The sequence below is a fragment of the Bos javanicus genome, chromosome 2 (genome assembly GCF_032452875.1).
Source record: "Bos javanicus breed banteng chromosome 2, ARS-OSU_banteng_1.0, whole genome shotgun sequence".
In the NCBI taxonomy this organism is placed as follows: Eukaryota; Metazoa; Chordata; class Mammalia; order Artiodactyla; family Bovidae; genus Bos; species Bos javanicus.
In genome coordinates, this window is record NC_083869.1 from 131,009,421 (window position 1) to 132,156,487 (window position 1,147,067).

Sequence of the window (1,147,067 nt, forward strand, 5' to 3'; positions counted from 1 at the left end):
CTGACGTGCCCCGGAGCTGACTCCCAGCCCTCATCCGGTTTTGCTCTCACTGGAGCAGGACTGTTCCAGCCACCCCTGCAGCCCATCCTCTTCACCAGCCCCTCCTCAACCTGACTTGCTGCTCTTGGGACAGCACACTTCAGGGAGCCAACCCTCGAATTTTCTCCCTCTGTCCCCGTCCTCCTCTTTCTGGTCTGGCCAGGGAGGGGCGGGGGGCAGAGAGGACAGTTGTTTCCATTCCCTTTTTTGACTCCCTTGTGCATTATTCCAAGTGTACTGTCGTACCAACCCACATTTTCACTCTCCAGCCTTCTTAGACATCAGATTGTTTTTTCTTGAAGCCAGCTCTCATTTTTCAGCAGTTGGGAGGGAGGGCAGGCTTGGTGGCTGGGTCGCAGTGTATTAAGTGTTTGGAAAAGAGAAGGCTTGTGCCCAGAGGCAGCCATGCGTGAGTGGTCAGTCTTGAGTGGTTTGGATTGAAATAGGGCAGAGAAAGCAGAGCTCTGGGGCCTTCATCCAGTCTTCAGTACCCAGGCTCCGTGCCCAGCCCCCTACCGCACGTGCCTGCTGCCTGCTCCCCAGGGCCCCCAACAGTCTCTGCACACGGCCCCCAGGACACAGGAGAGATCACAGGCCTCTTGCACTGAGGTTTTTCTGTAAAGAGGAAAGTGCTGTAATTGAAGAGCTCCTTGGTTATAAAGAAGAAAGGGAGGCCTGGCACAAAAGTGCCTTCGTTTTAGGAGCTACTCAGCCAGGGTCGGGTACTGTTCAATCCCTCAGGGACCATGGGACCACGGGCCCTTTGAGAGCTTGGAGTTTGCTGGTCCAGATCACAGCTGCGGCTCCTCACTCAGTTTGTTTCCACACCTCCTGTCCTTCCGTGGGGCCCCTGGCTGCAGCTCACACGAGGCACTGTGGCTCCATCCTGGAGCCTGGTCTGAAGCGGTTCCCTCAGCAGCCCTTTCCAGCTGGGAGCCCGTGGTCTGTGTCTCACCGCACGAGGGGAAGAGGGCTCTTTTGGAGAGCAGCTGGAGAAGTGAACAGGCACCAGAATCTTGATGGGAATGGAATTCAAGGGTGCAATTCCAGCACCGTGTACAAAAAAAGAGGACGGGAAGAGGTGTGCTGCTTCGGAGAAGCCTGGAGCCTGTGTGCCCTCCCCGAGAAGCCCGGCTTTGCTCTAGGCAGGTCAGCCCAGTGCGTGCTGCCCGGGAAGGCCTTTAGGCTCTCAACCATCATTTCCCAAATATGACTCAGTTTGATTTCACCCAGCATCTCCCAGGACCAGTGTCCAACACGCCCATCTGAGGCAATCGCTGCACTACAAAATCCCTCCTGCACTATCCCCAGAAGTGCCTAGACCAGTCTCACTTGACTCCTTCCCCCTTATTAGAGCTTTGAACCAAACTATAAAGCCCTGGAGCATCCTGAGAAGGATCCAGGCTCAGGCCTGCAGCTTCGACAGGAAGTCAGATGCCCCCCAGGGGTTGGGGTGGGCACAGAGTGCGGAGGCGCTGCTCTCAGAGCCCCTGCAGTTCTCTTCCTTCCCCCACAGCCTTCTGCCAGCACTATTCAAAAATGACGTCTCTGGGGACCTCCCTGGTGGTCCGGTAGTTAGGAATCCGCCTGCCGGTGCAGGTGGCGCAGGTTGGATCCCTGGTCCAGGAAGACCCCTCAGGCCACAGGGCAACTAAATCTGGTACCACAGCTACGGAGTCCACGTGTGCTAGAGCCCCCGCTCCCCATCTAGAGAAGCCACCACAATGAGAAGCCCACGCGCAGCGACGAAGACCCAGCACAGCCCAAACTAAATACTGAAAAAAAGAAAACGTCTGTGGCCCTGTAGCACCAGCAGTGCTGCGACGCTTTATTAAAAATGCAGACCCAGTGAATCTGGACCAGGCCACGCCTGTGCTCTTAGAAGTTCAAGGCATCCTGATCTGGGAACTCTTTCCCACCCATGGCTGGGGTGAGCCTGCGGATGAGGCCCCAAAGGACTGGAAAGAACATGGACCTTATCCCTACTTCCCCTCTGCCTTTTCAGTTTTCTTGGGGGGCGGGGAGGTGGGGATGAGGGTGAGGCATGGCCTGCAGTTCCCCCTTCATTCTGATCTCTCTTGGCGGGGAGACGGGTCCCAGCACAGTTGGTACTCAACACAGGCCTGCACATCTCAGATGGTCCAGCAGCGGATGTAAGCGTGGCTGAAGGCCCTGTGTCTTGTCTTTAATGAATCCCCATACCTGGGAACACGGAGGTGGAAGTCATTTGTTAAGCACACAGCAGGTGCTCAATAAATACACTGAGTAAGTGAATACAAGACCCGGAGGCTTCCCTTAGGGTTCAGTGGTACCGAATCCATCTGCCAATCCAGGAGACACGGGTTCCATCCTTGACCCGGGAAGATCCCACATGCCTCAGAGCAGCTAAGCCCCTGTGCTACAGTAACTGAGCCTGTGCTCCACGGCCTGGGAGCCAGCCACGCAGCTCCTGAAGCCCACCGCCCCAGAGCCTGTTTCCACAAGAGAAGCCCGCGCACCGCAACTAGAGAGAAGCCAGGGCAGCAGGACCCAGCAGAGCCAAAAATAAATAAAAATGTTAACAACAACAACAAAATGAATGCAAGACTTGAATCCTCCCTAAATCTTCTCTGTGAGATGGGCCTCGAGCACCCGCTGATCTTGGGAGGGCAGAGGCCTTGGAGGTTTGTTTCTACCCCTTCGGCAACCTCGGTTTCTCCACTTACTAGAGCAGCATGTGAGGTCCAGAGGTCTCAACGACCCCCTCTGAAGTTAACGTTCTGGGTGACCCGGGCCTGCCAAGCACGCCCCAGCCCATGGTCCCCCCACGGCTCCAGCCTGTAGACACAGGGCCCGAGTCCTCAGTCGGCCTAGAAGGGCTGTCCCTTGGAAGCGAGTCCAGCGCGTTGTGGGCCCCGGCGCTGCTCAGGTGTCCTCGGCGTTGCTGCTGCTGCTGCTCCCGTGTTTGTGACCTTGGGCCCGTCTCTTCCCCTCTCTGCGCCCCGAGGGTCAGGTTGAGGTCATCTCGGGGGCCCCTTCCTGCCCGGGTTTGCACTCCAGCCCTGAGGCCACCTGTCTCCTGCTGCTTTCCGTCTATTTCTCCTTTAGAGCATGCCCTGAGGGTCGCCATCCCCCCGTTTCCCGGTGAGGTTGAGAGTGGGAAGCAAGTTGCCGGGGCCAGGGAGGCTGGCGGGGCGCGGGGCGCGGGGCGGGGGGCGGGTTGCCGGCTAGAGGATGCGGGGACCAGTGCACGGCCGCGGGCAGGACTCAGGCCAGGCGCCTGGGGGCGGAGGATGCGCGCGCGGGCACGGCTTCTTCACCCCGCTAAACCCGGGGCGCCTTCTCCTCGCTCCCCGCCCCTGCAGACGCGGGCCTAAGGCGTGGGCTCCGCGTCCGCGTCGATCCCACTTGCCCCAGAAGTTGCCCCCTCTTCCCTGGCGGGGGCGGGCGGGAACAGGGACTATCGTCTGGACCGCGGGGCCCCCGCCCGGCCCTGCCAGTCGAGCCGTGGAACCTCGAGCCGGTTCCACGGCGAGTCCTACCCCTCTCGGGTTCTCAGTTTCCCGACCTGTAAAGTGGGGCGCAGAGCGCCCGCCTCCGGGACCTGTTGGAGTGGGTGGGAGGGAGGCCGGGTGGGGACCTCCGCCGCGCCCGCGGCCCCGGCTCCGCAGTGAGGGGGGAGCGCGCCGGGAAGGAGGCTCCGCGGTCACGTGACGCCCCCCCACCCCCGCCCGCCCGAACTGCGGCGGCGGCGGCGGCGATCGCGGAGCCGCGTCCAAGCAGAGCTGCAGCTGCAGCCGCGGGCACCGGAGCGCCGAGCCCAGGACGCCCCCGGCCCAGGCCCGCGGGTGAGTGCGCCGCGCCCGGCGGACGCGGCCCTGGAAAGGGGAAGGGATGGACGTGGTCCGGGCTCCCGGCGCGGGCGGGCTGGGCAGGGGGATGGGGGCCACCGGCGAGAACCCGGGGGGCGGGGGAAGCGGCCAGCGGGGAGGGGGCGCAGGCAGGGGACGGAGAGGCAGGCCTGGGGTGAGCCGGCTCTGCCCCCTGCCTCCCGGGATGCGTCCAGGCCGCGGCTGGTGGGGGGACTCGGGTCCCACCCCCCTGCGTAGGTGGGGGGTTCGTGTTCCGCTCACCCTGGGGAGGGGGCGCGGAGAAGTGGGTGCGTTCTCTCGATCCTAAGGAGGGGCCCGCCCAGCCCCGACACCCCCAGGAGGAAGCGCTCCGGTCCTCAGAGGAGGGAAGTGGGGGTCCGACGACCCCAAACTGAGGGGGCAGTGATATCCTTGTTTCCCACCCCCGAACCCAACCCCGTCCCCAAGCCGCCGCGGAGTAGGGCATCCGCGTCACGCAGTCGGGCGCCCCCTCGTCGCCTCCCCTGGCTCCGCAGGATCTGAGGACTCGGTGGGAATCCACAGGGTGGGAATCCACAGGGCGGTCCCCGCGCCCCGCAGACGCTTTGGTGCCAGCCGTGGGGCGCCAGGGCTTGGGGAAGATCTGTGTTCACACAGGCACGCGCCCATCCAGACACCAGCTCAGGGGGTGCGCGCCCGCCCTCTGGGCTAGTGAGACCCCGACCTGTGCGTGACCCCGAGTTTTTGTCAGGGGTCCTTCCGCGAGCCAGGGGGTGGGTGGGACCGAGAAGGACACTCCACCCTTCATACGTTGGCGTCTGACCCGTCCTGTATCCCCCTCCTTCTCCAAAGTCAAAGGCCAGAAGGACGGAGCCCTGGGAGAAGCGGGGTCTGAATGGAGCAGGGAAGTGAAGGAAGGGATAGCATTTCCTCCCCAGGTTCCTAGTCCACCCTGCGGAGGGGCTGTGGTCCCTCCTTGCCCAGGGGGCGGGGAAGAAGAAATCAGAGAAGGTGGGTGGCCCTGAGTTTCCCAAGCTACTGAGACAGAAACCTGCCACAGGGTCCCCTGAACAGGGGGAGAGCAGCACCTGAGGGGGAAGTCGGTGGTCATGCCCGGCAGGCCCGGAGATGCCCCCGATTCCTCCATCTGGGACCTCAGTCCGAGGCCCCCCTTCCCTGGCAGTTGGAGGGTCTGGGGGAAGCAGAGGGGGAATCTTAACAGCCTCGGAAAGGATTTCAGGGTCATGATTAATTCTCAAGTGGCAGAGTGTCTTCCCCACCCACAGCAATATTGTTAAGGTGGGGAACTGGGGTCTCCATTGCACAGATGAGGAAACAGGCTCAGAGAGGCTAACTGAACCACCCAAGGTCACAGAGCTGTCTCTGGCTGGCCTAGCATCAGCTGTCTGACTCCAGTCCAGACAGAGCACCACAGTGGCAGGGTCGAGGCAGGGTGGCGGGGTGGGGTGGTGATCCCCTCTCCCGTGCTGCCTGGGGGAGGGGGAAGGTGCATCTGGATGGAGGAGGCGAAGCTGGGTCAGATCCAGGAGGACCTCACCTTTCTTCAGGGTCCAGTACTTCCCCACTTCCCAGAGCTCTCCGCCACCCCTGGCTGCAGCCATGATGGTGAGAGTCCCCTTCCTGGGACCTTCCCAGCTCCCAGCCTTCTCCTGTGCTGGGTGCCTGCCTGGCAGGGGTCTCTAGAGACCTCCCTCTATCCACCCTCTACCCGCTGTGAGACACAATCCTTTCTTTGGCCTCTGGTCTTGGCTGGGCTGTCTCTGCTGTTCGGATCTCGCCACCGCCCCCCAGCAAGGTCAGTACAAGCCTGGGGTACGGGAACCCTGAGATCCTGCTCCACCTCACTCTCCCCCAGCCCCATCCCTGCCCCCTGTCCTGTTGCAGATCTGGAGGCCCTGTGCGGATCCCCTGGGGCAGGTCTGCATCCCACACCACCTGTCTGTCTGCGGAGGCCTTTGTCCTGGCCGTCAGACACCGCTGGGCAGCCACTCGGCTTCACACACAGCCAGACACGGGTGCCAACACGCTCTGACCCACGAATACCCGAGAGCCAGACGCAGGCAGGCGGGCGGGCCCCGCACACGCGGGCCGAGACCCCCGCCTCTCAGTCCGACCCACACAGCAGACAGAGAGCCAGGCCGTCCAGATGTGCAGAGGAGGGTGTTGTCGGCCAGGAGAGCCTCCTCCGGAGGCCTCGTCGTCGGGCAGATAACGACCCCGTTATCTCCTCCAGGGCACACGCACGGTGCACACGCAGGAACGAGCACACCCTTAGGAGGGAACCTGGCAGATAGGCACAGGAACACACCCACACCCCGGCCCCCGTGGGGGTTCACACGCGTGCACACCATCAGCTTTCGGTGCGGGGGACTTGAACTGGGTACCACCCCAGCGGGCTCAGTCTGGCCTCAGCCCGTCTTCTTCCCTCTTTTCTGGGTCACGTGAAGCCGGTCAGCTGACCCTGAGAATCAAGAAAACAGCTGGCGTGCCCCCTCAGTGGGCCTTCCTCTCCTGCCCCCCTTCCCCTCAAACCCACGTCCTGTGGGGCCAGAGGAGCCTCTCCCTGGGCTTCCCCTGGATGTGCTATTCCCCAGGGCCTCTCCCAAGGCAGGACACCCCGCAGCCCAGGCTCTAGGCAGCCCTGGGATCCCCTTTCCTTTGCCAGTTTTCCAGGAGACCTGGCCAAGTCCTGCTTTCTGCTTTGCCCTCCCCGCAAGGCTGGGGGCCAGCTGGGGTGAAGGGAGGGGAGTCCTCCAGCTTGCCCTCTACTCATCTCTGCTTGCCTGGGTCCTGGCACCCTGGCTGGGCCTCTGGGAGCCTGGCATCCCTGGATGGCAGCTGCTGAGAGGTGCTTCTAGGGCTCAGATGTCTGTAGGGCAGGCTGATATAGGCAGAGGGCAGCAGGGAACTCTGGGCTTTGCTCTGCTCACTCGGGTACTCACCCTGGGGCGAGCCAGGAGCTGGCTCCGAGTCCAGGCCTGGTCCTGCCTCTGGCTGGCCGTATGGCTCTGGGAAGTCACTTCCCCTCTCTGGGCCCATCTCCAGCTCCAAGAGGCAGCTCTGCCTGGCGAGGGAGTGTGAGGTGTGAGATGGCAGCCCTGTGCCAGGGAGGAAAGAAAGTTTGACTTTGCTGGGTAGAGTAGGGGGCAGACGGGGACCCCGGCTAAGGACTTCCAGCAGATGGAAACTCTGGGACCACTCTACGTCAGGCGGGATGGCAGCCCTGTGCCAATCAGGAAAGAAAGTTTGACTCTATTGGGTAGAGTGGGTGGCAGGCGGGGACCCCTGGCTAAGGACCTCCGGCAGGTGGAAAACTCTGGGTCCCTCTGTGTCAGGCAGGGGGTGGCAGTCCAAGGAGTTCCGGGGTGGCCACCCTGGGGTCAGCAAGGGGGACCTGAGGGCAGGGGGCTGCTGTGGTCTCCACTGTGCATGTTTTTCTGTGTGCTCTATTTTTAGGGCTGCAGGCTCGTACAGGCAGTGACTCAGAGAGGAAGGGAGAGGAGGCGGAGGGGTGTCGGTGAGACACCCCAAAACAGAAGGGGTCTGCCGGGGCACCAGCCTTCCCCACGGGCAGAGAGGAGTCCAACCTGTGATGCCCTCACTGTATGCTGGCTGGCACAAGGGCTGGGCCCTCCTTTGCACACTCGCGAAGCGTATATTGAGTGTGCCGAGTGTGTAGTGTGTCCCGGGGTCGGTAACAGATGTGAGCTGGGTGTGGCATCCTTCGGTCCCTGACACAGCTCAGGGTGGAGCTTCTGCAGCCACAGCTCAGATGAGGAGGTGAGGCTCGAGGAGGTGAAATGACCCACCCGCTCCTCTAGTAAATACCCTGCCAGCCTGGGGCCACCCGCCCTGGGGTCCCCTTGGGAAGAAGACCTGAGTTAAAAATCTGACTTTGCCACTAGTTAACCACCCAACTGGGGGCCCTTTACTCCATCTCTTTGAGCCTGTTTCCTTTTTTTTTTTTTTTTTAAATATTTATTTATTTTTGGCTGGGCTGGGTCTCCATTGCTGCTCCAGCTTTTCTCGAGTTGCAGCGAGCAGGGGCTACTCTCTCTAGTTGCGGTGGGTGGGCTCCTCACTGTGGGGGCTTCTCTTGCCACGGATCACAGGCTCTAGGCGCGTGGGCTTCGGTTATGTGGTTCTCAGGCTCTAGAGTGCAGGCTCAGTAGCTGTGGCTCACGGCTTAGTGGCTCCGCAGCACGTGGAGTCTTCCCGGACCAGGGGTTGAACCCGTGTCTCCTACATTCACAGGCAGGTAGTTCTTTACCACTGAGCCACCAGGGAAGCCCTCTTCTTTTTTATTAATTTAACTTTTGATGTTATATTAGAGTATAGCCGATTAACAATGTTGTGATAGTTTCAGGTAAACAGCGAAGGGACTCAGTCATACATACACTGCAGAAGGCAATGACAACCCACTCCAATATCCTTGCCTGAAGAATCCCATGGACAGGGGAGCCTGGTGGGCTACGGTCCACAGGGCTGCAGAGAGTCGGACACAACAGAAGCGACTTAGCATGCAAGCATACATACACATGTAAACATTCTCCCCCAAACTCCCTCCCATACGTTCTATATACCGTGGGCTATACAGGAGGTCCCTGCTGATTATCCACTTAAATATCATCCATACAGCAGTGTGTACATGAGACTCTGTTTCTTTATAGAGTGGGGGTCACCCATTTCATGTATCTGATGGGGTTGTTTCGAGGGTTAAGATTAACATAGGCCGACACCCAGGGCAGTGCCCAGCTCGTGGTGGGCATTTGTTGGGGACTCAGAGGAAATGCGCTGGGAGTTGCCAGGAGTTCAAGTCCAGTCTCTGCTGTGTGACTCTGCACCAGTCACTGACTCTCTTGGTGCCTCATTTCCGTCTTCACAGGACAGGAGTGATAAGGCCTGGTCTGCCTGCCTACCTGGGGGTGTTGTTTATGCAGATCAGATATGATGGCTGGCAGCTGCTCTGAAAAGCGCAGAGCTGCACTCAGGAGATATGAATGCACAGAAGGAAAAGCAAACCCTAGAAACATACGGAGAAAAAGATTTCAAAGAAGAAACTTCAGATATTTTATTGCAGCAAGAAAAAATAAGCCTTTTATTTAACATTTAGGGGAGAGGGGGGTGGGCAGTGGGAATTGTTTCCGTAATCTCACATTTCCGAGGCAGTTGGCCTTAGCCTCGTCATGTGAGATGAGTGGGTCTCCCGCTTAGGGAGTCAGTGCCTGGCACCTAGTAGGTGGTCAATAAATGGTCACGGTGGCTGTGAGTGGAGTTACTAACCGCCAGTCAGGACACCGGTTTGGCTTCACTGCGAGGTGTGAGTGGGAGTCAGGTTCTCAAGGGCCTTGATACCAAGCTGAGGAATTTTCTCTGCAAGCCAATGGGAAAACCACTGGGGGACTGACTGAGCCTTCTGTGGGCAGGCCTTGGGTAGGAGCTAGTCCAGCCTGGTTCTCTGCCCTGCCCCTGCTGGGTGAGTATGGCTCCATTGCCTATTTCTCTGGGTCCCCTTTCCCTCCTATATGCAAAGGAGAGAGCTCCAGCCTCTCCCATCCCAGCAACACGACAGGACCAAGGCACCCACCAGTCAGTCAACGAGGGGCCGTCATCTGTGCCAGAAATCAGGCCCGTGTCCCCCTCTGACCTCATCCCACTAGCGGTGTGACCCCGGGCAGTGCCGGCCTCTGTGAGCCTTCCTTTCCATCGCTGCAATGGGTGGGTGAAGTTTCTGCCTTTGAACCGTGGTCGAGTGAGGCGGAGAAGGAAATAGCAACCCAGTATTCTTGCTTGGAGAATCCCGTGGAGAGAGGAGCCTGGTGGGCTGCTGTCCATGGGGTCACACAGAGTCAGACACGACCGAAGCGACTTAGCAGCAGCAGCAGCTAGTGAGGCGGAGCTGGTGACCGTGCTGTATGAACCTCAGGTGTGCCGCGTCACTAGGGGAATTGCACTCTTTCTTGCCACTGGGCTCCCCTGAGAATCTGGGGGTGCTGAGATCTGCGGGGGACAGTGGTGAGAACAGATTCCTGCATGGCCAGGGAGGCCGTGACCTTCCTGTGGCCACATGTCTGCCGCAGCCAGGCTGTTGGGGGAGTGGGCAGGTGAGGCAGGTGGTCTGCAAGGGAGAGATGCCCCATCCCCGCTCAGAGGTGAGCCCTTCCCAAGACCCCACTCCTCTGAGCTGGGACTTTGGGGAGTGGGTGGAGGGTGACCTTGGGGACTTCTCTCTGCTTGCACCAGAACTGTTGGGGCAGCCGCAGCTCCTCCTTTTGGGAAGGGCTGCAGGTCGGGGCCCAGGCTAATGGCAGGCCTGCCTCCCATGCTGCTGTCTCGTCCCCACCTTGGGGTCCAGAGAGAGGCCACCCACCCCAGCAGCCTCGTGATAGCCCAGGCAGCGGGCTACAGATGCGGGGGCACCGAAGCTCTGGGTCAGTGGCTCCAGCCGGGCCCAGTTTACCACCTGCCTCCACCTAAGATGTGGGAGCTTTTCCAGGCGCATGGGGGTGCCCTTACGGCCCCTTTCCCAGGGCTTCAAACACCCCCGAAACAGGACTGCAGAGCCCCGGGGGACAAAGCACTCCCCTGTCTCAGTTGCGTCCAGGGCCCCAGACCTCCCTGGCTGGAGACGTGTGGCCCTCCGTGGTTCTCGAGGGGCAGAGAAACCTGGCACCCTTGTCCCCGACCCCTGTCCCCAGCTGCACCGTTGGGGTCTGCCCTGTGTTAGCCACGGGGGGAGCTGGCTGGCTGAGGGATTCCGGGAGCATTTCTGGCAGGGGAGGAGCAGAATGGGGGGTGAGTGATGACGGACAGTTGGGGGGGCCCTTCACTGGGTGCTTACGGTCTGCTGGGCCCTGTGCCGAGCACTTTGCATGGATCTGTCTCATTCATTCCTCAGAGCCATCCTCATTAGGCCCACTGAAGCTCAGAGAGGTTAAACAGCCTGTCCAAGGTCACCCAGCTGGCGTGTGGCTGGAGCTGAGACTTGAATTAACGGCTGTTGGATTCCGTTTTTAGCCACTTTGGTGTACTGCATGCAGAATTCAATGGGGAGGGGGCTTGAGGCCTAGTTCTAGGCAGGGGGTGGGGTAGGGCTCAAACCCTGGGGCTGCCCCACCTTCGGGACCTAGCCCGGAACCTCCTGGCTCCCTCCCACGCCCTGCCCTTTCCCTTCTGTCTGTGGGGCTCAGCATCCCAGGCTAGGTTGGGAGAAGAGGACGACTGGGGAGATTTGTTTGCAGAGGTTCCCAGGGACCTCCAATCCCACAGACCCTGGATTCTCCTGCACACCGTGCCTCCCCCCACCCCCCACCCTGCACTAGTCTGCATCAACTCCCAGCTCAGAAACTGAGAAATCCTCAGCATCAGAGCTGGAGAGGAGCCCGTGGAGATCTGCTGGTCCAACCCCCTCATTCTACAGATAATAATTATGATGATTGCAGCCGACGGTGGCAATTCACAAAGGGCTTCCACATCTGGGCTGCCTCCCATGTGGGTGCGCCGGAGCCCTCGGGGCTGGCGGGGCGCGTGTGCCCTTTGTTAGCTTTTCACCGTGTGGCCAAAGAAACTGGGGTTCAGGGAGAGGAAGAGATGGACTCCACCCCCAGATCTAGCTTCCCCTGAGCCCACTGCACTGTCGCATGTCCCCTGAGACCCACAGCCCCCGTGGTGTGGTTCCACAACTGCATCCTGCATTGGGGACAGTGTGTAGGGGGTGGATTTGCTGCGGGGGGGTCTGCTTCTGGGAGGTCAGCATGGGCACGAGGCAGGTATCAGGTGTGGCTTGGGGACTCTCAGAGCTGCCCGCCCTCCTCCCTGTTCAGGGGAACACGCACCCTCTGTCCGGGCAGAGAGTATACGTTGAGGGCAGAGCTGTTTTCTAGGGGCCTCTCCAGGCTGCCCCCCCTTAATCAGATGGAGCAGGCAGCTTGGAGAGCCCTCCTTTCACGGAGAAGGGAGCTGGGGGCTGGAGGGGTGGGGAACTGCCACGGTCCCGCTGGGGCAGTGGCAGAGCTGGACCCGGGTCCTCCTGATGGTCCCCCGTGTGGCTGTGCTGACGCGAGTCCCAAGAACAGGGCAGCCTACTGCGTGCCAGGTCGAGCGCTTTACACTGAACTCTCAGAACAACCCTCTAGGGTAAGTATTGACACTATTATCCTTTTTTTTTTTTTAATTTAAAGAGTATGGTCTCCCAAGCGTTCATTCAATAGACTGTACTTTTCATATTTTAAAAAAATTTTTTAATTAATTAATTTATTTTAATTGGAGGCTAATTACTTTACAATATTGTAGTGGTTTTTGCTGTAAATTGACATGAATGACACTATCATTCTCATTGTTGTTGATCGGTCACTGAGTCGTGTCTGACTCTTTGCAAATCCCCCATTCTTCTCATCACCGTCCCCTTTTATAGATGAAGAAGCAGAGGCTTGAGAGGTTATGAAAATGGCCCAAAGTCACAAACTAGGAAGTGTCAGAGGAAAGAATTCAAAGTCAAGTCCACCTGACTCCCAGCCCACACTGATGTCAATCCCTGTATGTATTCCGATAGGAATAAAATTAATTTTGTCCTTCCTTTTGTTCATCGCCAACCTAGGACCCCATTCATTCCCTGAACATTGATGGAGCGCCTTCTGTGCCGAGGAGACCAGAGAGCTGATCTGGGCTCAGAGGCTGGGGGTTGAGGGTCAGAGGTTAGGCAGTCAAGTAGGAGGGTCTCCAGACCCTTCTAAACCAAGGATGGCCACCCTCCCTCTCCATCTGTCCCCATGCCAGCCACAGACTACATGTTGGTAACCGCTTTCTCTGCCCATCATTTTGCCCATGGTGTATGCTGTAGCCTGGAGTGTGACTCAGCAGGGGCTTCTGTATTTCGTACTCCTCCAGGAAGACTCTGGGCAACAGCAAGGGCAGCCACCACCAGGCTAACTCTTTGTGGGCACGAGGCATCATGGCAACTCCTCTGCCTCTGTAGGTACCACCTTGTTTGATGCCCACCATCACCTGTGAGCCAGGAGCTGGTACTCGCCCACTGTCCAGGTGTGGGAACTGAGACTTACTCAGGCCTGGTCTGGGCCCCACTCTGCCTGGCTCTCTGTGTCCTTATCCCTGGCTCACATTGCCCTGCTCTGGCGGCTCTCAGGCCTGTGCCCTTATCCCTGGCTCACGTTGCCCTGCTCTGGGTCCAGGCTCTGTGCCCAGGCTGTGTGGTTGTGCGTTTAGAAGCCTGGTTCCTAGAAGGCAAGCTTCAGCCAAATACCTGTTGAGTGTGCCTTGGGAAGCGCTTTGTGGGGCTAACGCTTGTGAGGATGGAGAGACTGGGTTTTTTTTCCTTTGAGGGATGTGGGACCCCATGCAACCGCCCCCACCTGCCCCCCTGAGGCAGAAGAGGCTTTCAGGCGTCCAGGGTGTCAGGGCCTGGCAGCATGTGCTGTCTGAAGGGCTTTCTTCTTGGTTGAAATGTCCCTGAGACTGACTCAGAGCTGAGTCACCTTGGGAATGGGGGGAGTCAGTGGGGGGGAGGTCTTTTGTTTTCTATTTGACTTGGGTCTTAATTGGGGCTTCCCTGGTAGCTCAGCTGGTAAAGTGTCTGCCTGCAATGCAGAAGACCCGGGTTCGATCCCTGGGTCGGGACAATCTCCTGGAGAAGGAAATAGCAACCCACTCCAGTACTCTTGCCTGGAGAATCCCATGGACAGAGGAGCCTGGTGGGCTACAGTCCTTGGGGTCCCAAAGAAAGGCATGTGGGTGTGGGATCTAGCTCCCTGACCAGAGATCAAACCTGGGCCCCCTGCACTGGGAGCTTGCAGTCTTAGCCTCTGGGCCACCAGCGAAGTCCCAACCTTAGGGGATCTTCACAGCTACTTTTACTTCCCTGGCCCTTGGGCAGGCAAGCCTCTTAGCCTCTCAAAAGGTCTGTTTCCTGGTCTGTGAACTGGGGATAATTTACAGGGTGGTCATGTGGACTGAACTAATCAGAGTGCCCAGCACACAGCCTCAGGGACTAGCAGCAGCTGAGCGGCTGAGCTGAGCTGGGATGCTGTGTGTGATGGGGGCTCTGTGTGATGGCGGCTGAGCTGGGATGCTCTGTGTGATGGGGGTGAAGTCTCCAGAGGGTGGCAGGAGAGAGCTGGATCTGCTCTTTGGGCCGGCCTCAGTTTCCCCATCAGCCATGGCTGACATAAAACTCTTGCATAACCAGCCTCGGGGAGGCTCTTGTGATCACAGAGGTCCCGGGGAGCGTAGGTGCGTCTCCATGATCTGCACGCGCAGGGGTCGGCTCCGGGGGGCGAGGGGGCGGCGGGAACACGGTGGGCGGCGGCACAGGTGTCACCATTGTGGCTCGCAGGTGTGTTATTGTGGGCCGGGAAAAGGCTCTGGCAGTCGAGCCGGAGATTAGCGGGGAAAGCGGGTTCGGGGGTCGCCTCCGCTCACGGGGAGCAGAGGAGGGCGCGGGTAAGCGGCGCGCGGAGCGGGGTGAAGGGCGCATCCTCCAGGCCCCCTGGGGTCCCCGCCCTCCCCGAAAGAGATGCCCGGGGCGCTGTCCCTGGTCCTGGAGCCTGCCCGTTTCCGTGCTGGCCAGTGGAGGGCGCCCGGGACCGCGGCGGACGCGTGCTTTATTTTCCTGGAATGGTATTCCCAGATAATAAGCCTACCCACACACACAGTTTTAAAAAACCAAAGAACAAACTGCCCTCAGAGAAGTAAAAGCCCTCACTTTCATAGATAAAGACTCTGGCGTGATCACACCAGGGGACCTAATGAATTAACCAAAAAAACAAAAAACAAAAACAAAAAACCTTTAGATTTAAGGGTAGAAAATCTTATCGTGGTGCCTGACTTTTAGTTCAGAATGGCTCCAGTTGTTACATCTCTGGGAGACTCAGTATGTATTAAAGCCACACTAAACTATTCATATGTAAACCAAAGTTGTAGGATGGGATAAATGGGTCTTTCCCCCAAGTGAATGTCTGGGGGAATCTTTGATGCACGGCAGGTCTCTTTGGGTGGGACTCTCCCTGACATAACTTTGCTAACCCTCACACACTGAGTGACAGAGATGATCCTAGTAATTGCTGAGGGCCATGGTGGTTCAGGGATAAAAAATCTACTTGCCAATACAGGAGAACCCAATTGAGTGGGTTCAGTACCTGGGGTGGGAACATCCCCTGGGGAAGGAAATGGCAACCCAATCCAATAATTTTACCTGGGAAATCCCATGGACAGAGGAGCCTGGCAGGCTACAGCCCATGGGGTCACAGAGGAGTTGGACACAACTTAGCAGTTAAACGACGACAACAAAAACCACCCTCACGTATTTCCCTAATGCTCTCTGGGGCAGAGCTACCCCCACTGAGAACCACTGCCAAGGTGGGGGCCTTGGCAGGATGAAGAGGGGTTCACAGAGTCCCTGACTAGCAGAGTGGGAGCATGGAACCTTAAGGAATTTCAGGGCGTCCCATCCCCCATCATACAGATGGACCAGTGCAGGCCCAACCTGGGAAGAGACTGTGCTAGAAAACACGAGTGACCAGCAGAGTCAGGGGCCCCAACCTAGGCCTCCTGCCCCTTGGTACAGGGCTCAGTCCGCCCAGCTGCCCTGGGGGGAGCTCTGAACATAAGCTGTCTCCCTTCCAGTTCAATTTACCTGCTTCTGAACATGGGCGGGGAGGGCCATGCTCTTAGCAGGGGGCGGGACAGACAGGCTGGCTGGATCCCAGCCTGTAATGTGTGAGAGGGGTCTCGGCTTCCCCTCTCTTAGGGAGGCAGTAGTTCACACCACGCGATCTCTACCTTTAGTTCTTCCCAGTAGTTGGCTGAGCACTGGGTGTGTGTGTGTGTGTGTTTTGTGTGATCTGAGTGTGTGGGCCTTAGTGATTTCTGTGCATGAATCTGTTGTCATTGGTGTGTACTCATGCGTGTGTGAAGGCAATGACACCCCACTCCAGTACTCTTGCCTGGAAAATTCCATGGGCGGTGGAGCCTGGTAGGCTGCAGTCCATGGGGTCGCTGGGAGTCGGACACAACTGAACGACTTCACTTTCACTTTTCACTTTCATGCATTGGAGAAGGAAATGGCAACCCACTCCAGTGTTCTTGCCTGGAGAATCCCAGGGACGGCGGAGCCTGGTGGACTGCTGTCTCTGGGGTAGCACAGAGTCGGACACGACTGAAGCGACTTAGCAGCAGCAGCAGCAGCATGTGTGTGTACAAACCCAGCCCTAGTCAGCAGGTGAGCACTCACTGATTTGGGACCTCTGGGTGTGAACTTGACTTGACCTTTGCACATGTGTGTGCGTGTGGGTTTGGACTGTGGGGGCTGATGTTCTGCATGCCTTAGGCCTTGATATGATCTCTACAGGCACAAGTGAGATGCCTCTGTGGCCGGTACAAGGACAGGTGGCACGTGTGACCTGGTGAGGTTTCTGTGCAGGTGTACACAGCAGTCCATGCAGACTATGTCTTGTTCATCCTCTGCCCCTAGTTCCTGAACAGCATCAGATGCACAGTGTGTATTTGAGTAGCCAGAAGTCTCAGGAACTCACTCAATGGGACGGGAGGCTCAGAGTCAGGACGGTTGGTTCAGTAACCTCACCAGACAGCCACCTGGGGACAGGGTGTGAGCCAAGGCACACCCACTCCTCCGACTGTCCATCTGTTCCCAGGGCCTAGAGACCCTCCAGGAGACTCCCTTTCCAGGAGCTCAGGGTTTGCAGCGTCTTAGAATTGGGTGGGTGCTGCTTGGCTAGAAGGGCCATGAGCGAAGGATGCTTCGAACCTATGAAATTCTCTCAAGGCAAATGTATTTTTCCGTGATTATGTCTCTAGTCCAGCAAAGTGAGAGTGATGAGTCAACGGAGACACAGAGAGGAAAACTGGTGAACATGGGAGGCTGCCTGGCCAGGCAGGAAGCCCAGCACTGCCCTGCCCCCTGCTCAGGATACCCCCCCCACCCCGCCCCCGGCAGATAACCTGAATGGGAATGACAGGGGGCAGGGAAAGCATGGAAGGTCACTGGGGATCCACTGGGTTTCCCCAGGGGCTTAGCTGGTAAGGAATCTTCCTGCAATGCAGAAGACTCCAGTTCGATCCCTGGGATAGGAAGATGCCCTGGAGGAGGGCATGGCAGCCCACTCCAGTATTCTTGCCTGGAGAATCCCAGGGACAGAGGAGCCCGGCGGGCTATAGCCCACAGGGTCGCATAGGATCAGATGTGCAACTAACGCTAAGCCTAGCTGGCGAGAATCGGCCCCACCAGCCCGATCTGGAGCCCAGGCCCTTCTCTTCCCAGGAGGCTGCCCCTCCCAGGGCCCTCACGTGTCCCCGTGGAGTGTTGGGAAGGCAGCGATGGAGGCAGGGGGTGGGACTTTCAGGGTTCAGCCCGGGGTGAACTTGGAGAGGGAGCTCTGCGTCCGGCCACCCCTGTCTGCTTTCCTCCTCCTTCACACTGTCTGGCACCTGTTTGAACAACTCGGGTGCAAAATCAGGATGGCCCAGAAGAGGAGGCTTCTTCTGAGAAGGAGGCCTGGTCCCTGGAGGGCAGCCTGGCTCTGGTTTCTAGGAGAGAGGCAGGAGGAAAAGGAGGAAGGCGCTCTGTCCACCCCCCCAAAGATGACAGTGGCTTCCCCGAGCCAGTCTGCGAGCCCCGGCTCTGTGCTGCCTCCAGAGAGCTGAGCGCCCTGTCACAGGCGAGTGTTAGACACGATACAGGGAGGCAGTGCCAGAGCCTGGCCGGACACCCCCTGCCCTTACTGCCCTGTGCCTGTGTGTCTGTCTTAGATGTTGTTCCACATGTCCACACATAGATCCGCCCACCCACCTTCTTTCCAACAGCTGCGTATACTGCATGGTGCCAGTGGACCTTAATTTACTTATCTGGTTCTCTCTGGATGGCCATTAGTTTGTTTTGGAACTCTTACTAATACATCTTTCAGTTCAGTTCAGTCACTCAGTCGTGTCTGACTCTTTGCAACCCCATGGACTGCAGCACGACAGGCCTCCCTGTCCATCACCAACTCCCAGAGTTTACTCAAACTCATGTCCATCAAGTCGGTGATGCCATCCAACCATCTCATCCTCTGTCCTCCCCTTCTCCTGCCTTCAATCTTTCCCAGCATCAGGGTCTTTTCCACTGAGTCAGTTCTTTGCATCAGGTGCCAAGTTTTGGAGTTTCAGCTTCAGCATCCATTCTTCCAATGAATATTCAGGACTGATTTCCTTTAGGATGGACTGGTTGGATCTCCTTGTAGTCCAAGGGATTCTCGAGAGTCTTCTCCAACATCACAGTTCAAAAGCAACAAGTCTTCGGCACTCAGCTTTCTTTATAGTCCAACTCTCACATCCATACACGAGTACTGGAAAAACCATATTTTGACTAGATGGACCTTTGTTGGCAAAGTAATGTCTCTGCTTTTTAATATGCATCTTTGCTAACTCAGAAAAAAGTGATTTCATGTAGTCCAGCCTAATACAAATGATGCTGGAGAGTTTTATTTAACAAATGCATTTGACTCAAATACTATTCTCAATGCTTTTAAAGTATTAACTTAGTTAATCCTTGGCAAAACCCTTTGAAGTAGGTACTCTTATGTTCATCAGCCGTATTTTGCAGATGAAGAAATTGAGGCACAGAAAGATCAAGTGACTTGCCGAAGATCACACAGCTGACAAGGGGGACAGCTGGGATTTGAACCCTGAGGAGGTTCATAAGAATGAGGATATAAGCCCTTGCTTTCTTGTCCCTTGTTCTTGGCCGTCCGTCTTGAGAGTCACCTGTTCTGATGTAGTGGGTCAATTCTAGGAGGTGCTTCTGCAGGTTCAGAAGAGGCGTTAGGTCTTGCTGTGGCCAGGGGGACCGGGGCTGGCCTGGCGGTGGCCTGTGCATTGTCGGCCGAGGGACCGTGACACCTACCCCACCCCACCCCAGCTCTTGCCAGTGAGCCAGCTGCAGCTGGTCAGCCCACACTGGGCTCTTTGTCTTCAGTGGGAACCCTGCAGCCCCCACGGCCCCTCTCAAGGGCCCACTGTCCCAGCACCAGCAGGGCCTCCCGGGGGCTTGGCCCGGCTGGGAAGCTTGGCACATCCAGGCCTCCTGGCTACCCTGCCAAGTGGACGTGCAGGGCCCGCTGAGGACGCCTTCCCACTGAAAAGAGACTGGCGAGCATGAGGGCTGCGTCCAGGCGGGCGCCGCACCCGGGATGGGGCTGGGGTCCCGGGTCCCAGCCCTGAGGTTGTGTGTGCTCCTGTGACCCAGGCCCAGCGCCCAGTGCTTCCTCCTCCACCCACCGCAGCTCTGGGGGTGCCCCGCCGCTCCCACCACTGAGGAAGGAGAGACTTCCTCCCTCTTCAGGGCAATCTCAGTGCGCCTAGGGTTGCCCCTCTGGAGCCCGACCAGGCTGCCCCATGAGGAGTGGGCTTTCGTTTTGCCCAGGAACCTGCAGCCCTGCCCAGAGCAGGAGGGGCCTGGCCTGGGCTCCAGAGCACCCCGCCAAGGGGACCCTCCTCTGAGAACCCAACCAAGGGGGTGGTTCCCGAATCGGGAAAATCACACGGGCCCTGCCCAGTCTCCGAACTCTCAGGGGGGCTCTGGAGGGTTCTCCCGCCCACTGGTGTGGAGAGGAGAGGGGGTCCAGGGGGCGCAGAGAGGAGGGCTAGGGCAGGGGGAGTTCTCCAAGAGAGGGGCATTTGCTCTGAGCCAAGGTCTCTGTTTCTTCGTGTCTGAAAGGAGATGGCTACACTCCCAGCCCTGCCGGGGTGAGGCAAGCCATGGAGTCTTCTCCCCAGAGCCACTGTTTCCCAGTGGAAAATGGAGCTCACCAAGCTGGGGCTCAGGGTCCAGGAGGAACGGTTCGTGAAAGGCCTCTAAAGAATCCCGCCACCCTATGGTTGTGCCCTTGGGTGTCCTTTCTCTCGTCTCCCCCCGCTGCAGGCCCTTTGAACAGAAAGCCCCAGGGAAAGTCAAGGTTCTGGGGGCCTCCCTGGGTGCGGGGTGGGGGGTGGGAGGCAGACTGGGTGTTCTGGGAGGGGTGGGCGAGTCCTGGGGCAGGGGCAGGCCCCCTGCCTCCTGATGCATCTTTTCTTAGGGCGGGAGAGACAGCTTCCTGTGGGGTGCAGCCGGGATCGTGGGCTCTGGGGGAGCTGCATGGCGTGTCTGTTGACTGAATGCACGGCCAGATCGAGGTCTCGGGGCCCAGTTTGTCTCCGAAGGCTGCTAAGGGAGGGAACCCAGGCTGGATGCATTTTCAAGAAGAGGGTGGGTCCTCGCCCTTCCTCCTCTGCTCCTCTTCACCTGGGCACAGGGGCAATCCCGGGAGCAGGGGATGAGAGTGGGTAATAGCAGGGCCACTGGGGCTCTGTTCCCCCCTCCACTTATTTGAGAGCAGACTGGCCCACCAGGCAGGACTCTCCCAGCTGGCATTTACTGAGCGTTTACTGTTGCAGGCCTGGCCCTACCGCTCCACATCCGTGGACTCGGTCCGTCATCACAAGGGCCCTAGGGGATTAGTCCTGTTTTGTTGTTACTGTGGTTCAGTCACCCCGTCGTGTTCGACTCTTTGCGACTCCATGGACTGCAGCACACCAGGCCTCCCTGTCCCTTACCACCTCCCGGAGTTTGCCCAAGTTCGTGTTCGTTGCATTGGTGATGACATCCAGCCATCTCATCCTCTCAGTTCAGTTCAGTCGCTGAGTCGTATCCGACTCTTTTCCACCCCATGGACTGCAGCATGCCAGGCCTCCCTGTCCATCACCAACTCCTGGAGCTTGCTCAAACTCATGTCCATTGAGTAAGTGATGCCATCCAACCATCTCATCCTCTGTCACCCCCTTCTACTCCCACCGTCAATCTTTCCCAGCATCAGGGACTTTTCCAATGAGTCTTATTTTAAACAGGTGAGAAATTTGAGGTAGAGTGCAAACCATTTTGACTCTGGATTCCAAATTCTGGACCCAGCTCGCTCTGGGCTCCACCCCGCCCCACCCACCGCCCCACCCACCTCGTGATGACCGGAGAGGGTTCAGCTTCGCTCCTTATGGGACAGCTCCGCTCCTGGTGGGAGGGGTGGTGGACGAGGGTGTTGCCTGCAGAAGAGGGTGTTCAACCCGGGTCGCCCCGGGTCTGGGGATGGGGGCGGGGACGGGCCTTGTCCTCCCCGCTCCCCGCCCCTCCGCCAGCGCCGAGGCCCCGCCCGGCCCTCCCGCCTCCCCGCCCCGAGGTCCCCGCTCGGAAAGTCCAGCGAATCCCCCGCGCCGTCCCCCAACCCGGCCCGAGGGCGGCGCGAACAAGCGGCCCTTTCTGCGCGCGGCTGCCCCGGACAGCTGGCCCGCAGCCCGCGGGGGCGCGGACAATCCCGGGGCTTGTGGCCGGGGGTGGGGCGCCGGGGGTTGCCAAGGTGACCCGGGCGCGGGCAGCGGCTCGGCTCGGCGCGGGCGGCACCATGAGCGGCCGGAAGCGCAGCTTCACCTTCGGGGCCTACGGAGGGTAGGTGTGCGGCGCCGGGGAGCTGGGGGAGCGCGCGCGCGCCCGCCGGCGTCCGCCTCGGGTCTGGGGGCGCCTGGAGCTGTGAACCCGTGTGGATGTGTGAGGTGAGCGGTCTGATGTCAGGGCCGTAATTGCGGGGTTGGTAAGTCTGAGAGAGAGAGAGTGTGTGTGTGTGTATGTGTGTGCTCCAATTGGATACCCCTATGCACGTGCGCGGACGCAAGTGGCTGTGGGCATTTCTGTGTTTGTGTCTAACGCGTGGCAATGGTAGGTGTCTGACTGTGTGTGTGGACCGGCAGGCTGGGCCTGTGTGTGTGCACGCCAGGCGTGCGCATATAGGAAGTGGGGGGTGGGAAAAGGCGGGTCCAGGGGAGGCCCTGCAGGGCCCCCACTTGGCTCCTGAGGCTGCTCAGCCCCCGCAGTGAGGCTTTGGGAGTGAGGCTTTGGGAGGGAACCTAGAAGCCATTAGCCACCCCCCGCCCCGGGGCACCCTGGCTGGCTGCCCCATCTCAGCCTGCCTGGCTTTCATGAACCCCCTCCTCTGGGACTGCTGGCTGGAGACCTGTGGGTGAGGGGTGGGGGGCTGGAGAGTTGGAGTGGTGCCTGGTCCATCTTGGGGTCACGGTCCCTCCCGGCCCCAGATGCCCACCCCAGAGGAGTGCCCAGGTGGGCCAGGAGGATCTGTGTCTTAGGCGGAGCTTTGGGACCTTGGAAGGGAGACTGGGGAGACAGACTGGCCCCTCTCCTGGCTGGCCAGGAAGTTGCATAACTTTCAGCAGGGCCTCCCTCCCTATGGTCAGAGGGACACGGGGGACCCACCTTCCGGGTGCCGAGCCCTCGGGGCTGCTCACACATGTCACGCTGCAGACCGTGGGCTCTTTGAGCTGTAGGGATGGTGTCCCCTCTCTAGGCGCCCATCCCCCCCCGGGGACCCCGCAGAGGGGCCGGGTGTGGTGGGAGACCCGAGAGCTGCCTTCCGGGCTGGGGGGCTCTGTGGGCCATCAGGCCAGCCCCCCGTGATTGGCCTGAAGCCTCCTGGTCCAGGAGGCTCTCCGCTGACGCCTGGAGGCAGCGGGGCGCGGGGCTGTGCTCTGTTGTGTGACATTGGGCAAGTCCTGGCTTCCCTGGCCTCCCGGGCCCCACCCGCACGAGGTGGTCCCCGGGAGACCCCAGCCCTGCATCCCCAGTTCATGTCTCCTGAGATGGCAGGTCCTATCTGGGGCCCCTTTCCCCTTCTCCGTTGGCCTCTGGCCAGGAAGCAGGGCTCGTTTGTTGTCCCAGCAGCTGCTGAGCCCCTCGGCCCCAGCGGGGCGGGAAGGTTGAGCCGTCCTCTACCCCAGGGTGCCCTTGGAGGGTGGTGGACGGCCCCAGGGAGGGGCGCTGCCTCTGTACTCTCCCTGATGTGGGATCTGGAGGGACTGAGGGGAGACAAAGGCTGAGGGTGGCCCCTGAACCCTGGGGGCTTGTCTCCCCCTGGCTCTGCCTCCCTTCCTCCTCACCCCACACCCCATGTCCCTAATGTGACATTAGGGCCCCTGCAACCTACGGCGGGCAGTCTCAGAGCATCAGTGCCTCCGCCAGGCACCTCACCCTGTGAGGTCCTGGGACCACGTGGGTAGGGGTTGGCCTGATATGCTGGGCAAGGCCTGGTAAGACAGCAAGGCCCCCTTACCTGCCGCCGCTCTTGTGTTTCAGGGTGGACAAGTCCTTCGCCCCTCGCCGGAGTGCGTGGTGAGTACCGAGGGCCCTCAGCACTGGGCTGCTTGGCTGAGCTTTAGGGACACTCCAGGCCATTTGTTGTTGTTCAGTGACTCAGTCGTGTCTGACTCTTTGCGACCCCAGGGACTGGAGCCCGCCAGGCTTCTCTGTCCATGGATTTCCCAGGCAATGATACTGGAGCGGGTTGCCATTTCCTTCTCCAAGGGGTCTTCCCGACCCAGGGATTGAACCTCCATCTCCTGCATTGGCAACTGGATTTCCTTGAGCCACTTAACCTGGATTTACCCCTGAGATACCTGGGAAGCCCTCCCAAGCCATCACCACCCCCTCTGATACCAGACTAGTCCCCACCAACCTTCCCCTCATCCTCTGCCGGCCTTGGATGGGCAGACCGTCTCACCAGCTCTGCCCCATGTATTTTCCCCCACAGTTCTTTCTAGAGCTCAGCCTTGAAGTAAGACAAATCAGGTTAAATCTCAGCCTGCCGCTGCCTGTGCAGCTGTCAACAAGTCACTCATCTCTCTGAACCTCAGTGTTCTCATCTGTGAAATAGGGATTAACATGCCTATTTAATAGAGTGTAAAGTTGTACCAAAAAAAAAAAAAAAGGTCAAAGCAGGGCCTGGTATAGTGTAGGCCTTCAGTGAAAGGGTTTCCTTCCTTTTCTCTATGCCTCCCATCTCATGGTGGCTCCTGGCTGGGCTGGGGGTGCCTTTAACCTTCCCACTGACCCTCAAACCCTCTCCCCTTTCCCACTCCATACAGAGCCTTCGGGACCCCCTCCTCCAACCCATTTCCTGTGTCTGAGGCTGCCTCTCTCTGGAGGAGGGCACGTCTGCAGCTTCCCCTACACTGTGAACAGCAGGTGGGGATGCAGCTGCACCTCAGGATTCACAGCCCCCCGCCCAGCGCCCCCACAGGTGGGTGCCTCCTGGCTCCCCAGGACGCCGCTTCAGCTCCAGCAGGAGAGCCCCCAGCTGCTCTGGCTCCTGCTTTCCGCCCCTGCTGAGGGCTTCCAGGCGTCCCCCAGCCCTGCAGTGCCCCCCAGCTGCTGGATCTCTCCCATCAGGCACCATCGCCTTACCTGCTGCCAGAGCCCCCCTAGGGAGCCACAGCTGAGTGGGAGGCACAGGGGGCACCCAGGCTGAGCTTCAGGGCCTACCCTTTCGTTTTCTTTTGACATTCTCTGTGCCACCTGGAGTCAGTTGCTTTCCCTCTCTGGGTTTTCTCTCCTGCTGCTGGGCATCTCCTATGTGCAAAGTCAGTTGGGGCCTTCACCATGTGCAAGGCCGTATGCCAAGCCCAGAGCAGGGACCGGGTGGGGAGAGAGACGGGTGGAGATGAGGAAAATGCCTGTTCCTTCAAGGAGTTCAGTAACAGTGTCCCAACACCTGCCGTTTGTCAAGCACCTGCTGTACACCAGGTACTGTTCGGTGCTGGACCTGCATCCTCTCACACGATCTTCACCGTATCTCTGAGTCAGGGACTGTTGGCCTTAACTACAGATGAGAGCAATGCTGCACAGAGGGGACAAGGAACTTCCCTGAGTTCACGCAGCTAGTCGGTGGCAGAACTGGGATTTGAATCTCCATCTTCCAGGCTCTGTGCAGAACCCAGAGTTTCACTTGCTCTGCCCCTAGGACCTCCAGGCCAAAGGGCAGATCTGATAGATGCGCTTGAGGGAAGAGTTGGAGACGGAGGAGTGACTCAGAAGGCTCATTCCAGGGAGGCCTGAATGAAGAGTCAGAGATAGAGGTGTAGGAGTGAGAGCAACCAACCACTGTGTGACCCTGGGCAAGTGCCTTCCCCTCTCTGGGCCTCAGTTGACACATTTACAAAGTAGGATTCTGGGAGGACCAGGACTTACCCAGCATCCACGAGGCCTTGCCCCACCCCTGCCTTGCTGGGGCCACTGTCCATGGTGCTAGCCCCTGGGCCCTCCCTTCCCCCATCACCAAGCCAGTTGCTTCACCTCCAGCCTGTGCCTGGGCATAGAGTTTGTGCTCTGTAAACGGGCAGTCATTTTGACTATTAATTGTGATTTCCTGGTATTCAAGGCCTGTCTCCACTTCACCTTCCAGCCTGGGGTTCATTTCTCTTCTGCCTTGTGTTTCTTATTGATGAGAATATGGCCCCCATGAGCACCACCTCCAGACTTTTGGCCACTTTGTACCCTCTTCTTGACCTGCCTTCCTCTTGCATTTCCACAAGGCCTCCTTTAAAAAAAAAAATTTATTTGGCTGCCTCCCTGGTGGCTCAGATGGTAAAGCATCTGCCTGCAATGCAGGAGACCCGAGTTCGATCCCTGGGTCGGGAAAATCCCCTGGAGGAGGAAACGGCCACCCACTCCAGTACTCTTGCCTGGAAAATTCCATGGACGGAGGAGCCTGGTGGGCTACAGCCTATGGGGTCGCAAAGAATCGGACGCGACTGAGCGACCTCACTTTTAGTTGCAGCGTGCGAACTCCTAGTTGTGGCATGTGGGATCCAGTGATCGAACCCTCAGCCCCTGCATTGGGGGTGCAGAGTTTTAGCCACTGGATCACCAGAGAAGTCCCCCAGCTCGCCTTTATCACTGTTTGTTGAGTGTTTCCTTCCTGATCTGCACACACCTTTTCTCTCTCCTTGAACACCTTTCTGCTGCTTATTGTGCTTGTAGAGCCGATGCTAGTGCTCCCTCCTGGGGCAGTGGGGAATGCACAGCCTTCGGAGTCTGACAGACACGGGTTTGAATCTGCCTCCGCCACACACTAGTGGTGAGGCCTTGAGCAGCTCGCTTCCCCTCTCTGAGCCCCACTTGCTGCTCAACAGTATTCGCTCACTTGGATCTTTCAGTGAGGTGACCTCAGTTGTATTGAAAGTACGCATGTAACACTGTGCCACAAGGCAGGCTCCGAGGTCCTTGAAAACAGATGTTGCTTGAGTTACTTTTGACTTAGGCCCAGTTTTCAGCATGAATCCCATAGAAGCTGGACTGTATTATTTTCATCTCTCTGTCCTCCACAGTCCTGCCCAGCTACCTAAACGCAGTAAACACTTAATAATGTTTGTGGGATTGAACTGAATGTGTCCAGAGAGTGGAACAGGTGAAAACTTGTCAAGTAGGCTAGGAGGGCTTCCTGGAGGAGGCAAGGTTTTCACCACCCTTTTTAAAAAAAAAAAAAAAAGGTTAAGATTAGGAGCTTGAATCAAGTGAGCAGTGAAGCCTGGTAGAGGCCAGGTGTGATCATGGCTGGATTCCCCTACCCTCTGCCCCTCATTAGCAATCTGCAGTGGAGGAACACACAAGTGTGCAAATGTTGGAGGAATGAGGCCCAGTGGGAGGATTAGGAGCCAGTGTAGTGGCTCTGACATCCAGCCGGAGTAGTGGATTAATCTGGCTCTGCAGCTGTAAGGGACATTAAATATGGAGGCTTCTCTGATAGCTCAGTTGGTAAAGAATATCCCTGCAATGCAGGAGACTCTGGTTCAATTCCTGGGTTGGGAAGATCCACTGGAGAAGGGACAGGCTTCCCACTGCAGTATTCTTGGGCTTCCCTGGTGGCTCAGCTGGTAAAGAATCCACCTGCAATGCAGGAGACCTGGGTTCTATCCCTGGCTTGGAAAGATTCCCCTGGAGAAGGGAAAGGCTACCTACTCCAGTATACTGGCCTGGAGAATTCCATGGACTGTATAGTCCATGGGGTTGCAAAGAGTCAGACACAACTGAGCGACCTGCACTTTTTCACTTTGCACTTTCAGGTGGTGGGGGAGGGGATATGGCTAAGCAGGGCTGAACAGGGAAGGTTGGTTCTGGAAATACCCTGGGAAGAGGGGAGTCAGCTTTAAGCTTCAAGCTGGACCCTGGGAGGGGGAGGCAGGACCCGGCGAGGACTAAGTGCCTGTGTCTGCTGGGCCTTTTGCTCTGGGGTCGTTAAGTCATGATGACAGTCCTGAAAGTTGGCTTTAGTGTCCCCATTTTGAAGGTCAAAGCCAAGACAGGATGTTGAAGACTGGCCCAAAGTCACACAGCTGGCAAAGGCTGGATTGACCTCCTGCCAAGGAAGCACATTGGCCAGAAACATGGAAGCCACAGAAATGAGAGAAATCCTGGTTATGGGGTGAGGAGGGGAGATGGAGAGTGAGATGATCCTGAGGACTTCCAAAACAGGGGTCACTGCCTGGCCTCGTGTGTCCCCCCCAGGAAGGCCCATCTGGTTCCTGAGATCCCATGGCAGTCACGGTACCATCTGCTCCCATATATGAAGCATTTTCTGGGTCCCAGGCCCTGGGCTGAGGACTTCGTTTGAATTATTTCATTCTGTCCTCACACTGGCTTTACACTGTAGAGACTGTTACTGTCCATGTCCCATTTTACAGATGAGGAAACTGAGGCTCCAAGAGGGGACCTGGCTGGCCCCGGGGCACAGTCAGTGAGTGGTGAACCCAGACTGGCAGCCCAGTCAGTCTGAACCCATACATTTAGCCCCAGCTGTCCTGGCGGCTGTGGAGTGGGCGGCTTGAATGGGCGGCCCCCATCCTCAGGGGGCTCCTTTCTATAATCTCTGGGCCAGAGGCTCCCGGGGGCCAGTGTGCTGCTGCAGGAAGCACAAGGCTGGCCTCATTAGTGGCTCTGAAATGCCAGGTGGGCCCAGCCTGCTGGGCCGCCTCATCTATTATGTACCTGGTGGGCTGGCCCCTGGTGGGCAGCTCGCAGAGCACAGAACGGGGGCTAGTCGCTGCTTCCTGTGCCCACAGCTGCCAACACGGCTCTGGGCAGGGATTCCCCCAACCAAGGTTCCCAGTCTGGCTGGCCCTGCTTGCCGCTATATCCCAGCGATGCTCAGGCTCAGACCTTTTGTTCGGGAGGTGCATGGAAAGATAGGGCTTCTGTTTTCAGGCAGATCTGAGTTGAAATACCAACTTCATCTTTTCTTCCTCGCTGTGTGGGCTTGCCCAAACTACTTTGCTTCTCTGAACCTCGGATTGTCCATGATAGTAAGAACCAGGCTGCTTACCCCAAAGGAGGACTTAGAATGAAATCAGTTCATTGTGTGGACTCAGTGGATGTTTTTCCTTTCTGTGAGCATTTGCATTTTGAGAGAAAAGACTCATTAAACCAAAGAGAGACTCATTAAAATTTTTAATGCTTGAATTTTCTGCACTGTGGAGGTGGCTCGTTTGAGAAGTGATTAAGGAGGAGACCTTTTTGATATTCCCAAATCTCACAAAGGCTTTCCTCTGCTCAGGGTCTCTCCCAAGACAGTCACTCATTCATTTAGCAAATTAATTCAACAAATATTTAATGTGGGGATACCCTCTAAGGGCCACCCCAGCCCTGTGCTGGGCCTTGAGGTGATGGAAGTGGCAGACAAGGCCACGGGCCTCGTGGAATTCAAGGGCAGGCCAGAGAATAAGGAAAGGGACAGTTCTGAAGGTGGGGAGAAGTGATACGTGTTGAGAGGGCAGATGTGGGGACTTTCCATAGCTCAGGGACGTGCTCCTCCCCCACACCTAGGAATCAGGGAAGGCTTCCTGGAGGAGGTGACCAGAAGTGGGTTGCGTGGCAGTGTGTTGTGTGCGTGGGAGGGGAGGAGGGCCACTGCCAAGAGGATGTTCCAATAAGAGGCAGGTCAACAACATGAAGGAGAAAAGTGTTTGGTGGCATGTGCTGGGTACAGGACTGAACTGGAGCTGAGGGGCAGAAGGTGGGAGAGGCCGCCACGGGGTCGTGCCCCTGCCAGCCCTGTTGGGACTTCCTCTGGGTGCCCCAGAGGGTCTGAGGCCCCAAGCCAGCGTGGGGCCGCCCATCACCCACTGCCCTCCCCATGGCAGAAACCTCTGTGCTCTCTGCTGTGCGTTCCTGGCTGTGGACAGCAGAGGAGAACTTCTCCAGGTCTCGTAAAATAACGACAATAAAAGCACCTGCCCTGAGGATCATCTTGGGGGTTGAGTGAGATACAGCGTGCCAAGGTCAAAAACCAGAGTGATGCCAGCAATCACGGTCACTGCCGTGTTGTCCCCACAATCTAGCTGTCCCTGGCAGTGGGGTCAGAATCACTCAGAGTGTGGACTCTGCTCTTTGGAAGTTCACTGCCTGCCGGGAAGCGAGACCTGCCCACACGTGAGCACCCTCTCAGCCCTGGGCTCTGACCTTGACACTGACCCTGAGAACGCTGGCTTTGCAGCCAGCCAGGTCTGCACCAAGTCCTGGCTGGGGTGACCTTGGGCAGTGCCTCCCTGGCTGAGCCGCGGTTTCTTCCTGTGTGCAGAGGGGTTGTTTGTGTCCCCGTCTTTGGGTGAGGGAGAGGAAAGAGGGGGTGCTTTAAAGCCCAGCCCAGCCTAAGAGTGCAGCTCTGTCAGACCACGGGAAGCCCTGGTGACCTGGAGAATCAGTTCTCTCGCTCTCTGAGGCTCACTTTCCTGTCTGTGCAATGGGAAGTTTAGCTACAAAACCCTCTGATGTGCTGGGGTTCTAGTGGAATCAGATAGTTCCTAATCTGGACCCAGTCTGCTGTGTGACCTTGGGCTAGAGGCTTAACCTCTCTGAACCTCAATTTCCACACCTGTAAACAGGAACAGTATTCGCCTCACCTTTCAGGTGTCCACTAGCCACTTGTTCATTGAACAGATACTTATCAAGTCCCAAGCACGTGTCACGTAACATCTCAGAATCGGGGCTACAGCAGCGAACCTGATAGACCCAGTGTCTGGCCTCACGCAGGTCGCCTTCCAGGGCGGGAGACGCGCTAATAGCAAATGATTTCAGATGGGCAGTGGGTAGTGAGGGGCAGGGCAGGGAGGCGCCCACCTCTGCTCAGGATATCAGGGAGGGCCTCGCAAGGCCTGAATGGGAAGGAGCTGACTGTGGGAAGGGCGGTCCAGGCAGAGGGCAGAGTATGTGTCCAGGCCCTGAGGCAGGAACAAGATTCCTTCCTCTCCCCAAATCTGGAATATTCCAGATCACTTCCTGGCAGCTGGGGGTTAGGTGGCTGAGCCGGCAGCGGGGGTGGGAGGCCCATCTCCTCTCAGATCAAGAACTGCTGCTCACGAGGCAGGCGGGGAGGGGGGCACCGTGGGCACTGTGGGCAGCCATGCAAGGCGAGGCTGGGATCGGGCCTCGGGGGAGGTGAGGGGTGTGGGCAGAAGGGCACAGGCAGGGGGCCAGCCTGACCACCACCCAGAAGTGTTGAGGGTCGGGTCCAGAGACCCTGGGCCAGACTGTTTCAGGAGGGGTTTGCAGAGGAACATGGGCAGGCTTTCTCTCTCACTGCAGCCCGCGTGGGCCTGAGCACCAGTCGGAGTGCCCCGGCCAGAAGTCCCAGATCTGGCCTCCTGTGGGCCAGAGGTTCTTTGAGACGCCACCCCCCCACCACACACACACAGGCATATTCCCTGTGCACATGCCTAGACTCGACTTCAGTCCCGGCAGCTTCACTGCGAGCCCACAGTTATGTACACATTTGTTCACGTGGCAGACCGGCGTCCGGCATCGACGGCGCACCCGGCCCCCAGACAGATCCGGTCCCAGCTCGGTTTCTGGTGGGAGAGGCTGGGAATATCTGATAATCACACTGTGACAAGTGCAAACCAGACTGACAGATCTGGACAGCCGGGGACAGGCTTCTGAGAAAGCTGGTCAGGGTAGGAGGGGCAGGCCTGGGAAGGGGACTCCAGAAAGACTGGATAAGACTGTAGCATGTAGGTGTGGGGTGGGGAGGAGCCAGGCAGGGTGGAACAGGTGGAGGGTATATGGTGTGTGCAAGGGGGCTTCCCAGGTGGCCCTAGTGGTAAAGAGCCCGCCTGCCAGTGCAGGAGACGTAAGAGACGTGGGCTCCATCGCTGGGTCAGGAAGATCCCCTGCAGGAGGGCACGGCAACCCACTCCAATATTCTTGCCTGGAGAATCCCATGGACAGGGGAGGCTGGTGGGCTACAGTTCATGGGGTTGCGAAGAGTTGGACACGACTGAAACGACTTAGCACGCACGCAGAGTGTGTGCGGAGGCCGGGACAGGGGACAGATGCTCAGGGCCTCGTGGGCCACGTGAGGCAATCGAATCTCCACCCTGCACGTGGCGGGAACCCACGAGGGGCCTTTCGGCAGGTGGATGGCATGATCGGTACAAGTGCGTGCCTGCAGCCCACACACGCCCCAGACACGAGCGCTTTCTCTCCTGCCCACGTTTCACGTTCCTGCCAGGCCTCCCACCCCCGTCCTCACTGCACACGCCCTGCCACCAGGCAGCGCTGCAGGGAGGCCTGTGCCAGCTCCCAGCAAAGGTGGCAGCCGTGCGGCCCCCCTGCTCGCTGATGGTGTGGTGCGGGGCCCTTTGCGCGCTCCGCATGTTCACAGATGTGCACATGGCCCCCTCCCCCGCCACACGCAGGGTCGTAACCCATCATCCTGGCACGTGAAGGTGGCTTCTAGTTTAGGGAGTACTTTCACAGGCACTTGCAAGAGCCCCAGTGCGTGCCCACTGGCCTGGTGATGCTGAGGCCTTGGGGAGTGGTTCCAGGGGTGGGGTGGGGCGCCTGCCAGCCTGCTAGCTTGGGGCAGCTCAGGGCAGGGACCTGACTCCTGCAGCAGAGCCTGCATTTATTTGCATTTGCAAATGAGGCAGACAGCCTGGTCCCCACACAGGCTGGCCCCAGCTGGCCACGCTCCCCTGACCTGACAGCTCAGTCCCAGGGAACATCCTGGGCAGCTTCTCTCCTGTCTTCCCTCCTCCCTGCCTGGTGTGGGGGGAAGAGCGTGAGCTTCAGAGTCAGCCAGAACGAGGGCTACAGCCCAGCTCTGTCACTCCTGCCAGGGGTGACCTTGGCCATCGTGGTATTCGATGTCCCCTGGGCTAGCCTCTCCTTGGAGTGAGGAATATCTCCTTCTCAGGGTGACTGCAGAAAAAGAGTCAGATTCTCAGTGAGCTGACACGTGAGGCTCAGTGTTTTTAATCTTTTTTTTTTTTCTGATGGCAAAAATAATACGTGCTCACTATAAAAATTCAAACAGTGCAGAGAAATGTATCCTGTAGAAGACAGAAAGCCCCGGTCATCCTGTTTCCTAGAGCTAACTCATGTGAGCTTTTACCTGTAACTGAACATTTTTAACAAGGGAGATTTCTGTTGTGCTACTTGCTTTTTTCACTTGACAACAGGCCTCAAATCCCCTTTTCCGTCAGGACTCGAGACCTCCTTTGTCATCACCGCATGGTCTTCCGTGGCTTGCACGTGCCGTGTGTATGTAACCAGCTTCCAGATTTCAGCCACGGCAAACCCTGCGGCAGTGAATGGTCTCTGTCCGTGTCATTTTGTGTCTTTTTTTGGTAAGCGTTTCTGGAGGATAAATGCCTAGAAGTGGAGTGACTGGGGCAGAGTGTGCACATTTTCATCTTTAATGGGAGAGGCAGGCCATCCATGTGCCCCAGGAGACCCAGGGAAGTCCATTCCCTTGAAAGAACGTATCCACCGCCTCTGCCCTTGACCACAGGCCGGAGAGTCAAGAGGACTCGATTCCGCACGGGGCAGGCGCCTGGCAGGTCCTCTAGTGAAGCCCTGTGCCCCCTTACTCCTCTGGCTCCCGTACTTTGGAATCTCCCCCTCCCCCTGCCTGCCTGTGCTCGACAGGTGCTCCCTACCTTACGTGGCTCTGTTCGCTGCACTGCCTCTCGTGTTGGAGCCTAGTCTCCCATCTCCCGACTTTCGCCCGGGAGCCCTGCCTCAGTCCGCAGCAGCCCACAGAGGAAGGGAGAAAAGGAAGAGAGAAGGGAAGGTCAGGAGGTGCTTGTGGCGAATGTTTATGCACTTTACATGTATGAACTCAACATGGCCCTCATGTCAACGTTTGGAGGCAGACACCACTGTTATCCCCATATTATAGACGAGGAAACTGAGGCTCAGAGAGGTTCACTAACTTGCCCAAGTCCCATAGCTGCTGGTGTTTTATTTATGTATTTGGCTGCACCGGGTCTTCGTTGCGGCACGTGGGATCCAGTTCCCCGACCAGGGATCAAACCTGGGCCCCCCTGCCTTGGGAGCATGGAGTCCTGGCTCCTGGACCACCAGGGAAGCCCCCCTACACAAGCTGTTAAGTGCCAGAGCTAGGATACAAACCCAGGCAGTCTGACTCCAGAGCCCACACCTCTGAAGTGATGCTCTCTCTCTGCCAGGACCTTATTTATAATGTATTGACACCTACTGTATACTCAGCTTCCACCCACCAGCGGGCTGGAGCCCATGAGGCGGCAAAACCCATTGGCTAGGAGGGAGAGGGTCAGATTTAACAGGGCCTCTCCTCTGCAGGGTGCAGTGTCTGAGCAGGGAGGCCACAGGGCAGAGAAGAGCTCTGGGCGGTGTCACCGGGCTTTGCTTTGAGGTAGGGGAGGCCCGGCCCACCCTTGCTCTGATACCCACGCCTGGCACTATTCTCTGGCCCCGGAGAGGGTGTCAGGACGGGAGTCCCAAGGGAGTGACTAAGCACTGAAATGCAGAGCACACGAGGGGGTGGGGGGTGATGGAGCGAGCGGGCGAAGGGATGCCTGGAGATGTGGGCAACCTGGGCAGCAGAGGCTGGGCAAGGGCATGGGGGGGAGGCGGGCACGGGCACTGGGAAGGGCCCTGCACGCCCTTCCCCTGGGAGCTAAGGGGGGCCCACTGCTCAGCTGTCCCATGCCAACGTGGGCAAGGAGGCGAGCAGCTGGATTGGGGCTTCAGGGGTGACACCTCAGGCAAGTCATCACCTCTGCTCCACTTCCGTGTAGAATTGAGGTAGCGTTCCCTGCCTCCGGGTCCTTGTGAGGCTGTCAAGAGGGTCGGGAGCAAAGGAAGTCTGTAAACTGTAAAGTGCTGGGCAGGTCGAGCAGATATTGTTATTCTGGAGCAGGAGGAGGCCCCGTGGTTCAAGGGAGGAGCCAGTCCTGGGCAAGCAGAGGGTCAGGCTTTGGGCCACTTCGGGCCTCGGGCCACCTGGGCTGGGGAGGCGCTGGCGGGCAGCTGGCGGATGGGAGGCCTGGCTCCCAGGTGCTGTGCCCCCGCATGGGGGCCCATCCCGTGACCTCCTCTCGGGGCTGCCAACCTGTTGTTTGCTCGGGAGGCCGCCGCCTGGCGCAGCTCCGGGATCCGGGTGTCTTGGCGGTCAGCCAGCTTGGAGCTGGGGTGGGGGCCCCCTGTGCCACCTTCCTGCTCCCCCAGGGCCCTGCCTGGAACCTCAGGTCCTCTCCTCCCACCCTTGGGTGGCTGTGAGACCCCAGCCCATCTGTCAACCTCCCGAGCCTGTACTTCCTTGTCTCTGACACGGTGTGACGATACCAGCCTCGATCCGGGTTTGTTGTCAGGATTACTGGGCATCAAAGCGCTTGGCTCCCCACCCCGCACCATCCCCTTGCCCTCGACGCGCCCTCCTGAGTCCCGGCTGAGGTCAGAGGTGCCTGGGGAAAGGTGATCTAGGAGCAGCCACATCTGTGTCCCCTCTCTGTCCCCCCAGGGGCTTCCGGAGGAGTGGGCCAGCCTCTCAGAAACTCGCCCACGGCTGCCCCTGGCTACCTTCCCTGGCATCTTTGGCAGGGCCAGGGGCAAGCAGTGCCGGATGGTTGAGCTCTGCAGACAATGGGCCTCTGTGGCCCCTGGGGGCGGGAGCAGTTCCAGGGTGGCCTCTAATCTCTGGTTTCGGGAGATTAGAGTCCCTCAGACCTGATTCTGTGACTGGGGGACAGGCCACCTGCTGAGGGGCAGGCCCCCTCCCAAGGGCCCTGTCTCAGAGGTCTGAGGGTCTTCAGGAGGAGCCCTCTGCACCTCTCCTCATGGTGAGGTCTGCACCTTTCCCCACATGTGTCACCAGGCTGGTAGAACCAGCTGGTCTCATGGGCACCAGGGGGACCCAGGGAACCCTGACCTCTGGTCACCAGCAATGGGCTGTCCTGGGCTCCTTAGGCCCTAGGCCTTAGCCCCCCCAACAAATCCATCTTGGCTGGCTGAGCCCCTCTTCCGCCCCCGCCAAGCCCTCCCAAGTCCAGTTTCCCAGCTTCTGTGCATGCTGTCCAGCCCCTGCTTGGCTCCTCGTCACAGGCCTCCTGTCTGGGTGGTCATGTGTCACCTGTTCTGATCACCCAATTTCCCCTTGAATTATTTTTTTTCCATTTATTATTATTATTTTGTATTGGAGTATAATTGCTGATGTTGTGTTAGTTTCTGCTGTACAACAGCCTCAATCAGGCATATTTATCCCTCTTGAACCTCCCTCCCACCCTTCACAAACCACACCCGCCCCCCACCCCAGGTCATCGCAGCATCGGTTGAGCTCCCTGTTTCCTTCCACAGCTTTCCACTAGCCATGCATGTTACACGTGGTGGTATGTACATGTCCCCCCCATGTGGGACACGTGTGTCCACCCATGTCCATTCTCTGCATCTGTGTTTCTACTCTTGCCCTGAACCTACAAACAGGTTCACCTGTATCATCAACTGAATTTTAAAGCATGGATAGTTTATTGGGAGGAAAAGAAGGAAAAAGGAGCTCCCGGCAAAGGGCGAAGCCTGTGCAGAGGCTCCGCGGTGGGAAGCAGCGTGGCTGGTCTTTAAAAGCTGCCTGCAGCCCAGCCAGGTGAGGGCAGGAAGTGGGCGTGTGTGGGGATGAGGCTGGGAGTCCTCAGCGGCCAGGCCCACCGTGGGGGGTGCAGGGAGCTCCATTTGGGGCAGTTCTTGCTGGATGGCCGAAGGGCCAAGTCCTCTTCACTGGATGCCCCAGCCCCTTCTCTGATGCCCTGAAGGGCCGGGCTGTCTGGGACAGTGTCTAATAATAATAATAATAATAATACCACCACTTCTGCTGGGCTTACTCTAATCCGTGGCTTAGGAGGTGGCTACGTCCTCTCTCATTTTATAGGTCAAAGAAAAAGACAGGACCCCCTGCCCCCACCCCCCAGCTCTCCAGCTGCTTAACAGGTAGGAAGCGACCAGGGCAGCGTCTAGTCCCCTGTCCTCTGCCTTCCCCGTCTCCCCGGTCACTCTGGGTGACTCAGGGCACTCTGGGTCTGACCTGAGTTTTTGCAGTGTGTGGATTCACCCCTAAAATGCACGCCCACCCCCACCCCCTAGTGCAGCATCTGGGGCCCTGGACTGGGGCGCGGCCTGGTTCTAGCTCCCCAGCTGCTCCCGCCTCACTGGGTGACTTCCAGACAGTTGTTTAACCTCTCTGAGCCTCAGTTTACCCTTCTGGGAGTGGAGGATCCTAGTGACTGCCTTATCTTCCGCTCCAGTTCCGCTGAGACTCCCAGGCGTGAGCAGATAAAGAGGGCTTTTGAAAAGTACAGAGAGCTGCCTCACGACACGGCAATTATTATTGTTACCTCGACGTGGAGATAAGGGAGGGGGAGGCGGTGCAGTGACAGTTGCCAAGAAACCCGGGAGCTGTCGGCAGGCTTCCGGCCTGGCCCATCCCGCCTGGGAGTCTGCCCCACCCTTTCATAGGGGGAGACGGACACTCCAGCGGGGAGGGGAGCCAGAGCCAGCTGGCTGCAGGCCACACACCTGTAGGGCCTGAAGGTGACCCTGGAGTGTACCTGGCCCGGACTCCAGGCTGGCTCCGGCTCTCTGTGTGACCTTGGGGAAGTCACTTCCCTTCTGGCTGCCGCCTATTACTGTGTCCAGGAATGTCCAGGCCAGACAGGGCAGGACTGGAGCGGGACCTCGGGAAGATGCTTGGTGGCGGCCAGAACCAGGGGCTGCTATGGGGAGGCCGCTGGGGGCTGGGCGACAGTGGGGTCAGCCTGCCTTGAGAGCAGCGGTGGTGGGTGTGGTAGTAGAGCCCTGAACTAGAGGGAAACCTTGGCACCACCCTTTGCCTGGAATGACCTTGGGCTTGTCCCTTAACCTCTCCGAGCCTCAGTTTTCTTATCTGGAAGAAGGCTGATGATAACCCAACCTCACACAGCTGCCATGGTGATTGAGATGGTGCCTGTGCAAACTGTAGTGCGCTGTGCAGATATGACTGCGGTCCTGGCCACGGGAAAGAAGTGGCGAGAGTTCCCCATGTCCCCCGTCAGCCCCGGGCACCTCCCAGCTGCTGTGTGTGTGGGAAGAAGGTAAAGCGTTTTTAAGCTGAGCCAGGGGGACTTCCCTGGTGATTCAGTGGTCAAGATGCTGTGCTCCCACTGCAGGGGGGCACAGGTTCAGTCCCTGGCTGGGGAACTAAGGTCCCACATGCCAGGTGGCATGGTCAAAAAATTAAAGAATAAATAAAAAATAAACTGAGCCAGGCCATAGGGTCAGGAAGGTTTCCAGAGAAGTAGGGGGGGGCAGAGACTGGGGGCTGCATGTGAACAAAATGAAGGAGACCAGGAGGAGACAAGGGTGAGGTAGGCGGGAAAGGGGAGGGACAGAGAGATTCGGGTTCATGAGAGGGAGGAGAATGACCAAATAGGAGGAGGAATGCAGAGATCACAGGCAGAGGAGAAGGAAGGGTGGGCTGGGAAGGTGGGAGTGTGTGAGAGGTGAGGAAGGACAAGAGGAGGAGGAGGAGGAGGAGGAAGCCGGCAGAGGGGAGGCAAGCGGCTGGGTTTACTCATTTCTCCAAAGGTATTTACTCAGCAACGGCTGTTTACTGTGAGCCAGTGTGCTAGTCGCTCAGTCGTGTCTGACTCTTTGCAACCCCATGGACTGCAGCCCACCGGGCTCCTCTGTCCCTGGAATTCTCCAGGCAAGAGCACTGGAGTAGATAGTATAGTGGAGCATGAGGGCAGCGTCTCGATCCAAGTTCAGGGGTTTGGATCCCCTGTGTTTCGCTTACCGTCAGCCTGACCTTGGACCTGCTGCTTAACTTCTGTGTCTTAGTTGCCTCCTCTGAAAGATGAGGATTAAATGAGGGGATACGAGTGAAGCCGGTCCAGCAGGGTCTGCACACGGTTGGTCCTGTATCAGCACTGGCTGCCGTTGGCGTTGTTACTGCTACTATTCCCTTCACCGATCTGACCTGCTGGGTCCACAGGGCTGGCCGCCCATGCTCCGAAGTCCAGATCCTTGGCTCTGGAGTGACAAGCCTGGGTTCAGATGCCTGTTCTACATCATTAACTGTGTGACCTTGGGCGAATTTGTATCCCTTTCTGAACCTCAGTTTCCTTGTGGTGCAAAGACCAGGTGGTTTGGGGGACTTTCCTGGTGATCCAGTGGTTATGTCCACACTCCCAGTGCAGGGGGCCAGGGTTCCATCTCTGGGTCAGGGGACTAGATCCCACGGGCCGAAACTAAAGGTCCCGTGTGCTACAACTGAGACCTGGAGTTATTTTAAATATTTATTATTTAAATATTTATTTAAAATAAATATTAAAAAATTATAAAGCAGGTGGTTTTTGAGCACCTGCCTCTTTGGGGAGCTGTGAGGATTAATAAAAATCACGGAAGGCACAGGGAGGCTGTGGCTTTTGTTTTTGTGGTTTTTGAATCCCTGCAGGGCTGGGATGGGTGGGGGCAGGCAGGGCCGAGAGCCTCAGACCTCCTGGTCCATCCTCATCCCGGAGGCCTTCCTGGGCCCAGCATCTTAGGACCCCGAAGTGACCTTGTAGGTGGAGGAGTTGCCCATGAGGGGGAGACTCAGGCCCACCAGGAAGTGGAGAGCTGAGGGGCTCTGGCAGAAGCCAGAGCCCACCTGCCTTGAGAGACCTACCAAGGACTGCACCCGAGTGAGCAGTCCTGAGTGAGAGAGGCAGCAGGACACGGGGAAACTGAGGCCAGTGCTGGAAGAGGAGCGTGTGGGGGAGCTGCTGCCGGGCTGACCTGCAGTGGCCACAGCCGGAGCCTTGGGGTGTGGGAAGCATCGGACAGAAGCAGAGCATCGGAATAGCTCGGTCATGGGCACACACCTCCCAGCACAGTGGTCCTCACGGTCAAGGGGAGCCGGCATCCCCTGGCTTCAACTCTCAGACTTCCAGGTTCTGCTGTCCATCCTGCTGGCACTGGCCCTGATCGGTCTAGGGCACGGATTTTAAATTCTGGCTCTGTCACCCACTTGCTCGGCGATGTGGCTTCATCTCTCTAAGCTTTAGTTTTTCCATCTGTAAAAAAGGTTGTTTTTTTTTTTTTTTTAACAAACCCCTTTTGGTTTACAAACCCCTGGTGGTTTAGTGGCTAAGGCTTCACGCTCCCAATGCAGAGGGGGGTTCCATCCCTGGTCAGGGAGCTAGATCCCACACGCCGCAACTAAGAGTTGGCCTGACACACCGAAGATCCTGCATGCTGTGAGGAAGATCGAAGATCCTGTGTGCTTCCACTCAGACCCAACGCAGCCAAAAAAATATATATATATACATATATGTATACATATATATATATATAAAAGGGAGGGGTAAATAATGCCGACCTCCCTGGAGAGTAGTGAGGATGTAACATGCCTGACACAGTTCCAGGCACTCGGTCCGTCTGCAGGGTCCCCGTGGCAGCCTCAGTGGAATGTGTCTGGACCATTTCTGTGGGCCTCTCTCCACCCACCCTCACTTCCCAGTCTCTCCCCACGTCACCGGGCCTTGTGATCTGCAGAAACCCGTGTGGAGGCCATTCTTTCTCACAAACCTTTAATGCCTGCCTACTGCCAACATTCACTCATTCACCCACTCATCCGTTTAACAAATACTTAATGAGACCCTGATGTGGGAAGGCAGAGTTTACCACAAGCAAATGAATCAAAGAAAGAATTCATTGAGTGAACACCTTCTAGCTGCCCAGGCTCTAGGATGCAATTTTTTAATTTTTTTCTGGAAACCTAGGCTGAGAGGAGTACGTCATTGTTTTAAGGTCACGCAGCCAGTAAGTGCCTGGGCGTACCTCTCCTACAACGATGTCACAGGCCTCAAACGTCATTGCCACCATGTCTGTCCTGTGCATCGAGACCGCCCAGTGCAGGGTCCCCTGGGAAGACGCTAGCCCACCAGGGCCATGGACAGTCCCTCTGAGCCTTGCTCCCTGAGTAGCTGGGCCCAGGTGAGCAGGAGGGGACACAGAGCTCTCTCAGGGTCTCCTTCCTGGGCCAGGTTTCCACAGTCCCTTCCCCTCTTGGGGTGTGGCGGTCTCAGCCCTGACTCAAACGGGCCGTGGGCTGAATGACTCACCCTCCCAGGAACCAGCCTTGGTTGAGGGACTGGGGTGGGGCAGCAGCCACGTCAGGGTGGCCCTCGGCAGTGGGTGGAAGCCGGGCCTGCTTGCCCGGCCTGGGCCACCTGGGTCCCGGGAGCCACTGGGCACTTCCTCCCCTTGACCCCAGAAGCGGCCTCCTCGGCAGTCTTTCTAGGATAACAGGAGCTGACTTCACCCTCGCCAGACCTGCTTCCTGTCCTCGGGAGGGTGTGGGTGTGGGCCCAGAGTCTGGGCTTGGAGTCAGTCAAGCATCACACAGATGCTGGTTCGGCCACTGACCAGCTATGGGACCTCTGCATACCTCTGGGGCCTCACCTGTACACTGGGAATACCAGTGTGATGACTTCTTGTGCCCTCAGGCCTGAAAGAGGGGCTTGGCAGGGGCCTGGCATGTCGTTGGCCCAGTGAGTGTCTGCTGTTGTTATTGTCATTAATAGTAGCAATGGCCCAGGTGGCTTTTCAGCCTGAAGGCTGCTGTCTCCCTCAAGGCTCAGGGACGGGTGTGCCTTGCTTAGTCCAGAGGTCAGGGCTCAGCCCTATACAGCAACCCCCAACCCCTGCCTCAGTCTGCCCATCTTTAGAATGGGCTGTGGACATCCTCTTGGCTGGAGTATGGGTTCAGTTCAGGTCAGTCACTCAGTCGTGTCCGACTCTTTGCGACCCCATGAATCGCAGCACGCCAGGTCTCCCTGTCCATCACCAACTCCCAGAGTCTACCCAAACTCATGTCCATCGAATCAGTGATGCCATCCAGCCATCTCATCCTCTGTCGTCCCCTTCCCCTGCCCCCAATCCCTCCCAGCATCAGGGTCTTTTCCAATGAGTCAACTCTTCACATGAAGTGGCCAAAGTATTGGAGTTTCAGCTTTAGCATCAGTCCTTCCAATGAACACCCAGGACTGATCTCCTTTAGGATGGACTGGTAGGATCTCCTTGCAGTCCAAGGGACTGTCAAGAGTCTTTTCCAACACCACAGTTCAAAAGCATCAATTCTTTGGTGCTCAGCTTTCTTCACAGTCCAACTCTCATATCCATACATGACCACAGGAAAAACCATAGCCTTGACTAGACGGACCTTTTTTGGCAAAGTAATGTCTTTGTTTTTTTAATATGCTATCTAGGTTGGTCATAACTTTCCTTCCAAGGAGTAAGCGTCTTTTAATTTCATGGCTGCAGTCACCATCTGCAGTGATTTGGGAGTGTGGGTTCGGGAGGCCTAATGGAGAGTTTACAGGGACACTTTGTCCATATCTGTGACCTCTGGGAAAGGTTGGAAGCCCTGCTCGCCTCCTGCTTCCTGGGGAATCCAGGTTCCCCTCCTTTCTGAAATCTGTTCCCCTAACATCCCCCAATTCTGAGAATGACTCTTCCTCCCAAAGTTCACAGATCTCCCGACTTGGGGCCCTCCCTGACCTCAGACTCTTTTTCTCTTCCAGGAGGAGTGATGGGCAGAACCAGCGCTTCCCTCAGGCACTAGACCTGCCAAGAGTGGATTTAGTTCCCTCTCAGACCGCTTCATTCCAACCTAAGGTAAGTGCTCGCCTGCCCGTGGCCCCCGGTCTGGAGGACCCCCCACCCCCACCCCAGGGCCAGGAGATATCTAAGAGTGACTGCTGGGCAGAGGCCAAATGTTTGGGTAGATGGGGCTTGAGGTTTAGCCCCCCAAGGGGATACCGCTGCTTGCCCGTGATGGACCTGACACAGTCTCAGAGGTTGAACCAGGGTCTGTAGTAAGGTTGGGGGGAGAAACAGCTGGGAATAAACTGGCCAAACAGCTTTTCTTCCTTATCTTCATTATCAACAATACCATCCATTTCCTCAGCTGTAAATCGGGTGTAATGAGAATATCCCACTTCACAGGGCTGCTTCTCAGAGGAGCCCTGTGAGGTGGGGTAAAGTGTGAAAAAGTGATGATAAAACACTGTGCATAATATCTGGCACAGAGTAAAAGCCCTGTAAATGAGGCTGTTCTTGTTATCGTCGAAATCAAATGTTTGCCTGGCCCATGACCTGTGTCAACTTTCTGCTGGGTGAGGTGCCAGAAATCGATCTGACACGGACCCTGCTCTCAAGGAGCCATGGTCTGGTTAGGAGATAGATAACTAAACAACCTCTTCAGGGGATCAGTAGTAATAACCACAAGCATTTATTGAGATTTACTACAGGCTTAATCGGAGAAGGCAATGGCACCCCACTCCAGTACTCTTGCCTGGAAAATCCCATGGATGGAGGAGCCTGGTAGGCTGCAGTCCATGGGGTTGCTAAGAGTTGGACACGACTGAGCGACTTCCCTTTCACTTTTCGCTTTCATGCATTAGAGAAGGAAATGGCAACCCACTCCAGTGTTCTTGCCTGGAGAATCCCAGGGACAGGGGAGCCTGGTGGGCTGCTGTCTCTGGGGTCGCACAGAGTCAGACATGACTGACGCAACTTAGCAGCAGCAGCAGCATGGGCTTAATAGTTAATGGGTGGGTTCTTAATGTTTTGCATGCAGGATCTCATTTCGTCCCCAAACTATAACTACTGTGGACTTATATTAATACTCCTCTTAGTCCCATTTTGCAGATGAGAAAATCGAAGCTAAGAGAGGTTAAGTTACTTGCGCAAAGACACACAGGTAGGATGTGATGGGTCCAGGACCGGAACTCATGTAGTCTGAGCAGGGTGCCTAGTCTGGTGGAATTTCTAATGCCGAGGGCAGTAAGCTCTCACTCGTGTAGTACACTCTTCGGATCCTAAAGCGTGTGCACAGGTATCGTGCTTCTCAGTCCTTTTATCAAACCTTGGGTGGTAGGCATTCTCGAGATAAGGATCCAGATGCCCAGAGAGGTAAAGTGGTTTTCCCAAGGTCACACAGCCAATAAATAGCAGACACAGGATATGCCAAGCTTCTCGCCCAGAATTCTGACCTGGAACAAGAGTTATGTACCCCTCCTAGGTCAGGAATGGTACATGGCCAAGGAATACTGTACTTTTCGGGGATCACCACCTCCAAGGGGGTCCAAGTGTGGGTCCTAGGGACTATATCAGGGGGTCCTTGAGATCCTCTCCTGCTGTCTGTGCCTGGGCAACAGCCCAAGACTGGGCCATGTGGATCCTGGGACCTGGAAGGGAGCGACTCCATGGCAGCTGGGTTCAGAAGTGAGGTTCCCAGTCCTTGTCCCCCTAAGCATCCGGCAGGAGGCCTGGGTTCACTTCCCCTCCCTGCACCTCAGTGTTCCCATCAGAAACATGAGGGTTAGCAGAGCCCATCTCCCTGAGTCCTGCCTGCTCAGGTTAGCGCTGGGCTGTCTCCCCCAGGCTTCCTGGCCTCTTGCCCAGCTCGGCCGGAAGCCTCCATTTGTGCCAACACAGGCTCAGACGGCTGCGGGCTCCAGACTGCCCCGTCCCACAGCCCACGCCCATCCCAGGATCAAGACACAGTCGATGGATTGTTCTCCTTTGACAGGAAAGGAAACCGAGGCCCAGAGAGACTGAGTGATCCATCTGGGTCCCCAGCAAACCAGGGAGGGGTGAGGGGTCCCAGGTCTGTGACATGTTCTCCGTCCCCCTCTCCCGGCTCTGCTCACATTAATGTTGATGGCGGAGCCAGTCTGAGGAGCAGGTGACCTCCGTGCATCAGTGGGCAAAGCCCTGCCCCTCCCTGGGCCTCAGGTCCTTGTCTGTAAAATAGAGGGGACAGTTGCTTCTCTACCCACTAGGCCCATTTGCAAAAGGGTGATGACTGTGAAAGTAATCTTGGAAAGTTACAATCAGGAAGTTGAGGGATGATTGGCCTCATTATGTTCCCAGGGCAGGAGAGAACACCCAGAAGGGACATCTCTCTCTCTGGGAAGCCACATTGTAGAGACACAGAGCTACCCAAGGCCCTCCTACCCTGTTCCCTTGTAGGGGTTTTTCTACTCAAGGATTTAGAAATCTGCACCTGTTTACATATACAGCCTACCCACACCTACACACACAGGCACATCCACATGTCTGCAGATGTAATCAGATTTGCACGTGTACACACGCAGGTATATACAGATACATGTGTACAGACACACAGTCACATCTGCTCTCAGAGTCACACACACACAGTTGCAGGCACACGTGTGCGCACTCTCCACTCCTGGCACACACACGTCTCCACTGATGCAAGCAGCTCTTGCCTCCTCCCCGTGTGGGAATGAATGTTTCTCTGGCTGCATTTTGATGGGTGCCCGGAAGCGCTCAGGCCTGAAAGTGCCTGCATAAATCAATATTTGCTGCTGTTAATTATTAAAAACAAAGCTACGCTGTGTCTGGAACACACATCTCCAGGGTTCCCGCTGGCTTCCTGGGCTCCAGCCTGACCCATGGCCAGGTCTAGGGGAAAGGAAGGTGCAGTGCCTTCCTTCCAGGAGCCCTTGGCCCTGAGATGGAGAGTGGTGGTGTGTAGCTGCCAACAACTCCTTCAGGGAGCTGAAGAGAGGTTGGGTACTGAGCTGGTGGGCAGCCCTGCCCTGTAGGGTCCGAAGCAGCTGGTGTTGACTTGGCCAGAACTCAGGAAGCAATTACTGCTTTCCCAGCATCTGTCTGGGGAGGGGGTGCTGCGGCCCTGCCCCCACTCACAGTGGCAGACACAGTGCAGGGTCAGCTGGAGGGCCTGCGGAGGCATTGTATTTTGCAGATGGGGAAGCTGAGGCCTACAGAGGTGGCAAGGGCTTACTCAAGTCTACTCAGCAAGTTTAGCAAGGTCAGAGCTAGAACCCACATATCCTGAAGTCCTCTCCACGCATGGGGCCTTGGCCACCCCTGTTCCTGCCCTCTCCCCAGGGTCAGGGGCAGTAAGGGACAGGTATGGGCCTGGGGCCTGGGGAAACCAGGGTACCAGTTTGCCTGTCAGGCATTGGTGGGGATGGAGGTGGATTGCTAGTTCTGCCTTTTCTTAGCCGTGTGATCTTGAGCATACATTATCTCTTGGAATCAGTTTTCTCTTCTGTAAAATGGGGATAACATTCCTACCTCTTGAGTTGTGGGGAGAGGATCAGACTTGCAAAGGGTCCAACATTAAGCAGATGCTCAAGAAAACCCCTGTCTCCAACCTAAGCCTCCCATCCCCGCCGCTTCCTTCCCGACTTCAAAGCCCAGCCCAAGAAGCCCATCTCTGAGGCCCTAAGGCACAGTACCCAAGAGGAGGTTCAGTTCAGTTCAGTTCAGTAACTCAGTTGTGTCTGACTCTTTGAGACCCCATGGACTGCAGCATGCCAGGCCTCCCTGTCCATCATCAACTCCCAGAGTTTACTCAAACTCGTGTCCATGGAGTCGGTGATGCCATCCAACCATCTCATCCTCTGTCGTCCCCTTCTCCTCGCGCCTTCAATCTTTCCCAACATCAGGGTCTTTTCCACTGAGTCAGTTCTTTGCATCAGGTGGCCAAAGTATTGGAGTTTCAGCTCCAGCATCAGTCCTTCCAGTGAATATTCAGGACTGATTTCCTTTAGGATGGACCGGGTTAAGAGAGGTTAGAAGAAGGACGTTATAGGAAGCCAGGTAGGGACGCACCGGACAGACCGGGTGCTCTGGTGTCCGCTCGGGCGCCGGCAAGAGCGCGCAGGCGCAGTGTCCCGGGCCCGTGCGGGGCGGGGCCTCCCGTCTCCCCGCCCCGGATGCCCGAAGCCCCGCCCCGTCCCCGCGCCGCCCGTACCTGGCGCCCCGCCCCCTCAGGGCCCGGCCGCCCGGCGAGCCCAGCGCAGGCAGCGCGCCGCCGGAGCCCGGAGCCGCGAGCGCGGAGCTCGGCGCTGCGGGGACCCAGGCGCGTCTCGCGCGGGCCGGAGCCGGCCGGGCCAGTGGGAGCGACGCCGGGGTCGGGGGGCCGGGGCCGGGCCGGGCTCGGGATGGCGCAGCCGCGGCCCCTGGCGCCCCCCGGCCGTCCCCGGAGAGGATCGTTGCCTGCAGGGGCCGGCTGGCAGGTGAGGACCGGGGCGAAGGCCGAGGGGTGCCCGCCAGAGACGGTTCGGCCCAACTTCTTCGGAGCCCGGCGGGCTCTGTCCCGGGCAGGGCGGGTGTGCGAGGCTCCGTCATGGAGGGTGTGTTCGCTTCTGGTCTGACACCCGGCCACCGCGGCCACAGGGCACACCCCTGTCCTGGGGTCCCAGGCCCTGGGCTCTTTCTGCAGCTGCCTGAGCAACAGAGTGCCCATGGTGGTGCTGTGGCTCTGGGCTAGAGGGGCACTCCGTGTGTGTGTTTGTGTGTGCACGCGCGCACGCGATAGCCTTGGGACCACTTCATCATCCCCTACCCCCCTTAACGAGGGGTCTGGATGTCACCATGTAACTCTGCTTGGAGCCCTGGGCCACTTGGCTCCCAGCCTTTCCTGTGTCAGGGCGTCTGGTGCACGAGTGAGGCTGGATCTGCGGTGTCACTTGTTGCTGTGCGTGCCCTGGGTGACAGTGAGCCCTGTGTCAGTGTTAGGTGGCTGCGACTCCTGGTGCCTGCTCCTGGCCGTGTGAGGTCACCCCAAGTGGGGTGTCCTGGAGGACACGGGTGCCCCGGGATGGCCGGCGCTGGGCCTGTGCTGGGTCGAGGCTGTGTGGCTCATTCGGGCACACGACCGCTGTTGCTGAACAAGGTACAACAGACGCTGCTCGCTGTACAGCGTGTTAGTTGACAGGCGTGTTTGCCTGCCTGGACTGTGAGTCTGTGGTCTCCGCCGGCACTGCTGTGGAATTGTCTCTTCCAAGCTCTCAAGTGTCGGGTGTGGCCACGAGGGCCGCAGGTCACCCATCTCCTGGGACACCTGTCGTGCGTTTTCCAGGGTGGGCGTTTCTGTGGGCAGGCCTCACAGCGGGGTGCACGAGGGGTGTCCGTGTCTGGTGATCTCTCACAGAGCTCTGTCTGCGTGGTTGGGGGGAGGGTTCAGACCCAAGCCCCTCATCCTTGGCAATTAAGCACTCCCCTAGCTATTGCATGCTTTTTTTCTTTTTCTCCGAGTGCTGTGGGATCAAGTCTGGCGTGTCTGTTACACAGGGTGTGTGACTCTGACGGGGACGGTGAGCTTGTGGGTGGGGGTGGGGCTCTGTGGCTCCGCTTCCATGAACATACCTGCCTGTGTCTGCAAGCGCGTGTTATTGTATCGCTCAAAACACGGTCTTGAGAGCAGTCGTGTGGTGTCTGTGTAGCTTTGTGTGCAATTACTGGTGCAGTTGCACAGATTTTCATATGGGTGGGGCTTCCCAGGGGGCCCAGTGGTGAAGAACCCACCTGCCACTGCAGGAGGCACTGGAGTTCGATCCCTGGGTTGGGAAGATCCCCTGGAGAAGGAAATGGCAACCCAACCTGCTCCAGTATTTTTGCCTGAGAAATCCCATGGACAGAGGAGCCTGGTAGGCTATAGTCCGTGGGGTCTGCAAAGAGTTGGACAGGACTGAGCGACTAAAAGCAAGCAGAGCAAAACACAGGGATGGGTTTGCCTCTGTGTGTGTGGCTCCTGGGGGACTTGGACCTGTGTGTGTGTGAGGGAGTGTGCTGTTGTGTGACATAGAACACTGATATGTGTTTGTGTGTGTTCGTGTGTAGCTCTGAGTCTAAGAAGTGGTGCACACAGACCTGGTGGGTTTGTGCGGTGGGTTTCTGTGTGTTTGCTTTCTTTGGTACAGTGAGACCGTGTTTAAATATTGGCGTGCAGGCCTGTGTGTGTTTGATCCAGAGAGAGAGAGAGAGAGAGAGAAGGCATATGTGCTTCCTGGTGTACAACCCCACGGCACGTGTGTGTGAGCTCCAGAGGTGCCCCCGCTGGACAGCAGGAGCCGACTGAATTGAGGCCTTGAAGGTGCTGGGGGAGGGGCGTGCTCCTAGAGACTCCAGGGGCTTCCCAGGCCCAGCCCCCAGCCCTGCCAGCCAGCAAGGATGCCGCCTTCCAGGAAGGCTCGTAGGGAGTTGGCGCTGGAGAGGCCGAAGCTGCCAAGCACAGCTGGCAGATGGCTGGATTAACCCCGTGTGTGCCCAGGCTGGCCTCGGGAGAGCCCGGTGGCCATGTGAGGGGGAGGAGGGGCTGTGTGTGCACGCAAATGCAGGTAGGGGAGGGTGTGTGTGCACTCACACGCTGGTAGGGGAGGGTGTGTGTGCACTCACACGCTGGTAGGGGAGGGTGTGTGTGCACTCACACACAGGTAGGTGAGGGTGTGTACACTCACACTCAGGTATCAGGCCAGTGGGACATCTCAGCATCCTCTCTCGGCCCCCCAACAGCCCCAAAGCCCACACTGCTTGGTGGGGAGGGTGGGGTCCTCCTTCCAGAGGTGGGTGGCACCACCGACCCTCCCCAGGATCCCAGCTGGGTTCATCTCTGGAGCTGCGACCTGGGGCTCCTCTGAGGGGCTCGTGGGCCGATCGTGGCACTGCCACTCCTGCGGTGACAGGGAGGTGTGTCTCTCCCTGAAGGTCATGGCCTTCTCATCTGAGGCCCTCCTTTGGGGCAGAGCATCACTTGGGGTGGGCTGCCTGGAAAGGGTCCTGGACTCTGGGTGGACAGCCTGAGGCAGCTGGTCAGACTCTCCCAGTCCGTGGCACAGAGCCCCAGCCTAAACGGCGTCCCTTGTGGTCCCTCTGCTGCTCGGACAGATCCCCAGGGATGGGTCGAGGGCTGGAGAACCGGGAGGGCTGGGGTGGGTGGAGATACCCTGGGGACTTGCGGTGTCTGCGGGGCCACCCCAGCGCTGACCTGCTCTCCCCATCTCTGTTGCAGAACACAGATCTGTTTGAGATGATTGAAAAGATGCAGGTGAGGCGGGCTCTGAAGCCTGTTCTAGGGAGCCACCGAGGGAGCGGGGCTGGGGCTTGGGGGGCGGCCCTTGCTGTATCTTCAGCCCGACATCTCTCTGAGGACCGGCCCGGGAGCTCTTGCAGACCGTGCCAGGAGGAGATGGTGACGGTGCGGCGTCCAGAGCTCCCCGTCGGGGTCAGAAGAGAGGACAGGCACTGATAATGCCCAGCTCCCTGGCTGACCCCCGGGGCCTAGGGCCCACCTGGGTCTCCCCAGCTCCCATTCCTGTGGAGGCAGCCGGGTTCAGCACCTCAACCCACCCTCGCCTACACAGACCATCCCCCGTCTCCCAAGAGCGTCGCAGGCTCTGTAGGACCCCCATGTGGAGTGGGAAGAGGGCACGGGGCAACCAGAGGCTGGGCTGCAGCGGGGAGGGCAGCCCCCATCCCCCTGCCTGACCCCTCCGCTCCTCCACTCTGGTCTTCCAGGCCCCTTGCCTGCTGTTTGGCTCGGGTAGGTGTTGGGAGGTGTGGGCATGGCACTTGAACAAAGCTCGGGAGCTTGCCTGAGCTTTGGTTCACCCTTCAGACCCTGTCCCCCGCCATCTTTCTGTTTCTCTGCCTCTCTGAGTTTTCTGTCTTTCCGTTCCCACCCAGCGGCGCATCTGTGTAGACGCCTCCCTCCCTCCCCAGCTCCTGCATCAGCCCTGCCCCCACTCCCAGCAGCGGCCAGCGCCCCCAGCTGCTGCCCGCCTCCCTCAGCCCCAGGGCCTTCTAGGAGGGCCCGCCCTTCCGAGGCCGGAGGCCTGGGTACCCAGCACCCTGCCCTGGGAGCCCCCACTCCCACCCCGCCCCCAAACATCACCATCTACCTGGAGGGGGTGCTGCCTGCAGCGGGGAGCGGCCCTGCACTGGGCACGGCAGGGCCATGATGGGCTGTGCTGCCTTCTCTTTGCAGGGAAGCAGGATGGATGAACAGCGATGCTCCTTCCCACCACCCCTCAAAGTAGGTCTGGACACTGGTCCCACTCCACCCTTCTGGGGGCAGTCGGCTTCCCGAGCAGTGCACTCCCAAGGGCTTGGGGATGGAAGGGGATGGGGACGGGGGAGGCAGGCCCCCTTTCTAGAGGTGGGAGATGTGATGGCCGAGTGGAGCAGCCAGCCCAGGAGGACCCAGCATCCTTTCCTGGAGCGGTCTCACTGCCGGCCAGGTGCTAAGGCCAAGGGGGAAGCCGGGCACACCTAGTCCCTGTGCTCTGGGAGGCCTAGATGCGGAGAACCCCTCGCTTGCTATAGGCCTGGGGCCCTTATTCCACTCCTCCTCACCAGCTCCACTCCGCTGTAAACTCTCCGTGCCTCTCCAGGCTTCCCCCTTCCCAGAACTGAAGCCGCATCCCTCACAGCCTGCTGTAAGAGGTTTTCCTTGAAGCCAGCTATACCCAGGACCCGGAGGCGTGTGCTCCTCGCACCTTGTAGCCCCTGCCTGGGAAGACTGAGGGGGGTGGGGGCAGGAGATGGGGAGGGGGTGGCCCGGTGGCCCCCCCAGCCTCCAGAGGAGACTGCCAGGAAACTCAGGACTGAAAGACACGTGTGGAGTTTCTTGAGACTCAGAATTTTCTTGGCGTGGGGGCTGTAGGGCCCCTCCTGATAGGTATCGAGCTCTGTGGTGGGTGACTGGGGACCCCTGCCCTCCAAGAAGACCGGTTGGTCCTGTAGGAGTGGGCCCAGGGCTGTAGGGATGAGGGCTTTCATGGCTACAAGGCTCATGCTTTGTCCAGAGCCAGGCTGCTCAAAGTGTGGTCGTCAGACCAGACGCATCAGCGTCACCTGGAGGGCAGGTTGGCATGTAACTTCTTGGGCTCCACCCAGACCCACAGCCTGGGAAGCTCTGGGGGTGGGGCACAGCAGTCCATGTAACCAGCCCCCCAAGCCATTCCCATGCACTGAGGGCCACCCGTCCAGAGGTGTGTCTCCTGGGGAGGCTATGTGCCTCCTTTTCACCGGGCAGAGGGAGGCTCGGAAGAGGCTGCCAGCACCTAGCGAGCTCAGCCTGCCCCAGCCCCTGCCTCGTGGGGTCACCCCCCAGCCCCCCACCGTGGGATGGGGAGGTGAGGATACGGCCCCATCCACTCCTCCAGCCTGGGGGCGGGGGTGGGTGATGCTGGCGGAACCACAGGTGTCCTGGGGAGGCTGGAGGAAAGGGGTGACCTCTGCCCTGCCCTGTTTTGCAGACAGAGGAGGACTACATTCCGTACCCGAGTGTCCACGAGGTAAGCAGCCGGAGACCCCACGGGGCTGGTCTCCACCCTGAGCCTGGGAGGCGCTCCAGCAGGGAGTCCAGACACCCAGGTCCTCCTTCCTGTCACGAGCCTGACCGCAGGCCTTGCTGTGGGTGCTGGAGCCTCCGTTTCCAGGCCCAGGACTTCAGAGCCCACTCAAACCCTTAGGCGTCTGAGCCCACATGCCAGCCTCTCGGCCAGCGTCACGCCCCACCCCCTCCCCCAGTTCTACCTGTCCCCACACCCCCATCCTCCGAGGCTGTGTGTGTCTGGGTCTGGGCCTGCAGGGGGAGGAGAAGGGTTCGAGCTAGTATTGGTTTGGCAAAAAAGTTCCTTTGGGTTTTTTCCGTCCCATCGTCTGTAAAAACCCGAACAAACTTTCTGGCCAACCAAATAGGTGGGAGGGGGCCCTGGGTGTGAGCCGGGGGACCCTCGGAGGCTCCAGGCTATGCCCTGGTACCCCTCAGCCATGACAGAAGTGGCTCCGGGTCCAAGTTGGGGGGGGTGTCCCAAGGCCCCCACCGAGGTGCAGGGTGGGTGACCCTCAGCTGAGTGCTCCTTCAGGTCCTGGGCCGAGAAGGGCCCTTCCCCCTGATCCTGCTGCCCCAGTTTGGGGGCTACTGGATTGAAGGCACCAATCACGAAATCACCAGCATCCCAGAGACAGAGCCGCTGCAGTCGCCCACGACCAAGGTGAAGCTGGAGTGCAACCACACCGCCCGCCTCTACCGAAAGCACTTTCTCGGCAAGGTGGGGTGGCCCGCTGGGCTGGGAGTGCCGGGCTGGGTGCGGAGGGGGTCACTGCGCAACCCTGGGGGTGGAGGCTGGGCTGGCCGGCCATCCCAGGAGTCCAGGGAGCATGTGTTGTGGATCCGCTCATTCAATCAGCAAATATGGATGGCACCAAGGCGGCATGATGGCGTAGTGGTTAGCAGAGTCTGCCTCTGACTGCGTGGGACCCCGGGCAAGTGGCTTTCCCACTCTGTGCCTTGGTTTCTTTACCTGTACAAACGGAGAGGGTGGTGATTCCCACCTCATGCCTTCAACGCGATGCTATTTGTGAGGCGTATAGAAAGGCCTCTGGCGCCAGGCAAGTGCTCAATCAGGGTGAGCGAGTGATGAGCGCCAGCTGGGTGCCTGGTCCGGTTCTGGGCGCCAGTGATACAGCAGCGAACAAAACAGACCCAGGCTGTGTGCTCAGGCAGCTTGAGGTGGGCGATGGGGTGACCTGGACGGGGGCAGCCCCTATGCCACCACCTGCCCCAGATCCAGGCCCCTGCCCCATACAGCGTGTGCTGGCATCGCCCAGCTCCTGGGCAGAAGCTGCTGGACGAGGCAGCGGGAGCTGGGGAGGAGGTCACACGCCGGGACCACACTCCAGGTGCCATCAATTACGAGTGCAGTGGTGGAATGTTTGCGCCGGCTCTGGGGTCTCGTGACCTGAGGGCGCTTCTTGACTCCTCTGTTGCTTCGTGGAGTGACCTTGGGCAGGTGTCTAACCTTCCTGAGCCTGTTTTCTCATCTATAAAAATGAGGATGATAGAAGTACATGTGAAGCACTGAGAACCACGCTTGGCCCCTAGTAGGTGCTCAGTGAAATGTTAGCTGTTATTACCCCTTCATAATTAACTCTGGGACAGCAGGACTGTCCTGATTTTTCCAGAAGAGGAAACAAGAGGCTCAGAGGCACAGTGGATCGGTTCAGGTCACACAGTTACCGAGCTCGGAGCTGGACCTGGCTCTGGCTGACCTTCCATTGAGACCTGCCGGCTTCCCAGGTGAAGAACCCGCCTGCCGATGCAGGAGAATGAGAGACGCAGGTTCAGTCTCTGGGTTGGGAAGGTCCCCTGAGGAGGGTGTGGCAACCCACTCCAGTGTTCTTGCCTGGAGAATCCCAGGGACAGAGGAGCCTGGCAGGCTACAGTCTATAGCATCACAAAGAATCAGACACGATTGAAGCGACTCAGCATGCACGCACACACGTGGTCACGTTCCTGGCATTCGCTCCCAGGCCTATATGTGTGCGCGTTTGTGTGCGGCATGTGTGTTTGCACACATGCGGGAAGGATGCACGACTCTCTGAGGTGTTGAGGAGCTGCGTGTGCTGAGTCTGGGTCCACGGCGTTGGCCTGGTCCTGGTGGGTGTGGGTGCTAAAGGGTGACGGGAACCAAACCAGCAGGCTCGGCCTCAGGAGCTACGCCTGGGGACAGACCCAGAGCCGGGCAGGGGGTTGCACCCGTGAGTGGAGGGGGACCTGCATCCCAGGAGCCCACAGTCCGGAGGCTCTTAGTTGGTGAGACCCGGGGGACTGTGTGACCGCACATACAGTTGGCACTCAGAGGGGTTTGCTAACAGAGTGATGAGTGACAGCGGTGAGTGACGGGACGAAGGCAGAGCCATGAGCACCAGAGGATCGGAAGGGGTACAGGTCAGGAGTTCCTGGGGGAAGCATAATGACCAGGGTCCGGTTAGCAGCACAGAGAGGAGGGGCCGGGGGCCCGCGGAGAGGGGCAGGGCCGTTCGCCCCTCCAGGCAGGGTGACTGGGGAAGCGGTGGGCCCTGGTCTGGCAGAGGTTAGGGTGACTTTGGCCTTGGTGCAGCCCTCCTTGCCAAGTGCCTGCCTCTCCTCTTCTGCACATGGTGCCAAGCACTGGGGGTTTCCACTACCCTGTGCCCAAGCAGGGCTGGGAGGCCTCTGCCCCAGGTCCCTGCAGACGCCCCTGAGCTGTGGATGTGCAGGGCCCATCCCCTGGCCCCTGCATTTTTTTCCTCCTGCCCTTTGAGTGCAGCTGTTTATATTTAAATCCCATGGGCGGAGGAGCCTGGTGGGCTGCAGCCCATGGGGTGGCGAAGAGTCGGGCACGACTGAGTGAATTCCCTTTCACTTTTCACTTTCATACATTGGAGAAGGAAATGGCAACCCACTCTAATGTTCTTGCTAAATAGGACTTCCTTCCTCGATGATGACTCCTGGCGTGGGCGTGGCTGGGGAGCCAAGCTGGCAGGAGAGCCCAGGGTCACGTGGGGTAAAATCTGGCACTCCCGTCCTTGGCCTTGGGGCCTCCCCACCTGGAGGTGCCAGCCCTGCCCTGCTCTCAGGGGTGCCAGCCCTGCCGCAGTCTCCCCTGGGCCCTGGGGAGTATTTCTTCCCAACCCCGCGGCTTCCCAGGTACGGCGGGACGATGGGAGCCAGCCAGGCCAACCGCCCAGTGTGTTCATGATGTTTCGTTTCCTGATTTCCTGATTCTCACGGGTGCTGGCTTCGGGGGCCACAGAGCTACGAGTTGAACAGTCAGTCAGTCGACATATTTTTATTGAGCACCTACTGTGTGGGCTTCCCAGATGGTGCAGAACCCGCCTGCCAGTGCAGGAGACAAAAGGTTCGATCCCTGGGTCGGGAAGATCCCATGGGGTAAGAAATGGCAACCCACTCTAGTGTTCTTGCCTGGAAAATCCCATGGACAGAGGAGACTGGTGGCCTACAGTCCAGGGGGTCGCAAAAGAGTCGGACATGACTGAATGCATACGTGCGCGCACACACACACACACACACACGCACACACACACACACAGATACTGTGTGGCCAGCTCGGAGAAGGGTAGGGGCTGGGAGATGCCATGTACATACAGATGTGGTCCTGACCTTGCTGAGGACTCAGAGAGCCGAGGTTACTATAGACATTCAGGAACCCCTTCTCTGCTTCAGGCACTGCCTCTCCCAGTCCCCGCCGCCTTCCCACAAGGTAGTTGGCCTCACTCCCACTTTATAGACTAGGAAACAGAGGCACAGAAAGGTAAGGTGGCCTTCTCAGGTTGCCCAGCTGGCCAGCAACAAAGCTGGGATTTAAATGCATGTCTCTGAGAGCTTCCCTGGTGGCGCAGACAGTAAAGAATCTGCCTGCAATGCAGGAGACCCAGGTTTGATCCCTGGGTTGGGAAGATCCCCTGGAGAAGGGAATGACAACCCGCTCCAGTACTCTTGCCTGGGAATCCCATGGACAGAGGAACCTGGCAGGCTACAGTCCACGGGATTTGCAAAGAGTCAGACACGACTGAGCGACTAACACACACACACGCACTCTCTGAGGCAGAGTGTGCTGTCAGCCCGGACATCCGCTGCTTGGGGAGGGACCCCCGCCCCGCGGGGAGCTGGCCTTCTGGGTGGGTTTCTGGAAGCCTCAGGCTCAGCCTGGCTCGCTCCCTTGGCCCCCCTCCCCCCAGGAGCACTTTAACTACTACTCGCTGGACACCGCCCTGGGCCACCTTGTCTTCTCACTCAAGTATGATGTCATCGGGGACCAGGAACACCTGCGGCTGCTGCTCAGGTGAGGGCGGGGTGAGGGGGCCTGCGAGCAGGGAGGGCCGCGGACTCAGGGTCTGCAAGCCCATCCCAGTTTACCCGCTCTTCTAATGGAGGCCCAGAGAGGGCAGGCGGTTTTCCTGAGGCTGCACAGCAGGTCAGCACCTAGGCCAGCCCTGGCCCCTCCTCCCCTCTGGACCTCCCGGAGGTCTGCCCCTCCTGGTCTTACTGGCTGGGGCGGGGCTCCCGTCTCCCTTTCCCCCTTCCTCACCTCTCAGCGTGGGTTTTCTTCTCCCAGGACCAAGTGCCGGACATACCACGACGTCATCCCCATCTCCTGCCTCACTGAGTTCCCCAACGTGGTCCAGATGGCAAAGGTGAGGCGTCTGCTCCATTGGGCGGAGCCCTGCAGGCAGCCCCCATGGGCCCAGAGCTGGGCTGCGGCCTGGCCCCTGCAGACCCTCGGCTTTAGCCCCAGATCCTGGTCTGGGTGCTGCGGCCTGTCTCTGGGGTCCTGCCCCTTCCGCGTTCCCCTGACACGTGGGCTGTGTGTTTGGGGCACTCTTTGGGCACCGTTTGGAGACAGGGGCCCCAGTTCTGCCTGCCTTATTCTGAGTGACAGCACGCCCAGGCTGCTTCAGCCCTGACTGCACATCTCTGCTGTCTTGCTGTCCCTGCCACCCGACTTTGGCCCGGGAGGCCCAGAGGGCCCACCCTCAGGCCTTCACTTATCTCTTGCTGCAGTTGGTGTGTGAGGACGTGAATGTGGATCGATTCTATCCTGTGCTGTACCCCAAGGTATGGCTGGACCTGGGGAGGGTGGGTAACTAGGAGATCAAGCATGTATTGGGCACCTGCGCTGTGCAGGGTACTTTCCCTAAGTTCTCTCATTTAATCCTCACAATAATCCTGCAAAGTCCGCGGTTTGTAGAAGAGGAACTAGAGGCCCAGAAAGGTTTGCCTTAGGGACGCCCAGCAGATAAGGAAGTCCACATTTGAACCCAGTGCTGTCTGCCTTGGAGGCAAGTCTTTCTTGCCTCTGGAAATTCTCAAGTGCCATTTGGGGACCCATCTAAGGGTCATCTGTGCTCCCGAGCCAAGGCTCCACTGGCCTTGCTTTCTGACTCCGGAGGGGACCTGGGGAGAGAGTAACACAGGCGCCTCCTTAGGTACCACCCAGCAGATGGCAGCTGCACTTGCAGCTCTGGTGCTGGGTGCTGAAGTCACTGTGATAGTGTGGGATGAAGGAGAGGGGCTTTAGTCTTCAGTAAGCCAGCTGCTGCTGCTGCTGCTGCTGCTGCTGCTGCTGCTAAATCGCTTCAGTCATGTTCAACTCTGTGCAACCCTATAGACAGCAGCCCACCAGGCTCCCCCGTCCCTGGGATTCTCCAGGCAAGAACACTGGAGTGGGGTGCCATTTCCTTCTCCAATGCATGAAAGTGAAAAGTGAAAGTGAAATTGCTCAGTCGTGTCCGACTCTTAGCGACCCCATGGACTGCAGCCTACCAGGCTCTTCTGTCCATGGGATTTTCCAGGCAGGAGTACTGGAGTGGGGTGCCATTGCGTTCTCCACAGTGAGCCAGAGGGCTTCTCAAAAGAGCTGGACCCTGAAAGACAGGTGTAGCCTGTGGCTCTGACTGAATTCCCCAGCAAGGTGAGGTCCCTGAGAAGTGAGTGGTCCAGGAAAGGTCCCCTGAAGGAGGGTCTCAGTGATCAGGTCCCACCTCCCAGGTACAGAAGAGGACAAGATGAGGAGGGGAACTTGCTCAAGGCTCCACAGCACAGTGGCGGGACTTGGCCTGTCCTAGAATGATGAGATGACTTCATAGAAGAGCTGGACATCAGGCCGGTGTTAGAGCAGAGTTGGGGTGGGAGCTCGTGGGCAAAACTCAGGAGCAGTGAGCTTAGGCTTTGGAATCCAACAGACCTGAGTTCAAGCCCCAGCTCTGCCATTTGGCAGTTGTTGACCTAAGCAAGTCAGTTCCTTCAGCTCTCAGAACCTGGGCATCTTCATCTGTGAAATGAGGGCAGTGAGAGTCCCTCACGGACCCTTTCCAAGAAGAAGATGAGATGATGCATGTGGAGTGCCTGGCACAGTGCTTGGCACGTAGAGCCATAAACAGGAACTTGAAAAAGCGGTGTGTCAGACTTTAAGAGAGTGAACTTATGGTTCCCAGTGGGGAAGGATGGAGGGAAGGGATAGTTAGGGAGTCTGGGAAGGACATGCACACACTGCGATATCTAAAATGGATAACTGACAAGGACCTACTGTATGGCATAGGGAGCTCTGCTCAGTTATGTGGCAGCCTGGATGGGAGGGGAGTTTGGGGGAGCATGGATACATGGGTATGTTTGGCTGAGGTGCTTTGCTGTGTGCCTGAAACCATCACAACATTGTTAATTGGCTATACACCCATATAAAATACAAATTAAAAAAGGAAAATAAAGGCAGTGTGTTTCACCCGTCACCCTCTCCCTGCAGGCCTCTCGCCTCATTGTCACCTTCGACGAGCACGTTATCAGCAATAACTTCAAGTTCGGAGTCATTTATCAGAAGCTCGGGCAGGTATGCGGTCCCCTTCTCCCATCTGCCCATGTACCTGGGGCCTCAGAGCTTTGCCACGGAGAGCCCTTACCTGGGGACTCGAGCTCAGGAACCCCAGGCCTGCCAGAGGTCCCCCTTCCAGCCTTCCTGGGTGTGAGTGGGGGATGGCACCCCAGCTTGATGACCTCTGCCCTCTGTGTGCCTGCCCCCCTGCCAGACCTCCGAGGAAGAACTCTTCAGCACCAACGAGGAGAGCCCTGCCTTCGTGGAGTTCCTCGAGTTTCTGGGCCAGAAGGTCAAATTGCAGGACTTTAAGGGGTGAGCCCTGGGTTGGGATAGGCAGATGAGAATCCGACCCATGCCTTTGGGCAGGGACGGAGCCCCCGTCCTGGTCCCACCGAGGCCTGGCTGGGGCTGGAGACTGAGCTGTGGCCTGGGGGGGCCTGGGGCAGGTTCCGAGGAGGCCTGGACGTGACCCACGGGCAGACGGGGACCGAGTCTGTGTACTGCAACTTCCGCAACAAGGAGATCATGTTTCACGTGTCCACCAAGCTGCCCTACACAGAAGGAGACGCCCAGCAGGTAGCCCTCTGCCTGTCCTCCTGTTCATCCATCTACCTGCTCCTTCAGCGTCCACCACACCAGACTCAGTGGGCCCTGGGATAGAGAGAGGGAAATGATCCAGTCCCCCGACTTGTGGCCTTCTCTGGTTGGGGCAGGGTGAAAAGTGGCTGTGATGCTGTGGGAGCCTCAGTTTCCACATCTGTGAAATGGGGACAATAATGGCACCTACCTCACAGGTGAGCCCAAGTGAGAGGATGCACACAGAGTGGCTAGAACAGGATCTGGTGGCGATGGAGCAGGAGCTCAGTAAGTGAGGATTTTTAGCGGGAGTGAAGGGCTTTGTCAGGTCACTCGGGGGCACTTAGACTTGGCAGAGGTGGGAGTCAGGCAAAGCGCTCAAGATCAAGTGACTTCTGGCTGCAGAGGAGGTGGGAGAGGGAGGCGGAGTGTTCCTGGGGAGAATGGCTCCCGCCTTCTGCAGAGGCCTGGTGATGAGCAAGCACAAGGCACGCTCCCCGAGCTGAACTCGGAGATCTGCCACTGTGCCCTAAGCTTCCTGGGGGCTGCCTGCCTTCTCCCTGAGACCCCCACGCCTCCACCCCAGGCGGATGAAGGCATCATGGGAGAAAAATGGAAACGTTTCTTCCTTACCCTTAATGTCTTTTCATTTTCTTTGAATAAGGTTCTCTGTTCAATTTAGCAACTCATATATACCGAGCGGAACTTAACTTGTGCAGGAGGGGCCATGTGTGGGGTGTTTAGACAGGAGGAGGGCAGAGAGGTAGGGCCTGGGGACCAGGGGCCTGGATCCAAGTCCCCGAGGTCACTGGAAGACCTTACAGGCCCCTGCTCTCTCAGCCTCAGTGTTCTCCTCTGCCACAGAATTCCAAGAAAACAAAAACAATTTTAAGACCAGTTTCTCGCCACCTTTTTCTGGAGGGGAAGCCACTCCCTAGATATGCCCCTCTGCCTACCCCCCAGCCCCCCTCCACCCCGGTGGGCACCCTCCCCGCACCCCCTGCCAGGTGCTGAAAGGCTGTGGCCCTGTGTTCAGTTGCAGCGGAAGCGACACATTGGCAACGACATCGTGGCTGTGGTCTTCCAGGACGAGAACACGCCGTTTGTGCCGGACATGATTGCGTCCAACTTCCTGCACGCCTACGTGGTGGTGCAGGCCGAGGGCGGGGGCCCTGACGGCCCCCTCTACAAGGTGGGTGATCTCGGAGCCTCCCGAGGGCACCCTCCTAGCCCCGTCCTCACTCGCTGCAAGGCCTCTCCGAACCTCGGTTTTCCCAGGTTTGAATAGGCGTGCTGTCCGGAGGGCTCTGAGCCCAGCTGTTGCCCGGATGATGGCGGAGGATTCCCATCCCATCCTCTCTGCTGCTTGAAGTCCCTCCCCTAAAAAAGGCTGCTTACCCTCTTCCGCTCTTTATTCTCCTCCTCCTCTTGGCCCTCATGAGCCCAGAGACCCTCCACCCCTCCTCACCACTCAAATTCAAGACCAAGGATGGAGCCGCTGAAAACTTGGGGTCTGCTTACCCCATCTGTAGTCACCGAATGTCCCCAGCCAAGGGGCAGCCCTGTGCCAAGCATCGGGCTAGAGAGGCGAATCAGGGGTCTCTGGCTGGTGTGGGGACCCCCCAGGGACACCCACCCTCCCTTCCAGGTGTCCGTCACTGCGAGAGATGACGTCCCCTTCTTCGGGCCACCCCTCCCGGACCCCGCTGTGTTTCGGAAGGTGAGGGGCAGCTCCCAGCCCCGCCGTGGGCAGAGCAGGACTAAATGGGTGGGGGCCTTGGGGTGCACAGTGCACTGTACTAGGTCGTGGAGCCCCCCTGGGTGCCAGGGCAGCCAGGCTCCCCTAACGGATTGGCTGGGGCCCAGCTTTTCTGTCCATCTTGATAAGAACTGTGACTGTTTCACAAAGTCACAGAGTAGACTGTATCATTGCTTTACATTCTGCATAGCAGACTCTGTGACCTTCCCTCCCCTCTGTTGTCTTTTTGACAATTTCAGTCTTCTACAATGTTTGGGGGTGGGGGCACACGTCTCTCATCTCTCAGAAGGAGCCTTAGCTCCAATCCCCCAACAGATCTCCCAGACCGAGGCGGTGGGAGACCCCCGACCCAGCTCTCCTGAGGGGTGGGCAGCCATGAAGGGCATGGGGGCCTCTCACAGGCGCCTGGGCTGGGGCACTGAGCTCAGGGAGGTGCCCTTCCAGGAGTGAAGAGGACAGAACCCAGCAGAGCCCCAGCCCCTGACTCATTGCGTCTCAGCCCCCGGTTTCTTGTGTTCCCCTGACCTCCCCCCTTTCTCTTCTCCACGTTGGGGGCTCTCAGGGGCCTGAGTTCCAGGAATTTTTGCTGACAAAGCTGATCAATGCCGAATATGCTTGCTACAAGGCAGAGAAGTTTGCCAAGCTGGAGGTGAGCATGGGCTCTTGGAACTGGGACCCACCACCCCCTAGAATTTCAGCCGAGCCTCCTGGGAAGGGAAAAGCCATGTTCAGACCTTGGCCTTAGGGAGGGCCGCCTAGGGGAAGGATGGATCCGACAGGGCCAGAATCCAGTGAGCAGGGCCAGAATCCAGGGAGAGGAAGCAGGGGTTCCTATGGAATGCCCAGGAGGGGCTCGGAGGTAGGCTGACGGCACAGATGACACAGTGGAGGTGGGGCGTGGGGAAGCAAGATCTCAGAGGAGCTGTGGTGAGACCCCCGGGCGCTGCTGGAGCTGCGCAGGGGCCCGAGGGAAACCGGTAGAGGCGTCTGGGGCCCAGGCCCACTTCCCACTCAGAGAAGGCGGCCGGGATTCCAAGTGCAGGAAGAAGGACTGATCCCTGGGGTCTCTCCTGATGGTTGGGCCCACAGGAGCGGACACGGGCCGCCCTCCTGGAGACGCTCTATGAGGAGCTGCACATCCACAGTCAGTCCATGATGGGCCTGGGCGGCGACGAGGACAAGATGGAAAACGGCGGCGGGGGTGGCGGCTTCTTTGAGTCCTTCAAGGTGAAGGGCGGGGGTCCACCTGCGCGCGGAGGGACGCGGCGGGGATGGGGCGGGGACGCGGTGGGGATGAGGTGCAGGGGTGCGGGGCAGGACCAGGTAGGGGGTGTGGCTACAGGCGGACTCGCCCGGGAGGTGGGGTTGCGTGGGGGCGTGGCTCGGGGTGGAGCTAATAGGCGCGAGCTCGGGCCAGGTGGGCGCACACCTGGGGTAGAGGCCCACCTGGGGTAGAGTCCGGAGGACGGTGAGCCTCAGGGTGACCCAGGTTTTAGCGTGGGCCTAAAGACTCGTGGCCGTGCGCGCGCGCTCTGCCGGGGCAGAGCCACGGTTGGGAGCTGTAAGGTGCGCTCTGGCTGGAGGAGGAGCTGATGGTTGGAGGCGGGGCTTAAGCTTGGGGGCGGAGTCTGCCTGGACGGTAGAAGGAAGGAGCGCTCTGTTGCCAATGGTGGTGGCTGCCAGGTCAGGGCAGAGAAGAGAGGACCCCCGTGTCCTGACCGAGGGAAAGAAACCAGAGGTCCAGGAAGGAACGTGAACAAGGAGCTGATCTGCATGGCGTTAGGCCCGTGTGACCCGCTTTGGCTGTCTCTGGTTCAGTTCAGTTCAGTTCGTGTCCAGCTCTTTGCGACCCCATGGACCGCAGTATGCCAGGCCTCCCTGTCCATCACCAAAACCCAGAGTTTACTCAAACTCATGTCCATCGAGTCGGTGATGCCGTCGTCCCCTTCTCCTCGCGCCTTCAATCTTCCCCAGCATCAGGGTCTTTACCAGTGAGTCAGTTCTTCGTATCAGGTGATCAAAGTATTGGAGTTTCAGCTTCAGCATCAGTCCTTCCAGTGAATATTCAGCTTAGTGGTAAAAGCATAGACACCCTGGGTTCAGGTTCCAGCCCTTCCACTTACCCGCTTGAGCATTCTCTGAGCCTCAGTTTTGTTTTGTTTTTTTTTTTTCAAATCTGTTGTTTAGGCTTCTTACCTCGTACAGCTGTTGAGAATTATTTGTAAAGCAATTTGATCAGTGTAATGTAAGTTAAGAAACAAAATGCAAAGCTGTGCCCATTTACCTTGGCGACTACCGTCCAAAGTTGAGAGGCAGAGGAGAGAGCAAGTTCCCTTCCCCCACCGCCCCACTGCGGGGCCTGGACCACCGCACCCAACCCCCCCCCCCCACAGGTCCCCAGGCAATGACCCCTCTGCCTCCACCCACAGGAGGAGGACTGCCTATCCTCCAGGTGCCCAGCCAGGCTGGCAGGGCCTCACCTTTACCCCAGGGCAGGCTACAGAGCTGGAGATGTGGGTTTGCATAAGAGGATTAGCCCAAGCCGCCCAAGTTCTGCCCTGGGCTGAGGCGAACAGACCGCCTTTGAGAAAGAGGCTTGAGGAGAACCCTACCTTTGCGAGGAGCAGACAGCAAGTGGGTGGGGTGGACGTGGGCCTGGGCTGTCTTCTCTGAGGGAGGGATCCAGGCACCCAGCATCTGGTGGGCACTGGATTAAGTCACAGCCTTTCTCAGACAGCAGAGCCCACGGCCTAGGCTTTGGGTTTGGCATCTGGGTCCCAGACCCACCTCTGCTTTGTTTTCATCACGTGGAGAATGGGCCTGGTAGCAGTGCCTGCCTCCAGGGGCGGATTGAGTGAGAGGATAGGTAGAGAACCCCGGCCCGACTTGAGCTTTCTGGGCAGGTTGTCTGAAAAAGGCAAGGAGGGGAGGGAGGGCGGAAAGAAAAGCAAGCAGGAAGCAGGCTCCAGGAGACCCTTAAAAGGAGGAAACTGGCGTTTCTGGGGCGTTCTCTGCACATGCTTTAGGTCAAAACTCTGCATCTCCTGTGGTCCTTACAACCGCACGACAGGTCGTGAGGCTCCAAGGCTCAGCGGTGGAGTGGTTTGCCTGAGGTCACCCAGCTAGTGGCAGAGCCGGGACCTACACAGCCCTCTGCACGGGTGGAGCTGACTCCCGTGTGGACTTGCGGGAAGGGACTCACCGGGGTCACCTAGGGTGGCATCGGTGGGTGGCTCCCGGGTTTCCCCGAGGGAGGGGGCCTTAAGAACTCCCTGCCCCACCTTCGCAGCGGGTCATCCGGAGCCGCAGCCAGTCCATGGATGCCATGGGGCTGAGCAACAAGAAGCCCCACACCGTGTCCACCAGCCACAGCGGGAGCTTCACGCCCAACAACCCCGACCTGGCCAAGGCAGCTGGAATAGTGAGTGCCCGCCCCCGCCCGCCCCCGCCCCCCAACCCTGCTGTCCCAGGGCCCACCCCAGACTCTAGGCTAGGTCTCGCCACTGCTGTCCAGGGGGTCAGGCTCCCGGGCTGTGACCCTGAGACCCTGCAGCCCCCTCTCCAGCCCCTTGACGCTCCCCGCCCTCCTCCGGGCCCTTTATTCAGCCCGGACTTCCTGCAGCGTGTCAGCCCTCTATCACGCTCTTTAGGGAACACCTCCTGTCTTGTCGTACGCTGGGAGTGGGGCTGCTGTGTGGACACCTCTGACCAAGCCTTGAGTTTCTGGGAACACCTACTGTGTGTCGGGCTGTGGGTGCACACTGTGTCAGGACCTGGGTCTCTACGTGAGCATCTGCTGTGTGTCTGGCTCTGAGATGCTGCTGGGCACCACTGTGTGTCCGGACCTGGGCTGCCGTGCGCTGTGGATGGGGGCCCGGTTGCTGTGTGGACGTGCACCTTGTGGGCGTCTCCTGGGGGCCCGGCCCTGCGTGTCCGCGAGCCCCTGTTGTGTGTCAGACCCTGGGCTCCTGTGTGGACCTGCCTCTGTGAATGTCTGCCGTGTGCCCAGGCCCTGAGCTGCTGTATGAGAACCTACTGTGTATCGGGAAATGGCCTGCTCTGATAAGCCCTGGATATCGGTGAATGCCCATTACGCATTGGGGAAGCGAGCTGTGTGAGCGCCCACTGTGTGCTCACAGAGCCCTTGTGGTTGTGGCTGCCTACTGTGTGTCAGGAACTGGGCTTCTGTGTGAACCTCTCCTGAGTGATCACCTCCTGTCTGCCGAGCTCTGTGGGACTCTGCCACTAACACACAGAGAGTGTGCTGGGCACAGGATGAAAAAGGCCTTCGGCGGCAGGCCTGTCCGCTTTCCACTGCCCAGCGGCCAACCCCGAGCTCTGCACCTGCTGCTTTGCTGTCCCTTCCCCATCCGTCTTTCCTTCTATCACCCATCCATCCATCCTTCCATCCATCCATCCATCCATCCATCCTCCCATCCATTATTTATTGACTGTCAGCTGCATGCCAAGCAAGCCCTGTGCTCAGTGCTGTGAGGCTGTGTCCTGTGACAGGAGGGACCCCCCCGCCCCCACCCCGGCCCTGGGGTCTGGCCTGGCCAGGGGAGCAAGGCGAGTCGTCTGTTTCCCAGCCGTCACCAAGCCCACCGGCACAGGAGCCGCAGCCCGCCCTCCTCCAAGCCCGATGCCCCAGCCACTCTCTTCCTCCCCCCAGTGGGGCCCCGCCTCCCGCGGGTGGCTGCAGAGGGGGCCCCGGGGACAGGGCCAGGCCAGCAGCGCCCGCCACGGCAGTAACCAGACCCATTTCTGTTTTGTTTTTGCACACTTCCCCCTCTCTCCTCGTGGCCTCCTTTTCCTTCCCTTTCTCTCCTCTCCCCTTCTCCCGCCACCCCCAACTGGCTTGTACTTGTGCATTCTCTCCTCTTGCACCTTCTTTACACCCTCTCCTCTGCTTCGCACCGTCTCCTCCCTCGCTTTTCCCTTTGTGCCTCCCCTCTCGGTCTCTTCTTGTCCGTCTCACCGCTGGGGCCGTCTCTGTCTGTCTGTCTGTCTGTTTCACCCTGTGCCCCTTCTCGTGTGACTGTCAATCTCTCGCCTCTCTTCTCTGTGTCTCCTTCCACCTCTTCTCTGCTTCTTTCCCCGGCCTTGTCTGTCTTAACCCCCTGCCCAATTCTCCTCTGTCCTCGTCTGTCTGTCCCTCCTCTCCCTGTCTCACTTCTCTGTCTCCCTGTCCTGCCATCCCTGTCTCTCTGACTCTCTGTCTCTCTCTGCCCCCGCCCTCTGCCGCTTGCCAGTCATTGCTTATTCCCGGGAAAAGTGCCAGTAGATTCGGACGCCGAGGCAGTGCCATAGGCATAGGAACCGTGGAAGAGGTTGTCGTCCGCGGGGCCACCGGCTCTGGAGGCTGTCTGCACGCGCTGTTCTCTGCTCGCTCTCAGGACGGAGGCCATATTGGGGACGTTGCCCCCCGACCCCCAACCCCCCAACCCCGGGGACAGGCCCGAGGGCCAGGCGGGATGGAGTGCCAGCAGCTCTGACGGCACTCAGCAACCAGCTTTGGGGCCTGGTACCTCTGCCAGAGCCAGGCCCCCTCCACCCCCACCAGGGGCTCTGGCCCTGCCCTGGCCCCTGGGACTCAGGCCCAGACCCCGCCGGGATCTGGTACCTGAAGACCCCACACCCAGCTGCACGTCCCCCAATATCGCCAGGCCTGCATGGAGCACCTTGCCCTCCTCTGCCCCCCTTCCTGGTCCCGACTGTGAACTGACCTGGGGGCTCCTGCCCCTCCGTCCCTCCCTGGGGACCCCCATCCTGCCTGCCTGCCCCAGAGAAGCCGGCGGGGATGGGGGGCCTGCTTCTGGTGCCTGGGATGACCCACAGTAGTGTTTGTGGAAACTTAAGTAGGGATCTTTCACCTGCTGAGCTAGAGCCTTCCCCAGCAGGGCTGGAGTGGGGCAGTGCCTGGGTGGCTGCGCCTGCTTTCTCCCCGCTGCCCTCCATTGTAGGTCCTGTAACGCCCGGGGGGCTGCTGCTCTGAGGACCTGGCCTCCCTCCCCACCCCAGCCCAGAGCGGCTGTCCAGCCCCCCACTCAGGCCTCTGTCCCCTTTTCCTAAGATCCCGGGTCCAGACCTGCTGTGTGACCTCAGGGGGCCCCTTTGCCGTCTCTGGGCCTGTTTTCCTTTATCTGTAAACTAGGTTGGCTCTCTTGGGCAATGGACAGTCCTCTGCTTCAGGGCCTGGGCAGCAGGGCCCCAGGGTGGCCTTTGGGGTGGGGTGGGGGTGGTCCCTGGAGCTCCAGGAGCAGGTGAGCACTGAGTTGGGGCCTCTCCCCACAGTCGCTGATTGTCCCTGGCAAGAGCCCCACGAGGAAGAAGTCGGGTCCGTTTGGCTCTCGCCGCAGCAGCGCTATCGGCATCGAGAACATCCAGGAGGTGCAGGAGAAGAGGTGGGCGGGGCAGCGGGGCGGGATGGCTCCTGCGTCCCCTCTGGCTCCTCCTCCCACCCCGCACCCCTGCGCCGACCCCCATTCAGCGGCCAAGGAAAGCAGACAACAGGGAGCCCCAGCCTTCTCCCCTCCTGTCCGCGCCCTCGAGGATCTGCTGTGCGCCAGCTCGTCATCTCACGCAAGCCGCCGCCACCCAGTCCCAGCTCTGCTGGTCCCGGGAGCCATAGGTCAGGGGAGGGCCTGGCCCGGGTCGCGCAGCTGGGGAGGGGCAGAGCTGGGGTCTGCGGAGCTCTGTAAGTACATCAGTGTAGGCGGGGTGTGGGCCGCGCCCGCCGCATGAGAAGCACGGAGCCCTCGGGGAAGCAGAGGGTTGTGAATCCGGTCTTCATCAGGCTGCGGCTGTGTGATCTCGGGAAAGTCACTGAACCTCTCTGAGCCTCATTGTCCTAATCTGAAAAAGAAAAAGAAAAAAACAGGGATAAGGACACAACCAGCGGCACGGGGCTGGCTGTGGGGGTGCGCGCCGTGCGTGCGAAGCCGGGCGCCAGGTGCGCTGAGGTCTCAGGAGTGAGCTGGCCCTCCCTTCACAGGCAGGAGAGCCCAGAATCCCATGAATCCAGGGTTCGCGTCTTGGCTTTGCCACGTCCTGGCTGCGCGTACCTGGGCAGGTCTCTTCTCATCTCTGGACTCCAGTCTCCTTACCCGTTATGGGGGACACTTACACCCCCATCCGTGGGGGATGTCCTATCTCTTTCTTTCTTTTCTTTTTGGCCTCTCTGTGCGGCTTGTGGGATCTTAGTTCTGAGGTCAGGGATTGAACCTGAGTCCGTGGCACTGAAAGTGCCAAGGCCTAAACTCTGGCCCGCCGGGGAATTCCCAAGGACGTTCTACGTAGGTGCTCCCACAGTTCCTGCTCCCCCCTGGTCAGCCCAGGGGCTGCAGGGACCGTTCTGGGGCTGGCCCCTGAGGATACAGGGTGTGGGTACGAGGCAGGAGCGCCCGGGACCTCCTCTCCCCACCAGGGGCTCCTTCTACCCTTCAGGCCAGGCCTGGTGCTGAATCCCCTCGCCGCCCCCATGTGCCCCACAGGGAGAGCCCCCCGGCCGGCCAGAAGACCCCAGACAGCGGGCACGTCTCCCAGGAGCCCAAGTCGGAGAACTCATCCACTCAGAGCTCCCCAGAGATGCCCACGACCAAAAACAGGTTGGGGCTCGGGGCATGCTGAGCGGGGGGGGGGGGGGGCTTGGGTGTGGCGGGCCCATTCTTTCTCCCCCTCGTCTGGGCCCAGGGCTGCCCGGGAACGTGGACATGGCCACCCCCAGGGCAGCAGGGGGGCCCGGGCACTCTCCTGGGTCCTCCTCTGACACACACCCGCTGAGTGCCTTGTGCATGCCACACTCTGCTAGACTGCAGTCAGCTGGACATACGGCCCCTGCCTCGCAGAGCTGACAGTCCAGAGTAACACAATATAGTAAGCTACTTCCAGGTAGCTACGACAGAAGGAAAATAAAGCAGAGGTTGCAATGAAGAATGGCTGGGGTTAGCTGGGGGCTCAGGGAAGACGTCTCCCGAGGGGTGAGGTTGGAATTGAGAGCTGAGTGAGGAGTTGGCCCTGTTAGGATGGACTGATGATGGCAGGGTAGAGGGAGGAGGGTTCCAGGTAGGAAGCACAGCACGTGCAAAGGCCCTGAGGCGTGCTTGAAGGCTTGGCAGAAGGGTGGTGTCGTTGGAGCTGAGTGAGTGAGGCTGGGCCTGCCTGGTCGTTGACGGTGGGAGGAAGCTGAAGAGTTGGGCCGGGTCTGGGTCATGGCTTTGAAGGCTATGTGAGAACTTTGAATATTTTTTAAATTTTTATTTATTTTTGGCCGTGCTGGGTCTTCACTGCTGCGCGGGCTTTTCTCTAGTTGTGGAGAGCGGGGTCTACTCTCCAGCTGTGAGGCGCAGGCTTCTCGTTGTCGTGGAGCCTGGGCCATCGGGGTTTCCGTACTTACGGCGCGCAGGCTCAGTGTTCCATCGGGGCTTCAGTACTTCCGGCACGCAGGCTCAGTGTTTAGGGTGCTCGGGCTCAGTGGTTGCGGCTCGTGGTGCTCGGGCTTAGTTTCCCGACAGCACGTGGGATCTTCCCGGATCAGGGATCAAACCTGTATCTTCTCTGCATCGGCAGGCAGATTCTTTCCCACGGAGCCCCCAGGGAAGCCTGAGAACTTTGGATTTTATCCTAAGTGTAGCAAGGAGGCTTTGGAGGATTTTATTTAAGAGGAGTGATGCTTTCACAAGCTGACCCTGGTCACCTTGTGAGAGTAGGTCCAGGGTGGGAGCAGAGAGGCCAGCCCGGAGGCCGCCCTCCCTTCGCTGCTTGTCAGCTGAGCCCCGGAGGTGAGAGGGCCGGGGGGAGGACCCGTCCTGGGCTGAAGAGTCAGGCAGGTGAACAGGGAACCAGGAAAAGGCGACAGGGGCAGGAAGACTGAGCCGAGCAGATAGGGTCGTTCCCCGCCCACCCCCACAAGGAGGAATCAGGGAGGGCCTCCTTGAGGAGGTGTCTCCCCCCGACTGGTGTTTGAAAAGTGAATCTACTTTTTAGGACTTGAGGGAAGGCGTGAGACTGCAGGCAGCAGACACAGATTGGCCCGCAGTGGATTTTCCTCCAGAAAGAGGGGAGGAAGGAACAAGTGGGTAGATATTTCTTTCTGAGCAGAGGCTAGAAGGCAGGAAATCCTGTGCAGTGTTACATGAGCTCCTCCGGCTACATTGGTGACATTGGAATAATCAATGTGATATGGTGGTGATTGTGGTGAGAAAAGCCCTTGGACGTGGAATGAAACTGGGAGAGAGTTAAGGAGGAGACTGTGGAGGTGGAAGGCCTGGGTCCCACCTGCTCTCCCACCTCAGGCTGGGTGCCCACCCTCTCTGTGTCTGGGTGTCTGCTCATTGGTGACATGGGTCTGACAATGATAGCGATGAGATAACTGGGGTCAACACACTTAGATCAGTGCCTGGCACAGAGTCAGTCTGCACTCGCTGACGGTGCCGATGGTGTAACTATTAACCAATGGTGTATAGATAAATAGTTCCGTTTGATCATACAGCCAAGAGAGTTGGGCTTCATCAGGGGCAGTAGGGAGGAGCAGGACTGGGGCCCGACAGGATCTCTGTGTTAGGAAGGACGGTGGTTTCAGGGAGGCTCAGGGGCCCCAGGAGCTATAAGGTGCCACGGAGGAGCTTGGCTGGCTGCAGGCTGGGCCTGCCTGGGCGGGGAGGGCAGGGACTGGGGGTCTCAGCTCAGGAGGTGCCCAGCGCAGATGCTGGCTGACGGGACGTGTCCATGGCAGAGCGGAGACAGTGGCCCAGAGAGCAGAAGTGCTGAAGGACTTCTCCCGCTCCTCGTCCAGCGCCAGCAGCTTCGCCAGCGTCGTGGAGGAAGCAGAGGGCGTGGATGCGGACGACACAGGCCTGGTGAGAGGCCCAGGAAGGAGAGGTGCCCCACGGCAGTGTGAAAGGGGTGCTCTTTGATCCCTGGAGATGATGCTCCGGGGTAAAGCGTGAGCCCGGCTGTGGCTGAGTTGTGATCAGGAGACCCAGCCCAGAGGAGTAGTGTAGACTGACCTTCCCTTACTCTGAAGCTTCCCGTGGCTCCCCAGTTCCCCACACAGCCCAGTCTGTGAGGTCTAGCCCCTCCCTCCCAAGCCCCTTCTCTTACCCTTTGGCCAGTCTGCCCTCCTCCTTCAGCCAGTCCCCAACCCAGTCAGGCTTACTGGTCTACCCCGGGCCTTTGCACACGCCGTCTCCGCTGTCTGGAACACTGCCTGCTCCCTCCTTCCAGTCCCCCAACCAGTCAGGCTTACTGCTCTACCCCGGGCCTTTGCACACGCCGTCTCCGCTGTCTGGAACACTGCCTGCTCCCTCCTCCCCCTTTGTCTGACTGGCTCTGTTCCTCCTCCTCAGCTCAGCCTCACAGCACCTCCTCCAGAAAGCCTGACTTTCCAGTCCCAGGGTAGGTTAGGAGGCCCTTGTACACTCTCACTGGAGAAGGCAATGGCACCCCACTCCAGTACTCTTGCCTGGAAAATCCCATGGACAGAGGAGCCTGGTGGGCTGCAGTCCATGGGGTCGCTAAGAGTCGGACACGACTGAGCGACTTCCCTTTCACTTTCATGCACTGGAGAAGGAAATGGCAACCTACTCCAGTGTTTCTTGCCTGGAGAATCTCAGAGACGGGGAAGCTGGTGGGCTGCTGTCTACGGGGTCGCACAGAGTCAGACACGACTGAAGCGACTTAGCAGCAGCAGCAGCACACTCTCACGGACCCTGGGCTCTGTCCTTGGCACGCTCCATCACGCTTCGTTCGACAACCCTTCAGTTCCCTGCCAGGCTCCGTGTCAGATGCTGAGCGTGCAGACCGCCAAGCCCCCACCCCGTGGAGCCTGGGATCTGGAACTGTGCTGGTCTCTTCCCAGCCTGTCTCTCCTCTTAACTTGGAGCTCTTGGAGGGCCAGGACCCTACTCGAATTCTCTCGGTGGCGTGGCTTACGAGAATCTCAGTGTTTGAATGCACGGATGAGTGGAAGTGTGTGTGTGTGTCTGTGTCCGCTTCTGTTCCCACTCTGCTCTCCTGGGGTCCCCTGGGGCAGACATGGCTGGGCCCTCACCCTCTTTGCAGAGGGGCCACGGTCGGGCGGGGGGTTGTGGATCAGAGGAGGGGGTGAGGAGGGGAGGGGGGAGCCAGCCAGTGCCGTGGGCAAGGACTTAACCTCCCTCCTTCTCTCTCTCCCGTCCTCAGGAGAGTGTTTCCTCCTCGGGCACGCCCCACAAGCGGGACTCCTTCATCTACAGCACGTGGCTGGAAGACAGCATCAGTACCACGAGCGGAGGCAGCTCCCCAGGTACCAGCAGGGCCAGCCCCACCACGGGCACGCCCACCCCTGTGATGGGCGGCCGGCCAGGGCTGGGCACGGAGGGCCAAGACCCGTTTTCAGGCCCCAGGTGGTGGGTGTGTAATGGGCCTGCCACTGACGTTGGCTCTGTGGGCTGGTCCTTATCCCGCCTATTATGGTAGTTGGTGGCTTGGAGGACTGATGGCTTCTAGAAGGGCCTTGAAAGTTGATGGGGCTTTAAAGGGGGTAAAGATGGGAGTTGAGGGTGGGAGTCCTCGAGGGAGGGGCTTGCTGGGGTTGGGGGACGCTGGTGCCGACCGCCCATCCATGCCCCCGTCTCCCTGGTGCCTCCCCGCGGCCAGTGAGGTGGCTCCCTCCTGCCTCCCTCCCCAGGCCCCTCTCGGTCACCCCATCCCGACGCCGGCAAGTTGGGGGACCCTGCGTGTCCCGAGATCAAGATCCAGCTGGAAGCATCTGAACAGCACACGCCCCAGCTGGTATGCACAGCTGCCAGGGGCCTGGGTAGGACTGGGACGGATGGCCTGGACGCTGGCCCTGTGGGGGGCACCGTTGCCCCGGGAAGGGGGATTGGCTGTTGGGGAGAGGCCTCAGGCAGCCAGGGGTCCCCAGGGATGGCGCTGGACCAAGACATGGGGCCCCCCCCCCCGCAGCCTGGAGGGGTTGGGCCTGTCCAGCCTGGGCGCACCCGCTGACTTCTGCTCGCCCGTGTCTCCCACCCCCTGTCCTGGCGCCTGTATTGCCGCTGTTCTGACCGCAGGGCTGTTAGCCACGCTGTCACTCTGAAGGTGACCCCGAGCAGGTCAGTCCCAGCCCTTAGCTCCTGTTTGGTCGGGAGGAGGGAAAGGGCAGGGGAAGGCAGGGCTGGGCCGGCTTCTCTCCTTCTCCGTCACCTCTGCGGGGTGAGAGTTATGTGTCTAGGTTTGAATCTTCTGCCACTCAGTTTGCTAGGTGACCCTGGGCCTCAGTTTCGTTATCTGTACAGTGGGGCCAATAAATTCTGCCTCACCTCTGCCCATGAGTTACTGGGAGAATTTGATGAGAGCCTGAAAGGGATTTGGGAATTGTTGGGAGGGAGGGGTCTTGGGGGTTCCCCGTGGGGTAGAAAGACCCAGAGCCTGCCGTCCCAAGGGCGTGACCTGTCCACATCCGGCTCATGGCGCATCTGTCTCCTTTACCCTGCAGACGAGGGTGCGGAAGCACGAGGCGAGGCTGCTCCGGCAGATCCGGGCGGACGGGCCTTCTGCCCAGAGGCCAGCACCAGCCTGGGGGCCGCCCCTCGCCTGCCCAGCCCTCCTCCTGGCCCACGTCTGGGCTGTCTCTGCAGGGCAGAGCCAGCCAGCCCTGGGAGCGGGGAAGCTGCTGGCACCGTCCCCACCCCCTGGGCTGGGGGGCTGGCTGGGGCAGGGAGAGGTCAGTTGGAACGGGACTCCAGGCCTGGCTCATCCATCACCCCTGGGTGCCCCTCTGGATTCGAGAGAATGAGCTGGAAAGGAGAACTGAGGCATCTCAGTGCACACAGAGCCTGCCATGGAGGCACTGGGTAGGAGGAGCCCTGGGCTGGGGTCCTGAGTCCTAGCTTGTGGTTCGGGATCCGCTCTGCGACTCTAGGCCCATCATGCTCCCTCTCTGAGTGCCTCTGCCCTAAATGGATGAGGTCATTTCAGAGGTCGCTGAAGAGTGGGATTCCGCGCACCTGCCCCAGAGTGGAGGATCCTGGGGGCCTCCTGTCACCCTCTCCCGCTTCTTGGGGTTCCTGGGGCCCCAGGTCGGCTGAGGGGCAGGGGGCTGGCTGTGGGCCACGGCACCTCCTAGACCTGCCAAGGCCCTGCACACCGCCCCTACGTGACAGATGAGTGACCCCCTTGTGGGCGTCGGGGGACCTACCTGCCTCTTCCGCCATCCCCCGGCTCGACCCCCAGCATCTCCTGCTCCTGGCACTCCAGGCCGAGGGGTCTCAGCTGGCTCACCTTTGCACCACCCCCACCCCGCACGGAGCGGGCAGGCAGGCACAGCTGCTGTGAGTCCACATCCTCGTGTGTGTCCACACTTTTTAGGCACCACGCCAAGGGGCAGCTTTCCGGCCCCAACACCCATTTCGGAAGCCCCCGTGGCCACGTGTGTGTGTCGGTAACAGTTGTACAAAATAAATTCTATTTATCGCTATTGTACCCCGAGCTGGACCTGGCTTCATGTGACCCTCTCCCCCCCCACTCAGATCAAGCCCAGACAGATCTTAGTGGTGCTGTGGCAAGACCAAGAGCCTGTTCACACCCCCACCCCACCCCAACCTCCCCACCCCGCCATCCCCACCCAATCAGAGCTCCTGGGCCTGCAGACACCTCCAGGCCAAGTGATGAGCTCTTTGACCACCAGCTTTCCTCCCACCGCTCTGCCCTTTTCCCACCTTGTTCCCTCTCCCCAGCAGGGAGAACATGGCTTTGAAGTCAGTTCAGTTCAGCTCAGTCGCTCAGTCGTGTCCGCCTCTTTGCGACCCCGTGGACGGCAGCACGCCAGGCCTCCCTGTCCATCACCAGCTCCCGGAGCTTGCTCAAACTCATGCCCGCCAATTGGAGTCCTGCCTCTAGCTGGTGGTGCTGAGAAACTTAGAAGCTTCTCTGAGCCTGTTTCCACTTCTGTAATATGGGAGTGGTAGTCCTTCTCCCAGGGGTCCGTCCTGAGGATGCCTTGATGGGTGCACGTTGAACACCCAGGACAGCGTCGGGCAGCCTGTGGGTGAAGTTCTCGTGTGTTCCCTGTGTGGCCACCAGGGGGCGCCAAGGGATCGCTTACCTGCACTGATGGGGGCGGGCAGCCGGCGCTGAACCTGTCCGGCTGCGGGAAGGAGCTCACCCGGTGATAAGCGGGGATGAGGGCCTGGGGGAGGGTGGGGGTGCGGGAGATGTGGGAGGAGCCCCGGGGTGCAGCCTGGCTGAAGGGGGAATGGGGAAGACACCGTGGTTCCTGAGCACCCCTGGAAAGGCTTAGCATAGTGTCCTTGGGGAGGAAGCCACAGGTGCAACGGGAGGAGGCCAGAGAGAGCTGCTTGCAGCTGAGAAGGGGAGGGGATGGTGATGGTGGAGGGGCAGGGAGAGGGCAGGGGTCAGGCCAGAGGCCGCATGGCCTTGGATGCCGGACCCAGGGACTAAGGCCTTATGCCAGGGTCAGTGGGGAAGCCATGCAGGATGGGACACCGGGAGCAGGGCCTGGCTGGCGGGGGCCAGCGGGCAGCGTCGGTCCAGGAGCCCTTTGCCAAGGTGCTGAGGACACGGAGTGTGCCCAGGACAGTGGGCAGGTCTGGAAGGTGCTGGGAGACTTGAGCGTCTGGAGGAAGGGGCTGAGGGAGGAGCTGGGAGGTGCTCAGGGGTCCGGCCCGAGTGTTGGTGAAGGGGGTATGGGGAGGTTCTCTGAGATAGGCGCGTCGGAAGAAGGGCAGGTTGGGGGATTTGGGGCTTGGAGGTGGGTCCCTGGAGGGCTTACGATGCCTTGGCCTCACGCCCTCCCCACCACCAGCCCCCGTGTCCTCCCCGGGATGATGCTGGAGGCACCCTAGGGCCTTCCTGACGGGGCCCTGCTGTGACCCTCGGATGTCTGGGGTCCCCCCAGGGCTGGTGACTCACTCCCCAGCCCCGTCCACCCGGGTTTGGCCCTGGCCGCCCTAGACTCAACGGGTCCCGGCTAACCACCCCCAACTCCCCTCCTCTGCCTAACCCCTTTTCTCTAACCTGCGCCCCCCACCCTGGCCCCCAGGCCCTGCCTCCTTCCATTCCAACAAGGGCCAGTAGCCACAGTCCAGCCCCAATATCAAGAGCATAGCTCTGAGTTTATTTACCTCCTATAAGCTCGGTAAGTTTGGGCACATGGACCTCAGGGTCCTCATCTGTTCACTGGGAGTGCTAATAGCCCCGCCTTTAGTACCCGGGTGGGAGGATTCAATGAGGTGATGCCTCACAAAGTTCTTGGTGCAGCCCTAGCAGGAGGTGGGCTCAAAAAAATAGTGTGTGCGTTGTGTGGGGGTTGCACTTAGCCACGAATGAGGACATCTCCACAACCCACGTCGCAGGCCATGGGGCCAGCTCTCTGCATGGGCGATGAGGTGGCTGGCCCAGGACCGGTGTCAGGAATGTACGATGATCAATTGCATCCCTGAGCCCCAGCCTCCAGGACTTCCCTGGGCTTGATGATCCTTTCAGAAAAGAACTGGGTGTGTCCGTTGGGTCCCTTTACTGGGTGCCCACCCCCGCTCTGGCCCGCTGCCGACCTGGCCCAGAAGCTGGGGCCCAGCTGGGCGAGCAGCACCCACTTTGGCCCCCTCGGCCTGCCCGGTTGTGCCCGCGCCCCCGTCAGTGGAAAGGACCGGCTTCTGGGCTGGGTTTCAGCTGGGGCCCCCACCCCACCCCACCCTTCCAGACTCCAGGGTGGGGCTGGGGGAGGCCAAGGACCAAACCAGCCTCTGTGATCAAAGCATCCAGTCCTGTTTCTCTTGTGCTTGCGCCAGCTCTGTGCTCGCCCTGGGTTCAGAGGTGGGCAGGGCGAGCTGGGACACGGACCCGAGACTGGAATTAGGGCCTGGGTAGGGGGTGCCAGGCCCCGGGAAGCCCTGGACTCGGCTTAGAAATGACTCTGGTGCTGCAAACGCCTGGCAGAGGTTGCTCCAGACACAGGAGGTGAGAGGCCCCTGCAGAGGGACTTGGGTGCCCGGCTGAACCGGCAGCCTCATCTCCCCTGCCTCAGAATGGGGACCTGTCTCCCCAGGCATCAGTCTCCCCACCTGTAAAATGGGGGCAGAGCCCTACCTGTCGCTGTCAAGAGGCTCTCGCAGCCTCTAAGGGACCTGGCCTGGACCCCGTGCCCAATAGGAGGGGTCCTCCCCCCATCTCCCAGCCGCTGGGGTGTCCTTGGACGCCCATGGCTTACCCTGGGGCAGCTTTGCCAAAGAGCCAGCCACAGGCCCAGGCCCGCCCAGCGCCAGGGGACTGCGACCTGGCCTTTCTCTGCTGTTCAGGCCACAGGGGGTACTTAACCAGGGACCCTGGAATGTGGAGGTCCCGCCCTGCCGAGGGGACAGCCAGGGACGGAGCCTCCTGAAATAACCAGATCTGGTTAGTGAGGCTAATTTTAAACGCCACTCTGGCTGCCCAATAGGCCCTTCTGGGAAGCCGTGAATGTCCCTGTGTTTGGCCCCTGGGAGGCAGGGCGAGGGGAGAGAGGGCAGAGGGGCCTGGAGGACCCCCACCCCTGACAGCCGGCGCCGGAGACCCCAGGCTGCGTCCCAAAGCCGGCCCATCCAGGGCCCAGAGCTCTGGCCCCAAAATGGGGCTCGGGGGCCCAGCCTCTGCCCTGAGCCACTCTGAGGGAACCCAGGTGGGCTCTCCAGACCTCCACCCTCTGCACTGGGCTGCCTGGACCGGAAGCTCGCTGTCGGTCTCTGTCTTAGCCGTCTTCACGGTCTCCTTCCGCTCCCTCACCCTGCCCCTGCCTCTCTGGGTCTCTGCCTCTCTGTCTCTGATGCTGGAGTCTCTGCAGCAATGACTCTGTTCCCCTCTGCCTGGGTCCCTCATGCAAGAGGCGCTGGCGCCTTCCTGACAGCCTGTCGGCTGGACTGTGCGTGCCAGGTAGGGGGCAGGTGTCCCCTCGGGAGCTGGGGCTTCAGGTGGGGCCCGCCGAGGGAAGGACAGCTGTCCCGGGAGCCAACAGGAGCTGTCACCGGGCAGGCAGGGGCTGTGTCCAGGCATAACCTGGGCCATCCGGCCCAGCCCGGCCGGGCACGAGCAGAAGGAATGAACTCTGGGGGTAAGGTTGCCAGATTTAGCAAGTAGAAACCCACGGAGCCCAGGTAAAGTTGCATTTCAGATAAACAAGGGAGGATTTTTTAGTTTAAGTATACCTCATGAAATGTTTGGGACACAGACTAAAAATCCTCCCTTGTTTATCTGAAATTCGAGTTTGACTGGGCATCCTATATTTTATCTGGCAGCCCTCTCCTGGGAGGCTTTAAGAGTGAGAGGGAAATTTTTTTAGCAACGGCAGGTTTTAGAGACTGAGGGAGCCCCCGCCTGGCGAGGATGAGGTAGCTATACCCTGGGGAAATCCCGGTCTGATGCGGGAGGCACGACTCCTGGCCGCAGGCAGCTTTCAGTCTTCTGGTGAAGGGGCGGGGGCAGTCCTTGGGAGCTTGGTGGGTGGAGCTCACCGGCGGCACAGACGCCAGCTACCTCTTCAGGACGGACATCAGAAGGAGGGTCTCTCCTGAGCCCCTGAGCCTCACCCAGGGCCTGGCACATAGTAGGGGCTTCATCAATATTTGTCAAATGAGAGAAGAATTCTCCCAGCCCATGCCCACGGGAGTGGGAGGGTGCCTGGCCAGCAGAGGCTCCAACACTGACCTCCCAAGCTGCTTGGATCCCACGGGAGGGTGTACTGCCCCCCACCAGGGGACCCCCAAAGTGAGCTGCAGAGGAGGAGGAGGAAGTGGGGAGAAGGCATGGAGAGGTGATGCCAGCTTTTTGCCTAGCCCGCTCTCACCGCAGACCCCAACCCCAACTCAGAGTCCAGCCTGGGCAAGGGTACAGGTCAGGCGTGGGGACTGGGGGAGGGTGACCTCTGGCCCTGGGGGCTGGTTGGGACCAAGGCAGAGGGCAGGCCAAAGAGGTGGCTGGCTGCTCAGGGCTCCTTAGAGGGGCATTTGAACAAGTCTGGGGATTCCTGGGACCAAGAAACTCGAGGACACTTGTTTCTGGGGAGGTAAGATTCGGGCCTTTTCCTTTAGCCCACTAAGCGCAGGGGTCTTCCTGGAGGGGGCAACTAAGAAGAGGCCTGTGGCTCTCCTACACCTCCCCCACGGCAGAGTCCCTTCAACAGCCTTTTGGCTCATTCATTCATTGATTTTCTCACTTGCTAATTGCCCCCTCACTGTTACCATTCACTAGGACGGCATGGCTCTGTGCCCGGGGAGAAAGGACTGTGGCATCTCTCCCAGCCTGGCGGAGCATACTTGTCCCAGCGGCCCTGCCGCTGGCTCCCCGTGTGAGCTTGGGCCAGTCACTGACCAGCTGGGACCTCAGTTTCCCCATCTCTACAATGGATAAGGCTAGCAGCTCCCTGCTAGGCCACGGTGAAGGTGTGAGATGAGGCCAGCCCTCGGTGAGAGCTTTAGAGGGGGGAGCTCCCGTGATTACTGTTGTGATTATCAGTAGCATTTTGAGGCCCCTGTGGGCTGGGCTGGGAGCGGGTGGCCCCAAAGTCCAGGGCCCAGGACTCGAGCCTCACTGAGCCATCACGACAGGCCCCTCCTCTTGGGGCTTCAGCCTTCTTGGCCCCCATCCCTCCTTTTCAAGGAAGGTCTGCTCCCACAAGGTGCCTATGGCTTCTAGATCGGCAAGACATCCATCCTTCGGAGAGAAGTGAGAGTTGGGGATGGAGCTTGAATCAGCCATTGGCCAACAGGGAGGCCTGGCCCCCCACACCCCAGCCTGCAGTGTGACCTGGAGCTGGTCCCACCTGCTCGGGCCTCGGTTTCCCCAGTCACACAGCGAGGGGGAGGGGCTGGACACCCCACCTTGGCCCGGACTGGCCCCTGTGCGTGTCACCCCGTCAGTAACGGGTTAGCTCGGAGCCTGTAATCACTTCGGGCCTGGGAAGAACTAACAGCGTCCCTGTAAATTGAGCTCTAATTGCGGCTTTCAGTGGAGTCAGCTGCTCCCCCGGTCCCCCTGCTCCCCCCGCTCCCCGCAGCTCTGAATCAGTGAGGTTGTCCCGGCCTGCCCTGCCAGGCCCAGGAATCCCCCAGAATTGTTCTGGCTCCCGGTGAACCAGATGGTTCAGGGACTGAAGTCCTTCCAGGCCTACCGTGCCTGAGGCGCTGAGCCTGGGCGCTTTGCATGGAGCCAACTCCAGGTCATGTCACCACGGCTCTGGGAGGCCAGGGCGACCGCGGCCGTTGTTGCAGAAGGGGAAACTGAGGCTCAGAGCAGCGAATTCACCGGCCGAGTCCAGATAGGAACCTGGGTCGGTCTGATTCCAAGGCTTGGTTCCCTGCCTGAGGCCCAGGAGACACCTCACCCCAGCTCAGCCAAGCAACCCCCCACAACGCGCCCCACTCCCAGGGGCTTCGAGCCCCACCCCCCAGCCTTCCCTGTCCACATGCTCCTTCCCACTGGCGTTTGCAGATGAGGCCAGAGGCAGCTCCCCTCCTCGGGCGGGGCGCGGCCTGCGGTTTCCCTGTTTGTTCTGGAAATCCCAGCTGCTTCCCCAAGGAGACAGCTAGTGGTTCCCAGGCCGCAGCCCCTCTCGGGCGGAGCCAGACCGCGACGGGCCGGCCTGGGAAGACTGCCCACGGGCCCTGCTGGGCTCCGCCAGGCCCTGGCGCTGGGTGGTCTGGGCGGGGGCCAGGGGGGCCCTTGATCCTAGCCATGGGGCAGGAGCCATGCCCCACGAGACTTGAGGCTGCCCTGCCAGGGACTGGAGGGATCCTGAAGGCCGGAGGATCAGTGGCTGGACTGCGTAGATGCAGACCTGGGTAGGTCAGGGTAGAGATACAGCCTTGGGGGGAGCCCAGGACGGAAGGCCCTAGGCACCGGGTCCCCCTGAGGGCTCAAGAGAAACATCCACCCAATTCAGGATTGTCATTTTTGGGTGGTTCCAACTCAACCATTGAGTTGATTCAGACAGGAACCCTCCTTAACGGTGGGTGGAGACGCCAGGGTTGGCAAGCAGAAGACCTAACATTCAGTCCTGTTTTCCTCTGGACCTCAGTTTCTCCATCTGTACAATGGGCAGAGGTCAGGACTCCATGCTCAGCAAGAGCTCCACCAGGCTGTGGTGGTGGGGTGGGCAGCCCAGGCTGGAAGGATCTCAGTTGTTCTCAAATTCATTTCCAGGGGCTTCTTCTTGCCCCCACTGAATCTTGTAGCCCCCCGTCCTATACCCCTAGGCCTCTGTTCCCAGTGGTGACTGCCTGATGGAGTGGAAAGAGCTCCCACGGGTTGTGGAGTCTGACAGATTGCAGCTCCAGTCCCAGCCACCGGCTCCCCGTGACCCTGGGCATGTTCCCCCGTCTTCCTGCCACATCGCTTCAAGCACCATAGTGGTCCTTGTCCTGTCTCCAGCTCCTGGGCTCCTTGCCTGAACTCCAGGATTTTCCCGACTTCCTACCAGCGTGTCTAAAGTCCAATGGGCATCTCCAAGCTGCTGCTGCTGCTGCTGCTGCTGCTGCTAAGTCGCTTCAGTGTGTCCGACTCTGTGCGACCCCATAGATGGAAGCCCACCAGGCTCCCCCGTCCCTGGGATTCTCCAGGCAAGAACACTGGAGTGGGTTGCCATTTCCTTCTCCAATGCATGAAAGTGAAAAGTGAAAGGGAAGTCACTCAGTCGTGTCCGACTCTTAGCGACCCCATGGACTACAGCCTACCAGGCTCCTCCATCCATGGGATTTTCCAAGCAAGAGTACTGGAGTGGGGTGCCATTGCCTTCTCCGATCTCCAAGCTAACATGATCCAAACAAACTATTTCCTCCCCAAATCTGCTCCACCATATCCACAGATGACATTTTACCTAGGTGCTCAGACGCCAAACTCCAGGCGCATCCCTGATTCCGCTGTTTCCCCTGCCCCCCTCCCAGGGTTCGGTCCATAAGCAAGCCCAGCTGGCTTCAGTTCCCAAACGTGTCTGGGATCCAGCTCCTTCCCGCCACCACCGTCCTCAGCTGGTCCAAGCCACCACCACCTCCACCCGCAGCAACAGAAAGGCCTCCGGACTGCCCTCCGGCGTCAGCTCCTGGCATTCCCGGTCGCCGCCTGGCAGCCGGAGCGATCTTTCCAAAGCATAAGCTGGATCGGGTCACTCGCTTCGTCTGACCTTCCCCTGAGACAGAAGATGCAGGCACTTCCTGTTGTTCCCCATGGGACACAGTTCCATCCGCCCCTCCCACCTTAACCCACCTACTGTCTCCCCCTTCTCTGGGCTCCAGCCACTTTGGTTATGTCTGTCACTCAAGCACATTAAGCTTATTCCTGTCCCTGGGTCTTTGCACTTGCTTTGCCTGACTTGGAATAATCGTTCCTCCAGCTCCTTGCAAAGTTATCACCTTACCAACTCGGTCACAGCCAAGCCTCCTCTGGTCTTCACTGACCACCAGCCATAGCAGGGCCCCCAGTCACTCTCTGGACCTTCGTTTAAGACCTGACTCATCAGAAAAGACCCTGATGCTGGGAAAGATTGAGGGCAGGAGGAGAAGGAAACGACAGAGGATGAGATGGTTGGATGGCATCACCGACTCAGTGGACGTGAGTCTGAGTAAGCTCCTGGATTTGGTGATGGACAGGGAGGCCTGGCGTGCTGCCGTCCATGGAGTCGCAAGGAGTCAGACATGACTGAGCAACTGAGCTGAACTGAACTGAAAAGGAGAGTAAATGCCAGTGCCCTACCTAAGAGAGTGGGAAGAGATGGTCAGGGAGGAGGGGGTACTGAAATGCCAGGCTGAGGCAGGCACCGGGCCCCTGTGAGTCCTCCTCTCTCCCTGGCATCCGCAGTGCCCAGGGGTCAGGGGACGGTGAGGACCCTTTGCCGGGGGTTTGCCCCTTGGCTGGGGTCCTCTGCCCATTTCACTCTGTGACTTCAACCTGGTGCCTGACCCTCTCTTGCTTACCTCCCCTCTGGTGCAGAAGCCGACTCCAGCCCTGAGTTTGTCTGGGGATGGTCCCTCAGGAGTGGAGGGCTCAGGGCCAAAGACCCCTCCAGCGCTGACTCTTGCCCCGAGTGTGGGCACAGTACCCTCACGCCTTGAGAACAGGCAGCAGCTACTCAGGCCTTGACCCTGCAAGGACCCTGGGAGAAGAGGGAACGATCATACTTCCAACCTTTCCAGGGACTTCTCTGGTGGTCCAGCGGCTAAGACTCCACGCTACGAAGTGCGAGGGGCCTGCGCTCAATTCCTGGCTGGGGAGCTGGATTCCACGTGCCGCAGCTGAAGATTCCGCATGCTGCAGCTAAGGCCCAGGGCAGCCAAATAAATAAACAGGAAAAAACGAAACCAAAAACCTGTCCACACCCTGCCCCAGAGCCCTCTTTCTCATCCCAGCCCAGTCCTGTGTCATCAGGACACGGCCTCTTAGCTGCCACTGTTCCCCAACCAGGTCACCTGAGTGGCAGGAGGTCTGAGGACTTCGGAGAGCTTGGGGCCACCTGCCCTGGCACGGGCCGGGGGAGGCCGGGGTTCTGCCCAAGGCTACCGGGCGCTTCCCACTAGGACAAGGGCACAGGCTCAGGGGGTCAGGATCTCCTGACTGACGCCGGCAGCCCACTCCCTTGAATCTTTACAGGGTTACAATCCTGATCCTCGTTTTTGCCCCTCACCCTGCCCGGTGCGTGGTTAAATCTCACACCCTGCAGCCGCACTGTCTGCCTTTATAGTGAAGTCACTCGGTCGTGTCCAGCTCTTTGCGACCCCATGGACTGTAGCCTACCAGGCTCCTCTGCCCATGGGGTTTTCCAGGCAAGAGTACTGGAGTGGGTGGCCGTTTCCTTCTCCAGGGGATCTTCTCAACCCAGGGATCGAACTCAGGTCTCCTGCATTGCAGGCAGACGCTTTACCGTCTGAGCCAGTTGCTGCTGCTGCTAAGTCGCTTCAGTGGTGTCCAACTCTGTGTGACCCCATAGATGGCAGCCCACCACGCTCCACCATCCCTGGGATTCTCCAGGCAAGAACACTGGAGTGGGTTGCCATTTCCTTCTCCAATGCATGAAAGTGAAAAGTGAAAGTGAAGTTGCTCAGTTGTGTCTGACTCTTTGCGACCCCATGGACTGTAACCCACCAGGCTCCTCCATCCATGGGATTTTACAGGCAAGAATACTGGAGTGGGTGGCCGTTTCCTCCTCCAGGGGATCTTCTCATCCCCCTGGAGAACCCAGGTCTCCTGCATTGCAGGCAGATGCTTTACCGTCTGAGCCAGCAGGGAAGCCCAATTTTGCCTTTATATCCTCCTCCATATCCTGTTAAAAACAGTTGTGGGACTTCACATAGGTTATCAGATTTCTCTCTGCATCCGTCTCCTCATCCGTAAACCAGAGACAGCAGCGGTCCCTGCCCTCTGAGAGTGGTTGGGAGGGTGAATGGGTTAGGCTCCCTGTGAGGCACTCGGAAGGGTCCCGGGCATGCAGGGAGCCCCGTGGAAAGGTCTGGGCTTCGCTGGCAATGGTGTATCCACCGCCTCAGCGACTCTAAGCCTGGGTTCTCATGGGCAGGGAGGGAGACGCGGTACTGGCCGGTTGGCCCGGCCTGCCCTTGCCGGGCTGGTGGGTCACATGTGTGCCTCCCATCCTGAGGTTGGGGGCAGATGACCGAGGAGTCAGAAAGGAGCCTGGCACCATGATCAAGGCAGCATCACAAGGAGGCCCTGGGAAGCCACACAGGAGCCCAAATCCTCTTCTGAGAACTTAATCCCTTCACCCCACCCCCAGATCAGCTGGAGCTAGATCTTGGTGGGAGGTCTTGGGGGTAAGCCACCAGGGCTAATTATAAACGCTGCTGGTTTGGGGCTCTCACCACCCCATTGAAGGGCTTCTGCGGCAATGGGGTCTGGGTTGTTTTCCTTGGAGAGATGAGGGCCTCGGAGGGGGTGGGGGAAGGTGGACTCAGGGGTCAAGGGTTCAACTTGCAGCTGTCACTTAAGAAACACGGAACAGGTCACTGTGCCCTGCCAAGCCTCAACTTTCTCATCTGTAAAATGGGGATGACAGTGCCCGGGTCACGGGATGGCGGTGGGCTATGTGGATGTGTCCCATATACGCCCCCCCACCGCCTCCCCAAGGGCAGCAACTTCACTGCACGTCTCGGGTGCTTAGTAGGGTGTGTGGTGCATTGTGGGCCTCCTGCTCCCTCCTGCCTTCCCTCTCAGCGCAGTCAGTCTGCTGACCACCCACCCACTCACACGCAGGTCCGGTTTCCCTCTTCATAAGCAGGACTGAGACCCACAGGCGCAGATCTGGGGCCTGTTTCTTCCTGCTTGTCTCCATGGCCCCAGCGTCCCCTGCCTGGCCTCCTGTAGCAGACTTCTTGCTGGCCTCTCAGCCTCTAGCTCTTCTCAAAGCTGCTCTCAAAGCTGGCAGCCAAGATGGTCTTTTGAAAGCGATGCGCACGTCTGGTTCCAGAACCTTCCGTGGCTCCCCAGGGTCTCCAAGGTCGCCTCCCAGCTTCTTGGGATGGTATCGTAGGCTCCCCCACTCATGTCTCCCTGCAGGGTCCCCTCTAACTCTGCTCTGTGGCCTCAAGCCCCGCCTCAGTCCTCTCCTAGTCAAGCCCCAGCTCATTCATTGCCCTGTCTCTGTGCCCATCCCACCCGTGCCCCAGCTGGTGAGGTGCCCTCTCTATGCCCTCAATGGAGAAGTCTTGGAGAAGACTCTCAAGGGTCCCTTGGACAGCAAGGAGATCCAACCAGTCAGTCCTAAAGGAAATCAACCCTGGATACTCACTGGAAGGACTGATATTGAAGCGCCAATACTTTGGCCACCTGATGCAAACAGCAGCTTTGGGGCTGTTGGGGCTGTTTCTATCTCAAACATCACCAGATGTTTGAGATAGAAATGAACTCATTGTGTTAAATTCTGGATTTCTTTTTAACAGAAGACAATGTTAAAGACTCATTGGAAAAGACCCTGATGTTGGGAAAGACTGAAGGCAAAGGAGAAGAGTGCTGTAGAGGGTGGGATGGCTGGATGGCATCACCAACTCGATGCACATGAGTTTGGGTGCACTCCGGGCGTTGGTGATGGACTGGGAGGCCTGGCTTGCTGCAGTCCATGGGGTCGCAAAGACTCGGACACGACTGAGCGACCGAACAACAACTCTTCCCCCATGGTTCCTTGCGTCCCCATCGCGCTGGGATTCCCTCTGGCATTCTCTTCCATGAGACACGAGCTTCCTGAGGACAGGAAGCCCGTTCACTGTCGTCTCCCAGGTGTGGCCCAGAATAAGGCAGAGGCCACACGCCCAGTTTCCACCATGGCCAGACAAGGAACACCAGTCCACAGGGGCTTCCTGTAGGAGGACAGACGGGAATGCTGGGGAGTGTGGCAGGCAGGAGAGCTACACCCATGACGGGCGGCCATCTCTCAGCTCTGACTGACCACTGCCCTGCATAAATGTGGGGCAAGGCAAGCAGACCTTCCAATTTTTCAACCAAGCCAGAACTCCAAATCTTTTGTGCAAGTTCCCAGTGTTTTAAAACACTATGAGGATAATCAGTGACATCTGGGGAGCACGAGTGGGAGGTGCCCTGAGCACACGTGAAGCTGAGACAAAACAACCCAGACCTCCCACACCCCTTCCTTACTGTGGAGGAAAGGGCTCAGCGGTGGGGGGAGGGGCAGCGATAGACATCTCGGGAGGAGGGGCTGGGGGTGCTGCTAACCCTCCTACGAGAGAGAGACATCCGGCCCCAAGTGCCAAGAGTGCCCAGGTTGAGAACCAGAAAACTAAGACCGTGGCATCTCGCCCATCACTTCATGGCAAATAGATGGGGAAACAATGCAAACAGTGACAGATTTTTATTTTGGGGGGCTCCAAAATCACTGCAGATGGTGACTGCAGCCATGAAATTAAAAGATGCTTGCTCCTTGGAAGAAAAGTTATGACCAATCTAGATAGCAGATTAAAAAGCAGAGACATTACTTTGCCAACAAAGGTCTGTCTAGTCAAAGCTATGGTTTTTCCAGTGGTCATGTATGGATATGAGAGTTGGACTATAAAGAAAGCTGAGCACCGAAGAATTGATGCTTTTGAACTGTGGTGTTGGAGAAGACTCTTGAGAGTCCCTTGGACTGCAAGGAGATCCAACCAGTCCATCCTAAAGGAGATCAGTCCTGAATATTCTTTGGAAGGACTGATGCTGAAGCTGAAGCTCCAATACTTAGGCCACCTGATGGGAAGAACTGACGCATTTGAAAAGACCCTGATACTGGAAAAGATTGAAGGCGGGAGAAGGGGACGACAGAGGATGAGATGGTTGGATGGCACCATCACTGACTCGATGGATGTGAGTTTGAGTAAATTCCAGGAGTTCGTGATGGACACAGAGGCCTGGTATGCTGCAGTCCATGGGGTTGCAAAGAGTCGGACATGACTGAGGGACTGAACTGAACTGAAGAGTTGGTGGTGGGAAGTGTCTGCTCAACCAAAGACTACATTTCCCAGCCTCCTTTGCATCCAGGTAGAATCATGTGACTAGTTCTCACCAATGGACTGTGAGTAGGAGTCATGAGTGTCGCTTCCAGGAAGAAGTGATTAAAACGTGAGCGTGAGCCCCCCTCCCCTTCCACCCCTTCCCTCATCAGTGTGCTGGCCAGATGGAATTTAGATAGGCATTCTGGTTAAGATGGAACCTCTGGAATTTAGAGGAGGGCAGAGCCACATGGTGGAACAAGCCTGGGTCCCAGGCACCTGACCAGAGGCACCCCGAGATGTTTGAGATAGAAATGAACTCGTTGTGTTAAATTCCAGATTTCTCTTTAACAGAAAACAGGGTTATCTGGATGACTAGAAGAGGATTTGTCAGCTTAAGACTTGTTCTTCCTCACTGAGAAAATGTCTTACTGTTACCCTTAGCCTCTAGTTATGGGGGGATGGGTGGAGCTGGGACTTCGGCCTGGACCCCTGGCCTGGATTAGGACTCAGAGCCACCAACAGTTAGAATAAAGGGGTGATGAGTGAGCTGACGGTGCGTGCGGGGCCCAGCCTGGGTAAGGGAGGCCCTGGAGCAGTCAGAGCACCCTTGATTCTTCTTGAAGCATGCACACATGAGCCACAGCCTGGACTCGTGCTAGGAGGAGCTAGGAACTCCCTCGTGGGATCCTGAGAGCTCAGTGTGTTCAGCTCAGTGTCGGGATAGTACATTCAGATGTTAGGAACGGAACATCAGCGAAGTTAAACAACTCTCCTGAGTTCATGGAAGCGAGAAAGTGATGGGAACCCCTACCTCTCTGACCGGCGGCAGCCCAGGCTTTTGAACCCCATCCCAAAGTTTAATAAATGATGTTGGTGCTATGCTTGTATCCTTTGAGCATTTACTGTCCTGGCTCAGGCTTTGGGGCTTGCTCTCAGCCCTTCCAGGGGTGGGTTGGAAGGGCCAGGGTGTTCATTTTTTCAGAACAGCTCTAAGCCAGTGAGAAAGGAGAGCTGAAGAATAAATACCCCAGCTCCCTCACTCCGCAGTGAGATAACCCTGAGATGCATCTCCCTTGTATCCTGGAGGCCCACAGTGGGACAGCCCGGGTTGCCCATGATGGTGACCTGCTTAACACACACCCTTTCCTTTCCCGGCTCACTTCCCCACTCTGCCTGGTGCTTCCCGGGTTCCTTTTCCTAACCCAGGGATTGGAACCGCATCCCCTGCAATGGCAGGAGGTTTCTTTACCACTGAGCCACTTGGGAAGCCCCTTTACAAACTGTATTCAAATCCTTGTCACAGGCTCCGCCTCAGAAGAACCCAACCTAAGACACAAGTGTGGTTTGCACACCCGTGGGGTTTGTACACTGACTTTGCATGGTACCGGTGAACTTTTAAAGACAGACTGCTTAAATGTGAATTTAAAGAAGTGTTTAGGACGTGACAATAGAGACATGGCAAAAATTGTGAAGATGGTATGAGAACAACAAATGAAAATGCGGCACTGTACAGTTACAGGCAAGGCGTCTGCCTGGCAAGAATGTGGGCACGTAGTTTACTAGCCCAGCATCAGCTTGGCTGTGCCCTTTTTGCCAGGACTGCTGGGAAACTTAAATCTTCTCAGCTGCATTTTTTCTTTTTTTTTTCGTATTTTCATTCTTGAAGGATGCCTTGCTTCTAACATACAATTTCTTGCCGAGTTCATTTTTAACTAGTGTGTGTTATGAGTCATTAGTACCGGCTGCCTCAGAGCCTAGTTGGCAGGAGGCTGGAAATGCATTATAAATACAGGATGTCATTAAGTGTGGGAACCTTGGACTCAAACCCCAGCTCCACGGCTTGGGGGACCTTGGGCCCTCATGTCACTTGCTGCACCCTGGTTTCATCGTCTATAAATGTGGATGGACCAAGGGGGCCTGCTTCTTAAGATGAAATGAATCCACATAAGCATCACGCTCAGAGACCGGCAGACAGTAAATAATCATCATTATCATCATGACTGAGTCTTTCGTTCCAGGAAGGCAAGAGGAGCAAACTTGGGGTCCTCTCCCCCAATATCAGGTGTAACCCTGAGTGTGTACCCAGCCTTGACAATCAGGAGTGGACAGATCACCATCCCTGTCTAGGCTGAGGCTCTGTGAGGTCAACCCCTAACCTCTCAGGCTGGTATGGTGCCTGGCGCATGCTCAATACTCGCTGAATGAACGGATGAGGGAGCGGGTACGATGGGCCACGGCGGGCAGCTGTTTGAGGGCACCACGCAGCAAGGGCGTCCCGGGGCACTTGAAAGCCTTCCTGCTGTGGGCTGTGGGCTCAGAGGCACCGTTCTTTAATCCTCATGGTAGTCCTGCAGTGGGCTGCCTCCCACGTTACAGATAAGAAAACAGAGAGGCAGAGACGCAAAGGACTCTGTCCACAGTCACCCGGGTAATGCGTGGCGAAGCCCTCAGGTCAGCGGGAGACCCCTTCTCCTCCCCATCCAACCCCACCTGCGTGCGCTCCTGGGCCCCGAGTCCTGCTCTCCCCAGAGAAATGAGCTTATTTCAGTCTCTTCCTCACTGACCACAAAGACTCAGTCCTGTCCTCAGAAATATTTGGAAAGTTTTATTTAAATGTTTTGTGTTCCCTTTTAACCAACACCAAAAAGAGAAAATTTTTTGGCTGTTTCGAACAGGAGCGTCCCTTCAGAGAGGCTGGCATGTATGTTTAGAGCCGGGAAGCGTCCACTTTGCCAGGCTCCTCTTCCCAGCCTGGGTCACCCGGGGCTGGATGGCCAGTCCTCGGAACCGACTTCCTGGGAGCCCCGGGGCGACCTTGGAATGAGGGAGTGAGCAAACCTCCCTCCCGAGGAGGACCTGGTCTCCCCTGCAGTTATGGACAGACTTGGGGAACGGGCCATGAGCCTGGTGGGTTCCAGAGGGACGGGGAAGGGGGTGGGGGAGGGTCAGATCCGGAATGTTCCATAGAAGCTCCAGGGCCTCTGGGTCTGGAGAAATAGAGTTGCTAGAAAAATAAGAGGCTTTGAGAAGTTTTGCAGTCTATGCTCTCTGCCTGCCCAAGAGAAACCTACCCTGTCGGCCAGAAGGGGGCAGCGGGTGGCGGGGGAGGCTGGAGGCCAGCAACTGATCTGGCCGCAATGGAGGATTCCAGAGGGGAGCCAGGTGGGCGGCAGGCAGACTTTGGTTTCCTGGGTCCCCTTGCCGGCAGCGGCAGAGGCGGTGGGGGTCTCTGCCTCCTGCCTCTTTGAGGTGTGGGCTGCCAGGCTGTGGGCAGCACCGGCCATCGGTCATGGGCTGGTGGGTGCCCGGGCCCCGGACCCTCAGAACAGGCTGCCCAGGGGCAGCAGGGCCAGGAGGAGCAGCAGGGGGCCGGGGGAGGGGCTGCCGGACGAGCTGGCTGAGGCACAGTGGTCGCGGTTGGCACCAATGCAGGCTGCGTAGGCCATCACGTGGGGGATGTAGTTCTGCTCGTGGACGCCGTGCAGCAGGTGCGCCATGGGGCCCTTGGCAAAGACGGCCACGTCCTCGCCGCCGTGGGTCTCGTGGCGCAGGGGCACCGCGGACTGCGCCTGGTAGTTATTGTGAGCTGTGGGCCAGAGAAACGCTTGCTGAGCGCCTGCCAGGGGGCCTGGCACGATGCAGCAGCTTTCCGTGCCCACTTCTGGGCTGGCTCAAATGCCCTCCTCCCCCATATTTTTTTCCGAGGGGGGGCCACTCTGTGCAGCACATGGGATCCCAGTTCCCCAACCAGGGATTGATCAAACCCACGCCACCTGCATCGGGAGCGTGGAGTCTTCAACCACTGGGCCACTCGGCAAGTCCCAAATGCCCCCATTTTATAGACGAGGAAGCTGAGGTTCAGTGCAGGGAAGTCAGTTCCTACACCAGGCCACAGGACTCAAGCCTGAGTCTGTTGACACAGAAGTCTGCCCTCTCAACCCACAGATCTCATCTGGGCTGTCTGGATTAGAAGGGAAGAGCCAACCCAGGAAAAGCTTCTGATCCTGGGCTGTGCCCTTAGACCCCCAGGGGGGTGCTGGGGACATCATGAACAAATATTCAACAATATGCAATCAGATAAGCAAACTAGGAAGGCGCGCACACACTGGAACACTATACAGCCAGTAAAAACGACGGTGCAGCACAGCACGTGCCAGGCCCCACACTGAGCTCATCAGGTCTAGCTAGCCCTTCAGACAACCCCGGGAGGCAGACCATTCTTCAGAGGGAAACTGAAAATGAGGAAGGTGAGGTTAAGTGCCCAAGGTCACAGAGTTGCTGGATTTTCGGAGGGGATTCAAGTTGACATTGTTCTGACTCAATGACTCAACTACTGTCTATCCTGGGACACCTCGCTCCCAGCCTTAACCAGAGGACTGTACTGTTTCTGAGCTCATCCCTGAGGGGGTTCCCTGTCCCCTCCCAGCCCTGGGCCTTGGTTCTCACCGTAGTCCACCATGGAGACATTCTCTCGCTCACCACCCACCACCTTGTAGCCAGGCCCGTTGCCGTACAGGATGGCGGTGAACGGCTTCTTGTCTGTGTCACTCACCATAGGGGCCAGACCTGCACAAGAAGGCATTGGTCCAGGGGTCCTGTTGGAGCACCAGGGGTACAGGCCCTAACCCCCAGCTAGGACCCCTGGGTCCCCTCCCAAGGAAGCCACCTTCCAAGCCCAATTTATTTCCAACCAAACATCCCTCAGTTTTTATTGTGCCCATGTCCTCCCATCTGTCGGTCCATCCACCCCTCATCCGTCCATCCATCCCTCCATCCTCTCCTTTCCCCTGTCCATTAATCCATCCTGCCTCTCATTCTTCTACCTATCCATCATCCCGGTGGCCACCCATGCACCCAGGCATCACTTCCCTCCATGCTCCCCACCCTCTATTCCTCCACCTGCCAGTAACGTCTCTTCCCTCCCCAGTTCATGTCCCACATGTGCCAGGCCCTGGGCTTGCCAGCTCTCCTCCCCTACCCCCACTCCCGGATGGCAGACCCTGGGAATGCCCAGTGCCTACCCCAGTGGAGGCCTACCTACCAAAGATCGAGTTGCCACGGGGGGTGTACCCGCCAAAGGTAAAGACGTGGGAGTGGTCAGCGGTGACAACGGTCAGCGTGTCTTCTACGGAGGTCATAGCACCCGCCTGCCCGATGGCCTGGTCCATCTCCACCGCCTCGTGCAGTGCCTGCTTGGCTTTGCCCTCGTGGTGCCCGTGGTCAATCCTGCCCCCTTGGGATGCCAAGGCAAAGGCCTCTGGTCAGGGGGCGGGGAAGGAGGTGTTATCCCCGATTCCCATCCCCCTGGGTTAACCGCCAGGTTAACCTCTTTGATGGGAGCTCCCCCGGGCCAGGCACCATGCTGGGCATTTAATACAGCTGTTCAACCTTCCCAGCAGCTCAGACGGTGAGTCGCTGGACCACAGGCCCACGTGTGGACACTGCAAAGTCAGGCTTAAAGCAGATCCACCATCCGACACTGCTTCCTGAGCTGTTTCCTTAGCTGCTCAGAGTCCCTGAAGATCTCAGAGAGTTAGGGAAAGGACCCAACATGCCTGAATACCTACTAGGTGCCAGACAGAACAAGCTGACGTCTTGTTCCCCATTCCTGACAACTGGGGTAGAGATGGGCACAATCAGCCCAGTTTACAGATGGAACAGCTGAGGCCGAGAGTGAGGAAGTGACGTGTCCAAGGTGAGATCTGCTGGGCTTTGAATTCAGATGACCCACTCTAAAGCCCTGTTTTTCCATCTTTGAATACATCCACTCTGAGTGTAAAGTGAAAGTGAAAGTCGCTCAGTCCTATCCAACTCTTTGCGACCCCATGGAGTATACAGTCCATGGAATTCTCCAGGCCAGAATACTGGCATGGGTAGCCTTTCCTTTCTCCAGGGGATCTTCTGAACCCAGCAAATTCTTTACAAGCTGGGCCACAAGGGAAGCCCAAGAATACTGGAGTGAGTAGCCTATTCCTTCTCCAGGGGATCTTCCTGACCCAGGAGTCGAACTGGGGTCTCCTGCATTGCAGGCATATTCTCTACCAACTGAGCTCTCAGGGAATCACTCCAAATTACTGCGTGCGAAGCACACTCTTAGAGGGGAAAAGCCCTCGGTGCCTGGGCAGCGCCCACAGCAGGCTTCCATACAGGCCTGGAGAAGCCTGCACCCCATGCTGCCTCCCCCAGGTGAGCAGAGGAAGCCTGGCTGGAAGATTACAGCTGAGACTGCAACTGCAGGGAGCACCTCCCATCTCTAAGAGGACACTCCCAACTCTGAGGGTCCGGAGCCTGGGCGCCTAGCCGCCCTGCCTTCCTGCTGGCCTGGGCCTCACCACACAGGCCTGGCCGGCTGGCAGGGTGGGTCCCTCCTTTGTTGTGGCTCTGGGAGCAGCTGGCCTTGCCGGCCCGGTCCTGGCCCTGCTCACAAAGAGGACCGCTCCCGAGGGAGCTCGTGCTCGTCACCACTGGTTCCTGGCTGCTTCCTCAGCATCAGAGGCCCGTTCAGGGCCAGGCCGAGACCGCCGTGCTTGAGTGGGAACCCCAGCGTTTGGCAGGAAGGCAGCCAAGCTGGGTTGGCGGCCGCGGGCCTCTGGAGAGGGGAAGGGCCCGAGCGTGTGTGTATGTACGGTGGGAGGATGTGTGCAAGTGTGTCCGTGTGTGTGTGTGTCCAGGCAGAACGTGAATAGTTGTTAGAACTTTGGAAGATTCCAGAGACTTTATCATTTCCTCTTACTTTCTATTGTGATCGCCTTAGCTATTGGGCAATCATAATAATGATACTAATAGAAGCATTGAGGGTTTATTCTCTGCTGGGCCCCCTTCCAAGTACATTATGTCTCTGGACGCAATGGATGCTAATAGTCCTTCTTGGAGAAGGGGACTATTTTGGGCCTCATTTTTACAGCAATGCACAGGTAACAGTCACAGAAGCCAGTGGGTGGCAGCACTCAGACAACGAGTCCAGGGCCTTAAGACAGCGCCGGGAAACCCCAGGAGTACTGGCAGACAGCACTGCTGCCTCCTGAGGGCCTGGCTCTCCCAGCCCTGGGGCCCCCAGGATACACCCAGGGGCTGCCCTGGGCCGTCTCCTCTCTAACCTTGGCCCCACATGGGCCTAGTCACAGCAGAGGTCCGCTGTCCAGCTGTGAGGGCAGCCACAGACCAATGGGCATCTGGTCGACCCTGGGCTGGTGTCCTTGGGCCCAGCCAGGCAGCTGCTCAGGGCACCTCTGACTACAGGGGCTTGCAGACTTGTCTTTGGGAAGGAGTGAAGCTGAGGGGGCTGCACACCCCTCCGGAGACAGGCTTTGGGGAGGAATTTCCAAAAGGAAGAAACCTGCCTCCTCTCTCAGGAAGCCTTCCTGGACTGGTAAGCCGGATGTGCCATCTCCATGCCCAAAGAAGAAGAGCTTGTTGGGCTGGAAGCTTCAGCACAGCCCCTTCTCTCCACCTCTCTCGTTCATGACCCATCCTCCCCAACGGAATCTCCCTGCTCATCCCCAAATGGGACAGTGCTCTCTGAGAGCTGACCACCCGACCCTGAACCCGCCTAGATGCTCCCAGGGAAGCAGCCCTGCAGCCAGGCCTGGGCCCCCTACCTTCCACCAGCAGGAAGAAGCCTTTGGGGTTCTTGTTCAGGATCCTGATGGCCATCTCTACCATCTCAGAGAGTGAAGGGTCAGTCGCATTGTTCCTGTTGAGTTCGTACTGCATGTCCCCCGGCTCAAAGAGACCTGAGGAGGAGCCAGGAGGGTATGGGTGTCTCGGGGAGCAGAGGCTTCTCACACCTCACTGGGGGGTAAAGGGAGGTGGGGGTTGGAAGCAGCTCTGGGTGGCTTTGGGAGGGCTGCCTTCATTCGTCTTCTCAGCCTCGCCATGGTGAGGGGGGCACTGTGTCCATTTCACAGAGGAGGAGACTGAGGCTCAGGTGTTCCGTAACTCGCTATGTTCAGCTGCTAATGGGAGACCTGGGATTCTACTCCGTCAGCCCATCCGAGCCTTGGAGGGCCCTGGACATGGCAGAGGACTGTGTCCCGGCCTCAATGAGACAGCCTGGGTGTGTGTTTCCATGCCAGGTTTGAAGGGCTCAGTGCTTATACAGTGAAACAGAAGGTTTGGGGTCACTGTCTCTGCTGTTCCCTGAGTGTGGTTTTTTCCCCTCGTGAAACAAGGAGAGACATCCATTCCTTGCTCATATCACAAGATTCCACATGTACTGGTTGCTGTTTTCTAGTTCTGGGTGTGCTTCCAGAACACCTTGCCCTCCATGCATGGGCGCGTGGAGGGGGCTCCAGTGAACAGAGCACTTACTCTGGGACATGTCGTCCTGCGTGCTTTGGAAGCACCTGGGCCCCAGCCTCCGAGAGGTCGCCCAATAACCCTTCCTCCTGGAATTCACGCTCACGTGCCCTCCCTCACTGACTCGGGCTGGCCTGTGTATCCAACAGAATGCTGTCCAGACGACGGCGTGTGACTTCCAGACCCGAGCGTAAGACACTGTGGCTTCTGCCTTGCAAACTCCTACTTTCTGGGGAAAGCCAGTTGCCATGACGTGAGGACACTCAAGCAGCTCAGTGGAGAGATTCACGCGGTGAGAATCTGGGGCCTCCTGCCAATAGCCCACACTGACTTACTAGCCATGAGTGAGCCCCCCTGGAAGCCCCAGCCCCAGTCAAGCCTCAGAGGACTGCAACCTCCTGAGAGACCTAGCTGAACCACTCCCAAATTCCTGACCCAAAGAAACCGTGAAGGAGCAAGTGTTTGCTCTCGTTTTAAACTGTAAAGCGTTGGGATAATCTGCTATGCAGCCACAGAGATAACTTATACATTAGCTCATTTAATCCTCATGACAGCGCTGAGGCAGACCCGATCACTGTACCCACTGTACAGAGGATTCATAATCCTCATTTTATAGAAGACGGAGGCACAGAGGATTGCACAGCTCATGAGTGGTAGGAGCTAGATTTGAACCCATACACGGAATTTTCATGCTCTGCAGGTACAGGCGTAATTCTCTACAGGCAGCGTGGGCTGTGGGGCCTGGGCGAGCAGAGAGCTGCGTGTGTCGGAGCGACCCTCCGGGTGCCCTGCTCTAAGCCCAGAATCTCCGTGGACACGCCCAGGACCCAGGGGCCGTGTTCCTTGAGAAAGCCTTGCAGGGGGCTTTGCCACCACCTGCCTGGCCCAACAGCCAGGAGGGAATGGGGACCCAGATGTCTGCATGGTGGTACTCAGGGTCTCGTCCCACCTCACCTGGAGCCGCCCCGGGTCCCACAGCTGTTACCCAGTCCCTGGGGAGGTGGGGGCAACCCCCCCACCCCCCAGTCAAGACCGGCAGAGACAATCTAGCTGGCTTCTGCCCTGGCAGCTCCGCAGGGCTGGCTCTGGGTCCCCTGGCTCCACAGCCAAGGATTTGTTTAAGTCCCAGAACCAGCTAGGGTTCAGACTCACCTGGGCCATGCGGGCCAGAGGTCATCTCCTTCTCTGACCTTTGTTTCCCTTTGTGCTCAGTGGAGCTGTTCGCCCTGCACAGCCAGCAAATTTCAGGTCTAATTCTATGAACCAGAACTCCTCCCTCACCCCTCCCAGGTCCTGGAGCCTGGGACAAAGGTCCCTAAGTTGTGGAGGGAGGTGGCTGGGGCCTCATCCCCCAGTGCTGGCTCACACAGCCCTGGCCCCAGGGCGCCCAGCTGGATGTCCACTCCACCCTCTCCACTTACCCAAGAGGTAGTCCACGCTGTGGGGGTCAAGGGCCAGGAGATCAGTGCGGTTCCAGACATAGTGAGAGTGCTGGAAGGAAGGGCCAGCGTCAGTCATGCTGGGACTGGGGGAGCCAGCTGGCCTCAGAGTCTGGGGCACGCATGTGCGTCCTTCAGTCATTTAACAGCCCCTCTCTGAGGACCTACCATCCCTGCCTTCAAGAAATGGCAAATAAACAGGTAATTTTAACGCAAGGTGATGAGAATTCTGAGACCAGGGGCACTGTGAACCTAGAGACGAGATCAGGGAGGGCTCCCTGGTGGAGGTGAGGTCCTAATGGGGACCTGGAGGACAAGTAAGAACTGAACAGGCTGGAGTCAGGGAATAGACTTCCAAGCAGGGGAAGGACTGTGGAACAAAGAGGAGGAAGGCACAGGTCACCAGCGGCCTTGAACACTCACTGAGGTGTGGGCTGTGGGTGTTCTCAGAGCCGGGAAGGGAGCAAGGCCCTAGCTCTGCCTGGAGACCCCAGCCAAGAGGGGAGTAAAGGAAGTACAGCTTCTGCAGAGGCCATGGGAAGGGACTGGCCAGCTTGCCTGGAGAGGGTGCCATTCAGGCCTGGACGGGGGGGTGGGGCCCTCAACTACCAGGAATCAGCTGTGTGTCCTTAGGCAAGCTCCTCGCCTTCTCTGGGTGATGGCATTGGGATCAGGGGTTTTTCAAACCTCCGGGGCTGCTCTGGGAAGGAAGGTGGGAAGGCTAAGAAAGTGGGGCTCCCCTGCTGTCCCTCACTTCGTGCCCGGGGGGCCAGGTAGAGAAACCGAGGCTTCGAGTGGTGGTGTCTCTCAAGCTTGGGCTGGGAAGGGGCTCTGGTTTAGCCAGCGCTGACTCAGAAGGCACGGAGAGAGTTCAAAGCAGCTGGGTCCTGCCCCCCACCCACCCCAGGGGGCCATTCCCCTGTCCCTACCCCCACCTCAGTCTTGGCCCAGCCCCATCCCACAAGGCCTCCCCAGGGGCCAGGCCTGGAAGCCTCGGAAACCCAACCCCAGAGTGACATCAAAGAGGCCGCCAGGCTGCTCCCCACTGTCTTCAGCTCCGACCACAGTCATTTCCAGACCCCAGCTGCCCCAGGCCCCGCGGCCGGCAGATGGATTTCACGGGCCGGAGCTGCTCCCGGGAGCCAGTGCCCAGGTCTTCCCACGCTTCGGCCCCCCTTCCCCGGCCAGCACGTGCCCTGACTCTGGCCCCTGCCTGCCACGGTGGCCTGGGAGATTCCCCGCACCGTGGCCTCCTCCCCTCCCCCGTTTCGGGGCTTCTCAGCCCCTCCCTTGTGGTCTGTCCCCTCTGAGTTCCCGTAGGTCCTGGGCATCTCGCCATCCAAGTACAGTGTTCCACGTTTGCTTGACCATCTGATTCATCCTTTGGACCTCAGGCCTAGCCAGGGGCCCCCACTCAGTAGGGGTGCCGGTGGGCTGCATGTCCGTGCAGGTCATTCCTTGACCCACCCTCTTCCTCACTGCCTGAAGGAAGGAATCAAGGGGCACCCACTATGTGCCATTCAGACACCCATAAGGTCCTTTGGGCCTAAGCTAAGAATTACAAACCCATTCTACAGAAATGAACAGATGCAGAGAAGGACGCCCCCAGCACCTCCCCACCCAGGCCCCTGGACAGGCTACCTTGTGTTTCGGTTTGAAGCTCTTCCAGATGTCAATGAGGTTCAGGCCGTCCAGCCTCGTGCCTCTGGCCTTCTCATCCAGCTCATACTCCACATCGGTTCTGTTCTTGGGGAACATGTACTTCCGGCCGCCCCCCATGATCACCTAAAGGGGACACAGCCATCAGTACCCCGGGGGTGCCATGCCGTCTGGAGGTTCCCAGAGGTCCGCCTGGAGAGCTGGGCTCCCCGGGGAATGGGCAGAGTGGACGTTTCTCCGGCGTGGTGAATCCTGGCTCCGTGTGCGCCACTCTCCCTGAGCCTCTGCTCCTCCGGCTGGGCCGGAAATGAAATCACTAGTCTACCGGGATTGTGGTTTGGGCTTCGGAGCGCAATACTGGTGCTAACCTCCCTTACCTGGCTTTCCAGAAGCCCAGTACCAGCTTCGGCTGGTGTGAGAGCGATAGCATCTTACAGCGTGCGTGTCGGGCACTAAGGACTTGAGACTGCGGCTGTTGCTCAGTCGCTCAGTCGTGTCCCACACGTGTGACCCCATGGACTGTAGCCCGCCAGGCTCCTCTGTCCACAGGATTCTCCAGGCAAGAATACTGGAGTGGGTTGCCCATTTCCTTCTCCAGGGGATCTTCCTGACCCGGGGATGGAACCCGAGTCTGCTGCATCAGCAGGCGGATTCTTCACCCCGAGCCACCTGAGAAGCCCTTAAGGGCCCGAGATACCTGATCTTGTTCAGCGTCATATGAGGCTGCAAGGCTGCCCACGTGACCTCTCCCAAATAAATGGGTGCAGAAATATGATTTCTTTCCCCTAAGGCCACACAGCCAGCAAGGGGACAGAGCCAGGATGTGAACCCAAGGCCCCTCCAGCTCCTGCTGTGTCCATGGAGCGGAGGATGGGGACTCCGACCGAGAGCTGCCTCCTTGCCCCCACCCGGGAGGCGAGAGGCCTCTGCCAGGGAGGCCTTGGGGCAGCCCAGCTGGGAGCCTGGCAAACAGCGGGCCAGCGCCCACGTCTGTGTAGTCACCGCCAGGCTAATTTTACCCACTGCGCTGACCCATGCGGGCAGACGGACGCGGGGCTGTTTGTTTTCCTTGGGAGTCCATGTTTGAAGTCCTGACTATTTTTAAAATGGGGGCCAAGGGCATAACAGCCGCCGCCCGCGGTGACCACCACACCGGTGTCCTCCTGTTACCGCGGGCGTCAGCCCAGGCCGCTGCCCCTGGCTGACACCTCGGGAGCGCAGAGTCCAGTGACGCCTGGCCTTAGACCTGCCGTCCCCGGGGCTGGCATCTCACAGGCGCTCTCCTCAGAACCCAGGTTCTGCCGGGTGGACAGGGAGCCAGGAGTCCAGGCTGGTGGTACAGGTGGTGGATACAGGGCCATCCTGGATCCCGGGGAACCAGAAAGGCCTTTGAAGTCAGCCTGGAGTTGGAATCCTGGCTCTGCTGTATCTTGACCAAGGTCTGGGTGCTTAAGCTCTCTGGCTCCATGTGTCCATCTATTAAACAGAATGGACAGCCCACGCACAGGACTGTCCCAGGAGGAAACGCAGTGACGGGCAGTCCAGTCCCGGCCGCCCCCACCCCGGGGGGCTGGCTTCCCCCGCAAGGCATTCTCATGGCCAGAAGTAGTGGAGCTCAGGGTGGCTCCGTGAAGGCAAGCTTCTCACGGCCAGCTCCAGCTGGGTGCTCTGCAGGGCGGGGCAGGCTTCTGAGAGAAAGGAGAAGGGGACCCCGGGTCACTGGCTCCCTGCCCCCCCAGACTGTTCCCACAGAACCTGACCCCTTGGCATTTTCAGAATGGAAAATGAAGCCCCCAATCTTCTTGCCGGGAGCCTCGTCATCTCCAGCCCCAGCAGGGACTTCACACACTCATTAAACTCCCAAATAACAGACTTGCTGTTTGGCTTTGGGCTTTGGGTTTGTGTCTTTCATTTTTCTTTTTCTTTCTTTCTTTTTTTTTTTTTAGTAAAAGATATTTATTTTCAGGGCGGACACCAGCATTTCTGTTTCATGTGCAGCCTGGGGGGCTCTGTGGTGGGGTGGCAATGGAGGGGCAGAGAAGGACAGGGGGCTGAGGGAGGAGGTGGGGGCGGGGTGGGCCTCCCAGCGGCCGCACCCCTCACTCAGGCTGGGGTGCAACCCCCACGCCCGCCTCCTCCGCCAGCAAAGCCTTCCTTTAAGCTCCTGTCCCCTTCTCAGGCGGCTGCCGCCAAATCTCTCTCAAGAGCAGTCCCGTAATTGCAGCCTGCACTTGTACAACAAATGTTCTCACATCCATGACCTCACCTCGGCCTCCAGCAGCCCCGGGAGGAGGGGAGGGGACGGGGGGAGGGGGGCGCTTTGCTCTTACTACACACGTGGGGACCCTGAGGCTCGGGGGAGGGAAGCGACCCGTCGGGTACCCACAAAGTCAGAAGGGCGCTTTGCCTGAGATACTCGCTCGCTAGGAGCTGGTCACCAGGACTGCACGTCCCGAGAAGGGCAGCTCAATCCACAGCTCGGAAGAGAAACGAGAGGTTGGAAGAGGGGCAGGTGGCACTTAGAAACTGGGGGGATGGCATGGGGGGTCTGGGAGCCAGGGAGTTAGTCTGGTGGGGGTAGAAGCAGATGGAGTGGGAGGGGCCTGGGGGCTCTCTCTCTGAGCCTCCCTGAACCCCCATTCTAAGCTCAGGGGCTGAGGTCCTCTCTCCCCCTCACCAGCCCGCCCCCCAACCCCCAAACTCCCGGCAAGGTAAGTAACAAGACCTTGAAAAGGGAACCAACTAGAGGGTCTCATTTAAGAAACAGAGGCTGGGGCCCATCTGAGCTTCAGGTGGATGATACTGGGGTATGTGCTAAGCCTGCTCCGTGCGTCACAGCTCGTGTTTCAGGGCAGGGACACATGGCGGCTCCTGAGTAAATGCTATCACCTTCTGAACACTCACGAGGCATCAGGCCTGGCGCTAAACTCTTACAGGGATTATTTTATCTAGATCTTGCAATGGGCTTATAAGGTAGGTACATTTCACAAAAGGGCTTTAGAAGGGAAGGCTCAGAGAGGTTAAGTAACTGACCCAAGGTCACATAGCTAGCAAACAGCAGGCCAAGGACATGACCCCAAGTTTTAAAGTAAGAGCCTGCACCAACCACAGCTTGCACATCACCTTTTCTCTGGGCATGCTGCCTGAGTGCACGGGACTCACGCCTGTCCGTGCATGTGGGAACATATGGGGCGGGTACTCCCCTCAGATGGCACCGTGTCACCCCCATGCTCCAGGGCAGCACCAATTCCCAATGGATAGAATAATCCCTGGGCGCCTGACTCTCGGGGCGCGGTGGCGGCCACCTCAGGGTTCATCCCTCAGTCCCACTGCGGTGAAATCCCACAGTGCCTCCCTGCCCCAACCGCAAATCCCCTAATGGGCCAGGAGCCCTCCCAGGTGAGGGCAGACCCAGGCCAAGCCACTTATCCTGGGCCAGTCTGGGCCTGAGGCCTCAGGCCCACCAGGGGCCCCGCCTCACGCCCTGCCCCAGCTATACCTGCCCCGCACTTGCCTCGATGTCCTTAATGTTGTGCATGAGCTGGTAGGCGATGTCCTTGCAGCCCTGGCTCAGGGCCTCCGGGGGCATCTCGTTGTCCGAGTACCAGTCCCGGTCAGCAGAGTGGGCGTAGGAGGCGCTGGGGGTGGCGTGGTTCACGCGCGTGGTGGTCACGATGCCCACGGATTTCCCTGAGGAGTGGGGGAGGAGGGGTTGGGTTCATCTGGACATAGGGCTGTCCAAACCAGCTCTTCTCTTTCTCTCTCTTAGCTAAAGACGGGCCAGTTCCGCTGCCGGCCTGGCCCCAGGCTCTGCATCGGTACTAAGGCAGGCTTACGTGTGTGCTCAGTCACTCGACTCTTTGGCCGCATGGACTGTAGCCCACCAGGCCCCTCTGTCCATGGGAATTTCCAGGGAAGAATGCTGGAGCGGGTTGCAATGTCCTCCTCCAGGGGATCTTCCCGACCCAGGAATTGAACCCAGGTCTCCTGCATGTTCTGCGCTGAGCTACCTGGGACGGCAGGGTGGGTGGCTTCCAAATAGCCAGACAGCTCAGACCCTCTGCCTCTCTGACCCTCCCTGCTCCCGAGGGCCCTTGAAGCGTGAGCACCTAGGCGGGAGCCCTCCTCTCCACCGAGGACCCCCCGAGTCCCACCCCTGCAGGAAGCCCCACGGCTGCCCTGCAAGAACTCAGGGGGCCCTCCGAAGAGCTCTCAGATGGAGTGTGGCTCTGTCACCTACATCAGCCAGACTCACACCGTGACTCCAGAGGTGCCAGGGGGACATCATGGTGCCTCCCAGTTCCAAGGAGGAAAGGAACGGGGAAAGACAGCTACTGGACTCCCATGAGACCAGAGCTGGGCTAGATCCCTCACCTTCCTCAAGCTGAACCTACGAGGGGCTACGTTTTCAAGCACAAACAAATAGACTCAGGGAAATGAGTTGGGAGCAAACCCACACTGAGCAATCCCCTAAACCGCGAGACTTTGCTGTCATGCAAGAGAGTCCCGGAAGAGTTTGCGGAGTCCCAGAACATCGGAGCTGGAAGGGCCCTGGCGAGCCTCTTTTTCTGCTCTCTCCCCATTGTACAGTTGGGAAGACTGAGGCCCAGACAGGTCACAGAGCCGGGCCCCGTTCCGCACGGCTCGCCCCACTCACCTGCGTCCTTGGCCCAGCGCAGGATGGAGGTGACCTCGTTGCCCTGAGTGGTGTTACACTGGGAGCGCTGGGTTGCTGCGCTCACCCCCACGGTGCCCTCATTGGCCTTCACCCCACACAAGTAGGCGGTGGCGGTGCCTGCGCTATCAGGGACCTGGGCGTTGGTGTTGTACGTCTGCAGGTGGAAAAGGATGGTCAGGAGATGGCCTGGCCTCGGTCCACCCTGCTGCCTCCCACCCCACTCACAGCATGGGGCCTGGACACAAGGGAGACAGAGGCCTCCTGCGGTCATAGCTGAGCCCTGCTGCCCACCAAGGTCCTCCCACACCTAGAGCCACCAGATCCCCTAGCTGCCTGCCTCCTGCCCACCCCCACGCCCTGGCAGCCAGGGTAACAGGAAGGGGCAGGAACGCAGTGTTCTAGCACGTGGAGACTCGTTGGACAGAGGGTGAGACCTGGGTCAGCTCTCCCTGGGTCTGGGGCTCCGGGAGCCAGCAAGGGGTGGAAAAGGCAGGTGAGTGTGGAGAAGGGAGAGGGTTCTTGAAGGAGGGAGGGAGGCTGGGGAAGGAGAGGGAAAGTGAGGGGGAAGCAGGATCTGGGAAAAGGAAATGCGGACCCCCTTATTCAGACTTCCCTGGTGGCTCAGACGGTAAAGCGTCTGCCTACAATGCGGGAGACCCAGGTTCAATCCCAGGGTTAGGAAGATCTCCTGGAGAAGGAAATGGCAACCCATTCCAGTACTCTTGCCTGGAAAAGCCCATGGACAGAGGAACCTGGTAGGCTACAGTCCATGGGGCTGCAAAGAGCTGGACATGACTGAGCGACGTCACTTTCCTTTTATTCAGACCACCGGTGGGGACCCTGAAACTATCTGCCCACAGCGTCTAGAGGATCCCCAGCACTAGCAATGACAACCCCCGTGACAGAGCTGCCAGCTTCCATCTGAGCCGCCTTGGGAGAAATGAGCGTCACAGAGCCCCGTGCAAAGAGTACACGCTGCGCAATTCCATTCTCATCAAGCGCAAAAGCAGGAACAGCTAATCCATGGCACCAAAAGTCAGGGAGCAGAACCGCAGGGGGCTGCGGGGCAGGAGCCCCAGCTGCCACCACATTCAGCTTCTCAGCCCCAACGCTAGTCACACGGACACGTGGAAAGTTGGCCAAAAATTCACCCCGCACACGTGTGCCCTTCTCTCTACGCTTGTTGTGTGTCAACAGATCTTAAAACCAGGGAGCTGAAATCCTCAAAGTCTTAGGAAGCAGCTGTCCTTTCTTCACGGCGGGGCCACGGAGTCCCCAGGAGGGCTGACTGCCTTGTCAGTGGGCTTGAGGGGTCTAGCGGCAGCCATGCCCCTGCCCTTTCCTCCCTGGTGGCTCAGAGGATAAAGTGTCTGCCTGCAATGCAGGAGACCTCGGTTCAATCCCTGGGTCGGGAAGATCCCCCTGGAGAAGGAAATGGCAACCCACTCCACTACTCTTGCCTGAAGCATCCCATGGATGGAGGAGCCTGGTGGGCTACAGTCCACGGGGTCGCAAAGAGTCGGACATGACTGAGCGACTTCCCTTCACTTCCTCCTGGAAGGTGGGAGGCTCAGGGCTGGAGCTCACCTTGGAGAGGGCCACGTAGGGAAACTTGTCCATCTCCAGCTTGGTCTCCTCCCCAGGGCTGTGGTGGAGCTGCCCCTTGAGGATGCGGGCAGCTGTCACGGTGGAGACGCCCATGCCTGTCGTAGAGGTTGGGGGGTGGGGGAGCTCAGGTTTTTGGGCTCCCAGCCTCTTCAATCAGGCCTCTCAGGGCCCCGCAGCCCCCCAGCCTGGGGCAGAGGCAGGTCAGGCAGGGGGCACCAGAACCTGACCTTCTTCCTTCCTTCCCTAGACCTTCAGGGCCCACAGCCTGCGCCCCCACCCCCACCCCCATCCTCTGCAACATGCCCCCAGAGCCCGAGCCTCTACAACACAGCCCCCTCACCTCTGCCTGCCACCCCGGGTCCCTCACCCCAGGCCTCACCGTCTCCCAGGAACATGATGACATTCTTAGCCACGTTGGTGTTGAGAGTCTGAAGCCTCAGGGCATTTTTCAGGGTCTGCTGAGCTTGGTCTCGCCAGTACTTGGGATCTTTCTCTTTCTCTGCAGAGACAGAGAGGCAGAGTTATTCAGCAGGAGCGGGGCAGCTCCCCCAGCCATTACAGACCCCAACTTCTCATGGCGATGGTGTGCCTGCCTGCAGTCAGCAGAGCAAGCAGTCATTGCCCCATCCCAGACAGCCATCCTGAGGTCTGCCAGCCTCTGCCAGGCCAAACAAGCCTGAGGACTCTGGGTCTTCTCCCCACACCCGAGAGCGAAGGAACCAAGGCTCAGAGATGCCAAGTGACTCGCCCAAGGCCACACAGCTCTGACAGACACTGGCAGACCTGGGCTTCACTCCAAAGCCCACGCTCTTTCCTTCCACCCAGTGGAGAGGCATTGTGCTCAGGCAGCAAATGAACAGTGCGAGCACAATCAGGAGGGTAATGTTTAACCTATTCAAGAGAACAAGCTACTTCCAATGGCAGGAACTCCCAGATGTATCCCAGCTATCAATTATAAACTCTACTTGGCTTATTCATTAAAGTAGGCTTGGCAGGAACCTGACTCAGCAACAGCTATTTAGCAGGGCTGGAAAGCAAGGCTTGCCTTTCTGTTTACCGTAACAAACTTAAAGGAGCCAGGTACAGCCTCACTCTTGTTAGTGTAAATTGGCCAAGAAGATGCTCTGTGTCCCTAATTCCTTGGAAAACCAGGAATGCCTTCTTTTCTCTCTCTGTCTCTCCCCACCCAACCCCCCGACCATGTCCATGGGTTGAGTCATCAATTTTCCAGCAGAAAGAGCACTCTAGTGCCTGAGAGCCCTCGCAGAACAGTTGCTGTGCGGAGAAGCCGAGCTCCCTGGTCCTCAGTCTCCTCCCTGTCAGATGCGGGTGTTTGCACCCTCAGGGTCTCATGAGGACAGGATTAGATAAGGCAACACACGGACCTACAGGAGAAGATCAACACCTCACTCCCAACAATTCCACACCAGACCCGAACTCCCCTTTCCTTCCAAGCAGAGGCCCCAGAGACCCCCCCAGGGCATCAGGGCCCTCCCACCTCCTGTTGGTTTCTCCTCTGTGCTCGGGCCTCACCAAGCCTGCCTATCCAGGCACAGAAGCCTCGAGAAGGGCGCTCCTCGGGGATTCTCTCTTTCAGTGGCCTCCATTGCCCGGAAGGAAGGCGGAGGCCATGAGAGGTGGGAGGGTCGTGTCCAAGGTCATGTTACACATTCACAGCTGAAGACACAGGCCTCAGCTCTTGGCCCAGCTCAGGCCCAGGCTCGTAGTGCGGGTGAAGAGCACAGCTTTCCTTTTTTTATGGCTGTGCTGGGTCTTTGTTGCTGCACGTGGGCTTTCTCTAGTTGCAGAGCGCTTCTCGTTGGAAGACACCCGCATGTGCAATCCTCCTGCACGGGCCTGAACCCACGACCCCCAGGACTGAACCCATGACCCCCCCCCCGCGCTGGCAGGGTTCTCAACCACTGCACCACCAGGGACCCCCTCACAGCGCTCCCTTCTTATGCACGGCGCCCAGGCTTGTGCCAAGTGCCTCCCCCTCCCCAGCAGCCTGATGGAATGGCTACCATTACTTCCTCCACATTACGGAATGGGGAAACTGAACATCCTGAGATTTGAGCCACAGAGGAGCCGGAAACCCACACTGCGTGGCGGTGCTTTTGCATGGGGCAGGCAATGAGGGCAGGAAGGAAGCCGTTCTCACCTCAAGCCTGGGAGCCGTCCATGCCCCACTCCCACGCAGCGGTCCCATCCTCACCCTGATCCCTTAGCCCACCACCTTCACACCGGCAGCCCCCAGCACCAACCCTCTCTTCCGAAGCTCCCTAAGTTCAGACCTCCTGGCTGGAGGCTCCTGCTGGAGCCCAGAGACCGTGGTCCTTCCATCCAGCTGAGTGCCTTTATGCAAGTTCCTGCCACTTGAATTTCTGTTCTAGGAAAACAAGAGGACAGAGCTACTCACAGGCAGTTCTAGGACCGAAAGACGTAAAGCCTGGACAAGTCCCCTTGGCCAGTGGTTTTGTTTTTCTTAAACTTGGATTTTCAAATAGAAGTTGTTGTTTTTTCTCAATTTCATTCAGTTCAGGCGCTCAGTCGTGTCTGACTCTTTGCGATGCCATGGACCGCAGCACGCCAGGCCCCCCTGTCCATCACCAGCTTCCGGAGTTTACTCAAACTCATGTCCATCGAGTCGGTGATGCCATCCAGCCATCTCATCCTCTGTCGTCCCCTTCTCCTCCAGCCTTCAATCTTTCCCAGCATCAGGGTCTTTTCAAATGAGTCAGCTCTTCACATCAGGTGCCCAAACTATTGGAGCTTCAGCTTCAGCATCAGTCCTTCCAATGAATATTCAGGACTGATTTCCTTTAGGATGGACTGGTTGGATGTCCTTGCAGTCCAAGGGACTCTCAAGAGTCTTCTTCAACACCACAGTTCAAAAGTATCAGTTCTTCGGTGTTCAGCTTTCTTTATACTCCAACTCTTACATCCATACATGACTACTGGAACGAACCTCAGTTATTGACATATCTTTTTTTTTTCCATATTCTTCTCCATCACGGTTTATTCCAGGATATTGAATATAGTTCTTTGTGCCATACAGTAGGACCTTGCTGTTTATCCATTTTACATGTAAGAGTCTGCATCTACTAACTCCCAACTCCGCGGGCTAATGGTTTTGATCAGGGATCTACTAGCCGTGGGCGGGTTTCAATCTCCCTCCTGCCTTCCTCCCACATATGACCACAGTGCTGAGGCTTTGGTCAAGGAGCTTCATTGGCCATTTGGGTGCCATCTGGGTGGTGATGAGCCTCTGCCCCTCCTGCCCTCCGCCTGGCACCAGGTGCACACCCTGGAGCCAGGCTGCCCTCAGCCTCCCTGTTGCCGTTGCTTCTTCTCCAGGTGAGCCCTGTACCTGTTTGCCAGTTCCCTGCTCTGCCTGCTCCCCGGGGCACTGGGAGTCTGGTGAAGGCACAGCCCGTGTCTTTCTTACCAGCACTATACCAGGGTCCAAGAAGGGTTTGGTGGATGTCAAACTGACTCCACGGTCTGAGGACTGGTTTAAGCGGTGGCTTTGGACAACTGAGCATCAGAAGGCTATTGTTTTCGGAGACCATTAAAGGACACTCGGAAATCTCCGTGCTGTAACGAATGCTACATGAAGAGTACTTATCAGTACGTACTGTAGGAGTCCGTTTATACGAAGCCCCCAAACAGGTAAAACTCATCTAAGGTAGCAAGAGGAAGCCTAGTCACTTCCTCTTCCCTGCTTGGGGTGGGGCGGGGGGTGGCACAGGAAAGCCCTTGGCATCCCATGACTGGAAATGTCCTTTCTTGATCTGGGTGATGGCTACATGGGTACCAAAATATGTCAAAACTCATCAAGCTGTATATTTAAGATGTGTGCACTTTGCTGTAAGTTACACCTAATTACTTTTTTAAAGATTTTTTTTGATGTGGACCATTTTTAAAGTCCTTATTGAATTTGTTACAATGTATCACTTGTTTTACAGCCTTGGCCTTTTTGGCCCTCTAAGCTGGTCAAGCTTAGCTAAACTAAGCTTAGCTTGCTCCCTGACCAGGAGTCAAACTCACGCCCCTTGCCTTGGAAGGTAAAGTTTTAACCACTGGCCCGCCAGGGAAGTCCCCTAATTTTTTTAAAAAAGGAAAAGGCCACGATGTAACACTACTACACACCCATCAGAATGGCTAAAATGAAGCAGATAAGAAAAATTAAAGAGCTGAATATTTGAAGATTTTTCATTTTGTCACTTTTTCATTTTCTCACGTTTCATCCACCTGCTCATCTTTCATCACTCATCTTTCAAGAGGGCTGTGAGTGCTGAGAAAGCAAGAACTCAGTCCCAGAGTGACCTTGGGCCCCCAGGAGTCACACTGAAAGGCATCATGCGATCACAGCAGGAGCAATGGCCTGGGAGCCTGGCAGCTCAGGTTCAGTCTCCAGGTCTGCTGCGGACGTGCTGTGTGACTGGGAGGCCCAGTCCCTTCTCTGCACCCCAACTTCCTCATCCGTTGAAATATATTCTGCCCATGAGCCCCTGCTCCCTGCCTGACACTGTGACTGCCCCTATAATTCCCACAGCAGCCCTAAGGAGGAGAGATCAGTATCTCCACCAAGCAGATGGAGAAATCAAGGCTCAGGGAAGGCAAGCTGGGGGACTCCCAGTCACATGATGGAGTGAGCTAAGGAAGACTCCCCTTCTACCACAGACACTGAAATGCTGCAGGAAAAAACAATTGAGAACAGTGTACAGCTTGAAAAAGGAAGGCAGAAGGGGGAAAAAGCAGAAAAGGCAGAAGGCAGAAAAAGGAGGCAGAAGGGTAATTCCCAGGAGGCAGAAATTAAGATGGAATTCAAAACCATGCAGGTACACAGGAGCTGATATTGAGGGGCCCTTGGAGGCCCCGAGCAGATATAAAACAGCTGAGACTGCTTTCAGGTACGTGTTTTGCCTGGGAGATATGGAAGGGTTGGAGAGAGAAAGCCAGCGATGAAATGTGAACTCAATTCCAAATCTGAAGGACTCTCCTGGTGCCACAGTGGATAAGAATCCGTCTGCCAGTGCAGAGGACACGGGTTCGATCCCTGGTCCGGGAAGACTCCACATGCTGTGAGGCAACTAAGCCCGTGTGTCACGACTCCGAGCCCACACTCTATAACTAGAGAATTCCCATGCAAAGCAACGAAGACCCAGCAGTCAAAAATAAATAAAATTATAAAACACTCCATATCTGAGCCTGAATTTAAAGTGCAAGAGCCCCAAACTGAGAAATTAACATAAACACTCTTACAGAATTGATCGAAGAATCAAACAGAATACCACACTATAGAAACACTTTCATGTGAGTTTCCAATAGGAAACATAAACTACAAAAACAAAAAAATAAATACAACTCCTTGAAGGTGAGTTTTAAAGCAAGAATTACAAAATATAAAGAAATGTTCTATCAGGAGTTTATAGAAGAGTTTAGGGTAAGTTCTATTTCAGATTCCTAGAGCTAAGCGAGACTAGAAACTGCAATTAAAGAATAATATAAAAGGAAAAAGACTGACTTTTCCAACACAAGCACATGTAGTAGCTGGGATGTCCTGCTCTGAACATTTGTTTCCAGCTCTTAAATACTGTGGGTGACTCTACCACCCTGACCACGGACACTGCCCTCATCCTATCCCAGCTGTACCAGCTCTCCCCCTCCCTCCACCCTTGCCCCCAATCCTACCTGGCACTAAGGAGCTGGCAAGACAGGTACCGATAGCCAGCAGTAAGAATGGTGAAATCATGGCGCCCTCCAAGACCTGCTTTCTCTCTGGAGCCCAGAGGTGCGATGGATGTGCGTGGGAAAGGTGGGCTGCCAGTGGTCAGAAGTTAATTGACGTTCCAATCCTATAAATTAAAAAAAAAAAAAAAGACATGAAAGTCACAGCTCCAGAGGTCATTTGTTCATTCACTTGTTTGTTGACTCATTCATTTCCCACTTATTACAGGAGGCTAGGCATTAGGATGCCAAATCGAAGTGGTCCCTCCATCAGGAAGCTTAACCACACAAAGAGCTGTAGAGGCATAAGTGAGTTCTGTGCTGCCAGCGGGTTCCTTCTCGTTCCTCAAGTGAAGGCCCACTTTGAACCCAGCTGAAGCCCAGAACCCATCAGAGTTTAGCTTTTCTGTGAAGTGCTTCTCAAACTGCAGGATGCATCAGAATTTTCCAGAGGGCTTGTGGAAACAGATTCCAGTACCCCCAGCCCTGGCCCAGAGACCCCGACTGCATTTCTAACAAGCTCCCAGATGCTGGTGCGGCTGCTGGCTCACAGACCCTACTGTGAGAAGCTCTGTTCTGGAACATCTGTCTTCAGCCTTGAATTATCCGTGTCCCAGTACATCAGAGACAAAACAAAGAGTCCACCTTTTCTCATAGGGACACCTACATTTGCTCTTACAGGACAACGATATTTGCTACGATCTCTTCTGCAGCTTGTCATTTATGGCAAGAGATATAAAAACTATACAAGCGACATACAGGACAAGATTGTCTTACAAGCGTGATCATTTCCGGGTCGTGACATGTTAGATGACTGATTGTTTTTTTTCATTGTTGTTTTCCCAAATTTTCCTTCTGTGTTGAGATGTTACCTTTATAATTTTTTTCAAATGTTATTTTTTAAAAAGACTGAAAGGAGACACACGGGAATGTTCACTGTGGTTTTCTATGGGTAGTAGGATTGTGAATGACTATTTCTGAGCAGTGTGCTAACTCTGTTGAGAAATGTACTAACCCTGTTGTGTATAAATGTTACTGGAAGATGAGGAATTTTGAACGGCAAGAGTTTCACTGGAAATTAATGTTAGTATTTTCACCAAAACCAAGATAAAAATGATTATTTCATTTGTTATGGGAAATGGTACAACATTCTACCACGACAGTGGCGTGTGAGATAAGAAACCACTCTAGTGCTTGCTTTGGCAGCACATATACTAAAATAGGAATGATACAGAGAAGATTAGCACGGCCCCTTGTGCAAGAATGACACGCAAATTCATGAAACGTTCCATATTTTTTGCTTTTGTTTTCAAATATCAGTCCCATGGAAATTACTTAAGACATATGTCATAGTTCATTCTATGTGTTAACTTGGCTGTGTCATGGGATCAAAACTAGATATTTGTTCAAACGTTATTCTGGATGTTTCTGTGAGGGTTTTTGTGTGTATGGAGGGATGAAATTAACATTTAAATCAAAGGGTAAATAAATTTGAATTAAAATTAAAAAAAAAAAAAGAAACCACTCTACTCCTGGAAAAGGGATGTTGATTCTTGATTCAACCCTCTGTCCATCCTTGGTGAGATGGATAAATGCATTGTATGGGTTCACGAGAAGGAAATTTACACAACAATGAGGATAATTGAGAAGAATACACAACAACAGGGATGCCTCCCATGAAGGTGAGGCTGAGCGAGGGGAGCCGACCTGGGAGCCGACCTGGGAGCATAGATCGTGACTCTAATGATGGTTGTTGCTGTTTAGTCGATAAGTCACGTCCAGCTCTAAAGTTTAAAGCATGCTGGCATGAAGACATTTGGAGAACGGCTGGGACTGGGACTGGGGAGCAGGGATGAAGGGGAAAATGAACAAATAAAACAAAAACTGAGCTCACGATAGAAGCCCATACGTTGAGGAATAGGACTTACTCAGCTGTCTGCACCACAGATCCAAAGCAGACACATCAGTAAGGAAAAGAGAAAGTGAAGGTGGCCCCAGGAGCTCTCCAAGGCTCAGCCGGCCCTGCCTGGGATTCTTGTCCTTTTCCTCTGCTAGCCTGATGCTCCGAGAGAGTGAAGACCCACCTCTTCCCCATCGCTGACTCCCAACCCCGTGCACACAGAATCGGCTCTGTAAACGCTAACAATGAAAAGTTGCCCGATTCAGGATGGAATGCTCTGAATTTTGACCCCAGGGCTGTGGCTTTGAGAAAGGTCTGTTCTGAAGACAAACCGGTGCCTTTTCCCCATTGCCTCAGCCTGGGAAGGAGAGGAGGCAAGAATCTAGGAAACCAGGGTCTCCTAGGAAACTCCAGGGCCAGTCGCCCTCGTTGGCTCCTCCTCTCGGCCCCCACCCGGACTCAGAGGCTCCAAGTCCGCTTCCGGGTGGGTGGCCCTGGGCGATGGGCTGCGTGGGGCTCCGTCTGGGGCTTCAGGGACCCCGACTGCCCAGCACCCTCTGCCAGCGCTCTACCAGTTCAGAATGGAGCCTCGGGGTGTGTGTCTGCCCTCCTCACCGCCACCCCCGCCCCCCACCTCCCAGCCTGACCGTCTCTGCCAGGCTCCCAGCTACGTGCCCTGATTATGCACAGCAAGGGTGCAGAAGCCCTGGCTTCGGGAGGAGCAGCTACTTGGTAGGTTAGGGGAGGAAGCGGAGGCTGGGCTTTGGCCCTGAGGACTGACTCAGCATCCTGGGACAGAGGGCCCTGGAGCCCTTTGAAGCTGGGCAGAAAGCCAGGCCTGGATTGGGCCTCAGAAGGTCCAGGACACATGGCAGAGTAACAGGACTGATACAAATCACTGCCACTTCTTGGGCACTCGGATCCAGCCCTGCGCTAACAACAGTGTATATCTGTGATCCCACTTAACAAGTGCCGTTAGATCCCGTTTACAGTTCAGGAACCTGAGCAAAGGCTCTCAGCTTGTCCGTGGCCAAGCGCGATTCAATCTCCAGCTGGCTCAACCTCCTGGGGCCTCGGTTTCCCCACCACGGAGAGGGAGAGCGACCAGTGCCCACCCTTCCCCCTCCCACAAGAGCAAACAGAAGCCACACGAATCCAGGGCAGGATCTCTGGCAGGGCGGGAGTCAGGCTGGGGCGAGCCCTACCTGAGGGGCCGGGCCAGACGGGTCAAGAAGCAGACCAAGGCCAAGGTCAGCATCAGGAAGAGGAGGCTGAGGACTGCTGTGAGGACCAGGTCCAGGGTAGGGGACAGCAGGGCCATCTTGAGCCAAGAGGGCCCCACGGAGCAGCCACCACAACCCGGAACACTCAGTCACATGAGCCCTGGACACCTGCTCCAAAGCCCTGGGTCAGTGGCCCTGACCTGGCTTTGCTCCTTGGGCTTAATCTTTGGGGATTAGCCCAGGAGGGGCGAAACGAGAGGAGGGACAATCCCCGAGGCTCTCGTCCCCCCGGCTAGTCCACCCCCACTTGAGGCCTGCCCATTCCTCCTTCATGCCCAAACATTATTGAGCACCTGCTGGGTACCGGGCTCTATTCAAGGTGCTAAGGACTCAGTGGGGAACAGGACAGACACTGCCTGTTTTCCTGGAGATTCTTGACCAGCCAGGATAGGAAAAGCACCTACTATGTGTCGGTCATTGTGCTGGGCACCTTGTGGAATAAAAGCACAGAAGGAAAGGAGTCCCTACCTGGGGTCATGATCTTTTTTCTTTTTTTTTAAACACTAATATATTGGATGATTCTGCTTTGCCAAAAGAGAATTCCTAAAAACGTAAAAAAATTGTATAGCCAAGACATGGTGGCAACCCAAATGTCCGTCAACAGAAGAATGGATAAAGAAAACGTGGCACACACACAGGAATATTACTCAGCCATAAAAAAAATGAAACCATGCCATTCACAGCAACACAGATTGTCCCAGAGACCATCATATCAAGTAAAGCAAGTCAGATAAAGACAAACACCATTCAACACTGCCTACGTGGGGAATTCAAAACAACAGTACAAACGAACCCGCCCACAAAACAGAAACAGACTCATAGACCCAGAAAGCAAACCCACTGATGCCAAAGGGGAAAAGGCCAGGGGGGAGGGACAAATTGCACAATCGTATTTTCCCAGCACTAGCTGCCACTGCAACCCATTTCCACGCCCAGGAACCTGTGTCTGCATTGAATCAGCCAGAGAGGTGAACCCACATCCAGAATAAGAGCAACTGTCCTTACTGAGCACTTCCAGATGAAGGAAAAACAGATGCTCAGAGGTGTGATGATGGACCTGGAATTTGAACCCGGCCATCACAGCTGTAACCCCAACCCCAGCACTGCTTCAGGTCTGGGATTGTACCAGCCCTGCAAGGCGGCAAGGAGGCTTTGGTCAAGCCTCAGCCAGGTGTGCAAACCCAGCCATCACCAGAGAGGCAGCACACACAGGCTGGAGGGCGCTGAACCGCCACCTGCCTAGAGGGGCCTTTCCTGCTTCCCAAGTGTCCCCAACCCCCTTTTCATTTTTCTTTGGTGGTGGTGGTTTGGTTGCTAAGTCGGGTCCGACCCTTGCGATCCCACGGACAGAGAAGGCTGGCAGGCTACAGTTCATGGGATTCTCCAGGCAAGAATAGGAGTGGGTTGCCATTTCCTTCTCCAGGGGATCTTCTCAACCCAGGAATCAAACCCGGGTCTCCTGCATTGTAGGCAGATTCTTTACCAACTGAGCTACAAGGGAAGCCCTTCATTTTTCTTTGGCTTCCGACAACCTCTCAAGTCAGGATGGTGATTATAGTTCCCGGCTTATAGATTCAGAAGCTGAGGTTCAGAGAGGTGAAGCCACTGGACACGCACGGGGCCTGGGTGCCTAAGAGACCAGGCCTTTTCCGATTATACATCCAGCCTCCTGGGACACCTCAGATCCCGTGGAACAAAGCACCCAAAGTTGGTGGGAGGAGATGCTTTTATCCTCTTGGTGCCAAGGGAGGGGCCCTTCTCCTGGCGACAGAAAGCCCACTGAGCTCACTATGAAAACAGGAAACCCATCGCGCTACTCCCTTACATCTTTTTCTTTCTCACTTTGCATCAGACCCTCACCACACCCTAATGATATAGGCAGGGTAGATGGGGGAAAATGGGGCTTATCAGGAAAGCCATTCTGAGCTGTCACACGGCCAGCAAGTCTGGTTCAAGTCCCAGCTCCATCACTCCCCAGCTGTGTGATGCTGGTCAGTTCCTGCATCAGAGAACCCGCTGCCTTCTCCTCCTAACATCTCTCTCCCATTTAGGAGGCCCCAGAGGCAGGCTGGGCACTGAAATGTGAAGTACCTCATCTTGCCGGTGTGCACTCAGTCATGCCCGGCTCTTTGTGACCCCATGAACTATGGCCTGCCAGGCTCCCCTGTCCATGGGATTCTCCAGGCAAGAATACTGGAGTGGGTTGCCATTCCCTTCTCCAGGGGATCTTCCCAGCCCAGGAATCGAACCTGGGCCTCTCACATGGCAGGCAGATTCTTCACCATCTGAGCCGCCAGGGAAGCCAACAATACTGGAGTAGGCTGTCATTTCCTAGTCCAGGTTAGCCTCCCAGCCCAGGGAACGAACCCACATCTCTTGCGTCTCCTGCACTGGCAGGAGGATTCTCTACCCCTGCACCACCTGGGGAGCCCCTACCTGATCTTACTTTAATCCTTATTAACTGAGAGCTGGATACAATTGTCCCCCTTTCCAGCTGAGGGAAGAAAGGCCCAGGGGGCGTGGTGAAGATGATCCAGGGGTACACCGATGGGGGGGACAGAGCCAGGTCTTCACAGGGCTCCACGTGGGCCCCACCCAGGGGTCACCCCTGTTCCAGACTTCCCACCGCAACTCACCCAGGAGCCCTCCCCACCCCCACTGAGCTCCCAAGCCCGAGATACCCTTTGTAGCTCCCCTACGCACCAGCCTAATAAATCGATACGAGACCACAGGAGTGTCACCATGTGCTCCCTAGCAGTGCTTGGTGGGGGGTATTAGTTATTTGTCCTTGGGAGCCCCCAGTCTAGAGGTCACAGTTCAACAATGTCTGGGCTGGGAAGCGTTCTTTGACCAGATCTTCCCAAATGTCCCAGACCACAAAAATCACTCTGGGTAATTGCAGGAAAAGTCCTGTTTCCAAATGGTACCCAGGGAGGTGCATAGCCTGGCAAGTACATGAGGGAACTTTATGGCGTGATGGAAGCATTCTTTACAGTGATCTGGGAGGTAAAGTGTATTAACACGTAAAAATTCATCCAGGGGCCAGTAACCCCCACCTTGCCCGAATTGTTAGGTGAGGAAGGTCTGTCGATATTTGAGTTAAGGAAACATTGGGAAAGAAGAGGTGTCCTGGGGGTGGCTGCACTCAAATTTTAAAAAAAAATTAAAGAGACATGACAACCTCCCCACCTAATTAATTCTTAGCCTCCACCCCCACCTCAAACCTACTCAGAATCTCCCAGGGCAGGGCCTGGGAAGTCATCCCACGAGCAGATTAGTTTGAGAAACATTGCCTTAGAGATGATCCCATTGCCCAGATGGGAACACTAAGGCCTAAAGAAGATAAAAGACTTACCCCGGGTCTCCCAGTTCCTACTCCCCATAGACATGCACCGAGATCAGTCAGAACCAGTCCGGAGCCAGTGCCTCTGGGCTGTCGGCTGGGCCTTCTTGGCTTTTTCAAGGAACTGTGACTGAAGAGAAGGGCTAAATGTTCCCAGTGCTTCCGGGGGGGGTGGGGCGGTGTGGGGAATGGGATGGGAGATGGAGGGGGTCCGGCACCACCAGCCGGGGCTGCAGCAGCTGCCTGGGGAGAGGGAGCCACTGAAGATGAGCCCAGGAACATTTCAGCTGCAGGGTCAGAGAGAGGGGACACGGAATCGCTCTCGCAGCCAAGCCCAGCGTCCCTGGCAAGCCTTGCTGGCTGCGAGTTTATTCATTCAGGACGGAAGTTATTTATGGTTTCTGCCATAAAGCAGCCTCGGGGTGAAGGGCTCTGGAAGGAATATGTGGTGGTCAGAGTGGGCTTCAGGTCAGACCCAAGGACAGACTTCCTTGGGAGGGTGGCAGGTCAGGTGCTGGGATGGAGTGAGACCTCTAGTCACTGCTGACAGCACCCCATCTTGGCAGAAAACAGGCGCGGGAGTGCCTGGGGAGGCTTGGTGTCAGCCCTGCCTGCTGCCAAGCCGTGGCACCTTCAGAGCTGTAATAAGATGCCAGCTTTCTCTCCACCACCACCTCCGCTCCCTCAACCCAGGCACCTCCAGCTTCAGCCCCTCTGCACATTGCGTTCCCTGGTCTGGAACAGGTCTCAAATGTTCCCTGCTGTCCACCCGATGAAGTCCTCCCATCACCCTTTCCCCCTCGACCTCAGCTCTGCTGGGCTGCCCAGCACCCCCGCCCAGGACCTGGCGGGAGTTACAGCTCCTCCCCTAGAAGCCGGGTGCTCAAGACCTGGAGCACCCTGAAGGCCCATGGGTGGTCGCTCCTCACGATGGTGTGAGCTCCTAGCGAGCAGGGATCTTGCTCTGTGGATGGCGGCCGCCCTGCGGCTGGCAGAGCCCAGCGCACAGCTGGCCGGCCGGGCAGGAATGTGGGTAGGTGGGTGGAAGGGTGGCAGGTCAATGCTGAGTGACGGAGGAGGCGGCTCGGCAGCAGGAAGCGAGCCAGTTCCAGGGCTCCAGGTTCAGATCCCTCCTCTCAAGCCAGGGCAGGGGGCGCTCAGGGCCAGTGAGCCCACCCCTGGAGCCTCAGGCGTCTCATTGGCAAAGTGGGAGACAACAGAAGCCATGGGTCGTTGTCAGGATTGTATGAGTTAATACACAGGAAGGCTTAAAACAGAGCCCGAGACGTGGCAAGCAGGCAGTGAGTATCACCCGGCAGCCACGGCCACTGGGCAGTGTGGGGACAGACTCGGAGACGAGTGGGCCGGCAAGAAGCTAGCGCTGAGAACGGACAGACCCTTCCCTGCCCACTCAGCCGGCGGTCATTCTCCCCGGGTGCACCACAGACCTGCCCACCCGGGAGGTCCGGGAGGGCTTTCTCGCTCCAAGACTCCAGAAACCGAAAAGCCTGCCTGGCTACTGGGCACCTCCAGCCGGGGGAGGAGTTAGTTAAGAGATGGAGGTTCCAGTTCCTAGAGTCAAGGGGTGCCGCGTGTCCTGAGGACCAGATCCGTCTGTCTGTCTCTCACAGACAAACCACCCAGCTGGCGGCCTGCCACTTCCTTTTTCTCTTGAAGAAGGAAGAAACAGGGGAAGCTTCCGTGGAGTGGGGAGGAGAGCCGGGCTGGCTGGACGGTGGGGTTAAAATGAATAGAGAGAGGGAGCACTCCGTACAGGGGAACCCGAAAATTCAAAGGCAAGGAGGTAGCAATGTGGCATATAGAGATCAGGGGGCAAAAGGCAGGGGTCCGTTGGTGATAGACGACAAAGTCAGCCAGGACAGACCACAGAGGGCTTTGCTCCCTGAGGTCAGCAGGACCAAGGGCAGGCGCTCGCAGGCCCCGCCTGACTCACATGCCTCTCGTTGACCCATTCACAGATGAGGACTCTGAAGCTCAGATGGTCTGCCGCTCGCCCGAGGCCACACAGCAGAGCTGGAACCGAAAGCCTCAAGTGTCTGAGTTCTAGAGCTGGAGGTTTTTCTGAGGCTCTCTGGGGCGCCTGGCCCAGTCTGGGTGCCACACACTGGCTCCGCGGGCAAAGGACTGAAGCCAGTCAAGGTTCAACTGGAGAGAGGCGAGCTGGCAGCAGGGAGGTGGGGGAGGGAGAGGGCAGGGCCCAGAGACGCCGTGCCCAGGCAGAGGGGGGTCCGGGATGCTCCCACACGGGCTCCCCTCCTCCCACGGGAAGGACATGTTCCCAGGCCACCTTGCTCACGGCCAAGCCTGGGAGCTGAGTGGCGTGGGGGTGGGGAATGTGTTTTGCATCTGGGGTGTTTGCTGTCTCTTGCCCTTGGGCCCCTCACTCAGCACTCTTGCAGCGGAAGCCCCTCTGGTGCCAGGAGACAAGCTGTCCAATGCTTACTCTCACAGCGGACACGAAACGAAAGGCACAGAGAGGGTGTGCAACCTCCCCAGGGTCACGCAGCAGTCAACCCCACCAACCAGCTAAGATTTCCGGCACTATTATGGGAAGCACAGGGCCGTCTGTGAGGCACAGCTTGGATGCCAGTGTCTTGGAATTCCAAACATTAGTGGTTCCTGTCAACTGAAAAGAACATTTCAAATTGATCCTATTCTAGAAAAATCCTTATTTTACATACTTGATCATTACATTTGTGACAAAAATAGCATATCTTTTCATAGCTCTTACTGGGTGCCAGACATTGTTCTAAGCACTTCACCTATATTAATTCATTCAGTCTCCACAATGATTACACCCAACTTTGGTTCAGTTCAGTCGCTCAGTCGTGTCTGCCTCTTTGCGACCCCGTGGACTGCAGCACGCCAGGCCTCCCTGTCCATCACCAACTCCCGGAGCTTGCTCAACTTCATGTGCATTGAGTCGGTGATGCCATCCACCCAACTTCCAGGTAACGAAACATAAGCACAGAGAGGTTAAGCACCTTATCCAAGGTCACACAGCCAGAAAGCGACCGAGTCAAGAATTCAACATCGCTTATGGATGTTCCTGTCTCCCGGGGCCAAGGGTAAACTCCTGAAGCAATCAGTCAGGTTAGAAACAAACCACATCTTTTCTACCTGCAATGTGTATGTGATAAGTGTGTGGACTAATGGAATAGACACAGCTACCATTTGACTCACACTCACGATTCGCTCTTTCTGAATGTGCACCTCAGCCCCTGCGGGAGGCCTTCTTACCCCGACATCACCAAAGACAGGTGAGATGACTTGCCCCAGGTCACACAGAGAGTGGCTGAGTCCAAGTCTTTGATCACAGGAGGCCTGTCCGGCAGAGGGGACCACCCAAGGTGTGCGGGGTGGGGGGAGGGGCGGACCTCGGCTGGAGGCCTGTCTCAACCCCTGGACACACCCCTCCTCCCCCACCATCCCCCACTTCAGCTGGCCCTCCTGCAGGACCCTGGACCACCGTGGCTGCTCTCCCCGCCTGCCCCCACTGCGCCACGTGCCCTGGCAGCCTTCCCCGAGGAGAAGAAACCTCCATTCCACAGACGGCCCACACAGGCCCTGCAAGTGGGGGGCTGAGGCGGCTCTGGACTTCAGAGAAATGGGCCATGGACTAGTAACCTTCTGGGCGGCAGCCAACTCAAGCAGTATCCCTGGGTGGCATGTGTCTGGTTTCTCGAATGCCCGGCTCCCGTCGGAACAGGAAGGGCACGGATGTTCCCAGAGACGGGTCTCACTGCCCTGGGCCCACAGTAACAGCGCTCCTCACATTCCCAGGGAACCTTCCGGTGGATGGAGCCTCCTGGCACTCCTGCATTTGATATCCCTGCTGACTCCGGGAGGGCATGCACCCTGCACCTCAGGCAGGAAATACGGGCCTGCAGAGGTGAGGGTCCCAACCCAGGGGTGCGCGGCTGAGCAGAGCCCCCACCGCTTGCTGGCTTTGTGACCTCGGGCACGTCACTTGCCGTTTCCGGGCCTCAGTTTTCTCGCGGGCTGTACCTGTATCACTGGGCGATCACCAGACCGAATTTCACAACAAACAGTAAGACAAAGACCCAGGGCTTGGCCCATATTAAACACCCAAATAAATGCTAGCTAGTGGGAGAAGTGATAACAAGGTTGCCAGGCACTAAGCGCTTTCCAGGCCTTCCCTCATCTAATCCTCACAACACACAGTACAGGAGGTCGTTGCTCCCCCTGCACAAAGAAGTTAAGTAACTTGGCTGGGGTCACACAACTGTCAACAGGAGGACCACTGTGAAGAGGGAAAGGGAAAAGCTTAATGAATGAAGCACCTACTACGCACCGGGAGCTTTTTGTTCAACCTTCCAAGAACCTGGCCGGGTGGGAATTACCAGCTCGGGTCAGAAGAGAAAGCTGAGGCTCGGAGAGGGGGCGGGGGGATGCAGGGTCACACCGCAACCATGTGGGAGAGCTGGGATGCAGGCCAGGCATGTCTGGCTCCGTATCCAGGGCACTGGCTCCCCCAGCCCAGTCACATGCCGGACAACCTCCATCAGAGTCACCATCACGGACAGCAGATCCCGATGGCTCAGCCACCCCCAGTACAGGGAGCCCTGCGTCAGTGTGCCACGTGACGTGTGTGTGTGTGTGTGTGTGCACATGCGCATGCTGCAGAGTCCTGGCAGTGAGCAAAGCAGGGCTCCCATTGTGCATGCGTCCAGCCCCGTGACCGGTCCTCACATCAGGGTGTGGCCTCTGTCCCCAGACCGGCTCCTCCTGGGCCTCCACGTGACTGCAGTCTCCTCGGGACCTCTCCTATCTGGAACAGGCACTTAAGGAGGGGTTTCAGTCACACTGGCCCCTCCCTCCCGGGTCAGTCCCTTTGGGTTTATAAATTTATAAAAGGGGCTGAGGTGCGTGGTGACAGCTCAGAGTTACAAGTCAGAGTCGTGGCTGCTCAGCAAGGGCTGTTCTCTCATCTGTAAAGCAGGGACAAGAAACGCCACTCCACTTCCAGAAATAGCTTCTTGAGAGGGAAGGAACTTTGCAAACTGTCAAGTGCTATCAGATGTTTCTATTGCTTTCTGCTGCTTCCCCTTGAGGACTGTGGTGTACATCTGCTGTCATTTTTGGCCACCCAGACAGAATCCATTCTCCTTTCCTAACAATATTGCGGAGTTCCTTTGGGAAGCAACTCTCCCTTTTTCAGCCAAGTGGTCTGAGTCAATCCTACCTCCAGCAGCTGCAGGTGGGTCCTGATGGCTTCAGATGGAAGACTCTCCCACCTGGATGGTGTGATGTGAGAGTGTGGGGCGATGGGGAGGTGCACTGTGCAGAGCCTGAAGATAAAGCAAGCTCTCAGAAGGTGGAATAGAGAGATGCAGAGAATCTGAATCTTTGATGACATTGCTTGAGCCCCTGGATACAGCCATGCCTGAAGCCTACCTCTGAATATCCAAGTTATATGAGCTAATTACCTCCCCATATTGCTTATCTTGGATTTTATGTTATGTGGAACATAGAGCCTGAGCTCAGAACTCCAGTTTAGCCCATTTTTCTCAGCTACTTACATTGTAAACAACCACATCATGTCACTCAGCTAGTTGTCTCTATCAAAGGAAAGAATCTTGCAAACGAGTTAAAGATGGATCAGTAAGCTTCAAGTGGATGATAAAATGAGGCCGACCAATACAAGTTAGGTCTTCGTGGAATCTATTAACTAGTAGAAAGTCCATGGAGAGGATTTGCCTAAAAGCTCTTCTACATGCAAGACTCAGACCCTCCGCTTCCAACAGGTTGTCGTCAGTTGAGTTTAACAACTCTTTGACCACCTGGTTCCAAGTGTCTACTATGTGCCTGGTTCTGTGCTGGGGGCCACAGGTACAATCAGCCTTCTAGGCCCTTTGGTCTAATGATGCTAGGTCACCAAACACACTTTCACTATATTTTACGCAAAGCCCTAGGAGGCTGGCCTACAAGGGGGAAATTGATGCACCCATTTCACAGAGAAGGAAATAGACTCAGAGGGGTGTAGTGACTCTCCCAATGCCCCTGGATCTATCTGACTCCAAACCCAGTGCCTTTTCTCCTGGCCTTCTGGACGGTAAGGACGGTGCTAGGACTGGCCTTTCTTTGAGGTAGTTTGCTCCACTTAGGGGCAATCAGAGGGCTTTGCAGATGGCCCAGTGGTAAAGATGCAGGAGATGCAGGCTTGATCCCTGAGTTGGGAGGATCCCCTGGAGGAGGTAATGGCAACCCACTCCAGTATTGTTGCCTAGAAAATTCTATGGACAGAGTGACTGGCATGCTGTGGTCCATGGGGCCACAAAGAGGAGGCCACAACTGAGCTACTGAGCACGCCTGCACACGGAAATCAGAGCGGTTTAAAAAGCCAAAGAAAGCAGGGAAGCCTAGTATCATGGGCTTTCTGTTTGCCCTGAGGGTCTTGGCTCCATGAGAGGCCCCAGTACTCAGGCCCATCCGGCTTTACAGGGCTCTCCTACAGGGCTCACTTCCTGCAGGCTGTGGCCGGAGAGGGTCCAGCCACCACCCTAAAATCCAGGCTCCAAATGCTTTCACGGGCAGCCCATGGTATCCCAAGCGAGCTGTCCTGCTACCTCTGTCCAGCATCTTTATGATCCAACTGACACAGCCTCAACATCCCCGATATACCCTAGGGCCTTCCCTATACGTTATCAACCAACCGTCATTTGACCACTGCTTACTGAGCACCTACTACATACCAGGGGAAAATCCCTGCTGGTGGGGTGAGCAGACAACAAGAAAACAAGTAAAATCAGTAGGATAATGCAGGAAAATAAGTAAAATCAGTAGGTAAGTGAGATGGAGAAATAGAAGGCAGGGAGGAGAGGTGGTATTTGCAGGGGAGTTTTTGTTGTTGTTTTGGGGTGGGTTTTTTTTTTTTTGCAGTTTTAAATAGAGAGATCAGAGAAGGTCTCACCAGGAAATCATCTCACCGGAGCCTTCCAATAGTCCCACACAGCTGAGAACTGCAAATAAGGAAACCAAGACTTCAGGACTAAATAAAGTCCATGCACACCAACCTAACGAGCCGTGGAGCTGAGATTCTGGTGCACTGATACTTCTCCCTTACCAAAGGTTACTAGCAGCCCTTTTGCAGCCTCTGAGAGGTAAAGCCACATGTTCAAACCTGCAAGAATAAACGACAGGGCTGGGGTCAGCCCTGGTGCCACAGTCTGGAACTGCCTCTTAGCAAGACCTACAACTGTTTCCGAAGGCCTTGCTCTCCAGCGTCAGCTCCGGGCTGGTTGAATCTCAGTTCTCTTCTTTGCCAACTCCGTGTCCTCCAAGATTACTGCTCTCCTTCCCAGAGCCCCTCTGGCTCCCTATCTCAGGTTCCTTGAGCCGCTGATTGTCCAACCCACCGTCATTCTGTCTCCTCAATTAACTTCTGGCCCATTACAAAACCTGTATTTGCATGAAACATACAAAAGACATCTTGGGGAAGGCCTAGGGCAGGCAGACAGCGGGCCTAAGTATGGAAGGGGGAGGGGGCGTTCTCACCAAGCTTTCCCATCTGGATTTGTTCAATAAGCTCCCAAACCCCAGACTGATCTTTCTGATTATGAGGCAGAGTGGAAAGGCCTTGGCCTTGGAGAAGCTGGATACAAGGTTAGGTCCTGGCGGTACGGCTTTGAAAGTGATTTTATGTTTGAGGCTGCAATTTCCTTATCTGTAAGACAGGGTTACAGGTTGCAAGGTTGTTTTAAAACATCCTGATTTTGCAAGGCTGTTTTAAAGATGCAGTGTAAGACAGGGTTACAGGTTGCAAGGTTGTTTTAAAACATCCTGATTTTGCAAGGCTGTTTTAAAGATGCAATGCAATAGAGAGTATCGGTTAGACAATAATATTGGGTAGAATTTTTAAAAATTTAGATAGAACCTGGCAGGCAAACATCAAGATTCTGTGGACTGGAATGAAGAAAAGGTCTGTGTCATGGTGAACCACCACCATCAGCACAGCGCCAGCTGCATTCATTCGGCTCCTATACCCTGAGGTAGGGACCCTTCGGATCAACCTTATTAGACAGAAGCTGGGGGGAAAAGCATAGAGACTAAGCAACTTGCCTATGGTCACACAGCAGACAAGTGGCAGAGTTGGGATTATGAACCCAAATTGTCCAAGCCCGAAGGGTAAGCTCTTAACCACTATGCTAGGTCAGTAAATGAGCTTTCACGAACTGAACTAGCTACTCATTGAAACACAGAGATTAAGTAAGTCCAGAACCTTCATTCTTAAGAAGGAAGGCTCTTAACCACTGACTGAAACCGCTCACCCCGGCCAGGCACCGCAGTAACCACTTTTTATTTTACGACACATCCTGGTAAGGAACACGGAACTAACAAGTCACCACCAACCAGAAGAATTCGGGAAAGGGCAGAGGGAGATGCCACGTGTCCTACCAACCTCTCAGAATCCTCCTCGTTGGAACCCGTTTTGGCTGAGCAACGTGTGCCCCACCAGTCCTGTTCAGGTTTTCCCAGGTAGAATACCCTCACCTTGTCAGTTCATAATGTCTACTCTGACTCTGGCCATAAATATGAGTTTTCTTCTGTGAATCAAGCTCAGTCAGACCAACAAGCAAAGTTTCAGCCAAGCAATAAAATCTCCCACAATTATGGGATGGATTTATGTAGAAAACACCAGGCTATGGTAATTTAAATTTAAGGTTTCCTCTATGTTGGGAACAATTAAATCATACTAAGGATAATCGGAGAAGGCAATGGCACCCCACTCCAATACTCTTGCCTGGAAAATCCCACGGGCGGAGGAGCCTGGTAGGCTGCAGTCCATGGGGTTGCAAAGAGTCAGACAGGACTGTGCGACTTCACTTTCACTTTTCACTTTCATGCATTGGAGAAGGAAATGGCAACCTACTCCAGTGTTCTTGCCTGGAGAATTCCAGGGACGGGGGAGCCTGGTGGGCTGCCGTCTGTGGGGTCGCACAGAGTCGGACACGACTGAAGTGACTTAGCAGCAGCAGCAAGGATGATCAGTCTAGTAACACTAGGACTTTGTGCCTTGTGGACAATGCGTGCTCAGTTGCTTCAGGCGTGTCCAATTCTTTGCGTCCCTATGGGCTGTAGCCCACCAGGCTCCTCTGTCCATGGGGCTTCTCCAGGCAAGAACACTAGAGTGGGTTGCTATGCCCTCCTCCAGGGGATCTTCTTTATGGACAATGCCAATACATAATTTCCTTGAAAGATAAGGACTGGTACAGAATAAACTAAATTAGATGACCTGGGATATACTGGGCTACACCTAAGGGAAGTTTTGGCTTAATTCTTATGACTTTACTAATACTGCTATCTATGTTATTTGTATTTTATCTATTTTATAAAATTGCTATTTCCTACATAACCAAATGTTTGAATGAGCCTCTGATAAAATGATGCCATGTAGATCCATATGAGATCAATAATTACAACAGTGTCTACTTTGAGATATGGGAAGAAGCAACAAGAGGGAATCTTTTCCTGTATCTTAAGAGGCTAGTAAAGAATCTGCTGACTGGAAACTGGCACTTTCATCTACCTCTACAAGGATCAAATTACTGCAGCTGCTGACCTTCAACACCCTCCTGAAGGCAGCTCAGGGTGGAGACTGGGAAGGGGGCACTTGTGCTCAGGGAAAAGCTGGAAGACGAGGTCTTCAAACAGGTATTTCCAGGAGAAGATTTTATGAGTCTCAATTCTAGCATCTTCTCATACCTAGAGAAATACTAACATCATTAATGGTGACATCTGCTTTGGCTATTAAGGAGAATATTACAATTAAAAGTAAAAATGGAGTAACTATGATTCAGACACCCAAAGAAATAACTAGATGACACTATGGTAATTTAAGGCTAGTCCTTGTATTGCCAAGAAATTGTTTTCTGAGCTGTGTCAGACTTGGATGCCACCAGATGTTCTCAAAACAATGTCTGCCGGCAGCCAGTAACTGCAACCTTACTTTTTAAAGGTCTCCTCTTGTAACTGTTACATTTTTAGACAAGGAAATTGTTTTAGATCATACACTAACAAAAAGAGGAGACATATATGATGACCAATAGCACCTTGTATCTATATGTTAATATTACATTTAAAGTTAAAACCTACTTAGATGAGTTTCCCCAAAATACCTGGTCCAGACTGGGTTTCAGGCTTACTCTCCTGAAAAGAAATGAGATTTACTCTATTAAAATTCCAGTTGTCACTCCCCCAACTACCTTTAATTGGGTCGGTTACACCAACATGGCAGACCAAGGGATTGAGGTTTTAATCAAAGAAGACTCAGATCTAGGACTTGCAACACAGAAAAACTTACAGTTCAGAGTTTATTCTTCAAATTGAGGCAGCATCATGCCACATTTTGACAGGAAGTTGCCAGAGCCATAGTGGCCCAGTTCCCTGAATTAAAACTGAGCAGGACTCGGTGGGCCTTTGGAATTCAGATCCTTCTCTATATCCTTGTAGGGTATAGGCGTCATTCGGCCTCCTTGACCTTTTCTGAGTTCTCTGGAACTCAGATTCAAACCACTGCTGATAAGGGAAGGGAGGCAGTACAGAAACAGGGGAAGAGCAGTCAAGTGGCGCTCGAGTCTTGGGGCAGGATCCTGGCGCCCACTCACCAAACATGCGTAACAATACCTTTGAGAACTGGGGCCCCCACCCAGGTGGAGGATGGTAACTTCAGGCTGAATGTTAGACACCTGGCTGCTGCTGCTGCTGCTAAATCGCTTCAGTCATGTTCGACTCTGTGCGACCCCATAGACGGCAGCCCACCAGGCTCCCCCATCCCTGGGATTCTCCAGGCAAGACAGCATTGGACCTATTACCTCACCATCAACGAATCAGAGGAGAATCACACCCTGAAGCCCCCAACCCAGTTTCGCCTTCCTTTTCTGGGGCCTGGTGATGACCATCCTGCTAGGTCTCCTGTTTTGGTCTCTGTTTCATCTCCGACAGGGTCAAATAGTTTCAGGCTAAATTGTTACCACGAGGGTGAGTATCGGTTTGGGGCACAGAATACCTATATGCAGATCTTGTGGAGGCAGGACTACAGTCATCTCAGCTGGAAGCAGTTACAGAAGAAAGAGATCGCTGCCCCAGTTCCCAAGCAGTATCTTGAGTAGGAACTGAAGTCTCTCAGCAGGGAGTTGTTAGGGGAAACTGCCCTTGCCAGGCACCACAATAACCATTTGCATAAGTTACTCTATGACAGGAGGTCCTGGTAAGGAACTAACAAGCCACTACCAACCGGAAGAATTTGGGAAAGGTCAAAAGGAGACGCCATGTGTCCTACGAACCCTCCAGAGTCCTCCTTGTTGGAATCCATCGTGGCTTGAGCAACGCGAGTACCATCAGGAAGGACTCTGAGTCAAAATGGTTGGCCAGAGACAACCTGGAAACGCATCCCATCACCATAAACCCCGAGACTGCAAGCCACGTAGCGGAGCAGCACTCCTGGATTCCCAAAACAGTCTCTTGCCTCGTCAGTATGTGTGCCTCCCCAGACAATTCATTCTGAGTGTTAGACAAGAGCCCACTTCCAGACCCTGAATGGGGCCCCCCACTTCCTGAAACAACTGTACCAGCCTGTCAGAGCTAAAAGGGGCTCTAAAATAATCAAACTCAATACTCTCATTTTTTTCCCAGCAGGGGCCTAAAGGTCCAGAGAGATAGTGAGACTTTCCCAAAGTCACACAGTCAGTTAGTTGAAGAACAGGACAGGCACCTGGTTTCCTAACTCTAGAACCCCATGCTATCAATGAGTATCACATTGCCCATGAGAGGCCTTCAGGGAAAGAATCTTGAGGATGTACCAGAATTTTTCCAGCAGAAGTGCATGGAAAACAGACTAATTAAAGTGAACAGCAGCACAGGTGAAGGTCTGGAGGAGAAAGTCCTTTTTTTAGAGAACAGTGAGCAGCTGCTACTGCTAAGTCACTTCAGTCATGTCCGACTCTGTGTGACCCCATAGATGGCAGCCCACCAGGCTCCCCCGTCCCTGGGATCCTCCAGGCAAGAACACTGGAGTAGGTTGCCATTTCCTTCTCCAATGCATGAAAGTGAAAAGCAAAAGTGAAGTCGCTCAGTCGAGTCCGACTTTTAGCGACCCCATGGACTGCAGCCCACCAGGCTCCTCCGCCCGTGGGATTTTTCAGGCAAGAGTACTGGAGTGGGGTGTCATTGCCTTCTCCCATTGCATGCAAAGGTTGGGGCAGGAACAGATGATAAAGCTATGTTTTAATGCTAATTACAAGTTCTGGGTCTTTCTGTCCCAACGTCGCTGACTCCAGTGCTATCCTGAGTCAGTTTGCTGTTTTCCTTTTGAAGTTTTGTGCTCTGGCTGGCGATGCGGTGCGGGTGCTGCATGTACTTTCCCTTCAAACAGGAGGGAAGGCATGTGGCTCTGGGCCCCTTTCCCGAAAATCAACACCAGAGTAACAATAGAGCAAAACGTCACTAAGCCTAGGAACTTGTGGAGGGAAGCGGAATCTCCTGGGGAGATGGAAGGGGGTGGTTAAATCGGTGTGTGCAGGGGTAGGGGGTGGGGACCTAGCAGCCGGGAGAAGGGGTAGGGCCTGGAGTGGGCGTGGAGAACACCATGGAACAGATAACAGAGTGTGAGCTCTGCTCTTGCCTTTTTGCATCAAGACTTCCCCAGCACAACCCCTCCATCCCCCCTCCCGGCCCCCGCCCCCCAAATATGCCCACTTGCCCTTCAGAAATGAAGGCCAGCATTCTCACTGGAACAGGCAGGGACCAGGCAGACGGCCCAAGTGCCCGAGGGAGTAAAACCAGGGCCACGGAGCAGGCACTGAGGAACTGCAGAAATCAGGAGCGAACTAACAGGCTGACACAGCCACTGCACTAGCCCTTCTCTTCCAGACCTGGAGGTTGGAGGATTCTGACCTAGGCAGACAGCCCCCTCCCCTGGCTGCTTCTTCCTAGCACTCAGAAAGTGAGGCTCCGGACTTCCCTGGGAATCCAGTGGGTAAAAATCCGCCTGCCAATGCAAGGGACGTGGGTTCGGTCCCTGGTGTGGGAAGATTCCACATGCCACAGGGCAACTAAACCCACGTGCCCCAACTGCTGAGCCCCCACGTGCCACAACTGGCCCCCGCCTGCCACAACTAGAAGACACCTGTGCACAGCAATGAAGTCTCAGCACAGCCCGAATTCAACAGTTAAAGAAAAGAAAGTGAGGCTCAGTCCTGTAGAGTTAGGTACTTGGTGGGGGTGGGGGGTGTTGTGACGCTAAACCCGGGGAGGAGCTATCCAACTCTGGCACCTGAGGGTCTCCACTCTGGGGCTGGCCTCTCCTTGGGCTCAACGATGCTGACAGAGACCAGGGTCAGGCTTGGATTTTTACCCCAATGTGCAGCACCAGACAGGCTAGCTGAACGTTCCCTTCCCCTGAGGAATGAGATCACAGGTTAAAGAACAGGGAATCTGGGGAGCAGACGGGTTTCCAAAGAAAAACAAACTGATTATAGATAACTGATTAGAGATACCACTGGAACTGGCCAGGTTCAACAGATGGATTTTAAAACAAGAATTCTAAAACAAGCATTAGAAACACGTGAAAGAAATATGATATTAGTGAAATAAAAGAGAATAAGAAATTGTTAAAGGACCCAGGTGGAAATATTCTATATGAAAAACCAGTTGAAACAACAAATATAATAGGTAGAATGAATTATAGAACAGATACAGCATCTGAGCAATGAAATGGGGAACTGGGATATCAGATGGAGGAATATCTCTAGGAAGAAGCCAGGAGGGATGAAGAAATAGAAAATATGAAAGAAACGGTAAAAGATTGGCTAAAAGTTGAACACCAACCCCAATCTTACTCTGTCAATTTGAAATGGATCATAAACCTAATTATAAAAGTCAGAACTATAAAGCATTATCCTTCAATTGAAAATAAATAAAAAGCCAGAACCGTAAAGCTTCTAGAAGATAACATAAGCAGATATCTTTGTGACTCTGGGTAAGACAAGGAGTCTTGACTTCATTTAAAAAATTGATGAAGATCCAACATTTAAAATTTCTGCTCATCAAGAGATAGCACTGGGCTTCCCTGGTGGTCCAGTGGTTAAGAATCCACCTTGCAATGCAAGGAACACCAGTTTCATCCCTGGTTCAGGAAGATCCCACATGCCACAGAGCACTAAGCCCACAAGCCGTAACTATTGAAGCCTCCATGCCTAGAGCCTGCGCTCCATAAGAAAGAATGCCCCAGGGTGCAGCAACAAGACCCACCATGGCCAATAAATAAATAAATCTTAAAAAAAAAAAAAAGACAGCATTAAGAAACTGAATAGATAAGACATATTCTGGAAAAGAATATGCACAATACACATGGCTTACAAAAGACTGTATCCAGGAAATAAAGAACTCCTGAAGTTGACAATGCTTCCCAGGCGGCTCAGTGGTAAAGAATCCACTTCCCAATGCAGGAGACGCAGGTTCAATCCCTGAGTTGGGAAGATGCTCTGGAGGAGGAAATGGCAGCCCACTCCAGTATTCTTGCCTGGAGAATCCCATGGACAGAGGAACCTAGTGGGCTACAGTCCATGGAGTGGCAAAGAGTCAGACATGAATGAGCATGCGCACACGAAGTTCACAATAAAATGATTAACTCTTCTTCCCCACCCCACACAAACAGAAAGAGACTTAACCATTTCAAAAAAAAAAAAAGAAAACATACAAATGACCAATAGCTCTAGGTACGCCACATCATTATCAGGTAAATGAAAATTAAAACACCTTTCACATCCACCAGAATGACTAAAACCAAGTCACCATGACAAAAATGTAGAAAAACTCATGATTGTGTAATAATCTTTTGAAAGAGAGTTTGTCAAGCAAACATATACTTATGACACGATCCAGCAATTTCACTCCTAAGTATTTACACTCAAAGATTACAAAGTATTCAAAGGAACTTTATTCATAATATCCCCAAACTGGAAATAGTTCAAATATTCAGTAACTGAAGAATGAATAAACAGTGGTGGTTTGGTATATCAATACAATGGAAAACCCCTTGGCGGGAAAAAAAGAGAGCTACCGAGGCAACAAGCACAGATAAATATCAAAAGCATTGTGCTAAGTGAAAGAAGCTAGACAAAGAAGAGTACCTGCTGTATGATTTCATTTCTGTGAGACTCTAGAAGAGGACCAATCTAATCTATGGTAAAAGGAATGGGAATAATGAATGCTATTTGGGAGGAAAAATAGACTGGAAAGGGGTATGAGGGAACTCGATAGAGAGAAAATTTTTTAAAATCTTATTTTGGGGTTCTGTTTATAAGGTAATGTGATTGGTCAAACTGCTACATTGACTGCGGTTGGAGGGGGAAGGTCGGTTTTCATTCCAATCCCAAAGAAGGGCAACGCCAAAGCATGTTCAAACAGCCACACTATTGCACTTATTTCACATGCTAGCAAAGTAACGCTCAAAATCCTTCAAGCTAGGCTTCGACAGTGTTTGAACCAAGAACTTCCAGATGTACAAGCTGGATTGAGAAAAAGGCAGAGGAACCAGAGATCAAATCGCCAACATCCATTGATCATAGAAAAAGCTAGAGAATTCTGGAAAAACATCTACTGCTTCATTGACTACACTACAGCCTTTGACTGTGTAGACCACAACAAACTGTGGAAAATTCTTAAAGAGATGGGAATACCAGACCACCTTACCGGCCTTCTGTGAAATCTGCATGCAGGTCAAGAAGCAACAGTTAGAACTGGACATGGAACAATGGACTGGTTCTAAATTGGGAAAGGAGTTCGTCAAGGCTACATATTGTCACCCTGCTTATTTAACTTATATGCAGAGTACACCATGCAAAATGCCAGGCTGGATAAAGCACAAACTGGAATCAAAATTTTGGGGAGAATTATCAGTAACCTCAGATATGCAGATGACACCACCCTTATAGCAGAAAGCCAAGAGGAACTAAAGAGCCTCTTGATGAAGGTGAAAGAGAGTGAAAAACCTGGCTTAAAACTCAACATTCAGAAAATGAAGATCATGGCATCCTGTGCCATCACTTCATGGCAAATAGATGGGGAAACAATGGAAACAGTGACAGACTTTATTTTCTTGGGCTCCAAAAATCACTGCAGATGGTGACTGCAGCCATGAAATTAAAAGATGCTTGCTCCTTGGAAGAAAAGCAATGACAAACATAGCTGCATATTAAAAAGCAGAGACATTACTTTCCCAACAAAGGTCCGTATAGTCAAAGCTACGGTTTTTCCAGTAGTCACGTATGGATGTGAGAGTTGGACCATAAAGAAAGCCGAGCACCAAAGAATTGATCTTTCAAACTGTGGTGCTGGAGAAGACTCTTGAGAGTCCCTTGGTTTGTAAGATCAGATCAGTCCATCCTAAAGGAAATCAACCCTGAATATTCATTAGAAGGATTGATGTACGTGCTCACTTTGGCAGCACATATACTAAAATTAGAAGGACTGACGCTGAAGCTGAAGCTCCAATACTTTGGCCACCAGAGGAGAAGAGCCAACTCATTGGAAAAGACCCTGATGCTGGGAAAGATTGAAGACAGGAGGAGAAGGGGACAACAGAGGATGAGATGGTTGAATGGCATCACTGACTCAGTGGACATGAGTTTGAGCAAACTCTGGGAGATGGTGAAGGACAGGAAATGTTGGCATGGTGCTGTCCATGGGGTTGCAAAGAATTGGACATACTGAGCGACTCACAACAGCGGATACATGCATACATATGGCTGAGTCCTTTTACTGCTCACCTGAAATGATCACAACATTGTTACTTGGCTATAAATTCAGTTCAGTCACTCAGTCGTGTCCGATTCTGTGAGTTTTATAGTTATTATGCTGTACTGCAATACAAAAATAAAGTTAAAAAAAAAACCCACTACACTGAACACTTGAGATCTGTACATTTTATTGAATGAAATTATATATCAACTACAAAAAAGAGAGATGAAATATAATTGCTAACATCTAGATATTAAGCTGGAGAAGGCAATGGCACCCCACTCCAGTGCTCTTGCCTGGGAAATCCCATGGAAGGAGGAGCCTGGTAGGCTGCAGTCCATGGGGTCGCTAAGAGTCAGACACGACTGAGCGACTTCACTTTCACTTTTCACTTTCCTGCATTGGAGAAGGAAATGGCAACCCACTCCAGTGTTCTTGCCTGAAGAATCCCAGGGACGGCGGAGCCTGGTGGGCTGCCGTCTATGGGGTCGCACAGAGTCGGACACGACTGAAGTGACTTAGCAGCAGTAGCAGCAGATATTAAGCGTTCCAGGAGAGGAAAATAAATCAAAGGAGGAGATATTGGAAGAAATAATGCAGATATCCTTGGAACTGAAGAAAGATGATAGATCTCATTTTGAAAGAGCCCCAAATACACCAAACAGGATAAATAATGAAAAATGCACACTGAGAAATATTAGAGTGAACATCAGAATAAAAAAACATTCTCAAAGTCCAGGGAAAAACAGATCACTTACAAAGCTGCAAGTGTCAAATCGAATAGACCAAAGCACCCAAGGAAAAGAATCTGAACTGAGCATTTTATATCCAGCTAAAGTGCCATTCAAATGTTAAAGGTTTGTACAACCCCCACCCCCAAATTCTTTGAAGTAATTATTAACACTTCAGTAATAGAAACAAATTCCTCAGATGATACTAAAGATATATGAAAGCTGAGCAAATAACTTAGTAAAGTTTGGTGTTTTAAAAAAAAATTCCCAGATCAAAGAAAAGAGTAAGATAAATATATATATATATATAGCTACAGTCCGTAGGATCACAGAGTCAGACATGACTGAAGTGACTTAGAGCGTGCACACACACACACACACACACACACCCCCTAGACAACTTTAAAGTGCTATCATGGGGGGCTCAAAGGCCAGTTGTTGAAGAGCTTAAGGGCTGAAAGGGAGGAGAGAGACCAAGGGATATGAGAAAATGCTCATCTTGTCTTTGTAGGCAAAGCTACAGCTGATAATTTTTTAAAGTAATAAACTATTAAAGGAAAAACAAGATAAGTTGTAATGAAAAAGTGGGGTAGGAGAAACAAAGTTTACCCACACATTCTTTTCAGGAACACTCATCACATACCAGGCCACAAAACAAGTCTCACATTTTAAATAGCAGGTCTTCACACATTCTGTGACCATTAACTTAGAAGTCATTTTTTAAAAGAACAAACAATTCCCCCATATACTTGGATATTAAAAAAAAAAATTCCTAAGTAACTCATACATCAGAGAAACGCCGCAGTAGAAATTAAACACTGCTGCTGCTAAGTCGATTCAGTTGTGTCCGACTCTGTGCAACCCCATAGATGGCAGCCCACCAGGCTCCCCTGTCCCTGGGATTCTCCAGGCAAGAACACTGGAGTGGGTTGCCATTTCCTTCTCCAATGCAGGAAAGTAAAAATTGAAAGTGAAGTCGCTCAGTCGTGTCTGACTCTTAGCGACCCCATGGACTGCAGCCTACCAGGCTCCTCCTTCCATGGGATTTCCCAGGCAAGAGCACTGGAGTGGGGTGCCATTGCCTTCTCTGGAAATTAAACACTACTTAGCACCAATTGATGATAAAACACGATAAACCAAAAATTGTGCAATGCAGCAAAGAAAGGCTAAAAATTAATAAACTAAGTTTCCAATTAAGGAAATTAGAACAGAAACTCAAACAAAATGAAAGATTATAAAGAGCAAAATCAACAAAACAGGGGAAAAAAAGATTAAGTTGAAAAGATCAAAGCCACAAATTGGTCCTTTAAAAAAGATGATAAATGAGGCAAGATTAATTTTAAAAAATAGAGGGAGAAAGAGATAATATACAGTTATTACGGAAAAGAGAAATACAGTAAGAAAATGCTATAAGCAACCTTTGCCAATAAGTATAAAAATGTAGATTAAATGCATACATTTCTAAAAAGATATAAATACATGCAATCCCATGGACTGCAGCCTGCCAGCCTCCTCTGTCCATGGGATTCTCCAGGCAAGAATACTGGAGTAGGTTCCCATGCCCTCCTCCAGGGGATCTTCCCAAGCCAGGGATCAACCCAGGTCTCCCACATTCTTTGGTGGCAGATTCTTTACCGTCTAAGCCACCAAAGAAGTCCATATATTCATAACATACCAAAACTGACTCAGGAAGAAATAAGAAGACTACATTTAAAAATGGAAACAGCAGGGCTTCCCTGGTGGTCCAGTGGTTAAGAACATGCCTTGCTGCAAAGTGACACACATCACCACATAACGGGGCAGGAAGATAAAAGCCAAGGCTTCAAAGAGAGACGTGAGTAACTATAGCAGCTACAAGCTCTTACACACCCTTTCCTGTTTGCCCAATGACTCCCGATCTTTTTGACCAAGCATCTGTATGAGAAACATACAGCTCCGTGGAGAACAGAACCCAGCTCAGCAGAGTGAAGGCCCTCAGGGGCCAGAACTTTCATTATGGAGTTCTCTCAACTGCTGTGTATGTTTGAAAATTTTTAGGATAAAGTGTTGGAAAAATAAGTAAATATGCATTAGTTTGATTTACAAAAAAAAAAAAAAAAGGGAATCTGCACTGAAGCGCAAAGGACACTGGTTCGCCCAATTATTGAGCCCGTACACCCTACAGCCCATGCTTTGCAACAAGAGAAGCCACCGAAATGAGAAGCCCGCGTACTTCAACAAAGAGCAGCCCCCGATTGCTGCAACCAAATAAAGACCATGAGCAGCAACAAAGACCCAGCGTGGCCAAAAATAAATTAATTTTAAAAAACAGACAAGAGAGCCATTATGAACCAGTGACATATGCTTGAACAAGAGTCATGAGGACTCCACTGAAAGATCCCAGAGTCTGTAAAATAAATTAAAATAAAAATGCTAGGTAAATATTCACATTTTGACAAGCACTACAGAAAGAACTAAGAGCCTCTTGATGAAAGTGAAAGAGGAGAGTGAAAACGTTGGCTTAAAGCTCAACATTCAGAAAACAAAGATCATGGCATCCGGTCCCATCACTTCATGGCAAATAGATGGGGAAACAGTGGACACAGTGACTGACTTAATTTTTCTGGACTCCAAAATCACTGCAGATGGTGATTGCAGCCATGAAATTAAAAGACGCTTACTCCTTGGAAGGAAAGTTATGACTAACCTAGATAGCATATTAAAAAGCAAAGACATTACTTTGCCAAAAGTCCATCTAATCAAGGCTATGGTTTTTCCAGTGGTCATGTATGGATGTGAGAGTTGGACTGTGAAGAAAGCTGAGTGCCGAAGAATTGATGCTTTTGAACTGTGGTGTTGGAGAAGACTCTTGAGAATCCCTTGGACTGCAAGGAGAACCAACCAATCCATCCTAAAGGAGATCAGTCCTGGGTGTTCATTGGAAGGACTGATGTTGAAGCTGAAGCTCTAATACTTTGGCCACCTGATGCAAAGAACTGACTCATTTGAAAAGACCCTGATGCTGGGAAAGATTGAGGGCAGGAGGAGAAGGGGATGACAGAGGATGAGATGGTTGGATGGCATCACTGACTCAATGGACATGGGTTTGGGTGAACTCCAGGAGCTGGTGATGGACAGGGAGGCCTGGCATGCTGTGGTTCATGGGGTCGCAGAGTCAGACACAACTGAGCGGCTGAATTGAACAGTAAGAGCTCAACGCCTGTTGCATCTTACTGACTGCTCAACAGTTTTGTGAGTGAGAGATCATTATTGTCCTCATTTTAGAGTAAACTGAGGTTCAGTCACTTGCCCAGGGTCAATCCCATGGAACCCTGGTCACCTCCCTGAGCCTCACTTTCCTCCTGACAAAGGAGGCAAGATAGATAACTTCCTTGGCAAAGAGGAAGTGTTTAATTTAGAGGGGCGGCATGGGCATGTTGGAGAGAAACGGTGGGAGGCTAGGGGACCCAGATTAGAGTCCATCACCTCCCTCTGAGATCTGGAAGGGTCCCCTTCCCTCTCCCTCTGGGCCTCAGCTGCCCTCTCTGTGCCTGGAGAGGACTGGTACGGTGAACACTGAAGGTTCCTGCTTTAAAAGTTTTCAAAGGGCCATCCCACAAACAGGTCACCCACCACCTATGCGCCCTGGCAGGTGCTGCTGGTTCTCCCAGAGTAGGGTCAGAGGTCTGCAAGCTCTGTCTAAGCCCAGCTTCTGAGGTCATCTCCTGGCCCCCTCCCCTGACCACTGCGACCTTCTGTGCTCTGCTGTCTTCCCCCAGGGATTTTGCACCTCCTGTTCCCCCTGTCTGGAACACTCATCCCCCGCTATCCAGGTCTTCGCCTGGCTCACGCCTCCTTCAGGTCAAAGGTCACCACCTCTGAACCCAGTCTCTCACTATTTCACAATCCCGTTTCTTCTCTTCACAGTGCTTGTCGTTGGCTGAAATTAACCTAATTTTTATTTATTATTTATTTTTGAATTTTTATTTCATTTACTTTTTTATTGGAGTACAGAGTCCCAGGTGGCTAAGTGCTAAAGAATCTGCCTACCAATGCAGGAGACGTGGGTTTAATCCCTGGCTCGGGAAGATCCCCTGGAGGAGGAAATGGCAATCCATTCCAGTATTCTTACCTAGAAAATCCCCTGGACAGAGGACCCAGGCGGGCTACAGTCCGTGGCGCACAGTCACAGAGTTGGACGTGACTTAGCGATTGAGCACGCATGCATGGTTGATTTACAATGCTGTGTTAGTGTGAGGTGTACAGCAACACACCCCTGTAAATCAACCATGCGTGTGTGCTCGATCACTAAGTCACGTCCAACTCTGGTTAGTTACACAAACACATGCCAGTTATACAGACACATCTACTCTTTTTTAGATTCTCTTCCCACATATGCATATACACATATCAGTTATACAGACACATGTTATCTATTCTTTTTTAGATTCTTTTCCCACATAGGTCATTACAGAATATTGAATAGTTTCCTGTACTATATAGTAGGTTTTTATTAGTCATCTATTTTATATATAGCAGTGTGTACATGGATGGACCTAGAGAGTGTCATACTGAGTGAAGTCAAAGAAAGATAAATTTCATATATCATTCATTTATATGTGAAGTCTAAAAAAAGGGCGCAGATGAACTTCTTTAGAAAACAGAAATGAACTCACAGATGTAGAACAAATTTATGATTACCAGAGGGTAAGCGGGGTGAGGGGTAAGTTGGAAGGCTGGGATTGATGTATACACACTGCTGTATATAAAACCTAGTTTCACTCTGTGGTCTGTCCTTTGCATTAGAGGAACTCCAGGAGGGAGGAGAGTGTGGTTCACTCCTGTATCTCCACCTAGAACTCTGCATGCCTACAGAAGATGCTTAAAAAAAAAAGAGAGAATGATGCTGTCTCCTGCGGAATGGTTAGGTGGACTCCCCTGGTCCCACAGCTCTTAAACTTTCCTTCATCCTGTGCCACTGGGACTCTGTTTACATGACCATCTCCTCACACACTGGATGATCTTTGAAGGAAATACTAGACCAGGCTCATCTGTGAATTCCAGCACCCAGTCTTGGGCCGAGCAGGCAGCTGGGCTGAGGAAATGTTCACTGAATGAATGAACGAATGTTCTGCACCCATCTTCCCGCTTCCTGACTCTGCTTCCTCCTTTCTACAGACCAACAGGCGCCAAGAGGTCACACCCAGCTGACAAGAAAGGCCACTCCAGCATGAATTTCCTGAAGGAGGACAGTCCCCCCTTCCTCCAAAAGGAGCCACTCCAGACAGCGAGGTGACAAAGCGCGAGACCAGCCTTGCCTCTGTCACAGGAACCGTCTGGGGCCTGCCCAGCAAAGCCAGCAGGATGGGGGTCTCCTGTCCATCTCAGCCGCGCAAAGGAGAGCAAGCTGTGGGTCCAGGAGGCTGGCAGGCCTGCTCCGGAGCCCGAACGGGAGGCCTTGCACACTGAGCTCTGTCTGGCCGTGGGCCAGTGGGGAAATACTTGATTATTCAAATCATGTAGCCACTCAAGAGGAAATGATCTGCTTCCTCCAAAAGCACAAAGTGGGGCAGGCAGACCAGCCCAGGGACTTGGGTGCCGAAGGAGGAAACTGCAAAGTTCTTGCACAAACCAGCGCGCTGAGATTTCCCACCCCAGGCAGACTCCTGAAACCTGAGATGGAAACTCAGGAGGGTCAGGCCTGAGCCCTGGACAGAGGCTGGGGCCAGTCCCCCACTGAGGATTCGCAGTTAGCAGTAGCTTCAGCCAGGCTGATTGCCTGCCCTCCTCCTGACCCTGGTTCTGGAGACAGCAGGACCGCCCCGCCGTGTCCCCCCACCCGTTGTTCCTGCCTTCACCCAGGAATCACACCGGGGTAGATAAACTCCACATGCTCAGCTCAGGTGGCCGGGGAGTATCCCGCGGTCTTTTCCTGCTTTTTGCTCGTTTCTTGCCTTGCACCCGCTTCCCTGAGTTGGACTCCGGAAGAACCATCAGGTTCAAGAAGAGTCTATGCATCTGGCCTGCAGAGTTTTATCTAATATTTATTAAGTGATTAGGCGCCCACACTCCAGAGCCAAGCTGCCCAGGTTCGAATTCCGGCTTAACCACGTCTGAGCTGCATGACCGTGGGTAAGTCCCTTTCCTTTTCCATGCTTTTTTTCACCTGTAAAAACTGGGATCGGAGTACCTACTCTGTGGGAAGTTTAAGAGGATCAAGCAAGAGACTTCTCTGGCAGTCCAGAGGCTAGGACTCCGCGCTCCCAATGCAGGGGTCCATGTTCGATCCCTGGTCAGGGAACTAGATCCCACATGCCACAACTAAGAGTTCACATGTCACATAACAAAGATCCCATGAGCCACAGCCAAAGAAATAAATAGTTTGTTTTTTTTTAAAGAGGACCAAATGAAAAAGGGGATGTAAAATACTTACTTAGCTGGCTGTACGTGGGGGATTCGGCAAATGACAGCTCTTAGTATTACTAAACAAATTAAGATTGTTCGGAGGCTGGCCTGAATCTCTGCAGCAGACATCCTCAAGACAGACCTTTTTTCCGTCACCAGAGCCAAAACCAGTCAACTCAGAGCAGACTGAGAGGCAGAGCAGAAAGGCCCCAGGCTCCGGCTTAAAACGCCAGCCCCACCACTCATCAGCTCTGCAACCCTGGGCAGGTTACTTAACCACAATGAACCTGGTTTCTGCCTCTATATACTACAAACCAGAGCAGCACCTCCCTCAGAACCATCACGAATCTTCCCCATCAGGAAGGATGCTAAGCCCTGCTGCTGTCCACTGTGAGCAGTGCCCGGGGAATTACGGAGCTGACACGTGCCGGGACTGCCCCAGGCAGGGGTGAGGTGATAGCCTGGCTTCCTTTTCTGGAACTTCCATCCGGGCTCAGCCTTCGGATGTGATGTGGGGAAGCCTCCCCAGGAAATAGTCCACTCCGGGGACCATGTAATAGCAGTGCAGACCCTGACAAAGGCCTGCCAGCCAACAGCCAGGCCTGAACACAGGCGAAAGTGAACTGACCAGCAGGAAACTTCGATGAGCCTTTCCTTACAAAAGGAGGCAGCCAGACGCCGTAGCTGGAAGGCCAGGATGCACACACCAGGCTGCCATCACCCGGACAAACGAGTTCATTTCTCTGTTTCCTCTTCCGTGGGGTGGGGGTCATCACAATACTCACCCGCTAGGAGGATTAAAGGAGTTCCTACATCTAACGCACTTGGAGCAGAGTCTGCCCCCCAAGAGGCATGAGCTGACGCTGTTACAGTCATTCATGACCGCTTTCCCTTCTTCCACGAAGGCTTTCTCAGCTTTCCCAGCAGGCTCAGATTCCTCCTGCGGGCTTCAGCACAGGGCAGGATCCACGCCTGTTACACGGATGATGATCACAAGACCTACCATGTGCTCGGCACCCTGTTAAGCATTTTTTTTTTAATTTTTTTATTTCGACTGCACTGGGTCTCCGTTGCTGTGCACAGGCTTTCTCAACTGCGGTGAGCGAGGGCTACTGTTCATTGCAGCACGTGGGTTTCTCATCACCGAGGCTTCTTTTGTTGTAGAACACAGGCCTCTAGGAACACGGGCTTCAGCAGCTGTGGTGTCTAGGCTTCGCTGTTCCGCCACAAGGGGAATCTTCCCAGACCAGGGATCGAACCTGCGTCCCTGCATTGGCAGGTGGATTCTTATCCACTGCACCACCAGGGAAGTCCTGTGTTAAGCATTTTATATTCATGGAGATGTTTCTCAATCAAGGGGCAGAACGACCCCTGGACTCTCCTACTACTTATGACCATAGGCTTCAGGGTAGGGCATTCTGTGCTATGGAAAGAGCTTTGGGGAAAGTGGTCACCATGTTCCATAGACTGGAATACATGTATCCTGGAAGGTATGAAAATATTTACACTTGGTACTGACTATGTGACCTAGGAGACATTACTTACATTTTTTGGAGCTCAGCTGTGAGGATAAGCGAATATATATAAGTAATGCACTTAATACAGGGCCTGATTCATGACTTATTTAAAGCAAACACCTATTGATGTATGTGTCAATCACTCCTCCGAGTACCTCTCATAGACATGTGGGGAAACTGAGGCACAGAGGCATTATAAGGTCTTTGTTCCTAAGGGATGTTATTCTCTGCAAGAATTCACTCACTCATTCACCATATATGTATTAAGTGCACACAGGATGCTTGGTACAGACATTATAGTACATACGGTACATATAATAGATTCAGCAAATGATGGCTGTTCCTGGCTGAGGTTATTTGGCACTGAGGGTACATCTGTGAACAAGTTGGACAAGCGGATTGGTCAGAGGTGTGACGCTGGGGAAACTCACACCTGACTAAGGTCTGAGCCACCAATAGGGAAACTGGCTCGTCCTGCTGCCAATCATTGACAAATCACTGATGACTATGAGCTGATGTCAGTCGTAAAAAAAGAAGATGCAGACATGGGAAGGGCAGCCAGGCTTAGCCTGGAGTAGCTCAGGTGTCAAACCCAGCAGGACAGCATTTCCAGCTTTCCCCATGCGAACCAAGCCTGCCTGGGTTGTGGAAGTCCCTGCCAGGTGGGGCAGCCTTTCAATACATGAACGTCACTGGACACTTGCTGGAGGCAGGTACACTGTTAGACACTGGGATTCACGAATGACTCAGATGGGGTTCCTGCCCTCCAGAAACTCACACAGGGCCAGACACTACGAGGATGATCAGTTTACAAAGGGCTGAAGATTTCCAAGAAAGATCTAGAAAAGCTGTGATGGTGCCAACCGGTGACACAGGCAGGGAGGACACGGCAGAGGCGGGCACACAGGTGCAAAGGCAAAGATGTGACAGGGCGGGCCACACCTGGGGAAAGAGCATCAGCCTGGGATCCCGGCCTGAGGCGAGGGCTGGTTCTGCCGTCTGTTCGACCTGAGCCTGCTTCCCTTCTGCAGATGAAGATAATACTTTATCCAGCTGTTTCCAGGATTCACTGGGTTCATGAATAAGAAAGAGCTTTAAAAGAGGAAAACGTCTGAGAGCCTGGATACTGAGGTGGGGGAGAATCAAAGTGACTCATCCATGGTCCAAAGGCTGATTAAAACAGGAACTCATTTTGGTTCATGCAGGATACAGAGTGGGTAACTCAGCCCGACCTCAGCTGCAACACGCCCATGTTCCCACCCCTCACCCCAGGCTCCCCTGGGCCGTCCCGGGACCCAGGGGTGACCCCAGACCCAATTTTCTAACCAAACGTGGAGATGCCACTTGCCGCGCTCCTCCCGTATGTACACGATGGCTCTGCAGGTAGTAGAGCACTTTCCACAGGTGAAGGAACGTCATAGGCATGAAGGACAGATGGCGATGGTGAGTAAGGAGGAGTCAGTACGGAGACTGAGCAGGGAGGGGAGACAGCTAAGGGTTGCGTGGACGGGCAAACCCCAATCTCAGCAACTCCACTGGTTCACCAGCCGAGGAAACGCAGGCATGGTGTTTCACTTTTGAGTCATTTCCCTCCCTTGAAAAGTGGGCTGTTAGAAGGATTAAAAGCACGAATGTATAGAAGCATTTAGCTGAGTGGCTTGGTGCCTAACAGATACTCAGTAAATGTTAATAACTCATCATTACTATTCTACTACTACAGATATTATTATGGAGGGTGGGGGAAGCGGTGAGTGGAACTCTTTCCAAGAGGGATCTGAAACCAGCCTCTTTCTTCTCAGTCTTAACAAGCCTGGGTTGTGACCAGCCTCAGAAGCCCACCGCCACCCCTCACCTTCTCTGAGGAATGGACAGGGACACAGCCGGGTGCTCCTCGGCAGGTCTCCACCCCACACCCAAGGCGAGTTCTGGGGCGGTCTAGCTCAGGGTTCCTCCAGCTTTCCCAGACCAGGAAAGAAAGATTCAAGAGCATAGCGACCAGGGCACCACCCTGGGCCTGTCCCTTCTCGTCGCTGTTCACACAATGCCTAAGTCGAATTTGGTTCAGGATGTCTTTCCATTTGGTGTGTGCCAACTCTATTGAGTGAATAATGGCTGCCTGGATGACTGCGTTTAGAAGGGACCTGAGGTTTAGAAGGAAAGAGAACAGTGGTTGATTAGTAACGTCTGACATGTATAACACAGGAGAAGGTGCGGTATGCATGCCAACTATTTGGCCACACATGAACTAGAAAAGGGAGAAGGCAATGGCACCCCACTCCAGTACTGTTGCCCGGAAAGTCCCATGGATGGAGGAGCCTGGTAGGCTGCAATCCATGGGGTCGCTAAGAGTCAGACATGACCAAGCGACTTCACTTTCACTTTCCACTTTCATGCATTGGAGAAAGCAATGGCAACCCACTCCAGTACTCTTGCCTGGAAAATCCCATGGATGGAGGAGCCTGGTTGGCTGCAGTCCATGGGGTCGCTAAGAGTCAGACATGACCAAGCGACTTCACTTTCACTTTCCACTTTCATGCATTGGAGAAGGCAATGGCAACCCACTCCAGTACTCTTGCCTGGAAAATCCCATGGATGGAGGAGCCTGGTTGGCTGCAGTCCATGGGGTCGCTAAAAGTCAGACTCGACTGAGCGACTTCACTCTCACTTTTCACTTTCCTGCATTGGAGAAGGAAATGGCAACCCACTCCAGTGTTCTTGCCTGGAGAATCCCATGGATGGAGAAGCCTGGTAGGCTGCAGTCCATGGGGTCGCATGGAGTCAGACACGACTAAAGTGACTTAGCAGCAGCAGAACTAGAAAAGTCTTAACACTGACTCCCTGGAACAAGCCACAGTTGTCAGGCAGGGTAACCAAAAGCCAAGGAGGGGAAGGGACTTGCCCAAGGTCACATAGCTTGCAATGGCAGGGCTGGGATTTGAACACAGGCCCCTCTGGTTTTTTGAGGATGCTGCCTGCTAGGGTCATCGTGTCCTTCCTCTTGACTACAAGAGGGGATGTCCAGGCCAAAGCCCATTGTTTGGGAGAACAGAAGCCACTGCCCAACCAGGATTGTGCCTATGCTGGGTCCCCTCCCTCTGACACGGCCCACCCCAAATGACTCTGCAAACCCCAGAGACAGATGGTTCTACTGAAAACAGATATATACAGCAAGGGCTTGTATCCAGACAAAAATCTGAATCCAGACACTAATCTGACAGAAGGCATGAGACCTAAATTTGAATCTCATCGCCACTTTCTAGCTATATGACCTTGAGAAAGTTACTCAGCTTCTCTGAGCTCAAATTTTCGCCTCTATAAAACAGAGAGGATAACAAGTTAAATAAGTTCATTAAAAGTGATTTGCTCAGTTCCTGACAGAGTTAAGACCTTAAACTGGGGGTCCTCAACCTCCAGGATCTAATGCCTGATGATCTGAGAGGCAGCTGATATAACAATAATACAAATAAAGTGCACAATACATGTAATGCACATGAGTCATCTGGAAACCATCACCACCACCCCTCCCATCCTGCCATCCGCGGAAAAATTGTCTTCCACGAAACCAGTCCCTGGTGCCAAAAATGTTGGGAACCACTGCCTTAAATGTTAGTTGGAAGGATGAGGTCAAGGGGAAAAATTAAAACACACAGCATTTTCACAAAAGTGAACTCAAGTGATGAAGGCGAGAGCTCAGATAAGCTGTTCAGAGGAATCTATTGATCTCTGATTATCTTGCTAGGCTAGCTAAAGCTGAAATATGAATTACCAGATTTGATGATTTCAAAACAAGGAACCAAACTCTTCTAGGAAGATAGATTGTGTCATTCATACCACAAAGAAGGAAGCAGCCTTGAGTGGGTGGATTGGCAATGGTAGGAGATGAATGTGTGTATTTCCCACTTCCCAGCGGGGTGATTCCGTGCCTCAGCTTCCTCATCAGTAAAGTGGGAATAATTGCACCTGCCACACAGGGCTGCTGTTTAGATAAATGAGCGGTTCCAGGAGACGCGCTGAGTGCCACTGGGCATGGCAGTGTTAGCGGGTGTGTTTGTGGGTGGCAGAGGGGAGCGAGCTGAATTAGGCAGGAAAGACAGGGCAGCTATCAAGGTGCTAAGAAGGAGTGAAGGGAGGGGGGTCTCAGAGTCAGCTGACACACTTTCTAGCCAAAACGGTGGCAGGTGAGAAAGTTATTAACTCCTGTATTTAAGAGGCCGGTGGAGGAAGAAAGAGATGAATGATGCTCGGAGAGGCCGCGCCTGACGCAGCTGAGTGACAGTCAGCCTAGAGGACCAACCCAACAGTGACCTGACCGCCTCAACCTGAGAGCCGCCGGTGTCCACGCTGCTGTTCTGTGGACAAAGTGAAAGGTCCCTCAGAGCAGGCAAGAACTTGACTTAACAGAAAGTCACACGGCAGACCCTTCTGAAGGTGGGACTTACTTGTTTTCAGATAAAAGCCACCTAAACAGTTTTTCTTAAAGAACATCAAATGTTTCCTGGGCTTTGCCTGGCAGCTTGCAGACCCGGCTGGGTGAAATTCATCCACTTGAATCACAGACTGAGATCTGGGAGGATGAGAATGCTTCTCTCGAATGAGCCTGGGGGTCAGCACCTCATCACAGGGTCGCTAAGGAAACAGCCTTTGTTGCCCCTCCCCTCTCTCCCTTGCCAGGTCAGGGCAGGGTGACCGAGCCACCAAGGGGAGGGATTTGGACCTAAGATATCCTTTTGGAGCCTCAACTGCAAAACAGCAGGGTGTGAGGGCCAGGGGAGGTTCAAGGATGATGGGGAAATTGCATGGTACCCAGCGGGTACTCACAAAAATGCTACTTCCCACTCAAGGTCATTCCTGAACTCCTCTGCGGGTGCAAGGACCAGGGGCCCTGTGCTGCTATCAGGAATCAGGGCTCTCCCCGTTCACCTCGTAACCCCCAGAGCAGTTTGCTTGTGGAGACCTTCTAGAATCTCAGCTGCCTCCAGAGTCTTTCATGCTGAGTCGCTAAGTTGTGTCCAACTCCTTGCAACCCCAGGCTCCTCTGTCCATGGGATTTTCCCGGGCAAGAATACTGGCATGGATTGCCATTTCCTTCTCCAGGGGATCTTCCTGACCCAGGGATCGAACCCACATCTCCTGCATTGGCAGGCGGGTTCTTTATCACTGAGCCACCAGGGAAGCCCTCCAGAGGGTTTACCAGGAGCTTTAACCATGAGACTTCACGGCTTTCCTCACAGTCGAGCTCAGACATGGCGATCTGGAGATCTGTGCTGCAGCTGTTATGCTGCCTGTTACTCATGGGCCTCAGCTCCTGGAGAAGGGAATGGCAACCCACTGCAGTATTCTTGCCTAGAAAATCCCATGGACAGAGGAGCCTGGTAGGCTACAGTCCATGGGGAGGAGACTGTAGCCTACCAGGCTCCACTGTCCATGGGATCGCAAGGAGTCAGACACAACTGAGCAACTTCACTTCACTTTAGGCCCCCAGAAAAGGGGAAAAAGCAGACCACTGTGGCTTCAGAGTGCAGGATGGTGCTTCCTGTCTGTGAAGCATCACCAGTGCACAGGGCTGTTGGGAGCACTAGATGTCAAGGGAGTCCCTTCCCTAAGGGGGCTGCGGAATCTCTAGTCTGAAGCACCCAGGGCTGCCTATCCCCAAGAGGGTGGACCCCAGGCCCAGCTCCCTAGCTCCCTAAAGACCGACAGGCTGATGCTTGGTCAGCCCCCGAACTCTCGAGCCCTTAGCCCCGTCCCGGGACGAGCAAAGCAGGAAGAGAGCACCCTCGTCCTGGCTGACATGTTCCAGAGATGCTGCCAGGCCCCAGAAGAGGGGCTGGGGTCTGTTATGCCCCACATTACGGCCAGCTCGAGCCACACGCACCTAGCTCAGAAACTGCAGACTCAGAAGGCAGGCCGGGAATGGCAACGAGACGAAGGGGCTGGGTGTGAGAGCAGGGTGCAGAGGGGACTGTGGTCAAGAGGACAGACCGGCTGTTGATCGGCTCCAGCCACCGCGGCCGGGCGGGATGCAGCCCAGCGTGGCCACATCTTTTGATCTTCCCAGAGAAACCAGAACCCTTAGTTTTATGTAAAACGAAATCACTTGTTTTCACAACACCAACAACTAAATCCAAGTTTTAAATCACTGCAGGAGTCAACAATTCCCCTACCCCCACCCCCTGCTGCCCCAGGAGGGCAGTTTGCGACTGACCTACCATAACTTCAGCCACAGATGTTTGAGGACCAACTCAAATTAAATCAGACCCACGCCAAGTCTTAGGGATGTCCCAAATCCCCAGCTCATGCCCTTCGGGCATCCTGGGATACAGACACGGACCCTGAGGCTCAGAGAGGGCAAGTGACTTGCCCAAGGTCACACAAGCAGGGTAGCACCAGTTCAACGGCTTAACCTCTGTCCTGAGTTGCAGATTTTTCCCACCAACTCACACCATCTGTATCCTTAACAATTCTTTTTTTTTTTTTTAACATTTCAATAATTTTATATTCCAAATATGTCATTATTTTTTGAAGAGTCTTTATGTTGAAATTCCTCATATTTAATCCATTATTAAAATGTAAAACTACATTAACAAAATTTGTTTAAAATTTTATATATTTGAAGACTCTAAGATCTCCTTATTTTTGTCCCTCAGACCAGAGACATTTTTAGTGGTAATATTTTTTAGTATCTTTTCTGTATCACCTACTATCTACCCATCAAACATGTTCGTTGCTTCCTCTAAACTGTCTCCCTGCCCCTCATTTTACCAGCAATTCTTTCTTTTAAAAAATAGATATATATTGAAGATATGCCATGGAAATGATACACACCAAAATCAAGACAGTGGATACTTTTCAGAAAGGTCATGGGAGACCCTGGGCAAACCCTTATTCTCTCTGGACGTCAGTCTCCCTGGTCTGCAAAGTAGCCAGTTGACAGAAGCAGCCTTTAAATGCCTTCCAACTCTGAAATTCTAGGCATCTATGAGGTCTCTTCTGCAGCCAGTACTTTGTGGCCTCAGATGAACATAAAATAGTAATAATAATAATAATGGGGAGGACAAGTCCACGGTAGCCGGGAAGGAACACTACAATTTTTAGTGAAACTTGACTCTTAGTTACTGGAATTCAGAAAGAACGATGTAAATACCCAGGCAGTTTAACCACCATCCAACAGTTAAACAAAAACACATCTGGTTTGACTTCATTTTCCTCAACTCCTCCCCAGCTCCTGCACCCCCACCCTTGTCTCAATTTTACCCCTTAATTTGAGAAGTCAAATTAAATGCAAACAATTGATTTCATGCCACAGCGAGGCTGAGAATTCCAGCATGGAAAACTTTAAGCATGATGTTTTTCTGGGAGCAATTAGGAAATGTTGGGGGATGGCATGAGGGGGTGGAAAAATAGGAAGACTATTCTTGAATGTTCTTTGGACACCGAGCATCAGAGAAGAGTTGCTGGATGCCCACTAGGAACCCAGCACTTAGAGAGGTCAAGTGAGTTGCTTCAGGTCACACAGCTAGGATTGGAACCCAAGGTGCTGATCCTAAAGCCATTCTTGTGCCTCCTGTCGAGGCCTTTGTAACCTACACAGGGCCTTCCCTCTGGCCCTCATGAATCACCTGGTAGCGGCCAGAAATGTCTCACAGAGAATATTAACTCCTCAACAACAACCCCGAACAGTGGTCATTTCCAACTGAGCCATTCAATGGTGAAAAACCATTATAATCTTGCCAACCCTTCACAACTCTGCAAACTATATATTATTAACCCATATGACAGATGATTTCCTCACCTAAGGCTCAAAGAGGGAAAGAAACTTGTCTAGAGTCATACAGCAGTGCTGGGAATGAACCTCCAATCTACTGCCCACAGCTGCCCTCTAAAAGCAATCCTGTGGACTGTAGCCTGCCAGGCTTCTCTATCCATGGGATTCTCCAGGCAAGAATACTGGAGTGGGTTGCCATGCCCTCCTCCAGGGGATCTTCCTGGCCCAGGGATGGAGCCCACGTCTCTGATGTCTCCTGCATTGGCAGGCGGGTTCTTTACCACTAGCGCCACCTGGGAAGCCCTCAAAAAACTAAGGACATCTCTAAAAAAAAAAAACCAAAAATACACACTGTTCAGCCTAGCTCCAGCCTGCGGAGGACGAGGACCACGACGTAGCACTGGAAAGCTGAGTTTGCATTCCTGTGGCCACACGGAGATTTTGAGAGCTGGTCCTCAGCCCAGCTTGCTCACTCTCCCCGTAATGTTCTCTTCAAGCTCTGAGTTTTGTATTAATAACTCCAGCTGGACCTATTCAAAGTGAGCACTCTGAGCTGTGCCACTGGATCCTACCCCTGGATTAGGAGGCCTCATCCCCAAAGACGTATACAATATCAAGATCACTGGAGCTGGTCCCCAGGGCTCCAGCCCCAGCTCCCCAGGTAGCATCTCTTGTTCTTGAACAAGTCACCTCCCTTCTGCAGGACGGGTTTCTTCATCTGTAGGACTGCATCCAGTTTGCAGGGTTGGTCGGGTATGTAACAACAGGTAGGGCTTGAGTATGGTTTCACCTCATTTCAAAGCTGGGACACATCCAGGCGGAAGGGACTGTGGCGGTTAACAGTCCCAGGCCTGTTCCAAGCACGGAGCTCCAGGCTCCTGGCCAAGGCTGAGTCTAGGATGACAGGAGGTGGCATCTGACTGTGAGCAAGGCAGACACCGTGCCACTCGACAACACAACCCATCGGGGAATGGGCAAGGGCTAGGTGGTGGGCGACAGGTTTCCAGGGTTCGGGGCAAGACAAAACCCTACACCCCACCTCAAGTTTGCATTTTCCATTGAGATTAGAGCTGATGAGAGCCAAAATTTTCTTAAGCACACAGGCATCAGCTCAACACTTTGCATACGTTAATCATACTATTTACTAATCCCAGCTAAAAGGAGGAGACTGGGGCAGGACAGGCAACAGAATTTGTCCCAGGTCACACAGCTAGGTTGCCTTTTTCTATTAGTGAAAATGAAAGGTTGGCTGATCCCTTTTACCCATGTTACTGCCTCTTAATCTCCTTGCTTGTGAATTGCTTGATTCCTTTTCTAAAGTGTCAGTTGCAGAGCCTGAAAAAGTTCTGTTATACAAGTGTGCAGATGTCTGTGTAATTTATCGCTGCATTCCCAGCACCTAGAACAGGGTTTGGGGCATTAATAAATGTTTGTTGAATGGAGACGGCGTTCTGTTTCTGCCCTCAGTTCATTTTTATTGCTCACAAAAGTCTTATGAGAGAGGTACACTCCCTTATCTTACAGGTGGGGTCACAGATACAGACAGGGGCCATCACTGAAGCCTCTATCTCACTCCAGGGGCTGGGAAGTTGGGAAGCCTCGTCCAAGAACCTTTTCTGCTTATGGAGTTCAGATGTATGAAGTTCAGGAAGAGAAAAGGAGACACAGAGACAAGAGTGGAGGGCAGAGGACAGACAAGAGTGGGAGATGAGGGGAGACAAGAGTGGGCAGGGAGTAGAGAGTAGGGTGGGGAAGACACCCTGGGGAGGTCTAAATATTGGAAGACAGGTCTAGGGCGTGGGGGGAGGCAAGACTGAACATCAGAAGAGTCAGTAGGAGGAACCAAGATCAGCCCCTCATCTCTTGGGTTTGTGTAGAAGTAGCAGAGGGATAAGGTTGTAGGTTTAGAGTCTGGCTTCAAATCCTGGCCTCAGACTTGCTTAACTTCTTCAGGCCTCAGTTTCCCTGTTTGTAAAGGAGATGATGCATGTCAAGTGTTGGAGCCTGGCACGCAGTAGGTGTTCAACAAACGGTTGCTGTCAACTTTGCAGGTGTGGGAGCCCACCCCCTGCCTCCCAGGGAAGCCGCGCCCACCTGGAAGTCTTTTCCTTTCCGACAGCCCAGAGGTCCTTTCTGGCCTGAGAACGGCCCGGTCTTGAGATCTCCTCCTCCACCCACAAGCCGCTGTAAAGACCCCTCCCCCAGCCCCATTTTGCATTGAAAAAGGGTCTGAAGAGACAATGCGGGGGAAGGCTGGAGCTCCGCTCAGCTACCCGCCCCACCATTGTGACCAGGCTTTTAACCTTTTCTTAATCAAGAATTGCAGGAACCCACCCCGGGCCAGCCGCTCACCTGCCTACGCCCAGAGATGGATCGCAGCAAACTCCCTCAGCTTCGGGGGCTTCCAGAGCTCGGCCCCAAGACCGCTGCGCCCCCCGCCCCACGGCTACAACTTCGAAACAGACTCCAACACGCCGGATGCCCGTCCCCCCGCCCCCCACCCCGCCCCCTCCCCGCCCCCCTGCGACTCCCGGACCCAAGTGCCTTCCTCTCTGTACTGTTCCCAGCTCCGGCCCAAACTACTTTTGGAGCCCACCCAGGCAGACCAGCCCCCTCCCCTGGCGGCTGTGCCAAGATCTCGAGACGGCTAGATGGCTGGCACTTCTGCGGTGGGCAACCCGAGTCTCTTGATCGCGGACCAAGGGGGCGCCGCAGAAGCCGCTCAGCCACTGGGCACCGGGAGGCGGTGCCGAGACCGAAGATGGGGGTCTCAGGCAGCGGCAGGGAGACCGCAGGGCTGCAGCGGCCGACTCGAGCGCAGTCAGCCCGCCTCGCCGGCTCCGCTGGGGCCACGTCCACTTTCTGGGCCCGCCCAGTGCGCCCGCCGGGAGCAGCGGATGCGCGCGAGCGCGGGAGCGGGACAGGTGGCTGGAGGTTCCGAATGGGCTGCCTTGGGCGGTGTTGAGGGGCGCGCGGAGGTCCCGGCCCGGCCCCTGATGTCCAGCCTCGCCGCCCTCTCCCGGCGAGGGGAGGATGAGGAAAGGGGGCCTGGGACGCTCCACATCCCGGGGGTCCTGGAGAGCCAGGAACCAGCGTCGAGTCTTTACCTGCGCAGAGTTCGTGGGCGAAGGTCTGTCCCGGCGCAAGGGACGCGGGGTCGGTGCTCTGGGAGCGCGGACGCGGAGGGGCGGGAGCGCGACGCTGCCCCGGCCAAGTCCCCCGCGGGCTTATAAAGGCGATCGCGGGGCTCGCGCGCGGCCGGGGCAGCCCTCCCCGGCCCCCGCCCCCGCCTCCGCCCCCGCCCCCGGCCCGCCCCCGGCCCGGGCCCTGCCGGCCGGTCGCGCCGCGCGGCCAGCGCGCCGCCTGCCGGGCAGCGGGGCGCCCTCCGTCTTCCTGAGCCCCGGCTCGGCTCCCGCCCTTGCGCCGGGTTGGGGCGGGCGCTTCCCAGCGAGGCCACGCTCTGTCCTTTCTCTCCGCGAGCTCCGGCTCTGATTCCGTCTCTTTGGGTTTGTCCTTATCCTTGGCTCCAACTTCCTGCTGTGTCTCTTCGTGGCTGTGTCTTTCGCGCCCTCGGACTTGTCTGCCTCTCTGTCTGACAACCCACCTGGCTCTGTTTGGGACCTCTGTCTCTCCCCATCTCTGTGCACGTGTCTTTCGGCCGCTGTCCACCCGTGTGTGTGACTCTCCTCCCTGTCCCATCCCGCCTTCCCACTCCAACCAGACCACTGGCCTGGCCCTTTCTCCGCTGGCCTTGGACTCTCTCCTCTGTTCAGCAGAGGAAGCGGAGGGATACCTCGGAGGGGGTGGCTTGGGGCGGGGAGCCCCCTCTCCTAGACGACGACTATTCCCTCTTTGTCCTTAGAGCCAGCCAGGGTTCCTGCTGACTGCATCCCCTCCAGAGGTGAGGACCTGCCTCCCCGGTGACTAGAGGAGGAAGCCCACACTTTCCACCAGGTGGAATCAGACAGCCCAGGTTCAAAACTCCACCCTGGTGACCTTGGGCAAATCACTTGAGCCCTGTGGCCTGGCCGGCCCCTTAACCCGCAGAGGTCAGCTCCCCCAGCTGCCCGTATCACTTGCTGTTGTTGTTGCTGTTCGGGTGCTAAGGTGCTAAGTTGTGTCCGACTCTTTGGGATTCCATGGACTGCAGGACACCAGGCTCCTCTGTCCTCCACTATCTCCACTGTCATATTCTGAGAGGCAAACTAATATGAGACAGTGGTTGAAAAGTGCACAGGAAACTAAAAGCTCTCAAAGATAAAGGGAGGCGGGGCAGGACTGGAGGAGACTGAGGCCTGAGCAGAGAAGCTGTCAGTACCGGCAGAACCAGTTGTTGAGTCACTAAGTTGGGTCGGAGTCACTGAGACCCCATGGTCTGCAGCACACCAGGCTCCTCTGTCCATGGGATTTTCCAGGCAGGAATATTGGAGTGAATTGCCATTTCTTCTCCAGCAGATCTTCTTGACCCAGGGATCGAACCCATTGGCAGGCGGATTCTTTACCATCTGAGGCACCAGAAAAGTCCTGGCCCAGAATTCTCTATCTTACCTAGGACATGCCGACCTTGGGCCAGTCATCTTGCATGCATTTTCTCCCAACAACCCCATTTTAGAGAGGAGAAAACAGAGGCCCAGACAGAGCATGAAGACAGCTTGTCAGTGTACTGGAACCAGAACTGGGGACTAGCACCAAAGACCAAGAGGGTCTTTGTATTTTTCTTTTTTCTTGTATTTTTAGCAACTGATATTGCTTCTTTATTTATAGGAGTGATATGAAGCGTCCTTCCTGACATAAGTTTGTTTTTAGAAAGTGAATCAAAACATTGATTAAATATTATTTATGTATTCAATGAGTTAGATTATTATGGCAAAAATCATGGAGGTGGTCAATGAATCAAGTTTGGGAAACAACACTTTTGCATGAGAAATGGTGAGTGAAGGCATCCAGAACAGAGTCTCCAACCTTGGAGGGGTTCTGTAATTGCTCACAAACTCCAAGGAAGGGGTTAGAGATACAAAGACACTTGAGATGATGTCACTGTCAGTGAGCCAGGGGCATATTCCCACCCGTCCTAGCCTGAACAGAGGCTGGGAGGCTGAGGCAACAGCAACTTGGATGGACCCTGTTTCACCGATTATGGGCTCCCACGCCTGTCCTTGACTTCTGACCTCCCCAAAACTGTTGGGGGATGGACACTTCTAGTTGCACCACATGGCCAGCATTGGGCCCCCTGTGTCTGAGTGATTTTTCCCCAGGTACCACTGGCTGAATGGCTAAGAATTGATGCTTTTGAATTGTCATGCTGGAGAAGACTCTGGAGAGTCCCTAGGACAGTGAGATCAAACCAGTCCATCCTAAAGGAAATCAACCCTGAATATTCATTGGAAGGGCTAATGCTGAAACTGAAGCTCCAATACTTTGGCCACCTAATGGAAATAGTTGACTCATTGGAAAAGACCCCGATGCTGGAAAGATTGAAGGCAAAAGGAGAAGGGGATGGTAGAGAATGAGATGGTTAGATAGCATCACTGACTCAATGGACATGAATTTGAGCAAACTCTGGGAGACAGGAGAGGACAGAGGAGCCTGGCGTGCTGAGAGGAAAGGAACTAAGAAAACTGAAGCAGGAGCTTGCCTGGTGGTTCAGTGGTTAAGAATCCACCTGCCAGTGCAGGGGACACAGGTTCAGTCCCTGAGCCAGGAAGATCCCACGTGCCTCAGAGCAGCTAAACCTGTGCACCAACTCCTGAGCCTGTGCTCGAGAGCCCGCGGGCTGCAGCTACCGAAGCCTGCACACCCTGGAGCCTGTGCCCCACGACAAGAGGAGTCACGGAGATGAGAAGTCCTTGCATCGCAATAGAGAGGAACCCCCGCTCATCACAACTAGAGAAAGCCCACTCACAGCAACGAAGACCCAGCACAGTCAAAAACAAATAGAAAACTGAGGCAGTATCATTAAACCAAGGCTGGTACCCCCCAGCATCACCGAGTGCTGACTTCGTGTGAGGCTCTGGTCCAATATGAGTCTTTGTACATATTAACCCAGCTAATACTCACAACAGTCCTACCGAGTAGGGACTTTTTTCCCACCTTACAGATGAGAAAACAGGCACATACAAGCTGTCATTTGCAGAAGTGTCCAGCAGCCTGGTGTAAAGCTCTTTACAGGTGAAATTTTGTTGACTTCTCTCTGTAAGACTGAGGCAGGGTCATTAATGTCACCCTCGCTTTTCAAATGAGGAAGCTCTTGGCTTAGAGAGGCTTAACAACTTATTCTTTAAAGAATATTCACTGGGCGCCTGCTCAGTGCAGGCACTATGCTAGGATCTGGCGACACAAGTGAGCAAGACAGAGACTTCTGGCCTCATGGAACTGACATTCCAATTAAGGAAGACAGATAATAATCAACATTATAGTTAAGTAAGTTATATGTAAATTAGAAGATGATAAGGGAATGAATAAAGAACTAGAGCAGATATTAGGGAGAGGAGGTGTGCTGGGAAGGGGACAGATTGTGGCATAAGAGTGTTCAGGGGAGAGAAGATGAGGGAATTCCCAAGCATTCTTTAACAAGGAGACCTGACTCCTCTCTGGGATGCGTCTGCTGGGAATCGGACTGTGGACAAGAGGCCAACTAGCAATATCTCTCTCTGTCTGCTGGGCTTCCCAGGTGGTGCTAGTGGTTAAAAAAAAAAAAAACCCCGCCTGCTGATGCAGGAGACATAAGAGACGAAGGTTCCATTCCTGGGTCGGGAAGATCCCCTGAAGAAGAGCATGGCGACCCACTGCACTATTCTTGCCCAGAGAATCCCCATGCACAGAGGAGCCTGGCAGGCTACAGTCCACACGGTCACAAAGACTCAGAGACAACTGAAGCGACTTAGCACGCACACATGCTCTGTCCCTGCTGAGACACGTCAAGGAAGAAGCCAACCCTTAAACCGAGGGCAGGGGCATGCTCTGAGCCCAAGGCCACTTGATAGAGAAGATGGAAGCCAAGAGAAAGCATTCCTGAGGCCACCCAGCCCACCAGGGGGATCAGGCTACCTGTGGGGAGTAGCAGTGTTAGTCGCTCAGTCATGCCTGACTCTTTGCGACCCCGTGGATGGTAGCCCGCCAAGGCTCCTCTGTCCGTAGAATTCTCCAGGCAAGAACACTGGAGTGGATTGCCATGCCCTTCTCCAGAGGACCTTCCCTACCCAGGGATCGAACCCGGGTCTCCTGCATGGCAGGCAGATTCTTTACCATTTCAGATATAGGCAAGGCCTGAGCTTTTTTGTTTTGGGTTTTTTTTTTTTTAATCATTTGCTGCTGCAATTGCTGATTTTTTAAAACAATAATTTTATGTAAGTGTTTATTCTTGGCTTGCTGGGGCTCTTGTTGCTGAGCAAACTTTTCTCTAGTTGCGGCAAGTGGGGCCTTGTCTTAGTTGCCGTGTGTGGTCTTCTCTCTGCGCTGGCTTATCCCGTTGCAGTTCCTGAGTTCCAGAGCCCCGGCTCGATAGCTGTGGCTCGTGGGCTTAGTTGCTCTGCAGCGTGTGGGATCTTGCCCATTCAGGATCGATCCCGAATCTCCAGTATTGGCAGGCAGGCAGATTCTTTACCACTGAGCCACCAAGGAAGCCCCTACCTGAGCTTTTGAGCAGTGCTCGACAGTCCTTCCCAGGACCAGCTCTAGCTTCAGCCCTAGTCCCAGACCTCCCCCCTCCCCAGTTCCGCCCGCCGCCTGCTCCATGCCACCTTGAGCCTCATCCTGGCTCAGCCCTCCTCTTCTCCGTCTCAGGCCGGGTCTCCCAGGCAGTGCTAATCCAAGCTTCCAGCTCATCTGCCGTCCCAGCCCCCTCGCGTACCCCCCGGCAGTCAGCCCTGTGCCTAGTACCCTAAGAAATGACCAGAGAGTGTCCCCCAGCCCCCGCTGTACTTAAAGGAAGCCTTCCTCACAAAACCCTGGGGCGCCCGCCCTGTGAGAAAACCCCATTGTCTGAGGAACAATGTCTCTATTTTCTCCTATATTTCTAAAGGGACTTGTGAGCAGGCTCCAAGTTCCAAGACAGTGAGTGTTGCTTCCTATTCTCAGCCCTGGAAAAGGCTGCAGGCCAAAAGGAAGGGTCAAGGCTGTCTGCTGGGGGCTGGATTCCAGAGATCAGAGCGGATTCAGGCAGGCCCAGCCATAGCAGTCCCATGGCATTTCCAGAATGGAGACAGGAAGGAAGGCATCCCAAATAAGTAGGAAGAGAGCTTGTACCCAGGGTGGCGGAGAGATCTCCTCCCCCGCTCCCCCCACCAGGACTTGGATCCCCTCTGATAAAGTCTTCCTGAAGATTCATCCATGCTCCTGGCTGTCCATCCCTCTCCCTGTCTTCAATGGACACATCTGAGATGCCCCTTGGAGACGCTCCCCCGGGGGCTGTATCATTTTTGCCTCCCACTTCCTGTTAGATGCAAACTTGAGGGCCCAAGAATACTTTAGGGCTTGGACGATGGCAAGCTGATATTTGGCAGCTTGGGGATTTCTTTAGCAATGTTCTGAAAGGCTTATGGCTCTTATAGCAAATAGATCAGACACCTACTAAGCCTACAAAATCATCCCCAAGAAAAAGAAATGCAAAAAGGCAAAATGACTGTCTGAGGAGGCCTTACAAATAGCTGAAAAAAGAAGAGAAGCTAAAGGCAAAGGAGAAAAGGAAAGATATACCCATCTGAATGCAGCGTTCCAAAGAATAGCAAGGAGAGGTAACAAAGCCTTCCTAAGTGAACAATGCAAACAAATAGAGTAAAACAATAGAATGGAAAAGACTAGGGATCTCTTCAAGAAAATTGAAAATACCAAGGGAACATTTCACATAAAGATGGGCACAATAAAGTACAGAAATGGTATGGACCTAACAGAAGCAGAAGATATTAAGAAGAGGTGGCTAGAATACACAGAACTATCCAAAAAAATCTTAATGACCCAGATAACCACGATGGTGTGATCACTCACCTAGAGCCAGACATCCTGGAGTGCAAAGTCAAGTGGGCCTTAGGAAACATCACTATAAACAAAATTAGTGGAGATGATGGAATTCCAGCTGAGCTATTTCAAATCCTAAAAGATGATGCTGTTAAAGTACTACACTCAATATGCCAGGATATTTGGAAAACTCAGCAGTGGCCACAGGACTGGAAAAGATCAGTTTTCATTCCAATCCTAAAGAAGGGCAATGCCAAAGAATGTTCAGACTACCACACAATCGCACTCATCTCATATGCTAGCAAAGTCATGCTCAAAATCCTTCAAGCTAGGCTTCAGCAGTATGTGAACCGAGAACTTCCAGATGTACAAGATGGATTTAGAAAAGGCAGAGGAACCGGAAACCAAATTGCCAACATCCGTTGAACCATAGAAAAAGCTAGAGAATTCCAGAAAAACATCTACTTCTGCTTCATTGACTATGCTAAAGCCTTTGACTATGTAGACCACAACAAACTGTGGAAAATTCTTCAAGAGTTAGGAATACAAGATCATCTCACCCGCCTCCTCTGATACCTGTATGCTGGTCAAGAAGCAACAGTTAGAACTGGACATGGAACAATGGACTGGTTCCAAACTAGGAAAGGAGTACTCAAGGCTGTATATTGTCACTCTGCTTGTTTAACTTATATGCAGAGTACATCATGTGAAATGCCAAGCTGAATGAAGCTCAGCTGGAATCAAGATTGCCGGGAGAAATATCAATCACCTCAGATATGCAGATGACACCACCTTATGGCAGAAAGTGAAGAGGAACTAAAGAGCCTCTTGATGAAAGAGAAGAGTGAAAAAGCTGACTTAAAACTCAACATTCAAAAAATGAAGAGCATGGCATCTGGTCCCATCACTTCATGGCAAATAGATGGGTAACAATGGAAACAGTGACAGACTTTATTTTCTTGGGCTCCAAACTCACTGCAGATGGTGACTGCAGCCATGAAATTAAAAGACACTTGCTCCTTGGAAGAAAAACTATGACAAACCTCTCTCTCTGTCTTTAGTCGCTAAGTCGTGTCCGACTCTTTGCAACCCCATGGACTGTAGCCTGCCAAGCTCCTCTGTCCATGGGATTCTCCAGGCAAGAATATTGGAGTGGGTTGACATTTCCTTCTCCAGGGGATTGTCCCGACCTGGGAATCGAACCCGGGTCTCCTGGATTGCAGGCATATTCAACTGAGTTATGGGGGAAGCCCATGACAAACCTAGACAGTGTATTAAAAAAGCAAAGACAATACTTTTCCAACAAAGGTCCATCTAGCTATGATTTTTTCCAGTAGTCAGGTGGAGGTGGTGGTTTAGTCACTCAGTCGTGTTCGACTCTTGCAACTCTGTGGACTGTAGTCTGCCAGGCTTCTCCATCTATGGAATTCTCCAGGTAAGAATACTGGAGTGGGTTGCCATTTCCTTCTCCAGGGGATCTTCCCAACCCAAGAATCGAACCCAGGTTTCCTGCATTGCAGGCAGATTCTTTACCAACTGTGCTATCAGGGAAGCCCCTGCAAACTGTGGACATGAGGCAAACTAGAAATATCTCTCTAAACTGGCTATGACATGAAAAGGAAGAAGCCATCCATTAAAGGGAGGACAGGAGGCTGCACTGAGCCCAAGGCCAGTTGTCAGGAGACGAACAGCCACAGGACACTTGTAAACACAAAAATGTGGCAAAGTCTCCATGCATTTGTTGTTGTTCAGCTGCTCAGTCATGTCTGACTCTTTGGCACTCCATGGACTGCAGCACACCAGGCTTTCCTGTCCTTCACCATCTCCCGGAGCTTGCTCAAACTCATGTCCATTGAGTCGGTGATGCCATCCAACCATCTCATCCTCTGTCGTCCCCGTCTGCTCCTGCCTTCAATCTTTCCCCGCATCAGGGTCTTTTCTAATGAGTTGGCTCCTCGCATCAGGTAGCCAAAGTGTTGGAGCTTCAGCTTCAGCATCAGTCCTTGTAATGAATATTCAGGACTGATTTCCTTTAGGATGGACTGGTTGGATCTCCTTGCAGTCCAAAGGACTCGCAAGAGTCTTATCTAACACCACAATTCAAAAGCATTAATTCTTCGGCGCTCAGCTTTCATTATAGTCCAACTCTCACATCCATACATTCCCTGGTGGGCCAGTGGTTAGGACTTGGTGCTTTCAATCAGGGCCTGGGTTCAATGTCAGGTCGGGGAACTAAGACTCTGCAAGTCATGTGGCATAGTCCCCCCCAAAATCATCTCAGACAAAGATTGCTTCATGGAATGTGCTTAGGAGGGACCTGAGGAGTCTTCAGTTTTATCTCCTGCTAAGTCCCCCGCCTGCTGGCCTGTGCTTACACTAAATATAGCTGAGCGTGGAGAATTCCACTTTTTGGCTGGAATCCTGGGCTTACTGTCAACTTGGACCACAGGCCTCAGGTCTAAATTGCCTAGTTTTTCTTTCTCTCCTTTCAACCTGTCCAATTTCAAAGGAGTCACGCACGTCTCTTTCTTGTAGGAATTTATTAATGACTACAAGAAATGAGCAGCCTCCAAAATCCTGAGATTTTCCCACGAGTTTCATAAAAGAGCAGCCTTGGAGGCCCCTGGTTTGAATTCCAAGATTCAGCAGACTCCGACCACACTGACTCCTTCACCACCAGCTATTTTAGAATAACCAACTTCCCAGCCAAAAATCCCTGTTCCACCTGTGCTGTATTGCCCTCCTCTGCCCCGAAAGTTCTGCACTGGAGTATCTGTGATTTGCAGCATCCTACCTCAGGTCCCCGTTTGCTCATCAGTTAAGTTGTAAATAAAAATATCTGGGCTTCCCAAGTGGTGCTAGTGGTAAAGAACCTGCCTGTCAGTGCAGGAGACATAAGAGACATGGGTTCAATCCCTGGGTCAGGAAGGTTCCCCTGGAGGAGGGCAGGGCAACCCACTCTAGTATTCTTGCCTGGAGAATCCCATGGACAGAGAAGCCTGTCGGGCTACAGTTCATAGGGTTGCACAGAGTCAGACACGACTGTAGCAACTTAGCACACACACACACACAAATAACAAAATCTAATTTGTCGAACTTTAAAAAAATTTTTTTAATTTATTTATTACTTATTTTTGACTGCTCCCAGGCTTCTCTTCTAGTTGTGTCTAGCAGGGGCTACTCTCGAGTTGCGATGCATGGTTGCAATACTCTATAGTTGCGATGTATCTAGTTGAGATACAACTTCTCCTTGTAGTGGCTCCTTTTGTTGAAGAGCACAGACTCGAGGGCATGTGGGCTTCAGTAGTTGTGGCACACTGGCTTAGTTGCCCCGTGGCACGTGGAATCTTTCTGGACCAGGGATCAAACCCCTGTCCTCTGCACTGGCAGGCGGATTCTTAACCACTGGACTGCCAGGGAAGTCCTCAAACCAGTTTTGAAACTAAAGGAAATTTATTGGCTCATGAAACAGGCAAGTCTACACGTGGGAGAGGCTTTTATCCTTGGTGGCTCAGTGATGTCCTAGGACCTGATTTCTCTCTCTTTTCATTTCTCAGCTCCTTTTGGCCCCGTTTGCATCCAGGGGAAGGTTCCCAGATGATCACCTGCAATGTATCATCAAAAACATGGAAATCTGTTTCCCCAAACACACACAAGTCTTGGAATTGTCTCATGGACCAAACCTCCACTGTTGTTCAGTCCCTAAATCGTGTCTGACTCTTTTGCAACCCCATGGACAGAGCTCACCAGGCTCCTCTGTCCTCCACTATCTCCCAGGGTTTGCCCGATTTCATGTCCCTTGAGCTTGTGATGAATCTAACCATCTCATCCTCTGCCACCCGCTTCTCCTTGTCGTGGCAAAGGGACTTTCGTAACTCAGTGCAGTGATGAGCCACACGGTGCTGGGCCACCCAAGATGGACAGGTCACGGGGAAGAGTTCTGACAAGATGAGGTCTACTGGAGAAGGAAATGGCAACACACTGCAGCATTTTTGCATGGAGAGCCCCTTGTATAGTATGAAAAGGCAAGCCTCCTTCATGAGCTCCCTAAACCAACCACCCCAGATCAGATCAGATCAGTCGCTCAGTCATGTCCGACTCTTTGTGACCCCATGAATCGCAGCACACCAGGCCTCCCTGTCCATCACCAACTCCCGGAATTCACTCAGACTCACGTCCATCGAGTCAGTGATGCCATCCAGCCATCTCATCCTCTGTCGTCCCCTTCTCCTCCTGCCCCCAATCCTTCCCAGCATCAGAGTCTTTTCCAATGAGTCAACTCTTCGCATGAGGTGGCCAAAGTACTGGAGTTTCAGCTTCAGCATCATTCCTTCCAAAGAAATCCCAGGGCTGATCTCCTTCAGAACGGACTGGTTGGATCTCCTTGCAGTCCAAGGGACTCTCAAGAGTCTTCTCCAACACCACAGTTCAAAAGCATCAATTCTTTGGCACTCAGCCTTCTTCACAGTCCAACTCTCACATCCACACATGATCACTGGAAAAACCATAGCCTTGACTAGATGACCCTTTGTTGGCAAAGTAATGTCTCTGCTTTTGAATATGCTATCTAGGTTGGTCATAACTTTTCTTCCAAGGAGTAAGCGTCTTTTAATTTCATGGCTGCAGTCACCATCTGTAGTGATTTTGGAGCCCAGAAAAATACAGTCTGACAGTGTTTCCACTGGTTCCCCATCTATTTCCCATGAAGTGGTGGGACCGGATACCATGATTTTAGTTTTCTGAATGTTGAGCTTTAAGCCAACTTTTTCACTCTCCTCTTTCACTTTCATCAAGAGGCTTTTTAGTTCCTCTTCACTTTCTGCCATAAGGATGGTGTCATCTGCATATCTAAGATGATTGATATTTCTCCCGGCAATCTTGATTCCAGCTTGTGTTTCTTCCAGCCCAGTGTTTCTCATGATGTACTCTGCATAGAAGTTAAATAAGCAGGGTGACAATATAGAGCCTTGACATACTCCTTTTCCTATTTGGAACCAGTCTGTTGTTCCATGTCCAGTTCTAACTGTTGCTTCCTGACCTGCATACAAATTTCTCAAGAGGCAGATCAGGTGGTCTGGTATTCCCATCTCTTTCAGAATTTTCCACAGTTTTAAGCTAATCCAGGCCCACCCGTAGAGACAGGATAAGGTCCCAGCCTACCCACCCTGCTCGGAAAGGCCAGGAGGGGGTGGGTGACGGGGAGGTAAGTCACAAATGTCTCCCCAACGTGGCTCTAGGACTTAGGCGAGTACTCACACACTTGCATTTATGGGCTCTATACTTGGCACTTTGGAATAAATAATAATAAAAATATTTTATATGGATACAGTAAGGTATGTTTTTAAAGATATAAATCATCTCGGTTCACAGTAGAAACTCTGAATCCAAAAAAGAAAAAGTAAATTAAAATACCCTGTAGTTTTATCACACAGAGCAAATCCATTTAACACTTTGGTATTTCTCTTTCACAATTTACTTATTTTTTTAAAAATTATTTGTTTTGGTTGACTTCTCCAGGTGTTAGTGTTGGCACACAGGATCTTTAGTTGAGGCATGTGGGGGTCTCAGCTCCCTGACCAGGGGTCGAACCTGGGCCAAATTTGTACCACATAAGAAATATACTGGGCCCTGGCAGTGAAAGCCCAGAATCCTAACCACTCGGCCACCAGGAAACTATTTTCCCCAACTTAAAAGCAAAACAGGGCTTCCTTGGTGGTCCAGTGGTTAAGAATCCACCTGCCAAGGCAGGAGTCATGGTTCGATCCCTGGTCTGGGAAGATCCCACATGCCGCAGAGCAGCCAAACCCGTACTCCACAGTAAGAGAAGCCGCTGCAGTGAGCAAGCCGTGAGCCACAGGAAGAGCAGCCTCCACTCTCTACGCTGGAGAAAGCCCGTGGGCAGCAACAAAGACCCCGTGCAGCCAAAAATAAATAGAGTCAATAAACCATTTTTTTTTTAAAGCAAGACAAAATAAAACAAAAACTCAAAGAAGGGGATCACAGGACATGTATGAAATGGCCTACCTTCAGGTAAGATTTTCCCCAGTGTCTCAAAGCATCCGCCTCCAATGCGGGAGACCTGGGTTCGATCCCTGGGTCGGGAAGATCCCCTGGGGAAGGAAATGGCAACCACTCCAGTATTCTTGCCTGGAGAATCCCATGGACGGAGGAGCCTGGTGGGCTACAGTCCATGGGGTCGCACAGGGTTGGACACGACTGAGCGACTTCAATTTCAGTGATGTATTCAGGACGTGGCTTCTCTCCCTTATGGAGAAAAACCCAAAGACTCTGTTTCTCTGGCTCAATACATACACATTTTTACAATCCCATCCAGGGTTTGCAGCCCTCTGAATGTATTATCCTATTTTCTCCTCTGGGTGGGGTTATTATGAGCCCCATTTTACAGACAGAAAATCAGCGGCTTGGGGGTCAAGTCAGGAGCAGGTGGCCAGTGTGCAGTTCCCAGCCCAGGCCCCTAGCCCTGATGGCTCACAGTCTCCGAGTGGAGACACGATGCGCGGCTGGTCATGAAGGAAGTGTCCCAAAAGTGATTCTGGAAGGGGAGTGACCACATGCTGCACCTTCCCAACAGTCTCGTCCCCTTTCCAGCCTCTTCCGAGGTTGCAGAGGTCTCTGAGCACTCGGAGGAAGGAAGACCAGTGGGTTTAATGTTTACCCGCCCCGAAGTGCAGTGTCATGGAAACCCGGGGAGTCCGGACTTTCCCTCTACTTCTGGGAGTGGGGGTGGACAGGGCAAGGGGTCAGAGTGCAATCCCTCCACCTCAGATGCCAGCTCCTCCTGCTTGAGTTTTCTGTGTGGATGCAGGGCTGGAGTGAGCATACGATTGGGAGGGGTGTGCTCAGAAGGCCCCCAGATAAGCCCCCAGCTCCCAGCGGTCTCAACTGAAAACTGTCATAATGGACAGCGGCCCAGACTCTGAAGCCTGCTCCATGGGCTTCCCTGGTGGCTCCGTGGTAAAGACCATCTGCCAAGGCAGGAGACATGGGCTTGATCCCTGATCTGGGAGCAACGAAAACCCTGCCTCACAACTGTTGAGCCTGTGCTCTAAAGCCTGGGAGCCACAACTACTGAAGCCCCTGTCCCAGAGCCCCTGCTGCACACCCAGAGGAGCCACCGTGGTGAGAGGCCTGCACACCGCAAGAGAGCAGCCCACACTCACTGCAGCTAGAGAAAACCCACGAAGCGATGGAGACCAACAGCCGCCAAAACGAAATCTTGCTCCAGGCCGATTCATGTCAATGTATGGCAAAACCCACTACAATATTAAAGTAATTAACCTCCAATTAAAATAAATTAGTTAATTAAAAAAAATAAAATAGACTTATGATTACCAGGAGGTAAGGTGGAGGAAGGGATAAATTGGGAGATTGGGATTGACATATACACAGTACTTTATATCGGCTTGGCCAAAACGTGCATTTGGGTTTTCCATTAGATGTTATGGAGAAATCCAAACGAACCTTCTGGCTAACCCAATATATAAAATAGATAGCTAATAATGACCTACTGTGTAGAATAGGGAGCTCTACTTAATACATTATAATGGCCTATGTGGGGAAATAATCTAAAGGAAAAAGAGTGGATATGTGTACGCCTGACTCACCTTGCTGTACTGAAACTAACACAGCATTGTAAATCAACTGTATGCCAATAAAAATTTTTTTAAGTGTTCCCAGGTATAGATTCTCAAAATAATGTAAAAATAAATATCAACTGATTAAAAAAAAAATCTTGCTCCACTAGCTGTGTTCAACCTTGAGCAAGTGAACCTATCTGTGCCTCAGTTTCTTTGACTGTGAAATGGGAATAATAATGCACACCCCCCACAGAGCTGTTGAGGGGTTTAAAATCCATATAAACCCCTGGGGAGAGTGGCACACAATAAACATTCAATAAGTATAATTATTATTTTATTGTACATGTATTAATGAGTGTTCTACTTGCCAGTAATAGAAAACCACTCCTGCTGGATGAACAGAAAAGAGGCATTTATTAAAGGGAAGATTGTCCATGACAGCCAAGGGCAGGAAGGCAGTCGGTGTTCCAGAAGCGACTGGAAGCAGAGATTTTTTTTCCCCCCCTCAGGAAAGATGTTCAAAAGCCTTTGTATTCCTACTGAAATAGAGCTGCTGCACAAAAAAAGTCTCAGATGTATAATAAAGCGAGTCACAATTGTTAAGGGTTTTACTACATTTATAGTTAGTGTCAAATATTGGTTGTAGTCCTTGTGCTGCACAGTATATCTTTGTGCTTTATATATAGTTGTTCGCACCTTTTAATTCACTCCCCCTTTCTTGCTCCTTCCTGCTTCCCTCTCCCCTCTGGGAACCACTAGTTTCTTCTCTATATCGGTGAGTCAGTTTCTCTTTTGTTATATTCACTAATTTGTTTTATTTTTTAGATTCTACATATAAGGGATATTAAACAGTATTTTTCTTTCTCTGTCTGACTTCTGTCTGTTTCACTAAGCTCAAGACCCTCCAAGTCCGTCCATGTTGTTGCAATGGTAAAATATCATTATTTTTTTATGGTCGAGTGGTATTTCATTGTATATACACACCACATCTTTATCCAGTCATCTGCTGATGGACACTTAGGTTGCTCTGTTGTAAACAATGCTGCTATAAACATTAGGTGCTGGTATCTGTTTTGCTGAAAGTTTCACTTTCATTTCGGGTTCGAAGGATTTGTATACAAAAGAAACCACTTGTTAGACACAGATAGACAACTTTAATATTTAATAAAGGATTGTTTAACTTAATTTCAATATGCAGTCATTAAAAGAAAATGGAAATAGAAACAATAGAGAAGAGGAACAGCACATACATCACCAAATTGGGTCGACCAACATCCAGAACTAAACAGAATGATGGGAAGTACCGAGTCGCAGCCATGTGGAGTCCCCGTCGGGAAGGTCCCAGGCAGTCCATTCACTCCACAGGTGAGACTTCAAATTGCAGTTTTGGGGGTTCCCACTTAAGACCCCAGACTGCAAACTGATATCATCATCAGTTTGTGCAAAAATGCAGCTCTGGTTTTTCTTCAACACTTTTACAAGGCTGTTTGTTTCATCTTGTGAGATTTGTTGTTGTTTAGTCGCTAAGTTGTGTCGGATTCTTTGAGGCTCTTTGAACTGCAGCACACCAGGCTTCCCTGGCCTTCACTATCTCCATGTCCACTGAGTCAGTGATGCCATCCAACCACGTCATCTTCAGTCGCCCCCTTCTCCTCCTGCCCTCAATCTTTCCCAGCATCAGGGTCTTTTTCAATTAGTCAACTCTTCCCTTCAGGTGGCCAAAGTATTGGAGCTTCAGCACCAGTCATTCCAGTGAATATTCAGGACTGATTTCCTTTAGGATGGACTGGTCGGATCTCCTTGCAGTCCAAGGGACTCTCAAGAGTCTTCTCCAGTGGCGCAGTTCGAAAGCATCAATTCTTTGGCGCTCAGCTTTCTTTACGGTCCAACTCTCACATCCATACATGACTACTGGAAAAATCATAACTTTGACCATATGGACCTTTATCAGCAAAATAATGTCTCTGCTTTTTAATACACTGTCTAGGTTTGTCATAGCTTTTCTTTCAAGGAGCAAGCAACTTTTAATTTTATGGCTGCAGTCACCGTTTGCAGTGATTTTGGAGCCCAAGAAAATGAAATCCAACCCTGTTTCTGCTTTTTTCCCATTTATTTGCCACGAAGTGGTGGGACTGGATGTCATGATCTTTGTTTTTTGAATGTTGATTTTTAAGCCAGCTTTCCCTTATTTAAAATTAATTAATTTATTTTAATTGGAAGATAATTACTTCACAATATTGTGGTGGTTTTTGCCACCACATAGATGCAAATCAGCCACAGGTGCACATGTGTCCCCCATCCTGAACCCCCTCCCACCTCTCTCCCCACCCCATCCCTCTGGGTTGTCCCAGAGCACCGACTTCGAGCGCCCTGCTTCACGCATCGAACTTGCACTGATCATCTATTTTACATACGGCAACTTGTACATGTCATGTACACTGAAAAAATACATGTCTCAATGCTCTTCTCTCGTATCATCCCACCCTCACCTTCTCCCACATAGTCCACAAGTCTGTTCTTCGGCTCTGTCTCTTTTGCTGTCTTGCATATAGGATTGTTGTTACCGTCTTTCTAGATTCTATATACATGCATTAACATACTGTATTGGTGTTTCTCTTTCTGACTTGCTTCACTCTGGAGGCTTCCTTCACAAGAGGCTCCAGTTTCATCACCTCATTTGAACTGACTCAAATGCGCTCTTTTTCAGCTGAGTGCTGTTCCATTGTGTATATGTACCACCACTTCCTTATCCATCGATGCACACCTGGTTTGCTTCCACGTCCTGGCTGTTGTAAACAGTGCTGCAGTCAACACTGGGGTACACGTGTCTCTTTCAGCTCTGGTTTCCTTGGTGTGTATGCCCAGCAGTGATTGCTGAGTCGTATGGCAGTTCTATTTCTAGTTTTTTAAGGAATCTCCACACTGTTCTCCATAGTGGCTGTACCAGTTTGCATTCCCACCAACAGCATAAGAAGGTTCCCTTTTTTCCACACCCTCTCTAGCATTTTTTGTTTGTAGACTTTTTGATGGCAGCCATTCTGACTGGTGTGAGATGATACCGTATTGTGGTTTTGATTTACATTTCTCTAATAATGAGTGATGTTGAGCATCTTTTCATGTGTTTGTTAGCCATCTGTATGTCTCCTTTAGAGAAATGTCTGTTTAGTTCTTTGGCCCACTTTTTGATTGGGTTGTTCGTTTTTCTGGTATTGAGCTGCGTGAGTTGCTTGTATGTTTTAGAGATTAGTTCTTTGTCAGTTGCTTTGTTTGCTATTGTTTCCCCCCATTCTGAAGGCTGCCTTTTCACCTTGTTAAGCCAGCTTTTTCACTCTCCTCTTTCACCTTCATCAAGAGGCTGTTTAGTTCTTCTTCAATTTCTGCCATTAAAGTGGTATCATCTGTGAGTCATAGGATTTCCTTAAACCCTGGGGTGATTGGCCAGGCCTCCAGGGGCTCAAGAATTCGGAGACCCACTCCCTTTCTTATCTAAAGTGCTGCATGACTAGCTGTGTTTGCAGGCAGGGATGGAGTCTGGGCAGTGTCCAGACAGTTCAGAAGCAAGGTCAAAGGTCTACTCTCCTGTTTCTGAAGTCTGAACTGGACTATCTCCATTTTAATTTCCCTTCTTCTGTGTACATGCGTGCTAAGTTGCTTCAGTCGTATCCTACTCTTTGTGACCCCATGGAGTATAGCCCACCAGGCTCTTCTATCTGTGCAATTCACCATGCAAGAATACTGGGGTGGGTTTCCACTCCCTTCTTCAGGGGACCTTCCTGACAAGGGGATCAAACCTTCATCTCTTGTGTCTCCTGCACTGCAAGCAGATTCTTTACTTCTGAGCCACTGGAACACTATCTTTTTGAATTAGTGTTTTCTTTTCTTTCTTTCTTTTTATTTTTTCCGGATATACATTGAGGAGTGGAATTTCTGAGTCATGTTGTAGTTGCTGTTTGGTCGCTAAGTTGTGTTTGACTCTTAACGACCTCATAGACTATAGAACACCAAGCTCCTCTGTCCTCCACTATCTTCCAGAGCTTGCTCAGGTTCGTGTCCATTGAGTCAGTGATGCTATCTAACCATCCATCCTCTGCCACTCCCTTCTGCTGTGGCCTTTAATCTTTCCTGGCATCCTGGTCTTTCCTAATAAGTTGGCTCTTCCTATCAGGTGGCCAAAGTACTGGAGCTTCAGCTTCAGCATCAGTCCTTCCAATGATTATTTAGGGTTGATTTCCTTTAGGATTGGCTGGTTTGATTTCCTTGGAGTCCAAAGGATTCTCAAGAATCTCCAGCACCACAATTTGAAAGCATCAATTCTTTGGTGCTCAGTCTTTTGATGGTCCACCTCCCACACCCGTACATGACTACTGGAAAAACCAGAGCATTGACTATATGGACCTTTGCCTGCAAAGTGATGTCTCTCCTTTTTAATATCCTGTCTAGGTTTGTCACAGCTTTCCTTCCAAGGAGCAAGCGTCTTTTATCTCATGGGTGTAGTCACCATCTGTAGTGATTTTGGAGCCCAAGAAAATAAAATCTACCATTACTTCTACTTCTGAGCCATAAGGCATTAGGTTGGTGCAAAAATAATTGTGGTTTTGCATTGTTGAAATTTGCTATTTTATATAGGAATATGTTCTGAAATAAATGTGGTTATGTTCTACATCATTTTAATGTGTGTTTCTTACTTTATGTCTTTTGCTAAGGACTTAATACTTGCTGTGCATTTTATGTTTATTTTAGGCTAGGGAAATGATGTTAGACAAAAAGCAAATTTGAGCAATTTTCTTATTCGAATTCAAAATGGGCTGTAAAGCAGCAGAGATAAATTGTAACATCAACAACACATATGGCCCAGGAACTGCTAAGGAACATACGATGCAGTGGTGGCTCAAGAAGTTGTCCGAAGGAGATGAGAGCCTTGAAGATGAGAAGCGAAATGACCAGCCATCAGAAGTTGACAACGACCAGTTGAGAAGATCATCAAAGCTGATGCTCTTACAACTACACGAGAAGTTGCCAAAGAACTCAACATCGACCATTCTATAGTCAGTCAGCATTTGAAGCAAACTGGAAAAGTGAAATAGCTTGATAAGTGGGTATCTCATGAGCTGACTGCAAGTCAAAAAAATCATCATTTTGAAGTGTTGTCTTCTTTTATTCTATGCAGCAAAAACAAACCATTTCTGGATCGGATTGTGACACGCAATGAACAGTGCATTTTATATGACAACCGGCAATGACCAGCTCAGTGGTTGGACTGAGAAGAAGCTCCAAAGCACTTCCCAAAGCCAAAGAAAGGTCATGGTCACTGTTTGATGGGCTGCTGCCCGTCTGATCCACTACAGCTTTCTGAATCCTGGCACAACCATTACATTTGAGAAGTATGTCCAGCAAATGAATGAGATGCCCCGAAAATGGCAACTCTTGCAGCCAGCACTGGCCAACAGAACGGGCCCAATTCTTCTCCAAGACAGTGCCTGACTGTACATAGCACAACCAGAGCTTCCACAGTTGAACAAATTGGGCTACGAAGTTATGCTTCATCCACCATATTCACCCGACTTCTTGCCACCCAACTACCACTGCTTCATGCATCTTGACAACTTTTTGCAGGGAAAATGCTTCCACCACCAGCAGGAGGCAGAAAAGGGTGTGCAAGAGCCCCTCAAGTCCCGAACCACAGATTTTTATGCTATAGGAATAAGCAAACTTACTTCTCATTGACAAAAATGTGTTAATTGTAAAGGTTCCTACTTTGATTAACGAAGATGTGTTCGAGCCTAGTTACAATGATTTAACATTCACAGTCCGAAACCGCAATTACTTTTTCACCAACCTAATCGTTCTATTTTGAGTTTTTTGAGACACCTCCATACTGTTTTCCAAAGTGGCTGGCTGAAAGCAGGGATTTGATCAGTCACCGGTTTTAGGCTTTCAGACCATTTTTAGACTTTGTTTCTTCTCCCTGTACTCACTTCACTCTCCTCTCCCTGTAAGCCCACTCTCTATTCTTGCCAGTCTTTGCAGCAGGACCTGACCCCATCCCCTAGGGCTTCTAGCAACCCCATTGGGGTGTGGCAGTGCCAGTGCCCAGGAGAGAACGGGATCGGTCCCCTGGGCACATGTCCACTCCTGGTCTGATCAGCTGTGGATGCTTGGTCACGCGGGGCCAGCACGGCAGCGCATAAGGAACTGAGGACTGGCTTGTGAGGGCGTCTGGACATGCAGCCGATGAAAGGCTGCCATTCCACTTTCTTCTGTTGCAAACCACCTTCACCCCTTGGTTCTCAGACTGAGAGGACAGCCTCTCATCACTGCTCTCCCGGAGAGAAGACGCGCTTACTGAGAAGGCCTGCCTGCAGCGCCGCCATCCCAGGCGAAGCCCCGCCCTGGCACCTGTCACCCCAGAGAGCTGTGACGGCACGGCCCTTCACACACAATCACATCCCTTCACACACACACACACACACACACAATCACACACAGCCCTTCACACACACACACACACCCCTTCACACACACACACATGCACAATCACACATATCCCTTCACACACACACACACACACTATCACAACACAGCCCTTCACACACACACAATCACACACATCCCTTCACTCACACACACACACATAATCACAACACAGCCCTTCACACACACACAGTCACACACAGTCACAACACAGCCCTTCAAACACACACACGCACAATCACACATATCCCTTCACACACACACACATGCACAATCACACACATCCCTTCACAATCACACACAGCCCTTCACGCACACACACACACACAATCACAACACAGCCCTTCACGCACACACACACACAATCACACACAGCCCTTCACACATACACACACACACACTATCATAACACAGCCCTTCACTCACACACAGAATCACACACTATCACAACACAGCCCTTCACACACAAACAATCACACACAGCCCTTCATACACACACACACACTCACAGCACAGCCCTTCACACACACACACACACAATCACAACACAGCCTTTCACAATCACACACATCCCTTCATACATACACACACACAGTCACAACACAGCCCTTCACAAACAATCACACACAGCCCTTCACACACACACACACAATGACACACATCCCTTCACACACACACAATCACACACATCCCTTCACTCACACACACACAATCACAACACAGCCCTTCACACACACACACACACACACACACAACACAGCCCTTCACTCACACACAGAATCACACACATACCTTCACACACACATACACACAATCACAACACAGCCCTTCACACAGAATCACACACATCCCTTCACACACACACACACACACAACACAGCCCTTCACTCACACACAGAATCACACACATACCTTCACACACACACACAATCACAACACAGCCCTTCACACACAATCACACACATCCCTTCACACACACACACAATCACAACACAGCCCTTCACAATCACACACACACACAATCACAACACAGCCTTTCACAATCACACACATCCCTTCATACATACACACACACAGTCACAACACAGCCCTTCACAAACAATCACACACAGCCCTTCACACACACACACACACACACACTATCATAACACAGCCCTTCACTCACACAATCACACACTATCACAACACAGCCCTTCACACACACACAATCACACACATCCCTTTACACACACACATAATCACAACACAGCCCTTCACACACACACACACACAATCACAACACAGCCCTTCACACACACACACAATCACACATATCCCTTCACACACACACACAATCACAACACAGCCCTTCACACACACACACACACAATCACAACACAGCCCTTCACAAACAATCACACACATCCCTTCACACACACACATACAATCACAACACAGCCCTTCACACACACACACATACACACACACACTATCACAACACATCCCTTCACACACACACAGAATCACACACATCCCTTCACACACACATAAACACACACTATCACAATACAGCCCTTTACAAACAATCACACACATTCCTTCACACACACAATCACAACACAGCCCTTCACACACACACGTACTACCCCAATACACTCCTTCACATACACACTAACACAACACATCCCTTCACACACACACATGCACTATCTCAACATACCCCTTCACACACACACACACAATCACAACACAGCCCTTCACACACACACACACCCATATCCCTTCACACAGATACACACGCACTATCACAAAACATCCCTTCACACACACACTAACACAATCACATCCCTTCACACACACACACACTAGCCCAACACATCCCTTCACACACACACACGCACACCCACATACACTATCCCAACACATGCTTTCACACACACACACACGCACACACTCACACTCACATATCCCTCTGGACACAGCTGATCAGCTCAGATTTGGCCAATACCTAGACTTGTCCCGTGACTCCATGATCAATCAGAACCGCTAATGGGAGGGCAACTGTTGACCATGAGAGAGGAAAGCTCGGGTTCTCCTGGGACTTCCATGGGATCTGAGGAGGTGAGCGTGCCCACTGAATGAGGGGAGAAAGGAGCAGTTGATGAGAGATCAGAGAGGAACTGAGATAAGAGAGACGTGGACCCTAAGGCACTGGGCAGGTAACTTCAGTCTCCAACTTCCCAGTTCCCATGTCTCTCACCAGAGGGGCCTGGCTGTGGTAAGGTTGCCTTGTTTCCTGAGCCCATGGAGATCCCTGAAAATTCCAATTACAGCCTCACAATTCCCTCCATCCAAATTTTTGTTTCAGGTCACCAAAAATGCCTTACTCAGAAAGATTAACTTCCTTATTTCTCCCTAAAATGAACCACAAATTATCCAACTTCCTTATTTCTCCAAGGAGAGAAGATGCAACCAGCCCACACCCTTGTTCCTCCTGCTTAAAGCGTCATGGACCTCTGCGCCCGGAGAGTGTACCAGAAACATCCATTTAAGAACATTTAGAACAATGGCTGGCACCACAGTGCTCTGCTTGTCCCAATGCCACCTGACCTCCCCCAGGAGGGAGGTGGCAGAAAGCAGCTTTCCTAAAAAGGCCTGTAGGAACCATCATTACAACCGCAGCCCCAGAGGGTGGGCATGGCATCCCTGGGGACAGTATGTGAAGGTCCCCAGAGTACATGGCCCTTCTCCAGTCCCCACAGCTGGGCTGGTCATGGCATGTCAAGACGAGCCAGAGTAGGACTTTGAGAAAAATGATTCCTGCAAAGCACCGGTGTTGGTGCTCCTGCACTTAACTAGCTTCAGAAGCTGTTCATAGACCAGGCAACCATTCACTGGGAGGAAGGTGGGTCAGAGTCGGTCACAGAGCTCCCTCTCTTCCCACCACGTCCTTACCTTGTGAAGTAGCTCACCCCAGTGTGTGCTCAGTCGCTCAGTTTTGTCTGACTGTTTGCGGCCTCATGGACTGTAACGCACAAGGCTCATCTGTCCATAGAATTTTCCAGGCAAGAACACTGGGGGTGAGTTGTCATTTCCTCCTCCAGAGGCTCTTCCAGACCTGGAGACTGAACCTGCAGCTCTTGGTCGGCAGGCAGATTCTTTACCACTGTGCCACCTGGGAAGCCCTGCTCAACCGAGAGCTGATTCCAGCTTCCTTTCTCCTCCAGCAAATCTGAAGATTTATTCAAATTCAGGAAAGCGTCTTTCTTTGTTGGTAAAATTTATTTTGTTATTTATTTCCAGCTGTCCTGGGTCTTTGTTGCTGCGCAGGCTCTCCTCTAGTTATGCAAGCAGGGGCCGCTCTAGTTGCAGCGGGCAGGTTCTAGTTGCCCTGCGTAGTTTCTCACGTTGCAGAGCACGGGCCCTCGGGCTCACAGGCTTCATCAGTTGCTGTTCCCAGGCTCTAGAGCACAGCCAATTGTTGTGCCATGCGGGTTTAGTGCCCCCGTGGCACGCGGGATCTTCCCAGAGCGGGGATCCAACCTGACTCCTGCGCTGGTGGGAGGATTCTTTACCACTGAGCCCCTGGGGAAGCTCTCAGTGAACACTTGTTTTGAACCCACTGTGTGCTATGACCCGCCTATAATTAAAGTACACACACACTAATCCCTTCTTGGCAGGATCCACTGTTAACACCAACATCTTATTTCCTTATTCGTGAAATGACAAGTTTGGGCAAGACATGGTCTCTGGCCCCGCCTTGCTCTGATAGTCTAGAAATGGAATGTCTCATGGATACCGTGTATCATGATAATGGATGGTGCATGAGTTTCTTCCTTATTCTTGGGCCATTTTCTACATCTGTGTCCTGATCTCTCCATGTCCCCAGCACAAGAGGGTCTTTGTGGAGTAAAGTGATAATTGCTTACTGAGAACCCGGTTAATGCCAGGGAGATAAGACAGGTCCCTGTCCGGTTGGCGGAAAGGCGGGTGTCATCCCGACAACACGGAGTGAGCCTGACAGGCGGCGTGTCCACACTCAGGGCCGAGGGGCAGCGGCAGCCCCTGGGCCGGCCGGGCCGCGCTCCCGCCACCCCCCCCTCCACCCCACCCTCTCTTAGCAGCTAGTGATTAGGCTAAAAAGATGTGCCCAGGGTGCCAGAAGAGTAGAAATCCCCCCCAATCCAAACAAAACTCAAGAGCAAAAGTTCATTTCAGGGACTTCCCACGTGGTCCAGTGGTTAAGATTCTGCATTTCCAAGGCAGGGGGCACTGGTTTGATTCCCTGATCAGGGAACTAAGATCCCCTATGCTGCTTGGTCTGGCCTAAATAGATAAATGATTTTTAAAAGTTTATTTGGACGATCTCATTCAAAATTCTACAATCAGTAAATTTCAAATATGGAAGCATAAACTAGTTTTAACTTTGGCATACGTGTTAGGTGTTTGCGGTTTAATGTTATTTATATTTCAAATTGTGCTGCTGGAGAAAACTCTTGAGAGTCCTTTGGACAGCAAGGAGATCAAACCAGTCAATCTCAAAGGAAATCAACCCTGAATATTCATTGCAGGAACTGTTGTTGAAGCTGAAGTTCCGGTACTTTGGCCACCTGATGTAAAGAGCTGACTCATTGGAAAAGACCTTGATGCTGGGAAAGATTGAGGGCAAGAGGAGAAGGGGACGAAAGAGGATGAGATGGTTAGACAGCATCACTGACTCAATGGACATGAATTGGAGCAAACTCTGGGAGATAGTGGAGGACAGAAGAGGCTGGCGTGCTGCTGTCTATGGGTTTGCAAGGAGTCAGACAAATCTTAGTGACGGAACAACAGCGACAAATATTTCTAATTCCATGGGAAGAGAATAGTAAGGGCTACCACAGTGCTCAGGCAGCTAAGGTCTGAAATGGGCCCTGGTGCTGGGGGTTGGGACTGCAACCTTGGAACTGGTGGCTCTGGGGCAACACTTTCTCTCTCCGTGGGTAGCCGGCTCTTTTTTCTTATCCCTAGTTGTTGGTGTTCAGTAGCTCAGTCGTGTCTAGCTCTTTGCAACCCCATGGATTGCAGCACCCTGGCTCCCCTGTCCTTCACTATCTCCGAGAGTTTGCTCAAACTCATGCCCATAGAGTCAGTGACGCCATCCAACTATCTCATCCTTCCCTTCTCCTCCTGCCCTCAATCTTTCCCGCATCAGGGGCTTCCAATGAGTCAGCTCTTCACATCAGGTGGCCAAAATATCAGAGCTTCAGCTTTAGCATCAGTCCTTCCAGTGAATATTCGGGGTTGATTTCCTTTGGGATTGACTTCTTTGATCTCCTTGCTGTGCAAGGGACTCAAGAGTCTTCTCCAGCACAATTTGAAAGCATCAGTTCTTCAGTACTCAGCCTTCTTTATGATCCAACTATCACATCCATACATCACTACTGGAAAAACCATAGCTTTGACTAGATGAACCTCTGTGGCAAAGTGATGTCTCTGCTTTTTTAATACACTCACTAGATTTTTCATAGGTTTTCTTCCAAGGAGCAAGCATCTTTTAATTTCATGGCTGCAGTCACCATCCACAGTGATTTTGGAGCCCAAGAAAATAAAATGTTTCACTGTTTCCATTGTTTCCCCATTGCTTTGCCATGAAGTAATGGGACTGGATGCCATGATCTTAGTTTTTTGAATGTTGAGCTTTAAGCCAACTTTTTCACTCTCCTCTTTCACTTTCATCCAGAGGCTCTTTAGTTCCTCTTCACCTTCTGCCATTAGGGTGGTGTCATCTGCATATCTGAGGTTATTGATATTTCTCCCGGCAATCTTAATTCCAGGTGTGCTTCATCCAGCCTGGCATCTCACATGATGTACTCTGCATAGAAGTTAAATAAGCAGGGTGACAATATATAGCCCTGACATACTCCTTATCCCTTAAAATATCTTGAGATCTTAGTTGCAAAACAAGGCTCAACTCACCCAAACAACACTTAACTGAGTCCAAATGGTTTTGTTTGTATTAATGTTTTTTCCCAAGAGGAGGGGTTGGAGGGAGGAAAACAGCCGCAGAAAACAATACTAAGGTTGTTAATCGTTTTTTATCCGCAGCAGGTTGAGTTGATCCCAGGCCAAAAGGAAAATGCTCTGTCCTCTGGGGTATTTTGGAAATAGGTGGGACAAGGGTTCGGTAGGACAGTTGTGAGTCCAAGGCCCTGGGTGGGACCCTTTGCTTCCTCTTGTTTCCAGGTGGCTGTTGGCCTGTCTGTGGGTCCAGGTGGCTGTTGGCATGTCTGTGGGTCACCACTTGGCCAGTGACTGGCTGATACACTTCTTCAAGTGGATTGACTCTTCCCTTTTTTTATTCCAACAGATTCATTTTAGAATTAATTCACTATTGAAAATGGGAAGCCACTTTCTTTTGCCATGAATAGAAGGTAACACAACCATAGATTCAGAGAGTTCTAGCTTGAATCCATTGCCTGCCAAGGGCTTTTAACAAGTGTCAGGGAGGTGTTGATGATATATTTAGCCCAGAGAGAGTGAAATAAAATTGAAAAAGGAAAGCCTTCACAATATGTGAGGTTATGTAAGATCACATCTGGGTAAATCGTTTCCTGCTTGGGTCGTTTCTATGAGGCAATGAGCTCCCTGGTAGAAAGAGATGGGTCAGTGTCCTTTGCTACCAGCAGAGCGCATAGCAGAAGGTCTCACACATACCGAGTGAGCACTAAACACTTGTATGTGCTGGGTGCCCTGAGTACAAGGCAGCCCGCCGGGGCTGTGCCAACCAGTGGTCAGCTCCTCCCTCAGACTTCTAACGTGATTAGGGATGGGACAGCCTGTGAATAAAGTGGTGGGAGGAGTTGGAGCCTCCCTGTCTTGAACTGCTACTGAGTCCTGGGGTCTTACAAGCAGGGTGGGGCTGGGGGAAGGTGCCCCAAGTGCCTCACTCTGGTCTGACCCAGAAGGTTCTGGAGAGCCCAATGAGGCCACCCTGTTTTCTAGGAGAGCAACACCCCAGCACATTCCATAAACTGGTCTGTTAATACTCGCAGTTCTTGAAAGAACAATAATTTGTTGCCACTTCTCCCGTGGCCCCCAGCCAGTGTTTGCTTCCTCCCTATTTTCAGCATTCAGTGCTAACTGGGGGCAAATTGCCAAGTGCCTGAATGGGATGCAATTGTATTTCCAGTTTGGGAATTTTATCTCTTTTCCCGCCACCCAGGAGGGGAGGGGAAAGAGTTTTGGAAATTAAAATTCAACTTCACAATTCTATTAGCATCAATTTCATCATCTTCAAATTCCCGAGCCCGGGGAGGCTTCAGAACCAAACGTAACCTCTTTGTTCTGACACCTAGTTCCTGCCTTGAGTAGAGTCTTACCTCTGAGGCCCCCATCCTGGAGGTGCTGGGCCCCCCACAGCAGAGGGTCACCGGTTACGGAGCACCGGCCGTGTACCGGGGACTGTGCGCTGTCAGCCGGGACGCCAGCTGCCACCAGGATACGTTTGCACGCTCAGGAAACAGTTTCTTGGCCTTGTTCTCACTGGCTCCGTCTTCCAGAAGAGGTGCAAAGTTGCTTCCAGAATACTCAGACAGGAATGCTTCCAGATCTTAAGCATTGGAGCACTGCTAACCACCACCTCCCCATCCCACACACCAGCTGGAAGCTTCCTCAGGATTAGCAGGTGTTCATAAGAGCGTTACCTCTCATCCCCACCGCACCCCACCATCTGGCCACAGCCAGTCCCTTTCCCTCACAGAACCCTGGCTTCTTCAGCTCAGCATGGTCCCCCGATCAACCCCTCAGCCCTGGTCCCCTCTGGGAGCTCCCATCTCACTGGCACCGCCCTTTTACGCATGGCTCGCAACACGCTCTCCTTGTCTCTCCCTCATGTCCAGGCCATCTCCAAGTCCTGTGGGGTTTACCGGATAGTTCAGTTCAGTCACTGTCGTGTCTTTGTGATCCCATGGACTGCAGCACGCCAGGCCCCCCTGTCCATCACCAACTCCCGGAGTTTACTCAAACTCATGTCCATTGAGTCGGTGATGCCATCCAACCATCTTATCCTCTGTCGTCCCCTTCTCCTCCTGCCTTCAATCTTTCCCAGCATCAGGTCTTGTCTTTTCAAATGAGTCAGTTCTTAAGGTGGCCAAAGTATTGGAGTTTCAGCTTCAGCAGCAGTCCTTCCAATGAATATCCGATGAACCGGATAAATGCCTAAATATCTCTCAGTTCTGACCACACCCCTCCACATCCACCACCGCCACCCTGGCCTGGTTCCTCACCAAGATGCGTGCAGGCCCTGCCCTGGTGACTCTGCTGTCTCTTCTTGGGGCAGATCTGACCATATCAAGCACCTGCCTCTCCTCTGCTGAAAAGTCACCCATGCCTGTCCTTGCTCCTGTGCTGAAGACCTGATTTCTAACTATGGCTTCCGGGGGAGGCCTGGTCCTCACCGCCTCCAGCCGCATCTGGCCTCTGCAGCTGCCTGGGCCTTTCTGTGGTTCCTCGAGTGCACCGTGCTCTTGCCTGCCACAGCGCATTTGCACACCCTGTTTCGTCTTCCTGGAAAGGCGTCCTCTACTTCCCCCAAAGCCTTGCCTCATTCTGTCCTATTTGCTCAGTTCTTAGCTGAAGGTTCACCTCTTCCTAGATGCCTTCTCTGAGCAGCAGCACTGAGAGAGTCCAGGCCCTCGTCATACCCTCTCAGAGCACTGGGTACTTCTTCACCTTGCTCTAAGGTGGTTATTCCATTAACCACCTTCTTGACTATAACCCTCATGAAGACAGGGACAGTGGCTATTTTTTAATATTTCTGTATTTGGCTGTGTCGGGTCTCAGCTGCGGCACGCTAGGCCTCTCTGTGCAGCACGCAGACTCTCCAGTTGCAGCACGTGGGCCCAGCGGCCCTGCAGCATGCGGGATCTTAGTTCCCCGACCAGGGATCAAGCCTGCATCCTCTGCATTGGGAGGCAGGTTCTTAGCTACTGGACCCCCAGAGAAGTCCCAGCAGTGGCTGTTTTAATTCACATTGTTGCCCCAGAGATGAGCGCCTGACACGCAGCGTAGTTGAGTGAATAAACGACTGAGTGAAGTTGTTGTGAGAATCAAATAAGGAAGAGGGAATGAGAAACGGAGAGGAAACTGATGTTTGGAAGGTGTCCACGGGGTGGCCAGTGTTTCAGATACATGGTTTTGACTAATTTTCACACATCACTCATTTTCACATTGGAGAAAACTGAGACTCGGAGATATCGGGTAACCTGCCCATGGTATACAGCCAGTAAATGGCAGAGTTAAGAGTAAGAGTGTGGTCTGTTTAACTCCAGCGCTCATGACCTGCCCTGTTCCCCAGTCTGCCTCCGAGTTCAAAAGAGGAAGGAATGTGTCTTGCAAATTCTTGAGATAAATATCAGTCTTTATTTGCAGGACAGCAGTGGACAAACAGACATAGAGAATAGATTTATGGACATGGGGAGAGGGGAGGAGAGGGTGGGCTGTATGGAAAGAGTAACAGGGAAACTTACATTACCGTATATAAAATAGACAGCCAACGGGAATTTGCTGTGTGGCTCAGGAAACTCAAACAGGGGCTCTGTATCAACCTAGAGGGGTGGGGTGGTGAGGGAGATGGGAGGGAGCGTCAAAAGGGAGGGGATGTTTGTGTACCTATGGCTGATTCATGTTGAGGTTTGACACAAAGAAAACAACAAAACTCTGTAGAGCAATTATCCTTCAATTAAAAAAGTAAATTAAAATAAATAAATAAATAAACATCCTTAAAAAATATATTAGTCTTTTATGAGCACCCCCAGAACTACTATTACCATAATAATAACAGATGTGTGTCGGGGGGAGCTACTGGAAATAAGAAGTTTCAGGGGCAACGGGAAGGATCTGTATTTTGCTCGGGGTGGTGCTAGCAAGATACACATATATATACGTATGGGCTTCCCTGGTGGCTCAGCTGGTAAGGAATCTGCCTGCAATGCGGGAGACCTGGGTTCGATCCCTGAGTTGGGAAGATCCCCTGGAGAAGGGAAAGGCTACCCACTCCAGGATTCTGGCCTGGAGAATTCCATGGATTGTATAGTCCATGGGGTTACAAAGTTGGACACACGACTAGGCGACTTTCACTTTCACATTTATATGTATATGTATATGCTCATTGAAATTTGCACCTAAGACTTGTACAATTCATCAGGTATAAATTTTACCTCCATGCCAGAGCTATGAATTCTTGGTACTATTGAGGAAATTTGAGCATGTCTTCATTAGCTAATATTATTGTATCCACGCTAAATGCTGCCAAAATTTAACCACAGAGTTATCACGTAACACAGGAATTCACTCCTGGTACCTGAAAGAATTGAAAACATGTATACACAGAAAAGACTTTGTATGTAAATGTTAATAGCAACATATCCAGAATAGCCCAAGGTGGAGAACACAAATATCCATCAACTGATGAACAGATGAATTAAATGTTTTTTTCTTTTTCTTTTAAATATATTTTTTTAAGTACAAAAGACATGAACCAATAATTTCCAAAGACAAAATCTCAACCTAAAAAAATAAAAATCAAATAAGGTGTGGTATATCTGTCTAGTGGAATATTATTTAACAATACAAAGAAACAAAGAGATGCAATGAAAACAGTGCTCAGAGGGGAATTTGTACCTGTAAACCCCGGCACTATCAAAGAAGAAACATCTCAGATCAACGACCTAACCTTCTACCAAAAACTAGAAGCAAAGGAGCAAACTAACTCCAAAGCAAGCGTAAAGAAGGGATAAGAAAGATTACAGTGGAGACAAATGAAATTAAAACAGAATAACAATAGAGAGGATCAGTGGAACCAAAAATTGCTTCTTTGAAAAGATCAACCTCTTGGGGACGTCCCTGGCGGTCTGGTGGCTAAGACTTCATGCTCCCACAGCAGGGGGCCCAGGTTCAAATCCTGGTCAGGGAACTGGATCCCAAATGTCCCAGCTAAGAGTTCCAGTACCACAACTAGAGATTCCAGAGGCCACAACAAAAGACTCCACATGACAGAACGAAGATGCCCGTGCCGCAACTAAGACCTGGAGCAGCCAGATAAATAGATTTTTTTTTTTAATCAACTTTTTTGTCAAGATGTTGGCAAAACTTTAACTAGACTGATGAAGAGAAAAAAAGAGAGCAGACTCAAATTTCTAAAAATCAGAAATGAGAGTGGGAACATTACTACCAAACTTATAGAAATAAAAAGAATTATAGGAGAATCCTATCAACAGTTGTAGAACAACAAATTAGGTAACGTAAATGAAATGGACAAATCCTGAAAAGACACAAACTGCCAAAAAAAACCAAACAAACCCTAAACTAAAAATAGAACTGCCATATTATCCAGCAATTCCACTGCTGGGTATATATCCAAAGAAAATGAAACCACTCAGAAAGATAGATGCACCCCAATGTTCATAGCAACAGAAACTTACAATAGCCAAGATATGAAATAAACCTAAGTATCCATCAGCAGATGACTGGATAAAGAAGATGTGGTGATACATACAATGGAATATTACCCATAAAAGAGAATGAAATTCTGCTATTCGCAACATGGATGGACCTTGAGAGTATTACACTTAGTGAAATAAGTCAGAAAAAGACAAAGACTACATTATCACTGATATGTAGAGTCTACAAAATAAATAAACAAACGAAGATAACAAAACAGAAATAGATTCATAGATACAGAGAAAAGCTTGTGGTTACCAGTGGGGAGAAAGAAGAGGGAGGGACAATTATAGGAAAGGTAGATTAACAGGTGCAAACTACTGTATATAAAGTAAGTTACAAGAATATGTTGTACAGCACAGGGAAATATAACCATTACTTTATAATACCTTTAAATGGAGTACAACCTATAAAAATGTTGAATTATATGTTGTATGCCTGAAACTAATATAGTATTGTAGACAGTAAAAAAGTGAAAGCCACTCAGTCTGACTCTTTGCGATCCCGTGGACTGTACAGTCAATGGAATTCTCTAGGCCAGAATACTGGAGTGGGTAGCCTTTCCCTTCTCCAGGGCATCTTCCCAACCCAGGGATCGAACCTAGGTCTCCCACTTTGTGGGCGGATTCTTTACCAGCTGAGCTACAAGGGAAGCCCAAAGTAAACTCTGAATAGACATTTAAGTAAAGAGATTGAGTCAGGAGACAAAAAATTTCTAGCAAAGAAAAGTTTAGGACTAGATGGTATATTGAATTCTATCAACTTTTTAAGGAAGAATTAACACTCTCCTTCTAAAATTCTTCCAGAAAAATAGAGGAGGAGGAAACAGTTTCCAGCTCATTCTACAAGGTCAATATTACTCTGATATTGAAGTCAGACAAAGACATTACAAGAGGGACTTCCCTGGTGGTCCGGGGGCTAAGATTCCGAGCTCCCAACCCCACACGCCCCAACTAAGAATACTCATGCCTCAACTAAAGATCCTGTACACTGCAGCAAAAGTCAAGACCCCGTGTGATGCAACTGGACCAGAGCAGCCAAATAAGGAAAGAAATAAAATATTAAAATTTTTTCTTTTAAAAGAAGACATTACGAGAAAAGATAACTACAGACCTTTATCCCTTATGACATATATGCAAAAAATCTCAACAAGGGACTTTCCTGGTGGCTCAGTGATAAAGAATCTGCCTGCCAATGAGTTTCCATCCCCGGTCCAGGAAGAACCCACTTGCCGTGGAGCAACTAAACCCACCAGAGCAACCATTGAGCCTGTGCTCTAGAGCCCGAGCTCCGCAATGAGAAGCCACTGCAATGAGAAGCCCCCACTGTCTGTAAGTACAGAAAACCCCCACAGCAATGCATAGCCAGCACAGCCAAAAATAAATAAGGAAAATGATTTTTTTAAAGAAATTCTTAACAAAATGTTAGTAAACCAAATACAAACCAAATATACGATGACAAAGTGGGTTTTTTTTTTCCCTAGGAATGCCAGATAGGTTTAATACACAAAAATCAATCATATATACCATATTAATGCAATAAAGGAAGAAACCACATGATCATCCCAATTGTTGCAAAAAAATTGCATTTGAAAAGCTCCAACATCCTTTCATGATAAAAACATTCCACCAACTAGGAAGGAAAAGAAATTTTCCTCAACCTAATCAAGGGCATCTGTGAAAAGCCCACACCCAACATCATACTGGTGATACTTTCCCTGTAAGATCAAGAAAAAAATCAAAGATGTCAGCTCTCACCACTTCTCAACATGGTGCTGGGGGTTCTAGCCAAGGCAATTAGGCAAGAAAAAGGAAAAGAGCATACAGACTGGAAAGAAAGAAGTAAAATTATCTCTGTTCTCAAATGACATGATCGTATATAGAGAAAAGCTTAAGGAATCCACTAAAAAAAACTTGTCTAGAACCAATAAACAAGTTCAGCACGGTTGCAGGATACAAAATCAAGACGTGAAACTAAATTGTATTTCTATGTCTTAAGCAATAAAAAATACAAAAATGAATAAAATCTTTCATTTATATTATCATCAAAAAATAAAATATTTAGGAATAAATTTAACAAGAGAGGAATAATATATGTATACTAAAAGCTACACAACATTATTAATAGAAATTAAGCAACAGTTCACCCTGTTTATTTAACTTATATGCAGAGTACATCATGAGAAACGCTGGGCTGGAAGAAACACAACCTGGAATCAAGATTGCCGGGAGAAATATCAATAACCTCAGATATGCAGATGACACCACCCTTATGGCAGAAAGTGAAGAGGAACTCAAAAGCCTCTTGATGAAAGTGAAAGTGGAGAGTGAAAAAGTTGGCTTAAAGCTCAACATTCAGAAAACGAAGATCATGGCATCCGGTCCCACCACTTCATGGGAAATAGATGGGGAACCAGTGGAAACACTGTCAGACTTTATTTTTCTGGGCTCCAAAATCACTACAGATGGTGATTGCAGCCATGAAATTAAAAGACGCTTACTCCTTGGAAGGAAGGTTATGACCAACCTAGATAGCATATTCAAAAGCAGAGACATTACTTTGCCAACAAAGGTTCGTCTAGTCAAGGCTATGGTTTTTCCTGTGGTCATGTATGGATGTGAGAGTTGGACTGTGAAGAAGGCTGAGTGCCGAAGAATTGATGCTTTTGAACTGTGGTGTTGGAGAAGACTCTTGAGAGTCCCTTGGACTGCAAGGAGATCCAACCAGTCCATTCTGAAGGAGATCAGCCCTGGGATTTCTTTGGAAGGAATGATGCTAAAGCTGAAACTCCAGTACTTTGGCCACCTCATGCGAAGAGTTGACTCATTGGAAAAGACTCTGATGCTGGGAGGGATTGGGGGCAGGAGGAGAAGGGGACGACAGAGGATGAGATGGCTGGATGGCATCACTGACTCGATGGACGTGAGTCTGAGTGAACTGGTGTTGGGAGTTGGTGATGGACAGGGAGGCCTGGCGTGCTGCGATTCATGGGGTCGCAAAGAGTCGGACACAACTGAGTGACTGATCTGATCTGATCTGATCTGATAACAGAGAAGGCAATGGCACCCCACTCCAGTACTCTTGCCTGGAAAATCCCATGGATGGAGGAGCCTGGTAGGCTGTAGTCCATGGGGTTGCTAAGAGTCGGACGAGACTGAGCGACTTCCCTTTCACTTTTCACTTTCATGCATTGGAGAAGGAAATGGCACCCCACTCCAGTGTTCTTGCCTGGAGAATCCCAGGGACGGGGGAACCTAGTGGGCTTCCGTCTATGGGGGTCACACAGAGTCGGACACAACTGAAGCAACTTAGCAGCAGCAGCAGCAGCCTGTATATCAGAGAAGGCAATGGCACCCTGCTCCAGTACTCTTGCCTGGAAAATCCCATTGATGGAGGAGCCTGGTGGGCTACAGTCCATGGGGTCGCTAAGAGTTGGACGCGACTGAGCGACTTCACTTTCACTTTTCACTTTCATGCATTGGAGAAGGAAATGGCAACCCACTCCAGTGTTCTTGCCTTGAGAATCCCAGGGACGGTGGAGCCTGGTGGGCTGCCATCTATGAGGTCGCACAGAGTTGGACACGACTGAAGCGACTTAGCAGCAGCAGCCTGTATATGGGGAAAATTGAGGGCAGGAGGAGAAGGGGATGATAGAGGATGAGATGGTTGGATGGCATCTCCGACTCAGTGGACATGAGTTTGAGCAAACTCTGGGAGATAGTGAAGGACAGGGAAGCCTGGTGGGCTGCAGTCCATGGGGTCGCAAAGAGTCAGACATGACTTAGCAACTGAACAGCAACGACAAGTTTTGTGAAACCGCAAGTCTAGGAACCACTGAGTCAAAGGACACTTGAAGAGGACACAGTAAACAGAACCAACCTTCAGATTCACCCAGGTATCTGCATGTTTATTACCAGTCATCGAGGTAGTAGACGTTGGCCTATGGGAACAAGTTCCTAGGAAGGCATTTTGCATTCTCTTTTGCTTAAGCAATTGCTTCTGTGAGGCTGGCATTTCCTTCCTGAGGCTGCCTGCTCCCTGTGACCCAGATTTGGGACAGAGAAGGGCAAGGGTAAGATGAGGCTCTGCAGGGCGAGTCCGCAGCGAGTGGGCTGAGCTGGACCCCTCGGGTCAGAGCCAAATCCTGCCAGTCTCGCGCTCTGTGATCCAGGGAAGTCACTTCACCTCTCTGAGCCTCCGTTCTCTCACCCGTTAAATGTCTCTTCCCAGCGTCGGATACTTCCTGCTTTTATGCTCAATTTTAAGGCTCAGTTTCTTTAGTTGTAAAATGTGCATAAAAATCACACCCGCCACATCGCATGGAGGTGAGGGTAACACTCAGCACAGTTTCTGGCACCTAGTAAGCGCTCAGGAAATGCTGGCCTATATGGGCCATTAGCGTTCACTACGATCTGTAATCCCTCTCAAGTGTTTTTGCAACTTTGCCACCAAAGCTCGTTTGACCGCAGAGTCTGATCTGACCAAGCTATTCATAGTCTTAATGAAATAACCCATTGATCATATGTTAATGTAGTTGATTAACAGGTGTGGTTCCAGAATACGCACAAAATCATCTTTCTAAAATCTGAAAAGCTTCTGAATTCTGAATCACCTCTGGCCCCTAGAGTTTGGATAGAGGACCCTGAGCTTACGAGCTAAGTCACTTCAGTAGTGGCTGACTCTTTGCGACCCTGTGGACTGTAGCCTGTCAGGTTCCCCTGTCCGTGGGATTCTCCAGACAAGAATACTGGAGTAGGTTGCCATGCTCTCCTCCAGGGGATCTTCCCGACCCAGGGATCAAACTCATGTCTCTTACATCTCCTGCATTGGCAGGCGGATCCTTTACTACTAGTGCCCCGTGGGAAACCCAACATAAGAAGAGCTGTGATCAGTCAGTGATATATTTTTTTTTAACAAATTTGACTTGAGAACTCAAAATTTACATGTTTTCAAGTGAACATGCAATATTATCAAAATAAACCATATACCGGCCCATAAAAAAAGACTCAACACATTTCAAAAGATTGAGATTATTCAGACTATATCTTCTAACCACAAGGAGCTATAAATCCATAACAAAAAAAATAAAAATATAAAATACCCAACTGCCTGGATATTAAACTGGTCAAAGAAGAAATCAAAATGGAAATCAGAAAACTTTCTGAATTGAATGATAATAAAGGTATCTCATATTAAAGCTTGTAGGACGCAGCTAATGCAGTTCTTAGAGAAAATTTGCAGCCTCAAAATGGGTATGTTAGGAAAGGAGAAAGATTTGGAAATTAATGATTTGAGTGTCCATCTCAAGAAGTTGAAAAAGAATAGCAAAGGGGAAAAGAAAGAGGAAAACAACAAAGATAAGAGCATAAATGAACAATCCTAAAAGCTGGTCCTTTGAAAGGATTAACAAAATTAAGTAAATCATATGTGACCCAGGTAAGCATTGAGGTAATGACGGAATATGTGCCGGAAAGTGCCTATTCTTGGAACCCTCCACCTTCTATAAGGTATATTTCATCAAGATATTAGTTACATTGAATTGGAGCAAGGGCACGATGCTTAAGGGATGATGAGTAAATTCAGTTCACTTCAGTCGCTCAGTCGTATCCGACTCTTTTCGACCCCATGGACCGCAGCACGCCAGGCCTCACTGTCCATCACCAACTCCCAGAGTTTACTCAAACTTACGTCCACGGAGACGGTGATGCCATCCAACCATCTCATCCTCTGTCGTCCCCTTCTCCTCTTGCCTTCAATCTTTGCCAGCATCAGGGTCTTTTCAAATGAGTCAGTTCTTTGCATCAGGTGGCCGAAGTATTGGAGTTTCAGCTTCAGCATCAGTCCTTCCAATGATTATTGAGGCCTGATTTTCTTTAGGATGGACTGGTTGGATCTCCTTACAGTCCAAGGGACTCTCAAGAGTCTTCTCCAACACCACAGTTCAAAACCATCAATTCTTTAGCGCTCAGCTTTCTTTATAGTCCAACTCTCGCATCCATACACGACTACTGGAAAAACCATAGCCTTGACTAGATGGATCTTTGTTGGCAAGTAATGTCTCTGCTTTTTAATATGCTATCTAGGTTGGTCATAACTTTCCTTCCAAGAGGTAAGCATCTTTTAATTTCATGACTGCAGTCATCATCTGCAGTGATTTTGGAGCCCCCAAAATTAATGTCAGCCACTCTTTCCACTGTTTCCCCATCTATTTGCCATGAAGTGATGGGACCAGATGCCATGATTTTAGTTTTCTGAATGTTGAGTTTTAAGCCAACTTTTTCTCTCTCCTCTTTCACTTTCATCAAGAGGCTTTTGAGTTGTTCACTTTCTGCCATGAGGGTGGTGTCATCTGCATATCTGAGGTTATTGATATTTCTCCAGGCAATCTTGATTCCAGCTTGTGCTTCCTCCTGCCCAGCGTTTCTCATGATGTACTCTGCATAGAGGTTAAATAAGCAGGGTGACAATACACAGCCTTGACGTACTCCTTTTCCTATTTTCTGTTGTTCCATGTCCAGTTCTAACTGTTGCTTCCTGACCTGCATACAAATTTCTCAAGAGGCAGGTCAAGTGGTCTGGAGTTAAAATACTATGAGGGAGATGATTTAGACTGGACTCCGTAGTAGGTGGGGTCTAATTACATGGACTGCAGCCATGAAATTAAAAGATGCTTGCTCTTTGGAAGGAAAGTTATGACAAATCTAGACAGTATATTAAAAAGCAGAGACATCACTTTGCCGACGAAGGTCCATATGTCAGAGCTGTGGGCTTTCCAGTAGTCGTGTGTGAATGTGAGAGTGGGACCGTAAAGAAGATTGAGCAACGAAGAACTGATGCTTTTGAACTGTGATGCTGGAGAAGACTCTTGAGAGTCCCTTGGACAGCTAGGAGATCCAACCAGTCCATCCTAAAGGAGACCAGTTCTGAAGATTCATTGGAAGCGCTGATGCTGAAGCTGCAGCTCTGATACTTCGGCCACCTGGTGCAAAAAGCCAACTCATCCGGAAAAGATCCTGATGCTGGGAAAGACAGGATGCAAAAGGAGAGCAGGGTGGCAGAAGATAAGGTGGTTAGATAGCATCACTGACTCAGTGGACATGAATTTGAGCAAACTCCAGGAGATAGTGGAGGACACAGGAGTCTGGCGTGCTGCAGTCCATGGGGTCGCAGAGTCGGACACAACCTGGCATCTAAACAACAGCAAGAAATGCAGGTGACAGAAGCCCAAGTCAACTGACTTAAGCAAATGAGAGACTATTTGTGTGCATAATTGAAAAGTGCAGGCGGATTTCTGGCTTTATGCACAGTTGGCTGTAGGTGTTTACACGGTGCTGTCCGAGTGGCTCTGTGTGCCATCTTTCCTGCTGCTGCTGCTGCTGCTAGTGCGCTTCAGTCGTGTCCGACTCTGTGCGACCCCATAGACGGCAGCCCACCAGGCCCCGCCGTCCCTGGGATTCTCCAGGCAAGAATACTGGAGTGGGTTGCCATTTCCTTCTCCAATGCGTGAAAGTGAAAAATGAAAGTGAAGTCGCTCGGTCGTGTCCGATATTAAAAAGTCTTTGATTTATGGTGCCATGTTTGTTATATATCAGATTTATCATTTGTTTTTATCTATCATCCCATCATCGTCATCATCTGTATCTATATCTGTATCTATGGCTATCTATCTGTATATGTGATAGGATAACGTTTCCCATTTGGTTTTTCTTTCATAAAGTTTCCTTAGCTCTTTGCGGACCTTATTCTTCAGTATGTAATTTAGAACAAGCTTGTTGAATTTCTCCAAAATGAAATCCATCTCCAGAAGTTTGGGACTGTAGTGACTTTGTAGATCCAATTTGAGCCGCAGTTTTGTGGTGTAAAGTTACCCTAACCATGAGGGTTGAGTAGGTACTCATTTATGTCTTCTTTTGTATTCCTCAACAGAATTTTTAAAAGTTCACCTTAGGCATCTTTTGCATTCCTTAAGCTAATTTTTAGAGATTTTAATGTAAATTTAAAGGTTTCTTTTTAAATTTGAAACAATCTTAAACATACCATGGAGTTGCAAGAATAATACAGAGATTTTTTTTTTTCCTGAACCATTGGAGTTTTTGCTGCCAACATGAAGCCCCACCACCCTCACATACTCCTTTGGGTTTTCCATACAAATAAGGACATTCTCATCCATAGCCACAAAGTAACCATAAGAGTTGGGAAATTAACCCTGATACATTACTATCATCTCATCCCCAAACCTCATTCAAGTTTCAACAATTGTGCCAATAACGTGGTTTTTAAATAAATATCTATGTATTTTTATTTTTGGCTATGGTGGGTTTTGTTTGCTGTGCCCAGGCTTTCTCTGAAGGTGAGCAGTGGCTACTCTTGAGTTGCAGCGTGCAGGCTTCTCGTCTCGGGGGTTTCTCTTGTGCAGACTCCTGGCCCTAGGGCTCGTGGGCTCAGTTGTTTTGGCACATGGGCTTAGTTCCTCCAAGGCATGTCCCCTGACCAGGGATGGAACCCGTGTCCCCTGCATTGGCGGTGGATTCTTAACTGCTGGACCACCAGGAACATCCTCAGCAACGTTCTTAATGGCAAAAGGAATCACACATTCCGACCACACCTTGCATTTATTTGTTTTTTTGTGTCTCTTTAATCTCCTTTGATTTGGAATAGTTCCTCCGTCTTTCTTTGACTCACATGACCTTAATACGTTGGAAGATCAAGGCAAGTTATTTTACAGAACGTCCCTCAGTTTAGATTTGTCTGGTATTTCCTCACAATTAGATCCAGGTTCTGCGTCTTTGGGAGGAACGCCAAACAAGTGGTGCTGTGCTCCTCCCTTGCTGGCGCGCAGTTTCAGTCTGTCCCCTTGCTCGTACGGGTGACTTTGATCGCTGGATGACAGGTTTGCCATTGTAAAGCCATCCTTTGTCTGTTTGTAATTAAAAATATTTTGTGGAGTGGTTCTTTTACATTATATAAGTCATCTATTTTCATGGAGCTTTCAATTTATTCACCCGTTTATTTATAGCAACACAAACTCATGGTTTTCTCTTTCATTCATTACTATTGTTATTTATTTTGCTTTCAAATTGTCCTGTTTTGGTCCAGTGGAAGCCCTTCCAAATTGGACGCGTCCTTTTGGTATGTCCTCTTCATTCTTTGAGAACTTCCTTGCTTTCTCTGGTAACAACATGACCTCAGCTCATTTTCTACTTTCTCTGCCCTGGAATCAACCATTCATTCAATGAGACCTGGTTCCTTTTTAAAAAAAAATTGTTTATGTATCTATGTGGCTGCTCTGGGTCTTGGTGCAGCACACGGGATCTCGGATCTTCACTGCGGCATGTGGCATTTGAGTTGTGGCACGCTAACTCTGACTTGTGGAATGTGGGATCTAGTTCCCTGACCCAGGATCGAACCCAGGCCCCTTCCTTTGGGAGCATGGCGTTTTAGCCACTGGGCCACCAAGGAAGTCCCAAGAGCTGGTTCCTTTTAGTGGCGAAGAGTATTTAGGAGGGCTTCCCAGGTGGCTCAGATGGTGAAGAATCTGCCTGCAATGCAGGAGACCCGGGTTCAATCCCTGGGTGAGGAAGATCCCCTGGAGTATTTAGAAGCCAAGAGCTGAATATAAGAGCGCTTATTGCTGTTGGAATGTCACTGGCCCCATTCTCAAAGCTAGAGAATGCTGTCCACCAGTCTGGGGACCCAGCATTTCATGCCAGGCTTCCTCCATGCTGAGTACCTTCCTCACCGCACGGGGGCCCCAACACCCCACACAGGCTGCCCCTCTGCACAGATGGCACCTTGTTGGGCCCTACCTGGGACTGAATTCGGGGGGATGGGCAGGAGAAAGAATAAAAAGGAAGAGGAAGCTAATCTACTTGTTATTTTAGTATTTTATTTTCCTTTATATTTTTCAGTTGCCTATGGCTGATATCCAAAAAATGCTCTTAATTTTTATAAATAGATCTTTTATCTGGTTATTATTGCATTGTTTTTTCTGTGTAGGTGACTAGCGTAGGGTCTGCAAGTAATGACAGATGTACTTTGTTAGCTTCTAATCCTTACATTTCTTTTGTTTTGTTTATAATGTGGGCTAGAACCTTGAGGCTAATTGTATAGTATCTGTGATATCAGGCATCTCTGAGTTGTTCCTGATCTTAGAGGCATCTAATGTTTATCCATTAAGAAAATATTTGTTCTAAATATGGAGGTTCTTTAAGAAACTGAAAATAGAGCTACCACATGACCCTGCAATCCCACGCTTGGGCATGCATCCAGAGAAAAACATGATCTGAAAGGAGACATGCATCACAGTGTCCATTGCAGCACTGTTTACAATAGCCATGCCACGGAATCGACCTAAGTGTCCGCTGACAGAGGGATGCGTAGCGATGTGGTGCATATATACAACGGAATGTTACTCAGCCATAAGAAAGAACGAAATGATGCCGTTTGCAGCGACACAGATGGACCTGGAGGTAGTCACACTGAGTGAAGTGAGTCAGACTGAAGAGGACAGTGTTGTGTGACATCCCTTATACGCGGAATCGAAAAAGAAATGATACAAATGAATTGACTTACAAAACAGAAAGAGACTCACAGAGTTAGAGAACAAACTAAGGTTTCTGGGGGGAAGGATGGGGGCCAGGGATGGTTAGGAGGTTTGGGGTGGACATGTTCACACCGCTATATTTCAAATGGACAATGGCACAGGGAACTCTACTTCATGTTACCTGGCAGCCTGGATGGGAGGGGAGTTTGGGGGAGAAAGGATACATGTGTATGTATGGCCGAGTCCCTTCACTGTCCACCTGAAGCTACCACATTATTGTTTGTTAATCAACTATATCTCAATACAAAATAAAACGTTATTTAAAAAAATAATATATTTGTTCCAAGACTTTGTCTGCCCCAGGTCTCAGCTGCGGCACGTGAGATCTGTGACCCTCACCGCAGTGCGCAGGATCTTCAGCTGTGGCGTGTGAGCATTTGGTCGCAGCTGTGGGATCTAGTTCTCTGACCAGGGATTGAACCCCAGCCCCCTGCACTGGGAGTGTAGAAGTTTATCACCGAATCCCCAGGGACGTCCCAGTTCTAATTTTTTTTGCATATAATTTTTATCAAAATTTGCAAGTTTTTTTTTCTATTTCTAGTACATAAAGAATTTTTTAATCATAAATCATCGCTGAATTTATCAAAAGCCTTTTCTGTGTATACGTGCCTCTAATGAAATAATTGTGTGATTTTTCTCCTTCAGTCTATTAATTAACATGGAAAATTTTTGAAGATTAATTTCCTGATGGCTAATTCTCCTTTCTTCTATATGATAAAGCCCATCTGACTGTGACTTTAAAACAACAGCAACATAGGATTCAGTTAGCCAATATTTTATTTAGGATTTCCATCTTCACGTTCATTAGGTGAAAGGCAATGCACCCCGCCACCTGAATCTTTGTCCCAGATCCTGGCTGCCAGCTCTGCCTAAATTTGCCCTCCCTCCCCAGACTTACCTAAGCAAGGCTCATTCTTAGCCTGGACCGAATTTGACATCTCGTCCTCCCCAGCAGGTCGCTGATCACCCACACAGTTCTACTTCAAGCCCAGGGAAACAGCTAGTATTGATCTATTTCTCTCCTGACTCACCCAGGCTTCTGCTCCCCTCTGCCTGTGAAGCTGTCCTGGCTATTCCCAGGGACACTCCAGGAGCCTTTCCCAGCTTTCTCACACCCTAGCTGAGCTGGAACCGCTCCCCAGCCCCACTCCCAACCTTATTCCCTGCCAACCGGGGCTCCACTGTGTCCTGGGGCACCCCCAGCCTGCATCATTGGTCCCTTGGTTACCACCACCTGAAGGTTTGCACCAAGTCCTTCCCTGCATAGACATGCTGCCCCCTGCTGGTCGATTGGTTATAAAGCATGAACGTTTTCCTGGCCCTTGGATGCTTACTGTTACATGTTAAAAGCTGTGACCAACCTAGAGAATATACTAAAAAGCAGACATTACTTTGCCAACAAAGGTCCGTCTAGTTAAAGCTATGGTTTTTCCAGTAGTCATGTATGGATGTGAGAGTTGGACCATAAAGAAGGCTGAGCACTGAAGAATTAATACTTTTGAACTGCAGTGTTGGAGAAGACTCTTGAAAGTCCCTTGGACTGCAAGGAGATCCAACCAGTCCATCCTAAAGGAGATCAGGCCTGACTATTCATTGGAAGAACTGATGCTGAAGCTGAAACTCCAATACTTTGGCCACCTGATTCGAGGAGCTGACTCATTTGAAAAGACCCCGATGCTAGGAAAGATTGAAGGCAGGAGGAGAAGGGGACGACAGAGGATGAGATGGTTGGTTGGCATCATTGACACAATGGGCATGAGTTTGAGTAAACTCTGGGAGTTGGTGATGGACTGGGAGGCCTGGCATGCTGCAGTCCGTGGGGTCGCAAAGAGTCAGACACGACTGAGCAACTGAACTGAACTGACCTGGATGCTTACCGAGCTGCCCTGTCGTGCTCTTAAACCACAATTTGTAAGCAATTAACACACTTTATCTAATTGACTCTTCACAACAGCTTCATGAAGAAGGTTCTATTGCTACTCTTATTTTACAGGTGGGGATGAATGGAGCCAGTTCTGAATCCAGTAAATTAAGAATAAGGATGAGAGCAGCTCATCAACCCAGCTCTTCCTTGGGATCCAGAACTTCGTGTGTGTGTTTTTTTTTTTTTTTAATTTATGTATTTATTGGCTGTGCAGGGTCTTCATTGCTGCACTTGGGCTTTCTCTAGCTGTGGTGTGCGGGCTTCTCATTGCCACAGCTTCTCTCGTTGCCGAGCGTAGGCTCTAGGGCATGTGGGCTTTGGTTGCTGTGGCCCATGGGCTCAGGAGTTGCAGCTCAAGGGCTCCAGAGCATGGGTTCACTAGTTTTGGTGCCCAGGGCTTAGTTACTCCGAGGCATGTGGGATCTTCCCTGACCAGGGATCGAATCCGTATCCTTTGCATTGCAAGGCAGAGTCTTAACCACTGGGCCACCAGGGAAGGCCCTCAGAACTGCATTGCGGTTTAGTCACAAAGTCACGCCCATCTCTTTTGCGATCCCATTGACTGTAGCCCGCCAGGCTCCTCTGTCCATGGGATTTCTCCAGGCAAGGATACTGGAGTGGGTCACCATTCCCCCCCCCCCCCCCACAGGGGATCTTTCCAGCCCGAGGGTCGAATCTGTGTCTCCAGCTTGGCAGGCGGATTCTTTATCACCAAGCCACCTAGGTAGCCCTTCAGAACTTCAGGCCTTTCAAAAGCCTAGTCTCCTTAAGCCTTCTCTCCCACTTTCCACAGCCTGGTATCAAAGGTGCTCTGCGGGCCCCATGCCTCCAACACCCTGTCCACACACAGCCTGCCCAGCCTCCCCAACTCTCAACTGCTGCTAAGTTGCTTCAGTTGTGTCCGACTCTGTGCGACCCCATAGATGGCAGCCCACAGGCTCAGCTGTCCCTGGGATTCTCCAGGCAAGAACACTGGAGTGGGTTGCCATTTCCTTTTCCAGTGCATGGAAGTGAAAAGTGAAAGTGAAGTCGCTCAGTTGTGTCCGACTCTTAGCGACCCCACGGACTGCAGCCCACCAGGCTCCTCCGTCCACGGGATTTTCCAGGCAAGAGTACTGGAGTGGGGGTGCCATTGCCTTCAACTCTCAACTGGGGACCCTCAAACTGCCCACGACATGTGCCCAACTCCCACACCCTCCTCCTCAGCGTCCCCCAACCCCAACTCCCAGGCCAGTCTGCCCAGTCCTCTGGGTCCTCTTCCTTCTCGTCGCCAACTAATTCTCTCTCTTTCTCCAGCACCTTCCACCACCCCACCGTCTCAACCAGAAGGTTTCCAGAGACACAAAATGCTAAAGCCTCTCTCATCTCAAAAACATAACCAAACAACCCCTCCGTTCCTGCCCTTCAATTCTAGCTACCATCCTGTTTCTCCTCTCAGAGAAACTTCTGGAAGGGCTGGCTGTCCACTCTCACGGCCCTCATTTACCCACCTCCTCCTCATTCTTCAGCCCAGGCCATTGTGGCTCTTGGCCCTGGGGGCTCCAGCCAAGCCTTCTAAGGTCACCACTCAGTGCCGGGAGCCAGCGTGAGGAACTCCGCCCGTGGCAAAGGTCATGAGGAAGGAGGCTCGGCATATGCAAAGGCAGATCGAGCCTCAGGAGTCCCCCTGGAAATTCTTGAGCATCTACCCCCAAAACCAGAGTCTGCCTCCTTTACTGCTTTGTGCTCTCACCTACATCTCTGACTTTATGGGGGGCTGTCCCCCACCACCTCTCTTTCCTGAATAGGTTCTTCCGGCCACATGTGATTGTTCAGAGCCTCCCAACTGTGAGAGGCATGAGATGTTCTAAACTGTCTAAATACAGATTCCTTTGAGCAGTTAGAAGATTGATTAGAAATTGTATTGGTGAAGGGTTTTTCACTTGTTGGGCCAATGTTTGCTGCTAAGTTTCCATATCCCTTACCTGCTGTGTCCCTGGCAGTGTATTTATTAATATAATTGGTGTAAGTAGTAGCTTTAATGTTTGTAACCTTGGACCCTTGAGTTAATTCTTTTTCTTGTTATAGCCCACCACACCTTTGCCCTATAGGAATGAAACTTTATCTAATGCTTTTGGAGGGTGGCGCCTGACTAATCACCTTTAGAGAAAAATAAGTTTTCTGAAGAAAGGGTCTTAAAATGTTAACAAGCCTCCGGGCCAGAAGATGATGTAAATCACCTAAACTTTTGCATATGATAAGTTTGCAGGAAGAAAGCCTGGCTTGCTGCATGACTCTACCCCTTCCCCCATTATCCTCTATGCACAACTTAAGGTATAAATACTTTGGAAAATAAAGTGCGGGCCTTGTTCACCGAAACTTGGTCTCCCCATGTCGTTCTTTCTCTCACCTTCTGGCTGAATTCCCATCTGGGGCGGGGAGGCTCGTCAAGCCTACTAATTTTGCCTGGGCTTCTAAGATCTGACCGGGGAGGCCTTAGTGTCTCCTCTCCTTTGGGAGAACGGGAGGACGCCTGCGGCCTACGTAGGTGACGCAAATTCCTTATTCTGGAATTTTATTAGCTTTCCACGTAAACCAAGTTATTCAGCCTCTTTTCTCCACTGAATTTTCTCACTGAGCTATCCTTATTTAACCACTCTTGATATCCTTAATTAACGTTTAATTAAGCAATTGTTTCCTGATCCTCGAGGATGCTGTCCCTTCTTCGAATTCCCTGGATCCCTGGCGCTGGACCCCGGCAGCTCAGGGGACGCAGTTCAGGCTCAGGGTCTTGGTTTCTCTCTCAGCTGCACTGACGCGGTCGGCCACACCCTCCTTCTGGCAAGACTCTCCTACCTTCTGGCTTCTGGTTCCCCTCCAACCTCTCAAGTGTCTCCTCCCCAGCCTGCTTTGACGGCCTGTTGTCATTTAGCTGGCTGTTGGACGCTGGCACTGACCACCACTCCATCCTGTACCCTCTCTTCCCTTCATCCCATCCTCTCGGCTCGGGTCATCTCATCCACACATGCAGAAGCTGATGGCTCCCAAGAGTATATCTCTAGCCCAGGGTCCCAACAAGGGGGCAGCTTGGCCCTCCAAGGGACATTCGGCATCGTCTGGAGACATTTGTGGTTGTCAGATCTAGGGAAGGATGCTCCTGACATTTAGTGGGCAGAGGCTCTGGGAGCTGCTGAAAAGCCTACAATGCCCAGGAGAGAGAAGTACCCAGCCTGCAAGGTCAGCCATGCCCAGGCTGAGGACCCCATTCTAGCCTAGCTCTTCTTTGGAGCCCCAGGCTGGTACACCCAACCACTCACACCACAGCTCCACCTGGTCTCAAATACACCTCAGACTCAACCTGCCCACTTTGAACTCAAGATCTACCCCAGATTCTCCCACGCTCTTCCCCACCTCACCTGTGCCCCTGTTGCGTCAGCTACAAAGCTGGGAGTCATCCTGGAGATGTCCCCTCCCTCACCTGAGTATCCGGCCTGTCACCAGGCACTGCCTGTGTTATCTCCTGAGCATCTCTCAACACCCCACTCCAGCACCTGCGTCTCCTGCCTAGGCTTTTATAAGAGCATCCTGTCTGGCCTCCTGGTACTGTCTCAGGGGCCGCCTCCAGTGTTTTCACCACACAGCAGTCAGAGTGGTCCGCATCAAAATGCAGATCTGATTATGACGTCTTGTTTGAAACACGAATGGCTTCCCACTGCTCTTTGGATCAAGACCTAAAGCCTTAACACAGCTTGCGAGGCCCATACGTTCTAGCTCTTGGCAATTCCCCAGCCTCTCTTAGAGCCCCTGCTCACCCCTCTCTCTGCACTGTAGCCCCCCCTGCCCAGATTTTCAGTTCCCCAAATCCACCAAGCTCCCTTCCGCCCCAGGGCCTTTACAGGTGCTGTGCCCCTGCCTGGACTGGTCAACCTAGTTGACTCCTGCTCATCCACTGGAAGTAACTTCAGAGGTCACCACTTCAGGGCAACCACACATGACCTCAAGGTCTGGGTTAAGTTTTATGATAGACTCTCTCAGAGGCCATGTTTCTTTCCTTGGGAAGCTTAGTTCACCATGCAATTCCCCTATTTATCCTTGCAATGACTTGATTAGTGTCTTTCTCCCTGGCTTGACTCTGTGCCCACCAGGCGGGACCACATCTCCGCCTGCTCACCAGCTGCGAGCACAGGCCGGGCACATAGAGGGAGGGGATCAACACAACCTCTGAAGAACAGAGGGAGTGAAATCTGACGTTTCCTCAGGGTCACATTGTGAATCACACCAAGAAAAAGCTTCTGAGTCATCACCTTTTCTTTCCCCCTGAAAGGCATTGCATTCATTCTTTTCCTTATCACAAAAGCAGTCCGGGCTTGTCGTCATAAAATCAGAAACACAAATAAATAGGACGAAGAAAATATAACCCTACTGTACACGGTGTTTCGCAAACTGCTTTTTAAGCTGGGCAAAAAATAAAACCTGACAATAGGCGTAGATGCTTGTCAGGGGTCACATTTTTTTATTATTGTTTTTTCTGCATAATATCCCATTGTATGTACAGAGTATAGATTCTTTCTCAAGGGACCTGCTGCATGAGAATACCAGGAACTTTTCTTTTCTTTTTTTTTTTTTTTAACCAGGAAGCTTTTCAAAATACAAATTTCAAGTTCCATGCCCAGATTTGGGAAGACTTGGGTGGTTCCCAGGTATTGCTACTTTAAAATTTTACCCTGGAGACTCTAATGGGCCAGGCAAGTTTGGGAACTGCTGAGGGAATGAATGCTCTGTTTTGGCCACAAAGGGAGGGCCCAGCAAGTTGTAATTCTTCGTTGTGTGCCACCAGTGATGATCCTTACGCTCCCACTGGCAAATAACCTCAGTCCTTTCAGAAGGTTGATTCCCAGGGTGGCCTTGCGCAGTGGTAGGGCCATGCTGCCAAACTGCTTTGAGTTTTCAAACCCCTCTGCCTCTTCTCCCAAGTTAAGACAAGACGGACTTGGTCTGGGAAGGGTGAACCAGGGCTAGGAAGAGCATGATTTTCACTCTTTTACTTTATACCCCTCTGAATAGTTTGATTTTATGATGACTGGCACATATTCTTTTTCCCAATTAAAAGAGAAGCTAATAGGATATTCTGAAATGTCAAATGAGCTTCCAGCCCAGATGGATCTCTTCTGCTGAGCTCGGATCCTGATCTCCAGCTACTTCCTTGATATTGACCCTCAGCTGTTGAACAGACATCTTAGAGTTGACACATATGTGAAAATTAACAGAAGCAAACTCATTTTCCCCTCTCAAACCTGCTTTGCCAGAGTAAATAGCACTTCCGCTCACCCAGCTGCTTCAGACAGAAACGGGGAACCCTCAGCACCCTCTCGCTCACCCCCATATCCATCCATTCAAGTCCTGTGGATCCTGCCTACAGATCCCATCTCGCACTGGTCCAGTTCTCTCCATCCCCATCGCCATCTTCCTGGTCTAAGCTGTCTCCATCACTCACTGGACTTCTGCATCTCCCATCCAGACAAGCCACTTTACCTGCAGCAATCAGAGTGGTCTTTCAAAACCTAAATGACACCAAGACAATCCTATTGGAGATTCTCTGATAATTTCCTGTTTTACTTAGGATGCAATCGCATCTTTAAGGTGGCCCTCCAGCCCCATGGGGTCTGGCCCCTGCCCACCACTTGTCTAACCTCTTTTTGGGCTGTGACAGCTCTGGCCTTCAGGTGACTCCTCATGACAACACGTGGAGCTCCTTACTTGAATGCCTTCACTCATCTCTGGAATGTTCTCATCAAGCCTCACCTTCCCTCAGCTCTTAACTTGAATGCTTCTGCAGGGGTTTCTCTACCTCATCTAGGGTAGGTTCCCCTCAACTCTCTCTCTCTGGCTGCCTATGCTTCTTCATAACCCTCAGTCTTGGTTACAAGAATATGTTTAAGTGTTGTTGTTATTCAGCCGCTAAGTTGTGTCCAACTCTTTGTGACCTCATGGCCTGCAGCACACCAGGCTTCCCTGTCCTTCACTACCTTCTGGAGTTTGTTCAAATTCATGTCCATTCAGTTGGTGATGCCATCCAACCATCTCATCCTCTGTCATCCCATTCTCCTCCTGCCTTCAATCTTTTCCAGCATCAGGGTCTTTTCCAATGAGTCAGTTCTTTGCATCAGGTGGCCAAAGTATTGGAGCTTCAGCCTCAGAATCAGTCCTTCCAATGAACACCCAGGACTGATCTCCTTTAGGATGGACTGGTTGGATCTCCTTGCAGTCCAAGGGACTCTCAAGAGTCTTTTCCAACACCACAGTTCAAAAGCATCAATTCTTCGGAGCTCAGTTTTCTGTATGGTCCAGTTCAGGTGTTACACCAATATAATCGGCTGTTGTTGGCTTCACTCACTGAATGGAAGCTCCTGGAGAGGGGAGATGTAGCTGTTTGTTCACTGTGAACTCAGCACTAGCCCAGAGCCTGAAACGTGTGAGGTTCTCGGTACATATTCATCAAAGTGTTTGAAGGAGAAAGGGCAAAGGTCTTAGTCTTCCTGTTTTAAAGAGGAGACAACAAAGCCCTGAAACATAAAATGACCTACCTGATGTCACCCAGCAAGTCAGCGGCGCTCAGGGACCTCACCCTGCAGATCCCAGATGGAGTGCTCCCCCAGCATCCTGGGCCGCCCGTCCTTTAAACTCATCAGAGCCTGAGAGGAAAGCGGTATTCTCCTCCTGTCACAGGCAGGCATGTGGATTCCGGCCCACTGAGAGCCTGTGGCTCACCCAAAGAGACTTCTCTCTCTCTCCTCTTTCTGTCACAACAAACTGCAGCCCACACATTTTTGCTGGGTGCCTACTAGGTGCCAGGGACCGTGCTGGGAGCTGGAGAAGTGGAGTGAACCAGAAGACCCGTCCCTGTTCTCCTGGTGTTCACATCACTGTGGGAGGAGACAGGAAACCAAGGCAGAGAAAAGTCCAGCAATAATTATCCATTGTGATATCAGGTTTAGAAACCTAGCAACGTGTTTTAGGCTTCCCTGCCATCTCTAGGCATCTGGAAGTTCTGCCGTCCCACCCCTCCCCCAGGGCCTCCCTTGCTTGCTAAAGCTGGTGCTTTACCAGAAACAATAAAAACCAGAGTGGAGACAAATGAGTAGCAACTACAAGAAATCAGAAAAGTTCAATGAACCGAGCTGGTTCTTTGAAAAGATAAACAAAGTCAACAAACCTTTACCTCGATTTACCAAAAGAAGAGAGGACTCAAATAAGAAATGAAAGAAGAAAAGTTACAACTGATAACTTGGAAATACATACAAAGACTCATAAGAGACTCCTATGGACAATTATACACAAGTTGGACAAATAGAAGAAATGGGTATTTTCCTAGAAACATAAAATCTTTCAAGACTGAATCATGAAGAAATAGAAAAATCTGAATAGACCGATTACTAGTAAGGAGATTGAAACAGTAATCAAAAATCCCCCAACAAACAAAAGCCAAGGACCATATGGCTTTACTGGTGATTTCTACCAAACATTCAGTGAAAAATTAACACCAGTCCTTTGCAAACTCCTCCCAAAAAATAAAAGAGAGGACCTCTTCCAAACACATTTTATGAGGTCAACATTATCCTGATACTCAAACCAAACAAAGATACTACAAAAAAAGGAAATTACAAGCCAATATCCTTGTTGAACATACATGCAGAAATCCCCAACAAAATATTAGCAAACTTAATTCAACAATCCATTAAAAGGCTCACACACCATGATCAAGTGGGATTTTTTTTCCAGGGATGAAAAGATGGTTTGACATCCACAAATTAATCAATCTGATACATCATAGTCACAAAGTGATTAAATTATTCACAAAATATTCACAAAATTAAGGATAAACATCATATGATCATCTAGATGCAGAAGAAGCATTTGACAAAATTCAACATCCATTTATGATAAAATTCTCAACAAAGTGAGAATAGAGAAATATAATAAAAGGCACATACAACAAACCAATGATTAACATCACACTCAGTGGTGAAAAGCTGAGAATTTTCCTCTAAAATCAAAAATAAGACAAGGATATCCACACTCGCCACTTGTATACAACATAGTACTAGAAGTCCTAACCACAACAGTTAAGCAATAAAAAGAAATGAAATGCACCCAATTAGGAAAGAAAGAAGTAAAATTGTCATGATTTGCAGATGACAGGATTCTGTGTGTGGAAAACCCTAATGACCGTTGAGAATGATTAGAATAAATGAATTAACTAAAGTTGAAGAATACAAAATCAATATATAATTGTCTGTGACATTTCTATGTACTAATAACTAAATATAAGAAAGAAAAATTAAGAAAACAATCTCATTTACAGTTTCATCAGAAAGAATAAAATACCTTGGAATAAATTTAACTGAGAAGATGAAAGACCTATACACTGAAAACTGCATGATGATGGTGAAATAAATCAAAGAAGATACAAATTAATCTTAAAAATGTCCACCCTACCCAAAGCAAATTCTTCAAGAGATGGGAATACCAGACCACCTTAACTGCTTCCTGAGAAATCTGTATGCAGGTTAAGAAGTAACAGTTAGAACCAGACATGAAACAATGAACTGGTTCCAAATTGGGAAAGGAATAGGTCAAGGCTGTATATTGTCACCTTGCTTATTTAACTTATATGCAGAGTACCTCATGTGAAATTTTGGACTGGATGAAGCACAAGCTGGAATCAAGATTGCCAGGAGAAGTATCAATAACCTCAGATATTCAGATGACATCGCTCTCATGGCAGAAAGCAAAGAGGAACCAAAGAGCCTCTGGATGAAGGTGAAAGAGGAGAGTGAAAAAGCTGGCTTAAAAGTCAATATTCAAAAAGCTAAGATCATGGCATCTGGTCCCATCACTTCATGACAAATAGATGGGGAAACAATGGAAACAATGACAGACTTTATTTTCTTGGGCTCCAAAATCACTGCAGATGGTGACTACAGCCATGAAATTAAAAGACGCTTGCTTCTTGGAAGAAAAACTACAACAAACCTAGACAACGAATTAAAAAGCAGAGACATTATTTTGCCAACAAAGGTCCATCTAGTCCAGGCTATGGTTTTTCCAGTGGTCATGTATGGATGTGAGAGTTGGACCATAAAGAAGGCTGGGCACCAAAGAATTGATGCTTTTGAACTGTGGTGTTGGAGAAGACTCCTGAGAGTTTCTTGGACTGCAAAGAGAGCAAACCAGTCCATCCTAAAGGAAATCAGTCCTGAACATTCATTGGAAGGACTGATGCTGAAGCTGAAGCTCCAATACTTTGACCACCTGATGTGAAGAGCTGACTCATTTGAAAAGACCCTGATGCTGGGAAAGATTGAAGGCAGGAGGAAAAGGGGACGACAGAGGATGAGATGGTTGTATGGCATCACCGACTCAATGGACATGAGTTTGAGCAGGCTCCAGGAGATGGTGAAGTGCCGTGGTCCAGTCCCGGCTGATCCAGGGTATTCGAAGGAGAGACGGCCTAGGTGACTATTTATATGCTAATTAGAGATATAAAGAGTAATAGAATGAGGATAGCTCAGTAGGAAAATTCAGTGGAGAAAAGAGGCTGAGTAGCTTGGTTTACGCGGAAAATCAATATAACCCATGACACCAGGTGAGCTCTGACCACGGAGGCCGCAGGCGCCCTCTCGAATAGCAGAAGGTACCCCACCTTAGACACCTTCTCGAGTGGGTCTTAGAAGCCCAGGCAAATAAATGGTCGCAGAGGACCTCCACGCTCCAGATGGAGACTTCAGCCAGAAGTTAAAGGGAAGAATGACATGGGGAGACCAAGCGTTGGTGAGCAAGGCCCGTAGCTTTATTTTCAACAGGGGCTTTTATACCCTAAGTTACACATAGAGGATAATAGGGGATGCAAAGTCAGCAGTTTTTGATCCTTATCAAAAACCAGAGTTTCTTTCCTGCAAATTTATCGTATACAAATGGTTTAGGTGATTTACCTCATCTTCTGGCCAGAAGGCCTAATAACATTTTATGACTCTTGACAAGGACTTATCAACAAAGACTTATTTTCTCTAAGAGTAATTATTTTAAGGTTTGGTGCCATATTCCAAAGATAAAATTGCATTCCTATAGGGTGGATGTGTAATGGGTTTACAAAAAAGGAAAGAATTTATTACCTTAAGGGTCTAAAGTTACTAACACCAAGGCCACTACTTATTTTTTCTACATACCAACTATTAATTAATACATATTCAAGGATACAATTCAGGGGATGTGAAAACTTGGCAGCAAGCATTGGCTCATCAATGAAATCTTTTACTAGTTTATTCCGACAGTTTCTAACTCTCTGAGAGGCTCTAAGCTATTTGAATATCTTAAGCTTCCCGTGCCTCTTAAGGCTGGGAGACTGTAAACAATCGTGTGCATAGCTGTAGGAGTCTGGGTAAACTTGTCAGGCGAGTTAGAGAGCCATCTGAGGGGTTTGGATTTAAACACTCCTAATTGCCCAGGAACTTTATTAATTGGAGCTGTAAGTTAACTCTTTGACAGAGAGAGCGAGATGGTGGCAGGGGACAGCCCCCAGTAAAGTCAGAGGTGAGAGCACAAAGCAATAAAGTAGGCAGACTCTGGTTTTTTGGGGGGTAGATGCTCGAGAATATCTGGGGGGACTCCTGAGGCTCGATCCCACCTTTGCGTATGCCAAGCCTCCTTCCTCATGACCTTTGTCACGAGTGGAATGCCTCACTGGCTCCCGGCAGTGAAGAATAAGGAAGCCTGCCATGCTGCAGTCCATGGGTCACAAAGAGTTGAACTTTACCGAGTGACTGAACAACAACAACCCAAAGCAATGTACAGATACAATGTAATCCATATCAAAATTCCAATGGCACAGTTCACTGAACTAGAACTAATAATTTTAAAAGTTGTGAGGACCCTGAATAGCCAAAACAATCTTGGGAAATATGAGCAAAGCTGGAAGTATCATAATCCCTGTTTTCAAACTATACTACAAAGCTGCAATCATCAAAACAGTATGGTACTAGCACAGACATAGACACACAGATGAAGGGAACTGAAATGAGAGCCCAGAAATAAACTCACACATATATGGACGACTAATTGACAACAAAAGAGCAAAGAATATACAATAAAGGATAGTCTCTTCAATAAATGCTATTGGGAAAACTGGACAGCCACATGCGAAAGGATGAAATGGGACCATTATTTTATACCATACATGAGAATTAGATCAAAATGGATTAAAGACTTGAATGTAGGACCTGAGAGCATAAAGTTCCTAGAAAAAAACATAGGCAGTAACCTCACTGACCTTGGTCTTATCTTGATGTTTTTGTGGCTCTGACTCTGTGGGCAAGGGAAACAATGGAGAAAAAATGGGGCTACATCAAACTAAAAACTTCTGCACAACAAAGGAAAAGACCATCAAATCAAAAAGGTGACCTACTGCGTGGGAGAAGATACCTGCCAGTTGTGTATCCAGTAAGGGAGTGGCATCCAAAATACATAAAGAAGTCATACAACTCAACAATAGAAGAAGAAACAGCCCAAGAGAAATGAGGACTGAAACAGATTTTTTTTTTTCCAAAAAAGATATAGAGATGACCAATAGGCACGTGGAAAGTTGTTCAGAACCACTAACAAGTAGGGAAAAGCAAAGCAAAACCACAGTGAGATATCACCTCAAACCTCACAGAATAGCTATTATCGAAACGACAAGAAATCACAAATGTTGGAGAGGCTAGACATCCTCGCACACGGTCGGCAGGACTGTAAAATGATGTAGCCACTCTGGGAAAGGGCATGGAGATTCCTCAAAGAAAGACTAGACCAAGGGCACAGCCCAGCGTTTCCACTTCCAGGTGTTCATCCAAAGAACAGGAGAACACGAATTCAAAACACACATGCACCCGTATGCTCATTGCAACATTATTTACAGTAGCCGAGATAGGAAGCAACTTAAGTTGGATGGATGGATGAATGGCTAAAAGAGATGTGGTATATATAAAATGAGATACTCAGTTCAGTTCAGTTGCTCAGTCGTGTCCGACTCTTTGCGACCCCATGAATCGCAGCATGCCAGGCCTCCCTGTCCATCACCAACTCCCGGAGTTCACTCAGACTCACGTCCATCGAGTCGGTGATGCCATCCAGCCATCTCATCCTCTGTCATCCCCTTCTCCTCCTGCCCCCAATCCCTCCCAGCATCAGTCTTTTCCAATGAGTCAACTCTTCACACGAGGCCATAAAAAGCAGTGAAATCCTGCCGTCCGCAGTGACATGAATGGAACCTGAAGTTATTAGGCCAAATGAAATGTCAGATGGGGAAGGACAAATGCAGTATGATCTCACTCATGTATGGAATCCAAACAACCCCAACGAACAAACAAATAAACAAAAACTCATAGATGCAGAGATCCAGTCAGTGGTTGGCAGAGGAGAAGGAGGTTGGAGGGAGGATGAAATAGAGTGAAGGGTGTCAGCTGTCTGGTGATAGATGGTGACTAGCCTTGTGCTGGTGAGCACTTTGTAGTGTACACAACGCTGAATTATAATATTATATAGCCGACTCTTACATTAAAAAAAAAAAGAAGAAGCTGGGCACTTACCCTGTCTGTCCTGCTGACCATATTCCCAAGTGGTCACTTCTGACCACCACCAGGGGGCAGTCGTGCCCTGTCTCAGATGGGTCCTCCACGGGCCCAGCTTGGATCCGGAGAGAAGGGGAGAGACGCAGATGGGAACAAAAGACTAAGGGGAACAAAAAAAAAATGCTCTCAGACTCACCAGCTCGGGTGTCTTGGGGAATCAGCTACGTCAGACCTGGAGAAAAGTTTCTCAGTTGTTGTTCCTCCCTTGTCTCCCTCCTGCTTTAATGTCTCCCCATTCACTCATTTAATAAACTTTTAAAATAGCTTTATTGAGCTATAATTTCTATCCCATAAAAGTGCACCCACTTAATGTGGACAAGACAATGCTTTCTAGTATATTCAGAGTCATTCAACTGTTCATATAATCCAATTTCAGAACATTTCAATCCCCCAAGAAGCCTTGTATTCATCAGCAATCACTTCTCAGCCCTTCACTGCGTTTTCCTCTCCCCACCCTGCCCTAGGCAAACCACTAATCTATTTTCTGTCTCTATAAGTTAGTCACTCAGTCTTGCCCAACTCTTTGTGGCCGCATGGACTGTGGCCCGCCAGGCTTCTCTGTCCATGGGATTCTCCAGACAAAAATACTGGAGTGGGGAAGCATTCCCTTCTCCAGGGGATCTTCTCGACCCAGGGATCGATCCTGGGTCTCCTGCCTGGCAGGTGAATTCTTTACCATCTGAGCCACCAGGGAAGCCCTAGGATTTCTCTCTTCTGGACATCTCCTATGAATAGAATCATATGATAGCATAGCCAGTCTTTTCTGACTGGCTTCTTTTGCTCGTAATGTCATCGAGGTTCAACCACGTTGTAACCTGTATCATTACTTACTTCCTTTTCATTGTTGAATAATATTCTGTCATATGGATAGACCACACTTTGTCTATCCATTAATCAGTTAATGGACTTTCGGATTTTTTTCTACTTTTTGGCTATCATGAATAACATTGTTATGAACATTAGCATTCCACTGTTTTAAACAGAGATATAAGTCATATACCATAGACTTCATCCTTTTAAAGAATAGAATTCAACAGTTCTTAATACATTCACAAAGTTGTGCAACCGTTACCACTATCTAATTCCAGAGTATTTCATCATCCTGTAAAGACCCCATGCTTATGAGCAGTCACTCCCTATTTCCCCCTCCCTCTAGCCCCTGGAAACCAGAAATCTACTTTCTGTCTCTATATATTTGTCTGCTCTGGACGTTTAATGTAAATAAAATCATATAATATGTGGCTTTTTGTGCCTGGCTGTTTTACTTGGTGTATGTGTTTGAGGTTTTTCCATGTTGCAACATGTATCATTACTTCATTCTTTCTGTTGCTAAATAATACTGCATTGTAATGATATAGCACATTTTATTTGTATATTTCTTGCTGGTAGACATTTGGGTTGTTTCCAGTTTGGGGCAGTTATGAATGGTGCTGCTGTGAACACTCACAAACAAGTTTTTGTATAGACATGTGTTTTCATTCTCTTGCATACATACCTAGGAGTGAAATTGCAGGATCATATGGCAACTTTGTCTGTAATGTTTTTGAGAAATGACTGACTCAAAACGGGCTGCACCATGTTCCGTTCCCACTAGCAACTGTATAAACATTCTCATTTCTCCTCATCCTCACCCTTTTGATTCTAGCCGTTCTCCCGGGTGTGAAATGTTTACTCAATCTGCTTTTACTGAGCAACTTACGATGTGCCAAGGCCATTCAAGGTGCTGGAGATGAACAGTGAACAGGACACAGATGGCGCTGCCCTCATGGGGGATCAGCAGCGACTATAGATCCAGGCATTCGGGGAGTAACGAACCCACGGACCGGACAAGTACAGGGAGCGCTGTGATGGCTTGAAACAGGGTCTGAGCGCCCGGGCAGGGGTGATGGTGCCTGAGCTGCTTCACCTGGAGGATCAGGTGTAAGGTCCCCTCTGGGAAAGTGAGGCTTGTGTTGAGACTTAACAGGTAGGAGGGAGCCACCCTGCTCAGCCCTGAAGGACACCATCCCAAGTCCAGGGAACAGCAGGGCCCAAGCCCCTGACCCCTGGTGACCGTGGTATCTCCTGGTGACAGCAAGGAGCACGTGTGGTGGGCACTGAGTGGGCCGAGGGCAGGGAAGGGGGTATGACAGCAAGGAGCACGCTGTGGTGGGCACTGAGTGGGCCGAGGGCAGGGAAGGGGGTATGACAGCAAGGAGCACGCTGTGGTGGGCACTGAGTGGGCCGACGGGAGGGAAGGGGGTGGCCAGGTGGGCAGAGGAAGGTCCACGTGGAGAGTCTGAATTTAACTCTGAGCTTGGGGAGAGGAGCGTTTTTACATTCTGAGAATCCCCATCTTTTTTAAATTAAAAAAAGATGGGGCAGGAGATGGGAGGGAGGTTCAAAAGGGAGGGGATATATGTATACCTATGGCTGATTCCTGTTGAGGTTTGACAGAAAGCAACAAAATTCTGTAAAGCAATTACCTTTCAACTAAAAAATAAACTTAAAAAATACATATATTTTATTTATCTGACAGCTCCGGGTCTTCGCTGCGGCGCCCGGGACCTTGAATTGCACTACGTGAATGCCCTGTTGTGGCATGTGGGATCTAGTTCCCTGACCAGGGATTGAACCTGGGCCCCCTGTACTGGGAGCTCAGAGTCTTAACCACGGAACCATCAGGGAAGTCCCAAGAGTCTCCTTCTTTCCGTGTGTGAAAAAAAGGGTCTCTCAGGAGACAGGAGCTGAGCAGGGAGCCTGGGAAGGGCACCGTTCACACCGTCCAGGGGAGGGATGGCAGAGGCTGGATGTGGAGGGGCTGGGGCTGGATATGCTTTGGATGTGTATGTGTGCTGAGTCCGCATCCGACTGTGCGACTCCATGGACTGTAGCCTGCCAGGCTCCTCTGTCCATGGGATTCTCCAGGTGGGAAGACTGGAGTGGGTTGCCATTTCCTTTTTCAGAGAATCTTCCCAACCCAGGGCTCGAACTGGTGTCTCCGGTGTCTCCTGCGTTGCAGGCAGATTCTTTACCTGTTGAGTTGTCGGGGAAGCCCAACTGGAGGGGCTGGGTCTGGATGTGCTTTGGAGGTAGAACTAAGTGATTTACTGGAGGACTGCACGTGAGGAATGAAGAAAGGAGAGGCAGAGTCTTCCTGGCCCCTTGTGTTCAGCCAACATGCCGTGAGGCTTTGGTGAGCCAGTCTGACCCAGTGGACCCCCTGGGACCAGGGGGGTACATCTTCTGCCTTCAGCCTGGAGACCCAGGACTCTCCCACCAGGAGACTGCAGGGTGGTGGGGAGTCTTCACGAGGCTCCTGTGGCATTCTGAGTCCGACCCTTGGCACTATGGGGGCTCAAAGGAAGACCTCCATTCTTGCCCTTAGGAGTTCAAGCCTCATGCCAGCCCTTGTCTAATGGCTTCTGGTCATCGGGAACACGCTGCCCAATTCATCTCCCTGGCATGGGGCTCCCACAAGCTCACCCCCGACCTGGAGCCCTTCTGTAGGTTGCTGTGCCCCTCCCCATGTTTCCCAGCTTGAATAATATATAGACACGCTCTCTGAAAGGAAGAAGATCCTCCCAGCCAGACATTATCGATTTGAAATGTTTTTATCATACTGTTTTATAAGACATAAAACTAGGTACAAACTCCATGGGCTCTCATAAAACCAAGTTACAAATTAAACACAAGCACAGCTACAAATCTGATCTCATTCCGATGAACGGTAGTCATTTAATGTGCCGGATGTTGTTTTGCAGGATCAAGATCAGCCCTTGCAATACTGAGCACTCTGCGGGCTGTGCCAGTGTGTTCATCTTGCTTGTTTGCATGTTTCCTTTTGTTTCTAGTTTGAAGCTCCCACCGGGGTTGTGCGGGCTGAATAGATTCACTCACTTCTCTTTTCCATGTGGGTGACAGGAACCCTCTCACAGGTGAGTGCATGGAATCATCATTTGGGCCCCTGGCTGTGGGCATGGCAATTCCTCTGTGTTTTAAGCCCAGGACTGTTATAAGAACCGTCATAGGCCCTCAGATAAGAAAATGTCTTAATGACTCAGATAACCATGATGATGTGGTCACTTACCAAAAGCCAGACATCTTGGAGTGTGATGTCAATCCAGAAGAAGACCATCCCAGTCAGACATTGTTGATTTGAAACGTTTTTATTATATTGCTCCTTAAGACATAAAGCTAGGTAAAAACTCCACTCAGCAATGGCCCCAGGACTGGAAAAGCTCAGTTTTCATTCCAATCCCGGAGAAGGGCAATGCCAAAGAATGTTCATACTACTGTACAATTGCGCTCCTTTCACAAGCTAGCAAGATAATGCTCAAAATCCTCCAAGCTAGGCTTCAGCAGTATGTGAACTGAGAACTTCCAGATGTAAAAGCTAGATTTAGAAAAGGCAGAGGAACTAGAGATCAAATTCTCAACATTTGTTGGATCATAGAGAAAGCAAGGGAATTCCAGAAAAACATCTACGTCTGCTTCGTTGACTACACTGAAGCCTTTGACTGTGTGGATCACAACAACCTGTGGAAAATTCTTAGAGATGCGAATACCAGACCACCTTACCTGCCTCATGAGAAATCTGTATGCAGGTCAAGAAGCAACAGTTAGAACCAGACATGGAACAATGAACTGGTTCAAAACTGGGAAAGGAGTATGTCAAGGCTGTATATTGTCACCCTGCTTATTTAACTTATATGCAGAGTACATCATGAGAAACGCTGGGCTGGATGAATCACAAGCTGGAATCAAGATTGCTGGGAGAAATATCAACAACTTCAGATATGCATATGATACCACTCTAATGGCAGAAAGCTAAGAGGAACTAAAGAGCCTCTTGATGAGAGTGAAAGAGGAGAGTGAAAAAGCTGGTTTAAAACTCAACATGAAAAAAAACGAAGATCATGGCGTCTGGTCCCATTACTTCATGGCAAATAGAAGAGGAAAATGTGAAAACAGTGACAGATTTTATTTTCTTGGGTTCCAAAATCACTGCGGATGTTGACTGCAGCCACAAAATTAAAAGATACTTGCTCCTTGGAAGAAAAGCTATGACAAACCTAGACAGCATATTAAAAAGCAGAGATATCATTTTGCCAATTAAGATCCATTTAGTCAAAGCTATGGTTTTCCAGTAGTCATGTACAGATGTGAGAATTGGACCATAAAGAAGGCTGAGCACCAAAGAAATGAGTCTTTCAAATTGTGCTGGAGAAGACTCTCAAAAGTCACTTGTACATCAAACAGATCAAACCAGTCAATCCTAAAGGAAATCAACCCTGAGTATTCATTGGAAAGACTGATGCTGAAGCTGAAGCTCCAATACTTTGGCCACCTGATGCGAAGAGCTGACTCATTGGAAAGGACTCTGATGCTGGGAAAGATTGAGGGCAGAAGGAGAAGGGGGCGACAGAGGATGAGATGGTAGGATGGCATCACTAACTCAATGGACATGAGTTTGAGCAAATTCCAGGAGATAGTGAAGGATAGAGAAGCCTGGCGTGCTACAGTCCACGGGGTTGCAAAGAGTCAGACAGGACTGAGTGACTGAACAACAAACAGGCCTCCAGAATTCTTAACTGTGGAGGCTCCACTTAGCTCTTGTTAGACACATTAAAAACATACCCACACTGCACATCAGTTACATCTTTGCTTCTTGCTGTAAGAGGGGATATAATTCTGCAGTTGAAAGTATTTCCATGAACAGTGTTTGTGGGTGTGCCTGTTATTTTAGTTGTTTTGTTTGTCCCTTCAGAGCTGTTAACATTCTTTTTTAGATCTGGAATGTTGTCTGGGCCCTTGGAAATCTCCCAGGCCCAAGGGCTGAGTTCATGGTCCTGGAAAATAAACCAGCCAAGCTGAGACCTGCTTCTTTCTTTCCTCATCAGCCCAAGACAATTAAAGGGGGCCAGTTGGCGCCAAGCTGACCCCAAGCACAGACCCACGTGGGCTCAAAATTAGGGTTGGCTGCTCTGGGTTTTGACGCCTGGGTCACTCAGCGGAGTCAGAATACGCTTATACTCACTGTTTTTAGATTATCACTGAAATGAAAGCCCCACATTATGAAAACTCTGGTGAAGCCAGATTACTGGGAACATGCCTGAGGCTTCTCAGAGGTCAGAGACCCCAGTTTGAGGCCCCCTGGGCTTCAGGGTCAGGTCACAGCACCTTGACCTGGGACCAAGTCCTCCGCGATGTGCAACTAGCTCTCCTTTCCAGAGGTTTTTCTCCCCATCCCTCAGCCAGCCTCTGATCCTACTGCTGTCTCTGCTCCGAACGGCCTCCTCACAGTTTTTAGACTCTTTTATGTGTTTATTCCTAAAATAATTATTTACTCACTTGGCTGCATTAGGTCTCAGTTGCAGCACGTGGGGTCTTCACGGGGTCCTGGAGGATCTCCCTGTGGTGCATGGACTCTCTAGCTGTGGCGCACAGGCCTAGTTGCTCCACAACACGTGGGATCTTAGCTTCCCCACCAGGGATCAAATCCGTGGCAGGCTTTTAATCACTGAACCACCCCTAGACTCTTTTATTTTTTTAAGTTTTAAAACACTGTGCAGGTTATACATGCTAACTATAGGAAAATCAGAAAATATAGGTATATCAAAATAAAAATAGGAATGTAAAAAAAAAAATCAGTGATCTCATCATAGAGAAATAGTCATGATTAACTGATTACTGGGTTTCCCAGGTGGCACGAGTGGTTTGATTCCTGGGGTGGGAAGATTCCCTGGAGGAGGGCATGGCAACACACTCCAATATACTTGCCTGGAGAATCCCATGGACAGAGGAGCCTGGCGGGCTACAGTCCACGGGGTCACAAAGAGTAGACATGGCTAAAGTGACTTAGCACGCACATACACGAGACTGATTATTGCTCCATCATTTCAGTTCAGTTGCTCAGTCATGTCTGACTCTGCGATCCCATGGACTGCAGCATGCCAGGCCTCCCTGTCCATCACCAACTCCCGAGGCTTGCTCAAACTCATGTCCATCTCGTTGGTTATGCCATCCAACCATCTCATCCTCTGTCATCCCATTCTCCTCCCGCCTTCAATCTTTCCCAGCATTTCCCAGTCTTTTCAAATGAGTCAGTTCTTCGAATCAGGTGGCCAAAGAATTGCAGTTTCAGCTTCAGTGTCAGTCCTTCCAATGACTATTCAGGACTGATCTCCTTTAGGATGGACTGGTTGGATCTCCTTGCACTCCAAGGGACTCTCAAGAGTCTTTTCCAACACCACAGTTCAAAAGCATCAATTCTTCAGTGCTCAGTTTTCTTTACAGTCCAACTCTCATATCCATGCATGACCACTGGAAAAACCAGTGGTCTTTGACTAGACGGACCTTTGTTGGCAAAGTAATGTCTCTGCTTTTTAATATGCTATCTAGGTTGGTCATAACTTTCCTTCCAAGGAGTAAGCATCTTTTAATTTCATGGCTGCAGTCACCATCTGCTGTGATTTTGGAGCCCAGAAAAATAAAGTCTGACACTGTTTCCCCTGTTTCCCCATCTATTTGCCATGAAGTGGTGGGACCAGATGCCATGATGTTGAGCCTTAAGCCAACTTTTCAGCCCTGGGATTTCTTTGGAAGGAATGATGCTAAAGCTGAAACCCCAGTACTTTGGCCACCTCATGCGAAGAGTTGACTCATTGGAAAAGACTCTGATGCTGGGAGGGATTGGGGGCAGGAGGAGAAAGGGACGACAGAGGATGAGATGGCTGGATGGCATCACTGACTCGATGGACATGAGTCTGAGTGAACTGGTGTTGGGAGTTGGTGATGGACAGGGAGGTCTGGCATGCTGCGATTCATGGGGTCGCAAAGAGTCGGACACGACTGAGCGACTGATCTTATCTGTTCTTTCACTTTCATCAAGAGGCTCTTTAGTTCTTCACTTTCTGCCATAAGGGTGGTGTTATCTGCATATCTGAGGTTATTGATACTTCTCCTGGCAATCTTGATTCCAGCTTGTGCTTCATCCAGCCCAGTGTTTTTCATGATGTACTCTGCATATAAGTTAGATAAGCAGGGTGACAATATACAACCTTGATGTACTCCTTTCCCTACTTGGAACCAGTCTGTTGTTCCATGTCTGGTTCTAACTATCGCTTCTTGACTTGTGTACAGATTTCTCAGGAGGCAGGTAAGGTGGTCTGGTATTCCCATCCCCATCTCTTTAAGAATTTTCCACAGTTTGTTGTGATCTCCACAGTCAAAGGCTTTGGTATAATCAATAAAGCAGAAGTAGATGTTTTTTTGGAACTCTCTTGCTTTTTTGGTGATCCAACAGATGTTGGCAATTTGGTCTCTGGTTCCTCTGCTATTGCTACATATACTCTTTAAATTTCAGTTTTCCACATATTAACAAAATGCAATGAGTGCAATTTTTCAAATGAAGTAATATAAGTAAAAAAACTAGGGAATACTGTAACATACACTTGTAATAATCAAGGTTTGACAAAACAACACTTTTAGTATGTTTGCTTCAGCTCTTTTATTTATTTATTGAAATAAAAATCCTAACTGATTAGGGTTTGTTTTAATTTACTTATTTGGCTGCACTGGGTCTTAGCTGCGGCACATGGGATCATGAATCCTCGTTGCAGCACGCAGGAGATTTTAGCTGTGCCACGTGGGATCGAACCTGGGCCCCCTGCATTTTGAGCAGGAGTCTGAGCCACTGGGCCACCAGGGAAGTCTATTGAGGTTTAAAAAAATAAATAAATAAATAAAACTTAGCAGATATAGCTGAAGCACTCGCCACCTACATACACACACCCGGTAACTCCTTGGAAGTCCCTCCACAGTGTTCCCCTACCAGGGTCAAACTCTCTCACAAATCTGGGGTTTATCTTCCAAATCAATGCTCTGGATATTGTTAAACTTCAGATGAATCGAGTCATTCACACATGCCTTTGGTCTGTCATAATGTCTCACAGATGTGTTCACGTGGATCCCGCATCACCCAGTTCATTCCGTTTACACTGCCAATCATGATTCTGTGGACTGAATGAACTACAGTTTCTTTACCAGTTCCCCTGATGATTGATTGTGCAAACCATGCTACATGCCACCACTCTTGTGTTGGGAACATGAATTTCTTTGGGATCAATACCAAGGACAGAATTGCTGAGTTGTAGGACACTCACAGTATTATAACCTTCCATTTGTTTCATTCAATCACAAGTCATGAACAATTTTCCATTTCAATACTTATCCCACATCAGTAGTTTTCCATGGCTACAGAAATTCTGCCACAAATTCCTCAGCATAATTACAATGGGTGCTATTAGTTTCTATTAAAGTCTACTTGGTGAGGGAGTATCTTTGCAGCAATATAGCTGTGCATATCTTTAATTATTTCTGCAGGAGAAATGTGTGAAAGTAGAACTTCTGGGTCCAAAGGGATATGAACTTTCTTTCTTTTTTTAAATGTTTATTTGGCTGCACTGGGTCATGCGGGATCTTTAGTTACAGGATGCGGCATCTGGTTCCCTGACCAGGGATTGAACCCAGGCCTCCTGCCCTGGGAGCATGGACTCTTAGCCACTGGACCACCAGGGGAGTCCCCAGCATATGCATTTTCAAGACCAGCTTCACTGAGAATTCTTGGACCAGCTGCTCCTTCCACCAGCTCCCACCTCCTTCAAGGGGAGGAGAGCCTGTTTCCCCAAGTCTGACCCACTGACCCCTTTAGGTAAAGCATTTGCCTCTGGAAATCTTGTCCTTTACTTTCACCTCACCCATTCCTTCTCCCCTTCAGCCAAACTCTGGCCTGTGGACTTTCATAGCCCTTAATCACTCTTGTACAACATTCATCACTTTCTCATTTCCTCCGCAGCTATTTTGGTGTGTGATTTATCTTCCCATCCAGATGTAAATATTTTAATGTCAGGAACTCAATTTTCTTCAGTGTTATTCTTTCATAATTTATACACCTCCAAGGAACATACACACCATCTACAATAAACTCCACATACAGACTGTTAAAAAAAATACCTGGAAGGCTAGAAAATACTTGATTAAGATGTTCTAATTCAATGAAGTCACTGCATTTCCATTCCATTCCACCAAACTGACATTTGTTGATAAATCTCTCTGGGACAGGAGCTGTGCTAGGTCCTGTGGAACCAGAGGCAAAGAGGCCCTGGCCCCTGCCTACCAGGCATTCCCAGTCAACTCAATGTTGCCCTAAGCATCCTCTCATGCAGGGCAAAAAGGGAAACACGATGTATTATCTCCAACCCCAAATTTAAGAACAAAGGCTATTTCAGCTGGGAAAGACCCTTTACCCTGGCGCTAAAGTACAAGAAGGGTTCGTCACATGTGGACCTATGTTTTGGACAATCTGTTTAGCAGCCTCTTAAAGACAATGCAGAGATGCTCTTTTCCATGTGGATTCAATTCCTCCATCACATTTCAGAGAGGTAAGGACATACATCTTTTAGGGACTTCCCTGATGGCGATGGCACCCCACTCCAGTACTCTCGCCTGGAAAATCCCATGGATGGGGGAGCCTGGTGGGCTGCAGTCCATGGGGTCGCTAAGAGTCGGATACGACTGAGTGACTTCACTTTCACTTTTCACTTTCATGCATTGGAGAAGGAAATGGCAACCCGCTCCAGTCTTCTTGCCTGGAGAATCCCAGGGACAGGGGAGCCTGGTGGGCTGCCATCTATGGGGTCACACAGAGTCGGACACAACTGAAGTGACTTAGCAGCAGCTGATGGCCCCAGTGGTGAAGACTCCATGCTTCCCCTACAGAGGGGTGTGGTTCCATCCCTGGCCAGGGAACTAAGATCTGACCATGCCACACAGCATGGTCAATAATTAAAAAAAAAAATCATTCATAAGGGTCATTTGGTAGATGGTAGACATGGCGCCGCCTCATACACTGCTGGTGGGGATGTGAGATGGTACGGCCACTTTGGAAATGAACTTGACAGTCTCTGAAAAAAGCTGAATATATACTGCTGACCACACAACCCAGGAATTCCGCTCATAGACACCCAGGTATTCACTCCAGGGAAACGAAAATGTGTGTCCACACAAAGTCTTTTAGGCAAATGTCCATAGCAGTGTTATTCTACAGAAAAAAACCTGGAGGCAATCCAAAATTGACAAGGTGAATGGATAAAGAAAATGTAGCACAGCCGTGTTAGGGGTTACTGTTTAGCAATAAAAAGAAACAAATGACCAAGACTTGCAGCACAGAAGAGGCTCAGACTTCATGCTTAGTGCAAGAAGGCTTCACATTACATGGTTCCATGTACGCAACTTTCCCAGAAGAGGCAAAACTGGGGGGACACAAAGCAGATTGGTGACTGCCTGGGATGAGGGTAAAAGCAGGAGCCCTTACAGTCAAAGCTATGGTTTTTCCAGTAATCATGTACAGATGTGAGAACTGAACCATCAAGAAGGCTGAGCACTGAAGAACTGATGCTTTTGAATTGTGGTGTTGGAGAAGACTCTTGAGAGTCCCTTGGACAGCAAGGAGATCCAACCAGTCAATCCTAAAGGAGATCAGCCCTGAATATTCATTGGAAGGTCTGGTGCTGAAGCTGAAGCTCCAACACTTTGGCCACCTGATGTGAAGAGCCAACTCATTGGAAAAGACCCCGATGCTGGGGAAGATTGAGGGCAGGAGGAGAAGGGGACGACAGAGGATGAGATGGTTGGATGGCATCCCTGACTCAATGGACTTGAGTTTGAGCAAACTTCAGGAGGTAGTGAAGGAAGCCTGGTGTGTTGCAGTCCACGGGGTTGCAAAGAGTCAGACACGACAAAGTGACTGAACAGCAAAAAGTGACTGAACTTGCAAAGAGGTTTGAGGGATCTTTTGAAAATGATTAAAGTTCTACATCTGGACTGTGGTGATGGTTGTGCAACTCTATGAATTTACTAAAATTCACTGAATTATACACTTAAAATGGTGAGTTTTGTGGCATGTTAGTTACACCTTGTAAAGAGCTATGACAAAACACGAAAGACACAGGCCTTGCATTTGTGGGTTTTATCATTTAATTAGGCAGAGAGTCAGTGGATCAGTCATTAAACCCCTAAGTATAGAATTATAAAATCTGCTAAAGAGAAGGAAAAAAGACCGAGGGTGCAGTAACAGAAAATAGAAAGAGAAACTTCCTTGGAGAGGGTGGCCAGGGAAGGCCTATCTCAAGAGGTGTCCTTTGGACAGAGACTGGGAAGGGCACTCCAGGTGAGGGGATGGCACGGTTAGAGTCGGGGTGGGAAGTCTAGGAGCCTTACTGTTGCACACTCGTGGTAGAGTTTAAAAGAGTTGCCTCGACCTGCTAACCACATGGCCCATGAGCGGTGGGGCAGGGGTTTAAAACAACTTCTTGTGCCTTCGGTTGGCATCAATCTTCCTGCCAGTCTGTTCTTGCAGCTAATGCGATTGCCCCAGTCATACACCAGCTGCCCAGCCTGTCCACACTGGTCTACTGCTGCCCAGGGCTTGGAGCATGGTGGGGCATGGAGGTGCCTGAGCACGTGCTAGGTGAGGAGACGGCTGAGGTGTGTGTGAGCTCACGCTGCCGCGACACCTGCTGCCCATACTGTGAGTCATGGGCGGGGATGACTGCGGGATCCCGCCTCACAGACTCAGCCAGGCTCAGGCGGTCCAGCACCCAGGTGGGCTGCAGGCTACAAGAAGACCCACCTGCCCACACCTCCTCTCACCTGTAGGACATAACTCTCTTTTTCTTTTAATTCTAATTTTTACCTTCCACCCTTTTCCTGTCTTTTTTTTTTAATTGAACATTTTATATAATTGCATTTTCTCTTTCTTGGTACTTCAGTCATACTTAAAAAATTTTTTTATTTAATTGGTTTATTTGGCTGCACCCAGTCTTATCTGCGGCAGGCAGGATCTTCCATCTTAATTGGGGCATGAGGAATCTTTAGTTGCCACATGCAAGATTTTCAGCTGCCGCATGTGGTATTGTTCAGGGATCGAACCCAGGTCCCCTACATTGGGAACTCAGAGTCTTAGCCACTGAGCCACCAGGAAGTTCCCCAGGATATAATGCTCTTGAGGGCAGACCTGGATTCAGATCTCCACAATGGCACTGCTGAGCTATGTGACCTTGGACTTCACTGAGCCTTGCTCTCCTCCTTTGCTGAATGAGGATGTTGGGGTATGGGAAAGTGTAGATCTGGGATTAGAACCCACATCCACTCAGCTGTGAAGCCCTGGTTTCTCCACCACACCATATGGGCTGGCTTCTTGCAATGGCCCTCACTGAGGGTCTAGTTCAGTGTTCTCAGCCCTGACTATGCAATCAGATCAAACCTGGGAGTTTGGTGAACTTTGGGATCCACCCTTAGAGATTGGTTTAATTGCCCTCAGGTGGGGCCCAGGGACCAGTATATTTTAAAAGCTCCCCAGACAATTCAAACAGGTTGCCAGGGTTGAGAATCACAGATCCAACCCCTTCATGTTCTTTATTTTACTTTTTTAAAAATCCTTTCATTTTAGAGAAGGAAGCACAGAGACTCTGAATGACTGTCCCCATCCCCAGAGATCCCCCAGCCATTTTCAGCTAAGCTGAAACTTTTGAATTCTGCCCTCTGCATGAAAAAGCTATAGTGCAGTTATATAAAGCCCCAGTGAAGAACCAGAGCTTTGTAATCAGATAGCTGTTGTTTAGTTGCTCAGTCATGCCAGTCTCTCTGCAACTCCATGGACTGCAGCACACCAGCCTTCCCTGTCTATCACTATCTCCTGGAGTTTGCTCAAACTCATGTCCATTGAATCGGTGATGCCATCCAACCATCTCATCCTCTGTCGTTCCCTTCTCCTCCCGCCTTCAATCTTTCCCAGCATCAGGAATCTGATGAGTCAGTTCTTCACATCAGATGGCCAAAGTACTGGAGCTTCAGCTTCAGCATCAGTCCTTCCAATGAATATTCAGGGTTGATGGAGGTGGATTCAATCCCAGGTTGTCACTTTGGCCTGGGGAAAGTCACTTCATCTCTCTGACCCTCAAGATCTTCATCTGTGAAAATAGGGGTTATGGGAAGGCTAAACCAGATATGCGTGTGCAGAGAGGAGATGCTTGTTGATCGGACTGCATCCTCCAGAAGAGGCCTTCCGTACAGCTTGATGGACGTTTATTGAGCACCAGCTACAGGTTGGCCCCTGTTTCTGGGGCTACAGCGCTGGCAGCAGACAGAGGAGACAGGAAACACAGGAAACAGGCTGGGCTGGACAAAGTGGAGGGGCTCCGTTAGCCATTTAACATAGGCTGTGGGAGCCCCAGTCAGACCTGAGATGGGGCACGGTGTGTAGGGTACAGGCTGACTCCATCAAAGGCCTCTTTCCTAGGACCCTGGGTTTGGGGAAGTGAACATTGATCAAACAACTACTTTACATTAAGTCTTTTGCTTTTGTTGGCTCACTTGAGCTTCAAAACAGCCCTTCAGGACAGGCAACATCTCTGGTGTTTTCAGTTCAGTTCGGTCGCTCACTCGTGTCTGACTCTGTGACCCCATGAACTGCAGCACGCCAGGCCTCCCTGTCCATGACCAACTCCCGGAACTAACTCAAACTCATGTCCATCGAGTCGGGGATGACATCCAACCATCTCATCCTCTGTCGTCCCCTTCTCCTCCTGCCTTCAATCTTTTCCAGCATCAGGGTCTTTTCCAATGAGTCAGTTCTTTGCATCAGGTGGCCAAAGTATTGGAGTTTCAGCTTCAGCATCAGTCCTTCCAATGAATATTCAGAACTGATCTCCTTTAGGATGGACTGGTTGGATCTCCTTGCAGTCCAAGGGACTCTCAAGAGTCTTCTCCAACACCATAGTTCAAAAGCATCAATTCTGGTGTTTTAGAGATGAGGTTCAGAGAGGTGTGGAACCTTGGCTAGGCTCTCAGCTAAGGACAGAATCCACTTAGAGTCTGACTCCAGAGTGGGATCTCATCCCACGGTCCCCAGCCCTAATCAGATGGGGTCTTTGGGGGCTCCCAGCCCACCATCCTTGCTCTGACTGGCTGGGCAGTCTCTAGGGAGCTCTCCCCTTGACTCAGTGGGGCTGGGCAGCTGGTCTGCTTTGAGGGCACCTGGCTCGATGCCTTTCTCCTGTCCCCACCTGCTCCCCCAGCTGAAAGCCAAGGACACCCAGGAGTGGGAAATAGTGCCTGGCCTGGGATTGCTCCTGAGAACGTAAGCCTTCAGGTTTCAGGATAAAAGATACCTTCCTGAGTGGCAAGACACACTCCTAGCCCCAGCTCACCCACGGTCCTCACTGCTCTAAATACACCAGACACTGGAGCCTTCTTCCTGTCCTCCTGTGTTCTGACCACATCCGGGTCTGTGCACAGGTGGCTCCCACTGCCTGAGCCCTCTGCCCTCCTCTGGGTGTGTGACTCCATCCGTCACACTCAGCTCCTCCCTCTCCAGTGCCCCTGCCCTCCCTGCCATGTGCAGCATCTCCAGAACCCAGCACCTCTTCCCTGTGTGATCAGTTACATTTGCTGAGTTGGTCTTGACATCCTCTCCCTCCTGCCTGATCTAGCTTGCCCACCTTGGCCCACTCTACTTCTGTGCCCTTTCCCATTTCTCTATGACTTGACTCTCTTTGGCTGTCAACCAACACATTCATGTGACCAAATGTTTTTGTTTATGATCAACATCTTCTCCATTTACCAAAATGCAGTGAAGTGGCTGCTTGGTGTTAAAGCAAACATTATAAAACATGAATTTAAAAGAGCTCTTTTCTCTTCTCCGCCATCCTATGTGCGGTTGAGTTCTCTCCTCACCATGTCTTCTCACAAGACTTTCAGGATCAAGCGATTCCTGGCCAAGAAACAAAAGCAGAATCGTCCCATTCCTCAATGGATTTGAATGAAAACTGGCAATAAAATCAGGTACAACTCCTAGAGAAGACATTGGAGAAGAACCAAGCTGGGTCTATAAGAAGCAAGCTGGGTCTTATTATAAGAACCAAGCTGGGTCTTATTATAAGAAGCAAGCTGGGTCTATAAGAAGTGGTCTTAACATGTGTGGCACACATGTTAAGACCACTTTTTTAAGCAGCCAAATCACAATGAAAACATCACTACTGTAATGCTTGGCCCATGATGTTATTTCCTCACTATGAGTCTGAGACCCAGTAATAAATATAAAACGTTGGAATTGTTATTGTATTATATGGTTTGTGATGACGTACTGAATAAATACTGTCAGTTAGGACATGGGCCTGTCCAATGATAGAAATGTTCTCTAGCTACCAAGTACTTAGAAGTACAGCTTGTAAAATAGGAACTGGCTTTTAAAAATGTTGTTGTCTTATTGTTCCCTATAACTAGCAGCTCTTACACCTACTGTTATAGGAAGTACACGTATGTGTCATCCTTGAACCTGAAGGCAGCACCTTTTTAAAATAAACCGTGGGGGGAGGGGTGCTTGCCACAAGACATGCAGGATCTTAGTTCCCCAACCAGGGATTGAACCCACTTGGCTGCCAGGAAAGTCCCATAAAAAGCATGTTTATGTGCTATTCTATGATGTGGACCAGGGTTTGGCAAACTGATCTGCCTGTTTTTGTATGGTCTGTGAACTAAAGTTATGCATTTTTAAATGGTTGAAAAAATCAAATGTTTTTGACATTTAATAAATTCAAGTTTACCTACCAAAAAAAAATAAATAAATAAAACATGAATTTAAAAGAGAGGTTGAAAGCCATTAGAAGGAGATAGGGAGAGATCTTTTTGGGCTTCTGGACTGAATTAGTAACTGAAGTGGAATATATAACTTACCCAAGAGTGTTCTAGCAGCCAAAGCAAAAGGGGAAATGGCAGTGTGGTTCTGGGGTGACTTGGTTCCTTGAAAAACCACACCCTTACCCCCTCAACTGATAAGGGCTGTAGATAAAAAAACTACCGGCAGGGAAGACCTTTGAGGAAGTGGGTTTCCAGGCTCCGCATGCCTGTCCCTCCTGGCAGTCTCTGTGCTCATCCCAGCTAATGCTCAGGAATTTCTTCTGCTTCACTGCTCCAACCTGGCCTACTTTCCCCAGCTCTGGGCTCCGCAAAAGTAGTGGGTCTCCCATCTGAGAAACGTCAAACTTGGGCCAGGTGACCACTGTGGGGGAAGCAGCAAAGACTTAAAAACTGAAACAGGGACTAGAATAGATGACCGATTCAGGTCCAGCCCTCAGAGTCTGTGAGTTTATGCCTGGGTAACCGAGGTGCAGCCCAGATTCCCAGCCAGCTCCGGTTCCTGTATGCTCCTTCAGAGAAAACAAATTCACACATCACAACTTGAAAGCTGCCTTACTCTGGGTTAGTGACCATGTTCCACGCAGCTTCAGGCTCTTCATGTAGAAAACAGGGACGATACTGATCACAAGGAATCGTGGAGTCAATGACAGTGCATGTCTAACTTTTATTTATGTATTTTCCTACATGATCAGAAGCAGAAAGGGTTTTGAAGCTCCTTAAAAAATCAACAACAACAAATAGAACTAAGAAAGCTACATTAACCAGAAGATTAAAATCAGAAAAGTTATTTCAGGGACTTCCCTGGTGGTCTAGTGGTTAAGACTCTGTGCTTCCCCTCCCCCGCCCCTCCCCTAAAGAAAAGAAAAAGAAAAGCTATATCATCCCTGCTCCCTACTTTCTGGCTCTGTGACCTTGGGCAAGTTGCTTTGCTTCTCTGAGCCTCGGTTTCCTCATTTGTAAAGTGAGATAGCAGTATCCTCCCCCGTGGGTATTACAGAGTTGAACAATACGGAAGAGTGATTAGCACACTGTCTGGCATACAGTAAGCAGGCAATGCATTGTAGCAATCTTATTATCGTGTAATCTCATTTTTTGTTTATAAGAAGAGTAACCTGGGTAAAAGCTGAGCCACTTTGAGGCCAGTCTCAAATCCTTATTGAATTAGAAATATCATTTCCTTTCCCCACCACACAAAAAAAAAAAGCAATTCAAATGTTTATTCAGTACTTCCAAAAATGTTAAAGATTTCATTCATTTAAAGATTTCATGCATAATTTCAACATAACTTCTTAACATTCCTTTTCCTCTCTTTGTTCCTTCTTCTCTTCTTCCCTCCCACCCTCTGCACACAGCACACACATCTGTCTTCCGAGTCCCTCAAATATTTTCTCAAAGCTCAGGCTTCACGGCTCTGGCTCCCTGGCTCCTGCTCCAGCCTCTCCCGTCTCCTCCCTTCCAGCATCCTCTGCCCTGTCTCTCCTGGCTTGTGTCTTTCTCCTCCCTCACCCTGTTACTCAGATCCACAGGACAAAGCCAGGCTGAAGATACCTGAACTACAGTTTTCTTCCTGAAAGGTAGGAGGGGGACTTCCCTGGTGGTCCAGTGGTTAAGAAATCTGCCTGCCAATGCAGGGGACACAGGTTCCATCCCTGGTCCAGGAAGATTCCACATGCCAAGGGGTAACTAAGCCTCCTCCGAGGGGTAACTACTGAAGCCCGCACATCTAGGTCCTGTGCTCTGCAAGGGGAGAAGCCACTGCAGTGAGAAAACCCCTGCTTGCCACAGCTAGAGAAAGCCCGCATGCAGCAAGGAAGACCCAGTACAGCCATAAATAAATAATTTTTTTTAGTAAAGGAAAAGCAGATATAATGTGAGCATCCAAAATATGTTCCAATGGTCCTGTATTTAAATCATGTAAAGTGACAAGTATGGGGCCCAGGGCACATTTGATAAACAGCATCTACTGTTGGTCAGGACTTAATGGACCTCCAATCCCTCACAGAAACTCAAACTGCCCAACTGAATCAGAGTAGCTAGTGGCCCAAGGAGAAAAGGATCAGGCTGGAACATCCTGGTCCCCAGCCCCATCCCAGGCAACCTCTCTACAGCATTGGGTGAGTCAAGAAATAGTCTAATTGGATCTGACAAGCTCTGCCTGCCCTCCTGGACCAACCTCCTAACGGGCTCCTCCTTACTACATCCTCTTAGACAGGCTGGTGGGTGGGTGTGTGTGATAGGGGAGTCTGTTCCTAGAGAGTCTGGTGATACTCTCCAGGATCTCTAGACTATAGCTTCAGTTCTGTTATGGAAGACAAGACAAAATAAAAAATCGAATAGCTCTTTTAACGAGTCTCATTTTGTCTGCAGACCTATAGCTGTCCAACCTATCCAGACTCTGACTTGGTACGTGGTATCAGCAACCCCCTATCCAAATCAGTTAACCGCTAAGGATTCCTGGGGTACCCACTGTATGCTAGACATTACCATCAAGATGATAACAGAGGAAAAGTGGAGGAAGAATACCAATAAAAACTGTTGCCATTTATTGAAGGCCTATGAAATATAAGCCTCTCTACAAATTCTGGAGGATTCTTCTTGGACCTGCATTGGGAAGATCCCCTGGTGAAGGAAATGGCTATCCACTCCAGTATTCTGGCCTGGAGAATTCCATGCATAGTCCATGGGGTTGTAAAGAGTCGGACACGACTGATCAACTTTCACTTTCACTTTTCACACTTGGATCTTGCTGAGTCCTGAGGCTGGGATAGCTAGACCCACATGGACTTCAAACACCAGGTACCTCTGAGACCCTCAGGCTCGGTGGCCTGGCCAATCAGAACCCTTGGTCACACTGATTGGCCAAGGAATGGATACATATTTCAGTAACAGCCAATGAGACTTGGTTTGGCGAATGCTGTTAGAACTGTTGGGAAAAGAGTCTCTGTTTCTGCTGGAGCTGTGGGAGATTAGGATGCATGGCTAGAGCTGCTGGCAGCCGCTTTGTGATTAGGAGGAGAGCCTGCCAGAGAATGAGATCAGTAGGGAGGGAAAGAATCTTGAGGGACCAAGAGACTGACCCTGAATCCTGACGACATCATCTGAGCTCCTCAGTGCAGCCATGCCTAGAGCTTGCTCGACCCTGTCCTTACCATTTTAAGGTAGGTTTTCTGCCAGTTCGAGCCCTGATGCTCTGACTACTGTACCCAGAAACCTGAGTGTTTGGCAGAAGCATCCTCAACATCCAGTCTATAGGAGCCTGACAAGGGAATCGGGTTCTCCTGCCACACAACTGCCCACGTTTCTGTCAGCACAGTGAGCCCACAAAGGCCAACAGAAGCAGTATGGCGCCAGAACGAAGGAGCAAGTCCTCCTAGGCTCGCTGTGTCACCTTGGGGGAGTCACTTTCCCTCTCTGAACGTTCACTTTCCTCACCTGTAACATGGGGCCGGGGTGGGAATCATGGTATCTGTAGAACAGTTTTGTTCCCATGAGGCTGTTTGGGGAGGGGAATACTGGGGACCCCCGAGGAGCTGGAGGTGAGGGTCAGAATGGGCAGCACATCTTCTCCCTGCTGTGCCCCGAGCAGCATGAAGACCAGGGCCTGTCTTTCCCAGGCAGCCTGTGGGATGGAACAGAGAAGACAGCTCGAGTGCTGGAAGTCCTCAGTTCTAGTCCTGGTTCTGCCGCCAGAACAGGGTCTGCCTCTGGGTATGCGCCTCCCCTGCCGGTGTGTCCCCTTCAGAAGTGGAAAAGCCACGCCCTTTCTCCTCGGTTTTCTGGAAGGGTCAGGATCCTGTCGTGTTCACTGTTGTGCATCTCCAGTACTCAGCCCAGCTCCTGCCTCACTGATCCAGCAATCCAGGATGCCCATCATGCGAGCAAAAGAACTGCGGTCAGGATACCTGACCTTTCTTCTCTTCTTTTCGGAACATGCTGTTGGAGTATGACACATACAGAAAAAAGGCACAGATCCTAAGGAGGCTTCACAGACAGCACATCCCTGTACCCAGCCCTCCCACCCGCAAACCACCCTCTACCAGCGCCTGGAAGTCCCCTGGTGCCCCCATTCCAGTCATTCCTTCCACAAAGGCAAGGCTGGCTTCTGACAGCATCAAAGTGCTTTGGACTTTATAGAAATGGAGTAACGCTCAACATTTTCCAGTGATTCATAGCTTACAAAGAGCCCATGTGTACACAAACTCATTAAATCTTCACATCAGTACTGAGGGGTAGGCAGGAATTACAAATTCTACTTTACAGAGGAGAAAACCAAGGCTCAGAGAGAAGGGAATCCCCTGAATTACATCACTGGTAAGTGGACTGCCAGGATAACTGGTTCCATTTTCCGGTCTCCCTGGATCTCAGAATGTCCCTCCAGGCATTAGGATGCAGTTCCCAGGAATGGTCTGGGCAGCTGATAGTATAAGTTACCAGTCCTCCAGGATGGAGAGAAGGCACAGACCTTCAGTCCAGAGAAGATCTGGGCACCTTCAGGGCAGGGCCCACCTCTCCCTTCTTTCAATCCGTGGCACTCAACAAACTTTGTGAATTCTGGCAAGTGGCCCCCCTCCCTGTCTGCTTCCCTCCAAGCTGGAGAATTCAGAAGGCTGTTGAACGGAAACAGGGAGAGTTATTTCCCCAGCCCCCTCCCTGCCCACCAGGTGGCCACATACACTGCCCAGGTTCCATGGTCTCATTTGGCTCCTGGCGCACTGTGCCCAGGATGAACTCTTACACATCCTTCAGTGTCCCAACTCCCATGTTCTCTGGAATGTCTGTTTCTCCTAACCATCCACTTATCCCAGAAATTAACCCGCATTAATTTCTCTTTCTCAACACAACACAAAGTCACACGGACAAAACACACTCTGGCTGTATCTTTCTCTCTCTCTCTTTTTCACAAACTGGGCTGCATATACAGTTGTTCCAAATAATAGCCACGGCCCTCGCAGGTCTGCACATGCGAACAAACACAGGCTACACCACAAAACCACAGGATTTGGTTTCTACTTGTTTACAGCTGAGGCACAGAATATCTTTCTACCATACCAGCGTGTGTGCACAACAGGCCCAAGAGTACAGATCACACACCATACAAACACACAGACACACACTTCCTTCACTCAGGCAACCACACAACCACATGTAGAGACAGTCCTTCCCTGACATACAGACCGGTGTAGGCGCGGGGAAGCATCAGTCCTTCACTCTGGTTCCATCCCTCCTCTTTTCAAGCCTCTCTCACTCTTACACACACACACACACACACACACACACACACACACACACACACACACACACACACACACACACACACACACACACACACACACACACACACACACACACACACACACACACACACACACACACACACACACACGGGCGCGCGCGCGCGCGCAGCTGCAATGCCCTGGCTCACACTCCGTGCAGGCACCAAGCAGGAAGACAAAGGTCGCCGAGGCTCCCGGCGCCGCGCACCGAACGCAGCTGAGCGGCTCCCTGGCCTTGGCCGGTCCCGAGCCGGGTCTCGGCGAGGTCTGGAGCCCGCGCCCGGCGCCGGAGCCCCAGCCCGGGTCGGCCCTCGGGGGTGCGCACGCGGCCCCCCGGCCCCGGCCCCGGCGCGCCGAGAGTTAAGGCGCGGGCGCGGGCGGGGAAGGCGGCCCCGGGCGTGATTGGCCGCGCCGCCCGGGCCCCGCGCCCCCGCGCCTCGCCATTGGTCCGTCGGCGGGCCCGCCTCCCGGGGCTCAGTAGCGCGAGCCGCGCTCACTCGCGGGGTCCGAATCTCGCCGTCCGGGCAGCGCGGCCAAGACCCGGGAGTGGGGCCGGGAGCGCGGCGCGGGGCCGGAGCGGAGCGCGCGAGCGATGGTGAGTGCCGCGCCCGGCCCGCCTCGACCGTGGGACTCGGGGCCGGCCCGGTGCGCGGGGGGCCTGGGAGCCGGCTGCGGCTGTGGGGAGGTGTGCAAGTCGGAGGGCGCGCGGGCCGCGCTCTGCTCGCCTGGCGGCGCCGCGCTCTGTTCCGTCGGGGGCGGCTGGAGGGGGTCGGGGTGGCCGCTTCGGTTCGTGCTCCCTTGGTGTGGTTTTGCGCTAGGGTGTCCGGAAGTCCCTGAACGTGGCTGGGCTTGGAGACCCTCGGCGGGTTCCGTAAGGGGGTCGGGGACCATCCGAAGCGCTGGATTCGGTAGGACCTGAGTGTCCCGGGACTCTGAGGCGGGTCTAGGACTGAGGCTCGGCTTGGAGCGTCGTGGATGGTTGCGCCGAGAGCTTCGGAGGCGTAGTTCGGGCGCCCCGGGACTACGGATCCACTATGCCCTGAGGGTTGAGAGTGGATGCTGTCAGAGACCAGGGGCCCCTGGGGGGACCCTAAGCCCAGCGATCTGGTCTCCCCAGCATGTCCCAGTAATGGGTCTTTATCGGAGGGGGTTGCTGAGGCCACTGACTCGGATGGGCAGTGGCACCCGGGAGAAGGGACATGGGGACTTCGGGGGGGCGGGGGAGGGGGGGTGGTGTTTCTGAAGTCCCCGGAGAGAAATCCGTTTGATCAGGCTGAATTCGTTGAGGCTGTTTTAGAGAGGAGGGTTGTTCTGGAAGGAAAGCCAAGATCTTTCAGTACCTCTCTGGGGCCTGGTGACCACCTTGCCATTATGGAGGCCAAGGCCACCTACTTCTCTGTGGCTTGTTTTCTCCAAGGGCAGGCCCCTCCGATTCTCTCTCTAGTCCTGCTCTGTGCCCTGTGGAGTGGATACAAGGCACCATGTAGGGCCTGAGGAGGGCATGAGTCAGTGATGGTGGCTGCCAGTCCCACGGAATATCCCGTTCTTCTTCCCTTCAAGCCAGTCCCCTCTTTTCTCACCCACGAGTGTCTGCCTCCCCTGCACCACCACGAGCCACTCCAGAGTCAGTAATAATGAAGTTATGGCTTGACTCCGCACCTAGAGGCACTTAGAGACCATCTTGGATCCAACCTACCTCTTTGATCTGGAGCCTCCCCCCTGGATCGCTCCTCGTGAACAGTTGCAGTGGCAGGGTGCTCACTCCCAAGTGGATCGGCACTTGATTTAAGGTCTCAGTATATGGGAAATAAAAAAAGGGTGACTTTGAGGTCATATCATCCACTCTGCCTCCAAGCCCACCCTGACCTTAGTTACTCAGAAAGAGAAATTTATCCTTCTCAAAAATCAGTTAAAGAAGGCGAGGTCACTGTGCCTTGGTGATACTTTTCAGAGCCTTACAACCTTCCAGCCTGTCAGAAAGACCCCTGGTTTTGTCCTTAAACAGACTTGGGTTTGAATTCTGGCTCCTCTACTTCCCCAGAGGGACAGGTGACATCATCACCTCTGAGTTTCCGTTTCCTCTTCACCTGTGAAATGAGACGATATGTCTTATCTCCCACGGATGGGGTGCAGATTTGCTGAGCTAACCCAGCAAGAGGGCTTTACTTGAGTACAGCTTAGTTTCCTTTCTGATACAACCTTAAGCTCCAGGTAGGAAGTTCTACCTGACATCTAACCTATTTGCTGAGTTACAGAAGAATGATTAAAGTTTATCATGTGGGGAGAAAAAGGGGAAGGTGATACTTAGAAAATCGGGCATTAGCTCATCATTCAACAAAGATTTATTGAACTCTTCTATATGCCAAGTCCTATCTAGGGAGGAAAAATATGGTCATAAACACCATGGTAAGAGCATTTCTGTGGGACTTCCCCTGGCCACCCAGTGGTTAGGGGCTGCGCTTCCACTGCAGGGCGCCCGGGTTCAATCCCTGGTCAGGGAATTAAGATCCCACATGGCACATAGCATGGCCAAACAAAAAAAAAAAAAGAGGGCTTTCATTAGTCCATAAATGTCCACACCATCCTCAGGCCAGGTGGCATGTCTTTAAGAGAGGTGGCGCAATGCTGCCAGGGGAGGGCTCCCTTCTGGATGGAGAGGTGGGAGAAAGCTTCACCAAGCAGGTGGCATCTGAATTGGAGAGAACATCCCAGGTCAGGGCACCTGTGCGAGCAGAGGTGTGGGAGTGTGGGAAGTATTCTTGGAAAGGGCCCAATGGGGCTTGGTCGGCATGTGGGCACCGGAGCGGCAGGAGAGAGGAGAAGGTGGCAGGGGACGCTGCTGGGGCTGGATGGTGGGAGGCTGGGGCAGGCCGAGGGGCCGGAGCTCCACGGTGGGTAGTTGGTCCACTGCAAGCGGGTGGGAAGAAGCAGACGTCAGGCTCCTCGGCCCCTGTCATTTTGGTTTCTCCTAAACACCAGGCCCTGCGCTCATTCCTGAGGTGGGGGTGATTCAGGGCTGCTAGAGTGTTTATTCCTTGGCTCTCCTGCTCCACGGGTTTTAAACAATTCAGCGTTCTTGCCAGCATTGCCAAGTTTCCCCTGGCCCCTGGGTTCCTAACGGGGCTCTGCTCAGAGAGCGTGTGGGCTGTTTCCTGTGTCCTGTCTCCATCTCCTTGATGGTCCCCAGCTTCCCACCTTGGTCTCTAACCCCTTGACAGGGAGTCAGCGCTGCTCTCAGAGGTTTCAAGTAGACGCCCTGCCGCCCCCCCCCCCCCGCCCCGCCCCTGCCCTGCAGGCTTGGGAGATGAGGGTTCTCAGGAGGCTTTTTGTGCCTCTGTCTCTGGTTGTCCTTATACTGCCCAGCAGCAGGCACAGAGAGGCAAAGGACATTGTCCAGGGTCACACAGCAAGATGGGACCAGAGCAGGCACAAACCTCCTGGATGTCTGGGGGGTTCCCAGACAGACAGTGTGGGGGAAGGAGGCCCAGCCTGCTCTTGTGGAGCCCTGAGAATGTTTCTTTACCTTCCCAACTAGGGGTTGAGCTGGAGGGTTGGCAGTCATCTTTACTGTAGGTGGCTGAGCTGAGAACCGGGTCCAGCTTCCAAGGGTCAAGACTGGGTGTACCACCCACTTGCTGCGTGACTTTGGATCACCTGTTCCTTCTCTCTGCACCCCCTTTCCTGCCAAGTGTGGCAGATTTGCTCCTTGTCAGGATCACAGGCCAGTACCACCTGGTACGCGACACAGAAATGCTTCACAAACTGTTGAGAACTTGCAGGAGGAGAAGGGGACGACAGAGGATGAGATGGTTGGATGGCATCACCGACTCAATGAGTTTGAGCAAGCTCTGGGAGATGGTGAAGGACAGGGAAGCCTGGCGTGCTGCAGTCCATGGGGTCACAGAAAGTCGGATGCAACTGAGCGACTGAACAACAACAACAAAATGACTGATTGAAGCTGGGAGGCCAGCTACATGCCCCCGAACCAGTCTGCAGGGAGTTCCCAGAGTACAAAGTATCTTTCCCCAGTGTGGCCAGGCCACTGTGCTATTGGGTCATTGCTTATAGGCACCTTATTAACTTTTGTTAAAGAATAGATACATTGTTTCCCAGATGGAATTGGAGAGACCAAGCCCTATCCTGGGGGAGAAGTAGGATTTAAGTAGTAGGCGGGCTACGGGGTGGGTTCAGCAGAAAATTTCAGGTGTTGGCCTAGACACAAACAGCTTGGCCAAAGTCCACGCTTTGATGTCTGCGGTGACAGCAACAAGGGAGGAGCCATCAGCAAATGTTTACGACTTTTTGTTCCCCTCAGTTTTTTCTTTTCAGTTAACTAGGTAAGCGCCTCGCCCTGGTCAAAGTGCTGCATCCATTCATTCATCCACCCATTCATTCATCCACCAAAAAAGTATGCCTGGCATAATGCCAGGAGCTGGGGCTGTGGGCATCAGTGTGGATGAGACTGGGAGGTCTGTTTTTCAGGCCGGCAATCAGGAGATATGGAGTAGGAAATTACAAGTGTGATTTCTGTTACCAAGGAGACACACAGGGTGCTGTGGCACAGATAGGGCAACCTGGGGCTGGAGAAAGGCTGCCCTAGAGGACATGCCATGAAGGTTGTGGCCTTAAAGAATGGGCGAGACCGGGAAGAGCATTCCAGGTGGGGGAAGCGGTAAGTGGGAGATGGGACAAAACTTGATGCTCTGGGAGTTAATTTGCCTGCAGGCTCAGAAGATGACGCTTGGTAGGTGGCCGGGGTGGGCGGGTACAGGGAGGGCCCGGTTCAAGATTTGGGGCTGGATCCTAAGGGCAGTGAGGGGAGTGACGTGGTCAGGTCTGCATTTTTGAGATCATCGCAGAGGCTGCTTTGCGGAGAATGGAGGGAAAGGGCAAGGCTGGAGGCCGGGAAACCCATTAGGAGACCGCTAGAGCGGCCCCAGGAGAGATCACAGTGGTCTCAATACCCACTGCTGCCCCCCAACCCTACCTCACACTCCCATCATGCTGCCCAGGGTGGGCGGTGCGGCGAGGAGGGGGTCTGGCCCTAGAGGTCTCCCAGAGCCCCCTGCCCTGTTGGCGTGGACCTTCCTCTTCTCCTGATTTCATGCAAATAACTAGCGAGTCTCTGGGAACTTTGATCTAACAAACGAGAAAGGTGAAGTTTCCAAAAAGTTCTGAAACAAGGTAGAAAATGGGGATGCAGCTTCAGGGTCCCCCTGGCCATGGGGGTGTATCAGGGAAGGCTTTCCAGAGGAGGCGGCATTTGAACTACTTCCTTGGGCCACAGTGAATGGAATGGAAGGCTACCAAGGAGCTAAGCTTTGGAGAGAGGACAGTAAGGAGATACTGACTCACTGGGAAGGACCCTGATGCTGTAAAGATTGAGGGCGGGAGGAGAAGGGGTGACAGAGGATGAGACGGCTGGACGGCATCACAGACTCGATGGACATGAGTCTGGGTGAACTCCGGGAGCTGGTGATGGACAGGGGAGCCTGGCGTGCTGCAGTTCATGGGGTTGCAAAGAGTCGGACACGACTGAGGGACTGAACTGAACTGAAAGAGGTATAGTCTGGCAGGGGGCAAAATTTAATGAGTAACCAGTGCTGACTGAACCCCACTGCCAGAGGAGGGTGCTGGGAGTCTAGGACCCGGGGGTCCTGCCCTTTCCCCAGTGGTCCTGAGGATGGGGTGCCCAGGCCTGTCTCGGCTCACTGACAAGCCTCAGAAAGGCTCCCTCTCCCCACAGGCCTCCTGGTGGGGGAGTTAGTGAGGGGCAGATGTAAACAGAGGAACAAGTTTCTGGAAAACATTCAGGAAATAAGCTGAAGGAGGATCCAACTTCAGGGAGGTGGGCCTGGCTGCTCGATCTCCTTAAAATCTTGGAGTGCTTGTGTTAAAGGGGGATTTGTAACCGCCTAATTCAACAGCGCTATCTTACAGGAGGAAAGACTGAGGGGTAAGGTGAGCGTCCACCATGTGCCTGGCACTTACGTGTCACCCTTGTGACCGTCACACCAACTGCAGGGAGCAGCTTCATCCCCATTATGGACCTGGGAAGGCTGAGGCTCAGTGACCAGCGGGGAGTTAGGACCTGTAAGCGGGCAGCAGCCTCCCGATCACTCAGGATCCTGGCCTCAATCCCACACTGCCACTCGGTTTGGCGGAAACAGCCTTCCTGGGAAACCCCCTGGGGACGGGGATGGGACTGTTGGGCTATGGCCAGAGACCCTGGGAGCTGGTTGGGGCTGGACGCTGGCCAGGCCGACGTATTCATTTCACCTTTGCCCGGCACTTGACAGTTGGTGAGGTCCTTCCGCCCACCCCCTTCTCCACCTGTCCGTGATCCCACGGCCAACAGGTGGCCAAGCCAGGGCTGAAACCCAGGCCCTTGTCCCCCAGCCCAGACCCCTGTCTCCCAGCTCCCGGCATTGCCCCGGGGGCCCCAGACCAGGTCCCCAGTGGCCCCTGGCTGGAGACATCCCCAGCCTCCTGACCTCATGCTCCCCGATTGTGAGGAGCGGCCCCTGACCCAGAAGACAAACCCTCCTCTTCCCCAGGCTCCTCCCCACCAGCTCCTCCCCTCCTCGGCTGGAAGGCCGGAGAGGGCTGTGGGCAGCAGGCAGGAGTCAGGTTACAGGGTAAACACCGCAGAGTCAATATTTAGCTCTCCTGGAACCGAGCCTGCCTCCCACGCGCCGCCCCCAGTGTGCGGGCCTTCCCGGAGCTGGTCACCAAAGGCAAGGCCAGGGGCAGAGATGTAGCTTCAGCCTACGGCCCTCCGCAAGACGCACTTAGTTTTACCATCTGTAAAATGGCGTGGCTAGAACAGACCGATTCAAGGGGTCCTTTTCAGCTGTGATATGCAGGATTCCAAGCATGATGCTCTGGTTCAGAGCACGGGTGTGGAGTTGGCCAGTCTGGGGTTTCCATCTCAGCTCTGCATTTCCTCCCTGCGAGGCTGTGGGAGGTCAGCCCCTTCGAGCTTCAGTTTCCCCAGTCTGTAAAATCAGCTGCTAACGGACCTGTCTTGGAGGATCACTGGTGAGGATTAACAAGATGACACATTGATGCGCAGAGTTTGGGGCACAAGATAAGAAGTGAGTGGGGCGTCCCTGGTGGCTCAGACAGTAAAGAATCTGCCTGCTGTGCTGGAGACCCGGGTTCAATCCCTGGGACAGGAAGATCCCCTGGAGGAGGGCATGGCAACCCACTACAGTATTCTTGCCTGGAGAATCCCTGTGGACAGAGGAGCCTGGCAAGCCACAGTCCATGGGGTTGCAAAGAGTCGTACACACCTGAGCAACTAACACACATAAACACAAGAAGTGAGTAAGTGGTGGTGGTGGCTGTTATTCCAGATAAACATTTGATAATCCTCTGGATCCAGGCACTGGGTTGCGTCACTTGGGGACAAGAACCAAGGGTGGGAACTGTAACCTCAAACCCTCCTAGTACTTGGGCTAGGGGAACCCAGGAGTTGAAAAAGCCCTTGGATTAACACCACACACACACACACACACACACACGAATTGAAAAAGCCCCTGGGTTAACACCACACACACACACGCACACACCCAGGTCCAGGACTGACCTCAGCAATCTGTGGCGTGAGAGGGGTGAGGGAGGAGGCAGAGGGGAGGACGGATGCATTTCCGAAGCGGTTAGTTCACAGGAGCTTCGCGTCCAGTACAGAGAGGGGCCGTTGCCTCCAGCCCTGGAGAGGAGGGGGCGTGGGGCAGGGCAGACAGGGAGGGGGCAGCTGCCGGCCGGCAGGTGTGGGCCAGGGTCCAGCCTGGCTCCCTCACTTTTTGCGCTGTCACCTGGGACAGCATGCCACCTCTCTGAGCTTCGTTTTCCCCGTCTCTAGTATGGAGATGGTGGCTCCTGTTTTGTATTCCAGTTGAAACACTTGTATCAGATGCTGTTTCGGAAGAACCTAGTTCCCTCCTGGCACATCCAGGGGGCTCAGCCTGTTTTATCAGCCTCTTTTATGGTCACGAGAACCACTCGCTGGTCCTGCTTATCAGCGTGCTTCTTGAGGGCATGAGTGTGAATTTTTAAAAATTGTGGCAGAGGGACTTTTCCTGGCGGTCCTGTGGTTAAGAATCCGCCTGCCGGTGCAGGGGCCATGGACTCGATCCCCGGTTGGGGGGCTGAGATCCCACCTGGCCACAGAGCAGCTAAGCCCGTGGGCCACAACCACTGAGTCCGTGCTCTGGAGCCCCTGAGTCGCAACAAGAGAAGCCCCTGCCCACCGCAGCTAGAGAAAGCCCACGTACCGCACCAAAGACCCAGTACAGCCATGAATGTAAAATTAAAAAGTTGCGGCATAATTTACACAAGATGCACACATCTTGTACAGCTCAGTTTTCACAGATGTACACACTTACATAACCACCACCTAGAGCAAAATATAGAACCTTCCTGCCGCCGCCAGAGAGTTCCCATGTGCCCCGCCCCCACTTCCCGTGGGAAGTTCCCATGTCAATCCCCCTGCTTCAGGGGGCCACTGACCTATCTTCTGTTCCTCTGTTTGGCCTGATTCTGAACTCTGTCTGCGTGAATTCACATGTATGTATGCCTGGGTCTGGTTTCCTTCAGCTTCCGTCAGCACTGAGTGTAGCTCCTCCAAGCTGTTGCCAGGACTCATGCCTTTGTGGGCTCTGTTACATGCAGCTGGTTGGATGTACACGTGCACGTCCGTGGATGGTGTTTGAGTGGATTCCAGGTAGGGGCGGCAGTGACATTCCCGTGCCTGTCTCCTGGGCGGGTCGGAGGGTCGGTGTGTGTTTCCTAGAAACTGCCACACATTCTCCAAGGAGGGCTCTGTTCACCGCTTTGCCCTGGACCCACAGCCTAACCTAGACTACCTGCCTGATGAATGTCCTTCTAAAGAAAGATGGAATTTGAGTCCTTGCTTTGTCTTAAGGCTTCAGACCTATGCCGATGGCCTCAGGACCTGACCGCTCTGGGCAGGGGCTCTGCCCAGATCCTGAGCTTTGTCTAGAAGCCCCTCAGTCCTCGGGGCAGGGCGGGAGTCTGGCCCGGGGGACCCCAGGCCGTGAAGCTCTACCACTGATTGGCTGTGGGACCTTAGGAAGTCCCTTCCCTCCCTGGTCCTCAGTTTCTGCTTCTCCCAAACATGGTGTGGATTGAAGGTTTCTGCGGCTCCCTGGTTTGGTGGGCTCCCCTCATCTGGGAGCATCTGCTCCCAATTGCTCTATGCTTCTCCACCTCAGGGCTTGCTCCGGTGCCCCTGTGTCCCGAATCTCCAAGGAAGGACCCTTTAGGAAAGTGGGTCGTCTCTTCATTCTTGGCACCCTCTATAAATACCTCCTCGTGACTCAGTCCTCTCTGGATGAGATTTCCCCCTGGCCAGAGGGGGCCCCTGGTGGTGGGATCCCCACCCATGGAGGCTCTGCAAAGGTAACAGGGCCACCCTGGGTCTGAATCCTGCCGCTGCTGGTTCTGTGACCTTGGGCAAGTGACTGCATCCTCTTCTGCAGGGTGATAAGGCTGAAGTGAGGTCCTGCCTCATGGTGGGGGCCGCAGAACCCCTGCCTGTAAGGAGCTGCCTTCTAGGAGAAGGAGCCACAGATTTTAAACAGGCAAACCAGTCAGCCAGAAAGAGCCCATCAGAGAGAGGAGAGAAAAGGAACACGGGGATGAGGCTGTGGGAACGGGAAACTCTAGATGGCTGGGGAAGGATGAGGACGGGGCGGCCAGGCAGAGATGCGGGGAGAGGAGAGAATTCCAAACAGGATAGCCAGTGCAAAGGGCCTGAGACAGAGATGAGGGATCAGGCACATTATGAGTGGCTGGAAGGCTGATGGGACTGGCTGATGGATGGAGGGAGCAAGGGGGAAGTGGGTAGGAAGAGGTGGGTGTGGAGAGGCCAGGTCCTACAGGGCCTTGTCAGGCTTGGTTCATGGGGAGTTGGCATTTCCTCTTTTAATTAATTTATTTTTGGTTGCACTGGGTCTTCCTTGCTGTGCGTGGGCTTTCTCTAGCTGTGGCCGGCGGGGCCTAGCTGCTCTTTGGTGTGGTCCACGGGCTTCTCATTGCCGTGGCTTCTTCTGTCGCCGAGCACAGTCTCCAGAGCATTTGGGCTTCCGTAGTTGCAGCCTGCGGGCTCAGTAGTTACGGCACACAGGGTTTAGTTGACGCGGCATATGGCATCTTCCTGGACCAGGGATCAAACGTGTGTCCCCTGCGTCAGCAGGCGGACTCCCGTCCAGTGTGCCACCAGGGAAGTCTGGCATTTCATTTTTCAGAGTGATGGGAAACCGCTGCAGGGCTCCAGACGGGGAGGGGACGCATTTGGCTTTAGGAAGGCTCCGGCTGCTGTGTGGGGAGATGGCCTGTAGGGGGCAGGAGTGAGGCAGGGAGGCAGCGCCCAGTGGGAGCCACCTTCACCTGTCCTGTGGGCAAAGGAGGCTTCTGTTAGGCCAGGACCGGGGCTTTGAGCAACTGCTTCAGAGGAGGAGAGAGAGGTGATAGGGCCATCCCAGGTGCTAAAGATGTTCCTGGAAGCTGAGCCTGGTGGGCAGAGAACTGACGCTTGGAGTCAGAGAGACCGGTCTTAAGACCTGCTTTTGAACTCAGCCTTCCAGAGCGAGTTTCGGGTCCTCCCAGAGGGACCCCTTTCCCAGCACCCCAGGCCCTGGGGACCCAGGGACATGGAGCAAGAAGGGCCCCTCCGCACCCTCTGCCGAGAAGTGAGGCGGAGGAAGTGATAGCCTCCAGGGCTCCCAGTCCTCCCCCCACCCCTCCTCCACAGGCTGCAGCTCCCATGGCCCGGCTCCAGGACGTCCTGGGGCTTTGTGGTTCCCGGGTGTTCCGGCCTGGTCTGAGGCAGGAGGTGGCCGCGAGAAAGCGGTCCTTCACCTTCCTCTGCCCCTGAATGGGTGGTTACTGGGTATCCTGCTGGGCTTCCCCAGTGGGTGGGGAGGGAAGCCACAGGGAGGGCAGGGCCTGGGAATTCACAGTCTCTTGAGAGCCACATGCAAATGGGGACTTAGATGTCATCTAGAGCGGTCTCTTCATGGGGAGACAAAGATTCAGGAAGGGAAAGAACAGTCTTGTGGACCTGCCTGCTTCCCCTTCCGTGCAAGTCCTCTGCAGCCAGCAAAAGTTAAGAAGTTAATACGAGGTCTTTCTGTATATCCTCCCTTAAGCATCAGCTCTGGCTTGAGCTGGTATCTTTGAGGAAAAAGGGATCTGGAAGTTGAAACCCTGGAAAACAAAGGGCCTGTATCTGGGAGAGAAACAGGATTAGAATAGAGCCGTTTAGCAGGGAGAGGAAGGGAATTCGGAAGGCTGAAAAAAGTTGGAATTCAAGCTGAATCAGCATTTGCTGAATGCATCTTCTGTGCCAGGTATGGGGGTATCTCTGCCCACCCCCCAACAAGGAACTCCCAGGCCTGTGGGAGAGACAGACAAGTCAACTGGCAACAAGTGAGAAGCCACAGCCTTTAAAGGCTGGATGACTGATTTGGCCCAGGGTGGTGATTATTTTGAGCTGGGTCTTGAAGGATGAGTAGGAGTTCGCCAGCCAGGCAGAGCCAGAATTTAAATCTAAAGAGTCTGTCTTGGCTTGGCCTCACTACCCTGTGAGCCTTAGGAGATGTGAATCCTCTGGTCCTGGGCCACTGAGTGTGAACCCTGGGCAACTGTCCAGCCATTTCTCATCCAACCCCTGATCCTGTCCTCTCAAACCCTGTTGCCTCCCGCTTCCACCAGGGTGGTGGGTGGTTGACCAGCCTTGCGTGGAGAGTCTCTGCCCTCTCTTGATGGCCAGGACTTCAGTCCTGAGAAGTGCACCTGTGGCTGCAGAGCAGGCACGAAGAGACGGTGAAGGATATCCTCTTTCATTTTGCAGCTCTTCTCACTTCCCTGCACCAACCCCCACCCCCAGCAACCTGAGATGTACTTTGCATAACGCACTTCTCAGATCTTTCCAACAATCCCGGCAATTAGATGGGCTTCCCTGGTGGCTCAGAGGTTAAAGCATCTGCCTACAACACGGGAGACCTGGGTTCAATCCCTGGGTTGGGAAGATCCCCTGGAGAAGGAAATGGCAACCCACTCTAGTAGTCTTGCCTGGAGAATCCCATGGACAGAGGAGCCTGGTGGGCTACGGTCCACGGGGTCCCGAACAGTCGGACGTGACTGAGCGACTTCACTTTCACTTGTCACCATTTTAAGCCTGCAAAACGCCTGACCTGCCTCTTGAGAAATCTGTATGCAGGTCAGGAAGCAACAGTTAGAACTCAACATGGAACAATAGACTGGTTCCAAATAGGAAAGGAATACGTCAAGGCTGTATATTGTCACCCTCCTTATTTAATTTATATGCAGAGTACATCATGAAAAACTCTGGGCTGGATGAAGCACAAGCTGGAATCAAGATTGCCAGGAGAAATATCAATAACCTCAGATATGCAGAAGACACCACACTTATGGCAGAAAGCAAAGAAGAACTAAAGAGCCTCTTGATGAAAGTGAAAGAGGAGAGTAAAAAAGTTGGCTTAAAGTTCAACATTCAGAAAACAAAGATCATGGCATCCGGTCCCATCACTTCATGGCAAATAGATGGGAAAACAGTGGAAACAGTGGCAGACTTTATTTTGTTGGGCTCCAAAAATCACTGGAGATGGTGACTGCAGCCATGAAATTAAAAGACGCTTACTCTTTGGAAGGAAAGCTATGACCAACCTAGACAGCGTATTAAAAAGCAGAGATATTACTTTGCCAACAAAGGTCCATCTAGTCCAGGCTCTGGTTTTTCCTGTGGTCATGTATGGATGTGAGAGTTGGACTGTGAAGAAAACTGAGCACCGAAGAATTGATGCTTTTGAACTATGGTGTTGGAGAAGACTCTTGGGAGTCCCTTGGACTGAAAGGAGATCGAACCAGTCAATCCTGATATTGAAGCTGAAACTCCAATCCTTTGGCCACCTGTTGCGAAAAGCTGACACATTGAAAAAGATTCTGATGCTGGGAAAGATTAAAGGTGGGAGGAGAAGGAGATGACAGAGGATGAGATGGTTGGAAGGCATCACTGACTTAGTGGACATGAGTTTGAGTAACCTCCGGGACTTGGTGATGGACAGGGAGGCCTGGCTTGCTGCATGGGGTCCATAGGGTCAGACACGACTGAGCGACTGAACTGAACTGACTGAACTGTCACCATTTTAAGCCTGCAGAAGGCAACAAAGAGAGTTTGAGCTGCACGTCCACGGGCACACGGCTAAGCACATACTCTAGAATTTGCTCCTCAGCTGGTCTAACTCCAAGGCCTGTGCTCACGTTTCTAAGCCGTGAGGAAGCAGACCAGTCATGATAGGCTGGGCCTTTCTGGTGACTGGTGCTCCGACCCCCATCCACGCAGCCTCTGGGCTTCTCATCAGGGCCCCAGGACTTCTGCAGGTGGGTGGTAACAGTAGACTCCATTGTATTAGTGGCAGCCCTTCTCAAGCCCAAGTGTGCGTGAGAGTCCTCAGGGGCTCTGGCGACAAATGGCGCGTTTCATCACCGTTGTCACATGCACTCTGACTCCGTCTGTATGGAGTAGGGTACAGACAGGAAGTTACGTTTCCAGTGAGCTTCCAGCTTCCTATTCTGATGCTGGTGGGTGATTGATCACACTTGGGCAACCCTGACTTACTGCACGTCCGCTCTGGAGGCAGCACTGTTGTAGGCTTTTTGTTTTGTCATTTCAGCCATCAGAACGTTGCTCGGTGGGGGAAGTTGGTACAAAAGAAAGTGAGGAGTCTTGAGACTTCGACCAGTCATAATGAGAACATTTGTAACCAACGTGTCAGACGTATTTCATCTTCAGATTAATTGGCTGAGGAAACTGAGGCTCAGAAAGGTTCAGGGACTTAGAACACACATCCCTCAGCTCCTTATGCCTGTGTTCTCAGCCCTGCATGCGGCCTCTTTTGCACGTTCCCAAACACAGGCTCTTAGAGGCCTGGGATCTAAGGAAATATGGGAAGATTGGTGGTGGTGGTAACTACCATTTTTTGAGCAACTCCTGTGTGCCAGGCAGACTATAGAATGGTAAGCACACAGAAATGGTCTTGGGTAATTGCACAGATTTCTGATTTTGAGCAGAATACTATGTGATCTTATGTCTGAAGAGCTCATCCCAGGCAGGGGTTGGGGGGACAGCAGTGGCGGGGAAGACATCTCTCAGGAAAAAACAATTGAGAAATCTGAAAGGTGAGTTACGTATTAACCAGGTGAAAAGATAGAAAAGTACTCTAGGCTAAGAGAATGGCATGTGCAAAGGTCCTGAGGTGGGTGGCCTATACAGCATGTTCAGCGTAGCTGGAGTAGAAAGTGAAAGTGACCCAAGGTGAGGCAGAGGGGTTTGCCAGGGCCTTGGCCCCATGGGGCTGTGTGGACCAGGTGAGCAACTTGGACTTCATCCCAACAGCAGTGGAACATGGTAAGCCACGAGAGTGTGTGTGTTTTCAAATCAATAAACTTTATAGGCTTTATTTTCTTCTACAATGAAAGATCCCACTTAAGCCTGTGAAGGAAGAAAAGACAAATGTCTCTAACTCGCAGGGTGGAGGGTCCACCTGGCCCTGGATGGGACACCAGCAGGGAGATGGCTGGACCCGAATCGCCTTTTATTAGACTCACTCTGGCTGCTGAGTGGAGATGGGCTGGGGGGAGGGGGCAGGAGTGGAGGTGGGAGATGGTGGCCCTGCCCGAGGGAGTGGAAGGGAGAGGCAGACAGAGACGCTGGGGGGTAGAGCCGATCACTTTGATGAGCGAGTGGAGCCCAGGAGGTGTGTGAGCTGCTCTGGGTCAGGGTCACACAGCTTGTTGGTGGGCCTTCCCGCGGAGCTCTGACTCAGGGCCGAGCTTCTGGGCAGCTCTTTTCCAGAGTCCTCCTTTCAGGCCTTCTCATGCCTGCGCCCGCTCCCAACTCCCCAAGGGTGGGGCCTGCTGACTTCAGGGGAGGGGGGGGCTTCATGGCACATATCTGTCTTTGAAGCATCTACCGGGGGAGGGTGGTGCTGACCCCCAGATTCTTTCCCTCTGACCTCTGCCCGGCCATCCCCCAGCTTTGAAGGAGTCTGCGGAAGTGGGGCTGGGATGGGGATTGGAGCTGTCGTGCTTACATGGCCCCTGCTTGGGCAGGAGTGGGGGCCCTTGCAAGGATCTGAGGAGACGCCCTGCTGTGGAAAGAAAGAAAGGACAGAGCCTGGGCCTCTGCAAGTGGGCCCCCCGAGATGTAGGAGATGCCCCGCACCCACACCTCTTGAGCTGGAAACAGCTGGCTGCCATTTAGGGTTTTTCTCCTCCCCCTCCCAGCCCCGCATTAACTCCCTGGCACATGCCACCTCTGAGATGTTCAATGAAATGAATTTCTCGCCCTGCAGGCCTCCACCCCTCCAGCTCTAAACCATCCCCTCTGCGGGTCTAAGAGCCATGGCGCTCCTGCATGAACCACATCCCCCTTGTGTGGGAGCCCCCATTTTCCTCTCTGCGGCTCAGGCTCCCCTCTCTTCTCTCCAGGTTCCAGAGCCCACTCTCCTCTCGGTGAGAGGAATCGCCCCGGAGCTTGGTTCTGGGCGTGATCTCTGTCTGGGGCCCGGGTCCCCTGCTCTCCCGGATGGTACACACGCACACACGCACGCACGCACACGCGCATACGCACACACGCGCGTGCACGTAAGGACTGGGTCCTTCTCACCCTGACACAGTCTGTGCGTGCTTAGTTGCCTCCATCGTCTCCGACTCTTTGTGGCCCCACAGACTATAGCCTGCCAGGCTCCTCTGTCCACAAGATTCTCCAGGCAAGAGTACTGATGTGGGTTGCTATACCCTCTTCCAGGGTATATTCCTGACCCAGGGATCAAACCCACATCTCGTGCGTCTCCTGCATTGCAGGCAGATTCCTGACTGCTGAACCACAGTAGGGACACAAGTAGGTACTGACACATAGTAGGTACTCAAGAAATGTATTCTCTTTCTCCTGCCATCCCCTCTCCCACCCCCCCCAAACCTTGTGATCTCTTCAGAGTCCCCCTCCCCAACATGGGTATTTTTACTTAGGGGACCACATGCTGTGTGACATCCGGGCCTGGAAAGCAGCTATTATTAACTCAGGACATTGGGACAGGGAGAAGGCTCAGTGCTACCAGCTCAGCCCCCTGTCCTGATGTCCTGTTGAGTTGGCATGAGGCAAGTTTGGGACAGGACAGAGGAAGTCCCCTTCCCACCACCGGGAGCTCAGCTGTGGACATCGTTGCATGGACAGGACACAGGCAGCAGCTTTGGAAGCGAGCTGGGGAGGTGGCGTAAGAGCCACTGGTGGCTTCTTGGGGAAAGAAGCCAAGATCTCCCTGGGTCTGGAGGACAGGGTCTGGACGCTCGGTGCGGGTGCCACGCTTGGTGCCGCCTGATCTCCCCATCCCCGCACCTGTCTGCTCCGCAGAGCAGGAGGCAGGAGCCACCACTGAATGAACGCTAACTCTGAACCAGGTCCTGTGGCAAACGGCGGTTGCATGTCATCAGAGTCAGTCTAAAGAGATGAGTCCTGAGACCTGCCTCGTGGTCCAGCGGTCAAGACTCTGCACTTCCGCTGCAGGGGACATGGGTTCCATCCCTGGTTGGGGAACTAAAATCCCACATGTTGCACAGCCACCCTCCCTCCCCGCCATAAAAAAGAGAGAGAGAGGGGTCCTAGGGTGTCCCCATTTAACAGATGAGGAAACTGAGGCTTGGTGAGGCAAGGTGACTCGGCCAAAGCCACGCAGCTTAGAGCCGTGACTCCAGAGCCAGGAGTGTTTGCAGGCTCCTCTGGAGCACCTTAACTTCTGGGCTGGGACGGGGTGGGCTTGTGGCTCAGAAAAGCCATCAAATGGTGGAGAGAGAGCCAAGGAGCATGAGAGGAAGACGGCTCTGGAACCCTGACCCGGGATCTCTGGAGGGAAGCGGGTGGTCCCCTCAGGGAGGGACCAGGCAGCTGGAAGCAAGTTTCGAGCTGGATGAGGAGCTGGCACTGTTCTGTCCTCTGGGCACTTAACGCACTTTAGTTATGCCTGTGGCTCCTCTGCCCTGGAGGGGAAGCCCTGGAGGGCAGAGACCCTGCCTCTCAGTGCACCTGCTCTGGGCAGACGAAAGATGAGTTGGGGGGTGGGGTGCAACCCCACAGTGCTGGAAGAGGGGAGCAATCAGGATGGGGAACAGCCCTCCTGGGCCAGAGGGACAGTCCTGGAGCCAGTGCGTGGCTCACAGGGTCACTAGGGACAGGTCTATGAGTGTTAACGCCAGCTGATGGCCACATAGAGTCCGATACATAGAAACTGCACTTTGCGGGCGATTGCGAGCCCCATCTGTTGCGTCATGTGTTTCAAGAACAGAACCTGGAACAAAATGTCAGGGAGCATCTCTGCCAGTGATCTAGGATCCCTCCAGACTGAAGAGGGATTTTTTTTTTCCTTCTTTGGTGATCTGAGAGTTTTCTTAGTGTCCCCAAGTGCCAGTGAGTCAGCCATAACGCTCATTCAGGAAAGTCCAGAGGAATCTTTCTCCTCCGTCAGGTTCCATCTGGGCAGGGCCAAGTGACACCCGGTGACACACCCGAGGTTGGGTGAGGAAAACCAGGCACACTCCACCAGCCGCTTGGCCCTGCCACCCCCGCCTGCGTTTGTCACCCGTTCCCAGGGCACAGAGCCGGATCAGCCCGCACCGGCAGGCAGATCTGTGACCCCAGGGCTCTTCCAGCGTGACTCAGTGCAGCCCTGGCCCTCTCTGGGGGAACGTGAGTCACTTCTTCAACCCTGGAATGTTTCTCTTTGTGTGGAAAGAAGGGGAAAGGAAGGGGGTGGGGATAGCCCCACTTGGGGCTCCTTTCTCAGGCCCTGGTGGGAGGGGTTCCAGGCGACTGTTGGAGGAGGCAATCCGACCCAGTTAAGTCAGTAAACTGTGCTGAGCTGAGCAAGTAGAAGGTCCCTCCCCTTTCCTCTGCGCCCCCATCCCAGCACCCTCAGTTCAGTTCAGTTGCTCAGTCTTGTCCGACTCTTTGTGACCCCATGGACTGCAGCCCACCAGGCCTCCCTGTCCATCACCAACTCCCGGAGTTTACTCAAACTCATGTCCATCGAGTCGGTGATGCCATCCAGCCATCTCATCCTCTGTCATCCCCTTCTCCTCCCACCTTCAATCTTTCCCAGCATCAGGGTCTTTTCCACTGAGTCAGTTCTTTGCATCAGGTGGCCAAAGTATTGGAGTTTCAGCTTCAGCATCAGTCCTTCCAATAAATATTCAGGACTGATTTCCTTTGGGACATGCTAATCCTTTCTATCCCTTGTGAAGTGAGTGAAGTGAAAGTTGCTCAGTCATGTCCGACTCTTTGCGACCCCGTGAACTATACAGCCCGTGGAATTCTCCAGGCCAGAATACTGGAGTGGGTAGCCTTTCCCTTCTCCAGGAGATCTTCCCAACCCAGGGATGGAACTCAGGTCTTAACCGCTCTTTAACCTGACCAGGTTAAGAAGGTATCTGGGGATGGGAGATGTTGATTAGGAGTGACTGTTCTGCGGATTTGAAAACCTGACTTCAGCAAGGGCGAGACGTGGATGGATCCATCCATTAGTGATGGCTGCCAGGGCGTGGGGACAGGCGTGCAGCTTCGCTGGAGAGGAACTGGGGGGCCTGGGTTCGCCCTTCCCCTCTTGCCCAGTTTCCCCGTAATTTGCTAGGTGACCTTACAAAAATCCTTTTCCTTCTTTGAGACACTTTTCTCATCTGTAACACAGGGCAAACAATTACCGCCCACAGGTGTTGAAAGATAAATGAGGAAGCATCTGCAAAGCAGCCTCATTTCCTTTGCATCCTAACTCAGATGTCACTTTCTCAGAGACCCCTTCCTGGCCACGCTCCTGAAAATTGCCCCTCCCTTCCCTTTCTGGCCCTTTCCTTGCTTGATTTTTTGCATTAGCTCTCACTACTATCCGACACACTGCTGTTTTACTTACTCATCTTCTCTCCTCCTCTCACTAACCCATAAGGATTTCTGGGGGTCTTGTTCTCTAGTTTAGCCACTTACAATGGTGCTGCCACATGGCAGGCGCATAAATATTTGTAAAAGAACGAGTAAGTGGAAAAGCAAGTGAAAAAATGAACAAAGTCACGTGACCCCAGGCACAGTGCATAGCCGTTCATAAGGCCTGGGTTCCTCATCCATCTCCAGCTATGTTATTCTGGATGGACCCCTCTCTCCAGGTCAGCTCACGCACTTTAAAAAAAATTGTTTGTTTGGCTTCTCCGGGTCTTAGTTGCAGCATGCAGAATCTTTCGTTGCCACGTGCAAACCCTTAGTTGAGGCATGTGGGATCCGGTTCCCTGACCAGGGACGGAACCTGGGCCCCCTGCATGGGGAGCTTGGAGTCTTAGCCACTGGACCGCCGGGGAAGTCGCCTGCTCATCCACTTTTGAGGGTTCCTGCTTTATATGTGAGCATTTCATACTAGTGCAGGAGATTGCCCTGGGGAATATAGTGGGGGGCAGTTATAATAAAAGTTACTGGGGGAGGTGGGAAGGAGGTTCAGGAGGGAAGGGTATATATATGTATACTTACGGCTGATTCACTTTGTATAGCAGAAACCAACACAACATTGTAAAGCAGTTGTCCTCCAGTTAAAAATAATAAATGAATAAAAGGCACTGTTTTGGAGTCAGATGCAGAAGGTACATGAATTTTTAGGATTTTTTTTTTTTTTTAAAGAAGCTTCAGCGAAGACTCCTCTGTGTCCTCAGACCTCCCTGGCTCCAGGCTCACTCTCTGGGCACCTTCAGGAAGGTGTGAGGAGGCTTGGTTTGGGAAGTGACCCCAGTCTGGAAGCCCCACGGCCTGCCCTCCCTCCTGAGCCCCTGCCCGGGATTCCAGCAAACGTGCACAGTTGCTACAGGGCACACACGCCAGCGTGTCTCCTCCAAGGCCTTGGCTGATCCCCTTCTTAAGCTGTTTCTTTTTCTCAGGAGAGTCAGTCCCTGGGACCTGGAGCCCTGAAACTCCCTTTCTTTAAATAAGCATTTTGTTTTGAAATAATTTGGGGCTTCCCTGGTGGCTTAGACGGTAAAGAATCCACCTGCCACATAGAAGACTTGGCTTCGATCCTGGGATTGGGAAGATCCCTCAGAGAAGGGAACGGCTACCCACTCCAGTATTCCTGCCTGGAGAATTCCATGGTCAGAGGAGCCTGGTGGGCTACAGTCCATGGGGTCGCAAAGCGTTGGACATGACTGAGTGACTTTCACTTTGGAATAATTTTAGGTTAACAGGTTGCAAAGATGATAAGGCGTTTCGGTATCCTCCTCACCCAGCTCCCCATCGTGGTGTTAATAACATCTCTCATGACCACAGGACGTTTGTCAAAACCGAGACACCATCGGTGGTTCATTGCGGCTCATTAAATCCACACTCTGGATTTCACTGGTGTTTCCTCGCGTGTGCTTTTCTGTTCCAGAATCCCATCTGAGACATGCATGACAGCTAATCGTCCTGTCTCCTTAGCCTCCTCTGGCTTGTGACCCTTTCTCAGACTTGCCGTGTTTTTTATGACCTCGGTGATGTTGAGGGTACAGGGCAGGTGCTTGTGGAACGTCCTTCTGTTTGGATTTGTCTGGGACTTCTTTGTGATGCCTTCCTCTCTGTCTGCTGCACAGAGTGGTCCCCCAGGCCACAGCCTTTTCCTCCGCCCTGGACTCTACCCGCCCTCTTCCGCTGATGCTGCGGTAAAGACCACCTCTGCTCTCCTATGTCCCAAACCCAGCTTTTCCTGCCCTCAGCCAGTGGCTTATCCGTTCAGTTGCCTGCTTGGAGTTGAAAGTGCCACCCAGGTGCCTCCTTGCTCGAGTTCTATCAGTATCCTGCCTCCCCGCTGCTGCTTTCCACCCACACCCTCTGTCGGCCACCCTTGTCCCTGGATTAATGCAAAGTCTCCTGACCCACCTGCCTCCGGCCTTACCCCTCCAACTTGCCTCCTCACTGCAGCTTTGGCCAACTTTTTGAAACATGTCTGGCCATTCTGCCTAAATGCACTGCATTGTCCTGGGAGAAGTCAGACTCCTCCATAGGAATTCTCAGGTTCTCGTGACCTAGTCTTTGCCCCTTTCTCCAGCATCATCTCTGGCCTTTCTCCACCCTGTCGTCCCTGCTTCAGCCAAATAGAGATACAGCACCCCCGCCGCCCCCAGGGCAGCTTACTCTGCCCTTCGACCTCCATCAATTTGCATAGACTGTGCTGTCCTTGTCTGTTTCCTGCCATTAGAATGTGAATTTCATGAGGTTAGAGATTGGGCTTGTTCTCCACTTCCCTGCAGTACCTTGGACAGTGCCTGGCACATAGTAGGTACTTGATGGTGGTGGCAAGAGTACTGGGGTGGGTTGCCATTTCTTCTCCAGGAGAACTTCCCAACCCAGGGATCGAACCTGTGTCTCTTACATCTCCTGCATTGTAGGCAGATTATTTACCACTGAGCCGCCAGGGAAGCCCAGGTGCTTGATAAATACTTATTAATGAATGTGAGAAGAGCATGGGGTCAGAAAGTTCTTTATCAAATAACCTCAGATAAGCATGAAAGGGCAGCAGTGACAAGTGCTGTGAAGCAGGGTTCATGGTGCTGCATGCGCCTGTATTGGGGGACTGGACTAGTGGAGGTCAGAGAGGGCTTCTCTGCAGATCATGACGCTCTCAGTGCAATCTGAAGGAGAGGTGCTGTAACTAGGGGGGAAGGGAAGAGCGTTCTAGGTACAGGGCGTGTGCAAAGGCCCGGTGGTTGAAGGGAATCTGAAGGACTGAAAAGGAAAGCAGAGTTACTGGGGCCCAGCCAGGGTAGGGAGGGCGAGGACACATTGTGAAGTGAGGCCAAACAGGGTGGCAGGGCCAGAGCTGGGGTGCATGTCATTTTATCTTCATCCTCAGAGCCCTATGAGGCCATTGAATGGGGGTATAAAAGAGAGAGAAGTAGGGGGAGAAGACAGGGAGAAGGAACCATGATCGCGTCTAGGCTCTGTGACTTTGGACAAGTCATTTAGTCTGCCTGAGTGTCAGTCTCCTTGTCTGTAACACTGGGGACAGAAGCACCTACTTTATAGGGTCACTGGGGGCATCAGATGAAATAAGCGTAAAGCACTTTGTCCCATTTTGGTGCGTGGTTGTGGGGCTGGTAGATGTCCCATTTCTTACCTCCCTTTGTCACCCCACCAGCAGCAGCTCCAGACTGTGAGAGAGACATTAACAAGCCCTGTTCACAGCTCAGCTGAGCTCTCTGCTCACGGTCCCTTCTCCTTTTCCTCCCATCTCAGCCTCTGCCCTGCAGGGAGGAAGGCAATGCCCATCTGCCCCTCTCAGCCCAGGCCCACCTCCTGCTCTGACCAGCTAGGTGCTAGGATCCCCATCGCCTGCCTCTCCCTGAGCTCTGCAGGGACCAGCGAGGTACAGGAAAGCCAGCTGATCTGTTCAGCTCGCTCTGGGGCTCATGAGTTTGAGTGTAGAAGGGCTGTGCCTGTTCTGATACCCCAGGAAGCCACCCAGCCCCTCCCGCTTGCTCGCAGAGCACCAGCTGCCCTGCTTTGGGGCCACCGTTTCTCAAGCTCCCTCTGTTCACGCTTTGGAGTCATTACTCTGTTTAAGCCACATTCGTGCAGGACATGAATCAGTGTCCCCTTTTCACAGATGAGGAGACTGAGGCCCAGGGAGGTGACGTGATATTCCCAGGCACTCGTCGCTGCTTGGTGGCAGGTTCACCTGACCTGGAGACCCAGCATCCTGCTTTGCCTCCTGTTGGACTTGGAGGCTAAGAACCCTGGGAAGAGCCTTTGAGGTTACAGCCAGTGCCTCTGAATGCAGGCAATCTTGGCATATGGAGAGAGAGGCAGTTTTTATTATTTTGCAGGATTGTCCCACATATAGCAGAATGTTAACAACTCTGGCCCCCAGGCTTAAATGTGAGTCCTCCCCAGTCATTTGACAACCAAAAATGCTCCCACATATATCCAAAAACTCCTCAGAGGGGTAGAACTGCCCCCAAATTGAGACCTGCTGATAACTGAGTAAAAAGGACAGAAATACTGACGTTATCAAGGGCCCGCTGCTGCCGTTGTGTGGTCGCTTCAGTCGTGTCTGACTCTGTGTGACCCTGTGGACTGCAGCCTGCCAGTGCCACACAGTAGGTGAGCACTGGGGTGAGTTTGAACTCAGGACTGGCAGAGCAGCGCTCTTTTCACTGCATCTGATGCTTAGAAGGACAAGAGGAGCCCCACTTACTGCAGCTAGCCCGAGAACCCACTGGCCCATGGGCAGAGGAGGACCTCCACCTCTGTAGCCTGATGCCTCAGAGAAGGCAGTGGCGCCCACTCCAGTGCTCTTGCCTGGAGAATCCCGTGGATGGAGGAGCCTGGTGGGCTGCAGTCCATGGGGTCGCTGAGAGTCGGACACGACTGAGTGACTTCACTTTCACTTTTCACTTTCATGCATTGGAGAAGGCAATGGCACCCCACTCCAGTGTTCTTGCCTGGAGAATCCCAGGGACGGGGGAGCCTGGTGGGCTGCCGTCCATGGGGTTGCACAGAGTCGGACACGACTGATGTGACTTAGCGGCAGCAGCAGCAGCAGCCTGATGCCTGGGGCCCACTGCCGTTGCCTTCACCCAGGCACCTTTGCTGTGTTTATCCGCATCCCGTGTCTCTCTCTCCATCACCCCGAACCTTGGGCCCTTGGACCGGGCCCATCAAGCCCCTCCTCTAGCCTCAGCCTTTCTCCTAACCCTTGGAATTATCCTTGTCTCTCACGGAGTGGGACATTTTAGAGATCAGGTGCCAAAACTCGTATGAAGAGCGTGCTGGTTTGGTGCCAGGCGGGTCCTGCGGGTTCAGGAAGTGTTTGCTAACTCTGACCTCCATTGTCCTGCCCGCCTCCATCCTCTGTCCCTCTGTCGCTCCCTCTTCCTCTCCTCTTCATCTCTGACTTTTTCGGTCCTCACCTGGCTAGGTATTTAGGCCAGCTTCTGAATCTCAGTGCCAAACCGGCCCCACCTCCCTGTCTCCTATGCCAGTGGTTGGCACTGTCTTCTCTGCCACAGGGCCGGGGGCCTTGGGCTGGAGTGCATGGGAGGAGGGTCCCTGGCATAGTCCCAGCTTGTGCCCTCGGCCTGCCCTTTGCACCGACCAGGTGAGAAGGGCTGACTGGTCTCCTGCCCCCAGTGTACCGCTGGCATTTCCATGGCAGCCGTACAGCCAGGAGCCCTTGGCCCCTGCTGGGCAGAGGGTCACCAGGTGCCCCCCAGGTGCCCACAGCTCCTGGAAGGGAAGCCTCTGTTGGGAGGCCAGAGGTGGGCAACACTCATCTACCCCGAATTCTTAGAGAGGGGAGCAGCCCGTGGCTCAGGTGGGGTGTGGGGTCTTTTGGTTTCATCCAGCATACCCCTGTCCCCAGTCCATCTGACTGGGAAGCTGCCCGTGACTTCTCTCTGAGCTTTGGTTTCCTCATCTATAAAATGGGGATATAATGCTGATCACAAAAGTCGTCCCAGCTGCCTGCATGAGCCTGGGGGTGGGGGGAGACACCTTGGTCAACGAGCCTGAAGGAGCTGGCCTGGAACAGAGCTGAAGGGAGGCAGGACCAGACCAACAGGACATAGCTCTGTTTCATTAGGACTTGGGAGTCAGACAGATCGGCCGTCCAAGCAGAGTGGTCTGTGCCTTCTCCAAGCCTCCGTTTATCCTTCTCTAAAGTGAAGATAGTTCTTCCTGTATGACAGGATTGCTGGGAGCATGGAATAAGATATATGTGGCATGCCAAATGTGGCGCCTGACCCAGAATACAAGAGGTACTCATTAGGCGTCGATTACGTTTAAGGGCACTGGCCGGTCGCAGCCCCAAGGAAGGGTGTTTCCTGTGGTCAGCCCTGCCTGCACAGACCTAGGTCCTCCACAGACCCCATTCCTGGGCAGGGCTGCTGGGCGCCCCCAGGACGTGCCCCACCATGGGGAATTCCTCCTGTGTTATTCACACAGACTTCCCCAGGAAGGCCGAGCCCCTCTCTGTAAACGTACCGGCCGCCCCGTTATCTGGCTTTCCCTGAAGGCCTTTGTCAATTTCTGGTTTATGTTAGGTTGTCTGTGCCCCGTCTTATCTTCCCCAGGAGACGGGGGCAGCCAGCTGAGTCACGGGGACCTGCGTCTGAGTCCCCCGCTCTGCCACCAATCGGCTGTGGGGCGCTGGACAAGCACCTTCATTTCTTGGAACTTTGGTTTTCTCTTCCATACAAATGGGGATGATAAAACCCCTGGCACAGAGTGGTCGTGAAGATTACATGAGAAAAGGCCGCATGGTGCCTGGCGTGGGGCAGAAGAGGAGTCAGAGATAGCCTGTCCCGACCCCGTTTTCCAAACCAGCAGCAGCGGGATTCTACACGCTCTGACCCAGGGCCAGGGAAGAACCATACAGATAAGCAAGTCACCCACCACCCAGGCAATGGGCAGAGGCGGCTGCACAGCTGAGCCTCCGTCTGCTGGAAGTTCCCAGGACCTCATGGCCGAGAGGAAGCTGGGACCTCAGGAAGCCTCCCAGGAAGGAAGAGTGGGAGGGAAGATACAGATGAGAGCCCCGCAGGGATGTAGGCAAGCATGGAGGTTAAGAGCACAGACTCTGGATCAAGCACTCACTTCTTCCACTTAATGAGGGCTGTGTGACCCCAGATAAGTGAACTGACCTCTCTGGGCCTCAGTGCCCCGCCTGGGAAACGGTACAACGATGCACCCCATCTCCTGGGCTTGCTGTGCGAAGGTGATGAGATGAAGCCTGGAAAGTGCTTGGCACCGTCTGGTCAAGATTTCCTGTTATTTATTTTTAAAAAGTGCTCTCTAGGGCCCACCAAGTGCTTCACCAAACTCTTCAATTACCTCTAAAACAATTACTTGTGAAGTTTTGTTGTTGTCGTTTTTAATCTTAAGAGCTTATTTTTCCAGTACCTTCCAGGACCTAGGCACTGGGCTTCATGCCTTCATCATTTTAACTCACGTAATCCTTTTTTTTTTTTTTAAGTTGTGTGTGTGTGTGTGTGATGTGGACTATTTTTAAAGTTTTTATTGAATTTGTTACCATATTGCTTCTGTTTTATGTTTTGATTTTTTGGCCTCAAGGCCTGTAGGATCTTAGCTCCCCCACCAGGGATCTAACCCACACCTCCTGCATTGGAAGGCAAAGTCTTAGCCACTGGACCACCAGGGAAGTCTCTGCCCCGTGTAATCTTCATTGTCATCTCTTGTCCCCATTTTGTAGATGAGGAAACTGAGCCTCTGAGAAACTGGGCCACCTGTCCTGGCCCACATGGTCCTTAACTCCCCAGAGCCCAGCCCTCTCTCACTTTGCCCCTGTTCTGGGGATCTTACCGACTGGCTTGGGAATGTCTTGCCAGGTATCAGCTGGATGCAGCAAACCCCAAACACAATCTGTGAGGAGAATCTGTAAACAGAGGATCTGGAGTTGGGTGGAGGCGCCTGGGAGAGTGAAAGTCAGGCGGGAAGGGAGCTGGAGGCAGGAGCCTGTGACCCCGTGTGTTTATTCAGCCTGTTCCAGGCAGGCAGGGGGCCCCGGCTGGCCAGTGTAAACATCCGGCCTGCTTGTCGGCCTGCTGGGGGTGGTGGCGGGGGGGGGGGGGGGGCAGGCTGAGGCAGCCAGGGAACCAGCAACCAGGGCCTCCTGGTGGCAGCTCGGTGCTGCGGCTCCTTGTGGACGATGGGACGGCACGAAGGTGTTGAGTGCCTAGTACATGTCACGTCACTTACAGCATCTTATCACATCTTTTACAGTAGCCCTTTTTGGTCTCTTTTATTATTTTTACCTTGCTGATGAGGAAACAGAGCCCTGGGAATGGTATAACCCCCAGCTGTCAAAAGCCCACAGAATTTGGTTTGCTGAGAGGGTGAGTTTGTCAAAGTGTAGCTTGCACAATATTCCTTTGCATCCACTTCTGCTGATGCCACCCTTCCTGGGTGAACTCTGCTGGGACCCTAATTCCCTTTCTCTCCTGCTGGGGTGTGCCATCTGGGAGCTGTAGTCCTTGCTATAAATTGCCTCCCCTGGTTTCTTAGCCCATCACTGTGTGTGAGACTGGCCAGGCTGAGTAAGGCCAGCTCAGGGTTTCTGCCCCTTTCTTAACCAGGGAAGGGAATTTGCTGGTGCTGGTTTTGCAGCCTTGTGGAATGAGTCTGATAGATCGATAAGACCTTAGGGATCATCCCACCCATTTAACAGATGGAGAAACAGAAGCCCAGAGAGGAGAAATGTTTGTCCCAAAGACTTGCCGTGAATGGCCAAGACAGAACCGGTGTTCAGGTCTCCAGGGAGGATGCCCCTAGTCCTTTGTTACTGGGGGTGGGGGTGGGACAAGGTTAGGAAAGGACAGGGATGGGGTAAGTATGTTCCCCAGATGCGTCATGATCTGAAATCTGATTTCACAGCCACCCCCACTGCCTTCTGCCCTCTCCAAGCTGTGCCCCAGAGATGCCCTTGGGCTCTGGGAAACACGGATAAATTCCTGTGTTTGTGCCAGCAGGGTGGTTTCACTTGGTTCCAGTGGCTGAAAGCCCATGCAGGGGCCCCTGTGCCCCCACCTGCTGCCCCTTTCTGCCCCAGGTCTTCTCCTGCTCCATCCCCACACACTCCCACCCCCCTCAACACCACCCTACACCCCGCCCCAGCTTCACCTTGGAGTCCAGCAGAACGGCCACTTGGGTTGTGCCAAAGCTGGGAGGAATCATTTAAATATTGACTTGGCCAAACGGATCGTTTAGATCTTTCTGTAAATCTTACAGAAAATCCTGAACGACCCGTTTGGCCAACCGAACATAACAGCGTCCAGCGCCTGGGCACTGGATGCCCGAGGGGCTCAGGCCTAACCAGAGGTGTTCCCGTCTCCACTCAGAGAGGGGGCTGGCAGTGGCCCCAGTTGGAGGTTGAGGTCACACCTCATGCCTGGATTTGAAGCAGGAGGCACACACGCAAGGGTCCACACCCTCGGCCACACCTCTTAGAGCCTGGGACCTGTGACAGCCGCTCCAGAGGGTTTGTTTGGGTACAAGGAGGTTCAGACTCCACCTGGAGCGTGAGGCGTGCAGTCTCAGGTGAGTCCGAGGAGAGTTGGGTGGCGAGGGAGCCCAACTTTGCTGCCCACCTCGCAGCCAGAAGGGGCGCTGAGAAACCCAGAGCCGGAGAGTCTGAAAAGGGCTGGGGCCGTGGCGGGAGTCCGGCCAGCCAGGCCCATGACTCTCCTTTTGTGTCCTGGCCAAGGGACCACGATTGCCCAATCCCCACATGCGTCACCAGTTAGGAATCACTGAAGGCTGGCCGGGCCTCGGGACAAGTAAACCCTTTTCTCCCCTTGATCTGAGGCCTGTGGACTGGCCCTGCACCTCCATCCATTTGTTTTGGGAGACTCTCCCGACAGCTGTAAGGACAAGAGCAGCTGCCGGGCACCTGGCCCCGCAACAGCACCCCGCACCCTACAGGGTCAGCCACTCCCCCCGCAACTCTGCACCAGGCTCTTTACAAACCCAGCCTTGTTTGGTTCCCAGACGAGTCATGGGAACTAACAGAGGGTCTTATGATCCCACTTCACATTGGAGAAGACTGAGATCACGCAGCCGCAAAGCCCGATTCTGGCTCTCCATTCAAGTGTGTCTGCTTCCAAAGCCCATGCCTTTTTTGATATGGGACAGAATAGTTCAGACAAATAAAAGGCATAGAGTTCAGCAAAAAAGAAACACTGGTGAACCTACCATCCAGCTTAAGAATAGAACATTCCAAATGCAGCGGAAGGCTCCACACGGGTCCCTCCCTGATCCCATTGCCTACTGCCCCCGCTCTTCCAGAAGAACTGGCTTTCTTAAAGGACCTCCTCAGTTCTTTTACTAGGTCTTTCTGCCTCCCCAAATGATACATTGTGTGTTAGTGTTAGTCACTCAGTCCTGTCCGACGCTGTGCAACCCCACGGCCTGTAGCCCATCAGGCTTCTCTGTCCGTGGGATTTTCCAGGCAAGAATAGTGGAGCGGGTTGCCATTCCCTTCTCCAGGGGATTTTCCCTGACCCAGGGATCAAACCTGGGTCTCCTGCATTGCAGGCAAATTCTTTACCATATGAACCACCAGGGAAGCCCAGATGATACATAGCACTGCTCCTGTGTTCGAAAACTTGAATGCTAGTAATTGGTGCAGGGCTGTGTATTGCCCGCTGCAGCTTTTCTCTCTGCGTGTTGTGCTTGGGGTGGGTCCAGGTCACTGCAGTGGTAGCGTGTCCTGTGTCTCATGCATCAACACGGTTATGCTGGCTGGGAGAGGCAGCCATTTAAGTTGCTTCTCATTCACTATTTTTTTTTTTAGTCAGTCTTTATTTTACTTTATTTATGTTTGGCTGTGCTGGGTCTTCGTGGCTGCATGGGCTTTCTCTCTTTTTGGCAGTGCTTGGGGGCTACTCTTACATTGCGGTGTGCAGGTATCTCATTGTGGTCTTGTCTTATTGTGGCGCATGGGCATAATGGTCCCACGGCAAATGGGATCTTCCCAGACGGGGGATGGAACCCATGTCTCCTGCGTTGGCAGGTGAATTCTTTACCACGGAGCCACCAGTGTAGCCCCCTCATTCACTGTTCAGATGATGCCATGGAGCTTCCTTGCCCACATCTCCCAGTGGACACGGGAGTGTCCAAGTGGCGTATATGTTTGGCCACCTGAGGCAAAGAGCCGACTCACTGGAAAAGACCCTGATGCTGGGAAAGATGGAGGGCAAGAGCAGAAGAGGGCGACAGAGGATGAGATGGTTGGATGGCATCGTTGACTCGATGGACATGAGTTTGAGCAAACTCTGGAAGACAGTGAAGGACAGGGAGGCCTGGTGTGCTGCAGTGCATGGGGTCACAAAAGGTCGGACACGACTGAGCGACTGAACAGCAGCGGTGTTAAGGAGGGGGATTCAGTAAGCCCACTGTGTCACAGGACTCTTTGCCGAGAGAACTGATCAATAATTTGGGGGGAGGTTCCTGCTCGAAGAGTTAAAAACCCCTGATGACAAGAGTCTGCTGCTAGGAACTGCACCCAGAACAGTGTCCGGCAGTTAGTAGGTATACAGTAGATACCTGTTGACTAGGTATGCATGTTCCAAGCTCTGTGTGAAGACTTGACATTCACAACCTTAACCAATCTGCTGTGCAGATGGGTTCTTCCCACCTCACAGATGGGCTAAGGCCTCAGAGCGGTTAAGTCACGGCCCCAGCATCCCAGAGCCAGCAGCCCAGTCAGTCAGCTCCAGAGCCTACTCTCTTTCCTAACTCCAGAGCCTCCTCCGAAATTGTCTGTGTAGTCAGCGGAGGCTTCAGAGGCCAGGAGCTGCTTCTAAAGCCTAGTTACCTGGGGACTTCCTGCTGGTCCAGTGGCTAAACTCCACGCTCCCAATGAAGGGGCCTGGGTTCGATCCCCGGTCTGGGAACTAGACCCCACATGCCTCAACTGAGACATGGTGCAGCCAAATAAAAATAAATAGGCGTTTTTGAAAAATAAAGTCTCGTTGGCTAGATAGAGGTGCTTAGGGCTTTTAAGGTGGTAGGGTGTGGTGGGGCCCACTGGTTGTAGCTTCAAATGCCACCATGGGGTCCGGGGGTGAGTGACATCTCACTTCTGAGGCTGATCCATGGGAGACCTACAAAGGCTGGGGCCATGCCAGGCTCTGGATCCTGATGCAGTCGGTGGGAAAGACCTGTCATACTGCAGGCAGCCTGACCCCTCAAAAGAATCATTTGGGTGGGGTGTGAGCAAACCCAGGTTCAAATCCCAGACCGGCCACTTAGTGAACGTGTGACTTTAGGTGAAGTCACTCAGCCTCTCTGAGCCTTGTCCTTTCCATTTGTTCAGTGGGGATATGGACTTTCTCTTGCAGAGTTACTGATGTGTTTAGAATTGAGCGTAACAGTCTTGGCACAGCGCCTGTGTAGTAACTACGGTGCTGGGGGGAAGGATATTCCGTTAGGGATACATACAGATCACTACAGGTGCTCCCAGATGGGGCAGCTTAGGACGCTTAGTGGAGGACATTTGATTTGGGTTCTGAAGGGTGAATAGAAGTTCTTCAAGCCGAAGAGTCGACTGTGGGTCCAGCGACTTCTGCGTGTCCCAACTGGACTTGGTATCAAGAGAAACATCATAGTGTTGCTTTGAAAAAGCAGAAGGAAATGTGAGTTGCTTACAATCTGATAGAGGTGCGTGACCTCTGACGATGATGCTGACTGCGTAGATAAAGGATCAGGAGTTAATGGTACTGGGAGAGGTGCGTGACCTCTGACGATGACGCTGACTGCATAGATAAAGGATCAGGAGTTAATGGTACTGGGAGAGGTGCGTGACCTCTGACGATGATGCTGACTGCATAGATAAAGGATCCGAGGAGCATGTGAAAACTGTGGGCTAGGGCAGTCAGGAAGTTCTGGGGGTGAGTGGTGGGGCTTGAATGAGAAAGGAAGATGAGAGGGAGAGAGACTGGGTGATTCTTGGTTTCCTGGCTGGGCTGGGTCAGGGAAGGGGCCTCCCCAGCCTGGCAGGTGACTAGGGACAAATGCGTCCGTGTCCACCAAGCCTTGTGCTGTTTTTTCCTTGCGAAGAGAAGTTGTTTCTAATTGTGCAATTGCAAATTGGCTCCTGAGCCGGCCTGAGGAGAAGCCAAGCCCCAGAGGGAGGGAGGAAGAGCCCGAGCTGGATGGCTACGCAGCCAGGAGTTTGGGGGCCCAGGAGGGGGTTTGGGAATGCCGCTGAGTGAGTTTCCCAGGCAGGGACGCCTGCCCGGCCTCGGCAGACCTCCCTGCCCAGAATTCCCCCTCCATTCCGCAGGATCCTGTGGTGCCCAAGAGGTGGGCTGACTGGGTCTGGATTGTAGCCTCTCCCCGGCTGTGTGACCTTGAACCAGTTACCTCACCTCTCTGGGCCTCTCATTTCAAATCTCTCACATGGGATCGCTGCGGTGGTTAAACCAGAAAACACATGTAAAGTGCACAGGGCCTGATGACATCGCTGCTCAGGGAATAGGTTTTGTCGTTGCTGCTCTTGTGATTTCGCAGCGGCAACAGCTACACCATCGCGGCCGCTATCTGCCGTCACTGCCCCCATGACCCCAGGCCACGGTCTTGCTCCGGGGTGAACCCCAGGGTCATCCCAGCTGCCTCACTATCTCTCCATGAGCCAGGATGTTCCTGTGCCATGGTATTAGCGTCCAGCATCACAGCCTGTCCCCCTGGCAGGGGCCCCTCTTAGGAGGGGGTGGAATTTGAGCTCTGATGCGCCCTTTCGTGGATTATTTTCTTAATTCTCACCCTGTGAAGTAGGTTCCGGTGTCTCCACTTTATAGGTGAGAAAATGTGCTCGGAGAGGTAAGGTGACTTGCCCAGGGTCGCATGGCAGTAAATTACAGGGATGCAAGCCCAGGTCTCTCTGATCCCAAACCATCACACTTCCCACTCCAGGGTGGGGCGGTGGCTTGTTCCCATGGCCGTGAGCCTGGCACCATCTCTCCCTGCAGCCACCCTCTGCCCGCTTTGGCCATGTCCCCCGGCCCCTTGCTCTCCAGCCCCCTCGACTCTGCTCCGCACCTGGGGACCACTCTGGGCCAAGACTGCAGACGGGGAGGCCTGTGTCATTCCCCCACCGTCAGCAGAAGCCGGGCCTGCTCGCCCAGCAGGCATTTCCTCCTGAGCTCCCCAGGCAGCCTGACACATGTGTGATGAGGGGAGTAATGGGGACCAGATGGGAGGCTGAGCCCAGGGTGGGCTCTGTTAGGCAGACATTCCTGGTCACTGAGGCAACGCCAGCCCAGTAGCATCTGGTTTGGCCAAGGGTCCAGCCTGATTGGCTGGGGCTAGACTTGGGGAGTTGCTGCCCCCCCCGCCCCCGGAGGCCCTGGTGTGGCGGCAGGTGGCGACGAGCAGTTCCTGCTGAGACAGCATTTCGGAGCCCAGGAGGCAATAACAGGGGCCGGAGGGGCAGAGGGAAAACAGCAGGGCGTTCAGAGCCAGACCTGGCGCCCGGTCCTGGCTCTGTCACTTTCGGTCACTGTCACCCCAGCAAGTCTTTGCACTTCCCCGGGCTGCAGTTTCATCGCCTGCATTGTAGGGAAACGATGATAGTACTTACCCCACGGGTGCATGAGCGAATCAAATGCAGAGCAGTGCCAGGGCCAGGATGCTTTCTGTGTTTTAATTCCTGTCATGCTCATAGCCTCCCATGAGACTAGTCTCTGGCTCTGTGATGGCCTGTTTCACGGGTAAACTGAGGCTCAGGGGTCATGGCACTTGCAAAAGTCAGACAGGTCATAGGAGGCAGAGCTGGGACCTGAACCCGGGCTTCCAGGGGCCCTTTAAGATTTCATGGCTCGGTGAGTGGGACAGCCGCATACCCAGTCCCCACGGCAGGCATCTCCCCAGTAGCTTGGTGGGGTCTGGTGGCCAGGTGTCCGGGCTGTATGTCAGCTGCCCTCACCCTCCGCCTGCTGACAGCAGCCCCTTCCTTTGGAAACTGCCCCTCCCCTGCTCCTCAAGCTGTCCGCTGGGTGCCAGTCACAGGATCCTGCCCCGCTCCTTCCCAGGGAGGACACATGCCCCGGGCCTGGCCAGAGTCCTTCCCTGAGACTCTATAATTCAACCCAGAGAAAGAGAAGGGTGCTTTTCTCTAGGGCTCTCAGCTGCCCGGACGCAAGCCTGGCCCTCTTCTGTGGGTTCCAAGGACGTCAGGAGGTAAGGACAAGGGCACACGCAGAGGGAAGCTGAGGGATGGGAGCAGACGCAGGGAGCGGCGCTCCGGCAGGCCCGCGCCAGAACTGTCCGAAGTCAGATCCTCCCTCCCTTCCAGGCAGTTGCAAGCCCGGGCGTTTGCTTTGTTCCAAAACTCTGTACGAGCTGCGTTTCTGTCACTTACAATCCGGGGGGCTTCCCTGGTGGCTCAGACAGTAAAGATTCTGCCTCCTAACACGGAAGGCTCGAGTTCCATCCCTGGGTCAGGAAGATCCCCTGGAGAAGGGGATGGTTACCCACTTCCAGTATTCTTGCCTGGGAAATCCCACGGATAGAGACGCCTGGTGGACTATAGTCCATGGGGTCATAAAGAGGCGGACACAACTGAGTGACTAACACACACACAGCCTTGAGGGTCCTGACTGAGGGGGCTTTGCAGAGGAGGTGGCGTCTGAGCCGCGTGTTAGAGGAGTTTTTGGATCATCAGCGATGTGAGGTGGCGCCAGGCAGGAGAAGCTGGTGAGAAGAGCCCGCTCGTGACCTGCCTGGGCGACGCTGTGATTCTCACTTTACAGATGGGGAGACAAAGGCACAGAGCGGTTCAGCAGCTTGCTTACGATCACATCGCCGGCAAACGCCAGAGCTGGGGGTTTGAACCTCAGCCGTCTGGCTCCAGAGTTTGTGCTCTTAACCACAGAGTAGAAGTGACCACCCTCTGACTGCAGCCTAGAGTTCTTTCTGTGGAACGCCACGCCTCGTGGCCCGGCGGGGATGCAGCTGCAGCATCTGCAACTGGGATGTGGCCCCGGGACTCCGGAGTCCCAGTGCGGGCTGGGCAGCGGAGAGGAGAGGGAGGGAGGCCCCTGTGGAACCTTCCAGAGGAAGTAAGGTGCTCTCCTGGCCGACTGCCACCCCAGGCTAGCAGGGAGCTGTAGGCAGGTTTCCTGCCAGGTGCCCTGCCGTTTCTGTAAGCTGTGATAATCTCCAGACACGGTGAATGATGGGCTCTGGCTGTGTCTGGCTAAGCCCTTGGCAGGAGGTCAGCGACTTTAAGAAGCTCTGGCTTCCAGCCGAGGTGCTGGAGAGTTATAAAACCACTTCCAGCCCGGGAGGCCCTGGGCAGGCAGGAAGCGGGGAAGGACTCCGGGCTGCACTGACGACGGACCCCCAGGGATGGTCAGCCTCAGGCCACAGCTCCAGCCTGCCCCGGCCTCAGGCACCTCCCTGTGTCAACAGCTTTTTACCATATACTTACAGAGTTAGGGAGCATCAGCCCCATATTATAAGCGAAGAGGTTGAGGCTCAGTGAGGCTTAGTAACCTGCCCAGGGACACACAGCCAGATCTCCCAGGTCTGTGTCCAGGGCTCTGAACAGCCTCACTTCTGCTTCTTCGGCCTCATCCCTGATCGGAAGGATGTCTGGAACACATGCCAGAGCCCCCTCAGTTCTGCTGGTCTTTTCCCCAAAACACTTCTTCCCTCCGATTCCAGAGAAAGGATCCTTCCCCTGTGAGAGAGTACTTTTCCATTGCTTCACCAGAGGAGCCCCCAGCCCCTGGGAGTCCTGCACAGGTGGTTCTGGGCCAGGGTTGGGGACTAAGGCTTCCACCTGTGCCCCTGTGTCTGGGCCCTGGCAGGCCCAGGGGAGCCAGTCTTGCTTGTTAGGCTCAAGCTCCACGGGAGGAAGACTTTCAGTTTAGTCGCTCGGTCGTGTCTGACTTTGCAACCCCATGAACCACACCATGCCAGGCCTCCCTGTCCATCACCAACTCCTGGAGTTTACCCAAACTCATGTCCATTGAGTCGGTGATGCCATCCAACCATCTCATCTTCTGTCATCCCCTTTTCCTCCTGCCTTCAGTCTTTCACAGCATCAGGGTCTTTTCCAGTGAGTCAACTCTTCGCATGAGGTGGCCAAAGTATTGGAGTTTCAGCTTCAACATCAGTCCTTCCAATGAACACCCAGGACTGATCTCCTTTAGCATGACTTTAGTTGGGGGCAAAGGAAAGGCTGGGTAGGCTGAGCCTCAGAAGATTAGCCCTGCCAGAGTAGGGCAGGGAGCAAGGCTCTCTAGGTGGAGAAACAGCGAAAGTGAAGGTGCAGAGGTGGAGCAGTGGGCATGCTCCAGGGCACCGCCTGGCCGTCACCGCGGGTCTCATCTTGGCCAGCGAGGCAGAGCATCCACCTCCAGCCCTCCCTTGTTTGCCTCAGCAGTGCAAAGAACCCCAAACTCTTTGGTCTAGACCCAGAGCCCCAGTCTGGCAGGGACACGTGACCAGGACGGCCCTGGGTGTGCAGGAAAGGCCCTCCAGGTGCCCTGTGGCCCCGACATCCTCCCATCCGTGACTGTGATGTTGACATTGAGACCTGCCCTTTGTGAAGCGCCCGCCCTGTGCCTGCCCCTGTGTTTCGCACTTTCCACCCGGGCTCCCATTTGACACTCGGGACCACCTTGCGGGGAGGCCACTGCTGTTCTTCTAGCAGGGGAGCTGCGGCTCCAGAGGTGGCACGACTCGCTGAACATCACCGTCACTCAACAGCTGAGCTGAGCCTGTCTGACGTCAGAGCCCGTGTCCCCAGCCACGAGTGGTGATGCACACTCAGCCCTCGGGGCTGCTGTGAGGCGTGAAAGCAGATTCAGAGGAGCGATAAAGCAGGGCATCCAGGGCTACGCAGCCTGGGCCGGACAGATTTGGACAGGGCACCAGAGCAGCGAGTCCAGGAGCTGGCACCCTGGACCCAGGAGGGAGGCGGGGGTCTGGGTGCAGGGAGACGAGGGCCCCCCCACCATGGCCCTCAGCCATCCCAAGCCCATGTCGACTCCTTCACCAGCACCAAGTCCTTAGCAGCCACGGCTCAGGCACGTGGGGCTTTGAAAGGAGGGTCCAGAGACCTGGCTTCTGGTCCTGGCCGTCCCTGCTTGCTCAGGGGACTTCCTCCCTCCGGACCTCAGCTAGTTCATCTGTAGAATGGGCTGGGGCAAACGTGTGGGATCAGACAAGCTTCCCCGCACCCACGACTCCAGCCACACTGCCCTTCTTCCTGCTCCTTTTTCGTTTAATACGGTGTACACATTTTTAAAATGTTACGTATTTATTTTGTTTCTGGTTGTGAGTCTTCGTTGCTGCTCGCAGGCTTTCTCTAGCTGCACCAGGTGGGGCTGCTCTCTAGTTGCGATCCGCGCTTCTCGGGGTGGTGGCCTCTCTCCCTGCAGGCTCCGGGTACGTGGGCTCTGTGGTTGCAGCGTGCAGGCTTAGTTGCTCAGAGGCAAGTGGGATCTTCCCAGCCCGGCACTGAACCTGAGTCCCGTGCACTGGCAGCCGGATTCTCAACCACTGAAACACCGGGGAAGTCCCTTCCTGCCCCTTGAGCTCTGCTTGGTCCTGCCTCTGCTCTGGCTGTTCCCTCTGCCTGAAGCGCCCCCCTCACGGCCGACCCCCCGGCGTTCTGGTTTCACTTGGCGTGACACCTGCTCACAGACGGCCCCTCCAGTCTTCTCCGGTATCCCCTGCCCCGCCGCCCTGCCATCCTTTGTCCGTAACATGAGTCACTCTTGGCACTGAGACAGTCAGGGTACGGATTAGGGTTTAGGGACGCCAGAGTCAAACTCAGTTCAGTTCAGTTCAGTCCCTCAGTCGTGTCTGACTCTTGGCACATGGACTGCAGCACACCAGACCTCCCTGTCCATCACCAACTCCCGGAGTTCACCCAAACTCATGTCCATTGAGTCGGTGATGCCATCCAACCATGTCATTCTCTGTCATCCCCTTCTTCTTTCACCTTCAATCTTTCCCAGCATCAGGGTCTTTTCCAATGAGTTAGTTCTTTGCATCAGGAGGCCAAAGTATTGGGAGTTTCAGCTTCAGTACCAGTCCTTCCAATGAACACTAACGACTGATCTCCTTTAGGATGAACTGGTGCCTGGGTTCAAGTCCCAAAGTCCACGCCTTAGAACTGATGATCTTGGCTGCAGTCTCTCTGTGCCTCAATTTCCTCACCTGTTAAATGGGGTCAATAATAAAGCATACTGTCATTTTTGTAAGGATTAAGTAATGCATTACAAAACACAGTTGTTAGCACACAGTAAGCGCTAAAAACATGTTAGGAGCTGTTAGGATAGAGAGTAACTTTTAGCAATGTTGTTTAGTGTCCGACTCCCCACACGCCGCCCCCCCGTGACCCAGCGTTAAACCTCCAGCTCCTCAAAGCCAGGACTTTGTCTTGTTCACTGACGTATATCAAACATGGAGCCATTTCCTGGCACACAATAAGTGCCTAATAAATAGTTGTTGAGTGAATGAATGGGTGGACGGGTGAATGCTGACATTCCCAGCTTCTCAGCGCTCCGTATGGCTGGATATGGGGGAGGATGGATTTACAGAAGACGACCCTGGGCCAGCCCCAGCTCAGTGCACAGCAGCCGCTATGGCGGGCACACCCCAGCCTGCCCTGATGGTGTCTGTGGGTGTTTGATGCTGTTTTCCAGCTCGGAGTTTTGGATTTTTGCAATCGAGCATGGAGACTAACGTAGATTTTCCCCTGTGCTCAGCAGCCTTCCCTCTCAGACCTGCATAGTTGGGCCCAGCCTACTTATCTTTACCTGGAGAAGGAGATGGCAACCCACTCCGGTGTTCTTGCCTGGAAAATCCCATGGACGGACGAGCCTGGTAGGCTACAGTCCATGGGGTCTCAGAGTCGGACACGACTGAGTGACTTCACTTCAGTCACTTCATGCTTTATCACTGGAGAAGGAAATGGCAACCCACTCCAGTATTCTTGCCTGGAGAATCCCATGGACACAGGAGCCTGGCAGGCCATGGTCCATGGAGTCGCAGAGAGTCGGACACGACTGTAGTGAGGAAGCACACACGCACTTATCTTTACCAGTGCCCATCACCCTTCCCCCAGCCCAGAGCATCTTTTTTCTTTCTTTTGGCCATGCCATGTAGAATCTTAGATTCCCACCCAGGGATTGAAGTTGTGCCCCTGCACTGGAAGCTCAGAGTCTTAACCGCTGGACCGCCAGAGAAGGCCCCCATAAACAAGTCTAACAGGCAGAAATGTCCTCACCCGCGCCTCCCACCACGCCCATGCCTCCCTCTTGTTCTAGAATTCAGGGTGGGATTGCTGACTGATCCGTCCTCCTGCAGGTCTCTTCTTGGCTCCCGGGCCTCTGAGCACCCCAAGCGGCGCCCAGTCCCAGGAGGGAGGGAGAGATCGGTACGTCGCCATCTGCACAGATAACACCGAGGCTCCGAGGGGAGGTTTGCTGGAGGCCCTGCGCTGGCAGTGGCCAGAGGCAGAGTTCAAACCCAGGTCTTGCCATTTGCTGCTTCTGTTTCATTCATTCATTCACTCGGCTCAGTTACTGAACAGCTACTCTGTGTCAGACACTGCCCGGTGATCACAGTGCCTGCCCTGGCCGGGGGACCAGAGCTTAGCCCAGCGACATAGCCAGCTACCCCACGCTGTCCCCTGGAGCTCTGTGACATGGAATTGTGCTACATCTGTGGCTGCTAACCATGTCTGACTACTGGGCACTTGAAATGTGACTAGTGCAAATGTGGAACTGAATTCTTTTTTTAAAAAATTAATTTATTTTAATTGGAGGCTAATTACTTTACAATATTGTAGTGGTTTTTGCCATACGTTGACATGAATCAGCCATGGGTGTACGTGTGTCCCCCATCCTGAACACTCCTCCCACCTCCCTCCCCATCCCATCCCTCAGGGTCATCCCAGTGCACCAGCCCTGAGCGCCCTGTCTCATGTATCGAACCTGGACTGGCGATCTAGTTCACATATGGTAACATACATGTTTCAGTGCTGTTCTGTCAGATCATCCCACCCTCGCCTTCTCCCACAGAGTCCAAAAGTCTGTTCTTTACATCTGTGTCCCTTTTGCTGTCTCACACATAGGGTCATCGTTACCATCTTTCTAAATGGAATTGAATTCTTAATTTTAACTTCAGTGGCCACATGCGGCTCATGGCTACTGGGTTGGACGTTATGGGTGTGACAGTCCTCTGAGGAGCAGTCATTCATGGCATCGGATGGTAGGTCTCAGACTCAAACGTGAGCATGAGGACCGTGTTGATTTCCCAGGGGGCAGCTTAGGGTCTGTCTCCTTTCCCAGTTGTCAGTATATTAAACTCACAGGTGTTTGCTTCACACCCACAAAGGAGTCAGTCACTCTTTTCTCTGAAATGCAAGACCTTCCTAACCCATCGTGCAGTCTTCCCGTTTTTTTTTCCTTGTTGAGGCGTAACGTATATAGAGTAAAATTGCACAGTCCAGAAGCAAACGGTTTGACGAGTTTTGACAACTGTCGACACCCGTGTAACCCCGGTGGCATCAAGATAGAGGACACTTCCAGAATATTTCCGCTTTCCCAGACGGCCCCCTCATGCTCCTTTCCAGTAAGTCCTGTCCTCAGAGCAACTGCTGTGCTGATGTCTGTCACCATAGATTAGTTTTGCCTGTTTTTAAGCCTGACAGCAATCATTTTTGCACTTTTGACTGAGACGGGTTTTAAGAAATAGTTCCCTTTGTTGGAGACACAGAACTCCAGGATGATGAAAAGAGGCAGTTGAGCCTGGGTCGCAGCGAGGAGGAGACCAGAAAGCGGGGAGGGATGGGGTCCACAGGGGCCTGGGGCTTTGTGGCCGGCCCAGAGGGGGCAGCCGCTCTTCAGCTCGAGCTGGCTGTGGCTACTTGAGAATGTGGGCCCAGCACTTCCAAGTCTTTTTTTTTTAATCCTTTTTTTTTTTTTCCCCCTTCTGCCAAGTCTTTTTTAAAGGAAAGCTGAAAATACTGGTTTTCATGTAAAATCTCCTTAATGTTGGCATTTCAAAACGTGTTACAACACTGTGGGCCAGGTAATTCACATCTGTGTGAGACCTGCCGTGTGGACTGCCGGGATGTGAGTTCTGCCTTGGGCTCATCAGGATGTTAAGTTACCATTCTGTCTGATACTTGTGGAGTGGGCCCTTGGCTCCAGGTCCTGTTCTAAGTACTCAATGTTATTAAGTCCTCTAATCCTCTTAATAATCTATTAATACATCCATTTCACAGATGAGTAAACTGAGCCACGAGAGGGATTACGGGGCTCGCCCAAGGTTACAGGGTACTTGGCTGGCACTCAAACCCTGACTGTCTGCTTTCTGAGTCCCACCTCTTAAGCACTACATGCCCTGCCCCTTGAGGAGTGGGGGCAGAAGGCAAAGCCTCCCCAGGGATGGTTATGCCATTCGGGGTGCAGCTTGGCCAGCCAAGAGCACTCCCGCCCTGAATGAGGGAGCCAGAGGCTGGGGCCCCACCTGCTGGGCCCACCTGCCCTGGCACAGTCCGTTTTCATGTCCGGGCACCTTGGCTGTCAGCTGGTGGAGCCCTAGTTTTTAAAACTGCTGGGAAAGCAGCCAGGGGTGGGGCTGGCAGGCTGGAAGCCTGGCTGAGGGTATCTGGGAGCGCTGGGCAAGTGGGGACAGAAGCTGCAGTAAGCTGGCAGGGGGAGGGCCCAGGCCCAGAGGGTGACAGGGCCTTGGAGGAGGTGCCAGCCGCAGAGTGAGCCCGCCAGCCCGGGGTGAGGCCAGGCCGCTGCTGCGGGGAGCCGATGGCTGCGGTATCCCCACCTGCTGATGCTGCGCTCACACAGGCCTGTCTCCTGGGGAAGGTCAGGAAGGGAAAGGTGGGGATCACAAGGACAGACAATGCTGCCTTTCCATTCTCCCCTAGTGCTTCTGCAGGTGGGGACACTGAGGCCCAGAGCCTAACCCAGACCTGGACTTCCGGCTCCCCATCCTGCCCTCTCTCTGCTCCATTTGGGTCCACATTCCTCAGGACCCAGAGCTGTGGGACAAGGGGGTCTGTGGTCGCTAGCAGGCAGGCGTTCCAGAAGCCTGAGGCACGTGCCAGAGGGAGGCCAGACCCTCCCCTCTGGCCCCTGTCTATGTCACTGAGCCAGGGCCGGCCCTGTTTGAAAGAAGCTTTTGCCATCATTTCTTTTTTCTCCAGTTTGATCATCACACCTGCTTTTGGAAGATGTACTCTTATTATCCCCGGTATTACCAGTGAGAAAGCCAGTGCTCGGAGAGGTAGACACCCCTGCCAGAAAGTTGGTGGGTTGAACGAGTGATGTATGTCGAGTGCTCACCGCCGTTCTGGTACATAGCAAAGGGCCATGGGCTTGTGGGCCGGAACAGGGGTGAGGTGAGGGGGCAGGATTGGGGAAGGAGGACATCCTGCATAAGGTAACACAGACTGGGCTTTGGGGAGCTCAGCTTCTCAAGCAGCTGGGGCCCCTAAGGTCAAGGATGTTTCCTGAGTAAGACCAAAACACCACGTAACGTGGGTGGTACCCCAGAGCCCTCACAAACCTTCCAGCAGCCCACCCCCCCCCACACACACAGGGGAGCCCTCCGGGTCTGGCTCCAGGTCTTGTGCATTTTGAAGGAGCAGCCTGACCTTGAGGTCCTCTCGTCACCTCTCTGAGCCTCAGTTTCCTCATCTGTCAAATGGGTACCATGCTACCTACCATGCAGGGTTGTGATGAGGGCATATGATAGGTGCTCAGTAAACAGGCGTCACAGAAGCTCTAGGAAACACCTATTGAATTGAATTGAACTTTTAAGGACAGAGGACAGACATGTTCCAAGTGTAGCCCAGGAAAGCTTGATCCACACTTTACTGCAGAACCAAAAAAATCTCAACTCCAGCTTGTGAGGGTCATGTTTTAGAGGGTTAAGAGGAGCCGCTCGGCCCTCTTCAGCTATGTCTACACTGGAAGAAGGCACTAGGGGGCAAGTTTGTCATTAGTTCCCACCCTCTGCCAAGAGCAGCAAACACTGAGCGCTTACAGTGTGCCAGACGCGTGCTAAGCCCTTCCTTCGTGCCATCACTTTATACAGGAGGCAGTGGGCTCGGCAGCCGGACCCTGGACCCTCCACCAGCGTGTGGTGGCACTGAGATCTGAACCGACGTAATCTGACTCCAGACTCCGTTCTTAGGAATGGAAAATAATCTGCCAGAAATATGTGCAAATATTAAGTGGGGGCAGTCTTTCACATTTCCAAAGCCTTTGCGTGCACGTGACTCCGTTTGCTCCTGGCGTCACTAGAGGAGGATGGTGTGCTTATGCCCATCTTACACTTGAGGATGCTGAGGCCCAGAGAGGTGGTGCGGGTTGACCGAGGCTGGAATGTGGGTCCACCCACCTGATTCCAAGACCCGTGCTCTTTCTCCTGCTTCTCAGTCACCTCTTGGGGAAAGAGTTATCTAACCTGAGTGGTGACAGCCAGCAGGTCCCAGTGAACTCTGCCATCACCGTGGCCCAGCCTGTCCCACTGCCACCATGGACCCAACCTCACTGGGCAAGCACCGTTCCAGCCCCAGACCCCGTTTCCTGCATCCGTATCACTTCGATATCAGAGCTTTAGAGCCACTAGCTCTCAGAGAGAAACAGAGATGCTGCTGCTGCTGCTAAGTCACTTCAGTCGTGTCCGACTCTGTGCGACCCCATAGATGGCAGCTCACCAGGCTCCCCCGTCCCTGGGATTCTCCAGGCAAGAACACTGGAGTGGGTTGCCATTTCCTTCTCCAATGCATGAAAGTGAAAAGTGAAAGTGAAGTCGCTCAGTAGTGTTTGACTTTTAGCGAACCCATGGACTGCAGCCTACCAGGCTCCTCCGTCCATGGGATTTTACAGGCAAGAGTACTGGAGTGGGGTGCCACTGCCTTCTCCGAAACAGAGATGAGGGATTTTCAAATTCCATTCCTCAGAACCTGTGAGGAAAGCAGACCCGGGGTCAGGAGGCAGGGTTACTGAGTGCGTGAGTGGCAGCTCCACTTCTCTGTTTTGTATTTTGGGTTGCAGTGTTAAGTTTTCAAAAACAAATGGCTCGACAGGACCCAGGCCCACGCACCAGCAGGCCAGGAGCCCTTGCACAAGGCGGGGCCTGGCAGCCAAATGGGCCCTCACCTACCAGTGTGCCCATAGTAACTGGCTCTACCACACCAAAGGGCTCACACAGCCCATGCAGGGGGTCACCATATGGCTCTGGGGGCTAGTGGGGAGTGTTCTGTTGACGTATAGGACGTCTCCCGTAACAGGCCACCTTTTCAAAGACTGGGAAATGTAATCAACCTACCTAATACATGGAAATAAAAACAGAAATTAGGCAAAACAAGGCAACAGAGGAATATGTTCCAAGGTAAAACCCCAGAAAGAGAAAGAAAGAAAGGGAGCGCTTAGGCGTGTCCTACTCTTGCGATCCCACAAACTGCAGCCCACCGGGCTCCTCTGTCCATGGGATTCTCCAGGCAATATTACTGGAGTGGTTTGCCATTCCCTTCTCCAGGGGATCTTCTCGACCCAAGAATTGAACCCAGGTCTCCCTCATTGCAAGCAGATGCTTTACCGACAAACCTCGGAGGAAGACCTAAATGAAACAGAGATAGACAATCTATCCAATAAAAAATTTAAGGAAATGGTCATAAAGATGTTCAATAAATATGGGAGAAGAATGGATGAACACAGAAGTTTAAGAAAGAATTAGAAAATAGAAAGAGAAACCAACTGAACAATACGATTGCTGTTCAGTCACTAAGTTGTGTCCGACTCTTTGTGACCCCGTGGATGGCAGCACACCATGCTCCCCTCTCCTTCACTGTCTCTTGGAGATTGCTCAGATTCATGTCCATTAAGTCGGTGGTGTACCTAACCATCTCATCATCTGCCACCCTATCTATTCTTTTTTTTGCCTTCCATCTTTTCCAGCATCAGGGTTTTTTCCAATGAGTCAGCTCTTTGCATCAGGTGGCCAAAGTAGTGGAGCTTCAGCTCCAGCATCAGTCCTTCCAATTAGTATTCAGGGTTGATTTCCTTTAGGATTGACTGGTTTGATCTCCTTGCAGCCCAAGGGACTCTCGAGAGTCCTCCAGCACCACATTTCAAAAGCATTAATTCTTTGGCACTCAGCCTTCTTTATGGTCCAACTCTCACATCCATACCTGACCACTGGAAAACCCATAACTTTGACTATATGGACTTTTGTTGGCAAAATGGTATCTTTGCTTTTTAATATGCTGTCTAGGTTTGTCATAGCTTTCCTTCCAAGGACCAAGCGTCTTTTAACTTCATGGCTGCAGTAACCGTCCACAGTGATTTTGGAGCCCAAGAAAATTTGTCACTGCTTCCACTTCTTCTCCTCTATTTGCTATGAAATGATGGGACTGGATGCCATGGTCTTAGTTTTTTGAATGTTGAGTTTTAAGCCAGCTTTTCACTCTCATGAAACCTCATCAAGAGACTCTTTAGTTCCTCTTTACTTTCCGCCATTAGACTGATATCTGCATATCTGAGGTTATTGATATTTCTGCCAGCAACCTTGACTCCAGCTTGTGCCTTATCCCGTCCGGCATTTCACATGATGTACTCTGCATATAAGTGACAGGGTGACGGTATACAGCCTTGATGTACTCCTTTCCCAGTTTTCAACTAGTCAACTGTTCCATGTAAGGTTCTAACTGTTACTTCATAACCTGCTTACAGATTTCTCAGAGACAGGTAAGGTGGCCTGGTATTCCCATCTCTTTAAGAATTTTCCAGTTTGTTGTGACCCAAACAATCAAAGGCTTTAGTGTAGTCAATGAAGCAGAAGTAGGTGTTTTTCCGTAATTCCCTTGCTTTCTCTATGATCCAGTGAATGTTGGCAATTTGATCTCTGGTTTGTCTGCCTTTTCTAAACCTAGCTTGTACATCTGGAAGTTTTCAGTTCACGTACTGCTGTCTTCACCTTGGAGGATTTTGAGCATAATCTTACTAGTATGTGAAATGAGTGTAGTTGTATGGTAGTTTGAGCATTCTTTGGCATTACCTTTCTTTGGGATTGGAATGAAAACTGACTTTTTCCGGTCCTCTGGCCACTGCAGAGTTTTGCAGATTTGCTGACATATTGAGTGCAGCACAAAACCAGCAGCATCTTTTAGGATTTTAAGTAGCTCAGCTGGAATTTCATCACCTCCATTAGTTGTAGTGATGCTTTCTAAGGCCCATTTGACTTCATACTCTGGATGTCTGGCTCTAGGTGAGCGACCACACCATCGTGGTTATCTGGGACATTAAGACTTTTTTTGTGTAGTTCATCTGTATATTTATGTCACCTCTTCTTAATCTCTTCTGCTACTTTTAGGTCCTTGCCATTTCTGTCTTTTATCATGCCCATCCTTTCATTAAATATTCCCTTGATATCTCCAATTTTCTTGAAGAGAGCTCTAGTATTTTCCATTCTATTGTTTTCCTCTATTTCTTTGCACTGTTCATTTAATAAGTCCTTCTTATCTCTTCTTGCTATTCTCTGGAACTCTGCATTCAGTCAGGTATATATTTCCCTTTCTCCTTTGCTTTTAAAGTGGAACAATACAATAACCAGAATTAAAAATGAGGTAGAAGGAATCAACAGTAGATTAGACGCAACTAGAGAGTGGCTCCTGCTCACCATCACTAGACAAGAGCCCACACAGCAAGAAAGACCCAGAACAGCTCCCTTCCCCAGGAAATCCTGAGCAAAATATTAGCAAATTGAATCCAACAATACATTAGAAGGATCATACACCATGATTGAGTGGGATTTATCCCAGGAATACAAGGATGGTTCAATATTTTCAAATCATTCAATGTTATACATCAAATTAACCAACTGAAGAATAAAAACCACATGATAATCTCAATCAGTCAGTCAGTCAGTTCAGTCGCTCAGTCGTGTCCGACTCTGCAACCCCATGAACTGCAGCACGACAGGCCTCCCTGTCCATCACCAACTCCCGGAGTTCACTCAAACTCACGTCCATCAGGTCTGTGATGCCATCCAGCCATCTCATCCTCTGTCGTCCCCTTTTCCCCAAAAACTTTTGACAGAATTCAACATCCATTTTTGATTAAAAAAAAAAAATCTCAACAAAGTGAGTATAGAGAGACCATATCTCAGTATAAAAAAAGACACATATGACGAGCCCACTGCTAACAGCATACTCAATGGTAAAAATCTGAAAGCATTTCCTCTAAGATCAGAAACAGTACCGAATACCCACTCTCACCACTTTTATTCAACATAGTATTGGGAGTCCTAGCCACAGCAGTCAGACAAGAAAAAGAAAAGGAATCCAAACTGGAAATCCAAAGAAATAAGGCTATCACTGTTTGCAGATGACATAACACCATATATAGAAGATCTCATTTAAAAAAAGCTATTAAAACCAATAAATGAATTTAGTAAAGCTGCATGATACAAAATTAATATTAAGTAATCTATTGTGTTTCTGTGCAGTAACAATGAATTATCAGAAAAAGAAATTAAGACAACAATCCTGTTTACAATTGCATCCCAAAGTGAAATACCTAGGAATAAATTTAACCAAGGTAGTGGAAGACCTGTTCACTAAAAGCTGTGAGACACTGAAGAAATAAACTGAAGAAGACATCAAAAATGGAAAGATACACTATGCGTATGCACTGGAAGAATTACTCTTGGTAAAATGATCATACCACTCAAAGCAATATACGGGTTCAGTGAAATGCCTGTCCAAATACCAGTGGCATTTTCACAGAACTAGGACAGATAATTCTGAAATTTGTCTTGAAATACAAAAGACCCCCCCAAATAGTCAAAGTAATCTTGGGGAAAAAAAGCACAAAACTAAAGATGTCATCCTCTCTGACTTCAAGCTATACCAAAGCTATAATAATCAGAACAATGTGATACTGACACAAATAGAGACACACTGATCAATGGAACAGAGTTGAGAGTCCAGAAAGAAGCCCACACTTAATGGTCGATTAATCTATGACAAAGGAGGCAAGAATATACAATGGAGGAGAAGACAGGCTCTTCAATAAACAGTGTTGGAAAACTGGACATGCAAAAGAATCAAACTGGACTACTTTCTCACACACTGTGTACAAAAAATAAACTCAAAATGTATTAAAGATTTAAATGTAAGACCTGAAACTATAGAACTCCTAGAAGAAAACATAGGCAGTATGCCCTTTGACATTTTTTTAGGAGTAATCTTTAGATCTGTCTCCTCAGGCATGGGAAACAAAAGTCAATAAACAGTTGGGAACACATCAAGTGAAAAGCTTTTGCACAGTCAGTGAAACCACCAGTAAAATGAAAAGGCAGCAGACTGAATGGGAGAAAATATTTGCATGTGATGTATCTGATAAGTTAATACCAAAATATATAAAGAACTCATACAACTCAACATTAAAAAAGCAAACAACTGGCTTAAAAAACGGGCAGAGGACCTGAATGGTCATTTTTCCAAAGACATACAGCTGGTCAACTGACTTACGAAAAGAACACCCAACAGCACTAATCATCAAAGAGACGCAAATCAAAACCACAGTGAGATATCACTTCATACTTGTCAGAATGACTTTTATAGAAAAGGGAACAAATAAACGTTGGCAAGGATGTGGAGAAAAGGGAACCTTTGTGCGCGGTTAGTGGCAATATAATTTGGTGTAGCCTCTATGAAAAATAGCACGAAGCTTCCTCAAAAAATTAAAAATAGACCTACCATGTTATCCATTCCTGGATAGTTTTCTGAAGAAAACAAAAACACTAATTTGGAAAAGATATATGCACTTCAGTGTTCATTGCAGCATTATTTAAAATAAGGTATGGAAGCAACCTAAGTAGCCATTGATAGTTGGATGGATAAAGAAGATGTGGCACATATATATGCATATGTGTATATATATTTATGTATATATATATAATGGGCTATTACTCATACCTTAAAAATGAAATCTTGCCATTTGTGACAACATGGATGGATCAAGAGGGTATTATGCTCAGTAAAATGAGTCAGATAGAGAAAGACAAACACAGTGTGATTTTATTTACATACAGGATCTTTTAAAAAATGAATAAATGTATCCAAAAGAGACTGAGTCATAGATACAGAGAGCAAACAGGTGGTTTGCTCATACAGAGGGGAGGCAATAGGGGGAAATGAGTGAAACAGGAGAGGGCGATTAATAGTACAAACTTGCAGTGACGGATGAGTCTGGGGGATGAAGTGTGTAAGGTGAGGAAGAGTCAGTAACACTGTGATAATTTTGCATGGTGACTGATGTTACCTAGGCTTATTATGGTGATCATTTTGCAGCGTATCGAAATATCAAATCATTATATTGTAGGAACTAGTAATAACAGTGTTTAGGTCAATTGTACTTTGAAAATATTGAAATAAAATTGGATGTGTTAACTGAAAATACCAGTAGTAAATAAAGGACTCTACAGGGCTAAAAATACATATGCTCTCAAAGCGCTGTTTAAATCAGCAACTACTGCCCCATTTTACAGAAAAACTGACTCCAAAGCATGTGCTTTTCCCATAAATGATGATAATGTTCAGGCATGTTCCAAGTTTCCTAACTTACTTAATGCTCTCAACCCTGAGGGCAATAGCTGTCTCCATCTTACTGATGGGAACACTGAGGCTCAGGTGGTCAAGGGCCCTGCCTCCCAAGGTCACACTTCCAGCCACTCCCAGCCTGACAGGCGTAGCTCTTTTTGTCTTGGAGAAGGAAAACCACTTGCCGAGGCCCAGGGTGAGGCAGTGGCAGAAATGGGTCCAGAATATAGATCTTCTGACTCCTGGCGGCAAGCCCTGGTTACCTCCCATGGTCCAGGACATCTCTGGACTGCAGATGGAGACGAGCCAGGCCTGTATGGAGCCTGGCTCTGTTCTTCACTGGCTGTGTGACTTTGCCCACGTGAACGGACCTCTCTGAGCCTGTTCCCTCTCCCTCGAAAAGCAGTGATAGGGCCACATCATGGAGTTTATCGTGAAATCTAAACAGGATCATCCACATGAGTAAGTCTGCCCAGGGCCTGGCGCAAACCGAGAGCCCTGGCCACCCTCAGTTCAGGGATCCGAGGGATCCCCAAAGCTTCCTGCCCCACCCGCATCCTCCTCCTCCTCCTCCTCTCCCCACCCCTCTCCCGCCCACCTGTGTAACACAGATAGTAATTACAGCTGTTTCCATGAACCGCTTCCTGCTTGAGCCTAATGACTAGGCGGCTCAATCATCACCATTATAAATGTCACCAAGTGAGGCGGATTAACTTTGTCCTAGGTTTTATGTGATTAGATCAGCAATTGCTCAGGCGCGTTTGGTCTTCCCAGCCTGAGACTTACCCAGCCTGGTCATCCTGCACAGCTTAGGGCCTGCTCCTGGTTTCTGGTCAGCCTCAATACCTGATGGCTTGGTGATAACAGTGGGCAACTCGGCCCCTGCAACTTCCCTGGTGGTCCTGTGGTTAAGACTCCGTGCTTCAGATGCAGGGCATGCGGGTTTGATCCCTAATCAGGGAACTAAGATCCCACATGCCACACTGTACAGCCAAAAAAAAAAGAAGTGGACAACTCAGCCCCTTTGACCTGACCTAGAGGTGGTGCCTGAAGCGGTAAGGATGGAGCAGGTTGGTGCTGCCATCATATTTGTCATATGGGCTTTGCACATAGATACATCTGGGCTGCAGCCCAGGCTTTGTTAGTTACCAGCTGTGTGACTCTGGGGCAAGTTACTGACCCTTCTTGTACTACAGTTGTCTTACACTGTGTAATTGGGAGTTGAAGTTAAATTACACTGTGTAATGTCAAGTTAAAGCACGGTGCCTGGCATGTCATGGGTCCTCGTAGTTCCTCCCCTTCCCATCTTCCATCATCTTCAGTGTGAAGAGCCAGCCCTTTCTGAACCCCGCCCACACAGTAACATCTCCTGAACTCTACTTCTCTGCGAGGCACTGGACTGAAGACTTTAGGCATCTTATTTAAGGCATATAAAGACCCTGGGGCTTCCCAGGAGGCGCTAGTGGTAAAGAACCTGCCTGCCAATGCAGGAGCTGAAAGAGACACGGGTTTGATCCCTGGGCCAGGAAGATCCCTTGGAGGAGGAAATGGCAACCCACTCCAGTCTTCTTTCCTGGAGAATCACATGGACAGAGGAGCCTGGAGGGCTACAGTCCGCAAAGAGCTGGTCACAACTGAGTGACTTAGGACACAGATAGCACACAAAGACCTTGGGCTTCCCTGGTAGCTCAGATGTAAAGAATCTGCAGTGCGGGAGACCTGGGTTTGATCCCTAGTTCTGGAAGATCCCCTGGAGAAGGGAATAGCTACCCACTCTGGTATTCTTGCTTGAGAAATCCCATGGACAGAGAGGCCTGGTGGGCTACAGTCCAAAGGGTCGCGAAGGGTTGGACACGACTGAAGTGACTTAGCAGGCACACATAAAGACCCTATGAAGCAGATATCACAATCATTTGAAAGCAGATATCAAAATCATTCATTTTCAAGAGAAAACGAAAGTATAGAAAGCTCTGTCAAGGTCACACAGCTGCAGTTGGCTGCTGGTCACTCTATTGGGTTGAGATGCTAGAAGCCTGTGTAGCTGCCTTCAGGGATCACAGTAAAGTCCGAGAAGGCTGCCTGTAGGAAGATGCATCTGAGCTGAGGGGTTAGACAGGGGAAGGAGGAGAGGAAAAACCTCCCAGACAGGAGACAATGGATAAGCCAAAGCCTGGAAGAGAAAGTACAGTGTGTTTAAGGGCCTGACTGTTCCTATTTTACTGAGGTTCAGGCGTCGGTGGGAGGCTGGAGAGGATCCAGGAGCAGCCTGAGAGGTGGGCGGAGGTTGGGAACCCCACCAGGACTCACGCTTTCACCTGCCAGTTCCAGGGAACCTTCGTGAGGAGGAGAGTGACTGGATCATATCAGTTAGTTTAAACAGTTCTGCTGGAGCCAGCTGTGGGGGTGGCGGACTCGGGGGAGTGAGGGGTTCTAAATCAGGGATGGCTTCCAGGCAGAGGAAGAGCAGAACCAAGTGGGCCTGGACAGAGGGGCAGAGATGAAGGCAGACAGGCATGGTGGAGAGAGGTGAGGAAGGAGCCTTGCATGGGGGCTGGACAGTCAGCAGGATGGTAGCGGCCTGTGTTGAGGAGTAAAGAGGCTGCCGGCCAAGCTGGACTTGGGTGTGGGCTGGCCACCTCGGCAGGCGCTGGAGCGCAGTCCACTGGCAACCCGTGAAGGCTCTCAATGCCTCCCGGGGCCCCCGGGCAGGTGAGTCAACACCAGGCCAAGTGGGTGAGTGTTTTCCAGCTCCCTGCATGTGTGGGCTGGTCTCCGGCTGCCAGCATGTTAGGGGGAGCCCAGCCTGGGACTCTGGTCCCAGACTAGGGTGACTGACTCATTGACTGGCAGAGCTGTAGCCTTCTCCCTGGAGGTGCTGAGCAGCCGTGTAAGCTCTGTGCCCTTGACCTTCCGGTCTAACTCACCTTTAGGCCTCCCTGAACTCCTAACTGTCCCCTTGTTCCCGCTGACCTTCCCCCTCCATGCTCAGGCCTCCAGGCCCGCCCAGCCTAAAGTGCAATCTTTCTCCCCACCCCCACCCCCAATTGTATTCCTCTATTTCCCACGTCTCAGACAGGCAGCCTGTTGTCTCCAATAGAAGTCGACCTAGAGAGCCAGGCCTCATGGTAGCATGAGGAAAGAGGAAGAGGATCTCAGAGGGTCAGGAGGATCCGGGTTGGAGTCCCAGCTCTGCCCGAAGGGCACGCTGCTTCCTTCCTCTGTCCTCAGTCTCCATCTGTGAAACGGGTCCCTGCGTTTGTTCCACAGGGTGATGCAGCGTGAGACACAAATGAGACCAAGGTATAAAAGAGCCTTGAGAATTGGGAGTTGCTGGGCTTCTGGTGGTGTCAACAACTTTTTATTCTGTTTTCAGTTCAGTCACTCAGTCGTGTCCGACTCTTTGCGACCCCATGAATCGCAGTACGCCAGGCCTCCCTGTCCATCACCAACTCCTGGAGTTCACTCAGACTCACGTCCATCGAGTCAGTGATGCCATCCAGCCATCTCATCCTCTGTCATCCCCTTCTCCTCCTGCCTTCAATCCCTCCCAGCATCAGAGTCTTTTCCAATGAGTCAACTCTTCGCATGAGGTGGCCAAAGTACTGGAGTTTCAGCTTTAACATCATTCCTTCCAAAGAAATCCCAGGACTGATCTCCTTCAGAATGGACTGGTTGGATCTCCTTGCAGTCCAAGGGACTCTCAAGAGTCTTCTCCAACACCACACTTCAAAAGCATCAATTCTTCGGCGCTCAGCCTTCTTCACAGTCCAACTCTCACATCCATACATGACCACTGGGAAAACCATCACCTTGACTAGATGGACCTTTGTTGACAAAGTAATGTCTCTGCTTTTGAATATGCTATCTAGGTTGGTCATAACTTTCCTTCTAAGGAGTAAGTATCTTTTAATTTCATGGCTGCAATCACCATCTGCAGTGATTTTGGAGCCCAAAAAAATAAAGTCTGACACTGTTTCCACTGTTTCCCCATCTATTTCCCATGAAGTGATGGGACCGTATGCCATGATCTTCGTTTTCTGAATGCTGAGCTTTAAGCCAACTTTTTCACTCTCCTCTTTCACTTTCATCAAGAGGCTTTTTAGTTCCTCTTCACTTTCTGCCATAAGGGTGGTGTCATCTGCATATCTGAGGTTATTGATATTCCTCCTGGCAATCTTGATTCCAGCTTGTGCTTCTTCCAGTCCAGCATTTCTCATGATGTACTCTGCATATAAGTTAAATAAGCAGGGTGACAATATACAGCCTTGACGTACTCCTTTTCCTATTTGGAACCAGTCTGTTGTTCTATGTCCAGTTCTAACTGTTGCTTCCTGACCTGCATACAGATTTCTCAAGAGGCAGCTAATTATTTTTTTTTAATAAACATTTTATTTTAGAACCGTTTTAGATGTATAGCATCATTGGGAAGATTGAAAAGAGTTCCTTTATACCCCATACCTGGTTCCCCTATTATTTACATATGACATGGAACATTTGTCACAGTTAATGAACTAACACTGATACATTGTTACTAACTAAAGTCTTTATGCCTTTTTTTTTTGGCCTTGCTTTGCGGGACCCTAGTTTCTGGACCAGAGACGGAATGAACCCAAGCCCCCTGCACTGGGTACATGGAGTCCCAACTGCTGGCCCACCAAGGAAGCCCCTTAATTTGCCTTTTTTTTTTTTTTTTTTTAATTTCAATTTTTTTTGGCCATGTCACATGGCTTGTGGGCTCTTAGTGCCCCAACTAGGGATTGAACCCTGAGTCACAGCATTGGAAGCACCGAGTCTTAACCACCTGACTGCCGGGGAATTCCCTCAGTTTTCTTGAAGTTTCTGCCTAAGGTCCTTTTTCTGTTCTAGGATCCCACCGAGTGTGTACTGTGCTTAGTCGCTCAGTTGTGTCCAACTATTTGGGACTGTAGCCCACCAGGCACCTCTGTCCATGGGGATTCTCCAGGCAAGAATACTGGAGTGGGTAGCCTATCCCTTCTCCAGGGGATCTTCCCAAGCCAGGAGTCAAGCCGGGGTCTCCTGCATCGCAGGCAGATTCTTTACCAGCTGAGCTACCGGGGTAGCCCCCCCTGCACCACGCACACCCCATCACGTTTACTTGCTGTGTCTCCTTAAGTTCGTCTTGACCGTGGCCATTGCTCTGGGGAGGAAAGCATAGAGGTGAAGTACCATGTGCATCCCATCGTGTCAGGAGTACATCCTATCCTTCCGTAATTGGACTTATCATTGTGGACATTAGCCTCGATCACCCAGGAAGACGGCTGCTTTTGCCTTGAGTACGGCAGCAGAGCGAGATTCACACCAGTGTTAACTGAGCTAAGGCCAAGATCAGGAAATCTGGATGGGTACAGAAGCAAATGGGAAAGCTGAGGAAGGAGAATAAACAGAAGCAGCTTATTAGGCTGCCGTGTTTCCCCCCAAGTGCCAGGTCACTTGGGGATGGGATGCTTGGTGCCAGGCAGTTCGTTTCAGCTCATTAAAGCTTTTCAGGGACTCCCCTGGTGGTCCAGTGGCTAAGACTCCACACTCCCAATGCAGGGAGCCTGGGTTCAATCCCTGGTCAGAGAACTAGATCCCACATGCCACACCTAAGAGTTCATATGCTGCACCTAAGACCAGCTCAGCCAAATAAATAGATTAAAAAAAAATCTTTATACTGAACCATTTTATAGATGAGGAAGCCGAGGCCTTAGGAGGGAAATGACATGCTCACATGATCCAGGGGCCCAGGTCTGTCTTTCCTGCTTCATTCCTGCTGTTGAATAAATACATCGAAGCTGCAGTCCCAGGAGAATCGAGTTAGGGCAGGGATGTTTCGTGATGCAGGTTGTTTCAAATTCACTTTATTCCAAAAAGGATTCATGATGGGTTGCAACTGAAACACATCAATCAAATGATACACAGTAGAAATGAAAAATCAGGAGCAGAGAAAATAGAGCAGAAAACGTGGACAAGGACAAAGCTGAAAATAAAGGCCAGAAAAGTGCTTGATTTGGCTGTGAGCTTCCTCAGCTAATTCCTGTGATTCTTCTTATCAAAGAACTAAGAAGCAGTTCACTCCTCCAGGAACTTAGTGGTAAATGTAAAAAGGACTTAATCACATGGAGGGACTTCCCAACGGGTCCAGTGCCTAAGACTCTGCACTCCCAGTGAGGGGAGCCTGGGTTTGATCCCTGGTCAAGGAACTAGATCCCACGTGCCACAACTAACATTTCTCATTTGCTGCCACTAAAGATCCTGCAAGCTGCCGTTAAGACAAGATCTCAAGTGTGGCAACGAAGGCCCGGCACAGCCAAATGAATAAATATTTAAAACAAGAAAGAGATTAATCACATGGAAATTTCTCATGTAAAAGACACTGAGCAATGTTATAGATCATGTAACAGTAGCAGTAGGTGTTACCTGGTGTCATCTTCTGGAGCGATGGCTATGTATTTTTACTATATGCTTTATAGTATATATTTACTATATGCTCCTTGCCCAAATTTGTCCTATTTGAATTTTACTTGTCATCAAGCAACTCTACCCTGTTTCTTCTTCACTGAAGTCACAGATGCCTTTGCCCGAGTGAAAATCTTGGATACAAATTAACCAGTTATCTATATACCAGGTTCTGTGCTGGATACGGGGGATGGAGGGAAATAACATAATTGTCGCCCATCCCCCAGGTCCATCCCTGCGCTGAAGACACCTGGACAAAGGCCTGAATGAAATGCAGATGCTATGCTTGGGGTACACCAGAGGGATGGGCATGATTCCCTCTGAGTTGGGAGAAGGGGGGACTTCCTGGAGGAAGAGGTAGGCTAGACATGGAGACCAGTAGCTGTGGTGGAGACAGCATAGTCTTTTGTATTTTTTTGGCAGCATCGAGCCTTAGTTGTGGCACGTGGGATCTAGTTCCCTGACCAAGGATCAAACCCAGGCCCCCTGCATTGGGAATGCAGACTCTTAGCCACTGGACCACCATGCAAGTCCCAAAAGGGGGACTTGGGAAAGAGGGTATCAGTCATAGATCCCTTGAGGGTGGGGAGCAAGTGCTACTCCCTCAGCTTACAGCCTGGGGCCTGACAGATGTCTTGGACTCAGCAGACTCCTTTTGGGAGGTCAGCACCCACAGGGATAGCTCAGGGGTCAGGGTGACGGCCATATACCCAAGAGGTGTGTGGAGGGTGAGTCTGGGGAGTCAGGTTTGGGCCAGTTCAGGGGAGCCCTTGCATGTCAAGCTAAGGAGTTTGGATTTTGTCTTTTAGGCGGTGGGGATCAATTGGAGGCTTCTGAGCCCTGTGTCTTGTAAGTAGTGATGGTACAAATAGTAACAGGGAACACTTGGTGGGGATATGCTGTGTGCCCAGCACTGCTCTGAGCACTTTATTTATTTTTAAGTTTTAGATTTTTAAAACTTTTATTTCTGACCGCACTGGGTCTTCGTTGCTAGGCACGGGCTTTCTTTAGCTGCAGCGAGCAGGGACTATACTCTTCTTTGCGGTACGCGGGCCTTACTGCAGCGGCGTCTCTCCCTGGGGCAGGTGGGCTCTGGGGAGTGCAGGCTTCAGTAGCTGTAGTGCACAGACTTAGTTGCTCCGCAGCATGTGGAATCTTCCCAGACCAGGGATCGGACCCGTGTCCCCTGCATTGGCAGGCGAATTCTTAACCATTGGACAGCCAGAGAAGTCCCTAAGCACTTCATATTAACTAAGTGTCGCGACAGTCCTATGAGGGACGTGCTATTATTATCATCCCCATTTTACAGATGAGACTGCCGAGGCAGAGAGGCTGAGTCACGTGTCCAGGCTTACACAGCTGGGACATGGCATTAGTGAGGATCTGAACTGAAGCTTGGAACTAGAGCTTTTCCTCACTCTATTATTGTCCTTGTTAAACATAAGTTTTTAACTAACATAAAACACAGAGAAGGAAATGGCAGCCCGCTCCAGTGTTCTTGCCTGGAGAATCCTGTGGACAGAGGAGCCTGGTGCGCCGCTGTCCATGGGGTCTCACAGAGTCAGACACGACTGAGGTGACTTAGCAGCAGCAGCAGCAGCAGGAGCAGCATAAAACATGAGCGTGTATTAGGTGGGCTTCCCAGCTGGTGCTAGTGGTAAAGAATCCACCTACCAACGCAGGAAGAGAAGTGAGTCGCTCAGTCATGTCCAACTCTTTGTGACCCCACGGACTGTATAGCCTGCCAGGCTCCTCTGTCCGTGGAATTCTCCAGGCCAGAATACTGGAGTGGGTAGCCTTTCCCTTCTCCAGAGGATCTTCCCGACCCAGGGATCAAGCCCAGATCTCCTGCATTGCAGGCAGATTCTTTACCCTCTGAGCCACCAGGGAAGCCAATTGCAGGGGACACAGGAAACACGGGTTCAATCCCTGGGTCAGGAAGATCCCCTGGAGAAGGGAATGGCTACCCACTCCAGCATTCTTGCCTGGAAAATTCCACGGGCAGAGGAACCTGGAGGGCTACAGTCCATGGGCTTGCATAGAGTCAGACAGGACTGAGTGCACGTACATATAAGGATTTAACAGCTCTCAACTAATTACTGGCACACAAGGCAAGAACTGATGGGGCTCTGGCCATAGGGCAGCATCTCTAAGAAGCTGAGACTTAGAATGTGAAAACGACTTGTGGGCTGTGGTCAGGGAGTCCCAAGCCTCTGAATTTCACTGAATTTTACCCACAGTTGCTCTTTTTTTTTTGCCTCTGATGAGCTCTCAGTTTCTTGGAAGATCCCCCTCCTTTGGGCATACCGACACAAAAGCCATTGGAGTGACTGACGTGGTTAGGAAAGATGACCTGGTGGGGTCACACCCGGTGCCACTGAGCCCGGAGGCCTTTGTCATCAGAAACACATGAGCGTTTATAACACTTCTCGTTTCTGTTTCAGCCTAGGCCTTTGATTTCCACAGGGTGGGGTTTCCAGAGCCGGGCACCATCACACCCTCCATCTGTCTGTCTTTCATCACCGTCTCTGTGATGCATCTGGGGACCGTGGTTCCCACTGCTCCGCTCCTGGTCTCCGCCTAGCCCTTCTCACGAACTCCAGGCCCTCACTTCTCATCCACCGCTCAGCGGGGCCGGGAGAGGAGCATGCAGTTCGGGGCAGCATCTCCCCACAAAGCTGCAGTTGTTTGTCCCTTTCCCTAAAGCTCCCTGGCTGTGGGTGTCCCCACGACTACAAACAAGGCCGTTAGGGAGAACAGCCCTGGCTGGCCTGCCACTCAGCACCCCTGAAGTCCATGCCATCCCCGCCTGGAGCAGCAGCTCCCCTTCTACAAAGAGCAGGAGGCCCCACAATCCAGGCCCTGCTCTGCTGCCCACGAGCTGAGCGCCCGAGGTTCTCTGGAGGCGGTGCGGTGGGCTGGGGCAGCCAGGACTCCCATCCTGGCTCTCTGACTCTCTAGCCAGGGAGGGGACCTGCAGGAGGGCTGAGGGGGACTGGGAGGGGGGTGCCGCCTCCCCCATCCTCAGTCTCCTCTGCCAAGTGGAAGTGGGAGGTGGAGATCCCACCGCACCAGGCTTCCCGGGGTCAGGAGGAATACGGATCGCTGGGGCCCAGTGGCTCAGCATAGACTTTTGTTCTGCCCAGCCCCTCTCCGTGCCTGGCCCCCTCCCACATCTCCCATGAAAGGGAAGTGATACCTGCCAAGGCTGGGGCTTTGGTGGGTGTGGGGACCCAACAAGACAGTGATTGGAAGGCCCCACCCAGAACTGGGCGGGTAAGAGACAGGGCTCCCCCTACCCAGCGCCTCTCCCGCCCAGTCTTTGGAATGCTACCTGCTGACTGGGGCCCATGATGCTCCCCAAGGAGCAGAGACGCCTAAGCCATTCCCACATACGAGGTGGGTTCAGTTTCACTCCCCGGCCCCGGGGCAGGCGGCATCTCAAGAAGGGCCCCTCATCTTTTGTGTGCTGAAAAATAAACAGCTCTTGGTCTCCTTGGATTTCTACTCCAGAGGTAGGTGAGCTTCCCTGGTCATCCCTGCATGGACAGGCCGGCCTTGGCCCCTGGGATGAGCTGCCAGTCTCCTCCCTCACCTCTCACCTTCGTGCAGATGCCCATGGAAGCTCCAGTCCCACTCTAGGCCTTTGGGGACGTAGGGCCTCACAGGACCCAGCCCTCCCTTCTAGGTTCTCCTAATTAAGGTGCTGTGTGCATCAGTAGAAGGAAACGTGGGATGTGGGGACGGGTCAGGGAAGGCAGAGGGCACAGCACAGGAGGCCTGAGGCTGCCTGGGGTCAGACAAGAGTGGTCTGGAGAGCTTTCCAGAAGGGCTGATCTCTGAGTTGAGACGGAAGGAGAAGCCATTGCTTCTCTACACCTGGGCCAGTTACTTCCCCAAGCCTCGGTTTCAGATTCTGTAAAAGAGACCGATGATACTTGCTTCAGAGCGAACAGCGAGAGGCTTCAATGAGACATGAGTGTAGAAGAACCGACAAATACCTTGTCCCTCTAAGCACCCAGGAAACAGTAGCTGCCTGCCGTGCCAGGCATGGAAGGTGTTTGGTGACTTGAATTTCTTTTTCAAGGGTCTTTTTCCTGGGGCAGTTAACACCTGTTACTTAGTGTAACTGGTTTCCGAAAAAAAAACAACCCAGGGTGAAATTAAAACAGCCCGATGGCCCTTTCTCTTTCTCCAGTGGGTAATGGGAAGTCCTGCACCCAGGGGGAGTGGAGCAGAAGAACCCAGAATTAAAGTTCTTCCCACGGACCCTGCCTCCCCGAAGGTCCTCAGACATGTTCTCCTTGTCCTTGGGTATTGCAAAATTAGATGCACTTTCAAGGCCCTTCCCCAGAGTAATTTTCACTTCTCCTTTACTTGTTCTCGCATTCATTTTAACAGTGTTTGGAGTGCCTGTGCTATGGCAGCCGATGGGGATTCTCTGTGTCAGACAAGGTCCCAGCCCTGATAAAACTCACAATTTGGGGGAGGGGGAAGGAGACAGATGTTAAAAACCAGCATAAATAAGTAACAAACTGCAGTAAAACAGGTTGCCATGATCGATAATTTGGGTTCTGCTCGGGGTGGCTGGGACATTTGAGGGTGTGACGTTTACGCTGACCTCTATCTGCAACAGGAGCCTGCACGGGAGGAGCAGAGACATGTCCAGACAGAGGGAACAGTGCTATAAAGGTCTCGAGGGCAGGAGACACTCGGAGAATCTGGGGAACAGAGGGAGGGCGGGAGAAGCTGGGGCCTGCGGCAGCGAGGTGGGAAAAGGGGCAGGGTGGGCAGGGGCCACGGGGGACCGGTAATGGGACTGTCCCCACAGAATTGGGAGCAAGGGTGACAGGTTCAGAGTTTCCTGCTGAAGGCTGGCTCTGGCTGCAGAGCAGGCTGTGAGAAGGCGGGAGGTGAAGCTAGGAGACCTGGGGAGCTCACCGAGACTGTCACTCCAGGTGTCCCTCAGCCTCCTGTGCCTGTTCCTTCACGCGTCTGTGAAGTCAACTATGAGAGGGAACAGGAGTGCTCTGGAAAGCTGAGGAAAAGTGTATAAATGCGGGGGGTTCCAGGTCTTACCAGACATGGAGGGTCCTTTGGGCAACTGTTGGGTAGGCTTTTCTGGGACCTTGAGGGACAGGGAGAGGGCCGGGTGTCCAGAGCGCCCCACCTCTGAGGGAAGGTGGAGGGAACGGTCCTGTTCCTGGCTGTCAGCTCGCCCCAAAGCCGTTCCTGTTTTGAGGGTAAGATCACACCTTGGAGCCTGGAGCCAAGCATGGGCTTCCCTCCAGCGCGCACAGAACATTTTTCATTCTAAGTCTCTGAGATCATCCTGAACTCTGGCTTAAAAGACCCCTGAACTAGAGGAAGGGGGAAATGAGAGGGGAGGCACATGCCTTTTTTATTCCCCGTGTGTGTGTGTGTGTGTGTGTGTGTGTGTGTCTGTGTCTGTGTCTGTGTTTTCCCCCCCAATCTTTCTAGCTCCCATGGGGGAGGCCGCTCTTGGCGCAGCTAAGGGTCAATGGCGAGAGAAACTTCTCTCTTGACCTTTGCGGCCAAACTAGGGGCCCTTTCCTAGTACCTGCCTTTTGGCATCTGCCACCACGGTTTATAGGAGGACTTCATGTTTCTTAGAAGGAAGGGTGGCCGCGAGCCCCTTCCTGCCTGCAAGCGGGAGGCGCCTCTCCCCGACCCCCACCCCACCCCCCGACCTCTGGGAAGGGGGAGAAGGCTCCGTGTCCCCGGGGACTCTGGGGGGCGGTCTCCCGGCGCGGCGGGGGAGGGAGCCGGAGCCGCGCGGGCCGGGCTCCGCCCTCGAAGGTGGTGCGAGGCTGGGCCCAGCCCCACGGCCGGCCCTCCCCGGCCAGAGCCGCGGGCGCGCGGCGGCGGGGACCCGGCGGGGAGCGGGCGTCGCGGGCGCACCATGCGGAGCCTGTGGCCGCCGCGTCCGGTGGCCGCGGCGCTGTCGGCGCTGGGGGTGAGGCTCGGGGTTGCATAAGCGGGGAAGGGGCGGGGGTGGCGGAGGGAGGCGGGACCCCCCTCGCCTCCCCCGGCGCGGGCCTGGCCGTGGGCCGGTCCCGGTGTCCCGGCCGGGGCGGGGCGCGGCGGCGGCGGCGCAGGCGGCGGGTGGCCGCTTCCCCGTTCTCCCCATTCGGGCGTGGGAGCCATGGAGGCGCTAAGAGAGTCCGTGCTGCACTTGACTTTGCAGATGTCTACCTACAAGCGGGCCACGCTGGACGAGGAGGACCTGGTGGACTCGCTGTCCGAGAGCGACGTGTACCCCAACCACCTGCAGGTAGGCGCCCCGGCGCTCTGCGCGCCCCACCCCCCGCCCTCAGCCCTGGCCGACCCGGCCATCCTGTCCAACACCGGGGGGTGAGGGGGCCCGTGCCAGCCTGCCAGCCCTTGGGCTCCGTGGGTTAAGAAAAGCCTGTTCTGGGTTAGCAGTACCCCTGAGGCGCTGGGCTCCCCAAAGGGCCTCCCCGCTCCACTTCCACGCGTCCCCAAACCCTCTGGACCACCTGCTACTGGGTTACAACCCAGGTGGGCAAGTGGAAGAAGCATCCTGGAGGGGTGAGCTGGTCCAGTTCTCTTTTCACAGGGAGGGGGCCAGTCCCTGAGTGCTGAGACCTGCCCAGAGTTTTAAGCAGAGCCTAAAATCCTCCGAGTTGTAGCATGGAAAGTCCCAGAACCCTGTCAGTCCTGGGCAGACAGAGGGTGCTTGGTCACCCTGTCTGTTGGACGTTACCCCACATTCCTCCTCTTCTTCCCCCAAACTCCGTGTGTCCTGGGGGCTAGAGCCCAGCCTCTGCTCGTCTCTCCCTGCCCCTTCCAGCCTCTACTTGGGAAGCCCAGTTCCTCCCCCACCAGTCTCTGCCCCCTGGGGCTCAAATGTGCCCACCACCTCTGCCTCCCAGAGGGACTGAGCTGGGGCAGTCCAGACCAGGACCTCAACCCTGGCTGGGTGTGAACTGAAACAGGTGGACCTGAGGAATTTGGGAATTCCAAAGGATGTCCAGGGGGGCCCTGTGACCTGACACCTGGAAAACCGGCTCGCAGAGGCCCGGTGAGCAGCTCAGTCGAGGAGGCTTCTGCCAGGCCGACCCAGGGAGGCCGGCTGCAGGGACTGCTATCAGTTCACAAGCCGCCCCCAGAGGGGAAGCGTAGGTTGTGTGGAAACCTAGGCTGCCAGCCCCAGTCCTGCTCGGACACACCTCTCAGAAGCTGGGATCGTGATACTGGTAAAGGGAAACAGCATTGATTGACACTCATTCAGCAGGCCCCGGGGAGGTCCAAACCCGACCCTGAGTGGTCTGCACACACTGGAGCGGGACTCTCTTACCTACACCGTCCCACTGAGCCTTTAGGAGCAGCCCCGTGAGTTATTGTCCCCACTGCTCCCTCTTACAGATGAGGAAACTGAGGCTCTGAAAGGGGAGACAACTTGCCTTAGGTGCCCTGGAGCTAGAAATCTAGGAGTAAGAAACCAAACCTGGTCTATGTAGAGCCGCTTCCCCGTGGACTCTTCTGAAGAGGCTAAATCCAGCAGGAAATTAGATTCCCGTGGCAGGCACTTTTGCCTTCCCGAATCAAAACAGAATCTAATCAGCCGTCTTTTTCAGTCTCATCTTTCACAGAGGGTTCTAAATATATCAGCACAAAAGCATTTCGGAATTCACAACGAAGTACTGTGCTGAGCTGTTATCACCATGCCGCAGCCCGCATGGGTATAGACTTTCTCAGGCCACAAAGTACGTTCGTCAGCCTGAGGCTGCCTGGCAGAGGGGAGGCGCCCGGGGCTCTGGGGGCGGGGCGGCCAGGTGTGAATCTGACACCACCTGTGATCCTGGGCGATCTAAGCCTCTCTTCCTGCATCTGCACCATGGGAGTTAAGAGAACATGACTGTGGTGCATGTTTCGGGGCCGGCCAGGATTGTTATGTTTGTGATCGTGAGGTAAGGGCTCTTGCGGCTGTGTTACACATGACAAGCTGAGTCTCAGAGAGGTTAGGGACATTCCTGTGGTCACAGAGCTGTCATGCGGTTGGAATGTTAGTGTTGGTGCCCCGACACCAAACCACCCAGCTGGGTGTATCGTCCACTTTTACTACAGGATAAGCCCAAATGCTTGCCCCAAGGATTTGGAGGTATTTCTGTAGGTACCCAGCCCGGCTTTCCTTGAACCTCCACGACTTCCCCAAAGCAGACTAGCTAATGATTGTTCTTGTAAGAGTCGAGAACCTTTTCGTCTCATCTTACAGAGTTTTCTATGAATTTTATGTCTTTAATCACAGGGAATTTTTTCCAGTATAACAATTTTGCATACTAATTTGTGAAAAAAAGAGTCAAGTATAAAAAATATTTACAAAGAGACAGTAACCCCACCACTCAGAAATAACTACTTCTAGTTTTTCACATTTGCTTATATATATTGTTTATTATAATTGAGCTCACTCCACATCCATAACATTTTGTCCTACTTTTTTCATTTAATGCCAATTCATAAGTATTTTTTTGTGTTGTTAGAAACTTCTGAAACATCAGCTGTACCTCAGTTTTAAAAATACTTCCAAGGAGTTCCTTGATGGCTTAGTGGTTAGGACTTGATACCTTCACTGCTGAGGGCTGGGGTTCGATCCCTGGCCCCGGAACTAACGTCCTGCAAGCCTTGTAGTACAGCCAAAAAAACGAAACAACGCTTCCAAAACATACTGCCATTAAATATCATAATACTTTATAGTACCAATATATAAAAATACATTTACTCAATCTGCTACCATTGGACAATAGGCCCAGTATCCATAACACTGTGGGTGACCAGCTTCCAGCCTTTTGAATAATTTCCTGTGAGCAATTGTTAGAAACACAACTGTTCCCTCAATTTTAGGCTTTTTAAAATGGATCTAGTCCTCTTCCCCGCACACCAAATCTCCATCTCTTGACGGGCAGCTATAAAAATCAGCTACTTGATTTTTCAAGATTTTGAAGCCTGTTGTTCCTGAAACTCCAGAGTTGCCAATACCAACACTAGTAAATGACAATTTGCATCTTTCAGCCAAACTTGCCACCTTTTGCCTGAACATGCTGACAAAGTGTTGTATTTAGCTGGAGCAAATTTCTACCTGTACCTCACCTGAAAGGATTTTTCTTTTCCTTGATCTCATATGTGAGGTACAACTTCACTGCAATCAACTAAAATTCATCAGGGTGGACTGAGTGCAGAGTTTAAAGCCCCAGCTCTGACACGGAGCCCCAGCTTTGCCTCTCGCAGACTCTGAGACCTGGAAGCTACTCAGTTAACCAGCTTTTTTTTTTTTTTTTTTACAAGATGGGGTTGATAATAATCCACTTGTCAGAGCTGTTGCAGAGATTGAAATGAGACAATACAAGTGGAAGCACCTAGTGTAATGCACAGAAAATGTGTTTGGTTGGGATCATGATAAAAGCTCACCGGGCGTGATATCTCGGTGATGCCCTAAACGCAAGAGCTTTGTCTCTGTTCGGCTCAGACTGGCCGCCTTGTCTCTGTACCTCCCGGTATACACCATACCATTTCAGTGGCTCAAAGGGAAATAACTAAAGTTATACCTGCAGCTGGGGCTTCCCAGGTGGTAAAGAATTCTCCTTCCATTAAGGAAACAGAGGAAACAGGTTCAGTCCCTGGGTGGGGAAGATCCCCTGGAGTAGGAAATGGCTACCCACTCCAGTATTCTTGCCCGGAAAATTCCATGGACAGAGGAGTCTGGAGGGCTGCAGTCCACGGGGTCGCAGAGTCAGACACAGCTGAGCGTGCACACACCCCTGCAGCCTAACACGGGGTCGCAGAGTCAGACACAGCTGAGCGTGCACACACCCCTGCAGCCTAACACGGGGTCGCAGAGTCAGACACAGCTGAGCATGCACACGCTCCTGCAGCCTAAACTGGGGAGCAGAGGCCACTGCTGCTGCTGCTTAGTCACACCGGTCGTGTCCAGCTCTGTGCAACCCCATGGACTGTGGCTCACCAGGCTCCTCTGCAGGGAATCCTCAAGGCAGGAGTACTGAGTGGGTTGCCGTGCCCTCCTCCAGGGGATCTTCTCAACCCTCGAACCCAGGTCTGCTACCCTGCAGGCAGATTCTTTACCACTGAGCCACCAGGGAAGCTTACCACAGAAGGCCACAACTATTTACCAAAACCTTTGAAGCTCATCCAGTTACCTCTAAAAAACCAAAAATTTTTTTTTTTTTCAAGAAAAAGGAAAGCCAAGATATTTAATTCTTAGTGGTAGTTTTCTCTAATCCCTCCCCCACACCGCTTCCCTTCATGCACAGAGCTGTCTTTTGTCGGCAATTGCAGAGACAGTCCCATTAAGTACTTTAAAAAGATCTCTCTGCTTTCCAGCACACTCTTTCAACTCCATCTGCCTGTTCGATCTTTTTACTCTTGACCTTAGAGTTGTTCTAGGATCTGAACTGGTCAGACCTGGCACCTCATTTGCTTCCTCATTTTAAAAATAGGTGACTGGGACTTCACTGGCGGCCCAGCAGTTAAGACTCCACAGTTCCAATGCAGGGATGCAGGGGGCACAGGTTCGACCCCTGCATGGGGAACTAAGATCCCCTAGTCTGCATAAAATAAAAAAATGTAAAAATAGGTGACTGAGGTCCAGAGGCTGCCCAGGGACACACTTGCGATCTTGATAAAGCCAGGGTTGACCTTTGACTTCTCACAGTCATGCCCTTTCTCCTGTGTCATTGACAGCTGGAAGGTGCATCTTCTAAATACTAGACTTGGATTCCTGTTGAGATGCAAGGAGTCCCCTGCCCCCCATCAGGTACTGATTCAAGCTGCTTTCAGCCATTGGAAGAGTCAGGCAGTGGGGCTGAGGGGCTGGTAGGGCTCCCGGAGGAAATGGAGAGGCCGGGAGGGCTTCATAGTTTCACTCTGGCCTGGTCCCAGTGGCCTTAGCCAGAAGCCCGCCATGTAGAAACTGTCCTGGAAGAAACTTCCCCAGCCTAACACAGGATATCACGCAGGGCCAGGCTGTCACGGTCTGTCTGTTCCGAGGGGCTGACTCGGAGGCAGGCGGCCCCGTCTCCCTGCCAGCCCTCCCCGGGGTGGTCTGGCCTCTGGGCTGCAGGGGGTGGGCTCCCTGCCAACCCTTTGGCCAGACTGACTCCTGTTGGCCGCTCCGCTCAGCTCAGGTCACTGGCGGACCAGACAGTGTCTCAGGAAACAACTGCCTTACGTGCGGACCCCCTGCTTCCTCCAAAAGCCAGGCTCCCCACCCCTTCTGCTGCTGGCTTGCCTCCTGGGCCCCAGGCGTGGTGTCCTGTCCTCTCCCGTAGAACCCGTTCTTGCTGGGAGCCTTGCGGAGCCAGGTGCTCACTTCTGTAACCAAATATTTATCCCTCAGCAGGGCTTTGTTCCCTTGGTTGTGGCAACCCTGGGAACTCCTGGGCTGGATGGCTCAACCGTTCCTCTCTCTCTCCACCTCTGTTTCCTGTTGGTCTTCCTCTCTACCTTTCTTTCCAGGCATCTTTCTGTCTCACGCTCTCTCTGCCTCCCAGGACCAGTCGCTAGGATGCTAAGCCGGCCAGCGAGTGGAGCATTCTCGGAGATTATCACCCCATCTTCCAGGATAAGCTCTGCTCCTTGGCTGATGCTGTGCCCAGAGCACCTCTCCCGAGACCAAGTGAGCTGCCTGTCACTCACCCTCTGACCCTCCACGTTGCTGGAGACCCCTCTCTCATGATCCACATGCCCCCATTTCCCAAAGGCGGGCTCTGAAGGAGGCAGGGCGGGGAAGGGACTCACTGAGCCAAAGAGCAGCTTGGAGGCCCAGCCCCGGCCACGGCACCCGGGAACTGGACAGCCTCTCCTGGAGTGGCCTCTTGACCCCGGTACAGTCTCCTGGTGACTTCTCCTGCCGTGGGAGACTGCATCTGGACTTCGGCCCTCAGAGGCAAGTCTTGTCCAGAAACCAAGAGGCCTCTCTGCCTGGTCATTCAAATCAAGCAAAGAACCATACAAAGGCTAAAAAACCCTGTCTTCAAATTTCACTTGCCCTTTCTCCCTGGAATTATGAATGTTTAATTTAATTTTGACTTAATTCTGTTTGCGTTTTGCAGTGAACACCATCTGTCTGTTTGATATTAAATAGTGAGTCTCGGCTCCACTCGCTGCTCCTGGTGGGCAGCGCGGCCACGGGGCTGATGCTGTGGGCTCGGGGGAGATGTGAGTTTTCTTATCACCCTCTCTGGCCCCCGCTTCCTGTGTTCCTTCTGGAGCTAATACCCACGCCTACTCTTGGGGGTGCTGGTAAGATGGAATAGCATCATCCGGCAACAGAATAGAGTTAACACGGGCAACCAGGAAGCCCTCAAACATTAGCTGCCGTGATCGCTGCTTTTGCCCTCCTTCCCTTTGTCCTCCTCCTTCTGTCTGTTTCTTCTTTCTCTTCCCTTTCACTTCCTCGGATCGCACCTTGCTCTGTCCACATAAGAGCGAGTTTCCTGCCAAATGTCAACATGAATCAGCCATAGGTATACATATACACCATTCTATAAAGCAGTTATCCTTCAATTAAAAAAATAGTTTTTTAAAAAAGAGTTTCCTGGACTCCTCTGGTGGCCCAGTGATTAAGACTCCACCTTCCCCAAACTGGGGGCGCAGGACCAATCTCTGGTCAGGGAGCTATTCCACATACTGTGCTTGCTGTGCAGCCGAAAAAAAAAAGACAGGGTTTCCAGCCCCAACAGCTGTGCTCCCTGGCTTCCCAGGGGTCTGGTGCCTCTTCAACCAAGGTTAGCCATGGCTTAGCTTTCCGCCCGTCTCCCCCTGAGCTGAGCTTTGGGGTCACTGAGAGGCCCCGCGGGGGAGACAGAAGGGGATATCAGTTCCATGGTACAGAAAGAGTGAGAACAAATGTCAGCGTCCCCAGACAAGGCAGCGCCTGCTTCAAACCCCTGGGGACCCCTCTGGATCTCAGTGCCCCTGATGAACTGGGCGAGGGAATTGCTACCTCTGAGAAAGCGCTTCATAGACATTGAGGCTGTGAGCGCGTCAGCATTGTCCCAGGCTATGTCTGCACCAGGAGGGTGGTCAGAATCTTCACGTCTCACCGTTTTAAAAAGGTTTTTCAGGGGAGCTCCCTGGTGGCTCAGGTGGTAAAGAATCTTCCTGAAGTTCAAGAGACCCGGGTTCGATCCCTGGGTCAGGAAGATCCCCTGGAGAAGGAAATGGTAACCCACTCCAGTATCTTGCCTGGAGAATCCCATGGACAGAGGAGCCTAGGGGCCTATAGTCCATGGGGTCGTAAAGAGTCGGACACGACTGAGTGACTCACACTTCAGGGCTTTCAGGAGACCGCGCCCCTCCCTGTACCTGCTTTCGTGTCCCAGCCTCCTGGACCTCCACAGAATTCTCACCAAGCCTCAAGTTCCCTTTCTCGGTTTTAGAATCCATCATCTTTTTTTTTCCCCCACAAAAGTTTTGTCTTCCTCTTTCACTAGTGCAGCAATCCCCAGTCATTTCCTGTTTAGAAAATAGCCAGTGATGACCATGAGGCCGCTTGATGCCCTTCGCTAAGGTGACTGGCCTCGGGGTCCCAGGCGTCGGTGTCAGGCTCCCTGAAGACTATGCCGTGGCCCCCAGGGGCAGCCGTCCTCTCAGCAGTTGGGGCCACTCTCAGGTCGGAGGCTGGGTCTCCCCATCGTCCCTGGCAGGCTGTGGGCCTCCCTGCCTCCATGCTCATTCCCCTCCAGCCTTGCTTCTCCTTCCACCTTGGCTTTTCCAAAGGGTGAATCTAATCCCATCGCTCCAGCCCTGGGAAGAAGTCCCCCACCCGTAACCCGGCTTATAGCACCCCTTAGCATCCAGGCCTTGCCCCCCTCCTTCTCCCTTTCCTTCCCCTTTCACCTGGCCAGCTGCTACTTATTCTTTTAAGACCCAGCCCAGGGGCCCCCACCTCCAGGAAGCCTTCCCTGACTGGACCCCTGCCTATCCCAGTCTGTTTCTGCATCTCTCTGCTGGGCAGTGAGAGCTGAAAGTGAGGTCTGGTCCTCTCTGTACTTCCAATGTGGCCCTGAGCGGGTGCTCGACTGTTAACACGTGGCCACAATGTCACTGAACTGAACCCCACCGGCAGGGTTCCCTTCCTGTCCCGCGGCCCTGGCCTCGGCAGGAAGCACCTCGTGGAACAGAGGGGAGCCCCCAGCGGGCTTCGGGTGTGAAGGCTGGGCCCTGGGCTCTGAGCGCTGCAGGCTGGTGGGCCCCTCCTCAGCTTGGAAGGCCCTGTCACACCCTCCACTTCCTCTCATTGTACCTCTTTTCCTGTTTAGCTGACTGTGAGTGAGGCCGAGAACGTTTTCTCCTCCCTTCGAGGACCTGCTCGGATGGAGCTGTTTCCCCTTTGCATTCCCCACTGACATCTCCCGGGACTCAATGCTCTGACCCGTGGGTGGGCTCTGGGGTCCATACCTTTGGACCCAGATCCAAGCTCGACCCATCTAGCCGTGTGAGCAGAGGCAAGGGGCTCACCCCTCCGGGTTGCGGGTTCCTCATTTGTAAAAAGAAGCTGAGAGCAGAGTCCTCGTGGGGCCGTGGCGGCCCCGGTGGCCCCGGCTGCCCGCGCCCCTGTCGGCGTGCTGCAGTGCAGGGGTGGTTGTGTCAGCCTCAGAGCCCAGCCGGATGCTCCTTGGATGCCTGCGAGTGCAAACATCCTGTTCTTTTTTGAAGTCCTTACTGGAGGAACAGGGGAAAATCCGATCTCTCTTCTTTCCCCTTCTACCCAGATCGGGTGACACAGAAAACACGAGCGCGGCTGGGCTGGGCTGCTTGACTCCGAGCTGCTGAGCAGGGTGGCCGTTCCTCTCCTGGATTAGGACGGTTCCGTGGGAACCAGACCACCCCTGAGACGGGAGGGCGGCCCTGATGTCTCCCCGGGGCCAGGACCTGCTGCGGAGCCCCCTCCTCCTGGGCAGCGAGGCCCCTGGGCTCACGTCCTCCCCGTTCCGCCTGCCTCCTTCCCTGCAGGTGAACTTCCGAGGTCCCCGGAACGGCCAGAGATGCTGGGCCGCCAGGACCCCGGTGGAGAAGCGGCTGGTGGTGCTGGTGGCGCTCCTGGCGGCGGCATTGGTGGCCTGTTTGGCAGTACTGGGCATCCAATACCAGACAAGTAGGTGCCTCTGTCTGTGATGGGTCATGGGCTCCACTCACTGCTGCCCCGGGCTTTTGTCTGCTTGTCAGCGACTGGCCTCCGAGGCTCAGGAGAGAGCTGGGTCTGGGGGGGCTGGGGTGGCTGCCCCAGACTGAGGCCTGGGAGGTGGGGGGATGGGTGATGATAAAGTTTGGGGGTCAGGAGGAGGTGAGTTTGAATCCTGGCCTGGCAACTTGTTATCCGTGTGACTTTGGACAAGTCATTCAGTCTCTCAGAGCTTGTGTGTTTTCTGCTTTACATGGAGAGACCGGTAGTCAGTTTGAATCTCTCCCACAACTAGCCCACGTTTCTCTGTCCAAACTTGTGTAGCAATATGATCAGACCCCACTTCGATCTCTGAGGATTCGAGATAACATCTGTCACATACCTGGTGCCTGGTAGAACTTCTCTGGCCTCTGTTCCGGGTTCTCTTACTGTTAGGATGCAGGCTGGTTAGACACACGGGCTGGCCCTGTCGCCCATCGACAGTTCCAACAGAACGGCAGTAATGGCTTCCGTTTGCTGAATACTTTCCATGTACCGAATACCTTGCCTCTCCTTGGCAGATGCAATCTCGTTTCCTCCTCGCTGCCACTCTGTGAGGTGTGGTTGCTTCTGGCCCCGTTTTCTGCAAAGGAAACTGAGGCAGTGAGACTTAGCAGCTTGCCCAAGGTCACGTGTCTGGTGCGGGAGGGATTCAGCCATGGGCTGGCGGGCGCCTGAGCTCAGGCCCTGTCTTCTGTGTAATTGATGGTACACTCCAGTGTGTGTTACCACCCCCAGGAAAGCTGTTCTTCTCTGAGCCAGGGGACCTTTGCGTACCTCTGTCATCTCATTTCTCTGTCCTACCTTGTATAGTAATATGATCAGACCCCAGTTGGATCCCGCTGTTAGGGGTCTGAGGCTGGTTCTCTGTGTCTGGTTGAGTGTATGTAGCAACTGCCTCTCAAAGAATCAATGCTCTGTAAGCTCTTACGGACCTGGAAGGGGCAGATCCAAGCTAATAGGGATGAGAGTCCAGTTAATTCTGGGATCTCTCTCTGCTCTGTGCCCTTGTATCCAGCTCTCTGATGGCAAGAAGCACCTGGATGAGCAGTCTCTGGGGCTTCGCCAGGAGTTTAACCCCGTTGACTTGGTCACCTGGTGCTCAAACCATCAGAGAGATTGTGAACCTCCATAGGACCTGGGAACATCAACTCCAGCTTTCTCCGCTGTGAACTTGCTGGCCTGCATGACTGGCCACACTGCATTGGGGTGGGGAAGGGGTTTGGGGGCCTGAAAAGAGTGCAGGGCTTCATCTGAGTCATCCTCCCATCCCTCCTGGATCAAGCACTCATTCATTCACTCACTCATTCATTCACTCATTCATTCACTCACTCATTCATTCACTTATTCATTCATTCATTCACTCATTATTCATTCCACAAACATGGAACGAGTGCTTACTCTATGTCAGGCGCCTAGGTGGTACCTAAGAAATAATTGCTTAGTTATTTAACTGACTTTTTAATGGTTTGTAGACGTTTTACCAAATGTGCCTAGCCCAACAGGCGATTATTGCATATCTGATTGATTAATTAGTGATTTCTTTACCATGCATGCTCAGCATAATGCTTCCATGCCGTAGGATACTTTGCAAAGTGAATAAATAAATGATTGAAGGAACAAAGAGCAAGAAGGAAGACAAAGTGGGAAGAGCCTTTCTCTGCTGATCACCCTTGTCCTGCGGCTGCCATCTTGCTTCATCCTGAAGCAGGTTTAGCTCCGGGCAGTGCAGGCCCTCTCCAGCCTTGTCTGCCCAGCTCTTGGCCCTGTGCATGGAGCCGATGAGATTCCAACATGCACTGTTGCCCTGGGGTTGCCCCTAGAAGTCCCCAGGACGTTTCTCCATCAGAAACCAGAAGGGAGCTCCCAAGGCCTGGCTTCTACACACACACGTCTGTAGTTGCCAGGTGGGGCCCACAGGGAGGAATCCTGCTTCAGTCTATCCCGTCTGTCTCAGGGCTCCAGACGGGTTTTCCCCAGCCTAGTTCTGGGTAAGGGGAACTCTTCCCCCTAGGGTGGAGCTGGGCTGGGGATACGGTGACCCTTGAGCCCATTCATGTGTCTTTATCAGCTGCCTGAGCCTGGGAAAGCAGTGGCTGCCCCAGATGCTGGTGATTGGCATCATCCACATCTGGGCAGACATTGGGCAGGTCAACGCCAATTTTGGTGATTCTGTAAAGACGCACCTGTAAGTTATGTCTGAGCACTTAAATACATATTTATCCACCTTCCTGTTGCACCCTGCTTTCCAGAAACTTACAGTTGTTTTGCAAACAATGGCAGCAAAACAAACAACACATTTTCCAGAAAATATTCTGAAGTGTCTCCCTTAGTGTTGAGGCCAGGCACCATCCAGAGCCGCTAGCCTTTAGCTAGATCTGGGACCTGCTCCCGCCTTCTCGATGGATCATGCACGACCTAAAGGGAAGAAATATTTCTGCATCTACAGCTGGTGACCAAAGGCTGGACAAAGCTCTCATATTCATTCAGCTATTCGTTAATTCAACAAACACTCCATGGATAGGTGCCAGGTGCCGAGTTTGCTGAGCAAAGGAAGTATAAATGCAAGTAAGATGCTGGCCCTGGGCTTTGCAGCTGGCACTGTTGGTCGAGAACCCACCTGCCCATGCAGGAGATACGAGACTAGGGTTTGATCCCTGGGTCAGGAAGATCCCCTGGAGGAGGGCATGGCAACCCACCCCAGTGTTCTTGCCTGGAGCATCCCATGGACAGAGGAGCCTGGCAGGCTTCGGTCCATAGGGTCGGAAAGAGTGGACACAGCTGAAGTGACTTAGCATGCACACACGCATGCAAGATACTGGCCCTACCCTCAGGCTCACTGCCTAGTGGGGAAGGTAGACAGGGAGACGGCCATGACACAAAATAGAGTGTGCTCAGGCAGCAGGCCTCCAGACAGCCAAGGCGACCAGGGAAGGATGAGGTCTCCCCAAGGAGAGAGAGCCTGGGCTGAGTTTTGAAGGTGTTGACGTGGGATGAGAGGAACTAGAAATTATGAATTAATTAGTCAAATGTACATGAAGCACCTGCTAGGCCAAGGATCGTTGCTAAGGGATCTACAAGCCAATAATAGTTAAATAGCCAAGCAATTATTGCCCAAGTATCACCTGGGCGCTTAAGTATTGCTGTGTGCATAGCAGAGTAGGTGCTTCAGTGAAGAACTGTCAGGTCTGACTGATTCCTGGCGACGGGTTTCTTATTTAGAACCAAGGCCCCATGTAATAACTACAGATAGCTCTCTGTCTCTCTCATGCACACACACACGCACAGATTCTGCGTCTTGCTCCCTCAGAATCGATCTCTTTACAGCTGGCCTCTGGGTTTTCCCACCAGCCAAGTATTTGTCAAGCTTGACTTCCTGCAGTTAGTTGTATAAAAACAATAGGTATTCTTTTCCTTTTCCAAATATGAAGTTATATCATAATAGTGAATAGGCTTTTTCAGATGACACAGAAATTCTTTTCCCCCACCCCCTCATAAAGATTCTGGTAAATTTCCTTGATTGAAAAGCAAGGCATGCAACCAAAAGCTCTCGTCTAGAGGTATTTAAAATTGTGCCATGTCCCCTACCAGTTCCTATCTCTATTTTCACTCAGTCGTGTCCGACTCTTTGCGACCCCGTGGACTACACTGTCCCGTGGAATTCTCCAGGCTAGAATACTGGAGTGGGTAGCCTTTCCCTTCTCCAGGGGATCTTCCCAACCCAGGGATCAAACCCAGGTCTCCCGCATCGCAGGCGGATTCTTTACCAACTGAGCCACAAGGGAAGCCCATTTTCATGCCTAACGGTTCAATAATCTTTAATTGTTGTACAGTCATCTCAAAATAGGAAATTATTGGTTGGCCAAAAAGATCATTCCAGTTTTCTGTAACGTCCTCCAGAAAAACCTGAGCAACCTTTTTGACCAGCCCAATACCTGGAAATAGAATCGCCCTGATTTTTGTTCTGTTGTGTGACCCTTCTGAGCCCTTCGTCCACTCTCAGACCTTGGGTTTGTCATCAGATGTTAATTAGCACACAGGTTGCTAGCCCAGCCCCGGCCAGTTTTGTGTGTCCAGGTGAGATGATGAGCAGCCCTGCCAGCCCATGCACTCTCTTCTGCTCTCTGAGGGTTGATCTGGGAACCTCAGACCCTAGGACTCCAGGGAGCTGAGTCCCCTGCCCCCACTACAGCCATAAGGTTATTTCCTCATCATCAGGCAGCTGGTCCTCCTCGTCCTCATCTCCAGATGGAGAAACCCAGCTTCAGAGGGATGAGGTTGCCAGCACGAGGCCAGAGGCAGAGAGCTGGGCTTTGCACCCAGGTCTAGGAAGGAGCCCCCGGCACCTGCCCTGCCAGCCTCCTCCCTGCGCAGTGGGAACAGAAGGGCCGCAGCAGCCCCGGCTGGGGCTGGCTAAGCGACGGTGCCGGGATGTAGGAAGAACCCAGCTTCCGTGTTGCGGAAGCAGCACAGAGCGGGTTCAGTCCGGGCGCTCCCACGCCGCCGGGGGACACTCAGAGCCTCGCTGTCCTCATCTGCCCATGGGGGTCTCGCCCCCGTTATCGGGAGACCGTCCCCTCTGGTTGCCTGTGTGCTCAGGTCAACAGGCGGTGCGGATCCCCCGTCTCCTGCGGTCAGGTTGGTCTCACCACCTGGGGCCGGACCCTGCTCAGGCGGCTCCCGGCTTGCTTCCTCCGCTTGAGCCCGCTGACCGACCTCAGGGCCGGAGTCGGGCCCTGTCTGCCGGCCTCTGCCCCAGGCCCTACAGAATCAGCTCAAAGTGAAAAGCAAAGTCGCTCAGTCGTGTCCGACTCTGCGACCCCGTGGACTGTAGCCCACCAGGCTCCTCTGTCCATGGGATTTTCCCAGACAAGAGTACTAGAGTGGGTTGCCATTCCCTTCTCCAGGGGATCTTCCCGACCCAGGGATTGAACCCGTGTCAGGGAAGCCCATAGAATCAGCTCAGAGGAAGCGGATTTCTTTGTTCGCTGTGCTTTGTGGGCACTTGCAGGATTTGGCAGCCCTCCGCCGGGGGGCCAGTCATCACGGAAAGAGCTCCCTTCCAGGCCCAAAGCAGAGAGAGGGTGGGACTCAAACCCCACGGGCCACTGAGCAGGGTGCTTAGTCTCCCTGTGCCTCTGTTTCCCAATATATAAAAGTGGCTTTAAGCAAAGTGATCTCTTAGGGTTGTTTCCTTTTTGCTTTTTTGAAAATTCAGTGAGATGATTCTCCTGCCTTATACCCAGTGGGAGTGATTTTTCATGGTGTCATCTACTCCTCAGTCTTTCCTTCTCGCTGAGTCCTGGCACCATGCTGTCCGGGTCATGCGTTTGGTGTGGACTACGTATCCTCAGTAAGCGCGTGGACAATAAATAACAGACATTTCTACGTATCCTCAGTGAGCGCGTGGATAATAAATAACGGACATTTCTCCTTCTGTAGTCTTGACTTTTCTTAGATAAATTTGCATCCCCCACGAAATTATTTAAAAAGACTATGCTTTTAAATCTCCCACCACACACACACACACACACACACCCCACACATACACACACACACACACACACACACACACCACACACACACACACCTACCTGCCCTCAGCAAAGAACCTGAACGATGCTCAGTAATTATTTTGTTGAATAAATGAATGCATGAATGAGTAAATGAATTTGTTGAGCATCAGGAAATAATTTTTTAAAATCAATGAATATTTATGGAAGGACTGATTAAAAGGAGTAGCTTGGTTCTGGTTTTAAAGTCACAGGAAGGATTTTAGGCAACTCAACGGAAGTCTTATTTTATGAGCCAGGAGATCATAAATCCCCTGAAATCTTTGTCTCTGTCGTGTTCTAGTGATTGTCTCTGTTTGGTCAGGGCTGGGGTGGGGCCTGGCACCCCAGGGCCCTAGACCACCTGCACTGTATTTCCATAGCCTCCTCTCTGCCTGCCCTTCATTGACCTCTTACCCTTGACCCCTGCCAGGAACGCCCTCGGTGTGCCTAAGTGAGGCCTGCATCTCGGTGACCAGCTCCATCTTGAGTTCCATGGACCCCACGGTGGACCCCTGCCAGGACTTCTTCACCTATGCCTGTGGCGGCTGGATCAAAGCCAACCCCGTGCCGGATGGCCACTCGCGCTGGGGGACCTTCAGCAACCTCTGGGAACACAACCAAGCCATCATCAAGCACCTCCTCGGTAGGCACCCGCCGGGGCACTGGGGAATGGGCTGCAGAGGGGGGCTGCCCTCTGCACCCGCCAGGGTCGGCTGAAGGGCGAGGTTGGTGGGATGGGGAGGCGAAACGGTTGGGAGCAGATGAGGCTGGGTTAGAATGTCTGCCCCATCTCTGGGTGTGTGATCCTAAGTTGCTTATCAGTGAGCCTCACCTTCTCCATCTGTAAAGATGGGACTAGTAAGGCCCAAACTGCGGAGTTTCAAGAACTAGAGAGCAGCGGTGTGAAGCATTAGCGTGGCATGTACGGCACGTCATGGGTGCGTAAGAACCGTAGCTGTGGTCGTAGTTTATGGCTTCAAGCTGTGGCTTAGTTTTGGACTGGTTTTGACTGGGAGATTTGCAAGTTGTGAGCAGAAGGAATGAAGGCTGAGCATGCTGGGTCCAGATTTTAAGGTTGTGAGCCGATCCAGGTTCTGACCACGGTTTATCTGAGAGTCGTCCAAAGGCCGGAGTCTTCCTTGGCCTCGTGGTTATCCGGCTTGCGTGTTAAGCCGTCTCACCAAAGTTCCTCGCGTTATACCTTGTTGGGCCGTTAGCACTTCCAGTTGACCTTGGTGTTGGTGGTTTTATCCTCAGGTTAGGATCCCACGTCTGTCTGGTTTGAGGCTGTGTCCTTGGTCAGCGTCTGTTGAATTAGCATCTGCCCCTGAGGGTGCTCCTCTATATGTGGAACCAAAACACGCCGTGCTGTAACCTATAAAGGTCCCAACTTGAAGCCCTTTGGGACCAAGACCTTCACCATGACTGTCTCCTGCTGACCCCTGCCCCATCCTGGGACCCTCGATGCTGATAGGAGCTAGATCGTGAAAAGTCAGTCCATTAATTCATCAACGATAGAACTTAGATTCAAGAAATACTTATTAAATTAAAAAAAATACTTTCTTAAAAAATAAAACCTTCTTAATACTCAAAAGTAGGTAAACTGAAGAAGACATCTAAAAGAGGGCTCAGTCATGTCTGATTCTTTGTGACCCAATGAACTATAGCCCACCAGGCTCTTCTGCCCATGGGATTCTCCCGGCAAGAATACTGGAGTGGGCTACCATTGCCTCCACCAAGGGGATCTTCCTGACCCAGGGATTGAACCCTCATCTCCTGCATTGGCAGGCAGATTCTTTACCACTGGTGACACCTGGGAAGCCTCTAAAAAGGGGTAGATCTTCTCAACAGGACAGAAACCTTCCTATGAGACAGGAAAAGATTGTAACTTGATGATTATGAATTTCAGGAGACTGTGTCTTTAAGATGAAAGTGGAAATTAGCAAACCAGATTAAGGAGACCTTTCCTTTCTTTCTCACCTCAGCCCCAGGGGGCGTGGCTACTACAGGGTGAAACTCACCCACCACTTCTCCTTGGTACCCAGAAGCTCCTGGGCACAAGGAGACCTCCTTGTCTCCCTGAGGATCAGAAAAGGTGGTGGGTGGAGGTGGGGCTGAGGGAACCCCATGTCAGGAATAACACAGCCCCCTGCATGCTTTATGCCACCCGATTGCCTTTGCAAGGGGACCCAGCCTTTTATTTCAGAACTGAAGGCAAATATGTTTGTGGTGGCCAGACTGGAACTCAGGGACATCCTTTCCCCAGCATCTAAAGACAGCTGGAGACTGGGCAGGGATCACCAACCAAAGCAGGAGAACAGAGGACTTCCCTGATGGTCCAGTGGTTTAGATCCCACACTTGCACTGCAGGAGTCACAGGTTCCCAGGTTGGAAAATGAAGATCCCATATGCTGCACGGTGCAGCCCCAAAATAAATAAGTTGTATTTGGGGACTTCCGCGGCAGTTCAGTGGTTAAGAGTATGTGCTTCCAATGCAAGGGGCACAGGTTTGATCCCTGGTCTGGGGACTAGACTAAGATCCCACAATGCTGTATAGTGTGGTCAAAAAAATGAAAAACACGGCAGGAGAATAGTCTCGGTGGGATAACGACATGGGCTAGTGCCTCTGCGTCCTTCACCAGGACCTGGATTCAAGTCCTGGTTCTGCCACTTACTGTGTGATCTTGGGTCAGTGACATAACCTCTCTGGGCTTCTTGTCATCAGTACAGTGGGAACCACACCTCCTCCAGGTTGTGAAAATTAGATGGAAAAACATCTATAAGCACTTTCCTGGAGCCAGGCGTATTGTGGTGGCCGCTGGCTGTGCTGGTGGTACTCTCGTTATTCACACTTCACCTTTGCCCAACACTTGCCAGTTCACAGAGCTCTTTTGTAGATAACCATTCCTTGTGACCCTGCTCCCGTAGGAGCTAGGGAGCTGTTGCTCACCCCACTTGATAGATGAGGAACCGGAAGTCCAGAGAGCTCCCCAAAATGGGCTAGGAGGTGGCAGAAGTGCCACTGCCTGAATCCTGGCCACATGTCCCTTTCCTGTCCCGTGCTGCCCGCTCTGGGCACCAGTGATGGTACAGCTCCCTGTGCGTCTTTCTGGGGAGAACTTGCAGGAAGCACAAAGTGTTGAGAGTCTGAAGGAGAGGAGGAAACGGACCGGCGCTTGCTGAGTGTCTGCTCCGTGCCGGGCTGTGAACCAGGCTCTTCATATCCACTGCCTCCTTAATCCTCACGGTTACCCTGGGACCTAGAAACTGCGGTCCCGTTTCCTGGACGACGAAACTGAGGGAAGCTAAGCTTGCCAGAGACACCCTGCCGGTCCAGGGGCTTCAGCCAAGGGGACCAGTTCACACCGAGAAGGGACTGTGGAGAAAGGCAGACGGGCCCTCTGCCTCCCCAGGCGGGCCCGGGGCTGGCTCTTGGGGAGGGCACCCCTGGATCCTGATCTGCTGCTTCTGGGAGGATCGTGGGTCTTATCGGGAAGACCTTGGGTCTCGGCCGAGACTCAGCCCACCCCCACACCCTGTCCCGCCCCCACAGCGGTGGCCTCCATTCTTGACTCTGGCCTTCCATCTCTGCTGTCCCTGAGAGCGGGGAGCTGCACTGAGCTGGCGTGCAACAGCCAGGACCTTGTGTACAAGCCCCTGACCCCAGGTCAGGGCCCGGTGGGATCGGGAGCCCCAACAGGCTAGCCAATCACGTGTGGCCTTGGACGAGTGACCCGCCTTTTCTACCCGCCTTCTCTCCTCTCTTCTATATCTGTAGAATATAGATATATTCTATATCTATATCTGTAGATATAGATATCTGTATCTATACAGATTTCACTATCTGTAAAGGGTGGATGATGATGTTGCCTGACACTCAAGGTTACTGTGGGTATCATCTCGCATGTGATGGGTTAGCGTGCTTGGCCCAGAGCCTGGCACCCAGTAGGCGCTCAGCAGAACTGCCCTCCTCCTGGTGGGGATGGGTGAGTTCCAGGTCAGCCCCTCCCTACAGGCTGTGTGACTACAGAGGGCTGCCCCGCCTGCTCCAGCCCTTCACCTATGAAGTGGGAACCAACTCAGAGTACTGGCCGGGGTGTCCTAAGGATTCATGGGCTGGTCACAGAGAGAGTAATTATTGCTTGTTTTATTTCTTTTATTTCTTGGACTTGCCTGGTGGCTCAGACGGTGAAGCGTCTGCCTACAATGCGGGAGACCTGGGTTCGATCCCTGGGTCAGGAAGATCCCCTGGAGAAGGAAATGGCAACCCACTCCAGTACTCTTGCCTGGAAAATCCTGTGGACAGAGGAGCCTGGCGGGCTACAGTCCATGGGGTCGCAAAGAGTCAGACACGACTGAGTGACTTCACTTTTCACTTATTTCTTAAGAAAAAAAAAGTAATCGGAGTACAGTTGCTTTACAGTGTTGTGGTAGTTTCTGCTGCACAGTGAGGTGAGTCACTGCACGTGCTCATGTATCCCCCTCCCACTCAGGTCACCGCCGAGCGCTACGGCAGCGTTGCCTGTGCAATACAGTAGGCTCTCCTTAGTTATCTACTTTATATGTAGTATCAGTAATGTCTCTGTGTCAGTTCCAATCTCCCAGTTCATCCCATGCCTCCGCTTTCCCCACTGGCATCCGTCAGTTTGTTCTCTACATCTGTGACTCTCTATCTACTTTGTAAATGAGATTGTTTATACCAGCTTTTTCAGATTCTACACAGTTTTTCAGATTAATACACAGTGTTTGTTTTTCTCTTATAGAAGCCCTGATAGAGCCTCTTATCAGAAGGAGGTCTGAAAGTGTTAGTCATTTAGGCTTGTCCGACTCTTTGCAATCCCATAGCCAGACTCCTCTGTCCGTGGAATTCTCCAGGCAAGAATACTGGAGTGGGTAACCATTCCCTTCTCCAGGGGATCTTCCTGACTCAGGGATCGAACCCGGGCCTCCTGCATTGCAGGCAGATTCTTCATCATCTGAGCTGCCAGGGAAGCCCCAAGGAGGTGTGGGTGTGTCCATGACTATGCTGGTTCTTTACTTGTATTATTTTCTTTAAGCTATGGCGTATATGCCCATGTCACAGATGTGATTCACAAATACAAAGGAAACAGGTCTCCTAGGAAACGGTGGAGCTGGGGCCTCAGACCCATCTTTCTCTACTGATTCTGCTGTGCACAGAGGTCATGGAGCAGCCCAGAAGTATGGTCTGCCCTGCCATCTCTTTTCCCTGACAGCTGCTTGATTTTGTTCTCCGGGCCAGGGGAGACCTGGCTGGGGCCCAATGAACAAGTAGCCGGGATCCCCTCACGTCATTATGACCGAGAACTTCCCCACGAGGTATATCCTGGCATCCCCTCCCCCTAGGCTCACTGTTGAAAAATCAGTCTAGAAACGGCCCCTCCCCTGTGGACCTTGATACCTGGGACTCTTGATACCGGGAAATTCCCGAAGGGGCAGGAAGCAGGTGAGCAGGTGAGCGAAATATGCAGGCGCGTGGTCCAGTGCATTCTTGGGCTCCAGGTCAGGCTGGTTTCAGCTCCCCCAAGACAATGGGGTCAGCCAGCAGGTCTCGGGAGGGGTTGGATACACAGGGGGCCTGGCTGGGCAGGCTGGCCTGGGTCGGGGCGGCTTCTCTGGGAGAGAATTCAGAGGCCAGTGAGGATTGTTATCAGCTGGTCGGGCAGGACAGCCGTTACCATCAGCTTGCCCCGTGACCTTGGGCGAGCCACTTCTTTCTGTGAACAGTGGGTTTGCTCTGGCCCCCTCTGAGGAAATCCAAGGACATCTTTAGCAGGTGGGTTGAGCTGGACCAAGTGCCACGTGGCATATCTTGGCAGCCTGCTGGCTAGAGGGGTGCGACCTCAGCCGCATGAGACCCAGGTGCCTCAGCCGGAAGACCCTCTGCCATCCATACACGCTGCCGGAGGGGGCTGCCCTCGTAGGCTTTGGGGAGACCGGAGGGTGTCCTCACTTCATCAGGGGAAAGATACGTTTGGACGCGTCACCCCTGAGGCCGGGCCCTCGCCTTAGGCATTCTACCTTGTGCTTTTAGCACAGGCTATTCTGCCATCTGGATACCTTCCCCACCCCCTCCCAGTCCCGCAAGACTCTGTCAAACCTGCTTCTCCCGTTATGCCTTCTGTGGTTACCGAAGGGCCTCTCCAGACTTGAGCTACAATTAAATTTTATGTACTTGTCAAGTTTACTGTATTTTATATTCTAAGATGAGTCATGCAAAAAAAATAATTGATGCCTACTTGTAACAATAAACTGTGGAAAATTCTGAAATAGATGGGAATACCAGACCACCTGACCTGCCTCTTGAGAAACCTATATGCAGGTCAGGAAGTAACAGTTAGAACTGGACATGGAACAACAGACTGGTTCTAAATAGGAAAAGGAGTACGTCAAGGCTGTATATTGTCACCCTGCTTATTTAACTTCTATGCAGAGTACATCATGAGAAACGCTGGGCTGGAAGAAGCACAAGCTGGAATCAAGATTGCCGGGAGAAATATCAATAACCTCAGATATGCAGATGACACCACCCTTATGGCAGAAAGTGAAGAGGAACTAAAAAGCCTCTTGAAGAAAGTGAAAGAGGAGAGTGAAAAAGTTGGCTTAAAGCTCAACATTCAGAAAACGAAGATCATGGCATCTGGTCCCACCACTTCATGGGAAATAGATGGGGAAACAGTGGAAACAGTGTCAGACTTTATTTTTTGGGCTCCAAAATCCCTGCAGATGGTGATTGCAGCCATGAAATTAAAAGACACTTACTCCTTAGAAGGAAAGTTATGACCAACCTAGATAGCGTATTCAAAAGCAGAGACATTACTTTGCCAACAAAGGTCTGTCTAGTCAAGGGTGTGGTTTTTCCAGTGGTCATGTATGGATGTGAGAGTTGGACTGTGAAGAATTCTGAGTGCTGAAGAATTGATGCTTTTGAACTGTGGTGTTGGAGAAGACTCTTGAGAGTCCCTTGGACTGCAAGGAGATCCAACCAGTCCATTTGAAGGAGATCAGCCCTGGGTGATTGTTGGAAGGACTGATGCTGAAGCTGAAACTCCAATACTTTGGCCACCTCATGCGAAGAGTTGACTCATTGGAAAAGACTCTGATGCTGGGAGGGATTGGGGGCAGGAGGAGAAGGGGACGACAGAGGATGAGATGGCTGGATGGCATCACTGACTCGATGGACGTGAGTCTGAGTGAACTCCGGGAGTTGGTGATGGACAGGGAGGCCTGGCGTGCTGCGATTCATGGGGTCGCAAAGAGTCGGACACGACTGAGCGACTGAACTGAACTGAACTGTAACAATTCAAGTAACGCAGATTCCCTAAAGCCCAAGTTAATGGTTTATCTTTCTTCTACTCCTGACCAAATACAGATGGAATCATCCCAATGGCATCAGATCTGTCTGTCAGGGACTTGGCGGTTAATCGTGTTACCCTGTGACGTCTCTTCTATCGTCATTTTGTTTTATCTTTCCAGTATTTACTGTCGAGCGTAGCTTCATCTTCTGTGCACACTGAAAACTCTGTGGACAAGATCTGCATGTGGAATGCCTTCTATCCAGTGTCATTCCCGCAGCAGCGGGCCCTTCTTTTTCTTTCATGCTTGGTGCGGGGCGGGGGTGGTTAGATGGATTTGCTTTTTTCGTCAATCATTTCTTTATTTTTGGCGGCGTTGGGTCTGGTTGCCGTGCTGCGCTGTCTCTGGTTGTGGTGAGCAGGGGCTCCGCTCCCTGCCGTGTGTGGGCTTCTCCTTGCGGCGGCTTCTCTTGTTGCAGAGCTTGGGCTCTATCCGCTCAAACTCAGTAGTTGTGGTGCGTGGGCTTAGTTGCTCTGTGCGTGCATGCGTGCTAAGTCACTTCCGTTGTATCTGACTCATTGCAACCCTGTAGACTGTAGCCCGCCAGGCTCCTCTGTCCGTGGGGTTTCTCCAGGCAAGAATACTGGAATGGGTGGCCATACCCTCCTCCAGGGGATCTTCCTGACCCAGGGATCGAACCCACGTCTCTTATGTCTCCCGCATTGGCAGGCAGGTTCTTTACCAGTAGCGACACCAGGGAAGCCCTGTTTGCTCTGTGGCATGTGGGATCTTCCCACCCAAGGCTGACCCTGTGTCCCCTGCGTTGGCAGGCAGATTCTTCACCGCTGGATCACCGGTGAAGTCCCTAGATGGATTGAGTGATGAGTTGATCCAAGGATGGGAGTGGGTGTCCAGGGCTTCTTAGGGGCAGCTGGATTGCTTCAGATCTCCCTCTGGTGTTCCAGGCCAACCTGTAGGAGGGGAAAGAGATGGCGAGAGAGCATAGGCCTCTGCTCTGGCCTCAGCCACTCGCTGGTGTGAGCTTGGACCGGTGACCCAGCCTGTTGCCTATAAGTTGGCACCCATGTCTGCAGCCGCCCAGTGTCTGTTTCCTCCCCCGGAGCTGTGGGAAAGGGTGTTCCAATAAAAACTTCCAGGGGAAGAAGTAGGCCGATTAAATGGGCTGCTCTCTTTCCTCTCCCGGACTTTGGGGAAGTGACGGAGGAAGTTTCTGGAATTCGGGGTCCCTGGAAGGAAGTACCCAGGCAGTTGGGAGTCCTGTTGTCTGGCCCTGGGCTGCCAAATTGTCTCCAGACCACTAGGGTCCTGGAAGTGCCACCGTTTTCAAAATATGGCCCCCTTCTGGGTCCTGGGGCCTTCCCTGGTGGCTCAGTGGTTTAAAAAAAAAAAAAAAAATCCGCCTGCCAGTGCAGGAGACTCAAGAGACGTGAGTTCAATCCCTGGGTTGGGAAGATCCCTGAAGGAGGAGATGGCAACCCACTTCAGTGTTCTTGCTTGGGAAATCCCAGGGACAGAGGAGCCTGGCGGGCTACAGTCTATGGGGTGGCAAGAGTCGGATATGACTCAGTGACTGAGCGCGCATGCACACTGGGTCCTAGACACTGCCCAGCCCCTTCCTCCTAGGCCGCTCTCCACTTCTGGTATGTAAACATGGTCTGGGGTGTCTTACAGGAAACCAAGCTTTTCCTCAGGAGAAAATCAACTGTGCCTGATTTCATTCGGAAACCGAGACTGCTCCCTCGGGCCTGAGTGATGGACGCCTTTGTCTGCGCAGCCCCAGACACACGTTCCCTCGCTCTCTCAGCAGTTCCGTGCTGTCCACAGCAGCTTCTCTAGGTGCCCTGGGTGGTAGAGGGAATTTAGCAGTCTTTCTTTGTGGAACTTACATTCCCTCAGGGGAGACAGACAGTCAGCAAATTAATGCATTAATAAATGACGTGGTTGTAAAGACTTCAGCTCAGTTCAGTTCAGTCGCTCGCTCAGTCGTGTCTGACTCTTTGCGACCTCATGGACTGCAGCACGCCAGGCCTCCCTGTCTATCACCAGCTCCTGGAGTTTACTTAAACTCATGTCCATCAGGTAGGTGATGCCATCCAACTGTCTCATCCTCCGTCGTCCCGTTTTCCTCCCACCTTCAATCTTTCCCAGCATCAGGGACTTTTCCAATGAGTCAGATCTTCCCATCAGGTGGCCAAAGTATTGGAGTTTCAGCTTCAGCATCATTCCTTCCAATGAATATTCAGGACTGATCTCCTTTAGGATGGACTGGTTGGATCTTCTTGCAGTCCAAGGGACTCTCAAGAGTCTTCTCCAACAACACAGTTCAAAAGCATCAATTCTTTGGTGCTCAGCTTTCTTAACAGTCCAACTCTCACATCCATATATGACCACTGGAAAAACCATAGCCTTGACTAGACGGACCTTTGTTGGCAAAGTAATGTCTCTGCTTTTGAATATGTTATCTAGGTTGGTCATAACTTTCCTTCCAAGGAGAAAGCGTCTTTTAATTTCATGGCTGCAGTCACCATCTGCAGTGATTTTGGAGCCCCCAAAAATAAAGTCTCTCACTGTTTCCATTGTTTCCCCATCTATTTGCCATGAAGTGATGAGACCAGATGCCATGATCTTAGTTTTCTGAATGTTGAGTTTCAAGCCAACTTTTTCACTCTCCCCTTTCACTTTCATCAAGAGGGTCTTTAGTTCTTCACTTTCTGCCATAAGTGTTGTATCATCTGCATATCTGAGATTATTGATATTTCTCCTGGCAATCTTGACTCCAGCTTGTACTTCATCCAGCCTAGCGTTTCTCACAATGTACTCTGCATATAAGTTAAATAAGCAGGGTGACAAAATACAGCCTTGACGTACGTACTCCTTTCCGATTTGGCCTTGAAAAAGAATCAAGTAGGAGGCAAGACCAGGGAAGGGAGAGGTCACTGTAGCCATGGTGATCAGGAAGGATGGGCCTGTGGAGGAGGGGCCCCTTGAGCAGAAGCTTGAATTAAGAGAGAGAACAGCCCACAAGGATGTGAGGGGAAGAGCGCAGCCGGCAGGAGGCACAGTGAGCACGGTGGCCCTGGGGTAGGGGTGTGGGATCCAGAGGGAGGGGACAGAAGACAGGCTTGAGCTGGAGGCGGCGAGGCAGCGAGGCCCAGGTCATTCAGGGCAGTGTTTCCCAACCTTTTTTAATGACCGCCCCCTCCTGAAAATTTTAACCCCACAGATATGCTGTGTGCTTGTTTCTGTACTGTTACTGTGGTTTACTCACTCACTAAGTTGTGTCTGACTCTTGTGACCCCGTGCTCTATAACCTGCCAGGCTTCTCTGTCCATGGAATTTCCAGGCAAGAGTACTGGAGAGGATTGCCATTTCCTTCTCCTGGAGGTCTTCCCAGCCCAGGGATCGAACCCGCATCTCCTGCACTGGCAAGTGGATTCTTTACCACTGAGCCACAGGGGAAGCCCTGTGTGTATTCGTAAAATAAGCTGTTTCTAGGGACTTTACTGGTGGTCCAGTGGTTAAGACTTTGCCTTCTAGTGCCGGTGGGGTGGGGGGCGGGAGGTGGTGTGTGGCTTCAATCCCTGATTGGGGAGCGAAGATCCCACAGGCCTCACGGCCAGAAAAATCACAAACATAAAACAGAAGGAATATTGTAAAAATTCAACCAAGGGAAAAAAAATAGTCCACGTTTTTTAAAAACTTTAAAAAAAAGGCTGTGCTTCCACTGCAGAGGGCACAGGTTTGATCCCTGGTCAGGGAACGAAGATTCCTCATGCTGCTTGGCACAGCAAAGGGAAAAAAAAAAAAAAGATGTTTCTGCTATTCAAGAATTAATGTTCTCCCCCCTTTAGGAGCAGTATTACCCCCACGGAGAAGGCATGCTGTAGAACCCTCTAGGCAATGTTAAGGAATGTGTATACTTCTATGCCTCTTTGCGCTAAAAGTATTCAAGACAGCAGCTCTGTCAACTGCCCCCAAGGTTCCACATGGATGTCTGATAGATCTCAAATGTAAAATATCTGAAATCCGAAGTGCTTGTTCCATTCCCCGCACCTGCCTTCCACCACCCACTTCTGTAGCTCAGCGCCCCTGGCTCCGCCAGGGGGACCTGGCAGCATCTCGACTCCTGCTTCCTCCCGTGCTCCCGCCACGGGCTTCTCGGTCCTTCTCTCTGCCACCCTGACCCCCCACATCGCTCCATCGCTCTGCTGGTCTGTTGCAGCGAGCTCCCAGCTGGCCGTTTCACCCTGGCTCCTGTCCCGCAAGGAGTCTGCGGGGTCGCAGGTACCCTTGAGTGAGGAGGAAGGAGAGGAGGTGAATGGTCCCAAGGGACACAGGAGCCAGGCGGGGTGGGGTGGGGGGCGGTGGAGGAGCTTGGCCTGCTCCCGGGGCTCCGGCCCCAGCCCGCGTGCGCAGGTGCTGGGGACGGAGCATGCTCAGTCCCCCGGGGCCTCATCCTCTGTCCCTCCCTGCCCTCCCCCCGCCTCCTTTCCTCCCCTTGCCCGTCTCCCCTGGGCCCTGGCCTCAGCACCCTCTTGGCCCCCAGATACAGCATCTTCCTCATCAGACATAGACTCTGGGCTCCGTTCTTTCTGTGCCCATTGCTGCGGGCTGCTGTGTGCCCGCCCAGTGCTGGGGGAGCAGGGGGAACTCGGCCGTGGACTGGTGGGCAAGGCCGCCAAGCACCACGCCCGCAGTCGCTCCACATCTTCATGCTTCCTTCTCAGAGCTCCAGCGCGGCGCTCCCGGGCCTCCCCCGCCATCCTGTGTAAAGCCCCTGGACTTGCTCCTTGTAGCGTCACTCCACGCGTAATCAGAGGTCTTGTGTGGACCACGCTGTTGTCCATCTGGCCCGTCAAGCTGCGGGCCTCACGCCAGCAGACGTGTGTGTCCCGAGTTGCCCAGCGCCTCCTCCTCACCCAGCCCGGCAGCCCCCAAACCATTGGAACTTAGTAAATGTTTGCGGGGACTTGAGCCGAGGTTGACCAGCGGGGTGTGGAGCCAGGAGGAAGGAAGTTTGAAGCTGAGAGGGAAGTCGAGGCATTCCACCTCCTCCCAGCCATCATTCGGGGTTGTATCTGACAGGTCTGCCTGGAACTCGCTGTAACGAGCACAGCCAGGCTGTTCCTTGGGACTCTTTATTTGGGCCTCTTATCTCGGTGGCCTTGAGGCCGTGAAGGAGAGAGATACTCGGCCCTTCTGTGGGCCAGAGCACGCAGAACATGCCTCCCCTGACACTGGTCTGGCATTTCAAGGTCATGGCCAGAGCCAGCTGAGCACAGTGGGATGCTGGCTGCTTCTGGGGTCTGGTGAGCAGCGATGGTTCTTCAACAGCCTAGCTGCTAGGGGGTGTTGCCACAGAAATGAGGCCCCTGGGAGGCGGTGGGAGCCCCCACTTTGCATTCCCCGATGTTTTGCTTGGAGAGTCTGGGGAGCTGGGCAGCTCTCGCCCTATTTGGCCCCCCCTCCCCGCCCCCAGAAGGCTCTTCTCATGCTCCAGGAGGGCCCGGGGGCGCTCAGGTGTCTCCAGGGCTCAGCAGTGTCCCCTGTGAGCTCCGGGGCTGTGTGTACCCTCCGCAGCCCCACAGCACACCCCAGGACCTCCGTCTCCATACCACCCTTGAAACTCCCGTCCCGTTCAGGGCCGTCTCCTTGACTGCAGCCAGACGGGGCTGACGTTCTCTGCCAGTGGTCCCCGTGACACTGTTTATGGTAAGAATTGGAGGGCAGGGGCGTGCTCGGGAGAAGGGCTGGGAAAGCTGATTAGACTGGTCAGGAAATGACTCCCGCCCTTGTGAAACAGGCTCCGCCAAACATTTCTTTTCTCCCAGGCCCTTTTACGCTTCCTTGCTTTGCCTCATCCTGTCCAACTGCCCTCCCACCCAACCAGACCCAATACCCTTTCCCTTTATTTCTGCCTGGTGAGTAACTTTTTGTCTTTCAGAACTGGCTCAAATAGTAGAACATCCTCTGGAGACCCTCCCCCGTAGGCCCCCCCCACTCCACCAAAGGGTGTGACCTTTCTGTAAGTGGCAGAACCATTTGCGTTAGTGAACGCACACTCTATCTTGAGGTCGCATCTTTGCATGCCTGAGTCACCATTAGACCGTGAGCTCCCCAGAGGCAAGAGCGGGTCTCACTCATGTCCGTAAAACCTTATGCCCGATCTGGTACCTGTAGGTGCTCAGCGTTGAGGCCCTTCGTGAACGAGTCTCTGAGGAGAAGCCTTACAGTCAAGGTGGCCTCTGAGAGGCCTTGGAAGCTGAGTGCGGTGTGAGAGTGTCTGATGCAGAAGGCTAGAGGGAGCTTTTTCTTTATGCGTTTCCTTGTTTAGTATTTGTGTTTATTTGTATTTGTATTCATTCCTTCAAAAGGAAGCTCCATGGGGACGAGGACATTGTCTTTTGTGTCCCCAAAGCTGGCACAGAGCCTGGCATAGAGTTAGCAACTAGTACCTGCTTTGTGAACGAATGGATAAAGTTCTGCCAGAAGAGTCTTCATGGAGGAAGTCGGGTGTAGGGAGTCTCTCCAGGAAGCAGAGGGAGGGGTTTCAGGATCCAGGAGGAGCAGTGAGGAGGAGTGCTCTGGGGGAGCCAGATGAACAGACGCAGACCGCCCCGTCACCTCCAGTGGGTGCGGACGGGCTTGGGCACATGCAGGAGCCTGGTCCTCAGCAGGTGGCATCGGGACCAGGGCCCCAGGGGCAAGGAGAGGGGCCAGGGGCTCCCAGGGGTCCCCAGGTGAGGCACTGAGGTGCTGCTCGTGGGGGAGGGAAGGGGCATGGCAAAGGGCCTCTGTGTCAACTCAAGGTCAGACGAAGCTGCCCGGCCCCTCTGAGGAAGGGCGCCGAAAGCCAATCTGTAATGAGTGAGGCCTTTCAAGCTCTGCCAAGTCCAGTCTTGATCACAAGAGAGGTTCTCAGGAATCTGGGAAGAAAACCCCAAGACAGGCGTCTGTCTCGCACATCAGGCGGGGGTGTGCGGGCCGCTTGCTGGCCGGCAGAGAAGCCGACTGTCGTCTGCCGTCCTGGGACAGCTCTGAGAAGGTGTCTAGCGGAGATGGAGAAGCACAGGCTCCTCTCTGCGTGCGGCTTGCGGAACTGAGCAACCCTCCAGCGTGCCCGCGCGGAGGTTGCGTCTCTGATCTGGCCTAGCTCCTCGCCTGCACTGACGGGCCCTGCGCCAGCCCTTTGCACAACTGAGGCCGCCCGACCTCCCCGGGGCCACCCAGCGTGGGGACGGGCGTGTGCCGTCAACCGCTGTCCTTTGTCATTCCAGAAAACTCCACGGCCAGCGTGAGCGAGGCAGAGAGGAAGGCCCAGGTGTACTACCGAGCCTGCATGAACGAAACCAGGATTGAGGAGCTCAAGGCCAAACCCCTGATGGAGCTCATCGAGAAGGTGGACCCCTGCCCCCGTCTCCCCCTGCCATGCCCCCTGCCCGAACCGCTGGCTTCCACCGCCAGGGTCCAGCCACCTTATACCTCACCCAGCTGGATCGTGGAGTCTGCTGACGTGTGTCAGGCTGCCTGAGTGTGTGTGCACGTGTGTGCGTGCATCTGTACATCAGTGGGGATGTCTGTCGTGTGTGTGTGTGTGTGTGTGTGTGTGTGTGTGTGTGTCTGGGCATCTGCGAGTGGGACAAGGGCTGCGTTTACAGGGAAAATGTTTCTCTTTCTGGCTGCTTCCATTCCCTCAGAGGGGATGTTTGTGTGTGTGGAGGGGTGTGTCCCGCAAGGACCAGCAGAAACTCTGGGGTCAGAAGCAGAGCCCTCCCGGTGAGGAGGGCCACACTGACCCGGGCCCCCCGTCCCCCTGAGCTGAATGCCCTCCCGGGCACCGTCCAGTCAGCCTTGGAGGGACCCTGAAGGGAGCCACCCAAGCCTGGCCATGCTGCCCAGAGCACACAGAAGGGTGGGCATGGGTGTTCCCGGGGGCCTGCTGTTCCCCTGAGGCCCTGCTCCCAGGTGGGCTGCTGGGGGGCCCTGAGGCAGGGTGGGGCACCGTGGGCACCACGGACTGGACCGTCCTCCCCTATGGCACAGGCGGAGAGCATTAGAAAGTCCCAACTCGGAGAGAGACTCTGTTAGACCTTAGCTCATCAACCTGGTAAAGAATATGGACCCATTTTTTTATGGGTGCAATTGAATTTCTGCATTAATAGGAATTACATTCACACGATTGATTATTCAAAAAATGAACAGATTCAGGAAAAGTCAGCCACCTTGGAAGCAGGAGCCATATTCTCATGGCTCACTGATCAGAAACCCCCAGTAAAGACAGACCAGACCTCTCATTTGCTCCTGAGGCCCAGAGAGGTCAGAGGACGGCAGAGGGTCACGCAGCATGTCCACCGCGGAAGCAGAACCCGCGTCTGGCCTTCACCCAGCTCATCCCCTCCCTGTCCCCTCTCCCTCCCCACAGCTCGGCGGCTGGAACATCACGGGGCCCTGGGACAAGGACAACTTCCAGGACACCCTGCAGGTGGTCACATCCCACTACCACACCTCCCCCTTCTTCTCCGTCTACGTCAGTGCCGACTCCAAGAATTCCAACAGCAACGTGATCCAAGTGAGTGGCCTGGAGGTCTAGGGCAAGGACGGGCATGACCTCCAGGCCTGTTTTGCATTTAGCAAGTGGCTGGGTGAGGTGGGATGCAGACCTGCCCGGGGCACAGGCTTCTGGTTTCTGAGCTTGGTGTCTCTGGAGGCTCCCCACTGTGAGATTTAGGGCAGGAAAGTTGTTAAAGGGCAGGCTTGCCCTCCTTAGGTAGGTGGGGTACCTGCAGTGCAGGTGAATTTGGGGGTTTCTGATTGGTCCCTGTGAGCCCCAGGGGTGATGTCAAGTCTTGGACACAGCTGGAGCCACCTCCTGGTCACCCCACCTCTATCTCCAGCCTTCGTGGCTCTGCTTAGAATAGCTTTGAGTCCACCTGTTCCCACCAGAGCCTGCCCCAGACCGTCAGCACACCCAGGGGAGCAGCAGCCCTGGTCTGCCCACTCTCAGATGCAAAAGTGAGAAACCCAAGGTTCTCCTGGCTTTCTCCCCACCCCTACCACTCACTCACTGTGTGACCATGGGGGAGTGCCTCAGCCTGTCTGAGCTGCAGTTTCCTTATCAGTCAGATGAACTATAATAACACCTACTCCAGGGATGTCAGAGCGTGGCCAGAGGCCTTGTTAGGAGCCATCAGGGATTGACCCTGCCTCCCTGCCCAGCACCCAGCAAGCCCTTCACGGGTACTGTCTCCTGGTATTCTCATCCCAGCTCTGAGGACTCGATGGTTCCCCATCTTCCAGCTGGAGAAGCTGAGGATCAGAAAGGTTGGATAGCTTGTCTAAGGTGACATAGCTCTGAGTGATTCTGGACCGCTCACTGTCTTGGGAAGTGGTTAATTAAACAGAGAGAGTCTGCAGATTCTTGGAGTTTAAAGAGGAGGATGGCTTCGTCTGGCCCATGAGAAGGACCCTGAACCCCTGCAGCTGACCACATGCATCTGTCCCCTCGCTGGAGGGCCCATCCCAGGGGTGGCCCTCGCTCCCAGCTTGTGCTTCTGTGTGCTCCCGTCCCGTTGTTGCTATGTGCCTGCTGTCCCTGGGGCTGATGGAGGCTGCATGGGTATGCGTGCACGGGTGTGTGTGTACAGGTGTGCATACATGGGTATGCGTGCACAGGTGTGTGTGTACAGGTGTGTGTGCATGGGTATGAGTGCACAGGTGTGTGTGTGTAGGTGTGTGCGCATGGGTATATGTGCACTGGTGTGCGTGTGCAGGTGTGTGTGCATGGGTATGTGTGCACTGGTGTGCGTGTGCAGGTGTGTGTGCATGGGTATGTGCACATGTGTGTGTGCACAGGTGTGCGTGCACTGGTGTGCGTGTACAGGTGTGTGTGCATGGGTATGTGTGCACAGGTGTGTGTGTGCAGGTGTGTGTGCATGGGTATGCGTGCACAGATGTACATGTGTAGATGTGTGCACGTGGGTATGCACGCACGGGTATGCGTGTGCAGGTGTGCGTGCATGGGCATGTGTGCACACATGTGTGTGCGCAGGTGTGCGTGCACTGGTGTGCATGTACAGGTGTGTGTGCATGGGTATGTGTGCACAGGTGTGTGTGTGAAGGTGTGCGTGCATGGGTATGTGTGCACAGGTGTGTGTGTGCAGCTGTGTGTGCATGGGTGTGCGTGTGCAGGTGTGTGTGCATGGGTGTGCGTGCATGATAGCAGACTTCCTTCTCACCCCTACTTTTCTCTCCAGGTGGACCAGTCTGGCCTGGGCTTACCCTCAAGAGATTATTACCTGAACAAAACCGAGAATGAGAAGGTGAGTGTGCCTCTTCCAAGAGAGTGGCTCCTACCCTTCCCACCTCTCTCTGTGGTTCATCCCCCCTCGGTGACCCCTCAGTATCCACACCTCTGCAGGTCTTTGAAGCTAGAGAAGCATACAGGGGTCCCTTACCTAGCAGTCCCTGGCAGGGGGAGGGGCATCATTTGTCCCCATTTTAGAGTGAAGCTCTTCCACGTATCACCCTGTGGGCACAGTGGACGGGGACAGGGGTCATCTGTCCCCGTTGCAGAGAGAGGCAGATCTAACGGCCACTGCCTCTGGCCTTCCTGGTAACCCTGCAGGTCCTGAACGTCTCTAAACATCATTCCTCTCAGCTGTCATATGCGTATTATTTTTCCCTGGCCTGTTTTGGAGGAGGAAATAAGGCTTAGAGATGCTGAGTGACCTGCTCAAGGTCACACAGCTGGCCGTCAGTGGTGAGGCTGAGATTCTCATCTAGATCCGCTGACTCCAAACCGCCTACTTTACCCTCCCTCCCCCGAGCTGCCTCCCGTGATGTCCCAGGGAGACGTGGCCTGAGGTTCGTCGTCTGTCCATTCACAAGCCCACCCACTTGTGTTGAGCGAGTGCTTACTAAGTGCCCAATGCTGGGGAGACAGTGGCCCACGAGGCCTGCCTGCTTCTCGCCTCGTGGGGCTTCGAGTCTAGGAGAGGAGGCAGATGTTAAATAACTCGCCACCAGATTCGAGGCATAGTGAGCAACTGTGCTAAGGGAAGGGCAAGCTGAGAAGGTAACCTGAGGCTCTAATTCAAATCTGGGGACCTGGCTGAACGGGGTGTTCGGAAGTAGTGTGTTCCAAGATGAGAACTGAGCGGTGGCCCTTCTGGTGGCTTTCGTGTGACGGGCGTCCCAGAGGGAGTGTGGGCCGGGACAGCAGAGACCAACCCACGTGGGGCCCTGGGTGGGCCTTATCCTGGGGGCCATGGGGAGCCAGTGATGGGGTATGCTGCCAAAACCATTCATGAAGCTGGTTTCCTGGGTAGAACCCCCAGCTCCCTGGCTGCCTGCCCAGGGCTGCCCTGACTGCCCACCCCTGGCCCGGCTTGTCCCGTGGGCAGCGGGTAGCAGCTGCTGATGGAAGTGGGGGGCTGGGTCCCGCAGGTGCTGACGGGATACCTGAACTACATGGTCCAGCTGGGGAAGCTGCTGGGAGGAGGGGCCGAGGACACCATCCGGCCCCAGATGCAGCAGATCCTGGACTTTGAGACGGCGCTGGCCAACATCACCATCCCCCAGGAGAAGCGCCGAGACGAGGAACTCATCTACCACAAAGTGACGGCGGCTGAGTTGCAGGTAGCCGAGCTGGCTGACGTGGAGGCTGGGGCGGCCACGGAATTCAGGATGCAGGGCGCTGGGCTGGGGGCGTGGAACCTCCTTCACCAGAACAGCCCCACGAAGCACAGGGGTGGTTGTTATCACCAATTCACAGATGGCACTGAGGCTCAGACAGGTCGAGTTGCCAGCGGCAGGTCACGTAGCTGGTGACGCCAAAGCCGGTCTCTTGCTGTACACCAGGCTGCTTCTCTGAAGCTGTAGTTAGCTGGGGAGACTCAGTGCTTATGACAACATCGAATCGTACTGATTGGGCGTGTCCGTTCTCTCAAGCTACTCGAGCCTGGCGCGTAGCAGATAAACACAGCAAATAAATCTGATGTCACCTCCCTGTTACCAAGCTGGGAGGTTAGGTGATGTGCTCAAGGCCTCCAGGCTTCTAAGTGGCAGGGGAGCTGGGACCTGGACTCAGGCTTGGCTCACTGGACCTCTGCTCTTGAGCATGACCGCTGCGGCCTCCTGGAGCTGTAGCAGGGTTGAGGTCAGCACTGTACGGCTCTCTACTGGGTGTAACCCATCTGAGAAGCCACTGTCTCCTCTGTAGATCAGTTCAGTTCAGTTCAGTCGCTCAGTCGTGTCCGACTCTTTGCGACGCCATGCACTGCAGCACGCCAGGCCTCCCTGTCCATCACCAACTCCTAGAGTTTACTCAGACTCATGTCTATTGAGTCGGTGATGCCATCCAACCATCTAATCCTCTGTCATCCCCTTCTCCTCCTGCGTTCAATCTTTCCCAGCATCAGGGTCTTTTCCAATGAGTCAGTTTTTTGCATCGGGTGGCCAAAGTATTGGAGTTTCAGCTTCAGCATCAGTCCTTCCAATGAATATTCAGGACTGATTTCCTTTAGGAAGGACTAGTTGGATTTCCTTGCAGTCCAAGGGACTCTCAAGAGTCTTCTCCAATACCACAGTTCAAAAACATCAATTCTTTGGCACTCAGCTTTCTTTTTAGTCCAACTCTCACATCCATACATGACTACTGGAAAAACCATAGCCTTGACTAGACGGACCTTTGTTGGCAAAGTAATGTCTCTGCTTTTGAATATGCTGTCTAGGTTGGTTATAACTTTTCTTCCAAGGAGCAAGCGTCTTTTAATTTCATGACTGTAGTCACCATCTGCAGTGATTTTGGAGCCCAAAAAAATAAAGTCTGTCACTGTTTCCACTGTTTCCTAATCTATTTGCCATGAAGTGATGGGACCAGATGCCATGATCTTAGTTTTCTGAATGTTGAGCTTTAAGCCAACTTTTTCACTGTCCTCTTTCACTTTCATCAAGAGGCTCTTTAGTTCTTCGCTTTCTGCCATAAGGGTGGTGTCATCTGCATATCTGAGGTTATTGATACTTCTCCTGGCAATCTTGATTCCTCTGTAGATCAGCCTCTACCAAAGTCTGCCCCCCTGGTGGCAGCTTGGGACTTGCAGGTGATGAACTGGCCTCGGTTCCTTCTCTTTTCTTTTTATATTTATTTGTTTTCATTTACTTATTTGGCTGCAAGGAGTCTTAGTTGCGGCATGTGGTCACTTTGGTTGTGGCTTGCAAACTCTTCGTGGCAGCAAATGGGATCTAGTTTCCTGACCAGGGATGGAACGTAGGTCTCCTGCCTTGAGAACATGGAGTCTTCACCACTGGACCACCAGGGAAGTCCCCAGTTCCTTCTTTCTGGCTCATAGCGTGTAGGCCTTCCCCCAGGCGCCGGGCTCACAGAGGAGTCAGCAGAAAGGCCTCGATCAATCTTCCTGTTTCCTGCCATCACTTAGCTCCCCCCCTGGGAAGGGTGTCCAGGCCACCTCTGCCCACCAAGTCCTGCCCATCCATTCAAGTTCAGCTCATTTTCTCTCCTTTTCGGAAGAACACCTGGACCCCTGCCCCATTTTCTGTCTCCATCTCTGCCTCCAACAAGTGTCCATAGGCCGATGCTGGGGCCATGCTTCTGGGTGAGCTGGGGACACCAGCGAGGAAACAAGCTCAATCTCATTGCCTCGAGCTTTGTGCAGAAGAGGCAGAGCCCTGGAGCCAGGGCAGGGCAGAGTCAGGGAGGGTGAATCTGACACTGGGTGGGGGCTGAGCGGGAGCCAGGCTGACGGGGTGTCCCAGGTGGGGACACAGCCCACACAAGCCTGGCGATGAGGGCTAGAGAGCCCAGCCTCCTTCTGGGTGCCAGCTGCCCTTTAGGTCCCCAGAGAAGCTGGCATTGTGGGGAGTGGCGCTGAGTGGGTTGTTATGGAGATCAGAGGCCTGTGCTGGGCACCATCTGGCACTGTGTTTTCCTCTCCGGGGCCAGGAAGTCAAGGGAGATGCTGTTTGCTGATACAATTTGATTTGGTTTGCTCCAGCTGCCCGGTTCTCAGCCCAGAGGGGCTCCGGTGGTCCCTGTCCCCCCTACAGTGGCCACGAAGCCCAAGAGTGGCTGAGAAAGCAGTCGCCCTGGGTGCATCTGCCCCAGAGTGGCTTGCAGGCTCCATCCCCAGATGCCCTTTCACCATTTCAACACGCTTTTGAAGGAAAAGCTTTTCCTCCCTCCCAGCTGCAGAACTCCCTGATGGGGAGGATTTTAGCAGAGGCAGCAGCCTGGAGTGGTGTGAGCAGAAGACTGCTCGAGCCCAGCCCCACCAGCAGCCTTGGGCAAGTCACATAACCCCCTCCTCCTTGAGCCTTGGTTTCCTTCTCATAAAGTGGGCTTTGCTCGCTCATTCACACCTGCTGTGTTCCAGAACTCAGAGACAGATGAGGGGCAGATGCTACCCTCATAAGTGGCAGTGGTTCTTACTCACCCTATTTTTTAAGATTCACTATTTATATTTTTGACCGCACTGGATCTCCATCGTGGAGCCCTTTCCTAGCTGCAGCTCGCGGGACTGCTCTGCTGTGGTGCATGGGCTTCTCACTGTGGTGCTTCTCTTGTTACAGCTCGCAGGCTCTAGAGCACAGGCTTAATGGTTGTGGCACACGGGCTTAGCTGCCCCGTGGCATGTGAGATCTTCCCAGATCAGGCAGGGAACCCGTGTCCCCTGCACTGGCAGGCAGATTCTCAACTGCTTGACCACCAGGAAAGCCCGGTTCTTACCTTTAAGTCACAGAATTTTTTGAGGCCAGGTTGAAAGGTATGGAGTGTCTCCAAGGGGATGCGTGCATATCACAAAATGACGTCTAGTGTTTAAAGAAGTGCTGGACGCCTGAAGCCTGGTATCCTGGCTGAGAATCCGCCTGCCCTGCCCATGGGGTTGCATGATGATGAGATGAGGCAAAGGCTGAGATCTCAAACTTTGCAAACGGGCCTGCAATTTGAACATGCGACAGCCATCGTTCTTAGTACTGTTCCTGTGTCATCAGTGATGATAGCCCATGTCTCCAGCCCTAAACCAATTTGGCTCATTTCACCCTTGGACAGGAGAGAATGTCTTTTTTTTCCTTGGTATCTGGAAATGTAGTCTTCTTCCTACACTTCAGGTGACTCAGGAAGAGGTACCCCAGCCTTTCACAGTGTGGTTCTAAGAAGACATGTCCATGCCCAGCAGCGGTCTGAATTGAGGACCATGAATCAAACCTCCTTCCGCTGCTTCTCTAAGGGGCCTGAAGACCTTCCTATTCCTTCCTAGGACCTTCCACATCAATGACTGGGAATGAGCCCCATCCTCTGCTCTAAATTCTCTAGCTGAGGTGGAATCTGGGAGCATACATTCTCTCCCGTTGCAAGCCTCCTTGAGCTGGGGGCTTGGTGACGAGCAGGACTTTTCTTCAGCAGCAAGTGTGGAAAATAGAGCTCATCTGTGTACCTCAAAGGCTTAGAGTCACAAGTGGAAGGTCCTGATTGGTTAAAACAGCTGGTCCATGGACACGGACCCAGCCACACGAGTTTTAAGTTAGGTGTTCGCTAAAGCAATAAAGAGTGAAAATTTTGGTAAACAGCACACACCTGATTTCAGAGTTGTGGGAATTTACCTGCACAGAACACCTGCTGTCCCTAAAGGAACAGGCTTGTGTTAAGCACATAGGGATTTATCATCACCTGTATCTCTACCCTGATCAGAGTCCCAGTCACCAGCAGTTGTATGAAGCTCTCATTAATTGTATAAACAGCAACGTTTTGTCAACTTGGCTATTCTCCCAGGGGTCTTTGCCAGCAAGTCACGCAGTCTCCTGGCACTGTTGAGCTCTGTTTGACCAGCTCACCTGGACACCATCACGTTTTGCAGCCACAGAAATTTGATGGGGAAGCCCAGAAGTTACTTGTTTAAGGGGCTCCTGCCAGGGAAAGAGGGTGGAATGGACAAGCTGGGAGGAAAAGAAGCTTGGTTTATTGAATAAGCCATCCCATGAGGCACTTGGCAGGGATTGTTGTCTTCATTGAAAGAAAGGCTGCAGAGTGACTTGAGGTCCCAGAGCTGGTTCATGGTGGAGACTGCAATCCAGGTCTCGCTCAGGACACAGCTGTGCCCAGCTCATCTTGCTCCCAGGCAGGCAGGGATGTGCTGGGTACACACAGCTCTCCCCAGCTCCGTGGGCGGTTTGCGATAGGTTATGTGGGAATACAGATCACCCCCCATCACTGAGAGCCAGTTATTATATATATATTTTAATATTTATTTATTTATTTGGCTATGCTGGGTCTTAGTTGTGGCATGTGGGACCTACTTCCCTGACCAGGGATTGAACCCAGGCCCCCTGCCTTGGGAGCATGGAGTCTTTGCCACTAGCCCACCAGAAAAGAATCCCCGAGAGCCATTTGTTAAATATTTCCCAGCTCACCACCGCCCACAGGACGGGCCCCCTTCTGTCCTTTGAGGTCTTTGCTCCCCAGCAGCTGAGCTGCCCTTTAAAACCAGAGAGACTGTCAAGTGGGAGGTTTCCATGGCTGCCTGTGTCCCTGGAGGCATTATAAGTGTTTACCAGCTGGTTATGGGTTCATCAGTGTAACAGGTTGAGTTCACTTTCTTAATTGATCTTCCGGTATGAAGGCCATTTACAACGCAACTTTCACTTCCTTAATTTGTCTTTGCACTTTGCCCATTTTCAAGGCAACAAAGAACAGAATTTGGAATCAGTCCCAGGACCACTCCTGGGAGACTTTGAGCAATGAGTGCAATAGCTAATCAATGATTATAATAACTAACATTGATTGAGTGCTTGCTCAGTGCCAGATACCATTGATATTAGAGGCATTTGTACTGTGACACAGGATATGTAGTCCTGAAAAACCTTTCTGTAAAATTACAGGACTAAAAATAGCAGAACATATGGGGAAAATAGGACCAGAGCAGACCATTCGAAAGTTGTGTAACTAGAGGACATTATGCCAAGTGAAATAAGCCAGTCACACCAGGACAAATGCTGCATGGTTCCACATATGAGCTACAGAGTAGTCAGATTCACAGACAGAAGGTAGACTGTGGTTGTCTAGGGCTGAGGGTGGGGGAGGCATTGTTTAATAGAGTCCGTTTCAGTTTTGCAAGATGGAATCTGAGGATGGCTGGCGAATGTACTTAATGCCATAGATAAGATGGTAAATTTCACGTTATGTGCGTTTTACCATAATTATTTAAAATGTAGCATGACTTTGTAATCAAAACACTCCCAAGAGGGTAATTGGAACTTCGAGAGAGAGCTCGGCATGGCCGGAGGCTGCCTAGGGGGTGGAATGGCGCTCCCGGCTGTGGACACTGAGACCCTGCAGACAGACAGACGGGAGCTGTGTGCAAGTGGGCTGCCGTTCCGCGGGCCCAGGGCGAGTGCAGCCCTCTGGGAGCTGAGTCATGCAAAGCAGGCGTGTGCCTCTGTGGGGACAGAGCCCTCCAGGTGCTGCTTTTAAATTTTCTTAAATTAGAGCCTACCAGCTTCCCGTGTGTGCCGCAGCTGAGCTGAGGGCTCTCCCTTTCTTGCTGAGGTTAACATCCTGCACTTGCTTTTCCAGCTTCCATGCCTGAGAAGAACTGCCCTGTGGACCAAAGCACTCTACACGCTCTACAGCCATCATTCTTGTAATGCCAATCATGTAGAGGACCGATCATATAGAAGCTGATGAATGTTACAGAAGCATTTGTTGAGTAAAACAGATGAGTTTAAGTTGTTTAATCCCCATAGTAACCCTATGGGATGGTTTCTATGAAGATAAGCCTCACTTTTCAGAGATCCTGAGGCACAGAAAGTGAGGTGTTAGTTGCTCAGTCGTGTCTGACTCTGCAACCCCATAGACTATAGGCCACCACAGGCTCCTCTATCCATGGGATTCTCCAGGCAAGAATACTGGAGTGAGTTGCCATGCTCTCCTCCAGGGGATCTTCCCGACTCCAGGATCAAACCTGGGTCTCCTGCTTTGCAGGCAGATTCTTTACCATCTGAGCCACCAGGGAAGCCCAAGAATACTGGAGTAGGTTGCCATGCACTTCTCCAGGAGATCTTCCCAACCCCGGGATCAATCCTGGGTCTCCCGCTTTGTGGGCGGATTCTTTACCATCTAAGCCACCAAGGAAGCCCTTGAAGCACCGAGGGCTTCATCAGCTTACTTGAGATCACACAGCTAGTAAGAGTGTGAACCCAGGCAGTCTGGCTCCAGATTCTGCACACCCCCATGACACACCCCTCTGAGGCTCAGTTTCTTCATCAATAAAGTGGGGATAAAGGTACCTACCACCTAGGCCTGTCGGGCAGTCTGGCTGAGAGAAGACGTGTGCCACCTGCGGTGGCTCCTGGCGTTAGAGGGGCCTGACCGACAGCTGCTGCTTCTGTCCCCGTGTCTGTTGTTCTTCCATTTCAAGTTACAGTTTGGTGTTTGGCACCTCGTATGTGTCCTTCTGTGTACAGGGACTCTGACAGCAGTCAGCCAGCCTGACTTCTTCAGAAGAGCGACCTGGAGACCTGGGCTCTGAAGAGAGGCAGCCCAGCCAGAGTCACCCTGTCTGCTTCCCTTCCAGACCTTGGCGCCCGCCATCAACTGGCTGCCCTTCCTCAACACCATCTTCTACCCCGTGGAGATCAATGAATCAGAGCCTATTGTCATCTACGACAAAGAATACCTGAGCAAGGTCTCCACCCTCATCAACAGCACAGACAAATGGTAAGGGCCCCCAGCGGCCGGGTCCGGGCCCCGCGAAGGCAGCCTTGAGGTCGCACACGGCCCCTCTGCTCAGCCAGGATGGGGACACGCTGACCCGGGAAACCGGCCCACGGGCTGGCTTTTTAAAAATCTTTATTTGGCTGTGCTGGGTCTTAGTTGCAGCACTCGGGAGCTTTTATTTGCAATATGTGGCATCGAGTTCCCCAACCAGAGTTCGAACCGGGGCCCCTGCTTTGGGAGTACAGAGTCTTAGCCACTGGACCACTGGGAAGTCCCTGGGCTGGCTTTTCTGAGAGGCTGCAGGGCACCCTGACTCCTCCACCGGCCCCCTTGGTAGCCTGGGGCACGTTTCTTTCCCTTTATTGGGTTCATCTTCCTCATCCATGAAATGAAGATACAAGCAGCACTTACCGCACAGGGTTGTTGTGAGAACTGAGTGAAGCAGTTGGTGTGAAGTATGTTAGCACAGTGCTGGCCCCGAATGGGACTCAGGAAGTGTTTGCTGACACTTGTAGTTAATACTTAGGATTGTTTTTAATTTTAAAGATTTGTTATAGGGAATTCCCTGATGATCCAAGGGTTAAGACTCTGGGCTTCCACGGCAGGGTCCCAGGTTCAATCCCTGGTCAGGGAGCGAAGATCCCACAATCCTTGTGGTATGGAAAAATAAAAAGGATGTGTTGTAGAAAATTTTTTAAACTACAGAAAAAAGCAACAAAAATTAAAATTACCCAGAGCGCTCATGTTGACCTTATGGGATGTGTGTGTGTGTGCGCGCATTTATAGAGAGAAGCATGGATATGTAAGTGAGAGAAAGAGAGAGATGGATGTTCTGATACATCGTTCCTCTTTTTCCCCATCATTGTGACCACATGGATAGTTTGCCTTTCCTTAACATTTATCATAAAATTTCCCCATGTCATCCCAGGCCTCTGCACGTCTCATTTTTCATAACTCCATGATAGTCCCTCGAGTATAAATATGATTCTTTATTCACCATTCCCTGCTGTCAGACATTTAGATCGGCTCCGGTTTGAGGCCGGATGTTCATTATAGTGAACACCCCGTGTGTGTGGAGGTGCCTTGCCTACAAAGGTGATATCCGCCCCTGATGACCCTCTGTGCTCTGGTGGCGGGGGCAGTGAGAGCTCCCATTCATGGAGACTTGGGCGCGGCTGGTCAGAGTGGCCTTTCCTGCCCGTCCGATTCTTAGGCCCCTTTTCCCATGTCTGGCCTTCTGGCCGGGACACCCTCAAGCTTTGGAAGTGGCCACCCCTTCCCTGCTTTGGCCGAGTGGCACCCACCATCCAGCGTGCGTGTCTGTGACCCCTCGAGGTCAGCGGGGGGCTTGCTGCATCTGGCCCCGGGCCCTTCTGAGCCTGTCTGTGCTGCTGCTGCAGCCTGCTGAACAACTACATGATCTGGAACCTGGTACGGAAGACGAGCTCCTTCCTCGATCAGCGCTTCCAGGACGCCGACGAGAAGTTCATGGAAGTCATGTATGGGACCAAGAAGGTGAGCCTGTCGGCGTGCGTTTCCCCCACACACGCTGAGCGCCTGCTGGGCACCAGGCCCTGCAACTCACAGGGAGGTAGGTGCCAGGCAGAGGAGGAAGAGGGCCGCCCAAGGGACCCGCCCTGGTGTGCATCAGTGCGCAGGAGGGGACCTAAGACAGCGGGGTGGACAGGGGCCTCCAGGGAGGGGCGGTTACACCGAGTCTTCAAGTATATGGGCTTCCTTCCCAGGTGGCTCAGAGGCAAAGAATCCGCCTGCCAAGGAGGAGACTTGAGTTCGGTCCCTGGGCCGGGAAGATCCCCAGCAGGAGAAAATGACAACCTATTCCAGTATTCTGGCCTGGGAAATCCCATGGGCAGAGGAGCCTGGCGGGGTACGGTCCATGGGGTCGCAAAAGGTCAGACATGACTGAACTATGAGTATAAAATAGACCCAGAGATTTGGCTAATTTACTGCGAAAGGTGGCTTCTGTTCTCTCCCTCTGACTTCTCAGGTGCGATGGTTCTGAGGCTTCCTTGTGTAATAGAACTCACGTGACCGTCACATCCCTGCAGAGTGGGTGCCACCCTCAGCCCCCTTTTACACAGGGGCCCTCCAGTAATCCTACTTCTTCCCCATAAATATAAAAGCCTTGGAACAGCCCCCTGACTCCCAGAAAGTACGCCAGTGTCCGCCGATGTTGTTAGCCTCCCAGGCCCTGGTCCAAGGGGGTCTCTGCTACTTTAAATGCCCCACTGTGACCCCTGCCCACTGGCTACTTCCACCTTCTCCTCAAGGAAGCAGAGGTCATCTCTGTCGTGGGCACCGTGTGCCAGGCTCTGAGCACAGTGTGCAGACACTGAGGTGGGATCTGTGCCCTAGGCCCCCGTGCCTGCCGAGGGAGCTGGTAGAAACGACCAGTCCTCGCGGGTGCTGAGGGGACCCCCAACCTAGGGCCCCGGTGAGAAGCCGAGAGGTCCCCCAGCCGCAGAGCAGAAGCTGGAGAGCCAAGCCTTTGGCCAGCGCCCTGTCCCCACCAGGACCACTGCTTGCAAGACCCTAGAGGGTGGGCACAGCTGGCTCCCTGGACTCTGCCCCGCCACCCCTCCCAGAGTCCAGGGGGAGTGGGCGGGGCCAGATAAGGACTCAGGGGATGGCAGGATGTGGGTCTCACAGTTCATCCTGGGGCAGGGTTCTCCGTGTCCCTCTCTCTGGCGGGAAGGGGGCTGAGGAACAAGCCCTGAACCGAAGCAGAGGGGCTTCCTCAGCCCAGTGGCCTCCCTGGCCCTGCAGGGAAGGAGGGGAAGAGCTGGCTGCCCTGCCCGCCTCCCTGCTCCAGCTGCTCCTCCTACCCTGGTCCAGCCCTGGAGGAGCGCCTAGGTGCAGACCTGAGCAGGCAGGGACTCTGCCCTGGAGCCCTGGGCCTCCCGGGGCCTTTATACAGGAGGGGCCTGACCAGGACCCGGCAAGGCAGTTACTGAGACGGCCCTGTGTGTGGAGCACACACCTCCATCATTGCTTTCCCCAGACCCCGCGGGTTACAGATGGGAAAACTGAGGCTCAGGGAGGAAAGGGCTTTCCCTAGTCACCCCGCAAGGAGAGGGTCAAGCTCAAATTCAAACCCAGATCTGGATAACTAGAACTTTTAGTACTTTTGGCTACCCACTATTGGTAATAATAAATAAAATATATAAAAAATATCCCTGCTGGATGTTTACCTTTATAGACATTATCTCCCCCAAGTTCCTACAATAGTGCTCAGTGTTGGAAACTATTACCATCATCCCATTTTACAAATGAGGAGACTGAGGTTCAGTGAGCAAAGGGACTTATTCAGAGTCACACAGCTCCTAGGTGGAGAAAGTGAAAGTGTTACTCGCTCAGTTGTGTCAACTCTTTGTGACCCCATGGACTATAGTCCTCCAGGATCCTCTGTCCAAGGGATTCTCTAGGCAAGAATACTGGACTGGGCTGTCATTCCCTTCTCCAGGGGTTCTTCCCAACCCCTGGAGAACTGGATCGAACCCAGCTCTCCTGCATCGCAAGCAGATTCTTTATTGTCTGAGCCGCCTTGGAGTTCCGTAAGTGGAAAGTGGCTTTCAAACCCAGCATGTCCGATTCCACAGCCTGTCCTTCTAAGCTCTGCACCACTCAGCTTCAGCTCTGCAGGAACCAAAAGTTACAACTGAGCGTCCTAATAGTTGCCAGAGGCAGCAGAGGGGAGGGCAGAGTGAGGAGTTGTCAAATAGGTACAGAGTTTCAGATCTGCAAGGTGAAAAGTTCTGGAGATTGGTTGGTAGATATAAAACTACTGGACTTTATACTTAGAGTTCCCTGGGCCAGGCTCATGGTGCAGCTGCCGCTCTGACTAGTGAGATGCTGAGAGCTGCTGGGACACACAGAGGCCTGGGCAGAAGCAGGGGTAGCTGGGAGACCCTGCAGGTGCGAGGCTCTGGGCCGGGGGTCGCTGGATGCCCCCGGATGGAGGGATACTGCCTATCTATTTCTCCTTCTCCAACCCTCCTCACCCCCTGTCATGACTGCTCCTGGGTCCTGGCCGGGTCCACCCAGCTTGTATCCAGCACAACTCACAGGACAGCCCTGTGTGACCTTGGGTAGTCCTGGCGCCTCTCTCAGCCTCCGTTTTCCCATCTTTTGTTTGGGGTCATTCCTGATCTCATCTCACAGGACCCTGGGGAATGGCTTCCATGTGGGAAAACACTTTTAATTTCCTAAAGCTTTATGGAGCGTCCAGTTGTCCACTGATATAGGGAGATAATAATGCAGCACTTTGCGTCAGAAGATCTGAATTTCCACTGCCTCCTCTGACCAGACAACCTTTTTTTAATATAATTTTATTTAGTTATTGATGTATTTTTGGCTGCTCCGGGTCTCCCGCTGCTGTGCGCAGGGGCTTTCTCTAGTTGCAGTGCTCTGATTTCTGGCTGTGGTGACTTCTCTTAGAGTGGAGCACGGACTCCAGGTGCACGGGTTTCAGTGGTGGTGGCACACGGGCGTAGTTGCCCTGTGGCATGTGGGACCTTCCCGGACCAGGGATTCAACCCGCGCCCCCTGCATTGGCAGGCAGATTCTTTACCGCTGGACCAGCAGGGAAGTTCCTAACCTAACATAGTTAGGTTAGGAATAAATTCCTAACATAGTTCAGTTCAGTTCAGTTGCCCAGTCGTGTCCGACTCTTTGCGACCCCATGGACTGCAGCGCACCAGGCTTCCCTGTCCATCACCAACTCCCGGAGTTTACTCAAACTCATGTCCATTGAGTCGGTGATGCCATCCAACCATCTCATCCTCTGTTGTCCCCTTCTCCTCCTGCCCTCAATCTTTCCCAGCATCAGGGTCCAAGGGACTCTCAAGAGTCTCCTAACCACACAGCCTTGGGCAAATCACTTCATTAGATCAGGGAGCTTAGTCTTTCTATCTGCAAAATGAAATAACTCATCACTGCCCTGTTTACCAGAGGGCTGACTGGGATTACACAGGGGGATCCCCACAAAGTCTGCTCTAAAGGGTACCACACTCCACAAAGGAGCACAGAGAGAACCTGCTTCGTAAGGTTGTAGGAGGGTTCTAGGGAATAGGGCCCAGAACCAGTTCAATTCAGTCGCTCAGTCGTGTTGGACTCTTTGTGACCCCATGGACTGCAGCAAGCCAGGCCTCCCTGTCCATCACCAACGCCTAGAGCTTGCTCAAACTCATGTCTATCGAGTCAGTGATGCCATCCAACCATCTCATCCTCTGTCGTCCCCTTCTCCTCCTGCCTTCAGTCTTTCCCAGCATCAGGGTCTTTTCCAATGAGTCAGCTCTTTGCATCAGGTGGTCAAAGTATTGGAGTTTCAGCTTCAACATCAGTCCTTCCAATGAACATTCAGGACTGATTTCCTTTAGGATGGACTGGTTGGATCTGCTTACAGTCCAAGGGACTCTCAAGAGTCTTCTCCAACAGCACAGTTCAGAAGCATCAATTCTTTGGCACTCAGCTTTCTTTATGGTCCAACTCTCACATCCATACATGACCACTGGAAAAGGTCCGTATAGCTTTGACTGGACGGACCTTTGTCAGTAAAGTAATGCACCCAGTAGATGTTTAATAAGCATTAACTACTGGTGCTGATGCTGTTAGGCTTGTTGTGCATCTGCTTCTCCCCCCGGATGTTCTGGGTGCTTCGACTGAGACGCTTGAGGGCAGGACCTAGCCCTAGCTGTCAGGGTACAGCTGAACTGCTCAGAGCACACTGGCTATGTGAATTAATGAACACACACGTGAATGGATGGGTTTATGCAGAGAATCTCTTGAGAAGACAATGAATAAGAATCGGTCCATGATTCAGCCACCCCAGCCTGGAGCCTTCACGGAACCCAGGAGCTACAGTCCTCTGGTCCTGACCTCCTGCGTGGTCGGCCTCTGTACCCAGGGCAGGGTGGGGGGAGAGTTTAAATGGATTTAACAACCAGGAAGTAAAAGAACTTAGAAAAGGCTGGAGGGCCTTTTTCTTTCTTCCCTCTGGTATTTAAGGATCTTTTAAACTAATGTATAATTTGTTATTGTTTTTGTCTAGTGGCTGAGCCATGTCTGACTCTTCTGCGACCCCATGGACTGTAGCCCACTAGGCCCCTCTGTCCATGGGATTTCCCAGGCAGGAATACTAGAGTGGGTTGCCATTTCCTTCTCCAGGGGATCTTCCCAACCCAGGGATGCAACCCGAGTCTCCTGCTGAGCAGGTGGATTTTTTACCACTGAGCCACGTGGGAAGCCCAACTACATACCAGTAGATGGGGAAACAGTGGAAACAGGGAGAGACTTTATTTTTGGGGGGCTCCAAAATCACTGCAAATGGTGACTGCAACCGTGAAATTAAAGACACTTGCTGCTTGGAAGAAAGTTATGACCAACCTAAATAGCATATTCAAAAGTAGAGACATGACTTTGCCAACAAAAGTCTGTCTAGTCAAGGCTATGGTTTTTCCAGTAGTCATGTGTGGATGTGAGAGTTGGACCATAAAGAAAGCTGAATGCCTAAGAATTGATGCTTTTGAACTGTGATGTTGGAGAAGACTCTTGAGAGTCCCTTGGGCAGCAAGGAGACCCAACCAGTCCATCCTAAAGGAAATCAGTCCTGAATATTCATTGGAAGGACTGATGCTGAAGCTGAAACTCCAAACTGTGGCCACCTGATGGGAAGAGCTGACTCATTGGAAAAGACCCTGATGCTGGGAAAGATTGAAGGAAGGAGGAGAAGGGGATGACAGAGGATGAGATGGTTGTATGGCATCACCGACTCAATGGGCATGAGTTTGAGTAAACTCCGGGAGTTGGTGATGGACAGGGAGGCCTGGCGTGCTATGGTCCATGGGGTTGCAAAGAGCTGGACATGACTGAGCGACTGAACTGAACTGAATGGACTAAAAATGTGTACGTTAAGTATGCAGTTCAGTGAGTGTTGACAAATGAAATCGCTCCGTTACCACCAGCCCAATCAGGGTGGCGAGCGTGTCCATCACCCATTTGTCCAGAGTGCTCTGTGTAGGAGGCTCCCTTGCGCCCCCATCGGTCCCCCCATCAGCCCTGTCCCCCCAGAGGTGGGTGTAGATGGAACCACACGCCATGTGGGCTTCTTTTGCTCGGCCTAACGGCAGTGAAATTCACCCATGTCGTGTGCGTCCGTCGCTCCTTCCCCTTTTGTTGCCGAGTCGCGTGCTGTTGTATGAAAATACCACATTTTGTTCATCCATCTGCCTGTCGACGGGCATCTGGGTTGTTTTCAGTTGATGGCTATTGTGAAGCAGGCTGCCCTGAGCCTGGGTGATTTTCACCACCTGTGCTTCAGGGTTAAGAGGACCAGCTTCCCTGCAGCGTGGGGGTTTGTGTGATCAGGGCCACCGCTTGTGGTCATGTGGACTGTCCACAAAGGCGGTCTGGGCAGAGGAGCAGGCAGGCTGAGCCCAGCCCAGGTGCCTGGCCCCAGGCCCAGCTCCAGAAGGCTGCAGCCCAGCCTCCAGCACATCTTGTGGGCTGGTGGGCTTGTGAGTGAGACCGAGGTTGGATGAACTTCGGTCATCCCACAGGGTCCCGGTGGTGGCTCTTTCTCCAAGAGGCTTTAAATGGGGCTGCAGCCCTTCTGGGGTTTTCTGTTACTTGGGGGTAGAAAGGGAACTTCCCAAGGTTCTTTGCGACCAGGATCCTTAGCATCCTCCAGGAGAGAGGAGGGGTGTGGGGTGTGCAGTCCGGCATGTCATGGTTCCGGCGGCAGGGCGACTGGAGCAGCGGCTTCCCCTTGTGGACTGTGTCCTCATCTGCCTCCCAGGTCTGTTTTGGTGGCTCTGCAGGATACCTTAGCATCTGTAGAGTGCTCTGCAGGAAGCGATTGATGGCAGGGATTAGGGTGATCCCCGGGCCTTTTGGTCCAGTGCCTAAAATAACTTCCGCTGGGTCAGGAAAGGTCTCCCTCAAGTTCTGGACAGAAGCACAGACCCCGCTCTGCCACCTCCTGGACAGACAGTGTCAACTAACCCCTCTGACTTGTGTTTTCCAGACGTGTCTTCCCCGCTGGAAGTTTTGTGTGAGTGATACAGAGAACACCTTGGGCTTCGCCCTGGGCCCCATGTTCGTCAAAGCGACCTTCGCTGAGGACAGCAAGAACATAGTAAGTGCCCCCCCACACACGGAGGCCGTGACATCACACCCGCCTCCCCCGTGAGCCTGCCAGGCCGCGCTCTCATCCGCTCTGGACTGGCTCTACCCCGGGCCAGGGCTCCGGCCCTAACTCCAAGGTTCCATTTTCTAAAGCCTTGCGTAATCTGAGTTATCTACAACAGAGAATATGATCATAGAGGCAGGCACTTTGTCTGTAGGATTTCACGTAGCCCCTCCCGCTTCCCAGGGAGGTTAGTCTGGCCGTCTCCACCTCCAAGGGTAGGCAGGGCCCAGAGAGGTCATGTTGACAGAACAGCTTGACATGAAGTGGTGGTGGCCACAGGACGCCTGTGGCTGAGCGCCTGGAGACAGCTGGGCCCCAGCCTGGATGCCGGCTTTGTCTCTTCCTGGTGGGGGGTCTTGGGACAATACTCTGAGCCCAAGGACATGGAGGTGGGCGCGTCCATCCCTCAGGCGGAGACTGAACGGCATTGTGCACACGACAGCAACCGGAGCAGAATGCGGGCTCAGGGAGGGGTAGCCGCTGTGGCATTACTGTTGGGGTTCAGTCGCTGACTTGTGTCCAACTCTTTGAGACCCCACGGACTGCAGCACCCCAGGCCTCCCTGTCCTTCACCACCTCCCAGAGTTTACTCAAACTCGTGTCCATCGCGTCAGTGATGCCATCCAGCCATCTCATCCTCTGTCACCCCCTTCTCCTCCTGCCCTCAGTCTTTCCCAGCATCAGGGTCTTTTCCAACGAGTTGGCTCTTTGCATGAGGTGGCCAAAGTATTGGAGCCTCAGCTTCAGCATTTGTCCTTCCAATAAATATTCAGTCTTGATTTCCTTTAGTACCATTTTTATTACTAACTTTAACTGCACAGATTTTTTATTTGCAGTCAGAGGTTAGCAAACTGACTCAAACCTCGTACGTGACCTGCCTGTTAGTGGCTGATGCAGATTCTGAGTCACGTTCTGTCCGTCGTCAGTCTGTCTGCTCCTCCTGCTGCCCGACTCCCCCTTCCCCTGCTCCAGAGTCTTTTTCAGCCTCTGGATCTGCTTTTGACATTCATCTCCAGCCTGAACAGTCTTTCTGGAACCACCCCTCAGAACTCGGCTTCTCTAGATGTTAAAGCCCAGTCCATCCAGAAGGAATTCCGTGAGCCACTACCTCTGAGAACAGATACACATCCTAGGATTTCTGAAAAGAATCACAGCGCACGGCACAGGCACCCCTAAGTCCCGCCGTAAGAGTCTTTTCCAGTGTTCCCAGAGCTTGCCCTGAGTGTATTTGACCAGGGAGCCCTGTTTATAGAAATCCGTCTCTTCTCACAGGATGCTAGCGTTTAGAGGAAGGAGGTTGGGGAACCAGGACTGTGGACCCCCTTCCTCAGCCCAGCACCTCGGAGCACAAGGCCTGGAGCCAGGATCTGAGTTTAGTCTCTGGCCCCACAGCATCCTTCTCCATGGGATGCCCGCTGCCCATGGACAAGTTCAGTGCCCACACGTGACTGTCTCCTCAGGCCAGCGAGATCATCCTGGAGATCAAGAAGGCGTTTGAAGAGAGCCTGAGCACTCTGAAGTGGATGGATGAAGATACTCGGAAATCGGCCAAGGAAAAGGTGAGGCTGGCCAGGAGCTGGGAGGGGCCCTGCACAGAGGGCCGCGACCTCCAAGGAGGAGGTGGGCGAAGGAGGGACTGGCTCTAGCCGGTGAGCCCAACACGGATGCTGTGGGTAGTCCAGCACGATGGCGGGAGAGCCGTGAACACGTAGCTCGGATTAATGACCGGGTGAAAACAGAATGCTAAGTGTGCAAGGGAGGGACTTCCCTGGTGGCCCAGCGGCTAAGACTGCGATCCCAACGCTGGAGGCCCGGGTTCGACCCCTGGTTGGGAAACTGGATGCCACGTGCTGCAACTGAGACCCAGCACAGCCAGATAAATATAATTTTAAAAAACATATGTGCAAGGGAGAGGTACAGAGTGATGTGACGAAGGATTGGATATGGTCCAGCGGAGGCGGGGAGGCCACGGAAAGCTTCCCTGGAGAGGGGACACTGAGGCAGAGATCCCAAGGATAGGCAGAGTTAGACAAGAGAAAGGAACAGGAAGGCCCTGAGCGGGAGGGGCCTGGCTGCTTTCCCTGGGCCCCGACCTTGAGCCCGGCACCCACAGAGCCCTGCCGAGCGCTCACTGTCCTCTGTGTCTCTCCTGCCCAGGCGGACGCGATCTACAACATGATAGGCTACCCCAACTTTATCATGGACCCCAAGGAGCTGGACAAAGTGTTCAATGACGTGAGTGGCTCCCTTGCATTCTGCCCCCCTTGCATTCCTGAAATGCCCCTGGGGGGCCTCCACTCGGGAAAGGGCAGAGGCTGCTCTGGGTGGGCTGCTGGAGGCACCATGACTGTCAAGACGTCTTGAGATGAAGTGGTGTGGGGTCTGGGGATGGACTGGGCACCAGGGGGCCAATCTCTCCTCCTTCCTCCCCTGGGGCCAGCCAGTGGCCCCTGCCTCCCAGGACCTACCAGCAGTCCTTGGCCAGCACAGCATAGTCCGCTCCATTCAATGAGTGGGAGATAATGGGGGAGGGGGGCGACCAGATCCTAGAAGGCATAACTGCATCCCTAAAAGCATCAGAGTGGAGCCCCCTATAGCTCCCAGCCCCCAGAGAAACCTGGACCTGCCTCCTGTCCCCCGGCTTCTCCCCACCTCCCCGGAGAAACCTGGGCCTCTTGTTCAGACCTTGAAATGCTAACGGGAAGGAGGAAGCCTAAACCCCAGGTGCACGTTTAAGCTGAATTTAGGCAGCGGGGTGGTTGATGCGTCCCTGGTGGTTAGAGCTTTGGGCAAATCACTCCGTTAAATGGATTGTGCTTCTGCCCCGAACGCTTTATACCTTGTAATTGAAATTTGTGAATTCAGGCATTTGTGAAATTATAATAACCTCTCGTTGTGGTTATATTTAAAACCTAAGAATATGAAAATTACAGCTGAGAATATGGGACTCATCCGCAGCCTTTTTCCTTGAGAATAATTTTAGATGCTCCAGGGTATCATGATACAAGATGAGGGGCTCCTGGAGACAGCCCAGGCAGACCCCATCTGGATTAGAGTCCGGACCCCAAGGGCCTGGCCTTTCACTGGAGCCCTGATGTAAAGAGCAGGTCTGAGAGAGAACCTCACACCTGTGGCAAGAGCCAAAAGGCCAGGCTGAGTGGGGAGGAAGGTGTGCAGTCATGCCTGCCCCCTGGTAGTTCACAGATCCCAGCTGCATTTATGAGATCTGTGCTGGCCAGTGTGGCAGCTACTGGCCACAGGTCCCTACTTTAGAGAATTAAAATCAATTAATTCATTAAATTAAAAGGTTGCACTCGCCACATTTCAAATGACCTAGAGCCACATGTGGCTGATGTTGACAGTACCTGACAACGTGTGCATAGAACCTGGCCATCATTGCAGAAAGTTCTGGACCCCGCTGGACGTATTGCCCACCCAAGGCCCTGGCACGATGGCACGGGCTTCCTGTTGCCCCGAGACCCTGCTGGGCCGCCCTAGGTGAAGCTCTTAGTGTGCCCCTGAAGGGAGAGGGCGCCAGCCCCGGCCAGAATGCAGGCCAAGAAAAGTGCCCCAGCCTGCAGCCCCTTGCCCCTCGCTTTTGTCTGCCCTGCGGACCAGTGCCCAGGCCACGCGGGGTTTCAGCTTCCTCAGTTTTAGAAGACAGGGTTTGCATTCAAGGACCTGAGCGTGCTCTGACCCTGTGACTTGTTCCCTCCTGCCCAGTACACCGCTGTGCCAGACCTCTACTTCGAGAACGCCATGCGGTTTTTCAACTTCTCCTGGAGGGTCACTGCCGACCAGCTCCGGAAAGCGCCCAACAGAGATCAGTAAGTCCCTGGGCCTCACTGGGAGGACGCTGGCTCCCGCAGGCGGGTGTGGGGGCCCAGCGCTCCTTCAGCCTGAATCGTGTGCGGGGATGTAACTGTCCTGACGGCCCTCTGAGCCGCGGGGACTGGTGTTATCCCACTCAGATGCCGGGAGCCGGGATCAGCCTGAGCCCGCGTGTCCTCAGTGTCCAGCCTGTTGGCAGAGGGGGTCCACCTGACATCACTGCCCAGCTCTGCCGCTGCAGCCTTCAAGGCTTTGCTTCATTGTCTGCAGATAAGATGTGTGTGTGCGTGTGTGCGTGTGTGTGTGTGCGCGCGTGCGCGCACGTGTATTCAGTTGTCTGACTCTTTGCAACCCCATGGACTGTAGCCCACCCGGCTTCTCTGCCCATGGGATTTCCCAGGCAGGAAGACTGGGGTGGGTTGTCAGTTGCTACTCCAGGGGATCTTCTGGACCCTGGAATCAACCCCACTTCTCCTGCGTCTCCTGCGTTGCAGGCTGATTCTTCACTTGTTGAGCCATCAGGGAAGCCAAAGGGCGAAAGCCACTTCTTTCTCTTTGCCGCTGGCTCCCCCTTGTGGACAACAGGGGTTTGAACAGCTCTGTTTCCTCTTTTTTTCTGTCTTCAACCACGGTACACCCTAAACGTACAAGAAAGTGGTCTTTTATCTCCAGAATACGGTGCAAGCACTACCCCAGTGTTGTGAATTTACTAGAAGTCTTTTAGCTTAAACTTTTCCATTTAAATTAAGTCTCCTACTCATTAATGTATCCACACTTAATGCATATCTGTGGGACTCATCTGGAGGAGACATAGTGACTAGCTAGGCTCTCGGAGAAAACACCCTTTCTGTCTCACTCCACTCCCCACTGGTCCTTCATATCAGAATGATCATTGGGAGGCCAAATTTTTCATTAATATCTACCATCTGAGCCTCTTCTATGCTCAAAAAAAAATCATTGAACCCCCAAAAACTTGTTTACAGGGATTGCACTGACTTTTCTGAAAATTTTGTGAAAAAGAACTGTTCTTCTAAAGTTTACTAAAAAGAGAGGTATAGTTTTACTTTTTACAAGTTTCTTTAATGTCTGGCTTAATGGAAGACAGCAGGGTTCTCACATCTGCTCCTGCCTTCAGTCTGTTGCAATGTATCGTTTTGAAATATGTAAAGATACTCTGGCCTTACACAGACATGTAGTTAGAAAAGGAAAGAATATTTTAGCAGTCCTTTTGATACATGTGTACATGCCTCGTTGGTACTACTAAACGTGGCAGGCAGTAATTGTTTTAAATTAATTTGTATTGGGGTAGAGTTGCTTTACAATATTGTGCTAGTTTCTACCGTAAGGAAAATGAATCAGCCACACGCATACGTATGTCCCTGCTTTTTCAGATTTCCCATTGAGGTTGCCACAGAGCCCTGAGCAGAATTCCCTGAGCTATACAGTAGGTTCTTATTAGTTATCTATCTGATTCATAGTATCAGTAAGGCGATGGCAGCCCACTCCAGTACTCTTGCCTGGAGAATCCCAGGGACGGAGGAGCCTGGTGGGCTGCAGTCCATGGGGTCGCGAAGAGTCGGACACGACTGAGCGACTTCACTTTCACTTTTTACTTTCATGCATTGGAGAAGGAAATGGCAACCCACTCCAGTGTTCTTGCCTGGAGAATCCCAGGGACGGGGGAGCCTGGTGGGCTGCCGTCTATGGGGCCGCACAGAGTCGGACACAACTGAAGCGACTTAGCAGCAGCAGCAGCAGCATGGTATCAGTAGTGTATATATGTTAATTCCCCTCTCAATCCTCCCACCCTCTTTTCCCCCCCTGGTGTCCATAGGTTGTTTTTTACTCTGTGTCTCTGTTTCTATTTTGAAAATAAGGTTGTCTGGTTAATTGCACTGCAGAGTCTGAAACCAGTTCGTAAGCTTTTCACATTGTTGCACTACTGTTCCATCAGTGTGCCTTGCACTTTGAATGGATCCTTCCTTTGCCCACGTGTGACTTTGCAACACCATGCAGTGGCCATTTGGAAAACAGTGCTTCACTGAGTCTCACGTATCTTCCTAACAGTGCCATCTTCATTATACATTATATATCCGAAAAAAGTCTACATCGGGTAATGTTGCTGTTGACCTCCAGAGAAAAAAGTCTTTAAGTATTGGACAGCTATCAAGTTTGCCGTGGCCGACACCAGTTTTTCAAGTTTTTGCTTGAAATTTCAGTTGTTTTGAAACCTTGAGTTTTTCTCATTGGCAACAAACCGCGTCAGTTGTTTTGCTTGAGGTGATGCGCTCACTGTTTTTCAAGAAAACGCCTGTCAAACACCCATCATCCTCTCAAGTACAAATGGCATTCCGTGAAAAAAACAGAAATGCTGGGACTTCTTGGTGGTCCACTGGTTAAGACTCCATGTTTCCAATGCAGGGACGTGGGTTCAATCCCTGGTCAGGGAACTAAGGTTCCACACGCCACAGTGTGGCCAAAAGTTTAAAAAAAGAAATAAAAACAGAAATGCTTACAAGTGCTTCCCATCTGGTCACAGACTGTTAAGAGACTTGCACTCAAGGGTCTAGATTTAATGAAGGTAATTATTATGCTGCATCATCAAGGATATTCTTAAGTGAACAGATTTTATTTTTTTTTATTGGTGAAGAACATGGTGACCCACTGAACTGGTACCACTGCCTTGACTCAGCGGAGGCTCCGGCAGTTTTACCCAGCGTTGCCTTTCCCCCATCCGTATAATGTCAACACGGTGGGAAAGGTAAATAGCATCTTACTATTTTAATGAAAATAGTTTCGGCCTCACAGAGCCCCTGAAAGGGAGTTGGGGGCTTCCCATCTCAGCAGCAGCAGCAGCAGCATCTCACCAGGTATCCGTGCAGCACACTTTGAAAACTGCTGACACGCTCATTTTTGAGCCTAGAGAGTCATGACTTTTTAGTGTAGAATGGTCCATTTTGTTCCTTGTTTTTTTTTTTTGAGATGTTCAACATTTTTAATAGTGAAATGAAATATAAAATGAGATTTCATTGTACACTTGCTAACACAGCTAAAGTTGATAGTTTCTAGTGCGGAAGAAGATGCTGGGCACCTGGAAATATCCAGCCTGGCAGGTGGAGGTGTAAAATGGTACAACCATGGTGGAGAACGGGGAGCTTTTTTCTCGTTTTTGGTTTTTAACTTTTATTGCAGTGCAGCTGATTTACAAGGTTGCATTAGTTTCAGGGGTACAACGAGATGAACCAGTTAGTTCTCCACGTACACAATCCACTCTTTTTAGATTCTTTCCCCGTATAGGCCTTACACAGCCTTGAGAAGTCTCACCCCCCGTGCTGTACAGTAGGTCCTTACTAGTTAACGCATTTCGCTCTTTGCCGGGGTCTCACTGTTCCACTGTGCGATGTGACATCGAATTCAACCAATTCCTTCCTAACAGACATTTGGGTGTTTCTAGTTTCCTCTCTCAAAAGCAGTGCTACCTCATGCTTGCATGCCTTGGGCCGGGGCCCAGGGGAATCCACACTTTCAGGGCTCCCGACACGCCCCAGATGGGCTGTCCCCGCCTACCGCCCTCCATGAGGTCGGATCTTCCACGTGTGTCTCGCTTGCAGGTGGAGCATGACCCCGCCCATGGTGAACGCCTACTACTCGCCCACCAAGAACGAGATCGTGTTTCCGGCCGGAATCCTGCAGGCGCCATTCTACACCCGCTCTTCACCCAAGTAGGACGCTCCTGAGGCTCCATCCCATCTCCTCCCTGCCCCCACCCCCCCCTCCCCGCAACCCCTCAGCAGACCCCCCCGGGCCAGCCTGACAGCTGGGTCAGCCCGCCTCCAAACCTGTCTCACCGAGGGCTCCTTGTTCCACTGGCCAGGAGACGTTGCCATGGAAACAACACTCTCACTCCCTGTGCTTCCCTCCGGGGTCTCCTAGACCTCAGAGTCCCTACACAGTGAGAACTCAGGGCTCATCATGGAGGCAGTTCAGTTCAGTCGCTCAGTAGTGTCCGACTCTTGGCAGCATGCCAGGCCTCCCCTGTCCATCACCAATTCCCGAAGCCTGTTCAAACTCATGTCCATCAAGTCAGTGATACCATCATGGAGGCAGGAGCCCCAAACAGGGGAGTGCCCCTCTAGTGATATTCTAGAACAGTCTCAGCTGGGAAGTTGGGAAGGGTGAGAAGTCTCAGAAGTGAATTCCCCACAGGCCTGGATCTGAACAGGCTTGCTCTCTGCTGGCTGAGTGGCCCTTGGGCAACGTAGCTGAACCATCCCACACCTCCATTTGCTCCCTTATAGTCAGTTACTGAGGCCTAGCTCTTCGCACTGACCCAAGAGGGCAGTGCCTGGCACGGTGCTTGGAGTGTAGCTGGCTCTCCAGGTTCTGACTGGCTCTGGGCCCGGCTGGAGCCCTGCAGGACTCTGCTGTGTCTCCAGACTGAGGAAGTGGTGGGCCCGTCCCACACGGCATCACTCTCACCCCCGTGTCTCCCCTTCCAGTGCCTTAAACTTCGGCGGCATCGGCGTCGTCGTGGGCCACGAGCTGACTCATGCTTTTGATGATCAAGGTACGGGTTCCTCGGGGTCCTCTTCAGATGAATCCCCACCTTCCTGGCACCGCTGCTGCTGCTTTTGCTCCTATGCATCTTAGCCTTGGAGACAGGAGGAGATGGAAAGTTAAAATCCTGGCCCAGACACCTGCCAATTTGTGTGCCCTCTCACAAGCCCCATCATTTCCTCAGGCCTCTATTTTCTTATCTATAAAATGGGTGTGCTGATCATGTGGTGATTATGAGGACTGGGCAGGCTCACAGTGGGACACCCCGCTCCCCGAAGGTGTGAGGTGCTGGGGGGTAGAACAGTGCTCCCCCTGTAGTCAGTGGGGAGCGAACATTCCTCCACTACCCCAGAGACTTCTCTGGTCCAACGACAAGTAGAAGAGTTAGTGCCTCACCAGCTAACGTCCAGAATCCCCCTCATTGCCTCCTGCCTTGGGGACCCTGAGACAAAATGAGGAGGCAGGACCTTCCTGTGACCTTTGCGCTGCCCGCTGCCTTCCCCCCGCCACTGGGCGCAGGGTCAGAGGCCCTTCACCAGCCTCGACCATGAATACAGCTCCACCGGAACTTTGAACGTGCGGGTCCTTAGGCGGGTCACGTTCCTCCCTCCCCCACCCACCCCAGATGGCTGATGCATCCGGGCCCTTCAGTGCCCAGCTGTGTCTCTCCCCCGCCCAGCCTGACGCTGCCCTCTGACCCCGCAGGCCGAGAGTACGACAAGGATGGGAACCTCCGGCCCTGGTGGAAGAACTCGTCCGTGGAGGCGTTCAAGCAGCAGACCGCATGCATGGTGGAGCAGTACGGCAACTACAGCGTGAACGGGGAGCCGGTGAACGGCCGGCACACCCTCGGCGAAAACATCGCCGACAATGGGGGCCTCAAGGCGGCCTATCGGGTAGGAGGCCCCTCCCTGCACACCCCAGACCCAGCTCTGGGTCTGTCCAGATGCTTCTCGGTTAAGAGTGGTGGGCATGCACAACGGCGTCTTTGGGCCTCAGTGGCCGCATCTGTGGAATGGGTGGCAGTGCGGACCGAGTGAAAGGGTGTCTGTGAAGCGCCCGGCTTGGACCTGGCACACACAGGCTGTGTACCCCAAGTCCACCCCCCACTGAGGGTCACCAGAATGGGCTTGGGCTGGACCCACCTGAAGACCTGCCTGTCCCTCCCTTTGCAGGGGAAGCTGCCCCTGACCCAGGCAGCAGTGGGCCAGGGCGGGGAGGGAGGGGGACACTGCTCACGGAGCCAGTTCTGGCTCCAGTCCTGGTTCTGGAGTGAGTCACTCAGCCTCCCTGAGCCTCTGTGCATGTGGCTGTGTTCGTCCCTGCATTGCTGGGTGTGAGAGAGATGGCACGTGACGGCTTGGGCGCCGGGTCTAGTCTGGGGTGGCCCTCGGCGATGTTGGCTGAGTTGGAAGAGAGAGATGCCAGAGGCTAAGGCAGAGCCTCCTCCTCCTCCCCGTGGCAGCAAGAGCAGGAAGCCCAAGAGATGCTGTGTGCTGAGGCCTGTGGGCCGGGGCCGCTGGGAACTCTACGATTAGGTATTTCACGCCAACTGTGCAGGAGATGGAGAAGGCGATGGCACCCCACTCCAGTACTCTTGCCTGGAAAATCCCATGGACGGAGGAGCCTGGTGGGCTGCAGTCCATGGGGTCACGAAGAGTTGGACATGACTGAGCGACTTCACTTTCACTTTTCACTTTCATGCATTGGAGAAGGAAATGGCAACCCACTCCAGTGTTCTTGCCTGGAGAACCCCAGGGACAGGGGAGCCTAGTGGGCTGCCGTCTGTGGGGTCGCACAGAGTCGGACATGACTGAAGCGACTTAGCAGCAGCAGCAGCAGCAGTACAGGAGACAGAACCAACCAGAAACAACCCAGAAACATCCAGTGACTTGCCCGATGTCTGTTACTCGGGGAAAGTGTGTTGCAAACTTTTGACCCGCTGTTTTGGTGCTGGTGGTTCTGGGACGAAACAGCGATGGGTCCTGCTCTCATGAAGCCCCCAACTGTAGCGTGTCAGGGATGGGGAGGAAGGCAGTTCACACCTCCATGGATAAATGTGATGATGTCAGGTGCTGATAAGATGAAGAAGACAAGACAGGCCAAAGGAATAAAGAGAAATAGGGGAGAGGGTGGTCAGGGGAGGCCTTCTAGAGGGGATGACCTTTGAACGGAGTCTAGTAGGGTGAGAAAGAGGCAGGGAAAGAAGAGTAAATGCCGAGGCCGCGAGGTGGACCCAAGCCTCGCACAGCCCAGGACAGGAAGAAGGATGTGGCAGGGATGGAGGGTATGGCCCGGTGCAGGAGGGGCGGCCGGAGGAGTGGCTGTCCCGGCTACGGCCTCTGTTGACTGAGCAAGGACCTTGGGGTTTATTCTGGCTGCAGCGGGAGCCACTGCGGGGGTTTGCACAGGGGAAGGATCTGCGTCACCCTCTACAACCAGGTCAGCAGACCTACAGCCTGGGGGCCACATCCAGCCCTTAGCTGGCTAAATCAATAAAAATAAATCAAAGTTGTGGGAGAGAGGGGACAGCTACACCCACTCATCTCCATGGTGCCTGTGATTGTTTTCATCTATCAGGGTGTTCCTTGAGCCGTTGCAGCAGAGAAACTGTTTGGCCTCCAAAGCTGAAAAGACTTACTCTCTGACCCTTTACAGAAAATGTCGCCAGCCCCTGCTTTATGAGGATGACCTGAGTTGCTGTGTTGGGATGGGGTTGGAATTGGACCAGTTTGAGGTCAAGGAGACTAGTTAGAAAGCTGCTGTGAGGTTGTCCAGGCAAGAGATGGGCTAGAGCAACGTGAAGGGTGAGATGTGGTTAGAGTAGGGCTGTTTGGTTGATTGAAAGATGAATCAAAGGAGGGTCCTGGGGTTTGGGCCTGAGTAACTAGGTGGTTCAGTTCTGTTCAGTTGCTCAGTCGTGTCCGACTCTTTGCGACCCCATGGCATTGCAGCGTGCCAGGCCTCCCTGTCCATCACCAACTCCTGGAGTTTACTCAAACTCATGTCCATCAAGTCGGTGATGCCATCCAACCATCTCATCCTCTGTCATCCCTTTCTCCTCCCGCCTTCAGTCTTTCCCAGCTTCAGGGTCTTTTCCAGTGAGTCAGTTCTTCATATCAGGTGGCCAAAGTATTGGAGTTTCAGCTTCAGCATCAGTCCTTCCAATGAATATTCAGGACTGATTTTCTTTAGGATGGACTAGTTGGATCTCCTTGCAGTCCAAGGGACTCTCAAGAGTCTTCTCCAACATCACACTTCAAAAGCATCAGTTCTTTGGTGCTCAGCTTTTGTGGTTGGCATCATTTACTGTGATGGGAAAGCTGTGTGTGTGTGTGTGTGTGTGTGTGTGTGTAAAATGCATCTTGGATGTCCAGCTGGAGCAGTTGAATGTTCCCAGGAAAGGCTGGAGCTGGCAGAGTGCATCTGTATTTAGATGGAGGTGGTATTTAAAGCCGTGGGGTTGAATGAGCTCCCTTTGGGATGAGTGCAGGTAGAGGGCGGCTCCTCTAGGCTGAGTTAGGCTCAGAGCTGAGGCCCAAGACCCCCAGAAGCCAGGCCCTGTCCCAACAGGATGTATCTTCGAAGGTTGCCCCCACTAGCCCCTCACTGCCACCCCGATTGTTCCTGTGTCACGGGGACCCTGAGCTCTGTTCTCCCCACAGGCCTACCAGAACTGGGTCAAGAAGAATGGGGCTGAGCAGACACTGCCCACCCTGGGTCTCACCAACAACCAGCTCTTCTTCCTGAGTTTTGCACAGGTGAGTTCTTTAGAGGAAAAACTAATACCCAGGCACAGTCTGCCATCTTGAGTTCTAGGAGCGCTGAAAACCAAAAGGCAAATTTCCTCAAATAGAGAAGCCCTAGCTCGTGGGTCCGTCCACAGGGCATTTACCCTTTAAGAGGGCGAGCTTCATCTTTGGAGAAATTCAAGGAAGGGTCGAGAACCCTGTTAGAGGAACTCCTGCATCAAGTAGAGGAGAGGACAGGTTTGCTTGGATGGCTAAGGGCCCTCCCAGTTCTGCGGTTCTAGAAATGTCTTAAACTCAAGGCGTCCCAGGTCGTCCCTAGAGTTGGCAATCAGCGTGTAGATTTCTGTTGGTGCCCAGAGCCACAAGGTCACGAGTCAGTTGGTTCTGCCCAGGAAAGGAGTGATCTGGACTCAGTGCAAAGTGTTCAAACTGGTTTAGGGGCAGAATCTTTTGTGCAGGTGAAGCGTATCTCACATGCCCAGGACAGACATTCAGCTGGTCTGGCTGCAGGAGAGGAAGCTGGATGAAGGCCCCCAGCCCTCTGCTTCCTCCTAACCCAGGTGGCAGGCCTGTCATGGGGGTCTCAGAACCAGAGGGGCGCTTATTTCCCTGTTACAGTGATGGGGCCAGTCTGGCGGCCTCAGGGACCGCAGTGACTCTGCCCTCTCCTTTATCACCCCCTCAAAGGTCTGGTGCTCCGTCCGCACCCCCGAGAGTTCGCACGAAGGTCTCATCACCGATCCCCACAGCCCCTCCCGCTTCCGGGTCATCGGCTCCATCTCCAACTCCAAGGAGTTCTCGGAACACTTCCACTGCCCGCCCGGCTCACCCATGAACCCGCATCACAAGTGTGAAGTCTGGTGAAGGGCCAGGCACCCAGAGCCGAGATGGAGGGCAAGGCGGGGGGGGGGGGCCCGAGAACACACCCCTGGGCCCACAAGACTGCCCCCTCCATCCGGCGGCCAGCCCCCTCCCCCGACGCTGCAGGGTGGTCAGCCGGAACCAAGCCTGTGACATGAGCTCTCACCGTAAGCTGAGATTTGACCCCCTGTGAAGACCCGCTCATCCCAGGCACACGTGTGTCAACTCTGATGGGTGTTGGGGTGTTAGCCGGGTTGCCTACCGGGCCTGGACCCTCACCGACAAGGGCAGGGGGGCCCAGCCCCCTCCGCCCACATGCAGCACCAGATATACCACAAATACCACTGTGTCAAATGCTTTAAAGATATATTTTTGGGGAAACTATTTTTTAAACATTGTGGAATACACTGGAAACCTTCAGGGAAATGATGCATTTAAAACACTTTTTTTTTTTTATGGAAAGGATCGGTATATTTATTATGTTCTGTTTTTCTAAATAACCTGTGGACAAGGGAAAGCCCCTGACTAGCTCCCTCTCTTCCTTCCTTGCTACAAGGTTGGGCTGAAGCAGGATTCCGGGCCACTGAGCAGGTCCCCACGTGGAGAGGTGCTTCTGCCCTTGGGGTGTGTGGTTCCAGCCCCCTCCCCTGGTTCTTACTCCCAGCAGAGGGAGGGGCAGCTAGTTGGCACCACCCCCTGGGGATACCTGCCTCTGAACCTAGAGTCCATCAGTGGGGACCCCCCAGCAAGGAAACTCCGGTCCCCTGAGTCACACTAGGGGACTGATGGCTGCGTGAGGCCAGGTCTGTGCCCTCCAACCCAGTCTGGATGTGCCCGAGCACCCCGGACCTGGGTCACGAGCCTTGCGAGGCTGAGACCCCCCGTCAGAGCTCTCTGCCATGCCACGGGGTCCTCTCTCTGTCCCCTTGCTTTTGGGCACCTCCACCAGCCCGGGACCCGCAGCCGCTCTGCAGCGCCCCATCCCAGCCGTTTCGGAGTCTGCCTTGCACGCCTCTTCTCCCAGGGGAAGAAGAGAGAAAGCAGCGCTCATCGCCCGGGGACCGGGTCCTCGCTTGGGCTCCGACCTCCGCCACCTCCCTTCCTGGCTCCCAGGACCACAGGCAGCCCTGGCTTCCCGCTGAGTGCCTTATCTGGGGCTGCGCCCAGGCCCCCGCCAAGGAGACCACCCTCTGCACCAGGGCCCACACAGTTGCCCCCTCATGGCTGCCCAGAGGCCTGGGCCTGCCCGTCAGCGGCACCGCGGTCAGGACTCTGAGGACCCCCTGAACGTGCCCCGGGCTCCAGCCCACCCTCAGGCCTGGCTGAGTGGAGACAGTACTTGCCGGGGACCCTCCTCTTCTTGGGGAGTGCTCCTGGCTGGGGGGGCGGTTCAGGGGGCAGGCACGGTGGGTCTGGCCTGAGGTGGTAGGGCACGGGCAATGCCGTCTCCTCCGCGTGGCTGAGGCCCGCCGCCCCCCAGAGGAGCCAGAGTCCCCCGGAGGAGCAGACGGCAGCTCGGCCACCGCCAGGTGAGCTGGGGCGGGGAGTCGTCGGGGGGCTCGTCAGAGGAAGGGAGCACGGGGCGGAGAAGGAGCGGAGTTCGCAGGCTGCCGCTCACGCCGCCACGGAGGGCCGGGCTCTCTCCCGCTCTCCAGCCTCCCCAGAGCAGGGTCCCAGCCCCCTGGTCTGGGGACTGGGAGCCCCCGGCAAACGGCAGCCGTCCAGGGCCAAGGGTCCAGCCAGACGGGGCGTCTGCTGCCCTCACCGCTTCCGGGGGGCAGAGGGCAGCGCAGGCGTGGAAGCAAGCGAAGCCCCCACCCGCCTGGTGCCCGCCCCCTGCCCTGGAGCTTTGGGCAGCCGCCCTCCCTCAAGGGAGCCCCACGGGCCGGCGTCTCTGCGGGGACAGGGGAGTGGGGTTTGGAGCTGGGAATCTGCTTTTTTGTATTATCACGTTCCGTGCTACTGTAGTTCTGTGTGGCACCATTGTAACTGAAATAAAGTACTTATACCGAAGGCCGTGTGACCGAGTGTGGCTTCCCCCAGGCAAGCTGTGTCCTGTGGCGCCGCCAGTGTCCCCGGGGCTGGCTGCACCTCCTCCCCAGAGCAGAGGCCTTGAGTGAGTGAGTGAGTCAGTGAACGTCACTGTCGTGGCCGACTCTACGACCCCGTGGACTATACAGTCCATGGAATTCTCCAGGCCAGGATACTGGAGTGGGTAGCCTTGCCCTTCTCCAGGGGATCTTCCCAACCCAGGGATCGAACCCAGGTCTCCTGCATTGCAGGCGATTCTTTACCAGCTGAGCCACCTGTGCCCACCTGGCCCCTCTTCCGCCGTCACTAAGAGCATGTGAGGGCCCCCTGCTGGTGAGAATGATGCATGTCGCCACATGGGCTCAAGGGACCTCCTGGTAAAAATACTTCCATTATCTTGGAATGAAGGATGTCATCACTGTTTCCAGGCCTCAGGTGCATGGACACGGCAGGCAGTTCAAGGAAGAGTCTCTGACATACCCTCATGCCTCTCCTGGGTTTTACATATATTCTTCCCTCTGCCTGGATATCCTACCCTGACTTCTTTTGGCTGATGAACTCCTACTCATTCTGCAATGCCCAGGTCAGCATCACCTCTAGGAAGCCATTCCTGACCTGCAGTCCAGATCAGGTGGCTCATACAGGCTTCCCTCTCCTACCAGACTGTCTTAATGCTGGGGCTGCCATAACAAAGTGTCACAGCGTGGTACCTTACACAACAGAAATGTATTCTCTTACGGTTCTGGAGGCTGTAAGTCTGAGATTGAGCTGATTCGTGCTGAGGAATGTGAAGGAGGATCTAGGCCTCCAGCCCCCCTCCCGGGGGTTTGCTGGTGGTCTTTGGTGCTCCCAAAAGTTCTCCCTTAGGTGCTTCTGGAAACATCCCTCCAGTCTCTGCCTTCATCTCACATGATGTTCTCTCTGCATGTGTCTGCCTCTGTATCCAAATTCCTTTCTAATTTAATTTTTATTTTATATTGGGGTATAGTCGATTAACAATGTTGTGTTCTTCTCTGTTTTTATAAGGACATCAGTCATATTGAATTAGGGCCTTCTCTGAAAGTGAAAGTGTTAACCGCTCAGTCCTGTCCAACTCTTTGTGACCCCATAGACTGTAGCCTGCCAGGCTCCTCTGTCCACAGGATTTCCTAGGCAAGAATACTGGAGTGGGTTGCCATTTCCTTCTCCAGGGGATCTTCCCGACCCAGGGATGGAATCTGTGTCTCCTGCATTGCAGGCGGACTCTTTATGGTCTGAGTCACCGGGAAGCCCAGAGCCTATTGTAGTGACCTCACTTGTGTTCATGTATGTATTTGGCCGCTCTGGGTCTTTGCTGTAGCATGCTGGATCTATTATTTGTGTCATGCAAACTCTTAGCTGTGGTGTGAGGGAGCTGGCTCCCTGACCAGGGATTGAATCTGGGCCCCCAGCATTGGGAACACAGAGTCTTAACCACTAAGGAACTCCCCTGACCTCATCTTAACTGCTTGTAAGTTCATGTAATGAACTTATGTTACATGCATTATATATATATATTACATATTATACATGTGTCATATATTACATATATTACATGCATTATATATATTACATATTATATATGTGTCATATATTACATGCATTGCATATATTACATATTATACATGTGTCGTATATTACATATATTACATGCATTACATATATTACATATATTACATGCATTACATATATTACATATTATACATGTGTCGTATATTACATATATTACATGCATTACATATATTACATTATACATGTGTCGTATATTACATATATTACAAGCATTACGTATATTACATATTATACATGTGTCGTATATTACATATATTACATGCATTACATATATTACATATTATACATGTGTCGTATATTACATATATTACATGCATTACATATATTACATATTATACATGTGTCATATATTACATATATTACATGCATTACATATATTACATATTATACATGTGTCATATATTACATATATTACATGCATTATATATATTACGTATTATACATGTGTCATATATTACATATATTACATGCATTATATATATTACATATTATACATGTGTCATATATTACATGCATTATATATATTACATATTATACATGTGTCATATATTACATATATTACATGCATCTTAACTGCATGTAATATAACCTCTAAGGTCATATTCTGAAGTACTGGGGATTTCAGCCTCAACATGAATGGAGGGGCGGGGGCAAATTCAACTCCTAACACAGGCCCTAATTCTTCAGGCTTCGGAGCTGCCTGCCCCACCCCCAGCAGCCCGGCGCCTGGGCCAGCCAGGGACTATTGGACAAACGGGCGAGTGGGTGGGTGGGTGGATGAGGGAACACACAATAGCTGTAAATGATACAGCGATTGAGACGGCCACCCCACAGCACCCCAGCACCGAAGAGGCCAAGTCCCGTGGGCTGAGGTGGCCAGAGAACACTTCCTAAAGGGGAGAGCGTTCATCTGAGCCTTGGCCGAAGGGGGAGGATTGAGATCTGCACCCCAAAGTGGACGGGCTGATGGCCCAAGCCAAGCACCTGAGAAGCAAGACTCCTCCCCCTGCCTTGCTTTAAAGGAAGTGAGTCATCTCTTCTCTGAGATTCCATTATTCCAGCTCTAAAACAGACAGTTGCTGCTGCTGCTGCTGCTAAGTCGCTTCAGTCGTGTCCGACTCTGTGAGACCCCATAGATGGCAGACCACCAGGCTCCCCCATCCCTGAGATTCTCCAGGCAAGACCACTGGTGTGGGTTGCCATTTCCTTCTCCAATGCATGAAAGTAAAAAGTGAAAGTGAAGTCGCTCAGTCGTGTCCGACTCTTCGTGACCCCATGGACTGCAGCCCACCAGGCTCCATCCAAGGGATTTTCCAGGCAAGAGTACTGGTGTGGGGTGCCAGTTAGCTTTCTCTTTGTTGTGAGCCACAAGCACTGGGGAGATGTGAAGATCCTTGAGACGGTGATGCACTTGGAAGCTCGTCAGAAGGCTCACACGGTGTGAACCTTCTCACTGACAGGTGTGCCTGAGCCCCGAGCCGCCAGTGTCTCTCAGCGGGCCAGCTTGGCCTCCTGCCCTCCCACTACTCTTCTGTCCTCAGAGGAGTAAGCTGCTTAGAACTATACCCTCCCACCACAAAGAAAAAAAGTAAAAAAAAAAAGTCACTCATAGTCTCATCACCTGAAGATTGAAAAAAAAAAAGAGTAAGCTGTTTAAAGATCTTATTATCGGGAATTCCCTGGTGGTCCAGTGGCTAAGACTCTGTGCTCCCAATACAGGGGGGCTGGGTTCAATCCCTGGTCAGGGAACTAGATCCCATGTGCCACAACTAAGACTCTATGCAGCCAAATAAATAAAAATAAATATTTAAAATAAATAAATAAATTGTAAAGATCTTATTATCGCTCCCCATCACCAGCTCCCCCTGCTGCCTGAGTCTCCTTTCTGCACCTTACACAGTCCAGCCCTCTCCTGCCTGTCCTTCAGAGTAGAATGTCCCCTACAACACACACACTCACCCTTGCCAATGAATGAATGAATACAGAATTTTTTAAAAAAAGCTTCCCCATACTGCATGCCTGCTGCGAGTCAGGCTGTGTGCTGTGTGCTGTACACACACCCTCTCCTGGAATGCTCACAGCAGTGTTCTGAGAGAGGTTCTTTATCACCCAGATCACCAGGGAGCAGCGGCAGAGGTGGATCCTGAAGCCATGTGAGAGGCTGCCAAGAAAGGGCTACTTTGAGAATCACATGCACGCACACACAGGCTGAAGGTGCAGAAGGGAGACATTTTTTCCTGCAGAGCCCCTCTTCCTCTCCCTTTCCCCAGGACCAAGTGAACAGGTCCCTTTGTCTTCCTGGAGTTCCTGCCCCCCCCTTCCTGAAACTCCTCCCATTTTTGTAAGTGACAGATCCTCCCCTCTGAAAGCATGCCCCCCTCCCCAAGCAGGAATATTAAAACCCCAGCTGGATCCTCTAGGAGTTTACCCTACAGTCAAAGAGATAGAAACCCATGCAAGATGTGACTAACCAGAAAATGTATGCAACCTACAGCTTCCCAGGTGGCACTAGTGGTAAAGAACCTGCCTGCCAGTGCAGGAGATGTACGAGATGTGGGTTCAGTCCATGGGTTGGGAAGGTCCCTGCAGGAGGGTATGGCGACCCACTCCAGTATTCTTGCCTGGAGAATCCCATGGACAGCCTGGTGGGTTACAGTCCATAGGGTCACAAAGAGTCGGACACAACTGAAGTGACTGAGCACGCATGCACATGCAGCCTATGATAAGAATCAACTGTGAAAGCCAAAGGATTCAGCAGAGACTCTCCATGAGGGCTGAGGAACTGCAGAGGGAGAAGACAATATTCTAAACTTTTAAGGATCTAGTACAGTAATAAAACAATGAAAAATGGGCGAAACCCTTACAAAAAAAACCCCACAAAAACCTGTAAAACTTTCCTGAGGAACGTAAAAGAAGACGTGAATAAATGCAGATGAATATCCTTATCATGGATGGAAAAGTTGAACACAATAAAAGATGTCAGTTCTCCCCCACATAAATCTCTAACTTCCATGTACTTTCAACCAAACTTCCAAGATAATTTCCATGGAATTTGATAAGCTGATTCACACGGAATGGAAAATGTTCCAGGGCCAAGACAATTTTGAAGAAGAATGATGAGGGCGCTGGACCTCTCACAATGTGTTGTAAAGCTTTAGTAAGTTGTATAACGTGATGCTGGCATAGGAGTAAAGAAACGAAAACAGCTTGAATAGATTAGAGAACCAGAAACAATTCCATGTGTTTGTGGGAATTAGTATAGGAGAAAAAGAGGGGGGCTTCCCGAGTGGCTCATGCTCAGTCACTCAGCCGCGTCCGACCCTTGTGATCCCTTGGACTGTAGCCCGCCAGGCTCCTCTGTCCATGGGATTCTCCAGGCAAGAATACTGGGTGGGTTGCCATTCCTTCTCCAGGGGATCTTCCCCACCCAGGGATTGAACCCGCGTGTTTTATGCTTCCTGCACTGGCAAGCAGGTTCTTTACCATTAGCACCACCTGGGAAGCCCTTCTCGAAAGAAAGAATTCGCCTGTGAAGGCAAGAGACGAGGGTTCAATGCATGGGTCAGGAAGATTCCCCTGGAGAGGGAAATAGCAACTCACTCCAGTATTCTTGCCTGGGAAGTCTCATAGACAGAGGAACCTGGCAGGCTACAGTCCATGGAGTGGCAAATGAATAAGACACAACTTAACAACGGAAAAACAATTAAAAATGCCCATTGAATCAGTCGGGAAATGGTGAACCATTTAATAAACCATGATAGGCTATCCACCTGGGAAAAAAATGAGATCTTGCCTTTCTCACACAGTTCTCACACGTAGTGATCACAGCAATAAATTTCACATATACTAGAAACCTAAACATGCAGTAACTGTAAAAGTACCAGATTAAATAGAAGATGTTTATGAGTTTGGGTAGGCAAAGCAATCTTTGAAAAGACACAATTCATAAATAGGAACGTAATTGTAGAATTTCTAAAAATATAAAAACCTCTAAAGAAATGAAAACCTACCTTAATCCTATCAACCAAAAAGTCACAGACACACACTCAGACACACAAATGAAGACAAAAAAAATAAATAAATAAAGGAAACGATTAATACATTTGGCAACATCAAAATGTAATTCATTTATAAACCAGATACAATAAATAAAATTAAAAGATTAGACAACAAGGACCAACTATATAGCACCAGGAATTATATTCAGTATCTTGTTATAACCTATAATGGGAAAGAATCTAAAAAAGTACACACACACACACACACATATCTGAATCACTCGGCTGACACACACACATGTCTGAATCACTTGGCTGACACACACACACACCTGAATCACTCGGCTGACACACACACACACACATCTGAATCACTCGGCTGACACACACACACACACGTCTGAATCACTCGGCTGACACACACACACACACGTCTGAATCACTTGGCTGACACACACACACACGTCTGAATCACTCGGCTGACACACACACACACACATCTGAATCACTCGGCTGACACACACACACACACATCTGAATCACTCGGCTGACACACACACACACATATCTGAATCACTTGGCTGACACACACACACACATCTGAATCACTTGGCTGACACACACACACATCTGAATCACTCGGCTGACACACACACACACACACACACACATCTGAATCACTTGGCTGACACACACACACACATCTGAATCACTTGGCTGACACACACACACATATCTGAATCACTCGGCTCACACACACACACACACACACACATATCTGAATCACTTGGCTCACACACACACACACACACCTGAATCACTCGGCTGACACACACACATACACATCTGAATCACTCGGCTGACACACACACACACATCTGAATCACTTGGCTGACACACACACACATATCTGAATCACTCGGCTCACACACACACACACACACACACACACACACACCTGAATCACTCGGCTGACACACACACACACACATCTGAATCACTCAGCTGTACACCTGAAACTAACACAACATTGTAAATCAACTCTGCTTCAATTAAAAAAAAATTAATTAAAAGATAAGCGACAGATTGGAAAAAAAATTTGCAACATGTGCAGCTAATCCAGAACATATATAAACAACTCACAAAACAGCCAACTAGGCGAAAAAGGATTTAAAGCGTTCATTCAGAGAAGAAAAAATTAAAAAAAAAAATTTGAAAAGAGAATCCTGCTAATAATATGGGAAATGCATTTAAAATTGCAATCAGGTAACACTTTTCACCCATCGGTTTAACAAAAGTGATGCTATTTGACATGAAGTTGGTGAGAATAAAGGAAGCTGGGCAGTGCCGCCCACTGCAGAGGCCAGTTGGACAGCGCTTATTCAATATCCAGTGCACTTACCAAGACTTCCAGGCTTGGCAGGCAATGGTGGCTCCCTAATTTCAAATCGACCCACTCTCCCTCCTCCCAAAAGAAAGTAAATCAACAAAGAAAGCAAATAAAACCACACAAGAATCTTTCAATTAACCAAAGCAGAGAAATAATCCAAATTCCAAGAGAAGTCACATCAGATACCGCTGCAAGCCTGTGGGTACAGAGAGTGATGGAGAATAAAAGACCAAAATCATATCATAAATGAAGATTAAAAAGATGTTCAAGGGAGAATACATCCAAATGTAAACTTAATAAAGGACATTGAAGAAAAGCCAGAAAGCAACCATGAGAATGAGAAGTAAAACTGGTCAGAGAGAACATGGTGGCACTAAAAGACAGGCAAAGGGTTAACATTTTAAAAAATATTTATTAAGTTGGTGCAAAAGTAACTTCAGTTTTGCATTGTTGAACTTTGCATTGTTGACGACTCTACACATGGACATCACCAGATGGTCAATACCGAATTCAGACTGATTATATTCTTTGCAGCCAAAGATGGAAAAGCCCTATACAGTCAGCAAAAACAAGACCAGGAGCTGACTGTGGCTCAGATCATGAACTCCTTATTGCCAAATTCAGACTTAAATTGAAGACAGTAGGGAAAACCACTAGACCATTCAGGTATGACCTAAATCAAATCTCTTACAATTATACAGTGGAAGTGACAAATAGATTCAAGGGATTAGATCTGATAGACAAAGTGCCTGAAGAACTATGGATGGAGGTTCATGACATTGTATAGGAGGCAGGGATCAGACCATCACCAAGAAACAGAAATGCAAAAAAGCAAAATGGCTGTCTAAGGAGGCCTTACAAATAATTGTGAAAAGAAGAGAAGTGAAAAGCAAGGGAGAAAAGGGAAGATATGCCCATTTGAATGCAGAGTTCCAGAGAATAGCAAGGAGAGGTAAAAAAAAGCCTTTTTAAGTGATCAGTGCAAAGAAATAGAGGGAAACAACAGAATAGGAAAGACTAGAGATCTCTTCAAGAAAATTAGAGATACCAAGGGAACATTTTATGCAAAGGTGGGCTCTATAAAGAACGGAAATGGTATGGACCTAACATAAGCAGAAGATATTAAGAAGAGGTGGCAAGAATACACAGCAGAACTGTACAAAAAATATCTTCATGACCCAGATAATCACAATGGTGTGATCACTGACCTAGAGCCAGACATCCTGAAATGTGAAGTCAAGTGGGCCTTAGAAACCATCACTATGAACAAAGCTAGTGGAGGTGATGGAATTCCAGTTGAGCTATTTCAAATCCTGAAAGATGATGCTGTGAAAGTGCTGCACTCAATATGCCAGCAAATTTAGAAAACTCAGCAGTGGTCACAGGACTGGAAAAGGTCAGTTTTCATTCCAATCCATAAGAAAGGCAATGCCAAAGAATGTTCAAACTGCCATACAATTACGATCATCTCACATACTAGCAAAATAGTGCTCAAAATTCTCCAAGTGAAGCTTCAACAGTGCATGAACTGAGAACTTCCAGATGGTCAAGCTGGATTTAGAAAAGGCAGAGGAACCAGAGATCAAATTGTCAACATCCATTGGATCATCAGAAAAACAAGATAACTCCAGAAAAACATCTTCTTCTGCTTTATTGACTATGCCAAAGCCCTTGACAGTGTAGATCACAACAAACTGTGGAAAATTCGTAAAGAGATGGGAATACCAGACCACCTTAGAAATACCAGACATCCTGAGAAATCTGTATGCAGATCAAGAAACAACAGTCAGAACTGGACATGGAACAACAGACTGGTTCCAAATTGGGAAAGGAGTATGTCAAGGCTGTATATTGTCACCCTGCTTATTTAACTTATATGCAGAGTACATCATGAGAAATGCTGGGCTGGAGGAAGCACAAGCTGGAATCAAGATTGCTGGGAGAAATATCAATAACCTCAGATATGCAGATGACACAGTCCTTATGGCAGAAAGTGAAGAGGAAATAAAGAGCTTCTTGATGAAAGTGAAACAGGAGAGTGAAAAAGCTGGCTTAAAACTCAACATTTAAAAAATGAAGAGTAAGGCATTGGGTCCCATCACTTCATGGCCAATAGATGGAGGAACAATTGAAACAGTGACAGTCTCTATTTTCTTGGGCTCCAAACTCACTGCAGATGGTGACTGCAGCCATGAAATTAAAAGACACTTGCTCCTTAGAAGAAAAGCTATGACCAACCTAGACAGCATATTAAAAAGCAGAGAAGGACTTCCCTGGTGGTCCAGTGGTTAAGAATTCGCCTTCCAATGCAGAGGATGCAGGTTCGATCCCTGGTCAGGGAAATAAGATCCCCCATGCTGAAACCAGAGAGCTCGTGCATGACATTGAAGACCCAGTGAAGCCAAAAATAAATTAAAAAAAATAAAATACAATTAAAAAATAAAATAAAAAGAAGAGACATTACTTTGCCAACAAAGATCTAGTCAAAGCTATGGTTTTTTCCAGTAGTCATGTATGGATGTGAGAGTTGGACCATAAAGAAAGCTGAGCACAGAATAATTGATGCTTTTGAACTGTGGTGTTGGAGAACTCTTGAGAGCCCCTTGGACTGCAAGGAGATCACACCAGTCCATCCTAAAGGAGATCACAATGGGTGTTCATTGGTAGGACTAATGTTGAAGCTGAAACTCCAGTACTTTGGCCACCTGATGCGAAGAACTGATTCATTTGAAATGACCCTGATGCAGGGAAAGATTGAAGGTGGGAGGAGAAGGGGATGGCAAAGGATGAGATGGTTGGATGGCATCACAGACTCAATGGACATGAATTTGAGCAAGCTCTGGGAGTTGGTGATGGACAGGGAGGCCTGGCATGCTGCAGTCCATGGGGTCACAAAGAGTCAGACTGAACAGAGCAAATGAACTGAACTGATTGTTGAAATTTGCCATTTGATATTGAAATACTTTCTTAAATAAGTGTAGATACATTAAACATCATTTTCAAGCACATTTCTTGCTTTATAAGTTCTTTGCTAATGAGTTATTACTTGCTATTTATTTTATATGTATTTTAGACTATGAAGTGATTTTAGACAAAAAGAAAATTTGAGTGATTTTCTTATACGAGTTCAAAATGGATCATAAAGCAGCAGAGATCATTTGCAACATCAACAGTGCATTTGGTCTGGGAACTGCTAATGAATGTTCAGCTCAGTGGTGGTTCAACGAGTTTTGCAAAGGAAACTCACCTTGAAGACGAGGAGTGCAGTGGTTGGCCATACAAAGTTGACAATGAACAACTGAGAGGGGCATCGAGGCTGATCCTCTTGCAAGTACAAGAGAACTTGCCCAAGAACTCAGCAGCGACCATTCCATGGTCATTTGGCGTTTGAAGCAAACTGGAAAGGTGAAAAATCTCAGTAAGTGGGTGCCTCGTGAGCTGATTGCAAATCAAAAACTCACCATTTTGAAGCATCATCTTCTCTTGTTCTATGCAACCACGACAATTTCTCGACTGGATTGTGACATGCAACGAAAAGTGGATTTTTATATGACAACCAGCAACAGCCAGCTCAGCAGATGGACTAAGAAGGGACTCCAGAGCATTTCCCAAAGCCAAACTTGCATCAAGAAAAGGGTCATGGGCTCTGTTTGGTGGTCTGTTGACGGTCTGATCCACCAAAGCTTTCTGAATCCTAGCAGAATCATTACATCAGAGAAGTACACTCAGCAAATTGATGAGATGCACAGAAAACTGCAGCGCCTACAGCCAGCACTGGTCAACAGAGAGGGCCCAGTTCTTCTCCATGGCAACGCCTGATCGCATGGCGCACAACCGAAGCTTCAAAAGTGGGTTACTAAGTTTTGTATTCACCTGACCTCTCGCCCATCGACTACCATTTCTTGAAGCAGCTTGACAACTTTTTGAGGGGAAAACACTTCCACAACCAGCACGATGCAGAAAATGCTGTCTGAGCATTCGTCGGATCCCAAAGCACGGATTTTTATGCTACGGGAATAAACGAAAGTATTTCTCATTGGCAGAAATGTGTTGATTGTAATGGTTCCTATTTTGATTAATAAAGATATGTTTGAGCCTAGTTACAATAATTTAAAACTCAGGGTCTGGAACCATAATTATTTTTGGCCATGCCGGGTCTTACCTGCAGCTGGTGGGGTCTCTCCTTGTGGTGCCGGGCTTCTCTCTTGTTGCAGCACGTGGACTCAGTAGCTGCGGTTCACGGGCTTAGTTCCCCTGAGCCATATGGGATCTGAGTTCCCTGACCAGGCATGGAACCCACGTCCCCTGCACTGGTGGGTGCTTAACCACTGGATCGCCACGTATGTCCTGTGAGCTAAAATTTAAAACAGTAATCCAGAAGACTTTCCAGAAATGAAAGATCTGCTTCTACACATCAAAAGGGCTCACTGGGCCCATGTATATCGATGCTAAATCACCAACTCTAAGATAGAGCCTTACAAAGTTGTGGGATTTTAAAGACAGAAAACACTCAGGGCCTCCAGACAAAAATATGAACTAATTTAGAAAGGCAGACTTTGAAAAAATTAATATATATTATATGAGGTACCTAGAATAGACAAATTCACGGAGACAGAAAATAGAATAGAGATTACCGGAGGCTGGCGAGAGAAGAGGAAGTTATAGTTCAATGAGTACAGAGATTTTGTTGGAGATGATGAAAAGTTTTAGGTATAGATAGTGGCGATTACACAACATTTTAAATGCATTTAATGACATTAACTCGTACACTCATGAATGGTTAAAGTGATCAGTATTATATGTGTGTGGATGTACACGTAGTTGCACCAACATCATGGACAAAGTGAGGCACTAGAGGAGCCGCACTGGGGCTTCCTGGTGGCCCCGTGGGGAGGGCTCGCTGCTCTCACTGCCAGGGTCCAGACAGTGTCCACCCCTCGTTGGCAGACTAAGATCCCACAAGCTAGCGGTGTGGCCAAAACAAAAACAAAGCACCAAGAAACCATTCTTAGCTTGCAAGTTGTACAAAAAGCGCAGAGGGATGGATTTGATCCAAAAGCATGGTTTGCCAATCCTTGCCTTGGGGGTTGAGAATGCTGTGCTGTGTATGTGTTAGTCTCTGAGTCTAAACATGCCTTTGATGTTTACTTTTATTTTAACCATTTCTGGAGATCTTCATTTCTTTGTGTAAGAAATGAAACGCATCCAAGTGCTTATTCTATCATAGTCTTCCACATGAAGAACTCCTTTAAGATTTCTTGGAGTAATCTACAAGAAATTTCATCACCAGGTCTGCTGGTGATGAAATCTCTCAGCTTTTGTGTATCTGAAGAAGTCTTCAGCTCACCTCATTCTTAAAAAATTATATAAAGGATAATTGACTTTTTTGCATACAGTTCAATGAGTTTTGAGTTTTGCATAGGCTCCTCTGAGACTTTCCAGGTGACGTAGTGGTAAAGAATCTGCCAATGCAGGAGACACAAGGGATGTGAGTTTGATCCTAGGGTCTGGAAGATCTCCTGGAGAAGGGAATGGCAACTCACTCCAGTATTCTTTCCTGGAAAATAACATGGACAGAGAAGCCTGGCAGGCTACAGTCCTTGGGGTCTCAAGAAGTCAGACCCAACTGAGCAACTGAACATGTATGCCTAACATCCTCTAACCACTAGAATCAGGATACAGAATAGTTGTGCTTTCATTAAAAAAGAAAACAAAAAAAGGGTTTTATTTTGAAATAATTATTGACTCATAGGAAGTTGCAAAAAATAGCATTGAAAGTCCTGTGTACCCTTCACCTAGACTTCCTCTGTGGTAACCTCTTACAAAACTATTGTACAACATCAAAACCTAACACTGCCAATTCAAGAAACTTACATTAGTATGAGATACTATTAATCAAACTTATTAAGACCTTATTTACATTTCACCAATTTTTATGCACATTCATCTCTCTCTATGTGTGTCTCTGTGTGAGTGTATAGTTGTGTGCAGATTTATGCCATTTATGGATTCATGTTACCAGCACCTTCATTTTTGAAAGATTTTTTTTTTGCTTCTCAGCCGTGCCATGTGGCATGCAGGATCTTCGTTCCCCCACTAGGGGTCAAACTGACACTCCCTGCAGTGGAATCGTGGAACCTTAACCACTGGACCACCAGGGAAGTCCCCTGAAAGATATTCTTGATGCAAGTAGCATTCTGGGTGGATGTTTCTTCAGCACTTTAAAGAGGTCAGGGCTTCCCTGGTCCTCAGTGGTAGAAAATCTGGCTGCCAGTGCAGGAGTGAGGTTGAGCCCTGATCCGGGAAGATCCCACATGCCTCAGGGCAGCTAAGCCCATGCACTGCAACTGTTGAGCCTGCGCTCTAGACCCCAGGGGCCGCGAGCACTGAGCCCCTGCTCAGAGAAGCCTGCTACTTCTCTGCAGCAAGAGGAGCCTGCGTTCTGCAGCGAGAGAATAGCCCCGACTCTCCACAACTAGAGAAAAGCCCACGCGGCAATGAAGACCCAACACAGCTAAAAATAAAATAAATAAAATGATAAAAAAAACCCAAAGACGTCAGCTCGTCGTCTCCTGCTTGTATAGTTTGTATGGCTATGTATTAGCATAACTGACGCCATCTTGGGATCGTTCAGTTCCTCTTGGCCTCCCACTGAGCCTACCTGTGCCTGGACTGGGTGGTAAGTAAATCTCTTCTCTGTGGTCAAAGGTTCTGTATTTAACAGACACTGTTTAATGGTGGTTTAGGTCTGGGTGGCCTCCATGCTCCACGATGGTGAAGACTTAACTGACATTCCCAGCACCCACAAGACTAGTTACCCATTTATATATCTTGACTTAGGGATGCACTTTGTGTCTCCAAGCACGCACCTCCACACCCGAGGTTAACTAAGATTGTCCCGGGGCCTCTCACTGGTGCACAGTGCAGCTGAGGATGCCTCTGGGTCACAGTCTGCGGATTCCATCCTGCAAGTTATCCTTTAATAAACTGATCCATTGATCACATGGAGCTGCCTCCCTTGCTTTTCAGCTCAGTGGACACGTTTTGCTCCCTCTGTCCTCCCACTTAGTTTCTGAGCAGAAGTCTGCTGTAATTCTTATCTTTGCTCCTTTGTATGCATTAAAGTATCTTTGGCCCCTCTGTCTGCCTTCAGGATTTTCTCTTTATCTTTGGTTTTCAGCGGCTTGACTACGATGTGTCTCGGTGTTTTTGCTTTTGTTTTCTTATGGGATGCACGCATGCTAAGTTGTTTCCGTTCATGACTCTTTGCAACTCTGCAGATGGTAGCCTGCCAGACTCTCCTCAGTCCATGGGATTCTCCAGGTGAGAATACAGGAGTGGGTTGCCATGTCCTCCTCCAGGGAATCTTCCCGACCCGGGGATGAAACCCGCATCTCTTATGTCTCCTGCATTGGCAGGTGGGTTCTTGTACCACTCATGCCACCCGGGAAGCCCTTTTTTATGGGGGGGCGTTATTTACCCCACTTGGTGTTCTCTCTGATTCTTACATCTATATTTGATGTCTTTCATAATTTTTGGAAGAGTTTCATCCACTGTCTCTTCAAGTGTTCATCTGCCTGTTCTCTGTCTTTCTGGGATTCCAGTTATACACATATTAGATAATCTGATTTAGTCACACAGCTCTTGGATGCTCTGTTTTGCTTTTATTTGTTTTTTCACTTATTTCTCTCTCCTTGTTTCAGTTTAGATAATTTCTATTGAACTATCTTCAAGTTTACCAACTCTTTGCTCAGTTTTGTTGGGTCTGGAAATCAGTCCATAGAAGGCGTTCATCTCTGCTACCACGCTGTTTTATTTTTCTTCTAAAATTTCTGTTTGACTCATAATTTCCACTCTGCTGAAATTCCCCATCTGTTTGTGCATGTGGTCCATCTCCTCTACTAGCATTTTTAATGCACAAATCGTGATTGTTTAAAAATCCTTCTCTAGTAGTTTCAACAACAGCATCATTTCCAAGTCTGGCTTGGTTGACTCTTTGTCTCTTGAGAGGGGTTTTTTTTTCTTGCTTTTTAGTGTCTTATAATTTTTGACCAAACACCCAGACACTGTGCACAGAGCAGTAGAGACTAAATTAAGTAGCACCAGTTCTGGAAATGAGCATGCATCTTTCACTAGACAATCAGTGTAAGAGCTGAAGTCAGTGCACTTAGGGGCTGAGCTGGTTTGGACTTTGTTGTTGCTATGGTTACCTTCCTTGCACTACTGATTTCCAGCTCCTCTAGCATCATCTCAAACTTCGGATGAGGACTGGGTTGCTGGAAGGTTTTTAACAACGGTCCTGCTTCACCCCCTTAACTTTCCATCCCTCAGCTGGGTTGCTTGTTACTTGGTGCTCGATAGCCTGGGTGGGGGTGGGGGGCAGGTGGCTCTTCTTCTGATCCAGCCTCAGTCTTTGGTGACTGTACCCCTGAGTTTGAAAAGCCTCACTCTCAAAGATCACGCGCTTCCTTAGTGACCCTCTCCTCCTCCCCGTGGCAGCAAAATCCTGCTTTGTATTTTGGCAGTTTCCTGCCCACCCCCCAGTGATAGGAGCCTTGTAATGGTATCAGCATAGGCTCTTGGTCCACGAGGGTTTCTGCCCCTCCCATGTCCCCCAGCCCTGACAAGTCGTCACATGTGCCCTGTGGGGGAAGGGCTTGCCGCCGGTCCCCAGCAACTCCAGATTTCCATTCTATAGAGGAGACGGGTCCTGGGGAGGGCAAGACTTCCCGCCCCTGCAGCTGCAAGCAGTCCTCTCCTCCAGGCTTGATGAAGGCCTGAGGAGAGAGACCTGCAAGAGGGTACGTGCGTCTGCGACTCCTAGGGTCCACGGAAGGCCTGTAGCAATGAGTTACAGATTCAGCCTGAGTCCCTTAGAGCTTGGCACTTGGCGGATGCACAATACATACTTATTGCATATTGGGAGGAAATGACGGACTTTTCTAAGTCTGTTTCTGCACCTGTTAAATGGGGGTGATGAGGCCCACCTCACCGAGAGCTCACGCGGGACAATGGCTACGGGAGGGTTTGTGCTAAGTGGTGGTGGTTTGATCACTAAGTCGTGTCCAACTCTTTGTGACCCCCTGGACTGTAGCCCGCCAGGCTCCTCTGGTCCCTGGGATTTCCCAGGCAAGAATACTGGAGGGGGTTGCCATTTCTTTCTCCAGGAGATCTCCCTGATCCAGGAATTGAACCTGGGGCTCCTACATTGCAGGCAGATTTTTTTTTTTTAACCGATTGAGCTATGAGGGAAGCCCAGAAGAAGCGGAGAGCAGCAAATACACACATGAGATGGTAAATCCCGGAACCTCTGCTTCCTCACCTGTGGGAAAGCTAAGGAGTGCGTGAGACCAGGACCGAGGGTGAGAGCGGTGTGGGTGGCACGTGTGGTGGAGACAGTGGTGGCAAGGGAGGCTGCAAACCAACGGGGAGCTCTAGTTCAGGCAGTCTGGGTTTAAATTCCAGCTCCCACAGTGAAGCCCTATTTGACCTGGGGTAAGGTAAATAACCACTCCGTTTCCTCATCTGTAATATGGGTTTTGAGATTTGTGATAATTCAATTAAAGCTTATCAAGAGTTTAGAATAGTACTTGGCATAAAGTACTTAACAGATTTCAAGGATTTTGTTTGGTTTTACTAATCCCTTCATTCGTCTATTCAGCAAATACCGAGAACCTAGGATGCACCAGGCATTGGGCACGGTGCTGGAAATAGGCCATGGAATGCGATAGGGTTCTTGTTGTTAGTGATCAAGAAAAGGAGTCACTGGACAAGAAATTGCCATTGTAAAGAGCACTCTAAACTTGAAAGTGCTACGGAATGTAAAAGTGCATGTCTGAAGAGCTGAGATGTGAAGAACAAGCAGGAATTTGTAGATAAAGGGCAGGCAAGAGTGGGAATTCCCTGCTGGTCCAATGGTTAGGATTCGGTGCTTTGAGCTCCAGTTTGATCCCTGGTCAGGGAACTAAAATCCTGCAAGCCACGTGGCAAGGCCAAAACAATTTTTTTAATGGGGGGTGGCAGTGTAGGGAAGAGTGTGTCAGGCAAAGGGAACAGCAGGTGTAAAGTCTCAATTAGGAAGATGCAAGCACCTGGAAGAAGCCAGGGAGGCTATAGATCAAGGTGAGAAGGAGGGCGGAGGGGGCCAGAGAGAGAGGCAGCTTCGAGGGAATGGCCATAGGCTTCGTCCTCAGAATAAGTGAAAGTCGCTCAGTCGTGTCTGACTCTTTGCGACCCCATGGACTATACAGTCCATGGAATCCTCCAGGCCAGAATACTTGTGTGGATAGCCTTTCCCTTCTCCAGGGGATCTTCCCAACCCAGGGATCGAACTCAGGTCTCCCGCATTGCAGGCGGATTCTTTACCAGCTGAGCCACAAGGGAAGACCAGTGGCTAAGACCCCCAAGCTCCCAATGCAGGGTACCTGGGTTCGATCCCTGGTTGGGAAACTAAGATCCCACATATCGAAAGTAAGCACGGGCACCACAACTACAGAAGCTCAGCAGGCTGCAATGAAGACCCGTTGCAGCCAAAATAAATAACGAATTTTTAAGGAAAAAGATCAATGAGAAGTTATCGGAGAGTATAAGCCGGAGCTTCCCTCCTAGGGAAGGGCTTCCCTCCTAGCTCAGTTGGTAAAGAATCTGCGTGCAATGTAGGAGATCTGGGTTCAGTTCTTGGTTTGGGAAGATCCCCTGGAGAAGGAAACGGCAACCCACTCCAGTATTCTTGCCTAGAGAATCCCATGGACAGAGAAGCCTGGCGGGCTACTGTCCATGGGACTGCAAGAGTCAGACATGACTTAGTGACAGATAGACAGATAAGCCGGAGAATGACATGATCTTCGGATTTTTAAAAGCAGTTCTGCCAGCTGTGCAAAGAATAGATCTGAGGCGAGCTGGAGTGGAAACAGGGAGCCTTAGAAAGCAGAGAAAAAAAGTGGAGCACGGAACACCCAAGGCAGCAGGGAGTATGCATCTGGACCTTGTGAGCCGATTACTTTTCCCTCCTGAGCCCCAAGAGAGAGGGAATTTGCTAGAAAGTCCAAGTTTCTTGCCAGTTCTAAGATATGACCACCAGAGGGCGCAAAACACCCTAAAGAGTCTCAGGATCAGCCCAGATCCTCCACCCTGCTAGACTGTCCTAGGACTCAAAGACAGCTCCAGGCGTCCCCTCCCCTCTCCCAATTAAAGGGTTGACTCCGGGGCCCACAGGAGCCAGCCTCCAGTTCCTTTGATAGAAAACAGTGAATAAACTGAAGGAATCAAGGACTGGGAGCCTGAAAACCTGAGCTCTGATCCATTTCCCCACTGCTCCCGGACTTGGGCAAGGTACTTCGTGTCTCTGACTCCCCCTCCCCAACATCTGCAAGAATCCTCGCTACTGTTTCCCTTTGGCTCCCTCATTTGGACCAGGGACCATTTGCTCCCTCAGCCCTCATTTCAGAGAGAAATGTAAGGGGGTTCAGAGCCTAGTGTTTGAGTCACCTGGGTTTAATCTCCATTCCAACCACAGGTGACTTCACCTGTCAAAGCCCCAGTTAACTGGAAATCCTGATACATCCCTTGCAGGGTTGCAAATTATGAGATAAGGTCTCTAGTGCTTAGAACATATTAATTGCTCGATATATGGTTATTATGCAGACAGAAATTTGACTCACATTCATTAAGTGCTTACTTAATGAATCTCCAGGATTAGAGCTTTAAGAGTAATTCTTTTTGCGCCTTTTGGCAAGATTCCTTCCTTTTTTTTTTTTTTGCCTTTTCTGAGCCTCAGTTTCTCCAACAGAAAAACAAGAGGCTGAGTGGCTCTTCAGTAGGAGCCATTCCAGTCCTGACCCACCGGGCTGTCTCTGTCTCCCTCCCTCCAACCTCCTCCTGCTCCCTTCCTTTCTTCCATCTACCCATCATTAATTCATTCAGTCGACAATTATTTATTGAGTATCTACTATATTGCAGGTGCAGGAAACACAACAGACTGACATCCAAACAGGTGTCCAGCACTGACAGCCAGTCTGCTGGAAGCGTGTTTGTTCAAACCCTTCTTTGTCCTCTCTTTCACCAATCAATCCTGCAGGTTATTTTGTGTTTGGAACAGGAAAAAAAAGAAAAAAATGTGCCAAGAGTTTATTTCCGTGCATCTCTGTGTGGCTGTATACACACACACATTTATATTTAACATTTGCAGCAGCGTTGTCATGGGAACCATTTTTTGGTGTCTCTGGGCATGAGGGCTGCCTGTGAGTGGAGGAGCTTTTATGGAACACCCCCTGCATGTACTTTTGTGCGGCGCACCATCCTGCTGGGATAGTTCCCCCAAGAGCCTTTGTCGGCCTTTTTGATCATTGCTGCCTGTTTTTCTCATTGATCTTGTCGGATGTGAGTGAAAATGACTGGGGTGGGGGGTGGGGGGCTGAATGTCAAGCTCAGCGACTGGCAGAGCCAGATCCCCCTGGACATCTGCCAGCGAGCGGCGTGGATAGGTCAGCTTGGGCTTTTTGTCTTTTTAAACCCTTGATTTGGGAATGTTTGAGGCTTTGGGGAAGACTTGGATGAAAAGACAAAAGCAGCCAGGGAATGTATTTTCAGAAACAACAGCTGCAGCAGCCACTTTTGAACTTGGTAGGCAGTGCCAGAGCTGGGAGGGGCGGAGTGCCGGCCAGGGGGAGAGAAGGGACGCGCTCTTCATCACGCAGCTCCTCGGGGGGCCTGGCCTGGTCCTCGGTGATTTGCATACTTATCTCCTGTAATCCTCCCATCCAGCCTATAAGAAAGACACTGTGGTTCTTAGCAGGAAACTGGGATGGAGAGAAAAAAGGGCCGAGCCAGGAAGTGGCAAAGCTGTGAGAGTCAAACCCAGGCTGAAGGCTGACTCCAGGGTCAGGGTTCTACCCACTGCTCCAGCCACTGGAGCCCTCTCTGCAGCCAGAGGTTCCCCTCAATCCAGGCCAGGATTTGAGGGGAGAGGCCACCAGGAATGGCAGCCCAGAGATGCAAGTCCTCGTGCAAAGGGGGCCATGAGATGAACAAATCAAATCTCTGCAGACATTGTATGTTTAGTCACTAAGTCATCTCCAACTCTTTGCGACCCTTTAGACCGTAGCCCTCCAGGCTCCTCTGTCCATGGGATACAGACATTACCTTCACTCTAAATACAGGAGCTGGCTTGCGTTTTGGTGTCATGAGAGCTCACCAGGCATTGCTTCGCTTCTTTATATTATAAAGTCCGTGAGACCAATGTTATCATAAAATTATTCCACTACAGATAAAGAGCGTGAGGTACAGAGAGGTTAGATGTCTTGCCCAAGATCACACAGCTAGTGAGCTGAGATTTGAACCCAAGCAAATTGGTTTTGGCACCTGAGCCCTTCTGGTCGGTGAGCTAGGATTCTGCACGGAGTCATGTGGAACTCTCCCCTCCCCAAACAGCTCCAGCTGAGAGGTAAGAAGGGTTAAAGGAACAGGAAATAGGATCTTCCTTTATTTTTCATGGCTGCACCTTGAGGCACGTGGAACTTCCCCAACCAGGGATCAAACCCGTGCCCCCTGCAGTGGAAGCTTGGTGTCATAACCACTGGACCACCAGGGAAATCTTGAGGGTCCTCTTTTATTGATGTGTTCAGCCCTGAGCTACGTCTTTCTACCTCAGAACTTTGCCAGTCCACTGGAACTACTAGGATCCCCTTTATCCAGATGACAGGAGTCAAGGTCCGGCCGGGTGAAGTGATTGGCTAAGGTCTCAGAACTGGGATTTGAGCCAAGACCTACATTTTCCAAAGTCCAAGCCCTATGCTCCAGGAGTAAGATAGCACTGCCCTGGGCGTGTCTCCTACATTTCTCAGTTTATAGTGCCAAAGAAGTGTTCAGGTGTTTTGCTGAGAACGGGGAAAGCCGTTCTAGGAAACCCCTGTAAGGCAGAGGACTCAGACCTGCCCAGATCGAGGTGCTCTCTCAAATCTGCCAGGGTTGGATTACACTCAGTAACTCAATCAGCATCCATCCCTCAGCTATTTCCAGAGCGCCACCTACTGCCAGGCTCCAGGGCGTGCAGCAGTGAAAGCCAGTCATTGACCCTGCCGTGGGGAGCTTACCTTCTAGCCGCCAATATCCATGATCCAAGTAAGTACCTATGTGAGATATCCAGGGAGCTGTGGGTGTGGATAAGAGACCTCTGAGCCTGGGTTGATAACTGATGTGCGTGTTTTACATTTATTCAAGGACTTGAGAAGGTCAAGGATATCACTTAGAGCTTTTGGCCAAAGCTGAAAGCTGGCCATGCTACAGAATGAAATGAAAGAGGTTTCTATTTTCTTCATGTTCAGAAAGCAGGCCGTGGTACCGCTGGGATTCACCTCCTCTCCCCAAGCCATTTCCAGCTTCATAGAAAAGGTAAATAAGCTAACGTCTGTTGAATACTTATTATGTGCCAGGTACCAGGCTACATCAGTCCCTTACACACGCAGCACGATAGAATCATGCACACACACACATCGTCCCACCACAAAAGTAGCCGAAGGTGGGGATGAATTAAGTTTGTCTGGGAAGGAGGCAAGTCCAGGAAAGTTTCTCCTGTAAGATGATTCTTGTGCTGGGTTTTGAAGGGTACGTAGGAGCTCACTAGGCAGTCCAGTAGCAGGAGACACTTCAGGCGGAGGAAACAGCATCTGGAAAGATTTGGAGACATGACAGTGTTTGGCTGTTCAAGTCAGTAAGGAAGTGGGAGGAACTGAGGGTGCAGAGATTGCTGAGTCAGAGGCCACAGGGCCTTAGGCACCTGGCTGAGGAACCTGGCCTCTGTCTGATCTCCACGTTCCCTGCAGAAGGGTGGGAGCCAAGCATCTTCTTCCGCTTCTCTATCCAAGTGGAAGCAAAGGCACACAAGGTGGGGCAGGGGGGGAAGAGCGTGATTGCCAAATCTGGGAAGCTGAAAAACGTTCATCTGCAGAATTAATTCTACATCGCTGCTATTTTCATTCTCGTGCTGGTGGGAAAGGCAGAGCATAGCAACGCGCCTCAGCCTTTTTCCAGGTGTCTGGAGCACTGGCAGGCCGGCTCCCACGGAGATCACTGGGGCCAGCCTGCTGCTTGGCGCCAGCTGTGGGCATCTGGAAATCCAGCTTCCTCTTCTTGTCATTAGATAGGGGGGAAGATCAGAATCCAGGATTTTCCCAAGGCAGTAAGCTTGGCAGGATGATAAAATGGCATCAGGCTTGACAAGGGCCAGGGGGAAGGATATCCGGACCACCCAGGATAGAAAGATGTGGTTTCCAGATCCAGGATGGGGTATGTGGGTGACTCTGTGAAGGCATTTGGTTTAGAGCATGCTGGTGGCCTGCTGGGTGGGTTCTAGAGACCTTTCGCTAGGCCAGGCCCAGTAGCCATCAGGTTGGTCTCAGTAACAGGACAGCTTGGAAGATTTGGTGTGTGGGTTGCTGTTGTTTAGTTGCTGAGTCGTATCTGACTCTTTTGTGACCCCCACGGACTGTAGCCCACCAGGCCCCTCTGTCCATGGGATTCTACAGGCAAGAATACTGGAGTGGGTTGCCGTTTCCTCCTCCAGAGGATCTTCCCCACCCAGGGATCGAACCCGTGTCTCCTGCATTGGCAGGTAGATTCTTTACCAGTGAGCCACCAGGGAAGCCCTGGGTGTGAAGGGGGTTCTGTTAATAAGGTCTGGAGCAGTGAGGTCACCTGCTGCTTTGCCCTGGGCCTAGTGGACATGTCCTGAACATGCTGGGTAACAGCCAGACAAGAGAGGAAGGAAGGCCCTGTTTAGATTCAGGCAGGCAGTATTGGTAGCCACACTGGAGGGTAATGAGTTAATATATCTCAATGAGTTAATATATGTAAAGAGCTCTGCCCAGTGAATAACACATAGTGAGTGTTCAGTAAATGTTAGTTTTGTTATTGTTGGGTTGTTTTCTTTCTCTGACCAAACCCTGAAGCATTCGGGATCTTAGTTACTGGACCAGGGATCCAGCCCACGCCCTTTGTAATGGGAGTGTGGAGTCTTAAGCACCGGACTGCCAGGGAAGTCCTGAGTTGTTTTTATCTGCTAGACACACTAATTGTTGTCTTCCATTTGCTAGCTTATTTAATCCTCACATCAGCTCTGGGAAGTAGGAATTAAGAGGTTAAAAACAGTGTACTGTTTACAGGTGAGAAAACCGAGGGACAGTGGGGTAACATGACTTGCTCCAGGGCACACGGTTAAGAAAGTGACAGAGCTGAAAGGAACTTCTGCAACGCAACAACCGGGAAAGAAAAGCAACCCGAGTCAAAACTGGGCAAAGGACGGGCACACATGCACATTTCTCTGAAGAAAGCATCAAATGGTCAGCAAGCACACGAAAAGATGCTTGACGTCAGTAATCGTCAGGAAAATACAAACCAACACTACAATGCAATGCCACTTCACACCTAGTAGGAGCATTATTATAAAAAAAGAAAGGAAGAAAGAAGAAAACAAGTGTTGGTGAGAATGTGGAGAAACTGGAACCCTTGTGCATTGCTGGTGGGATACACAATGGAGCAGCCATTGTAGAAAAACTGTATGAATATGGCGGCTCTGCAAAAAATTGAACATACAGCTACCACATGATTCAGCAATTCCACTTCTAAGTATATACCCCAAATAATTCAAAGCTGATACTTGTGAACAGACACTTGTACACCCATAAGTTCACAGCAGCGTTGGTCACAATAGCCAAAAAGTGGAAACATTGCAAATCTCCACTGATACATGAATGGATAGACAAAATGTGGTGTATCCATTCAGTGGGTGAGTATTCAGCCCCAAAAAGGAATTACATTCTGACACATGCTACAAGATGGATGAACCTTAAAAATATTAAGTGACGTTCAGTCAGTTCAGTTCAGTCGCTCAGTCGTGTCCGACCCCATGAATCGCAGCACGCCAGGCCTCTCTGTCCATCACCAACTCCCAGAGTTCACTCAGACTCACGTCCATCGAGTCAGTGATGCCATCCAGCCATCTCATCCTCTGTCGTCCCCTTCTCCTCCTGCCCCCAATCCCTCCCAGCATCAGAGTCTTTTCCAATGAGTCAACACTTAGCATGAGGTGGCCAAAGTACTGGAGTTTCAGCTTTAGCATCATTCCTTCCAAAGAACACTGGGACTGATCTCCTTCAGAATGGACTGGTTGGACCAGACACAAAAGTATTGTATGAGTCCATTTACACGAGGTACCAAGAGCAGCCAAATTCAAAGAGACAGAAAGTAGAATTGTGGTTGCCAAAGGCTGGAGGGAGGACAGAATGGGGAGTTATTGTTTATTGGGTACACAGGTTCAGTTTGGGATGTTGAAAAGTTCTGGTAATACACAAGGTAATGACTGCACAACAATGTGAATGCCACTTAATGCCCCTGAATTGTACACTTAGAAATGGTTACAATGGTGAATTTTATGTTGTATCTTATATTTTTGTTTTTTATTTTTTGTATTTTTTATGTTGTATCTTACAACTAAAAAAATGAAAGAAAAATAAATGTCAGAGTTGGATCAGGACCCAGGTCTCTTTGTCCCCAGGATCCCCTGGGATGGCTCCCTGGGCCCACTTTCTCCTTTCCAGAAAATGCACTCCATTTTTGTTCAAAACTGACCAGCAGACAGACTTCCCTGGAGAACCAGTGGTTAAGGATCTGCACTTCCGATGCAGGGGGTGTGGGTTCTATCCCTGGTTGCGGAACTAAGATCCCACATTCATGCAGCGTGGCCAAAAAGTTAAACAAAAAAATTACTGAGCAGTAGAGAGAAAAGCTGTGTCTTGATGCTGATGGACACACCCAGTTGGAATTAGTTCTCTTATCCAAACAAGGCGTAGGCAAGGGAGGTTCAACTCAATGGACGGGCAGGTTCTGAATTAATATGTCGAAGAGTCAGAAGGTGGTAACTGTGCTCCTTCCCTCTGACCCCTCCCGCTCCCACTTCCTGTGCCTCCAGCAGGTATCATTTTGTGTCAGTCAATGAATATTTCACTGAGCCCTCTGGGATATCACAAGCTAGCTCTCAGATACCAGCCGGGTACCTTACAACTTAACTCAACCCTGACACCATCGACCTGAAGACAGCTTCAAATCCCACAGTCAGTTTATAAAGGATGGTCTGGGAAGGCCTCCCTGATAAGATGAGGTGAAGGGCTCAGTCCTACAAGGTTCCCCCACACCCACCCCTCTGCTTCAGATATGCCGGCCACAAGCTCAGGCTGTTATCTGTGCTTCTGATCCACTGGCTAGAGACGGAGGTTCCCATGATCTCTCCTTGGGTTGGAGTTAGTTACTAGAGCAGCTTACAGAACTCAGAGAAACATTTCCCTTAGTAGATACCAGTTTATTATGAAAGGATGTGACTCAAGAACAGCACAGGGCAAAGGACAGGGAAAGGGGTGCAGAAGCTTCCATGCCCTCTCTCTACACCGACCTGGAGGCACTCACAATCTTGTACTTGTGGGTTTTTACGGAAGCCTCATCACAGAGGGCTACAGTTCATAGGGTCACAAAGAGTTGGACATGACTGAGCATACACACACACACACACACATGTAACATACGACTGACTGATTAAATCTTGGGCCACTGGTGGTGGAACTCAACCTCCAGCAGAGGGACTGAAAGTTCAGCTCTCTAATCATAAGGTATATTCCCCTGGCAGCCCAGCCCCTACTCCTTAGGTGACCCAGGGGCTTCCCAAACATCACTTCATTTACATAACAAATGAAACCTTATCACTTTCCTAGCTTCAGTTCTGTTCAGTTCAGTCTCTCAGTACTATCTGTCTCTGCCGCCCCACAGACTGCAGCACGCCAGGCCTCCATCACCAACTCCCGGAGCTTACTCAAACTCACGTCCATCAATTCGGTGATGCCAACCAACCATCTCATTCTCTATTGTTCCCTTCTCCTTCCTGCCTTCAATCTTTCCCAGCATCAGGGTCTTTTCCAATGAGTCAGTTTTTCGTATCAGGTGAGCTTCAGCATCAGTCCTTCCAATGAATATGCAGGACTGATTTCCTTTAGGATTGACTGGTTGGACCTCCTTGCAGTTCAAAGGACTCTCAAGTGTCTTCTCCAATGCTACAGTTCAAAAGCATCAATTCTTCTGCGCTGAGCTTTCTTTATAGTCCAACTCTCACATCCTTACTAACTATTGGAAAAACCATAGCTTTCATTAGATGGACCTTTACTGGCAAAGTAATGTCTCTGCTTTTTAATATGCTGTCTAGGTTGGTCATAGCTTTTCTTCCAAGGAGCAAGTGTCTTTTAATTTCATGGCTGCAGTCACCATCTTCAGTGATTTTGGAGCCCCCCAAAATAAAGTCTCTTACTGTTTCCATTGTTTCCCCACCTATTTGCCATGAAGTGATGGACGAGATGCTATGATCTGTTTCCTGAATATTGAGTTTTAAGCAGCTTTTTCACTCTCCTCTTTCACTTTCATCAAGAGGCTCTTTAGTTCTTCTTCGCTTTCTGCCGTAAGGGTTGTGTCATCTGTGTATCTGAGGTTATTGATATTTCTCTCAGCAATCTTGATTCCAGCTTGTGCTTCATCCAGTCTGGCATTTTACATGATGTACTCTGCATATAAGTTCAATAAGCAGGGTGACAATATACAGCTTTGAAGTACTCCTTTCCCTATTTGGAACCAGTCTGTTGTTCCACGTCCAGTTCTACCTGTTGCTTCTTGACCCGCATACAGATTTCTCAGGAGGCAGGTAAGGTGGTCTGGTATTCCCATCTCTTTAAGAATTTTCCACAGTTTATTGTGATCCACACAGTCAAAGGCTTTGGCATTGTCAATAAAGCAGAAGTAGATGTTTTTCTGGAACTCTCTTGCTTTCTCGATGAACCAAGAGATGTTCAAAATTTGATCTCTGGTTCCTCTGCCTTTTCTAAATCCAGCTTAAACATCTGGAAGTTCACAGTTCACATACTGTTGAAGCCTGGCTTGGAGAATTTTGAGCATTATTTTGCTACAGTGTGAGATAAGTGCAATTGTGGAGTAGTTTGAACATTCTTTGGCATTGCCTTTGGAGACCTGGGTTCCAAAAGGAAGATCCCGAGTTCTAAAGGGAAGATCCCCTGGAGAAGGAAATGGCAACCCACTCCAGTATTCTTGCCTGGAGAATCCCATGGGCGGTGGAGCCTGGTGGGCTACAGTCCACGGGGTCGCAAAGAGTCGGACACAACTGAGCAACTTCACTTTCTTTCTTTCACTTTCTTTGGGATTGGAATGAAAACTGACCTTTTCTATTCTAAGGGTTCTAGGAGCTCTACTCCAGGGATGGAATGAAGACCAAATATATATTTCTTATTATAAATCACAATATCACAAGCACACAGTATATGTCAGGCACTATTCTAGGGCCTGGAGATACAGCAACAAACAAAACAGAATCTCTACTCTTGTAGGGTTAACATTCTAATGGGGAAAGATAGACTGTAAATATGTCACTGGTTAGATGGTGATAAGTATAATGAAGGAAATTACAGTAGGATAGGGTGGGCTGAGGCTGGGAGTGGGTTGTTAACTTTTAAGAGATGATCAGGGAAGGCCTCTGATATAAGGTGGCAGTTGAGTAGGGACAAGAAGGAAGTGAGGGGGTGAGCAGTACTATATCCTAAGGACAGGAAACAGAAAGTGCAAAGGCCCTGAGGCCTGAAGTGTATAAAAGGAACATCCAGGAACTTCCCTGCTGGTCCAGCGGTTAAGATTTCACTTCCACTGTAGGGGGTATGGGTTCTATTCCTGGTCAGGGAAGATCCTGCATGTCTTGCAATGTGGCCAAATAAATAAATAAAATGTTAAGTTATTAAGAAAAAAAAAAAAAGGAACATCCAAAAGGCAGTGCACTAAAGAAGACTAGAGGCGGCGCTCAGGGAGGTAAAGGTGGTAGGGGGGGAGACAGAGCTCCCCGAGCGCCTCATGGGTCACTGAAGAGACTTAGGTTTTTACTCTACCTCAGAAGTGAGGGAAGTGGAGGGCTCTGGGCACAAAAGTGGCAGGATCTTAATTTTTCAATGTAGATCATTATGGGGATTATTATTATTATTTGGCCATGGCAGCTTGTGGGATCCTAGCCTCCCTCATGCAAGGAAAGCACGGAGCCCTAACTGGTGCACTACCAGGGAATTCTTTGGGGATTATTTAACTTGTAGGTCCAATTACCTCTCTCTCTTCCCTATTAGATGTGGTCTTGCTAGGGTCCCAGCACAGAGCCTAGTATGTAGATGTCACTCAGTAAATGCCTGTTAAATAAGTTCTGAAGATTGGCTGTGATTCCAGAGGCACACAGGGGACGCATGGCCCATCCTCGAAGTGGGAAAAGAGGGGCATGGGTGCGTGTAGGGATATCCAACTTCTTAATGAGAATATGGTATCAGGTCATGAGAAGCACCTTGGTCCAGCAGTGAGAAGAGCTTGTGAGTTTCAGTCCAGGCTGTGTTGCTCACTTGCAGGGTGAGAAAAATCATATCTGGGCTCTAATCTTAAAACCAGGACCCTAAGGCAATCCCTAAGGCACCTTCAGTCCTGACTAGACTCATTATAATACTTTAAACAATTATGGTAAATAAAAGTAACATAAAATTTAGTCTTAACCATCTTATGATAATATTTTTTGTTCCCTGTTCCATCCTGGTGAAGCTGCAGTATCTGCTGTTGCAGAACTGTTGGGGGCTATGGTAAGCTGCAGAAATAGCTGAGAAATGAAGACTACTGCGCACACATACAGGCAAAGGCAAAGGGGTAGGATGACTTGGCCTGGGAAGTGGGGGTGGCTGTGGCAGCAAGCTTTGCCTTGGAGGGAAGAGCTACAGGATGTAGCTTTGTTGAGGTTCTGACCATGCCCTGGGGCCCTGGTGATGCTCTCTGTGGACCAGCTCCTCCAAGTCCTACTTTAATCCTTGGAAGGCAGACCTCCTGTCTTCCTTTTGTAAATGGCCCAGAGAAATTAGGAAACTTGATTAAGGTTGATCAGCTAGTCTGCAAGGTTAGAATCCAGATCTCTCTGAAAGTTTACAACCTTTGAAAGGAACTGCTTACTACCTTTACAGGGCAGCCTACCACCAGGCCCTGTGATGCTGGGCAGGGCCTGCTGGCATAGCTCTTTACTGAAGAACATTTATAGCTAATTATGAACCAGCTTCAGTATAAGCAATGGGGCAAAATATTTACTTTTTTCCCCCACAGGGGCTTTTCTCCTATACATGTTCATTTCAGATGAGTGCCCTATAGTCGCTACTTCTTCAATCTTCCTTTGCGTTCTTCTTCTTTTTAATGTTCTTGGTCTCTCATCGCTATGTCTTAACTTCCTAGGGTCTAGATCTTACGTCACTAAGTTCCACGCCCAGGCCTTGGTGGAGGTTTGCATGTCTCAGAGTGGAACACCTGATGCAAACCTTCTGTGGCTACTAAAGATGGCTTCTATTATGCTAAAAGGCTAGTCCCCTCCAGGAGGAAAAACAAGTGAAAGGGCCAGAGAATTCCAGCTTGCAACAATATTTTCACAAGTTTTCAATTCAGAAATTAAAGGGTCCCCCTGAGTCCAGTCTTCCATTCATTTAGAGAAACAGCATGGTGACCCCACATGATAACAAGTAAGCAAAGGATCATCACTCAGCCTTGAGAAGATGTATAAACTAGATCTTCACCTGCCTGTTGGCTCTTTGAGTGAGGATGGAGACGTATACTGATTCTGGGAGGGAATGCAGGCCTCTGCTGGGGGTAGTGTGGTGGGCTCTGGGAATGGTGGCTGGCTGGTTAAAAATGCAAAACTCCTCTGGTGGGCCAGCAGGATCCTCTCAACTTTCTTGCTCCCTGTGCAGTGAGGCCCGGCCTTGGCTCTGCAGTATCCAGGGCCTCTCCTGAAATCCTCTGGCAATTCACAATTATTCTTTCCTTCAGTGAGCTTCACATCCTATTAACTGGGTGCTAGATATCAGGGATATTTTAAAGGACCAGGTAATGTTCCTTTATCCAACTGTTGCGGGCTTCCCAGGTGGTACACTGGTAAAGATTCTGCCTGCAATGCAGGAGACATAGGAGACGTGCATTTGATCCCTGTTGGGAAGATCCCCTGAAGGAAACAACAATCCATTCTAGTTATTCTTGCCTGGGAAATCCCATGGACAGAGGAGCCTGGCAGGCTACAGTCAATGGTGTCTCATCAAGAGTTGGACACGACTGAGTAACTAAACCACCAACAGCCAACTATTATTATGAGTCAGGGACTGGACTTCCTGTGTATTATCTTATTTCTCATGATAGGAGGTAATCTCCATTTTACAGAGAAAACTGAGGCATAAGAGGTTAAGTGATTTTCCCTAAGGTCATACAACTAATCAATGGCAGGGCTGAGAATCAAAGTCGGGCAATTTGATTCCAAAGGCTGTACCCTTAATTGCTCAACACAAGCTTTAAGCATCCACTTGGGAACCTAGAAACGGTGAGCATAGCTCAGCCTGGGGAGTGAGGCTGTCTAGAGGAAGTGGGGCCTAAGCCAACCTTGAAGTGGGAGGGGAATTAGCCAATGGGCTGAGAAAAGAGAGGATGGTTTGGGGTTGTAGCCCACATATGGATCCCAGGGCGAGGAGGAAGATGGCCTTGTTTGCAGTGGAGCAAGGTGGCTGCAGCTTTGGATGTGAGGTGGAGAATGGCAGGACTGAAGTCGAGTCCAGATCCTGAGGCTGTTTTATTTCTTTACTTGTTTATAGCTGCACTGTTGCGGTGCATGGGCTCAGCTGCCCTGCAGTATGTGGAATCTTCCTGGATCAGGGATCGAACACATGTCCCCTGAGTTGATAGGCAGACTCTCAACCACTGGACCACAAGGGAAGTCTTCTGAAGGGTCCTGAATTTAAACTGGATCCTGAAGGCAATGTGGGAGACATGAACAGTTCTCAGCAGGCAAATTCACAAGATCAGCTTTGCTTGTGGACAGTGCCCCTGGCCAGCGTGGGGAGGTTGCTCTGGGGAAGGCAATGGTGGCAAATCAGAACTGGAGTCAGATGCCTGGGTTAATTTTTTAAAATATTTATTTGACTGCACCAGGTCTTAGTTGCAGCACAGATCTTTAGCTGTGGCATCAGAACTCTTAGTTGCAGCATGTAGGATCTAGTTCCCTGATCAGGGTTCAAACCTGGGCCCCCTGCACTGTGAGCTTGGAGTCCTAGCCACTGGACCACCAGGGAAGTCCCAGATGCCTGGGTTTAAATGCCAGCATTTCCACTTGAAAGTTATACAATTGTTTCTTCACATCTTTGAACCTCAGTTTCTTTGTAAATAGGACATATTACCTTGCACAGTTGTGGAGGTGAATAGGATTGACCCTAAGTAGAATGCTTAGCAGAGTTGTGTCCTGGCACACAGTAGGTGTTCAACAAATTTTAGCTGCTCTGTGTCAAATGGGAGGTGTTGAGCAGGCTTATGCTTTGGATGAAAGGAGAGTACTCTACCTTTCTGACTTTGCTCCCCATAAGCCTTTTGCATTGACTGCCCAGGGCTAGAATCTTATCAGGGACTGTTACATTATTTTGCTCAAGGTCTATCTGTTTTAAGAGAGATAACGCTCATAAAGTGCTTGAAGACCAGACACACAGTAATCGCCTGACAAGTGTAGCTATTAAGTTGGAAAAGGAAACAAACTCAGAAAAGAACAATTAAGCAATTATCAGTCTGTTATCACTCAGTAAGTTCCCTTCTGTTCAGTTGCTCATTCCTGTCCTGACTCTTTGTGACCCCATGGACTGTAGCACGCCAGGCTTCTCTGTCCATCACCAACTCTTGGAGCTTGCTTAAACTCATGTCCATTGAGTTGGTGATGCCATCCAACCGTCTCATCCTCTGTTGTCCCCTTCTCCTGGCTTCAATCTTTCCCAACATCAGGGTCTTTTCCAATGAGTCAGTTCTTCTCATCAGGTAGCCAAAGTATTGGACTTTCAGCTTCACCATCAGTCCTTCCAATGAATATTCAGGACTGATTTCCTTTAAGATTGACTGGTTGGATCTCCTTGCAGTCCAAGGGACTCTCAAGAGTCTTCTCCAATGCCACAGTTCAAAAGCATCAATTCTTCTGTGCTCAGCTTTCTTTATAGTCCAACTCTCACATCCATACATGACTACTGGAAAAACCATAGCTTTGACTAGATGGACCTTTGTTGGCAAAGTAATGTCTCTGCTTTTTAATATGCTGTCTAGGTTGGTCATAGCTTTTCTTCCAAGGAGCAAGTGTCTTTTAATTTCACAGTTGCAGTCACCATCTTCAGTGATTTTGGAGCCCCCCAAAATAAAGTCTCTTACTGTTTCCATTGTTTCCTCATGTGTTTGCCATGAAGTGATGGGACCAGATGCCATGATCTTAGTTTTCTGAATGTTGAGCTTTAAGGCAACTTTTTCACTCCTTTCACTTTCATCAAGAGGCTCTTTAGGTCTTCTTCACTTTCTGCCATAAGGGTTGTGTCATCTGCATATCTCAGGATATTGATATTTCTCCCAGCAATCTTGATTCTAGCTTGTGCTTCATCCAGCCGGGCATTTCACATGATGTATTGTGCATATAAGTTAAATAAGGAGGGTGACAATACATAGCCTTGACATACTCCTTTCCTGATTTGGAACCAAATCTGTTTTTCTATGTCCAGTTCTAACTTCTTGACCTGCATACAGATTTCTCGGGAGGCAGGTCAGGTGGTCTGGTATTCCCAACTCAAGAGTTTTCCACAGTTTGTTGTGATTCACACAAAGGTTTTGGCATAGTCAATAAAGCAGAGGTAGATTCACCCTGTAAATAGGAAACCAAATTCTTTCCTGGGAACAGGTTTTCATTGGGAGAAGGAAGTCTGAGATCTGGAACACAGAAGGAGAACCTGGGGAAGGGCAGGACCAGTTAGGAATTTTTCCTGGAGCTGATTGTGCCTGAAGAAGACCAGAAAATCCAATCCCAGGTAAACAGGTGTTACAAATCCAAATGATTCCAGAATGTGAAGTAGCTCCTGAGTTTCAGTCTGGAGATGATGGATGGATGATATTCCTTCTTCACTACACTAGGAGCTGTGAAACTCTTTCCAGAAAGATGCCGTGGAGGTATACCCTTCTTCCAGATGCTTTTTATTCAGAGGGAGTTTTAGGGTTCCCAGGGACTGCCAAGAATTAAGCACCCACTGTGTGTAGAGCTTCATGTGAATTGAAAAAGAAGAAGAAAAAAAAAAAAAAGGCAGTATGGAACAGTATAGCAGGAGTTAGAACCCACCTCTGATTCCAATTTTGTGTCTGCCAATTACACTCTCCATGTGACCTTGGGAAAGTATCTTGTCCATTTTTAAAAAAAATGATTTTATCTTCATTTATTTATTTTTGGTTATGCTGGGTCTTTGTTGTTGTGCAGGCTTTTCTCCAGTCGTGGTGAGCTGGGCTACTCTCTAGTTGATGTGCAGGGGCTTTTCATTGCAGTGGCTTCTCTTGTGGAGAACCGGCTTTAGGGCATTCCGGCACACGGGCTTGGGAGTTGCAGCTCCTGGGCTCTACACCACAGGCTCAATAAGTTGTGGCACATGGGCTTAGTTGCTCCACCATCTCTGGGATCTTCCTGCACCAGGGATTAAACCGGTGTCTCCTGTATTGGCAGGAGGATTCTTTCCCTCTGAGCCACCAGGGCAGTCTCTTGTGGGTTTTGAGCCTGGCTTTTCTCAGCTCCTGCTTTTGGGCGGTGGTATTGAGCCTCCCTGAGCCTCAGTCTCTTCCTTTGTGAAATGATTATCCCTATTTCACTGGACGGTGTGAGACAGTAAATGCTCAGCGCCTGGGAACCATTACCTGGCTTGCTCCCTGATCTCTGCAGTTCCTTTCCCCTTAATGTTCCCGTGCTTAGACAAGACCCCCAATGCGGGGTGGTGGTGGTTTGTGGGCAGGGGGTGTGTGTGGGGGTGTGTTCGTGAGTCATGCTGAGGAGAAAAGGAGTTTATCAAGTGTCACAGGGCACTGGGGAGCCGACCTCCGGCTGACGGTTAAAGGGCGCTCGGGTCCTGAGGCAGGCCTGAGAAGAATCCGTGCACAGATCCCTAAGTTAGGGCTGCCGATTAGATAAGGCGGTCGGGTGAGGTCCCCGGGCCACTTGGGAGGCGGCCAGGTTCCTTCAGACGAAGGTGGATTTCAGATACTGGTTTGGCTCTGTCCTTTCTCGGCTGGGTGACCTTGGGCCGGTCCCTTTCCCTCTCCTCGCCTCAGCGCGCTCTGGAGACCGGGGCTCCTCATCCCACTCGCTTCTCTGAGCGAGGGCGAAATGTCGACACAATGGACGGTGATGCGTTACAGGCCGGCGAGAGCTCTGTGTAATGTAGATAGGGGCACGCGGCGCGTTCCTCTCGAGCGATTTCTCTCTGGTGAAGCGCTTCCTACCTCCGTGACCTGGGTTTCTCTCCTCAGTGTCTCCCAGCCCCCGCGGACAGGGCTCTGCGGACCGCAGGGCTCCACGGCCGTTACCATTGTTCTTCGCGGCTGAGCGACAGGATAGGGCTCTCACAGACCAGACCTCGCCTTTGGTCTCTCCCTCCGCCCGGTACCCCCCGGCCGCAGCGCGCCAGGGAAGCCGCCCCCCGCGCCCCTCCCCCGACTCCTCGCCGATCTTTCCCGAGGAAGCGAGTCAGCCCCAGAGAGCTCCCGAACGGCAGCCGAAGACGCCCCCGAGCGTTTCCGAAGAATCCCGATCGCTCCCAGTCTCCGGAAAGAGCCGAAGGGGCTTCCCACCCTCGGCCTCCCGAGCCACTCCGAAAAGGCCCGAAGTTTTCCGAGCGGCCGTCCTGCCGGACTGCTGGAGGCGGCCGCAGCGCCATGTTGGATGCTCTGCTCGTTGAGGGAAGAAAATCCGCCGGCATCGCCTGAGCCCCGCTACCGAGAAGGGCGCCGCTTCCCCCGGGGAGGGGGATAAAGACCCCCCGCCGCCGGCCCATGAGGATATTGCCGTGAAAGGTCCGGTCTCTCCGCCTCCTGCCCCCGCCGGGTCCGGCCCCCCCCCCTGGGGTCGCGTTGTCACGGAGACCGGCAGCCGGTGGTGCTGGCCCGCGGGGCGGCTGCTGCTGCCGGCGGCGGCGGCGGCGGCGGCGGCGGCGGCGGCGGCGGGCGTGTGTGACCGGCCCGGGCCCCCTCCTCCTCCTCCTCCCAGCCTCCCCCCGGCCCCCTGCTCCCGCCGCCTCCCCGGGTCTGCCCCTATCCCGCCCCCCCGCTGCCCCCGGCCCCTGCACCCCGGCGCGCCCGGTCCCGCTCTGGGGGGGTTGGTGGCTTCGCTTTGCCATGAGTTTACCGCAGAAACCGGCTCTGAAATCAGGCTCAGCGGCTGCAGCAGGAACCGGACCCGGCACCGGAGCAGCGGCGGCGGCGGCGGCGGCGGCGGCAGCAGCGGTACCGCCTCCTCACCCGGCGGCGGCGGCGGCGGCGGCAGCGGCGGCGGCGGCGGCAGCAGCAGCGGCGGCCCCTCCTCACCCGAACATCAGGGCCCTCCAGACCCAGGCGCCCCAACAGTATCCTTTTCACCTTCCTGCCAGCCCTTCGGCTCGCTTCGCCGTGGACCAGGGTTGGGGGTGTCGGGGACTGTGGCCCCTCCGGGGACTCTCCTGCCCGCAGCAGCTGCTGCCCAGCCGCGGGCAGGGACGCTTCTCCTCCAGCCCACGCACCCGGCCTGGCGCCGGAGCTTTTGGGGGTGCCCTGGCAGCAGCACTGCTGGGGGTGGGGAACCCCCCTCCCCCCCCTCTCCGACCCTTGGCACTACTGTGCAGACTAGCTCCATCGGCCTTGCTTCTGCAGCCCTTCCCTTTTGGAGCCGGGGCGGGGTGGGAGACACCGTTTCCCCCCTCTCGCTTCTTCTCCCCGCCCAAACCCGCCCCCCGCCCCCCTTTTTATTAGGCCGAATTTGCTGGTGCCTGTGACCAGCCCCGCAGGGAAGGCTTTTTCTCTGATTGTTGTAAGGACGACACCCTCCTTCTTATCTCCCTTCAGCTCCCCCTGCAGCGGGGCATGGTGGGCTTCCTTGATTGTCGTGGTTAATACATAATAAACTTTATTGGTAAATTTCCCGTGTGAAACTAAACTTAGCTCGTTCCAAAGGTAAGTTGGATTTTCAGTCTACGGTGAAATTTTGCAGAAAGCACTCCCTCTGGCTAGTGTTTTTTTTTTTTTTAGCGATTGGGAGAGTTGTGATGTGGTTTGTGGTGGAACGCGATCTAAGGAGGAAATGTAACGCCGGACGCTTCCCTGTCTTTGACCTTTTTAAAGGAAGAGGAAGTTAACTGACATTACCCATCACCCCCAAAAGTCTCACTTCTTGGAAGACTGGTGTTAAATGCTGAATATTTTTAAAGGGCTTGAATTTACTCTTCCTAGGCCTGATATCTGGAGGGTACCGTGGCTCCTGGCTGGAAAGTCTAGTGTTGAATGTGTCTAATTTCATGTTATTTGCTCGACTGTAGAGTTTTTGGACAGCTTTGATTGAAAAGACTTGGTGACGAGGTATTTTAGTTAAAAAGCAGCGGGTGAAGGTAAAACGTTGAATTCATGAATTCCACGGAGAATTAGAAAGGCATTATTACCTACCTGAGAGTAACATTTCATCATACACCCCTCCCCCCAATCCGTTGTATTTATGTAAATCAATAAATAATTATTGGATGTTTAGATGTGTTGTGTTTTTGTATTTGTGTCATCGTGCGTTTGACTTTTAGAGAGAGTAGGGTGTTGGAGCAAGTGAAACTAACTGCTGTGAGGTCCACAGGTTATTTCACAGTCTGTAGTTTGATTCTTGTCTGTATCCATTACTTTGAGAAGGGAAAGTTATCTCCCCTTGTGGAGTCATCTCAGGCCATAGTTTTGGTTTCTGTCAAGTGCCATTTTCTCTGTGCTTTGAATATTGTTAGTCTACATTTTTTCAATCCAAGCAGTGTGGCGCAGGGTAAGATAAATTCCATTCCAGTGTGATGTGTGTACTGATTTCATAATGTTTAACTGCATGATTCTGTTCAATTAAGAATTGCTCACTGAAGAGACTGGTTAGTGATGCCTTACTGTTTGTTGCCCATGAAAAACCTGGTTAGTTTTGATCAGTGTCCCTAGTTGCTTTACTTTGGGGTGGAAGACTGGCTGATAGTCCTACTTCAAGGTAGAATTCAGTATTGGATCTCTTAAAGGTATCTTCACTTAATGCTTTGTGAGTTTAAATTCCTTTTTAATTTCAGGGTTTTTTGGTCTTGATTGCCCATACTTGGTTAGCGCTTTTAAAGTTTCTGTACTGTGCCACCAAGTAAATTATTCTTTACCTCCATCTTGGAGCTGTTTTGGAAATTAAACACATGAAAGGAGGTCTGTAGTTGTATGTTCTTGACTACAAAGTGATGAGGACCAAGGTGCTGAATATGACAGTGCTCGGTGAGTTTAGTGGTATTATTTGGACACTAAGCGTTTCGAGTGTGCTTTTTCAATTGCATTTCACAAAGGAAGGACCTGTAAAAGCTGTGAGTTGGTTGCAATATAAGAGCAGCTAGTAATACTGCAATAGTTGTTAAAGGGGATAGATCCAAGATGTAATTTCCAATGGAAATCATTTTTATACTTAAATGTAGTAATATAGATTACTTGGTTTTATGTGGCTTTTTTTTTTTTTTACTTTGCCTCATATCAGTGAAGGAAGAATAAGTTTTCTTCTTAATGTATTTCACAGTTCTGTTATCTTTTATTTGCCTTACACGTTGAAAGGTTACAATTGCTAAATCTGAAAGCTTGTAAGTAAATGAAGTATAGATTACAGATTTCATTAGAATGTGCCAGTGGTGAAACATTATCTGTGGTAATGGGGAATTGGTTAAAAATGGATTGAAATATAGTTAATTTTGCTTTTCTACACTGAGGGAGTGTGGGGATTTGTATCTGTTTGATAAAAGTGATTATCATATAAATTGATACACATAGAAACATTGAGACTGGAGTGCAAAGTTGGAGGTGCCCTTTCTATGGCTTGATTAACTCTCCAGTTCCTCAGAATGTACGGGTGCAGTTGTGTTTGAATTGAATTAATGAGTTTAGTTAGCATTTTAAATCTGTAAAAATATGAGGAGACTCATGTAACAAGATGTCTGTCCTTCATTTGTACGTAGTGTTCAAGTGGCAAATCAGAAATGCTAATTGGAGTTTTACCTGCTTAAGTAGTCATCGGTAAGGCGCAGCAGGCTCCTAAGGCCCTGTCAGATAGAGGCCCTTGACTGCCAAGAGGCACGGGATAGGAGCTGTCCCAGGATGGATGGGCCATGGTGGAGGGTGGGTGGGGACGATGAGGATGAAAGAAGATAAACCCTGATATAGAAAGTGCTAATGGCAAGGGAGAAATATGCTTAAGAGTTTCTATAACGTAATCCAGTGTGAATAGTTTATGAAATTGGCACTTGGGGATCCTTGCCTTGAGATTTGCTCACCTCACCTTCCCAGTGGGAGGTTCCAGAAGGCTGTACTGAGAATCTCCATGCTGATTCTTAACCTTTTCTGGGTAACAAACAACTTTAACATTTTGATAAAACCTTGTAGACCTTCTCCAGAGAAAATTGTACATGCATAGAAAATCTTGCTAACATTTTTCAGGGAGTTCTTGGGTCTCCATTAAAAGCCTAGTTCTTCAGATGGAAATTGCTCACCCTTGAGATAATTGAAGATAAATGAGTTTGAATTCAGGTGCTCAAGTAGTTCTGACTTAAACAGAACAATTTTGCAGTCTGTTGTGAATACTCAGTGTTCTATTTATATGGAAAGGCTTCAGGATGTAATTTCTCTCAGGGCTGCTGACACTTCTGGGGAGTCTAGTTACTGTTTAGGGGGAGTTGGTTTGGTTAAGAAAATAAGAGCAGTAGGTTCTTTTTTTTTTTTTTTTTAGAGCAGTAGGTTCTTTAAAGAAACTTAATTTGGTAAAGGCCTGTGACCCCCAAATGACTTGTGTCCTCAGCTCTTTTGTCTTAGATATGACATACATTAAAAGCAAATATTCTCTTTATTTTCGGTACTGTAGTTTTCCCTTTTTTGCATTCTGTGTTGATTTTCAGTTTTATAGGCTGAAACCAGTAACATCTGCTTTCTTTTTTGCCTCTGTCAAAGCTAAATTTGAGTGATACAATGATGTTTATTTATTGAGTGCTTACTGTTCTAGGAGCTGCACATATATGATTTTATTTAATTTGCACAAGAACTCTAATAGTCTCTGTTTTACTGATGAGGAAACCGAAGTTCAGAGAATTTAAGTAACGTTCTCAAGGTCATCTGTCTAGTAGGTAGTGAACTGTGGTTCAGACTGTTGTCCTAAGGCTTACGGATGTCCTTTCTGTCTGCTGGGCTACTTCTTATCAAGTGTGCATGTGGGGTGATGGAAGTGAGGATGCTCTCCCATATTTTATAGCCAGAGGAAGTCTGTGTAAAGGATCTCTGGAGTAATCTAAAGTGCGGTGATGCTGTACCATGTATTAATTAGCTCATAGCTACATACTGCTAGACAGGTAGGTTATCTTTACCTCATTGAGCCTTAAAGCAGAGGAATAGGCCTGCTGCATTTGATTCAGTGCGTGTTTCTGCTTGTTCACATGTTACCAAGGGATCTCTCAAAATACCTGTATAACTAGCAACTAGAACTGTGTAGCTTATGCAATGGCCAGTAGTCTATTTACTCTTAAGCCCCACCATCAACAAAGATGGTTATGTGCTTTGAGACACAGATCTCCGTCCTCTTCTCGGGAGGGAGATAAAGACAGAGATAAAGAAGAAACAAAGTTAGATGGCTGATTCGCATCAGCTCTTGCCTCTGCTGCTGCTACGCCCGTACTAGGCTCATTGGTATTTTCCGTCAAACTAGGAGAACTTAAATTACCTAAGGACCAATAAGTTGCTTTTTCACATTGGGGTTTCTGATAAGATTTTTACAGAAAGATCTGCTAAAAAATGTTTTTGAAAACCATGTTTTAAATCAGAATAGGGTTGCCACCTTTTAAGCTGTTTATATTGGTGCTTTAAGTGGCAAGTTTAAAAATTGTTCATCCAGCACCTACTGTGTGCCCACTTAGTGCTAGGTCTCAAGTTGAAGTCTTTGGCCTCAAAGAACTTGGTCCAGACAGGTAAACCAGCAGAATACCATGAGGCAAGTACAATTACTCTGCTGTAGGAGCCTAGCCTGGGGGGAAGGAGGAATTAGGGCTTCATACAAGAAATCCTGAGCTAAATTAGAAGGCTGAGTAAGAATTACCCAAGGTTTAGAGAGCTTTCTCCTCTGCCAGCTAACTTTTCCCAATTCCTTTGCTGTTGCTGCTGCATAGAATGTTAGTACTAAATGGATTTCAGGCATGTTTCAGGTTTTTAGCAGTGGCAGAAAAGCTAGAAAGACATACCAGAGAACATGGCAGTCAAAACACAGTTGCTATAGATTGAAAATATCTTCTGCGTCATAATATGAGAATATGAGAAGATACATTCATGTTACATATATCGGATCCTGATTTCTGTGGTTGGTTCTTTCCCAGTCTCCTTCCCAGTCATCCTATAATAATATCCCCTGCCCTTCTGATACTAGACTGGCTTGGAAGCCGTACTTGCTGGTCTCAAAATATAAGTAGATTTCACTTGGTGTATTGAGATGGTCAGCTGTTAGGGAGTTTAAAAAAAAAAATCAGGATTTGAGTTTGGCTTTTCCATTTTAATGTGATATCTTGGACTGGTCGTGTAACTGCTTTGGGCATCAGTTTCCCTTTCTCTAAAATGAAGAGGTTAGATGAGTTTACTAAGTGATCCTCTTGAATTGTGGTGGCTTTTAATTCTGAAGATTATGGTTTGAGGATCTGTTTTGTTCTTGCAAGTAGATGGGAAGGATTTATAGGGACCTATTAATGGTTTCTTAGTCTGTTTGATGGTCAGTGACACGTTTCTGTGGCGACTTAACTGATACTAGAGGCATTCTAACATGGACCACAGGGAAGGCAGCTTGCTCATAGAAGAAGCCTCTGGTTTTTGTCTTGTTAATGTTAGATTTAGCCAAACAGATTGAAATACTTCTGTGACTTTAGTAGTGAAGACTTTATTGTCTGTGGTGGGATGACTTGAGGCTATAAATAAGGTTGTCATGTCTGATGCTGGCTTGCTCTGGGGGATGACCCAGCTAGTTCATTATGAGGTATGAGGGAGAAAGTAAGTACTGAAATAAACGCCTGTGGTGAGGAACAATCTCTATTTTTACTTTAGGAATGATGCTTTGAGTTAATATAATAGGAAATGAAGTATTTCCTGATTATTAGGCAGGCGCCTGACTTCAGGCAGTGAATAAACTGCAGCTGGAATTTACATGGATGAAATATTGCAGGATCCTGAGATACTTCTGAATTCTCAGTTGGTTCCCAGTTCTTTGGCTTGCTGCCAGTCAGAAGGAGTTTTTCACTTTCCTATACCCTTAGCTGAAATTTGAGATGGTTTGAGCTATGTACAGAAATTTGTCAGTTTTTATAATCTTTATTAACTAGTAGTTGTTCTGTACTTTTTTGAGCCCTGTTTGGGTGTTCCCTGACTCTTCTGAGACATTAAGTTTTATCTACAGAGAATTTAAACTCCTTAAAGGCAGAGATTTTTGTTGTTTTTGTTCACTCTGTTGAGTTGCCAGCACCTATAACAGTGCTTGGCAGGTAGTCGGAAGTCTGTAAATGTTTGTTGAATGAAATGTTAAGTTAGAGTCTAGGAATCAGTTTAAGGTAAGTTTTGAGATAATATAGATGACATCACAACAATTCTGGTACTCAAAGCTACCCTGAAATTGTTTGCACTGATGTGTAATGGAATTGAAAATAGTTCATAATTTCCTTTGAGATGGCATAAGCATTGACCCAGTTTGCAAAGCCGTCTAAAGTGGCTGGATTGCATTTGAAGTATAGATACTGAGAATTAGAGTTTATATCAAGGCCAAGGAGAAAAAAACATAGTCAAACGTTACTGTTACATTTTTTGTTTTATACTTTTAATAATAATACATCAATTCAGAAAGGTTAAAAAATATAGAAAAGTAAAAGTCAACCATAATTTTAGTGTATAAAGATGCCCACTGTGTAACATTTTGGTATATTTTTTGTCCTTTTTTCTATGGACTTTAATGGACTTAAAATGTGGCCTTTTTTGTAACATAACTTAGGGTCAAATTACATAGTTTTGTATCTTGCTTATTTTGTTGCTTAACTATCTGTCAACAGAAACTACTTTTTGAATAGTTTTATTCTTCATCAATTTGAAATGAACCATTTTCGTTGGTTTGGAAAGGTTTTCTTGAGAATATTGTTTCACCTTTGGCTTGTAGCTCAGAAGTTATGACTGCCCATTAGAGGAGGGCTGAAACCTTTATCAATAAGTCAGACATTTTTGAGTTATTGTGTGTATAATATTTTGCATTATTTATAACATTAAATATATTGATATAACTTCATACGGGCTTCCCTGGTGGCTCAGAGGTAAAGAATATTCCTGCCAATGCAGAAGACATGGGTTTGATCCCTGGGTTGAGAAGATCCCCTGGAGTAGGAAATAGCAGCCCACTCCAGTATTCTTGTCTGGGAAATCCCATAGACAGAGGAGCCTGATGGGTATAGTCCATGGGGTCACAAAAGATTCTGACACGACTTAGTGACTAAACAACATAACTTCACAGATTTCCCCGCCTACAGTTATTTGCATTTAAAAAGTTATTCCTTTGAATCCATCTTCATCCATATATTTAAACATACTTTAAAAAGTTGTGAACAGGTGTTATTTTCTAGTTAGGAATTGTATACATGTGTATATGTATACCTGATTTTCAGAAAATGTTGATATTTATATGGAGTGATTGGAGGGAGGGTAAGACCATGTGAGCTCTCACGGAGGGCTCAGAAAATAAGATCGAAGCATCGGAACAACGAGAATTTTGGAATGACAAGGTGGGAACAACACTCCATCACAGTAGAAATAAGTACAGCCAGTTTTGAGCCAGTACAGTATTTTTTACATTGAGAATGGAAAAGACTGAAACTTGTAGATAGGATGGAGGAATGTTAAGAAAGAAAGGGTGAGTGAGATGACTCCCAACTCTTTCTTGGCCCTAGAAAATAGCATATAAGACATAGAATTTGAACAGTAAGGTGAATTTTTAAAAAATTAAAAAGTTTAAGATTACAGTCAGGGTTTGGTTGGGCAGAGAGGAAAGGATTGTGGTGAGTGGGTCATCCGCATGAACAAAGATTTTGGCTTGGAATACGCATGGTGTATGCTGGATTATTGCTTCCCTGGTGGTTCGGGTGGTAAAGAATCTGCCTGCCAATGCAGGAGATGTGGGTTTGATTCCTGAGTCAGGAATATCCCCTGGAGAAGGAAATGGCAACCCACTCCCATGTTCTTCCATGGGAAATCACATGGATAGAGGAGCCTGGTGGGCCACAGTCTGTGGGGTCACAAAAGAGTCAGACATAGCAATAACATGCTGTATTGTTAGCATCTTGATCAGTATGCTTGGAGTGGAGGATTCTTGTGGATGGGTCCAGATTCTAGAGGACTTTGCATGAATAAAAGAAAAGGTTAGACTTCGTTTGTATAAAGCATTGCTTTTTTGGTGGTGGAGGGGCACAGTGTTGTTGAGATATAATTTGCCTATACCATACAAGCCACCCATTTAGAGCAGACAGTTCAGTGGTTTTTAATTTATTCACATCATTCTACAACCATCACTGCAATACATTTTAGAATCTTTTCATTACTCTCCAAAGAATTCATTAGAATTTCCAGTACCCCGCCCCGCCCCCCTGCCAACCATAGGCAAGTACTATTAGCCTACAGAAATTTGTATAATGGAATAATATAATAAGTGGTCTTTTGTGAGTGATTTCTCTCTGCGTAATTTTTTCGTGGTTCGACTATGTTCAAGCATGTTTTAGAACCTTTTTTAAAATTGTTGGAGAATATTCCCGCCATCATGTTTTCTCCCTCTGTTGATGGACATTTGGGTGGTTGAAGCATTTACTGTTGTATATAATTATGAGTGTTTTTGTGTGGATGCATGTTTTGATTTTTCTTGAGTAGATACCTAAGACTACAGTTGTTGGGTTTTATGAGGTAGCTCCATGTTTAACATCTTGAGGAACTGCCAAACTTTTCTAGAGTGACTAGCATTTTATATTCCTACCAGCAAAATATGAAGATTCCAGTACTTGTCATGTTATGTCTTTTTGATTATAGGTTCTAGTGGGTATAAAGTAGTATTTCATTGTGGTTTTGATTTGCTTTTCCTTGATGACTAATGATATTGTGCATATTTTTTGTGGACTTATTGCACATTTGTCTTTGGAGAAATGTCTGTTCAAATCCTGTGCCCACTTTTTAACTTAGTTGTCTTTTTATGATTGAGTTGTAAGAGTTCTTTATATAGTCCGGATACAAGTCCCTTTTCAGATACAACATTTACAATGATTTTTTTCCCCCTTCAGTGGGTCGGTCACCTTGTTTCACTTTTACTTTCTTGATCGTATCCTTTGAAGCCCCAGAGCTCTTAATTTTGGTGAAGCCCAATTTACCTGTTTCTCTCTCGTCACCTGTGCTTTTGTGTTGTGTCTGAGGAGGCTTTGCCCAATTCAGGGTCATGAAGATTTACATCTTTGTTTCCTTCTAAGTTTATAATTTTAGTTTCTATACTTAGGTCTCTGATCCATTCTGAATTCGTATGTATGATGTTAAGTAAGGGTCTTAAGTTTATTCTGCATTTGTATATCCAGTTGTTTCAGTACTATTTGTTTAAAAGACTATTTTGTCCTCATTGAATTGTCTTGGCACCCTGTCAAAAACCAGCTGCAATTCTTTTTTATTTATTGGAAAACTGATGATGAAAACAGTAGTTTTGAAGATTTATTTGGTTGAGGTGTGCAAGTTGAAATAAGAAGGAACAGGAAAGATTAGGAGAGAAGGAATGGCATCACAGAACTACTTGAAAAGCTTTCGTAATCCATTAAATGTTTGAGATTTAGTGAGATGTGCTCATTTTTTATGGCTTATTGAGTAAACAGACTTTGACCATTTCTACCTTTTGTATAATGCCTGAAACTATTCAAAAGGAGATTTTGCCTCCTTCTGTTATTAAGGTAAATTCGTATTAGGCAGTGATAAGTTTGTAAGAAAGTATGGGCATTTGACTACTTTGCTGTCTTGTCAAGAATTGAAATTATTAGTTAAAAATTCTTGGGTTATTGTATTTCACATAGAATGTTCTACCTAATGTGTTTATGTAATTTTCAAGTTAAATTTGATGATTTATTTATATCCTCAGGCTATCCTAATGTATATATTATTGTAAGGAAACAAAATAGAGAAATAACAGCTATCCTCTGTCTAGTAGGATTTTGTTTTTTTTAACTGTTTAGGAAAAGACCACATTAAAGAAGAAACTCTATAACCTTTCAGGTCTGATGAAAACAGGGTTTATTTGCTTTGGATGAAGATTTTTCACACAGTTTCTTTAGTGACTTGAAATATTACGGTGTGGGAATGGGGTTGTTGATTTTTAAAGATTGCATTTATTTCCCTTGTGACTCAGCTGGTAAAGAATCTGCCTGCAATGCAGGAGACCTGGGTTCAGTCCCTGGGTTGGGAAGATCCCCTGGAGAAGGGAGAGGCTACCCACTCCAGTATTCTGGCCTGGAGAATTCCATGGACTATACAGTCCATGGGGTCTCAAAGAGCTGGACACAACTGAGCAACTTTCACTTTCACTTAGCTTAGCTCTTACTAAATATGCAAAGGAAGTAGGTCTTAATTACCCTATGTGGAATTTTGAGGACATCGATAGGCTAATATGTCATATTCAGCTGATAACTTCTAATATTATGTTGTTGATCTTTTGCGGAACTAATAGAATTTGGAACCAGTCCAACTTTCTGAGGTAACTGCTGTTCGACAAACAGACAGCAGAGTACTTGACCTTAGCTTATTACCCTGTATGCTGTGCCTGGGTCAGTGTACTTGAATGTGGTACATTTTAGGCAAGGCAGTGAGAGCTGAACGCTGTTCTGGAAAGTCAGTGATTTCATTCTTGACCTTCTTTAAAAAATCATAATTAAAAAATCTAAGCATGTAAATATGCAGTAGCTTATTTTCACATTACATAAATCTCCTTTGGGGGTCTCCTGATCTAATTTTCTGGCCCCTCCCTCAGGGGCATTTGTTCAGGGGCTAAGGGAGATGAGGGTGACTTACCTAAGCATCTGGTTTATGCCAGCTCAAACTGACCTGATAGCTTTAATAACATGCACACTTGACCTACTAGTGGGGTAACCAAAGGTCCTTTTCCTCCTGTCATGGTTCTGGTTTGCATGGTAAATTATATGGTCATCCTACCCAGTAACGGGCTTCCCTTGTGGCTCAGCTGTTAAAGAATCTGCCTGCAATGCAGGAGACCTGGGTTTGATCCCTGAGTCGGGAAGATCCCCTGGAGAAGGGAAAGGCTACCCACTCCAGTATTCTGGCCTGGAGAATTCCATGGACTGTAAGAGTGCATGGGGTCACAAAGAGTTGGACACGACTAAGCGACTTGCACTCACTCACTTACCCAGTAACGATTATGTGGCTTAGAAAATTAAGTGTTTATGTTATTTCTAAGTATGTTGCTAAAATGCTTTGTGAGGCAGCAAAACCTTTTATATCGATTGGTGCAGTAGTTTGTATTTGATGTTACAGTTATTGTAGAGGTCATTGGCACCAGCATGTGAACTAAGTAGGAACAGAGTATCGTCAGCTCGCTAAATAAAAAGATCGACTTGACTTGACTAAATTTAGACTTGGAGAAAACCTGCCAAAATAGTAGGGTGTGTCCCCTTCTGTCTCTCACCTCCTTCCCCTATAGTTACCGTCCTCCCTAACCAGGTAAAGTGGTCAAGAATAGGAAGTTAGCATTGATAAAGTGTTTTCAGCTAAGCTACAGACCTTAATAGAATTTTTACCAATTTTTCCACTATCCTTTTTCTGTTCCAGGATCGCACACTGCGTTTAGTTACTATTTTTGCTTAGTTTCCTCTAGTCTGTAATTGTTTCTCTGTTTTTCTTATCTTTCATGACTGATGCCTTTGAAGGTTACTAATCAGATATTTTGTAGAATGTCTCTCAGTTTGGATTTATTTGATGTCTTCTCCTGATCAGAATGAGGTTATAATTTTGATAAGGATACCACAATGCACCCTTTCCTAGTATATCAAGAAGTTCACCTTGTCAATATGGAATGGTCAATATGAAATGGTTACTTGGTTAGATTGATCTTTCTGCTGTGGAGGTACAGTCTCACCTTTATAATAAGTATCTTGTGGAAGACTTAGCAAATGCTGGTTCTCTTCAGACTTTGGCCCACTAATCTTAGTAACTGGTGGATATTACATGCAACATTTATTAAGTTTGTGGATGCTTAATTGCGACTTTCTAATTCTCTCTTCCCTTCTACATGTATTAATTGTAATTCTGCTGTGAGGAGGAGCTCTCCTCCATGTATTATTATATATTCTATTATATATTTATATGATCACTGAGTCATGGATATGTATCATCATTATATGTTTTATTGCTCAGATTATTCCAACTTTGGCCATAAGGAGTTCATTCAGATTGGCGCCTGTGTTTTTCCACCCAGCTAGCAACCTTTTTTTTGGCTGTGCTGTGCATCTTGTGGTATCTTAGTTCTCCACCAGGAAATTGATCCCAGGCCCCTGCCAGCGAAAGTACAGAGTCCTGCCCACTGGACTGCCAGGGAATTCACCCTTCCCCCGCCCCCTTTTAAAAGCATTTCTTTACTTTCTGGCAGCACAAGATGTTTCAGGTTCATATTGTATTTTCCCTGCCTCAGTGCTGCAGTCAGCCGCTTCTCCAGGAAATCCTGAGTCTTCTTCCTGGAGAATGTTGTTGGTGACCAAGCTCTAGGCCTAGTTGTGTTCAGTGTTAGTAGCATGTCTTTAACCCACTCCAGTATTCTTGCCTGGAGAATCCCGGGGACGGGGAGCCTGGTGGGCTGCCGTCAAGGGGTCACATAGAATCGGTCATGACTGAAGCGACTTAGCAGCAGCAGCAGCAGCAGCATGTCTTTGCTTCTAGGCCCTTTCAGCAGACAACATTAGGGAACATATGTACACTGACCCCCTCACATACACGTTATCTGTATTTCTGTGTTTATATGTACATTCGAGTCCACCTTAGTGCCACGTGGTTTGTTTTAACATTCCCCTTTCCCTTGTTTATTAAATATCTCTAGAGAAACCTGGCTCTCCATATCTATAATCTTCTCACTTCATTGTACACATAAAAGAGTTTAGGAATTCCTAACGCTTTTCTTCTACTTTTGGTTTTGATTGTTTGTTTTGAGTATGTGAAACATTACTCTGGTTCCAAGAGTCAGAATTATATTAAAAAAGAGAGATGAAAAATACAGAGAAGTATTACTCCTCCTATTTATGCTGCCCAGTGTCTGGTTTCCCCTTCTTCTTTTTTTTAAACTAATCTTCTGTCTCTCTTTTTCATTTATTTTTGACTGTATGGGGTCTTCGTGGCCTCGTCGGGCTCTCTGGTTGCAGTGGTTGAGGGCTGCCCTCCAGTTGTGGTGGGAGGGCTTCTCATCGCAGTGGCTTCTCTTGCTGCAGAGCACAGGCTCTAGGGCTCGAAGGCTTTCAGCGGTTGTGTCTTAGGGGCTCCAGCGCATGAATGGCTGTGGCACATGGGCTTAGTTGCTCCACGGCATGTGGAATCTTCCTGGACTAGGGGTCAAACCTGTGTCCCCTGCCTTGGCAGGAGGTATGTTAACCACTGGACCACCACGGAAGTCCTGTTTCCCCCTTCTTTTCCACCTATACTTGGAGGTAACCTATTTCTTAATTTCTAGTTTATCTTTGCTGTATTTCTTTTACACAAATGACTAGATACCTGTGTATTTTCTTTTATCTCTTTTCTTACATGAAGATAGCCATGTTGTCATGGTAAATCCCATAATCTCCTTGAGTTCCAGTTTTCCCATCTGTAAAATGAGGAAAATCTTACCTCTCTCCTTTTCAAAGGGTTTTGATACTGATTGAAATAATGAACGATAAAATGCTTTCTAAACTTTATGATGGCCTTTATAAGGCAACAAGCAGTGTTAGTGGTTTCTGTTCAGGGAAAGGACTTGACTTATTTGACCTTGTAACACAGTATCAGAAGCTTTTGTTACTGTGAAACAGTTTGGAAATTAAAACAAAGTTTTTGTTATTCTAGTGTTTCAGTATTCATTATTTTTTACCAATTTTCAGTATGGCTTTAGGTCATCACAGTGTATCCTGTGTAATTATCTAGTTTTATATTTGAGCTTGACGAGCATCTGAATTCCCCAGCAGTCACGTTTTTAATTTATATTAAAACTTGGTCAGATTTTAAAAGTATTCCTTCTATTAGCAGAGTAGTTAAAAGAAGGAAATGTGTACAGCTTTTTGTTATTGTTCCTGTCTTATTTCACTCCCAGAGATGTGAATTTGAATTTGAAGGGCTTTTTATGTTTACGTCCTATTGGGAACTGCAGGTCCAGTGTCTTTACTTCACATCTGACAATTTGATTTAGTCAGAAGATGTATGTATTTCACATTCTTTGAGTTTGCCTAAGAGTAAATTCTTTTGATGAGATTTGAAGTCAGAGATGTACTCTAGTTACCCCTGTAGAACTCATGGACAAACCACCTGCCTTGTTTTTTATTGTTAAATTTTGAATGCTAGGTCTGGTGAATTGCTTTACTTGAAGGAGCTTAACTGAAATAGAAATTTAGTCATTGAATGTTTCAGTTTATATGCACTTTTAAAATAACAATCCCCTTTCTTCACGTAACCATATATTCATCACAGAGTCTAGGTACAAAAAGTAAGTCTCCACATGCTTTTAGTGAAATTAAGGCTTTGGTCTATTCATAATAGTGCTGTGTATGAAAATGCCTGTCAGTGATAAGGACAGTTGTGAGAAGCTGCCAACTGGCAGGTGGCGGAATAGCCTTCACAAACGTACTGCTGGTCACTCTTCCTAGTTTTTCTCAGAGTATTTGGAGAGGCAAGTCATTTTTCTTTTGTATTCCAGAAACATGTTTGTGAAAGTAGCTTAGTTGCTGTTCAGCAGAAGGCTCCACTCAGTGGAAGAGGGCACCTGGTGATGGCAAGGTTAGGGTGCTCAGGGGAGAAGGAAAGAGCCAACGGGATCTGGAGAAGAGCCCGAGACGTAGAATGGAGAAGGGAAGTATTGGTCACTGTTTTGATACCATAAATTAAGCTAACAGTCCCTGAAGCTTAGTAGGCACAACAATTATTATTAAGTGAACAAGGAGCAAGTTTTATTAAATAATAGTATGGGCTAGCTGGTGAAGGAGATATAAAACAAACCCGAGGTTTGTGCTCTCTGCCTCTTACATACTCTAGTCAGTTAAAAATTTAAGCTGCTTTCTGAATGGAGGTAAGGAGATGAGAGGCCTGAAGATGGCTGAGGACTAGAGGAATAGGAAGCAGGACTTGGGTAGGCAGAAGGGGAAGGACATTTTGGGAGGAATGGCAGAAGACAGTTGGAGGATGCATTTATAGCAGATAGGAAATGGTGCATGTTGTGTTTGGGGTAGTCAGAGAGCTGGTTGATTGAAATGGAAGACAGTGAATGTGCAGTGTAACAAACAATCTGTACTTTTATCTTGTAGCAGGTGGAGGTTTTTGGAAGACCATTAACATGTTTGGTCATTCCATTTAGTTCAATTCAGTTGCTCAGTCGTGTCCGACTCTGCTACCCCATGAATCACAGCACACCACGCCTCCCTGTCCATCACCAACTCCCGGAGTTTACCCAAACTCATGTCCATCGAATCGGTGATGCCATCCAGCCATCTCATCCTCTCTCGTCTCTTTCTCCTCCTGCCCCCAATCCCTCCCAGCATCAGAGTCTTTTCCAATGAGTCAACTCTTCACATGAGGTGGCCAAAATATTGGAGTTTCAGCTTTAGCATCAATCCTTCCAATGAACACCCAGGACTGATCTCCTTTAGAATGGACTGGTTGGATCTCCTTGCAGTCCAAGGGACTCTCAAGAGTCTTCTCCAACACCACAGTTCAAAAGCATCAATTCTTCAGCACTCAGCCTTCTTTATAGTCCAACTCTCACATCCATACATGACTATTGGAAAAACCATAGACTTGACTAGACAGACCTTTGTTGGCAAGGTAATGTCTCTGCTTTTGAATATGCTATCTAGGTTGGTCATAACTTTCCTTCCAAGGAGTAAGCATCTTTTAATTTCATGGCTGCAATCACCATCTGCAGTGATTTTGGAGCCCCCAAAAAGAAAGTCTGACACTCTTTCCACTGTTTCCCATGAAGTGATGGCACCAGATGCCGTGATCTTAGTTTTCTGAATGCTGAGCTTTAAGGCAACTTTTTCACTCTCCTCTTTCACTTTCATCAAGAGGCTTTTGAGTTCCTCTTCACTTTCTGCCATAAGGGTGGTGTCATCTGCATATCTGAGGTTATTGATACTTCTCCCGGCAATCTTGATTCCAGCTTGTGCTTCCTCCAGCCCAGCGTTTCTCATGATGTACTCTGCATAGAAATTCAACAAGCAGGGTGACAGTATACAGCCTTGAAGTACTCCTTTCCCTATTTAGAACCAGACTGTTGTTCCATGTCCAATTCTAACTGTTGCTTCCTGACCTGCATATAGGTTTCTCAAGAGGCAGGTCAGGTGGTCTGTTACAAGGTGAAGATTGTGCTGAATGGGTTGAGATGATCAAGAGGCATGGAGATTGTATGCTGGGTCCATTAAAGATTTTTCCAGGGTTTTTCTGCTGTACATCGAGTCTAGAGGGAACTGAAAAGGAAAGGATGATCATATCATTCTTTTTTTTTTTTTTCAATAATAGAACTATTTTATTAAACATATGAACGTACTTATTTTGTACAACACGCATTTCTTTCTTTCCTCTGCCCCAGGAAGCCAGCGCTCTAGAGCCCCATGTTTATAAAAACACACTTTGGCAGCTACTATGACAAGGTGAAAAAAGTGCAATTCCGAAAGTGACAACACAGCCAAAGTGGGGAACAGAAAAGGCGGAGGGGAGTGGGCCCAGCGCTGCTCCTCTTCTCTCAAGAGGCAACAATTTAAGAATAGAAACTCTTGAGCGTTATTTAAGTAGTACTGCCCAGCTCTCAGTAGCATCTCTCTTTCAATTCCATTTATCTTGGTGTTGTAACTAACTAATCTGTTACTTCTTTAAGAAATTCTGCCCTGGTTTATATCCTTTTCAGTGGGCCATATCCCTTTGAGCTTCAAAAACACAGAAGTCGCTCAGTCGTGTCCGACTCTTTGCGACCCCATGGGTTGTAGCCCACCAGGCTCCTCGGTCCATGGGATTTTCCAGGCATGAATACTGGAGTGGGTTGCCCTTTCCTTCTCCTCATCCTTTTTTTTTGTCTGCAGTTTTTTGCAAGCACTGAGGGAGGGGATCCCTTGACTTAAGAGGGTAGGGTGGGAGAGAGCTTGGGAGGAATGAGGGAAGAGGCTTACTGGAGAAAGGGATATTTCTAAACTTAAGCTGGAAGGATGAATGAGCCATATGAAGGATAATGGTAGGACAAGGAGTATTTCAGCCAGGAATCAGCACGTGGAGAGACTCAGGACAGTGATAAATGGCTTGTTTATCATTGCTGAGACAACAGTTGGGAGGGGAGAAGTGGATAATCAGAGGCTGCAGAAAAGGCCATATATGCCATACTAGTGGTGGTGGTGGTCTAGTTGCTAAGTGGTGTCCAACTCTTTGCAGCCCCGTGGACTGTAGCACGTTAGGCTTCTCTGTCTGGATTTCACCCAGGTGACCGCGAGGCGCCATCAGAGCTGTAAGCTGGGGAATGATGTGGCCAGATTGTGTTTTAGAAGGGTCATTCTGGAAGGTTGTTAGGAGGGAGGACCTGATTATCTAAGTTTAGTAAACAGTTAAAATCCAAGGTTGATAATGTGAGTTACAATTTTTACTTGGGACTTTTAAGGTAGATTGTATATGCTTTTCCTAAGGATGATTTTCAGTTTGTTTACTTTTTTTGTCTGCAGTTTTTCAGATTTATGAACTATATATAGATAGGTTTGTTCAAGAGGCTTGGAGCTAGGCAAATTTCCAGGGTTGTTCCCCAACCTGCACGTAAAGATCACTTGTACTTCATTTTAAAAAACACGTATAGTTATAGTTCTAATTTAAGTTTCACGCTTTGTTTACAGTTAGTGCATGGTTAGTAACAGGTTCATAGCAGATAGCTTGTCAGTTTATAGTTTAAAAGCCATATTGTCTTGGTACTTAAGTAAAGGCTTTTCTTTACTTAATAGTGAAAGTACCTGCTGGCTAGCTAACAGGGCATCTTTTGTCATAGATACATATGTACTGCATATATCTATATTTCCTTGTTAGTTCAGCTCGGAATTTGAAATATTAGGTTAATTTGACTGCCTTAGAAATGAAAAGGAAATTATTATGGTGTAACGCCTAGATGGGACTTCCCAGGTGGCTCAGTGGTAAAGAATCCACCTGCCAGTGCAGGAGAAACGGGACACGTGGGTTTGATTCCTGCGTCAGGAAGATCCGCTGAAGGAAGAAATGGCAACCCACTCCAGTATTTTGGTCACAAGCAGTTGGACATGGCTGAGCGACTGAGTGTGTGCACACACACGCACGTATGCACACAATGCCTGGATAAGCCATTGGATGTGAAACCAGAAAGCAGTTAGGAGTTGTTTCAGTCCAGTACTTTATTGGAAATCACAACTTTGAAAAATATACTTGGAAGGGATCTTTCTTACAACAGAAAGATTCTTAAAGATGAAACACCTTTGATTCTGAGAAGTGAAACTGAGTTGAACCAGAACTGGAGAAGGTAATTCCATTGAGTTTCAGGTTATTTGGCTTCTCTGACTGTCAAAAAAGATTAGTAATTCATATTTTATCCACTTGTTTTCAGTTCCTTTGAATAAGCACTGAACAATGCTCTAGTTAACTATATTATGTGGTTTAAAAAAATCCTCTTATTTTTCTTATTGGAAGCACATTTTCTTATGTTTGAACATGTATCACAGTAGTAGTCTAATGGGTTATTGCAATCAGAGACACACTCCTAGTTGCAAGAATGGTTTTGGAATGCTCTTTTAGACACATTATTTTTGCTTTGAGAAAAGAGATTGTTCACTGTGCTTTAGGAGCTGGTAGCTAAGTCTGATGCTTCTTAGCCCTTAACTAAGAAAAATGGAGCTTGGACAATAGGTGGTTTTATAGGCCTGTGAGACCCAACAGCATGTTCAGCAGTGTAAACAATGGCAGCTGTCTTTTGCTGGCTTGTCTGTTGTTCGAAGTGCAATGAAACTGCTTCTCACAAATGGCTTCACCTGCTGACTCATCTTCCAACCCCTAAACAACCATAGGGTCCAGCATTATTTAATGCTGGGATTGAGAATAAAAAGAATCCAAGTCTTAGAATGTGAGGGTAGGAATGGATCATGGAAATCTTTTAACTCAGCCCCTTCTCAGATGGCCTCAACTATTAGAAAGAGCGGTCATGATGGCGGATGCCATATTTAGTAGTTATAAGAATTAGTAATACTGCTATTCAGAGTGCCATTAGGATCTTCTTGAATGATTGAGGACTCTTTTCTGTATAGAAATCCCTGAGATGTTTTTTAGCTTTTTAAAAAAAAATAACACTTTATTCTGAAAGTGGCTGTAAGTCACTGGTACAGGGGCCGCACATGTTTAGTTCCTGCTGTATACAGTAGGAGGACTGCGGGGAGAAGTAAAATGAAAGATGGACATTGTGAAAATCTTCCAATCGAATTAGAAAATAGATATGAGAAAGGAGTGGGGAATATTTAGGAGTCAACTTACTAATGAGCGAATACTGACTGTGTGAAAGAAGCTTTTATAAATTTATGTGAGCTCTTAGAGCGGTGGATGCAAAAAAATCTGTTGTGGAAGTGAAAACTCCCCATATATTTTAATTTTAAAGATTGGAAACTATGTTCCAAGAAGCTGACTCAAAATTTCCCCAGAAAACAGTGAAATCCAATGACTTAAAATGGTGGTTCTCAGATTTTTTTTCTCCCCTGTACATTGTTAAATATTATTGAGGACATTTTTAAATATTTTTGAGGACCTCAGAGAGCTTTTCTTATGTGATATTTGTAATATTAGACAATAAAGAAAAATTAAAAATAACCACTTAAAAAAAAAGACAAATCCATTATGGGTTAACTTAGTTTGAAAAATGAAAAATAACCATTTTTCAAAAGAAAAAAGAGTAGCATTTTATATTTTTGCAAATCTCTTTATAGTGGAATAAAACATAACTATTATCTGCTTCTGCATTCATTCTGCTATACAGCGTTTTGTTTGAAGGAGCTTGGAAAGGAGTATTTTAATGTCTTTCTCAGATAATTGTGGATATTCTTTATTATTATAAGGAAACTTGACAGTGCTAGTTTCTTAAAGGTTAATTTCAGTTTGGAACCTGAAACCATGTCCATGAACTTTTGATGCACTTAATTGGTTTGTATTGTACTTTGAATGGATCTTCTACCCAAGCATGATTTTGTAACATCATGCATTGGTTGTCTGGAAGACAGTTCAGTTCAGTAAGTTATGCAGATTTTTCAAATGTTGATGTATTTCATTATACAGTATTTGGGAAGCTTTTGAGCTTACGGTGGTAGATACCAACTCAGCTGTGACTTGTGAAGTGTGGAAGGGTTATTGAAATTGCATTAGAAACCAGTCTTTGGGTTGTAGGGAAATGGATTTCATTTTCATGAAGAAGCTTCATGTTGATGGCCCTGAAAATGAGGCATTTTATTATCCGTGTTCCTTTTCCTGGTGTTAGCAGGTTTGACTCATTCATTTAAGGAATACAGAACTGGAAATAGTTGCCCTTTTCAAATAGATTTGTTAACCTGGAGGAGTTTCTGTGATGGAATGTGCAGGTGTACTTCTGAGTGTTGCTGCTCTAGGTGTTTAGTTTCCTGTCAGTTAAAGATCTGGGAGTCTTTAGGATCTCTTCTAAGCCTTTTTATTTCCCCTCCTCAAACAGTGTCCATTTAGAGTCCTGGGTCCTGGATCAGTTCTTTTTTTTTTTAAAGTTTTGTCTAATGCCACAACTAGAATTTCTTTGAAACCTTCATTTATTTTATTTATTTTTAGCTGTTGCTGGGTCCTTGTTGCTGCGTGGGCTTTCTCTGATTGCGGTGAGTGGGGCCTACCCTGGTTGCGGTGCGCGGGCTTGTCATTGCAGTGGCTTCTCTCGTTGTGGAGCACAGGCTCTAGGGCGTGTGGGCTTCCGTAGTTGTGGCTCCCGGGCTCTAGAGCACAGGAGTTGCAGCACACGGGCTTTGTTGCTCCTTGGCATGTGGGATCTTCCCAGATCAGGGATCGAACCCGTGTCTTCACATTGACAAGTGGATGTTTTACCGCTGAGCCACCAGGGAAGCCCCTGGATCAGTTTTACCTCACAGAATTGCTTTTATTTCTTCCCAGGCTCTGCCACTGTCTTCCTTTAAATTTATTCTCTTTCACTAAATAGGTATGTAGGATGAGACAGAGACTAGAGTGAATCTATTTTCCAAGTGGGTGGGTGAGACAGCTTGACCTAGGATTTTGCTTCTTGTGCCCCTTGGTGATAAACAGAAATTGGGCTGCTGTTGTATTAAACTTTGTTAAGGTTCTAAGGAATTGCTTCAACATTATATCCAAGGATTGGATATAATGGATTGGATATAAAGGATTGGATAGGATAAAATCGGCCTAGGTTTTTTTGTTTTAATATCATCTGGCTTTTACAGTATTGTTCTTTGAAATCCAGTGTTCAAATAAAATTCTGATTGTTGTCATGTCATCATGTATAATAGCAAACCTTTTGAAACATTCTAAAGGCCTAGTAATAGTGTTCTGGGCAAATTCTAGGCTCAGTATGCATTGAAATTCCATGTAACCCTTAAAAATCTTGCGGAACACTTACTGAGATAACAGCATCCACATTTATTCTATGGAAGCCAGTTAAAAATAGCATGTGTGATCTAATTTTATCTTAAAAAATATATTGAAAAGGTTCTTGCTTATATAGTGGTATTCATAGGGCTATTTCTGGTTGCTGTTGAAATTGGGTGACTTTCATTTTATTTTCTCTGCTAAGTCATTTTTGTTTACATTAACCATGTATCACTTTTATAATCAGAAAAGTAAAGCAGTTTCTGTTTTGAAAAATGAAACTTAGCTAAAATGTGACTCCTTGCAAGTTCCTCAGTTCAGCAAAGACATCATATTAAGAGCATGAAGAGGATTTAAAATACATTTGTAAATTTTCAAGAGGCAATCAAGGGAGAGACGGAGCTTTTTTAAATTATTAAGTAAAAACTTGTGAATTATGTTCTTTAAGCCTTCTGATTTAAATTGATCTTTGCCATAATAGCAATACTTGTGCTGATCTTCCTAAATTTGTCTTCATGACACCAAGAGAAGCGATTTAAAGTGTTTTAAAAGAGACATCATTGGGGGGAAAAAAGCCTTATTTTTAACCATGTGGCAGATTAGGGCAACGTTTTTTAATGATACCTGTTATTTATTATGGAGTTTCCTTTTTAGAGTCCTTAGCCATCTTGTCCTCACTGTCCTGGCTTTCATCTGGGGCTGCAGCAGGGCTGAGCCAAAAATGGCTGCTGCTGCAGCATGGCCAGGCAGGGCATAGGACTGGGCTGCGGTGGCTCCTGTGATGGAGCAGGAGAAGCCTGCTCGAGGTCGGGATTCTCTTAAAGCTTGTCGCCAAGAGAATTGGACTTTTCTCATGGAGGAGATAGCACATTGCAGATGCTGCTGTGGAGAGGGAATGCCACTGTGCATTGGGATTTGTCGCCTTAGCAGGGGAACCACCCATTCTCTGCAGGGGTGAGAAATCTTAGCATATGCTGTCGTTTTGCTGAGCAGGACTGGCCATTTTTAAAAAGCAACAAGGCTTACCTGTTGGTTTCAGTTGATGACTGAGAAGTGTCCAGAATGATGGTGATTTCTGGCTCGGTGGATAAATTTACTAAACGAGTAGCTTTTCCCTCAGAGACATAGTGGGGTGGCATAGAGTAGGGGATTAAAATGGTCTGTCCACATGTGACGTGTAGCTTGTGTGAGGAGCATTGTATCACGTCAGAAGTAAATCTCAAATGTTGGGTGAAAGATGTGCAGTGGTTTGAAGAAGTGAAGTTGCTGTGTGTGCTGCTCAGGCTGCTTCCTAGAGGGAATTTGCACTGCCATTGGGATGGGGCCTGTTGGTGCCTGAGGTCCTGTCCTTTCTGCCTGTGGCTGGAGGCGAAAAGGTGTAGGAACTCTAGAATAGGCTGCTTAGCAACCAGGAAGATACGCTGTATCCCGTATGTCTGGATGAGTAACACAAAACTTCATTCATTTTTCTTTTAATATGATGAAGAGAAAAGGCTTTAAAAAAAACCCAGAAAACTCTTGCAGAAAAGCCATTTATGATCACTAAAATTCACAGGAAAAAAAAGAAAAATTGCTTGCAACATTACCACCCATGGATAAAAATTGTTAGCATTTTTACATATATTTCCTTGGAGGAATTTTTAAAATGTACGTATATATTTATACATGTGTTGGCATATATATATTTATGTGCATATATTCATGTTTGCATAGCTTCAAATCATACTGTGAACATTTATTTCACAGTATGAAATAGTACACTATTTTAATATATTGATATATTCCTGTCTCAATAAAGATTTTGAAAGAACTTCCTTAATGGTTTTATAAAATTTCTGTATATGGCTGTACCACATATACTTAAAACACATTCCTTATCACTGGATTATTCGGTTAACAATTTTGTCATTAAAAGAAATGCTGAGACAAATATCTCTGTGTGTAATGTTTTTCAATATTTTAGATATTTTTTTGATAAAATAAAACACTGGATCAGCAGGTGTGAACATTGCTGTATTTTTACCAGTATTAAATATTCTAATCTTTTAATTTTTGTAAATTTGATAGGTAAAAATTATATAGTTTTAATTTGCATTCTAGACTATTTTTTTTAAGATTTAGTTTTCTCCCATGCTTATTAACTTTTATTTATTGCTTTGAAAATTACCTGTTTATGGCCTAGTTTCATGTCTTGATTGAGATCTTAGTTTCAAAACTTAGATAATACGTGTCTGTTGTATAAAGAATACAAATTATATTGACTTAAACATCTGTATTATAAATTTAAAAATGTGAAAAACCTTCCATTTCCATTGTTAGAGGCTATCACAGTTGAGGATTCAGCCCTGTCTCTCCTTACTGATCTTTTTGTATGCATTTACAAATTGAAAGAGGAAGTGGAAAAGGGAGGAGAGTCAGGGAGAGGGAGAGAGGTGGAAGTTTTTAGAGGATGGACTCTGGAGCTGGACTCTGTGGTTTGCATCCTAACTGCTGGAAATGTGAAGTGAGACCTGGAGTCCTGTAGACAATAGTCCCAGCTCCTATGATTTAATGTCTGTGTACCTTGGGAAAGCAGTTTAACCTTTTTGTGCCCCAGTGTCCTCATGTATGGAGAAGGAAATGGCAGCCCACTCCACTGTTCTTGCCTGGAGAATCCCATGGATAGAGGAACTTGGTGGGCTACAGTTCATGAGGTTGTAGAGTTGGACACAGCTAGAGCGACACAGCACGCACATCCTCATGTGTAAATGCTAATTATAGACTCTAGTGCCTAAGATTGTTGTGAGGATTAAATAGTTGTGCATATAAAGTGCTTAACATGGTACCTAGCACCTAGTCACAAATAGCTATTATTATTTTTATATTATTGGTAGTTGTATGTTTAATAAGATTTCTCAGGTGGCACAGTGGTAAGAATTTGCCTACCAATGCAAGAGATGCGGGTTTGATCCCTGGGTTGGGAAGATTCCCTTGGAGTAGGAAATGGCAACCTACTCCAGTATTCTTACCTGGAAAATTCCATGGACCTAGGAGCCTGGCGGGCTACACTCCGTCAGGTAACAAAAAGTCTGACATACCTGAGTGACTGAGCATATATTGTTAAACAAGATTATAAGTGTGATTATACTTCACATGCTTCGTAATTGCTTTTTTATGTTTCATATAAATCTTTCCCATGTTGATACTTACAGATTGTTCTGTGCCTGCTCAGTCGCTTAGTCATGTTTGACTCTGCGACCCCGTGAGATTATCCTGGCAAGAATACTGGAATGAATTGCGATTTCCTACTCCAGGTTATCTTCCTGACACAGGGATTGAACCTGTGTCTCTTGCGTCTCCTGCATTGGCAGGCTGATGCTTTACCACTGGTGCCACCTGAGAAGCCCAAGGTTTTTAGGTATGTGTGTGTGTCAGAATCTGTAGTGGATATCCTTGTACATATGTGTGAGCATTTAACTTAGATTGAATCCTATAAATAGAATTGCTTAACTGGCGAGTATGTAAATAATAAACATTTGGCAATTACTTTTGTAATATCTGAGAACTTTTTTTGTTTTTGCTCCTTTTTTGGTGTGTGGCAGTTGTGTCTTATTTTATTATTGGAATGTTATCTTGAATCCTTTCATGGTTACTTGTTTTCTGTTGCCTGCACCATCTCTCTCCCTTCAAGATTGGTTCTGTTTATTCCTCTTGGTTCTTTACTTTCTTAATGTCTGGTGATTGTTAGTTTCCATTCATATTTATAAATGAAAGATGAAGTAGAATTTTATAGTTGGCAGATGGATTCACTGCAGTTGAGTAATAGTCCTCAAATGTTGTCTTTAAGTATTATGAGTGGGATCTGATGCCAAGGACATTTTCCTGTATTTGTGCATTTGTTTTCTCTTGGAATAATATTTTTAAAGAAACGTATTACTAATAAAAGTGGACTAATATTGCTTTTAAAAATTGCTAATTAATAGAAGCATATTACTAATAAAAATTCCACTAATAAAAGTGGAATTGGCAGAATAAACCTGTTAATCCATGCTGACAGATTTGCAGTGAGTCAGCATTTTATATATTTGCACACTGTGTTTTGGGAAGTTCCTTATGCACAGTATTTTTCAGATATATTGTAGTTATGATTTTGGACTCATATAACAGATACTGTGGAAGTGGAGATCCTAAAATTTCTAAAAATATCCATCTCTATAGGGAATTTGCTAGTTTTTTGGAGAATTCAGGTGTATTTTTACATTTTCATTATTGCATTTGTAGTGGTACTTTCTAGACTTTCTTGCTGAAATGAAAAACTCCTGTGACTTTATTTTTCTCATAGTGAAGTCCTCATCTAATAAACCATTTTAACATTTAACGATAAAATCACTTTAATGATTTGTATAACTGTTTAAACTTTATAATTATCTTTCATTTACTGTAGTTTCTAGCTTTTCAGAATTTCGTGCAATTGGCTAGGTTTTTATGTGTGCCTGTATGTAAACAAAATTAGTGTGAGTACCAGATAACTGAATGGTTTCAGTAAGACCGTGCCATTCAGACTTGAATATTTGTTTTCCTCAAGTGACATCACTGTGTATATTTATAATTTTGTTTCAAACGAATTAAATTTGATAAAATATGGGGTATAAAATACTGGATACTTTAAGAGATATTGGTGAGGAACACTTAAAAGAAAAAGCAAAACTTTGGAGTTGAACAGACCTAGGTAGGTTATGGTTCTGTGATTTACAATCATGTGATCTTTGGCAGTTCTGTTTGGCAGATCTTTGACACATCAAAACATCTGATGTGTTTTGAGTGTCACTTGCCTTGAGTAATAGGGACTGATGATACCTCACGAGCTGTTTTGTGACTTAAATGAGATCTCTTCAGAATACCAAGTATACTGATTGGCGTGTAGTTGGTACTCAAGAAGTAATGCTAGTATTAATCTAGCCTATTTTAACATTTTTTATTTTAAAAACTAAAAATGAATCACGTATTTATTGTTTTGCAGTCCTTTATTCTGTAATAATCTGGACAAATTTTTGTGTTAATAATAATATTGATCTCATTTTTTGGAAATGATTGGAATTCCTTCGTGTGGGTGTTCCTTAACTTATTTTTATTTAATTCCCTGTAATCCATTTGAGTTATTTTCATTTTCTTCTATTATGAAGCTTCGCTAAATGTTCTTATACAAATACTTTTTGTACTTGAATTGGTATTTTGAGGATAAATTAAAAAGTATAGACCAAAAGGTATGAAAAGAGAAGTATGTCAAAGTATGAAGTAGACCACAAATTATGAACATTAAATATTAGCTATTGTGAGTTTTAAATAGTTGGGTTCCTCATTCCATTTAGATCTTTATTGTTTTTCTATTTTCTTTTTTATGTTTTACTTTGTATTATTTTGCTTTATTAAATGTGTTCTAATTGGCCACTTTAAATTGTTTTTTCTTTTTTTTAACAAAGTGGGGAAAATAAATAGAATGGCAATTATAAAAGGGAACCAGGACTTTTTTGTTAAAACCATAATTTTCTGTTTGGCCAAGGAAATAATACATTTAAAATACTGAATTATATAGCTCATTTAGCATTCTTCTTCCCTTCCTTGTTTGCCAAATAATTTGTTCGTGTTTTCTGTTTTTAGCAAACTTAACAGTTTAAATTTTATTCCAAAAGAAGGTAGTTTATAAAAAAATACATGTAGAAGCAGCTATTGTTTTTAAAAAAAAAAGCTTGAGTATATTTTAAGTGGTACCAAGTGAATACCTGAATTCACTCCTGAATTGAATAGAATTTGGTCTGTTGAAATAGAGAATGCAAGTTTAGATAAGTCAAATTCTTACTTGTTGAAGTGTGAGATTATTGATGAAGTGTGACTTCTTCTGTGTCTCATCTGTACTGATTATGTTAGCTCCTAGCAGATGTCTGATAGACAGATATATTAATAGGGAGAATGAAGGATCTTGGAAGTACTAGGGCAGTCTGCAGAACATGAGTCATACATTTCTCACATCTGTGAATGACTGTGAGCTCCTTGAAGGCGAAAACAGTCTTCTTTATCTGAGATGATAGTTAGCAAATCACTGGTGGATTTTTAAAAAATGGTAATTTTCTTGAAAATGTGTCGTCTTTATTCCTGACATTTATTGTTGTGGGCTTTCTGGTAATAAATCTTGAAAATATTTTTAGGAAATTAATCTGTAAGTCTGCATATTTCATTGTCTTTAAGGTTTGTCATTAAATCATAGCTTTTAAAAACAAATATTTTCTTGAAACCTCACACTTATTGTAAGATGTTTAGACAGGAATGTGTATATAAAATAGGAAATATGTTCTGTGGCACCTTAAGTAAACATAATCTTTATTTTTTTTCTTTTGGTAAAAAAAATAAGCTTAGGTCTGTATATACAGAAAGGAGTTTTATTCTTAAAGAGAAAAGGAATTTCCTGTTATCTATTTATGTTAAATACATAAAACAGGGATTTAGACCTGTTTTATTTATTTAGACCTGTTAATCAGGTCTTACATATTATGTAAATGAAAATAAATTAGTTTAATTATTTGGATTGTACCTTTTTCTGAGAGCTTTAAATACTAGCATGATACTTGTTGGATTTGAAATCTATTCTTTGTTAAGATTGTTGATTTTTAATGATCAAGAAATGAATGATTCCTTTACTTCTCCATAGACATGTCCTTTAAGTTTCATATCTAGATTCATAGTGAAATAGGATTTGGCCGATAACTAGAGGAAGATATTCTTACCTTTTAAAATAGGTTGATTCTGGGACCTGGTAAAATGTTAAAGGGCAAACGAGGCATGGGCAAACCAGGCATGTTTTTTTTTTTTTTTTACAGGTGCCTTTAGTAAATAAACTTTATTAAGTTACTATTGTTTTCATACAATAAAATACATTGATTTTGAGGGCATAATTGGATGTTTTGAAAATTACACACAACAGTATAGTCAATAAAGATAAAATTTTTATATCACCCCAAAAGTTCTCACATATCTCTGCTAAAATATCCTGCTTCACCCCTTTTTAAGTTAATTAATTGGAGGATAATTACTTTTCAATATTGTGATGGTTTTTGCCATACAGCAACATGAAGAACTTAAAATATTTTATTACCGGTATCTGCAGTTAATCACATTGAAAAATTAATGGGCACTGACAGTCTTTATCTGTTTTCTTTCTGTTATGAAGCCCCACGTGGCTTGCCAGGATCTCAGTTCCCCAACCAGGGAGTGAACCTGGGCCATGGCAGTGAAAGCCCAAAATCCTAACCACTCGGCCACCAGGGAGCTCCCAGAAGTGAACTTTTGTTAATCCAGCAAAGTTTATTGTGTGCAAGGCATAGTCCTGCCTCTGTTATTGAGGATTATTAGGATTACCGTAAACCTGCCTAAGATTTTTAAACAGCCATGTATGCTCAGAAGTGAATGTGTTGACATACTCTTTAGTGTACAATGAAGAGAACCCTTGATTTTAACCTGCGTTGTTCCACTGATAGCATGGTACCTGACCCTGAGCTGTTGTGGCACTCCGAGGTGTCAGGAGTCCAGACTTCCATCAAAGCATGCCCTTTGTTGGTCAGGTGACTCCTGTGGTCCAAGAAGGCTGCTCCAGCTCCGGCCTGTAAGCTTGCATCCCAGTTAGCAGAGAGGAGAGAACAAAGAGATCCTTCTTCTCTTAAAGGGCACTTGCCAGAAGACTCATTTACCACTTTTGCTTTTACTGAGGAAAGAGAGGAGGAAAAAAAATTGGGGGGCATTGTAGGGGCCTCTGGCAAAGGGGGTTTTTATGAAGCTCTGTGCAGCAGAGTGATGGGCTCATAGTGGAGGGTCCAGTCAATGACCATTTATGTTTTATAATTCAGTTCTTTCAGTACTTTCTATCTGCCGAGTTATTAAAGAAAAGTGAAAGTGAAGTCGCTCACTTGTCTCAGACTCTTTGAGACCCCATGGACTGTAGTTTACCAGGCTCCTCCATCCATGGGATTTTCCAGGGAAGCATACTAGAGTGGGTTGCCATTTCCTTCTCCAGGCAATGTTCTCAACCCAGGGATCAAACCCTGTCTCCCACATTGCAAGGCAGAAGCTTTACCGTCTGAGCTACCAGGGAAGCTTATTACTCCATTATATATACACCATGGAGATTTAAGGAGGAGGGGGTAACAGCTATACTTGTTAAGACAAAACAGCCTCTTTCTAAATTAGCTCTAATTTTTTTGAGCACACAGTTACTCACATGAGACAGTTAAACAGGAGTTCATTAAAACGCAAAAGGAATCTGTTAGATATTAGCTAGTGGTTGAAAAGGAAGATAGTAAAAAGTAGGTTTCTTAAGGTGCAGTTTGGTCTGAATGCTTCTTATGCAAGTGCCACACACCCACATATAAAAGAATTTTAAAGAATGTAATTGAGTCATAACCCAAATAACACAATTATATTTTAATAGTGTATTATATTCAACTTTAAGGTACTCAGTAATTCTCCAGTAAAATCTTTGTTATGTATGTCAAAGAATGTTGAAATCCTCAGTAATGAACTAGAAGAACATTGGAAATGGATGTAGGATGAATCTTCATTGGAAATTTTCAGCTATTTTTTTCCCTCCACCCCCAAGTTCATTATTATAAAATTGCTCTTTTACTCTGGTATTTTTCAGTTTTTATAAAGTTAATATTTTTGAAGTATAATTTTCTATCATGTCTGAGTAGATATGAATATTGAAATGAATTATAGAAGTAAACAGAACAGAATATATATATATATACGAAAAAATTTTGTATGATGGTGACTGTAAATTTCCTTTTCCTTTTTGTGTTAACCTAAGAGATCTCATATCATCTGTCATATTTCATTGAAAGAATATTCAGCTGTAATTTGGTATTTTCTGTTTTCATAATGGAGCATAATCAAAGCTTTCTTGTAACTTTAGGTATAAGAAATTAGATGTATTAGATGTCCTTTTCATTATAGGGGACTGGAATGCAAAAGTAGAAAGTCAAGAAACACCTTGGGTAACAGGCAAATTTGGCCGAAGAATTGATGCTTTTGAACTGTAGTGTTGGAGAAGACTCTTGAGAGTCCCTTGGACTGCAAGGAGATCCAACCAGTCCATTCTAAAGGAGACCAATCCTGGGTGTTCACTGGAAGGACTGATGCTAAAGCTGAAACTCCAGTCCTTTGGCCACCTCATGGGAAGAGTTGACTCATTGGAAAAGACTCTGATGCTGGGAGGGATTGGGGGCAGGAGGAGAAGGGGACGACAGAGGATGAGATGGCTGGATGGCATCACCGACTCAATGGACATGAGTTTGGGTAAACTCCGGGAGTTGGTGATGGACAGGGAGGCCTGGCATGCTGCGATTCATGGGGTCACAAAGAATCGGATACTAGTGAGCAACTGAACTGACTGATAATAAAGTAGTAAGAACTTAAAATGCCTTTCTTCCTTCTGTATCTATAGTATTTATAGTTTATGAAAATGGAAATCACTTCATGGAAACACTGTTGCTTCAGTTTTCTTTCAGGTAGCATTTTTGGAGTGACAGAAGTGACTTCATTTTTGAGAAGTAAATTACTTCTCTCCCCTTAGTTTCACTTTCAGTGTTTATGTTCTAAACTTGTCATTGGAATTACGTGTCCATTGAAGATAACTGGTAAATATTCTGCTTTCAATTTTAGCTGCCTTTATTTGTGACTTAATTGAAGTCTATTCTGACTAGTAGGAATAAATATTCTGACTATGAGAATAATACATGTGATTATCTTATGGAAAGAAGTAAGCAGCTGCCAATGAAATCACTTAAATAATATATTAGGGTTTGTAAGGAGAAACCTAGGGTCTCGTACACAAGACAGCTTTGATGTTTAACTTAGATTTTCTTGACCTTTTTACTAGTATAATACTTATGATTCCCTTTTAGGTGTAGACTATTTTGACCTTTTAGATAATATGCCATAATTCTGTGAAGAAAATGAAAGTGTTCTGGCCTTGTGTGCACTCTGCTTTTTCTTTGCCCTCGCCTGCTTGGTTTTCTTCTTGCATCTGTTCTGCTCTGTGGTCTAGTTTAATTCTCTGCACTCAGTCTTTTCCTCTGTAAAACTAACTAACTAGACTAAATTAGTTCCAGAATCCTTTTTGGCCTTTTTATTTTATTAACCCGATTAGGGTAGAGATAGTCACATGTATCCTTTTTTTTCCCCCCACCTTCCTCGAGCATGGGCAGCAGCCCTTTTTTGTTACTAAGGGCTTTCTTTTAGGCAAAATAGGGAGATATGTGGGGGGAGAGGATTAGTTGAAAATCAAACTTTAGCAATAAAGTGTTACCAGAGAAGTCTGAAATATACTTGATACTGGAGACAGCCTTGCAGAAGACCTCCTTTCCTTTGATTGTATTGCTTATTATTGGAATTTGATGCACATTTTAAACTTTTTTCTTTATACCTTTTCTCTTTCAGAATAATCCTGTTAGGAAAAAGTATGAATTAGTAGATTATTCAGGTGCTTCCAGAATCAAGAGACATTCCAGGCAATGTCTAATAGAACTTTCTGTAATGTTGAAAACATTCTGCGTCTACACTGTCCAGTATGCGTGTGTGCTCCTCTGTCCATGGAATTTTCCACAGAAGAGTACTGGAGTGCATTGCCATTTCCTCCCCTAGGGGCTCTTCTCAACCCAGGGATCGAACTTGCATCTCTTGCATCTTCTGCATCGGCAGCTGGATTCTTTACCACTGCTCCACCTGGGAAGCCCACATTGTCAGGTATGGCAGCCACTAACCGAATAGCTACATGTGGCGAGTGGCTGCCAGATTGGTCAGCGTAGCACCATATTGCAGAGAAGGCAATGGCACCCCACTCCAGTACTCTTGCCTGGAAAATCCCATGGGTGGAGGAGCCTGGTAGGCTGCAGTCCATGGGGTCGCTAAGAGTCGGACATGACTGAGCGACTTCACTTTCACCTTTCACTTTCATGCATTGGAGAAGGAAATGGCAACCCACTCCTGTGTTCTTGCCTGGAGAATCCCAGGGACGGGGGAGCCTGGTGGGCTGTCGTCTGTGGGGTCACATAGAGTCGGACACAACTGAAGCGACTTAGCAGCAGCAGCAGCACCATATTGTCCATTCAACCAGCAGATTTTTTTGAGTACTCAGAAGATATGCCTAGCATTGTGTTAGGTGCCAGAGGTATGAGGGTCCTGCAATATGGTGAGAGAGAGATGATTAAAGACATAAGTATAATACGTCTCATAGTTGCTACATTTATAAAAAAAGGAAAAACAGCACAGGGAGTGTAGATAGTGGTTCTTAGCTAGTACAGGCTGAGGGTGACACTCTTATGTCAAAAGTTGTATTGGGTCTTCCCTGGCGGCTCAGTGGTAAAGCATCCACTTGCCAGTGCATGGGACATGGATTCGATCCCTGATCTGGAAAGATCCCACATGCTGCAGAACAACTGAGCCTGTGCGCCACAACTGTTGAGCCTGTACTCTAGAGCCTGGGAGCTGCAACTCCTGCAGCCCGCACGCCCTAGAGCTCATGCTTCACAGCAAGGGACGCCCCTGCAGTGAGAAGGCTGTGCACCAGGAGTAGAGGAGCCCCTGCTCACTGCAACCGGAGAAAAGCCCAGCACAGCACCCTCTCCCCCCAGAAATTGTATCAGTTATCCCCTTGTGTTGAGCTCAAGTCAGTCCTTGTGTTTCAAGATCATCAAGGGATGTGGAACCACTTGGTTATTATTATTTTTGAGTATACAGGGTCAGCTCTAGTATTTTTGTGCTTTAACTCTGGAACCTGTATAGAATTGATAGGTCTTCATTGTTTATGATGAGATGAACTGTTCCTGTTGTGAAAATCTGTAAACAGAACTGTAAATCTTTAAGGCTGTTTGCCTAAAGTGGTTACTTTTAAGTGGGTGCGGTTTATGTAGTTTTTTTAAGGCCAAGTCTTGCTCTCAAATAACGTTTTGTTTGTTGTTGTAATATTGCTGGCAAGTCGGCTGTCTTGGTTCTATAATTCCTGGATATACATATTATGGAGATCTTTGGGTCAAATTTCCTGGGCTTTGGGACTTCTACATATGAATATTCAGTGGAAGAGTAATAGTTCTTTATCTTCTTTAGGAGTGATCTTTATCTGAGTTCTAGAGATAAAGGAATGCCTGTCAAGTCCTTGGGCCCCAGGATGTCGTTATAATCTCTGGGTCCACTTACAGTCTCTCTGGTTTGATTTATTTAGAACCTTCTCTGCCATGACTTGGGGGAGGAGGGCCTTTAGAATTCTCTTTGCTCTTACTCTAGTCCTTCGGGTGTCTCTGGAGGAACTCAGAAAAGTGTGAGACAAGTGCCTAAAGAATGAATTTTCACGGCCCCTCTAGATACTGAAGAGCAAGAGCTTTGACTTTTAGCCCCAGGGGACAGATTCTATAAAGAATGCACTTTCAGGTAATTTAAATGAATTGTACTCATCAGTAAATGCCTTGTTTTTAGGACGTTTTGAAGTTTGTTTCTCTGTAATTCTTGTAAAAAGAGCTTGGGTTTGGTTTTGATTTCTCGTGTAACTCAGTTTGAGGAGGAGGAACATTTTTATTGCTTATTAATCTAGAAAAATAGAGTTTGTGGTTTCAATTTGTTGGGTTAATGAGTGTCATTGTCAGACCATAAACACATGACCTAAGTACTTAAGAATTCTGACAACATAGATCCTTTGTTTCTTCATGTTGATTTTTTAAAAGATTGAATTTAGGAATGATTTCGGAGAAGGCAATGGCACCCCACTCCAGTACTCTTGCCTGGAAAATCCCATGGACGGAAGAGCCTGGTAGGCTGCAGTCCATGGGGTCGCACAGAGTCGGACACGACAGAGCGACGTCACTTTCACTTTTCACTTTGATGCATTGGAGAAGGAAATGGCAACCCACACCAGTGTTCTTGCCTGGAGAATCCCAGGGACGGGGGAGCCTGGTGGGCTGCAGTCCATGGGGTCGCACAGAGTTGGACATGACTGAAGTGACTTAGCAGCAGCAGCATAGGTTATTTTAGCTAGTATTTTTGAAATTTCAATCTAAGATTCAGACTCAGGTAATAGTTAGTTATTGATAGTTTTAAAATACATTCATGTTTTACTTTTTATGTGGGTTATTTGTTTGGTGGAAATACATAAACCAGGTATGCAATTTTAGGTTTTCTAGTAGACATGTTCAAAAGTGAAAAATAGGTAAAATTAATTTTAGTAATATACTTAATTCATTATATCCCAAATTCTATCATTTCAAGATGTGATCATTATAAAATTTTTAGTGAGATACTGCATTTTACATTCTTTCTTTGTACTAAGTCTTTGTGCTAAAACTCCAGTGTATGTTTTACTCTTACAGCACATCTCACCTTGGGGTAGCCTCGTGTGGCTTAGAAGTTACCTAGTGAAAAATGGATTTCTATTATATATAGAAAGAGTAAACTGCTTTCGTGTGAGCTTTCAGAGGAGACCTGGACTAGCAGAGCTGGAGGCAAAGGAAAGGATAAAAAGGAGGAGCTATGTGGCAGGAAGTACATGTCAATAGGGTTAATATGTTACACCTTTTTCCAGCTGGGTCAGTTGCTTTACAACAGCTATAGATAAATTTACTATTTACTTTCTTTGCTAATCTAGCTGCTTTATGCAGGAGTTAGGTTTGCTAAACTAGCTGCTTTATGCAGGAGTTAGGTTTTCCCTTTCTATTTTTCTGGGGTCTCCCTATGCTAAGCATAGCAAAGTGCATACTCAGTCCCTCAGTCTTGTCTGACTCTTTATGACCCCCTGGACTCTAGCCCTCCAGGCTCTTCTGTCCGTGGGATTTTTCCAGGCAAGAATACTAGAGTGGGATGCCATTCCCTTCTCCAGGAAATCTTTGACCCAGGGATCAAACCCACATCTCCTATATTGGCAGGTAGATTCTTTGCCACTGAGCCACCTGGGAAGTCCAGGCACTAAGTAGATACTAATAAATAATATTCACTAGAAGTCTATACTCAGAATAGGGAGTTTTAAACCCTGCCTGTGAAGATTTTTGGCATTATTTATTGCATTTCTGGGAGTTAGATTTGTTTTGTTTCTCATGTTAGTTATACACGTATCCATTCTCAAAGTTATTCCACAGATTAGGAGTGGAAAAAATATATACACTGTCAGGAATAAGTACACATGTGAAGGCCTACAGCTTGTAAATACTGACATACAGTGTTATATTTTTTTGCATTTTGGTCCTTTAGCAGTTGCCCACTAATAGTAACATTTGATTAACATGTAGACTGTTCATTTTTGGTTCTACTTCTTTTTCATAATACTGTTGTGGATAAGTCGGTGGGATTGACTTCACTGTATAAATGATGAAAATGGTTTTTTTTTGAGGGTCACAAAAGGCATTTACTTGTCATGGTTGGAGTTAGTGTGTATGTTTGTGTGTGTGTTTGGATGCATTGGAGAGGGAAATGGCAACCCACTCCAGTGTTCTTGCCTGGAGAATCCTAGGGATGGGGGAGCCTGATGGCCTGCCGTCTATGGGGTTGCACAGAGTCCGACACGGCTGAAGCGACTTAGCAGCAGCAGCAGTTCTCTAGAAACTATAGTAACAGTATGATAATGATTATTTACGTTTGTGTGATCAGTGAGATGCAGAGTGAGGTATCCAGGTTGAAAACTGAGAAGATGCATTTTGAAATGCTACAGCTACTATACGGAAATATGTTGTAGTATAGCAAACCCATGCATCCATCAACCAGTATCACAATCAAAACATTGTCATAGTAATTGAAGACTTCGGCATGTACCTCCTTGACCACTTGATTCTTTCATTATGCGTGACTTATCCTGAATTTCCCCGGAGGAGGGAATGGAAACCCACTCTGGTATCCTTACCTGGAGAATCCCATGGACAGAGGAGCCTGGCGGGCTACCGTCCATAGGGTTGCAAAGAGTTAGACACGACTGAAGTGACTTAGCACATCCTGAATTTGAGGTTTGTTAGTGCAGTGTATTTCTTTATATTTTTACTACATACTTACGTTGAGTTTTCTAAACCTTTTCAGTTGTAATTCAGTTGTGGAAGAAATCAGAATTATTAAATCTAAATTCATTTGTGTGTATTTTTTCAGCCTGTGAGGAATTTCTGAACTTGTTTCCAACTTTGTATTTCTGAATAGAGTTATTGAGTCATTTTGACTGAAAAGTTGCAAGGTTTTGTTTGAACAAGCTAATCTAATTATTACTAGCCAATATTCTGACTCTTAAGATTTTCGGTGACCTCTTTGGCAGTCCAGTGGTTAGGAGTCTGTGCGCCCACTGCAGGGGGCGCGGGTTCCATCTCTGGTTGAAGAACTAAGATCTTGTGTGCCACGGGGCATGGTCAAAAAGCCAACAACAAGAAAACTAACAGGTTTTTGTCTCCTAAGGGAAGGGACATGACCATTTCAAATTATTCTGCACAGTGAAGTAATAATATGAGAAAGTTAAAGTTGCTCAGTCATGTCCACTTCTTTGCAACCCCATTGACTGTACAGTCCATGGGATTCTCCAGGCCAGAATACTGGAGTGGGTAGCCTTTCTCTTCTCCAGGGGATCTTCCTGACCCAGGAATCGAACTGGGGTCTCTTTCATTGCAGGTGGATTCTTTACCAACTGAGCTATTGGGTTATTATTAAATATGGTCTATTCACTGTTAATAGGCCATAAACATCAAAGAAGCAAGTGACATTAAAATATACAGTGGAAATCTAGGGCTACAGTGTCAGGACTAGAGATAATGCGTGTAATGACAGTGATGTTTAAGGATCTAAATTCTGGTATCTATATTTGCTTATCCATAATTACAATTGGCAGTAGCAAGCCGTACTTAACGTTTTTGGTTAATGGGGAGGACTAGAGTATATAAAGTGCCTTAAACCATCCTGGCTGCTCTATTGTCAGTGTATCAGATGGTTTTCAAACCTTAGTGTCTGTAGCCCTTGGGTTTAAATAGCTGCTTGGAAGCCTAGTCTGTTATTAGCCTCTTTTTTGGTTGTTGGAGAAGGTGCTGATGAGTGGACTGTGTAACCTTTAAGTTGTTCCTTTTTGATTTTTATTACTCTGAATGGTAGGTCTGTGGTAGGGTATCTGCTGAAATTATCTGTTTGTGTACGTTGTCCACTTTTTTCACTGAGGCCTTGAACATATTATTCATAATAAAGAAAAAAATTCCCTCTCTGATAGTTATAACATCTGAATTATCCTCGAGTCTACTTCTATCAGTTGCTTTTTCTCTTGACCATAGGCTGTTTTCTTTTTTTGTGTGTCTCATAAGTTTTGTCTAGGTGTTGGGCATGGTGTATGTAGAACAACATTAGACACTCAGGTAAATAGTACTGCTTGGAAGTGAGCACACCCCACCTCTGTTGGGCTGTCAGTGTGTGGGGTAACTCAACTAGTCATGAGTTGAGCTTTTTTTTTTTTTTTTTTCAATTTATTTTGCTTTATTTACTTGGCTTAGTTGATTCACAGCATGTGGAATCTTAGTTCCTTGACCAGAGATTGAAACTGTGTCTCCTGTACTGGAAGGCAGATTCTTGTCATTGTTCCCTCTCCTCCTTGTGGCAGCCATCGTTTGCCTTGTATTTGTACTGTTCTTGAGTGGGGTTTCCTGCTCCTCACCCAGCATTAACAAATTCCTGTGTGGTATATTAATGTGGAATCCTAGGCACAAGATGGTTACACACCTGTTACTTCATCTCAGCAGCAACAGGTGTTTGCCTTGTCCTATGACAGAGGGCCTGTTGCCCTACTCCAGTGGCCTGACACCTTTGCTTCACAGGAGGAAAGGATATTGGGAATCAGGTGTGACTTTGTGTCTGTTCCCAGCAGTGACTGGCCTCACCTTCTAAATTCCTGTGCCATTGAGCGGGACTCTCTGGTCTTTTGCCATGAGAGCACTCTTTCTCATGAGCACCCTGTGGAGGCCAGTGGAGAGGAGCTGGCAAGTGAGCTCAGGTTCCTGTTATGGATAGGGCACCCAGCTGGGAAGCTGGCGTGCTAGCCTATAACCTTTCGGGAATTTATTATACATTTAGCATCTTTTCTTTTTATTCATTGTGTTATGGTTACCCTTTTTTCTCCTCATTAGCCATGTATGTTCTTTACTGAAGTTTCTTGTTTGATTGCCTTGCAACTTTCACAACCTCTGATGGGCTCAAGAAACCTGGGGTGTTTCAGGTTATGTGGCCTTTTCTTCTTTTAGAGTCAGTGCCATGTTTTTTTTTTTTTTTTTTAGTTTTCTGTATCTTAAGCTGAAACAGAAATTTAAAAGTAATTGTTAGCGTTCAGTTCAGTTTAGTTCAGTCGCTCAGTCGTGTCCGACTCTGTGACCCCATGAATTGCAGCACACCAGGCCTCCCTGTCCATCACCAATTCCTGGAGTTCACTCAGACTCACGTCCATCGAGTCAGTGATGCCATCCAGCTATCTCATCCTCTGTCGTCCCCTTCTCCTCCTGCCCCCAATCCCTCCCAGCATCAGAGTCTTTTCCAATGAGTCAGATCTTTGTGTGAGGTGGTCAAAGTAGTGGAGTTTCAGCTTTAGCATCATTCCTTCCAAAGAACACCCAGGACCAATCTCCTTTAGAATGGACTGGTTGGATCTCCTTGCAGTCCAAGGGGACTCTCAAAAGTTTTCTAATCTGTACTAAACTTTATTCAAAGGATTCACAGTGGTTGACAAAAATACTTGAAATAATAATAGATGGTAAAATTAGGTAAGGATGGCCTCTAAGCAATAGCTTGTTAGATATGTCTCCTCAAGCAAGGGAAACAAGCAAAAATGAACAAATGGCATTACATCAGACTAAAATTCTGCACAGCAAAGGAAGTTATCAATAAAAAGACAGCCTACCAAATGGAAGAAGGTATTTGCAAATGTTATATCTGATAAGAGGTTAATATCTAAAGTATGTGAAGAACTCATCCAACTCAATAACAACAAAACACAATTAAAAAATGAGTGGAGGAGCTGAATAAATATTTTTCCAAAGAAGACATATAAATGGCCAAAAGGCACAGGAAAAGATGTTCAATGTTGCTAATTATTAGGGAACTGCAAATCAGAACCACCCCTGCCATAATGGTTATTATAAGAAAAAAAAAAAAAGCAATGGTAAGTGTTGGTGAGGATGTAGAGAAAAGGAAACTCTCATATACTGTTGGTGGAACTGTGAACTGGTGCCGCCACTATGGAAGAGAGAATGGAGATTGCTCAAAAAGGTTACGCATAGAAATACCATATGACCCAGCTGTTCCGCTTCTGGGTATTTATCCAAAGAATCCAAAAACCATTTGAAAAGATGACACGCACCCCTGTGTTCACTGCAACACTTGTTTACAATAGTGGAAGTACGGAGGCAACCTGCGTGCCACCAATGGATGGATGAACAGACGGAGGACGTGACATATAGACTTATCCACACATGCACACACACAGTGTCCACACACACACACACACACCTCGTAATACCACTCAGCCACAAAAGATGAGATCTTAACATTTGTGACAACATTGATGACCCTTGAGGGCATTATGCTATGTGAAGTAAGTCAGAAAAGATGAATGCTGCGTGATTTCATTCATTAGTGGAATATGAAAATGAATTAAAAAAGAACAACCAAACAAACCCAAATATGGGTACAGAGAGCACAGTAGTGGCTACCAGAGGGTAAGGGCAGAATGGGCCAAGGGGATCAGCTGTGTGGTGGTGATAGGTGGGAACTACGTGTGGTGGTGAGCCTGCTATAGAGCATACAGGAGAGGAAGTACAGTATAGTGCAGATGAAACGTATGTGATGTTGTAAAGCAGTGTCACTTCACTAAAAAATAAAACCAGGTAAAGAAACCAAAACGGAGGGGAAATACTGATAGGGATTTAAAAAATAAAACCAGGTAAAGAAACCAAAACGGGAAGTACGGATAGGGATTAGAAGAGTACCAACAGACAGGTAGAGCATGGGTTTTGTATACAAATGATGCCATCGTTGTTGGTTGTGAGTTACAGATTTGAATCTGAGCTTCATCGTGAGCAAAGCTAAGTTACATGATTGACAGTGTTCAAATTTAAATTCTTTTCATTGATGCCTTTTAAATATGGGAAGACTTTTTTTTTTAACCTTTACTGGCAGAGCTGGTGAAGTAAATTATGTAATGTGTAAACATTATATGTATTTATTGAGTATAGTTTGATTTACAATATCCTGTTTCAGGTATATTAGTTTATATATGTGTTAGTTTCAGCACAATTATATATATATACATGTATATGTTTTCAGATTCTTTTCCCATGTAGATTATTACAAAATATCATAATTCCTTGTGCTATATAGTAGGTCCTTATTGGCTCTCTATTATATATATATATAGTACTGTGTGTATACACTGTATAGAACAAGGAACTATTTTACGGCTTTCCTGGTGGCTCGGATGGTAAAGAAACTGCCTACAGTGCAGGAGACCTGGGTTCAATCCCTGTGTCGGAAAGATCCCTTGGAGTTGTTCAGTTTTTGAGTCGTGTCCGACTCTTTGCAACCCCATGGATTGCAGCACACCAGGCTTCCTTGTCCTTCACCATCTCCTGGAGCTTGCTCAAACTCATGTCCATTGAGTCGCTGATGCCATCCAACCATCTCGTCTTCTGTCTTCCCCTTCTCCTCCTGCCCTCAGTCTTTCCCAGCATCAGGGTCTTTTCCAGTGCGTCGGCTCTTTGCATCAGGTGGCTAGAGTGTTGGAGCTTCAGCTTCAGCATAAGTCCCTGCGATGAATATTCAGGATTGATTTTCTTTAGGATTGACTGGTTTGATCTGCTTGCAGTCCAAGGGACTCTCAAGAGTCTTCTCCAACACCACACAGTTCAGGAGCATCAGTTCTTTGGCAGTCAGCCTTCTTTATGGTCCAACTCTCACATCCATACATGACTACTGGAAAAACCATACCCTTGACGAGACGGACCTTTGTTGGCAAAGTAATGTCTCTACTTTTTAGTATGCTGTCTACGTTGGTCATAGCTTTTCTTCCAAGGAGGAAGCATCTTTTAATTTCATGGCTGCAGTAACTATCTGCAATAAGTTTGGAGCCCAAGAAAATAAAGTCTCTCACTGTTTCCAGTGTTTCCCCATCTATTTGCCATAAAGTGGTGGGACCAGATGCCATTTGTTTTTTGAATGTTGAGTTTTAAGCCAGCTTTTTCACTCTCCTTTTTCACCTTTATCAAGAGGCTTTTTAGTTCCTCTTCGCTTTCTGCCATAAGGGTGGTGTCATCTGCATATCTGAGGTTATTGATATTTCTCCTGGCAATCTTGATTCCAGCTGAGCTTCATCCAGCTGAGAATTTCACGTGATGTACTCTGCATATAAGTTAAATAAGCAGGGTGATAACATGCAGCCTTGACATGACTCCTTTCCCAATTTTGAACCAGTCCATTGCTCCATGTCTGGTTCTAACTGTTGCTTCTTGACCTGCATACAGGTTTCTCAGGAGGAAGGTAAAGTGCTCTGGTATTCCCATCTCTCTAAGAATTTTCCACAGTTTGTTTTGATCCATACAGTCAAAGGCTTCCCCTGGAGTGGGAAGTGGCTCCCCAACCCAGCGTTCTTGCCTGGAGAGTTCCATGGACAGAGCCGCGTGGCAGATGTACGTCCATGGGATCGCAGAGAGTCTAACTTGACGGAGCCAGTAACACTTCCATGTATCTGTTAAGCCCAGTCTCCTGATTATTCCCCTCCCTTTCCCCATTGGCAGCTGTAAGTTTGTTTTCCATGTCTGTGAGTCTCTCTTCTGTTTTACAGATAATTTCATTTGTATCTTTTTTTTGAGATTCCACATTTAAAGGATATCATATGATATTTCTCTCTCCCTGACTTACTTCAGTTAGTATGATAATCTCTTGGCCCATCCATGTTGCTACAGATGGCATTATTTCATTCTTTTTTTGATTCTAAATAATATTCCATTGTGTGTGTGTATATTTATGTGTATCAATCTTCTCTATCCATTCATCTGTCATTGGACATCTAGGTTGCTTCTGTGTCTTGGCTTTTGTAAATAGTGCTGCAGTAAACATCCGGGTGCATGTTATCTTTTCAAATTATAGTTTTCTTTGGCTGTATGCCCAGGAGTGCAGTTACAGGATCATATGGTGACTCCATTTTTAATCTTTTAAGGAACCTTCATACTGTTCTCTATAGTGACTGTACCAGTTTACATTCCCACCAACACCCTCTCCGGCATTTATTATTTGTCGACTCTTTGATCTCCATTCTCACTGGTATAAGGTGATACCTCATTGTAATTTTGATTTGCATTTCCCTCATAATTAGTGATACTGAGCATCTTGTGCCTATTGGCTGTCTGTGTGTCTTCTTTGGAGAAATGTTTGTTTAGATCTTCTGCCTTTGTTTTTGATTGAAGATGTTGTATTTTTAATACAGACACTTGATTTTTTTTCTTTTAACCTGTACTGTTTCTTTGTTTAGTTTGTTGTTTGTACTTTTCTCACACTCTCTCCTGAAGGAGTTGGGTAATTTTATGAATATTAGTGCTTGATAGTTGAGTGTAATCTGCTTAGCCTATGGCAAGTGGTTTATGAGATAGTTACTGTTTGAATCTGAGTCCCCAGAAGATGCTGTTAACATATTGTTCCTAGGAATCCCAGGTGTCCTTATGCATAGATGGAGTTAAGGAATTAATTCATTTGTTTAGTGAACATACATTTATGGCATACCAGCTATGCATGCATTGTTTTAAGAACTGAGGAACAGTGTTTTAAGAACTGTTTTAAGAACAGTGAATAAAAACAAGCCCCTTTCTCATAAAACCTATATTGTAGTAGGAATAGAAAGACAGTACAAAATAAGTGAAGTCATATGGTAGTAAGTGCTGTGTGAAAAATATGAAGTTGGAGAGAGTTGTTACTTTACATAGGGTTGGCTGAGAAAGTCTTTTTTAAGGGGAAATTTGAACAGAGAGACGAAAAGAAGTTGAGCTTTTGGTTGTGGGAATATCTGCCTATTTTCCAATAGAATGTTTTGCAGAGGAAACTCTGAGCTTGTCCATGAACATATTTGAAGTAAGTAAAGGAGGCCAGTGTATTTGGAGATGAAGTGGGGGGGAAGTTTGTGTATATCCTTGTAGGAAATGGTAAGAATTTTATTTTGATATGGGAAGCCTTTGGAGGGTTTAGAGCTGAGACATGGTATTTGTATGACTTTTCTAATTATATCTGGTTTTAGATATCCACCTTAAATCTGTAATGTTGTACTATGGTGCATTACCATATCCCATCAGTCTATACAGATCAGGAAGACTCTTGTTTTCTTCCATAACATTTGTTCTATTTCCTGGAACATTTTTCTTCGAGCTTAAGGAACCTATTCTTGTGATAAAATAAGCATAGTTCCAGAAGTCTCTAAACTGTATTTGATCATTTGTCTATTCAGGTGCCTTATTTGTGAGTGAGATCCAGTCTTGCTATTTTAAGTGACGCTAAAGATACTTGATGCCTGTCAAGGATGGGGAGTGCCACTAAGTGGGACAAAGTAGATTAGAATACAGAGGTGAGAGTTCCAAGGGCAAACTTAACGACTGCTTCATCAGTTGAGATAGAGCCAACTCTTAATGGTATCTGATGCTTTTGTTTCCCTTATCTTGACAAGTGTTTGTTTAAATCTCTTCAGCTTAAGACTTAATACATAAATACAGTGTAGTATTATGGTTAAGAGTGTGAACTCTGAAGTCAGAATACTTACCAAGCTTGAAAAAGTTTTTTTTTTTTTTCCTTTTCTATTCTTCAGTTGTCTCATCCTGAATAGAGCAAATTAATAGAACTTTTCTCTTAGATTTGTTGTGAGTGAATTAATGTGCATACAACAGGGCCAGGCTTAGTAGGTGCCTCATAAAGTTAGCTATTCTTATTATACGGAATATGTAACCATAAGACTTTCTTTATAAGGGCCATTTGTCACTGACAAAGTGAGGTCACTATTTCAACAGTAACTCTTTTTAGACCTTCCCTATTTGTTTTTGTTTCACAGTAGTTTTGTCTGGTGGCTCAGATGGTAGAGAAAGCCTGCAGTGCACTTGACCTGGGTTCAGTCCCTGGGTTGGGAAGATCCCCTGGGGGAGGGCATGGCAACCCACTCCAGTATTCTCACCTCGGGAATCCCCATGGACAGAGGAGCCTTGTGGGCTACAGTCCATGGGGTCGCAGAGTTGGACACAACTGAGCCACTCAGCACAGCACACACAACTTTGTCAACAGTTGGATGATCTTTATGGGATATGCTAACTCCGAGAAGGTCATCATCCAGATGTGCCTGATTGATTTTTCTATTTTGAAATAAACTGGTGACTATTAAAATCTTCAGTGTTATTGTCTCCCTGAGATTGATCTGATATTGGGTGTATAGAGATAATTCATGCTTGAGTAACTAATTCAGTTGTACTTGTAGGCTAATGGACATCTTAATTACAATTCTTGCTCTTGTTGTATCATCTTAATCTGACTTTGGAGAATTGCTCATGTATGTTAACATGTGATATACTATTATATATTAATATTAGAGCTTTAATACCAGTTTAAAAAAAAAAACTTTTTATTTCTGTAATTATCAAAAGTATTTTGCTTCCCAGGCTCAGTTCTCTAGGCATGAAGAATGTCATATTTTCTAATTTGTTTTTGATGTTAAAAATGATGTATTAAATCATTTATGGCTGCGCTGGGTCTTGGTTGCTTTGCACAAGTTTTCTCTGCTTGTGGTGAGTGGGGGCAGCTCTCTTAATTGTGGTGACTGGGCTCTGCATTGCAGTGGGTTCTCTTGTGGAGCTCGGGCTGCAGAGTGCATGGGCTGCAGGAATTGTGGCTCACAGGCTTAGCTGCTTCACAGCGTGTGAATCTCCCCAGATGAGGGATTGAGCCTGTGTTCCCTGCATTGGCAGGTGGGCTCTTAACCACTGAGCCATCAGGGAAGTTTCATGTTTTCTAGTTTTATACTGAAGTGATCATATTATTATACTCTCCAATTGTGTTTCCTTTTTTAGAAGGCTGTTTTTCCCAGGTCATAAGTTCCATATACATAAGCCAGATTTGAGCTTTCACATAATATCATTGTAATGGGTACACAGTTACTGAGAAATAAGTGGCTCTACGTGGATAAAGAATTAAATGTCCTGCCTCTTGCTTGTGTGTGTAGTAGTACATATTGCCTTGGTATGTTTTTTGGTAATGTGTGTTGCTTTAAACGTGGTCTTGAAGAACTTGTTTCTTAACCTGAATAAATTGAAACAATTAACTGATGAGGAGGTAATTTTAGATCTGCTTGGTGTCCAGGAAGGACAGAACCAGAAAACACCATAGTAACAAATTCACAAGGGATGTGTGTTTCTTTTCCCCGTTTTCCGGTTAGGAGTTGATAAAAGGAGTGCCTCAGCATATGTTTTCAGGAATGTCTTTAGTGTGACTCGTTTAAAATGGGTTAGTATTACTCTAAACCAAAGAGTTAAACTATTGAACTTTTTATAACTATGCCTTGTTGTCAGACCAAAATGAGTGCCATTTTATGCTTACTTGAAAAAAGACTATACAGAATGGAGTTTGCTGAAAAAACTAAAAATTCTTCTGCCATATGATCCCAGAAATCCCACTCCTGAGTATATATTTGAAGAAAATATAAACACTGACTCAGAAAGGTACGTGCATCCCAGTCTTCATAGCAGCACCATTCACAATAGCCCAGACTTGGAAATAGATGAATGGATAAAGAAGATGTAGTGCGCGCGCGCGTGTGTGTGTGCACACAGTGGACTACTACTCAGACATTAAAAGGAATGGAATTTTGCCATTTACAGCAACGTGGAAGGACTTGGGGGCATTATGCTAAGTGAGATAAATCAGAGAAAGAGAAACAGTGTGATATCACATGTGTAATCTAAAACGTGAAACAGACGAGTGACTATAACAGACAGACTCAAATAGAGAGGACAGTTGTCAGTGGAGGACAGGGAGGAGGAGAGGGACCAGATAGGGATAAGGGATTAAGAGGAACAGACTACTGTGTGTGAAGTGAATAAGCTACAAGGATATAGTGTATAGCACAGGGAAGATAGCCAACATTTTATAATAACAATGGGGTATATAACATTTAGGAATTATTAATCACTGAAATTTATTTAATACTGAATAATTATAATCAGTTCTACCTCAGTAGAAAGCTAAATAGAAATATACTGTCAAAAAAAAAAGGACTTAACAGAAGCACAAGAACACCAACATACTGAGATTTCAACAAATTTTGGGTATGACAGTTTGAGAAGATGTCAGAATGCTGAAGGATTTGTTTCTACTCCAGGCAGTCAAGCCTTCCTCTCAGTACATGCCTTCTAAAGAAGCGAGGTGAAACCCAGCCTTTAAATTTCACAGTACAGGCACTTCTCTGTGCTGTGTTTCACAGACTGATCTGTCAGATAACAGTTAGGTTTTTTTTTTTTAACAATAAAAAGTGTTTTTTAACTAAAACATGTACAGTTTTTTTTAAGACAATGCTATTGCACACTTAATAGACCACAGTATAGTATGAAAATAACTATGTGCCTTGGGAGACTAAAAACATTTGTATGACCTGCTTTATTTGTGATATTAACTTTATTGTGGTGGTCTGGAACCAAACCCAGTGTCTCCTAGGCATGCTTGCATCAGATTTGCTGACTTTCTGGTGTTCGAAGCCTATATTGCCCATGTAATAAGCGAAAGCACACCTTTACTTACTATAGATCATTGGATGGCAGTTTGAATGTTTGCCAGATGAAATACATTTGTTTAAAGCTGTGTCATACACCTTGCATACTTGGAAGAGATATATAATATTTGAAATATTTAAGGACGAGAATACGTGTTTTAATCCCCGAGTTGATCCCTTGGCTGTTAAAAAGCTACCATGCATTTATGCCATAGCATTTCTGTGTCATAGAAACGCCTTCACTACATTGTCCTTTAATGCATGCTTTTTGTCATCGCCGTAATTTTACCGTAGGTAGTGTTTTCTGTGTTTTTCATGGGACCTTTGTGTGGCAGCGTTTTATTTGATTATAATCTGGGAAAGAGGGTTTTCTTTCTTTGCTTTTGCAGTCCGTTTTCTGCTGTTGAAAACATTGTCCAGTGCAGTTTGTCTCCAGCTCCCTTTTGTAAACTTTAGTGTCACTTTTTAAAAAAAACTTCTTATTTTGTATTGGGGTATAGCTGATGATGGATGTTGTGATAGTTTTAATTGAACAGAGCCGTTAAATTTTGAAGCCAGTTTTTTGACCCCAATCCTCTAAACCACTTCAGTTTAGGTACTGAAAGCATCATTTCCTTTTTTGATTGATTGTATTATCCAAGTTCACTGATACCTCATTGTGAACTAGGGACTAAAAAGAAGTACAGATCTTTTGAGACTAGATGTTTTCCAGTCTTCAGATATTTTGATAATACACCATTAAGGGAGAATGAGGAGGATCATGAAGCTATAAGAGAAAAAGCCTGGCATTAAAAACAGCAGTTTCTAGAGGATTTTATTTTTAATTGGGATTGGGTTACATTACCCTTTTATTTAATTCATATTTCCAGCTGTGTAGTTTTGCTTGCGGAGAAGGCAATGGCACCCCACTCCAGCACTCTTGCCTGGAAAATCCCATGGAAGGAGGAGCCTGGTGCGCTGCAGTCCATGGGGTCGCGAAGAGTCGGACACGACTGAGCGACTTCACTTTCACTTTTCACTTTCATGCATTAGAGAAGGAAATGGCAACCCACTCCAGTGTTCTTGCCTGGAGAATCCCAGGAACGGGGGAGCCTGGTGGCCTGCCATCTATGGGGTCGCACAGAGTCGGACACGACTGAAGCGACTTAGCAGCAGCAGCAGCAGTTTTGCCTGCATACATGGTCCTGGCTTGTAAATAAAATACCCAGTCCCCCAAATCATCATGTTTTATATCTTGCCTGAGTCTGAATCTGTAGTTACTTTAAACTCAGCATTGCTACTAGTGTAAATGCAATTACACATTATTCACATGTGTAATGCAAACTGGCAGACTAAGCCCCCAGCTGATGTGTTAAATGCAGTGTAAAGAAGTTTTTCACACGTTTGAATTGTGTTATTTTCTTCCATGAAAATGCTCAGTATTATTGGCCTGGACTGTAGTAATTGAATCACAGTTGAACTTGAATTAGCCCAAACTGAAAAAAGTCTGTTGTTTGACCTGGCAGGAATTTGTTCTGTATCTGTGTGCTAACTGTAGAAACAATCGAAACATTAGGTATGTGAAAGCTTATTAAGTAATGAGATGATTATTTAAAAAGCAGCAAGTTTAAACTTGTAACTAATTTTCAAATTAATTTATGACATTCCAAAAAATGTGATTCTCTTTTACCTTTTAGTTCATAACTGAAACAGATCAACAGGAAAAGATGAACAGATCAAAGATCAACAGGAAAATAAGTTACATGGCTTGAATTAGTCATTTAGATTTTTGGTTTCCATTGTATGGGAAAATAGAAATTATTTGGTCCCTTAAAATATTTACATGATTTTGTTTTTAATTAGTGATTACAATTTATTCTTTGGCGTAAAGGAATTTTCCTATAATGTTTTGCAGGAAATACTCTATTGAGCTCACCTAATTTCCTTTATTCTTTCAAGTTTAGATATATATGGCTTTAAAGTTCTGTCTACTTGTTAAGTTCATTGTTTATACATACATGAATTCATGCTGGAGGGGAAATAGAGGATGGTGACCATTAGGTTTCACTGGAGCTCAGGTGACCTGGGTGGAGTCTCTGCTCTAGCTGTGTGATCTTGGGAAAGTCCCTTAACTTCTCTGTTCCCCACCTTCCTAATTTGTAAAATTGGTTTAATAATAGCACTTACTTCACAAATTGTTTTGAGTCTTAAATGGCAAGTGTATTTGCATGCTCAGTATGGAGCCCTGCAGGAAGCGCTCAGTAATGTCTGTTGTTAACTCTTGAGTGTTTGATTATGTAATTCTTTCACCAGTACCCTGCCAGTGCTGAGGGGCTCTTTTTTCTAAAGTGCCAGCCACCCCTCTCTGTCTTACTTTCAGCATTCTTCTTCATCCAAGGAGCAGACTAAGGTGGAACAATTAACTTTTGTGGGTTTGTTTTTTAAAAATTTATTTTTTGGCTGCACTGTGTGGCATGTGGGATCTTAGTTCCCCGACTAGGGATTGAACCTGAGCCCCCTGTAGTGGAATTACACAGTCTTAATCACTGAACCGTCAGAAAAGTCCTAGCCTTGGTTTTTATAGCATAGGCACATGTTACTATTGAGCTTCAGCTTTAAAATGTGAAACTTTACCTCCTTTTTTCATGCTTCTCACCTGACTCTTGGGTGGAGCATTGGAGTAGGTGTTTGAAGTGATGGATTAGTTTCATTGATCACTCAAGTATTTGGACTATTTAGAAGATTGTAGGGGTATCCGACTACAGTACTTCTGTTGTTAGTCATCTGTGTGACAGACTAAAAGTTGTGAACTGTAGTTAGGTTATTTCAGCTTCTCTCTCAGGCACTGTGGAACACATGGGGGAAATTAAATACTGTTCTTCTAAGGTATAAATAAAACTTAAGTATATACATTTGTAACAATAAAATACATTGCTGTTTTTTGTGTATGTAGTCAATAAATACAGTTGATCTGAGGAAAGGGAAACTTGAAGGTGAGAGTAGTCATAAAATAGTTTGTCAAGAGGAAGAATTTACTTGGTCTGAGAATGGTTAGAACTTAGGGGAGTATGGAGGGGCTAGATGATGGAGCTGAGACTAAGGTGTACAAGAAAAAATGAATGTGGTATATTTAGAAAGTAGTTACTAAAGGACTTCCTCCACAGAAGGTGACATTTATTGAGCCCTGAAACTCTATGCCAGCTATAGTGTAAGGGTTTAATATGTTTACTCTTCACAGCAACTCCACTTTACACATGAGGTTTAGAAACTTGGCCATACTTGACTATAAGGCTGCCCCCAGTCCATGGGGTCGCAGAGTCAGACACACCTGAGTGACTTTCACTTTTAATTTTGTTATAGTGGCAGAATTGTATTTGTGCATAGGTGAAGTTTATCTGTTGCAAACAGATAAACCAGTTGTAAGTCAATATCACAGTAAATTTTCTCATACTGCAAGCACCAGTATAGAATATCAAGCAATAGAATATTACAAGAATCATGAAGACTACCCTCCACCCCCAGCTTCCCTTCTACTCTGCTCCCACTTACCTACTTCCAACAGCATAGATTATTTTCATCAGGTTTTGAAGTTTTTATGAGTGTAAACACAATGTCTGTGTCTGGTTTCTTTTAGTCAACACTGAGGTTCATAGCAGTTGTATATAGCTGTATTTCATTTTCATTGCTGTAATATCTTAAAAATTGATTTAAAGTTTTAAAAAAGTTAAAGTTTTTTTTAGCGTAAGAGGCATTGAAAGTGTGTGTAAGGTTCTAAGCTTTATATAATTAAAAATAATTAAAATTATTAAAAATAATTTATGGATGCTAAGGGATATTAACTTCATCCTAACTCTGACAGTGACTGCTAAAACGCTCATTTTATGTATGCTCTGAGTGCATGCTTCTCAACTAGTTTGGTCTAGGATCCACAGCCTGTTTTTTCATTTCTACCACAGACGTTTGTGGGTGGTGCCAAAGTTTAGAGTAGTGGAGTTGATATCTTTGATTATTTTTGCTACAAAATGAGAAATGAGAATAACCATAGATGGAAGGGTGCCCATACCTAATTATTTAAAACAAGAAAAAAAATAGATGTGCCTGGGCAGTCAGTGGTAGAGAGCTCAGCAAAGGAAGGCGACTTTGCAACATCTCTTCCTCCCCCTCTTGTTTTGTACATTGACATTTTACATGCCATGGTTTTTAGCTTCTTCTCCATAGTTCTTCCTCTATTTCTTGCTTATACAGATAATTTCCTTGACTTAGCTGAGGAGAGTAAAGCAGTGGGAATGTCAGATAAGGAAATGTGTTCTCATTTTACTTCCTAGTTTTTCATGAAAATACTCCTCTGTTTCTATCATACTAAGATTCCTTCAGTAGTTACCCTTTCTTTTACAGAGCTCCCCCATCATCATCTTTTGGCCCTGTTTCCATTCCCTTTCTCTGTCAGGGTTCCTGCTTGAGCTTTGCTGAGCTACCACTGGTTGCTTGCCTCGGCCTTCCTCTCTTTCACATGCATGTTCTTGACTCTGCTGCTGAATCCTTCTCTTGTGCCCATAACCTGTTCAGAACTTCTCTACATGAAAAGTACCTTTCTCAGGTTGCTGCTACTTGAGTGGCATTTTGGTCAAGTATATTTGAGCATTTCAGCGTTTTTGTTTTGCTTTGCTTTTTAAACTGCAAAGTGTTGAAAGGTTGGTTTCTACTTGATGTTTCCAAGTTCCTCATCATCGATTCAGAAACTTGACTCTGTACCATTCGGTTTTCTGCTGTTGTTTTGCTTTAGTTGTTCTTAGCCTTGGCTGCACGTTGGAATTACTTTGAAACAGTTAAAACTCTGAATATCACTTTTAGATTTAGTTCTGATTTAGTTCTAGAGTGGAACCTGAGCATTGAGGGGTTTTGAAAGCTCTACAGATGTTTCTAATGTGTGCTTGTGGTTGAGAACCAGTACCTTGATAGAAATCAGTAGCCATTAAACTGATTCCCTTATCAAGTCAATTCTTAGAACCTGAAGGAGTGTATTTTGGGTTCTGTTGGTCAGAAGCCTTCTCTTTAGGCTCAGGTGAGAAAAGGGTTAATGATTTGACGGTCTTGACCCCAGTATTTTCTTCTCTTGCATACTCTTTATTCTGCTGGATAGTTGACTAGATAAATGTCTGTTCTTCTGACCCAAGGGTCCTCAGACCAAGGTCTTCTGTCAGATGCAGTAGGAAGTCCATTTTGTTCTTGGGCACAAGCTGAATTTTCTAGTCTAGCTTTTATCGGTAGTAAAGCTGACATTTTTCCCCCCCTGTCATCTCCTTCATTCTCTCTTGCTTAGAATTTTGAAGGGAAATGAGTATGATTACGTGAATTCCCTCACATTGCAACACAGGCTGCTTTTTGTCCTTTGTACTTTCTTTGTGTTGAACAGATTAAGTCACCGGCAGAACCTGGGACACTGTCTGTCTAGGACAGAGGTTGTCTTATGGACTTACTGCTTGGAGGAGAGGAAGCATTGTAGCCTGCTTGTCACAGTGACACTGTTTTAGGTCCAGTAATGTGAAAATGGCAGCACTGTCCCTTCTGCAGGCTGAGGCGTACGGTGGGGATAGTGCTTCAACCACCATATGGTTTCTCAGATTTGGTCTTTGGGTCCCCTTATCTTCGCTACACTTCTTTGGGATAGCATCTGCTTCTGTAACTTGAAGCCTTACCCTTAGATGACAGATCCATACTATTTCTTCTCTTGGACCTTTGCCTGGTTGCCTGCTGCATATTTCTCTTGGAACATTTTGCAGTTGACTCAGACTCAGTAAGGAGATGATAGCTTTCAGTCCTAAGCATCAGCAGAACCTGGACTATCATCTTGGCTTTGCCATCGCCTTTGCGACCTTATTTGGTGTTTTTCCTGAGATTTACTCTTCTCATCTGTGGAAAGACATGGTAGGATTGGAGTCCTTTCTAGCTCTGACGTCACATGACTTTCTAATCTTGTGTGGACCTCCTCTGTACTTGCACTGCCCATGCTGGTCACTCTGTGTAGCCATAGACTATTCCAGGTACGTTCTTGTTTCCCTTAACTAGAATGCCTCTTGGTCTTTCACTTCTCAGTCTTAATCTTCCTCTACAATCCATATCAGTCCTTTTGTTTCTTGTAGAATGGTTCCTGATCATTCCAGTCCACAAATACTTGTCTTCTGAATTTCTACAGTCAGTGACATCACTGATTGGCATTCCTCAAAAAACCTCTTGAGTAGTTATTTGTTATTTACACGTATTACTTAGCCACACGGTAAGCTCTTTGAGGATAAGTCTGTGTTCTGTAGCATAATGCCTTGCACAGATGAGCATTTAATGATTACTTTCTGCATTTTTGGTTAATTCCTTGCAGACTACTTTGTGATCTCCTTTGCTAACTTAGGATAGATGAGTATCACGTTTCAACTGAGATGGTGATTTGATAGCCTCTAAATGGAAAAATCTATTTATTTATTTTTTTTCCAGAATTTAAATACTGTGAATATTTTGCTGGTAGACTATTTTGTGACTTTTGTTTAGTATTTGGATATATGAAAATTAAAGCCACGGATTGAAGGTGTGAGTTATTGAGATGTTGACATCCTGTTAACTGGTTATATATAAGCTCCAAGAATGTGTGAACTTTGTGTTGTTAATCACTTGATCTCCTGTTCCTAAAATTGATGTCTAGACAGAAGTAGGTTCTTAATTAATATTTGTTGGATGAATGAATAATAAGTCTTACAGAACTGGGAGTATTTATTCCCTTCTCTGTATCTCCGCATTGCACTTGAGCTTTCTGTACACTAAAGAGTGTCTTACTATATCTGCTTTTCATCCCTTGGTTGGGGAAAACCAGATGAGTAGTGGATTTTGACCCACAGAACCCCAAATTTGTCTTACGTGTTCTTTTCTGATGGTGTGGTAGATGAGACTGAAGTTCAAGTAGGGTGTTGTCAGTTAGTGTTGGTCACTCAACTGCGTCTGATTCTTTGCGGTCCCATGGACTGTACGAGTGGGTAGCCATTCCCTTCTCCGGGGATCTTCCTGACCCAGGGATTGAACCTGGGTCTCCCTCGTTGCAGGCAGATTCTTTACCATCTGAGCTACCGAGAAAGCCTGTTGTCAGTAAGAGGGGAGTAGCAAAGAGGATCGAAGGAGTCGGGCCAAAATGGAGGTGGGAGGAGGTAGTGTCCTAGGTCATAGAGCAGGGAAAGTTGAGAGCATATGGTGGAGTGGGCAGCTCACAGCTGGCCTGGAGGCACTTTGAGGTGAGTTGTGGGTAGCCCGTGGTGACTTTTTCCTGGACTCCATTGTTGTTGAGTTGCTCATTCATGTCCGACTCTTCGTGACCCCATGGACTGCAGCAAGCCAGGCTTCCCTGACCTTCACCATCTCCTGGAGCTTGCTCAAACTCATGTCCATTTAGTCTGTGATGCCATCCAACCAACTCATCCTCTGTCGTCCCCTTCTCCTGCCTTCGATCTTTCCCAGCATCAGGGTCTTTTCCTATGAGTCAGCTCTTCATATCAGGTAACCAAAGTATTGGCGCTTCAGCAGCAATCCTTCCAGTGAATATTCAGGGTTGATTTCCTTTAGGATTGACTGGTTTCATTTCCTTGTTGTCCAAGGGACTCTCAAGAGTCCTTAGTATTTAAATCTGTTAAGGAGTTCTGGGCTCCATAGCAGACTTAAATGATCAGGTCAAGATCCGTGAAAGGGGTAACATTTTTCGTTTTACATTAGAGTCACAAGTAGAGTACACACCAACAAGGAAGCAATGATAAAGAGGAGTATATCTCTTGATATTTTGACTCTAGTCTTAGAATTGTGTTTTAAAATCTCATCAGTTTTTCCAAGTTTCAATTTTGTCTTCTACCTACGCTTAGTCCCTTGAGAAACAAAATAACTTGGTATGATTTTTGTGACTTTTTTTTTAAGAAGGAGTTTCAGTCTTTGCCAAGACTTGTATATCATTTGTATGAAAGGATGAATAGAGTTGTTCTTCTGGTTTGGTAGAAACTAATTTTCTTTCAATTCAATAGGCTTGAAAAGTGGTGTTCTTTGCCTTTGGGAAGTTATTCCTGGACTGCTACATGCTAGGGATTGCAGTCTTGAAGATGTACAAATGACGAGCACAGACTTCAAAATCGGCATGATACTTTGGACTAATACCCTGACTAGGGCCAAAGTTAGTTCAGGTCATTACAGGGAAATTCCATATTCTGTCGGTTTCATCAGCAATACAGAATTGAAATCAGTTAATTTTTAGAACTGGAAGGAAGTGTACTGAATTGTTAATGGTGATTGTCATTGGCTTGTTATTGAGTGATTTTTAATTTCTATTTTATAGTCTTAAATTTAAGAAATGTCAACAAAACATGTATTTTATAATGCAGTTATTTTTGAAATGTGGTGATGGATACAGTTGATGCTCTGATTCTGTGGCTTCCGTGTCTACTGATTGAACCAACCACAGATGGAAAATATTCAGGAAAAAAATTCCAAGAAGTTCCAAAAGCAATACTTGAATTTGCCCCACTCTGGCAGCTATATACATAGCATTTACTGCTCTTTACTAGCACTTTCATTGTATTGATATTATAAACGGCCTGTGGATGATTTAGAGTATATTGGAGGATGCAGATACTGCACCATTTTATATAAAAGACTTGAGCATGTATGGATTATGGTGTCTGTAGGGGGTCCTGGAACCAATTCATCACAGGTACTTAGGGACGGTTGTACTAGTAAAATACATGATTTAATGAGTAAAAGGTAGGCGTTGTATGTACACTGTATTAGCTTTTTAAGAAAATGCATAGGTAGGAGAAAGGTCAGGAAGAAAATAGGAGTGTTGGAGTGATGTGGGGAGATAGAATTCTGGGTAAAGATTTTGTCTTACAAAGTTTTGGTAATACGTTTGTAATATGACATGCATAAAAGAATCAGTGGCCACTTAGCTTTCATAGTGTATTTTGAAGTAGTGGTTTTGTTGAAAAAAATTGACAATTCAAGAATCGTAGTTGAATGTCATATTTTAGGCATAGTGGGCCTTTCTCGTTTTCTGTCTGGTTGTGAAACATAAGTGACGTGTAGGCTGAGGGAGGAGAAGTTAGAATTGCTTGCTGCCGCTTCATGGGGCTTCTGCGCAGATGTCAGTGCCTTCGTCACTGAGCAGCGGGAGTGACCTGCTGTCAGGGTAGATGGTAGGGCTGCGATGGGAAGTGGCCGTGTTTGCGCGGGGCCTCTCGGGAGGACACGATTTGTAGGCAGTGTGACGTTTTGTCACTTGGAACAGTCCGGGTTTAAGTTACATACTTGTGGGTCAGAACTGTAAAGAGGGCAACTTCAAGCATGGTCAGTGTAACTGCAGTATCAGATAATTTTGATATGTGAGCAGTGAGGAAAGGAACCTGTAGCTCACAAACTGTTTTCATCAAAACCTTTGTGTCTCATGATTGCGCTTCCTAGTGATAGCGCAGTTTGGAAAGCAGCAAATGCCTAACGTGTACATGTTTATTATAGTTGGGACCCACTGTAAAAGAAGCTCGAAGTTCCCCCTCCTAACTGGGTTGAAGTAAAAGTTGTTTCATAAGGCCAAGTGGAAAATTGAATATTCAGGTCATATATTTGATCATTTATACTTTCATTGGCTCCATTGTGTGAAATTAAACGTTAAAAATGGTCTTTAACAGAATATTAGATCTAATCGTTCTGTTAACACTTCATACATTTGTTTTGTCTATTTTATAACTTTCTCTAACCATCTTCATCATTATGTTTTCATAATGCAAATGACCAATATTTAGAAATTTTGTTCTTTCTTAAGCCTGTAGCAATCTGATATTTCAGATAAGTTAAAAAAAAAAAAAAAGAAAACTTCTTTGGCTGGTCTTGTGGTGTGCAGGATCTTAATTTCCTGCTCAGGATCCAGCCCAGGTCCAGTGAAAGCATGGAGTCCTAACCACTGGACTGCCAGGGAATTCCCTGACATTTTAGGTAGTTTTAGCACAATCCCAGTGATTAATTTTAGAAGCAATTTTTAGGAGTTAAAAAGGATTATGTATTTGTTTAGAAAATTTCTGGAAAGATGTATAAGAAACTTGACAGTGGTTACCTTTAGGAGAAAAAGGTAAGATGATGGAAGGTACTTTGCCACCTTACATCCTTCTGTGCTAGTACTCCCTGCTTTGTGTCCTTTTTACCATCTAACATTTTAAAACTAAAGATCACATGGTCTTAAAACAAGTCAGTAGCCCAGGGAACTACAGCTCTATGTATGAATGTAACTCCCTGTGCTCTTAACTATGACTAGTTTTAAGATCACACGGTCACTGTTTTAAAAAGTTTTTCGTCCTGTTTTCAAAGTACGTGATATTTATTTCTCCTTCGTTGTCGTTGTTTAGTTGCTAAGTTGTGTTCGACTCTTTGTGACTCCGTGGACTGCATGCAGCATGCCAGGTTCCCCTGTCCTTCACTGTCTTCCGGAGTTTGTTCAAATTCGTATCCGTTGAGTCGGTGATGCTGTCTGACCGTTTCATCGTTTGTGCCACTTTCTCCTTTTGCCTTCCATCTTTCCCAGCATCAGGTCTTTTCCAATGACTTGGCTTTTCACATCAGGTGGTCAAAGTATTGGAGCTTCAGCATTAGCCCTTCCAGTGACTAGTCCGGGTTGATTTCTTTTAGAATTGATTGGTTTGATCTTGCAGTCCAAGGGACTCTGAAGAGTCTTCTCTAGCACCACAGTTCAAAAGCATCAATTCTTTGGCATTCAGCCTGCTTTATGGTCCAGCTCTCACATCCATACACGACCACTGGAAAAACCAGTAGTTTTTGACTATCTGGACCTTTGTTGGCAAAGTAATGTCTCTGCTTTTTAATGTGCTCTCTAGGTTTGTCATAGCTTTCCTTCCAAGGAGCAGGCATCATTTAATTTCATGGCTGCAGTCAACCATCTGCAGTGATTTTAGAGCCCAAGAAAAGAAAATCTGTCACCTTTTCCACTTTTTCCTGTGAAATGATGGGACCAGTTGCCATGATCTTAGTCTTTTGAATATTGAGTTTTAAGCCAGCTTTTTCCCTCTCCCCTTTTACCTTCCTCAAGAGGCTCTCTAGTTCCTCCTCACTTTCTGCCATTAGAATGATATCATTTGCATTGCTGAGGTTGTTGATATTTCTATTGGCAGTCTTGATTCCATCTTGTGATTTATCCAGCCTGGCATTTCACGTGATGTACTCTGCATATTAATTAAACAATCAGGGTAACAATATACAGCCTTGCCATACTGCTTTCCCAATTTTCAGTCAGTCAGTTGTTCCATTCAGTCAGTTGTTCGGTTCTAACTGTTGCTTCCTGACCTGTACACAGGTTTCTCAGGAGACAGTTAAGATGGTAAAACGTTCTGACAAATTTCTTCCTTTACATGTCAAATAAATTTATCTGATGTTTTCTGTTTTTATAATGTCCCTTTATTTTCACTGAAATATTGTTTTATTTCAAAAGTCAGTGTGATTTCCAGAAAACTGTTTAGAGGTCCTTTGGAACAGTAGAAGATTTTTTCATTTGCAGGTCATAACTCAGTAAAACATGAAGTTGTAAACTGTACACAAATTTGGCTTTTTATTTTCTCCTTTCATTATAAGGAAATTTAGTTGTGTAACCTTCAGCACATTGCTTAATTTTTGAGTGTTTTTCTCTTTGTTTAGTTAGATATTCATTTTTATAAGATTACCTCCCAGGACTCGTTTGGATGAGATATGATTTTGTAATTTCATATCTTTTTCAACTCAAAAGATAGAATTGAATAATTCTTAAAGTATATTACAATCAAAATTTCTAGTTAAGCAAAATCTGCATAACCTCAGAATAAAGTGCATTTGTAGTCTGATTTGCTTCATGAATGAATTCTAATGTAGTGTTGCTTTATGCATATATAAAATCTTAGTCATAGACTGGGGTTTTGAATGAAAATTTCCAGTAATGAAGACATACTAACCTTTTGTGTATGTATGTGGGGCTTATATATGTGTGTGTGTGTTTTTTAAGCAAATTAACATTTGTTTTTAATCATTATACTTAATTCTAGAGAATGAGCCTTTTCTTTATTTAGAACCTTAAAGGAAATGGTGTCTTGGGCCAAGTTTAGGTTCATGGATAGTTATACAGTGGGTTAGCAATCAAATTTAATTAAGCTTCGACAGCTTCTTTCACCAACTTTCCTTCAATTGATTAAATTATGGCACTGAGGAAAATAGTTCTGATCCACACCCTGAGGACTTGCTGTTTTCAAAGGAGGTATAGTGTACTGAAATGTGACATCTCTATTGTGAACTTGTAGTAAAACACCGAACTGCTGTGTTCATTAGGGAACCTCTTTTGGTTACTTGGCCTTTGAAAAACATCTGAACAACAAAAAAATGAAATGTCTTTCTTAATTTAAGCTTTTCTGATGTCTCTTGAAGCAAGACGGTTATCATGCTGCTACTGCTACCGGTAAGCCACTTCAGTTGTGTCCGACTCTGTGCGACCCCATAGACGGCAGCCCACCAGGCTCCCCCGTTCCTGGGACTCTCCAGGCAAGAACACTGGAGTGGGTTGCCATTTCCTTCTCCAGTGCATGAAAGTGAAAAGTGAAAGTGAAGTTGCTCAGTCTTGTCTGACTCTTAGCAACCCCATGGACCTCAGCCCACCAGGCTCCTCCACCCATGGGATTTTCCAGGCAAGAGTACTGGAGTGGGGTGCCATTGCCTTCTCTGATGGTTATCATGACTGGAATCTAAATTGGAAGCCAAATGACTTTATCTCCCTTACAGTTTTCTGAATGAACTAAATTGAAAGGGTCAGTGTGTATTAGAAATTCTGCTTGATGATGAGATGATTTGTAATGGGGGCGGGGCACACACGTCCTCGTCTCTGGGTTGTGTTAACAGACTAGAGGCTGGGTGCATGCTTGGAAAGCTTTTCTGTGTCCTTCACAATTGATCCTCCCTGCAGCCAGGCAGCTGAGGAGATATCCCCTGAAGTGGCAGAACTCCCCATCCTCCCTCTTCTCCTGCCTTTTTTTTCCCCTTTACTATATACTGGGCCATTCAATGGCCTTGCATTGACCGGAAAGACAAAGAGTGCTTTCATACTCCGGGTTTAGCCGTGGCCGGTGTGCCGGGCCTTTGTTAGGACTTGCAGTAGCCCTTTCTCTGTCACCACCCCCAGTCTCATTGTTCATACTTTGCAGCAGCAACTGTGTCATTTTTAGAATTTTACCTCCTTACTTACAAATAAATAGTTGCAAGAGAAAAGTCCAATTTCTTTTAATGAAACATGCAAAGAAAAGCAGAGCTTAATTTCCGCTTGTAGTTTTTGATAGAGTGCCCTGTAATAGCTTACGTGCTGTAGTGTGAGACTTGATCTCATTGAAATTATTCTCTGTCATTTAAAAAGTGAAGTAAAAATGGACTTTATTTCCTTTTTGTATGGTTTTATTCCATCTAACTTACTGTTGGTGCTTAATATTCATTCATGAAATACAGATAAGAATCTTTTTCTCCTGAGTCAGATGGTTTTTAAATTATTCAGTGTTTTTGTGGTTTATTGGATGATACGAAGTGGAGAATTTGGACAGTTATGTGGATTATTTAAAGAATGCCTTTTGCCTCAGTCAATCGGCAAAAGTTAATAGTGTTGCTTTTGTCCTACATTTTGCTTAAATGCAAGTAAACTGTTGAAATGAAAAGCAAAAGTTATTTTTTAAAATGTGTCACATTTGGATGTGTAAACTTTGTCAGATAGACCTGGACTGTATTTTGCAGTTTTATTTTTAATTCTGTTTTATTTTTAATTTACTGAAGACTGTTCTCTTTCTACACGTGATTCATCTTTTAATGAAATATTTTATGCATATAGAAAATTATAGAGAATAAGATACAGTAGAACACAATAGCTTTGTTGTATTTCTATTCTTGAGAGATTTTAGAGGATTTTCTTGAACCCTAGAAGTCTTAATCTGTGCCTTATGAAAGTTTATAGTTTTTCATTTCCTTACGTCACAACTTTCTCCCCTAGGCAGGTTGTTTGTTAACGTGTTAGCCTTGACACAACGCAGTAACTGCTGGAAAGTGTTTGTGACCAATTTAAATTCTGTGTAATAAGCTCAGTATTAAACAAGTAGATACACTAAATTTTTAGATGCCAGAGCTAGATTGTCGCATTCCAAGAAGGGGATATTATAGTAAACATGGTGAAAATATAGTCATAATTATGATATACAAACTGGTATATAAATATGTGCTTGAAATCTTCGGAAAATTTCTGCTAGTTTGTCATTGGTTCAGCTGCTATATTGGTATATTTTATTTTGATCTTCACACTAGAAAGAATAATTGCTCTTAGAGGTCTTGATGTTAGCAGTGATTTAGTGTGTGCCTACTGTATATTAAGCACTGGGTTAAATACCCTAAACAAACTGTGTATCAGCTCTGTGAAGTAAGTGCTATTATTGCCCTCATTTTCCAGAAGGAAATCCTGTGCTTAGAGATATTAAATGTAACCCCCCCAGAAATCATACAGGTAGTAAGTGGAAGAACTGGAATGCTAAAATCAGATTTATATTTGAGATCACTGGTGTGAATAAATTGCCTCCTGAGATCAGTGTTTCTAGAGTTGTGTACTAAACCTCTTTGACAGTCTGAATTTGGTCTGTTGGTTAAAATTCTGAGCTTTGGGTCGAGGTATGTTCATGTTCTTCAAAACCTAGGTGTTGGCTGGAATTACTGGTTCTAGTTTATCTTTTAAAGGGCTTATGTGCAATGCATTTTATTCAATCCAGAGCTCCTGGACTGACTTATTGCCAGTGACTTTGTTGCTGTATCCATTTCAGTTAGATATCTCATAAGCTGGATGCTTTGCTACCTAAACCTGAAACTAGAGAAAAGGAAAAGAGGATTGGGAGAAAGGAGGAACACAGAGTCTTTGCTTTCCTAGTGGTTGAACAACACTGATGAGAGAAGGTTGTTCTGGAAGAGCCTAGAGTGTAAGATGCTAAGGATGAGGTTGAGAAGGAGAACGACTTGACAGCGGGTTGAGGCAGTGGGGACGTGGTAGACAAAGCTGCCACTGCTACATTTACTTTAGGATTTTGCTGAATATGGGCTAACAGGGTATATACTCCAGCATACATATCAGTTTGTTCTTTTTCCAAAAGAATGTCAATGAGTTCTCTGTCATTGTGAGTGAAAAGCCCTTTGGAGTTTTTTCTTGACGTCTTTTGATGACCATTGTTGCATTAATTTAGCATAACTACATATGTTGGGTGTCCTTATATACTTGGATCTCTGTGCTTCTGGCTTGCTTACCTAGATTTACTCTGCTCTAGGAAATATTCTGGATGTCAGCAGTGTTGAAATTCTGTTCTTGCCTTCAGCAGGCACTGTGAGAGAGTATGATTTAGAGGCAGTACTATTTAGAGGCAGAAGTCAGACCTATTTTAATAATTGTTCTAAGGTATTTTTTGACTTTTGTTTTATTGACGTATTCACTGGTGGTGCCAAATCAGTGGTGTATGTCAAACTGCTCGTGCTTTAGCATGAATCAACATGGTGGTACCAAATTAACTAGTGATGATTGTTGTTTTTCCACCAACACAGATGCTCAGAAAACAAAAACAAAACTTTGATTTTCATTTAATATCTTTGATGAAGCACTAAAAAAAATTGAAAAAATGATTAATTAGATCTTTACTATCGTGTACATTTTTAAATACTCTGTGCAATAGAATGCAGGTGTGCGTAGAATACTTTTGTTATATTTGCTGTTCACTAGCTGAGTCACGTCCAACTCTTTGCGAACCCATGGACTGTCGCACACCAGGGTTCCCTGTCCTTTACCATCTCCCAAAGCTTGCTCAAACTCATGTCCGTTGAGTCAGTGATGCCATCCAACCATCTCGTCCTCTGTCATCCCCTTCTCCTCCTGCCTTCAATCTTTCCCAGCATCATGGTCTTTTCCAGTGAGTCAGCTCTTTGCATCAGGTGGCCAAGGTATTGGAGCTTCAGCATCAGTCTTTCCAATGAATATTCAGGATTGAGTTCCTTTAGGATGGACTGGTTTGATCTCCTTGCAGTCCAAGGGACTCTCAAGAGTCTTCTCCAACACCACAGTTCAAAAGCATGAATTCTTTGGTACTCAGACTTCTTTATGGTTCGGCTCTCACATCTATACATGATGACTGGAAAAAACATAGCTTTGACTAGATGGACCTTTGTTGGCAAAATAATGTCTCTGCTTTCTAATATCAAAATAACGTCTCTGCTTTCTAATATGCTGTCTAGGTTTGTCATAGCTTTCCTTCCAAGGAGCAAGTGTCTTTTAATTTCATGGCTGCAGTCACCATCTGCACTGATTTTGGAGCCCCCAAAAATAAAGTCTGTCATTGTTTCCATCGTTTCCCCATCTATTTGCCATGAAGTAATGGGACCAGATGCCATGACCTTCGTTTTTTGAATGTTGAGTTTTAAGTCAGCCTTTTCACTCTCCTCTTCACTTTCAACAAGAGGCTCTTGATGCCACCTGCATATCTAAGGTTATTGATATTTCTCTTGATTCCAGCTTGTGGTTCATCTAAGCCCAGCATTTTGAATGATGTACTCTACGTATAAGTTAAATAAGCAGGGTGACAATACACAGCCTTGATGTTCTCCTTTCCCAATTTGGAACCAGTCCATTGTTCCATGTTTGGTTCTAACTGTTGCTTCTTGACCTACATAGAGGTTTCGCAGGAGGCAGGTCAGGTGGTCTGGTATTCCCATCTCTTTAAGAATTTTCCACAGTTTTTTGTTATCCACAGTCAAAGGCTTTAGTGTAGTCAATGAAACAGAAGTAGTTTTCTTGGAATTCCCTTACTTTCTCTGTGATCCAACAAATGTTGGCAATTTGATCTCTGGTTCCTCTGCCTTTTCTAAATCCCAGCTTGAACATCTGGAAGCTCTTGGTTCATGTACTGTTGAAGCCTGGCTTGGAGAGTTTTGAGCATTGCTTTGCTAGCCTATGAAATGAGTGCAGTTGTCTGGTAGTTTTTGTTGCATAGTTGTTCAGTAATGGTTCTAGTGAAAACCACTTAAGTGAGTGAGTTGCAGGCAAAGCTAACCACTTTTTTTCTTGTAACCATTTCTACTTGAAAGAATGATAAACTCTGGTTATTCAAATTTGGATATTTAGGAGATATAGTTTCAAAAATAAACCATTGTGCCTTCCTCTTTGAGGAAAACTGTTACCAGTGATAAAATTAGAGGTTTTTGGTGAAAAAATATTGGACTTATAGCTGTCACCATGAGTTTTGACAGCTTCCCAGTGTTTAATAGACTTTTCTGATGAGATCAATGATGATATTAACAGATTTGATTTTTATTTATTTTTTGAACAGATTGGACTTTTAATGTTGTACAACGAAATGTGTCAGTATCTGGAAAATCTGCACAACTTAACATGCCAGTATTTCCAGATGATCGATGCATGATGTTACAAATGCCTGATAGGTGAAAGATCCACTTAAAAAGCAAGGGGGACTTGCCTTGCTGGTTCAGTGGTTAAAAATCTGCCTTGCAGTGCAGGGCATGCAGATTCGATTTCTGGTTGGGGGACTAAGATCTCACAATGCCGGGGGGCAACTAAGCCCACCAAATAAATAAATATTTTAAAAAATCTTGAAAAGTAATCTGAATTAATTTTACTGCATTTGTGTATGAAAAGTATGGTTTTTAGATTTCAAATTGCATATAACCTGTAAAAACTACCACTAATCAAGTTTTGGTATAATAATAAAAAAGAAAAAGCACAATTATCAAGAAAGACTATTAACATACTCCTTCCCTTTTCCAGCCATACATCTGCTGTGTATGTGAGACCATCTTTTCTTCACAGACTTCAAAATAACATGTTGCAACAGACTGATGCAGAATCACATATTAAAATATTAGCTGATCTTCTGTTAAACTAGACATAAAGTGATTTCCAAAAACGGGAAACAGTGTCACTCTTCTCCAAGAAAAAATTATATGGCTATTTTAAAGTTAAAATTTTTGGTTGTGTTTACATACAGTTAGTTTATTACCTTAAAATAGTAGATATTCAAAATTTTCTCAGTTTTATTTTCTGATATGATAAATGTACTTATATAATCCGTTTAAGCAAAAGCTCTTAAGATTCCTCACTAACTTTTAAATGTAAAAGAATTCTGAGGTCATGAAGTTTATTTTTTTTTTTTTTTTGGTCATGAAGTTTAGAAACACAAATTGTACCATATCAGCAACTAAAGCTGTCATTTCTTTGCTCTTGTTATTTTAATGAGATAATTGTTTTAAAGGGGAAATAAACTTTTTGTTAGAGCTTATTAATAATTTCTATTTCTGCTTCATTGAGTACACTAAAGCCTTTGTGTGAATCACAGCAACCTGTGGGAAATTCTTAAAGACATGGGAATATCAGACCACCTTACTTGCCTCCTGTGAAACCTGTATGCAGGTCAAGAAGCAGCAGTTAGAACTGGACATGGAACAACGAACTGGTTTCAGATCCAGAAAGGAGTATGTCAAGGCTGCGTGGTGTCACCCTGCTTATTTAACTTATGTGCAGAGTACATCATGCGAAATACTGGACTGGATGAAACACAAGCTGGAATCAAGATTGCCGGGAGAAATATCAATAACCTCGGATATGCAGATGACACCACCCTTATGGCAGAAATCGTAGAAGAATAGAGAGCCTCTTGATGAAGGTGTAAGAGGAGAGTGAAAAAGCTGGCTTAAAATTCAACATTCAAAAAGCGAAGATCATGGCATCTGGTCCCATCACTTCATGGCAAATAGATGGGGAAACAATGGAAACAGGGACTGATTTTATTTTCTTGGGCTCCAAACTCACTGCAGATGGTGACTGCAGCCACTTGCTCCTTGGAAGGAAAGCTATGGTCAACCTAGACAGCATATCAAAAAGCAGAGACATTACTATGCCAACAAAAGTCTGTCTAGTCAAAGCTATGTTTTTTCCAGTAGTCATATATGGATGTGAGAGTTGGACCATAAAGAACTCTGAGAGCTAAAGAATTGGCTTTCGAACTGTGGTGTTGGAGAAGACTCTTGAGAGACCCCCTTAGACTGCAGTGACATCAAATCAGTCAATCCTAAAGGTAATCAACCCTGAATATTCATTGGAAGGACAGATGCTGAAGCTGAAACTGCAGTACTTTGGCCACCTGATATGAAGAGCTGACTCATTGGAAAAGACACTGATGCTGGGAAAGATTGAAGGCAGGTGGAGAAGGAGGCGACAGAGGATGAGATGGTTGGATGGCATCTTTAACTTAATGGAGATGAGTTTGAGTAAGCTCTGGGAGATGGTGAAGGACAGGGAAGCCTGGCATGCTGCAGTCTATGGGGTCGCAAGGAGTCAGACGCAACTGAGCAACAACATTAATTATTTAGTTTCTATAATTACTTTGTTAGCAGTTATATCAATCACCTGTGCGTTATTTAATTTTCACAAGTAGTGTAGCCAGGATTTGAATTTAACATCTTGACATCAGAGCACACATTGTTTTTCTCTTTGTCTGTGCGTTGGGGAATGTGGGATCTTAATTCCCCAACCAGGAACCTATATGCCCTGCATTGGAAGCTTGTACTCTTAACCACTGGACCACCAACAAAGTCCTCAGAGTTCGTTCTTATGACATAGAATGTTTGTCAGAATGGTCTGCTTTTCTGCTAGATTTAATGTGTATTAATACTTCTGACCGTTGTATCATAGATGATATTTACTTGTAGCATAGCCTCGTAAATACTCTTTCATTTCTTTCCTCTTTTAGGAAGATTTTTTTCCTTATTTACTTTTTCTTTTTAAAGTATAGTGTGAAAATCAAAGACATAGGGTTCAGAAACAGTTGAGTGTCTGCCATATTTTAGGGTCATCCTACTTCATCTTCATAATGGTTCTGTGTGACAGCTGTTACCATTTATGAGGAAAGTGAGGTTTGAAGAGGTGAAGTGACTTTGCTGAGTTGAGAGGTATTGAAATCAAGATTCACAGTCAGATATTAGTTTTCCTAAAAGTGGTTCAGTTTCCATTCTTAATGTGCTTCCTCCCAGGGAACGTGAGTGGGTAAGGAAAAGTGGGGGAATCTGCACTTATTTCTTTGTCCAGTTCTTTCTTTTGTTTTCTTCCTTCCTTCTCCTATTTCCTTCTCTCTGCATACTTAGAATCTTTCTTTAACTTGGATCCTCTGCATTGTTGGTGCCTCTCCTGAGTGTGATCTGTGGTGCCTGCGTCTGGGCTGGCTGGAAGAGAGGCAAGGTATTTAGGATTTAGGTGCTTTGATTTAGTATTAATATTTAGATGCATTGGTTTGATGATTGAAGTAATACTGTGTTCTTTTGGGATCTGCTTGGACTGACTTAAGTGCCATATCCTTTTATCCAGTCTTCATATGAGAAAGTGATCGTTTCGGTTATTTGGACCGAGACGTATTTTGGCAGGGTAATCCCTACCCTAAAAGCCTTTATCAAGAGAAAAAGAGACGCAAACAGCATTGGATTCTAATTAGCTTTGGGACTAATTTGCTTGTGTGAATTATTCAATGAGGAAGTCTTATAAAGTCTTTTGTCTAGGTGGAGAAAGGATGTTAGCATAAGGAATAATAAGAAAGAAAAGTAGTCTCTCACAGAAGGTACCATTTATGAAATACCTACTATAATAAGGATAACTGAAGCTAAGTGAAAGGAAGCAATGTAGGATCTCTTACTATACAAAGCCAGGAAGCATGGAATTTAATCCAGGTAATAGTTTGGAGTTGAATGGATGATAGTTTGGAGTTGAATGGATTTAGATTAGTGGAGGAAAGAAGGGAAGACATTCCAGGTTTTGGCAGTTGCAGGATCAAACAGGAAAGAGCCTAGCATTTGTTCCTTAGGAGAGGTTTTATTTTAGGGCATGGGAAATAAAAATTATATAGGACAGCACCCAAATTGTGGTGGTAATCAAATTACAGGATTTGGAGTTTAAAAAAAAAAAAAACACAATTGGGGAGCCCTTGACTGTCCATTGATGAACCACAGTATGGTCCACGATCATTGATCTGATACCATTCTGTATAAACTGAAGAGGAGGCCTCTCCTCAGGAAGCCTAGGCAGCTCCTGCAGCTAGGAAGTGAAGATCTGAACTGAAGTGGTGGCCATGGCTTGTGGGAAGGGGAGACTACGGATGGCTTCTAGGAAAATTACTGGGGCCGTGTAGAGGAAATTGAAGTATGTATAGGCTGAAACTGAGCGGCAGCAATCAGACTGCACATTAGTTAATAATTAGACTGCTGCTGCGTCACAGTAGAGGCAGAATAGATCTTCCCATTTTACTGTTTTATGTATTTATTTTTTTGGTTGTGCTGCACGGTTAGCAGGATCTTAGTTCCCCAACTGAGAATTGAACCCCAAGGCCAAGGCAGTGAAAGTGTCAAGTCCTGACCACTGTACCACCAGAGAATTCCCTGACCCATTTTAACCAGTGTAATTTTTTTTCTTGAATTAAAAAAATGCTTAATACAGTAGAATTTATTAATATGTAACATATTGACTTTTGATAGAATAATTATATGCATCTTTGCAGATGTTACTCATAGGAATAGAATTGGTGTGGGGCTGTAACCATTGGAAATGGAGTAACAGGAGAGAGAATTGGGATGTTTGTATACAGTAGTATACTGGTGGTGGAGGGGTGGTGGTGGCTACATACTCAAAATCACTTTTGAAAAATAGGTCATCTTTGAAGAACATGATTGGTTTAAAGAAAAATTTTTTTAAAGACTAGTAAATTTAAACATGTGACACTGAATGTATAGTAATTACTTAGGCCTGGAATTTATGAAAGGCAGTCATCTTGGCTATGTGCATTCTATATAACATAAAATCTTTCAAGAATTTTATGTTGAAATGCCCCTGACTGTTTTAAGAAAGAAAGGAAACTTTCTGGGAATTGGATGGGTCTAGCATGAGTACCCCACTCCAGTACTCTTGCCTGGCAAATCCCATGGACGGAGGAGCCTGGTAGGCTGCAGTCCATGGGGTCGCTAAGAGTCGGACATGACTGAATGACTTCCGTTTCACTTTTCACTTTCATGCATTGGAGAAGGAAATGGCAACCCACTCCAGTGTTCTTGCCTGGAGAATCCCAGGAACGGGGGAGCCTGGTGGGCTGCCATGTATGGGGTCGCACAGAGTCGGACACAGCAGAAGCGACTTAGCAGCAGCAGCAGCATGAGACAGGAAAAATATTACCTCTAGTTAACGCCATACCTTAGAATCACCAAATAAAATAATGGTGACTTCTTATGGGTCTAATATCCTAAGAAATTATGTTTAGAGTTGTGAAAGTTTGTAGTATTTTTTTGTCTGCCAAGACATTCCCTGCTGCCCCCCAACACTGCAGGGCCTGCTGGGATCTCAGTTCCCCAGTCAGAATGGAGCCTGTGTCCCCTACAGTGGAAGCGATGGGTGTTTTAACCACTGGATGGCCAGGAAGTTCCTTTGTTAGGACATTTTTGTTGAGTATGGAAAGTAAATTATAATGATGTTAAAGTTTGTATTCTTCTTGTTGGTATTATTTTAGCCAAAATCTAAAGATAATCCATTTTGGGGCTTTGAGATTGAAAGTTGGTGTGTAGTTTTTATTTGTTCATTATGTATCACCTGGGGACCGGCCCTCCTGGGTGACTCTGAGTCAGGTGACAGAGTTGCAGAATGCTTTGCAGTTCTTGTTGGCTGTGTATTTGCAAGTCGGTGAATTGATTACAGATGTTTCCAGTATACTGATATTATTAAGAATGATGACTACAGGGAAAGGAGAATTATTTATTTTCTAAGTGGTGGTGGTTGGTATTTTATATTGCCATTGTTTATCAAATCTTTTTTTTTTTAGGGGAAAATAGGATTTACTCAAAAAATTTCAAGTGGATGGTAGACTTTAGATACAAGTTTTGCTAGTAAAAAGCGTATTAATTTCCCCCATTAGTCAATGAGACTTGTGACTGCAAACACTAAGACATTTTCAAAATAAGAGAGTTTTTAAAATACCTGCCATGATAGCTGATGTTTGTTGAGGTTCATTGTTGGCCAGATACCATTAAATGCCTTAAATGTTTTATTTAAGTTCTAGGGGAGATAGTTTCCATTTATTCATACTTTATTTTTTGAATGCTGAGGTGACTTGAGCAGTGTGTTGGCTGGAGCGAGCATCCCATGTGGTCTAAAACTTGATTCTCAAGACTTCCTGGAGGGCTGGCAAGTTGGTCCTGGCGTGTCAACAGTTAAGAGTGTTATGGATGCAGTGTTCATTGCACTTCCATGAATAATGAGGTGGTCCTGGGGTACTGAATCTGGTGGCTTTCCTCCTACCTTGGCAGGGTCCTGTGTTGATTCTTCCATTGTCTCACCCTCATGGCTGTGGTCCTTTGTGTCTTTCTCTCAGGTCTAACTACTATTTTCATGTTGATGACTTTTAAATTTCTGTATCTTTGGATCAGATTTTTAGCCTGACTTAAGAATGCATGTGTTCGATTGGTATATTTACATCTCTTGGATTTCCAATTGGCATTTCAGACCTCTTGATTTCCTTTTCACCTCCACTTCAACCTGATCCTTCTCAGGTTGCTTGAGAAGGATCCTTCTCTCCTTGCTAAATAGTACTGCTCTCTTCCTAACTGCTCAAGGTAGAACATCTGTAAACCGTTCTTGGATTATTATTTTCCTTTGTCTCTCCACTCTTACGCAGTAGCAAACCCTGTTGCTTTTACTATTTAAACTTGGCCTTCTCTCCATTTATGTCTACTATCCTACTCTCTTCTAGGCCACAGTCATCTCTTATCTAGACAACTGCTACAGTCTCCTAACTGTCTTCTTATTTCATTTTTTCATCAGTAGAATGGTCTTCAAAAAATACTGTTCAGGTTTGCCCTTCCTCTGTTTAAGCTCTGCCAGTGTCGCCTGTTGATCTTAGAGTTCATATTGTTTAACAAGCCGTGTGCGTGTGCGTGCATACGGTCCCTCAGTTATGTCTGACTCTCTGCAACCCCATGGACTGCAGCCTGCCAGGCTCCTTTGTCCAGGGGACTTTTAAGGCAAGAATACGGGAGCGGGTTGCCATTTCTTCCTCCAGGGCATCTTCCTGACCCAGGGATCAAACCTACCTCTCTTGCGTCTCCTGCATTGGCAGGCAGGTTCTTTATCAGCAGAAACACCAGGGAAGCCCTTAATAGGCCCTACTCAAGTTGAAATGATGTAGCTCCTGCTTGAGTTTCCCAACTGTGATTACCGTTCCCTGCACACTCCCTTCACTCTAGTCTCAATATCATTTTTGAAAAAATTTATTGAAGTATAGTTGATTGACAGTGTAGTGTTAATTTCTGTTGTACATCGGGGATTCAGTTATACATGTGTTTGTGTGCTCTTTTTCACTCTTTTCCATTATGGTTTAGTGCAGGATGTTGAGTATATCCTGTGCTGTGTAGTAGGATCTTGTTGTTTATCCATTCTGAGTCTGTGATAGTTTGCATTTGCTAATCCCAAACCTTTAGTCTCTTCCCCAGCTCCATCTAGTTTCATGATCTTGGAGCACAGCCCTTTTCCTCTGCTGGCCTTTGCATATGATGCCCTCTTCCTTCAATGCTCTTTCCCTTGCTTTTTGTAGAATGTATAATTTGGATCTTTCAGATCCCAATTTAGATGTTATCTCTTCTAACTTATCCAGAATACTGTTACTCACTTGTCATATTCTTTTTATTGTCGTACCAGTTTTACCATTTAAATTATCTGGTTTGTTCACTGACTTTCTGTCTATTTACCCCCAGTACCTATTTTATTTACTACTTTGTAGCTACTCAGAAAATACTTGTTGAAAACGAATGATTGCGGTGACTAGCTGCTTAAAAACTAGCTTCTTGCATTTGTCCTTCTAATGCCACTTTTCAGACCATTTGTATCGTATTGCTTATGATTTGGGAGCTAGAATAGGGAATTAACAGGGATTGAATGTAAAATGCCAGGCAGGCATTGTGCAGGGAGTGTATCCTGTACTGATTCAGTTAATCCTCAGAGCAATTTATGAATGTTTTATTGTTACATTTTATAATTGAGGGTGCTGCTGTTCAGATATTAACTATGACTACACAGTGTACTAAGGGCTGAAGCTAGGAATGGGACCCAAGGTTGTCTGACTGCAGGGTCTCTAAAGCACAGCGCATTAGGAAATTCTGTGGTGAGTTTGCTCTTAGGCAGGAAAGTAGGATTTTGGTCACTGAAAAAATGGGAAATGGATCTTACTTGTTCATTCTTCTTTCCTCTTCTCTTTCACCTTTTCACTACTATTAGCTAGTCCTTACAGTCACTGTTCACTCCTCCTGCTCCAGGTGAAGTGAGTGACCTTCACTGTATCCTTGAGAATTCTTTATAATTTTCTACAGCCCTCTTAAAACAGGAAAAAAAAAAAAGCGTTGAAAAGAGCATTAGTGAGGTAGTGTACTATAGGGAGTGTATTTTTATAAATACAGATTTTTAAGAAATACATGCAAATATTTTTTCTTTAGAACAGTAAGTTCAGAATGAACAGCATAGTATGAGATAGTTGACTTTAATATTAATTTTTGTTACTGTTGAAAGTGGTTTAGATAGGAAAGAGAATCGAAAGGAAGTATGTCTTCCTTTTTCTTTTAATATGGGTGAATATGTTAAAATTATTTTTTCTTCTGACATTTCATTTGTTTTCCCTTTTGTCTTTATTATTATTACTGCTACTACAAATTGAGATTATGGAATAAAAGTAGTTAAGGATTCACTGTAATTGTTACAGAAATAGCAATTATAGGTGACTATTGACATATCAGAATTTGTTTTAGTTAAAAACTAATCTGAGTTTTGGAGAAGGCAATGGCAGCCCACTCCAGTACTCTTGCCTGGAAAATCCCATGGATGGAGGAGCCTGATGGGCTGCAGTCCATGGGGTTGCACAGAGTTGGACACGACTGAAGTGACTTAGCAGCAATCTGAGTTTAAACCATATACACTCTTAAGTTTTTCAGATAATACCATTGTTTTGCTAATGATAATTTCAAGAATCTCACTAGCATCAGTCTATTAACATAGTGCTATAACTCTTCTTCCATCTTCATCATGGATGAATTTAATTAATGTTTGGAAAATTAAGGTGTGTATTATCAGATATTAGATAACTGAGCATTTATTATCTTAAATGGGTAGTCTTGTACAAAGTATTGGGGAAAGCTCTTTTATTAGATTAAATTAAGGGTAGGCAACCTATGATCCACTACCCAGCTGCCTATTTTTGTAAATGAGCTTTATGGGAACACACCAGAGCCATTCATTTTCCGTGTTACCTGTAGCTGCTTTTGCATTGCAGCAGTGTAGGTGAGCAGGCTCGTACAGATACCATGTATGCACAAATATTTACTATTTGGCTCTTAGGAAAAAGTTTGCTGGCCCATGGGTTACATTAACAACTTCTAATTTCCCATTGTAAACTTCCATATGTAGTTTTTCACCTTTGCCTCCTTATCTCCTTGTTATTTTTATTAATCACTTTTCTTCTTTATTTCTTTTGTTCATCTATTTTCTGATTAACTGACCCTTCTGTCGTCTCTATTCTGTTACTGATACCACCCGATGATTTTTTTAAAAGATATTGTATCATTCGGGTCCAAAATTTCCACTTGGTTCTTTTTTATAGTTTGTATCAACCTGCTGCTGATTTCTGTCTCTCCCTTCACTTCAGATGGGTCTACCTTTACCTCTTGGAGCATAGTTAAAATAATTGCTTTTATGTTCTGTGCTTGGTAATTCTAGCAAGTAACATCGGAGTCTTTTCAAGATTGGCGTGTATTAATTGTCTTCTAAGAATTGGTTAGATTTGCTTGGTTCTTTGTATGTCAGATAATTTTGGATTGTGTCCTAGACACTAAATGTTAAGTTGTATAAATTCTGAATCATTTGTGGAGTATTTTTCTAGGCAGTCAACCCTGTTAGATTTGATTTCATGTTCTTGATAATTGGTTATATTTTACTGTATTTATATTTTAAATAATTCAGATTGTATCCTGAATGTTTAAAAATTTTTGTTTTGTAGATTCTGGGTCCTTTACAATCCATGGAGAATTGAGATTAAAAGTTTTTTTTTTTTTTAATAGACAGTTAACTTGGTTAGGCTCAGGGCTCAAGTTTGTTTTGTGTCTCTTTGGGGGGTGGTTTTAATCTTGATTTGTTTTCAGAGCTTTTAAAATGCTGCTTTGTATCTGTTCCATTTATGTACAACTCTGAGGGTGAGCCTGGGACTTCTATAAGTTTATACAGAAAATTAGAGATCTCCCCCTCCAGTTTGCTTCTTTGGAATTCCGCTAATACTCTCTGACCAACAAGGGGTCTTTCTCCATTGCCTCTGGCCAAGAAGGGGCTTCTGGAGTATCATAGTGCTCTTTCTTTAATTCTGACTTGCTTAGTAATTTTCCACCAGTGATTTAAATTAAGATGAAATTCTTATCCTTGTAAAGACTACTACGGAATTTAGATGAAAAAATTGAGTGTCACATTAGATTTCGAAATGAAATTAAATCGGAATCTGTATGATGAAATTAAATAGGTACAGATGTATTGTGTTTATATTCAAATGATTGATTACTTACAGTTATGTGCAGAATGAATCAGACATGACTTTGTGACAATTTCAGATGGAAAGAAAACACAGGTGGAGAATATTTATTACAGACAGGGTGAATGTATTAATAAGCTTAGTTTTGAAGTAAAGAAAGAAAGCTTATACAAGCCATGGTTGCGTTGGTAATAAAAAATTGTCTCCCTTCCACTTTACTCTGATAGGATTATACCACATCTGCCTCTCCACAAGTGGTTAAAAGTTGAGTGTTTTTCCTGGAATAGACAAAAAGATTTATTAATATCAGCGGTGCTCTATTAACAGAGTTTTCCTGTGGAGTAGAGTGTACTCAGTTATTAAATCTCTGCATTTGATGTTAGGTCCTCAGAGCACTAAGGACCTGCCAAGGATAATTTGATGTGTTTCTCATTGTTGATGATTCTTTATTTTGTGAAGTCATTTCTTCTGTTAAATGTGGATTTCTTTGTTATTGTTTTTCTAGTGTACACACATACGTTGACTCATTCCAAGGTACTCTAATCTCCCCTTTGGTGTATTGACAAGCAGTATTGGTCCACTGGTTTAAGTAAGTGTGCTGTGGCTTGGGTTTGTTCAGTGTGGATAGAGAAGAATCTTTCCCAGCTGTTACTGAAGAGAAAAGTTTGTCGGGAGTTGTGTCAAGAAGCTGGCTGAGCAGATTTCCATATTGCATGGTTATTTGGCAGGGTTCAGAATAGTATAAGATCCTGCCATTGAAAGAAATTCAGTTCATTGCACAAAATCAGCTACCCATTTTTCTGTGGGGGTACCTGCTTTATTTATTTATTTTTTTAAGTCACTCAGTCGTGTCTGACTCTTTGCGACCCCATGGACTGTAGCCTACCAGGCTCCTCTGTCCATGGAATTCTCCAGGCCAGAATACTCACGTAGGTAGCCAGTTCTTTTATCCAGGGGATCTTCCCAACCCAGGGATTGAACCCCCAGGTCTTCCGCACTGCAGGTGGATTCTTAACCATCTGAGCCACCAGGGAAGCCCAAAAAGTGAAAGTGAAAGTCGCTCAGTCGTGTCCGACTCTTTGTGACCCCATGGACTATAGAGTCCATGGAATTCTCCAGGCCAGAATACTGGAGTGGGTAGCCTTTCCCTTCTCCAGTGGATCTTCCCAACCCAGGGATCCCAATTCAGGTCTCCCGCATTGCAGGTGGATTGTTGACCAGCTGAGCACCAGGGAAGTCTGTTTATTATTATTACTGTTGCATTAAGTTTCTCTTTGCTATGTAGATTTTTAGGATGGGCCATACTTCTTTTAAGTCTAGTGGACTAAGGAATTCCCTGGCGGTCCAGTGGTTAGGACTTGGAGTTTTCACTACTGGGGCAGAGTTCAATCCCTGGTTGGAACTAAGATCCCATAAGCTGTGTTGCATGGCCAAAAAAAAAAATAAATAAATCACTATGTTAAAAAAAAATGTCTAATGGACTAGATGATGATGATGAAGCATTTTGAGTTCATGACTCTACTGCAGTATTCTAGTGTCTGTGAATAGAATGGTAGACAAAACAAAGTGCTTGCCCCATCATGGAGTTTTAATATTTTAAATACTTGTTCAAGACTTAAATAACAACTTTATTGAGATACTCACATACAATAAAATTCACCCATTTAAAATGTACAGTTTCTTGACTTTTGGTATATTTACAGACTAGTTTCACTATCACCATGGCCTTATAACCTAATTTTAGATTACTTCCAAAAGAAACTTAGGTACTTCAGCAGGCGTCCCTCCTTCCCCATTCCATCAGCCCTCTCCAGCCTAAGCATCCATTAGTCGCTTTCTTTTATACTTTTTGACTACTTAGCGTTTTGTATACTTTTTTTCACTTGGGGTTCATCCATGTTGTAGTATATATCAGGATTTTCCTTTCTTTTAATTGCCAAATAAAATTCATTGTATGAATACACCTCAGTTTTGTCCATCCATCAATTGATGGAAACATTGTTTCTACTTTCTGGCTATTGTAAATACTGCTGATTTTCCTATGATATCATAGGAAAATTGTAAATAGGCTATTGTAAATACTGCTGATTTCCTATGCTATCCTATCAGTTCCTATGCTGATAGGAACGTTCATGTATTAGTTTTGTGTGCACACATTTTTATTTCTCTTACATATATATCTAGGAGCAAAATTGCTGAGTCATTTAGTGACTCTATTGCTTAACCTCTGGAGAAACTCATATAGTTTTATGAATTCTGACAAATGCAGAGTTCTGCAGCCCCGCCATACTGAAAATGAAAACATTCATCACCCAGTGACATTCCTTCAGTGCCTTCTTTTTTTTTTTTTAATTTTGTTAAAGAATAGTTGATTTACAGTGTTGTATTAGTTTTTGCTATACAGCAAAGTGATTCAGTCATAGATATTCTTTCCATTTTCGTTTATTGTAGATATTGACTCTGGTTCCCTGTGCTATGCAGTAGGACCTTTTTGTCCATTCTATATATTATAGTTTGCATCTGCTAGTCTCAGATTCCCAGTCCATGCTTCACCTCTGCCCCTGGCAACCATGTCTCTCCTCTCTCTCTGTGAATCTATTTCTGTTTTGTAGGTAAGTTCATTTATGTAGTATTTTGGATTCCACATAAAGTAATACAATGTATGTATTTCTCTTTCTGACTTACTTCACTTGATATAATAATCTCTAGTTGCATCCATGTTGCTGCAGTGGCATTATTTTGGTTTTTCTTTTTTTATGACTGAATAGTTTTCCTGTGTGTTGTGTGTGTGTGTGTGTATACATATACCATATGTTTATCCAGTTCATCCGTAAATGGACATTTAGTTTACTTATGTGTCTTGGCTATTGTAAATAGTGCTGCTGTGAACATAGGTTTGCATATTTTTTTGTCGGAATGCATGCCCAAACGTGCAATTGCTGGATCATATAGTGTTATCTCTTTAAGATAAACTCTTCCCTAGACCCTAGTAGCCCCTATAGATTTGCTTTTGCCAGAGTGTTTGTAAATGGATGCATAGCCATTTTGAGTCTAGCTTCTTTCACTTAATTAGCATTTGAGATTCATTCCTCTTGTTACATCAGTAATTGTTTCCTTTTTGGAACCCTTCAACAGGTGGGAAGGGCTTCCCTGAGAGCTCAGTTGGTCAAGAATCCACTTGTAGTGCAGGAGACCCCAGTTTGATTCATGGGTTGGGAAGATCAGCTGGAGAAGGGATAGGCTACCCACTCCAGTATTCTTGGGGCTCATCTGGTAAAGAATCCGCCGGCAATGTGGGAGACCTGGGTTCGATCCCTGGGTTAGAAGATCCCCTGGAGAAGGGAAAGGCTATCCACTCCAGGCTAGCACTCCAGTATTGCTATCCATGGCCTAGAGAATGCCATGGATGTCCATGGGGTCTCCAAGAGTTGGACACGACTGAGTGACTTTAACTTTCAGCAGGTGGGAATGTAAGTTGGTCTGCTGCTGCTGCTGCTGCTAAGTCGCTTCAGTCGTGTCCGACTCTGTGCGACCCCATAGATGGCAGCCCACCAGGCTCCCCCATCCCTGGGATCCTCCAGGCAAGAACATTGGAGCTGGTTGCCATTTCCTTCTCCAATGCATGAAAGTGAAAAGTGAAAGTGAGGTCGCTCAGTCGTGTCCGACTCTTAGCGACCCCATGGACTGCAGCCCACCAGGCTCCTCTGTCCATGGGATTTTATGGAGGTTCTTCAAAAAACTAAAAACAGAATTACCAAATATTAACAGCCATTTTTGGGGGGCAGTATTGGTCTTTTTTTGTATATATAAAAAATGAACAAAAACCCTAAGTAGAGTATGTTTCTGGGTAAATTTAAATGTGACTGTCAGGAAATCAGTTTGTCATATGTGGTGAGTTGTGTTCTGAGGTAGAAAACCAGAGTCAGAACAGGTTATTTCTGGCTAAGCACTTGGAGACTAACGTTTCTGTATTTGTTTTTTAAAAAAACGCAATGTAATGGTTCTGGTTGTTAATATTAAAATGATGATTTCCAGCGATGTTTAAATCTAAAACACAATGGGAAAGAAGATATATAGGCTTGCAATCTAAAATCAAAACAGCTTAGGGAAACTAATTTTTTTCTGAAATTGGCAAAAACTCTGGATAGAAAAACAGGAAATTGAATATTCATATATTTTGTAGTAGAGGTATTAATGTATTTGATTAAAAAGTGCTGCCTAAGACCTTGCTGAAGATGTTATATACTATAAGGAATAGCTTGCCACTGCATTGACTCTCTAACAATGGAAAAATTCTGAGTTACAATAAGGGATTTTGAACCTGAATTATTAATAATAGCTTAACAGTAAACTGAATTGAAAAAAATATTGAAATTGCTAGTTTTATTTCAGTGCACTTTTATTGGCAAAATAGAAACAGCTTTGAAGCAAAATTTGTATTAAAACATTGGTTGTTCAGTCGCTCAGTTGTGTCCAACTCTTTGCCATCCCATGGACTGAAGCATGCCAGGCCTCCCTGTCTTTCTCCATTTCCCAGAGCTTGCTCAAGCTCTTGTCCATTGAGTCGGTGATGCCATCCAACCATCTCATCCTCTGTCGTCCCCTTCTCCCCCTGCCTTATCTTTGCCAGCATCAGGGTCTTTTCTAATGAGTCAGCTCTTCACATCAGGTGGCCAAAGTATTGGAGTTTCAGCTTCAGCATCAGTCCTTCCAATGAATATTCAGGACTGATCTCCTTTAGGATGGACTGGTTTGATCTCCTTGCAGTCCAAGAGACTCTCAAGAATATTCTCCAACACCACAGTTCAAAAGCATCAATTCTTCAGCACTCAGCCTTGGTATCTTTTTTTTTAATCATATTCTGTCATGGATTCCTCAGTTAAAGTAGGAGTAGATATGTCCATATTGTTTAGGTTTGAGAATACAGTTTCTGTTTTGCTTTTGTCCATACCACAATTACTAAAGTTGTGGCCTTAGATTTCTGTAGTTGCCAGTTTGGATCATTCAAGGTGTTCTTTTTGGGATATTTTGCATGTTTGGTGCCTGTACTTGAGAATGTCAAATTCTAATTCATTTTTATCTATTTTTATCTTTTCTTATAGCATAGTTTACCCACTCCAGTGTTCTTGCCTGAAGAATCCCAGCGACGAGGGAGCCTGGTGGGCTGCCATCTCTGGGGTCGCACAGAGTCGGCCATGACTGAAGTGACTTGGCAGCAGTAGCAGCAGCATGGCATAGTTTCATGCTTGGGTTTGAGATGCTCTGTCTTTGATGCTGTTTAGGTAAATAGAAATCATCTGAGGATGCTTTACTGCTGTCAGCTGAAGGCTTCATTCTGGAATTTGCTTCTCTTACTTTCCTACTGTCTGTAGTAGTACAGCTCTCACCCTTATCTTTTATGACGATTTTCCCAGCATGTTGCTACTGCTGCTAAGTCACTTCAGTCGTGTCCGACTCTTAGCGACCCCATAGACGGCAGCCCACCAGGCTCCCCGGTCCCTGGGATTCTCCAGGCAAGAACACTGGAGTGGGGTGCCATTGCCTTCTCCATGCAACCATTACCACAGTCAATTTTAGAACATTTAATCACCTTGGAAAGAAACTTATACCTCTTGACTACCTCAGTTCATATGTCAATTCATATCTCTCCATTCCTCCTAGTCCCAAGCAATCGCTAGTCTTTCTGTCTTTATAGCTTATTCTGAACATTTCATAAAAATTACATAAGAGGTAGTATGTTGTGATTGACTTCCTTCACTTAGCTGTTTGCAAGGTTCATCCGTGTTGTAACACGTACAGTTAGTACAGTTGCCCCTGGAATAACATGGATTTGAAGTCCCTGGGTCTGTTGTTTGTGAACTTTTTCCAATAAAGAGCAGACTACTACCCAGTCCTTGGCTGACTGGATCAGAGAATGTGGGCCTGGGGACGTGGGGGCCAGCTGGGAGGTTATAAGTGGGCCTTGCCTGTGCTGCTAGGTCGACGTCTGTGACCCTCACATTGTTCAGGACTCAGTCGTATTCCATTTCTTTTTATTGCTAAATTGAATTCCACTATATACTGCATTTTGTGTAGACTCTATTCATCAGCTGATTTGTTTCCACCTTTGGCTATTATAAATAATACTGCATATATGTATATAATTATTTATGCACAAGTTTTTCCAGGACATACTATACTGTGTATATTCTACTCACTTGAGTCAAGTTGGTGGGTCATAGTGCAACTTAATGTTTACACTTCTGAGGAAATGTCAGGTGGTTTTTCACGGTGGCTGTATTATTTCCTATTATCACCAGCAGTATATAAGGGCTCGGGTTTCTGCGTACTCTGGCCCACACTGGCCACACTTTTCACTGTAGCCTTCCCAGTGGGTATGAAGTGGTGTTTCATCATGGTTTTGATTTGCATTTCCCTGGTGACACTGAGCATCTGTTCAGGTAGTTTTTAGCTATTTGTATATTTTCTTTGAAGAAATGTCTGTTCAGATCTTTTGCCCATTTAAAAAGCTGGGTTGTGTTTTCGTTGTTGAGTTGTAAGAATTCTTTATACTTTCTGGATAAAAGTCTCTCATCACACATATTCTTGCTTGCAAATGTTTTTCCGATTCTGTGGGTTGTCATTTCACTTTCTTGATGGTATCTTTTGAAGTATGAAAGTTTTATTTCTGTTGAAGTACAATTTATCTGGTTTTTTTTTTTTTTTTTGGTTGCTGTTCTTTTGGTGTCTGTCATACCTATGCAATTCATTGCCACATATGTGGTCATGTAGATTTATTCCCTTATTTACCTTTAAAAGGTTTATACTTCCTAGTTCTACATTTAGGTTTTTGATCCACACTGGAGTTAAGTTTTGTGTATGTTGTGAGGTGAGCATCCAGTTATTTATTTGTTTATTTTTTGCCTTTGTCTATCTAGTTGTCCCAGGAGGAGATGGTTAATCAGTTTCTATATGTGACAGATCTGAAAAACTCAAAAAGAATTTTGTACATTCTGGAATTATTTTTTAAAACATTCTGAACGAATCTGGATCATTTTCTGTATCATAAACAGTGACACAGGATTTTTTTTTAGAATTAAAAATTATGTAGACTGTGTTTATTCACTTTAGTGCATTTACTTTTTAAAGCTAGGTTTAGTTTTCTTTTGTTAGGGTTGTTTTCAAAATATGCTGGTTTGTTTAAATTGTATTTCTTTAATTTTTGAAAGACATATACCTGATGGGTCAGAACTAATATTAAAGGGAAATTTCCAAAGCCATCTGTATTTGAAACAGTGTTTGTTTTGAGAAATCGTGTGTGGTATCTTGTGAAATACAGTATAGTTCAGAAATTTTGCCCTTATTCTTGTATGTTATAGAAGTTATCCTTTTCATTATCAAAAGTAGGTAGAAATGAGAAAGTAAAGAAAGCATAGATCAACTAACGTAACTATTTTGCCTTAAAGGTTAAATAAGAATGCAGAAAAGATCTTTTCGTTTATTGGTATCTGTTGAAATTAGTTGCCTGTGTCTTCTCTAAAGCAGTGTTTGTGCAAAGGAATTTGTACCCTTGCTTTCTTTTGCAATGAGACAGTGTTAACTTGAGGCTGTTACTTTAAGAATATTGCTTATGCTGCGCATCAGGATAGCAGCTTTTCTTATAGTGTTGTGGGGCAGAGTTTAGGAACATTCACCTGGGAATTGTAAATGGACTGTTCGTATTTCAGCAAACTGCAGGAGTATTTCTATTGACTTTCACTGCTTGTTTCAGCCACTTGTTTTCTGATTTGTCAAAATCTGCCTTTTGAGGAGGTTCTGACTTTTGAGTCAAACCCGGTTTCAGGTATGATTGCCGTAGATTTAGAAGCTCATCCTGGTGGAGTTCATCATTCTTGAAATGTTAGTAAACATTTGTGTTAAAAATAATTATAGTTCCCCCTCCTTCCTTCATGGTACAGTAGGAAATGTTCAGATCATTATGTAATCTCATAGATCCTTGGATTTCCCTGATGAAATTTGGTCTCTGAGAATTTTTTATCTACCTTATTGACATTTAGTGTGGAGAGTTATGTAGTGAGTACTATAATAATCAATTTAAATTCTATCGTGTTTTAATGCTCTTTAAGCTTCAAGTTTTGTTTCTGAAATTGATCTTGTTAATTTTTTATTAGAAAGAAAATGGGGAATTAGAATTTTTTTTGCATTTGTATTTCTGCTTAAGTCTTATTAATTCAGCTATTGCATATCAGCTGTCCAATCTTGCTAATGATTATGCTTTTATTTCCTAATGACATAATATAAATCGTAGCAGTTTGAATCACAGAAATGTCAAGTGGTTGTACTATTATTTCAACCACGAGATTTGAAAAATGAAAACAGTGTGTTCTGGAGCATTGCTCATGCGTATTACACACTGCTCGTTGTTTGAATTAGAATTTAAATAGGACTGTGAGGAGCTGTTTGCTTGTTATATTGAGCTGAAAGGCAGGTAAGCATTCAATGATTTATGCTGGAGATATGGAGCTTGATGGGAACTGGTAGTGAACTTTAATATTAAGTTTATTCTGTTGGTAGTTTTCAGAGGGAAATAAATGAAGTGAGTACTCTTTGTGACCAAGGGAAAAGAATGTTTGTTACTGGAACGTTGACCAAATATATGATTGTCTCTTTAGAAGTCTGGTAATTACAGTAATATTGTTAGCCAATGAAGTGACTAATAGAAATCCTGAGCCTTAACCTTTCCTTGTAAGATGAAAAGGTATGGTTCAGCCCTTGGGGCCTACTACTGATAGCTCACTTGGAACTTACTCCCACATAGTGACAGTTGACCCTAGCTTGAAAAAATAGTAGTTGGCTTTGCAGAAGAAAGAAAGGTTTTATGTTTTCTACCATTCATGTGACCACAATGCAGAACCATAATTCAAAGTAAGTTTTATTTCAGCTAGGAATAGTCTTCATTCTGAAAGAATTGACAAGCTAATAGTAAGGACTTACGCTCTGAAACTTGTTACGCTTATGTTTTCTACATCGTAAATATGTATATAGTTTCTTTGGATGAAGCAGTTCCTTTATGAATGGTTTACCTTTGTTATTTCTCAGTGCAGCATTTTAAATCAGTTCTTTGTGTGTAGGGGAGGGCCCTTGGCATGGTATCCAGCTGTTGTCTGAGGTTGCTAAATTTAAAGAACTATCTAAAAACTGGTAACAATGTTATTAATATTGAATGACTAAAGCATTGGGTTTTTTTGTTTGGTTTTCCCTCTCTCACCTCAGTAAACTGTTGCAACTTAGATATAAAGAATTTTATTTCTAATGATTCTTTTAGGCCTCGGCAACTTGTAGCCATTCTTACACAGTTATATTTCCAGCTGTCACTTTGTCTTCCTGTTTCACTGAATTAAAAAGGAACATGATGTGAGAATTAATTTGTTGAAGAAAGGATACTGTCTCATTTTGAGTTTATTACATTTGTAGTCTTTTAAAATACATTTAAATTATAAAAATAACTTATTTTTATTGTAGAAAAGGCACATAATACAGTTTTGTAATCCTGTCATCCAGAGATAATTGCTGTTACTCTTTTGGTGCCACTCTTTTGGTTGTCATTCTTAAAGAGGTGAAATATCACCTTACCAGATAGAACTTAAATCTTTCGGTTTTGAAGCTGAATAAAATGACACTCTTTTGAAGAATATCCTGACAACATGTTGAAATATTTTAAACTAAATTGTGGTGGAGAGCCTATTTTTTAAAAAATGAAGAGTTGATGGGTAGAGATGGGAAAAGTAGTAGCTAAAATAGAAACATAAGGAAACAGTTGTATATGCCATTCCTGTGTAGTTGGAACAGACTTGGTCTTTGTCAGTAATTTCCACGTTGATGAATTAGTCTTATCTTCCTGAATATCCTGCTTATACTTCCTTAGTCTTTTTCTCTAAGAAGTAAAGGTGGTACAGTCTCATCGTGGGCCTAAAGTTAGGAGGCTTGTATGATTTTTATTTGTTTTGAGTTTCCATGGAATGGTTATCATGGGAATCCCTTTTGGAGAGATTGATCTAATCACACTAGGAAATTTGAAATACTTTGTTTTCCAGTTTCTCTGGAGAAGTAAGTAAGTGGATACCCCCACTAATTGGATGACAAAGCTTGGGTCGGTGACAGGATTTTATGATCGTGATTTGCTCTTACTGCTCAGTTCGTTTTTGAGTTCTCTGATCCTTAACTCGCTCTCCTAGGATTCCTAGAGGACCTGTGCAGCAGCCACTCGAGGACCGAATCTTTACTCCTGCTGTCTCGGCAGTGTACAGCACGGTGAGTACCTACCTCAGGGTTGTTTGTCAGATGCTGTGTGCTTTGCACATGAACCTTTGCTCTGATGAACAGTGTTAGATTGGTACATGATATGCATTTGACTAAAACGTTCAATAAAATCTCAAATAGAATTAGATGTATATAATGTGATGTGAATAGATCTTTCCCCCTGTTATCCTACTGTGAGAAGTAGGTATTGAAAGAAACATTCTGTTAAGGTAGATTGACTCATGCATCTGTGTTTGATCTCCTCCCTTTTCTGCCTTCCATAAATATTGTGGTTCTTCTAGGATACTGAGTTTTAATTTTTTTTTTTTTTACTATTTTCCTTTCAATTTTAATAAATTTTACTTTTTTGCTTTAAATTTTTAATCTTACTTTTTTCAATCTTTGCATGTAAAAATGCAGAAAGTTTAGAAAAGAGTGGTTTTAATGGGAAGGAATTTAAATATTTATGTTAAATGATTTAAATTCATACATGACTGGAAATTTGAAAGAGAATGAATATAGTAAAATTAGAAGTGGATTTCAGGAATCTTACAGTAAGTGTAGGGAATTTAGGGTAGAATTGTGGAGTTTTTTTATTTTTTGTCTGTGCTGCACTGCTTGTGGGTTTTAGTTTCCTGACCAGGGATTGAACCCAAGCCCTCAGCAGTGAATATGTGGAGTCTGAACCACTGGACAGCCAGGGAATTCCCAGACATATCTTTTTAATGTTTTATTTCATCAAACCATTTATTTCTAGGATAGGGTGCTTTAAAGAAACTCATAATGTAGTGAGAGAATAAAGAATTGTAATCCAACTGATACAATAAAGCAATAATTCTTAACCTGTTTGGTTATAAATTACTTTTAGAATCTGAAAATGGTCGCAGTGCATTCTCCTAAGAAAAGAGCATATACCCAATGTTTGGAAATAATTTCAGAACTTTACGGATGTTCGTCAGACCATTCATAAGACTCTGGTTAAGAACCTTAGTTAGAGATATCAGTTCACTTCAGTCGCTCAGTTGTGTCCGACTGTTTACAACCCCATGTAGCACACCAGGCTTCCCTGTCCATCACCAACTCCTGGAGCTTGCTCAAACTCATGTCCATCAAGTTGGTGATGCCGTCTAACCATCTCATCCTGTGTCTTCCCCTTCTCCTCCTGCCTTCAATCCTTCCCAGCATCAGAGTCTTTTCCAGTGAGTCAGTTCTTCACATCAGGTGGCCAAAGTTAGAGATATGAACATGCTATTATATGCTTCGTTGAGGAAGAGGCAGTAAGGTGGAAGATACAGGACTTTTCTAGACAGAAAAGGGAAGAAAAGGCCTTCTAGGAAGTTAGGAATTAGAGGCATGGTTAGTGGAATGCTAAGTAGTCAGTCATGTGTGGGATGTGTGTTAGGTTTTGTAGCAGAAGTAGAGATGAAGAAAGTGGGTTTTGAAGGTTTTAAGGTCATTCTAAAGAGATAGACCTTTGTTATGTGGGTAATGAGTAAGGTAACTATTTTTTTGGTTTGCTCAAAACGAGTCTCAGTGTACACTTGTATGAATCAGCTGAACCACCTGTTAATTATTTTTTGAATCCTCTACAACTCCTAAAATGGACTCAGTTTGGATGATGAACTGTCTGCTCACTCTACTAATTGGGAACCTTCAACTTACATTAAAAAATAATCTTTAATTTTTTTTCTGACACAGCTTCCTGCAGGCCAGAGTTTGTTTGTTTGTTTGTAGTCCTGAGCTTAGGGAGTCTCCCTGGCGATCCATGGTTGAGACCACACGCTTCCATCATAGGGAGCATGAGCTCTGCCCCTGGCTGGGGAGCTAAAATCCCAGGTGCTCCACAGTGTGGCCAAAAAAAAAGTTCTGAGGTTAAAGGCTGTAGAATTTTATCAGGCATAACTCTTTAACATATAATTTTTTCTAATTTTGAAAGGATACCTTCAACGTTAACTTATTTAGGAAAAATAAGAAAATGAAAATTTCTAGTGATCTTGACTGACTTTCTAGAGGCATCTACTCTAACCAGTTTTTGGTATATTTTTTTCTTTTTCTCTGTCTTAGGCTTTATATAAGGTATTTTATTCTCATTTGTCACTTTATGTTGTAAGGTTAGCTTTTCCTATGCTGTTTGAAACATGTCTTAAATAATAAATGGTTGTATGTTGTTTTGTTTTAAGAATTTAACATTCAATCAAGGTTTGACAGATTAATTTTTAAGCTTTTAGTGTGTGTCAGACACTGTTGTAGGTATTGGGAATATATAGTGAGCAAACTAAACCTGCAGTTCTTATGGAGCCTATTTTTTTGTGAGATAGAAAAATAGTTAAGTGTATGCATCTGTGTATGTGTGTGAGATATCCTATTGGGTGGTTATAAATGCCTTGAGGCAAACGAGGCAAGCTAAAGGGATAGGGAATAGCTGGACATCCTACTTTAGTTAGGCCTCCCAGGGAACTTTTATCTGAAAACCATGGCATTTAAGTAGAAGCTTAAGAAATGAAGGTGTGCAATTGCAGATTTTAGGAAAAGTGCATTTCTGGTAGAAGAAACAGCAGTGCAAAGGTCCAGAGATGGCCTCTGGGGCATCAGACTATTTTAGGGTACAGACCAGGGCAGAGACTTTGGATTTTAATGTAGATACGATAGAAAGCCATTGGAACTTTAGGAGCTGACTTTTTATTTTTAAAGGTCACTTTGGCTTCTATATAGAGGGTAGACTGATGAGGCTAGGTGGCTGTGGCTGTGAGGGGGAAGCATGAAGATCACTTAAGAGGTTAATTGTAATACAGGCAAATAATGGTGGCTTGCTGTAAGTCAGTGGCAGTGAAAGAGATGAGTAGTGGAGCTGGCTATATATTTTGAAAGTAGAGTCAGGATGTGATGAGAGCTTGGATGTGGGACGTGAGAGAAAGAAGAGTAAAGGAGGATGTCAGAAATCAGCACTTGAGCAGCTGAGTAGATGAGCATGATACTAGTTACAGAAATGAACGTTGGGTGAGAAATAGGGTCTTTGTTGAGAAAATGAATACGTGTGAACATTATTTATGTGAGGAGTTAATAAGCACTAGGTTGTTTCCAGTTTTTCCTATCGTGAGTAATTTATTGAATTTTAACCCTTTTCTGGATTTGGGATTACTGTTACAGAATAACTTTCTAGAAATGCAGTTACTGCGTTAAAGTGTAGACATGGTACGTAAATGAGGACACGTGACTTTGTAAACTTAGCCTTTAGAGAGGAGATAATCAAAATCCTGTGACACAGTCACACTGTTACACAGTTGACATGAATTGCTTTGCATTAAAGTTTTTGAATTTATTTTTGAGTTAGATCAGATTTGACATCTGGTATTAAAAGCTACTGTCATATATGTGGTCCTTCAGTTAATTTAAAAAGTTGGTATGTCAGTTATATGAAATGCATATTCTCAAAGGACAAAGGGTTTTAGGGAGTACAAAGCTACCTTGAAATATGATGTCTGCTTTTTGATCAGTTTTTCCATTTTTAGTAATTCAGATCGCTTCCTCACTCTTACAGTGCTGTGCACATTAACAGTGAGTGGGCGGGTAGTTGACCAGCTGCGTAGTCTCCGCTTTTCTCCACCCCAAGATTATGTATTGGTCTTTAGTCCTCTATTGTCTTGGTCCATTAGGATCATTTCTGTGTCATAAAATAAAGCTAACCTTCAATTCACCTCCTCCTGGCTCAGCATATGGTGCCCGTATGTCAGTTTAATTGAGTTGGTTAAATTCCTTGAAAGGTAAAAGATACCTTGACAGCCTTTAAAAATGATACAGTCAAAGATTTCACTCTTTTATGTCTGATGGGGAGGCTGTATGGCATTATGTCAGCCATTTTAGGTTAAGTTTTCTGCTGATATTCAGAGGGGTATCAAAAGTAAGACTCCTATAATGCCTTCAGTTTTACATTTTGGCCTGTGTACTATTTTATTATCATCTGGTTTTTCTGAGTTTCTCCTTGGAACATTTATCAGGGATGAGAGGGATGCTTATGTCATTATTCCTCATTAGCCAAAATTACATTAGGGTGATTGATCATATGAACAAAACAACAAAAAAGCCAGTATTTTTAAATGCTAGTAAGAACAGTATGTACTATGGTGGAGAGGAAATGATAAAACTAAAGAGGCATGAGTTAGTTTGAAATATATTCATTAATAACTGTCTTATTGGCATGCTTCTTAAGAACAAATTGTGAAGTTTTAGCATATTGTATATTTTTGGCTTATATAGTCAGACCAGCATATCCAAGGGTTCATCATACTTGGATTCAGCCAACCATGGATCAAAAATATTTGGGGGGAAAAAAAAAGATTTCAGAAAGTTCCAAAAGGCAAATCTTGAATATCCATTTGCTGGCAGCTTATCTACATAGCATTTGCATTGTTTTAGGTATTAGTGTAATCTAGAGATGATTTAAAGGATAGGAGAGGATGTGTATGCAAATACGAAGCCATTTGATGTAAGAAACTTGAGCTTCCCGAATTTCACTACCTGTGGAAGGGTGGTCAAGGAACCAATCTCTCTATGATACCTAGTTCAATTCAATTCAGTTCAGTTACAGTCGCTCAGTCGTGCCTGACTCTTTGCGACCCCATGAAGAATTGATGGTTTTGAACTGTGGTGTTGGAGAAGACTCTTGAGAGTCCCTGGGACTGCAAGGAGATCCAACCAGTCCATCCTAAAGGAGATCAGTCCTGAGTGTTCATTGGAGGGACTGAAGCTGAAACTCCAGTACTTTCACTACCTGATGGAAGAATTGACTCATTTGAAAAGACCCTGATGTTGGGAAAGATTGAAGGTGGGAGGAGAAAGGGATGACAGAAGATAAGATAGTTGGATTGCATCACCGACTTAATGAACATGAGTTTGAGTAAACTCCGGGAGTTGGTGATGGACAGGGAGGCCTGGCGTGCTGCAGTTCATGGGGTCGCAAAGAGTCGGCCATGACTGAGCGCCTGAACTGCACTGAGCTGTGTGTGTGTATACATATATGAACAGTATCTTCTTTCTCTGCACAGCTTGTGATAGGCTTTTAGGTTGTTTCCATATCTTTGCCATTGTGAATAATGCTGCAGTTAATACAGGAATGCAGATATCTTTTTGATATCTTGTTTATTTCCTTTGGATATATACCCAGAAGTAGGATTGCTAGATCATATGATTAGCACATTCTAAGGCTTGTATTACTTTGAAAGATCATCTTCAATTTTACAAAAAATTTTAAGATAGTCTAGATTGAGTATGTTTCATCATTTCCTTGCTCTTCCTGGACTCATTTTACTAATACCTTCAAGTTTTACTTTCATAAAAAACTGTTTCTTACCCATCACTAGTATTAGCCTCCTTTCTTTAGATAAATCTCAGAATCAGCATCATTAAATATTTATGAAATCTAGATGCCACTAAATCTGTATTTTTTGTCTTTGTTAAAAATAGGTATGTTAATTAGACCCAATCTATTTGCTGTATCGCCTTTCTTTCTAAATGTAGAATTGTTAACTATTGTAATAATTTAAGACATTTTTGAAGTTACTTTTCTGCAGCATTAAAAATACAGCTGAAAAGGCTCTGACTTCTTGGAGCTTGCTTTCTGGGCATAAACACATAGATGTGGTAGAGTTATTAAGGATATTGAGACAGTTCAGTAAATATTTATTGAATAATAATTGTGTGCAAGTTTTTGTGTCAGATAATCTAGGTTAACAGTGGTAGATAATATGATCCTTATCTTTAATAAGAGTTTTCATTTTATCACATGAGATGGGTAATACATTATTTGAAGCTCTAGAAGTTACGAAGTGCAGATGGGGAGAAAGTTTGGACTGTCTACTAGGAGAAGGTGAAGAAAGGTGAACATATTCCAGTTAAATCTTTTGAGATGGATGAGAATTCTACTCTGTAGTGCAATGAGTCGTGAAATGTACAGTTAACTCATTAACAAATGGGGTTTAGGGGCACCCACTCTCCACGCAGTTGAAAATGCACAGGTGTATATATACCTGGGTATATAAAAATTGAGCAAATCTGGTCAGAGCAGTTCTTCCTGAGGAAACTGACAGAATACTTTATAGAACATTTTCTTCATTATCATCACTAACACTTGGTCAGTACTAACTGTGGACCAGGCTCTCTTCTAGCACTTCGCTTGTATTAATTCATTTAATCCACATTACAGAGGTATGAGGTAAGTATATCTCCTGTTGTAGTTGGGCATTTATTAGTAGTTACTGTGCCCCTGGCAGTGTGCAAAGTGCTGTACATACAGTGGATTGCTTAATCGTTATGGCAACCTTCATTTACAAATAAGGAAATGGAACTCTCTGAAGTTGCGTAATCTGAGTACACATCTGTCTGACTCTCTAGCTCACGTGAAGGACTGTGTTTCACTGGGTGGGAAGCTGCTTCTTGTTGAACTCTCACATGAGGTATAAATAGCAATACTCAATTTTGGGGGAGTCAGGACTCTTGGTCATCTATGAAAGCTATGGATCTACTTTGCAGAACAGTGAGCATACGAAAATAGTTTTTACTGCAGTTTTAGGAGAGTTCAAGTATCCTTTGACCCTGGCTAAAGAGCCTTTACTTTTATAAGATTCCTTGCTCTCGTCTAGACCAACTTTCCCCTTGCAAGGGTGCCATGTTGTACTCTTTTCATGATTCTCAATATAGGGAAATAGCTCATTTATTACTTTGTACATTGTGTGTTAAACTGACAGACTTTATTAAGATTTTACCCACTTTTCCATCTTGAGGTAACCTTTTTTTAAAGCATTGGTATATGTTTAGCTCATTTATATCCTTGTTATTAAAAATTCTGGATCCATTTTGCTGCCTATCTTGGTATCTGCTGAGTAATGACATTATGAAAGTTAAGATTCCTTGTCATTAATATTTAATGTGGATTTACTCATTAAATGTTAAACCACATACCTAATTAAAATAATATTTAATATATATTCACTGATTTTTCTCCTTCAGAAGGATTAACTTTAAAAATACAAAGCGTGTTCTGTTGTTAAATGTCAGCTAGAAATGGCTTTTGAATTTCTAAAATAAGAAAATAGTAGATATAGTAATCAAGTTCTTTAATGTTAGAGAATTTTGAAAATGTGTTTCTTTGAACTCTGAGATAGTCTCTGTAGGGCCATTTGATAAAGTATTTTATGCCCTATTACTTAAAAAAAAACAACTGATGGGGCCAATTTAAAATAAAATGAGTCATAGGAAATTGGACTGTTTTAAGTAATTGTGTAGTAAATAAAGTTGTAATTATTTTAAAGAAAAAGAAAGAAGGAACATTATTATTTCAAGATACGCAATTATTATTGCTGTGAAGTTGGTGGCATGAATAGAGAGGTCATTTTTTACCATATGTTTTGATAGACGTAGAAACATTTAACTTACATCATTCCTTTTTCAATCTTTTAAAAGCACTCTGCTGTTAGGGTAATCTTACAGGCAAGAGATTGTGAAGGATTAGCGTCTTTGTTGTGTCATTCTTTGCTTCCTTAATTGCCGTATAGAGTACAGAATGTTCAAGAGAAGGATGTTTAGTTTCTTTAGCTCTTACAAGTCCCAACGAACCCTTGGATACATTGTTCATTCTTAGCATTGTTAAATCAGCCAAAAGTGGCTTTTTTTTCTTTCTTTGTTCAGTATGTTGCAGGAAGAGGGGACCCTTCCCTGGCCAAAGGGTGGGCTGTTGTCTAACACTTGGAAATGAATTGGGTGAGGAGATACACACTTGATTGTGAATGGGCACCTGGGTGGAGACCATCAGGGTGACGGAACCCAGGAGATCTGGCCAGTCATTCTGACTCAGAGTCCTTCCTGGTGATCCACGTATCACTCAGCCAAGATGGATTTCAGCAAGAAGGATTCTGGGAGGTTGGTAGGACATATGGACTGCCATCTCCTTTCTCCTTCTGACCTTTTCTGAATTCTTCCAGTTGGTGGTAGCTTGTTAGTTTCACCTTCTTTACTAGGACCTCCTGTTGTAAGAGAACTCATGCAGATCGTCACCGTGGGGTCTGGTTGGAGCAGGCAGCTTTGCTTAGTGGTCCCCTAGTGAGCATCTGTTCAGTGACCTTTCTGTCCTTCCTTTGGTCACACAGTGCAGCATGAGGGATCGTGATTCCTCTACCAGGGATCGAACCTGTGTTCCCTGCATTGGAAGTGTGGAGTCTTAACCACTGGATTGTCAGGGGAAGTACCTACTTAACCTGTCTTAAAAAAAAAAATCAGAAAAATTAATTAGGAGCATGTTTCAAATATTTATTTAAAAAGTTCTATAGATCAATTAAGAGAGTTTGGTATTAGTGAAAACATGCATAGAAAAGGAAAGAGGTGTAATACTGAAGTGTATGATTAAAGATCATTAGACTCAGATAGTGAGCTGGGCTGGGTGAGAATATTTCAGCTTTCTGGAAGGTCTTCATCTCATTAAAATCTTTCCAAATATTGGTCAGGCATTGGTGAGTGCTAATTGTTTTTCAGAGGAAGCTGATAAATTATATAACACAAAAAAGTTTGACCCAGAAACCAAGTTTGGGGTGGATTTCTTTCTTCATGTATTTTATGTGTTGGGCTAAGTTCTGTGGGAGAAAATGTAGTAGAGAGCGTTCACTTACACTGTGGCTGGAAAGACAGAATGTGCTCACAGGAGTTGAACTGTTAAAAGAACTAGAAGAAAGGAATTGTTTACCGTTTCAGTGGAAGAGAAGAAAGCCAAAACCAAAAAACAACACTAAACAAGAGCAAACTCCTCATTCTTTGACTGTGCACCAAGGTCTTTGTGCTTTTCTCTTAAGGGATTTCTTTCAAACCCTAACCTGTTCATTCATCAGACTTTGTTTTTGTTTTTGAGCATCTGCTTGTGTGGCATTGTGCAGAGCACAAGGGATACAGTGCTCTCTGCTTTGAAGATGCCTGCAGCCTAGTGGGAAAGTTGAACTGATCGATCGTTTAAGTGCAAGTATGATTAATGCTGAATTAGAGGTAGGCAGAGAATGTCTTGCTATTCTTGCAAGATGGAGCCGCAGCTTGAAACTCAGCCAGGGACACAGGGCAATGAGAAGTTTATCTCAGGAGAGGTGAGATTTGGATTGAGTTTTTAAAGATAAGGAGAAGGTATACAAGTGAAAAAAGGTATGTTTGTGTATTTGGAAAACTACAAAGAAAAAAAGCATCAGAATGTTGGCTCTTGAGCTTTGGAGCCCATCTAAGATTATTAGACAGCGTTAATTACAAGTACTTAACTGGATTCTCCTACTCTTGCCTGGAGAATCCCATGGAGGGAGGAACCTGGTAGGAATCCCATGGGGTCGCAAAGAGTCAGACATGACTGAGCAACTTCACTCGCTCAATTACAAGATAGGAAGGAAGGCTCTAGTAGTTAGAGTCATAGCCAACTAACTACATGGCAGCAATTGTAGATGCAGAGAGGTGTGCACTTTGGGCTTAGTGACATTCCATTATTTTAAAGTATGTTTTTGCATAAAACTTGATGTTCATAATGATGAATTTGTATGATCAAGGAAAAAATTCAGATTGTATTTAATGTGCTGAAGATTTCCATCCAGAATAAGAGAAAAATAAATTTTGCTTATTTAAAGAGATTCATTCCTAGCTATCTGCAAAATCTGAAATTGTACAGTAGAAGGAATGACTGACTTTTCCAGGGATTCCAAGAAAGTGAGGTTATATCATAATCTAATATAAACTGTTCCTTAAATGTGATGGGAATGCAGGATAAAGGAAAGAAGAGACTGAGTTGGTTAAGTCAAGAATGTGATTTTTTTACTTGTATTGGAGAAAAAAGCACATTTTAGGGTTAATGATGTTTATAAATAATAGTGTTTTCTTTGTACTATCATACTCAGCAATAATGTAGCATAGATGTATATATATATATCCTATATTATAGTCTGCCTTCTAATTTATCTTGTAACTTGGTGGACTAAACACACTAAGCAGGTGTAACATGCCAGGTGCTGTGAATATTGGTGAAAACTTGTCAGTGTTGTATTTAGGTCACTGCTTCTTAAAACCTCAGTTGAATCAGCATCACCTGGTGGGGCCCAGCCTGGAGTTTCCAAATCAGTAAATATGGGTGAGGCCTACAAATATGAATTTTCTTTTCTTTTTTTTTTGTTTGCTTAAAATATGAATTTTCAGCAGATGGCCACACGCTGATGCCACTGGCGCAGGAACAGCACTGTGAGAACCACTGCATTAGGGTTGGTGCAAGTCCCGAGTGTTCCCTTTCCTGTTTGTAGGATGGAAATCAAAATAGGAATCCTTTGAACCCAAAACTGTTTGATTTACACTTACATGCCTGATACTAGGATTTTAAATAACAGTTTAAATATTTTTAAACAGTGAAATATTACAGTAGCTGCCGTTTTGGGAATACTTTTTGTATAACAGGCATTGTGATGCATTTTATCTCATTTAGTGTGTTCAGAGAATTTTCACTGAATCTTCAAGATATTCCTTATTTTTCCTTTTACAGAGAAAAAAGCTGAATTTAGGTAATTTGATTGTATAATTTCTGTGTGGTGGAGCCAGAATTTAAACCCAGGTCTCAGTCTGAAAAACCCATGTTTTTTTTTCCAAAACTTTTTATTTTTGCATTGGGGTATAGCCAACTAACAATTTTGTGATAGTTTCCGGTAAGCAGCAAAGGGACTCAACCATAAATATACATACATCCATTCTTCCCCAAATTCCCCTCCATCGCTGCCACTGAGCAGGGTTCCCTAGGCTATACAGTTGGTCCTTGCAACCCGTGATATTTTAGTAATGCTGTCAGGCCTACTTGTAAGATAACTTTAATCAGTTTACCTCTGCTTATGTTACTTGTTTCAGACTTTTTGTCTAGAAAGTGATGGTCTTTGGTGCATCCTCAGAATAGAAGCGTAAGCACGTGTTTCATGTTACTTGGTGTACAGAGCAGCTTAATATTGTGACTTTGATAATGAGATTGTATTTATGTTTGTTCCTAGTTCTCATCTTGGATTTAAAAGCAGAATTCAGTTACCTTGTTCAGTTAGACGAATGGTTCATTATCAGTAAATGAAGATCAGGAGAAAGACAGACAGCCCATAAGTAGTACAGTGGGAAATGACTGCTCATTACAGTTGTTAAATCTGTACTGGTCATCTCCCAACTCACACAGCCATGGCTGTGGTAGGAAGTTAAGGGCTTTGATAGTAGTGGGACTGTTGAACAAATAAAAGCTGTCACTTCTCATGTCAGTTTTCAGTGGTTCCTCTTCTGAGAAAAAGGATAGCAAATGGCCTACAAAGTATGTATTTCTTGGAAAATTAAGGAGTTAATTTCACGCTTATGTAGAGTGTTATTTATTATAGGAAAGGTAGTTTAATAAATGATTGGACTCACAGAGAACTTCCCATCACTCTGTTCCTTTCCCCAAGGCGATCATCCCTAACTGCCTAGCATTTTAATATTAAGTCAGGAAAGGACCTTGGAAGCTTAAGACCATTCTCTGGGCTACTATTAGCAATGAACGAAATAAAAATCTACTTACTATCTTGGCCTGCTCCCTTTATACTACTGTAAGGCAGCACTGGCCACCTGAGTCATATTCTAAATCAGTTTCACTGCTAAATAGCCATATTGCAAATAATGAGATTTGGTAGAATTAATAATATGGTGTAATATTTATACGTAAATGTGTAAATGGCCACTTATGTGCAAGTTCTCTCATAAGTACTCCATAAGTCCTGTCCCTGTCCAAATAATGAGGTAATGAGAGTCACTGTGGTGGTTAGTCTTGGTGGCTGCAGGGCGAGAGAGGACCGCATGAAGCTTCCTCTGCTACATCATGGCTTAAGTAGGATTTTATAGGCCAATCTGGAAACCTATCTGCTGAGTTCCAAAAGCAGATTTGCTCACTATAAAATTTATGTGTGCCTGCTAGAAAACAAAAAGAAACTCAGAAGTATAACAGGAAAAGAAGACCCGTATCTGGCTACCTAAAGGGCCATTCCACTCACTTTAACATTTTCTTCCAGTTGTTTTCGTGCATACTTAAGAAAAAAATACTTCTGAAATCAGTGTACCACAATTTAATATCCCTCTTAAAATTATTGGCAACTTCTCATTAAAAAGTCTTTCTAAATATGTATTTTAGGGATGCAGATACCCATTCCCCAAGGAATTATGTATTTTTTTTTTTTACTGTTATAAATATGTTTAAACAAGTGACTCATTGCTTTACTTTTTTGCTGGCTAAATAATACCAATTAAGAAAAAAGTCAGAAAATAAAATAAAGAGAATGAAAATCAGCCATTATTTCCCAGAGAAACCTTTACATGCGGAGAGAATTCTTCATATGCTTTTTACCTTTATAGACACATATAAAATATACACAAATAAACTAAGTTGTACATATGTAACTTAAAGATTTTTGTTCATGCTTGCTTGTAAGTTAAATTTTTATCCTAGCGTACCATGTATATCATTTCATGTCAAGATGGAATTACACATCATTTATTGGGCTGTGATTTGTGTTTAAATACCAGAACTAATCTTTTGGCTGTGTTGGGAAGAAGGCACTTTTAGGAATGGAGATGTTTAAAATAAGAATATTACTTTTGTACTATGATGTATATAACTAGTCATTTGTTCATGGACATTTGTGTTATTTCTGTATTCTTGCTTTCATGAATAATATAAATAATACTGTGATTAACACCCTTGCCCTTTTGATCTTTATCTTGCTAATTTCTTCATGAGTGTAAAATAGCTGATTAACATTTATCCATCTGTTTAATGAAAACAGAGCAGTGGAGTACATATGATTTTTACAAAGCTAATAATATAGAAGGGTTTATGAAAAGAGAGAACCTATTCTTCACCTCTGTTCTTATCCGTCAGAGGCAGCTGCTTTTAATTCCTCTGGCCTTACCTCTGTTATCTATAATACAGTTTTTTTTACCGTGTTTGATTTATCATTATCCATTGACTCTGCTTCAGTAAGTGGTGTTTCAGTTTCTTTTACAGTCTTTCTTTTTCCATTGCCTCTCTGTATAGTTAGGTTCTTGGTCCTGTTACAACTAAACACATTTTTAGAACATGCGGTTTGGATACTTGATGAACAAGTCGTACTCTAAAGATCAAGAAGAGCAGTTTTTGTTTTAAAGGAGAATGATAATCCCCATGAATTTTTCTTGTGAGATTCTCAGGAGTTCCCATGTGGCCTGTAAATAAAACAGACGAAACCTTAGGGAAACTCTTTCTGTATTGAATCCACATATAGAGTTTTAGGTATGTTGTCAAGTCTTGTCTCAAGATTTTATTCATTGCATTGTCCAAACCTGAATTATATTAAGAATAATAAAAATTTGATTATAAGGAGGATGGGAATCCCTTTTAGAGCCAGTAATCTTTCCTTAAGGAATATATCACAAGATATAGGAATTTACTTTATTAGGCAGTCAATGTATTAGTCATTCTTTTAGTCAGTGATTCAGTATTGCATTTTAATTTTGTTTGGTTTTTGATGGAGGTTTCATGATCTGTTGTTTGTTCTTCTGTACTTTTTGCTAATTTGTTTTTGTGGGCGGTATCAACAAAGTCAGATTTAAGTGAATTAAGAGCTTTGTTACCTCATGAATATGCCTCAACTGATAAAATCGCCAATGTTATAACTAAAATGACCTAAAACTCGTTTATTTCATCTTAATTTAATGCTTTTGTATTCCAAGAATAGTTATTGATCTTATACATATGTATCAATGCAAACTCATGATACCCATCATTAAGATAACCCAGCAGCAGCAGCAGATACTGAGTTAAACTGTATATTTTGAAAATAATTTGTTTCTATAAAGGTCTTCATAAACCTCATGTTTAATTTGTGGGTATAAATATTAGTAGCTTCCAGGTTTTGTGTATCAAGCACTCTGTTAGGTACTCTCCAAAATGTGTCTATAAAGTTGCATTCATCCCTCTTACGATTTCTATTTTACAAGGTAAGAAAGTGGGACTCTTGAGTTATTTGCCCATAGTAACACATCTATTAAATGATAGAGCTGAAGCTAGGTATGGTCATGTGTTCTCCCATTTTATTTTCAGTACCTCAGTTTCTAACATGGAAGAAGGATGCTCAGTCACTAAATAATGTCTGAGTCACTTGTGACCCCATGGACTGTAGCCCGCCATGCTCCTCTGACCATGGGATTCTCCAGGCAAGAATACTGGAGTGGATTGTCATTTCCTTCTCCAGGGAATTTTCCCAACCCAGGGATAAAACCTGCGTCTCCTGCTTGGCAGGTGGATTCTTCACCACTGAGCCACCAGGGAAGTCAATGGAAGAAGAATAGATAAAAACAAAATGAATAGTAACTAAGATAGAAATTTTGAACAAAGAGTTTGTTATTGGTGTCACCAAGGCCAGTGATCTGAAGTTTGTATTAGGTGAATAGGATAAAGTGTGTCTAGATCTGCCTTGTCTTTTCCTGCACTTAGACCTGAATCTTTTTAAGTTTCCTGTTGATTCCTTTGGATACTGTGATGTATTGCATGGAGAAGCCATAACTGATCTCTGCAGCTCTTGATTAAAGTTGTTACTTCTCAAATTGGTCCTTTTACATTGGTTCCCATGTGAAAATCATCTTTCCCATTACTGCCCAGTTTGCCTCCTCTGCTCTAGATTCTGTGTCTGTCTCTCATTTTTGTTGAGACATTTGCATACCGTGTAATTCACCCATTTAAAATGTACAGTTGTTGGATCTTGGCATATTCAGAGTTGTACAGTCTTCTCCAAAAGCAATTTGGGGACGTTTTCATCACCCCCCACAAGAAACCCTGTGTCCTGTATTTGCCCATTACTCCCCAGCACCCCAGCTCTTGTGTGCGTGTGTGTGCTCAGTTGCCTCAGTTGTGTCCGACTCTTGGCAACCTTGTGGACTATAGCCCGCCAGGCTCCTCTGTCCATGGGATTCTCCAGGCAAGAATACTGGTGTTGGTTGCCATTCCTTTCTCTAGGGGTTCTTCCTGATCCAGGGCTCAAACCCCTGTCTCTTACTTCTCCTGCATTGCAGGCAGATTCTTTATTGTCTGAGCCACCTGGGAAGCCCCATCCCAGGCCTCGACAACTACTGATCTACTTTCTGTCTCTGATAGATTTGCCCATTCTGAGTATTTCATATAAGACTTACTTCTCTTAGCATAATGTTTTTGTTGCTTAATAGTATCTATTGTATGGATATACGTATAATTATCTTTTCATCAGTTCATCAGTTCAGTCGCTCAGTTATGTCTGACTCTTTGCGACCCCATGGACTGCAGCACACCAGGCTTCCCTGTCCTTTACTGTCTCCCTGAATTTGCTCAGACTCATATCCATTTAGTCGGTGATGCCATCCAACCATCTCATGTTGCCCCCTTCTTTTCCTGCCGTCAATCTTTCCCTGCATCAGGGTCTCTTCCAGTGAGTTCTCTTTTTGCGTCAGGTGGCCAGAGAATTGGAGTTTCAACTTCAGCATCAGTCCTTCCAATGAATATTGAGGTTTGATTTCCTTTAGGATTGGCTGGTTGGATCTCCTTGAGGTCCAAGTGACTCTGAAGAGTCTTCTCCAGCACCACGATTTGAAAGCATCAGTTCTTTGGTGCTCAGCCTTCTTTATGGTCCAACTCTCACATCCATACATGACTACTGGAGATACCTTATCTTTGACTATACAGACCTCTGTCAGCAAAGTGATGTCTTTGCTTTTTTAACACGCTGTCTAGGTCTGTCATGGCTTTGCTGCCAGTAAGCAGTCATCTTCTGACTTCATGACTGCAGTCACCGTCCACAGTGATTTTAGAGCCCAGGAAGAGGAAATCTGTCACTGCTTCCACCTTCTGCCCTTCTGTTTGTCATGAAATCATGGGACTGAATATCATGATCTTAGTTTTTTGAATTTTGAGTTTTAAGCCAGCTTTTTCACTCTCCTTTTTCACCTTTATCAAGAAGCTCTTTACTTCCTCTTTAGTTTCTGCCGTTTGAGTGGTATCATCTGCATATGTGGGGTTGTTGATATTTGTCCCTGCAATCGTGACTCCAGCTTGTGCTTCATCTAATCCTGGCACTTCACATGATATTCTTTGTATATAAGTTAAATAAGCACAGCCTTGACGTACGCTCCTTTCCCAGTTTTGAATCAGTCTGCTGTTCCATGTCTAATTCTAACTGTTGCTTCTTGACCTCTTAACAGGTTTCTCAGGAGGCAGGTAAGGTGGTCTGATATTCCTGTCTCTTTGAGAATTTTCCAGTTTGTTGTGAGCCACACAGTCAAAGGCTTTAACATATTCAGTGCAGCAGAAGTAGGTGTTTTTCTGGAATTCTCTTGCTTTTTCTATGATCCAATGGATATTGGCTGTAGATACTTGATTTATTGGCTATTATGAATAAGGAACGTGAGTGTGTAAATTTTTTTGGTGGACATTCTACCCGCTCTCTTACCCTTACAATATAAATAAGATTATTACATCATCATTTTAAAAATCAGTGGCTCCTTTTTGCTGAGAACAGAAGATTAACATATCTTAGCAAAGAATATGCAGTTTTCCTACAGTCTGGCTATAATCAGACTGCAGTTGCACCAGCATCAGTCCACTAAACTCTCTTTCTCCCAACCCTTTCTAAAGAGAACCCCTTACCTATGTGGAACATACTTTACTTTCTTATCTCTGTACTTTGAAAATTTCTTTTCAAAATAATATCTCTAATTCTTCTTCTGAACCAAAGTGTTTTACTTCTCTGTGTGCAACTCTGATTTCACTAGACCCGACCACAGTTTCAGACCCAGTTATGTCTGGTGGTTAATCAGTTTTAAATACAGTAAATTGAAAATACGTTAAAAAACAGGATTTATCACGTCTTGTTTCTTTATTTACTGTGATATCCTTTTTATTGGAACTCCTTAAGGACAAGGGCTGTTTCATTTTTATAGCTTAATACAGTGCCTGACAGAGCCTTGATACTCAATCAGTGTTGAGTATGTGTCAGAGGAGTTAAAATTAGCAGTCATATTAAATTGGTTTGTATTATGGCTATCTGCCCTGTCCTTTATATTCTGTTCTGACATCAGCGCACCCATTAAAAAAAGACAAAGGAACTTCTGTTATATGTCAATTAAAAAAAAATTAACCAATCTAGAAAAAAATACTTGTTGTGTGCCTCATTCTCTGTGGTACTAAGTCTATATTGATCCTAGGACTGCTGAAATTAGATTATCTTTCAATTACCTTTTGTCTTTAAAATTCTGAGATTCTGACTTTGGTTTAGTTTTAGTCTGAGACATTACTGATTTGTCCTGTGATAACTTTGTTTATTCTTTAGGGATTCTGAGTAGAGAAATAAGCCACATTGATTCCATTGAGAGGGTGAGCACTGTCTTGGTGGTGGTGCTGCTGGTTTAGTCGCTAAGTCTGACTCTTGTGACACCCTTGCCAGGCTCCTCTGTCCATGGAATTCTCGAGGCAAGAATACTAGAGTATGCAACAATTAACACTGACTAAATAGATCCCTTTGGTTTATAAATTACAAGGTTTTTCATAGTTTTTATTTGCTAGTTTTCATAGTTAGCTTAGAGACCACCTGAAAGTTCGCTATGAACCTACTTCTAAATTTATCCTCCCCAGCCCTGACTCCTCTTCTCAGCTTGGATTCAAATACTGAAATGGCTACTTAGCCATTTGGATGTCTGTTAGGCATATGTTGCCTTTGATTGCTGTTTCCCCTAAGTCTGTTCTCCCTATCTCATAGGACTGCACCCACTTAATATTTCAAGCCATAAACTTAAAAGCCATCATCTGTTTTCGTGTAGTTATCCCTTTTAAATATATATTTTAAAAATTATTATATCTTTTATTATTATTTTGTTTTCTTCAGCCATGAAGACAGAAATTTTAGAATCTTATTCACCTAATTTTGTATCCCATGCACCAGTGTGTGACATAAAATTTGTTCTCAGTAAATACATATTAAATTAAGTGAATCAGTCAATCTTCATTCCTTTCTGTCCATTCTTTTCAGTCAAATCAACAGGAATTTTGTTTGCTCTGCCTTTGATATACAACCCAAATTATTCCAACTTCTTTTCATCTTTATTTTTAAAGATGTTTTAAGCTACCATCACTTTTGGCCTAGTGTGATAGCTTTTAAACTAATTGTTTCCATTCTTATGTTCTTCTGTTCTTTTCACAAAGCAGCCAAAATGATCTTTGAAAACATTAGATCTGCTCATGGTCCTGATTAAAATTTCCTATAGGTTATTCCACTTATCAAAGTCCTTACCATGCTTAGTAAGCCCTTAAGCAATATTGCCTCTGCTGCCATATCTTTTTAGCTTCGGGATGGGGGGATTACTCCCAACCCCACTTGGAACAGTTGAGTCATTCCCATTGTATGACCTTGTCAAACTTTCAGGGTCTTATACCTGTCATTTTTCTGCCATGTGAGTTCTTTCCCTAGTTTTTGTTATTACTATATAACAAGTCACCCCAGAATTAACAGCTTAAAATAGCACCCATTCATTATCTCACAGATTAGGTGGGTCTGGGCTGTTAGGGTGCTCTGCTTAGGACCATGCTGAAATTAAAGTGTAAACACAGACTGGAATCTCATGTGAAAAGTGAAAGTGAAAGTCGCTCAGTCGTGTCCGACTCTTTGCTACCCCATGGACTACACAGTCCATGGAATTCTCCAGGCCAGAATACTGGAGTGGGTGGCCTTTCCCTTCTCCAGGGGATCTTCCCCATCCAGGAATTGAACCGGAGTCTGCTGCCTTGCAGGCGGGTTCTTTCCACCCAAGCTGCACCTTCCTTCCCTCCTCATTCCGTCCTCCTCTCTTTCTCTCTCTCTGTCTCTTTGTCTCACCATCCCCCCACACACCCACACACACCCACACACACAAAGACACACACACACACTCTCTTTCTTGGATTTCTCTTTGTCTCTTCCTCCCGTCTCTTTCTTTCTCTTTTCCCCTCTCTCTCTCCCTTTCCTTCTCTCCTTCATTTTTTCATTTCATCTACCAGGGCATCATCTCATGTAAGGCTTGGGATTCACTTTCATACTCATTTGGATTATTGGAAGACTTTATTTCCTTGTGGTTGTTGACTTGGGTCCTTGTTTTCTTACTGGCTGCTGGCTAGGAATTGCTCTCAGGTCCTCTCAGGTTACCTTCAGGTCCTTGCTGTATGGTCCTGTCATTATCTGGAAGGCTTAGTCTTTAAGAACAGCAGGAGAATATCTCTTTGATTCACTGTGTTTTAACGAGCTCAGCTAAAAAGTTCAGACCCAGCCAGCGGAATCTCTGTTGATTAACTTGAAGTCAACTCTTTAGTTACCTATCACAGGAGTGATACTCCATCATGTTCTCTGGTATATTAAGGGGAAAGACTTATACAGGGTATGTGCACCAGAGACAGGAATATTGAGAGCCGTTTTAGAATTCTGCCTACCACCCTTTGCCCTCTGGCTGGGAAGGATTCGCCCATGGTATCCTCTCTTTGTTACCTTTGATTCCTAGACATGTTTCTGAGGGCAGGTGTTTTTTTCTTATTTTTATTTCGTTGTTACTGATTTGTGGTAGGTAGTCAACACTGAGAAAGTAGCTGATCTGTTTTTCTTTCACTTGTTTCCATTGCCAGTTATTAATAAATATGAAAAGAAACAATCCTCAGAATTGAACCCAGTACTTAGAGTCCATGATAGAAGTGTCCATGGTAGCATCTATTTGCTTGAGTATTTAAGTATTACTTGAATTATATGAAATTGCCTTTTTAAAACATGTGATAAAAACCTTGAATTTTAGAAATTCCACATGGTTCAACCTATTAAGTGTAGCTAAGAGTAGAGCAAAGAGGAAAGTAATGTACTTTCTTTATCTTTTTCTTGGTTTTTGGGAGGAGTTTGGCAGTAATAATGTCTGGCTTTGAAAAAATGTCATGATACTTAGTAAATTTTTCTAGTATTCACTGTAGTGTTCCTTTTTAATTGACTAAATCAGCTTTTATTTCCCAATATTTGTAATTAAAAATATCTCTAAATATTGGGAAATAAATAATCTGAAGGAAGAAGTAGGATAATATGAAAAACTCACCAGGAGGGGTGGAGAAGCTGCTTGAGATTCTCATAGAGTATTGAAATTAGCCAAGTAAGAAGGCAGTCCAACCAGTCCATCCTAAAGGAAATCAGTCTTGAATATTCATTGGAAGGACTGATGTTGAAGCTGAAGCTCCACTAGTTTGGCCACTTGATGCAAAGAACTGACTCATTGGAAAAGACCCTGATGCTGGGAAAGATTGAAGGCGGGAGGAGAAGGGGACAACAGAGGATGAGATGGCTGGATGGCATCACGGACTCGATGGATGTGAGTTTGAGTAAACTCCTGGAGTTGGTGATGGACAGGGAGGCCTGGCGTGCTGCAGTCCACGGGGTCGCAAAGAGTCGGACACTACTGAGCGACTGAACTGAAGAAAAGCTTTGGAGTCCTTCCAGTCTACCCCAAATTGAACTTGGTCATTTCCATGTGGGAGTTGCAGCTGTTGAAATGCTTTTAGATGATTTCACTAAGTAAACTTCATCTTGGGATAAAAAAATTAAGGGATGACTTCTCAGACAAACTATGTATCATGTTTACCTTTATAGGAATGCTTTTTTTTTTTTTTTTGCTGAAAACATTATTTCTTGATAGGAATTTTTTGCAATTCTTTTGATAAAGATTCAATTATGTTTTTAAGTGCTGTATTTTTATTGCATATATTGGGCAACATATGCATATGTAGATGCAGTGAGTAAAAATATGTTTTATATGTGTGTATATAATGTTTAACAATATATCTATATTCATTCATACCTATCTAGAATTCAGTCATAAGTCTATATGTGAGTACTTCCTTAAAATAGAAAGTTTATTCTTTGTAGTTTTGCTTATTAGAAAATTCTGAATAAACTCATCACAGCGTTACTATTTTCATTTTTCTTTTATTACCTTGTTCTTTGTGTTAGTACATAAAGTGACAGAGATGGAAGAATACCATAGCTGTGTATAAGACATTCAGAGCAAATGGGCACACATGCTTACTGTATAAAAGAGATAATTTCTCTTTCTGGAGCAAAAGGCGGCATGCTTACTGTCCATTATAAAAGATTCAAGTTCTCTGAGTTCAGGGTTCCTCTCAGGTAATGCAAGTCACCACATAGTATGTGGCCTTGTTTGTGTTATCCTGAACCTTAGGTTCAAAGTGTGGTACACAGATACTCTACTGCTGTTGTTGAAAGTAATAAATAGTTCCTCGTTTTGTCCAAAGGAAAAAAAAGAAAAGCCTACAAAGTTTATGTTTCAGTGATGATCATGAGGGACGCCTGGAGCCAGGCTCACGCTCTGGCTGCCTGTCCTCCTCATGTATCGATGTGCTTTATGTGACTCGTATAGTGTTTTGGAAGTCGGGAACATTTCATTAAAAATATTTAATTTTAGTTTTTCTTGAAAACTTGGAAGACACTGCATGACTTGTTGGAAATTCTGAATGGTGTCGCTCGGCTCCTGCTGAATGTGTCCTTCCGTGTGGGGGACGGGCGTTCACTCCGGCTCTCTGTAGACCTCATTCCCTGTTGTCTACACCTGGCTGGTTTTTTCCCCACATACGTTTCCTGCACAGTATTTCCATTCCTCTTGGGTCCAGAGAATGATTATATTCAGGAAACTTCACTTTTTAAATAGCTATGATTTGAAATTGTAGTTTATGTGTTACATCTTTTAATTGGCTGGAATATTTTATCCAATCAGGTAATTCAGTGCCGAACAAATCAACTTTCTATTTTATCAACTTTATACTTACTGACCAATCTTAGTTTCCATGGTCTTTATGGTTTAGCTTTACATTTTCAAAAGATTCTTCAAGTTACATTGCTCAGTAAACAACAAATATCATTGATTTTATAGGAAATGGTTTTAGGTAAAACTTTTGAATGAAATTGACTAGCTAGTTGAAATTTTTACTCAGTCAAAATTTTAGAGGTTTTCTTTCTTTTTTCCCTTCATTTATTTTTTGTTTAGACCACACCCTGCAGCATGTGGGATCCTAGTTCCCCCTCCAGGGATCTTAACCACTGGACTGCCAGGGAAGTCCTGAGATATTGTTTTACTTTATTTTCTTTTTATATTCTTTCTACTCTTGTAGAACAGCAATATAATTAATACCACTGTAACTAATACTTTAACCTAGGTCCTAAGTAATTTGCTTGTTTTTGTTTCTAATCTTTTTTAGGGAATTGAAGAGAATGATGCATGCATGAAAGTGCATAAAACATAAACGTAGAGTTTAACAAATAATTTTAAAGCAAAAACTGTCTCACCTCCCAGGTTTAAAAGAGCAAAACATGATATGGCCTTTTCTGATCTCTACTCCTTCTCTTCCTGATATAGATGCCTTAAAAGAAATTTCCTGCTTTTGTTTATGGTGTTGCCATTCATTAATGTATTTCTAAATTAATATAGTCAAATTTTGTTTATTTTGGAACGTTTTTGGAATAATACTCTGTATTCTGTGTTCTTTTTCACTCATTAACATTTATAAGAGTCATTCAAATTGTGAAATGTTGCTCTAGTTTTTAGTTTGATTTCCATACGGGAAAATATTTCATTACTGATTCATTCTCCTGCTAATGAATGTTCGTGTTATCCAGTTTTGGGTAATAAGAACAGTGCAACTATGAATATTTTTTACATGTATCTTGGTGCACGTTTTCCTGTTTTCTCACAAATGTATACCTACAAAGAGCTAGGCTATGTGGCACAGGTGCTGTACAAACAGTGCTATAAAGCCATTATCCTCCAAGAAAAAAGACAAGAAAAAAGCAAAATAAGACGTAACCTATAGGGTATACCTATTCTCAAAGGTACTAGCTAGTGCCAAGTTCTTTCCCAGAGAACTTCTACCAATCTATATTTCCACGAGCATATGAATGAGAATTCTGGATCTTCCATATTATTGCCAATGCAAAACTATAATATCCATAAAAAATGAATGTTTCTCGGCATATAATCTTTTAAATACAGTGTGCATGCGCACACAAACACACTGTCCCTCTCTGTATACCAAGAAATGGTTGATTCATTTCAGTTCAGTCGCTCAGTTGTGTCTGACTCTTTGCGACCCCATGAATTGCAGCATGCCAGGCCTCCCTGTCCATCACCAGCTCCCGGAGTTCACTCAAACTCACGTCTGTCGAGTCAGTGATGCCATCCAGCCGTCTCATCCTCTGTCGTCCCCTTCTCCTCCTGCCCCCAATCCCTCCCAACATCAGGGTCTTTTCCAGTGAGTCAACTCTTCACATGAGGTGGCCAAAGTATTGGAGTTTCAGCTTCAACATCATTCCTTCCAAAGAACACCCAGGACTGATCTCCTTCAGAATGGACTGGTTGAATCTCCTTGCAGTCCAAGGGACTCTCAAGAGTCTTCTCCAACACCACAGTTCAAAAGCATCAATTCTTCGGTGCTCAGCTTTCTTCACAGTCCAACTCTCACATCCATGCATGACCACTGGAAAAACCATAGCCTGGACTAGACTGACCTTTGTTGGCAAAGTAATATCTCTGCTTTTCAATATGCTGTCTAGGTTGGTCATAACTTTCCTTCCAAGGAGTAAGCGTTTTTTAATTTCATGGCTGCAGTCACCATCTGCAGTGATTTTGGAGCCCAGAAAAATAAAGTCTGACACTGTTTCCACTGTTTCCCCATCTATTTCCCATGAAGTGATGGGACCAGATGCCATGATCTTCGTTTTCTGAATGTTGAGCTTTAAGCCAACTTTTTCACTCTCCTCTTTCACTTTCATCAAGAGGCTCTTTAGTTTTTCTTCACTTTCTGCCATAAGGGTGGTGTCATCTGCATATCTGAGCAGGCTGGTAGGTAGAGTTGTTTAGAAATCCCAGAGTAGTCACTCAGAAAGCTGAGTCGGACACGACTGCGCGACTGAACTGAACTGATATATATATATATTTATATATGCACATGTATTTACACATAAATACACATATAGAAATATGTGTATGTATATTTAGATGTGCTTTTTTAGAAACAAAAATGCGATTATGCTGTATAAGTAACTTTTTTTGGTCAGATTTATTGAGGTATCATTTATTTAAGGTAAAATTCACCTTATTTCAGTTCTATGTATACTTCCATTGGTTTTGACAGGTACAAAGAGATATGTAATCTGCATACAGTCATGATCTGAAACAAGTTATGTCACTCCCTAGAATCTTCTTGTGCCCTTTTTGTGGTTATTATTTGCTCTTGTAGTCATTTATTGATATTTCCTTTTTGTTCCTTTTACAAAATATCAAATGGCATCCTATAGGATGTTGTTTCTAGTCTGGCTTTTTTGGTTTATTTTTTTCCTTTAAAATTTTCAGTTTTAAGTATGCTTTGAGAATCTTTTATCAAGTGGATAAAAATATTAATTTCTCTTTTTTATATTAATTTCATTTTTTCAATATTGAAATTTTAAGCCTTTAGTCTTATTTTATTTTTATTTTAATATAATTTGTGAGAGAATTTCATTTTTAAAAAATAGCTACTTTTGCAATATTTATTAATACTGAGTTACTAATACTCTCACTAAATACTGATTTCTTCACAGGTAACACAAGTAGCAAGACAGCCGGGACCCCCGACCCCTTCCCCTTACTCAGCACATGAGATAAACAAGGGGCATCCAAATCTTGCGGCAACGCCCCCGGGACATGCCTCGTCCCCTGGACTCTCTCAAGTAAGAGAAATCTAAATTTCCTAAAAAAAATTTCCATGTAAAAGCCGAATTTTTCTCAAGCAAACTTTTAAACAAACATACAGCATTAGTTGAAGAGAAATTTCAGTTTTATCTTATTTCTGTGTTGTCTTACTACGTTTTTTAGACACACCTCCCATAATGGTGGCTAGTAAGTTTTACACATTTCATTTCTGGAGCCATTCAGAATAAACTGTCAGTGATAATTAGGTTTTTTTGGTTTGTTTGTTTGTTTTGGAAATTAGAATATAATTCTAAAGTTCTTTAAAAATCCCATAAAGCATTTGTTTGCATTTCAGTGTGTAATCTGATCGTCTTGCTTCTTCTCACTTTTTGGTGGATTGTTGGTGGTTATTTTCTACTTTTGTAAAAGATATGATGCCTTTTCCTCTTAGTAATTTTTGTTGGTGTGATTTTGTAAATAGATTATTAAAATTGCTAGGCTTAAAATTTTGTTGAACTGTTAAAGAGTAGTGAACTCCTTAGTTTATTTCCAGTTACCAGGCACAGGAGACACTGATACACTGTTTTAATGTGTCCCTGTGGATTCCCTGCATATTAAGCCCTTTCCCAAGAGCTCTTTCAGCTTGTATCCACTCAGCATTACATGTTTATTTGATCTTCCTTGTGGTTAACAGTGGTATAGAATTAAGATATCTCTTATTGGAATTTAGACATAGTCAAGCCAGTAACTTTGAATCATGCTATTTGAGATTATTAATATTTATAGCTTATAACCATTCCTTTTAATAATGAAAATTAATTTTGTAACTTGTTTCAATTTGGGCCTTTATCTTTTATGCCTTTGAAGAGCTTGAATAATAAGAGGGAGAATTACTAATAATAGTGCTAAAGGCTGGCGATTATAAGCTAAGGGTTGATGAACGATAGTTTAAACTATAGAATGTTTGGAGAAAGAATGTACAGCATGCCAAACCATAATTGAAATAGCACCATTCATGCTCAGATGGTAAAGAATCTGCCTGCAATGCAGGAGACCTGGGTTCAATCCCTGGGTTGGGAGGATCCCTTGGAGAAAGGCAATGGCTGTCTCCTCCAGTATTCTTGCCTGAAGAATTCCATGGAGAGAGGAACCTGGTGGGCCGTAGTCCATGGGGTCCCAGAGAGGCATGACAGAGCAACTAACACAACCGCTACCACTACTGCTATACTTAAACTCAGTCTAAATCATTCCTGTTTAATTTTGAGCTTTAAAAGTAAAGCATGTCAAAGTGAATTCTAAATCGTTCAAGATGTTTCCAATGTTGGCTTTCATGGTATGGAAGAGAGCCACCCAAGCTATTAATACGTGTGTTGGTATGTGTCTCAGGAGGAAAGAAACACTGTGTAGTAGTTTGAGTAGGGAAAGTTTCATATAAAGGATGATTAAGTGTAATAGGGGATTGGAGTAATGAGAGAGAACCTTAAAGGATGCAAAAATAACAAGTGTATAGAGTAGCTGCTTTTCCTGGGGCTAGGTTAGAGTTCCCTTGAAAATTCTTCACCCTGTTGCCAGAGAGTGCATGGCTATGGTATACCTAATAGTAGAGAATACACGGTGTCAGTAATGTGATACAAGTGGAACGTGCTGGAAAGCTGTCTACGGAATGTTGAGGAAAGCCTGCGTCTCTAGCACCAGTTCCTTTAGCCAAGAGCTGCTGTGGAGCTCGATGAATCGAGGCTCCGTAAGCAACTCTGCTTGCCATGGACACTTCAGATGTGGTAGAGGAGTTTACGTTGCAGCCTGAACTTACTGCAGAGGCTCCTTTGTTTCTTTTCCTCAATCAAAGTTGGAAACCTCCCAGATCACTTTGAAGGTCCGTTGAGGTGTCTCACACTCAAATGTAATTTATGTTCTCTCCAAAATCTGAAAAAAAAGGCCTTTGTAACCATGCGCCTCTCTTTTTTCATGCTAGTGCTAGGTAGGAGACTGCTCTCCACCTCCCCTCCCCCCCACCTTGGACTGAGATCCACATGATGTGGTTCTCTGAATGGTAGAGAAGTTGTGGTACTGCATCAGTGGAACTTACTAGAAATCTGCTCTCTGGAATGTGCCAGAATTCTGCCTTCTAAGGCACTGAGGGGAAACTCTGCACAGGGCAGTTTCTTAGTGGAGGCACTCTGCTGCAAAGCAGCCTGAGCGGGTATCCAGGGTAGCTGTCAGCCACTGGGCACTGCTGGCTGCTGCATCCTGGGAGGAGTGGGAAGCAAAACCCTTCCCTCTTGCAGTGTCTTTACCGTGTCCTTTACTGAGAAACGTTTATATTGTGCCAGATCCATTTTCACTGTCCTGGCAAACAAGTTGAATTTTGAGCTGAAAGGCAAGCAGTCAGTAACTGGCATGTAAGCAGAATAGCTTAGTTTTCCATTTCAAATTCTTACTGTTCCCAGTTGTGACTTGACCTCAGCAGTTTGCCCAAAGTGCTTAAGTGTTCTGAAAGAGGGTGGCTTGCAGATGCATAGTTTGCATTTAAGGAAGGATGATCTAGCAGTGGTCTCAGTTGTCAAGCCTACCAGTGCGTTTCTATATGCCATTTTATTAGTTGCTTTTAGAAGTCAGAGTTCGTAAATCCCAAGAAGAAGGGTCACCAGATGTTACCTTGCTTTTCCTTTGTGGTCTATTTTGTTATCATCATTCTTCCTGATTTGATGGATGAACCCAGTACATCGCATCTCATTCACTACCCGCTTTTATACGCACCTTTCAGACAGGGCAGGCAGCCTTATAATGGATTTATTTGTCTCCTAACAATGTCTTAATGTCTGCTTATAGAGTTGAGGAAATCTTTCTAAATTGACATACCTGGAAAATTGGGGTGTTTTGTGGGAAACTCAGTCTCCTTAGGTTTTAATAGTTAACATGTTTGTGGATCATGATGGAAAGTAAAACCTTCAAAATAGTGGGAAAATTTTTACAGGCTTAGAGTCAAATAGACTCTAGGTTCTGGGACTTGATCTGTCAGTTTCTGGTTATATGATGTTGGGTAAATTGTTCAGTATCTCTAGAACTTGGTTTCTTCATTGCTATATAGGGGAGAATTAGAATTCTGCTGCTCTTCAAGAGGGTTTTTACCAAGATTATATAAAATCTTGCGTCAGAAGAGTACACATGTCTGCTTTCAATAAGTGACACTTGGTATTTTTGTGCATTTCCAACTTGATTCTTTAAAGGATGTGTGTGTGTGTGTGTGTGCCCACGCGCGCGTGCATGTGTGCATGCACGTGTGTCTTAACTCACCTAATTTGGCTACCGTTCTGGTATTAGTGTGAAATTTAGAAGCTCTCTCTAGGAGTTTGAGATGTCTTTCCAGGTCTTTGCTTATCCCTTCCAGGGTAAAAGTACAGGCCAGGCTTGGTCATTTTCTGTTGGAAATAGTGTGGTTTATTCTTATACACAAAACTATTAATGTTCGATCTCAAATCAACTGCAGAAAAGATTAAAGAAGCTTCTTTAACCACATGCCCTGTCAGAAGTGACAGTCTCCCGTTCTTCTGTGAGTCGGGTCTTTTTGTCCCAAGTAGCAGCCTCTGTCTGTGACTCAATGTTTGGTCTGAATCAGTTGATCATGCTTTGAGTGAAAGCAGCTAAGCTGAAGAAAAGGGAATTTCATACCTTTGAAACATAAAAGGAGGGACATGGTAGAAAATTGCTCCCAGTCTCTTCATTCCATTGTTAGTGACGGCATATTTAACCTGCTTCTTTTTTTCAGGATAGCATTGTATATGTGTGTGTGCAAGTACATACACTTGTGCATTTACCTAGTTTTAAAACTTTATGTGCACTTTACTTTGTTATGTGACTTCTAAATCTTTCTCGTCCTGTTCCCTCAGATTTCGTTTAATGAAAATCAGAAACTTTTGACTATTAGAGATTATTATGTAATAATATAGAATATATATTAGATAATATATCTAATTAGATACATATATAGATACATAGATATATAGAGATATCTATGTATCTATCTATCGATATATCCATATATAGATAGATATCTATAGGGACTGTAATATATATCTGATTAGATATTCTATCTAATATATCTATAATAATATATTAGAGATTATTATATAATTATTATATATATAATTATTGACTATTAGAGAACTATTATAGTTCAAAAGAAATTGTCCAACTGTGGAAAATTATCAGACACAGTCTTTTTAGGTGTGGATTCTTTTCCGTCACCTTGAAATTGCAGTACTTGAACAGTCTCTAAACTGAGAATGTCCTTACTGTGGGAATAATGTTGGGATTTAACAGTATCTTCTGAGGCAGATTTCAGAGTTAGTAAAGAAATGCATTCTCCTGGGAGTCAGGAGCCCTGTGTTAGACGGTTGTCCCAGCCTTGACAGTACTATTTCAGAGTTCAACTATTGGAAGTTCCTGTTAATGCTTAGTTTTCCTCTTTGTAAATAGGAGGCTTATATTAAATGAGATCTGAATTCCCTTTACAGTCTCCATGCTTTCGGGAAACTGCTTCAGAGTACCCAGTTGTTAATGTGAAAAAATTTGAGTTCTATATTTTAGAATTAAAATTAGGCAGATTTGCGTTCTGTTTCACTTTGTGTCTTTTAAAAAAGATCAGAAGTTTGATAGTTGAATATCTTAAAATTAGTTCAGCAAAACAAAAATGTTTCATACTTGTTGATTGATTGTTGGTATACATTTGTTTTGACTTGGTTAATTTTCACATAATGGAGCTAAATTACAAAGTCAGGAGCCCAAACTGGCACTGATTATCAGGTTCAATGACTAGTCCTTTTCTTGGTGTCACTGTCTAAGTTCTTAAGCTATGCTCACAGTAATCACTGAGAAGACATGCTCAGAATAATGAAGAGAAGTGGAGTGGTACATGTTTCCCACCTCCTGTTCCTAGAAATTTCATTTGGTTCCTCTCTTTTTTGAGAGACCAACTTGATCATGCTATATGGTGGACTGAGATGGTGATGGTATGTGATCCACTGATTAGATTCTTTATTGTCTCTGGAAATACTGAGCAAAGAAAGGACTTCTTCACTGAGGAGTAGTGATTGATCATGATACTTAATTTAACTTTACTATTTTTATTCATACTATTTTTATTGTAACAGAACAATGTAATTAAATGACTTATGGTTACTATAATCATTTTCCTTTATCCAACTTCTAGACTTCCTTTTTCTTTCAGGAATCTAAGGAAAAATACTCAGCATTACCTCATAGTTGTTTACTGACGAGTTGTATCAGACTTTGCAAATTGCTTTTTCTTTCTTTTTAAGCTAAACAGTAATTTTATTTACTGCAAACAAGTTTTTATGTTTTTTCGGATTTTTTAAAAAAATGTCTTTCATGAATATGACAAATTCTGAGTTTGATGACTCTGACAATCAGCCTTGCTTAAAGTAAGGATAAGTAGAGGAAGCCTTGAAAATCTTTTTCACATTTCATTGTTGAAATAGATGAATGTTGACTTTCTTTAAAAAAAAAAAAAAGTGAAACAAAATTTCTTGTTTTTTATACTTGCCTTCTCCCCCATGGAGCATACTACAGCTATCTAAAGCAGCCTTTGACATCAGTGGCGTTTGGAAGCTGCATTTGTGGCACAGGCTCTAGAAACTGCAGTGTAGACTGCATTTAGTTGACTCTGTTGCCAAAATCCTCTGTTTCTTTTGTTTGTTTTTTAGTTGATAATGTATGTACTTACTTAAAAATTTATACTTTACTGAAAATTCACCAGCACATACTGTCATTAAATAGTTTAAAATTAATATGCCTGTATAAGTGTCATTAGTATAAAAGTAAGTTATAAAGTCTTATAAAATATCTAATCATTTATACCTGTGGTTTCATCTCAAATACGCTACATAATTGTGGTAAGCTCTTTCCTCTAATTGTTGAGATTTATCTTAATGTGGTCATATTTGATAAAAAATTTTAACTCTTTTGTCTTTTTTCTTCATTAATAAAAGCAGTTGGAACCATATTTATAAAGTAGGACTTTACCAGCTGTTTTCTAAATTTCATCCTTTATGCAATCTTAATAGCTTCCCATGCCTGCGGGTTTGTTTGATTATGCTTTTCTTTATGTTCCATGTAACTAGAGAAAAGACTAAAATCTGTATTTTGAAATATCTAAGTATAAAGAGTAAAAGTTTTAAAAGTGAGTTCTACATTAATTCAGCACTGCTTTAGAAAATTGATGAATTTTGTAAGAACCAATGAGGATGAACTGAGTGATTTTACAAGCATTCCTTTCATCGTCTTTGTTGTAGGCTCAGTTTTTTGTTGATGATGTTTATTTTCATCTCAATTTTGTGAAGGGAAAAAGGTTTAGGATTTTATCTCTTTCACGTTTAAGGAGTCACTTTCTCTGGACACATTCTGGGAGGCACTTCTTGATTTCTCTCGCTGCCACTAAACTAATTCAGGAGTTTTCTTTGTAGATTTACCTTGTTACTTCACTTACTTCCCTTAGTTTAAGAAGAGAAACTCACTTGTGTGCCACCGATCTGATTTTTTACATAGCTGTGACATTTTAAAGTTTTTTAGGGTTTTGAAAATTGCAACTTCAGTTCACCTATAGAAATTAGCATGTGCCAGTAAATCGGGGGATAGCAAATAGAATAGTTTTAAAGAGAATCAGGAAATGGAGTATTCTGACTATTCAGTTCAGAGTGCTTGTGATTTTTCCTGCAAAAATTTATTTTCCATTTGTCTTGGTTAATTAGCTCATGCTCTTGAAACAAAATACCATCGACTTGGTGGCTTGAACAACAGACATTTCTCACGTTTTTGGATGCTAGGAAGTCCAAGGTCAAGGTACTGGCTGACTTTTGGGTCCTGATGGGAACCTCCTACTTGGATTGCAGAAGGCCACCTTGCCTCCTCACATGGCGGCGAGAGGAGAAGAGCAAGCTCTCTGGTATCTCTTACAAAGACACTGCTCCCATCATGAGGGGCCCCATGACTTCATCTAAATCTGATTGTCTCCTGCAGGCCACTTCTCCAAATACCATCACACTCCTAGGGGATTAGGGCTTCAATGTATGAATTTTTTTGCAGGTAAGGGAGGGAGGCACCTTCATTCATAGCACCATTTATGTAATTGAGAGAGCTGTGGGAGAAGCAGGCTGATAGGACTATTGGGAGAAAGGTCAGCAGAGGGGTAGTTACCATAGACATGTAGAATATTGTTCCAAGTTTAATCTGTCACGTAAGCATATGTTCTTAACCAGATTAATTGGGGAGGGTTAATTTGCATGAAAGTGGGAGAAGATTTCTCAGGTAAAGAATCCGCCTGCCAAGCAGGAGATACAGGTTTGATCCCTAGGTTGGGAAGATCCCCTGGAATAAGGAATGGCAACCCACGTCAGTATTCTTGCCTGGAAAATCCAGTGGCCAGAGGAGCTTGACAGGGTACAGTCCATGTGATCGCAGAGAGTCAGACGTGCCTGAACAACTATAACAGACTTTATTTATTTTTCAGTTCAGTTCAGTTCAGTTGTGTCCAACTCTTTGCGACCCCATGAACCGCAGCACGCTAGGCCTCCCTGTCCATCACTAACTCCTGGAGTCCACCCAAACCCATGTCCGTCGAGTCGGTCATGCCATCCAACCATCTCATCCTCTGTGGTCCCCTTCTCCTCCTGCCCTCAATCTTTCCCAGCATCAGGGTCTTTTCCAGTGAGTCAGCTATTTGCATCATGTGGCGAAAGTATTGGAGTTTCAGCTTCAACATCAGTCCTTCCAGTGAACACCCACGACTGGTCTGCTTTAGGATGGACTGGTTGGATCTCCTTGCAGTCCAAGGGACTCTCAAGAGTCTTCTCCAACACCACAGTTCAAAAGCATCAATTCTTCGATGCTCAGCTTTCTTTATAGTCCAACTTTCACATCCATACATGACCACTGGAGAAACTATAGCCTTTTCTAGATGGACGTTTGTTGGCAAAGTAATGTCTCCGCTTTTTAATATGCTATCTAGGTTGGTCATAACTTTCCTTCCAAGGAGTAAGTGTCTTTTAATTTCATGGCTGTAATCACCACCTGCAGTGATTTTGGAGCCCCCAAAAATAAAGTCTGACAATGTTTCCACTGTTTCCCCATCTATTTGCCATGAAGTGATGGGACTGGATACCATGATCTTAGTTTTCTGAATGTTGAGCTTTAAGCCAACTTTTTCACTCCCTCTTTCACTTTCATCAAGAGGCTTTTTATTTCCTCTTCGCTTTCTGCCGTAAGGGTGGGGTCATCTGCATATCTGAGGTTATTGATATTTCTCCCAGCAATCTTGATTCCAGCTTGTGCTTCCTCCAGCGCAGTGTTTCTCATGATTACTCTGCAATCAGATGAGAACGTTTACTTGAAATATAAGAAAGGTAGGCTCTTGGCAGTCCCCTGCTGGTCCAGCAGTTTCACTTTCACTGCGTAGGGCTCAGGTTCAGTCCCCGGTCAGGGACCTGCTGCTGCTGCTGCTAAGTCGCTTCAGTCGTGTCCAACTCTGTGCAACCCCATAGACGGCAGCCCGCCAGGCTCCCCCGTCCCTGGGATTCTCCAGGCAAGAACGCTGGAGTGGGTTGCCATTTCCTTCTCCAAACCATGAAAGTGAAAAGTGAAAGTGAAGTCATGTCTGACTCCTAGCGACCCCATGGACTGCAGCCCACCAGGCTCCCCCATCCATGGGATTTTCCAGGCAAGAGTACTGGAGTGGGGTGCCATTGCCTTCTCCGGTCAGGGACCTGAGAGTCCAGCAAACCTCACAGCATGACCAAAAGAAAAAAGCTAGAATCTTTATAGAACTGAGAATCTTGGATATCAGTGACTCAATCAGTGAGTCACTGGATATCAGTCACTGGATATCAGTGACTCAGTGAAAAGCAGGCAGCACACATATCATGTGACTTCATGGTAATTATCAATTTTTCAAAGAAGAGTTAAGGAGAGTTTAAGGTATATTTAAAACAAGTAGTGTCAGTTAACTATAAACAATGCAGATTATACATTAATTGTTACTAGGATAAAATGTTGTAATTTATAATACCAAACCAGCAACCTTTTTTCCTTAATGCATATATTTATTTACTGTTCTGTTTCCCCCTAAATTTCCAGTGATGCTTATAATTAACAGGAAGAGCTAGATCTGATTTTACATTTTTCATTGGTTAATGAATTCTCATTTTTTTCCTCTCTAAGGAATGATAAACTCTCAAGCCATCTGAATTCTTCTGCTCTCGTATGGTCTTTTTACTGTCTGCCAAATACTTCGTTCCATAGATACTTAAGTAGGTGATATGTAGAAAAAGTTATGTTGCCAATATTTTGTTGTATTTCATTGCAAAATAAATCTGTTTTTCAGTTCCCTGTCAGTGATACTTCATTTTCAGGTACTGCATTGTATTATTCAAGCCTCTGTTTACTACTTTAGATTTTATTAGTCTTCATCACCATTAAAATTGCTCATCTTTCACAGTTCAGTTCCAGAATTTTGACCTGCCTATTTAGTATGGTTGAGAACACGATTGTCTAGTTAGCTTAGCAGTTAAAGCAGTTAGCAGCAGTTAAAGTATTGTCAGAAAAAAAGAAATCATTCTATCCAGTTCAAATACAGGGGGACTTAATACATGAATTTGTTAAACTAGCTGATTGATTCTCAGAGGGACACTGAAGTAGTCCAGAGATTAGTAACTGTAAGAAGCACCTAACATTCTTAAGAGCCGAGGGAATGAAAGAGGAGAGATAGTGGTGGTGTGAGAACCTAGGAGCTTAGAGAAGTTCTTTAGGAAACTGTTGCTCAGACTTGTGAGAAGGACGTTTCACTGCACGTTGGTCAGTAGCAGTTCGATTGGTGAGAGGTGAGGCCAGTGCTGTAATGGTGAGGTATGCGTGCATGGTTGCTGCTGGATCTCTAAGTGGCTTTCAGAGACTCGAGATCTGAATGGAGCTGGTGTCTGGAGCCGTCCTGACAGGAGGTCAAAGCACCCTCCTACTTACAGCCTAGATTAGAGCTGAAAGACAGCAGGTAAGTAAAGGTATTTACAAATAAATGGTAAAAGGATATATGTGTGTGTGCTCAGTCGTATCTGACTCTTTGTTACCCGATGGGCTACAGTCCACTGGGCCTCCCCTGTCCATGGGATTTCCTAGGCAAGAATACTGGAGTGGTTTGCCATTTCCTCCTGCGGGGAAAGTCTTCCCAACCCAGGGATTGAACTCTCATCTCCTGTGTCTCAATTGGCAGGTGGATTCTTCACCACTGTGCCACCTGGAGAGCCCAAAAGGACGTCTAGTTACATTAGTAATAACGAATAACATGGGGCCGTAAATCCACAAATTTAACAAAAAGGAGGAAAGGAGATATTACAAAGGAAGTACGGGGCTTCCCTGGTCACTCGGTTGTAAAGAATCCGCCTGCTGATGCAAGAAACATGGGTTCGATCCCTGATCTGGGAAGATCCCACATGCTGCGGAGCAGCTAAGCCCTTACACCACAATTCCTTAGCCTGTGCTCTAGAGCCCAGGAGCACAACTGCTGAAACCTGGGCGCCCTAGAGCCTGTGTTTGCAACGAGAGAAGCCACTGCAGTGAGAAGCCCGCTGACTACATACAACTGGAGTAGCCCCCATTCACCATAGCTGGAGAGAAGCCTGTGCAGCCCCCAAAATCCAGTCCAGCCAAAAAATAAATAAAAAAATAAAAAGAAACAAAGTAAATGTTATAAAATATCATCTTTGACTAATAATAATGACATTAAATTCCTTTATTAAATATTCACTCAATTTGTCAAAAACTGGAATCTAGGAATATGCATTTGAACATGACACAAAAAGATTAAAAACAAAAGCAGGAAAGCATTTAAAGGAAAATGCTGGTAGGTATAAGCAACCTTTAGAAATCAACATACAGTTTAAAGCAAAAAGCTGTATGGGTGAGAAATAATTCCAACAATAAGTAGTTTCTAGATGATGTAATATTATAAACTCTTAGATAATTAATTGGTTTAGAATATATATAAAACAAATTTTAAAAAATGGAAGTGGTCAAATTCGGCAGTGTGGGAGATTGAAATCTCAGAGAAATGGACAGGTTAGTTAGTAACCGTATAGGTTAAGGGTTGGCAGACTATGACCCAAGGGCCAAATCTGTCATGGTTTTGGTAAGTAAAGTTTTACAAAAATACATCCATACTAATTTTATTTGTGAATTCTGCTTTTGTGCTGCAGTTGCAGAGTTGAATAGTTGCCAGAGATTGTATGCCTTACAAAACCTAAAATATTTTCTATCCGGACCTCAATAGGGATAAATTTGCCAGCCCATGATAGATTAGCGAACTGGAAAGACCAGATAATAAATATTTTGGAGTCAGATTATGTTTTGCTGCTGCTGCTGGTTTTTCTTCTTTTTCGGTCCTTTAAATAGGTGAAAAAACCTTTTCATAGGTGGCCCTACAAAAACAAATGCTAAGGGTCATTTTTTGCCAATCCCTGATACAGATATATGACACAGATAGTAAACTTGTTTTTATATAAATGTCTATTAGCTCAAGAATGTGTGTGTATATAAATACATATTTTGATTATATGTATGAAAAATAAATTTTGTATACAAAAAACCAGGGTAAAAATAATTGAGGATATCAGTGGTTTCAGTATCATAATTATCAAGCCTTAAAAATATAGAGAGGATGTTTTACCGATTCAAGTTAGCTGAACTATTAAAAAGGCTATGGATAATTTGATTGAAGTAATAAATTTATAAATATTTAATTTACATTTTTTCTCATTCTATTAAGACTGCCATTTTTCTGCATCTTAAGGAGAATTTATAAAATCTAATGATATGCTAGGTTACAGAGAGAAATGTTAAATTCCAATCATATTTATATTATTTTCTAAATATACTTCTGTAGAATTTAGAGCTTAATAACAAAAGAAAAACAAAATGTAAATTATGTTTAATTTGAAACTTTACAGAGCATAATTGCTGTTTTTAAAAAACCTTATCAGAATTATAACTTATTTTAGTTAGAATATAATTCAATTAGACGAGGGGTTGGCTAGAATTATTTATTTAAAACATAATTTTGTATCTTTCATAATCTTAAGCATAATGTAGGAGAAAAAAATAAAATTTGGTTATTTGGAAATTTAAAAAACTTTTGACTTGATAAAATCAAAATATAAACATTATCTTTAGAAATGAATGAAAAATAGCACTTTGTGTTAGAATTTGTGTGATGTACGTAAAGTGTTACTTAAACATGTAGCCTTAAGGGCATACATTAGAAGATAAGAAAAGTTGATAAGTTCAGTGATTTGAATGGAAAAGTATATTGATGAAAAATTAGTCAGTCAGTCTAAGAAAGATATAAAAAAATTTATTTGCGCTAAATTTCAGGACTATAACCCAGGAACAGCATCCGAGAAGGCTCTGAGAATGGTTCCACCCATGGAGTCAAGTGAAAGTCAAATTGAAAGTGGAAGTGTTAGTCACTCAATCGTGTCCGACTCTTTGTGACCCCGTGGACTATAGCCTACCAGGTTCCTCTGTCCATGGAAGAATACTGGAGTAGGTTGCCATTTCCTTCTCCAGGGGATCTTCCCCACCCAGGGAGCGAACCTGGGTCTCCCACATTGCAGGCAGACTCTTTACCAACTGAACCACCAGGCCACCAGGAAGTCAAGGCACAGTTATATATGTTTTTTGAGACAGGGCTGTACATCAAATGACCTTTCACTGACAGTTTAAATAATTCATATCATCATTGACCCCTTACAAAATCATCAGGGAATGCTGTCTCTTAAGGAGTTGTCTTGTTGATGTTAAGAGAATGTTGCTGTTTATGGCTGAGCTGGTATTCCTGCTGATGGGGGAGGTTTGGTGATGTATAATGCAGGTATACAGTGCACAGAGAGGGGGAGAGGAGGCCATAGGGCAGAGAAGATATTTTTGTTTAAGTTTCTCCTGTCTTGCCATTAAAAAAAAAAGACTTTATTTCACAGCTGTTATGCTGTAATTTAAGGATTGTAGGTTCTATTTTCATACGTAGCTTACGTCTTCTATTGTTGATTGTGAGCAGTATCTATACATTGCCACACTGCTTTGTCTTCATACCAGGAGTCAAGAGTTTTGTATGTAGTAGTTGACTGTCCTTTAAATGGCCAACTCATGTCTGCTGTCATTCAGAATACGCTCTTTTTGATGATAGCAAACTTGATTATTGTGTCAGAAAGAAAATTCATGAGTATGTGTGTGTAAAACATTTACATGCTGTTAGTGATTAGTGATGCTGAGCACCTTTTCATTTACTTACCATTGGTTTATATTCTCTGGAGAAAACGTCCGAATCCTTTGCCCATTTTTTAGTTGGATTTTTGTGTAGGGGAGTCACGCTGGATCTCAGTTCCTTATCAGATATATGATTTGCACTATTTTCTCTCATCAGTTGCCTTTTCACTCTGTTGTTAGTGTCCTTTGCACAAAAGTTTCTAAATTTGAGGAAATCTGATTTACTCGTTTATTTCTCTTGTTGTCTGTGTCTTTGATGACGTATCCAAAAAACCATCACCAAGTCAGCAGTTACTTCTTTACACTAAATGCAGTGTAGGCTAACTATTGCTTTTCTTTTTAACTTTAAAAATTTTACACATATGGAGGTTTTCTCCTTTTAGAAAACAGTAGCAAGTCTAGAGAAAAATGTATTGAGTTATCACAAGGACAGGCATATTGGAAAGAACGATGGAAATGGTTATTAGTATGTGACCAACAGCTGCCAATAAAAACCCTGTAGGAGTGAGAAAAATCACTGAAAGTCCAGCTGCCCTGTTAAAAAAGACGCTGAAAAATTCCAAGGACTGTTAAGGGCTCAAAGAGTGTATCAGGGTTCACTTTAGGAGTTAGAGAAGTTGAATACAGAAGTGATGACTCAGAAGCCAGCTGGCTTATTTACATAACCATTTGGCAACATTTAAGAAGGGAGGGAAGTAGCAAAGGGACTGGAGGCTGGCCAACAGGCAAAGAAAACAAGTATCAAGGACCTAGAAGACATTATTCTACCATCTCCTCTTTGATTTTGAGCGATTGCTTCTTCAATTCAGCAGCAATGAAATTAAAAAGTATGAAACCAAAGGAGGAAAAACACTGTTCAAGTGTATATTAGAAAAGGGTATTACAAAACTTTGTACAGCTTATAAAGATGAAAGTTATCAAAAAGCTGGCTGCATACAAAAGGCATCCTTCGTCAAACCTTTGTGTTTGGCTTAGTTTGAATTGCTCCAAAAGACCTTAAAGAATATAGGTTTCTTGAAAAATGGCCATCCTGAGAGGGTCTTTGAAAAGAGAGAATCTCGTACTAGAAGCTATTCCTGTAACACATTCTAAAAGTAGATGTAATGTGGTAGGAATCAGATGGACAGATTCTCCTAAAAAATAGCAACTCTTGTAGATAAGGGACAGTGAGTGTAGGAGGACCTTGACTGCTGGAAAGATTTAGAAATAATTTTAACTAAAAGCTGTTCCTTTCTCATGTAACTTGAATTATAACTGTGTAAACTAGTATTTGTTGTGTATTCCTCTTATCAGATTATGTATTTAAGGATAGATTAATGATAGATTGTCTTAATGTCATTAATGTCTTAATGATAGATTACCTTACAGGTTAGAGCATTTCTCAGTTACTCCACTATGTTTATTTTACCATTTCAGTAAGCCTATGGTTAGATACGATTATCTCTATTTTGTAGATTGGGGATGTTGACTGTGAAAAGTGAAATGATTTGCCTCCTAGCATTGTGCAGGAAGAGGGACCTCTTCCAGGGTCCAAAAGTGGGCTCTTGTTTAGCGCTCGGAAACGAATTGTCTGAGGAGACACACGTGCCGAAAGCAAAAGGCTTTATTGGAAAAGGGCACCAGCACAGAAAGCAGCAGAGTAAGGGAGCCCTGGAGAGCTGCTCTGCCATGTGGCTCACCCCATTTATGGTAATGGGGTTAGTTTCTGGGTTGTCTCTGGCCAATCATCTTGATTGGCCCATAGTCTGAATTAGGGTCCTTCCTGGTGATGCGTGTATCTCCCACCCAAGATGGATTACAGTGAGAAGGACTCTGGAAAGTTGGCCGTCTCCTCCCTCTTTTAAACCTTTTGTGAATTCTCCCAGTGAATTTTCAAAGGCAGCACCATATTCCTTGTCAGGACCGCCTGTTGTAAGACAGCTCAGGCAAGTGGGCCTGGCCAAGGGGTGGTTTCTGTGCAACAGTTCCCTAACAGCTCTGTTTGTAAAGAATTGAGCCCACATCTCTTGACATTATTCCTAGTTCAGTTCATTTGCTCAGTTGTGTCCGATTCTGTGACCCCATGGACTGCAGCTCGCCAGGCCTCCCTGCCATCACCAACTCCCGGAGTTTACTCAAACTCATGTCCATTGAGTTGGTGATGCCATCCAACCATCTCATCCTCTGTTGTCCCCTTCTCCTCCTGCCTTCAATCTTCCCCGGCATCAGGGTCTTTTCAAATGAGTCAGCTCTTCGCATCAGGTGGCCAAAGTTGGAGTTTGAGCTTCAGCATCAGTCCTTCCAATGAATATTCAGGGCTGATTTCCTTTAGGCTGGACTGGTTGGATCTCTTTGCAGTCCAAGGGACTCTCAAGACTCTTCTCCAGCTCCACAGTTCAAAAGCATCAATTCTTTGGTGCTCAGCTTTGCTTATAGTCCAACTCTCACATCCATTATTCCTAACTTTCTCATAATTCATCATAGTATTCAGGTTCGTTTTATGCGTACTAGGCTTTGGTCGCAAAGAGTTGGACATGACTGAGCGACTGAACTGATCTGAACTGAGGCTTTCATGAATAATTTTGAGACTACAACCACCACTTATAACATTGTTTTTATGATACAGTATGATATGATTTTAAAAAAGCAACATGAAACAACTTTTGTTGTTGTTGTTAACTTTGGAAGCAGAGAACCATCAGTGCACAACTTATGAAGTACTTTTAGTATCTAGGAATTCAGTGAACCAGGCGTTGAATTCTCCATAGGCAGATCAGTACATTAACCCAATAGCCTTGGGGAAACTGGGACTGGGATTGGGCAGAGAACTGGTTTTTATTATGCCATGTAGGGAAGAGCTAAGGTTTGAATAGTATAGTTGTTGTTGTGGAAACACAGTGTGTGAGATCAAGGTGTATTGTGAAAGCCATCCTGTTATATGAGTCCGTCATTGTTTTATGAGATGCAAAAAATCATAGAATTTAAATGTTGAAGTAAGTGTAAAGAATATAGAAGTGGTGGTGAACTTAGTACAGTACTTTTCTGCTGCACATGTCACTGCTTAGAAATAAAAAAGAGATAGTGGTTCTCAATCCTTGCTGCCTCTAGAATCTTCTCATTCCTGAGACCCATTCCCCAGAGATTCTCTTAATTGCTTGGGATGAGGCCCAAGTGATTCTAATGTTGAGAACAGAGTTGTGGAACAGGGACTACCCGGAGCCTAAATGAGACTTGTAGGTCTTCTTTGCTGGAAGTGCTTTTCAGTGAAAGTAGCAGAAAGCATCCTCATATTTTAGACGACATACAAACATAATGAATTTCTCAACTTAAGGACAGTGGCTTTGGTGATGGAGAAGTTATTTCTATCTAGTATCTACAGGGGACTGTTAACTTTTTATAGATAGTATATTCTGCATTACAGTCTGTACTGAAATAGTTTTTACCACATTGATAATATATACCATTTAATTTTGATGATAAAATCAAATTCTGTCTGAGAGGTATAATTCAGTAGTCCCTGACCTTTTTGGTACCAGGGACCAGTCTCATGGAAGACAGTGTTTTCACGAACTAGTGTTGGGGTGGGGGAAGTCTTCTCAGTGCTTCAAGCAAGTCACACTTACCGTGCATATTGCACCCTGTGTTTCTATTAATATTACATCAGCTGTAGCTCAGATTATCTGACATTATAGATCTTGGAGGTTGGGGGCCCCTGGAATAATTGACCCTTCTGATACAAGCAGAGGAAGAGCAGGTTGTTTTGGCTTCAACATATCAAATATTTGTGGATTTAAAGCTGCAGTACAGTGTTTTTCAAATTTTTTAAAACAGTAAGACTTTTATTTCCCCATATACAATGGCTGAATGTAAGGGATGGAATGCCTCTTTGGGGATGGAAATGGCTCTAAACGAAATTTTCTAAAAGTGTAACTTAGTGGCTGTTTGCGGTGCTTTATTTGGATAAACAGAGGAGCCTTTTTCTCACTAGTACTGTTGACTGTTTCGTGTAATTCAGTAGAGGTTTATTTTACAGGTACAAGCTTAACTATAAAAGAACCAAGTAACATGCTTTGAGAGCTTGTTCTGAGGAAGGCTTATATTGAGGAAGGGTCTGTGAGTCTTTTCTCAGTAGTACTGTTACCATGAGTTAAGACTGAATTCTGAAGCCAGAAAGTCTTTTATAGATATTGTGGCAGGGATTTAGATTTTTAAAAAACCAGTTCAGTACCATATTGATACAGGATTTATTACCTTTTCTGAGCAGGCAATCTCATTTTCTGGTCTGTATATTATTAGAATATAATCCACAAATAAGCTTTTATATACAGTCGTGGTGGTTAGGTACAAAGAAATACTGTATCTCTGGTATTTAAAGTAATGTAATATGAGATGTTAAGGTTCATTTTTGTATTAAATGTTTCATTTTACAGTATTTTAAATCAGTTTACTTGTCAAAATTGTTTCATTTTAAAATTATGTTTATTGTAAATATTTCTAGAGTTGGACTGAAGAAAGAGTGGCCTGACAAATACAGCTGCATTGAAATGGGTGATGAGTGACATTAAAGTGCACCCCAGAGTGTGTGGCATAACACTCATTAAATATCTATTTTTGAGGTAACAGAGAATAAGAGTAATTGGATGGTCCTAATGCAGAATAAAACACATATTATGACTTAATGAATGGTTGAGTTGCCTAAAACATTCATTTAAAAAAGTCCAAAAGCCACAATTAAGTAAAAGCAGTATTTTTGTTAGATAACATTTAAAATACAGGCTTTTTAATTTTCTAGCAGCCACATTTCTGTTGCTGAAAAGAGCTTCCATTCAGAAATGAATAATCTATCTCTTGGAGTATGTGTTGAAGAGGCCTTGAGCACAGCCCAACAATTGAACTGTGATAAAGCACCAAAAAGATTTCCTAGGGATCTGACTTAAAACAGAGATTGATCACATAGTGTTCCCTTTTTTTTTTTTTTTTTTGAGGTAAAGAATTTCTCTCCCACATCGAAAATATAAACTTTGAAAAAGAATTATTAGTTTGCTACATAGGCATGCTAAGTCTCTTCAGTCGTGTCTGACTATTTGTGACCCCATGGACTGTAGCCCGTCAGGCTCCTCTGTCCCCCAGGCAAGAACGCTGAAGTGGGTTTTGCCTCAGTGTAAAGATTGCCTTTTAGAGAGTGAAGTTTTTTTTTTTTTTTTTTTTTAAAGAGAGACCTGACTGAGACCTGACTGTGAATCCCAGTTCTACCAGATATTAATCATGTGATCTTGGATATGTTAAACCTCCCTCCAAGTGGAATTTTGGCATCTGTTGTGTGGATATATAACAATACCTATCTCACAGAATGGTGTGAGGATTAAGTCAAATAACAGATTCAAAGGCCCTGGCAAATAAATGCTGGATGCTTAATACATGTCCGTTTTCTGTATTATAATAGCTTTGGAATATTTAACATTTTTTGAAAGTTGGGAATTAGGGCCTTCCCTGGTGGTCCAGCGGCTAAGACTCCATGCTCCCAATGCAGGGGGCCTGGGTTCAATCCCTGGTCAGGGAACTAGATCGCACATACCACAACCAAGATCCAGCCTAGTCAAATAAATATAAAGAAAAAAGTTGGGAATTAATTTTAGAGAATGCCTTCTAGTCTTGGTGGCACTGATTTGCTTTCACGTTTGGCTGTGCTGGGCCTCGGGACCGTGCACGCAGTAGTTGTGGTACACGGGCTTAGTGGCTCCACAGCGTGTGAAACCTGCCATCACACGACAGGTTTCGAACCTGTGTCTCCTGCATTGGCAGGCAGAGTCTTACCTGCTGCGCCACCAGGGATGTCCCTAAAATCTTTAATACCAATTTATAACTGTCATCATTACTGAAAACCAGGCCTTGTTACATAGGTATTTTAATATTATTGCTTGATATTGTTAAATTTTGATTAGTTTGACTTTCACTGTATTTATTACCCTCGGGAAAATTGTTCAAACAGAAAACAAAAACACCTCACACCTCAGTTCAGTTCAGTCCAGTTGCTCAGTTGTATCCGACTCTCTGCAACTCCATGAACCGCAGCATGCCAGGCCTCCCTGTCCATCACCAACTCCCAGAGTCCACCCAAACCCATGTCCATCAAGTCGATGATACCATCCAACTATCTCATCCTCTATCGTCCCCTTCTCCTCCTGCCCTCAGTCTTTCCCAGCATCAGGATCTTTTCAAATGAGTCAGCTCTTTGCATCAGATGGCCAAAGTATTGGAGTTTCAGCTTCAACGTCAGTCCCTCCAGTGAACACCCAGGATTGATCTCCTTTAGGATGGACTGGTTAGATCTCCTTGCAGTTCAAGGGACTCTGAAGAGTCTTCTCCAACACCACAGTTCAAAAGTATCAATTCTTCGGCACTCAGCTGTCCAACTCTCACATCCATACATGACCACTGGAAAAACCATAGCCTTGACTAGACAGACCTTTATTGGCAAAGTAATGTCTCTGCTTTTTAATATGCTAAGTTGGTCATAACTTTCCTTCCAAGAAGTAAGCGTCTTTTAATTTCATTGCTACAGTCACCACCTGCAGTGATTTTGGAGCCCAAAAAATAAAGTCGGCCACGGTTTCCCCATCTATTTCCCATGAAGTGATGGGACCAGATGCCATGGTCTTTGTTTTCTGAATGTTGAGCTTTAAGCCAACTTTTTCACTCTCCTCTTTCACTTTCATCAAGAGGCTCTTTAGTTCTTCCTCACTTTCTGCCATAAGGGTGATGTCATCTGCATATCTGAGCAAGCTGGTAGGTAGAGTTGTTTAGAAATCCCAGCGTAGTCACTCAGAAAGCTGTGGTATGACCTCGATGCTGTCTAGAAACTGAGGTTCATCTGAATTTTCCCAAAATCATTCAGCAGTGTCAACTGTCAAGCAAACATTACACAGAAAGGAAAAATTGTATCTAGTAAGCCCATCTGTTATTTGCTTCTTAGAGAAGCAGTCCTCGTTGTGTTATAATGTATTTGGGAAGAAGTCCAAGTGCTAGAACAGATGATTACTTTTTGGTTTATATATACCACCTTTTATTTTGCCTCTTACTACATCTTCTCTCCCACCTTCTAACTCTTCTTTTGATCACTTACTCACTGCTTTTTAGAATATTCGGCAAAAGAAAATAAATGTGACACCTGATCCATGGTTGTTACTTTTTGTTGGTAAGTCTTTTAATAGAATTCAAGATGAGAATGTTTGAAAATCATACCTTAAAATGATGACTTGGGATTTCTTCAGATGTTATTATTTTTGTCCTGTCTTACTGTAGTATCATAAAAGATTTATTTCAACAGCTGAAATACTTTGTAACTAAATTGAATAAAATCAGAAATTGTTGTGCTTCAAGACAGGAATGGGAGAAGGAGGTGGAAGGTGCATTTTAGTGCATGGATTGTGTGTTGTTTCAGCCAAAGCTTGATTCACATTTCTCCCAAGTCATGTATTAGAGCTATGCTTTGGATTAGACTTATAATGTACATTTTTGACATTTATCAAATGAGCCATGATGTTAGGAATGAACAGTTTTGCAGAAGATTAGTAAGAAGATAAACCTAATGAGAATCTGTCTGTGGAGGCATTACTGTTTTTCATCTTTCATATGTATCATCTTGCTAGAATTTTATGAAAATGAAAAATTATAGGGAATTGAATGATCTGTAGAAAAATGCCTGTGCTATATTCCTAGTGTTATGGCTGACAGAAAAATTTGGAACTAATATTGTAATTAAGATCTCAGAGTCCATATAGATTGGTTGTGGTAAATAGGATTTATTTTATGTCGTTTGATTTCTTTTCAAACGTATTTTTTTGATAACTTAAAAAAAATAAGATTGGACCATTTTTAAAAATGTCTTCATTGAATTTGCTGCAATATTGCTTATATTTTATGTTCTGGTTTTTTGATTGTGAGACACCTGGGATCTTAGCTCCCCAACCAGGAACTGAACTCACTCCCCTGCTTTGGAAGGGGAAATCTTAACCACTGGGCCGCCAGGGAAGTCCCCTGCTCAGACCTGTTTTTAAAGCAGTTTTACTGAATATCCTTTCCCCAGATTATCAGCTTTACTGTTACGATGTGATGTGTTTGAATTAATAACTTGGTTTTCTTAGAAAGAGCATTCTTAAATCTTTGTGTGCCAGGCACAAATGGGTTTATTTGGTAAAGGCCATTTCACAGAGTTTAAGCAAGGTTGTTTCTTTATAAAATCCCAACTCTGTATTTAACCCATTTATTTCTCTGAGAAGCTTAAAAAATCCACAGTTTATGTGACTAAGTTCGCTAAGCTCTACCCACTCCAGTGTTCTTGTCTGGAGAATTTCATGGACAGAGGAGCCTGGTAGGTTACAGTCCATGGGGTCGCAAAGAGCCGATCACGACTGAGCGACTAAGCACAGCACAGCACAGCACATACCAAGCTCCAGAAGAAGCTGATTAGTCCTAGACTCAGGAAACTTGCCTCCTGCTATTTATTTGCTTATCTGCATATGTTTCTATTCCATGGTAGTTAAAGTGCTTGTAGAATCTCTGCTGCTGTCCTATTACTGGACCTTCTGGAACATTCTAGTTATCAGGTCTCTTCCTGAGCACCCTATCTGTGAGCTTGCCCACCCTCCCTCTGTCTCCTTACTCTCTGAAAAAGTAAGTAAGATTACTTCCTGAGAAATCCTTTCAAGTAGATGTTACTAGTTTTTCAGTTTTCTTTTTATCTTGGGAAGCAGGCTCAGCATTGCTCTGGCCCTTCATTACTCTGGCTAGGTCCTTGGCCTTTGACCCATATGTACCCTACGAGTATACTGGTTTCCTCATTGCTATCATTGGCAATTTTCCAGAGCAGATTTCCACATTGTTTAAGGATTTTAGCATTTGACACACAGTTTCCATTTCCGTTTTATTTTCTGCCATTTACCATGAGGATATCTAGCATTCATTGGTTGTGTCATTAAACTGTTGCTGTGGGCTCTTGGATTCACTGTTTCTCCCCTTTTTCACTCTCCCAGAACAGCCATATACATACTCCGCAACCCATATGGACCCAGTCTAGACTGCACTCTTCAGTATAATAGCCACTAGAGTCACCTGTGGCTTTTGAGCACTTGAATCAGCTAGTACAGATTGAGATGTGTTATAAAAAGTAAAACACAGTGGTCTTCTGGTATCTGCAGGGATTTGTTCACTGGTCCACTCTCTTCAGAAACCAAAATCTCTGCTGCTTGATTCTCTTATATAAAATGGTGTAGTATTTGCATGTACTCTATGCACATCTTCACGTGTACAGGCATGCTTTGGAGATACTGCAGGTTCAGCTCCAGATCACCACAATAGATGAATATCACAGTAAAGTGAATTGTACACATTTTTGATTTCTCAGTGCACATAAAAGTTACGTGTACACTATACAGTAGTCTTATTAAATGTGCAAAGCGTTACGTCTAAACAAGTGGGCAGTCATAGACAATTAATTGGATGGACCATTGAGAGGCTTCTTCAGTACGTAGGAAGAATGGGACAGTGAATACAGCATGGGCACGCTGTCCTTGTGTTCTCCAGCTATCACGGCAATGAGTTGCCCAAGCATAAAAGCCATTCCCAAAACTTCCAAATATGAACGTATAACCAGAGGGAGTACACAAGCCGCCCACGTAAGCGATAGAATCTGTGGATTCATTCATTGGTATAGAGGCCTAGCATTGCTTACCAAGGCTCAGTTAACTATTACGTTGTTATGCCCTGACAGGTTACCTCCATACAACTTCTCACATACATATTGAAAAGAGTTTTCTTTCCCCTTATCCCAGGACTGGATCAAATTGAAGCAGCGAATAAGTTTAGGAGAGTTTAGCACCAAGACTGTATGAAATGGTACTGTGGAATAATTTGGGAACCCCAGTGAAATCACTTAGAGGGTAAACCAAAGAGCCATTGCTGTCTTGGAGGGACTCAGGTTTCTGGTGGCAAATCCAGCAATCAAAGAGGTTCTGCCATTTGCAGGGGATTGGGCATTGTCATTCCATGAAATAGCGGAGGCGGGGGGAGAAAAACAGGTTAAGAGGTAGCATGGAAAGAAAGGTATATAGGCCTAGTTTGGCCTTCTTGGGAAAGCTGTCGCCTTCAGATGTCGTCTGCTTGAAGCCCTAGTGAGCTTTACGTTCAAGTTGTCAGACGGTGTGCAGGTCCATTTGGGGTTTGGTGCCTTCCTCTGGTGCTATACATGGATTCTGTTCCCTGCAGTGTGGCAGCATGAAGATTAGGCCACAGTATCTGATAGCAGTCCTTCTTGTGAGGCTGGAGAGTCCTTTTGGAGGTGTCTTTTCCATTATCATGATCTCCAGGTTGTAAAATGTGATACATTTTTTTCCTCCTGTAATTGCACTGTGAAATGAGTTCTCTACCACAGAAGAGTTATTTTTAATGAAAGTAATTTGACCTTTACAACCTGGAACTGTGTCTCCCTTTATCTGTTGTGGATCAAAAGAAGCAGGACTTAGGTGCTTCAGGCATCCTGTTACAAGGCGAATAGACTCCCTTAAAATCTCTGAAAATATATATGTTGTAATGAAAAACAGGAATATTTAATAAGAGTTTCAGACTTTAGCGGGAAACCAAATAGGGAGAAAAAAATAAATTCTTCGACCTTTGTTGTGAGGATACACTTGATCAAATTGCTGTAAATAAATTATAGATCGCTTAAAGGAGAAGAGTGAAAATAAAGACCCTTTACATGGGGAAAACAAAACATGAAAGCGGTCAGCTTTAAATTAGAGTTTTAGAAATCCTTACCTTGCTCAACCTTACGATAGAGTTACCAAAAAACTGTATTCCTGAGTACCTGTCAGAGTCCTTTCCCTCTTTAAAGATGAAACGTTTCCAAAAGTATTAGAATTAACCAGTAATTGCCTAGAAATTGCAAAGACTTGAAAAAACCATTTTAAAGGTCTGATGAGAGTTCATTATAATGAGATTAAGAATGAAATTGCTTATTTCTGTGATATACATAAAAATTGATAACATTGTATCAGTTCATCATAGAATTCAGGAATTTGCTCCAGTTTTGAATACTTAAATTAATATACACCTTTACAAATAAGGTAAAAAGATTCAGTAGTCCTTCTTATATGACAAGCCTCCTATATAATTTGTCAATTCAGTTTATATGATCAGCTTACTTAACATATCAGATAAGACCGATTCATTCAACAGAATACCAGCTGAGAGACAAATGCTTTTAGATTCTCCAGTGTCCTCTGGGAGAACCTAAAGTTGGTTCAAGTAAACAGACACACAATGAAAGACTTCATTTCTAAATGAAGACCTTTCTGATTTTTGAGAAGTGCTTTAAAAATATCGATAGGTTTAAAAAACATATTTTTATTTGTTAATTCACTTGACTGTGCCAGGTCTTAGCTGTGGCATGCCGAAGATTTTAGACATTAGATCAAGCAGGACCACAGATCACGATGAAATTATACTTAATTATCTATTTGACTACTAATAAAAGATTTCAAAGGCAAATACAAAAGGTTACATAGTTGTAAAGGAAACTTAGCTCTTTTAATATTGAGAAGATTTGATTTTGTTGAATAAGCAAAGACTTGGTGAGCATAAAACAAAATAATTTTCGTAAACTACAAATTTTTGTTTCTAAGGAAGTTAAAGATGAGTTAAAAGACTTTCACAATCTTTTTTTCAGGAGCAAACCAATAATTCCAAAAAGACTGATCTTTTAGGAAATGAAAATGAAAGTAAATTAGGTTTTAGTTTTATAAAAGTATACCACTGATTTTAAAGCTTATTCTTAAAGGCCTTGTAATATTCAGCCAGTTTGACCACACATAAAGCTCCTTTTTTTCCAAAGAATTCTTTTGTCCTGTATTCTTGTCCTATATTTGCTCTTTCCAATTCTGAAACAATCAGCCCCTCTTTACAACAAAATTGCTTTCTTTTTCTCAGCAAAATGTATTCCTCATAACTTTTTAAACCAAAAATACACATCCATCTTGCCATGCATTTAGAGTTGTATTCCCTTATTTCTTGTAGCATTAAATAAGTATCAATCGTCTGTTACTGGAAAATTTATGAATACACTCCATAATTCCTAAAGACATATGTTCCTCATAGTTAATTTTCCAGTGTGGCATGTTTAACAATAGACCCAAATATCTTTTTAAATTTTTAAAATTTTTATGGAAGTATAGTTGATTTATAGTTTATTTTATTAGTTTCTGCTGTGCATCAAAATGATTCAGTTATCTATATCTGTGTGTGTATATATAATTACGTATGTATGTGTGTGTGCTGCATGCTGTTGCTCAGTCGTGTCTCACTGTGAGCCCATGGACAGTAGCCCGCCAGACTCCTCTGTCCATGGGATTTTCCAGGCAAGAATACTGGAGTGGGTTGCCATGCCCTTCTCCAGGGGATCTTCCCGACCCAGGAATCAAACCTGTGTCTCCTGTGGCTCTTGGATTGGCAGGCAGATTCTTTACTGCTGAGCCACCACGGAAGCCAGTATGTATGTATGTATGTGTGTGTGTGTGTGTGTGTGTGTGTGTGTATATATATAATATATATATATATATATGTATGTATATTCTTTTATATTATGGTTTTATTCTAGGATACTGAATATAGTTCCCTGAACTATATAGTAGATCCTTGTTGTCTATCTGCTTTATATACAGTAGTTTGTATCTGCTAATCCCAAACTGTTAATTTAGCCATCGTCCACTCCCTTTCCCCTTTGATAAGCATAAATTTGTTTTCTGTGTCTGTGAGTGTTTCTGTGTTGTACTTAAGTCCATTTGTGTAGTATTTTAGATTCCACACGTGAGTGGTATCATGATACTTGTCTTTCTCTTTCTGACTTAGCTCACTTAGTATTGTAATCTATAGGTCCATCCATATTGCTGCAAATGGCATGATTTCATTTCTCTTATGTCTGAGTGAGATATCTATATCTATATGTATCTCACAGCCTCTTAATCAGTCATCTGTTGATAGGCCCTAGAGTTGCTTTCATGTCTTGGCTATTTTCAATAGTGCTGCAGTGAGTGAATATTGAGGTGCCATGTATCTTTTCAAATTAAAATTTTCTCCAGATATGTACCCAGGAAGGGGATTACTAGATCATCAGTTCAGTTCAGTTGCTCTGTCATGTCCAACCCTTTTTAACCATGTGAACTGCAGCCTACCAGGCCTCCCTGTCCATCACCATCTCCTGGAACTTGCTCAGATGTCCATTGAGTCGGTGATGCCATCCATCCATCTCATCCTCTGTTGTCCCCTTCTCCTCCTGCCTTCAGTCTTTCCCAGCATCAGGGTCTTTTCCAATGAGTCAGTTCTTCGCATCAGGTGGCCAACGTATTGGAGTTTCAGCTTCAACATCAGTCCTTCCAGTGAACACTCAGGACTGATCTCCTTTAGGATGAACTGGTTGGATTTCCTTGCAGTCCAAGAGACTCTCAAGAGTCTTCCCCAACTCCATAGTTCAAAGCATCAGTTCTTCGGTGCTCAGCCTTCTTTATGATCCAACTCTCATATGTGTACATGGCTATTTGAAAAACCATAGCTTTGACTGTTTGGACCTTTGTAGGCAAAGTAATGTCTCTGCTTTTTAATGTGCTATCTAGGTTTGTCATAACTTTTTTTGCAGGGAGTATGCATCTTAATTTCATGGCTGCAGTCACCATCCACAGTGATTTTTGGAGTGTGAGAAAATAAAGTCTGTCACTGTTTCCATTGTTGCCCCTTCTATTTGCCCTGAAGTGAAGTGATGGGACTAGATGCCATGATCTTCACTTTTTGAATGTTGAGTTTTAAGCCAACTTTTTCACTCTCCTTTTTCACTTTCATCAAGAGGCTCTTTAATTTCTCTTCACTTTCAGCCATAAGGATGGTGTCATCTGCATATTTGAGGTTACTGATATTTCTTCCGGCAATTTTGATTCCAGCTTGTGCTTCATCCAGTCCGGCATTTTGAATGATGTACTCTGCATAAAAGTTAAATAAGCAGGGTTATGATACACAGGCTTGACGTACTCCTTTCACAATTTTGAACGAGTCCATTGTTCCATGTCTGTTTCTAAATGTTGCTTCTTGACCTGCATATAGGTTTCTCAGGAGGCAGGTAAGGTACTCTGGTATTCCCATCTCTTTAAGAATTTACCGTAGTTTCTTGTCTGGAAATTCACATCTTTGTTTGCAAGCGTGGTGGACGCCTTTCTGGGACTGTGTTCCAGGCCTGCCATCTCTTCCCCTCTTTTCCACTTTATAAAAGTTCTGGGCTCTCATTCAGGTCGAAGGCAACCCTACTGGATGATATGGCAACTCTGTTTTTAGTTGAGGATGAGATGGTTGGGTAGCATCACCAAATCAACGGACATCAGTTTGTGCAAACTTTGGGAGGTAGTGAAGGATAGGGAAGCCTGGCATGTTGCAGTCCGTGGGATCGCAGAGTTGGACACTACTGAGCAACTGAACAACAGCAACTTTGGTCTTTATCCTGATTATTACATTAAATGATATTTTGTTTTACCTCTTGAATTGGTTTCCTTCTATTTCATTGAGATTTAGGTTCATATTCTGCATTAGCCTTTCTGTATGTGACTCGTGGCAAGTTGCTTTATTTCCTCAGAGCATGTTTTCCCATTTTTAAAATGATTTACTTCATAGAGGTTTTGTGTAATTCAAGTAAATCTGTGCTTTTTAGTAAACAGACTCCAAATAAAGAGAGTTTGCGTTTCATCCTTTGGAAACTTATCTTCCTGCTTTGAAGATTTATTTTCATTTTGCTTGTCTCAAACATATTTGTTTCAAATGATTTTTTGTTATTTAGTCCTGTACCCTTGGTGACCTCATCTATTCCCATTGCAAGGAGTTAGTTTTATGTTGCTAATCACAAGTATGTTCAATACATGTCTGATTACTCTGTATGCTTTAATACTTGGGGTTTTCTTTGATAATTAAAACTCAGTATGATATAATTGAATCGATCATATTTTCATCCAAAGCAGAGAAAACAGCTAATGCAAAGACATTAAAAGAAAAAACTTGATACGTTTGAGTGAAATAAGTAAGGCTAACGTGGCAAGAGAGCAGTGGGAGATGAGTTGACGTCTTAGAGGGTGGCCTGGGCCACCTCATTTTTGGCTCTTTGGTGCTTCCTTACCACTTATGTCTAGTTAATTAGAAAGTCTTGCCACCAGGGAAGACCATCAGTATACCAGTTATTTTAAAATAGGCCTCCTTTGTCTAGATTCATCGTGGTAGACTAGTTCCTTATCAGCGTGTACCTGGACTATTAGAGTGTTCCCTGACTAGTAACCCTGACACAGGTCCTTTTCTCTAGTACTCCCTATTATCATGGCAGTTATTTTCACTAAACAAATCTAATGATACTGCTTCCATGTTCAGCGTATCCTGGATTCCTTTTAAATTAAAGTCCTTTCTTATCCTGACATACCCTTTTAGCTCAGCGGTTCAGCCCTAATCTAATTCTCTGGCCCCACTGGCTCACCCACTCCTAGGTGTTGGCATCACTGACCTTTTCAGGCTTCAGCAGACTTTTTCCGGCTTTTCCATTTTCCAGGTTTCCGTGCTTCTGTTGTGTTCTTTGTTTTGCTCGCACGTGGTGCTTCTCTCCTCATGTGGCCAACTTCCCTTCCTGCTTCCCCATCCCTGGTTGAACTCTGACCTGTGGAGGTTCTCTAGAAATCTTCTCCCAGGAAGACTTAATCAGTTTTTGCTTTGCTTCTTGCCATGTTGTTCATACTCTTTAAAGCACTTGCTGTATTCTGTTACAGCCGTTAGGTAAGTTATCAGTTCCTTAAACACAGGAACCATGTCTTTTTGAGCTTTGTCATTAGGACGTCTGTCGATGCTGGGGGAAAAACATTGCTGAGCTGCTGCATTTTAAAATATATGGTGTGAGAGGTTTTTTCATTCTAAAAAAAGTTTTTAAGCTGATTAATGTCTTTCATTGATGATACTGCTAGTTAACTAACATCATCAAAAAAAGAAAATCTAAAGCAGTTTTGATTGGAGGCCTTGTTGTTTGAAGTCAAGAACATAGACTGTGTCATTCAGGGGTATTTTGGGAAGAAAGGGCTTCCCTTGGGGCTTCCCTGATAGCTCAGTTGGTAGAGAATCCACCTGCAGTGCATGAGACCCTGGTCCAATTCCTGGGATGGGAAGATCTGCTGGAGCAGGGATAGGCTACCCACTTAGGTTTTCTTGGGCTTCCCTTGTGGCTCATCTGGTAAAGAATGCACCCGCAATGCGGGAGACCTGGGTTGGGTCTCTGGGTTGAAAGATTCCCCTGGAGAAGGGAAAGGCTAGCCACTGCAGTATTCTGGCCTGGAGAATTCCATGGACTGTATAGTCCGGGGGGTCTCAAGGAGTCAGACACGACTAAGCAACTTTCATTTTCACTTTTGGAAGAAAACCCAGGGGGATTGTATTGATCAAGTTCAATTCAGTCCCTCAGTCATCATGTCTGACTCTTTGGTACCTCATGGACTGCAGCACGCCAGTCTTCCTTGTCCATCACCAATTCCCGGAGTCTCATGTCCATCACATCAGTGATGCCATCCAGCCATCTCATCCTGTGTCGTCCCCTTCTCCTCCTGCCTTCAATCTTTCCCAGCATTGGGGTCTTTTCCATTGAGTCGGTTCTTCGCATCAGGTGGCCAAAGGATTGGAGTTTCATCTTCAGCACCAGTCCTTCCAATGAATATTCAGGACTAATTTCCTTTAGGATGGACTGGTTGGATCTCCTTGCAGCCCAAGGGACTCTTAAGAGTCTTCTCCGGCACCACAGTTCAAAAGCATTAATTCTTCAGTGCTCAGCTTTCTTCACAGTCCAACTCTCACATCCATACATGACTACTGGAAAAACCATAGCTTTGGCTAGACAGATCTTTGTTGGCAAAGTAATATCTCGGCTTTTTAATATGCTGTCTAGGTTGGTCATAACTTTTCTTCCAAGGAGTAAGCGTCTTTTAATTTCATGGCTGCATTCACCATCTGCAGTGATTTTGGAGCCCCCCAAAATAAAGTCTCTCACTGTTTCTGTTGTTTCCCCATTTATTTGCCATGAAGTTATGGGACCAAACACCATGATCTTCGTTTTCTGAACGTGGAGCTTTAAGCCAACTTTTTCACTCTCTTTCACTTTCATCAAGAGGCTTTTTAGTTCCTCTTCACTTTCTGCCATAAGGGTGGTGTCACCTATATATCTGAGGTTATTGAAATTTCTGCCGGCAATCTTGATTCCAGCTTGTGCTTCTTCCAGCCCAGCGTTTCTCATGATGTACACTGCATATAAGTTAAATAAGCAGGGTGACAGTATACAGCCTTGATGTACTCCTTTCCCAATTTGGAACCAGTCTGTTGTTCCATGTCCAGTTCTAACTGTTGCTTCTTCACCTGCATACAGGTTTCTCAAGAGGCAGGCCAGGTGGTCTGGTATTCCCATCTCTTTCAGAATTTTCCAGTTTGTTGTGATCCACATAGTCAAAGGCTTTGGCATAATCAGTAGAGCAGAAACAGATGTTTTTCTGGAACTCTCTTGCTTTTTCCATGATCCAGCGGATGTTGGCAATTTGATCTCTGGTTCCTCTGCCTTTTCTCAATCCAGCTTGAACATCTGCAAGTTCAGGATTCATGTACTGTTGAAGCCTGGCTTGGAGAATTTTCAGCATTATTTTGCTAGTGTGTGAGATGAGTGCAGTTGTGCGGTAGTTTGAGCATTTTTTGGCATTGCGTTTATTTGGGATTGGAATGAAAACTGACCTTTCCCAGTCCTGTGGCCATTGCTGAGTTTTCCAAATTTGCTGGCATACTGAGTGCAGCACTTTCACAGCATCATCTTTCAGGATTTGAAATAGCTCAACTGGAATTCCATCACCTCCACTAGCTTTGTTTGTAGTGATGGTTCCTAAGGCCCTCTTGACTTTGCATTCTAGGATGTCTGGCTCTAGGTGAATGATCATACCCATCGTGGTTATCTGGGTCATAAACATCTTTTTTGTATAGTTCTTCTGTGTATTCTTGCCACCTCTTCTTAGTATCTTCTGCTTATGTTAGGTCCGTACTGTTTCTGTCCTTTATTGTGCCCATCTTTGCATGAAGTGTTCCCTTGGTGTCTCTGATTTTCTTGAAGACGTCTCTAGTGTTTCTCATTCGACTGTTTTCCCCTCTCTCTCTTTGCCCTGGTCACGGAGAAAGGCCTTTTTCTCTCTCCTGGGTACTTTGGAGCTCAGCGTTCACATGGTGTGTCTTTCCTTTTCTCCTTTGCCTGTGGCCTCTCTTCTTTTGATTGTGTTGATAGTGTCACAGAAAAGCAGCCCTGTGAGTAGTGCAGTGGTTAGGTTCTCCCTGTTAACTGGAGGGCTATGTTTTTCTCCAGAGTAAACTGGCCTAATTGAGATGAAGTTTGCCAACCTAATTAGCTTCCTATTTTTGCTTTTCTTTGTTTTTCTGTCACTGTTGTCAGAAATGCTTGGTGTGTTCATTGGGGTGGGGCTAGAGCTATGTGATTCCTAAAATGAGTTTTGACATTAACTGCTTAATATTACTGAAGTATAAGGGGATTGGTATTTACTAGTGCAGATGGGGGAAGCAGCCAGTGTTGTGGTGAGACAGAAATTCCCCCTGAGGCCCTGGCAGCAGGAAGCCTGTCGGTAGGTGACTCAGCTCTTTCCTGAACCTGTCTCATGTGAGTGTTTGCGTGATGTCTGTTTATTATCAGCAGAATCAGTGCCAGGGAAGTCACATTACATGGCAGGGGCAGTGTTTATTTAACCAGCCCAGTGATGGTCTAAAAATAACTTGTAGGGATTTTCATGTAGTATCCTTAGAAAAATCATAATGGAGTCACACCGATGAGTGTTTTCCATTATAGATAACTTTGAATATCATAGTTGGTCAGTACTATTTCACTTCTTTAATTCTAAAGATGAAAAGTTTGATATTTAAATAAAAGGTTAGGGAAAGAAGTAAACTTCTAATTGTCCACAAAATGATTCTGCACAATTACATTTTAGCTTGATGTCTGGGTATATACTCATTTTGGGCGCTTCAGGGCCGTCATTGAGGTGTTCGTGTTCTAATTTCTTATATAGGAACTGTTCCTTTTTCTGAAGTTAAAAAGCAAATGCCTTTCTGACATAGGAACAGTAATGATGTGTATTTGCTGGATTTCTTTAATATTAAATTATGATATTAGTAGTTTTACTCTGATTTTCTGGAGTTGCTTACCTTGTACTCAGGATTTACACCACCGGTTACTGTAATTGAGTCTTGCGGTGTGTGAAATGTGATTATTATTACCCTGTGTACCTATTTATATGCATGGCTCTGAAAGAGAAAGCCCTTGGAAGCCTGAACATGTCTAGTAATGATGATCTGCTCCTTTGTCTGGGAAGCTTGAGTCACTGTGATTTATCCTTTTTGACATTTGGACTGTTTGTCTTCGAAGTGCAGCATGTGAACTTGAGTCAGATTATTTCAAAAGGAAAATGGAAAATGGATTCATTAAGAAGAAATAAGTGCCAGCATTCTGTTTACAATAATGTTTACCTGTGTACGAATATTTGATTAGATCTCGTAATCCATAGGATTATACTGCTTACACAGTGCTTCATACTACATATAAACTGGGAAATACATAGCTTTTATGGTGGATGAATAAAGTAAATTGTGAATTAAACAATTATTGCAGTGTTTTAATATTTAATTCTGTGTTTCAGAAGATATTAAACAAGCATGAGAGGATTTGCTTTTATTTTGAATATTTACTGGGATTTCTTTTTTAGCGTCCTTTTAGTTGGTGTAGTTGTTACGAATGTAATATACCTAAAATGGTATATTAATATACATACCTTCTAATTAAGTCCATATGAATGGAGCCTGACTTGAACACCATTTCAAAATAATTCCAGCAATTGCATTGGCTATTTTTATTCCATATAAGTGAAAAATTCCTTGTTTCTCAGTATTAATGTTATCTGGGCCTGAAAACCTAAGGTTCAGCCATGGTGTTTATGCATGTTCCGAAGAACAAATAAAAAATGATTTCAAGTCAACTCACATATTATTCCACAGGAAATCAATTGAGATTTGGGAAAAGGGAAAGTGGTTCTCCAGTCTTTGTAAGATTGGCGGTGGTAACAGGCCAGTGAACCCTTACTGAACCCTAAATGACATGGATAAACAGTGTGTTCTGTTTTGTAATTGAGGAATCATTTCTGTTTCCTGTAGTACTGTTTGTAGTGTTTTTTGATGATGTCCAGTGGAGTAGGGGGAATTTTGTTTTATTTTCAGTTAATACCTCTCTATGACATGGTTACATATATACTCTGCCTGGGTCTCAGTCTCTGTGTTACTCTCCTTTCTTGGAAATAAATGATAAGACCTTGGGCTTTCCCATCACTGAAATATATAAAAGTCATTGTGTGTTGTGCAGACTGTTGAATGATGATTTTAAATCTGAATAAGGTGATTTTTTTTATAACTAGCTACCGTTTATGAGTTGTGGCTGGATAACAGTGCCATATCAAGTTATCAATGTTCAGAGGGGTCTCCTTGATCAAGTATTGCTTAGAATTCAACAAGATACAAATAAGCAATTGTATTTAAGTATATGTGGAGAGATACGTATTAGACAACTAATTGATGATGTTGAATATATGCTGTTGAAACAAAGTTGTTTGTGATTAGACTTCGTGATGTTTTTTGATACTTACATTTAAAAAAAAATTGTGTTAATGTTAAATACATAGAACATTTGCTATCTCAACTATTTAAAAGTGTACAGTTCAAGGTATTAATTACATCCACATATTTGTGCAATATCTATCTCTAGAACGCTTTTATCGTACAGCTGGAACTCTGTACCGATTAAATTATAGCCACCAACCCCTCCTTCGCCTACCACTGGGCAGCAGCCATTCCATTTTCTGTCTTTAAATCTGACTAGTTTAAGTACCTCAGAATGAAATCATGCACTGTCATTTTGTGACTGGGTTACTTCTCTTAGCATCATGTCTTCAAGGTCCATTCATACTGTCACGTATGTCAGAATTTCCTTTCTTTTAATGAGTGAAGAATACTCTATTATATGTGTATACATTTTATTTATCCATTCACTTATCAGTGGACCCTTGCGTTGCTTCCAGCTTTTGGATATTGTGAATACTTATGTGAACATAGATGTATAATCATCTCTTCACAGCTGCACTTTTCAATCTTTTGTGTATATACCGAGAAATAGAATTTCTCAAGTATATGACAGTTCCCTCATAGCTCAGTCAGTAAATCATCTGCCTGCGATGCAGGAGACCCGCATTCGATTCCTGGGTCGGGAAGATCCCCTGGAGGAGAAAATGGCAACCCACTCCAGTATTCTTGCCTGGAGAATCCCATAGATAGAGGAGCCTGGCAGGCTATGGTCCATAGGGTTGCAAAGACTCAGACACAACTGAAGCGACTTAACATTCATGCTTGCATGACTATTGTATTTTCCTTTTTTTTGAGAGCTGTCATTCTTTTTTCCGTAGTAGCTGCACTGTTTAACATGCTTACCAGCAATGTGCAAATGTTTCAGTTTCTCCATATCTTTACCAAACAGTTGTTATTTTCTTTAATAGCCATCCTACTGGGCGTGAGTTAGTATGTCATTGTGGTTTTGATTTGAATTTCTCTCCAGGGATTGGGGAATATCTTTTCATGTGGTTATTGGCTATTTCTGTACCTTCTTTGGAGAAATGGTTATTCAAATTTTTTTCAGTTCAGTTCAGTTCAGTCGCTCAGTCGTGTCCGACTCTTTGCGACCCCATGAATCCCAGCACGCCAGGCCTCCCTGTCCATCACCAACTCCCGGAGTTCCCTCAAACTCACGTCCATTGGGTCAGTGATGCCATCCAGCCATCTCATCCTCTGTCGTCCCCTTCTCCTCCTGTCCCTAGTCCCTCCCAGTATCAGAGTCTTTTCCAATGAGTCGACTCTTCACATGAGGTGGCCAAAGGACTGGAGTTTCAGCTTTAGCATCATTCCTTCCAAAGAACACCCAAGACCGATCTCCTTTAGAATGGACTGGTTGGATCTCCTTGCAGTCCAAGGGACTGTCAAGAGTCTTCTCCAACACCACAGTTCAAAAGCATCAATTCTTCGGCGCTCAGCCTTCTTCACAGTCCAACTCTCACATCCATACATGACCACTGGAAAAACCATAGCCTTGACTAGACAGACCTTTGTTGGCAAAGTAATGTCTCTGCTTTTGAATATGCTATCTAGGTTGGTCATAACTTTCCTTCCAAGGAGTAAGCGTCTTTTAATTTCATGGCTGCAGTCACCATCTGCAGTGATTTTGGAGCCCCAAAAAATAAAGTCTGACACTGTTTCCACTGGTTCCCCATCTATTTCCTATGAAGTGATGGGACCAGATGCCATGATCTTCATTTTCTGAATGTTGAGCTTTAAGCCAACTTTTTCACTCTCCTCTTTCACTTTCCTCTTTACTTTCTGCCATAAGGGTGGTGTCATCTGCATATCTGAGGTTATTTATATTTCTCCCGGCAGTCTTGATTCCAGCTTGTGCTTCTTCCAGCCCAGAGTTTCTCATGATGTACTCTGCATGTAAGTTAAATAAGCGGGGTGATGGTATACAGCCTTGAGGTACTCCTTTTCCTATTTGGAACCAGTCTATTGTCCCATGTCCAGTTCTAATGGTTGCTTCCTGACCTGCATATAGGTCTCTCAAGAGGCAGATCAGGTGGTCTGGTATTCCCATCTCTTTCAGAATTTTCCATAGTTTATTGTGATCCACACAGTCAATGGCTTTGGCATAGTCAATAAAGCAGAAATAGATGTTTTTGTGGAACTTCAAATTTTGGAGAAGAAGAACAAAGTTACCCCTTCTTAAATTAGGGTTTTCATTGTTGTTGAATTGTTGAATTTCTGTGTATTAACTTCTTTTCAGATCCATGATTTACAGATATTTTCTCCATTTTTGTGAGTTTCTTTTTCACTGTTGATTATGTCCTTTGACGCGTAGTTGTCACTAGCTTTGATACAGTCCAGGTTATGTGTTCTTTTGTTTCTTGTGTTCTTGGTGTCATACCCCAAAATATTGCTAAATCCAGTATCATAAAACTTTCTCCCTATATGTTCTCCTAAGATTTTTATACTCTTAGGATTGGTATTTTATACATTTTGAGTTAATTTTTGTATGTGGTGTAAGATTAGGACCCAGTTTCCTTCTTTTTCATGTGGATATCAAGTTTTTCCAGCACCATTTGTTTTAAAGACAAACAGTCCTTTGCCCACTGAGTAGTTTTGGAATTTTTGTCAAAAACCCTTGTAAACAGCACATATGAAGGTTTACTTCTGAAGCCTTTATTTCTCTTCCATTTGTCTGTGTGTGTCTTTGTGCCAGCATCACTTGGTTTTGATTTCTGAGGACTTGTAATTTGAAATCAGAATGTGTGAGATCTCCAACTTTGTTCTTCTTCTCCAAAATTATTTTTGCTTTTCACAGTCCCTGGAGATTCTATGTGAGCTTTAGAGTAGATTTTTCTGTAGGTGCAAAATGTGTCATTAGACTTTCCATAGGGATTTCATTAAATCTATAAATTACTTTGGGAACTATTGACATCTTAACAGTATTAGATCTTCCAGTTCATAAACATGGAATCTCTTTCCATTTATTTGTGTCTTCTTTAATTTCATTCAGCAGCATTTTGTAGTTTTTAGTGATGAGTCTGTCACTTCTTTGGTTAATTTTATTTCTAAGTATTTTATTCTTTTTAATGCCCTTATAAATTGAATTTTTAAAAAATCATTGAAATATAGTTGATTTACAATATTGTGTTTCTGCTGTACAGCAAAGTGATTCTTTGCGTGCGCACACACATATGTTCTGTGATGGTTTATCACAGGACACTGACTGTAGATCCCTATGTTATACAGTAGGGCCTTGGTGTTTATTCAGTCTGTGTATAATAGTTTGCATCTGCTGATTCCAAATGCTCAGTGCAAATAGAATCATTTTCTTAATTTCCTTTTCAGGTTTAGTGTATAGAAACAACTAGTTTTTATGTCTGTATTATTTATCTTGTAACTTTGGAGAATTCATTTGTGACTTCTAACCAACTTTTATAAAATCTTTAGGGCTGTTTGCATAGATTATGCTGCCCGTAAACAGATAATTTTCCTTTTTTTTCCCCCTAGTTTGGATTGCTTTTATTCTTTTTCTCCTTTGATTGCTCTGGATAGAATTTCCAGTACTAGGTTGAGTACTTGTCATGTAAGCAGGCATCTTTGTCCTATCCTTGATCTTAAAGTAAAAACTTTCCGTTTTTTACCAACAAGTGATGTTAGAGATGGGCAGGGAGGCCTGGCGTGCTGCCATTCATGGGGTCGCAAAGAGTCGGACACGACTGAGCGACTGAACTGAACTGATGACGTTAGATGTGAATTTCTCACATGCGGCCTTTTTTGTATTGAAGTAGTTTCCTTTTTTTTTTTTTTTCCAATTCATTTATTTGTGGCTTCCTTGAGTCTTAGTTGTGGTGCGTGGGCTCAGTGGTGGGCATATGGGATCTTGATCTTTTCCCACCAGAGACTGAGCCTGCGTCCCCTGCATTGGAAGGTGGATTCTTAGCCATTGGACCACCAGGGAAATCCCAGTAGTTTCTTTTTGTTCCTAGTTTATTGAGTGTTTTTATCCTGAAAGAGTATTGAAGTTTATCACATGTTTTTTCTGTATCAGTTCAAATGATCTTGTGTTTTTTCTATTTTGTTAGTGTTGGGGTATTGAATGATTTTTGTTGGTTGAAGCAACCTTGTATTTCAGGAATAAATCTTACTTGGTCATGATATATAATCTGTTTACTGTGTTATTGAATTCTGTTTTCTAGTATTTTGTTGAGGATTTTTGAATCAGGAATATTAGTCTGTACCTTTCTTGTATTATTTTTGTCTGGACTTAGTATCTGGGTAATGTTAGCTTCATAGTATGAGTCTGGAAGTCTTTAAATGTTTGCTAAAAGTCACCAATGAAACCGTGTGTTCCTGGGCTGGTCTTTGTTGCAAGGTTTTTGATGGCTAGTTCAATCTCCTTTCCAGTTATAGGTCTCTTCAGTTTTTCTATTTTTCAGTATTCAGTCATTGTAGGTTATGTGCTTCTACGAGTTTGTGTGTTTCATATAGATTAACTAGATTTTGGTGTATAATTGTTCTGGCATTCTCTTTATGAACGTACATGCTTAATCATGTCCAACTCTTTGCAACCCCGTGGGCTGTAGCCTGCCAGGCTCCTCTGTCCTTGGGATTTTCCAGGCAAGAATACCTGGAGTGGGTTACCATTTCCTCCTCCAGGGGATCTTCCCCATCTGGGGATCGAACCCGAGTCTCCTGTGTCTCCTGCATTGCAGGCAGGGGATTCTTATCACTTGAGGTATCCAGGAAGCCCTTATATTTCTGTGTAATCAGTTAAAATGTCTCCTTGTTGATTTATTTATCTCCCTTATTTTTCTTCCTCAGTCTAGATAGTTTTTTCAGTTTTGTTAATCTTGGTTTTATTACTATTTTTTGTATTGTTCTACACTGTATTTTTTTATTTTTATTTACTTAATTTTTATTTTCCATTGCTATATAGCTGATTAACAGTGTTGTGTTAGTTTCAGGTGTACAACAGGGTAATTCAGTTATACATATACCATATTTTTCTTAATATACCATATTTTTAAAAAATCTGCTTTAGTCTTTATTTACATTTTTCTAATAGCTTTTGGTTTGGTTTGTTCTTCTGTTTCTAGTTCCTTAAAGCATAAAGTTCTTGGAGAAGGGAATGGCAACCCAATCCAGTGTTCTTGCCTGGGAAATCCCAAGGATAAAGTAGCCTGGTGGGCTATAGTCCATAGGGTCACAAAGAGTCGGACATGACTGAAGTGGCTTAGCACGCACAAGGTGTAAAGTTAGGTTGTTGATACGAGATTTCTGCTTTTTAAAAATTAATTTCTTTATTTTAACTGGAACAAAGATGAATATTTTTTATGATAAAAGTTACTGTTCATAAGATAGACATCATAAACCATTAGATACCTAATAACAAAGAAACATAAAGCTAAACCCAGAAGAAATATGAGGGAAAAGAAAAAATATGTAATCATAGTGAGACATACTAACATTTCTCTGAGAATATTTTATCAAGAACAGAAAAATAAGAATAGGAGCATCTTGAATGATGTCATTAGTAATTTAAATATAATCAGATCAGATCATTCGCTCAGTCGTGTCCAACTCTTTGCGACCCTGTGAATCGCAGAACGCCAGGCCTCCCTGTCCATCACCAACTCCCGGAGTTCACCCAGACTCACGTCCATCGAGTCAGTGATACCATCCAGTCATCTCATCCTCTGTCGTCCCCTTCTCCTCCTGCCCCCAATCCCTCCCAGCATCAGAGTCTTTTCCAGTGAGTCAACTCTTCTCATGAGGTGGCCAAAGTACTGGAGTTTCAGCTTTAGCATCATTCCTTCCAAAGAAATCCCAGGGCTGATCTCCTTTAGAATGGACTGGTTGGATCTCCTTGCAGTCCAAGGGACTGTCAAGAGTCTTCTCCAACACCACAGTTCAAAAGCATCAATTCTTTGGTGCTCAGGCTTCTTCACAGTCCAACTCTCACATCCATACATGACCACAGGAAAAACCATAGCCTTGACTAGATGGACCTTTGTTGGCAAAGTGATGTGTCTGCTTTTGAATATGCTATCTAGGTTGGTCATAACTTTCCTTCCAAGGAGTAAGCATCTTTTAATTTCATGGCTGAAATCACCATTTGCAGTGATTTTGGAGCCCAGAAAAATAAAATCTGACAGTGTTTCCACTGTTTCCCCAACTATTTCCCATGAAGTGATGGGACTGGATGCCATGATCTTCGTTTTCTGAATGTTGAGCTTTAAGCCAACTTTTTCACTCTCCTCTTTCACTTTCATCAAGAGGCTTTTTAGTTCCTCTTCACTTTCTGCCATAAGGGTGGTGTCATCTGCATATCTGAGGTTATTGATATTTCTCCCGGCAATCTTGATTCCAGCTTGTGTTTCTTCCAGTCCAGCGTTTCTTATGATGTACTCTACATAAAGTTAAATAAACAGGGTAATAGTATACAGCCTTGACGTACTCCTTTTCCTATTTGGAACCAGTCTGTTGTTCCATGTCCAGTTCTAACTGTTGCTTCCTGACCTGCATACAAATTTCTCAAGAGGCAGATCAGGTGGTCTGGTATTCCCATCTCCTTCAGAATTTTCCACAGTTTATTGTGATCCACACAGTCAAAGGCTTTGGCATAGTCAATAAAGCAGAAATAGATGTTTTTCTGGAACTCTCTTGCTTTTTCCATGATCCAGCAGATGTTGGCAATTTGATCTCTGGTTCCTTTGCCTTTTCTAAAACCAGCTTGAACATCAGGAAGTTCACAGTTCACATATTGCTGAAGCCTACCTTGGAGAATTTTGAGCATTACTTTACTAGTGTGTGAGATGAGTGCAATTGTGCGATAGTTTGAGCATTCTTTGGCATTGGCTTTCTTTGGGATCGAAATGAAAACTGACCTTTTCCAGTCCTGTGGCCACTGCTGAGTTTTCCAAATTTGCTGGTATATTGAGTGCAGCACTTTCACAGCATCATCTTTCAGGATTTGGAATAGCTCAACTGGAATTCTGTCATCTCCACTAGCTTGGTTCGTAGTGATGCTTTCTAAGGCCCACTTGACTTCACATTCCAGCATGTCTGGTTCTAGATCAGTGACCACACCATCATGATAATCTGGGTCATGAAGATTTTTTTTGTACAGTTCTTCTGTGTATTCTTGCCATCTCTTCTTAATATCTTCTGCTTCTGTTATGTCCATACCATTTCTGTCCTTCATCGAGCCCATCTTTGCATGAAATGTTCCTTTGGTATCTGATTTTCTTGAAGAGATTTCTAGTCTTTGCCATTCTGTTGTTTTCCTCTATTTCTTTGCATTGATCGCTGAAGAAGGTTTTCGAATCTCTTCTTGCTATTCTTTGGAACTCTGCATTCAGATGTTTGTATGTTTCTTTTTCCCCTTTGCTTATATTTAATTTATTAATCTCATATGTACACAAATATATTTACAAATTGTATCTCATATGTTGTTATTAGATGTCCATAGGACATTTAGAAAAGCTGGCAAATAGATAAACATTACTGAATTTAGAAAAATAGCATTCTTTTGTGTGTGTGTGATTCAGTTATACATACATTATTTTTGAAATTATTTTCCATTATAAGTTAATATAAAACATTGAGTACAGTTTTCTGTCGTATACAGGAAACCTTTGTTGCTTGTTGAATATCTTTTTTTTTTTATTAGAAATCTAGCATTCTATTCATACTAAGTCAATTGGAATTAAAATGTCATATGTTTTTTGTTAGGCAAAAATTCATTTTAGTTTTCTAAAATACATATATTATACATTTTACTTATATATATGTATGCAAAAGCTTTTCTAGTGTGCTTGATAGAAGCTTGAGAAAGAACATCAAAAAGGAAAAAGGACAGATGGAGAAATGGGAAAACATAGACTAGATGAAATGGGAGCACTGGGTATGAAATGGAAAACGTGACAGAGATCCTCATATAGTCCAGTTGTTTTTAAACAGGGCTGCTCATTAGAAACATATCTGGAGCTCTGGCAAAAAAAAAAAAAAAAAAGAAAATACTTGGACATTTGTATTTTTCAAAAACTTCCTAGATAATTCTGATACACATCTGGATTTTGAAAAGTGAGTACGGGTTTTTCTATTAAATGCTAGACTTGATGATAGAGAATTCTATTAGGTTTCTGTTACCCAAAATCATGAAACAGTGGTATTAAGTAAGTAATAGTTATATAATTGCAATCATAATAGTAAAAGATGTTTATCAGTTTTCAAAATCAATAACCCGACCCCCCAGAAAAAGAGATGATTACAATTGCAAGCATAATGGGAACATGATTTACCTAACAGTATAAAATAATTACATACAATTTGGGCGTGGGTCAAGCTGAGTCATGTGGTAAAGTGGAAGTACAGTGTGCACGTTTTCATCTGCTTGGCCAGTCTCTGTCTTTTACTTCATGCTTTTAATCCATTTTCATTTAAGGTAATTATTTATATGTATGGTCCTATTACCATTTTCTTAATTGTCTTGGGTTTATTTTCTGTAGGTAGGTCCTTTCCTTCTCCTGTGTTTCCTGCCATGTTGGTTTAACATGTTTTGTAATGCTGGTTTGCTGCTGCTGCTCCTACGTCACTTCAGTTGTGTCTGACCCTGTGCGACCCTATAGACGGCAGCCCACCAGGCTCCCCCGTCCCTGGGACTCTCCAGGCAAGAACACTGGAGTGGGTTGCCATTTCCTTCTCCAATGCATGAAAGTGAAAAGTGAAAGGGAAGTCACTTAGTCGTGTCCGACTCTTAGCGACCCCATGGACTTCAGCCCACCAGGCTCCTCCATCCACGGGATTTTCCAGGCAAGAGTACTGGAGTGGGGTGCCATTGCCTTCTCCGTATGCTGGTTTGGTGGTGCTGAATTCTTTTGCTTGTCTGAAAAGTTTTTGATTGCTTCACCGTATCTGAGGGAGAGTCTTGCCAGGTAGAGTATTCTTGGTTGTAGATTCTTCCCTTTCATCACTTCAAATACATCATGACATTCCCTCCTGGCTTGTAGAGTTTCTGTTGAGAAATCAGCTGATAGCCTGATGCAAGTTCCCTTGTATGTTACATGTCGTTTTTCCCTTGTTGCTTTTAGTATTTTATCTTTCTTTAGTTTTTGTCATTTTGATTACTATGTGTCTCAGTGTGTTTCTCTTTGGGTTTATACTGCTTGGAACTGTTTGTGCTTCTGGACTTGGTTGATTGTTTCCTTTCCCATGTCAGGGAAGTTCTCAGCTATTATCTCTTCAAATATTTCCTCAGGTCCTTTCTCTCTCTTCTCCTTCTGGAACCCCTATAATGTAATTGTTGGTGTGTTTAATGTTGTCCCAGAGATCTCTTAGACTGTCTTTGTTTCTTTTCATTGTTTTTTCTATATTCTGTTCTATGGCAGTGATTTCCACCATTCTGTCTTCCAGGTCATTTATCTGTTCTTCTGCCTCAGTTATTCTGCTATGGCTTCCTTCTGGTATATTGTTCATCTCTGTTTGTTCTTTACTTCTTCTAGGTCTTTGGTAAACATTTCTTGCATCTTCTCAATCTATGTCTCCATTCTTTTTCTGAGATCCTGAATCATCTTCACTATCACTATTCTGAATCCTTTTTCTGGAAGATTGCCTATCTCTCAGTTCAGTTCAGTTCAGTGACTCAGTTGTGTCCGACTCTTTTGCAACCCCATGAATCGCAGCACGCCAGGCCTCCCTGTCCATCACCAACTCCCGGAGTTCACTCAGACTCAAGTCCATCAAGTCAGTGATGCCATCCAGCCATCTCATCCTCTGTCATCCCCTTCTCCTCCTGCCCCCAATCCCTCCCAGCATCAGGGTCTTTTCCAAAGAGTTAACCCTTCGCATGAGGTGGCCAAAGTATAGGAGTTTTGGCCTCAGCATCAGTCCTTCCAATGAACACCCAGAACTGGTCTCCTTTAGGATGGACTGGTTGGATCTCTTTGCAGTCCAAGGGACTCTCAAGAGTCTCCAACACCACAGTTCAAAAGCATCAGTTCTTCGGTGCTCAGCTTTCTTCACAGTCCAACTCTCACATACATACATGACCACTGGAAAAACCATAGCCTTGACTAGATGGACCTTTGTTTGCAAAGTAATGTCTCTGCTTTTCAGTATACTATCTAGGTTGGTCATAACTTTCCTTCCAAGGAGTAAGCGTCTTTTAATTTCATGGCTGCAGTTGCCATCTGCAGTGATTTTGGAGCCCAGGAAAATAAAGTCTGACAGTTTCCACGGTTTCCCCATCTATTTCCCATGAAGTGGTGGGACCAGTGCCATGATCTTCGTTTTCTGAATGTTGAGCTTTAAGCCAACTTTTTCACTCTCCACTTTCACTTTCATCAAGAGGCTTTTTAGTTCTTCACATTTCTGCCATAAGAGTGGTGTCATCTGCATATCTGAAGTTATTGATATTTCTCCTGGCAATCTTGATTCCAGCTTGTGCTTCTTCCAGCCCAGCGTTTCTCATGATGTACCCTGTGTGCTTCCCTGGTGGCTCAGAGGTTAAAGCATCCGCCTGCTATTGCAGGAGACCTGGGTTCTGTCCCTGGGTTCGGAAGATTCCCTTGGAGAAGGAAATGGCAACCCACTCCAGTATTCTTGCCTGGAGAATCCCATGGACGGAGGAACTTGGTAGGCTACAGTCCACAGGGTGGCAGAGTCGGACTCGACTGAGCGATTTCACTTTCACTTTCACCCTGCATATAAGTTAAATAAGCCGGGTGACAATATACAGCCTTGACGTACTCCTTTTCCTGTTTGGAATCAGTCTGTTGTTTCATGTCCAGTTCTAACTGATGCTTCCTGACCTGCATACAGGTTTCTCAAGAGGCATGTCAAGTGGTCTGGTATTCCCATCTCTTTCAGAATTTTCCAGTTTATTATGATCCACACAGTCAAAGGCTTTGGCATCGTCAGTAAAGCAGAAATAGATGTTTTTCTGGAACTCTCTTGCTTTTTTGATGATCCTTTGGATGTTGGCAATTTGATGTCTGGTTCCTCTGCCTTTTCTAAAACCAGCTTGAACATCTGGAACTTCACGGTTCATGTATTGCTGAAGCCTGGCTTGGAGAATTTTGAGCATTACTTTACTAGCATGTGAGATGAGTGCAGTTGTGCGGTAGTTTGAGCATTCTTTGGGATTGGAATGAAAACTGACCTTTTCCAGTCCTATGGCCACTGCTGAGTTTTCCAAATTTGCTGGCATATTGAGTGCAGCACTTTCACAGCATCATCTTTCAGGGTTTGAAATAGCTCAGCTGATATTCCATCACCTCCACTAGCTTTGTTTCTAGTGATACTTTCTAAGGCCCACTGGACTTCACATTCCAGGATGTCTGGCTCTAGGTCAGTGATCACACCATCATGATTATCTGGGTCGTGAAGATCTTTTTTGTATAGTTCTTCTGTGTATTCTTGCCACCTCTTCTTAATATCTTCTGCTTCTGTTAGGTCCCTACCATTTCTGTCCTTTATCGAGCCCATCTTTGCATGAAATGTTCCATTGGTATCTCTAATTTTCTTGAAGAGATCTCTAGTCTTTCCCATTCTGTTGTTTTCCTCTGTTTCTTTGCATTGATCACCTAGGAAGGCTTTCTTATCTCTTCTTGCTATTCTTTGGAAGTCTGCATTCAGATGCTTATATCTTTCCTTTTCTCCTTTGTTTTTCCATGTCTCTTCTTTTCACAGCTATTTGTAAGGCCTCCCCAGACAGCCATTTTGGTTTTTTGCATTTCTTTTCCATGGGGATGGTCCTGATCCCTGTCTCCTGTACCTTGTCACTAACCTCCGTCCATAGTTAATCAGGCACTCTATCTATCACATCTAGTCCCTTAAATCTATTTCTCACTTCCACATTATAATCATAAGCGATTTTATTTAGGTCATACCTGAATGGTCTAGTGGTTTTCCCCACTTTCTTCAATTTAAGTCTGAATTGCTAATAAGGAGTTCATGATCTGAGCCACAGTCAGCTCCTCGGGTTTTATCTTGTCCCTTCATCTGGGACATAACTTTCTGCTTTTTCATTCAGGTTAACTTTCTGTAATATGGTTTTGTTTCAGTCACTGTGGGATTGTGATTCTTCTGTCTGTCTTCTGATGAAGGAGGCTGAGAGGCTTGTGTAAGCTTCCTGATGGGAGGGACTGGCAGTGGGAAAAACTGGGTCTTGCTCTGGCCGGCAGGTCCTTGCTGGGTAGAGCTTTAACCCAGTTATCTTCTGATGGGTGGAGTTGTGCTCCCTCCCTGGTATTTTTTTGGCCTGTGGAAACCAGCCCTTGGGTCTGTGGGCTCCACGGTAGAGATAATGGTGATCTCCAAGAGGACTCATGCCAAGTGACTCATGCCAAGGGCCATCTTCAGGACTGCTGCTGCTAGCGCCCCCATCCCTGTGGTGAGCCCTGCTGACCCGTGGCTCCACAGGAGACCCTCAAGGACTAGCAGGTAGATGTTGTTCAGTCTCAGTGGTGTTACTGTTCCCTTCTCCTGGTCTTGGTGCCTAGAATCTTGCGTTTGTGCCCTCCAAGACTGGAGTCTCTGTTTTCCCCAGTCCTCTGGAAGTCCTGTAATCAAATCCCACTGGTCTTCAAGGTCAGATTCCCTGGGAATTCCCAGACCCTTTGTCAGATCCCCAGGCTAGGAAGCCTCACATGGGGCTCAGAACCTTCATAACAGTGGAGAACTTCTTTGGTATTGTTGTTCTCCAGTTTGTGGGTCGCTCCCCAAGTGGTATGGAATTTGGTTTTATTGTGATTACACCCTTCCTGGCCATCTCACTGCAGCTTCTTGTCTTGGACGTGTGGTATCCTTTTTGTTAGGTTCCAGCACCTTCTTATTGATGGTTATTCAACAGCTCGTTGCAATTTTGGTGTTCTCGCAGGAGGAGAAGAGCATGTTTTCTTCTATTCCACCATCTTGAACCAGAAGCCATTAAATTTCCCTTTTAGTCCAGTTTTGGTGCACCCCATAAATTTAGGTTTGTTGTCTTTTCATTTTCTTTTGTCTCAAGATATTTTCTAATTTCCTTTGTGAGTTCTTCTTTGACTCACTGGTTATTGAAGATTGCACTGTTTAATTTTCATATCTTTGTTATTTTCTATCTGCTGTTGATTTCTACTTTCATTACATTGTGGTGAGAAAATGTAGATTAAAACATCCATTGAAAATTATCTTGTGATCAAATGTACGTTGTGTTATGGAGAATATTCCATGTGCACTTACGAAAAATCTGTCTTCTGCTGTGTTGTATCACAGCAGTGTTTTCATGTCTTTTGGATTCAGTTGGTCTATTTTATTGTTAAGTCCTCTGTTTTTCTTAGTTAATTTAGGTGTGTTTGTGTGTGCTTGGTCTTTGCTGTTGTGTGCCAGGTCTTCTCCCGCCGCGGTGAGTGGCGGCTGTTCTTCGTCCTGGCGTAAAGCTTCCTCACTGCAGTGGCTTCTCTCGTTGAGGAGCCTGGCTTCGGCTCACCGGCTTCAGTAGTTGCCGCACGCGGGCTCGGGTGCTTCGTGACGTCCGGGATATTCTTGGACTAGGGGTCGAACCCAGGTCCCTGCAATTGCAGGTAGACTTGGAACCATTGGACCACCAAGCAAGTCCCAGGTTGGTTCTATTTATTGATTCCTCCCCCCGCCCCGGTTCTTTTATCCATTATTGAAAAGGAGGCTTTGAAGTCTTCTATTTTTATTGTAGAACTATTTTTTCCCTTTAATTCTGTCAGGAGGTGCTTCGTAAATTTAGAATTTCTGATACTTGATGAGTATATGTTTATAGGTGTTATATCTTGGTTAATTGACATTTTCTCTTTATATAATGGCCTTTGTCTCTTGTGACAGTGTTTTACTTAATGTGTGTTTTGGCTGATATTAGTATGGCTATCCCTGCCCCCTTTTGGTTACTGCATGGAATATCTTTTTCCTTCTTTCATTTTCAATCTGTGGGTTTTAAGGTCTAAAGTGAATCTTTTGTAGACAGTATGTCATTGAATCTTGTTTTTTAGAAATCCATTCTGCCAACCTTTCTTTCAGTTACATGAATTTAATCTGTGCTGTGCTTAGTCGCTCAGTCATGTCCTACTCTTTGTGACCCCTTGGAGTGTAGCCCTCTGTCCATGGGGATTCTTGAGGTGAGAGTACTGGAGTCGGTTGCCATGCCCTCCTCCAGGGGATCTTCCCAACCCAGGGATCAAACCCAGGCGTTTAATCTACTTGTGTTTAATTACTGATGGAGAAGGACTCACGTTGCCATTTTGTTTTTTTCCCACATGACTTAGAGCCCTTTTTTGTTGGTGGTGGTGGTAAGTAATTTATTCCTTTATTACCTTGCTTTTCATTTAGTTGCATTTATGTAGTGATATGTTTTAATTCCCTTCTCATTTCCTTTCGTATGTATTCTACAAATATTTTCTTTTTGGCTACCATGGGGAGTACGTGTATCATCCTACAGTTGTAACATTCTATTTTAAGCTAGTAACAACTTAACTTCAATTACTTGCAAATAGTTCTATACACCTATGCCTCCTCCCACTTTATAATATTGGTGTCACAGATTGCATCATTATATGTTATGTATCCATTAGCATATCTTTATAATTGCTTTTATGTTTTTAAGTCCTATAAAGTAATAATAAGTGGAGTTATGAGTCAAAATGAAAATAATAAAGGGTTTTTTTAATATGCCCATGTATTTCCCTTTACTGGAGAATTTCTTAGTTTTATATGGCTTCTGATTATTTTTTTGTGTACCTTTGTTTCCAGTATAAAGACTCTCTTTAACATTTCTTGCAGGGCAAGTCTTGTGAGAGCGAACGCCCTCAGGTCTTATCTCAAAATTTCTCCCTCATGTTTGAAGGACAGTTTTGTGCAATATAGAATTCTCATTCTTTCCCCCTAAGAGTTTGATTATAATATATTTCACTTAGAGTTCATTGAGTCTCTTTTATTTGTATGTCCTTGTCTTTCCTCAGATTTGGGACATTTTCAGCCATGAGTTTTTCAGATAAACCCTCTACCCCTACTGCCTTCTCCTGTAATGCATTTATTAGTTTTTTGATTGGGTCTCTTATTATAAGTTCCTTAGACTCTATTTACTTTTTTTCATTATATTTAAAATTTTTCTTCTCAGTCTTGATATAATTTCAAAGCTTTTCTCTTCAAGGTCACCAATTCTTTCTTCTGCCTCTTTAAATCTGCTATTGAACTTTTCAAGTGAATTTTAAAAAGCCAGTTGTATTTTTCTATTCCAGAGATTGTAAACTTATTTTTACAGTTTTTATTTCTTTGTTAATATTCTCATTCTGTTTGTATATTGTTTTCCTAATTTCCTTTAGGTTTCTGTGTTTTCCTGTAGTTAACTGAGCATATTCAAGACAGTTGTTTTAACATCTTTGTCAAGTAATTCCAAAGTCTGTCTCTCTTTAAGGTCAGTTTCTAGAGATTTCTTGTGTTCCTTTGAATGTGCCATGTTTCCCTATTTATTTATATGCCTTGTAATCTTCTGTTGATAACTGAGCATTTGAAAAAACAGCCATAGCTTCCAGTAAATTTGAAAACTGGCTTCTTGCGGGGGAAGACCATCAGCTGTCAGCCCGGTAAAGGCTTAAGGTCTCCTCAGCATTTTCTGTGCACACGTCTTCCCTGGGCTTGTGTGTTTGGCTCCCCCCAGTCCTACAAGATACATAGCTCCTTCTGATGTTGTGGTTGGTCAGTCTGACCCTGCCTTCTTCTGAGGGCCGTACGTGTTCCGTTTCTGTTGTGTGCTTCTGCCTATCACCTCTTGGCCAGGTGCCTGCAGGTCTGAGTGTCCTTCACCCGTCATGCATGTCAGCAGGTGCCAATCCTTTCAGCAGCCCAGACTTACACCGATGCTATGCCACTGTCCCTGTCAGGGCTCTGAGTCAGGAGACAGAAGCCAGCCCACTCAGGCCGACTCCAGGCAAGCCAGAATGGTGCAAGCCAGTTAAGCCCTTTTCTTTCTGTCTTAAAGGAAGGGTTGGGAATTGGATGTCTTCCTCCAGATTGTACCAGACCAGGTAAGGGTTGAGGCAGGGAGAAACAGAGAAAAACACCACTATATTTCATGTTCTTTTGAATGTGGTTATGTGGAGCTCAGGAAGACAGTTTTTGAACGTTCCTGGAAGCAGTATGGATGGAAATTATTTTAGGTTCACAGTAAACCACATTAATGTGGAAAAGTTTAGCTCTGAGGAAGAAACTTCAGGATAGGCAAGCGGTGTGCATGTTTAACATTTTATTTGCAAGAAGTAAAGGAAGATCCCTTTCTGTTCTAGCATTTGTCTGAGTCAGTGTTCTCAGACTTTCTGGTGCAAGACTTCTGTATACGCTTACATAAAAATTTTGGGGTTTCTCAGTATTTTTGTCTTATAGTTGTTAATATTATAATAAAAATTGAAAGTGAGGAATTTTCAAATAAACAAACCTAGTTTGTAAACATGAATACTGTATTTTTATGAAAAAACATTTTCCAAAACAAAAGACTTGCTGAGCAGAATTGTGTTATTCAAAGCTTTGCAGATTTTTAAGTGTCTGGCTTAGTAGAAGTCACTGGAATCGTGTCTGCGTCTGCCCTCAGTCCGTTACCCACTGTGTTATTGCAGTTGAGTCTGTGAGGAAAAGGGTCTTCACGGACTTGTGATTGGGAAAGGGAGGCAGGCGCACGTTACACAGCTTTCTCAGAAACTGGAAGTGGCAGTTTCCTGAACGTCAGTTGCGGTACGGAATCTGAATTATATTAGTGAGCTTCTAGTGCTCTGTTACGTTAAAATCTGTTAGTCCATCTTGCACTTGAATTGATTAGTTTGTGTGTTTTGTATATGATCGTGTATGGGTCATTTGAAAAATATTGCTTGACTGAGTTATGTAGATATTTCACATACTGTTTATTATACAGTATTAAAAAAAAAAAACACATTCTCATCTGGAAAGCCTACATGTTGGGAATGTGCTGACAATTACACATTTTCTAAAATTTGAATTTTCATTTGAAAGGTTGAATTTTATCATTGGTAACAAGTACTTTGAATTTTCTTTGTGACAAGCTCACTTTGTTCTTTTTCAATAAAATGTCTGTCATGTATCAAAGTCTAGGCAAGCGTAGTTCGTCTGTTATTTATTCTTTCAAGTGAAAAATGGCACTACTTTGAAAAAGCACCTAATTCAACTTGTAACTTAAATAGTCTTATAAATGCTTTTTCTTGATACAACCATCTAACCCCAATATACTGTGAAAGTGTTTTGTTTTCTCTCATTGGTCACATAGTATATTAAAAAGACATGTTCTAAAATTCCTTACATTTTTATGACATCTCCATATGACCAAGTTATAGACATAGAGAATAGGTTAGTGGTTGCTAAGGGTTATGTGCATGAGAGTTGAAGGAGGGAAAGAAAGAAGGTTCCTGTGGCTACTATAGGGTAATGCAGAGGATCTTTGTGAAGAATCTTTTCTGTATGGTAACTATAGCAGAGATTACAGAAACTATAAATGTGATAAAATTGCTGAGAACTAAATATACACAAAAACTGGGTGCATGTAAAACTGGTGAAATTCTAAGTGATTAAAATGTGTATAAATAAAATTTAAGTAAACCAGTGGTTATAGAGTTTCAGTTCATCACAGAAATTTCTCTTTGCACTGGTTGTGTAGCTCTCAGGAAGACAATTCATTGGATGTTGAAGGTGCTTGGAAGCATTGTGGGTACCAACATGGTCAAAGTGCTGGTCTAGTCCTTAAGGTATTATCTTTACTTCTCTGGCCAGATTTAGATGTCACGTTTATTTGATAGAAGAGTTTCTCACTATTTATATCCTATAAAAGCAAATTAATAAAAATGAAGAAACACATCTATTGCATATATTCATGCATATAGTTTTATTCACTCAGCCATGTCTAACTCTTTGCAACCCAGTGGTCTATAAACTGCCAGGTTCCTCTGTCCATGGAATTCTCTAGGCAAGAATAGTGGAGTGGGTAGCCATCCCCTTCTCCAGGGGAACTTCCTCACCCAGGGATCGAAACCAGGTCTCTTGCATTGCTGGCATATTCTTGACTGTCTGAGCCACCAGGAAGGCCAATTAATGCATGTATGTGTATATATGTGTACACATAGTTAAATCAATTTGTTAAAACAAAATTGAGAACTTTTTATAACAATGACTGAAGTGACTTCGCAGCAGCAGCAGCAGCTAGTCTTTTTTTCAGACTTTAAGAGTAGTATCCCTAAGATGATAGAAACAGATTTGCCTCTAGTACCATTAGAGAGTCGTAGTATACATTCTAACATTTTTAATCAGCCTGAAATTTTTTTAGTATCATGAGTTGAGGGTATATATCTACCTTTCCCTCAGATGATTATCCAGTTATCCCAACACAATGTATAAAGTAATTTTGATATTTTTCTAGTGCATTGAAATACCACCAGGACATTCTGTCTATGTATGTGCATATTTGAACATTCTCTGTAAATATCATTCTTTCTATATCATCAAATGCCCCTCTGTATCATTTTTAATGACTACAAAGGAATATACTCTATGACTGAGTAAATAAAATACTTTGTAGAGCATATCTCTCTGTCGATTAAATGTGGATTTCTTGAAGCTTATAAAACTAGAAGCCATATTATTGGCCACATTTAGGCATAGCATAGTCTTTTCTTTGTATTAAATTTCCATAAATCTTTTTGATTTAGTTTTCATTATGATTTCTGAGAAGATATTTCAGTTGTTTTCCAAAAATATTTGAAGAAGTGCACAAAATATAGACATTGTATTGAATTTTCAAGTTGGCTTATACTGTTCCCATCACCCGAAGGGAAACTGAAAAACAGAGGTTACCTTCAGTGGGATTTTATTATAAAAGTAGCCAATTCTTTTGATTCATGAAAAAGAAAAGTACATACAGGCATGCCATAGAAATTTTGTGAATTTGATTCCAGAATGCTACAATAAAGCAAATATTGCAGTGATGCAGGCCACACACATTTTTTGGCTTCCCAGTCCATATAAAAGGTATTTTAACACTGTATTGTAGTCCATTCCGTTCAGTTCAGTCACTCAGTCATGTCCAGCTCTTTGTGACCCCATGGACCACAGCATGCCAGGCCTCCCTGTCCATCACCAACTCCTGGAGTTTACCCAAACCTTGTCCATTGAGTCGGTGATGCCTCCTGCCTTCAGTCTTTCCCAGCATCGGGGTCTTTTCAAATGAGTCAGTTCTTTGCATTGGGTGGCCAAAGTATTGGAGTTTCAGCTTCAGCATCAGTCCTTCCAATGAATATTCAGGACTGCTCTCCTTTAGGATTGACTGGTTGGATCTCCCTGCAGTCCAAGGGACTCTCAAAGAGTCTCCTCCAACAACACAGTTCAAAAGCATCAATTCTTCAGTGCTCAGCTTTCTTCATAGTCCAGCTCTCACATCCATACATGACTAGTCCATAGTGTGTAATAATAACATTATGTCTAAAAAAAAAAAATCAATGTACATACTTTAATTTAAAAATATAGTTGACCCCAAAACAGCTTTGGAGATCAGGACCCACTGCAGATTCTGAAATCCACAGATGCTCAAGTCCCATAACGGGCACTTGTATCCTTTGTTCGGCCTCTTCGGATTCAGCCAACCCGATTGTGTAGTCCTGTGGTATTTACTTACTTGCCCCAGTTTTATTAAGATTGACAGACAGCATTGTATCACTACTGTGTACAGCATAATGATTTGACTATACGTGAGGCACTGTAGTATTTAATGAAAAATACACACGTGTAATTGGACCCACACAGACCGTTTTTTCAACAGTCAGCTGTACTTTATTGAAAGCTTTATCTGAGCCATCACAAAGTCATAATCTGTTTGTTGATGGAGGATCTTGCCTCAAGGGTGATGGCTGCTGACTGATCACAGTGGTGGTTGCTGAAAGTAGAGGTGGCTATGGCAGTTTTTCAAAATAAGACAACATTGATGTTTGCCACTCAGTCAACTCCTTTTCATGAAGAGCTTCTCTGTAGCATGCCATGCTGTTGGATAGCATTTTACCCACAGTAGACCATTTTCCTTTCAAACTGTGCTCCCAATTCATCATCTGTCTTTTTGCAGTATTCTAAATCCTTTAATTGTCATTTCAGCAATCTTCCCAGATCTTTACCAGGACTAGAGTCTATCTCAAGAAACCCTTTCTTTGCTCAGCCATAGGAAGCAGTTCCTCATCTGTCAGAGTTTCATCACAAGATTACAGCAATTCCATCAGATCTCCAGGCTCCACTTTAATTCCAATTCTCTTACAGTTTTCTTTCACATCGGCAGTGACTCCTCTGTTGAACTCTAGAACCCCTCAAGGTCATCCATGAAGGTTGGAATCAACTTCTTCCAAACTCCTGTTATTGTTACTATTGTTAATATGTTGACCTCTTCCCATCATTCATGAAGATTCTTCATGGCACCCAGGATAAAGAGTCCTTTCCAGAAGGTTTTCAGTTTACTTTGCCCAGATCCAGCAGAGGAATCACTGTCTGTGGCAGCTAAAGATTCTTAAGAAATGTATTTGTTAAGTAATAAGACTTGAAAGTCAAAATTACCCTGTGAGTCATGGGCTGCAGAACGGATGTTACGTTAGTAAGCATGAAAACATCATAAATCTTGTTTATCTCCATCAGAGCTCTTGGATAACCAGGTGCATTGTCAACATGCCGTAATATTTTGAAAGGCATCTTTTTTCTGAGCATTAGATCTCAAGAGTGGCTTAGAATATTCAGTAAACAATATTGTACAGAGATGTGCTATCCAGGCTTTGTTGTTGCATGTATGGAGCACAAGTGGAGTATATGTAGCAGAATTCTTAAGGCCCTGGAATTTTCAGAGTGGTGAAACAAGCAGGGACTTCAGACACACTAACCCCTGACAAGAGAGTCAGGCTGTCCTTTGAAACCAGGTATTGAATGTCCTCCTCTCTAGTTGTGTACCTCCTAGATGGCATCTTCTTCCACTGGAAGACTATTTTCATCTACACTGAAAATCTACATTTTATTGTATCCACCTTCATTCCTTACCTTAGCTAGATATTATAGGTAAGTTGCTATAGCTTCCTCTTCAGCACGTGTGGCTTCCCCTTGTATTTGTATATTATGGAGACAGCTTCTTTTCTAAAACCTCATGAACCAGCCCCCTCTGCTAGCTTCATACCTTCCTCCTCCAAATTCTTCACCTCTCTCAGTCTTCACAGAACCTAAGAAACTTTGGACCTTGCTCTGGGTTAGGTTTTGGCTTAAAGGAATGTTGTGAGCAGTCTTATTTCCAGACCACTAAAATTTTCTCGACATCAGCAAGAACGCTGTTTTGTTTTCTTACATTCGTGTATTAGATTACATTTGTGTATCTAATGAAATAGTAGATTTAATTTCATTCAAGAACCAACTTTTCTTTTGCATTTACAGCCTGACTGGTGCAAGAGTCCAGGCTTTCATCTTAATCTTGGCTTTTGACATGCTTTCCTCATTAAGCTTCATCATTTCTAGTTTTTGACTTAAAATGAGAAAATGGGACTCTTCCTTTCAATTGACTTACTTGGAGGCCATTGCAGGGTTACTCATTAGCCTGATTTCAGTACTGTTGTGTCTCGATAGGGAGGCCCAAGGAGAGGAAGAGAAAAGGGGAGCAGCTTGTCGGTGGAGCTGTCAGAATACACTCAGCACATGGGGATTAAGTTTGGTGACTTACGTGGGCACAGTCCATGCTGCCCCACAACAGTTGCAGTAGCGACATCAAAGATCACTGATCACAAGGCACCATAGCAAACACAATAATAGTAATGAAAAAGTTTAAAATACCCTGAGAACTAATTACCGAAATGTGACACACACTCATGAAATGAGCAAGTGATACTGGGAAAATAGAGTTGATAATCATGTGTGTGTAGTGCAGGGAGCCATATTCAGTATCTTGTAATAACCTGTAATAAAACGAAATCAGAAAAATAATTACGTGTAGATATATATAACTGAATCACCTGAAAACTAATACAACGTTGTAAGTCAGCTTGAAATAAAAAGATTGACAAGCTTAATGTTGGGTTCCTGCAAACCTTTAATTTGTAAAAATCACAATATCTGTGAAGTGAAATAATGTGAAGCACAATAAAATCAGCTGCGCTTTTAATACATAGTATATAAAATAAAACCTACAATTTGTATCCTGTATCCCCCTTTCAGTTACATTTCTGTGAAATTGCAATTTTAAGTGTGCTATATATCTTCCCAAGACATCTTTTTAAGTATCCTGTTTGTATATATCAAAAAATACTATACAGATAGGGTTTTTATTCTGACTAATTCTGTGATTTGCTTATGTCACTAATATTATAGATGTCTTTCCATGATAGTTTATATAGATTTTCCTCATTTTTTTCTTACCTCAAAAATTACACTACATTCTCTCTTTGATTGAATATAGTGTACTTTAACCTCTCTTTTGTAAATGGAATATGCAGTTCTTCTTTATTCTTTCCCATCATGAATTTATCCTTAGGGTAAATTTTTTGAGATGGAATTGTGGAATAAATGTGCAAGCTTATTTTAAATGGGGTGAGTATCATCTGATAGACGTTTGAAAGGCTACGGCTGCTTAATTCTTAAACTAGATTTGTGTGCGTCTGCACACATGCAGTGTGAATTTCGTGTTTATGTTATTATTTATATAAGGGGAAGTGAGCGTTTTAAAGCAGGAATGCTAACCTTTCGTCTCCATGTAGTATGCGAAGTGCTTCGAATTGTGTGTGAAGCATATTAACAGCTCTCTAAATTCTGTAATTGTTTGCTTAATTTCCTTCTTTCATATTTTGAAAATTGAAACTTCTTACTAATTTTTTCACATACCCTTATTTTGAAAACTGCCAGCATCTGGACCTAAGATGCTGTTAGTGTGTTCTGTGTTACATGGAATTCATTCTCAAATCTCTGTCTTTAATTGTCCCAGTCACTGTTTTTTAAATAGTTATTATTCTTAAAGGTTATATGTGCAGTACAAAGTGTGTTTTGATTGGCTTATCTTCCTTCACTGGCATTTCCTTAACAGATTGTCAGTTACCACTTTTTCCTGTTTTTTTTTAGTACGTCCAGTTAATAAAAATGATTAACTTAGGAGCTTTCATTGAAACTTGAAAATAGTAATGAAAATGAGACTATGTCTGTACCTCTTGTAAACTACAATGAACTGGATTGCCGTTTAAATATAAAGTATTCATGTACACATCCTTGGAGAAGTAAATCTTTGTAATAACTTTGAAGCTATTTGAAACGGAAAAGTGTAAGTAAAATCTGTGGTGACTGTCCCTTGTCTCCTATGCATTTGATGCTATAAATCATGGGCAAAGACTGTTCCCATTCAAGCTTTAGCAATATTTTTCAACGAAGTATGAAATAGTATGTTAAATAGTATGTTAATAGTATGTTAAACAAGTTCCTCCAGAATAATTTAATCAGTGAACTTGGTTAGTTATGTCATGAAATGCAGAAGAAAAGCATAGAGGCATCTCTCATAGTTATCCCCCCTGCCTCAGCAACAGGTACAAGTCACATCATTCCTATGAAATTTCTAAAATCAGTCACAAAGAATGGAAAGATTTTCTGTGAGAAAGCTGAGTAATCTGTTGGCAGAATTTCTTCATCAATGCACCTATTAAAGTAAAAGCAAAACAGCTGTCTGGGGAGGCATTACAAATAGCTGTGAAAAGAAGAGAACCGAAAAGCAAAGGAGAAAAGGAAAGACATAAATATCTGAATGCAGAGTTCCAAAGAATAGCAAGAAGAGATAAGAAAGCCTTCTTCAGCGATCAATGCAAAGAAATAGAGGAAAACAACAGAATGGGAAAGACTAGAGATCTCTTCAAGAAAATTAGAGATACCAAGGGAACATTTCATGCAAAGATGGGCTCGATAAAGGACAGAAATGGTAGGGACTAACAGAAGCAGAAGATATCAAGAAGAGGTGGCAAGAATACACAGAAGACCTGTACAAAAAAGATCTTCACGACCCAGATAATCACGATGGTGTGATCACTGACCTAGAGCCAGACATCCTGGAATGTGAAGTCAAGTGGGCCTTAGAAAGCATCACTACGAACAAAGCTAGTGGAGGTGATGGAATTCCAGTGGAGCTGTTTCAAATCCTGAAAGATGATGCTGTGAAAGTGCTGCACTCAATATGCCAGCAAATTTGGAAAACTCAGCAGTGGCCACAGGACTGGAAAAGGTCAGTTTTCATTCCGATCCCAAAGGAAGGCAAAGCCAAAGAATGCTCAAACTACCGCACAATTGCATTCATCTCACTTGCTAGTAAAGTAATGCTCAAAATTCTCCAAGCCAGGCTTCAGCAGTACGTGAACCGTTAACTTCCAGATGTTCAAGCTGGTTTTAGAAAAGGCAGAGGAACCAGAGATCAAATTGCCAACATCCGCTGGATCATGGAAAAAGAAAGAGAGTTCCAGAAAAACATCCGTTTCTGCTTTATTGACTATGCCAAAGCCTTTGACTGTGTGTATCACAATAAACTGTGGGAAATTCTGAAAGAGATGGGAATACCAGAGCACCTGACCTGCCTCTTGAGAAATCTGTATGCAGGTCAGGAAGCAACAGTTAGAACTGGACATGTAACAACAGACTGGTTCCAAATAGGAAAAGGAGTACGTCAAGGCTGTATATTGTCACCGTGCTTATTTAACGTATATGCAGAGTACATCATGAGAAACGCTGGACTGGAAGAAACACAAGCTGGAATCAAGATTGCCGGGAGAAATATCAATAACCTCAGATATGCAGAAGACACCACCCTTATGGCAGAAAGTGAAGAGGAACTAAAAAGCCTCTTGATGAAAGTGAAAGTGGAGAGTGAAAAAGTTGGCTTAAAGCTCAACATTCAGAAAATGAAGATCATGGCATCCGGTCCCATCACTTCATGGGAAATAGATGGGGAAACAGTAGAAACAGTGTCAGGCTTTATTTTTCTGGGCTCCAAAGTCACTGCAGATGATGACTGCAGCCATGAAATTAAAAGACGCTTACTCCTTGGAAGGAAGGTTATGACCAACCTAGATAGCATATTCAAAAGCAGAGACATCACTTTGCCAACAAATGTCCGTATAGTCAAGGCTGTGGTTTTTCCAGTGGTCATGTATGGATGTGAGAGTCGGACTGTGAAGAAGGCTGAGCGCTGAAGAATTGATGCTTTTGAACTGTGGTGTTGGAGAAGACTCTTGAGAGTCCCTTGGACTGCAAGGAGATCCAACCAGTCCATTCTGAAGGAGATCAGCCCTGGGATTTCTTTGGAAGGAATGATGCTAAAGCTGAAACTCCAGTCCTTTGGCTACCTCATGTGAAGAGTTGACTCACTGGAAAAGACTCTGATGCTGGGAGGGATTGGGGGCAGGAGGAGAAAGGGACGACAGAGGATGAGATGGCCGGATGGCATCACTGACACAATGGACGTGAGTCTGAGTGAACTCTGGGAGTTGGTGATGGACAGGAAGGCCTGGTGTGCTGCCATTCATGGGGTCGCAGAGTTGGACACGACTGAGCGACTGAACTGAACTGAATTGCACAGCAGCATATATCCATGTGTGGCAGTCGTCCCGTGTTCTGCTTTGCATTCAGGTAGAGCTGCTTGTGTACAGAGTATGCATCAGCTCTTGGCATACATATTATTTAGATATGGGAAGTACTTGATTATTTTTTGTCTGTTTCAAAGAGTAATTCCAAGGTAAAGGAAAATAAATTCTTTGTTTTATTAATACCCATTTTGAGAGGAATGATAGAGTCTCAGTATTTATAGAACACCAGCTTTGTGTGGACAGTAAGGGAGTATTACAGAATGAAAGAACTCGAGCCTGAATGTTAATTCACGTACTTGTTTTGCAGTGTTGACAACTGGCTCTAGTGTGGAAAATATTAGTCAGAAGTTTGAATAAGATGAAATATGTCCAGCATGCACATTTTCAGCATCTTCAGTGAAAAAATCTTGGTTGTTCTTTTTTTCCTGTAGTATACTGTGTTTCAGAGAGGGCAATGGCACCCCACTCCAGTACTCTTGCCTGGAAAATCCCATGGATGGAGGAGCCTGGAAGGCTGTGGTCCGTGGGGTCGCGAAGAGTCGGACACGACTGAGCAACTTCACTTTCACTTTTCCCTTTCATGCATTGGAGAAGGAAATGGCAACCCACTCCAGTGTTCTTGCCTGGAGAATCCCGGGGATGGCAGAGCCTGGTGGGCTTTCGTCTGTGGGGTCACACTGAGTCGGACACGACTGAAGCGACTTAGCAGCATACTAGCTATGAGAGGGAAGAGTCCTCACCTAACTTTTTGAGTAGAAAGAGATAACATTTCTCGTGTTTTCATAAGTGGTACATCTCAACAACTGTGTTTATTACCTCAACAGCCAGAAGTTTACACTTCAGTATACCACTCTTCAGTTCAGTTCAGTCGCTCAGTCATGTCTGACTCCTTGTGACCCCATGAACTGCAGCATGCCAGGCCTCCCTGTCCATCACCTACTGCCGAAGTTCACCCAAACTCACATCCATCTAGTCGGTGATGCCATCCAGCCATCTCATCCTCTGTTGTCCCCTTCTCCTCCTGCCCCCAATCCCTCCCAGCATCAGGATCTTTTCCAGTGAGTCAGCTCTTCGCATCAGGTGGCTAAAGTACTGGAGTTTCATCTTTAGCATCATTCCTTCCAAAGAAATCCCAGGACTGATCTCCTTTAGGATGGACTGGTTGGATCTCCTTGCAGTCCAAGGGACTCTCAAGAGCCTTCTCCAACACCACAGTTCAAAAACATCAATTCTTTGGTGCTCAGCCTTCTTCACAGTCCAACTCTCACATCCATACATGACCACTGGGAAAACCATAGCCTTGACTAGATGGACCTTTGTTGGCAAAGTATTGTCTCTGCTTTTGAATATGATGTCTAGGTTGGTCATAACTTTCCTTCCAAGGAGTAAACGTTTTTTAATTTCATGGCTGCAATATACCACTAACTGTATATTGAAGTTAAAGTAGTGTTCCCCACCTTATCTGCAGTTCACTTTCTGAGGCATCAGTTAACTGTAGTCAACCAGTCTGAAATAAATTATTCATCAGTTTTAAATTGCTCACCATTCTGAGTTGTGTGATGAAGTTGCTTCTCATCAGAGATTTAAGATAAATTCTAAAAAGATTGCACTGATTCTGAATTGCTGGATATTGTGATAAAATTAGGTCTTTTAAAACAGAGCTGTAAACCACATTAATGAACACTTTTCTAAACTCTTAAACTCTTTGGAATTGAGTTACCCGTGCCATATTTACTCACAGGGTGATACTGTTCTTGTCATTCTTTGACAGACCCCTTATCCCTCTGGACAGAATGCAGGTCCAACCACGTTGGTCTATCCTCAAGCTCCTCAGACAATGAATTCACAACCTCAAACCCGTTCTCCGGTAAGTAAGCAGAAGGTTGTTCTAGAAAATGTTCTCCACCTAAGTTTGTGTTTGTTGTAGCTTAGGTTCTTTTGGTTCATATTTTTATTTGATTTTAGAAATGTATTACAAAGACAATTGTTAAAATTATTATTACTGTTACTATTGGATAGCATTGCATTTTCAGACCTTTTCTATGGGAATTATTTAAATTTATTAAGCAAAGAACAAGTGGAGCCTTTTCCCTTTTTCTTTTTTTTTCCTTTACTTTTCTGTGTCATTCAAGTTCTAGTTACATTCAAGTTCACTTCATTTCAGCTCTTAAGTTTTTGTTTGTACCGTTCAAAATTCAGGAGACGTGTAAAGCATGATTTTGAAAATAAATTACATTTCATTAATTGGAATCTGACATTCTAGTGCCTAGGGAAGTACACCTTTTGAATCAGTATTATTAGATCAGTTCTAACTATTTGACTGTGTGGACATATGCATGACTTACACCAATGGTGTATTTATTTCTTCAGATGGTAAATAAATTGTCATAGAAGTATAAATGCTGTCATCCTCTTTGCTCATCTTTTACATGGATTGCAATAAGTATGGCAAAGACAGAGAATTTACTCAAGGTTCATCCTTCTGTTTCACAAAAGTGTGCAGTGGCTTCAGCAGTCCTTTCCTTAGGATGGTGTTGCCTGCCCTGCATGATTAGTGTTTGCTAGCAGGTGCTTCTGTCACATCTCATTGTCTCTCACGCCCCTACTTCGATCTCCGCTCTGTGTTTTTCTCAGAGTACAGGGATCTTCTTTTAGTTCTCCACCTCTGCTTTTTTGCCTGTAGTACAGGAATATTTCATTGCATTAGCTTCTGTTCATTTGATTTTATGCATGAATTTAGGAATTTTGAAGTAAAGGACAGAATTCCTTAAAGAGCTGTAAGGTCGCAGACTTCTCTCAGATGTGCTCTCTCTCTGGTCCTCTTCCTGCCTTCCTTTCCCTGTGGCCCTCTTCTTCAGGCCCTTTTCTTAGGCCCTGGTTCCCTGGGGGTGGAGGAGCCCTTCTAAAGAGGTGGGACTGTGGTCCTAGTTGCTCGTTTGCTTGTCTGGTTTTTTTTGTTTGTTTACTTTTTTGCTGCAATGGTCAACAAGATGTCTGATGCAAGTTTTGTTCTGAGAGTGGTTTGGGAATGTGGACACTTGACCACTTAGAGTGGGCCTTGAGATCTCACCAGATTACTTTAGATAGGCCCCAGTTCTAATCACTAAACATGGAACATTATGGTAAGCTGTTATTGCAAAGAATTCTATGGCCCTTTTAACCCCTCTACGCCTTGTATAATTATTGGGAAAGAAAAGAATTTACATGGTTAGAACTGGCGCAAAACCTGACTGAAGAGCTGCATCTCTAAACCAGTTTTTTTGACAGCCCAGCAGAACAGTGCCAATACATTGCACAGACAACTGGAAGAGGAGGAAGGTTTTGGAACAGACTCCCGTTTACAGGTCCTTGGCTGGAAGAGGCTGGATAAAATACTGCATTGTAAGCAATATAACAAGCTGTACTTCTTGCAGGCAGTGGTGCCCCCGGCACGCATTATTTTTGACCACATCCGTTTACTGGCTGATGAACACAAATGCATTGATTGCATCCTCTCTGAAAGTCTAACCTGGCATGGCAGTTTTTGCCGGGCATTATGGGGAAAAGAATAACAAATTGGGTGGGTCTTCTCTATTGGGAATTAGACAGGAGTAATTTGGGGTTTAGAGGGATATCCCTTTGAGATGAATTTGATTTTAAGAGATAAATTTCTTTTTAAAAGGCTTCTTTTTCCCTCTTTCATTTTATAATTGGTTATCAAAGGGAAAACTGTCTATAGTTGTCAGCCATTTTTCTGTGGTCATAAACTATCTTCAGATACTATCCTCTATGCAATTTTTGCCATCTGCTCTGCTAGTGACCATTACCACCCCCATTACTAAAAGCCACACACATAACATTCCATTACATACCCCAAAACACGTGCAAGACTAGCAGACCCTGCACTACTCTTGCTTGTTGTTTTGGGTCCAGTTTTCTTTATTTCGTTTGTGTTGGTGCTGGGAGGGTAAAGTTGGGTTTGGAATTTGGCAGGATTGCATTTTCTTCTCACATCCCAAGTTGCCATAGTCCAGTCTCATCCATCCCACAGCTACCCCAACTGGTGAGGAGAGGTAAGCTATTGCACTCAGGAAGGGCCTCTTCCCATGGCTTTGTAGAGCAGCTAAAGCTTACTCCATTCTATTTCTGCATTAATGGGCCATTGGCAATTGCACAGTTTAGGCTTTTCTGTTCTTCCCTGGACAGCTGCCTTTGCAATCCAACTGGCTTCAAGTGGCCCCCCTCCCTCCTTGAGAAGATCTTTGTGCCTGTATTTCTGCTTGATACTTGTATATTGTTGACAGTTTTGTTTAAAAGTAAAAAAAAAAAAAAAATTGAGGAACTACCTACCTGTTCCATTTTCTGGTTGTATTGGAACTATGTAAACTATAATTTATTGCTTAATAGCCTCCAAAATAGTGAAATCATCGAATGCTTAATGGGGGTGGGGGACAGTTTGGCTTTTGCAATAACCTGTAACCATTGGTTATTTTTATATTCTGTGGTGCTAAGTGCCAAAGGTACATCAATAACTATTGGTCATGCCCAGTTACCAGCTGTGCACAGAAGGGTGAGTGGGTGTGAGGGAGCGTGGGTGGCGTAAACACTGGCTCTGAGTTCACAGAAGGCTGCTTTCCTTAGTATCTTCAGTCCTTACCACCTTAAAAATCCCTCCTAGAAAAAAGAAAAGTTTTTATTTTTAATATAAGCCAGCAGCAATTACAGTTTGTTCTGTTGCTTACAGTTACCTGTAGGATTAAGACTGTTGTCATTACAAATGAAAAACTCAATAGCCAATGGTGACTAGTGCAAAATAGACTAGGGTACTTTCCCACTAACTTTTATTTTTTTAATATTCGTGTAATTTTATAAGGTACTCCTCTGGCTCATAGGAAGTTCCTTTTTGACTGGAATATTCCAAGTATATAAAGTTTCAATTTTATTGTAGAGCCTTAAAAATGGGGCCTTTCTGTGGAACAGTGATAAGACAGGTACTACTGTACTAAGGTTAATTTTTTTAACATGGCCCTTCTCTCCCATTTCCTTCAAAAGTGTCATGAAGAAACATCACACTCCCACCCTCTATGTGAATACCACATGGGTAATATTACGTATTCTTGAAACTTGATGGCCATAGTTAGAGGTATGATCTGTTTTCTTTTCATAGTTGGAAAACTGAAAATATAAAACTTCAGTTTCTTTGAAGAGAAAATGTTTTGCAAGAAAGCTAGCTGCCATTATCATCATTCTGAAAAACTACTTTACATTGGTTTTTAGCAAGTATAATGGCTGGCTAACATGCCCTGATCCTATAAGTCATGGAGAGCTCGTTAAGTTATACGGAATAATTTCAAAATGTGTTAAAACAGTGTTCATTACCTGAGTAGTAGGTAGCATTTAGCTTCTAAGGTAAATTCTTGATTAGAGCTGTCTTCAGTCATCTCCTACATTGTGGCATGTGACCTACTGCAATTTCTTGAAAAATTTTTATATTCAATAGTGACAGTTGAGGAATAATTCTGGTAACTTAAATTCTGAGTACAGGGACTTGTTTCTTAGTTCATCTTCAGTCTTGTTCACCCATAGTAACAGAAGGAAGGCTCCATAGGAAATTAAACAATTCAAAGAAGATACATATTTTAGCTCCTTAAATGTTTTAAATAAGACCCTGTGTGGTTTGCATTCAAAATGGCTTACTAAATATTTTAACTGTTAAAGAGAGTGGTTAACATCTCAGTAGTTAATGTGTAGGTGGCCAGTAGGCGACTCTACGTGCCTGAATAATTTCTCTTTTCTTTTTAGTAAAATCCCATTGAAAGTCTCATTTTGCTCTGATGAGTTATTTGATCCTAGAGATTTTGTATTTAAAATTTTATGGGTGAAAAAGCTTTTTCTTCCATTCTAAGTTAGGGAAAGTAAGAGTTGGAATATGTATTATCCTCTTTCAAATGCTCTGTGGTTTACCTAAAAAGTGACGTTTTCTTTTGTTTTTGTTCTCAATATCAGATAGCAGCAGGTACAAGTATGCAGTCTTGTGCTGTTGTGTCTACATAGTAATTGAGATATTTGACTTCTTTGACTCTTTTTTTTTCTTCTTGAGCTTATAAGAGTACCACTTTGACTAATCATGTTAAAGGATGGTGTTCTTTACCTCTGCTTTGATATGCCTGGTATTAAACTTTACTAGTTCATCGAATTTAAATATATATAATTATTTATATATTTACACTTATATATTATAAATATATTTATTTGTATGTTTATATATTTATAATATATATGATAAATTTTAATCTTTAACTCCAAGAAATGAAGATAGTGAAATTTCCATTTCATATGTGAGATACCCTGTTTAACTTAAGTAAATTTGAAATCTGTACTATTACATTCTTTATTTTCTGCTGGACATTATAATTACCTCCTGGCTGTTTCTTGTAATGGGAAAGCATTTCTCATTCCCTGCAGTTTTATCAGTTGCATAAGCATAGTTGACTTTTCATATGTTTGTCTTAATATAACCACTTAGTGTTTCAAACTTTCTTTTGTTTTATTTTAGGGTTTAAAAAAAATTCCTATCAGAGAGGCACTCTTATGTGCATAGCAGCTTAGCTGTTTCTCTCCCAGCTGATAAATGGCAAACTGTTTCTGATAGAGGTGTCAGCCTGTTGAATCTTCTCAGTACCTGTCTGTCACTGTCCTGCAGCAAAGCTTTGACTGTTTGTGTTTTTTTTCTTCCTGTGGGTTTTATTTCTTTCAGCATATTGTGTGAAGTTTCGGTTTTTTGTTGTGGTGTTTCTGACTCTTTGTGCCTTTCCTTTTGTGTTTGTTTTCCCTCCTTTTCTCAGTTTGCAGCGGGGCCTCGACCTGCCCATCATCAGGTACTGTACCCTTGCCCCTTCACTATTACCCTGAACTAATAGGTGGGGGCTTTAGTAGTTTCTGACTCTTAGAATGCTGCCATTCCATGGACCCACTCAAGCTGCTCTTCAGGAGTAGCTTCAGGACTTCCCTGGCTGTCCAGTGGTTACGACTCTGCACTTCCCGTGCAGAGGGTGCAGGTTCCATCCCTGATTGGAGGACTAAGGTCCTACATACCTTGTGGCTTGGCCCCAACCCCAAAAAAAGAGTAGGTTTGCTGTGATTTAATACAGTTCTCTTTATTCTTCACTGATTTCATAGCATTTTGTTATTAGCAAACCAGTTTTCTTCTTTTTACAACACAGTTTAAAAATAAAGAGTTTCTGTACTTTCCAAAAAAAAATTGCCCTGAATTGATAGCGAACTTTGAAAGTATTTAGATATATTAAGCCCTTACGGATTTTGTGGATATCTGCAGTAAGTTTAAATTTAACTGAATGGAATAGGCAACATTCTAAGAGTTTTCTGTTAACTAACTTTCTGATGTAACTTGTATTGATGTGTATATAATAGTACTAGTATTTCTAAAACCACTTAATCTCAGTTACTAATGTAGACCTAATAAATTGATTAACAATAATATACATTCATTTGCTGCATAGTTATCTTTATTTTTAGCATATATAGAAAATTGATACCTTATTTAACTTTAATATTTTTAGCCTATTCTTTTTAAATGAAGTTATTATGTAAATTAAAATTTCAAAAATGTGTATGCAGACACTAGTTTATTTAGCAGGAATATACTAGAGGGAAATGGTTTGAGAGAAAGAAAAAAAAAGAGTTGCAGGGGTTTTCTCCCAAGTATTCTGAAACATTTTCTCATTCTGTGGTAGAAAGAGCCTAGGCTAATCTAAATTCTAAATCTGATAGATCTGCTGTGTAACCAGCTGACTTAAGCAGTTTTTTTCTTAGCCTCGGTTTCCCTGTATGTAAAGTGGTGATAAACACCCTTTACATTAGAGATAATATATGTAAGTCATCTGACATAAAATAAGCAGCCAGTAAGTGTTAGCTGTTTTTAATATTGTCATGCAACTTAGTATGGTTTGATAAAATGAAAGAAATATTAGCAGTGTTTACCTATGGTATCATATTGGATGTTACTTAATTGAAACCTTTAATTGTCTAGCAGTGATTTAATAAAAGGCTCTACTTCTCAAAATACGATTTTCCAATCTAGATGATGTGAAAACCAGATAAATTCTGAGGTGTTAAAAAAGATATTTTGCAGGAGAACTCAGAGGTGGTTGTATGAAATGGATGGCAGTTCTTTGGATTTGATAAAGAAATAAAACTTAGGGTAGTTTTTACTTGATAGAGATAGCGTTGTTGAAGTGCTTTAAGAGCTTGGAATTTGATGTCAGCTGGACCTTGGTTTATAGCTTGGTGGTCTTGGGTAAACTGCTTACTGCTCTCAGGCTCCGTTTTCTCATCTGCAAAATGAGGAATAGTATCAGTACTCTCTTTGGACTAATGTGAAGATATGTGAAATAATACAAATAATACAATTAGTGGAGTGTTTGGCATATACTATGAATCTGGTGGATAAGATTACTAATAATGAGAAAAGATAACCTCTTAGGTTAAAAAAGATTGATTATACATTTTTTAAAAAACAGCAAATCTACTCAAGAGCCATAGAGTCGAGGTTTACATTTTAATCAGGGATAAAGCCAGAAATTCCTGACAGAGAGAAAGCTGAAAGATCTCTGTTGAAGACGCAGAGTAAAAAAACTACTGCCTCAGCAAAAAAGTTTCTGTGCTCCTTGGTACAAGGCTAAGTGTTTCTATTACTTGAGTTCAGTTGCAGTGGTCCTCAAATTGGGATGTTTAAGCCTTTATATATTGTCAGCTTTTGGAAAATCTAGTTTTTAAAAACTTTCTTCTGAGTCTAAAGGCTTGTGATACATTTTATCTTTTAAAAAATTTTTAACAACTAAGCAAAACTTTTAAGAAATCTTTCCGAGAAAAGGTGAATTTCTATTCTGAAATCATTTTTCATGTGTAATGTATCTCAGAAAACGTATCAGTCCTTTATTTATCTGTAGGATGATGATTGTGAAATTAAGCATATTTCAGCCATTAAAAGGTAGAACTATATATGTGTATATATTTATTATTTATCCATTATCAAGAAACCCACACCGGTTCTTGAAGATGGGTTATTGAGATACAGCATAAATCCAGAGCATTGCTTTTGGATCTGAAAACTTCAGGTAGCTGGCTGCTTTTACTCTGATATTCTTCCTTTTTAAACACAAATTAAATTTTTTTCCCTTGTGCCTCACAGATTTAAGTAAGGAAATAGACAGCGTTGGCTCAGGCTGCTGCAGTAGCTACTTTGGAGAAGTGGAGTAGGGGAGAGAGTGGTTGGAGTGGGACTGCTGAGCATCGGGTAGCTTGAACCAGTGTTGTGGGATGCCTTCGAGGACTTTGTTAGGAAGAGTTTGCATCTTGTATTCATGGATGGAGGGGCCAGTTTGGCTTGTTTTCCTATTCCTATGGAATTAGTATTGGCATTTTGGATAGAATAACCAGTTACGAAAAACTGCTCTCTATATTGCAGTTCCTTTAGCAACCTTTGGGCTCATACATGCCAGTGGAGTTCCTACAGTGACAGTTTAAGAAACAATGAAAAAAAATACCTCCGTACATTTCCAGATACCCTGTATGGAAGTGGTACTGTTTCTCATTTAAGAATGACTGGCTGAAGGCTGTAATTAAGACATCTCCTCAGACCTAAACCCTGAGAGTTTCATGGAGAAGGAGATGCTCATGATATGAAACAAGACATAGAGAGGCTTGCATAATGAAAGCAGTACTGTTGAAAACAAGTGTTGAAGGCGTAGAGAAAAGACACTTTTTTAGGGAAAATATTTATGTCCTGGGATATTTTTGGTTTCTTGTGATTAGGACTCAAAGTTGAATGAAGGCCCCCCATTTTTTTTTTTTTTTCCCCAATCTATGGCTGTTTGCTTTGGCCAGAAAGAGTCAAATCAAGGGTTAGAGTCAGTTTTGACTAGTTAGAATTAGTGAATGGATTTCTCAGTTCTCCTTTATTGCATATTCATCAGCGGCTACCTTTCCAATCATGTATCCTTTCAGTGCTTTGATCTCATTTTTTTTTTCTTTTTATGAAATAATTTGGTGCTGGATGATGTTTTGATGTTTCTAAAGTCCTGTAGTACATATATAACTTTTCATAGATGTTTAGTAACAATTGTTTCCATAAACTGTTGACTAAAAAAGATGCACAAGGTGAGAGTTGTGGGTTAAGTTTTACTTGTGGCCAAATGAGGATGACAGCCCTGGAGACAGCATCTTAGATAGCTCTGAGACACTGCTGCAGAGAGGCAGCGGGGAGGATCAGTGTATAGTGATTTTTGGTGAAAGGGGAGTACATTCAATCAAGCACACAGATTTTTGGAGAAGGTTGTTGCTAGTCTCTGTCGCTAGTCTCATGAAGGTTACTGCTGGTCACGAGGAGCAGACGTCACCACAAGTAATTTTAGTGCTTTTCTGGTTGTGAGGAGATGTAAGAGTTGCTTCTTCTGAAACTATCTTCCTAAGGCCTGTTCTGCCAGTTTTTCCCAGAGCACAGAGGGCCTTATTCTTGATCTCCACCCTGAACTCCTTTCAGGGTGTGTTGAAGGTCAGTGGCTGCAGCAGTCTGTGATTTAATCCTTATGGAGGTAGATGGCAAGTGCCAATTTTTAGTTGGCAAAACGTTGCAAAGAAAAAAAGAATAGTTATTTAGATAAGCTATTTGATTCCTTATGAAAACACCGTCATCCAGTTTAGTAATCTGGAACTTATGTATTTTCTTTCTTTTTTGTGAGATGAAGTTATCAGAATTGAAGTGGAACAACAGGATTTTGGGTAGTTAACATTTTTAGTTTAAGAGAACCAAGAAACTGGTATACTGGTATAGGAAGTGTTTCTTGGAACTGCTTTCATTGAACAGATCTTTCCATAATCTTCTTAAGAGCCCAGCTAGGGCTCTGTTTGAGTCCCTCAAGTCAGAGGGATCCCGTGTTCTGAGTAAGGTTGTACCAGCCACATCATCTTCCTGGTACAGTTAATTTTTGGCTTTTGCAGGGAGTCTTTGGCCTAGTAATGATGTTCTTACTCTTTTTGCACTTTATAACCTGAAGAGAGCTTTAGCTTAAAATAACAGTAAAAGAAGTAGTCCTAACTTATTTTATATGCAGAACAATCTTGGCTTTAGAAATATGTCAACTATTTTTCTTGCAATGTTTGAAAATCCCGAGGTACCTAGAAACTGAAAGAACAGAACGTACACCCAGAACTGAAACAAGTGGCTTGGTATTATGTAGATCTGGTCTTTGAAGACTGTGTAGCTGTGGTTTAAAGTTACTGATGTTCCTGTCCTTATTTTACTTTTGAATTTCACAAGAAATATCAAGTGTTGGTTTTATACCATGGCTGAATAGTCTTTGCATTTTGAGGTAATTTAAATTGTTCATGGAACAAAAACATTTTGTAGTATGTTGATATATGATTTTAGTTCACATAGTGTTCAAAGGAATTGGATTTAGCATTAATAAATGATAAGCTTCACAAAACTTAACAGTGTTTGGCATCAAAGAATTGTTACCTGGTGGCAGGCGTTGAAACTATGCAAGTTTTCCTACTGTAATTTGGTTCTTTTTGGAAAAAGATTTTTTAAAAAGGAAGAAACAGTTGCCTTGCATTCCATCCTCTCCATTATGACCTCTAAAGGTTTCTGTACTCAAAGTTGTGCTGTTAAAATTGATGTCCTGGTCCCTGGTGGAGAAATATTTGTATTGCTCTAGGCAGTTTCTTAGATTTGGAAAATAAAATAAATGAGGTTTTGAATTTGCCTCTAGGGCCAGACCTGGCATATCAGAGTTTAATGGATAGGAAATCTGATTAAGCATCTGTGCAGTCTTATTACCAGAACTCTTGTACTTTTCAGAGCTTAATGTAGGCCAGTGATGGGCAGTTTTATCTGGTACCTAACTCACAAGGAGTTACAGGGTGGCAGCAGAGACAGCGACGAAAATATAGGTTGGGAGTTGTCATAACTGGAATTCAATCTAACCTTTACTGTAAACTGACCTTTGACCTCAGCTTGATCTGTGAAATGGGTAAAATATGCTCACACGTGAAGTAATACTGAAGTATTATAATAAGAGCATGTATTTCCTGAGGGCATTGTGATAATTAAAAGTACCTGCCTGTCACAGTGCCTGACACATCCTAGGCCCCTGATAAGCGTCAGTTTCCTTTAGCACTGAGATGCCTTTCCCTTTCACCGAGCTATTTTTACCTGTGAATGAAGTGTTCTACAAGGATGCTTCTGTGTCCCAGACTCTGCGCTGTGATCTGACAGAACACTAGCTTGTTCCTGACAGAATCCTTAGGGACTTCTTTCCTCCATCTGACACAATCCTCTGAGGGAGCACTGTCTAATAGAAGCACATCTTCTGTATCTGTGCTGTTCACTACGGAAGCCATTAGTCACGTGTAGCTGTTGAGTGCTTGAATTATGCGTTGTGACCCAAGAATTGAATTTTTAATTAAATTTTAATTTAAGTAACCACATATGATTAGTGGCTGCCTATTGAACAGCTCAGCTATAGGGCTTAATTCCTTAGGTCTAATCTCCTAATTCTTAGTGAAATCTAAATTATCTGATAATATAGGCTATGTGCAGGAAAACACAAAGAATTTTAAATGAATAACCTTCATTATAAATTGTTGTAAGTCAGCAGAACATCTGATTCGTACTTGAGTGATATGCCATTATGTGGACTCTTTACCACTTGTCTTTTTCTAGCTCATCAGAAAATCATAACACTATTATTTTTCCTTGCACGCTTATTTTTTTTAAAAAAAGATATCGGAGGAGGTGATGGCACCCCACTCCAGTACTGTTGCCTGGAAAATCCCATGGATGGAGGAGCCTGGTAGGCTGCAGTCTGTGGGGTCGATAAGAGTTGGACACGACTGAGCGACTTCACTTTCACTTTCCACTTTCATGCATTGGAGAAGGAAATGGCAGCCCACTCCAGTGTTCTTGCCTGGAGAATCCCAGGGACGGAGAAGCCTGGTAGGCTGCAGTCCATGGGGTCGCACAGAGTCAGACACGACTGAAGTGACCTAGCAGCAGCAGCAGCATTAACCTAAAAGTTCTTAATTGAGAATCTGTTTATCCCTCCAGTAGGTTGAATTTATCAATACATATGCAAAAAACTAGGGATTTCAGAAGCATAGTTTTGATATGTTTTTATTGCTTTGCAAATTAATAAGTACTCAGTGGTTTTAGACGTAGGAAGAACTAATGTGACTGAATAAGTTTTTTATAGTTGCTGAAAATGAATAGGTGTTTTTCAAAGAATTTCTGATTATTATATAGATTTTTTTTTTAGAGATGTCTTTGTCTTTTGATGATGTTAGGAGAACAAATTCATAAGAAATGTTATATTCTAATTGACAGCATCTTGGGAATTCCCTGGAGGTCCAGTGGTTGGCTTCATTGCAGGGGCCCGGATTCAGTCCTTGGTCAAGGAACTGAACTCCTGCAAGTTGCACAGCACACACACCACACCCCACCCCCCGCTAACCCTCCCCCCCCGCCCCACCAAAAAAAGAGAAATGGACATCATCTTCAAAAAGCAATATGACAGATGTTATTGGCCAGGAAACTATGGTAAAGATATAAATACTGTGTCTTTAGAAGGATTTTCCAAGAGGTAACATTTTCCTTTTTGCTTCTGTAGTGTTTCTGTTAAGGTCAGCAATCTTGAGTCCCCTATAAATTCAGCCTCTGTTTTAAATGTATCCTAGCCCTTTGGAGCTACCCAAAGTACCCCCTCAAATGGGGCTGTCCTCTTCCTCTGCCATTTTCCTGGCATACTAATGGGCCATACTAGTGAAAGACAGAAGACTGAACAGATTGAAATCAAGCTTGGAGATGATACTTATGTTGTACAAGGTTCTTCTCTCCTTGCCTGTCTCATTTCAGCGTTTTTATCAGTGACTTGGATTAATGCCTTGCCTTGCGAATTGGCTGATGGTGATGTAGTTTTGACATTACATGACATATTTTGAATACAGAAGATTCTATACAATCTGAAATGATGGGTTGAAATTAGCCAGATAAATTTTCAAAGGAATAAAACACTTGATTCCTATATGAGATTCAAATCACAACTGTAAGAGTACACAGAGAAGTAAAGAGCATGACTTATTGCCAGGTTATGTATAAAGAAGATTAAAGAGTTTAAGATGATTGTAACTCAGTACTAATTGGTAGTAAAATGTTTTGACAAAGGAGCTCCTGTGATCCTTGTTCATTAATGGAAGCATAATTGGCCAGAATAAAAGGGAGATATTGTTCCTTTATTCTGCAGCAGATATTTATTGAGTGAGGGCCTGGCACATTCTGGGCAGACCTGGAAATTTATATTCGGCTCTCTACTTTGAGAACTTTGAGCAGTGGGAGAAAATTGAGGAGAAAAGAGTAAGCTGTTTAGGGAATTTAAAAATCTTAGTTGGAATGACAAGGGGTTCAGAGTGGTGATTGACCTGGAACAAAAAACAGTGATAAGTTGCCAGCAATGGCAGGTTGTCACTTACAGAGAGGAAGGATTTGACTTCAGTGTGAGTTTTGGGAGGGTAGATGTCAGACCAGAGGATTGGTGGTTCAGAAACGTTGGAGCCAGTAGAAGGAAGAACTTTAGTGGTGTCAGAACTCCCATTTAACAACACAGTAGAACTGTGTTGAGTTGCTAAAGTCTGATAACACCAAAGGCATGTTATTTAATAGATTCAAACTTTAGGTATATGGTTAGACTAAATGGCCTGTACTGTGCTTCCAGAAGCAGGACGTGTTGCTTCTTTTAATGATTCTTCAGCACTCAGTGGAGAGGAAAAAGTATTCAGAAGCACTGGAAGCAGTTTGGGAAAGCCTGTTCATATCCACACTTTTTACTAACCTGTGGTTTGCTGCCATGCCTGCCCACTGTTAAATCTAATGCTGTATTTACAGTTGAATGGTTAAGAGGGAAGAGAATCCATATCTTTTTATTCCTTTGCATGTCCAGCCATTATACCTTTTCCTCTGTGTGTGTGTGTGTGTGAGAGAGAGAGAGACAGACAGACAGACAGAGAGATGTGGTTTTTTTAAAAAGAAGAAACAAGTTCCAAATCGCCTGTCACTGTAAAAATCTTAGTGCGGTAAAGCTGAGTAAATGTAAGCCTGTTAAATGTACCAGGGATAAAAAAAATGTATGAACAAGTTTCAGTAACTCTGAAGGAAATAGAGAATTAAGAGTCTTGTAGGAAGAAGAAATTTGTTTTCCTAACTGATAATACATGAGTTTTCATGAAGTGATTGATGGGGTGTTTTTGTTACCAATAATCAATTATGATTGATGTGCTACCCGTTAGCGTAGTTTGATAAATGTCCTGGCACATGCCTTCAGCTTTTGAAAAGAATTCTTCTGACTGACATATCACATGTTTGAAATTACAAAGGGTATTCTGTTTCATGAGAGGTAAGAGTGTGTAACAGTTACAAGTACAGGCTCAGAACCTGAATATGTTTAAATTATACATGGGAGACCTTTAGGATGTTACTAATCTCGCCATCCCTCTCAATTTCCTCATATATCTATCTAATAGTGGTGTTAATAATAGTATCTGCCTTAGAGATTTGTAATGAGGATTAACTTAATATGTATATGTAAAGTGCTGAGAGTGGTACCTGGTAACTGAAAGTGCTATATGAATCTTTATTGATGTTATTTAGTGTGCATGTTTAATACATTTTTTAGTTTCAAAGCTGAAGTCTTAGTTTATTTAAAAAAAAGTATATTGTATGTCCACATAAACACAAGTTTAGTGTTTTACTGGCTCAGGTATATGTTATTATGAGTATCATTAGAAACATTTGTTTGTTTCTCTTTCAAAACAGCTAAAGCAAACAGTCTTATCCTGTTCAGAAATCTCCTTGAGTAAAATGTAATCTCAGTTATTCTAGACAAGCTGGTTAAAAATTAGAGCAGAACAGTTAGAAGACAGTGGTAAGAAAAGTGGTTATGGGAAAACTGAACCCCTATTTTTCTTGTGAATGAATAAGTTAATGGAATAGTTTCCTTTCTCCCTCTAGCCCCCTCACGTCCCTGTAACACCATGTGTCTTCAAAGGCAATAAGTACTTTGACAAAAGTAGTTGATAATAACCACAGTGGATCATCACGTGTGTGCGTTTGATCCTCTCCTTGTCTTGGCTGCCCTCTAGAGTTCATGGAAGGGAATCTTACAGAATTAATCGTATCCAGTGTGCCTGACATCTAGGAGTGCTCCATATATTGAGCCAGATGAATGACCCTGCTCTCCTTGAGTCTTGTAACAGCTTTGTGGCTCCTGATACATATACTGCGTTACAAAAAACGCCTCGGTTCATTCCTGAAGTGTGGTTACAGCTCACATATGTTGATGAAAAATAGATTCTGTCTACTGTGTACTTAAGAGAAGTGAAGTCTAGCATGGGAAGTTTACTAGTCCAATGTTCTTGTTTTAACTGACAGAAATTCTTTGTCTGTCACCAAAACTGTGTCATTAGAGATAATTTGAAGACTATTGTCTCTGTAATCCAGCCCAGGCTCCTTCTGCTTCTCGAATTTTCTTTTCATCTTCACCAACTACTCTCTGGTTTTCCCCATTCACTTCATTCTCCTGCTATACCTTCCTGTCTGTTCCTTTTCTGTCCCTTATTCTCTTTAGGGTTTTCTTTGCCCTGGGGTATGAGGGCTGAATGGGGATGAGCCTTGGGCACTGGATTCCAGGTTTTCCAATTCAACACAAGATGAAAAGTTACTTCCTACCACCTGTGGGTAGCTTGATACTCAAGAGTAGGACATGATAAAACCTGAGCAGGCCCAAAGGTCAGACTTGCCTTTATTAGGACCAATAGCAACACTCACATCTGGAATCATAAGACAACTCGGGAGGTTTTGGAGCTGAACATTTTTAGACTACTACTGTATTTCCCATTTTAAACCTGTAGGTGGCCTCTTACATACCTAGTTAGTTGAAAAGAGCAAGTTTCTGTCATAAGGAATCTGGTAAAAGTTGACAAGTTTAGGTGTTTCTTAGCACTTTCACAAACTTGAAAGTAACCAAATGGCACTCCTCCTGTTAATGCTCGTCTCCACTCAAGATGAAAAGTAGGTCTTAGCTGAATAACTAATGCTGAATCATATCATGGGGGTCCATGAGAGCCAGGAATAGGCCTCTGTAGTTCCAGCTGTGCTTGTCCAGTAAGCAGACATTTCCTTCCAAGCTGTTAAGACTTGTGGCTGTACTATTAGAATATTTTTGCCTCTGGATTTATTTACTTTGATTAAATGTCGTTTGATTCTTGAGTTCCACGTGCCCTTGAATTCTCAAGTGGAGAACTGTCATTCTGACTTTCTGATCTTTCTTCTTCTCCTATTATTACTGAATAGAAAGATGTTTTTGCTGAGCTGCATGCTATGTCCTGCCCCTTCCTACTGATCTGTAAGCTTTTCCATTGGCTTTCTTTCTGTTTCCTGCTGCTTTCTTGCTTCATAATTGAAGGGAGGATTCAGACCCATCCAGGTAACAAACTACCGGTTCTGCATGGCGTCCTTATTTCTCCATTCCCTTATTATTGTCCTAAGAGCGAGAGTGACTGTGTGCTGACGCATACGTGCGCTCACAGTGGGAATTTCCTATTGGTATATTGTTTCAAGGCTTTTAAGCCCGCAGTGAGAACCATAAACAACCACAAGTACTGGTTGCCATTTGAAAGTTCCTTCCAGACCATTCAAAGGCCTGTCTAGATTTTCTACTTTTATCGCAAACTGTTTGAGAAAGCAAAACTGGGTTCAGTTCCGTATGAGATTGCCACTGTTTTCAAAATGAAGGCTTTTCCCATTATATGTCACTTAGCATGTGACACCCTCACAGTTAAGTTTAATTTAATTTGACCTCGATAAACTGAGATGAAAGTTTTAATGTCCAGACAGATTTTTGTTGTTGTTGTTATTGTAAATGTTTTATAAATGACTTGACTGGTATTTTTTTAGGGGACTACTTTAGCTTTTAATAAGTTGATAATGAGCCATCAACTCTTCATGAAAGCAGGAATGCTTTTATATAATACAGCAGAACAACTTTTAGAGAGATACCAACTGCCCCTTTTGTTATATTTTACCACACGTTTTAACATTAATCGTTTGTGGTATAGAACTTTTAGTTTCAATTAGTTGAGACTTCATTTTAAAAGTGAAACTGCCCTACTGTTTTCAAATGAGTGACAACGTTGATCAAAACTTGAATTAGTGTGGCTGGGCCTCATGTAGAATGTTTTTTTTTTTGTGAAATGTTATATTGTATTTCTAATTCAAGTTATTAAGATTTTTGTTAGTGGAAAAAAAGGAGAAAGCTCATGATAGTAAAATCTATATACTGCCTTTTGTAAAAATAAATAAATAAATCTTTTTTTCTCCCCTCCTCAGTTTTTCCAGAGGCCTCAAATACAGCCTCCCAGAGCCACCATCCCGAACAGCAGCCCTTCCATTCGACCCGGTGCACAGACACCCACTGCAGTGTATCAGGCCAATCAGCACATCATGATGGTTAACCATCTGCCCATGCCGTACCCAGTGCCCCAGGGTCCTCAGTACTGTATACCACAGGTAAAGTATCTCTCAGATCCACGTGGTCTGTCAGTAGCAGCGTGGGGATTAACTCAGATTCTCACCAGGGGGAGCAGGGAGGATGGCTTATGGCATCGATTTTTAGTGATGTGTGAACTTTTTTGTTGGATGTAAATCTAAGCCATTTTGTCGTTTTTCATAATATTGTTAAGGAGGTATTTTTTTCATCTCTTGAAATTTTCTAAGATGATAGAGAAATTGTTTTTATATCCTATCTTTCCCCCAGTCCCTTTTCACAGTCAGTTGCTCTAAAGTAGACTCAGTAACTAGCTGTTCCAGGGATGCTGTTCAATGTCATTGAAAGCTGTCAGCCTGAAATAATTTTTCAGTGAGCTGACATCTGCCTGTGCTCTCATTTGCTATATGACTGTTCGTAAGGCACACCTTTTTCTTCATCCTCATTGCATCTTTTTTAAAATTGAAGTATAGTTGATTTACAGTACTGTGTTAGTTTCAGATGTATGGCAAGTGGTTCAGTTATACCTATGTATATTCAGTTTTTTAGTTCCTTTCCATTATAGGTTATTACAAGATACCGAATTTAGTTCCCTGTACTATACAGTAAATCCTTGTTTTTGTCTACTCATTGCATCTTAATGGACAGCAAGCATTTTGAATGTGTTTAACAAAGTGACTTCACCTCCTTTAAATGATTCTCTCTCTCTCACACACACATACCCACCCCTTTGTTTTTCCATAGTGAGCTGCTTGCATGGTATTTACCCGTGTCTGTAACTCCTCTCTTCTAGTACCGTCACAGTGGCCCTCCGTATGTTTTTCCATAGTAAGCTGCTTTCATGGTATTTATCCGTGTCTGTAACTCCTCTCTTCTAGTACCGTCACAGTGGCCCTCCGTATGTTGGGCCACCACAACAGTACCCGGTTCAACCACCAGGACCAGGTCCTTTTTATCCTGGGCCAGGACCTGGGGACTTCCCCAGTGCTTACGGTAAGTGTGAAAATTTGAGCAATTTCTGCTAGTGTGTTGTGCTCATTCCATTTTGTTGTGTAGCAGGGCGGTTTAGATAGTGAGATTTGGTGGTGTGAACGTGAAAAGTGTTAGCGCACAGTCGTGTCCAGCTCTCTGCGACCCCATGGACTGCAGCCCGCCAGACTCCCTGCCCACGGCATTCTCCAGGCCAGAACACTGGAGTGGGTTGCCATTCCCTTCTCCAGGGGATCTTCCCAACCCAGGGATCAAACCCAGGTCTCCTGCATTGCAGACAGATTCTTTACCATCTGTACCACAGGGAAGGATTTTTAAACAAAATGTTGCAAACAGTTCTGACCTGAAAGCTTTGTTTTAAGAGAGTGGCATATAAGGAAAGAGTATTATAGAAATGTATTTAGTTAATGACACCTTCTGAAGGAGCTAGTAATTCTGTCCTGAAAGAGCCCATGTCTCAGTCTGATGTCTCCTACCAGCTCATCATTACCTAGATTTTTACTGGATTTTTGCTAATGGCATAAATATACCTTATCTCCCTTTCATGATTTCTTTTTTCCTAAGCATTTACCAAAACATTAGCTGATGTTTTCCCACTGGAATGTGATATTCATGAAGGCAGGGAATTTTGTTTGTTTTGTTTACCGCTCTATCCCTAGTACCTCGAGGACAGTGATTGGCAGACACTTAGAGAATATACATGGGATGCCTGAATTTAACTCAGAGTACCTGTGATTCCTTTTCTGCAGAATTGTGGTGATATCTGTGTCATGGGGAGGTTTTGAGAATTAGTTAAGTGAAAATGCCTTGAGAAACTACAAGTGCTTTGAGTGTACAAAAGCAAGCACCATGTTTATACTTGGTGTGTGAACCAGTGCTAAACCAGGAGTAATAAAAATTACTTATCTTATTCAGTAAGCATCTGTGACATCCCACACTTGTTTTATTCCATAGAAAGCCAATTTTAAGTTATAAAATCAGTGAATACTAGAAAAATTAAACTTTAAGAATCAGTAAACATCAATCTTCTCTGTTACAGCAAGGAAATATTAAAATTTTAACTTGTTCTTTTAAGATGGTTATCTGCCATAGAAAAACATGTATCCACTAACTATTTTCCTAACACTGGGATTAGTTCCTCAGTTAAAAACCTTTTAGAATAATCTATGGGTATTAGAATACGCCAAGGAGATTTCCCTTAGGTTTTCAGGTGAAATAGGCAAAGCAGCCAAGTGTTTGCCTAGCTTTACTTCTTTTAGAAAAGGAAAACCTTCCTATTACTTTGAAACTGCTGTTTCAAAATGGTATTCTTTATAACTTCATTATATGTCTCAGATATATATATGTTTATTTAACATGGCTTTATTAAGTGATATTTTCACTAAGAAATACTTGATATTTTCGGGATAATGAACATACTCACACATATATTTTAAAGGAAAGTTGTATGTGCACATTACTCAGCTTTGACATAGAATATTGCTAGCACTGTTGAGGTACTTGTACACCTTGAACTTAACTTTTAAGACACAGTTTCACACAAGTCTAGTGTCTTTGTACTTGTACACTTTGTCCTTGCTCTGAAAATTATTTTGAAGTGTAAATTTGGCTGTTGTTATCTTGAATTAATTGAAGAGAAAAACTTCAAGATGAGATTATCTCTCACAGTAAACATGCTAAAATTAATAGTATTTCTTCTTTAACCTCATGTTGCAAAAGGAATGCAGGTATATCTTTGAATTTATAGAATCATTTTGAAAAGTATCTCACCTACCGGGGTCCAGCCCCGGTGGAGTCGGGTTTCGAAGGGGAGACAGCTTCGGCGATCAGGATACGATAGAATTAAAGATATCAAGAGTGGTTAAATAAGGATAGCTCAGTGAGAAAATTCAGTGGAGAAAAGAGGCTGAATAACTTGGTTTACGTGGAAAGCTAATAAAATTCCAAAATAAGGAATTTGCGTCACCTACGTAGGCCGCAGGCGTCCTCCCGTTCTCCCGAAGGAGAGGAGATACTAAGGCCTCCACGGTCAGATCTTAGAAGCCCAGGCAAAATTAGTAGGCTTGACGAGCCTCCACACCCCAGATGGAAATTCAGCCAGAAGGTGAGAGAAAGAACAACATAGGGAGACCAAGTTTCGGTGAATAAGGCCCACACTTTATTTTCCAAAGTAGTTTTTATACCTTAAGTTGTGCATAGAGTATAATGGGGGAAGGGGTAGAGTCAGCAATAAGCCAGGCTTTCTTCCTGCTAACTTATCATATGCAAAAGTTTAGGTGAATTACATCATCTTCTGGCCAAGAGGCCTGTTAACATTTTAAGATCCTTTCTTTAGAAAACTTATTTTTCTCTAAAGGTGATTATTCTAAAGTCAGGCGCCACCCTCCAAAAGCATTAGATAAAGTTGCATTCCTATAGGGCAAAGGTGTGATGGGCTATAACAAGAAAAGAATTAACTCAAGGGTCCAATGTTACAAACATTAAAGGTACTACTTACATTCCTATACACCAATTATATTAATCAATACACTGCCAGGGACACAGTAGGTAAAGGATAAGGAAACTTAGCAGCAAACATTGGCCCAACAAGTGAAAAACCCTTCATCAGTACAATTTCTAATCAATCTTTTAATTGCTCAAAGGAATCTGTATTTAGACAGTTTAAACACTCTTGTCACGCCCAGGAACTTTATTAACTGGAGCTGTAAGTTAACTCTTTTTCAGAGAGAGGTGGTGGTGGACAGCCCCCCGTAAAGTCAGAGGTGTAGGTGAGAGCACAAAGCAGAAAGTAGGCAGACTCTGGTTTTGGGGGTAGATGCTCGAGAATTTCCAAGAGGACTCCTGAGGCTCCATCCCGCCTTTGTGTATGCTGAGCCTCCTTCCTCATGACCTTTGCCACGGGCGGAGTCTACTATTTATTTACAGATCACATAAATGACTTTCTGACTCACAAAATATCATCATTATTATAAGTCTGTGCCAGGCCTCTTTCTTGCTCTTAGTACTACTGCTGTAGTATATATGGAAACAATATAGATGAGTTTAACAATAGGGAAATATTTTGATGATGTGTATATACAGTATTACAACATTTTGGTTTTATTTATTGAGGTGTAATTATATCTCAGATATTGTTAATGTCTGTTCTTTTTGATAGATAATCTTTTTCCCCAGGAAATTCTTACTTAGATCTAATAAGACACTGAGTAGGTAGTTTATCACCTAGATTAAAACACTATTTCCCTAGTTTCCTTAAGATTAGAAAGACAATTTAAAAGTTTTCCATTTTGAAAGTAACCAATGATGGAAAGTACAAATAATATAGATAGGACATAAAAGGTTGAAGTAGTCAGTTTCTCTTCTTCCTTACTCCCTAAAGAAATAATGATTTAACAGATTGATATATATTTTTCATTTGTTTTAAATAATTTTAGAGCAAATGAACTTAGACTGTTTTTAATGTTCTGAAACTTTCCAATTTTTCCCACCATCTCACAGTGTATTCATGGACATCTCTTCATTTCATCACATTTAGAATTTCAAGCTACATTTATTCTAAGAATAAATCATAATTAATCTTTTCTCTGATAGAACTTTAGGTTCTTCTTTTGTCCTTTGGGCAGACGTTTTCATTTTAAAACATGTCACTAGTTAATATGCTTTTATCAGAATCAAAAGTTGTAATCTAATGGTTCCCATCAATTATTGGTCCTTCTGCTGTACTGCTTTATGTCAGCTGGCATGGTCTTATGGTCTTGAAGCCATAAACATTCCCTTCTATCTCCTCTTTTTAGAAACTCCCTTTCTCTTACCTTTCCACTCCTGTTTCTTAATTCTTCTCTGATTCTGGTGCCTCCCTTTTTCATTGGGTAAATGTGGGTGTAGGGACAGGATCCTAGTTCTGTGTTCCAAAGCCAAGAGTCCTCCCTTCTAGTGCAGAGGACCTTCTTTTCTCTGAACTGGCTAGGAATGAATCCAAGACTTGTTCACTCTTGCCCTTCTGCTGGAGTTTGTGAGTTGAGTGGACTGTGCCCTCTCCCTGCACCCCAGAGTTCTTAGTTCTTCATCTGTAACGTTGGAGTTCACTCCATCATACTAACAGTTTACCCCCTGCTTGGTTTAAACCTTGAATAGTGATTCTCAAAAATATTAGCTACATTGAATTTCAGTAACTAAGATCATAGAGTTTTGTATAATATTTGCAGTGTTTCTACAGTGTTGAGGGAAAAATAACTAATGAGTAGTATTTGCTCAGTGTCACTTTTCAATTTTTCTCTTGTCAGTGTTTTCTAAATACTCTGATATGTGTTATGTCAGAAAAATACCTCATGGAGATAAATCATTTCCAGGCCAACCCTAGTTGGTGATTGCCCAAAGTGAAAAATACACTTTTGGGGAGCAAAACGATGTGGTTAATGGTGGGAGTGATGTTGGGAAAGAAAAAAAGGGTTGAGAATTTGCAGTGGTAGATGGCCCCATTTTCTCTTCAAACTGGTGTACTCTCCTTCTTTCTCACTCTGTCATGTCATTTCCTTTTCCTTCTGTCATCTTCTTTCTACTCTTTTCCTGAGTCTCTGTGGGGGCTTGGGCACCTGGTTGAGTTCTTAAGAGCTGAGGGAGTCATCGTCCCGCATGGTTTGTGTAGGTGGGTAACTTTTGGCATCAAATTTAGTTTGATTGTGTTTTTGCAAAGCAGCAATACTGTGTTCAGTGATGAGGTTATGTACCACATTATTATTATGATGGGTATAATACAGGATACATTGATTTTATGTGCCAACCTACATACTTAACCACTATATTTTCTTTGTTTCTATGGAAAATTGAAGATTTTTGAAAGGTTTTGGAAGACCTGCAATATATAAGACATTTGGGCTAGGTATTTTCTGGAATGTAGATGTTGAGGTATTATTCGCCCTGCCTTTCAGAATTAATTTGTGTGGTGTTTATGCTTGGGGTTTTGCCCATGAGAAGTAGTCTGATTTTTTTCCCCAGCCCTTTCAATATCCTGGGCAAGTAAAATAAATAGAAAGTAAAATAAAGGAGGAAACATACGTAACTATTACATTTAAAATTTTGCCAATAAGGCTTTTAAATAAAACTGCTATTTATTGTATTGTTTCATATAGGAAGCCCACTTTAATAACAAAGGAATGGGACTGAAATAATTTTAAGGCAGGAACAGTCCTTTCCAATAGTGTCCAGGTTGGCAAGCTTATAATTATATGTATATTTTGTGGTTATTATTTTATAAATATTGCCATGTATTATTGACAACTTTTGTATAGACCCGGGTTCGGAGAACCACTGATAGAATAAGAGTCAGCAAGCGTTTTCTCTGATGGGCTGTGTATAGTAAATAGGTTACGCTTTGCAGATCTGCTGCAACTGTTCAACTCTTCCATAGTAGTGGGAAACCAGTCAGAGAGAGTAGTGTTGTCTGTAGATATCTTCCCATAATACTTTATTTACAAAACAAATGGTATTAAGCTGAATTTGGACCTGCTGATGTAGACAGATCTACCTCCTTCCATGAATAGGAGGTCCAGAAACATTAAGTAATTTGCCTAATATGTGCATGCATATGTATATGCAAATGAGGTGATTTACATTTTTAATAGAATAGATAAATGTTTTTTAAATGTCTTTGCGTATGTAAGAGGTTGGATTAGGTTATAAAGTAAAACTATTGTCTGGTAGGGCAGAAAGCCTGCTCTGCTGGGATCTACAGTTGATTAACTGTTTTACTAATTCAGTGTTTAATCACCACCATATTGAGACTTGGAGAAGGCAATGGCACCCCACTCCAGTACTCTTGCCTGGAAAATCCCGTGGACGGAGGAGCCTGGTAGGCTGCAGTCCATGGGGTCGCTAAGAGTCGGGCATGACTGAGCGACTTCACTTTCACGTTTCACTTTCATGCATTGGAGAAGGAACTGGCAACCCACTCCAGTGTTCTTGCCTGGAGAATCCCAGGGACCGGAGAGCCTGGTGGGCTGCCGTCTATGGGGTCACACAGAGTCGGACACAACTGAAGTGACTTAGCAGCAGCAGCAGCATACTAAGACTATTCCTATTCTCTCAGGTTTATTCAGCTGGTATTTATTGTGCATATATTGTACATCAGCTTCTGCCCCAGTCATGGTGACTCGAAAATATTTCATTAGAAGAATCTGATTTTTTTAAGGGATGTTTCACCTTTTACCTTTTGAATCTTATTTCACTTAGCTTAAAAAATATGGCAGGGTGAGCAAATTGTATTGCTTGGGTAGCAGCATTTGACACCAATTTTAGGGTGTTGTTTTCTGAGTTTGGGAGCTAGTGACGTAATGTGGTAGCATAGAATTGCTTATTTGAGTTCTACTTTGTTAGTTCTTTGCTCAGTACTAGAGGATGGCTAAAGTGTTTTTTGTCTTTTAACCTATTCAGAGGGCTTCCCTGGTAGCTCAAGACTGTCAAGAATCTGCCCACAATACAGGACACCCAGGTTCAGTCCCTGGGTTGGGAAGATCTCCTGGAGAAGGGAATGGCAAGCCACTCCAGTCTTCTTGCCTTGAGAATTCCATGGACAGAGGAGCCTGATGGGTTGCAACCCACGGGGTCGCAAAGAGTTGGGCACGACTGAACCACTAACACACACATACACACAACCTACTCAAGTCCTAGTCGTGCTGTTAGATCAGCCCTGTTTAGTTATTTTCCAAATCTGATTCTCAAAACCGGATTGATACCTGCAGAGTTCTGATACTGAAAATCATAGTGCTTCCAAGAATTTTCCACTTGAAGATTATTATGATAATGATGGGATGTTGATGTCGATAATGACAGTGATAATAGAGCTACATTATTTGACTTTTTACTAAAGTACCAAGGATTTTTACCAGTATTAACTACCTTAGTACACATTTGTCCTTCTTGTTACTTTGGCTGCTAAAGGCCAGCCATGCCTTATGTACCCGTCATGTATGTATATACCCATTTAAGGCTGTTTACTCTGCAGTTCTCGTCTGTCTTTCCTGTTAATATCATTTTCTTCTCCCTCTACTGGATTAGTTCCATCAGCATACAGGTATACTATTTCATTCCCATCTTTTCTTAAAAAAGGTTTGTTTTACTTCATATTTTTGTCCACCCATAGCCCATTTTTCTACTTCCTTTTAAAGCTTTTAAGAAAAAGAGCTATCTATAGTGTCTTCATTTTCTTTCATCTCATTCATTACTGAACCCGCCCTAATGAGGATGCACACTCCACCCCAGTCTAAGCAACTTTTATCAAGGTCACCAGTGAATTTCATTATGCTAAACCTTACCTGACGTCCCAGTACCATCTGACATAGTTCAGTGCTCTGCCCATTCTTAGACCGTTTTCTTCACTTCAGCCGCTGCCTTGGTTTTCTGCTTCATTTCCTTTGCTGCGTTTTCTTCATATCTGTGGCCTCTAATCAACATAAAGTGCCTTGGTAATTCCGTGGTGGTCCAGTGGTGAGGACTCTGTACTTTGACTGCTGTGGGCCCAGATTCAATCCCTGATCAGGGAGCTAAGATCCCACAAGGCATGTAACACAGCCAAAAGAAAAAAAAAGGTACTACTTTAAAAAATAAATAACATAGAGTGCTTCAAAGATTAGTCCTTGGGCTTCTTTTCTGTTTGTACTCATTTCCTGGGTTACCCAGTGTCATGGTTTAAATATTGTCCATATAGTCTAATTCCAAAACGAATACCTATTCTCTGGCTCCAGACTTGAGCCTCTTTTTGTATATTTGATATCTTGGTTTGAAAGTCTGATAAGAAGCTCAAAACTTTTCATGTCCAAAATTGAACTCTTGATTTTTCTGCCCTAATGTCTTACTTTTCCTCATCCCAGTAAATAAATAAATAACACAATAAATAGAACCTCATTCTTCCATTTGCTCAAACAAAAGACCTTAAGAATTTTCCTTGACAGTTCTTTCTTTCATACTCACATCCCATCCATTAGCAAGTCTGTAGGCTCTGTCTTCAAAAATATCCAGTATCTGACCCCTTCTTACCACCTCTACTATAAGTACTCTGGTTTAATACTAATTGTAATAACAGTCAAAGTTTTGAAAGCTAAAAAGGATTCATTCAGGCAGAAGGCCAGTGTAGTCAAAGGCATGAACAATGCTGAGATTGATGTACACAAGGGATAGGAATAGGTTGTCCCTGGAGCAAAGGTGTGGAGTTTGAGAATGGTAGAAAATGTAGTTAGAAAGGTGGAACCTGGATACTTAGTGAAAGTGAAAGTTGCTCAGTTGTGTCCGACTGTTTGTGACCCCATAGACTGTAGAGTCCATGGAATTCTCCAGGTCACAATACTGGAGTGGGTAGCCTTTCCCTTCTCCAGGGATCTTCCCAACCCAGGGATTAAACCCAGGTCTCCCACATTGTGGGTAGATTCTTTACCAGCTGAGCTATAAGGGAAGCCCTGGATCCTTAAGTATCTGGACTTTATCTTTAGGCTGCTTTTTACCAGCCTTTTTACAGCCCCAACAATAGCATTATTCAAGCCTTTATGATGGCTCCCTGTGGCAGTGGTTCTCTGCAAGTAGAGAGAAGAATTAGACCACCCCAGCCCACATGATATTGGAGAAGGAAATGGTAACCCACTCCAGTGTTCTTGCCTGGAGAATCCCAGGGATGGGGGAGCCTAGCGGGCTGCCGTCTATGGGGTTGCACAGAGTCGGACACAACTGAAGCGACTTAGGAGCAGCAGCCCACAAGATGATGAGCTGTATTATCCAGCCCCTGACCAAACCCACATGCAGAACATATTCACACAAATCTTAGTTTGAAAATCACGTTTGGAGGCAGTGAGCACCCAGAGTAGATTTTTTTTTTTTAAAGCAATAACTCTGGTGTCAGTTTGTAGGAGTTGGTTATTTAATTGCTTTTTTCTAGTGGATGCTGAAAAAGAAAATATGACTGTTTGGGAATCATTCTTTAACCACTTAGTAGCTGAAAGGGGTGAGCTAGTGGAAAGAGATAAGTGAGAAGGATGCTTGTTTTTTTACATTTTTAAAACTAATTGTCTAGATTCACAGTGTCATTACCAGTCTTATAGTTGTTGACAAAGTAACTGAATGCTTTTTTTCACTGTTTTCTAATTCCTTAGGAACGCCTTTTTACCCAAGTCAGCCAGTGTACCAGTCAGCACCTATCATAGTGCCTACGCAGCAGCAGCCCCCTCCAGCCAAGAGAGAGAAAAAAACAGTAAGAGATGTTTATTAGTTTTTCTCATTTTAAAATTGAATGTCCATTTTCTATCAAGTAAGTTTACCTACACCTGTACTAATTACTCACCTCAGTTCACAAATGAGGGCTAATTTTTGTTCCTCCCTTATATCCTGTCCACTACACCTGGAGGATTTGTTTGAGCCTGTAATGAGATGGTGCAAGTACCCTTTGCTTAATGTCAGTTTTCAACATGCGCTAAGCTAGCTATGCTAACTGCCATGCAGCTCTAGAACTGGGAAGGTTTAGTCTTCTGAGGTCTTACTAAGTGAGAGGAATTTGAGCTGAGTTTTCACATCCATACTGTCTTTTAACCTTAGACGTAATCAGCTATATATTCAAATATGAATTGACAGGGAAAGTAGCACAAGAAAAAATAGAGTACTGAGCACAACGAGGAAAATCTTTCTGATGGAGCAGATTTAAGAAACAGAAAGCAGAATTTAGAAAATGTGTTGTAATTGTTTTCAATAAATTTAACAGAAGCTTTGCCGCTGTCCATTCAGTCAGGCCTAAGGGAATTAGGGCACAGTAGTATGAACTATGCACTGTAGAATATTTTATAGAAGAGTGGCTTGCAGTCTTTTAAAACATCAGAACACAAATGAGTGGTACTTATAAGAGTGTCTCAGATTCACACAGATAAAATAGATTGCTGCTGCTAAGTCACTTCAGTCATGTCCGACTCTGTGGAACCCCATAGACGGCAGCCCATTAGGCTCCTCTGTCCCCGGGATTCTCCCGGCAAGAACACTGGAGTGGGTTGCCAGTTCCTTCTCCAATGCATGAAAGTGAAAAGTGAAAGTGAAGTTGCTCAGTCGTCCCCGACTCTTCTCGACCCCATGGTCTGCAGCCTACCAGGCTCCTCCGTCCATGGGATTTTCCAGGCAAGAGTACTCGAGTGGGTTGCCATTGCCTTCTCCGAAATAGATGTGAGTGACATCTTAAAATTACTCTCATTTAATAAAAATTAATTAGGTTCAGAATTAGTTTTGTTTTTCTAATCAGACGTAAATTGTTTGTGCACATGTCATAATAAACAAGACATGCTCATGTGTCTTGACACTACAGGTGAAAACCTGTGCTTTGGAAATGTTGAAACAGCATGGTAGATGTAGGACTTGAACATTCTTAGAATGCAGAAAAGTTAATTTTAAAAAAAAGCAGTAAAAACAGAAGACAGTATTAATATATGTGACTGAAGAAGAAGGGAGAACAAATAGATTGAAAAATAATATGTAAAACTATAGTAGAAACAAGATTCTGTAACTGATAGTAGAAATCTTAAGTCTCTTCCCTAGAACACTTCCAGGTTCAGGCGGTTTTATTAGTGAGTGCTTTGAAATTTTGAAGAAGCCACGGATGGCTTGGTAAGCTCTGGGTTTAATGACGAGCAGAGGCGGGTTCTATGTCTCAGCATTGTCCCAGGATGAAAGACCTAGACCCAGGCGTTCCATCTTCATGCAGTACTTCTCCACTGTTGTCTGTAAACACAGGCCCTAACCAGATGACAGGAATACCATCCACATTGTTCCGTATCTTGTATCTTTTCATTTACCAATACATCTTGACAGTCACTGTATATTAGTATGTGTAGAGCAGTCTCATTCTTTCTACTGCGGTTTGTTGTTTAAGTGTAAGGATGTAATATAAAGTTTTAACTACTATGTTTTTGATCAGCCTTTAAGATCTTTTTGTGTCTTTGCTGAAAAAAGCATTGCATTGAGCATCTTTATATACGTATATAAGGTTATCTGCAACATAAACCTCGATTTCTTTGCCTTAGGATATGAATATTTTTCACTTTGCTAGAGAACCATTTCGGCCTTTAAAACTTTAGAGAGTAACTTCCATATTTTACAACTATTTTATGAACTTTGTCTTACTTAAGCATTACAAATAAAATCAGTTTGGCATTGCTTAAAAGATAAATGTTAATAGTTTGCCTTTTTGACCTGGAAATTCGTCCAGCTAGGTTTCATGCTAGCGTGTTGTGCTACTTTAGTTCAACCACCACAAACGGCCTAAATTCCTTTGAATGACACCCTGTGGTTCTCTGATTGAAATCAAGTCAGATGTGGTGATTATCAGCTTTGATGTTTGACAGGTTTCCCAGTTTGCACCTTTATACATCATATTCCTATAAATCTACTATGTAGACACCCATCTGTAAATATGCTGTCTTAATTTATAACCTTATAGATAAGAATTCGGGATCCAAACCAGGGAGGTAAAGACATAACAGAGGAGATTATGTCTGGAGGTGGCAGCCGAAATCCTACTCCACCCATAGGGAGACCCACTTCCACACCTACTCCTCCTCAGGTAAGGCAGAGCATGCCGTGATGGATGGTGGTGTGTATCTGTCACTAACCTCTACTGAACTCTTTTCTTCTGTAGCCACTTGACTGTACTTTTTTGCTTTCCATCAGTTGTCTCATAGCCTCGAATATCTAAATGATTTTTAAACAGACATGTTTGTTTCTCTTTGTAAACTGTTATTACTTCCAAATTTTTATTGGTAACGTTTCTTTGTATTATCTTCACACTCAGAGCATAGCTGTGGCCCCTCTTCCTAAGTATTGCTGGGCACCAAAAGGAGCTGTGTTCCCATGGAAACCTCATTGCTAAATGAGCATTTATATTTTCAATATGGAGTCCTAGGAATTAAATGCTACACACTATGATAATACAAACATTAAATTAGAGAATTTAAACTTCTTCACCGAACAGTTTTGTTTGAGATGATTGCCTGTGTTTTTTCAGAGCATATTTAAATGTCTTACAGGTTTACCTCTTTTAAGTCCTGCATAAATGAGCTTGAGTGGAGGGTGTCTTCTTTAATTATTTACAAAGGTTTTTAGTAAGTTCTGTCAAACACTTGTTTGTTCCTGTTGCAGAATGTGGTTATCAGTGATCTTCTAAGAGCTCACTTTCCTGCTTTTAGACATCAAGGCATTCCAGGAGGAGCTGGGGTTTAGTAGACTATAATAGAGAATGGATCCCCCCTCCCCCAAGTTTGACAGAATTTTGATTTCATCATTAGGTTATTTTAAACTAGGCTAAACCATTCCGAGGAGAAGAGTGATTTCAAATTTTCACAATATCTAAAGTGTGAATACTCAGCATAGAGAACAGACCTAACCAATGGTCTTAAGGTCTAGGGATCTGCTTGCTTCTCCCTCTTGTGGCTGAATGGTGAGGGACTCCTGAGAGCCCAGTTTACAAACAAGTGATAGGGATGATCAAATATAAGGCACTTCACAATGACAGACTGTTGACTTGATTTTAGTAGTACTGTACAGGTTAAAAAAAAGTTCTTTAAAATTGAGCCCACAAATACATGTTTAAACTTAGAGCCCCTTGAAAATACGTGAACTTTGAATAAGCCTCAAACCTGAGACTTTGTGTGATGATGTGTTTTACTTGGACATGATGATACTGTCTGGCTGACTTTTATCTTCCATCATCTAGCAAAGTAAAATGTGTAACCACCTAGGTATAGGAATTGTGAGATTATATTGATGATTGCTAATAGAACCTTTTACCATGCTCTGTTACTTCCCCAGGGATATTCCAAATCTGGAGTGACTGAATAGGGCTTTATACTCAGTCTTGTCCCTGGATATGAATGTGGAGCAAGCAACATTTGCACATTTAAATTGATCTGCTTTATGTGTTCTGTTAGGAGCATCGTATCGCAAAAATTTAGGATTCATTCTAGGGGCAATTCAGTTTTGGTCTGTATTTTCCAACCTTAATTAAAATATTGTTGTTGTCAAACGATTTAGTGTAAATTCTCAACTAGAGCATGTATTTCTACATTTTAATTCCCTGTGAGGTTGGTTGGTTTTTCTTTAGTCTTGTGGAGCTTGATCCTGCCCTCTGCTGGTTCTGTCTCTGACCTTAGTCACGGGCATCCTTTTGCTCGTCATCGTTCTCCAGGGATCCCAGGCCTGAATATAAATGTATGTGTGTGGATAATCATAGAGCCCACTGAATGTACACTTTTAGTTGATAAAGATTATCAGTCAGTTATTCTAATGTTCGTAGTTCTTTCTGAGGTGTAATATCATCACGAAGCATTACTTTATTAGTGTGCATTTAAATGCACGTCAACATGAATCAGTGATAGGTACGCATATGTCCCTTCCCTCTTGAATCTACCTCCCACCCCATCCCACCCCTCTAGGCTGTCACAGAGTCCCGGTGTGAGTCCCCTGGCTCATACAGCTAATTCCCCCTGGCTTTCTCTTCCACATATGGTGGTGTGTGTTTCCACGCTACTCTCTCCATCCATCCTGCCCTCCCCTTTGCCCCGTGTGTCCACAAGTCTGTTCTGTCTGTCTGCGTTACTAGCATTGCAATTACTGTTATTTCGGGAGGCACAGAGGATGACTGGAGGTGTCTTGAAGGCTTCACAGCAGAAATGCCACTTGGTCTGAGTTCCCAGATTGGTATTCACAAATGGAAAGAGAGAGAAGGGTATATTAGCAGAGTGGCTCTATATACAAAAAGGCACATGATGATGGGAAATTGAGTGAAGGGAGACTATTAACACTTCTGATAATAAATTAGAAAGTCAGAGAAATATTCTGCAACTGGTTACTAAGAAAGTAAGGATTATAAAAATGGTGACTGTATAAATTATCATCTAAATTTGGGCAGTTTTTTAGAAATGAATGGGGATGCTGTGAATCATTTTGCTGGGACACCAGGCAGAAACCAGTACGGTCCAGGTAAACACATTGCATGGTTCCCCTGGGCGTTAGAAAGAGGGAAGAATCAGGGGTGATTCTTGAAGCTTAGATTCTGGGATTTATAGTAAAATATGACATGAAATAGACATGGGTTTTGAATAGGGGGATAATGAGTTTGATTTTGGCAAACAGGCAAGCTAAGAGGAGTTAATGGAGAGAAACTGTGTTGGAGAAGGAGAGTGGAAAGGAGAAACAGGTTTTTGTTGCTTCTGTTTTTGTCTTGAAGAGTAGATTGAATTTAAATATTCCTGCTTCCTAAATTTTAAAATGATCTGTGGAATAACTCCTTCAGATTTGATGTCTCAGATGTATTAAAAGTGTGTACAGGTTTGTATCCATGTGCCCATTCAGACGATCGTAGTGCACAGACAGGTACCTAGATGGACGTCACAGAGTAATAGAGTACCTGATGCTGGTCTCCACTCTGTCATCGAGATTTATGACCTTGGGTCAGAATATTAAGTCCTTTAACCGCCTCTTTTTTTATCTGTAAGATGAGGGAGTGTACTGAGTAATCAGTCATTCAGAGCCTCCCAGCTGTATCCCTTGTTGGTAGCAGTGAGGCACAAGGAACATTTTCGCATTAAGCAATGTGCTGCTTCCTGAAAGTTGCTTTGGACCCTGGAGGGTAGAAATAAGTTCATAGTGTTGCACAGTCAGCCCTCCCTATCCACAGGTTCTTCACCTGCAGATTCAAATAACCAGGGATCAAAAATATTCAGAAAAAAATTGCAGAAAGTTCCAAAAAGCAGAAGGTGAAATTGGCATGCACTGTTAAGTATTTACATAGTATTTACATTGTATTAGGTGTTATAAGTAATACAGAGATGATTTAAAGTATTGAGTTGGCCAAAAAAATTGTTTTGAGTTTTTCCAAGCAGAAAAATCCAAACAAACTTTTTGGCCAACCCAATATATGGGAGGTTAAATGCAAATACTACACACTTTGATGTAAGGGACTTGGGCGTTTGAGGATTTTGTTACCCACAGGCTGTCCGAGAACCAGTCTCCCATGGATACTGAGGGCTGATTGAATAGGCAAGTGTTCCAGAATTGTCTCCTTCCAAAGGGGTGGTGGATTAAAATCTCTTAAAATTTTAAAATGAACTATATACTTTGTTTCCTCTCCCTACTCCCTTTTGTTCTTTTCTTTTTTTGTTGTTTTATTAATAAGAAGTACTCTTAAAATGAAGCACAGATATTACTTGGGGGAGAGTCCTGTGTCATAGAGTGTAGGGGTTGATGAAAGATTATTTATTGCTGGCACATATTAGCCTCTCCTGTCTTTTGGGAAAATTACCAAAGTCAGCAGGTTATTCAGTCTTTTGAAGAGCTTCTTATAAATTTGATACCTGGAAATCATCTGGCCATTTGTTAATTAGTTCATTTTTATAGTCTTAGCAATAACAGTTAACCAAAGTTAGTTTCTAATGTTTAGATAATATTCATTTTGTAAGTACACTAACTAGTTAAGTTCTTGCATAAAGAATTTGAAAATACCTATATAATGTAAACAGATCCACTCTTAAGTTTTAAAATGTCGTTTTGTCATCTCAGGTATGGTATGGTATGGTATGGTATGGTATGGTGCGGTATGGTGCGGTGCGGTAAAGGTGCTCAGTTGTGTCTGACTCTCTGCAGCCCATTTGGACTTGAGCCCGCCAAACTCCTCTGTCCATAGGATTTTTCAGGCAAGAATACTGGAGTCTGATGAGTGCAGTAAAGATCCTGGTTACTGAATTAAACACATCCTTCTTCATCTTTAATAATTTCTCATTAGTACCCTCCTTTGGCTTAAAAATAGTATTTTTCAATTATATGAAAACTGTGTGCTTAGTTCCTCAGTCATGTACACCTCTTTGCGACTCCATGGACTGCAGCCCACCAGGCTCCTCTGTCCATGAAATCCTCCAGACAAGAATAGTGTAGTGGGTTGCCATTTGCTTTCCAGGGAATCTTAGCAACTGAGAGACCAAACCCCAGCCTACTGCCTTGCAGGCAGATTCTTTATTATCTGAGCCACCAGTGAGGCCCAAATTTTATTTTACATGATTCTTTAGTTTTTCATGAACTGTGTTTCTTCATAGGGCTTCACCAAATTTTGTGAAAGCCTTTGTTATTAAGAGTGGTATGACTTTACACCAGATATACTAAATCTGAATCTTGGTTATAAAGAAAGTGTACCTTGAATTTTTATATGTATAGGAAAATTCCTGTGTTTTCCACTTATTACCAGATATTGAACGGTTGCATTGCATCTCATAGTCATGCAGTAACCATGATGTTTAGTAGGGGATCACAAGAAGTATTGTAAGAGATCTCAAAAAACGATCAGGTTTAATCTTTTGTCTACTGCTAATAATGTATTTTCAAAATTACAGTGATCTCGTTTTGTATGTATAAAAATTAAAAATCTTCTTTGGAAAGGAGTAGTAAAGGAAGACATTGTGACCATTGATTTTATTACCAGAGAGTTAACTATTAACTTTTGTTGAATATCCTTTCAGACATCTTTCAGTGTGAGTGAGTGTGTGTGTGTGTGTGTGTATCTCTACCTTCCCACGTATAGTTGAATATATTTGGGTTTATTCATGACTTTTTTTTTCTGGCTGGTCAGATACTTGGCTTGTGGGATATTAGTTACCTGGCCAGGGGTCAGACCCAAGCTCATGGCAGTGAAAGTGTCCCATCTTAAACACTGGCTGCCAGGGAGGTCCCTGTGACATTGTATAAGTACTATGTTTTCAGCGATCATGCAGAATATTCTTGTTTGATTATAGGTACTGTAATTCTTAATGGCTACGTGGTATTTCCTTGTTGGGATGTGCCCTAGTTTATTTAATTGATATGTATTCTTATTCTTTCCTTGTTTATGACTAATAATAACTATGCTATGATGAACAACTTTACATTGGGATTATAGCCTCCAGAAATGTACCAGGTAATGTCCTAATAGCAATGTAAGAGAATACCCATTTCCTTACATTGTTGCCTTATTGATAGATTTCAAAATAATACCTCATTTAATTTTTATTGATTGATTTGTGGAGTTAAATTTTTTGATGTTCATTGGTTATTTGTGTGTGTATGAATTTTATGTTCATGTCTTTTGTACACATTTCTTTTGGAGTGATGATTTTCTCATATATAAGCATTCTTTAAATGTTAAAGAAATCCCTTGGCCATATGTAATTTTTTTTCTAGTTTGATGATTGTATTTTAACTTTAATGATGCCTTCTGTTATATAGAAGTTAAAAATCTTTTTTCCTCTCTTCGTAAGTTTTTAATTTGTTTTTTAATTGGAGGAAAGTTGCTTTACAGTGTTCTGTTGCTTTTTTCTGAACAACAGTGCAAATCAGCCATAATCACAAATGTATCTCCTCCCTCTTGAGCCTTCCTTCCCTCCCCCATCTGTTCACAGGTTTCTGATTTTTAATAAGTAACTGATGATTTGAGGCCCAAACTTTGAAAGATTTTGCCATCAAAGATAATAAAATGAGCAGTATTTAAGTTTGGTTATTTGACCTTTATCTTTGATTGACGTGGAATTTATTTTGATGCATACAATGAGATTTGGGGCCTACTTTTTTCTTCTTCTCCTCATTCTCCTTTTTTTAATCAAGCAGTTTGTCTCTTTGTTTCTTTATTTATTGAATAGGTCTTCACTGACCCTTTGTTTTTAGATGTTTTAATTGTTTACTGAATTATCAAATATTCCTGGGTCTTCTTCAGCCCTTTCTGTTCCCCTGATCTGTTCTTGTTTTTGGCTGTGACCTTGACTTGGGGGATCATAGTTCTCCAATGAAAGGACTGGACCTGCCCTGGGCATTGCTGCTGTTGCATCCTCCTCTGGACTGCCAGAAGAATTCCTTCCATTGAGCTGCTTAATACAATTACTGTACTATCTTACATACTGTAGCTGTTAATATATTTTACTATTTTACAGTGAATTTTATCCGCATTATTCTTGGTTTTTAAAGTTTTTGTTGTTGTCATTTAGCCCCCTTAACTCTCTTGTTAGGGCTTCCTAGGTGGTGCTAATGGTAAAGAACCCGCCTGCCAATGCAGGAGACATAAGGGATGCAGGTTCGGTCCCTAGGTTGGGAACATCCGCGGGGGGCGGGGCATGGCAAACCACTGTAGTATTCCTACCTGGAGAGTCTCATGAACAGAGGAGCCTGGTGGGCCACAGTCTATAGGGTCGCAAAGAGTAGGACACGACTGAAGTGACTTAGCATGCATGCCCTCTTGTTAAGCCTGACAGCTTTTACGTTGAGTGTCTGAGTTTCCTTCAGCATTCCTGACACCTTTAAGGAAGCGATACTCTGTATTGCAGATGTGTGGTGTTTTTCAGGTTAGTGTTTAAAAAAGGTTTTCATCAGTCTGAATGCCTTTAATCTAGACATACATTCTTTAGTTTGTTTCATTGTTCTGTTTTATTTTATACTCTTGAGTCACATATTTAGGTCACCTATTTGTTTACAAAAGCATTTGAGTTTGTGAGTCCTGTGTTACTATTTCCTGAGGTGTTTGGTGTGCTCCCTTGGATTTTTTTGTGTATAAATTATACTGTAGTCTGTGCCAGTTGCTCAGACAGTGAGCCTAGGAGTCATCTTTCAATTTTGGTTTCATATTCCACAACCATTTTATCAGCAAGCCCTATCTGGCTCATTTTCACCATCTCCACTGCTACTGTTATTCTCTAAACCACTTCAATTTCTATAAAGAACATTAACTTTTTTACTCATTTCCTTGCCTCATCTTGTCTACTTGTTCATTTTACTTTTTAATTGAGGTATAATTGGCACATCACATTACATTAGTTTTAGATATACAGTGTAATGATATTTGTATGTATTGTAAAATGATCACTATAAGTCTACTTAACACCTGTCACCACCATACATAGTTAAAAGAACAGTTTTTTATCCATGAGACCTTTTAAGATCTACTCACTTTGCAACTTTCAAATATGTAATATGGTACTATTACGTGTAATTGCCACGCTGTTCATTACATTCCATGAATTATAAAATACGACTGGAAGTTTGTACATTTTCCCACCCTACCCCCCACCAATCTATTCTTTTTCTTTGACTTTTGTTTTATTATTTAATTTTGCATTCAAGGTAGATCGTACTGTGTTTTTTTCGCTGTCTTACTTATTTCACTTAGTATGGACCTTAAGGTCCATTCATGCTATTGCAAAGGGCAGATTTCTTTTTTATGGTTGAATATTATTTGTCTGTGTGTGTGTGTATGTGTGTGTGTGTACAGGTTTTATTCTTTAATGTACTTCCCTTGAAAGAATCATAAGCTGTAGAAGCTAAGGATTTTTCCGTTTTATTCTCCATGAGTTCTCAATGTTTTGTATGTGATAGATGCCAGGGGAAAAACTCAAACATGTTGAGTTCCCACACACAGATACACACAGCTTTCTAAGTGAATTCTTAGGAAGGGAATTCTTTGTTAGAGAATTCTCTCTCTCACTTAGAAAAGAAGCGTGTTTTGGTGCTTTTTTCCGGTGCCATTTATTTTTTTCCATTCTAATCTTCATAATGTTTCTCAGTTATGGGCAATAGTTGTTTATCCCCAGGATTTGTATATGTCTGTAACTGCTTAATACCTTTTCATTAGCTGTTCTAAAGAGAAAGTGTTAGTAGCTTAGTCGTGTCCGACACTTTTCGACCCCATAGCCCACCAGGCTCCTCTGTTCATGGAATTCTCCAGGCAAGATTACTGGAGTGGGTTGCCATTCCCGTCTCCAGGGGAATCTTCCCAACCCAGGGATGGAACCTGGTCTCCCACATTGGAGGCAGATATTTTACCATCTGAGCCACCAGGGAAGCCTTTGTATGTGTTTAACACATTAGATATTTATTACAATGCTAACTTTAAAGTCATTGAATGGGACTTTGAAGAATCAGTTACACATAAATGATGAAATGTGAAGCATTCAAATAACCTCTTATGATAATAAATTACATCAGCATCTTGGTTATATTTCTATAACTATTTGGAGTCTCTTTCTCTCTGAATTACAATAGGAGTCAGCAACCTTTTTCTGTTAAGGGCCAGTTAGTACATATTTTTTGGTTTTGCAGCCGACTGTCTTTCAATTCAGTTCAGTTCAGTCGCTCAGTCGTGTCTGACTCTTTGCGACCCCATGAATCACAGCATGCCAGGCCCCCCTGTCCATCACCAACTCCTGGAGTTCACCCAGACTCACGTCCATCAAGTCAGTGATGCCATCCAGCCATCTCATCCTCTGTCATCCCCTTCTCCTCTTGCCCCCAATCCCTCCCAGCATCAGAGTCTTTTCCAATGAGTCAACTCTTCGCATGAGGTGGCCAAAGGACTGGAGTTTCAGCTTTAGCACCAGTCCTTCCAAGGAACACCCAGGACTGATCTCCTTCAGAATGGACTGGTTGGGTCTCCTTGCAGTCGAAGGGACTCTCAAGAGTCTTCTCCAACACCACAGTTCAAAAGCATCAATTCTTCGGCGCTCAGCCTTCTTCACAGTCCAACTCTCACATCCATACATGACCAGAGGAAAAACCATAGCCTTGACTAGACGAACCTTTGTTGGCAAAGTAATGTCTCTGCTTTTGAATATGCTATCTAGGTTGGTCATAACTTTCCTTCCAAGGACTAAGCATCTTTTAATTTCACGGCTACAGTCACCATCTGCAGTGATTTTGGAGCCCAGAAAAATAAAGTCTGACACTGTTTCCACTGGTTCCCCATCTATTTCCCATGAAGTGATGGGACCGGATGCCATGATCTTCGTTTTCTGAATGTTGAGCTTTAAGCCAACTTTTTCACTCTCCACTTTCACTTTCATCAAGAGGCTTTTTAGTTCCTCTTCACTTTCTGCCATAAGGGTGGTGTCATCTGCATATCTGAGGTTATTGATATTTCTCCCGGCAATCTTGATTCCAGCTTGTGTTTCTTCCAGTCCAGAGTTTCTCATGATGTACTCTGCATATAAGTAAATAAACAGGGTGACAATATACAGCCTTGACGTACTCCTTTTCCTATTTGGAACCAGTCTGTTGTTCCATGTCCAGTTCTAACTGTTGCTTCCTGACCTGCATACAGATTTCTCAAGAGGCAGGTCAGGTGGTCTGATATTCCCATCTCTTTCAGAATTTTCCACAGTTTATTGTGATCCACACAGTCAAAGGCTTTGGCATAGTCAATAAAGCAAAAATAGATGTTTTTCTGGAACTCTCTTGCTTTTTCCATGATCCAGCGGATGCTGGCAATTTGATCTCTGGTTCCTCTGCCTTTTCTAAAACCAGCTTGAACATCAGGAAGTTCATGGTTCACATATTGCTGAAGCCTGGCTTGGAGAATTTTGAGCCGTTGTAGCATGAAAGCAACCGTAGAGAATATGTAAATGAATGGCTGTTCCAATAAAATTTTGTAAGTTTCCTATAATTTTCATGTGTTATGAAATATTGTTCTTTTAAAATTTCCCTGTTTAAAATGTAAAAAGTTCTTATCCCATCAGAAATATGAAAATAAGCATGTGAACCCTGGGCCATAGCTGCTGGTCTCCTGTCTCCAATTCCTTCTGTACTTAAGCATCTTGTCATATATAAGTTTAAAATAGATAGCAAATAAAGGTGACATCTTTTGTGGTAGAAACCATGTAGGTTATGTTAAGACAAAGGAATTTAATTTATTTTTTAAATCTGTCAAATCTGATCTTAAAATTTCTATGAAACTCATAAAGCCTACTTTTCCATTTACAGTTATTATAAAACCTTCACTGCTTTCCTGTGTTGTACAACGCACCCTTGAGGCCCAGTAATCTGTGCCTCCCACTTCTCCACCCCTATACTGCCCCCCCCCACAACTGATAACCATTAGTTTGCTCTTTATATCTGTGAGTCTGCTTCTTTTTTGTTATACTCACTAGTTTGTTGTGGTTTTCAGATCCCACCAGTAAGTGGTATCACACAGTATTTGTCTTTCCGTGTCTGACTTCTCTCCCTTAGCAAAAGGCTCTCCACATCCATCCGTGTTGCTGCAGATGGCAGATTTTTTTTTTTAATGACTCAGTAGTATACCATTGTGTATGTATTCCACCTCTTATTTTTATTCACTGGTCTGTTGATGGACACTTAGGTTGCTTCCATATATTGGCAATTATCAATAATGCTGCTGTGAACATCAGGGACCCATGTAGCTTCTCAAATTAATGTTTTGGGTCTTTTTTTTTTTTTTAAATATGTACCCAGAAATGGAATTACTAGGTCTTATAGTAGTTCTATTTTTAGTCTTTGAGAAACCGCCATCCTGTTTTCCACAAGAGCTGCACCAGTTTACATTCCCACTAACAGTGTATGTTAAGTTCAGTTCAGTCGCTCAGCTGTGTCTGACTCTTTGCAGCCCATGGACTGCAGCACACCAGGCCTCCCTGTCGGTCACCAACTCCCGGAGTTTACTCAAACTCATGTCCATTGAGTTGGTGATGCCATCCAACCATCTCATCCTCTCTTATCCCCTTCTCCTGCCATCAGTCTTTCCCAGCATCAGCGTCGTTTCTAATGAGTCAGCTCTTCGCATCAGGTGGCCAAAGTATTGGACTTTCAGCTTCAACATCAGACCTTCCAATGAATATTCAGGACTGATCTCCTTTAGGATGGACTGGTTGGATCTCCTTGCAGTTCAAGGGACTCTCAAGAGTTTTCCCAACACCACAGTTCAAAAGCATCACTTCTTCGGTGCTCAGCTTTCTTTATAGTCCAACTCTCACATCCATACATGACTACTGGAAAAACCATAACCTTGATTAGATGGACTTTTGTTGGCAAAGTAATCTCTCTGATTTTTAATATACTGTCTAGGTTGGTCATAACTTTTCTTCCAAGGAGCAAGAGTCTTTTAATTTCATGGCTGCAGTCACCATCTGCAATGATTTTGGAGCCCCCCAAAATAGCCACTGTTTCCACTGTTTCCCCATCTATTTGCTATGAAGTGATGGGACCGGATACCATGATCTTAGTTTTCTGAATGTTGGGCTTTAGGCCAACTTTTTCATTCTCCTGTTTGACTTTCATCAAGAGGCTCTTTAGTTCTTCTTTGCTTTCTGTGATAAGGGTGGTGTCATCTGCATATCTGAGGTTATTGATATTTCTCCCAGGAGTCTTGATTCCAGCTTGTGCTTCTTCCAGCCCAGCGTTTCTCATGATGTACTCTGCATATAAGTTAAATAAGCAGGGTGACAATATACAGCCTTGACGTACTTCTTTCTCTATTTGAAAAACAGTTTGTTGTCTAACTGTTGCTTCCTGACCGGCATACAGGTTTCTCAAGAGGCAGGTCAGGTGGTCTGGTATTCCATCTCTTTCAGCATTTTCCAGTTTGTGGTGATCCACATAGTCAAAGGCTTTGGCATGTTGCCTTTACCGGTGTGTTTTTTCATTTTACATTTTTATTGTTTCTAGTTTTTTGTGTAGAGAAGTTCCTGTAATATTTGTTGTAAAGCTTGTTTGGTGGTGCTGAACTCTTGTAGCTTTCAGTTGTCTCTAAAGCTTTTGATTTATCCATCAAATCTAATCAAGGACTTTGCTGGATAGAGTCTTTCATTTTCTCCGGACCTTTCTCTCTCTCTTCTCCTTCTTGGACCCCTATAATGTGAATATTTAGTGTGCTTGATGTTGTCCCAGAGGTCTCTTAAACAGCCCTATTTTCTTTTTTCTGTTCAGTGGCAGTGAATCCCATGATTCTGTCTTCCAGCTTACTGATCCATGCCTCTGTGTCTGTCTACTACTGATTCCCTCTAGTGTATTTTTCATTTCACGTGTTGTATTCTTCATCTCTGGTTGGTTGGTTCTTCATATTTGTCTAACTCTTTGTTAAAAGCTTCTAAGTTCTCATTCTGTATCCATTTTTCTCCTGACTTCTTTATCATTTTTGTGATCATGACTCTGAAGTCTTTTTTTGGTAGATTGCCTGTCTCCACTTCACTTAGTTTTTCCCTGCCCTTTTGTCTTGTTCCTTCACCTGGAATATGTTCCTCTGCCCCCTCATTTTGACTGAGTTGCTTTTTTCTGTTTTTATATATGAGGTAGGTTGGTCACATTTCTCAGCCTTGGGAATGTGTTCTTCTGTAGGAGACCCCCTGTTTACCCCAGAGGTGCAGTTCCCTCTTGTCACTCAAGCTGCATGCCATTAGGGGTTCCTGCTCAGAGGGCTAAGCTGGTCCTTCTTGTGTAACAGGCTGACTGCGTGGCTCATCTGGTAGGCTCTTCTGGCCCTTAGTGTATCTGACTGCCAGGCCCTGCCTTGTGTGGATGCTGCTCGGTGCTCTTTAGTGGGCCTGATCAGGAGATAGCTTGTGGTAGATTCCTCGGGGGCCTTTGGCCTAGTGCTGACTCATTGGTGGGTGGAGTCACAGTCCCAAAGACTCTGAGGCTGTTTTGCTGCCCAGTGGCAGGTTACACCAGGTCCTGGGGTTAGTAATGTCATGCAGAACTAGTTCCTGAAGTCTGGCTGCAGGCCTCAGGGATCGTAGAACTTGTTTCAGATTGTTGGTGGGGGAGCCAGGTACTTAACACAGTTCGGTGTCACATCCAGGGCATCCTGAAACTTATGTCGGCCGGCTAGTGAACTGAACCTCGGCCCAGCTGATCCCAGGGTAAGGTCTGGACTGGTGTGAGTGGGCTGGGTCTGCAGGCTGAAGGATCGTGGTTTTCTTGCATCTGATGCCTGCCCCGTGTTGCATGAGGCTGGTCTAGTGTCTCAAGCAGGCTTCCTTGAGGGAAGGGACAGTGGTTGTCTGTTGATGGTCGGAAGGGAGCTCGTGGCCCTCAAGTGGGAAGGGACATGTCTTCAGGCATGTCTGGAGATGACTGTGGGCTCAGGAAGTCTTTTGGCAATTTGTTTATGGGTAGGGCTCTGTTCCTCCCCAGTTGGTTGACCTGAGGCATCCCTGCGCTCATGCCTAAAGCTGTTGTGTGGGATTAGGATTAGAACTTGGAGCTAGTGAGCCAAGAGCAGTGTTGACGCAGTAGAATGTCCCCAGTTATGGCTGCTGCTGTTATTATCTGTGTCCTCAGGGTGAGCCACAGTCACCACCTATCCTCCCCACCTCTCCAGAAGACTGCCCAAGACCAGCAAGTAGGCCCAGGCTCCTGCCATAGTACTGCTTTTGACTTGAGTCCCAGTGCATATAAGATTTTGTGTACACCCTTTAAGAGTGGCGTTTCTATTGCCCCCCGGTCCTATGGGACTTCCAAAATTAAGCCAGAATGGCCTTCAAAGCTGCATGCTCTGGGGTCTCACCTTGGTGCAGGACCCCTGGACTGGGGAGTCTCACTCGTACTCCTGTTGGAAATCCTCTGCAATATAACACTCTCGTTTGTGCGTTGCCCACCCAAGGGTATGGGATTGGGTTATATCATGAGTCTGCCCCACTACCCATCTTGTAGTTCTTTCTTTACGTCTTTAATTGTAGAAGATCTTTTCTGGTTCCAGTCTTTTTCATCAGTGGTTTTTTTATAGACAGTTGAGATTTTGATGTGCTTGTAAGAGGAGATAAGCTCACTCTTTTTTGCCCTACCATCTTATCTGCTCTTAAGAAATGAATTTTAAACTGTACAAAGAAGTATTAAGACAGTCCCAGATACTGTTACCTCTTTTATGTGTTGTAGTCTATTTTTTGGTTTTTTTAAAATGAGTTCTTCCAGTGAGCCCGCATCTACCATTCTCCCTTCAGGCTAGTACTTCAACTTTAATGTATATATTTTTAACAAAATAGATTCTCAAGTAATCTTTATAAAGGGAATTCACTTTTTGGATACTATCAAGTATGTGATATCTTGCCATACTTACTGTAAATAAGCTTCCTTACCACTCTGTTTGAAAAATGAGATTTTTTTTTTCTTCTGCTTGAACTTTGATTTTGAAAAATTTGGTGTGGGGAGGGAATTCAGCTATGAAATAAATCATGAACTATTGCAGCAATGTGATGTTGCCAATAAACCCTAATCTTTTAGCTCTGATCATCTTTATTGAGTTATTTTACATTTTGACACCAATTGATCTTCCAGATTAAAGTATTGATGTATATTACCTTGTTATTTTCTTGGTCCTGTCAGAGGCTTTAGAGAATGCTGAAGTTGGATTGACACTGTAAGATCTTTGATTCCTTTTCATTTTATAACTGAGCATTGCTTTTTTTTTTTTTTGGCTGCAGTGAGCAGCAGGTGAGATCTTAGTTCCTTGACCAGGAATCTAACCTGTGCCCCTGCACTGAAAGCTTGAAGTTTTTACCAGGGAAGTTCGTAGCTATGAAAACTGAGTACCTTCCTAGCATTCTGAGTCTATGTATTAGATATCTGGATTTGGAACTATGAGTTAACCAGCCAACTATGAGTCACTCCTTTCTTAGAAATCTTTATACATAAAGTCTTCCTAGCGCTTAGTTGATGGAAAAATGTCTGTGCAGTTGTCTATTTAATATGATTGAAGATATTTTAATCTTAGATGAAAAAACTCTCTGATCTATACAGATTTATAGATACTTACAGATACCATCAGTCTTTCACTGTCTTAAGAATCTCACCTTCACCATGTGTATTATTGATTTTGGTGACCTTCTTTCAGCAGATACCCTGTTTTCAATCGGTTATTCATTTCCCAGACTATTGAAATAGTTAATATTTTATTTCTTTCTGGTAAATGTGACACAGTATACAGATCTTTCTTTCCCGAGTTATGTAGATGACTATTTAATAAATGTTAAATAACATAGACTCTTTCCGTTGTTCTAGAGCTGTTTTCAGCCATAGAATCCAACTGAGTCCTTGCAGTCGTCCCTCGGTATCCACAGGGGATTGACTCCAGAACCCCCGCAGATAGCAAAATCTGCAAATGTTTAAGTCTCTAAAAGTCTAGAAAGTAAAATGAGCAGTACAGTCAAGCCTGCATATATGTGGGCCACACTCTGTGGGTACGGAAGAGTGACCTTATTTTCCCTTACAGCTGTGATTCCTTCCTAACTTTTAATAATAAAAAATTTTTCCCACTGGAACTAAGAATTCCGAGTACAGTAATCACAGTATTACTATCCATTTGTCAGTGATTCAAAGTTGAAAATAGAAACTCTCTTCATTTTTTACATATGGAAATATAATTTTAGTGGTCTTCATTTAGAAGAAATTGTGGAATGTGAGTAGTTTCATGGTTTATAATGCATAGGTGAAATAATACTATTGTCTGTGTTTTTATATGTTATTTTTTACATCATATATAGTCTTACATAAATTATGCACGTTGTACATCATGAAAAGCAGTTAGTTAAATGACATTATAAATAATAGATGTTTGAACTCATATTTCATTTTATGTTCCTACTCTCTGTGAGACATACTGATTCAAATATATTTTTCATAAACTCCTACTTTTAAGTGGCCCTATCTACCCTGAATTTCCCCCTACCTTCCAAAAAAATAAAAGTCAGATTGTGCAGGGAGCTCTGCTCTATAGCACTGGTAGAATTTGATGTAGACGATTATAGCTATGAAAAATTGACCTTAGATCTCCTAGGAGAGACACTGTTTTCTTGCGTGGCTGTTGTGTAACCCTCAAGTCCAGAACAAATACCTAACTAGAATGTGATGTAGATTGAATGTTCTTGTTCTTTCTTGTGTAATTCTTGTTCCCTCTAAGTTGAAAAATGGCTGCAGTGTTTTTCAACCTACTCTGCTAGGATTTTGATGGACATTTATATTCCATATACTGGCTGAGTGCAAAGAAGAGTTTTCTCTTACCTGTGAAAAGCCAGATATTTTACTCAGCTTTCTGCCTCTGAGAATATATCATCCTTGACCCAGAATCTAAAGACATTTTAAGGTGAAAGTTCCTTTAAAGGCTTTCCAAGTTGCATTTCTCCTCTGTGATTATATGGACAAATGATCAGAATCACCATTCTGTATTGTTTTCTTGAATCAGTAACTGATTTTAAAACCCATCATGTCTTGTTTGTCCTGGTTTTGACTGGTGAACTGTCATACTTTGCTAGGTAATTTATAAATGAAGTTGGCCAAGTCCCATTGGTCTTGACTGAGAAGATGCTGAATTCCTTCTCAGAAGTGACATCTGTTGTTAGGTTGAAAGTCTGTCCTTAGAAGGAACACTGGAGAGTGCATTGTACTAATAATTGTTGCGCGGTCTTCTCTTGCTGTGGTTAATATTAATCATCTCTTTCCCCCCCCTTTCTTGCTGCCTCTTTTCCTTTTCTTCCTTGTCTTCCCATATACTTTTTGAATTTATTAAACTGGCCTATATATTTTTTCCTTGCTTTGTTTGTTTGTTTGTTTGTTTAATTTTGTGACCTCCTGCCTTACTTTGTCTTCCCCACTTGCTTGGGTTCCATGTTGCTAGTTTTTATGTTCGCACGCTCATTATCACCCTTTTTTGTACTTCAAATCCCAGCAGCTGCCCAGCCAGGTCCCCGAGCACAGCCCTGTGGTCTATGGGACTGTGGAGAGCGCTCATCTTGCTGCCAGCACCCCTGTCACTGCAGCGAGCGACCAGAAGCAAGGTTTGTGCATGACTGTTTTCCTCCTTCTTACCTTTAGTCTCTTTTTCTAAAAAACTTAATTATGTTGCCTGATCATTTAAGAGTAAGAATAAAACATGTGAGGATTATCTAGAATCCCCACTTTTATAACGAAGTTTTGAGATAGAAAATCAAAGTGTTCTACCTCTAAGAAAGTAAAGTAGGTATGGTACGATGAGTAAAAGTTTTTCCTACATTTTGGTAAAGCCTCATTGTCAAATGTGTATTTATAGGTATAAGCTTAGCTGCCTTAAATGGTTTCTTTTGGAACAAGGTTGAGGAAGATAAATCGATGTATATATTGCTTTATCAGAACAGCAGTTTCTGTTCGTAAGTTTAGCATGTTCGTGCGTTTCTTACTATTTTCAAAAACATAAAATGTTCCTTCTTACAAGCTTAGCTTCTGTAGCCTCAGTTGAAGACAGTACTGAGTTCAGATCCTGACTGTATCCGGCAGTATTTGGTCTTGATGAGTTATTATGCTGAATATCTTAATTTCTTCATTTACTAAGTGGAATGAGGAATAGCTTCCTTATAGAGTTGTTATGGGGACATGCCAAGCATTGGAAAAACATTTAGTAAATTACAACCTAGTAAATTTTCAAACTGTGGTGTTGGAGAAGACTCTTGAGAATCCCTTGGACTGCATGGAGATCAAACTAGTCAGTTCTCAAGGAAATCAACTCTGAATATTCATTGGAGGGACTGATGCTGAAGGTAAAGCTGCAATACTTTGGCCACCTGATGTGAAGAGCTGACTTGTTGGAAAAGACCCTGATTCTGGGAAGGATTGAAGGCAGGAAGAAAAGAGAACAACAGAGGATGAGATGGTTGGATGACATCACTGACTCAATGGATGAGTTTGAGCAAACTCTGGGAGATGGTAAAGGACAGAGAAGCCTGCTGTGCTGCAGTCCATGGGGTCGCAAAGAGTTGGACATGACTGAGTGACTGAACAACAACAACAAAATTACAGCTGTTATTATTATCCAGAATCACACTAGTCTCCCCTCTTAACCTTGGACATAAGGGATCAAATGTTTGGTGAAATAAGGACACATATTACCTCTTGGATTAAAAATAGGAAACTTGAAGGAAAATCTCATGCCAGAAGTGCGATATCATAGCCTCCCCTTCTTTCCTGCCTAGTTGGATTTAGGTTGACCTTTCAGCTAAAATTGGGAGAATTCATTAGGTACAAGGGGAAGCAGGTTACTATGTTCATGCTTTTATAATGTTTCTGACTTTATTCTAAGAATGATTAAAATCATATGTGTTTTCTATTTTCTTGAATTATTTATTCTTCCAAACACCTTATTATTCTGTAGCTGATGTGTAGTTTCTGTACTTTTATTCTTTAAAAAGCCTTGGGTTTGGCAAATAATGAAAATGGAGGTATTTAGTATTATTGTTTTTTCACTGGACTACAAGTTAATCACGCTCACACACTTGTAGTGCACGGTTTTGATGTTATTTCACAGTATGCAAAAGTAGTGTGGTGTTCTTTCCCTTTAGTATTCAGTAGCCTAGTATTCTTGAACAGAGACAAGCCTAAATTTTGTTTTATGAAATAGTTCTAAGCCACAACATAAGTAACGTATCCTAAACGTTTGGAATAATTCTACAAGTTGCACTGTCAAATACTCCTTTCAGCAGTGTTCAGAGTTGGAGACTCATAACATGTTTAAAGTTAAATTTTTTTTGCATTAAAACCATTCACCTTGCAGGAGGGCAGTTCGTAGGTATTCTGGAAGGCTACTTCCTATTGATCAAGCAGTCTTGAGTCAGCATTCAGATTGCTTTCAGTCTGAGTTAAGAATTTTCAGGGTTCAAGATGTCATTTCTTTTGCGTGGTCATCAAAAAAGCAAGAGAGTTCCAGAAAAACATCTATTTCTGCTTTATTGACTATGCCAAAGCCTTTGACTGTGTGGATCACAATAAACTGTGGAAAATTCTGAAGGAGATGGGAATACCAGACCACCTGACCTGCCTCTTAAGAAACCTATATGCAGGTCAGGAAGCAACAGTTAGAACTGGACATGGAACAACAGACTGGTTCCAAATAGGAAAAGGAGTACGTCAAGGCTGTATATTGTCACCCTGCTTATTTAACTTATATGCAGAGTACACCATGAGAAACTCTGGGCTGGAAGAAGCACAAGCTGGAATCCAGATTGCGGGGAGAAATATCAATAACCTCAGATACGCAGATGACACCACCCTTATGGCAGAAAGTGAAGAGGAACTAAAAAGCCTCTTGATGAAGGTGAAAGTGGAGAGTGAAAAGGTTGGCTTAAAGCTCAACATTCAGAAGATGAAGATCATGGCATCTGGTCCCATCACTTCTTGAGAAATAAATGGGGATCCAGTGGAAACAGTGTCAGACTTTATTTTTCTGGGCTCCAAAAATCACTGCAGATGGTGACTGCAGCCATGAAATTAAAAGACGCTTAGTCCTTGGAAGGAAAGTTATGACCAACCTAGATAGCATATTCAGAAGCAGAGACATTACTTTGCCAACAAAGGTCCGTCTAGTCAAGGCTATGGTTTTTCCAATGGTCATGTATGGATGTGAGAGTTGGACTGTGAAGAAAGCTGAGCGCCAAAGAATTGATGCTTTTGAACTGTAGTGTTGGAGAAGACTCTTGAGAGTCCCTTGGACTGCAAGGAGATCCAACCAGTCCATTCTGAAGGAGATCAGTCCTGGGTGTTCTTTGTAAGGACTGGTGCTAAAGCTGAAACTCCAGTCCTTTGGCCACCTCATGCGAAGAGTTGTCTCATTGGAAAAGACTCTGATGCTGGGAGGGATTGGGGGCAAGAGGAGAAGGGGATGACAGAGGATGAGATGGCTGGATGGCATCACCGACTCCATGGACATGTGTTTGGGTAGACTCCGGGAATTGGTGATGGACAGGGAGGCCTGGCATGCTGTGATTCATGGGGTCGCAGAGTCGGACATGACTGAGCAACTGAACTGAACTGAACTGAATCTTTTTTGCTAGTTATAATTATGCTAAGCATACTTAAGAATTACCAAGCAGAGAGGCCTTAAAATACTTTCTTTATGCTGGCTTTCTCTGTAGATTGATGTATGGTACTAAGAATTCATAATATTTTGATGGTGGTAGCTCTGACCTAAGATTTTTGGATTAGGAGATACCTGTGTATCTTGTCACATTTAGGCATTGATTTATGGGAGGAGAAATGCAAAATTCTTTGTTTCCTCTCATTTTTTTCTTTGATGCCTAGTGGAAATTTGAATAATAAAATCAGCATTTCAAATTGATATTTGATGTGGATTTGGATGAATTAAAAAATGTTTGACATTACCTTGGACTTCCCTGGTGGCTCAGACGGTAAAGCGTCTGCCTACAGTGCGGGAGACCTGGGTTCAATCCTAGGGTGAGGAAGATCCTCTGGAGAAGGAAATGGCAACCCACTCCAGTACTCTTGCCTGGAAAATCACATGGACAGAGGAGCCTAGTAGGCTACAGTCCATGGGGTTGCAAAGAGTTGGACGTGACCTAGCGACTTCACTTCACTTCACCTTGATGAAAGAGTAACTTCCATTTTAAATATATTTCATAGTGTTTACAGTAACTTTTTGGGACTACTGCTGTCTTCCTCTAGTACTAACTATTCTCCAGAAAACTCAGTAATACTGACTTTCTGTTTTTAATTCTGTACATAACTTGTCAATATATATAATAGTTTTCAGAATAGTTTTCTTTTTTAAACTATATATAATTCAAATAATATTAGAAAGGGTTCATCATTTTTCAAATAATTTTTTTACAGTTAAAGTTTTTAAAAAAGTTTCTTAACTGTAGATTCATTTTGAAATTAAAGTACGATACAAAACTGTACTGTTTCAAAAGTTGTTACATTATCCTCAGAAACAATAGATTCTTTATTCTACATTCAGATTGATTTTTCTCTCTTGATGGAAATATTACTGATGTTTTGTACTGGGATCCCATTTTATCCCCAAAGTCCCCCACTAGTTTGATTCACTTTAATACTTCTTTTTCCATAAACTTGCCTTTCCCCCTCTTAATTGAAAGAATTTAGAATTTGAAATCATTTTCATTTTCTTACACCTTTAATTTTTAAAATCCTATCTGTAAATTAGGAACATAATAGTTTTTATCCCACTGGTGATTATAAGACTTAGTGGACATTAAGTATATATGGTGTTTTACCTGTTTCCTGGCTCATGTTAAGTGGTTAATAAATACTAGCTGCCATAATGGTCTGGCTTTCTGTTTCTAATGTTCACAGCTGGACTAGTTACATGCAGACCAGGTTTTCAGACAAATACGTCATTTCCCATTTGTTTTGGTACTTGATAAAAAAGACAGGGAAGATCTCGATTTGTATCAATAGAAAGACTGTTGAGTGAATTAAAACTTTGAGTCCGTGTTGATAGTGTAGACACACAGCTTAAATGATTGAACAGTGTTTGGAAAAGTGCATTCAGTCCAGTGTATTGAGGATATGGTATGTATAATTAAATACAAATAAAAATTACCCTGCCTTAGTATGTTTTAGAAGCACTTGATACAGAGTAGGTATGCAGTGAATGGTATTCTGTTGTAAATTCAACCAGTTGTTATACCAGTGTAGCTCAATAAGGGCACTTTGGAAATTTAGGATGAGACTGTTCTCTGTCAAATGAGACTGTCCCTCAAATAGCAGAATACTTAGCATTCCTGGTTTCTCCCCGACTAAGTGATAGTAACACTGTCATTTGTAGGTCCTGACAACCAAAGGGTGCCCGTCTAGGACGTTGGTTGTACTACCCTGTGAGAATAAAAGGAGCAGTTTTTCCTTTTTATAAATTTGACATTCATTATAGAAACTGGCTAAGCAGAAAGAAAAATTATCTGTCTCATTATCTATATTATAACGTGTATGTAATTCTAGGCTTTCTCATATGGATATATGTTAATATTATATTTTTTGTTGCTGTTTTTACCAGTAGTTTATTCTCTACATGCAGTTGTGCCCTGTTTTTTAAAAAAGTGTCTTTTATTATAAACACCTTTCTGTATCATTAAATGCTCTTTTAAAAGCTTATTTTAAATGATTGCAATACTATGCCATTATATTCCCACGCCATTATTTCTTTAACAAATCCCTTATTGATAGACATTTAATTTATTTTCCTGTTTTTGCTCTTATAAATATTGTTGCTTTAAATATTACACACCTCTGTCTTTGCTCACTCTTCAATGATTATTTTCTTTAAAAAGTTCTTCAAGATGAAATTCCCACAGATTCCTAAAAATGGCCAATTAGTATAAACATTTTGAATGCAGTATATTAGATTTCAAACTATCATGGCTTTGCAAAGCATACTCTTAATACTAAAAGTTCTTAGAGAAATAAAATTCGTGTTCTTTGTGACCTATTATTTCTTTCAGCTTTCTGTATTAAAACCTTAATGAATTCATTAAAGGACTTATTTTAGAATAAGGAGCTCACAAAAACAATTTTAAATTTTGTTTCTTGTTTTCTTTATTAATGTTAGATATTTCGAAAGAGTATATGGAAGTTTCACAAATCTGCTTTTGTTTGATTTTTTTACTCAAATTAATAATTGAATTGATATACTCTTGTTAATGTGAGATTTGCTGTTTTCTAATGTTTGATTCATCTAGGTTTCATTCGGTGGTCATAAAGGGTGGTTAATATTCTGATGTGCTTTAAAAGTGGTATCTTCTAATGTGAGTGACCCTTGTAGGAGTTATTCCAGTGAATTGGAAATTCATTTGGGATATTTTAATAAATACATATTCAGTTCAATTCAGTCGCTCAGTCGCATCTGACTCTTTGCGACCCTATGAATTGCAGCACACCAGGCCTCCCTGTCCATCACCAACTCCCGCAGTTCACTCAAACCCACGTCCATCAAGTTGCCATCCAGCCATCTCATCCTCTGTCGTCCCCTTTTCCTCCTGCCCCCAATCCTTCGCAGCATCAGAGTCTTTTCCAATGAGTCAACTCTTTGCATGAGGTGGCCAAAGGACTGGAGTTTCAGCTTTAGCATCATTCCTTCCAAAGAAATCCCAGGACTGATCTCCTTCAGAATGGACTGGTTGGATCTCTTTGCAGTCCAAGGGACTCTCAAGAGTCTTCTCCAACACCACAGTTCAAAAGCATCAATTCTTCGGCGCTCAGCCTTCTTCACAGTCCAACTCTCACATCCATAAATGACCACTAGAAAAACCATAGCCTTGACTAGACGAACCTTTGTTGGCAAAGTAATGTCTCTGCTTTTGAATATGCTATCTAGGTTGGTCATAACTTTCCTTCCAAGGACTAAGCGTCTTTTAATTTCATGGCTGCAATCACCATCTGCAGTGATTTTGGAACCCAGAAAAATAAAGTCTGACACTGTTTCCACTGGTTCCCCATCTATTTCCCATGAAGTGATGAGACCGGATGCCATGATCTTCGTTTTCTGAATGTTGAGCTTTAAGCCAACTTTTTCACTCTCCACTTTCACCTTCATCGAGAGGGTTTTTAGTTCCTCTTCACTTTCTGCCATAAGGGTGGTGTCATCTGCATATCTGAGGTTATGGATATTTCTCCCGGCAATCTTGATTCCAGCTTGTGCTTCTTCCAGCCCAGCGTTTCTCATGAAATATAATAGATGTATTTCTTTGAAATGTTTTTGTCTCTTGCCCAGGCAACTTAGTCTGAGGTATTTGGCTTTGAGAACCGATGGACCTTATTTCTCCATTATAGTAAATAGGCAGAGTTTTAGAAACACTGGACGCTAAGCCCATCAATTAAAGTGAATTTTAAAGCCAATAAAAGTAGTTGCAGTGAATGAATTAGCCTTTAACAGTTTAATTTTGCCATCTGTTTATCTGATTAATGAGCATATTTTCTTTGACAGGCTTACTTGAAATTTATTGTAAACACTCAGTTTCACTGATGCATAAAGATTTTTGGCAGAGAAAGTTAAGTCCCTTTCAGTTTAGTTTGTCTTTTAGCAGCGCTTAAAATTTTTGTTTGCATTTGGTGAGCATACTCATGAGTATCTGTTTTTATCATTGGAGCCTGTTTGGTTTCCAGTCTCGTACTTCCTAAACAGAACCATCTAAGTCTCCTCTGACTTTATCTTCCTAGGCATGAATCACATGTTTGTTTACCTGGAATTTTAAAATATGGAAATTGTCATGAGTTAGCATTTCTTTCATTTTTCTGGTACCTTTATTATGATTATCGATTTGTCACTCTTACTCTCATTGTTTCTCTGTGTGTAGACGCACGTTTTATATATTATTCTCATATAAAGTGTTGTTTTAAATTGGACTTAATAGTCTGAATGTTAATTTTGGTTTCTCTTTAAAGAATATATATATTTTTTTTACTATTGAAGATAGAAGATAAATCTCTGGTTTTATTCCTTAACACTATTTCTAGTTATATGCTTCTTTTCAGAAATATAAGTGAAATTAACATCTCAATGAATTTTTATGTTCAGGAACTTGATTTCCCTGATAATTGATTTCATTGATAATAAATGACACCATGATAATTTTTCTTGAAATGATTTTTTATGCAAGCAATACAAGTTATAAAAATCTTACCACATGCAGAAATATGTAGAATAAAAAATAATATCTGTGTCTAATTAAATCTCCAATTATTTACCCTTAAACTGTCCTGTCCCACCACTATAGTGTATCCTTGGTAGAAAAATTTTACACAGAACATCTCTCCACCTTAAAGAAAAGCCCTATTCTCATCCCAAGAATTGTTTCCTTTTAGTTTTGATGAGATTTTTCCATTGTATTCTTGACATAATCATTTGGTGAATTAACTCCTCTTACTTTGAAATAAACTTTATATGTGTTGGAGGTTAAGTAGTAACAGAAAATAGAATAGAAATATGCAGTGTTTTTGGAGTGGCAAAATAATATTTTGATCTGTCTTCTGTTGCTCATGTTTTAGAATAAGAGATTAAAAGAATTATCCCCAAATAATACAATATAATCTTTGATCCAAAAATTATTCTTAAATCTCTTTCTTTTTTTGCTCCCCAGAAGAGAAGCCAAAACCAGATCCAGTGTTAAAGACTCCTTCCCCAGTCCTTAGGCTAGCCCTCAGTGGAGAGAAGAAAGAACAAGCAGGCCCGACGTCTGAGATTACTGCAGTAGAGTCCATACCAGAGCTTCCTCTGCCTCCATCCCCTACTGCTATTTCTCCACTTGCTCGAAGTACAATTACTTCTCCCACCTCTGTTGCTCTTAGTAGCCAACCAATATTCACCACTGCAATTGATGACAGATGTGAACTCTCTTCCTCAAAAGAAGACACAATTCCTATTCCCAGCCCCTCATCTTGCACAGAAGCATCAGATCCTTTACCAACAGATGAAATTGATGATGATATATGCAAGAAATCTTGTAGTGTAGCACCAAATGATATTCCACTGATTTCTAGTACTAACCTAATTAATGAAATGAATGGAGTTAATGAAAAATTACCAGCCACAGAAAGCATTGTGGAAATAGTAAAACAGGAGGTGTTACCGCTGACTCTTGAATTGGAGATTTTGGAAAATCCCCCTGAAGAAATCAAAGTGGAGTGTGTCCCAACTCCCATCACCCCTTCGGTAGTTCCCTCCTCTTCTCCGTCTCCTCCAGCTCCTCCAGCTTCTCCTCCCACACCAGTTATCGTTCCTGCTGCTGCCACCAGTGTTAATACTGGTCGTGGTTCCACCGGAGTCCAGAGAGCCTTCGAAGAGGGCGAGAACATAAGAACTTGCCTTAGTGAAGATGCAAAAGAGATTCAGAACAAAGTAGAGGTAGAAGCAGATGGGCAAACAGAAGAGATTGTGGATTCTCAGAACTTAAGTTTAAGAAAGAGCCCAGTCCCAGGTAAGTCATTCTGTTATTAATTGTATTATGCTTGGTGAACATGAAAACGCAGCAGTATTTGAGTTATTTTTTAATTGGCTACTTTCCTTGACTTCCAGAAACACCAAATGAATGCTGAAATTCCTAGTCTGATTTCTTCCGTGGTGTGTTTATGTTTTAGTGCATCCAGCAAAGAGTTACTCCATTGTCTAAAAATGCAAATGAAATATCAAATATACAAAATGCCTCCAAGGTATATGTCACTGTACATGTGTTTTTTGTTTTTGCCTCGTTCATAACAATCATTTCCTCTGGGGTTAATTTTGTTGCTTTGGGGATGGAAACCAGTCAAACCCAGCGTGGTCTGTAGTCCCAAATCTTGTCTTCTCAGAATTTTAAAACCTAGTCAATCCTTAACTTAAAAGAAGTCCTCTGTACAATATCTCTTCTTTAATCTTGCTTAAGGAAAAGAGCAATCAGAATGTCAAAGGTTTATTACTAGTTCTGGAACATAAATGTACCCTTTCTGTCTCACAAATAAGTATAATGCTCTTCCATTTTTTCTTTTTAAAGTTTCATTTCCTGTAATATTAATTTATTATTACTTAATATCATTAGTATGACCAAAGTATTACATACTTCTGAATTCAGAATTATTTCTTTTTAATGTAGCATCACCTAGAATTGTGGATCTAACCATTAGGTTTTTATAATATTGATCAAAAGTTATCTGAGGTTTATCAACTATTCTTGATTCAGTAGCCGATAAGAATATGGCTTTTAACGAGTCAGCATAGCCTGTCTTCTAGACATTGCTCTGTATTGTATAATTTGCTCTTTGTGTACCTGTCAAGTTGCTCAGTTTGACAAATGAGTGCTCTGCCTGCGATCTAGATATGTACTGGGGATGTTTTAGTCACCTACATCCCTGTTGTTTATTACCTATTCTGACCTGTCTAGTAGGAAATTTGGCAAGTCAAGTTTAAGATGTGGCTCTCCCACCCAACTCAGTTCTCAAGGTGATTCCCTCATGAAAGTCTGTGAGAGGGGTCTGGTTCCTTGAAATTGCAGAACATCTAGTTCCACGGTGAACCGGAACACGAAAACAAACAGTGCCAGGCAGCTGGGACTGGGAGAAATTTATCATAAATGTTTATAAATCACCTGTTTCCTCAATAGACTGGCCTCTGTACCCATCAGTACTCAGAGTGCCGTCACTGTTGTAGGAACCTTCTTCCTTGGTAGGGCAATGATGTAGGCAGGGCTTTTTCATTACTCTTTGAAAAAAACAGTCTTATTTTTGGTGTGGCTGCAGGTGAGTGCCCCTCCAAAGAACATTTGTTTGTTCGAGAATAGTAATTTGTTTGACCCTGATTTTTTTCCCCTTCGTTTACCAACCTGTGAGTTGTTTTTCAACAACTAGTGATATGGTAGTTCCAAAAATAGGAGAGGCTATTGAAGACAAATGTTTTAAAACATCCAAACAAACAATAGAAAGGAAAAGCAGGCATAGAGAATGCAAGTCAAAGATACAAACTATATCTCAGAACTGAAATTAAGTGTAAAGCAGAATTCTACATTGATGTCCTACTTAACACTCATCCCTGATAATCATTCATTCTTTTAAGCAATTCGTCACTTAAGTGGCCTGGTATTATAAGACAGCTCCCCTGGATAAATGGACAAACAGAATTTAGGGCTAAGTAATCTTTATACCATGGTATAATTTTTTTCCAAAATACAGATTGCTTTTGGAATTAGTAATATTAGTCACGAGCACCTTTGCTCAGCTGTAAAGCAGAAGATAACAAAAAGAGAAAAACCATCTTTTGTATGATTAGGGACAAGGTAGATGTTGGTGATGTCAGGAAGTAAAGTGTCTTGGCATTTTTCTAGTTTCATGATATTTCTTAACCTATAAATGTATTTTGGAGGAACTAGAAGTTCAAAGTTTCCATTTTATATCTTATACTCTTCAAAATCCAAAGTAAATGAACCTTAAGAAACCATGTACCTCTAGCATTTTTTTTAAATTGTAGTGCTTACCAAAAACATTCCTGAGTCTCTCATTTCAGTATTAATATTTGTTAATGTTATTGCTACGAAAGTTAACAGTGAAAATTAACTCATCATTCTTTTTATCCACCTCAAATTGTCATATGCTTAATGACTACAGTCTTTTTTGCACTTACTCATTTAGTTTACTTCATTTATTTTGAGAGGTTATTAAAACCATAATACTTTGGCTCAGTATCAGCCTTTTGTTGTTGACTTTTGAAAATAGCTCTTATCTCTGCCTGAGGATGAGCACTTTAAAGCAGATTCAGAAACCAGTTGCTTTTGACAGGTGTGATGCATCAAAGTATATAGTAGTTGGTATAGAGGTACTTGTTTTAAAGCAGTAAAGTCAGACATAAGGGGTGTGGCCCATTACTTCTGAAGGGAAACATTTTTTGCAACTATTTAGGTTGACTGGCACAAATTGCAGCAATTCTGGATACTTGGGGTTGCAGAGAAAGCCCTATAAAATGAGAGTTGTTTGTACCTTCAGGGTATGCTGAGAAGCCTCAGAGATGGGGGAGACATTTGATTACCTGATCTGTACTATCACTTCAACAGTTAAACGTAAAAAAAATACGTATTTAACTGATTTAAGTCTTAGGAATTTTTATTATGGGTTTTATTATACTTGGTGAGAGAAGAAGAGAGAATTTCAGAATTTGTGCAAAAACGTTCCCCACTTACCCATTCAGGAATTCATTTTGTGCAGTTTCAGGAGTGTTGTACTGTACAACATGCATGCTGTATAACATGAGTTTTTTCACTCTTAAAAACAATAGTGATTTTTTTCTTCTACTTTTCTTGTTTCTACTTGATATAAAACTATTATTTGAAATTCTTTTGGCAGAAGGTGGTGTCTGATCTGTCTTCTGGCTTTGTTCATGCTGTGTTACTTCTTGGCATATTTTATAAATTTGTTTTATGAATTTATCTTCAGCTAAACTTTGCTGGTTTGTGTATATTGAAGGCAGGTCCTCCCAAAGCAGATTTTTGTTTGTTTATTACTGCATGTCTTGGGGAGAGCATTAACTGGTATGTAATCTGGGTTTTGTCCTAAAACAACCTTCATACCACAATGTAAATGCATTCCCTGTGTATACTAATGTTTAGGATAATGGAATCTCTGCCACCTAGTTGAAACAAAACTTCTTTCTTTGTCATCACTCTGGGTTGGTTCACTGGTTTATTTTGGTCTCTGTTCTAGCATTCTTTTCACTCTGTTAGAGAAGTATCAGGGCTTTTTATGAGAATTCCAGTTCCAAGTCCCTGCTTTGTAGAGATCCAAGCTCTTGTTTCTCTCATGTGGGTGTTTAGATATAAACTTTTTTATAGACACATACATGGCAAAATAGGAAGTCAAGAGATACCTGGAGTAACAGGCATGTTTGCCCTTCAAGTACAAAATGAAGCAGGACGAAGGATAACAGAACTTGCCAAGAGAACACACTGGTCATAGAAAACACCATCTTCCAACAACTCTATACATGGACATCACCAGATGGTCAACACCAAAAGAGATTGATTATATTATTTGCAGCCAGAGGTGGAGAAGCTCTGTACAGTCAGCAAGAATAAGACCCGGAGCTGACTGTGGCTTATATCATGAACTGCTTATTGCAAAATTCTGACTTAAATTGACGAAAGTAGGGAAAACCACACTAGACCATTCAGGTATGACGTAAATCAAATCCCTTATGATTATACAGTGGAAGTGACAAACAGATTCAAGGGGTTAGATCTGATAGACAGTGCCTGAAGAACTATGGACAGAGGTTTCTAACATTGTACAGGAGGCAGTGATGAAAATTACCCCCAAGAAAAGAAATGCAAAAAGGCAAAATGGTTGTCTAAGGAAGCCTTACAAATAGGTGAGAAAAGAAGAGAAGCAAAAGGCAAAGGAGAAAAGGAAAGATATACCCAATTGAATGCAGAGTTCCAAAGAATATCAAGGAGAGATGACAGCCTTCCTAAGTGATCAGTGCAAAGAAATAGAGGAAAACAATAGAATGGGAAAGACTAGAGATCTCTTCAAGAAAATGAGAAATACCAAGGGAGCATTTCTTGCAAAAATGGGCACAATAAAGGACAAAAACGGTATGGACCCAACAGAAGCAGAAGATATTAAGAAGAGGTGGCAAGAATACACAGAAGAACTATACAAAAAAGATCTTAATGACCCAGATAACCATGATGGTGTGAATACTCACCTAGAGCCAGACATCCTGGAGTGCGAAGTCAAGTGGGCCTTATCACTGCGAACAAAGCTAGAAAATTTGATGGAATTACAGCTGAGCCATATCAGACCCTCAAAGTTGATGCTGTGAAAGTGCTGCACTCAGTATGCCAGCAAACGTGGAAAACTCAGCAGTGGCCACAGAACTGGAAAAGGTCAGTTTTCATTCCAGCCCCAAAGAAAGAAAGTGCCAAAGAATGTGCAAACTACTGCACAGTTGCACTCATCTCACATGCTAGCAAAGTAATGCTCAAAATTCTCCAAGCTAAACTCCCAACAGTATGTGAACCAAGAACTTGCAGATATTCAAGATGGATTTAGAAAAGGCAGAGGAACCAGAGGTCAGATTGCCAACATCTGTTGGATCATAGAAAAAGCAAGAGAGTTCCAGAAAAACATCTACTTCTGCTTCATTGAATGCACTGAAGCCTTTGACTCTGTGGATCACAACAAACTGTAGAAAAAATTTAAAGAGATAGGAATATCAAACCATCTCACCTGCCTCCTAAGAAACCTGTTAGCAGGTCAAGAAGCAACAGTTAGAGCCGCACATAAAACAAAGGACCAGTTCTATGTTAGAATTGAGTACATCACGGCTGTATATTGTCACCCTCCTTATTTAACTTATATGATGAGTATATCATGTGAAATGCTGGGCTGGATGAAGCACAAGCTGGAATCAACATTGCCAGGAGAGATACCAATAACCTCAGATACGCAGATGACACCACACTTATGTCAGAAAGCAAAGAGGAACTAAAGAGCCTCTTTATGAAAGTGAAAGAGAAGAGTGAAAAGGCTGGCTTAAAACTCAACGTTCAAAAAATGAAGATCATGGCATCCGGTCCCATCACTTCCTGGCAAATAGATGGGTTAACAATGGAAACAGTGACAGACTTTATTTTCTTGGGCTCCAAAATCACTGCAGATGATGACTGCAGACGCTTGCTCCTTGGAAGAAAAGTTATGGCTAACCTAGACATCATGTTGAAAAGCAGACACATTACCTTGCTGACAAAGGTCTGTATAGTCAAAGCTGTGGTTTTTCCAGTAGTCGTGTATGCATGTAAGAGCTGAACCGTGAAGAAGGCTGCACTGTGGTGCTGGAGAAGACTCTCAGGAGTTCCTTGGACAGCAAGGAGATCTGGTTGGTTGATTGATTGATTGATCAAATCAGTCAATCCTAAACGAAATCATTCCTGAATATTCATTGGAAGGACTGATGCTGAAGCTGAAGTTCCAGTACTTTGGCCACCTGATGAGAAGAGCTGACTCATTGGAAAAGACCCTGATGCTGGGAAAGATTGAGGACAGGAGGAGAAGGGGGCGACAGAAGATAAGGTGGTTGGATGATATCATTGACTCGACAGACATGAGTTTGAGCAAACTCTGGGAGTTGGGGATGGACATGGAAGCCTAGCGTGCTACAGTCCATGGGGTTGCAAAGAGTTGGACATGATTTAGTGACTGAACAACAACACAGCATGCCATATACCCAGTATTGTAGCAGTTGCAGAGGTAGCAGCAACTGACCTTGTTTATGTGGCTTCCAAGAGTTGGCCTTACATTCATTTAGGCTCAGCTAAGGTTGAACGATGGTTTCCAGTTTCTGTAGGTTGAAGATGAGAGATTTATTTCTCAAATGGAAATATGATTGTATGTTTTAAGAGATGTTAATAAAATTCTGATTCACAGAGCCAATCACTTTGCTCTTCTCACTTTAGTAAGCAGATAATAAAAGAAAGTCTTTCAGTTTGTGTAAACTAATCTGAAAAAGACTTATTTTAAAAACCATAGCCTGAAGGTCTGCATCAGTAATAAGAAATTTGAAATTTATTCTTGCCTTTGTTTGACTTAAACTTTCTAAGAAGTATTTGAAATTATTCCTGGAATATTTAGTTACTGGGGCTGAAAATAGATCCCCAGTGGTTTGAGAGTCCGACAAGTGCAGTCCTTCCTATAATGTGTACCCATCTAACCTAACTTCTCACTCTCCTCTAGAGAAATACCTTCTGAACCTTGTGAACAGACCTTCTTACACGTTCCCTACTTCATTGTCGTTTATCAACTCCAGTAGAGCAACTGTGAAAGTAAGGAATGTTTGCTCCCTTTTCTAGAGGCTTGAGTCTGAGTGATCCTTAGGCTTAAGTAAATGGAAATGACTGGATTTCGCCACCTTGTTCATCAAAATATTTTCAACAAAGCTGCCTGAAAAGTACATTTCTCCTGTCGTTCCTGTGTTCCTGTTGCCTTCCACAGTGAAATTTAAGCACTCTCTGGAGACCGCTGGCACTGGGTTAAATTCTGTCTATATTCATATGCTATGGAATGAGCCCAGACACCTACCTGATGGTAGAGCTTATCCACAGACTCATGTGCCAAGTCTGTCTGGCAAGCGTTGTGCACAGGTCCTCTTTGCCTCTTCAAATGGTATACCATTCCCCACTATTTACAAAAGTTCATTTCTTTGCAACATGAGCCTTGAAGTTTCATTCTTTGGTTATTAATTAACTTCTCATATGTATCTCCGTGAACAGACATAGATTCTTTGTTCTAAATTCAGCCCACTTTCCCCCAGACTTAGAAATTAATCTACTTCGAAAAGAAACCATTGTTCTCAACTGGCTTTTAGACAGGGTAGTCCAGACAGGTTAGAGGACTGTTGTTCTCTTTCAGCAAGCCTGGTTGTGCTGAAAGCTTTCTCTTTCTGCAGTATGCATCTTCACCTTGCACATAGTAGTCTTGACAAGGAAATTTTCACTACTAACAGAAAAAATGTGCAAAATGCATTTCCTTAAATATGTGTTTTTTCTCCACTTTTCTATTGCTGTATTATTAGTACTTGGTAATTTTGTTGCAGTCATAATGAAGTCATCTTTTCATGTTTATAAGACCTTTTCTTAGGTATCGCAAACATTAATCTTATGATTTAAAGTTCTTTATGAGATATAATTATTCTCACTTGGCTATTAACAAAAATAAGCCATGGAAGTAAATTGGGTTTTTCAGGGTCACAAGAAGAGTTACAACCCAAGCCTTCTTTCATGTCACATGTCTATTGTTTTTCTAACATGCTGTTTGCGTTGTTATAAGGTTTTTTTAACCTTTTCAGGATTTAGGGAGTTACATTTATGCATGTTTAAAAGGAGTTGCGAAAGCCCACTTGTGTCAGCCACAACTAGTTAATGAGAGTCTACTAATTTATACATTGTTCTGGGCGCTTGAGATTCATCACTGAAGAATTCAGTGATCCCTGCCCTAGTTGTAATATATTAGAAAGTTTTAAGTAGTCTATATTCTGTCTATATTCATGTGCTATGTGAATATGAATTCTTTTCCCTGCTGGAAAAAGAAATGCTGGAAGGCCATCAGGTGATAACAGTTAAAGTGAAAGTGTTAGTCACTCAGTCGTGTCTGACTCTTAGTGATCCCATGGACTATAGCCCACCAGGCTCCTCTGTCCATGGAATTCTCCAGGCAGGAATGCTGGAGTAGGTAGCCATTGCCTTCTCCAGGGGATCTCCCCAACCCAGGGATTGAACCCGGGTCTCCTGCACTGCAGGCAGTTTCTTTACTGTCTGAGCCATCAGGGAAGCCCTAATAATGATAACATTTAAATAATATGATTAAAGTTTTATTCCTCTATAGAAAATGAAATTTGAGCAAAGATGGAAGAGGAAGAATAATCTATACTCTTAACCAAATTCTGTGATTTTTCGTGTCCACTTTTCCTTTAGAGAACAGTATTTTACTTTGTCTTCTTTCTTAAATTTCGGTAAGCAGAGCACTGTGGGCAGGATTACCTGCTGTGAATGTAAGCGCCTGTGGAAGCACATGCTGCCCACCACCAGCCACTCCTCTTACAATCCCCCTGTTGTAAACCCTGTAATCAACCCAGCCTTCCTCACACTCAGCAGATGACTTTGTTTCTGTCTTCTGTTTAGAAAACTGAGTGCCCGGTGTATACCTTTTTGTGCCTTCTGTTGGAGCTGCAACCTGTCTCTATCCACACTTTCATACAAATTTACTACCTTCCCTTTTCAGTGTCCAGATTTCTTTCTTATTGTAAATATGCTGAATTCTCTCTCAGACCATAAACACACCCTCACTCCTATATATCCATTTGCTGCTGCTAAGTCACTTCAGTCATGTCCGACTCTGTGCGACCCCATAGACGGCAGCCCACCAGGCTCTCCCCATCCCAGGGATTTTCCAGGCAAGAACACTGGAGTGGGTTGCCATTTCCTTCTCCAATGCATGAAAGTGAAAAGTGAAAGTGAAGTCGCGCAGTCATGTCCAACTCTTAGCGACCCCATGGACTGCAGCCTACCAGGCTCCTCTGTCCGTGGGATCTTCCAGGCAAGAGTACTGGAGTGGGGTGCCATCGCCTTCTCTGACACGTCCATTTCGTTATGACTTAAAATCATGTTTCATCTTACCCAGTCTTCTCAAGAATAGTCTACCATTTCTGATTTTACTCTGTTCACTGTTACTAATGTAGTCTAATTTATGCTCCCAATATGCTATAATATTGGTCTTTTTACCACTTTTAATACTATTGCATTCTCTTCTTTTTTAATTTATTTATTGTAATTTATATGCAATAAAATTCACTTTTTAACATTAATTTCTGTAAATTTAGACAGACATGTAAAGTCATGTAATCACCACCAGTTAAAATACACAAGTTTCACCACCCCCAAAAGTTCCCTCATATTTCAGTTATATTCTGCTGATATGATTCAACACATTCTTCATGGGTAATTTCATCTAATGGTAGATGGCTCCAGTGGTATGTGTTACTGAATTTTTTTTATCTCCATTCCAACCTCTCTTCTTAGTTTCCGTCTTACATTCCAATTGCCTACCAAATATCTCCACTTGGAAATCCCATAGTCGTCATATTCAGTACCAAAGTAATCATCAGTTAATCACACCCAGTCTCTCTATTTTATGTCAGTGGCACTGGCTTTAATTAAGCTAAAATCCTTAATGTAAATTCCCTGTTGACAGATTTCCTCCTTGAGTCATTCTTTTATCATGTATGGTCATTTAACAAGAGTCTCTCATTTTACCTGATATGGGTGTTGAATTTGTCCCCTCCACTCCATTTTCTCCTGCCTTAGACCTGCACTTCTGCATGAATACCTCTCATTTCTGTGGCTCCAGCTTTGGCCCCTTCAAGTTCATTCTCCACCAAGTAGTTCTGTCTTTAAAGTAGAGATGTGGTCTTGCATTTCTGCTTAAACCCTTCAGAGGCCCTGGGGAATGTTCACCCTCACGATAAACACTAAGCTGCTCACTTTTGACTGTAATGTCTTCTTGTTATATTTTGTTGTAGCACCAGTTCTCTCAGTATATATCCATAAGATCTGAATGTGACTTTTCATGTATTTGATTAGTCCAGACACCAGCTGTAAAGTGTAGTGGTGAAGATCAAAGCAACAGAGTCAGATCTCCTGAATCTTGTCCTTTTCCCTTGTCTATCTCTGTGACCTTGAGTTTCTTAACTCTGAATTGATTTTCTCTGGAAAATGAAGATAATAATAGTATTTACTTCATAAATGTGTAGTGACAGTGAAATATGCTATATATATAAAGCACTTAGCATAGTGTCTAGCACATATTAAGGATTCTATAATAATGTTAAATATTATTAATATTAGTATTTTCAACTAGCATGACAGGCCCAAAGGTTCTCTTTCAGCAAATGAGTGTCATGATTCCCTTAGGAATTTATGTTCCAGAGGAGAGAAGCTCTTGAATAGGATGGCATCTGAAAAGTTCTTAATTAAATTCTGGGCTTGAGATGGTAGAAAATCCTTAGAATAGTTCCTGTATGCACACATATAACTTTGATTAAAGGATTTGTACTATTCAGTTCAGTTCAGTTGCTCAGTCGTGTCCGACTCTTTGTGACCCCATGAATCCCAGCACTCCAGGCCTCCCTGTCCATCACCAACTCGCGGAGTTCACTCAGACTCATGTCCATCAAGTCAGGGATGCCATCCAGCCATCTCATCCTCTGTCGTTCCCTTCTCCTCCTGCCCCCAATCCCTCCCAGCATTAGAGTCTTTTCCATTGAGTCAACTCTTCGCATGAGGTGGCCAAAGGACTGGAGTTTCAGCTTTAGCATCATTCCTTCCAAAGAAATCCCAGGACTGATCTCCTTCAGAATGGACTGGTTGGATGTCTTTGCAGTCCAAGGGACTCTCAAGAGTCTTCTCCAACACCACAGTTCAAAAGCATCAATTCTTCGGCACTCAGCCTTCTTCACAGTCCAACTCTCACATCCATACATGACCGGAGGAAAAACCATAGCCTTGACTAGACGAACCTTTGTTGGCAAAGTAATGTCTCTGCTTTTGAATATGCTATCTAGGTTGGTCATAACTTTCCTTCCAAGGACTAAGCGTCTTTTAATTTCATGGCTGCAATCACCATCTGCAGTGATTTTGGAGCCCAGAAAAATAAAGTCTGACACTGTTTCCACTGGTTCCCCATCTATTTCCCATGAAGTGATGGGACCAGATGCCATGATCTTCATTTTCTGAATGTTGAGCTTTAAGCCAACTTTTTCACTCTCCACTTTCACCTTCATCGAGAGGCTTTTGAGTTCCTCTTCACTTTCTGCCATAAGGGTGGTGTCATCTGCATATCTGAGGTTATGGATATTTCTCCCGGCAATCTTCATTCCAGCTTGTGTTTCTTCCAGTCCAGCATTTCTCATGATGTACTCTGCATATAAGTTAAATAAACAGGGTGACAATGTACAGCCTTGATGTACTCCTTTTCCTATTTGGAACCAGTCTGTTGTTCCATGTCCAGTTCTAACTGTTGCTTCCTGACCTGCATACAAATTTCTCAAGAGGCAGATTAGGTGGTCTGGTATTCCCATCTCTTTCAGAATTTTCCACAGTTTATTGTGATCCACACAGTCAAAGGCTTTGGCATAGTCAATAAAGCAGAAATAGATGTTTTTCTGGAACTCTCTTGCTTTTTCCATGATCCAGCGGATGTTGGCAATTTGATCTCTGGTTCCTCTGCCTTTTCTAACACCAGCTTGAACCTCAGGAAGTTCACAGTTCACATATTGCTGAAGCCTGGCTTGGAGAATTTTAAGCATTACTTTACTAGCATGTGAGATGAGTGCAATTGTGCAGTAGTTTGAGCATTCTTTGGCATTACCTTTCTTTGGGATTGAAGTGAAAACTGACCTTTTCTAGTCCTGTGGCCACTGCTGAGCTTTCCAAATTTGCTGGCATATTGAGTGCGGCACTTTCCCAGCATCATCTTTCAGGATTTGAAATAGCTCCACTGGAATTCCATCACCTCCACTAGCTTTGTTCATAGTGATGCTTTCTAAGGCCCGCTTGACTTCACATTCCAGGATGTCTGGCTCTAGGTTAGTGATCACACCATCGTGATTATCTGGCTCGTGAATATCTTTTTTGTACTGTTCTTCTGTGTATTCCTGCCATCTCTTCTTGATATCTTCTGCTTCTGTTAGGTCCATACCATTTCTGTCCTTTATCGAGCCCATCTTTGCATGAAATGTTCCTTTGCTATCTCTGATTTTCTTTAAGAGATCTCTAGTCTTTCCCATTCTGTTGTTTTCCTCTATTTCTTTGCATTGATCGCTGAAGAAGGCTTTCTTATCTCTTCTTGCTGTTCTTTGGAACTCTGCATTCAGATGTTTATATCTTTCCTTTTTTCCTTTGCTTTTCTCTTCTCTTCTTTTCACAGCTATTTGTAAGCCCTCCCCAGACAGCCATTTTGCTTTTTTGCATTTCTTTTCCATGGGGATGGTATTGATCCCTGTCTCCTGTACAATGTCATGAACCTTATTCTGTAGCTCATCAGGCACTCTGTCTATCAGATCTAGGCCCTTAAATCTATTTCTCACTTCTACTGTATAATCATAAGGGATTTGATTTAGGTCATACCTGAATGGTCTAGTGGTTTTCCCTACTTTCTTCAATTTAAGTCTGAATTTGGCAATAAGGGGTTCATGATCTGAGCCACAGTCAGCTCCTGGTCTTGTTTTTGCTGACTGTATAGAGCTTCTCCATCTTTGGCTGCAAAGAATATAATCAATCTGATTTTGGTGTTGACCATCTGGTGATGTCCATGTATAGAGTCTTCTCTTGTGTTGTTGGAAGAGGTGTTTGTTATGACCAGTGCATTTTCTTGGCAAAGCTCCTATTAGTCTTTGCCCTGCTTCATTCTGTATTCTAAGGCCAAATTTTCTTGTTACTTCAGGTGTTTCTTGACTTCCTACTTTTGCATTCCAGTCCCCTATAATGAAAAGGACATCTCTTTTGGGTGTTAGTTCTAAAAGGTCTTGTAGGTCTTCATAGAACCATTCAACTTCAGCTTCTTCAGCATTACTGGTTGGGGCATAGACTTGGATTACTGTGATATTGAATGGTTTGCCCTGGAAACGAACAGAGATCTTTCTGTCCTAACCCAGAGCAAGGTCCTAACTCTTTACAGATCTGTGAAGACTGAGAGAGGTGAAGACTGTGCAGGAGAAAAGTTTGAAGCTAGCAGAGGTGGTTGGTTTATGAAGTTTTAGTAAAGAAACTGTCTCCATATCATACAAGGTGAAGCCGCATGTGCTGATGTGGGAAGCTGCAGCAGTGTAAGAAATGAAGGTGGCTACACTAAGCTACAGATTTTCAATGTAGATGAAACAGCCTTCCGTTGGAAGAAGATGCCATCTAAGATGTTCATAGCTAGAGAGGAGAAGTGAATGCCTGGTTCCAAAGAACAGACTCTCTCGTCAGGAGCTGATGGCATCTGATGCCTCTGAGTTGCAGTCCCTGCTTGTTTGCCATTCTGGAAATCCTAGGGTCCTAAAGAATTCTGCTAAATCTACTCTGCCTGTGCTCTCTACATGGAACAACAAAGCCTGGATGACAACACGTCTGTTGACAACATGGTTTACTGAATATTCTGATCCCACTCTTGAGACATACTACTCAGAAAAAAAGATGCCTTTCAAAATATGACTGCTTATTGACAATGCACCTGGTTACCCAAGAGCTCTGTTGGAGATATACAAGATTCGTGATGTTTTCATGCTTACTAACATAACATCCAAATTTGCTGGCACTGGAAAAGGTCAGTTTTCATTCCAATCCCAAAAAAGGCAGTGCCAAAGAATGTTCAAACTACTGCACAATTGCACTCATCTCACATGCTAGTAAAGTAATGCTCAAAATTCTCCAAGCCAGGCTTTAGCAATATGTGAACCGTGAACTTGCTGATGTTCAAGCTGGTTTTAGAAAAGGCAGGGGAACCAGAGATCAAATTGCCAACATCAAATTTCCATGATCTGCTGGATCATGGAAAAAGCAAAAGAGTTCCAGAACATCTATTTCTGCTTTATTGACTATGCCAAAGCCTTTGACTGTGTGGATCACAATAAACTATGGAAAATTCTGAAAGAGATGGGAATACCAGACCACCTAATCTGCCTCTTGAGAAATTTGTATGCAGGTCAGGAAGCAACAGTTAGAACTGGACATGGAACAACAGACTGGTTCCAAATAGGAAAAGGAGTACATCAAGGCTGTATATTGTCATCCTGTTTATTTAACTTATATGCAGAGTACATCATGAGAAATGCTGGACTGGAAGAAACACAAGCTGGAATGAAGATTGCCGGGAGAAATATCCATAACCTCAGATATGCAGATGATACCACCCTTACGGCAGAAAGTGAAGAGGAACTCAAAAGCCTCTCGATGAAGGTGAAAGTGGAGAGTGAAAAAGTTGGCTTAAAGCTCAACATTCAGAAAACGAAGATCATGGCATCTGGTCCCATCACTTCATGGGAAATAGATGGGGAACCAGTGGAAACAGTGTCAGACTTTATTTTTCTGGGCTCCAAAATCACTGCAGATGGTGAATGCAGCCATGAAATTAAAAGACTCTTAGTCCTTGGAAGGAAAGTTATGACCAACCTAGATAGCATATTCAAAAGCAGAGACATTACTTTGCCAACAAAGGTTCATCTAGTCAAGGCTATGGTTTTTCCTGTGATCATGTATGGATGTGAGAGTTGGACTGTGAAGAAGGCTGAGTGCCGAAGAATTGATGCTTTTGAACTGTGGTGTTGGAGAAGACTCTTGAGAGTCCCTTGGACTGCAAGGAGATCCAACCAGTCCATTCTGAAGGAGATCAGCCCTGGGATTTCTTTGGAAGGAATGATGCTAAAGCTGAAACTCCAGTCCTTTGGCCACCTCATGCGAAGAGTTGACTCATTGGAAAAGACTGTGATGCTGGGAGGGATTGAGGGCAGGAGGAGAAGGGGATGACAGAGGATGAGATGGCTGGATGGCATCACTGACTCGATGGACGTGAGTCTGGGTGGACTCTGGGAGTTGGTGATGGACAGGGAGGCCTGGCGTGCTGCGATTTACAGGGTTGCAAGGAGTCGGACACGACTGAGCCACTGAACTAAACTGAACATAACATCCATTCTGTAGCCCGTGAAAAAGGAGTAATTTTGACTTTTAAGTCTTATTATTTAATAAATATACTTGCTGCCATACATGGTGATTCCTCTGCTGGATCTGGACAAAGTAAATTGAAAACCTTCTTGAAAGGATTCTCCACTCTGGGTGCCCCAAAGGACATTTGTGGATTGTGGGGAAAGGTCAAAATATCAGTGAACCACAAATGTTCCTTGGGGTACCCAGAATGGTGAATCCTTTCCAGAAGAGTTCCTTCCAAACAAGAGTTTGGAAGAAATTGATTTCAACCCTCATGGATAACTTCGCGGTGTTCAAGACTTCAGTAAAGGAGTCACTACAGGTGTGGTAGAAGCTGTAAGAGAACTAGAAGTGAAGCCTGAAGATGTGACTCAGTTGCTACAATCTCATGATAAAACTCTCACAGATGAGGAGTTGCTTCTTACGGATGAGCACAGAAAGGTTTCTTGAGATGGATTCTAGCCCCGGTGAAAATCTGGGAAGATTGTTGGAATGACATCAAATGATTTAAATTATTACTTAATTTTAGCACATAAAGCAGCAGTAGGTTTTGAGAGGATTGCATCCGATTTTGAACGGTATTCTACTGTGGGTAAAATGCTGTCAAAAAGCCTGGCATGCTACAGAGAAGCTGTTCGTGAAGAAGAGTCAGTTGATGCTGCAAACTTCATTGTTGTCTCGTTTTAAGAAATTGCTGCAGCAGTCGACCTTCACCAACCACCACCTTGATCAGTCAGCAGCCATCAACATCGAGGGACGATCCTCCATCAGCAAAAGGATTATGATTTGCTGAAGGCTCAGATGATGGTTTGCATTTTTTAGCAATGAAATATTTTTATATTAAAAGTATATAATTTTTTTAGACATAATGCTGTTGCACACCTGTACAACTACAGTACAGTATGTACATAACTTTTACATGTACCGGGAAACCAGAAAATGTGTGTGACTTTCTTCATTGCTGCATTCACTTTATTGCAGAGGTCTAGAACTGGACCTGCAATATCTCTGAGGTATGTCTGTGGTATAAAATATATGTTTGTCTCTGCCTCTGATTGCTGGCACATAGTTCCTAACATCCTTGTAATTTATGATAACATTAAAAGCATCTCTGGTTCTCATACTGGTTTTTGACTTCTGTCCCTGGCATTGGGCTCTTAAAAGCCTCGTAAACTTCTAAGTGATGTAAACACTACAGGCATCTTTTGGTCTATTGACGTGACTCTAGGTGGCTTCTTGGTTGACTCCTGGGTGGGGCTGGTAACCAGGACTAATCAGTCATGATTAGAATCTTGGAATTTTCAGCCCCTTCTTCAGTCTTCCAGAGGGAGAAGAGAGGCTGCAAATATGATTACTGTGGATCATGTCTGCTCGATGAAGCCTCCATAGGAGGGTGTTCAGAGAGCCGCTAGCCTGGTGACAGTCCGCATCAGGAGGGTGGTGCACCCAGCTCCTCGACAGCAAGGAGCTCCTGTACGTGGGGCTCTTCCACACCCCTCCCCGCTGTGTGTCTCTTAACCTGCAGTTCATCTGTGTTCTTTATCATACCCTTTAATAAACAGATAAACATAATTAAACATTTCCCTGAGTTCTGTGAGCTATTCTTGCAAACCTGAGGGGGAGGGAATTGTTGGAATTTCCAATTTATAGTTGGATTTGAAGTGGAGGACAGTCTTGAGTCTCAGCCCTCACTTGTAATATCTGACACTTATCTCTAGGTAGATAGTTTGAGATTGAGTTAAACTCTGGAAACACAGCTGGTGTCATGGAGAATTGCTTGCTGTGGGGGAAAATCCCCGCATACTTGGTGACCAGAAACATCAGAAGCGAAGTGTTTTGGATGAGTGGAGAAGGAAGTCCATGGTAGGAAGAATGGGCTTTCTCCCTTCACAGCCATGAGCACTGTGTTGTGTGCTTTTAAAAGAGGGAAGTTTATAGTATGTGAATTATATCTCAGTAAAGCTTTTTTAAAATGAATAGGACTGTAAATAGTTGTGCTTCCACATCTGTGTAAGGATCTGTCAGAGGCATCAGCCTTATAACTTACTTGAGTTACATCTTACCTGAGTTTGAGAGGGTGTTCTCAGCTAGGTAGTGAATGTACCGCTGTAGTAACCACTCTAGGTGCATTGTTTGATGGCATAGATACGAACACCCAACTGGGCTGGGAGCGCAGGATCATTGTTTGTGCTTGAAACCTAAGGGATCTGTGTTTTGTAAATTAATGATTCTGAATTTCCTTTGTATGTAACTTAGTTCCTGTATATATATTCTTTAATGCATCTTTTTAATTTACAGAATTTGATGTTTGGCAGAAATTCTGAATGTTTTCGCCTCAGTTGTGAGGGCTCTCCAAGGCCTCCTACAACTGCTACCCTGCACGCTTCCAGGCCTTTCTTATCCTTCGAGCTTTCCATCCATTTATTAATATCCATCCATGTCTTCAACCCCCTTCCCTTTCTGGTCCATTTCATAGACTCTTTTATTAGTACTTCAGCTTCTGTCATTCTCTCTACTTTGAGACTTCTCTGTAAAAGTACATTCAGCAGACATTCCCCAGAAAAGTCTTCCAGGGAAAGTATTGTTTCTGGAGATATCTGTACAGCTACAGAGACTTAGTAGTTGTTTCAGGGGTTAGCCATTAGGGCCCTCTGTTGGTCATTATCTCTTCTTAGCTGTACTTTATTTTTGTCACCAGTCCTCCACACCTATTTGCTAGGTGCTAATCTCCACATTGTTGCCTTGATGCTGTCTTCTCAACCTAGACCATAGTAAAAAACCTGCTCAAAATTTGTTTCAATATGACTCTCCACAAAATTTTAAATTCTGATTATTTCTTAACTCTTAAGACACAGGTATATTTATATCAGTTTGGAATAGTTGTAGGACTTTATGAATATTAATACGTATGCATTTTATCTCTCTAGCTGTCTTACACATTCTTCTAGAGTAGTAGAGCTCTAATTTATTACCCTCACAGAACTTCTATTAAATGTTTTATTAACTCATCTAAGCAAATGAATGTTTTTGTTGGTGTTAGTTTATTCTTGGTTTGTGTGTGTGTGTTTCACAGTATCTGACTAACAAATCAAGTGTATTTAAAGTAAATACAGCCACTGTGGAAAACAGTATGGAGGTTCCTCAGAAAGCTAAAAATAGAACCATATGATCCAGCAATCCCTCTCCCAGACATACATCCAGACAGAACTCTAATCTAAAAAGATGCATGCGCCCCTGTGTTCATAGCAGCATATTGACAGTAACCAAGACATGGTAACAAAGCAAATGTCTGTCAACAGATGAATGGATAAAGAAGATGTGTTATATAAATGTATGCAATGGAATCCTACTCAGCCACACAGAAAAGAATGAAATAATGCCATTTGCAGGAGCACGGATGCAACTTGAGATTATCATACTAACTGAGTCAGAGGAGAAAGACGAACGTCGCATGATATCACTTATGTGTGGATTCTAAAGTACGACACAAATGAACCTGTCTGTGAAACAGAAGCAGGCTGGGTGGGCGTAGAGCATAGACTGGTGGCTGCCGGGGGTAGAGGTTAAGTGGGGAGTGGGGTTGGGGGCTCAGTTCAGGCGCTCAGTCGTGTCTGACTTTGCAACCCCATGAACCGCAGCACACCAGGCCTCCCTGTCCATCACCAACTCCCGGAGTGCACCCAAACCCATGTCCGTTGAGTTGGTGATGCCATCCAATAATATAATCCTCTGTCGTCTCCTTCTCCTCCTGCCCTCAATCTTCCCCAGCAGCAGGGTCTTTACCATTGAGTCAGCTCTTCACATGAGGTGGCCAAAGTATTGGAGTTTCAGCTTCAGCATCAGTCCTTCCAATGAACACTCAGGACTGGTCTCCTTTAGGACGGACTGGTTGGATCTCCTTGCAGTCCAAGGGACTTGGAGAGTCTTTTCCAGCACCACAGTTCAAAAGCATTAATTCTTTGGCGCTCAGCCTTCTTCACAGTCCAACTCTCACATCCATACATGACCACTGGAAAAACTATAGCCTTCACTAGACAGACCTTTGTTGGCAAAGTGATGTCTCTGCTTTTCAATATGCTGTCTAGGTTGGTCATAACTTTCCTTCCAAGTAAGTATCTTTTAATTTCATGGCTACAGTCACCATCTTCAGTGATTCTGGAGCCCAGAAAAATAAAGTCCACCATTGTTTCCCCGTCTATTTGCTATGAAGTGATGGAACTGGATGCCATGATCTTAGTTTTCTGAATGTTAAGCTTTAAGCCAACTTTTTCACTGGAGTTTGGGGTTAGCAGATGTAGATTATTCCATGTGAATATATAAGCAACAGGTCCTACTGTCTGGCACAGAGAACTGTATTCAGTATCCTATGACAAACCATAAAGGCAAAGAATACAGAAAACGAATATATATATAAATGAATCACTGTGCTATATAGGAGACATTAACACATTATAAATCAGTTATACTTCAATTTATAAAAGACATATCAACAACATGTAAGCCATACTGTCCTAGTTGGAAAAATTTGTTGTTTTTAATAATAGCTATCATTGGTTAATTGCTTACTATATGCCAGTCACTGTTTTACTTCACTTCTTTAATGCTCGCAACTGCAGTATCTTGTTTGTTTTTTTTTATTTTATTTTTTAACTTTACAGTATTGTATTGGTTTGCCATATATCAACATGAATCCGCCACAGGTATACACGTGTTCCCCATCCTGAACCCTCCTCCCTCCTCCCTCCCCGTACCATCCCTCTGGGTTGTCGCAGAGCACCAGCCCCAAGCATCCAGTATCGTGCATCGAACCTGGACTGGCGACTCATTTCATATACGATATTATACATGTTTCAATGCCATTCTCCCAAATCATCCCACCCTCTCCCTCTCCCACAGAGTCCAAAAGACTGTTCTATACAGAGTGAAGTAAGCCAGAAAGAAAAACACCAATATAATATACTAATGCATATATATGGAATTTAGAAAGATGGTAACAATAACCCTGTATACGAGACAGCAAAAGAGACACTGATGTAGTATCTTGTTTTATGGAAGAGGAGACCAAGACACAGATGAAATAATATTGCTCACGGTTGTATAGTTAGTAAATAAATGGTAGAGCCAACATTCAACTGTAGCTCGATTTCTAGAGCTCATAACCACTTACCTATATTGTCTCTCATTTTAAAAATTTACTTCTTTTTACTTTTCATTGAAGTAGAGTTGATTTACAGTATTAGTTTCAGGTGTGCAACATAGTAAACCAGTGTTTTTACAGAATATACTCAATTTAAAGTTATTATAAATTGTTGGCTATATTTTCTGTGCTTTGGGTTTTTTTTGTTGTTTTTTTAAATTTTATTTTATTTTTAAACTTTATATAATTGTATTAGTTTTGCCAAATATCAAAATGAATCCATCACAGGTATACATGTGTCCCCCATCCTGAACCCTCCTCCCTCCTCCCTCCGCATACCATCCCTCTGGGTCGTCCCAGTGCACTAGCCCCAAGCATCCAGTATCGTGCATTGAACCTGGACTGGCATCTCGTTTCATACATGATATTTTACATGTTTCAATGCCATTCTCCCAAATCTTCCCACCCTCTCCCTCTCCCACAGAGTCCATAAAACTGTTCTATACATCAGTGTCTCTTTTGCTGTCTCGTACACAGGGTTATTGTTACCATCTTTCTAAATTCCATATATATGCATTAGTATACTGTATTGGTGTTTTTCCTTCTGGCTTACTTCACTCTGTATAATAGGCTCCAGTTTCATCCACCTCATTAGGGTTAGGGTTGTGCTTTGTAATATATCCTTGTAGCTTATTTATTCTGTACATAGTGGTTTGTGCTTCTTAAGCTCTTGGCCACTATCTGCCCTGCTGCCTTCCTGCTCCGCACAGGTGGCCACCAGTGCATTCTCCGTGCTGTGTTTCCTCTCATAATTTAAAGTCGTGTAAATTCCAGTAATGTGGATACTCAGTTTATATTGGGCATGAATATAACACTCATATAAATGAACAGTCGACAAAAGAGGCAAATGATGGCAGGGGTTAGAGTTAAATGCACTCACCTTAAATAGCTGATGAGGGACCACAAAAGCATAGGTGTCACCCTCGCCCGGTAGTTAATAACTCTTTCTGCAAGTCTCTGCTGATTCCACAATCCATGCTAGGCTGTAACTTAGTACCAAGACCAGCATTTACAAAATGAAAACTAGGTCATTATTTACATGGCAGCTTTCAGTAGTCAATGACATACTTGGTACCATCCAAAAGTGTTACAATTTTTAGAACCTAGCACCCCATTAGTAGTTTTCATTCACCAATTACCTAGGAGCCCCAGAGCTGTCACACATTAGCTACTGCTAGTTACTGTTTTTAAACACAGAATCCAAACAAGAATTGAGTGATATTTGAAACACTTAATTCTGTATTTTGATCATTTAGGGAGATGTTTCCTTTGAAATATGATACTGCACTTTACAAGGATATTTCATAAGTTGTACAATCACATTACTAAATCATGGTATGACCCTCTAAATGCATAGCTTTCTTACACATGTTATAAATGAAGTCTACAGTAATCAAAATAATAATTGTATCAGAAGAATGGAAATAACCCTCAAGAATTTATTTTTTTGTATATGTTCCTTATACCATTTGTATCAGGTCAGTTTTTCAGAAGGGAGAGTATTTAAAAATTCCACTTATTTACATTTAAGACTTGGCACCCCACTCTAGTACTCTTGCCTGGAAAATCCCATGGATGGAGGAGCCTGGAAGGCTACAGTCCATGGGGTCTCTAAGAGTCGGACACGACTGAGCGACTTCACTTTCACTTTTCACTTTCATGCATTGGAGGAGGAAATGGCAACCCACTCCAGTGTTCTTGCCTGGAGAATCCCAGGGACGGGGGAGCCTGGTGGGCTGCTGTCTATGGGGTCACACAGAGTCGGACACGACTGAAATGACTTAGCAGTAGCAATTATTCAACTCAGGGATTTCCTAGGTGGCGCAGTGATAAAGAAACCGCCTGTCAATACAGGAGACATGGGTTCAATCCCTGGCTCAGAAAGATTCCCTGGAGAAGGAAGTGGCAACCCACTCCAGTATTCTTGCCTGGAAAATTCCATGGACGTAGGAACCTGGCAGGCTGTGGTCCATGGGGTCGCAAAGAATCAGACAGTGACTGAGCGACTGAGCACACACACACATGATTCAACTCAACAAATTTTGAGCAACCTACTTTGAAGAAATTGATGCTGACATTTTAAATTCCCGTAATAGAAAAAAAAATAATAATAAATTCCCGTAATAGACTCTAGAGTGTCTCTAAAGTTTGAATTTATATTTAGATGCATTGTAACTTAAAATACTTTCTGACAGTGTATCCTGATCCATATTTTGGAACACAGGAAAGAACTGTCATAGAAAGGCAAGAAATAACAGACGTGTGACATAAAGATAATGTGTCAAGAAACTCTGGTATACTCATACCTGAGTGTGTGTCGTGGAAGCGCAGGATTGGATTGGCTAACAGCTTCATTCCATTTGTTCAGGCAGTGTCAGTTTGTGCTTACTATCTGACAGGCCCTCTGCCGACCTCTGGGGCTCAGAGACGACTTTCTCCTGGGAACGTGATGATCTTAAAGAGAGACAGATGTGTTAATACAGGGTTGGGTAAGGTGACGATGAGGGATAAGTGATCACATCTGTGAAGGTGTGTTTTATTTTTTGTAGTGGCCTCTCCCAGAATTCAGAGAAGGCAATGGCAACCCACTCCAGTGTTCTTGCCTGGACAATCCCAGGGATGGGGAAGCCTGGTGGGCTGCTGTCTGTGGGGTCGCCTAGAGTCGGACACGACTGAGCAACTGAGCGACTTCACTTTTCACTTTCATGCATCGGAGGAGGAAATGGCAACCCACTCCAGAACTCTTGCCTGGAAAATCCCATGTATGGAGGAGCCTGGTAGGCTACAGTCCATGGGGTCGCAAAGAATTGTACACGACTGAGTGACTTCAGTTTCTTGCTTTTCTCCCAGAATAAGGTTTCAGTAGGCTTCTCTGCACTTAACAGAGCACTGGCCATGTGGACTCACTGATGGAAGGCTTTTTAAATCTGGGTTTATGTATTCAAGGTATTTAGAGTTGAAAAGTATTTAGTAGATGGAAAGATTACTACTTATTTTATAGTCTATTTTCAAATTATGTATCTATGTTGTAGTGACTGACACTTTTTTATCATCACTAGATTTGCCTCAAATTTAATTGCAGTCTGTTTTGATCATGGTAGAAGTGGCACAGATGCATTTTTTAAAGTGTAAAAAAAAATGCCCAAGACATTGTAGGATGTGCATTACAATGGAATTCGGAGACCTAGAAAATGGAGTAATGGTCTCATTCGAATCATCTTTTTTTCTCATTGCTAGCAGAACTGTGTAATGTCCTGTCCTCTGCTGAGCTCAGGACAAACCTTCAGTTCATTTTGGTTCAGTTCAGTCACTCAGTCATGTCCAACTCTTTGCGACCCCATGAATCGCAGCACGTCAGGCCTCCCTGTCCATCACCAACTCCCGGAGTTCACGCAAACTCACGTCCATCAAGTCGGTGATGCCATCCAGCCATCTCATCCTCTGTCGCCCCCTTCTCCTCTTGCCCCCAATCCTCCCAGCATCAGAGTCTTTTCCAATGAGTCAGCTCTTCGCATGAGGTCGCCAAAGTACTGGAGTTTCAGCTTCAGCATCATTCCTTCCAAAGAACACCCAGGACTGATCTTTAGAATGGACTGGTTGGATCTCCTTGCAGTCCAAGGGACATATCTTCGAGACACTTTATTATTTTATTTTCCTGATGACATATGACGCTTAGGGCTAACAGGCAAACAGCATTCTTCAGTATACCCTCCCTTGTTTATCTCCATATCCCCTCCTGTTGCAAAAACAAAAGACAACCAGAACGAAAATGAAGTTGAATTTATGAGAAAATATAGGAACAAAGTAGAGTTGAAAGGCAGAGTATTGTATTGGGAGGACAAAGGCTTTGAAGTTGTACCTATGTCTTAGTTGCTGTTGTTGTTCAGTTGCTCAGTCGTGTCCGACTCTGCGACCCCATGGACTGCAGCACGCCAGGCTTCCCTGTCCATCACCAACTCCTGGAGCTTGCTCAAACTCACGCCTGTCGAGTTGGTGATACCGTCCAACCATCTCGTGCTCTGTCGTCCCCTTCTCCTCCTGCCTTCAGTCTTTCCCAGCCGGTGAGTCAGTTCATTGCATCAGGTGGTCAAAGTGTTGAAGCTTCAAGCGTTAGCATCAGTCCTTCCAGTGAATATTCAGGATTGACTTCCTTTAGGATTGACTGGCTTGATGATATCCTTTCTGTCCAAGGCACTCAAAAGAGTCTTCTCCAGCACAGTTCGAAAGCATCAGTTCTTCAGTGCTTAGCCTTTGTTATTGTCCAGCTCTCACATCTGTACATGACTACTGGAAAAACCATTTTCTTGACTATACAGACCTTTGTAGGCAAAGTGATACCTCTGCTTTTTAATATCCTATCTAGGTTTGTCATAGCTTTTCTTCCAAGAAGCAGGCATCTTTTAATTTCATGGTTGCAAGGCACCATCTGCAGTGAGTTTGGAGCCCAAGAAAATAAATTGTAGCTCCAGCCTTTATTCTCTCCAGGATGGGTCCATTTAGTTAACTTTCTCCTATTTCAGTTGCCTGATCTCTGAAATGGAAGTATTACAGTTCAGTTCAGTCGCTCAGTCATGTCCAACTCTTTGCAACCCCATGAATTGCAGCATGTCAGGCCTCCCTGTCCATCACCAACTCCTGGAGTTCACCGAAACTCATGTGCATCAAGTCGGTGATGCCATCCAGCCATCTCATCCTCTGTCGTCCCCTTCTCCTCTTGCCCCCAATCCCTCCCAGCATCAGAGTCTTTTGCAATGAGTCAACTCTTCGCATGAGGTGGCCAAAGTGTTGGAGTTTCAGCCTCAGCATCAGTCCTTCCAATGAACACCCAAGACTGGTCTGCTTTAGGATGGACTGGTTGGATCTCCTTGCAATGCAAGGGACTTGCAGAGTCTTCTCCAGCACCACAGTTGAAAAGCATCAATTCTTTGGCGCTCAGCTTTCTTCACAGTCCAACTCTCACATCTATACTTGACCACTGGAAAAACCATAGCCTTGATTAGACTTTGGACCTTTGTTGGCAAAGTAATGTCTCTGCTTTTTAATATGCTGTCTAGGTTCGTCATAACTTTCCTTCCAAGGAGTAAGCATCATTTAATTTCATGGCTGCAATCACCATCTGCAGTGATTTTGGAGCCCAAAAGAATAAAGTCTGACACTGTTTCCACTGTTTCCCCATCTATTTCCCATCAAGTGATGGGACCAGATGCCATGATCTTCGTTTTCTGAATGTTGAGCTTTAAGCCAACTTTTTCACTCTCCTCTTTCACTTTCATCAAGAGGCTTTTTAGTTTCTCTTCACTTTCTGCCGTAAGGGTGGTATCATCTGCATATCTTAGGTTATTGATATTTCTCCCAGCAATCTTGATTCCAGCTTGTGCTTCTTCAGCCCAGCGTTTCTCATGATGTACTCTGCACATAAATAAGCAAGGTGACAATATACAGCCTTGACATACTCCTTTTCCTATTTGGAACCAGTCTGTTGTTCCATGTCCAGTTCTAACTGTTGCTTCCTGACCTGCATATAGGTTTCTCATGAGGCACGTCATGTGGTCTGGTATTCCCATCTCTTTCAGAATTTTCCACAGTTTATTGTGATCCATACAGTCAAAGGCTTTGGCATAGTCAATAAAGCCGACATAGATGTTTTTCTGGAACTCTCTTGCTTTTTCCATGATCCAGTGGATGTTGGCAATTTGATCTCTGGTTCCTCTGCCTTTTCTAAAACCAGCTTGAACGTACAAAAAGACCGAAACAGTGTTTATTGTTGTAGAGAGTCATTAACTTTCAATTCAATTTTGATTGCAGGGGATTTGTTGATTAATAGATTTTAGGTGGGCATATACTGTATTAGCCCTGGAGAAAGAAATAGCAACCCACTCCAGTATTTTTGCCTGGAGAATTCTCATGGACAGGGGAGCCTGGCAGGTTACAGTCCATGGAGTCGCAAGAGTCAGACACGACTTAGTGAATAAACCACCACCACCGTACTGTATTAGATGCTGGATGTATAAAGGAGACCAGTAACATGCAGTTATTATCTTTAAAGAGCTCAGATCCTGAATAATGCATTCTCAATTTGTTCCAAGTCTTTGATTGTATAGAATAGCAAAGGTGTGTTAAGTGGGTTACTAGTAAAATTCTTACCACTGGTGAGATTGCTTTTGACTATAAGGTAAAAGCTAAATTTCTAGCTTTAATATTCTCAGAAACGTATTAAACTAGAAAAGGATATGGTCATAAAGATTATGAGGCTATTTAAAAGTCAAATGAATCCATTTCAAAGCCTTTGGGTTATAAAGTGGCCCATTGATAAATATTTGAGACATTATCAAAAAAGAAGACTTTTCCTGTCCTTTGTTTTGAATTTATTAAAATAGATGTGTTTTTTCATGGCATTTTTGTTGATATTGTTTATAAACATAATACATATTCATTACGTAAAATTCATTATACAATTGCAATAACATTTTGAATTTTGGGGCAAAATAAAATTACAAGGCAACAGTGTGTTAAAGGTTAATCTGTTTATGGAGTATATGCAGGTTAAAACAAACCAACAATCTAATGGAATATTTTGAGTAAAGGATGAAATAGTCAATTAAAATAGGAGAAATGCTCACCCTTACTAGTGATTGTTGAGATCCCATTTTTAGCTGTTAGTTTGGCAGATATAATATCAATACCTATGAGAATGGAAGAAATCCAGTACTCATGTATGTGTGGTAGGACTGTGAGTTACTTTTACCTTTGGAATGAAATGTGGCAGTATCTATTAAAATACATGCTTGTGTGTTTGTGCTTTGGGGAGGTGAGCAAGGAGGAAGTAAAAGTACCAATAGGTACTTTTAGAAGTTGAGAAGTGGGTTTTGTAGCAAGAAAAAGAGCAAAAAATGTGAGTCTTCTCAAGAGCAATGGTATATATATGCTGTGGGGTATCATGTCACTGATAAATGAATGAGACAGGGCTGTGTCATAACCTGGAGAGGTTTTCATAATAAGTTAAGAGAAAAAGCATTTTTCAAAGTAACTTGTATAGTTTGACCCCATTTTTAAAAATTTGAAATAACCCTATGTAGTTTATCATGATTATTTGTGTGAGCCACAACGTATGGCAGACCGTATACCAGAGTTTGTTCACTCTGTTCAGCTGAGGCAACTAGAACTCACTAGTTGCTAGAAAGGGATATTACTTTATATTTATTTCAAAAGTATTTTTGGCATTTTTGAAAAGAAGAAAATTAAAATGTAGAAAGCAGCAAAAGTTAGGATGAAGAAAAAAGACCCTTGAAATCCAATTACTTGGGTCTATAGATTTCTGTTTCTTTCCGTAAATGGAAGAATACTATCTGTGCTGTTTTTTAAGTCTTTAAAAACACTGTCATTTTTTAGATTTGTAACATTCATAGATATGCTTTGTTTTATTTACTTTAGAAACCAAGACTACTCTAACACCTTTATTGAAAGATATTTGATATAAAATTAATGTATACATATTTAAAGTATATTTGATTACTTTTGACATTTGTATATACTCATGAAGCCATTATAACCATCAAGATAATGAACATATTTATTGCTTCAGAAAGTTTCCTCCTGTTTGTAAATCCTTCTGTCCTGCACTACCCTCACCTCAGTCCCCAGGCAAGCACTGATCTGCTTTCTATCACTATAAATCAGTTTGCATTTTTTAGAATTTTACGTAAATGAAATCAGAACTCATAAACTGTTCACATCAAGTATGTCCATATTGTAGCACATGATAGCAACTCATTTTTTAAAACCTGTTGACACATTATGGATGTACCACAATTTGTTCACCTATTAGTGGACATTTGGGTGGTTTCCAGTTTGGGGCTATTACAAATAAAATTGCTGTGAGCATCATGTTTAAAACTTTGCATGGACATATGCTGTCATTTCTCTTGAGTAAATAACTAGACTGGAATGACTGAATCGTATGTAGCGTATGTTTGATTTTTGTTGTTGTTCGGTTGCACAGTTGTATCTGACTCTTTGCAGCCCTGTGGACTGCAGCATGCCAGGCTTCCCTGTCCTTCACCAACTCCTGGAGTTAGTTTTTTTTTTTTTAAGAAATTGCAAAATACTTTCCAAGTATTTATGCCATTTTATATCCCCACCAGTAATGTAAAAGACTTTCAGGCTATTCTTTTTCTGGTTTATTTCCTTTACAACTTACAAAAATATGTTGTACATGTTATGTATGGGTCTCTTTCTGAATTCTCTCTCTTTTTTTTTTTCTGTTGATCTAGTTGGCTTTGTTGATAACCAGTACCAAACTTTCATCATTACTGAGGCTTGTAATAACTCTTGAAAATCAGTTAGCATTAAGTCCTTCAACTTTAGTCTTTATTTTCAATTTTTTTTTGGCCATTCTAGGTCCTTTGCTTTTCTGTGTTAATTTTAGAGTCAGATTTTTCCTACAATTTTTTCTCTGTAAAACCTATTGGTATTTGATTTGGTTTGTGTTGAATCTATAGATAAAATTGATATCTTACAATATTGAGTCTTCTGACACAGTAACATGATATGTTTTGACATTTAAGTCTGTCTTCTTTAATTCAGTCAGGAATGTTTTGAAATTTTTAATATACAGAGGTTTTATAATTTTGTCAGATTCATGTCTTTTGATAGCTACTGTAAATGGTATTTTTATTTCAGGTTTTATTTTTCACAACTAAATATGAGAATACAGGAGACTTTTTTACTCATATTCTGCAGGCTTGCTAAAATTCACAAATTATTAGTGTTTTTGTAAAATCCAAAGGATTTTCTTTGGATTTTCTACATAAATATGTCACGTGTGAAGAAAGACAGTTTTACTCCATGTCTAACTGCATACACGATTTATTTCTTTTTCTCGACTTACACTAGCTAGTGCCTGCAGCACAGTGTTGAGTGGTGAGAGTGGATGTGTTTGCCTTTTCTTTATCTCAGGAAGCTTTCTAGAAGTCTTTCACCATTATGATGTTAGGTGTAGGGTTTTGAATTGTCTGATGAAAGAAGTTCTTGCTGATTAGCTGAGAAATTTGTTATTTCTATCAGAAATACATGGTGGACTTTGTCAGTTCTTTTCCTCCATTTCTTGAGACAGTTATAGTCTTCTTTTTTCTTTATTAATTACTTTCCATTTGAATGTTAAACCAACTTTGCTTTCCTAAGGTAAAACTTGGTCTTGAAGTGTTTCTCTTTTCATGTATTGTTGAATTTGACTTACTAAAAACTTATGTAGTATTTTTGCATCAAGTTCTTAAATGGTACTGGCATATCGTTTTCTGGTATTTTTATATTTGGGTAAATGGTGGTGCTGACATCAGAGAATGAATGAATAAGTAGTCCCTCTTCTTCACTATTGTGAAAGTTTCATGGAATTGATATTGTTTCTTCCTCACATGTTTGTAAGAATTAACCACTGAAACCATGAGAATATATATGACTGTACTGAGGAGAAAAATAATCAAAACTGATTTATGACTGACTTAAAATTAGCATACAAAACCATTAATTATTTAATATATTTAACTGCATTTCACATAACTAAAAAGTAGTGACATTGAATTGACTTAATTAGAAAACATAATTGATGGAACCAGTAGACAGAAATCTAGTGAGGCTGGAGAAGGCCTGAACAACGCAACCAGCTTGACCAGCAGATGCAGAAGTGCCAATGTCCCATTTGCCCAGACAGACCATATTGTGGCTCATAAAACAAGACTTAATAAATTTAAAAGGATTCAAGTCAAAGCAGGTATATTATCTGACCTAACCACAATGCAAGTCAGAATTCATGGTTGTATCCTTTTCCTGTTGATGCTATGACAAACCGCCACAATTTGAGAGATCAGGAGTCCAAACTTGGTTGCACTGAAAGTCAAGATATCAGCAGGTCTGTGTTTCTTCTGGAAGCTCTGTGAGAGAATCTGTTCTCTTGTTTTTTCCATCTTTCAGACATACATATATTCCTTGCGTTGGGGCCCCTTCCTCTATCTTGAAAGCCAGCAACATAGCATATTCTTACCTGTTCAGTTCTCCTGCCTCCCCTCCTTCCCCTCGCCCCGTGAAAGAATCCTTTTGATTACATTGGATCCATTGGGTTACTCCAGGATAATAATCTCCCTGTCAAGATTCCTTGGAGAAGAACTAAAGAGCCTCTTGGTGAAAGAGGAGAGTGAAAACGTTAGAAGCTTAAAGCTTAACATTTAGAAAACTAAGATCATGGCATCCAGTCCCATCACTTCATGGCAAATAGATGGGGAAACAGTGGAAACAGCAGCAGACTTTATTTTGGAGGGCTCCAAAATCACTGCAGATGGAGACTGCCACCATGAAATAAAAAGACGCTTGCTCCTTGGAAGAAAAGTTATGACCAACCTAGACAGCATATTAAAGCAGAGACATTACTTTGCCATCAAAGATCCATCTAGTCAAGGTTATGGTTTTTCCATTAGTCATGTGTGGATGTGAGCATTGGACTATGAAGAAAGCTGAGTGCTAAAGAATTGATGCTTTTGAACTATGGTATTGGAGAAGACTCTTGAGAGTCCCTTGGACTGCAAGAAGATCCAACCAGTCCATCCTAAAGGAGACCAGTCCTGGGTGTTCATTGGAAGGACTGATGTTGAGGGTGAAACTCCAATACTTTGTCCACCTGATGTGAAGAACTGACTCATTTGAAAAGACCCTGATGTTGGGAAAGATTGAGGGCAAGAGGAGAAGGGGCGAAAGAGAATGAGATGGTTGGATGGCATCACCGACTCAATGGACGTGAGTTTGAGTAAACTCCAGGAGTTGGTGATGGACAGGGAGGCCTGGCATGCTGCAGTCCCTGAGGTCCCAAAGAGTCGGACACAACTGAGCAACTGAACTGAACTGAACTATCAAGATCCCTTAAACTTATTCACATCTGCAAAAGTACTTTGGTCACGTCAGGTAACATACTCACAAGGCAGGGACTGGGATGTGGATATCTGCGGCAGTATGTTATTCTCCCTACCACACTACCAGGATAGTACTCAGGCTGCAGTTGACACCACTGAATGACCATTTTAAAAGTGAAAATGGTCTCAAATCATTGAGTCAATCTCCATCTGACGAAACTATTAAATGAGTAAATTTTATAAGATGAATAATGTGTGAGATCTAATGTGAAACTTGGTGATTGTAGTTAATAACTATTGTATACCTGAACTTTGCCAAGAGAATAGAACTTCAGTGTTCTTACCAAGAAAAAAAAGATAAATATATAAGATGATGGATGTGTTAACTAGATGGAGGAATCCTTTCCAGTGTATGTGTGTGCATATATTAAATCACCACAGTGCACACTTTAAATATCTTACAATTTTATATGTTGTTTATACATCAGTAAAGCTGAAATTTTACATTAAAAAAATAAGGAAAGCAAAAGTAAACCCAAAGGAAATAATAAAGATAATAGGGAGAATAAAAAATAGAAAACAGGGAATAATAGGGAAAAAATCATAAAACCGAAAAGTATTGATTAACATCAATAAAATCAATACACCTATGATTTGATTCTTACTGTGATGGTATTTAATGTTAAAACTGGAAGTAAAAAATTTTTAACTGTATTGTAGATGTATATTTTGGTGGAATTTAAGTCTAGACTCATCTTTTTATTATACTTACTTCTTGGTTTCAGTGCTAGGTCCTGTGGAGTCTTGCTTATACTATTTCAGCTTCTGTGAAGCAGTCCTAGAGCAGAGAGCCTTATTTTAACAGATGCTCAGTTCAGTTCAGTCACTCAGTCATGTCCGACTCTTTGTGACCCCATGAATTAACAGATGCTGGGGAGAATAAATATCAATCCATCTATCCGTACCAAATAGCAGCACCTCAGAAGACTGAAGAAACCCTGACTGACTTACATTCTAGTGTTTCTTTTGTTTGACAGACATCTCTCAGTGAGCCTATCATTCTTGCATATTTATCACTTTAATTCTTTTCCAGTTATTTATGTCTCCTTTGTAAAAACCTAATCTTTCTCTCACTTGGGTTTTTTTTTCTGTGTTCTGCCCCTGTTCCTTAAATAAATCATCAAAATTACCTTGGTTCTCACAAGGATCTGGCAGAAAAAAAGGAGAGGATAAGATCCCCATCCTTAACAACTCTAGACAGAATTCTTGAATATGATATAATCAGGATAATTTATTGTGACTTTTAGCATTTCAAAGCTGTTGTGGGGGAAAAAAGGAAAAATATTGGAAGGGGATGGAGACAGTAATGAGAAGGGATTAGACGTGGGTGTTGGGGATTTCCTTGGTGGTCCAGTGGCTAAGACTCTGCTCCCCCAGTGCAGGGGACCCTGGTTCAATTCCTGGTCAGGGACCTGGATCTCACATGTGACAGCTAAGAAACTGCATGCCACAACTAAAGATCCTGTGTGCTGCAGCTAACACCTGGTGCGGCCAAGTAATTAAAAATATTAAAAAAAAAAAAAAGAAGTGGGTATATAGAGTGGGGCCTCTCACTGCAAATTCCATTATTGTAACATTCTACTGTTTATATACAACCCTGTGACAATGTACTTGGGACCTTCCCTTACCAGTAGTAAAGTATCCCCCCTTTTTTTTTCTTTTTACTTGTAGAAGTTTTGGGCATACAAATTTATAGTTCTGCATCTGCATCCACTACCGAGTAGTCAGCACCCAAGTCTGTGTAACGCTCCACCACAATAGGGTTGACTCCCTTCACCCATTTTCCCTCCTCCTCTCCGCTTTGGTAACAACTGACCTGTGCTCTGTGTCTGTGAGTTTGTTTTTGTTTTGTTTGTTCTGTGTTCCGCGTGAGTGAAATCATACAGTATCTGTCTTTTGCATCTGACCTACTTCACTTAGCACAGTACCTGCAGGGTCCATCCCTGTTGTCACGAATGGATGTTCTTTAGTTGCTGAGTCGTGACCAACTCTTCTGCGACCCCGTGGACTACCGCCCACAGTGTTCCTCTGTCCATAAAACTTCCCAAGCAAGAATAGTAGGGTGGACTGCCATCTTCTCCTCCAGGGGCTCTTCCCAACCCAGGCATTGACCCCCGTGTCTTCTGCATTGTCAGGCGGATTCTTTATCACTGACACCTGGGCCTTCATTGTTTCTATGGCTGTGTAGTGCTCCATTTGTGTGTGTGTGTGTATGTGTGTCTGTGTGGGTGTGCGCGTGCGTGCACACCCCGAATCTTCTTTTTGCATTTGGCCATCAGTGGGCACTTAGGTCGTTTCCATATCTAAGCTGTTGCATATGGTGCATTAAATACAGGGGTGCATATATTTTTTTAAATTAGTGTTTCCATATTCTTCAGATAAATACCCAGAAATGGAATACCTTGGCTGTGTGGTAGTTCAGTTTTTAAATTTGGGGGGAATCTCTGTTCTATTTCCTGTAGTGGCTGCAAGAATTTACACTCCCAACAACAATGTACAAAGGTTCCCTTTTCTCCACATCCTCTCCCAAAGTTTGTTATTTCTCATCTTTTCAATAGTAGCTATTCTGATAGCTACGGTTGCTAGCTCCTTGTGATTTGGATTTGCCTTTTCCTGATAATAAGTGATACAGAACATATTTCATGTGCCTGTGGGCCATCCGTATATTGTCTTTGGGAAAATGTGTGTTCAGATCCTCTGCCCATTTTTTAAAATCAATTTGGTTGGGATTTTGTTGTTGATGTGTATGAGTTCTTTATATATTTTGAGTATTAGCCCCTTATTAGATACATGATTTGCAGATATCTTCTCTGGTTTAATCAGTTGCCTTTTCACTTTGATGATGGTTTCCTTTGCTGTGCAGAAACTTTTTAGTTGATGTAGTTCCATTTATTTATTAAAACCTAGTGATTAAACTTGTCTATATCCCCAATATTTTTCAGACTTTATATTAGTCATTTCATAAAAAGAGCTCTGAAGGAAAACATTTTCCATCCAATAATATCAAAATTAGCAAAAATCTTGAAATCATAGCTTTTCTTTCTTTGAATTTTCTTATTCTCTGTTTTGGGGGCTTCCTGGCTGGCTCAGTGGTAAAGAATCTGCCTGCCAATGCAGGAAACACAAGTTTGATTCCCTGGGTTGGGAAGATCCCCTGGAGAAGGAAAGAGTGACCCACTGCAGTATTCTTGCCTGGAAAATCCCATGGACAGAGAAGTCTAGCAGGCTACAGTCCATGGGGTCATGAAAGAATTAAGATAGTAAACAGCAACAACATTCTCTGTTTTAAAGAAGTAGAAAATCAGTGTTCCTCTGAGAGTTGAATTCTTATGGAAAGTTGGGGAGGCTCTATTAGACATCTCTAAATTCAGGTAATTATGAATCTCATGCAAGATTGTCTCTTGCCCTGTGGTGCTTTAATGCAAGGCAGGAGAAAAGAATATGTCTTGGGAATGTCAATAATACCTCCTTAACCGAGAGCTGCTATTATTTATTCAGTCGACAAATTTGAATTCCTACCTGACCACCTTACCTGCCTCCTGGGAAACCTGTATGCAGGACAAGAAGCATTGAGAAAGTTAACTTCTGTTCAGTGTACATCATGTGAAATGCTGGACTGGATGAATCATAAGGTGGAATCAGAATTGTGGGAGAAATATCAACAACCTCAGATATGCAGATGGTACCACTTTAACAGCAGAAAGCGAAGAACTAAAGAGCCTCTTGATAAAGGTGAAAGAGGAGAGTTAAAAAGTTGGCTCAAAACTCAGCATTCAAAAAACTAAGGTCATGGCATCTGGTCCCATCACTTCATGACAAATAGATGAGGGAAAAGTGGACACAGCAAGAGACTTTATTTTCTTGGGCTCCAAATCACTGCAGATGGTGCCTGCATCCATGAAATTAAAAGAGGCTTGCTCCTTGCAAGAAAAGCTACGACAAACCTAGACAGCGTATTAAAAAGCAGAGGCATCACTTTACCAACAAAGGTCCATCTAGTCAAAGCTATGGTTTTTCCACTGGTCATATATGGATGTGAGAGTTGGACTATAAGAAAACCGAGTGCCAAAGAATTGATGCTTTTGAGCTGTGGTGTTGGAGAAGACTCTTGAGAGTCCCTTGGACTGCAAGGAGATCCAACCAGTCCATCCTGAAGGAGATCAGTCCTGGGTGTTCATTAGAAGGGCTGACATTGAAGCTGAATTGTAAATACTTTGGCCACCTGATGCAAAGAGCCAATTCATTCGAAAAGACCCTAATGCTGGGAAAGATTGAGGGCAAGAGGAGATGGGAGTGACAGAGGATAAGATGATTGGGTGGCATCACTGACTCAATGGACATAAATTTGAGCAAACTCCTGGAGGTAGTGAAGGACATGGAAGCCTGGCGTGCTGCAGTTCATGGGGTTACAGAGAGTTGGACACGACTTGGTGACTGAACAACCACCGCCTTGTGTAAGGAACTTTGCTTGGCACTATAGAAGATGCCTTAAGGAATATTTTAAGTAAAAGAACAACCAATCAAATCAATTATTTAGAGAGGCCATCATTCAGGCATTATTGTATTTAATACGAATTGGAGGCAATGAGTTGAGCCTCTGTCATAGTTAAATCAGTGCAGCAGTAAGGGCCTAATTAAGACATAGGCATCAGAAATGGACTGCTGCTGCTGCTGCTAAGTCGCTTCAGTCGTGTCCAACTCTGTGCAACCCCGTAGACGGCAGCCCACCAGGCTCCTGCGTCCCTGGGATTCTCCAGGCAAGAACACTGGAGTGGGTTGCCATTTCCTTCTCCAATGCGTGAAAGTGAAGTCGCTCAGTTGTGTTCGACTCTTCGCGACCCCATGGACTGCAGCCCACCAGGCTCCTCCGCCCATGGGATTTTCCAGGCAAGAGGACTGGGGTGGGGTGCCATTGCCTTCTTTGCAGAAATGGACTAGAAAGAACAAATCTGAGACAGTATCCTAAATTTACTTCCCTTCTTCTAATTTGGTATTAATTGTCCTTTAAATCTGGCAGCTGATGTTTCTGTCTGTCTCTCTCCCTCCCTTACTTCCTCCCTGGTCCCCTACTTCTCCCCACTCTAGCACACCCAAAGGTTACTGCACCCCTCCAACAATAAAGGTAGGAAGAAGAGGTGTATATCACAGTCATTAGACACACGGTGTGTATCTGTGTCCACTTTTTTAAAGGACTGAGTATCTCCTAAGGAGGTGTGTGCTTTCTCTCACCTCTTTTTGTGAATTATTACTTTAAATCAAAACTTCAGCTGCTTGAACAGAGTAACAATTCCTGCTGTGCAAGTAGCTGATTTTTTAAGAAAGCATATTAAATGTGTTAATGTTACCCATGGAAGAAATATTTTAACGTTTTGGGTTCGTTTGATATAGTTTTGAAGGAAAAGTTTGTCTACATCTTTGGTTTTTTTGGTTTAGAGGAAATGATACCCAAGTTTATATTTAATCCTAACAAATCCTTCAGAAAGTGATCTTCCCTTTTCCATGAATGAAAATTAAAGCTGAATTCATGTATGTATGAAATAAAATTTTAATTTTAATGTACAGGTTCCTCAAACTCTGTAATTCTTAAAAGGAATTCTATGAAAGCAGAATTAATCACAGACATTTTGGAGGGATGCACGTAAAACAGACTGGTTATGTAAAATCAGAAGATCCATAAAAATGGAGAGAGACCACCACATATCACACGTACAGATATTAATACTTGAACGTACATATTCATGATAAGGCTGAGGCAAAAGCGAATTTAAATCCACCTGTAGTTACCATAAGCTGAGTTCCATACTTTGAGAAAATGGTTTACCTTTGGTAGGCTGTGAAGGAAGAGTAGCCGTTGGTCTAATAATGTTTTCTCATTCATATGGTCTGTAAAGGGAAGGATAAAGACAAGTTGGTTTGAGGAGTGGGTAATAAAAGAGATTTACAGAGTATTTTTATGATGGTGCAATAGTTTTGAGAACATTATTAAATGTCTCTTTTTCCTTGTTCCCAAGACCAGTGTGAGTGTTTATATTGTACCATTCTTCCAAAAAAGATTTGAATCACCCAGAGAGATTGGTTGGTTTCGTCTCAGTAAGACCTTTTGTTTCTGTCAGGAATTAGATTAGATAGTTCCTTTGGCTTTGTGTTCACTCACTTTCAGTCAAGTCTGTGTATTTATAAAGTGGCCTTTCTTTGACTCTCCCCTCCCTTCCCATCTGGCTTAGAACCTCACTGCTTGCTTTTGACTCCTGCCGCCTTCTGGTCTCGTCTGAAGTCACTCAGTCATGTCCAATTCTGTGACCCCTTGGACTGTAGGCTCCTCTGTCTATGGGATTCTCCAGGCAAGAATACTGGAATGGATGCCATTCCCTTCTCCAGGGGATCTTCCCAACTCAGGGATCAAACCCAGGTCTCTTGCATTGCAGGCAGATTCTTTACCATTCTGCACCACTGACTGCCTTCTGTGGGATCCTATAAAATATGTTTTATTTGCTTTCTGATGTTCCAGGTATCTTTAAATTGTATGTCCAAATGTTGATTTTGTGAACTTTGTAAGCCAAGTAAAGTGTTAAAAATTCTTCGTAAGCTTAGGTTTCCATGTGGAACTTCTGATACGGTAGAATAATTCAATAAAAATTATGTTCCTGGGAATTCCTGGTGGTTCAATGGTTAGGACTCATGCTTTGGTTCGATCCCTGGTCAGGGAACTAAGATCCTGCAAGGCGTGCAGCACAGCCAGAAAAAACACATTACCTATTTCTTCCTTAATTTTCACCCCAGCCATATGAAAGGATAGGCCCACAGTATTGATGTGAAGTGAGAACTCGGTGCTGTGCAAGTGCTGTCTAGCTAATGAAATCTTTATCAAAGTATACTTTTGCTGTCTTTTTTAAAGCAAAATCTGGAATTTAATATTTTTTATGGCTTAAAGGCACCTTAGATATCATCTATCTTGGTCTTACACTTTATAGTTGAATATGCTAGTACCTGAAAAGTGTTACTTGCTTAAGATCACATAGTCGATTAACAGTAGAAACAGGCCCAAGTCTAAAATTGGCTGGTAGCCCAGTTTGTTATATAGATACTCACCTCATACTGAATTATGTGGCTTGGTATGTCTTAACCATGAAACAGGAGGAACTTAGGCCACTGTTTGAAGGCTATATGAGCTGATGTGAACACTTTGTGCCTAAGACATTTGCCATTGCAGTCTTTGGGCCTCAATTACACCGTTCTTCACTTATCCATCTGTCTCCTGACTGTGCAGGAAGCTCTCTTTTTGCTGAATTTGAATAGAGGTATCATTTAGACCTAATATTTTCAATTTTTGCAGTGGGAAGTAATGGCAGCCTGCTCTTCTATTTCAGCTCAGACAGCTATACCTGCACCAAAGATGTGGAAGAAACCAAAAGACCGGACCCGAGCCACTGAAGAGTCGTTAGAGGCAGAATCAGAGGTAAGGGACAGCTGTAAATATCTCTAGCTCATCTCCGGAACAGTGGTGCTGTTTTCTCAGAAAACTGTGTGTTTATAACTTTTTCTTGAGATACTGTTTTCCAAGCAAATATATCAAGCTCAGAGTCTGATTTTTTTTTTAATCCATTTAAAGAATTTTTTATAGATTGTTTTTTATAGGTTGATGTTGAATTTTTTATAGGTAGCTTATTCAATTTCACTGAATTCTTGTTTCTTTTTTAAAATACCTCTTCTCAAATAGCAAAAATAAGTATTGTTAATTTTTCCCTTATATTTCCACATGTAAAGACTAATCTCGTTTTTTTTTTTTTAAGTGGTTTTATTTTGTTTTTTTCAAATGCCTATTAGCTGTCCTGGTGGAAATCATCAAGTGTATTTTAAGGAAACTGAGTTTGAATCTGTTGTCCTTTACCTGCATCCCAGTAACATGACTTTTCACATATGGCTTGAACTAAGGCATGGATTTTGCTTTAGGATACTGTACACCAGGTCCCGAACAAGCTGTGAGGAAGAGTCAAGGGCAGGTTCTGTCCCAAGCCATGCTCTCCCAGTTTCATAGTCTCTGATCTCAGTATGCCTATTGTTATCTACTGGAGCTTTTAAAGAGGAGTAATATAAACAATATCCACGTTTCTTTTTTTGTTTCTTTTTGAGTTCTTATGTCTACTTTATTAAAACAATTTTCACTGAATGTTTAAGATGATAACATTAAAATGTAGAAATCATTTTTAAATAACTTTAAATGCATTTGTTTTATAAACTTGTCTTCTGGTTGTAATTCTTACCCTCTTGAGGCTGCTCACAGCGCCCCTTTGTTGCTTCTCCCCGTCCGGTCACTGCTCTTACTGATGCTGAGTTGATGTCACAGTTGTCCCCTAGCAACCTCTAAAATGTCTCATGGGTGTGATTTCATTGTGGTTATCAGGGGGTAAGATTTGGCAATAAGTTATAGAGGTGCAAATAGTTACTACACTCCTTTTGCAGCTGAACAAGAAAATGTTGCTCCTACAAAGAATAAAATACCTTCCAGAGGCAGGGGGATCGCATACATTCCTGGTACGGCTGTAAGAGCTCACAAATGGGTTTATCTTGAGAGTCAGCTGTAATTTATTCACTTTCTTTTATTATACTTTATGTTCCTTTGCCCTGTGGCATTTTTAAAAGCATTATTGAATATTAAATGGGTAAGTCACCATTCCTCTGCTTCCAGATTTTCATCCTCGTCTTTAGGTCAAGGGTTGACAAACTTTTCCTGTGTAACAGTCCAGATAGTAACTAGTTCAGGCTTTGCAGACCTAGGGTCCCTGTGGCAGTTTCTCAGCTCTACCGCTGTAGCCCCAGGGCAACCATGGACAGGGTGTAAATGAATGAGTGGCGATATTTCAGTGAAAGTTTGTTGGTGAACATTGAAATTTGAATTTTATCTAATACTCACATTTCATAAAATATTCTTCTTTGAAATATTTTTCCAACGTTACAAGTGTACACAAACACATCCTTCCCTTGGCACAGTACAAAAGTGGGTGAGGGCCCGCTACTGGCACGCGGTCCATAATTTGCTGAACCTGCTTTAGATTATTACTCTTCATGCACGAGAATTGTTGAGGCTCATTTTGAACCAGTCACTGTTTTCTTAACCTAAGATATTTGGTCATTTGCACACATACTTTTTCCAGAAATCCTAGTCCCTTGTCTTTCTAAAATTAAGTATTTACTAGAGTAGTTTAATAAATATTGGTTGTCATTGTCTTCATTTTTCATTGATCATCATGCTATCTTTTTCTCAGGTTTTTCTCAGCCTTTAAAAGAATGTTTTTCAGGGATCAGTATATTTTAGGTTGTATATTGAGTTGTTACATCATTGCAGGTATTTAACCAAAGTCTTTAAATTACAACCTAAAGAGATAGCATGAAGGATGATTCATCATAAAATTGTTATTCAAGACAACTAAAAATATATTTACAACTTGTTGGATATTTCATCCATCATTACATATGTAATTGTCAGTCTGATTTTCTGGCACATAAAAAAACTCTTGCAGTAAGCAGACAGTTTTGTTAACTAAATTCTTATTTAGTAAGTTCCTGTAAAAATGTTTGCTTTGACAGTCTAGCCAATAAAGTGCTTTCTTTTTTCAATCTGGTTTTCAGGATAAACAATTCAAGAATGGTTAGATAATTACAAACTAGTTGAATAGAAGTCCATCCTGCTAAAGAAAAGTAATCATCAAATATTTAATGGAACTATTTTTTTTATGGATTCCCTTGAGAAATATCCCATCTAACAGTGTGCCTCAGACACCTCACTGATTCTTTGTGTTCTAAAATACGGTTTGTCATTCATGGGCCAAGTTTCTTTAAACTTTTTTTTTCCAGTTAGAAATGGACTTTCTCAATAGTACATCCTTTGTTTGTATCCAACAGATTATCTGTTGTTGATTTTAGATACAGAGAAGATGACTCAATAAACTTTGCTCTCTAAAATAGCATTGTTTCACCTTTCCACGACCTGAAATAAGATTTCTGTATGATGTATAACGTGGTTATACTACTCTGTAATAAGTTTAAGAACTATTTGCAGGCTCACATGCCAATTTATTAAAGATCTTGATGAAAGAAAGTGAAAGTGCAAGTTGCTCAGTCATGTCCGACTCTTTGCAACCCCATAGACTATACAGTCCATGGAATTCTCCAGGCCAGAATACTGGAGTGGGTAGCCTTTCCCTTCTTCAGGGGCTCTTCCCAACCCAGGGATCGAACCCCGGTCTCCTGCATTGCAGGTAGATTATTTACCAGCTGAGCCACAAGGGTATCCCAAGAATACTGGAGTGGGTAGCCTGTCCCTTCTCCAGGAATCGAGCCAGGGTCTCCTGCATTGCAGGCAGATTCTTTACCAACTGAGCTATCAGGGAAGCCCAAGATCTTGATGACCTATACTTAATCATACGGTGGTATTACAGGGAAGTTTTGAATTTAGATTATAGTTGAATATAGAATAAGAAAAAATGAGGCGGCTAATGTATGATTCAAACTTGGTAGATCAGTTTTTTCTTAAAACATAAAAGACGCCTCAATTTCTGCCATGTTTTATAAAAATATTGAAAAATCATTTTCAACAATTATTTTTGTTGGATTTTTTGTCTGTCTTCTGATGATTTCCATGCTCGTCTTGTTGGAGGAACGAGGAAGTATGTGTGGGTGTGTTTGCATGAACGTTTTATTTCCGTTTTAGAAAACACGGCCTTAAAACCATCTGTTTCTGTTGATAACATTTTAAAATCTAGCGTCTTTTCCTCATGATCTGATTGTTTTGTTGTTCAGTTGCTGGGTGGTGTCCAACGCTTTGCAACCCCATGGACTGCAGCACTCCCGGCTTCCCTGTCCTTCACTATCTCCCAGGAGTTTGCTCAAACTCATGTCCGTTGAGTCAGTGATGCCATCCCACCATCTCATTCTCTGTCACTCCCTTCTCCTCTTGTCCTCAATCTGATGTTAGTAGAAGAAAATTTATTAGTATTACATCTTTTATACTATTTCACTTAATAACAACGTAGGGTTTGCAACTATTTAAAAATTTTTTTCATAAATCAGTTGGGGTAACTGCTTCCTGGTGTATATGACATTTTTTAATACCATCCTCTGTTCAGCCAATTCAATAGAGCCTCTAATTTGGCTCTCCTAATGCGAATTTATCAACTGGAATTTGTGGTAAGTTCCTATTTCTTCTGAGTGCTTCTTTCAAAAGATTGTTTCCAGAGTGTTTCCTTTAATGAAAAAGAAAGACTTTAAAGTTCATTGCGAACTTTTCCTCCAGGAGTTTTGATGGTTGATGTGCCAGAGCAGGCAGTGGCACCCCACTCCAGTACTCTTGCCTGGAAAATCCCATGGATGGAGGAGCCTGGTAGGCTGCAGTCCATGGGTTCACCAAGAGTCAGACACGACTGAGCGAGTTCCTTTTCACTTTTCACTTTCATGCATTGGAGAAGGAAATGGGAACCCATTCCTGTGTTCTTGCCCGGAGAATCCCAGGGACGGGGGAGCCTGGTGGGCTGCCGTCTCTGGGGTCACACACAGTCAGACACAACTGAAGTGACTTAGCAGCAGCAGTGCCCTCAAGAAATACTTTGTTGTTGCTGTATCTGAAACTGAGATGGTCAGAAATAATCTGGTGAATAAGTTTAATTCTATTTTGCCTTTTAAAAATAGGATGCACTGGAACCCAGATTTCTCCCTGGGAGAATATGTGCCAGTATGATTTGAATAAGGTCACAATCTCAGAGAATTCTAAGAACCAATACACAAAATAGATTTTAACCAACACGTGATCTCCTTGTTAAAGGAGCGATGGTCAGCTTTGTTGGAGTTAGACCCTTTAAACTGTTCATTGAACCCTTTTTCCACAGCCAGAGGACAACGCAAAACATACCCTCTAGTGTTTCTTTTTATATTTGCTGAGCGTTAGTGGCGAGGGTAGGAGTGCTTGATTTAGATTCTGACTGTTTCATGTCCGTCAAGTTCCAGGGATTAACAGTTCTTTCCTTTTTAAACTTTAGTATATTTAGATTTCATTAGTCATGTTAAAGCATTTCAATCGCCGTTGGTATTGTCTGATTTATCCCAGGAGATGAAATGAGAAGAGTGTTTTAAATAAACTTACCATTCTAGTACCATAAGCTGAACACAGACATCCTTATCTTGAGTGATATGTTTTCTTATGCTTTTTTGAGGGGATAAGTATGGGTCTTCATGTGTATTTACACTCAGTGAAAAGAATATAACCTCTGTGTTCACTTATGCTTTAGCCTAAAGCTGAAGAGGAGCTTTCAGGTGACAAAATACTTGAATCTGAACAGGATAAAATGAGCCAAGGGTTTCATCCTGAAAGAGACCCCTCTGACCTAAAAAACGTGAAAACTGTGGAAGAAAATGGAGAAGAAGCTGAGCCTGTACGTAATGGTGCTGAGAGTATTTCTGAGGGTGAAGGAATAGATGCTAATTCAGGCTCCACTGATAGTTCTGGTGAAGGGGTCACATTCCCATTTAAGTCAGGTAAGTTTATCCCTGTCTTCCTGTGTCTGTTTTTTGTTCTCCTCTTCACTCTACTGCAACTTAGAGAAATGTTGCCTCCTTCTAAAAAAATATTGGATGGAAGGAAGAGGCTCATCACAGTGTAATATTTACAGAATAAATCAGCAGGCATACTTGACTGGCAAATCCAGAGAGTCCTTTGTTGGCGGAAGTGATACCTGATGCAGGCTGGTACTCTGGTTTCACTGGCATTGGAAGAGCTGCTGGCAGAGGAAATCAGTCGGTGCTAGGCTGGTAAAATTGAACAAGAGGAATTTAATTTATTCATTTTAATTGAAAGAGATGTTTCAGATATGGTGACCACGTTTCTTGAGATAGTATTACTTCTTGTTTCAGGAAGCTGGAACTAACTTTGTTGATGGAAATCACTCTAGAGCTGAACTCCAGTAGGAAGTCAGAATCAGTATACTAAGTTATTAAGCACCAGCAATGTGGAAGTGTCCTATAAGATAGATGGTAACCTCTAGAGGATCTTTCACCTTTAGAAACCATCAAACACACTAAACCTCTGTCCCTATGCTGTGTAAACCATGGTTGACTTTCAGATTTATGGATAGTTTTTCCGTGGACATGTGGAGAAAGGTGGGGTTAGGCGAAATGGTTTTCTTAGTCCGCCAAATCTAAAGAGACTTCTGCGTGAGGTAGGGTTTGAATGTAAAATACCGGGCCTCAAAAATAATTTTGACCAGTATTCTTCAAACTTTTGATTTTAACCCATTTATAGGTTGTGAAACTATTTTAGTGAGTTATAACCAACATTGTTAAAGAATAGAATCAAAATTGTCAGTGCGTTACATGCAGTAAGGAATGTAGGTTTTTTTTTAACTTTTTATATGTGTGTGTGTGTTCAGGGTCGTGAAATCACTATATTTCTTACTGTGAGTTGTAGTCAGAAATTTTTGAAAGCCTTTGATTGATCCCATCTTCATATACTGATCATTAATACTTAATGAAAACACTAGCAGTGAAATACTTGGAATGGGCCTTGTGAAATTGTAAGATTCCATTGTAAATTTTGTTTTTAACCTTAGGGCTCAAAATACTGAAATTTCTCCTAAAGATTTAGGCTTGTATCACCAATCACTTGGACTACCATCAATCCTTCTTCAGGGATTGAATCGCTGTTGTCATTTTTAGGACTGTGTAAATTATATTTTTAGCCTTCAGTTTGGCAAGGATAAAGTGCACAACCAGCGGCCCTGACTGTACTGACTGACTGCCTGCTTTTTGCCTCTGTAATATGCACCATCAGTCATTGGGGGTAAAGGCAGTTCAAAATTCAGATCCTAATAAACTGTGTATATTTTAATAAATATAATGTAGTAAAATATCTGCAGAATTGTCACATAGCGCCAGTCTATGGCTTGTGTATTAAGAACCACTACGATAAAGCAGGACAGAGTGTGCTGTCAGGAAGTGATCTGGGGCCTGGTTTTGATGAGTGTGTTGTTAATTAAAAGAAAAAACTGTGACTTGATTTTAGTAACAGTAAAAATTTCAAGAAATTTTCCAGCTTTATATTACGATAGGATTGTTCATGATAGCTGAAATAATAGTGATAGTGGCAAAAAAGTACTGTGGTAAAAACTGTTGTTAATATTCATATGAAAAATATCAGCTAAGAATATGTTTAGTGACAGGATTCTTGGACAAAGGTATATGTCCTTTCCCAGTTTAGTTGGCTCAGCAAGCAGATCCATTATTTTATTTTCTTCAGATTAAACTGTAATTAGGGGAGGGGGGAATCTATAGTCTGCTTAGACTTTTCAGAATCTTTAATAAGTTATTTAGTTTTATTTATGTCCTTTTACCTTTTTTCCCTCTCCATAGTAACATTCCAAAGTATCCTCCTTTTGCAGGAAACCAAAAGTATTATATATAAACTATGGAGCATAAGATAGTCTGCAAGGATGTATTGTACAACATGGTAAATACAGCCAGTATTTTGTAATAGCTGTAAATGGAGTACAACTTTTAAAAACTATTTTTAAAAAAGACTTGGTGATTTATTTAATGAAGATTATTCGTGACCCTTACCAAAGTCTGCTTATGTGTAAATGAAATGGTTCCTGTAGCATGTTACTTCAGATTACTCTCCAGAGGTATCCAGAAGGGATAAAGAACAAATAACAGTTTAAATCTTCCCATGACGTTTTCTGACTGTAGCTCATTGTTTTCTTTGTGGTTTTGTTTGCATACGATGAGATGAGATATTGGAGTCAGCTTATGTTCTTGCTAGATATACATAGAGTGACCGTATAGACTGTGGTTTGCCTGCTCTCCTCTTTTTAGAATCCTGGAAGCCTCCTGATTCGGAAGGCAAGAAGCAGTATGACAGGGAGTTTTTGCTGGATTTCCAATTCATGCCAGCATGTATTCAGAAACCAGAGGGCCTGCCTCCCATCAGTGATGTGGTTCTTGACAAGGTAAGCGGAGCACTCAGTGAAAGCTATGTCTTTTTGGTGGGAACTGGTTTTTAACTCTCAGGGCAGATATGTGAAAAGAAGGTGAAAGTCGCTCAGTCGTGTCCAACTCTTTGTGACCCCATGGACTGTAGCCTGTCAGACTCCTCTATCCATGGAATTCTCCAGGCCAGAATACTGTAGTGGGTAGCCTGTCCCTTCTCCAGCAGATCTTCCCAACCCAGCAATCGAACAGGGATCTCCTGCATTGCAGGTGGATTCTTTACCAGCTGAGCTTCCGGGGAAGCCCCCATAATATATGAAGTATGAGCACTTTTTAGAAATTGTTAAAGTAACATTTGAATTAAATGTTTCATTAAGCATTATTGGGTCTTAGGTTTACTGTAGCTCATAGTAATTATGGAGTTTGGCTCATATTTGAGTGGTAAAGTTTTAAAATTTATTGTTGGCTTATTACAGCTGTTTCCTAGTGATAAGGTGGAAATTGTGTGTCTTTTGGTCTAATAAGCTTAAGGAGATGTAGACCTGTTTATGCACTGTGCTAAAATCTCAATAGGGAATTAGAGTAGCATTGAGGATAGGTCAGAAACCTAGGCAAGTATTTGGCAGATCAGACTTAAGTGAGAGGAAACGTAATTCAAATAGTGTATAACTCAGAATTTCTCCAGTAGATACTTATAGGAGGATCAGTCTTTAATCCTTTGCAAATAGATAGGTACCCTTTTTCTTTACATCTGATCTTAATCGTACATACAGAAAATTAGTACAATCAGTGTTTATTTCATCTGTTCATCAATTTAAAGATGTAAAGTCAGGTGTATATTTGCCAGAATAATTTTACATACATCAATGATGAACCAGTTCTGGTGACTAAGCTCTCGTTTTATAGAGGAACTGTTAATCCCTAAGTAAAGTGTAGTTGGTAACTTTCTTGAAGAGTGAGATCCAGTTCTTATTGATAATCCCTGTAGCTACTTATCCAGACCTTATTTGTAGCATTTATTCTCTTAGAGCAACAGATCTTCTTCCTTCTCTTACTAGGTCTTCTTTCTTAGGTGCTTATGGGAAGACAGTTGAATGACTGGTGGTACTAATTTAAGACTACTTCAGTATTCAGAGGACAAGCTTTGTTATGCCCACTGAATGAGACTGTCCTCTTAGAAAATGTTTTTTCCTGTCTGCCTGCCTTATCAGTTTGACTTTGGCTGATGATAAGTTGATTTCTCACTAAGGTACTTAGCTTTGTTGAGTCTATAGTCACGTTACATGCTTATACAAATCCAGATGTCTCCGATTAACAAAGCAGACAAGATGAGATTTTTAAGTGGATCATCATAGAGAATTCACTGGCAGTCCAGTGGTTAGGACTTGGCACTTTAATTTTGGGGATCCAGGTTCAATCCCTGGTTGGGGAACTAAGATCCCACAAGCCCTGTGGCACAACCAAAAAATAAAGTCATCCTACATGAAACTTGTCTCCTTTTGAGATTTGTTGTCCATTCAAAATACATTCTTTACTAACCGTAAGTTAGTAGCATCAAAACCATAACAAGCTATATCAGATTTATTATAGGCAGGTGTTTTAATGATCCTGGAAAATGATTCCAGAATTTGGCTGTAGTTCGTAAGTTCTCAAAATAGCTTGTCTTGTGCCATTCTCTTGGCCCTACAGTGTCAAGTGAGCTGGGAATTTTAGACCTGATCATTCCAAGGCAACCAGAAAACCACTGTTGACCTAAGGGGTCTATGGCTAACCCAGGAGACTCTATCATGATTCAGATTGGACTCCCACTGGCTCAGAAAGCCAGCTCTATCTTGTCAGCTGACATAACTTTTAGTCTGAGTTTTTGTCTTTGTGGCACTGAATGCTCTGAAACTTGTATTAAGCTTTTCTTTGCTTCTTTGTGCAGATCAATCAACCAAAATTGCCAATGCGAACTCTGGATCCTCGGATTTTGCCTCGAGGACCAGACTTTACTCCAGCCTTTGCAGATTTTGGAAGGCAAGCCCCTGGTGGAAGAGGTGTACCTGTAAGTGCAAGTTCCCTACAACCTAATTAGTTAGAAACTGTCATAGACTTCATGACATCTTGTCTAATGGCAGGAGAGCGATTTTTTATTCTTTGATTCTTCTAACCAAGAAGAGGAAGTAGAAGAGGCGAAGACTATCCTTTCCATACTAATATTCAAACAAATAAAGACTACACTTGAGTTTCAAGTTTTTACTTGAAAGAAGCTGGTCTGCATTAATTTGGTCTTGAATTTTTTTTTCCCCACATTTTTGCAGTTGAAAAGACCTGCACGTGGGTTAAAAATAGAACCAGCCTTATATAGGATCCCTGTTTTGTCGTGAGGTGTCCCGATACACTAGAGACGTCTGATGACATTCAGCTAATGGTCACCTCTTGGTCTTTGTTTCTACAGGTTTGCAAAGTGCAGAGCAGGCATGGATTGCCAATTCTGGAACAGAGCAAAGCCCCAGCTTCCACTCCACTGGCGATGTCGCACCCACCCCTGAAGAGCCTGCCTCTAGGGGTGCGCTGAATCCTTTTTTTAAAAAACAAAACAAAACAGTAGTTTCTGGTGTTACATTTCCTGTTTTACTCTTCTCACTTACTGTAAGTCGTGAAGCCAAAATATGAAAACGTAATGTATACAAAAGAGTGCGGTGTTGGTAAGCTGCAGATGGCCTTTACACTCCCAGTGGCAGGCTCTTCAGCGGTGGGAGTGGCATCGCCTATGGAGTTACACTGGGCACTGCACTGGGCAGAATTTGGCAGGCTCTGCCTACTCCATGCTTTGGAGACTTGTAGAAAGCATTGGGGTGAAGTTGCCAGTGATGTGAATACCTCTTTTTCCCCAACTTGGAGTGATATAGAGAGAACTTAATTTAAAGTTCTAAAGGAGCTCAGGGTTTGATGTACATTTGTGGATCACCCTGTTTATACTACTGTATGTTTGTAAAAATATATTTATAGAAGGTGGCACTTTTTATTTCCCCATCACCTTTTTATTTTGGGAATGGCAGCTTCTGAAACTTGCTCTGAAATAAGACTACACCTTCTGACAACAAATCACACTTTGTAGATACTTGAATTATTTATTTAACCAAACACTGATTGCAAACACTGGAATGTCTGCACCATGTCGAAGGCTTTATAAAACCTAGAGAAAATTTTAATTTGAAGCATACTTTTTATTGAGCATCACCTTCTTAAAGACCCCTGTGTGTATAATATTCTATTCTTACTTGGGTTTGAAATTTAAATTTATCTAATTTCTCTAAATACCAAATTAAAATTTTTTTCTAAAGTTGGAATTTCCTCACCAGAAAGTCTTAGAAAGCAGCTTTCTAGAAACTATTTTATACCTGTTTTTCAGTATTATTTCCCTTCGTTGGTGAGTTTGTTAATCTTTGTTTTTGTTTTGGTTTCAGTTTATATCTTTGTTTAGCCAAACATTTGAAATAATGTTGATGCCATCTTTATTATTCTCTGGTTAATATCTGTAGTTATCATGTTGCTCGGTTTTGTTCATATGTCACTCACAGAAGATAGGAATTTTTGCATCTCCTCTTCCAGTGTATACGGTCAGTTTTCATTATCAGCTTGCTTTTGTCTGATAATCAGGTATAGCTTAAAGGAGGTATTATGAATTAAGCATAGCTATATCTTACTCAAAATACTGAAACTAGAGAATGAGTTTTTAAAAGTAACTGTCCCAGTGTATATTTGCCCGGTAATTTATTTGCCTACATATATCAGGTACATGATTATTTAGTGCAAAGTAATGTGACAGGAGATGAACCATGATCAATAATTTGTAGAGTCTCCAAAAATATTCACTTTAATTGTTTAACTCACTTTCTTTTCATAGCTCTGTCAATGTTCCACATTCTGTTTTTTAAGTGGAATTGTGATCAGAGTAACATTGATAACATTGTCTTAATATAAGTAATTATTCTTCCAACAGTTCCCATAGCTAACATATTCTCCATTTAATTTGTCCAGCTTACTTGGTATATTGGTGAAGGTAAAGATGGGAATTTTAAAGAATATACATAACATATAAATGAACAATCAATAATGCTGCTTGGGGAAAACAAAGCAGCCCTACTCTTCATAGTTTTTGGCTCCATACAGCTTCCAAATTGGCTTATAAATAATTACATCCAAAACTGTTAAGATATACTGGGTATGCTTCTTAGTCTAGCTTTAGTTGCTGTGACTCCTGGTATAAACTTTCCTGCAACAGACTTGTTATAACATATTTTTAATGTGTAGCAATTATACTAGTGCCATACACAGTTATATATAATTTTTAACCATAAAAGTTCATCTTTTGATGAAAGCACCCAGGCAGTATCATCTCTGTAGTTTTTTAAAAGTCAAGTTACTTGGCTATTGTGGTGTTAATTTTAATAGTAATCTGTTTACAGATATCGCAGAATGTGCCTCAAAAGAAATGTATCAAGAAGGGGGCTGTAGACCTAGACTAGTAACTTGCCATTCGTGTTCATTGTAACTAATTTGAGATTCACTGAACTGTGATGAAAATCCTTCATACAGAGAGGTTTCCTGAGCAGGTAGCATCCTTTTCTCTTAAAGGGAAAGAAAAAATGCTACAGTGCAATTGGTCCTGTTTTCTTTGGTTATCCAAGTAAGCAGAAAAGTTTGAGGTTTTAGTCTCTGAGTGAGATAGGAGCAATATATATTCAATTCTACAACAGAGATCTGTAGTTTCTTATGTAATACGTTTAAGAAATGTGGACCCTGCACACATTATACCTTGAAGTTCATCTTCTCACCATCAGTCAGAATTGTTTGTCTTTCAAGCAAAGAAACCAGGCTTTATTTCTTTTTATATGTTCCATAACTCTTAGCACAGGATCCTAGAATTTTATCTGTATTTAGTAACTAAAGTCATTCATTACCTATGGTACAGCTTTTGAATGATACTGAAAATCTGACAATTTATATTAAGTTTTTCCACACACAAAAAGGATACAGGGTGTTTAAAGGTTTTTATACCAACCTGTATATCACTTCTTTAAAAATTTCTTTTTTTTCTTTGATATTCATGATAATATTGTACTACCTGATATTGTACTTAGTTTTTAAGGTCCTTTGGCATGCCTTACTATTATATATCCCGTGATCCTAGTTAATAACTCATGTAGGTATGATAAGCATTTAATATATGAGATGGTTTAAGTTCAGCAGACTTGTTCATAGTAACTTTGCTCATAAGTGGCAGAATTGTATTCAAGAGACCACAGTTCTTTTGTCTTCTAATCTGCCTCTCTTCTCCACTTCACCATAGCCATTCCAGGCATTGATATTCCAGTGAATCATTCTGAGTATAAACAGAAGAATGTTAGCTATAAATTATAATCAAACATATTAAGCATTTATAAGAATAATAATCTGTTGAGGACTCAGTATACTTGGGTAAATATTTGTGAGCAGTATCTTAGTTTTATCCAGAGATATTTAAATTTGTCTTGGGAGGTTGCACATGGGTTACAATTTCAATTTTTTAATCCAGGACTTTAAAAAGTTTGTTTTTTTTAACAGTTTTTTTTTACTTTGAAACACTTGTTATCTACTTATTTAATATTTCTCACATCTCTTTCCTGCTTGTCTGAAATTCACTTATATTTGTCTTGGGACAGATAGAGTTGTTTTGTAAATCATATTTACTTTTTAGAAATCTCAAACGTTCATTGGTATTTGCAATTTCTTTTTTGGAAATGAACATTTTCTAACTTAATGCAAACATAGTTAAAATTATATCCACAAATTATACTATGGCTCTTACATGATTTTGGCATAATACCTTTTCTAATACCCACCAATCATTGTTTTTAACAAGTTTCTATGTGCAGATGCATGGATTAAATTGAATATCTGTGATCTGTTTATTTGAATTTTATCCAAACTTTAAAAAAGATAGTAACTGACATTAATTAACAGTAGAATATATTTTGAATTATAAAAACCAAACAATACGTGGTTTGCTGCCTTTTCTTAACAGTTCTTCTGCCTGAACGAGCAAGGTTTCAGTGAGAAATAAATCTTACAGTAGTGCTGTCTGGTTTAGCAGCTCTTTCCAGTCGATACTTCCCCAGTCTGATGATCTTTTTTAGTTCTGTCTTAGTTATACCATGTGTGGTACCTCGGGATTTATTTGACTTCAGTTTTTTGTTTTTTTTTTTCATTTGTTAGATTACAAAATAATCTAACATTATATCATTAGTACTGAGTCCTTAGCTAGACATATTTAGTGTGTATTGCCCAGAAATTCTAAGTTTTGATCCTGAAACATCCTTAATAGTGCTGTTTCTAATTAGGGCACATGGTCAAGGAAGGGTAAGAGAATAATTAATTCTGAGATGGGTGATGTGTAAAGGCTTTGAAGCTTATCAGAGTCCTCAGACCATGTTTCTCTCGAATGTGTCTTTCTGTATGAAGTATGACCTTTTATTTACTCTCTTTATTGGAGGATAATTGCTTTAGTTTCTACTTAAAGGGAAGTATTGGAGCATTAAGTGAGATAGGATTCTGGTCTGTCTGTCTTGTGTGAAGCTTTTTTTTTTTTTTCTCCTCCTTTTTTCCTCTTGAAACCTAATTGTAATATTTCTTCATCATTCAGAGAAGGACCTGTCAGAAAAAGTAAGGGCAGTCAGTATCCCAGATCTTGGATTGGTCATAAGCAGAACTCTCTATCTCTCCAGTTATTTAATCTTGAAAAAGTATTTCCAGGCATTTAGAGTAGCATTTATTAGGAACATTTTAATACATAGAATATAACTTTTAAGTTACCCATTACTGTTACAGTAACATTTCTGATTTGCTGACCAGTGTGACATGCTAACATACATTGCTTTTAACAGAATGAGCATAGTGGGGCTCTGGGAGGAACAAAGAGCTGACAAAGGCCTTTTTTCAGGGAGTGATTTAGTTGGATTTCATTAATGACATAAGGAAGACTTATTTTAGTATTTCTGGCACAGCAAACTTAGAGGGATCTATTAAGGTCTCAGAGAAGGCAATGGCACCCCACTCCAGTACTCTTGCCTGGAAAATCCCGTGGATGGAGGAGCCTGGTAGGCCGTAGTCCATGGGGTCGCTAAGAGTGAGACACGACTGAGCAACTTCCCTTTCACTTTTCACTTTCATGCGTTGGAGAAGGAAATGGCAACCCACTCCAGTGTTCTTGCCTGGAGAATCCCAAGGCCGGGGGAGCCTGGTGGGCTTCCATCCATGGGGTCGCACAAAGTCGGACACGACTGAAGCAACTTAGCAGCATTAAGGTCTGCAGTCAGTCTGGGTGTCTATGCTGTAAATAATTTTCATGGTAAGGGTGTATTTGCATTGCACACCGAAAGTGTAGAGACAGTTTTTGAAGCAGATTTGTAACTGTGGTGATCTCTGCCTCTGAATTTCTGTAGTTGTTCAAGTGACTAGTCCAAAGTCACATAACGAGTTAAAAAGAAAAAAAGGAGCAGTAATTTCACTTAGGGTAGTCTTTTTTGTTAGGTTCAGTAGCTTTATCAGACATACCTAATTTAGGACGTCAGGGTCAAAAATCGTAGTCGTGGTATACGCTACAGTGATGACATTCTAACACACCCACACCCCCACCAAAAAAAAGATCACATCTCAGTTGATGCCTGATACCCATCTTTGCATCTAGAAGTGTTTCCTGTGGGCGGCAATCCTTACTTGAGCAGCACAGCAGAGACGGTAGACTGTAAGTGCTCTGTGTGGATGTAATAAAGAATGCTCTTGTCCTAGCTGTTGAATGTTGGAGCACGGAGATCTCAGCCTGGCCAGAGGAGAGAGCCCAGGAAGATCATCACGGTCTCCGTGAAAGAAGACGTGCACCTGAAGAAGGCAGAGAATGCCTGGAAGCCCAGCCAGAGGCGGGATAGCCCAGCCGAGGACCCCGAGAACATCAAGACCCAGGTGGGGGCTGGGGCGCGCTCACGTGGCTTTGGAGTTGTAAGGGTACTCTTCTGTCTCTTTGCCCTGGTAATATAAGGTTTTTTGTGATTTTTTCCTTACTACAGGCATCATTCTAAAAGCTATCATAAATGCCAACAATCTACTTTCTCTTTAAGTTGTATTCTGTGTGCTTTTCAAAACACAAACTATATTTCGAGGGTTCACATGTCATAGAATTCTGTCACTCACGCTTAGATCAATATTTGCTTTTCTTAAAAATGTGTTTTTAGATTCTTATTCATTGTTCTGTGGTAGTCTAGTTAGTATCTTGCTTTTTGTTTCACTTCTAGTAAGTTAGAATTTAGAAATACATCTTACTTATGGTCCTTGGTAATAAAATTGAATTCTTTGCATCTTTTTGAGCATATCCTCCCTCAGAACTCCTTAGGGTAAATTGAATGAATTCCTTTAATCCACCCAAATTTGTTTTTGTGTGCCAATTTATATAAAGCCTCTGTTCATCTTTTGCTGTACGCACAATGCCAGTTCCTATCCCTGTGTTAGCTCTACTATGTCCTTTAGCTGTTTTTGATTCTAATTAAGATAACTCATTTGACACTAATTAAGATACTAATAGTATATGCCTTATGGAACACTGTGAAGTTCAAATGAAGCGATATAAAGCACTTGCTCATGACGTGGTTCCAGGAGCCCAGTTATGTACTTAGTATGAGAATGTCCCTGGGAAAGAGATGTGCCTTACAAATCCTGATGTTGACTGAGCACCAGCACAGAATCTCATACATAGTAGATACTCAATAAATACTTGTTAAACAATAAACTTAGCAGCAAAGCTGTTCATGCTGTCAGGACCAAGACGAACTGATGCATCACAAGCTGTTTCTCAGACCCAAATCGGCTGCCTGCCTTTGTTCATCTTTCTCGCACTTGCCCCAGTCATTTGTCCCAAGAACATCCTGCTCCAGATTCACTAAAATCAAGTAGCTAATCTTCCCTGAAGATTTCTCAACCTTCAAAAAAAAATCTACATTCCTGCTTCCATTCCCTCTGAGAAGTGCTTAATGAAGAGGGACTTAAAAGTTTTAAATTTCCTGCTAGATATTTATCATTGACTATGAAGATGTCTTCTTTTGGTGTTTAAGGCAGTTGTATTAGTGACTTATTGCATTAGATTCTTACAACACCTGTCAAGGCAGGAATACATGTTTCCTCTTTTTTTGATATGAAGAAACGGAAGCTTTGAGAGGTACTCACAGCCGTTGTGGTTACTGAGTAGTCCATTTGTTGTGAACTTGTACCTCTCTCTATTCTGTAGCAGAGTTCTCCCCGTTTTTAAAAAAAATTTTATTGAAGTATAGTTGATTTAGAAACTAAATCTAATTTCTAGTTCTAAATCAACTAAAGTTGAGTTGGTTTCTAGTATACAGCAAAGTGATTCAGAGATATATATGTGTGTATATGTGTATATATAGATATATATATTTATTTTCATATTGTTTTCCATCATGTTTTATTACAGGATATTGACTGTAGTTCCCTGTGCCATGCAGCAGAACCTTGTTGTCTGTTTTATATATAGTATTGTGTATTTGCTATTCCAAAACTCTAATTTATCCCTTCCCCACCCCCTTTCCCCTTTTGTATCTACATCTGTGAGTCTGTTTTCTGTTTTGTGAATAAGCCCGTTCATACCATGTTTTACGTTCCGTATGTAAGTGATACCATAGGCATTTGTGTTTTTCTGTGTTACTTAGTACAGTAATTTCTAGGTCCATCTATACTGCTGCAAATGGCGCTGTTTCATCCTTTTTATGACTGAGTAGTAGTGCATTTTATTTGTGTGTGTGTGTGCACATGTATATTTATGTGATATATGTATGTATCACACCTTTATCCAGTCATCTGTCTGTGACCTTGTAGGTTGTCTCATGTCTTGGCATTTGTAAATAATGCTGCTGTGAACATTGGAATGCATGTATCTTTTCAGATTACAGTTTTGTCTGGATATATGCCCAGGAGAGGAATTGCTGTATCATATGCCAACTCTGTTGTCAGTTTTTAAGGAACCTCTATGCTGTCTTCCATGGTAGCTGCACCGGTTTACATTCCCACCAAAATATAGGAGGGCTCCCTTTTCTCCACACCCTTTCCAGCACTTGTTTTTTGGAGACTTTTTAATGATGCCTATTCTGGCTACGTTCTCCCCATTATTAATTGTTATTCAGAAACAGAATAATTATATTGACTTTGAGGTATCATTAATTAGTTCAGTTTTCTTTAGTGAATAGGTAAAGCAAATCCAGTGCGGGATGGATAGACTTCTTATGCAGGGCCAGCACAGCCTCCTTTTCTCGACATGCTTTGCTCTTGATACAGAGCGTCTTTGCTCATTCCCTCTCCGTTCTGTGTTTTCACTCTCTGCACAGGCACATCCCATGTTGTTCCTCCTGTTACTCTTTTTCTATCCTTTTGTCAACACAATAGTTGTATTGTTGCCACCACTTCCGGAAAACTCCTTCACTCTGACATTTGTTCTTACCCTCTGTATTTATAGCAACATTATGAATGATCACCAGTGGATACCGTAAGAATTCATCTCCTTGAAACATTTCTAGGAAATCGTTATTAATGACGTATCTAGACTCCTTCCACATACATGCACTACAGTTGCGATTCTGCTGCTCAGGCTGCTATTTCATCTCTCTTCGCCTCTTGGTACAGTAATCCCACTGCTGCTGCCCAACTCATCTCTCTGATGGGCTGATTTTTACCTCCTCGCTCTAGCTTCTAACTTACCATCATTTTCTTTCCCACTAGCGTGCACTAGTCCTCTGATCTTTCCTTACTGTTTTCCAGTCCTGCAGTGGAAGAGCCTCATTAGCAATCCTTTCTAAAATATTTCCCTTCCTAAAATACTTTCTGTCCCCCTGCCAGCCTTTTCTCATGTGGCCAGCTTTTTTTTTTTTTTTTTTTGCCCTTTATAATCTGGCCCCACTGTCATTTCCTTCTAAAGGTCTTTCCTCACTAACCCGTTACAGTCCTCACCTCTCTGGCTTCTAATCAACCTCGTGCTTTGCTCTGTCCTTTCTCTTGTAACTTTCCTGTCTTTGAAGCTGGATTTGATGGTTTTGATGACTGTGCCTTATGCTTTATTTGTACCTAAATGAAATTACAAAACATCAAGTAGATATTCAGTCATAATGAATAAATGCCTTTTGGTCAGTGTTTTGTTTTTTGATACTGGAGATTTCCTTTTTCAATTCAGGTATAAATTGACATATTACTTTTTAGGTGTACAACATAATCATTCAGTATTTGTATGTACATTGCAAAATGATCACCACAGTTAGCCTGCTTAATGTCCATCATCATGTAGGATTTTATTCTTGTGGTAAAAGCTTTTCAAACATGCAAAGCAGCATTCTTTCCCTTGTATTTTAATTTTTATTGGCGTATTGGTGATTTACTTTCTGTTAGTTTCAGGTGTATAGCAGAAGTGAATGAGTTTCCACACCCACATGCGTTCACCCTTTTTTAGATCCTTTCTCCATATCGGTCATTACAGAGCAGTGAGTAGAGCTCCCTGTGCTGTGCAGTGGCCCCTGTTTGTTGTCGTTGTTCAGTCACTCAGCTCTTTGTGACCCCATGGACTGCAGCACGCCAGGCTTCCTTCCCTGTCCTTCGCCATCTCCCATAGCTTGATCAAACTCACATCCATTGAGTCAGTGATGCCAGCTGACACCTCGTCCTCTGTCGTCCCCTGCTTCTCCTGCCTTCAGTCTTTCCCAGCATCAGGGTCTTTTCCAGTGAGTCAGCTCTTCACATCAGGTGGCCAAAGTATTAGAGCTTCAGCTTTAGCATCAGTTCTTCCGGTGAATATTCAGGATTGATTTCCTTTAGGATTGACTGGTTTGATCTCTTTGCTGTCCAGGGGACTCTCAAGAGTCTTCTCCAACACCACAGTTCAAAAGCATCAATTTGGTGTTCAGCCTTCTTTATCGTCCAACTCTCACATGCATACAAGACTCTGGAAAAACATATACGACAGTGTGTATATGTTAATCCCAATCTCTCAATTTATTCCTATCCCCCTTTTCCCTCTGGTAACCATATGTTTGTTTTCTACATCTATGACTTTGTTTCTGTTTTCTAAATAAGTTCATTTGGACCTTTTTTTTTTTTTTGGATTCCACATGTAAGGAATATCATATGATATTTGCAGCCTTATTAACTATAGTCACTTACTGTGCATTACTTCAATAAATGACCTTTTTATTTTCCTGTTTTTCTAAGCTTAGTATTTTCTGATCTATTTGAAGATCTGAAGGCTGGGTTTTATTTTTGTTTTTATTTTGTTTTTGTGGAAAGCACAAATTAAAGTTTTAAACCTAAATGGTACTGTCTCAGTTGATACAGGCAATTTGGAGAAGTGCAATGACTCCCTCATCCCTAATAAACTTAAAATTTTTTGTTCTCTATAAAAGTGAAGCTGACGTATTGCTTTAAAAGTTGACAATATGATTTTTAAAAATTTAAATAGATTTATTTACCGTCTTAGAGAAAACTGTTGATAAACTGGTACACTTTCTAAAAATCCTTGTATTCAGATTAAATTATATAGGGATTAAACAAAACATTTTATAGGTTTTTCAGTTATTATATCATGGTTTCATGGATTTTTACAACTTCATATTTTTACTGAGGCATCATTTACATTTAGTTAGGTTTCCTTCTTTGTTTATAGTTCTGTAATTCTTGCCAAACACATGGTTGTGTTACTGCCACCACAGTCAAGATGTAGAGCATTGCCATCAGCCCCCTGAAGTGTTCTTGTTCTGCTTTATAGTCATCCTCTGCTGCCCATGCTCACTTCTGGCAGTCAGTCGTGTGTTTGTCCCTCTGTGTGTGTCCACACATGTTTGTGCACTCAGGCATATCTGACTCTGCGACCCCATGAACTGTAGTCCGCCAGGCTCCTTTATCCATGGAATTTTCCAGGCAAGCATACTGGAGTAGGTTGCTCTTTCCTACTCCAAGGGGTAAAACCTGCATCTCTTGCACCTCCTGCACTGGCAGGCGGATTCTTCGCCCGTGTGCCACCTGGAAACTCCCTGTAGTGTTGCCTTTTCCAGAGTCTCATATAAATATGGAGTCATTCTGAGTAAAGCTTCTTTTACTCAGTGAATATATTTGATACTCATCCATCATATTGCATGTATGAGATGGCTGGATGGCATCACTGACTCGATGGACATGAGTCTGAGTGAACTCCGGGAGTTGGTGATGGACAGGGAGGCCTGGCGTGCTGCGATTCATGGGGTCGCAAAGAGTCGGACACGACTGAGCGACTGAACTGAACTTTCATTCCTGGATCCATTCACAAGATAAACACTTTCCAGGTTTTAGTAATTATGAATAAAATTACTGTGAACATTCACATAGAGGACTTGTATGAGCAAATACGTTTTTGTTTCTTTGGGGTAAATTCCTAGCTTTTGGATCAACATAGGTTTAACTTTATTAGAGTATACCAAACTGTTTTCCAGGATGGTTACTGGCAAGGCATGAGAGTTTCAATACTTCAGTCTTCACCAGCACATATAATTTTCTGTTCTGTAAATTTTAACCATCCTAATGGATGTGTGGTAACATCTCAGTGCAGTTTCAGTTTGCATTTCCCAAAAGACCAGTGTGTTGAATAAGGACATTTTTTCATGCGTTTATTTGCCATTTGTGTGTCTTCTTTAGTACAGTTTTCTTTATATCTTTTGGCCTGTTTCGTTGGTTGGTATGCTGTCTTACTGAATTTTGAGAGCGTTTTTTTTTTAATTATTATTCTGTATATAAATCCTTTGTCAAATGTATATTTTTATAAAAGGTTTTCCCCCAATCTGTGGTTTTTTTCATTTTCTTAATAGTATCTTTTGCCAAGCATAAGTTTTTAACTTTGATGATGCTCAATTTATTGATTTTTTTCATTCCCACATTGTGCTTTTGCTGTCTCACTTAAAATATCTGTACATATAAGAATACAAAATTTTTGTCCTGCTCTGTTCTAGAAGTTTCTAATTTTGGATTTTACATTTTGGTTTGTGATCCTGTTTTAGTTAATTTTTGTGTTATGTGTAAGGCATGAATCAAGATTTCTTTTTTTTTTTTTTTGCTTATGGATATCCAGTTGTTCCAGCATCATTTGTTGAAAAGACTTACCCTTTGTCCACTGAATTTTCGTTGCACCTTTGTTGAAAATCAGTTCTTCATATATGTGTGAATATATTTTCTACACTTCTCATTCTGTTCTCGTGAATTATGTGTCTGTTCTCTGGCCAGTACCACTATCTGTGCATAGTAGCTTCATATGGTAAGTGTTGAAATTAGGTTATATGTCTTCCAATTTTTGTTATTTTTTGAAATTGTTAAGCTGTTCTAGTTTTTGTTTTTCCATTTCAACTGAAGAATCAGCTTCTTGATTTCTACTCTTTCCCCCTCCAAAAAACACCTTATTAGGTATTTTATTTTGTTTGTGTTAAATCTGTAGATCTCTTTGGATAAAACTGGCAACTTAACAATAATGAGTTTTATAATACAAGAACGTGATATAGATCTCTATTTTGGTGTTTCTCGATTTCTTTGATCAGTCACTTAAACATTTCATCACACAACTCCTATGGACATTTTGATAGATTCTTATCTAAGTACTTCATGGTTTTGGTACTGTTATAGATTGTGCTTTTTAAAAATGTAATTTTTAGTTGTTTATTGCTAATACATAAAAATAAAATTGATTTTTGTATATTGACTTGTGTTCTGCAAACCTGCTAGACCCACTTAGTGTCTACGTTTATAGGTTTCTTATGATTTTTCTGCGAAGACAGTCATTTGTGAAAAGGGAATTTTGTCTCTTCCTTTAGATCTGTATGGGTTGTAGCTCTTTTCCTTTGCATTATTCCACTGAATAGGACCTCCAGTAAGGTTTTGAATAGGAATGGTGAGCACACATGTTCTTGTCTTGTTCTCACTGTTAGGGGGAAACACTTATTCTTTCACCACTGAGTAGGGTTATCAATGGCCTTTTTCTCGTTGAGGAAGTTTTCTATTTCTAACTTGATGACGCTTTCTATAACATTATTACAGTAACTTCTGCCTAGTGTTTTATTTGATAATTTATATTATACCATTTGTAGATGAACTTCTATTTTAGGACATTTAAGTTATTTGCTCTAAAAGGTTACTGATTGAAGTTATGATGGCTAAAATCCCTTTTAACCTATCCTTAAATATAAATAAATTTATGAAAGTAAAATTGCTGGTTTAAGACTTTGAGTACACATTGTCAAATTGCCCTTGGAAATGTGCCAAATTAGAGTCCCACCAGTGGAGTGTGAATATACCTAGTTCCTTGAATTCTCATCAGTAGTGGAAAAAAAATAGGCGGTATAAACTTTTAATATATGATAAAATAGATTTAATTATTTCTGTGACTCATTCACAATCTTTGTTAATAATTTAGGAAATTGCACTTATAAATTACAAATAAAATATTAGTCCTTATAGAAAGCATCATATTGTCACAGATAATATAATGGTTTCTTTTTTGTGGTCCTTCTAGGAACTTTTTAGAAAAGTTCGAAGTATCTTAAATAAATTGACACCACAGATGTTCAACCAACTGATGAAGCAAGTGTCAGGACTTACTGTTGACACAGAGGAGCGGCTGAAAGGAGTCATTGACCTGGTCTTTGAGAAGGCTATTGACGAACCCAGTTTCTCTGTGGCTTACGCAAACATGTGTCGATGTCTAGTAACGGTAAGAAGAGAGGAAGGAGTAAAACCAGAAATCTCCAAGAGGTATATTCTCCCCTCACTACATATTCTTCCCAGAAGTGTTAATGGGGCAGAGTAAAGGGGAGAATATATTTTTAGTACATATAATATTCTCATTGTATAAAAATAGCCTTGCTTTTTTATAATGTATTTTAACCTCTGAAGGGGATATGGAGGTAAGACTGAAATAGGCATGTTGTGGTCCCATGCAGTGTGGGGAAGATTAAAGAAGGTTAAAATTTGTAATGTGAAATTTTTGTCATGGGCCACCAGTTTTTCCTGGTGTATCATCTTATAGAAATAAAGCAAATGCTTACATTTACATTTAGGTTCAGAATTGGAAGGCATGCTGATTCTAAGTCTAGCCTTTGTAAAAGTGCTAGCATAGTTGTGGTCATAAAGGTTTCAAAACTGATGATACTCTCTTAGATACTATTAGATTTCTTTCTCTTTACATTGTCCACAGCCTGTCAAATCTAGGGCGAGAAAGAATGGGAGACCAAAGAGCTTCTGGTTAGTGTTCATTATCCTCTATTCTGCAGTCATAAAACTGCCATGTATCATCTGTGTTTTCTCTGCCTGTTACCAAGGTACCTGTATCAGAAATGTGTGTCCTTTAACATTTGGGTCTTTTCTTAATTATCACACCTTATTGTCATTGTGCCTATGAAAATGCAAAATTCTATCATTTTATACCAGTGTTTTTGAGTACCTGTGTTAAAAGTAGGTAAGTCTGTTGGGACTTAGGAAAAAGCTCATCTTCTGTCTTCAAGGGACTAAAAATCCATATTGGAGAAAAATAGCATTAGCAAGAAAAAAAAACACTCATAAGGTATTTTGTGATGTTGTAGTGTCTTGGTGTCTGATTGGAGCCTGAAATTTCAAGTTGAAAGAAAAGGAAATCACCATATTCCTGGGAAATGACAAACTTTTATGAAGCGGGTAGAATTAGTTCAGCCTGAATGGAGAGGGGTGGCGAGTACAAAGTCAGGAAAGGAGGAATGTACTCCGCAGGCTCAGGTCTCAGGCAACAAGCATGGCATAAAGGCTCCGACCACTGACTTTGGAGTCTCATAGTGCTATGAGACTATGACAGTTTTAACTTTAAATTCCAACTCTGCCATTTGCTGACTTTGTAACCTCAGAATAGTACATAACTTCTTTAAGTGTCTTTTTTTTTTAATCCATAAAATCAGATTAGTTTATATAATTTAAGGTTATTATATTGATAAAGTTAATTGGAATGAGATTGTGTTTGTAAAGTCTAGCTCAGTTTTAGCCTGTCGTAGCTCTAAGTGATTCAGAACTAAATTGGTGGTGGTGAAGATTGTGGAGATCTTAAAATATTAGGTATAGAATGAGGATGATTGTAATATTTAGCACTACTAGTGATGCTGGGAAAGATTGAAGGCAAAAGGATAAGAGGGCGGCCGAGACTGAGGTGGTTAGATAGCATCACCAGCTCGGTGGACGTGGATTTGAGCAAACTCCGGGAGACAGTGGAGGACACAGGAGCCTGGCTTGTCTGCAGTCCATGGGGTCACAAAGAGTCGGATGCGACTTAGTGACTGAACAACAACAGGTTGTAGTATGGGTAGATGATTTACATATGTCATTTTAACACTTACTATAAGCCTTAAAGATCAGTATTATTAGCCCCACTTTATTAAATAAGAAGTTGAGGCTTAAAAAAGGATTAATAACTTGCTCATAGTCACATAACTAGTAAGTGGCAGTGCTAGAACTCAAATCTAGGATTATTTAACTCAGTGACTTGCAATATTGCCTTCTAACGCACCATATTCACCTGAAAGTGAACTGATCCTCAGCTCATGTGTTCTGTTCCATTGTGACAGCCATGAAACCCTGCAGTCAGAAATTAGAACTAGGACTAGATCCCAAATCTTCTGGCTCATAACTTTATACTTTTTACCAGTTTTTTATTGAATCAGTGAAGGGTTGTGAATTTTTGTTGTTGTTATTTTGTGTCTTTAACACCAAAAAACATTTTGTATTGGTGTATAGCTGATTAACAATGCTGTGATAGTTTCAGGTGAACCGTGACGGGACTCAGCCACACAATTATTTTAATAGAAGAATCCTTTAGATGAAAATGACCCTTAAAGGCCTGGCCATAACACAGGTTAGCTTGGAATAGGAAGAATTCACAGATAAGCCAGCTACTTACGGGTCTTTTGTTGTGACATACCCTTTTATAACAAGAGTTTTTAAACTTTATTGGATTTTTTAAAATTATAAAATAACAATCTATTGGAATAATTCAAACAGAATAGGGAAATACACAGAAAAAGTTAGTATTCTTCGCTTGAAGCCCCAGTCAGTTAAGTTTCCTTTCCTTCCAAGCCAATCACTTCCAATTGCAAGTGATATGGTTGCATTGTTCCATAATTTTCTTTATATTTATAAAATCATATCAAAATATACACATATGTGTAAAGAACATGTTTTAATTTTTTTGTTCAGTTGAATGATGTCATCATTTTGCATTTTGCTTTCTATCTCCACTTAGTGTGTTTTAGGCATCCCCATAGGTCATTGCAGATAGATTTTACTCACACCTTTTAATAGCTTCACATATCCCATTACACATACACATACAACTTTTTTTCATTCTCTTCTGCCCCTCCCCACCCCATGTTGTTTCTGGTTTTTCGTTTTGGAGGGTTTTTTGCAACCAGAAGCAGTGCTGCAATAAACAACGAAGTACATTTATTCTTACACGCTGGAGCTTTTACTTCTTTAGCATAGGTTTCCCCCAAAGTTATATACCAAAGGATATTTATCTTTAAACTTTTTTATTGAAGTATAACATAAATACAAATAGTTTGGAAAAGGAAAATTGCTCGTTTATAGTTTTTGTTAAATTCAGTTCAATTCAGTTCAGTCACTCAGTCATGTCTGACTCTTTGCAACCCCATGGACTGCAGCACGCCTGTCCATCACCAACTCCTGGAGCCTACCCGAACCCATGTCCATCGAGTCGGTGATGCCATCCATCTCATCCTCCCTCGTCCCCTTCTCCTCCTGCCCTCAATCTTTCCCGGCATTAGGGTCTTTTCAAGTGAGTCAGCTCTTTGCATCAGGTGGCCAAAGTATTGGAGTTTCAGCTTCAACATCAGTCCTTCCAATGAATATTCAGTCCTGAATATTCATCATCCTAAAGCTGATCTCCTTTAGGATGGACTGGTTGGATCTCCGTGCAGTCCAAGGGACTTTCAAGAGTCTTCTCCAACACCACGGTTCAAAAGCACCAATTCTTCAGTGCTCAGCTTTCTTTATAGTCCAACTCTCACATCCATACATGACTACTGGAAAAACCATAGCCTTGACTAGACGGACCTTTGTTGACAAAGTAATGTCTCTGCTTTTTAATATGTTGTCTAGGTTGGTCATAACTTTCCTTCCCAGGAGTAAGCGTGTTTTAATTTCATGGCTGAAGTCACCATCTGCAGTGATTTTGGAGCCCCCCAAAATAAAGTCAGCCACTGTTTCCCCATCTGTTTGCCATGCAGTGATGGGACCAGATGCCATGATCTTAGTTTTCTGAGTGTTGAGCTTTAAGCCAACTTTTTCACTCTCCTCTTTCACTTTTATCAGGATGCTCTTTAGTTCTTCACTTTCTGCCATAAGTGTGGTGTCATCTGCATATCTGAGATTATTGATATTTCTCCTGGAAATCTTGATTCCAGCTTGTGCTTCATCCAGCCCAGCATTTCTCATAATGTACTCTGCATATAAGTTAAATATAAATTAATGATTTAAATACTCTCATAATGTTTAATTTTAAGCTACCGCATTAGTGTATAGTTCATTGTATATCAGCAAAGTGAACATACCTAACTCTCTGGTCAATAAATGTAATTGTACCTTTCTTCCTTAAAGATGACCACTGTCCCAACTTCTGACATCATAGCTAACCTACTTTTGAGGTTTGTTTTATTTAACAGTGATTTGTTTTACTTAAAGTTGGCAGTGTGACTATTCATAAATTTCTAATACAAACCAAATACAAAAATCAAACAGCCATAAAAATAATGAAAACCTAAATATGAAAACCTAATATCTTAGTAGAAAAATAAGGCTATCTTCATGAACTTTGGGGGAAAATTTCTTCAGCAAGATGCAAAATAAATATAAAGGAGGAAAATACCAAGTATGACTGTTAAAATGTATAACCCTTGGTGCAGCCAATGGTGCTATAAATAAAAGAAAAAGGTAAAGCCACAGCCTGGGAGAATATATCTGAAATGCATATAGCTGCCAAAATGTTAGAATCCAGAGTTGAAGGGGAAAAAAGCAAATCAGTAAGGAAAAAAAAAAAGCCTAATATAAAAAATGGACAATTCATAGAAATGAAATCCATTGGCTCATAAACTTAAAAGATACTCAGTGTTATTCATTATTAGTGACAAGAAATGACAAGACACAGTTCTGTGCAAGTCACATCCATGAGACTGAGGGCAAAAAGCAAAGATGAGCATAATCACTTTGGAGAGTAATTAGACAACAGTGGTGAAGATGTTCATATGCTATTACCCAATAATTTCACTTCTCGGAGTATATCCCAGAGAAATTCCCATTTGTGCAAAAGGAATCATATATTAGAATGTTTATCTATGTATTGATTTTAATAGTGAACAACAGGAAGCAACCATAATAAGCCTAAAGAAGACAGAAGAATATACGACAATGTATTTTAAAAAATAATTAGGCACACAAGGAAACAAGACGGCACGAATGAGAACCAACAGCAAGCAAACGCCCTGCGTTGGGCTCCAGGTTCCGGTTTATCAGGCACAGGTGCTAAACGAACATGCTTGCATTCAAGGTGATAGATTCGACAATTTCAGTAGAGAAAGTATAAAAAGGACTGAATAGAATTTCCAAAACTGAATATTAAAATTAAGAAGACAATAAAAGAGTTTAAGGGCAGATGAGACATAGCTGAAGAAAAGAATTATGAACTAGAAGTGTATAGAATCCAGATTGAAGCAGAGACCCCCAAAAAGAAAATTAACGAGAGGTTAAAAGATGATAAAAATCAAAAGATTTCCTACAAACCCCAAGCATGATTTTTTTAAAAAAAGGCTGAAAGAAAGCTAGTAAAGCTAATTACAGGAAGAAAATGATATTAAAAAGAAACAATAATTTGTCTGCAAGTTTCTTAGGAGACAAAAGTCACCATATACAAAAGAAAATGTTGGCAAATCAAACTACATTAAAATTAGCATTTTTCATGAAAAGGTGTCAGATCAGATCAGTCGCTCAGTCGTGTCCAACTCTTTGCGACCCCATGAATCGCAGCACGCCAGGCCTCCCTATCCATCACCAACTCCCGGAGTTCACTCAGACTCACGTCCATCGAGTCAGTGATGCCATCCAGCCATCTCATCCTCTGTCATCCCCTTCTCCTCTTGCCCCCAATCCCTCCCAGCATCAGAATCTTTTCCAATGAGTCAACTCTTCGCATGAGGTGGCCAAAGGACTGGAGTTTCAGCTTTAGCATCATTCCTTCCAAAGAAATCCCAGGGCTGATCTCCTTCAGAATGGACTGGTTGGATCCCCTTGCAGTCCAAGGGACTCTCAAGAGTCTTCTCCAACACCACAGTTCAAAAGCATCAATTCTTCGGCGCTCAGCCTTCTTCACAGTCCAACTCTCACATCCATACATGACCAGAGGAAAAACCATAGCCTTGACTAGATGAACCTTTGTTGGCAAAGTAATGTCTCTGCTTTTGAATATGCTATCTAGGTTGGTCATAACTTTCCTTCCAAGGACTAAGCGTCTTTTAATTTCATGGCTGAAGTCACCATCTGTAGTGATTTTGGAGCCCAGAAAAATAAAGTCTGACACTGTTTCCACTGTCTCCCCATCTATTTCCCATGAAGTGATGGGACTAGATGCCATGATCTTCGTTTTCTGAATGTTGAGCTTTAATTAAACTTTTTCACTCTCCACTTTCACTTTCATCAAGAGGCTTTTTAGTTCCTCTTCACTTTCTGCCATAAGGGTGGTGTCATCTGCATATCTGCATTGATGGATATTTCTCCCAGCAATCTTGATTCCAGCTTGTGTTTCTTCCAGTCCAGCGTTTCTCATGATGTACTCTGCATATAAGTTAAATAAACAGGGTGACAATATACACCCTTGACGAACTCCTTTTCCTATTTGGAGCCAATCTGTTGTTCCATGTCCAGTTCTAACTGTTGCTTCCTGACCTGCATACAGATTTCTCAAGAGGCATGTCAGGTGGTCTGGTATTCCCATCTCTTTCAGAATTTCCCACAGTTTATTATGATCCACACAGTCAAAGGCTTTGGCATAGTCAATAAAGCAGAAACAGATGCTTTTCTGGAACTCTCTTGCTTTTTCCATGATCCAGCGGATGTTGGCAATTTGATCTCTGGTTCCTCTGCCTTTTCTAAAACCAGCTTGAACCTCATCAAGTTCACGGTTCACATATTGCTGAAGCCTGGCTTGGAGAATTTTGAGCATTACTTTACTAGCGTGTGAAATAAGTGCAATTGTGCGGTAGTTTGAGCATTCTTTGGCATTGCCTTCCTTTGGGATTGGAATGAAAACTGACCTTTTCCAGTCCTGTGGCCACTGCTGAGTTTTCCAAATTTGCTGGCATATTGAGTGCAGCACTTTCACGGCATCATCTTTCAGGATTTGAAATAGCTCCACTGGAATTCCATCACCTCCACTAGCTTTGTTCATAGTGATGCTTTCTAAGGCCCACTTGACTTCACATTCCAGGATGTCTGGCTCTAGGTGAGTGATCACACCATCGTGATTATCTGGGTCATGAAGATCTTTTTTGTATAGTTCTTCTGTGTATTCTTGCCACGTCTTCTTAATATCTTCTGCTTCTGTTAAGTCCCTACCATTTCTGTCCTTTATCGAGCCCATCTTTGCATGAAATGTTCCTTTGGTATCTGATTTTCTTGAAGAGATCCCTAGTCTTTCCCATTCTGTTGTTTTCCTCTATTTCTTTGCATTGATCGCTGAAGAAGGCTTTCTTATCTCTTCTTGCTATTCTTTGGAACTCTGGATTCAGATGTTTATGTCTTTCCTTTTCTCCTTTGCTTTTCGGTTCTCTTCTTTTCACAGCTATTTGTAAGGCCTCCCCAGACAGCCACCATTAAGTAAAAATGCAAGCCACGTGTTAATAATTGCAGCATAAAAATCCAGTAAAGGACATCCCAATTGAGAAAGTAGCACTGACACGTATACACCATGTGTAAAACAGCTGACACAGGGAGCACAGCCTGATGACCCGGGGGTTGAGGAGGCGGGTGGGCAGAGGGAGGCGCATGAAGGAGGGTATATATACACATACAATTATGACTGATTTGTGTTCTACGCAGAAACCAACTCAAGATCATACAACAGTTTTCCTCCAATTAAAAAAGTATTGAAAAAACTAACATTAATAAGAAAATAGCTTAAATTTTAAATAGACAACAGACTTAAATATTTCACCAAAGAGGTTATCCAAATGACCAATAAATATGAAAAAAATTATTCAATTAGATAAAACCATGCAATAAATTTACCAGATGTTTGCAAATAGGTGAAGCAACCAGAACTGTCAAACAGGGCCAGTAGGAATATAAATTTTAACAGTCACTTTAGAAAAGAGTTTAGCATCATCTACAAAATTTGGAGTTTTTTTTTTTTTTTTTCCCGCTATAACCAGCATTTCCATTCTTAAGAATATATGCAACAGATAAACATACATTTCTGATGGGCCAGGAAGCGTATGAAAATGTTTGTCATTATTCATAATGAATAAAAACTTGAAACTGCCCATAAACTGTAAAATGGAAGAATTGTTGCACGTTCATACTAGGACAGTCAAACCGAACCATAGCCGAGTGCATGTGGCTCTAACAGGAAAAAGCTCTAGGAGAAGAAGCCAGACCCGAAAGAATATATGCCATATTGTCTGTTTATTTAAAGTTCAAAAACAAATATGGATGTGGGAATGCATATATGGATGGTAAAACAAAAGCAAGAAAGTGGTGGTTATAAAAATACAGGATAATGGGATTAACTGTGAAGGCTGGAAAGTGGTCGTGCTTTGAAAGCATTTATGTGAAGCTCTGGGAGGATTCAGTGTTCTTAAAGCTAAACTTTGAAAAGAAGAACAACAAGCAATAGAGTGAAAAAATTTTTTAAATGCTCAGGGCCCTTAACTTGAATATTTAGTTTCTTAAAAATGAAAGATGAAGGTACATATGGCAAGATACTAAGTTTTAGCAAACTTGAGTGATGAATACTTTAGTGTGTGCTCTTTTATTTTATACTTTATAAAGGAAGAAGTGGAGTTAAGCTGATTATTTTCAGATGGCATGTCCATGAGCAGTGTTATCCAAAATTGAAATGACAGCATATGTTTCACTAAGTCCAGCTTAAGCAGATTTTTTTTTGCTCTAAGTTTTGGTTTCCTATTTTAATGCTTCTTGTGAAATCAAACAAGAAGGATCTGCTCTGTGCAGCGTTTTCCAGTCCTTGACCACAAGTGCTTCTTGTTTTGTGTTGTTTTTTTTTTTTAACATAATTGTTAGAATGAGAGAAAATGAAGAGTGAATTAAAAATAAGATATTACCCACGGCAGGTATTCTTTTTCTATCCATTATATTCATTAATTTATTTCAGTAGTTTCACTTTCAGTATCTGTATGTTTTACTGAGACACATCTGCAGGTCAAATTGTAAGATCTTTGGCCTGGTTCATAGTCCTAAGGATGTATAGACCCATGCCATTTTCATGGATTATCATGATTTGAAGTATTGGAATCTAGTTATAATTGTCTACACAGTCATGTTTCTAAATAGTAGTAATAAAGAGTAGTGGGAATCATAGCAGTATTTTGGGAGGATGTGTTACATCTAACTCATTTAATCCTCACAACCATTTTATTATTCCTATTTTAAAACATTTTGTGGAAGTTGGAAAATTGCCTAAATAGGGATTTTATACATATGGAGGTTTCCAATGTTAAATGATAGAACCTTAGTTCGAACAAGAGCCGGTGAAAGTGTTAGTCACTCAGTCGTGTCTTGACTCTTTGAAACCCCATGGATGGTAGTCCGCCACGCTTCTCTGTCCATGGAGTTTCCCAAGGAGGAATACTGAAGTGGGTTGCCATTTCCTCCTCCAGAGAATCTTCCCCACCCAGGGATCAAAACCAGCTTGCCTGCATTGCAGGTGGATTCTTTACCATCTGAGCTACCAGGGAAGAATTGGACTGAGTGCCAAAGAATTGATGCTTTCGAAGTGTGGTGCTGGAGAAGACTCTTGAGAGTCCCTTGAAGAACAAGGAGATCAAACCAGTCAATCCTAAAGGAAATCAAGCCTGAATATTGGAAGGACTGATGCTGAAGCTCTAATATTTTGATCACCGGATGTGAAGAGCCAAATCATTAGAAAAGGCCCTGATGCTGGGAAAGATTGAAGGCAGTGACAGAGGATGAGATGGTTGGATGGCATCCATGACTCAATGGACATGAGTTTGAGCAAACTCTGGCAGATGGTGAAGGACAGGGAGGCCTGGTGTGCTGCAGTCCATGGGATCACAAAGAGTTAGACACAACTTAGCTACTGAACAACAAGCTCAAACAGAGACTTAGATCTCTGATTTTAAAGTCTGATGGTTGGGTTTTTTTGACCTCGGGCAATAAATGGAGACATTTTTGGTTATGACTACTAGCATGTTAGTGCCTAAAGGCCCAGGATGCTCCTGAACATCCTACAGTACACAAGACAGCCACCTACAACAAAGGGTTGTCCAACCCAAAACATCCTTAGTGTCAAGGATGAGAAACTTGGTCTAGATTGTTGAGATTTTAAGATTTAAGAGAATACTTATTGTCGTTCAGAACAGGGTTGTTTTGTTTTTGTTTTGTTGACCATCTGCACAGCTTGTTGGGGTCTCAGTTCCCTGACTAGGGATTGAACCCCACCCTCAGCAGTGAAAGTGTGGAGTCCTAACCACTGGACTGGGAGGGAATTCCCCCAGAGCAGTTTTTAAACCTTTTTTCTGCCTCTTTGTCATTGACTTCAATCACACACCTCCATGAGTCACTTTGCAGTTCTTACCTAGGGGAGGGCTTGAGAATACAGTTGTGTGTCAATTTTCCTTGATGTTCTAAGGGGTGGTAGGTAGGCTTTCTAAAAAGGAATTCTTTAGATTTACAGAGGAAATTGATATAGTAGTTTTGGCTTTACCAGTTGGCTCTGCATATCAGCTGGTAAAGAATCCGCCTGCAATGTGGGAGACCTGGGTTCAATCCCTGCGTTGGGAAGATCCCCTGGAGAAGGGAAAGGCTGCCCACTCCAGTTTTCTAGCCTGGAGAATTCCATGGACTGTGTAGTCCATGGGGTCTCAAAGAGTCGGACACACCAAGCAACTTTCACTTCACACCGTATTTATTGTGTGCACAGACACACTTGTTTAGATTTCTGTGCAGCTGCCTGCCTTTGCCAGGCTCTGCTAAGTGAAACCTCTGGCACATAAGACTTAAAGACATCATAAGAGGTAGTAACCTGGGCCTCTGGAGTATGCTGCTGCTGCTTCTGGTTCAAGTAGAAACGACCGCAGAGATCTGCAAGGCCTCCTTCCCAAACTGTAGCCTGCCAGGCTTCTCTGTCCTTGGAATTTTCCAGGCAAGAATACTGGTATGAGTTGCCATTTTTCCTTCAGGGGATATTTCCATTCCAGGGATGGAACCCTGGTCTCCTGCACTGCAGTCAGGTTCTTTACCATCTTAGCCACCAGGGCAGCCCCCTTCACAGACTGCAGGGCATTTAACTAGAACTCAGTACTTCTCTTAGGCGGAGGAGAACATCTGAAAGTGAAAATGAAAGTGAAGTCGGTCAGTCGTGTCTGACTCTTTGCAACTCCATAGACTGTAGCCTACCAGGCATCTCTGTCCATGGGATTTTCCAGGCAAGAGTGCTGGAGTGGGTTGCCATTTCATTCCAGGGGATCTTCCTGACCCAGGGATCGAACCCCGGTCTCCCGCATTGCAGGCAGATGTTTTACCCTCAGCTACCAGAGAAGCCCCAAGGACATCTGAGTTGAGTGGCAAATAAAGAAAGGCAGACACTGGAAATTGCTATCCTGTATCTAAATCTATGCTTAAATAAAATTTTAAATTGGATTATTAGTCCTGTTTATTGCACTGTTTCATTTTAATCAAAATTTAAAGAAAATCCCCACCTTGGAACTCTTTTTGAGCCTAAGTTCCTAAGAGCGGGGCACTGCTAAATTCCTAGCACCTGAAATGGTTTCTGGTGCATAATAGACCCTCAGACATATGTTTTGAGTGAATGGATAAATGCATGAATGAAAGTATAACTTGAGTTTATTTTGCACCTTAAGACCGTGCTTTTGTTACTTTTAATCTCTGCTGTGGCAGGCATGCAGACCTCAGCTGTAAAGAATGGCACTGTGGGTAAATTTCTGCATTCTGTGTCCTGTTACACCAGATCCGAGACTTTGAATGTTGCCGGTTTAATGTGCCACTGAAGGAAAGATTGATGAGAAATGACTTACCCTTTCATAACTTGACCACTCCCTTTTCAGTCTTGTGGACATCCCTCAGTGCTGTATGCCTCTTCGAATGTGTCTAATAGAACACGTTTCGGTAGATGTGTTTATCGTACATACAGGTCATGTTAAGTTCATTTTTAGTTGGGAATTTACTGAGGTCAGGACATCACCACTGATAAACGATAGTATGTCACTGTAGACCCAGGAGTTACTGTTGAACAACTGATTCATTGCTGTTCACTTCACATTTTAGAGTTAGTTTGGGCATACCACTTGTTTATATTATACTAGTCATTCCAGACACTTTACCGCGGACCAGAACATGCTTTAAGCAAAACAGCTACTGGGCCATGGATTACCACTGGCATCTTTATCTTCTAGGACAGCCCTGAAAATCCTGAGCGTGCTAATAAGCCAGGCCAGGACTTGTCTCCTGTTGGACTTAATTAATACACAACTGACAGCCCTTGGTGATTTTCAGGGAGTTTGATCCTTTTAAGGAGAAGAAGTATTTACCATCCATACTAACAAATATATTAGCAGTACAAATCCTGTTGCTTGGAGAAAATGACTGCCTGCTGCTGACAGTGTTCACGTCCAGGACTGCTGGCTGCCCGGAACGTGGCCAGCTCTCACTGCAGTAGGAGACGGACACTGTCAGTTCACAGTGTAGCGCAGTGGCACGTGGGTAGTTTACTGTTGTGTAAAAATTAAAAGGTAGGTGCCCTCCAGCAAATCTAGCTCACCAAGCAGTCTTGGTATAAAATATTCCCCAGTGACTCCCTCACTTTCTAAGGAATCGTCTCCCAGCAACCCATCTGAAGCACTTAGTATCTTAGTTTTAATTCCAGACTACTGTTTAATGAATTATGGTTGTCTGAGAGCTTCTTCTCGTTGTGGCATGTCACCTTTCATTTTTGGTATTATCCACAGTCACATCTTCAAGCATCTACCTCTTCTACTGTTAGGAACTGAATATTCATCTCTCCCCCAGTTCGTAGGTTGAAGCCCAACTCTCCATGTGATGGTGTTAGGAGGTGGGGCCTTTGAGAGGTGATTAGCTTTAGTTGAGGTCATAAGGGTGGATCTCCCATGATGGAAATTAGTGCCTTTAATAAACAGGAAGAGGTACTAGAATTTCTTTTCTACCACGTGAGGATAGAGGAGAAGGCAGATGTCTACACAGCAGACATCCAAAGAAGAGGGTCCTCCTTCACCAGGGACCAGATCTGCCTGCACCTTGATCTTGGACTTCCCGACCTCCAGAACTGTGAGAAATAAACATCCGTTGTTCATGCCACCCAGTCTGTGGTATTTCATTATAGCAGCCCTACCAGACTAAGACATTCACTCTTCATGTTCTCACTCACCGATTTTACTGAGTCTCCTGACCAGTTAAGTGTCCCCTGACAACACAAGCTGACTTAATACCATCATCGTTTCATAATTGTGTTGAATTGAACATCTCTTAAGAAGAAGACGATTACCGTGCATCACCGTTCTCGGGCCATATCCTCCCTGGCCTGTTTCCGTATTTCCACAGCCCCTGTTCACCAGAACAAGCCTTTAGGGTGTGGTGCAGCCAGACCTTCATTCATTAGAGACAGCCGTGCTTGCAGGCCTGTGGTCGTTCTGCTGAGCGTTCTGTTTTAATGCTTCCCGTGAACGTGTCTAACAAGCATATGCAACAGTCACAGGTTCTTGATGTCCCGTACATGTGAACTGTTGGTGACCACCACTTTGGGATAACAGATGTTCAGTTCTCTTGCCTTTTGTGGCTCTCTCCCTAATTGCTTTGTGAACTGACTTAAACACTTTCTTTGATGTTTATGCTATTACAATATAGGTTTCTCTTAAATTTTACTAATAAACATGTTAGTGCAACTCCAAACTTAAATATAGCTCTATCAGTTTATAGAATTCTTAGCTGTGGTCTGGGCACTGTTACTTGTTTTACTTAGACTGTCTCGTTTAATCCTTCAAACAGTCCTGCGAGATAGATGTTATCCCCGTTTTAGAAAGAAAGAGAAGTTCAGGGAAGCCAAGTGATTTGGCCAAGGTCACGTGGCAGAGCTGGCATTATGACTGTCTCCACTGCTCCTGTTGCACCAGCTGCTTCATGGTGTCCCTTAGTCTGTAATCACTGGGATGCATCCTTTTGCTGATGAAGGGATTAAGGCTTAATGAGGTACCTTGCTCACATTTACATACTGATGAGGTGTAGAGCTGGGATTCAAACCCTGATTTTATAACTCAGGATTCCAGTGCTCTTTCTCTTTGAGTGTTCCAAATAAGCCACGTTTAAGTCACGTTATTCTCTGTGACTTAAAGCACTTCCAACAAACCTATTGCATTGGGTGCTTAAAGCTGCACTTGGGCTCGACACAGGGATTGTGCCTCCCTTGTTTGGGTGATGAACGCGTTTGGGTTAAAAGAATTGCCTTCATTTAAAATCAAGCAAAAAAAAGAAAATCATGTAAGCGAATCTTTTCAATATAGTCTTCTCTACATAAAAGGTATAAAAAGCAAATCCTTTAATACATTTTGTGTAGGGAAATTCTTCCTTGCCTTACATCATTTCTACTTGTTCCTTCCAGTAAATAAAACACACGAGTTGTAGTTATTTGACCTTCCTGACTCATTTTAGTTCTGGTCCCTGTCACTAAGACAGTGGCTTGAATTTTCATATTATCCACATTTTTCCCATCTTCTACATAGTAAACCCATAATTCAGGGAATATCTTTTTAAGGCCGATAAATTGTGCCCAGATGATTTTTATCCTATCAGTCTGTAATGTCCTTAGTGTTAATATAGACAGTGGTGAATATGCTAAGAAGTTGGCAAAAGCCTCTTGATGTGTTTATTTGAGTTCCTGTACAGTAGCAAATTTAATGTAACTGCTGAATTTTAGAACCTTTGCTTTGTTCTGGAACCTAACGTCATGCTGAATGCTCTATTATGCAGAACCTCTCACATATGGTGCTTCTTTATATTCTGGGTTGTAGATAGTAAAAGATTGAGTCTACTTTTGGCTTCTGCTTTGAAAACCCTTTGCTCTCATGTTTCATTTCTTTAAGGCTAATTAAGTACCTGCTCTCAGAACTTCCCTGGTGGCCCAGTCCGCTGTGCTCCCAATGCAGGAAACCTGGGATTGATCCCGGCTCAGGAAACTAGATCTCACATGCCACACTAAATGTCTTGCATGCCACACTTAAGATTCTGCACAGCCAAATAAGTACAAATAAATTAAAAGCCTACCCTCTTGTGTGATCATAGAATAGGCCTGACTTTGACATAACCTGTTGTCACTTGTATTTGTATGGCCTAAATTTGGACATAAGGACGTGTTAGCTTTCCTGTGATTGTCTGAAAAGAATCCGTATTTGATGTTCTTCTCCTCTAAGTTAAAAAAAAGTGAAATGAAGCATTCAGCTCTGGTTGGTAAGAGCTGGCCTTGTTGAAGGGTCTTTCGTGTCTCACTGGGAATATGTTGGAGAATGTGCCGTCAGTTCTAGCACAAATATGCCGTGGTATTGTAGTCCTCAAGTTGCTAGCCATTCAGCCTTGATCAGCAGCTCTCCAAAGTCCATTCTGGTTGCTAACTCTTCTGTGAATATAAATACAAGGTATCCCGTTTTTTATTAACTTCTCCCACTAAATCTAGGACAAAGACCACGTATTTCAGAACTTTGGGAGCCACTTTGTGATTCTAGGAAAATCATCTTGCCATATTGTCACAGCTGTTCAAAATGGTACTCGTGATTTTGTCTGTAAAACAGAATCTTTTAGTCAATCACTGTGCTGGTTCACTTTCTTTATTTTCTGAATAAGAACGTCTCTGCATTTAGTTAGAAGTAAGCTTGAAGGTGAAGCTGTTGCAGTTACTAGAAAACAATGGGTTTGTATGGACGTCTTGTAAGCGTCTTGCCTCTAACCGGCCCCTTCCCTGCCCTGAGTCTGTGCATCAAAAGAATGTGCCTACGTTGGACATTTATTAGACAACTCGTAGAGAACTAGTATGTTCTTTTGTCACATAAGAAATAATCAATAAACATAGTGTATCGATAGACAAGTCAGATACTAGCGTTACAGTGTTGTGACGTCCCCCTTAGGAAAAGATGTCTCCAGTATTCTGAAACGTGGCCCTCACTCACACACACTTCTGCATCTTTCTAGAATAAGGATCTCACCTCCAACAGTTTTCCTACGGCCATGAAATTCTCCCCTGCTTCGTTTCATTTTTATTTGTTTCTTGAAACCAAAGTACCTACTGTAGTAGTTTGAAAAACAAAAATAATAACCTTTGACAGTTAAAAATGTCTAGAGGAGTGCAGAGTCATAGTTGTAATAGTATTACAAGGATTTCAAAGTCAGCTAGAGGCACAACCAGCCATAGAGGATGTGGTACATTTATATGAGAGGAATGTGTGTCTTTTCTATATAAAATTTAAAGCTCCTTAACCATTGAAAACATGAAATGCCTAAAGCTAAATCATGTATCTTTTGTAGAATGCTTACCTGTGGTTCGGTCAGCGTTATTTTGCACAATAAAGAAAATAGATATTTTGAGAAAATCATTGGATTTCTTTAAGTAATCTTGCCCCTTTTGCATTTTCCCATCTGGATGCAGCTGAAAGTACCCATGGCAGACAAGCCTGGTAACACAGTGAACTTCCGGAAGCTACTACTGAACCGTTGCCAGAAGGAATTTGAAAAAGATAAAGCCGATGATGATGTCTTTGAGAAGAAGCAGAAAGAACTCGAGGCTGCCAGTGCTGTAAGTATTTTCACAGAAAAACCGTGCGTGTGCACTTTGAGTGTTATCAGAATTTTCATGAAGCCGGCTGCCTCATCGTCCTGCTACTTCAGTAGGTGCCTGCGGCCTTTTCTTCAGGTGGAGATATACCGTATTGATGTTTAGAGGGGAGCTTTATTCCTTTTAGTGCCACATGTTAAAACAACTCAACCTTCTAAGATAGGGATTCAGAACCTAGACTTCAGAGAGGTTGCTGAATTCCAGAAATCTCCTGAAATGGATGCGAACTTGTGGGGATAGTTTTATTTTCTGAATAGGTCTGTGGTTAACTGTCAAAACCTCAAAGCCTCTCCCTGACCCGTAGTTCAAACAAGTTTATTTAAACAACAAGACACTTGAAGGGAAAATTATATAGGATCATTTCTTCTTTTAGAGTAATTTATCCTTACTTAAATAGAGATTTCCCTACATGTAACAGCTGCATACAAAAAAGTTATAAAATTGTGACTGGTTTTACAATGGTAAATGGAAAACATTAAAATCCTCCAATCAAGGAGTGCAAGAACTTTTATGCTTTTGTTAGACAATGAAAGCAAAATAATATACTGGAGTATAAAGATAAGAGTTGATGAGTATGCCCCTAATGGAGATAAAGGGGATGTTTTTCCCAGACCAGTATGTTTCCCCATCCCATCTTCATTTGATGTCAGTCAACATACCATCACCTCTGTAGTTTTTTTTAAAGTGCACTATGCTTGTGCATATACACCAGTTACTTTATGTACAGTAAAGGAATGAGAAAGGAGAAAACGAAAAAGTAGAGAAACTACACTCTAGCAGTCAGGATGTGGTGGAACCAAATTGTGATTTTCTAATGGAGAGTGTCTTTTTGGTCTGGAGGAACAGAATTCTAGGGATTCCCTATTTAGCAGACACCTACTATCTCCTGTTGGAACACAACAGTTGTATCTTCATCCTCCACTTCCAACTGTTCAGGTGTGTCTTTTACATTGATTGTCTGCCCGTCAGATGGGAATTGATCTGCCTCACTGACAAACCCTGTCGTTCACAATGGGCTTTTATCAGGGTACTAAGTGGTACATGCCTCTTAATGTTTAACGGCACCTCTGAACCATCCTGCCCCTCCACCTTCAAATTAGAATGATCGTTTTTCTCAGTTTTGACTCCTTCCTTGAGCTTTTCGTCAGCAATGCCGAGCTCCACAATCTCCCTAGCTGCCGCTTCGTAGGAGGCTTGCCAGGTCTGCACTGAACGAGCATACCGGCAACACCAGCCACAAGTATGTTTTTAGCATCTTTTGAGTAGTACAATCTTCATCATCAAGATTCTGTTATTCTTCCTTATGCAATAGCCAGAGGAGAGGACAAGGCTTCATGATGAACTGGAAGAAGCTAAAGATAAAGCCCGGCGGAGATCCATTGGCAACATCAAGTTCATTGGAGAACTCTTTAAACTCAAAATGCTGACTGAAGCCATCATGCATGACTGTGTGGTGAAGCTGCTGAAGAACCACGATGAAGAATCCCTCGAGTGTCTGTGTCGCCTGCTCACCACAATTGGCAAAGACCTGGACTTTGAGAAAGCAAAGGTAAGACCCCCGAATCTCAGAAACCTCCTGCAGGGACTCTTTGTCAGCTGCGGAAGTTGACCGTCAACACAGGTCTCCATCTTTTCCCAGCAGCCAAGGGTGCTTTTCTTTTGTCCTTCTCACTGTCAGTGTTGGGCCATGGTGCTCGTTACCACGTTTTCATTAAAGTCAGAAGTGAAGAGGATCCAAAAGTATTTAAAAGCCAGGTCATGAATTGAGATTATTTCTCCCGTGTCCTTTATTTTACAGGCCCTTCATATGTATATGAATAGCAGTACATTTCTGTGGACAGAAATTTGGGGGTGACGGGGGAGCTACCAACAGCCAGGACTGACGGAAGACAAGAATGAAGACCTAGTAGCTTTCTCGTTTATGCTCTAGTTGATGACAGGGCTATCTAACCATAATATAAGAAACCATTAAAAATATTATAATTCAAACATAACATGGTACTGTCCAAATAAGGGGTAGGGAAATTAGAAAAGCATCAAAGAAATAGTGTCAGAAATGTTTTATAACATAGGAATCAGGTAGGGTTATGTTTGGCTGTGATAGAAAACCTGGAATATCAGTGTGTATATAAGACTGAGGTTTATTTCTCACTCATGTAAATGAAGTTCAGGAGTAAAAATTCTAAGGCTGGCCTGGTGGCTGGCTAAGAGATGACAAAAAATTTCAGTTCCTCCAGTGTAACATTTTGTCATCCCTAAGGTGTAGCCCTGGAGTAGTTCTTGACATCATAGCTGAGAAGGTTAGCAAAGGGCAAAGGACACAGCCACCTCTCTCTTAAGGTTCCAAGGAGATGCAGTATGACGTTTCCATTTATATTCTGTTGGCCTATAATTAGTCATATGGCCATGGCCTGCCTCCTGGAATATGTAGCCTTTATTTTGGGTGTCATGTTCAATTAAAAATTCTACCACAATGCCTTTTGGCCAAAAGTTGTATTCCTATGCTGTCTTAAAATTCTACGTGGTAAAACTACATTTGAATTCCTCAGCCAGGAATACTAATGATTTTGTATCTTGCAGCCACGTATGGACCAGTATTTTAATCAGATGGAGAAAATTGTGAAAGAAAGAAAAACCTCATCTAGGATTCGATTCATGCTTCAGGATGTAATAGATCTAAGGCTGGTAAGTAGAAAAATCAACCTACCTTTCCAGTCTCTTTTCAGGGTTTGGCTTGGGGAGGATGTCCTAGGATTTATATGTATAATGGCTTAATGCTTTTGCCTCATGACTCAGAACATGGATCAACAAACTGTGACAAGAGAGCTATGTGAAAGGACAAAGAGCATGTACACCTGCCTGTCTGCAGCTTATTTCTTCTCTCTATTCTGGTGATCAGACCACTTTGCAATTTTGAAATCAGCCATTCTGATTTCAAACTGTGGTCATTTAAATTTAATCTTAGCATGCTAAATAATCAAGAATTCTCATCTTCAAAATCGATGTATTTCTCTTCCCCGAGCCTTACATTGTAGTCTCTGAAGTGGTGACGTTGTCTCCCTTGCAGGTGTGTTATAAAGATTCAGTGGTTATGTGTGTGGCCAGCTCACAGGAGATGTAGATGTTTTCCTCTCTGTTGTTTTTCCTGTACACTCTCTTGTTCTGCTGCTTTTTTCCCTCCTTTGTCATACTAAGTATAGTTCTTACCACTACCACCTTTGTCAACTGCTAGAGGAAACACACTGCCACTGAGCCTAAGATAGAGGAAGTGAACGCAGGTCCCCCTCTCTACCCCGCCCTGCACTCAGACCAGGTAGCTTACTCAGCTGAGATGTGACCTCAGGATCCTTCTTATTAACAAAGCCACTACCACTTGATCAGAATTTTGAATGCTGATTTAAATCTATTTTCCATTCTTGCCTCAAACTAATATAAGTAAATGTTAAAAATTGCTCTGCCTCTTCCTTCAGTCACTCATATTTGTATCAGATATTGAGACTGTAGCTCAGAAGGGAAGGACTGGGAGAAGTGTCTCTTGAAGGAGACAGCTTGTCTTACCCTTAGCAGAGAGGATAACTGGAGCTTAGAGTGATTGTGGCGTTTTGTGTAGATACCATAACCTTGATATGTGAGGAAGGAAAACGCTAGTCATCCTCGATGTAGAACCCCAGTGGAGTGTGGTGTGAACTGAGTAGCAATATATCCGACTGGGTCAAGGCCAAAAGTCCTGACCTTTCTTGATTCCTCTTGTTTTTCCTTTCAAAAGTACAATATGATAAAATGTACAGATGGATGGGTAGGTAGGTGGATGGGTAGACAGATAGTTGGGCCATTCTTTCACTCTGTGTTTCTACCCACTGCTTTTGTATAGAGTAACTCAGTGGATTGAGACAGGTTTCAGTATTTAGCGCTAACATCTGAGCTGCACGTAGAGCCATCTGTAGGTGGTTGAACCTGCCATAGTGCCAGGTTCATGTGTATGCTATGCTTTTCTAGCAGTGAAAGTATAAAATAGATTTTTCTAAAGTTTCCTTTCTATTTTTAGTTATCTGGCTGACATCCTGATTTTCTCCTTTTATAGTGTAATTGGGTATCACGACGAGCAGATCAGGGGCCTAAAACTATTGAACAGATTCACAAAGAAGCTAAAATAGAAGAACAGGAAGAGCAGAGGAAGGTCCAACAACTCATGACCAAAGAGAAGAGAAGACCAGGTGAGGGGTGGAGTCTACCGGGCACTAGGGAACTTGGGAGTTTGAGGGATGAATATGTTAAGAATTTTATATTTAGATGTGAAATGAGAGCAGAAAGACTGACCCAAAGAAGAGAACGGTGATTGGTAAGAGAAACGGCATCACCTGGAGACTGGTTGTTGTGTAAAAACAGAGAGTGTGGGAAGTACGTTTTATTTCTTTGACTACTCCAAAGTCAGCAATCAGCAAGACTTCATTGAGCATCTTCTGTATACTCAGTATAGGTGAGGGATATAAAAAGAAGTAGAAGATACATCTCCTTCCCTCTGGAAGCCAGAACTAATAAAGGGAATGTTTTCAAGCAAACAGAAGTTACTATCAATTATGAAATGTACTCTCCACTCAGGCTGTTAAAACTCAGAACAGGTGGGATAGCAACTTGGAGGAAAGGGGCACTTGAACTGGGTGTTGGTAGATGGCCAATATTTGGAAGGGATGGAAAAATTATAGTCATGAAACTAAAGTAAATATATACTGTAAAGAGGAATAAATAAACCTGATTAGAGTAAAATTTCAGTGTTCAGAAGGATTGAAAAAATGCTGAGAAGAGTGGACCCAAATCAGGAACTCGGGCTTGAGCTGACACTGAGGAGCTGCCGCGTGCTTTTGAGCAAAGGCGTGATGACAGGCTGGGCGCACTTCAATAAAAGGGGTCTGCTGCTCACTGGAGAAGACGCCGATGCTGGGAGAGATTGCGGGCAGGAGGGGAAGGGGGCGGCAGAGGATGGGATGGCCGGACGGCATCACAGACTCAATGGGCATGGGTTTGAGCAAGCTCTGGGAGATAGTGAAGGACAGGGAGGCCTAGCGCAGTGTAAGTCCATGGGTTCACACTGAGTCAGACACAGCTTAGCAGCTGAACAGCACTGACAGCATTGCTCGTCACGTGGTGAAGGGTGTACCAGGCTCAGAAATGCTGTTGTCAGCTGAAATCCTATGTGGAAGGAGGTTAAAACTTGGTAGTGATAAAAACAAAAAGGAAGAAACAGAAAAAAATAAGGTGAAGTAGTAAGCATTTTACACCTGAGAAAATAGAAAATTCTGTAGACTCAGTTTAGGAACATTGAAAGAAGAAACTTTTTTCAGAAAGGAAATGATCATTTTTCTTATAAGCTTGTTTCTTCTGAGATGACATCCAAATGGGAACGCTCATCCACTGTGCTATGAAGTGCTCAGATGGTGACCGGGTCATATTAGCATAGAGGTTGAGGGCATAGACTCTGGAGCCAAACCGTCTTGGTATGAGTTTCACCTCTCCTGCATCCTAACTGCGTGACCTTGCACAAGTCACTTAATCTTTAAAATTGATCGAATAATAGTACCTAGGATTTGTGAGGCTGAAATGAGATAGGTAAAGTGTTTAGCATAGCAACTGACACCTACTAAATATTCGATAGCTGTGACCTGTTATTTATCAGAGACACTGTATACTCATAGTGAAGTTCTGAGAGATGACTCCACCAGGGAAGAGAGTGTGCTTTTCCATTCTACAGGAGCAAGGAATAATCAAGCGTGTTCATGACCATTAGTATCACTTAGCAAAGAGAAAATCAAGAAGCATGTGAGGATTGAAAAAGCTTTTAGACAGTTTGGTGGTCTTTCATTCAGTAAATATTTATTGAGTGCTTGTCACTTAACAAGAGAGACAAAGTCCATTGCTTCCTACAGCTCACATCTTAGGAGGAACAGAGGGGAACAAATACTTAAATATATGTTTGTCAGATATGTTCTATAGAAAAACTAAAACAGAGAAGGAGTAGGAATGCAAGGTTTGATGAGTAGAGAGGTTGCAGTTTTATATTAGGAAGATTGGGAAGCCTATTTAAGTTGGTGTTGTTTGAGCAAAGACTGAATGAAGTAAGGAAGGAGTTAATTCATGTGGATATCTGGGGAAGTGGGTGTTAGGAAAAGGGGATAGTAAGTACAAATGCCTTGAAGCAGCCTTTTCAAGCATCAGCAAAAAGGTCAGTGTGGCTAGAGCAAAGGTTATGGGGGGGGAGTGGTAGGAGATGGGGTCTGAGAGGCAGGGGCCAGATTACTTAGAGGAGATAAACCATTTATAAGGAGTCTGTCTTATTCTCACAATGAAATAGATAACAGAAGTGTTTTGAGCAAAGAAGTGACAAGACCTGACTCATAACTTACTCGGGCCACACTGGCTGCCATGATGAGAATGGTGAGGATGAAGCAGGAAGCCAGTGATGATGTTTTTATACCAGTTGAGGCTTATTGCTAGCTTAACCAAATTTGTAGTGTTAGTAGTGGTTAGAAGGGGGGCTAGATGCTGAATATATTGAAAAGGTTGAACTGACAAGATTTGCTGACAAATTAAGTGCAATGTGTGAGAGAGAGGAGTCAAGGTTTTCTGCCTCTCAGTCCCTGAAAGTTTAGAGAAGCAGGTTTTAAGGGAATGATCAAACCATAGTGTCTTATAACATCATTAAGTGAAATAAACTTTGGAATAAATTATTTCCATCTTATTTCTCCCAAAGTATTCTCATCATTAACTCTATACACATTAGATTTGGCCCTCCCTTAGGGAGGATTAGTCTAGCACTAAATCCTTGTTCATTTCTATGAGTTGGTTCCTTCCAGGTCAGTAATGTTTTATGAGAGATGGATACCAGTAGAGTGCTTCTACTTGAAATTTTCATGTTGTGGGTGGTAAGGAGACCGTCAGCAGTGCTTTCACAGTTTCTTTTGTCTGTTTCCTGGGTTTTGATTGGAGCTGCTGAGTTGAAAAGATTGCTCACCATTTCATTGTCAAACTGATTTGAGACAGAGGAGAGTCTGGCTCACTCCGTTTTTCCTGCAGGTGTCCAGAGAGTGGATGAAGGTGGGTGGAACACTGTTCAAGGGGCCAAGAATAGTCGGGTATTGGACCCCTCAAAATTTCTGAAAATCACTAAGGTGAGTGTGACATTTAAGAACAACTTCAAATAGTCTGAAAAACATGACTCTCAAAATTACTTCCTACATGAAACAGCCATATTACACATTTTACTGGGTAGTTGTTTTTTATTGCAGATGCATTTCTGCAGGGCAACCTTAGTAAGTGTATTCTTTCCTAGTTGTCCTGGAATTAGTCCTTTTTATTTGTATGAGTGTTATCTAAGAAGGACTAGATTAGTTAGGTTTACTAAGGCTTATTAAATTGACTAGGTTAATTCTTAAAGCTATGAGATACTTAGTATAGGAGAGATGGTAACAAAAGTTCTTGAGAAGCCATAGTAAATTGCAAGCTTTTGTATATTGTATCCTTAGCTCTTGCACTCATCTCACACCCTAGTAAAGTAATGCTCAAAATTCTCCAAGCCAGGCTTCAGCAATATGTGAATCATGAACTTCCTGATGTTCAAGCTGGTTTTAGAAAAGGCAGAGGAACCAGAGATCAAATTGCCAACATCCGCTGGATCATGGAAAAAGCAAGAGAGTTCCAGAAAAACATCTGTTTCTGCTTTATTGACTATGCCAAAGCCTTTGACTGTGTGGATCACAATAAACTGTGGAAAATTCTGAAAGAGATGGGAATACCAGACCACCTGATCTGCCTCTTGAGAAATTTGTATGCAGGTCAGGAAGCAACAGTTAGAACTGGACATAGAACAACAGACTGGTTCCAAATAGGAAAAGGAGTATGTCAAGGCTGTGTATTGTCACCCTGTTTATTTACATTCTATCCAGAGTACATCATGAGAAACGCTGGACTGGAAGAAACACAAGCTGGAATCAAGATTGCCGGGAGAAATATCCATCAACGCAGATATGCAGATGACACTACCCTTATGGCATAAAGTGAAGAGGAACTAAAAAGCCTCTTGATGAAAGTGAAAGTGGAGAGTGAAACAGTTGGCTTAAAGCTCAACATTCAGAAAACGAAGATCATGGCATCCAGTCCCATCACTTCATGGGAAATAGATGGGGAAACAGTGGCAACACTGTCAGACTTTATTTTTCTGGGCTCCAAAATCACTGCAGGTGGTGACTGCAGCCATGAAGTTAAAAGACGCTTACTCCTTGGAAGGAAAGTTATGACCAACCTAAATAGCATATTGAAAAGCAGAGACATTACTTTGCCAACAAAGGTTCGTCTAGTCAAGGCTATGGTTTTTCCAGTGGTCATGTATGGATGTGAGAGTTGGACTGTGAAGAAGGCTGAGCGCCGAAGAATTGATGCTTTTGAACTGTGGTGTTGGAGAAGACTCTTGAGAGTCCCTTGGACTGCAAGGAGATCCAACCAGTCCATTCTGAAGGAGATCAGCCCTGGGATTTCTTTGGAAGGACTGATGTTGAAGCTGAAACTCCAGTACTTTGGCCACCTGGTACGAAGAGTTGACTCATTGGAAAAGACTCTGATGCTGGGAGGGATTGGGGGCAAGAGGAGAAGGGGACAACAGAGGATGAGATGGCTGGATGGCATCACTGACTCGATGGACGTGAGTGTCAGTGAACTCCGGGAGTTGGTGATGGACAGGGAGGCCTGGAGTGCTGCGATTGATGGGGTCGCAAAGAGTCAGACACGACTGAGCAACTAATCTGATCTGTTCTGATCCTTAGCTCTAAGGAAGGAGAGAAAGTGCCTTTTTAAGTTTGACCATTAAAGGAATGAATGGTTTGCTATATCTAAGGCACAAAAGAAATCACAGAAGACCTTCCAGAAATTATTCTGTGATAAAGATTTACTGGACCCTACTTCCTTCTCTTGAGAGTCTATGGGCTGTAAGAGGAAAGAATTTTCTCCTGGCAGATGTTTTCAGCAGTAGAAGTTGATCACTATATGTAGAGTGAAGAGAACCTTGGATAACATAGAGAAAGTAGAATTACATTTTGTAAAAGTGGAAACTTCCAAGCCCACTGGGTTTTGCAAACCACTTGCAAGTGTGGTTTGATCCTTACTTGTAATACGCTTTCCATAGATCTGAAATTGGCAGCCTGCCAGGAGGATACTAAGGACAGTCTAAAGCTCACAATGAAGATATCAAATAGAAGAAGATGAGCTGTGTCGTTTGCATCCTTACAGTTTTATCAAAGCATTGCTTCAGGACGGAGCATTCCCTCTCTGGATCTCTCTTGATGTATCAGCCAGGATCCTGTTTTCTAAGACTCTGGTACATTCTTTCAGTTGTTTATGTCCCAAAGGAGGAATTCCATCGCTGAATACAACTTGATTCCCATCCGCTTCCATTTCCAGCAAGAGACAGTTTTAACTAAAATCATTTGTGTTTTAAATATCGTTTCTGTGCATGGGCACTGTAAAAAGGAACATTCTACAACATTATTTCCTTAATATTTTAAAAAATATATAAATTAAAAGAAATGTGTGTATTCAGACAGTTATACTGTTGGTACTCTATATAAATATTAAAAGCTCAAAACCATTAAGGAGATTCACTATTAACTATTAACTACATATAGCAAGCTGCAGTGTCAGAGCATAGCAGTGCCTTTGCTAGGATCCGCCTCACAGTGTTTGTGTTGTGGTGTGCATTCTATGAGGTACTCTATGCATTTGTACTGAAGTTGTGCTGGGAGAGTTAAATCTGAGAGGTATCAGGCACCCTAACTCCCCGTCTAACATGTTCCTTTCTTTTCTCTTGTTCCCCTTTACTGAACCATGCGCCTGTCTCACCTCTCCTTCCCTGCCCCAACCTATTTTAGGCTTTGCTAAAATGTGAAATCTTTGGGTCTTTTGACCTGTTTCCTAACAGTCACTTGAAAAGATTAATGAGTTAATTTTGTAATATTTGTATATTCCTCTTTCTTTTTTTTTTTTCCATTTTAAAATCCCTTGGCATTGTAAAAGGGAAATCATTAGAAACTGCTTAGCAGATTAGCATACCATCTTCAAGGATCTGAATGTATTCTCCAGGCCAGTAGTTGTATTTTGTGGACACTGGATTCCAAAGAGTTCTTCCAGGGCCAGAGGAATCCCAGTTTAATGGGAACAGCTCCAACTTATGTTTTGTATATGGGCATTCCAAGCAAAATTTTGTTGCTGAAATTGATTTTATTGCACTGGGGAGAAAAAAGAGAAGATAAACTATTCTTCTAGAATAGTTCCTACTGTTGACTTGTGATCCCTTACGTTGCAGCCCACAATTGATGAGAAAATTCAGCTGGTACCTAAAGCGCAGCTGGGCAGCTGGGGAAAGGGCAGCAGTGGTGGAGCGAAGGCGAGCGAGGCCGGTAAGTGAGGAGTGTCCTTCCTCCGGAAGCTGGCGTGCTGCAGTCATTTCACAAGCGTACGTTTTAGTGCAAGATCTATAAACTAATCACGCCCAGATTTATTGGTGTCCCGCTCTTAACATAATTGAGGGTTTCCTCCTCAGTGTGGATCCTTAGGTATTTTGAATATTTAAAACAAGTTTTTTTTTTTTAATTCAAAAACTATTTAAAACTTTAATCTGTTTGATTCCTTTGTTGTTTTGTTGCTTTTTACAAATTCAATATAATTAGAAAAGTTACTGGGACTCCAAATTAAAATGGAAACTCATATTACTGAGTAAAGTAATATTATTACCCAGAAGCATTTAACTTTAGGGTGTTGCGAAAGAAAAAACAATTCGATTAAAATATTTTTCAAAATCTATGTCAGAAGTAGATTTTGAGAGACTTGACTTTAGGACTCACATACTTGGATCATAACAATTAAACTTCATTGTTAACAACCTTCCCATATTTCCCTTCTGTTACATAATTTTGACCTTTTTTCTTTTAAATTAAATTGTTCACTTAAACTCACATCCATACTTTTACATAAATGACATCACAGCATTTTTTAAGTTAAATATTTTCTTTTGGTTTCGCTTGCCTTCTTTCTTCCCCTATTTACCATTCCTAGGCCCTACTTAGGATAATTTAGTTATATTTTTAAAGGAGCAGATAGTTGTAATGAATAAATATTTATAAATTCTTTTTTACATACAAAGTCTTTCTAACACAGTGCTTCTAAGAGTATGGTCTGTGGACCAGGAGATTGGCGTCAGCTGGTTAGGCTCGTCAGCTGGCCACGGGCCCTTCCCCACGAAGGCAGATCAGTTAGAAGCTGCATTTTAGTCATGTGATTTATATTTCTTTCTCACTCCTTAATATCTATAGATGCCTTAAGATCAAGTGCTTCCAGTTTAAACAGATTCTCTGCTTTGCAACCTCCAGCACCTTCAGGGTCTGCGTCATCCACACCTCTAGAGTTTGATTCCCGGCGGACCTTAACTAGGTAAGCAGTCTGCACATTAATAAAGATTGACCTGCTTGTCAGGCTGGCTGGCTGTCCAACACAACACACGCTCTCTCTCTCTCTGTGATGATAATCCCTATGGGTAGATTCATTTCATCACTAAAGTTGATTTCCTCCAAGATAAGGAAGTTATGGAGTTCAGATAAGGTGGAAGGGATATCCAATAGCTTGCTCCACTCAGAGAGCCAGGCCCAGCCAACGAGCCCCGGGAGCTTGTGTCAGGGCTCCGCAAGGTGAGGCTGCAGGCGCTCCAGAGAAACTAGCAAGCACCCTCAGGCTGCAACCCTCAAGCTGAGTGAAAGGGCCTGACCGCCCACCCGTGGATTCCTCTGTCACACTGTTCTTGCAGTTATATTTGAGGTTGCCTTTTATTTTTCACTACTCTGTATTCTGCTATCTTTCTACTTTGATTTTTGTAGGATTCGTACAGTCAGGTGTTCCGTTGGCTAGTTTACACAGAGTGGGTGAGAACCTGTAGTATAGTGACAGAATAAAATGTTTTGATGTAGGTGCTTTTGGAACTGAGTTTCTTTAACCTCGCAAACTTTTGCTTTTTATTATTATAAATTAATGTGACTAGGTGGGTTTCCTAAGCTATATTACTATTCCTTTGGCTTCTGAAACAAAATATAGCACAGGTGAACTTTTAAACAGTAACCTAGATTGTCATTGAGCATCAGTTGTGCTCCTGAGGTGTTTGTGACTCTTTCAGTTCAGTTCAGTGCAGTTGCTCAGTCGTGTCCGACTCTGCGACTCCATGAACTGCAGCACACCAGGCCTCCCTGTCCATCACCAGCTCCCAGAGTTCACTCAGACTCACGTCCATCGAGTCAGCGATGCCATCCAGCCATCGCATCCTCTGTCGTCCCCTTTTCCTCCTGCCCCCAATCCCTCCCAGCATCAGAGTCTTTTCCAATGAGTCAGCTCTTCGTACCAGGTGGCCATAGTACTGGAGTTTCAGCTTTAGCATCATTCCTTCCAAAGAAATCCCAGGGCTGATCACCTTCAGAATGGACTGGTTGGATCTCCTTGCAGTCCAGGGGACTCTCAAGAGTCTTCTCCAACACCACAGTTCAAAAGCATCAATTCTTCGGCACTCAGCCTTCTTCACAGTCCAACTCTCACATCCATACATGACCACTGGGAAAACGATAGCCTTGACTAGATGGACCTTTGTTGGCAAAGTAATGTCTCTGCTTTTCAATATGCTATCTAGGTTGGTCATAACTTTCCTTCCAAGGAGTAAGCGTCTTTTAACTTCATGGCTGCAGTCACCATCTGCAGTGATTTTGGAGCCCAAAAAAATAAAGTCTGACTGTTTCCACTGTTTCCCATCTATTTCCCATGAAGTGATGGGACAGGATGCCATGATCTTTGTTTTCTGAATGTTGAGCTTTAAGCCAACTTTTTCACTCTCCTCTTTCACTTTCATCAAGAGGCTCTTTAGTTTTTCTTCACTTTCTGCCATAAGGGTGGTGTCATCTGCATATCTGAGGTTATTGATATTTCTCCTGGCAATCTTGAGTCCAGCTTGTGCTTTTTCCAGCCCAGCATTTCTCATGGTGTACTCTCTTTTCCCTGCTATAAATGTCCCCTGATGGCTGTGCTTTTTGAGGACTGTGTCTGTTCCTGCATAGTGATTAGACCTGTTGTCTTTCCTGTAGGTCTTCCTTTTCTCATTTTAAATTCACCATTGCTGATCTCTCTTGGGCTGAGGACCTGTTTGCCGCACTGGTTAGAATTGTCTGAGAGAAGAGTAGGAAGACAGGAAGATTCTCTCCTAAAATGAAAGTAGTGTGTGATTTGGGCTATTCAAAAACTTTCCACGACTTGGTCCTCAGATATTTTCCATGTATTTGAAATTTCTGAATAAATATCATTGTAAAGTTTGTAAGACAGTAAAACCATATTATTTTGGTACTCTGTTTCCCTTTTATTCACTTAGCTCATACACTCATCAGTCTTTCTTCTTAAAAGATATTTTAAAATTTAGACAAGGAATTGCCATTGGCATTTAAAATTTTCAAGTGGTATCCCTTTAACATTTAAGGAAAAGCTAAAACACATCTTAATCTCGTTAAAGCACTGATTTTACTTGTTTATGTAAATAATTATACTTTGGCGTGTAATTGGTGCCTCATACATCTAAAGTTGTCTGTGAAAAGTTCTCCTGCATACTTAGAAAGTCTTGGTGTTGTTTTATAATTTGAATACAGAGGGAATGGAGGTGGTCTTTATTTTGAGAAGTGTTGTTTTGTCTTTGAAGTCGAGGAAGCACGGGCAGGGAGAAGAATGACAAGCCCCTCCAGCCTGCAGCAGCTCGGCCGAACACTTTCATGAGGGGTGGCAGCAGTAAAGACCTGTTAGACAATCAGTCTCAGGAGGAGCAGCGGAGGGAGATGCTGGAGACCGTGAAGCAGCTCACAGGAGGCATGGACGTGGAGAGGAGCAGCGCTGAGGCGGAGCGGAGCAGGACCAGGGAGCCAGGTGAGGGGCTCTGTATGAACAGACACAGGTGAAGACTGGGGCCTTCAATTTGGGAGGAGAAAAAGACAAGGAGACTTTGTGCCTGAGTAGATTTTCAGAATCAATACATGTTAACAGCACACAAGCCAGTGCTCTAAAAGTTAGAGGATATCTTCCTAATCTCACGGTTCTCGTTCCCCAGGTATCCATTGTTCAGCAGTGTGTAAATTTTCCCCTTCACTATTAAAAGCGATGCAGATAAGGGCCTTTTGCTGTATCTTGAGCGATACGAACTTCCTCCAACGTCCCTCAGTTGCACCCCCGTGTGCATTAGAGTGTGTGTCCTTGGTGAATGGTAAAAGTGAAAGCTACTCAGTCCTGTCTGACCGTTTGCAGCCCCGTGTACAGTCCATGGAATTCTCTAGGCCAGAATACTGGAGTGGGTAGCCTCCCTTCTCCAAGGTATCCTGTGTACAGCCCCTCACATGTATGAAAATCCTGAAACTGTTGGGCCACCACAGGGCAAACCAGAGAGAAAGTATCAGATGGTCTTTTATTACCTTCATCTTGGAAGCTCTGTGGGTTTTGTACATGTTGAGCATGTATGTGCTTAGAGGACCAACTCAGGTAGTGCTCTAAAAACTGCCTCGTGTTTAACCGATCTGATTTTCAGTTTCCTCATCTCTTACATGGGGATAACAAGTGTACTAATTCTGTAGTTATTGTGAAGGTTAAAAATGATAATACGTGTAAATACTTTGAACATTACCTGGTAAACACAAAGCTTGCAAAAAGGTCTTAGATGTCTTAATGATGATAATGACAGTGATGAAAAAGTTTTTAAATCTTAATCCTGAAGTAATATGGTTGTTTTATAACATTTTCCTAGCTTTCAATTTTGTTTCACTATTTAAATTATGTCTCTTAACTGTAGTTTCTAAATGGATTTCACAGGAAAATTGAAATGTCTTTTCCCGACTGATGAGGACTTCAGATCTTTTCAGTTTTAAGGACGTGTGGCTTTCTTCTGCATGCTGGGTGGTTTGGGAGCCTAACAAGATAGGGTATGAGAAGCGTCTGGTGTGTAGTGGACACTGTGGCACAGCTGCCCTCCGCACGCTTAACTGTCTGGGTCATTTGTTCATTTGCCACGTGCACCTGGGCACCAGTCCCTGCTCTTGGTCTTCTGTCTCCTGGGTCAAAGAGAAGTTTATCAAATAACCCCATGAAAGATGATACACGTGGTAACCCAAGGATCGAAAGAGAGATGAAACCGAGGACGGTCTCGGAATGCAGGAACGGCAAAACCAGACCCTGGTGTCCTTCCCTCCCCCGTGGTGTGGCTCCTAATGGATTTCAGGTCCTCCTGAGCAGTGTCGCCTGTCTCCCCTCCTGCCCCGTAGGGAGAAGTTACCTGCCTTACTCTTCCCCCACCCAGGATACGTGCCACATCCAATCAGCAAATGACCCACAAGACCCCTAGCCCACTCCTTGTTCCCTGGATATGAAAGTGGACTAAGGACCACTGTTCAAGGTCAGGTCTTCCTTGAGCTGGCCTGCTGTTCTAGAGCGTCTCCCGCTGTAATGAACTTTATGCTCCTCTCCTGCCTCATGTCTGGAAATTCTTTTCCAACCCTCACACGGACCATGACAGTATAGAAGTACAAAATGAGAAAAACGCTATGAAAGAAACCTAGTTATAAGAGAGTACTTACTTACCAGACACAGGGGAATGTTAGAGAAGGCTTCCCTCGGGTCTGAAGGAAAGAGGAGTTAAAACAGGTTTGCAGGGAGGGACAGGCGAGGGGCAGAGAGAGACAGCATTCCATGTAGGAGGAGCACTGTGAACAGAGTATTCGTCGGTGGAGCCATGGCGTACTCAAGCAACTGCAGAAGCCAGCGTGGCTGTAGCTCTGTGCACGCCTGTGCGACTTAGCGGGCCTCGCGTGCCCTCCATCATTGAAGCAGTGGAGAGCAATCAAAATACAGGAAGGAAATGCAGCATACTCTAGGGAAACATTCCTTCACCGTGTTGTGTACTTGAAGCTGATATAATACTGTAGATAATTCTGTTAATCAACTATACCTTGATTTTTTTAAAAAAGGAACAAAAAATGCTAATTATAAAAATTTATCAACATCTCAATCCCTTGTAGCTGTTGTGGACTATGAAGTTATTTAGTATGTGTGTATTCTAAAATCGTGTTTCTGTATTCTACTTTTAGGTGGCTTGCTTTGTCACATTTGTATCTGTTTTAATGCTTTTACTTAAAAAAAAAATGTAACAGAACATGTATATTATCAACCATAATTCTACCATTTTAATGATAATTTTTGTCATTTTTCCTTTCTCACTATTTTATCCTCACTAGTGACAAAACCGGAAATTCCAGTAACATCAGCCTCTGACAAGCCTGCGTTGTCAGAGGAAGAGATGGAGAGGAAGTCCAAATCTATCATTGATGAGTTTCTACACATTAATGATTTTAAGGTAAACAACAATTTTTAAAAAGGAAGCAACAGCACAGAAAGGCCTGTGATAGGAGACAGCGGAACTTCACAGGAGACAGTGTGACTTGGTTTTGGTCTAGATCAGTTATTGTGAACTGATGAGACCTCGAGCGAGTGATCCCAGCCCTGCTCGGTTCAGTTTGCACAACTGATACACTCCTGCCCAGTGCGCTCTTTTATATGGATACTGTGGTTCACAGGATCAACTGGCAGGGAGGGAGAGCCGGTATCAGTCCCTCCCCACTGCAGGATAACCAAATTTACTTTGACATTAATGAACAAAAACAACACAGTATCATTATGAGGAATTCCTGGCTCCTTATATTACCTGTCTTTTCATCAACATTCTCATAGGAACTTTAAAGTACAGCTGACATTACTTTTTCTTTACTTCATAAGTAAAACTGAGGCACAAGAGAGTAATGTGTTGGGGTCAGACAGCCTAAGTGAAACATTTCAAGATGTAGCTTTCAGTTTGCCCTTCTTTAACCTTAATCTTCTCCTGATCTTCATTTTAAGGTAGCAGTGAGTAAGATACACACACTGCCTGACTTCATGAGCCTTGTAGTCTTAAGTTAGAGACAGATCATGAACAGATAAAGTCCACAAAGTGTTCAATTGTGGTTAAAATAAATGCTAGGAGACCTGTAGGATCTTAGGAGAGATCATATAATGGGACCTGGTTTAGGGATCTGGGGTCATCAAAGGCTTATCTGTTAAAATTATTTGTCAGATACATTAACTACTTTTGCTTTGCTAAAAGCTTACCGAAATTGTCCAAAATTTAGAAATAGGAAGGTTTTACTCATGAGCAAGTTAGAGTACTTTTCAGAAAGTACTCTTGAAAATGCAGCAAAAATAAGAACACTAACTGGAATAATCCAAAGAACAGACTTCATATATTGTGATTTGTTAGAATCCTGGAAAATAAATAGTATTCTTATAAATTGGCAGCACGGTTTTTTGTTTTTTGTTTTGTTAACTGTCTGAGCCACCAGGGAAGCCCCTAGCACAGCTAGAGGTGCAAGAGGAAGGGGGCATATGTATACCTATTGCTGATTCATATTGATGTATGGCAGAAGCCATCACAATTTTGTAAAGTAATTATCTTCTAATGAAAATAAAAGTAAAATAAAATTGAAAAATAGAAAAGAAAGCTGAGGTGCAAAGGTGTAACGTAACTTGCTCTCAGTTCAGTTCAGTTCAGTTCAGTTCAGTCGCTCAGTCGTGTCCGACTCTTTGTGACCTCATGAATCACAGCACGCCAGGCCTCCGTATCCATCACCAACTCCCAGAGTTCACTCAAACTCATGTGCATCGAGTCGGTGATGCCATCCAGCCATCTCATCCTCTATCGTCCCCTTTTCCTCCTGCCCCCAATCCCTCCCAGAATCAGAGTCTTTTCCAGTGAGTCAACTCTTCGCATGAAGTGGCCAAAGTACTGGCGTTTCAGCTTTAGCATCATTCCTTCCAAAGAACACCCAGGGCTGATCTCCTTTAGAATGGACTGGTTGGATCTCTTTGCAGTCCAAGGGACTTTCAAGAGTCTTCTCCAACACCACAGTTCAAAAGCATCAATTCTTCGGCGCTCAGCTTTCTTCACAATCCAACTCTCACATCCATACATGACCACTGGGAAAACGATAGCCCTGACTAGACGGACCTTTGTTGGCAAAGTAATGTCTCTGCTTTTGAATATGCTGTCTAGGTTGGTCATAACTTTCCTTCCAAGGAGTAAGCATCTTTTAATTTCATGACTACAGTCACCATCTGCAGTGATTTTGGAGCCCCAAAAAATAAAGTCTTGACACTGTTTCCACTGTCAGATAAATGGCAGACTCAGGATTCAAATCCAAGCTTCCAGCTTCAGAACAGAAGCTATACTTTTTCTTCCTACCTTTTGGGTATTGGTGTGTCATGCTAAAGGCTTATTGCAGAGCTCATTCTAAGGAAGATTTTTCCCAAACATTTTAATAGGTGCTATAGTTAACAGTAATACAAATGAGTATTTATTGAGCCCTTGTTTTGTGTTTAGCAATATGCCAAGTACTTATATATATTATATGCAGTCCTCACAGTAACCTTGTGATAGGAAGTCAAAGCTGAGAGATTAAGTAACATTCCTGAACTCACACAATAGCAAGTAAGTGGCAGAACCAGGGTTCAAACATATTTGTCTGACTCCACACCTTGTGTTTTTAGCCTCTGTGAGATGTATATGTTGAGCACCTGAAGTGTGTCACCCACATTAAGGAATGCATGCGTGTGTGTTATTTGCTCAGTTGTGTCCAACTTGTTGCGCCATGGACTCTAGCCCACCAGGCTTCTTTGTCCATGGGGATTCTCCAGGCAAGAATACTGGAGTGAGTTGCTGTGCCCTCCTCCAGAGGATCTTCCCAACCCAGGGATTGAACCCAGGTCTCCCACGTTGCAGGCAGATTCTTTACTGTCTGAGCCACCAGGGAAGCCCAAGAATACTGGAGTGGGTAGCATATCCCTTCTCCAGGGGATCTTCCCAAACCAGGAATCAAACAGGAGTTTCCTGCATTGCAGACGAGTTCTTTATCAGCTGAGCTACCAGGGAAGCCCATTTTAAGGAATACTTCCTGTAAATATTGTAGTATATGTACTGAATAGCATAATCTGTTTTTATGGGTCTTTTACCGAGCTTATGTTCTAGTGGGTGATACAGACAAAGCTGTCCTAAAAATAGGTAATAACTAAATAAGCAGCTTCTACAAAAAGAAAGTGTTTCAGTGCAAAGAAGTAAGATTAGATGGTATGATAACCAGTCACAGGGATTCTAGGAGGTATCATTTCAGGTTAGAGGTCAAAAACAAGAAACAAAACATTAGAAACTAGGGAGAAGGGTAAGATTATGAACTGCTGTGAACTTAGAAACTTCGCATTAGTAGTTCCATGATATAGTTAGTTGGCCCAGTATGCAGATGCGGTGACTAAATTCTCATTGGAAGACAATCACTTCAGGTATAATATTGAGCATTGAGTATTTGCTTTCATTTTTACTCTCTCCTGAAAAGGCTTTATAATGATGATGATAGGCTTAAAATGAGGTAAAACCCCACAAGGATAAAAAGCATAAGCTGTAGAAAGCAGCACCATTCTGGAAGCTAGAAGGAGGGGTGGTAACTTAGCATTCGATGAATGTGTGTGAGATACAGATGGGGCTGGAAACAGACAGACTGATTGGGTAAAGTGTATGTAAGAAACAGTCTTATGTGACAGTTGTCTTAAAAGTAAGCCAGAAAGAAAAACACCAATACAGTGTATACTAACGCATATATATGGAATTTAGAAAGATGGTAACAATAACCCTGTGTACGAGACAGCAAAAGAGACACTGATGTATAGAACAGTCTTATGGACTCTATGGGAGAGGGAGAGGGTGGGAAGATTTGGGAGAATGGCATTGAAACATGTAAAATATCATGTATGAAATGAGATGCCAGTCCAGGTTCGATGCACGATACTGGATGCTTGGGACTAGTGCACTGGGACGACCCAGAGGGATGGTATGGGGAGGGAGGAGGGAGGAGGGTTCAGGATGGGGAACACATGTATACCTGTGGCGGATTCATTTTGATAATTGGCAAAACTAAAAGAATTATGTAAAGTTTAAAAATAAAATTTAAAAAATAATAAAAATAAATAAATAAATGCCATCAATAATCATATGTATAAAAAAAAAAAAAGTGCCAGTGTCATGAAAACACAAAGGAGAGAAGAATCTAAAGAGAGAATTCTGTGACGGTTCAGTGTTTGGAACTTGGCGCTTTCACTGCTAGGACCCTGGGTTTGATCCCTAGCTGGAGAACTAAGATCCTGGAGGATGGGCAACATGGCCAAAAACAAAGGTAGAGAGACATCATGACGAGTGACGTTGGGTTTTCAGTTGGATCCTAGAACAATGAAAAAGCTATATTGGACATTTGGGGACAGTTGTGGAAATTCCAGTATGTACTATATATCAGATATTTAGTTGATGTTACTGTGTGAATGTTGAATTTCTTAGATACATATATAAGAAAACCAGCAATTGATTAAATTGCAGTAAAGGTATGTCGGTGTACCTTTTATTACTCTTTAATTTCTCTATATTTTGAAAATATTTTAGATAAAAAGTTGACACGGGAGGAGGTATTAAATAACTTAACAGAGGGGAGATAAACAGTGGTGAAAACGCGTAGACCTGCCTTACTCACGGCTTCTGTCAGGAGACTGCCCTTCTCACATGCATCTTCCCCCTCACAAGAACTGCTCTCATCAGATGTTGAATCACAGGATTTTGAACTCACACACGTTGAGGTAGCTGAGGGCAGGGAGGTGATTGGTGATTGAGTGACCCTGCTGCCAGGCTTTTATTGTCCAGAACAGAGATACTGACCTAGCCAGATCATCCCGTGGTAAGAACCAGTCTACAAGCCCCATATCCCAAGATCTTCCTAAAAGATTTTTAGTACTTCAGCTAACCATGTCAACCTTACTATAAAAGGAAGACATTTTTCTTTGAAGATTTTCATACTGAGACAGAATTACCTCAGTTATCTCAGAATTAAGGCCTTTGAATCATGACACGAATTTCTGTTTAAATATTATTTCATAATATACCATTTCAAGTTTCTGAGTGATCATAATATAGATCCATGTTGTGTAATAAAGGACATTTTTGGCTCTGGTCTTTTGAGTGATCTTTAAGAAGATGTTAACCTAAACACATTAGCCTTACAAAGATGCACTTTTATTTTTAAATATGCCGAATAGTATTGCCCATATTATCCTGCATTTTACTGAGCTATATTAATGTTTAGCTATTTATATATATGAAACTATCTTGCTCTTTTCTACCAATTTTGTCATAAGTAAATGTTTTTAAACTTATTTTAACACTCTGGCAATTCGAGTAAGCTTATTTATTTTGGAGTAAGCTTTTATTTGCTGTTTGAACAGGAAGCCATGCAGTGTGTGGAAGAGCTGAACGCCCAGGGCCTGCAACACGTGTTCGTGAGGACGGGAGTGGAGTCCACCCTGGAAAGGAGCCAGATCACCCGGGATCACATGGGCCAGTTACTGTATCAGCTGGTGCAGTCAGAAAAGCTCAGCAAACAGGACTTTTTCAGAGGGTCAGTATCCTACTCAACAGTAGTGGTCAGTTACTAGGCTCTTTCATAGTAGTTAATTTTAAGAGTACATATCTTTTTAAGTATTTAGCAGTTTCCATAGGTTAAAATTGTATCTGCCATAGTATGTTGGTGTATATTATATTGACAGTATGTATGTTGGTTCATATGATGGCTTTTGATAGATTGTGCTAGTGGTTATTTTCTGATTTTCTGTATCTAATTGTAGATAGACACATATTATGATGCAAGTCAGATAACAGACCCTCTTAACTACCAAGAAACTCAGAGCTCCTCATCAGCCTACATGTAAACCCTGAGAAAAAAGCTTTCCTTTGTGATAAAAATTTTGGAAAATTAAACTAAAAAAGCTTCATCCTTTAAACCATGGTTCATTTTGGCCAAGAAATGCTTGTCTGTCTACTCTACCCCAATAGAAGCATATGTAACTCCACAGTTGTTAATGATTAGGTTTATTCTAGGTTGGTTTCATTATAATTTCTCTTGATGGCTGAGTTGATGAAGTTTGGCTGTCACTTGTGTTAAATCCTGTGTGCTCAGAATCTGGTTCTCTTTGTGATCATCCGCAGATGCATGCATGGATCAGGTTCTTTGTGGCACAATCACAGAATCTTACCCAGGCTTATGTTTTAAAATAAAAATCTTTTTTGTGGTCTTATAAATTAAATGCACATGATGAAATACCACCATATATCTCTCAGATATGGCCAGCCTCTTAGAAAGGTGTAATTATTAAATGCCAGGGTTGAATATACCTAGGAATAACTATTCATTTGATTTTTCTGAGGAATAATGGCACTGTCCTCAGGGTCCCAGAAGATGTATATTTGTTCCTAGAATCATTAAAAAGTTATACTGCATCAATAAGTTAGATTTCAGTGACTTGACTTGACTAGATTAAGGCTATCTGACTCAGTTAGTAAGAAACTTTGGCCCCCTCACTCCAGTAGCCAACCCGTATAAATAATAAGAGCAAATGAGGTTATTTATAGCCTCACAAATTGAGATCTGCCCCTAGCCAACTTGGAACTATAGTTTTAATAATAACTATTATGTTAACTTATAAATATTTGCTTTTTGCCCAGATATTATGATATATTCACCAGAAAATTTTGAAAATGAGAATGCTACATTACCAGTTACCATTTTCTCTCTTTCTTCAAACTATAGTCAGAAGTTGATTCATCCCTGAAAAGCCCTCACAGAGTTGTTCTAGCTTCATTGGCCTTGACTGAAGTTGAGAGGTGCTAGCTTGGTTTCCAGGCTATCTCGAACATTTTCATTTCCCTGAGGAAAAATTACCACATCCAGACACGGTGTCCACACTTGCTTTGGGAGTGGTGCTGTTGTGGCTGTTGGCAACACTGCCACAACCACGTTTCACATAGACCGAAAGGGGCACACCTGTGTCTCAGTAGCTGCTTCCGCTTTCCCTGTCCCTGCTTCCTCTGCAGCTCGTGATAACACAGCAGCTTCTGACTTAGCTTTTGATACTTAGTTAGACCTAACCAGGTTATCCTTAGACAAGACCCCTAGGAAGATCCCTGTTCCTTCCTAAATAGAAAGCTCTGGCAATTTTTTCTAAGGTGGAAACTAAGAGATAGCCCCATGTTAGTATCCACAAAGAACCTTCTTGCACATTGAACCATAGTTTCCCAGTTACTTCTGAAACTTAAGTTATAAATAGATCATATTGTCCAGAGAAGCCATTTCATTGGAGCCACCGAAATGCCCTGTCTTCTATCTCTTTTAGTCCCAGTGTCCAAAGATCTCTGTCCTTACTCAGCACTGTGAGGGGGGCGTCAGTGTCAGCTTTCTGGATGCTGATACTGTTAAATGCCAACTTCTGAGCAACTGTGGCTTCCCTGGTGGCTCAGACAGTAGAGCGTCTATCTGCAATGCGGGAGCCCCGGGTTCGATCCCTGGGTTTGGAAGATCCTCTACAGAAGGAAATGGCAACCCACTTCAGTATTCTTGCCTGTAAAATCCTTTGAACAGAGGAGCCTGATGGTCCATGGAGGTTGCAAATAGTCGGACACAACTGAGTGACTAGCACAATGCTTTCTGAACAATTAAAGCCGTTTCTGCCTAGTTGCCCAAGCCAGTGATGATTCTGGAAAACAAAAAAGAAGACCTCCAAGTTTACTGGGCCCTGATCAGCCAACGGTTAATCTGTGGTTTCTCCTCAGTTCAATTCAGTCGCTCAGTCGTGTCCGACTCTTTGCGACCCCATGAATCACAACACGCCAGGCCTCCCTGTCTATCACCAACTCCCAGAGTTCACTCAAACTGATGTCTATCGAGTTGATGATGCCATCCAGCCATCTCATCCTCTGCCGTCCCCTTCTCCTCCTGCCCCCAATTCCTCCCAGCATCAGAGTCTTTTCCAGTGAGTCAGCTCTTCGCATGAGGTGGCCAAAGTATTGGAGTTTCAGCTTTAGCATCAGTCCTTCCAATGAACACCCAGGACTGATCCTCTTTAGAATGGACTTGTGGGATCTGCTTGCAGTCCAGGGGACTCTCAAGAGTCTTCTCCAACACCACAGTTCAAAAGCATCAATTCTTCGGCACTCAGCTTTCTTCACAGTCCAACTCTCACATCCATACATGACCACTGGAAAAACCATAGCCCTGACTAGACGGACCTTTGTTGGCAAAGTAATGTCTCTTCTTTTCAATATGCTATCTAGGTTGGTCAAAACTTTCCTTCCAAGGAGTAAGTGTCTTTTAATTTCATGGCTGCAGTCACCATCTGCAGTGATTTTGGAGCCCCGAAAAATAAAGTCTGACACTGCTTCCACTGTTTCCCCACCTACTTCCCATGAAGTGACAGGACCAGATGCCATGATCTTCATTTTCTGAATGTTGAGCTTTAAGCCAACCTTTTCACTCTCCTCTTTCACTTTCATCAAGAGGCTCTTTAGCTCCTCTTCACTTTCTGCCATAAGGGTGGTGTCATCTGGGTATCTAAGGTTATTGATATTTCTCCCGGCAATCTTGATTCCAGCTTATGCTTCTTCCAGCCCAGCGTTTCTCATGATGTACTCTGCATATAAGTTAAATAAGCAGGGTGACAATATACAGCCTTGACATACTCCTTTTCCTATTTGGAACTAGTCTGTTATTCCATGTCCAGTTCTAACTGTTGCTTCCTGACCTGCGTACAGGTTTCTCAAGAGGCAGGTCAGGTGGTCTGGTATTCCCATCTCTTGAAGAATTTTTCATAGTTTATTGTGATCCACACAGTCAAAGGCTTTGGCATAGTCAATAAAGCAGAAATAGATGTTTTTCTGGAACTCTCTTGCTTTTTCGATGATCCAGCAGATGGTGGCAATTTGATCTCGTGTTCCTCTGCCTTTTCTAAAACCAGCTTAAACATCTGGAAGTTCACGGTTCACGTATTGCTGAAACCTGGCTTGGAGAATTTTGAGTATTACTTTACTAGCGTGTGAGATGAGTGCAATTGTGTGGTAGTTTGAGCATTCTTTGGCATTGCCTTTCTTTGGGATTGGAATGAAAACTGACCTTTTCCAGTCCTGTGGCCACTGCTGAGTTTTCCAAATTTGCTGGCATATTGAGTGCAGCACTTTCACAGCATCATCTTTCAGGATTTGAAATAGCTCCACTGGAATTCCATCACCTCCACTAGCTTTGTTCGTAGTGATGCTTCCTAAGGCCCACTTGACTTCACATTCCAGGATGTCTGGCTCTAGGTGAGTGATCACACCATCATGATTATCTGGGTCATGAAGATCTTTTTTGTACAGTTCTTCTGTGTATTCTTGCCACCTCTTCTTAATATCTTCTGCTTCTGTTAGGTCCCTACCATTTCTGTCCTTTATCGAGCCCATCTTTGCATGAAATGTTCCCTTGGTATCTCTGATTTTCTTGAAGAGATCCCTAGTCTTTCCCATTCTATTGTTTCCCTCTTTCTTTGCATTGATCACTGAGGAAGGCTTTCTTATCTCTCCTTGCTATTCTTTGGAACTCTGCATTCAGATGCTTATATCTTTCCTTTTCTCCTTTGCTTTTCGCTTCTCTTCTTTTCACAGCTGTTTGTAAGGCCTCCTCAGCAGCTGTTTTGCTTTTTTTGCATTTCTTTTCCATGGAGATGGTCTTGATCCTTGTCTCCTGTACAGTGTCATGAACCTCCTTCCATAGTTCATCAGACACTCTTATCTATCAGATCTAATTCCTTAAATCTATTTCTCACTTCCACTGTATAATCATAAGGGATTTGATTTAGGTCATACCTGAATGGTTTAGTGGTTTTCCCTACTTTCTTCAATTTAAGTCTGAATTTGGCAATAAGGAGTTCATGATCCCAGTCTTGTTTTTGCTGACTGTATAGAACTTCTCCATCTTTGGCTGCAAAGAATATAATCAGTCTGATTTCAGTGTTGACCATCTGGTGATGTCCATGTGCAGAGTCTTCTCTTGTGTTGTTGGAAAAGGGTGTTTGCTATGACCAGTGCGTTCTCTTGGCAAAACTCTATTAGTCTTTGCCCTGCTTCATTCCGTATTCCAAGGCCAAATTTGCCTGTTACCCCAGGTTTTTTTGACTTCCTATTTTGCATTCCAGTCCCCTATATGTGGTTTCTCCTACAGCTGCCCAAAGCATACATTGCTACTTGAAGAGTAAGATAGACTAGACAGATGTTTCAGATAGCCTCTCTGTGTCAAGTGGTTTATAAACAAAGCTTAGATCCTTTGCAGTTTTCTTTAAAAGATGTTTTATCAACTCTGAGCATAGTAGTTGGTATATATAAAACATTTACACAAGATCAAACCATCCCCTTGGAATTTTCAGGACTTGGATCTAAATACTCTATGATGCAAATCAGATATGTGTGTAGGTAAGCACATTATTGTGTAGGTAGATTCATTTCAGATAATGTGGTATAGTCGTTTAATATCATGGCCTCAGGAAACTTCTAAAAACTGTCTGGTAAAGGTAGTTGAATGTAGCTCACTGTTCACCATGGAATTGGAATCTCTTTGAAAGTGTTTTGAACAAGTGAAAATGTAATAAACAAGTGAAAAGCAGGACAAAAGTTGGAGCTGACTAGAGACCCAAAATATTTGCCCTTCAAGCAATTTCGATATATTAATATTTTACTTTCGGAGATACTTATTGGGAAGGAAATTCTTATCTCCTCCTTGACTACTCATGGAACTTTTCTTGCCACTTAAGGCAATTCTACTTTGGTAAAAGACACTGGAGCTTAAGTGGACAAGCAGACTAAGTTCCATATGCAAAATTGTAGAGGTGCTTCTTAACAAGTGAAGGCTCCATTCCCTCTCATAGGTGAGGTAATAGTCTTTTTCTGTGGTATTCCTTTGAAAATGGTACTGGAATATAAGAAGGGTCTTTATCTTTTTATTTATTTCTTTGTTTTACATCTAGTTAGATTCTCTAATGATCAGCACAATAATACCAGGCCAGCTTAATTTTGAGATGTCTTCACTATTTCTTCTTTGATTATTTACAACAAGATTTGTATTTTTATTAAAGTTATCATAATGCAAAATTATGGAAGATGCTGCCTGACAAGATCATTTCCAGCAATGGTAGATTATTTTGCCTTTTAGCAGATGTCTAATCAGAACTTTACTGCATTAAAAAATTAAAATTAAAAAATATATTTCTAACTTTTAATAATGTATTGCTTTCTTCAACTAAATTTTAGGATCGCAATATATAAAATAAGTAAAAATAGAGTTTCTCTAGTTGAAATGGGGTGAGGGATGTTTGAAGTCCCATTGGTGGACCTCCCAGAAGTGCAATTTAGTGGGTGTGGTAGTCACTATATACCACGAAGCAAGGCTGTGCTACAGCTTTATTTCATTTATTCAGGCAGCAGAAAATTCATGTTAGGCAAGGCATTGTTAAAGGCTAAGTAGTAGTCCAAAGACACAGAGATAATTGTCAAGCAGCTTCTGCACACGGGGCTGTAGGATTTTTCTTCTAAAATCGTACAAAAGAATTTAGGAATAGTAAACTTGAAGAGAAGTAAGTTGCTTACCAGCTTTTGCTTCAGATATCGTGTGTTCAGCCAGCTGTGTTTCTTATCGTCAGTGTGGATTTGGTCGATGATGGAGTTCTGCAGATGGTACCATGGTAAACTGACCAATCGACAAGGAGCAAACTGGGGAAGAAGGAGTACCTTTTAGTTGTAATGTGAGTTGAAAAGAACAGTTTAGACACACTGCTTCAAGACCAAGACTGCTGCGATTGTCTCATGAGCTCATTAGAAAAGTTTATACCACTAAACCATGAAACATGAAGAGGCATTACACGTAATTAATCTAGAAATCCTGGAGCCTGGCCAGATTATGTCCCATCGTTGGCACATTAACCAAGCTGGAAGCATACATAATGAGCGAACAGTCAAGAGTCTGTTTATAGCAAATTGGTGTCAAATAATTGCAAGCTGTGAGGTCACAAAATTGCCATTAAGGATTTATGAAGCCCAGAGTTAGATAATGTGGCTGAGCGGCCAACTGTTTTGAAATGACACCTTCAGAAAAGTGACCCTGCCTTACAGTGGTAGCTCTTTTTAAGTGAAAAATTTTAGTGGTGTGTAGCTCTCTGAGGTAGGTGGCTAGAAACTGGAATTGCAGTGAGCAAGCACACACTTTTCATGTATGTGGAGATCTGAAAGGTGCCACCTGCCCTGACCCCTCGATTCATGCACCCTTCTGATTATGTGTATTTCCTTGTAATTATTTATATGTCTCCTATAGTTAAATTCACTTTTGTTTTTGTACCTTTTAATATATTCTATGTTGGAATGATTAACACAGTCTTGAACTGGGTTTTTATACTTAAAATGAATAGCTATGATTTCCAGCCTACATAAGACTGTGCTGGTGTTTTGTATTTGATGTTTCTAAATTTTATATTTAAAAATTTGATTTATGTTACTTCACGTTGAGAAATATTCCATAGCATGAAAGCCTAAAACCACCAGCTTTTCTTTAGAGGTTGTGCAGTTTGTAACGTGTATAATGATGATGTTATGTAGTAACGTTGTCAGGCTCTTTTGTATTCACCCAGCTTTCTTCCCCATTGTAAGCTCCTCAGAGGAAGAATTTGTGTCTTTTCTTCTCTTTGTGTCTGGTCTGTATTACACGAAGTTTTCCGTCAGTGCTTCTGACCGACTCAGAGGATATGATACTTAGCTATGGGGAACTCTTTATAGTTGGGATTAAATTAATAGCTTGTTACCCTAGAACATCATGAGACTGCCTCGTTTTCATTAAGTCTTTCAGATGGCACATCCATACAGGGGTGTTTTCTGGTCACCCTCTAGCGTATCCTGGTACCTGAGGTCCTGTTCTTCAGAGAATTAACCCTGTCTGCAAACACGCTTTTGTCTGTGTTGTTCTCCTCCCCACACTGATACAGACTCTTTGAGATTAAAAGCTTGTGTACTTGACGCCCAGAGCAGTACCAGACATAGCAGTTGTCTAGTGGATATTTGTTGACTGACTGGGTTTTGATCGATGTATTTGATCTTAACTTTTCAGTTACATTTGCATGTGGATTTTTTCCTGTTCTTTTCCAGTTTTTCAGAAACATTGGAATTGGCAGATGACATGGCCATTGATATTCCCCATATTTGGTTGTACCTTGCTGAACTGGTGACTCCCATGTTAAAAGAAGGCGGCGTCTCCATGAGAGAGCTCATCACGTAAGTTGTGCTGGTTTCTTTGGATGTATTTCTAGTTAACCTGGCAGAACTCACCAGCTGGCTTTTAGCTTAGTGCTATTTCTTCAGTGCTTTTGGAGACTTTCACACTCAGCCTGTGGCTCTTTAAGGCTTCTAATTTCTGTATAAAAATGTTACATTTTTCTAAATTAGAGAAGTGATGGGGGTATAACAGCCCTGTGGTTCATTAATGTTAGACATGGCTTCAGAATCATGTGATTGGAAAGGGATTGCTCCTGGAAGCTTACTGTTAATCTGGCTTTTGTGTCTCTCATTGCTCCAGTGCTGTAAGAATTTCTAGTTCCACGTGATAACCTGTCAGATTGTGGCACCTGCATGGTACCTGCTCAGGCTGTTTTGAAAGAAACTGAGCTGTTAGGCATTCCTAGATTTGGACAGGAATGGGCAATTGTTGCTACGTTGTGTGGGCTGGTATTTCTCCCAAAACTGTTCACATAGTCAGACTCTGCATACTAGTGTGTCCCTGTGAGATTCACAAAGTGTATTATAGCACATTAAAGGTTATGACAGTCCTGTAAACAAAGCAACAAATAAAAATAACTTCGCTTTGTTTCAGTCAGCATCACTTCGTTTAATTGACTGTTGAATCCTTTTTTTGAGGAATAATTGTTAATGTACTGTGGAACATAGTTTGTGAAATACTGATTTAGACTATGGGAAAATTGATTCCTTTCTGTTTCATCCATATTCTAAAGAAAAGCTTCCTTTCTTAAACATATTTCATAAGCAAGCTTCACACCTTCCTGTTACCTAAGGTGCTTCTCTCCTTTCAGCTTAAAGTGGAACTTACATAAACAGAGTAAGTGAGACTGATCTCTGCATTGCTTTTATCACTGAAACAGAGAAAAAGACAAAACCCAGGAATTGTAAAGCCTCTTTCCAGCTTCTCAGTGAGGTATAAAAACCCGAGGTCTCTGAACTACTTCTGCTGAAAATTATTACTTTGAGCATGTTCTGGAGCTTGGACTTTCCCAGTATTGTTTAGGTTGCACAGTATCTGTTCTTTCGGCACACTTTGTTTGCCTGTTTTTTAAAACAGAATTTGTTCAGAGGTACTTAAGCACTACTTGTATCTTTTACAGAGAATTTTGCAAACCTTTACTTCCTGTTAGAAGAGCTGGAATCTTGATTTCTGAAATATTGCACCTTCTATGCAAACAAATGGTGAGCGTTAAACTTAGTGTTGGACTTAGCAGTGTATTAGGAAGTGTCATGATTTTGATCTTGGTTGATCTGTGAATAACTTGGGTATCGCTGTGTAAGTAATTCTGTTAACTTCTATTATTTGGGGAGGGGGAAAAAGTGAGGTCTCTGGTTCAGTCTAGTTTCTTCCAAAGGTATATTTGCCTTTCTGTTCTCTAGTAATTTGGGAAGAAATTATCTAATCTCAGCTAGATTTGCTAAATTTAAAGAATCTCAAGATGTGTTTTAATTTATTTTCTCTTGAAGCAAAATGGCTATATTATTTATACTTTATTATAATAGATTTTGATTAAAACTCCTCCACTTTCAGAGAAAGATGAGATTCATGAAATGATTAATTTTATTATTTTTGGATTAAAGCTAAGTAATCTGATTAGAAATAGGTGGTAAAAATTCACATTGATATCACTTATACATGGAATCTAAAACACAAATGAACTTATCTCTGCGATAGAAACAGACTTTCAGAATAGAGAAGGGGCTTGTGGTTGCCAAAGGGAGGGGGAGATGGGTCAGGAGTCTGGGTTGGCAGATGCAAACTGCTGTGCACATAATGGATAAACAGTGAGGACCTCCTGTATAGCTCAGGGAAGTATCAATATCCTGTGATAAACTATAATGGAAAAGAGTATGAAGAAGACCGTGTGTATATATACATGTAACTGAATCACTTTGCTGTATAGCAGAAATTCACGCAACATGGTAAATTAACTGTACTTCAATAAAATGATTTTTTAATGGAAAAAAGAAATAGGCGGTGAAAATGATTCCACAGGATTGTGAATTTCTATCTTAAAATTACATTTATTTTAGAATTTATTTAGAATTACTGCATAATTCTCTGCAAAGCCCTTTGCCAGGATTTTAGTCTACAAAGATGACTAAACCTTCAAAGAATTTATAGACTGGAAGGGGAGACAGACAAATCTTAACCAAAACATTGTGTCCGTGCTATATTAGAGGTTAAGAGGTTTGGAAAAGTGGTATAGCTTCCCAAAGAGGGAGGTGATGTAACTCCTGGGGTGAGAAGCATCAAAACAAAACAACTCCCTTGAAAAGTTCTAAAGTGTTTCCTGACTTATTCATACCAGAGCAAGAGATACTAGGATGATAGAATTTACTGTTTTGTAGGCACTGATAAAAACCAAAACAAAACAGCTTATCATTTCTCTGTCTAAATCTGCAGAAGTTCCCCTGTATCTAATTTGTGTGATAATTACTCGTAGATAGGTATACTGAAGAGTCTCTAGTTCTAGCTGATTATCTATATATATTATTAATACCCCTTGCTTGATGGCACTGAAGTTTTTATTGAACCCTAATTTCTAGATTGAGAATTTTCTCCTCCTCTTCTACCTATTTGACTTCATCCCTTAAAATTCAAATTCTTGTTAAGATTTATTTGTAGAAACAGAAAGCAGGTTCTCACTTTTCCTAACTAAAACAAAATTCTCATAGAACATAAACTCTGAAATTAACCTAGAGTTAAAATCCTAGCTCTGCCAGGTTATCAGCTATGCCCTGGGCAAATTAGCCTGTGAAGTAACTAGTACGTGTTCCTTAGATGACAGTTGCAGCCTCAAAGCCTGACGCTTTCCTTTATCACTGTGACTTGGTTCAGGGAGTGGACTTAACCTCCTCATCAGTTTTCCAACTGACAGCAGCTCTTCTCTGCTGTTTGTTGGGCTCAACCTTGCACTTCTTGCCCTTGAAATAATTCTCATTCCTTGTTCAGGAGCAATGACTTCCTTAATCCTTCTCATGTTAAGTAGCATAATGGTAACCTACTATGAAGAGGACTTCCAGCAAGGCGTATTGAGTAGCTTTAATCACCAATGCATAGAGCACTGTCCAGGAAAAGAGGCAGTTTTGAATATATAAGTTGTGTAAATTAAACTCTTTTTAGATGATTATATTCAAAAAAACACCAAACACCAAGCTTGCCGATCCCCAGATTAGTCATCTGGTAAAAGAAATTATCGAACCTTAATCAACTGTACTTCACTTTCCACTACATTTATGTACATTTAGACATCTCAGCTTAAAAGCTGAGAATCCTAAGAAATTAACTTCATGTCAACACAAGGAAAAGTTTCAGTTTTTTTAGCCTTCACAGTTTTGCACTCTTGACTTGTTTTTCCTCCTTTCAATGTAGAAGTAAATGAACTGAACTTAATCTCTGTTTTAGAGCCATAAGAAAGTGGGAGCCCTATGGAGGGAGGCTGACCTCAGCTGGAAGGACTTTTTACCAGAAGGGGAAGATGTACATAATTTTCTCTTGGAGCAGGTGAGTAGGAGCAAGGTTTATACCTCCTGTTTGATAGTAGTTGGTCTGTTTCTTAGAGGAGATAAAAGTAATTACATCAATATTCCAGTTATTAAGTGAAAGTTAAAATTGCTCAGTTGTGTCCGACTCTTTGTGACCCCATGGACTGTAATCTGCCAGGCTTCTCTGTCCATGGAATTCTCCAGGCAAGAATACTAGAATGGGTAGCCATTCACTTCTCCAGGGAGTCTTCCCAACCCAGGGATTGAACCCAGGTCTCCTACATAGCAGGAGGATTCTTTACTGTCTAAGTCACTAGGGAAGCCCCCAGTTTTTAAAATTAGACCAAAATAGGAATCATGGTCAAGGTGTCATTTTAAGTCTATACTTTAAGGCCACTTTACCCTCAAAAAGACTCGTGTTTCCTAAGGAGAAATATTTTCTGATCTCTTGTCGGACGGAACCAATCACAGTTCTCATCTGGGAACTTTTAACAACCTCATGGCTTTTTGTCTATGCATTCATTAGATGATAGATAAAAAATAAAGATTTAAGAAATTAGACACATTTTGAAAACAAGTTACATGTGTCCATGAACCAGGAATGAAATCGATAAATAAAGCAGGAGTGATAGGGCTAAAGCTGCAGGTCTTCTGAGCTCTGGGTCTGAAAGCAGAGACAAGTCAGAAGGTATTTCTGTAGGGTAATAGCCCCTTACAAGGTACAAGATTGGAGACAGGCTTACTGCATGTCACTAAGTGGAAAATCGATAAATAAGTGTTAGGAAGGTAGGTACAGTCTTATAGACAGAGCCTTAGCTAAGCTGCCTACTGAGTTAGTAACTGGATCCAGAAATCCACAATAAGGCAGAAGGCTCCACAATCGATACAATCTGGTCCTAAAACAAAAAAAAATTCTTCTCAAAATTATCCTGCAAATCAAAATCCTAAAACATCTGAGGAAAATAACTGCTAAGATAGCCTACAAATTCAGCAATAAGGAGAAAAAAGTCACTCTTAGGTTAAAAGAAAATAATAAAGCAATCTGAAAATGATTTTAAAGCATGTATATTTTAAGTTGGATAAAGACATTAGATTCACAGTGGATTTTAGCTTTCTTTTGGTTTTAAACTAGATATACTAAGGAGCACTCCTGCCATGATAATAAAAGCCTACATGAGGCATAATTTGTCTTTCATTGCTGGGATCATAGAACATGGAAAAAACTTCCAAGTAACAAAAAGAATAACGGGGAAAAGCCAAAGATGAAATCTGAATTCTGAGCAGTAAGCACATGTGAGAATCCCCATGGACAGAGAAGCCTGGTGGGCTTCTCTTCACAAGCACATGTGAAGGGCACGTTGCCTAATCCCACCTGGAGTGCTCCCAAAAGTCCAGAAGAAGCTGACATGGCCCTAGTTCAGTAGTAACCCAGCTCCACGAAGCACCGAACCAAAATGCTCTTTGGAGAAAACACACTCAACTTACCTCGTATTTTCTACAAATTAACAGTATCCAAATGTATGAGTTAACACTTAGAGTTCATGTAACATATAATGAAATAAGTAACCAAGAATGAGAGTAAACAGGCCATAAATGCAGGATTTAGACTGTGGAGACTTGAAATAATAGAATGATAATTCATAATATCGGAGAAGGCAATGGCACCCCACTCCAGTACTCTTGCCTGGAAAATCCCATGGATGGAGGAGCCTGGTAGGCTGTAGTCCATGGAGTCACTGAGAGTCATACATGACAGAGTGACTTCACTTTCATTTTCACTTTCATGCATTGGAGAAGGAAATGGCACCCCACTCCAGTGTTCTTGCCTGGAGAATCCCAGGGACCGGGGAGCCTGGTGGGCTGCCGTCTATGGGGTCACACAGAGTCAGACATGACTGAGCGACTTAGCAGCAACTCATAAAATAACACTATTTTATAAAGAAGAGTCACAAAAAGGAGCAAAGATGATTGGGCAGATATAAAAAGAGAAGAAACTAGGGAGAATTCTGATAGATGTTAATAAAATTTAGGGGCTAGAAAGAGAAAGTCTGTAATGTGTCTAATTGGAATCCTAAAAGGGAAAATAGAATGGAGAAGAGTCATTATTTAAAGAGATTGTGGCTAAGACTTTTCCAGAACTGAAAAATACATGAATCTGTAGAAAGCATATGTATACCACATAGAATAGTTACATTTTAGTGAAACTGCATAATATCAAGAAAGAAAAAAAGAAAAGATTTTAAAGTAGCTAGAAAGAAGAAGCATATTATCTCCAAAGGAAAAACAAATTTTGTAATAACAACAATGAAAACCCAATTGTATACTGTCAATCAAAGTGTTAAAAAATGACAATAAAAGATGGTGGAATAATTTTAAAGTACTGAGAAAATGAGTTGTTCTAGAGTTGACTTCCAAATAAGCTAACCTTTAAGAAGAAGAAGGGCAACATATATTTAGAAACTTAGTAATACACTTCTAAATAACCCATGAGTCAAATAAATCATAAAAGATATTTTAAAAATATTTTATACTGGATGAAAGTGAAAACACAGCCCATAAAAATCTGTGGGATACAACTGAAGCAGTATTAGAGTGAAGTTTTTAGCACTGAACACCTGATGTAGAAAAGAAGTAAGGTCACAAATCATTAACTTCAGCTTTAACCTTACAGAATTAGAAAAAGGAAGAGCAAATAAAACTCAAAAGGAAATAACAAAAATCAGAGCAGAAATCAGTGAAAGAGAAGAACAGTAAAGAAGAGTCACTGAAGTCAAAAGCTGGTTCTTTGAGAAGATAAAGTTGATAAACCCCTAGCTACACTAATCAGGAAAAATAAAAGATAAGGCACAAATTTCTAATAAAAAGAATGAGAGAGGCGACATTGTACATATTCTACACGTAATAACATAAACACATCAACTTAGTTGAAATGAGTAAATTTCTTGAGCAAGAAAAAGCTAATAGAGCAAGAAGAAAAACAGATAACATGAGTATGAAAGAAATTTTAGTAGTTAAAAATGTCCCCACAAAAAACACTCCAGGCTCGGATGAGTTCACTGATGAGTTCTACCAGACGTTAAAGGAAAAAGTAATGCCGGTTTTGCAAAACTTTCATACTAATTCTTCCAAAGCTTGAACAGGAGAGACTGTTTTCCAACTCATTCTATGAGGCCAGCATTACATTGATAACAAGACTAAACAAAGGCATTTCAAGAAAAGAGAACTATAGACTAATTCCTAATTAACATAGAGAAAATTTTGTTGACTAAATTTGTTGTCAACAAAATTTGCACAAGTCACATCTAACAACAACAAAAACATGATACATCATAACCAGGTAGGTTTGTCACAGGAATATAAGGTTAATTTAAAATTATAAAACCAATGTATGGATGTAGAAAAGATGAAGAAATGAGAAGATCCAGAGTTAGCCCCTCTGCTGAAACAGCTGTTGAGCTGGGACAGTTAGTAACAGCTATTTTGAAATTATGGAGTCGAGTGGAACAAATGCACTACCAGAACCAGGACAATGCTTGATGGAAAAAGAGTGTGGTAAATTTCAGGGATTTTGGAATTTTGCCTAGAGACCTAGCAGCCTCCAGCTCTGTGGTAGATAGCTGAAAGGACAGTCGTTCTGTCTTTCTGGTGCCAGATTGAGCAATAACGACTTTGTCCTGCAAAGACTGGTGCTGTGTCTGTTAATCTGCCTACCACTTCACCAGGGACCCATCTCAGGACCTGGATGTTGTTTCCACCCCTCATTCTGAAGCGGCTTCTCAGACGGGGTCTGTTACAGAAGCTTAAACTGAACACATCTGAGTCTCCGCCATACCTCTCTCTTTCTCCTCGGATCCAGATGGTCACTGAGATTTCTGAAAAGTCACTGGCTGACAGCGGAGATAGTGGATCAGAGATTTCAGTAACCACACAAAAGAAGGAATATGGTCCTGGTCAGAAAGTCACTAAATTAACACATAACTACAACATCAGCAGTTCCTAGGTAAAAGAGAGAATCTGATGTCAAGACTTAGTACATTGCAAGGTCTGGTTTTCAACAAAAAATTGTAAAGTATGCAAAGAAACAGGAAAATACAGCTCTTTCAAAGGGAAAAAAGAAACTGGCAGAAAGCATCCCTGGGGAAGCCCAGACACTGGGCTTACTAGACAAGGGCTTTACCTGTGCTCCAGTTACTAAAGAAAACCATGGAGGAAGAGATAAAGGAAATCAAAATGATGAACTGAACAAGCTGGGAATACCAGTAAAGAGGTAGAAATTATAAAAAGGAACCAAATAGAAACTGAAAAGTGACAACAGCCGAAATGAAAAATTAACTAGAATGTTTCAGTAGCAGGTTTGAACAGATGAATCAATCAGTGATTGATTTAGATAAAGCAGCACAGTTGAAATTGCTCAGTCAGGAATCACTGATTCAACACTGATTTACTATGATGAAAATCCATCTTTAATATTTGCACATACACCTTTTATTAATTGTTTTCCCAATGAAATTTCTGGCATTGTTACATGAAACTGAATATCATTGAGTTTTTAAAAGTGTCCCTGTAGTTTATTTTTTAAAAAGCTTTTAATTATAATACATATTGAAAAATTAATCCATTTAATATATAAAAGGCTTTAAAAGAAGAAATTACTCAGTTTAGGAGCAGAAAGAAAAAAGAATCAAGAAAAATGAAGAGTCTAAGGACTTAGGGGACAGCATCAAGCATGTCGGTATATCATAACAGAGCCCCAGAGAAGAGAGAAAGGGACAGAAGAAAATATTTAAAGAAATAATGGTTGAAAATTTCCCAAATGAATTTCAGCAAACTCCAAGCAGGATAAACTTGGTTTCACAAGATACAGTGAAACTTTTCAAAGACAAAAACAAAGAAGAAATATCAAAAGCATCAAGAAGAAAAGTGACTCATCGCATACAAAGAAGCCTCAATAAAATTAACAGCCAGTTTCTCATCAGAAACTATGATAGTGGGAGACATTGGAATGATATACTTAAAGTTCTAGAATTTAAAGACTGTTAATATATCTGCAATGTTTCCTACAAAAGTGAGGAAGATATGAAGACATTCCCAGATAAAGACTGAGTTAGTTAGACCTGCCGTCCTAAACTGAGCCTTTCAGGTTGAAGCAAAGGGACACTAGGAGATAACCCGCAGCCATGCGAAGAAATGGAGGTAACTGGCAAAGGGGACCCACAGATAAATACAGATCAGCAGTGCTTTGTTTTCCATTTATAACTCCTTTCTGTTTACTGAATGATGATGATTTAAAAGGCAAATCTATAAAATAATAAATACGTGTTAATGGGCATACATTGAATAAAGATATAACTTACGAAAGCAGCTGCATAAGGATGATTTCTCATGGAATTCCCCTGAGGCCCAGCGTTTGTGCTTCTAGGAGTGTGTACAAGAGAAAGGAAAACGTGTGGCCCCCTTATTTGAAGTCAGATAAACCTGGGTTCAGATTCCAGTTTTCTCCCACTTAAGACTTTAAAATTACTTGATTTCTCTAAGCTTCAGATTCCTTACCTATGAAATGCTTATTATAATATCTGTCTTACAGAACTTATATGAGGATTAAAAAAGAATGTTTAAGAAGCACTGAGCATAGACAGGAACTCAGTCAACTATGCATAATGTTGTTATTTACAAAAATGTTTAGAAAACAGAAAAATGAGGCCTCAGAAAACTTGGCCATCCTTACCTTGACTTTTAGCTTTCTTCTAAAATGGCTGATGTAATGCCCTTTTTCTGGGAACCCTAGTACATTCTATAAGAGATAGTGATGAGCTGATCCATAAATTTGAAGCCCAGCCTTCCTAGGTTCTAGGAAGATTAGATGGCTTGCACAGAAACACAGGGATTCTGAGGGATAAATGTTTCTCTCCAATGAACAAGCTAAACTTCACAGCTTACCACTGACTTCATTCAGTTCAGTTCAGTTCAGTCGCTCAGTCGTGTCCGACTCTTTGTGACCCCATGAACTGCAGCACGCCAGGCCTCCCTGTCCATCACCAACTCCCGGAGTTCACTGAGACTTAACGTCCATCGAGTCAGTGATGCCATCCAGCCATCTCATCCTCTGTCGTCCCCTTCTCCTCCTGCCCCCAATCCCTCCCAGCATCAGAGTCTTTTCCAGTGAATCAACTCTTCGCATGAGGTGGCCAAAGGACTGGAGTTTCAGCTTTAGCATCATTCCTTCCAAAGAAATCCCAGGGCTGATCTCCTTCAGAATGGACTGGTTGGATCTCCTTGCAGTCCAAGGGACTCTCAAGAGTCTTCTCCAGTACCACAGTTCAAAAGCAGCAATTCTTCGGCGCTCAGGCTTCTTCACAGTCCAACTCTCACATCCATACATGACCACAGGAAAAACCATAGCCTTGACTAGACGAACCTTTTTGTCTCTGCTTTTGAATATGCTATCTAGGTTGGTCATAACTTTCCTTCCAAGGAGTAAGCGTCTTTTAATTTCATGGCTGCAGTCACCATCTGCAGTGATTTTGGAGCCCAAAAAATAAAGTCTGACACTGTTTCCACCGTTTCCCCATCTATTTCCCATGAAGTAATGGGACCAGATGCCATGATCTTTGTTTTCTGAATGTTGAGCTTAAAGCCAACTTTTTCACTCTCCAGTTTCACTTTCATCAAGAGGCTTTTTAGTTCCTCTTCACTTTCTGCCATAAGGGTGGTGTCATCTGCATATCTGAGGTTATTGATATTTCTGACTTCGTTAAGCCATGGTAAAGACTCACTTTCACATTTTTAGATCATTTTATTTAGGAGCAGTGTAATTAATGTTTAAGTTTGCTATTAATGTTAGTTGCTCTCAGACCTCCAATTGTCTGTGTAGGTGTAGGGTAGGTTAAAGAGGTATTCTGTATAGGTATCCTAACATCTAAAGTAATGTTGAAACAAATTTGGAGAGTGTTTCAGGTTATGAAAAATCAGTTGCCTGTTCTTAAAAGAACTTATGGCCATCATCTTGTGATTTTGTATGTATATTGAAATGTGATAGTTAACGCATTTATCAATGTTGAATCAGAAAAATTGTGATACTGAATAATGTTTCTGAAGCTTTATAGGAATATGTTATTTAAAGGTGGTACAAAAGATAATTAAAACAATGAATTTTTTTCACAGAATTCCAGGTAATTTTTGATTTGTGGATCCAAGGAGGATACCGGAATATATATGAGTCTTCTATGATATTAGAGAAAAATTTGTAAATAATCTTTAGTATTTTAATCTTTATGGGTTTTGCATGGAGAAGCTGTATAAAGCAAAGCATACTTACATACCTCATGGTCTTATACCCTAGAAAATGAAATATCACTTTGATTATTGATTTTTTTTAATACTCACCAAAGAGTTAAACAGTCATGGCATCATTTTTCACACTTGGGTTCAGCATGGTCAGGAGGTGTTTGAAGGACTTGCCAAAACTAAAGGTACAGAGTTTTGGACAGCTGCTCTGTGGCGATAGTGATGTTAATCATAGGCTGCCTTGCTGGTGCACCTGCCCTGCCTTAGAGCTGTGTCACAGCTGAGAGCAAGACCGAAGCACCCACAGGTATGAGGTTAAATGAAATAAGCAAAGAGAAAGACAAACACCGCCTGGTTTCACTTGCACATGGGAGCCACAGAACAAATAAAAACCCATAGACAGAGCGAAGGGGTAGGTGGTTGCCAGAGCAGAGGGCTTGGCAGAGGTGAAATAGGTGAAGGGGGGGTCAAGAGGTGCAAACTTCCAGTTACCAAATAAGCAGGTTATGGGAGTGTGTAATGTGCAGCTTGGAGAGTACAGTCAGTAGCATTGTACTGACTTTGTATGGTGACAGAGAATGACTGGGCTTACCGTGGTGGTCATTTCACAGTATATACAGAAGTCAGATCACTGTACTGTACACTTGAGTCTAATATTGTGGATCAGACATATTGAAAATGAAGACTGAAGCTCAGAATGTTTTGGAAGAAAAGTAAGCGTGTTTTTAAGAAGAATCAGAGATACTCAGTATAAAACAAATGGTATATTCAGAAGAATAATGCATTTAGAATCTTCCAGAACCATAAGTACAGAACGGCTTCTGCTAATCATTGTGCTTCCACGTGAAATAGAAGAGATGGCCCATGACTTTGTTTTCTTCACAGGGTGATAATATTGAATTATTTTCATATGTTTAACTTTGTATGTTTCAGAAGTTGGACTTTTTAGAGTCTGACAGTTCCTGTTCCTCCGAAGCACTTTTGAAGAAAGAACTCTCTGCCGAAGAGCTGTATAAGCGACTCGAGAAACTCATTATTGAGGACAAGGCAAATGATGAACAGATCTTTGACTGGGTAGAGGTATAAAGACTAAAGATTCTTAGTCTTTTATAAAGTCAAGTAAAAATATTCACAACATAAGCCATTTTTCTGGGTCTCTCATTAGTTTAGTCCATACACGACATTTTACCATCAAAAATATGCATTTCTTTCTCATGTTCTCACATTTTAGATACTATCTTGGATAAAATTAATAAGCAATACATAATTATTATGAAATGTGCTGGCTTACCTTTTCATAACATACCTTAAAATCTTGTGTTGTAGAGTGCATTGATCATGTCTGTATTTAACTTGTTATTGTATTCCTTTAAATATTAACTTTTGTTTATGTAGATGTGTTTTTTTTGTGCACATTTTCATGGAATCATATACTAATCCCAGTTGAAAGAAAGCCATAGGGGGCTAATCTAGTTCTCTCCATCTTGTATAACTCTTGTTTTGTAGTTCTTCTAATGGGTTGTTGTTTCTTTAACCATTTCCAGGCGTTGAGAAATAATGAAGCTTCTTATAATTTTTTTAACCTGTTTTCCCTCCTGTCTTTGGGACAGTCTATCACCTCACCTAATTGGGAATATTTTTTAAGTAATTTATAATAGCCAATAGGATATATTCCTGACTCCTCCTCCAGGTTCTTTCATTCCTTCTTAAAAACTTGGTATCCAGGCCTTGTCTGGTTATCCTCATACAAACATAACCTGCATTTGGAACACGCCTCTCAGAGTGGCACGTGTGCACTGAGCATGCTCGTCTGCAGTGGCGCAGCAGCATAGAGTTCGGTGGTGCTTCGGCGTTCTTTGTTTTCTTCTTTAACCTGTGCTTCTGGCAGACTCACCACAGTGAACCCAGACCAGTCCATTCAGTCTTGTAGTGTTCACTCATTTATATTCTACAGGTCAGTCATTTCTTCCATGCCAAACTTATACATTTGATTTTTGAGCCAAAATAGTGTTTTAAACATTTAGTTCTATTTAGATTTACCTTCTTAAATTAGACACTTTTTTAGAAGTTTTGTCAGTACATTTTGGATTCTAATTTGGTCATCCATTTTGCTTGCCATCTTTTTCACTCTGTATCTTTTTCACTTTGCATTTGATTACTATGTCAACTTTGCACTCACTCAAGTTATGGGCAAAGTGTGTGAGTAGAGTAGGACCAGGGACAAAGCAGCATACTTCTTAGGACCAGATCTCATTGCCATCCCGGTGGACATTTCAGCTGTTAACTTGTTTATTATTACAAGGGAATACCTATTATAATTTGTCAGATGTCTTGCTAAACTCTGGAAAAGTTAAAGCTCTATCCATCGGGCCTGCCATATGGTGATCATATCAGAAAAGGAGAGGAGGGTAGTTTAGCACGAGTTGGTTTTCTTTGTCCTTATTTATTCTTAGTATAACCATCTCTTTCCTCTGTAAGACTTTAAAACCATTCATATGATAGTTTGTTGTAGATTTTAGGATAGAATTAGTATCAGGCTTTCTGGTATATTATTGACCTCAGATACCTTCTTTTATGTTTTAGAAGTCAGGTCAATATTTGCATACTGAACATCATTCTCTTTCATTTCAGCAGTTTGGTCTTTTATTTCTCATATATTGCCAAATGATGCTGTTTTCACCTCTTCATCCACGTTGGGGCCTACTTTTTTAAATAGTAGTATTTATTTAGCTTATCCCAGACCAACAGTTATTCTCCTTAAAAATAAGACAAAGGGTAAATTTTAATGAATGTAAATGATACCTAATAAAGGTGAATTTTGAAAAAGGTTCAAGGAAACAAAAACGTCACCGTGGTCACCGAGCGCATAGTGCATCGAAGGTGCTTGTTGCTGTGGGTCTGATCCTACCACACAGTAATCTCACTTGGCTTATCGTTTCCAGTTAGCAGACCCATTTTTCTTACGGTTCTTGCACATTTTTGTTAATATCTTTGCTTCATCTTTAGTGTTCTTGATACTTTTCTTCCTGTCTTTTCTGTTCTTGAATACTAGAATTACAGTGTCTGGCTTTATTTGGTAGAAAAGATACACAGTTCGTTTCTTTGAAATGGAAGAGACAGTCACATGGTTTCGAAGTGTTATCATCTATCAGTAATTACATCTAGCTGTTGGTGATGGACAGGGAGGCGTGGCATGCTGTGATTCCTGGGGTCGCAGAGTTGAACATGACTGAGCAACTGAACTGAACTGAATTTGTTTTTCTCCGACTCTGCTTGAAATCTGATCCTCTGGGGATTTTATACTCAGCTGAAATAGCTCTAAAACCTGTTTATAAAGTATTGTTGAGCCAAAGAGTAATGGTGTGTTTTTATTCTCTCATTTATTCAAAAATAATTGTTCAGACTTTGCAGAAGTAATTTCCAGGGCTAGGCCAGCCTTGGCTTCAGCCTGTATGTTATTTAAAGAGGTACACGAGCATAAACCATGTAAAACATAAACCATTATGAAATCTTTTCTACGTAGCTCTTACCCCACGTTATTCTCAGCCTTAGCTATTAGCAATATCACCACATGTTTCTCGTCCTGTGGGACGAGATCAGTAGCAAAAGGTGGCCTGGCCCTCTGTGTTCAGCTCTGCCAGTATCCTGTAGAGCTAGCCATCTGACTTGTTAACCCCTCTTAACTCTGCTTTCAAGAAACCACCAGTTCCTCCCAAGTGATATATGTGAGGTTAGGTATTCAGCAAAGAGAGAGATACTCATTAATCTACATCAGTTCTAAAATTCATAAACATTAAACTGATCTCTAAATATCTTTGAAATTCTTAGCTTTCTAACACATACCTTTTTAAATGGCATTTTTAATTTTTCCTAGCCAGTTATTTTAAAAATGACTCAGTAGAAAATACTGTACTGTGCTATGGTATTCTAAGCTATTAAAAGAAGCTGAGATAAGCATTAATTCTGTTCACAGGCATAAGGAACATAAACTCTGGAAAATATTTGAAATGCCTAGAAAATGGCTGCGTTTGTGTGTTTTCTTCTTTTGCTTATCTGGTTTAGTGTAGTATTTTATAGCAAAAAGATAAGATCTTAAGAGAAGTAAACTAAAAAAATAAGGTGGAGGTTCATTTACTCTATTTAACTTACCTCTGAATATGTGTTTTTGCCATCCTCAGAAAAGAGGAACAGTTATCTCAGCAGTACCTGAGGTGTTTATTTGAGGTAATTCTGGACATTAGCCTCTAATTCACAATAAAATTAAGATGAAAAAGCAGTGTTAGCACAGCTAAACGTAGTTGCATACTCCTGAGCAAAGTCGGCCTTAAAATCTCTGTAGTTGAGGAGTAGTTGTTCTTTCAGCTTTGTAGATTTGGATAGACCATCGTAAGATGGCTTATTTATTGAAAAGGGAAGATGCTTTTAAACAGTTGCGCTTCGGATGTGTATCGTTCGCAGCACTGTTTAACTGAATGAATAAAGGATACGGAGTGGTCAGCTCCCCGGAAGCAGAGCACTGCTACATGGCGCACTTTCAGCGAGAACTGGCGATGGTCCCAGTATTTCCTGGTGAATCAGAAGACTAATTTCTACTAAAAAGTTGAACGGGATCTCGTGTGCCCTTAGTGCAAGATGAAGCCTGGTTTAGGGGAAAATAATACCTCTGGTGTGCCAAGGGTACCTTTAACTATTCTATTTACTTTGGGTTGCAGGCTAATCTAGATGAAAGCCAGATGAGTTCACCTACATTCCTTAGAGCTTTAATGACAGCCGTCTGTAAAGCAGCTATTATAGGTAAGTAGTATTTCTGAAGGCAACATCTGAAAATCCCCCGTATGTCAGCTGCTGACGACGTGGGTCAGAGTTTATATCGCCTTTAACAGTTGCACTGTAAGGCTCAGTTCCTGTGCCAAGTGAATGCCATTTCTGTCTGCCAGGCCTGGCTTCTTGGGCCGCGGGCGCAGATAGCTGCTCTGCCTGCAGCGAGCCCAGATGTGAGAGCTGCTGGGGGCCTTCTGTTCCGCAGTTCAGCGGGAAGCTGGCGCCTGCTCCTGAGGCTGTTTGCTGTGTGGACTTTTCCTTTACTTCTCACCTCCCACATTCAAAGGCTCCCCTGCCTTCCATTCACGAGTTAAAATGAACAATTTGAATATTCTTGTCCAGTGTCACTAATCTCAAAAGAAAAGCCACTTTATGTAAATTCATGTGTGGGGAAAGAAAATACCAATTATTTCTCCTGTTTTATGTTGACCCGATAAGACAATATTATTGAATGTTTATGAATTACATAGACAGGAGTCAGATTAGTGGAGACTCTAAATGGTCCAAGCTGCAAGTAGTTTTTACTAATACTTCATGAGATCATCCACTTGGTCTTGGATTAAAGTCCACATTTCTGTCACTGAAATAGAAAAAAAAAATGTATCAGCTGAAAAGTTGTTCAGAATCATTATAGAGATAGCTTCACAATTCAAGATTTTCCGTCAAACACCCGATGGTGGTTGCCGCTGTCACAGCTGGTCCTCATCCTGCTGATGATGGCGCTTCCCTGGTGGCTCAGGCCTCCTGCCTACTCGTGCAGGAGACGTGGGCTCGATCCCTGGGTTGGGAAGATCCCCTGGAGAAGGAGTAGCAACCTATTCCAGTATTCTTTCCTGGAGGATTCCATGGACAGAGGAGCCTGGCAGGCTACAGTCCATGGGGTCGCAAGGGAGTCAGACAGGACTGAATGACTGAACAGTAGCAACAACTGCTAGTAATGATACAACGGTTCTAATTCTTTTACCCTTCTTTTACCCTTCTTAAGAGATTTAAATGAACTCTCTGTTTAATTTCTCTTCAATTTCCTTTTCAATGTTTTTATGGTTTGGAATGTCATAAGACTGCTGTCCCTGTTTAATTATGATTAAAGATAAAGAACCGAGTGCACTAGTCTTGAGGGAGCCCAGCACTCTAAATCCATCCCCCTCCATACTTTTGTTCGTTTGTTTGTTTCGGGAAGAATTTCATGGATTCTCCTGGTGGTCCAGTGGTCGGGACTTTGCCCTCCAGTGCAGGGGGTGTGGATTCGACGCCTGACTGGGGAGCTAGGATCCCACATGCCTCACGACCAGACAACCAAAACATAAAACAGCAGCAGTGTTACAACAGATCCAGCAGAGCTGTTTTGTTTTTAATTGAAATTTTAGAAAATTTGGCGTTTCAAAATTCCTTGCAGGGTCATGTATGTCTTACTGATTCAGAAAACTGAAAACAGCTGTGTGTGTTAATGCTCAGTTCTTCTGTCTCTTCCAGCCGACTGTTCGACCTTCCGAGTGGACACTGCTGTTATCAAGCAGAGAGTGCCGATCTTACTCAAGTACCTAGACTCAGATACAGAGAAGGAACTGCAAGCACTTTATGCACTACAAGCATCAATAGTAAAACTTGATCAACCTGCCAGTAAGTCTCCCTCTTGCTACAGTTAACCCAGCTGAAGGGTGAGGCTTATCCAGGGCAACACTCGAGAGACGGTTTGATGGACTTTAAACAGTGGGCAATAGCAGCATCCTGAGTGACAAAACTCAGCCTGTAACTTTGATAAACATGAATGTTTTTAAGTGGTTGACTTTGACAAGAAAATGACAAGAAGACTAGTTTATATTATTCATATTATCTGAGGAGATTGAATCCTCATTCTCCAGCATGTCTGTCTTACAAGAATCTCTGCCAGGATGGAAATGTATCTGTCAGGCAGCGCATGACAGCCATGAACCACTCGTGTCAGTCAAGCACCTAAGTGTGGCTACTGTGACTAAGGAACTGAGCCTAGAATGTTAAGTGTCAGCAACCCCTGTGGTCAGCGGCTGCCCTGTTGCGCAATGCGGGTCCAGGGCCGGCAGCCTTAGCGTCCGTGTGGTACAGCTTTTCACCTTCTTGGACCCAGGCCTTAATAATGAAAGAGGGTGATCCTTGTCAGAGTCCTCAGATAGCCAGCAAAGACATGAAGGCATTTTAGACTAATTTTCGGTTAAGAGTTATAGTTAATTCTGGCTAACCAGACAAACAAGGTAACCCAAACACCCAAGTGTTAGTGATCTGGTAAATTGATTGAATCATACTAAATCTTGGAAATTCAGTTGAAACTTCTGAAAGTGGACGGTAAGTATACGGCTATTTCAGAGATAGCACTGAAGCAATTCTTTGGCATTTCCTTCGGTTGTGACTTCTGCAAAGTTTTTCTTCTTGGCTAGTGTTGTTAAGTCCCTTTGGGATATAAAGGGAGGAATTGGAACAGTCCTTGGAGTGTAACTGAAGAGATATTTTGTCTATAAATCTGTCCTTTTTAAAACAATAATATAAGCTAAGTTTCCATGATGACTGTAAAACAGAGGACTAAAATTGCCCAGATCATCTGGGCACTGAAAATAATGGCTGTCATTTCACTGGATAAAATCCAGACAAGATAGTTTCTACTCATGTTTTTCATATGAATTATTACTCTCTTCGTTTTGACAGCGACATTAGAGGGGAGAAAGTCCATTCTGCCTTTTCCTCCCAAAATTTGTAAAAATTAGACGGTTTTATTGTAAAATCTCAAAGAAAATGTATCAAAAGGAAAGTTTAAAGAATTATTCTTATACTTTTAAGTGTTTAGGTTGAAAACTGTGTAACATCAAACAGCTCAGTAATATCAGAAAACAGTTCAAGTTGAATAAAATAATAGGAATAAGAACTAGTTCCGACTGCCTGACTCCTTTCGCATTCTTTAGACAAGTGGCTTTTCTCTTAGGCTGTCAGGAGGGGGTGTGATGAAGTCTCACGGGTGCCCTGGCCCTGACGGGGCGTCCTGCACAGGAATTCCTTCCCTGCACTGGATGGGAATGTGGCCTCCTCACAGCCACAGTGCCCCCAAACCAATAGTTTCCTTTCGCCTCCTTGCAGATTTGCTACGGATGTTTTTTGATTGCCTGTATGACGAGGAGGTGATCTCTGAGGATGCCTTCTACAAGTGGGAGAGCAGCAAGGACCCGGCAGAGCAGAATGGGAAGGGTGTGGCCCTGAAGTCTGTCACGGCGTTCTTCACATGGCTGCGGGAAGCAGAAGAAGAGTCTGAGGATAACTAAAACTTCAAATACACAAAACGAAAGAAAAGAAACAATTTAAGTATTTTTTTAAAAAGTTTCACGTCTTCGCCAATCACAGTGCAGCAAGGCCAATTCTCGCAGAAACCCCCACGTGTGCACGAGTGGGAAAGGGGAAAGAGAAAAAAAAAGGTGATCATGGAGGAAAAAGGTACTGGAAAAAAAGTAAACTTCAAACCTGAGGGCGGGAGCACTAAAACCAAAATACATGTATTATTTATAGAAAATATTTTCTGTTTTAATCTTTTCTTTTTAAATGAGGACTCATACTTTAAAAAAAAACACATCTGTTTAGCAAAAAAAAAAAAAAAAAAAAAAGTTGAGAACTTTTAATTTATTTTAAGGACTGCAAATGCCAGTGTAATTTTTTAATTTGCAGTTTCTGTAAACAACTTGTATAATAGAAAAGCAGAGAAATAAATTTCCCTCCCCTTCAGATGCACCTCACGTTTGTTTTAAAGCATAGTATTTAGTCCAGATTTGAGAAGGTTTGGGGTGAACAAGGTAAGAAAGATTTTTTTTTTTTTTGGCATCAGATCTTTCTGCCTGCCTCTCAGCTTGCTTCAGAAAATAAAAAAATCACAATAGTAATCAAAACATACATAACCTTGGAACAGAAAGAAATGCTGTGGACCAGAGAACTCCAAGAATTGTTCAAAAAAAAAAGTGCTACCCTGGGAAAAGTACTCTTAATACTTTTGAAATCTTTAGAGCAACTTTAAGGCTTGTAAATACATAGAACAAATATTTAAAAAAAAAACAAAACAAAAAGAAATTGACTCAGTACTATTTCTTTTCACTTTCAAAATATAAAGAACAAAATAAAGGCAAACATTGCAAGTTTAAAAGAAAGTAAAGTGACTTCTCCTTTTGACAGCTGCTGCGTGTGCGCCCATCTCTGGGAGGTGCCGTCTGGCTACGTGTTGTCTAATCCGGATCGCTTCTGAGGGCTTGGCGGGGGAGAGTGTGTGTGTCTATGTGTCTGCATTTGGAAAAGGCAAGCTACTTTGTGGGCAAAGGGGGGCACTCATGCTTGGGTAGGGGAGCTTCTCTGAAGCCCAAGGGATGCTTCTTTCCAACACCAACCAAAAATACATCCTTGGTAGAAACAGACCCAGCAGCACTACTTTAAGTCCCCGAGTGTCCCACTGCATGCATTTGGGTTAGGGACACTACTTCCGTTTGAAACTACCAATACCAGTGACTTTTAAAATCATCACTGCCTCCAGTGCTTAAGAAACCCAAAGATGTCCTTTAAAGAAACCAAAGTTACATTACGCTTCTTAAAATAAGTGAGCATGTGGTTTAAAACCAAACCAATACCACGTGTGAAAATCACATTTACCCCAACTTCAGATTCATGCAAGCCATTCTGGTGAGTATAAAGTGGACTGTGGTTTGGGCCTTTGTTTCTCTGACAGGTATTGGAGTGCTGTGCTGTGCTTTGTTTTGTGTGTGTGTGTCGTTTCTTTTCCCCTTTGATGAAGTTGTTGTCTCTACAAGTGGCTTTCCATTTCAATTGTTTGTAGGCCATCACCCTACAAATGTATTTATGAAGAAAGCCAGCTGCTCCCAAATACGCAGCCTTGTATTTTGTGTCTGAATAACCAGAGTTCTTCTGGCTTCCATCTCTGAAGAAATGCTCACGTTAAGAGACTTGGCGAGACATGTAATGCACAAGAACAACATGTTCCATAGCAGTAAAAAGCTCTCTCTCTCAGGATGTAGTTGAACACAACACAGGATCCCCCTCCGTGAGCCCCCAGAGCCCCCTGTGAAGTGGCCGAAGGCTGTTCTCCAAGAACCAAGTCCTGAAAGTCCTGTGACAGGCAGGTGACAGCCGCTGTCATAAGAGACGGAGCCTGAAAAGCTCGTTCAGGGTCTGACCGCAGGCTCTGCCTGGGAGCCCTCCATTGGAAGAAGCAATTCGATTCTATGTTATTTTGAGTTTTAACAGCTGCCAGAACCAAAGTGCAGAGGATTCTGAGCCAGAAATCTCCTGACTGTGATGTAGTTCTAGGTGTTGGCAGCACTCACAGGGCGTGGGGGTGGGGCTGGGGAAGCAAGGTGGGGACTGCCTTCTGGAAATCAGTGGCTGTTGTTTGCAGGGGTCTAGCCAGGAAGGAACTTCGGGTAGCAGTGATAACCTGTTCATCAGTACTTCAGATGTGGACAAGTGTAAGGATTGGAGGAAAGAGAAGAATATCGGGGAGAAAATAATTCAAGGGTTGAAAAAAGCTTCAGCTATATAAACATCTGTAGTACAATAACAGAAATAAGTGTCTGCAGTCTCATCTGTAACATGAACTGTGATGAGAAGACTCCAAAGTAACTTCTGGGTTACTTGTTGCTTTATATACAGAATGTTAGATGGGTTAGCAAGGTTACTAATGGCAAAATATGAGCAGAGTGGGATAACTGATCCACAGTTGGACCAGCTGAAGTGCAGAAACACCGTCATGACTCTTCCTCTCTCTGCAGTTTTCTTACTTGAAAGGGAGGTTTGGCGGTGTTTGGTTTAACGTGATAGATGACATGGCAGCGCTGAGTCGCCTGCAGCTTCCGCTTTAAAGCTCCTTCACTTTGGGACGAGGTCCATTAAGCTCACTGAAGGTGCGTTATGCCTGTATTCAAACCAGCTAACTTAGAGTGTTTTATTAAGTTTAAATGAGTTTTTTTCCCTTTCTAGCAAAAGAACATGATGCCAGTTTTCAAAATAAACTCATTTTAGTTCTTGCGAAAACCAACAAGCCAGTTCATAGCTGCATCATGAACTTGTTTCATTCAGTAAATATTTACTGAGCATCTACTCTGTTCTAAGTGCAAGAAGTATAACTGAATAAGACAGTCTTTACTCTCATGGAAACTCACATTTTTTATGGAAAATGAAAGCTAGAATTTTACATGTTACATCAGCATACTGACCCACTAAGAAGTGTCTGCCTTTGTTATGCTGGCAGATCTTTGATTTGGTTTTTGTCTTTTCTTAACATTTCAAAATACACTGTAGGTTATTTACAATTATTAGCCCAAAGATAGTTGTATCTGTTCTAGAAACGCTCTTCAAACAAATTATCATCATGGGTTTTTTGACATTTTTTCTTTCAAGTGGCTCCATTCCAGTCAAAAGGATTCTAAGCTAGAAAAAATAGTCTTAGGTTAGTGGATGTAATTCTGTGGTTTCATTACTTACGTTTTGTTCTTTTTTTTTTTTTTTAAATTTTCTTTTTGGCTGTGCCGTGCAGTTTGCAGCGCTCAGTCCCCCGACCAGGGACTGAACCCTGGCATAGAGTGAGCGTGCAGAATCCTAACCATTAGACTGCCAGAGAACTCCCTAAGTTTTATTCTTTAAAAAAAAAAAAGGGATCCAGTTTTTCAATTTTCACCATGCTATTGGCCTTTATGCACTCCTTCATTCCGCATTTTGAAGAGAGGAGCATTTTTGCGTTCCTTTTTTTTCTAATTGAGATACAGTTCACAGACTATAAAATACACCCAGGACTTCCCTGTTGGTCCAGTGACAAAGAATCCGCCTGCCAGTGCAGGGGAAATGGGTTCAGACCCTGGTCCGGGAAGGTTCCGCGTGCCACAGGGCAGCTCGGCCTGTGGGCCACAACCCCTGAACCTGTGCTCTAGGGCTTGGGAGCCACAAGTCCTGAAGCCCATGCAGCCTAGAGCCCGCGCTCTGCAGCAAGAGAAGCCACTGCAATGAGAAGCCCGTGCCCCACAGTGAAAGAGGGCCGCCGCTCAACCTAACTAGAACCCCAACCGGGGACAAAGACCCGGTGTAGCCGAAAGTGAACGACTTTCTAAAGCCACCCGAAATTTACTGTGTTCACCACTGTGCAGCCATCACCACTCTGATTTCAGAATATTTTCCTCAAGCCAAAAAGGAACCTGTAATCCTTGAGTCGTCTCTCCTCATTCTCTACTCTCCTCAGCCCCTGGGAGCCACTTACTCTTTCTGTGGATTCACATGGATGAAATCATACATCGTATTGCTGTGTGTTTTGACCTTCAATCCAGCATTTTAGCAGATGATCAAACCTCACAAGTGTTTGCAACATCAGGAACCTGACAGTTTGATGTGCTGCTAAGTCGCTTCAGTCGTGTCCAACTCTGTGCGACCCCATAAACGGCAGCCCTCTAGGCCCCTCTTTCCCTGGGATTCTGCAGACAAGAACACTGGAGTGGGTTGCCATTTCCTTCTCCAATGCATGAAAGTGAAAAGTGAAAGTGAAGTTGCTTAGTCGTGCCTGACTCTTAGCGACCCCATAGACTGCAGCCTACCAGGCATCCTAGCATGGGCAACTGGGCTCTGGTCCTTTAGATCTCTCATTCAGTGCTACCTGAGTCATTTGTCCTTAGGGTTGGAATTCCCGCATGAATTAGAGGCTACTACAGCATACCCTGACATTTCAGGTTTTATTTGTCCTCTCCAATGAGGCACATTTGGACATGGATTTCCTGAACAGCTTGAGGCTACTTACTTGTCATGAGAGTAAAATTACTCATTAAGGAGTAAAAAACGCCTTGAAATGGAGCCCCTCCTACTCACTAGAACTTCCCTGGTGCCTCAGACGGTTAAGTGTCTGCAATGCGGGAGACCTGGGTTTGATCCCTGGGTTGGGAAGATCCCCTGGAGAAAGAAATGCAACCCACTCCAGTACTCTTGGCCTGGAAAATCCTGTGGATGGAGGAGCCTGGTAGGAGACAGTCCATGGGGTTGCAAAGAGTCGGACATGACTGAATGACTTCACTTTAACTTTTCTACTCACTAGTCCCAATTTATTAGTCTTGTAGATGATTACCTTTCCTATTCAATACACTTGAGCTCCATAAGTCTCAACATCCTCTAGCAGTTTAGGGAGAGATCCAGTATGTGCTCACTAGCTGCAGATGCCACAGGTATCCCTCAGAGGGAAAGTGATTACCTGTTAGTGTTAGGATTACCACCCACCCCATGCCCAAAAAGACATCATTGTGTGTTACCAAATCCTGAAGTCCTATGTCAAAGAAACCACGTGCCAAGTTTTTTTTAAAAAATGAATATATTATTTGAAATAAATTTAGGCTTATAGAAGAGTTTCAAATCTAGTAGATTCCCATGTACCTTTCATCTAATTCCCTGTTATCATTAATGTCTTCCATTAGCAGGGGCTTCCCTTGTGGCTCAGCGGGTAAAGAATCCACCTGCAATGCTTGAGACCTGGGTTCGATCCCTGGTTTGGGAAGATCTAGAGAAGGGAACAGCTACCCACTCCAGTATTCTCTGGCCTGGAGAATTCCATGAACTGTACAATCCACTTGCTCACAAAGAGTTGGACACGACTGAATGACTTTCACTTACATTACCAGTGGACCTTTATCAGAACTAAGAAGCCAGCATTGGTACTTTGCTGTGAACTAAACTCTAGACCTTGGGTTTCACTACTGCCAAAATCACTGCAGATGGTGATTGCAGTGAAATTAAAAGACGCTTACTCCTTGGAAGGAAAGTTATGACCAACCTAGATAGCATATTCAAAAGCAGAGACATCACTTTGCCAACAAAGGTTCATCTAGTCAAGGCTCTGGTTTTTCCAGTGGTCATGTATGGATGTGAGAGTTGGACTGTGAAGAAAGCTGAGCACCGAAGAACTGATGCTTTTGAACTGTGGTGTTGGAGAAGACTCTTGAGAGTCCCTTGGACTGCAAGGAGATCCAACCAGGCTATTCTGAAGGAGATCAGCCCTGGGATTTCTTTGGAAGGAATGATACTAAAGCTGAAACTCGAGTACTTTGGCCACCTCGTGAAGAGTTGACTCATTGAAAAGACTCTGATGCTGGGAGGGATTGGGGGCAGGAGGAGAAGGGGACGACAGAGGATGAGATGGCTGGATGGCATCACTGACTCGATAGATGTGAGTTTGAGTGAACTCCGGGAGTTGGTGATGGACAGGGAGGCCTGGCGTGCTGCGATTCATGGGGTCGGGAAGAGTCGGACACGACTGAGCGACTGAACGAAATGGCCCTTTTTGTCCTTTTTCTCCTGGATGCAATCCAGGATACCACATCGTGTTTAGTCATCACGTATTCTTGGTGTCCTCTGACCTCTGATAGTTTTTTAATCTTTCCTTGTATGTCATGACCTTGACGTCACTGCTCAGGTATTTTGTAGAATGTTCCTCAGTTGGGTTTGTCTGGTGTTTTTCTCCTGATTGTTGTTCAGTCAATAAGTTGTATCCAACTCTTTGCAACCCCAAGAATTGTAGCACGCCAGGCTTCCCTGTCCATCACTATCTCCCTGAGTTTCCTCACACTCATGTCTGTTGAGTCGGTGATGCCATCCAACCATCTCATCCTCTGTCGCCCCCTTCTCCTCCTGCCCTCAATCTTTCCCAGCATCAGGGTCTTTTCCAGTGAGTCAGCTCTTCTCATCAGGTGGCCAAAGTATTGGAGTTTCAGTTTCAGCATCAGTCCTTCCAATGAATATTCAGGGTTGATTTCCTTTAGGATGGACTGGTTGGATCTCCTTGCAGTCCAAGGGACTCTCAAGAGTCTTCTCCAGCACCACATGATTAGACTAAGGTAATGAGTTTGGGATAAAAAGACTTTGTAAGTGAAGTGCCCTTCTCATATCATAACAGGGGGTATGTGATGCTCCCATGACATCACTGGTGATGTTTCACCCTAACTATGTGGTTATGGTGGTGTTTGCCAGGTCTCCACTCCAAAGTTAGGTTTCTTTTCCCCTTTTCTTACTCTGGTCTGTTTGGAAGCTAGTCACTAACTATCAATTCAGATTCATGTATATTTATTTTATATTTTGAGTTATAATCCAAAACCACATTATTTGGTCACATAGGTTGTTCCACCTTTGGCCTTGGGAGCACTTTTAGGTTGATTCATGTTTCTTTGACGTTTCTTCATCTGCAGTAAGTGCATTTTAGAGCACTTTGTGACAGTTCAAGAAACCGCTACCTATAGAATCAGCCATTCCTTCTAGGAGCCTTGGTTTCTTTTAAGGGAATGGTATTTAGAAACCAAGATCTGGGCGTTGGGTGAGCTCATTACTACTGGTGTGTCTCTGCTTCTTGTTTTGCTGGCACTTTAAACTCTTTTTACTGAAGGTGAGATCTTTCTAGTTTCACAGGAACCCTATGGCTTTTTTAAAATACTGCCTCATTTTTTCTGGTACTCAGAAGACTCCATCCTATAGATACTATAATTATGTTTTTGCTCATTGTACATAGCAGGAAGAAAGGACTGAAAATACTCCCTCTCTCCCTGTGATGATGATTTAACTTTCCCTTAGCTAGCAATATTCAGAAAGTCTATTGAAGTGTACCATACAGAACAGTGTTAAAATGTTGCCTAGATGACTAACTCAGTTAAATAATAATAATGGGAACTAAGTAACCAGAAGTTAACTGACAGTGAAAGTACTGCATACTGAAACTTGATGAGATGCAGCCAAAGCAGTACTTTGAGGTAAATGTAAAGTCTTAGATTTATCCAGTAAACATGAAAGGGTTAAACAAATTAGGCTATCAGAGGAGTCAACTGGGAAAAAAAAAAAGGAAATGTTAGCTGGGTGGGTAGCAAGAGGTTGTACAGAAAGAAGTTGAAAGCCATAGTAGACAAGAGATGTTGACTGGCATTGGGATATTTGTGTTCTAATGCTAACACTGCTATTCACTGGCAATTTGTCCAGTCTCACTTGTATGGGCCCCCACTGTCCTCACTAAAAAGAGTTTACTCTCGGACTTCCCTGGTGTGGTACAGAGGATAAGAGCCCGCCTGCTGATGCAGGGGACATGGGTTCGATCCCTGGTCTGGGAAGACTCCGTATGCCATGGAGCAACTAAAGCCCGTGCGCCACGGTTACTGGAGCCCTCTGCCTGGAGCCTGTGCTCTGCAACAAGAGGAGCCACTGCAGTGAGAAGCCCGTGCACTGCGACGAAGTGTAGCCCCTCTCGCCAAAGAGCCTCTGAGCAGCAGCGAAGACCCAGCACAACCTAAAAAAAGTGTTTACTCATGCCAACCATCTGAGCACATCCAGAATCACTTTCAATACTGTTTCCCAAGCTTAACAATGCATTAAGTCTTGGTGAAATACGATATTACTAAACTTTTTGAAGAAGTAAGAGTCATGTATGGATGTGAGAGTTGGACCATAAAGAAGGCTGAGCACCGAAGAATTGATGCTTTCAAACTGTGATGCCAGAGAAGACTCTTGAATCCCTTGGACTGCAAGATCAAACCAGGAGATCAACCCTGAATATTCACTGCAAGGACTGATGCTCACACTGAAGCTCCAGTACTTTGGCCACCTGATGTGAAGAGCCAGCTCACTGGAAAAGACCCTGATGCGGGGAAAGATTGAGGGCAAGGGAGAAGGGAACGACAGAAGACGAGATGGTTGGATGGCATCACCGACTCAATGGACATGAGTTTGAGCAAGCTCCAGGAGATGGTGAAGAACAGGGAAGCCTAGCGGGCTGTGGTCCATGGGGTTGGACATGACTGAACAACAATAAGACTATCAAGATTTTCTGAAATTTTCTAAACAAATGACTATCCAACACTTGAACTTGTTCTAGCAGTGGTTTCCTTTCTGACTCTTCTGTTACATTTACCTCTTACTGATAATATGTCTTCTGACCAGGTCCTAGGAAACCATCTTTGGCAAACCTCCACCAGCACTCCTATCTAACTGCTTCCTAGAACGTCGAGTGCTGTGGCTCAGCACTGCTGCATGGTAGATTCACCTGGGAGTTTTCAAAAGTACAAATCTTGGGACTCAACCTCAGGGCAGTTGTTTCTGAATTTCTGGAGATGAAACCTTGGCATCGTTTTGTTTTTAAGTTACCTAGGTGACTCTAATATGAGATCACTGTGGAATAGCGAAAATAACCTGATCTGCCAAATAGTTTAGAGAACAACTTATATTTTCAAGTTTTTAAAACATATTTTTCAACTGCAAGGTGTTGGTTGGACACACAAGTGTGGCATCACAAATGGCACATGTTTTGAAAATACAGAGCTATGGAAGCAGGTAATGGGCGCCCTGTATAAACCAGGGGCTTGGGGTATGCTTCCTTTAGGAAGAGAATTTTAAACTGAGAAGTCTAAAGAATTAAACCGTTATGGGATGGGTTCAAGTAGACAAAATCATGAGTGCAAAGGAGATGCAGGGTATATTTGAAAAATGAAGCAAGAGTGCCAGGGATGGTGAGAGTTCATTCTCACACGCAAAAGTAGAATTTGAACATGACCTATGACAAATTAATCCAGACAAACACTTTCTGGACTAAAGGATGAAAAGTACTTTTTGAAAATTGCCTTATACTATCAATTCAGTAGCATTTGCTGGAGACCTACCATCACTGGTTTGTGTGTGTGCTTGCTTTCTTTTTTTAAAAATAAGTTCTCACTTAAGAATGGCAGTAGTTTTTCATCATTTAATGATCCACAGCCCCAAAATTTAGCAACACGGTGGACTGGACTAGCTTCTGGTTCTTTGGAAAGCAGTTTAAGGTTGCTGCTGCTGCCATTGTTCAGGCACTTCAGTCGTGTCTGACTCTGTGTGACTCTATGGACTGTAGCCCACCAGGCTCCTCTGTCCATTAGATTTTACAGGCAGGAGTACTTAGAGTGGGCCCCCCTCCAAAGTATCTTCCTGACCCAGGGATCAAACCCAGGTCTCCTGCATTGCAGGCAGATTCTTTACTGCTGAGCCACCAGGGAAGCCCATATCTAAGATTAAGGTCATTGAAAGTATGGACCTTAGACTGGCAGAATCAGTATCAACTGTGAGCACGTCAGAAATGCCCATACACAGACCCTAACCTACTAAATCAGAATCTGAAGGAATGGAAGGAGCCCAAGAAACGTTTAACAAGCTCTCAGGCACACTGAAGTTTGAGAACTACCGCCTAAGGAACACTTTGTATCCCTGCCAGTTTACAAAGCTCTTCACCAAAAGCTAATTAAAAATAACTGCTATTTGTAAAACATTTCAGTTCAGTTCATTCGCTTAGTCGTGTCTGACTCTTTGCAACCCCAGGGACTGCAGCACACCAGGCTTCCCTGTCCATCACCAACTCCTGGAGCTTGCTCAAACTCATGTCCATCGAGTCAGTGATACCATCCAACTATCTCATCCTCTGTCATCCCCTTCTCCTGCCCTCAAATTGCCAAGCATCAGGGTCTTTTCCAGTGAGTCAGTTCTTCGCATCAGGTGGCCAAATTATTGGCGTTTCAACTTCAGCATCAGTCCTTCCAATGAATATTCAGGACTGAATCCTTTTGGATGGACTGGTTGGATCTCCTTGCAGTCCAAGGGACTCTCAAGAATCTTCTCCAACACCACAGTTCAAAAGCATCAATTCTTCGGCACTCAGCTTTCTTCACAGTCCAACCCTCACATCCATACATGACTACTGGAAAAACGTATGCGGACCTTTGTTGGCAAAGTAATGTCTCTGCTTTTTAATATGGTGTCTAGGTTGATCATAACTTTCCTTCCAAGGAGTAAGCGTCTTTTAATTTCATGGCTGAAATCACCATCTGCAGTGATTTTGGAGCCCCTCAGAAATAAAGTCTGTCACTGTTTCCATTGTTTCCCCATCTATTTGCCATGAAGTGATGGGACCACATGCCATGATCTTAAGTTTTCTGAATGTTGAGCTTTAAGCGAGCTTTTTCACTCTTCTCTTTCACTTTCATCAAGAGGCTCTTTAGTTCTTCTTCGCTTTCTGCCATAAGGGTGGTGTCATCTGCATATCTGAGGTTATTGATATTTCTCCCAGCAATCTTGATTCCGGCTTCTGCTTCTTCCAGCCCAGCGTTTCTCATGATGTACTCTGCATATAAGTTAAATAAGCAGGGTGACAATATACAGCCTTGACGTACTCCTTTCCCAATTTGGAACCAGTCTGTTGTTCCATGTCCAGTTCTAACTGTTGCTTCTTAACCTGCATTCAGATTTCTCAGGAGGTAGATAAGGTGGTCTAGTTTTCCACAGTTTGTTGTGATCCACACAGTCAAAGGCTTTGGTGTAGTCAATAAACCAGATGTTTTTCTGGAACTCTTTAGCTTTTTGGATGATCCAACGGATGTTGGCAATTTGATCTCTGGTTCCTCTGCCTTTTATACATCCAGCTTGAACATCTGGAAGTTCACGGTTCACGTACTGTTGAAGCCTGGCTTGGAGAATTTTGAGCATTACTTTGCTGGCATGTGAGATGAGTGCAATTGTGTGGTAGTTTGAACATTCTTTGGGATTGGAATGAAAACTGACCTTTTCCAGTCCTGGGGCCACTGCTGAGTTTTCCAAATTTGCTGGCATCGAGTGCAGCACTTTCACAGCATTATCTTTCAGGATTTGAAATAGTTCAACTGGAATTCCATCACCTCCACTAGCTTTGTTCATAGTGATGCTTTTTTTTTTATTTTTTTTAAATTTTATTTTATTTTTAAACTTTACAATATTGTATTAGTTTTGCCAAATATCGAAATGAATCTGCCACAGGTATACCTGTGTTCCCTATCCTGAACCCTCCTCCCTCCTCCCTCCCCATACCCTCTCTCTGGGTCGTCCCAGTGCACCAGCCCCAAGCATCCAGTACCATGCATCGAACCTGGACTGGCGACTCATTTCATACATGATATTATACATGTTTCACTGCTATTCTCCCAAATCTTCCCACCCTCTCCCTCTCCCACAGAGTCCATAAGACTGATAGTGATGCTTCTTAAGGCCCACTTGACTTCCCATTCCAGGCTGTCTGGCTCTAGGTGAGTGATCACACCATTGTGATTATCTGGGACGTGAAGATCTTTTTTGTACAGTTCTATGTGTTCTTGCCACCTATTCTTAATATCTTTTTCTTCTGTTAAGTCCATACCAATTCTGTCCTAGAAATAGAGCCCATCTTTGCATGAAATGTTCCCTTGGTATCTCTAATTTTCTTGAAGAGATCTCTAGTCTTTCCCATTCTATTGTTCTCCTCTATTTCTTTGCCTTGATCACTGAGGAAGGCTTTCTTATCTCTCCCTGCTATTATTTGGAACTCTGCATTCAAATGGGTGTATCTTTCCTTTTCTCCCTTGCTTTTATCTTCTCTTCTTTTCTCAGCTATTTTAAGACCTCCTCAGACAAGCATTTTGCCCTTTTGCATTTCTTTTTCTTGGGGATGGTCTTGATCACTGTCTCCTGTACAATGTCATGAAAACATTTAGGCTTTGCTTTCTCGTCTGTAATACAAAAATACTAAGCCCTTTCTACATCTGCATGACTTGGTGTCATCTAATTCAGTCTTTGCACTAGCCCTCTGGTACATATGTAAGTTGGTACTGCTTGCTTTCAACAGTAGGGATCTAAATGCCACAGAAGTTTTGTACCTAGCAAGCGTCAGCGCTGAGACTCACAAACCGGGTTTTTTTGGAAGGCAGTGATTTCCCAAATATATTCTCTATCACCACCAGAAGTCTTTATTCTACACTTGGGAAAATGGTATAGTGGATATTCATTGGAGTATTGGAATTGGAAAAATATAGAGTCTTTAATGCAACCCTGCCTGGGTTGTTTCCTCATCTGTAAACACCATCCACCTCAGTAAGGTTGTTTTGAGGATTAATTAAAGGAAAGATAAAGCCCCCAGCATTCTTCCTGGATCATCTGGGGCCTGTCCTCCCTGTGTCCAAAGTTCTCTTTCTATCACATTCTACAACCCTAGTCATAAGGAGAAGGCAATGGCAACCCACTCCAGTACTCTTGCCTGGAAAGTCCCATGGACGGAGGAGCCTGGTAGGCTGCAGTCCATGGGGTCGCACAGAGTCGGACACGACAGAAGCGAACCCTAGTCATAGCCACATACAAAATTGCACTACAGTCCTTAATTGTAGATCATGGTTTGCCCATCCGTGTTTCTCTACTGTTGTGTAGTTCAAATTTTTTTTTTAATTGTGTTTTCCCTAGGATGCTCTGAAGTCTCAGGCTTCTCTTCTGACAGATAACAAATAGGAGATTTAGCAGCTTTTACTTTCCACTTTTCTGAGGATTCAATAAGAAAGGCATTGAAAAAAAGGTAAAACATCTTTTGGGGCCATAAATTAATGGTATCCTTTGCAAGTTACACATTGCCCTACCTATGACAGAAAGAAAAAATAACTAGTTTTTGCTATAAAACCATAACAAACTACTAAAAATACCAAGTACTTAAAAATACATTCTGGAAAAAATGCGTATGATGTCATATACAGCTCTGCCCTTGTTCCTAATGTTGGAGATGCTAACTACTTTGGATAAAGAGACAACTATGCTAGCTGGTTAGACTAAATCTCAGGATTTTAAAAATTATCATAGACTCAAGTAGAGTGTAAAGCAGAGACACAAAAATGTCAAATTTGAACATTTGAAATTTATGCCTTTTTGGTCAAAATGTTTTTTCTGTTGGGAAGAACAAAGACATCACTGATAAATCAAAATTTAAATTTTAAAAGTTGAACTAACAATCTGAGTCTCAATCTTGACATGCTGCTCTTTCCAAACTTCGGGCTGAAACTTTGACAACCTTGCTGCAAGTATTTCTGGAATATTCAAAGCCAGTGTTTTACGGTATTTTCCCTTTTTGAAAAAACTTCATTTTCTCACCACTGGCAGTTTCACTTTGTTTTATAACAGGGAAAGATCCTTTCTGTCACCATTTTTTTGGGACTCCAGTTTTATTTTGTTTTTTAACAAACAGGTCCAATTTAATGATTCTTTTAAAAATATCTTTTGTCTCCAATCACAAATTTTTATTCGTGTCTTCCTTTAAATTACTGGGTTTTTATTGGAGGGGAAATCTTTCTCTTTAAAGAAACTCGCTCAAACTTCCCCATAACCATGAAGGAAAGATGTGTTATGGTGACGAACTCATTTTGCTGGGTGGGACTAGCCTGGTTTAAACACTGAAGGTCCTGCCTCACACTAACTCAACCTCCTCGCGGCCGGTAAACCACGAAAGTCCACAACCCTGGTTGTCGCTGATCTGTCACTTAATCTCCTGCCACCGTCACAGGCCTGGTTCCCCTCATCTTCCTGCAAGTAAGATTTGCCCTTAAGAGTCACAAAGTAGTTGTAGAGGGAGAAAACAGTACTGTTGGCAAATTTGCTTCATATTAACTGTCAACACTGGATATATTTTGATTTTTAGTTAAGTTTGGCAAATCAAGACTGTCCTTATAATGTCTAAAATGTGGTTTTCTTGCTTCTGGTGTTTAAAAGAGGGGGAAGGATGGTTCAACACATACAGTTCCCAAAAACTGACATGAGCCGGACTTGAAAGCAAATCCTGTTTCTTTCCCTAAGAGATGCAGGACCAAGTGCCTTAAGGACCTTGATTAGCCACCTGTAATGACATTCCCAAGAGTTTTTGTTACTTTGAAGACTGAATTGTAACTTTAGCCAATATATCAGCCACTTCAAACTTTAAAGGACAGCTTTTAAAACTTACCCTCCTCAAAATGATAGTAAACTCTTGGCATTAACACTTTTCAGATCTCTTCAAGGAGCTAGAAACATTGACTCCAATTTAACACCAGAGGGCTAATGACATCTGGGACAGAGGCTCTCAAACTGTGAATGGCAAAATTAATGGATTTCATCCAGCATTGTAAATATATATATTATACACACACACACACATATATGGGGGGAGAACTTATGAGGGTAAATGTTATTTTGTAAAGTTTTATTTGGTTTGTATATTCTGATATATGATCCTTTATCCAAAACAATTGGGATCAGACATATTTTAGACTCAGAATTTTTCAAAGTTTAGAAAGAAGTGTTTCATTTTGAAGACTACTAGGATGAATAGAGTTAAAATTATTGTCACCAGTGAGTAGAATAAAGTGCAGCACTGGCAGAGGAGGATCCAGGGTTGTTCAGTTCAGTCGCTCAGTCGTGTCCGACTCTTTGTGACCCCATGAATCGCAGCACACCAGCCCTCCCTGTCCATCACCAGCTCCTGGAGTTCATTCAGACTCACATCCAGGGTTGTTACTTATCTCTAAATCAGGGATAAGTAAACTTGGCCTAAACTCTCTAAACTTGGCCTCAGGAAATAAATAATAAAAGAGAAAAACCATTAAAAGCGTAGCAGTGGTGAAGTGATATTAAATGTTTTATCAGCCTCCATGGTTTTTTGTGTGTTTTTTTTGGCCTAATAGTATAAATTGTTCTTTTGCCATCCCTTTTCAAGCTGCAACCAAATTTGAGAGTCATTTCCAGTCTTCCTGGCTGGAAACCAGAAAAGTCAAGTGACCCCAAGTCCTACTAGAACCGTACCTTCTTAAGGAACCAATCTCCAGCCAGGCTTTTGGTTACTTCTGTGTGAAATTACAGAATTGGCCTTGATTTGTGGGGAAAATAAAGACAGACTTGCTAGGAACAGAAACATCTCTTCCCACCAGACAATCAAGAATTATTCTTCAAACGTCTGTTTTAACACACAGTAGAATGTGAGTAAAATAGGTGGATGTATCCTTCACGCTCAACCTCATGAGGCAGTGTCATAGCTCTGGTCTGGAATATTCCTGGAACCTGAAATTGCTTCAACTTCTATCCTTATGCCTAAATCTCCAAAGTCACATTATTTTGTTTTTCTATACAAAACACAACCTTTTAGCCTAACAGACTTAAGTATCACTTAGTGAAGAATAGCAAAAAAAAAAAAAAAAAAAAAATCTATTGCATTGACAACAGGCCATGAAGTCTGCAAAACTTGCTAAAGTTTCAACAGGGACTTGGCGTCTGAAAAAATGGATGTTTTTGTCGAAAACTAGAGATGCTGCCGGAGAAGGCAATGGCACCCCACTCCAGTACTCTCGCCTGGAGAATCCCATGGGCAGAGGAGCCTGGTGGGCTGCAGTCCATGGAGTCGCGAAGAGTCAGACACGACCAACTTGACTTTCACTTTTCACTTTCACGCATTGGAGCAGGAAATGGCAACCCACTCCAGTGTTCTTGCCTGGAGAATCCCAGGGACGCAGGAGCCTGGTGGGCTGCCGTCTATGGAGTCGCACAGAGCTGGACACGACTGAAGCGACTTAGCAGCAGCAGAGATGCTGCAATTGCATTTTGGGGCTTTTCTAGTTCACAAAATCCTACATTTCCTCATGATTCTGGGACTCCTGAGTCATTCCTCTAACCTTGATGGCCCTGGGAAGTGTGAAGTCATCACAGAAAACAGCACAATTACTCCTTTTCTTTCTCCTAGGAGCTCCTCCTCTACGCAGAGTTCTTACACTTCTGAGCCCTGACTATTCAATGGAAAGCTTTATATTTCAAGTTCAGAGGTTAAAACAATGAATTCTCAATTATCAGTTTGAGGCCTATATGTTAGCTCTCCTTGATATTAACATTTTAAATATTTTAGAAGAGAGTGAAGCTTAAAAGGAATGAATGGTGCTAACTTCAGGGATTTTGATTTCAGTGTGAGAGGTCTCTTCTTGCAAGAGGGTCTAACTGATGCTCTGATCATAACCTCCACACACTCACTCCATGAGAACAGAGCTGCTCTTCAACTTGCCAAAGTTTATGTTCCCTCCAGTGCAGAATGTCAGACAGCCTAACAGCTTAAGTAAAGGGTACAAAAATCATCATGTAACTCTGTTCTCAACAAAAAAAAATGAATGATGTTTTTACTAGTATAGCTTAAAGAAAACCAAATGAGATAAACTATAAAACCATACCCCCATGGAATCTTAACTCAGATGCGGCTAAGCATAAAAATCAAAACCGACCAGATGTTACATTTAGCAGAGGTAAAATGCCTCAAGCAATATACGTGTCCAATAAAAACTTCAAGTCCTTTTTTTAAGTGAAAAAACACATTCAGACTTAAGGAAATGGTAGCTTTAGTGCCTAGCTGGGGGGTGGGGGTGGCGTGTGTGCAAATACCTCTGTGCACACGAAGAATTGCCTCTGTTCTAAAGAACAGAGTAAGTTGTGTGTGTGTGAAGCAAAAAATCTGTGTAAAGGTGGAATCTAGTTTGCTCTTATCTGTGTCAGCTCCTTGTCTGAGATGGGGGAAAGGACATTTTCGGGAAAAAGTATGTTTTAAGCAAATACATAAAAATAGAAGAGTCTTTTTAAAGGAGACAAAAGATAGAAACGGTGATGAGATGAACCCAACTCCTTGTGAACACGTTTAATGGGACACCAGGATGCCGGGGCATTGGTAATGCCATTGGGACATTAATGGTAACACTCACCTTGTAAGGAATTTGTGGTTGTGGTGACATTTTTATATAGCTGACTTTGGGACGGATGGAGTGGGAAAGCTGGTGAGACAGTTAAAGTGCTCATGGCAACGCCAGAGCCTGAGGACTGGCTTATGAAGTGCTTAAAATGGTTTGATAATAAAATCTTTAGGACAGGTACCCGCATTCGACTGCTTCTCACACTGTTCTGAGCCTCGAGGCTATTGTAGTTTACTATTTCTCCGTGTATTCAGGAACCAAGCCCCCTCTACCCCCGACAAAACACCTAGTTTAGATACATCGAATTTTCCCAAAATCGACTTTGAAAAAGTTATAACGTCTTTCAGCAGTAACGTACATAGCCTAAACATGCTGGTAACTAACGTAAAGATGACAATTCGAAGGGAATTCCCTTTTCAATCCCGACGTTTCCTTCTTGAGGACACTCCCTGCATATGTGGATGAGGGAGCCCGGGAAGACCCCTTCATTGACTAGAAAAGCAACTTCTACAGTTCTTTTCCTGAGGCATTCCTGCGTCCTGTGAGGAGACTTCATAGGAACGAACGTGAGGTAACTGCACACTCTCCGCTCTCTGGGTTTCTAATCATTTCGTCGTCTTCAAAGAAGGGGGTCGTTCTTGTGCTCAACTCGGGAGCGGGAAAGGCCAACCCCCTCCAAAGGCAGACGGGGAGCCGAAGTGGAAACTCAGGGACGGAACCCGAGGACACCGAAGCCACAGCCAAGACGACCGGAGCCACCCGAGAGGCGCCGGCGGCAGGCGCGGGGACACTCAGCGCCGCCCCGGCGTCCCCCGCGCCGGCCCCGCCCGCCTTCTCGCGCCCCCGCGTGCCCGACCAAGGGGAGGCGAGTCTCGCGCGCTCCCTCCGCGCCCGCGGGCTGTTGGGGGCGCGGCCGCCGGCGCGCGCAGGGGAGGGGGCGGGGCCGGCGTGAGGGATGGGCGCGCGCGCGGGGCCGCGAGCAGGGGGGCGGGGCGGCAGAGCTCGGCGGCTGGGCCTGGAGGACAGCGGTGGCGGAGGCGGCGAGCGGCAGCGGGAGCGGAGCCGAGAAGCCTCGCAGCACGCGGGCGCCAGGAAGGGGGGAGCGCAGAGGTAACGCGGGACGGAACGGGCGGGCGGGCAGCGGGCGCAGGCCCGCTGGACCCTGAAGGCGGGCGGAGAGACCGCTCGCCCGGGGCGCCGACGCCGCTCCCTGAGAGGAGGGGGGCGGGGCGCTGGCGTCCCCGGAGGTGGCGCCTTTTATTTATTTTTTTTTTTTTGGTCTGCCTGCCCCGGCCGCTCCGCCCCCTCTTCCCCTCCCCCCGCTGTGAACCGAGCCCCCTGCCCTTCTGGTGGAAGCCGCCTCCGGGGCCTTGTGGCGCGCGCGCGCTCCCGCCCTTGTTTTGTTTGGACCGGGGGGGAGGTGAGGGAGCGCTTCCCTGATCGCGGGCCTTGCCTCGCAGCGCGCCTGCGCCGGCGTCCTCCCGCCCGGCTCTGATTGGCTAAGGGCTCGCGCATGCTCCCGAGGCGCGCGGCGGGCCCCCGCCCTCCCCCCTCACCCCACTCCCTCAGAGGTTTTCGGAGCCGGTTCGAAAGATGCCGGCGGCGGTGACTGGCTGTGGCGGACCCGCCCCCCCCACCACCCTCCCGGGGTCCCCGCCCTCGCCGCCGCTGCCGCCATTACGGAGCTCCCAGCGGTGAGTGCGCGGGGGGCTGGTGCTCGCGGTCCGCCGCCTCCTGCGTGGCGCGCGCGCGGGCGGGCGGGCGCTGCCCGGGTCGCGGCGTCGGCCTTCCGGAGCCGGAGCTCGCGCTGAGCCCGCCGCCCTTTGCCTCGCCGCCTTCATCCCGGCTCCGCTCTCCTCTCCCCCACCCCCCGCCTTGTGCTCGGCGCTCCCCGCCTTTGTCTGCTGGTCTTTCCGCCCGGGTTTTCGGGCCCGGCGCGGAGTCAGCTGTTCGCGCCCCTGAAAAGCCGCCGCCGCCGCCGCTGCTGCTGCTGCTGCCGCCGCCGCCGCCACCCGGGACTCAGCTTTCGTTTTTACCCCCGTTCCCATGGCTTTCGTCGAGCTTGTGACTCACTGCTCTGTAGACGAGGTGGATTTAGTTAATATAGTCAAGCCTGTGAGTAGGGGCATTTGTAAAGAGCTGGAGGTAGGAGGGGTGAAGTGAGAGCCCCAGATCAAAGGGTTTTTTGTTTTTTTAATTATTGACCGCTTGTCTATGATCGAAACAGGGCTTCCCTTGTAGCTCAGTTGGTAAAGAATCTGCCTTCAGTGCAGGAGACCCGGGTTCGATCCCTGGGTTCGATCGCCTGGAGAAGGAAATGGCAACCCACTCCAGTATCCTTGTCTGGAAAATCTCATGGGCAGTGGAGCCTGGTGGGCTGCAGTCCATGGGGTCGCAATGAGTCCGCCACGACAGAGCGACTAACACTATGATTGAAACACCTCTTTGAGGGACAGTCCCCCCGCACAGAGAACGGCCAAGGTGAACTTGACCCCTCTTTCCATGTGTACCTTTTCTTTCTGCGCTTATGCTTCCTGACCTTACGTTACATTAAAAAGTGACAGTCTGGTTCGAAGTGCAGCTGGGAATTCCCCTGGGGCTTCACGGACAAGCTGACTTGTCTTAGAGTGACGCTAGACGTGGCTAGTTTGGAAGATTTGTTTAGTCTGGTATAGGCGTGAAGCTGTTAACGAAGTTTTAAATTCATTGCTCTTTTCAGAAAATTTAGTGCAGCGTGTTTCAGAGTAGAAGTAACATTTTTAGAGGGTAATTTTGGCCTTGTCGAATTGGAAGATTGAGGGCGATATGTTGGGAGGAAGCGTCCTGAACTCTTCGTGTATAGATGAAAACGCTCACTCTTCAGCCAGTTAGATCGTCCTTATCTTAGGAGGAGGTACCTGTAGTGTCCAGAGCATCTGTGTCCGAGACAAATACTAATTAAGTAATACTGATTTATTTGAAATACAAAAGTGGGGAAAAAAGTTTCCAGCAAATTATAGGCATACGTTTTGTGACATTACTCCGTAAGTCTGAATATAGTGAAAGACTTTAGATTGGGAACAATTTAGTGTAATCAGTGCAAGGCTAATGACATTATAATACGTAAGGTATTGGCAGACATTTTATGGTAAAATATGAAATAATAGTACTTTCCCTAAAATGCATGTTTTCAAGGATATCAGAAAACTGAAATACATTGTTGAACTCCTGCTTATTTTTCTAGTGCTTGCACTTAAGGTAAAGAAAGTAAATTAAAACTCTGAAATTATAGACTTTCTACTTTTACAACCTTTTCTTTATTGCCTGTATTTAAACAGCTTAGCACTTCCCTTGAAAAAAGCAGATCTTTGTATTGTTCATCTGACATTATACTTAAAAAACAAAAACAGATTCATGACCACAGGAAGTCCACACACACCACAGGTAAACTGAGATTGGTTTGTCACATAAGAACCCAAATGAAAAACTTACTCAAGTTTCGTTCATTCTTTCACTTTAACAAATATTTGTAGAGCACCTGTTTGGAGCCTAGTATGTTTCTTGGGCAGGAAGTATAGGGCAGTGAACCAGCCAGATAAGATCTCTGTCAGGGAACAAGTGCGGCAGTCTAAAAGTCTGATCATTCAGAAGCGCAGCATCAACAGTTAATAGGTACTTGTTAAGGTAGTTTTAAGTTAACCATCCAAATAGTTTTGTCAGCTCTGTGATGAACCATGAACTGAGGAAATAAGTCATTAACCAACCTATTATAAAGAGAGCCTTAAGCTACATGACCTTTATTAAGGAAATTCAGAGCTGAGGCAAACATTTCTTAATGTTTATATTGTTTTAAATTTTTATTTTTTAAGTGTTTTTTACACATGTTGAACATAGAAATAAGTACTGCCAGGTGTCATTGTTCATTCAACATTTGCCCTGCGGTTGGTTGGTTGGTTTGTTTTTTAATTTATTTTATTTTTGGCCGCACAGGATTTTTGTTGCTGGGTGCGGGCTTTCTCATGGTGGTGACTTCTCTTGTTGCGGAGCGCCAGTTCTAGGCATGTGGACTCAGTAGTCGTGGCTTAGTTGCCCTGCAGCATGTGGGATCTTCTAGGACCAGGGATTGAACCAGTGTCCTTGCATTGCAGGGCAGATTCTTAACCACTGGACCACCAAGGAAGCCCTCCCCCCAGTATTTATGCTGCACCCACTGTATGTTGGGCATGCTTCTAGGTACTGGGGATGCAGTGATGAATTAGTTCTAGCCCTTGTAGTACTTACATTCTGCTGGGAGAGACACATAATAAACAAGCAAATAGACATATATTGAGTTATAAGTGGTGTTAAATGCTGTGAAGAAACCTGAAGAAGAAAAAGAAGGATAGGAGGGCTTTCTGAGGGGGTGACACTGTGCTGAACCTGATTGAAATATCCAGGGAAAGAATGTCAGAGTGAGAACACAGCATGTGCAGAACACACACTGAGGACCAGAAGGTCTGTGTGTCTGGACTCAAGAGAGGAGAGTGATGGGGAGGTTTAAGCAGGAGAGTGTCAGGATCTGTTACTGTGGTGGGTGCATTCAGGAAGCTTGGCAAAGCAACTTATTTTTCAGTTATTCCAACCTGGGCATACTTACCAGACCTAATTTAAACTGATATTCTTGTCCTCGGGTCAATGATGTCGGGTGTCGATGGGCCATGTACTTGTTGCCCTGGTTTTGGTCAATTTTATCATTTTGGCATTGAGAATAATTTCTTTGCACCCCCACTCCCTAAAATTTGTTTTAATTTTGAGCAATTAGTAAATATAGAGTTGACTGGAAATGTTTTGATATTTTTTTAGTGTTTTATTTACAGAGAGAACATATATTCTTTTAAAAGATGTTCTATGAAAAGAGACTCTTAAAGGTTTTGTTAATTTCTCAGTATCATTTTCAGCCTAGCTAGTATTATCATGGGTTAAGAAAGATGAATTAGCAGTATCACTTTACCAAGAATAACCTGATGGTGAAATTGTGCTTATGAATGGTATTTACCTGTAAAATTATCAGATTTGTGTTTTTTTTTTTAATCAAGGAAAGTATATTACTGTGTAAGTGCTAGTTGGATGAGTAAGCAAGTTTATGTATTGAAATTTTTCCAAGGTAGACTTTTAGCTTTCACAAACCTAAAAATGCCCTTAAGTCCATTTTGATTAGAAAACAAAAATTTTTTTGCAAGTATATTTATTTTTATTAAATTTATTTATTTTTAATTAAAGGATAATTGCAATATTGTGTTGGTTTCTGCCGTACATCATCATGGATCGGCCATAGGTATGCATATGTCCCCTCCCTCTTGAGCTTCCCTGCCACCTACCACCCCATCCCACCCCTCTAGGTTGTCACAAAGCCCCCCCAAAACAACTTTTTATTTCTGTGTTTTATAGTTTTTGACATAAATTTCTATATGAGCATTTTAAGTAGTCTTTGTAACAGTTAATAACTATTACCTGACAAATTGAAAGCTCTTAAATTCCTAGACAAGTTTAGAGCCTAAAGCAGAAGTTGAATGAGTAGTCTCCTCTTGCCCAGTTCTTCATTAATGTTCATTAGCACAAAGATCTAAACACCTGACTGATCATTTTCTTTTCTTTTTGAGAAATTTTTATTATAAAGTGTCCTTGATTCTCAGATGAGATAAGGGGAGCAGAGGGTATTAAGTGATTAGGTAAATTTGAGTGATCTTACATAGATTTTATTTTTCAATATTTAATTTTGTTCTTAAGGTCTTAGAAGCATGCTTAATCTCTTAGGTGATGGTCTGAATTTGCTTTTCTGAGTCTGGAGGCTTTTAGACTGTTACGTTCTTCAGCAGTATTTTTGTCCTTGTATAACTTCTCTGATGGAGATGGAGTTAAGTTTGCAGTTAAGTTTCCTGACCCCTTTGAGAACATTAACAACATTTCTCTCTTTAGTAAAATGATCCTTGAGTAAACATAGATGAACCTTTTCTGGGTCTTGTAGTCTGTTCTAAGCTCCTGATAGTAACAGGAGACAGGATGGGGTTAGGGTCTTATGAGCTTTCTTGTCCTGGCTGCCTTTGTTCATGTGGAAGGTGCAGCGGCTGCTGTGGCTTGTGCGTTTGTCTTAGTCGCTGCTTTACACAGTGTGTATTTTGATAGTAATTTTTATCTTTCTGAATGATAATTGACCAAGTCATCTGTCATTTATAAGTTTTATAGTGAATTTTCCCCCCTTTGGATGTATATTAAATTTAGACGTTTTAGTTTAGTTTTGTTTCTATAATCTTCACACCAGGTCTTTTCTGTGCTTTAGGTTGATGCTTCACACTGAAACCATTAGGAAAAATCCTTGTGGTTAACAGCAGAGGCTTCAGAGTGTAACCTGTACTCGGGCCTAGAAATTATTTTAAATGGCGACTGATACGTCTCAAGGTGAACTCGTCCATCCTAAGGCACTCCCACTTATAGTAGGAGCTCAGCTGATCCACGCGGACAAGTTAGGTGAGGTAGGGGCTGACACATTCTTGAAGCTCACTCTTGGATCAGTCCCTGACTTCAGGCCCTGCTGGGTCCTTCTTGGTACCTGTTCCTTCCTCTGCTTTGGGGAGTCTGGGTTATGAATCTAAAAAAATCAAGTAGATACAAAGTTCTTTTCATCTTCCCTTATCCCTCAAACTCCTGAGAAAACCTCCAAGCTTCTAAATTTATTTCAAATCAAGTATAATTACTTACTTCCATTTGAAATTCTAGCTAAAATAAAACATTTTGAGAACTACTTCTTAAGAATCATATTTTCATTTCAAAAAAACTTGTTAAAAAGTAATTTGCATCAGATCCTGGAGTCGACTTGAAGAATTCTCCTACATCTTCTGACACCTAATTAGCCCCCCTTGAGAAAGAGAGAAGAGATAAATTGTTTTTGCATGTGTGATTATGGCCATTTCTTTTCTTAGAAGGTAGAAGATAACACCATGCCGATTCGTCGAGCTGTGAATTCTACCCGGGAAACTCCTCCCAAGAGCAAGCTCGCTGAAGGAGTAGAAGAAAAGCCAGGTAAAGTAAAGCAGTGGACAGCTTAAAAAGGCCAGCGTTTCTGCTCCAGGTTAGAGTGTCCCATAAATTCCCTTGAACGTAAGTGTTTGTGGGGAGCATTTAGAGAGAGAAGTGGTACCAGTTGGTATGTCATTTCTGGACCCTCTGGGCAAAGAAAGAATTTCATCTTGTCTCTGAAGATTTTTAGAAGGCAAAAATTTCATGTTCTTAGAATTAAAAATAGAAAGATGGTTGGAGAGAACAGAAATGGTCAAAAGTGTAGTAGCTTCTGGGCATACAGTGTCATGGGGAGGAAGACTGGGTGGAAGGCTCGACTGGAAGTCATGAGGAGGCCATAAGGGAGCAAATGGGTGATTAAAGTGTTGGTTTGTAACCTTGGTGTTGGTGGAGAGAAGATTAGCCAGATAGAGCTGGAAACATAGTAAATCAAGAAAAAGGTAGAACTATCGATCTGGAGTATTTGTGCTCCTTTCTTCAAGTGTAACTGCTTTTCTTGTTCTTTTCGTGACCTTTTTCTCTCTCTTCTTTGCCAGGGTGGAGCACATGGTGCTGCCCATGTTACAACTATTAGAACTGAATATTTGCTGACCAGCATATATTATGAATAAAATAAACCATGCACCTTTGTTGCCTTTATCATTGGTGCACCAGAGATATACTCTGCTGCAGCTAAGCCTGAGTTTTGGCTCAGTATCCTCAGATGAATACTATAAGCATCTTGGGTACTCTGGCCTAAGGCAGTGAGGAGACAAGGGAATTAGCATATTTAAAAAAATAGTTGCTGGTGAGTTGGAGGGAAGGTTATTTTGTCCAGCACTGGGATAAACCACTTGATGGCCTACCTTAATCCGCATTTAACAGCCAGCTGAAGTCACTGATAACACGAGTTTTCAGAATACACGAGTGTTTAGATGTAAGAGGTATTAAGAAAGTCAACCAAGAATTTATAAAGGACCAATAAAAGACTTCACAAGTTCTGTTTATCCGTCTTATCTCTGTCCTTTTATATAGTATTTTGTATATGAAAATGATTGGACTTCACTCATGTTTTAAATTTTATAAATCTGAAAAGATAGAATAGTTTAATGAGTTGGAAATAATGTCTCATATGTAATACATACTCATTATCAGCTGAGCACCTGAACCTTTATTAAATTGTAAACTTTTAAGAGAAAATAAGGTGAAATTTAATTTGTAGCTCTGTTGTTACAGCGAAAGTGTTAGTCGCCCAATTGTGTCTGACTCTTGGTGACCCCATGGACTGTAGCTGGCCAGACTCCTCATTCTGTGGAGTTCTCCAGGCAAGAATACTGGAGTGGGTTGCCATGCCCGTCTCCAGGGAGTTGTCCCCACCCAGGGGTCGAACCCAGCTCTCCTGCATTGCAGGCTGATTCTTTACCATTTGAGAAAGCTCAGTATACACTCTGAGCTTTTCCATTTTTTAAAGTAAGGCAATGGAAAAATCAGTAAACATGACAGTTGTTACACAGCCAGTTTGGTGGGACAGTTAGGCAGGCCAAATAGTTGAGACAAAGGGCAGGAAAAGGTGCATCAAGATTAAAAAAATACATATTTTGTAGTTATCTGTATCACCAGATACCATTGTTAAAGTTCTAGCCTTAGTATTTGCCAAACAGCTATAGAAGCAGCAGAAGAGGCCAAAGGAGGCTGGGAATCACAGTATGCAAGTGCTGGCCTACAGGTTTTCCCTAAACCATTTTATACAATGTTTATAACAACCCTGTGAGGTAAGAGTACTCAGAAGTGTCAAAGAACTTGCCCCAAGATAATGTGAACTAGAACATTAGAAGCTCTGAAATTGAATCCAGATACATCTGATCCTAGAGCCTTGATTTTGGCTGAACATATGTAGGAGAATTTTTGACTTATCTGCATGTCTGGTTGAAGAGCATAATCCAGGATGATTTACAAATTACAATTGAGTGTCCTGAAATTTGAGCTTTACTGGTGGCTCAGAATCCACCTGCCCATGCAGGAGACTTGGGTTCGCTCACTGGGTCGGGATGACCCACTAGAGAAGGAAATACTTATGTGAGGGCCCCAAAGAAGTCTTCATTATGCTAGTAATGAGTTCACGTAATTTAAATGACCAAACTCTTCAAGCATATCCTTTTTTTCTTTTTGCCTGATTTTGGCCCCTGACATCCTTCGTAGTCTCTGCTTAATCATTTCCTGGGATTCTGTTTCATAGTAGCTGCTCAAAGAGACCTCCTGAGAAAAGACTGACAGGCAATTGCAGACCTCAGTATTCCCCCACTCATATTTCTACCCTTGCCCAAATCATTTGACTTGAAAATTTCATTTTAATTTTTTATTATTTATTCCCTTACTAATACTTTTCAACTATAAAATGGCTAATTTCTTAATTATAAGTCTTATCCTTAATATTATGGAGTAGAACAATCAAGAGATTCGATTTGGGATAAAAGAGTTTCACTGGCTGTGTAATTTCCTGATCCTTTTCCTTTTCTCACATAATGGTTTGGATCGGCAACCCATTATATAGACAGTTTGAATGATACGAAGGAAAAAAACAGTACTCATAGACATTTACTCATTTTAGAGTACAACTGTTACTTGGAACATTTGACTTAACCTGTTTAAAGAGATGAGCTTTTATCCTTTTATTGACTCAGGCTCTAATGTATTTACTTGATGCAATTCTACTCACCTGATTTACTGGTTTATTTTAAGAACCAGATGTAAGTTCAGAAGAATCTATCTCTACTGTAGAGGAACAAGAGAATGAAACTCCACCTGCTACATCTAGTGAGACAGAGCAGCCAAAGGGGCAACCTGAGAATGAAGAGAAGGAAGAAAACAAGCCTTCTGAGGAAACCAAAAAGGAGTAAGGACTTAAGCCTTCTTGCTTTTTATAATTGAAGACTATATAAAGGAATATGGATCAGATTTTTTTTTAAGTGGTATAATGTTAATTTATGCTGGATACATGATATTTAGATTTAATTTTGGGGGAATTATCTTTTGAAATAGGCTTATGATGTAGTTGTATGGCCTATTAGAATTTGTAGTAGTTAGAACAATGGTTTGACTAATGTATAATTCATTCTTCTTGGCTTCAGAACGCGGTTTTCAGTAAGAAATGTAGTGTGACTTTAAAAGTCTGACCTGGGAGATACTTCATCATTTTATTTCTCCCTCTGTGCCAGGCGTGAGTTATTTTTACATGTTTATGTTAGCGTTAATCTATACCAGGACATTGCTAGAGTGACCTAAAACTGTATATATTTGATGAAGTATTCAGTTGGAGGGTGACTTTGAGAATCTGAAAGCAGAATTTGCTCTCAATAACCTGTACAGTGTAATGGTGATTCTTTTTTAATTAAAATTATTTTTTGCAGGACAGCTGGTAGCATTTTCTTTTCATAATTGGTGAGAACAGTGAGGAATTACTTTTAAAATAAAAGAATGCCTTAGAAATAACTATACCTTTTAGGTGGAATTCTAATCCTTCATTCCAGTATCATAAGTACTTGTGATGTTTGTGGAATTTTTAGCAGCTACCCTGTATTTTAGGTGCATGGGATGTTTTTATTATTACTTACAGTAAAATTTGTATAATGCTCTGTGATTCACAAAACTTTGTATAAACATAATCTCATAATTTCTTGAAGCACCTTGTGAAGTATTTTGTATAATGTTTCTCTTTTAAGATGGGGAGACTGAGGCTCAGGTCACTTGCTAAGATCACATAACTAGTAAATGTTAGAGCTAAGACTCAAACTCAGGTTTTCTGACTTCAGAGCTTGAGTTCTTCGCACTGTGCTGAATTGCGTCTGTTGTAGCTGTTACTGGAATGCATTTTTAAATGCTCATTTCTTTTATGTACTGGCCCTTCGTGCTAGTTCTGGTTTATATAACTTCTCTCTCCTGTGTGCACCTGAGAGAACACACCTTTTTGGCTCATTTAAAGTGCCCAGTTTTTTAAAAATGTTTTATTTTGTAAAATGCTTACTTTACATATCACTTCAGTGTGGAAATGAATTAAAACATTGATTTTTATTTCTCACCAGTCTTTTCTTCTTTCTGACTTTATACTTCTTTCTGAAGAGTTTATCTTGCATAATAATAATTCTTTGTTTTAAAGTGAGAAAGATCAGTCTAAAGAAAAGGAGAAGAAAGTGAAAAAAACAATACCTTCCTGGGCTACCCTTTCTGCCAGCCAGCTAGCCAGGGCCCAGAAACAAACACCGATGGCTTCCTCCCCACGTCCCAAGATGGATGCAATCCTAACTGAGGCCATTAAGGCAAGTTTTTATTTCAAGCAGTTCATCATAGATTTATTCTGTTTGTGTCTTGCGTATTTGAAAATGGCATACTCCTGTGCGGACATCAGAAACCTTGCTCTGCTTCCTAAAAGAGACTAAATGGAAGAGAGCCGTTGCTAAGTTCATGTTTTTATAATATCACGTTTGATGAGCACTGTTAATTTTTTTAACAACTCAGATTTGCTATAGCAAGTATTTTTAGCTTTTAGTTTTTTTTTTTTAACTGAGTTTAAGTGTAGTTTTTATTTGAAGGTTAAACATGTTAATTCATTCAGCACACCATTATGGACTAGTTTCTCTGTATCAGGTAATCCTACTAGTGATACAGCATAGAATAAGAGAAACAGAGTCCTCGCCTTTATGAAATCTAATTATTACTCAGAGTAACATCGAGAAAATTTTTATTTTAAAAATGTATACTATCTTTACAGTTTCCCCAGTGGCTCAGCGCTAAAGAATCCACCTGCAGTGCAGGAGATGGGGGTTCGATCCCTAGGTCAGGAAGATACCCTGGAGAAGGAAATGGCAACCCAATCCAGTATTCTTGCCTGGGAAATCCCATGGAAAGGAGCCTGGCAGGCACAGTCCAAGGGGTTGCAAAAGAATTGGCCACAACTGAGCGAGTAAACAGCAGTAGCATACTATCCTTAGGTTCATTTTCAGAGCTTACGTCTAACGTTAGTAGGTGGTTATCTTTCACACCTGAAAACTTCTAGAAACTTTTAGAAAACTTACAGGAAACTTTTAGAAACCTCAATACTTGGTTTCATCACCTAGTCATTCCAAAATACTTGGAAAAACTATCCTCCTTCCATAGCTTTATCACTTTCCTATAATTCATTGACTTTCATTAGCTTGTGTGATCATCAGATACCGTTTTCCTATTTTAAGGGAATCTTCTCATCTGACCTTGCCTTTTTGTGCATGAATTCTTCTGGCTAATTTTGCTGTGTTTATTTTACGTGATCACATGACAAGAGTAGTTAAAACAGAGGCCATAGACTCTCTGATTTTCTTTTGCTAGGATCTGAATCAGAATTGGGGAGAGAAGGCTTTAGTTGAACTTAACAGAAAGTGATATAGGTAGGAAAGCGGAGCCTACTGGTCATGCCTAGAATTTGAGAAGACAGCACTGCCATAGAAACTGGGAAAGAGTTTACCTTCCACCCTCTCCCTGCATTCCTTCAAGATTACTCTCAACTCATTAAGAAAACTTTCTTGGTTTAGATAGCTTGACTATAGTGAGAACTCTGTTTTTTTTGTAGCCTTTTTGTAAGGATTTCACTTTGTGATTGGGTTTCCCTGGTAGCTCAGCGGGTGAAAAATCTGCCTCCAATTCAGGAGACCCCAATTCAATTCCTGGGTCAGAAAGATCCTCTGGAGAAGGGAAAGGCTACCCACTCCAGTATTCTTGGGCTTCCCTGGTGGCGCAGAAGGTAAAGAATCAGCCTGCAATTTGGGAGACCTGGTTCAATCCCTGGGTTGGGAAGGTCCCCTGGAGGGAGGGCATGGCAACCCACTCCAATATTCTTGCCTGGAGAATCCCGCCCCAGGGGATAAGCAGAGGAGGCTAGCAGTCCATGGGGTAGCAAAGAGTCAGACAGGATTGAGCGACTTTCACTTACTGAGCAGGCTGAGCTGTGATTACTCAGCTTAGGTTTGAAGCAGGATTATAGTGAAGGTGAAGAAGAGGCTAAATTTTTAAAATAATAAAACAGTTAAACAGTATATGTAGTTCTAAAGAATAGTTTAAATATGATTATGCGTATTTATACAAATGAAAGATAGATGTTGGGTTGACCAAAATGTTCATTTGTGTTTCTCTGTAAGATCTTATCCAGTGGATCATGTGTATTCCATGCAGTGTAACAAATTATAATTTCAGATCACTGATACCTTTTTCTGAATTAAATCATTATTAAATAGATGGTATCTATTTTCACCTTATTATAAGTTTGGTAGAGCAGGGGGTTGTTGTAGCCTTAATGTTCTTTTCTGCTTGATATTCTTTACTTTGTGTTCTCTTGTAAGATCAGGAGTAAACTTAAATCGGTTGTAATAGGTTGGAGACATTTGCTTGAAGTAGATGATCCTTATTAACACAGTCCATATTAACCTGTTTTGTGTTGTATAGTCTTTTGTGGTCCGTTTGTCTGTGACATTTTTCTTTACTGTCAGTATATAAGCTTTCACCCAAGTCTTTATCCAATAACAATTACTAAATCCTATGGTCAATTTATAGGTAACAGCTACACAAAATTGGTGGGCAACAGATACTGCATGGGTATTGCAAAATGTAAAGCATTTGAAGAAAAATTGCTACCTTTGTGGCCTAATGACCTGCTTGAATCTTCCATGGACATTAGTCAGATGAAATATAGAGAAATAGGATGGGAAAGGAAGAGGGCACTTGAAATAGCAGTTGAACGCTCTCATTGTTGTCCAAAACTCCCCTGAAAGCTTTGCATTTGTAAACCCAGTTTTACGCCATTTATTCAGATTGTCTTTGCTTATATTATCTGCTAGCATTGACACAAAGCCTGCAGAGAAATATTGGTTTTGGTGAGCCGAAGTCTGTAAAATGGGCCAAGTCTGTGAACTGCACACTGTAGAGTGTCCTGGTCTCCTTACTGTCAGGCTGAGGATGTCTTCTAGGTGCAGAATAGTATTAGAGTGGGAGAAGCTTTTTCATTAACACAGAACATTGTTCACATGTTGTATCTTCTCTTTGGCTCTTCTTAACGATTTAAAATTGTTGCAGAAATATTGCTAATTCTGTATTTCTCCACAGTCATGATGAACTGAAGTTACCAGAAATATTATTCACTCTTTGTTGCCATTTTATCATCCATTATCAAGTTCACTTCCAAAATAATTTATTTTGAAAACATACATGTCAGAAAACACATGAAAAACAGCTATTTTAAATTAATGTGTATGGTTTAATAATCTGTTTCCTAGGCATGCTTCCAGAAGAGCGGTGCCTCCGTGGTTGCTATTCGAAAATACATCATCCATAAGTACCCTTCTTTGGAGCTGGAGAGAAGGGGCTACCTCCTCAAACAGGCACTGAAAAGAGAATTAAATAGAGGTGTTATCAAACAGGTATTAAATGGTTATTTATAATAAGCATATATTAGCTATAAATCCATGTATAGTAACATTTAGGCTTTTTGTGCTTTGTGAGTTCGTTAAAATAAGTTAACATAATGATGAAGGGCTTATGCTTAACCTGGTTTTACAAAGTCACTGGTGCCAATTAGCTTTAGTAAGTATTCTAAAGAACAGAAGCAATATGATAGTGTAAATTTTTTCTAGCTGCCTGTACAATTTTTTTTTAAGTATTTATTTATTTGGCTGTACCACATCTTAGTTGTGACATGTAGGATCTTTAGTTGAGGCATGTGGGATCCAGTTCTTTGACCAGGAATTAAGCCTGGATCCCCTGCACTGGGAGCACAGAGTCTCAGCCTCCAGACCACAAGGGAAAACCCCTGCCTGTACTTTTAATTGGCTTTCCTTTGGGGGCTGCTTGTGCTTAAGATTATGTAGTGCTCAAGGTGAGAAGTGGGGTTGAGCTGGCCTGTTGTTGCAGCACCAAAAAAGATCATAGTTCTTGTCTTAGGTTTGTTAGTTTTAAAACCTAACTTCTGTGACTAGACTGGTGATCATCATAAATTAGCTTTGTAAATAGGTTTACCTTAACTTACTAGTATCTAAATCTGTTAAAGCTTTTGGAAGCATCAGAACTTGAGTAAATTGAGAATAATACTAAAACCAATATTGATTTCAGGCATCAATCCATATTAGTTTGGATAGTACATCAAAACACTACTTAGAGCTTTGAGGATGCTTTGTGTATCATAATGAATATAGGCAATATTTACAGTAATTTTAAATCGAGTTTAATCTGTAAAAATATAAGTCACTGTTACGTACCTGAAACTGTACAATACAATATTGTAAATCATCTCTACCTCAGTTTTTTTTTTTTTTTTTTTTTAAACTCCACATTGCTTAAGATCATGACACTAATGCCAGAATGAGCTTTCTTGTCTACACATTCTTCAGAAGTCCAGAGGGATGAAGTAACTCCTGAGGTCCCGTGGTAGCAGCAAAGATGGTTCTGAGGATCTAATTCACTGCAGCCCCAGAGTCCTGTTGCCTTTTTTCTGAACCTTTCTGCATGGTTTGATTAATACAGAGTTCTGTGCCGCTCAGCCATTTAAAGTCTTAGGAACTTTCAATGAGTCCTTAATTTCACAAATACATTACTGAGTTGTCTCCTGTGTACCAGGTGCTTGGCGGTCCATCAGTGAGGAAAACAGTTTCCTGCTGTGGAGCCTATATTCCAGCTTTCTCAAATGTTGTAAATCTAACGTTTAAATAGCCTTTAAAGTAACCATTGCATAAAAACAATTATCTAACCAATATAATTAGAACCAGAGACCTGTATCATAGTGTATGTCAGCAGAGTTTATGAGCTAGCTTCATGTTTATCTTCATGAAGATATAGTTTGTGACCTATTTTGCCTCATAGGCTGGCCCTCAGTTTGATGCTTCAACAAGTTTATAGACTGAAAGCATTTGATTGCTGTATTCCTAGTGGTGTCGGTAAAACCAAAGTGGAAGACTCAGGTTAACCTGAAGTTCTATGACAGTGATTTGTAAACTATGGAAACGTGATAAGACTTGCACGTATTATCATGTGCAGTGTCTAAAATTAGATAACTTTTCCCTTATGCAGTAATAATCTCTAATGGACAAACTGTGGGAAGCATTGTGGCCTGAGATTAACTAGGCTCTGAACTTTTGCCAAGGAACTGTCTTCCTTGGTAGAGGTTTTCTCATTTTCCCAGAAGATTGTGTCCCTTCCATGGAACTTTTTTTTTTGAAAGCTTGTAGTAGACTGTTTAACCTGCTATCACAATAGCATTTTTCATTCTTCCCCAACTTCGTAGATGAGGAAACAAAAGCTGAGAGGGTTTGTGAGTTGTCTAGTATTGAATAGCTAGATGATACCATAAAGAGTGTTCAATCCCAAGTCTTCTGACTCATCCACTCTTTTTTCTCTGAAGAGTTTAACAGCACTTTACATTAGTTCTTACATCACCATGCCCTGTAATTTAAAGTTACCAATATGAGTACCAGAATCATTTAAAGTAAAAATACTGGTTATTGCAACTAAAGTTAATTTATTTTAGGTAAAAGGAAAAGGTGCTTCTGGGAGTTTTGTTGTGGTCCAGAAATCGAGAAAACCACCTCAGAAATCCAGAAACAGAAAGGTAAGAAGTCTGTACCAGTTTGCCGGAGCGCAGTAACACTGTTGGTGCTTCTAAACGGTGCAGTGTTCCTGAGTGTTGCTGTGCATTAGGCAGGGGCTGCGTTTCTGTGAAGCCCTGGAGAGGCTGTAATCATTTGCTCCTATCGTTTAGCCAGAAGCTGTGCGTCTAACTGCCCTATATTGAGTCATGGGCAGCTGTATGAGTTACAGCTTTTTGCTTTTTTGTGAAATACCTTTAAACTAGAAGAGGCATACAAGTACTTTTTTACCCAACATTAGATCCTAAAAGTACCGCACCTCGAGGCGGTTTTTCTTTAGTGCAGGTACTACCTTCCTAGCCTTCCCCCAGACACATGCATTCATTTACGGAAAGTTGTATGGAAGGTATACAATAACTGTGAGATATGCAGTATTCCCTCTGAGTCAGTGATTGAAATCATGACTGTTCCTCTACATCTTTGTTTTTCAGTTTTATATGTATTTTTAACTGTCCCAGTTTGAAATTTTTACCTCAAAGAAATGGCCACGCCAGTGGCATTACACCACAATGCTGTGATTTGTTTGAATGTGCTAAAAAGGGTTAGTTTTTCTTTTGGCTAGTTGATTTGGCAGTCAGCTAGGGAAAGCCCTTGTGTTGAATATAGAAGCAGTAGAACAGAAACCTGTAATGATGATCATTTCTGATATTACATTTCAGAACAGGAGCTCTGCAGTGGATCCAGAACCACAAGTAAAACTGGAGGATATCCTCCCACTGGCCTTTACTCGCCTTTGTGAACCTAAAGAAGCTTCCTACAGTCTCATCAGGAAATATGTGTCTCAGTATTATCCCAAACTTAGAGTGGACATCAGGTAAAAGCCAGAGGCCTGGGCTTTAAAGCACACATGTCTGTGTTACTTCCTTAGCCCCTTTTTCATGAGAAAGGAGAGAGATTAAATATTCATTTAAGATTACTTCTAGGTGAGCTAGGAATAAAACCTTTTATTGTGGGTTTCTTTTTTTGTCCCATGATATTTTCCTTTTCATATCTCCATATGTAGTTTCTTTTTGAAACTCAAGCCACATGTTGACCTTCATAAGACTACCATAGAGTAACTTTTCATGGTCAACTGCTAGAATATTCAGCATTAAACCATGTCCTTTCAGCTGCTTATTATTAAATTTTTTCAGTTTTTTATTGTGATAAAATACACATAATATGTAAAGTGCACCTTGTTAGCCATTTTTAAGAGCACAGTGTTTAGTGCTCTTACGCACTTCAGTAATGTGCTACCATTGCGCCACCCATCTCCAGCATTCTTTCAGTCTTATAAAGCTGTAACTGTACCCACTGAACAAGAACCCCCTGTTCCCCCTTATCCCGCACCCCTGGCCACCACCATTCTACTTTCTGTCTCTATGGTTTTTGACTACTGTAGGTACCTACCTCATACAAATAGAATCATACAGTAATTTTGTAACTGGCTTATTTCACTTAGCATAATGTTCTTTAAAGTTCAGCTATATTGTTGCATGTGTCAGAATTTCCTTTCTTTTTAAGAATGAATATTTGTGTGGGTGTGTGTGTACACACACACACTCCACATTTTGTCTACCCATTCGTCTGTTATTGGACATTTGGGTTGCTTTCATATTTTAACCGTTGTGAAATAATGCTGCTGTTAACCTTGGTGTATTAATATCTCTTTGAGACACCGTTTTCAAATACCCAGAAGTGGAATTTCTGGATGATATGATAATCCTACTTTTAATTTTGTGAAGAACCACCACACCATTCTCCACAGTGACTATTACCATTTTACATTCCACCATCAGTCAGGCCACAGGAGTTTTGATTTCTCCATATCCTCACCAACACTTATTTTCCGGTGTTTGTTTGTTTGTTTGTTTTTGTTTTTTGACAGTAGCCATGCTGACAGGAATGAACTGGTTGGTAGCTCATTTATTTTCTATTTAGAGTTATAACCGAGAATATAGGAGAATTCAGGCTTCTGTAGCACTTCTACATAGAAATAGCATAATATCTTCATCATTCAAACATTTAAGATAAAACTCTGAGAGAATTTTTATGGTAGTTCATTTGTTAAAAAACTGCCACTGTAATGTCACCACTGTTTGGAAAATTTAATAACTCCAAATCTTTTAAAAAATTTTTATTGGGGTGTAATTGATTTGCAGTGTTGTGTTCGTTTCAGGTGTACAGCAAACATAATCTGTTACGTTGTTCTGCTAAGTCATGTCCAACTCTTTGCAACCCCATGGACTGTAGCACGCCAGAGTCCTTCACTGTCTCTGGGAGTTTGCTCAGATTGATGTCTCTTGAGTCAGTGATACTATCTAACCATCTTATCCTCTGACGCCCCCTTGTCCTCTTCAATCTTTCCCAACATCAGGGTCTTTTCCAGTGAGTTGGCTCTTTGCATCAGGTGGCCAAAGTATTGGAGCTTCAGTGTTAGCATCAATCCTTCCAATGAATATTCAGGACTGATTTCCTTTAGAACTGACTGGTTTGATCTCCTAGCTGTCCAAGGGACTGTCAAGAGTCTTCTCCAGCACCAGTTTGAAAGCATCTATTCTTTGGCGCTTAGCCTTCTTTATGGTCAAACTCTCACATTTGTACATGACTAATGGAAAAACCATAGGTTTGACTAGACGGACCTTTGTCAACAAAGTAATGTCTCTGCTTTTTAACATGCTGTCTAGATTTGTCATAGCTTTCCTTCCAAGGAGCAAGTGTCTTTGAATTTCATGGCTGCAGTCACCACAGTGATTTTGGAGCCCAAGAAAATGTCACTGTTTCCAATTTCTCCCCTTCTGTTTGCCATGTAGGCCATTACAAAGAGTTCTCTGTGGTACACAACAGATCCTTATTAGTTATCTATTTCATACATAGTAGTGTGTATATCGGAGAAGGCAATGGCACCCCACTCCAGTACTCTTGCCTGGAAAATCCCATGGACAGAGGAGCCTGGTGGGCTGCAGTCCGTGGGGTCGCTAAGAGTCGGACACGACTGAGCGACTTCACTTTCACTTTTCAGTTTCATGCACTGGAGAAGGAAATGGCAACCCACTCCAGTGTTCTTGCCTGGAGAATCCCAGGGACGGGGGAGCCTGGTGGGCTGGCATCTATGGGGTCGCACAGAGTTGGACACGACTGAAGCAACTTAGCAGCAACAGCAGTGTGTATGTGTCAATCCCATGCTTCCAATTTATGCCCCCCCACTATAAATTTATTTTCTAATCTTAACTGTTTCAGTTTTGTAGATAAGTTGATTTGTAACCTTTTTTTTTAATTCCACATATAAGTGATAACCATATATTTGTCTTTGTCTTACTTCACTCAGTATGAGAATCTAGGTCCATCCATATTGCTGCAAATGGTGTTATTTTGTTCTTTTTTATGGCTGAAGAATATCTCATTGTATATATGTACCACATCTTTATCCATTCCTCTGTTGCTAGACCTTTAGGTTGCTTCCATGTCTTGGCTATTGTGAATAGTGCTGTAGTGAACATTGAGGTAGACGTGTCTTTTCCAGTTACTTTATTCTGCAGATACATCCCCAGAAGTGGGATTGCTTGATTATATGGTAGCTCTGTTTTCAGTTTTTTAAGGACCCTCCATACTGTTCTCTATAGAGGCTGTATCAGCTTACATTCCCAGCAGCAGTGTAGGGGGGTTCCTTTTTCTCCACACCCTCTCCAGCATTTACTGTTTGTAGTTTTTTTGATGATGCCCATTCTGACCAGTGTAAGGTGTTAACTCATTGTAGTTTTGATTTTCATTTCTCTAATAATCAATAATGTTGAGCATTTTTTCATGTGCTTTTTAACCACCTATATATCTTCTTTGGAGGAATGTCTATTTAGATCTTCAGTTCATTTTTTTTTTTTTTTAATTTTTTTTTTTTATATTGAACTGCATGAGCTGTTTGTGTATTTTGGAGATTAATCCCTTGTCAGTTGCTTTCTTTGCAAATATTTTTTCCCATTCTGAGGGTTTTCTTCCCATTTTGTTTATGGTTTCCTTTGCTGTGCGAAAGCTTTTAAGTTTAATTAGGTACCATTTATTTTTGTTTTTATTTTCATTATTGGACTGATTATTTAGATTGTCACATGTCCTTGTGGATTCGTGCAGACACATTAATTTGTTTAAATTTGTAATTCACCGGGTTTATGTTTTGAATGTTTGTGTAAGGTCTTTGTTACGTTGACTTCTGGGAAATTGTGTTTATAATCCAGAGCCCTTTCTGTAGACAGTCTTTGTACTGGACGCACATTGTCCTGCTGTAGTTTAGGACCAGTGTTTGTACTTTGGATCACTGAGGTATAGAATTAGAATTGTTGGGGTTTCAGCTCAGAAGCCACACGTTCAGAAAAGCGCTCAGTGGTCTTCAGAGTGGCCGGTTAGTCTTTCTCTGTCTGTCTTCCTTCACTCAATATGAGAATCTCTAGGACCATCCATAAAGTACCAAAGAAATGGGACTCAGAGAAGTAATAAGTTCGTAGTCCTTGACATACTTACTTGCTGGTCAAGTCTCTGTACCAGCATTTGACCCAGTTGATGGCTCCCATCTACATGAAACACTTCCTTCACTTGCTTTTCAGAACACTGCATCTTTCTGATTTTTCCTCTCATTCTTTGTCAGTCTCCTAAGAATTCCAGATTTCCCACCTGCCTCCTTAGTGTCTAAGTGTCCCAGGGTTAGACCTTAGGCTTCCTGTCATTCTTAGAACCCTGATTATGCCCCTCAGATACAACTTCGGGTCTGATAGACATTGTATGATGCCTCAGAGTGGATAATTCTTTTCATTCTCAAAGCTTTAAATACCACCTGTACAATACTAGTGTACATAGATACATAAATGTATGTATGTTTGTGCATTACACAAACATTCATGTACATAGATACACTAGTGTACATAGTATACAGTAGATACATAAATCTGGCCCGCATTTATTTATACAAATACCTATTGGCTGTCACCACTTGTATGTCTGACTGGATGTGTCCAAAACCAGACTCACGATCATCCCCCTCTTCCCCAGTTCTGTCCCTCCTCTGCCACCAGAAAGGCCCTGCACTTCCCGTACCTCCTGCATCTCAGTTAATGGCAATAGCATCTTTCCAGCTTCTGAAGTCAAAAACCTTGGGTGTATACTGGTCTCTAAACAGTTATTTTGACTTTGTTTTTAATATATATACATAAACAGACCTCTTTTCATTACCTCCACTATTGTCAATCTTTTCTAAGCCCACCATCATCTCTTACCTGTGTTAGAGCAATAACCTGCTTTTCCTATTACTCCTTCCCTTTCAGTCTGTTGTTAACGTAGCTATGAGAGTGAGACTTTTTTAAGTGTAAGTTAGGTGATACCATCTTGCTACTCAAACCTTCCAGTGGCTTCTCAACTGCCTCCCAGTTAGATAGTTTAAAGGTGGAGTCTTTAAGATGGCCCATGCTACATTTGCAACGCATCTCCGACCTAATCTCCTACTCCTCGTCTCTGCTACTGGCTTCAGAGACTTCATACTTGCTGTTCCCTTTGCCTGGGTGGTTTTCTGCCATAATCCACTTTATTCTTTATCTTCCTTTAAGTGTTTACTCTGAAAACTTGGAGTAAGACTCCACATGCTTGCATTGACTATCTTACTATTTTTAAACATTTTATTTTGGAAGTTTTCAAATATACACATAAATGTAGAGAGAACATAATCATGATACTAACATAATTCTGAACATTCCTTAAACATTATCCGGTACCCAGACCATGTTCAAATGTCCTCAGTTGTCTATCTCCAAAATGACTTTTTTTATGGTTTATTTTTTCAAGTCAACTCAATATCCACACATGGTCTACCCATTGCATTTGGTCGATGGGACCACTCAGCTTACGTTTGCAACCTTTCCCTCCTCTCCCAGAGTGGAGAGCTCCACCTCTGCCTTAGTTTCTCCGTAGCACTCATCCCATGCTACTGTGCTGTGTGTTCATTCTTTTTGTGAAGGAATGGCGTGCTCACCCCCATTAAGATGTCAGACTCCTGAAGCCAGGGCTTTTAGATGGTTGACCTCTGTTTTCCCCAAGCCTAGCTCAGAGTACATGCTCAGGAAATGTAAGTCGAATGAGTGAGCTGATACGGACCCTTTACCTGGCCATTTCACTCAAGGAATGTACGCCCTGGAGCATATTAAATGAGACATGAATTTCTGCTACCATGTATTGGAGGTTGTAGAGCATTGTGGTAAAGAGCACAGACTTTGGAACCAGACACCTTTGTTTAAATCCTGAGTCTGTCATTTTCTAGCTTTATATCTCTGAAAAAGTTATTCCTTTGTGTTTTGGTTTCCTCATTGATAAACAGGAACCTTCAAACATGTTAACCACTTAGAATAGCTAATGTTAGTATTATTAGTCTAAATTCCAACATAGGACTTCTCAGATAGCTCAGTGGTATAGAATCTGCCTGCCAGTGCAGGAGACACAGGTTTGATTCCTGGGTCAGGAGGATCCCTTGTAGGAGGAAATGGCAGCCCACTCCAGCTTTCTTACCTGGACAATCCCATGGACAGACGAACCTGGCGGGCTACAGTCCTTGAGGTTGGAAAGAGTCGGACGTGACTGAGCAACTGAACACACACACAAATTCCAACATAATTCTTACGGTATGAGCATCACACCATACTAAATATGATTCTTACGTTTAAAGTGACTTAAGGTGACTTAAACATGTAAGTCACCTCGTTTTTTTTTAACAATGATTTTTTTTTGAAACCCTACAGAAAAACTCGGTATGTTAGCTTTACATGGGCTTTGGGTTGGCCTCTGAGAAGGTGTTTTTCAAAGGTAATTCGGCTGGTGGGTCAGAGGTTAAAGCGTCTGCCTGCAATGAGGGAGACATGGGTTCGATACCTGGGTTGGGAAGATCCCCTGGAGAAGGAGATGGCAACCCACTCCAGTATTCTTGCCTGGAGAATCCCATGGACGGAGGAGCCTGGTGGGCTACAGTCCACGGAGTCGCAAAGAGTCAGACATGACTGAGCGACTTCACTCACTCACTCATTCGTCCATATGACATTAGAAATCTTAATATCTAATCCTGTGTGTGGTGTAACTTTGTCATATTCATTTTTAGAAAATTGATCTAACAGATTGATAGAACTGTCTTGTTTACAGGATTCCTGACACTCAGAATGTCTCTCCCTTAACTTCCATTCACTCTGTGCATTGCTTTCTTTTTTTATTTCTAAGTGTAGACTTGTTTAATCATCTTATTTTAAAAAATCAAAAAACCAAACAAAACCTTGATATAAACAGCTCCTTAAATTGGTACAGGGCTTTTGAAAACACTCTTGGGGATTTCCCTGGAGGTCCAGTGGTTAAGACTCTGGGCTCCCACAGCAAGCACAGGGCATAGGTTTGATCCCTGGTCAGGGAACTAAGATTTGACATGCCTCATGGCACGTCCAAATAATTTAAATAAATAAAAGTGGGCACTTCTTTAAAAAATGTTAAAAAAAAAAAAAAAAGACTACTTCTGTTTACATTGTTTTCTGTAATTTTCAAAATAGACTTAAGAAATATGTATTCCTACCTCAATTTTGCTGATAAAAGTCTTAGCCTGGGTTACCTGGCTGTGCACTGGTGAAAGCAGAACTGTATTTCATTTTTTGGTTATAACCTTGCTTTTTCCACTCTTCTGGACAGTCATTAACATACTGAAAGTGCAGGCCTAGCATAGTAAAAATGCAGAATCTGGAATCAGACTGCCTGTTTATAATCTGGTTCTTGCACTGCCTGACTGTGTGATCCTGAAGAAGTGACTTAATTTTTCTGTCACTTAACTTTTCCCCTTCAGTAAAGTATGAGCAGTTTAGTTCAGTTGCTCAGTCGTGTCCAGCTCTGCGACCCATGGACTGCAGCATGCAAGGCCTCCCTGTCCATTACCAACTCCTAGAGCTTGCTCAAACTCATGTCCATCAAGTCAGTGATGCCATCCAGCCATCTCATTCTCTGTTGTCCCTGTCTCCTCCTGCCTTCAGTCTTTCCCAGCATCAGGGTCTTTTCCAATGAGTCAGTTCTTGCATCCGGTGGCCAAAGTATTGGGAGTTTCAGTATCAGTCCTTCCATTGGATATTCTGGATTGATGTCCTTTAGGATGGACTGGTTTGATCTCCTTTCAGTCCAAGGGACTCTCAAGAGTCTTCTCCAACACCACAGTTCAAAAGCATCGATTCTTCAGAGCTCAGCTTTCTTTATGGTCCAGCTCTCTCACATACCTACGTGACTACTGGGAAAGCCATGGCTTTGACTAACTGAATGGACCTTTGTCAGCAAAGTAATGTCTCTTGCTTTTTAATATGCTGTCTAGGTTGGTCATAGCTTTTCTTCCGAGGAGCAAGCGTCTTTTACTACATGGCATGGCTCAAAGTGTCATTCAGTTAGACAGGCTGTCGTCCGTGTGATGAGTTTGGTTAGTTTTCTGTAAAGTGTGGGCAGCAGTAGTACCTGTTTCTTCTGGTGGTTGTTGTCTCTTGTTTATTCTACACGTGTAAAACATTTAGAGCAACACTTAGCACCGTCATATGTACAAAATGTTGTCATATATATATATCCTGTAGAATTTTTTGGAAAAGGGAGTTGTGTCTGGCAGTTAACAGTAAGTTACAGAGATGGGACTTGAATGGCCCCCATCCAGTTGTGTCCCATCCCATTGAGATGGCTCTAGAAGAACGTGTAGAATTTAGATCAGATGATGGAGTGGTGAAGGCATTCTTAAAGGAGCTTCATGAGAAAATTTGGAGGCAAGAATTGGCTTTCTGTTTTGGGAACGGAAAGAATCCTGTGTCTGATTGGCAGTAGACTAACAAGAGGTGGGACCAGGCCTTGAAAGACTTTGAAGCTGACGCCTGTCAGCTGAGTAACGTAATAAAAGAGGCCTTTATAGATTGATGACCCAACAGTGGTGTGCACTATGGGAGCAAAGCAGAGCGCCACCCAGCAGGGAGGCCACAGCCGCTCGTACTAAGCTTACAGCAGTGATGAGAGAGAAAGGGCCTGACAAGTTTGAAGCACTTACTGTAAGTATGGTATACCTGAAGGTAGGAGTGAGTGAGAACTCTTGAGATTGCTAAAGGCCCAGGGTAAGGTATATATCAGATTAACGATTGGTATTGCTGAGGAAACAAAATGTTAAGGGAACCAGTTTAACTGATAACTCATTTCCTAGAGCATTTGAACCTTGGTTAAGAAGATTCTTCTCAGATGAGTTATTTAATTTGATAGAAGAGTCTAGGGTTTCAGTGTTGTACTCAAGCTATGTAATCCTCTGTTGGAATCTAACTTACAGAGCAACTAATAGAAAAATCATTTGACAGTTAAATCATTCCTTTGATTGTGTTCCCAAAGCTCTGTGCACATACTTCAACCCTGACCCGTATAATTCTTCGCCATAATTATTATGTTTTCATCATCTCTTAAATTCTTTAGTGACTGGATCTAAGTGTTAAATCCTGCATAACCATAATAAATACTCAGTAAATATTTATGGGATGAATGAGTATGTTTTGGGTTATGACATAAATCATATTTGTCCTGAATGGAATAGCACTGGCTTAGAAATATTTTGATTGTGATTTGGTGGGGAGGGAGTTTATTTGGAGTGTCACAGTGTACATGATTTCTTAGTTTCTACTTTTTTTTTTTTTTTTGCCAAACTGCACAGCATGTTTGATCTTAGTTCCCCGACCAGGGATTGAACCTGTGCTCCCTGCATTGGAAGCTGGAGTCTTAAATCACTGGACCACCAAGAAAGCCCCATGGTTTCTCCTCTTTAGCATCCTATTAATTAGCACATGAGATCTCCTCTACTCTTCCTCTGCAGTCATATGGATAATGTAATCAGTAATTCGAGTGTCAGCTCAGCCTGTAATGTTTATTGATGAAAGATTTAAAACTCCTTCTCTAATGAGAAGTATTGGCGCTCAGTAAAGGACGTCAAGTGGTAGGAGTCCGACCCTCAGTGGGCTGCCGAGGTGTTGGTCTCAGTTTAACTTACCAAGTAATCAGTCTCAAATAAGTCTCACGATTTTCTGCTGGTTGAGTGCTATTCTGGTAATTCTGCGGAGGTGTGGCAAAACACATCACTAACCTTTTGGGTTTCAATTAACTGTTTCTTCGGATGTCCTGTCATTAGCCTGGGTTGTAGCTTTCCATTTTGTCCTGTCATGTACTGCAGACCCTTTTAAGCCCTAAGTTAACCTGACTGATTTCTCCCTGCACCTGAGATTCTCCACCCACCACTCAGACCATTGCCCCTTGACAGAGCAGCTTTTGCTTCAACATTTTATTCTTACGTTTTTAATGAAATTCAGTTTCCTCATGTTTGCCATTTGATTTTGATGACCTGGGTTTTTGTGTGTGGGTGTGTGTGCGCGCGTTTTTAAACGACAGCGCTTTAAAGGCAGAGATACTATGCTTAAAAAAAAAACCTATTTTCTTTCTCAGAGAATTATATTTTATTAGGCTGACTTTAGATAACTGGATTGCAGAAAATGACTCCAGTTTTGTTGATGTGTGTATACATGGGTATGTGTGTGTGTGCACATGTATTTTAGATCTAGGAGTTTTGCCTCAAGAGAATGTCAGAATTAGATGGGACTATAAAGATACCCTTTCTTTGCTTGATTACAAAGTTGTGTTGCTATTGTCTGACTAAACTGAACTGATGGTAATAAAGAGATTTTTGGAGTACCCTGACAAGTGGGAAATTGGTTCTGTAGGCTTGGTTTTAGAGAAGTAGCTCTCAAAAGTTTTGCTTCCACTATATACTACATAGTTCTGTATGGTACCTGGTTCTGTAATAATTTAGCTTCTTGCTTGAAGAAAAAAAGAATACCACTTATTAAGAGTGCCAACAACTTATTGTTTTATTGTCCATTTTAACAAAGTACTACACGTGTAATAGGAATAGAACTTTAGTTGTTTAGAATGACCCTGGATCTGTTTTTTTCTCAAATCTTTGCTTCATTGATGTATTAATCGCTATTTTCTGTTTTCTCTGCAGGCCTCAGCTGTTGAAGAATGCTCTGCAGAGAGCAGTAGAGAGGGGCCAGTTAGAACAAATAACTGGCAAAGGTGCTTCTGGAACATTCCAGGTTAGAAGCTCAAAGGGTTGGTTGTAGAGAAGTAGTTCTCAAAAGTTTTGGTTTCAGGACCTCCTTATACTCTAATTTATTGAGGACCCCAAGAGCTTATGTTTAGGTGGGCTATACATATTAATATTTACCCTATTAGAAATTATATAACTGAGGACCTTTTTAGATATCTATTCTTTTTAAAAGTAATAAACCCATTACATGTTGACATAACACTTTTTATGAAAACTGCGTTTCCCGTATTGAGAAGAAGGTTACTATTTGTTATCATTTTTACGAAAATCTTTACTGTCAGCTTAATAGAAGACAGCTGGCATCTGTTTTTAATATATTTGGGGTTACGTGTGTATGAAGAAAATCCAGCTCACACCAAGTACTTAAATGTGGAGTAATTAGGATAATTTTCAGAAGTCAATACTATTCTTTGATAGTGTACCAATACTCAACAAATGATAGTTTTTTTGTAATAGCTTCATTGAAGTATGATTTGTATAAGATATAATCATTTTACATACAATTTGATTCAGTAAAATTTAGTAAATTTACAGTGTTGTACACCTATTACTGCAGTCCAGTTTTAGAGCATTTCCATCACCCCAAAAAACTCCTGTGCCCATTTGCATCACTCTCTGTTCCCATCCCTATCCAGTCTACTCATCTCTCCTTCCTGTGTAGATTTACCTTCCTGTACCTTTCACACAGATAGAATCATGCAATATGTGCTCTTTTGTGTCTGACTTCTTTCACTTAGCATAATACTTTTTTGTTTTATCCGTGTTGCAGCAGAAGTCAATACTTTCATTCCTTTCATTGGCAAATAGTATTCCATAATCTGACATATTTTATTTATCCATTCACAAGTTGAGTTGTTCTACTTTTTAGCTCTTGTGATTAATATTGCCTGTGAACATTTATGTCCAGATCTTTGTGTGGGTATATGTTTTTATTTCCCTTGTGGTAAAGTAGGAGTGTGGACTGCCTGGATTACATGGTAAATTTACTTTAAGAAACTGCCAAAGTGGCTGCATCATTTTTCATTCCTACCAGCAGTGTGTGTATAAGAGTTCCAGTTTGTTATCTTTGCCAACTCTCTTACTGTCTTTTTAAAATTATACCCATACTGGTAGATACAAAGTGGTTTCTCATTGTAGTTTTAGTTTGCATTTCCCTAAGACTGTTGATGTTGACCATTTTTTCTTGGACTTATTGGACATTTATCTATCTTCTTTGGTAAAATGTCTCTTCACATCCTTTGCTTATTTTTAGAATTGAGCTATTTATGTTATTATGAGTTATAAGAGTTATATGTGAAAGTCAAAGTGTTGGTCACCCAGTTGTGTCCAGCTCTTTGTGACCCCATGGACTGTAGCCTGCCAGGCTCCTCTGTCCATGGGAGTGGGTTGCCATTCCCTTCTCCAGGGGATCGTCCCAACCCAGGGATTGAACTCAGGTCTCCTGCATTGCAAGCAGATTCTTACCCTCTGAGAGACCAGGGAAGCCCCATTTAAGCCCCTATATAAGAATTATATAACTAGATACAAGTTCCTCTTCAGATACATGATTTGCAAATATTTTCTCCTCCTCTGTGACCCATGGTTTCACTTTCTTAAGTTAATGGTGTCTTTTGAAGCACAAAAGTGTTCAATTTTGGTAAAATCCAGTTGATCATTTTTCTAACTTGCTTGTTTGTTAATGACTTATCTAATAAATCATTGCCTGGCTTGCAATCAAGATTTACTCTTATCTTTTGAGAGTTTATGGTTTTAACTCTCACGTGTAGAGCTGGGATCCATCTATGATGTGTGATGAGAATATAAATTCGTGTTTCTGCTTGTGGACATCCAGTTGTCCCAACACCGCTTACTGAAAAGACTGTCCCTTCCTTGTTGAATTGCCTTGGCACTCTTATCAAAACGTAATTGACCCATGAGTGTAAGGGTTTTATTCTGGACTCTTCAATTCTGTTCCATTGATCTATATGTGAATCTTCATGTCAGGATCACACTATCTTGATGACTAGTTTTATAGTAAGTTTTGAAATTGGGAAATATAAATCCTCTCTTAACCTTTTCTTTTTCAAAATTGCTTTGACTGCTCTGGGTCTTGTGCATTTCTGTATGGTTTTTACAATTCATTCATCACAAAAGTCCACCTGAGGTTTTGGTAGAAATTACATTGAACCTATAGATCAATCCAGAAGGAATCACTGCCTTTACAATGTTGAGTTTTCCAATGCAGTGACAAGCATTGTCTCATCGTTTATTTAGGTCTTTAACTTCTCTCAGCAGTGCTTTGTAGTTTTCAGTGTATAGATCTTAAATTTCTTTTGTTAAATTTATTCCTAAATATTTTGTTCATTTTCCATGCTATTGTGAATGGACCTTTATTTTCATTTTTCAGAGTGCTCACTGCTGTCCAGTAGAAACAGATTTGGTTTATCTATTGTTCTTGTATCCTGCAATCTGCTGAACTCATTTACTAGTTTAGAATTTTTTGTAGGTTCCTTGGGACTTTGGGGGTGGATTCCTTAGAATTTTCTACATATAGGATAATGTCATCTGCAAACGAAGACCATTTTACTTATTCCTTTCCAATCTGGATGTCTTTTTTTTTTTCCCCCTCCATGCCTGTGCACTGGATAGAACATCTGCTACAGTGATGAGAACAGATGTCTTTGTCTTGTTACCCATCTTAAAGGGAAAACATTCATTTTTTCACCATTAAAGCTGTAGATTTTTCATAAATGCCTGTTATCAGATTGAGAAAGTTCTGTTACTAATTTGTTGGAAGTTTATGATGAACGGTGGTTGGATTTCTCACATACTGTTCTAAAACTCTTGAGATGATCATATGCTTTTTGCCCTTAATTCTGTTAATATAGTATATTATGTTAATTGATCTTGTGATATTTCTTAAATTACAGTAAAGTTGCCATGTGAAGCCTGAAACCATATTAGTGAGCTCCTTGTACTCTGTAACCTTAAATTCTTTGGTCTGTTGTCAGTAATCCCTACCGCGTTAGGCATTACTGACAATCTGTCTTGAACTTTGAGTGCAGTTTTTGAACTTTGAGTGTAATTTTATAACACAGTCGTTTGAAAAATAGTTCACTGAATCATGCAAATTTTTTAAATGTTGACGTGTTTCATCAAAAATAACAAAAATTATTATATTCATTAATATCACCTACTGGTCTCAATTAAGTATTGGGAAATTATTGTGCTCATATTGGTAGGTGTAGATTTTCCACAATTAATCTCTTGAAAAGTTAAATTTATCATTTGGTTAACAAATACTCTTAGTTGTTTTCCTTGAGTCGATAGGCTTACCTAATTCATTTTCAAGAAAATGTCTACCAGATACCCAAGTCTGGATGACCATAGATTATCTAGTAATTGTTCCTTCAAGTAAAAAGGATATTCCATGAAAAATGGAGCTAATTCAGCTCAGAACTCAATCAGTAGGTGATTTTCCTTGAGACTGTCACCATCCCTCCACATGCAGCTGGCATGCCTTATACATTGTTCTCATTTTGCCCCATAGAGTATCAAAAAGACATGTGTTGGAGTTGAGATTTAATAAAATCATTTTTATATCAAAGACATTCCTATGTGAAGCTAGCTTTTATTTTTCTTAAGTGAAGTGAAAGTGAAGTCGCTCAGTTGTGTCTGACTCTTTGCGACCCCGTGGACTGTAGCCCACCAGGGATTCTCCAGGCAAGAATACTGGAGTGGGTTGCCATTTCCTTAAGTATATAGTAGTAAAAAACGCACTAACTACTGGTACATTTCTGCGCCTCCACCATGATTTGTAGTAAAGTAACAGCAGTTTTACTCATTGTTTTTCCACCATCAGTGCAAATGTCATCACAGTGAAAAAGACAAACCCATCTTAGTATTATTATGAAAACCATTTTAGCCTTGCAGATCCTCTGAAAGGGTCTCAGGAACCCTTTGGGGGTTTTGGACCTTTCTTTTGAGAATCAGTATTATAGACCATACCTCAGTTTGTTCTTTAACCTTTTTGCTCACTGGTGCCACCTTTGTTAGCTCTGGTGCCTTTTGTCCTTGAAATATGCTATATAATTTTCTGTTATACCCCAGATATTTTTCAGACTTTTTGCTGTCTTCCTTACAAGATTAAAAAGACTATTATTTTTGTAAATACTCATATTTTTCAAGTTCAGAAAAACGGAAGTAGTCTCAGAAGTGTTAATTTGTCAGGGACATAATCAGTTAACCTCCTTTTTGGAGTAGAGCTGTCATTCTCTTTGGGTTAGGTTGGCTTTTGCTATTTTCAGTTGGATGGAGGGATAGATAGAAGGAGAAAATATCCACAAGAGGGTTGGGACTCCTCAGTTAGATTGAATACCTAATGAGTGGGAAGAGAAAGTCCCTAACCTGACAATTTATTGTAAAACGTATCTGTGCTAATGCAGGAACTCCGACCCACCTGGTGCAGAGGAGTCTTGTCTTGAGCTGCTTTGGGAGAGTGTTGTCTTGATGCTTTTCTCTTCCTCCTTGGAAAACAGCTGAAGAAATCAGGGGAGAAACCCCTGCTTGGTGGAAGCCTGATGGAATATGCAATCTTGTCTGCCATTGCTGCCATGAATGAGCCGAAGACCTGTTCCACCACCGCTCTGAAGAAGTATGTCCTGGAGAACCACCCAGGGACCAATTCTAACTATCAAAGTAAGACTCAAGAGTTGAGCACGTTCAGTGGGGACCCAGGGAAGGTGGGGGAAGTTATCTTGTGGGAATATCCTTAGACATCATGCTGTTAATGAAAGAGCATTAACTACTGATTGAAAACCAAGAGGGAACAACTTTATAAATTTACTATTTACAAAAAGACAAACAAAAATAATCAAGACTTACCCTTAATTTATAGTGTCTGCTTAGGATTAGAATTTGATTTCACTTCACTATAAAGGTTTTTTATGCTAATAGAGAGAAATTTCTAGGTTCAAAACACCTCTCAAGTGGGACTTCCCAGCAGTACAGTGGTTAAGATTTCGAGCTTCCAATGCAGGGGATGTGGTTTTCCCACAGTCCATTGGCATGGCCAAAAAAAAACGAAATTTCAAGTATAGTATATTTTTACCTTCTTCTGAATGTTTACCAAAATATCTAACGTCAGCCTGAAACCAAACCAGTGGGTTAAAATACTGCTTACGTGATTTGTTATTGACTTAACCCCTGTACAGAAGATACTTTTTAGGGACATATTTGCCCTGTCAGGTGATGATTGAGGTTAGAAACCTTGCTGTACCAGCATTATCATTTACGGATTAGTGAGAGATATTTCCTCACTAAAGTAGGAGAGTAGGCTCAGTGGTGTAGGGTGAGGAACATGGAAATGAAGTAACAGAAAATGCAAACTAGAATATATTGTTCTAAATGAAACACTTAACTTCAAGGTCTTAATGTTGACTTTTAACATATGCAGTATGTATTTTTTTATGTTATGAAGGAATGCCTTATGATTTTGTGTAAAAGGTGAGGACTGGTGAGGCCTTTCGGAGCTGTGATACTGTTTTGTAACTATTTGCTGATTCATGTGATATGTGGTTTAATTTTATAGACATTCCCCTAAGTGCTTATCAGTACTTACAGGCACTCAGTAATATTTAAATGGTTAGAAATAGAGATTGAGTTTTAAGTCAACAGTTAGCCCATTTATGTGCAACTGTAGGGCAGGCCATTAGTCTCTAGGCTACTGTTTCACTTTGCAGTGAGGAATTTGACACAATGGTCTCTGAAGTCTCATCCCATTATAAATAATTCTTGCCAAATTTATGGGCACTTAATAGTAATTTAGTAAATCAGTTAATAATCCCTTTGACCACGAAGGATTCATGTAGCATGTGAAAGTTGTCAGTCATGTCCGACTCTTTGCAGTCCCATGGACTGTACAGTCCGTGGAATTCTTCAGGCCAGAATACTGGATGTGACAGGATAATAAATGTACATAATAAATTAATGTATAATTGTAGTTGAGAGAATTATCAAATCCAAATAAACAAATACTTTCTTCATTTCTGAATTTTTGTCCAGTGCATTTGTTGAAGAAAACCCTGCAGAGATGTGAAAAGAATGGGTGGATGGAACAAATCTCTGGTAAAGGATTCAGTGGCACCTTCCAGCTCTGTTTTCCCTATTATCCCAGGTAAGCACCCAACTGATAATGTGAAGTAGTGGTCATTGCAACTTTTAAAAATCTGACTCCAGATTACAGGTGCAGCTTCACTTATTTGCCCTTACTACCATTACGCTGAGCTGAATGTACTTGAAGATAAAGACTTCTTCAGGCAGTATTGTTTTAGAGCAGAAGGTCTTCATACAATAACAGGGCATTGATTTGGCCTATCCTGCTGGAGCCATTGTTAGCCACGTGTTCCTGAAATCAAGCAGCGAGTTCCTTAAGATCTTTGGCCAGTCATTAGCATGTTCATTCCTGCTAATAAGCAGTAAAGTACATGATGATGACAGGAAGATTATTAGAGGATTATTTAATTGTCCAGTACCAAGTAGGGGGAGCATTGGCTACTTCTAAGAATCCTAATCTGCCTTCTTCTTACTATAGAGACAGGACATTTTTTTGAAAACTTGTCTGTTAAACATGCCTTATTTTTTCATTGAACTAGAAAATTTTTTGAGCACCTCCTATGGACCAGGCTTTTTTTGGTGTGCCCAGGCTGTTGCCTTTTTGTACTTTGACTTGCAGTCAAGTGCCACGACAGTTAACAGCAAAACCTGTTTTGGCAGGCATACAGTGTGCAGCTTTCTTACATTGCTCTTTGTGCATAAACATGCTGAGTCAGGTTCTACACCCTCCTGTGCAGGAGCTGCGTGCATGGAGCTCAGTCATATCCGACTCTTTGTGGCCCCATGGACTGTAGCCTGCCAGGGTCCTCTGTCCATGGGATTTCCCAGGTCAGAACACTGGAGTGAGTTGCCATTTCCTTCCCTAGGTGCATAAACATAAGTGTACAGTATTTGAATTTTTCAAATGTTTAGCTTTAAATATAATTCTTAAAATCATGTACATGCAGTGTTATGATTTAAAGATTTATTAATCAGTGGTACCAAGTTTTCTATCATTAAGGACAAAGAAAAGTTAGAAAATCCTTGCTGAATTTCACAAAAACTTTGAAGAAATTCAGGCTTTATGAGGTCTTGTATCATAAGGGCAAAAAATATATACTGCTGTGTAGACTGTTCACTGCTGTATGCACCATTCACTGCTGTATATTCAATGGCTGATACAGTGCCGAACACACATCAGGAGTTTAAATAACTTCACTAAATAAGTGATTGTCAATTTTATTAAATGGAAGGAAGTAGAGAATGAGTTATGTTTGAGGCTTTTATAGATTTGTCATAACTTCATTTGAGTGTTCAAAATAGGTTAAATTGTGACCTGGTATTTGTAACCTAACCTGACTTAATTGGGGAGTGTGGGAGGAAGTGGGTAATGTCCAAGAAAGAGCATATCTAGGTTCACATCCTTTTTCTTGTCCCGATGGGACTTCTCTTTATCTAATATTTTTTCTTACTAGCCCAGGAGTTCTGTTTCCAAAGAAGGAGCCGGATGATTCTAAAGATGAGGATGAGGATGAAGATGAAGATGACTCATCAGAGGAAGACTCTGAAGATGAAGAGCCACCACCGAAGAGAAGGTGCGAGAGTGTGGGAAACACTTCTTAGAACTGAGAATGGCCATGAGGGGAGAGGCTGTGAGAATCATGTCAGCAACTCTGCATCCTTCTCAAGTGCTCTGAGTGACGTTTGAACTTACCCTCTCCTGAGAATTTAGAGGCTCTGAACTTGTGAAACACTGTGAATGTTTAATTAGTCTTTGGTCAAACCTGTGTGTGTGTGTAGTGTGTAGTTTGGTTATTTAAGAAAAATAATTCCATGTTTTTCTGGGAAAAACATGTAGACTTCCGGAATTGGTTGAATTTTTAGGTGAATTCACAATTTTAGGTGAAAGGTTATAACCCGTATATTTTTCTTAATGTAGGTGATTTTACCTGTGCTGTTTCTTTTCTGGCAAAGTATCTCGTCATCACGGTGAAGTGAATCTCTCAAGTATAAGTGATTGCCTTCTCTCTTTGGTTCTCACAGGTTGCAGAAGAAAACCCCAGTCAAGTCACCAGGGAAGGCTGCAGCCATGAAGCAAAGAGGGTCCAAGCTGGCACCCAAAGTCCCAGCTGCCCAGCGAGGGAAAACGAGGCCCCTCCCCAAGAAAGCCCCTCCTAAAGCAAAAAGTCCTGCCAAGAAAGCCAGACCCTCACCCTCAGTCATCAAGAAACCTAGTGGTAGCTCTTCCAAGAAGCCTGCAGCCAGTGTGAGAAAGGAAGTGAAATTGCCTGGCAAGGGCAAATCTACCATGAAGAAATCATTCAAAGCAAAAAAGTAAATTTTATAGGAAAAAAGGGTATCATGGTGGAATTCAAAATCTTATTTTCTAAGGTCAGTGTGCATTTGTTTTAGTTTTGATGCTTTTAAAATTACATTTTTTTTTTCCTCCCCTATCAACATGGGGAGGGAATATAAATAAACCAGTTTAGCCATTTGTTAGCTTTAGGTGCTGTTCTTGGTGCCTGCCCCTCCCCTCTCCCAGTCATTTTAATTTCTGCCATAATTGTGGACTTTTCCTGAATTTTATAGTCTGTTCTTGTCCTTTTTTCTCCCTCCACCCTAGCCCTCTTTCTGTTTCAGTGGTCAGCTTTGGCTTTTTTTTTTTTTTTTTTTCCTTCCAGTTTATCTAAACAGTTGCAAAGATTTTTATATTTGTTAGAAACCATCAAGAACGGGATGATGGTCAGGTGCTGGATGTAGAAAGGAGGCAGTATAGCACTGACTGAATCGTAAAGCCTCCTGCCTAGAGGCTTCACTTACAGCTGTAGTAACTAATCTTATTTATAAAACCACTCCGCTAAACCTCTCTCTCTCCAGCTATAAACACAGAGATGTCTTAGCTTTGGGAACAGGCCAAAAGCACCCTGATCTCATTAGATGCTGAGGATCCATGACCCCTTTGGGCCGCTTTCCCATTGCTCCATCTCCAGGTATTTCTCAGTGGCCCCTGAGTGCCGCATCCCCACAGCAGCAAGCACAAGGCCTCTCCACCACTTGGGTTCTGGCTGAGGGGGAGATACAGGAGCGCACTGAATTTGTGATTTCTGGTGTCACCTGTGCTACCAAAAATTAAAACAAAGTCTTGATCAGATAGCTTAATATATTTTTAATATTTGGAGCATGGATTGTCACTTCCTCTTTCCCTTTTTTTATAAGGAAATGTTGGAGAGATACACCATTGCTAATGTAGAAACGTGAAATGAAAAACATAAAATTTGCTAAAATATTTCAAATTCATCTGTGGATTTTTCCCCTCTTTTCTTTCCACAGCACTTTTGATAACAAACAAGTGGCTTCCTTTTTTGAGTTATTTAAAAAGAGAAAAGAAAACAAATGAAGCCTGACTACCTAACCCTTCCTTGTTTGTATTTGTTTTAGTATCGTGAAGTTGTGTTAAATAGTATTAGCTTCCTAAGAAATATTGATTTCCGGTCATCATTTATCCTCCCTGTGGCACTTGACATTTTAATTGTCTTAAATTTTTTGGTGTATGTCTTCTGGCCTGAGTGCTGCCAGAGGCAAAATATGTTTGTTTCATCCATTCCATTTGCATTGTCTCCTGGGATCCCGTCTGCAGCCTGAGGCATGGCTGAGAATTGGACTTGAGAAGACTGGCTTGAGTTAGATCCAGAATCATGTGTGATCCCATCATGAGTTTATTGGAATTTGTGTTGCATGTAAGGCAATCTTTTCCTGTTGTAAATCTTCCTTTTTTTATGTACATATATTTTGAAAAATATGAATAAACATGGAATTTTAAAAGCTGCTGAACTGTAGCTTATATTTAAAAGTTTCTAGAATTCCTCAGAAGTAGTGTTTTACTCACTTTGAGCCTTCTCAGCTCCTTGTACTAGCTGTCATCCATTTTCCTTTTTATATACAAGCTCCAACAAGCTCCAGTTTATTTGTGTTTTCGAATTTTTAAAAAGATGGTGAATGTTTTTAGTACATTGAACCTGATTATTCAGTGCATAAGGGATTTTTAAAAATCACTTTGTATTTTATCAAGGTCCTTGTTTTCAAGGTCATAAATTACAGGTTTTCATGTTTAGTGTTCAGATATGTCCTTGAATTAGAAAAAAAAGACAGCATTGCAAAAAGATTGATAAATCCTAGACCTACTTCCAGAAAGTAATCTAATTTTCTGTTATGCTATTTAGCAGGTAATAATTTTTTTTTAATATTTTTATTTTAAATCATTTATTTATTTGAGTTGTAGTTGGAACATGTGGGATCTAGTTCCCCTACCAGGGATCAAACCTGGGCCCTCTGGATTGAGAGCTCAAGAGTCTTAGCCACTGAACCACCAGGGAAGTCCAATAATTCTTAATATTATAGTTGTCAGATACCTGTGCTAAGAATTCTCTACTGTTCTGGAATCGGAAGTGAGGATTTCGGTTGGTTTCTGTGTTTTGTTGTAAAGAGATTGCCTGAACGGTCATGTGGTGGCTATATCGTGTATCAGGCACTCCGGCGTAGAGTGCGAGATTGAGATTGTTTCAGGTCCCTTTCCACCCTGACGTTCTGTTAAATTCACAGAATTCAGGTGAAGACAGAACTGTCCTTGATTTTAGTGTCAGGTAAAGGGAAAAGACAAAAGGGCCATCGCACTCTTCCAGGGAAAATCCCCAGCTGTCAAAGATAGGCACCTTCCTGATGTTGAGATAAAGGGGTGTTTGGGTTTTTTCCCTTCAGGCATTCTCAAGGAGCAGAATGCATGATTTTTGCTTCCATGTTACAGAAAGGTAAACAGCAAACCAAACTCAAGAGATAACCCAACAATTCCTGGCCTGGATCAGTGGCTTCAGTACTATCAGTGGCTTTTAGTGAGCTCAGCTACAGTGTTTGACATGTCCTTAAACCACCTACAAACAGCCTTTGATAGGTGAATCTCAGAAGGTGCTAGGCGAGAGAGTGAGTGCTGGCTTCTTAAAGCTCAAATGAGGAGAGACACCACTTCAGAGAAGGGTGGAGACTTTTTTTAAAAATTGTAACAGAAGCTTTAAACACAAGGAGAGCTCCATCCTAACTATCCACAGAGATTTAACTAAAGGAAGCCTGATCTGTCATGTCTATTGGCTATAACTGATGGGAAATTACATGAAAACAAGGGCTAGGTAATATGCCTGTACCTTGGACATTTTTTTTCCGTCATTCCTCTTTTGTAAAATTTTGTCAGCCTAGTCTAGGCTTGTTAACCTACCCTTATACCTTCTTTAAAGAACCTAAGAAGTTATTCTTGCTCAAGCTGAGGTACTTTGCCATCCTAAACTGTCGGGGAAAGAGGGTAAGCCAGCTTTATTCATGAACTGCTGTACTTCGCTAACTAAACACCAGCTAAAAGAAACTTTAATCCAAAAACTTACAATTATAGTTGAAGCTTTTCATTTTTGGAACCTGATAAATCATATTTCTTTTTCTTTGGGTCAAGCAAAAATTCGAATTTTATTCATGAAGAGAAATTCTATTTATTTTTTTTAAGAAGTAGGTTTTTTTCTTAATATCTATTAATTTTATGTATTATTTAGCTGTGCCAGGTCTGAGTCGCGGTATGCAGGCCTTCGACGCTTGATGCAGTACACAGGATCTTGAGTTGTAGCGTGTGAACTCTCAGCTGCTGCATGTGGGATCTAGTTCCCTGACCAGGGATTGGACCTAGGCCCACTGCATTGGCAGCATGGAGTCTTAGCCACTGGACCGCCAGGGAAGTCCCAGAAATTCTGTTCTTAATTGTGTAAAGATCATTAATTATTTTCCCCAGAGGTTCTGACTGACATTTCTGTTCCCAACGTGTAGGGTTGCCTTTGCATTTTTGCAGTAGGACAGACGGTCAGTCACTTCTGCAGAGCTGAAGCCTGAGAACTGGAACTGTTGGAGCTCTGGGCCTGGGCCTGCTTGGCGGACGCACGCTCTGAAGCCAGTAAAGAGGCTGAATGGCACCCCACTACTGCACTGGTTTTGTTGTCTAAGAAACTGATCCTTGCCGGTTGTATTACTATATTCTTGCCTTCTGACTGTCATTTTCCACAAGATTCTTAACCTCAATGGCTTTTTTTTTTTTTTTTCAGTTGCAGGACGTTTCTGCCTTGGCTACTTAAATGTATTAACTTAGTTTTAACTTTCTGTTAATAGTTCTCAACAACTGGTATGTCAAAGGAGGTTTCTAAAGGTAACCTTCACGAGCTGTTTCCTCCAAAAATGGCAGCTCTTTCTCTTGATACTGTATGTAAATGTGTAATTAACACCATTGCTGTGGAACCTGTGCTGATTAGCAGAGTCCTTTCTCTTTGGTGCCTTGAATATGTTTGACAGTGTGTCATTATTTGACTTATTACTTAACGTAATAATAGTGATAATCATTCTGTTCAGCTCAGTCACTCAGTCGTGTCCGACTCTGCGACCCCATGAACTGCAGCACGCCAGGCCTCCCCTGTCCATCACCAACTTCTGGAGTTCACCCAAACTCATGTCCATCGCATTGGTGATGCCATCCAACCACCTCATCCTCTGTTGTCCCCTTCTCCCGCCTTCAATCTTTCCCAGCATCAGGGTCTTTTCTAGTGAGTCAGCTGTTGACATCAGCTTCAGCATCAGTCCTTCCAATGAATTTTCAGGACTGATTTCCTTTAGAATTGACTGGTTGGATCTCCTTGCAGTCCAAGGGACTCTCAAGAGTCTTCGCCAACACCACAGTTCAAAAACGTCAGTTCTTCGGTGCTCAGCTTTCTTTATAGTCCAACTCTCACATCCATACATGACTACTGAAAAAACCATAGCCTTGACTAGAGGGATGTTTGTTGGTAAAGTAAGGTCTCTGCTTTTTAATATGCTGTCTAGGTTAGTCATAGCTTTTCTTCCAAGGAGCAAGCGTCTTTTAATTTCATGGCTGCAGTCACCATCTGCAGTGATTTTGGAGCCCCAAAACGTAAAGTCTGTCACTGTTTCCATTGCTTCCTCATCTATCTCCCATGAAGTGATGGGACCACATGCCATGATCTTAGTTTTCTGAATGTTGAGCTTTAAGCCAACTTTTTCACTCTTTCAGTTTCATCAAGAGGCTCTTTAGTTCCTCTTCACTTTCTGCCATAAGGGTGGTGTCATCTGAGTATCTGAGGTTATTGGTATTTCTCCCGGCAGTCTTGATGCCAGCTTGTGCTTCCTTCAGCCCAGCATTTCTCATAATGTACTCTGCATATAAGTTAAATAAGCAGGGTGACAATATACAGCCTTGACGTACTACTCCTTTTCCTATTTGGAACCAGTCTCTTGTTCCATGTCCAGTTCTAACTATTGCTTCTTGACCTGCATACAGATTTCTCAGGTGACAATCATAGCTAACACTACCTGAATTTTTTCTACGTGTCAGGCTCCATACGTACATTAACTTCATTTAACCCTAGCAATCCTATGAGATGGTCACTGTTTATTATTCCCATTTTACAGAAGAGAAATCTGGCACAGGGTGAGGTTCACAAACTTACCCGAGGACATAGTAAGAGGCAAAGCCAGAACTACACCCAGGCCCTCTGAGTGCAGAGTCATCTCCAGCTGCTCTTTTCCACCGTCTCTCTCTGACCATTGTTCAAACTTCTGAACTCTCCCCTTACCTTACAGCCCAATGAATGCAGGGGATTTAGAAATGAGATGAAATTATTAAATTTGCCAAGTAGGAGTCTGTGTGACTTTTAAGTTTGGTAACTATTCAAATTAGGTCTTGGATTACTGGGAGATTTTAGCTGGGCTGTCCTAAGGAGGTTTCTGGTTGTCTTTGTTTTTCTCCTAGGACGTTGCAAGCACTTGGTCACGCTCAGATCCTAGCCATGGGGCTCTGGTCCTCACAGTTTACTTATTCCAGGCAGATTCTACTGACACTTAGGAGAGCTTTTCCTCCAAGAACCACAGCTTCTATCAGAACTTTTTTTTTTTAATTAGAACTTTTACGTTGCTTAGTGAGCAGTGCTCTCACCCTTTACAAACTATGAACTTGTGTTCTATGGGGCCTACCAAGAGAAATTCCAGAAAGGGGGTTGTCTGACAACTGCATTTTTTGGACACGATACCATCTTAGTAATCATGAACTGGAATATTAGAAATTCTTGCTCTTGATTCTGGAAGAAACATTACTCATCCAGTCTCTCTCGTTATCGTCTGCTTTGTTCGCCCAACTCCAACAGGTCCTCTTCCCTAAAACCCAGAGTTACACAACATCCTTGCTCATCCATTTTACTGTTTGAGAGCTTTTGCTCTGATGAAATTCTCATGTCAAACCTAAATCCCTTACGTTGTTTGCATAACTTAAATTTGCTGGTTCATTTTGTAGAATAGACGTTAATTTCAAATTGGGATTGACTCCTGGTTAGAGTGTATCATTCAGCCTAGCATCCTAAGAACATTCATAGCTGTGGTCTTTGGGGGCTGTGTCATTTAGCAGCTGTGAGACCTTGGCCAAGACAAGCCTCATGAGCTTAATTTCCTCCCATAAAATAGAGGGGTTCAGATGCACAATTCTTGCTGTTTTATTAGAATAGCCACCCAAAGGCAGTGTGAGATTATCAAGTATCAAAGACGGAACATATTCACCTAGGTTATTAAGACATTTTAGGATTTTAGGAGACTGATTTTTTTTTTTAATAAATGAGACAAAATCCAGTGTCACGAGTTCAGCTCTGTTGCTTACGATTTATTGTAGGCTCCTGTTGTTAGACTTGTTAATCACACTATCTCAGATCCTTACAAATACGTTCTCAAAGTATGTGAAATTATGCCCAACTTTCAGAAACAGATTTTGGTAAACCTCTCCTGATTAAACAAGTGACAACTGTGGAAGTAGACACAAACCGAGGCGTAGCAGACTTGACCAGTCACCTTGCCGTCACACCTTCCCTAGCAGGTTATACACTGACAGCTCAGGAAGCAAGATGTCTGGCAACAAGTTGCCAGATGGACACGCCATAAACGGCAGTGATGAACAGGTTGGTTTTTTTTTTTTCCCAATCAGGTTTTCAAACCACTGCTGCTGCTGCTAAGTCACTTTAGTCGTGTCCGACTCTGTGTGACCCCATAGACATCAGCCCACGAGGCTCCCCCATCCCTGGGATTCTCCAGGCAAGAACACTGGAGTGGGTTGCCATTTCCTTCTCCAATGCAGGAAAGTGAAAAGTGAGAGCGAAGTCACTCAGTCGTGTCCGACTCTTAGCGACCCCATGGACTGCAGCCCACCAGGCTCCTTCGTCCATGGGATTTTCCAGGCAAGAGTACTGGAGTGGGTTGCCATTGCCTTCTCCATTCAAACCACTAGGAGCTTGTTAAAAAAAAGAACAAGAAAAACATGTACAGCTTTTGAGTTACCAGGGCTGCATGCAGGTAATGCCAGGGAGCAGAAGAGAAGGGCAGCCTGCTGGGTAGGAGAAGGAAGTCCTTCCTAGGCCAGGGTCAGCATCAGCTGCCACCTGGGCCTAAGCTGGGGCCTCAGCTGGCTGTGGCTGGAGAGGAGACTGCAGGGGAGACTGCAGCTGGTCACTGCAGTCTTCTCAAAGATCTCTGCTGAATATTCTTACCAGTTTGTTTTCAGCATAGCCCGGGTTTTGGCGAGTATTCGATATTACCTGCTTTCTTTGCTTTCTGAAGTACATCCCTCAATTCTGGTCTATGAGGAGAGCTCTCACAAGTGTTTCTGGGGAGGGGTCCTCTTTAGACTTGTACTTCTCAGGTGGAAAAGTACTTGGAACTATTTCTTGTTCTCTGCTTCTCAAATGGGGTACAGGTAGCAACAAGATTAAATACTTCTGGGGCATTTGTTTTATCTCCAGTGAATTGGAGGGAGTGCTTTATGTTACTGGTAATAAGTGGAAGGAAGTACAAAGTCCATAATAGTCACTGAAGATACAGGATTACCTAGAAATAAAGCAGCAGCGGCACTAAGGCTCTACCAGGTGGTCCCCAGGGAGTGCCCGGTCCCTCTTCTCCAAAAACACGAAAGCACCACCCTAACCGTGGCTGAGAGGGTGAGTGGAGGTGCCTGCAGCCTGTGCCCCTTTGGAAGTAAAAGAGTGCAACCTCAGGCCAGCTGCGGAAACTTCTAGTTCTCAACTGGAAAGGAGAGAGTTGAACTAGATAACATTTCTCTGATCCTGGAACCTCCACAATCCCTGCCACCCAGAAAACACCAGAAGGAGGAATCTGGCCATAGAGTGCTGTGGTCTGGATCACTTTGTGATTGGATGAAAAGGAGTCTTATTTTAATCACTATTAGTCTGCTCGAGCCATAACAAAACACCACAGCCCAGGTCACATAAACAACAGCTATTTAATTTGTCAGTTGTGGAGTCTCCAAGTCCAGAATCAAAGCGTCAGCAGGTTAGTTCCTTTCGCCGAGAGGGAAGGATCTGTTGCGGGCCCCCTCCTTGGCTCGTGGAGGGCTGTCTCCACCCTGCCAGCACATTGTCTTTCCTCTCTGTCCAAATACCCTCTTTTTAAAAGGACACCAGTCGTATGGGATCAGTGCCCACCCTGATAACCTCTTTTTATTTTTTTTGAGGAGAGGCGGGTGTTTTAGTTCCATGACTAGGGATTGAACCTGCACCCCCTGCATTGGACGCACAGACCACTGGACCACCAGGGAAGTCCCCTAATAACCTCATTTTAATGTAATTACCTCTTTATACACCCTAGCTCTAAATCCGGTCATATTCTTAGGTACCAGGTGTTAGCACTTCAACATGTTAACTTGGGGAGAGGGGACACGATTCAGCCCATGACATCTCAGAATTTAAAAAAAGAAAAGTTATAGGTCACTAGGGGGAGGCACAGTTAAGTTGCAGGGACAGACATTGGGAGACACCTGAGAGAAGGAAAGCAAGGTGCGCGAGGCTGAAAGTAGCTGCTAGTGTGGGGAGGTATTACTTGAGGAAACATGGAAACACGCGCTGTAAAAACCAGATGCGTGTGAGATGCTGTGCCAAGGCCTGTCCGAGCTCACCATCTTGGCTCCCATCTCAGTCCTGCTGTTGGAGACGGGCTTGCAAATGATGTGATGTTACTTCCCACACACATCAGCTAGCAACTCCAGTACCAGATTTCTGGGATTTTTAGTGAAAAGAGAAGATTGTGACAGCAAGCTCACACCTGGTGAGGCTTAGTCATTGTCACTGACTCATCAGGAAATGCCAAGACAGGGCTGTGTGCCCTCACACGTTCAGGGATCGCAACCCCACCACCTTGCCTTCTTTGTCATCCCTTCCCCTGTTTTGTATAGATGATTTCTCTGGTTTTGCTGCAAAAGTGAGTCATTTATCCGACGGTTAAGGTTCTCTACCTGATGACTCCCAAGACTTGTGCTGTCGTGAATGTAGGATTGGATTCCTGGGGCAGATAATTATGCGGTGGTGGCCATTTCATGCTGCCCTGAACGGACGTAGCTTGGCTCACCCAGGAGATGGCTGGCTCCCGCTGACACATGTTTTCCTTGATGTAAACCTCTGAGCTGATAGATCTATTGTAGCTTCACTGAGGCTACATGCATGATAGAAGATCAGAGCTTCTGTGCTTTGGGTGGAGCTAGGTCCACTGAACTTGGTAACCTGAAGACCAGCTCAGATGGGCAGTTACATTACTCTGATACAGAAAAATGAAGAAGTGAACTTCCAGTCCATAAAATGCATTTAGTTTTGAAACGTATTCCTGAGTGAAGGAATAAGTGAAGACCAATAAGAAGAGGATCCTTGGTGGTCACAAAGTCAGGAGTCAATGTCACACACATTTCCCACACATGTATCTTCCCAGATCTGACTTTTGTGGTAAATCTCTGTATCCCTGGGACCTACCACAGCGCCTGCCACTCAGACCTTGACCCTCTGTCCCCTTCTGAGCAAGATTTAGAAGGCAAAACTCCCCCTCTGGCTTTATTGGCTTCACCATCTGAACTTAATTCCTTGGTCTTTTTTTCATTTTGACCTAAAACAAATTCCTGTCACTTTTTTTTTTTTTTTTTAATTGTAGGCATCAGGATGAATTGTGTGACTCCGGAACTCGTCAGAGTCAGTAATTAATAGTTTTGGTTCCTGAAGGGTCTCGAAATGGGAACTGTGGTCTAGTAATTGGCAAGGTCTCTATTTAAAATTTACGTGCCTTTTAAGAAAGCTTGTAAGAATTAACCTGTCATCCCTCGTGTACCCTGAGTTTCATAAATTGGGATTTCTGGAAAGCAGGACCAAACTGTAAACCATCTTGATCCTTCTCATCAGTGGGCTCAAGGCTGTCATGTGACCTCCATAAAGTGTTTTCCAGAGCACTTAGCATCTGCCCTTCGGTCACATGGAAAAGCAACTCAAGAGTAACAGCACTAATATCCACTGAGCACTTCACTCACTGTGGGTCAGGGAGGGTGCTGAGCAATTTGCCCACATTAACACATGGGATGAGATGGTTGGATGGCATCACCGACTCAATGGACATGAGTTTGAGTAAACCCCGGGAGTTGGTGATGGACAGGGAGGCCTGGCGTGCAGCAGTCCACGGGGTCGCAAAGAGTCGGACATGACTGAGCGACTGAACTGAACACGTGGGAATCATCACTTCCCTAGGAGTCAGGTGTTAGTAAAACTTCCAGATGAGGTGCTAGAAGATTAAAGTGATTCAGGTCCCACATCTGTGCAATCAGAGGAAGTGTCCATATTTGGGACCAAGTCTCTAAGCACCACACCTCACCACTGCCCTTCTTGGAAAGGCATCCGGAAGCTTTGGGGAGATGAAGCGATGCCCAGCAGGCCCGCAGGGCTCACGCCTGCCTCCTCCCCCACTCCCCTAAGGCACTCAGACCTCAGCGGTGCCCACCCACCTCCCTCAGGGTGCCCGCCTGCCTTTGCTGCCCCTTCTTTCCTGCCGTGTGGCAGCTACTGGCGTTACCTCTGCAGAATTCAGATGTCATACATTCCAAAGACTGGGCTCAACTGGGCTTGCTATTTATTTCTGTGGCACATACAAGGTCTGTTGAAGAAGGAAATAGCAACCCACTCCAATATTCTTGCCTGGAGAACCTCATGGACAGAGGAGCCCGGTGGGCTGTCCCAGAACAGACACAACGGAAGCGACTTAGCAGAGGGTCTGTGCTGACACTCGGCTGGATTTGCTCACCCCATTTCGGTGGATTTCCATGTAACCCAAAGGACAGGGTCATGCGCCCCACCCCACCCCCCACCTCGGCCCCGTAGAGCTAACTGCCCAGATTTCTCAGAGCCGACTGCGCAAGCTCAGTTAAATCTCTTACAAGGAACGGCCCAGGACGGCCGGCAGAAACAGGGCGAGGAAAGGCCTGCGCCACACCTCCCACCTCTCTGGGGCTGAGGGAATCAGGGCTGAGACTGGCCGGGGGCCCCAGAGGCCGGATCCTGACGCCTTTTTCATTCACTCATCAAGACGACAAGCCCCGAACGCCTACTGCTGGCCAGGCGCACTAGGGAGAGGGGCGCATCCGGGCCGGGGCCAAGGGCCCTCTAGTAAGAGGGGTTAGTCAGGCTGATGGGCCAGAGTGGCGAGCGCTTTAAGGAGGTGAGGTCACCGGTGGTGGTCAGGGAAGGCTTCTTGGAGGAGGTGCTGCCGCAGCCGCCACCGAGATGACGAGAAGGGAGAAAAAACTAAGGCCGGGGATGGCGGGGGGTGGGGTGGGGTGGAGTTGGGGGGTGGGGGGTGAGAGGAGGGAGGGGAAAGCCGCCCCAGGAGTGGGGAACCATCGGCGGGGCCCCCAGCACTCAGGTTCCCCCACCCGCCCGGAAGGAGGCATCCTGGGCGGCCGTGAGCGCCCCCCGGCTCTCGCTTTAAAGGCGGAGCGCCCGGGCGCGAGACGAAGGGGGCGGAGCCAGGCCCCCTCGCGGCCTCTGATTGGGCGGCGCGGGCGTGCGGAACGGTCCGCGGGCGCCGATTGGGCGGGCGAGGCCGAGGGCCGGGCGTTGCGGGAGCCGCTCGCCGCGGCCACGTGGGGGCTGCGCTGGGAGTCGGAGGAGGCAGGGGAGGGGTGCGCGGTGCAGGCTCGCGGTCGCGGCGCCGAGCGGCAGGGACGGGACACCGAGCCCGCGGTGAGTGAGCACCCGGGGAGCCGGGCGGGGGCTGGGACTGGCGGATCGGCGGGAGCGAGACTCGGTCCCGGGGCGTGGAGATTGGAGTGCGTGGGTGGCTGGGGGGGGCGGGGCGCGTGTCGGATAGGGAGACGCCTGTCTGTCCCTTTCGCTCATCACCGTCATCATCTGTCACTTCCACCATCACCGTCCATCACCTCCACCATCCCCTTGGCTAGCGTCCTGCCTCGCTCGCCCCTCTGTCGGGGAGCGGGGAGTGAGCAAGACTTTCTCCGCCCCCGGGGCCGGCCGGGGACCCTGGGCATTACAGTGATAGGGATAATTCCCCACGCTGCGGAGCGCTCTGTACCGCCGCGCATCTGGTTTCGGCCCCACTGAAAATCCTGAAAACAGCACTTTGCTCTTCATGTCGTCTGCGCGGGGAGACGAGACTGTATTTGTTGGCACCTCCCCCCACCCTCCCCGACACAGACGCACGCAGATCCTAGGTCCTCTTCGCTCTGCCGTATTTTCCTCCAAGTCGCTTCAGCCCCGCTGAAATGTTGATTTCCAGTATCCACCCCCGCCCCTCCTCAGGCCCCCTTGCTGAGGGCTGGGACTTTGTTTTGTTCACCTGGAACGTAGCGCTTGGAAATGTTCTCAGAAGGAACAGATAGATGAACAACTCCAGAAGGCAGCTGCTATCATTAAGCCCACTCTCTGTTTGAGGACATGGAGGCTGATGTTGGTTACATCAGCCAACCTCGTGGGGACCCCACCGTCCACGGTCTTGACCTTAGTCTCTCCCACCCTGTGGCCCAGGGCAAGCAGGGATGGCAAGGGGCGGGGGCTTGTCCTGGGGGCAGGGGGCTGTCCTGGGGCTAGGGAGGGGGCTCTTCTGTGCTGCGCAGCCAAAGACAGTGTGGTGAGACTGAAGTGCCTCTGGCAGTCCCAGGCTGTCTGGCCCGGGAGGCAGGCAGCAGGATAAAGCAGCTGATCACATCCACCCCCAGCACCATTGCTGTTGCTTCCTCACTTCACTGTCCCTGGGTAGGCTGGGACCCACCAAACTCAGGAGGTGGACACCTGCTTTCTTGGGGGTGGACACTGCCATGGCGGGGGTGAGGGGGCAGGGAGGGGGGAAGAGCCCTATAGACCCACGATGGGTTCCCACCTCCCCTTTTGCTGTGTGACTTTGGGCAGGTGGCTTCATCCTCTGAGCCACCATTTGCTAAGCACTGAGTCTGCAGGCTGAGGGGTCTCCTGTGATGCTGGAAGGTGGGCCCTCCTTAGGACGCCACTTGGCTGCAGTACAGCGCAGTAGAGGCCCCCGTCCTTGCCCCTCGAGGTAGCCAACCCATCCGGTGCCCGGTCTCTAAGCGGGACCTGGAAAACATCAGAGGAGCAAGAGAAGGGCCCCAGCCTTGTTCCAAATGTGTCCCCTTAGGATGATTCTGGCCCAGAGCCAGGCTCTTGTGCAAAACCTAAGAAAAACAGATCTGATGAAAGGGATCCGTGCATGTCTGTGCCTGGAATAGGTCAGCGGGTCTGTTTCCAGGGTTCGGTGAGCCTCTCCCCTCCCTGGTCCCTGGGCAGTCTGGGGCTGAAAGGTACTGTACCCCTCGGGTGTAGGAGGGAGAAACTTCCAGTTTTCCAAGGTTGGGGGAAGAAGGATCAGGTGATGTGGGGGTGAAGTGGGACCCATAAGAGGGCCCAGTGGCCTGGTTTCCCCCCTGCACCCCCACAGCCTACACCCCAGGGTGTCCCCAAGAAAGCTGCAGCTCTGGATGTAGGGAGGAGGCTGTTTGCAGCCTCAGACATGGCTGGCCGGCGCCTCCTTCCAGTGTCTACCCCCACCTTCTGAGGGCTGCTGCAGCGGTCAGGCTGGGTGTGAGCTGTGAGACGTGCTCCCTGCTCCCCACCTCTCCCTCCTCCTATCTCTCCCTTATCTCTCTTTCCATTGTCTTTCTTCTCACTCCTCTGTTCTTGCTGCTGCTGCTTCTTCAGTCACTAAGTCAAGTCCTACTCTTTGCAACCCCATGGACTGCAGCACGCCAGGCTTCCCTGTCCTTCACTATCTCCTGGAGTTTGCTCAAAGTCATGTCCATTGAGTCGGTGATGCCATCCAAAAATCTCATCCTCTGTCATCCCCTTCTGCTCCCACCTTCAATCTTTCCCAGCATCAGGGTCTTTTCTAGTGAGTCAGCTGTTGACATCAGCTTCAGCATCAGTCCTTCCAATGAATTTTCAGGACTGATCTCCTTTAGGATGGACTGGTTGGATCTCCTTGCAGTCCAAGGGACTCTCAAGAGTCTTCTCCAACACCACAGTTTGAAAGCAGCAGTTCTTCGGCTCTAGGCCTTCTTTATAGTCCAACTCTCACATCCGTACATAACTACTGGAAAACCATAGCTTTGACTAGACGGACCTTTGCCGGTAAAGTAATGTCTCTGCTTTTCAATACGCTGTCTGGGTGTGCCAGTCTTTTCATCCTGTTCCTTCCCTCTCTCCCTTTTGCCCCATTTGGTTTGGTTTTGGTCTCTGCCGCCTCTGTTCCCCCCCACCCCTGCCTACGGGCACCAGGCATCCCAGCCCAGGATGTGTTGAAGGTCAAGTTCCCTGGAAGCCCCATCTCCGTGCCTGGAACCAGGGCCACATAGCTTCTGTGCGTTACACCCTAACCTTGCTGTATTTGAAAGTAAAATGACAGTAGGTAATGGTCATGATGTGAAAAAGAATTAGGATCAAAAAGTGAAGAGAGGTGAGAGGGCCCAGGAAAGCAGGAGGGCAGAACCAGGAAGCCCTGGAGGGGACTGTGCAGCCTCCCTTTAAGGGCTCACTGCTGCCCTTTCATGCTGCTAGTGCCCCAAGCTGGCCTGAGCCTGGGGCTGACGGTCAGGGGCAAGGCTGAGGTAGGGGCCATTCCTGGGCTCTTGGCGATCTCCCAAACCCCTCTTGTCCAGGACTCCTGCCGGTGCTCGAGCACACCCGAGGTGCACCCATCTCCTGCCCAGCGCCTTGGCTGACCCCTGCTTTCTCCTGGCAGGAATCACGGCCCCCAGGCACGTCTGCCCTCCCGGGCCGGGTGGTCTTCTCTCAGGTGTGGCCTGCTGCAAGGAGGGTACTGACAGTAATCAGACCTCACTGTCCCCTGAGTTCCCCTTCTGAGGGGCTCCCCCATTCCCCCGTACTTTGGCCCCCTGCCGTGGAGAGCCAACTCACTGGAAAAGACCCTGATGCTGGGAAAGACTGAAGGCAGGAGAAGGGGGCGACAGAGGATGAGATGGTTGGATGGCATCACTGACTCAATGGACATGAGTTTGAGCAAACTCCGGGAGTTGGTGATGGACAGGGAGGCCTGGCGTGCTGCAGTCCATGGGGTTGCAAAGAGTCGGACACGACTGAGCGACTGAGCAACAACGACCACATTCCCCACGAGACCGCACTTGCTGGTCACAGCTCTGAGCCTGGCGGGCATCGTGCGCGGCTCTGTGCCCCCATTCAGCTCTCACCAGTGCCGCACGTTACCCCACATTTGGGGTTGAGGAAATGGGGGCTCAGTGAGGTGAAGCAGCTTATGCAACATCACACAGGATTTGGACCCGGGTCTCTCTGATCCCAAATGCACGGATTCTGAGTAGCCTGGTAAGACGCAGCCCTCCAGGATGGGGGACGGACGCGGATGTCTAAAATTGGCCCGAGGGAAGCCTGAGGGAGCCGAGTCCTGAGGCCGAGGCAGAGGCACTCAGTCCTTCCGTTTCGTGATGCGTGTGTTGTTGTTGCTGCTGTTTTTTCATCTCTGTTGTGGCCGCGCTGGGTCTTCATTCTTCATTCCCGAGAGCCGGCTCCGTGGCGGGGCGTCAGCTTCTCCAGTTGCCACATGCAGGCTCCGTGGTGGCAGGATGCGTTCATACCACATTCACCGAACACCAGCTGTGCCCTGAGCTCTGAGGGGGCAGGACGCCCCCTCCCTGCCCCTGAGAACAGTCTGGAAGGCAGCGTCCCTCCTCTCCTCCGCTGGGAGGTCCGGGAGATCCAGGAAAGACTAGCGCCGGGGTTGGGCCGGGTCCTCCCTCCCTCCCCTCTGACTCAGCACCAGTACCGGCTCTGGTTGGGGTGGGCGCTTTGGGCAGGGGCTAGGGTCAGGCTGGGCAGAAGGAGCCAGGGTCCCGTGACGCAGCCTTGGCCCCTCGTTCAGGGGCCACCGCTGCCCCGTGGACTCCCGGCCTCCTGCCTGGCACCTGCTGTGGCTCCCCGCCGCCCATAGGGCAGCGCCTCAGTCCCCTTGTGTGACGTTTTGGGCTGACCCCACCCCGGGTGCTGCTCTGGTAAGTTCTGCCTCGGGGCCCCAGCTGCCCAGCTGCTCCGGGCCTTCGCAGACCCTGTTCAGGCCGCTGTCACACGCCTCCTCTTGGGTGGTACCTCCCAGGGTCCCCCTCTCCTGGCACTCTGCACAAGCTGGCTACATGTCCGCTCCCCCTTCCTCCAACCTCACGCCTCAGCAAGGCCTTCTCGGCCGTGGTCACCCCCCCTGCCCTTTGGCCTCCTCTCTGCTTTATCACCGTCTGTGTTAGTCCCTGTCGTGTCCGACTCTTTGCGACCCCATGGACTGTAGTCCGTGGAATTCTCCAGCCCAGAATACTGGAGTGGGTAGCCTTGCCCTTCTCCAGGGGATCTTCCCACCTCAGGGTTCGAACACAGGTCTCCTGCATTGCAGGCGGATTCTTTACCAGCTGGGCCACCAGGAAAGCCCCTTGTCACCATTTGACCTGTTCCGTATCTTACTGACGGCTTAGTTGAGTGTCGGCTCTACAGGGGCAGGCGGAAGTTTGTCGTTTTGCCCGGGGTGTGTGTCCCCTGTGTCTCAGCACACAGGATGCTTCCTGGCACACACAGCAGGCGCTCAGGCAGGGTTTGCTGGATGCCATACATGGAGGGGAGCCTCTGACGGGTGCTCCGAGGCTGTGCACCAGCCTTGGGCGCCAGCCCTCCTCACCCTGCCCTTTGCAGCCTCCTCTCCATCCAAGCGGGAAGCCAGCCGCCCTGGGGACCATGCAGAAGGCAGGGGCCGGGGGCCGGAGGGCCTCCGACTGCGGCCCTGCCCCTCAGCGGCCCCGGTGCATCACCAAGTTTGCCCAGGTGGGTAGGGTGGGCCCCCTGGGGGAACTGTGAGGTGGGGCGGGGCCGGCCCTGGGGGTGGGGAGGAGCCATGGGCCCAGGGCTGCTTCCAGCCCAGCTCTGGAGTGTGTGAGCACGAATGAGGCCTTGGGGCCTCGGGGGGTGGAGCCTGGCCCCCGGGGATGCCCTCTGCCACCCACCAGCCTCCCCCACAGCGCAGTGTGTGTGAGGAGGGTCACGTGGAGAGCGGGGATGGGGCCAGGGGCCTGACTCCCCCACCCCTGCCCCCAAGCAGTACGTGGGCTCCTTCCCCGTGGACGACCTGGACCCCCAGGAGAGCGTGTGGCTGGTCCAGCAGCAGCTGTGGGCACTGAAGGTATGGGGCTGGGGCAGGGGGCACTTCCCCACTGGGCTCAGAGACCTAGAGTATCGGGCTGGGAATGACTTCTGAGCCCCTCGGGTCTACCCCAGCCCCGCATTCAGAAAGATGGAGCAAGTGAGGCCCAGGGAAGGGTGGGACCAAAGCCATTCTGGGAGGCGGCTGCCCTTGGGACTACACGCAGGCTCCTGGAGCCACATTCCTCATGCCCCGGGGCTCCCTTCCCCTGGGCAGTCGTGACCTGGGGCCCACGGGTGGGAGATATGGGGGGCGGTCATCACGGGCCGCAGGGTTCATCTGCCAGGAGCCATGCACGCTGTGCCAGCCCCCTGGGGGCTCCCCTTCCAGTGCTCTGCCCCTTGGCAGCTGCGGGGGCAGGCTGACCAGCCCAGAGGTCAGAGGCCAGGCTGGGCCTGCCCGGGCAGTGACGACGACCCCCACCACCTCTCTCCCACCCAGGACTGTCCCCGACGCCAGGCTGTCATCCTGAAATTCAGCCTTCAGGGCCTCAAGATCTACAGCGGGGAGGGTGAGGTAGGAGCCCCGGGGTGCAGATGAGGACCCCGCAGGTGTCCTCCTCCCTGGGGACACGCCTGCACCCAGTCCTGCAGCCTCCCTGGTTTCTCAGCCTGTCCTGGGCCTTTGGACGTCCTCTCTCCAAGGGCCCTCCAAGGCAGCTCGGCGGAGTTTCTCCCCAGCCCACCCCACCCCTACCTCCAGCCCTAGAATCTCCAGGGACCAGATCCTAGCTTGAGCGTCAGGCCCAGCCGACCCCATGAGGTCTGGGCCAGTCCCCAGGCTGGGTCAGGGGCCTGTGGCCAGCCTCTCATGACTGGGGAAAAGGGCCAGGGAGGCTGGAGGCCGGCTGGGAGCCCCTGTTTGGTCACTCAAACAGGGTGAAAAACCACCCCCAAAAAAAGAACTCTAACCACGTGCCAGACTGGGTGCCCCATGACTTGGCGCCACTCACCTAAGATGTGGTGCCAACACATCCAGAGCTGGCACGGTGGGGGCCCTAGGGTCAGGACCTGTGCCAACTGCCCGAGGTCTCTCTGACCCTCCAACAGCCCCATCAGAGGAGTCCTGTCCCTCCTTCACACCGATCCCAGCAAGGGCTCAGAGACCTGTACTCAGCCGCCCAAGGCACCAGAGAGGGAGTAGCACAGCCCGGATTCAAACCCTGGTCACCTGACTCCAGAGACCAGGAGTACAAGCCCAGGGCTGGCCCCCGCTGCCTGTCCCTGTGACCCTGCAGGCCGTGAACGCTCTGCCCCTGGGCTCCATGACTCAGCACGACCACCCCGGTCAGCTGGCTGGCAGCCCAGGGCAGGGGCCCCAAGCAAAAGGTCCGTGTAAAGGATGAGGGTGCCCCTGGGAAGTGCAGTTTGGGCAGGCCTGGAAGCAGGGCAGAGTTCTTCATCCCAGGAGCTGGGTGGGCCCCCAGCTGGGCACCCAGGCTGGAGGGCAGACCCGGGAGGCTGCCGACTGGGGCATGGTGCCCGCGGGGCTGCGCGTGCTGGCCAGTATCTGCGGGCCACACAGTGGGTCTGATGGAGGCCGCGGGCCTGCTGCCTCCCAGGTGCTCCTGATGGCGCACGCCCTGAGGCGCATCCTCTATGCCACCTGGTGCCCGGCCGACTGCCAGTTTGCCTTCATGGCCCGAAACCCCAGGAGCCCAGCCAGCAAGCTCTTCTGCCACCTCTTTGTGGGCAGCCAGCCTGGAGAGGTACCCGGGGCCCAGGGCAGGGGCCCAGGCCTGGGGCTGGGGGGGCGGTGTGCTGTGGGTCCACGTGGGTCCCAGGGACCGAGGCCGTGGCTGGCTCAGCGAGCTGGCCTGAGCACCCCTGCCCCTCGGCTCGCCACCCTGGCTCCTTCTGTGGCTCTGCCCTTGGAGGAACCCCCCAAAAGGAGTCAGTGGACTCAGCATGCCCCAGGCTGGGAGATGGGCACCAGGCCGGGAGGCTCACACTGCCAGGCCTTTGCCCTTGCTGTTCTGTCTGCCTCCATGCCCCTCCCCCTCCCCCTGGCAAATTCCAGCTTGCCCTTTGGGGCTCAGCCACCTTGAATCCTCCAGACCACCCGGCCTTCTGCCATCCTGTGACCTGAACCGCACTCTGCCATCTGTCTGCCCCTCACTGCAGTCACTGGAACTCTTTGAGCGCAGAGGCTGGGTCCGGGTCTTGAACTGTTCTGTTGCTTGCCCCTGTGGGGAGAGAGGATGGATGGGTGGATCCTGAACGTCAAAGTCAGTGTGACCACTGTTAACAGTGGATCCGCGGCGGCTGGCCATTTGGGCAGCAGGGCCTGGGCTTGGTTCCAGGCAGCAGGCCTCTGCCGTCACCCGTGTGTCGAGCTCTGTGTGGCTACTGGGGTGACTGGTGGCCGAGCCGTGACCCTTGAACTTTTGGAGCTCACAGTTCCATGTCGGGGCTGGATGATGCATGTGTGATGGATCGAATGTGCAGGGCCTCTCCTGGGGGAGGTTTCCTGTGGTCCATGTCATTACAGGGGCACAGAGATGCCATGTTGTACCCAGGGGTCACCCAGCAGTTGCTATCTGACAGAGCCAGGATCAGATCCCAGGTCCTGCGACTTCAGGGCCTGGACTCTGAGCCACACCTCTAAGAGGATATAGGTGGGGTTAGTAACTGAGGGCTAGCAGTGCATTTAGCCCATGCATTCCCAGCTCCAAGCATGATGCCTGGAACAAGGTAGATGCTCCCTGTTTGTTAAATGAATCAAGGAAGATGGGAGGGGAGGCTGCATGGTGGTGAGGTTTGGGGGGATAAGTATTCGTTTTCTCAGGAAGAATAGGGAAGACCACCTCAAGCCAGGGGGCTGCAGGCACCCCTGGCCCATGGGTTGATGCCCAGGGACCCCCCAGGAGCCCCCCAGCTGAGCATGCCTCCCTCTCCCTCCCCAGGTTCAGATCCTTCACCTGCTGCTCTGCCGCTCCTTCCAGCTCGCTTACCTCCTCCAGCACCCGGAGGAGCGGGCGCGGCCCGAGCCCTGCCCGGAGCCTGTGGGGGACGCTCCCCTGAAGCCCGTGCCCGGCCCCGGGGGCCCCCCTGGCCTAGTACGGGAACCCTTCGGCCGGGATCAGCTCTCACAGAACGTTAACGCACTGGTCTCCTTCCGGCGGCTGCCAGCAGAGGGGTCTGGGGGCAGCGGGGTATGCAGCACCCCAGCCAGGGAGTGGGCAGGGGACCGGGGGACCAGGGCGAGGGTTTGGAGGTAGAGGGGGGCGGGTGCCGGATTTCCGTGGGAGGGGTTATGGCCGGGCCTGAGTCTGGGCGCTCCTGCGGGGCCCTCCCTAGAAGGAGCTGCTGGAGTCGGCGAGCCGCGGGGGCACCCGCCACGTGCGCCTGGGGAACCCGTACTGCTCGCCCACGCTGGTGCGCAAGAAGGCCATCCGCAGCAAGGTGCTCCGCTCCGGGGCCTACCGCGCCTGCACCTATGAGACGCAGCTGCAGCTGTCCGCCCGCGAGGCCCGTGAGTTGCCGGGCACGCGTGCACCGGCGTGGGTTGGACGAGGGTGGGCCTGAGCGGCAGGGTCTGCGGGCTGTGACTGTAGAAGCCTGTGAGTGCCAGGCCTCCGCGCTCGAGGATGTGTTCGGGGCTGAGCGCCCAGGTGCTGTTTGTTGGCGGAGGCGCGGCTGAAGTGCTGTAACTGGCGAGTGAGTGTGCGTAGGCGTGTGCCTGGGTGTGCCTGTGTCTTTGGGGAAGCACGATGTCTGCAGGCTGGGCGGAGAGTGGGGGGCTTGGTAAAGAGACAAGCCTGGGCGGTGCTGAAGCCTGTGGGCGTGAAACGGGAATGGGCGCGGGAGAGGACAACCTCCCTCCCTCTGATCGGTCTAGTTCCTGCCGCGTGGGAGGCCTGGCCCCGGGGGCCCGGGGGCCCCTCGTGCCTGGTAGAGAGCGAGGGAAGCCTGACGGAGAACATCTGGGCCTTTGCTGGCATCTCCAGGTAGGAGTGGTGCCCAGCCCTTTGGGAGGGCGGGAAACTAGGCTGTGAGCTCCCCGGGGCCCGAGGTGTGCGTCCCTGCCCTTGGACAGAGGGCTCTCCGACCTTAGGCCAGAGACTTCCCCACCCTGGGCCTCAATTTTCCGTAAAATGGGGATAATAAAAGGACCTTCGGGGCTTCCCTGGTGGTCCAGTGGTTAAGACTTCCGCGCTGCTGGTGCAGGGGGCGTGGATTCGATCCTGGTGGGGGAACTAGGATCCCACATACTGTGCAGTGCAGCCAAAAGATGAAAAACTAAAATAAAACAAACAGACCTTCAGTGCAGGGCTGTGGAAGGGATCAAATAAGGTTATTCAGGTGAAGCCTGTCACAGGGCACGGCCTTCCTAAATGCCCGCTCTTTAAAACTCTCTCCCTAGTGGGTCAACGGTTAGGGTAGCCCTTGGAAACCTTTCTGAGAGGCAGTCAGAAAGCATCCTTTCATGGAAGGTGTACTCTAGGCAGGCACGGTGTTTCCGACGCTGTGGATCCGTTAGGCTGTTCAGCAGACCGAGGCTGGGTCCCGACAAGGGGGCCCGCCCTCAGCCTCTGGCCTCGGCCCTCCCAGGACCAGCGCCCTCGCCCTGCTGCGGAGAGACGTGCTTGGGGCCTTCCTGCTGTGGCCTGAGCCGGGCGCCAATGGCCAGTGGTGCCTGTCGGTGAGGACGCAGTGTGGCGTTGTGCCCCACCAGGTCTTCCGGAACCACGTGGGCCGCTACTGCGTGGAGGTGAGAGGGCTCCCAGCCCCGCCCCCCGCCGTCAGGCCCCGCCCCCTTCGCCCCTCACCCAGGCCCCTCATTGACTCCTTTTGGCCCCACCCCCTATTTAACACTCCGTCCAGCTCTTGAGTCATTGGTCCTTCGGGCTCCGGCCCCACTTCTACTCTGCGGGCTCCACTCTAAAGCCCCTCTCTCACCAGAGTAGGGTATTTCAAGTACAGTCGTGGGCTTCCTAGGTGGTGCTGGTAGTAAAGAACCTGCCTGTCAATGCAGGAGATAGAGGAGATGCAGGTTCCATCCCTGGGTCGGAAAGATCCCCCTGGAGGAGGAGATGGCAACCCACTCCAGTATTCTTGCCTGGAGAATCCCATGGACAGAGGAGCAGGGCGGGCTATAGTCCATGGGGTCTTAAAGAGTAAGACACGACTGAAGCGACTTAACACAGTGGAATCTTGGGCTAGGGGCACGCCTCGCATTTTTACATCAATCACAGCTTTTAAAAGTCATGCTTTCCCACACCCTAAGTCGTCTTTTAGCAGAGGAGGAAACTGACTCAGAGAGGGTAGAGGCTTGCGTTTAAGTTCACACAGCCTCTAGGTCTGCAGTCCTGGCCTGATCACACGTTTCCAGGGACTGGGGTGGGCTGCTGCTGCTAAGTCGCTTCAGTCGTGTCCAACTCTGTGCGACCCCATAGACGGCAGCCCACCAGGCTCCCCCGTCCCCAGGATTCTCCAGGCAAGAACACTGGAGTGGGTTGCCATTTCCTTCTCCAATGCATGAAAGTGAAAAGTGACAGTGAAGTCACTCAGTCGTGTCCGACTCTGTGCGACCCCATGGACTGCTGCCTACCAGGCTCCTCCGTCCATGGGATTTTCCAGGCAAGAGTACTGGAGTGGCAGGCGCGGCTTTTTGAATGTTCAGCCTTATTTGCACGCTAAGCGCCTCGGTCTTGTCCATGCCTCGGGTGGGGGGGTGAGGGGGGGTGGAGGGGGTGTGGAGTGAAAGGGGTGTGGTTCTGCTGGGAGCAGCAGTACAGTGTCCTTTCTGAAGTGAGGCAGCATCCAGGGTGGTGGGGTAGTTGGAGGTGTGATCCGTGGGGAAAGGGGGGCTAGAACTGAAGCCCCTGCCCTGCCCCCTCCCCAGCACCTGCCGGCCGAGTTCCCCAGCCTGGAAGCCCTGGTGGAGCACCACGCAGGAACGGAGCGGAGCCTCTTCTGCTCCCTCGACATGGGCCGCCTGAACCCCGGCTATGAGGAGCAAGACTGCGGGCCCGAGGGCCGGCCTCCTCGGACGCTCCGGCCCCTTGGCCACGCCAAGTCCGAGGCAGAGCTGCAGGGTCTGGGCTAGGAGGCGGGGCCCCACGCCCACAGGCCCCGCTGTACCCTGGCTCCCAGCCTCAGCGGGCTGCTCGGCTCTGGCCTCTTCCACCCTTCTGGGCACCAGTTCCATCTAGTCACTGCCCCTGGGACCAGTCTTCCATCACTTCCCTGCCTGTGGGGGTCCCTGAGAGTGGGGATCGCCAGGGGCTTCTCCCCAGGACATGGGCCGTCAGGATCGCAAGTGCGGCAGACCGAGTTCCAGGCTTCCAAGAACTTGCCGGGTGACTCGATGCTTGCCTTCCCTGGGTCTCACCTTGCTCCTGGGTGGGGAGCTTTCCCAGGTGGGCAGGAAGGTTGTTTCAGTGCAGGTGGGGCCCTCTCCTAAGGAGGCCAGGCCTTGGGGCCCTGACTGGGCGTCCCCAGAGAGCTCCAGACCAAGGCAGCCAGACACCTGAGGGAGAGGTGTGTGGGCAGGCAGGAGAGAAAGGTGTGGGGCCAAGTCACCCTCTCCGTGAGAGAAACAGGGACGACGTGGTGGAGCTTGGGGGCGACATCCCGGCAGACAGAGCACAGCCTGTTTCCCACGTCCTTTGAGATGAGAGGAGTCCGCCCTTGAGTTCTGAAGGGAGCGGGGTTAAGAGGCTGCAGAGAGGAGCCAAGTCACCCAGATCGCAGCTGGACAGCTGAGTGTAGAAAGCAGTGTGAGCAGGCTGATGGGGCAGAGGATCCCAGAGAACCTCAGATTAGGACGGCTGCTCTGTCTGCTCAGAACCACAGAGTTGGGCTTCCTGCTCACACAGAAGTAGTGTTGCAGACTCATCCCTTCCCGTACACCCTCCGAAAACCACCAAGACACCAGCCCCACCACCACCCAGGCTCACTTCCTTTGGCCATTTGATTCTGAGGGGCCAGCAGTGAGCTACAGGCCTATGGGGCTGACCGGGCCCTGATCCTCTCATCCTGCAGGCCACACTGGGTCTGGGTTTGGTGGCTGCCTGGGAAGTCGTCGTCCACCGCCCGCCCCCCCCCACCCCCGGCCACAATAATGGCATTTCCCTTAATGGGCATCTGTCAGGGACCACGTCACTAGGCCAGCCCCACTGGGGGTGAGGGTCAGGGAGGAGCCATCTAAAGGCAGAACCGCCATGGGCCCTGCCAGAGGACACTTGGCCTCGGCTGGCACAGGGGAGTCCATCCAGGGAAATGACCCTGTGGCGACCGACAGCTCTAGGCGTCTCCCTTTATAAATAAACTGGACAGACAAACATGAGTCTCCCAAACTAGGGAGCAAGTTCATGGTGGACGAACTTCTACTCCTGAGGCAGAGGCCTAGTAGTGAGTCTGGGGGCTGCCTTCTCCCCTCTCTGGGGACAGGATGTGACTGTGCAGTGCCTTGAAAGTAATACACTCTTGTTTCTTGGAAAAACGAGCAGCCCCAATGGAATAAAAAGAATGAGGAGCCTCAGAAGTTCAGGCCTGGTGATCCCAGTTTACAACCTCTGGCTCAGGAAAGGGTCTTGGTTGGGGCCTTTTCACAAGAGATAGGAGGAAGCTGTCCTTTAGGGGCTCATTTCACTGGAACCCTGGTGGCTCAGAGGTAAAAGCATCTGCCTCCAATGTGGGAGACCCGGGTTTGATCCCTGGGTCGGGAAGATCCCCTGGAGAAGGAAATGGTAACCCACTCCAGTATTCTTGCCTGGAGAAGCCCAAGGACGGAGAAGCCTGGTCCACGGGGTTGCAAAGAGTCAGACACGACTGAGCGACTTCACTTTCTTTTCTTTTCACTGGAACCACAGCAGTGGTTTTGTACTGAATATGAGTGGGAACCCGGACTCATGTTACAGCCCTTACTACCAAAAGCCATCTCCTCCCTGGGCAAAGCCCTGTTCCCTCATAAGCCCCAGCCTCCTATTTCCCTGGCGAGGAGAGGGTGGTGGGCCCAGGATTACCGCGCCAGTGTCGTGCACATTTAAGAAGCCCAGCTAACTGGTCTTACCTCTGTGAGGGACGGATTTTGTTGCATGAGTTGTCTGTGCAGACAGGGTGTCAGGAGCGTCCCCACAGTACTTAAACATGCTTGCACACAGCACTCATGGGTCACACGGTGCGAACAAGGCTAGGTTTCTGACCCACGTGTGCAGACACCTCTGCGTCTTCATCACAGACCGCAGTCTCCTCTGTTGAACCATCGCCACCTGGGTAGCCCAGCTCTCCTTACTGTGCAGACTTGAAACAAATAAAGTGCATTCCTTTGGGTTGTCGAGTACAGACTTTTCCTTTGAAAGGTGAGGGCTTTGTCCAGTTGGCCTGCTTTGCTTTCGTTTCTCACCCATCCCTTCCGCTGAATGATGAACCAGACAGAGATCCTGTCCTCAGGGGCTCAGGAGGTCTTGAAGGAGTTGTGTGGGTAGCTTCAAACAATGACTCCTGCTTACAACCTTCGGTGGGTATTTCCTATAGGGAAGAGACTCGAGTCCTTATGTTCTGGCCATCGGATGATCCTTCTGCTCCCGCAACATGCCACAGGGCCTTTGCACAGGCCTCCTTGCCCTCCTCTCCTTCAACTGATGAACTCCTCAACCTTACCATCTCTCACTCTCAGGAAGCCTGCCCTGACTGCCCCCTGGCCCCCTGCCCAGGCTGGGTGAGGTATCCTGGCCAACTATTCAGTACATCTGGTCCTTTGGTTTGTTAATACTCTTTTATTTGTGGGATTTTTGTTTGTGGAGTATTTGTTTCAAATGTCAGCCTCCCCCACTAGACCATAGGTGCACTGCAGGGCAGGGGCTGGGCTATCTCCCAGCGTCTATTGCCGTGCCTGGCCCATAGCAGATAATTTCTATGCAAACAGGAGTCTAGAGGAGGTGGGGTTGGAGTGGGGCTCTTCTAGAGGAATTTGTGCTGGGGTCGGGGTGGGATGGGGAGAGAGGCCAGGCAGCCTCTCCAGCCAAAGGACTTTGGCTCTCAAAATTTTTTGTTTTCTATCTTCAGCTTGAGTCTTAATACAGAGGGCAGCATTAGAGGGAAGCTTTGCTCTGGCATCGCCCGGTGTTGGGGTGCAGGGGGCGCTGTGACAGGCTCTGGGGCAGCCTTTCCGAGTCAATACAGGGATGTGGATAAAGGGCAGCAAGGTCCCTGTCGCCGTTGTCGGTAAGTCTCTAACCCCCGAGGGAGGCCACTCCTCTGATGTCTCCTGGTGGGGGCTCCCCTGGGCCACCTCTAGCAAGGTGGTTAACCTCTCAGAACTGGGGCTGTGCGGACTGGAAAAGAACGGCTGTGCAGCGTCTAGTGAAGGCTATGGTTTTTCCAGTGGTCACGTATGGATGTGCGAGCTGGACTATAAAGAAAGCTGAGCGCCGAAGAATTGATGCTTTTGAACTGTGGTGTTGGAGAAGACTCTTGAGAGTCCCTTGAACTGCAAGGAGATCCAACCAGTCTATCCTAAAGGAGATCAGTCCTGAATATTCATCGGCAGGACGGATGCTGAAGCCGAAACTCCAATACTTTGGCCACCTGATGCAAAGAGCTGACTCAGCATCAGGGAAAGACTGAAGGCGGGAGGAGAAGGGGACGACAGAGGATGAGATGGTCGGATGGCATCGCCGACTCAAAGGACATGAGTTTGAGCAAACTCCGGGAGTTGGTGATGGACAGGGAAGCCTGGCGTGCTGCAGTCCCTGGGGTCGCAAAGAGTCGGACACGACTGAGCGATTGAACTGAACTGGGCAGCCCCTGGCACTGAGTCAGCAGACGCGTGGACAAAGTCAGCGCGGGTCCCGCACGAGAGCGCACCAGCCTTCAGCACGATCGCTGGGAACGTCAGCACGAGCGCTGGGAACGTCAGCACGTGCGGCTTCCTCCGGTGCGCGGGGCGCAGGCGGCAGGGAGCCGCGCGCTGTGACGCCCCCGGCGTTGCCCAGCAACCGCGGACGCCGCGGCAACGTGCGCGCGAACGAGCGGGCGGTTGGGGCGGCTCCGGGGGCCCGGGTCCTGCGGCGGCGCCTACAGCGCGGATCCGCCACTGCCCCCCGCCCCCCGCCCCCGCCCGGGCCGGACCTCAGGGAGACGGGCGAGCCCGGCGCGGGAGGAGGCGGCGGCTCCGGCTCGGCTCCTTCGGCTCCCCCGCCGCCCAGCTTCCTCCTCGTCTCCGGCGCCCCCCGAGGAGCCCGGTCCCCGCCGCCGCGCGGGCGCTGGCCCCGCCCCCTGGCCCGGGCTGCTGGGGCGTCCCGTGCGGGCCGCCCCTGGGGGACCCCCGCCGCCGCGGCGGCGCCATGGCCTCGGAGTCGGTGAAGGTGGTGGTGCGCTGCCGCCCCATGAACCAGCGGGAGCGGGAGCTCAACTGCCATCCGGTAGTGACAGTGGACTCCGCTCGCGGCCAGTGCTTCATCCAGAACCCGGGCGCCGCGGACCAGCCCCCCAAGCAGTTCACCTTCGACGGCGCCTACTACATGGACCACTTCACCGAGCAGATCTACAACGAGATCGCCTACCCGCTGGTGGAGGTGAGGGCCCCCGCTTCCCCAGGAGACCCTCTGGGCAGGACCTGGGGCCCCTCGGAAGGCTCCTGAGGGCCGGCGCTGCCCCCCCAGGCCGGGCGGGAAGGCTCTTCTGGAGGGGCCGCAGGTGGACAGCGGCAGGCTGAAGACTTCCGTCCCCTCAGGAGACAGCTGGAAGCCACCCGCAATGTCTGTCTGGGTCCCCCACTGCCCCTGGTGCCAAGGCTGGTTCTCACCCCATCCTTCCGCCGTTCCCCACAGGAACTCCAGCCCCCGCGACCACTTGCCTCCCACCCTCACCCAGGCAGCCTCAGGACTCCTCTGAAAACTCCGATCACTTCCCCAGCCTCCCAAGAGCCCCGGGTCCTCCTCAGCCTCCCCCTTCTCCTCTCGCCTCTGCTCTGCCCTGGCCCCCGCTTTCTGCCCTCAGCACCCGGAGTCTTCTCCGTCATCACCCCCGCTCCAGCTTCCTGAGAGGCCCGTCAGGCTACAAGCTTATATATATGTGTGTGTGTGGAGGGAGGAATCTCAATTCTGCAGAGAGAAGGCTTTGACCAGGCCTTGGACTCGGAGGAGCGAAACCCTCGACGTTTGGTCTGACTTACCTTCCTCCCTGGCGCTGGAAGAATGGGGAGGCAACAGCAGTTCTCACACCTTCACGGGGCTTTTGCTTGTCTTCACCCACTCATGCTAAGGAGCTTCTTGGAGCTGCAGGGCAGGGAGGCTGCCATATCACAGAGGGGAGGCTGAGGCCCGGAGGGAGGAAACTGCTGAGCTCCCACAGAGAGTTTCTGAGGAGACGGGGCTACACCTGGTGTTTTCTGGCCAAGGGTTCTTTCCTCGCTATTGCCATCTTCCCAGTTGGACGGCAAATTCGCTAGTGAAGTGAGATGTCAGGATGTGAGGTGTTGTTCCAGGCAAAAAGAAAAGTTGAAGAATTGCTGCCTGTACCCCACTGCCCATGAGGATACCTGGGGCTCTGGGGAGTCTGGCAGCGGAGAAACTAGTTTGACTTCTCTAACCCAGTGTTTCCGAAAGGCGTTTTCCCTGGAGCCTTTCTGCTTTGGCCAGCAGGCCAGCTAACATTCCCCAGCGCACCTCCTTGGGCTATGGTCAGAACCCCTTGTGGGGGTTGAAGTGTTCCGGACCCCAGAGCCCCCCAGCAGTGAGGGTGTGACTGGAGGTGATGCCCAGGGGAAGAGGGCAAATCTCCCCAGACATTGGTCCTGGGCCCCAGGGGTGGCCAGGCTCCCCTGCCATCCTGGACTCTGAGGATCTAAGGGACCAGAATGGGTGGCCTGCTCCCGCCCCCACCCCGGGGTCCTTGAATGTCCACCTGGTGGCAGGCGCTCACTCTTCCTGGAGTAGCCCGCTCCCCCCTTTGCTTCTTAACTCCTGCAAGACCCTTCTGCACAGTGAATCAGAGCCAGACTCCCTGACACTTTCAGCTCTCTGCCCTGCCTCTGTCCCGGGGCACCCAGAACACCTCTGCTTCCTGGTCCAGGGTCGGTCCCTGAGAGATGGGAAGATTCTGAGATTGAGTTCTCCTTGGCCTTGGCTTCTCCAGGGTCTCAGCCTGCTCATACATCCCCCTCCTCACCCTGGAAATAATTCCCCTGAGCACGCCTCCCTCGTCGGGGTCCCCAAGAAGCCCACGCCCAGAGGGGGAACACCTCAGATCTCCCCTCCAGCCCCCACTCCTGTCGCGAGTGCACTGCTACAGGGATGTCTGCCTCTGGGCATCCCACGGAGCCTCAGGCTCAGCAGGACATACGTTCATTTTCATTAATTCACTCAGCCAACAAAGAGCATCTCCATACCAGGCCCCATCCAAGGCATGGAGCAATAATAACAGCACCTTCCCTCAGCGAGCTCACAATTGGGTGGAGGAGCAGCTAACCTAGTAGCTGCAAGCCAGGGTGATGAGTGGGAAGAGAAGCCATGGGGACTTTGGAAGAACAAAGAAGACTAGCAAACCTGGGCTTGGAGGGGATGGGCAGGCAGGGAGGACTTCCTGGAAGCAGTGAGGTCTAAACTGAGGCCAGAAGGATGAGAGGGTCAGCCAGGCAAGAAGGTGGAGGAGAGGGCCTTTCAGGTGGAGACCAAACCATTTGATCTTCGCCAGACTCCGTGGACATACATAAAACTGGGATTATCATTCCTGATGAGGAAACTGAAGCCTTGAGCATCCTAGAATGAGTTAGGGGCGATTTTGACTGCAGAGCTAGGTCCCCAGGCTCCATCCTGTGAATTGTACACAAAGCACAGTGAGGAGCAACTGCAAAGGGCAAGCTGTGTGTGTCTTAGGCAAGGCAGCTGTGTGTCTGTCCTGCTGGGCTCTGACCGCCTCCAGGGGGCCTCTTGCCCAGGTCCTTCCCTGCAGATCCTACTGCACGAAGCCCCCAGCGCTTCAGACTGACCCTTCCTGCCCTCCCCTCCTTCCCCTTCCCTTGCCTTGCCTTCTCTCCCACTTAAATCCAGACCTGATTTCTCTGTCACTGGGTGACCTCTTCCACCCCAGACCCATCTTTCAGCCAACTCAGCACAGCCTACCCTGAACTCATCCCCTCCACGCCCAGCTTTCTGCTTGGCCTCTGGTCCTTTTCCCACCCAGTCGCTATTCCCTGTCTCCATCCTCCTGCTTCACACCCATGGCCTTAGAGTCACCTCTGATGAGCCTCTGCCCAACCCACCCAGGGGCCTGGTGCTATGGACAGGCCAAGGATAGGCCTGGTTTCCAGAGACATCGACGCGGTAGAATTTGGCTCCTCGATGGAACACAGTGCTGTTTGTTCGGGAGAGGATAGGGAGCATGAGGCAATTTAGCACAGATGCTAAGTAGAAAAAATCTGACCTCTAATAGCAGCCTCACGGGAATTATTGCAGAGGATGACACCAAGTTATAAAGATGGTCAACCAACAGTTTGATTTCATGAAAATCATCCAGTAAACAGTAATATGGGGAACTTGGCAAAGCCTGGGAGGACAGAGTGGCGACACTCAGGACCCGCTCCACGCGTGTGTGTCCCTGGCAGGTCTGGCGTATCACTTAATGGGTGAAGCATTTTTGAAACTTTATGTTTTGCCTTAAGAATGCAGGTAAAGTTGTCTTCCACTTCACTCCACAGTAGCGTGGTTCTGCAGAACTTCCTGCAGTGGTGGAAATGTTCTGGATCTGAGCTGTCCAATTAGGGACCGCCAGCCATACATGGCAAGTGAGCACTTGACATGAGGTTAGTGCTTTTGAGGAACTGAATCTTAGTTTTATTTAATCGTAAGTTAAATTTAAGTAACCGCATGTGGCCAGTGGCTACCTCCGGGGATGGCACAGCTCTCGAGCCAGCCTTTCCAATATAAATGTAACATGAGCCACAGACAAAATTTAAAGTTTTCTAGTAGCCACGTTTTAAAAGGGCTTCCATGGTAGCTCAGCTGGTAAAGAATCTTCCTGCATTGCAGGAGACCCCAGTTTAATTCCTGGGTCGGGAAGATCCTCTGGGGAAGGGATAGGCTATCCACTCCAATATTCTTGGGCTTCCCTGGTGGCTCAGATGGTAAAGAATCTGCTCACAATATGAGAGACCTGGGTTCGATCTCTGGGTGGGGAAGATCCTCCAGGGGAGAGCAGGGCAACCCACTCCAGTTCTCTTGCCTGGATAATCCACATGGACAGAGGAGCCATGGATGGGGTCACAAAGAGCCGGACATGACTGAGTGACTAAGCACAGCACATTTTAAAAAGTGAAAGGAAACAAGGAAAATTAATTTTAATGATACATTTTATTTGGCCCAGTAGAATCCCAAATATCATTTCAAGAAAGCCTGACAATAGATATTATCATGGCATAATAGCTATCAGAGATATCTTACATTCTTTCTTCACTGTAAGCCTTCGAAATCAGGTGTGTGTTTCACACTTACAGTGGGTCTCAATTTAGGTGCTGAAGTGTCAACAGTTCAAATGAAATGAAACACAAAAAGTAAATTCGTGTTTAATGGGAAACCATTTTACACTGCTTTGGTTTTTAAATGGAAAATTTTACATTTTAAAAATTTTAAACAATATTTTAAAGTTTTAGCCTTCCTCAGTGGCATGAAGCACCCTTCTGGTGTGCCTGATGGCTGCCCTACTGCACCGCGCATGTGAAATATTTACTTTGGTATTGAACCCCTCCTCCAGGCCTGGGTGGCATTGGTAGTCCAGGCACTGCCGCATGTTGTCCCTGGGCTCCGGGTGCCCCCGCCTCTGGCCGTCTGGTTGGGTGACTGGTCTGCCATCGCTTCTGCTCCCCCCACCACCCCACCCAGGGCCGTCTGATGAGCTGTGGATCGTGACTTCTGGTCTTCCTTCCCCCGCAGCCCCTGGGGACCCCGAGCCCTGCAGTGGTCTGCAGGACGGGTCTTTGCAGATGCCAGCTGGGCCCTCAGGGCCTGGGCACAGCTCTCTGGGCCCACATTCTGGCACAGGAGTCCCCCTCCCCATGCTAAGTTCTAGAATTTGTGGTCTCATGAGCTGGGTGAGGGAGGACAGGGAGGACAGGGAGTGCGGTGTCTTCCTTGTTTGGGGCTTGGTCCCCAACCGGAACACGGTCCCCCCGCAGAGAAGAGAGACGTAACCTATGCAGTGAACAATGGCCTCGGTGAACGAGGGTCACCCTGGGGGAATGCCACCACCCTGGTTTGCCGCCTCCTCCTTCCCAGCTTCGTCTCCATCCCCCTCGCCCCAGGTCTGCCTGCTCTCAGCCTCCCGCCTGGCCCCTCACGGCTTTGCTCCAGCCGTCACCTCAGCCCTGAAAGCCTTCCTCCTCCTCTCACCTGTCGAAATCCAAGCCATCCTTTCTGTTACCCTGTTCTCCGCCCTCGCCCACCTGCCCGGAAAGTTTGCCTGGCTCTTCCCGCACTTTCCGTCTCTGCCTCTCCTCCCCCAGCCTGAACTCCATCATTGCACGCCCCTGCACCTCATAGAAGGACCATCCCCACACGTTCCAGCAGACACTTGGGTAGCACCTTCCTCCGTGTGCAGGGGGCACCTACCTCCGTGTGCAGGGGGCACCTACCTCCATGTGCCAGCACTTCGAGTGCCAGGGCAGGAAATCATTCCCAAGCACAGCTCTCAGTGGGCTTCCCTGGTGGCTCAGCGCTAAAGAATCCGCCTGCCAGTGCAGGAGACCTGGGTTCGATCCCTGGGTCAAGAAGATCCCCTGGAGAAATAAATGGCAACCCACTCCAGTACTCTCGCCTGGAGAATCATGTACAGAAGAGCCTGGCGGGCTGCAGTCCACGGTGTCAGAAAGAGTTGGACACGACCGAGCGACGAAGCAGCAGCAGCCCCGCCTCTCGGTGCTGTTCTGACCCTTTGGCACCGGTGAGGACACCGAGGCCCCGCGCCCCTGGATGAGAACAGGCCAAGGGCACAGGCAGCAGAGGATGGCACCAGGCTCTTAGCCAGACACAAGGACGGTCCCCTACCCCACCAGTGGAGCCGCCTCCATCTCTGCACGGCCCACCCCACCCGGCGCCACCATGGTGGGAGAACTGGGCAGGGGGTGGGCGGTGCGCCCGTCCCTGCGTCAGGAGGTAGCCCTGAGCGCGGGCGTGCTGGGCCAGCTGAGCGCCCGGCGGTGTTCCCCCTCGCAGGGCGTCACTGAGGGCTACAACGGCACCATCTTTGCCTACGGCCAGACGGGCAGCGGGAAGTCCTTCACCATGCAGGGCCTGCCAGACCCGGCCTGCCAGAGAGGCATCATCCCCCGGGCCTTCGAGCACATTTTCGAGAGTGTCCAGGTAATGGGCCTGGTGGATGGCAGGGGCGGGGCTGGGCGCCCCAGGCATTACCATGAACAATCCTGGAGCACTTCTGACCTGGGATGTGGGATGTGGTCAGAGCCGGCCTAGCCGCGGCCCAGATGGGCAGAGGCAGGCTCTAGTTTCTGAAGCAGTGATGCGAGAACTTAAAGCTGAGAAAATTCTACCAGTTCTACGTTTTTCTCCAGCCATTTTTGGAGTTTTAACATTTCATGTGACATTTCATGTGGATATGATGACCCAGAGCGCTGGCCTGAGACATGGCTGTAAATAATCAGAGCTTCCCCTTTGCATGGTCCAGGTGCTGCAGACCAAGCACTGTGCAGAACACTTTGCATAATTATCTCGCTATGACCCTAGCCCAGGAGGTAGCTGTTACCCTCATTTTTGATATAGGGAAACCAAGACCGGGAGCCCTTATGGGCTGGGCCCAGACCAGTGATCCCGGTGTCCAGATGGCAGGTGAGCCATGCCCTGCTGCCCACTCGTGAAGGCTCAGAGATTCCTGCATCTGAGAAATGACAAAGCAGGGACTAGTCAGCTGCAGAGCCCGCTGTATTGCACCTGGGACTCATTCTGATGACTGGCAAGCAACTGGAAGAGCTGCCAGGGATTGGCCCAGGGCGGGTGCTGGATCCGGGCCTTAAACCCACAGTCTCCTCTCTCTACCTTCACAGTGGGGGGCCCTCTCCTGCCTCCTTTCCCACGAGGCCTGTAGAGTGCAGAGGGAGTGTGAGTCCTTAGCAGCATGAAATGATGCCACTCTGAGACGCTTGAGGGCCCAGCCAGCCAGAGAGGAGGGGACCGCTTGCCAGGCAGGCAGGGCCAGGTGAGGTCAGGGACACCTCCCCCCTTGACGTCCCGCCTCCTGCCGCCGTGTCTTGCCATGATGTCTCTGCGTGACGACCAGGCAGCGGGTGTTCAGGTGTCTCTGTTCTTCCCGGCCGCTCCCTGCAGTGTGCAGAGAACACCAAGTTCCTGGTCCGGGCCTCCTACCTGGAGATCTACAATGAAGATGTCCGGGACCTGCTGGGCACAGACGCCAAGCAGAAGCTGGAGGTGTGTTGGGTGCAGCCCTGGCTGGGGTGGGCGAGGGGGTCCTGGAGGAGATATAGGGAAGGGTGCCCAGGGCCCGCTAGTCTGCCCAGCCCTGCCAAGATGGGCAAAGCAGGCCTGACCCCTTGGGGAGCCCAGCAAGACCAAGTCACCTGCCAGGACTGGACAGCCGGGTGGTTAGCAAGGCTGGGCCAGGTCTGGGACCTCTGGGCAAGGCTAGGCCATGTCTCCTATCTGAGACTCTAAATGCCAGACGGGCCCGGTCCAGTTCCAGGAGGAGCCTGAGGAGGGGAGACCAACCGAGATCTGTGGCCAGCATGCCAGTGACTGCTCCCAGACTCTGGGTCGTCTTATCTGAGCACTGGACCTTCCCACCGAGAGGCCCACAGCCAGCGGTGGAGGTTGACCTACCTTCCCCAGTCCAGAGTCAGCATGCCTGCGCTGGGGCAGTGTCAGTCCTTAATGAGCATCAGTCTTGGGAGGTTGCTATGGAGATCCCCATCCTGTAGATGGGGAAAGGAGGCTGGGAAAGAGATGGGGACTTGCCTGAGGCCAGTGGGTTAGGAAGCTCCAGAGTCAGGGTTGGACATTTTGTGTGGCTCAAACTGCCTGAATCTCCCTGGGGCACAGGCCTTGACAGCCAGTGTGGGGTGGGGGCAGAAGCAGATAAGGGGCTGCTGATAAGGTCCAGAAGCAGTTAAGGTCCAGTCCTCTGGACCCTCCCCAGCCTCCAGACTGAACCGGACATGGCGACCTGGTTCCCGCCCCACCCCCATCCACGTGGGACAGGGCTGTTTTCCCTGCTCAGCTCCAGAGCCCCCCCACTTGCCTCTAGACACCCCACCACCACCCCCTCCCCGCACTTGTCCTGGCTTCATTTGGAGGGGCCGTGAGTTCCTCTGACCTGCAACCATTAAATGCCCCACCCGAACACATCTGACCCCCAAGGAGCAGCTATTTTGGAAAAAAAACAATTTTGGGGGTACACTTTTTTGTTTGTACTGATCACATGGTGGAAAAAATAAAATTAGAGCCAGAAAGACCCTTGCTGCTGCTGCTGCTAAGTCGCTTCAGTCGTGTCCGACTCTGTGCGACCCCATAGACGGCAGCCCACCAGGCTCCCCCGTCCCTGGGATTCTCCAGGCAAGAACACTGGCGTGGGTTGCCATTTCCTTCTCCAGTGCATGAAAGTGAAAAGTGAAAGTGAAGTCACTCAGAGAGCTTCTAAATCCACAATCCTTTCGTGGTGGAGATGAGGAAACTGAGTCCCAGGGAGGGGAAGGGACTTGGCCAAGGTCACACAGCAAGTTGCTAGTAATGGTATTGGTACCAGAGCGTGCGGGATCTGAGTGGTCAGGTGATTTTTCTTCCCAGACTTTTTGGGGTGGGCAGTATAGGAAACCTGGGGGCCATGAGAAGCCAGCAACGGGGTTCCATTCGAGGGAGGGATGTCCATGAGTCGATGCATCCATTCAGCAGATGGCTGACCTGAGAAATGCCAGCGCACAGACCACGGCAGGTCCACCTCCTGTGTGCCAGCTCCCCCAGTCCCTGTCCAGACCAGGACCTACCCCAGCCCCCTCCTCCTCAGCTCCTCGCAGACACAGCGCTTTGCCCTTTCTGTACAGGAGCCTCCAGCCACCCGCTGCGGTCTTTCCACTGTCTTCTCTCTCCTGGAGCTTGAGCAGCCGAGTCATCACTCAGCCCCCAGACAGGGAAATGGGGACAGCAGCAGGGGGTCCGCTCCCCTTCCTCCCCACCCTGGACGCTAGGATGGGCTAGGCTAACCAGGACCTGGCGGGGGTGGTGCCCGGGCTGGCAGCTACATGCACTAGGCTAACCAGGACCTGGAGGGGGGGGTGCCCGGGCTGGCAGCTACAGGCACTTGGTCCAGCTGGCCTCCAGGTCTCCAGCCTGGTAAGCCGGGCTGCCTGGAGGTGGAGGGTCGCCTATAACTGATGTGCTCGGAGACACCAGCCTTGGGTGCACCGGACTCTCCCGGGAGGTGCAGCCGGGTTCTTGTGTCAGCCTGACCATAGCCTCAGGAGGAGCTGCTGTTTCTATCCTTGATTACAGGAGAGGAGCCTAAGACTTCTTGTTGCCTAGGTGCGAACCGGCCCCAGGGCACAGTCAGTAAAGGACAGAGGTGGAATTTGCCCCCAGGTGGCCAGGCTCTGCGGCACAGCGCAGGGCCTGATAATTCTGGTCATTAGAGGAGGTTGGATCGGCTGGGGTCAGCAAGGGATCTGGGGAAGCAGATTATACCCCCTCCCCCCAACCACCACAAACCGCCCTCAGAGAACCCTGCTTAGCACTGGGTAGCGAAGGTGTCTGAGGGGCTGCAGGCATCCGGCCAGTGTGGCTGGACCCCCCTCCTCCACAGGGACGCATCCTGACTCGACCGACCTGCGTGGTCCTGCTCCTGTGCACAGCGGGAGCTCCTGCTCACCTGCCACATCCCAGCTGGTTGCCATGGCGACCGAGCCCGGCCTGGCATTTGGGAGGAGCAGTTACCAAGGAACGCAGGCCACAGCTGGCGGCTGACACTCTGGAGGAGGGTGGGGGAGGGAACAGCAGGCGCCAGGGGGAGGGCTCAAGAGATGAGGTAGGGCCTAAAAATAGGGGTGGGGGAGACCCTTATGTCAGGGTTAACTCTCTGTGGAGAGCGATGGCCTCACCTCCATATCTGGGTTCACTGAACCCCCTCCAAGCTCCCTCAGAGCTTTCTTTAGATCCACTCTCTTTTTAACCCTCCCAATGGCCCTGTTTATCATCCTCACTTTACAGATGGACTTCCCTGGTGGCTCAGACAGTAAAGCATCTGCCTATAATGAGGGAGACCTGGGTTCAATCCCGGTCGGGAAGATCCCCTGGAGAAGGAAATGGCAACCCACTCCAGTACTCTTGTCTGGAATATCCCATGGATGGAGGAGCCTAGTGGGCTACAGTCCAAAGAGTCAGACACGACTGAGTAACTTCATTTTCACTCTAAAGATGAGACCGAGGCCAAAAGAGGCAAAGTGACTTCCCTAAAAAGTAGCAAGTCAGGACCAAGTGTCTAGCACGGGCCTGTCTGAGTACAGATGAGAAGCTGCATTCTTCCTGAGGCTGGGAGCAGCCATCCCCTCCCCCGTGCCCACCATGTGCCCTGCTGGCGTCTAGGCTGCAGTGTGGGCACACCTCCCAGGCCTCCCTCCAGCCCTGCTCGGTGGGCTGCGACTCCCGCTTCTGGCCTTTGAGCTCCATCCTCACAGCCACCTCCAAGGTCAAGGTCTGCCCTGTGTCATCCTCCAGGGTACTGCAGTGAAAGTGAAGGTCATTCAGTCGTGTCTGGCTCTATGTGACCCCGTGGACTATACAGTCCGTGAAATTCTCCAGGCCAGGATCCTGGAGTCGGTAGCCTTTCCCTTCTCCAGTGGATCTTCCTGACCCAGGGATTGAACCCAGGTCTCCCGCACTGCGGGCAGATTCTTCACCCCCTGAGCCACCAGGGAAGCCGCTGCAGACTCTGTCCTAATCCCAGCCTCGTCCACTGCCGCCTCCAGCAAGTCAGTCACTTAGCCTTTCTGTGCCTCGGCGGCTTAACTGTTCCCTGAGACCCGATCCTTCAGTCTGGGTCTGGCTCCTTCTCCAGACTGGGGCTGCCAGGGCAAGCCAGTGCTGGCCACCCTCACTCACCGCCCCACCCGCCCCCTGACTCTGCAGCAGGGGTCCAACCCCACCTGGGACGCTGTAGCTGCCCTGGGGCACAGCACACGAGCCTGCCCTGGCCCAGAGCAGCAGACAGATGACTTCTGTCCCAGTTCATTCTTGCTCCTGCCAGAGTGGTTTGTATTTCCTCTCACACTGGAAAAATATTGAGTTTCACAGCTCTGTGTCAGCAACACAACAGCTTGGCTGCCTGGAGAGCGAGCGGGCAGCAGTCAGATAAATTAATTTACTCACTGCTGTCCTGCTGAGGGCTGGAGGGAGCCATGGGCCAAGCTGAGCTGTGGGCCAGCGGGGACTCTGGGCAGCAGACAGCCCTTCACACGCCATGGTCCACGGGTTTGGGAACATTCCTGTTGCCCTGGAGCCGCGGCAGAGAGACGCGGGCAGAAGCCATGTTGGCAAGGCAGGCAAGAAGCACTCAGAGCCCTTGGGTGAACGATCACCGGGTCAGCCCCCTGGGGGCTGAATCCCCAGACGGGAAACCGCCTCCACAGCCAGGGCACCAACAGCCGCAGTGAGGCCCACGGCGGCCGTTCGTGGAGCACTGGCCAGGCGCCAGGCACTGCCTGCCGTGCATCGTACGGGCCTTAGTTTACAGTCCCCGCTGCCTCCCTAGGAAATGTCCATTTCACAGATGTGGAAACTGAGGCTCAGGGAGGTGATGTAGCCGGTGCGAGGTCGCACAGAGGAAGTGGCGGGGGTGATCTTGAGGCTGTTCTACCTGGTCTGTGACAGGAATTCGAGGTGCCAACCTGCCCTGCAGGAGGGCAGACGTGGTGGGCACTGACTGGGCCCTTCCCTGGGTTCCCTGGGGAGCCCTGACCCGAGCCTCCTGCCCGCAGCTGAAGGAGCACCCGGAGAAGGGGGTGTACGTGAAGGGGCTGTCCATGCACACGGTGCACAGCGTGGGCCAGTGCGAGCGCATCATGGAGGCGGGCTGGAAGAACCGCTCGGTAGGCTACACCCTGATGAACAAGGACTCCTCTCGCTCCCACTCCATCTTCACCATCAGCATCGAGATCTACGCCGTGGGTGCGTGAGGCCGGGCGGGGTTGGAGGGGGCGGGCCTCCCGAGCCGGGCACCCACTCCTAAGCACCCCAGACCCTTCACCTCTCAGAGCCACCAGGGCCCCAGCTGGGAGGAGATGCTGGGATCGCCTGGAGGAATCGCACGAGGCCCATCCCTGTGCCGGGACCCATGTCTAAAGGAGAGACAGCGTTACCACCACCAGTAATAGCACCGGCAGTTGCAGTGTGCGCTTGCCGCCTGCCTGGCAATGCGTGTGCGTTGGCCCATGTGCTCCTTACACCCCAGGGGGTGGACACATAGCATCCCCATCTTACAGATGAGGAAGCTGAGGTCACACAACTAGAAAGCCTCTGAGCTGGGCCCCTGTCCCAGGGGTCTGTCCCCCAGAGCATGTGCCACCCAGAACTCGTGTTGTGGTTTTTTTTTTCCACCCAGAACTTTAGAGTATTTGTTTATTTTGGCTGCATCGGGTCTTAGCTGCTGCACGCATGCTCTTTGTTGTGGGACCAGCTATCTAGTCGTGGCTCCCAGGCTTGGTTGCCTCACGGCACGTGGGATCTTATTATAACAGTTCCCCAACTGGGATCAAACCTGCGTCCCCTGCCCTGGAAGGCAGATACCTAACCACTGGACCACCAGGGAAGTCCCCGCCGCCCAGAACTTCTGGATTCTCCTCTTTCTGTGATGTTCTCTACTCCTGAGCCACCTCACTCTTCCTTTTTTTTTTTTCTTCTTCCTGGAAGTGTTACTGAGAAGGGGAAGAGGAAAGATAGGAAGAAGTACTCGTTTATTTCAGGTCACCTGTGGATGCTGTGCTGAGCCCTTTTCACACTTCATTCTGTTGAAGTCTCACAGCAGAGACCTAAACGCAGGCAGGCATTACAACTCCCACTGACAGGTCAGGAAGAGGAGGCTCTGAGAGATTAGGGACCTGCTGGGTTCAGGGTCCCGCTTAAGTGCTGCAAGTCACTGCTTAACTGCTAAGAGGTGGAGCTGGGACTTGAACCCAGGTTGCTTTGACATCTGGGTTTTCCCCATTCACACTGCAGCTGCCTCCGAGTGTGTGGTTCATTCATCCCAGACAGAACTTCGGAGAGCAGTGGAGCAGGGAGCAGCCTCAGCTCACGTAGGAACGTAGTTCTGGAGAGATCCCGGCCCAAGGTCAAGCCCTGGGTCGCTGGAAGTCCACGCAGCATGATGCCCAGCTGTGGGCTGACCTGGCCCCAGGCCAACACCCCTGGACCAGAGTTGCCCCCCGGGGGCAGACATGGGGTCTGGAGTGACGGTCTCATCTTCATGTGATGATGCTGTGGGTGGGGAGCTGGGACTCAGCCAGGTGAGGACAGATGAGGAGGGGAGGGGAGCGCGGCCCTGTCGGGGCTTCTCGGTCTCTGCAGATGAGTTTGCAGGACAAGGCAGGCTGCCTGCAAGCAGGTTTTTTAAAGAATTTTTAAGATGTTTATTGTTTTCATGATAAAAGAGGTTCAAATAAAGATATTTAGGAGTTAAGAGAAAAGTAGGGAAAATTACAAACACAGCCCATGTTAACATCTAAGCATGTATTCTTTTGGTCCTTCTTTTCCCTATGAAAATTTTAAACACAACTGAATCTTAAGTTTCTTCCCCATGCCGTCCTTACGAATGTCCCCACATCATTCTTGCCACATCTTCCTGACCACGGGCGGTGGGTGGGCGGTCCTCCTCTCCCCACCCCTCTGCAAGGTCTTAACGCCCATTCCCAGTTTCTCTGTGTTGTAAACGTGCAGCAATGAACATTTTTGTGCACAAAGCCTTTTCTGCTCTTAGAGTCACCTCAGATTCCCTGGAGCAGGCCTCCTGGGAGGAGGGTGCAAATCTGTCTAAGGCACCTGGTACATTCTGCAAAGAGCTGTCCAGAAGGGTGTTTCCAAGTCCTTTCTGCCTGCTGCTGCTAAAAAAAAAAATAGCCCAAAGAATCAAGCCCTTTGCATGCCCAAGACTCCACTAGGCATCAGCCAGACCTTTTCTTCACTTCGGGTAGCTGTGTTCCTGGGCAAAGCTGGGACAGTTCTGGTTTCAATGAGCAGGAAACCAGGAAGGAAGTTCCCTCCTCTGCCCTCATCTCACTCCAAGAGCACTTGCTGTGTGGCAGGCGCGACCCTTGAGGGTGGTCTTGGGTTCCCCTGTTACCGAGAGAAAGGCTGAGACGCAGTTAGCTCCCTGAGGCCTGCAGCTCCCAAGGGATGGAACCCAGACTGGATCCCTCTGGTCTTCACAAGCGATGCTCTGGGCCCCTGCTCCCGAGGTACCCGGCACCTGGGTCTGCCTGCCAGCTCAGCCGTGGTCCCTGCGGACCTGGGCGTGTTCTCGGGGCATGAAGGCCCGCTGTGTGCCGCGCCTGGAGTGGGCTCTGTGACAGCGCTGTCTGTTTACCCGTTCCATCAGCCAGCCCAGATGGGGATTTGTCGTCAGCCTCATTTTGTCGGTGTGAGAATCAAAGATCAGGGCAGCATATGGCTCTGCCAAGGTCACACAGCAAGTAGGAGGCAGGGCTTGGATGGGAACTGGGTCCCAGGGTCTCCGAAGCCGATGCTTTTCTGCGTTGAAGGGCGGCAGCTTCCTGGAGACCCAGGCCCTTACCCCACGCCCCACCTCCCACCCTGCACCGCCTTTGTCTCACAGGAAACACGAAGGAGCTGTCACAGTGGCAGCAAGAGACCCCGGGCACACAGGGAACAGCGTGCACCTCCAGCCCCTGCTCCCTGGAGGGTCGGCCCTGGGTTCTGGCCTTAAATCTGCTGCTTAGCAAGCCATGACCTTGGGCGAGTCACACGCTCTTTCTGAGCTTCACTTTTCCCGCCTGTAACATGGGCACAGCCATGACCTTGGGCGAGTCACACGCTCTTTCTGAGCTTCACTTTTCCCGCCTGTAACATGGGCACAGCCATGACCTTGGGTGAGTCACACGCTCTTTCTGAGCTTCACTTTTCCCGCCTGTAACATGGGCGCAATCCTAGTGGCCCTCTTAGTGGGGCTCCTCTGAGACCCTTGGTGGGTGGGGAGCACCCAGAGCCTCCTTCCTGCAGGGGGTCGCCGCACCCCAGGCCCCTCACCCCTCTGTCTGGTCTGGTCTGTCTGCAGACGAGCGGGGCAAGGACCACCTCCGCGCGGGCAAGCTGAACCTGGTGGACTTGGCGGGCAGCGAGCGGCAGTCCAAGACGGGCGCCACGGGGGAGCGGCTCAAGGAGGCCACCAAGATCAACCTGTCTCTGTCGGCGCTGGGCAATGTCATCTCGGCCCTGGTGGACGGGCGCTGCAGGCACATCCCCTACCGGGACTCAAAGCTGACCCGGCTGCTCCAGGACTCACTGGGCGGCAACACCAAGACGCTGATGGTGGCCTGCCTGTCGCCCGCCGACAACAACTACGATGAGACGCTCAGCACGCTGCGCTACGCCAACCGCGCCAAGAACATCCGGAACAAGCCGCGCATCAACGAGGACCCAAAGGACGCCCTGCTGCGCGAGTACCAGGAGGAGATCAAGAAACTCAAGGCCATCCTGGCTCAGCAGATGGGCCCCGGCAGCCTGTCAGGTGGGCGGTGCGGTGGCGGGGGCGCCGGCAGGGTGGCTGGAGCCAGGAGCGCTCTGCCCTGTGTCTGCCCGCCTCCGGTTCCCCATCTGAGGGTCGTGGAAGCCATGCCCCACCTCCTCCCAGCTGCGTGTGAGCGTGGATTTTGAACAGCCAGGGAGAACCCTGCCTGGGGACGGCCCCCCGGGGGTGGAGGTATGTGCCCACCAACGCCCCAGGGAGAGGCCGGTCCTTCCGGGCCTGTCCCAGCAGCTGGAGGCTCCATCCCCGTTCCCTGCCTCCAGGCCGAGCATCGGTCCTCCCACCTGTCTGCCTGCTGGCTCAGTGGCAGCTGCAGAGTCGTGATGTTGCGCTGCTGAGCAGCGGGGTGACTGACTGACATCCCCGCCCCCCTGTCCCCCGCATCCTGCCTCCACTCCCAGAGGCAGTTTGGCTGTCACCCGGCAGGTGTCGATCCAGACCTGGAGCCTGGGCCTGCAGAGCCCTTGCTTGTGGCTGAGGGGCTCCAGGGTCATCTCTGTCTAAGAATTCCTGGGAGGAAGGGAGCGCCAAAGAACCTGAATCCATGGATCCATTTATCCACCTCCTCCCTTCCTCTCTGTCCATCATTCTCGGCCTGCACTGATCTTCTCATCCCCGCCTCCATCTACCCATCCACTCAGCCAGCCAGCCCGCCAGCCCACCCCCGCCCACTCCATCATTTACCCACCACCCTTCTCTCTGCCCACCCCACCCCTTCTCTCCGCCCACCTTATCTACCCTCCTCTCTGCCTGCTCATTCACTCCATCCTGCCATCCGATCTTGAATCTCTCTTTCCTCTCACCTCCCCCCACCCACTCACACCCCGATTGTGTGTGGCCCTGGGCCTGGCCTGGGGATCCAGACAGAGATGACTCAGATCCAGGTTCTGCCTCATGGTTAACCTAGTCTCCCGGGGGAGGGAAGGGACACTCCCGCAGAGGAGTGTGTGCCCCTCGGGCAGAGAGCTGGACAGGGCACTGCAGGGCAGAAGGGAGCGTGTGGGGCGGGGGGTGGGCCCTCAGGGAAGGCTTCGCAGAGGAGGAGGGGTGCTTGAGTCCAGCAGGTTGAGAATCTCCTTTTAGGATGAGGGTGGTCAGTCTGTGCAGGGAGGCACTAAAGTCTCAGGGGACTTTGGGGACCCACAAGGATTAATAGATCTTCTGGCTGCCTGGGAAGCTGCGTGGTGGGAGGTGCCCTGGGAAGCTGGGTGGTGGGAGGTGCCTGGGAAGCTGGGTGGTGGGAGGTGCCCAGGTGTAGGGACTGGCAGGGGCTGGCAGGGACGAAGTGAAGATGGCCTTGACCACCACGGTGAAGGCTTCCTCTTGGGCAGCCTGCCTTCTCCTCTTCCCCTCCAGCCCCAGGATAGGGGAGGGGACGCTCGATGGAGGAGGGGTGAGAGGCACCGGGAGGGAGTTGGGGCGCTCTGCTGGGCCCCCCCAACCCTGACGCAGCAGCTGCCATGCTTGCAGGCCTCCTGTGGTTACCACGGCAGACTTGGGCGGCTGTGTCCTGTCTCCCTGGATTCGGAGCGTGGAGCCCAAACAAGCTGGGATGATGGTGCCTGGCAGGCAGAGAGCCGAGAGCCAGGCAGTAACCGCTGCCTCACATTCTGGCTCCTTGGGGAAGTGACTTAGACCACTCCGAGCCTCAGTGTCCTCATCTGTGAAACGGGTCACCCGCCTTGCAATGGCTGTGGGGCAGTTGGGAGGACTGCACGAGATGGTTCATGTGTGGGCTTCGCCCAGAACTTGTCCCGTAAGGCTCCACAGACTGTACCCGATGTTTTGACGTTATAGAGTTGGGCCTCGAGACCAGCCAGAGGTGTCTGACTCGGAGCTCCAGGGGTCCCCATCGCCCGGCATGCCCCGTGAGCCGGCGCCCTCTCAGCCCTGGCCCTCCCTCTGGTCACCAGCATATTTCTCCCTCCCCTTTTTAGCAACACGGGAAACACTGGTCTGTTTTCACCGGCCCTCCACGCTCGCTTGCCCCTAGTTCAGGCAGGCCCTGTGCTCCCAGCCCGCTGAAACTGCCTCCTGGTTTTTTAAAAAAATCATTTATTTCTTTATTTTTGGCTGCACGGGGTCTTTGTCGCTGCATGGACTTTTCTCCAGTTGTCCATTCTGTAGTTGTGGCGTGCAGGCTTCTCGCTGCAGTGGCTTCTCTTGTGTAGCACAGGCTCCGGGGCACACGGGCTTCAGTAGTTGCGGTGTTAGGGCTCAGCAGTTGTGGCTCACAGGCTCAGTTGCTCTGCGGCATGTGGGATCTTCCCAGACCGAGAATCGAACCCATGCCTCCTGGTGATAAAATCCAGCGATCGGTTCTCCGGAGGCCCCACCTGCCCTCTTCGCATCCATTGACTCAGACGATCCCCTCCCTCGTCCTTGAAGCCCTTGCTTCCTGGACACCCGCACCCCAGTCCCCCTGCCCCTCCAGCCGCTCCTCCTCAGCTCCCTTGGACGAGTCTCCCCATCTTCCTGACGTCAGGTTGTCCAGGGGCCGGTCCTCCAGCCTCTTCTCTGTCTACACTGGCTCCTCTGGTCTCACGGCTTTACCCACCACCTCCCCGCTCACGAGTCTCACACGTGGACCTCTATCCTGGCTGTGTGATGTGTGCCCAGGTCTTAATTTACCCGGCTGACTGAGTGGTGACACAGAGAGATCAATGTCATTGCAACAAAGTGTTAACATTACTCGGCTACCCCGGCAATGAGCGACAGGCCACGCAGGGCCACGGGGGTGGGGAGGAAGCACCAGGGGAGGTCAGTCTGCAGAGGAGCCAGGGGCAGCCTGAGCCAGAGCTGTGATAGAGGTTTTGGTGGAAAGACACAGCAGGCAAGAGAAAGGGCCCAGGACTGATTAGTTTGAGGAAGCCTGGCGGGATCAGGGCATAATGCTGTCCTTGCTCGCCTGCTGCTGGCCCTAGTTGATTTCAGGCAGAGGAAATACTGGCTTCTGGTGGGAGAGTTAGAAGCAGCCCTGGACTTGACGTTAATTGGTTTGCATATGAAAGGTGGGCTCCTCCAAAAGCTGTTGACCCTGGGAGGACTGTCCCCTCCAGGCCATCAAGCCCCCCAGGGTGTTAAAACATCATTAAAATGAACCTGATCGATACACCATGTCCTCTGAATTCCAGTCTTGAACATCCTGCCATCTACCTAATCATCACTCCAAACCTAACGTATGGGACACTGAGCCCTGAATCTTCCCCAGTCCTGCAGCTGTCCCCACCCGGCTGGTGGCACCTCTCTCCTTCCAGATGTTCAAGCCAGAAACCTTGGGGTCATCATCCTTGGCTTCTCACTTTTGCCTCTTGCTTTTGTTGTATCTACCTTTAGAACAGGATCTAAACCTTTAGCTGATGGCATCACCGACTCTATGGACATGACTTTGAGCAAGCTCCGGTGATGGACAGGGAGGCCTGGCATGCTGCGGCCCATGGGGTCGCAAAGAGTCGGACATACCTGAGTGACTGAACTGAACTGAACCTTTGGAGCAGGTCCAGACTCTGTCCACTGCAACCCCGTGGCCTGAGCCACTAGCATCTCTCACCTGAATTACTGCAGAGCCCCCACCCCAGCAGGCCTCCTGGCTTGTGCTTTTGGTACCCCCAGTACAGTTCTCCACACGGCAGCCAGGGAGCTCCTGTTCAGACGCGAGTCCTGCCCTGCCCAAGCCCTCCAGTGGCCCGGTGGAACCCGGACTTGAAGCCAGAGTCCTCGCCAGGGCCGGCAGGTTCCCCTCTGCCATGCCCTTGGCTCACAGTCTCCCTCGCTCGCTCTGCTCCAGCCTCAGTGGCCTCCCGGCTGTTCCTGCAACAGTCCCGGCCCCCTGCCTGCCACAGGGCCTTTGCACTCACTGCTCCTTCTGTCTGTCCCTGGGATCTCTGCCTGACCCTCTGCCTCACTTCCTTCAGATCACTGCTTTCCGCACACCTTGTCTAAGAGGTCTTTCCTGTCCACAGGATTTAAACTACAGCCCTTCCGCCTGGTCTTCACTTCTCCTCACCCGCCCTGCTTGCTTTCTCTTAGGAAGTATCGCTTTGCCTCTTGCTGGCCTTTCCTCCCCAGATGGAAGTGATGTGTGTGGAGTCCTGTCTGTTGTGTTCAGTGCCAAACCCCCGGGTGCCCAAGAAAGGCTTGTTGGATGAGCACGTTGGCATTTTACATAGAGATGTGCTCAAAATAAGCTCAGTATTGAGGTCTTGTTTGAATGAACACATTGTTGTCATTTTATGGGTTTCTGCTTAATTTCTAGGGGCTTCCCAGGTGGATCAGTGGGAAAAAAATCTGCCTGCCAATGCAGGAGACTTGGGTTTGATCCCCGATCCAGGAAGAACCCCTGGAAAAGGAAATGGCAACCCACTCCAGTATTCTTACCTGAGAAATCCCGTGGACAGAGGAGCCTGGCGGGCTATGGTCCCTGGGCTCGCAAAGAGCCGGCCATGACTCTGAGCACACACACACACGGGCACGCTTAGTTCCGGCAGACCACGCACACCGTGGTCAGAGCCCCTTGTTTCTGCTTTTCTCCCAGCTCTGCTGAACAATCAGGTGCCCCCAAGCCCTGTCCAGATTGAGGAAAAGCCGTTGTCTCCACCTGTGATGCAGCACGCCATGGAGGCTGAGAAGCAGCTGATCCGGGAGGTGAGGCGAGGGGTGGGCAGGTGGGCCCTGCAGGCGGTGGGGCTCCAGGACTAGACCGCCTCCCCGCCGCCCTCCCCTGGGGGCTGGTCTTCCAGCCTCGCTTTTGGAGTTCAGGAAGCTGAGGCTTTTAGAGGTGCTGTGGCTTGCCCAAGGTCACACAGCGAGGTGAATCTGAGCCAGGATTTGAAGCGGGGTTCTCACCTCCAGAGCACAGTCTGTCCCCCGTGAGTGCTGGTGTGGGGAGAAGGGAGGCGTCTGCTGGGCCGTCCGCTGTCTGTATGTCTTGCTCGAAGGGCTGGCGGTGGAGCGACGGTGGGGAGGGGCCGTCCCTGGTAGTGGGGCTGGCGGGTGCCTCACCGAGAAGGTCAGAGTGGGAGCGCTGGGGGCCAAGAGCGGGGCATCCCGGGTGGGCCGCAGGGAGCCCTCAGTGGCACGTTTGGGCTCCGAGAAAAAGCTGTCACCTTGGGGCCCCTGGGTCCTCCCGCCTGTGTGGGGTCCTCCTGCCCACAGCCGATTGACAGACGCGGAGCTGACCCAGAGGCGCCAACAGGGCCAGACACCCAGCGGCTCCCACCCCTGCCCTTAACTCTGCCCCGACCCTAGGCTCTGTTGGTTTCTGGGGGTTCACATCCCGAGACCCCAGCATGGGGTGGGGTTTGACATTCAGTGGTCCCTGCAGGCGGCTGGCTCTTCCCTGGTGGGAAAGCCAGCTCTGCAGGGACTAGGGACGGAGCGTGTCTGCAACTGGGCCTCTGCCACTCAGCTGTGACCTCAGATGGGCTCAGTCCTGGGGCCCCGGGAAGCCCCCGGGCAGGCTGTGGGGGCCTGGGGCCCAGCCTCTGGGAGGCAGACTGGGTGAGGCCTGGGGAGATCTCTGTGCTGTGGGCTGGAGGTCTGGGGGTCATCGACCGAAGAACCCCCAGCTGCCCATGACGGGCAGGGGCTTGTACTGTTTGAGTAGGGGCCTGGATGTAGCCCCCAGTAGCCCCAGTGGGGCCCCCGTGAAGGCTCTGGGGGCTCAGCCGCTCACTCTACCTGTTCCCCTGCTGCCCCTGGGGCAGAGTTGGTGTCAGGCTGGCCCTGGAGCCCTGGGCCCAGCTCCTGGGGGAGTCCTGGGAGGAGGGAGTCTTTGGGGATGTCTGAGCACAAGCCCACAGGATGAGAGCGGTGACACTCTGGGGTTCAGGGAGGGTTTTAGAGTCACACAGGGATGAGTAGACATTGGCCACAAAACAGTATGGGCTGGGGGGGGTGACAGGGAGCGGGCTGGGGTTGGGGGTGGGGACGGGGTGTGGGCATGGGGCTGGGATGCAAGCTTCCTGCCTGGGGAAGCTGGGTTGGGTGGGTGGGGTTCCTGGCAGCGTGAGAAGCAGGGCACCGCCGCCCCCTAGTGGTCATAGGGGAGACGAGCTGCCGTTCTGGCCTCGTTGCTGGTGGAGCCAATGCTCAGAGCGTCCTCGGATGGCTTAGTGTAAAGAATCTGCTTGCGAACGCAGGAGACGCTAGTTCAATCCCTAGGTCGTGAAGATCCCCTGGAGGAAATGGCAGCCCACTCCAGTATTCTTGCCTGGGAAATCCCATGGACAGGGGAGCTGGGTGGGCTGCAGTCCATGGGGTTGCAGAGAGGCATGACTGAGCAACTAGACACGCAGGCATTGCAGCCGGGTTCTTTACCATCTGAGCCACCAGGGAAGCCCTTCCTTATCTCTGGGAGTGGATAAAAAGCAGCTTTTCTGCTGCTGGAAGAGGCTGGGTGGTGTAAAAGGTGCCAGCCGGGACTGTGGGGGTTCCTGGGTTTGCATTCTCTCCACCCCGCCTGCCCATTCAGCCAGCCACAGGCATCTTCTGCACGCCTGCTAGGGGCTGCAGCTGGAGGCGAGGGTGGGGCCAAGGCACGGTGGTGCTGTTTTTAATGCTGGAAGTAGCATGGCAATGTCCTGGTGGTCCCTGGAGCTCTATGCTTCCATCTCTTGGAGGCAGGTGGCTCCTGGTTCAATCCGTGGTCGGGGCCCTAAATCTCCCAAACTGCATCTCCCCCCCCCCCCAATAAAAAATAATAATGATTGGAAGTAGCAGAGCATGTTTTAGGGACTGGGAGGAATGATCTGGGACTGAGGGGGCAGTCCGGTGTGGGGGGGGCAGGAACTGACAGAGTGGAGTCCTCCCGTGGGGGGTTGGCCATGGATGACTGTCCTCTGCCCCAGGAGGATGCCAGAGGGACTTCCCTGGTGGTCCAGCGGTTGAGACTTCACCTTCCAATGCCTGGGACGCGGGTTTGATCCCTGACTGGGGAGCTGAGATCCCACCTGCCTTGTGGCCAAAAACAAAACAAAACATAAAACAGAAACAATATTGTAACAAATTCAATAAAAACTTTAAAAAGTGGCCCACATCAAAAAAAAAAAATCTAAAAAAAAAAAAATAATAAATAAAAAAAAAAAAAGAAAAAAATCTTAAAAAGAGGATGTTGGGGGAAGGGGACCTCTTCAGGAGTATAATCTGCAAACATACTGAATCGCTTTGCTGTACAGATCAGAAAACATTTTGAAATCTGCTCTATAACTGTGCGGTGAGGATTAAGTGGTTTGATGTTGGTAAAATTTTTTGTCATCAGTTCAGTTCAGTCGCTCAGTCGTGTCCAACTCTTTGTGACCCCATGGACTATAGCACGCAAGGCCTCCCTGTCCATCACCAGCTCCTGGAGTTTACTCAAACTCATGTTCGTGGAGTCGGTGATGCCATCCAGCCATCTCCTCCTCTGTCGCCCCTTCTCCCGCTCCTCCTCTGTGAAGGGACAGACGGGGAATGGAGGGAGAGGAGCGTTGAGGGAAGGGAAGATGGAGAGACCGGAAAGGGGCGCTCCCCACTTCGAGGTCCTCCTGTAATTTGGGGGTCACATGTTTACACGTGAGAATGGCGTGTGCGTGTGTGCAGATAAATGTGTATGTCTCCAGTCAGGTCTTGCTAGGCTGTACATGCCGCTGGGCTGAGGCCTGGGTTGAACTGGGGTTGGGGCTGAAGTGCCAGCCAGGGGACCTCTGCTGGGCGAGTGTGGGTTCGAGGGCAGGAGAAGGCAGGCGGGGTGAAGGCTGCAGGTCTCAGGGGACCGCCAGGAGCTGTGTGTGGTTCTGGGCAAGGTGGGCCCTCCCTGGATCTCGGTGGCAGGTCAGCGGCACCTTGGCTGTGCTGCAGAAACCACTAGGTCTTCATGATGGTCTGTCTCGTCTCCTGCCCTGGGAGCCCAGGCTGGCTGATTGTGTCGTGCTGGGGGTCTGCGCTGGTCCCGTACTTCCCGGGGGTCGGGTGGGCATGCGCAGGGGCTCCCACCTCTAACCCTGTCCCACCCCCTGGCTCACTGCCGCTGCAGGGCCACCCTGTCCAGAAAGCCGCGGCTCACGGGGTGTTGTGAGTTCACAGAGGCCCAGCCTTCCCCATGGGGCACGCACGAGACGCCTGGACAGTCTGCCCAGCCGTTCTGCTTCACGCACTTGCCGACTCGGTGGCACAGCACTCAGGTGCCCCTCTGTGCCCGGCATCATGGCTACAAGACGGCACGGTGCTTGCCCTCTGGCCAGGGAGCCAGGTGGTTCACCTATAATCAAACAAGGGCAGAGAACGGTGGAACTTCTGATCAAGGCTGAGAAGACGTAAGCAAAGTGCCAGAGTGGTGGCAGGCATCCTCCGAGAGGGCGCTCATGGAAGGCCTCTCTGAGCGAGTGTCGCTGAGCTGAGGCCCGAAGGGCTGAACTTGCTTCGGAGCGAGGGCAGAGGTCCTGAGGCTGGCAGGGGTCAGGGGAGTGGGTGTGTCTAGGAGTGGAAAGGGGCTGGCGTGCCCAAGTGTGACAAAGATGGGGTGGGCCGTCCGGGTCACTGGGGACTGGAGGTCGACTGGAGGAAGTAGATTTTATCCTCAACTGTGGGAAGCCCCTGAAGCATGATCCATGGACACACAGCTGCCCCGTGGAGGATGGTCTTACTCAAGAGTAGAAGTGGGGAACCAGGTCTGGGCAGGAACTGGTGGTGATGGCGAAGATGGATGGCTAAGCAGAGGTATAATGATTTATTTTGTCTTCGATGGGTTGAGAACCGTTTGGTTAAACTGTATTTGTCGATGCAGAAAGGTGTTTGTGATCTATCGCTTTGTGGAAAAGTTAGATTATAGACACATATACAGGCTTCCCAAGTGGCGCTAGCAGTAAAGAGCCCACCTGCCAATGCAGGAGGCATAAGAGACGTGGGTTTGATCCCTGGATCGGGAAGATCTCCTGGAGGAGGAAATGGCAACCCACTCCAGTACTCTGGCCTGGAGAATCCCACGGACAGAGAAGTCTGGCGGGCTGCAGTCCGTGGGGTCGCAAAGAGCTGGACACGACGGAAGAGACTTAGCATGCACGCATATGTTATTAGCGTGTTAAAACACGCTTAGACAAGAGTTCAGAAGGGTCTTCCCCAGCCAGGAGTACCCCCCGCATCGTGGAGATCATCTTAATTCTGTTCCTTGGGTTCAGCTGCGTTTCCTGGATTGTGGGACAGAGGAGGCTTCCCGAAAGCCGCGATTGGAAGCGGTCATAGAGCGCTCCCCTCCGTCCCCCGCTCACCTCTCCAGGAGTACGAGGCGCGCCTGGCCCAGCTGAGGGCCGACTACGAGGCGGAGCAGGAGTCCAGGGCCCGGCTGGAGGAGGACATCACCGCCATGCGCAACTCGTACGACGTGAAGCTGTCCACGCTGGAGCAGAACCTGCGCAAGGAGACAGGTGGGCGGGCCCTCCCGGCAGCAGGGAGCCCAGCCTGCTGCCCCCGCCCCCCGCCGACGGGCCCCAGTTCTGTTTCCTCCTCGCAACCGCCCAGCAAGGCAGGCATCTCCATCACCCTCACTTGACAGTTGAGGAAACTGAGGCCCAGAGAGGGTGAGGAAATTCCCCGAGGTCACACAGCTTTTAAAGCGGAGCCGGGATTTGACTCTAGCAGTCTGATCCCAGGGTCAGCGTTCTCACTCACGGCTCTGCGCTGGGGGCCGCAGGCTGGGTCCCCGCCCAAGGCTGACTTGAGTGGCAACAGATCACCCAAGTTTTATGGGTAAGCCCCTTCCCCCGGTTTCTGCATTTTCTACAATCTCTCTTCCACTTTAGAGCCCATCTGTCATCAGAGCAACCACACCTCAAAGTAGGCAATCCTTAGCAAGAGCTTTTTAACTTCCTGGGAATTTTTGTCTTCTGTTTGGCATTCTAGAATGTTCCATCCCACCGCTATCTTTCAAACACCCTGTGCTGCCAGGCAGCCCAGACTTCCTAGGACTCACTGTGTTAGTCGCTCAGTCGTGTCCGATTCTTTGCGACCCCATGGACTGTAGCCCACCAGGCTCCTCTGTCCATGGGGTTCTCCAGGCCAGAATAGTGGAGTGGGTAGTCATTTCCTTCTCCAGGGGATCTTCCCCGACCCAGGGATTGAACCCAGGTCTCCCGCATTGTAGGCAGACGCTTTACCATCTGAGCCACCAGGGAAGCCCATAAATACTATAAAATCCACGTTGTAATGATGACGGCGTTCACATCGTTGGTCCCGTTTATGGGGCGTTGCTGTGTGCCAGGTACTGGGTAGGTAGGCGCTTCCCCTGCCTGCCCTCGGTGAGTTGGGACTCACTGCTTCCTCACAGGGCAGGTGTGCAAGCTGAGGCTGGGAGAGGTTCAGGCTGTGAGCTACGCACAGAGGTCCCCAACCTTTTTGGCACCAGGGGTCTGTTTTGTGGAAGACAGTTCTTCCACGGACGGGGCAGGTGGGTCAGGCGGTGTCGCAGCGATGGGGTGCGGCAGGTGGAGCTCACTCGCTCGCTCGCTGCTCTCCTTCAGCCGTGTGGTCCGGCTCCTGGGTGTCAGGGACCCCTAGGCGGGGGGGTGAACAACCCTAGCAAAGGGGACATCAGGGCTCTCTCGGGGAAGCCCAGGACACGGTGGATGGACCCGAAGGAGCAGGCCCGTGAGCTGGCAGCAGGAGGCCTGTGGTACTTTCCCCCCATCCCAGCTGGCAGGGAGATGCAGCCCCAGAGGAAGACCGAGGAGCAGGTTTTAGCACTTTCTGTCCTGGAGAGTGTTTCCTCCAGCCCACTTTGAGTATCAGGCCTCCGAGGGACTTTACTTGGTCTCGCTAATACTCATCTGCAGCATTCATTTAACTCCCACGGCTCTAGCTTGTCCTGTGGACAAGGGCCTGGAGCTGGTTATGCCAGGAGTGGGCCCTGAGGGTCTTGGGTGTGAAATCTTTGGGTCAGGAGCTCTCTGCCTTTGAGGCAATAATACTGGCAGGACAGCCAGTTTATGTATAAAGAGCAGACCCAAGGCACAGGGGTAAGAGTCCAGCCCCTAATGGCTGGGGCAGTCAGAGAATGGAGACATCATGGAGCTGGTCAGGGAGGACTTCCTGGAAGAGGTGGAAGGAGATAGGACTTGAGTTCTGAGGGGCAGAGATGGAAAGTCAGCGTTTGGGGGCCCAGAGGCTCTGACTTTTAAGCTGGTCTCTTGGAGATGGTGGGCCTGCGGCCAGCTTCCAGGGAAGGGCTGCCTCCCGCCCCCCGCCACCCCAGTCCACCCTGTAAAGAACTAAAGGAAGGTGTCTCCTGCAGAGGCTGTCCTGAAGGCGGAAGTCCTCTACAAGGCTGAGGTCCTGTCCAGGGCTGAATTTGCCAGCAGTTCGGAGTACTTGCCTCCTTTCGAGTTTAAGATGGCCGAGAGACCCGAGATCTACTCTATGCCTGAGCCCGTGCCCAGTGAGGACTCCTTCAAGGCTCAGGTCTCCTCCGGGTTTGAGGAGCTGCCCAAGATGGCGGCCTCCAAGTCCGAGGCGTCTCTGGGGTCCGATGAGTCTTCCACGCTGAGAGAGAACTCCGTCTGCACGGCCTTCTCTGGGCCAGAGGAGCCCTGCAGCCTGGAGTTCTCCGTGCCTGATTCAGACGCTGGGGGCTGCTACCCACTGCCTGACAACGTGGGCCGGGGCGCCATGGAGCCCCTGTTGGAGGAGGAGCCCCCGCTGATGGCGCTGGAGCTGCTACCCGGCCTGCACGACCCCTACGCCGAGGTGGCGGCCAAGCTGGCCAGGTTCTCCACGGTGTCCAGGCCGGAAGCGCCCCCGGTGGACGTCCCCAAGGTGACCACGCAGGTACCTGACGTCACGCGGGTTGATACGCGGAAGTTCAGGGGAGGGGGTGAGCCCGGCGGGGGCGTGGCTGTGTCTCAGGGGTCCGGGGTCCGGGAAAGGGGAGCTCTGGCTAAGGCTCTGTAAACCAGTGGGAAGGTCAGGATGAGATCCCAGGCGATGCCGGGTGGGCCCTTGTTCTGCTGACACGGGGACACCCGTGGGGGGGGGGGGCGGCTGCTGGTTGCCATGGTTACACCTCTTCTTGCCAGCCTGTTCTCCTAGGGGAGGCGGGAGTTCTGTGAGAGTCCTGCTTCCTTTCAGGGGCCGCCCAGGGGTCTAGAGGGGCTACTGCTCCTCCATCCTGCCCCTTGGTCCAAGGCCTTCTCTCCCTTTTCAATCCTCTGTTTTATGTTTAAAAATCTTTTTTCTTCCCTCCTTTCCTTTCTCTCTCTGTCTAAAGTGTACAGGCCTTTGAATCAGAGAGACCCGGGTTCAGATCCCAGCTCTACCCCTCACTCAGCTGTGTGACCTTGTCCGGCTGTCTGGGCCTCAGTTTCCTCATCTGTTAAATGGGGATGCTGACACATGCGTCCTGTGAGGTCAGGCAGGTGGCAGGCCTGGAACAGGAGTGCCTCTCCTCTCTGCCTCACCTCCTCTCTCCTCTGTTCTCCCTGCTCCCTGCAGGAGGAGTTGGTGGGGTTGGGGAGCAGGCGGGAAGGGTGGGGCAGGGCCCCAGAGGATGATCCTGACCCAACCCCTGCTCCCCTAACTTGTTCTCCTGCAAGCACCCTTCCCTGACAGATCTGCTGGAGCCCGCTGACCTCGGGTCTGAAGCTGAGGTGGCTGAGGACCTCCCACCCAGGAATGTGAGTACCCTCTGCCCTGAGTGGTGGTGGTGGGGACCTCCAGGGGCCTGATTCTTCCTGGGATGCTCTCGCTTGTCTCCTCACTCTCTGGCCTCAGTTTCCTCACCCATAAAATGGGGACAATACCCCCGGCCCTCCCCCAGCACAAAGCAGCATGCAAATCTGAGGAGTCCTCACCTCTATTTATTGATTTTTTACCGAGAGGCCACTGTTCCAGGGTGATGTTCAGCCTTTGCTCAGCAGTGGAGCCCTGGTGTAAAGCACAGAGGCCCAGCGTGTGTGGTGGATGAGGGCCACAGAGCGGAGCTGGAGGCCCCGAGGCGCTGGCAGGGAACCCCCCAGGCGGCGGGGGGCCGTGTTGAGCTCTGCTGCTCTCAGACCCCACCTTTCCCCACCCCCACTTCTGCTTCAGAAAGCACAACCATCCGAGGGAAGCGGGAGGAAGACTTTAAATCTGCCCACATTTGTGGAGAGAGGAAGCGACCTGCTGGCCTCTGGGCCTGATCACTGGGTAGGAGCCAGCCTGCAGCTTCTCAGCAGAGGGTATCTGGGGAGGTCGGGGGTCCCCCTGGGCAGCAAGTGACCTTGAGATGTGGGACTCAAGCAGGGAGAAGGAGCCGGGGCGGCAGGGGAAAGAGCACGGAGCCGGCGGCGGGGTGGGGTGCGGGGGCAGCAGGTGCCAGAGTCCTGTGGCCGGAAAGATCTCCAAGTTCTCAGTGCCAGAAAAGGAGGTCAGGGAAGCAGTGGGGTGGGTGGGGGGTGGGGGCCGGCAGGACGCAGGCAGTGGGAGGAGGGGGTGGGCACCGGGGGTGCAGCAGGCCGCGGAAGAAACTGAGTTTGACTGCAGATGTGATGGGGGGGTCTGCGAAGGATCAATTTATAGTTTAAGAAACTTCCGGGAACTCCCTGGTGGTCCAGTGGTTAGGACTCTGTGCTTCCACCGCAGGGGGCTTGGTTCCACGGATTCAGTCCCTGATTGTAAGTAAGATTCTGCCAACCGCACAGCAAGGCCAAAAAACAAACAAAAATTGCCCTAGCTGCTGTGTGGAGTCTAGATGGTAAGGGGCAGGAGGGAGAGTGAGCTGGGGGATGTTTTGGGGGGTGTTGGTCAGAAAGGTGGCAGGAAGTTGACTGGGTGCATGTTTTTAATGACGGGGTGTCCCCGAGCCCGTAGTGATGTCGTGGGCCGCCAGGGGCCGGCCGCCCTAGCCAGGGTTGAGGCTGCGGTGAGCTCGTGCCCAGGAGTTGGCCCCCGCCTCCACCTTGGCTTCTGGTTGCATTTAGGAGGTTGACCTGGGCCCGGGGGCGACGGAGGAGCTGGTGTTGGCGGCAGAGCCCGTCGCGGAAGCCCAGGAAGCCCAGTCTGAAGCGCCGGAGGCCTTGGAGGCTCAGCCCCGCTCTCTGCTGGCCGGGGCCGGCGCGAGGAGGGAGGGCGCGGCCGCGCTCGCCAGTGACCTCCTGCCCACCGTGGACCAACAGCAGGTGCTCGCCCGGTAAGCACCTGAGCCCAGGGCAGTGGGACCTGGGGGGCGGGGGTGGGCGCGGTGGGACCCGCGGTGGCGGTGGCGGGAGGGAGCCCAGGGCCCGGGCTGGATGGCGGGACCCAGAGATCCTTCCTGAGCCCCACCCAGCCGTCCCCAAACATGGCTACTGGGCCGGTCCTCCCCAGGAGTGATGCGGTGCAGAGGGGCCAGTCAGCCGGGTGGCAGGGCTCTCTGCTCAGGAAGCGGCTCAGGTGCCTCCAGATCCTATCAGACGCTTGCGGGGGGAGCAGCTACTGTGGGGGGCGGGGACAGTCCCCACCTGGCTTTCTCGGGGGCCCGCCCTGCAGGTTTCAGGAGCCCAGGGCAGGCGATGCAGGCTTTCCCCGGGTCTTAGATGGTCAAGAATCTGCCTACAATGTGGAGGCAGAAATCAAACGCCAGGTGGCTGAAGCACAAGCTGGAATCAAGATTGCCGGGAGAAATATCAGTAATCTCAGACATGCAGATATCACCACCCTTTTGGCAGAAAGTGAAGAGGAACTAAAGAGCCTCTTGATGAAGGTGAAAGAGGAGAGTGAAAAACCTGGCTTAAAACTCAACATTCAAAAAACAAAGATCATGGCATCTGGTCCATCACTTCATGACAAATAGATGGGGAAACAATGGAAACAGTGAGAGACTTCATTTCCTTGGGTTCCAAAATCACTGCAGATGGTGACTGCAACAGTGAAATTAAAAGACGCTTGCTCCTTGGAAGAAAAGCTATGACCAACCTAGACAGCATATTAAAAAACAGAGACATTACTTTGCCAACAAAGGTCTGTCTAGTTATGGCTATGGTTTTTCTAGTAGTCATGCATGGATGTGAGAGTTGGACCATAAAGAAAGCTGAGTGCTGAGGAATTGATGCTTTTGAACTGTGGTGTTGGAGAAGGTTCTTAAGAATCCCCTGGACTGCAAGGAGATCCAACCAGTCCATCCTAAAGGAAATCAGTCCTGAATATTCACTGGAAGGACTGATGCTGAAGCTGAAACTCCAATACTTTGGCCACTTGATGCGAAGAACTGACTCATTAGAAAAGACCCTAATGCTGGGAAAGACTGAAGGCAGGAGGAGAAGGGGATGACAGAGGATGAGATGGTTGGATGGCATCACCGACTCAACAGACATGAGTTTGAGCAAGCTCCAGGAGTTGGTGAAGGACAGGGAAGTCTGGCGTGCTGCAGTCCACGGGGTCTCAAAGAGTCAGACACGACTGAGCGACTGAACTGACCTAAACAATGTGGGAGACCCAGGTTCGATCCCTGGGTCAGGTAGATCCCCTGGAGAAGAGAATGGCTACCCACTCCAGTATTCTTGCCTGAAGAATTCCACAGACAGGAGCCTGGTGGGCTACAGTCCATGGGGTCGCAAAGAGTCAGACACCACTGGGCAACTAGCACACCAGCACCACAGCCTAGCCTCCAGTCCCTCCCTCGTGGAAGACATGCTCCCTCTAGGGACAGGCCACTCCCGACACACCCTGGGGCTGCCTGCTGACCTGGACTTTCCTCCCTTGCTGTGCGGCTTTGTGCAAGTCACTTAACATCTCTGAGCCTTGGTTCTCACTTCAGTAAATGAGATTGCAGTCAGGCCCATCTCCATGACAGAGTCAGCCCCACAGCCAGCGGTTCAGCCCCCTCCTGGCCCCACAGACTATGGTTCAAACACTAACTGAGGATCTACTATGTATCAGGCGTCAGGACGCAAGCATGGATGGGATATCTCCTTGGCCTTCAAGAAGCTCTCAGTCCAGGGGGAGTCAGGTTCTGGAGCGGATAGACTGGCTGCGTTCCCATCTGCCTCCGCCGTCGCCCAGCTCTGCCACCTGGGCTGAGATTACCTCTCTGTCCCTCAGTCTCTCACCTACACAGTGGGTGAGAGAGTTCCAGGCTGGGAAGCTTGTTGTGAGGGCCGCACGGCACGATGCCCCAAGAGGCAGCAGCTTGGTGTTGGGCACAGAGAAAACTCACAGCACAGGTGGTGGTTTTCACGGTGTGGTCTGGAGTGTGGTCAGGGAGGGCTTCTCAGAAGAGGGGGCCCTTGAAGAAGGTATGCAGGACAGATGTCTCAGGGGTGGCATTCGAGGGATAGGGCACAGTGAGGTGGTGCAAAGTGGGTGCAGGGGGTGGAAACAGCCTGGGTGTTTGGAGAAGCAGCCGCCCCGGGATTAAAGCTGGAGCAAGGAAGGGGTGGTGGGGTTCCGGGGCAGATGTGTGCCCCTGGAGGCTTGGGCTCCATCCTGATGGGGACCCTAGAAGGATTTTAAGCAGAGCAGCGACTTGGACGTGGCTCACCTGTATCCTGGCTGCTGTTGAGCTCAGAGCTGAGCCTGAAGCAGGTCTGGACTGGGCGGCTGGGTTTGCATGGTTCCTTCTTTCCCTTGACCGTGGTCGCCTGTCCTGTTATGAGTCCGTGTCATGCCTTTAGTTATCCGACCCTTGCATCCCTTTGGGAAGAGGCACAGTCAAGACACTTCTGTGGTGCTTTAGTTGAGTAAGGATTTCCACCTGAGCCTTTGTAGTTATTTCAAATTTGTGCTTTTAAAAGGCAAAACTCTATAATTTTTTAAAGCATTTTAGATATAAATATTAAAAAAAAAAGAACTGTTTGTGTCCCTGATGAAACATTATGCACTGACCGTCATTCCCCACAACCTAGGGGTACTCTGATCTGCAGGTGCCCTGGGAGCACAGCCGGGAGCTTGCTCTGTGGCAGGACCACCAGCCCCGGGAAGTGGGTGGGGCAGCCCTGGGCGGAGGGAGACTCTCGCCCAGAAGGAACGCTGGGTCTGACCCCGAGCCAACAGCAGTCACCTCCCCGGGCCTCAGTGTACCTGTCTGTGAAGCGGGGTTGTTGGAAGGAGTCGGGGAGATCAGCCTGGACAGCCAGTGCTCAGTGATCGGCAGACTTTGTCACGTTTGCTTTCTCCTCCCCGCCGGCAGCTTGCAGCTGTTGGAACAGCAGGTGGTCGGGGGGGAGCAGGCCAAGAACAAGGACCTGAAGGAGAAGCACAGGCGGCGGAAGCGGTACGCGGACGAGCGCAAGAAGCAGCTGGTGGCGGCCCTGCAGAACTCGGACGAGGACAGCGGGGACTGGGTACTGCTCAACGTCTACGACTCCATCCAGGAGGAAGTGAGGGCCAAGAGCAAGCTGCTGGAGAAGATGCAGAGGAAGGTGAGGCCGGGCTCAGGCCCCGCCCCCAGGCAGGCCCCGCCCCGCAGGTCCCGCCCCACGCAGGTCCCGCCCCCCAGGCAGGCGCACTAGGTGGGCGTTCACACCAGGTCTTGATCCTTGCCTGTATCCCACGCCGGCTGTGTGCCACGCCCTTTTCTAGAAGCTGTCGTGGTGACAGGTTCATCTCTGCAGTAGTGGAGCTCGTGTGTGTGTGTGTGTGTGTGTGTGTGTGTGTGTGCAATAACAGCAGAGAAACAAGCAAGTGACTACTAGCCCGACGTCTCTGCAGTAGTGGAGCTCGTGTGTGTGTGTGTGTGTGTGTGTGTGTGTGTGTGTGTGTAAGTAACCAATAGAGAAAGTTGCTGAGTTGTGTCTGACTCATTGCCACCCCATGGACTATACAGTCCATGGAATTCTCCAGGCCAGCATACTGAAGTGGGTAGGCATTCCCTTCTCCAAGGGTAAGTAAGCAGTAACAGCAGAGAAATAAGGAAGAGACTCTAGCCCGACAAAGAGAATGCGGGGCAGGGACGGGAGGGAGGTGAGGGGCGGCTTCATTTTGATGTTTTTTACTTTGATCAAAGTACAAACGCACAACTGAATTCATTTCCACAAAGGGAGTGCCCTGGGCCAGCTGCGCCTGGCTGGGGGCTCTGAGCCTTAGCAGGACCCCAGAAGCTCCCGGGGCCACTTCAGATGGGAGGACACGGCTGTTCCGGTGCAGGTGGTGGCTTCTGAGGTGGGGCCTGGTGGAAAGCGGTCTAGGGGAAGAGACAGGCCGGTGCCTGGAATGCGGTCTGTGGTTCAGGAACCAGAAAGGCAGCCATGTGGCTGAGCGTGGGGAGAGGGGACTGGAGGGAAACGAGGCTCTGCCACCTGTGACCCCCCTGCGTGGCCTTCAGAGCATCTTCCCGGTGGCCTGGGCCTTATAGCGCCCTCCCTGGCCGCCTGCTACCCCGTCCTCATCCCCACTCAGTGTGGCAACCAAGCGATCTTGCCAGAGCATAAAGCTGATATTTTTTGGTCTTTAAATGTCTTTAGTTTAAATTTTTTTCTTGGCTATTTTTACGCCTTTTCTTACTGTGCTTCATATCTTTAATTAAATTTGGTCTTTCTTGTACTTTGGTCTACATACCTAAATTAAAAAAACCTTTGCTGCTTTTGTGTTAACGCCCCGCCTGGCACCTTCTTCACTTTCGTCCAAGCTTTTGGATTTCTGACTTGAAAATCTCACACCTGTGAATATTTGAGGAGACCATTTGCACCGGGGCGTCGAGCTACATTTTAAACCTTTGGTTGCATGTGCTGGTGCTTTGGGGGGGCTTTCTTCTGCTGAAATGCTTTTCATTTTCACTTCCTGTTTCTTAATAGTGGCGTTGAATAGATACATCTGCTCTCCTCTGTTTATTGCATAACGTCATGTTTTTCTGCACTCTCAGTAACAACTGAACGCCGAAGTTGTTGGAGGATGGAGGGAACCCAAAGTACCCACCAAAATAAGGTACCCTGAGACCAAAAAACGAGGCAGGCGGCTCCATGTAGTCAGTGGGTCAGTTGATTTTAGGGTGAGGTAGTCACGGGGCGGGGCCAGACGGCTGGCGCCCGGGAAGCGTTGGCAGCGGCTCCTCCCAGCTCCGAGGGGCCGTTGGGATGCCCGTGTTGACCCAGGGTGCGGGGTAGGAGCTTTACAACAGGGAGAGCGTCCTGTTCTGGTTTTGTTTTGGCCGCACTAGGCCTCTGTTGCTACATGCAGATTTCCTCCAACTCCGGTGGCTGGGGGCTACTCTCTAGCTGCGGTGTGCGGGCCCTCCTTGGGGTGACTGCTCTTGCTCTGGAGCACGGGCTCTAGGGTGCTTGGACTCTGTGCTTGTGGAGGCGCACAGGCTCAGTTGCTCTGCAGCACGTGGGATCTAGTTTGCAGACCGGGGATCAAACCCGTGTCCCCTGCATGGGCAGGCGTATTCTCCACCACTGGACCACCAGGGAAGTCCCAGGAAGAGCCTCTTAAGTCAAGATTTATGAATGGGTAACTAGTCTTGTCGGAGAAGGCAATGGCAACCCACTCCAGTACTCTTGCCTGGAAAATCCCATGGACGGAGGAGCCTGGTGGGCTGCCGTCTGTGGGATCGCACAGAGTCGGACTCGACTGAAGCGACGCAGCAGCAGCAGCAGCAGCGACTAGTCTTGTGGGCACTGGGAATATGTCAGTGAAGGTCTTCATCGTTGTTTGGCGACTACCAGGGCATAGAGACCACTGGGACTTAATCACAATTGGACAGTATCTATTAACTACAATATGCAGATGACAGCACCCTTATGGCAGAAAGTAAACAGGAACGAAAAAGCCTCTTGATGAAAGTGAAAGAGGAGAGTGAAAAAGTTGGCTTAAAGCTCAACATTCAGAAAACGAAGATCATGGCAAACAGATGGGGAAACAGTGGAAACAGTGTCAGACTTTATTTTTCTGGGCTCCAAAATCACTGTAGATGGTGATTGCAGCCATGAAATTAAAAACGCTTACTCCTTGGAAGGAAAGCTATGACCAACCTAGATAACATATTCAAAAGCAGAGACATTATTTTGCCAACAAAGGTTTGTCTAGTCAAAGCTATGGTTTTTCCTGTGGTCATGTGTGGATGTGAGAGTTGGACTGTGAAGAAAGCTGAGCACCGAAGAATTGATAGCTTTGAACTGTGGTGTTGGAGAAGACTCTTGAGAGTCCCTTGGACTGCAAGGAGATCCAACCAGTCCATTCTGAAGGAGATCAGCCCTGGGATTTCTTTGGAAGGACTGATGCTAAAGCTGAAACTCCAGTACTTTGGCCACCTCATGTGAAGAGTTGACTCATTGGAAGAGACTCTGATGCTGGGAGGGACTCGGGGCGGGAGGAGAAGGGGACGACAGAGGATGAGATGGCTGGATGGCATCACCAACTCGATGGACGTGAATTTGAGTGAACTCTGGGAGTTGGTGATGGACAGGGAGGCCTGGCGTGCTGCGATTCATGGGGTTGCAAGGAGTCGGACACGACTGAGCGACTGAACTGAACTGAAATGATCAACTACAAAGCCCTTGGCCACGCAGAAGAAATTTACTACACAGTACTTCCCAGGTGGCGCTAGTGGTAAAGAACCCTCCTGCCAATGTAGGAGACAGAAGCGGTACGGGTTCCATCCCTGGGTCAGGAAGACCCCCTGGAGGCGGGCATGGCAACCCACTCCAGTATTCTTGTCTGGAGAATCCTGTGGACAGAGGAGCCTGGTGGGCTACAGTCCACGGTGTTACAAGGAGTCGGATATGACTGAAGCGACTTAGCACGCACACACACAGCCCAGGGTGGGGTCAGTGGAGGGACAGCAGGAACTGAACGGGCCCAAGGTGGTGTCAGTTGTGCTAACAGCCATACAGAGCTAGAGGTTGGGGTGGCTTGCTCGGTGTTTTTATTTTTTACTCAGTAATACACTTTTCTGTCCATACGGAGGTGTGGCTTTAAACAGAGCTCTGCACTAGTCTCCTGTGGCTGCTGTAGCAAATTGCCACACATTTTGTTGCCTAAAACAACACGAATTGACTGTTTCACAGGGGGTTTCCCTGGTGGCTCAGTGGTAAAGAATCCGCCTGCCGGTGCAGGAGACACGGGTTCAACCCCTGATCCCGGGAGGATCTCAAATGCCTCAGAGCCACTGAGCCCGTGCCTCACAACTACTGAGCTTGTGAGCTACAGCTGCTGAGCCCACGTGCCTCAACTACTGAAGCGCGAGCACCCTGGAGCCCGTGTTCCTCAACAAGAGGAGCCACGGCGACGAGAAGCCTGGGCACCACGACTGGAGAAGAGCCGGCCCAGCAAGGAAGACCCCGCGCAGCAAAACAGTAAATAAACGTTTAAAAATAAACCTTCCCACAGCTCTGTAGGTCAGACTGCAGGTACGGCATGGCTGGCTTCTCCGCTTAGAATTCCCCAAGGCCGAACTCGAGGTGTTGTCAGGGCTGCGTTTCTTTCTGGAGATCCTAGGGGACAGTCCATTTGGGGTTGTTGACACGTGGTTGAAGGGCTGAGATTCCCATCTCCTTGCCGGCCGTCAGCCATGGTCACGCTCAGTTTCTAGAGGCAGCCTGTACTTCCTGCTGCCTGGCCCCCTCCAAAGACATCCTGGCCTGGAGTGTCTCTCTCCTGCTTCCCGTCTCTTTGGCTGTCCTGACTTACTTCTCTGAAGCCTCTCTTTATTTGTGACCGTGCCACTCTGCTTATGGAACCAGGGATTGAACGCACCCCCTCAGCAGTGAAAACGTGGAGTCCTAACCTCTGGGCCCCCAGGGAATTCCCAAGCATCTCCTTTAACGAACCTCTTCTACTCATCTCTCTCTGCTCCCTCTCCCACATGGTGGTATATAGATTACATTCAGTTCAGTTCAGTTCAGTCGATCAGTCGTGTCCGACTCTTTGCAACCCCATGAATCGCAGCACGCCAGGCCTCCCTGTCCATCACCAACTCCTGGAGTTCACTGAGACTCACGTCCATCGAGTCAGTGATGCCATCCAGCCATCTCATCCTCTGGTGTCCCCTTCTCCTCCTGCCCCCAATCCCTCCCAGCATCAGAGTCTTTCCCAATGAGTCAACTTTTCGCATGAGGTGGCCAAAGTACTGGAGTTTAAGCTTTAGCATCAGTCCTTCCAAAGAACACCCAGGGCTGATCTCCTTCAGAATGGACTGGTTGGATCTCCTTGCAGTCCAAGGGACTCTCAAGAGTCTTCTCCAACACCACAGTTCAAAACCGTCAATTCTTCGGCGCTTAGCCTTCTTCACAGTCCAACTCTCACATCCATACATGACCACAGGAAAAACCATAGCCTTGACTAGACGGACCTTTGTTGGAAAAGTAATGTCTCTGCTTTTAATATTGCTGTCTAGGTTGGTCATAACTTACCATAGATTACATTGGGCCCACTCAATCTCGGATAATCTCCTTATTTTTAGTCAATTGATTGTTGTTCCCTCGCTCAGTCGCGTCTGACTCTCTGGGACTCCGGGGACTGCAGCACGCCGGGCTTCCCTGTTCTTCACTATTTCCTGGAGATTCCTCAGATTCATGTCCATCGAGTTGCTGATGCTCTCTAACCATCTGCTTCTCTGCTATCCTCTTCTCCTTTTGCCTTCAGTCTTTCCCAGCTTTAGGGTCTTTTCCAGCGAGTTGGCTCTTTGCAACAGGTGGCCAAAATATTGGAGCTTCAGCTTCATCATCAGTCCTTTCAATGAATATTCAGGGTTTATTTCTTTTAGGATTGACTGGCTTGATCTCCTTCTGTCAAGGGATTCTCAAGAGTCTCCTCCAGCACCACAATTCAAAAGAATCAGTTCTTCTCTCAGCCTTCTTTATGGTTCACATATCACATTTATACATGACTACTGGAAAAACCAGAGCTTTGACTGTATGACTCTGTCAGCAAAGTGATGTCTTTGCTTTTTAATACACTGTCTAGGTTTGTCATAGCTTTTGTTCCAAGGAGCAAGTGTCTTAATTGCGTGGCTGCAGTCACCATCTGCAGTGATTTTGAAGTCCAAGAAAATAGAATCTGTCACTGCTTCCTCTTTTTCCTCATCTTTTTGCCATGAAGTGATGGAACTGGATGCCATGATATTTGTTTTTTGAATGTTGAGTTTTAAGCCAACTTTTTCACTCTTCTCTTTCACTTTCATCAAGAGGCTCTTCAGTTTCTCTTCACTTTCTGCTGTAAGGGTGGTGTCATCTGCATATCTGAGGTTATTGATATTTCTCCTGGAAATCTTGATTCCAGCTTGTGCTTCATCCAGCCCAGCATTTCGAATGATGTATTCTGCATATAAGTTGAATAAGCAATGTGACAATATACAGCCTTGATATACTCCTTTCGCAATTTGGAACCAGTCTGTTGTTCCATGTCCGGTTCTAACTGTTGCTTCTTGACCTGCTTACAGGTTTCTCAGGAGACAGGTGAGGCGGTCGAGCATTTCCATCTCTAAGAATTTTTCATAGTTTGTTTTGATCCACAGAATCAAACGCTTTAGTGTAGTCAATGAAGCAGAAGTAGATATTTTTCTAGAATTCCCTTGCTTTTTATACGATCCATTGGATGTTGGCAATTTGATCTCTGGTTCCTCTGCCTTTTCTAAATCCAGCTTGTACATCTGGAAGTTCTCAGTTCACATACTGTTGAATCTTAGTTTGACGGATTTTGAGCATTACCTTGCTAGCATGAGAGATGATCGAAATTGTATGGCAGTTTGAACATTCTTTGGCATTGCCCTTCTTTGGAATTGGAATGAAAACTGACCTTTTCCAGTTCTGTGGCCACTGCTAAGTGTTCCAAATTTGCTGACATGTATTGAGTGCAGCACTTTCACAGCATCATCTTTTAGGATTTTAAATAGCTCAGCTGGAATTCCATGACCTCCACTAGCTTTGTTGGTAGTAATGCTACCTAAAGCCTACTTGACTTCACACTCTAGGATATCTGGCTCTAGGTGAGTGACCACACCATCGTGGTTGTCCCAGTCATGAAGATCTTTTTGTGCAGTTCTTCTATGTATTCTTGCCACCTCTTCTTAATCTCCCCTGCTTCTGTTAGGTCCATACCATTTCTGTCCTTTATTGTGCCCATCTTTATATGAAACGTTCCCTTGATATCTCCTGTTTCCTTGAAAAGATCTCTAGTCTTTCCCATCCTATTTTTCCTCTATTTCTTTGCATTGTTCACTGAAGGATGCTTTCTAACCTCTCCTTAAAAAGGGGATGACAGAGGATGAGATGGTTGGATGGCATCACCAACTCGATGGACATGAGTTTGAGTAGGCTCCAGGAGTTGGTGATGGACAGGGAGGCCTGGTGTGCTGCAGTCCATGGGGTCGCAAAGTGTCGGACACGACTGAGCGACTGAACTGAACTGAACTAACCTCTCCTTGCTATTCCCTGGAACTCTGCATTCAGTTGGATGTATCTTTCCCTCTCTCCTTTGCTTTTCACGTCTCTTCCTTTCTGAGCTATCTGTAAAGCCTGCTCAGACAACCATGTCGCCTTCTTGCAGTTCTTTTTCTTGGGGATGGTTTTGGTCACTGCCTCCTGTACAATGGTGTGAGCCTCCATCCATAGTTCTTCAGGCACTCTGTTTACCAGATCCAATCCCTTGATGTTATTCATCATCTCCACTGTGTAACCATAAGGGATTTGATTTAGGTCATACTTGAGTGGCCTAGTGGCTTTTCCTACTTTCTTCAATTTAAGCTTGAATTTTGCAGTAAGGAGCTGATGATTTCAGCCACAGTCAGCTCCCAGTCTTATTTCTGCTGACTGTATAGAGCTTCTCCATCTTTGGTACAAAGAAGGTCATCAGTCTGATGTTGGTGTTGACCCTCCGGTGATGTCCACGTGTACAGCTGTCTCTTGTGTTGTTGGAGAAGGGTGTTTGGTATGACCAGCACATTCTCTTGGCAGAATTCTGTTAGCCTTTGCCCTGCTTCATTTTGTTCTCAAAGGCCAAACTTGTCTGTTACCTCAGGTATCTCGTGACTTCCTAATTTTGTATTCCAGTCCCTTATGATGAAAGAACATCTTTTTTTTTGATGCTCTAGACGTTCTTATAGGTGTTCATAGAACTGTTAACAACATATGCAAAGGATTATACACCGTGCTGAAGTAGGATTTATCCCAGGAATGCAAGATTGGTTTAGCATTCAGAAATCAATTATTCTAATATCAATAGAATAAAGGACAAAACCCACATGATCTTCTTAATAGGTGCAGAGAAAGCATTTAACAAAATTCAAAATCTGTCATAAAAATGCTCAACAAACTATGAATGGAAGGTAACTTCTTGAGCCTGATAAAGGGCAGGAAAAACTCACAGCTAACACAACACTCAGTGGCGAGGGACTGACTGCTTGTCCCTTAAGTTCAGAAACAGGAAAAGGGTATTTACTGTCACTACTTATATTCCACATGAGACTGATGGTTCTAACAAGGGCAGTTAGGCAAGAAAGTGAAATAAAAGGCGTTTAGATTGGCAAAGAGTAGGCACAACTATCAGATGGCATGATCTTTATAAACAGAAAATCCTTAAAAGGAATCCACTAAAAAATCTGTTGGAATCAATAAACAAATTCAGCAGGATACAAAATCAATAAGGAAAAAGCAATTGTATGTCTATATACTTGTGATGAACAATCTGCAAATAAATTTTTTAAGAAAACAATTTTATTTGCAATACATCAAAAAATACTTAGGAATAAATTTCACAAAAGTAGTATAAAACTTATATTCCAAAAACTATATTGTTGAAAAAGTTAAGAATACCTAAATAGAGACTCCCTGTTGGTCCAGTGCTTAAGACTCTGCACTGGTCCGGGAACTGAGATCCTGCGTGCTGTGCAGTGTGGCCAAAAATGATAAAGAAGAAACAAGAAAAGCTAAATAAATGGAAAGACACCCATGTTCATGGATCGGAAGACTTGATAAGATGGTGGTGGTGATGGTGGTTTAGTCGCTAAGTTGTGTCCAACTCTTGAGACCCCATGGACTGCAACCCACCAGGCTCCTCTGTCCATGAGATTTTCCCGCAAGGATACTGGAGTGGGTTGCCATTTCCTTCTCCAGGGGATCTTCCTGACCCAGGGATCGAACCTGGGTCTCCTGCATGGCAGGCAGGTTCTTTACTAACTGAGCTACAAGGGAAGCCTGATAAGATGATAGTACTTCTCAAACTGATCTACAGATTTCAAAGCAATCTTTCTTAAAGAACCAGCTGGCTTCTTTGAAGCAACTGACAAGCTGATCTTAAAGTTTGTATGAAAATTCAAGGGACTCAGAATAGCCAAGATAATCTTGAAAAGAACAAAGTTGGAGGACTCATACTTCATTATTTCAAAGTTTACTACAAAGTTACAGTCGTCAAGGCTGTGCAGTACTGATGTAAAGATTTAAAATCAATGCAATTGGATTGGAGATCCAGAAATAACCCTCACATTTACAGTTAGTTGATTTTCAACAGGGTGCCAAGATGATTCAGTGGAGAACAGGTGATCTTTCTAATAAATGGCGCTGGGACAGCTAGATGTTCACATGCGAAAGAATGAGGCTGGACTCCAGCCTCACACTGTATATAAAAATTAACTCAGAATGGGTCAAAAAGCCAAATATGAGGTAAAACTATTAAACATGTAAAATAAAACACAGGTTTAAATCTTTATTGCCTTGAATTATGGAGCCTATTATACAGAGTGAAGTAAGCCAGAAGGAAAAACACCAATACAGTATACTAACGCATATATATGGAATTTAGAAAGATGGTAACAATAACCCTGTGTACGAGACAGCAAAAGAGACACTGATGTATAGAACAGTCTTATGGACTCTGTGGGAGAGGGAGAGGGAGAGGGTGGGAAGATTTGGGAGAATGGCATTGAAACATGTAAAATATCATGCATGAAACGAGATGCCAGTCCAGGTTCGATGCACGATACTGGATGCTTGGGGCTGGTGCACTGGGACGACCCAGAGGGATGGTATGGGGAGGGAGGAGGGAGGAGGGTTCAGGATGGGGAGCACATGTATACCTGTGGCGGATTCATTTTGATATTTGGCAAAACTAATACAATTATGTAAAATTTAAAAATAAAATAAAATTAAAAAAAAATCTTTATCGCCTTGAATTAGACGCTTTCTTAGGTATCACACCAAAAGCATAAACATCAAAAGAAAAAAAAGACAAACTGGACTTAATTAGAACTTTCACGCTTTAAAGAACACTGTCAAAAAGAGAAAAGACAGCCCGCAGGATGGGAGAAAATACTTTCAAATTGTATAGTATGATAAGGTGCTTGAGTCTAGAAAAAAATAAAACAATCTACTCGAGAATAAAGAGACTACCCAATTTTAAAATGGGCAAAGGATCTGAAGAGAGATTTCTGCAAAGAAGATATACAAATTGCCAACAGACATATGACCGGATGTTCGGCGTTGGCCATTCTGGCCGCACTGTGTCCTTGCTGCTTTGCGCGGGTTTCTCTCACTGTGGTGAGCTGGGGCTCCTCTCCCGTGTGCGCTTTTCATTGTGCTGGCTCCTCTGGTCTTGGAGACAGGCTCTAGAACATGGGCTCAGCAGTTGTGGTGCATGAGCTTTAATTGCTCTGTGGCAAGTGGGATCTTCCCAGTCCAGGGATCGAACTATGTCCGCTACAGTCTCAGGCAGATTCTTGTCCACTGTACCACCAGGGACGCCCTGTGCTTTATTTTTTTAGTTTAATTTTTTGACCATGTTGCACAACTTGTGGGATTTTAGTTGCCCAACCAGGGATTGAACCTGGACCCTTGGCACTGAGAGTGCAGAGCTCTAACCACTGGACTGCCAGGGAATTCCTGATTTGCACACTTTAAATGGGTGAATAGTTTGATGTGGGTTATAGCTCAATTAAAAATAATTGTGAGTGATGATAAAGGATAAGAGGCTTCCCAGGCGGCTCTAGTGGTAAAGAATCCACCTGCCAATGTAGGAGACGCAAGACACGCAGGTTTGATCCCTGGGTTGGGAAGATCCCCTGGAGGAGGAAATGGCACCCCACTCCAGTATTCTTGCCTGGAAAATTGTATGGACAAAGAAGCCTGGCAGCCTACAGCCCATGGGGTCAGAGTCGGACACGAGTGAGCGTCTGAGTGCATAAATGTATAAAAATACATAAAGATTGTTACCATGAATGCCACGTAACTACTATCCAACTACATACATGGAGCACAGTTAATTTAGCTGAAGGCCCTGTGTACCTGCCCCTCCCTGATGGCTCCCTGCCCACCTGAGTCCTACCAGGAATTCTCTGTTCTCAGTTGGTTACATGTGATTATCGTTCCCGTGAATTTACAACAGCCTTCTTTACTAATCAAACTGTCCCTGCTGTGTGAGGAAACAGACTGTACACGAAGGTGTCATGGGGCTGAGGGAGGGCTTGGCTGCTGTTGGCGCTGGGAGTCACTGTGCTTAGGAGGGTGTGGAGGGCAAGTCTGGCAGACCTGAGCAAGAGACCAAAAAATATGAAACCTACGGTTCAATCCAGGTAGGTCTGATTCTTAAGTCTAGTATTTGTCACATCATAACAAAAAGCAGAGACATCACTTTGCCAACAAAGGTCCATATAGTCAAAGCTATGGTTTTACCAGTAGTCATGTATGGATGTGAGAGATGGACTATAAAGAAGACCGAGTGTCGAAGAATTGATGCTTTCAAAATGTGGTACTGGAGAAGGCTCTTGAAAGTCCATTGGACTGAAAGGAGATCAAGCTAGTCAATCTTAAAGGAAATAAACCCTTAAAATTCACTGGGAGGACTGATGCTGAAGCTGAAGCTCCAATACTTTGGTCACCTGATTCGAAGAGCCGACTCATTGGAAAAGACCCTGATGAAAGATCGAAGGCAGGAGGAAAAGTGGGTGACAAAGGATGAGATGGTTGGGTGGCATCACTGACTCAGTGGACATGAGTTTGAGCAAACTCTGAGAGATGGTGAAGGACAGGGGAGCCTGGTGCGCTGCAGTCCATGGGGCTGTAAAGAGCTGGGCACGACTGAGCGACTGAACACCAACGAAGTGTGACAGTAGAGGGGAGCAAGGGCTATTGTCTGAGCATGTATGCCTACTGCTGCTTTCTTAAAATACTAGTTTATTACTTTTGGATGTTCTGGGTCTTCATTGCTATGCACAGGCACTTCACTGTGGTGACTTCTCGTTGCGGAGCGCAGGCTCCAGGTGCTTAAGCTTCAGCAGGTGCAGCTTGCGGGCCCTGGGCACAGGCTTCAGTTGCTGTGGCATTCGGGCTCTTCCTGGACCAGGGATAGAACCCCTGTCCCCTGCGTTCGCAGGCAGACAGTTGTCTCCTAGCCACTGGACGAGCAGGCAAGTCCCGCCTACTGCTTCTTTTAGAAGAAAGAATTTGTACCGTTCTCTGAGATCTTGAGGACTGTGGTCACTACAGTGTTACACGTGGAGCCTTGTAAAGGGCTTCTGAATAAAACATACGAGTGCGGATAGTGACTGAGGGCTGGTGATGGGAGTGGATGACCAGCCTCTCTTCCTGCTTTCTACAGGGCTCCGGACCCTGTAGGTGCTCATCTAAGTACTGAGTGGAGGGGTGGGAGGGACAGGGAATGAATCAATGGAAGGATGACGGGATAGACGGTGGCGATCAGATTGGATGGGTGAGAGGATCAGTGGGCCGGGGCTGAGTGACTGATGGGCGGGGGGCGGGGCAGGGGGCGGGCCTGGAGGAGAGGGAAACCGCTGGATGTCTTTCCTGCTCACTGCTTGTTCATCTTTTGTTTTCAGCTCCGGGCGGCAGAGGTGGAGATCAAAGATCTGCAGTCGGAGTTTGAGCTGGAGAAGATCGATTACTTGGCCACCATCCGGCGGCAGGAACGTGACTTTCTGCTCTTCCAGCAGCTCTTGGAGCAGGTGCAGCCCCTGATTCGCCGGGACTGTAACTATAGCAACCTGGAGAAGATAAGACGAGAGTCCTGCTGGGATGAAGACAATGGTTTCTGGAAGATTCCCGAGCCCATCATCATAAAAACCAGCCTCCCAGCAGGTCAGGGGCTTTGCTGTCGCTGCCCACCTCCTTTGCCCCCCGCCCTTCTCCACAGTCTGCTGTCCCACAGGCTGACAGGGGGGCCCTGCACCCCTCCCAGCTGGCTCTGGGGGCAGCAGACAGTTGACCCTGGGTACCCAGAATGTCGGGGGCCTGAGTCAGACACACGTGGGTTGGAGTTTTGGCTCCAGCAGTCGCTGTCAGCTCTTGGGACTCAGTGTTTTCATCTGTGAGATGGGGACCAATAACGGCACCTTCCTTAAAGATCGCTGGGTGGCTTAACGTCTTATGACGTGTAAAATCCTTGGAAACATGCCCGGCACATTTTAAATGCCTGATGCATTTAATTACCACGATCATTATTGTCCTTACTTCAGCCTGCAATAACCCTTTGAAGGGATATTTTCACCCGTCTTCCGTATGAGAAATTTCAGAGAGTGTAAGTGACTTACCCAGAGTCACAATCAGAGCAGTGAGTTGTAGGCCAAGAACAGAAGCGAGCTGGGCAGTTGCAGGCCTGGCTCACTTTCTCCTTTTGCTGCTGATCTCCTATGTGACCCTGTGATGATCACTGTCCCTCTCTGGGCCTTGGTCGCCTGATCTTCACAGAGAAGGGGTTGGATGAGCTACTCCTGAAAGCCACCGAGCCCTCAATGAGTCTCAGATTAGGCTCAGATTTGCAGTGGATCCTCTCCAGCCAGGACGGATCCTCTTCTGTCTAGGGAGCCACAGGCTCCCGGGTCTGGTGGGGCCGCACCCATCCGCCTCCTGCTCAGGGAGTGCTCACCTAGGTCCTCCATCTCTGACGACCCTGGCGGGGACCAGCGCAGCAGGCAGGGAGCAAAAGTGGGGCGACACACAGTTTGGAAGAAAGAAACTAGAGACAGAATTAAAGTTTTAAAGATGGGACGGGGGACTCAAGATCTCAGGGGTCAAGAGCGCTGTTCCTCGGAGCCACATCACTTGTATTTAGTATCTCAGCTCGCAGAGAGTATCTGTGGTGCTACGATAAGGTCAGCTTCCTGTGTGCCCCGTCCCGAGTCCCACGTTACTGATGACCTTGAACTGTCGTTATTTTCTCGTGCAAAGGGTATCACCCTGCTGGAGGCCCTAAACCCGCACATGCCTTGGGGAAAACATCTTTGTGTGTGCAGTGAACAGTATTCTGAGCTTGCACTGACCTAGCGTTGCAAGGCCCACAGTGTTTTCCCTTGGCTCAGCAGGGCGTGACGACCCCAACTCATCAAGCCGATGAACTTTTGTTTAGATTATACTTAATTGCTCTATCTTGCTTTCATTCTTTTCCCATGGCGTTTTATTCGTGGCTTAGCCAGAGCAACACACGGCTGACTGTTAACCCCTGCGTGGCACCACCCCCGGTGAAACGCCAGCTGCCTCATTTCCTCGCAGGCTGCAGGCAGCACTGGCCTGTCTCCCCAGGCTCGCCTGCAGTCTTGCCTGGAGGCAGGGGAATGGCTGCTTCGGCCTAAGCCCTCCTGATGTCTCTCAGAGCCATCCCCTCTCTAGGGTTGGGCAGTGTCCTCCCCTGGCTCCAAGCCCGAGCCAGACCTGCCTGAGCACCCAGCCTCTCCCCCAGCCCTGCTGGCCCTCCTTCCAGGCAGCAGTGACCTCAGCTTCTGTTTTCTCATAGCAGTTTCAACAGGGCCACAGAACAGACCAGCCCGCAAAACTTCCGCAGCGGACAACGGCGAACCAGGCATGGTAGGGTCTCTGGGAGAGCCAGTGGGGAGCAGGGAGCTTGGCTCCCAAGGCGCGGTGGGCCAGGGGGGCTGTAGGAACTGGACTGTGCTTCCAGGCGACCTGAGGATTACATCAGGGGGCTGAGCGGGGGCCCTGTCTGTGTCACCCTAGACCCCATAGCTCCTCTGGCCCTCATTCAGAGGCACTTTAGTGTGCGCAGAGACCAGAGGAGGAGCAGGGGCTCAAGGCAGCCCACCCTGCTGGTGAAGGAAAGAGGTTTCAGCCGCAAACCCAGAAACCAAACAGCTCATCCTGGTTTCCTGGGCCCCGGCTGGTACTCTTGGACAGACAGCGTCCTCAAAAGTTTCCATAAACAGTCACTGTGATTCTAAAGTCACTTTACTTCATACTGCCTTTATTTTGTATTCCAGCAAATACACAGCCTTAAAGGAGGTCAGCCAACTTTTCTCTAAAGGGCCACACAGCAACTGTTTCAGGGCTTGGGTGCTAGGTGGTCTCTCACACAGCTCTCAGCCCTGCCAGAGAGCGCGAACCCACCCCCGCCGTATGTAGATGGCTGAGCACAGCTGTGTCCAGAGTGCTTCCAAGAACAGTCTGTGGGCCAGGTTTGACCCACAGACTGTATAATTTGCTGATCCTCACCATTAACCATTACAGATACTTTGGAAAACCTACATGGAACATACCTTTGCAGTCATGATAAGGTCACTCACAGGTTGATGAATTCCAGCCAAGCGTCTCCATCTGAGCAACTCAGGCTGGTCTAAGGCACTGATTGGCTGCTTTTGATTCCCTAACGTGGTTTTAAAAAAAGGAAAAGGAAAGTTGTTCCTGAGAAAAGCCATTCTGAATCTGGGGTTATATTTGAATGCTCTAGTTCCAGGTGATGGATACCTACGCAAAGCAAACAGTCATAAGCAAAACAGGGATTTTCTTGGTCTGTGTTAAGTGGACCAGTTTCAGGCATGGCTGGATCAAGGGGCCCAACCAGTCCTGGTTCTGTGTGGCTTCTTCACCTCTTGGCTCTGCTTCACCTGGAGTCCTAGGTTTGGACGGAGGCAGGTCTCTGTGTGGCAGGAAAGATGGCTGCTAGCAATTGGTAATCCAAGAGGGAGAGATACGGTTTTTTGGAGCATCCTTAAACCAGTGCTTGTGGGAAGATTCTGATTGGCTCTGCCTGGGTCATGGGCCTACTCTTGGACCAATGACTATGTCCAGGAGATGGCGTTCTGTGATTGGCCCACTCCGGGCCACGTGTCCAGATGTGTAGCAAGGGGATGGGCAGGCGGCAGTGGTGGTACTGCTGCTGCGGCTGGGGTGCCCTGAATGCATAACCTACCATGACCATGTCCAGTGGGTGAAGGGTAGTTCCCTGAAGGAAGAGGTTCGGGCTGAAGAAAACAGATCCACGGCAGCAGTGAAAAGCACTAGGGCTTGGTGACAAGTGTTAGAGGACCCCAGCTCTAATGATCACGTGTGAGCTCGTGAGCTGCGCACTGTTATATGAGTGTGTGTCCTGGACTCCAGTTCTAATGATCATGTGTGAGCTCGTGAGCTGCGCACTGTTATATGAGTGTGTGTCCTGGACTCCAGTTCTAATGATCATACGTGAGCTCGTGAGCTGCGCACTGTTATATGAGTGTGTGTCCTGGACTCCAGTTCTAATGGTCATACGTGAGCTCGTGAGCTGCGCACTGTTATATGAGTGTGTGTCCTGGACTCCAGTTCTAATGGTCATACGTGAGCTCGTGAGCTGCGCACTGTTATATGAGTGTGTGTCCTGGACCCCAGCTCTAATGATCATGCGTGAGCTCGTGAGCTGCGCACTGTTATATGAGTGTGTGTCCTGGACTCCAGTTCTAATGGTCATGCGTGAGCTCGTGAGCTGCGCACTGTTATATGAGTGTGTGTCCTGGACCCCAGCTCTAATGATCATGCGTGAGCTCGTGAGCTGCACACTGTTATATGAGTGTGTGTCCTGGACTCCAGTTCTAATGGTCATACGTGAGCTCATGAGCTGCGCACTGTTATATGAGTATGTGCCCTGGACTCCAGTTCTAACGATCATGCGTGAGCTCATGAGCTGCGCACTGTTATATGAGTGTGTGTCCTGGACTCCAGTTCTAATGATCATACGTGAGCTCGTGAGCTGCGCACTGTTATATGAGTATGTATCCTGGACTCCAGCTCTAATGATCATGCGTGAGCTCGTGAGCTGCACACTGTTATATGAGTGTGTGTCCTGGACTCCAGTTCTAATGATCATGCGTGAGCTCGTGAGCTGCACACTGTTATATGAGTGTGTATCCTGGACTCCAGTTCTAATGATCATGCGTGAGTTCGTGAGCTGCGCACTGTTATGAGTGTGTGTCCTGGACCCCAGCTCTAATGATCATACGTGAGCTCGTGAGCTGCGCACTGTTATATGAGTATGTATCCTGGACTCCAGCTCTAATGATCATGCGTGAGCTCGTGAGCTGCACACTGTTATATGAGTGTGTGTCCTGGACTCCAGTTCTAATGATCATACGTGAGCTCGTGAGCTGCACACTGTTATATGAGTGTGTATCCTGGACTCCAGTTCTAATGATCATGCGTGAGTTCGTGAGCTGCGCACTGTTATGAGTGTGTGTCCTGGACCCCAGCTCTAATGATCATACGTGAGCTCGTGAGCTGCGCACTGTTATATGAGTATGTATCCTGGACTCCAGTTCTAATGATCACGCGTGAGCTCGTGAGCTGTGCACTGTTATATGAGTGTGTGTCCTGGACCCCAGTTCTAATGATCACGCGTGAGCTCGTGAGCTGCGCACTGTTATATGAGTGTGTGTCCTGGACCCCAGCTCTAATGATCATGCGTGAGCTCGTGAGCTGCGCACTGTTATATGAGTGTGTGTCCTGGACCCCAGCTCTAATGATCATGCGTGAGCTCGTGAGCTGCGCACTGTTATATGAGTGTGTGTCCTGGACTCCAGCTCTAATGATCATGCGTGAGCTCGTGAGCTGCGCACTGTTATATGAGTGTGTGTCCTGGACTCCAGCTCTAATGATCATGCGTGAGCTCGTGAGCTGCGCACTGTTATATGAGTGTGTGTCCTGGACCCCAGCTCTAATGATCATGCGTGAGCTCGTGAGCTGCACACTGTTACATGAGTATGTGTCCTGGACCCCAGCTCTAATGATCATACGTGAGCTCGTGAGCTGCGCACTGTTATATGAGTGTGTGTCCTGGGTGTGGGGGATGTAGTATCTGCCTTGCCCCCGATGGGCCTGGTTTTGAGCACTGCAGGAGGAATAAGGTGCTTCCTGTCCCAAGGTGGGGGTGGGGAGGAGCGTGTGTAGACTGGAGACGGCCAGCCTCCTTGCTGCCTGAGCTGCCTGGATCCCACCGCAGGAGTTAGGGTCTGGAGTGGAGGGTACCACAACGTGGGCAGTGAGGTTCAGGGCAGCCCGCCGCTCAGGCCGGCAGAGCCCGCAGAACCGCCTCGGGTCAGGGCACAGGGTACAGGAAGTGCACAAACAAGGGGTCCTGACCTGGAGGACTTGGAATCTCGGCAGGAAGAGGACCGCTACAGGCTGATGCTCAGTCGCAGTGACAGTGAGAACATAGCCAGTAACTACTTCCGGCCCAAGCGGGCCAGCCAGATCCTGGGCACGGACCCCATGAAGAGCCTGGGTGAGCATCACGCCTGCCTCCTGCCCTCCAGCCCCTCCCTGAGCGCTCTGGAGTCACACAGGCCGGGCCAGGAACCCCTTTCCCTCTCTGAGCCTGTTTCCTCCACTGTAAACTGAGGGGAGCTGCCTCCTCCTGTGATCGGTGAGACGAGGTGGGGAGTGCCCCCCATCTCCTGTCCCCCTCCATTTCCTGGGGGGCGAGGTGCCAAGTTGGATCCTCTGTCTTCCTGACACACAGCAGGCCCTTAGCACGTGGCCGGGGTCCCAGCCTGGGCTTGCCCAGGACTCGGTCAGTTCCTCACCAGCTTCCTCAGATGGCGACTCATTCCCAAAGCAGGGCAGTCGGGACCACAAAAGAAAACACGATTTTACAAGCAAGAGCTGAAAGCCGCTTTGCTCTTAAAACTGAAACCAAAGACACTGGGCTTCCAGTCCAATACCAATTAAAAAGCAAACCTCAGATCTGTCCTGAGGTTGTTTGAGAGACAGAGTGGGTGGAGGTGAGGAGTAAGGAGAGGAAAGCTGGACCGTGAAGAAACTCACATCCCATGAGTACCTGGCATCGTGCCCATGTTGCAGATGAGGAAACCGAGGCTGAGAGAAGCAGCTCCCCAAGGTTACCCTCCCATGAAGTGACGGAGCAGGGTTTTGCAGCAGGCTTGTCTGGCTTGACACCCCAGGCTGCACAGTCTGAGGCTTGAAAATTCATGCGCCCAGACCAGACCCTTTGGGCAGAGATGCAGTGCTGGGCCCAAGGCCTCAGCCAGAGCAGCTCTCAGAGCCTGGGGTCCCAGGGCCTCTGGCTGGGGCGGGGGGACCAGACTCTGTACCCCACACACAGTCTTTCCTCTCCACCCCCCGCATCCTGGCCAACAGCGTGTCTCCCTTCTGTGCTTTTCCGCAGCACACCACAGCTCCCCACCAGGCCTCAGCTCCCCGCTCGGTGGCGGCTCTGCCATCCCACCTGCCCAGGCCCCGGAAATGCCCCAGCCTCGGCCCTTCCGCCTCGAGTCCCTCGACATCCCCTTCACCAAGGCCAAGCGTAAGAAAAGCAAAAGCAGCTTTGGCGGTGAGCCTCTGTGAACACACTGCCGGCTGCCGCCCTGCCCTTGGGCTCCCGTGAGACCGCCAGGCCCCCCAGGGCAGCTCCAGCCAGGCCTCCTCCCGCCTGCCCCCAACAGTGACTGGGGCACCCAAGGGGGCCTGTCCCTGGGAAGGCTCACTCCCCTCCCTGCTACCCAGAGAGCCCACTCTGCCCAGGGTGTGAGCCCCTCGGAGCCTGGACCATCCTTGGAGATAACTGCTCCCCACGCCACACCAGTGTTCCCATCGGCCCACCGCTGTGCCCACCAGTGCGGTTCCGTGCCTTCCTGGGTTCAGAAACCTCAGCTCTGCCTCCAGGCCTTCATCAGCATCCTGCAGAGTCCTGCGGCTTCCACGTGGATCAAGATCAGCACCTTGGCAGTTGAACACTCTTCCTCTGTCCAGTAGGCCCCACTTGGGGGGGAAGCCCTGTGGGGCGGGCCCAGGGGTCCTGGAGCAGCTGGTCTGCGGCCCACGGGAGGCCATTCCACATTAAGCTGCCCTAATAAACTGCCTTTTACCGACGACTGCTCTTCTCTGGTCCTCGGACAGCGTCCCCACGGCCCCTCCCTGGCCTCCTTGGGGAAGCTCTTTTGGAGCAGGGCTTCTTTTGTGTATGTATGTACGTTTGTGTTTACTTTTGGCTGTGCTGGGTCTTCGCTGCTGCACACGGGCTTTCTCTAGTTGGGGTGAGTGGAGGCTCCTCTTCGTTGCGATGCACAGGCTTATTGTGGTGATTTCTGTAGCAGAGCAGGGCTCTGGGCACACGGGCTTCAGTAGTTGTGGTTCATGGGCTTAGTGGCTCTGTGGCATGTGGCATCTTCCTGGACCAGGGATCTGTCCGGTGTCCCCTACATTGGCAGTCCGATCCTTAACCACTGAGCCACCAGGGAAGCCTGGAGCAGGGGTTCTTAACAGCCTGCAGGCTCCAGGTCTCTGCAACTCCCTGCAATTTTGAGTATAAGTGCAGCTTTTTCAGCAGAGAGCATATAAATGTGAACCGGTGTTAGATTCTTGAAGGATCTGTGACCCAGGAGAGCAGACTCCTTGTTCTGGGAAATAGGGGCCACATCTGGCTGAGGTCCAGAGAAGACCCAGGTCTTGATGCCCTCAGGGGCTGTGTTGGAACCGTGCGTGCTAACATCGCTAGAAATGAATCCAGGCCATCCCAGTTGCCTAAGACTGACCCATCCCCTTGCCCATTGTATCCCAGGCCTGCTATGTGGGAGGGGCCCAGTCTGAGGGAAAAGGCTTTGGTGCTGTCCTGAGCCTCATTTCACACTGAGCATCTGTGAAATGGGGATAATACCAACCCCACAGGGTTATTGTGAAGGTTAAATGAGATAGTGTAGAGAGTTCTTTGTGCAATCTCCAGGGGATCTTCGAACCCAGGGATCAAACCCAGGTCTCCCGCATTGCAGGCGGATTCTTTACCAGCTGAGCCACCAGGGAAGCCCAAGAATACTGGAGTGGGTAGCCTATCCCTTCTCCAGCAGGTCTTCCTGACCCAGGAATTGAACCGGGGTCTCCTGCATTGCAGGCGGATTCTTTACCAACGGAGCTATCAGGGAAGCCCTCACAGGGTTACTGTGAAGGTTAAATGAGATAGTGTGTAGAGTTCCTGCTGTGTAGCAGGTGCTGTTACTTCTCCAGTCCTCCCCTTCATATCTTGTATTAACTACTGTGGTACCTGCCCCAAGCTACTTGCCTGGGCCAAGGAGCTCATGTTCTGGAGAAGCCAGGGCAGAAGGTGCTTAGGAAACCCAGAGATCAGCCTAAGGGGAGGCAGGCTGCAGTGCACCCTTTGAGCAAGAGAATGCAAAATCAGGTCTGTATGGGGAACAGTGTCCTTGTGAAGGAGCAGCAGTTTGTGGTTGCTTTTACTTAGACCCGTGGTGGTCTGAGGAGAGCTGGCTGCCCTCTGTCAGTTCAGAAGGGGTGTGGGGCCAGCCCGCCAGGCTCCTCTGCCCATGGAGATTCTCCAGGAAAGGTACTGGAGTGGGTTGCCATTTCCTTCTCCAGATCTTCCTGACGTAGGTTACAAACCTGGGTCTCCTGCATTGTAGGTGGATTCTTTACCGACGGAGCTACAAGGGAAGCCCCCAAAAGTTACCCTGAAAGTCGCTCAGCCAACTCTTTGCGACTCCATGGACTGCAGCTCGCCAGGCTCTTCTGTTCATGGAAGCCTCCAGGCAAGAATACTGGAGTGAGTTGCAATTTCCTTCTCCAGGGGAATCTTCCCGACCCAGGGATCGAACCTAGGTATCCCGCACTGCAGGCAGATTCTACCCTCTGAGCCACCAGGAGAAGCAGCCTGGAAACCGGAGGAGCGCCCAGGTTACAGGGCTGGTGCGAGCATGCGCCCAGCTAGAGGTTCTGAATGTACGCCTAGTCCACACTGCCTCCGGCCTGCGGGTGGGCCGCGCCCGCGCCAAGGCCCTGCGCCCGTGAGCAGCGGGAGAGATTCCGGCCCTCTTCCCGCAGCCCCCACGCCCGCGACCCGTCCCCGGCCTTTTTCCAACCATCTCCTCCCTGCAGAGAGTGGAAGTGGGGCCTGGCTCCAGTCGAACCTGTCCCGGGCCAGCAAACATCCAGCCCGGACCCTGACCCGAACGCCGCGGCCCAGTCCAGGACCAATCGGATGAGGAGGCGGGAGCCGGCCGCGACTCCGGCGGGAGCCGGCAATGGGCGGAACCCAAGGGCTCTCGGCCCTACTGACTGGCCGCGGCCGCAGAGCTGTCTCTCTAGGATTGAGCTTTTTCCTCTCGGGGGGGGCGGGACCGCGCGCCGCTTTCACCAATAGCGTGCCCAGAATCCGCCTCTCTCAGGGACACTTCCGGCCGGGTTCCTCGCGCCTCGCGGTCCAAACAGAGGTTCCGGACGCCCGGCGCTGGCGTTTTCGAATCACTTCCGGGTGATACTCCAAGACAACGAGCCACGATTGGGCGACCGTGGAAGGGGCACTTCCGGTGCCCAGGCGCCTGGTTTCTTTGGAGCAGGAAGATGGCGCCCCGCGCGGCTCGTTTGTGTTCCGGCTGGTGGCTGCTGCTGCTGCCTTTGCTTGGCCTGGCCGGCGCCAGCGGTCCCCGCACCTTGGTACTGCTGGACAACCTCAACCTCCGGGAGACGCATTCGCTTTTCTTCCGGAGCCTGAAGGGTGAGATTGGGGCCCGATGGATTGGCAAGGTCCCTGAGCCCGGAGACACCGACCCCTCTCCCTCTCACCCGAGCTGGCCTTCCAGGTCTGACCTGCCGCCAGGGGGCTGGTGGGGGGACGGGGGCAGGACGGTCATGGTCTCTGCATTGGTGGTTTCTCTTTGCTTCCTATCTGCCTCAGCTCCCTCATTCTCTTTTTCCAGATCGCGGCTTTGTACTCACATTCAAGACCGCAGATGACCCCAGCCTGTCCCTCATTAAGTACGGGGAGTTTCTTTATGACAATCTCATCATCTTCTCCCCTTCGGTAGAAGGTAAGGGCTGCGGGTCGCCCCAGAACTCTGATTTATCAGCTTTCTTTAGGATCGTGGGCATTCCTGGGATGGAATGGGTCGCCAGCCCTGGGCGCTGCTGCTCCCAGAGAAGAGAAATGCTAACGCTCAGTTGGTAAAGAATCTGCCTGAAATGCAGAAGACGGTTCGATTCCTCGGTCAGGAAGATCTGTTGGAGAAGGGATAGACTACCCACTCCCGTATTCTTGGGCTTCCCTTGTGGCTGAGCTGGTAAAGAATCCACCTGCAATGCGGGAGACTTGGGTTGGGAGATCCCCTGGAGAAGGGAAAGGCTACCCACTCCAGTATTCTGGCCTGGAGAATTCCATAGGTTCTATAGTCCATGGAGTTACAAAGAGTCGGACACGATTGAGTGACTTTCATTTCACTTCACTTCACTCTGGGCTTAGGAGACGATATGTCCTTACCAGAAGACAGAGCTAAAGACTGGGATCAAGTGTTGTTGCAGACCTTAGAACTCCTGGCTCTGCTACTCTGAGAAGTGGGTTTTCTCCATTAAAGGGCCTGATAAGAAAGATGAACAGTTCCTTCACCGTTGCGCCCCCCGCCCCCTTAGGTTTGCCTGTCTGGAAAGAACATGGCTGTACCATAAGTATGATTTTCTGTAAAGGGGCATTGGTGGTAGTTGATCCTGAGAATTCAGATGGAGTCCTAGTTAGGCTGAGAATAACCTTTAGTGATTACCTAGTCCAAACCCCTATTTGAGGCTGGGTGCATATATCCAGGGCTTAGCAGAAGACTAGTTGTTGAACCAAACGAACATCTTCACTAGATTTTCCAGTTGGCATTCCTGTGACAGCTTACTATTTTAGCTTACTATTTTATTTCAGTCTGCCACTGTACAACTCTGTTAAGAAAATCATGTATTAAGCTGAAATTTGTCTCCTACTTCCTGCTTTGTTTATTGGGGCAAGGAGGAAAAGGGTTTCTGATACTCCCCAGGGCCTAAGAGAATAGGTCTAATGCTTATTTTGCTTAGAGGCATAGCCTTTGCATGATCAGGTCCTGAGTTATTCGGTTGTTTCTTCTCCAGACTAAATATCCCCAGTTCTTTGGCTGTTTCCCTCTTTGTTGTGCTTTTTCAGTGAGCATCCTAGTCATTCTCTTCTTTAGTGGCTTCAGTTTATCTTTTTCTCAGAGGACACAAGTTGTCCCTGTCCGGGGTAAGTCAGGACTGCCATCTCTCTGTTCAGCTCATGAAGCTTAGGAAGGCTGTCTCTTCACTGGCATCGACTTTCTTTTCTGTGGTTCATGTGAGATTGGGATCTGCCAAACCCCTGATGTATTTTTCCCTAGGTTCCCATTACTTGGTGAGGTGCTCCCAACGCCCCAGTAACATGTGCCTTTGGAACTGGCTTTTCAGAGGCAAGTTCAGTTGTGCATTAAAATCTTCAAGTTGGCTAGGCAGGCGAATGATGCCTTTAGCAGGTTAAGTGGTGTTTGCTGGATTGCTGTGTTGGAACTCTGAAAGCAGTACTGAGTAGTGACAGAGCCTGCCCTTGAGGAGTCTTTCAACCTGTGAGGAAATAAAAATAAGGACTTGAAATGAGTTCCCAAGCCACATGTCAGAACGCCCAAGATGGAGTGGAGGGACTGTCTGAGTTGTGCTTAGAACGGTCACTGAGGGGGAGGGAAGTGGCAGAGGTGGGCTGAGGAGGCTGAGGTTGGCTGCTGTGAGTGGGAGAAACGGCAGAGCCTAAGATACTGCTTCAGAAATCGGGGTCATTTCCGTACCCACTTCGCGATCTTTACCACTTTCCATATTTGTGATAGTAATGTTTTTCTTCAAATTGATCTGCTTTAAAAAAAACCCAGTTTAAAAGAAAACTAGTAATGAACCCCTTGTCACCACTGAAGATGGAAAGCCAGTACTCTACCATCGTTTGATTTCTGTGGAGGAAAATATAAACAGAATGAATGCAGTGCTGTCAAGTTCTAGCTGATTCTTGACCTGCTGAAGGCTTTGGACCTGAGGCATCCTCTTAAAAGAGGAGATGAGCTGGTTGAGAGAAGTGTTAAGGCCAGTATTGAACTGTGACCATTCTTGATGGAGAAAGTAGGGAAAACAAATGGAATAATGTCTCTGAGATTCAGTGTTATTTGAAGCCCTGCCTGGCATCTTTGTGGTCAGCTTTTCTGCCTCTTGCAGGGTGGGGACCGATCTTGAGGGAAACCATCTCAGACACCCCTAGGGAAAAGGCTAGCATGTTCTGGAGGTCGGGGGTGTTCAGGATAAGTCGTGTCCAGGATAAAGGCTCTGAGTGCCCTTCTGTGGTACTGTGACTACTAGGTCCTCTTAGGTGTGAGGAACCTGGCCTGGTTGCCTCCTCCACGTGTCAGTTGGTTCCTTGCTCTTCTGGGATCTGGAAGCTCTGAAGGCACGTGCAGTAATGGCTACAGGAGAAGGATCCTTAGCCTGTCCTCTGTACCCGGGAAACACTGGGTCCTTGTTTTATAGATGGGGAAACGGGCTTAGAAAGGTGAAGGGGTTGCCTGGATTTGTTGTTCTTCAATCACTCAGTCGTGTCTGACTCTCTGTGACCCCGTGGACTGCAGCATGCCAGGCCTCCCTGTCCATCACCAACTCCCAGAGTTTACTCAAACTTAAGTCCATCGAGTCAGTGATGCCATCTAACCATCATCCTCTGTCGTCCCCTTCTCCTCTGCCTTCAGTCTTTCCCAGCATCAGGGCCTTTTCCAGTGAGTCGGCACTTCACATCAGGTGGCCAAAGTATTAGAGCTTCAGCTGCAGCCTCAGTCCTTCCAATGAATATTCAAGATTGATTTAAGATCAACTGGTTTGATCTCCTTGCAGTCCAGGAGACTCTTAAGAGTTTTCTCCAACACCACAGTTCAAAAGCATCAATTCTTCAGTGCCCAGCCTTCTTTATGGTCCAGCTCTCACATCTGTACATGACTAATGGAAAAACCATTACCCTTGACTAGATGGACCTTTGTTGACGAAGTGATGTCTCTGCTTTTCAACATGCTGTCTAGGTTTGTCATACTTTTTCTTCTAAGGAGAAAGCGTCTTTTAATTGCAGGGCTGCAGTCAACATCTGCAGTGATTTGGGAGCCTAAAAAAATAAAGTCTGTCACTGTTTCCATTGTTTCCCCATCTATTTGCCATGAAGTGATGGGACCAGATGCCATGATCAGGAGTTTTTTGAATGTTGAGTTTTAAGCCAGCTTTTTCACTCTCCTCTTTCACTTTCATCAAGAGGCTCTATAGTTCCTCTTCGCATTCTGCCATAACAGTGATGTCATCTGCATATCTGAGGTTATTGCTATTTCTCCCAGCAGTCTTGATTCCAGCTTGTGCTTCATCCAGCCTGACATTTCTCATGATGTACTCTGAATAGAAGTTAAATAAGCAGGGTGACAATATACAGCCTTGACTTAGTCCTTTCCTGATTTGGAACCAGTCTGTTGTTCCATGTCTGGATCTCACTTTTGCTTCTTGACCTGCATACAGATTTCTCAGGAGGCAGGTAAGGTGGTCTGGTATTCCCATCTCTAAGAATTTTCCGCAGTTTGTGGTAATCCACACAGTCTTCGGCTTTAGTGTAGTCAGTGAAACAGAGGTAGATGTTTTTCTGGAATTTGCTTTTTCTGTTATCCAACAGATGTTGGCAATTTGATCTCTGGTTCCTCTGCCTTTTCTTAATCCACCTTGAACATTTGGAACGTCTCAGTTCATGTATTGCTGAAGCCTGGCTGGGAGAATTTTGAGCATTACTTTACTAGCGTGTGAGATGAGTGCAATTGTGCGGTAGTTTGAGCATTCTTTGGCATTGCCTTTCTTTGGGATTGGAATGAAAACTTTCCTTCTCCAGTCCTGTGGCCACTGCTGAGTTTTCCAAATTTGCTGGCATATTGAGTGCAGCACTTTCACAGCATCATCTTTTAGGATTTGAAATAACTTAGCTGGAATTCTATCACCTCCACTAGCTTTGTTGGTAGTAATGCTTTTTATTTATTTTTTAATTTTATTTTATTTTTAAACTTTACAATATTGTATTGGTTTTGCCAGATATCGAAATGAATCCACCACAGGTATACGTGTGTTGCCCATCCTGAACCCTCCACCCCCCTCCCTCCTCCCTCCCCATACCATCCCTCTGGGTCGTCCCAGTGCACCAGCCCCAAGCATCCAGTATCGTGCATCGAACCTGGACTGGCGACTCGTTCCATATATGATATTATACGTATTTCAATGCCATTCTCCCAAATCATCCCACCCTCTCCCTCTCCCATGTGTCCAAAAGACCGTTCTATACATCAGTGTCTCTTCTGCTGTCTCGTACACAGGGTTATTGTTACCATCTTTTTAAATTCCATATATATGCGTTAGTATACTGTATTGGTGTTTTTCTTTCTGGCTTACTTCACTCTGTATAATAGGCTCCAGTTTCATCCACCTCATTAGAACTGATTCAAATGTATTCTTTTTAATGGCTGAGTAATACTCCATTCTGTATATGTACCACAGCTTTCTTATCCATTCATCTGCTGATGGACATCTAGGTTGCTTCCATGTCCTGGCTATTATAAACAGTGCTGCGATGAACATTGGGGTACACGTGTCTCTTTCCCTTCTGGTTTCCTTGGTGTGTATGCCCAGCAGTGGGATTGCTGGATCATAAGGCAGTTCCATTTCCAGTTTTTTAAGGAATCTCCACACTGTTCTCCATAGTGGCTGTACTAGTTGGCATTCCCTGTTGGTAGTAATGCTTTTTGAGACCCACTTGACTTTGGACTCCAGGATGTCTGGCTCTAGGTGAGTGATCACACCATCCTGGTTATCTGAGTCATGAAGATCTTTTTTGTATAGTTTTTCCGTGTATTTTTGTGAACTCTTTTTAATATCTTCTGCTTCCGTTGGGTCCATACCATTTCTGTCCTTTATTGTGCCCATCTTTGCATGAAATGTTCCCTTGGTGTCTCTTAGTTTTCTTGACGAGATCTCTAGTCTCCATTCTATTGTTTCCTCTATCTCTTTGCATTGATCACTGAGGAAGGCTTTCTTCTCTCTTCTCGCTATTCTTTGGACTCTGCATTCAGATGGGCGTAACTTTCCTCTTCTGCTTGGACTTTTACTGTTCTTTCTTAGCTATTTGAAAGGCCTTCTTAGACAACCATTTTGCCTTTTTGCATTTCTTTTTCTTGGGGATGGTTTTGATCACCGCCTCCTGTACAGTGTCACGAACCTCCATCCATAGTTCTTCAGGCACTCTATTAGATCTAATCCTTTGAATCTGTTTGTCACTTCTACTGTATAAGTGTAAGGGATTTGATTTTGGTCATATCTGAATGGTGTAGTGGTTTTCCCTACTTTTCTTCAATTTAGGTCTGAATTTTGCAATAAGTAGTTCATGATCTCAGCTCCCGGTCTTGTTTTTGCTCACCGTATAGAGCTTCTCCAACTTCGACTGCAAAAAATATAAATTAGTCTGATTTCGGTATTGACCATCTGGTGATGTCCATGTGTAGAGTTGTCTCATGTTGTTGGAAGAGGATGTTTGCTATGAGTACTGCATTCTTTTGAGAAAACTGTTGGCCTTTTCCCTGCTTCATTTTGTACTCCAAGGCCAAACTTGCCTGTTACTCCTCCAAGTGTCTCTTGACTTACTACTTTTGCATTTCAGTCCCCTATGATGAAAAGGATATCATTTTTTGGTTTTAGTTTTAGAAGGTCTTGTAGATCTTCATAGAACTGTTCAGTTTCTTTGACATTAGTGGTTGGAATATAGACTTGAATTACCATGATATTGAATGGTTTGCTTTGGAAACGAACAGAGATCATTCTGTCGTTTTTGAGTTTGTACCCTAGTACTGCATTTCAGACTCTTGTTGACTATGAGGGCTACTCCACTTCTTCTAAGGGATTCTTGTCCACAGTAGTAGATATAATGGGTATCTGAGTTAAATTTGCCCATTCCTGTCCATTTTAGTTCACTGACTCCTATAATGTCGATGTTCACTCTTGTCATCTCCTGTTTAACCACTTCCAATTTACCTTGATTCATGGACCTAACATTCTAGTTCCTATGCAGTATTGCTCTTTACAGCATCGCACTTTCCTTTCACCACCAGACATATCCACAACTGGATGTTTCCACTTTGGCTCAGCCTCTTTATTCCTTCTGGAGCTATTTTCCCATTCTTCTCCAGTGGCATATTGGGACCTCCTGACCTGGGTAGTTCATCTTTCAGTGTCATATCTTTCTGCCTTTTCATACTGTTCACTGGGTTTTCAAGGCATGATGCCTGGAGTTAAGCCCAGGTATCTCAGTTTCATTCATACGGAAGTGAGAGTTGGACCATAAAGAAAGTTGAGGTCTGAAGAATTAATGCTTTTGAACCGTGGTGTTGCAGAAGACTCTTGAGAGTCCCTTGGACTGCAAGGAGATCCAACCAGCCCATCCTAAAGGAAATCAGTCCTGAATATTCATTGGAAGGACTGATGATGAAGCTGAAACTCCAATACTTTGGCTATTTGATGCGAAGAGCTGATTCGTTGGAAAGACCCTGATGCTGGGAAATATTGAAGAAGGGGACGACGGAGGATGAGATGGTTAGGCAGCATCACCAGCTCAAGGGACATGGATTTGAGCAAACTCTGGGAGATAGTGGAGGACAGAGGAGCCTGGTGTGCTGCAGTCCATGGGATTGCAAAGAGTTGGACACAACTTAGTGACTAAACAACAATAAATCATCAATTTCCTAGTCTGTCACTATGCTGGAGTTTCAGCAGCAAGCTTCCTGACACTTTGGGCTGGATGATTTTGTCTTGTGGGCACTGTCTTGGTCAGTGCAGTGTCCTGAGCGCCTACCCACCAGGTAGCAGCAGCCTGCTTCCCCTGGTGACAAGAAACATCTGCGGGTATTGCCTTGAGTGGCGGAATCACCTTGCTGGGAACCCGTGTGCTGGACCAAGCAGCTGTTTTACGTTGTAAGGATTTGCCTGGCCTCTCTGGAGGAGGCTGGGTGGATGGCTCGGTGTGGGGTAAGGGCTTGAGCGCCCCCCACCCGACTAAGATGTTCTGTCGATTGGTAAGGTACTGTGCTTTTCTTTCTCCTGAAAATCAGCGCTCAGAAAAGAGGGCCGTTCTCACGTTTGCGTCGTTACAGACTTACGTGGTGAGCTCATTTCTAAGTGCCCAGTGGATGTGGTGGGCAGACTTGCGTGCCCAGCCGGCGTGAACGGCACCTCCAGCCTTCCAGTTGCTCGGGCAGAGATCTTGGCGCCGTCCTTCGTGCCTCCCTTTTCAGGCTTGGCCCTCGACGTGGGGGCGCAGGGCTGCCCTGCTTCCTCCCCCTCCACTGCTGGGGTCCAGACACCACTCTTCACTGCCTGGGTGATTGCAGTGGTCCCCTGTCTCTGTGTCCATCCTCACCCCTGTTCCTGATTCCCCTCATAGCCACCAGAACCATCCTTTAAAGGTACAAGGAGATTATCTTGGTCTCCTGCTCAGAGCCCTCGGTGGCTCCCCCTGTGGCCACTGTCACAGAGCCCACAGAAGCGGCAGTGCCCGGCTCCCTCTGCTGCGCCTCACCCCTTTGTCACACTGAGCTCCTCCCTGGTGGCGAGTCGCCCACCTCGGGGCCTTGCACCTGCTGTTCTCGGTGCCCGGGTGCTCGTGCCCCCAGATGCCTCGCTCGCTCGCTCACACACACGTGCCTGGCGTGTCCCTGGCCAGCACACATGTACGCCAGCCCCTAGTCCTGCCTTTTCTTCTCAGCACACAGGAAGCAATTTTCACGTAACGAAAAGGTGAGTTACTGAGCACTCTAGCCGCTGCTTCGTGTTGAGCGTCAGGGGCGCCTGTGGGGAGGGCCCTTGAGGGTGTCCCTGGCGGCTCAGATGGCAGAGAATCCGCCTGCAATGCGGGAGACCTGGGTTCTGTCCCTGGGTGGGGAAGACCCCCTGGAGGAGGGCCTGGCAGCCCACTCCAGTATCCTTGCCTGGAGAATCCCCAGGACAGAGGAGCCTGGCGGGCTGCAGACCATGGGGTCGCAGAGCATCTGACACGACTGAGCGACCCAGCACTCGAGCCTGCTGCGGCCCCCCGCAGTGCCAGTTCTGGGTGCTTATGGCCGTCCCCTGACCCTCTGGCCAGAAAAGGGTGTGGTCTTACAGTTACAGGTGCTGAAAGTCCATGTGCCTTTTTGGAGCTCACTTTAAAACAGTGTATGAAGTGGTCCTGTTGTGACTGCTGGACCTGGGTTAATGGGGAAACTTCTCGTGTCGGGCAGAGCACTGCCCGGGTCACGTGACTGCACATCCTGAGGCTCAGGAGCGCCCCTTCTCAGGCGGGCGCACTGAGGTGAGGTCGATGGGCTCTGGAGAGCGGCCAGGGGCCCAGGAGTGGCTCGAGTGAAGACAAAGGTACTGATGGAAAGTGCGGGTGATATGCTGCAAGTTGTTTCACGAAATGGGAGTGAAAAAACGTGGCACTTCTAGACGAATAGTTCGTGTGTGACTTGAAATGTGTATGACTGACTTGACAGCTGTAATTGGTAGGTGTTTGAGTGTTTCATTTGTACTTCTAAAGGTTTATGAATTTGAGCCATTATTCTTGGCTCTTCACACTGAGGAACTGGGAACATTGTCCTGTCGGGACGTGTATGGTAGAGGTCCCTCTTGCTTTGGGCCCCCAGAGGGTGCTATTCTGTAATTGGTTGTGCCTGGTCTCTGGTGTGACTCAGCTGGTTAAGAACTCATGTGCCAATGTTCAATCCCTGGGTGGGGAAGATCCCCTGGAGGGAGGCATGGCAGCCCACTCCAGTATTCCTGCCTGGAGAATCCCATGGACAGGGGAGCCTGGCGGGCTACAGTCCGTGGGGTCACAAAGAGTTGGACACGACTGAAGCGACTTAGCACGGCCTGTGGGTCACCCTCCCCACCCAGATGTCAGAGGAGCAGCGAGAGGAACCTTCTGGGTCCTGAGTCTGGTGCTTCTTTCAGATTTTGGAGGAAATATCAACGTGGAGACCATCAGTGCCTTTATCGACGGTGGAGGCAGTGTCCTGGTGGCTGCCAGCTCAGACATCGGTGAGTCTGGCCCGGGAGGTTGTGGCATTTCCCAGTGTTTCTCCAGGGGGCTGAGAGCTTTACACATGGAAGCTGCCAAATGGGCATTCGCGGTGGGGAGGTGGGGGGAGCCCTGCCAGGGAGGGCGGGCACTGCAGCACCCTTCAGTCCCTCCTGCACCTCCCGTGACCAGAGCCAGGGAGGTGAGGAGCATGTCCTGTTTAAGAGCTGGGACCCCTGTTTTTCTTTTCCTTCGTTTTGCTTTTTCCTTTTGTTCTTTTGTTTTTTTTGGCGGCTCTTAAAAAAAGAAGGCAAGAGGGAAGATGAACAGATTTTTGTTTCTTATTTTGGACATGTTCAAAGACACTTAGAAGCAGGGAGAGGGGAGTGGGATCCCGAACCCCTTGTACTTAACCACCAGCTGCACTAGTGAGCACCCCCTGGCCACTCGTTTCCCTTCTTCAGTGTGGGTAGGTTTTTAAAACTATGTTGGGTGGGGTCTTGGTTGGGTGTTGATGAAGAGGAGAGAAACCTTGTAAGTCCAGACTCACCCAGATGAAGTTTGCCCGAGGTACTTGGCTTCAAAGCAAGCTTTTGTGCAGAACCAAGATCACTGTGTACTTGCGGAGGGAGGGGTCAGCTGGTGGTGGTTTATCAGTTTAGATTCTGACTCCGCAGGCAGAACACCATGCTGTTGCCCAGGGGTCGTGGGGGCTGCGCCCGGCTTGGTGAGGCCTCAGGGCCTGGGGGTGACTGGTAGTAGAGTGAGTCATGAGGATGCTGGCAGGAGGGACACTGCTCGGCCCAGGGCCCCAGCTTCAGGGCTCAGTCAGGCGTCTGTCGGGTCTGTGCAGGCGACCCTCTCCGAGAGCTGGGCAGTGAGTGTGGGATTGAGTTCGACGAGGAGAAAACAGCTGTCATCGACCATCACAACTATGACGTCTCAGACCTTGGCCAGGTAACCAGCTCAGCCTCAAAACCAGGAGGGGCTTGGGAGGGGCCCCCTGGCTGGGGGACCTTCTCCTGATCCAATTTCCCTCTGCTTGGGCAGCACACGCTCATCGTGGCCGACACAGAGAACCTGCTGAAGGCCCCCACCATCGTTGGGAAATCATCTCTGAATCCCATCCTCTTTCGGGGCGTGGGGTGAGTGAGCAGGAGAGGCTGGCAGAATCCTGGGGGAAGAAGGGAGCTCTTTTGTCGGGAGGCTTTCTTTCCCCTGGAGCACGTGGGTGAGATTAAATGTGACACTGAGTCAGATTCCATCGTCACAGCAAGAGGAGGGCTCAGGGTTTGGCTTTTAGGAAGTGTGATGAATTCCTGTGAAGGAGTGGCTCCTGGGGGACCCCAGTCCTTTGGGCTCAGTTCTTGGGGGTCAGAGTTGGGCAGTTCTCCTTTCCTTCTCCAGTATGGTGGCCGACCCTGACAATCCTTTGGTGCTGGACATCCTGACGGGCTCTTCCACCTCTTACTCCTTCTTCCCGGATAAACCCATCACCCAGGTGAGGGCCTTTGCAGCCTCGAGGCCTCCCGCTCCTGGGCCTGGGGCAGCACTTTTTATCCGAAAGTGAGCAGCAAGCAGGAGAGCCCCCTTGGTGGTGGGATGAGGAGTGGGTGGGCAGGGTGAGGGCGGCAGCAGGGGGTGGTCTCGGCCCTCCTGGCTGACGGCCTCGTGTTGCCACCAGTACCCGCACGCCGTGGGGAAGAACACCCTTCTCATCGCAGGGCTGCAGGCCCGGAACAACGCCCGGGTCATCTTCAGCGGCTCCCTTGACTTCTTCAGCGACGCCTTCTTCAACTCAGCAGTGCAGAAGGCTGCACCCGGCTCCCAGAGGTAAACGCGGGGGCGTGGGGCAAGGGGTAGGTCTGTGTGGACTGGGAGGAGGGAGCCTTTTAGCTAAAAGTGTTGGAGGCTGAGTATCTTCAGGTGCTTTTTTGAAGACTTTGTCACTTTATCGCTTCTGTTGGCAATCTAGACTGTTCATAGTAGTAATGATTTATCTGGAGATGTTGTGGTGGTGGTGGTGGTGGTGGTGGTGGTTTAGTCACTGAGTCGCGTCTGACTGTGCGACTCCGTGGACTGCAGCACACCAGGCCTCCCTGTCCTTCACTATCTCCTGTCACTGATGTTTTGGTAGCTGTGCACCTGTCGTGTAGGTGACACCCAGAGCAGCGTGTCACGCCTGTCATCCTTTCCCGTGTTCCCCTTGAGCAGGATCCCAGACGTGTGTGGCCTTCAGGCAGGGCCTGGCTGGGTGTGGTCTGTCTGGTGCCTGGTGACTGGTTTACCAGGCACCGCTGGAGGGAAGTTGGTCCCTGGCTGCAGCCTCTCCGTTTCTCCTTCTGCAGGTATTCCCAGACTGGCAACTACGAGCTGGCTGTGGCCCTTTCCCGCTGGGTGTTCAAGGAGGAGGGGGTCCTCCGGGTGGGGCCCGTGTCCCATCATCGGGTGGGCGAGACAGCGCCACCCAACGCCTACACCGTCACTGACCTAGTGGTAAGAGCCTGGCGCTGGAGGGCCCCTGGGTTTGGGCCAAGTTGATTCCGCTCAAAAGCACTCAACACTTGCGTGCTGGGCCTGAAGCGCCTAAACGAGGTGAATAAGTTCATCTTCACCCTAAGAAGTCAGCTCAGGTGCAGAGAGCCTGGCATGTAACTCACCGTCACAGGTGGCCTTCTGTGGAGGAGGTGTGCTTTTGCTGTGGGAACGCAGAGCGGGGAGAGGCTTTACTGGTTTACTCTGCTGGGAGTAGAATTCACATTGAGTGGGGTCTGGAGAATCAGTCAGGAAAGGCTCGCGTGGCGACTGGAAGCAGGGCCGCTCAGGCGTGCCAGTGCGCTCAGAGAGAGCACTGTTCGGTGCAGGCTCCCGCGGGCAGGTCAGAGGGCTGGGCCGGCTGGCTGCGTCTCCACTTTGGGGGTGGGGGGCTCCTGCCCGAATCACGAGGGGATTCAGTGCAGCTGAAGACGAGGCTGTCCTGCCAGTCACTGGCTACCGGGCTTACCCCAGCTGCTTGTCTCAGGAGTACAGCATCGTCATTGAACAGCTCTCAGATGGCAAGTGGGTCCCCTTTGATGGCGATGACATCCAGCTGGAGTTTGTCCGCATCGATCCTTTTGTGAGGACCTTCTTGAAGAGGAAAGGTAAGCGCAGCTCTTGCGAGAGACAGCTCTGGAAGCCCATCCCTGCCTCTGTCTGGCTCTCGAGCAGCTCACCGATGGCCCAGGAAGCCCCTCCTGGCTGTATGTCTTGGCTCTTCCCCAGGTGGCAAATACAGCGTCCAGTTCAAGTTGCCTGACGTGTACGGTGTGTTCCAGTTCAAAGTGGATTACAACCGGCTAGGCTACACGCACCTGTACTCCTCCACTCAGGTAAGCCCCCTCCTGCCGCCCTCCACTCTGGGCACTCTCCGCCCCCGCGCCCCGCCCCCGCGCGGCCAGGGCCCGGCACTGCTGCCTTCGCAGGTGTCCGTGCGGCCGCTGCAGCACACGCAGTACGAGCGCTTCATCCCCTCGGCCTACCCCTACTACGCCAGCGCCTTCTCCATGATGCTCGGGCTCTTCATCTTCAGCGTTGTCTTCCTGCACATGAAGGAGAAGGAGAAGTCCGACTGAGAGGCTGGCGCCCTGCACTCCTGGCAACAGAGTCGGAGGGTTTTCATAGGATTGGGTTTCTTCTGCCTTTCTGGTGGTTTTTTTTGTTTTTTTTTTAAGCCACGGACAATGGTACAGCATTACCTCAGTGGGAGATGGAACATTGAGTACCAGCGGGTGGGGGGTTAGGGAATATTTGTTTTTCCACCTTTAACGCTGTGTATTTTTTCATATGTGACGTCAACTCATTTCTAAAATAAAGAGAAACATGGCCCTCACATTTCATCTGACCCCTGTTGTACTTTGCTGATGGGGCAGGGGGATGCTGTTGAGAAATGACGGGTACAAAGTAGTAAGTGGCCCTTTTTAGTTTTGCTGAAGTCTGGAAATGACACAGCTGCTGAATGTCAAGGGGAGTGAAGTAAGGTTAATAAAGGCCAGTGGGGACATCACAGAGATGGGAAAGCTAGGGTAACAGCACTGGACTTTAATAGAATTACAGAACTGCTTGGCTGAAAAGAACCTTACAGCATATTCAACTTGCTTTAGGCCCTAGCTGTGTTCCTAAAAAGCACACGTAAAGATGTAGGATTCCGTCTCCAGTATGATTGTCTTTATAGTGTGAGGATTACTCTTACAAGCCAAGTATTCCGTTTGAGGCACTTACATATTTTGCAGTTGTCAATATGCATTTAATTCATCACAGTTCCTGTAAGAAATGCTAGTCAGAAGGGACAGTCAACAAGTTCAGAACACTGCACTGCTAATCTCCATGTCATTAACCACCAGCGCTCTGCTGGACTCAAGTCAGCGGCTGCACAAGCTCCACGGCGATGCTTGTTACCAGCACCCCGGGCTGCTCCGGGACAGATGACTGACTGATGGCAGCGGCTCCCGTCTCGGGCCTCACTCATGGGCTGTTCACTCTGACACCTGACTATCCTGACCTGCATGAACTCTGGCCACAACACAGGTCTGACCTCTCAGCTCAGCCTCACCTAACAGACCCGCTCGGCCACTGACTTTTCAGAGGTCTAGGAGGACAGGACTCCGGTCAGTGGTTTATGCCCGAGCAGCCTCTCGCCTGGGACAGAGCCCATCCTTTGGATCTGTGTGCCCAGGGCTGGTCACGTGGTCAGCGCCGAAACACAAAGGAGCCTGGTGATTGGCTAGCATTTCTCTTGAGGGTTAGGCCTTTTGCGGTCATCTAGACGAAGGGTTGGCAAACTTGGTCTGTGGGCCGGTCTGGCTTGCTGCCTGATTTTTGCAGGCCTGCAAGCTAAAAATGGTTTTTACCTTTTAAGTGGTTGAAAAAATTAAGAGTAAATAGTGACACACGAAATTCCAAATCTCAGGGTCCCTAAGTGAAGCTGAACTTGTTCACACATTGAAGGCTGTCTTTGCACCACGATGGCAGAGCTGAGCAGCTGCGACAGCCTGAGCACCAGCCCTCGACAGAAGTTTGCTGACCTCTCTCGAGAGCGGTGTCTTCATTTCACAGGTAAGAGAACTTGGACGATGCATCAGAATCACACAGCTAGACAAAGCTACACAGCTAGAGCGAGTTAGTGGCTAGACCGTGACCTCGAGCTGCTCCTTCATCTGCCAAACCTGAGGCCTTCTCTTGGCTGACTCGCCCTCGCCGTGCCGTCCTTCCTCCTCACCCCCTCCCCCTCACCTAGGAGGCACTCGCTCAGCGTTCACAGACCATCACGACACAGATGCTGGAAAGTTCTTTTAGTGATTGACCAGCTACAGCAGCTGTCTCGGGGCTGCCCTCCAGGAGTCGAGGAGGAGGGCCGCCTGGCTCAGCGCTTCATACTCCAGGTTGGCCAGAAATAGCATCTTCATTTTTGTTTCCACACAGTTCTTCTCCGTCAGCCTGTTGGCCAGCAGGGTGGCGGCCGATTGTTGGAGGAGCCAGGCAATCATCTTGTCTAGTTTCAGGTTCTTTGGGGCGAGCGTGTGTTCACCCCAAAGGCTTAAATGAAGCACATTAGCAGCCACTCGGGCGGATGGCCTCTGCAACAGGAAGGGGAGCCGGAGCTTAGAACACCTGTGACAGTCTTCACCCACAGCCCGCTTTGTTAGTACAGCCTGTTTCAGGGTCTTCCCTTCTTTGGCCCTGAGCATACTCTTCACCCTTCCCTCCTGCAGTACTCTGCACACACACTGGCCAATTCTACCCACGCCCCAGGCTTTCGCATGGGTATGAAATTTGGGGTGGGGTGGGTGGGGTAGGGGTAGGGGACATTGTTGGAATAGCCTCCCCATCCTGGGCCTTTTATTAAGATTTTTTCACCATGTAGCATGGCATATGTGATCTTAGTTCCCTAACCAGGGATCGAACCTGTGTCCCCTGCATTGGAATCTTGGGAGGCCACCACTGGACTGTCAGGGAAGTCCTTGACAGTCCAAGGCCTTGAAGGCCCAGGAGCTGCGTCTGGGGTGAGGGGAGTTGTCCTGACTTCATGACGGCAGCGCACGCTATGTGACAGCCTGCTGCACATGGTGAGGGGTAAGTGGTAGGCGGGACTTTGAGCCCTGCTCTGTCCATGCTTTTTCCACTCCACATGCCACCCGCACTGGCCCTGCCACTCCTGTTAAGGTTTCAAATATGTTAGCCTTTGGAGTAATTTCAAAATGTCCAGATCTCTCAGGAGAGTTCATCCTATCTGTCTGGCTAGATCTCAGCTGATTCTGTATCTTCATTAAACATGTCTTAAAACTGCATCTCTTTCCCTCTGAGTAACTTTAAGCAGCTAAAGCCAAGAGGAGTTGATTGCTGGAATCCTGACTCCAAGCTTGGTGGCCAGCCCCCCTGCTCCTATCTGTATTCCAGCCTGCTGTGTGTTCTGTACGTGGCCATCACCTCTGTAAGACAGAGGAGCCGATTTTCACTCCAGTGCCTGCCCAGCCCTGCCCTTTACTCTGGAACGTGACCTGAGGTTCCCCTCCACACACCCCCTGTAAACCTGAACCACCTCACCTTGCAGACCTCCCGCTGCAGCAGCGACCTCACCAGGCACCTCACGTCCCGCGGCACCCACTCGGGCAGTGCTGGCAGCTGAGCCTCCTGGTAACTGCGGCTTTCAAGGTGGGCCCTGCCCTGGCCGTAAAAGGGATTGGGGAGCCCAAAGATTTCGTAGGCGAGTGCGCCCACCGCCCAGGCATCCGCCTTGCTGTAGTCGATCACTGCCCTGGGGCCTGGGCAGGCCGTGGACACCTGCTCGGAAAGCAACAAGTGAACAGTCACGCTGCTGGTACTTGAAACCTATTTGTGCTCCTGCACGGCACCCAATTCATGCACTAGTCTGGACTCTGTCCCAAGGAACTCAGAATTGAAATGAACTGTAGCTCAGATCCAAGCAAATGTGCTTAGGCTGCCTACTTCAGGCTGACAAAACTCATCTCTCCTGGGACATCAGTTCCAGGCAGAGACAGGGAAGGGACTTCTGATAAATTATGGGTCAGAAAAGATGGAAGTGTTGAGTAAACAGGGAGGAAACCTGGTGGGAGAGGCTCTGCTGGTGGCACTTGACACGCTCAGTGGGACTCACCTCGGGAGCCATCAGGCAGCCATTCCCGCCACGGTCCACGTACCAGCTGGTGAAAGGCAACTGCAGGCCGATGCGCTCATCAGCTAGGCAGCAGCCAAAGTCTGTGATCACCAACCAGGGGCAGCCATCTGTGGGGAGACTCACAGATGTGAGAGGCCATCTCCTCCCCTCCCTGCACCTCGAGGCCCTCCGATACCTCCACTAAAGCCACCCTCAGAACACGCTGACCCAGGAACAAACCACTGCACAACTGCACTCATTTCACATGCTAGCAACGTAATGCCAAAATTCTCCAAGTGAGGCTTCAACAGTAAGTCAACTGAGAACTTCCAGATGTTCGAGCTAGATTTAGAAAAGGCAGAGGAACCAGAGATCAAATTGCCAACATCTGTTGGATCATTAAGAAAGCAAGAGGATTCCAGAAAAACATCTGCTTCACTGACTACACTAAAGCCTTTGACTGTGTGGATCACAACAAACTGTGGAAAATTCTTCAAGAGATGGGAATACCAGACCACCTGACCTGCCTCCTGAGAAACCTGTATGCAGGTCAAGAAGCAACAGTGAGAACCAGACACTGAACAACAGAGTGATTCAAAATTGGGAGAGGAGTACATCAAGGCTGTATATTGTTACTGTGCTTATTTAACTTACATGCAGAGTACATCATGCGAAATGCCAAGCTGGATGAAGCACAAGCTGGAATCAAGACTGTTGGAAGAAATATCAATAACCTCAGATATGCAGATGAAACCACCCTTATGGCAGAAAGTGAAGAAGAACTAAAGAGCCTCTTGATGAAGGTAAAAGAAGAGAGTGAAAAAGCTGCCTTAAAACTCAACATTCAGAAAACTAAGATCATGGCATCTGGTCCCATCACTTCATGCAAACAGATGGGGAAACAATGGAAACCGTGACAGGCTTTATTTTCTTGGGCTTCAAAATCACTGCAGATGTTGACTGCAGCCATGCAATTAAAAGATGCTTGCTCCTTGGAAGAACAGCTATGACAAACCCAGAGAGGGTATTAAAAAGCAGAGATATTACTTGGCCAACAAATGTCCATATAGTCAAAGCTATGGTTTTTCCAGTAGTCATGTATGAATGTGAGAGTTAGATCATAAAGAAGGCTGAATGCGAGGAGCCAGCATGAGGAACTCCGCCCGTGGCAAAGGTCATGAGGAAGGAGGCTCAGCATACGCAAAGGCGGGATCGAGCATCAGGAGTCCCCCTGGATATTCTCGAGCATCTACCCCCAAAACCAGAGTCTGCCTACTTTACTGCTTTGTGCTCTCACCTCTGACTTTACGGGGGGCTGTCCCCCACCACCATCTCGCTCTCTCCCTGAAAAGGAGTTAACTTACAACTCCAGTTAATAAAGTTCCTGGGCATAATAGGAGTGTTTAAATCTAAACCCCTCAGATAGCTCTCTAACTTACCTGACAAGTTTACCCGGACTCCTACAGCTATGCATACGAGTGTTTAGTCTCCCATCCGCGAGAGGCACGGGAAGCCTAAGATATTCAAACAGCTTAGAGCCTCTTAGAGTTAGAAGCTGTCAGAATAAAAGTAGTAAAAGATTTCATTGATGAGCCAATGCTTGCTGCCAAGTTTCCACATCCCCTGTGTTGCATCCTTGAATGCGTATTAATTAACATAGTTGGTATGTAGAAAAAATAAGTAGTGGCCTTGGTGTTAGCAACTTTAGACCCTTAAGGTAATACATTCTTTCCTTTGTTGTAAACCCACTGCACCTCTGCCCTATAGGAATGCAACTTTATCTAACACCTTCGGAGGATGGCGCCAAACTTTAAAATAACTACTCTTAGAGAAAATAAGTCTAATGGTTGACAAACCTTTGTCAGAGTCATAAAATGTTAATAGGCCTTCTGGCCAGAAGATGATGTAAATCACCTAAACCATTTGTATACAATAAATTTGCAGAAAAGAAACCCTGGTTTCGATAAGGATCAAAGACTGCTGACTTTGCATGATTTCACATCCCCTATTATCCTCTACGTGCAACTTAGGGTATAAAAGCCCTTGTTGAAAATAAAGCTACGGGCCTTGCTCACCGAAGCTTGGTCTCCCCATGTCATTCTTTCTCTCAACCTCTGGCTGAGTTTCCATCTGGAGCGCGGAGGTCCTCTGTGACCACTTATTTGCCTGGGCTTCTAAGACCCACTCGAGAAGGTGCCTAAGGTAGGGCACCCTCTGCTATTCGAGAGGGCGCCTGAGGCCTCCGTGGTCAGAGCTAACCTGATGTCACAGGTTATATTGATTTTCCGCGTAAACCAAGCTACTCAGCCTTTTCTCCGCTGAATTTTCCTACTGAGCTATCCTCATTCTATTACTCTTTATATCTTTGATTAATATTTAATTAAAGCCAAGGGTAATCGCCGACGCCGTCTCCCCTTCGAACTCCCTAGATCAGCCAGGGCTGGACCCCAGCAGCTGAACACCGAAGAATTGATGCTTTTGAACTGTGGTGTTGGAGAGGACTCATGAGAGTCCCTTGGACTGCAAGGAGATCCAACCAGTCCATCCTAAAGGAGATCAATCCTGAATATTCATTGTAAGGACTGATGCTGAAGCCCCAATACTTTGGCCACCTGATGCGAAGAACTGACTCATTAGAAAAGACCCTGATGCTGGGAAAGATTGAAGGTGGGAGGAGAAGGGGACGACAGAGGATGAGATGGTTTGGATGGCATCACCGACTCGATGGACATGAGTCTGAGTAAGCTCCAGGAGTTGGTGATGGACAGGGAGGCCTGGCATGCTGCAGTCCATGGGGTCACAAAGAGTCGGACATGACTTGAGTGACTGAACAACAACAAAAGCCACTCTCAGGACATGCTGACCCAGGAACACAGGCCAGCAAGGCCTGGACAGCTGCCCACTCACCAGAGAGCTGAGTGGGACCAGCAACACAAATACAGACATGCCTCCAGGAAATCAAGGTCCCTTAGCCAAGAACTGGATAAAATCAGCGCATTATCAATTAGTTATCTGGAAAAGGATTCATGCAGACTTCCTTTAAAAGCCAGTTCCTCTAGAATTTAATCGCATATTGAATTATCTTAAATCTTTTTAGTTCAAAATTGACCATAAGACAGAATCCACCTGTATTGCAGGGAACAGAAGTTCGATCCCTGGGTCAAGAAGATCCCCTGAAGAAGGAAAAGGCAACCCACTCCAGTATTCTTGCCTGGGAAATCCCATGGACAGAGGAGCCTGGTGGGCTACAGTCCAAGGGGTTGCAGAGAGTCAGACATGAGTTAGCAACTAAACAACAAGAACAAAACAATGACTCTCCTTTACAGAACCCCCAGGCAAGTAGCCACCCAGCTTTGCTTGAATGCTTCCAATGATGGGGAGCTCATTGCCAGAGGCAGCTGGGCTGACATTCAAGCAGTACTTGCTGAAAATATTCTTACAATACAAAGACCAGAACAAAGAACAAAACCATCCATCTTGAAGGAGAGAGTGCTTATCTCTGTGTGCAGAGCTAAGACACAACTTAGAACATAGAAACCAGAAAAGACCCGAAGGCCCCAAATGTCCCCAAGCCTGAAGTGCAGGCCACCCTGGACAGCTCGGGGCGGGGCGGGCAGCTACCTGCATCCAGTTCCACCAGGATGTTGTCGGACTTCAAGTCTCTGTGCGCGACGCCCTGCTGGACCAGGTGATCCACCCCTTCCAAGAGCTGCAGAGTCATCACAGTGGCCAGCCGGGGGCTCGGGGTGTTCCCGCGAAGGTACTGGCGCAGGGTACACGGGTAGCTGGTGGAGAGCACAACAGGGCCAGTCATCACGCGCCTAGCATCCCGAGCACCTTACTTCCTGTTAGGATGATGGCCTTTCTCCTGACTCCTTTGCTCCCTAAGTAGCTGTTCTGTTTCTATCCACCATCCTGGAATTAGGAAGTAAGAGCTAGGGCCTCACACGTTAGAAGTTACAGGACAGCTGCTCGTTTCCTTAAAACACTCACACAGCAATGCCAGGGGCACAGAGATGGAGGAAAGGAGAAGAGTCTATGTTTAAAAAAAAAAAAACAACGCAGGAGAAAGGTGAGCATACAGGGGGCTACCGTCAAAGGTCCTAAGAGCACTAGATGGGAAGTATGACCTGACTGAACATGCACTTCTGTTTGCCTGGAAGGCCGTCCCAAAGGGCAACTGCGCTCCAGGGCAGACACATGCCCTCAGCCTGCCCTTGTCTCCCAAAGAGAGAGGATCCTCTGGCCCATGATCCCAGGCTCTTGGAGGCAGCGACCAGCTCCCACTCACTCCAGGTCCCGCCACTCACTTCTTCATGACGAGGAAGAGAGTCCGCCCATGGCCCAGGCCTGCGGGGTGAAGACGCGGGGGCAGCACGTCCGGGTAGTCGACCAGGGCCCCTGGCAGCAGCGGCACCGACGAGGTGAAGGCTCGCAAGACCCGGATGATGTTGGGGTGCGGGGCCAGCTGCTTGGGACCTCCCTTGGGTCTTCTGTTTCAGCCGGGTGGGACAAACGTGAGGGAGCAGCAGATACGACACTTGGGATACAACAGTCTGAGGCCACAATCAACACTGACATTCACCTCCACCCATATCTATACCAAGTGTGTGCCAGGTGCAGAGCGGGGTGCTGGAAGGGAAGCTGCGGTGACTCATCACACTGGTGACCCCGTCCATCCCACGAGGTAGAGCACAGGGCAGGAGGCCCTGGAAGCGGGCTGCCTGGGCTTGAACCCCACGCCTGCCGCTCCAAGTCCTTGGCCACACTGCTTAACGTCTCTTGGCTCAGTCTCAAATGCAAAAGGGGAATATAGTAGTACCATACCCTGTAAGGTGGATAACAGGACCCAGAACCTCCCTGGTCCGGCCCTAGCTTAACACCTGGCACGAGCTCAGTCAGCCTCTGAGTGAACCGACACAGAGGCAGTTTGTAGAAGCGATTCCCCTGCACGTCAGGTGCTCTGCCCAGGCCTCTGCTGCTCCGGGAGCCCCACCCCACCACCCTGCTCAGACACAGAGGCTGCAGGACTGCCCACTGGGTGTGGCCCCGCCCCTGCCCAGAGCTGCCAGGCCTAAGCGTGCGCACCTGACCCAAGGGCAACCAAGGGCCTGAAGTCATGTCCGAGACCCGATGCTTGGCAGGATAAGGGGAGAGGCTCTCTGTGGAGTGTGAGGAAAAACTCGGCAGTAACTGCATAGGAAATGGAGCTGAGGTGTTGAAAGGATGCTGTAACGTGCTTGAGTTCGCTGAGCTGTTTTACAAATGTAAAAACCCCCACCAAATGAAGATGCTAACCACTTGATGACCATGAGCAGATAGCCCGCAGACCTCCTGGAGCCTGAGGACTGAGGCTGTTAACCACTCTGACACTGCCCTGTCACCTCACCATCTACCGGAGATTTGTGCACGAGCTGATTACATACCCTGGGACACCCCTCTCCCTTATGTGCCCTTTAAAAATGCTTTGCTGAAACTCTTTGGGGAATTTGACATTTGGGGGCCATGAGCCACCCATCTCCTTCCATGGTCCTGTAATAAACCTTTCTCTGTTCCAAACTCTGGCATTTTGGTATTGTTTGGCCTCACTGTACGTCAGACACAGGAGTTTGCTTTTTAACAGTGCCACGAGGCCTGAGGGAAGCCGGAAGTATTCCTGCGGGCAGGAAATGAGGATGCAGGGTGGCAGAGAGAGGCGGATGGAGCAGAAGCCCAGAGACATCGAGGCAACAGGGAGAGCCCCACGCCCGGCCTGTCCTCCGAGCTGCCTCAGGTCCGAGCTTTGAGCCAGGCTGTGAGTGGCTCCAACAGCTCCTCTGGGGTTCGTCCAAATGGGCCCCTGTCTTAGGTGATCAAAGGCATCAGAGCATCATTCCAACCTGGGCCATTAGAGCCACTGGGAGAACGACGATCCCGGCACAAGGCTGTTGGACGCCGCAGCAGCAACGTGCTGCACGGCTGTCAGCAAACCCGGGGAAGCGGGTGGCTGCACCGGGAGGGGTGTGTGTGTTTGAACGGAGAACGAACCGGACAGGAGGCCAGACGGGGGTCGGACCAGCACTGACCACACTGGACTCTGCTGCCACTTCTCAGGCACCTCTGCCACAAAGACACTCTTGGGGAAGGCCATAAAAAAAATCTCTTGGCACCATCAGGTCATGGCAGTTAGTTGTAAAGTGAGTGTTAACCTCTGCTGGGGACAAACAGATTTCAATTCGTGCAAAATTGTGGTGCTCTACCTGAGAATTACTTAGGAGTCATAAACCAGATCTGCCCAGTTCAGAAGGATGAAGGATGGTTTTAGGTAGCCTTCTCTCCCTGCTCCAGCGTGAGTCAGCCACCTGCATCTCCAGCTGGGGTCAGACTACAGTCTTTCCCAATTATCCCCCAACTGAAAGCCCATCACTGACTACACTGTTCAGTGGGCGTTTATTGTGTCTGTGGGGGTGTGTGTGTCACGTCAGACGCTGTGCGGAGGGCACAGGTGTGGGTGCTGCTCCGTGGCGGGGCGAGGTGGGGCAGATGGCTGCTTACCTGTGAGTGACCGCTCCATACTCCCCGGCCAAGGCCACTCGACTGGCTGGGACCAGCTCCTGGCTCATTGTGCTAAAGATGGCTTCGCTGGATGAGCCTGCCTGGAACATCCATAACGGGTCCAGAATTACACGGGTCCGAGAAGCCCAGGCCCTCCTTGTAATCTGGACCAGGACAACTACTGCCTGGAACTGGCTTTGACTTTCAAGCTCATAACCTCTCTGAGTGGCAAGCCAAGACTAGTTTCTCCAGGGAGAAAGGAGGCAGATGTGCCATTCATGCCAACCCAGAGGATGCTGCCCACGCCTCAAACTCTCGGCAGCTCAGGTGCCCAGGGCCGGAGGAGATGTCGAGACGACCACGGCAGGGGCTCCTCTTCCTGCCACAGAGGCCTCCAGGCACCACCAGGCTCAGACCTGACCACCGAGCACGAACACTCACCCGTGAAGGCTCCCTTCAGCAGACAGGCTGAGCCCGACAAGCCCACCCTGGATAAACTCACACTGAATCACAGAACAGCCCTCTATCAACCAGCAAAAAGCAACAAACAACGAGGAAAAGCACCGTATTTTCCTCATTTCATTATGAACAGCTCTCAGGACTGGCAACACCTATAAAGAATCCTTTAAGAATTAAGTCTTTTAGCTTTTGTGAATGCATTTGCTGTCATGCCCCAACCAGTGGGAGTTTTGATGTTAAGACTGGATGTTTCCTGGCAGTGGGCGTGGGGTGGGGGGTTGGCTACTTGTTAGCTATCAGCCCAGCGTGGAAGCACAGTCTAACAAGCTTCATTCCCCAAATCAAGGCACAAACCACATCCTTCAGGGCCCAGCATGAGCTATGTGGCTGTGTCCCCCTCAGCCTTGGAGAGAGGCTCTGGGCAGCAGAAAATACCATCAAGTCTTGATGAATTTCCTAACCCTCCTCCCACCATGTAATGACAAGATACAGAAACTACTCTAAATGGACAGAAATCTTCGTTTTTGGGTGGGAAAAATACTCAACTTGCCAAAGTCTTGAGTTCTGCAAGGGTTAAGAGCAGAGAGCTGGCACATCAGTCTTGGGTCTGGAGTGTGGTGGGAGGTGAGCTCAGAGGAAGGCACGTGGCTCCTCCTTCCCCACGAGCAGGTCAGGAAGCGAGAGGACAGAGCACACTGCAGCCCTGAAATGCGCTCATCCGCCCAGACGCACCGGGCCCTCGCCACTCAGTGTGGCTCGCAGCCCAGTGGCCTGGGAGCCCATTAGGGAGGCGGGACCTCAGGCTCCACCCCACACCGGCGCTCAGAACCTGCCTTCTAACCCGCCCTCAGGTGACGCGTGGGCAGGTTACAGTCTAAGACTGCAACACCGCTTCAGACTGCTGCATGAGAGCGTGAGGCACCTGTCCTGTGGAGAATCTTCTGGTTCCTATTTACTTCCTGGGAGAAAGTGCCGTCTGGTTACCCGCCCAACAAGAAGGGGATTTTGAAAAAAGATGACTTTAGAGATGGAAGGCCCTACTCTTACCGAGATGTTCCACATCATCTTGATGGCCAAGGGGAAGGCCGGGGCCCGTGGGGCTGGCGCCTCCTCTCCTCGTGGAAGGATCTCTGGGCCCTTCCCTGGAAGAAGCTGGCCCAGGCTCTCTGCCTCCTCCAGGTTCTGGGGCAACACAGGCATGGTGGCCTCATAGACGGCGGCACTGCAGCCCTTGCCAATGGACTGCCCGATCAGATACTCCTCCAGCCGGAAACCCTGCCAGCGTCGGGTGTCCAGTGGGTCTGGGAGCAGCTTGTTTTTCTGGGTGAAAATTGCCTGTGAAGAAAACCAGCAGGCACCATGAGCTCGGCAGCCCCGTGAGGCTTCAGTGAAGGGATAGAGTGGTACAGCGAGGCCAAATCTCCACTGGCAGATCGAGCGCTAATAAAACAACCAAACTGGGTGCTACTGTTGGTCCTGGGCTCGAGCCAGCCTCTGTTCTCTCCTTATTCAGAGTGGTTCTCAAACTGCCACTTCATGGCAGTCACCGCGACAGTCCAACACAGAACACTGTGTGAGTTAAGAGGTCACAATTCCCCAGTTCTGCAGCTGGCACACTGCTCCTTTGCTGCCTGTCAGGCTACCAGCACAATCTTGGAGGTGTCTGATTATGGAGATGGTTCTATCTGCAAAGGCCTTGGCAGGCAGCTACTGGACGGTTACCAAGAGCTGTGGACGGGCAGGAGCATGTGGTCACAGCCACCCCTCCCACTTGTGAATGACCTCGGGCTGCTCTTGCAAGCAAGGGGGTGAAAATCAGGAGGCTCCCTGGAGCCAGTCATCGGGTCCTGTTGTTGGCCTGAACCCCGAGGACCTGCAGGTCCTATAGATGGCCAGCCTCCAGATGGCCGATGACGGAGCTTGGAGTCAGTGACAATGCCATCCGTGGTTTACTGGATGGGGAATCTTATATGTCTGCAGCAGGGGGTCCTGGAGCAGCATCCCGGTGTGTGTGGCAGACAGCAGGAAGGACCTGACAGCAATCTTGGCTCCACTGGGGAGGAGGCAGCTACCATTCACAAGGGGAACTGGTCAGGTTGGCTCATTAGTTACCAGGGAAACCGGCAGGTTCATGACCATCACCAGGGCAGATGTTTCCCTTTAATACACCAGCAGGTGGAGTGGTTCTGGCCTAAGGCTTAGAGCAACCATAGCTGGGGCAGGGGGCAAACACCTCCTGTGAGGAGGCTGTAGGGGAGCAGGCACTGGTCCAGCTCCCTGGACCTGTAGGTCCAGCAGGGGATGAACAGAGAGCAAGAGAGAGGCCATCTTGAGCGCCCAGACCACACACTCCACTCCCACAGACCCTGCGCGGCCCTTACAGTCTTGGTCCAGCCCTCCCCCGTGACGTCCCTGGGGTCACGTATGCAGAGGTGCGCTGCAACCAAACACCACAGATGCAATACGGACCCCAGCAGCTCAGAGTCTGAAGGGGCCCAGAGACGCAGGAGGACTGAGCATCTTGCTGGAGACCCGCTGGTCAGACTCATCTCTATAGGCTTTTCATTTTTTTGGCTGTGCTGGTCTTTGCTGCAGCATGCTGGCCTTTGGTGCTGGCTTCTTTAGTTTGGCCACAGGAGCTTCACTGCATGGCATGTGGGATTTTAGTTCCTTGACCAGGGATGTAACCCACGTCCCCTGCACCGGAAGGCGGATTCTTAACCACTGGACCATCAGGGAAATTCCCAGACTCATCTCACAGTTAGGCCACCATGGTCGCCCAGTCACTGGACAGATGCTCTCTGCTCAGATAAGGGACAAAACGTAGGATGTTTACATTTACATAATATAGGGAAGGTTGTGACCACTAGGCAAAATACAAGTAGTACCAGCATTGTGAGAGCCCACCCATCCTGTGGTTTTCGTCCTGGCCACCTGGTGGGACCACACCGCCGGTCCACTTTCAGTCCCCACAGCCAATGCCAGTCCGAGAGAGGCGATGTGACAGACCCCAGGGTTAACAGAATGGTGCCTTTCTCCAGTAGAGGCCCAGACTAATTCCTTTAAGTAGTCTTAGGTAGAGCTGGGTAGAAGATCTGTAAGAAGGTGAGATCTGCAAACCCCTTTCTAATCCCCTGCCCCACAGGGTGGCAAGCCCAAACCACCAGGGTCTTATCTGCCAGTCCCGGACCGCTTTATATTTCCCCGGGGGGCGGTCCTGTGGCGAGGACCAACCTGTGAGTTACTGCCCCGGCCCGCAGCTGGCAGTGGTCCTTTGGCAATCAACAGCTGAACTTAGAGGGTGTGGACAAGTGGCCTCTGGGTTAATGTGGCAGAGGCAGGGGGACGGTCACTCCTGGGACGTTCAGTTATAGCTGGTAGGTCTGGGGTTAGCCTCCTGGGTCACAGGTGGTCACACGGTGAGAGAGTGGGTTTCACATCTCAACTGTTGCTGAAAGAGTTCCTTTATCCCGCCCACTGGGCTTCCCTCACAGCTCAGCTGGTAAAGAATCCGCCTGCAATGCAGGTGACCCTGGTTCAATTCCTGGGTTGGGAAGATCTGCTAGAGAAGAAATAGGCTACCCACGCCAGTATTTTTGGGCTTCCTTTGTGGCTCAGCTGGTAAAGAATCTACCTGCAATGTGGGACATCTGGGTCTGAACGCTGAGTTGGGAAGATCCCCTGGAGAAGGGAAAGGCTACCTACTCCAGTATTCTGGCCTCGAGAATTCCATGGACTGTATAGCCCATGGAGTCACAAAGAGTTGGACACGACTGAGCGACCGTCGCTTTCGCTTTCATCAGTCCCAGAAGCCCAGGTGCAGTGGAGCTGTAAGGTAGATGGACATGCCAGTGTATGTTATTTATTTTTTTGGTCCATTTCTGAACTTTGTGGCTGGTAAGGTGGGTTTTTGGTGTCACTCGAAAACACAGATAGGCCTTTTGTAACGTCTTCCATCAGCTGTAATGCATCGTAGGCTGCATATCACTGCTGTTCCATCACACTACTATCGTTGCTCAGCTCCCTTTCAAAGCTGGGACCAGAAGCCCAAGGATATGCTTTAATCATTTTGCCATTGCCACAGGCCCCAAACAAGCCTTTGCAAGAAACTGGCCATGTCCAGTTCACAAGCCTGTCCCTGAGTTAATACCCTAAACCTGAGTCTACATTGCTTGGGGGGGTGGGTCAGGGGTGTGCCTGTATTTCACAGACAATCCAGGTCCTTGCATTCTGTCTGAATTCATCAGCCATCCCTGTGCGATCAGATGACCCATGAGCACGGGGCTGCTACATGTAAACAAGAAAGAAACTCCAAGGTTAACAGGAAAGCATCAGCATAATGGACGAGAAAGACGGCTCTCACGGTAGTCAGCTGTCACAGGGCCCACAGCTGGTGGGCGACCACCCTGGGATTTCCCCAAAAGCTTTCCTTTCCCCAACCAAGCTCCCTGTCCTTTCCCAACATCTTGGTGTTTATAGGAGCTTTCTCGGCTGGCTCACCAATTGTTAGGTTGTACCCCAAAGGCCCGCAAGCCTTGTAGTTGCCCAGCCTTCAGATGACCCAAGCAAAAGCCCGGAGACAGTGACAGAGAACCTTACATGTCTGCAGAAAAAGGTCCTCGAGCAACACCCCACCATGTGCAGCAGGCAGGACCCGGCAGCAATCTTCACTACTGGGCAGGGAGTCGGGTGGAGGGGAGTGCTGCTATTTACAGAAGGAATTGAAGTCAGGTTGGCTCATTAGTTACCAGGGAAACCGGTGGCTGGGGCATGTCCCTCACAGCCCCTCAGGTTAACGACCATCACGAGGACAGATGTTTCCCTTGAACATATTATCAATTGGGGGATTTTTGCAGAAACTAACAACTGGGGCCAGCGATTTTTATATAAGTGAATATTAAAAGACGACTCTGGTCAATAACGATTAGGTAACAAAAGACGTATTATTAATGTCTCTGGTCAGTATGTTGTTAATAAACTAGCAGGTGGAGCTGCTCTGGCCCAAAGCTGAAAACAACCATAGCTGGGGCAGGGGGCAAGCATGTTCCTGTGAGGAGGATGTAGCTGAAGCAGGGACCGGTCCCACAGGGGATGTACAGAGAGCAAGAGAACTGCCATCTTGAGTGGCCTGACCATACACCTGTCTCCCTGTTTCTGCCTCTTAGGAAGCTGGGGGGCCATTCTGTTCACAGAAAGGAGACAAAGAGTACAAGAGTTCTGATGGAATTAGATGGAAGTGTAGGTGGGGGTGCACGGGGAAAGAGGCCATTTCCCCCAAATTGGTATTCTTGCCTACTTCAGGCAGGTGACATCATTCCTCCAGTTGCCCAAACTCTACCTTCCTCCTCAAATCCCATCTCATCTGCTGATCCCTCCCTTTCTATGGCTAGTCACTCGCCTCCAGACTTTCCCACTCATGTCCTTCCTTACCTGCTTCTGAGTCCAGTGAAAGCCCATTGCTTTCAAATGTTGCAGCAGAACCTAACTGATGGACTTCCCTGGTGGTCCAGGATAAGAATCTGCCTGCCAGTGCAGGGGACATGGGTTTGATCCCTGATCCGGGAAGACTCCACAAGCCTCAGAGCAACTAAGCCTGTGCCCCACAACTCCTGAGCCTGTGTACTGCAACCACTGAACCTGTGCGCCCTGGAGCCCTGCTCCGCGACAAGAGCAGTCACCAAAATGAGAAGCCTGTGCACTGCAACAAAGACTAGCCCCGCACGCAGCGAGAAAGACCAGCACCACCACCGAAAAAAAAGAACCCAACTTATGCATTACTCAGTGCCTTGTCCTGACACTTCCTATATATGAAAACTGTTTTGCAGGCTGGTCTGCACTGCCCATACTGGTCTCTCACATGCCTCTCCCTGAACCTTTGCTCAAACTCTTCCCCTCCCCTTGCCCCCTGAAATACTGTCTTTGCTCTGCCTGTTCATCCCTACTCATCCATCAAGTCCCAACTCAAGCTCCTGCTTCCCCTATAACAAGTGCTGACCACTCAGCCCGCAGTAGTCTTTCCTTCTGGAAGATTCCTAAAGCACTGGGAGTCTATAAGCTAAAACACTTCGCATGAGAACTTTTAATTTTTTTAAAAAATGAAAGTCTGTCTTGCCTTGCCAACCAGTTTCTAAATTCTGTGGAGCCAAAGAAGCATCGTGTAATCCTCAGTCAACCATAGTTTTGAGGATGAGATAAAATTTTTAAAGCTTTATTTTGAAATAAATATAGACTTACAGGAAGCTGCCAAAAAAAACCCAACAAAGTGTCCTGTGTGCCCTTCTCCCAGTTTCCCCCAGTTGACCTCTCACGAGGCACTGCTGCTGCTGCTAAGTCGCTTCAGTCGTGTCCGACTCTGTGCGACCCCATAGACGGCAGCCCGCCAGGCTCCCCTGTCCCTGAGATTCTCCAGGCAAGAACACTGGAGTGGGTTGCCATTTCCTTCTCCAATGCAGGAAAGTGAAAAGTGAAAGTGAAGTCGCTCAGTCGTGTCCGACTCCCAGAAACCCCATGGACTGCAGCCCACCAGGCTCCTCCGTCCATGGGATTTTCCAGGCAAGAGGACTGGAGTGGGGTGCCATCGCCTTCTCCATCACGAGGCACTAGTACAGTATCAAACCCAGCAAAGTGACGACATACTCTACTGTCAACGAGGCTGCAGATCTTACCCAGTTCTCACCATCTTTTCTAACCCGCATTCACTCGTGTGCATGCCCCTGCGGTGTAGCTCTGTGCGATTTCACCCCACCTACAGATTCATGTAATCACCAAGATACAGACCTGCTCCATCACAGAATCCCTTTGAGCTGCCTCTTTGTTTTTGCACCACCCCCGCCATGCCCCATGCAACCACGTCCCTGGCAACCACTGACCTGTTCCCCATCTCTACCATTCTGTCATTTCAAGAATGTTATATAAATAGAATCACAGGATGCAACCATTTGGAACTGACTTTTTTCACTAAGCATAATGCCCCTGAGGTTCACTGAAGTTGTTACCTGTATCAATGCTGATTCCTTGTAATTCCTTATTATTAGTATTCCACTGTATATACCAGGGTTTGTTTAACAATTCACCAGCTAAAGGATGTTTGTGTTTTTAATATTTTGCTATTATGAGGGATGCAGCCATAAATACTGGTGTACAAGATTTAACACCCATTGATGGCCACCTGGGTTGCTTCTACCTTTTGACTATTGTGAATAATGCTGCTATGAACATAGGTGTACAAATATTTGTTCAGAGTCCCTGCTTTCATTCTTTTGGCTACATACCAAGTAGAATTGCTGGGATCATACAATAATTCTATTTTTAATGTTTGGGGGAACTGTTTCCCATAGCAGCTACTCAGGTACAGGTTTTTGTGTGAACATAAATTTTCAATTCTCTGGGTAAACGCCCAAGACTGCAATGGCTGGGTCATATGATAAATGTATGTTTAGTTTTGTAAGAAACTGCAGACTAATTTCCAGAGTGGCTGTACTATTTTAGATTTTCACCATTGATCCAGTTTCTCTGCATCCTCACAAGCATTCGCTATTATCACTTATTTTTAAAATGTTAGTTGCTCTAATAAGGATGCAGAGATACCACATTGTATTTTCAATTTGCATTTCCCTAATGATTCAACTATCCTTATTTGGCATCTGTATCTCCTCTTGGTGAAATATATGTTCATATCTTTGGCCTATTTTATAAAGGGTTCCCCCAACAAAATGCTTTCCAAATGCATCTAAAGGGACTGGTCTGGTCTACTCCAGTATGACACCATATGGAATTAGCATTAGAATTAGAATTAGAATTTTAGCACACGGGTTGCCAAATCTGGTACTCTGATTTTCTTTCCAAAGAAGTCAAATGCAAGAATTTAAAAAATTAATTTGTAATTAATTAAAAATTTTAAGACACAGAAGAATGAAGTGTGAGGCAAGGATGTGGAGATGGTAAGCTAGGAGGATCTAGCTCCTCAGTTTAGAAACACCCGCTGTAATTTTAAGTAGGGTTTGTCAAGTTGGCCACCTTGGCTTCTGCCAGCTGAGCTGTAACAAAAGACAGGGGCAGAGAATGGGGCCTAGACCAGGCGTCACCTGTTGCCTCACAGGGGCCAGGGCGTAAACATGAGACGCTCTGGTGATGAGTAACACGACCTGGGCGGAAAGCCAGGAAACATGGGAGCTTAAAGACCAACACTGCTTGGTCTTTAACCAGCTGTGTCCTTGGGCAAATCACCCCACCTTGCACCACCTCAGCGTTCAGCTGTAAAACGCAGGGGCTGTACTAAGGCAGTGAATGGTTCCCAACCCCAGGAAGAAGGGCCTCCCTGAAGAGGAGGAAACTGTGCCAGCAGATGGTCTTCAGACTTGAACTTAACAATGTTTCTTCCCCGGGTGTCCAGCCTGCCTGTCTGCCCTGCAGTCTGAACTTGCCAGACTCCAGAACAGCAGAGCCAATTCCTTCAAATAAAGCTGCCTTTTAATAAACACATCCTATTCCTTCTGTTTCTCTGGAGAAGTAGAGATTTTGGTTGAGTAGAAACAGAATCCTCTGAGCTCTTTAAAACACTTAAAAAGCCCAAGAACTAAGCATTTTAGTCACCCCAGATAACTCTACACAGGTTGTGCTAACTAGGCCTGCTGTTTTCTCCTGCTGTTTGGGTTTTTACTGCGGCTTCAGCTACGTCACTAATTGGCTAAACTGTGGAGGCTGCCTGGCTGGCAAGTGGTTAACAACAGCACACACAGGTTCTGTGAAAGTCAGACTTGTGACTTCAGCAAGTTACTTCACTTTTCACCTCCCTCATCCATATATTGGGGATGACAACTACCTCTGGAATATAAGGGTTAGGATTTAGCTGTCCTTAAATTTTAGAAAATTTACAGAAGGTCATTGGCCTTGGAGACACATTGACATTGACATTGAAGTCGCTCAGTCGTGTCCGACTCTGCGACCCCATGGACTGTAGCCTACCAGGCTCCTCCGTCCATGGAATTTTCCAGGCAAGAGTACTGGAGTGGGTTGCCATTTCCTTCTCCAGGAGATCTTCCCAACCCAGGGATCGAACCAGGGTCTCCTGCATTGTAGGCAGACACTTTACTGCCTGAGCCACCAGGGAAGTCCAGGAGCTATGTAATTAGTATATCTTTCAAACCATGCAGTTTGAGAAAGTGAAAGTCTCTCAGTCCTGTCTGACTCTTTGTGACCCCATGGACTGTCCATGGAATTCTCCAGGCCAGAATACTGGAGTGCGTAGCCTATCCCTTTTCCAGTGTATCTTCTGGACCCAGGAATCGAACCAGGGTCTCTCGTATTGTAAGAGAATTCTTTACCAATTGAGCTACCTGGAAACCCCCGTTTGAGGAAGGGAAGATAGTAAAACCAAAGTGAGGTACTGGCCTGGTACCAGGAGATCAGTAACAAATGAGCCTTAATCAGTGATTGCCAAGGAATTCCCAGCTACAAGATAAATAGAATCAGTCCTGAGTATTCATTGGAAGGACTGATGCTGAAGCTGAAACTCCAATACTTTGGCCACCTGATGCAAAGAACTGGCTGATTTGAAAAGACCCTGATGCTGGCAAAGATTGAAGGCAAGAGGAGAAGGGGACGACAGAGGAGAAGATGGTTGGATGGCATCACCGACGCGACAGACATGAGTTTGAGTAAGCTCTGGGAGTTGAAGATGGACAGGGAAGCCTGGCGTGCTGCAGTCCATGGGGTCGCAGAGAGTGGGACAAGACTGCGCGATTGAACAAGCTAAATCTTGACCCCAGGCCCGAAGGCAGCCCGCTCCGCTCCGCCCCGCCCCCAACTCGGACCCGGCTCCCGCACTTAGCCCCGCCCCAAGCCCGGCTCCTGCCCCAGCTCGGTCTCCCCGGCCCCGCCCCGCACCCAAGTGGGCCCCGCCCCCGCACTTGGCCCCGCCCCATCCCGGCTCCGGCCCCGCCCCTCACCCAAGTGGGGCCCCGCCCCCGCCCCATCCCGATCCTCCCCCCCGCCCCCGACCCTGCCCCGCCCGCCGCCGACACTCACCTGGATTTCCTCACAGGCTGAGGCGGCCCGCCGGCCCTCCGCTTGCTTCTCCTCGATGAGGCCCAGCCCAAGCCCGAAGGCCAGAAAGACAGCGCGGCCGCAAGGGCCCGCACCGCCCCGGGCCCGCACCACGAACTGCCGCTGGAGCCGCTCCGCCAGCCCGGCCACCGACTGGCGGAAGAAGCGGTAGCGGCCGGGAAGCCCGAGCCCGAGCCTGCACGGCTCCGTGCCGGGTCCCGCGGCCGGGCCCGGGCGCTCTCCGCGGCCCCAGCCCGCCGCGGGGCCGGGCCGCTCCGGCCGGCCCCAGCCGTAGGCCGGGCCGGGCTTGGCCGTGAAGCGCAGGAACAGCGCTCGGCCCAGCTGCAGGCCCCGGCCCAGCGCCTGTCGCACCGCCATGGCGTCGCCGCCCGGTCCCTGGGGACCTGCCGGCGTCCGGGGCGCCTGACACAACGCCTCAACTTCGGGGCGGAGCCTCGGCGCGGGCGCGGGCGCCGGTGGGCGGGGCCGTCACTCAGGCGGTTTCCTGGCTGGACGCGCGAGGGCGCTGTGGCCGTCCCTGCCGGCGCGTACTTTGTTCAGACTTTTGCCCGCAGCGTCTGCGGGGTGGCCTCTCAAGGACGTCAGGGGTGTGAACTTGGCTGCTTCTGGCGACATCGTCATTGAGGAGGGAATATTTATTGAGTAACCCCCCTTGTGCCAGACTCTCTACATTTGTTAATTAAATTTCCCACCAATGAGATAGGAATGTCGTTTTTATAGATAAGAAAACAGGCACGGAAGGGCTGTGAGGGTCCCAGGTCATATGCGGTGTCAGTTCAGTTCAGTCGCTCAGTCGTGTTCAACCATTTGCGACTCCATGGACTGCGGCACACCAGGCCTCCCTGTCCATCACCAACTCCCAGAGTTTACTCAAACTCATGTCCATTGAGTCGGTGATGCCATCCAACCATCTCATCTTCTGTTGTCCCCTTCTCCTCCCACCTTCAATCTTTCCCAGCATCAGGGTCTTTTCTAAGGAGTCAGTTCTTCGCATCAGGTGGCCAAAGTATTGGAGTTTCAGCTTCATCATCAGTCCTTCTAATGAATATTCAGGACTGATTTCCTTTAGGATGGACTTGCTTATTTCCTCAACTCCTCCCCATCTCTGTCCTGTGAAAGAACCTGGCATCTAAACCCTGACACAGTTATTTTGAGACATTAGCCTGCTTTCTTCTTGGTCATTTGGCTTTCTGAATAAAGTTGTATTCCTTGCCTCCTAGTCTCTCGGTCAGTCAGTCTTCGACAAGCAAACTGAGCTTGGATTCAGTAATATTCTCCTTACAGGCCCTGGAAAAGATATAAAATGTTTTTGTAGGTGCAGCTAAGTATGTATGGCATCACCAACTCAATGGACAGGAGTCTGAGCAAACTCCAGGAGATAGTGAAGGTCAGGGAAGTCAGGAGTGCTGCAGTCCATGGGGTTGCAAAGAGTCAGACACGACCTAGCGACTAAACAGTGAAGAGCCATACCTGTGTGTGACAGGTGAGCTTCAGGGCAAGGAGACATTTGTCTGGTGTGAGAACCACCTCAGCATTGCTTGGGTAGAAAGGCACAACCTAATCCATTTAATTTTGGGGCTCATTTGTGACCTTCAGCACAACCCTGGTTCTGTGCTGTAGAGTAGTAAGTAAAAATAGAAGTAAATAAGAATAAAAATAAGGCACTGCAAAAAGATCTATCTTTGAATTGGTGAGTTTAAACACACACACACACACACACACATATGTATAAAATGAGAAGCTGGTGATTTTACTCCTAAGTGTAGACCCATGGAAATGCAAACATAATCTCCCCAAGAATGTCCATAGCAGTGCTGTTCTACATAGTGCTGTTGTAGCCACGCGTTCCGGGAAACAGACTCACTCAAGACAGTGCAGATAGTGGAGTGCCGTTTATTACACCGGCGGGCCCAAGGCAGAGTCTCCTCTTAGCCAAGGACCCCAACCAGCCTTTGTGAAAACCTTTTATACCCTGTGTATAAGGTTCCTTGAAACTAGTCTGAACAAAGGAAAAAGATACTATCAAAGTTAACCCATGATTCATATGCCTTAAACCTAGGTAGTTAACAGTGGACCATTATTAATAGGCTTGTGGTCATTTCCCAATAAGCAAAGTAGAATGTATGATTCTATTTGGTTACACAGATAATTATAGTTTTCTTTTGGGCGATGGGGAGCCCCGGGGCTCTTCCTTCCAGGGGCCTGGCCTTCCAGTTGGTATATCATTTCCATAGATACTGGGCATATAGCTCAAAGTCCACAGTCTGCCCCAAGATGGAGTCCTGCTTTCAAGAGGGAGCCTGTTCTGTTTCCTCCTTCAGTATAAAACTGGAAACAACTCAAATGACCATCTACAGTAGACTGGATAAACTGTGGTATATTCAGCCAGAAGAGTGTCTACAAATATAGGCAACAACATATTATATATTTTATAAATACACTGATCAGTTTAAAAAAGCAAACATAAATAGCAATAAATAGGTACTTCTCTGACAGTCCAGTGGTTAAGAATCTGTGTTTCCAATGCAAGGGGTTTGATCCCTGGTTGGGGAACTAAGATTCCACATGCCATGGGCGGGCAGTCAAAAAAAAAAACAAGTGATAAATTCTATGTGATTCAATTTATATAAAGTTCAAAGGCAGACAAAATTAATCTACAGTGTTAGGGGCCAGGCTTTTGAGGTGCTGAGGACACGCTCTTTCCTGATTTAGGTATGTTCATTTGATGAAAATTCACCTAAATGTACACTTTGATTTGTTCAATTTTCTCTGTGTGGTGTTTTAGTAAACACTTTACATAAAGCTTCTTGATATAAGGAAAGCTTTTTTGAAAAATTCAGTTTATCTTGCCCCTCTCCGCTTTCCTCTCCCCACTGGTAACCACTAATTTGTTCTCTATTTATTATATCCACTAGTTTGTTTCCACCTGCAATGTGGGAGACATGGGTTCCATCCCTGGGTTGGGAAGATCCCCTGGAAAAGGGAAAGGCTACCCACTCCAGTATTCTGGCCTCAAGAATTCCGTGGACTATACCCATGGGGTTGCAAAGAGTTGGACACGACTGAGCGACTTTCACTTTCACTGCTGCTGCTGCCAAGTCGCTTCAGTTGTGTCTGACTCTGTGCGACCCCATAGACGGCAGCCCACCAGGCTCCCCTGTCCCTGGGATTCTCCAGGCAAGAACACTGGAGTGGGTTGCCATTTCCTTCTCCAATGCATGAAAGTGAAAAGTGAAAGTGAAGTCTCTCAGTCGTGTCCGACTCTTAGCGACCCCATGGACTGCAGCCCACCAGGCTCCTCCGCCCATGGGATTTTCCAGGCAACACTACTATTTGTTTTATTTTTTAGATTCCATATATAAGTGACATCATACAGTATTTGTCTTTCTTTGTCCTACTTATTTCACTTTAGCTTAATACCCTCCAAGTCCATCCATTGCTGTTGCAGATGGCAGAATTTTTTCTTTTTTATGGCAGAGTAATATATATATATGTATACACCACATATTCTTTATCCATTCATCTGTTGATGGACATGTAGGGGTAGGGGATTAAGAGGTACAAACCATTATGTATAAAATAAATGAGCAAAAGAGTATACTGTAAAACACAGGGGATATTGGCAATATTCTATAAGCATAGTATAAGCTTTAAAAATTGTGAATCACTATGTTGTACACCTCAACTTATAATATTATACATCAGCTAGTACTCTTGCCTGGAAAATCCCATGGACGGAGGAGCCTGGTGGGCTGCAGTCCATGGGGTCACTAGGAGTCGGACACGACTGAGCAACTTCACTTTCACTTTTCACTTTCATGCATTGGAGAAGGAAATGGCAACCCACTCCAGTGTTCTTGCCTGGAGAGTACCAGGGACGGGGGAGCCTGGTGGGCTGCCGTCTATGGGGTTGCACAGAGTTGGACATGACTGAAGTGACTTAGCAGCAGCAGCAGCAGCATACTGCAATAAAAATTTTAAATAGATGCAAAAAAAGAAAAGTTAGAAACAAAGTAAAAAAAGCATTTTGAACACATACAAAAAATTCAAACTAAGTCATGAAAAATGAACTTAGCATGAATAGTCTGATAAAACTCACAAGGTTTACTTAATTGTCTTTGCACTGAGTGGTTTCAAACAAACAAACACATTTTAATAGTGAGCTTTGTCCTATCGGAGACCTTGAGTTGAACCCAGCCAGCCCTTTCCTGAATGACAAGAGGAAGGGACTCTCCCCTGCTCAGGGCCAGCCAACACTGGGGATCATCTTCACTCTGATTGATCTGATGAGGGTGTGATGGAAGTCAGGACCCCAAGAGAGAGCATGCAAAAGGCTTCACGCCCCCTCCTTCCTTCTTATGTATGAAATTAAGTAAATAGCAGCTGTTGCTGGAGGGATCTTCAGTCCTCTGAAGAGTTCTAGCCCCAGGCTTGTCTGGCTGTGGGGTGGATCCCTGGCTAGAGACAGGTGGGCAGCTGCTTTGCCAGAACAGTATGGGTGTTCTGATCTCACCTATGGGGAGAAACAGCAGGGCCCATGTCATATGCAGTCATGTTTATTTGGGAGAGACATAAGTAGATAAACAGATACATTTCTTTCCAATTTATTTATGGAGGTGCATGGAAGTCAGATATTATCTTTAAGTTTTTGGCTGGTGGGCTGCCATCTCTGGGGTCGCACAGAGTCGGACACGACTGAAGCGACTTAGCAGCAGCAGCAGCAGCAGAGAGTTTTAAATTACAATTTTAAAGTGCTCCATTGAAACTGTCCTTTGGAGAAAGGTAATGGCACCCTACTCCAGTACTCTTGCTTGGAAAACCCCATGGACGGAGGAGCCTGTTAGGCTGCAATCCATGAGGTCGCTAAGAGTCGAACACGACTGAGTGACTTCACTTTCACTTTTCACTTTCATGCACTGGAGAAGGAAATGGCAGCCCACTCCAGTGTTCTTGCCTGGAGAATCCCAGGGACGGGGGAGCCTGGTGGGCTGCCGTCTATGGGGTCGCACAGCGTCGGACACGACTGAAGTGACTTAGCATAGCATAGCATAGCAAGAAAGAGAAGGTTGGAGAAACTTCACCCATGGAAACTTAGTTGGGTCAAAGACCTCCTTTAAAGTTTAAGTCTGCCCATCTGATGTGTGTTCTTGTCATTACAGCTCTTCTCTTTAATGTTTACTGAAAAGGAGCGAGAGGTTCCTGAGATGTTTAATATTTTAACTAAAAGGATTTTCTTTACTCCACTAGGAATGTAACCTTTTACCATGAGGCTTGTGATGACTATGCAGCCTGTAATGCGTATTCACTAAGGAGACATTGTGTTGGTGTTTTTGAGTTAAAGAGGGTGGTTGTTATCAGCCTCCGGATTTGTTCCCCTAAGCCGAAAACAAACTTGCCAGACTTGTGATGCTTAAGTTACCCACCTGCAGAAATGGAAACTCCAGGCTGATGTTAATTAACCCTCCATTGTAGACTGTGAAGTTTCTTGCCCAACAGAGAGCACCAGATGGGTTCACGTCTCCTTCTGTAGAAAATTTAAGTTGCTTGTGACAGGTCTAAACCAAGCACATCATGAAGTTCAGTTCTTCAGCAGGCCTAATTACAGAAAGGGCAAACGGGGATTTCTACACAGAGAAGCTGCCTTCAGGGTTCACGGGGTTCTGTGTTCTCCCTTCTCAGGGCAGAGATACAGCCTTATTGTTCGGGGCACAGGGGCTGTCTTTTGTAGGGATCATGGCCCTGGTTTCCTGTCTCAGGGGACTCATCCTAAGGTTCTTGCATAACATATTCTGTCTCTTTAGTGGTATCCCACACAGGTGACATCGAGGAATTGGCATGTGGTTTTCTGCGATGGTATCTGTTTATACTGCAGATTTAATACTCTGAGAGTCTCATTCATTCAGAGCATATTTATTAAACATCAAAGGCTGGCTTTGATATGCTCCGCCATGAGAATTAGAGGGGAATGGAGGGGGTTGCTGGAGAGGCCACAAGACTCTTTTCTGGTATATACTCTGCTCTGTGGGCACCGCGTGTGTTCATTGTACCCTTTTCCCTCCAGGCAGCAAGACCTCATAGTTTTGATAAAGTGCATAATATTCCTAAGAAGCATCATTTAACCTCTCCCCAAAGGACATGGCTGGGGCGGGGGGATGTGTAGTGGGGAGAAGAAAGGCTGACGCTAATGTGAAAATGGAAAAAGACTAGACTTGCAAAAAGAGAACCGTTGAGGGCTATTTGACCTTCCCTTGTGGACGATGTCCTTTGGCACCATTTCAATGCTCTTTGTCTCCTCCGGCAGGAGACAGACACGTTTTCCCAGGGCAGCCACATCCTTTTCCACAGACCATCTCAGAAGTGCTATCTGTGAATTGCCAGCGGAGGTGGAAGGAGTGTTTGCTTAAACTGTTGACAGAGCAAAGCTGCTACCGGATCAAAATCCAGCTGCTTGGAACTCCTGGGCTGCAGTCTTTGGAGGTTAAAATCAGACAACTGTGGGCAGAGAATGAGATTTCACCTGAAAGAAGTGATTTTGTTTCGCCTGGGCAAGATGGAGGCGAGTGTGATATGATGGATCGTGGAGGTGTGGTGCTGTTGAGACATTCAGACAGTCTGTGGCTTATTCATTCCAATAAATTTGCTGCCCTGCAGTGGTTATTCAAAATACAAATATGGCTATGTCACCTGCTGCTTAAGATCCTTCACAGGCTCTTTGACTTTGTCCATTGGTCTCAGGATAAAGCCTAAGCGCCTTAGTCTGGCAGAGAGTGTTCTCCGCTCTTCGGCTCCAGGCTCTTCCTTGCAGTCCCTCTTCCCTGCCCTTAGTGGGTCCAGCAATATCAGGAATGTTAAACAGCTCACCCCCGCCGCCAACAGAATTAACTACCGCAGCTGCTCTCTAATACACCACGTTATTGCTAAATGAACCTCCGCTCTGCAAGCTTCTTCTTTTTTTTTTTTTCAAATTAAAAAGTCTTTTAAGGACTTCCATGGTGGTGCAGTGCAGAAGAATCCGCCCGCCATTGCAGGGAACATGGGTTCAATCCCTGGTTTGGGATGATTCCACATGCCGCAGAGTGACTAACCCCGTGACCACGACTTCTGAGCCCGTGCTCTAGGGCCCACAAGTCACAACTGCTGAAGCCCAAGTGCCCAGAGCCTATGCTCTGGAACAAGAAAAGCCCCCGCCCTGAGAAGCCCGAGCACCGCAACTAGAAAGCGACCCCCGTTTGCCTCAACTAGAGAAAGCCTGAGCAAAGCAACGAAGACTCAGCACAGCCAAAATTAAAGTAAATAAATACATAAAATTTAAGTTTTTTAATTAAAAGTAATATGCACGTATGATTTGAAAAAGACTACCAGTATATAGAGATACACTCATCATGAAAAGCAAACAATCTGCTGTTCCAACTCCCCGTAAGCCCAGAGGCATGCTATTTTCCCCGTATGGCTATTTCTTCTGTCTTCCTTCAGATCTCTAACATCTCCTGACTTGACAGACTGAGCTATTTAAGGCACAAAGCTGATCATTTCACACACATACACATACACGCACACCCCCCACACCCATCTGAAACTGAGAGCTGCCCTTTGGAACAAGGTCAACTTCTTAACAGGGTGAACCAGGCCCTCCTGCTGCCCTACTATGCTTTTCTGGTTTCTTTTCTTTGTCCACGAGCATTTTCAATTTTTACACCTTTAAAAAAAATGATTTTATTTATTTGTTTTTGGCTCTGCTGGGTCTTTGCTTATGTGAGTGCTCTCCAGTTGCGGTACTTGGGCTTCTCATGGTGGGAGCTCCTCTGATTACGGACCCCGGGCTCCAGGATACAGTCTTCTGGAGTGCGGTTCCTGGACTCCAGAGCACAGGCTCGATAGTTGTGACACACAGACTTAGTTGCTCCGCTGTGTATGGGATCTTACCTGACTCTATCAAACCTGTATCCTGCATTGGCAGGCGGATCCTTTACCACTGAGCCACCAGTTCAGCTCAGTCATGTCCGACTCTTTGCGACCCCATGAACTGCAGCATGCCAGGCCTCCCTGTCCATCACCAACTCCCGGAGTCCACCCAAACCCATGTCTGTTGAGTCAGTGATGCCATCCAACCATCTCATCCTCTGTTGTCCCCTTCTCCTCCTGCCCTCAATCTTTCCCAGCATCAGGGTCTTTTCAGATGAGTCAGCTCTTCTCATCAGGTGGGCAAAGTATTGGAGTTTCAGCTTCAACATCAGTCCCTCCAATGAACACCCAGGACTGATCTCCTTTAGGATGAACTGGTTGGATCTCCTTGAAGTCCAAGGGACTCTCAGGAGTCTTCTCCAACACCACAGTTCAAAAGCATCAATTCTTCTGTCCTCAGCTTTCTTTATAGTCCAATTCTCACATCCATACATGACCACTGGAAAACCATAGCCTTGACCAGACGGACCTTTGTTGACAAAGTCATGTCTCTGGTTTTCAACATGCTATCTAGGTTGGTCATAACTTTCCTTCCAAGGAGCAAGCATCTTTTAAATTCATAGCTGCAATCACCATCTGCAGTGATTTTGGAGCCCCAAAAAATAAACTCAGCCACTGATTCCACTGCTTCCCCATCTATTTGCCATGAAGTGATGGGACTGGATACCATGATCTTAGTTTTCTGAATGTTGAGCTTTAAGCCAACTTTTTCACTCTCCTTTTTCATTTTCATCAAGAGGCTCTTTAGTTCCTCTTCACTTTCTGCCATAAGGGTGGTTTCATCTGCATATCTGAGGTTATTGATATTTCTCCCAGCAATCTTGATTCCAGCTTGTGCTTCTTCCAGCCCAGCGTTTCTCATGATGTATTCTGCATATAAGTTAAATAAGCAGAGCGACAATATACAGCCTTGACGTACTCCTTTTCTTATTTGGAACCAGTCTGTTGTTCCATGTCCAATTCTAACTGTTGCTTCCTGACCTGCATATAGGTTTCTCCAGAGGCAGATCAGGTGGTCTGGTATTCCCATCTCTTTCAGAATTTTCCACAGTTTATTGTGATCCACACAGTCAAAGGCTTTGGCATAGTCAATAAAGCAGAAATAGATGTTTTTCTGGAACTCTCTTGCTTTTTCCATGATCCAGCGGATGTTGGAAATTTGATCTCTGGTTCCTCTGCCTTTTCTAAAACCAGCTTGAACATCTGGAGGTTCACGGTTTATGTATTGCTGAAGTCTGGCTTGGAGAATTTTGAGCATTACTTTACTAGCATGTGAGATGAGTGCAATTGTGCAGTAGTTTGAGCATTCTTTGGCATTGCCTTTCTTTGGGATTGGAATGAAAACTGACCTTTTCCAGTCCTGTGGCCACTGCTGAGTTTTCCAAATTTGCTGGCATATTGAGTGCAGCACTTTCACAGCATCATCTTTTAGGATTTGGAATAGCTCCACTGGAATTCCATCACCTCCACTAGCTTTGTTCATAGTGATGCTTCCTAAGGCCCACTTGACTTCACATTCCAGGATGTCTGGCTCTAGGTGAGTGATCACACCATCATGATTATCTGGGTCATGAAGATCTTTTTTGTACAGTTCTTCTGTGTATTCTTGCCACCTCTTCTTAATATCTTCTGCTTCTTTTAGATCCCTACCATTTCTGTCCTTTATCGAGCCCATCTTTGCATGAAATGTTCCCTTGGTAACTCTAATTTTCTTGAAGGGGATCTCTAGTCTTTCCCCTTCTATTGTTTTCCTCTACTTTTCTGCACTGATCACTGAGGAAGGCTTTCTTATTTCTCCTTGCTATTCTTTGGAACTCTGCATTCAAACGGGTATATCTTTCCTTTTCTCCTTTGCTTTTCGCTTCCCTTCTTTTCACAGTTATTTGTAAGGCCTCCTCAGACAGCCATTTTGCGTTTTTGCATTTATTTTTCTTGGGGATGGTCTTGATTCCTATGTCCTGTACAATGTCACGAACCTCCGTCCATAGTTCATCAGGCACTCTGTCTATCAAATCTAGTCCCTTAAATCTATTTCTGACTTCCACTGTATAGTCATAAGGGATTTGATTCAGGTCATATCTGAATGGTCTAGTGGTTTTCTCCACTTTGTTCAATTTCAGTCTGAATTTGGCAATAAGGAGTTTTATGATCTGAGCCACAGTCAGCTCCCGGTCTTGTTCTTGATGACTGTATAGAGAGAGTTTCTCCATCTTTGGCTGCCAAGAATGTAATCAATCTGATTTCGGTGTCGACCATCTGGTGATGTCCATCTGTAGAGTCTAAGCTCCGATTTTTACATCTTTAGAGTGACACCCACCCCACACCAGTATCCATGTCTTTGTGGAATCCCCTCCCCTTGACTATGGGCTGGACTTCAGGGACATCTTCTAAGGAATAGAATTTGGCAAAGTGACGGGATATTACTTTTGCAATCAGGCTAGCAAAACACTCTGGCTTCTCTCTGGCTCCCCCTCATGCTTCTCCTGAGGGAAGCCAGTTGCTGTGTTGTGAATTGCCCAGTAGAGCGGCTCATGTTTTAAGGAACTGAACAGTAACAGCAACAGCCTGTAGGAGTCCTGCCAACAGCACACATGTGAGCTTTGAAGTTGATCCTTCCCCAGTCGAACCTTCAGATGAGCCTGCAGCCCCAGTGATGCCTTAACTGCAGTCTTGTATGAGACTTTGAGATGACCCAGCTCATCCCAGACTCCTGACATGCAGGAACTGTGTGATAATAAATTTCTGTTGTCCCAAGCTGCTAAATTTTGGCATAATTTGTTACACAGTCATAGGTAGCTAGCACAATCATTACGTCTTTTTTTTTTTTTTTTTTCTGTTTAGTCATAGAGCTTTTAATTTGTCCTCCCTTAACTTCCCCTTCCCATACCCCTCAACAACTATTAACAGGCTAGGCATTCCTTCCAAGTATTTTCTGTGTTCACATAATTCAATAAAAATATTATATCTGTGTGAGACTTACTGGACTTCCCAGTTAGTGTTAGTGGTGAAGAACCCGCCTGCCGATGCAGGGGATGTAAGAGATGTGGGTTTGCTCCCTGGGTCAGGAAGTTCCTCTGGAGGAGGGCACAGCAACCTACCTTCGTGCCTGGAGAATCCCATGGACAGTGGAGCCTGGCGGGCTGCAGTTAGCATGCGCTCACGTATGTGAGACTGATTAGGCCATCCATTATTTATTCTTGAACAGCATTTTCTGGCTTCATTTCAGACACAGGCACCCAAAGTACCCCTGGCACCTGTGAATCATATTTGTTCCCTCCTCCCTGCCAAAAGGAAATCCTAAAGAATCTTGTAGTTTACATAAGCAGTTAGCAGCAGCTGGCAAGAGCAGCAGAGACATACAGGCTTCTATTTATGTCCATGGGAATCTGGGACTTAGCTTTAGGGTCCTAAAACACACAGACAGCCTTAAACAATAGAACACGTGCTGCTCGGAAATCACAGCCCTCAGAACAGCAGGACTGCAAAATGAAAGTGCTTTTATTTAAAACAAACATCCCAGCCTCTCTGCAGCCAAATGAGTGTCATTCTTCCAAGGGGACATTGTTCGAACAATTTCTGGAATCCTTCTTTGCAAAGTGCCTTCACCAGTCTGTTCCCATGAAGTGGTAAAGAACCTGCCTGCCGATGCAGGAGATGTAAGAGATGTGGGTTTGCTCCCTGGGTCAGGAAGATCTGCTGAAGGAGGGCATGGCAACCCACCCCAGTATTCTTGCCTGGAGAATCCCACGGACAGAGGAGCCTGATGGGCTACAGTCCATGGGGTTGCAGAGTCAGACACGACTGAAGCGACTTAGCATGCACGCACAGAACACTAGGCTCAGTCCTCCAGTCTTCATTCTTTGCCCCTCCTTCTATCCCACTCCTTAACTGGCTGACCTTTCTTGTGCCCCGGCTGAAATATCTCCTCCTTAGGGTTGGGTTGCCCTGCCCATTCTCAGGCTAGCTCCATTCCCCCTGCGACTTGTCCCCAGAGCACTTACTTCCCCTTGGGTGGCCCTTGTCACGATGGACAGAATCATTTATTTTTTAAAGATTTTTTTAAAATGTGGACCATTTTTTAAAGATTTTTTAAAAATGTGGACCGTTTTTTAAAGTATTTTTTGAATTTGTTACAATATTGGTTTTTTTTTATGGTTTGGTTTTTTTGGCTGCAAGGCATGTGGGAATCTCAGCTCCCCGACCAAGGACTGACCTTGCACCCCTTACATTGGAAGGTAAAGCCTTAACCACTGAATCACCAGGAAAGTCCCTAGAATCATTTAGATCAGGGATCTAATGCCTAATGATCTGAGGTGAAACTGATGTAATAACAGAAATAAGTGCAGTGCGTGCGCGCTCAGTTGTATCTGACCCCGTGAACTGTAGCCCACCAAGCTCCTCTGTCCATGAGATTTTCCAGGCAAGAATACTGGAGTGGGTTGCCACTTTCTACTCCAGGGGATCTTCTCGACCCAGGGATTGAACCGAATCTCTTGCATCTCCTGGCAATGGCAGGCAGTTTCTTGACCACTGCGCCATCTGGGAACTCCCGACAGAAATACAGTGCACAGTGAATGTGGTGGGCGTGGCCCACCCCCAAACCACTCCTACCCCCTGGTCTAGGGAAGAACTGTCTCCCACTAAACTGGTCCCTGGTGCCCGAAAGGTTGGGAACCGCTGACTTAGATGTCTTTCCCACAGGTAGTCAGAACCCCGTGAGGACAGCGATTTTATCTGTCTTTACTGCTGCAACCCCAGGGTGTGGCCCCAGCCCTCCAACCCAGTAGGAACTCAATTAAAAAATTATTAAAAGAGTGTAAAAGCCTGTTTGCAAAAATCACGTCCACCCGCAAAGGACCCAGATTTGTCACCCTTCATAAGAGGAACAGCTGGCATGTATCAAGAGCTTACTGAGGGCCCAGCACTGGGCTCTCAATAAGGCATTCTTTCCTTTGAGCCATAGACAATGCTGTTCCCTGGGAGCTGTCACCGCTGATTTACAGATGAGGAAATTGAGACTCAGAGTAATGAAATCACATGGTTAGGAGGCTGTTTAACTCCTACCATCTTTTTGTTGTTGCTGTTAAATGAAAAAGAAATATGTTGGGAATTTTAAAAATCTAGATATGTAGTAAGGAAAATAACCCACTACTCTAAATTTCCATTGATCAGAGTTTTAACTGATGTTAATGTCTTGGCCCGTTTTCTTCCTGCTTCCTCTCTTTTCTTTCTTCACTTCTCCTGGTTGAGAACATTCAGAAGAGTGTGCTGAAGTTCTCAGCAACCATTTCTAGAGAAAGGCAGGGTGCAGTCTTGCATCATGCAGAATGTTGGAAATATTACTTTTCTGTCTCTCACGATGGCAGCGGGTAAGTCTGGGTGGGTAATGGAAAAGCCAGTCTTACCAGACAGTAGGGCTTCCTAGGTGGCGCTAGTGGTAAAGAACTAGCTTGCCAACATAGGCAGGTGTAAGAGACACGGGTTCGATCCCTGGACTGGGAAGATCCCCTGGAGGTGGGCATGGCAACCCACTCCAGTATTCTTGCCTGGAGAATCCCATGGACAGAGGAGCCTGGTGGGCTACAGTCCATGGGGTCACGAAGAGTCAGACACGATGGAAATGACTTAGCACGCATGCACCAGTAATCCCTGCAGATGCTCTGATCTCAAAAGAAAGGACTCCCAGGGAAGGGGTGAAACAGGAAACCCATGCTGTATTCTTACCCCAGCCACAAAGGCTGGCCCCAAGGCCAGTTCCTCCAGGGAGGACACCCAGAGCTGCCAGCCCCCTTTACAGAGCCAGCCCAGCTCCTTCCCTTTTCAGTCCTCACCTTCCTAAGTGCACCAACGAAACAGACTCCCTCTCCAACCCTCTTTACTCCCCAGAAGGCAGCGTGCTGCCCCCCTGCACTTGCTACCAGCCTGGATCACAGTGTGTATTTCTGAGCGTGAGTCCTATTTACACCTCTCTCCCTATCAGATTGCAAATTCCTCAGAGGCAGAGACTGTTTCTTATACATCTTTCTCTGCAGTATTTGGCATATAGAAAAGACTCAGTAAATAAAAGCAGCCAGACATCAGCTGCGGGAAAAGTAGAAAAAGACACTCAAGAGTCAGACCTGGTTCAGATTCCAGGTCTGCTACATCACAGCACATGGCAAAGAGCAGGCACTGTTTCTAGATCCTGGGGGTGAAGGAAAGAAAACAAGAGTCTCAAAGGCCCTTGCTGAATCATCTAACTTCGGAGAAAACAAAACAGAACTTTAGGTCCCGCCCTGATGCTCCAGGCCGGTTTTATCTATCTGGGACTTATCACCCCCTGTCCAGAAACCTTCCACCCCCTACACCTGCCCAGAAGACTTATCACCCCCTGCCCAACTACAAATGCCACTCAACTAAAGAATACCCAAAACATCCCGCCTGATTAACGTTTCCCTTATCGCTTCCACAAACCTCCCTATAAATATGGAGCCTCCCTGATCCCTCTTGGGGCTCAGCCCGGTCGACTGTCACCCCTTCTTGCCTGAATAAAGGTAACCTACTTCCGTTGAGGTCATCTTTCCTTTTCTGCCTCGGCCCGAACTATACCTTACAAGGGGGAAGTGATGGGACCTGGATTTTGGTTTAAACTTTGCTGTGGTCCTAAAGCAAGTTACTCAACCTCTCTGAGGCCCAGGGCCCCCAACTGTAAGAAGGGGGAGATAGCTACTTTACTGAGTACTTTAAATACAAAATAATCCAGGTAAAAACACTGGACACACAGTAGGTCCTCAGAGAGATGTTTGCTCTCCCATCTAGACAAACAGCCCCCTCTGTCCCCTTTATACTTGGGGGTGACAGCATGCAGGGCCCAGGTCTGACTTAGCCCAGAACAGATTCTAGAGATGGCCGTTTGCAGTAAGACCCAGTCCAGCGGCCCCTCATCGGAAGAAGGCACAGAGACCTAAAGACTCAGCTCTCCACACCAGCTACACAGATCCAAGGTGCCTGATTCTTTTCCTGGCAGAGAGAGTCCAGGTCTTTGTATTTAATATAAAGACTGCCCCTCCTGAGAGCTACAGCAAGGACAGAGATGGAGCTAAAAGCCTCTCTGGAATGTTTTGTGATGTTTATCATTAGAAAAGTCACCCAGAGCAGGACAGAACCTTGGGAAGGCAGATGGTGAAGCAGTCCAGACTAGGTTGGAATTTGAAAGAGGGCCCATGGGAAGGAGAGAGAAGGACGGGGTGCCCTGAGTTCTGGGGAGGACAAGAGGGGTTGCAAGGAGGGGCTGGAATGGAAACGCTGTATCACTTCAGGAGAAACCTGGTGCTCCAGTGTTAATTGCAAAAACAGTCTCCTCCCAGTGCCTGGGGGGTTGGGCCTGTTTGGCAGATGTCCCCAGGTTTGTGAGAATGTCTTCACGAAGTCCTCCAGGTGGTCGTCCCCTTTAGCCTGTGAAGGAATGCAGGGGCTCCTGGGCAGAGGGTGCTCTCCATCCCTCACTGGATCTTCTGCAGGTCCTCGGGCCCAAAAGATTCAGGCAGCAGTTCCCGGACTGTCCTGACAACATACGTGCCGTCCAGCTTGGTCATGTAGACAGCCCAGTCGGTGCCAAACTGGAAAAGAGGCAAAGCCAGCGTGAGGGAGGCAGTGTGGCTGAGGGGAGGGCTGCCCTGGTTTGAGTCTGGCCTGGGTTGAGTGCCTCTTACTGTCTAATGTGCCTCTCTGTGCCTCGGTTTTCTCACCTGTAAAATGGGAATGATAATAATCATACCTGGTTGATAGGGCCTGAGGGTGGAGCCAGTGAAAGATGGCATGAGCAGTTAGCACAGTGCTTGGCACATTGCTAAGGGGCAGTAAACGCTCTGTTCCATGATGAGGACTCATCAATCCTTTGGCCACCTGATATGAAGAACTGACTCATTGGAAAAGACCCTGAAGCCGGGAAAGGCTGAAGGCAAACGGTGAAGTGGGTGGCAGAGGATGAAATGGCTAGATAGCATCACCAACTCAATGGACATGAGTTTGAGCAAACTCTGGGAGATACTGAAGGACAGGGAAGCCTGGCGTGCTACAGTCCATGGGGGTCACAAAAAGTCCGATGCAACTTAGCAACTGAACAACAATGGGGCTTTATAAGAACAATATCTAACCCCTGGGGCCAGATCCCCTCCTGTTGTGACAAAGGACAACTCATATCTTCCTCCCTTGGGGCTTCTCGATAACTTCTGAGAACCTGGAGAGATTGCGTGCCTGTCACACACTGTACAATGAACAGCAGGATTGCATCATCTGCGCTTTGAGGCAGGTGGATATTATTCCCATTTTACGGATAAGAAAACTGAGGCTTTGCAGAGAAACATGGGGCAGATGATGAAACTCTTTGGGTTTCACTGTCTTGATCTGTGAAATGGCTTTAGAGACAAAAGACGTATCAGGCAGGAAGATAGGTGTCCTGGGTGGAGAGTTAGGTCAGCAGTGTAATGGAGCATAGCCTGGGGAGTTGGAGTCAACAGCCTGAGGCTCTACCTGGCCAGATGGAGAGTACTGGAGGCAGTGGGTGGGAGGGGCCCGCACGCAGTGCCTGGCATGTAGTAAATGCCCAGTGGAAGCCATCTGTACTGACAGCTAGGGCTCCTAGTGACCGCCAGCTCTGCAGCCTGCTCTTGATGCTTCGGCCTGAACCACCACGTTATTATAGGGCACAGTCCGTCTTTTTAAAGCTAATGTTTTAAGGAAGGAAATTTCTCTGCTTGGCGGGCTCTGCCTGAGGGTGTGGGTGAAAGTTGAGTGGAGGCGAGTTTAAGTGCCAGGCCTCCAGCCCCCAAGCTTCAGCTCTTATTATTTGCATTTTGGTTTCCGTTTTGCTTCTCTCTCCTTCAGCTTTTCCATTTGCCATCTCTCATTTGCCAACATCTGATCTGCGTGGAGAAAACAGCCTTGAGCAATTAGACGGAGGCAGGGCCTGGGGAGTCAGGGAGCTGGCATCCTGATGTGCTTGCTGCCTGTGGCCTGGGACATGCCGTGGTACTGGGCGGCCATTTGTGCCCCTCTAACCGGGGTGAATGAAGTCCCTAATGTGAATTCAGAGCCTTCCCAGTGGCATTTTTCATCTAGATTTGGGAAATGAGTCCTGCTAACTGTGCCTGATTTGCAGGCCTGGCGAGCAGCAGGAGGATGAGGATGTCTGTGTGTTCCAGAGATGCTAGTAACCACCCAAGACTCAACAGCAAAACTGAACCCCCCACCCGCCTCCCACCAAATTCCAGCAGCTCCAAAGCGAAGCCCCCATGGAACAAGCCACTCTGATTCTGCACAGCATCATGTTATCTCTACTGTGGCCAAAAATAATGTGTCCCTTTTGTAGGACCATGAAGGCAGGGAGGGGGCCTTTACGAGGGGAGTGTGGGCTTTGCTGTCGGCCGGAACGGCTATAGTGAGTGCCAGCTTGCCACTGACTGGCGTGCTGTGTGTCCTTCTGCAGGTCACTTGCTTCTCTGACAAACGACCCACACTTCCCTCCAGGCGGGGCGAGGGGATTAAATGAGATGCTGTATTTAGAGGGGTCGAGGATGTCTCATCAGAGCTCAAGGCCTGGGGACCCTTCAAGTTGGTGGCTTTAGCCTTTGTGGGCTCTGGCCGGCACAGGCCCCTTTGAGAGTCCATCAGAGCTATTGACATCCCTCTTCCTCAAATGTACATGTGTATATCAAAAACCTCATTGAGCCCAGATTCAGAAGAAAGGATCGAATTCAGCCCCTTGGTTTTTAGAATTGAAGAAACTGAAGGCTTCCAACCAAGATCTTTGTAAAAAGTACATCAGATCCTTTGAGTCTCTTCTTTTTAAAAATAGCCACTGAATTCCCTTTATTCTTTTCTTCCCCCAACTTGTGTTTTAATATCACAAAATATACATAAGGTTTATAATTTTGACCATTTTTAAGTGTACGATTCAGTTCCCTTTATTCCTGGAGTGAAATATACCCTCTATCCAAGGACTACTAGACCCTGTGTGATGCGCCCCTGACCGCCTTTCTATCTTTACCCGTCACCACCCCTCAAGCCCTGCCCGGTGTTCTAGCCTCTTTGGCTTTCAAACTGCTCATGCAACTCACCAAGCGTGTGGGCATTAAACTTGCTGCTTCCTCCACCTGCAAATCTCGAGATCTTGGTCTGTCTCATCTTTTCTCCTTATTTATATCTCTGATCAAATGTTATCTTCAAAGAGACTCCCTTCCCGGCCATCTAAAAGCAGGGGTTGGCAAACTGTTTCCCATAAAGGGCCAGATAGTAAATATTTTATGCTTTGCGGGCCATTAGGTCCGTGTTGTAACTCTTCTCTCTCCCCTGGTAGGACCCAAGCAGCCAGAGGGAACGTGTGAATTGGTGTGTGGGACAACAACATGCAGAAGTCTGGATTTGCCTGCGGGCTGTTGTTTGCTGACCTTTGACTCTGACCTAGAGTCAGCTCCACCTTCTGTCGCTCTCAACTCCTTCTGCATTTTTTTTTCTCTGTAGCCCTCTTCACTCTCAGCAACTCTAACTGTTGATTTATTTTGCTCCTTATTTGTCTGTCTTCTACACTAGACTATAATGCCTGTGAGGCTTGGCCTGTCTTTTCACCGCTGTCTCGCCAAAGCAGGGTCAATGCCTAGCCCAGAACAGACACTCACTCAGGAAGTATTTGCTGAATGAAAGAATAATTTCCAGTGATTCATGCAAGCTTGGGAAGGCCTTAGGAGTCAGCCAACCCAGCTAATAGGACAGTCACTGTGTCTCTTCACTTGGCCTGGCTTGGCTCCCAGGGCCTGGAAGAGCAGGGAAGAGGAGGGGAGATCCATTCCAGAAAGAAAGGGAAGTTGCTTACCTCTCTCATGACCTGTCTGCAAGCCCCACAGGGTGAGATAAAATCATCTTGCAAGTCACTGGGGAAGCAGAGAAACAAAAACATGGATCAGTCTCTGGAAACTTGAGAATGATTGCTTAAATTCAGGAGTCCTGCCTGCCTGCAGATTAAGTCAAATCCCTCAAGGCAGTTCCTGGTTCACAGATGAGCCTGTCCTAGAGGGTGAGAAGTGGACAGAACTTTCCACACTCACAAGAGGCAAGACCATGGGTAGGACTATTCTTTTCATTGGTGTGTTCAAAGAATGTTTAGTGAACACTTACTATCACCCACAACCCAGGGACACAAAGGTTAAAGCGAATTTGTCTCTGGCCTTCAGCCTAGTGGGTGACAAGGAAAACTAGATGAGTTATCATTTCAAACAACATACAGTAAGAACACATGGTAAGCAGGAGATGATCCTTGACTAGGGAGGGAGAGAGAGTATTTCATGGAGGAGGTAGCATTGACCTGGTCCTTGGAGGAAGCGTAGAGTTCATAAGTCATCAATAGTGAGCACCTGATCTGCTCCAATCTCTGGACCAGGCACTTATAGACATTGTCTCATTTAATTCTCAGTATAACCTGAGCATCCAGATGACCATTTATCATCAAGGACACAGGTTCACTAAGATGAAGTAACAGAGAGCTATTCTGAAGCTCCGGGTTTTTCTCTGTTGCAGACAAGGGATATAGTATGTGCAAAGGTCCTGAGGCATAAAAGAATAAGACACCTGTGAGTCCTTGAGAAAACTGGGTACCCTGCATCTGAGAAAGTTGGAGAAGAGAAGCTTACAGCCAAGGGGTTGTCTCTGAGGATGAAGGCACCCGCAGGCAGCCCTCCAGTTCTGAGCAGGACAAAGGATGGTGTTTAAAGAAAGAGGAAACTGTAAGAACCTCCAAGCTTGATAAAGCGTCAGAGGTTAAGCCAGTGGTCACCATCATCTTTGCGCTTCTAAGACCCACAGTTCTCTGATGTCTCTGGAAGATCACAGGATTTAAAATTCAGTTCTTGATCAGTTCCTCCTTTTGTTAATTACATGTGATTTTGACCAAGTCATTTTAACCCGTGCAAGGATCATTTCTTTGCCTATAAAATGTGGGGAATAAGGTCATCCACACTGTAGAAATGCTAGGATAAAATGAACTAAGACGTGCAAAAAACTTCCTAAGTTTTAGAATGCAATACACACATTATTACTGCCTATACTAGTCACTGGGCATTATTCCTTTAGATAGATGAGCTCTGTCATAATTTTTGTACCTTGTCATATACAGTTTTATTATACACTATGTGCTTTACGTGGTATAATATTATATAATTAACCTATTTTGTATTAACAATAATTATCATATTATTTAATAGATGCCTAGAATGTGCCAGACACCCTCCAAAGCATCTTACAGTGTTTCTCTCATGTTAATTGACAAACAGTTATTTACTGAGCACCTACTATACACCAGGCACTGTCTGTGCCGGGGATAGAGCCGTGAGCAAAGCAGGTGGAATTCACTGCACTCGGGAGTTTTTGACTAATCAGGTGAACCAGATAACCGGCAAACCATCAGCCTATCAGCCAACCACGTATCAATTACAGCTAGAGACAGATGCTGTGAATTGAATAAAGCAGCTGAGGGGAGAGAGAGTGGAGGGCTGCTGCTTTATTTAACCTTCATGACAACTCCCTTTTATCTCTGGAGGTCCAGTTAAAGAAAGCACCTGCTCATGGAAAGGTGGGTCCTCACTGAGCACACTCACACTCCTAGCTATAGAGGGACCCCTTGGGGACCTGAGAGGGTGGGGACCGCTGCCCAGGATGCACACTGAGCCGGATGAACCCTTCTGGTTACCAAGCGGCTGATGTTGCAGCCAGAGCCTCTCGTTAGCTCTTTGGAGGCTGTGCTTGGGTTTTTTGGCTGCACCGTACAGCATTCGGGATCTTCCCCAGACCAGGGATCGAGCCCGTGCCCCCTGCATTAGAAGCACAGAATGTTAACCACTGGACTGCCAGGGAAGTCCTGGACTCTGTTATTCTGTATTTATTTATTTTTGGCCGTGCTGGGTCTTTGTTGCTGCATGGGCTTTTCTCTAGTTGTGGGGTGGGTTTCTCACTGCGAGGTTTCTCTCGTGGAGCGCAGGCTCTAGGGCGCCTGGGCTTCAGTAGCTGCAGCTCCCAGGCTCTAGTTTCTTGTGGAGCACAGGCTCTAGGGCGCCTGGGCTTCAGTAGCTGCGGCTCCCAGGCTCTAGAACACACACTCAATAGTTGTGACGCATGTGCTCGGGGATCAGGGATCAAACCCGTGTCTCTTGCGTTGGCAAGCAGATTCTTTACCACTGAGTCACAGAGAAGTCCACCAAGTTTTGTTTGTTTGTTTGTTTTTTAGTTAATTACTTTGGCTGTGCAGGGTCTTAGCTGTGGCATATGGGATCTAGCTCCCTGAAAGAAAGTGAAAGTGAAGTCGCTCAGTCGTGTCCGACTCTGAGACCCCATGGACTATAGTCTGTAACCAGGCTCCTCCGCCCATGGGATTTTCCAGGCAAGAACACTGGAGTGGGTTGCCATTTCCTTCTCCAGGAGATCTTCCCAACCCAGGGATTGAACCCGGGTCTCCCGCGTTGTAGGCAGACGCTTTACGTCTGAGCCACCAGGGAGGTTCCCTTACCAGGGATCAAATCCAGGCCCCCTGCATTGGGAGCACAGAGTCTTAGTTACTAGACAACCAGGGAAGTCTCTGGTTTTTATTTCATTGCACGCATGTTCCTGAGAGCTTGCTCTGTGCTAGGCAAGCCTGGGAGGGAGCAACAAAGACCTGTCAGAGAGTCCTGGCCTGCAGGACCTTGAAGTCTCAAAGGGAGATCAAATCTGTGTGTAAATGTCACAGCTACAGGCAGACAGTGGTTAGGCGCAGGGGAGAGGTGGGACTAGAAGCACCCCAGAAGGTGCTGGGCACACAGGGACCTTCCTTCCTCTCATCCCCCCCTCTTCCTTTCCTCTAGCCTCTGCCTCCCCTGCCTCATGCTGGGTATTGACAGTTTCCTGTGCTTTGTGCTGACCTTGGGCACACACTGAGGCCAGCTCATCAGACCTGACGGGCTGGAAACCTATCGACTTTGATGATGACAGCGGGGACCCCAGGGGGGAAAGCTCATCTCCTCGTTAGCCAAATCCCCCCTGAGCTGCACACATTGCATTTTACAGATCTCGAGGGGGCTCTCTGAGATGATGCACGCCCATCAGCACTAACAAGAGAGCTGGCACTTCCCATTCACTCTCTAAATCCACACTCTCAATTTAACAAATCATTAGAGCAGTAATGACTGCTTTTCTGGCTTGGGGATGCCAGTGCAGGCTGAGCACCCAGAGAGGAGCGGTTGGGCGCTGGAAAAAATGTAGTTTTTGTTTAAACAAGGACATTTACTAATCATCACAAACAAAACCCAGTCATGTTGAAGAGTAGACAATGACCAAGAGAAAAAGTCTTTCAACTGGAACATTCTAAACAGAGCAGGGCCACCTAGCCATTCTCCTTTTGTTGACTTTGGCCTCCTTTTCCCCAGAATATCATTATTTTCTTGGATCAGCTTTGAAATTGAGTTATCCCCTCCACCTCTTTTTTCTCCCCTGAAGTGTAATTCACATCCTGATCTCTGCTCATCTGCACAGAATGTTCCCAGGGCGGCCTCATTTATTCCTCCCAAAGCCGGAGGGAAGCCAGGACAGACCTTGGTCCCACGGAGAGCTCTCGGAAGCTGAGGCCCTCCTCCAGAAGCGCATCCTTGGCTCCAGTTACTCAGGGGAAAAAACCTTCAATAAAGTGGATCACCTCAGGGGCGAGACCAAGCTCCTTTGAGGATCTTATCAAAGAAATGGAGGCTGGTTTCTGTCACGCAGACCCCATCATCCTTGTTCCTGGTCCTCATATTTCTGCCAGAAAAGGCCTGCATCTCCCTGACAACGAAGAGATCATTTACTCCTAGTCCACGACCCATACACCCAGATGTCTCTAAAGACCAACACCAGGTCAGCCCTGCAGTCTCTTTCTGGGTAGATTCAACATTTCCTACCTATTTTCCCTGTGCTGTTATCTTGCTAAGAGAACTCTCTCTCAAAGACAATGCAACGGTACACACAAGAGTAATTTATCATTAAATCAGAAGTGTAATGGGGTCTGAATTAATAAAACAGCCCATTCATATCACTTGCATCCTGAAGCCACTGAGTCTGGGTCCGTGGCCAGAACTCAAAGAATTCCCTTTGAGGGCACACGTGGGAACTTGGATATTTATGTTTGGGGCATGTAGAGAGAGCTGATAAGTGCTCTTGTTCAGCCAGCACTCGGGCTGGAATCTGATCAGTTTAAACCATAACCTGGGTTGCCTGGCTGTCACCCCACCAGCCTGTCCTTTTATCCTGGTTCTTGCACCTAGGGGTGACTGATGCCAAGCAAAGGTGCCAGCTTGGACAGTGAAGACAGGATCCCCGGATTGGCTCAAGGAGAGCAGGGAAGAGGGTTTCATTTCCCGTCACAGCACAGCAAAGTGGAATGAGCTCTGGAGTTGGACTCTAGAGGTCTATCTGTCCCAGCTTTGCCACTAATTCCTAGGAAAGCTGCTCATCCTCTCTGGGTCTCAGTTTCTTCAACTGTAAAATGGGTACAGTGGCCAGGAAGTCTAATCAGGTGCTTTTAGGTCCCTCTCGCTTTAGGCTTCTTAGTGGCCTTTCTATGTTATCTTGTAGGGATGCTATTGTACCTGGCACTACTATCAGAACAAGAACACACCTCCCTTTGTCTTAGAGTTGTCCTGACTGTTTATCTGCTCTTTAGGCTTACCAAGGGCAGAGTCTGTTTCATATTTATCTTCTACTTTTAGCCCTCAGCCCAGCGCCTAGAGTGCCTGGCACATAGGAAGTTCAGAATAAACACCACAGGTGAATGAATGAATGAGTGAGTAACAGGTGTGTGGTGGACGCTGGCTGGACAGATGAACGAGTATTGCTATGACTGGCCTTTCTCACTCACCTGGCAATAGCGATTGCCCTGAACTCTTTGTACCCTTCCGAGATGGCCTTCTGGATGGCAGTTCGTTCAGCACAGACGCTCAGCGGGTAGCAGGCATTCTCTATGTTGCACCCTGAGAAGAGAGGAGAGTCCAGTTGTGTTACCAGCAAAACCACTTCCTGTTGCATGTGTTGAGTAAGAAGCTTGCCCCATTCCAGAGCTGGGAGGGACCCGCTACTCAAAACAAGGTAGGGGAAGGAGAGGGCAATTTGACCAGAAGCACTGGGAGGCTTGTGACTCACTGGTGTGGTGGCTTTGCCCAGGGAATTCCCACTCTCATCACTTCCCCAGTGCTGGCATCTTGAAGCAGAACCTGGGAGCAGGCGCAGCCTCACAGGGCTGATGACCCCACCCTCATTTTCCCAGCAGAGGTCAGGGCCAAGGGAGATGCTGAAGCTTAAGAAGGTGAGCAGAGCCCCCGCCTGGGTCTCAGAGACGGAAACCACAGCCTGGGACATGGTGATGCTGATTCAAAGATCGGGCCTGGGTCAAATTCTTGATGTGGATACCAGCTGTCAGGGTTCTCTGTGAGTTGATTTACAAAACAGAAGTGTCAAAAGCAACAAAATAAGAAACAAAAAGCTCCCAGGCTTTGCAAAGGGTGTCTGTGATTATACAAGCCTTAAGGCCATCCATTTCCTCCAGGGAAAGGTGGGCTGCCAAGGTGGCACAGTCCGGAGTAAGGGACTCTTCCCCGGTGGCCCTCTGTGGAGTGTCCCTGGGGATAAATGGGCAAGGGCTCTTCCCAGGAGACACAACACTGGCATAGCCAGAGTGGCTGACCAGCAGACTTCCCCTTTGCAGGCAGGTGAGGCCATGAACCGATGGCCACAGGAGCTGGACTCTCCCAGGACCATCAGGGTGTGATAGACAGTACGTCACTCTTCACAGCTTGCCCTTCTCCCTGAGGCAGGATATTCATTGTTCCCCAGTATTCATTTTCTCCTTCTTCCTTTAAGTAATACAGGTCATTTTCAATCCAATATGGCTGACCCCAGGGCTGCTCAGAGACTACATTTCCCAGCCTCCCTTGCAGCATTTCACCTAATAGGATGTGGCACAAAGTGAGGTAGGAAACTCCGGATCTCATCTTTTGTAAAGAGACTTGCCTCGTCCTCTCTTCTCTCCTGCAGAGACTGGGGTGGGGTGGGACAGCTTTGACCATGTGCTTTATGCTCATGAGGATGGAACGGCAACAAAACAGAAGGAACTTGGAAACCTGGTCAACTCGTGGAGCAGGGTCAAGTTGCCTGCTTGCCCTGGTGCGTGTGTGCCCAGTTGCTTCAGTCATGTCCGACTCTTTGTGACCCCACGGACTGTAGCCTGCCAGGCTCCTCTGTCCGTGGGGATTCTCCAGGCAAGAGTACTGGAGCGGGTTGCCATGCCTTCTTCCAGGGGGACTGTCCAGACCTAGAGATCGAATCCACATCTCTTCTGTCTCCTGCATTAGCTGGTGGGTTCTTTACTACTAGTGCCACCTGGGAAGCTCTAAGTTGCCCGGGACCAGCTGCCTGCTCTGAATCATTATGGGAGAGAAAAAGAATTCGAGTCTCTGCATCTTGGGATCTTTTGGTTAGAGTAACTTAATCTATATCCAACTAAAACAGAGATTTGCAGTAAAAATAAGATGTAGCTTTGACAAAAAGAACAAAACGAAACTAAGTGGCCTTGGCTCAGCAGTTGGGAATGGGACTTCCCTTGTAGCTCAGTTGGTAAAGAATCTGCCTGTAATGCAGAAAGCCCGGGCTCGATCCCTGGGTTGGGAAGATCCCCTGGAGAAGGAAATGGTGACCCACTCCAGTATTCTTCTCTGGAGCATCCCATGGACAGAGGAGCCTGCCAGGCTAAGTCTATGGGGTCACAAGAGTCGGACATGACTTAGCAACTAAATCAATGTGAAAGAAAACAAAGATATGGCAAGAAGGAAATCTGATGGCCCTTGATACTCCTGGCAGATTATTTGCTAAAGCCCCAACCTGGAATAAACTGGAAGGCAAACTATATTACTGACTCAGAGGATTTTCTACCTGGCAACGGGAGACACCCTGTGGCAAAGATCTGGTTAAGGCTGTCATTTCCACCTAGCCATTGTTTCGGGAGCTTCAAGGTAGCCACCGTTCAAAAGAGGCAGCAGAGTAGGGCTGGGCAGGGAAACCAGTCAGTAAAACAGGGGAGTTGGCAGGCTGAAGAACTGTTGCACAGAAAGGATTCTTTGGGTGTGACAGAATTGGGTAGCCAATGAAGCCAAAGGTCTGGCCTATAAAAGCCTGCAATTGTTCCATCCCTAGAAAATACAGCGCCCCCCAGACCCTACCATCAGAAGTAAGCTCAGAGAGCTGTGTGCCCTCCAGGAGGGTATTCTCTTGGACACTCACTTTGGCTGTACGGCCGAGGATGATAAATGGTCAAGGAAGAAGCTCCCAGAGGGCAAAGCCAGCAGCCTCAGTGGACAAGGGGGTTACCCCCAGGGCAGAAAAGGGAGGCAAGGTGGACTCCAGCGCACCAGAGTCTTCACACTTCTTGCCCCACAGACTTGGTAACTGCATGGACTGGTGGTCCACGGGTGTTCCGTTTGCCTAATGGGAGATTTGATGACGGTTAGTCTTTCCTACTCCACATTGCGTGGTGCCCGAGCGGGAATGAAGTGAGGGGCAGATGACTATTTTTTAGTTTTCAGGCCCCTGGATGATCAGGGCCACATCTCAACCTGAGAAGGGGGACTGTACACCACCAAGGGATCCTGCTGCTAGGGCTGGATGCAGCGGCTGGGTGAACTTTGGGTTGTCACCCACAGAAGTTGTAAGTGGGTCCAATGTGTGTGAAGAAAGAAGTACACAGATACTCACAGGCCACAGGGGGTTTTATGGCAAAGACTTAATTGTTCTCAGTGTTCACACTTCCAGTAGAACCCACTGAAGTTTAGGGATTTCTCTCTGGCAGTCCATTGGTTAAGATTCGGCACTTCCAATGCAGAGGGGATGGGTTCAATCCCTGGCTGGGAAACTAAGATCCCACAGGCCAGGAGGTGTGGCCAAAAAAAAAAAAAAATCCACTGGAGTTTAGTTGGGCACGTCCCTACCTAGCTAGAAACTGCTTTCCCAGCCTCCCAGGAAGCTTCGTAGAGTCCTATAGGTTTAGCCAATGGGATGTGAGTGCAAGTGTTGGATGAAACCTGACCCGCATTGGATCAATCAGAGCAGAGCAACTGACCCACACTGGGCCAATCAGAGCTGAGCACCTGACCTACCCTGGGCCAATCAGACTATCCCTCTGTGAGGGAATTTAAGTTGTTCTCTAACATTGTGAGTTGGGCCTGGGTCCTGGTGGCGGGCTAGTTTCTGTTCTTTACAGAGGAGACCAATAGGACACGGTGAAAGGAAAATCAACTCAGATGAGAGACGGTGGCAAGAGTCTGGCCTTCTGCTACCGGTTGCCCCTGAAGTACAGAAACACTCCAGCTCTGCCACCGTTTAGTTATAGGAACCGACGTACCCTCCTTTTGCCTAAAACAGTTTGCATGCCTTTGTATCATTTGTAGCCCCACGGGAATCAATTAATACAGTTGGGACACAGGACAGCCAGCAGTCAGGCAGTTGTAACCCTGAAAGGAGTGGTTGATGTTTATGGACTGCCTGCTTTGGCAAAGCACGTGTTCATATTCACATGTGAGTTACTGCAGCCTGGAAAGCGGGCGCCATTGAATGCTCAGCCCCTCTGCTAGGTCAGTGAATAAATGAACGAGTCTTTCTTGCTTCCTACCTAGTCTCCCCAGCCAGGTTTCTGATCCCTGTTGGAAATGACTTCCTTTAAACATATCCTTGCCTGCTCGCACCTGCCTGCCCCTCCCACCTTTGCTGACCTGTGACCTTGTTTAAGCACCAACTCACCTTAAAACACAGCCTCACTGAAATGCCACAAAGAAAAAGAACCGCTCCTTGTGTCTGTCAGGCCGGGACGAGAGTCGGCTCCCTTGTGTTTGACTTTTGCTGCTCCCAGGAGCAGAAGAATTGCTCCCCACTCCACTTCGGTCTAGCAACCCTCCCAGCCCCTGCCTTGTCCCTGACTCAGGAACACTCTTCCCATTAGACATGATTCACATAAATATTGGGTTTTGCTGAGGTGCTCTTAAAGCAAATTGTCAGACTTCCAGAGGTCCAGACTCTGAAGACAATTGCCTGTGTCTGCTTTTGAAGTTCAGAATGACCTCTTATAGAGAACTCTTCCTTTTCTGTGTGTGAAAACGTTAACAATCCAGTAAAGGAGATGGAGAGAGTGTTTTAGAAGGCAGCGTGCTCACATACCCTACTGTTCAAATAGAATTTTGTAGAAAGAGTCCGTGGGTTCTGTTCTGCCTTGGGACCCTTTGCCCTCTGGCTCTGAGAATTTGGGAAAGGGACTGAACCTCCTTGAATGTCTCATTTTCAGTTTGTAAAACGAAAACGACAGCACCTTCCTCTCAGGCCTCTAGTGGGAATGAGTTGAGTTCACGCAAGTAAAGCAGTGAGCACAAGCTCTGCTGCTGCTGCTGCTGCTGCTAAGTCGCTTCAGTCGTGTCCGACTCTGTGCGACCCCATAGACGGCAGCCCACCAGGCTCCCCCATCCCTGGGACTCTCCAGGCAAGAACACTGGAGTGGGTTGCCATTTCCTTCTCCAATGCATGAAAGTGAAAAGGGAAAGTGAAGTCGCTCAGTCGTGTCCGACTCCTAGCGACCCCATGGACTGCAGCCCACCAGGCTCCCCCATCCATGGGATCTGCCAGGCAAGAGTACTGCTTCTCTGGAGCACAAGCCCTGGCACAGACTAAATGTCCAGCAGCTGGAGCTGCTATTCCTAATCGCGTGAATGGCAAGGCTTTGGTGGTGGTGGGACTGAGTTTCTGCTGCTTCTACTCAAGGTGTGACAGTTACCCTGTCTCTGCCCTTCAGGCCACTTTGAAATCCTTTCCATGATTACAAAAAGTCCCTCATCATCTGGTGCCAACCTGCCTACCTCTTGGACTTCATCTCCTTTTGCTTCCAAGTATACACCTGCTACAGGGCCTTTACACTGGCTGTTCTAACTGCCCGGGACTCTCTTCCCCGCTCTAAGCACATGGCTCACTCTACCTAGATCTCTGCTTAAATGTCACCTCCTCAGAGAAGCCTTCCCTGATTACTCTATCTAAAATTTCTTCCTCCCTCTACCACCTCCAACTCTCTCAATCCATTTCTCCTGCTTTAACACTTTCCTGGAACGTCTCTATGCATTACCGTATGATCAGGGCCTGGAACAGTCATTGGGCCCAGAGCCGAAAACAGTGATGCTCAGTTACTTATCATCAAAGGGCTGGATTTTTGCACTTTGATGCTAAGTCTCTGAGGTGCGAAGGAATAAGTGTATTTGAGGCCTCTAGCAAGTTCAAGTGTAATTTCCCAGTCTTGCTTTAAAAAACAGAAAGAGGAGGAAGGGAGGAAGGAAATCCTTGGCCGTGAACTGTAATCCTGAAAGGCAAGACAATATTGTTTTGCTTCCCTGAGCCCAAAGAACAAAAACATCATCTATCCAGGCAAACCAACTCCATTTCTGGTATTCGCCTCACTGACTCAAACATACAGGAGAGACGGCCTGGGATGGTGCCAAGCTAGGGATCCATAATTAGAAAAGATTGTACCAAAAATAATACTATAAAGATAGTGCTATTACTACTAATTGCTTTCTTTTAATCTTTTCTTTTATTGCTTTCCTTTGGGCTTCCCTGGTGGCTCAGCTGGTGAAGAATCCGCTTGCAATGAGGGGGACCTGGGTTCGATCCCTGGGTTAAGAAGATCCCCTGGAGAAGGGAAAGGCTACCCACTCCAGTATTTGGCCTGGAGAAAGCCATAGACTGTGTAGTCCATGGGGTTGCAAAGAGTCGGACATAACTGAGAGACTTTCAATTTCACTTTATCTGCCAGGCACTCCATGGAATTTTTAACAGTTCTGTAGGGCAAATGCTATTATAACCCCATTTTACAGAAGGTAAAAGCTGAGACTAGGAGCAGGAAGGCAACTCATGTCCTGGCCTGACAGACACACAGAGTGTTCTTTTTCCTTGTGGCATTTCAGTGAGGCTGTGTTCTCAGGTGTTTTGGTACTTAAGGTAGAGCTGGGGTTGGATATCATCAAGACAACAGCAGGGAAAGGAATTCACAAGGAGGTGACTGGGACCAGTCCCCCAGAGAAGTGAGCACTGTCCCCTGCATCTGCATCTGCTCTGCCTTCTGAGGGATCTTCAGATTAGAGCAGGGCTTCCCACATTCAAGCAAGTGGGCATCTCCTGGAGGGCTTCTTAAAAGATTTCTGAGGGACTTCCCTGGAGGTCTGGCGGCTAAGACTCTGTGCTCCCAATCCAGGGACCCAGGTTCAATCCCTGGTCAGGGAACTAGATCCCACATGTCGGGAGGAAGAGCAAAGATTCCACGAGCTGCAACTAAGACCCTGCACAGCCAAACAAATAAACATTTTTTTTTAATTAAAAAAAACAACAACAAGATTTCTGAGTCCTACCCCTTGAGCTTCTGCTTTAGCAGTTCTGGATCAGAGCCCATGAACGGAAACTTCTAACAAATTCCCAGGAGGTGTCAGAGGCTGTGGGTCTGGGCCACGCGTGAGAACCACTGCACCAGACAGATGTCACAGCCATGTGTTTGAACACTCCCCTCTCTCCATGTTCCTGCCTCCCTGCCCGCTGCAAATGCAACTCGGCAGTTTCACTAATGAATTCTATCCTAACTCAACCAGAGAGCTGAGGGGTGTTAGCGAAGCCTGTCTTTGTGATAAGCTGCTTTTGAGTGACAGTGGAGAGGACCAGTGGATGAGGCTGGGATGGGAACGGGTGGGCAGGGCTATACGGAGAGAAAGCTGGTTAGGGAACCTGGAGGCCTGCGGTATAAAGCATAAAGAGTGGTCCTGAGGTAGAAAGGGAGCCCCCGGGAGGGAATCCGGAGGGCAGGGACTGGATGGGGGAAGATAGATGAAGGATCGGGTTTAAAGGTTAAGTCAAAACAAGCTGCATTCAGCAGTTAACCAGAATGTCCTTAAGTTTTGTTTTTTTTTTAAATATGGTTTTTCCCTCCCAAATTAATTACAGCTGATCCAGTAAAGTGACTCCATGACCTTCCCCCCTCCATCCATGGCAACAGAGTGCTACAATCGCTCTAAGAGAGGAGGAAAGGGAGGGGCAGACCATCATTCCAAGAGCTTGAGCTGAAGAAGAGGAAGTCCCCCATCTGTTGGGTGGTGCCCACAGGGTGGTCCTCCGTGAGTCTCCCCCAGCCCCTCCCACCTGGGCGGCCCTGGCTGGCCCCACCCCCACCCCCTTGGGTCCCATCCTAACTCTTCTCTGGGTCCTTGCTGCCCCAGTCCCCCAGCAGCTCTCTCTCCCCCACAAGCACCTCCTCTCCTCTCCCCACGGCAACGAGAGAAGGTAATTGTTGGAGTTATTAATTACCATCCTGGTGGCCCAGCTGCAAGGGGCACAAGGCCCTGGCCAGGGTCAGGGATAACAGAGGAAATAAAGCCATTATGAAGAGATCATGACGGCAAGGCTATCAGATTTGCTTTTGAGTTGGCCGAGACACCAGCTGCCCCTGAGGGTAGTAACTCCACGGAGGGCTAGTCTTTTGTGAGGCTGGAGAAAGTCACAGAACTGGGCCGACGCATCCCGCTATGAGCTATAAACTCACAGCGTCTGAGTTCAGCTGTGCCCTGTCTTCTCAGTTCAGTCGCTCAGTCCTGTCTGACTCTCCGTGACCCCACGGACGGCAGCACACTGGGCTTCCCTGTCCACCACCAACTCCCAGAGCTTGCTCAAACCCATGTCCATTGAGTCGCTGATGCCATCCAACCATCTCATCCTCTGTTGTCCCCTTCTCCTCCTGCCTTCAGTCTTTCCCAGCATCAGTGTCTTTTCCAAAGAGTCAGGTCCTCACATCAGGTGGCCAAAGTATTGGAGCTTAGTGTCTGTGTCCTAATCATCTCTGATTCACCCCCTGATGCCCTACCAGGTTTCCTCTGGTTGTTCAAGGTCCCCTTCTCTCCAAGCCTGGCCTTCCTGCCGTCTGCTCTCCCTTTCCTTCTAAGTAAGGAGACCCAGGGGTTCTGGTGAATGCCCTCCATCAGTCCCCTCTCCTCAGCACAATTCTCTCTGCCCTCTTCTGCACATCCATGCTGCAGTGAGGGGCAGCAGAAGGAGCAAGGAATTTGGAAACAGATGAAACTGATCCTCAGTTATCCCATTTGTAAATGTGCATTTGGCTCTTGGTTAGGTCTGCTTGTTACCTCCACACTCCTTCTGGTAGTAACAGATCACTCTCTCTGCATCGAGGCGGAGCCTGTGTATGAATCCGCTGGCCCCATCATACTATTCCATTGTGCCAACAGTGATTGGCCCAGGGATGTGCATGTGACTGGAGAGGGACCAATCAGAGCCCTTCCTTGGAATTTTTCCATCTTGAGCTAGTGGGAAAGAATTCTTCCCTCTCTGCTTTTAAGGCTGGAAGAATGTAAACTAGGGATGCCTGAGCTCATGTTCCCGATGCCTGGAGAAAGCCCACCTTTAGATAAAAGGAAGGAACCGGCATCCAGGATAAGGAAGAGCATGGTGGCGCTTGAGTTCCTGGATCCAGCTGTCCCTGAGGCAGGATCTACTTTTGCCCATTACAGTGCTGGTTGGTTTCTGGTGTCTGCAACTTGAAGTGCTCTAACGCATGTGGCACCCACTGTCTCCTCTCATGTGGTGGCTATGAAATCGAAAAAGATCTTTCATAGACGTGTTTGTGTGTGAGTGTGTGTGTGTGCTCAGTCACTCAGTTGGGTCTGACTCTTTGCGACCCCATGGACTGTAGCCCACCAGGCTCCTCTGTCCATGGGATTTTCCAGGCAAGAATACTGGAGTAGGTTGCCATTTCCTCCTCTAGGGATCTTCCTGATGCAGGGATAGAACCCACCTCTCCTTTATCTCCTGCGCCGGCAGGTAGATCCTTTACCCCTAAGCCACCTGGGAAGCCCCATAGAACTGCTGCTGCTGCTGCTGCTAAGTCGCTTCAGTCGTGTCCGACTCTGTTCAACCCCATAGACGGCAGCCCACCAGGCTCCGCCGTCCCTGGGATTCTCCAGGCAAGAACACTGGAGTGGGTTGCCATTTCCTTCTCCAATGCAGGGAAGTGAAAAGTGAAAGTGAAGTCACTCAGTCGTGTCCGACTCCTAGTGACCCCATGGACTGCAGCCTACCAGGCTCCCCCGATCATGGGATTTCCCAGGCAAGAGTACTGGAGTGGGGTGCCATTGCCTTCTCCGATAGAAGTGCTTAGAGAAGGCTTAATCCATTGTAGTTATTAATATGACTGTTGGTCCCTGCCCACAATGTCCCAGCACCATCCAACTCTGTCTCATCCTTCCCCTCGTCTCCCTGGCTGGAAACCCTAGAATGATATTCTTTCCTTTCATTCTCATATGGCCCACCCTAGGTCCAATCCATGTGTCCCATACAACCCTCCCAGATAATTCCTTCCTCTTCACCCCACTTGCCAGTGACCTAGGCCAAACCACTCTCTCATACATTCAACGAACCTGAACTATAGGCCAGGCAACATGCAGTCAGCAAGCAAGACATGCATCACCCCCTTGACACTCTTCCCTCTGCCCCCGTCCTCCCTGAGCACCTGTCAGACACACTGTCCTCAAACCCCCTTTCATGTTACTTTTCTTGGCTCCCTACTTTCTACCTCATCAAATCTCAGTGTCTCCACTCGGCCTTCAAAAGTCCTCCACAATCTGCCTCTAAGCCATCACCATCATGCCATTAATGGGAGTGGTAGAAGCAGTCACTAGTGGTGACAGTCCTATCGTGGGCCAGAAACTGTGTGCTAAGCACTGTCGCCCCTTTAAAGGCATGAGCTCATGGAAAGCTTCACACCCAGGGTGAAATCCGACATCTTTCATGACTGAGGCGACAGGGGCACCGCCCACCAGGGAGGACTGCTGGGCCAGGAACACCAGCTCTGCTCACAGCCATCCTGAAAGGCAGGCCCTGTGATCCTCCGTTTACAGATGTGTAAGCTGAGACCCAGGAGGGTTAGCCTGGGGTCACACACAGCCAAGAAATAGCTGTGCCGATGCAAACTCAGGAGACTCTAACTCCTCCAGGGCCTGTACCCATCCCATAATGCCTCCACAAATGCCCACTGCACGACCCTTTTCCTGGTGACATCAGGTCCTTCCCTGCCATTTAAACAGGCCCCACCTCTGCTCACTTCATCTGTTCTCTCCTACAGTCGTTGGCTGAGGCTCCCACTTGCAGCCATGGCCTGTACAAGAGGAGTGGAGACCTCCGTGGGGGCAGGGACCGTCATTTCTGCTCCCAGCGGCATCTCCAGCACTTGATACGTTATCTAGCACATATTGGTGTTTGGCAAACATGTGTTGAATGAATAGATCAATGCAAGGATGCGGAGGGCCCCTCTCTGTACACCATCCATAGGAGATATGGAGGTGCTGGACGAATCAATAGCGGATTGCATGTTCAAGGCCCTGAGCCTGTGGGTTGCAGTGTTGTTTGAGGTAGTGGTTAATGTTTAATGCTCATCTGAGCCACTGGGCCAGGCCTGAATTTCCACATGATACTCAGAGATTTTTGTATCCCCCACAGGAAAGCAAATTTGGGAGTCAGGGAAACTCTAAGTTCCAATCTCAAAAGGCAAAGGATGAGATGAACATCAAGGACAGCCCAGAAGGGCCACCATAGAGGGGGAGGTGTGGGACTCCAGCCAGGCTCCCAGCTGAACAGTGGTGGGGGCAAGGGCCTCACATTTGAGCCCGGGGTGCTTGGGGTGGGTGTGAGCTACCAATGAGATTACACATGTAAGCCTCTGGTCCTTCAGATGGCTGCCGCCAGGTGGAAGGGGGATTCTGGGCGGCAGCACTGGGCAGGCTAGGGATTCGCATCTATCGTCTGGACCAGTTCTCATCTGCGTGGGGCAGCAGTGGGAATGCGGGGGGAGGGGCAATTGGCATTTCCGCGTACCGGCCACCTCCACGCCCTGTTCCCCACTGTCATTAAAGGGGATGTCCCTAAGCTTAGCAAAAACAAGTCTGAATTATTGTTCAAGTGAGCTTTTCTATGAAGCCAGCAAACCAAAGAAAAGTCGCTTAGGAACAGATTTGTGCCGGCTCAGATTCCTGTCTCTCTCTCCGCAGGAGGGCACTCAATACTGGCCACCTGAAACCCACCTGGCTCCTTTTCTGCAAGGCCCGCGCTCGACTAAGGAGTCAGCCCTGGATTACTCGATCTCACGCCCAGCCAGCCCCCTGGGTGGTGGGTGACAGGAAGAAAGCAGGGTTTGGGGCGCCCTTGCCCTGGTCACTGAAACCCGTGAGACCTCGAGCAAGCCATGTCACCTCTCTGGACCTTCTTCACTACAAAAAATGGGTGTAACTCCTAGGTTGATGGGTGGGGGGTGGGGGCGGTGAGGACTTGCACTCGTAGCCTTGAAGTCTTTGCAGGGTGCCAGACACAGAGGCGGGGCTCAGGAAGTGTTAACCCTCTCCCTCCCGGCTCCAGCGGGAGCTGCCCGAGGCTCTGCATTTGTGGCCTCCCCTTCCCCACTTCCTTCCCCATCTCGCCTCCGCTTCCCAGGCCCCCCAGGAATGGAAAGCCATGGGGCTTGAGCAGTATATTCATCCCGGCCGTCTGGAACGGCAGGCAGGGCCGGGGGGTGTGGCGGCCCTGCCCAGCGGAGAGGGGAGACGGAGCACCCCTGTTGCCCGTCCGCGTCCTCCTCTGACTTTCCGCCCAGGCTGCCGCGGAGGGGACCCCCAGGCGCCGCCCTTACCCGAGAAGATCCTGCCGTCCCCGGTGAGAAGAGCGGCCCCCACGGGGAAGCGGCTGTAGGGGCAGTAGGCGGACTTCTTGGCCTCTTGGCAGGACAGCAGCAACCGCTGGACGTGCTGGGGCTCCAGGGCGAGGCTGGGACGCTCCTGGGCCATGTCGATCCACCGGGGCCGGCGGAGAAGCGGAACGCGAGCTCGCAGCCGGTGTGGGCTGGGCCCCACCGCGACGGCAGCTCCTCCCCCCGGGGTGTGTCCTTGCCGGGAGGCGGCCAGGTGCGCGCCCCTGGGGGTGCTGGGCAGGGCGGGTGAGGGAGAGGGCTGGGGACAGAAGGTGTGTGTGTGTGTGCTCGTCCCAGCGTGGATGCCCAGGGTCCACGGGTGCTTTATGCGCTCCCGTGGGGACCACCCCCACTGCTGGCACGCTCTGATGAGTCAGAGGGTCGGGACGGGTGCCACTGTGTCGGATGTGACTGTGGACACGGTGGCTTCAGGGAAGAGGCCGTGGAGTGGTCAGCTTGTGGTCTGGGAAATCCAAGCTCCAAGTGTTGACCAGCCTGTTTGTTGAATGACTCCTTCAGTGAGGGGTGTGGTGAGACTGAAAGGGCAGGGCTGGGGCAGCCCCACTGGCTTCCTGAGTCAGGGAGTGTGAGGCGCAGCCAGAAGACCAAGTTGCTTCTTTATTTACACTCATCCTCCTTCCAATTCCTCTTTGTCCCAACCCAGAAAGTAAAAAGATCTCAGCTGGAGAGAACCTCTGAGCTCATCTACTTAGGATGCCTCACTTTGTTGTTGTTGGCAGAATAGACGTTGGGCTGCTGGTAAAAGAAGTGAGTTTGCATCCTGGCTCCACCACTTCCCATTTGTACCACCATTGGCAGTGACTTGACCTCTCTGAATTGGTTTCCTCATCTGTACGGTGAGGCTAGTGATCATCTCTTTCCTCTATCTGGGATTATAGGAGAGCTCACACTTTGGAGTTGAGTTGAATTCCAGTTCTGCCATTAATTAGCTGTATGACCTTGAGAAATTAACGCCACCTCTCTAAGTCTCAGTTTTCTCTTCTGTAAAGTGGGTGCACTAACAGAATCTTGTAGAGTTGTAATGAGGATTGAATGAGATATGATGTGTTATGGTGAGCATGGCTGGAGGATCCCATGAGGTCATGATGTGAACACCCATGCAAACTGGGTTTCTATCCTTAAGTGATTTGATCAGGATGACACAGGAGGGGCAGAATACAGCTGGGGCATCCAGAGGCATCCACATGTCCCCAGACCCCCAGCAAACAGGAGTGAATCTGCGTCTTCTCTCAGCTTAGATGGGTGGTGTGGGGAAGAGGAAAAGGAAAGGGGAGGGGAGGGGGGAAATGAGGCAGCAGCTTCAGGCTCCGCCTGCTGACATCTCTGGTTCTGTGGCCCAGCATCTCTGTGTCCTGGGCCTGGGGTGCTCAGCCTCATGAAATCACAGGACCCCCGGCCACAGAGATTCCTCTCCCCCACCCTCCCTCCCTTTCTTCTGATCCCCCACCCCCTTTCCACACATCCACCTTTGTATCTAGAGTGGCTTCTAGATCTGAGGCAGGGCTGGCCCAGAGAAAAGAACAGGTGGGCTCCTGTGCATCCCCTATTCCTGTGCAGCCAAGGTACCCCAAGGCCCTGCCCTCAAGGCTCGAGGGGAGAAAGCAAAGGCTGTTCTGGGACCATGTGTGCCCACTTGACGCGGGAATAATCCTAAAGCTTTTGGTGGCCAAGTAGAATCCCAACTGGGAAAAAGAGTTATGTGCCCTGCTGGCCTGCTAGGCCTGTCAGAGACCTCACTGAGCAGTCCTGTTCCTGTCCCCTGCCCTGTCTTAACTCACCCCAGCTCAGCTTTGTGGCCCTACCCAAGCCAGGGGCTGGACTCCTAGGCTCCACATTTCCAAGAGAACATGGATGACCTCCAGGCTACTTATGGCTCTTGGAGCCTTCCAAGCTCATTACCTACCCATGGTCATAAACGGAGACAGTGACCATTGCATACCCAGCTGTGTGGAGCTTGAGAGTCAACAGCGGTTCTAGAATTCCTTATAGAAGGGGAGAGTAGAACTGGAAATTTGCTTAGAGTTAAGTTCTAAATCAACAATATATATTTTTGACTGTGCCACGTGGGTTGCAGGATCTTTGCTTCCCAACCAGAGATCGAACCCAGGGCCCTGGCAGTGAAAATGCTGAGTCCTAACCACTGTACTTGGAAGAAAAGCTATGAACAACCTAGACAGCGTATTAAAAAGTAAAGATATTACTTTGCCAACAAAGGTCTATCTAGTCAAAGCTATGGTTTTGCCAGTAGTCATGTATGGATGTGAGAGTCGGACCATAAAGAAAGGTGAGCGCTGAAGAATTGATGCTTTTGAACTGTGGTGTTGGAGAAGACTCTTGAGAGTCCCTTGGACTGCAAGGAGATCCAACCAGTCCATCCTAAAGGAAATCAGTCCTGAATATTCATTGGCAGGACTGATGCTGAAGCTGAAACTCCAATGCTTTGGCCACTTGATGCAAAGAGCTGACTCATTTGAAAAGACCCTGATGCTGGGAAAGACTGAAGGCAGGAGGAGAAGGGGACGACAGAGGATAAGATGTCTGGATGGCATCACCGACTCAATGGACATGAGTTTCGGTAAACTCTGGGAGTTGGTGATGGACAGGGAGGCCTGGCGGGCTGCAGTCCATGGGGTCTTAAAGAGTTGGACACGACTGAGTGACTAAACAACAACAAGGCCGACTCCTAATCCCAAATGACTGGCTTTCTTTTTTTCAAATTGTATTTATTTATTTATTTTTGGCTGCACTGGGTCTTTGTTGCTTCGAGCAAGCTCTCTCTAGCTGTAGATAGCGGGGGCCACTCCTCTAGTTGTGGTGTGAGGGCTTCTCACTGTGGTGGCTTCTCTTATTGCAGATCACGGGCTCTAGAGAGCAGGCTCAGTAGTTGCGATGCGGGGGCTTAGTTGCTCTGTGGCAGGTGGAATCTTCCTGGACCAGGAATCGAACCTGTGCCCCTGCATTGACATAGGTGTATTCTTAAATCACTGGACCATTTTAGGGAAGTCCTAAAATGACCGATCTTCTTATAAGAAGCTGATCATGTGAAGATACAGAGACACATGGAGAATACTACATATAGATGGAGACAGAGATTGGAGTAATGCTCCTACACGCCAGGGATCGCTGGGCATCAGCAGAAGGTGGGAGAGAGGCATGGGACACATTCTTCCTCCTAGCCCTCAAAGGAGCCAACACTGCTGACACCTTGAGTCTGGACTTCTAGCCTCCACAAGTGTGAAGGGTTGCATTTCCATTGTTTTAAGCCGCTCAGTTTCTGGTACTTTGTTGTACTGGCCCTAGGGAACTAATAAGTGGGTACAGCAAATGCTGCCAGCGCTTCCCCTGTACCCTTAGCCACCCCAGAGGTCACCTCCAGCTTTCGTGGAGAGATCCTGGCTGCCAAGCTTAAGCATACCTGGGCTCAGCCTATACTTAATACCTTAAGAAATGTTAGGGAATTAGCACCCTTAGAGGGATTAGGATCCATAATTTATCAAGGATCCCTAAAATCAGTAAGAAAAAGATGAATGTTTCAGGATAGTAAGATAGTATGCAGAAGACTTGAACAATTTTACAGAAGAAATGGGGGTTAAAGGAAGTCTATAAGTTTCTAAGATTTCAGTTCAGTTCAGTTCAGTCGCTCCGTCATGTCCAGCTCTTTGCAACCCCATGGACTGCGGCACACCAGGCCTCCCTGTCCATCACCAACTCCAGGAGCTTACTCAAACTCATGTCCATCGAGTCAGTGATGCCATCCAACCATCTCATCCTCTGTCGTCCCCTTCTCCTCCTGCTTTCAATCTTTCCCAGCATCAGGGTCTTTTCTAATGAGTCGGCTCTTCTCATCAGGTGGCCAACATATTGGAGCTTCAGTTTCATCATTGTACAAATTAACTAGAGGCTTCTCTGGTGGTCCAGAGGTTAAGGATCTGCCTGCCAGTGCAGGAGGTGCAGGTCGATCCCTGGTCCGGGAAGATTCCACGTGAGGCAGGGCAACGAAGCCAGCACACCGCAGCTACTGCGCCTGCACGCCTGGAGCCCGTGCTCCACGACAGGAGAAGCCACGGCAACGGGAAGGCCCTGCTCACCGCGATTAGAGAAGGCCTATGAGCAACGGCAAAGACCCAGCTCCTCCATCCGTGGGATTCTCCAGGCAAGAATACTGAAGGGGGTTGCCATTTCCTTCTCCAGGGGATCTTCCTGATGCAGGGAGCGAACCAGGGTCTCCTGCATTGCGGGCAGACGCTTTACCATCTGAGCCACCAGGGAAGCCCAGCACAGCCAAAAGCCTTCTGATAGTCTTGTCTATGAAGTTAATTGAACAAAACTCCTTAACTTAAAAAAAAAAAAAAAGATTTAAGTTTTTTTTTAGCACAGCCAAAAATAATTCAACAAATCTTTTTTAAGAAATTGAGGAGTTTTGTTCAATTAATTTCATAGACAAGGCTATCAGAAGGTTAAAAAACTGGGAAAGAGAAAAAAGGTGGGAAAGAACTCTTTTCCATGGCTGCTACTAAGTTGTTAAGTCGCTTCAGTTGTGTCCGACTCTGTGCGACCCCATAGACGGCAGCCCACCAGGCTGCGACTCTGTGCGACCCCATAGATGGCAGCCCACCAGGCTGCTCCGTCCCTGGGATTCTCCAGGCAAGAACACTGGAGTGGGTTGCCATTTCCTTCTCCAATGCATGAAAGTGAAAAGTGAAAGTGGAGTCGCCCAGTCATGTCCTACTCTTCGCCACCCCATGGACTGCAGCCCACCAGGCTCCTCCGCCCATGGGATTTTCCAGGCAAGAGTACTGGAGTGGGGTGCCATCGCCTTCTCCGTTTCCTTGGCTAGATGGTAACAAATGAATAACACAGTGACTGTGTGACAAAATCATGGCAAATTAACAAGAAAAAGACGGGAAATTCTGTGGAAAGATGGACAAAGATTATGACTAGGCAATTTACAGAAAGGGAAATGCGCATGGCCAGGAAGTGTTTGCTCAAACTTCTTAGAGTCACAAAAATGAAATTGACATAATGAGATGTTACTTTAAGTCCATCAAAATGGCAAAAAGAGAAAATAAAGTAGTAGAAGGAGAAGTACTGGAAAAGACAAGGTGAGACTGGCCCTCTCTGGTACTGCTGCTGGAATTTCAAACTGTTGATACTTCTGGAGAGCAACCTAGCAGGACTTAATGAAATTATGTGTGAGTTTAACCTTGAGATTCGTTGATCTCACCCCTAGGTAAACTGAGACACTCTCACATGTACTCGTAAAGGAATATGTATTAGGATATTTTCTGAAAAGTTATAAAGTGTTACTTTTCACTTTCAAGTCTTTCATTCAGCTGGAATTAAAATTGTTATTAGTTCTGTTGTGAGGTAGAGGTCCATTTTAACTTTTTGGCCATATGGATATCCAGTGATGCCAGTACCACTAATTGAATACTCCAGGTTCAATTCCTGGGTCGCAAAGTTCCCCTGGAGAAGGGATGGGCTACCCACTCCAGTATTCTTGGGCTTCCCTGGTGGCTCAGATAGTAAAGAATCGGCCTGCAGTGTGGGAGACCTGGGTTTGATCCCTGGGTTGGGCAGATCCCCTGGAGGAGGACATGGCAGCCCACCCCAGATTTTTGCCTGGAGAATCCCATGGACAGAGGAGCCTGGTGGGCTACAGTCTATAGGGTCACAAAGAGTCAGACACGACTGAGCGACTAAGCACGTCCTTTCCCCAAAGAGCCACAAGGACAGCCATGTCAAATTTCAATTCTATATGTGAGTAGGAAAGGTTTTGGACTCTCTAGTACGTTCCACTGGTGAGTTTTTCCACTCCGGCTCCCATACCATACCTGTCTTTGTGTGTATTTGTTTCTCTGCACTGGGTCTTAGATGCAGGGTCTTCTGTCTCCACTGTGGCATACAGGGTCATTTAGCTGAGGCAGTCGAGCTCTTAGTTGTAGCGTGTGGGATCTAGTTCCTCAGTCAGGGCTCGAACCCTGGCCCCCTGCATTGAGAATGTGGAGTCTTATCCACTGGACCACCAGGCAAATCCCATCATACCTGTCTTTACTATAACTGTATAATAAAGACTGATTTCTGGAGAAGGAAATGGCAACCCACTCCAGTATTCTTGCCTGGAGAATCCCAAGGACGGAGGAGCCTGGTGGGCTGCCGTCTATGGGGTCGCACAGAGTCGGACATGACTGAAGTGACTTAGCAGCAGCAGATTTCTGGAGTCCAAATACCCTCAACTTCCTCCACACCCCCTCCACTTGGACCTTTGCTCTTCTCCATACGTTTTATAATTAATTTTTCATTATCTGCTAAAAACTCTAGCCTCTGAAGGAATTTCTAAAAAGTTGGAGTAATGTATTCTTTGACTTTTGGGAAGAATTTTCCTGTAAAACCATACTGAGCCTCATGTTTTCTTTTAAGAAAAAAAAGTAAACCATCAACTGAATTTCTTTACATATTATAGAGCTATCTGGGTTTTCTATTGCTTCTTGAGTCAGTTTTAGTAAACTGTGTGTGTTTTTTGTTTTAAAGCTTTGTCAATTTCATCTAAATTTTCAAAAGTGCTGACATAAAGTTAAACATGGTTTTCTCTTATTATTGTTGAAATTTTTGATATTGTCAGTCTTTGTCTGTGATTTAGCACATAGCTGATCTTTGTGAATGTCCCATAGGTACAGGAAAGCTTGTGTATTTTAGGTTTGTTGGACATAAGTTTCTATGTGATGTTTGGGACTTATTAATCATGCTCTTAAAAAAATTATACCTTTCTTATTTGTGTTTAATTGGTTTGTCAGTTTGGGGGAGAGGTCTAACTACAACTATTCATTATATATGTGTTTACTATATATACTTTTCATATATTCCTATCAGTTTTTGCTTTATTTTTGAAGCATCTTATATCATCTTTTGGTGATATATATTTGTGATCATTATATCTTTTTGATTTATTGTATATTTATGTATAACGTCCCTTTTTGTTTCTCATGATTAAAAAAAACCCTATATCATTTCTCCTGATATTAATGTTAACATTCTAGAAATCCTCTTTATTTTAGGAGTTTACTGTGTCATAGACGCCTCTGGCAGCCTGGTGAGTCTATAAACCTCTTCTTTTCCCCCTCCTTTGGTCATGTTGCACAGCTTTCGGGATCTCAGTTCCCTGACCAGAGACTGACCCCGGGCCATGGCAGTGAAAGCCTAGTATTCTAACCACAAGCCATCCAGGGAACTCCCCTACGAACTGTTGTGGCAATCCAAACCCAAGTTGGCAAAGAATTTCCTGACACAGACTATTTCAGAAGGGAGCGAGCTTATTAAGAGCAAGGAGCCAAGACAACGAAGGCCCTGCAAATGCAGCAGCCCAACCTCCTGATGGACCAGGGAGAGACAACAGTTTTCATGGATTAGTAGCCAATGTTTATAGCCTCAAGACCAAGAAAATTCTTGCTGGAAGGCTGGCATTAGGTGATTGGTTAGAGAGCTATAGGGTAAGTACTGGGGTGGGCATTTTTGCCTAGTATGGGGTCAGGAGAGACAAGAAAGTCTTCCTCAGTGATCGCTACAAAGAAATAAAGGAAAAGAATAGAATGAGAAAGACTAGAGAGCTCTTCAAGAAAATTAGAGATACCAAGGGAACATTTCATGCAAAGATGGGCTCGATAAAGGACAGAAATGGTAGGGACCTAACAGAAGCAGAAGATATTAAGAATAGGTGGCACACAGAAGAACTATACAAAAAAGATCTTCACAACCCAGATAATCACAATGGTGTGATCACTCACACTCACCTAGAGCCAGGCATTCTGGAATGTGAAGTCAAGTGGACCTTAGGAAGCATCACTACAAACAAAGCTAGTGGAGGTAATGGAATTCCAGTTGAGCTATTTCAAATCCTAGAAGATGATGCTGTGAAAGTGTTGCACTCAATATGCCAGCAAATTTGGAAAACTCAGCAGTGGCCACAGGACTGGAAAAGGTCAGTTTTCATTCCAATCCCAAAGAAAGTCAATGCCAAAGAATGCTCAAACTACCACACAATTGCACTCATCTCACATGCTAGCAAAGTAATGCTGAAGTTCTGAAAGAGATGGGAATACCAGACCATCTGACCTCCCTCTTCAGAAATCTGTATGTAGGTCAGGAAGCAACAGTTAGAACTGAACATGAAACAACAGACTGGTTCCAAATTGAAAAAGGAGTACATCAAGGCTGTATATTGTCACCCTGCTTATTTAACTTATATGCAGAGTGCATCATGAGAAATGCTGGGCTGGATGAAGCACAAGCTGGAATCAAGATTTCTGGGAGAAATATCAATAACCTTAGATATGCAGATGACACCACACATATGGCAGAAAGCAAAGAAGAACTAAAGAGCCTCTTGATGAAAGTGAAAGAGGAAAGCAAAAAGTTGGCTTAAAGCTCAACATTCAGAAAACTAAAATCATGACATCTGGTCCCATCACTTCACGGCAAATAGATGGGGAAACAGTGGAAACAGTGTCAGACTTTATTTTTGGGGGCTCCAAAATCACTGCAGATGGTGATTGCAGCCATGAAATTAAAAGACGCTTACTCCTTGAAAGGAAAGTTATGACTAACCTAGATAGCATGTTCAAAAGCAGAGACATTACTTTGCCAACAAAGGTCTGTCTAGTCAAGGCAATGGTTTTTCCAGTAGTCACGTATTAATGTGAGAGTTGGACTATAAAGAAAGCTGAGTGCCGAAGAATTGATGCTTTTGAACTGTGGTGTTGGAGAAGACTCTTGAGAGTCCCTTGGACTGCAAGGAGATCCAACCAGTCCGTGCTAAAGGAAATCAGTCCTGGGTGTTCATTGGAAGGACTGATGTTGAAGCTGAAACTCCAGTACTTTGGCCACCTGGTACGAAGAGCTGACTCATTGGAAAAGACCCTGATGCTGGGAAAGATTGAAGGCAGGAGGAGAAGGGGGTGACAGAGGATGAGAGGGGTGGATGGCATCACCGACTCAGTGGACATGAGTTTGAGGAAATCCAGGAGTGCTGCAGTCCATGGTCACAAAGAGTTGGACACGACTGAGCAGCTGAACTGAACTGAACCGATGGGGTCAGGAAGCCTGTGGGTGGTGATCAGGGAGGCTTTTGGCAGAGGTGACATAGGAGCTCAGCTTCAGAGGCAGCCTTGTTTCTGGCCTTTGTGTCCATGGCTTTGGTACAAGGCCTTGCAGGATTTGCAAGGCAGGACTCCACATAAATCTCTTTTCAATTTTTTTAAAAAAATATTTTTATTTGTTTGTTTGTTTGTTTGGCTGCCCGGGATCTTAAGTTTCAGCATGTGAGATCCTTTTAGCTGTGCTGTGTGGGATCTAGTTCCCTGACCAGGCATTGGGAGCATGAAGTCTTGGACCACCAGGCAAGTCCCTCAAAATGTTTTAAATGTTTAGAATTATAAGCAAGCTAAAAAGTGAAAGTGTTAGTTGCTCAGCCATGTCTGATTCTTTGCGACCCCATGAACCTCTCCCACCAGGCTCCTCTGTCCATGCAATTTCCAAGGCAAGAATACTGGAGTGGGTTGCCATTTCCTTCTCCAGGGGATCTTCCTGACCCAGGGATCGAACTCAGGTCTCCTGTGTTGCAGGCAGATTCTTTACCATCTGAGCCACCAGGGAAGCCCCAAAGCAAGCTAGTTGTGAAAACAGGTACCAGAAATACAGTTACCAGAAGAGTTAAAATATTTGTTTACTTTTAAGTTAATGTATTAAATAGCAAGTTCTAATAGTAAACCTAATAACTACTGTCATTTTTGAAGTCATGATAGGAATAAAATGTATTTGGGAATATTGTAATAAAATGATGTGAAAATATATACGGTTGATATTAGTGACAAAGTCATAGGAACTGTAATACTTCCATGATTTGTTGTCTACCTTTATAAATGATGGGAGTGCTAAATTTTATTAATAGTTAGAAGTGAGTGAAAATAAGGGCAGAATTTTTCCTTCCTAGTTTAGGACCCCCTGAATTGTATCCAGTGACAGTGGACGGGCGGGGTGGGTCCTTGTGTCTCACAGTGAGAACCCTTGCCTGGCCTTTTAATATTTTGGTTCTTTAACAGTTGTGTGTCTGTTATCAATATCTTTTCTATAAGTCTCTGTCTCTTGATCAGACACTTCAATCCACTTATACTTACTGTAATTATTGCTATATTTTTTATTTTCCCTGCCATCTTGTTTACTAAAATATCAATTAAAATGAAGTTTGACTTATACTATAGAAAACTCCAAATGATAACGGTTTAATTAAGATATAATTTTATCTCTCTTTTAGTCTAGGACTCCACAGTCATCAGGGATTCAGTTTCCACCTTCTTAGTTGTAACTTCCATCTTCAAGTTTATCTTGTGACTCAAGATTGCCGCTGGAGCGTTAGCCTTCACAAACTCATTCCAAGCAGCAGGAAAGAAGGATGGGGGAAGATTTAAAAGAGGTGCACCTCTACTTTCTACTTCATTAGCCAGGACTTAGTTAGTTGGTCTTACCTAGTAGCAAAGGAGAAGAAGGAAATGGCAACCCACTCCAGTATTCTTGCCTGGAGAATCCCAGGACAGAGGAGCCTGGTGGGCTGCCGTCTATGGGTCACACAGAGTTGAACACGACTGAAGCAACTTAGCAGCAGCAGCAGCAGCAGCAGCAGCAGCAGTAGCAAAGGAAACTATGAAATGCTTTCATTTGGCTGGGCACATTGATGATCCGAATGGCATTAGGATTATTTTATTAATACTAAGGAAGAAGAGGATGCTGGACATTGAGCAACTATTAGCAGTCTCTACTTTAGTCTCCCAATCACAGGCGTGTCCAGCTGTCAACAGCAGTGGCTCTGAACCTTCAAATATGGTACTTGACCCATAGACGCCCGGCCTGCCATCTGGTGGCAGGTTCGTTACACTGGATTCCTTTCATCACACAAGTAGCATAGACTTGCTCTCAGTATAATAGACATTTATTCCAGCTAAGGTTTTACATTCTCTGCTGGCCGTGCTTCTGCTAGCAACTTCATTAGTAGATTTACTGAATGTCTTATTAATAACCATGGTACTATTATACAGAGTGAAGTAAGTCAGAAAGAAAAATACCAGTACAGTATATTAACGCATATATATGGAATTTAGAAAGATGGTAATGATAACCTTATATGTGAGACAGCAAAAGAGACACAGATGTAAAGAACAGACTTTTGGACTCTGTGGGAGAAGGCGAGGGTGGGATGATTTAAGAGAATAGCACTGAAACATGGATATTACCATATGTAAAATAGATCTCCAGTCCAGGTTTGATGCATGAGACAGGGTGCTCCGGGCTGGTGCACTGGGACGACCCTGAGGGATGGGATGGGGAGGGAGGTGGGAGGGGGGTTCAGGATGGGGGACACATGTACACCCATGGCTGATTCAGGTCAGTGTATGGCAAAAATAACTACAATATTGTAAAGTAATTATCCTCCAATTAAAATAAATTAATTAATATAAAAAAAACTACGGTAGTCCAAATAACATTGCTTTTGACCAGAGACCTCATTTTTCAGCAAGAGAAGTAAAGAAATTGGCAAATGAACATGAGATTCACTGGTGTTACCACACACCCTTATCACCAGAATCATCCGGCTGTATGAGTGGGTGACGTGGCCTCCTGGGACTTGGTTAGTACTGACCAGAAGGCAACCTGTGTGGATCTGAAGTGCTGGCCCCAGTTGGCATATGCTTTGATTCAGCAGCCAACGCAAGCTGATGTTTCTTTCTTTCCCAGCATCCATGGGTCAGGGAATCTTGGGCTGGATGACTTAAAAATTTTTCTCTCCCTTTTCCCAAGAGTGTGGACTCTGCTAGTTTAGAGGTCTTGGTATGCAAAGGAAGAGTGTTTCTGTCAGGATATCACAGAAGTCCCATTGATTTGGAAATTGAGACTGTGAGTGCCAAGTCACTTCAGCTGTGTCTGACTCTTTTTGACCCCATGGACTGCCATGGGGTCCTCTGTCCATGGGATTCTCCAAACAAGAATACTGGAGTGGGTTGCCATCTCCTCCTCCAGGGGATCTTTCCAACCCAGGAATCGAACCAGCGTCTGCACTGGCAGGGAGGTTATTTACCACTAGCAACACCTGGGAAGCCCAGAAATTGAGACTGACATCTGGCAGTTTCAGATTCCTCGTGCCCTGGATGAGCAGGGAGGGAAAGGTGGGTGGATGAGGATTTGTGCTGACTGGAGTGATTGACTCTAGTTATCAAGGGGGAAATACATTTGCTGTTGCACAGGAGGAACAGGGAGAAGTGTGTCCCTGGGTTCTGTGAAACCCTCTGGGGCTGCCTTCTAATTCCATGGTCAGTGGTCAAAAGTAACGGGAGATGCCAGCAACTCAGGATGAGTAGGACAACGTGGGCTCAGTTTCCTCCTGAATGAAGCTCAAGTGATCCCCCCAGGTAAACACCTTTGACACATGAGGTACTTGCTGAAGGCAAAGGAAAAATGGAATGGATAGCAGAGGAAGGATGTTATAAATGCCTCATGACCCATAGCAGAGATGAGAAGGACACTGCTCATCTACATATTCTTCCTCCTTGCTACGCCATGCGTACAGTCGGTGGTGGTGCTAACTGTCCTTCTTCTACCGTTTACTTTGTTCATGTTGGCTCTGCTGAGTCTCTGTTGCTGTACACAGGCTTTCTCTGGTTGTGGTGAGTGGGGTCTCCTCTCTGCTGCGGTGTGCAGCCTTCTCACTGACGTGGCTCTCTTGTGGAGCGCAGGCTCTAGGCATGCGGGCTTCAGTAGTTGGGGTGCACGGGCTTAGCTGCACCGAGGCATGTGGGATCTTCCTGGACCAGGGATTGAACCTGTGTCCCCTCACTGGCAGGTGGACTCTTATCCACTGTGCCATCAGGGACGTTCACTTGGACCATTTTGTAAGGCGTGGTTGTTGGTGGGAACGTTTACAGTTCAGTGCTTCTCTCGTTGCAGAGCCCATGGTCTAGAGCTCACGCTCAGTAGTTGCCATATGTGGGCTCGGCGTGTGGGATCTTCCCGGACCAGGGATCGAACTTGTGTCTCCTGCACTGGCAGTGGATTCTTTATCTCTGAGCCACCAGGGAAGCCCCCATCTGATCCTTTCTTGAGTCCTTGTCCTTCCTAATCTTCCTATCCTGTCTTTCTGGGGCCCACGGACAACAGACCCCAAGCTCCAAACATCCCAAGGGAGCTCCCAGGCCAGGCCTTTCCCCATTGGAAGCCCAGGGACAGGGGGGTTGAGGGCCGCACTGGTGCAGGAGGGACAACTCCTCTGGAACGCTCTGCAGTGGCCCACTCCGGGTAGCACCAGGCACTTGCAGATTAATTTTTAACGTGGCCCAGGGGAGTCCAAAGGGCTGAGTTCCTGCCCCTGAGATCATGAAATCCCATTCCCTTCAGGGGTCTCTGGGAGGGGCCGAGGCTGGCCTGCGGGGGAGGCGGCAGGAGGGCAGGACCCCCCAAGATGTGCCAGATGGCGTCTGCGGTGTCTGCCTGACCTCACCAGTCACAGCCGCGAGGCCAAGGGGAGGATGAGTCTGTCTGCCCCGGGAGGGCCACCGGGTAAAGCCCCAGAGAGGACCCAACACTGCGGCCGGATCTTGTAGGAGGCTGACACCGTGCAGGGCCCTGAGCTCAAGGCTGCTGTGCCCCCATCTCTTTGGTTATAGGAAACAGCCTTCATTCAGCCTCCATGAACCTCCCTGAGTTCCGATGGGCAGATGCAAGCAGCTGTTACTGAGGGAAGGAAGGGGATGCGAGACCAGGGAGAAAGAGTCAAGAGCAGCCTTGGGGCAAGCTCCTGTTTCCCCACCAGTGGACACACACAACAGCATCTTTAAGCTGCTTTTCAGATACTGAAAGCCCGTCCACGTGGTAGAAGTTGTGGTCTGCTGCCCACAAGCACATAGACCTCAGACCAGTTAAACCTGAGGTTGACCCCTACGAACCTCACTGCCACCCCATCAGAAGACTGTCCACGAGCTGATCACACCCTCCTTTATAATAAAACTTGTCACTATCTTCCCCAAGTTGGGCCATGGTTTTGAGGGTTTTAGCCTGCTATGTCTCCCTTTCCTCGGCAAAGCAATAAAACTATCTTTTTCTACTTCACCCAAAACTCTGTCTCTGAGAAGAGGGAACAGCTTGAACAGTGGCTCAAAGATGGTGTCCGCCTCTGTTTCCCTACAGCGATTAATGGTAAAATCTTCTGTTTCTGTTTTTGGCAATGCTGCCGAGCATGTGGGATCTTAGTTCCTTGACCAGGGATGGAAACCATGTCTCCCGCAGTGGAAGCTTGGAGCCCTAACCACTGGACTGCTAGGGAATTCCTTAATGGTAAAATCTCTAAAGTGTCACGTGTGTGGCTTTGTTCTGGGGACGGCAGAAGAGGATGCTGGGGAGGGTATTCTAAGCCCTGGCCAGCTGAAGATCAAACACACCCCAAATGATTGATTGAAACAGGCGACTGTGAAAAGGGGGGCCTCCCAGTTTGACGAGTGCCTGTCAAGTGTGAGGTCCTGCTCTGCCTGCTGTGACAATCTACCGTCTTCACAGCCACCCTGCAAGGAAAGAAGGCTGCCCATTGTACAGATGAGGACATTGAGGCTCTGAGAGGTGAAATCAGTGGTGCCGGGTCCTTCAGTGAGCAACACAATGGCAGAACCAAGATTTGACCCAAGATTTTTATGACTCTAAATGCCATCCAGGGAGAGGAGAACAGGAGAGGAAAACAAAACATTTGGCAAAAATGCAGCTGCATTTTTCTCCTGCTCCTGGGCAGCTCAGTGGAGCTTGGGCCATTCCAAAGCAGGGCTGATTCTTCAAAGGGAGGGGCTTCCTGCTGTCCCTGAGGTGGGCTCTGGGGTGCAGAGGGTCCTCGTGCTACACCAGCTAAGGGACCCAGCCCGCAAACTGCCTGCAGCCTCCACGCTCAGGGAGACCACATTCTGCTGGTTTTCCCCCACTTTGCTGTCCCCATTCCTGGCTTCTTTCCTGCTCATGTAACAAGCACAGTGGTCTCCGCCTGTCTACACTGACTCCTCTCCTCTCCCAGGCCATGCACCCGGGATTATGGCTTGAAATTCCCATGAGAGTCATCACTTCCAAACTTACCTGCCTTGTTCTTGGAAACAGTCTTGTACATCCAGCTGCCCACTTAGCCTCTCCACTTGGATGTTTATTAGCCTCGTGATTCGAGGAGATCTGAAATAAAACCTCTATCCTCAACCGACCCCCAACCTGTCCCTGCTTTGGCCCTGGTCTGTGCCTCAGTTAAAGGTCTAATCAGTGGCTCAGATCACAAACCTAGAAGCGACCCTTGAAGCCTTGCTTTCCTTCATCCCCCATTCACTCACCAGGCACTGGCTCTATCTTCAAAATCTGTTTTGAATCCAGCCGTGCCTCCACGTCTTCACCGCTGCGGCCCTGGTCTAAGGCACCCACTGGTTCACAGCTAGACCTCTGATCAGTTCTTCTTCCTCTCTGACTCCTTCTCCCAATTCTATCCTTTAAATAGTGGTCCGAGTGAGCTTTTGAAAACACAAACCACCCACTAGTTTCCGCTGCTTGGAATGGAACCCAAAGCCTTCTCCATGACTTAGGCAGCCCGCCCCGCTCTCTGGCCTCCTGCCCAGCCAGTCTCTATCACAGGCTTGTCACATCCAACACGAGAGCCATGTTCTCATCATAAAACCTTTGCCCAGGTTGTCCTCTCTCCTCGATGTCTCTTCCTGGGGGTCTTCAAACAGCATCTGCTTTGAGAGCTTGTCCTGACTGCATCTCCCCTTCACCCTCTTGTTACCCTCCTTCCCTTCAGAGGGCCTATCGCTATCTGATAGCATCTGTTATGAGCTGATTGTCCGTCTGTCTAGAATGACAGATGAATGTCTATCTTGCTTCCTGGGCACCCAGCGCCTGGTACACAGTAGAGGTTTAAAATATATATATGTGTGAAAGGGAGGAGGACGCCCCCAAAGCAGCTGCACCTATGTTCAGTCACTCATTTGCGTCTGATTCTTTGCAACCCCATGGACTGTAGCCTGCCAGCCTCCTCTATCCGTGGGATTATCCCAGTAAAGATACTCAAGTGGATTGCCTTTTCCTCCTCCAGGGGATCTTCTGGACCCAGGGGTCGAACCCACACCTCCTGTGGCTCCTGCATTGGCTGGTGGATTCTCTACCACTGAGCCACCTGGGCATCACCACCCACTCCTGCCCAAAGTACGGGTCAGGGCAAATTCTGAAGCTCCAGAAAGGACCCCAGAGTCCATAATAGATTTGTCAGTCTTGGTTACTTAACCTTAAATAACTGCCGGTTGGGGCCACCCAACCGAAATCCCTTTCTGTCCCCATTCAAGAGTGGTCAGGCTGAAGTCCACCCAAGGCAGCCCTTAACCTCGCCATCTGCCGCCACCACAGGCAGGTTTAAGGTGACCTCACAGAATTGTCCGGTGTCAGCGCACTCTACGCTTAGGTAACTAGAAAGGCCAACAGAGAGGGTTCCACGAACCAAGAAACGTGGCTCCATCATTTGATAATAACAAAGACTACATTTGACTGAGCTATAATTTCATGCCAAACACACTTTCACATGCTTTCCGGACATTTTCTCATTCAATCCTCAGAGACACAGTTTGAGGCCATTACATGAGTAGTTACCTATTGGCATGTAACAATCCACCTTAACACGGAGTGCTTTAAGGGAACAACCATTTTATTTGCTCACAATTCTGCAGGCCAGCAATTTGAACTGGACTCGGCCAGGCAGTTCATTTGCTGGTCTTGCCTGGGGTCACTCACGTGCAATCATCCAAGGGAACAAATGGGTTCAAGAGGATTGCAGCGGCCTCGCTCACATGTCTAAAGGCTGAACGGTCGACCGGGCCACGTGTCTCCAGCAGCCCAGCTTGGGCTTCTTTCAGGGGCTGGCAGAGTTCCAGGACACCAAGCCCCAGAGTGCAGCATTTTTCGAGCCTTTGCTTGAGTCACATTTGCCATTGCCAGAGGAAGTCACACAGCCAGGCCCAGAGTCAAGATGAGAGGGGACTTACACAAGGAGAGAGAATTCATCAGAGGCCACTACTGAACCATCCATCAGAGAGGTTAGTATGTTCTTATCCATGTTTTTCAGGGGAGGAGACCGAGGTTCAGAAAGGGTAAGAAACATGCTCCAGATCACACAGCTACAAAGAGGCAGGGTGGAACATAAATCCTTGGCTCACAAGCCTCAAGCTCTTTTTGCAAAAGCCAGTTAAGTCCCCACCATGAGGGTCCAAGTTCCCACCAAGGAAAATGATGTCAAGTTCATCTTCACCAGGCCCTCAGGTATACTCCTTTTATTATCGTCAGTCAGAATCAAACCAGCTTAAGTTATTTAGCCTCTGCTCCTCAGGCTACTCAGCTGTAAAATGGGTCTAGTAACAGAACTCCCTTTTCCTTCTGTTTTATTTTCTGTTCTTGCCTTGCTAGAATGTAAGCCCCTTGAGAGGTGGGGTTGTTGTTGTTGTTTGATAGGTAAGAAGCAGATTTATTTAGAAAGAAACACACTTCACAGATAGAGTTTGGCCATCTCAGAAAGCGAGAGAGGCCAGAGGGGTGGGATCTTTGTTTGTGCTCTTCACTGCTCTAACCCCAGCACCTAGAACAGTGCCTGGAATATTCAGTTCAGTTCAGTCGCTCAGTCGTGTCTGACTCTTTGTGACTGCCATGGACTACAGCATGCCAGGCCTCCCTGTCCATCACCAACTCCTGGAGTTTACCCAAACTCATGTCCATTGAGTTGGGGATGCCATCCAACCATCTTATCCTTTGTTGTCCCCTTCTCCTCCTGCCTTCAATCCCTCCCACTATCAAGGTCTTTTCCATTGAGTCAGCTCTTTGAATCAGGTGGCCAAAGTATTGGAGTTTCAGCTTCAACATCAGTCCTTCCAATGAGTATTCAGGACTGATTTCCTTTAGAATGGACTGGATGGATCTCCTTGCAGTCCAAGGGACTCTCAAGAGTCTTCTCCAACACCACAGTTCAAAAGTATCAATTCTTTGGCACTCAGCTTTCTTTATAGGCCAACTCTCACATCCATACATGACTACTGGAAAAACCATAGCCTTGACTAGATGGACTTTTGTTGGCAAAGTAATGTCTCTGCTTTTGAATATGCTGTCTAGGTTGATCATACCTTTTCTTCTAAGGAGCAAGTGTCTTTTAATTTCACGACTTCAGTCATCACCTGCAGTGATCTTGGAGCCCAAAAACATAAAGTCAGCCACTGATTCCACTGTTTCCCCATCTATTTGCCATGAAGTGATGGGACCAGATGCCATGATCTTCGTTTTCTGAATGTTGAGCTTTAAGCCAACTTTTTCACTCTCCTCTTTCACTTTCATCAAGAGGCTCTTTAGTTCTTCTTTGCTTTCTGCCATAAGGGTGGTGTCATCTGCATGTCTGAAGTTGTTGATATTTCTAACAGCTATCTTGATTCCAGCTTGTGCTTCTTCCAGCCCAGCGCTTCTCATGATGTACTCTGCATAGAAGTTAAATAAGCAGGGTGACAATATACAGCCTTGACGTACTCCTTTTCCTATTTGGAAGAAGTCTGTTGTTCCATGTCCAGTTCTAACTGTCGCTTCCTGACCTGCACACAGGTTTCTCAAGAGGCACGTCAGGTGGTCTGGTATTCCCATCTCTTTCAGAATTTTCCACAGTTTGTGGTGATCCATGCAGTCAAAGGCTTTGGCATAGTCAATAAAGCAGAAACAGATGTTTTTCTGGAAATCTCTTGCTTTTTTGATAATCCAATGGATGTTGGCAATTTGATCTCTGGTTCCTCTGTCTTTTCTAAAACCAGCGTGAACATCTGGAAGTTTGTGGTTCATGTATTGTGAAGCCTGGCTTGGAGAATTTTGAGTATTACTTTGCTAGTGTGTGAGATGAGTGCAGTTGTGTGGTAGTCTGAGCATTCTTTGGCATTGCCTTTCTTTGGGATTGGAATGAAAACTGACCTTTTCCAGTCCTGTGGCCACTGCTGAATTTCCCAAATTTGCTGGCAATACTTTAGGAAGCATCACTACAAACAAAGCTAGTGGAGGTGATGGAATTCCAGTTGAGCTATTTCAAATCCTGAAAGATGATGCTGTGAAAGTGCTGCAGTCAATATTCCCATCTCACATGATAGTAAAGTAATGCTCAAAATTCTCCAAGCCAGGCTTCAGCAATACGTGAACCGTGAACTTCCTGATGTTCAAGCTGGTTTTAGAAAAGGCAGAGGAACCAGAGATCAAATTACCAACATCTGCTGGATCATCGGAAAAGCAAGAGAGTTCCAGAAAAACATCTATTTCTGCTTTATTGAACATGCCAAAGCCTTTGACTGTGTGGATCACAATAAACTGTGGAAAATTCTGAAAGAGATGGGAATACCAGACCACCTGACGTGCCTCTTGAGAAACCTGTGTGCAGGTCAGGAAGCAACAGTTAGAACTGGACATGGAACAACAGACTGGTTCCAAATAGGAAAAGGAGTACGTCAAGGCTGTATATTGTCACCCTGCTTATTTAACTTATATGCAGAGTACATCATGAGAAACGCTGGGCTGGAAGAAGCACAAGCTGGAATCAAGATTGCCAGGAGAAATGTTAATAACCTCAGATATACAGATGAAACCACCCTTATGGCAGAAAGTGAAGAGGAACTCAAAAGCCTCTTGATAAAAGTGAAAGAGGAGAGTGAAAAAGTTGGCTTAAAGCTCAACATTCAGAAAACTAAGATCATGGCATCTGGTCCCATCACTGTATGGGAAATAGGTGGGGAAACAGTGGAAACCGCGTCAGACTTTATTTTTTTGGGCTCCAAAATCACTGCAGATGGTGATTGCAGCCATGAAATTAAAAGACGCTTACTCCTTGGAAGGAAAGTTATGACCAACCTAGATAGCATATTCAAAAGCAGAGACATTACTTTTCCAACAAAGGTCCGTCTAGTCAAGGCTATGGTTTTTCCTGTGGTCATGTATGGATGTGAGAGTTGGACTGTGAAGAAGGCTGAGCGCTGAAGAATTGATGCTTTTGAACTGTGGTGTTGGAGAAGACTCTTGAGAGTCCCTTGGACTGCAAGCAGATCCAACCAGTCCATTCTGAAGGAGATCAGCCCTGGGATTTCTTTGGAAGGAATGATGCTAAAGCTGAAACTCCAGTACTTTGGCCACCTCATGCGAAGAGTTGTCTCATTGGAAAAGACTCTGATGCTGGGAGGGATTGTGGGTAGGAGGAGAAGGGGACTACAGAGGATGAGATGGCTGGATGGCATTACTGACTCGATGGATGTGAGTCTGAGTGAACTCCGGGAATTGGTGATGGACAGGGAGGCCTGGCGTGCTGCGATTCATGGGGTCACAAAGAGTCGGACACGACTGAGCGACTGAACTGAACTGAACTGAAGTTGCTTCAGTCATGTCTGACTCTTTGTGACCCCATGTACTGTAGCCCACCAGGCTCTTCTGTCCATGGGGATTCTTTAAGCAAGAATACTGGAGTGAGTTGCCATGGCCTCTTCCAGGGGATCTTCCAGGCCTGGGGGTCGAACTGGCCTTTCTTATGTTTCCTACATTGGCGGGTGGGTTCTTTACCACTGGCACCACCCAGGAAGCCCTGGAATATAGTAGCTTCCCAATAAATCTTTGTTGAGCGAATAAGTGGATGGATGGATGAATGGGGGATTCAAAGAAGGATAGGTAGGAGAATATGAGGAAAGAATAGAACCATGGCTTTAAGAAAGCTTAAAAAAGTAAGACCAAAAAGCCACTGTATTCGCTTCTCTGACTGGAAGCTTTTGCAAACCGTCTCCTTGGTCTTTAAGCCCTGCGGAGAAGCCCCTCATGGAAAGGCTAAGCAGGTGAGGCAGGAGCTTGCCTCTCTTCCGGACTGCCCAGGTTTGTGGCTCTGCCCTCTGCAGTGCTCAGTGGCCTCTGCATTCAGCTGGCAGATGGGGAAAGCAGAAACAGGGCTTGCTCAGGGCAGGAATGGTAAAGAGGCTCTCGTGCCACTGGCTAGAACACAGTCACATGGCTGCACCCAGCAGCAAGGGGAGCTGGGAAAGGTGCAGCCCCGTCCCTGCAGGGAGAGGGGACGGTTTTGGGGAGCATCTTGCCAGTCTGCCAGGACCATGTCCAGCCCAGAGATTTTATAACCTTGGAATTTTCCATTTCACGGCACCCATTTTCCTTATACCACCCTACTTTTTTTTTGTCCATACAAATATCTCCTTCTAACAGAGATTTATTCATTTCCTGTTTCTTATTTCTTGTTGGCCTCTCCTCACTGGCACAGAGCTTTGGTGTTCTGTTCACCACTGTCTCCTTGGGATCCTGGACGGGGCCTGGCCTGCAGAAGGCACTTGACATTTATCAGAAGAACATTGAATGATGTGGGTCCTTGGCTTGCAGCCTGGTGGTGAGAGCATGATCAGTCCTAGACTGATGGTCAGTTTCTCCTCTGCCTACTGGGAAGCCTGTGCTGGGGGGTGGGGAGTGGCCAGGCCTGGCTGGGAAAGGGCGCTGTGCGTGAACTTTGCCAGGGTCATGGCAGGTGACCTGTGCGGGCCAGTGGCCCTGTTCCCCGACACGGTCCACACCCAGGATGCTGGACCCTTGAGTCCATTCAGGTCAAGAGGCTTACTGCTCTGAAGAAGAGGCCGTGGGGCTGAGTCACTTGTCATGCTGTCCTCGTGCACAGGGCGGTCTGTACCAGTCTGTTTCCCCAGCCAGAACCTGATTTTTAGAAAATCAGATCTCCCTATTTATTTATCTTTGGCTTTTCTCTCGTCGCTGTGAGTGGGGTCGCTCTCGAGTTTCCATGTGTGGGCTTCTCATTGTGGGGGCTGCCTTTGCTGTGGAGCACAGGCTCCAGGGATGTGGGCTCAGGGCTTAGCTGAGATCCCCCTCGGCATGTCGGATCTTCCCAGACCAAAGATCGGACCCCTGTCTCCTGTATTTGCAGGTGGATTCTTTAGCACTGAGCCACCAGGGAAGATTTGATTTTTTTTTTAATTAAAAAAATGTATTTTACTTTAAATTCTGAATTTTTTTGACCGTGTCGCACGGCTTGTGGGATGTTAGGTCCCCGACCAGGGATTGAGCCTGCACCCTCTGCAGTGAAATTGCGGTGTCTTCACCACTGGACAGCCAGGGAATTCGCTAGAGCCTGATTTTTAAAAATGCAAACCACAAAAGGGAGCCCGGTTCTTCTCCAATTATGAGGGACAAACATGTCCCTCGGTTGGTAACTTCAGGGCACCCGGGCGATAGAGCCGTCCTGCTTTGGGAGCCTTCCTGTGCCTCATTTTTGAGAGGAAGACACAAAGCCCAGAGAGGTGAAGAGACATGGCCAAGGTTGCCCAGTGTTCTGGGGACTGAGGACTCCCAGAGGCCAAGGTGTCCAGTTCCCCCTTCTGACCTTCCCCCTTCCCTGGGGACAGCACCAGGAATGTCCGTGAGCAGGAGAATGGGGAGCCAGGGCACAGGAGACAAAAAGAGGTGGCTTGGGAAGGGGCCACTCTGAGCTCTAGTTGGAAGCATGTGGTGGGGTCAGTGACCAAGCAGAGAGGAGGGTGGAGGAAGCAGAAAGGGGCTCTGGTCCTGGCTTTGGAAGTGGAGAAGTCATCCAGATCTGTCACCTTTTAATCCTTGCAGGATTGAAGAAAGGCAATGCCAAAGAATGCTCAAACTACTGCACAGTTGCACTCATCTCACACGCTAGTAAAGTAATGCTCAAAATTCTCCAAGCCAGGCTTCAACAATATGTGAACCATATTCAGATGTTCAAGCTGGTTTTAGAAAAAGCAGAGGAACCAGAGATCAAAATGCCAACATCCGCTGGATCATTGAAAAAGCAAAAGAGTTCCAGAAAAACATCTGCTTTATTGACTCTGCCAAAGCCTTTGACTGTGTGGATCACCACAAACTGTGGAAAATTCTGAAAGAGATGGGAATACCACACCACCTGACCTGCCTCTTGGGAAATCTGTATGCAGGTCAAGAAGCAACTGTTAGAACTGGACATGGAACAACAGACTGGTTCCAAATAGGGAAAGGAATATGTCAAGGCTGTATATTGTCACCCTGCTTATTTAACTTCTATGCAGAGTACATCATGAGAAACGCTGGGCTGGATGAAGCACAAGCTAGAATCAAGATTGTTGGGAGAAATATCAATAACCTCAGATATACAGATGATACCACCCTATGGCAGAAAGTGAAGAAGAACTAGAGAGCCTCTTAATGAAAGTGAAAGAGGAGAGTGAAAAAGTTGGCTTAAACTCAACATTCAGAAAACAAAGATCATGGCATCTGGTCCCATCACTTCCTGGCAAATAGATGGGGAAACAGTGGAAACAGTGACAGGCTTTATTTTTGGGGGCTCCAAAATCACTGCAGATGGTGACTGAGCCATGAGGTTGAAAGAAGCTTATTCCTTGGAAGAAAAGTTATGATCAAAGTAGACAGCATATTCAAAAGCAGAGACATTACTTTGCCAACAAAAGTCCGTCTAGTCAAGGCTATGGTTTTTCCCGTGGTCATGTATGGATGTGAGAGTTGGACTGTAAAGAAAGTTGAACCCTGAAGAATTGATGCTTTTGAACTGTGGTGTTGGAGAAGACTCTTGAGAGTCCCTTGGACTGCAAGCAGAGCCAACCAGTCCACCCTAAAAGACATCAGTCCTGGGTGTTCATTGGAAGGACTGATGTTGAAGCTGAAACTCCAATCCTTTGACCACCTCATGCGAAGAGCTGACTCATTTGAAAAGATCCTGATGCTGGGAAAGATTGAAGGCAGGAGGAGAAGGGGACAATAGAGGATGAAGTGGTTGGATGGCATCACCGACTCTATGGACATAAGTTTGAGCAAGTTCCAGGAGTTGGTAATGGACAGGGAGGCCTGGCATGCTACAGTCCCTGGGGTCGTAAAGAGGCGGACATGACTGAGCGACTGAACTGAATGAACTGAATCCTTATAGGATCACTGTGCCCTTCCTCATGGAAGCTGGCAGCCAGCACTCTCTCCATGAGCCAGGGCCCGTAGCCTCTGCAACCCCAATGTAGCCCAGACATCTCTGGGTGCAGTGGGAGCATCTCTGCACAAGCCACCAGGAGACTTGGGCTCCATCAATTCAAATCGTTACGAATCAACAGCCACGTGCCAGGCGTTGTCCTCTGCAGGCAAGTTCTCTGCCTCATGGGCTTCTATTCTAATAGGAGACTGTTAATGAGCAGACAAATACACGCATGCCCGAGGTCTTTACAGATGATGACAACAAGCAGGATAATGGGATACACGATGGCTGAACAGGTTGGTTAGTTGTGGGGAGGGTGGAAACAAGGAGGGCCTCCCTGAAGAAGGCATGGTGGAGCTGAGATCTATGTGTGAGAAGGCGGCAGCCAAGCAAACATCTGAGGGAAGTGTGGTCCCTCCCTGGGCAGTGGCAAGTGCAAAGGCCCTGAGGCAGAAATGAGCTTGTGTTTGGGCAAATTTGCCTGCAGAGAAGGGCAAGAGGAAGAGTATAAAAAGAGGCCCTGTCACTTTGTCATTATCTCTAAGGGATTTGAGTACATCTTATCTCCTTATTCAACCCCTAAATTTTAGGCATCTATAGCTTTGTGGTTCAGTGGTAAAGAATCCGCCTGCCAATTCAGGAGACGCGGGTTTGATCCCTGGGACGGGAAGATCCCCTGGAGAAGGAAATGGAACCCACTTCAGTATTCTTGCCTGGGAAATCCCATGGAGAGATGGCCTGGTGGGCTATAGTCCATGGGGGTCACAAAGAGTAGGACATGACTTAGAGTGTCCACCAACAAGCTTAAACAAACCTTTCTTGGCCCTATTTCAAATTTTCATTTTAATGGATTTTGTACAGAAGACAGGATATTATTGGTTTGGGAGTCAGAAGACCTAAATTGTGCCCCAGATTTTTCAGTAGTGAGCGGTGTGACTTGGGACAAATCCCCTTTCTCATCTTTAAACCAGGAGATTGGACCACAAGCTCTAAAGGCCTTTCTGGCTGAGAGAGCCCAGCTCCGGGAATCCATGTTAACTCTCCTTGATCCTGTTTTCAGCCCACTTATGGATCTTCTCAGCACACATCTGCTCCTTCATCCAGGATCTGCACACGGCAGACATATATTAGATGTTTTTTGAAAACAGGAGACAACTTGCACAGACATTAGCAGGGAATGGTCAGATACATTGTGCAGCTATTAAAAGACGAATGAGTTAAGCCAAGAGCCACTGAGCTGGAGGGAGGCGCGTGATGTAAGTGATAAAGCAGGACGTGTTAGAGAAAGACTCTGTTTTTGTGAAAACCAAACAACAAAGATCTCTGTATGTACATATGTGGGTTTGTTTGTGCTCACAAGTCAGGAGAGAGGTGGGAGAGAATAAGCTGCAGTCTGTAACATCAGTTATCTAGTGTGTGTGTGTGATCACACTTTCCCTAAAGACCGCAGCACACCTCCCAGGACCCAGCCCATCATCTGAGCCTGTGTATCACTGCGATTCTGCCCAAGGGGCGCTGTGATGCCAATCTCTGAGCTTATGTCCTTTGGAGACTGAGGCAGGTAGGGAAGGACAGGTGTGGGCGGTATCCACTTGGACCTTGGAATGTCCCTCTCCCCTCCTGGCATCTGGGCCTCTATTTCAAAGGCTGCTGATCACTCACAATCTGAGGCTGGTTTTGGTGCCCGGAGATGCGCGGGAGCTGCCCAGGGCCTGTGGGATCTGAGAGCACAGGTGTGATGACACCACGAGAAGCGGATGCCTCCAGCCCGCTCTTTCCTGCTCCTTCCTGCCCCTGCTTTAGGGCTTCAGAGGCAGCTTGGGCTGTAAGGGTCTTCTGGGGCTTCCCCGGCCACCCCTCTGGTTGCAGACTGATTGAAACCAGCCATCCCTCAAGGCTTCCCTGGGGGGAGGTGCGCGCGTAGCTTATTGTCTGGGCTCCAGAAGCTGCTTCCAGGTCACGGCACTCTCTCCTTCAGGGAACCCCTGCAGATGTCTACTTTGGATCTGCTTTGCTGCGGTCTGTGTCCACCTCCTTGGCTGTGGGCTTCTCTCCCCACGTAGGAGCCCTTCAGCCTGGATGTTGCGGAGTGGCCTCCCTCCAACTTGCTCGTCCTGGTGTCAGGAAGGAAGCACCCTGCCACTTGTGGGGCGCTTGATGCTTTTCAAAGCCCTCTCATGCCGCATCCCACTGGAATGGCCCCTGACAATAATCGTCTGTGGCAGGAACGGCTGGGAGTGTTGCCTCCGTGTTACAGAGAAAATGGGGGTGCAGAGCAGTCAAGTGACTTGTCTGTGTCCCACAATGAGTAACAGGCGTTTCCAGGCCTTTGACTCCAAAGATCAACCTACTGAGACCTCACACTATCGTCAGAGATGCCCCCTCCTCGGTGGTCCAGTGGTTAAGGCTCCAAGCTTCCACTGCAGGGAATGCAGGTTCGATCCCTGGTAGGGCGACTAAGATCTCACAATCTCACAAACCGCACAGTGTGGCCAAAAAAATAGGAAAAGAACTTCCACCATTGAAAGTCCCCTGAGAGACTGGCTTAATCAGCCACACTTTCATCTGATGAGCCGACTCCCCAGTCTCAAGAGAGCGGCCCAGGGTTTGTTTGTGATCTGGGGGTGACCGTCCTGGGCTGTACCGATCAGCATTGAGCTCTAGCGTTTGAACGAAGGCTAGAGACTGGTGAGATTGAGTGCAGTGGCACGTGGAGTCAGGGTCAGACAGGGAAGGAGGCTACTCGGGGAGAGGGGCCTGGGAGGTGCACACGGGGCAGTCCGGATGGACGACCTGGTGACCTGAGAGGGAAAGAGCCGGGAACGTTTGGATCCGGAGAGCCGGCTGGATGTCGCACAGTTGGGCATCATGGCAGACGCTGCAGCTCTTCAGCAATCCCCCGTTTCCAGAGCTGCTGACCTGACGAGAACAGAGAACAGCTGTCAGGGCCAGAACCATCTCAGATGCAACAGCCGAAGGCCCAGCTCACGCTGGCTTAGGCAAAAAGTAGACCTCACTGGCTCCAGGCTCGTTGGGAAAGACCCTGATGATGGGGAAGACTGAAGGCAAAAGGAGAAGGGGGCGACAGAGGATGAGGTGGCTTGATAGCATCACTGACTCAATGGACACGAATCTGAGCACACTCCCAGAGACAGTGAAAGACAGGAGCCGTGAGTGCTGTAGTCCACGGGGTCGCAAAGACTCGGACATGACTTGATGACTGAATAACATCGACAACAATTGGCTCAAGGCACTGATATTCCAGGGGCAGACCTGGGCGGGCCTGGTGAGATCCAGGGCCTCAAACAAATGCCGTGGGGCTTGTGGCCCACTCTGCTTTTCCTTGCTGGCCTCTCTGCCTCTCTCTCTCTCCTCATGGTGGCAAGATAGCTGCCAGCACCACCAGACATTCTCCCTACCTCTCAGCAACTCCAGCAGAAAGTGAGCATTTCTCTTCCCACGAGTTTCCCACCAAAGTCCCAGGACGAAGTTCTAGTGGCTCTGACCATGTCATATGCTCATCCCAGAACCAATCTCTGGGGCTAAGGATACGGGACATTCTGATGGGTCAGGCCTGGATCACACATCCTTCTCTGGAGCCCACGTGTGTGAAGTCAAACTCCACCTGAATCCCAGGGACCAGAAGCAGAGAATGATGGTTTTACCAGAAGCATCAGGGCAGTGGGTCTCAAGAGCATGTTAGTCCAGGTAAGCCACGTGCTGCAGTAAACACTCCAACGTGCCGGCAGCTAACACAATACAATTTCATTTCTTGCTCCCATTGGTGTCAGGGCTGGGGCTCTACTTTTTATGCTCATCCAGGGACCCAGGCTGGTGGAGGCTCTGTCATCATCAACACTTAGCTTCCAAGGACAGCCTGGGTTGATGATATCCAACAGGTTGGCAGGAGAATAAAGCAAAGATTACATTTTGTTTGGTCCAGGCCCCAGGAGAGGTGCTCATCTATTGTACTGGCCACAGCTTAGTCACATAACCACATCTCAGTGCCAGGGAGAAAGGGGAGGCAGTCTGTACCTTAAAAGAGGCGTGAGTGAATCCCGGGCAGGCAAAAACAAGACCCACCTGTGCTTTCTGGCACAGTCCAAGTCCTTCAGCCTTTGTCCCCAGCATGCAGCAGGACCGGCCCAATCTTCCCGGCTGAGGTCTCCTTTATGACGGCTGGATCCACCTGCCCCCTTCATCCCTCGCCTACCCAACCTCCTTCACGCTCTTTTTTTTTTTTTTTCTTCACACTCTTAAATTGCGTGGTGAGGAGGCTTTCTTATCCTGGATCAGCTGCCAAGCCCATAGATTCTCTGTGGACAGGCGGGCAGTAGAACAAAGAGACAGAGAGAATGGTTTTGATCCAGAGACTCCTCAGATCCACATGTCGGCCCCCTCAATCCTTTTCAGCTACCTTTACTGGTCCCTAAGCCAGCAGCACCTTCCTCTGCTCCATGCTTGCAGGTGTGCGAACTCACTTCAGTCGTGTCTGACTCTTTGTGACCCCGTGGACTGTATAACCTGCCATGGGGTTCTCCAGGCAAGAATACTGGAGTGGGTTGCTGTGCTTTCCTCCAGGGGATCTTTCTGACCCAGGGCTCAAACCTGTGTCTCTTATGCCTCCTGCATTGGTAGGTGGGCTCTTTACCACTAGCTGCCACCTGGGAAGCTCTCCTCTGCCCCACAGCCCATAGCTAAGGGCAGATAGGAGCTGGAGGGAAGTTGACCCATCACCACAAAGGACTGGCTTCCCAGCTTTCTTAAGACCTTAACTGGGAAGACTATGTGCCAACACTGCCCCTGGCAGCAGCTAATCATTCATTCTTTCATTCTTTGGCCTCTGACATGCTCACTTGCGCCTGGCATTGTGCCAGGTGCTCAGGCGAGAAGCAGATGCAAAAGCATAAGATATTAGGTCTAATCTAATGTTAAGGCACTCATGCTCATGCGGCTGAACAACTGGAGATGAAAATAAGACAAGCTGAAGCTGGATCTTCTACCTTGATTTAGAGATGATGCCACCCCAGGGCACGAACAAGCGGCATATTTAGGGCTTCAGGGACCTGATCTCCTCATCCCAGGGCTGTCAGTAAGGACAGCGTCAGATGAAAATGATAATAGTCAACACAAGAGCAGTAGTTACAACCTTTTGTGTGCATTGGGCACTGCGCTAAATTATTCAAATGTGCAAAGCTTTCATTCTCCCAACAACTGTATAAAATCTAGAACTCACCCACCCCTGTTTTTGCAGATGGAAAATCAAGGCACCGAAAGCTTTCAGAAACCTGCTCCAGGTTATAAAGCCATCATCAAGTGGCAGCTCTGGGACTGGCAGTCAGGTCCATCCTGTGCCCAAGCCCGGTCTGACCGCCTGTGTTAAATTGGAGACGGCATCTGTCTGGATGATCTTCCGGCTGCCCAGACTGCGAACCCGGAGGGTGGCTGGTGTCTGCCAGGAGCCGCTCCGTATTGTGAGTGGCAGCCCTCTGCCGGGGCTGGACTAAACCCGAGATGAGAAGGCCCCAACTTGGGGCTTTGGAGCTCAGAGCGGACCCCAGGGACAGGGGCTGCAGTCTTTTCTGCTGGCCTCATCTCTTGGGCCACAGTTTTCCTCCCCAAGAATAGCCATCCCTCTGAGCAGGGCATCTGAGGATAGCTCCCCTTCAGCCTCCCCAGGCAGAAGCCTGGCAGAAGGAACGCTCCTCCACCCACTTGGTTTCCTATCCTGTGATGGCTCTTCCGTCTGGCTCGTTCATTCACGTATTTATTCAACAAGTTAATATTGAGCCTCATTCTCTGCTCTGTGGTGATCAAGGCATTGAAGTTCAGTTCAGTTCAGTCGCTCAGTCGTGTCTGACTCTTTGAGACCCCATGGACTGCAGCAAGGCAGGCCTCCCTGTCCATCACCAACTCCCGGAGTTCACCCAAACTCACATCCATCGAGTCGGTGATGCCATCGACCCATCTCATCCTCTGGCGTCCCCTTCTCCTCCTGCCCCCAGTGCCTCCCAGCATCAGAGTCTTTTCCAATGAGTCAACTCTTCACATGAGGTGGCCAAAGTACTGGAGTTTCAGCTTTAGCATCATTCCTTCCAAAGAAATCCCAGGGCTGATCTCCTTCAGAATGGACTGGTTGGATCTCCTTGCAGTCCAAGGGACTCTCAAGAGTCTTCTCCAACACCACAGTTCAAAAGCATCAATTCTTCAGGGTTCAACTTTCTTTACAGTCCAACTCTCACATCCATACATGACCACTGGAAAAACCATAGCCTTGACTAGATGGATCTTTGTTGGCAAAGTAACGTCTCTGCTTTTCAATATGCTGTCTGGGTTGATCATAACTTTCCTGCCAAGGAGTACTGAAGGGGGCGGAGAAACAAATACAAATCTAGGAAGCAGTATGAGACGTGAGACGCTTCCATACAAACAGGAGCCCGAGGTGTTACCTGATGAGGACGACGAGAACAGCACAGGCCCCGTTCCGCGTGAGGCCGAGAGGAGAGGTGGCCCTGGATCTGGCGGGAGTGGAGCAGGGCTGCACATTAGGAAAAGTTCCGAGGAGGTGGGATTGGGCCTGTGAGAGGGTAGGTAGGACTGAACACATGCGGCCAAAGGAAAGGACATTCGAGGTGGTGAGAATGGCAGGGCCCGCGCCTGGACGTTGGTGCACACGGCGAGGTCTGGGGACCTGGGAGCAAGTCTGTATAAGAAGGGGAAGAACAGGAGTCAGGACAGCATGGGTGGCTGGAGCTGTGAGCTGGGCCCAGTCACTCCAGTCATGGCCCAGCCCCTCCCGAGTGGGGTCAGGAGAGCAGGAGGTAAGGCCCCAGAGGTGCTGGGAAGAGGCTGGGCCCTCTGGGACATGCTGCCTGAGTTGTCCCTGGCTGCGTGTTGTTTCTGGAAAGCCCTCTGTAGCCATGTTCACATCCCAGCATCACTTCTCAGGCCCAGGTGGTTAAGACTCCATGCTTCCAATGCAGCGGACACAGGTTCCATCCCTGGTTGAGGAACTAAGATCCCGCATGCTGTGTGGTATGGCCAACCTCCACCCCCACCCCCCAAAAAAGAAAAATCTGTAGGGTTCCATGAACTTGGGCAAACTCTGGGAGATGGTGAGAGACAGGGAAGCCTGACGTGCTACAGTCCACGGGGCAGCAAAGAGTCGGACATGATGTGGCGATGTAGGCTCCCATTATTCAACTGGAACCCCATAAACCCCAAAGGGAAAACAGAGAACACGTTCCAGTTACAGCAGGTTGGGGCGCCCTCCCCATTCCATCTCCCCATCACTCCCCACAGCAGCTTCTGGGGCACACCTGGGAAACCCAGAACTCAGAGAATGCTCCCGTTTTTATTTTACAGGTGGGGAAAAAGATGCCGGAAACGAGACACGGGGGCGCTGGGTGGCTTGCTCAACGGCTCAGGGATCTTCTTGAGCTTGCGTCTAAGCTCAGGGGATAAAGGCAAAGTCAGTGCAGAGAAGGAGGGGGTGTTTCCCAGGCTGGATCTCCCTCCCTTGGGAGCAATGGGGCCTGGGGCCTGGGGGGCTAGAGCTGCCCCCAACACCCCCTCTGTGGGCTGGTGGCCATTGACACTGTACTGGCCAGCTTGTAGCTTATCTCATCCTCAAATGGGAGAGGGAAGGTGGACCAGGGCCTTCCTCCGTCACACACAACGAGAATGGAGGTGTGGGAGCTCCCTGGTGGTCTATGGTTAGGATTCGTGCTTTCACTGCCCTGGCCCGGGTTCAATCCCTGGTTGAGGGGAGCTGAGAAGTCACAAGCCATGCAGTGTGGCAAAGAGAGAGAGAGAAATAAAAACAGCTTATAATCACCATTGCCAGGGATGAGTGGAGTAGGGGTCGGGGGATGGGACTAAAAATCCTAACCGAAACAGAAGGATCCTATGGTGAAATAGGAAAAGATCCTGATGCTGGGACAGATTAAGGGCAGGAGGAGAAGGGGAGACAGGGAATGAGACGGTTGGATGGCATCACCCACTCAACAGATGTGAGGTGGAGCAGACTCCGGGAGACGGTGAAGGACAGGGAGGCCTGGCGTGCTGGGGGGCCTTGGGGTCTCAGAGACTCAGACACGACTTAGTGACTGAACAGCAGCAAACGGGTACAATGGCGCTTCTTCACATGGGCATTCTCTTATTTGCCAAAGCTTTTCCACAGACGTGATTCTGTTTCATTCTTACAATCAGACTGTGAAGCAGGAATCAGCCCCCTCCCGCTTTACCATCGATAAAGGCGGGGCCCAGAGAGGCTGAATAAGTTACCCAGCATCACACAGCTGGAAGGAGGCAAAGACGGTCCTTTCAGTCTGGTCCTGTAACTCCAGATCTAGAGAACAGAGCATGAGCGAGGGAAGGAAGGCAGTCGTGTGTGTGTGTGTGTGTGTGTGTGTGTGTGTCTGTCTATATTTTGGGAGGCTGCCAGCGACAAAAGGAGGAGCAGAGGCTAAGGCTGGGAGCCTGCTTGGGAATTATTACCTTGCAACTGTTCCTTTAATTATGTGCATTTCACTTGAGAATGTACGGGGGAGGGACTCCGGACTGCTAGGACCTAGCTCAGTGTCTGTCCCAAGGCAGGCGTTCAGTAAATTTCTGCTGCACACATCTGATTAAAGAGGGTGTGCTTGCGACCTTGTTTCTGGGTGAGATTGCCTCCAACACCAGAGGCTGCCTTGCAGCCCATCCTCCGCTCCCTCATCTTTCCTTTTTCTCCTTATGGGGAGAAACCCCAGCAAATCCTCAGCCGTGGATAAGAGGGAAGCAATGAACATGCAGTGAGTGGCAGCGGGCCCCTGTCTCTCCCCAAACATGTGATGAAGTCAAGCCCAGCTTGCCCCTTCAAAGTCCCCTGACCCTGCCTGCGCCCCGCCAAGCTGAAGTGACAGGGGTGCCCTCTGTTCCAGCAGCAGCGGGACACAGTACTGTCCTGACGGCGGGTGACTGCAGAGGCCGCTTGTCTCGGCTCTGGACAAGCCTGGGATCAGTGCCCAGCTCAGCACAGAAATAAAGAAGATATCCAAGCTCAGGACTCAGGCTGTCCTAAAGGTCTGGCTAGACCTCTCCAGCTCCTCTGAAAGCAAACAGAATTGCTCACCCCTCTCTTTTACATCCCCAAGGAGACCCAGCAAATACCATTTGCCTAGACACACACACACACACGAATCTTCTCAAAGATACACGGCTCATGAGAAGGCCCCAGCCCCCTGCCCCCTCCCTGCCCAAATGCTCCAGAGACACTTGCGTTTGGTGCCCAGGCAGACAGACATTCCGGGAGGCTGAGACAGACAGCTGACACCCCTCCCAGGCTTAGCCCATGTGATTTGCAGGCAAGGCATCTGCTACTGTCTCCTCTCCTGACATGAAGGGAACAGCGTCCTGGCAGCAACTCCCTCGTCCCCTGCACTCCTGAGGGTGGGCTCCAGTGCTGCAGGGAATACTTCCTGGGACCTCTCCTGCCCTTCAAGGGTCTGATGATCATCTTTTCACCGTCAGCAGGCCTGGCATCAAGCACTACACAAGAGTGGTGACAGGCTGAAAAAGCAGGAATGGTTTATTTACAATGATCATTTGGTGACACATAGATCTTTGGGCTTTTAGTGACCTTGTTAAAAGACACATGGGCAGGGGCCCGCTCCCCCGGTGGGGTCACCGCACTCTCCGGCCTCATCTTGCTGTGAGCACCCAGGTACTGTCAGGACCCTCCGGCTCTGACAAGCCTTGGCTTGGGGACATCGCTCCCCTGTCCATTTGCTGGGTGGTCAGTGCCTCAAACACCTGCCAGATGCCCTCTTACCTCCCTTGGAGGCCACGTCTTGGTCCTAGCTGTGGGGCACCGAGCGGGGACCCACACACATTTGTATGCAGAAAGACAGGGTGGGTGAGGGGTCCTGCGGGTGCCAGGACACAGGCTTGGGCAGCAGCCTGATGCAAAGAGCTGTTCCTGGGCCGTCTGTTGTTGGGGGTGGTAGGAACATCCCCGTTTTCTCCACAGGCAGAGCAGCGAAGTCCCAGAAGTCCTCCAAGGGGTGGCGAGGCCAGGCGCAGAGGCTGGGCACTCTTCCTTGTGTGGGTTGGCAGTACTCAGGTGCCACCTGGGGCCTGGCCTCAGCTCTCCGGGGCCACTCTTCTTCCCGCTGTAAGAATGCCTGCCTAGGGCTGGTCTCTCCAGGAAGGCCAGCCTGGCTACGGGCAGACCCACTGTCTCCCCTGGGGGCCAAGATCCAAGGCCACCCTCCTGGTTTTCTGGAAGAGTCTCCTCCCCAAGCCCCCTTCTCTAGAGAGGATGTGTGGGGAGGTAGGGCGTGGCTTATGGGCAAAGCAGCTTGGTGTTAAGCATGGGGGCAATTCCACAGTGGAGGGCGCCGGCAGGCTCTGGGGGTGGGGGGCGAACACGGAATACTGCTGCTCCCCCAGCTCGCCGCCCCGCACACTCAAGGGCATGTCAGGCGTCACCCTGAGCCAGGATGAGGCGCGGGGCGGACAGCCACAGAGACCACGAGGGAGGCAAGGGCGGGGTGGGGGGACCACGGGGGAGCCTTAGCGGGCAGGGCCGAGGCCGGAGGCTCTACGTCAGGCCGGCCGGGTCTGGGGCCGCGAGGCCTGTCCATCACCCCCGCCCGCGCCCCCCGCCTCCGGCTCTCAGCGCGCCTGGCCCGCTCGCTCCCGGGGGCCGGCCTTCCAGCGGCGGGGCTGCGAGGGCGGCGGAGGCGCCGGGGCGGCCCGCAGGCTGCACGTCCTCAGCTCGCGGGCCAGGCTGAGCACCTCCGGCCGCTCGCGCGGCCCCGCGTCCTCGTCCTGGTCCTCGTCCTCCTCCTGGATGCTGCTGAGGCGCGGCGCCCCGCGGCCGCGCTCGGCGGCGGGGGGCGGCCGGTAGGCGCACTTGGCGTTGAGGAGCCGGCGCAGCGGGGCGCGGGGCAGCGAGGCGGCGGGGGCGCCCCCGGCGCGGAGGTGCTGCTGGCGCACGTGGCGCGCGTCGCTCTGGCGCTGCAGGCGCTTGAAGTCGGTGAAGGCCGCCAGCGCGGTCTGGCGGAGCAGGCGGGCCAGGGCGCGCGCCTTGTGCGCCCGCGCCAGCAGCACGGCGTGGCAGCGCAGCACCACGGCCTTGTGGCGCGCCTGGTGGCGGTAGACCCAGGTGAAGACGCGCGGGTGGCGCGCGTCCGCCGCGCAGTAGGTGATGCGCGGCAGCAGGTAGGCGTGCGCCGGCCGGCGGCCCCCGGGGCCCCCCGAGCTGCTGCGCTCGCACGGCTGCATGCGGAGGCCGTGCGGCCCCAGCGTCAGCTTCATCTTGGTGCCCCCGCCCGGCCCGCAGCGCGCCCAGATCTTGCCCACGGCGTCGTCGGTACAGCCGTCGCCCTTGGCGTGCAGGGTGACGGCGTTGCCGAGGTACCACACGGTGTAGGTCGGGTCCTCCTTGTTGAGCTCCACTTTCTGGCGCCGGCTGCGGAACACGCGGCCCAGGCGCTCCAGCGGCCAGTCGGGCAGCAGGTCCGGGCAGGAGCGCAGGAAGCTGGAGAGCAGCGACGTGTAGGCGAGCCCCGGGCTCAGGCTCTTGGCCTTGCGCTTGGCGTCGTCCTCCACCAGCACGAATTTGTTACGCCTCCAGGGCAGCATCGCGGCGGCGGCGGCGGCCCGAGGGGCTGGGGGCGCCGGGAGCTCGCGGGCGGCCGGCCCAGCGGCCGGGGGAGGGGAGCGCGCCCAGAAGCCCGCGGCCCAGGGCGTACGAGAAGCTGGGCGGCGCCGGGGACAATCGGTGCCCGCAGATGCCCAGTGCCAGGCAGGGCTGGCTGGCTTCGCAGATGCCCGGTGCTCAGCCGGGCTGGCAGCCGAGATGCCCGGGCGACGGCCCCGAGCGTCCGGGAACAGCTTCCCCCGGGAGTCGCTCCAGCCGTCCGGGAAGCCAGGAGGGGCAGGGGCTGGGCGGGGTGGAGACGCGCCCCTCCAGATCCGAATAGGGGGGCACCCCGCGGTCCCTGCCGCCCCTGTGGCGGCAGGGAGGTCGCCGGAGCCGGGGCTGGAGGCTGGCTGCTCAGAGGGGTAGACCGAGAGCCGCGACTGCGGTGGGGACTCCTCCAGGCGTCGCGGCTCCACCTCTCCCGGCTGCCTACATCACCGGGCGGGACCGCTAGCTCTCTCGTCCCCTCCTCTGTCTCCTCCCCCCGCGCCGGCTAGCGGGGCTCTTCGCCCGAGACCCAGCACAGGCGCGGTGGATCGGGTTTAATCATTATTGTCGGAGATTAAGGAGCAGGAAGCTCTTGAAATCGACCCAAGGGCTTTGCCAGTGCAAGTTTCCCAGGTCGCCCTGGTGGTCTCTCAGCCCCTCTGGGAGGGGTCGGTACCCGCCTCCTCTCTCTCGGATGCCCACTGCCCCTCACCCTCAGCTCCTGCCTCCCCGCATCTCTGAGCGTGAGTTCGGGTAGGTTCCTCCCGGGGCCGGCCTGGCTCCCTTCATCTTCTATCTGCACAGCAGAAAGGCAGCCGAGGCGGCCGAGCAGTGCAGTGGAAAAGTACTGTCTCTCGGTGAAGCTTTCTCTCCCGGGTTCCTCCAAGGTCGTGGGCCAGCCCAGTGCGCCGGAGCTGGGAGACCAGTCCCCCCGCTGCAGCGGCTGGTACTGGCCCTCGCCTGGACTAATGCCAGAGGGTACGCTTTGCGGGTGGGGAACCTTCCAGAGCCTACAGGGGTCTGTGGGGGAATTGCAGATTAAAAGCTCCTTTGGCCAAAGGGCAGCCTTTGGACCCTCCCAGGATTAAACAGATTACACTGCGGTTTGTGACACCTCTCCTGCTCCCCACCACCTGGGCAGGGCGGGGGACGTTGCATTCATGACCTCTTTATCTCAGGATAGCCTAGCCTCAGCTAAGCGACTTGCCCAAGGTCACAGGGCTGATAGCAGGTGGAACTAGAGTTCCACTCAGGCTTGACTGACCCATGTGGGGACCCTCACTCTTCTGTGAGTTCATCATATACTGGGTATGGATGGGGGGTGTTCTATCCTGCCCTGAGACCCTCCAGTGGGGGCTCTTACTCGGGAGGGGGTTCTCCTGCACTGGGAAAGAGGCAGTGGTCCCTGGGCGTGGGGCCACATCTCCCCCTTTCCAGGATTTGTTAAACCACAACAAACTCCCTAGAACCCCAGGACTGCTCCGATGGGGGTCCAGGAGTCTCCCACACCCCTAAGGAGCCCACCCCTAAGCCCTTTCTGTGGCTTTAGAACAGGTCATTTGGGGAGTCTTCCAGGCCAGGAATGAGCCCAGAGCTTTGGGCTAGGCCCGGTCACACCAGGTGACCTCCCAGAGTGGGGACATTGGGAAGATGATATGTCCCACAGCCTGGCAACATACATCCGGGGCCAGCCGGCTGGGCTCAGCATCCGTGGGGAGAATACAAGCGTACCCCCCACCCCCCACACACAAGACTGCTTCACCAAATGCTCCTCACAGGATGTGCAAATAAAGACCAGGAAATTACTTGGAATTGCAGCATCTTAGCTTTGGAGAGGGCCTCAGAGATGGGCAGGTCTCCTGCAGCCTCGTTTTATTTTCAACTTGGAAATATCTTTATTCTTTGTTCCTCATTATAAAAGTAATATGTGCTTGTGGTTAAAAAAAAAAAAAATCACTGAAGAAGGACATGGAAGCCTCCTACTGTCCCGCTCTCTCCTTTCTCCGTGAGAGAACAGGCTCTGGGAGGCAGGAGGAGCCACCCCGTGAACCTCGCTGCCTCTGGGGTCCTCTTCCCCACAAGCATCACGAGGCAGGTGGGAGCAGCCAGCAGCAAAGTCTCCACTTGTGCGGGGAGGCTTGTGTCTCCACAGGCTTTGGGGAAGGCAGAGCCTCCTGGCGTGGCTGGAGTTCCGCTATCGTGACACGGGAAGCCCAGTTCAGTTTAGATCTCTGCTAACCAACCATTTCTTCAGCGTCAGGTGTGTCCCAAGCATGGCCTGCCTCTGATCCAGTAACTGAGCGCCCTGCCTCCCGGAGAACGGACGGGGTGCTGCGGGTGGGAGCGTGCTGCACTGGGGAGCCTAGCATAGATGCCCTCACCTAGCCCTGCTTCTGTCCCTTCTCGTTGCTTTTGGAACAGCCTCATGTGGGTGGTGGTGGTGGGGAGTCACCCGGGACGGTGTGAGATCACAGAGGCAGTGCTGTGTCTCTGTGTTAAGTCCTCGGGCCACAAAGCAGCATTTGACATCGCTAGCCACTTTGTTACCTTGTGGACAACTCACCCTGGCTCTTCTCCCTTCAGGGGCCTTCTTACACCCCTGGGCTTGGTGTCCCTGCCGCCTCCCCCCTTCAGCTCTTCCACCTCTAGACTTGTTCCTTGGAAGGGCCCCGTTGCCCAAGAACTTCCACCGTTCTTTGTATTCAGAAGGCTGGAGAGGCCAGCCTGGTCCCATTCATCCAGGCAGAGTTCAAGGCTGTCTCTCTGCCCTTTAGTCTTCCTTCCCTTCTCTCCCGTCCCTGGCTGTTGTTCTTTAGTCACTAAGTTTTGTCTGACTCTTTGCCATCCCATGGACTGCAGCGTGTCAGGCTTCCGTGTCCTTCATCATCTCTCGGGAGTTTGTTCCAACTCATGTGCATTGAGTCAGTGATGCCATCCAGCCATCTCATCCTCTGTCGTCCCCTTCTTATCCTGCCCTCAGTCTTTCTCAGCATCAGAGTCTTTTCCAGTGAGTCAACTTTTTGCATCGGGTGGCCGAAGTGTTAGAGCTTCAGCTTCAGCATCAGTCCTTCCAATGAATATTCAGGACTGATTCAGCAGACAAAACCCTGCTTGAGACTTGAACCCACCTGGCTGGGACTCGAACCCAGCCAAAACCCAGTTTGGGACTTGAACCCACGTGGCTGGGACTCAAACCCAGCCAAAACCCCGTTTGGGACTTGAACCCACCTGGCTGGGACTCAAACCCAGCCAAAAGCCACAGTACCTGATTTCAGGCCTTAATGAAGCTCAGGTTCTTGATATCTCATCACAGAAAGAATTCAGTGAGAGACAAAGTGATAGGTAAGATGCGGATTTATTCAGATTCAGAGAGAAGTACACTCCACAGACACAGTGTGGTTAGTTTTTATCAGTTCAATTCAGTCCAGTCGCTTAGTCGTGTCCGATTCTTTGTGACCCCATGGACTGCAGCACGCCAGGCTTCTCTACCCATCACCAACTCCCGGAGCTTACTCAAACCCATGTCCATAGAGTTGGTGATGCCATCTAACCATCTCATCCTCTGTTGTCCCCTTCTCCTCCTGCCTCCAATCATTTCCAGCATCAGAGTCTTTTTGAGTGAGTCCGTTCTTTGCATCAGGTGGCCAAAGTATTGGAGTTTCAGCTTCAACATCAGTCCTTCCAATGAATATTCAGGACTGATTGCCTTTAAGATGGACTGGTTGGATCTCCTTGCAGTCCAAGGGACTCTCAAGAGTCTTCTCCAACACCACAGTTTTTTTTTTTTTTTTTTAATAGGCTGGGTAATTTCATATGCAAGTGAGTGGAAGGATTATTCCAACTACTCTGGGGAAGGGGTGGAGATTTCCAGGATTTGGGCCACCGCCCTCTCCTTGGTCTTTTGACAGTGCCTCGGAACTGTCAGGGCACCTCTGGGTGTGTCTTTCACTTGCTGACTGAGGATCAAGGTCTAGTCTTATCTGCCATCTTGGTCCCATTTGACCCTAATCACTTTATGTTGTGTCTCCACAGGCTTTGGGGAAGGCAGAGCCTCCTGGGGTGGCTGGAGTTCCCTATCGTGACACAGGAAGCCCAGTTCAGTTTAGATCTCTGCTAACCAACCGTTTCTTTAGCATCAGGTGTGTCGGAGAAGGCGATGGCACCCCACTCCAGTACTCTTGCCTGGAAAATCCCACGGATGGAGGAGCCTGGTGGGCTGCAGTCCATGGGGTCGCTAAGAGTCGGACACGACTGAGCAACTTCACTTTCACTTTTCACTTTCATGCTTTGGAGAAGGAAATGGCAACCCACTCCAGTGTTCTTGCCTGGAGAATCCCAGGGACGGGGGAGCCTGGTGGGCTGCCGTCTGTGGGGTCGCACAGGTCGGACACGACTGAAGCGACTTAGCAGTAGTTTATGTTGTGTCCTTGGGCTATGTCATTCTTCCAAAAGTTGTGCCCTGCCCCTTTCCCTCCTGTTACACTTCCAGTGGTGTTTTTGAACTGTGGAGCTGGAGAAGACTCTTGAGAATCCCTTGGACTGCAAGGAGATCCAACCAGTCCATCCTAAAGGAGATCAATCCTGAGTGTTCATTGGAAGGACTGATGTTGAAGCTGAAACTCCAATACTTTGGCCACCTGATGCAAAGAGCTGACTCATCTGAAAAGACCCTGATGCTGGGAAAGATTGAAGGCAGGAGGAGAAGGGGACGACAGAGGATGAGATGGTTGGGTGGCATCACCAACTCAATGGACATGAGTTTGAGCAAACTCCAGGGGATAGTGAAGGACAGGGAAGCCTGATGTGCTGCAGTCCATGGGGGTTGCAAAAAGTTGGACATGACTGAGGGACTGAAGAACAACAGCCTTCTTTATGGTCCAACTCTCACATCCATACATGACCACTGGAAAAACCATGGCTTCAATTTATGGATCTTTGTCATCAAAGTTATGTCTCTGCTTTTTAATATGTCATCTAGGTTTGTCATAGCTTTTCTTCCAAGGAGCAAGCATCTTTTAATTTTGTGGCTGCAGTCACAGTCCAAAGTGATTTTGGAGCTCAAGAAAATAAAGCCTGTCACTGTTTCCATTATTTCCCCATCTATTTGCCTTGAAGTGATGCGACTGGATGCCATAATCTTAGTTTTTTGAATGTTGAGTTTTAAGCCAATTTTTACTACTTTCCTCTTTCACCTTCATCCAGAGGCTCTTTAGTTCCTCTTTGCTTTGTGCCATTAGGGTGGTGTCATCTGCATATCTGAGGTCATTGATATTTCTTCCAGCAATCTTGATTCCAGTTTGTGCTATATCCAACCTGGCATTTCTCATGATGTACTCTGCACAGAAGTTAAGTAAGCAGGGCGACAATATACAGCCTTGACGCATTCCTTTCCCGATTTGGAACCAGCCTGTTGTCCTTGTCTGGTTCTAACCGCTGCTTCTTGTCCTGCATACAGGTTTCAAAGCAGTACCATCACTGCGTCATAGACTTGGATGTAGTTGGGATTTTTTTTTCTTTTTTCAGTTTAATTTTTTGTACTTAATAGGGCATAATTTTATTTTCTAAGCAATAAAAAAGTAATGTGTGCTTTTTTTGTAAATGGATTTACAGATGACAGTGATAATCTAAGTGTTTATAGGAAAAGTAATTGTTTTTACAGCCGTCTGCTGCGTGAACATTTAAACTTTTTACTGCTGGGAGCCACCACGGGAGATCCCACCCATGACTAAGGTCATGCAGAAAAGACCTGACAGGCAAAGGTGGATCAGGCCTCAAGGGACCCTCTGAATCTGCTCGAACATCCATCTCAAAACCAAAATCTGTCTGTATGACTATTTTGTGTCTTTCACCAACTCTTCTGACATTAACAGGGGGCTATCCCCGACCACCTTTCTCTGGAAAAAATCAACTTAGGGATTTAGTTAATGGGCATGAAAGGAATATTTCTATTTTAACCCCTCTGTTGGCGTTCTAGCTTGCCTGACAGGTTTATCCATACTCTTGCAATTAACACACATGATTGTTCACAACTCCCCGACCTTGAAAGGCACGGGAAGCCAAAACATTCTAAAAGTCCTAATGAGTGTAGAGCCCTTTAAGGGATGAAAATTTATTAGAATAGATAGTACTGGTAAAGGGCTTCATTACTGGGCCAATGCTTGCTGCCAAGTTCCCATATCCCTTATCCACTGGGCACCTGGGAGTGCATTGGTTACCATAGTTGGAATGTAAGGAAAACAAGCAGCAGCCTTGGAATTGACCACATCAGACCTTTGAGCTGATTGGTTCTTTCTTTGTTGTGACCCACTGCACCTTTGCTCTGTGAGAATGTACCTCTGTTTAGTACTTTCTGAGCCTGGGAGAAATAAAGAAGAAACACTTTAAGGGAAAATAAGTTTTCTGGGTGATCAGCCTTTATCAAAAAAGGGTAAAAAATGTCCACAGGCCTCCAAGGCCAGAAGATACTGTACACAACATTGTTTATGGAAAAAGTATACAAAAAAAATCCTGGTTTCGATAATGACAAAAACAGACGTAATGTTTGGGCTGACTCTGTATCACTTTACATCTTTCATTTCCCTCTATGTACAAGTCAAGGTATAAAAGTTATGGGCCTCGCTCACCGAAGCTTGGTCTCCCCATGTCGTTCTTTTTTTCCTTGTCCCTCCTTTTTTCTCTCTGTTCTTCTTTCAGGATGACTCCTTGGAACACAGGAGCTTTATTGGCTTTCTGTGTTCATCAAGGAAGATCAAGCCCTACTCTCCGCTTTGCTATCCTTATCGCCTAAGCTGTCATCCTGAGGGTACCCCTGGTTCCTGCCGGGGCTGGACCCCGACATTTTACAAAGCAATCTCTACCTTCAATTTATTTCTATAATTGATTTATTTTGGGCTGTGCTGGGTCTTCACTGCTGCCTGGGCTTTTTTGTCTACTTGTGGCCAGTGGGGGCTCCTCTCTAGTTGCTTGCATGGGCTGCTCATAGCGGTGGCTTCTCTCGGCGCCCAACCTCAGGCGTTGCCGCTCCAGGGCTCCGGAGCACAGGCTCAGGTGTTGTGGTCCACAGGCTTGGTTGCTCCACCGCACGCGGGATCTTTCCAAATCAGAAGCACCATTCTGTGTCTCCTGCACTGGCGGGTGGATTCTTTATCCCTGAGCTACCAGGGAAGCCCATCTATCATATTTACACTTGTATTAGTTGAAGAAGTCAGGTAACTGACTTATCGTAGGTGTATAATTAAAAAACCAGTCGTTTGCCCCATCCGTTCCCCAATCTCAGTTCTCACTTCCAAAGACAGCCCCTCTTTTACACATTTTAGATGGCACTTCTGTCATATGCCTTCTTATTTTTAAATAACACACCTAATCCAGATTTTCCACTTTTTAAAGCTGTGTCTATTGCCTCCCTCCTATGGAAGATGAAGATGTAATTCCCTTCATCCATCTCATCCCGCACGGGATTTTCCCTCCCTGCCTCTCCGTTTAGTTGTAGCATTTTATTGCTGTTGCACCAGCATTCAGTGTTTAAGTATAATATTAATAACTATGGAACTATTGTTCATAGCTGAGCCTTGAAGTGTGTTATGATTTCATTTTTTTCTTATTGGACAACATTTTTGCTTTTCTGGAGGTATTTAATCACCTCATTGAAAACAAACAGACAAACAGGGACTTCCCTGGTGGTTCAGTGGCCGAGACTCCAAGCTCCCCATGCAGGGGGCCCAGGCTCCATCCCTGGCCAAGGAACTAGATCCCACGTGCTGCAATAAACAGTTCGTATGCTCCAACTAAAGACCCAGCATGCCTCAGTGAAGAATAAATTTTGCTTCCCCCCAGGCAGAATTTATTTACTTGTTTTTGGCAGAACATGTATTCCAATAGCTTTGACTGATATTTTTGCTAGGCTAGAAATACATTGCCCCCAGAATTTGGGGGAGATGATCCATTGTTGCTGTTGAAAAGTCAGATGACATTCTGACATCTGATCCTGTGTGTGTGTGTGACTTGATTTTTCTCTCTGGGAGTTTTTAGGATCTCTCAGAGCTCTAAAGTTCCAAATGTGCATTTGTCACGGGCACTGGGTGAACCTGTCAATGTGGAAATCAATCTCTTAATCTAAAAATCAGTTTGGGGGACATTTCTGTGTGCTGATCTCCTCCATTCCATTTCTGGTTTTGTTTTTTCTGTTTTGGTTGGATGTTGGACCTCTTGGATTGATCCTCTATTTTTTCAAAATATTCTTTCCAATTTTCCATTTTGAAAAACGTCCTGTTTTCGGGGACATTGCCTCAACTTTATTTTCCAAATTTTGTAGTTGGATTTTTATGTCTCTTCTCATAATTTTTCATTTTAAGAGCAATTTCTTATTCTTTTTTTTTTTTTTTAAATAACAGCCTATTCTTATACATGGATGTAACATTGTCTCGTGTCTCTCAAAATATGAATTATAATTGCTTTAAAATTTTTAACTGTGATGAAAGACACGTAAGATAACATTTACCATCTTAACCATTCTTCAGTGTACAGTTCAGTATTGTTAAGTATATTCATATTGTCATGCAATTGATCTTCAGAACTTTTTCATCTTGCAAAATCAAAACCCTATACTCCATTTCTTCCCCAATCCCCCCATCCCCAGCCCCTGGCAAGCATCATTTAACCCCCTGTCTCTATGAATCTGACTGCTCTAGATACCTCATATAGGTGGAATCATAGAGCATTTGTCGTTTTGTGAGTGCTTTATTTCACTTAGCATGATGTCCTTAATGCTCATCCATGATGTTGCATGTGTCAGTATTTCCATCCTTTTTAAGGCTGAACAGTGTCCATTGTCACATGTATTTTGTGTATCCATTCATCCACTGCTAGAGACTTGGGTTGCTTCCACCTTTTGGCTGGTGTGAATAATGCTGCCATGAACATGGGTGTGTAAATATCTCTTAGAGACCATGCTTTCAATTCTTTGGGATGTATAATGGGATGTGAAATTGCTGGATCATATGATAATTCTATTTTTAATATTTTGAAGAATTACCATACTGTTTTCCATAATGGCTGTGCCAATTTACATTGCATAAGGGCTCTAATTTCCCATATCCTAACCAACAGTTGTTATTTTCTTCCTTCCTCTCTCAACTCGCTCTTTCTTTCTCTTTTTTTATAGGAGCCATCCTGATGGATATGAGGTGGCATCTCATTGTGGTTTTGATTTGCATTTCCCTAATTAGTGATGATGAGCACTTTTTCATGTACTCATTAGCTATTTGTATATTTTCTTTAGAGAGATGGCTATTCAAATCTTTTGCCCGTTTAAAAATTGGATTATTCTTTTGTTATTGTTGTTGAATCATAGGAGTTCTTTATAGATTTTGGATATTAACCCCCTAGAGTTTATAGTTTGGGGTCTTGTTTTTAAGTCTTCGATCCATTTTTGTGTCAGTTTTGGTAAATGGTATAAGGTAAGGATCCAACATCATTCCTTTACATGTTGATATCTAGTTTTCCCAAATCCATTTGTTGAAAAGACCGTCCTTTTCCCATTGATTGGCTTTGGCACCCTTATTGAGAATCATCTGACCGTCCGTGCAAGCATTTGTTTCCATCTCTATTCTATTCTTGGTCTGTATGTCTGTCTTTATGCCAGTGGCACACTGTTTGGGGTACTACAGCTTTGTAATAAGTTTTGAAATAAGGAAGTATGAGACCTCCAACTTTGCTCTTTTTCAGGGTCCCTTGAGATTCCATGTGAATTTTAGGATGGATTTTCCTTTTTCTGGAAGAAAAATGCCATTGAGATTCTGATAGGGTTTGCATTAAATCTATAAATTGCTTTGGGTAGCATTGGCAGCTTAACTTCCGATCCATGAAGATGGGTGTCTTCACTGCCATGTATTTGTGTTGTCTTTAATTTTTTTTCAGAAATATTTTGTAGTTTTCACTTCCTTGGTGAAGTTTATTCCTAAGCAGTTTATTCTTGTACATGGAATTTTTTTTATTAATTTTCTTTTTAGAAATTGTTCTTGGCCAGGAATGTAACAGATTTTTGTATGTTGATTTTATACCTGATTATTTTGCTGAATTTGTTTATCCCAAGGTTTTTTTGTGGAATCTTTAGAGTTTTCTAATTACAGTTGTTTCTAAAAGGTTTTTTTTTTTTTTTTTTTTTTCAGTTTCATGCACTGCTCTGCTCCTTGAGTTCTTTCTCCCTGTTTTGTTTTTTTAATTGAAAGACATACAACTCTGTCATGCGTCCAGCTTCCCTCTAATGTCTGATAATCGCTAGTCCTATCTGAGAGGCCCACACACGGGTTGAAACACGGCACGGGAGATGGAGGGTGATGAGCAGACTGGTCACGTGTGGGCCTCCTTGTCTGATGATGTGCTCAGCCAGGCTACCCTGACAAAAGACTCCTTGAGCAGACTTGACTCAGGCTCCTCTGAATCGTTTTCTCAGCTAGACCCCATCCTTGTCCCCCATCCTTGTCCCATCCTGCATCACCCAGTTTTAGGAAGAATCTTGTTAATTCAGTGTAGACAGAATCCTGTACCCTGGATATCTGATCACCCTTGATGATATCTGGTCAAATTCCTCGCCCTCCCGTCATCCCCCTGTTCATCGCTGACCACTTGGGTCTGCCTTTGTGGTTTAGTCAGAATCGCCTCTTAGCTCTGATTTTTCCTCTTAGTAGCTTGCCTTTCACCTATACTACAACCCCCACCCCGGCCCGCCCTGAAATGCCCCTTTCTTCCTGTTGTATTTGGAATCAATGCCAGTTCTTTCCTGAGGTTTCCCTATTGCAATCATTCCTGAATAAAATCTTTTTTTTTTTTTTTTTACCACTTTTCTTAGCCCTCCCCCCCACCCCCCAAAATCTGTTTTTACCACTTTAACCACCATCCAGCTCTGTTTAAAAAAAAATTTTTTTTTTTTCTGTTTATGGTTTCAGCGGGTCTTTGTTGCTGCACAGGGCTTTCTCTGGTTGCAGTGAACAGGTTTCACTCCTCGTTGGGGTCCCCCGGCTTCTTTTGGCCTGGAGCACGGGCTCTAGGTGCCCGGGCTCAGTAGCTGCAGCGCGCAGGCTCGGTAGCTGTGGCTTAGCGCGGGGTCTCAGTATTAGTACCGTGAGGACCTAGTTGTTCCGCCGCGCGTGGAGTCTTCCCAGACCAAGGACCAAACCCGAGTCTCCTGCATTGGCAGGCGGACTCCTGTGCACTGTACCCCTAGGTTAGTCCCTCACTTCCTGTTTTAACAACTCTCCAGTGTTGAGGTCTGTAGGTCTCTTCTTTTGGGCTGGCCGAAGTCCCCAGGGAGAGCTCCAGGCGCCTCCTGCCAGTGGCGGCGGGGGTGTATAAACCCGGCTGCCAGGATTGCGGGGGCAGAGTGGAGACGGGGCCTCCTGGAGGTCTCACTGGTCAGTAGGTGGGCTGGCTGTTCCGGATGGAGCCTCTGCATCCTCTGTCACCCCAGGAGTCCTCAGCCCAGAGGCACCTGGGGTAGGTCTCCCCAGAGAGGAGAGCTCCGGTCTTCTGAGGCGGCGGGTGAGGTGGGAATCTCCACGCTGCTGCGGAGAGGGGAGAATACCTAGGGCTTCCACTGCAGGCTCTCACTGATCCTGTTTTCACACCTGATCTGCTGTCACCAGAGATGTCTGGGGTGTGGGGTTCCTGGGTTTCTGGGGCTCCTAAATGGCAACCCACTCCAGTACTCTTGCCTGGAAAATTCCATGGACCGAGGAGCCTGGTAGGCTACAGTCCATGGGGCCGCAAAGAGTCGGACACGACTGAGCAACTTCACTTTCACTTTCACTTTAGCAGGGCACGACTTGACTCTGAGTTTCCATTATTTCTGCTCCACTGAGCTTGCTCCCCCTTGTCCGCGTTCCTTCCACGCTCAAACATGTCCTCAACACCACTCAGTGGCTGTCATCGCCCCCTTCCTTTTCCTTGTCAGTTTACACCACTTCCGTTCCCTTATTGTCATTTAGGGAGGCTTGGGGAAGGAACGGGGACTTTATCTTGGTTCTCTATGTCGAATGGAAACCTCACCTCAGTGCTCTTCTCATGGTTCATCATGGTGCTCAAGATACCTAAATGCATGTCAATCGATGAATCCACATTTATTTATGTATCCATTCTGTATGATATGGTCATGCCAGATGAAGAAGTTGGACTAATTCCTTCCGGTTTGGACATTCCCTCATCAAAGGAGTCATTTTATTGGGTGGGTGCTCCCCAGGTGGCTCAGTGGTAAAGAATCCGCCTGCCGATGCAGCAGACACAGGAGATGTAGGTTCCATCTCTGGGTTGGGAAGATCCCCTGGAAGAGGAAATGGAAACCCACTGCAATATTCTTGCCTGGAGAATCCCATGGACAGAGGATCCTGATGGGCTACGGTCCATAGGATTGCCAAGAGTCAGACACAACTGATCTACTGATTACACACGCGTGAGTTCAAAACTGGACACCGTGGGGGCACCTGGAGACAGGTAGTGATGTGTAAGACATTTCTGGTGGAGCTGGCCTCTAAGGCGGGTCCCAGTGAACCCCACTTCCTGGTGTTCATGCCTGTGTGTGGCCCCCCTCCACCCTGAATTGGGCCGACCTGAGTAATGGAAAGGTTTTCTGGCTGTTACACCGGCTGATTTCTGAGGCTCGAACACGAAAGTTAGGGGGGCTTCTGCCTTGTTCTCTCCTGGATCACTCTTGCTGGCCGGAACCAGCTGCTGTGTCATGAGGACACAGGACGCGTGAGAACTTGGCAAGGAGCTAAGGCCTTCCACCAGGTCACCGTCCAGGTGAGGGTGCCACTGTGGAAACGGCCCCTCCTCGCCAGTCAGGCTTTCGGCTGATTGTCGCCGCGGCTGACGTCTACCTTGGGAGAGACCCTGAACCAGCATCATGCTGCCAAGCAGCTGCTCCCCAATTCCTGACTCACAAAAACTGCGAGATAATGAAGTTATTTTTGTTTCGAGCCACTACGCTATGGATTTTTGTTTTAAAATGTTTGTTGGAGTGTCGTTGCTTTACAGTGTTGCCTTAGTTTCTGCTGTACGCAAAGTGAAACAGCTGTATGTGCATATCCCATCTTTTTTGGATTTCTTTCCCACTTAGAGCACCACAGAGCATGGAGTCGAGTTCCCTGTGTTACACAGCAGGTTCTCATTGAAGTGAAGTGAAGTGAGAGTCGCTCAGTCGTGTCCAATTCTGTGCGACCCCATGGACTGTAGTCTGCCAGGCTCTTCTGTCCATAAAATTCTCCAGGCAGAATACTGGAGTGGGTAGCCTTTCCCTTCTCCAGGGAGATCTTCCCGACCCAGGGATCGATCCCAGATCTCCCGCATTGCAAGCGGATTCTTTACCAGCTGAGCCACCAGGGACGCCCAGGTTCTCGTTAGTTGCCCGTTTTATACACAGCAGCGTGTATGTGTCAGGCCCAACCTTCTAATGCATACCACCACCCCCTTTACCCCCTTGGTGTCCATATGTTTGTTTTCTACATCTGTGTCTCTATTTCTGCTTTGCAAATATGTTCATCTACCATTTTTCTGGATTTTTACCAAAAGGAACTGAATATAATCCCGCCTGTCACATGAGCTCCAAAGCTCAGGTTGTGCCCCCTTCTCCCCCTGCCCAGCTTCCCTACAAGGTGCCCTCTGCTCCCATCCCTGGGCCTCAGCCACGCTGTACCCAGTGCCCCTAACCTCTAAGCGCCGTCTTGCCCCCGGGTCTTTTCCACACGCTGTTCCCTCTGGTCCCCATTCTTTCTCATCTCTTCTTCCAGTCTGTTCATCTTTCAAGCCGTCTTAGAAGTCACTTCTCTTAGGAAAATAGTTCCCTGAATGAACTGTCCTGACTTCCTTGGTTGTATCTCTCATAACATGTATCAGAACAGTCATTAATTCATTATTTGTGTAATCATTTATTTAATTCCTGCCCTCCTCTACTCTAAGGCTCCCAAGGCTTTGGGAACTCCTGGGACAGGGAATACATCTGTTTATTATTATTACTATTATTTATTATTAAAAATATTTACTTATTTGTGTGTTGGGTCTTGGTCACGGCACGCAGGATTGTTAGTTGCAGTATGTGGACGCTTAGCTGTGGCATGGGGGATCTGGTTCCCCGAGCATGGAGTCTAACCTGGGCCCTCGGCACTGGGAGTGTGGAGCCTTAGCCACTGGACCACCAGGGAAGTCCTCCTAACTCCACACGGCCCTGATTGGCATCTGGAACATAGTAGGAACTCAAAAGATAGTTGCTGAATAGCTGAGTGAGATGTGTTCCCATCATTTGACTCAGCTTTCGTTCTCCCCAGTCTGAAAAAAACAACTTAGAGCCAACCCTTCATTGATGACAGGTCAGTACATTATTCTTAAAGGACATCACATACACTTTTTTTTTTTTTTTTTAAGTCTTACTTCCATCAGTGACTCATTTTGTGACCTTGGACTGCTTGCCTTTCCTCTCTGAAAAAGGTAGATAGCATTTGGTACAGTGCTTCTCTGGAAGGCTGGGGAACTGTTTCATTTAGAGAGAGGTTGGCAAGTTTTTCAGTGCTCTTAAAGTACAATTTTGTTAGTATCCTGGTGGTTGTAAATGATTATATAAGTGATGAATAGAAATGAACTATGATTTACCACGTGAATATATTTCAGTTATAAGGGTGTGTGTGTGTGTGTGTGTGCATACCTTTTGGTGCTAAATTGGTAAACATTTGTGTGTGCATATTGGGCTTCCCTGGTGGCTCAGACGGTAAAGAGTCTGCCTGCAATGCGGGAGAACTGTGTTTGATCACCGTGTTGGGAAAATTCCCTGGAAGAAGAGAAAGGCTACCCACTCCAGTGTTCTGGCCTGGAGAATTCCATGGACAGAGAAGCCTGACAGGTAATCCATGGGGTCGCAAAGCGTCAGACACGACTGAGCGACTTTCACTTTCATTTCTTTTTAAAGAATAGTTTGCTCTAGAATGCTCATGAACATCCAGAAGTCTGCTGCAGATTTGTTTGAAGCTGTAACTGTTTGACTTTTCTTGAAGCTGTTTTCATTTCTAATTCATTCGGCTCTATTCATTTCTAATAATAACAAACCAATATTTACTTAAGTGGTCAGAATTATGCAAAACCTTTTCCTTTATCAGAGCTGACCCTCATGATTACTTTTGCTAGATAGGAACTACTGATATTTACAATTCCCATTTTACAGATGAGGGAGCAGAGACTCAGAGCGGTGAAATAACTTCCCTAAGGCCACACAGCTAGTAACTGACAGATCAATGACTAAAATCTGTGTGGCGTGTTCTTAACCTTTGGAAAAATTGTGCATGTGCATTTGTGACTAAGAAATAAAGAGAGGAATGTGACCAAAATTGCTATTCATTCTGAAGGGCTTTCAGCAGAAAGGCGCCCTCAGAATAGCATTAGTATACAATCAGATGCCTCAGTACTGAGCGGTATGAATGCAAGAGGGGAGCTAAGGTGATGGATGAAAATATTACCTTCAGCGCACCTGTATTTGTGAGATAAGCTGGTGCATCCATCAAATTACAGTCCAGTGCAAAGCGAAGTCATGTTTGCCAAACAGAGCTGCCTAAACCAAAGCTGGTATTTGGATACAGCTGGATCTCAGGAATGCAGGCAAGAGGAGACCCCTACAACCCCCCAGGCCCTGATCAGAGGATCAGGGGTCAGAGGAGGGAATGTCAAGGTCGGCTCCATCTTGTGCTGACACTAACCTCCCTGTGAATCCCTCCAGCGTGGCCTCCTTCATCTAACCACATATAGTCACTCTTTTTTAATTAAAAAATTTTTTATTGAAGTATAATTGATTTACAATGTTGTGTTACTTTCTAGTGTACAGCAAAGTGATTCAGCTATATATATATTTATAAATATATAAATAACATATATTTATTTTTCATATTTTTCATGGAGAAGACTCTTGAGAGTCCCTTGGACTGCAAGGAGATCCAACCAGTCCATTCTGCAGGAGATCAGCCCTGGGATTTCTTTGGAAGGAATGATGCTAAAGCTGAAACTCCAGTACTTTGGCCACCTCATGCGAAGAGTTGTCTCATTGGAAAAGACTCTGATGCTTGGAGGGATTGAGGGCAAGAGGAGAAGGGGACGACAGCGGATGAGATGGCTGGATGGCATCACTGACTCAATGGACATGAGTCTGAGTGAACTCCGGGAGTTAGTGATGGACAGGGAGGCCTGGCGTGCTGCGATTCATGGGGTCGCAAAGAGTCGGACACGACTGAGTGACTGATCTGATCTGATCTGATTTTTCATATTCGTTTCCATTATAGGTTATTACAAGATACAGAATATGGGTTCCTGTGCTATATCGCAGGTCCTTGTTTATCTGTTTTATATCTTCATTCACTCAATCAGCCATTCAACAAACGATTTCTGACCACTTGATATGTAGGCACAGGGTATGGAGGAGAAGAAGGCATATGTGTGTCCTCTACTCTGGAGCTTACAGTCGTGCTTGGGAGAGGGCTGTATGTCAGGGATATGCGCTAAACGAACAGATGTCCTTGTTGCTCCCAAGTCAAAACCCTCTTTTCCTTCCTAAAGTCTCCTAGGCCACTAGACCACACCACCCAATGCTTCTCTTTGCTCCAATCATCTACCAGCCCCGGGGGCCATCTCTCTTAAGGTCTGAGCTCATGGCTCAGTGTTCTCTGCTCAGCCACTCCTGCTTAATTCTTGGCCACTTCAATATCCATGAAGTGGTCCTCTGACATTCCTGCCTCCCCGTCCCTCCCCTGAGGATCCTGTCTTCCATCCCTCTCAGCACTCATCCTCACTGCCATACCCTTGACCTTGCCATTGTCAAAACCTGCAACCCCTACATAATGTCAGTTTTTTAGTGTATTTATTTTTACTGGAGTGCAATTGCTTTACAGAGTTGTGTTGCCTTCTGCTGTACAATGACGTGAGTCAGCTATGTGCATACATATATCCCTTCCCTTGTGGACTCCCTCTCTGCCCACTGCACCCGCCTAGGTCATCATGGAGCACTGAGCTGAGCTCTCCGTGCCACACCGCCGGTTCCCACTAGGGATCTGTTTTACACATGGGGGTGTATTTATGTCAACCCTAATCTCCACATTCACCCCTCCCTCCCCTACCCCACTCTGTGTCCACACATTCATTCTCTAGGTCTGCATCTCTATTCCTGCCTTGGGATTAGGGTCATCTTGTGTCACTTTTCGAGCTTCTACATTTTTCTAGGTTCTACATTATCTAGGGTTCATACACAGATGAGCCCTACATAATGTCAATTTAAAGCATCCCACAGGGTAAGTGGGATGAACTCCCCAGGTCAGTAGGTGCCCAATATGCTACTGGAGATCAGTGGAGAAATAACTCCAGAAAGAATGAAGGGATGGAGCCAAAGCAAAAACAACACCCAGTTGTGAATGGGACTGGTGATGGAAGCAGGGTTTGATGCTGTAAAGAGCAATATTGCATAGGAACCTGGAATGTTAGGTCCATGAATCAAGGCAAATTGTAAGTGGTCAAACAGGAGATGGCAAGAGTGAACGTCGACATTCTAGGAGTCAGCGAACTAAAATGGACTGGAATGGGTGAATTTAACTCAGATGACCATTATATCTTCTACTGTGGGCAGGAATCCCTTAGAAGAAATGGAGTAGCCATCATAGTCAACAAAAGAGTCCAAAATGCAGTACTTGGATGCAATCTCAAAAAATGACAGAATGATCTCTGTTCGTTTCCAAGGCAAACCATTCAGTATCACAGTAATCCAAGCCTATGCCCCAACCAGTAACACTGAAGAAGCTGAAGTTGAACAGTTCTATGAAGACCTACAAGACCTTTTAGAACTAACACCCAAAAAAGATGTCCTTTTCATTATAGGGGACTGGAATGCAAAAGTAGGAAGTAAGAAACACCTGGAGTAACAGGCAGATTTGGCCTTGGAGTACAGAATGAAGCAGGGCAAAGACTAATAGAGTTTTGCCAAGAGAACACACTGGTCATAGCAAACACCCTCTTCCAACAAAACAAGAGAAGACCACACAAGATAACCTCTGATAAGCTCTCCATTCCATGAGCCATTTCATGGTCAACTGGTTACAACCTTAATTCTGTCTGCAGCCTTATTGTAATTCCCTTTTGCCACCTAGTCTAATATATTCAGAGATTCCAAGGGTGAGGATGTGGACACCTTTCAGGGGACCATTATTCTGCCTCCCACAAACCCCTCAAATGCCTTTCCCTTCCCCTGGGTTATTATTTCTAACCTGAGCAAATCTCATTCCGTCCAACTGTCTGCTTACTCCCTGTCTGCACCCGTGCAGTGCAGCCTTGTTGGAGAAAGACAGAAACCACAGCTCACTCCACATTCATGACCACTCGTCTTTTTTAAACAATTAATTAATTTTTGGCTGCCCCGGGTCTTCATTGCTTTTCTCTAGATGCAGTGAGTGAGGGCTGCTCTTCATCTCGGGGCCAGATTTCTCACGGCGGGGGCTTCTCTTGTTGCAGAGTGGGCTCCGGAGCACGGGCTCAGTAGCTGTGGTTTATGGGCTTGCTTGCCCCCAGTCACGTAGAATCTTCCCGGACCAGGGGTCGAACCCTTGTCCCCTGCACTGGCAGGTGAATTCTTAACCACTGGACCACCAGCGAAGTCTGCTACGACCACAGTCCTGAGTAAGCCCTTAGGCTGCCAGGCGGTTCTGCTACGTTTCCCTAGCGCGTTCACTCTCTCCCTCTCCTGTTTGACGAGCTCATACCTCCTCCTCACTCTTCACATCCCCACGCTTCCTTCCTTGTCCTTACTCTCCGCTGAGGCTCTTGTTTCCTAGTTCCCCGAGAAAACTGGGGCAATGAGAAGCGGACAGACTCTGCTGCACGTCCACCCGCCCACTGGCATCTGTGCTCGTCTCCTCCCTCCCTCTCAGCCGCTATGGACCAACTGCCCAAAGCCAGTCCCCCGCTGGCGCCTGGAGCCTCTCCCTGTTGTGAGCTCGAGGCCATCACTCCAAGGGAGCCCCCCACTGCATCCTGTGCTATCATTACCCACCCCCGCTGCCTTTTGGATCGTTTTCCCATCAGCATGCCAGCGTGCTATCATTTCTCCCATCGCACAAAACCAAGCTGAAGTAAAACCCTCTCTGGATTTGACATCATCTCTGCAGCTGATCCCTATTTCTTTGCTTCTTTTTTTGTACAGAAAAATGAGAAAAAGAGCTCTTTGCCTCTTGGGTCCAGTTTCTTCCCTCTTACTTTCTTGGACCTGCTCACATCCGGCTTTGGCTGCCGCCATGCTTCTCAAGGTCACCGACAACTGCCAAGCCGCTGTCTCTAGCGGTGGATTCCTAGCGTGGACCTTGCTGGGCTCCCGGCAGCACCTGATACAGCTCACCTCTTCCTCCTGAATGCTCTGCCTTTATGTCCTCACTTGCTGTCCTTTCTCAATGACCACTCGTCTCAGCCGCCTCTGCTGAGTTCTCCCTATCTCCTGGACCTTGAGATGTGGAAATGCCTCATGCTCCCTTAGTGACCTCATCCAGGCCTTTAGCTTGAAATACCATTTTATAAGCTGTGCTTATGCTTAGTCACTCAGTCGTGCCCGACTCTCCGAGTCTCCATGGGCTATAGCCCACTAGGCTCCTCTGTCCCTGGGGAGAGGCTCCTCTGTCCCTGGGGAGAGGCTCCTCTGTCCATGGGGAGAGGCTCCTCTGTCCATGGAGAGAATACTGGAGTGTGTTGCCATGCCCCCCCTCCAGGGGATCTTCCCAACCCAGGAATCGAACCAGGGTCTCCTGCTTTGCAAGTGGATTCTTTACCAACTGAGCTATCAGTGAAGTCCCTTTTTATTAACTAACCACCTCCAAATTCTAAGGGCTTCCTGATAGCTCAGTTGGTAAAGAATCTCCCTGCAATGCAGAAGACCCTGGTTTGATTCCTGGGTCAGGAAGGTCTGCTGGTGAAGGGATAGGCTACCCACTCCAGTATTCTGGCCTAGAGAATTCCATGGACTGTATAGTCCATGGGGTCGCAAAGAGTCGGACATGACTGAGTGACTTTCACTTCACTTCCAAATTCTATCTGTAGCCTGGACCATTTCTGAGTCCATTCTCTTTCCTAACCTCCACTCTTGGATGTCAAATAAACTTCTCAAAATTCAAGTGATTAAAAACTGGGATGGCCATGCCAGCCTCTCAGTTAGTTACTCAGGCCAAGAGTTTTAGCATCAATCTTGACTCCTCTCTTTCCCTCAGTCCCTTCACCAGTCTGAACTGTTCATGTCAGCTCCACTGCAGATGTATCCAGGATCACCCTTCCTGTCCCCTCCACTTCTCTCACCCTGGTCCACCCACTTTCTTTTTCTTTTTTTTTTAAAGTGTGTCTGACTCTTTGCGACTCCATGGACTGCAGCATGCCAGGCCTCCCTGTCCATCACCAACTCCTGGAGCTTACTCAAACTCATGTCCATCGAGTTGGTGATGCCATCCAACCATCTCATCCTCTGTCATCCCCTTCTCCTCCTGCCTTCAATCTTTCCCAGCATCAGGATCTTTTCAGATGAGTCAGCTCTTCGCATCAGGTGGCCAAAGGATTGGACTTTCAGCTTCAACATCAGTTCTTCCAATGAATATTCAGGACTGATTTTCTTCAGGATGGACTGGTTGGATCTCCTTGCAGTCCAAGGGACTCTCAAGAGTCTTCTCCAACACCACAGTTCAAAAGCATCAATTCTTCGGTGCTCAGCCTTCTTTATGGTCCAACTCTCACATCCATACATGACTACTGGAAAAACCATGGCTTTGACTAGATGGACCTTTGTTGGCAAAGTAATGTCTCTGCTTTTTAATATGCTGTTTAGGTTGGTCATAACTTTTCCAAGGAGCAAGCATCTTTTAATTTCATGGCTACAGTCACCATCTGCAGTGATTTTGGAGCCCCCCAAAATAAGTCTATCACTGTTTCCACTGTTTCCCCATCTATTTACCGTGAAGTGATGGAGCTGGATGCCATGATCTTAGTTTTCTAAATGTTGAGTTCTAAGCCAACTTTTTCACTCTCCTCTTTCAGTTTCATCAAGAGGCTCTTTAGTTCTTTTTCGCTTTCTGCGATAAGGGTGGTATCATCTGCATGTCTGAGGTTATTGATATTTCTCCTGGCAATCTTGATACAGTCCATGGGGTCGCAAAAGAGTTGGACCCAACTTAGCGCCTACAAAACAACAAAATCCTTAACTTGATCACATCTGCAAAATCCCTTTTGCCACATAAGGTGATGCATTCACAAATTCACAGGGATTAGGATGTGAACAACTTTGGAGGGTGGTAGTATTAGTCCCCTCACCTAGCCCACATTCTAATAAACCACATATTAGTAATACTTCATCAGCTGTCTCCTTGAGGATCTGGGCTCCTCTGGAAGGATTTCTGCCTGTATCCTCAGTGCCTAGGGCTATTCATGGCTAATAGTGGATGCACAATAAATATTTTCTTGAAGGAACATCTGTTGTTTTGGCTCTGATTGTGTTTGCCTGTTCTTGAGATATGTGCCACCAGCAACAGCGCCTCTGTTTGAAATCACCTGCCCCCAATGTGCCAGGCAGTGTCAGCAGTGGCCTGGGCTGGCTTTGGGGACTGTGTTGGGCAGCTCCCCAATCCAGGCAGCCTGATGGGAGCTTCATTTCCCTTCCATCAGCATTTTTTTTTTTTTTTTACCCCAGGCTGCTTCAGTGCACTTCAATTCTTTGATGTTTATCAGAGTCCCCGAGGTGGTAGGCTTGGTTCCGCCCCGCCACTCCAGGAGATGTCTAGAAAGAGCCTCGTCTCTCTCAGATTTGAGCCAGAGATGCATCTTCAGTCTCGCAAATGGTATTTTGTTACCATGGCAACCGAACTTCTAAAAAAACGGATGTCAAGTAACATGCGGATCCCAGTGCTCATGGCAACCGCCATTCTGCATATTTTGGGGAGAAAATGTGTCCCGCCTTCTTCCTGCCTGTGAGTTGAGGAGGGGGAAGGTGAGCTTAGCAGCACCAGGTTTCCTTCCAGAATTGATGGATTTTGGCAATAGCAGGGCCAGAGGCCAGACCCCGCACCCCACCCAGGGTGAAAGCCTCTCCTACAAGGTCACATAACCAATGCCTCTCCCTACCCCCTGTGCTTGAAAGGAGGTCTGTCTTCCGCTCCTTCTGCCTCTGATGCTCAAACCTCTGGAGACATGCTCGGGTTCTATCAGGTGTGGTGCATACACACCCCACTGTGGGCTAGCTGTAGGGATCACTCTTCACCTGCTCTTGCCTTTACTGGCTCTTGGATTCACTCATGTGGCCCATCAGGAAATGTTCGCTAAGAGCCCACCATGTGCCAGGTCCTGGGCTGGAGCACGGAGGCGACTAGGACGTGATTCAGGCTGCGAGCCTCTTTCTCCAGCCTGGAACCTTTCAGGGGAGATAAGTAAACACTCAAATTACTCCGTGGCTTGAAAGAGGCGAGCATGAGGCACAGGCAGGAAGGGAGTGATTAGCTCTGGCACAGATGTTGCTGGGGGTGGAAATCAAAGAACCCAGCTTTGTTTTAAGTTCTTTTACAGAAAAGATTGGCCACACTATGTATATTCGAGGAAGATTTAAGAAAAGATCTCTACCAAGTTTCCCAAAGACATTTTGGACTATGTACTCCATTCTCTTAACCAAAGATGCATATTTTCCCTGTTATGGTGTTTCTGAAATCAGGATGTGTTTTTATCGTCAACCATATATTCAATGAAATGTTTATTTCCCTTTGTTGTTTATTCACTAAGTCCTGTCTGACCCTTTTGTGACCCCATGGACTAGAGCCAGCTAGGCTCCTCTGTCCATGGGATTCTCCAAGCAAGAATACTGGAGTGGGTTGCCATTTCCTTCTCCAGGGGATCTTCCTGACCCAGGGATCGAACTTGATTCTCTTGTATTGGCAGGCGGGTTCTTTACCGCTGAGCCACCACGGAAACCCTTTCTTTCCCTACTTTCAATTAAATGGGTGGTGTGTCTTAGAATCAAGGAAACATGAGATTTCTCTTTTTTTCCCTGTCAATATTCATTAGTAGCTGAGCCTGAGACTTGAGAGAATCTTCCTGGCTTGGACTCCTGCTCATATTTCCTCCCTGAAGAAGTGCAGGCTTTCTCATTAGAGACACCTGGGTTTGATTCCTGCGTAGGGAAGATCCCCTGGAGAAGGGATAGGCTACCCATTCCAGTATTCTTGGGCTTCCCTGGTGACTCAGACGGTAAAGAATCCACCTGCAATGCGGGAGACCTGTGTTCGATCCCTGGGTTAGGAGGCTCCCCTGGAGGAGGGCATGACAACCCACTCCAGTATTCTTTCCTGGAGAATCCCCATGGACAGAGGAGCCTGGCGGCCTATAGTCCATGGGGTCACAAAGAGTCGGACACGACTGAGCGACTAAGCACAGCACAGCACGTGGTTCCAGACAGAAGGATTTTGAGGGGCTTCTCTGCACTGGGCAGTTAAGTTAATGAGGGTGGGTTCTGGAGTGGCATTGCCTGGGTTCAGTCCACGTCCAGGCTCCATCACTTTCCAGCTGCGTGGCCCCCACAGCCTCAGCATCCTCATCGGCATGGTTGCACAACTACATACTGTTAAGGCTGTGATCCTTCAGTGTATCCATTCTGACAAACCAAAGCCTGCCCGCTAAATACAACAAAACAGAAAGATGAGTTTACTGCAAGGCTTTCAGCCTGTGGGCTGGAAACTCAAGGCCGAGAAAGCAATGAGTTCCAACTGCTCACAGACCAAGGGATTGCTGGGTGGGAAATGCTGCAGATACCTGGCTTTTTTCAGCTGACGGGTTGCCTTAGTGGTCTTTCCCTGCCTTGTCTCTCTCAGATTTGAGCCAGAGATTTCTCTGCAGTCCTTTCTAGCACATGGGTGTGTTGCTTCTCTTCCAGCCTCGACAGCTGACGGTCACATTGGTGACTTTTCAGCAGTTTCTCTTACTCTGAAATGCCTCTGCTTACAAGCGCCTTGCTGCTTACAGAAGAGAGTTCAAACTCCACAGTTCCTGGCACCTAAGGCTTTGGACACAGATTTACTGAAATAATGAAAGGACCTCCACCATCTGGCTCTAATGTATCTTTTCAGTCTTTGTTGCCACTACCTCTTCCTGATCGGGGGTGGTATCTATTCTGTAACTCAATTGGTGCAATTTTTAGAAACCTCAGGTTATCAAGCTGTGTTGTTTAAAAATAACTGTTTAAATAGAAAAATAACAAAGACTAGAGTGTCTCAGATTTAAAATACTAAGAGTTGTCTTTGCCCATCAGACCCTCCACTCTTCTGGTCCTAACCTTCAGCCTCTAGACCACAGGGCTGAGCACATGTCCCAAATCAGGCAATTATATTATCCTTGGCCACAGTGATTGGTCTAGGCACAGACATATGACCCAGGGTAGCCAATGGGAAGTCTTCCCTGAGATTTTTTTTTTCCTTCATGGTCCCCCTCTTTGCCTCATCTGTCCCAGTTTTTCTTGCAAAATGAAGACCTTAGTCTAATGCTGCTTGCAACTGTGATCTAACTGAAAGGAGAAAGACTAATGGTGGTGAGAGACTGAAGTGAAAAGGCAGAGAAAAGCAGAAGAAAGGAGAGGGGAGGGAGGAAAGGGAGAAAAGGAGAGAATTAGCAAATACTGGTGTGTTTGAGCCCTGGATCCATGTGTCCTAGAGACCAGCTTCACCATGTGCTTCTTCTGCTTAGAATGTTCAGTCTATAATTTTCTATTTTGGCTTAAGCTGGTTTGAATTGGGTCTGACTAGGACTGCAGCCGGGCAGGCTTGCTTGTATACTCCTGAGAATGAGTGCCCTTAAATTTGTACCCTAGACTCCTCCCGGTTGCGCCTTAGTCTTTAGCCTGAATTAAGTTTCAATGACTTGTAACTTAATGAATTATTGGCTAATAAAAACTCTGCTTATATTTTGTCATTGCAAGCTAGAAACATATCACTTGATCAAATTAGCCAAATTCATTTAAATACTAATGGGCATAGCCTGAAGAACACAGACAACTGGGTCAGTGTAGTAGGTTTCTAGGTAAGAAAGTAAACCATGGCCCATTTCACAACTGCCAGCACCTGGCTTGGTAACACAAGCCACGAATTAGGCAACATGACTGTGTTGATTATAACTTGTCCAGATATCATTTGTGACTTCAGAGCTCCTGTCTCTCTAACTTGTCTTATGGTTGGTAGAATGGATGCCGAGAAGTCATCCCTCCTTCCTTAGGTAACGGCGCCCAGAACAGTGCTTGTTACATAGAAGGCGCTGAACTGTTATTTGTTGGATTGAACTGAACTGCACCTTGATCTCTGGGCTCCCATCTCCTCGTACATGTCTAATAGCGAGTGTGTCATTTCTTCTTGGCTTGCTCTTATTGTTCAGTTGCTAAGTCATGTCTGACTCTTTGAGACCTCATAGACTGTAGAATGCCAGGCTCCTCTGTCCTCTGCTATCTCTCCAAGTTTGCTCGAATTTATGTCCAACGAGCGGGTGATACTATCTAACATCTCATCTCTGCTGCCCTCTTCTCCTTTTGCTTTCAATCTTTCCCAGCATCGGGGTCTTTTCCAATGAGCTGGCTCCTCACATCGGGTGGCCAAAGTATTGGAGCTTCAGTGTCAATCCTTCCAATGAATATTTAGGGTTGATTTCCTTTGTGACCTCCTTGCTGTCCAAGGGACTCTCAAGAATCTTCTCTGGCACCACAGTTAAAATGCATCAGTTCTTCAGTGCTCAGCTGTCTTTATGGTCCGACCCTCACATCTGTATATGACTACTGGAAAAACCATAGCACTGACTGACTATATGGGCCTTTGTGGGCAAAGTGATGTCTCTGCTTTTTTAATATGCTGTCTAGGTTGGTCATAGTTTTCCTTCCAAGGAGCAAGGGTCTTTTCATTTCATGGCTGCAGTCACTGTCCGCAGTGATGTTGGAGCCCAAGAAAATAAAACCTGTCAACATTTCCGCTTTCCCCCCTTCTATTTGCCATGAAGTGATGGGGATGGATGCCATCATCTTAGTTTACTTAATGTGAGTTTCAAGCCAGTGTTTTGCTCTCTCCTTGACGAGCAGGTGCTTTGCCTCCCCTGGCTTCAGTGATTAGCTCAGGGATGGACATGTGAGCCGAGGCAGTCCATGAGACTCAACTCCAGAATTTTTCTTGAAACTAGTGGGACCAGAACCAGCTGTGCCTGCCAGTAGTACTAACTCCTGCGTTTGTCAGGGGAATAAAAGGGACCATCTCTTTTAGCCTGTGCTTCTTAAGAGAGGACTTCCCTGAAGCCCCTCTGCAGACCTTCTCTCCCAACTCATTGGTCAGAACGGGATCACATGTTCATTCCCAAGCCGGTCCCTGGCAAGGAGGAGACCACCATGACTGCTGGGACCGAGCCACGGCCAGCCACCCTGCCGTACAAGGTCCCACAGCGGGTGCTTTATTGATCCCTTCCTCCCCAGCGCCGACAGTCTGTTCTCTCTTCAGGTTCCATCTGCCTCGCACATGGACAAGTCCCTTCCACCCCTGGGAAAAGCTCTTCATTTGACCCTACACCCTTTCTAGCCACCAAACTCCTTTCCTTCCTTCCATCAGAATTAGGTAGGCTAATGACTTGCAGAACTCAAACGGTGTTGCTGAGGTGTGCAGAAGGACTCTGTATTCAGCCTCTCTCAAAATGGACAAAAGCTCAAGAAAGGAGAACCAGGGGCAAAGGAACCATTCAAGCAAAAACTGGGTGACCATCTCTGGGTCAGTGTAGAAAGGCTTCTCCTACTGGGAGTGAGCTTGGACTGATTTTGTTTATTGAGCACCTACGATATACTAGGTACTGGGCTCAATACTGAGGATGTAGCAGTTAGCAAGACAGAAATATTCCTGGGGTCATTCAGCTTAGAGGTTAGCAGGGGAGACGGGCCTTGAGTGAATAATTATACAGACAAATATATAGTTACAGGCATTGTAAGATGATCCTTAAAATCCCTTCAAATCAAAGACTTATGATTTTCTATGTCAAATCCTTAGCTCAGTGCCTGGCGCGTGGTAGGTAGTTCAGTAATTGCTACTATAGATGTTCCCTGCCCGCTGAGCCTACAGGGAATGCTTCTCTCCCCCAAACTCCTACACTCTTTGTGTCTGGGTACTGTGTGCGTGCATGGGTGCTGTCTCTTCAGTCGCGTCCGATTTTTTGTGACCCATGGACTGGAGCCCACCAGGCTCCTCTGTTCGTGGAATTCTTTGGGCAAGAATACTGGAGTGGGTTGCCATGCTCTCCTCCAAAGGATCTTCCCCCACCCAGGGACTGAACCCAGAGCTCCTGTGTTGCCAGCACTGCAGGCACATTCTTTACCACTGAGCCACCTGGGAAGCCCTGTCTGAGTAGTAATATTTGCTTTTCAGCAGTTGTTGTCAGTCCCTCAGGCATCTGTGACTCTTTGTGACCCCCATGGACTGCAGCATGCCAAGCTTCCCTGTCCATCACTATCTCTCGGAGTTTGCTCAAACTCATCTCCATCGAGTTGGTGATGCCACCCAACCATCTCATCCTCTGTTGTCCCCTTCTCCTCCTGCCTTCAATCTTCCCTAGCATCAGGGGCTTTTGCAATGAGTCAGCTCTTTGCATCAGGTGATCAAAGTATTGGAGCTTCAGTTTTAGCATCAGTCCCTCCAATGAACACCCAGGACTGATCTCCTTTAGTATGGACTGGTTGGATCTCCTTGCAGTCCAAGGGACTCTCAAGAGTCTTCTCCAACACCATGGTTCAAAAGCATCAATTCTTCAGTGCTCAGCCTTCTTTATGGTTCAACTCTTATGCCTGTACATGACTACTGGAAAAATCACAGCTTTGACTAGATGGACCTTTGTCAGCATTCAGCATAAGTTTTATTATTAAATTTTGAATTTGTTTACCTGGTGCCTCTAACTATAATATTAACCTACCAAATGACCAGATTCAACTAGTTAAGAAACAAGAATTATTCATATTGATTCACTTCTTTGCCTATGTTCTGCAAGCCAAGAACACAAATAGTGATTAAAAAGAGAAGAATTCCTAATATATCTCCAGCAGTTTCCCATATATCAGCTTATCTGGGCCAACAGCAGTCCTGTGCAGAAAGCAGGAATGTTACCCTCCCTTTTCCACTGAGAAAAGTAAGGCTTAGAATATCAAATGGTTTTTCAAACTGCGGAGGAGAATGGTTCTTCCTTCATTTTTTACTTATTTTTAAAAGTTTTATAAAAAATTTATTTGCTGTTAGTTGCAGCACATGGGATCTTCAGTGTTCCTTGCAGCAGGCGGGATCTTCTGCTGTGGTATGTGGGATCTAGTTCCCTGACCAGGGACCAAACCCCAGCACCTTGCAGTCCGAGTCTTAGCCACTAGACCCCAGGAAGTCCCTCTTCCTGCAATTTTCAAGCCTCTTGAAAAGTGGAACTCCTCTAGAACTCCTGCTGGAAGACACCAGGGGAATCATCTACTCCCATTTTCCCATTTTACAGATGTTCTCATCTGTAAAATGAGACTCAGGTAGGTGCTGGACTTGATGGCAATCACATGGTTAGTAAACCAACGAGCTGACGGAAGACTCCTAGCACCTGACTCCCAAGCCTGAATTGAGTCCTCCTGTCCTTATACACTGAGCGATAGCTGCTGTTAATAATTAAGGGTGGGTGGGTGTTAAGGGTGGGTGAATGGGGGATGGGAGAGGGGGGTGAGGGTGCAGGGACGAGGATTCGGGATTTCCCAGGTGGGGCTGGAGGCAGAGGTAGTCACAGGGCCTGGGGCTTGCTTGGGCCCCTGATACAGCCCCACTGGGGCCACAGGTAGCCTCAGGGTTCCCCTTAGATCTCCTGACCCGGGCCACTATTCCTCCATCTCCCTTCCCTAGGCCCTAGGCCCTCGTGGCGTCCTGATTGCCTTCCGCATTCCGTGCTCTTGGAGCCCCGCTGTGGCTGAAAGTACCCACTGCAGCACTGGTTGCACCTGTTCCTGGGGGAAATAGCAGAGCTAGAAAGAGGGAGGTGAAGGACCCTTGGAGACCATTTTACAAATGGTTTCCCCTTTTCTCGGGGGAATCCTGTCTTCTAGGCATTTCCCAAATGTACTGTTCATGACTAACTCTTTGAATAGGAGTAACGTGTGTGGTTCAGGGTCGGGAACGACTCCCACCTGTCACCAAGCAGTTTCTAGGGCCAAACACGAACGAGGGGAAAGTCGGTAGAGTTTAGTGCTTGGGCATGGAGCTCTGGAGAAAGAAAGAGTTGTGTAAGCTGCAGCTTCACCTCAGTGATCCCCATCTGTAAAGTGGGGATGGAAATAATGCCTAATGAGGTTCCCTGGTAGTCCAGTGGTTAGGACTTGGTGCTCCCCATGCCGAGGACACAGGTTTGATCTGTGGTTGGGGAACTAAGATCCCACCTGCCACTCCACACGACCTAAAAAAAAGTACCTAATCAGTTTGTAGGCAGATGGGAGAATGCCATGGACAGGGCAGTGCTTGGCACACCACATACAAAAATTAACTTGTGTGATACATAGTGGTTAACATAGCAGATCCTAAGAGTTCTCATCACACAGATAATTAAAAAAAATTTTTTTAGTGTCTATATGAGATGATGGATGTTAACTAAATCTATTGTGGTCATCATTTCACAGCATATGTAAATCAAATCATCATGCTTTATACCTTAAACTTACACAGTAATGGATGTTTTATTTATTTCTCAATATAACTGGGAAAAAAATAACTTCAGATGGATCATAGCCCTAAATGTAAAACATAAAACTATCAAACTTTTGGGAGAAAACCTAGGAGAAAAATGACTGTAGTCTTAGATTGGGCAAAGACTTCTTAATGCAATACTGAAAGCATGATACATAAAAAAAAAAAAAAATTGACAAACTGGATTTCATAAAAATCAAGAACTTCTGCTCTTCAAAAGACCAAGAGAATGAGAAGTCAAGCCACAATACTGAAGAAAATGTTTGCAAATCACATATTTTGTAAGGGATTTGTATCCAAAATATACAAAGAATGCTCAATAATTAGCAAACAAAACAACTCAATTTAAAAAGTAGGGAAAAGATTTGAGCAGATACTTCTCTTGCAAAGATATGTGGGTGGCAAGCAAGCACATAAAAGATGTTTGATGTAATTAATTATTAGAAAAAATGCACATTAAAACCACGATGGGGTGTCATTACACACCTACTAGAAGAGGGGTCCCCAGCTCTGGACCATGGAGTGGTGCCGGTCCACAGCCTGCTAGGCACCGGGCCACGCAGCAGGGGGGGAGCAGGAGGCCAGCAAGGGAAGCTTCATGTGTATGTACGGCCTCTCCCTGTCTCTCATTACCACCTGAGTTCTGCCTCCTGTCAGATTCTGCATTATGGTAGTGGTCTATTTCATTATACACCACCATGTAATAATCATCAATATCAGTTATCAGTTCAGTTGCTCAGTTGTGTCCGACTCTTTGCGACCCCATGAACTACAGCCTGCCAGGCCTCCCTGTCCATCACCGACTCCCAGAGTTTACTCAGACTCATGTCCATTGAGTCAGTGATGCCATCCAGCCATCTCATCCTCTGTCGTCCCCTTCTCCTCCTGCCCCCAATCCCTCCCAGCATCAGAGTCTTTTCCAATGAGTCAACTCTTCGAATCAGGTGGACAAAGTATTGGAGTTTCAGCTTCAACATCAGCCCTGCCAATGAACACCCAGGAATGATCTCCTTTAGCATGGACTGGTTGGATCTCCTTGCAGTCCAAGGGACTCTCAAGAGTCTTCTCCAACACCACAGTTCAAAAGCATCAATTCTTCGGTGCTCAGCTTTCTTTATAGTCCAACTCTCACATCCATATGTGACTACTGGAAAAATCATAACCTTGACTAGACAGATCTTTGTTGGCAAAGTAATGTCTCTGCTTTTTAATATGCTGTCTAGGTTGGTCATAACTTTCCTTTCAAAGAGTAAGTGTCTTTTAATTTCAGGGTTTCAACCACCATCTGCAGTGATTTTGGAGCCCCAAAAATAAACTCAGCCACTGTTTCCCCATCTATTTGCCATGAAGTGATGGGACCGGATGCCATGATCTTAGTTTTCTGAATGTTGAGCTTTAAGCCAACTTTTTCACTCTCCTCTTTCACTTTCATCAAGAGGCTTTTTAGTTCCTCTTCACTTTCTGCCATAAGGGTGGTGTAATCTGCATGTCTGAGGTTACTGATATTTCTCCTGGCAATCTTGATTCCAGTTTGTGCTTCATCCAGTCCAGCGTTTCTCATGATGTACTCTGCATAGAAGTTAAATAAGCAGGGTGACAATATACAGCCTTGACGTACTCCTTTTCTTATTTGGAACCAGTCTGTTGTTCCATGTCCAGTTCTAACAGTTGCTTCCTGACTTGCATACAGATTTCTCAGGAGGCAGGTCAGGTGGTCTGGTATTCCTATCTCTTTCAGAATTTTCCACAGTTGATTGTGATCCACACAGTCAAAGGCTTTGGCATAGTCAATACAGCAGAAATAGATGTTTTTCTGGAACTCTCTTGCTTTTTCGATGATCCAGCAGATGTTGGTAATTTGATCTCTGGTTCCTCTGCCTTTTCTAAAACCAGCTTGAATATCTGGAAGTTCATGGTTCACGTATTGCTGAAGCCTGGCTTGGAGAATTTTGAGCATTACTTTGCTAGCGTGTGAGATGAGTGCAATAGTGCAGTAGTCTGAGCATTCTTTGGCATTGCCTTTCTTTGGGATTGGAATGAAAACTGACCCTTTCCAGTCCTGTGGCCACTGCTGAGTTTTCCAAATTTGCTGGCATATTGAATGCAGCACTTTCACAGAATCATCTTTTAGGATTTGAAATAGCTCAACTGGAATTCCATCACCTCCACTAGGTTTGTTTGAAGTGATGCTTGGTAAGGCCCACTTGACTTCATATTTCAGGATGTCTGGCTCTAGGCAAATGATCACACCATTGTGATTATCTGGGTCGTGAAGATCTTTTTTGTACATAATAATGGACTTCCCTGATAGCTCAGTTGGTAAAGAATCCACCTGCAATGCAGGAGACCCTGGTTCAATTTCTGGGTTGGGAAGATCCCCTGGAGAAGGGATAGGCTACCCACTGCAGTATTCTTGGGCTTCCCTGGTGGCTCAGCTGGTAAGGAATCTGCCCACAATGTGGGAGATGTGGGTTTGATCTCTGGGTTGGGAAGATCCTCTGGCAAAGGGAATGGCTACCCACTCCAGTATTCTGGCCTGGAGAATTCCATGGACTGTAATAATAGAAATAAAGTGCACAATAAGTGTAATGCGTCTGAATCATCCTGAAACCATCATCCCTCCTGGGTGTGTGGAAAAATTGTTTTCCACGAACCTGGCCCCTGGTGCCAAAAAGGTTGGGGACCACTGTATCAGGATGTTTAAAATCAAAAGACTGATTATACCACTTATTGCTGAGGATGTGAAGGATGTGGGGTTCTCACCCACTGCTGGCGGGAATGTGAAATGGTGCAACCGTTTTGGGGAACTTCTAGGTAGCTTCGTAAAAAGTTTGAATACACGTCTGATGCACGACCCAGCCATTCCTGTCTCAGGAGTTTACCCAGGAGAAATGAGAGCATCTGTCCACACACAGACTTAGACATGCATGTTCAAAGCAGCTTCATTTGTGATAGTTAAAAACTGGAAACAATCCAAATGTCCATTAACAGGTCAATGAATAAACAGATTGTGATATGTTTACACCATGGAACATTATTCAGCAGTAAAAAAAAAAGAAAAGGCATAAACAGTTATTGACATGCAGTAATATGGATAAATGTCAAAATAATTATTCTGAGTGAGAGAAGCCAGAGAAGACAAAGTACACAGCATGTGATTCTATTCATATGAACCTTTAGAAGATGCAGACTTACAGCGACAGAAAACAGCTCTGTGGTCACCTGGGGATGGGATGGGGTTTACTTCATTATAAAAAGGAAAAGGTCTCCCCGACACCCTGCCTGAGGTCAGAGAGCATGTCCTGCATCGTATCCCTGCGTTCCACTGTGTCTGGGGGAGTACAATGCATGGGTTAAATGGTCATGAAAAGTATGCTGACACTTGATAATTCCTAACAATGATTAAGTTAAGGGCTCTCCCATGGGAAAGCTCTGTAAGGAAAGTGAGTGATGACCTGACGTGATTGTTAACCTTTTTTAAATTTCCTTCGGCACAGTTGTGTGGCAACATTAGCGCAGGAGGTCTCATCTTTCAAATCTCCCTGGTGCCCAGACCCTGCCAGTGTCTCACCGGAATGGAGCGCCTGCGAGGGCATTTACCCAGTGACTCACGGGGAACTCAGGGACTTTGTGACATGCTTCCAGTGGTGGCACTGCCCGTAGTAAACCCCTCCCCTTCCAGCTCCTCCTAGATTCTCTGCCTGGTACCTCACTTTCCTCTTGGGAACTTAACCTCACTTTCTCTAAGTCAGAGGCTCCTGTTTAACTTGTGATTCAGTGAGGACAGTCACGCTGAGCTGAGAACGGTGCCCTGGGGACATCTGGCTGCAGCTGAAAGTGCCCGTCGTCCATCACTCCTAACAAGGTCCACATGACGGAAATCTCAAAATGTCGCAGTAGTCCAGCCTGGCTACTGAAGGATTTCAGCCTTTGGCCAAAAAAAAAAAAAAAAAAAAGGTAGAGCTATTTAAGACCAAACTGCTTTAAGAATGACAATCTTTTATAGAGTACAAACTTATGTAGGGGAAAGGGGGAAAGATAAATTAGGAAGAGGGATTAACAGATACACACTACTCTACATTAACAGGTAAACAGTAGCACTGGCAACTGCCGGGGTCCAGCCCCGTGGAGTCAGGGGTTTCCAAGGGGAGACGGCATGTTAATTAAAGATATAAAGAGTGGTTAAATAAGGATAGCTCAGTGAGAAAATTTAGTGGACAAAAGAGGCTGAAAAATTCAGCCAGAAGGTGAGAGAAAGAACGACATGGGGAGACCAAGTTTCAGTGAACAAGGCCCGCACTTTATTTTCCAAAGTAGTTTTTATACCTTAAGTTATGCATAGAGGATAATGGGGGAAGGGGTAGAGTCATGCAGTAAGCCAGGCTTTCTTCCTGCAAACTTATCATATGCAAAAGTTTAGGTGATTTGCATTATCTTCTGGCCTGTTAACATTTTAAGACCCTTTCTTCAGAAAACTTATTTTTCTCTAAAGGTGATTAGTCAGGCGCCACCCTCCAAAAGCATTAGATAAAGTTACACTCCTATAGGGCAAAGGTGTGGTGGGCTATAACAAGAAGAAGAATTAACTCAACGGTTGAAGGTTACAAACATTAAAGCTACTACTTACATGAATTATATTAATCAATACACTGCCAGGGACACAGTAGGTAAGGGATATGGAAACTTAGCAGCAAACATTGGTCCAACAAGTGAAAAACCCTTCACCAATACAATTTCTAATCAATCTTTTAACTGCTCAAAGGAATCTGTATTTAGACAGTTTAGAATATCTCATGCCTCTCACAGCTGGGAGGCTCTGAACAATCACATGTGGCCAGAAAAACCTATTCAGGCAGGCTAGAGGACTTCCAAAGGAGTTTGTAGGTTGAAACACTATCACATCCAGGAACTTTATTAACTGGAGCTGTAAGCTAACTCTTTTTTCAGAGAGAGGTAATTGGGGACAGCCCCCCGTAAAGTCAGAGGTGTAGGTGAGAGCACAAAGCAGAAAGTAGGCAGACTCTGGTTTTGGGGGTATATGCTTGAGAATTTCCAGGGGGGCTCCTGAGGCTCGATCCCGCCTTTGTGTATGCCGAGCCTCCTCCCTCATGACCTTTGCCACGGGCGGAGTTCCTCATGCTGGCTCCCGGCAGGCAACTACATTCAACACCTTGTAATAACCTATAACGGAAAAGAACCTGAAAAAGAATTGATACATGTGTAACTGAACAGATAAATACGTATAACTGAATACATATGGATACATGTGTACAACTGAACCACTGTGCTGTACACTGGGAACACTGGAAATCAACTACAATTTAATTAAAAAAAAAAAGGAAATCTGGTGTTGGACCCTCCCTTTTCCACCTGGCAGGTTATAGTCCACAGGGTCACAAAAGACTGAGCAACTGAGCAGGCATGCATGCCACACCACATACAAAAATAAACTCTAAACAATAAGAATGAGAACCCGTATCAATCTAGACGGGTGGGATGGGGAGAGAGATGGGAGAGAGGCTCAAAAGGGACGGGAAGAGGTGACTCATTGGAAAAGACTCTGATGCTGGGAGGGATTGGGGGCAGGAGGAGAAGGGGACGACAGCGGATGAGATGGCTGGATGGCATCACTGACTCGATGGACGTGAGTCTGAGTGAACTCCGGGAGTTGGTGAGGGACAGGGAGGCCTGGCATGCTGCGATTCATGGGGTCGCAAAGAGTCGGACACGACTGAGCGACTCATCTGATCTGATGGTAGATTCATGTTGAGGTTTGACAGAAAACAACAAAATTCTGTAAAGCAATTATCCTTCAATAAAAAAATAAAATTTAAAATATGGGGGAAAAAAAGAATGAGAACCACAAAACTCTTAGAAGAGAACACTGACAGAACACTCACTGACATAGTTGTGGCACTATTTTCTTGGATAAGTCTCCTACGGCAACAGAAATAAAACCAAAAATGAACAGCTGGGGCCTAATTAAACTTGAAACTTGTGCACAGCAAAGAAAACCATCGACAAAATAAAAAGACAATCTATGGAATGGGAGAAAATATTTTTAAATGATGTGACCGACAAGAGGTTAATATGTAAAATATACAAACAGTTCATATAACAATATCAGTATACAATATCATCAACAACAACTACCTAATCAGAAAATGGGCAGAAGACTTGTATAGCCATTTTTCCAAAGAAGACATACAGATGGCTAACAGGCACATGAAAAGATGCTCCACACCACTAATTATTAGAGAAATGTAAATCAAAACAACAATCATATCACCTCACACCTGTCAGAATGAGTATCATCAAAAGTCTACAAATAACAAATGCTGGAGAAAATGTGGAGAAAAGGGAACTCTTGTACACTGTTGGTGGGAATGTAAATTAGTACAGCCACTGTGGAAAATAGTGGCTCCTCAAAAAATTAAAAATAAAGTTATCCAGAAATTCCACTTCTGGGTATATATTTGGAAAAAACAAAAACACTAATTTCAAAAGACAAATACACCTCAGTGTTCATATCAGCACTATTTACAATAGTTAAGACATGGAGAAGGCAATGGCACCCCACTCCAGTACTCTTGCCTGGAAAATTCCATGGACAGAGGAGCCTGGTAGGCTGCAGTCCATGGGGTCGCTAAGAGTCGGACATGACTGAGCAACTTTCCTTTCACTTTTCACTTTCATGCATTGGAGAAGGAAATGGCAACCCACTCCAGTGTTCTCGCCTGGAGAATCCCAGTGAGGGGGAGCCTGGTGGGCTGCCGTCTGTGGGGTCGCACAGAGTCGGACATGACTGAAGCGACTTAGCAGCAGCAGCAGCAGCAGCAAGACGTGGAAGCAATCTGAGTGCCTAGCAACAGATGCCTGGATTAAGAAGCTGTAATATTTCACTCAGTCATTAAAAAAAGGTTGAAATACTGCCATTTGCAGCCACTTGGATGGACCTAGAGAATATTATGCTTAGTGAAGTGAGTCAGACAGGGAAAGGCAAATTCTGTAAGATATCATTTATATGTGGAATCTAAAAACAATACAAATCAATGTCCATGCAAAACAGAAACAGACTGAGAGATGTAGAGAATACGCTTGTGGTTACCAGAGGGGAGAGGGAAGTCAGGAGAGACAAAACAGGGGTTATGTGATGAACTGATACAAACCACCAAATATAAAGTAGATAAGCAAGGAGGACATACTGTACAGCACAGGGAACTATAGGCATTATCTTGTAATAACCTATGTGGAGTATAATCTGCAAACATATTGAATCACTGCTGTACAGATCAGAAAACATTTTGAAATCTGCTCTATAACTGTGCGGTGAGGATTAAATGGTTTGATGTTGGTAAAACTTTTTGTCACAGTTCAGTTCAGTCGGGTCTGACTCTTTGCGACCCTATGGACTGCAGCATGCCAGGCCTCCCTGTCCATCACCAACGCCCGGAGTTTACTCAAACTCATGTCCATTGAGTCAATGATGCCATCCAACCATCTCATCCTCTGTCCTCCCCTTCTCCTCCCGCCTTCAATCTTTTCCAGCATCAGGGTCTTTTCAAATGAGTCAGCTCTTCGCATCAGGTGGCCAAAGTATTGGAGTTTCAGCTTCAGCATCAGTCCTGCCAATGAATATTCAGGACCGATTTCCTTTAGGATGGACTGGTTGGATCTCCTTGGAGTCCAAGGGACTCTCAAGAGTCTTCTCCAACACCACAGTTCAAAAGCATCCATTCTTCGGCGCTCAGCTTTCTTTATAGTCCAACTCTCACATCCATACATGACTACTGGAAAACAACAGTTGTAGCTATAATTATAAATTAGTAAAGTAAGTTGTTATGTGTGGTGCTGGCAGATTAAGGAGTTACTTTAGTGATCTAACCTCCTGTCTTGGAGGTAATAAGCTGTGCAGTCCGGTAAATTCCTCTCCAGTAGCAGTGTGACTTTGAGCACATGCACTAACCTCTCTGGCCTGTCTTCTCATGTGTAAAGCGGAAGAATAAAAGCCAAGACCCAAGGTTTGCCCTGAAGCTTAAATGTGTACTCCCTGTAAGTGCTTACCTGACGTTCTTTCCTTCCAATCCAATGGCAGAGTCATCGAACAACGCCTGCAATAATAATAACCCCAGGAAAGCAGAGCCCTGAAACAGTGGCACCGCAAGCGATACAATTACGGCCAGAGTTGAAGCGGTCGCGGAGCGACAAGAGATCGCTCAAGTTCCGCAAACCATTCCGCACTTCCAACTCCTGGAGACCCGACTCCAGCGGAGGCAGCTGATGCTTGTCCATTACCATGGCAACAGCACCTTCCGGTCTGTTGTGCCCGCCCTCCCCTTCCCCTTCCGGTTCCGGGTCCCCTTCCGGTTCCGGGTCCTGTGCCTTCGGCGGGCGGCTGGCCGCGGGCTTCCGGGAGGAGTCGTCTCCGGGGGTGTGGTTCCGGGTGGCGGGAGGCTGAGGGGCGAGGGGTCGCTCGAGCGCGCCAGCCTCGCCAGGGCTCGACGCAGCCATGGAGAGCGGAGGGCGGCCCTCGCTGGGCCAGTTCATCCTCCTGGGCACCAGCTCTGTGGTCACAGCCTTCCTGTATTCCGTGTACCGGCAGAAGGCCCAGGTCGCCCAGGAGCTCAAGGTCAGTGCCCCAGCCCGCCCGGCCTCAGCCGGCCATGCCGCCCCGGGGGAACGGTGAGCCCCCCGACCTGCCGTGGGCCGCTCCACCCTCGGGAAAAGACCCCACAGAGGACCCAGGCTCTGGGACGGCGTCGCCCGGCCCCCAGGAGCCAGGATCAGAGTTCGGGTCGCGTGATAACGGCATCCCTTCCTCCTTTCTCCCAAGTTCTTCTCGTTGCTCAGAATAAATCTTGACTTCATCACTTTATTGACGAAAAAAATCTTTATTGAACACTTGCTATGCTCCAGGCGCCGAGCCTGGGTAGAACAGACAGAAATTCCTGTCTTCATGGAGAGTGCATTCTAATCCAACCAGACAGACAGTAAAACAGTCAATCAGATGGTGTGACACGTGGGGATAAAAATACAGCCTAGTGCAGGGAAGAGAGGAAATGGGAGTGCTGGAGAAAGGGAGGTTTGCTCTTTTAAACAGGGTGGCAGTTGAGCAGAGCCCAGGAGGATTTGAGGCTAGCGTGCAGGTGCCTGGGAGGGGACAGCTCCTTGCTTCTGCAGACTCTGCCTTTTTATATTATGGCCATTTAAAAAATATTGCTCACTTTCCTAATGCAGCACCTGACGGTTTACACAACATATTCCCATCTTGGTTTTAGTTCTGCTTCACAGTAATTTGAGGTAGATGAAATGATACCTCCAACCTGCCAATCAAGAAATCGAAACTCAGAGGAAAGGTCTCTACAGGGTCAGTTTGGAGCTTAAACTTAGGTCTTTTGATTCCGAGTGTAGGGTTTTGTTGTTGTTGTTGACCACATTTCCTTATTATGAATGTGTGAGTGGCTCATGAGAGATGAACCTCATTAGCTAAGAAATGGCATCTTATCCTTCCTTCCTTCTAGGTTCTAACTCAATGGTTAACAGAGAATAGACACTCAGTAAATATTTGTGGATTTGTTTGGGGTGAAATTTCTTTTTTAAAAAGGTGAATTTCTTCGAGGCCGTGCCGGGCTTTCTCTAGCTGTGGCGAGCAGGGCCAGGGGTACCCTCTAGCTGCGGTGTGCAGACTTGTCCTTGCAGTGGCTTCTCTAGCTGCAGAGCATAGGCTCTGGAGTGCAGGGCTTAGTTGCCTCGAGGCAAGTGGGAATCTTCACGGACAGGGGATCGAACTGTGACTCCTGCATTGGCAGGTGGATTCTTAACCACTGGACCACCAGGGAAGTCCTGGCTGGAATATTTTCATAATACAGCAGGGCTTAATTTGACATTTATTTGGAAGACGGATGCCTCAGCCTGACACGCTTCGTTATCGTCAGATGATTTGCGTTGAGAGCTTAGAATCAAGTGTGTGAGTTTTGGAGCGCACCTAGTTACCAGGGAGTTGAGTTTGGGGTGTGAATCACAGCCTGGTGAGATTCCAGCTGCCTTCTCGTCTGCTTGATTAAATTACTTCTGGAATGATTGGCTGTGGTTGTAACTTATACTTCAGTTTCTGACGCTGAATCAGAAATCGCATTGGCATCAAGCTGGCTAGAGATGGGATCCTTTGAAGCAGTGAGTGCTCAGGGATCCATCTTTGGGTGACCTTAAAAGCTTTGCCAATTAGTTCCTCAGTGAGGATGAAATAACTAGCTCCTGCCTGGAAAAACAGTTGGGACTCTGTCTTAGGCTCTATTTTCTTGATCCAATTACAAAACTTGCCAGACTAGGGTTTGTGTCTTCCCCTTTTACATCTCTCACAGTGATGGGAATGCATATTTATCGCATACCTACTGTGTGACAGCCCCTGGTCTGGATTCTTTCACACCTTAAGTTTCATTTCATTCACATGAAAATCCTGTGAGATTGTTTTGCCCACCTTTTACATGTTTTGAAACTGAGACTGTGATAAATTAAGTTGCCCAGAGTCAAAATAGATGCCTTGAAGCTTGATTTCTGACTGAATTTCACCTCCTTTCCTTCTAAAAAATGTTTAGACTATCCTGTGGTGGATATTTGACTATTTAGGTGACTTAGAGCAAATTACTTCACTTCTCTGAGCCTCAGTTTCCTTATCTGTAATTGGGGGTGATAATGTCTACTGCAGAGGGATGGTATGAGCCTTAAATGGGGTTATGCATTTAAAATGCCTAGCAGAGTGCCTGGAATGTAGTATATGTAAGTGCTTAGTTATTCACTAATGTCTTCATCAGAATTGTATTTAGTGCCTGCTACGGGTCAGGCACCGTCTCGGCACTGGGGGACGGCAGTGCACAAGACCAGCAAGGCCCTAGGCCTCCTGCGCTTACAGCCCACTGGAGGGGGAGACCGACAATAAACGAATAAATGAACCTGAGTGTTAGCTGTTGTTACTGCCCGTTGTTTTTATTACCTTCGCAGTGTACGTGGGTAATAATTTTTATTGACCTTGCTCCTGTTGTTTACTGGGTAGCAATAGCTTAAACTCAGAGGGACCTTAATATGTGTCCAGTACTACCCACCTCGTGTCTGGTATCCTTAAGATGGTGTTGATGAAAATACCTGAAAGCAGGAACCGTTTCCTTCATTCGTCCCTGAACCCCTGGCCCCCAGCACAGTGCCTGGTTCAGGAAATGTTCAGTGGCTTTCTTAATTTTACCTTACTTTTGATGGAGCAGTAGCAGGCTTGTTTGGTTCCCAAGTACAGCAGATTGGGATGAGAACAGGAAGGAGTGGAGAGCTGGGGTCTGTGAGGGGAAGGGAGCGGCAGAGGTGACTGTGCTCGCCTGTTTATGATGGGGAAGCGGGCAGACAGAGGAGGAGAATGTTTAGCACTGGTTCACAAAGCCGCGCCCTGTAGTGCAAAGGCAGTGCTCTATTACAGTGTCTGATGCAGAGCGTGAACTGCCAAGGGCCCGGGGCTAACGATAACCTACCACTGCCCGAGCCCCTGCCACGTACTGGGCCCTGGTTTACGTGCTTTTCCACATAAACTTCGGATGCATGGTTCTGTGTTGTCGAGAAGAGATCAAATTACATTCAGTCTGTGGTATGCAGATTGATGAGTGCCTTTAATATTTTCGTCTTAGTAAGTGAAACTGAAAAGGGCTGTCTGGCCGGTTAACTGCAGCTGGAGTGGAAGTGGCAGCCCCATTTGCAGGTGGCAGAGCGAGGTGCCTGTTGATGTGGTGAAAGTGCTGGGACACAGCTTTGGAATCTGACCGTCCTTAGTCTCTTTCCTGCCTGGTTCCCTTATTCTCTCAATGTGAAAAAAAGAGTCATTTTCTTTCTTCACTTGTTTGATTGAGCATGTCAGTATTCAACAGTCAGTCCAATCTGTTGTTTCCATTTAGGGAGCTAAAAGAATCCACTTGGGTGAAGACTTAAAGAGTATTCTTTCAGAAGCTCCAGGAAAGTGTGTGCCTTATGCTGTTATTGAAGGTATGTTTATTTATTGGTAAAATGAAAAATAACTCAGTCTTTCACAGTTTGATAAAGATCTTCCTGGCTGACATTGACGGCCTTTTGTAGCCTTGGGGTGGGGGTTCAGAATTTGGACTTTGGGGTCAGGATAGACCTGGGTTACTGCTGTATGATTGTGAGGAAATTACACAAGCTTTCGAGCCTCCATTGCCCCATCTCTAAAATATACTTTGAAAGTGAAAGTTGATCTGAAAGTGAAAGTTGCTCAGTCATGTCTGACTGCAACCCCATGGACTGTAGCCTGCCAGGCTCCTCTGTCCACGGAATTCTCCAGGCAAGAATACTGGAGTGGGTAGCTATTCCCTTCTCCAGGGGATCTTCCCAACCCAGGGATCAAACTCTGGGTCTCCTGCATTGCAGGCAGATTCTTTATTGTCTGAGCCACCAGGGAAACCCAGAATATACTTTACAGGGTGGTTGTAACACTGAAACGATGTGATCCATGTAGACTGCTCATCAGAGTGCCCCCAAAGCACAACTGTTGGTGATAGCAGTGTCCTCACTTTGATTAATTAAACTAACTCAAACTAAAAACAAAATCTAAATTACTTTAAAGGAAAGGACAGAAGAGTTCTACAGAAATAAAATAATTTGTTTCCATTTAGGAGCTGTTCGATCTGTTAAAGAAACGCTTAACAGCCAGTTTGTGGAAAATTGCAAGGGGGTGATTCAGCGGCTGACGCTTCAGGAGCACAAGATGGTGTGGAACCGGACAACCCACCTCTGGTGCGTATCCTTGCTCCAGGGGCCCAAACCTCGAAGATGGTCAGCTGAAAAGCTGACGTCCTGGCCCTGTCTCCATGTCTTTAAGCTGTTCCTGAGAGAGAGCGGAGACCAGTCTCAGTGCCACTGAGATCTCTGCCACTGCAGTCTCCTAGGTGTCTTGTCCAAATGCAGATTCCTGGCCTCTCTTCCAGATCTGCCTAGATAGAATTTCCAGGATAGGGGACCTGGAGTCTGCAGATATGCACACTAAGGGTTGAGAAGCACTGACCGATGGCATGGATTGATGATTTTCAGTGCTCCATGCTGTAACATGCAGTACCATTTTTCCAAATGATCCTCGGGGGGTTGTGTTTTGGAGTTTTATCTTAATTTTTATTGTAAAAATTAAAAATTCAATTTTAATTTTTATTAAGGCTGCTTAACCTGCGATCTCCTCTTATTAATGAAATTTTAAGTGCAGCAGTGCAGAACCATTAAGTACGGCACGAGGTTGTACAGCAGATTTCAAACTTACTCGTCTTGTAGAACGGAAACTGCACCCGGTGAACGCCAGCTCCCGTTGTCCTCTTTCCGCAGCCCCTGGCAGTCTCCGTTTTCCTCTGTTCGGACGAGTTGGGCTGCGTTAGACACTTCACGCACACGGGGTCCTGCAGTCTCCATCCTTCTGTGGCCGCCTTAGTTGCTTTGCTCATGTCCCCCAGGCTCACCCGTGCTGTCGCATGTGGCAAGGTTTCCTTTTTCTTTCTTGTTTTAAAGGCTGACTAGTATCCTGTTGTATGTATGGACCGCATTTTCTAAGTTCATTCATCGATAGACATTGATGTTGTTTCCGTGTTTTGGCTGCTGTGAATAAGCAGTGAGCCAGGGAGCACAGATCTCTCTTCCAGATCCAGATTTCAGTTCTTTTAGATCCACGATCCGAAGTGGGATTGCTGGGTCATATATGGTAGTTTTTAAATTTTTTGAGGGATTTAAGATAAAAATCGATCTGTCTTAACCGGGGCAAAGGGAAATAAAAAAGAGTAGAGGTGATCTCTGATGGCATATGTTGCCCACTGAGGCGGCCAGAGAACCGGAAAACCTGCGCTTCCTCTTCTGAGGCTCTGGACGAGGGTGGGTCTGTCGTCGTCTTCTCGTGCTCTCAGTTCACGCTTGATCCTGCCTGGCCTTGAGGTGGACTCCACCCCCGTCTGGCTGTGAGGTATTCGCGGTCCTCTGATTTACCTTGGCCCTCATTCCTGCAGGAACGACTGTTCCAAGATCATTCACCAGAGGACGAACACGGTGCCCTTTGACCTGGTGCCCCACGAGGACGGCGCGGGCGTGGCCGTGCGCGTGCTGAAGCCCCTGGACGCGGTGGACCTGGGCCTGGAGACTGTGTACGAGAGGTTCCACCCCTCCACGCCGTCCTTCACCGACGTCGTCGGCCACTACCTGAGCGGGGAGCGGCCCAAGGGCGTCCAGGAGACGGAGGAGATGCTGAAGGTGGGGGCGCCACTCACGGGGGTGGGCGAGCTGGTGCTGGACCACAGCTGCGTGCGCCTGCAGCCCCCCAAGGGGCCGGGCATGCAGTACTACCTGAGCAGCCAGGACTTCGACAGCCTGCTGCAGCGGCAGGAGTCCAGCGTCCGGCTCTGGAAGGTCCTGGCGCTGGTCTTCGGCTTCGCCGCCTGCGCCAGCCTCTTCTTCCTCCTCCGGAAGCAGTACCTGCGGCGGCGGCGCGAGCGGCAGCGGCCGGAGGAGGAGTTCCGGGAGCGCGCGTATCCCGAGGAGGACCGTCCCGAGGAGGACCGAGAGGGCCCGAAGGGCGCCTGCGTCGTGTGCCTGAACAACTTCCGGTCGTGTGTCTTCCTGGAGTGCGGGCACGTGTGCGCCTGCACCGAGTGCTACCGCGCGCTGCCCGAACCCCGGCGGTGCCCGATCTGCAGGCAGGAGATCAGCCGCGTGGTGCGCTTGTACAACAGCTAAGGCGGGGCGCGGGGGGACCCTGCCCCGCTTCGGGGGTGTTATCATCTCCGGGCCCTTACAAGAGCAGTGACGGGGCCGCTACCAGCTGCCGAAGGCCGCCTTTATCCAGCGTGGAGGTGGCCTTTGCCAGCCCGGAGCACAGGCGCACAACCCCATGCCCCGCCCTGGCACGGGCGACGGGGGTGCCGCGACCCTTTCCTGGAGCCAGGTGAGCCCGTGTGTGGCTGAGAAGAGCTCACCGCCCAAGCGCCAAAGTCCGTGGCCTCCAGCTTTTCTGTCCCTGTTGCCTTCTCCCCGCTCCGCCCCCCTCCCCCCGGTGTGGGTCCCTGTGGACCTGAGCCTGAAAGACTGGCCGGAGGGGAGAGCAGAGTTGCCTCGAGGAGCCGCCTGAGAGCAGACTGGGGGGCAGTCTTCCTCCCGCTTGCTTACCCCACCCCCCACTCCCCACTCCCCAAGGAAGAGCCTCCAGGCTGGTCATGTGCCCCCCGCCCCTTACCTGCCGGCCTCCCGCGTGTGCACACGTGGATCAGCATAGAAGGGAGTGAATGCAGCGGCCGCCCTCTGCCTAACGGGCCGGGACTCTGGTCGGAGAAGGGAGGCAGGTCGCTGCCAGGGGCACTTGGAACGGTGCCCGTTCATTGTTCCCCTGTGGCGGTGCGGACAGGGCCGCTTGGCTGCAGCCTTCCTGGGGCCACGGGACCTAAAGAGGGCGCTGGGAGCACGCGGTCTGCCCTGACTTGGAACTCGGAGGCGTGAACCGGCTGAGGGCTGGCTCTGGTTTTCTCTGCCCAGGCTGAGCTGGAAAGGTCTTAGCCCCAAAGGAAGCAGTAAGGATGTTGCTGTCCCAGCCTGGAGTCTTCTCAGCTCCTCACGGAGGCTCCCACCAAGGAAAAGTAGCAGCCAGCATCTTGAGCCCGGGGCCTTGTCCAGGCTAACCCTAACCCCGCCACCGAAGAGCTCACGCCCCAGGGGCGTCATCACGCCACCCCTTCACTCCTCCCCCGACCCGTTTGCGTTTGTGAGAGGAGCCGAGAGCCCCTCGCACTGCCTGTCAAGTGTCCAAGGTCACTAAGTCACATGCACAGCACTTTATTCTCTCCCTTCCCTGGCTCTGAGCATCCATGCCCCAGCCCCCTTCGTGCAGGGGAAGGGGGCGTGCTCTCGGGGCTGGCACCAGCTCTGTGCAGTGTCCAGTGTGGGCAGCACTAATAAAACTCCTTCTCACCGAGTGTGAGCATGTTGCTTTGAACAGTTCGATGGCTAGGCTGATGCTTCCCTGGGGGATGGTGTCCGGTTTTGATAGGATGAACTGGAGACCTTGGCTGCAAGGAGGTCTGGGGCTCCCCACGGTGGGGGCAGCTTGGTGACACTAAAAGAGGGGGGCCGAGTGGGGAGCCTCAGGGCAGCCTGGAGACTGCCTGCAGGTCATGCCTGGCCTCGCCCAGAGCCGTCCTTGAAAAGTGCTGTCCTGATATCCTGAACACAGGCTGTGAGGCTTCACCTGTCGCAAGAATGGGACAGGTGGGCACTGGCGTATGTACGCAGTGCTCTTTCCGACCTCAGTTTCAAGGTGAGTTAATCCTCACGAGGCCCTGCGGGCTCGCATGGCATCTCATCCTACAAGCAAAGAAACTATCCCGAGAGGGTGTGTTCCCTGGGTCAGAAGCACAGCTGGTGAGGCGGTGGTCCACATCGAAACTCCAAGCTGTCAGTCTTCCTGACCCTCCTGCTCACCGGCGGTGGGCCAGTTCCCTTGGTGCTCATAGGGACGCCCCACAAGATGCTGTTCCCCATGGTGGTGGAGGAGACTGCTCTGGAGGAGGAGGCAGATTGGTGACAGCCCACTTGCCCAGTGAGTCCTGTCCAGGGAGGTGTTACGACCCTGGCTTTATATAGAGGCGTTGGGCGGGGGTGGCATGATGGCAGGGGGACTGGTGGGGCTGACCTCGGAGCATCTCAAAAGCATCTGCTGTTCCCTTTAGTAGGCGCTTTGAAAGAGCCCAGGTTATGAGGATGAATGAACTGCTGTGTGTAGGGGTGAGTGGGGGAGGAGGGTTTGTGTTAAATCTATGAAGCGTTCAGCCCTCGGCATGGATTTCATGAGTAAATCTTATCAAGTGATTGAAAAGCAGACAAGGCAGCCTGCCCTTACCCCAGACGGACTCATATCCTGGGCAGACCGATTCTTCTGTCTCGAAGGCTCCTTTAAGGGAGTTGAGGGGCCCATCGTGGGAGACACAGGAGCAGCACACCGTCCCTCCCTCGAGGTGACAGCTGATTGGGAACATGAGCTCACGCGCGCCCAGACTCCAGACCGGAGGTCCACTCGTGGTCCTAGCCTGGCTGGACTGAGACTGCCCCATGCTCTCCATCACCCACGCAAGTCCCTGCCTTTGGTTTAAGGAGATCCTTTCCAGCAGGCTTGAAGGGGCTTAGACTGATCTGTGGGATGGAAGCCGGTGAAGAAGTGAAAGTGAAGGTTGCTTAGTGGTGTCTGACTCTTTGTGACCCCATGGGCTATACAGTCCATGGAATTCTCCAGGCTGGAATTCTCCAGGCCAGAATCCTGGAGTGGGTAGCCTTTCCCTTCTCCAGGGGATCTTCCCAACCCAGGGATCAAACCCAGGTCTCCTGCATTGCAGCAGATTCTTTACCAGCTGAGCCACCAGGGAAGCCCAAGAATATGGGAGTGGGTAACCTATCCCTTCTCCAGATGATCTTCCTGACCCAGAAATCGAACTGGGGTCTCCTGCGTTGCAGGCAGATTCTTTACCAACTGAGCTATCAGGGAAGCCCGTGGAAGCTGGTGGTGGGGGACTAACCATGGGATTGTGGTGAATTTCAATTCAACCCTTAGGCCCAGCCACTTGAATCCGACGCAGACAGCATTCAGCCAGGATGGTCTTGAATAATTGCTCCTGGTGTTTTGAAGTTCTTTGCGAGATCCTTGATATGGGTGGATGCTCACAGTCCGACAAAGTGAGCATTGTAAACCCCGTTGTACCAATGAGAACTTCCTGGTGGGGTTACAGTTTACCGATGGCCACACATCATCACCAGCCTGGCAGTGTTGGGCTCTCCTGGTATCAGGTGTGTTTTTTAGCTTTAGAGTGAACTGGAAGTGGAGGCTATATCATCCCTTTTTGCAGCTTATGTGATTTGCTCAAAGCTATCAAGGTCTGAGCAGAAAGCCCTTTCCCTTTAAGTCACACTGAACCTGAGAGGCTAAGAAGGAAAAGTGTCAGACAGACAAGTGGATGTTACCGGCGCACAGTGGTTTTGAAGCCGTTAGCACCCTGAGAATCACCAGTCACCCCTGGTTTTAAGACCGCAGGTTGAGGCTTATCCTGATGGAGGAGGAGCCAGAAGGCAGGTCCTCGGAGGCCTAATTCATTCAGAATTATGATGGAAAATTCAAACAGCAAGCAACGTGACAAACTGGGGTGAACTGACACCTTTTGCAACCCAGGTCCTAGCCTGGATGCGGACAGATCTGATGTGGATGAGCACCAAGGGCCTTGGGGCTGCTCAGAGGAAGAGCTGTCAAGTTTTGGTATCCTTGGTGGGCATTTATTCATCCCAGAAACATCAGCTAAATGTGTATTCTGTGCCTGGGGATTCAGAAATGAATATGGCGCAGTTTCTGCCCTCAAAGCACTCGGTGTTGTCTTTTAAAGTGGCCTGATTGTCTGAAAACGAATAAGCCCTACAGATGGATGGGTGATGGCTGTTGGAGCATTTTTGGTTCACAGAATGTTGTAGCTGGCAGGGCCTTTGAGATTGGCCTAGTTAGAGCAGATGCCCTGACGGTTCAAAATGAAGCCACCAAGGGTAGGGTATCTTTGCTGAAGGGGAGTCTAGCAGAGAACATCCATCCACAGAGCTGAGAATGATCCATGAGAAACACCAGTCTGACCACACGCCTTCTCTGCTTGGGGAGAAGCAGAGCCTGGAAGGTCCCCAGGCTCCCTGTCCCCTCCAGGCTTAAGCCCTGGGTCCCCTAAGGCACATGGAGGTGTGTGGGCCAGCCCCTGGCCATCCCTCCAGGCCTTTCCCCGGCCGTCTGTCTCTCACCTGTGGCTCAGCCACCCTGAGCCTCTGAGCGCCATTAAGCGCACTTGCCGTTCCTGCCTCCTTGCCTCTGCCATTGCTGAGTCTTGCCCCTGGCATTCTAGTCCTTTCTTCACCTTAGGTGCTTGCTTTCTTCACCTCCTCACCCTTTAAAACTCAGCCTTAGGTGTTCCCTTCAGAAAACCTCTCCTGACCCTCCCCACTTAGGTGGAGTTAGGTGCCCCTCCTCTGATATTCCATTATCCAGTTCCCCTGTTCTTTCTCTGAGCCATCTTGCCCACGTCTTGGGCAGGAACGGTGTCTTATTTCTGCTCCAGCACGATTTTTTTTTAGGCTGTCACTCTACACTAATTAGAGCTCACATTAGGGCTTGCTCTTTGCTAAGGGCCTGCAAAGGAATGGACATGATTAATGTCACTTAATCTTCACTGTGAGCTATGTGTTTATATTATTCTTACTTTAAGCAAAAGGAAATCAAGGCTCAGAGAGGTCAAGTATCTCACTCAAGCACCCAGGAAAGACAGGATTTAAGGCCAGGCACGTTGACTCCAGAACCCCAGCTCTTACTGGGGTACATGGAACGTACATGGAATGTACATGGAATGAATGAGTAAACTGGTGAATGAGATGATGGATATGGGCCCGTAATCCTGGAAGGCTGCCTGTGGGAGTTGGGTTTTGGACCAGAGGTAAGGGTCATGGCCTGATTGTAAAGAACAAGGGCAGGGGTGTCTCTGAGTGCCTGGAGCTGCAATGCATTGTGTAAGAGAACACCACGTACAGTGAGCTGCCCAGAGCTGTGAGGGCTCCAGACAGGAGAAGTTGGGCCGGCATTGCTGCCTGCTGGCAAATGGTCTGGGCTGGGAGCTGACTTTCTCTCGGGTTCTGTGGCTCTGTGATCTCCACGGAGTGGTGCAACCTCCCTGAGCTTCAGCTGTGTCTGTAAAAGGAGCAGGCTGGATTAGAAGCTCTCCAAGGCTCCATCCAGTTCTGCTATTTGGCCTGTCTGAGACATAGCGAGTGGATGAGCGAGGCCGCAGGGTGACAGTTTCAAAGCCCTTCTCGGGGCTGCCATCTGAGGCCCGAGGGCTGCCTGCCGCGGCCCCAGGACCATGTTCCCGGAAAGCCGGGGAGATCAGCACATTTTCTCCCTAATTAGAGAGTGATAGCTGATCAATTTTGAATGAGATAAGTTTCCATGTACAATGTCCTGAATTGCTCCCCAGAGCGCTCATTAGTCATTTCTCTCGCAGCTGCTGCCTTATTGTTTTTCAGATGCCAGCCGAGGGACCTGGCATTTCCCTTCCCCGAGCGTGGGTCACATGGGGCCGAGCCAGGGACGCTGGCAACGGTCCCAGGAGCTGCCCCGGCCTGGGGAGGGCCCTCCGCTCTTGACCTTTACGCTTTGCTCCTGCCAGAGCCCTGGCCTCACCTTCGGTGACTCAAATCCAGATTCCTCTTGGATTGGGCTGTGACCCTGGAGGGCCTCAGCTGAACTCCACGAGCACTTATTAAGCCCCTAGTGCACCAGATACCTTGTATCTTGAACCTGAATGGTCTCCAGGCCGGAGACGGGGTACACACCAATATAAATGTCCACATGGCCATAACGCCAGGCCTCCCACCCCGCGACGGTCTTCCCTAGTATTTAAGGTGTTTCATCAGATAGGGCTTCATTCGTGCTTGCAGTACGTTGGCCCTTAATGTGCGTTTCTTCCTGCCCTTCGCCGCCCCAGGGCTTGTGATGGGATTCCTCTCTTGCTGCGATTTCTACCATGGCCTCCAGGTGGCGCTGTGCTCCCATGGTTGCGGCTGCCAGAGGCCTTGCAGGCGACACTGAGGTGGCGCTTCCAAAGGCGGGTGCAATTTTCTCTTTTCCTGGGGGCTGGAGAAGAGGCCTGAGAACAGAGCCTGAGAAGGACCTGGGGCTGCTGACACCAGACGCAGCTGGGCACAGGCTGGGAAGGGGACAAGCAGGAATGTTCTCTCTAGTTCCTTTGTCTGCCCAACACACCAGGAAGCAGGGTGCAGATGTGAAAATACTGAGAATCCCAGAAAATTCAGAGGGGGGTAAAAAATCCCACATTTCCCTCCCTATAATTTTCCAGGCATTCACATCTTTAAATATACTAACCATGATTTCTTTCAACAAAAAAATAAGACATGCATAATGCATCACATATTCTTAAAATACCCAGATGACTTCACACCAGTAAAGGATGCTGAAAAAAATTGCATGGCATAGCTTTTGATTTTCCTCCCCAGAAGCTTTTTCTCAGTGGAGAAATTCTGCTTCTCCCGGCCTGGCCTGCTCCCTTGCCATCCTCTCCTCTGTCCTGTCTCTGCCTTCTGCCCTCTTGCCTAGGTATCAAGTTTCTCTGTCTCCTCCTCTGCAAAGAGACAGAAGTGTCAACTCCTGTACTCGACAGACCCGCCTCTCGTCTACCCTGTTGCCTCTTGCCTTTGAGTGTGTGAACGAGTTTCTTCCTCTTCCCGTGGATCTGTCTTCCTCTCTGGGCTTTTTTAGTCTCTCTGCTTCTGTTGGATTCCATCTGCTTCTGTGAGTCTGTCTCTCTTTGCGTCTTTCTCACCTGCACCAGGCTCCTCCCCTCCCAGACCTGTCTCTCCTCTTCTGGATGCCCAGGGTCTGGCAGGGCAGGGTGGGGAGGGCTTCTGTGCCCAGGCCCTGGCTTCTCCAGCTGCTGCCCTTCCTACTACCCAGGAGTTCCTAGGAAGAGAAAGCCCCTCTCTCTGCCCTCGCAGGCCCTGGAGGGCTCCAGGCAGTGGGACTTACTGCGTGGAGCTGACCGCTGGGCAGCTGCCCCACTAGGTCTCGTCCTAGGCACCCAGTCAGCACCTCACCTGACCCTCAGTGTCCCCATGAGGCTTATCTGGTTACCCCCACTGTACTACTAAGAGGAAATCTGGCTCAGACAGCGAAGTGACCGCTGGGAGGCCGTGCAGGTAAGAAGGGGTGGAGCTGGGGTTGAGCTGCTGATTTCCCCTCATTTCACTCGCTCATCACCAGGTCCAGCGGACAGAGCTCTGAGCTGGTTGTCGGGAGGCCTGGGCTCTTGGCCCAGGCTCTGGTTCCAGCTGGGCAGCTCGCCTTCCTCGTTTGGGGCTGACTCCTTCCCACCGTGCAGTGGGCCAAGATCCCTCTCTGTCCTGCCGACCTCCCAGATTGTCACGGACACCAAATGACCTTGCATCCGTCGGATGGGGATGTACCTGAGTAACACCATGTGGGAACCCGAGAGGCCAGAGCGGCACCTAGGCCCTTGCTGGGAGTCTGGGCTCAGAGGCCCATGGTCACACTGTTCTTCCCAGAGCTGAGTCCCCATAGGTCTGACCCTCGGTTTAGGGGAGAGTCAGGGTGAGGATCCTGGCTTTAAGGTATAAACAAGCTCTTCTGTTTTTACAGGACACCAGTGGGGAGAGTCATTTACAGGATCCAGTCCTGTGTTCTTTATCTGGAGGAACTTTGCGGTTCAGAAATCCGCTGGAAATTGCATACACAGTTTTCTGCATCTGGGAAGGAGAACCCATCTCTTTCAGTCGAGTCCCAGAGGGGGTCCTCCGTGTGCAAGACGTTTGGACCATAACCTCTCTCCCCTCGGTGTGTGGGTGGGACGAGGTGCAGAGACTAGAAGAGGCTTGTCCTGGGTTGCCTGACTCCCAGGCGTCCGCAGGGAGGCAGTATCACCCAGCGTTTGAGAGGCTGGCCCGGACTCAGACCCGCCGCCTCTCCAGGTCCTGTGTACTGCTCTGGGCTCCTCACTCAACTTCTTGGACCTCAGAGCCCCTAAGGATGACACAAGAGAGAGAGGGTAATCACAGCCTCCTTCTGTGATTACTGAGTGTGGATATGTGTTCCCGGGGTGTGGGAAGCTCTTCCCAGAGACCAAACTGTGGTCAGAGGCCTACCCTTTCTGAATGCAGTGGGGTCAGCGCCCCTTAGTCCCCGTTAGCGGTCACGGTTTACTCAGCTCATCCACTGGTGGGGTCAGGGGCTCTTGCGTCAGGAGACTTCAGGCCTCTCAGAAGCCTGGTTAGATATTCAGAGCCCAGGTGCTGAAGCCAGACCACGGATGCCAGCCTCCTGAATCCCCACCGTCTGTCTGCTAGGCTACGGTTATCCCTGGGCTTGTCTGCAGTGCTCAGGGTCACGCAGACACGGCCACAGCTCTCCTGGCCTGTGCCTGAGCGAGGCAACTGTCCCCCAGGATGGTGCGGAGCCCCAGCACCTCCCACCTGCTGGTTCTGGGCTGGTCTCTCAGAGATCCGAGGACCTCCACCCCACCCCTGCCCCCAGCCCTCCCACCCTCTGTGTGAGGATGTACAGTGGCTGAGCAGGGAGAGTGCAGTCAGGACACCAGTAATCCACCCCCCACCCCACACCTCCTGGTGAAACTGGGCTCCTCAGCTGCCCCCACCCGTCCTCACCATTTCTGACATTCTCCTGAAGAGCCCATGGGACTCTCACTTTGCCGGGTTGTTGGTATAATAAAACCTTTTAAAAAATTACCCTCTGATCTTTTTATTCTAAAGGAACACAACAGACTTCATCGTTGCAAAGAGCCCTCTTATTTTGTGACTGATTGTGTGTGTGTGGCTGGAGGTCCCCTCCGGATACTGTTCTGAGCTGCGGCGACGGGCAGGGGTGTGAGACTCGGGGCAGGAGTCCAGTCCCCACCGTGGGCTCTGGCTCCCCCGCCTGTGATGGAGGTGGTGGGACCAGACGAACTCTAGAGGCAGTTTCGTGCAGAGCCTTCTAGCACTCTGGGAGGTCTTTGGAGACCCTCTGGGGAGGCTGAAGGGCCTAGAAGGTGGGTCCTGAGCCCTTAGCTCCCCAGCAGCTTGCCCTTTATCTGCTTTGTATTTACTGAGGTTCCCTGTAGGATTTTATTTGAAGAAAGGGTCTTGGTGATTAAACAAAGCAAAGCAAAGAAGCCACTACTCTTTGAGTTTTTGCAGGGAAGGACTGTGGCTGTCACGAAAATCCTCTGCAGATATTTGCTGAATGAAGGAAAGGTGAGTGAACTCTTCCTGGGTTGTTGCTTGAGTCTAGCTCTGAGCCGCCCCCAGTAGGCTGCTGCTGCTGCTAAGTTGCTTCAGTCGCGTCCGACTCTGTGTGACCCCAGAGACAGCAGCCCACCAGGCTCCGCCGTCCCTGGGATTCTCCAGGCAAGAACACTGGAGTGGGTTGCCATTTCCTTCTCCAATGCATGAAAGTGAAAAGTGAAAGTGAAGTCGCTCAGTCATGTCCGACTCTTCCTGACCCCGTGGACTGCAGCCTACCAGGCTCTGCCATCCACGGGATCCTCCAGGCAGGAGTCCTGGAGTGGGGTCCATTGCCTTCTCCGCACAGTAGGCTACCAGGCTTTTTTTCACTGTTTGTGCACATGTGTGTGTGTCTTGGTACGCATGCACGGTGTGGGGAGGGGGATGGGCAGCAGAGGCCCAGCCTTTCAAGGTTGGTGGGGATTGGGCGGCACCAGGTTCCAGTCACCAAGGTGAGAAGGCTGGAGGCAACATGGGTGTCTATCCAGCCTTGGCTCAGAGGGGTGGTCCCCTGCTGGGAGGGCTCTTGGCGTCTCTGGAGGTGACCCTCTGGCCTTTAGGGAGCACCACATCCCAGCCTTCCCTGATGGGCCATCGAGGGTCTTAGCCAGCCCCATCAGGCTCAGCATTCCCAGGCTCCGCCCCACGGGAACCTGCGCTTGAGCTGCCAGGAGAGTCCCCACCCCCAGGGCTGAGGCATCCTGGAGCCTCCCTCTTCTCTAAGTCTCCCGGTTACTCTCTGATGCTGCAGACCACGCCTTGGTTTCCCCATCTGGGCAGGAGAGAGGGGAAGGGAACCAGGGAGCAAAGGCAGGCAGAGCATCTGACGCTGGGGCCCGTCTGGAGCTGGCTCTCTCTTTTTCTGTCCTGCGGACCCCAGTGCCAGGCTCAGGGCACGGCCAGGCCTTGCAAACACGCATCTTTAACCGCGGAGGATTTGTGCTAAAGAAGCTCGCTGACATGGTCCCTGTCCTGTGGTTCTCAGTTTGCAGAGCCCCAGGGTTTGGTGAACGGGCTTTCAGATGAGGTTTGAGGGGGAAGCCCCCGCCTTGGCCTCAAGCAAGGTTTTATCTACTTTAGATTTGACAGACCTGGTTGATTTTGCAGCTGAAAAAAAAAAAAATGTGATTTTCTCCAAGTTTCCCATTTTGTGATGCAGAGTTAGAGGCCTAGAGGAGAGAATCAGCTTCTTCAGTCACAAAGAGAGTCAATAGCTAATAATTATAACTCCATTTACTGAGGACTTACTGTGTGCCAGGCACATGATACATATATAATCTCCTTCCCTGGAACAAGCCACCAAGTAGGAATAATTATTACCCCCGTTTGACAGGTGAGGAAACTGAGGCGCCATGAGGTGAGATAACCACGGAGTTAGGAGATGACGAGCAGGACTTTGAACTCGGCTTGCCCCCGTGAAGGCCGCTCCCTTCACCCCGGACTGCTGCGGTAGACCAGGATTCCTTGATGGGTGGTGCACGAAGGGGCCTCCACTCCTGCCTTACTTGGTCTCTCCTCCATCTGGACCTGGCGTCTTCAACACAGCTCTGGACATCTGGCTCAGAGCCAGCCGCTCGGCTTTGGCGGGCAAGGCAGGGATGGATGGACACCCAGGGTACATGTCTGCCTCCGCGTGTGGGGCTCAGGAATAAGGCAATGGCCTACGGAAGGCTGGACAAATGGAGGACCCAGCGAGGCCTTTGAAATGGAGACAGCTTGGGGAGCGGTGGCGTAGGGATGGAGGAGCTCCATACTGATTCACACTTTCTCTCGAAGAGCGTGTGTGTGCTCTTGGAGGCATCATTTAACCTCCAGGAACCTTATCTGTCAAATGGGCCTGCGTGTCCTGGCCCCGCCACTTCTGAAGGCTAAAGGGAGGCTCTATGAAGGGAACTGTCATGGAAACACCTTTCTGACTGCAAAGCGCCATGTGCCTGAGAGGGATGGGTGGTTCAGTAAGGGTGTGGCAACTGAGCCTGGAAGGTGTGATGCTGCCCCCTTCACCTTATGTGGAACAAGGCAAAGTAAACATCGGGCTTCCCAGGTGGCTCAGTGGTAAAGAACCCACCTGCTGATCGATGCAGATGTGGATTCGATCCCTGGGTCGGGGAGATCTCCTGGAGAAGGAGACAATAACTCACTCTTGCCTGGGAAATGCCATGGACAGAGAAGCCTGGCAGTCTACAGTCCATGGGGATGCAAAAAGAGTCACCAGTGAGCGACTAAACATACAGACAGATGGCTCCTCTTTTTGCTCTCACCCGCTGTGCGTGCCCGGACTCACCAGCCCTCTCTGCGCCTTTCCGTGAATCTTCCGAACGGTGGGACTGTGGTAGCTGCTCGGCATGGACACTGCTTTGTTATTTCTCGGCCATAAGGAAGGAACCGGGGGCATATGAGATAAGCAGGGTGGTCCCAGCCCCGAGTGCGGTCGCCACTGCGGGGTGTCCACTGTGGGGACCTGGAGTCACATCTGGGAAAAGTGGATTCTCTTGGTTCCGTCACTATAGCCTGTGACCTTGGCAAGTCACTCATGCTCTTTCTGTGAACAGTTAAACAGGGATGTACTGTCTCCTCTTTCTGTCTCAAAATGTGTTTATTTTGAGAAGCAAGGTCAATAACGACTGTGAGGATGCTTTTGGGGGGTAGGGGAGGAAGAGAAAGCCTGATACAAGACTAAGAGCTTCTTTTAACCATCATCCTACTTCTGATGCTTTTGTTTTCTCTTCCAGCGCTTGGCCTGGTGCGAACCTCAGAGCAGACGCTCAGTAAAGCCTTAATGAATGGAGACAGGCGGCTTGTGGAGCGAAGCAAAGGAGGCCAGAGACCTGCGGCTTCTTCCATTGACAAGCCGGGAAATTTGGAGCAAGTTCCTGACCCTCTCTGGGCTTCCATTTCCCGGTCTGTAAACGAGGGGACTGGACTGGGTCCTCTCTACGGATCCTTCCAGCTCTGGGGCTCTGAAGTGGAAATGAATGAAGTGCTACTGTTCCTTCTCACTAAGTCATCTCTCAAGTGTTTGGTGCACATTCACGCTCGGCCTGGCGCTGGAAGCCTGATGTCACCTTATTTTCCTAACGGTCCTGTGAGGCACACAAGCAGCCAGTGAGCCACAGGCCCCATTTCATAGCTGAGATCATGGAAGCTCAGAGAGGGGATGTGACGTGCCCAAAGTCACCCCGCGAGCCAATGGCAGGACAGGGATTCAAGCTCAGGCCTGAGTCCAAAGGCCATGCCTATTGCATCTTCATCCCAGGTTCTCAGACCCCTTCTTTCCATCTCCCTGGGCGTCTGGCCTGGGGAGGCCAGTCTCTCTTTTAACACAGTTTGAGGAGGGGGCTGGACTGGCCCCTCTCAGGAAGCCCCTTTACCCCTCTAGCACTAAAACCACCCAGAGTTCTAGATTTAAGGGGCAAGTGAAGCTGAGGCTGCCCTTTGGCTGTTGGTGGGACTCCTCGCAGTGCAGCTGGTCGAGCCAGCTGACACTCTTCGGGGGACCACAATGTGTTCCCCTGCCCTGCTCTCATCATGCTCCGTGCCCTTGGCACGGCCGCCCCTTTCGGTGGTCAGGCTGGCTCTGCTGCTAAAGGCGTCTCCCGGGGTAGGGCAGGTGTTGTTGACTCTGAGTGAGGATAACGAGCCCTTCTCACGCACCTTGCCCCCCTCGGAGTTACCATCTGCGAGGCAGGCACGCCTCCCAGGCCTCTGGGGGCTGCCCCCGTGTCTCCTTCCCGGGATCCAGAGCCCGCTCCTCAGCCCCGAAGCCGCCGTGTCTCCCCTGGCTGTTGCTGGAAGGGAGGTCCCCGAGGGCAGAGGGCTGGAGGCCCGGGACGTCCCTAGAGAAGGCAGCGGGCGCCAAGGGCCGGGCATGCCGGGCATCCCGGGCAAGCCCGGCGTAATGAGGCGCTCCCCTCTCCTCGGGGAGGCGGGGCCACCCCACCTCCGCCTCCACCCCGAGGCCCCGCGGCGGCCCCAGTCCAGAGCCCCGGCAGGGAGCGGGGCCTTCCAGGGCGAGTGCGAGGCCCAAGGGGCCGAGCCCCGAGAGTCTAAAGTGGTCCCGTGGTGATGGGGGCAAGGGGCTCCCCGGTTGGCGCCGGCGGGGGAGATGGGTCCACAGGTCGCCGGTGCCCTCCGATTTCTGGCCCAGTCTCTGGCCTCCAGGGAGACCGGCATCCATCTGTCCTTCCCCGTGTGCGCGTCGTGGGCCCCCTGCCCCCCCGGTCCCGGAACACCCCCCCCACTGCCCCCCTCCCCGGCCGCCGGCGGGAGGCAGAGCCGGGGGGTTGGTCCCGCGCGCAGCCGCCGCGCACCCGCTCGGGACCGGGTAAACACTCGCAGGAGGGGGTGCGGGGGGGCGGGCGGGGAGGAGGCTCCCGGAGGCCGCCGAGCCGGGGCGGGGCTCACCGGGGGCCCCCTCGGCGCGGGCAGGACGCGGGTGCCGGGGGCGGGGGCAGGAAGCTAGCCGCGGCCCCGTGACGTCGCCCGGCTTCCAGGGATCGCTCCCCGCGGCCCGGGTCCGCTCCTCCCCGCGCTCCCCCCCGGCCTCGCCTCCGCGCCGCGACCGGCATATCTCGCTCGCGGGCTGACTCCGGGTCCCAGCCGCCTCCTGCTCCCTCTTCCTCTCCTCCTTCCCTTTTTCTCCCTGGCGATCCCCCTCTCCTGTCGCCCCCCGGCCTCTCGGATCCCGAGCTGGACGTTCCCTCCGCCCCTGCTTCGCCGCCTCTCTCTTTCCTTCCTCTCCTTGTCTCTTTCGGTCAGTCCCCCTGCCTCCCATTCTCTCTGCGTCTCCGCTTCTCCCCGCGTCTCCCTCCGGGTTTCTCGCTCCCCCCTCCCTCCGGGCATCCTCTCCAGACCCCCGCCTCCCGCCCCCCGTGCCCTCCCTCCTCGTTCGCTCCCCTCCCCCTCCTCCCCTCGCAGCCCCGCCGCTCGCAGCTCCCCAGTCAGCCTCCCCGAACCGGCGCCGCCGCCGCCGCCGCCGCCGCCGCAGGACCGGCCCGCCCGGCTCCCCGGGGTGCGCCCTCCTCGGCCCCGCGCCCTCGGGGCTCGCCGGCACAGCCTCCCCCCCGCCTCCGGCTCTCGGCCCCGCCCGGCCCGGCCGCAGCCCCGCGCCCGAGCGCGCCGAGGATGTGAGTCCCGCTCGCCTCTCCCGGAGCAGCATTCCCCGGCGCGCCGAGCCGGAGCGCAGCGCAGCGCAGCCGCGGGCGCTGGCGGGGTCGCTCGGGCCGGCGGCGCGCTCCCGATCCAGCGGCGCCCCCATCCCACCACCACCCCACCGCCGCCCCGGGCCTCTCGCCGGCGCCGCCGCAGCCGCCGCCGCAGCTCGCGGGCCGTCCCCGGCCGGCCGGCCCCGGCCCCAGTGCCGCTGACCCTGTCCGCCGCGGGCGGGGACGCGGGCGGAGGAGGTGCCGCCGCGGAGCCCCCGGACGCGACCATGTCGGAGGTGCTGCCCTACGGCGACGAGAAGCTGAGCCCCTACGGCGACGGCGGCGACGTGGGCCAGGTCTTCTCCTGCCGCCTGCAGGACACCAACAACTTCTTCGGCGCCGGGCAGAACAAGCGGCCGCCCAAGCTGGGCCAAATCGGTCGGAGCAAGCGGGGTGAGTTCGCGCCCCATTCCCCGATACCCGTTTCTCGGGCACCCCGGCCTGGTGGCGGTTCGCTAGGGTTTCCAGCACCCGGGGGACCGTTCCGACCCACTAAAATCTCGTCGCGCAGAATTGCGGGGAGTGGGGGGTGGGGGATCCCGCACTGCGGGTCCAGCTCCGGCTGGCCTTGGGAACCCCTCCCCCTCAGCCTGATCCGCGTTTGGGGTCACCCAGGGGGCGTGGCGGCCACTCGCTGCCGCAGGGGACCGAAAGGTTTTCCCAGGTCCCTGACCGTGCCAAAGTTTGCGTTCTGATTTCTATCCCTTGCCCCCTTTTGCGCAATGTAATTGCAGCTGCACTCCATCTACAACCCGTGTGTGTGTGTGTGTGTGTGTGTGTGTGTTGGGGGGGGGAGTCCTAGGGCTCCCCAGGGGACGGCGAGGGGACTGCTGGGGTAGGCCCAGTTCCTGCGGGGAATACGAGGGGCTTTCGGATCGCAGGGGCTTTTCATTGTTACTTGGCAGGGGGAGGGGGTTTGCGGAGCCCGGGCGCTCGGCGCGGGAGCTGGAAAAGCCCGGGAGAGACGGGGACTCGGCGAGGCTCCAAGAGGAGCTCCAGAGGCGCGGGGACCAAGAGGGAGACCGACAGTCGCCGGGAGAGACCGAGGCACAGAGACAGGGAGGGAAGCCGCGGGCGGAGGCAGGGGGAGGCCGGGAAGAGCAGAGCCCGAGACAAAGCTCGGGAGAGAGCGAGCCAGAGCCGGGGAGACCGCGAGCCGGGGACGCGAGTCTAGGGGGGACGCAGGAGCCGCTGAAACAATGAGGGCGACCGACACCCCGGACACAGAGAGAGAGGCCTGGAGACCTCGACAGGTGACCGTCGCGCTGGGAGGTGATGGAGAGACCGAGGATGGGCAGGCTAGGCAGAGATGGAGAGAGAGGCGGATGCGGAGAGGCGGGAGAGCCCCCAGCCGGCAGCGAAGAGAGGCTCTCACCTCGGGAGCGGCGAGTGCGGAGAGGACAAGTCCGCCAGCAGGCAGCGCGGAGGGGCGTGGGGGGTGGGGGGGGGCCTGGCCCCAGCGAAGCCTGAACCCCCGACGGGCTGTGTGACCGGGCCCCTGACGTCCCCGCTGGCTCGCGCACCTCTGAACACTGCCCCCCTCCCCAACCCCGCCTTGGCTGCCCCCGCGTGGCGCTCGGGGCACCTGGGCAGGGTCCCAGCCCTCTTTCTGACCCCGGAGCCTTCTTTCGAAAGAGATGCGCCCTCCAGGATGAGTGGCGGTGGGGATGCCGTGGGGGTGAGAACCAGGCTGGTGCGCGCCCGGACTGCAGGCAGGGCTGCGGGTTTTGTGCCCTTTCGGCTTCCTGTTCTCAGAACCGTGCTGGGACGCAGCCTCGGGGTAGAGGTGGGTCAGAGGAAAGCCAGAGAGGGGACCCCTGGCTGAGATGAGGAGGATGGGGCTGTTCGGCGAGCGTGGAGCCCCCTCCCTCTCTTTCCCTCCGTCTCTGCCTGTCGGAGACCCCCCGCTAGGCCCAAATAAGAGCGCTCACTTCTGCTTTTCTCCCCATTTTTTTGCAGTTGTTATTGAAGATGATAGGATTGATGACGTGCTGAAAAATATGACAGACAAGGCACCTCCTGGTGTCTAACTCCCCCAAAGACAATGAGTTAAGGGAGAGAATAAGAGTGAGACCGGCGGTTAACAGTTATTGGCAAAAGAGCATGAAAAGAGAAAGCACTTTGAAATTGATTACTAGCTTGCTACCCGCGAGGAAGTCAACAACCTGTATCCGTGTCAGGCCGGGAGACAGATGAGGCGTGAGAAGGAGAAGGCTCTGGGCTCCTTTGCAAAAATAAAAGTGAAAAAAAATTTTTAAAAATTAAAGAAATCACTATATACACACATGTAAAGAAATAAAAAGAAGTCTCAGTTGCAGCTATTTGTCAAAGTTAATATCCATTTCTTTTTATATACAGTGAATATTGCGCAATTATAGATCTGGATTTTGAACCACTTAAATAATGAAGCAACACCGGGTGTTTTGGGGTGTTGGCATTCTTCGCTGATTTGGCTGTTCCCAATGTTTACATTATTTAATCTTGCAAAAATGATTCTGTGCACTTGGATGTGAAATGCTGTCCAGTTATTTTTTTTTATGTTATCTTTGGATGTACAAAACAAATCAGAAAATGATCTCTATAGATATACCATCCTATTTTGGTCATCTTTTGAAGTTATCAAGAGTGTGTTTAAAACAAGAAGAGAACTTTTTTAAGGAATCATGCATAGAAGGAATCCTTGCTTTATTTTAAAATGAATTGTAAAGCTGGTGTTTCTTTGTTGCTACAAGCTATTTGCCCAAGTTAATGCAAACGAACACATTTTATATGTCAGGAAAAAAAAAACACATAAAAAAAGCAAAGAAAAAAAAATGCTTGAGCTTTTTCTAACCTCTCCCTGCAGTCTGTTGTGTGAGCAGCCTGTTTTTTCCTCTAATATTGTGTCAGTTTATTCTCTTTAATGGACTGTAAAAAAATGTAATCACAAGAGTGCCAAATATCTTGAAATGCCAAAAGGCATTTTGGTTTCTTTTCTTTTCCCTGTGCTCTGAGTCCACGTAAAGGAATGCTTGGAGTGTCTTTTTCTGTTATTTATAGGGGTTCTCTTAAGGCACACCAGCTGCCTGTTTTGCATGGTATTTGCAAAAATGCCTCTTGCGTGAGGAAATCTTCTACCATTTTTTGTTGTTGTTGTTGCAACTTTGGACCTCAAGAGGTTTCTTCCTTACCCTACCCTGCTGTCCCCTCTTTTCTTAATTCGATATTCTGTATGTTGCACCTTTAACCAGCACACAGGGCTATTTCTCCAATGTACAATAAAAGAACTGTTCCTGTGTCTCACTGCTCTCTTTTCTCAGCTTCGGTTGGGAGGGAAGGGGGGACTTGCTTTTTGTCTCTGCTGGCTGGAGAAGGGAGGAGGGGACAGTAGCTTTGGTTGGAGAGGCAAAGAGGCGGTGTGGAGGCCACCGTGGGTTGGGCTCAAATGACAGAAAAGACGAGCTGGATTGGCAAGGCCATCCCCTAAGGGCAAGTGCATCCGATTTGGATTTGGATTTGCGTTGGGCTCTCCCCGCTTCCCTGAGGCTTCCCTGGTGGGGTGTGTTGGCTGGCAGGGAGTCAGTCTTGTGAAAGGCAAAGTTTGGAGGCGGGCAGACTTGGATTCAAATCCCAGCTCCTTTCACTTCCTGGCTCTAGGCATTCAAGCAAGTCTCTTCGTTTTTGGTGGCTCAGACAGTAAGGAATCTGCCTACAATGCAGGAGATCCAGGCCGGGTTTGACCCCTGGGTCGGGAAGATCCCCTGGAGAACGGAATGGCAACCCGCTCCAGTATTCCCTGGAAAATCCCATGGAGCCTGGCAGGCTACAGTCCATGGGGTCGAAAACAGTCGGACACGGCCGAGTGACTAACACACACTTCACTTCTTGGAGCCTCAGTTTTCAAATCTGTGAAATGGGGATAATGCAGCTCCCACCTCAAAGGTTGATGGGAGGATGAACACAGCACCCAGCGCACAGAAGCACTCAGCATGAGATGCCCAGACCATCCATCATGGGCCACCACTCCTCAAAGGCGGGACTGAGGGGGAGCTGTGCTCTTTTCTGGCACCTTTGCCTTCCCAAGTCCCCAGGTCCTTGCTGGAGGGAAGAGCCTGGTCCTCTGAGGCCCACAGCCCGATTCCATTGTCTCAGGCTTCCCAGACTCTGCGGCCCTCCTCCAATTGCCGCTCAGAAAGTCTCCTTATGAAAAAAAATTCTCAGCCCCTTGTTGGACTCAGGACAGTTAATCGCAGTGGAGCAGGCCCTTAGGGGAGGAGGGGTTCGGAGAAAGATTTTGGCTGAAGAAAGACCGGGAGAGTTTTGTTTTTTTTTCCTCCTGGGCTGTTCGGCATCCAGGAGTTCCAGTGCGGGGAGCTTTTAATGTGTTTGTTGTAAAACTGTCTGCCAGGGAGTCACAACACAGATCTTGGTGGCAGGAGCCTGAGTGTGACTCAGACTTCAGGTAAGACAGGCCTGGGGGGAGCGGGGAGGAAGAGGAGTTCCAGAGGGCCTTCGGGGAGTGGGGGTGGGGTGGCTCATCCCGCTTCTCAGGAAGTGGAGGCCCAGAGCCTGGGGAGGCGGGGGAACCCAGCGGAGTCCCTATCTGTCATCATCGGGAATGGCAGGCCAAGTGGAGCTGGCGGGGCCTTCAGGATGCCGGTGGGGGGTGGGGGTGCCAGCTTGATCTTCCCAGGGGCGAGACTCTGTTCCCAAACCTGACCCCAGAGAATCCCAGGGCTCAGAGCTGATCACCTTTAGGCACCGGGGAGCCCTGCTCTGGAGAGTTAGGGGGCGGGCCCACCCTCTGAGCAGCAGCAATTTGCCAAGAGGGGTAAGAGCCAAAGGAAAAGATTCTTTCAGAAGGTAGGTCTCTGTCCGCACCCAGGAGTAATTACCACTTACGTGATCAAAGCACCATGCAATTACGAAACACCCTCCTTTCTGAGCCTCACAGAATCCAAGCCCAGCAACCCTGGAAACCTACAGCCCTTCTGTCTCTTCAGTAGGTGAGGGACTCGACACCTCAGAGGGGCGAAAAGGACGGCACAACATCTGCACTCGTTGAGCTTTTACTGTATGCCAGGCTTACCACAGCTCTATGAACCATGTCCTGATGAGACAGGAGAAACCAGGGCTGGGAGGGGCATTAGGTGTCTTGTACGAGGTCACTCACCGTGGCTCCATGGGCAAAGACTCTGCCGGCAATGCAGGAGACACAGGAGACGTGTATTCGATCCCTGGATGGGGAAGATCCCCTGGAGAAGGAAATGATAACCCACTCCAGGATTCTTGCCTGGGAAATTCCATGGACAGAGGAGCCTGGCGGGCTGCAGTCCAAAGGGCCGCAGTCAGACATGACTGAGCGAGTATGCACACATATGCACACACGAAGTCGCTCGGCTAGTAAGTCATGAAGCACACTTGAACCCAGAGTCCAGGCTCCAGGATGGGGATACAGAGTCATCTGACCCCAGGCTCAGTCCCAGCTGCAGCCATTGTCCTTCAGCCTTAAAGATTCTTTTGTTGGTTGATTCTTCTCAGCCTGGGCTCTCCCGCTATTCTGACAACAGATAACTGCATCAGGGGTCAGAGGGAGGCAGGGCTGGGATGCGGTCAGCTAAGATCTGGAGCTGCCCTCTGCTGGGGAGCGGGGAGCCCGCGAGCCCTTGGGCAAGGCTCCGGTCTTCTTGATAAGTGATGTATCAAAATGTTCCTGCTGGAGGCCTTCTCCTTTGCCAAGGCAGGATTCTCAAGCTGGGAAGGCTGAATCTGCCCTTCCCAAGTGCAAGAAGGATATAAATCTTTTAAATACACTGGAACATTGGGGCAAACATTTGTTGAGAAGGTACTTTGGGGACTGGGCAGATATCGAATTATACCAAGTGCGGGATATGTTTGAAGTATCTGGTTGATTAGGTAGCAATAAATATAGAAAAGGCCACTCAAGGTCTGAGGTGGGGGAGGGTGTCTTGAAGCCTCCAGGCATGAATCAAACATCCGGGGTTGCATTATTCCAACTTCGCTGACTGAATGCTTGTAATAAGCATCCAGCTCTCTGGATTCCACCTCCTTGGCCTGTCCAGGCTGACAGCCTGAAGGAAAATCCAAAAGCACCTGTAAGGGGGAAATTGGCAAACTCAGTTTTAAAAGAAAGAGACTCAAAAATGACTGCGGGTCTGGAGGCCACGAATGAAGGGGTGAGTGAGGGTACCTCTGCAGACAGCAGGCAGCTGGTTCTTGGCCCTCAGGACCTAGCAGAAGGGGTAGACTTCGGGCTTCCCTGGTGGTCCAGGGGTTAAGAATCCACCTTCCAACGTAGGGGATGAGGATTTGATCCCTGGTTGGGGGACTAAGATCCTACATGCCTTGGGGCAACCAAGCCCGTGTGCCACAACTAGAGAATCAACCTGTGCTGCAGGGAAAGATACCACGTGCCAGGCACAGAGCCTGTGTGCCGAGCTAAGATCTGACACAGCCAAATAGATAATTTTTTTTTTTAAAAGAAGGGGTAGATTTCAGGGTGGCTCCTGGGCACGCAGAGGGCATGAGTTTGGGACTTGGGTGAATTGAATTTGAAACCTCTCTTATATACTTTCTCGTTGACTCAGGGCCAGTTTCTCAAGCTCTTAGGGCCTCTGTTTCTTCTGGAAAATGGGATAGTGCCAAAGGCACAAAGGATTAAACAGGAACTCCCACTCCACCCGAGCGCAGGGCCTGGTGCCTTACAAATGGCAGTCATCACATGATTGCACAAGAGATGCCTACTGCGTGCCAGGCAATGGACTTTCAAGACCTAGCAAGCAGTTCGCAGTATGTGAAGCTTCTTTGCAGATGGTTTTTGGCACCCCAGGGCTGATACTCCAAGGGGACAGAGGTGAGGGGAGGTGTCCCCGGAGTGGGTAGGGTAGAGGACTCCTCTTGCCTCTCATTACCCCATCAGTTCCCCAAAGCACCCCAATCAATACGATCCTAAGTAAACCTGTGTGCGTGCTCTCCAAAGGCAGTTGAGAAGAGTCTCCTATCCCCTTCCAACCAGGCTGCCAGAAGCCTTCCTTCTCTGGATGGAGGCTAGCAGATACTGACTTCCTGCCCTGGGAAGGAAAGAGTTTAACTTTCTGCTTGGATCCCCTCCATCAACAGGTCCTCCAAGGTTTTCATTCACTTGACAAATACTGACTTAGCACCCACCTTGGGGCGGGTCCTGTGCGAGGCTAACTGAGCATCCGATGGTGAAGAAATGGGAGTTTTCCCTAGGCTTGAGAAATGATGACAGTTGCCATGGCAATGAGGTTGGGAGCCAGGAGCTTGGAGATCCCCCAAATCAGCAGCTCAGATCCTACTTGCTGGCAAAAAGAAGGAAGCTAAGAAAACTGGGTCTTGGGGACTGCCTGAAACCCAAACATGGGATCCACTTTTAAAAAATACAAACTTTTACTTTAGAATAGTTTTAGATTTACAGAGAAGTTATGAAGGTAGTAGAGAGTTGCCAAGTACCCCCAACCCAATTTGTTCTCTCCACATCTGACATTTCCATGATATGACATTTCACAACCTAGGAACCAACACGGGCACAGCACTATGAACTGTAAATCCACCCTTCGTTCGGATTTCCTTCGTTTTTACCTAATGTCCTTTCCCGTTCCAGGATTCCACCCAGGATACTACGTAACATTAAGTCATCGTGTCTCCTTAGGCTTCTCTTGGCTGTGAGCATTTCTCAGATTTTCCTTGTTTTTGATGGAGTCCTGCTCAGGTATTTTGTAGGCTGTCCCTCAGTTGCGGTTTGTTTGAGCTTTTCTCATGCTTCCACTGGGGTTATGGGTTTTGAGAGGAAGACCATGGAGGTAAATGAAGTCGTTCTCATCACATCCTCTCAAGGCTGTGCTATGTGCTCAGTCGCTCAGTGGTTTCCGACTCTTTGCAGCCCCATGGACTGTAGCCCACCAAATTCCTCTGTCCATGGTGATTCTCCAGGCAAGAATACTGGAGTGGGTTGCCATACCCTCTTCTAGGGGATCTTCCCAACCCAGGGATCAAACCCAGGGCTCTCGTATTGCAGGCAGATTCTTTACCAACTGAGCCACCAGGGAAGTCCAGGAATATTGGAGTGGGTAGCCTATCCCTTCTCCAAGGGAACTTCCCGACTCAGGAATGGAACCAGAGTCTCCTGAATTGCAGAAGGATTCTTTACCAGCTGAGCTACCCGGGAAGCCCATCAAGGGTACACGCTATCAACATAATGGATACTGTTGATGCTGACCTTGATCACCTGGCTGAGGCAGCACTTGTCAGGTATCCTCCACGGCAAAATTACTCATTTCCTTCCAGTTTCCGTACAGTGCTCTTTGGAAGGAACTCATTCTGGCCCACTTAAGGGCTGGGAAGTTATGTTCCCTCTCCTAGAGAGGGGAGTGAAAGTGAAAGTGAAAGTCACTCAGTCATGTCCAATTCTTGGTGACCCCATGGACTCTACAGTCCATGGAATTCTCTAGGCCAGAATCCTGGAGTGGGTAGCCTTTCCCTTCTCCAGGGGATCTTCCCAACCCAGGGATCAAACTCAGGTCTCCCGCATTGCCGGATTCTTTACCAGCTGAGCCACCAGGGAAGCCCAGAGAGGGGAGTATCTCCATAAATTATTGGGATTTTTCTGCCTAGGCGATATGCGTGACCCACTTTTCAGCTGATTGATGTTGCCCCTGTGTTGGGCAAGTCCACTGGGGTTTAGATGGAATCATGAGTTTCAGGCAAAATGGGGAAAAACAAAAGCACCACGAGACCCAAGGTGCTGCCTGATAACCGATAGATGGAGCCTTACAAAAAAAGAGAAAAAGATTAAACAAAATTAATAAAAGCAACTTCCTGTGGAGGGAGAGCTGTCACCCTGATTAGAAACTGTGCAGAATTTTCTCTTGGAAACCTTCAGGCAGCTGCTCTGGTTTATAAAATCCGCCTATTGGAGGGAAGGCGGTGGGGCGGGGGGTGGGGGGTGGGGGGGAAGGTTGTCATTATTCCAGAAACAGAGATTCTCCCAAACCATATGCAAAAATAAATCCTCAGCGACCGGGCTGTATCCGGGGAAATCTGGCAGCTGGGAGACAGGGCTGGAGCTTGCGGGGTGGCCCCCAGGGACAGACAGCCTGTGTCCATGGGCCCTAGTCGCTTCTCCAGAGGGACCGGGAGTCCCAGAAAGACAGTCCCACCTTGCCGGCACCGGGCCCCCACCTTGAGCCCACCCTCCCTCTCTGAGATGTGGACTTGGTTGATTGCACACACCCAGGGGTTTGGAGGAAGGTCCTCGTCCCAGAAGCAGCTGTTTGAGGACAAAGGGTCACTAGAGGGGAAGGGAGGTCGGGGAGGCCAGGCGGACCTGGGAAATGGGCCATGGGAAATCCTAGCAGAGCGGTGATCGGGGCTGGGTGGGCGGGGTCAGGCAGTGATGACCAAAAGTTGTTCAGGGAAATAAATGTCTGCAGAGACAGACAGCCCCGTGGCTGAGGGCTAAAAGAGCACGGTCCAGGCGGGTGTTTGGGTAGAGGAAATTAACTAATTAATTAATTAAATCCCTGTTCATTCAAGGACTGAACTGCCAGGGGTGGGGTGGGGAGGGTATTATGCTTGGCACTGGGAAGACAGGGCTGACGAAAACAAGGCTTCTTCTGGCCTTCAGAGACCTCAGAGTCTGGTCAATGACCATCTGGTGACGCCAAAGCCTCAAGAGGTTGAGAAGGGGGGTGGGTGGGCCCACAGGAAGCTTAGGAAATCCTTGGGGAACACCAAGAGCATGCCGCCAGCATCCGCAGTGGGTGTCCTGGAAAAGACTGGCAGCAGCGTCCCGACCACAAATGTGTCAGTAACACCCTGTGCTGCTCCTCGCAGGGTTCAGGCATTTTGCGGCTCTGGGGCTCCTGTACCCAATTTGGAAAGCAATATTTACCAGGTGCTGGCTCTAGGCCAGGTTCTACACTTTGTATTTAATTCATTTACTTTTCGCAACAACACTAGGAGGGAGTTACTATTATTCTTCCCATTTTCCAGATGAGGGAAATCGAGGTACAGAGCAGTGAAGTCACCCGCCTAAGGCGGCCCAGCCAGACAGTCGTGGAGCTGGCACTGACACAGGGAGGCTGAGCCCAAGAGCTCCAGTAAAAGCAGAGGGTAGAAGGCAACTTTGCATCGCTCCCGGCAGCCTGGAGAGCAGGAAGGTTCTGGGCCTACGACGCCCATCCTCCCTTGGGGGAGGGGAGGCTGATCCGGTTGGCGGTGAACCCTGGACCAGGCCAGCCGGTTGCCATGGGGACGGCTGGGCGGAGGCCGCCGGCCGAGGCCGGTCGCCCCGCGGGGCAGTTCCGGGGAGCTCCCGCCACCGACAGGGAGTGGCCTGGGCCCGGCACCTGGGGCCGCGTTTTCCCGGCAGACCGAGCCGCATGACTTCTCCCCTCTCGGACAGGGCAGACCACAAGCGCCCTGCAGCCGTCTGAGCCTCCTCCGACCTGAACTCAATCCCCCACGAAGCCGCACTTTATCTCCAGTTCATCTGCGTGAATTATTTACCGTGTCTGGCGGACTCCCCGGCGGCCTCCGCCCTCCCTGCCCCCGCGGCTTGTTCACGTCCTAGTTCGCAGCAGCCCCTCTTCCTCCCCCATTCCGGGTTGGGGGTGGAGTTCGATGGTCAGGCCTCAGGGGGAACTTAGGGCAGAAACTTCGCACCTCAGGCGGCAGCCTCCCCTGGGCATCCTTGACCTGTAAACCAGAGAGAGAGAGACAGAGAGAGAGCGAGAGAGCGCGGGCGCGCGAGCTAGCTCTGGGTTAGGAGTCAGGAGCATTTGATTGGCCCAGCAGTGCTGCCTATCAACATGGTACATTATTCCCATTTCACAGATGAAGAAGCTGAGGCCTGGAGGACTTTACTATCCTGTCTACAGTCAGGAAGGAGCCACAAGTAGGAGCAGTCCGAGGATGACTCTCGCCCTTAACTCTCAGCCACTGCTAAGCAGAGTGAGGTGATGCTGACCTTAGTCTGAGGGCCAGTGGCACCCGTGAGTGGCCATGCGCACAGGACAGTGAGCCTCTCCCTTTGCCTAGCGCTGTGCTGGGTGCTGGGGACACAGAGGAGTCGGGTACAGCTCCTGCCCTCCAATTGCTTCTGTCTGGAGTGGGGTGGGGGTAGGGCCCAGGGAGCAGGCAAGCACAGACAGGTTGGTGACTGATTGTGATAGGAGTTGGAGGGCTGGGCACAGACAGCAAGGTCTAGGGCCCTGAGAGGTCTTTCTGTGAGTGGGTAGGGCTTCAGCTGGGCCTCAGATGGGCGCGAGGTGGGGAAGACCCGGAGCAGAGGGAGGGAGGCTGGCAAGTTTGAGGTTTGCCTGAGAAAGGGCGGGTTCTCTGGGAGGGTGGTTGGAACAGGGCATTTATGTTGGCGCTGGGGGGAGGAGGGGCGTTCGGGTCAGATCTGGGGCGGGGAAGAGGGGGCGGTTCTTGAAATGTGAGCTCAAGGGTCACTTTAGAGCAGGGCTTCTCCTGGGGGTTGGAAAACAATTTTGCCCTCCAGGGGCCCTTTGGCGGTGTCCTAAGACCTTTGTGGTTGAGACACCGTGGGAGGAGGGTAGAGCTCTGGGGTCCGTGGGTAGGGGGCAGGGATACTGTTAAACTTCTTATGGCGCCCAGAACCATCCAGCCCCGAGCGCACCGAAGCTGAGAACTCTTGGTTTAGAATGTGCTTAAGAGCCTTGACCAGGAACCAAAGTGAGGTTTGGGGCAAGTCCCTCAGTCTCATGCCTCAGTGCCCCCCTCCCTAAAATGGGCTGATTATACTGGCTGGTGTTTGAGGAAGTAGCTGGTCACACCCTAGTACTTTACAGATATGATCTCATCTAATTCTTATAACCCAGGGAGGAGGGTATTACTCCTACTAACAGTCAGCTTCTGCAGACACTTTTAAAGCACCAACCCCTATATTAAGCTCTTTGCAGATACTCATTTATTTAATCCCCGCAACAACTCCGTGAGAAAGGCACTATTACAGTCTCCATTGAACAGAGGCATCAGAGAACAGGAGGCTCCCGAGGATGGTGTTTCGCTTGTTTCCCTCTCTCTCTCTGACCCTTGGCAATCCCGTGGACTGCAGCCCATCAGGCCCCTCTGTCCATGGGATTCTCTAGGCAAGAATATTAGAATGGGTTGCCATGCCCTTCTCCAGGGGATCTTCTCCAACCGAGAATCGAACCTGGGCCTCTTGCATTGTGGGCGGATTCCCTACCATCTGAGCCAGTAGGGAAGCCCACCAGCATCTAGAACAGCGTCTAAATAACTGTTGAGCAGGAAATACATAAATCCTCCAATGCACTTCAGTGGGCCCGTGACCCTCCTGCCCTTGTGAAGAAACCCAGGCGCAGAAAGGTTGAGGATCTCGCTTGCAGACACAGAGCAGTTCCTGCCTCCCTTGCCTTCTGGCCGAGGAAGCCGCTGGGTGGTTTCTTCTCCTCCAGGCCCCTAGAGCCTGGCTCTTCCGGTGGCAGGAAGGGAGCTTGTGTGGGAGCATTTCTGAGATGCCCAGAGGGCAAGCGGGTTGGGGTTTCCCTGGAGTCCCAGCTGAGCCGGGAAGGACTAGCTTCTTGGACTTGAACCAAACCCGGAAGGCAGTCTGTGCGAGAATGTGTCTAGGGCCTGGGATGGGGTTTGTACCACATCCCCTGGTGAGTGCGGAGAGATACTTATTTAATCTGACCCTGGTCCCCTACCTGCAGGGCCTTGGGAGAGGCAGATGTGGCGTCAGACGAGTCCCCTGCCCAAGCCGCTGTGCCGTCAGGCTCCTTGCTCGAGGTGCCAATCTCAGCCCGGCCTGGGAGCAGCCAGGTGGGGACTTGTTCAGAGGCTGAAATCTCCACCTCTGATGCCTACATCACCTTGAATCCTAAACACACTTTCATTTCACGAGTGCCTATTACTTGACTTTTCTGGCCCTCATTGGTGAAATGGGACCAGGAATCCAGGTCTCACAGGCTTGCTGGAAAGATTAAAGTGAAGTCGCTCAGTCGTGTCTGATTCTGCGATTCCATGGACTGTAGCCTGCCACGCTCCTCCGTCCATGGGATTTTCCAGGCAAGAGTACTGGAGTGGGTTGCCATTTCCTTCTCCATAGGATCATCCTGATCCAGGGATCGAAGCCGGATCTCCCACGTTGTAGGCGGATGCTTTACCGTCTGAGCCACCAGGGAAGTCCTGGAAAGGTTTAAAGGCGATAATAATGAATACCCAACACCTTAGTAGGTTCTTTGCCTGAACTTCTTGGGGAATCCATCAAGTTTGAGCTTTGGGGTATCCTGGGGATGCGGTGGAGCTGGTAGGCGGGGATGGGGATCTGCGAGGGTGTGCAGAGGCTTGGGAGGAGGCCTCTAAACCCTGCCCTGTTCGGCTTGATGAAGAGTGGCACCTGTAAATCCCAGACCATCTCCTCCGGGCCTGGTCCCCTGATGCTCTGCGGCCTTTAGGCTGGAGAAAGGGTGGTGCTGCTTGCTGGGCGTGGGTCGTGCCGCCCCTTCTTCATCCCCTCAACGGTTACAGGATCAGCAGCAGTTAAAAGAGCAGATGCTTGGTGTGGACCACAAACCTCCTCTCCTTCCACTTCTCCAGAAACCCGCTACGCCCTGGCCACGCTGTTCTTTCCAGAATGTCATTCTTTTTCTGTCTCCGCACTTTTGCATATGCTGTTCTCTGAAGCCTCCCACCCCTTTTCATCTTGCCAAACGCATCCTCCAGATTTCAGCTGAGTTGTTACCTCCTCCAGGAAGCCTTCCCTGACTTGGGCTCCTGCAGCCCTATGCGCCTCTCTGCCCAAGCACTCACTCCTCTGTGAGTCGCTGCTGGTCAGTCTGCCACCGTCAGACTGTGTTTCCCTCTGGGTTGGCCCTGGGCTCTCTTGCGGGTCTCCATGTCCCCAGGGCTTCACACAAATGCCTGGCACGCAGCAGCTCCTCAGGGAACACTGTCGACTTAATGCTATAATAATAACAATCTCTTGCATATGTAGAGCTCTTTTTCAGTTTTGAAAGCCTTTTTTATGGCAATTATGTCATCTGATCTCCACCAAGCACTTGCCGTTCAAGGGAGGCAGGGGTCCCACTGGTATTTCTGTTTCCAAGGAGGAGGCCGAGGCTGGGAGACTTGGGGTGTGTTGCACAGGTGGGCAGGGGACACAGTCCACTGAGCCATCACAGTCCATCACAGTGCCCACACCGTCTTGCCAAGGCAAGCGTGGAAATGTAATATTTTTGGTCCAGGGTGTAATATAGTCTGCGCATAATTCTGATTGCAAGCTTTCTGCCTCGGGGGATGGGGTGGAGAGTTGGGGGCCAGGAGCTGTTGCTTCTAAGCCCTGGGGAGGAGCGGGGGCCAGCTTTGTGAGGCGGTGATGGGCTGTGTGGGGATGAGCGTTCTCTGGAAGGGAAAGAGTGGGAGGCAGTGGCTCTCTTCTGTGGGGGTTCGTTCACTGCTGTGCTGGAGAGGGTTTCAGAACCCTGAAAATTTGGAGAAAAATATATATCCAAAATAGAGAAATGACTAAGTAAACTGTAGTCCATCGACTTGGAATATTTAGCAACCGTTAAAAATAATGTTTCTGTAGCTCTTGCCTTGGGAAAGTGTATATGTCATAATGCTGAAGACAAAAAGGAGACTATAAATTGGACCTGAGACAGGAAAACGGCATGCAGGAATGGTTGGAACCCCAGCTCTGCCTCTTAGTCCTGCAAACTCAGCCAACCTGATCTCTCTGTGACTCTGTTTACTCATCTGTAAAATAGGCGTAACAACAGTCCTACCTTGTAGAGCTGTAGGGAGGATTAAGTGTGTAAATAGATGTAAAGCACTTAAAGCAATGCCTGGTGTATATTGTTTTAAGATTTAGTAATTCGTTTTCTCAGAGTATCGATTTACAATGCTGTTAGTGTGCAGCAAAGGGAATCAGTGGTGTGCATACACATATCCACTCTTTTCTTTTAGATTCTTTCCCCATATTTAGTTTTTCTTTTTTATTACTTTTCGGCTGTGCTTGGTCTTCGTGTCTTCGCCCAGGCTCTCTCTAGTTGCGGTGGGTGAGTGGGAGGTGCTCTCGCTGCAATGGCTTCTCACTGTGGTGACTTCTCTTGCGGAGCATCACCTCTAGGGCTCCAGGATTTGGTAGTTGTGGCTCCTAGGCTAGTTGCCACGGCATGTGGGGTCTTCCCGGACCGGGGATCGGATCAGTGTCCCTTGCATTGCAAGGACCATCAGAGAAGCCCTAGTTATTCTTAATAATTACTGTTATCTTCGCAGCTATGGAAAATATATACAGGAAACAAAGATGGAAGAAAAGATCAGTGCTGTATTTTTGCAGGAATGAGGTTACTGGGTGATTTTTACTTTCTTTTTTTCCCACTTCCCTGCTGCTGCTGCTGCTAAGTCGTTTCAGTCGTGTCCCACTCTGTGCGACCCCATAGACGGCAGCCCACCAGGCTCCGTCGTCTCTGGGATTCTCCAGGCAAGAACACTGGAGTGGGTTGCCATTTCCTTCTCCAGTGCATCAAGTGAAAAGTGAAAGTGAAGTCGCTCAGTCGTGTCTGACTCTTAGCGACCCCAGGAACTGTAGCCTACCAGGCTCCTCCATCCATGGGATTTTCCAGGCAAGAGTACTAGAGTGGGGTGCCACTGCCTTCTCCGCCCCACGTCCCTAAATATTCCCTAAAATGTATTGCCTAAATATTTTAAAGTAGGGGTGTATTTCTTTTATTATCCTGAGAGGATAATAAACTACTTTCCCCCAAACCACAATAGTGGGGAGACAGACTCAAGAATCCTTTCCTTTTGGACTCAAGGGGCGTGATCACAAGTCACCTCCATAATTAACACCTGGGACGCCCTGAGAACACACGCATGTCAATATATTTTCCTTCTGCCCGGGTCAGCAGTTCTCAGGTAGTCTTTCCCCAGACAGATCAGGCTGACCCTTTTGTCTCTCATCTGCTTGTTTAATAATTTTATATGATGCTTATTGAAACAAGGAGCTGAGCTGTTTAATACCCACAACCACAAGCTGTCACCACCTGATGGCAGTGAGGATTCCCCAGGCAGGGTGCATCAGAGATGAGACTAAATCATTCTGACCACCCCTGTCATCATCACACGCTCCCTCCATCCAGCGAGACAAGGGCATTTACAGCAAAGGAAACACCAACTGCTGTGTAAGCTGATACGGCTCCGCCAGTCGGCTGGCCGGGCCGGCAGTCTGCCAGGGCAGGCTGGCCAGCTGGCCGGCAAATGACTGTGCTGAGCACACAGTAGGCGTTCAGTAATTACTCCTGGGCAAATGCAAGCGCAGTTGTGTTAGGTCTGGCAATGTGCGTGACTCTATCCTGGACACTGTCCTGTGTCCTGGTGGAGAGAGGGGTGTGGAAAAGGACAGTCTTGACCTTTCGAGAGTAAGGGCCCATGGGTTCTTTTAGGTTCTTCTACCAAGAGTTGCATGAGTTCTAGTCTTTTGGGATGGTGGTCCCAGACCTAGCGGGTCTATGGTAGACCTTGAGTTTTCTCTGGATTCTTTTTGGGATAAGGGTTGATGTGACCATGATAACCGTTACTGCAACATCTTACCAGTTCTCACATCCCCATCCCTCTATTTTTCATTAATCCACCCGTCCATCTCTCCATCTGTCTCTCCATCCATCCATCCGTTGTGAAGCTATTTGTGTGTGCACGTGTATGTATGTGTTAGTCACTCAGTCATATGTGACTCTTTGTGACTCCATGGACTGTAGCCCGCCAGGCTCCTCTGTGCATGAAATTCTCCAGGCAGGAATTCTGGAGTGGGTTGCCGTTCCCATCTCCAGAGGATCTTCCTGACCCACTGATGAAACAGTGCAGCGTCTCCTGCCTTGCAGGCAGATTCTTTACCGTCGGAGCTGCCAGGAAAGCCCAGCAAGCTATTTAATGGTGGATAAATAATTAGATCCTAGGGCTTCAGATCTGCTTGTGGTCTGGGAGACAGAGAAGTGGCCAGGCGCTGAGGCCGCAGGGCAATCTCAAAGTCCTGTGAGTAAAGAGAGGCAGAATCCAACACCCACCTGGAGCCTCAGGGGAGACTTCACTTTGGGCACCATCGTTGCCATCACCATCGCCATTGAGATTCTTCTGACCAGTGGTGGGGCCTCAGCCCAACAGAGTCATTGACAAAGTGAAGGTGAAAGTCGTCAGTTGTGTGTCCAACTCTCTGCAACCCCATGGGCTATGCAGTCCCTGGAATTCTCCAGGCCAGAATACTGGAGTGGGTAGCCTTTCCCTTCTCTCGTGGTTCTTCCCAACCCAAGAATCAAACCCAGGTCTCCCACATTGCAGGCGGATTCTTTCCCATCTGAGCCGCAAAGATGTCCTTAAACCTCCGCCTGGCCCCTGACATGCCTCCTTGGCCCTGCACTCTGACTTCTCCGCCAACCCCTCTGGTCCCTCCTGCCTTCTCTCCTGCCTTTCCTGGTTCTCTTCTCCACTCTCCCTGACTTCTCCATCCCTACCCACTGCCTGTCAAGAGCACCGGTCCCCAGAGCCCTGATCCTTGCTAGATGACAACTAATTAGGTCGATAAACTGACTTGTGAAGATGGGCCTTTGGGTGTTGCCGTGTTCCTGTGACACTCCCTGGAAACATCTGTCATCGCCGTTGTGATCTCGCGTGTGCGTTTATTGTGCACCGTGAAACGCCTGTTGTGAACAGCACCAACTGTGTGTCATTATCACGTATTCTGAGCACCAAATGTGAGCACTAACTCCATGACTGAACTTCTCATGTGGGCCTGTATTGTTAATTTCATTTGGGTCTAGATTTCAGATAGCACGTTGGAGTAGGGCAGAGGAGGAGGTCCCAGTCAGGCGGACCTGAGTTCAGATCTCATAAAACCTCTTGCTAGCTCTTGGGTAAGGCATTTAACATCTCTGAGCCTCAGCTTGCTTATCTGTTAAATGGAGACAGTAACACCTACCTGTATGATGGGCCTGTTGCAAACAGTCAGGTATCGTATTAGTGGGAGAGTCACCCCTGGAGTGTTAAATGCCCTGCACGTGTTCCCCCTGCAGAGGGGTGGAGATTAGGGGAGCGTTTGGAGTCAGCTCGCATCTCGGGGTCTGTGCCATGGGCTGGCTGTGTTGTGGGGTCCAGGCAGGTGGTGTAACCAGAAAGGTCTAAGAGTGGTTAATATCTGATTGTCCTCCCCTGGGTCTAATTACACAAAGCCTTGCAGAAAGTTTTACAAGCTGAGGGTGGAGGTTTCACCCACTCAATGACCCCTGGGTCCCAGTCATCACCATTGGGGGGCCCTCTCTTGCTTTCTCCCCTGGGGATTCACATCATCCACCCATGCCTCTCTGTCCTGACTTTGGCCTCCCATGAAGTAGTCCAACCCACTTCCTTATTTTCTTTTAAAACAGGGAAAAACAGGCAAGAGTTTTACAACACATAGACCTCCTGTATACATGATGAGATACAAGGAAAGCTGAGTAACTTCCTTTTCTTCTGTTGTTTTTTTTTTAATCTATAATTTTGCTTATCAATTTATGGCTGTGCTGGTCTTCGTTGCTGCACGGACTTTTCTCTAGCTGTGGTGTGCACACTTTCCACGGTGATGGTTTCCCTGGCTGCTGAGCACAGGCTCTAGGGCGTGCGGGCTTCAGTCCTTGCACACAGTCTTTGCACACAGGCTCTAGGGCTCCCGGGCTCCAGAGCACAGGCTCAGTTGTCGTGGCACATGGGCTTAGTTGCTCCCAGGCATGCGGGATCTTCCCCGATGAGGGATCAAACCCGTGTCTCCTGCATTGGCAGGCAGACCCTTCACCACCGAAACACCAGGGAAGACCATTCCCTGGGTTTTCAATCAGCAAAAAAGACAGTCCTCCAGGAGTGAGATCCCTCAGAGAGGCCTTGCCCTCCATGCGTTAATCCATCTTCACCTTCATTCAGCCCATGTTTTTAAAGTTCTACTGTGTGCTGAGTCCTGCGCATGAGACAGGGTGTCATGGATGGCAGGGGTGGTACTGAGCTTGGTTCCGTCTGATGAGTGGTTTGAGACATTCCCTTCCCAAGGTCTGTTCTCAAGACTCAATAGGCTTAAGGTCAGATATGTGGCTTGGGACCGCTGCTTGATAATCAGTTCAGCCACTCAGTCGCGTCCAGCTGTTTGTGACACCCTGGACTGCAGCATGCCAGGCCTCCCTGTCCATCACCAACTCCCAGAGCTTGCCCAAACTCATGTCCATCGAGTCGGTGATGCCACCCAACCATCTCATCCTCTGTCGTCCCCTTCTCCTCCTCCCTTCGATCTTTCCCAGCATCGGAGTCTTTTCTGATGAGTCAGTTCTTCGCATCAGGTGCCAAAGTATGGGAGCTTCAGCTTCACCAAAAAGCATAAACTTGCACTTGGACACATCCGCCTGCTGCATCTGAGTTCGAGACTGGGTCACAATGTCACACTTTTGGTGGATCGTTGGGAATGGGGGTGATCAGAAGAGTCGTTGTGACTGGGAGATACTACTGATTTGAGGTTATGATCCTGGAGACAAAGGGTCAGATGATGAGGGTGGGTATTACTGGGCTGGGGTCTGGAGGGGAATACATGGCGAGACATTGGGGGAAGAAGAGAAGAGAAGGGGGAATGGAGGGGAGAGCCTTGGGGAACGGTCCCTTGAAAGCCTGGGAGGCCAGAAGCCTCTGTTCTCAGAGACGGGATGAGAGCTTGAGGAAAGGGCAGTGGGGATAGGGTTAGGGGAGATCCAGGCCTGGTGGTACCTGGCACAGTGGCCTTGGGGCTGGTCACCTCTGTGACCTTGAGGCCGGAAGCAGAACGTAGGAGGCTGGGAGCCAGGAGAGGTGGGCGGGGGAGGTGGAGAGCCTTGGCCATTCTTTGGAGGAGGTGGGCAGTGAGGTGGAGGGGTGCTCATGAGTTGGGGGCCATCTTTGGGCAGGACGCAGTTAGAGGCAGAGGGAAGGGTCTCCTTAGTGCTGTGCATATATGGGGTTGGCCAAAAAGTTCGGGTTTTCCATACCATCTTATAGAAAAAGCTCAAGTGAACTTTTTTTGCCAATCCAATACCTTGGTGTGGACACGGTGTTGACCAGTCACCTTTTTAGGTCAATGGTGCCTTTGTCTAATGGCAGCTATTCCATCCCTCAGTAACCACTAAGCACCTGTTATGTGCCAGAATTGGTTCCACATGCTGAGGGTACAGCTGAGAGCAGGTGGGCAGGATCCTAGCCTTCAAGGATCTTCCCATCTAGTGGGGACGAAGACAGTGAGCACATTATAACTCAACTAGCTTTCAGCGCTGATGAGATCAAACGGAGATAAGAGCCACCAGACTTTAATCAGAGACGAAGCACTGTTATTAATGGTCCAGAACAAGGCTTTATTAACACACACAGACCTTATTCAAGTGGGACCGTGTGGGGCCATGTGTGTGGGCTGCTCCTCTGCTTCTGAGGTCCGGTCTGGGGGTTGGGAAGGAGGGAAGGACAGACTGGAACCCACGTGTCTCCCCACCACCCACCTTGATGCTGGGGTGACCTCCTGGGTGAGCTGGCCCCTGTCACTGTGGAGCTGCACACTCACCTGGTCCAGGACTCCAAGAGGCTGAAGGGGGCGAGCGGGGGAGGCAGAAGGGCTGCAGGGTTGGGGGCTGCTCCTTGCCGAGGGTGGGCCATAGACCAGTGGTCAGGGTGCGTCCCTCCCCGCCCTTCAGACTGTGATACACACTTCCAGCTGCTGCCTCTTCACGCTCGCCTCCCACACCCTGCGCAGGCTGACTTTCGCTGCCCATGCCACCCCAGCACCATCCAGGGGAGGGACTTTCGGGAGAGGGCACATGATCTCAGTCACACGGGGTTAGCTCCACAGACACAGCACAAAGCTAACTCAGCGATGACGGGGGACGATGAGGTAGGGAGGACAGGGGACGATGAGGTGGGAAGAGAGGGGCAAGGGTTTCTTGAGCTCAAGTGGGCGGGGGAGGCCCCTCTGAGGAGGAGGCATGCGTGACAAGACCTGCGGGAGAGAACCTGGCACCTTCCAGGGACAGAGAGAAGGACAGGGAGGCTGGGGCCTGGAGATGAGCCTGGAGGAGCCCTAGTGCCCAGAGCCTCGCAGGCCGTGCTGGATTTGGTTCTGGTCACAGTGAGAAGGGGGTTTCCCAGGCAGCATTAGGGGGTAAAGAATCCGCCTGCCAATTCAGGAGAGGTAGGGAGCTGGTGATGGACAGGGAAGCCTGCGTGCTGCAGTCCAGGGGGTCGCAAAGAGTTGGACACGACCGAACGACTGAACTGATTGAGGAGACTCAGGTTCGATCCCTGGGTCGGGAAGATCCCCCAGAGAAGGAAATGGTAAGCCCACTCTGGTATTCTTGATGGGGAATCCCATGGACAGAGGAGCCTGGCGGGCTACAGTCCATGAGGTCGCAGAGTCAGACACGACTGAGCATCTGGGCACACAGTGCGAAGGGCTTTAAGCAGGGTGGTGACGTGGCTCGCTTTCAGCTTCTGAATGCTCACTGGTGCCGCTGGATGGAAGAGGGCCTTCGGGATGGGGTGGGAAAGACTTGGAGTGGGGGGCAAGTGGGGCTGCTACAGTGCTTAACGAGGACGTGATGACAGCCGGGACTGGGTGCTGGCTGGGAGGGGAGATACAGGTGGTTAGACTGTGTGTCCGATCTGGGGACGGAGATAGCATTAAAATGCATTTTTTTGGTTGTTGTTGTTATTTTATTTTTTGGCCGCGTGGCAAGGCATGTGGAATCTTGGTTCCCCAACCAGGGATCAACCTGTGCCCTCTGCACTGGAAGAAGAGTCTTCTTAAGCACGGACCCCTCCCTCCCGCCCACACCTACCCTGGGAACTTTCTTAAGTGTTTTTTTTTTTTTTTAAATAATATTCTTAAAGATTTTTTTAAAAATTTATTTTGGGCTGCACCGGGTCTTCGTTGCCATGAGTGCTTTTCTCTGGTGCTGGGTGGCGATTGCTCTCTAGTTGCATTGCTGAGGCCTCTTGTGGCTTCTCTCGTCGCGGAGCGTGGGCTCTAGGGCAGGCAGGCTTCAGTACTTGCCTCTCGGGTTTAGTTGCCCTGAGGCAGCCGGAATCTTCCCAGACCAGGAATCGAACCCCTGTGTCTACAGACAGATTCTTAACCACCGGGCCACCCAGGAAGTCTTCTGGGACTTCCTCCAGGGAGGTGGGTTTTGGGTTAAAGGGTAGAGAGGCTTTAGGGCTTCCTAGGTGGCACTACTGGTAAAGAATCTGCCTGCCAGTGCAGGAGACATAAGGGACATAGGTTCAATCCCTGGGTTGGGAAGATCCCCTGGAGGAGGACATGGCAACCTACTCCAGCGTTCTTGCCTGGAGAATCCCATGGACAGAGGAGCCTGGCGGGCTACAGTCCACGGGGTCCCAAAGAGTCGGACACGACTGAGCGACTTGGCACAGCACAGCACAGAGAGGCTTTAAGGTCCCCTTGAACAGTAGAGTTATTATCCTGCGCTCCTTCGGTCCTTGCCTCTGAGAAAGGCTATCCTTTCCCCAGTGAGCTCCTTGCTCTTCGTGGCCCCTGCCGTCGTCAGCCACGAGAATCCATCCCCTGCTATCCCCTCCTGTCTCCTCCTTGTAACAGGTAGGGCTGCCTCTCCCTCATTTCACCCTTCCCGACCTTGGCATTTCTCTGCCTTTGGGTTCCAGTCAGTTGTGAGCACCCCTGCCGTCCTGTGCCTTTAAGATGGGAAGAGAAGGGCCAGATGAAATCTATCTGCTCAAAGTCCTGCCTTAATGAGAGGCAGAGAGAGAAGATAATAAAAGCAAGAGCCAGCCTGGGGGGAAAAAAAGAAAAGATTTTTATCCTCCCAACCCTGCAAGTTCCCCTCTGGCTCTGAGAAAGCCTCAAAAGATTTCTCTCTGAACATATGAGTAATACCCGGTAAAAAACGCTGTCCTCGGAGCAGAGGGAGAAGATGGAATGATTCTGTGTTTGATTAGAATTTATTTCCAACCTGCAGCCTCCCTGGTGCCAACCTCCCACGCTCCCCGCCCCTGCAGAGCTTGGCAGCCAGAGAAACACAGAGAGGAGGGAGACAGGAAAGTGGGGATGAGGGGAGGCAGGGGTCTCTGGACTCTAGAGAACTTTCCGGGACAGAGAGGAGAGAGGTGTCCTCCGCTTGATGCCTCCAGAGGCAGTGGCCAGCAGGGCTGCAGGTCTCTTAGGACTTTGTGAAAGAGGCCGCTTGGATTTCTGGGGGTCCTGGGAGGGATGGTTGACTGGTGCAGCCAGTCAGGCTGGGCTGCTAGCTTGCTGTGTGATCTTGGAGAGCTCACTTACCCTCTTTCCTAATCGGCCGTCGGTAAGTGTTTAAGGATCTTCAGTTCAGTTCAGTCGCTCAGTCGTGTCCGAGTCTTTGCGACCCCATGGACTGCAGCACGCCAGGCCCCCCTGTCCATCACCAACTCTTAGTGGCTATGATTTTAGGACAATTGCAACATGTCTGTCTGGGAGCCAGTTTGGTTCTCACTGGGTTGGGTTCCAGGGAGATTCCCTCGATGTCAGACTGGGGAGTGATGTGGGGCAGGGGACGGGGTCAGGAGTCCTGAGGCTTTGGGGCAGGGGCTCTCTCCTGTCTTGGGTCGTCTCTAGGCAGTAAGGGTAAATCTCACCGAATGACTCTCCTTCCGCCATCCTTCATTCATTCACCCTTTATTCATCATGGGCTACATGCGGGTTACTGGCTGCATGCGGTCAACAAAATACAGCCCCCATCCGCACAAGGCTCTCGGTGTGGTGGGCGAAGAGCAGGCACAGGGCCCTGGGGACGTGGAGAAAAGGTCCCGGACCTGGGCTTTGGAGGTCACGGCTGCCTGGGGAAGCTGACGTCTAAGCTGGGGCCCACAGAGTGAATGGAGGGAAGGCAGGAGAGGAACTGGGTAAGGGGGGCACCCACAAGAGGCAAGGGGCTGGCAGAGGGGAAGGGTGAGAACGGCCGGGGTGTGTGGGGAGGACTGGAGGCTGCTGTGATGGGAGGTGGGAAGCAGGGGGTCAGGGATGGGGCCCTGGGGGCCCCTCAGCAGGGTCTCTCCAGGAAGGAGTCTGGCCAAGTACATCTCAGGGGCATGTGGGAAGACACGGGGGTAGGCTTATGACTCTGAGCTCTTTCAAAGCGCCACCCCCTGGGGCTCCCTTCTCTCACCCTGGAAGCGGACAGTTCTGGTTGAAACACGTGTAAGAGGGAGCCAGACTTCTTCAGCATGGATCTAGGGCTTCAGTGGGTAAAGGCTTTGGAGAGCCGACCTTGGCTCCATCATTCAGGGCTCAGTGCTGGATCTGGCCGCCCTGGTGGGAGTGCACTCCCATTCTTGGCATAGGGGGCTATCTGTCCAGCTCTGGAAGGAAGGGTGATTGGGATGGACAGACTTCATCCTGGGGTAGAGAGGCATGAGCGCTGGAATGAGCCTAGACAGGTCTGGTTTCCCAGTATTGACTCTGTCACGCACAGCTGTGCATCCTTGGGTAGGTCAGTTCACCTCTCTGAGTCTCAGTTTTCTTCTCTGTAAAATGATGTTAGCAGCATCCACTTCCCAGGGTGGTTTTGAAGGGAGGTTAAACAACATGATGGGGTGTCACTGATGGTGAGGAGGATGGTATTAACAGTGTTGTTTGAGTCCTAAAATCTGTTAGTGGGTGATGCAATGCACTGTTGAGGTTCCCCCTTCAGGACCAAGACACTCATCTCCCAGTTTCCAGGAGTGTTGCCCTCAGCCCAAGTCAAGGTCACACCTGTTCCTGGAGCACAGCGGCCTGGCCTCGGTGTAGAAGAATGCAAAGGGGGAGTTCTCCCACACCCCTCGGAGCTGCAGATGGTGGCAGCTGTGGAGTGGGTCCTCTTTCCCCTCTGCCCAGACCTGCTTGCTCCACCCACTCCTCTGCCAAGAGCCTTCCCTGACAAACCTCCTGCATCCAGACCTTCCATCTCAGAGGATGCTTCTCAGGAGCCTGATGTCAGACAGCCCTTTGGACTGTCGCATGTCATCCTCCCCATACCACGATTAAACTCTTTTAACACCCAGGGAAACTGGAGTAAAGAGGTGAAATCTCTGCTTGCAGCTGCATAGATCGGAAGTGGTAGAACTTGGACTTGAACACAGGTAAAACTCGGGACCTGATTCCAAAACACAGCTTCCAACCATCACCTGGAGCCTGGCCCGTCACAGGCAGCCAGCAAAGGGCAGTAAAGGGCCAATGCCCCTTTCCACAGGGCGGCTCTAGACTGCTGCCACTCGCTTCAAGACCCCCGTCTCCTGTCCCCCGCCCCGTTTTCCCCACGCCGAGACAGCAGCAGCGGCAGCAAGCTTCACGAGCCTCGCCAGCGTGCCTGTATCACAAGGAGAAAACACCACCTTTCTTGGCTACCCACTCCCCAGCTGCCGAGGGAACACCATTGTTCCCGCCGCCAGGGTGGGTGTCTTCGCCTGCCCCCACCCTCCATGTGTGGTTCGTGTCTCTGGGGAAGCTGCTGGGAGGAGAGACGTGGAATCCGATGTTGCCTCACCCCGAGATCTGAGACCGCAGAGGAGGAAGCCCCCCCACTGGCCACACCTGGACCTGTGATAGCAGCATCCTGGTCGTGAGGAGATCTGGGTCTAGTCCTGGCACCCCACTGACTCGGGAGCGGGGCACGGGGCTCTCTGGGCTTCAGTTGCCCACCTAAAGGATCTCCAAGGGTCCTTCTGAGCTGGCGTGCCATGACGCACCTCCACATGGATGCTCCCCGGCTTCTGCCTCTTCCTGCCTCGAATGGCCAGAACACCACCTCCTTCTTCACTGGGGTGGAGCTCTACCGTTCAGTCCCTTCACGGGGACTGTCCCTTTCATGGGGACATGGTCGCACTGGAGGCTGGAGGTCGCCGTGAGGCTGGATGACGACGGCCTTCTCTCATCAGATGACAGACAGGGGCTCCTAGAGGAGCGGCGACTCGCCTCAGGCCATTTGATCTTTCGAAGACTCTTGATATTCTCTCATTTTAAACCTACAAATAAAAATTATATGCTGCTGAATGTGAGACCTGAGAGCTTAGAAGTCACCCCCCGTCAGATCCTCCTGTTTGACAGAAGGGGACGTCAGGTGCCCCCCACGCCCCCGCCACCTGGTTGCACAGTGACCTGTGGCAGAGCTGGGTTCAAGACGGAGTCTGGGCTGCCGGGAGGAGAGATGTGGAATCCGCGACGCGTGTGTGTGTGCTCAGTTGCTCCAGTCGTGTCCGACTCTGCACCCCGTGGACTGTAGCCTGCCAGGCTTCTCCATCCATGGGATTCTCCAGGCACGAATCCTGGAGCGGGTTGCCATTTCCTTCCCCAGGGGATCTTCCTGACCCAGGGATCGAACCCTGAGTTTGCCGCATCTTCTGCCTTGCAAGCAGATTCTTTACCGCTGAGCCACCGGGGCAGCTTTCCATGACCCTTAGTTGGGTATTTTTCAAATTTCATGCCATGAATTATTTCCCTTTTGAAGCCTGAAGCCTAACCCACTAATGGGAAGTCATGCATCACACCTGTTTGTGGACGTGTGGCCCCTGTTCCGGGGGTGGGGGCAGCGTGCTCCCTGTGATGATTGGTCCTATCCCACCCTGCAGCACGCAGCCGGGGACGTGCCCGGTGGAGGAGGCTTCGTGTATTTATTTTCCTATCACGGTAGCACAGGAGGCCCAGAGAGGAGGTGACGCCGAGCAGCAGGGACAAAGAAATGTGTGTGTTCTGGCAAATTTGGGGAATTAACTCTGAGGTTGTTCCAAGGAGAAAATGATGTTTTGAATTGGGAGTTATTATACATTTGAGCTCACTGCTTTTTAAAGAACACCTTGTTTACTTAACTGTTCTGTTTACAGATTTATTTATACCTGGCTCACTTTGAAAAAGAATGTGAAGGGGCAAATTATTTAATTAGATCGTGAGTTTCTTAAGGGCAGAAACTACCCCCACTATCTCCCCTCTTCTGACAGGCTAACTCCTGATTGTTGCTGCCCTCTGCCCTTCCTAGCTGCATTTTCTGCCTCTCTATCGTTGTAATAATCTGTCTCTGTGTCTTTGTTTTCCAGTGAACTATGATGTATTAGACATTTTGGTGTCTCATCCAACTACCTATCCATCCAACAAGCAAACATGCATCCGTGTGTGTGTGTGTGTGTGTGTGTGTGTGTGTGTGCTTAGTCACTCCGTCGTGTCCGACTGTTTGTGACCCCACGGACTATGGTCCGCCAGGCTCCTCTGTCCGTGGGGATTCTCCAGGCAAGAATACTGGAGTGGGTTGCCATGCCCTCCTCCAGGGGATCTTCCCAACCCAGGGATCGAACCCAGGTCTCCCACATCGCAGGTGGACTCTTAACCAGCTGAGCCGCCATGGAGTTCCTCTCTGGGAATTCCACATGGCTTCCCATGAACTTGGAAGAGCTGCACCTCCTTTCCCCAAAGCCCCAGGGACTTCTGGGGCCAAACGCTCTCCGCCTTGATTGGTCCTCCCTGGCCCGTTAGACACACTGACTCATCACTGCCCACTCGCAGCTGAGTTGCACACCTCATGCGTCTCTGATCCTCCCCAGGGGACAGGATGGGAGAGGATGGCTCTGGCTGCCTGTGGAGAGTCTGTCTTCCTCCTCACCTCTGACCTGGGAAGCCCATCCATCCATCCACCCAACAGGCGGACATCGTCCATGCATCTTTACAGTCATCCATTCGTGTAGCTGCTTATCTACCATCATCCGTCCATTTATCTATCCATCGTATATCCATTTGACCATGCATCTATTCTTCCAAAACCCAAGAGAGTTGCACAAGTGAAGCCAACCTGGATGAACTACAAGCAAACATCCTTTTCCAGGGGCTCCTTTTCTCCTAAGCTCTAAGTGTGCACGCATGCTCAGTCCCTTCAGGCGTGTCTGCCTCTTTGTGATCCCAGGACTGCAGCCCGCCAGGCTCCTCTGTCCATAGGAATTATCCAGGCAAGAATACTGGAGTGGGTTGCCATGCCCGGCTCCAGGGGATCTTCCCGACCCAGGGATCCAACCCTCATCTCTTACATCTCCTGCATTGGCAGGTGGGTTCTTTACTGCTAGCGCCGCCCAGGAAGCCCAAACGCTAATGTAGCACATGTATTAACTAATTGAGTAAATGAAGCCGCAGTCTCCCCAAGACTCCATGAGGCAGGATCACTATCACCGTATTTCAGATGAGGAAAGTAACATGGAGAGAGTTTTAGGAACCTGCCCAAGGTCGCACAGTTGGTCAGTGTGAGTGAGCTGACCCTGGTCACCTGGCTGCAGCGCCCATGGTCTCTTGCTTCCCCGTGGTGGAGGATATTTCTGGCGGAATGCTTTAAGCTGTCTTGTAGTTCCTCCCCACAATGTGCTAATCTCTCTCAGCCCCAGTCTTCATATTTATAAGTTCTGGCCCTCTCCCTGTCGTGTTCCCCTTTCCTTTCTAGTAAGAACAGAGGCTCCCGATCTTAGCCCCTGGGGAGAGAGGGGAAGAGAAAGAGAGAGAGACGTGAGGGCCTTCTGTCTGGGCCAGGTCAGAGGTGAGGAGGAAGACAGACTCTCCACAGGCAGCCAGAGCCATCCTCTCCCATCCTGTCCCCTGGGGAGGATCAGAGACGCATGAGGTGTGCAACTCAGCTGCGAGTGGGCAGTGATGAGTCAGTGTGTCTAACGGGCCAGGGAGGACCAATCAAGGCGGAGAGCATTTGGCCCCAGAAGTCCCTGGGGCTTTGGGGAAAGGAGGTGCAGCTCTTCCAAGTTCACGGGAAGCCATGTGGAATTCCCAGAGAGGAACTCCATTCCTCCTGAGGTGTGGGGGTTTCCACCTAATGCTATTCGGGCACCTTAAACTCCCCCGAGCCAGAACGAAACCTGTTTGCTTTCTGCGTCATCTCCTCCACTTGGTTTTTCCCTGCCCTTCTCTCTTGCTCCGGAAATGACAGCACCATCTAATCCTTTTGCCTGTCTGTTCCATTCTTCTTTCCCCGTTTCTTTAGGTAACAGCACCTCTCTGCATAACTGTTCTTGCATTTTAGTTTTCTTTTTATCTATTTATTTATCATATTTTATTTTTGGCTGGGCTGGGTCTTTGTTGCGGTTCCGTGGGCTTTCTCTGGCTGCAGAGTGGGGCTACTCTTCACTGCGGTGCACGGGCTTCCCCTTTCGGTGGTTCCTCTTGTGGCGGAGCACAGGCTCTAGGCACGAGGGCTGCAGTAGCTGTGTCTTTCCCGGGTTCTAGAGCGCAGGCTTGGCAGTTGTGGAGCACAGGCTTAGTTAGTCCGCGCATGTGGGATCTTCCCAGGCCAGGGATCGAACCAGCGTCCCTTGCATTGCAAGGCAGATTCTTAACCACTGAATGCCCAGGGATGCCCCCTCCCTCCCCCCATTTTAGTTTCTGGTAGAACCAGCCTGTTATCATTCTGCCTGTTCTGCCTGTGGGGGTGGGAAGCATCCCGATTAGGCCAGTCATATTTGCCCAGGCCTCAGGCCACAGCACCAAGTGCAGAGACGGACCTGGGGCCACGCCTGACCAGTCGAGCTCTTCCTTGGGATTTTTCTAATGGCAACTGGTAGGGAAAGTGTCCTTCCCTGGATGACAACAGGGCTCTAACGATAAGAGTCCTGAGCTCTTTGCAGTTGGGTAGAGGGTGGTACCAAGACAGAAGAGGGCATCCTGAAGGTACCTGAGGCCCGGGCTCCAGTTGCTTCTAAGGCAGCTCCACCTCTGGCCTCTTCTCAGTTGGTTTCAGGGCGGGGTGAGCGGGTGGGTAATGCATTTGCCCTTTTGCCCAGGTTCTGTTTCTGTCACTTGCCATCCAAGAATCCTCGTGATCACATTGCTCAAATCAGCAACTCAAGCGTCTTCCTTGTTCAGCCCTCCCCACTACCTCCCCATCCAATCGAAGCCAGATCTCTTAAACTCTACCTTTTAATGAGTTCTCATGTCTGCTCACTTCTCTCCACCCCCACAGCCTCCTGGGTTATTCACTACTCTCTTTGGGTCTAGGCTCACCCACTCCAGTCTCTCACTTTAGCCAAAGTAAATTTTCATTTAAAAAAACCTTTTGTTTTGTACTGGAGTATAGCTGATTAACAGTGTGGTGATAGTGTCAGGTGGACAGTGAAGGGACTCAGTATGTAGCATGTATCCATTCTCCTCCAAACTCTCCTCCCATCCAGGCTGCCACATAACATTGAGCAGAGTTTCATGTGCTGTATGGTAGATCCTTGGTTATCCATTTAAAATACAGCAGTGTGTACATGCTTATCCCAAATTCCCTAACTATCCCTTTCCCCCATCCTTCCCCCTGGCAACCGTTAGTTCGTTCCAGCCAGAGTAATCTTTATAGCACCCTAGTCTGACCTGGTTATTCCATAGCTATAAACTCTTCAACAGCTACCCCATTACTCTCAAGATTAAGCCTTAGCTCTGAAAATAAACTTTTTATTTTGAAATAATTTTCTTTTTCATAGGAGAGTTGTAAAAAACCACACAGTTTCTGTGCATCCTTTACTCATTTTCTTCTAATGTCAGCATCTCATATAACCACAGTATGTCTGTTAAATGCAGGAAATTAGCATTAGGACAACACTATTAACTGAATTATAGACTTCCTTCAGATTTCACCTGTTTTTCCAGTATCGTCCTTTTTCTGGATACCAGGTTGCCCCCAGAAGTCCTAGTTTTTAAACAGGGCGTAAGGAACCTTTTGTGATCTTGGTGTCTTTTTACCTCCAAGCCTATCTCGAGCCCATCACTCCATCCCTGTCTGCTCTGGCCACCCTGAGTTGCCTGCAGTTCCTCCAACAGGCCAGGCCTTTGCTGTTCTGTCTGCGGAGACCCGTTTCTCCTTCTCGACCTTCAATTTATTCATCTTTTAAGCTTCCCTGCAGTCAGCTCACCTAGGAAGACTTTTTTTTTAAAGTGTGGATCTGGTTCTTTTTCTGTTCTATTGATCTCTTTATCATTTTGCTGATTCCACACTATCTTTTTAAAATAAGTATTTATTTTTCTGGCTGTGCCGGGTCTTAGTTTCAGCCTGCAGGACCTTCCATCTTCGCTGTGTGGCTTATGGGATCTAGTTCCCTGACCAGGGAACAAAAGCCCAGGCGCTCTGCATTGGAAGCACAGAGTCTTAGCCTCTGGACCACCAGGGAAGCCTGCATCCCCGTTGTCTTTACCCCAGATGTCGATGATCTGTTTCCCTGTCCTCCCAAGTGGGGTGAAGAACCTTGGGATACGTGCCCTGCTTTATTTTTCTCTGCAAGAGCTCAATGAGTGCTTACAAAATGGATGAAGTCAGGAAAAAGCCAATATCCACACAAGTGTCAGCAATAGCTCAGAGAGCGGCTGGCCAGGGGAGGTTTCTTGACTTGACTTTTGCAAAATGAACGAGTAAACTAACATTTACTGAGCACAGGCTCTGTGCCAGGCACTGTTCTAAGCGCTCTGTACGTGCTAATTGAGTTCTCACAGAAGCCCGGGGAGGTGTGTCTCGCTCCCCGTCTGACAGAGGAAGGGACGAAGCTGCAGCAATTCACCAGGAAGCGCCGGTATCGGAGGTAGACCTGGGGTGTGCCCTGAACCGCTGCTTCTCTGCTAGACTTTGGTGTGTGTGTGTGTGGCCTATGGAGGGGAGTAGGAGGCAGAATTCCAGGCCAGGGCAACTGGTAAATCAAAAGCATTTTGGAAGGTAAGCACTGGCTTCCCAAGTGGTGCTAGTGGTGAAGAAGCCACTTGCCAATTCAGGAGATGTAAGAGACAAGGGTTCTGTGCCTGGGTTGGATGCCCTGGAGGAGCGCACGGCAACCCACTTCAGTGTTCTTGCCTGGAGCATTCCATGGACAGAGGAGCCTGGAGGGCTGTGCTCTATGGGACTGCAAAGAGTGACTGAAGCGACTTAGCACACGTGGGTGACCCAGGTTCTTGAAAAGTTTCCATTGTGGGGGACGTGTTGTTAGTTACCCTGGAGGGGGACAGACGGGGGGGACAGCTGATTGGAGATTGGCTGGAGGCGGGGTGACTACATCCTGGTAAGAGAGGCCACAGATGATGCTCTCTGGAGTGTGAGCTGGCCAGAAGCTAATTAATTAGAACGCTCTGAGAACTGGGAGCAACCCAAAAGGAGAATGCTCAAGGAAGGAAGAACTTACAGGCCCAGAGAAAGCAGCGCCATCTGGACAAGGGTGGGCATGGAGTCAGGAAGAGCCTGCTGAAGTGAGGTCCTCTAACGACATTCCGGCGAGATGGATGAGGGGTTCAGCTGTGCACCTGTGAATTTCCACTGTGTTTATCACTTGCAGCCTGGAATTTCCTCTGGTTGAATTGTGTAGCTTTGTACTCTAAATGGAGGTGTACCGCCTCACGTGAGTAATAGCTACTATTTGTGCAGTGTTTATGAAATAGGCCTTTTATACTCTGCTGTTTTCTTCTTCCTCTTCAAAAATATTTATTTTGGGGGGCTGCATAAGGTCTTATTTGTGGCGCGTGGGCTTAGTTTCTCCACAGCAAATGGGATCTTAGTTCCCCAACCGGGGACTGAACCCATATCTCCTGCATTGCAAGGCAGATTCTTAACCACTGGACCACCAGGGAAGCCCCGACTCTGTTGTTTTTAATTTGTCCTTCCAAAGCACAGACAAGGTGGGCATCGTTTCCATGTCCTGGTTACAGATTAAGAAACGGAGACTTAGAAGGAAGAGGACCCGCCTGAGGTCGGACAGCTAGAAAGGGACACAGTAAATATTCGATGAATGAATGAATACATAAGGACTGAAGCCAGGCGTCTGAGTCTGGTTTCTGTTCCTTTTCTATCACCTTTGAGAAAAGGTATTTTGTGTCTAAAGCGCCTGGCACATGATGGGGTTTCAGTAAAGTGTGGAATGAATGAATGAAAGTGGTGTCAGCAAAAACAGGAGAAAAAGACCCTAATACATAAAAACCTGCCATCGGTCTGTACCGGGAACAGTGCTCACAGTACATCATTCAGTCAGTTGTCACCGCAACTTAGATGCCGAGAGGACCACTCGCTCCGTTTCACGGGGGACAGAAGGAGACTCAAGGAGTTAAGCGACTTGAGGAATCCCACAGCCAGTGAATTGTATAGACAGAACCAGAGCCCAGGACCCACAGGGAATATCTGTGCCATTAGAGGGTCACCTGCGCGTACAGACACACAGACTCACACTAAGACACATATACACAGATACTCACACATGCCCACAGACACACCTGGACACACGTAGACGGACACAGATTTGCACATAGAAATACAGACTCACAGAGACACACTCAGAGGCAAGCGCCTCGACACACGCACACACAGACACTCACAGCTTGTAGGCTTGGGAGAAGATTCCTTGATGCCGTGGCTACTGGTTCCACTTGAGTAAATCCTGGGGAACCTTCTTTTTGCTGTTCCCTGGCTGGTTCCATATTTAATCTCTTCAAAGAATACAAAGAGCCAAGCTTCCTGGAAGGAAGAACCTCCCTTCCCTCACTTACTTGTGGCTTTTCTGAGAGGAGGATGGAGAATTCAAGGTGCTGGAGGAAGATAAGGGTGGTGAAATCCCAGGGAATCGGGAGGCTGTTTCCACAGGAGTCAGTGGCTCTGCATAGCCTCTAATTCTTTCTTAAAAGGGCCATGGTGATGCTCTAGCTGGCTGGGCTGTGGGCTTCCGGTCCTCAGGGGCAAACGGCTCCCTTTGCTATGGAATACGACCATCTTCCAACCTCCACTGGCGCTGCAGGAAGACTCCCATGCCCTGTGGAAGCAGAAAGAACCCTGGGTTTGGAGTCACATCCAGTTTCAAGTCAAGCTCAACCTCTTTCTGACTGTGCATTGCCGTTGTTCACTCCTTAAGTCGTGCCCGATTCTCTGCGACCCATGGAATGCAGCATGCACAGGCTTTCTGACTGTGTAATCTTGGACAACTCACTTGGAGCCTCACTTTTCCCACCTGTAAAAGGGGGCAGCAGTGCCTCTCTCATGGGTTGCTGGGAGGATTAACCGAGGTCATTGCCATGAAATGCCCAGGACTCAGTCTAGCATAGAGCAGATGCTCCCTTTGCCTTCTCCTCTCTTGTCTTCCCCTTTTGGGGTAGCTGTTTCCTTGACAGTCACACTGGGGACATGGTCATTTCCCCGGCTCCTGGTCGAGGCCTGGCACGCAGTACATGATCAGCAGATACATGTTGAATGAATCTTTCCAAAATCCAGATCTGCTCTTGACCCTCCTGAGTCCCCAGAACTCATCAGTGGAGGTCTATGACTTTCAGAAGAGTAGGCTAAGCCCATCAGCCTGGCATTCGAAGCCTCTTGTGACCTGACCCCAGAGTCGCAACCCCCCAGGACTGCCCTTAGCCCTTAGACCTGGGGCCACTATCCAGGGCCTGTGCTTTACGTGTTTCCTTTTTGGGCTGTACTGCAGGGCTTGCAGGACCTTAGTTCCCAGACCAGGAGTCAAACCCCAGCAGACAGCGGCAGCGCAGAGTCCAAACCATGGGCCTGCCCGGGCCTTCCCTCCAGGGCGTTCCCTCCAGGGCCTGTGCTTTAGAAGGTCTGGATCTGGCTTCTGTCGGGCCAGGTCCATTAGCGCAGGGCCAGCAGCCTGCAAAGTCAAGGGGGCGTGTCCACCAGAAGCCACACCTCCTCCTTGACTCAGGCTCTGAGTTTGCTTTCAGGGCCTGCAGGGGCCTCTTGCCCCAGTCCTTCTGTTGTTGGACCGAACTTCCCGTGTGTGTGTCCCTAAGTCTAAGGGGTGACCGGAGGGTGGCCCCTTGGCAGACCTGTGGGTGGGGCTTGGCCACATGCACATAGGCCCCACCTGTGCAGGTGAGGGACGTGCGGAGACGGGACCTCTCATGGGAAGAGGAGGGGTGGGGGATGCTCCTGATGCAGACCTCCATTTGTGTGTGGGCCTCGGGCCCAGGATGTGTTAAGGGTGGGCCTGGTACCCCCACCCTTCTTACCTCCTGAAGGGTGCTCAGGTGTGGGGGGAGGGAGGTGAGTGTGGGTTCAGAGACCTCTGCATCCAGGACTCGCCTGATCTCTGGGCCTGGAGGCAGCTGTGACCTGGCTGGGCCCCTCACGGGGCTCCTACCTCTGGGAGGGAGTATCCAGACTTGGAGGACAGAGCTTCCGTGAGTGACGCCAGGAGGTCCCCAGGAGGGACTGTGATGCCGCCCGTGTCTCTGGTCTGGTTTTTGTTCAGTGTCTGGGGAAGCAGAAAGGAGATGAGGAGTGCAGGCAGTCCCCAAACCCACCCCGGGCCTGCTGGGTGCTTATCAGGGGGGCACCCGGAGCAGCCCCGTGAGGGGCCCAGCCAGGTCACAGCTGCCCCCAGCCAGGCTTTCCTTACTAGGCTGGACAAAGACTGATGTCCAGGAGGCCCAGACTCAGTCCTCAGGTAGATTCGAAGCAAGAGAATGGCTTGGCAAAGCTGGTACCTAAACCCAGGACTCCTCTTTTTCCCTTGCTCGGTCACTTCATCGAGGTGTCATTTGTATACAAGAAAATGCGCCAATTTCCAGTACACAATTTGGTGAATAATGACAGATGTATGGAGTTGTGCTGCCGTGCCCGCAGTCATGACACAGACCATTTTCATCAGCCCATGCCCCTCTGCAGTTGCCCCCAGGCCCAGGTAACGTGATCTGTGTTCTTGTTGCTGTAGCCTTGCCCTTTGCAGAATTTCACGTAGACGGAGTCACACGATGCGTGTCCTCTGGGTCTAGTTTCTTTCGTTCAGCACAATTATTTTAAGACTCAGCCCTGTTGTTGCTGTAGCAGGACCTCATCCCTTTCCACCACCGAGTAGTACCCCACCGGATAGTGGCATCACGTTTTGTGCATTCACCCGCTGCCGGGCATTGGGGTTGTTTCCAGTTTTTGACTGTTACAGATAAAGCTTCTGTGATCACACAGAGGTCTTTTGCGTGGACACTTGTTTTCATTTCTCTTGAGTGAAATCACTGGCTCATATGGTAAGTGGATGTCAAGGATGTGGCAAAGCGGATCTGCTGCTTTGCATTTTCACCAGCCGTGAGTGAGAGTTCCACTTCTTCGTCACCCTTGTCAGCGCTTCAACCCAAGACTCATGCCCCCGCAGCGCAGGCAGCAGTGAGATGTGGACTGAAGAGGACAGCTGGGTCTTGGTTGGGCTGCTCACCTCTGGGAGGATCTTAGGCTGTCAGAGTAGCAGGAACCTCTAGGGATGTTAAACTCTGTGCTGCCATTTTACAGACGGGAAAACAGAGGCCCGGAAGGGGAAGGGACCTATCCTTCGCCGAGTGCCAACAGAGCTGGGAGGAGGCAGTGGAGTGACGGTAAGAGCAGGGTTTTGGAGGTTGGGTTAGCCCCAGATTCTAGCTCGGGTTTAATCAACTACTAACCTCTCTGAACTTCCCCTCTTCTTTCTGTAAAATGGGGACAAAAACATCCTCCTCAGATAGATGGAACTTGAGAAGTTCCAGAAACATTTACTGGGCGCTTAGCAGGCACCAGGCACTGTTCTTGGTGCTGGGGATGTAGCAGAGAGTGAGACAGACACAGGCTCCGTGTTTGGGAGCTTCCAGACAGTGGGGGGTGGGTGGGGAGGCAGACTGTAAGTCAGAAAACAAAATCAATCATAAACTGTGACAAGTGCTGTCTGAGGGAGCCAAACTGATGTGCTTCAGAGTCTCTCCAAAGAGAGCTATTTAAGGTAGGATCTCAAGGATGGGAAAGGGCTGACCATGGACAGAGGGCAGGTGGCGGGGTTCCCAGGTGTGGGGATAGCATATGTGGAGACAGAGGAACTGGAAAGGTGGGCTGTCACAAGTTGGGCAGTGTGATCCTGCTGCAGAGGTTCAGGACAGAGTACTCAGGAGACAGCAGTGAGCTGGCTCAGGGCTGGGTCTTCCTGGGCCTTGCTGGAGTTTAGATTTTAGATGAAGAGCAGATTTATTTTAGACACAGTGGGTGTTGCTTGTTATTATTTTTCCTTTTATTTTCCAGCGCTCCAGGGTCTTCATTCCCAGTTCAAGCCTCTTTCCAAAATCCCAGTGTAGGCAGGTGTGCAGCTGGGGTCTGCAGCCAGCTGGGCCCGGGCCCCGACTCCGACCTCCCGGAGAGCCCTGGCACGCTGAGCAGCACCAGCTGGTGGGGCAGGGGGTGGGGGAGACCATCTGCTGGTCCCTATTGTCCGTCACCCCATTGTCTGGTCCACGCCCTCTGCTCTGAGGACAGCGGGGGACAATGGGGGGAATGTGATCCCCGGGTTCTTGTTTCCCGGCCTGGCCCCTCGCCCCCACAGTGACACCAAGAGAATGCCCCCCCTGGGGTGGAGGCGGGGGCTCTGCCAAGTGAGGGTTGGTGGTGCACGCATCCCTCATCATCTCCCTGGCAACCGCAGCTGCCAAATTGTTGGTTGGAGGGTTTTTTTTAGCCTTCTGGGTGGGGGTTTTCTTCTTGCATCCCCCTGGAGGTGGGGTGCTCTTGGGGGAGGATCTGTTCCTTGCTTCCTGAGGGTCCTAGCTCCTGGGGTCTGTGGATTCCTCAGGCCCCCCTGGAGCCCAGTTTAGAAACATGCCAAGTCAGACCACACACACACTTAGATGCCAGCTCTCGGAGGCACTGAAATAAACTCAGGTTTTATTTGGGGAAAAGCATCAACGTTGTCATCGCCCAAAGAATCAGAATGTTGTTAAACCTTGTGCTCATTTTATGGTTTAGCATTGGTTTTATTTGGACTTATAAGGCGGCGGAGGGGGTGGGTTGGGGGCCACCTTCCCATCGCTTAGTCTCTAAAAGCATGGACCCAGCCCTCAGGGGACGTGAAGGCAGGATGCAGACCCGCAGACCGCTCCTTGCTCATCCCTCTGGTGGACAGATTCACATCTTGCAGGGCAGCTTTGAGAGCCGACTTCTTAGCAGCTGGTGAGGTCTGCACGCTGGTGTTCCAGAAATCAAAAGGGTGATAACATTAGAAGAGAGATCATAAAAGAAGCCAGACAGCAATAATGATAGCCAGTGTTTACGGAGCCTTCACTGCGCGCCAGTAATTGCCTTGTATCTGTCAACTCGTTTAATCATCACAATAAATGCAGGAGGTCAGTACTGTTAGTACCATTCCCATTTTACAGATTGTGACACAGAGGTGCAGACAGGTGAAATATACTGCCCAATGTCACACAGCTACTGGGTGACAGAATCAGGGTATGAACCGGGCAGCTCCGTGTGATGGAGGGCAGGAGGAGAAGAGGGTGACAGAGGATGAGATGGTTGGATGGCATCATTGACTCAATGGACAAGAGTCTGAGCAAACACAGAGAGATAGTGAAGGATGGGAAACCTGGCGTGCTGCAGTCCATGGGGTTGGAGGGTTGGAGATGACTGAGCGACTGAACAAGAACAGGCTACATGCAAGGAGCTCTGACATCCTTTCTCTCTGATTCCTGGTGGGCTCATGCACAGCTCTTCCAGGAGACGAGCCCCAGCCCCAGTGCATCCTTCCAGGCCTGAGCTCTGGGGACATGAACACAAAGAGCCCAGGCACCCCCTCTCCAGACTATCCCCGTGACTTGGTGTAGCCTGGGGGTGGGAGCTGGACTGACCCAGGCTTGTGTCCCCAGTCTGATACTGATTCGCTCCGTGTTCTTCACCTCTTGGAACCCCACTCTTCCTGTCTGTAGTTGGGGTTGGTGTGAGCATTGCATGAGTTAATGCATGTCAAGCGCCTAGAACAATGTGCTCAGTAAAAGCTAAGGCTGGTTGTTATAATAGCTTTGCTTCTGCTCCCCTTTGGGGTGATCTGGGGCTTGAATAATAGGTGAAGGCAATTTGTATGGGAAAGGCAAGTGCACAAAGCTCAGGGCTCCGGTGTGACTCGTGTAGGCGTGGAGTGTTCAGTCTGGAGAGCAGGAGGGGCGGGGGGTTGAGAGGAGAGCCTTCATCCTGGGGGCTCCGTGCTAGGTGTTGTGAGGAGACCAGCAGCTCCAAGGCAGGGGAGGCAGCCAGGCTGCGTGTCCCGGGCTGGGGTCCTGGGGCACCTTCCTGTCCCACTCTGGGCCTCAGGCCCCATCTGTAGAATGGGTGACTAGGGGACTGGCCGCTTCGAGGCCCCGCTTGGCCTAGCCCCGATTTTCTGTGAGTTGAGAATAAGAGGAGGTGTGAAAATGAAAGTGGAAATAGACACATGGTGTGGTGGATGGATGACAAAAATACGCCCAGTTCTCCCCTTTCCTCTGTCATCACACCATTTACCAAATGACTTCACAGCTTCTGCCCCTGAGAGGTGGAGTCTATTTCCCTGGTACTTGAGCCTGGTTGTTCTGGCAATTTGCTTTGGTCAGTGCAGCCTGGAGGAGGTGACCATGCATCTCAACAATTCTGGGCTGGCCTGCCAGAGGAGAAGAGACCCAGGGCTGGGTCACTTCTTTCATCCCAGCTGATAATCAGCTACTTGTCAGACAGGTCAGCGTGAGAGCAACCTCAGGCCCAGCCTACCTGCCCACCATCAGCCGACCTGTGAGCTGGACAAACTGAGATCTGCTGAGCCCGAGTCCAGAGCAGCCAAACCACCCCCTGCCTTGCAGACTGGTGGGAAAATGAATGTTTATTGCTGTGTGCCATTGAGGTTTGTGGTTGTCACACAGTATCAGTGAGTCAGGAGATGACTGATACACAAAGTCAGTGGCCAAGAGTGTGGCTGTGACCACGATCTGACCCTGGCTGGGGATTATCTAGTGCCCACCTGGGGGGGTGGGGTGGGGGTGGGGAACCAGGCAGGGGGGTTTAGTGTCATGGTTGGGAGCTTGAGTTCTGGATGGAGACTGCCCGCCCCGCTTCAGAGCCCAGCTTGCCTCTAACTGTGTGGCTTTGGGCAAGTTGTTTAACACAGAGGTCTCTGCTTTCTCTAAAATCTGGATAATCAGAGAACCCCTTTTGGGGCTTTTTATGTGGATTGTGTTAATACGTATAAAGCACTTAGAAAAGCATTGCCATGTGTAGTTTTCACTGCAGCCATGAAACTAAAAGACGCTCGCTCCTTGGAAGAAAAGCTGCGACCAAGCTAGACAGCCTATTAAAAAGCAGAGACATTACTTTGCCCACAAAAGTCCTTCTAGTCGAAACTATGGTCTTTCCTTCAGTCATGTATGGATGTGAGCGTTGGACTATAAAGAAAGCTGAGCACCAAAGAACTGATGCTTTTGCACTGTGGTGTTGGAGAAGACTCTTGAGAGTCCCTTGGACTGCAAGGAGATCCAACCAGTCCACCCTAAAGGAGATCAGTCCTGTGTGTTCACTGGAAGGACTGATGTTGAAGCTGAAACTCCAACACTTTGGCCACCTGATGTGAAGAGCTGACTCATTGGAAAGGACCCTGATGCTGGGAAAGATTGAAGGTGGGAGGAGAAGGGGATGACAGAGGATGAGATGGCTGGATGGCATCCCTGACTTGAGGGACATGAGTTTGAGTAAACTCTGGGAGTTGGTGATGGACAGGGAGGCCTGGTGTACTGCGGTCCATGGGGTCACAAAGAGTCGGACACGACTGAGTAACTGAACTGAGCTGAAGATCAAAGATAAATATGAGATTGTGTCTTTTTAAAAAAATAATTTTATTTATTTATTTGTGTATTTCTTTTCGGCTGTGTTGGGTCTCCATCGCTGTGTGGGTTTCCCTCTAGCTGTGGAGAGCGGGGGCCAGCCCCTGGTCGCGGTGCTTGAGCCTCTCGTTGCGGTGGCCTCTCTTGTGGAGCGCGGGCTCTAGGGCGTGTGAGCCTAAGCAGTTATGTCCCGCGGGCCTCTGCAGTCGCCTTTCCCGGGCTCTCAGTGCAGGCGCAGTAGTTGAGGCCCACGGGCTTAGTTGCTCTGCGGCACGTGAGATCTTCCCATGTCAGGGATCGAACTCATGTCTCCTGCACTGGCAGCTGGATTCTTTACTACTGAGCCACCAGGGAAGCCAGAGATTGAGTCTTGATTCTACCATTGACCTTGGGGGGGAGATGGCCGTGGGTCCTTGCTAAGCTGCCATGTCTGCAACTATAACTTGGGGATCCTACTGGCCTCTACCTTATGGTGGAGATTGTGTGACCCAGAGGGTGCTCAGGAAATCTCAAGCCTTCCCTTGCAGATCCTCCCCCTCCAGCTTGGCTCACCTGCTGCTTCTGGTGACCTGGACTCTCAGAACTGGATGTGCCCTGGAGACCAGCTCTTGTTCAACTTCCTCATTAGGTAGGGAGAAACTGAGGCCCGGAGTGGGACTTGCCCAAGGCCACACAGAGTCAGTGGCTAGAACCTGTGCATTCTGACCTCCAGCCGGGTGCTTCTTTCATGATGCTGGGGCAGTTGGATCCCCAAGAGGTATGTATGTAGAGCAGACCCAGCAGGACACTGTACCTTGTTCTACATAGATGGGATGGGCGGGGGGTGGGGACCAGTCTCTCCAGGGGGTAGTGAAGCCTTACTGATTTTTCCTATGCGCCCATCCAGTGCTGGTGCTGGAGAGTTCCTGGAGGCGTGGGGCTAGGATGCTGACCATGGAACGTTCCACCTGTGGGTCAGATGACTAGGGAGCCAGGCCTCCATATGAGCGCAAAGGGCAGCTGGCCAAGGTTGTTCCCCCGGGCACTTCAGGGGGCGCCAGCGCTCAGCTTGGTGGGTCCTGCCCGGGCTGCACATTTGGGCAGAGGCAGAGTCAAGCCCGGAGAAGGCGATGGCACCCCACTCCAGTACTCTTGCCTGGAAAATCCCATGGATGGAGGAGCCCTGTAGGCTGCAGTCCATGGGGTCGCTCAGAGTTGGACGCGACTGAACGACTTCACTTTCACTTTTCACCTTCATGCATTGGAGAAGGAAATGGCAACCTACTCCAGTATTCTTGCATGGAGAATCCCAGGGACAGGGGAGCCTGGTGGGCTGCTGTCTACGGGGTTGCACAGAGTCAGACACGACTGAAGCAACTTAGCAGCAGCAGCAGCAGCAGAGTCAAGCCCAGGCCTCCTGACCCCCAACCTCGGTTGTCTGCTCAGCTTCCTCCACACCAGCTTGGCTCCTGGCCCGGTGAATGTAACCGAGAGAAGGCAGGAGCCAGGAGGGCAGAGCCCGGCCCAGCCCGGGTCTCAGCCTGGCTCCTGGGGCTTCCCTGGGGCTGGTCTCTAGCCCCACCATTGTCCCCAGTGATTACAGGGCTGCCAGGCCTGGCTGCGGCCCAGACACTCCTCCTGGGCCCTCCCAGGGGCATGGGTCCCTGACCTCATCATCCTAAGGAGCTGAGTCAGGAATTCCCCAGGCCCCAGCCTGTCTCTGTGGATGACTCTCCAGGCCTTAGCTTGTCCCCGAAGGGACAAGGGGCGGCCAAGGGCTTCCCTGCCTCTCTCTGCCCCTTCCCGGGCAGCCTGGCGGGGCTGAGGGTGCTGTGTGTGCACTGCGTGTGCACAGCTGTGCGTGTGCAGGGTGGGCTTCCTCTCCTGGCATACCTCCTGGACACGATTCACACGTATGCAGTGCTCGTTCTGAGCGCTCACTGTGTGCGGCAGGCAGGCGTGTGGGTGTGTTTGCCTAAGTTCTTGCTGGGCCCTTTGTCTGCCCAGGGTAGGGATCGCCCATGTGTGTGTTGTGTGCATGAGCTATGCACAGCATGTGTGCATGCGCACTGGTGGGTAAAGCAACCCGTGGGGCAGATACACTCACCCTGAGCACCCACTGAATATGCTGGTGCACTGCATGTGGCATCTAAGTGTGTGCATGTGTGCACGTGTGTGTATACTTTGTGTGTGTTCATGTTGCACGTGCACATTGTATGTACACGTGTGTGAGCACACTGTGTGTACAGGTAGTGTGTGTATCCACTTTGTGTACACTTTTGTGTATACATGTGTGCATACTGTGTGTGTGCAAATTTTATGGACACTTTTTGTGTGTCCATGTTGCATGTGCACATGGGCATGTACACAGTGTGATGCACATATGTGTGTACAGATTGTATGTGCATGGTGTGTGTGCACACACTGTGTGTGCAAGTGTGTGTGCATGTTGGGGGGAGTGCACACAGCGGTAGGTCCTCTGAGGTCCAGGGTGGTCTCTGGTGTGCGTAGGGGAAGGGCTTCTGGTTCAACGTGTGTTCCCTGCTGAGTCTCGGCTCAGCGCAGGCAGGCCCAGGGAGAGAGTTGCCTGTAGGGACCTGGAGGCAGCTGGATCAGCGTGGACGCTGGTACCACTCAGACACCTCAGCATGGACATCTCCTCCTGTAGAGACAAAGGAGACAGTCCCAGGGGGCCTCTCTTGCCCTTTGATATTGCCTCTGGGACCCCTGCTATTTTTGAGGATCCTGTGCATAGTAGGTCCTTGAACCTCTGTGCAGGGATTGCTGGCCTGGAAGCTCCTCAGTTGCACCTGACTTCACAGCTGGGTGGACATCCAGATCCTGGGATGGAAAGAGGGAAGGATAACATCTGAAACTCACATCCATCCTCCGATGTGCCCTCCTGTAATCTCGGCATAAGACACAGTGCTGTCTCCTCTCCCCCCTTCCCCGTTTCGAGGCTGCCATGGCAACGCAGGAGTTGGCTCACCATCTGCTGCCTGTGGGACCTCAGTCAGGCCTTTCCCATGCTAGGAATTAGTGTGCAGAGGCACCTGACCTGCTCGGGGGCAGCCATTGGCCACATCTGGTGCCTCTCAGTCCTGGAGTGTTTGGAGGCAAGACAGCCTGGAGTCCCTCTGGCTGCTGGAGAAGTGTGGATGTGGAGAGAGCCCATGGTTCTCCCTGGGGCTAACTTCTCTTAGTAACATCCTAACACCCTCTCTCAGGGAAGGGTCGAGACTTATTTACACTAGAGTGCAAATGACTGACCCCTTTTGGGAGTGCAATGGTTGGGTATGCAGAAACCTCAACTTTAACAGAAACTGGAAGCTTAAACGATCAGATTATCAACAGGGGAGATTTTAGGCATGACAGGGAAGTGTGGGATATTAATTTAAGACCCAGTTGCTAAGGTGGTTCTGGTTATGCCTCGGAGCTACTGCAAATCTAACTTGTCCTTGGGTGTCAGTGGGAGTTGGGGAGGGGCAGGCCTCATCTGGCCTGGATCTCTGAGGTCGTTGCCTCCACTGGGAGCTGAGTTTTTCCTCCTGGACTCAGAGGTTCCCCTACCCCCACTGCTGGCTCCTCTGCATTTGTTTTCTTTGGAAGAATGTTCTCCCTTGGATGCTCAGTGCTTAGTGTAAAGAGAACAGTGGAGAGGAGGAGGGAGTCAGGATTCCAGCGGAGCAGTGAAGTAGGGGGTACGAAGGGGTGACTGGGAGTGGTGGGTGGGAGAAGCAGAGAGAGAGGGAGGCAGAGAAGGGAGGTCTTAAGGAACATGGGGACAGTTACAGGGTCACCTTGAACCCCTGATCTGCTGTTAGAGGGTGCATGACTGTGAATGAGTGACTTCCCCGCCTGGTGACTCAGTTTCCTTATCTGTGAAACGGGTACAGTAACCTCCCAGGGTGACTGTGAGGGCTGGGGAAGATGCATGTGGAGGCCTGGCATGGTGAGAGCACGTGGCGGCCGCTTCTGCCCACCCCTTTTCTTCCTTTGATTCTGTGTCAGAGAAGGAAGTTTCTAGACCCTGCCCCAGGCCCTCAACTCTTAGAGGGAAGATGCTTTGGCATCTGAGCCCATCTCCTGCTGACCTGGGTCCCACGGTCTGCCTGAGCGAGGAAGCACCTCCCTCAGGCCCTGGGCAGGTCCCACCGGCCTCCTCACCACGCAACAGGTCCGCAGGCTGGGAGTAACCCACATAAATCCAGGTCGGTGTACTGGGCTCCACCTCAGGGGCCCCCAGCCCAATCCCAGGCCCAGGAACTGGGACAACCCGGGAGATAAACAGAGGAGTCTTTCTCAGAGGTGGAGCCCGTCTCCTCCCCACCCCCAACGTCAGGCCCAGCAAGGCCCCAACAGCACCCAGCTTGTTGTGGTAGGCAAGATAAAGGGTGCAGATGAGGGAGGGAAGCGGGGAGCAGGGCAGGCTAACAAACCCTCTCCATCAGCCAGCTCCTCTCTCTGAAATCCTAGCATCTGCAAATTTATTTCTGCCAGCAATTTACCTTTTCTGCAAGCAAGAGAAATCTGTTCTTGTTTATGAGTCACTGCTTTTTCAGAAACATTAGAAAAAGCAGCATCTGCAGTTGGGAATAAGACAGTGGCAGGGCCAGTCAAAATGAGCCCTGGCATGAAGTCTAATGTGGTCTCACTCCCATTCAACCAGAGGCGATTATTTTGTTGGCTTGAAGTGCATAGCTTTATTAATATCCACCCAGCCTCCTTTTTGGATGAAGCAAGCATTTTTTTTTCCTTTTACGTAAATAAACGTTGAAGCTTACATCCAAAGCTTTATTTGACATGATGTAATAAACTGGAAAATATGCTCTCCATAGAAACCTTTAAGAATTGTTAAGTTAGAATAGTCTGGGTTGGGGTTTAGTATTAGATCCACAGCTGGGGCTGCAGAAGGGTGGCTGGACCCTGTTTTGGGGGAGGAAGGCTGGCCTACCGTTTGGTCCTCTGTGAGGACACCACCACCAGGCAACCCCCTGGGGGTCCTTCCAGGGGCTGCCCTCCTCCCCCTGGGTGCCTCGGTTAGGCACCTCAGGGCACCACCTCAGGTGGTGCAGAGCTTGCCAGTTGTCCCCTATACATGTGACTCTCCAGCTCAAGACTACATTTCCCAGTCTCCTTTGCAGTTAACCTGACCATGTGACTTGGATCAACCAATAGGATGTGAATAAAAAAAAATGATGCCAGCAATTTCTAGGTTGGCCCATTAAAAGGACAGGACTGGACTTTCCTTTCCCCTTCCCTTTTCCCCATGGCTGGAGCAGACCCCTTGGAACCCAGCATGGAGGCCTATGTGAAGGCTGGCAGAGGTGCCCTGGTTATGGATCTTTGGACTATCATGTGAGAGAGATGTGATTTTGTATCTCATTAAGTCAATGTATTTTGAGGTCTGTTTGTTACAACAGCTCATCTTGCAAAGGTACCTTCTTCATGTGGCAAACACAGCTTGATAACTCTTCCAAATCCTGTAGTGGTTTACTTGTGTGTTCAGTTACAATCAGTATAGCATTATGGTTCGAAGTCTGTGGTTAGACCTGCTTTCAAAGCCCGGTTCCCTCACCTAGCAGCTTGTGACTTTTGATTACTTAATCTCACGGCACTGCGGTAATTTCAGTAAGAAATGTCTTTTCACATAGTGACCTTGTCCATGCTCACATGCATATGTCACTGGAACTAAGGTTCCATGGGACAAAGCACTCTCATTATCAGGGGTACACTCTGATAGTTTCCATTCCAGTGGTTCTCAAAGTGTGGTCCCTGGACCGGCAGCATCAGCATGACCTGGGAACTTGCAATTTCTTGAGACCCATCCCAGACCTGCTGAACTGGAGATTCTGGGGGTAGTGCCTAGAAATTTGTTTCAACAGGCCTTCTGGGTGATTCCAATGAGACTAGAGTTTGAAAACTACCGTTTTACTCTATTTTAAAAAATGGAGATTATTCATCACCTAAATTGATCTCATCACCCACAAATCATGCAGACTTTGTGGACGTCTGTTTCCCTGCTGGCATCCCTTTCTTCTTCTCCTTCCCCCTCCTTCCCCTCCCCTTCCCTTCTCTCCCCTAATTTCCCTCCTTCCTTCTCTTTTTCCTCCTCCTCTTCCTCTCTTCCTCCGCCACCTTCTTCCTTTCCTTCCCTTTCTTCTCCTCTTCCTCCTCCTCCTTCTTTTTTTTCCTTCTTCTCAAAATTTCAGTACAGGAACTAACTCTGGTCTATGACTCCACGGAGAGGTCCAGACAGTCCTGGCCAACTGATGCAGTGGTTGGTTCAGGGATGAGCTCATGATCTTTGTTGTCCAGTTCAGTTCAGTTTGGTTCGGTTCAGTTGCTCAGTCGTGTCCGACTCTTCGTGACCCCATGGACTGCAGCACGCCAGGCCTCCCTGTCCATCACCAACTCCCGGAGCTTACTCAAACTCATGTACCATTGTGTCGGGGATGCCATCCAACCATCTCATCCTCTGTTGTCCCCTTCTCCTCCCGCGTTCAATCTTTCCCAGTATTGGGGTCTTTTCCAGTGAGTCAGTTCTTTGCATCAGGTGGCCACAGTCCTGGAGTTTCAGCTTCAATATCAGTCCTTCCAGTGAACACTCAGGACTGATCTCCTTTAGGATGGACTGGTTGGATCTCCTTGCAGTCCAAGGGACTCTTTGTTGCCCAATGAAATGCAAATAAGGGACAGTGGCTGGAACTACTGAGAAAGAGGAGCTTTATTCCCAGGGGTCGCTGAGTTGTTGGAAAAGAACCCCAGGCCACAGGCTGCCTGATGCTACAGGCATCTCAGAGGAGAGAAGCTGAGAGATGGAGGGATGTGCTGAGGCCTTTGGCATTCTGCATCGTTTTATGCTTGATCCCAGGCACAGCTGACTCTCAGAGGTTCTAGAGGAGTCCGGCTCATGTTGCTTATGGCAAGAAAATTGAAAACACAGCCTTTATTACTCTTTGGTCCTTCTTGTCTCAGTCTTCCCATTCTCTCATTGTAATCCCTTCCCAAATAAATAATCTATACCCAGGTCCTTGTGCCAGGCTCTGTTCCCACGGAAACCCAAGCAAAGACAGACAGATCCCTGTCGATCTTTGAGCATTTGGATCCAGCCAGACCTGAAACAAACTCTACTCTTGGGCTTTTCAGTTAAGTGAGCCCCAAATTCCCCTGCCCCTATTTTTGGCTATGTGTATTAGTGACCCACTACTGTGTAACAGTAACCACTAATAGGGATTCCCTGGTGCCTCAGATGGTAAAGAGTCTGCCTGCAATGTAGGAGACCTGGTTCGATCCCTGGAGAAGGGAATGGCAACCCACTCCGGTATTCTTGCCTGGAAGATTCCATGGGCAGCGGAGCCCGGCGGGCTATAGTCGGACACAACTGTGACTGACACTCTCACTCTCACTGTGTAACAGATGATCTCCGAGCTCTGTGGCTTTAAACAACAACGTTTAGTATCACGGTTTCTGTGGGTGAGGAGTCCAGGAGTGGTGTTCCTGGGGCCCCTGGCTCAGGGTCCCTCGTGAGACTGCAATAAAGATGTCAGCTTAAATGGCTTAGCTCAGAGCTTGACTGAGAAAGGATCTGCTTGCAAGCTCACCTCTGGTGGCAGAACTCGGTTCCTCATGGGTTGTTGGATTGAGGTCCTCAGATGTTTGCTCTCTGTTAGTCAAAGGTGGCCCTCAGCTCCTTGCCACGTGGGCCTCTCCCCAGGGCAGCTCACAGCACAGCAGAGCAAGCAGCACAGACACCAGAGTCATTGATCCCTGGTTTTTCAAGTGACAGCCTAACACTTTTTGTAGTGTTCTGCTTGTTAGAAGCAAGTCTCTAGGTGACCCTAATCCTAGCCCTAACCCTAGCACACATGCAAGGGGAGGGGATTACACAAGGACACGGGTACCAGGGAGTGGGGACCTTCGGGAGTCAGCTTGTTATTAATAATAGAAGCTGCCTACCTCGAGCTACAAGAAGTAAGAGACCCAGGTCCAAGGCAGAGCTGGAGAGGCCTTGAGGATGGAGCTTGACCTTCCAAACCCACCTTTGATTGGTCCCAAGGTAAGGAGAGGTTACAGGCATCTTGGGGACACTTGGAGAATGGAGAGTCCACAAAGGTTCTGGTGGGGAGGAAATGAAAGAAGGAAATGGAATGTGGGGGTTGCCCTTATGGTTCAGGCAAAACCCACAGAAGATCATTGCTGTTTTCTTCTTTAAGGGCTGCTCTCTCTGTTGGATCTTCACTGTGGTATTATAGTACTAGCTAACATTATTTTATATTTATTCTGTGTCCATTCCTGGATGAGGAACTTCACTTGCGTGATCTCATTTAATACTCGTCCTGTAAGATCAGACTTGAAAGTATCCTCACTTTGCAATATGAGGAACCTGAGGTACAGAGGAGTTATGTAACTTGCCTGAGAACACACAGCTATTAAAGTGGTGTCACTGGAATTCATCAGAGACCGTCTTTACCAGCAAGGTGATAAAAAACATCGCAGTACAGTAGCATAAAAGCATTCATGGAGGCTTGAACACGTTCATTCATTCAGAGCCTTAATCCTCCTTCTCTTTCATATACGGTCTTTATTTCCTGACTTCCCAGGCGGAGCAAGTGGTAAAGAATCTGCCTGCCGATGCAGGAGATGCAAGAGACGCAGGTTAGATCCCTGGATGGGGAAGATCCCCTGAAGGATGAAAAATGACAACCATTTCAGTATTTCTTCCCTGGAAAACTCTATGGACAGAGCAGACTGGCGGGCTACATACAGTCCATGGGGTCGCGAAGAGTTGGATGTGAGTGAGTATGCACATGCTAAGCTCCTCATGCTTAGCTTTCCTGTTACTGGGTTTTCATTATTGCCAGCATTTCTAAACAGGTCACTAAGAGTCGGATACAACTGAGCGTCTTCACTTTCACTTTTCACTTTCATGTACTGGAGAAGGAAATGGCAACCTACTCCAGTGTTCTTGCCTGGAGAATCCCAGGACAGGGGAGCCTCATGGGCTGCCCTCTATGGGGTCGCACAGAGTTGGACACGACTGATGCGACTTAGCAGCAGCAGCAGCAGCAGCTAAACCTTCTTTGGGTCATGGAGGCTTTAGAGAAAGCATTGAAAACTACGGACCTTCCCTTCCACCAAAAATGCCTTCATGCACTCAAACCCACATTAGCCGTATGATTTTAGGTGGTGATTGACTTTGTGAAGGGGCCTTTCTCATTGGCTCAGCTTGGGTCTTGTGGCCATGCTGGAACCAATCACTGTGGTGTAGGGGGTCTGGTGCTCTGATTGGCCAGTTACTAAGGGACCGTGGCATCCCATCCTCTCATTTTACTGATGGAGAAATTAGAGCCTACAGGGGAGACTGACTATCTTACAGTCACGCAGCTTTGGTGCCCAGGTCAGACTCGGGCAAGAAGGCATGACTGTCCCTTGGCCTGCAGGTTCATCCCAGGCTGATGTGACTGACTTGCTGAAGTGTTCCCAGCCACCTGTTCTGAGCCTGGCACACAGTAGGCATTTAATAAGCAGTAGAGAAATTGATCTGCAAGCCCCCATGAAAGAAACAATGAGAATAAAGTATGTTTACCCAGGGAGAGCCTGGAGCACTGTTCCACAGAATGTTATTAGACATTCCATGAAAAAGACATTGCTTCATGAGGATGTAAATTTGTGAAACACTGGACTAAACAAAGCGAATTGGCTTCCTTACTTTAGAACGTCTCAAAATTCTTAATAGGCTCAATGCAGAGAATCCCCTCAAGGGAGGATATAGCATGCAGTGTTTTCCAAACTGGTTTGATCATGCAATCCTCCTTATTAAATGAGATTTTTGAAGAATCAGTGATTAGAGAATCATATTTTGGGGAATTCCAGGAACACAGGATCGGCGTGGACCAGGGCGGTCAGGGAAGGCTTATTGGAGAAGGAGGTGCTTCAGTTACATTCAAAGTCAGGAGGATTAGGAGAATTAGATGAGAGCAGGGAAGCCATCCCAAATGAATCGCAGGAGAAAGCACTAAATAATAATATTATAGCGCATATGAGTGAGAAGACTTATATTGGTCAAGACTCCATTGGAGACAAGCATCAGAAGTGTAATTCAGGCTGGTTTAGGCAAAAAAAGGGAATTTATTGGTCCATGTAACTGATTTCAGGTGTGGCTGGATCTAGGTGCTTGAACCATGCCCTTGGGGATAAGTATTGACTTTGTTCACAGACAGGCTCTTTTCTGGAGGAGGAGGGCCTGGCATGTCCAGGCTCCCACAGTGCCAGCTAGCAACCTCAGCAGGAAGTGAGATGCTTCCGTACAACTGTTTCCACCAAAGTCCCAGGATGGACTCTCATTAGCTCTTCTTGGGTCATGTGCTTACTCTGGCACTGATCACCACAGCCGAGGGCATTTGGTGCCCTGATGGCCAGCTCCTTAGAAACCATAGCACCCCATCTTCTCATTGACAGATGGAGAGATGGGAGCCCAGAGAGGGCAGATGACTTCCCCAAGGTCTCAGAGCTTTCAGTTCAGGGATCTTTCTGCCACAGCTGGTGCCTGGGGGCTGCTTAGATCAGCATGGGCCACACCAGATGCCTGCTGGCTTCCTCATACTGAATGAGGTGGTGGGATCCTGCCTGGAGAAGAGGCTACCAAGGACCAGAGTTCCAAGGCCTTGAAGGAGCAGACAGGCTATAGGAACAGCCGGGTGACTGAGTTGGCTGTGAACATGTGCAGGGTGGGCTGTGGTCAGGGAAGACAAAGAGAAGCCAGGTCTCCCTGGCTCCTAGCGGCAATGAGTGGGAGAGAGGGATGGTTTGGGACCATCTGTCCATATGGGGTCTGTCTGAGGCCTGGGGTGTCTGGCCAACTCTTCCTTCTCCCTGAATTTCCATAGGCGCTTGATTCTACCTTCTCAACATCTCTAAACAATCCACTTCTCTCTGCTTCTACTGACCCCATTCTAGCCCGAGTTATCGTCAGTCTTAGCCTGATCCCAAGGGGAGGCCTGGAGCATGACTCAGTGAGAGAAGGGGGTCAGCCCTTGCCCGCCAGTCATTGACTGTGTCCCCCCTGACCCTCCACCTGGAGGAGGAAGTAACCCCCAGGCCTTTTCTGGTGAGACAGCTTGGGTTGGCTGAGGGCGGTAATCCAGAGACTGGGCAGATGTGAGCTGCTGGGAGCCCACGTCCCAGCAGCTGGGGGCTAGTGTGCCCATAGCCCTCTCAAAACGAGGTCCTGGGAGCCCCTGGCATCAGCCTCCTTGAGGAACTTGCTAGAATGCCCTGGCCCCCACCTGCTGACTCAGATTCTGCAACAGGATCCCCAGCCCTTGAGCACCTGAAAGTTCAAGTAGCAACCTATGAAATGGCCTCAGGGGACTGCTGTGAGGCTTGAGTGAGATTAAGGCACAGAAGGCAGCACGTGAAAGAGCGTCCGGTCCACAGTAGTTGTGTTATTCTGATTTGCATCCAGGTGTGTTGCGTGTGCTTGCTTACCCAGATTCTTAAATGTGCAATTACACGAGTGCCGGGAGGAGAGGCTGTGTCACTGGCAGAATTCAGTGCACAACGAGATGTGGGCCCTTTGTTCAGAACTCAGACAGCAGACAGAGCCTTGGACCAGGCTCCCAGGCCCTTGTGAACTCAGGACGGCTGGTGACCGCCTCGCGGGCAGGAGGAGGAAGAGGGCAGGATGCGGCGCGGATGCGCCTGTTTGAGGCCCTGCTGCTTCCCGAGTTTCCTTCCTCCCGTGATTTGGCCCATCCTTCAGGTTTTACAGGTGAGACACGCCTGGGGGAGGGGTGCCGGACAGGGGATTGGACCCCCATCTTCCGTTTCCCCGTTCCTCAGGCCACGCTCCAGCAGCATGAGTCTGAATGAACTTGACTCCGGGGAATGGCTGAGAACTCGCAGCCCAGAAATGCTCTCTCACGTTTGCACACTGTGAAGAGACTTTTGAGTACGTTCCCCCGTGCATCGTGGGTCTCCATTCCCAGGGAGCGCTCTCCGCTCGGGAAGGGGTGTGAAATTTAATTTGCACTAATTATCCCGAAGTGAGAGGAGCGGGAAATGAGTTGGCTCTGCACGTTCGGCCTCTTCCAGCAGCTCCAGTTCCCCGGGCGGCAGTTTATTTATGTGTGAGGGGTGGGGGCTGGGGTGGGGTGGGGTGCTGTTACCAAGGCAACGGCAGCTGCTGGGATTGGGGAGGGGAGTGGTTTTGGGTGGGGAAACCAGATGGAGGAAGGGGAGGGAGTCAGTGAGGGCTGCAGCGGGATTGGGGAGCGTGTCCTTCCTGGCGATGGTGTGGGGGTCTTCTGCCTAGCCCCCTCCTCACCCTCCATCTCTGATAGGGGAGGGGAGAGGAGGGGCAGAGAGGGAAGGAGGTCTTTTCCTGCCTTACGTGGGGGAGGCCTTTGGCAGCTCCATCCCAGGAGACAGACGGATGACCCAGTCTGGAGGGTGAGAAGCTTTCAGTGATTCTCTGGGGGCAGGGCAGTCCTTCTGAGGGCCCCAGGGTCAGGGTTGAGCCCGAGGGCAGACACCCAAAGAGGCAGATAGCTGAGGGCTCCCTGGACAGGGAGAAGGTGGGACCCTGGAGCCAAGGACAAAATGCCCAGCGGGTCTCCTCTGGCTCCTTTCCACCTCCTTCCTCTGCTCCAACCCTTGCCCTTCTCCCTGCCCCCTTCTCCCCGCCCCTTCCCCCAATCCCCCTCCTCCCCCCTCGCACCCCCAACCTCCCCTCCCCCCATCCCCCTCCTCCCCCTTTTGTCTCTCCCTAGAGACGCTCTTTCCTGCCACCACTAGAGGGCGCCGAGGCGCCACGGTCGCCCCCAGTCCATCAGCCTTAGGACTGGTTGGGGGGCGCCTTGATTGGGGGGCTGGGTGGGTGGGGCAGGGGGCGGAGGCCCCGCAGCAACTGGGTTCTCAGTAGAACTGGGCTGATTTTGGCTTGTTCGCATCCTGGGGCAGGTCTGGGTTGGCCCTCCAGGGCAAAGGATGTTACAAAACCCAACCCCCTAATAGCTGTTAAGGGAAGGAGTTTGGAGGGGAGAGCATGCGCCTGGGTTTCCTTCCCCTCCCTCTCGCTCCTGGCCTGCTGTGTGAGCTGGGGCAAGTCTCGTCATCTCTCCGAGTTCCGGGAAATGGGGGCAAGCAGCCCACTTCAGTGGGGGAGTGGATAGAAGAACATACAGGAGCAGAGGCATGGCAGGCCGTCCAATGGGGGCTCAAAGTGAAGTGACTTTCCCAAGATCGTACTAGTACGGAAGATCAGATCCGGAACTGGACCCCAAACCTGCCTGAATCCAAACTTGACGTCCTAACAGGTAGTGATGCCTGCGGACCTGCTACCACTCTTCCTAGTTGTTTGGAAGTAAGGGTTTTCCAGCGGTCATGTACGGATGTGAGAGCTGGGCCGTAAAGAAGACTGAGCGCTGAAGAATTGATGCTTGTAAACTGTGGTGCTGGAGAAGACTCTTGAGAGTCCCTTGGACTGCAAGGAGATCCAGTCAGTCTATCCTAAAGGAGATCAGTCCTGAGTGTTCATTGGAAGGACTGATGTTGAAGCTGAAACTCCAATACTTTGGCCACCTGATGTGAAGAGCTGACTCATTTGAAAAGACCATGATGCTGGGAAAGATTGAGGGCAGAAGGAGAAGGGGAGGATGAGACGGTTGGATGGCATCACTGACTCAATGGGCATGAGTTTGTGTAAACTCCAAGAGTTGGCGATGGACAGGGAGGCCTGGCGTGCTGCAGTCCGTGGGGTCACAAAGAGTTGGACACAACTGAGCAACTGAACTGAACTGAATTGGAGTAATAACTGGGCAGCAGCTGAGTAGCATGTGGGAAGAGGAGAGGGAAACGGATTCTCTGTCTCCTTTAAAACATAAAAATTGTGAGAAGTGGGTGCCTGTCAGTCACTCACTCTTTAGAGAAACTTAGTAGCATCTTTCCTGGCCGTGAGACGGAGTGTAAGAGTGCATGTATGGCAGCAGCAGGAGGGCATCGGCCCCACCAGCGGGTTAGAGAGCTGGCGCTGCTACTAGCCCACTGTGTGACCTCAGCCAGTCCCTTCCTCTTTGAGGGTGTTGTCTCCCGCTTGTACAGTAAGGGTACTGAACTGAATGTACTACCGCAGTCTCTTCCAGATTAGAGAACTGATGTAGACTTCTTTCTCCTGGGGGTCTGGTGTGGGGCAGCAGTTCTTTACTCACTCAGTTGTGTCCAACTCCTTGTGACCCCATGGACTGCGGCACACCAGGCTCCCCTGTCCTTCACTATCTCCCAGAGTTTGCTCAAACTCGTGTCCATTGAGTCGTTGATGCCCTCAAACCACCTCATCTTCTGTTACCCCCTTCTCCTCCTGTCCTCAATCTTTCCCAGCATCAGGGTCTTTTCCAATGAGTCAGCTCTTTGCGTCAGGTGGCCAAAGTATTGGAGCTTCAGCTTCAGCATCAATCCTTCCAATGAATATTCAGGACTGATTTCCTTCAGGATTAACTGGTTTGATCTCCTTACTGTCCAAGGGACTCTCAAGAGTCTTCCCCAGTACCACAGTATGAAAGCATCAGTTTTTCAGCGCTCAGTCTTCTTTATGGTCCAACTCTCACACCCGTACATAACGATGGGGAAAAACCATAACTTTGACAGGATGGACCTTTGTTGGCAAAGTGTGTCTCTGCTGATTGGTTTGTCATAACTTTTTCCCAAAGGGACTTCCCGTGTGGTGCTAGTGGTGATGCTGTTATGAGCATTTGTGTACAAGTTTTTGTGTGGACATATGTTTTCATTTCTTTTGGTGTATTGTACCCAGGAGTGGAATTACTGGGTGGGCTCCTGGGTGGGGTTAGTGGTAAAGAGCCTTGTCTGACAATGCAGAAGATATAAGAGACATGGGTTCTATCCTTGGGTTAGGAAGATCCCCTGGAGGAGGGTATGGTAACCCACTCCAGTATTCTCTGCAGAAGGGAATGGCTACCCACTCCAGTATTCTTGCCTGGAGAATTCCATGGACAGAAGAGCCTGGCGGGCTAACAGTCCATGGGGTCGCAAAGAGTTGGACACGGCTGAGCGATTTTCAGGGTAACTTTATGGGGCTTCCCTTATAGCTCAGTTGGTAAAGAATCAACCTACAATGCAGGAGACTGAGGTTTATAACTTGTGTCAGGAAGATCTCCTGGAGAAGGAAAGGGCAGCCTGCTCCAGTATTCTTGCCTGGGAAATCCCATGGACAGAGGAGCCTGGTGGGCTACAGTCCATGGTGTTGCAACAGTCAGACACGACTTGGTGAATAAACCACCACCAGGGTAACTTCATGTTTAGGCTTTTGAGGAAACGCAAGACTTTTTCCGTAGCAGGGTGTGCCATTTTACATTCCCACTGGCAATGTATAAGCTTTCCAGTTTTTTCGTATCTTTGTCAGTGTTCATTATATTCTGACTCTTTGATTACAGCCGTTCTAGTGGGTTTTGTCACATCATAGTTTCATTTTGTGTTTCCCTGATTGCTAATTATGTTGATTATATTTTGTGTGTCTTTGGATATTTGTGTGTTTTCTTGGGAGAAATGTCTATTCAGATCCTTTGATAGTGAAAGTGAAAGTTGCTCAGTCGTGTCCAACTCTTTGCGACCCCATGGATTGTATAGTCCCTGGAATTCTCCCGGCCAGAATAATGGATTGGGTAGCCTTTCCCTTCTCCAGGGGATCTTCCCAACCCAGGGATCGAACCCAGGTCTCCCATATTGCAGGCAGATTCTTTACGAGCTGAGCCACAAGGAAAGCCCAAGAATACTGGAGTGGGTAGTCTACCCCTTCTCCAGGGGATCTTCCCGACCAAGGAATTGAACCGGGGTCTCCTGCATTGCAGGCGGATTCTTTACCAACTGAGCTATGAGGGAAGCTTCTTCCCTTTAATTTGGATTATTTACTCTTTTATTATTGAGTTGTAGTGGGAGACCTGGGTTCGATCCCTGGATTGGGAAGATCCCCTGGAGAAGGGAAAGGCTACGCACTGCAGAAGTGTTCTTTATATATTCTAGATATAAGTCCCTTATCAGACAGATAGTTTACAAAGATTTTCTCCCAAGGAGGTGAAGGGTTTTTTCGCTTCCTCGATAGTGTCCTTTGAACCCGAAAGGTTTTAATTTCGATGACGTCCAGCTTACTTGCTCTTTTTCTTGTTGTTGCTTTGGTGTCACATCTAAGAATCTATTGCCAAATTCAGGTCATGAAGATTTACCCCAAGAGTTTTTTCTAGGAGTTATATAATTTTGGGTCCTACATTTAGATCTTTGATCCACTTTGAGTTGACTTCTTTGTGTGTATGTTGTGAAGTGTGAGCCAAGCTTCGTTCTTTTCTGTGTGGCTCTCCAGTTGTCCCAGCACCGTTTGCTGATGAGACAATTCTTTCCACACTGAACGGTCCCAGTATTCTTGTCAAAAGTCAGCTGACCATGTGGGATTTCTCTGATGGTCCAGTGGTTAGGACTTTGCACTTCCACTGTAGAGGGCCTGGGTTTGATCCCTGATAGGGAACTCAGGTCCCACGTGCTGTGCTGTGTGGCCAAAAAAGAAAGAAAGAAAGAAAAATCAATGGACCATAGATGTATGAGTTTTTTCCTGAACCCTCAGTTCCTTTCTACTGGCATGTATGTCTATCCTCTATCAATATCACACTTTTGATTTCTGTAGCTTTGAAGTAAGTTTTGAAATTGGAAACTGTAATTCCTCCAACAAAGTTCAGAACTTTGTTCTTCTTTTTTCAAGATAGTTTACTGTCCCTGGTGGTCTCATGGTTAGGATTTGGTATTCTCTCTCAAGATAGTTTGACTCTTTGAGGTCTCTTGCAATTCCACATGAATTTTTGGATTGGGTTTTCCATTTCTGCCATTTCAAGAAATGCCATTGAAATTCTGATAGGCATTACACTGAGTTCAGAGGTCAGTTTGGGTAGTAATGCCATCTTAATAATTTTTAATTTTATGGTCCATGAACGTATGACATCTCGAGATTTATGTAGGTCTCCTCTATTTTCAAACAATGCTTTATGGTTTTCAGATGGTAAATTTTGCGTTTATTTTGTTAAATTTATTCCTAAGTATTCTATTCTTTTAGATGCTAATGAAAATGGAACTGTGTCTTAATTTTATTTTTGGATTTTTCACTGCAAGTGTATAAAAATACAGATTTTGGGTGGTCATTTTGTATCCTGCGACTGTGCTCAACTGGTTAGTTCTTTTAGTTTTTAGCAGGTTCCTTAGGGTTTTCTTTATACATGATCATGTCATCTGTGAATAGAGGTGTTTTACTCCTGCCTTCTTCCCTCCCTTCCCCCTTTCCTTCCTTCCTCCTCTCTCTCCTTCCTTCCTACCTTTCTCTTTCCTTTTCCTGGACTAATTACTCTGGATTGATTAGATTCTCTAGTACAATGTTGAATAGAAGTGGTGAGAGTGGATAGTCCTGTCTTGTTCCTGATATTAAGGGAAAAACATCCAGTATTTCACCATTAAGTATTATGTTAACTGTGGATTTTTCACAGATCTCCTTCAGCAGGTTGAAGAAGTTCCCTTCTATTCCCAGTTTTTTGAAAATATTTTTTTGGCATAAAAAGATGTTGGATTTTATTAAGTGCCTTTTCTGTGTTTATTGAAATGATCATGTAATTTTTTTTTGCATTTTCAACATCATTGGTTTTTAAATTTGAAGTATAATTGATATAAATATTATATAGTTTACAGGTGTACGATGCAGCGATTCAGAGTTTTTAAAGGTTATACACCCTTTATGGTTATTATGATATATTGACATATATATGGGATATATGATATATTGATATCATATATGATATGACGTCATAGGGATATACACTATATTCCCTGTGTTGTACAATATGTCCTTGCAGCTTATTTTATGCGTACTAGTTTGTACCTCTTAATCCCTGTGCCTTTATCACCCCTCTGCCCTTCCCTTTCCCCTCTGGTAAGGATTAGCTTATATCTGTGAGTTTGTTTCTTTTTTGGTGTATTCACTACTTTGTTTTTTTAGATTATACGTATTAGTGATATCATACAGTATTTGTCTTTCTCTGTCTGACTTATTTCACATAGCACAATACCCTCCAAGTCCAGATAATCATGTGATTTTTAAAATATTTTTATTGACATGATATATTACATTAATTGATTTTTCAGATGTTATACCAACTTTGCATTCCTCAAATAACTTTTACTTGGTCATGGTGTATACTACTTTTTATACACTGTTGGATTTAGTTTGTTAGCATTTTATTGAGGATTTTGAATCTATGCATAAGAGATATTGGTCTGTAGTTTTATTTTTTGTGATGTCTTTGGTTTTGGTATCAGAGTAACATTGGGGATATCTTTATTTTTCCTCCCTTTTTAAACGGTAGTTTTTCTGGGTGTGGGGTATGAAATTCTTGGTTGGCAGTTTTTTTTTTAAAGCTCATTGAGTACATTATCCCAATGCCTTCTGATCCCCATTGTGTCTAATGAGAATTCACCTGTTCATCTTATTGGATTCCATTGTAGTAATGGTTCGTTTTTCTCTTGCTGTTTTGCAGATTTTCTCAATATATTTGGCTTTCAGTATTTTTGCTACTTTGCATTTGTCCAGCTTAGAGTTTTTTGAGCTTTTTAAATCTGTAGATAAGGTTTTTCATCAAATCTTGGAAGTTTTCAGCCATTCTTTCTTTCTACTTATTTGTTTCCTTTCCCTCTGATGCTCCCACTACGGATATGTTGCACTTGATGGTGTTCCCAGCATCTCTGAGGAGCTTCATTTTCTTTCATTCTTTTTTCTGTTTGTTCTTCACATTGCATAATCTCTATCAATCTGTCATCAAGTTTGCTAATTACATCTTCTGCCAGTTCACATCTACTATTGAGCTCATCTAGTGAATTTTTCATTTCAGTTATACTTTTCACTTCCAAAATTTTCATTAAAGACATTTCTGTTTATCTTCTCTATTCAATAAGGCATTGCTATAAACCTCTCTTTACTTCTTTAAGAATGGTTTTTAGCTCTTTGGTAATATTTATAATAGCTACCTTGAGTTCTTTGTTAAATCTGACATCTGGTCATTCAGATGCAAGTTTCTGTTGCTGGCTTTTTTTTCCATGTGTGGATCAAACTTTCTGGTTTCTATGCACATCTTGGTTTTTTGTTTTCTTGTTTTTGGAAATTGTACTTTTAAAATAGTGTAGTGATTCTGGCCTCCTTTTGGGTATAGCTTTTCAGGTCATCACTTGATATTTGTTCTGACCAGGAGGACTTTTCTCATCTATCTTCCTCCTGATTCTTCCTGGTAAACTAGTCAGTTTCTGGTTTAGTCTGTGTTGAAATGAACATACTGCTGCCCTCTGAGCTGTGTAGGGTCTCCAGCCAGGGCCATGGAGCTGGGGATGGGGACAGCGGTACCTCTCTTTCATCCCTGCTTCAGCAGCTGAACGTTTGGTGAGGGGGTGTGGCTGTAGCCTTTGGTCTTCTCAGCTTGCCTTTCCTCACGTGGAACATCTGCTTTATGAATAAGCCAGAAGGAAGGTGATTGTGGTCCCAGTATTTCTCAGCATCCCACTACCAAGGTAGCTTCTCCATCCCCCTGGTGAGTCTGGGGAAAAGAAGGGAGCTCTCATCTCTCAGCTGTGGTCACCCAGATCATAGCCTTTGCAACAGTAATCTGGGAAAGAAGAGAAATACTGACATCCTACCCTTTCTGGGAAGATATTGCAGGCCTCCATTGGGAGCAAAGAGGAGAGAGTCCTGTGCTAATTGCTGTACTCAGCTAGGGTGGAGTTTCCATAATGCTGAGCTGGGAGGGGAGAGGGAGGGAGTAGGTCATAGTTCAAATGCCATAGACTCTTACTGTTCTTATGAAGTTTTATTAGGTTTTCTTGAATAAATGTTTCTTCATTTTCTGTAAGCCCTTAGGACCATTTCCAGAGACTTTAAATGGTTCCAGAGGCTTTAAATAATTTTCAGCAGTTTCACTGGGGAACAAATCTGCAGAACTCCTCACACTGCTATGCCAGAAGTACAACTCAAGCTATTTGACTTTATGCTAAGGAAGATGAGGGTTTATCTTTCTTTGCTCTCTTCCCCATCCTTACCTTACTCTTCCCACTCCCCTCTTCTCCCAATAACTCTATGAATATTTCCTTTTCTGAGCAAGTTTTTGTTTTCCTTAACTGCATTTTAAAAAAGTATCTTTGCTTGTCTGTAGTTATACAAAGAAAAACCTCCAACTCTTGGTTAGTAGTGTGACCCTCCTCTTAAGATATTTGGATGCATCAGGTTTACTATCAGTTTCATCTTCTTGGAGAAGTCTTCCAGGGCCTTCCACTCTGCTTCCAGTTGGATGAGTTGCTTTTGACCCCTGGTACACAGATGTCACCCAGGATCCATCACTGTCAGCCTGCAGGAGATCTCTGTGTCTGTCAGCTTCCTGGATCTCACGTCTTCCTCTTTCTTGGCTTATTCCTTTGTTTCGGTGGAGCACATCCTCCAGTCATTACTGAGAAAAGGTATGTGGGGTGAATTTCTTGAGGCTTTGTACATCTGAAAATGTCTCATCCCTGATTGGCTTATTAGTCTAGGTATAGAATTCCAGGTTGGGAATTATTTTCCTCCAGAAACTTTGAGTGTTTTTTTTCTATTGCCTTCTGGCTTCCAGAATTGCTGTGAAGAGAAGGAAGCGGTTCTCATTTCTTATCCTTTCAGACTGGAAGCTGAGAGAATCTTCTTTTAGTTCTCAGAGTAGTGACATTTCTTGACAGTGTGCCTTGGCATGAGCCTATCTTTATTCATTGCACTGGACCCTCTGTGAGTCCTGGAAATCTAGAAAGCTCTTCTTCACGTCTGTGATATTTTCTAAAATTATCCTATTGATGATCTCTTACACCCTCACATCTTTCTTTTCTTTCTGGGACTATAATTACTTAAAAATGGAGCTCTTAGACAAGTCCTCTGGTTTTTCTTTCTTGTTCTCTCCTATTGTCCTTATCTGTCACTTTGGAAGAATAAACCCTATCTCCCAAGTTTTGCTTTTTAATTTCTGCTATTATATTTTTAGTTTTTAAAAGCTTTTTTACTTTGTGCGGAGTCTTTTTTTTTTTTTTAATGAGAACCCTATTTTAATTTCACCTGTGCATGCCTTGTGTTATCTCCTTGATGATATTAAGACAGGTTTTTTTCTTTTCCTTTCTTTTTTTTCCTCCCTATTCTCTGTTATCTTAAAGTTGGTCCTTTTTGTTTGGTTTATTTTTATCTTTCAGGTTTAAAGCATTCTTCCGATGTCTGGTAAACCTCAGCTATCTGTGCATATTTAGCTCCAAGTAGGAGCAGAGTGGATGCTCTGACTACATGGATGTGTCTTGTAGGCTGTGGGCTTCTTTGCATGGGGATCTAGCCAGGCTGTTTAGTTGGAAAATCTCCAGTGTGGATGTCTCTAGGGTTTTTTCCTTGTTCCACATCATGTTCCTCAGAGAAAGCTCTTCCAGTTGTCTGCCCAGAGGGTGTAAGCCTGGCTGCTGGTGTCCTGAGAGCAGAGTGGTGGGAGGTGGTTGGGGTCTTGACATCAGCTTACTCATTCTCCCTGAATCTCCCTGTCATCAGTAGACCACCATCCCAAGTATTAACAGTATGCCTTGAGCCCCCATCTATAGATGTCTAATCTGTGATAACCAGTTCTAAAAACTGCCTCTCAAATAATCCTCTTTGTTTGAGTTGCCCTTTACCTCAACTTCCAGGGGTACCTGATGCTGCCAATTCCTGAATCTTTGGGGAATTTTTTTTCTCAATTCATTTTTCTCAATTGTCCATTTATTTTCCAACTCTCGAATTTTTCTTCCTGTGGTTTCATCTCCCATTCTCCCCATCCTTCTAGGCGCCTACCTTCAAACAGTTAAGAAATCCCTTTACTGTTTTAACATTCAAGGGGTGGGGAGAAGCAAAGTGGTTTTGCGTGTCCAATCTGTCACCTTTACATGGATGTCTTCTCTTCGTGTTGCCTTTCCCATCTAGTAAAATGGAGACTCCATGCCTTCAGTTGCTGATGCCCAAACTTCGGAGCCATTCTTCACTCTTTCCCCTACGCACCACATCCAATCTCTCAGCAACTGCCTGAACTTTACCTTTGAAATATATCCAGGACTTTCCTGGTGGTCCAGGTGTTTAGGAGTCCATCTGCCAGTGCAGGGGACACGGGTTTGATCCCTGGTTCGGGAAGATTCCACATGCCATGGAACTAAGCCCGTGTGCCACAACTACTGAGCCTGTGCTCTGCAACAAGAGGAGCCCCTGTGATGAGAAGCCTGGGCCCTACGCTAGAGAGTAGCCCCCACCACTGCAATTAGAGAAAGCCGTGCACAGCAACGAAGACCCAGCACAACCAGTTATATATTATATAAACCAGAATTCACCACCTGCACTGTTGCTACCCAGGGCCAAGCCACATTTCCCTCACCTGGACGCGGCAGGACTCTCCATGCTGGCCCCTCTTTTTGTCTGTCTTTGCATCCCCTACAGCCTGCTCTCCGTACAGCAGCTTTTTTATCTGTCATATCCATCACTCCTCTTTCTAAAGCTCTCCTGTGGCTCCCATTTCACTCTGAAATAAGAGCCCAAATCCCACAAGGCCAACAGGAGCCTACCCGATCGAGCCCCACACACCTTCCCAATCATACTGGCCACTTGGGCATCTCACAACACGCAAGAAGGCTCTTTCCCTGCCTCTTGCTTCTGCCTGGGTCTTTCTCTAGGTATGTTCCTCCAGATCCCTGCAGGGCTCACTCCCCCACTTCCTTCAGGCCACCTGTGACTTTCCCTGACCTTTCTATTTAAAAATCAGTCCCTCTTCCTCTCTGGGCCCTCTCCATCTTTGTTATCCCATTTTATCTTTCTGTATTTGGGCTTCCCTGGTGGCTCAGCTGGTGAAGAATCCGCCCACAATGCGGGAGACCTGGGCTTGATTGCTGGGTTGGGAAAATCCCCTGGAGAAGGGAAAAGCTACCCACTCCCTGGCCTAGAGAATTCCGTCTCAAAGAGTCAGACACGACTGAGTGACTTTCACTTTCATAGCAACTCTTGAGATTGCATATACTTATATTTCCTTGTTTAGTTATTTATAGTTATCTTCCCCTCTCTAGAATGGATGGTCTCTTGAAGGCAGGGATTTGGGCTTATTTTGTTCACTGCTGTATCCTCACCACCCACAACACTGCCAGGCCTGTACCAGGTGCTCAACAAATCCGTGTTACATACGTGAATGAATGCTTGACCCCAGCCCCGACTTGGGACTGACCTTATACTAGGCAGGAGATGTGAGGAGCTCTGGGTCTATAGTCCTTTCTGCCCTTCATTTATTTATTAATCTGCTTATCTATCCATGCATTATTATTGCTGTTGTATTAATATTTAACATGAGACTTCCCTAGTGGCTCAGTGGTAAAGAATCTGCCTGCCAATGCAGGAGATGCAAGTTCTATCTCTGAGTCAGTAAGGTCACCTGGAGAAGGAAATGGCAAACCACTCCAGTATTCTTGCCTGGGAAATCACATGGGCAGAAGGAGCCTGGAGGTCTAGAGTCCATGGGGTTGCAAAAGAGTTGGACATGACTTAGTGACTAAACAACAACAACAATTAATACTTAAGAGCTATAAAGTGGCAGAAGGGGGATGTGGTCCCAGCCTGTCTGACTTCAAAGCCTTGGCTCCCGAGAATGCTGCTGAGGCAGGCCCTCCACAAGGTTGAGGGAATGATTAAGACCCAGTTCCTCATCTTTGGGGAAGAAGTTAGAACAGAGCCTGGTTCCAGGCTGTCTGTGCTCATGAGCATCTCCCTGCTGGGTGGACAGTCCCTTGAGAGAGGCCAGCAAGGTCCAGCTCCAATGATGCTGTCTCTCGGAAGCCCCCGAGCACCGCCCGAGTGGATCAGCTGCTCCTTGATTGCTTCATCAGGGCTGAGCACATCCTTCTATCAGGGTGAGCACTTCTTGTAATTGGCTGCCATGCTCTGTCTACCCTCAACTGTGAGCTCTTCTGAGACAGAGGCTGGGTCTTGTTGAACTCAGTGTCCCCAAAGCCCAGAGTGAGGCCTGCAGCCGGGAAGGCACCAAAGGAGCAGCTGATGAATGATAAATGATGCAGAACAGGGACGTGGTTGAAATGGGGGCCTGAGCTCAATGTCAAGCTCTGCCACTCACTAACTGTGAGTGTGATCTGGGGAACTTCCTCAATGCTCCTGGCCTCGATTCCTTATATATATGGGGGGAAAATAGTCCCCCGTTCCGTGAGGACTCAGAGTTAATGGATGAAATTGCTTTGTATAGTGCCTGGCTTGGAATAGGCCGATGGTTAGAAAGTACTGCTCTTGGGAACCGGGCCTCTCTGGCTCCGGTCCACCAGCTCTGAGCACCCGCTTCCCCTACAGCAGGTGCCCGCACCTGACTTCTTTCTGGTGCTCAGGGCGGCTGCTGGCATCACGTCCTTGTTTGCTGGCCAAACTGGAGACTGTCATACATGGAGCACCTGAGGCCACCCTTGGGGTAGCGACAGGGCAGCGGGGCACTGGGTGAGGAGTGGCGCCTGGACACCCGGACCAGGGCTGCAGGAAGTGCCGAGGCAGGCAGGGGTGGAAGGGGTGGGGGATAGGTTGATGGCAGGGCGGGGACTGCCTCGAGGACTTAGGCAAGTCTCTATTTGTGCTGTCTTTATGAAAAAGCCAAAAAGAGTCTGATTAACCGAGGCATGCAGATTTCCAAAGCCGGTTTTCTTTGGCAGATCATCAACTCCCACTGAAGTCAGGGTCCTTAAACTTTTGGGGAGGAGACCCTGTGTTTCCTTCTCTGAAGCCTTGAGCTCTGGGGCTAGGGGCCCGAAGCAGGCTTTCTGACGTTCCGAGTAGTGCTCTTCTGTGTTATTAATTGTTAAATTCCTGAACTCCCTCCAGAGACACACCAGGGTCAAGTCTATTGCACTCCGTGTCCCTTTGGTGTCTAGCGCAATGCTTGCCACATAAGCATCATTGCTACAGCTATCTTTTTCTCTCATTTTTGTGAAGAAATAATTGACTTACACCACTATATACATTTAAGGCATCCAGTGTCAGGGTTTGATTTACATTTAGTTATTTTAGGAAGTACTTACCCCAATCCTGAAGTGCGTGCTCCTTTCTTCCTCATTTAGGGATGGGAAAATTAGGTTCAGAGAGGTTGAGAGGCCCCGCTGAGGTCGCACAGCTGGAGGTGGCCCAGCTGGGATCTGACCCCTCCGAGGGCTGTCTTATGAACTGTGTCAGCCTCCCTCTGTCATACTGAGCAAGCGTTTGTTGAGTGACTGGCAGGGTTGACGTGCGGTGATGGGTGGATGCGTTTGAACAGCTGGCCTTTACCAGCTACAGCTGTTCATCAGGGACCTGAAGAGAGAAGGTAATCCCATCTGGGGGTTGGGGTCAGGCGTGGAGATCTACCAGAGATTTAGATATTCTGGTGGGGTCTGGAGCCACCCAGAGGTGTTTGCAGCCTTTGAATGACACGGCAGAATCTGGTTTCCAAGGCAGAGGGTTCTCCAAGCCCTTACCGTGATGGGAAGTACCTTTCTCAGGGATACCTGGCAAGAGTATGCAGCTGACAAGTTCTTGTCTCAGCACCCTGGTTCAAGAGCCCGTCTTAATCACTGCTCAGTGCGTCTCCCTGTCTGAGTGCTCTTACTGGCCACCTGACTCCTGAGATGCTCTTCTTGCTGCCCCTCGGGCCTCATCTCTTACCCCACACCGCTTGGTCTCTCTGCTCCGTCCAGCCGCACTAGCCTCCTTGCTGCTCCTTGAGCGTGCCAAGTGCACTCCCACCCCAGGACCTTTGCACACGCTTCTCCAGTGTCCAGAATGCTCTGTGTCACCCAGGTGCTTTGCCTGACTTGCCTCCCCTCCTTCAGGCCTTTGCTGAAATATTGTCTTCTCAAGAAGGCCTTTTCAGATCATCTTTTTAAAAATTCAAACCCCACTTCTCAGCAGTTTCTAGACCCCCCCTACTTAATTTTTCCATAGCACTTACCAGCACCTGTCATTCTTTTTATTTTACTTATTTTTTGGTTGATTCTCTGTCTCCCTCGACTAGAATATAAATCCCATGAGGGCAAGAGATTTTGGTCTGTCTTGTTCATGGCTGTGTCTCTACTGCCTAGAACAGTGCCTGGCACAGACTTAGTGTTTTGTAAACATCTGTGTATGGATTCCCTCAAGCTTGCTTGAATCCAGGATCTCTCCATCATCGTATCTTTTGATGAGCAGCTCCAAAGACAGATCCCGTGATACACCATCAGAGACCTCCTGCAGGCTGACATTGATTCATTTATCAACATCCCTCAAATTGGGTCACTTGACAGATTATGAATCTACTTAACCATCCAATCCCTCAGCCCTGACACATAAGCTCCCAGAGGAAAGAAGGTGCATCCGATCTGTTTGATTTTATGACCAAAATACATTTAATACTTTGCTTTGTACACTCTAATGTCTAATACATATTTGCTGGAAAAACAAAAACAAACATCAAGAAGAGCAGCAGGGAAGAGGTCTCCTCCAGAGTAATCTGCAAACTCTCAGTCTCTTGTTTCCCTATGATGCTTGTCAATTCCCACGGGCCCCTTCCCACCCCAGTCCCCATACTCCAGCCTCGGTGGGGGAACATCATCTGTTTACATATAGATAGGATGCGACTGAGCGACCAACATGCTTTCTTAGGGGCCTGACGGCTCTGAAAGGAATGAACAGAGAGAAATCAGCTGATACTCTTTAGGGGAATCAGGGAAAATTTTATGCAGTTTAATGTATTTAAACACAAATTGTTTGCTCTGACGAGAGGCCCTGGGGAAACTGGAGAGAGCCTGGCGGGTTGAGTGCGGAGTAGAAACACAGAGAGATTCCACCCTCTCGCTTCGTGGAGGTCACGTGGAAAAACTGGGGCTCCAAGCACCTTTAAACACGTTATTTGTTTGGTGCCCACGAAGCACACGTACTTTATACCAAAATATCTCATTGTGTCCTCGTGACAGTCATTTCCTTTCACGGCAGGAGAAACAGAGGCACACAGCAGGCCGGGGACTTGCCCAGGGCTGCGGAGAGCGCTGGGGAAGGGCGGGAGGAAGCCCCAGGCTCGCTGGTCCCCACAGCGGCCCAGTCCAAACCTTCACCTAAGCTGCCCAGTTCTGGGTTTGGGGTTTGCCCTTTCCTTTGTGGGGAGGCAGTCAAGCCCTGAGGCAGTGGGATGGACTTGACGACCTCTCACACACCTGCTTCATGTCCCCAGAATCCCTTCCGGATGCTTGGTTACTGGGCCAGGTGGCCCACAATTCCTGCATCGCTGTATGAGCTGTGACCCCCAGTCAGTGGGGCCGCGCCAGCCACGGAGGCCAGGGAGGTAGGAGGAGGGAGGGGTAAAAGCAGGGAGAGACCCGGTCTCGCTCTGCAGTGTCGGCCTGGGCTCTGGAAATGAAATGCCTTTTAATTTCATCGTCCGCTTTTCTTTTCTCCTCTCCATCATGCTGTCTGGTGCCAGGAGGCCGTTGGCCACAGGATGAGTGTTTAACAAATCTGATAAAGCCTTTATTTGGCTGGCTGCGTGCTCCCTGGAGCTGGGCTGGCCTGGGAGACATTACTTCCCTCAGGCTTCACACCTGTGCCCAGGGTGGGGTGGGGGAGAGATGATGCCTGGGACACAGTCCCGAGACCTGAGTGCTGGTCCCAGCTCTGCCACCCACTCTCGTTTTGGCTTCAGGCAATCCCTGGAAACCTCGGATCTTCTGTGCAGCGTCAGGATTAGACGAGGTCAGTGGCTTTATAGTTTTTTAAGCGGTGAAACCCAGTTTCCCCAAGTGGAAGGCACTACGGAAGTCTCCCCGTGGAAGGATCTGGCCCTTGGTGGCTCCGCCCCTGAATCGTGTCTGTGTGTTTGAAAGATGGCGGGCTTGTTTCTGCTGTGGGGCCTTTGCACTGACTTTCCCTTTTGTGCGACTAGACTACCCTCTCTCTGGCATGATCTGGGTGGCACGGCTGGCCCTTCTGCTGTCATTCATTCAGGAGTTAGCTGGGATGTTACTCCCTTAGAGAAGCTTCTCTAAGCAGCTAATGATGTCCCACACCCCAGCCACTCTGCACCTGGTTTCCATTTTACCGTGTCCTCAAGGCTCCTTGAAACTTCCTTGTGTCTTTATCTGTTAAAATGTGTATGGGCTCTTTTCCCTACCAGCTTTCAAGTTCTGTGAGGATAACTTGGTCTATTCACCGTTCCCTTCATAGCAGCAAGCACAGTGAAGGTGCTCAGCCTTTCCGTGATGAATGAATAAATGAATGATGACCTAAAACAGGTGAGGGTGATGTTGATCTGGGCGTGGAGGGCTGTGTAACCCCACTGCTTGGATCATCCCCTCACAATCTCCATCCTCCGTCTTTGAGGCCCCCTGCCAAATGGCAACCCACTCCAGTGTTCTTGCCTGGAGAATCCCAGGGACGGGGGAGCCTGGTGGGCTGCTGTCTATGGGGTCGCACAAGACTCAGACATGACTGAAGTGACTTAGCAGCCCTCTGTTGGGGGCTTCGCTTGTGGCTCAGCTGGTAAAGAATCCACTTGCAATTTGGGAGACCTGGGTTCGATCCCTGGGTTGGGAAGATCCTCTGAAGAAGGGAAAGGCTACCCACTCCAGTATTCTTGCCTGGAGAATTCCATGGACTGTGTAGTTCATGGGGTCGCAAAGAGTCGGACATGAGTGAGCGACTTTCATTTTCATTTGCCTCCTATTGGGGTGCCACACAGCCCTGTTTGAAAACCATTTGGGCTTCTCCTAGCAGCTCTGACAATCTGTAGCCAACGCCAAAAGCGTGGTACAGCCAGGAAACGCTGGGGCTTCAGAGAAGGGCAAGGTGAGGGCTGGTTTCCTCTCCGAGAAGGTGGCCCTTATCTTGGTTTGGAAATTTAGAGCTGGTGGAGAGAGCCTTTGAGGAGGAAGACAAGCAGGCCTGGGAGTGGGGAGGAAGCGGGCTCGTGGGCCTTCTCCAGACAACCATGAGCCAGCTGGGTTGGCAGGAGGCGGGGAGACTATGGGAAATGTTGGATGCGGCCAGCTACCTGAGGGTCTTGAGTGTTAAGGTGGGATGCTTGTGCCAGATGTGTGATGTGTGGGGGTCCGCCCTGAGGTCCTGAGAGGGGTGGTGGAATCATCAGGGCCTTGCCTGTGGGCTGTTGAAAAGGGAGAGGGGGAAAGTGGAGGCAGGAAGACTGGGAAGGAGGCTGAAAGATGAGGCCTGGGGGCGGGATGGAACAGGAGTGGGATTCAGGAGAGAAAGGGAATGAAGACGGGAGCTGACTGGGCAGTGAGCTTATTATGGAGGGAAAGGAAGAGGGAAGAGGCTAAGATCGTCTGCAGTTCCCCATCAGCTTATGATGCTCTGGTCCAGGAATCGCCCAGGAGGACTGTGTTGGCAGGGATGGTGGGGGAGGGGCCGGGCTTGTAAACAGCCCCTCCCCGAATCCCAAGCCTAGAGGGAGGCAGTTGCTAAGGCTTCGCAGCCCAGCGGGGCGCCCCACCCCCAGCCCCCCTGGCAATCCCCCACCTTGAGCTGCCTGGGCAAAGAGAAGCCTCTGGGGCAGCCCTCTGCTTTGGCTCCCTCCCTGCACCCTCAGGATTAGGTCACCCACGGACCTCAGGAGCGGGTGGGGATGACTCAGTGTCGACTCACCCGCACCACAGAGGACAGGGCACACCATGGAATACGCTGGGAGTGCCGGCTGGGGGTGGTGGTGGGGGTCTCCTTTGGCTTATGAGGACTGCAATGTCACGGGCATGTCTGCGGAGGTCTGCATTTCCCAAGCGACAAGGACAAGGTCATGTTCACTATCCCAAGGGTCGTTCCCTGAACCCTCTTCTCCAACAGGAGCCCTGAGCACCCCATAGTCCTTGCTGTTCAGAAAGAAAAGGGGTCAGAATTTAAGGGCACATTCTATTCAGGGGCCCGTTTTAGAGTCTGGGGGAGCTTCCTGGAGTGTGTGCCCTGACCGTCAGAAATGGAGGATATTCTTTGATGTCGAGAGTCAGTTCTGGATCTTGGGGAAAACTTACTCTGGAATTGGAAGACAGATTTCAGAATTCTAGGCTTGTTCCAAAACTCTGGGCTCCGTTTCAGAATTCTTGGGAATGTTTTGGAAGCCTGGGGTGTATTCTGGAATTCTGGGATATATTTCTGAACTCTGGGGACCTGCTAGAGTCCTGGGCTGGCTCCCCGTCATTCTCCTTGCACTTGTCTTATCTGCTGTGATCTGCCTGTACAGTTGGTTGCAGAGAGGCAGTTGCTATGGCAACAGTAACCGTGGGGTGTATCAACTCCTAGCATTTACTCTGAGTCTCTGACATTTTAGCTGGTGGAAAACCACAGTGAGCTCCCGAGAGCCTGATGAGCAGGGATTCCTGCTAAACCTGTCTTTGAGCTTCCCTCCCCGCCCCAACCTCAAATAACCTCCCTCTGGGCCCTGGAACTGGCCGCCCTGACACTCCCTTGGGCAAATGAATATTCAAAAGCAGCCAAAAGTGTATTCAAATCTCATAAACTTCCGCCTGCCTTGCTCCATTTAAATGCAACAGCATCTTCTGTTTTGCCCCATTTATCTGCCAGGAAAGGGAAGGGTAATTCCAGGAGCTGAGAATAAGTGTTTTTCCCAAGTTGCTTTAACCTCCTAAGTGGGCTAACAGAGGGGCGGGGCTGGGCTTCTGGCGCTACAGACTGGGCGAGGCAAGTCTTCTAGAATCCTAAGATAATGGACCAGGGAGGGGGAGTAACAGCACATGAGCAGCAGAGGCTGAAAACTAGGTGTCCTGACCCTCAGGTTAGGCAAGCCCCCACAGTGGCTGAGTTCCTGACCACTAGGCCCCCTGTCGTCAACTTCTTTCCTCCCCTCTCCTCTCTTGGGGGCACTACCTGGGTCAGCCTTCTTGCCTGAGCCCCTGCTTCCATCTACAAGATCATAGACTCTCACATGTGGGAGACCCTTGAGAATCATCTGGGTTCTGTGGATGGAGAAACTGAGGCCCAGTTCAGTTCAGTTCAGTCGCTCAGTTGTGTCCGACTCTTTGCGATGCCATGGACACATGGCCTGGCACATTAGGCCTCCCTGTCCATCACCAACTCCCGGAGCTTGCTCAAACTCATGTCCATAAACCATCTCATCCTCTGTCATCCCCTTCTCCTCCTGCCTTCAATCTTCCCCAGCATCAGGGTCTTTTCTAAGGAGTCAGTACTTTGCATCGGGTGGCCAAAGTATTGGGGTTTCAGATTCAGCATCAGTTCTTCCAATGAATATTCAGGATTGATTTCCTTCAGGATGGACTGGTTTCATCTCCTTGCGCCCAAGGGACTCTCAAGAGTCTTCTCCAACACCACAGTTCAAAAGCATCAATTCTTTGGCACTAGGCTTTCTTTATGGTCCAGCTCTCACATCCATACATGACTACTGGAAAAACCATAGCTTTGACTAGACAGACCTTTGCTGGCAAAGTAATGTCTCTGCTTTTTAATATGCTGTCTAGGTTGGTCATAGCTTTTCTTCCAAGGAGCAAGCATCCTTTAATTTCATGGCTGCAGTCACCATCTGCAGGGATTTTGGAGCCCAGAAAATTAAGTCTGTCACTGTCTCCATTGTTTCTCCATCTATCCTCCGTGAGGGCCAGAGACATCTTCAGACGGTTGATCAGTGGCAGACCAGGGACCTTCTGAATTTCAGGCTCTCAAATCCCAGCACAGAGCCCTTGCAGTCACACTTAGCTCTCCCATATTATTAGTTATTACCTCATTATTATTATCACCTCATATTATTAGTTCAGCATTTGTCTCTCCATCATCCATGCATCATCTGTCCATCCACGCACCCATCGTCCACCTATCCATCCAGCCATCCTTCATCTGTCATCCATCCATCCATTCAGAGAGATTTTAAGTACCTACTGAATGTCCTGTACAACCTTGGGCCTGAGCAGTACAGGAAGCTCACAGCTGTCTCACCTATGTCTTTTAAGATTGGGGCCATCCAGTCTATGTCACCTCACTCTTTGCTTCTGCCGAAAAGAAATTCTCCCATTGAGATCAGCAAGTGCCCATCCCTGCCCCTACGCCCACTTCCAACACACCAAGCTCCTTCTAGTCTCTGCCCTTTGGCTAGTGATGTCCTTCCTGCCTGGGGCTGCCATGTATGTGTGTGTTTTTAGTGGCTCAGTCTTGTCTGACTCTTTGCAGTCCCATGGACTGCAGCCTTCCAGGCTCTTCTGTCCATGGGATTCTCCAGGCAAGAATACTGGAGTGGGTTACTTTGCCCTCCTCCAGAGGATTTTCCTGACCCAGGGATCAAACCCACGTCTCTTACATCCCTTGCATTGTAGGCAGATTCTTTACCAGTAGTGCCACCTAGGAAGCCCCTCATCCTCCACAAAGTATTTCTTCACCTTCCTAAGCCACCTGAGCTGTCTCTCTCTTACAATCCTTGGACAATGAGCCCCTATTTCCTGCCACTTGGTTTTGTCCCAGTTCACTCTTTGAGACCCGGCTCCATGCTATTTTGCAGCTAATGTTGCTGTTGGCATATTACATTTGGGCAATGCTGTGATGTAAAGATATGCCAGGAGATGAGGAGTCAGACAAGGGATCAATCTTAATGTTATGGGTGAAATACTGTGTGATCTTGAGCAAGTCGCCGGACCTCTCTGAACTGCTGAGGTCTGCAGTGTGGGTTCCTGAAATGATGCCTGTGAGAGTCTGGAGTGCTGAATGGACAGGAGGGGGCCTTCCTCGGCTCAGGCTCTGCCGTCCTGTGTGCTGCCTGGCCTGGTGGTCCTGAATGACTGCTGCCAGCTTAGGGCACAGACATTCTTCCCTATTCCGCATCCCCTTTGGGGAGCAGAGTTTCAGGGCTGTTTCCCTAGAGAGGTCTTGCTAAGCAGCCTTTTCTTTCTAGTCCCTTCTCTCCAGGTGAGATCCAAGGCAGTGGTGCGGGGTGGGAGGGATATCTCTTTTCTCCCAAGAAGACTCATTTCCTCTATCGGTTGAAGGTGAATGGAGTCCGGACTGGCCTTTGAGTGTTTCTGAGGGGCTGTGGCTTCCTCGGGGACTACCTCCTGTCTGTGAAAACAGGAAAGCACCTGGCGGTGCCTTGATTTCCACCCTGTGGGTTCCCGACTTTAATCTTCATCATGTTTTTCTTTCCTGAAGTGTGGCTTTAACACTCTCTGGGGGCCTGTGGGAGGAGGTTTGTGCCTTAAGCAGCTTTTTTTTTCCCTCTCCCTAGTGATTGATCTGTGCTTTCCAGAGCTGAGATGTCTTCCGTCACTGTGGTTCCAGGAGATGAAGCAGCCAGTTCCTTCCCCGCTGCAACATAAATCAAAACAGGGGTAAGAACCAGGCATCGGCCTCAACCGTGCATGCACGTGTGCCCATGGCATACTCAGGGCCGGGTGTGCACACAGGAAGGCGTGTGTTCACGCGGGGATGGGCGTGCCAAGCTGACACCTGTGCTCACCTCCCTACAGGCACACAGGAAATGTTCGTGTCCCAAGCCTGTGGGCTTAGCTGCATCTCCCTTTCCCACTCAGGGGGTGTCCACTCGACCGGGTAGATTCACACGCGTGGGCGTTCTCCATGTGCACGGGCTTGCACACCCACAGGCCCCTATCTGTGTAAAAATGCAGACCCGTGTGCATCTATATGCTACAGAGGTAATCATGATAGCTGATGGTCACACACACCTTTGCGCCAGGCACTGTGAACTTAAGAGTATGAACAGTTGAGCCCTTGCAATGACACTACGATTGTATACCTGTGGCCGTGTTATTAGCCCCATTTCCCTGGATGTGGAAACTGAGGCTCAGGTTACCTGACTTGCCCAGGTTCCCGCAGCTAGGGTGTAGGAGGGCTGGGGTTTGAACCTAGGCAATCAGTTGCACAGTCCATACGCATAACCACTCTGCAGACAGGCACTGCCAGGATTAAGCCAGGCCCTAGCCTGGTCCTTCCCTCTCACAGGACGGGAAGCACAGGCGAGTATGCGCGGGGCATAAATATCGGCAGGTGGTGGGAAGCCGCCCTCTTGGGAACCGCTGGGAGCGTTTCAGCTTTCTCAGGGGGCCAGTGCCGCGAGGCTCCAGAGCTAGCCTCTCTAAAACTTTACTTGCGTTTTCTTTTCTCAAATCATGCGCCCCAAGGCCCAGCTGAGCCCCATCAGGCGGGAAGTGGAGAACCAGACCTCGCCCCCCAGTACTGGGTCTTTGCCAGCAGTCTGGCAGCTCTTAGGGCCCCTGTCCCATCTTGTTCCCATCCCCAGCCTCATCTCCTCCTGTTGAGATCACTTTTAAGGGCCCCTTTCTCCCACGTTGTACGGTGCAGCTGAGGATCTCCCTTGGGTCCTACTTCCTGCTCTGCTGCGTTTCAGCTGTGTGACCTTGGGCAAGCTTCTTAACCTCTCTGAGCCTCAGCTTTCTCATCTGTAAAGTGAAGATCGAATTGACACCTTCCCCAAGAGGTAACGGGAACATTACAGGAGTTAATCTGTGGAAAGGGCTTAGAACTGCCCCGAGCACTTAGCCACTCTCACCACTGTCCCCGTTGCTCTAGCTCTCACTGTGCTTGTGCCGGTGACCGTCAGCCTTCCCGGGCAGGTCATGTGCTCCAGAAGGGCAAGACCACGGCTTCTGTCTCCTGTCCCAGGGCCTGGCTGGGTCCCTGGGCCATTGGATCTGCTCGTCGTTGATTACACGTCTGAACAAGAAAGCCTGTTCTTCTCCCTGGTGGGACCAGTTCTCTCCACAAGTGAGATAAAGCCCATCTCTCTGTCTTAGGAGGTGGGGTGAGGCTGCCGGCTCTATGCCAGGGATGCAAAGTAGGGCAGGCCTCCCCAGGGGGGTTGCCGTGGCAACAGGAAAAGTTGTGCTCAGAGGCAGACACACACACGCGGGTTGGGCTGGGAGGCATGGCGGTGTTGCCTGCCTGGAGTAGGGAGACAGGCTGTTGAAATGGCTTTGGAGCCTCAGTGACTCATCTGTACCATCTGTAAAATGGGGACTAAGCTGCCAGCTCACGACTGGGTCATATTTAAGGGAGTCATGATGGGGAAGCCTGTTGAGCGCTGCAGCAGGCCGGGCTGGTCTGCTGTGACTCTGTTCCCCACAGCACGGACACACTCCGGGAGAAAGGACGTTGCTTTACTCACTGCTATTCCCCCAACGCCTAAAAATGTCGCTGGCACATCATCGCTGCTAATAGGTATTCGCTAAATGAGGAATGAGTCAACTAAGTTTGGGGACATCTCAAGTTTCTGCCCCAACCTACATCTAGAATTCTCCCAGGCCGTGATTCTAAGCTGTGGTCCACAGTGGAGACCCCTCCATACCAGCCCTGACCTACCTCAGATGCCGATGGACCTCTGAGTACCAGCTCCCACCCTAAAGGAGACCTCTGTGAGGGCAGGCAGGGGCCTGGGGCCCATCCAGCCTTAGGAAAATTGCCCTAGACTGGGATTCTTGGTCTTGGCTGATGATGGAAGCTTGGGGTGGCGGGCGGGGTGGGGGAAGTGGTCCTGGTGGATTTAATGAATTCTGGTCCCCAGGCCCCTTCCCTGTCCTATGAAATTAACTCTTTGGGGTGTGGCTCGGCATTTGGGGGTTGTACCACACTTCCAGGGGATTCTAGGGACTTCGGCTCAGGACACGGCCTCCTGCAGTTGTGGGGGTTTTCAGGGGTCTCCCTGACCAAACCAGGGTCTGGCACTTCTTGGACACTTGGGGAGACTGAGGTCCAGAGAGGGATATAACTTGGCCCGGCACTAACTCTGGTGCTCCTTTGCCCTGTACATGGCCAAGCTGCTTCCCCATCAACCCGCATGGGGTCCACCCAGCCTGGCTTCTCCTGTGGGCTGCCTGATATAGCTCCCGCCTGGGTATCATCCCTGAGTGACAGGGAAGGAGCAAGGCGGCCCTGGGTGTGCAGCCTAGGTCTTCTTCGGGGCTTCTTGGGCAGCTGCTTAACTCTCTTGAGCATCTTCCTCTGCAAAATGGGGATAACACGACCCATTTCATGGAGAAGTGGGTTAGCGAGGCAGTTCAGAGAGTGGACTTTTGCAGCCACGGAGTACTGTCTGTGAATCCTGGCTCCACGGGGTTGACAGCTGTGTGACCTCAGGCTAATGACTACCTCTCTGAGCTTTAGCTTCCTCATCTGTAAAATGGGCGAGACGGATCCCAGCTTCCTGGAGGTCATTGTGAAGATTGTGAGGGTACCCGTGAAGCACATAGTTGGGGGCTTAGCTGAAATGAAGGCTTTTTTTTAAAAGAAGGGCAAGAAGGTGGTGACTCAGATGTCCAGCCTGATCCATTTCAGCACTATGGAGAAGCTAGAGAGAAGACCGGAAGCTTTCCAAAGGGCGGCCCAGAGCAGGGGTGGTGGAGAGGAGAGGTGTTTGTTTGAATAGCCAGAAATGCTTAGAGGCCCCTGGTGTGTGTCCATTAGCTGTTCCTGCTGAATCGGAGGGAGTTGGAGGCTGGGGGAGTGATGAGCCGTCACAGCTGTGCAGGACTTTTCTCTGCTGAAAAGCAGTTTCCAACTCGTTATCTTAATGCGTCCTCACAATAACCCTGGTAATTGTTAACCTAGGGATCAGGCTTCCTGTGTCAGATGGGGAGATGAGAGCCCAGGAGGTCAACTGGCTCCGCCAAGGTCACATAGCTCAGCGGCAGCTGGAGACGGGGAGAGGGGAGGGTGACTGTCGGTTTAAAGGGTGGTGACGGGCACAGGGGTGTCCCTCCTGACTTGGGGCCAGCTTGACTGCTCCTGGCTGCAGTGCTCTGAAGCCAGATGTCTGAGTTCACGTCCTGGCCCCGCCCTTCCTACAGGCGTGCCTTGAGGATGTCACTTAACCCCTGTTAGCCTGAGTTCTTCATCTGTCAACATGGACTGCAGCATGTCAGGGTTCCCTGTCCTTCACTGTCTCCCAGAGTTTGCGCAAACTCATGTCCATTGAGTCGATGATGCCATCCAACCGTCTCATCCTCTGCTGCCAGATATATGCCCCTAAAGTCACATCCCTAGTCTGGACCTCAGTGTTTCATCTGCCAAATGGGCACTTACCTGGGGCCAGGCATTGCACTAGGCCCCCGCGAGTCAGGATTTTATGTAATGTTAGCAGCAGTCAATGAGGCTGGTCCGTTTAGTCATCACATTCTTCAGATAAGAAAACCAAGATGTGGAGTAGAGTGATGTGTCTGTAGTCACTTGATTAGTGACCAGCATAAGCCAACTCAAACTCAGACCTGAGATTCTAGGCTCCACGGCCCCTCAGTGGGCCTGCCCCTAGGTTTCCCTCTGGGGAACCCTTTAGGACTGCTGAACTTGCCTGGGACTTTGGAGTCTGGGGGCCGGTATCCGCCTGGCTGCTGGGGCAGTAGAGTCCAGCCTCACCCCTGCAGGCAGTGACCTCTCTCTGCACCCTGCCCTGGCACAGGGCTCCAGTCCTAACCAGATCTTTCCGCTTCCCTGGGGCCTGGGGGTGGGCTGGCAGGCCTCCGGCCCCTGCGGGAAGGCCGGTGCTGGAGTCCAAGAGCTAGTAATGACCCTGTTTTCATATGGACGCAGCTCGTGGTCTCTCCCCATGCTCGAATCTGCTCCCGGAGCTCCCATTCTGGGAAGAGGCAGCAGCAGGTTATGTAACTGGATGTGGGTTATGTAAGGATGTCGCAGGCCCTGGTGGGATTGGGGTATGGGAGCCGCACCCCCCACTCCCTAGCCCCTGCTCCCAGCCCCCAGCAGAAGCTTTGGGAGGGGAGTCCAGGCTCAGCCACCTGTCCTGCCAAATGAGGTGGCACCGGTCAGGGAGTTGGAATCCTCGCCTCAGTCCTGCTGTCCTGCGAATGGGACAAATCCCTTCACTGTCCTGGGCTTGGGTATCTTCTTCTGGAAAACCGAGGGCTGCCTTGGGTCGTCTCTCGGGGTCCTCTCAGCTCTAGGGGTGCTGTCTCTCACACCCGAGAGAGCGAGCTTCCGATTTCTAGGTTCTGACTCTCGCGTGAGCCAGGCACATGCTCTCTCTGGGCCCCCATCTGCCTGTTTGTCCAACAAGAAAATGGGCTCCACTTCCAGTTGCACTGGTGCCCGATGTGCCTAGTCCTTGGCGGTTTCGGACGTGGGCAGCAGGGTGACGCCAGGACATCGCATCCCTGACTCTTTCCTGTGCCCCCTGATTGAGTCCCAGCAGCCCCCCACATGATAACAGTGGCCAGGAAGACAGCTACCGTTGCTGGGTCAGGCTCTGTGATAAAGAGCCCTCGGAGGTGTGTACTTCTATTATCCTTATTTTACATGTAGTGGCTGAGGCTCAGAGAGGGCCAGTGATCTGCGCCGACTCACACGGCCAATTCAGGGACCAAACCAGGATCTGATTCCAGGCTTGTCCATCTCCAGAGCCCCTGACTCTGTGAGTCTGCACAGAACTGGCCTAGTTCTCTGCGGAGTCCGGAGAACCAGCTATAGCCAGATGGCGTAAACAGCCCTGCTCTGCAGTCTAGAATCCAAGGAATGTCCGCCCCCCTCACCAGCCACCCCCAGGCCTCTCTGGACTCCCCACCCCCTGGTGTTCCCTTGGTACCACCCACGGTGGCCACAACGGCATCTGTGTGGTGGGCAGCACCGCCTGCAGGCTGAGTGGGCAGTTGGCACTGGGGGGCTCATGGGCACTTGTATTTTTAAGCCCCAGCTCAGGCCAACCTCTGAAGTCAGCTCAGGGGTTTTCTTTAGGCACTGCTGGCCCTGAGTAGGAAGGCAGGGTGGCTTTCTTGGTGCTGGGAGGTGCCCTGCCAATAAGTAGGGCTCTTACCAGCCAGGGAGATGCTCGGCTCCTGCTGGGGGCTGTGTCCGTTGGACCCTGGGAGCCCCAGAGAGGCTGAGCACAGATCGTGGGAGCAGGGGGCAGGGTGGAAGCTTGAAAAGAGAAAACCAGGGTGAGCAGCGGAGAAAGGATGGTGGGATGCCGCCAGAAGGAGTTCCAGGAGGTAGGTGGGCAGGCCCTTCGAAAGCTTAGAGTCCAACCCACTCACTCTGAGAAGGGGAAGCTGAGGTCCCAAGAAGGGAAATATCCAGGTCACACTGAGTTAGAGGCAGAGTCAGGACTCGAACCCAGAGCTCTTGATCACCAAGCAAGAGCAGTCGTAGACCAAATTTTCAGCCTGGCTCCTGGGGAAGTCTTGCTCCTGGGCAGGAGAGTTTTATCCGCCCTGGAGGAAGGTGAGGGCGGAGGGGGCCCCTCCTGTGCCCACTGAACGCTGCCGTGTTGAAGGAGCCCAGGCAGGGTTTGAGGATCAAGGCCAGATGGCATCGGAGGATGTGATGGGCTGTGGAGGAGGGTTTGGGGGCACCCCTGGTCCATCAACTCCGGGAGTTGGTGATGGACAGGGAGGCCGGGCGTGCTGCAATTCATAGGGTTGCAAAGAGTCGGACACGACTGAGCGACTGAACTGACTGAACTGCTCCATCCCTTCTGACGCTTGGGGCGTTGGCCAATTTTCTTGCCGCTGAGCCCTGGTACCACGAGGGTCCCTCATGCCCTCAGCTGGACACTGAGGGCACCGGGAGCGGGGGACACACGGTGAAAGGGAGGCACAGAGTGGGAAGAGCCAGTCTGCGCCCCAGCTTGGAGGCTCTCAAGCTGCATAACGTTGTCACAGCATCTTTCTGGGCTTCAGTTTCTTCATTTATCCAGTGGGGACACTCACTGGCATTTACCATGTACAGTAAGTCCCCTACCTACCAACGAGTTCCGTTCTGAGAGTGTGTTCATATGTTCACTTTGTATGTAAGTGCAACGAAGCTAGCCTGGGTAGCCAACAAACGCGGTTGGCTGTATGCACTGTGCTGTGCTGAGTCGCTTCCGACCCTTTGTGACCCTGTGGACCGTAGCCCGCTAGGTTTCTCTGTCCATGGGGTTCTCTGGGCAAGAATACAGGGGTGGGTTGTCATGCCCTCCTCCTGGGGATCTTCCCAACCCAGGGATTGAACCTGTGACTGTTTTGCCTCCTGCACTGGCAGGCATGTTCTTTACCACCAGTGCCACCTGGGAAAACCCCAGTATTTTCACACAAATAACACATAAACAACCCCCCACCAAAAAAAAGAACATTTTAAATCTTAGAGTACAGTAATCTTACAAACACGTGGACTAATGTAGTGGACATGTAAACCCACGCTCACGTCTTTGAAAGTTTGCAACTTGAAGATCTGTATGTAGGGGCCTAAACAGTTTGATATGTTATTTTATTCAACTTTATTTTTTTTAATGTATTTATTTTTAGTTGAAGGATAATTGCTTTACAATGTTGTGTTGGTTTCTGCCATACATCAATATGAATCAGCCGTAGGTACACACATGTCCCCTCCTTCTTGACCCTCCCTCCCACTGCCCATTCCATCCCACCCCTCTAGGTTGTCACAGACCTCCAGTCTGAGTTCCCCGAGTCATACAGTTTCCTCAGCTTTGTGATGATCCACCTTTCTGATGAGGAAACTGAGGCTTTGAGAGGTTACGTGACCTGTCCAGGCTCACTCAGTTGCTAAGTGGCAGAACCTATGTCTGCCTTTAGAATGCAGGCACCTAACCAGCATCCGGAGCGTCCACCTGGGTTGCTCAAATGCAAGAGAAGAGCACAGGAACACGCAGCTTGTACGTCTCCAGCCGTCCTCTCCGGCTCACTTTCTCTTGCCTCCCCCCAGGGAAAGGAGGCCCAGACCCGTTCCAGGCCTCTCTCCAGACTTCTTCTTGCCCACCCTGCCTAATCCATTCTCCATACTGTTGCCAACAGGGCTGGCCTTCTGAAGACACAAGCCTGATCCTCTCATTCTCCAGCTTGACGTGCTTCTATGGCTCTCTTCTGCCTCTGCGGAAAGTCTAAATGGCCTAGTTTGGCATTCAGGGCCCTTTTAAATCCAGCCCCTCCCCACCTCTCCGGGGACCTCTGCTCTGGCCACATCCTTCCCTGGACTGATTTTCTTCTCCTCCCTTATGCCTTTGCTGTGACAACTCTTTCTGCCATCTTTACCATAACCTCAAACTCCTACTCATCCCTTGAAACCAGTCCAGAGTCACTTGTCCTGTGAAGCTCTCTGTGCCCGCCCCTGGTGGAATGCCCCTCTCTCTTGGTGCTCCCATCAGCTGGAGACTGGTTCTCAGCACCGAGTTCTGTCATAAATTGTGTGGCCCTCTCCCCAACTCACCCGACAGCACCTGAGGGCCCCTGGCGGGAAGGGCCTCTGTGGGCCACTCCAATGTGCCAACCCCACAGCTGGGCACAGTGAACATTTGTTGCTGAGTGAATGAGTCAAGGGCACGGATCAGGAAGCTGCAGAGGGTAGTAGACCAGAAGTGGTTCTTTCTGGGTGGAAGCCACGTCTTGGGTTCTGGCACAGCTCCGTCTGCATCCCACTCACCAAGGATGGTTCAGGTTGAGAGCTAAGGACCCAGCGTCGGACAGATGTGGAACCGAGCCATGTGATGTTGGGTAGGTTGCTTAACCTATTTGAGCTTCTGGTTTCTTATCTGTGAGCTGTGAGTATTCAGATCAATAGTGCCTGGGAAATGGCTAGATCAGAGTTTAATCTTCAGTGGGGCAGGTGCTCAGTACGGGCTTTGTCTCTTCTCCTGCTCCCTTCCCCTTCAACTTCACATCATTGCCGTCATCATCGTCATCTCCAGCCTTATGACCATCATCGTCACATCACCTTCTTCCCAACATCACTGTAATCTTATCATCATTATCACCACTCCCAGCACCACCGTCATCCATAGACCACCACCTTGCCAACATGAGAGTGCTGTGTGCATGACTCATGTGGTCTGTGACCTTTGGAGTGTGCCTTTTTTCCCCACTCAGCATAATGCCCTTGAGGTTCATCCAAGTTGCTGTATACATCAATAGTTTTTTTTTAAACTGCTAATTGTATTTCATTGCATGGATATACGGGATTCCCTGATACTTCAGTTGATAAAGAATCCACCTGTAATGCAGGAGACCCTGGTTCATTTCCTGGGTCGGGAAGATCCGCTGGAAAAGGGACAGGCTACCCACTCCAGTATTCTTGGGCTTCCCTTGTGGCTCAGCTGGTAAAGAATCTGCCTGCAATGTGGGAGACCTGGGCTTGATCCCTGGGTTGGGAATAGCCCCTGGAGAAGGGAAAGGCTAACCACTCCAGTATTCTGGCCTGGAGAATTCCATGGACTGTATAGTTACGAGCAATGGCACCCCACTCCAGTACTCTTGCCTGGAAAATCCTATGGGCGGAGGAGCCTGGCAGGCTGCAGTCCATGGGGTCTCAGAGTCAGACATGACTGAGTGACTTCACTTTCACTTTTCACTTTCATGCACTGGAGAAGGAAATGGCAACCCACTCCAGTGTTCTTGCCTGGAGAATCCCAGGGACAGGGGAGCCCGGTGGGCTGCCATCTATGGGGTTGCACAGAGTGGGACACGACTGAAGCGACTTAGCAGCAGCAGCAGCATAGTTACGAGAGTGTTGTGCAAATGAAATCATGTAGTTTGTGACCTTTGGAGACTGTTTTTTTTTTTTTTTCCCCCCACTCAGCATAATGCCCTCGAGGTTCATCCAAGTTGCTGCATATATCAATCATTGGTTTCTTTTTACTGCTGATTTGTATTTCATTGTATGGGTATACCAGTTTGCTTAACCATCTGCCTATGGAAAGACATTTGGGTTTTTTCCCCCTGTTTTTGGCTATTACAAATAAAGCTAGTATGCTACCATGATATTAATGTAGCCACTCCTTTTTTAAAAAAATAATTGTTTGCATGGTATATTCTTTTCCACTCTTTTTTTTCAAACTGTCTGTATCATTATATTTGAAGTTGATTTCTTATAGATTGTGTATGGTTGGATCATGTTTGCTTTTGAAAAAATCCATTATGCTTATCTCTGTCTTTTAATTGTTCTATCAATGTTAAAAACTTGAACACTTTTTAGAATTCTATTTTGATTGACCTAGAGTGTATTTGAATGTATCTCTTTTTATAGATGGATTTTTAGTGGTTTTTCTAGATGTTACATTATACATACATAACTTATCACAGCCTACTGGTATTTATACTTTACTGGTTTGCACAAAATCTTCCCTCCTTTAAAGTTCCTTTCCCTCCTTGTTTTAAATATAATTGTTTTAAATATATTCTCAGCATACATTGAGAACCACATCAGAAAATGTGGTGTGGGTCTTCTGTCCCTTCTACTGAGCTTGGTCATGTTACTGAAGCCAATAAGTGGTTGGCTTATCACTCTGTCCCACAGAGTACCTGGGACATAGAGAAAGTCACTCATTCGTGCCCAACTCTGCAATTCCATGGACGGTAGCCCACCAGGCTCCTCTGTTCATGGGATTCTCCAGGCAAGAATACTGGAGTGGGTTGCCATTCCTTTCTCCAGGGGATCTTCCTGACCCAGGGATCGAACCCAAGTCTCCTGCATTGTAGGCAGATTCTTTACCTGAGCCACCAGGGAAGCCTCAGTAAATATTTGTTGACAGAATGAGTGGATGAATGAATGAGTGAGCGAGTGAGTGAACGAGTGTGTATTTGTATCGCCTCACTCATTTCACTAGGTGTTGTTGCTGACTAGAGATTCCTTACTGATGGAGAAAAGTTGGAGTCCTACTCTGCTGGGGCTCTGGGCAAGTGGCCTGTGGGGAACCCTTGAGGCATAAGCTTTCACTCTTAGGGGGCAGGCCAACTGAGAGGGAAGAGGAGATCAAGGAGTCAGCAATTCATACAGTCGCTGACCCATCGATTCACCTACTCATCCACAGTTGGGGCCAGATGTAGGTTTTCATGCCCAGAGGAGTGGGCCCATGAGAAGGGAGAGATGGGGAGCAGGCTGTCATTTTATCCATCCATCCGTCTATCTACCTATCTGTTCATGTATCTATTTATCCATCCATTCCCGATGACTCAGCAGGTAAAGAATCTGCCGTCTATGTAGAAGACACAAGAAACGTGAGTTTGATCCCTGGGTCAGGAAGGTCCCCTGGAGAAGGAAATGGCAACCCACTCCAGTATTCTTGCCTGGAGAATCCCATGAACAGAGAAGCCTGGTGTGCTACAGTCCATGGGGGTCACGAAGAGTCAGACACAACTGAATGACTAACAATTTCACTTTCATCCATCCATCTATCCACCCATGCATGCATTCACATATCATCCATCCATCCAGGATTTGGACAAGACTGTTCATGGTCCTTAAATCCCAGTTTAGGGCTTTAGATTTAAAGCTTTTTTTTTTTTTTTGGTGACAGCTGTCAAAGAGAGGAAGTTAATTTGCATGAACAGCCCAAGTGCATGCCGGAAGCTAACTGGGGCTTAAGCAGGGATAGTCTGCGGATCTTGGAGCAAGTGGAACATCGGCGTTTCAGAACGGGACCTCTTCACTCCTCATGACAGTTTTAGAGAAAGATGAGGACCAGATGGGACACAGTTACTCTCAATGAACCAAACACCTGGATTATGTCCTCATTAACCATTTTATACTGACTCTAGAATACAGGGCAACAGATGGAGTGGTCTGGTTGTTCTCAAAAGTCCTTGAAAAGAAGAGCACCCGGTTAGGCTTTCTGGCATCATTGTTGGGTTCAAAATAAATTTTGAATGAGTAAATAATCTGGGAGGGGGTGACTTTCAAATGCCCCTGCCTTTCAGTAGAGACCACAAGTATCTTCCCAAGGTCAAAGCTGAGACTGGGGCTGTGAGAGGGACCAGGTCTCTTGGAGGAACCAACTTTCATTTTATCTTTGCCCCTGTGCCCCCCTGCACAGGCCACGCGTGGTTTCTCCCTGTGATGAGTGCCTGAAACGTATGTGTGCCAAGTCTCTTCAGTCGGGTCCGACTCTGTGACCCTATGGACTGCAGCCTGCCGGGCTTGTCTGTCCATGGGACTTTTCCAGGCAAGAATACTGGAGTGGGTTGCCATGCCCTCATCCAGGGGATCTTGCCAACCCAGGGATCAAACCCGTGTCTCTTACGTCTCCTGCGTTGGCAGGTGGGTTCTTTACCACTAGACCTGGGAATCCCCCGTCTGAAGCATAGTCAGTACCAATAATTCAAGAATGAGCGAGTGGACAAAGACGTCCATTAGTCAACACATATCTGTGTGCCTACTCAGCGCCAGGTATTGTCTTAGGAGCTGAAGGTACAACAGTAGATTAAAAAATGTTTAGACTCAGTGTATTTAAAAAACACAGGTGAGTCCTAACGACTTACAGGGCATAAGCCACTGCTGTTGTTTGCTGAGAGTCTGTGCCAAGTGGTGCCGGCAGGTGCCAGGGGGTGGTGGTATCTTGGCGCCAAGGCCCAGGTGTCGCTTCTGGGGAGAAAAAGGTGAAGAGAGGGCAGTACCTACCAAGGAGTCAAAATTGGTGGTAAGTTTTAAGGGCTGTTTATTGAACATGTTCCATGCCAATATATAGATTATTTCTCTGAGGTCTCCATCCCAGGAAGTAGGCTTTTTTAATTTGCTCTGCTTTACAGAAAAGAAATTGAGGCCCCAGCAATTGCTATGACTCACTCAAGGCCACTGGGGGAGAGGGTGGTGGAGCCAGGATTGAATCCAGGTGTGTTTGGCTCCAAAGGCCATGTTCCTAACCACTTGGCTCCACTTCCAGAAGGAAGTGGAAGTGGGTGGTAAGAGGGACCACAGGAGCTGGGGCCTGGCCTGGAGAACTCCGGAGGCCTATCTTGGATGCTGTCTTGACCCTAACACCCTGTCGTCCTTGGGCATAAAATGATCACACGTGACTTCAGGCAGACCATCAAGCCAGCTTCCCTGTTGCTGGTCCCCTGAGAAAGCCACTCTGCAGTGCAAATCATGTCTGCCTGTGCCCAATACAGATCCTACACATTTACACAAATCACTGACTAAAAGTTACGTATTGCTGCAATTTCTAAACACCACTCGTTATCCACCACTTGTACCTGCGGGAGATGGGAGTGCTTGGCGAAAGCTGACAATGGCTCTCGGCCCTGCTGGGTGTACTGCAGCTCTGGTGGGTAGACTAGCTTAGAACTCGGCCACAAGTGGCAGGAGGGAGAGCCTGATTCTGCTCTGGCTTCGAGGGTTATTCCAGTCCCGGCTATTTGTCTAAATCTGCATTGATCCCCCCCCCACCCGCCATGTCTGGAGAAACTAGAGCTGAGTTGGGGGCAATGCTCAAATGCCTGACCCCTAGTGTAGCCCCTCTTCCTGGCTGCCCTGTCCCAACAAGGTGACTCCAGGTGTTACCTCCCAGCCCTCAACAGTCAGTGCTCTCTGGAGGGCAGTGGAAGGCTGACCCTTAACGTTGCTGTAGTGTTTCCAAATGCAGGTCCATGAGTTCAACGCACAGTGAGGCCAAAACGATACAGAAACTTCGGAGTCTGCATCAGAGAAAGGTTTATTGCAGGGCCATGCAATAAGACAGGTGGCTCATGCCATCAACCCCCCGAACTCCTCAAAGGCTTTCAGCAAAGCCCTTTTATACGAAAGGTGGGAGAAGAGTGTGGTTAGTTGTGGTAAACTTCTTGGTATTGAGTCCTTTGTTCTTGTAGCTGTCTACTAGGTCAGATGAGGGTCAGGTCACAATGTTGCTGTCAACTTTCATCAAAACAAAAGTTATCGTATGTTCTGCGACTCTTTTTATCTAAAGGTATAATGGAGAAGGCAGTGGCACCCACTCCAGTACTCTTGCCTGGAAAATCCCATGGGCGGAGGAGCCTGGTAGGCTGCAGTCCATGGGGTCACTAAGAGTCGGATGCAACTGAGCGATTTCACTTTCACTTTTCACTTCCATGCATTGGAGAAGGAAATGGCAACCCACTCCATTGTTCTTGCCTGGAGAATCCCGGGGACGGGGAGCCTGGTGGGCTGCCGTCTGTGGGGTCACACAGAGTCGGATATGACTGAAGTGACTTAGCAGTAGCAGTAATGATACTCTAAAAGGTCATAGCCTTGAGAATTATACAAAAAATGGAAGGGGAGGCACTGAATTCTGTCTCCTCGCAGCTTTTCAGTTCAGTTCAGTCGCTCAGTCATGTCCGACTCTTTGCGACCCCATGAATCGCAGCACGCCAGGCCTCCCTGTCCATCACCAACTCCCGGAGTTCACTCAGACTCCATCGAGTCCATCGAGTCGGTGATGCCATCCAGCCATCTCATTCTCTGTCGTCCCCTTCTCCTCCTGCCCCCAATCCCTCTCAGCATCAGAGTCTTTTCCAATGAGACAACTCTTCACATGAGGTGGCCAAAGTACTGGAGTTTCAGCTTTAGCATCATTCCTTCCAAAGAAATCCCAGGGCTGATCTCCTTCAGAATGGACTGGTTGGATCTCCTTGCAGTTCAAGGGACTCTCAAGAGTCTTCTCCAAACCACGGTTCAAAAGCATCAATCCTTGCAGCTTTTAACACTTAACAAATCCTGTAGGTAAAGCAACATTTCACTTGTTCAAGGTCCAAATGATTGATTTTCTCCCTCCGAGGTCCAGGCCCTGGCCGAGAGGAGGGGTTCTTGCTTGGGCTGGTCACCCCTCCCAGGAGTGTCCATGTAACACCTAGTCCAGCTCATCCCACCAGTGCCCAGACCCTGGTGAAGAGGCAGATCTCAGCTGGTGGCACCCTTAGCATCAGGCCCCCAGACCCTGCCCAGCCATCATCTCTGAGGGAGCCAGGTGCCCAGGACCCAGTCAGCCCCAGGCTCCTCGGGTTGTGCAAACGAGGGCTGGGTCCCACAGACTAGGCCCCAGGGTGACCGCGCCTCTGGGCCGGGACTCCTGTGCTGCCAACTGTTGGCGGGTTAGGACCCTGGAGGGTCTCGCTCCCACTCCTGCCCTGTTACAGTTGTGGCTCCCAGTGTGGGGGCCCAGGGGTAAGTCTTTCTCTGCTCCAAACTCAGACCTGTCTGTCTTGTTTGGCCTCACTGTGCATCGGGCACGTGGACCTGCATTTGGTAACAGCCGTATTTCTCTGCCGGGCATCACTGTTGAGAGGGGCGGCACACTTCCCGAGATGGGGTGACACGCTGATCTGTAACTCCCCACCATGGGCTCGGGCACTTTAGTCACGTGGGGACTTTCTGATGAGGCTCCTTGGCCTTTCTAAGTCAAGCAGAGCTTCCTTCTGCCAGGCCCCCTATGCAGCTGCTGCTGGGCCTCTTCGTTAGTGATGCCTGGATCCTCAGGTTGGAGACGGGCTGAGGTCAGAGGCTGAGGATGGGCAGTGGCCATGTCCATCTCCTTCCTTCCTTGTTTGAGGGGTGGGGCGAGCCAGAGGCCATTTTCTTCGGCCGCAGCTTGCCCAGCTAGCGAGCCTCTGCTTCCTGCTTCCGGCCCCAGCCTGACCAGCTTCTCTCTGCTATCTGTGGTCACCCCCATGGTTCTCCCTTGATCTTGCCCACCGCCCCCTCCACTCTCAGCCTTCCCATATCTCCTAGTTCAAAGTCTCACCCTCCTCATCTCCCCAGATCCAGTCATTCTGTTTCCTGATCTCAGGTTCATCACATGTCCCCAGTCTCCTCCATCTGCCTCGGTATGACCTCTCACTGTGTCTCCCGGCCACCCCAGCTCACACCCGCTTGCTCCAGGGTACCCGTGATTGCGGGCTTTCCCCTCTTCCCGGGCTCTCCTGATTCCTCTGTCCTCTCTGAATCTCCCTCCTTCCATCATCTCCCTGCCTCAGGCAGCAGCTTCACACCTGTCTCTCCCTCCTCCCTCCCTTTCCTCCAGGTGGCCCACTGCCAGTCGGGTACCAGTTGGGTTGCCATGGGAACCGCTGAGCTGCTTAGGAAGCTGTCATAGATCTAATCATGGCTGTGAGGTTTCAAGGAACAGCTCAGTTTCTGGGCAAAAGAAGGTGCTGACAGCCGATTAGGCTGATGCTGGGGCCAGGGGGAGGGTGAACAGGAGCCACAGAAAATCTCAGCTGAGGCAGAGCCAGGCCCTGGGGCACCTGGAGGCGGGAGGCCAGATACCCCTAGCCCAAGCTGCACCGTTGGCTGCCTCACTGGCTCTCTCAGACCTTCTGGGATTTTCCTTAAGAGATCACTGATGCTCCATTTATTCTTTCCTCCCCCATCACTCTCACCCATTCATTCACTCACCAAGCCTCTCCCGTCTCTGATCAAGTGTTCCCAAGGCCTTTCGAGAGCAGTGGGAGAGACTGGTCACTACACAGGAAAATTCCCCAAGGGGCCAGGCTCTGCTGGAGGGCTTCCGGGGGCTAAGGGTGGGGGGAGGTCCATGCCAAAGGGGAAAAGTGAGGAGACTAAGGAGTAATCTTCACAGCAGATCCTTGAGTTGAGTCTCAAGGCAGAACAGGAGTGTGTTCAGCTCAGCAAAAGGTGAGGACTCTTCCGGACCCACAAGTTCTCTCTCTGAGGTTGGGCCATGGAACCTCTTTTTGAGAACGCTTGAGTGAGGCCGTGAGGACACACTACCTACTGACTGAGCCATTTCCAGCAGGGTTCTGGACGTGGTCCCTTCAGAGCAGACTCTGCTTATAACTGTGCCAAGGATGGGTGGGCAGGGGGCATGACTTTACTCCTGGAAAAAGAACCCAAAGTTCACCGTACCCAGCTCCCCTGGGGTTGGTGGTCTGTGTTTAGGGAGGGCAGGAGGATGGGGGTCACTGGGGAGAGATGTTCCCACCTGCAAATCCCCCCTCCATCTCTTTCAACTGTGTAGCCAACAGGGTTGCGTCAGAGCTTTACGGCCAGAGGGGCCTGCCAGCTTGGTCTAGTCTCAGATGGCTCCTCCTGTACCAGGCCTTTGGTTTCTTTCATCTGAGCCAGAGACTGTGTTTGCACATAATTTGCATACATTTGCATGTGGTGAAAGCAGGGCCTGGAATAACATGGGAAAACATTCTTTTGGTCTCTAGGGTGCCTGTATTCTGAATAGATAGAGCTCAGGTGCACAGAGACCAGGGCTATAAAATTCTTTCTTCCTTTGGCCCTCAAGCCTCCTCTGGGGAATCCCTTCCTGCATCCCTGCCCACCCCCGACCACCCCAGGTGGCACTTGGACCCCAAGTCAGGAAGTGGGAGGCGTCCCAGTCAGGAAGCCTGGGCTCTCCTGGGCGCAGCTGCATACTGGCTGCGCGGTTTCACATTTCCTCTCCGTGTCTCCATCTGTCTTTTGTTTACAGAAGTTCAAGAAGTGGAGGGTGTGTCCTTGAAGAAGCATCACTTCATTCATTCACTGGGTTCAAGTCACTGTGTGCTTATAATGTACCAATACCATCTGTTCTGAAATGAACAAAAGCAGCCATGATCCATACCTCTGGGGAGTTTCAGGGAGACCGACATTAATCAAATGACCACACAAATCAACGTTCAATTGCGACCATGATAAGTGCTGTATATTATAGAGACATGCGGTGCTTTATGGGAGCCCAGAATTAGTCTGGAAAGTCACAGAAGATTTCCTGGGTGAAGTATCCTTTGGCTGAGCTGTTAAGTGTAAGGTGTTATTTATGTAAAGAGAGGCTGGAAGAACCTTCCAGGGCGAAGGGAAAGCATATGCAAAGGCCCTGCGGTGGGAAGCAGCAGAGTGGCTGCAGAAGAGCGAGGAAGGTGCTGTGTCTCAGCGAGGGGACTGTGGAGTGAAAACCGACGGGAGGGTGGGGCCAACCCACAGGGCGTTTCTGATCTTTTAGGGAAGGTTCCTTTTTTTTTTTTTTTCGCCTTTTAAGCTTTTTATTTTGTATTGAGGTATAGCTGATACTTCCCTGGTGGCTCAGATGGTGAAGAGTCTGCCTGCAACACAGGGACCCAGGTTCAGTCTCTGGGTCGGGAAGATCCCCTGGAGAAGGGAATGGCTAACCGCTCCAGTATTCTGGCCTGGAGGCTTCCATGGACAGAGGAGCCTACAGTCCCTGGGGTTACAGAGAGTCAGACACAACTGAGTGACTAACACTTTGGCTTTCACAGCCGATTAACTAAACAATGTTGTGACAGTTTCAGGCGAACAGCTGAGGGACTCAGCCATACATATCCATGTATCCATTCTCCGTCAAACTCCTCTCCATCCAGGCTTCCACATACCATTGAGCAGAGTTCCCTGTGCTATAAAGTAAATCTTTGTTGGTTATCCATTTTAAATATAGCAGTGTCTGTATGTCCATCCCAAACTCCCTAATTATCAGTTCCCCTCATCCCTGGTGGCTCAGACAGTAAAGCGTCTTGCTTACAATGCGGGAGACCTGGGTTCGATCCCTGGGTCTGGAAGATCCTCTGGACAAGGAAATGGCAACCCACTCCAGTACTCTTGCCTGGAAAATCCCATGGATGGAGAAGCATGATGGGCTATGGTCCATGGGGTCACAAAGAGTCGGACACGACTGAGCAACTTCACTTCACTTCTCATCTAGAAAAGGTTGTTTTTAAAGCAGTGAAGTCTTTATTCTAAGAGCAATACCATTAAGCCATTAAGCAAGGCAGTGGGACAATCAGGCTTGCATTTTACAAATGTGGCCTGGACTGTGAAGAATGGGTGGTGTGAGAGCAGGAACACTGGTCAGGAGGCTGTGGGATTGTCCAGGTAAGAGGAGCTGGAGTTAGGTCCTGAAGGTGGGGATGGAAGGAAGGGGATGAAGCTGTGAGATCCTCAGGTGGCACCCTGGACAAGGCATGGTGATGGATGGCGTATAGGGGACCGGGGTGAGAAGGGGTGTAGACAGCGACCTCTAGGGTTCTAAACAGCCTTTGAGCCATTGACAAGAGACATACATGGGGCTGGGGAAAGCCCAGGTCTGGGGATGAAGAGCAGGACTGAGTCATGATCACGTTGAGTTTGCATTGCCTTTGAGGCCTCCGGAGGCAATGGCACCCCACTCCAGTACTCTTGCCTGGAAAATCCCATGGATGGAGGAGCCTGGTAGGCTGCAGTCCATGGGGTCGCTAAGAGTCGGGCACGACTGAGCGACTTCACTTTCACTTTTCACTTTCATGCATTGGAGAAGGAAATGGCAACCCACTCCAGTACTCTTGCCTGGAAAATCCCATGGATGGAGGAGCCTGGTAGGCTGCAGTCCATGGGGTCGCTAAGAGTCGGGCACGACTGAGCGACTTCACTTTCACTTTTCACTTTCATGCATTGGAGAAGGAAATGGCAACCCACTCCAGTGTTCTTGCCTGGAGGATCCCAGGGACAGGGGAGCCTGGTGGGCTGCCGTCTATGGGGTCGCACAGAGTCGAACACGACTGAAGTGACTTAGCAGCAGTGGCAGATGGGCAGAGGGTCTAGAGCTCAGGGAAGAGATGGATAGGGGGTGCTGTGTCCTCCCAGCCCCCAGCCCCAGGAGGACAGACCCTCAGGAGCCCCCCTGCATCTAGCACCTTCCAGAAGCAACCAACCTCACCTGTCTTCTCTAAGTCATGTCTGACTTTTTTTGCGACACCTTGGGCTGTAGCCCGCCAGGCTCCTCTGTTCATGGGATTTCCCAGGCAAGAATACTGGAGTGGGTTGCCATTTTCTTCTCTAGGGGATTTTCCCGACCCAGAGATGGAACCCGGGTCTCCAGCACTGCACGTGGATTTTTTACCACTGAGCCACTTGGGAAGCCCCCTTGAGATCAGTTGTTGCTGTTCAATTGTTAAGTCACGTCCGACTCTTTGCGACCCCGTGGAGCACACCAGGTTCCTCTGTCCTCCACTATCTCCAGGAGTCTGTTCAAATTCATGTACATTAAGTCAGTGATGTTATCTAACCATCTCATTCTCGGCCACCCCCTTCTCCTTTTGTCTTCAGTCTTTCCTAGCATCAGGATCTTTTCCAATGAGAGCATTTCTTTGGGCCTATTTCTAATCCTAGGGTGGGCAGAGCATTGGGGAATGTGATAAGCACCTTCCACCATCATATGTATTAAATGTGCATCTTCCCTATGTAGGGATGGAATCTTTTGAATCCCAAGTCAGCACCTGCAAAGGAATTCCAGGCTGATTCCAGGACCAGTGCACATTCTGAAGGACATGATGTAGATGGAGAAGCTTTACAATTTGGGGGATCTTTTCATGGCTTGTGGGGGTGAGGAGAAGACAGTATATTTGAAATAAGGACAGTCTCAGAAAACTGAGGTTATGTGGTTTTCACCAGAAGGGAAGGAAGAGGAGGGTAGGGAAAGGAGTAGAGGATCTGTCATATAGGAACATCTGCGGCATGCCAGACTTTATGTTAGTTTTTTTTCCCTTTTAGTACTATATACTATTCTCACAAAAGTGAGGTAGGTATTAATGAGCCCATTTTACAGGTGAGAAAACCGATGCTCAGCAAGGTTAGACAACTTGCCCCAAATCGCTCAGAGAGTGTGGACTGGAGCTGGAATTCTAATCCAGGCTCGTGTTCTTTCTGCCACATTGGTATCTGAAATTGGAAGCTTAATCCGGAGCCCAGGAGAGGTCTGGACCAGGTGGCAGGAGTGCAGGGAGTCACGCTTCACTCACACGCTGCCTGGCAGGAGCCTAGAGCTTCGTTGCTGGCAGCTTCAGTCTCCTGATGGGCCTGCTCTCGGCCCAGTAGTCTGTTTGGGGCTCCCTTCCATTAGTGGTCTCGTTCCCGCTTCACCTGCAGGAACTTTCCACTCAGGCACCCTGCTCTGCTCACTGTGCCCAGGGAGTGCCCCGTGCTTTCTCGCCTCCAGTCACGGTCCTGCTGTGACCCCTTTTAGAATGCCTGGTTCTGCCCATGCCCTGCCCACCACAACCCAGCTCCTGGCATTCTTCCTCCTGCTTTGTGACCCAGCTCAGGGGTCTCCTCTGAACCCTCCCTGATCCTCCCAGCAGAGGTGAGATCCTCCTTCTCCTGCATCAGGAGGGTGCCTAAAATCACACACACATACAAAAGAAGTCACTCAGTCGTGTCTGACTCTTTGCGACCCCGTGGACAGTAGCCCACCAGGCTCCTTCGTCCATGGGATTTTCCAGGCAAGAATCCTGGAATAGGCTGCCATTGTCCTTCTTCTTGTGCCTAAAAGCACAAGTCAGGTTCAAATCCTGACTCTTCCACTTAGGAGCTCTGTGACTTAGGGCAGGTTGCTTAAGCTCTTGGGGGTCCCAGTCTGCTCCTGTATAAAATGGGCATCATAATGGCCCTGACTTCATAGACTCATGGTAAGATAATTGAGATGAAAATAAGACCTTTATCCCAGTGGGAGGCCCAGTGTGAGCCTGCATAAGCCTCAGTGAGTGATGGTTATTGAATGGCTCAGGGTCCACTTTTTGTATTTATTTACTTATCTGTCTTCTCCACCCGGCTGGGAACTTCTTGAAGGACGGAGCCCTTCACCCCCCACCCCTCCCCAGTATTCCCAGGATCTATGACAGCCCTGATACATAATAGGTGTTCAGTGGACATTTGTTGAATGAATGGACATATGCTAATGTCCTTTTTCTATATGTCTTGCCTCCCTTCCCTGCAGCTGGCTTTTTAAGGTAACGGTTGGATTTCATGCTCAGTCGTACCCTTCACAAAGCCCAGCCTACACACAGGAGGAGCTCAGCAAAGGTCTGGGCTTGATTTTGTAGTCAGCCTTTTCCCAGACAAATGGAACCCAGCCCCTGATCCACACATGCGGCGGCCGTGCTCTGGGTGTAATGGATACGGATCTCTCATGGCCCACGTGTCTCGCCTTCCCTGCTGAGTACTCTATTAAGTGGCTGTTCAGCGGCTCAAGTGCACAAATATCCTTTTCAAAATTATTACACTCACCTTTTGTTGGCAGAACATGCCATATGAAACATCACAGCCTCCTATTGACCGTGGGTGGGTGCTTTCTGCTTCCGTCTCAGTGGCAGTGCTTGGGGCCAAAAGGCCTTGTCTGTGTTCCAAGCGCCCGCTTGCCAGGTATTGGCTGGACCCGGGGGCCGGTGGGGGAGCTGATTCTGGGCTCACCTGAGCTGACCTAGGCGAGGCTGGCATCAGCATCGTACTGCCTTCACCACCAGCTTTTCCATCACGATCACATCGCTGCCCACACGGCCACTGCCGCCACCACCACAATCACTGTTGCCACCGTCGTCGTCGCCATCGCCACCGTCATCGCTACCAATCGGTATCAACGTTTTTTGAGATCTTTATCTGTGATAGATGTAGAGCTAAGCACCTTGTGTGCATAATTTTATTTAATCCTCAAAAGGACCCTGCAGGCACATATATTTTTTTATTCTCATCTTACAGATGAGAAAACTGAATTCAGAGAGGTTAAGACACTTGCCTGACATCACACAGCCAGAAACTGCGAAATCAATTAAAAAAAATCTCAAGCCAGCAAACATTTAATGAGCGTCCACTGGCACACAAGATCCAGTATGTCTTGTTACCAAGGACACACATATAAGTGTATTCCTGACTACAGGGATGTTTAGACCTCTCGGAGGGGGCTGGACACGTCAGTAATACAATGCTGCCTAAAGGTGCATCTCAGAGAACATAGGCAAACTAACCCACAGGAGAGAAAGATCCTGCGTGGTTAAGATTCATACCTAGAGGCACTGCTCCACTACAGTGTTTTGATAAAAGCTATCCTAGGCTTTCTGGTCACCAAGAGCCTGGTGGTCTTTATGACTGCCCTAGGAGGATGCCCAACTTGACGGAAGACTTAGCTGCCTGACTCCATGTGCCAAAGCCCTGGGCCAATTTCTCTTGCTGCTCCAGGTTGACGGGGCCACCTTGGTTTCCAGTAAGGGAGTTTAGTCGCCCCCATGTAGGTGGGCAAAACAAACTCTGAGAAGGGAAAGGACTTACTGAACTTGTGTTAATCGCTCAGTCGTGTCTGACTCTTTGTGACCCATGTAGCCCACCAGGCTCTCCTGTCCATGGGATTCTCCAGGCCAGAATACTGGAGTGGGTAGCCTTTCCCTTCTCCAGGGGATCTTCCTGACCCAGGGATCGAACCCGGGTCTCCCGCATTGCAGGCCGATTCTTTACAGTCTGAACCCCACCAGGGCTTACTGAAGGCTCAGAGGGAATGTTTTTTTCTGTCAAGGTCCCTCCCAGCTCCCAGGACTGTATGGACTCTAAGTTTATCAATTATGAAAGCGGAAGCACCCACGTGAAGACTGTCTTCCGTCATCTGCTGGTTTACGCAGGCAGTTGAAGGTGGGGGAGAGGGGGCCCCTCCCTCAGTTCCTTCGAGGGGACCTCGAGACAAGCTGGCTGGGCCTGGGCAAAGGGGGCTGAGGGCTCTTTGTTCACCAGTCCTTCAAGGGTTCATAATCCCCAAGTCGGTCAGGGAATCCTTCCCTCCCTTGGGGAAGGAAGGCTCCAGAAATCATGGTGAGGTCTCCATTGGAGGAACTATGTGCTTCCTTCCCAGAGTAGCAGCCTGGCGGCTTCTCCTGAGGGGCTGAGCTGGCCAGAGGGGGAGCTGAAGGGGTTTAAAGATGTTGGGTCTGGCTGATTACTGTATTTCCACACTTTTGTCATTCTCTCAAGAGACATTAAAAGAAAAAAAGGAAATTAAAAGGCGCTTGCTCCTTGGAAGAAAAGGTGCGACAAACCTAGACAGCATATTAAAAAGCAGAGACATCGCTTTGCCGACAAGTGTCCATATATTCAAAACTATGGGTTTTTTTTCCCCCAGTAGTCATATATGGATGTGAGAGTTTGATCATAAAGAAGGCTGAGCACTGAAGAACCGATGCTTTTGAACTATGGTGTTGGAGAAGACTCTTGAGAGTCCCTTGGACTGCAAAGAGATCCAACCAGTCCATCCTAAAGGAAATCAGTCCTGAATGTTCATTGGAAGGACTGATGCTGAAGCTGAAACTCCAATACTTTATCCACCTGATGCAAAGAACTGACTCATTGGAAAAGACCCTGATGCTGGGAAAGATTGAGGGCAGGAGGAGAAGGGGACGACAGAGGATGAGATGGTTGGATGGCATCACTGACTCGATGGACATGAGTTTGAGCAAACTCTGGGACATGAAGGATGTGAAGGACAGGGAAGGCTGGAGGGCTGCAGTCCATGGGTCACAAAGACTCAGACATGGCTTGGCGACTGAACAATAAGAGAGGGCAGTAAAGCCTTCAAGTGGCCTTTGGGCGATTTCTGGGTATAAGACTGATGTTGCTTTGACTTGTAACTCATGCTGAGATTGACTCAGAGGAACCGGGATGGCCTGGCTTGAAGAGAGTTACACTTGATTCCTTCATTTGCTCAGACAACAAATATTTTTTAAACTCCCAGGAAGCATCAGGCCTTGTGCTGGGAATGGGATTCAGCAGTGAGGACAGAATAGAAGCAGTCCTTGCCCTCCTGGGGAGAACAGACACGACTCCAATAGTTATGAATGGAAGGAAATGACAGATCAAAGCACTACTCCACCAAAGTAGGGTCGGCTAAGAAAACACAGAACTCGGAATGAGGAGTGGTTTTGGGAGCTGGGGCTCTTTGAGGGTGATTATCATTATTTTACACATGGGGAAACTGAGGCACAGAAAGTAAATTGTCCAATGTATACAGTTAGTAAGTAGCAGGGTAGAGATTTGAAACCAGGCTCCCTGGCTTTGGAGTCCAGTGTCTTAGTCACTTTTCTCCGTTTGTTTCTGGTGGACGAGGGGCTTTAACGAGGCAGTGATGGGGCGGGCAGACGGAACAGAGCTACGTGGGAAGTGCCTGGCGGTCTGAGGGGTACAGAGCATCCCAGGAGCTGGCTGAGGTCACGTGCAGCTGGCATGAGGGACCATGGCAGGGGAGACACGGGCAGCACCGGATTGCTCAGGGCCTGGTGGGCATGCTAGGGTTTAGATCAGGACCCTGGTAGAATGAGCCCCCCCAGGGCAGGCGCTGTGCCTGTTTTCGTCACCCATGAACACACAGCTCTGAGCACACTGCCTGGCACGGAGTGGGTGGTGGTGAAAGAATGAACAGCCCCGCCCTGCTTGGCTTCCTCCAGTCTCACTGTCCATCAGAATCCCCAGGGATCTTATTAAAAATATAAATGCTGCGGCTCCAGCCTGAAAAACCCAGTTTAGCAATTCTTGCTTGGGCCTTTGGATCTGTACTTTCAACAAGTTCCCCGGGTGATTCTGACTTCGCTTGGCAGTCCCCTGGGTACCCCCAGAAGCCAACAGTTCAGCCTGTAATGGGTGGCGTGCAGGGCGCTGCTGACCTGCAGAGACTTGCCAGGGTGCCTGCCTGGAACTCACTGCCTCGCACCACAGTCTTCATCTACAGCACTGTGGAGAGGAACCCTCTTGGGAGAGGGTCTTCCAAGGGCCAGCAGTCCTCTCTTCCTTTGGTGATGAAGATCTTAGTTTCCAGACAGAGCCTGGCCAGCGGACCCCCCGAGAACATTGACTTGATCCTTGTTGTATTTCTGGTTTATAAACTACAAACCCCCTGGAAGTCTGCTGAAAATTGGGAGAGTGCATGTGCAAGAGAACAATCAATCAACTAACCAACAATTGGTTAACTCAGAAAAGAGGAACAAGAGAGAAGGGTGAAGACAAGGGGATGTGTGTGTGTGTGTGTGTGAGTTGCTCAGTTGTGTCCAATTCGTTGTGACCCTACAGACTGTAGCCCACCAGGCTCCTCTGTCCATGGGATTCTCCAGGCAAGAATACTGGAGTGGGTTGCCATTTCCTTCTCCAGGGGATCTCCCTGACCCAGGGACTGAACCCAGGTCTCCTGCACTGCAGGCAGACTCTTTACCATCTGAGCTAGGAGGAAGGTGCAATAGGAGAAGAGTTGGAGACAGGTTGAGGATGGAGATGAGAGTGAGGGGAGAGAGGGGGAGGGTCCAGAGAGACCCAGAGAGGGGGAGGGTCCAGACGGGGAGAGGCTGGGGGTGGCGGGTAGAGGACACAGCGGACGGGGATGGGGGTCCTGGGAGGACTGTCTGAGCAGCAGCAGCTCTGGGCCCCTGACAGCCAGGCCGTTATTGGCGGGACTCTGCGGAGGTCGCCAAGCTGAGCGCAGCTCACAGGTGTTGAGGGAGGTTGTGGGAAACCTTCTCCTCACCCCAGCTCGCCCCGCCTGCCTCCTGGGGTTCAGGGCTTCAGCTGCTGCGAAAGGGTCCCTTCCCTTCAGCTTCACAGACCTCAGCCAATTCAGGGTGAATTCTCTGCCTAATTGAGCAGGCTTGGCTGGTCCCAAGGGCTCATCTGGATGCAAGGGCCACCGCTTCCTGGTGTCCATCACTCTTTGGCTTCCCTGGTGGCTCAGACGGTAAAGCGTGTGCCTGCAATGCTGGAGACCTGGGTTTGATCCCTGGGTTGGGAAAATCCCCTGGAGAAGGGAATGGCGCCCCACTCTAATATTCTGGCCTGGAGAATTTAGGGACAGAGGAGCCTGGCAGGCTGCCATCCCTGGGGTCGCAAAGAGTCAGACACGACTGAGCAACCAACAGTGTTAAAAGTGCATGAAACAGGTGAGGCTGGAGGTGACTGGGAAGGGTGCTCACCCCAGGGCCCCCCTTTATTTTATTTAGAACTCAAGACCTGATGTTTGGTGGGCCAGAGGCCCTCTGCGTCAGGACAGACCACTAGGCTATGAGCAGATGGACTGGCAGTCACTGAGGCCAGAGAGAGCCCCCATAGGCGAATGGTGAGGCCTGTCTCCCCAGTTACTAAATGAGGGCGTGGAACCAGAGATCTTACAGCTACTGACATGGAGCACCCACCATGTGTCCAGCTCCTTTTGCACACATTCCAGGGCCCCACCCTGACCTGGCTATACTTACCACCTCAACCAATCCCTGTCTTCACCCACACCAGCCTCATAGACAACAAGCCTGTTGCTTCCTCAGGGCCTTTGCACATGCTGTCCCCTCTGCAGAATGTCTCTGCAGGTCTTGGCATGACGGGCTCCTTCTTGTCATTCGTCCCTTCAGAGAAGCCTTGCATGTCACCCTGACTCAAGCAGCTTCCCAGTCACATGCCATCACGTCAGCCAGCTTCATTCGTCACCACTGTGTTCTCCCCACCCTCTAGCATGTGCTGACCATTAAGGAGGGGACCTTGTTCTTTTTGGACTCCGGGGTATTCCAACCCCACCATGTCTACCTCAGTGCCTGGAGCACATAGACCCTGTGTATCTTCTGAATAAAATGAATGAACGCACGCAGCTCGAGTAGTTGGTATTTGATTTGTGAGATTTTATGTAGGTATCAGGAATACCTACTTTCATCAGCTGTTGCAGGCACGCTAAGTGGACTCACTCGTGTCTGACTTTGTGTGACCCCATGGACTGTTGCCCGCCAGGCTCCTCTGTCCATGGAATTCTCCAGGCAAGAATACTGGAGTGGGTTGCCATGCCCTCCTCCAGGGGATCTTCCCAGCCCAGGGATTGGACCCGCATCTCTTATG

General features: G+C 47.5%; 13 protein-coding genes, 6 long non-coding RNA genes, 1 other non-coding gene and 2 pseudogenes across 40 annotated transcripts; 12 read left to right on the top strand and 10 right to left on the bottom strand.

Moving 5' to 3' along the window:
* The first annotated feature begins 21,299 nt into the window (after positions 1–21,299).
* On the top strand, positions 21,300–72,905 carry RAP1GAP (RAP1 GTPase activating protein). Of its 2 annotated transcripts, XM_061394144.1 has the most exons (26): positions 21,300–21,369; positions 23,065–23,100; positions 41,616–41,709; positions 48,887–48,922; positions 49,862–49,909; positions 51,135–51,173; positions 51,747–51,932; positions 55,405–55,508; positions 55,782–55,860; positions 56,228–56,281; positions 57,966–58,049; positions 58,246–58,346; positions 58,481–58,610; positions 59,647–59,802; positions 60,259–60,330; positions 60,932–61,018; positions 61,459–61,596; positions 63,659–63,790; positions 65,622–65,699; positions 66,664–66,773; positions 67,863–67,976; positions 70,103–70,226; positions 71,551–71,653; positions 72,038–72,141; positions 72,423–72,464; positions 72,848–72,905. In XM_061394144.1, the coding sequence occupies exons 1-25, from the start codon at positions 21,326–21,328 to the stop codon at positions 72,429–72,431; spliced, it is 2,262 nt and encodes a 753-aa protein (XP_061250128.1). In that variant the 5' UTR covers positions 21,300–21,325; the 3' UTR covers positions 72,432–72,464; positions 72,848–72,905. The 2 variants fall into 2 exon arrangements, with proteins under 2 accessions (XP_061250128.1, XP_061250131.1); XM_061394147.1 differs by lacking the exon at positions 65,622–65,699.
* Positions 72,906–89,409: 16,504 nt separating this feature from the next.
* ALPL (alkaline phosphatase, biomineralization associated) lies at positions 89,410–153,221 on the bottom strand. The gene is made up of 12 exons (XM_061394155.1): positions 153,047–153,221; positions 110,199–110,362; positions 104,881–105,000; positions 104,481–104,596; positions 102,873–103,047; positions 101,730–101,905; positions 98,198–98,341; positions 96,539–96,608; positions 94,418–94,552; positions 91,861–92,052; positions 91,266–91,385; positions 89,410–90,405 (listed from the first exon to the last, which is right to left on the bottom strand). The coding sequence occupies exons 2-12, from the start codon at positions 110,257–110,259 to the stop codon at positions 90,140–90,142; spliced, it is 1,575 nt and encodes a 524-aa protein (XP_061250139.1). The 5' UTR covers positions 110,260–110,362; positions 153,047–153,221; the 3' UTR covers positions 89,410–90,139.
* Positions 111,425–111,532, top strand: LOC133236480 (U6 spliceosomal RNA). The gene has a single exon (XR_009732906.1). It is a non-coding gene; the product is annotated as a U6 spliceosomal RNA (small nuclear RNA).
* A 72,104-nt stretch (positions 153,222–225,325) lies between the features above and the next one.
* Positions 225,326–225,533, top strand: LOC133234017 (large ribosomal subunit protein eL39-like; annotated as a pseudogene).
* A 3,318-nt stretch (positions 225,534–228,851) lies between these two features.
* Positions 228,852–231,799, bottom strand: LOC133234028 (uncharacterized). Of its 2 annotated transcripts, XR_009731952.1 has the most exons (3): positions 231,507–231,799; positions 230,794–230,938; positions 228,852–230,264 (listed from the first exon to the last, which is right to left on the bottom strand). It is a non-coding gene; the product is annotated as an uncharacterized LOC133234028 (long non-coding RNA). The 2 variants fall into 2 exon arrangements; XR_009731951.1 differs by having other exon boundaries at positions 230,794–231,799.
* A 266-nt stretch (positions 231,800–232,065) lies between these two features.
* Positions 232,066–357,349, top strand: ECE1 (endothelin converting enzyme 1). 2 transcript variants are annotated; one of them, XM_061394163.1, is made up of 19 exons: positions 232,066–232,199; positions 293,492–293,578; positions 302,299–302,440; positions 308,492–308,704; positions 322,674–322,795; positions 323,819–323,965; positions 325,650–325,715; positions 326,842–327,033; positions 333,984–334,126; positions 335,527–335,641; positions 342,171–342,281; positions 343,796–343,894; positions 344,493–344,570; positions 346,059–346,162; positions 349,778–349,888; positions 350,666–350,733; positions 351,429–351,619; positions 354,389–354,484; positions 355,163–357,349. In XM_061394163.1, exons 1-19 carry the CDS (start codon positions 232,197–232,199, stop codon positions 355,337–355,339), a joined length of 2,265 nt encoding a protein of 754 aa, XP_061250147.1. In that variant the 5' UTR covers positions 232,066–232,196; the 3' UTR covers positions 355,340–357,349. The 2 variants fall into 2 exon arrangements, with proteins under 2 accessions (XP_061250147.1, XP_061250146.1); XM_061394162.1 differs by lacking the exon at positions 232,066–232,199 and adding an exon at positions 293,155–293,260.
* Positions 312,422–321,947, bottom strand: LOC133234038 (uncharacterized). The gene is made up of 2 exons (XR_009731953.1): positions 321,571–321,947; positions 312,422–316,346 (listed from the first exon to the last, which is right to left on the bottom strand). It is a non-coding gene; the product is annotated as an uncharacterized LOC133234038 (long non-coding RNA).
* A 35,440-nt stretch (positions 357,350–392,789) lies between the features above and the next one.
* On the top strand, positions 392,790–746,738 carry EIF4G3 (eukaryotic translation initiation factor 4 gamma 3). 2 transcript variants are annotated; one of them, XM_061394178.1, is made up of 37 exons: positions 392,790–392,871; positions 478,054–478,129; positions 502,813–502,941; positions 564,341–564,436; positions 565,837–565,950; positions 569,394–569,426; positions 580,083–580,103; positions 581,006–581,185; positions 582,041–582,155; positions 591,287–591,384; positions 593,608–593,730; positions 610,618–610,726; positions 618,806–619,642; positions 657,937–658,025; positions 662,848–663,094; positions 665,426–665,559; positions 667,467–667,586; positions 667,980–668,090; positions 673,355–673,525; positions 681,135–681,332; positions 697,566–697,712; positions 699,064–699,300; positions 700,332–700,436; positions 701,833–701,965; positions 704,820–704,914; positions 708,097–708,190; positions 709,103–709,220; positions 711,508–711,728; positions 714,080–714,198; positions 719,187–719,359; positions 726,949–727,074; positions 728,196–728,277; positions 730,505–730,603; positions 738,802–738,948; positions 742,581–742,662; positions 744,163–744,309; positions 745,792–746,738. In XM_061394178.1, exons 4-37 carry the CDS (start codon positions 564,407–564,409, stop codon positions 745,971–745,973), a joined length of 5,037 nt encoding a protein of 1,678 aa, XP_061250162.1. In that variant the 5' UTR covers positions 392,790–392,871; positions 478,054–478,129; positions 502,813–502,941; positions 564,341–564,406; the 3' UTR covers positions 745,974–746,738. The 2 variants fall into 2 exon arrangements, with proteins under 2 accessions (XP_061250162.1, XP_061250165.1); XM_061394181.1 differs by lacking the exons at positions 565,837–565,950; positions 569,394–569,426; positions 667,980–668,090 and having other exon boundaries at positions 610,621–610,726.
* Positions 628,838–659,377, bottom strand: LOC133234093 (uncharacterized). The gene is made up of 4 exons (XR_009732005.1): positions 658,831–659,377; positions 656,391–656,452; positions 641,921–642,068; positions 628,838–629,442 (listed from the first exon to the last, which is right to left on the bottom strand). It is a non-coding gene; the product is annotated as an uncharacterized LOC133234093 (long non-coding RNA).
* On the bottom strand, positions 697,724–698,978 carry LOC133235298 (small ubiquitin-related modifier 2-like; annotated as a pseudogene).
* Positions 746,739–764,250: 17,512 nt separating the features above from the next.
* On the top strand, positions 764,251–803,462 carry HP1BP3 (heterochromatin protein 1 binding protein 3). 9 transcript variants are annotated; one of them, XR_009731999.1, is made up of 15 exons: positions 764,251–764,339; positions 768,468–768,522; positions 769,525–769,717; positions 770,165–770,264; positions 772,980–773,133; positions 774,394–774,553; positions 777,536–777,679; positions 779,779–779,859; positions 780,556–780,710; positions 790,926–791,016; positions 795,548–795,707; positions 797,073–797,184; positions 798,578–798,697; positions 799,146–799,493; positions 802,959–803,462. XR_009731999.1 is itself a non-coding variant. In XM_061394191.1 (14 exons), the coding sequence occupies exons 3-14, from the start codon at positions 769,622–769,624 to the stop codon at positions 799,438–799,440; spliced, it is 1,668 nt and encodes a 555-aa protein (XP_061250175.1). In that variant the 5' UTR covers positions 764,251–764,339; positions 768,468–768,522; positions 769,525–769,621; the 3' UTR covers positions 799,441–800,927. The 9 variants fall into 9 exon arrangements, 8 of the variants coding, with proteins under 8 accessions (XP_061250175.1, XP_061250176.1, XP_061250221.1 ...); XM_061394191.1 differs by lacking the exon at positions 802,959–803,462 and having other exon boundaries at positions 799,146–800,927; XM_061394193.1 differs by lacking the exons at positions 764,251–764,339; positions 802,959–803,462 and adding an exon at positions 765,255–765,344 and having other exon boundaries at positions 799,146–800,927.
* Positions 803,463–809,153: 5,691 nt separating this feature from the next.
* On the top strand, positions 809,154–825,003 carry SH2D5 (SH2 domain containing 5). 5 transcript variants are annotated; one of them, XM_061394288.1, is made up of 10 exons: positions 809,155–811,231; positions 816,221–816,349; positions 816,621–816,704; positions 817,167–817,241; positions 818,287–818,433; positions 819,631–819,879; positions 820,025–820,199; positions 820,566–820,674; positions 821,279–821,438; positions 822,573–825,003. In XM_061394288.1, exons 1-10 carry the CDS (start codon positions 810,773–810,775, stop codon positions 822,774–822,776), a joined length of 1,791 nt encoding a protein of 596 aa, XP_061250272.1. In that variant the 5' UTR covers positions 809,155–810,772; the 3' UTR covers positions 822,777–825,003. The 5 variants fall into 5 exon arrangements, with proteins under 5 accessions (XP_061250288.1, XP_061250272.1, XP_061250300.1 ...); XM_061394316.1 differs by having other exon boundaries at positions 809,155–810,707; XM_061394297.1 differs by having other exon boundaries at positions 809,156–811,231; positions 816,624–816,704.
* On the bottom strand, positions 818,778–824,832 carry LOC133234135 (uncharacterized). Its single transcript, XR_009732036.1, has 3 exons — positions 824,745–824,832; positions 820,841–820,966; positions 818,778–818,910 (listed from the first exon to the last, which is right to left on the bottom strand). It is a non-coding gene; the product is annotated as an uncharacterized LOC133234135 (long non-coding RNA).
* Positions 825,004–826,697: 1,694 nt separating the features above from the next.
* Positions 826,698–879,377, top strand: KIF17 (kinesin family member 17). 5 transcript variants are annotated; one of them, XM_061394260.1, is made up of 16 exons: positions 826,698–827,250; positions 832,882–833,028; positions 834,007–834,108; positions 838,659–838,848; positions 841,967–842,419; positions 846,972–847,081; positions 851,688–851,835; positions 853,698–854,230; positions 854,995–855,075; positions 855,488–855,586; positions 856,360–856,568; positions 859,509–859,776; positions 872,115–872,373; positions 874,025–874,095; positions 877,654–877,771; positions 878,675–879,377. In XM_061394260.1, exons 1-16 carry the CDS (start codon positions 827,020–827,022, stop codon positions 878,851–878,853), a joined length of 3,198 nt encoding a protein of 1,065 aa, XP_061250244.1. In that variant the 5' UTR covers positions 826,698–827,019; the 3' UTR covers positions 878,854–879,377. The 5 variants fall into 5 exon arrangements, 4 of the variants coding, with proteins under 4 accessions (XP_061250244.1, XP_061250255.1, XP_061250265.1 ...); XM_061394271.1 differs by having other exon boundaries at positions 874,028–874,095; XM_061394281.1 differs by having other exon boundaries at positions 859,545–859,776.
* A 2,388-nt stretch (positions 879,378–881,765) lies between these two features.
* DDOST (dolichyl-diphosphooligosaccharide--protein glycosyltransferase non-catalytic subunit) lies at positions 881,766–895,271 on the top strand. The gene is made up of 11 exons (XM_061394355.1): positions 881,766–882,010; positions 882,213–882,323; positions 891,334–891,420; positions 892,254–892,357; positions 892,451–892,545; positions 892,808–892,901; positions 893,085–893,233; positions 893,749–893,896; positions 894,423–894,543; positions 894,665–894,771; positions 894,865–895,271. Exons 1-11 carry the CDS (start codon positions 881,857–881,859, stop codon positions 895,012–895,014), a joined length of 1,320 nt encoding a protein of 439 aa, XP_061250339.1. The 5' UTR covers positions 881,766–881,856; the 3' UTR covers positions 895,015–895,271.
* LOC133234155 (uncharacterized) lies at positions 883,259–892,254 on the bottom strand. Its single transcript, XR_009732047.1, has 2 exons — positions 891,951–892,254; positions 883,259–891,696 (listed from the first exon to the last, which is right to left on the bottom strand). It is a non-coding gene; the product is annotated as an uncharacterized LOC133234155 (long non-coding RNA).
* Positions 895,272–895,465: 194 nt separating the features above from the next.
* On the bottom strand, positions 895,466–916,027 carry PINK1 (PTEN induced kinase 1). The gene is made up of 8 exons (XM_061394341.1): positions 915,573–916,027; positions 906,594–906,881; positions 905,088–905,188; positions 902,864–903,046; positions 902,175–902,338; positions 898,554–898,681; positions 897,983–898,219; positions 895,466–897,015 (listed from the first exon to the last, which is right to left on the bottom strand). The coding sequence occupies exons 1-8, from the start codon at positions 915,966–915,968 to the stop codon at positions 896,746–896,748; spliced, it is 1,767 nt and encodes a 588-aa protein (XP_061250325.1). The 5' UTR covers positions 915,969–916,027; the 3' UTR covers positions 895,466–896,745.
* Positions 916,028–927,022: 10,995 nt separating this feature from the next.
* On the bottom strand, positions 927,023–951,720 carry CDA (cytidine deaminase). Its single transcript, XM_061394367.1, has 4 exons — positions 951,352–951,720; positions 939,463–939,574; positions 934,423–934,480; positions 927,023–931,171 (listed from the first exon to the last, which is right to left on the bottom strand). The coding sequence occupies exons 1-4, from the start codon at positions 951,503–951,505 to the stop codon at positions 931,055–931,057; spliced, it is 441 nt and encodes a 146-aa protein (XP_061250351.1). The 5' UTR covers positions 951,506–951,720; the 3' UTR covers positions 927,023–931,054.
* A 33,338-nt stretch (positions 951,721–985,058) lies between these two features.
* FAM43B (family with sequence similarity 43 member B) lies at positions 985,059–998,011 on the bottom strand. The gene has a single exon (XM_061394478.1). The coding sequence runs from the start codon at positions 987,134–987,136 to the stop codon at positions 986,165–986,167; it is 972 nt and encodes a 323-aa protein (XP_061250462.1). The 5' UTR covers positions 987,137–998,011; the 3' UTR covers positions 985,059–986,164.
* Positions 998,012–1,025,330: 27,319 nt separating this feature from the next.
* On the top strand, positions 1,025,331–1,032,936 carry MUL1 (mitochondrial E3 ubiquitin protein ligase 1). The gene is made up of 4 exons (XM_061394464.1): positions 1,025,331–1,025,582; positions 1,028,884–1,028,971; positions 1,029,619–1,029,739; positions 1,030,984–1,032,936. The coding sequence occupies exons 1-4, from the start codon at positions 1,025,463–1,025,465 to the stop codon at positions 1,031,705–1,031,707; spliced, it is 1,053 nt and encodes a 350-aa protein (XP_061250448.1). The 5' UTR covers positions 1,025,331–1,025,462; the 3' UTR covers positions 1,031,708–1,032,936.
* A 13,200-nt stretch (positions 1,032,937–1,046,136) lies between these two features.
* Positions 1,046,137–1,049,325, top strand: CAMK2N1 (calcium/calmodulin dependent protein kinase II inhibitor 1). The gene is made up of 2 exons (XM_061394384.1): positions 1,046,137–1,046,439; positions 1,048,006–1,049,325. Exons 1-2 carry the CDS (start codon positions 1,046,274–1,046,276, stop codon positions 1,048,074–1,048,076), a joined length of 237 nt encoding a protein of 78 aa, XP_061250368.1. The 5' UTR covers positions 1,046,137–1,046,273; the 3' UTR covers positions 1,048,077–1,049,325.
* Positions 1,049,326–1,082,424: 33,099 nt separating this feature from the next.
* On the top strand, positions 1,082,425–1,086,698 carry LOC133234167 (uncharacterized). The gene is made up of 2 exons (XR_009732051.1): positions 1,082,425–1,085,669; positions 1,086,081–1,086,698. It is a non-coding gene; the product is annotated as an uncharacterized LOC133234167 (long non-coding RNA).
* Positions 1,086,699–1,147,067: the final 60,369 nt, after the last annotated feature.

Excerpts from the sequence above, each read along its gene's own strand:
- HP1BP3 (XM_061394191.1), top strand. The coding sequence starts at position 769,622 with ATGGCGACTGATACGTCTCAAGGTGAACTCGTCCATCCTAAGGCACTC. Across the intron at positions 774,554-777,535 it reads TCCTAACTGAGGCCATTAAG|GCATGCTTCCAGAAGAGCGG; the intron begins GCAAGTTTTTAT and ends TCTGTTTCCTAG. Across the intron at positions 798,698-799,145 it reads GAGCCACCACCGAAGAGAAG|GTTGCAGAAGAAAACCCCAG; the intron begins GTGCGAGAGTGT and ends TGGTTCTCACAG.
- SH2D5 (XM_061394288.1), top strand. The coding sequence starts at position 810,773 with ATGACGAGAAGGGAGAAAAAACTAAGGCCGGGGATGGCGGGGGGTGGG. Across the intron at positions 811,232-816,220 it reads GACGGGACACCGAGCCCGCG|CCTCCTCTCCATCCAAGCGG; the intron begins GTGAGTGAGCAC and ends TGCCCTTTGCAG. Across the intron at positions 817,242-818,286 it reads TCTACAGCGGGGAGGGTGAG|GTGCTCCTGATGGCGCACGC; the intron begins GTAGGAGCCCCG and ends GCTGCCTCCCAG.
- CDA (XM_061394367.1), bottom strand. The coding sequence starts at position 951,505 with ATGGCCCAGGAGCGTCCCAGCCTCGCCCTGGAGCCCCAGCACGTCCAG. Across the intron at positions 939,575-951,351 it reads GGACGGCAGGATCTTCTCGG|GGTGCAACATAGAGAATGCC; the intron begins GTAAGGGCGGCG and ends CTCTCTTCTCAG. Across the intron at positions 934,481-939,462 it reads AGGGCAATCGCTATTGCCAG|TGACTTGCAAGATGATTTTA; the intron begins GTGAGTGAGAAA and ends CTGCTTCCCCAG.
- MUL1 (XM_061394464.1), top strand. The coding sequence starts at position 1,025,463 with ATGGAGAGCGGAGGGCGGCCCTCGCTGGGCCAGTTCATCCTCCTGGGC. Across the intron at positions 1,025,583-1,028,883 it reads AGGTCGCCCAGGAGCTCAAG|GGAGCTAAAAGAATCCACTT; the intron begins GTCAGTGCCCCA and ends GTTTCCATTTAG. Across the intron at positions 1,028,972-1,029,618 it reads GCCTTATGCTGTTATTGAAG|GAGCTGTTCGATCTGTTAAA; the intron begins GTATGTTTATTT and ends GTTTCCATTTAG.
- ECE1 (XM_061394162.1), top strand. The coding sequence starts at position 293,207 with ATGCGGAGCCTGTGGCCGCCGCGTCCGGTGGCCGCGGCGCTGTCGGCG. Across the intron at positions 325,716-326,841 it reads ACAAAACCGAGAATGAGAAG|GTGCTGACGGGATACCTGAA; the intron begins GTGAGTGTGCCT and ends TGGGTCCCGCAG. Across the intron at positions 342,282-343,795 it reads CTGAGGACAGCAAGAACATA|GCCAGCGAGATCATCCTGGA; the intron begins GTAAGTGCCCCC and ends CTGTCTCCTCAG.
- ALPL (XM_061394155.1), bottom strand. The coding sequence starts at position 110,259 with ATGATTTCACCATTCTTACTGCTGGCTATCGGTACCTGTCTTGCCAGC. Across the intron at positions 92,053-94,417 it reads CTTCTTCCTGCTGGTGGAAG|GGGGCAGGATTGACCACGGG; the intron begins GTAGGGGGCCCA and ends TGGCATCCCAAG. Across the intron at positions 90,406-91,265 it reads TGTCTCCATGGTGGACTACG|CTCACAATAACTACCAGGCG; the intron begins GTGAGAACCAAG and ends TCTGGCCCACAG.
- DDOST (XM_061394355.1), top strand. The coding sequence starts at position 881,857 with ATGGCGCCCCGCGCGGCTCGTTTGTGTTCCGGCTGGTGGCTGCTGCTG. Across the intron at positions 893,234-893,748 it reads GCTGCACCCGGCTCCCAGAG|GTATTCCCAGACTGGCAACT; the intron begins GTAAACGCGGGG and ends CTCCTTCTGCAG. Across the intron at positions 894,772-894,864 it reads ACCTGTACTCCTCCACTCAG|GTGTCCGTGCGGCCGCTGCA; the intron begins GTAAGCCCCCTC and ends CTGCCTTCGCAG.
- EIF4G3 (XM_061394178.1), top strand. The coding sequence starts at position 564,407 with ATGAATTCACAACCTCAAACCCGTTCTCCG. Across the intron at positions 580,104-581,005 it reads GAGGATTCAGACCCATCCAG|TTTTTCCAGAGGCCTCAAAT; the intron begins GTAACAAACTAC and ends TCCCCTCCTCAG. Across the intron at positions 714,199-719,186 it reads TACACATTAATGATTTTAAG|GAAGCCATGCAGTGTGTGGA; the intron begins GTAAACAACAAT and ends CTGTTTGAACAG.
- RAP1GAP (XM_061394144.1), top strand. The coding sequence starts at position 21,326 with ATGAGCGGCCGGAAGCGCAGCTTCACCTTCGGGGCCTACGGAGG. Across the intron at positions 48,923-49,861 it reads AGATGATTGAAAAGATGCAG|GGAAGCAGGATGGATGAACA; the intron begins GTGAGGCGGGCT and ends TTCTCTTTGCAG. Across the intron at positions 59,803-60,258 it reads CTGACGGCCCCCTCTACAAG|GTGTCCGTCACTGCGAGAGA; the intron begins GTGGGTGATCTC and ends CCTCCCTTCCAG.
- CAMK2N1 (XM_061394384.1), top strand. The coding sequence starts at position 1,046,274 with ATGTCGGAGGTGCTGCCCTACGGCGACGAGAAGCTGAGCCCCTACGGC. Across the intron at positions 1,046,440-1,048,005 it reads AATCGGTCGGAGCAAGCGGG|TTGTTATTGAAGATGATAGG; the intron begins GTGAGTTCGCGC and ends ATTTTTTTGCAG.
- KIF17 (XM_061394260.1), top strand. The coding sequence starts at position 827,020 with ATGGCCTCGGAGTCGGTGAAGGTGGTGGTGCGCTGCCGCCCCATGAAC. Across the intron at positions 833,029-834,006 it reads ACATTTTCGAGAGTGTCCAG|TGTGCAGAGAACACCAAGTT; the intron begins GTAATGGGCCTG and ends CGCTCCCTGCAG. Across the intron at positions 834,109-838,658 it reads ACGCCAAGCAGAAGCTGGAG|CTGAAGGAGCACCCGGAGAA; the intron begins GTGTGTTGGGTG and ends TCCTGCCCGCAG.
- PINK1 (XM_061394341.1), bottom strand. The coding sequence starts at position 915,968 with ATGGCGGTGCGACAGGCGCTGGGCCGGGGCCTGCAGCTGGGCCGAGCG. Across the intron at positions 906,882-915,572 it reads CAGCCTGTGAGGAAATCCAG|GCAATTTTCACCCAGAAAAA; the intron begins GTGAGTGTCGGC and ends TTTTCTTCACAG. Across the intron at positions 898,682-902,174 it reads CCTGGTGGAACTGGATGCAG|ATGGCTGCCCCTGGTTGGTG; the intron begins GTAGCTGCCCGC and ends GTCTCCCCACAG.
- FAM43B (XM_061394478.1), bottom strand. The coding sequence starts at position 987,136 with ATGCTGCCCTGGAGGCGTAACAAATTCGTGCTGGTGGAGGACGACGCC.